We start from the raw sequence: 1,153,433 nt of genomic DNA on the forward strand, positions 1-1,153,433 counted from the left end.
TTGTACAACAGTCTAATAATTGTTGACTTACAACAATCCATTTTATCTTAGAGATCTCTTTTCTCTCTAACATTTCTTTCATGCTAGCAAGTTTAACGTTTTCTCAGTCACACTTTTTGTTGAATATACATTGTCTGTAGAGAATGGTTGCATACATTTCAACATTCAATGGGCAAACTTTTCTCAGAATGCTCCTTGCATAGGATTTCCTTCAAAAGGTTTGATAAGTAAAATCCCATATCTATCACTTCTACCAGAGCCAGCGGGTGGGATTTTCCAGCTCCGTCCACCACCAGGATCGTCCGAAGTGGCTAACAGTCAATGGACTTTTGGCTGGGCCACTGAATCTCCCAGCGGATCAATTGACAACATTTGTTGAGAGCACATTTCTTTAAATTTAATTTCTTTAATGTTTTATTTGATCTCAGAACTTCCTCAACTGTATCATGTTTCACCATAGTACTCAGTTCCAATACGTCATAACTAGCATTATGTCTACTCTGAGTGCACAACCAGTTCAACTGTCCCCATTTTCTAAATGAGACTGTTGATTCAAGGTCAGTCCCGGCTTATTCTACTTAATGTCTAACCCTATATTAAAGGCCCCTGAGGCCTGACTTCCAAACTTAAACCCCTTCTTTATTTTACCTATCTCAAATTCTGCAGAACCTCCCCACAGAAAATCATTGATTTTTTTTTGGAAAAATATACTTTATTCATAACACATCTGAAAGAACATTACAAAACATTTCTAATTGGCCATCACTAAAGTGCAATCATATTCAACTTTTACACATGGATCACGAGGTGCTTCAATACAATCAATGAATATTACAGTCATTTCAATATGGTCATTACAGACAGTCAGACAACTCCAATCCCATTGCACTTTCGATATACATCATGTTGCACTCTATGGTGCTTCAATACAATCATAATAGATTTAGCATTCACTACATACATTTATTGTGAGCTGTACAGCCCAAGGGGTCTATATCTCTCCCAGCCCCTTGGTGCACAATGGCAGAAAGGTCTTAGGCAGCGACCTTTCCCCATTGCACATTTGCAACGGCTGCCCTGAACTTTAGTGCGTCCCTCAGCACGTAGTCCTGGACTTTGGAATGTGCCAGTCTGTAACACTGAGTCGGGGACAACTCTTTGCACTGGAAGACCAACAAGTTTCGGGTGGACCAAAGAGCATCTTTCACCAAGTTGATGATCCTGCAGCTGCAGTTGATGTTTGTCTCGGTGTGTGACCCTGGGAACAGCTTGTAGAGCACAGAGTCCTGTGTCACAGAACTGCTCAGGATGAACCTCGACAAAAACCACTGCATCTCTCTCCAGACCTTCTTTGCAAAGGCACATTCCACAAGGAGGTGAACAATGCTCTCTTCCCCACCACAGCCACCTTGAGGGCAATATGCAGAGGGGGTGAGACTCCTGGCATGTGGGAAGGAACTGACGGGGAGGGCCTTTCTCACCACCAGCCAAGCTATGTCTTGGTGCTTGTTGGAAAATTTTGGCAATGAGGCATTCTGCCAAATGACTTTGACAGTCTAGTCAGGGAAACAGCCAACAGGGTCCACCATCTCCTTTTCCCTCAGGGCCTCTAGGACATTACATGCTGACCGCTGCCTGATGGAGTTGTGGTCAAAGGTGTTTCTCTGCATAAATTTTTCCATGAGGAACAGGTGGTACGGCATGGTCCAACTACTTGGAATGTTCCGCGGCAGTGTGGCCAGACCTATCCTTCGCAACACTGGGGACAGGTAGAACCTCAGCACGTAGTGACACTTGGTGTTTGCGTACCAAGGATCTACACACAGCTTGATGCAGCCACACACAAAGATGGCCATCAGTATGAGGGCGATGCTGGGCACGTTTTTCCCCCATTTATCTAGAGGCTTGTACATCACATCCCTGCAGACACGATCCATTTTCGATCTTCACATAAATCGAAAGATGGCTTGGGTGATCACCATTGCGCAGGAGTGAGGAATGGGCCAGACCTGCATCACGTACAGCAACAGTGAGAGTGCCTTACACCTGATGACCAGGTTATTACCCGCAATGGAGTGGGAACGCCGCTCCCACATGCCCAGTTTTCTTTCCACCATAGCCACTCACTCCTTCCAATTACTAACGCATGTTCCGGTCCCTCTGAACCATATCCTCAGCACCTTCAGGCCGTCAGCCCTGACAGTGAAGGTGACAAAGGATCGGTCAGCCCAGTTCCCAAAGAACATGACCTCACTCTTGCCACGATTTAGCTTGGCCATCGAGGCCAGTTTGAACTGGCCGCAGATGTTGATCAGACAGCGGATCCGAGCAGAAGATGGTGACATCGTCCTTGTACAGGGAGGCTTTGACCTGAGTGCCTCCTCTGCCTGGGATTGTCACTCCTTTTATGCCCGGATCCTTCCAGATGGACTCAGCAAAGGGTTCTATGCAACACACAAACAGGACAGGGGAGAGAGGGCAGCCCTGCCTGGCTCCAGATTTAATTGGAAAGCTTTCTGATTCCCACCCATTGATTGAAACTGCGCTACTGATGTTAGTGTAGAGCAGTTGGATCCAGTTGTGAATTCCCTCCCCAAACCCCATTTTGGAAAGCACATCCACCATGTAGGTGTGGGATATTCCGTCAAAGGCCTTTTCCTGATCCAGGCTGGTGAGGTGGGTGTCCACACCCCTGTCCTGCACATAGGCAATCATATCCCTGAGCAGCGTGAGGCTGTCAGAGATCTTCCTGCAGGGCACAGCACAGGTCTGGTCAGGGTGGATCACCAATTCCAGAGCAGACTTGACCCGATTGGTGATGACATTGATCAGAATCTTATATTCAACAATGAAATGGGTCACCATTTCTAATTTCCTCCCTTTCCCCTTTGTGCTTGTAGATGAGGGTGATGATGCCTTTCCTCATGGATTCTGACACGCTGCCAGCCAGAAGCATACTCTCGTACACCTCTAGCAGGTTTAGGCTGATCCAGTCCCACAGAGCCAAATACAACTCAGCCAGTAAGCTGTCACTTCCAGGAGTCTTACTCTTCTTGAAGAACTCAAGGTCCTTAGTTAATTCATCAGGAGTTAGCGGTACTACCTCCAAGGTAGTATCTAATACCTCCAAGATAGACAACAAGAAGGACTGGGAGGCTGAGCTGTCTGTGGGCTTCACGTCATACAATCCAGCATAAAAGGATTTGCTGAACCTCAAAATATTGATTTCTTTACTAAGCCGTCTTCTTCCTTCAGGCTGCTGATCACAGAGCTCTCTCTGTGTACCTTTTGGAAGAAGAAACGTGAGCACGTCTCATCCTGCTCCACGGAGCGGACTCTGGACCGGAAGATGATCTTGGAGGCCTCCAAGGCAAAGAGAGAGGCTTGCTGGCCCTTCACCTCTTGGAGTTCCTCCTTGACATCGACCCCCATCGACTGCAGCCAGAGCAGGTTCTGCATGTTTTTCTGGAGCCGGGACATTTCCCTCTGTTCCTATCTAGCTTTCTGAATGCCTCTGAGATTGAAAAACCTCTTGATGTTTTCCTTGATCGCTTCCCACCAGTGTGTCAGGGGCTCAAGGAGGCGTTTCATGGTTCTCCAACCTTTGTAATCCCTCTTAAGTTCATCAATGTTCTCTGGGGTCAGCAGTTGCACGTTCAGCTTCCATGTTCCCCTGCCAACCCTCTGGTCTTCCTGTAAGTGACAGTCAGCCAGTAGGAGGCAGTGGTCAGAGAAGAACACTGGCTTGATGTCTGTGGATCGCATGGGACACAAACAGGAAGTCTATCTTGGAACGGCTGGACCCGTCTGACTGCGATCAGGTGTATCTACTCTGCACTACATCTGCAGGGTTGCTGAAGACGTCGTGCAGCTTGGGATTCTTTACTGTTTCCATCAGGGACCTGGATGTGGTGTCCAATCTGTTGTCGGCCTTGCCAGATCGTCCAGCCCCATTGATGATGCAGTTGAAGTCACCACCCAGGATGATCGGCCTGGAGGTCGCCAGCAGCAGTGGGAGCTGCTGAAAGACTGCCAGCCGCTCGCTGTTTTGTGCCAGGGTGGACACGTTAATTAACCAGAGTAGAGCATTCTTGTACATTACGTTTGCTATGAGAAGGTGCCTGCCCACCATCTCCTTAACCTTTCCCGCAGCAGAATACCCAGGCCGGAGGAGCGAGAGTCGTTTCCTCCCAACCAGATCGATGGCCCATGGGACCACCATCGTGACCGTTGCCTATAGGAGCTGAGGTGCGGTATCACACACTCCTGCAGAAACAACAGGTCAGCTTTGACATTGGCAAGGTAGTCCAAGGTCACAACACATCGCATAGTAGATTTAATGCTACGCACATTTATGGATATGATCTTTATCCCCATTTTAAAATCATTTTGTCACTTAACAAGCCTGTTGTCTTTGACAGTTCCAGACCTTTGGTCTGCTCCCATCATAAAGATATCTGCTAGTTTCTCCTTGTGATACCAATAGAACATTACTGGGTCTGCTTTTAGCTGAATACAACCCATTTTTAGCAGGATGGACCTAAGTGAGAAATACCAGATCCTTAACACATCATTCAACCCATAAACACACTTGTTCAATTTCCACAGTTTGCCTTATATATCACCAGCTTCTTGAGGTGGTTTCAAAAACACTTTGCTTTGAAATTTCTCATCCTGCAAAAATGCAGATTTAATATCAGTTGATTTACATCCCTAGGAATATGTTGCTAAAAGAGCAAAGAAAATCTTCAAGCTCACTTTACCTTCAGTGGGGGTGCTCATTCTGATATCTTGATCGCCAAATCTCGCTTCAAAACCCTGAGACTCTAGCCTAGCTTTAGCCTTATATGTGCCATCTGGAAGTACCTTTTCTGTGCATATCCACCTACGTGATAAGGCTGGCTGTCCCTGCCTGGTATTTCAGTATGTGCACCAAAGTCTTTCCAGCTTTTCAACTCATTTTGTTGGGCATCCTTTATTTAAAGGAGGGAGATGTAGGATTTTGATCCTACGTCCCTCCCCCCTCCCCATTAATATCTCTTTTATACCTTAAATGAGATATTACTGCTGATGAATCTTCTGCCATGATGAGGTATTGCAGGTCCCAGACAATCCTTACATTTTTTACAGAATCTATACATTTAAATCCGTCAACCCAAATCCCCCTTTAAATAACCCTTCCAATTTCACCTGTTTTGCCTTATGTTTAAATTTACATGATATTATAAGTAGATATAATACCATAACTAACTGTACAATTACTAATACATGTGATACAATTCAAATCCAAGGAGGGCTTCAATATTGAGAGCAATATCCGGCCAAAGTCGGTTAGTTATCTCCCTGTTCTCCTCTCTTGTTTTGCTATTCTCCTGTTGAACAGTATAACAATGTTTTTATGAAAGCTCCATCTCTTTTACCAGTTTTGTTGAATGCTCGGTTAATGGTGGGATATCATACCCAAAACGAGATATTACTGCTAAGTCACATGTCTTTTGCCAACCATGGGTGAATGTGAGTATTTCCTCCTCCTTAACTAAGTTACTTACATATTTATCTGAGCAGTTACCCATTTTCAACATCCCTTTTCTTTCTTTGCAATTGCATATAATCATACAGACATCTGGCTTTCTTACATCTACGCCTTCTCAAATCATACAGTAAATATAATACAAGAATGAGTTGCACAATAACAAAAAATGAGGAGCAATATAGATCCAGGGATGGATCTAAATATCAGTGCCAAAATCTATTCCTAGTATCACTGATCTCTCTGGGGTGAAACAGCTTATCCATTGTAATTTGAAGGTGATCTCTGTATAACATTAGCTTAGATTGATACCCTTTTCAGTATGACACACCCGATCTGCAGATCACCTTACTCAATATCATTAAAATTACATCATGCATGGTCTTAAAAGATCTTACAGCTCACCCTTCATCTGTATCCATCTTGTGGTTTCCCACTCAGGGGTCTTGTAATTTCTATGCCTTTGCTCACCCGTCTTGTGGATTCTTGTGGACAAATTCAACATGACCTCCTTACTGTTGTACTCAATGCACCTATTAATAAAGCCTAAGATACTATATGCTTTATTAACTGCTCTCTCAACATGCCCTGCCATCTTCAATGACCTATGTATGCGTACACCGAGGTCTCCCTGTTCCTGCACCTCCTTTAGATGCTATCCCTTTATTTTATACTGTCTCACCACATCTTGCCTGCCAAAACAAATCACTTCACACTTCTCTGTATTGAACTTCATCTACCACTTGTCTGCCCAATCCACCAACATGTCTATGTCCTTTTGAAGTTCAAGACTATCCCCATTGCAGTTGACAACATTTCCAATCTTTGTATCATCTGCTAATTTTGAAATCATGCCCTGCACACCATAGTCTAGGTCATTAATATGTATCAGGACATGTAAGGGTCCCAACACTGACCCCTGAGGAACTCCGCTGCAAACCTTCCTCCAATCTGTAAAACATGCTACTCAGTAGGTGATTCAGCGATGGTAAAGCCATTGAATGTCAAGGGGAGATGGTCATTGCCCACCACTTGTATGACGTGAATGTTACTTGCCACTTGTCAATCCGGACCTGGATCTTGTCCAGGTCTTGCTGTATTTGGACAGGGATTACTTCAGTATCTGAGGAGATGCGAATTGTGCTGAGAATTGTCCAATCATCAGGGAACATCCCCACCTCTGACCTTATAATGAAAGGAAGGTCATTGGTGAAGCAACTGAAGATAGTTGGGCCAAGGACATGTGACATACCACACATAGCTACAGCCCCATTTTACAGCATCCTCAAGAAGAGTTGGCAGGGTCTCCATAAACCTCAGACTCAATTTAAAGGCAAGTGCCCCACTCGTCACCCATTCACCTCTTCTTGTATTCAGGAAGCAGGGACTAACTGCTTTTCTTGACTGGGTTTTTAACAATTTGTTGTAATCTTGTTGTGCTGTGTCATTTTTGGATATCTAGCACTGTTTTAAGTACCATTGTGATAGAAAACTAATTATCTCATAATAACTTCACAGTTATCAGGAGAAATATCTGAACATCAGTGCATTAAAAAGAAAGAACTGGAATTTATATTGCACATAACATTACACTGAAGTCTCAGGAAAGTTTTATATATTCCCCTGTTAAATTGTTTTGATGATCACTCCATCATGTGGTAATTACCAGAAGATTAATAAATTAATGCAATGTGAATGGGATTTTTTGGAATCTTGTTCACTGTGTCAGTCATGCAGAAAAAAATGCTTGTACTATATCAATACATTTTAGTTTGTTTCCTCCTCCTGGTCCTCTTGAAGTCAGCATCTTCTGGAGTAATTCGAGGTTCACATTAGTCTGTGTCCATATGCAGCAAAATTCAGGCTTGGGCTGATAAGTGGCAACTAACATTTGTACCACACAAGTGCCAGACAATGACCATCTCCAACAAGACAGAATCTAACCATCACCCCTTGACATTCAATGGCTTCACCATTGCTGAACCCCCCACTATCAACATCCTGGGGGTTACCGTTGACCAGAAATTGAACTGCACTAGCCAAATAAAGATGGTGGCTACAACAGCAGGTCAGCGGGTGGGAATTCTATGGTGGTTAACTCACCTCCTGACTCCCCAAAGCCTGTCCACCATCTACAAGGCAGAAGTCAGGAGTGTGAAGGAATACTATCCACTTGCCTGGATGAGTGTAGCTCCAACAATGCCCAAGAAACTTGTCACCATCCAGGACAAAGCAGCTTACTTGATTGACATCTTATCCACCACCTTAACCATTTGCTCCCTCCACTGCCGAAGAACAGTGGCAGTAGTGTGTACCATCTATAAGATGCACTGCAGCAACTCACCAAGGTTTCTTTAACAGCACCTTCCAAACCTGTGAACTCTACCACCTACAAGGACAAGGGCAGCAGATGCATGGGAAAATCACCACCTGCAAGTTCCCCTCCAAACCACACACCATCGTTGCCCTATGGCAGTAGGTATAACATTGAATCATGCTGGCTCCTAAGTTAAAAAGTTGTGGGTTGAAGTCCAACTCCAGAGACTTGAGCACAAATCTCGACTGACATATCTGTGCAGTATTGAGAGTGTTAACTGTCTGAAATACCACCCCTCAGATAAGATATCAAAAGGAATCTCCATTGTTAATAGCATGTTAATTATATTTTTAAGAAATACAGATGAAGGTCATTGTTTAATTAATTCCTTTGACTGCATAGAAATAGGGGACAACTGGGACACTGGGTATGTGGGAGAAGAGCTGTGAAACTGGACAAGCTCAATCAAATCTCTTGATAAAGAAATGCTTTGTGTCTTGGTTTCTGCTTCATCAACCGGCTTGGATCCTGATAACAATGGTAGCAGGGGATGGTTTGCCTAAAGTGAAGATTAGAAGCTAAGATATATTTTCAGACAGAAGGTTGTAATTGGAGTTACTTTGGAGAAGAACAGCTGAAACCATGTGTAAAGTATCAGGGTATGATCTTCCACCATTATTCTGCGAAGGTCAGCCTTATGACTAATGGAGGAATGTGGGCATGGGTCATGTCCTTACCAAAGGAAAAGCAAGATATGGCCTTGGCACTTTTGCTTCCCACCAGAAGCAGGATCAGGTGCCAAGTATTTTCAGAGCTAGAGGCTCATTGTTTGGACACTGAGGAAGATTTGAATAATCCCACAAAATTTACAAGAAAGATGATTGGTTAAATGCATATGAGGTATGGTCAGGCTTTTATAAATTTAGAAGGATGGACAGTTATTCCATAGAAGAATATATCATGGAATTTAACAGGTTATATACAAGATTGCAGAAATTCTATTTGGAGATCCCTAATTCAGTGCTTGCTTTCAAATTGTTGGATTGTGCTAAAGTATTGAACGTGAATAGGCTCCTGGCCTTGATTGGAGTTAGATTCTCAGAAAAAGTTCAACTGGCCAAATGATTGGGTGAATTGTTACAACCAGCCTTGACCAAGTTTTCCACATACACGGTGAAGGACTCCTTCACATTTGTGAAGAACATACAGGACTTGCATACCGACAGCATAGTAATTATAGTTTTGGGAAATGTAGGACTGTAGCATGTGTTACAAGATCACATGATCTGTGCAAACCATTTTGTTAACAATGCAAGGAACCTCTACTTCAGAGTTCTTCTTTAGTTATGGTGTTTGATGCACAGGTGTAGTTGCTGCTCTTGACTTGTAAATAAAGTTGTATGTTTTCACTAAAAAAAGTTGTCTGAAGATCAAACCTATAACAGATAGCAATGCTGTGTCCTTGTGCTCATTTGACATTGCTAGCCTATTCACCAATGTCCCACTTAAGGAAGCCATAGATTTTTGCATTGCAGCACTATATCATGGCGATCTAGACCTGCCACCATTGCATGAATCAGTATTCATTGAACTTATGAACTCGGCAACTTGCACACTTGACTTCAGTTTTAATGACACCATGTATGTCCAAATAGATGGTGTTGCCATGGGATAGCCTCTTGGCCCAGCATTCACAAACATCTTTGTTGGGTTCCATGAGAAATGTATCTTCAATGGAATGACATCTAACCTCCTACCCCGCTCATATTTCCGATATGTGGATAATGCTTTTGCTATATTTAAATCTGCAGCTGCAAGTAATAATTTTCTTACATGTCTTAATGGGCTGTGAACCTGTGTTCAAATCACCTATGAAATGGAGCAGTCAAATTAACTCCCCTTCCTTGATGTACTAGTTGAGAAATCTGCCAGGGGATTCTCTACCATGGTCTACCGCAAGCCTACCTTCACTGGTCAAAATATGCGTTGGGATTCTTACAGCTTCACACGCTATAAGATTGGTCTTATCGTCAACCTTGTAAATAGGGCCCGAGCCATGTGTTCAACATGTAAGCTTGATGCTGAAATTGGGCTCATCAAAGGCATCCTGCAGAATATTGGCTACCCTGATCAGATCATTTTGTGCTGAAGATCACACAAACTCATGAATGGGCCTAAGGCTGTTACTTTCAGCCCTGAAAAGTGCCCAGTCTATCCTGGAAGGACAAGGTATCACAAAAATTGAGCAACAGGCGAAGCTAGCTGTTTCACGCTGCTACTGTGCAGTAGCAACACGAGTGGTATTCGCCACTAACAGGATGCTGCCGTCAAGCCAAAAACATGTTCTGCCTATCACACAAATGAGTAATGTGGTATATGAATTTCAGTGCCGGTGTGATGCTAGGTCTGTAGGCCATACGTCCCAAAGGCTGGCGGATTGTATCAAACAGCATGTCCCAGTTTGCAATGGGCAGGGTACAGACCGTACCCAACCAGCTGTGCTCACAAAACTCAAAACAGTGCCCAACATTAGATGTGATTCCGTGATTGGACAACATTTGCTAAATAATCCTCAATGTTAAAGAATTACATTGACAACCAATTAAAATTGTCGGTCGGGTTCGCAATGTGGTGCATTTGTGTGTACTGGAAGCTACATATATTAATATACAGGGCCCTGTTCTTTCAGACAGAAAGAACATGTGCACACACACCACCTGTTTCAGCTAAACTAAATAATTGATAGCCATTCACTGACTCATTCCTCAGGGCGATGCCTTGACCAATCAAGCTCAAGCTGCCTGGTTTAAATTTCAAACACTGCTTGGCAGTTAACTGTCAGTCACCACCACTGGTGCATTCTCCATGGCAATGCCACTTGCCAACCAATCAGTACTGCCTTTACACACAGTATAAATTGTTGTTTTCCCCCTTATATTGGTATTCTTGCGCATCCTGATAAGTGCGAGATGAAAAACTTAGACATATCTCTTTTTTCAGCAATACTCAAATGTTAGCATTTGACCATTTTTAAACTGCTCAAAAACTTCCAGAACTACCATCATGTGGCAGCCATTTGATCAGTCCAGCCATGTATTCAATAAAAAAAGACAGAATTTAAACAAGAGAATATGGAAGAGAAACAAATTTATTTTAGATTTTTTTCTTCTTTATGCCCCCTTGGCGGACACACGTGACATAGACATTTCTGAAGGGGAAGATAAAGATACTGATCAGTCAGAAGGTCACCAGCAGCCTTAGTCTGATAATGGGTGTTTTAATTGTGGATTCATTCAATTGCTCTGTGTTAGATGGTGGGTGCACATTAACAGTATATGGAGTGGATTGGTTAAAGTGTTAGGTGAATTCTCAGAATAGTAAAGACTGAAATAAGGGTAAGCAATATGAAAGTTCTACTTACTTCAGGTTTGGCGACAATAACATGCTAAAGTCACTAAAGAGAGTTGTGATTCTATGCAAGATAATTGGGGTGAACAATTTTATCAGCATAGACTTGGTATCCAGTAAAGTACCCTTACTGTTGAGGAAGCTGTCTATGAAAAAGGTTCAAAAGTAATTAGATATGGAACACAATGAGACAATTGTTTTTGGAACTCTGTAGATTCCCAGTTTACACAACGGGGACATTACTGTTTCCCCTTAACAAGACCTAACATTTCTAATCACCATGTTAAAGAAGTGTTGATGGTATCATGGGGTAGGAATTTAAAAGAAAAAAGGAAAATTGTTTTAAAACTACTTTGGCAGTTTGTCCATCCATCTTGTCATAGTTAAAAATCCTACTAAAGAATGCAGGGGCAACGGAGAATGAATACACAAAATTTATAGAAGAGGTCAGTGAGAAATGCCATATATGTAAAAACTATAGGAGGTCATCATCACGGCCCGTAGTGAGTCTCCCATTAGCAAGAGACTTGAAAGTACGGGATAAGGACAAAAACATTTTTCTCTTACACTCCCTAAACATGGCAATTAGATTCAGTCTGTCAACAGTAATATATAGTAAAGGCTAAAAGGTAATTGTGAACAAGAAAATGGAAAAATGGATAGGAACTGAACTGGAAGCATCAACTAATTTCTTAACTGGCCATGAGTGGAGGGGGTGGGGGAAATTATGAGTATGTGTGAAAGTGTGAAAATCATAGCAATGAACAGCAGCAGAAAGTCCCATGAGTAATAGAGTTCATGAAAGAAATTATTCAGTAATTGATGAGATGCTTCTCAGATGTGGGCAGTCCATGCTAAGAATTCACTTCAAATGGTTGGGGGCTACAGTCCCTATCAATTAGTCCATGGGAGGAATCCAAAAATACCTTCCGTGATGTGAAATCATCAGCCTTGGAAGGGACTACAATTACTTCATTTTTTTCTGAGTACTTAAATATCCTGCATGCAGGGAGAAGAAAATTTATCAAGGCTGAGGTTTCAGAGGAAATTTTGTGAGCCTTACGACACCCCATGAGGCCATCAGAAATAAATTTTAACCCAGGGGTCATGATATATTACAAAGGAGAAGAGCAGAAAGTGTGGAAAGGCCTGGGTAAGGTTATGGGCAGTGATGGAAAAACAGTATTTTTACAACACAGCAATCAAACCATTACAGTATATTCCTCAAGGCTAATTGGCACTGATTTAACACTTACAGAACCTGAACAGGTAACAGAAAGTGAAGAGGCACCACGCACTTCACAAACACATACGTTGGACAATTATGTGTAGCAGATTGAATGCCCTGCAGCAAGTAACTCACCTCCTGACTCCCCAAAGCCTGTCCACCATATACAAGGCACAAGTCAGGAGTGTGATGGAATACTCTCCACTTGCCTGGACGAGTGCCACTCCAACAACACTCAAAAATCTTGACACCATCCAGGACAAAGCAGCCCATTTGATTGGCACCACATCCACAAACATTCACCTCCTCCACCACCAACACACAGTGGCATCCGTGTGTACCATCTACAAGATGCACTGCAAGAACCTCACTAATGCTCATTAGACAGCACCTTCCAAACCCATGAATGCTACCACCTAGAAGGACAAAGGCAGCAGATACATGGGAACACCACTACCTGCAAATTCCCTCCAAGCCACACACCATCCTGACTTGGAAATATATTGCCGTTCCTTCACTGTTGCTGGGTCAAAATCCTGGAGCTCCCTTCCTAACAGCACTGTAACCCCTTCCTAACAGTACCTGCACCACGTGGACTGCAGCAGTTCAAGAAAGCAGCTCACCACCACCTTCTCGAGGGCAACTAGGGATGGGCAATAAAGGGTGGCCCAGCCAGTGAAGTCCACATCCCATGAATGAATTTTAAAAAAATCTCCCTGGTATTTTATTCATAGCAGTCCATATCAATTAGAAGAAACATTTTCCACAATACACAAACGAGTGACTGAAATAGAAAATGACCCATATGAAATGAAAAAACCAGAGATTCAACTAATGAGATAAAAGAATTATTGACTGACTGATACTATTGCTACAGTGTAGATGACTAACAATTTCTTTGACAAGCATATTGAATTTTAAAAATCCCTTCTAAATTATTTTGGTTATTTCTCCACTAATTAGTTTTTACTAGTTGCTCCAACTCTCTACCTGCTCTTTTTTGTTTATTCATTCACAGGTTATAAGCATTGCTAGCAGACAGTATTTAATGTCTATCTCTAGTTACTTTTAAGACATGTTGACACTTCTTATACAGCTGTGATACATGAGCTGAATGTACTCCCACAGTGATGTTAGCTAGGGAATTCCAGGACTGATTTCCAGTGAGAATGAAGAAAGGATGAGAAATTTCTAAATTGGGATGGCCTCTAACATGGAGGGGCACACTTGGAGTTTATGGCATTCCCATGTGCCTACTTCTCTTGTCCTTGACAGAGATCATATGTTTGGAAGGTGCTGCAGTATACTTTGTAAACACTGCAGCCATGCTGCACCAGTGGTGGAAGAAGCTAAGGTTTGAGTTGGTGGATGGGGGGTGCTGATCAAGTGAGTTGCCTTGTCCTGGATGGTGTCAAGCTTTTGAGTGTTGTGGAGCTACACTTATCCAGGCAAGTGGAGAGCATTCCATTGCACTCCTGACTTGTGCCTTCGGATAGGGAAAAAACTTTGGGGTTTCGTGAGGTGAGTTACTTACTGCAGAATTCCCAGCCTCTGACCTGCTCTTGTAGTCACAATATTTTAGTGACTGGTCCAATTAAATTTCTGGTCAACAGTAACCACCACCTCCCCATGCCACCGCGCCCTCCCCCCACCCCCCCAACCAGCATCCCCACCGATACCGAGGATGTTAATGGTGGCATATTTGACAATTATAATATCATAAGATGTCAAAGGGAGGTGGTTAGACTCTCTATTTTGGAGATCATCATTAACTGGTCTTTGTGTGACACAAATTTACTTGCCAATTATCAGTTCAAGTCTGAATGTTGTCCAGATCTTGCTGCATGCGGCACAGACTGCTTCAGTATCTGAGGAGTTGTGAATAGAACTGAACACCGTGCAATGATCGGCAAACATCCTCACTTCTGACCTTATGATGAATGGAAAATCTTTGATAAAGCAGCTGAAGATAGCTGGGCCTAGTAAACAACCCTGAGGGACTTGTACATTGATGTTCTGGCTTGGCCTCCACAACCATCTTCTTTTGTGTTATGTTTGACTCAAGCCATCGGAGAACTTGCCCTGATTCTCATTGGCTTCAATTTTACTGGGGCTCCTTGATGCCACACTTGGTCAAATGTAGCCATGGTGTCAATGGCAATCACTCTCACCTCACCTCTGGGACTTAGTATTTGAACGAAGGATGAAACGAGGTCAGGAGCGGAGTGCAGATTTGGCTAAACCCAAACTGAGCATTGGTGAGCCAGTTGTTGCTGAGTAATTGCTGTTTGATGGCAGTATCAATGATGTCTTCCATCATTTTGCTGCTGATTGATTGTAGACTGATAGGTCAGTAATTGGTCGGATAGGATTTGTTCTGCTTTTTCTGGACAGGTCATAGCTGGGCAATTTCCAACTTTGTCAGGTTCATGCAGTGTTGTAGCTATACTGGAACAGTTTGGTCAGCGGCGCAGCTAGTTGTGTATTGCTGCAAAAAGAGACATATCAAAGCTTTTCATCTTGCACTCATCAGGACATTTTGCAAGAACACCAATATAATGGAAAAACAACAATTTATGCTGTATGTGAAGAGAATGATGATTGATTGGCAAACGGACTCTGATAGAGGCGTTGCCATGGAGAATGCACTAGTGATGGGTTTTTTTTATTCATACACAGGATGTGGGCTTCGCTGGCTGGGTCAACATTTATTGATCATCCCTAGTTGCCCTTGAGAAGGTGGTGTGAGCTGCCTTCTTAAACTGCTGCAGTCCATGTGGTGTAGGTACACCCATAGTGCTGTTAGGAAGGGAGATCCAGGACTTTAACCCAGCGACAGTGAAAGATTGGCGATATATTCCCAAGTCAGGATGGTGAGTGACTTGGAGGGGAACTTCCAGGTGGTGGTATTCCCATCTATCTGCTACCTTTGTCCTTCTAGGTGTTAGTGGTTGTGGGTTTGGAAGGTGCTGTCTAAGGAGCCTTGGTGAATTCCTGCAGTGCATCTTGTAGATGGTACACACTGCGGCTACTGTGTCGGTGGTGGACGGAGTGAATGTTTGTGAATGTGGTGCCAATCACGTGGACTGCTTTGTCCTGGACGGTGTCCAGCTTCTTCACTCTTGTGGGAGCTGCACTCATCCAGGCACGTGGGAAGTATTCCATCACACTCCTGACTTGTGCCTTGTAGATGGTGGACAGGCTTTGGGGAGTCAGGAGGTGGGTTACTCATTGCACGATTCCTAGTCTCTGACCTACTCTTGTAGCCACAGTATTTATATGGCTAGTCCAGTTCAGTTTCTGGTCAATGGTAACCCCCAGGATGTTGACAGTGGGGGATTCAGTGATCGTAATGCCATTGAACATCAAGGGGCGATGGTTGGATTCTCCCTTGTTGGAGATGGTCATTGCCTGACTCATGTGTGGCGTGAATGTTACTTGCCACTTGTCAGCCCAAGCCTGGATATTGCTGCATTTGGACATGGACTGTTTCAGTATCTGAGGAGTCACGAATGGTGAACATTGTGCAATCATCAGCGAACATTCCCACTTCTGACCTTATGATGGAAGGAAGCAGCTGAATGTGGTTGGGCCAAGGACACTACCCCGCAGAACTCTGATGTCCTGGAGCTGAGATGACTGACCTCCAAGAACCACAACCGTCTTCCTTTGTGCTAGGTATGACTCCAACCAGCGGAGTTTTCCCTCTGATTCCCATTGGCTCCAGTTTTGCAAGGGCTCTTTGATGCCACACTTGGTCAAATGAGGCCTTATGTCAAGGGCAGTCACTCTCACCTCACCTTGGGAGTTCAGCTCTTTTGTCCATGTTTGAACCAAGGCTGTAATGAGTTCAGGAGCTGCATGGCCCTGGCAGAAACCAAACTGGGCGTCAGTAAGCAGGTTATTGCTAAGCAAGTGCCACTTGATAGCACTGTTGATGACCTCTTCTATTACTTTACTGATGATGGAGAGTAGACTGATGGGATGGTAATTGGCTGGGTTGGATTTGTCCTGTTTTTTGTGTACAGAACATACCTGGGCAATTTTCCACATAGCCAGGCAGAAGCCAGTGTTGTGGCTGGGGGCGCAGAATGTTTTGGAGCACAGGTCTTCAATACTATTGCTGGAATATTGTCAGGGCCCATAACCTTTGCAGTATCCAGTGCCTTCAGCCGTTTCTTGATATCACGTGGAGTTAATCGAATTGACTGAAGACTGGCTTCTGTGATGCTGGGGACCCCTAGAGGAGGCTGAGATAGACCATACACTTGGCACTTCTGGCTGAAGATTGTTGCGAATGCTTCAGCCTTATCTTTTGCACTACTGTGCTGGGCTCGTCCATCATTGAGGATAGGGATATTTGTGGAGCCTTCTCCTCCAGTGAGTTGTTCAATTGTCCACCATCATTCACAACTGGACGTGGCAGGACTTGAGAGCTTAGATCTGATCCGTTGGTTGTGGGATCACCTAGCTCTGTCTATCACTTGCTTATGCTGTTTGGCATGCAAGTATTCCTGTGTTATAGCTTCACCAGGTTGACACCTCATTTTTAGGTATGCCTGGTGCTGCTCCTGGCCTGTGCTCCTGCACTCTTCAGTGAACCAGGGTTGATCCCCAGACTTGGTGGTAGTGGTAGAGTGGAGGATATGCCGGGCCATGAGGCTACATATTGTGCATGAGTACAATTCTGCTGCTGCTGACGGCCCACAGAGCCTCATGGATGCCCAGTCGTGAGTTGCTAGATCTGTTCAAAATCTATCTCATTTAGCTAATGCCACACAACATGATGGAAGGTATCCTCAATGTGAAGGACGGACTTCAACTCCCCAGTGACTGTGCAGTGGTCACTCCGACTGATACTGTCATGGATAGATGCATCTGTGGCAGGCAGGTTGGTGAGGTTGAGGTCAAGTATGTCTTTCCCTCTTGTTGGTTCCCTCACCACCTACTGCAGACCCAGTCTAGCAGCTATATCATTTAGGACTTGGCCAGCTCAGTCAGCCGTGATGCTACCAAGCCACTCTTGGTGATGGACATTGAAGAACCCAACCAGTACATTCTGCACCCCTGCCACCCTCAGTGCTTCCTCCAGGTGATGTTCAACATGGAGGAGCACTGATTCTTCAGCTGAGGGAGGGTGGTATGCGGTAATCAATAGGACGTTTCCTTGCCCATGATGCCATGAGACTTCATGGGGTCCGGAATCAATGTTGAGGACTCCCAAGGTAACTGCCTCCCAACTGTATACCACATGCCGCCATCTCAGCTGGGTCTGTTCTGCCTGTGGGACAGGACATACCCAGGGATGGTGATGGCGGAGTCTGGGACATTATTTGTAATATATGATTCCATGAGGATGATTATGTCAGGCTGTTGCTTGACTAGTCTGTGAGACAGCTCTCCCAATTTTGGCACTAGCCCCCAGATGTTAGTAAGGAGGACTTTGCAGGGTCAACAGGGCTGAGATTGCTTTTATCGTTTCTGGTGCGTAGGTCAATGCCAGGTAGTCCGTCCAGTTTCATTCCTTCTTCCCGACTTTGTAGTGGTTTTGTTACAACTGAGTGGCTTGCTTGGCCATTTCAGAGGGCATTCAAGAGTCAATCACATATCTGTGGATCTGGAGCCATATGTAGGCCAGACCCCAGGTAAGGAGGGCAGATTTCCTCCCCTAAAGGACATTAGTGAATCAGATGGGCTTTTACAACAACCGACAATGGTTTCATGGTCATCATTAGACTTTTAATTCCAGATTTTTATTGAATTCATGTTCCAATTCAAACCTAGTCCCCAGAGTATTACTCTGGATCACTAGTCCAGCAACAATACCATTCCATCATCACTTCCTCTGTGACTGACAGTAACTGCCAAGCATTGTTTGACATTTAAATCAGGCAGCTTGACCCTGATTGGTCAAGCCATTGCTCTGAGGATCGAATGGCTATCATTTATTTTGTTTAGCCAAAGCAGGCACAATGTGTGTACATGTTCTTTCTGTCTGCAAAGAACAGGGCCCTGTGTATTAATATATGTAACTTCTAGTAAGCTCAAATGTGTCACACTACGAGTCTGACTGACAATCTTAAATTGGTTGTCAATGTCATTCTTAGCACATTGAGGATTATTTAGCAAATGTTGTCCAATTGAAGAATCTCATATAACATTAGACACTGTTTTAAGTTTTGCAACACAAGCTGGTTGGGTATGGTCAGTACCTTGCCCATTCCAACAGTGGCTGGGACATGCCGTTTGATACAATCCGCCAGTCTTTGGAACGTATGGCCCACATACCTAGCATCACACTGGCACTGAAATTCATATACCACATTACTCAGTTATGTGATAGGTAGAACGTCTTTTTGGCTTGAAGGCAGTAACCTGTTAGTGGTGAATACCAATCGTATTGCTACTGCATAGTAGCAGTGTGAAACCAATAGTTTCACCTGTTGCTCAAATTTTTGAGATACTTTACCCTTCCAGGGTAATCTGAGGTTGACTGGGCACTTTTCAGTGCTGAAAGTGACAGCCTTAGGCCCGTTCATGAGTTTGTGTGATATACAGCACAAAATGATTTGATTAGGGCAGCTGCAGGATACTACTATACTACAATGCAGCAGCAACACACTAACAGGATGCTGCTGTCAAGACAAAAAGACATTCAGCCCATCACACAAATGAGTTATGTGGTATTTGAATTTCAGTGCCATTGTGATGCTTGTTATATAAGCAATATGTCTGAAAGATTGGCGGATCATATCAAACAGCATGTCACAGCCGCTGTTCACAACAGGCAAGATACAGACTGTACCCAACCAGCCTCAAAACAGTGTCCAACATTAGACGTAATTCCAAGATTGGACAACATGTGCTAAATAATCCTCAATGTGCTAAGAATTACGCTGACAACCAGTTTAAGATCATCAGTCAGGCTCGCATTGTGGCGCATTTGTGTGGACTGGAAGCTACATATATTAATACACAGGGCCCTGTTCTTTGCAGACAGAAAGAACCTGTACACACATTGCGTCTGTTTCAGCTAAACAAAATAAGTGACAGCCATTCGCTGACTCATTCTTCAGGGCAATGCCTTGACCAATCAGGGTCAAGCTGCCTGATTTAAATTTCAAATAATGCTTGGCAGTTAACTGGCAGTCACCATCACTGGTGCATTCTCCATGGCAATGCCTCCACCAATCAGAGTCCACTTGCCAACCAATCAGCAGTCTCTTCACATACAGTATAAATTGTTGTTTTCCCATTATATTGGTATTCTTGCAAAGTTTCCTGATGAGTGCAAGACATAAAGCTTCAAATTGTCTCTTTTTTCAGCAATACTTAAGTTCTGGAGTACCAGTCATAAGCCCTACAGCCAGGATGTGGTCAGGGCCCATGGGCTTTGAAGTTTCCAGTGCCTTCAACTGTTTCTTGATATCACACGGAGTGAATAGAATTGGCTGAAGATTGGCATCTGTGAGGAGGAGACCAAAATGGATCATCCACATGGCATATATGGCTGAAGCCATTTATCACATTGTTAATCAGCATCATGGGTACAGTAGCCCCATGTGTCAGAGGTGTCATACGGTAGTGACTTTCTCCATAGGTATCTGTGTATTTCATGTAAATCCTGCCAATAATCACATAGAATACCCAGTGTGCTTTGCACAATCCCATTCAAATATACTCACTTGGAGGCTGCTTCTGTCCCATGCTGAGTTCGTTGTAGAAGGGGTTGTATAAATGTTTCTCAGTAGTATTACACTTTAATGTGAAACAACCATCCCTAATTGCCCTTGCTCAGAGGGCATTTAAGAGTCACACACATTACTGTGGATCTGGAGTCACATGTGCCAGGTAAGGACAGCAGATTTCCATTCCTAAAGGGCATTAGTGAACCAGATGGGTTTTTACAACAATCAACAATGGTTTCATGGTCATTATTAGACTTTTAATTCCAGATTTTTATTGGATTCAAATTCCACCATTTGCTGTGGCGGATTCGAACTCATTACCCTAGGTCTCTGGATTATCATAATATAAAGGCAAAATACTCCTGATGCTAGAAATCTGAAACAAAAGCAAAACATGCTGGAAAAGCTCTGAGCTGGATAAATTTTCTGACTTAATTTTCTGTTCCTGAGATGTGATGATGCAAAGCTGGGAAATCGAAACCTATGAAATTGCTTTACTTTCGCTTTCTCCCTCCTTTTTAACTGGTGAACACACCCCACTTAGTATTTGCTCGCTGTGTGAACTGAGTGCTGAACATGGAGTTTCTGCCCAGCTGTAAACTGGAGCGATCGATATTTCTGATATTACAGTCAGGTAATTTGGAGTGCTTTAAAATTAATCTTTTTAGCAGATTCATTTTTCGGTGGCAGCTCACTGTTGTTTCTTCCCTTCTGTCAGTAAGATTTTGGTTCGCTGCTTTTTGGATTTAGAGTGTGTCGTTCAATAGATCTTGACGTTTTACCCCGTGATGTCCCTTGTTTTAGCAGGGCTGCTCTTTCTGGATGTAGAAGCTGTGACAGAAGTTTTTATAAGGTTGGGTGAAATTGCAAAGCTGCCCTGTGATGCTCCTTGCGTACCTAAAGTTCAGTACCGAGCTATCAGCTGGTACAAGGTAAAAGAATTTTGCTGTTGTATTTAAGGTAGATTTAGCAAGTAAAGCAGTCGCAATTTGGACTGATGATGCAGCTGTGCAGAACTCCTTGCGGCACACAGACATGTGCCTGGTGTAAAAAGTGTGGAAATTTGGGACACACTTAATTACACTATACCCGAATGTCCTCACTCTTCTAACCCTAACTATTGACCCCTGTGCCTGAAGGGACAAGGGCTTCACCCATGACTCCTGTCCGGAGCCTGGACACAGCTGCAGAGCTGTCCCACAACACCAGCACAATGCCACTGCAAGAAAGGTGATAGTTATGATTCCGAAGGAGCTTTGCATTGCACCCCTGTGATTTGTCATTGCTTACTGAATGCTGCACAACTTCAGCACCACTGGGCAAGTACAGCAGGACAGAGGGGGAGGCAGACACTTACAGAGCCCTGACATGCCTGAGACAAGTTCATTGAGGATCATTTAACACACTCAACCAATATTCCCACAATCCTTACCACTCTGGTTACAACCATCTCACTCCAAAAGTATGGATCTTGCCCTCAGTTTACCACAAAGACAAATCAAAAATCAAATTGATCAAATATATCATGTCAGCATTGACAAAAGGAGTGAGACTTGTGCAAACTCTTAATGCCTGTCTCCTGAGATTATTTACCTATCATAATGCTCCTGTGAGTTACTATCCCAGTAACTACAGCCTGGGAGATGGAGGCTTGCTGAGTTTCCATTGAGACACTTCAGAGGCTGTGATGGGAAGCCTCAATATCAGCCAACTCCCAATAGGAATCCATTGAATAATGCAGACACAATTTTTTCTAATCAGGCAGCAAGACATGTCTGAATTGATACTAACTGGCATGAGTAATAGGCACAATCTAATTTCTAAGCAGTGGTGCTTAGTATGCATGAATGATAGATGGTTTGAAACTTTCATACTTAAAGGAATGTACTCTGAGTTTGATGCTTGCTGTGGCACTGCTTGCTCGCGTTGTTTTCTGCTTATTTGTGTCCATTTTAAAATTATGGCGGAAATTAACTGAGATTGGCAGGAACTTTGGGTGAAAATAGACATCAGCAAACTGGCACACAAATGGACATAACCTCGGCTGTAACTCTCCAATTATGACCCCACACAAAATTTCATGTAGCCTGAATAGGGAACCTAAACTGGCACTGAAACAAAATGGAAACTCTCGGCAGAAGATGATCTTCCTTTTTTCCACTTTGAAATTGCTCTGGGCCATGACACCTGACTTATCCTCCACAAGGTTAACACCAGTGCAAATCTGGAATTGCTTTGGTAATACTGGCGGAGGGAAGTTTTAGCCTAGACCTTGGTGCCAGATAATGACTGGAGATCTTTTACATCCATTTGAACAGGTGGGTTGAGCCTTTAGGTAATATCCAAAAGATGCAGTGCTCCAATATATTGTACCGCACTAACCTCGAAAGGGAGAAATGTGCCATCATGAAGTGAATATGGAATAGTTCATTTTACAAAGAGAAATGCAACAGCTAAAATATAAAAGATTCATGCTTTGACAGAGGGGGAATACATGGCTGAGCGAGGGAGGTTGTATTCTGATGAATCATAGAAACTATTACTCAAATTATTTGCATCCTGGAAAGGGAGGAGAAATTTTACTGTGGAAATTTTGCTTAATTTTTGGGTTTCCTTCCCCCTTCTAAGTATTAGACCTTCTGATTTCTGTGAAAGTTGGCCTTGAAACCATCATATAGGCTTTCATGCTATACTGAGGGAATACAAAATTGCTAGAGAACTGTGTTTCATTAGTTTGTCCTTATGGATGTAAAAGACCTGAACATCTTTTTAAGAAGTGGCAACATTCGTCCCTCAAACAACATATACCAAACAAATGAACTATTCATTCATCTGCTATTTTCTATCGACATAATAACAGCAACTAGAAAATCCACGCTACTAAACTGTAAGGGCAATTTACTGTTCCATCTGAGGCCAGAATCATTCTCTCTCATTGGCAGCAGGCATCATGGCAGGCGTAAGTGGACAATATGGTGAGAAGGCCAAAAATTTGTTTTACGTCGCCATGAAACCAGTTTGCGAACGTCCATTCCACTCATCATTGGTGTGCCACATTTCCCACCATCCAATGTCGGGAATTTAATTTTAATGCATTTGAATCTTCTCATTGTGCCCTTGTGCCAGAATCACCCCCCACATCAAATTTACCTCCCACGACGGTGTGACTTCAGAATGGCGTGATTAATGGCCGCCTTTAAAAGGCATGCACCTGGGAAGCTGAACTCGAGGGGAACTCGGAAGTGAATACACACAAGCTTGCGCAGCGCTCGCAAGGATCGCCCGTAAGACACCAAGGTAGAGGCACCCCGCATTCGGGGGAGACACAGACAAGTCGTTTTTTCCCCGCTGGCTTTCAATGCGGTGCCAGGACAAGGGCTGTGGTGCCAATGGTTGCAGGGGGCAAGGCAGCACCGACTGAAGGAAGGACACAAGCACATGCTGGAGGGGTCGGGGTTGGGGTGGGGTAGGGGGAGGACGAGGGAAGCGGCCACACACTTGGAAAAGCTTGTCAGAAATGAGCATTCTTCCGCAGCTGAGACTGTTCAGCAGCAGCTCCGTTGACATGCTTGGAGTCGAGCCTCTGAAACTTTTCTGCCCACACAAGCAACTCAAAAGCATGAAAGTGCCACCAAATGCTCCAGAACTTTTCACCCCTCGGGCACAAATTAATGTGTTTTTTAGGGGGCTGCAGAGCGATTGGCCAACTGGGCAAGTTGTAGAATCCCTTTGCGAAAGGCAGCCATGGCATAGTCACTGCTGGAGGTGCTCACAGCCCCTTGCAGTGCGGGTTAGGAGAAAGCCTGTGCCTGAGCTGGGAACACAGCATGCAGTCCAGTGGCTGAAGCTGCCGCCAATTGGTCAAGTGGAGTGGGACGGAGGAGGGTGGGGTTTCAGACAGCCAAAGAGCGCACTACACACTGGCCATCCAAGTGGTGGCTAGCACACTCCAGCGTGCATGAAGGGGCCTTTAGCCTTAACCAAGAGAGGTTCTTAGGACACATATGCTAATTTTATCCTGCAGAGGGAGAACATCAGGATCATGGAGCCTGGTGATTTAGCGATATGCCTCATGGCTTACAGAGAGCAGAGGAGAAGAAGAAGAGAACGATGGAGGCACCTGGCTTGCCAATGGGAGGAGCATCACCCTCAAGATGAAGGTGTGGCAGGGCCTCCTGCACACGCAGCTGAAGATCCACAGCATGCTGTCGCTTGTAGGCACCTCGCTAGACCCAGGGTCTATAAACGGGCTTTTCATTCCTGCAGATGACAGAGAACGTGTTGCCAAAGACTGCATGTGTCGAGGGAACTGGTTGGTCACAAATGTCACCTGCTGCTCAATTTTTAAACCAGTGGCTCCTTCCAGGACTCCACAGGTGACCTGTGTGGGATCTCGCAAGCCTCCATGCACAAGTATATCCAAGAGGTCACGGACACCATCTTCGCGAAGGCACAGAACTTTATGCATGTTACCCGGGATCAGGAAAGCCAGGAAGCAAGAGCACTGGGATTTGCACAGATCTCTGATTTTCCACAGGTGCAGGGTGCCATCGACTGCACTTGCATGGTGCTTAGACCTCCATGGTAACAAGCAGTTAACTATGTCAACCACAAGGGCTTCCACTCGTTGAATGTTCAGCTGGTCTGCAACCACCACAAATGCATCCTACAGATCTACACATGGTTTCCAGGGAGCATCCACGACTCCTACATCCTTAGCAGGTCTTAGGTCCCTGACATCGTCCAGGGTCCACAGAGGCTGCAGGGTTGGCTCCTCGGGGACAAGGGCTACCCACAGAGGACGTGGCTGATGATGCCCGTGCAGCGGCCTCAGACTGCAGCAGAGTGATGGTATAACGAGGGTCACGCTGCAAACTGGACTTTGGTGGAACAAACTAGAGGCATCTTGAAAATGAGGTTCCGGTGCCTCGACAGGTCCGATGGAGCACTGCAATACAGTCCCCAGAGGGTGTCATGCATCATCATAGCTTGCTGCACGCTACACAACCTGGTGCTGCAATGGGGGCAGAACCTGGCTGAGGAGGAGATAGTAGAGATGTACATCTGCTCCGATGAGGATGACAGCAAGGGGAATGAGAGTGATGAGGTCCTCGAAAGTGAGGATGCCGGTGATGAGGCCAGACAAGGCAGGCACGCTTGGGAGGCCCTCATAGCCACAAGGTTTGTGGAGGATGATGACGAGATGCAGTGAGGACAGTCCTGACATCCTTACCTTGCGTCTGTGAACATCTGACTACTGTCTGACTGAGGGCAGCTCACTCATGCTCTGTGACCAGGGTAAAGTCGTGGAGACGCAGCCGTGAAATTTAAATGCACCTGATCCTTTGTCCGCCTTCAGTACCTGACCCCTTCAGGACCACACCGTCACTGGACACAGATGCTGAAGAGATGGGGGCCCAGCCCCACCTCAAAGATGCTGAGAGCACACAGAGAGAATGATGGAACTCTGTGACGCCTGCCCATGACATTCTGGCAGCAATGACCAGCACCATCGAGGTGCAACTACATCTTATTAACATTCCTAACTGCTCCCCAAACATCCACAGTGGAGGCGGAGGCAGCCTGCCGACTGCCGCGCCCTGTCTGTAGTAACCTTGGTGGTCATCCTCTGGAGGGCCGAGACCTGAAGGACCCCGGCCTGCTTTGGGTGTCCTGCTGTGGGCCAGCTGCACTCTGTTCAGCCTGTGGAGCTGGAGATAATAGGGTCATAGGGAGAGGGGATTTGGATGGGCCGGACATTCCCGGAGTCACCTGGGTGGATGGCCCTGGGGTGCTGAGCTGCTGGTCCTCCTCCCTATGGGTGTCTGAGGCCCCTGGCTGACTCCCTGAGAAGAAGAGGAAGCTGGAGTGAGATTGAGCTGCCCAACTTCCCTCTCGCATTGACACTGTTGGAGGTTAACTACGGCATCAGCAATGGAGTTCAACCCACGCAGCAGTGCAAGACCAATGTCCTGGACCAAGGCCTCCATGGCAGCTGCCATCGTGCTGGCGTTGACCTCGGTTTATCAGCATGCCGGTGCTATCACCTTAGACTGAAGGTGGACAGACTTTTACATCGTACCTTGCAATCTGAGGAGTGCATCAGGCATCCCTTCCTGATGTTCCCATGATTTTTCTTTGCAAGTGCAATAACTGACTCATCATCTGACTTGGACTCAACAGATTCCTTGCCTCCAGCAGTCCTCTTGGCAACCTCAGATGTCCCTGCCTCTGCCTGTTGCGGAGCAGATTGTGACCAAGAGGCTACTGTACATCTTGGTCTGACCAAGGTGTGTGTCACTGCACTGGTGCAGGGTGTGGATGAGCACTGTGAGGGGTCTTCAATGGTGCTGCTCTCAGTGTCCTCATCCGAGGAGCTCTCGGCGCTGGAATCAGGGTCAAGTTTGCCTGAGTGCGAGGTGAGATTATTCATGTTTGGCAGCCACGTTACACACAGAACAGTGGACTCAGAGTTGTGTTGAGACACCGATGTTGTGGTGCGGGATCCTCAACTGGATGCTTGCTGCCAACCTCCCCACTGCTGCAGGAAATGTCCATGTCCTCTCCCACCACCTTCAGCACGTGTAGTAATTATGGTTTTATTTATTGTGTAAAGTATCCTTAAGAATAATACTTGTTAAGGGAGACCACATGATCTGTAGGAACCATTAGGAGAGTAGCGTGGGCAACCTCAGCAGTCAGTGTAGAGTTAGAGTTGGAGTTGAAAGCACACGTGTAGTTGCTGCTGAGCATATTGTTAATAAACTTAAAGCTTACACCCAAGAAGTGTCTGCTGATCAACTCTATCATCAATAGCACAACTCGGCCATCCTACAGGAATGGAATGAGGACCTTGATGTCCAGCACTCCACACCCAGCCTGGGACCTCTGCCGGCGATTGTGCACATTCACGATCTTGTCCTGCATAAAGACAGACAGAGAGAGTGTGATCGAGGCGCATGCCAGGCCAAATGAGAAGGACGCTAGGTGTGCGTGTGTGCCATGGACGGGATGAGGAGGTGATCGCCAGAGAAGATGAGGCCAGATGGAGTTTTCGGTGTCGGTGGTGTGTGGTGTGTGTGTGGTGTCCCTTAAGCTGGCAGTGATTGAGATGCCAATGAATGTGTGAGTTGAGAGCGATGAGAAGGTTGACTTGCCCTGGTGGCATGGATGAGACCATTCATCCTTTTCTGCACAGGATGGCCAACCTCTTGTGTGCAGCATTGGCACTGACCAAATCTGCTCCAGCCTCCCAAGCCAGAGTGGTGAGACTGATGGACCTCTTGCGGCCAGAGCAGTGGCAGAGGACATCACAGCGGGCCTCCACAGCATCCAGAAGGTATCCCAGGGAAGCGTCACTGAATTGGGGGGCTGTACTCTTCTTGGCTTTTAGGGCCATGTCCTGGGTGGCAAGCATTGAGAAGTATGTGCTGCAGTTTAAATATGGTGCCTGGAGTGAGGAAGTGATGATGTACCGGCATGGCAGGCAATTCAGAGGGGTTGGAGGGGGGTGGCGGTGGTGCCACCAGCAACCTGGCATGTTTGCCATGACTGCATAATTTATGAGGCGGAAAGGGGACGATATGGTGTGAAAATTGGTCATTAGTTCAAACATCTTTTTTTATCCCTGCTACCGCACTTCGTGCAAATCTGGGACGGTTCCGTCCTAAGTAATGGCAATGTTTTATATCTTCCAATTTAATTCCAGGTCTCTGTTACTTCTTAAGTTGACCATCATGAACAAGAGTTTTCATAAAGCCATCTGAATCCTCGATTGTATTCTTATTCATCCTGAATGCGTTAAATTATATCATGTCATAAACATTCAGATGTTAGTGTCTGAATAATTGTTGCATAAACAACCTAAAATTACTGTGTGTATATATATATATATATATATAGATGTAAATTGTTGGCGATATGTATGTTGCAATATAGCCATTTTGAGCATTACATTCTTCAGTCTCTTAACCTCTTCCTGATGTGATTTTGATTGAGTTTGTTGTCTCCTGTTTCCACAAAAACTGTTAAAATTTGAGAGTTTAGACAAAATTAGGAACTGTGCTAGCTTATACAAACATACGAATTAGGAGCAGGAGTAGGCCAGTTGGCCCCTCGAGCCTGTTTAACCATTCAGTAAGATCATGGCTGACCTCAATTTCACATTCCTGCCTATCCCCACTAACCTTTCACCCCCTTGCTTATCTCTGCCTTAATGATATTCAAGGGGCAGGATTTTCAGCTTGGCGTGCCGGCGTGCACCCGACACACCCGAGCGTGAGATAGCACACGATGACGTTGGGCGAGCGTTCCACTGTCATGCAATATTTTGGTTGTTGGGCGCACTCATTGACATTTAAGATGGTAATTAAGTTTAATTTTCCGCTGGAAAAACCTTATTGTTGGTGGGTGAGCGAATCGGCCAGGTGGCCATTGCATTTTTTGTGAAACCTCATCCGCAGGTGGGATGAGGTCTCCAAACAGTGAATGAAAAAAATCAGTAAAAATATTTTAAACTATTTTTTAATATGTCCCTGTTCATGTGACATGTGTCACATGTGTGGATATGTTTCCCTTATTTTTCAAATCTTTATTTTTAAATCATTCAGTTCCCTGAGGCAAACTGCCCTCTCGCTGACCCTCCCTCTCACTGCTTACATCCTGAGCCCTCACTCATAGCGAGGGTTCGGGAGAGGGAAGCAGTGAGCGGAAGAAGCAGTGACTGAGAGGGTTGGGGAGGGGGTGGCAGGTGTGTGGCTCAGGGAGCAGGAGGTTTGGCAAACATGATCGGTGATGACTGGGTAGATTGGGCTTGCCAGTGAGATGAGGGGCGGCAAATGGGAAGTTTGGAGAGCAGAAGAGGTGGTACCCAATGTGACTCACAATAAGAGGTTGTGGTGGAAGAATTAATCCAGGCAGGTCTCTTAGTTAAAGCTGGTTTGTTTCCAAGACAACTCCTCAGTGCTACTAACTTCCTAGTAGCTTCCACACAAAGTGTTCCAGCTGTACCTTTTTATTCTATTCAGTTGGGATAATTAATGGCCATCACCTGTTTAACTACCAATTGGTTTTAACAAAATGATTGCCATTTTAACACACAAAAGCAAATAGAAAGAATTAGCATATTTCTTTTATATGTTTAAATTTTTTTCATTTTATAAGTTATTTAATTTACAAGTATAGGAATTTAATAATTCTATTATTTCAATTTACAAGATATAATTTTTTTTTCTGAGGAGAAATATCCCACAGAAACTAACTACAGTTTTTACATTATGTGTGGTAGGAAAATCTGATTCACTTAACTTTGTTTGCTTAAAGTTGCACTTTTCAAGATCACAAGTACAACAATTAAACAAGGTAAAAGCAAAATACTGCGGATGCTGGAAATCTGAAACAAAAACAAAAATTGCTGGAAAAACTCAGTCTGACAGCATCTGTGGAGAGGAAGACAGAGTTAACGTTTCAAGTCCGTATGACTCTTCATCAGAACTAAAGAGAAATAGAAATGTGGTGAAATATAAACTGTTTAAGGGGGGTTGGACAGGTGAAACTGGATAGAGGGCCAGTAATAGGTGGAGGCAAAGGAGAGATTGCCAAAGTTGTCATAAACAAAAGGTCAAAGGTGGTGATATTAGCTAAAGGATGTGCTAATGGTGACATTAAGAGCAGAAAGCAGGATGAGCAAATGACAGATGGCCCTAGTTGGGGTGGGGTGGGGGTAGGGGATCAAAATAGGCTAAAAAGTAGAGATAAAACAACGGATGGAAATATATTTAAAAATAATGGAAATAGGTAGGAAAAGAAAAATATATATATAAAAAAATATATAATAATTATTAGAAAAAAGGGGATAATAAAAGGGTGAGGATGGAGGAGAGAGTTCATCATCTGAAGTTGTTGAACTCAATGTTAAGTCTGGAAGGCTGTAAAGTGCCTAATCGGAAGATGAGGTGCTGTTCCTCCAGTTTGCATTGGGCTTCACTGGAACATTGCAGCAGGCCAAGGATGGACATGTGGCATAAGAGCAAGAGCATTAAGCAAGGACTTGCTTTGCTCCTGTTCACAAATATTCTCTGTAGAAAAACAGCACTGTTTGATTCTCTGCAATTTATAAACATTTTAATATTTTTCTAGGTAGCTGATGATGGGTTCGGCTTATCAGGAATTGTACGAAGGGATTTGAAAGAGAACATTTCCTGGAAGTACCTGGGTTTCAATGGATCGGTTGAGGTAGCTTCTGCCAGTCCCTATTCCTTGACTATTCACAATGTCTCCACTGAGGATTTGGGAAGATACCATTGTTCCATGTGGGCACCGCTTGGAGAGCAAAACAAGCAGGGAGATGTGAGACTGCACAAAATAGGTCAGTATCATGTCAAAAGTTAAAGTTAGCATGTAGTTACTGTATACTCTTTCTTCCATTCCTCTCTTTCTATCACATCAAAATCATAGAGTAAAGTTTATGAATTAGTATTCCTGGTCTAGAACTTTGCATGATAGGAGCACAAACCAAGAATAGGTGAGAAATTCTGCCCTTGGATGAGAAATTATATGACTTCCATACTCAAAATCCTTTATGCTCTCCCATAACATGAAACCCTGTACTGGAAGTGCTCATTCATCCAATCGACCTAAATATGCAATGTTAGCTGTACAGCAACTTAAGGAGGAAGGGCTACAAATTTGTTCCTATTTCTGTTTCTGTCCACAGGTGGTGCCTTATCTTCTGAGTATTTTCAGCATTTTTTGTTTTTATTTTATACTAAAAGTTTGATTGCCTAGCAGCACTTCAAAGTGGTGCTGCATTGGTTATATTGATTCCCCAGGGACAGACAAGGCCACCGGCCTCTACCTGTGCAACCCACACGGGTTCCTTTGACGATATCAATGAGGAAACTTGTGCAGGTCATGCAGGTAATGGCCAGCATCTCTGCCTAGGAAATCCAGATTGAACCAACATAGAATCAGCAATCAATGCTTTGAAGCAGTGCTACATGAATGAATTTTTATCCCGAGATATTTACTCGTGAATTGTCATGCCTGGAGTTCCAATGACATCATGAGTGATACCCTGACTATTCCTTATCATGGTATCATCAGAGTAGAATATCATCATGTTGCACTATGGACATTCCATATAAAAGACTGCTTCGTTGCTACCCCTAAAACAGTGGATGCCTTAGACATGACTGGGAAATGCTGATAAGAGATCAGAGAGGTTTGAGACAGTCCATATCAACAAGAGTGACATTGGGGAAATAAAAGCAAAAAATGCTGGAAGCTCTCAGCAGTCTAGGCAGTATCTGTCCAGAACACAAGAATGTTGACATTTCAGCTATTAATGCCTCCTTGGAATTGAGAGATATTACAAACAACACTGAAGAAGGAATGCAATAGGGGGAATGGAGGAGCAAACACCTAGAAAGACATAACATGACTTGTAAAGTGTCACAGTAAGGATCAGGAAATGATTAAAAGCAGAAATGGTGTGTTCAGGAGACAAAAGGGGACATAATGCAAGAAATCAGAGAAATGAAGTGAGAGAATGAAACATCAGTTGGTGAACTCAGGAGGAAATTTATTGGGCACAGAGAGCTTGGTGAATTATGCAATAAATTAATATCACATTGTGATCCAGTGGGTTTTTTTGCAACAGAGCTACAAAATCCTCTCATACGTGGTGCCCCATCAGTTGCGGTTGAGATTATGTCGTTGGTATGTTTTCCTTTTGTCTTTAGGTAGTTAATGATCGTTGAGAAAATATCTTTCCCCTTTGTTTTTTAAGGGGCAACAAGTGGGTGAACTCCACTTGGGGTCTGTTGGAATTTACATATCTGCAGAGAAGAGCAATCTGTGCGATATTATTAACGTCACACAAATTATCACAAGCAATAAGAGGAGCTAAATTTATATTCCTCAATCTGTTGCCTGTTGATATCTGCAGCTATTTTCACTGTTCTGTCCCTCATTGTCTTTAATTTTTAAAATAATTTTGTTTTTCTTTTGAAAATAACTGCCCAGTTGTTCTGAGACTTTGATAAACCAGTCTTTACATATTCATCATTTGTGAACAGCTTTACCTGTTTCACAATCTCTTGAACTGCCACAGAATTAGCAGGAGCTGAGCTGTTTGATGATTTCACTCACTTGGTGAACATTGTCCTATATTTCGCTGCCTTGCTCTTCAGCTCCTATGCCGCTTTTTCTCGAGCTTCACCAGCTGGATAGCTTCTGGCCAAGGCACTGTGCTTTTTAGTGAAATGCCTCTTGAGACTTGATCGCTTGATGTCACAATTCTCATTGCAAATGAGCCCAGCAAAGACCAGCTGAATTTGGAATGAATGAGATTGAATTTGTCTAGAATTTCTCAGTTTTCTTCTTAAATTCTTCTCTTCTTTGCAGCCATTTTCAAAGCATCCTCAAAAAAAGTACGTTTGTACCTTCAGTAATTTATCTGCCTGCCTGCATACGAAGCACTTGCTCACCAACACAGCCTCAACACCAGGGCCAGAGAGAGCGTGCTCTTTTATTGATTAAAGTGCTTGTCAGCATGTGCTCACTAACACGGCAGCAAGAGCACTTCTAATTGGCACCCACCTTGTCATACATCCCTCCAATCGCAGAGCATTAACCCATTGATGCCAATCAATCAGGTGTCAAATATGACAACCAATCAGAATGAGCCATCTTGGGCAAGCTTTGTAAACAGACCAACCAGGGCTAGAGTGAGAGGGATTGTTTTATTGACTAACATGCGCCACATGTCGGATGGCACGTAATAGTTCAGGGCTCCATTTTTCCTGATGAAGCATTTGACAATCAAGACTTTTTAAATAGCCGAATGATTTTTAGGTTCTTGCACTGGGGGAACAATTTTCTGAAAACTCATTGCAATCAATGTTTGAAAGGTACATTTGTTTTGGAGCTACTCAGGAGTTGCACATCAGACCCCAGGAAGCCACAGGCTGCTGACCCCTGGAATAGGTCAACTGGAAATGTGTGCAAACTGAAAAAGGACCTGGAGGCGGGTCATTTCCCATAATATGGGAGCAATTTAATGTAGAATGTTGGTACAGCTGAGCTATTTAAAAATCCCAGAAGGAAACTTTAAACAACTGTCATAACCAATAATTTTAAGTGTTACGTTTGAGATGTGACTCTTCACTCAGGAATCGGACCACCAGTTCTCGAGGTTTCACATTAAACTAAATGAAACATTTAGTTAACTTACACAGGTTAAAATATATACACATGGCTACAAATTACTACTATCATAACTTTTAACAAATTCCCAAACCAATCTCCTTTAAGGCAACAACAACCCATAGACTTAACCAGGCACCAGACAAAGCATTTTCACCTTACACATTCAAAATGAGGTTCTTTTCACCTTGGTTCCTGTGGAGCCAGTTGGAGGCTTACAGCTACCTTTGATTTCACATTGCCTCTGCCATGCACACCCAAAAACTGCTAAAGTTATACCAACCACTGTCCATTGAATGTTAATTCTCATTGTATCAACAACCTCTGAACTAAACCTCTCTAACAATAAAACCCCTTTCACAGTACCAATTTTATTAGTCATATAGACATATGGCTTGGTTTCTGCTAGAAAGGTATCATTTTTCATCCCACTTCTTGAATGCTCTATTCAAAAAATGCAAATGCACGCTATCTCTCTTGCATATCAAAACTACTATACATCAAAGCACCCAGACTAGCTGACTTTAATCCAATTAAGTCACACACACAGACTAAACCTCTATTTTAAAAGAAAAATCTTTTCCAATAATATTATATACAATAATAGCTTCATGACGTAGAAACAGTGTCAGACGAGGTCGAAACATAACAGAAAGCAACCACTGAATTTGTTAAGAGCAAAGGACTTGGGATCTACACAACAAAGGCCACAGCTGTGCTCAACATTTTGCCCAATGGATCACTTCAGTCATATTGAAGGACTATCTCAGGCACTAGTCAAAGACTATTGTCCAGCTGCATTTAAAATGCAACAGATGTACTACTAAAGAATGATAACAGTCTCATCCATTTCTATTGAGAATAAGGTCAACTGTTTCAGAGAGAGAAAAACAATTTTGTTCCACTATTAACAGCAAAAGATGTTGGAAATAACCAACAGGTTAGGCAGCCTCTGTGTAGACAGAAACAGAGTTAAAGGGCTAGATTTTACCAGCCTTTTGGAGACAGGCTGGGAGTTGGGAGAGCTAGTAAAATAGAAGATGCCTTGAGGGAAGCCTGGTGTCTTCCTGCCGCCACAATATATTATCAGCAGTAGGAAGCTCAGTGGCATGGCCGCCCACTTGGTGGCCAGTTATGCTAATTAAGGGCTGCCTCCCACTGCTGCTGACATTTTACTGGCACTGTGTGGAGACAGCCAGATAAAACCAAGCAGCCTGACAGCTGGTAAGGGGGGTGGCAGGGCCTCCTTAATGGCTGCTCCATGGCTCATAGATGGAGGGCCCCAGTGGTAATGGCCACCTCCATGGCTATGCTGCCTCCAATCACCTAGGTCTGCCTGCCTGGCTCTGGCAAGCTTAAAAACAAATTTACCTTCTCTTTGAGGGACCTCACCATGAAGTTGCCCTTTCCTTCATCCTGCAGCTTCAGCAGTGGCCACCTGTACTGGAGGGATTGCCAAGCTGCTTGCTCTCTGATTGGACTGGCAGCTGTGGGATGCAGACCGCCATCCTCCATGGGATTTTTTTTAAAAATATACTTTATTCATAAAATATCTGGAAGAACATTACAAAACATTTCTAAATGGCCATCACAAAAAGTGCAATCAGATCAAACTTTTATGCATGGATCACAAGGTGCTTCAATACAATCAATGAACATTACAATAATTTCAATATGGTCATTACAGACAGTCAGACAGCGCAATGGTATTGGAGTTGTCGACGTACATCATATTGCACTCTGAGGTGCTTCAATACAATTAGTATTCAATGCATACATTCATTGTGAGCTGTACAGCTCGAGGAGTCTATACCTTTCCCAGCACCTTGGTGCATTATGGCAGAAAGATCTTAGACAGCGACCTTTCTCCATTGCGCCTTTGCGGCAGCTACCCCAAGCTTTAGTGCGTCCCTGAGCATGTAGTCCTGGACCTTGGAATGTGCCAGTCTGCAACACTCGGTCGGGGACAACTCTTTGCGCTGGAAGACCAACAAGTTTCGGGCAGACCAAAGAGCGTCTTTCACTGAGCTGATGATCCGCCAGCTGCAGTTGATGTTTGTCTTGGTGTGTGTCCCTGGGAGGAGCCCGTAGAGCACAGAGTCCTGTGTCACAGAACTGCTCGGGATGAACCTTGACAAAAACCACTGCATCTCTCTCCAGACCTTCTTTGCAAAGGCACATTCCATAAGGAGGTGAACAATGGTCTCGTCCCCACCACAGGCACCTTGAGGGCAATGTGCAGAGGGGGTGAGACTCCTGGAGTGTAGGAAGGATCTGACGGGGAGGGCCTTTCTCACCACCAGCCAAGCTACATCTTGGTGCTTGTTGGAAAGTTCTGGTGATGAGGCATTCTGACAAATGACTTTGACAGTTTGCTTGGGGAACCATCCAACAGGATCCACCCTCTCCTTTTCCCTCAGGGCCTCTAAGACGTTACATGCTGACCACTGCCTGATGGACTTGTGGTCAAAGATGTTTCTCTGCATAAATTTTCCCACGAGGGACAGGTGGTATGGCACAGTCCAACTACTTGAAGGGTTCTGCGGCAGCGTGGCCAGACCCATTATTCTCAACACCAGGGACAGGTGGAACCTCAGCAGGTAGTGACACTTGGTGTTTGCGTACCAAGGGTTTATGCACAACTTGATGCAGCCACACACAAAGGTGGCCATCAGGATGAGGGCTGCACAGCAACAGCGAAAGTGCCTCACACCTGGTGATCAGGCTCTTATCCGCAATGGAGAGGGAGCATCGCTCCCACCTGCCCAGTTTTCTTTTCACCATAGAGACTCGCTCCTTCCAGTTTCTAACGCATGCCCTGGTCGCTCCGAACCACATCCCCAGCACCTTCAGGCCATCAGTCCTGACAGTGAAGGGGACCAAGGATCGGTCAGCCCAGTTCCCAAAGAACATGAACTTACTCTTGTCATGATTTAGCTTGGCTCCCGAAGCCAGTTCAAACTGGTCGCAGATGTGGATCAGTCTGTGCACTGACAGAAGATCCGAGCAGAAGATGGCAACATCGTCGATGTACAAGGAGGCTTTGACCTGAGTGCCTCCACTGCCTGGGATCATCACTCCTCTTATGCTCGGATCCTTCCTGATGGACTCAGCAAAGGGTTCTATAGAACACACAAACTGGACAGGGGAGAGGGGGCAGCCCTACCTGACTCCAGATTTAATAGGAAAGTTACCTGATTCCCACCCATTGATTGAGACTGCGCTACTGATGTTAGTGTAGAACAGTTGGACCCAGTTGCGGATTCCCTCCCCAAACCCCATTTTAGAGATCACATCCACCATGTAGGTGTGCGATATTCTGTCAAAGACATTCTCCTGATCGAGGCTGGTGAGGCAGGTGTCCACACCCCTGTCCTGCACATAGGAAATCCTATCCCTGAGCAGCGTGAGGCTGTCAGAGATTTTCCAGTCGGGCACAGTGCAGGTCTGGTCAGGGTGGATCACCAATTCCAGAGCGGACATGACCTGATTGGTGCTGACTTCGGACAGAATCTTATAGTCCACATTCAACAGTGAAATGGGTCCCCAATTTCTAATTTCCTCCCTTTCCCCTTTGTGTTTGTAGATGAGGGCGATGATGCCTTTCCTCATGGATTCTGAAATGCTGGCGGCCAAAAGCTTACTCTCGTACACTTCTAGCAGGTCTGGGCCGATCCAGTCCCACAGAGCCGAATACAACTCAGCCGGCAAGCCGTCGCTTCCGGGAGTTTAACTCTTCTCGAAGGACTCAAGAACCTTAATCAGTTCATCAGGAGTTAACGGTTTGTCCAGGCTCTTCCATGTACTGTCGTCTAAGACCACCATGATAGGGGACAGGAAGGACTGGGAGGCCGCGCTGTCTGTGGGCTTCACGTCATACAATCCAGCATAAAAGGATTTGCTGATCTTCAAAATGTCGATGACTTTACTGATCCGTCTTCTTCCTTCAGGCTGCTGATCACAGAGCTCTCTCTGTGTACCTTTTGGGAGAAGAAACGTGAGCACATCTCATCCTGCTCCATGGAGCGGACTCTGGACCGGAAGACGATCTTGGAGGCCTCCAAGGCAAAGAGCGAGGCTTGCTGGCTCTTCCCTCTTGGAGTTCCTCCTTGACATCGACCCCCATCGACTGTAGCCGGAGCAGATTCTGCATGTTTTTCTGGAGTCGGGACATTTCCCTCTGTTCCTTTCTAGCTTTCCATTTGCCTTTGAGGATGCAAAATCTCTTGATGTTTCCCTTGATCACTTCTCACCAATGTGTCAGTTACTCAAAGAGGGGTTTCACGGTTCTCCAACCTTTGTAATCCTTCTTGAGTTCCTCCATGTTCTCTGGGGTCAGCAGTTGCACGTTCAGCTTCCATGTCCCCCTGCCCACCCTCTAGTCTTCCTGTAATTGACAGTCAGCCAGTAAGAGCAGTGGTCAGAGAAGAATGCCAGCTTGACATCAGTGGATCTGACTGTGAATGCACGGGACACAAACTGGAAGTCAATCCTAGAACGGATGGACCCGTCTGGCCGTGACCAGGTGTACCTACGCTGCGCTCCATCTGCAGGTTTGCTGAAGATGTCATGCAGCTTGGCATCCTTAACTGTTTCCATCAGGGACCTGGACGTAGCGTCCAATCTGCTGTCGGCCCTGCCGGATCGTCCAGCCACATCGATGATGGGATGGCGAGCCTGATGGCGGCCTCTTGATTAATCACCAGTGACAAAATGCTGTCCCTGAGTTTTGCTGGTGTGAGATTGGGTCCCCCTTTTAGTCCTGGCAGCAGAACATTTTAACTGCTGGAAAAATACAACCCAAGGCTTCAGGTTTCAGGCCTTGTGTCAAAACTGGAAGAGATTGGTGACTGAACAGTTTTTAAGAAAATACGGAAGCAGGGAAATGTTCGGAGATGGGCTTGTGTGACGAAGAGGGGAGGAGAGAATAGGAGAAGTCTGCAATAAGCTGCAGTGATTAAGTGGCAAGAGATGATTGTGCAAGGCCAAACGGGTGGTCATGGGACAAATAGTAAAAGATGGGCTGAGAGCAGCTGCAAATGGTATCAGGAGAACCATCTGTCCTAAATAACAGGAGCACTGGATATGATCTGAAGCTCCTGAAATCACTGGGTCCGGGGGAGTTGGGGGGTGTGGGGTGGGGGGGTCGATAGTAAAGTGTGTAATCAAGCTTCCTCAAGTTTCTGTTCTCAACTCTGTTATCCAGTGCTTACATGTGTCTTCACTCTGAAGAAAATTTAATTAGTAGGTACAATGGTGAAGGTGGTTGTTTTCAATAATTTATATGATATTGTAAGTGTGTGCACATTATGTGTATACAATCTCCCCCTGTGTCTAATGTAATACCTTATATGCACATAGGCCAGAATTTCCTGATTGGCGAGTGGGGGTGGGGCCCGCTCGCCGAGGCGTAAAATGATGCGGGATGATGTTGGGCGGAACTGCCAACATCACTGTGCCCCATTTCAATTTTCCGAATCAACTGTGTGCCCGCTGACCTGTCAAAGGCCAATTGGGGCCATTGACAGAGTCATTAAATTAATTAATGGGCCTGCCCTTCCAACCTTAAGGTTGATGGGCAGGCCAGGAGCCCTGGCGGGAATTAGTAAAAGCATGAAACCTCATCCACGGGCGGGATGAGGTCTCATGTAGGTTTTAAAAAATGTAATTATAGTGTATTTTAAAGTTATGAGCATGTCCCAACTCATGTGACAGTGTCATATGAGGGGACATGTCAGAGAAATTTTTTTCTATTTTTCAGATTTTTTTTGTAGAGCCGATCTCTCTGAGGCAGCACTTAGCCCCAGGGCGATGAATGCGCTCTTTCGTGTGCATGCGCAAAAGAGCACACTCTCGGCTCAGGGAATCCCCCCCGCCCACACAGGGAGTGCATAGGGCTTCCTTGCGGACATCACGCTGGACGGGCCTTAATTGGCCCGCCCATGTAAAATGGTGGCATGCTCCCGATCAGGGTGCGCCGATTGGAGGCGCGCCTCCACGTGCCTGCTCTTAAACTCCACCCCCCTCCAACCCACCCACCCGACAGGGGGAAAATTCTGCCCATGGTGAATGTTATCTTATTTGACTAGGGAACTTTAGAGAAGGTCGCGAAGGGATCAGTGAAACCACATGAAGGTGTGGCCATGGAGAAAACATTTTTTAACTAGCCATTCTGGGGAACCTTTTGCTGCAAGCAAGGCACGTGGACAACTGTGTACAGGACTTTTGCCATCAGCAACAGACTGCTCGCCTCATTTTCATCATTCAGTTTTTGAGGTCCCCTATTTATGTCAGTGCCTACCTATGGCTCCCAGTGATGTGTCTGAAGATAGACCACTGTACCTCCACAAGGCCAAAAAGACTTTGGTCATAGCTGACCATATAACTTCTTCGCGATGCCATTGACAACTTCCCTGATCACCTCATTAAACAAAGCATTAATCAAACCATTTTGGAATGATATTGCTTCTAAATGACTGAGGTTGATTGTTGGTGGACATCAATTTCAGCACATTATGGGTTTCTGGGATGGAGGTATTTGTCTTTGAAATGGATGACTCTTTTGTTACCAGCCAATCATCCACCATACCATGTGCAGTGGCCACTGTAAGATAGCTTTGTGTGCTGGGAAGGCATATCAGAAAATCAGTGCAAGACCCAGTGGATCCTGCAGGGTTTTCTTTCCTTCTCCCTTTAAATTTTAACAACTGCTCTTCAAGAGTGGATTCAGTCAATTTTTCATCCCTGACCCCACTGTGAACTATAGTGAGCTCCCAATGATAAGCCCAATATGAGTAGATATAGTTATTAGGGCTGACCATGGAGAAATTTCTTCTAGTTATCCCAGTGTGATTTTGGCAAGTGTTGATTTAACTGCTTCACGGCCTCTCTCCTTTTAATGTTTCGATTGGAAAGTCACCATCTTTTTTGACTTTATACCTGTTGCTGTCAAAAGAACCAATAATTTATCTATAACAGCATATACAACTATTGCCATTGAGTGAATGAAGTACAACACAGCACAGAAAACTTCAAGAGATGCCATAGCAACAACAAAGAACACCATAGCAACATGAAGACGTTAGTGCAACAGTGCACCATTATGCATCACTTTGTACTGATCCAATTTAGAATTATGCTATGACTCACAAACTGGCTGTGTGCATGTGCAGAATTAGGGCAAAATTATACTAAATTGGCTTTGTATGTCTACCAAGAATTTTGCAACACAAATCAGTGACAATCTACCCCTATTTTCAATACCGCAACTCGTGCTCTAGTGCTGTGCTGAAGAGGTGGAAATGGTCTGCCTAAGGAGTGATAGAAATTTTTCAGATGAGTCCGTATTTGTACAAAATGCCAAACAGAAGTTAATTAGTCAGTGTTTTTGCCTTCGATATAAAAAACAAATATAGTGACCTTTGTGTTGACCTCTATGGCTTATATTGTCGGGAAGACTGGAGAAACTGAACTTTTCACCCTTGAAGGGAGGCACTTGAGAGTAGATCTTACTGAACATATTAACAGGAGTAGGCCTTTCAGCTCCTCAAGTCTGCTCCACCACTCAATCCAATCATGGTTGATCCACACCTCATCTCCATTTTCCCACCTTTGCTTCATGTTCCTTAATATAATTACCTTAAAAAAAAAGCTACTGTTCTTGGTCTTGTAAGCTTGTCCTAGCATTCAGTAACTTTTGGGGGAGCAAGTTACAGATTTCTTCTATCCTTTGCATGAAAAAAATTCTCTGATGCTGCAGCTTTCACATTTACTATAGCTTTCTGCATTTGGAACATAAGAATTAGAACAGGAGTAGATCATTAGGTCCCTTGAGCCTGCTCCACCATTCAATACAAACGTGGATGATCTTCTACCTCCATTCCACTTTCCTGCCACCCCCACCCCACCACCAATCCACTATATCCCCTGAATCCTTACAGAGCAAAACCTATTGATCTTAGTCTTAAAGATCCTCAATGATGAAGCATCCACACCCTCTTGGGTGAGCAATTCCAAAGATTCACAGCCCTATAAGTAAATAAATCATTAGAAATTTCTCCTCATCTCAGTGCTAAATGATAGCCCCTTATCCTGAAACTGTGTCCCTGTGTTCTAGATTTGCCAGCTAACAAAAAAAATCTCTCAGGCTGGAATTTTGCATGCCCATTGGTATCAGGCGTCATGGCGGGTGTGAATGGATAACACGGCGAGAAGACAAAAAATCGGTTTCACACCGTGGTGAAACCAGTTTGTGATCATCCTTTCCACCCGTCAACAGCAGGCTGCCTTTCCCACTGCCACACATCAGGAATGTAATTTTAATACTTTTGCATCTAATTATAAGCCCTGCCCACTGGCATCATCCCTGCACGTCAGATTTACCGCCCATGTCGACAGGGAAACATGCCAGCCCACAACACGTCTTGACAAGCGTGATGTTCAGAAGTCAGGACATACAGGGCCTTGCTCACATTGCCGACATCTGAGGGGCAGAAGATGCTGGGGCCCAATGGCAACCAGATCCCAGAGAACATGTGCATCGCATGCTGGGTGGATTCTGATGGACATGGCTGGCTGCGAAGCAGCTCACGGGAGATGGGAGGTCTCTGTTGATGTCTGGGGTCTGCTTTGGGACATCACAGACTTCGTCATGGGCTGCAGCAGATGATTGTCATGGGGGGGGGGACGGCAATGGCGGTGACGGTGGTGAGGAAGGCCTAGCTGTGAGTGGGAGAGGAAGGTCTAGATTTGACTGGGAGAGGAAGTTGTTGGGGGGTAAAGTTGGGAACAGGGGAACGAATGTGTCAGGGAGTGAGGTTGGGAGGGGGGAAACTAAGGTGTCAGGAGGGTTTGGTTGGGAAGGGAGAGGGAGTATGGGGGGAGGAGGGTGTAAAGCGGGAGGATGCAGCCACTGGGGCAGTAGGTGTGGAGGGTGAGGAAGGAATAAGGGAAGGAGTTCAGAGGGGGGAAGGAGTCCAGGGGGGAAGGAAGGAATTCAGAGGTGGGGTAGGTGTCCAGGGGAGAGGATCGAGTAAGGGTGGAGGAGGGTGTAAGGTGGGGGGGATGTCCAAGTTAACATGCAAGAGAGGGGCCTGTGAAGCCAATTGGGAGAAAACGAAGGGAGGGCATGGTAGGTGGGAATGGTGCGTATGAGAGGGGGCAGAGTGAGCCGGAAGGGTGGGAGGGTGAGTTTGCATCAGTAGCGGCAGAAGGGGCAGCGACGGTGGTTGGTGGAGACGCAGAGGCAGACATGGACCTTGGGAGTGGGAAGGAGGGGGTCGGGGAGATCAATGTGGATGGGGGTGGGATTCTCAGGAAGGTAGGGATGTGCACATTCACTTGGGCATCTGGGAAAGAAAAGGGTTCTAACTGGTAGGTAATGCCAGAGGGGTCAACGGTGATGGGGAAAGGACGTGGGCGACTGGGGGAGGGGAAAGGATAGGGGAGTTGAGAAGAAAACTTATTGCTACCATGTTCTTAAAATCGAAAGTGAGCGGAGCCTCATGTTGGACAGGCACAGGTGCTGCTTAGGGGTGCACCACTGGGTGGGTGGAGATGAGGTCAGCTCAGATGGTTAACTGAAAGAGAACCCCAGCAGGCAGCATTGAAAGTGCTCGGACAGTGAGATGAGTGTGATGGAGGAAGGCTCCATGTGCCTGGGAGAATGCTTGCAAGAGGCTCCGAAAGGCCCTGCTGCGCACAGGGCAGGATTTTACGTGTCAGCGAGCGGGGGCGGGGCCAGCTCACCGACGTGTAAAATGATGCGCGGTGACTTCGGGGGAACTCCTGACATCAGCGTACCCCATTTAACTTTTCAGGAAGGTGGGGGCGCAGCGAAATCAGCTGTGTGCCCGCCGACCTGTCAATGTCCAATTGAGGCCTTTGACAGAGGCAATTAAATAATTAAAGGACCAGCCCGTCCAACCTTAAGGTTGGTGGACAGGCCAGGAGTTCTGGCGCAAATTGGAAAAAGCATGAAACCTCATCCACTGGTGGGTTGAGGTTTCATGTAGGTTTTAAAATTTTTTTTAAAGTTTTTGTGAAAATTATGGACATGTCCCAACTCATGTGACATTGTCACACGAGGGGACATGTTAGGGAAACTTTATTTTTCTATTTTTATTTTTTTGACATTTACAGCCGAAGACCCTGAGGCTGCACTTAGCCTCAGGGAGATGAGTGCGCTCTTTTCTGCACATGCGTGAAAGAGCTCAGTCTCGATTTTGGGATTCATCACCTGCCCGCACATGAAGCACATAGCGCTTCCCGTCGGACGTCACACTGGGTGGGGGCCTTAATTGGCCTGCCCACATAAAATGGCGCAGCGCCCGTGATCGGGGGCGCCAATTGGAAGTGCGCCTGTGCGCACCCACCATTCAACTTCCCCCCCGATAGGGGGAAAATTCAGCCCACACACTTATTCCTCCAGAATCGCTCGTGCTCTGGCTGTGTGCAGCTGAACAGCTAGTAGGGGGGGACTGCAGGGAGGACTCGTGAAGCCTGGAAATGAAGCTGAAAGACATCATTACACATTATTCAATGAATGTGAATATATTTTCACATTATAATATGACAAAATGTGTTCATCTGTGCAACCACATGTGATCAGAAATTCTTAACTTTTCTAGGCCTACCACTTCTTCAAGGTGCTGCCCTAATATCCACAGCAGGGGTGAAGACAGCCTTTGCAATGGTTGGCTCTGTTGCCTCTGATGATTTTGGCATGGGTCCTCTGGAGAGCCAAGGCCTTGAGGACCCTGTCTTGCTTTGGTTGCCCCCTTGTGGGCCAGCTGCTCCTTCTACGGTGACAGAAGACAAGATTGAAGGGGTCACAGGGAAAGGGGACTCGGAGGGAGAGGGCAGCCTCTGAAGTTACTTAGTGAATGACCCAGGGTGTCCAGCTGCTGCTCCTCTTCCCTTCGCGTGCCTGAGGGCCCTGGAATGACTCCTTGAGGGGTAGGAGCACCTGGAGAGACATCAAGGTGACCCATTTCCCTCTCGCATTACTACTGTAGGAACTTGTCCATGGCTACTGCGATGGAATGCATGTCTGCACACATCTCCGTGTTCTTCTGGACCAGGGTCTCCATGGCATCTGCCATCCTCCCCACAGAGACTTCTCGGCAGGCAAAAGTGGGCACCACTTCGTCAGAAAGCAAGCAGATGCATTTCTCTGACTTGTGTGCCACTCTGTTGAGGGTTTCCAACAGCTCTGCGTGATGTTCCCCCACCTTCTGCTGACTCTCCAGGATGAATTGGAAGGCCACATCCAGAGGCTTATCATCTGACTCGGACCTCACAGATGCCTGATTCCCAGCAGTCCTCTGAGTGCTGGGGAACCTGGCTGAACCTGCTTCCTCCTGCTGTGGACATGTGTCCATGCGGTGACCACCAGATTGTGAACCCGAGCCTGCTCTAGATCTAGATGCCACCGAGGTGTGTGCCTCTGCGCTGGTGCAGGGTGTGGGTAAGCACTGTGACAGGTCTTCCAGGCTGCTTATTTCCAGCTCTTCAATGGAAGAGGTGTCCCCTTGGCTGGATGGGTCTGAGGGACTGGCTGTCTGAAGGTGTCGGTCGCTTGCCAGAGCTCCCTGTGAACTGAAGTAGAGATAATTAGTACATGGCAGCAGAGTCAAAAGCAGGAGAGAGAGCACTCACAGTTGTGGTGAGAGAGGGATGATGTGGTGCAGGATCCTCAAGTAGCTGTTCACTGCCGATCTCACCATCACCACAGGCACAGTCCAAATCCTCACCAGTCAGCATGATAGGACGCTCCTCAAAGTGAGTGAGGGGCCTAATGTGGGCCACTCCACCCTCAGTTCTGGGACCACTCCCTTTTGCTGTGAGCCAGCTTACCCTGCATGAAAACAGATGGAGAGAGTGTGAGAGCAGGACACATGGCATTGTGTGGAATGTTTGTGTGGTGAGGGGAGCCATGGACCGGATGAGGACACGAGCTCCAGAGCATATGAGCCTGATGGAGATGTGAGGCTGTGTGAGAGTTAGTGGTGTTGTCCTGTGAGGTGTGAGATCCCTGTGGATGTGTGATCGGTTTGTGAGTGTGTGAGTTGAGAGTGATGAGAAGAGTGAATTAACCTGGCAGAACAGATGAGACCATTCATCCACTTCTTGTATTTGATGGCTGCCTTTTTGCAGGCTGCTGGTGCTGACCATCGCTGCCACCACCTCCCATGCTGCGTTAGTGACCTTGCTTGTTGGTCTTCACCCAGAGCGGGGGTAGAAGACATTGTGGTGGTCCTCCACTGCGTCCAGTAGGTGCTCGAGGGAGGCGCCGCTAAATTTTGGGGCAGCATGTTTCCTTCCTTTGGCAGCCAGCAGTTCCCAGCAGCTTCCTATCCTTTGAAGAGCACTAGCTCTGTGCAGGGGCAGGCTTTAAATCAGGTGCCGGGTTTACTGAAGGCCTGAGGTGACAGCAGGGCAGGCAAATTGGAGACTGCCCTGCCAGTGACCCAGCGTGTTTTCCAGGAATTGATTATTAATGAGGTGGGACACGCTGGGAATAGGATACAGCGTAAAAAGCCACCATTGTGGCCAGCGGGTAAAACGTCCTTTTTCCCACCTGCTACCGCACTGGGTGCAATTCTCGGATGATTCTGCCCTCAGTGTCCACCCTGTCAAGCCCTTTCAGAACCTTGTATATTTCAATGAGATCATCTCTCATTCTTCTAAACTCCAGAGAGTAAAGACCCAATTTACTCAGCATCTCATCACAGGAAAATCCTTCCCTCATAAGAACCAATCTAGTGAACCTTCACTGTACTGCCTCCAAGGCAAGTATCTCCTTCCTTAAATACAGAGACCAAAACTGTGCACAATATTCTAGGCGTGGTCTAGCCAAAGCCCTGCACAATTGTAGCTAAACTCCCTTATTCTTATGCCCCAAGACCGTAGCAAAATGGTTATAGAGTCATAGAGCACAGAAAAAGGCCCTTCAGCCCATCGAGTCTGCACTGGTCAAACAAGTACCTAACTATTCTAATCCCATTTTCCAGCACTAGGCCCATAGCCTTGTATGCCATGGCATCACAAGTGCACATCCAAATACTTCTCAAATGTTATGAGGGTTTCTGCCTCTACCACCCTTTCAAGCAGTGAGTTCCAGATTCCCACCACCCTCTGGGTGAAAAAATTCTTCCTCATATCCCCTCTAAACCTCCTGCCCCTTACCTTAAATCTATGCCCCCTGGTTATTGATCCCTCCACCAAGGGGAAAAGTTCCTTCCTGTCTATCCTATCTATGCCCCTCATAATTTTATACACTTCAATCATGTCCCCCCTCAATCTTCTCTGCTCCAGGGAAAATAACCCCAGCCTATCCAATCTCTCCTCATAACTAAAACTCTCCAGCCCAGGCAACATCCTGGTAAATCTCCTCTGTACTCTCTCTAGTGCAATCACATGCTTCCTATAATGCGGATTTCAGAACTGCACACAATACTCTAGCTGTGGCCTAACCAGCGTTATATACAGTTCCAGCATAACCTCCCTGCTCTTATATTCTATGCCTCGGCTAATAAAGGCAAGTAAGCCATATGCCTTCTTAACCACCTAATCTACCTGTCCTGCTACCATAGTAGACCAGTAGAAATGCACACCAAGGTCCCTCTGATCCTCAGTACTTCCCAGGGTCCTACCATTCATCGTGTATTCCCGTGCCCTGTTTGTCCTGCCCAAGTGCATCACCTCACACTTATCCAGATTAAATTCCATTTGCCACTGATCAGCCCACCTGACCAGCCCATCTATATAGAAACATAGAAACTAGTAGCAGGAGTAGGCCATTCGGCCCTTCGAGCCTGCTCCATCATTCATTATGATCATGGCTGATCATCCAACTCAATAGCCTGCTCCTGCTTTCTCTCCATACCCTTTCGCCCCAAGAGCTATATCTAACTCCTTCTTGAAAACATACAATATTTTGGTCTGAACTGCTTTCTGTGGTAATGAATTCCACAGGCTCACCACTCTCTGGGTGAAGAAATTTCTCTTTACCTCAGTCCTAAATGGTCTACCCCATATCCTTAGACAGTGACCCCTGGTTCTGGACTCCCCCACCATCGGGAACATCCTTCCTGCATCTACCCTGTCTAGTCCTGTTAGAATTTTATAGGTTTCAATGAGATCCCCCCTCATTCTTCTGAACTCCAGTGAAAATAATCCTAATCGACTCAATCTCTCCTCATATGTCAGAACCGCCATCCCAGGAATCAGTTGGGTAAACCTTCGCTGCACTCCCTCTATAGCAAGTACATCCTTCCTCAGATAAGGAGACCAAAACTGCACACAATATTCCAGGTGTGGTCTCACAAAGGCCCTGTACAATTGCTGTATTTGTATCCTCTTGCTATGAAGGCCAACATACCATTTGCCTTCTTTACCACCTGCTGCACCTGCATGCTTACCTTCAGTGACTGGTGTACAAGGACACCTAGGTCTCATTGCACGTTCCCCTCTCTCAATTTATAGCCATTCAGATAATAATCTGCCTTCCTGTTTTTGCTACCAAAATGGATAACCTCACATTTATCCACATTATACTGCATCTGCCATGCATTCGCCCACTCACTCAGCTTGTCCAAATCACACTGAAGTATCTCTGCATCCTCCTCACAGCTCGCCCTCCCACCCAGCTTTGTGTCATCTGCAAATTTGGTGATATTACATTTAATTCCCTCATCTAAATCATGAACATATATTGTGAATAACTGGGGTCCCAGCACTGATCCCTGTAGTACCCCACTAGTCACTGCCTGCCATTCGGAAAAAGATCTGTTTATTCCTACTCTTTGTTTCCTGTCTGCCAACCAGTTTTCTATCCATCTCAATATATTAGCCCTCAATCCCATGCACTTTAATTTTACACGCCAATCTCTTATGTGGGACTTTGTCGAAAGCCTTCTGAAAGTCCAAATAAACTACATCCACTGGCTCCCCCTCATCAACTCTTCTTGTTACATCCTCATAAAATTCCAGTAGATTTGTCAAGCATGATTTCCCTTTCATAAATCCATGCTGATTCTGTCCGATTCTGCCACTGTTTTTCACCTGCTTAGCTATTAAATCTTTTATAATGGACTCTAGAATTTTCCCCACTACCGACGTCAGGCTGACTGGTCTATAATTCCCTGTTTTCTCTCTGCCTCCCTTTTTAAATAATGGGGTTACATTAGCTACCCTCCAATCTGTAGGAACTGTTCCAGAGTCTATAGAATCTCGGAAGATGACCACCAATGCATCCACTATTTCTCGGGTCACTTCCTTAAATACTCTTGGATGTAGATTATCAGACCCCGGGGATTTATCGGACTTCAATCCCATCAATTTCCCCAACACCATTTCCCTACTAATACTGATTTCTTTCAGTTCCTCCCTCTCACAAAACCCTGTGTTCCCCAACATTTCTGATATGTTATTTGTGTCCTCCTTTGTGAAGACAGAACCAAATTATGTATTTAGTTGGTCAGCCATTTCTTTTTTCCCCATTATAAATTCCCCAGTTTCTGACATTTGTCTTCACCAATCTTTTTCTCTTCATATACCCATAGAAACTTTTACAATCAGTTTTTATGTTCCCTGCAAGCTTACTCTCGTACTCTATTTTCCCCTTCTTAATCAATCCCTTGGTCCTCCTTTGCTGAATTCCAAACTGCTCCCAATCCTCAAGTCTGTTGTTTTTTCTAGCCAATTTGTATGCCCCTTCCTTGCATCTAATATTATCTCTAATTTCCCTTGTAAGCCATGGTTTAGCCACCTTTCTTGTTTTACTTTTGTGCCAGACAGGAATAAACAATTGTTGCAGTTCACCCATGCGCTCTTTGAATGTTTGCCAATGCCTATCCACCGTCATCCCTTTAAGTAATGTTTGCCAATCCATCATAGCCAATTCGTGCCTCATACCATCATAGTTTCCTTTATTAAGATTCGGGATCCAAGTCTCAGAATCAACTACGTCACTCTCCATCTTGATGAAGAATTCTATCATATTATGGTCGCTCATCCCCAAGGAGCCTCGCACAACTAGATTGCCAATTATTCCTTTCTCATTACACAATACCCAGTCAAGGATGGCCTGTCCTCTCGTGGTTCCTTAATGTATTGGTCCAGAAAAACATCCCGTATACACTCCAGGAATTCCTCCTCTACGGTATTGTTACTAATTTGATTTGCCCAATCTACATGCATATTAAAGTCACCCATAATTACAGATATTCCTTTATTCCATGCATCTTTAATTTCCTGTTTAGTGCCATTCCCAACATCACCACTACAGTTTGGGGGCCTATAAACAACCCCACTAATGTTTTTTGCCTCTTAGTGTTTCTCAGCTCTACCCATACATATTCACTATCATCGGAGCTAATATCTTTCCTCACTATTGTGTTAATTTCCTCTTTAATCAGCAATGTAACGCCACTGCCTTTTCCTTTTTGTCTGTCCTTCCTAAATACTGAATACCCCTAGATGTTCAGTTCCCATCCTTGGTCACCCTGCAGCCATGTCTCCGTAATCCCGATTATATCATACCTGTTTACATCTATCCTCCAGTAATCTAAGGCTATCCTCCTCACTATTTACCACACTGATGTTCGTGTCAGCCGCAAACTTACTGATCGACCCTCCTACATTCAAGTCTAAATCGTTTATATATACCACAAACAGCAAGTGACCCAACAATGATCCCTGTGGAACCCCACTAGATACAGGCATCCAGTCACTAAAACACCTCTCGACCATCACCCTCTGTTTCCTGACACTCAGCCAATTCTGGATCCAATTTGCCAAATTGCCTTGGGTCCCTTGGGCTCTTACCTTCGTTATCAATCTCCCATGCGGGACCTTATCAAAAGCCTTGCTGAAGTTCAAGTAGACTGCCTTCATCTACACACCTGGTCATCTCTTCGAAAAATTCAATCAAATTGATCAGACATGACCTCTCCTGAACAAAACCATGCTGACTGTCCTTGATTAATCCCCAAGTGTAGATTAATTCTGTCCCTCAGAATTGCTTCCAATAGTTTCCCCACCACTGATGTTAGACTGACTGGCCTGTAGTTCCCTGGTTTATCCCTTCCTCCCTTCTTGAATAATGGTATCACACTGGCTGTCCTCCAGTCTTCTGACACCACTCCTGTGGGCAGAGAAGTATTGAAAATTATTGCCAGCATGCCTGCTATTTCCTCCCTTGCCTCACTCAACAGCCTGGGATGCATTTCATCCGGGCCTGGAGATTTATCTACTTTTAAGCCTGTCCGACTACTTAGAACCTCCTCCCTATCTATGCTAATTTCTTTAATTATATCACAGTCCTTCTGCCTGTTTTCCATACCCACATCGTCCCTCTCACTTGTGCACACCGACACAAAGTGTTCATTTAGAACCCTACCTACATCTTCCAGCTCCATACACAAATTACCACTATGTTCCTTAATGGGCCCTGCTCTTTCCCTAGTTATCCTCTTACTCTTAATGTACTTGTGAAATAACTTTGGATTTTCCTTTATTTTACCTGCCAATGTTTTTTCATGCCTCCTTTTTGCTCTCCCAATTTTCTTTTTAAGTTAACATGCCATTTTCTTTGTTAATTACTTGCTGTACCTGGATGCTGTCTGTGTTCCTTGAACGAGTACACCCAAGTCTCTCTGAACATCAACAATTAAAAGTTCCATGCCATAGGGTTATACCTGATTATTTTTCCCTCCACTCAGCCTATCTTGGAAGAAAAGGTTTTTTAAAAGTTCTTTAAAAGTGCAAATTGTTGTGCTTTGGGAGAAATCATGATCATGGTGGTCATAATAACACCAGCTGGGTAAAAGCAAAATACTGCAGATGTTGGAAATCTGAAATAAAAACAGAAAATGTTGGTAAAATTCAGCAGGTCTGTCAGCATTTGTGGAGAGAGAAACAAGAATTAATGTTTTTAGGCCATATGACTCTTCTTCAGAGCTAAAGAGAAGTAGAAATGTGATGTGATGGATTTTATACTGTTAATACTGGCATAAAGGTAAGGTAGCAGAGGGTGTTAATAGCAGAACAAGGGTCAGCGCTCTGTGAAAGCACAACATAGAAACAAGTGACAGATGGCCCTGTGGGGGGAAGGTGGGTTGGGGAAAAAGGTTTAAAAAAAAAAGAACAAATAAATAAACGAATAAAAAATAAATAAATAAATAAATAAACTGGATTTTGAAAAGGGGTCAAGATGGAGGAGAGAGTCCACGGTCTGAAGTTGTTGAACTCAATGTTAAGTCCAGAAGGCTGAAAAGTGTCTAATTAGAAGATGAGGTGCTGTTCCTCCAGTTTGAGCTGGATTTCACTGGAACGTTGCAGCAGGCCAAGGATGGACATATGGGCATGAGACCAGGATGGGGTGTTGAAATGGCAAGCAACAGGAATGTCTGGGTCATACTTGCAGACTAAGCGAAGGTGTTCCACTAGGTAGTCACCCAGTCTGCATCCAGTCTCCCCAGTGTAGAGGAGACTGCATTGGGAGCAGCGAATGCAGTAGACCAAATTGAAGGAGGTGCAATTAAAGTGCTGCTTCACCTGAAAGGAGCGTTTGGGGCTTTGGACAATGAGAAGGGAGGAGGTAAAGGGGCAGGTATTGCACCTTCTGCGATTGCATGGGAAGGTGCCATGGGAAAGGGATGAGGGGTTGGGGGTGATGAAAGAGTGGACCAGGGTATCAGGGCCTCCCTTCTCCTCACTTTTCACCCCATCAGCCTCTGCATTCAAAGGATCAACCTCTGCCATTTCCAACTTCAGCATGATGTCACCACCAAACACATCGTCCCATGACCACCACCCCCCCCATCAGCATTCCGTAGGGGCCATTCCCTCCATGACACCCCACCCTACCTCTATGCCACTATCTGCATCTTCTTTACTCTTTACCACGACCATTAACACTCCCTTTGTCTTGTGCCCATGACATCTTTGTCAATCCCTCCTTAGCTGTCATACCTATCCCCGACTTCTATCTTGCTCCACCCCTCTTAAACAATATAAAATCCATCTCATTTCTACTCTTTAGCTATGAAGAAGAGTCATACGGACTTGAAATGTTAATTCTGTTTCTCTCTCCACAGACGCTGCCAGACCTGCTGAGTTTTACCAGCATTTTCTGTTTTTATTTAACATCAGTTGGGTATGGCTGCTGTGAAGGCTGCATTGTGTGTGCATTTGGATGTGGCCATGGTGGGAGCTTTGTTTCATTCTGTTTTGTTTAAGTGGTGTTTTCATTAGGCTCTGTCAAGATATTTATAGGTTGCTCAAGCTCCAGTGAGGTTTTTTCCCTCATTTTGTATTGCTATACATCCCAGAAAGCTTGAGACTAGCTATGGTGAGGGAGTTGCCATGGTAACAGCTGGCATTCAATTGTGAGGATGAGTACACAGCTGTTTAAATAATTCTGCATTCCACATATGTGATTCTCTTTATTTGTACCTTTTTTCCCCTTGCTGGTTTTGTCCCTAGCTTTATCTTCTGAAGGCATTGCTGAGTTCACCTTCTGGTTCTGGGAATGAGGAGAATTAAGTGTCAGCAGGGGACCATTTATGGACAGTTCATAATGTTTAGGTTAGTGATGGAAAAGGGCTAGGAGTAAAAATATTTAATTGCAGCAGGGCCAATTTCAGTGGGATGAGAACAGACCTGGCCAAGGTAAATTGCAATGGAAGATTGGCAGGCAAAACTGCATCTTTAAGGATGAAATAGGTCAGGTACAGTTGAGGTACATTCCAATGGTACAGCAACCAAAGCCAGAGCTCCCTGGCTGATGAAAGAGATAAAAAATAAGATGAAGCAGAAAAAGCAGAATATGACGGGTGTCAGGTTGATAATTCAAGTAAGAACCAGGCTGACTATACATAATTCAGCAGAGCACAGAAAAAGGAACTCAGAGAGGCAAAGAGATTGTATGAGAAGAAACTTGCAGCTAATAAAAAAGTGAATCCACAAGTCTTCTATTGGAATATAAATGCATAAATCTAGTTGTAGGGCAAATTAGGGACCAAAAATGGTATCAACACACGGATGCAGACAGAATCACAGAATCACACAGTGCAGAAGAGGCCCTTTGGCCCATCGAGTCTGCACTGACATGCGAGAAGCACCTGACCTACCTATCTAATCCCATTTACCAGCACTTGGCCCATATCCTTGAATGTTATGACGTGCCAAGTGCTCATCCAGATACTTTTTAAAGAATGTGAGGCAAGCCGCCTCCACCACCCTCCCAGGCAGTGCGTTCCAGACCATCACCACCCTCTGGGTAAAAAAATTTTTCTTCACATCCCCTCTAAACGTCCTGCCTCTCACTTTGAACTTGTGTCCCCTTGTGACTGACCCTTCAACTAAGGGAAACAGCTGCTCCCTGTCTATGCTCCTCATAATCTTCTACACCTCGATCAGGTCGCCCCTCAGTCTTCTCTGCTCCAATGAAAACAACACAAGTCTATCCAACCTCTCTTCATAACTTAAATGTTTCATCCCAGGCAACATCCTGGTGAATCCCCTCTGCACCCCCTCCAATGCAATCACATCCTGCCTATAATGTGGCGACCAGAACTGCACCAGCTGTGGCCTCACCAAGGTTCTATACAACTCCAACATGACCTCCTTACTTTTGTAATCTATGTCTCGATTGATAAAGGCAAGTGTCCCATATGCCTTTTTCACCACCCCACTAACATGCCTCTCCACCTTCGGAGATCTATGGACACACACTCCAAGGTCCCTTTGTTCCTCAGAACCTCCTAGTGTCATGCTGTTCATTGAATACTTCCTCGTCAAATTACACCTTCCAAAGTGTATCAGCTCACACTTTTCAGCGTTAAATTTCATCTGCCACTTATCTGCCCTTTTGACCATCCCATCTATATCTTCCTGTAGCCTAAGACACTCAGCCTCACTGTTAACCACCCGGCCAATCTTTGTGTCATCCGCAAACTTACTAATCCTACCCCCCACATAGTTATCTATGTTGTTTATATAAATGACGAATAATAGGGAACCCAGCACAGATCCCTGTGGTACGCCACTGGACACTGGCTTCCAGTCACTGAAGCAGCCTTCTGTCATCACCCTCTGTCTCCTACAACTAAGCCAATTTTGAATCCACCTCATCAAATTACCCTGTATCCCATGTGCATTTGCCTTCTTTATAAGTCTCCCATGTGGGAACTTGTCAAAGGCTTTGCTGAAATCCATATAAACTACATCAACTGCACTATCCTCATCTACACACCTGGTCACCTCCTCAAAAAATTCAATCAAATTTGTTAGGCATGAGCTCCCTGACAAAGCCATGCTGACTATCCCTGAACAAACCTTGCCTCTCCAAGTGGAGATAGATTCTCTCCTTCAGAATTTTCTCCAGAAGTTTCCCTACCACTGACGTGAGACTCACTGGTCTGTAGTTCCCTGGCTCATCTCTACAACCCTTATTAAATAGCGGATCCACATTAGCTGTTCTCCAGTTCTCTGACACCTCCCCCGTGGCCAGAGAGGAATTAAAAATTTGGGTCAGAGCCCCTGCAATCTCCTCCCTTGCCTCCCTCAGCAGTCTGGGACACAAATCTGGGACCTGGAGATTTGTCCACTTTTAAGCCTGCCAACACCTCCAATACCTTGTCTCCTCCCTATATCAATTTGCTCAAGAACCTTGCAGTCTCTCTCCCTGAGATCCATACCTTCACCCTCATTCTCTTGGGTGAAGACGGATATGAAGTATTTGTTCAACACTCTACCGATGTCCCCTGGCTCCACCCATACATTGCCCCCTTGGTCCCTAATGGGCCCTACTCTTTCCCTGGTTATCCTCTTCCCATTGATAGACTTATAGAATATCTTGGGATTTACTCTACTTTTACTAGCCAGAGCTTTCTCATATCCCCTCGTTGCTCTCTTAAATTGCTTTCTTAAGCTCCACCCTACACGTTCTGTATTCCATTAATGCCTCTGCTGATTTGCTTCCCTTGTACCTGCTAAAAGCCTCTCTTTTCCTTCCCATCGTATCCTGAATATTTCTGGTCATCTATGATTCTCTGGGCTTGTTACTCCTTCCTATCACCATAGAGGGAACATGCTGAGCCTGTACCCTCCCCATTTCCTTTTTGAAAGCCCCCACTGCTCTTCTGTAGATTTCCACGCAAGTAGCTGTTCCCAGTCTACCTTGGCCAGATCCTGCCTTATTTTACTAAAATCTGTTCTCCCCCAATCCAAAACATGTTTTTGCAACTTGCCTATTTCTTTGTCCATAACAAGCTTAAATTGTACTATGCAATTGTACTCACCAAGGCTGAGATACTAAATGAGTACTTTACATTCATTTTTATCAAGGAAAATGCTGCCAAAGTCATAGTGAAAGAGACATAGTTAAGACACTGGGCTAATTATTAAAGAGATAATATTAGGAGATCAGGCTATAAATCAAATTGATGTCACCAGGACCGGATAGGATGTATCCTAGAATACTGAGGAAGGACTGAAGAAGTGCAAATCAAAATCGTGTGTAAGGATAAATCCAGCAACTAAAGGCCAATAAGTGTAACCTTTGTGATGGAAAAGTTTTTAGAAATGATAATTTGGGTCAACATTAATAGTCACTTGGACAGTGTGGATTAATTAAGGAAAGCCAGCATGGATTTGTGAGAGGCAGAATGTGTTTATTTAACTTGTTTGACTCTTTTGTTCAGATAATAGAGAAGATTGATGAGGATAATGTGATGTACACTGACTTCAGTGTACAGAAGTGTACACTGACTTCTAAAAGGCATTTGTTAACGTGCCACACAATAGGCTTGCCATCAAAGTTGAAGCTGATGGAATAAAATAGACAGTAGCAGCATGGTGATGAAGTTGGTTGATATAGAGTATGAAAGTAAGGAGATCATGAAGTATCTTTATAAACCATTGGTTCAGTCTCAATTGGAGTATCGTGTCTAATTCTGTGCACCACACTTTAGGAAGGATGTGAAAGCTTTAAAGAGGGTGCAGAAAAGAGTTACAAGAATGGCTCTGGATTGAGGGACTTCAATTACCTGGATAGATTGGGGAAGCTTGGGTGGTTCTCCTTAGAGAAAGGAAAGTTGGGAGGAAATTTCATAGATGTGTTCAGAATTATGAAGGGCCTGGACAGAATAGTTAGAGAGAAACTAAGACACCAATCTAAGGTGAATGGTTGGAAAAACATTTTTACCCAGCAACTGGTTAGGATCTGGAAAATGCTGCTGAGAGTTTGGTAAAGGCAGATTCAGGTGTGGCTTTGGATAATTAACTGAAAAGAAAGAAAAATGAATGTCTATGGGGAAAGAGCAGACGTGTAGGACTAGCTGAGTTGCACTTGCAGAGGGCTGGTACAGACACCATTGGGATGAATGGCTTCTTTCTGTGCTATAACAATTCAATGATTCTAAGTGACCTCACCCATACGGCTATTATTAATGTATGACATGTAACAGCGAATGTTGTCAAACAGTTCAACCAATGTATGGGGTGGCCACTCAACCATAATCAATTCTGTCCTCACCTGGTGTGGCTCAGTTGGTAGCATCTCACCTTTGAGTCAGAATGTTATGGTTTCAGGCCCACTTAGAGACAGGGACAAGAAATTTCCCATTGGCAAGTGGGGGCAGGGCCCGCTAGATGATGCAGAATGATGTCAGGCGGAACTCCCGATGTCATCCCGCATCATTTGCATTTTCAGGTCAGCGGGGGTGCAGCCGAGTCAACTTTGCGCCCGCCGACCTGTCAACAGCCTATTGAGGCCATTCAAAAAACAATTAAGCTCATTAGTAGACCTGCCCGTCCAACCTTAAGGTTGGCGGCAGGTCGGGAGTGCTGGCAGCTACCTGAAAAAGCATGAAACCTCATCCGCAGGCGGGATGAGGTTTCATGACTGAATTAAAAAATTAAGAGACACTTTTAATTAACGTTATGTCCATGTCCCAACTCATGTCACGTTGTCACATGAGGAGACATGGATGGTGAATGAAATTTTCACTGCAGTAAGTTTTTTTATTTTGGGAACTGATCTCCCTGAGGCAGCACTTAGCCTCAGGGAGATCGGAGTACTCCTTTGTGCACATGCGCGAAGGAGCGCATTTCCGATTTTGGGAATCCCCACCCCCCCCACCCACACAGGAAGCGCATAGGGCTTCTCTGCAGACCTTAATTTTAAGGCCCACCCACTAAAAATGGCCCCTCCCCCCGAATAGGGGCGCCGATTGGAGAGCAGCCCGCCCATGCCCAGCCCCACACTTCCCCTCCCCTGATGGGGGAAAAATTTTGCCCATGGTTCCCAAGCTGAAGTTGGAATCTCAGTGTACATTGAGAATAAAACCTGAGAAGGAATCTGAGGCCTATGTAGCTCAATTACTCACTAAATCATTGAAAAAAAACATCATCTGTACATGAGAGCCTATAAATGTGTATATGCTACATTGTCTTAGATACAGGAATTGTGTTTTTTTGATACAGATGAATCCAACCAGTCTGACAGGATAACCTGGATTATGCTGACGTTCATTGCAGTAACAATATGCATGCTTCTCATTCTGTGCATGCATCTTGTGTACAGGGTAAGTACCTCTTTTATTTGTTTTTATGAAAGGTGGGTCCCTGTCTCACAGACTGTGGATATTGCCAACTAGCCATAGTCCACAAAGGACTATAGGCATCTCTCACCGTAATAGAGAGCTAATTGATTACATAGCTTGGGGGAGCACCATGCTACATCAAATGTGGAACATTGCAGGCCTCCATGAACTGCCACAGCCAGTATGGGGATTGAACCCATGCTGTTTGGCATCATTCTGCATCACACTCTAGCCAATTGAGCTAGCCAACCCGTACACAGACTGTGGGACAGCACAGCTATTGGAGGTATATAGAAACTTGTAGAAATGCTACCCTGGTGGCAAAGCGAACAGTCACAAATCTATAACTAGAATTAAAATTGCTAGAAGTGAAGGGAAACAATTAGCCTTATGAATATAACTTAGGAATGGAGCTGAATTTTAATATGAATATTGATAATATTGTCTTAATAAGTTTTCTATGTTGTGCTTTTTGCGCCCCTTCCAGAAACATTCCAGAGCAATGGAAACCTGTGCATGACAAATGAGGAAGAACATGAAGAGCTACTCACAACCATTTGGGGACAAAATACATGTTTATACATGTATTTAATGCTGAAGCACCGATCGATTGCAATATTGACATGAGGCCTGAAGCCTAGTGCAAGTTCGGGTGTGGGCTACACTAAGTAGCATTCATAGATCAGAAGTGCACAGATTGATGGGATGAAAGGATTTCTCACTCTGCCCACTCGGAAAGTTTGAAGTGAAATGAAGTTGGACAGTTTCAACATAGCTGCTAATGGATCCACAATATAACCAATTTTCAACTTCTGTAGCGCACTAGGGATGCCAATGGAAAATTGTGTATTGCCAGGCCATGATCTTCCAACATTTGAAGGGGATACAGGACTCCCTACTCTGTGCTGGGAAGTGGAAAATCTGGGCCAACATACCCCTGAATTAGCAATCTCACTCATGCAGTAAATACCACAGATTAGCTCATGCTGGCTGGTTTCACTTCAGTTCTTGTACTGAGCACGCGAGCTTCCTCCAAAACTCAAAGCTTGCACACTTGCAGGTGCATGTACACATATTGTCTAATAGCTTCAGAAGAGAATGGTTCTGGCAGGCAGGCCTAATAATAACATACAGATGTATTGCAATGAGATTCCCGACCTCCGATTGCAGGAAACACATCCCACCATCAGCAGACTGAGCGGAAGATTGCAAACTGCTTTCACGTTGTTGTGAAACCGATTTTTGGCCTTTTCACCATATTGTCCGTTCACAACTGAACACGCCCAACACCGGCAGGCATGGAAAATCCCAGCCCCAGTCTCAGGGTGCTCACTCACTCTTGCCCACTGTGAGAGTGCATGTCGGTGTGTGCGAGTGAATGTGAATGAGAACCCTGAGAAAGGAATTGAGCCACGCACACACACACACTCTCCCCTCACACACACACACCCACTTTCCCCTCACACACACTCTCCCTTCGCACACACACACCCACTCTCCCCTCATACACCCACTTTCCCCTCACACACACCCACTCTCCCCTCACACTCTCACCACGCACATATCCACTCTCCCCACACCTCACTCTCCCCTCACACACACCCACTCTCCCCTCACACACACACCCACTCTCCCCTCACACCTCACTCTCCCCTCACACACACCCACTCTCCCTCACACACACACACCCACTCTCCCCTCACACCTCACTCTCCCCTCACACACACCCACTCTCCCTCACACACACACACCCACTCTCCCCTCACACCCACTCTCCCCTCACACACACACATCCACTCTCCCCTCACACCCACTCTCCCCTCACACACACACACCCACTCTCCCCTCAAACACACAAACCCACTCTCCCCACACGCCCACTCTCACCTCACACCCACTCGCCCCTCACACACACTCTCCCCTTACACACACACACCCACACACACACACAAACATTCTCTTCTCTCTCTCACACACACACACACACACAGACACACTCTCCCTTCACACACAAACACCACCACTCTCCCCTCAAACACACTCTCCCCTCACACACACACATACCCCTACTCTCCATTCACTCACACACACACACACACACACACACACACACACACATGTGTTTGTCAATAGATGTATAGTTGAAGATATGAGGCATGCAGCACTGGTAAGTGTGAAAGGATGAGATGCAATATATGAATGTTTGGCATAAGTAATAATTGCTAACGGGTGTGATGAAAGCGTGCACATTGTGCAGTTTGTGAGGTTGGTGGTGTTGGTAGGAGGTGGCATTTGGAAATGCATTTACTGATCTTGGCCATTCATGTGAAGTCATTGAACCTCTTCCAGCACTGAATAGGCACATGACATTGATCAACCCTGCAGGTAGATCACCTTTCAATCTCCCCTACTGAAACTTTATGTGCTGTACCAGAAAATCCAGGAACTGCCTCTCCGGCCTGCTGTGCTATTACACTGATTCTTCCTGCTCCTAAAGTGTTTCCCAGTCAGCTGAATGAGCTGTTGCAGTCAGAATGCACCTCTCCTTTAAGAAATGCAGGCTAGCTTTAATTGATGCAAACCTCGCATGAATTTGGAAGTCCTGTTGTACTACATATGGTCTCTCAGCAGTAGGTTTAGACCTGGGCTTCATGTCACAATCATGGAAATAAGCAGATAGCACAAATATTTTCAACAGGCATGGGTTAATCACACATTGTGACCCCCATGCCCATTAACAGGTCTTATCGGATTTTTGGCCCTACATTTCTTGCACTTAAGTCACTCCTAGTATGATTTATTTCAGCATAGCTAATTACTGAGTGTTTAACTTTTGTGGAAGTCAATTATATTTTATTTGGTCTGCAATTTTTACCTCAGAGTTTCAGCTATGCTCTAAATTTGGTGTTAAAATTAATGTATTATTGGATGAGTTATGAAAGATCTGTTGTATGAATGATATGATCAGCACTAACTAGATAAAAAGAAAGCATATCCAGCAAGGAAATGGCCACCCTGTGGGCCAATACTATTTGACACCATTTCTAAGGCAGCCGTTTGAAGTAAACCATTGTTAAAGCTAACGAGTAAAGGAGGTGCTCTATTTGGAACAAAATTCTGTGTTGTCGGTTCACAGTCAGCACAACTATCCTTTAATTGCACTCTTTTGTATATATATCAGAAAATCTATGAACTAACACACAATTATAATCATAATAACAGCTTGCATTTATATAGCATTCTTAATGTAGAAACATTTCCTGAAGTTCTTCACAAACGTAAAAGGCAAAATGAGGAAGAAAGTGAGGTGTTCTCCATTTTTTAATGTGGTTTATCTTTCACATTATTGCTCCATCCTCTTTTTTAAACTATTTCCTGTTTGCACTTTGTTTAATTTAGAAATTTGCTTTCTTAACCATGTGATTGTAGCCAATCCAATAGGTTGTCTTTGCCAAAAATAATTTGGAAGGCATATGGGGATTTTATGCTGTGTAGGAATGGGGAACATCACATGACTCTTAAACTTCAGAACATAAAACCCTTTGTAGGAGCCACTCACTCATAGTTTGGTTCTTGATGTGGGTGGTAGGCCTATACTGAAGGGATGTGGAAAATAATCCACAGTAGAGATCTGAGAAATAACTTTATGATGAGATTTCTAAACCAAGAATTGCATCGTGGAAGGGAGAACCCATCTCTTTATTAAAAATTGTAACTGGAAATTGGGAAAGGTTTTAAATTACATTCTTGTAGATTAATGACAGAGTCATCAGGACAGAATCCAACAGCATAATCTTCATACTTATACTAAACCTTACTGTTTAGATTGTCCTCCTGTAGATAACATGCAGTTTGGTGAATCGGTTATCAAAATAAATCTTTAAATCACACCTCTTTCTTTTATGCGTTATGGTTTAGTGAGCAAAGCCTGAAGATAGATGAGAAAGAGCATTAAGTTGCCTTTTACAGCCAGGTATTTCACCTACTTTGAAGATATTCCTCCATGTAGCTACCTCATCCTGTCCTACCACACTTTCTAATGTAAAATGGGTATCAATCAAAGAAAGAGAATTGATTGGCGATGGAACTTGAATGATGTAGGAAAGGATAGAATAACATGAATAGTAAGAGATTATTAGAGGGCAATTCAGAAAACAACCTGGACTGGACTCCAACAACAGATTTACAGTAAAGATGATAGAATAGTGCGTATATTTTAAAATGATATTGATGAAAAGTTGAAAACAGGCACTTAGTGGAAGTTTTGATCAAAGATCATTGACCTGAATCAATGGGCCTTAACTTCCGAGCTCCCTGGTGTCAGATTAGGATGGGGGGTACCCGAAAGATGTGCTGGGGAATTTCCTTCAGAAGTTCACAGATAAGGTTTACATGGCAATTGCCCAGAAGTGCAAACTTCGCCTGGGCAATTGCGCTGAACTGGGAACCACCCAAAAATGCGATTTTAAATCACAAACTTCGGATGGTTCTGACTGGGCTACATCAGTAGTTGCCCAGAAAAGGTTAGAAGGATTAAAACCGCTTCTAACTTCTGGATAGCTATTGTAAAGGCCCAGACCAACCTTCCATGGGACTTCCCCCACAGTCTCCACCCCTCCCACAGGGGCTCCCCCCCTACCCACCCCCCACAGGATTCCCCCACCCACATGGGACTCCTCCCCATGGTGGGCTGGACTCTTCCCCTCCACCCTGGACCTGACCCTCCCCGCCACACCCTCACCACCACCTCCCCAAGGCCCAACCCCATTCCGAGGCCTGACCCCGCCCCCACCCCACCCCACCCCACCCCAACACCCTGGAGGTCTGACACAGCCCAAGGCCTGACCCCAGCTTCCCCGAGGCCTAAAACCCTCCCCCAAACCTCCAACCACTGACCTCCAACCGCCAATCTTCGACCCCCAGCCTCTAACCCCAATCTGCAACTGCCCCTGCCCTCTGAACCTCCCAACCTCCAACCCCCTAACTCCGATCTCCCCGACCTCCAACCCCCCCCCAATCTCTGATCCCCCTGACCTCCGATCCCCCCGACCTCTGATTCCCCCTACCCCCAAAATCTTATCGACTTACCTTAGATACTAACATTCTCCCTGTTCTTTCAAGGACCTTTAAATTTCACTGGATCTTTAAAATCACCTGGTTTACAGCAGTTAGTGCCGTAAAATAGGGGCATGGCCTCATTCACTTTGACTTTCCTGCACTATGATGCTGGGCCCCGGGGACATGCTGCACAGCTTGGATCTTGCACAGTCTGAGTCAGAAGGTAGGGCGAGATAGAATCAAAGAAAAATTGAGAAATAATTGGGCACGGAGTGGCAATCTGATGCTGAGTGCTCCTCTGAGGAAGTTCGGAAATTAACTTTGTTTATCTCTCTCTCTACAGACACTGCCAGACTTGTTGGGTATTTACAGCATTTTCTGTAATTATTTCAAGATTTCCAGCATCTGCAGTATATTGCTCTTGCTCAGTGGATTCTGTGTTAATAAGATGAGCTTGTTTGAAAGTCTGATTTTAACCTGCAATTTTTCATGTAATTACTGATTACCATAATTGTATTTGCCTCGAGGTACAAAAACAGACATCTGCAGGTTTAGCACTTAAGTGCTGATTAGAAGCAATTTTCATGGAGCAGTAAATGTGGTTGTGAATTGACACAAAACAGCAGGTTTCAGGATAGTTCGGAGACCAAGGGAGAGGCCAGGTGCACAGGTTCTCAAACACGGCACTGGAGGTCCTAAAGGAGGAAGTTAGAGAAGGAGGGATGTCCTATAGCCACAAGCAGGAAGGAGACCACCTCGTTCTCCCTCTCCTTCTGTCCTGCAGCAGCTAGTGCTGCTGTGTATGGTCTCTTATGTCTTCCTCCCATTCAACCTCCAGACCGAAGGGGACCCCTAGCAAGGATGTCTAAGACCAAGCACTCCCCTTCTCCTGGTGACTCCTATAAGGTGTCCAGTAAGTTGGAGTAACACAGCACTCACTTTAGATGAAGATTATAGAGAATTTTCAAAAGAAATATTGAGTAGGTGTTGGTGAAGTCTTGACAAACAGATCAGAAAGTCTCCAAATGTGATTCAAAAGTCCTTTTCAAGTCTTCAGCAACAGGTGAACAGTGAAAGCTGAACATGGTTTTTAATAGATCTCAAAATCCTCAGTAATGACTTATTTCCTCCAGTGCAGCTGGTCGCTGTTAGGAGAGGGCCTTAGTTCAAGTTCTGGCCACCAAAGTGCTACGCAGCTCATTTAATAAGCACTATCAGCAAGTTTAAGAGGCACATTACCTCTTAAGGATCTCCTGGATGGCTGTTCCTCATGCCCAATTCAACTCCTTTACCAAGATGGTGACTTGGTGACTAAACTGATATTACAGCGAAGTTCCCATCTAGGCCACCTACACCTCAGAGGCCTTTTAGCACCTAAATATATGACAAAAATCACCCCTTTGAATTAAAAATAAACAATCCAATCTAAAAATCAGAGTTGGGCTGACAACAAGTGGTGTGAAGGCTTGGTAAGGTTTGATCCATCTTGGCTTATCCTGAGGTTCCCAGCATCACAGATGTCAATCTTCAGCCAATTCAATTCACTCCACATGATTCAAGAAATATCTGAATGCACTGGATGCATCAAAGGCTATGGAGCCTGACAACATTCTTGTCATAGAACCAAAGAGTTGCTCTCCAGAACTAGCTATGTCCCTAGCCAAGTTTTTCCAGACAACTATAACACAGGTATCTAGCAACAATGTGGAAAATTGCCCTAGTATTTCTTGCCCACAACAGGCAGGACAAATCCAACAAAAACAGAAAATGCTGGAAAAACTCAGCAGGTCTCACAGCATCTGTGGAGAGAAAATCAGGGTTGATGTTTCAAGTCTATAGGACTCTTCTTCAAATCCAATCTGGTTAATTAGTTCCCCATCAATCTATCTTCAATCATCAGCAAAGTGATGAAGAGGATCATTGACAGTATACTTACTTAGTAATAACCTGCTCACTGATGCTCAGTTAGGGTTCTACCAGACCCACTTGCCTTTAGATCTCATTACAAGCTTGATCCAAACATGGACAAAAGAGCTGAATTTCAGATGTGAGGTGAGAGTGACTGCCCTCGACAACAAAGCAACATTTGAGGGAATGTGGCATTAAGGAGTCTTTGCAAAACTGAAGTCAATGGGAATCAGGAGGAATACTCTCCACTGCTGGAGTCAAACCTAGCATAAGGAAGATGGCTGTAGTTATTGGAGGTCAATCACCTCAGGCCAACGCTGCAGGAGTTGCTCAGGGCAGTGTCATAAGCCCAACTATCTGAAGTTGCTTTATCAATGACCTTCCCTCCATCATTAGGTCAGAAGTGATGATATTTATTGCTGATCGCACAGTGCTCAGTACCATTCATAACTCCTCAGATACTAAAACAGTACATGCCCACATGCGGCAAGACCTGGTCAACATTCAGACTTGGGCTGATAAGCTTGAGTAATATTCACACCATACAGGTGCCAGGCAATGACAATCCCCAGCAAGAGAGAATCAAACCATCTGCCCCTGATGTGCAACGGCATTACCATCACTGAATTCCCCCACCATCAACATCCTGGGGGCTTACCATCGACCACGAACTTAACTAGAGCAGCCACATAAACAGTGTGGCTACAAAAGCAGGTCAGAGAATAGGAACTTTTTGGTGAGTAGCTCACAGCCTGATTTCTGAAAGCAAATGTCAGGCATGTGGTAGAGTATCTCCACTTACCTGGGTGGATATAGCTGCAAAAAAAACTCAAGAAACTCGCCATCATCCATGTCAAATCAGTCACTTGATTGACATAGAATCCACTATCTTATTACTCTCTCCCCCAATGGCTTACAAGGGCTCTATGTACTATTTTCAGGATGTACTCCAACAAGGTATCTTCAGCATTACTACCCAAATCTGCGACCTCTGCCAAGGGCAGCGGGTGCATGGATGTTCCCTTCCAATTCACCTGGTGACCTGATGCTTTTCCTTCAGTATTGCTGGGTCTAGCCCTGGAACTCCCTATCTAATACCAATGTGAGAGTCCCTGCACCACATGGAATGCAACAATTCAAGAAGGCAGTTCACCACTACCTTCTCCAGGGAAACTATGGAAGGGCAATGAATACCAGTCAAATAGCACAAAAAAAGTGTTTTAAGCTGATAGATCTGTTCTTAATCTATTGCACTCAGCACAGTGGTAGTGCCGAATGTCACAAAACTTGGGGTGGGGGGTGGGTGTTCTTGGCATGAAGACCATGGGCAGAATTTTCCCAGAATTGCGGCGTGCAGTAGTGGGTGGGTAAAATGGAGTCCTACCCGCTGATGAAAATGGCGGGTTTTCATGCCGTACCTTCCCGAGGCTGCCTCATTATATATTAATTCCTGCAAAACACACTGTTTCCATGGCAGGCGGGGTCTCATTTGCCCACCTGCCATCACACTGCTGTTGCATCACGCCGGCCGCCATCTTTAAAAGGCAGCCGCCAGCAAAACGCTCATCGCCAAAAGCTCACCACCGCTATCCGGGAGACATGGCCAGCAAAGGGAAAAAGATTGCAGCCCTCCGCTTCAACAACGGGTCCCTCAAGCAACTGCTGGATGCTGTGGAGGCCCGGCAGGATGTGCTCTACCCCCGCTCTGGCCACAGGATGGACAGCAATGTCACCAACCCGGCTTGGGAGGTGGTCAGCGCGAACGTCCTGCAGAGGAGGGCAGCCACCCAGTGCCACAAAAAGGATGAATGATCTCCTCTGTTCTATTAGGGTAAGTCACTCCTTTCATCACATTCAACTCACACACTCTCAAACCCATCACATACCCACAGGGCCCTCACTCACTGCCAGTGCAAGGCACATCACCATTCACTCTTTCACACACACTGTCATTGTCCTCATCCTGTTCATGTGACCATTCACCACCCACACAGCCAGGCATACTTATCATCTGGCCTGGCAGGCATCCTGCTTACACCCTCCCCATCTCTATCCATGCAAGACAAACTGGCTTATAACAGGAGGGAAATGTTGCAGACAGGTGGAGGGATGCCGGAGATCAAAGTTCTGACAGAATTTGAAAACAGAGCCACCCAGCTGGCCAGCGAAGACCAGGACCAGTCCTTTGCTGACAGTGAGGTCGGCGCTAATCTACCAAGTGAGGATCCAGCAGTGCAACATCCATCAGACAACCATACTGTGAGTGATGTGTCCTCTTCCACAGGCCACTGCCATGCACTAATTATCTCCCCTTGCATTTGTAGCCACATCTGCCAAACAGTCGACAGAGTCCATGACCCAGGGTCTTCAATCAAGCTCTGAAGAAACCTCTGAAGGGGAATCTAAAGGCACCCTCCCTGAAGTCCCGTCACAGCACTCACCCACACCCTCCACCATTGCAGAGACACACACCTCGGTGGGACCTAGCTTTAGAGTAGCCTCGGGTTCACAATCTGGTGAGCACATCGCACTTTCTGATCCACAGCTGGTGGAGACAGGGACTTCCCAGATCCCTGGCACTCAGAGGGCTGTTGGAGGCCAGAACGTTGCTGAGTCTGAGTCAGATGATGAGCCTCTGGACTCAGTCATGTCACAGTTGCTGGAGCTGCAAAGGCAAACTTGGGAACTTCAGGGAGGGCTGTCAGCTGCACTCCTCAGATTGCAAGACATGATGGAGGAGCCCATCCATCTTCAGGCTGAGGTGATAGTGCTGGCATTGTAATGCACTGAGTCAACGGTGACAGGATGGCAGCCGCCATGGAGACCTTGGTCCAGGATGTCACTCCTGCACTGTTGCACGGGCTCAACTCCATTGCTGATGCCATAGTTAGCCCCCAACAGTGTGTACGCGAGAGGGATGCTGGGCAGCTCAATCTTACTCCACCTACCTCTTCCATTCCTGGAGTCAGCCAGGGGCCCTCGGGAGAAGGATCAGCAGGTGCTCACATTGAGCCCAAGCATCCAGGTGACTCCTAGCATATCCGGCCCTTCCAACTCCCATCTTCCTGTGACCTCAGCAGTTCCAGCTTCACAGGCAGAGGAGGGTGCCACTGCCATACAGCAGGACCCTGAAAGCAGGCCGTGGCCCACCAAGTCCCAGTCCTCCAGAGGATGCCTGCCAAGGTATCACAGACAGGGCCTCACAGTCAGCAGGCTGCCTCCACCTCTGCTGTGGATGTCCGGGTAGCACCAAGACATAGCGGCAGGGTTAGGAAAGTTAAGTAAAAATACTTGCACAGCCTGGCCATAGGTGTTGATCACTTGTTCATACTTTTCACTATTGCCAATAAACTCCTAAGAATGTCTCCCTGTCTGTGGCTCCTTGTTCTGATGAGCAGTGTTCTTGACATTCAAATGTGAAGCAAGATAAAAGGCAGGTCTCTCAGTCCAGGGCCTCTTCCCTGTGCTCTGTGTGGCCTTCAGACCACAGTTATGGTCTGGCCTCACACTCCCTGGAAACATTACTGATGCCTGTGCCTCAGCAGTGTTGGTCATTGCTGCCAGAATGTAGTGGGCAGGCGTCACAGAGTTCTCTCATTCTTTCTGTATGCTCTCAGCACCTTTAAGGTAGGGCTGGCCCCCATCACACCAGCATTTGTGACCAGTGATGCTGTGCACCAGCTCCTGAAGGGCTGAGGTGCTGAAAGTGGACACAGCATCAGATGCGTCTAAAGTTTCATGGCTGTGTCTCTGAAATGGCCCTGATCATGGAGCGCAAGTGAGCTGCCCTCGGCCAGACAGGAGTCAGACATTCTCAGAGGCTATGTGAAGATCTATGGAGTGTTCTCACCGCATATTGTCATCATCCTCCTGCGATCGAGTGACTATTAGGGCCTCCACTGCATCTCCATGACAGGAGCATTCTCACAGAGGGTACTGGTGCTGAAATAAGTCAGACTGGAGTCAAAGTTCATAACTCCAATGTGAGGATTTATGGGGACTCCTCACTGCATGTCGTCATCATCCTCCACAAATCTGGCAGCTATGAGGGCCTCCCAAGTGTGCCTGCCTCATCTGGCCAGTGTGAGAGCCTCATCCCCGTCATCGTCACCACCAAGGAACCCCTCACCCTCATCCCGGTCGGCGTCCTCCCCATCCAAGGAGACCTCCATCTCCTCCTTAGCCAGCTCCTCACACCGTTGCAGTGCCAGGTTGTAAAGGGCACAGCCCTTGTGTGATGTGTGATGATGTGTGACACCCTCTGTGGACTGTATTGCAGGGCTCCATCAGACGGGTCCAGGCACCAGAACCGCATCTTCAGCATCCCGATGGTTTGCTCCACCAAGTTGCGAGCTGCTGCATGAGCCTCATTATGGCGTCGCTCTGCTGCGCTCTGAGCCCACTGCATGGGTGTCATCAGCCATGGCCTCTGCGGGTTGCCCTTGTCCCCAAGGAGCCAACCCTGCAGCCTCCGTGGACCCTGGAAGACTGCAGGAATCTGTGTGTGACTCAGGATGTAGGCATCATGTACACTCCCTGGAAACCATGCGCACACCTGCAGGATGCATTTTTGGTGGTTGCATACCAGCTGCATGTTCAGTGAGTGGAAGCCCTTGTGATTGATGAAGTCCACTGAGCGTAGCGACAGAGACCTGAGCACCACGTGAGTGCAGTCAATCACGCCCTGCATGTGTGGGAATCCGAAGATCACGGAGAATCCAATGGCCCTTGCATTCTGGCTATCCCGATCCTGGTGAAATGCACAAAGTTGTGTGCCATGGAGAAAATGGCATCGGTGACCTCATGGATGCATTTGTGGGTGGCGGATTGTGAAATCGCACAGAGGTCACCTGTGGAGCTCTGAAAGGAGCCACTGGCATAGAAATTGAGCGCCATGGTCACTTTCACAGCCACTGGCAGTGGATGCCCTCCATGTCCCCTTGGTGCCAAGTCCTGCAGTAAGTGGCAGATGTGAGCCACCAGCTCCCTAGACATGTGCAGTCATCAGCGAAACTGGTTCTCGGTCATCTGCATCTATAGACCCTGGGTGTCGCTAGGTGCCGACCAGTCACAGCTCTCTGTCACTCCTGGGCAGCGTGTGCGGGAGCTCCTGCTGCCCCTTCTTCATGAGGTTGTTGCTCCTGCATTTGTGCAGCCAGGAGCCTCAGTTACTCTCTCCTCTGTCTTCTACGGTCTCTGTAGGCAATCTGGCATACAGCTAGGTCACCAGGATACACGATCTTGACATGGTCCTCCTGCAGCATGAAAGAGGTTATCATAGCTATACTTAGCACCTTTCCTAGCCCTGTGTGACCGCTCCTTAATGCTTCCCGGAGAGTGCTGGTCACTCTCGGATGGCCAGAGATGAGTGCACTGCATGGCTGCCCTGTCAAGCTGCGACATGGGGGACACTGGCCCAAACCAGGATGCTGAGATTGCAAGAGGCTGTGAGCGCCTCCAGCAGTGACTGTTACATGGCCCGTGTTGGCGAGGAGATTGTACTACGCATGCAGTCCAACTGCTCCACAGTCCAATAAACTGGTGGCAGACTCGAAGTCTGTGCCGGTGGGGGGTGGTGGCTGGGGTGGCAGAGGTTGTGGGGGGTGGGGTAAGGTATGGAGTGCTTGGTGCCCCTTTGGTGCCTCTGCATTGCTTGCATGGCTGGGCAGGCTAGGAGCCTGACCCCAATCATATCACTGTGGCTGCACCTGATCTGTCTCAGTTGCAGGGGACTGGTCAGTTTATACAGGTGTCCCTAATGTGTGGCCACTTCCCTTGTATACCCTGACCCCGCCCACTTCGACTGCCTGTGCGTGGGATGCAGCGCCAGGGCAGCACTTGACCTCTCCACCCCCCACACTGACAACGGTTGCCTCTGAGGCTGGCCAGCACTTGCACCCGGACACCTCCCTCCTCAGCAGTCGCCTCTGGAGCCAGGCATCAGTTGCCCCCGCCCCTACCCCGGCACCCCTGAAGCTTGTAAACAACGGGTGAGCTGTGGGGAACGCTGCTACTCACTCACCTCAATTCCCCCAAAGTGAAGGCCACCTAGTGGGAACTGCCTGCGTGCTGTTGTGAAACACATCGGTGTGCTTTCCCACTGACGTGGATGGATGATACAGCGAGGTTCCAAGAGCCTGGTGGGATGGCCTTTTAATTATATGCTGATGTATTAGAATGCGCCCCCCCACTGACCAATGGCGGGAAATGTGGCCTGCTGTTGACGGGCTGAGGGGACGATTGCGACCTGCCTCATGCCGTCATGAAGCACCATACTTTCCGCACGTGGCACCTATCACGCCCACCGCCAGCGGGCTCAGAAAATTCTGTCCCATGAATTTTACAAATGGTATTTGGCCTGTATTTAAAATGAACAATTACACTTAATGACAAAAGGAAATGCATTTATATTGTGCCTTTAACCTGGTTTCCCAAACTGTTTTGCAGCCAATGAATTACATTTGTAGTGTAGCAACTTTTTTTTATTCATTCATGGGATGTAGGTGTCACCGGCTAGGCAGCATTTATTACCCATCCCTAACTGCCCCTGAGAATGTGATGGTGAGCTGCCTTCTTGTACCACTGCAGTTCCGAGGGCTAATGCAGCAGGCAATTCATGCACAGTGAAATCCTACGAACTATGCAATGAATGTGGCTATCAAAAAGCCGAGGATCCCATATGTTTTTTTTTAAGCAATCTTGTCCTGCCATCTTCACATATATACATTCTCAAGGCTCTCTGGATGCAAAATTGAGCTTCGTAGCACCACTGCTGCTGGCACAATGAAAGCCCAGAAACAAGGAATGGCAATGCCCACACTGGACCACCCCTGCAGTGGCCTATGCTGGGAAGGGTGCTAACATGGCCATGTTGTGTATGCACCTGGAGCAGCTGGAGTGGTTACCATGGAGTGGTTATTCAAATAATCCTTCCGGCTGATTTTATATTCGTTTGAGAAATTTCTTTTGTAAATGTCCAATGAGTGCCTGTGCTGATCACTCTGAACTGAATAGATGTTTAGCAGTACATGGGTCTCACAATTAGCTTTAATCAAAGAGCACAGATATCACGCTGCCAGTGATGTGCTTTTGACTTACCTCTGTTTAGGTTGGGTTTGTGGAACCACTCAAGTATATTTTTGGAGGCATTTTGGATGCTTACTGCTTAAAATCAGGAAAGGACGCAGATTCTGGGAGTTGGAGAGGTGGCAGACCTGTGAGGAAGCAACCTAGAATGGGAGAGTATAAATCGGGACCAAGGCTTGAAGCCTGAACCTCTTACCTTGGAGTTGGAGAGGCGGTGGGACCGGTCAGCTGCTCGGACCCAGCCCACGCTGAGTTTGAAAGGAGAGTGAGGAAAATGAAATAGTGACATTACAGTAAAACTGTAGGTTCATTGGTTGGTAAGAAACTGTTGTTAGGGACAGTCTTTCAATTGCTGTAGATTAGAAAAGCGCATCATTTTTAAAGAAGTAGCAATACTTGGATTTAAACTTGGAGAAACAGCAGGAATAAGGGAAAGTCAGGGCCAGTATAATAAAGTAATATAAATAAACCAAGGTAAAATAAAGTTAAGACATGGTAGAGCAGCTTGGTTGAGTGGAATGTGTGTCCTGTAATATGTGGGAAGTCATGCACGCTGCTAGTGTCCTAGGCAACCACATGTGCAAGAAGCGCTGGCAGCTTTAAAACCTTGAGTTCTGGGTTTCAGAGCTCGAACGGCGGCTGGAGTCACTGTGGCACACCCGCTAGGCAGAGAACTATGTGGATAGCATGTTTAGAGAACTGGTCACACAGCTTAGGAGCCTGGAGGCAGAAAGAGAATGGGTGACTACCAGACAGTCCAAGAGAAGTTGGCAGGTAATGCGGTAAGCCCCTGGGGTCCTGCTCACAAATCAGATTTCCATTTTGGAAGCTGGCGAGGGCACTGGTTCCACAGGAGTGCAGTCAGAGCCAAGTTTGTGGCACCATGAGCAATTCAGCTGTACAGGAGGGGAGAAAGAGGGAAGGAAGAGCAATAGTGATAGGTGATTTGTGGGCTAGGGGAACAGACAGATGTTTCTGCAGCTGTAGGTGTGATTCCAGGATGGTATTTTGCCTCCCTGGTGCCAGGGTCAAGGATGTCACCAAGTGGCTGCAGGACATTCTTCTGGGGGAGGGTGATCTGCCAGAACCTGTGGTCCACATTGGTATCAATGACTTAGGTAGGAAGGGGGATGTGGTCCTGCAATCAGAATTAAGGGAGCTAGATCAAAAATTAGAAAACAGGACAGCTAATGTAGTAATCTCTGGATTACTCCTAGTGCCACATGCCAGTGAGTACAGAAATAGGAGGATAAGGTAGATGAATGCATAGCTGGAAAGATGGTGCAGGAGGGAGAGCCTCAGTTTCCTGGGACACAGGGACTGGCTCTGGAGGAGATGGCATCTGTACGAGCCGGACAGGTTGTACCTGAACAGAGCTGGGACTGAGTTCCTTGCGGGCGTTTTGCTAGTGTTGTTGGGAAGGCTTTAAATTAACTCAGCAGGGGTGTGGGAACCAAGAGAGAATATGAGAGAGGAATACCAGGGTGCACAAAATACTGGGAGAGACAGATAGCACTAGTATAGAGATTAGTAAATTAATGGGTGGAGCCGGAGTAAGGGAGAAAGTAAAATCTAAATCAGGGTTACTATGCATGTACGTGAATACACAGATTATAGTAAATAAAATTGGGGAGTTACAAGCACCGATTACCATTATGATGTTGTGGTGATAACAGAGACCTGGCTCAAGGAAGGGCAGAACTGGGTGTTAAACATTCCTGGGCACAAAGTATTCAGAAAAGATAGGAAAGGATAGAAAGTTGGAGGGGTGGCAGTATTGGGTAAGGAGAGCATTGCAGTGCTGGAGAAAGAAGATGTTCCAGAGGGTTCAAGGACAGAATCAATCTGGGTTAGAGCTAAGGAACAAAAAAGGGTGTAATTCCATTGCTCGGTGTAGTCTATAGACCGCCAACTAGTGGGAAGGATATAGAGGAACAAATCTGCAGGGAAATTACAGAGAGGTGCAAACATTATAGTGTAGTTATAATAGGAGACTTTTAATTACCCAAATGTAGACTGGGACAGTGGTAGTGTAAAGGGTGGAGAGGGGCAAGAGCTCCTAGATTGTGTTCAAGGGAATTTTCTACAACAGTATATGTCCATTCCAACAAAAAAGGATACACTGTTACACCTGGCTCTTGGAAATGAGGTGGGCCAATTAGATCAAGTGTTCATGGGGGAATATTTAGAAGACAGTAATCATTGTATCATAAGGTTTTGGATGATAGCAGAAAAGGACAATGGGCAATCCAGGCTAAGAATAATTAACTGAGGGAGTGCCAACTTCAATGGGGCAAGAACAGAGGTGGGCCGGATAGACTGGAGCCAGAGGTTGGCAGGAAAAACTGAACAATGACTTCCTTCAAAGAAGAAATGGTTTGAGCATTGTCTAGGTATATTGCTGCAAAAGGGAAAGGCAGGGCAAACAAATCCAGAGCTCCCTGGATGAAAAAGGAGATAGAAATTTAGATAAAGAAGAACAAGTGTGTTTTTGGCAGGTGTCAGGTAGAAAATACAATTGAGAACCAAACAGAATACAGAAGGTTCGGGGGAGGTGAGAAAGCAAATAAGAGAAGCAAAGAGGCGTTATGAGAAAAGACTGGCAACTAACATAAAGGGGAATCCCAGAGTCTTCTATAGGTACACAAATAATGACAGGGTAAAATGGTCGATTTGGGACCAAAACGGCGATTTACATATGGAGGCAGGGGGCATGGCTGAGATGTTAAATGAATACTTTGCATCTGTCCTAACCAAGGAAGCAGATGCTACTGAGGCCATGGTGACAGAGGAGGAAACTCTGTCACTGGAAGGGTTTAAAATTGACATGGAGGAACGTTGGATAAACTGTCGGTACTTAAAGTTGGACAAGGCACCGGGACTGGATGAGATGCATCCAAGGATTTTGAAGGAAGCAAGAGAGGAAATTGCAGGGGCACTGGCAATAATCTTCCAGTCTTCCCTAGACTCAGGAGGGCGCCAGAGGATTAGAGAAACGCAAACATTACGTCCTTGTTCAAAAGTGTTGTAAGGATAAGCCCAGAAACAACAGACCAGTCAGTTTAACTTTAGTGGTGGGGAAGCTTCTAGAAACAATTATTTGGTTTAGAATTAATTGTCACATGGAAAAATGTGGGTTGATTAGGAAGAGCCAGCATGGATTTCTGAAGGGGAAATCATGTTTAACTAACTTACTGGAGTTTTTTGAAGACGTAATAGAGAGAGTTGATGAGGGTAATGCTATTAATGTAGTGTACACAGACTTTCAAAAGGCATTCAATACAGTGCCACAAAACAGACTTGTGAGAAAAGTTATAGCTCATGGAATAAAAGGGGCAATAGCAACATAAATACAAAATTGACTGAGTAATAGCACTGTCACTCCATACAGGCTATCGGAGAGCACCATCATTCCGTACAGGCTTTCGGAGAGTGCCATCACTCCATACTAGCTTTCAGAGAGCGTCTTCACTCTGTATGAGCTATGGGAGAGCGACGTCACTCCGTAAGGACTATCAGAGAGCGTCTTCCCTCCGTATGGTCTATCGGAGAGAGCTGTCACTCTGTACGGGCTATTGGAGAGCATCTTCACTCTGTACGTGCTCTCAGAGAACATCTTCACTCTATACGGCCTATTAGAGAGCATTGTCAATATGTACGGACTATAGGAGAGTGCTGTCACTCTGTACGGACTATGGGAGAGTGGCATCAGTCCATACGGACTAAAGGAGAGCGCCATCACTCCGTAATGACTATGGGAGCGCGCCGTCACTCTTTACGGGCTATCGGAGAGCGCTGTAACCCTGTAAGGGCAATCGGAGAGAGCCATCATTCCATACAGACTATGGGAGAGCGCCATCACTCCATACAGGCTATCGGAGAGCGCCGTTGCTCTGTATGGCCTAGGGGAGAGCGCCATCACTCTGTAAAGGCTAGTGGAGAGCGCCGTCACTCCGTACAGGATATGTGAGAGAGCCATCACTCCGTATGGACTATTGGAGAGCGCAGTCACTCCATACGGGCTATCAGAGAGCGCCGTCACTCTGTACGGGCTATGGGAGAGAGCCATCACTCCATACGGACTATGGGAGGGTGCCGTCACACTGTACAGGCTATCGGAGAGAGCCATCACTCCTTCCGGGCTATCGGAGAGCGCTGTCATTTCAAACAGGCTATGGGAGAGTACCGTCGCTCTGTGCAGCCTATGGGAGAGCGCGGTCACTCCATAAGGGCTATCAGAGAGCTCTGTCACTCCGTACGGGCTATCAGAGAGCGCTGTCACTCCGTACGGACAATGGGAGAGCGCCGTCACTCCATATGGGCTATCGGAGAGCGCCGTCACTCCGTACGGGCTATCAGAGAGAGTCTTCTCTCTGTGCGGATTATCAGACAGCGCTGTCACTCTGTACGGTCTACGGGAGAGCTCAGTCACTCCGTACAGACTATCGGACAGAGCCATCGCTCTGTCCAGGTTATCGGAGTGAGCCATCACCCTGGTGCGGGCTATCAGGGAGCGCCTTCACTCGGTACAGCCTACTGGAGAGAGTCATCACTCTGTATGGGCTATCGGAGAGAACCGTCACTCCGTATGGGCTATCTGAGAGAGCCATCATTCTGTACAGGCTATGGGAGAGCGCAGTCACTCCATACGGGCTATCGGAGAGGGCCATTTCTCCGTACAGGTTATCAGAGAGCGCCGTCACTCTGTACGGGCTATCGGAGAGTGTCTTCACTCCATACGGTCTATCGGAGAGAGCTGTCACTCTGTATGGCCTATCAGAGAACGTCTTCACTCCGTACAGGCTGCCAGAGAGTGTCTTCACTCTGTACAGACTATTGGAGAGCTCCATCACTCCACACGGGCTACCTGAGAGCATCTTCACTCCATACAGGCGACCACAGAGCATCTTCACTCCCCATACAGACTATCGGAGAGCACCATCACTCCGTACAGGCTATCGGACAGCGCCTCCACTCTGTACCAGATATTGGAGAGTGCCATCACCCCTTACGGGCTATCAGAGAGCATCTCACTCCGTACAGTCTATCAGAGAGCGCCGTCACTCCATACAGTCTATCAGAGAGGGTCTTCACTCCGTACAGTGTATCGGAGAGCGCCATCATTCTGTACGGGCTTTTGGAGAGAGCTATCACTCTGTATGGGCTATTGGAATGAGCCATCACTCCGTATGGGCTATCTGAGAGAGTAATCACTCCGTACGGGCTATTGGAGAGCGTCTTCACTCGATACGGGCTATCGGAAAACATCTTCATTCCTTACGGGCTATCGGAGAGCGTCTTAACTCCATACGGGCTATCGGAGAGAGCCGTCACTCCGTATGGACTATCGAAGAGAGCCATACCTCTGTGCAGCCTATGGGAGAGTGCCATCACTCCGTACGGGCTATCAGAGAGCATCTTCACTCCGTACAGTCTATCGGAGAGCGCCGTCACTCCATACAGTCTATCAGAGAGGGTCTTCATTCCATACAGTCTATCGGAGAGCGCCATCACTCTGTATGGGCTATCGGAGTGAGCCATCACTCCGTACGGGCTATCGGAGAGAGCAATCACTCCATTCAGGCTATCGGAGAGCGTCTTCGCTTGATATGGGCTATCAGAGAATGTCTTCATGCCTTACGGGCTATCGGAGAGCACCTTCACTCTGTACGGGCTATCAGAGAGAGCTGTCACTCCATACGGACTATCGGAGAGAGCCATACTTCTGTGCAGCCTATGGGAGAGCGCCGTCACTCCGTATGGGCTATCGGAGAGAGCCATCACTCTGTACAGGTTATGGGAGAGTGCCGTCACTCCATATGGTCTATCGGAGAGCGTCTTCACTCCCTATGGCAATGGGAGAGCGACGTCACGCTGTACGGGCTATCAGAGAGCATCTTCCCTCCGTACGGTTTATTGGAGAGAGCTGTCACTCTGTATGGCCTATCAGAGAACGTCTTCACTCCACACAGGCTACCACAGAGCAGCTTCACTCCCCATACAGACTATCGGAGAGCGCCATCACTCTGTACGGGCTATTGGAAAGCGTCTCCAATCTGTACCAGGTATTGGAGAGTGCCGTCACTCTGTACGGTCTATCAGAGAGCATCTTCACTCTGTACGGGCTTTTGGAGAGAGCCATCACTCCGTATGGGCTTTCAGAGAACGTCTTCGCTCGATATGGGCTATCGGAGAATGTCTTCATGCCTTAGGGGCTATCGGAGAGCATCTTCACTCTGTACGGGTTTTTGAAGAGAGCCATCACTCTGTATGGGCTATCGGAGAGCGTCTTCACTCCCTATGGCAATGGGAGAGCGACGTCACGCTGTACGGGCTATCAGAGAGCATCTTCCCTCCGTACGGTCTATTGGAGAGAGCTGTCACTCTGTATGGCCTATCAGAGAATGTCTTCACTCCACACAGGCTACCACAGAGAGCTTCACTCCCCATACAGACTATCGGAGAGCGCCATCACTCTGTACGGGCTATTGGAGAGCGTCTCCAATATGTACCAGGTATTGGAGAGTGCCGTCACTCTGTACGGCCTATCAGAGGGCATCTTCACTCCGTACAGTCTATCGGAGAGCGCCATCACTCTGTACGGGCTATCGGAGAGAGCCATTAGTCCGTACGGGCTATCAGAGAGCGTCTTCACTCTGTACGGGCTATCGGAGAGAGCCATCAGTCTGTACGGGCTATCAGAGAGCGTCTTCACTCTATACGGGCTTTCGGAGAGAGCTATCAGTCCGTACGGGCTATCAGAGAGCGTCTTCACTCTGTACGGGCTTTTGGAGAGAGCCATCACTCCGTATGGGCTATCAGAGAGCATCTTCGCTCGATATGGGCTATTGGAGAATGTCTTCATGCCTTACGGGCTATTGGAGAGTGTCTTCACTCCATACGGGCTATCGGATAGAGCCGTCACTCCGTACGGACTATCGGAGAGAGCCGTACCTCTGTACGGACTATCAGGGAGGGTCTTCACTTCGACAGGCTGTTGAAGAGCATTTTCGCTCCATACAGGCCATCAGAGAGTACCATCACTCCATACGGGCTGTCAGTGACCGTCTTCACGCCGTACGGGCTATCAGTGACCGTCTTCACTCCATACGGGTTATCAGTGACCGTCTTCAGTCAATGAGGTTATCACTGACCATTTTCACTACATACAGGCTATCAGTGACCGTCTTCACTCCATACGGGCTGTCAGTGACCGTCTTCACTCCATACGGGCTGTCAGTGACCGTCTTCACTCCATACGGGCTATCAGACTGTGCCGTGTCTCCTCACAGGCTATCGGAGAGAGCCGTCATTCCGTACGGACTATTGGAGAGCGCCGTCACTCCATATGGGCTATCGGAGAGCGTCTTCACTCTGTACAGGCTATCAGAGAGAGCCATCACTCCGTACGGAATATGGGAGAGCACTGTCACTCTGAACGGGTTATCGGAGAGAGTCATCACCCTACATGGGCTATCGGAGAGAGCCATCACTCCATATGGGCTAATGGAGAGAGCCATCACTCCCTACGGGCTATCGGAGAGAACCGTCACTCCGTATGGGCTATCAGAGAGCGTCTTCACTCCCTATGGGTAATGGGAGAGCAACGTCACTCTGTACAGGCTATCAGAGAGCATCTTCCCTCCGTTCGGTCTATCGGAGAGAGCTGTCACTCCGTTTGGGCTTTCGGAGAACATCTTCACTCCGTACGGGCTTTAAGAGAACGTCTTCACTCCGTATGGGCTATCAGAGATCATCTTCACTCTATACGGTCTATTAGAGAGCATCGTCAATACGTAAGGATTATAGGAGAGACAGGCTATTAGCAAGCACCGTCAATCCGTACGGACTATCAGAGAGCGATTTCACTCCGTACGGGCTATCAGAGAGCGTCTTCACTCCATACGGGCTATTAGAGAGCACCGTCAATCTGTACAGATTATCAGAGAGCGTTTACACTCCGGACAGGCTGCCAGAGAGCGCGATCACTCCATACGGCTATCAGAGAGCATCTTCACTCTGTACACTCTATCGGAGAGCGCCATCACTCTGTACAGGCTATCAGAGAGCGTCTTCACTCTGTTCTGGCTATGGCAGAGAGCCGTCACTCATTATGGGCTATTGGAGAGAGCCGTCACTCTGTTTGGGCTATGGGAGTGCCCTGTCACTCAGTATGGGCTATCAGAGAGCACCTTCACTCCGTACGGGCAATCGGAGAGCACCGTCACTCTGGACGGGTTATGGGAGAGCGCCGGCGCTGTCACTTTACGTGTTATGGGAGAGTGCCGTCACTCCGTACAAGCTATCGGAGAGCACCGTCACTCCGTACGGGTTATGGGAGAGCGCCGTCACTGTGTACATGTTATGGGAGAGCGCTGTCACTCTGTACAGGCTATCGGAGAGCACCTTCACTCTGTACGGGCAATCGGAGAGCACCGTCGCTCTGTACGCCCTATGGGAGAGCACCGTCACTCCGTACGGGCTAATGGAGAGCACCGACACTCTGTACGCCCTATGGGAGAGTGCCATCACTCCGTACGGGCTATTGGAGAGAACCATCACTCCATACAGGCTATCAGAGAGCGCTGTCACTCCATACGGGCTATCAGAGAGAGTCTTCACTCTGTACTGGCTATTGGAGAGTGCTGTAACTCTGTACGGGCTATCAAAGAGAGCCATCACTCCTTTTCGGCTATCGTAGAGTGTTGTCATTCCCTACAGGCTATGGGAGAGCGCCGTCATTCCGTACAGGCTTTCGGAGAGCGCCGTCACTCTGTGCAGCCTATGGGAGAGCGCTGTCACTCCATACGGGCTATTGGAGAGCGCTGTAACTCCATACAGGTTATGGGAGAGCGCCGTCACTTGGTACAGACTCTGGGAGTGGCCTGTCACTCAGTATGGGCTATCAGAGAGCACCTTCACTCCGTACGGGCAATCGGAGAGCACCGTCACTCTGTAAGCCCTATGGGAGAGCACCGTCACTCCGTACGGGCTGTCGGAGAGCGCCGTCACTCCGTACGGGCTGTCGGAGAGCGCCATCACTCCGTACGGGCTGTCGGAGAGCGCCAGCATTCCGTACGGGCTGTCGGAGAGCGCCATCACTCTGTACGGACTATAGGAGAGCGCTGTAACCCTGTACAGCAATTGGAAAGAGCCATTACTCCTTCCTGGCTATCAGAGAGCTGTCAGTCCATACAGGCTTTCGGAGAGCACCGTCACTCTGTGCAGCCTATGGGAGAACGCTGTCACGCCGTACGGGCTATTGGAGAGCGCTGTAACTTCATACAGGTTATCGGAGAGCGCCGTCACTCCGTACAGACTCTAGGAGTGCCCTGTCACTCAGTATGGGCTATCAGAGAGCGCTGTCACTGCGTACGGGCTATTGGAGAGCACCGTCACTCTGGACGGGTTATGGGAGAGCGCCGGCGCTGTCACTTTACGTGTTATGGGAGAGTGCCGTCACTCCGTACAAGCTATCGGAGAGCACCGTCACTCCGTACGGGTTATGGGAGAGCGCCGTCACTGTGTACATGTTATGGGAGAGCGCTGTCACTCTGTACAGGCTATCGGAGAGCACCTTCACTCTGTACGGGCAATCGGAGAGCACCGTCACTCTGTACGCCCTATGGGAGAGCACCGTCACTCCGTACGGGCTAATGGAGAGCACCGACACTCTGTACGCCCTATGGGAGAGTGCCATCACTCCGTACGGGCTATTGGAGAGAACCATCACTCCATACAGGCTATCAGAGAGCGCTGTCACTCCATACGGGCTATCAGAGAGAGTCTTCACTCTGTACTGGCTATTGGAGGGTGCTGTAACTCTGTACGGGCTATCAAAGAGAGCCATCACTCCTTTTCGGCTATCGTAGAGTGTTGTCATTCCCTACAGGCTATGGGAGAGCGCCGTCATTCCGTACAGGCTTTCGGAGAGCGCCGTCACTCTGTGCAGCCTATGGGAGAGCGCTGTCACTCCATACGGGCTATTGGAGAGCGCTGTAACTCCATACAGGTTATCGGAGAGCGCCGTCACTTGGTACAGACTCTGGGAGTGGCCTGTCACTCAGTATGGGCTATCAGAGAGCGCCGTCACTCTGTACGGACAATCGGAGACGGCCGTCGCTCTGTACGCCCTATGGCGGAGCGCTGTCACTCCGTACGGGCTATTGGAGAGCACCGTCACTTGGTACGGGTTATGGGAGAGCGCCGGCGCTGTCACTGTACGTGTTATGGGAGAGTGCCGTCACTCCATACAAGCTATCAGAGAGCACCGTCACTCCGTACGGGTTATGGGAGAGTGCCATCACTCCGTACACGCTATTGGAGAGCACTGTCACTCTGTACGTGTTATAGGAGAGTGCCGTCACTCTGTACAAGCTATCGGAGAGCACCGTCAATCCATATGGGTTATGGGAGAGTGCCGTCACTGTTTACGTGTTATGGGAAAGTGCTGTCACTCTGTACAGGCTATCGGAGAGCGCCGTCACTCAGTTTGGACTATGGAAGTGCGGTGTCACTCCGTATGGGCTATCGGAGAGCGCCATCACGCCGTACGCACTATGGGAGAGTACAGTCACTCTATACAGACTATGGGAGTGCGGTGTCACTCCATGTGGGCTATTGGAGAGCGCCGTCACTCTATAAGGGCTATCAGAGTGCGCTGTCACTCCGTACGGGCTATCAGAGTGCGCTGTCACTCCGTACGGGCTATCAGAGAGTGCTGTCACTCTGTACGGACTATCGGAGAGCGCCGTCACTCCGTACGGGCTATCAGAGAGCGTCTTCACTCCGTATGGGCTATCGGAGAGCCGTGTCACTCTGTACAGGCTATCGGAGAGCGGTGTTACTCCCTACGGTCAATGGGAGAGCGCTGTCACTCCGTACGGGCTATTGGAGAGCACCGTCACTCCGTACGGGTTTTGGGTGAGCGCATTCACTCCGTACAGGCTATTGGAGAGCACTGTTACTCCGTACGGTTTTTGGGAGAGTACCGTCACTCTGTACGTGTTATGGGAGAGCGCCGTCACTCCGTACTGGTTATGGGAGAGCGCCGTCACTGTGTACATGTTATGGGAGAGCGCTGTCACTCTGTACAGGCTATCGGAGAGCACCGTCACTGCGTACAGGCTATCGGAGAGCGCCGTCACTCAGTTTGGGCTATGGAAGTGTGGTGTCACTCTGTATGGGCTATCGGAGAGCACCAACACGCCGTACGGACTATGGGAGAGTAGCATCACTCTATACGGACTATGGGAGTGCGGTGTCACTCCATGTGGGCTATCAGAGAGCGCCGTCACTCTATAAGGGCTATCAGAGTGCGCTGTCACTCCGTACGGGCTATCAGAGAGTGCTGTCACTCTGTACGGACTATCGGAGAGCGCCGTCACTCGGTATGGGCTATCAGAGAGCGTCTTCGCTCTGTATGGGCTATTGGAGAGCCGTGTCACCCTGTACGGGCTATCGGAGAATGGTGTTACTCTGTACGGGCAATGGGAGAGCACTGTCACTCCGTACGGGCTATCGGAGAGCACCGTCACTCCGTACGGGTTATGGGAGAGCGCCGTCACTCCATACGAGCTATTGGAGAGCACCGTCACTCCGTACGGGTTTTGGGTGAGCACATTCACTCCGTACAGGCTATTGGAGAGCACCGTCACTCCGTACGGGCTTTGGGTGAGCGCATTCACTCCATACGGGCTATTGGAGAGCACCGTTACTCCGTATGGTTTATGGGAGAGCACCGTTACTCTGTACGTGTTATGGGAGAGCACCGTCACTCTGTACGTGTTATGGGAGAGCGCCGTCACTCCGTTTGGGCTATGGGAGTGCGGTGTCACCCCATATAGGCTATTAGAGAGCGCCATCATTCCATACGGACTATGGGAGAGCGCCGTCACTCTGTACAGACTATGGGAGTGTGGTGTCACTCCATACGGGCTATCAGAGAGCGCCGTCACTCTACACGGGTTATTGGAGAGCATCTTCACTCTGTACGGGCTATCGGAAAGTGCTGTCACTCCGTAAGGGCTAGCGGAGAGCACCGTCACTCTGTATAAACTATTAGAGAGAGCCATTACTCCGTACAGGCTATCGGAGAGAGCCATGACTCCATACGGGCTATTGGAGAGAGCTGTCACTCTGTACGGACTATGGGAGAGAACCGTCACTCTGTGCGGGCTAGTAGACAGTGCTGTCACTCTGTACAGGCTACGGGAGGGCACAGTCACTCCGTATGGACTATCGGACAGAGCCATCGCTCTGTCCAGGCTATCGGAGAGAGCCATCACTCCGTACGGGCTATCGGAGAGCGTCTTCACTCAGTACGGGCTATCGGAGAGCGCCGTCACTCCGTACGAGGTATCGGAGAGAGCCATCACTCCGTACAGGTTATCAGAGAGCGCCGTCACTCTGTACAGGCTATTGGAGAACGTCTTCACTCCATACGGTCTATTGGAGAGCGTCTTCACTCCATACGGTCTATCGGAGAGCGTCTTCGCTCCCTATGGGCAATGGGAGAGTGACATCACTCTGTACGGGCTATCAGAGAGCATCTTCCCTCTGTATGGTCTATCGGAGTGATCTGTCACTCCGTTCGGGCTATCAGAGAACATCTTCACTCTGTACGGGCTATTGGAGAGAGCCGTCACTCTGTACGGCCTATAGGAGAATGCCGTCACTCCATACAGGCTATTGGAGAGAGCCATCACTCCGTACGGGATATGGGAGTACCTTGTCACTCAGTACGGGCTATCAGAGAGCACCTTCACTCCGTACGGGCAATTGGAGAGTGCCGTCACTCTGTACGCCCTATGGGAGAGCGCCGTCACTCCGTATGGGCTAATGGAGTGCACCGTCACTCTGTACGCCCTATGGGAGAGCACTGTCACTCTGTACAGGCTATCAGAGAGAGCCATCACTCCATACAGGTTATCGGAGAGAGCCATCACTCTGTACAGAATATGGGAGAGCACTGTAACCCTGTACGGGCAATCGGAGAGAGCCATCACTCCGTACGGGCTATTGGAGAGTGATGTAACCCTGTACGGGCTATCGGAGAGAGCAATCATTCCTTCCCGGCTATCGTAGAGCACTGTCATTCCATACAGGCTATGGGAGAGTGCCATCACTCCATATGGGCTAACAGAGAGCGCTGTCACTCCGTACGGGCAATGTGAGAGCGCTGTTACTCCATACAGGTTATCAGAGAGCGCCGTCACTTCGTACAGACTCTGGGAGTGCCCTGTCACTCAGTATGGGCTATCAGAGAGCGCCATCACTCCGTATGGACAATCGGAGACCGCCGTCGCTCTGTACATACTATGGCGGAGGGCTGTCACTCCGTACGGGCTATTGGAGAGCACCGTCACTCTGTACGCTCTGTGGCAGAGCGCTGTCACTCTGTATGGGCTATTGGAGAGCACCTTCACTCCGTACGGGTTATGGGAGAGCACCGTCACTCTGTACAGGCTACAGGAGGGCGCAGTCACTCTGTACAGAATATCGGACAGAGCCATCACTCCGTCCAGGTTATCGGAGAGAGCCATCACTCTGTATGGGCTATTGGAAAGCGTCTTCACTCGGTACAGCCTACTGGAGAGAGCCATCACTCCATACGGGCTATCGGAGAAAGCCATCACTCTGTACAGGCTATGGGAGAGTGCCATCACTCTGTACGGGCTATGGGAGAGTGCCATCACTCTGTACAGGCTATGGGAGAGTGCCATCACTCTGTACGGGCTATGGGAGAGAGCCGTCACTCTGTACAGGCTATGGGAGAGTGCCATCACTCTGTACGGGCTATGGGAGAGAGCCATCACTCCATATGGTCTATCAGAGAGCGTCTTCACTCCATACGGTCTATCGGAGAACGTCTTCACTCCCTATGGGCAATGGGAGAGCGACGTCACTCTGTACGGGCTATCAGAGAGCATCTTCCCTCCGTAAGGTCCATCGGAGAGAGCAGTCACTCCGTACGGCCTATAGGAGAGCACCATCACTCCATACGGGCTATTGGAGAGAGCCGTCACTCCATACGGGCTATTGGAGGGAGCCGTCACTCTGTTTGGGATATGGGAGTGCCCTGTCACTCAGTATGGGCTATCAGAGAGCACCTTCACTCTGTACGGGCAATCGGAGAGCGCTGTTACTCTGTACGCCCTATGGGAGAGCGCCGTCATTCCGTATGGGCTATCAGAGAGCACCGTCACTCTGTATGCCCTATGGGAGAGCGCCGTCACTCCATACAGGTTATCAGAGAGAGCTGTCACTCTGTGCGGACTATAGGAGAGCGCTGTAACCCTGTACGAGCAATTGGAGAGAGCCATCACTCTGTGCAGACTATAGGAGAGCGCTGTAATGCTGTACGGGCAGAGAGAGCCATTACTCCTTTCCGGCTATCAGAGAGTGTTGTCATTCCCTACAGGCTATGGGAGCGTGCCATCATTCTGTACAGGCTATAGGAGAGCGCCGTCACTCTGTGCAGCCTATGGGAGAGTGCCGTCACTCCATACGGCTATTGGAGAGCGCTGTAACTCCATATGGGCTATCAGAGAGCACTGTCACTCCATACGGGCTATTGGAGAGCGCTGTCGCTCTGTACGGGCTATCGGAGAGAGCCATCAATCCTTTCCGGCTATCGTAGAGCACTGTCATTCCATACAGGCTATGGGAGAGTGCCGTCATTCTGTACAGGATATCAGAGAGCGCTGTCACTCTGGGCACCCTATAGGAGAACGTCGTCACTCCATACGGGCTGTCGGAGAGAACCATCACTCCGTACGGGCTGTTGGAGAGAACCATCACTCCGTACGAGCTATTGGAGAGAACCATCACTCCGTACGGGCTATTGGAGAGAGCCATCACTCCATACAGGCTATCAGAGAGAGTCTTCGATCCGTGTGGGCTATCTGAGAGAGCCATCACTCCGTACGGGCTATCAGAGAGAGCTATCACTCCGTACGGGCTATTGGAGAGTGTCTTCGCTCCATATGGGCTATCGCAGTGAGCCATCACTCCATACGGACTATTGGAGAGAACCATACCTCTCTACGGACTATCAGAGAGCGTCTTCATTCCATACGGAATATCAGGGAGGGTCTTCACTCCGTACGGGCTTTTGGAGAGCATTTTCACTCCATATGGACCATCAGAGAGTACCATCACTCCTTATGGGCTGTCAGTGACCGTCTTCACTCCATACAGGCTATCATTGACCGTCTTCACTCCATACAGGCTATCATTGACCGTCTTCACTCCATACGGGCTATCAGACTGTGCCGTGACTCCTCACAGACTATCGGAGAGAGCCGTCACTCCGTACGGACTATTGGAGAGCGCTGTCACTTCATATGGGCTATCGGAGAGCATCTTCACTCTGTACAGGCTATCGGAGAACGTCTTCACTCTGTACAGGCTATCGGAGAGCGTCTTCACTCTGTACAGGCTATCGGAGAGCGCCATCACTCCGTACAGGCTATTGGAGAGCGCCATCACTCTGTACAGGCTATGGGAGAGCGCTGTCACTCCTTATGGGCTATTGGAGAGAGCCATCACTCTATACAGGTTATGGGAGAGCGCCGTCACTCTGTACCGGCTATTGGAGAGCGTCTTCACTCCTTACGGGCAATGGGAGAGCAATGTCACTCCATATAGGCTATCAGAGAGCATCTTCCCTCCGTACGATCTATCAGAGAGATCTGTCACCCTGTACGGGCTATCAGAGAATGTCTTCACTCCGTACGGGCTCTTAGCACCATCAATCCATACCGATTATCAGAGAGTATCTTCACTCCGTACAGGCTGCCAGAGAGCGCCTTCACTCCGTACGGTCTATCAGAGAGCGCCATTACTCCATATGGACTATCAGAGAGCGTCATCACTCCGCACGGGCTACCTGAGCGCATCTTCACTCCGTACAGACTATCGGAGAGCGCCATCACTCTGTTTGGGCTATGGGAGAGTGGTGTCACTCCGTACGGGCTATCGGAGAGCACTGTCACTCCGTACGGACTATGGAAGAGCGCCATCGCTCCGTACGGATTATTGGAGAGTGCTGTCACTCCGTCCGGACTATCAGAGAGCGCCGCCACTCCGTACAGGCTATTGGAGAGCGCTGTCACTCCATACGGACTATCAGAGAGAGTCATCACTCTGTACAGGCTATGGGAGAGCACAGTCACTCCGTACAGACTATCAGACAGAGCCATCACTCCGTCCAGGTTATCGGAGAGCGTCTTCACTCTGTACGGGCTATCGGAGAGCACCGCCACTCTGTACAGGCTATCAGAGAGTGCCGGAAAGCGTGGCACTCCGTGTGGACTATCGGGGAGTGACGTCACTCTGTACAGCCTATCGGAGAGCGCCTTCACTCTGTACAGACTATCGGAGAGTGCCATCACTCCATACAGGTTATCGGGGAGAGCCATCACTCCGTAGAGACTATCGGAGAGAGCCATCACTCCATACAGGCTATCAGAGAGCACTGTCAAACCGTACGGGCTATCAGAGAGAGCCGTAACTCTGTACAGGCTATCAGGGAGGGTCTTCACTTCGTACGGGCTGTTGGAGAGCATTTTCACTCCATATGGAACAACAGAGAGTACCATCACTCTGTACAGGCTATCAGTGACCGTATTCATTCCATACGGGCTGTCAGTGACTGTCTTCATTCTGTACAGACTGTCACTGACCATCTTCACTCCATACGGGCTGTCAGTGACCGTCTTCACTCCGTACGGGCTGTCAGTGACCGTCTTCACTCCGTATGGGCTGTCAGTGACCGTCTTCACTCCGTACAGGCTGTCAGTGACCGTCTTCACTCTGTATGGGCTGTCAGTGACCGCCTTCACTCTGTACCGGCTATGAGACTGTGCCATGACTCCTCACAGGCTATCAGAGATGCTGACACTCCTTACTTCCTATCAGAGAGTGCCATCGCTCAGTACGGACTATCAGGGAGCGCCATCGCTCAGTACGGACTATCAGAGAGCGCCATCACTCCATATGGACTATCAGAGGGCACCATCACTCCGTACAGACTATCAGAGAGCGCCATCGCTCAGTACGGACTATCAGAGAGCGCCATCACTCCGTATGGACTATCAGAGGGCACCATCACTCCGTACAGACTATCGGAGAGTGGCATCACTCTGTACGGGCTATCGGAGAACGCCGTTACTCCATACAGACTATCGGAGAGTGGCATCACTCCGTATGGACTATCAGAGAGCGCCATCGCTCAGTACGGACTATCAGAGGGCACCATCACTCCGTACAGACTATCGGAGAGTACCATCACTCTGTACGGGCTGTCAGTGACCGTCTTCACTCCATACGGGCTGTCACTGACCATCTTCACTCCATATGGGCTATCAGTGACCGTCTTCACTCCATACGGGCTGTTAGTGACCGTTTTCACTCTCTAAGGGCTGTCACTGATCATCTTCACTCCATACGGGCTAACAGTGACCGTCTTCACTCCGTACGGGCTGTCAGTGACCATCTTCACTCTGTACGGGCTATGAGACTGTGCCATGACTCCTCACAGGCTATCAGAGATGCTGACACTCCTTACTTCCTATCAGAGAGTGTCTTCATTCTGTACGGACTATCGGAGTGCATTTTCACTCCATGCGGGCCATCAGAGAGCGCCATCACTCCGTACAGACTATCAGAGAGCGCCATCGCTCAGTACGGACTATCAGAGAGCACCATCACCCAGTACAGACTATCAGAGAGCGCTATCGCTCAGTACGGACTATCAGAGAGCGCCATCGCTCAGTACGGACTATCAGAGAGCGCCATCGCTCAGTACGGACTATCAGAGAGCGCCATCGCTCAGTACGGACTATCAGAGAGCGCCATCGCTCAGTACAGACTATCGGAGAGCGCCATCGCTCAGTACTTACTATCTGAGAGCGCCATCGCTCAGTACTTACTATCTGAGAGCGCCATCGTTCAGTACTTACTATCTGAGAGCGCCATCGCTCAGTACTTACTATCAGAGAGTGCCATCACTCCGTACGGACTATCAGAGAGCGCCATCGCTCAGTACGGACTATCAGAGGGCACCATCACTCCGTACAGACTATCAGAGAGCGCCATCGCTCAGTACGGACTATCAGAGAGCACCATCACCCAGTACAGACTATCAGAGAGCGCTATCGCTCAGTACGGACTATCAGAGAGCGCCATCGCTCAGTACGGACTATCAGAGAGCGCCATCGCTCAGTACGGACTATCAGAGAGCGCCATCGCTCAGTACGGACTATCAGAGAGCGCCATCGCTCAGTACAGACTATCGGAGAGCGCCATCGCTCAGTACTTACTATCTGAGAGCGCCATCGCTCAGTACTTACTATCTGAGAGCGCCATCGTTCAGTACTTACTATCTGAGAGCGCCATCGCTCAGTACTTACTATCAGAGAGTGCCATCACTCCGTACGGACTATCAGAGAGCGCCATCGCTCAGTACGGACTATCAGAGGGCACCATCACTCCGTACAGACTATCAGAGAGTGGCATCACTCTGTACAGGGTATCGGAGAGCGCCGTCACTCCGTACAGACTATCGGAGAGTGGCATCACTCCGTATGGACTATCAGAGAGCGCCATCACTCCATACGGACTATGGGAGTGTGCTGTCACTCTATATGGGCTATCAGAGAGAGCCTTCACTCCGAACGCCCTATGGGAGAGTGCTGTCACTCCGTACGGACTATCAGGGAGGGTCTTCACTTCGTACGGGCTGTTGGACAGCATTTTCACTCCATACAGGCCATCGGAGAGTACCATCACTCTGTATGGGCTGTCAGTGACCGTTTTCACTCCATACGGGCTGTCGCTGACCATCTTCACTCCATACAGGCTATCAGTGACCGTCTTCACTCCATACGGGCTGTTAGTGACCGTTTTCACTCTGTACGGGCTGTCAGTGACCGTCTTCACTCTGTACGGGCTATGAGACTGTGCCATGACTCCTCACAGGCTATCAGAGATGCTGACGCTCCTTACTTCCTATCAGAGAGCGTCTTCATTCTGTACGGACTATCGGAGTGCATTTTCACTCCATGCGGGCCATCAGAGAGCACCATCACTCTGTACAGACTATCGGAGAGCACCATCGCTCAGTATGGACTATCAGAGAGCGCCATCGCTCATTAGGGACTATCAGAGAGCGCCATCACTCCGTACGGACTATCAGAGAGCGCCATCGCTCAGTACGGACTATCAGAGGGCACCATCACTCCGTACAGACTATCGAAGAGTGGCATCACTCTGTACGGGCTATCGGAGAGCGCCGTCACTCCGTACAGACTATCAGAGAGTGGCATCACTCTGTACGAGCTATCGGAGAACGCCGTCACTCCGTACAGACTATCGGAGAGTGGCATCACTCCGTATGGACTATCAGAGAGAGCCATCACTCCGTATGGACTATCAGAGAGCGCCGTCACTCCGTACGGACTATGGGAGTGTGCTGTCACTCTATATGGGCTATCAGAGAGAGCCTTCACTCCGAACGCCCTATGGGAGAGTGCTGTCACTCCGTACGGACTATCAGGGAGGGTCTTCACTTCGTACGGGCTGTTGGACAGCATTTTCACTCCATACAGGCCATTAGAGAGTACCATCACTCTGTAGGGACTGTCAGTGACCGTCTTCACTCCATACGGGATAACAGTGACCGTTTTCACTCTTTACGGGCTGTCACTGATCATCTTCACTCCATTCGGGCTATCAGTGACCGTCTTCACTCCTTATGGCCTATCAGTGACCGTCTTCACTCCATACAGGCTGTCAGTGACCGTCTTCACTCTTTACGGGCTGTCAGTGACCGTCTTCACTCCGTACGGGCTGTCAGTGACCGTCTTCACTCTGTACAAGCTAACAGTGACCGCCTTTACTCCATACGGGCTGTCAGTGACCTTTTTCACTCTGTACAGGCTGTCACTGACCATCCTCACTCCATACAGGCTATCAGTGACCATCTTCACTCCGTATTGGCTGTCGGTGACCGTCGTCACTCCATATGGGCTGTCACTGATCATCTTCACTCCATACGGGCTATCAGTGACCATCTTCACTCCATATGGGCTGTCAGTGACTGTCTTCACTCCATACGGGCTGGCAGTGACCATCTTCACTCTGTACGGGCTATCAGTGACCATCTTCACTCCATACAGGCTATCAGTGACCGTCTTCACTCCGTACGGGATGTCAGTGTCTGTCTTCACGCCATAGGGGCTGTCAGTGACCGTCTTCACTCTGTACCGGCTGTCAGTGACCGTCTTCACTCCGTACGGGCTGTCAGTGACCGTCTTCACTCTGTACAGGCTGTCAGTGACCATCTTCACTCCATACGGGCTGTCAGTGACCGTCTTCACTCTGTACGGGCTGTCACTAATCATCTTCACTCTGTACGGGCTATGAGACTGTGCCATGACTCCTCACAGGCTATCAGAGTTGCTAACACTCTTTACATCCTATCAGAGAGTGTCTTCATTCTGTACGGACTATCGGAGTGCATTTTCACTCCGTACGGACTATCAGAGGGCACCATCACTCCGTACAGACTATCGGAGAGCGCCATCGCTCAGAATGGGCTATCGGAGAGCGGCGTCACTCCATGCGGACTATCTGGGAGCGCCGTCACTCTGTACAGACTATCGGAGAGCGCCTTCACACCGTATGGACTATAGGAGAGCGCCATCACTCTGTATGGACTATGCGAGAGCGCTGGCACATTGTACAGGCAATCGGAGAGCGCCATCACTCCATACAGGCTATCAGAGAGAGCCATCCCTCCGTATAGACTATCGGAGAGAGCCATCACTCCGTATGGGCTATCAGAGAGCGTCATCACTCAGTACAGGCTATCGGAGAGAGTTGTCACTCCGTACGGGCTATCGGAGAATGCTGTCACTCCATACGGGCAATGGGAGAGCACTGTCACTCCATATAGACTATCAGAGAGTGCCATCACTCTGTACGGGCTATCAGAGAGCGCCGTCACTCCATACGAGCTATCAGAGAGCGCCATCACTCCATACGAGCTATCAGAGAGCGCCGTCACTCTGTACGGGCTATCAGGGAGCGCCATCACTCCGTACGGACTATCAGAGAGTGCTGTCACTCCATACGAGCTATCAGAGAGCGCCATCACTCCGTACGGACTATCAGAGAGCGCTGTCACTCTGTACGGGCTATCAGAGAGCGCCATCACTCCGTACGGACTATCAGAGAGCGCCGTCACTCTGTACGGGCTATCAGAGAGCGCCATCACTCCGTACGGACTATCAAAGAGCGCTGTCACTCTGTACGGACTATCAGAGAGCGCCATCACTCCGTACGGACTATCAGAGAGCACCGTCACTCTGTACGGGCTATCAGAGAGCGCCATGACTCCGTACGAACTATCAAAGAGCGCCGTCTCTCTGTACAGACTATCAGAGAGCGCCATCACTCCGTACAGGCTATCAGAGAGTGCCGTCACTCCATATAGACTATCAGAGAGCGCCGCCACTCTGTACGGGCTATCGGAGAGTGCTGTCACTCCGTATGGGCTATCAGAGAGCGCCATCACTCCGTACGTACTATCAAAGAGCGCCGTAACTCTGTACAGGCTATTGGAGAGTGCTGTCACTCCGTATGAGCTATCAGAGAGCGCTGTCACTCCATACGGTCTATCAGAGAGCGCCATCACTCCGTACGGACTATGGGAGAGCGCCGTCACTCTGTATGGACTATGGGAGTGTGCTGTCACTCTATATGGGCTATCAGAGAGAGCCTTCACTCCATACGCCCTATGGGAGAGCCCCGTAACTCCATATGGGCTATCGGAGAGAGTCTTCACTCTGTACGGGCTATCGGAGAGTGCCGTCACTCCATACGGGCTATCGGAGAGAGCCATCATTCCATACAGACTATGGGAGAGCGTCTTCACTCCATACGGGCTATCGGAGAGAGCCATCGCTCCATACAGACTATGGGAGAGCGTCTTCACTCCATACGGGCTATCAGAGAGTGTCTTCACTCTGTTAGGGCTATCAGAGAACGTCTTCACTCCATACAGACTATGGGAGAGGGTCTTCACTCTGTACGGGCTTTCAGAAAGATCTGTCACTCTGTACGGCGTATCAGAGAGCGTCTTCACTCTGTACAGGCTGCCACAGAGCGCAGTCACTCCGTACGCGCAATCGGAGAGTGCCGTCACTCCATACGCGCTATCGGAGAGTGCCGTCATTCCGTACGTGCTATCGGAGAGTGTCGTCACTCTGTACGCGCTATCGGAGAGTGCCGTCATTCCGTACGCGCTATCGGAGAGTGCCGTCACTCCGTATGCGCTATCGGAGAGTGCCGTCACTCCGTATGCGCTATCAGAGAGCGCAGTCACTCCGTACGCGCTATTGGAGAGTGTCGTCACTCCGTACGGACTATAGGAGAGCGCCGTCACACCGTATGAGCTTTCAGAGAGAGCCATCACTCCATATGGACTATCAGAGAGCGCTATCACTCCATACGGACTATGGGAGAGTGCCATCACTCTATATGGACAATGGGATAGCGCCGTCACTCTGTGTGGGCTATTGAAGAGCACCAGCACTCTGTACGGACTATGGGAGAGCGCCGTCACTCTGTGTGGGCTATTGGAGAGCGCCATCACTCTGTACAGGCTATTGGAGAGGACCATAACTCCGTACGGGCTATCGGAGAGAGCCATAAGAGCATAAGACCATAATACATAGGAGCAGAAATTAGGCCATTCGGCCCATCGAGTCTGCTCCGCTATTTAATCATGGCTGATAAGTTTCTCAACCCCATTCTCCCGCCTTCTCCCCATAACCTTTGATCAAGAACCTATCTATCTCGGTCTTAAATACACACAATGACCTGGCCTCCACAGCCTTCTGTGGCAATGAATTCCATAGATTCACCACTCTGGCTAAAGAAGTTTCTCCTCATCTCTGTTCTAAAAGGTCTTCCCTTTACTCTGAGGCTGTGCCTTTGGGTCCTAGTCTCTCCTACTAATGGAAACATCTTCCCCACATCCACTCGATCCAGGCCTTTCAGTATTCTGTAAGTTTCAATCAATCCCCCCTCATCCTTCTAAACTCCATTGAGTGTAGACCCAGAGTCCTCAAATGTTCCTCATATGTTAAGCCTTTCAATCCTGGGATCATTCTTGTGAACCTCCTCTGGGCCCTCTCCAGGGCCAGCATATCCTTCCTGAGATACAGGGCCCAAAATTGCTCACAATATTCAAAATGTGGTCTGACCAGAGCCTTATAAAGCCTCAACAGCACATCCCTGCTTTTATATTCTAGTCCTATCGAAATAAATGCCAACATTGCATTTGCCTTCCTAACTAGCATCACTCCATACAGGCTCTTGGAGAGCGCCGTCACTCTGTACAGCCTATGGGAGAGCACCATCACTCCGTACGGGCTATCAGAGAGAACCATCACTCCGTACGGGCTATCAGAGAGAACCATCACTCCGTACGGGCTATCGGAGAGAACCGTCACTCCATACGGGCTATCAGAGAGAACCATCACTCCATACGGGCTATCGGAGAGAGCCATCAATCCCTACGGGGTATCAGAGAGCGTCTTCACTCCGTACGGACTATCAGGGAGGGTCTTCACTTCGTACAGGCTATCGGAGAGCATTTTCACTCCATACGGGCCATCAGAGAGTACCATAACTCCTTACGGGCTATCAGTGACCATCTTCACTCCATACGGGCTATCAGTAACCGTCTTCACTCAATGAGGTTATCACTGACCATCTTCACTCCATACAGGCTGTCAGTGACCGTCTTCACTCTGTACGGGCTATCAGTGACCGTCTTCACTCCATATGGGCTGTCAGTGACCGTCTTCACTCAATGAGGTTATCACTGACCATCTTCACTCCATACAGGCTATGAGTGACAGTCTTCACTCCGTACGGGCTGTCGGTGACCGTCTTCACTCCGTACAGGCTGTCAGTGACCATTTTCACTCTGTACGGGCTATCAGTGACCGTCTTCACTCTGTACGGGCTGTCAGTGACCGTCTTCACTCCGTATGGACAGTCAGTGACCATTTTCACTCTGTACGGGCTATCAGTGACCGTCTTCACTCTGTACGGGCTATCAGTGACCATCTTCACTCCATAAGGGCTATCAGTGACCATCTTCACTCCATACGGACTATCAGTGACCATCTTCACTCCATATGAGCTGTCAGTGACCATCTTCACTCAGTACGGGCTGTCAGTGACTGTCTTCACTCTGTATGGGCTGTCAGTGACCGTCTTCACTCTGTACGGGCTATCAGTGACCATCTTCACTTCATATGGGCTATCAGTGACTGTCTTCATTCCGTACAGGCTATCAGACTGTGCTGTGACTCCTTGCAGGCTACCAGAGATGCTCACACTCCTTAAGTCCTATCAGAGAGCGTCTTCATTCTATACGGACTATCGGACAGCATTTTCACTCTTTACGGGCCATCAGAGAGCGCCGTCACTCCGTACGGACTATCAGAGAGTGCCTTCACTCTGTACGGGCTATCAGAGAGGGTCTTCACTCATTACGGTCTATCAGAGAGCATCTTCATTCTGTACGAGCTATTGGATAGGGTCTTCACTCCATATGGTCTATCAGAGAGTGTCTTCACTCCATACGGTCTATCAGAGAGGGTCTTCACTCCGTATGGTCTAGCAGAGAGTGTCTTCATTTTGTACGGGCTATCGGAGAGCTTTTTCACTCTATGCGATCTATCAGAGAGAGCCGTTGCTCCGTACGGTCTATCAGAGAGTACCTTCACTCTGTACGGGCTATCAGAGAGGGTCTTCACTCCGTATGGTCTATCAGAAAGCTCCTTCACCCCGTACGGCCTATCAGAGAGCGTCTTCACTCCATACGGCCTATCAGAAAGCGCCGTCACTCCATATGGGCTATCAGAGAGCTTCTTCATTCTGTATGGGTTACCAGAGAGAGCTGTCACTCTGTATGGGATACCTGAGAGCTTCTTCACTCTATATGGGCTACCAGAGTGCCTCTTCGGTCTGTAGGGCTATCAGCGAGTGCTACCACTCTATACAGGTATCAGAGAGCGTCTTCACTCCACACAGTCTATCACAGAGCACCGTCACTTCATCAAGGCTATCAGAGAGCACCGTCGCTCCGTATGGACTATCAGAGAGCACCGTCACTCTCGATGGGTTATCAGACAGTGTCTTCATTCCACCGAAGCTATCACAGAGCGCCGCCACTCCATACCAGCTATCACAGAATGTCTTCACTCTTTATGGGCTATCAGAGAGTACTGTCACTCCTTATTGGCTATCAGAGACCACCTTCCCTCTGTACGGTCTATCAGAGACCACCTTCCCTCTGTACGGTCTATCAGAGACCACCTTCACTCTGTATGGTCTATCAGAGACCACCTTCCTTCTGTACGGTCTATCAGAGACCACCTTCACTCTGTACAGTCTATCAGAGACCACCTTCACTCCGTATGGGCTATCAGAGAGCATCTTCACTCCATACGGTCTATCAGAGAGCGCCTCCACTCCGATCGGGCTATCAGAGAGGGTCTTCACTCCATACAAAATATCAGAGAGCGTCTTCACTGCCTATGGATTATCAGAGATCGCCATCACTCCGTATGGGCTACCATAGAGCGCCGTCACTCTATACTGGATATCAGAGACTGCCTTTACTCCATACAGGCTACCAGAGTGCCTTTTCGCTCTGTACATCTACCAGAGAATGCCACCACTCCATACAGGTATCAGAGAGTGTCTTCACTCCATATGGGCTATCAGAGAGCATCTTCGTTCTGTATTGGCTATCAGAGAGCACTGTCACTCTGAACGGGCTTTCAGAGTGCACTTTTGAAGGATCCTTGATGTGTTGCTGCAGTGCATCTCGTAGAACATACACACTGTTACCACTCACTCACTGTGTCGGTGGTGAAGAGAATGAACGTTTAAGGTAGTGGATGTGGTGCCAATCAAGCAGGCTGCTTTGTCCTGGACGTATTCAAGCTTCTTGAGTGTTGTTGGAGCTTCACTCATCCAGGTGAGTGGAGAGTATTCCACCACACTCCAGACTTGTGCCTTGTAGATGGTGAACAGGCTTTGGGGAGTCAAGAAGTGAGTTACTCACCACAGAGTTTCCAGCCTCTGACCTGCTCTTGTAGCCACAGTATTTATATGGCTAGTCCAGTTCGGGCTCTGGTCAACGGTAAACCCCAGGATGTTGATAGCAGCGGATTCCGTGATGGTAATGCCATTGAACATCAAGGGGTGATGGTTAGATTCTCTCTTGTTGGAGATGGTCATTGTCTGGCACTCATGAGGCCTGAATGTTACTTGCCACGTGTCAGCCCAAGGATGAATATTGTCCAGGTCTTACTGCATTTGGACATGACTGCTTCTGTATCCAAGGAGTCGCGAATGGTGCTAAACATTGTGCAATCATCAGTGAACATCCCCACTTCTGACCTTATGATGGAAGGAAAGTCACTGATGATGCAGCTGAAGATGGTTGGGCCTATAAGTTGAGGAACTCCTGCAGTAATGGCCTGGGATTTACCTCCAACAACCACAACCATCTTCCTTTGTGCCAGATATGACTCCAACAAGTGAAGAGATTTCCCCCTGATTCCCATTGTCTTCAGTTTAGCTAGGGGCTCCTTCATGCCGCACTTGGTCAAATGCTGCCTTGATGTCAAGGGCTTTCAACTCTCACCTCTGGAGTTCAGCTGTTTGTCCATGTTTGGAATAATGCTGTAAGGAGGTCAAAAGCTGATTGACCCTGGCGGACCCAAACTGAGCATCAGTGAGCAGATTGTTTCTGAGTAAATGCTGCTTGATAGCACTGTCAATGACCACTTCTATCACTTTTCTGATGATAGAGAGTAGACTGATGGGCCGGTAATTGACCTGGTTGGATTTGTCTTGCTTTTTGTAGGAAGGACATACCTGGGCAATTTTCCACATTGCTGGGTCAATGCATTATTGTATAATAGCTTGGCTAGGCGTGGAGTTAATTCTGGAGCACAAGACTTCATTACTATTGTTGGAACGTTGTCAGGGCCCATAGCCTTTGCAATGTCCAGTGCCTTCAGCCATTTCTTGATAGAGCTGAATAGAGGGCCAGTAATAGGTGGAGGCAAAGAAGAGATTGCCAAAGATGTCGTAAACAAAAGGACAAAGGGGTGTTGACGGTGGTGATATTATCTAAGGAATGTGCTAATGGTGACATTAAGGGTAGAAACCAGGACAAACAAGTGGCAGATGGCCCTTGTGGGGGTGGGGTGGGGGGAAGAGATTGAAATGGGCTAAAAGGTGCAGATAAAACAATAGTCCTTGGCCTGCTGCAATGTTCCAGTGAAGCTCAACACAAACTGGAGGAACATCACCTCATCTTCCGATTTGGCATTTTACAGCATTCCAGACTTAACGTTGAGTTCAACAATTTCAGATCATGAACTCTCTCCTCTATCCCCACCCCCTTTCTGATCCACCTTTTCCCATAATTTATATTTTTTAAATATATTTTTCTTTTCCCACCTATTTTTAAATCTACCGTTTTATCTCCACCTTTTAGCCCATTTCAATCCCTTCCCCCCACCCCACCCCCACTGCCACTTGTTTGCCCTGCTTCCTATTCTTAATGTCACCATTAGCACATTCCTTAAATAATATCACCACCATCAACACCCCTTTGTCCTTTTGTCTATGACATCTTTGGCAATCTCTTCTTTGCCTCCACCTATCACTGGCCTTCCATCCAGCTCTACCAGTCCCACCCCTCTCTACCAGCTTATATTTCACCACATTTCTATATTTCTTTAGTTCTGATGAAGGGTCATACGGACTCAAAATGTTAACTGTGTTCCTCTCCACAGATGTTGTCAGACCTGCTTAGTTTTTCCAGCTATTTTTGTTTTTGTTTCAGTTTTCCAGCATCCGCAGTATTTTGCTTTTATTTTAGATCTGATCCATTGGTTGTGGGATCGCTTAGTTCTGTCTATCACTTGCTGCTTATGTTGTTTGGCACGCAAGTAGTCCTGTGTTATAGCTTTACCAGGTTGACACCTCATTTTTGGGTATTCCTGGTGCTGCTCCTGGCATGCCCTCCTGCACCCTTCATTGATCCAGGGTTGATCCCCTGGTTTGATGATAATGGTAGAATGGGGAATATGCCAGGCCATGATGTTACAGATTGTGCTCGAGTATAATTCTCTGCTGCTGATGGCCCACAGAGCCTCATGGATGCCCAGTCTTGAGTTTCTAGAGCTTTTCAAAATCTATCCCATTTAGCGCGGTGGTAGTGCCACACAACACGATGCAGGACTTCATTACATTAAGGACTGTGTGGTGATTACTCCTACCAATACTGTCATGAACAGATGCATCTGTGGCAGGTAGGTTGGTAAGGATGAGGTCAAGTAGCTTTTTCTGTCCTGTTGGTTCCCTCACAACCTGCGCAGACCCAGTCTGACAGTAATATTCTTTAGGACTCAGCCAGCTCAGTCAGTAGTGGTGTTACCGAGCCACTCTTGGTGATGGACATTGAAGTCTCCCAACCAGAGTACGTTCTGGGCCCTTTTCACCCTCAGTGCCACCCTCAGTGCTTCTTCAAATTGGCATTCAACATGGAGGAGCACTGATTCATCAGCTGACATGGGGGCGTGGTGGTGGAGGCTAGTGGTGGTGGTGATAGGTGGTAATCAGCAGGAGGTTTCCTTGCCCATGTTTGACCTGATGCCATGAGACTCCATGGGGTCCAGAGTCAATGTTAAGGACTCCCTGGGCAACTCTCTCCCAACTGTATATCACTGTGGGACAGGACATACCCAGGGATGGTGATAGTGGTGTCTGGGACATTGTCTTTGAGTGATGATTCGGTAACTATGACTATGTCAGGCTGTTGCTTGACTCCTTTGTGAGATAGTTCTCCCAATTTTGGCATAAGCCCCCCAGATGTTAGTGACGAGGACTTTGCAGGTTGACAGGGCTTGGTTTGCCGTTGTTGTTTCCAGTGCAGCCACCTCAAACTACACTTTCTTTATTTGGGCTGCTCAGGAGAAGCCCTGCAAAACTCAACTGGGTAAATATCATCATTTGTGACAGTATGCTACATGCTGCACAACTTCATCATTCTGATGGTATAGCCCTTACCACCACCTATCAGGCAAGACGCTAAGGAGAAGGAAGAAGTGAAGGAGAAAGAGGAAGAGGAAGAGAAACAACAGAAAGCGGAGGAACAGGAAGCGGAAGGGAGGCTACAGCGTAGCCTTTCTTCCTTTCTACCTGAGTTCAATGCGTTCAGATTATTCCCGAATGGAACCAGTAAACTTAACTACACCTCCCCAAACACCAACTGCCCCACACTCCTTACCTCTCCTTTGTCACTAACCACTACATTATCCTTTTACCATCAGCAGAAAAATAAAAGCCACCAGAAAATGCACATTCCAAACTAATTTTATAAATTCGCTGTTGAATAACGCATTACAATGTAACTTTGTGCATTCCCTTATTGCCAGTCTGTATGCTTTCTCTCCTAGTGCTCCTATAAAGTATTTCCCCGGTGACTGCAGCACGTGTGATTTAAGGCTGCTGACCTCCAAATGGGGCTATTGCAGATGGCCTTTCGGCATGACCTTGTGCAGCTCGAGGCCAACAGGGCACCATCTTGGCCAGAGCTGCAGCAATCTGAGTGGCTGGCTGACAGGCAACAACTCATTAGTGGAGTGGAAGGGGTAGAATGCTGCCACAAATTATGTTGCCCTCAGAGAGAGGACGGCAGATTTCTGTCATCCTCCAGTGTTGGACGTTAATATTCCGACTGTTTGCTGGCGAACAAATTGTTGGACTGCTGTGACACCCTGGAAGCTTCATAAACAGTGATATCAGTAGCAACGATGGCAGCATCTGAGCTTGCAAGACAGCAGTGATACCTTTGATGGGATCTGTTTGTGCTACAATGGGAGCTGTGGTATTGGCCATCAGGTATATTGATAGAGGTAACCACCCATTCCATCTTGGAAAGATTGGGCATAAAATGCTCCACAAATTCCTAAACCAAGTTGGAGCTGAACTTCTCCATAGAGCATTTTGGCAGGCTTTCCAGTGCACCAAGTATTTGGTTATGTACACCCATCAACCTTCTGGGCCAAGAGTCCTCATCTGACTCCTCTGCAGGAGAACTAATGTACAACTTCACCATCTGGTGAGTTGGCACTAGCACTATACTTTCCCCCTGCCCTGGCACGCATGCCTTGTGCCTGGTGACTTATCAAAGGTGACAGATCGTTGCTCTTTCCTATCCTCTAAAATACTCACAGGGTCACTATCTGAGCTAGTGGCTGCTACTGTGAGATCAAGTGACAGTGTCTGTTCATCTTCACTTCGTTTTCCTCTTGCTCTTCTGACTGTTAGCATTTCAATTTTTCAATATCTGAAATAGAAAAGTGATAAGGGTTGAATTGTAGTGAGGGGATCGAAGAAAGTAAAAAGTGTGTGCTTATACAGTCAGCAGCCTGTGAGGCAGAAGAAATTGAGGGATGCAGCAGATGCGGGAGGATTAGAAGAGAAAGAGGATTAGGTAACCTGAAGCCCCTCCAATCGCTACAGCCTTAGTGATGCCCTTCCCATGATGGCCAGCACTGTCTCCTCCATGTGGGTTAAAACATGCAGGCTAATCCTTCTCTAGATCTTCCATACTATACACCATCTTCCCCTGCAAGAAAGAGGAAAGTGTGACAGTACGTGTCCTCAATGTGTTTGTGTGATGTAGCCATCATGGTTGAATTAACTCCCAGCAATTGTGAGCTCTGAATTGTGGGTGTGATACTTGCAACTGTACCAGAAAGTGAAGGAAACCAGTTGAATGGCAAAGTGGAATCCTGATTGATAGACATTGTTGGTAGATGAGTGATGGTGGTGTAGAGATTTGATCAGTGGATGAGACTAATGGTGCAGCTGGTAGGATATGCCATATGATGATTAGACTCACTGACCCTGATAACCTATGTCAGATTGTTAAACATCTTCCTTTATTGCATTCATGTTCTTGGAGCAATACTCCTGGCATTGAGCTCCACTGCTATCTCCTGAGCATATGTCTGGAGGGCCTCCTGCCTGTACCCACACCCACCTCCTTTCACCCCCACTGTAGAAAATAGGATATATCTCCTAATTTCTACCTCTTCCACCAAGACTTCCAGTGTCTGAATACCTTGATGTTCACTCTCTTACATATTCAGCCATTCCACAAAATATCACAGCTCAGATTAACCTTTGAAATTACTTGCACCATGTCTTGCAGCTATAATGCACTCCACTTTAAGAAGTGCAGCTGCCTTTAAGCAGCATTGATGATTTGCAATACAGAGCTGCCTGCTGACATGTGCAGCCAATGAAAAGCATGGAAGCACTGGATGCAGGCAGTAATCATGTAGAGCAGCAGGCTGCATCAATAGAATCATTTGATGATATAGTGGGGTATCAGCTTACTGAGGCAAAGTTCTAGGGCATCAGTTTGACACTTTGATTCCCTACAAGGGAAGTGAGAGAAAAAAAACAAATGAGGAGCAGGTGGACACAGTTATCGACTGGTGCTGCACTTGTAAGTCATTTTCATGCCTGATTTCATAATAGCATAGTCATTTATCACAGCATCTTCTATATGATGTAGAGATGTCCTGTGCAATAGTTATAGCACTACAGAGAAGCTGTGCTATGCAGTTTAGCAAAGCCCTAGGGTTGATTGCCAGTTTGTATTAAGGTGTTGATCTCACCTGGTGTAACGTTAAGGAAGCTAAACTCAATAGAAAGGCAAAATTCTACTCTTAATTGTTATCTAATGATCTTCCCCTCCATCCCACCCCCATGATCCCCAGTGAAAGCAAACATGAGGTGAGGGCTGGAACAGGTAGGAACATGGTATCTCTTGTAGATAAACACTCTACCAACTCTTACCAGCTAGGCTTATACATGCAGAGTGACCACTTGGGTGAGATACAGCAGGGCAATCACTGTCTGTGGTGCAATGACCCAGCAAAAAATAAACATTCTCAAGGAAGTAGGCAGGGGAGAAAATTGGGAGGAAAAATGTTGAAGAGATTTGTAGAGAAATTTGTGCTTTTGAGCTAGAACCTAACAGTCATTTATATTACTAATTGGAAAATGGCCAACCCACACAAAAAAAATCAAATTAAACCAAGGAGAAGGTGGCAGAGTGCCCTCATGTTATCTTTCAGCATTCAGAACAGAGGATTAAAGTGTTACGAAGTGAGTCAGTGCAGGTGATGTTAATTGCATATTACTAATGTTTAATTGTATGCAGATGGTGGGCATTAACACTGCAATTCAAGGAAGGGGGAAAGAGAACAAGGAACCACAGACCAGTTAGCCTGACATCAATCATCAGGAAAATCCTGGAATCTATTATTAAGGAAGTCCTAACAATGCACTTAGAAATGATGGCATGATCAGACAAAGTCAATATTTTATGAAAGGGCAATTGTGTTTGACAAACTTATTAGTTTTTTGAGGGTGTAACTAGTAGGGTAGATAAAGAAGAACATGTAGATGTAACATACTTGGATTTGCAAAAGGATAGGATGCCACACAAAAGGTAAATACACAAGATAAAGGCTCATGGAGTTGGAGGTAATATATTAGCACAATTGGTGGATTGATTAGCGGACAGGAGCCAGAGAGTAGGGATAAATGGCATGGTTACAAGTTGGCAGGCTGAAACCAGTGGAGTGCAGCAAAGATTGGTGCTGGAGCCTCAGCTATTTGCAATCTATTTTAATGATTAAGAAGAAGAGACCACATGTAATGTATCTAAGTTTGCTGATGTTACAAAACTAGGTGGAAAGGTAAGCAGTGAGGAGGTTGCAAAGACACATAGACAGGTTAAATGAATGGGCAACAAGTGGGGTTATTTCCTTTGGTTGTAAGAATAGAAAAGAATATTTTCTTTAAATGCAAAAAACTTAAATGTTGATGTTTTGGACAGATTTGGGTGCGTTCAAACAAGGAACATAAAAAGTTAGTATGCAGATACAGCAAACAATTAGGAAGGCATATGACATGGTGGCTGTTATTGCAAGGGAATGGAGTACAAAGAAAAGGAAGTTTTGCTACAATAGTATAGGGATTTGAGTACTGTGCACAGTTTTTGTCTTCATATATAAGGAAATATATACTTGCATTGGAAGCAGTACATTGAAGGTTCACTAGATTAATTCCTGGGGTAAGAGTGTTGTCCTATGATGAGAGGCTGAGTAAATTGGGCCTACGCCATCTGGAGTTTAGAAGGATGAGAAGTGATCTCACTGAAACATACAAGATTCTGAAGGGACTTGACATGGTAAACACTGAGATGTTGTTTCCCTGACTCGGGAATCTAGAACACAGGGGTACAGTCTCAGAATAAGAGTTTGATAGAGCTGAGATGAAGACAAATTTCTTCATTCTGAGGATTGTGAGTCTTTGGAATTCTCTTCCTCAGAGGGTTGTCAATGCTCCACTGTTGACTATATTTCAGGCCAGGAGACAAATTTTGGCCTCTGAGGGAACCAAGGGACATAGGGAGTGGACAGGAAAATAGAATTAAATGCTATCAGCCATGATCATATTGAATGGTGGAGCAGGCTTGATAGGTCATATAGTCTACCCCTGTCCCTGTCTTTTGTGTTCTTGTGACTATTTCATGTAATTAGCAATGTTGATTATGCTCTGCCTGCCTCTTGGCTCATCAATGATCTGATTTTTGTTTTAATACTTTAACCCCCACCCACAAACGCTCCCACCCATGGAAGGGGAGGGGGATTAAAATAGAGGCCAAGCTATTGGGCTGATGTGACTTTATTTTCTAAGCACTTGCAATCTATTAAAAAGAAAGAAGAATGAAAGATCCTATACTTATATAGAACTTTTCACGGTCTCAGGACATCACAAAGCACTTTACAAAGTAGTCACTGTTGCTTGCACACAGCAAATTCCCAGAAACAACAATGAGTTAATGACCAGATAATTTAGTTTTAAATGTTGGTCAAGGGATAAATATTAGCCAGGTCATTAGAGAGAACATTTCTGCTCTTCTCTGAAATATTGCTATGGAATCTTGCATCTAAGAGGGCAAATGAAGCCTCATCTGTAAAATGGTATCTCTGGTGGTGCAGGGCTCTCTCAGTAGTGCCAGCCTAGTTTACATCACCTGGTGTATAATTGCTTGACATGTTTCTGTTTGAGATATTTGACCCCAAATAAGAGATCTCTGTCACTAGGGTGTTCCTGCAGTCAGTACTTCAAATTTGAAAAGTATATCACAGAGATTGGTCAAAATGGATTTGAAGGAATTTGCTTTCTGAATCAAATGTGTAAAAGATGGAGTTTTGACAGGAGGTGATGGAGTTTACAGGGCTCTCACTCAGAACATGCAGATCCATCTGGATGATCTGAAGCATCAGAATGGCAGAACCATCAGTAAATCAAAAGCCTGAGAGGGACAGACCCAACTGCAGTGAAAAGTAGGGACTCCATTAGTCAGAGGTAGACAGAGACATCCAATTATGTAAAAGGTAAATTTTTGATAAAGCAATGTTAAACTACTGAGGGAATAGTTGAGGGAGAAAAGCTACAAAAGCAGATTAGAGATTTAAGCCATTGATATCCTGGAAGCCAATCCCAGCACCCAGAGTAGGTCCTCTACTGCACTGACATGGTCAAATAAGTTCAGAAATTTGTTAAGGTTGTAAGCATACCTACAACCAGCTAAATAAACTAAACTCTCAGTAGGGACATTGGATAGAAGGGAGGGACAAGGGGTGCCTATCAGTGGCCAGGAAACCCAAAAATATTCTGTTTCCTGCCCAGAGGTTGGCCTGATTGATAGTTGGTTGCCACACGGGAAAGCCTATGGTATAAGGCAGCAGACGGGACTGCTGAGAATTATCCTTGACAATCGAGAACATCGGGAGTCATGGGGTGGTGGGGGGGCTGCTCAGAGAGTGCTGAAGAGATGGGAGAAAGAAGGAGATCATGCAGGGTGGGAGATTACTGGGGCGTGTGAGACATCAGAGGTTCTGGAAGCAGGCCAGGGGTAAGAGATTGTGGTGGCCTCCAAGTGGGGGAGGGTGAAGAGACCATGGTGGTGGTGGAGAGAAATTGCAGGGGGTTCGAAAGATCAGAGTTGGAGGATGTCAGCTGAAAGGAACAAACACGGCAGGTTTGCTTGAGGAGCTGGGGAGATGTACCCCTGTTCCTCCTGGTCCACAAGGAGTGCTGGAAATGCACCCACTTCCCTTCAGCTGCTAAGTTTTCAAAGTAGCTCATGATCTCTTTAAATATCAATTGAAAGGTCCTTCATAGCATTTAATGCCATGTTCAGCTGTGCAAATTAGGCTGGAGCATGATGGTCAAAAATGGCAACGTTGGTATCATATCAGTATTGCACATTGATTGATCTGCCTGTTCTGCATGTTGCTGATGGTTGTTAGGTGTTATGGTGTATAATAATCACTTTACCAGTACGGTGTCCAGCTATCTTCCCATCAGAAGCATCCGTGTACGTTGTGGATGCCATTTTAGACTGTTAGGAAGCCACATAGTGCCTAACAAGCCCAATTTCTCCCATCATCTGTTTTAGATATTGACTGAGAGGTAAATGTTGGCCAGGACATATCGGAGCTCCCATGTTCTTCTATAAATAGTGCCAGGGGATTGTTTACATCCACCTGAGAGGGCAGACAGGTCCTTGATTTAACATTTCATTTTATGGTGCAGCACTCCCTCAGTACTGCATTGAAGTACCAACCTAGATTATGCACTTAAGTGGCTGGGTTAAGCCTTTAACCTTCTGGCTCAGTGGTGTGAATGCTACCACTTAACAGTAAGATGCTACTAATTAAAGTATCACATGTGTATCAATAAAGAACTGTAAGTTCCAGGTTTTATTGTCTGACTACTACTTTGATGACTTCAGTAAGAAGAGATTAACTCATTGACTCAGCGCCTTAATGTGTACCTAGTGGGGACTGGTAGTATAAACCTTAATACTGTAAAATCTGGACCAGTAAATGGTTCAGGTAAGTCAAATTCAGATAAGAGGTGATGAATTCTTTTTGAGAATTTAAGGTGAAAGATAAAGAATTCATCTGGTGTCCTTTGATTAACACTCTTTAAATGATTTATAGGGCACAGGACCCACTGTTTATAAATCATTAAAAATATCAGCTTTAAAAAGAAAAAACTCCAGTCAGCCAAGTGTATTTAAAACACAAGTCCTGCACATCATATACATAAAATAATGTCTTAAATGAAATCCTTCAATTCTTCTCTGCAGTCTGCTCTGGTGGGTCATTATATTATTATTGGTTATCCCTCGCTAGCGAGGATGATTGTCTTTCGTGAGTCCGAAGATAGCTGATGAGGCTGATCTGGATCTGCAGACTTTATGACATGTAGGGCGTTTATTGTCATGTGGGATGTCTGTTTGTATGTTATCAGTTCGGATCATGGCATGTTCTTGTCACTGCTCTCGCTTTTCCTTTTTGTCATTGTTGAATCTCAAAATGCTGGGATCCTTCCCACAGAATCTGCCGCCACCTGGTTCAGTCCAAGGCAATTGTTTGCCAGGAGTTGATGTCCATTTTGCATTTCTTCATAAAAATAAACTATTGCGGATGCTGGAAATCTGAAATAAAACCAGAAAATGCTGGAAAATCTCCGCAGGACTGACAATATCTGTGGAGAGAGAAAGAGTTAACATTTCGAATCTGTATGATTCTGCTTTAAAGAAGAGTCATACAAGCTCATGGGCCTGAATCTCCTGGTCGGCGCGTGGGGCAGGCTGCGTCATTCCGATCTTCACTTCAGTGGGCACGCACTGGGGTCAGCTACACACCTGCCGTACTGCCAAAAGCCTATTAAGGCCATTTGACAACCAATTGAAAGAACTAACAGGGCTGCCCATTCAACCTTAAGGTTGGCGGGCAGGCAAAGAGTCCTGGCGGCCTTTGCATTTATCATGAAACCTCATCCACAGGATGGATGAGGTTTCATGAAGGGTTTATAAATCAAATGAAATTTTTAATTAAAATTCATTGACATATCCCAGCTCATGCGACACTGTCACATGAGGGGATATGTCTGAATAATTTTTAAAATTTTTTTTTTGAAGCTTTCAAAATGAAAATAATCTCTCAGCTCCGTGCCTCAGGGAGATTTCTGTGCTCTTTCGCACACAGGCCCTGACTCTCCCTCCTCCCCCTGCTGCACAGGGAGCGCTCAGCACTTCCAGGTGTGCGTCACGCTCGGTGGGCCTTAATTGCCCTGCCCACATAAAATGGCAGTGCGCAGCCGATCGCATGATGGGGAGAAAATTCTTCCCATGAGTTTTTCCAGCATTTTCTGTTTTTATTGCATTTCCTCATGTTGGCTTTCAGCACTTCCTTGAAGTATTTCTTCTGTCCTCCTCTGGTGCGTCTTGACTGAGCTGGGAGAAGAAGAATTGCTTTCGGAGCCTGGTATTTGACATCCGAACCATGTGACAAACCCACCAAAGTTGATGGCAGGTAATCATAGCCTTGATGTTTGTGGTGCCTGCTTATGAGAAGACACTGATGTTGGTGCGTTTGCCTGCCCACTTAATATGTAAGATCTTCAGCAGGCAGCATTGATGGTATGCCTGCAGTGCTTTGAGGTGCCTCCTATACATTGTCCATATTTCAGCCTTGTGCACTAAGGTAGGGATCACGGCCTCATGGTAGACCATGAGCTTGGTTTCAATTTTGATGTCACGATCTTCAAACGTGCTCTCCCTCAGGTGGCCAAAAGCTGCACCAACAGATTTCAGGTGATGCTGGATTTCTTTGTTAATGTCAGCCTTCTGAGAAAGATAACTTTCAGAGTAGTGGAAGTGTTCCACATTTTCCAAGCACTCATGAATCCTAATCAATGGGGCTGGGGCATGTGCATTTGGAACTTGCTGATGGAGGACTTTGGTCTTTTGAATGTTCAGTCTAAGTCCCATCTTCTCGTACGCCTCAGTCAATATGTTGACAATTCTTTGGGGATCCGTTTCCAGAACAGCACTTACTGCAGCATATTGAAGCTCGATGATTGAGGTCAGGGTGGTCTTAGTTTTGATTGTAATCTTCTGAGATTACCGTCCATTCAATAAATAAGCTGCACTCCAGCAGGGAGCTTGTCTCTAGTTAGATGGAACAGGGCAGCAAGAAAGATCGAAAAAAAAATTGGAGTGATGATACAACCTTGTTTTACTCCTGTATTAACTCCAAAAGGGCCTGTGATGAAGTATGGATGCCCTCCAAAGTTCATTACCATTCTTTGCCTGCTTCATGATGATATGCGATCAGTGATCTCAACAATGGCATATGCACGTGGGTGTTTAATATCCTATGGCATATTTGAAAAGAGCAGGGAGCTCTTTTGGTATAAGAACAGAAAATGCTTGAAATGCTCAGCTAATTAGGCAGCATCTGTGGAGAGAGAGGCAGAGTTAACCTTTCAGGTCAATGGCCTTTGAAAGGTTATAGGCCTGAAACATGAACTCTGTTTCCCTTTCCATAGGTGCTGCCAGACCTGCATTTTCTGTTTTTATTCAGGTTTCCAGCATCTGCAGGACTAAGCTTTGTATTAGAGTTCTTCTGGAGTCCTGAACAGCATTCCTCCCCAACCAACATCACCAAAATAAATTAACTAGCCAGTCATCTTATTATTGTTTGTGGAATCTTCTTGTATCCAAAATGATATAACAATAGGGACAACATTTTAAATGTGTTGTGGCATTCTGTGAAACACTTGCCATATAAATGCAAGTCCTTTCTCACTTTATGCTGCTGAAACATAAAATGAAGCTCTCATTTCTCAGAACTTTGACTCAAGTAGAATCATCGTAACTTGAAGTGAGATGGCATTCCCTGAGGCACCTTCTGAAAGCGAGCAGCATGAATTACTGCCAAGGAACCAGTAGGACTTGGAGGTGTAGGCAATGAAGGACGTGGAGGTGAAGGTGTGGGTTCAGGAGGTCCCAACAAGGAAGAGAAACAGTGCAGAGCGTGCAGTCTAAATTTAGGTGTTAAGAATTGCGTGGCAGTGCTGTCCAGGGTAATCTGTTGATGGAGGGTATGACCATAGAGTTACATTGAACTCAAAGTGGGACATTTTAAACTGGCAGTTGTTGGTGGTGTGAGTTTATTAAAACTAAGCAAGGACCAGTGTGTATGCAATATTTATAAATGTTTAATGTTAGGGGATTTGCAATGCAGTTTGATAGTTCTGCACTACTTATTTCATGCCACCACCAGAATGAGTGATGTTAATTTTCAGGTATATATTGTTTTGATGTGGGTGTACCTATGTGCTGGTTATATGGAAAGTTCAAATAAAACACAAAGCTCTGGTTATACTTTGATTAAAGGAAAATGGGTAATGTCCCTGTCATAGCATATTAATGAAGCAGGTTTAGGAAACTACTTGATGGCCTCGATGTCTGTATCATCAAAGCTCATGTGATTTCTGCAGCAATCTAAGCTTGCTAGCTGCAATCTACTGGTATGTCTTAATGGTTTATCCAGAACAAATTGCAATGCAAGTTAGGTCACTTTTTATGAACTTTCCAGAAATGTAGAATATTGCTGAAGAAGAGACTTTTTTGTTGAAGCTTTTCGTCTTGCATTTATCAGGACAATTCACAAGAAAATACCAATGTCAGGGGAAACAACATATTTGTACTGTATGAGAAAACAGTGATGATTGGTTGGAAAGTGGACACTGATTGGTAGAGGCGTTGCCATGTAGAATGCACCAGTGGATGGTGACTGACAGTTAACTGCCAAGCATTGTTTGAAATTCAAACTAGACAGCTTGATTCTGATTGATCAAAACAGTGCCCTGGGGAATAAACCAGTGAATGGCTGTCACTTTTTTTTAGCTGGAACAGGTGCAATGTGTGTACATGTTCTGATAAGTGTAAGACGAAAAGCTTTGACAAATATGTCTCTTGTTCAGCAGTATTCAAGAAATGGAGAATTAGATTTGTATGTTTTTCACTTTGAAAGAGGCCTTTTAAAACCTGAATAGCCTACACCCTGTTTTGCAAATAGAAGTTACCATAGTTATTCAGTTATGGGATACAAATTGCCATTAAATGCCCTTCACCTGGGCTACAGAATTAATCATGAATATTGACTGCCACTTCTCAACACCATTATTGGGGCCTCCCATCTTCAAATTCAGTAGTTCACTATCTGTTAAAGTGAAGATTCAAGCCCCAACATACTTCCACCTCCTTCATTTAATATCTACACTTAAGCTCCAGTTGACTAATACATTTTACTCGTTTATATTAGCAGATCAGAATGCATTGCATGTTGGTTTATTCTTTACGAACTTTTGAGAAAGGTAGAAGTATATTTGTAAGCTTTTCATTGCATTATTTAATAAAGATTTAAAAGTTTCTGCCACTCTGGGCAGCATCTTCCGCCCGCTCCTGTGGTGTGTTTGGAGGTGGGGAGGGCAGTTAATCGGGTGGGAAGGTGACGGGTGTGCACCCTGCTGTCTCACTAACTCCTTCCCAGTTTAGTACAGGACAAGAAGGCTTGTGATTGGCCTTTAGGTAAGTGGCTGGAAAGGGTTTCAGGAGGGTATCAGGGTCACAGGAGGAAAGCTTGAAACAGAGGCAGGTGAGGCCTAAGCCCCTTGTGGAATTTATCAGCCTGCACATTTCAAATCAATGATTCTATTCTTAGCTATTGAAAATCCAAGAATCTGAAACTTTTAATGTGAATTTGTTGATTACATTTTTATTGATGATAAGGAAAGAAAAAGTATAATAAGTAAAAGAGCTGTTAATGTTTATGATAAAACTTACATATTTTCAAACAAAATGATGAACTAGCCAAGCGTAACTGCTACAGTAAAATATTATTCATTCTATTCATGGGTTTCATTACAGTTTAGTCAAATTCCTTTTCAGATTTGACACCGGTACAATGACCTGATGCCTCCCTGCACCATAAAACTCTGTAACAATTCCTCTTCTTCTGTTCTCTGCTGAAAGGCAGGTCCATCCCACAGCGATCTCCACCATTGGTTGGACAAAGGAGCAGGTCCCAAATCCACCCCAGCCAGAACGGGCATCAAACCCTATGCTGTTGGCACCAACTTGATTCACATCAGCCATCCAGCCATATGTTGGCATGATTTGCAGATTGATACCCAATGTGTTTGTCAGCATTATGAAAGCATCTTCATGGTCATCAAGGTTTTTTTTTATTCATTCATGGGATTTGAGCATCATTGGCTAGGCCAGCATTTATTGCCCATCCCTAATTGCCCTTGAGAAGGTGGTGGTGGGTTGCCTTCTTGAAACGCCTCAGTCCATGTGGTGTAGGTACACCCACTGTGCTGTTAGGAAGGAGTTCCAGGATTTTGACCCAGCGACAATGAAGGAACATTGATATATTTCCAAGTCAGGATGGTGAGTGGCTTGGAGGGGAACTTTCAGGTGGTGGTGTTCCCATGTATCTGCTGTGCTTGTCCTTCTAGATGGTAGAGGTCATAGGTTTGGAAGGTGCGTTTGAAGGATCCTTGGTGAGTTGCTGCAGAGCATCTTGTAGGTGGTATACACCGCTGCCACTGTGCATTGGGAGGGAGTGAATATTTGGATGGGGTGCCAATCAAGCGGGCTGCTTTGTCCTAGGTGGTGCCAAGCAAATGGGAAGTATTCCATCACACTCCTGACTTGTGCCTTGTAGATGGTGGACAGGCTTTGGAGAGTCAGGAGGTGAGTTACTTGCTGCAGAATTCCCAGCCTCTGACCTGCCCTTGTAGCCACAGTATCTATATGGCAAGTCCAGTTCAGTTTCTGGTCAATAGTAACCCCCAGGATGTTGATAGTGGGGGATTCAGTGATGGTAATGTCATTGAACATCAAGGATAGATGGCTGGATTCTCTCTTTCAGAGATGGTCATTGCCTAACACTTGTGTTGCACAAATGTTACTTATCAGCCCAAGCCTGTATGTTGTCCAGGTCTTGCTACATATGGACATGGACTGCTTCAGTATCTGAGGAGTCACAAATGGTGTTGAACATTGTGCAATCATCAGCAAACATCCTCACTTCTGACCTTATGATTGAGGGATGATCACTGATGAAGCAGCTGGAGATGGTTGGGCTTAGGACATTGCCCTAGGGATCTCCTGTAATGATTGACCACCAACAACCACAACCATAATTCTTTTTGTGCTAGATACAATTCCAACCAGAGGGACTTGGAGTGGAACTTGAACCCAGGGCTTCTGGCTCAGGTGTAGGGATGCTACCCACTGCTCCACAAGACCTCCTATCTCTGTTGCAATTATTAAAGATGATGCAGTTGGAATTGATGTGCTACTCCTGTTCACTGTGCAAAAAATAATCGCAAACTGGTGCAAATAATTATTTGTAGGAAGGTGAATATTTCTTTAATTTATTATGCAAAATAGGTTGGCATGTACTTTACATTGCTTACCAACATTCTGTGAGATTTTGCATGTTGGAGCTACTAAATACATCCTCCAATATAATATCAGGTAGAGTTGGATGAGAGGTAGCAACTCAGTCTCAAAGTTTGGGTGGGTTTGTTTTTTCATTTGTGGACTAATTCTTGCATGTCAAACAATATAAATGCAATTTTTTTTAAGAAAGAGTGTTTCATTTTAACTGAGGAAAGCAGTAGCAATTCTGTATCAGTTAAAAGCTACTAAGCATTTTATGTTCCTACATATTTATTCAAAGTTGCAAACGTGTATATTTTTGTGGAATCCTTTTTATTCTTTCACGGGATTGCCAACATTTGTTGCCCCCATCCCTAATTGCCCTGAGAAGTTGGTAGTGAGCCGCCGTCTTGAACTGCTACAGTCCACGTGGTGTAGGCATACCCATTAGGGAGGGAGTTCCAGGATTTTGATCCTGTGACAGTGAAGGAGCAGCAATATAGTTCCAAGTCAAGATGGCATGTATCTTGGAAGGGACCTTGCAAACATCTTGGGTGGTGCTATTCCCATGCATCCGCTGTCCTTGTCCATCCTAGAAATTACAGTGCAGTAGGAGGCCATTCTTCCCATCATGCCCATGCTGGTGCTGGATCTTCAAATGGAGCTACATCTACTCAAACCCCATTTTCAGACCTTTTAATATTTTTTCATTTTAAAAACAGTCAAACTTTCCTTTTAAATATTAAATCTGTTAGGTAGGATTTTTACCTCAGAGATAAAAACAAAAAAACTACGGATGCTGGAAATCCAAAACAAAAACAGAATTACCTGGAAAACTCAGCCGATGCTGCCAGACCTGCTGGGTTTTTCCAGGATTTTTACCTCGTCAGGCGGGCGTGGCGGGCAGGCCCAGGGGCAGCCGTGAAACCAACCGCCACTCACAATCGAGCCCGACTATGATTTAACGTTGGCTGACCAATTAACGGCCAGCCAGCATGAATCACTCACTGAAACACTCAGTGCTGCATGGGTGGTGGGGGGAGGGGGACAAGTGTGGAAGTCAGCGCATGCACGGGGGTGCGCTCAGTGAAAGCTTCTTGAAGGCACAGAGCTGCCTCAGGGAGCTGAAGATTTCTAACATTAAAAATAAAAGATTTTAAAATTAAAGTAAACATGTTCCCTCATGTGACTCTCACATGAGCAGGAACATGTTAAAAATTAGATTTAAAAATTTTTATTTTATTTTTAATTAACTTTGGAAACCTCATCCTGTCCGTGGATGACGTTTCCTTAAAAATCCACAGGCTGCTTGGCCTTTTAGCCCACCCGCTAACATTAAGGTTAGACAGGTAGGGAAATATTCATTTTAATTAATTTATTAATGGGCTTAACAGCCCTCTTAATTTTCAGCGAGCACACTGCTGACTCCCGTGTGCGCCTCTGATTGAAATATCATGTGAGTGCACGATTATGTCGGGACGCTCGCCCGATGTCATTGCATGCTATTTCACGCTTGTGCGGGTTGGGCGCGTGACTGCACGCCGAGCTGCAAATCAGGCCCGTTGAGTTTCAAAGTAAAATATTAAGCATTGGACACTTAGGGTGAGATTTTAACTCATGCAAGGTTAAAATGAGGCCCATTGTACTTGTACAGTTAAGCTGCTAACTGGGGAAAGTGGAGGCTATGTTGCAACACTTCAACTTTCTTACCAAGGGATACCACTGGTTAAAATAAAAGCAAAATACTGCGGATGCTGGAAACCCGAAACAAAAATAGCTGGAAAAACTCAGCGGGTCTGATAGCATCTGCGGAGAGGAGCACAGTTAACGTTTCGAGTCTGTATGACTATTCAACAGAACTGAGGGAATGTAGAAATGAGGTGAAATATAACTGGTTGAGGGAGGTGGGACAGGTAGAGCTGGATAGAGGGCCAGTGATAGGTGAAGGCAAAGAAGAGATTGCCAAAGATGTCATAGAAAAAAAGACAAAGGGGTGATGATGGTGGTGATATTATCTAAGGAATGTTCTAATGGTGACATTAAGGGTACTTAACATTGAGTTCAACAACTTCTCCATACCCACTTTTCCAATAATTTATAATTTTATTTATTGATTTTGTTTTTTAAAATATATTTTTCTGTTCCCAACTATTTCCATTATTTTTAATTGTATTTCCATCCATTGTTTTATCTCTACCTTTTAGCCTATCTCGATCCCTTCACCCCACCCCATCCCCACTAGGGCTATCTGTCACTTGCTCATCTTGCTTTCTACCCTAATGTCACCATTAGCACATTCCTTAGCTAATATCACCACCGTCAACACCTCTTTGTCCTTTTGTCTATGAAATCTTTGGCAATCTCTTCTTTGCCTCCACCTATCACTGGCCCCCTATCCAACTCTACCTGTCCCACCCCCCTCAACTAGCTTATATTTCACTTCATTTCTATATTTCTTAGTTCTGATGAAGAGTCATACAGACTCGAAACTTTAACTGTATTCCTCTCCGCAGATGCTGTCAGACCTGCTGAGTTTTTCCAGCTATTTTTGTTTTTATACCACTGGTTTCTCCTGACTTGTGGTAACTCAGAGTCACCATAAGGTGGCGAGAGATTGATGCTTTTTAACTTCCTTAAGTTTCCTCTGTCAGGTGCCAGTGGAATTTGTCGCGGAAAAAGATAAAAGTCTTCCATTCTGTGTGTTCCAGTTATTTGTGAAGCATTCATTTCAGAAGAACAGTTTCCTTATATTGTATCACCAAGTGTTTTATTTAATAAAATTCCAGCAACTGAAGTAAGCCTCAGATCCTGCGCTCCCAGGACGTGTGGAGTCACAGAATCGAGGTTCTTATATGTCAGAAATGGGGGCAGAAAGGGGCCATACGGCCTTTGAGTCTGCTCTGCCATTCAATAAGATCATGGTTGACCTCCTACCTCAAGTTCACTTTGCCACCCAAACCCCATTCCCCTGATTCCCATGGTGTCAAAGCATCTTTTGATCTCAGTGTTGAACATGCGTAACGATTCAACATCCATAGCCCTCCAGGTTGAGAATTCCAAAGATTCACACCCCTCTGGGTGAAGTTATTTCTCCTCATTTTGGTCATAAATTGTCGATTGCTTATCTTGAAACTACAGCCCGTAGGCTGGGATTATACGCACCCCCTGGGAGCTGGCTGGAAGGCAATGGGGGGTGGGGGCATAAGATCAGGTGGGATTGCAGGGGTTGCAGTGCCTGTTCCTTTCCTAGCTCAGCTGAGATTTTACCAGTGGCAGTGAGCCTACCCCCTTTAGGCCAATTGAGGCCCTTAAGTGGACAACTAATGGCCTTTTCCCCACTTCCACTGGCAAGATACCAGCGATGGTGGGCACTTTGCCACCTGGGGAGGCTGCCCAGTAAACCTGGAGGCCTCCCTTCAGGCTCAGGTGGTGGGGATGGGGGAGGCCCTTGTGAACAGGCATCCTGTGGCCCACTGTGGACTCACAACATCACCCCCCACCCCCCCTAGCGACCATAGTCCCAGCAGCTGTGGCTGTCCCTGATGGAATAAAATCACCTCTGGCCTCACAATCAACTCCCCCCAGCCCCTGCTGGGACCTGTCCCAGTGATTCCTGACCCCATTTCTGGATCCTGGGCCTCCTCAATGGCTGCTGCTCCAGGGCCTCCTGCAGTCCCAGCAGTTGCCACCGCTCCCAGTGATGGTGCTGAGACTGAAGAGCTGCTGGCCCTCTGATTGGCCAGCAGCTCTTGGAGGCAAGGCATCCTGCTTAGAGAGGCGAAAGCCATGACTGTACATAATTAACTGCCTACTCAATGTAAATACAGTACTGACTTCAGGGCTGTCAGAGGCAGTGTTGCCCTGACTTCCCAGCTGGTGGGTGGGGCCACTGCCACCCTGTAAAATGTCAGTTATATTTCTAGATTCTCTCAACCAGGAGAAACAAGCTTCAGTATCTACCCTGTCAATCCCTGAAAGAATCTTATGCTTTTCTATGAAATCACCTCTCATTTTTCTAAATGCCAGAGAATAAAGGTGCATCTACCCAATCTCTGACTGATGCTCTTTGACTGTGGCTCTAGACTCTGGAAGACAAGGCCAAGGGAATATCTCAATTTTGATTTATCTGTATTAAGATGTTCCTGTCAGCATTTCTACTGCAGATGATCGCAATAAATATGTGTCAAACTGATGACATCTGATTCTCAAAAATAGATATTAACAATATTGGTCATATCCTTACCGTGCTTTTAGACAGGCAGCCTGAAATATGTGAGGAAAATGTGCAAAAAAAGAAACAAAAAGCAAAACACAGCAGATGCTGGAAATCCAAAACAAAAACTGAGAGATTGCCTGCTGGTTTCTGTTCCTCCACAGGTGCGGCCTGGCTTGTTGAGTATTTCCAGAGATTTTTCTGTTTTTATCTGCAGAAATAGATGTAATAGTTTGAGCTGCAGTTTCTCTAATAGTACAGTTTTCCTAAAGAGCAAATGAATGAACGGCCAGACACTTTGGGCTTGGTAGTATAACCAGGTGGGTGCAGAGCAGCCATCTGTTATACATTCTGCCCAACCTTCCTTTCCAGTGAAGAAAATTACTGCTGTTATGCTTTTGCTGCTGTTGGACAAGGGTGAGTTAAAGATTAAATTTCTAGTCAAACTATCAGGAGAACTAAAAACAAAAAAATTGCGGATGCTGGAAATCCAAAACAAAAACAGAATTACCTGGAAAAACTCAGCAGGTCTGGCAGCATCGGTGGAGAAGAAAAGAGTTGATGTTTCGAGTCCTCATGACCCTGCAACAGTTCTTATTTAGCACATTCGTTTAGATAATATCATCACCTTCGATACCTCTTTGCTCTTTTGTCTGTGACATCTTTTGATTATCTGCTCCTATCACTGCTTGCTTGTCCCTACAACCACACCACACCCCCCCAACTTCTCTCCTCTAACCGCCCCCCACCCCTTAAACCAGCTTATATTTCACCCCTCTCCTAATATTCATTCAGTTCTGTTGAAGGGTCATGAGGACTCGAAACGTCAACTCTTTTCTTCTCCGCCGATGCTGCCAGACCTGCTGAGTTTTTCCAGGTAATTCTGTTTTTGTATCAGGAGAACTATCTGCTCTTTCTCAAAATCATAGAACTATACAGCACAGAAGTGACCATTCAGCCTATCGTGCCTATGTTATTTGATAGAGTTGTGCAATTAGCTCTATTCCCTTGTTCGTTCCCCATAATGCAAATCTTCCCACTTCAAGTATTATCCAACTCTCTTTTGAAAGACCCTGGACTATTCTGCTGCCTTTCTGCACCTTGCTGTGTGAATCTGAGTTTCAGATGCAAGATTACTCACCATACTAGTTCTCCCTTCTAATAAATTTGACCTTTGTACACAGTTGAGTAGACAAATGCACCAGGAAGGTACAAGCACCAGGAAAGGGAGGACTTTATTATTGTCTTCAGTTCCCATCATAAACTCCTTTCCCTGGCTTCCAGCTCCATCTCACTCCCTAGCAACTGTCTGAGACTGAAACAACTGCTTGCAACTCTGGTATCAAATTTGACAGCAAGACAAGCTCCCAACCACATATCCACATCATCACTAAGACCGCCTATTTTTACCTAACTCTGCCCCTGCCTTAGCTCATCCACTGCTGAAATCCCCATTCATGCCTTTGTTCTCTTTAGACTTGATTGTCCCAATGCACTTCTGGTCAGCGTCTCATCTTCCACCCTCCCTAAACACAAACCCACCAAAATCTCCGCTGCATATCAAATAGCCTGTTTGATGCATTACGCAATCCCTGTAAGAGATTGGTATGTATCTTAAAGAGAACCTTAGTTGGGCACAGCCAGTTTGTTCCTTGTACTGTATATTCCAGATTACTGCCCGTGCCCTAAATTGCAGCATATCCCGTTCACCCATCGCCTCTGTGCTTGTTGAGCTACATTGGCTCCTGGTTAATAAAAGCTGCAATCTAAAAATTCCAATCCTTGCATGGAATTTTATCTGCCATGGCGCGGGTGCGGGGGGGGGGGGGGGGGGGGGGGGCGGGGGTGGGTGCGTGGGGGGGTTGTGGAAATAAGAAGCGGGAGCACCTGGATAAGAGTCTCCACTGCCATCTTCCCTTTCTCCATCCTCCCTCTCATGACCCACCTGCACTTCCCTGCTGGCAGACAGCTGGAGGGCACTTGGTTGCAAATCAGTGTGGCATTCAGCCAGAGTACAATTTGATGCTGTGATCTCCTGTAAACTTGCAGTCAAAGTGTTCAGGCTATTTGTGTGGACCATCATGCATGCAGATTTATCTGATTCTCCATGAGGTTAACCAATCTTTCAATAGAGGTGGTAATCAGTGTAAATCCCTGAGACATCATGGCACATTTACTAGAGATGGACTCCTCCATTTTCTTTGCAAGCGTGCGCACTGCCTCTGATAATTGTGACAGATAAGCAGAACTTGGGAGTGTCCTGCACCCTCTGATGGAGACTCTCTACTGCTGTCCTTGCCTCCATTACCTGCTTCTGTTCAGAGGTGATGTGCTCCTCATCAAATGCCACCCCATCTAGCCGAGAATTTAGACCCAGCAAGGTGTTTGTATCTGCGTTGGTGGAAGGTGATGGTGTCATTGTATCCAAACAGTACTTGTTCTCCTTGGACTCATCTCTCAACCCTTTCGTTGACCCCGCAGAGAACCTGTGAGAGATGAAAGAGAGTTAATTTTTAAAAATTATTTCACAGGATGTGGGTGTCACTGGCTAGGCCAGCATTTATTATCTATCCTTAATTGCTTTGAGAAGGTGGTGTTCGGCTCTCTTCTTGAACCACTGCAGTCCATTTGGCAACCTCATTGAAACATTCAAGATTCTGAAGGGGCTTGATAAGAGAGATGCTGAGAGATTACGTCTGCTGTTGGGGATCTATAACACAGGGGCACAGCCTCAGGATAAGGGAACAATCTTTTAGGGCTGAGGTGAAGAGAAATTACTTCACTCAAAGGGTTGTGAATCTTCGGAATTCTCTACCCGACAGGGTTGTGGATGCTCCATTGTTTAATGCATTTATGGCTGGGATAGACAAATTTTTGGTCTCAGGGAATCAAGGGATACAGGGACCAGGCAGGAAAGTAGAGTTGAGGCCCAAGATCAGCAGTAATTGTTTTGAATGGTGGAGCAGGCTTGCTGGGCTGTATGGCCTGCTTCACCTATTCCTTGTACTCTTGTTTAAGTACACCCACCATGCTGTTAGGAAAGGAGTTCCAGGATTTTAACCCAGTGACACTGAAGGAGCATCAAATCAGGACCTTGTGTGAATGGAGAGAAAATTGTAGGTGGTGGTGTTCCCATGTGTATGCTGTCCTTGTCCTTCTAAGTAGTAGCAGGTACAGGTTTGGAAGGTGAGGTCGAAGAAGCTTTGGTGAGCTTCTGCAGTGCATCTTGTAGATGGTACACACTATGCCCACTGTGTGTTAGTGGTGGAGGGAGTGAATGTTTAAGGCGTTGGATAGGGTGCTAATCAAATGGGCTGTTTTGTCCTGGATGGTGTCAAGCTTCTTGAGTGTTGTGGGAGCTGCACTCATCCAAGCAAGTAGAGAGTATTCCATCATACTCCTGACTTGTGCCTTGTAGATGGTGGACAGGCTTTAGGGAGTCTGCAGAATTCCTAGTCCCTGACCTGCTCTTATAGCCACATTATTTACATGACTGATCCAGTTCAATTTCTGTTCAAAGGTAACCCCCAGGATTTTGAAAGTGGGAGGGTGGGGGTGGTGGTGGGAGTTCAGCGATGGTAATGCCATTGAATGTCAAGAGGAGATGGTTGGATTCCCTTTTGCTGGAGAAGGTCATTGCCTGGCACTTGTGTGCTGCAGATGTTACTTGCCACTTGTCAACCCATGCCTGGATATTGACCAGGTCTTGCTGCATTTGAACATGGACTGCTTCAGTATCTGAGGAGTTGCAAATGGTGCTGAACATTGTGCAAACATCAGCCAACATCCCCACTTCTGACCTTATGATGGAAGGAAGGTCATTGATGAAGCAGCTGAAGATGGTTGGGCCGAAGACACTATCACGAGGAACTCCTGCAGTGATGTCCTGGAGCTGAGATGCCTGACCTCCAACAACCACAACCATCTTCCTTTGTGTTAGGTATGACTCCAACCTGTGGAGTTTTCCCTCTGATTCTCATTGACTTCAGTTTTGCTAGGTCTCCTTGACGCCACATTTGGTTGAATGCTGCCTTGATGTCAGATCACCACCAATCCTTCGAAGGCAAAGTCCTGTCTTCACATAAAGGATACCCTTCATCGTGTTGGGTGGCATGCTGCTTCCCCTGTTTAACATGCAAGTAGTCCTGTGTTGTAGCTTTACTAGCCTCACATCCCATTTTTTAGATATGCCTTGTGTCTCTCCTGGCCTGTCCTCCTGCACTCTTCATTGAATCACGCTTAATGGTAAAGGTAGAGTAGGGAATATGCCAGGCCACGAGGTTACTGACTGTGGTTGAATGCAATTCTGCTGTTGCTGATGGCATATAGTGGCTCATAAATGCCCAGTCTTGAGTTGCTAGATTTGTTTGAAATCTATCCCATTTAGCATGGTGATAGTGCCACACAACACGATGGAGAATATCCTCAAGGTGAAGACGGGACTTCGTCTTCACAAGGACAGTTTGGTGACCACTTCGACCAATACATCATGGACAGATGCATCTGCGACAGGTAGATTGGTGAAGATGAGGTCAATTAGGTTTTCCCTCTTGTTGGTTCCCTCACCACCTGCCACAGGCCCAGTCTTGCAGCCCTGTCTTTCAGGACTTGATCAGCTTAGTCAGTCATGGCATTTACCAAGCCACTCTTTGTGATGAACATTGAAGCCGTCCGCCACTCAGAGTACAATTTGTGTTCTTGCCGCCCTTGATATTCAACATGGAGGACTGATTCATCATCTGAGATGGGGGCCTGGGGTGTGGCAGGTGGTAATCAGCAGGAGGTTTCCTTGTTCGATCTAATGCCATGAGACTTAATGGCCTCTAGAGTCAACGTTGAGGTCTCCCAGGCCACTCCCTCCTGACTGTATACAACTCTGCCACTGACTCTGCCAGTGGGGCAGGACATACCCAGGGATGATGAAAGTGGTGTCTGGAACATTGTCTGTAGGGCAGTTGCATCATTAGTATGTGGGACAGCTCTCCATCACCCTGCAATGTCTTCATTGCCTTAGTTTTTAAACAAGGGATGGAACCATTTCGAGGGCTGGGTATGCCGTTGCCATTTCTAGTGCCAAGTTGATGTTGGGTGTTCCATCCAGTTTTATTCCTTTTTGACTTTGTAGCAGTTTGGCACAGCTGAGTGGCTTGCAGGGGGCATTAAAAGTCAATGCCAGATTTTCTTCACTAAAGAACATTAGTGAACCAGGTGGGTTTTTATGACAATGGTTTCATGGTCACCGCTATTGAGACTAGGTTTTCATTCCAGATTTATTAATTACACCATTAATTCCACCAGCTGCCAGAGTGGGATTTGAACCCATGTCCCCAAAGCATTAGCCTGGGCCTTACTGGATTTACTAGACCAACAGCATTACCACAATGCTACCACCTCCCCTTAATGCAGTTAGTACTGAAAGTAGGTGAAATTGGGTTCTAAATTAGCATATAATCTGTTGGTACATTAATTCAACATAACTGATAGTTCAGTGCCAAGTGGCAGTGTTTCATCTAACACTGACAGCAGATCCCCAGGCCAGCGCATCTCACCATCAGAATCAGCCATGCCGATCTCAGATGCTTCCTTCTCCAGTGCGGTCAGGTTGGCAATAGCTGGAGGTCCACCCCTGGTTCTCTGCCAGCTCCTAGAGTTGTGGGATCTCCTCTTCAGTGAAAAAAGACAGATAATTATGAGTGGAAGAAGTGAAATGAGCTCTGAGGATAGGGGATTAACTTTTGAGGAAAGTAACCATAAGAAATGGGTGAAACAAGGCAATAGGATGAGGGTAAATTTGAATATTGTCTGAAGAGTTGGAGAGTTGAGGAGGAGGCTGGAGAGAAAGGAATGTGTGTGACAACAAGGCGTGTCAGTCAGAGGAGTGCTGTGAAGGAGAACCTTCGGGGGGGTGACTGAGTGATGGCTGTCAGCTGGGAGTTACAGGATACCCACCTTGCCAGATTTCATGGGGTAATTAAGTCTTTTTAGGCACTGAATCCACACTCCAGCTGCTCGGTTTGGATGCAGTTTGACTGCTTTTGTTTTTAATGAGGAATGGGATCATTTCCGGGGTCCTAATGCCTAACGATGGTGTATGAGGACTGCCATTTGTGCAATCTAACTGAAGGTGGCCAATTTGCAAGCCACCTGCGAGAGCCCTGTCCAGTTAAGGGCAGCTGATGGGCTGCTCAGGCAGGAGGTGCCTTCTAAAGACTTTTAAAAAAAAAAAAGGCTAAATAAACTGTGACTGCAGCTGCCAGGCCATCATTGTGGAGGGAAAGCCCTTTCACAGCATGGCCTGCAGCTGCTGCTGTGGCCCCCTGGTAGACACAGCTCCAGGCAGGGGGCATTAAAGGATGCCTCATTAACCCCCTGACCTACGGCTAGGAGGCTGGCTCCAGGAACCTGCCAGACTTTGGCCTTAGCCATGGGCCCATTTGCTGCTGGTAAGATCTGAGTGGCAACGCCAATATGCACCTAAATGAGCACTTAATTGTTCCTGCTGCCAGGAAGGTTCATGATGCCCAGTCTCACCACACCTCCGGAAGGATCACTTAGAGCTGGGATCGCAATGGGCAGAAGACAAGACATGCACATTTCAAAAATTTCTTCCCGTTCCACTTCCAAAGTTGCCTCGCAGCTGATTCGATTCCAGCTCCTTCTCTGCTACTTGCAACCATGACTGATTGATGAGGCTCGATGAGCTTAGTCAGAGGTAGGTTTGGGGGAATATCTGAAAGGAAGAAAGCAAAGTAGTGATGTGGAGATCTATTCCAGAGCTTGAGGCCTAGGCAACAGGAGGCATGGCCACCGGTGGCAGAGTGATTAAAGTCAGGGACGCTCAAGAGGCCAGAACTAGAGGAGCGCAGAGCTCTCGGGTTTGAGGCTGGGGGAGAGTACAGAGATAGTGAGGGTCAAGGCCATTGAGAAATTTGAAAACAAGAATGAGATTTTTAAAATCAAAATATTGCTTGACCAGGAGCCAATATAAATCAGTGAGCACAGGGGTGATAGATGAACGAGCCTTGATGCAAATTAAGACATGAGCAGCAGAGTTTTGGATGATTCCAAGTTTCTAGAAGGTAGAATGTGTGAGATCGGCCAGGTGTGCATTGGAATAGTCGAGTCTAGAGGTAACAAAAGCGTGAATGAGTGTTTCAGCGGCAGATGAACTAAGACGGGTGAAGTTGGGCGATATTACAGAGATGAAAACAGATGGTCTTAGAGATGAGGTGAGTATGTGGTCAGAAGCTCATCTTGGGGTCAAATATGACAAGGTTGTGAACAGTCTAGTTTAGTCCCAGACTGTTGCCAGAAGGGATGGAGTTGGTCGCTAGGGGAACGGAGCTTGGAGTGGGGACCGAAAAAAAATGGCTGCAGTCTTCCCGATGTCTATTTTGAGGAAATCTCTGTTCAGCTACTACTGGATGTCAGATAAGCAGTCTGATAATTTGGCAACAGTGGAGGAGTTGAGCGAGGTGGTGGTGAGGCAAAGCTGGGTGTTGTCAGCTTACATGTGAAAATTTACATTCTGCTTTCAGATGATGTCGCTGAGTGGCAACAAGTAGATAAGAAATAGGATGGAGCCAGGGATAAACACTGGAGTTAATGGCAGGGGAGCATGAAGAGAAGCCATTTCAAGTGGTACTTTGGCTATGATTAGATATGAAAGAGCGGAACCAGGTGAGTACAGTCCCACCCAGCTGGACAATAGTGAAAAGACACTGGAGGAGGATGATCTGATCGACCAAGTCAAAAGCTGTAGGCAGGTCGAGGTGGATGAAGAGGAAAAGTTTACCTTCGTCACAGTTATGTAGAATATCATTTTCTGACTTTGGCAAGAGCTGTTTTGGTACTGTGGCAGCGGGAAACCCTGGATGGAGAGAATCGATCATGGAGTTTGGGGAAAGATGGGCACTGATCTGGGAGGTGGCAAAGACTTTGGAGAGGAAAGAGGTTGCAGCTGTGGGCAGTAGGGGACAGCGGTTTTAGGGTTGCTTTTTTGAGAAGGGAGTTATGACAAATCTAAAGAGAGGGACAACACCTGGAGAGAGAAGTGTTTACAATATCAGCTAACATGAGGAGGAGGAGGAGGGAAGTTGGGTGGTCCACAGTTTAGTGGGAATAGGATCAAGGCAGCAGGACGAGGGTCTCATGGTCAAGATGAGCTCGGAGAGGGCATGAGGGAAGACAGGAGAGAAACTCAAGAAAGTAAGGAGTAGGGCAGGAGGCAACATTAGAGGAAGTTTGGCCAGGTGGACTAGCGGAAAGCAGGGATCCAGTGGAGACAGCTTTTCTCTTTTTTTGTTCATTCTTGGGATGTGAACATTTCTGGCTGGGCCAGTGTTTATTGCCCATCCCTAACTACCCTTAAGAAGATGGTGGTGAGCTGCCTTCTTGAATTGTTCCAGTCCATGTAGTGTAGGTACATCAGTGCTTTTAGGGAGGAAGTTCCAGGATTTTGAACCAGCGACAGTGAAGGAACAGTGATATTTTTCCAAGTCAGGATGGTGAGTGACTTGGAGGGGAACTTCTAGATGGTAGCTTTCCCATGCAACTGTTGCCCTTATCCTTCTAAGTGTTAAAGGTCTGGGTTTTGAGGGAGCTTTGGTGAGTTGTTGATCGGATTGCCTCAATCAAAGAAATCCATGAATTCCTCACACTTCGTGTTGGAGGTGAAGGTGGAGGAGACAGGGGTGAGGAGCTTAAGAAGATGACCAGCAGTAGGCTAAAGAAACAGGGGGTTATCTTAACATTCCTGGTTGAATCTGTAATAGTGAGCAGTTTTAAGCAGACAGGAGCAGGAATCAATAGTGTTTTATGTGGTCCAGCCAGATCTGGCAATGATTAGATAAACCATTGTCCACAATATCCTTTCAAGTGTGCAGCCCTTGGTCTTAAAGTAGCAGAGATGAGGGATGAATGGCCAGGGTGAAAAAGAACAATGGCTTTACTGGGGACTAGGGCAGGAAAGGTGGAGGTGAGAGGTGCGGTTGATTAAATAAATAACTGCAGAAATGTTGTGGCGAGTGGAGGGCCAAAGGCTAGACAGTAGGGATTTTGAAAGTACAGTTTTAAATGAATTGATGGATAGCTTTCTTTCCTTAGGTGTGGATACAGAAGGAGGTAAGGTTCAGGTGTGGAAAGGGGATGTGAATGGTGAGTGATACAAGGAAGTGATTAAAGATGGCCTTATCTGTGATTAATATGATGGGACTAGCAAGGCCACTTGAGATGGCAAGGTCAAGGAGTGGCTGTGAATATGGGTTGGAGAGTTTACATGAAGGGAAAGATTTGCAGTGGATAAAAGAGCAATCAACTCAGTGAAGAGGACATGATGAGATGGGGGTTGAATTCACCACGGATGAGCAGTTGTTTGGTACAGAGGCTGAAGGAGGAAAGTTTTGAAGATATTTCGGTGACCCATCTCTTCTTTCTACAGACATGCTTTTCTGGCATCTTTTGTTTTTGAAGCTTAGTAACCATCACTTGACTGTTGTCCATATATTAAACAATCGACAATTACTAGGCTACAAAAGCAGAAATTTCCAGAAACACACCACTGGTCAGTCAGTGTCTGCAGAGAGGTACAATTAATAAGGATACTTACCATTTAACAAGGTATGTCTATCGATTCAGTTCCTCTGTTACAGGTTTTTACTCTGCTGAGATGTAGAAGGTTTTTTTTAAATGGCTACCAGTAAAGATTTATGGCTTTGTAAAAGGTGGGTGCAATATTTTAGATGCCTTAAGGTACAGTAGATTAAAACAGACATGCCACTGTTTCTTTTTATAGTAGTTTAGAAACACACCTCTCTGAATCTACAGAAGCACTTTGGGTAATTGTATAATATACAGGTTAATTTGTCTCCATTTACTACTGTATATACCAATGATTAACCATGTACAACTGTTTGGCCTTGTGCCTTGTAATTAATATTTACTTAGGATTATGATTCAACTTCAATATCAAAAAAGCTCTTTGTATATTTTAAGTGCAAACATATAACAGAAAGAATTAAAATAAAATTGGCCAATAGAAGTCACGTCTCAGACTTTAATACCATACTAACCAGCAGACAATTGCACTACAGCACCTTTGGATTTTATCTGAAAACAGAAAGCTTTGATAGTGAAATTGTGCAGCAGCATCACAGTCTGACATATTGAGGCAACCATTCTGTTGAAGAGTCACACTTGATACCGGTCTTGCCTCTTCACAGATGCTGACTGTGTGACAACAATTTACATTCGTGCACACCTTTAACATAGGAAAACATCCAAAGGCACTTTACAGAAGTAATATCAGACAAAATTTGACATTAAGCTACATAAAGAGATATTAGGATAGGCAACCAAAAGCTTGCTGTAAGTATTAACTTTTAAGATGCAGCTTAAAGGCAGAGAGAGAAGCGGAGGTTAAGGGAGGTTTAGAAAAGTAAAACTTTGCATTCAAGATACAACCTCATTTGCTTTATTTTGTAATGTCATGAGTGACTGGGGCAGTTGAACCTGTTTCACTCACAAATATCTGAAAAAGAAGACAAAACCAGGCAGGGAAAGGGTTAACCTAAAGGAAGGAATTCCTGGAAGGCTTATACCATCATTAAATTAATGAGTAATTACTGCATTTCTCATGGTACACAACTAGGAGCTCTTTTAATGCCAACAAGTCCTATTCAAAAATGTTAGTGAAGGAGGAAAGCAGTTAGCTTATACATTTTCTTGAGCTTTGTGCTATTAATTTTCAGTATAAAACCTCACCTTCTGCCTGATAGGTCAGTCTTTTTGTTCCATTGTTGTAATGTAATTAAATCAATGAAGTAGCTTCAGTGGCAAATGAAAGTTGTTTTTCATCGCATTCAGCTGACTTCATGCCTAATTGAGATGGAACAGCGTGTGATGGAAGGAAGGTAATGAATCTTGAAACACAACATTTCTGGCTGCAAGACAGAAAGCAGAGAGTAAGGGTAAAAGCTAGCTATTCAGAGTGGCAGAAAGTGGGAAGTGGGGTCATACATGGAGGGGAAAATGCTGGGACCACTGTAATTCATAATTTATATTAACGATTGGAATAAAAGAAACATAAGTTTGTTCACAACACCAAATTGGAAGGGACTTTCAATACTGAGGATAACTACAATAATTTTTTTTAAATTAACAAAATTGAAGAATGGGCATATACTTGACAAACACATTTCAATATAGCTAAGTATGAAGCAATACGTTTTGATGAGAAAAATAAGGAGATTACATATTACTTAGAAAATAGAATCTAAATGGGGTAGAGGAGCAAAGGGATCTGGGACTACAAATACACAAATCACTGAAAATAGTGACATATTAATAAGGTGATAAAACAAATCCATATATTAGGATTTATTTATAGAAGGACTAAAATGAAAATAGAGAAGTTATGCTAAATTTGTATTGAACCTCGGTTAGACCACAACTAAAGTATTGCGTGCTGTCCTAATCAACATATTATAAAAATAATATACTGAAGAAGGTGCAAAAAGATTTATGAGAATAATAACAGGTCTGTGAGGCTATCTCTGTTAGGAAAGGATACAAGATGGGTCTCCTTTGGATGGCAAGTGAGCAATCCTCCGCCCTCCCTCCAGCTTTGCTACTGGGGGAAGCCAGGTCTAACTCGTCAATGCTGAGCAGCCCAGAATTGTGCCACCTGCAGGAAATCTGCCCATATTGCGGCCAACTCCAGCACCATCATCTGTAAGACCTGCAAGCAGTAAGGCCATCAGTAAAAGGACTGCATGTAGACTAAGTGCTGCAAGCTGTGTGATATGACAGGCCACCTCTACACGACTTAGTCAAAATGCTGCCCCAGTCAAGCACAGGAGGCAAGAACCAAGGAGGGGCATGAAGATGGGATGGCGAGTGTGACTACCATGAAGAGGACCTGCATCCCTCCTCCCACCAAGCCCTCCAGTAAGAATGGGACAAAGAAGGACATAGGCAGGGACAACAAGGAGGAAAAGGGCACAGCAGCAAGCTGCAAAACACCAACAATGACCCTCTAGCCTCCTCGTCCTTAGCAGAACAAATCAATGGAGAAGGATCCAGCTGAGGGATGGCCAACTGAGTGGCAGTTGGTGAAGAAGGTCAAGGAGAAGAAGGGACCAAGCCACTTCCCGAACCAGTAACAAAAGGTGACTCCCATCTGACGTGAACCTCAGGGCCTGCTGCTCTTTGGATGAGACGGGACAAGGGTGACACCTGTAGAAAAACACGAAGGAATTGGACCTGAGCTCCAAGATATTGAAAACAGTGAAGAGGCCAATGTACCCCAGCTCTGGAAAGCTATGTATAACAACATCCTCAAGGAGAAACAGATTGGGAAGACTGTTCCAGTGGAGGACAGCCCAAATCTTGCTGTTTGCACAACCCCCACCCAACCCCCAATGTCACCTGGGCAGAACAATGCCAACAGGGCGGACCAGGATGCCTTCTCAGCTTAACAAGAATGAGACTGTTTGAGAGCACTGTGGGTGCGCAGGAACATACTCAAGTTGGAACTAAACCAGACAACAGGTTTGATAAGAGAGACACAATTTAAATGGGTCTAAAGATTGCATCCATTAACATGCATGGGGATAAGTTTTGACTTTAGGGTACCTTGCCAATGTCAAAGCTGATCTGTTTCTACAGGAGTGTAGAATGCCGCCCTTACAGCCAATGATAGCAATGGTGGTCATGGGCCATTGATCTGGTCAGGAGGAAATGATTTTTTTTCCTCAGGCCTCAGTATTCTACTGCAGGAGACAACTTCACCACCACCTCTGAAGTCAAAGAGATGGTGGTATTTGCCTGCTTGTAGTAGACGTAATGTACAAAAAACGTGTTGCTCCACTTAATGTGTATTCTCAAACAGCAACCGGCTGGCTGTCCTTCAGCAACTGCCCCTGGTATGGTGACATCCAGGCTGGTCATTTTGGCCAGTGGTTTCAACTGCATCATCGATGCAGCTGGACAATCCAGCACAGCTACCAGTAAACTGGGCGCCATGTCCGGACTCCTGATGGAAACATTAAAAGATGTCAAACTACATGATGTCTTCAGCAGCACGCAGACAGGTACACCTGATCGAGGCCAGATGGATCTATCTGTTCCATGATAGACTTCCTGTTTGTGTCCTGAGCATTTATGGTCATATCTACCGACAACAAGCCAGTGTTCTTCTCTGACCACTGCCTTTTACTGGCTGACTGTGACAGACAAGTAGACCAGAGAGTTGATTGGGGCACATGGAAGCTGAACATGCAAATGTTAACCCAGAAAACATTGAGGAATTCAAAAGGGATTACAAAGATTGGAGAACAGTGAAATCCCTCTTTGAATTGCTCTGGTGGGAAGAACTTCAAAATTTTCTTCACCTTCAAAGGTGTTTAGGATGCTAGAGAGTGACCGAGGGAAATGTTCCAACTTCAAAAAAGCATGCAGAATCTGCTCCTGCTGCAGTGGATGGCAGTCGCTGTTAAGGAGGAATTCCAAAAGTCAGAAGGCCTCACTCTTTGCTGTCGAGGCCTCTAAGATCACCCTCCAGTCCAGAGTCCACTCTGTGGAGCAGGATGAGACATGCTCACATTTCTTCTTCCAAAAGGCACACAGAGAGAGAGAGAGAGAGAGTCCTGTGATCAGCAGCCTGAAGGAAGATGATAGCTCAGTGATGTCATTGCAGTCTGACATACAAAGGATCAGCAAATCTTTTTATGCTGGGCTGTAAGACATGAAGCCCACAGACAGAACAAAAACAGAAATACCTAGAAAAACTCAGCAGGTCTGGCAGCATCAGCGGAGAAGAACAAAGTTGACGTTTCGAGTCCTTGTGACCCTTCAACGGGGGGGGGGGGGAAGAAGGGGGGGGGATGTTGTTGGGACAAGCAAGCAGTGATAGGAGGAGATAACCAAAAGATGTCACAGACAAAAGAACAAAGAGGTGTTGAAGCCCACAGACAGCACAGCCTCCCAGTCCTTCATATCCTCTATCACAGGGGTTTTAGGTGACAGTATGTGGAAGAGTCCAGGCAAACAGCTACCTCTGGATTAGATGACAAAAGTCACTGGGTCATCCGCGATGAGTAAAACTCCCCAAAGTGATGATTTACCAGCTGAGTCGTATTCGACTCTGCGGGTCTGGATCAGCCCAGACCTGCTGGAGATATACAACAGTGTGATTCTGGCTGGCAGTCTGTGAGAATCTATGAGAAAAGGCATCATTTCCCTCAGCTACAAGCAAAAGGGGGAGAGGGAGGAAATTACAAATTAGCCACGAATTTTGCTGCTTAACAGGGACTATAAAATTCTGTACAAGGTCATCAATGATTGGGCCAAGTCTGCTCTGGAGTTGGTGATCCTCCCTGACCAGACTTCTATAATAAATGCAAAATACTGCGGATGCTGGAAATCTGAAACAAAAACAAAAATGCTGGGAAACCTCAGCATCTGTGGAGAGAGAAACAGAGTTAACATTTCAAGTCTGTATGACTCCTCTTCAGAGCTAAAGGGAAGTGGAAATGGGTGAAACATATATACTAATTAAGGGGGATGGAATCGCTGAAGCTGGATAGAAGGTCAGCGATAGGTGGAGGCAAAGGAGAGATTGCAAAATATGTCAGAAACAAAAGGTCAAAGGGTTGTTAATAGTGATGGTTCTGGCTAAAGGAGGTGCGAATGGTGACATTAAGAGCAGAAAGCAGAATGTGTTCATGGCAGGACCAGTATAAGCACACTGGAAAGTGACAGATGGCCCTAGTGGGGGTGGCATGGGGGGAGGGAACGCTGGTGGGAAAAACATTGGAAAAAAGCTGGGGATAAAACAATGAATAAAAATGGAAATAAATTTTTAAACTAATAATAATGAAAATAAGTGGGAAAAAAAAAGACAAATTAAAAAATAAAAATGAATATAGAAAAGAAGGATAAAAAAGGGGTAGGGATGGAAGAGAGAGAGTTCATGGTCTGAAGTTGTTGAACACAATGTTAAGTCCGGAATTCTGTAACTTGCCTAATCGGAAGATTAGGTGCTGTTCCTCCAGTTTGCGTTGAACTGGAACATTGCAGCAGGCCAAGGACAGACATATGGGCATGAGAGCAGGATGGTGTGTTGAAATGGCAAACGACAGGAAGGTCTGGTCATGCTTGCACTGAAGGTGTTCTGCAACCAGTCTGCGTTTGATCTCTCCAATGTAGAGGAGACCGCATTGGGAGCAGTGAATGCAGTAGACCAAATTGAGGGAAGTGCGAGTGAAGCGTGTATTGGGGCCCTTGAATGGTGAGGAGGGGGCAAGTAAAGGTGCAGGTGTTGCACCTTCTGCGATTGCATGGGAAGGTGCTGGGGGAGGGGGTTGAGGTGTTGTGGGAGATGGAGGAATGGGCCAGGGTGTCCCAGAGGGAATGGTCCCTGCAGAATGCCAACAGTGGGGCTGAAGGGAAGATGTGTTTGGTGTTGGCATCATGCTGGAGTTGGCGGAAATGGCGGAGGATGATCCTTTGAACGCAGAGGCTGGTGGGTGTAAAGTGAGGACAAGGGGGACCCCATCTCGGTTCTGGGAGGGAGAGGAAGGTCTGAGGGCAGAGGCGCGGGAGATGGGTTGGACACAATTGAGGGCCCTGTCAACCACAGTGGGTGGGAAACCTCGGTTAAGGAAGAAGGAAGACATGTCAGAAGCGCTGCTTTGGAAAGCGGCATCATTGGAACAGATGCGATGGAGGCCTTTGCTGGACAGGGGGGTGGACACCTGCCTCATCGGCTTGGACCAGGAAAATGCCCTTTAATATCACACACATACATGATGGATGTTCTCTCCAAAATGGGGTTTGGAGAGGGAATCTGAAATTGGATCCAACTGCTCTACGCAAACATTAATATATTATTAATCAATGGGTAGGAATCGGAAAACTTTCCAGTCAAACCTGGGGTTAGGCAGGGCTGTCCTCTCTCCCCTGTCCTGTGTTGTATCGAACCTTTTGCTGACCCCACCAGGAAGATCGTGGGCATAAAAGTGGTGACAATCCCAGGCAGTGGAGGTACTCAGGTTAAAGCTTCCCTGTACATGGACAACATCACCATCTCCCGCTCAGATCTACGATCGATGTGTAAACTCATGAGGATCTGCGACCAGTTCAAACGGCAAAAGCAAGGACATATTCTTTGGATCGACCAATCTTTTGTCCCTTTTATCATCAGGCCAGACTAACTGAAGGTGCTATGGGGAGCAGCTGGGTCATGTGCCAAAAACTGGAGGGAGCAGGTAGCTGTGATAAGACAAAAACTGGGCATGATTGATGCTCCCTCTCCATTGCAGTTAAGAACCTAGTCATCAAGCTCTCAGTTTGCTGTACATGGCACAGGTCTGCCCGAACCCCACTCCTGCACCATGGCGAGCACCCAAGCCATCTTCCGCTTTGTCTGGAGATCAAAAATGGACTGTGTCAGCAGAGAAACAAATTACCAACTTCTAGACAAAGTGGAAAAAAAACCTACCCAACATTGCTGCCACAGCAATGGCCACCTTTATGTGCAGCTGCATCCATCTTTGTATAGACCCTCAGTTTGTAAACACATAGTGTAAATACGTGCTGAAGTTCTACTTCTCCCCAGTGTTGTGAAGAGTGGGTCTTGTCAAGTTGCTACAGAACACTCCATTCATTAGAACCGTCCCATATCACCTGTCCTCATGGAGAATTTTATGCAAAAAACACCTTTGACCACAAGTCCATTAGAGAGTGGTCCTTTAATCCCTGTGGGAAGAGGAGATGGTGGATCCGGTCGGATATGGTTCCCTGAACAGACTGTCAAAGTCACTTGGCAGAATGCCACATCACCAGAACTTTCAAACAAGCACCAAGACATAATTTGGCTGGTGGTGAGAAAGGCCCTCCCTGCCAGAGCTTTCCTGTATGCCTGGACTCTCACCCCTCTGGACATTTCCTTCGAAGTGGCTATGATAGGACTGTTGTCTATCTCCTTCTAGAATGTGCCCTTGCGCAGCAGGTCTGGAAAAAGATGCAGAGGTTTTTGTTGAGGTTCATCCCAAACATCTCTGTGACGCAGCACTCTATGCTCGATGGGCTGTTTCCAAGACACATATTGAGTTAAACATCAACTGCATCTGGAAGACCATCAACTCAGTGAAAGACCCTCTTTGGTCTGCCTGAAACTTGTTGGTCTTCCAGTGTAAGGAGTTGTCCCCGAGCGAGTGTTGCAGACTGGTACATTCCAAGGTCCAGGATTATGTGCTGAGGGACGCACTAAAGCTTGGGGCAGCCGCTGCAAAGGCTCAACAGGGAAAGCCACTGTCGAAGGCCCTTCAGCCGTGGCACACTGAGTGAATGGAAACTGTGTAAAACCCCTCAGGCTGTACTTGTAGCATGTAATGAACATTGTAAATACCAACTGCCATTTTAAATGTAGTAAGTAACAAAGTATTGGAAGAAGCTGAGTTGTTTTGCACTTCCTGTAATGTCAACATTGAATGGCCATGTAATGTACTTTTATAAATTTTATGAATAAAATATATATTTGTAGAAAAAAGTCTGGGTCTCTCTTCTCTTGAGAAGAGAAAGCTGAGGGGTGACCTAATAGAAGTCTTTAAAATTATAAATAGAGTAGACAAAGAGAGAGGGGGAAAAGCAAAACTAAAGACCATCGTTGGAAGATAATCATCAAGAAGTGAAGCAGGGAATTTAGAAGAAATTTCATCACCTGGAGAGTGTTGAGAATATGGAACTCACTGCCACAGGGAGTGAGTGAAGTGAATAGTTTGGCTGCATTTAATGGGAATCTAGGCAATTATTTAAGGTAGTAGGGAAGAGAGTGATATGTTAATAGATTTAAATGTTAGTTTGGGAGGAGGCTCAAGTGGAGCATAAACATGGAGCTGGACTGGTTGAGCTGAATGACCTGTTTCTGTTCTATAGAATTCTATATGTAAGTAACATAGATTAACCAATAGAAATGGCCAACCGTAAGTGAAGTTTCCTTATCCTCCTCTATGACACCTGCTGTTATTTCCGGAATTCTACATTTTTAATTGCAAAATCATTGCATTGCAACACAATGCAGAACAACACTGCAATGTATTATTTCACTTCAGGATGTGCTCCAGATTGCCTCCGTGCATCCGATGTGTGAAGCAGAAGCCAAGTGTTTCTAAACTGTGTTGCGCATAGACTAGAATGAGCTCACAAACCAACATGGCAGTTGTGGATTTTAAATACAGTTAATTAAATAATCTGAAATAAAAAGCTAGCCTCAGCATTTTTCAAAAAAAGGAAAAGCCAGTAAAACCTGGAAACTAAGGCCAGAATTTTCCCGTTAGCGTGGGGGAGCAGGCCTCACATGCCGACACGTAAAATGATGCACGGTGAGGTTGGGCGTGCATCCAACGTCACCATACGCCATCATGATATTTTAGTAGGCAGGCACGTGATGATCTCCGATGCAAGCCCGCCATTAATTAATGGGCCACTTAACGCCTTGAGGCAGCGATTGACTTCGATCTTTTGGGATGCATGCAATCTTCAGGATGTCGCACGGGCAGGCCACGTTTGTATAAACCTCATTCATGGCCAGGATAAAAGGGGTCAGTGGGGTCACGAATGTTATTTGTCAGACATTGAATGCTTAAAGTTACTGATAGTTGCCTGTGTGAGCAGGAATACTTCAAAACTCTTCACAGCTGCTTGGACAGGCTTCAGGTCAGGACTCTGAGTAAACATCATTTCTGGGGACTTGCTGGTTTCAGGAAGCCTTCCCTTAGTCTAGGAATGGGAGTTGTGCTCGCCACTGGAGGCACCTCTTCTGAGGTGGAAGGGAGGGCTAGAAGGGGAGGAGGCCAGGGGACTACATTCAGCCTCCAGGGGAGCCACCTTTGGGAAGAGAGGCACAGGCAGAAGGGGCACAGGGCCAACGGGAAGTCCAAGGTGGAAGGGGCCATAGAAGACACCAATATCCTGCTGCCAGGGTATACAGGCAGCAAAACAGCTACCTCAATACGTCGCAGGTGCAGTGCCAAAGGAAGCTCCAGCTCTCAAGGGAGACAGAGACCTCCATTTGTCAGATGATAGGCCCTGAGATCTGGGCCAACTGTGTGGATGGACACTGAAGGTCATGGCTGCCCTCAACTTCTATGCCTCTGGCTCCTTCCAGGGCTCGGTGGGTGATCTTTGCAGTGTCTCCCAATCAGCTGTCCACACTTGTGTCAAGCAGGTCACAGATACTCTGTTCAGGTGTGCATTGACTTTCATCCACTTCTGCTGGGACCAGGCAAGTCAGGCACAGCGAGCCAGAGGCTTCGCAGCCATTGCTGGCTTCCCCCGCATCCAGGGTGCAATAGGCTGCACACATGTGGCCATCAAGGCACCAACAGGTCAGACGGGTGCCTTCATCAACAGGAAGGGCTTCCACTCCATGAACGTGCAGATAGTGTGTGATCACAGGATGCAGATTCTGCAAGTCTGTGCAAGGTACCCAGGCAGCTCCCATGACACCTACATCCTCACACACTCCCAGTGCCGAGGCTCTTCAGTGCTCCAGACCGGCTGGATGAAAGGCTGCTGGGTGACAAGGACTATCCCCTCAAAAGGTGGCTCATGCTGCCTCTCCGCCATCCAAGAACAGAGGCCAAGCAGTGGTATAATAGGAGCCACGCCTCCACAAGGGCGGTGGTAGAGAGAACCATTGGTCTTCTTAAGATGTGCTTCCTGGACTGTTCAGGAGGGCACACTCCAATACCCCCAGATTGTGTGTCACTGATAGTGGTTGCATGCTGTGCTCACCACAATCTGGCCCTGGAAATGAGTGACACAGTGGAGGAAGAAGATGTAGACGCAGTTGCTGCAGCTGCACATGATGAGCCCACTCATGAGTCCGAGGATGAGCACGCTCAGGAGAACGCTGAGGGGGCAGACGCTAACCCAGGAAACCACCAGGGAGGCAGGGATAGCCGGGAGGTTTTAATTCAACGAACCTTCAGCTAGCCCACCACAGATGGACTTCCAACACATGCCAGGGCTGCAGGCTCCATATTCAATGCCTGAGAGCAACATTTGCCTGGTCAGGAACATTAACTATGTGCCTTGTCAATAAAGCTCAATGACAAACAAGTCACTCATAGCATCATGGGTTCCCCTTCACCAGCAGAAGTAAGGAATCACCCTGAGGCATCCTCACGTATCAAAATTTAATGAATTAACAAAATGAAGCAGAAAATAAAATGAATGCAAAGGTGTTACGCATCACACCAACTTGTCATTAGCTAATTGTGGAGCAACATAAAACCACCAGTGAGAAAACTGTGGTGTGCCTTACATGCCTAATGCTTATGTTTCCAGGTGCTACGTCTAGGTGCCCCCCCACCTTGCTGGCCCTGGCATTGGACACAGCCTGCTCACATGCTGTCCTGTTGGCCTTGATGAACTTAGCGGGCATCCTGTGGCCCGTGGAGACTTTAATGGCCCCGCCTGGGAGGGAGCGGCCAGTTCCACAGCTGGCATCTCCCCAGTCGCTGCAGCCTCATTGGATGCCACTGTCACTGGCAGAGAGGCAAAGGAGCTGCTGCCCTCATCCAGAGCACCCTGACAGGAGCCCGCAGAGATGACAGGCAGCTCGTGTGCCGACATGAGGTCACTTCAGACCTCCCTGCTCACCACTGATGGATGGACACCTAGATAGGATACTTGGGTGCCCAATCCATCTCCCACACTAGCACTGACCAGCTGAGGTCAATGCCGCCTTGAGGGCTTGCAGGTCCCAGCGCAACCCTAGGAGGCACTGATTGTTCTCCTGGAGGAGCCTCTCCACTAGAGTTGCCACTCTGTCCATGGAGGAAGCATGGCGCTCGGCCATGAGGCTCATTGCATCGGTGATGCTCTGCGTAGACTCCTCCAGCATGGGTACCATGCCACACATAGCCTCATGTATCTCCTCCAGATCCTCCCGCACACCCTGCTGCACTTCCAGCGTTCACTGCTTCATGGACAACTCCAGAGGCACATCATCAGCCACCAACTGAGCATGTGCCTGGACACTAGCAGTCCTCCGACTGCCGGCACCCTGGACACTCTCTGCCTCCATCTGCACCTCAAGCGAGTGTGAAGTGCCCTCACTGCCATGCCCTGGGACACTACTGATGGTCTAATTCCCACCGAGGTGCTAGTATCTGCACTGGTGCCTGATTGGCAGAGATAGTGTGACGCTGGTGATTCTAATTGTTCTGTGCCCTCAGGTGTCAGAGGTGGCCCCCCTGCCTCCTCCTCCCGGCCCTGCTCCAGTGATGCTGAAAGGAAGAACAAGGACATTTGATTAGTTAAAGTGGAGACGATGTCAATGTGCATGCCTGTCCCCCCGATCAGTATGCGCTCATCCTTCCACAATCAATGGTCAACCCACGTTGGAAGCTTCAATCACTGAGCATTCAGCAGTGGGATGGCTGCTGGGACACACATGGTGACCTCAGTGCTTGGCAATCTTACCTCCCCGTGGCACCCCAGCCTCACTGCCACCAGTGGACCTGGGCACATGGTGCCTCTCCAGATCCATCGCCTCCTGCTCGTATCTGGTGATTATGGCCAAATGGGCCTGGCCTCCGCCACTCCACAACCACTTGACAGCATTGCATATGGTCTTCTTCTGAAAAGGAGAGAAGAGCATTGATTAATCCACCCTGTACCTGAATTCCCATCAGATCCCTGCCACCCCCACCTGACTGGGACATTGCAGGACTCCAGTGAATCGTGACCCTGCAACTGCCGCACACTCACACAAAGAAGCCAGGGCTGACACCCCCCTTGCCCACATGCTGCCTCCATCACATTTGGCACCACACGATCTAACATTGCAAAGCAAGGACACACAAACAATGGAACACCAAGGACAGCAGATGGATTAAGGGTCATGAGGACTCGAAACATCAACTCTTTTCTTCTCCGCCGATGCTGCCAGACCTGCTGAGTTTTTCCAGGTAATTCTGTTTTTGTTTTTTTTGTTGTAGATGGATTGGTGCCCCACTATGACTTTGACATGTTTCACAGTTCCAGCACTGCGCCAAGGTGCAGATCCTTGAGGTAGCCCCCAAAACAGTACTCTGGGTGTCAGTCTAACACATGCTGCGGGTGCAGAACCCATCTCAGCACTACCCTCTCAGGGTGAACTAAGCATAGGCAATATCTTCTGGCTACCCCAGTGAGAGACACATGCCATGAAGGATTCAATGCTGTAACTGCACTCAGAGTTGCGGGGGGCCAGGGGCTGGGGAGAAAGTCTACCTGTTGTGTTAAGAGACCTCTGCCAACATGATACTCACCTTTCCCGAGCGCAAGAGGTCGTTGACTCGCTTGTGGCACTGGACCGACATGTGTCGCACCACGTCATGGGACCTAACTAGTCTGCCACCTTCTCCTAGACATGCTTGGTCAGGCGGGGGGGCTGCCTCCTTCCGTCCCTCAGAACGAGGATCTCCCGCCGCGCTGTCACCTCCACCAGGAGGGCATCTAGGCACTCATCAGAAAACCGAGGGGCACACTGCTCCGCTGCCCTACCGTCCTGCCTGGCCTGCTCTCCAGCAGCGCTCTGGGGAGCCCTTCTGTTGGCCATGATGAACAGCCTTTGCAAGGCTGTCTGTGCTCTATTTGAACAGGCCATCAGGTTGCCATTGGACCCAGCAGTCATTCCACTGCCATCACCGCCAGCCCACTCCCGCTATCCTTGGGAGCCACGCTTCACGCTGGGTGGGCCTTAATTGGCCTAACCATGTAAAATGCCGGCATGGAGCTGATTGCAGGCAGCGATTGGCTATGCACCTGCTCCTGAACGGCCTGCCCAATGGGGAGAAAATTCTCCCCTAAGGGTACCAACTTGTCTGAACTGGCCTTGCATATCTTAAAATGGAACTCCAGTATTACTGGTGCCAGTGTTACTGATTTTTTTCTGGGATTTGACAATTTTTGAACTGTTTTTTTCCCTAGGTGACCATGTAACTGCTAGATTGTCATGAAAACCCAATTGGTTTACTGAAGCCTTTCAGGGGAGGAAATCTGCTGTCCTTAGCCTCCAAACCCACAGTAATGTGGCTGACTCTTAACTGCCCTCTGAAATGATCTAGCAAGCTACTCTATTTAGCGGTTAGGGATGGGTATTAAAAGTTTACCTTGCCAGTGACATCCCACAACCTGTGAATAAGTAAACAAACAATAGAACTTACAACACGGGAACAGAGAATTCTGCCAAACTGGCCAATGCCGGTTTTTATTCTCCACATGAGCATCCTCTCGCCTCACCCCCTATTTCACGCTATCAGCAAGTTCTTAGCAAACAGTTATAGGCTGGGATAAAAACAAAAAGCTGCCGATGCTGGAAATCCAAAACAAAAACAGAAACAGAAATACCTGGAAAAACTCAGTAGGTCTGGCAGCATCGGCGGACAAGAACACAGTTGATGTTTCGAGTCCTCATGACCCTTCAACAGATCAATATCTCTTCCTAATGAAATCCATCCACACTGCTTGCAATGCTGTGTGTCTTTGGCCAGAATTTTTAGTTCGGTGGGCGGGCATGCCAACATCAACGTGCAGTCACGTGATGGTTCAGTCGGCGGGCATGAACCAGGGCCAGCAACGCACCCGCCAATAATAAAAAGGCTTATTAAGGCCGTTAAGTTATCAATTGTCGGGCAGGTTGGCGGGCAGGTGAAAAGGCCAAGCGGCCTTTGCATTTTTTGGAAACCTCATCTGTCGGCAGGATGAGATTTCCAAAAGCAAACACAAATAAAATGAAGACTTTACTTTTTAATTAAAACATGTCCTGCTCATGTGACAGAGTCACATAAGGGGACATGCTTTAATACATTTTTCTGTTGTTTATTAATTTTTTCAATATGTTTTTCATCTCCCTGAGGCAGTTCCGTGCCTCATGGAGATTATTCAGCGCTTTCTTGCGCACGTGCGTAAAGTTCGCTGTAGGCCTGCTCGCCCTCCCCTCCACAAAACAGGCAGCGCTCAGCGCTGCCACTCACGTATCATGTTGTGTAGGCCTTGCTTGGCCCACCAGTGTGAAATCGTGGTGCGCTATCAATCACAGGTTGGCTTCCTGACCGCCCCTGCCGATCCCGCACACCAAGGGCAAAATTCTGCCCTTTGTGCTATTATAAATTTGGATATGTGGCTTTCTATCCCATCATCGAAGTTGTTAGTAAATGCAATTGTATAGTTGAGGCCCCAACACAGATCTTTGTGGGACACCAATTGTTATATCCTGCCAATTAGTATGCATGACCAATATCCCTACCCTCTGTCCCCCTCCACCCAGCCAATTTCTTAAGGAGGTCAATAATTTATCTTCAATTCCATGACCTTCAACGTTAGCTCACAGCCTGAGGAACTTTATTAAATGCCTTCTGGAAGTCCTTTGAAATAAAATCCATAGACATTCCCTTGTCCACTATTTTAATCACCTCTTCAAAAAATTCAGTTAAGTTTATCAACCAGTCATAAGAAATAGAAACAGGAGTATGCTATTTTGCCCATTGAGTCTGCTCTATCATTCAATAAAACCATGGCTGATCTGATTATTGCCTTAACTCCACTTTCTGCCTGAACCCCCCATGACCCTTGACTCCCTTATAGATCAAAAATCTATGTAACTCAAGCTTGAATATGTTCAGTGAGTCAGGGTTCACTGCTCCCTATGGAAGAGAATTCCAAAGACTCACAATTAACCCTCCAAGAGAAAAAAAATCTTCTTAATCTCTGTCTTAAATGGGAGCCCTCTTATTTCTAAACTGTGCCTCCACAAGAGGAATCATCATTTCAGCATCTATCCTGTCAAGCCTCCTTAGTATATATTTCAAGATCACCTCTCATTCTTCTAAATTCCAATGAATATAGGCCCAACCTGCTCAACCTTTCTTCATAAGACCTTCATTCCAGGAATCAGCCTAGTGAACATTCTTTGATCTGCTTTCAATGCAAGTCTGCTCATCCTTAAATAAGGAGACCAAAATTCTACACCGTACTGTAGGTGCAGACTCACCAATGCCCTGTACAGTTGTAGCAAGACTTCTCTACTTTTATGTTCCATTCCCTTGCAAAAAAGGCCAACATTCAATTTGCCTTCCTAATTAATCGTTGTACCTGCAAGCTAACCTTTTGTGATTCATGTACAAGGACAGCCAGATCCTGCTGTAATGTAGCACTCTGCAGTCTCTCCATTTAAAAAAGAAACATTTTCCATCCTTCCTGTCAAAATAGACAACCTCACAATTTCTCACATTATACTCAAGCTGCCAATTTTTTGCCCACTCACTTAATCTATTTATATCTCTTTGCAGACTCTTTGAGCCAGATTTTTGTCATTGATGCAGGAAGCTCATGTGCAGAAATTTCCCAACTCGGCTGACTGATCTCCATGGAAATGACCCCCATATGCACAATTTTCACTCTGAGAGGGGCAGGGGCATGGTGCAGCCTTGTGAAAGAGTTCAGAGGGGACCACCGAGTCAGGTGAGAATTGGCGCAGTCTGGTTAGAAGGCCAACCTCAGTTCTCTGAAATGTTGGTCCATTTGTATAACAGTTGTTAGGCCCTCTAGCCGTTACCCCTCACCCCCACCTCAGTCCCACATGCCCTTTACACCTCCATCCCCCCTCATTCCCCAAGCCACCTCCATGTCCCCAGACCCTATGCCACATCTGTAGCCTCTCACCCAGCATACGCTATGGGCAGACCTCACAAGCCAGGTGGAGATGAAAAAAATTAAACTTCTAACAATCTAAGATAGCACTCACTCATACACACTTGATACTGAAAAAATTGTTATTCATGAAACTTATCCAAATATTTTAAATACACACAAGTCAATCTGTTATGAAAACAAACTTCTATACACTAACTACATCCAAGACAGCTAATCTTTTAATATAATCTTAAAACTGTCAGTTAAAATGTGAACTCCTCACCTCTGCTAAGATGAATGCTTTTGAAGCTTTTGAAACTCAACCAAGCATTCATAATGAGCTCAGCTGTAATAACAGTCCTTGAAGTCTAGTGAAGCTGCAGGAACAGATGGGTCATGTATTTTTCTAAGCCAGATGGTCAGTCAATTAATTCACTCTAGCAGCAGGACTCTGTTTTTTCACTCTGACAGCTGTAGCTGAAGATGAATGTAACTTCAGATCATGGGACTTAATCCGACCTATCCACCCTTCATAAGTGCTTACACCTCCTCCATACATTTATAACTCCCACATTGTGGGTTATGGCCCTTTGAACAGCAAAAATGGGACCTGTTTGAACTCAGCACTAATTACAAATGGTCCTACTGAGTTCAGTTTTCCTCTTTGTGTGACTCATGCCTTGACCACTTCCCCAGCCAGTGAAAATTGGATCTGCTGGAAATGTAGCTGGGATTTCCACATCCTTGTCCTGTCTGCCATTTTTGAAGGCCTCCAGAGTTGGTCTGACTCAGAGAAAATCCAACCCTTTGTATCCTTCCCACAACTTGCTTTCCTGCCAATCTTTGCATCATCAGATAATTTGGCTACAATACAGTCAGCTCCTTCATCCATATAGATCATAAACAGTTGAGGCCCCAGCATTGATCTCTGTGGCACTCCACTAGTTACAGTTTGCCAACCTGCAAATGATCCTTTTATCCCAGCGCTCTCTTTGCTGTTAGTTAGCCAGTCCTCTATCCATGCTAATATATCACTGCAACACCATAAGCTCTTATAAGCCTTTTATGCGGTATATTATTGAATGCCTTTTAGAAATCCAAATACACCACATCTACTGGTTCCCTTTTATTCACCCTGCTCACTATGTCCCTCAAGAATTCTAAAATTTGTCAAACGTAATTGCCCTTCCATAAGACTGTCTGTCTGATTTATGGTAATTTTCTAAATGCCTGGTTACTTCCTCCTTTCTAACGGATTTAAGGATCTTCCCAATGACAAATGTTAGACTAACTGACCAATATTTTCTGCTTTCTGTCTCCCTCTCTCCTTTCTTGAATAGTGGTGTTAAATTTGCAGTTTTCCAAACCACTGGGACCTTATCAGAATCTCGGGAATTTTGGAAAATTACAATAAATTCATTCATTATGTCTGCAGACACTTTTTTTCAGACTGTGGAATGCAAGCCATCCAGCCCAGGGGACTTGTCAGCCTTTAGTCCCATTAATTTTTCTAATACTTTTTCACTAGTACATCTTTGTTGAGAGTTACAAGATATCTTCTTAAATGTCTATCACTGCTTCTCTGCAGTCTTACTTTTTAATCTATTAACCAACGCCATCTTCATACCTTTATAGGCACCTTTATTTAAGTTTAAAGCACTAGTTTCTGAGCTAAATTTCTCAACCTCAAACTGAATGTGAAATTCTGTCATGTTATGATCACTCTTACCTAGAGGATCCTTTACTATGAGGCCATTAATTAATCCTCATTGCACATTACCAGTTAGTTGTAAAATAGCCTGTTCACTGGTTGGTGCCAGAATGTATTGTTCTAAGAAATACAATCTATGAACTCATCCTCCAAGTTACGTTTGCCAATTTGATTCATCCAATCTATATGAAGATTGAGATCTCCCACAATTATTGCAGTACCTTTTTTACAAGCTTCATTTGCTGGCATCCTGACATCCAACATCTGTAAACTCCAAGCCACGTAAAACTGATATCTACATCCTGTTCCCCAATAACCTCTCCTTGCCTATAACCCCTGTCCTCACTGATCTATACTGGCTGCTAATGGCTACTTAATCATGGTCACAATCCTCTTCCTTGTCTACCTTCACTCTACAGCTTTATCCAGCCCAATGCCACCTCTCATTCTCCAGTCCTCTAATGGAGTTTTCTGTGCACCTCCACCTCTTCCTAATGCATATTCATCAGTACAGACTTCAAAAATCTTGGTGCTACTCTTTGGAATTCCCTCCCTTCCACCTTCGAAAACCAGGCTTCCAAATGTTTCTTCTAACCCTCCCACGAAGGCTTGGCATCTGCGCCTGGTCTGTTCAGTGAAGTGTCTTAAGATGTTTCTTTTTCATTAAAAGGCATTATATAAATGTAGGTTGTTATTATAGCTGGGCCAATCTAAATTATCAATGATATCTTCAATGACTGGGACCATAGTGTATTATCCCTTCTGTCCTCCTCACGATTTGAAAAGGAGGATGGAGTTCAGGAAAGTGGCAAGAAGGGCATGAAGAAAGAGCTTAAAGAGGAGAAAGGCATCAATGAGGGTAAAGCAGGTCCGAAATGTTTTGGAGGTGCAGCAACAAAATGTTTATCACCAATCTCCTCTTCAGCACAGTCAGCAATGTCAATGTCACTCTGACAGCACTACTGATAAAATTGCATTCTTTTTCGTATTGCTGTATCCCACATCAGGTCAATAAATATTTATTGACTCTTAGATGTTAATGGTATTGATATTCCTCAATGTACCTTGTAGTGGGAGTTAGTTGACTTCTACAGATTCTGAAGTAGTTACCCCTTGATGGATTGGCAGGCTCCAGCAATGTTGGTTCCTTCACAATTGTTGCCCCTTATGCCTTTCAATAAATTATGTAGAGAGCAAAGTGTGCAGCATCTGGACTGCAAGTTGACTCAGTTGAAAGGTATTTTCCTGGCTTTGTTCTCCTGACGGGAATACATATCTGCTACCCCTTCGTTATCAGAAATGCAGGATTGTAAAACCATCATTTAAGTGACTGACTCTTCCTTTCCCTATACACCTTATAGAGTGTAGATGAGACTTTATAAGTACACTTTTCCCTCTAGGTAAAGTGTCTTTATTACTTGTGGTAGGAAGGAGTTGTACACAACCAACAGGCAAAGAGAAGCCAAATGAACATAAAATGAAAATGATATGGTTTATAATTGACATGGAACAAGCTGGGTGGTCCATGCAGTCTTCCAACCTTTTTCTTACCATTGTCTTCAGAAGATTGTCCCTGTGTGAGTTACCTCATGTGCTGTCAAAGACTTTTCCTGGATGGGTTACCTTGCCTTATGTTTCATTTGCATTCTGGCCATTAAATACAAAAGCAATGCAAATTATTAAAGACAGTCATATGTGTCACCTGACATTGCATTCATTACTTTGACAGTACAAGCCTTTTCTTTCTTTTGTTGATATCTTTTAAGCAGTCACAGTTAAAACAGCTATGTAAATATGTGGTTATATTTTCAACTTATCTTGGTAGGTCCTTTCAAGTCTTCATATGCTCCTGATCCAGGTATTCATTTGGCCTTTGGTTAATCCGATTATTAATGTACTGCCAGGTTCCCTGACTACTGCTCAGTTTTCTCCCCACAAACCAAATGAAGTTCATGACAGAATCTCAAATGCAATGTCAGTCAGGACTTCAATGACTCAGCCCTTGACGTGGGCTTCACAGTTGCTTCAATGCTTTATTTTTACAAACCTTGTGCAATCTATAACTGGAATGATGAAATATTTGCTATTTAAGCATAGTGTGAATAGACTTGATGGGAGCCTCTGAGAAGGTTGTAGGTTCAAATTTCACTTCACACCACATAATGTAGGCTGAGACTCCAGTGCAGAACGGAAGGAGCTCTGCACTGAGCTGCCAGCTTTTCAATTTGTATATTAATAACTTGGATTTAGGCATGCAGGGAAGGATTTCAAAGTTTGCAGATGGTACAAAAATCAGAAATAACATAAACAATGAGTTGGAAGGTATCAGACTTTGGGACAACATAGACACACTGGTGAAACGAGCAGACAGATGGCAGCAGAAATTTAATGCAGACATGAAATGATACATTGTAGTAGAAGGAATGAGTAGAGACAATATGAACTAAATGGTACAATTTTAAAGAAGGTGCAGGAACAGAGACAACTGGGAGTATGTGCACCCAAATCTTTGAAGGTGGCAGGACAAATTGAGAACACTGTTTAAAGAAGTGTATGGGATCCTTGGTTTTATCAACAGAGGCATAGAGTACAAAAACAAGTCAGTAATACAGGATCTTTATAAAACTCTGGATAGGCCTCAGCTAAAGTATTGTGTTCATTTCTGGGCACCGCACTTTAGGAAGGATGTCATGGCCTTTGTGGTGGTGCAGAAAAGATAGTATCAGAATATGGGACTTCAGTTATACGGAGAGACCAGAGAAGCTGGGGTTGTTGTCCTTAGGGCAAAGAATGAAAAGAACATTTGATGCAGATGTTAAAAATCATGAATGGTTTTGATACAGTAAGTGAGTAGAATCTGTTTCCTGTGACAGAAGGATCAGTGACCAAAGGACACAGATTTAAGGTGATTGACATAAGAACGAGAGATGATATGAGGAAACATTGTTTTATACATCGTATTGTGATTTGGAATGCACTGCGGAAGCTCTGAAGAGTAACATTCAAAAGAGAATTGGATAAATTCCTGAAAAGTCTATGGGGAAAGGCCAGAGGGGTGGATTTCATTGGATAGCTCTACCAAAAAAAAAACTGTCAAGGGCACAATAGCCACCAAGCCTCTTTCTGTGCTGTATCTCTATGGTTCTACAAAGAACAGGGAGTTTTCCTCAAACAACATGCCTGTGGGATCTTGCTGTACTCTCCATCAATGGGGTGAAGTGGCACCTATTAGTCTATACCAGCAGCTTGGGGTGTAAATACACATCTTCTAATTTCAATAAATCAAACTGGTGTCTTGGAGAAGATCAACTATGCCCTATGGGTTTATTTACTTTTCTGTGGTAAAGATTTGGGTCCTCTTCGGCTAGGAACATCCCCAGATGTGCTTTCTTGTTGTGGCAAGTCCCCACCCCTCAACCCCGCCTTCAGCTTTGCCATTTGAATTTTAAGGGGCAGTGCAATTAAGATGAATCACGGCATTGCCGGGTCCAGCTCCAAATTTATTGTCCCAACAGAACTGAGATCACACAATTCACAATCTCTGGTTCCAAGAATTACAAGGCCCACTTACTGAGTGTTGGTCTAAATCTGTAAGTGTGTGCCATGTGAATGAGTTACCAAGAGAAACTCTCAGTACTGGATTCTGTTTCATTGGATGAAAAAATTAGGAGGGGAATACATGAGCCATAACTTTGCCTGCCCCTCTCAGCATTCTAATGTTGAGAGGGTAAAAGGTTATTGGGATTAGGTGAGAATGTGGAGTTGATGTTACAATGAGATGAGCCATGATCTTGTTAAATGGTGGAGCAGGTTCGAGGGGCCGAGTGGGCTACTCCTGCTCCTAATTCATATGTTCGTATGACATAAATAGCCTATTTAAGTTGGCCTGAGTGTGGAAGTAGGAGAATGCAGGTTCAAACAGAATGAGCCTCAAGAAAAACTAATGATTAGAAGAAAAGCCTCTTGTTGGTGCTATAATTAGAGGAGTTCACAATTTACAGGGAGACAGACATCAAAAATCAGGTCACTTGTCTTGTACAAACGTGAATTAAAATGAACTAAAATAATGAGGTTATAGGATCTTTTCTTTTTAAAAAAAGATAAGTCTCATCTAGAATTTCCAATTTAATTCTGGTAAGGGCAATAGGTCAGGATGAACAGAGAAGTCACTCTGCAAGAAAGTACTTGGCAACTACAAAGAATTGTACATTGCGAAGTATAGGGTTGAATCATGTAAATATAACCTGTAGCAAGAAAATTCTTACATCATGCACGTGCCTATAAGGAATTACATCTGAAAATTTGCTGAAATAATCAATATTCTGTCAGTTAACAATGCTAATTGGCTCAAATACCCTATTAGCTGTTTGCAAAACAATGAAAGTTGACTTTCATTCACTGACATCTACAATTTAGAAAAAAGAAGCTGACACAAAACTAAACAATCAAATCAGTCAACCAATTATCTTCAGGTTTGTTAATGGCTATGTTTATGCCAGTATATTAGATTCAAAAATTATATTTATAACATAATACTTTATTATTTTGGGGAGAAAACCAATTTACCCATATACCCATGTTTGTCAAAACTTTTCTCAAAAGTTTCCAAATTATGTTTGCTCCCCTCTCTGCAGCCTGGGGCTTCAATTTATTTCTGTTCACAGGGTTTGAAACCTTCAAGTAGATTAGGATTTCTAGATCTCATCAGTGGTAGCCTTCTCAGCTCTGACACTCAAAAGAGTTAAGCACATAATCTAAATTAACACTTCTGTGAGGACCTGAGAGAGTACTGTGCTGTCGGAGGTTCCATTTATTGGATGAAATGTAAAACCCATCTGCCTCCATCGGTGCATATAAAAGATCCCATAACACTGTCAAAATTATTGGCAATTACATAGTTAAGGTTTAGTGGCATTTACATTGTTAAACAGGTGATAGGTATTTGTATACCCCCCATTTATCTGTTCATATGATCTTTTGTTAATTTGTTGATTTGTCCCCCTTTCCTATTGGTTTTATGAAAGAAAAACATACATGGAGATAGCTGGGACACTGGTGGGGTGGAGGAGTATCGACTCTGCACTATGTCAAAAAACTCTCTCTGCAAGGAAACACTGTCTGTCTTAGTTTTGACTTCACCAACTGGCTTCGATCTGTGCAACAGGCACTATTCAAAGAGGACAAGGGGATTTCTCCTGATGTCCTTGCCAGCATTTATGCCCCGACAAAAACCTGTAACATGTCATGAATTTTGAGCTCAGCACAATGCTGAGCTCTTCTTCCCTCACCTTTCCCCTCTGTGTCTACTTCTTTAGTCAGGATTTCTCCCCACCCCACCACCACCCCACACAGAAAACCTTTTCTCCCATCTTTGGAATTCCCATTCCACCTGGACCTCTCCCTCTGGCCTATTTCCCTCTCAAAATCTTTTCATTGAGAGTAGCCAGCTTGATATCAGCCATCCCAATGTTTCTACTCCACTCACTCACTCTAACCTATCTCTCTCCGAACTTACAGCATTAATAATATTGTTATTAAACCTGCTGACGAGTGACATTCTTGGTCTTTGGTGAAACTACTGCATGACACCTCCTCCCAACTCCTCCTGGATCATCACCCCATCACAAAATAGCAAATCATTGATTCCCAGACTGTCACTGACCTCATTTCTTCTGGAGGTGTTCCCTGAATGGCTTCCAACCTCATAGTCCTCCAGTCTCACACTATTTCTACCTCTTGCTTCCACCTATGTACTAACATACATACAAATACGAATTAGGAGCAGGAGGAGGCCACTCAGCCCACGAGGCAACTTCGCCATTCAATAAGATCATGGCTGATCTGCTTGTAACCTGGTGCAGAATTTTCCATTGGTGGGGGTGGGGGGGCGAGCGGATGAAGGCACGGGGGTGGGGGGGGGGGTGGCGAGCGAGCGGATGAAGGCACAGGTGGGCACGGACCTGATCGGCACCTGTGATCGGGTCTGTGCCGCCATTTTACGTGGACGAGCCAATTAAGGCCCACCCAGCGTTATTGCCAACTCCTGTGGATAGCGGGAGTGTGCAGGTGGCAGCGGGTGTGCACAGACCTCCAGATCCAGTAGCAACCCGGCAGTCTGTTTAAAAGAAGGTCTGGCAGCCTCCTGTAGGCTGCTGACAATGGCCAATTCGAGGGCGCACCACAGGGGGTCAGCTGAGCAGGCCAGGCTGGAGGGAAGGGCACAGGAGCAGGCCAGGCTGCAGGGTCTGCCACAGGAGCAGGCCAGGCTGCAGGGTCTGCCACAGGAGCAGGCCAGGCTGCAGGGTCTGCCACAGGAGCAGGCCAGGCTGCAGGGTCTGCCACAGGAGCAGGCCAGGCTGCAGGGTCTGCCACAGGAGCAGGCCAGGCTGCAGGGTCTGCCACAGGAGCAGGCCAGGCTGCAGGGTCTGCCACAGGAGCAGGCCAGGCTGCAGGGTCTGCCACAGGAGCAGGCCAGGCTGCAGGGTCTGCCACAGGAGCAGGCCAGGCTGCAGGGTCTGCCACAGGAGCAGGCCAGGCTGCAGGGTCTGCCACAGGAGCAGGCCAGGCTGCAGGGTCTGCCACAGGAGCAGGCCAGGCTACAGGGTCTGCCACAGGAGCAGGCCAGGCTGCAGGGTAGGCCAGCAGGGGGCCAGAGCGCCCCTCGTTTTTCAGATGAATGCCTTGCTGCCCTCCTCGAAGAGGTGGCAGCACGTGGGGAGGTGTTGGAGTCTCCCCCACATGACCAAACGTGCCTGGGAGGAGGTGGCAGAGGTGGTGAGCTCCCGCGATGTGGTGCAGCGCACCTGTCCAGTGCCATAAGCGCTTCAACGATTTGTTGCACTCTGGCAGGGTGAGTACCATGTTGGCATTGGGCATATAACCCAGCAGGTAGCCTTAGCTTTGAGGCCTCCCCACCAAGTCTAACTGTCGTGATTGCATTGAATCAGGTTGGGTATTTTTCCTTCGCTGGGTGGGCAAGCAGATAGTGCCCATGTTTAGATCAGCCTGAGTGCTCCATGAGGAGATGGGTTCTCGCCCACACCATGTGTTGCTCTTCGTCGCACATGACTAGTCTGGGGGCAACCTGCAGGAGATGCAGCTAGGCGCATACTCAGAACTCCAGCACATGTCCTATTCAGGCTGATGAGATGGTCGAAGCCTCAAGGTGTCGTGGCCAAGAACCATCTGCTGCCCTCGACGCTGCAGGTAGTTGCGCCTCCTTGTTATGGGAGCAAATACCGTGTGTGTCCTAAAGCGATGTATGCAGCTTGTGTCCAATGGGCCATTGTGGGGGTTGGGAGCAGGCATACTATCTTTGTGTGAATGATCAGCAGGAGCGGGGAGAGGAGGCACTGGAGGCTTGATATGGGCCACTGTGATTGGGGTGCGGTATGCGCAATTTGCCCTATTGAATGGTGTTCTCTCTTTCTCAGGAGTAGAATGCTCATAATGCCTCAAAGTGTGCAAGGACTGGAGGCGGCCAGGCACACCTCCTCATCTTAAGCAGATTCAAGCAGGAGACCCTTGAGCTGGAGAAGCGGCATGCACCCAGATCAACTGGTGTCGGTGAGGCTGGGGTGTCACGGCCGGGTATTTGAGGCCAACAGTGAGGCCCACAATGTCCCCCCAACATCCATAGCACTGATGATTATTAAATTTGTTATTGTGGCAACATTGCTCGGTCACAGAGTGATAGAGTCAGAGTTGTGCAGAACAGAAAAAGGCCCTTCGAGGATGCGCGGGTCAAACCCATACCTAACTATTCTAATCCCATTTTCCAGCACTATGCCTATAGCCTCGTATGCCATGGCATCGCAAGTGCACATTCAAATACTTATTACATGTTAGGAGGCTTCCTTTGTCTACCACCCTTTCAGGCAGTGCGTCCCACATTCCCATGACCCTCTGTGTGCAAAAGTTGCTCATCACATCCCCTGTAAACCTCTTGTCCCTTACCCTAAATCTATGCCCCCGGTTACTGATCCCTCCACCAAGGCTGAAAGTTCCTTTCAGTTGACCCTATCTATGCCCCTCAATTTATACACCTCAATCATGTCCCCTCTCAATCTCCTCTGCTCCAGGGGAAATAACCCCAGTCTATTCAATCTCTCCTCATAACTCAAACTCTCCAGGCCAGGCAACATCAGGTAAATGTCCTCTGCACTCTCTTTACTGCAATCGCATAAAGCGCATTTCAGAACTGCATGCGGTACTGTAGCTGTGGCCTAAGCAGCGTTTTCTGCAGTTGGAACATTACCTCCCTGCTCCTATATTCTATACCTCAGCTAATAAAGGCAAGTATGCCATATGCCTTCTTAAACACCTTATGTACCTATCCTGCTACCTTAAGGGACCAGTCGGCATGCACACCAAGGACCCTCTGATCCTTGTTACTTCCCACGGTCCTACCATTCATCATGTATTCCCGTGCCTTGTTTGTCCTGCCCGAGTGCATCACCTCAAACTTATCCACATTACATTTCATTTGGCATTCATCAGCCCATCTGACCAGCCCATCTGTCCAGCCCATCTATATCCTCCTGTAATCTAAGGCTATCCTCCTCACTATTTACCACCCCATAAATGTTCATGTCAATTAGTTCTGGTAGGTTGAGCACATAATCTTCTTATCGTGTCCACGGAGAGTCTATACATGGCCCAGCCAGAACTGGACACATTTTTGCACCTTGTTGTTGAATTCGGCAAGATCTGCAACAATGCAGGGTCCCTCTAGCAATAGACATTGCAGGAGATGTTGCATAGTCTGTGGCTCAGTTCCACATTCACAAGTTGTCAGGTTGGTTGTATATCCCCATTTGCTTAGTGACACCTTTGAACGACCTACACCAGTCCTAAGTCTGTTAAGGCACTCCCAGGTTGCCCAGTTGCAATTAGCTCCTGGGTGAAGGCTTTCATCCGGTAGAATTTCCATCAGTAGGGGTTGTTCGAGACTGGCGAGCCGGTCTTTCCACAAGGCGATGCAGGCTTCAGATGGGGTTGATTGTTATGGAACAACACTGTTCATGAAGCTCTTCCTTGACTTTAGGCGGCTGGGTGTAGGTGTACGACCATGTAGAGGGTGCCTCTCATCTGGTGTTTGACGGAATCGCTCTTTCTTGCTGGCTACCATTCTTCTTATACTGGGGGGAGCGATACCCGCCAGGATATATAGGCTGTTGGTGTTTGCTGGTTTTAAACAACCTATGTTAAGTCGGCAGCTTGCATTCAGAACGGCATCCATCTTCTTAGCATGAATAGATCTTTCCCATGCAGGACAGGCGTAGTCAGCAGTGGAATAGCAAAGAGCAAGTGCACTGGTTCGCAATGTTTTCAGGCTTGCTCCACATTTTGTGTTAGTGAGCTTATTCAGGATGTCGTTTCGTGTGCTCACTTTTGCCTTTGTCTTTTCAATGTGGTTCTTGAAGGTGAGGCATCTGTCAAGGGCATAATGAGCTGGGGGAAAGGGATGAAGTTTGTCATTGTGTGCACGCTAACTGATCCACTGTCCTTGTTGTTCATTTCAGCATCATCAGAGCATGGCCACCAGGAGGAATTGCAGATGCCGCCTCTCACACCTGAGGGCTCTGAAGTCTCACCAGCATCCACTATTTCTGCGAGGCAGGCACCACTGCAGATATTAGTACCTCAGTGGGCATTGGAATATTAGCTAGTGTCCTGGGGCACAGTGGAGAGGGAACTTCATATTTGCTGGAGAAGCTGGCACAGACAGAGAGTGCCGATGGCACCCGCAGTCAGAGGCTGCAGGGGACGAGACACATGCTCAGTTGGTGCCTGACGATGTGCCTCTGGAGTTGTCCGCAACACTGCAGCTGCAGGAAATGTGGCAGGGTGTGCGGGAGCATCCGGGAGTGATACATGAGGCTATGCTTCACTTGGTGTCTGTGGTGGAGGTGTCCACACGAAACATCACTGATGCAATGAGCCTCATGGCTGAGTGTCATGCTTCCTCCATGGAGAGAGTGGCGACTCTCGTGGAGAGGCGCCTCCAGGAGAACAATCAGGTCCTCCTGGGGATGCGTTCAGTCCTGCAAGCCCTCACAGCGGCATTGGCCACAGCTGGTCAGTGCCAGTGTGGGAGAAGGTCCGGGTTTGAAGCTTCCCATTTTTTGCCCATCCCTCCACAGTAAGCAGGGAGGTTTGAGGCGACCTCACATCGGCGCAGCAGTTGCCTGTCGTCTCTGTGGGTTCCTCTCACGGCGCTCCGGATGAGGGCACCAGCTCCTCCGGCTCTCTCCCAGTGACCGTATCATCCAGTGAGGCTGTGACGACTGGGGAGATGCCGGCTGTGGAACTGGCAGCTCCCTCCCAGGCGGGGCCAGCACAGGCTTCACAGGCCAGAGGACAACCACCAAGGTCATCGAGGCCAACAGGACAGCAGAGTCAGCAGGCTGTCTCAGATGCCACTCCAAGCGATGAGGCAGCACCAAGGCATAACACCGGCAAACGGAAACATAAGGCACACCACGGGTTTCTCACTGGTACTTTTGTGTTAGCCCAAGATTAGGTTCTTAGAATTTGTCTTTGCTTGCTTACAGTATTGTTTTGCAATTGGGAGAATTCTATTGTTAAAATTCAGGTGTGTGACCATGGCTCAGGGTGGCTCATTTGTTCTGCATGTATATGTTTAAGAAAACTGTCATGAGTGTTTGTTTGGACATTCAAATTTATGTACAAGGCCCTTAGTTCCTGCTGATGATCTGGCAGATTTTGCACTTAGGTGCCAGGCAAGGCTGGTTCTGCTGATCCATTTGTGTTGTGCTAGCTGAAGGTTCATTGGATTAAAGCCTCCTGGGTGTCCCTGCCTCCTGGGTGTAGTCCGGGTCAGTGTCTACCCCCTCAGCATTTCCCTGTGCATGCTCATCCTCAGAATCCATGCTGGACTCATCATGTGCAGCCGCAGACACTGCGTCAACGTCTTCATCATCCACTGCGTCCCCCTTTCCAGCGCAAGATTGTGGAGAGCACAGAATGCAACTACTATCATTACCACACGATCTGGGGGTTACTGGAGTGCGTCCCCCGAGCGGTCCAGGCATCAGAAGCGCATCTTGAGAAGACCGATGGCTCTCTCCTCCACAGCCCTTATGGAGGTGTGGCTCTTATTATACTGTTGCTCAGCTTCTGATATTGGATGGCAGAGAGGTGTCATGAGCCACCTCCTGAGGGGATAGCCCTCGTCACCCAGCAGCCAGCCAGCCAGCCGAGCCAGAGCACTGAAGAGTCCCGGCACCTGGGAGTGTCTGAGGATGTAGGTGTTGTACCCAGCTGCCAGGGTACCTTGCACAGACTTGTAGGATCTGCATCCTGTGATCACACGCTATCTGCACGTTCATGGAGTGGAAGCCCTTCCTGTTGATGAAGGCACTGGGCTCACCAGCTGGTGCCTTGATAGCCACATGTGTGCAGTCTATAGCACCCTGGACACTGGGGAAGCCAGCAATGGCTGTGAAGCCTCTGGCTCACTCTATCTGGCTTGCCTGGTCCCAGTGGAAGCAGATGAAGGTCAATGCACACCTGAACAGAGCATTTGTCACCTGCTTGACACAAGTGTGGACAGCTGGTTGGGAGACACCACAAAGATCACCCACCAAGCCCTGGAAGGAGCCAGAGGCATAGAAATTGAGGGCACCTGTGACCTTCAGAGCCACTGGCATGGGGTGTCCACCCACACAGTAAGGGGAGATCTCAGGTCCAATCATCTGACAAATGTAGTTGACTGTCTCCCTTGACAGTGGAGCCTCCTTTGGCACTGCACCTCAGACATATTGAGGTAGTTGTTTTGCCGCCTGTATACCCTGGCAGCAGGATAGTGTTGTCTTCTGCAGCCCCTTCCACCTTGGACTGCCTCTTGGCCCTGCGCCCCTTGAGCCTGCGCCTGTCCTCCCAAAGGTGGCTCCCCTGGAGGCTGAATGTGCACTCCTGGCCTACTCCTCCTCCTCCTAACCCTCCCTTCCTCCTCAAAGGAGCTGCTTCCAGTGGACATGTCAGATCCCATACCCAGGCTAAGGGAAGGGATCCTGAAAGCTATAGGCCCGCAAAAGATTCCTGACTGCACAGTGCTGACCTGAAGGTTCAAAGTACAAAGAAAGCTGCTGCAATGCATTTTGAAGTACTGCAGATCACACAGGCAAGTTTAAAATACTTTCTCCAATAAATACTCCACAAAGCAGATTGACGACCCCACTGAGCCCTCTTATCCCGCCTGTGGATAAGGTTCATAGAAAAGGCTCTTACCCGCTTGCCCATTGCGGCCGTGCACCAACCTAAAGATCACATGGATGCCTAAAAATCGCTGTCGATTGACGAATAAAGGGCCTTATCCAACCCGTTAATTAATGGCAGGCAGACGTTGAACTTCGTTGCACGCCTGCCCAGCAAAATATCGCGATGGCGCACAGTTATGTTGGGGCGCTCGCCCGACTTCACCGTGCATCATTTTATACACGGATGTGCAAGACCCGCCCCCCCCCCACATGTCTAACTGAAAGTTCTGTCCCTGAACACCACATTCCCACTGAAGCTGATAACCGTTCACCCCATGGCTTATCGAAAATCTATCTGGTTCCACCTTTAAAATATTCAAAGACTGCTTTCACCACCTTTTTAGGAAGAGGTCCAAAGGTTCATGACATTCTGAGAGAAAAAAGAAATTCCTCAACTCTGTCTTAAATTTAAACAGTGACCCCTAGTTCTAAATTCTCCTACAAGAGGAAACATCCTTTCCACATCCACCTTGTCAAGACCCTTTAGGATCTTATATGTTTCAATCAAGTTGCCTCTTACTCTTCTAAACTCCAGCAAATACAAGCCTAGCCTGTCCAACCTTACCTCATAAGCCAACCCTCTCATTCCAGTTATTAGTCTAGTAAACCTTCTCTGAACTGCTTCCAATGCATTTACATCCTTCCTTAACTAAGGAGTGCAATTCAGTACACAGCACTCCAGATGTGGTCTCACCAATGCTCTGTATAATTGAAGTATAGACTCTCTACTTTTCTTTCAATTCCCCTTGCAATAAACGATAGGAAAGCTAATAGAATGTTATCGTTTATTTAGCTTTCCTAATTACTTGCTGTCACTGCATACTAACCTTTGGCGATTCATGCACAAAGACACCGAGATCCCTCTACATCTCAGAGCTCTGCAACTTTTCACCATTTATATAATATGCTCTTTTTTAATTCTTCCTGCCAAAATGGACAATTTCACATTTTCACACATTATACACCATTTGCCAGATCCTTTCCCACTCACCTAACCTATCTATATCCCTTTGTAGTCTCCTTATGTCCTCTTCACAACTTACTTTCCTGCCTTTCTTTGTATTATCAGCAAATTCAGTAACCATACCTTCAGTCCCTTCATCCAAGTCATTTATATAATTTGTAAACAGTTGAGGTCCCAGCATTGATCCCTGTAGCATGCCCCTCGTTACATCTTGCCAACCAGAAAATGATTCATTTATGCCTACTCTCTGTTTCCGTTAGCTAGCCAATCTTCTATCTATGCCAATATGTTACCCCTTACACCACGGGTTTTATTTCCTGCAACCTCTTTCTCAAGATCCACAATCCCTAATAGACGTATTATTTTAGCCAGTTCTTGCACAACTGAAAGGATTTCTCCTATCTTACTTCCATTTTTCTCACCTGGTCCTGTCTCATTCCATGAACCTCAGTGACTCTTCCGATATCCTCATCAATTTAACAATTTCCAATTTCCTGGCTCTAGCTGTATCTTTTTCACTGTGGATGTCCAATTCCTCTACACTTCCATGCCCCACCTTTAAGACTCTCTACTTCTTCCTTGAATGAAGGCCCAACGAGTGCCCAGCCATCTTCACCCTCTTCCACATGGCTGACTTGTTTTTATAACTTCTCCCATCACTTCATCCAATTAAAAGGTATTGCTATGGCCACCTGTATGGATCCTAGATATGCCTGCCTTTTTTGTGGTATATATGAAATATTCTTTGTTCTAGTCCTACTCAGGTCCCCTCCTTCATCATTTTTTCCAGTACATTGATGACTGTGTTATTGCTGTCTCCTGTCCTCAACCCAACAGGAAAATTACATCAACTTCCAATTTCTACCTTCCCTCACCTTCAAATAATCTATCTCCAATTCTTCCACTCCCTTCCTCGACTTCTCTATCTCCATTTCTGGGAGTAGTCTTTCGATCCAATATCTACCATAAGCCTACTGACTCCCACAGCTAACTCCCAACCCACTTCCTATAAGGACATTCTTCCATTTTCCCAGTATCTCCGACCCCAACACATCTGATCTGACAATGCAACTTGCAATACCAGTGCTTCTGATACAGTATGTCTTCCTTTCTTTGGTTAATGGGGCCCTTAACTGTGTCTGTCTCATTTCCCTCATTTAAACTCCCACCTCTATCGCTCCCCCGCAGAACCACCAAAGGCTGTCCTCACCTGCTAACCCACATGGCACTTGAAAAGAATGGTGTACATTTCTGCAACCTATATTGTCGTTATTACTGTTACATTATTAGAAGACTTTTAAGATAGTGTGTTTGGTTTTTTTAAAACCAAAATCATATTTTAGTATAAAGCTGCATTGTGTAGCAGGGCATAATCCCCAGCACTAATTTAAGAATGGAATTAGTAAGGGGAACAGAGCCTGAAAAAGAAACTATAAATGGGGAAATCTCCCTTGGCAATGCTTACAGTGAGTCAAAGGATATATTGTTTTCCAACAACAGCAACTTATGCCATGTAATGGACTGTGGTTGTTTTCATAGGTACTTAGCATTTTCTCATTGATGCTTCTTAACCACTTTCTTTGCTCGTAATTTGTATGTTCCCTACAACTGTTTCACTTTGGACAAATCGACAGTGTGACAACTGAAGTGAGAAGGGTAAAATTTGACAGGCAATTTGTGTAACAAGTCATTAAAAATGTAGAGCATTGTTTGTACGGGAATGACTTCTGGTCTTGAGAGCCTTTTAATTCAGATTTCAGTGTGCTCATTTGGAACAATGAGGCGATATTGTATTACAAATCAAAAATAGCTGATACAAATACAGAATGGACAGGTAGTCAAGCATTGATGCAATCTTGGACACTCTTAATAGAGCTTTCTAATTAATTCTCTGGTGACCTTTTCTTTCACAATGCCTGTTAGTCCATGCTCACTTCCACTCTTAATTCCAAGTCATGAGATAAATGCGGATGAAATAAACTATTCAACCCATCTGAGCTCATTATTCAGAGAAAGTGCAACAGTCCTCTCATCGTGACATCTAACTATTTTGTTTAAATGATTTGGGTGGTTTTACTTCCACTGCACTTGTGGGGAGCCTATTCCACCATTCAACCTGCTGATGTCTTATTTTGTTTTATTTTGCCAGTTTGTACCTATATCCCTTGCCTTATTCTTGTGGTTTAATTTGAAGCTGCATTCAGATTTAATATTCCTATACCATTTGCTACCTCATCTACTTCTTCTATTTTTCTTGTCTCCTTCCATGGATTGTGGGGACATACTGTGTTTCCATGAATCACTGGTAAGGTAAGCAATAATCTCTGATCCACCCACCTCCCAGTAATTGATAATAAAGCAGCATTAGTAGTGGGCTGGCCCCAGGCAAAGTGACTCCTCGACATGGCTGGCAAATGTGAGGAAAGAATAAGAGGGTGGCCTAGAATACCAAGCTGAATGATCAGGAGAGTTAGAAAGTAAGTAAGTAAATTAATAACACAAAAACAAAAATAGCTGGAAAAACTCAGCAGGTCTGACAGCATCTGCGAAGAGGAATCCAGTTAACGTTTCCAGCCTGTATGACTCTTCATCAGACTCTTTATCAGAGTAAATAAATGAAGTTGACATCTCCCCCTCGCAGCAATGCTATTGAGCTAAATTTGGGTTGTTAGTCAGCGTTGAGTCAGCTGAAATGGTTGTACGGGTGCGACAATTGGCCTCAGGCCTCCTATATTAAGGAGAGGAAATTGGGCCAGGGCGTTCCTGATTATTATTGAAAGTTACAAATGTAACTGGAAAAGAACATCTTAATCCTAGAGAAGTAGAATGTAGTCACATCATTCTCAGCCCTTCATTTCCCCAATTGTTGGTGGCCTGTACTGCATGTCTCTGACATGCAGACAGATCACCTCACATCCTGGCCCACGTGATCACATTTCCAATTTTCCAGTTACTCAGCTGCAGTCTCCTTACCTACAACTGGTGATAAATAACAGCAGAATGTGAAAAACCTTCAGCTACTCCTACTGAATAATTTTCAAACCCGCGTAAACAAAATAGTGAACCTACATAGCATTCTTGTGTGGCTTTGTCAATATTCCAGCATTCAAACTTTTTCAAGGATCTTTCAGTTCTGCCTTGCAAACTAACTGTGCTTTTGATATATGTAATTAAATTGCAGTGACTGATGCAAGTTGAAGAATATAGCCATGTGTCAAAGTGATGGACCAGTTTCAAGTTATGAAGAAATTTTTGGGTAAATGAACAGAAACCATGGACTTTGTGTGATAAATTATCTCAGTCACCAAGGACCTGTGCCAGTTGTATCTATTTGGATAAGTTAACCTGTTGTTATATGGTACATTTGTGCAATGATTTCTGACTAAAACGAGTAGAAGCCAGAGCTTCATAGGTGACAGTGAAGTACGACACTGACTTCCCCACAGGCCAACAACCACAAATAGTCAACCACATATGGTCAATCTATCACTGCACCTCTGTTATTTTGACTTCCTTCCAGTGCAAAAGGATGCATCCTTGCTGAATTCACATTGATTTTAACACTCAAAAGGAGGGATTATTACTTTCTGTACCTTAATTTGACAAAACAATACAGAATTCATTCACTTCCTGGTCAGTTCACTTCCTGTTGGCCAGGAGCCTGAAATAAAAGACACCATAAATCAATCATTCCAAAGCAATGTCTTCCAACAAAACTTCCAATATTACTTGAAAACTGAAGTATTCACCCCTGTGAGTTCCCTTAGTACCTATCTTGCGTGTGCCTTTAACTGGCCTGGTGCTTCATCCTACACAGTGCTGCTTCAGTGGCTGCAGCATGCTTGGTGGAGTGGGGGAGACTGCAGATGGACTAGTAGGACAACTTCGAACAGCTCTATGTCTTGTGGGCCTGGCTTTGGACTGCACCACATCAGCTTGTGCGGCAGCTGTCTGGACTGGCTGGCTGAGAGGTAGTAGCAGGGGCACTGGCGGAGTGGCAGTGATGGGAGCACGAGTGCTGTCATCTTTAGAGAGAAAATGCACCATACAGTTGCTGCTAGTTCCCTTGGGTGGCACCTCAACAATCTCAGTAATCTGGAGGACAGAGAGAGCTGTAAGCCCCTTTGAGCACAGGTATTTGCATCTATGATGACTGCAGTTACAGCCTGCATTGCACCAAGCTGGGTTTGCATGGTAACAAGCATGGATCTCTTTGACCTCAGCCTGAGTTTTCACAGTAGCATTGAGATGTTAGATGTCTTCTGTCTATGATGCAATGGAAGCTGAGACATTGGCCCCCAGATGCTGCATCATGGCTAGGTTCACAGGTGCTATCCATGCTGGAAAAGATGGGCTCCAGGTTCTATGCAAAGCCTGTGCCCATATTGAAACTGGACTCCTCCTTGCTCCTTTAACAGTGGCAACAGGCTCTCTTGCAAGCCTGCCAATGCACCAAACATCTCTGTGTGCATGCCCATCAGCCTTTTCCAACTGCCCCATTGAAATCCACATCTGAGTCCTCTGCAGCAGACCTTGGCTATGACTTCACCCCAGGGAGCTGGCACACCTGCTATCCTACCCCCCTGTGACTCACCATGTGCTGATTTTGCCAATGTATCACCCTCATGACTATGTGCAGTATCTGAGCTCGTGGCTGCGGGTGTCAGAGTAAATGACAGTGCTTCTTCATCAAACATTCACTCCTGTTCACAGCCTCCATTAAGAGAACAGAAGTGCAGAAGAGAAGGGTTGGGGGTAAGGAAGGGGGGGGGGTGGGGGGGCGGCGTCTAGGCTGGAAAGCAAGAGGTCCATGGTCACAACCATCTGCAGCTTGAATTTCAAACCAGATTGTGAGATAAGGATGAAGTGGGATTTGGTAAGGTGCATAAGGTAAGAACATTCTATCATCCTGGATGTTCTCAGTGATGCTGGTTGTAATGATCTCAGTCACAGCAACAATACAGAGCACTGTATCCTCCAAGGGGTTCAGAAGGTATCTGTCCCCTGCCGGTTCATTGCTGCTCCCTCACGTTATGTAGCACCTTGTCCTGTAAGAAAGAGAGAAATGTTACAGTGAGTGTGTTACAATGTGTTTGGGCAAAGGTATTTTGCCATCCTCTGTGAGCCTGGTGCTCCCTCCCCTGCCCTCCCATTTATGAGAGACGTTGGCAGATGTGTTGTTATGGAAAGCTGGCAGAGGTGATGTTGCAGAAAACCAGAGGAAAAGTGTGAGTGGGTTCTAGCGGAAGCAAGTCCCAGGAGCCAGTGAACACACCCGAGCAATGAGCATGCTGTGGGTGAAAGCTCTGCTGTTTAACTTCCAGTCACAGTCATTAATGGAAATAATGCGAGAATATTTGCAGTAAAGCTTAATATCGACCCGATCAGAAGTGAAGTGATCAAACTCCCGCTTGCGTCCATCACTGTCAGACTAATGCTTGCTGCTTGTGCCCAATCCCTCAATAAAATTCAAACCTCACCAACCCCATCACAGTCCACCAAATTCCCAGCCAATCAGAGTCCTCCTGGCTTCTTTTTCAGTTTAAGGAGGTTTGAATTTGATTGGGCGTCACTGCGCTGGAGGTGATGTCGCCACATGACAGAGCCTCATGATGATTGGAGTTGGAGAATTTCTTTCTCCTTGGTTGCTGATGAAGAATTATACGACTGATTTGGTTAAAGCACTGGGCTTCAGTTCCAATTTTTTAAAAAAGCTATCAGGTTTTTGCTACCCTACCACCCTTACCCCCACACCACCCCAACAACCATTCCCCCCAACAAACAACCACCCCCCCCCCACCACACAGCACCACAATAACCGTCCCACCACACCCCCACCCCACCCCACTAAGCACCCCACTACCACACCAACCAACCACCCCCACCCCACCAACAACCCCCCGCAGCACACCAACCACCCTCCCACCACACTAAACACCCCCTCACCATACCAAACAACCCCTCCACCACCCACACCAATCACCCACCCCACCCCACCAACCACCCAACCACCCCACCAACCACACTAAACACCCCCCCGTCCGTACCAACCATCCAGCCCACCACACCAAACAGCCACCCCACCATACCAACCACCCACCCCACCAAACACCCCCCACACCACTAAACACCCACCAACCACCCACCCCACCCTACCAAACAACCCCCACCACACCAAGCACCACCCCCACCAACCAACCACCTCCCCATCAACCAACCACCCCACCAACCATACCCACCCCACCCTACCAACCACTCCCCACCACACGAACCAACCTCACCCCCACCACACCAACCACCCCCACCCTACCCCACCAACCCCCCCCTCCCCACCAACCACCCACCCCACACCACCAACCACCCACCCACCCTAACCCACCAACCACCCCCCCACCCCACCCCACCAACCATCCACCCCACCACACCAAACACCCCACCACCACACCAAAAACCCTAGCACCACACCAAACACTCTCCCTGCCAAACCAAACACCGTCCCTGCCAAACCAAACACCCCCCACCATATCAAACACCCACCACCATACCAACCACGCACTCCACCACACCAAACACAACCCCAGCACACCAACCACCCCCCACCACACCAACACCCCACCACCCCAACAAACACTCCCCTACCCCACCACACCAACCACCCCACCAAACACCCCCCCGACCACACCAAACACCCCCCACCACACCAAATAACCCACCTACCCCACCAACCATCCCCCCCACCATACCAACCACCCCACCAAACATCCCACCACCACACCAAACACCCCGCCACTCCACCAAACAATCCCCAAACCCCACCAACCACCCACCCCACCCTACCAAACACCCATCCACCACACCAACCACCCACCCCACCCCACCCCCCCAGCTACCCCCCACCCCACACCACCAACCACCCCCCACCCAACTAACCAGCCCACCACCACACCAACCACCCCAAACACCCCCCTCAGTACCAACCACCCACTCCACCACACCAAACAGCCCCCACACCATACCAACTACCCACCCCACCCTACCAAACAACCCCCACCACACCAACCACCACCCCCACCAACAAACCACCCGACCACACCAACCACCTCCCCCAACAACCTACCACCCCACCACACCAACCACCCACCCTGCCCCATACATACCACCCACCCCATCCCACCCCAACCACCCCCACCTAACCAACCATCCACCCCACCACACCAACCACCCCCCACCCCCATCCCACCAACCGCATCCCATCCCATCCCACCAACCACCCCCACCACACCAACCACCCCCACCCCACACCACCAACCATCCCCCATCCCATCCCACCAAGCATCCACCCCACCCTACCAATCACTCCCTCCCTACACCATCAACCACCCACCCCACCACACCAACCACCCACCCCACCCTACGAACCAACCCCCACCACACCAACCACCCACCCCATCCCACCCCACCAACCATTCCCCACCACACCAACCAACCCCCACCCCAGAACACCAACCACACCCCCCACCCCACCAACCACCCCCCCACACACCCCACCCCACCAAGCACCCCCCATTACACCAACCAACCACCCCCCCACCCCACAACACCAACCATCCCCCGACCACACCAACTAACTACCCCCCCACCACACTAACCACCCCACAACACCACCAACAACCCACCCCACCCTACCAAACCCCCCCCCCCACCATTCCAACCAACGTCACCCCACCACACCAACCACCCGCCCCACCCCACCAACCACCCACCACCCAACCCCACCAACCACCCCCCACCACACCAGCCAACCTCACCCCCACCACACCAACCACCCACCCCAACACACCAACCACCTCCCCACCCCACCACCCCATCAAACACCTCCCCAACACCCCACCCCACCCTACCAACCTCCCCCACCATACCAACCACCCACCCCACCCCACCAACCACCCCCGCACCCCACTCCACCAACCACCCCACACCCCACCCCACCAACCATCCACCCCACCACACCAACCACCCCCACCCCAGACCAACCCCCAACCCCCCCACACCACACCAACCACCCCCCACCCCACACCCCACCTAGCACCCCTCTACCACTCCAGCCAACCACCCACCCCACCACACCAACCACCCCTCCACACCAACCACCCACCCACCCCACCAACCACCCCTCCACACCAACCACCCACCCCACCACACCAAACACCCCCCCAGCACACAAACCACCCACCCCACCACAACAACCACCCACCCCACCACACCCCACCAACCACCCCACCAAGCACCCTCCCAACTCCACCAACCACCCAACCCACCCTATCAACCTCCCCCACCATACCAACCACCCACCCCAGCCCACCAACCACCCCTGCACCCCACACCACCAACCAGCCACCCCACCCCACCAAACCAAACACCCCTCCACCATATCAACCACCCACCCCACCAACCACCCCCACCCCACACCAACCACCCCCCCACCCCACCAACCACCCCCACCACACCAACCACCCCCCACTACACCAACCAACCACCCCCCCACCCCACCAATCATGCATCCCACCACACCAACCACCCCACCAACCATACCCCACCAACCACCCCCACCCCACCATATCAAACACCCCCCCACACCAACCACCACCCCCCCCACCCCACCACACCAACCACCCCCCACCACACCAACCCACCAACCCACCAACCACACCCCGCCGAATCTTGCTGCTCTAGACGAGCACCTGGTTCACCTAATGGTAGCACTAGCACTGTATTTGGGTGATAAGCCTGTCACGGCTGAATAGCTGGAAGTATGTGGGATCTGCAAAGTGTGGGTAAGAGATTTGCAGTAGTAATAAGTGTGTGAGGATGAGGTGGAATATCTGAATGAGCCCTGATTGCTTGTGATTGCTGATGGATAAATGATGAGGTGTTGTGTTTCTTTGAGTGATGTGCGAGATTGGTGGTGTGTTGGGTAGGATTTGGCATTTAAAGATGCATTCACTGAATGCGGCCAATATTGTGTAGTCATTAAACTGTGCAGCACTGCAACCAGGTCTTGGGGCCAGAATCCTTGAATTGACCTCCATGGTCACCTGCTGTCATCCCTTTTGCAGTATGTGCCTTGAAGAGCTCTTGACCCTGTGTGGAAACATGAATCCTCACCTCCTTAACTAAGGCTTCCAGCATTGCATCAAAGAGCCTGTGAGCCCTTTTTCTGACTTGCTGTTCCATTGCTACCCCTTATTCCTTGTGAGAAATACTTCTGGAAACCATTCCAACACCAGGTGCTGCTAGAATGACCACCCCTTTAAGGAGCACAGGTTGATTTTAAAAAAATGCAGGCTAGTTTGCCTGTGTCACCTTAATTGGGTGTGGGGCGATTGTGCTTCACAGCCTCACACTTGCAAAGGAGCCCTGTTGAATTTTTAGCTCCTTGTATTTACTTCATGTTATATTCTGGAAAGCCAGTTGGTGAAGGATAGTAATGGAGCTGATCTTCGCTCAGTCTTACATTTACTTACAGAGTCAGTCACGCCACAGTTTCAGTCTGTATCTCTTTATATTTTTCAGTAGTCCTTTTTTATAATCACTCCCATCTCTGTGGTGCCCACCAGTCATGGAAGGCTTAAAGCATACCGACAGATAATACATGGTCCCTCTCCAGGGAAACCCAAGCGCAAAAGTAGCTGTGGAACAGGAGGTGTGTCTCCTGTATATTCTTTTAAGTAAAACCAAAAGAACCCCAATTAACAAATCAACAAAAAAAAAACAAATTAGCAAATGGACAAATTAAAGGGGGTTGTCCCTTAAAGGGGCACTGCAGCTAAAAAACAAACAATCTTGCAAAGGAAACTTACAAAACAATCACCTCAGCACCTACTGTGCCCACCGGTCACAGAAGGCCTGTTTCTCCTTCATATGTGCTCAAGTGAAACCCCAATTAATGACCACTACCTGCAAATAATTAAACACAATTAATATACAATTAACACTTAGTACCTCACATGGAAAAACATCCTAAAACACAGCACAGAAGACTAATCAGATAGAGTTGATTGCTGAGGGGAAAAGAAAGATATTAGAAGGGTCACCAAAAATTTGCTCAAAGAAATGGGTTTTAGGGAGGGTCTTAAAGGAGAAGAAGACAGTGAAGAGGTTTAGGGAGGGAATTTCGGAGGGGTCAACATGGCTGAAAACATGACGACCAACAGTTGTGAAGCAGGATGCACAAGAGGTCAGTGGTGGCAGCCTTCTATCTCATAAGACAATGGTTTGCAGCTTGCTGGTCACCTCAGCTCTGTGTTAAGCATCAGCTGGTGTGGCTCAGGAGCCCCTCATTGCAGTCTCTGGGCTGAGAACGTGCACAATTTGCTGGTCTCTGTTTTCTCTGGGCCCTCTTCTCGATCAGCTAAGCTTTTTGCTTCTACTCACCTCTTTCAATGCCCTTCCAAATAGTCAGCCTCCTAAGGTCATGGTCGTCAGCTACTGCCCACCAGCTGTCAGCGTCAACGTCTGCAATCTTCACATCTCGATTGTGGATGTCCTCATGTCAGAGATATTGACATTCAGGATGTCATGACCTAGTGGCAAGTTCACTGTACTTTGGGTATATGGCTGTCATCCATCCGATCAATATGGCTTAGCCTGCTAAGACAACAATGTCTGTGCTATGAGTGTATGCTGATGGATTAGCACACTCCAGGACCTCTGAGTTGGTCACCTTGACCTACCAAGAGGTGCTGAGGGTACGTCTGAGACAGCCAAGGTGGAAACAATTCTGCCTTTTCCCCTGCCTAGCATATATTGTCCAGATCTCAATACTGTAGAGGCACTGAGGACGCAGACTTGGTAGATTTGCAGTCTGGTGTTCTCAGTCAGGTTTTCAGTTGTTCCACACTCTCTTACTCAGCTTGGATATAACAGCTGCAACTTTTGAGATGCGATTACTGATTTCAGCATCAAGTGAGAGATTGCTGGTGATTGTGGACCCTAGATATGTGAAGCTCCAGTGCCACATTGTTAATGCTGATAGATGGCAGTATGGCAACATCCTGGACCACGACATTTGTCTTCCGGATACTGAGGATCAAATCAAGCTCTTTACAAGTGTGAGAGAGGCTGTTCATTTGTTGCAGAAGGTGCTCCTCAATGATGGAGTCTAGTGCGGCACCGTTGGCATAGAGCAACTCTGATGAGGACTTGGTGTACCCTTGTATTGCACCTCAAGCAAGCAGGCTGAACAGCTTTCCATCAGTTATGGTATGTAAGTCAATGGTCTGAAGGCATAGGACAGCAGCCAAGAGAAGAATATGCCAAAGATTGTTGGGGCCGGAACCCAGCACTGTTTGACCTAATTGTGGACCTCAGATGTTCTAGATGTGGCCCTGACACAGCTGACCTTACCCATTATATTGCCATGAAAAGAGGAGACCACATTGAGTAGCTTCAGTAGGAAGCCAATTTTCTCCAGCAGCTTAAATATACTTCCTCTACTCATATGGCTGAATTTCTTGGTGGCAGCAATGAAGGCAATATATAGCGGTCTCCTTTCTTCACAGCATTTCTCTTATAGCTGCCAGACTGAGAAGATCATGTCCATTGTGGATCTTCCAGTTCCAAAACCACACTGGGCTTCGGGGTAGATGTGTTCAGCAGGATCTGCATCTGACAAGGGCAGCAGAGGCAAGTACTTCTCCCACAACGTTCAGCAGGGAGATTCCTCAATAGTTGTTGCAATTGCTGCATCCGACCTTGTTCTTGTACAGGGTCACAATCTTTGTTATCGTGCATATCTAGGGGCACTGCTCTCTCCCTCCCGCAGACACAAAGAAGTTTGTACAGATGCCGCAGGAGTGCTAATTTCCCATGCTTGATGAGTTCAGGCGATATAGCATCAGCACCTGAAACATTTCCCATGGCAAATGACCGAATAGCTTTGCTAAGCTTTTTGAAGAGAGGGTTCGAAATCCAGCTCTGCCATGACAGGCAGGCCTTCTACGGGGTTTAGAACTTTGTCACAGGCAATTTTAAGGTCTTTCCTCAAAATTGCCCATGATCAATATATTTGTATGCGTGTATATTTTACCCTTGGAGTGAATGAGTCAATTTAAAATAACCAAATAGCAAAGCCTTTTGTACTTAAAAGAAAAGGTTAGTTTATTTTTACATTCTTGCTCTGGGGGTTGCTTAAGAAAAAACAATACCCTCATACACACATATACACAAAGATTAATTACTGATATAGATAAAATAATACTTATGAAAATTGAATCAAAACCAGTCTCTATTGTTTGATGCAGGCCTTGGCAGCTGTTTCCTGTGGTTCTTTTAAACTCTAGCAGTGATCCTTGACATGTCCTGGCCTGTCGCAGTAAACACAGGCAGGGCACGCCCCTGCTGGTTTGCTTTCTAGGCCCTTTCTTTTAAAAGTTAGAGATTGGGGTGCCTTGTCTTCTCTACTCTCCTTTCCTTTCCCTTGAGGTCTACTTCTGTCTCTTCTATCTCCCTTTATCTCTCATATGCTGATACGAACTACCTGATCCAGATTTGCTGTGATTCAGAGGCTTGAGAGTCAGTTCATAGTCAATTGGCAGAACTGCTGCTGCCCTCACTGTAGTGACTCTTTGTTCCTCTAGGTGGGTTGTATGGGAGGCAATATTCAAACTCCCCTAACAGTACTGTTCCCTTATCCCTTCACAGGGGTCAAATGGAATAGATTTCTTAGGCCTTCCACATCAACTGTCCTTGTATTATGAGTGTCCACAATTCTTGTGGCCTACATAACTGATTTTCTACATTCTCAAAAGAGGTAAAAAAAGACTCCACATCTCACTCTTCAAACTTGGGAACGGGTTTGGGAAACTTTAGGGCTGTTTCTGGTTACAACAGCAGCACTAAGCAGAGTTATATTCTCCCTAAACAAAAACAGAATTACCTGGAAAAACTCAGCCGGTCTGGCAGCATCGGCGGAGAAGAAAAGAGTTGACGTTTCGAGTCCTCATGACCCTTCGACAGAACTTGAGTGAATCCAAGAAAGGGGTGAAATATAAGCTGGTTTAAGGTGTGTGGTGGGGTGGGGGGGGTGGTTTGGATTGGGGGGAGAGAAGTGGAGGGGGTTGGTGTGGTTGTAGGGACAAACAAGCAGTGATAGATAGAAGCAGATCATCAAAAGATGTCACAGACAACAGAACAAAAGAACACATAGGTGTTAAAGTTGGTGATATTATCTAAACGAATGTGCTAATTAAGAATGGATGGTAGGGCACTCAAGGTATAGCTCTAGTGGGGGTGGGGGGAGCATAAAAGATTTAAAAATATTTAAAAATAATGGAAATAGGTGGGAAAAGAAAAATCTATATAATTTATTGGAAAAAACAAAAGGAAGGGGGAAGAAACAGAAAGGGGGTGGGGATGGAGGAGGGATCTCAAGACCTAAAGTTGTTGAATTCAATATTCAGTCCGGAAGGCTGTAAAGTGCCTATTCAGAAGATGAGGTGTTGTTCCTCCAGTTTGCATTGGGCTTCACTGGAACAATGCAGCAAGCCAAGGACAGACATGTGGGCAAGAGAGCAGGGTGGAGTGTTAAAATGGCAAACGACAGGGAGGGTTGGGTCATTCTTGCGGACAGACCGCAGGTGTTCTGCAAAGCGGTCGCCCAGTTTACATTTGGTCTCTCCAATGTAGAGGAGACCACATTGGGAGCAACGAATGCATTAGACTAAGTTGGGGGAAATGCAAGTGAAATGCTGCTTCACTTGAAAGGAGTGTTTGGGCCCTTGGACAGTGCTAGCTGCTTTAAGCTGTCTTAGGTCTCTGTCTTTCTGTGCCTCAGACTCCATCTCTAGTTTTATAGCTGGAAAACCCTGGTTTCCTCTCTGGCTTCTCTTTCCTTCTCTTCTTTTCCGAAACTCTAGCTCTATTTTCAGTTTTTCCAGCTAGAGTAACTTGCCTGGGTTCAGCTCCTTCTACCTGTTCCAAATCCCAGATACTCGGTCAGCATCTTGAGAAACTCAGGTCTCCTTGCTTTACTGCATATTTTAAGCTCTACCTGCTCAGCTACAGCTTTTAGCTGGTCTATGTTTAGAGACACTAATTCTTCCTAAGTTAAGTCCTCTCGTTCTACAAACACTAGCATCAAAATGAGCCATCTTAACTTCTATTTTTAGTACTTTCAAAAGCTTGCTGCTGCTGCAGAATTTCATTTGGCTTCAATAATTTTGGCTTTATGCTAGTTTCCCCTTCTACTTCCAATTTCTTTAAAGTCAGATTTGGCTTGTTTGCAATGGATTTAGTGCCTGATGCTGCCCCCAAATGTCACAGACAGTTTTAAGGTATTTTGCAAAGTTGGCCCTGGTCAATATTTTTGTATGTGACTGTATATTTTACCCTTGGAGTGAGTAAGACAATTTAAAATAACCCAGCAGCAAAGCCGTTTGTACTTAATAAGGTTAGTTTATTTTTACACTCTTGTTCTGGAAGCTGCTTAAGCAAAAATTGATCGCACAAGGTGGTAGCGTAGTGGTATTGTCACTGGACTAGTAATCCACTGCTAATCTGCCATCACCATGGCAATTGGTGGAATTTGAATTCAGTAAAAATCTGGAATTAAAAGTCTAATAATGACCATAAAAACCAATCCTTTAGGGAAGGAAATCTGTTGTCCTTACCTGGTCTGGCCTACATCTGACACCAGACCCACAGCAATGTGGTTAACTCTTAAATGCCCCCTGAAATGGCCTAGCAAGCCACTCAGTTGTATCAAATTGCTAAAAAGTCAATAAAAAGGAATGAAACTAGGTGGACCATCTGGCATTGACCTAAACACCAAAAAAACAGGGCAAACCCAGCCCTGTCGACCCTACAAAGTCCTCCTTGTTAATATGGTAATCATCTTGTTAAAACCAATTGGTAGTTAAACAGGTGATGGGCATTAATTATCCCAACTGAATAGAATAAAAAGGTACAGCTGGAACACTTTGTGTGAAAGTTACTAGCACTGAGGACTTGTCTTGGAAATAAACCAGTGTTAACCAAGAGACCTGCCTGGATTAATTCTTCTACCACAATCTCCTATTGTGAGTGACACTCCTTACAAACATCTGGGGGTTAGTGCCAAAATTGGGAGAGCTGTCACGCAGACTAGTCAAGCAATAGCCTGACATTGTCTGTAAGGTATAATTCTGTGAGTATGACTTTGTCCCAGAGACCACTGGCAGGACAGACCCAGCAGACGTGGTGGCACAGTGGTATACACTTAAGAGGGAGTTGCCCTGGGAATCCTCAACATTGATTCTGGATCCCATTAAGTCTCATGGCACCAGGTCAAATATGAGGAAGGAAACCCGCTGCTGATTGCTACTTCCTGCACCACCCCTGCCCTCAGCTCATGAAACAGTATTCCTTCAATTTGAACACCAATTGGAGAAAGCACTGAGGTTGGTAAGGGTGTAGAATGTACTCTGGGTGAGGGATTTCAATATTCATCACCAAGAGTGGCTCAATAGCACCACCACAGACCAAGCTGGCTGAGTCTGAAAGGACATAGCTGTTAGACTGGGTCTGCGATAGGTGGTGAGCATACCAACAAGAGGAGGAAAACATATTTGATCTCATCTTCACCAACCTACCTGCCACAGATGCATCGGTCCATGATAGTATTGATAGATTGCACAGTCATGAGACAAATCCTGCCTTCACATTGAGGATACCCTCCATCATGTTTTGTGGCACTACCACTGTGCTAAATCGATAGATTTCAAACAGATCTAGCAACTCAAGACTGGGCATCCATAAGGTGCTGTGGGCCATCAGCAGCAGCAGAATTATACTCAACCACAACCTGTAACCTCTTGGCCTGGCATATCCCCCACTCTACCATTACCACCAATCCAGGTAATCAACCTTGGCTCAATGAAGAATGCAGGAGGGCATACCAGGAGCAGCACCAGAAATACATAAAACTGTTCCAGTACAGCTACAACACTGGCATCTACCCAGCTATATGGAATATTTCCCAGGTATGTCCTGTACACAAAAAGCAGAAAAAAATCCAACCCAGCCAATTACCGCCCCATCAGTAAAGTGATGGAAGGAGTCATCAACAATGCCATCAAGCAGCACTTGCTTAGCAATAACCTGTTCACTGAAGTTCAGTTTGGGTTCCGCCAAGATCACTCAGCTCCTGACCTCATTACAGCCTTGGTTCAAACATGGACAAAAGAGCTGAACTCCAGAGGTGAGGTGAGAATGGTTGCCCTTGACATCAAGGCAGCATTTGACCGAGTGTGGCATCAAGGAGCCCGAGCAAAATCGGTGTCAATGGGAATGAGGGGAAAAACTCTCCGCTAGTTGGAGTCATATCTACCACAATGGAAGATGGTTGTGGTTGCTGGAGGTCAATCATCTGTTCCAGGACATCACTGTAGGGGTTCCTCAGGGTAGTATTCAAGGCCCAACCATCTTCAACTGCTTCATCAATGACCTTCCTTCCATCATATGGTCAGAAGTGGGGATGTTCGCTGATGATTGTACAACGTTCAGCACCAATCATGACTCTTCAGATCCTGAAGCAGTCCATGTCTAAATACAGTGGCAGCAGTGTGTACCATCTACAGGATGAACTGCAGAAATTCACCAAGACCCTTTTGGCAGTATCTTCCAAACCCACGACTGCTACCATCTGGAAGGACACGGGCAGCAGATACATGGGAACACCACCACCTGGAAGTTCCCCTCCAAGCCACTTGCCATCCTGATTTGGAAAAATATTGCTGTTCCTTCAACTGTCGCTGGGCCACAATCCTGGAACTCTCTCCCAAACAGCACTGTGGGTGTACCTACACCACATGGTGCAGCAGTTCAAGAAGGCAGCTCGCCAGCACCTTCTTGAGGGCAATTAGGGATGGGCAAAACTATTGGCCTAGCCAGCGACACCCACATCCCGTAAATGCATTTCAAAAATTGCAGATGTAGACAAAACAAAATCCAACAGAGGGCACTGGTGAAAAGTGACTGAAACATTCTGAGAGAAGCCACTGCAGCCACCATGACTCAGGAGGGAATCGAGGAGGAGGACTCTTACGCTCAACAGGAGGAAAAGCATCCAACAGAAGGCCCTGGTGAGAAGTGACTGAAGCATTCTGGGAGAAGTCACCGCAGACACTGCGACTCAGGAGGGAATTGAGGAGGACCTACTGTCAAAGAATGGAATAGCCCCAACCCTTACATTGCTGTAGTGTTTCCATCCCTCCCTCCTCCTCAAACCTAAAAAAAAAGAGAGCAAGGAAGAGGCAGTGCCTTCAGGAGTGCACCAGACCTGCGAGGGACACTCTTCTAAAAGTAGATTTTAAAAAAAAAGCAGCTGATTGGTCAGTAAATCCTGGGAGCAGACATGGAGGGAGGAGCACCAGAGTGGTGAGTTTAAATCTAGCTTACCTGGGGATTCACGGCCTTGTATCCACAGAGCAGACTTGGAGGGAGGAGCACCGGAGCGGTGACCTCAGGGCACAGAATAACTGAAGCCAAAACTGAAAAAGTGACATCAAGGAAAGCTGTGACCTGATTGGTAGGAAATCTGTACCAAATTTGGAAAAAAAACTCTGCAAAGCTAATTAATAAATTAATTCTCTAAGTCGAGATGGCTGGGCAGGTGATGTGCTGTAGTTGTATGATGTGGGAGCTGGCAGATCCCATTGCGAGCCGCAATCATCACATCTGCAGCAAGTGTTGGTTCTGGAGGAAACCCGGCTCAGAATTGATAAGCTGGAGTCCGAGCTCCGGACGCTGTGGCACATCCGGGAGGGGAAGAGTTACCTGGATGCTTTGTTTCAGGAGGCGGTCACACCCGGTACATTAAGTACCTCAATAACATAGGTAAGACTAGGAAAGAGGACCTGTTTGGGGATTATCAGGAACTAGGAACTAAATTAAAGAACATGTCCTCAAGGGTTATAATCTCCAGATTACTACCCGAGCCACGTGCAAATTGGCACAGGGACCCGAGAATAAGGGAAGTAAACACGTGGCTAAGTGGTCAATGGTCAGGGTCAACGGAGTGTGACTGCAAGTAAGGCAAGTAAAGGGATCCTGTGCTCAGGAACAGAGGAGCCTCAGCTCTTGACCTTGTCCAACAGGTACGAGGTACTTGCTCCCTGTGTGGATGAGGAAGAGGGCTGTAGGGAGGATGATCCAGCTGACCACGGCACCGTGGCACAGGAGGCCATTCAAGAGGGGGCAGCGAAAAGATAAGTGGTAGTTGTAGGGGATTCTATAATTAGGGGAATTGATAGCATCCTTTGTAAGCCGGATCGAGAGCCCCGCATGGTCTGTTGCCTGCCCAGTGCCAAGATGAGGGACATCTCTGACCGGCTTGAAAGGATATTGGAGAAGGAGGGGGAGGATCGTGGTCCATGTCAGGACAAATAACATAGGTAAGACTAGGAAAGAGGACCTGTTTGGGGATTATCAGGAACTAGGAACTAAATTAAAGAATAGGTCCTCAAGGGTTATAATCTCTGGATTACTACCCAAGCCACGTGTAAATTGGCATAGGGACGCAAGAATAAGGGAAGTAAACACGTGGCTAAAGGAATGGTGCGGGAAAGAGGGGTTCCATTTCGTGGGGCACTGGCATCAGTATTGGAACAGGAGGGATCTGTACCATTGGGACGGTCTCCACTTGAACCGATCTGGGACCAATGTTCCAGCGAAAAGGGTAAGTAGGGTGGTTAACAGGACTTTAAACTAGAAAGTTGGGGGGGAGGGAAAGATAAAACTCCAAGCAGTATGACTAATAGGAAACAAAGCAGCAGGTTAGCGTGTGGGGGGGTGGATTCAACTTCATGAAAATTATGAAAAAACTGAAAAGAAAGGAGAGCCCAGGAGAGGCTATTAAAGTCTCCAGAACACAAAATAGGACAGTGTTTGGAAAGGGCTAGAAATCTAACTTCAAGCACATCAGATAAAGGGACGACAATGAGAAAGGGGATGGGAAATACACTGAAGGTGTTGTATCTGAATGCACGCAGTATACAAAATAAGGTAAGTGAGCTTGTGGCGCAGACTGAAATTGTCAGGTATGATGTGGTGGGCATCATGGAGTCATGGCTGCAGGGGGATCAGGACTGGGAGCTAAATATCCAAGGATATACATCCTATCGAAAAGATAGGCAGGTTGGCAGAGGGGGTGGGGTTGCTTTGTTAGTAAGAAATTAAATTAAATCAATAGCAAGAAATGACGTAGGGTCAGATGATGTAGAAACTGTGTGGGTAGAGTTGAGAAACCGCAAAGGTAAAAAAACCATAATGGAAGTTATGTACAGGCCTCCTAACAGTAGTCAGGATGTGGGGCACAAGATACACCAAGAGATAGAAAAAGGTGTGTAAGAAAGGCAAGGTTACAATGATCATGGGGGATTTCAATATGCAGGTAGACTGGAAAAATCAGGTTGGTAGTGGATCCCAAGAAAAGAAATTTGTGGAATGTCTACGAGATGGCTTTTTGGAGCAGCTTGTGGTGGAGCCCACTAGGGAACAGGCAATTCTAGATTTAGTGATGTGTAATGAGGCAGATTTGATAAGGGAGTTTAAGGTGAAGGAACCCTTAGGAGGAAGTGACCATAATATGATAGAATTTACCCTGCAATTTGAGAGGAAAAAGCTGGAATCACATGTAACGGTATTACAGTTGAATAAAGGCAACAACAGAGGCATGAGGCAGGAGCTGGCCAGAATTGACTGGGAGATGAGCCTAGCAGGAAAGACAGTGGAACAGCAAAGGCAGGAGTTTCTGGAAGTAATTTGGGAGACACAGCAAAAATTCATCCCAAGGAATAAAAAGCATACTGAAGGGAGGACGAGGCAACCATGGCTGACAAGGGAAGTCAGGGACAGCATAAAAGTTAAAGAGAAAGCATACAATGCGGCGAAGAGCAGTGGGAAACCAGGGGATTGGGAAGCCTACAAAGACCAACAGAGGACAACAAAAAAAGAAATAAGGAGGGAGAAGATTAAATATGAGGGTAAACTAGCCAGTAATATAAAAGAAGATTGCAAGAGATTTTTTAGATATATAAAGGGTAAGACAGAGGCAAAAGTGGACATTGGGCCGCTGGAAAATGAAGCTGGAGAAGTAGTAGTGGGGAACAAAGAAATGGCAGAGGAACTGAATAGGTACTTTGCGTCAGACTTCATATTTAATCTTCTCCCTCCTTATTTCTTTCTTAGTTGTCCTCTGTTGGTCTTTGTAGGCTTCCCAATCCCCTAGTTTCCCACTGCTCTTCACTGCACAGTATGCTTTCTCTTTAGCTTTTATGCTGTCCCTGACTTCCCTTTCAGCCATGGTTGCCTCGTCCTCCCTTTAGTATGCCTGACAAATCTGTTAGAATTCTTTGAGGAGGTAACGAGTAGGTTAGACAAAGGAGAGCCAATGGATGTTATCTACTTGGACTTCCAGAAGGCCTTTGACAAGGTGCCACACAGAAGACTGCTCAGTAAGATAAGAGCCCATGGTGTTAGAGACAAGGTACTAGCATGGATAGAAGATTGGCTGTCTGGCAGGAGGCAGAGAGTGGGGATAAGGGGGTCCTTCTCAGGATGGCGGCCGGTGACTAGTGGAGTTCCGCAGGGGTCAGTGTTGGGACCACAACTTTTCACTTTATACATTAATGATCTAGATGAAGGAACTGAGGGCATCCTGGCTAAGTTTGCAGATGATACAAAGATAGGTGGAGGGACAGGTAGTATTGAGGAGGTGGGGAGGCTGCAGAAGGATTTGGACAGGTTAGGAGAATGGGCAAAGAAGTGGTAGATGGAATACAACATGGGGAAGTGTGAGGTCATGCACTTTGGTAGGAAGAATAGAGACATGGACTATTTTCTAAATGGAGAGAGAATTCAGAAATCTGGAGTGCAAAGGGACTTGGGAGTCCTAGTCCAGGATTCTCTTAAGGTTAACTTGCAGATGGAGTCGGTAGTGAGGAAGGCAAATGCAATGTTGGCATTTATTTTGAGAGGACTAGAATATAAAAGCAGGGATGTTCTGCTGAGGCTTTATAAGGCTCTGGTCAGACCACATTTAGAATATTGTGAGCAATTTTTGGCCCCGTAACTCAGGAAGGATGTGCTGGCCCTGGAGAGGGTCCAGAGGAGGTTCACGAGAACAATCCCAGGAATGAAAGTCTTAACATATGAGAAATGTTTGAGGACTCTGGGTCTATACTCAATGGAGTTTAGAAGGATGAGGGGGGATCTGATTGAAACTTACAGAATACTGAAAGGCCTGGATAGAGTGGATGTGGGGAAGATGTTTCCATTAGTAGGAGAGATTAGGACCCAAGGGCACAACCTCAGAGCAAAGGGAAGACTCTTTAGAACAGAGATGAGGAGAAACTTCTTTAGCCAGAGAGTGGTGAATCTATGGAATTCATTGCCACAGAAGGCTGTGGAGGCCAGGTCATTGAGTGTATTTAAGACCGAGATAGATAGGTTCTTGATTGGTAAGGGGATCAAAGGTTACAGGGAGAAGGCGGGAGAATGGTTTTGAGAAACTTATCAGCCATGATTCAATGGCGGAGCAGACTCGATGGGCCTAATTTCTGCTCCTATGTCTTATGGTCTTAAAATAATTTTTATGAAAAGTGAATCAAGTTTAGTCTATTATTTGATGCAGGCCTTGTATTTTGAATTCAAGATGTTGTGCTCTCTGAAGTGTTGGCTCAGAATTGCAGGATTGGCTCAGCAGTTGCAATGGTTCCCACGGTTGACTTTTTGAGAGATTGCTTTCACAGGGTAGCTTTGTAGATGGAAGAGGATAAGCGGGGAGAGAGTGCTGCCCTATTTTGCTTTTACAGTACTGCTTCATTACAGCAGTCTGATAACTAGGTTTGTTGGACACCTCTCCCTCTCCCTCTCTCTCTCCCCCCCTCCCCTCCCCCTCTCCCTCTCTCCCCCTCCCTCTCCCTCTCTAATGCTGGCCGTCTCTGATGCTGCAAAGTTGTTTCTCTCATGATGTTTTTGATAGTAGTACTGTCTCTGGGCAGATATTTCTGCCTTTTATGTACTTTTGGCAGACAAGCCAAGATGGCTGCTGTACCAAAATATCAAATCATGCTCCAAATAAAGTAAGCAGTAATTCCATTTAACAATCCAATGACTTTTTCTACCTGTGGCTTCAGCTTTTGTTCTGGCCAAGGAAAAACTTAACATTCTTACAATTAAAAACTTTGCTATCTCCTGCACGAGACCACAGTGAGCCCATAACTAAATTAATGATTGTCTTTCTTCCTTTCAAAAGTTAAGCACAGTCTGATGCACAAAACTGTCTAGTAGCTTGGAACCATTTTGAATTCAGGCTGTCCTGGATGGTGTCAAGCTTCTTGAGTGTTGTTGGAGCTGCACTCATCCAGGTAAGTGGAGAGTATCCCATCACACTGGATGAGTGCAGCTTCAAGACTCAAGAAGCTTGACACCATCCAGGACAAAGCATCCCATTTTGATTGGCACCCAATCCACCATCTTAAATATTGACTCCCTAAAAAACCAATGTGGTGTGGCTGCAGAATGTACCATCTACAAGATGCATTGCTGCAACTCACCAATGGTCTTTCAACAGCACCATCCGAACCCGTGTCCTCTACCCAGGAAGGACAAGGGCAACAGATGCATGGGAACACCACAAGTTCCCCTCCGAGCCACTCAACATCCTGACTTGGAAATATTTCACCATTCCTTCACTAGTGCTGGATCAAAAACCTGGAACCCTGCCCCTAACATCACTGTGAGTGTACCTGCACCACATGGACTGCAGTGGTTCAAGAAGGCAGCTCACTAATACCTTCTCAAGGGCACTAGAGATGAGCCATAAATGCTGACCTAGCTAGCGATGTCCACATTCCTGTGAAGGAATAAAAAAAAATGACAGTGCCATTAAAGGTTATCAACTCACAATATGAAGAAGATTGACTATTTCAGGAGATATATCTACTTCAGTACAATAAACTCTATAATAAACTGGTAAATTAGTAATCCAAAAAGGAGATTAAATTCATAGGTTCTCTTTGTGTGGGAGTTAGTTCATGCTGTTAAAAACATGATTTTGATCACATAACTTCCTTTCATAATTGTGACTATTGTCGTTGGATTGTTGTAGAAACCATCAGATTGACTCAGGTTTTCAAGGGAAGGAAAGCTGTTGTCTATACCCAGCCTAGACTACTAGTGTCTCCAGACCCATACCAACAAGATTGACTCTTAACTGCTTTTCGAAGTGGCCGAGCACGCCACTTCTCAGAGCAATGAATTCAGTAAATGTCGGCCTTGCCAGCGATGCCCACAACCAGAGAATAAGCTTTTTAAAAATTACAATGAACTAATTACCACATGAGGTAGATCAAGGTGATGAGTATTACAGAAATCAACAAAGCAAAGTGCATGCACCTGTAGACAACTTAACTTGCAGCTGAGATTCAGAACATTGAAATGAAAGGATTAAGAAAATTGCAGCAGGAGGCTCATGAAGAGACAACACTAAGGAAATAAATGTTTGGAACTATGACTTCTGACTTGGTAAATTTGCCAAAACTAACCAGAGTGATCCGAATGACAATCTCCCTCTGTTTAATGAGACTATGCTGATATTCTAAACTGCTCTGTAAAGTAGATCAGAAAAAGGGTTCATGTTTACAGTTTTCTACACAGCAAATTTCCCAGGCGGAATTTTCTGAACCCACTGGTGGCTGGTGAGATAGGTGATGTGCACGGAAAATATGGCGGGACCCACTTCACGACGGCGTGAAAGCAAGTTGTGATCTTCCACTCAGCCCGTTGACAGTGGGTCATGTTTCCCATCATAGGGAAAGCACATCGATGTGTTTCACAACAGCACGCAGGCAACATGCACTTGGCGGCCTTCACTTTGGGGAAACTGAGCTGAGTGAGCAGCAGCTTTCCCCATAGCTCACCCATTGTTTACAAGCTTCAGAGGCGCCGGGGGTGAGGGGGGTGTGGAGAGGAACTGATGCCTGATCCCGCATGTGACTGCTGAGGGGTGGGGGTGTCTGGGGCAAGTGCTGGTCAGGGCAACTGCTAAGGTCGGGGCGGGGGGGCAGTCAAGTGCTGCCCTGGCACACAGGTAGTCGAGGTGGGGGTGGGGGGGTCGTAAGTGAGGGAAGTGACCACACATTAGGGACACCTGTATAAACTTACCAGGCCCCTGCAACTGAGACAGATCAGGTGCAGCCACAGTGATATGATTGGGGTCATAGCCTGCCCGGCCATGCAAGCAATGCAGGGGCACCAAAGGGGCACCAAGTGCTCCATACCTTACCCCAGCCCCGCCACCAGCCCCCCCCCCCCCCCCCCCCCCCCCCTCCGCCCCCCCCAAACCCCCACCGGCACAAACTTTGAGTCCACCACCGAGGGGCAGTTGGACTGCACATGTTGTACAATCTCCTCACCAACACTGGTCATGTAACAGTCACTGCTGGAGGCGCTCATAGCCCCTTGAAATCTCAGCATCCTGGTTTGGACCAGTGTCCCCCATGTCACAGGTTGATAGGGCAGCCTTGCAGTGCACTCATCTCTGGCTATCCAAGGGGTGACCAGCGCTCTCCAGGAAGCGTTAAGTGGCAGTCACACAGGGCCAGGAAAGGTGCTAAGTACAGCCATGATAACCACGTCTCTCTCTTTGTCTTTCATGCTGCAGGAGGACCACATCAGGATCATGGATCCTGGTGACCTAGCTGTATGCCTGATGGCCTACAGAGACTGTAGAAGATGGAGGAGAGAGTGACTGAGGCTCCTGGCTGCACAAAGGCAGGAACAGCAACCCCATGAAGAAGGGGCAGCAGGAGATCCCGCACATGCTGCCCAGAAGTGACAGCGAGCTGTGGCTGGTTGGTGCCTAGCGACACCCAGGGTCTATAGACGCCACCTGGCACTCCTGCAGATAACTGAGCACCAGCGTCACTGACGACTGCGCATGTCTAGGGACCCAGTGGCTCACATCTACCACTTATTGCAGGACTCAGTGCCAAGGGGACATGCAGGGCATCCATTGCCAGTGGCTGTGAAAGTGACCATGGCCCTCAATTCCTATGCCAGTGGCTCCTTTCAGAGCTCCGCATGTGACCTCTGTGGGATTTCACAAATGCATCCATGAGATCAAGGATGCCATCTTCTCCATGGCACACAACTTTGTACATTTTGCCTGGGACCAGGACAGCCAGGATGCAAGGGCCATTGGATTCGCCCTGATCTTGGGATTCCCACACATGCAGGGTGCGATTGACTGCACTCATGTGGTGCTCAGGTCTCTGTCACTACACTCAGTGGACTTCATGAACTGCAAGGGCTTCCACTCAAAGTGCAGAAGCAAGCATCAGAAATGCATTCTGCAGGTATACACATGGTTTCCAGGGAGCGTGCATGACATCTATATCCTGAACCACTCGCAGATCACTGCCATCTTCCAGGGTCCACAGAGGCTGCAGAGTTGGCTCCTTGGGGACAAGGGCTACCCACAGAGGCCGTGGCTGATGATACCCATGCAGTGGCCTCAGACTGCAGCAGCGCGACGCTATAATGAGGCTCATGCAGCAACTCGCAACTTGGTGGAGCAAACCATCGGGATGCTGAAGATGATGTTCTGGTACCTGCTCCAGTCTGGTGGAGCCCTGCAATACAGTCCGCAGAGAGTGTCACGCACCATTGCCATCTGTTGCGCCCTTTACAACCTGGCACTGCGACTGGGAGAGGAGCTGAGGAGGAGATGGAGGAGCTGCATGTCTCCTCCGATGAGGAGGACGTTGACGGAGATGAGGCTCTCACACTGGCTAGACGAGGCAGACGTACTCAGGAGGGCCTCATAGCTGCCCGATTTGTGGAGATGATGATGACGACATGCAGTGAGGTGCCCTGTGGATCCTCACATCGCAGTTGTAAACTTTTGACTCCAGTCTGGCTTATGGCAGCAACAATACCCTCTGTGAGAATGCTTCTGTCATGGAGACGCAGTGGAGGCCTTAATAGTCGTTCGATCGCAGGAGGAAGATGACGACATGCAGTGAGGACACTCTATAGATCTTAACATAGCCTCTGAAAATGTCTGATTCCTGTCTGGCTAAGGGCAGCTTGCTTGCGCTACATGATCAGGGCCATCTCAGAGACGCAGCCATGAAACTTTAGACGCATCTGATGCTGTGTCTGCCTTCAGCACCTCAGTCCTTCAGGAGCACAGTGTCAGTGGTCGCAGATGCTGGTGTGATGGGGGCCAGCCCCACCTTAAAGGTGCTGAGAGCACACAGAGAGAATGATGGAACTCTGTGATGCCTGCCCAATACATTCTGGCAGCAATGACCAGCACTGCTGAGGTGCAGACATCAGTAATGTTTCCAGAGAGTGCGAGGCTGGACCATCACTGTGGACTGAAGACTGCACAGAGCACTGGGAAGAGGCCCTGTACTGAGACACCTGCCTTTATCTTGTGCAGAAAGGTTTCACATCTGAGTGACAAGGACACTGCTCATCAGAACAAGGAGCCATAGGCAGGGAGACATTTTTAAGAGTTTATTGATAATAGTGAACATTTTGTACAAGTGAATAACACCCTTGCCCAGGCTGTGCAACTAATTCTCAATAACTGTCCTAACCCTGCCGCTATGTCTTGGTGCTCCCTGGATATCCACAGCGGAGGTGGAGGCAGCCTGCTGACTGTGACGCCCTGTCTGTTATGACTTTGGCAGGTGTCCTCTGGAGGGCTACGACTTGGAGGGCCCCGGCCTGCTTTCGGGGTCCTGCTGTGTGGCAGTGGCACCTTCCTTGGCCTGTGAAGCTGGAGGTGCTGAGGTCACAGGAAGATAGGATTCGGATGAGCCAGTCACTGCCAAAGTCACCTGGGTGGATGATCCCGGAGTGTGCACCTGCTGATCCTCCTCCCTATGGGTGCCCGAGGACCCCTGGCTGACTCAGTGAGCGGCAGGGGTGGCTGGAGTGAGATCGAGCTGCCCAGCATCCGTCTCACATACACACTGTTGGAGGCCAACCATGGCATCAGAGGTGGAGTGAAGCCTGTGCAGGAGTGACATCCTGGACCAAGGTCTCCATGGCAGTCACCATTCTGCCAATGTTGACCTCAGTACATTGCAATCCCGGTGCTATCATCTCAGCCTGAAAATGACGGACTCTTCCATCGTGCCTTGCAATCTGAGAAGTACAGTGGACATCCCTTCCTGTTGTTCCTAGCTTGCCTTTGCAGCTCCAGCAACTGTGACATGACCGAGTCCAGAGGCTCGTCATCTGACTCTGACTCAGCAATGTTCTGGCCTCTGGCAGTCCTGCAAGTGCCTGAGACCTGGGAAGTCCCTGCCACTGCCTGCTGTGGACCAGAAAGTGCGATGTACTCACTAGATTGTGAACCCGAGGCTACTCTAAAGCTAGGCCCCACTGAGGTGTGTGTCTCTGCAATGGTGGAGGGTGTGGATGAGCGCTGTGATGGGACTTCAGGGAGGGTGCCTTCAGATTCCCCTTCAGAGGTTTCTTCGGAGCTTGCTTGAAGGCCCTGGGTCATGGACTCTGTCAGCTGCTTCCCAGATGTGCCTGTGAAAGCAAGGGGAAATAATTAGTGCATGGCAGTGGCCTGTGAAAGAGGACACATCACGCACAGCATGGTTGTCTGATGGATGTTACATGCTGGATCCTCACTTGGTAGAGCAGCGCTGACCTCACCGTCAGCACAGGAATGGTACTGGACATCGCCAGCCAGCTGGATGGCTCTGTTTTCAAATTCTGTCAGAACTTTGATCTCCGGGATCCCTTCACCTTTCTGCGACCTTTCCCTCCTGTTGTGAGCCAGTTTGTCTTGCATGGATAGAGATGGGGAGAGTGTATCAGGATGACTGCCAGGCCAGATGATGAGTATGCCTGGCCTGTGTGGGTGGTGAGTGGTCCCATGGACGGACTGAGGACAATGATGGTGTGTGCGAAAGAGTGAATGGTGATGCCCCTTGTACTGGCAGTGAGTGAGGGTCCTGTGGGTGTGTGATGGGTTTGTGAGTGTGTGAGTTGGGAGTGATGAAAAGAGTGACTTACCCTGGCGGAACGGAGGAGATCATTCACCCTTTTGCGGCACTGGGTGGCTGTCCTCTTCTGAAGGGCATTCGCGCTGACCACCACTGCCACTGCCTCCCAAGCCGGGTTGGTGACATTGCTGCCCATCCTGCAGCCAGAGCAGGAGTAGAGCACAACCTACCGGGCCTCCACTGCATCCAGCAGTTGCTCAAGGGACCTGTCATTTAAGCAGGGATTGCAATCTTTTTTCCTTTACTGGCCATGTCTCCCAGGCAGCAGTGGTGAGCTGGTGGTGATGAGTGCTTTGCTGGTGGCTGTCTTTTATAGATGGAGGCCGGCTTGATGGTGAGTGGGTGAATGAGCCGCCCGCCATGGAAACGGCGTGTTTCGAGGGCGTGAATATATAATGAGGCAGGCTCGGGAAGATACGGCATGAAAACCCACCATTTTCATCGGCGGGTAGGACTCCATTTTACACACTTGCTACCACACGTAGTGCAATTCTAGGAAAATTCAGTACACGGTTTGGCCAGGTAGTCTCAGAGCTGGCTTTAGCTTACTCCAGAGGATTATTTCACAATACACTTTAGTAAGTATTTTAACATGATTCATTCGTGATCTTGATTTGTTATGCTGATTTAGGTTTTACCAGTTAAATGGGAACAGTGAACCGCAACGCAAAATGGTTTCCTCTATTGTAGGTTCATTGAGGCAGCTTCATTTTTTATAAATATGAAGTTTGTAAGTTATGTTTTGTGACTGTCTCTTTAATGTAAGGCTAAATGGAGGAATGAAGGGCGGGTCATGTAACCAGCTCTGAATTCTGCCAACAACAAGCTTGGGTGGCTTGGTTGTTACAGGTTAAAGGGGAGCCTGGGTTGCCTTAATGGGAAGATGGTGTAAGATAGTCACCCCACATAAACAATGATTAGGGCAGCTGTGCTGACAGTGGATAGATTGTTAATCTCCAAGTCTCGGAGTGTTAGGAATGACAGGTTTTGTAAACAGTTACACTTTAAATTGTCCATTGAAGTTGAGGGGCTCTAGAGGATAGCTAATTAGCATTTTTACCTGGACACAAGGCCCATTGCCTTGGAGATGAGCGTTGAGAGGGCAAAAGTCCATAGGAAGCCATTGTAGGATTGGATTGCAGATTTTCCTAAAGTATCACTGAACCTCACAGACATGGTCAGTCTACAAGAATCAGAGCGAGAGAGAGACCAATTTTATGAGGGTTTTCATGAAGCTGGAAGATTCATCTAAGGAGGGAGGGATCTCCAATTCTACTCTCACCATGAAAGTCAGTTTGACCAGTGTAAGTTATTTGGCTGGAAAAGGGAAAATGAGCTGAGAATAGCTTTGGACTCATTCCTGGAGAATGAAGTATCTACCTGAGGAACCTCGAGGGAGGTTTTCAGACTTGTTAAATGGGGGATTGTTTCTGTAGTTTAAAATAAAGTTTGCTACTGAAAGTGTTTTGTCAAGGTTGCTTTTAGTTTGTTGTAGTAAGCTTGAAATCCCGTGTGATCCTTTCAGTCATTCACTGGAACTGGTGATTTTGTTTTAAAGGTTATTGGTCTGTACAGGAATTGTAACACACTTCATTTTGCGGAGGAAAGACTTGCATTTATATAGCACCTTTCGCAACGTCAGGTATGTTCTAAAGTGCTTTACAGTTGATGCAGTAATTTTGAAGTTCAGTCACAGCTATTGCATACAGCAACTCCCACAACAGCAATGTCATCATGAACATAAAATATGTTTTTATTAAGTGACGTTGGTTGAGGGATAAATATTGGCCAGGACATTGGAGAGATCTCCACTGTTCCTCGTTGAAGTGTCACAGGATCTTTTATGCCCACCTAGGGGCACGGACAGGATCTCAGTTTAATATTTCATTTAGAAGACAGCACTCCTGACAATGCAGTGCTCGCTTGGCATTGCACTGATATCAGGTTGGATCATGTGCTCAGGTTGCTGGAGAGTGACTTGGACACAACTTGTTGACTGGGAGATGAGAGTTCAACCAACTGAGCTACCATGAAAACTGTGGCCATAATTTAACTCCTCCCCTGATGATGGGTGAGGGCCATGGGGGGATTAAAATACAAGATCAAACACCCCAATCCCTTTCCTACCCCATTAAATTTTAACTTGGGTAAATCAGGCTACTGGAAGGCAGGGGTATAGCTGACATTTCAAATTGCATCCTGACAATGTCATCTGTGACACAACTTAAATTTATCCAGAAGTGAGGTGGAGACCTGAGTTGCTGATCTGAGACAGGAGGAGGGAGGTGCTGACTGGCCAAGGCAATTGCTAGAGATCTGGTTTTTTAGCACTCTTTGTGATCCACGAGGAGCAGGAATGCTCCCCTCAGGCCTCACATAGAAACCTTCAGCCTCCCCCAGCCCCGATCACTGTCTCAAACACACTCATCAACCAATTCCTCCCCCAACCCACCCCAACACTGGCCCGAACTCCAGCCTCCCACCTACCCCAATGATAACTGATGCTCCCTTCTGAGTACCGGGGATCATCCCCACAGGTAATCAGCTGTGCCACCCAATTGCCAACTGTTTTAATTTTAAACAACCTTTATTCATACAGCACCTTTAGACTAGAAGGAGAAGAGAGGTGATCATGGGCTCGGATTATCAGAAGGTTTTGAAAAACCAAGAGGAGCAGGAATATTAGTGATAGTCCTTTGAGCCTTCAACTAGATCATGGCTAATCTGCACCTCAGTTCTATTTAACGCCTTCCCACTTTGCTTCATGTTCCACACCACCCATATTGAACAAAAACCTATCAGTCACAGCCTTGAAAGTGTAGAGAGGCAGAAGAAGTTCCAGAGTTCAACAGAAGTACCAATATCACTGTAGTCATATAACTATGTTTATATTTACTGAATTTTCATAAATAATTTTGGACACATGGAAGGAGAAAAAGATGTCAATGAAATTAGCGTTGATTCTTGCTAAAGTCACTCTTAAAATTGTATATGAAGTTGTTATATATATCACAGAACAAAATATTAAATGGTTCTGTTGATTAGCTGGTTACCTCTGGTGGAATACAAAACTAGGGGTCATAATTATAAGATATTGACTAATAAATTTGAAAAGTAATTTAGAAACATTTTTTTACTTAGAGTGGTTAGAATGCAGAACTTGATACCGCATGGAGTGGTTGAGGCAAATTGCACAGATTTGTTTAAGAGGAAGTTAGATAACTATATGAGAGAGAAAAGAATTGAAGGTTATGTGAAAAGGTTAGATGAAGTAGACGTGGGAGGAGGCTTGTGTGAAACATAAACACCGCCATGGATTATTTGTGTCAAATGTCCTGTTTCTTTGCTATGTTAATTCTATATACAGGAACGCTGTACTTATAAGCCATTCTCAGGAGCACCACCAGCAGAAACATAGTGGTACTGCTGCCTTTGTATTTCCATTAGTGTCATGGATTTTTTTATTTACCATGAAAAATAACAGCAAAAATGAAATATTAGTGAATCTTGCTAGTAGATTAATATATGCAAATCTGATCCGATATGATGTTTCAAAGTTCTCTTTGAAACTGAGGGAAGTGAGAATGGAAATTGTGGAGTCACTGGCCATAATTTTTCAGTCTTCCATAGATTCAGGGGTGGTGCCAGAGGACTGGAGAATTGCAAATGTAATACTCTTATTCAAAAAAGGGTGTAAAGATAAGCCCAGCAGCTACAGGAAGGTCAGTTTAACCCCAGTAGTGGGGAAACTTTTAGAAATGAGAATTCAGGACACAATAATCACATGAGCAGATGCTGATCAATTAAGGAAAGCCAGCACGGATTTGTTAAGGACAAATCATGTTTAATAAACTTGCTGGAGTTTTCTGATGAGGTAAAAGAGAGGGTTGATGAGGGTAATACTGTTGATTTGGTGTACATGGACTTCCAAAAGGCATTTGATAGAGTGCCCATAACAGACTTGTGAGCAAAGTTAAAGGGGCAGTAGCAACATGGATACAAAATTGGCAGAGTGATAGGAAACACAGAATAGTTGTGAACAGTTGTTTTTCCAACTGGAGGAAGGTTTATAGTGAAATTCTTCTTGATGTATAGTAATGACCTACACCTTGCTGTACAGGGCACAATTTAAAATCTGAAGTTTATACGAAATGTGGAAGTATTGTGAACCATGAGGAGGATAGTGTAGAACTTCAAAACAACATCCACAGGTGGTGGAATGGATAGACAAGAGACAGACGAAATTTAATGCAGAGAAATGTGAAATGATTCATTTTGGTAGGAAGAACGCAGAGAGACAATAGGGTATAATTCTAAACTGAGTGTCTATGTGTACAAATTATTGAGGATGGCAGGACAGGTTGAAAGAGTGGTTAATAAAACATATGGCATCCTAAGCTTTATCAATAGGAGCGTAGAGTACAAAAGCAAGGAAGTTACGTTAAACTTGTATAAAACACTGGTTTGGCCTTAACTGAAGTATTGTGTCCAATTTGGGGTACCACACTTTAGGAAGGATGTGAAGGTAAGACTGTTCGCCTCAGAAGAGAAGGCTAAGAGATATTTAAAATCATGAAGAGTCTGGACAAAGTAGATAGGGAGAAACTGTTCTCATTAGTGGAAGGGTCAAGAACGAGAGGGCACAGATTTAAGGTAATTGATAAAAGAAGCAATGGTGACATGAGAAAAAACTTTTCGGGGAGCAAGTGGTCAGGCTCTGGAATGCACAACCTTAGTGAAGTGGAGGCTGCGTCAACTAAGGCTTTCAAAAGGCAGTTGGATCATTATCTGAAAGGCTATGGGGAAAGGGCAAGGGAGTGGCAGTAGATGAATTGCTCCTTCAGAAGGCCAACACAGCCAGGACAGGACAAATGGCCTCCTTCTGTGCTGTAAGCATTCAATTATTCTTTCCAGAAGCTGGAGAATATATAATTAATAAGACATGCCTGCTGTTAATTATATCACACAACATCCCAAAACGCTACTTTTTTGAATTGGAGTCATGGTTGTTTTGTAAGCCAGTAGACAATTTGTGCACAACAAGATCCCACATACATAAAATGAATTCATTATCAAATAATGGGTCAAATTTGAACTTCTGTGAAGGTGGGTATTAGACTGACCATCCTTTGAACATCCAAAATTGGACTTATTCAATATTCCCAGTTTCACAATGCTACCAGAGTTAAGCACTCCACCCAGTATCATGTTGGTTCAAAGAGGACCATGTAAATATAAGTTACAATATTGAAACAGGCCATTTGATCAATGTCAGCACATCCTCTGTACAAGCACATAATTCTAATTTGGCTGGATTCCAGAATGGGCAAATAAAATTCAACATAGGTAAATATGAGGTGGTACATTTTGGTATGAAGAAAAGGGAGGTCACTTATTACCACTTGGAAGATGGAAATGTAGGTGTGTTAGAGGAACAAAGGGATCTCGGAGTACAAATACACCAATCACTAAAAGTTATGACCCAGGCTGACAAGGCCATAAAAAAAGCAAACCAAACACTAGACTTCATTTCAAGAGGGATAAAATTGAAAAGTAAGGAAATTATTCTAGTCATATATCAAACCTTGGTTAGACCACTTAGAATACTGCATGCAATCCTATTTGCCATATTATAAAAAAGATAGAGGCACTGGAGAGGATGCAGAGAAGGATGATACCAGAAATCACAAGTATACATATCAGGAAAGGATTGAGAGGCGGGGTCTCTTTTCTCTTGGAAAAAAAATAAGGCTAAACAGTGAATTAATAGAGATCTTAAAAATTATGAAATATTTTGATAAGAGTTTTCTCTTGTAGGGGAGAACATAATTAGAGATCTTCAAATATAAAATAGTCAACAAGAAATCCAACAGGGAATTCAGAAGAAACTTTTTTTTTACCCAAAGTGTGGTGAGAATGTGGAACTCACCACCATAGGGAGTGGTTGAATCAAACAGAATATGAGCAATGAAGGGGAAGCTAGACAAGCATATGAGGGAGAAGGAAATTAAGGGTTATGATGACTTGACAAGAGAAAATATGGGAGTGGGCTCAAGTGGAGCATAAACGTCAGCATGGACTAGTTTGAGAGAAATGGCCTGTTTCTGTGCTGTATATTTTATATAATTCCATGTATAATCTGCTGAAATTTACCCTGAAAACATAGTCAGAAGTCCTTGTACTGCACAAAGTGCAGTCAGGCTCCCAGTTGGCCCCACTTTTATTGGCCCCATTTCTTTCCTTGTCTCTTTGACTCAATGTGAAGATGACAAGTCTGAACTGGAAATCTCAGTCAGAGCTGATTCTTATTGGGCTTCACACTGACCAGAACCAAAGTGAGAGATTGCACAAAGGGTGGTGAGCTCAGTGTTTGGGACACGTCCCACACAGTACATCGTTCAGAGCTCAGCTCAACACAAACATTCTAAACCACTTCCTGGGCTCGAATTCAATAAAGGAGAGTCTTGATAGACTTACAGAAATTACGGTACTGGAGGAGGCCATTTGGCCTATGGTGTTCAAGCTGTTTTCTAAAACCCTATTCACCCCAGATCTTTTTATGTCTCCTTTTCGATTATTTATCTCATTCTATGGGCAGGATTTTTCAGTGTGCAGGGCGGGCCCGACATGCGACACATAAAATGTGTGTGTGTACTGACCTCATCGCGCTGTCTCGCGATGTTTTGTTCGGTGGGCGTGCGCTGCAGTCGGCTGTGCGTCCGCCGATATGTAAATGGCCTATTAAGGCCATTAAGGAAGTAATTAATGTAAGTGTTAACGCTGCCCGTCCAACCTTAAGGTTGGTGGGCAGACAAAAAGGCCAAGCGGCCTTCATGTTTTTTAGGAAGCCTCATCCATGAGCGGGATGAGGTTTCCTAAAGCTTTTATTAAACACATAAAAAAATTTCTGAGATATAAAAGCATGTCCCATCTCATGTGACACAGTCTCATGAAGGGACATGTTTAATTAAATTTTATCTCCATTTATTTAATTATTTCAATAACAATTCAATCTCCCCGAGGCAGCTCTGTGCCTCGGAGATTGAAGTGCTTTGTCGTGCACAAGCGCGATAGACCACTGGCCCGACCCTCCCTCCCCCCACCCGCACAGGTAGTGCTGAGCACTACGGCTCATGTCTTGCACTGGGTGGGCCTTAATTGGCCCATCCGCATAAAATGGTGGTACGGAGTCGATCGCAGGCAGCCGCCCCGCCCACTCCCACCGAGCCCGCCCACCACCTGAAAAATTCAGGCCTATATTAACTTAAGCTATGGCTTTGTGGTGAAGGACTTCATGGCCTAATAACCAACAGTTCAAGAACCATTCCATCTCCCTTGGTTCTATCAGTGAGTGTCCTTGGTTTCCATTCCCTTGGCCTCCATTGGCTCACCAGTGGAAATGATCTTTTGCTATTTATGGACAGTAAGGTCACCAGGTTTTCCCCTTTACTGGGTGCTCTTCTCTCAGCCTGCAATGCCACTCCCACTCACTACACGTTGCTCCCAAAAATGCTGGACCCCTCCTACCTCCCTGTTTGAATTCCAATGCCCCAAGCATCAAGCTTATCCCTCCCTATTCCTCAATGCCCTTCCTTCCTTGATCTCCCATCCCTTGATTGCACATTCCATATTTACCTCACTCCTTGCACCATCATGTCCTAGACTTCATCTCTCCGAGTCCCCAGTTTCCATCTCTCCCTAAGCCTCCACTCTGATTCCCGATTTCCCCCATAGATTTCTAATGCTCATACCATAGTTTCCTGACTCCGTCCTCCCCAAACACTGCCTCAGCTCCCCACATGGTGGATGATATGGTGGTGTAATGTATAGCGTGTTACAGATCACTCAGGGGTCCAAGTTGCTGTGGCAACAGGCCCTTTTATGTGCATGTTGTCATCTGGAGCTATGAATATTGATGGTAGAAGCTCCAACTTCTTTTCAACCACATGGCTGACCAGGAGTCTCTCCAGCTTTTAATGCCTGCCATTGGCATATTGGAAGGATTAGCTGGTTGATAATTAACCTGTTTGGCCATGTTATGGCCTTGGCCACTAAGTCCTTGGGTGGGACTCATACTCCCAGCTTCTGGCTCAGAGGCAGGGATGCCACCCAGTGCACCACCAGATCTTCTTGGTGGGTGATATAGAGGGCTTGGAAAAGGTCCAAAGGAGAGCTACAATAATGATTCCTAGCTTATACTCAGCTACTCAAAGACCTTGATTTATTTACTCTAGAGCAGCACAGGCATAGGGCTAACCTGGTAGAGATTTATAAAGTAATTTTAGAGCTGGATAGCCTGCTATTGATAGATTATTCCAATCTAACAGACTGGGGAGTACCAGGGGACCTGGGTTTCAGCTACGTAAGACTAGAAACAGATTGGATATTAGGAAGTTTTATTTTCCTAGAATACAGTGAGCCTCTGGAATGTGTTGCCAGCTGATGTGGTGCATGTTGAGACACCTTCAAGAGGGAGCTGGACTTGTTCTTGACTGGGGTAGAGATATTGAAGACTGGTGGATTAACAGATAACAGTTGGGCCATGTCATCTCCTGGATCACATGGGGCAGAAATGTTTGCTCTGCGGGTGGGCGCACGCCCAACAAGCTCAAGCATGAAATGGCGTGTGTTAACCTCAGCTGAGCACGTCGATGTCAACGTGCAGTTGCACTATAGTTCAGTCGGCGGGAGTGCGCTAGAGTCAGCAGCACACCCGTCGACAATTAAATAATCAATTAAGCTACATTTTTTCAGTGCCCGTCCAACCTAATGTTTGGTGGGCCGGCAAAAAGGCCAAGAGGCCTTTGCATTCTTTTGGAAACCTCATCTACAGGTAGGATGAGGTTTCCAAAAGCAAATGAAAATAAAGTTTTACAATTGATATAATAACATGTCCCTGTTCATGTGACAGAGTCACATGAGGAGACATGTTTTATTACATTTTAATTTTATTTATGTTTTTATATCCCTTCATCTCCTTGAGGCAGCTCCATGCTCATTCGCGCGCATGCGCAAAGTTTGTGCTAGGCCCGCTCGCCCTCCTCCCCCGCCCACACAGGCAGCGCTGAACGCTGCCACTCATGTGTCATACTGGGCGGGCCTTAACTGGCCCACCAGCGTGATATCGCGGTCCAGTCCTGATTGTGAGCATCGGTTGGCTTCCTGACCGCCCCCGCCCAGCCCACCAAGGGCAAAATTCTGCCCATGTTTTTGATTACCTGAAGGAGCTTGGAGGAATTTTTCACAGTATATTTTTTCCTTTTTGTCCCTGGATTTTTTTCTCTTTTATTTCCCTTCTCCAAGAAGATTACTTGACTGTGGGAGATTAGGACAAGAGGGAGGGTGGAAGTGTTTAGTTGTGATGCCCTGGCCAACGTATGTTTGAGGAAGGGTAGATGGGCCAATGGTCATTTCCTGTCTGTCACTTTTGTAAGCTTCCCACTCCATTTTGTGGGGCAGCCCCAAATGGTGTTAACATCAGTTCTGTTACCAGGTGGGTAGAAGCTGAGTCATCGTGTGACATAATTGCCACAAATAACATAGGCAGCTGGCACCAGTAATGGTTATATACCAGTATTCATAAATACATTATTAAACAGTGTCTAAAAGTCACTTAAACCAGCTTAAACAGATAAAAGATGGGCTCTACATGTTAAAATGCAGTTAATAAATTCTTGCCCCAATTTTCAGAGGAGGGTGTAGATTTAATTGTAGCTGGGATGCTGAATATACAATAGCCTTGATTTTAATGGGGTGGCGGAAAGGGTGCAGAGGTGCCAGGTGATGGGTGAAAAACCCAGCCAAATTTAGAGGGAAGCCCATAGACTCTCTGAGGGGCCAGGGGAAGCACTCCCACTCATCCTGGTCAACAAGGAGTTTTAAAAGGAGCAGATTATTACCTTGGCCAGTTGGATCTGCTGCTGGACACAGCACTGATGATGTCATCAGTCCGTGACTTTTGAATGTTAACTAGGCTCCCAGCTGTTCTTTGTGGGAGCCTTGTTGATGACCTGATTTGGGCAATACAATTTTAAACAGCTGGACAGGTGGCAGGTTCGAGCTGGGAGCTACCATTCTTACACTTTAACCCCTTTCAATGCGCCAGTCCCACTAGTTGGGGGTGGTTGTATTTGTGGCCAATGAATCACTTGTGGAATTCTCCCCAACATATGGTCTGCGATGTGGCTACAGAGCAGCTGAAAGGGATGAATGGAAACATTTTCCCAATATTCAGAAGATTATAGAAAAGAAGTTGGCATTCAAACGCCAACCTTGGACCAGCAGAGGGTGGGGACCACCCATGCTGAAGAAACCAGCACCAACTAAGGAGAGAGTGTCTATATTCTTTTTAATGGAGTTCTTTGATGGAGCTTTGAATGGAATGCTGTGTGGTATGCTAAAGCAAAGGGCCTAGAATTAATTACATAGAATGTACAGGGCAAAAACAATCCATTTGGCCTAAGTTGCCTGGTAACGGAAGGTTGAAATTGAGTCGACCCTCCATGACAGACTTGGTAATCTGATATCTCAGTTAGGTATTTATGCAATATTCCAGGGCAAGGTCAATGATTGATCAGCCAGATTGGTTCAGGAATGGGACCTGGAGGCATAGATATGTCATAGGAACTGGGATTCTTTCCGCTCCAGTCCAGGTAACCCAGGAAACTTGTTCTCTGGCAGGCTAGCTGAACACAGTGAAAAGTCTACCAGTGCTGTGCTGCTTTTGGTGGTTAAATTCTGATAGTAACCATGTTCACATTTAGAAATGTCTAAGCCTTGGTTTTTTCCAGCAAAGGATACTCCCTGGACTTAGGTCAAGATTTACAGGCCCAGTGCATGGATTCTATATTGATCAAATATAAACTCTATAGGACAAAAACAGAAAATGCTGGAAAAACTTAGTAGGTCTAGCAGCATCTATGGAGAGAGAAACAGGGTTTAAGTTTCAAGTCCATATGACCCTTTTTCGGAACTGAAGAGAAGCAGACATGTGATGAAATTTATACTGTTAAAGGGGGATGGGGCAGGTGAAGCTGGATAGAAGGCCAGCAATATGTGGGGACAAAGGAGAGATTGACAAAGATGTCATGAACAAAAGGACAAAGAGAGTGTTAATGGTAGTGGTTAGTGCTTAAAAAAAAAGGTGCTGATAGTGGCATAAAGGTGAGAAAGCAGAATGTGATAATAGCAGAACAAGGTAGCATTGTGTGAAAGAACAAGATGGAACAAGTGACAGATGGCCCTGTGGGGGATGGGGTGCAGGGAGGGGGCAGTGGTGGTAAAAAAAAAGATAGAAAATGGGATAGAAGGGGGGATAAAGCCACAGATAAATGAATAAAAGTAAAAATAATAATGTAGAAAAATGGGGATTAAAAAAGTAGGTGAGGTTGGAGAAGAGAGTTCATGCTCTGAAGTTGTTGAACTCAATGTTAAGTCTGGAAGGCTGTAAAGTGCCTAATCGGAAGATGAGATGCTATTCCTCCAGTTTCCATTGGGCTTCAGTGCAACATTGCAGCAGGCCAAGGATGGACATGTGGGCATGAGAGCAGGTTGGGGTGTTGAAATGGGATGATTGTAGGGACAAGCAAGCAGTGATAGGAGCAGATAATCAAAAGATGTCACAGACAAAAGAACAAAGAGGTGTTGAAGGTGGTGATATTATCTAAAAGAATGTGCTAATTAAAAATGGATGGCAGGGCACTCAAGGTACAGCTCTAGTGGGGTGGGATGAAATAAGACTAACAGGGCATAAAAGGTATAGATTTAAAAATAATGGAAATAGGTGAGAAAAGAAAAATCTATATAAATTATAGGAAAAAACAAAAGGGAGGGGGAAGAAACGGAAAGGGGGTAGGGATGGAGGAGGGAGTTCAAGATCTAAAGTTGTTGAATTCAATATTCAGTCCGGAAGGCTGTAAAGTACCTAGTCAGAAGATAAGGTGCTGTTCCTCCAGTTTGCATTGAGCTTCACTGGAACAATGCAGCAAGCCAAGAACAGACATGTGGGCAAGAGAGCAGGGTGGAATGTTAAAATGGCAAGCGACAGAGAGGTCTGGGTCATTCTTGTGGACAGACCGAAGGTGTTCTGCAAAGCTGTCACCCAGCTTGCGTTTGGTCTCTCCAATATAGAGGAGACCACATTGGGAGCAACAAATGCAGTAGACTAAGTTGGGGGAAATGCAAGTGAAATGTTGCTTCACTTGGAAGGAATGTTTGGGCCCTTGGACGGTGAGGAGAGAGGAAGTGAAGGGGCAGGTGTTGCATCTTTTGCGTATGCATAGGGAGGTGCTGTAGGTGGGGGTTGAGGAGTAGGGGGTGATGGAGGAGTGAGCCAGGGTGTCCCAGAGGGAACAATCCCTACGGAATGCAGCCGGGGGGTGAAGGGATGATGTGTTTGGTGGTGGCATCATTCTGGAGTTGGCGGAAATGGCAGAGGATGATCATTTGAATGCGGAGGCTGGTGAGGTGATAAGTGAGGACAAGGGGGACCCTATGATGTTTCTGGGAGGGAGGAGAAGGCGTGAGGGCGGATGCGCAGGAGATGGGCCGGACACAGTTGAGGGCCCTGTCAACAACCGTGGGTGGAAAACCTCGGTTAAGGAAGAAGGAGGACATGTCAGAGGAACTGTTTTTGAAGGTAGCATCATCAGAATAGATGCAATGGAGGCAAAGGAACTGAGGGAAAGGGATGGAGTCATTACAGGAAGCGGGGTGTAAGGAGCTGTAGTCGAGGTAGCTGTGGGAGTCGGTAGGCTTGTAATGGATTTTGGTGGACAGTCTATCACCAGAAATTGAGACAGAGAGGTCAAGAAAGGGAAGGGAAGTGTCAGAGATGGACCACGTGAAAATGATGGAGGGGTGGAGATTGGAAGCAAAATTAATAATTTTTTCCAGGTCCAGACGAGAGCATGAAGCAGCACCGAAGTAATCATCGATGTACTGGAGAAAAAGTTGTGGGAGGTGGCCGGAGTAGGACTGGAACAAGGAATGTTCCACATACCCCATAAAGAGACAGGCATAGCTGGGGCCCATGCGGGTACCCATAGCCACACCTTTTATTTGGTGGAAGTGAGAGGAGTTAAAAGAGAAAATGTTCAGTGTGAGAACAAGTTCAGCCAGACGGAGGAGAGTAGTGGTGGATGGGGATTGTTCAGGCCCCTGTTCGAGGAAGAAGTTAAGGACCCTCAGACCATCCTGATGGAGGATGGAGGTGTAGAGGGATTGGCCGTCCATGGTGAAGAGGAGGCGGTTGGGACCAGGGAACTGGAAATTGTTGATGTGGCGTAAGGTGTCAGAGGAATCACGGATGTAGGTGGGAAGGGACTGGACAAGGGGAGAGAGAAGGAAGTCAAGATAATGAGAAATGATTTCCGTGGGGCAGGAACAGGCTAACATGATCAGTCTGCCGGGTGTCCGATCAGGTCAGCCTGTTCCTGCCCCCCGGAAATCATTTCTCATTATTTTGACTCCCTTCTCTCTCCCCTTGTCCAGTCCCTTCCCACCCACATCCATGATTCCTCTGACACTTTACGTCACATCAACAATTTCCAGTTCCCTGGCCCCAACCGCTTCCTCTTCACCATGGGTGTCCAATCCCTCTACACCTCCATCCCCCATCAGGATGGTCTGAGGGCCCTTAGCTTCTTCCTCGAACAGAGGTGCGAACAATGCCCATCCACCACTACTCTCCTCCGTCTGGCTGAACTTGTTCTCACGCTGAACAATTTCTCCTTCAACTCCTCTCACTTCCTCCAAATAAAAGGTGTGGCTATGAGTACCCGCATGGGCCCCAGCTATGCCTGTCTCTTTATGGGGTATGTGGAACATTCCTTGTTCCAGTCCTACTCCGGCCACCTCCCACAACTCTTTCTCCGGTACATCAATGATTACTTCGGTGCTGCTTCATGCTCTCGTCAGGACCTGGAAAAAGTTATTAATTTTGCTTCCAATCTCCACCCCTCCATCATTTTCATATGGTCCATCTCTGACACTTCCCTTCCCTTCCTTGACCTCTCTGTCTCAATTTCTGGTGATAGACTGTCCACCAAAATCCATTACAAGCCTACCGACTCCCACAGCTACCTCGACTACAGCTCCTCACACCCCGCTTCTTGTAATGACTCCATCCCTTTCCCTCAGTTCCTTTGCCTCCGTCACATCTATTCTGATGATGCTACCTTCAAAAACAGTTCCTCTGACATGTCCTCCTTCTTCCTTAACCGACGTTTTCCGCCCTCGGTTGTTGACAGGGCCCTCAACTGTGTCCGGCCCATCTCCCGCGCATCCGCCCTCACGCCTTCTCCTCCCTCCCAGAAACATCATAGGGTCCCCCTTGTCCTCACTTATCACCCCACCAGCCTCCGCATTCAAAGGATCATCCTCCGCCATTTCCGCCAACTCCAGCATGATGCCACCACCAAACACATCGTCCCTTCACCACCCCAGCTCCCCGGCTGCATTCCGTAGGGATCGTTCCCTCCAGGACACTCTGGTCCACTCCTCCATCACTCCCTACTCCTCAACCCCCACCTACGGCACCTCCCCATGCATATGCAAAATATGCAACACCTGCCCCTTCACTTCCTCTCTCCTCACCGTCCAAGGGCCCAAACATTCCTTTCAAGTGAAGCAGCATTTCACTTGCATTTCCCCCAACTTAGTCTACTGCATTTGTTGCTCCCAATGCGGTCTCCTCTAAATTGGAGAGACCAAACGCAACCTGGGCGACCGCTTTGCAGAACACCTTCGGCCTGTCCACAAGAATCACCCAGACCTCCCTGTCATTGCCATTTTAACACTCCAGCCTGCTCTCTTGTCCACATGTCTGTCCTTGGCTTGTTGCACTGTTCCAGTGAAGCTCAACGCAAACTGGAGGAACAGCACCTCATCTTCCGACTAGGCACTTTACAGCCTTCCGGACTGAATATTGAATTCAACTTTAGATCTTGAACTCCCTCCTCCATCCCCACCCCCTTTCCGTTTCTTCCCCCTCCCTTTTGGTTTTTCCTATAATTTATATAGATTTTTCTTTTCTTACCTATTTCCATTATTTTTAAATCTATACCTTTTATGCCCTGTTAGTCTTATTTCACCCCACCCCACTACAACTGTACCTTGCATGTCCTGCCATCCATTCTTAATTAGCACATTTATTTAGATAATATCACCACCTTCAACACCTCTTTGTTCTTTTGTCTGTGGCATCTTTTGATTATCTGCTCCTATCATGCTTGCTTGTCCCTACAATCATCCACCCCCACTTCTTCCCCCCCACCGCATCCCCCCCCGCCCACCCCGCCACCTTAAACCAGCTTATATTTCACCCCTCTCCTATTCTTACTCAGTTCTGTTGAAGGGTCATGTAGTCTCGAAACGTCAACTTTGTTCTTCTCCACCGATGCTGCCAGTCCTGCTGAGTTTTTCCAGGTAATTCTGTTTTTGTTTTAGATTTCCAGCATCCGCAGTTTTTTGTTTTTATTTTTGTTTTTACCCATAGTCATGTCAGGTATACCTACTTTGCTGTTAAAGGGTAGCTACTTAAAATGTGGCTCCATTAAGAACCAAAAGGGAAATCTGTGAACTGTTTGTGAACCTAATTACAAAACTTTGGCAGCCCTTGTAAAGACTATATGGGGAGGAGGACAAAATCGCAGGTAACAGCAAAAGGGAAGAAAACCACAAAGTAGAGACTGTGGACATGTGGATGAGCAATGGCACAATTAGTCTGTGATGAAATCAAAGCAAGGAGATTTGAACTGTTAGGCATGACAGGACATCCTCCCTCAAAGAAGCACAAATGAGGCATCTGTTTCTTAAGGTGTCATAATATCCAGTTCACTCACTGACCACTGACACCACTCTCCCCCCCCCCCCCCGACCCCAGCCCACCATCCTATGTAATGGGAAGAACCTAAAAGTATCAGACTTGGTGTAAACAGTTATGGGACCATCTCGTGACCCTAACTAAAGAGGTTGAAGGCCCTTCTCTATTCATAGACGATCAGTGCTTAACACCACTCTCGCTCCTCTTATTAGAATAGCATCTCAGGGTAGTAGCAACAGAGTATAAAACAGAAAATGGAAGCTTCAATGTTGGATACATTAGTCTCCCATTTTGTTAATTTTTAAGTGAAATCTATTTCAAAGCTTCTTTGCCAACAGCTATATCAAAGTTGCAGCGGGGGAAGGATGGTATACATAGTAATTTAAATTGTATGGTGAGAAAATTGGTGGGACTGTTTGTGCAAGGATCACATTATAGAGTTAAATAAAAGAGCTGCCTTTGAGTGACTTGCACACTGGGTCATCTTGGTTGCAAATTCCCATCCATTTGTTCCTTCTGTTCCTCACAATCTTGCCCTGGAACCAGGCCTATTGACCTTACAGTTAGTAACAAACCCCCTGTATTGGAAAATTGTGCAACAGATTTTGATGGTTTTAGAGACCATTGCTGGGCTATGCAACAGAAATATCCCCCAATACTCCCAGCAGTCAAAGTAATGGAAATTTGCTCCAGCATCTCTCTGGTATGTTCAAGACTAATCCTGAATCTGCATTCACTGATTTTTCTGATGTTTCTCAAAGTGGCATTGGACCAAGATCAAAGAGGTAAGAGCCAAGTTGCTTTTTCCCTGTTCTTCCAAATAATCCTGGCACAGTGGGCTTTTTAAAGTCAGATCTTATCGGTGGCCTCAGGTATGTGAGATCCCAATAATCCAACATCACTTGGACATAATAGAATGGAAGCCCTTTCAATTCACTTGGACAACGGGGTTGGTGCAGGGGGCCTGCTTGGCCACAATCTGCACTATCTCTGATTTTCTGCACTTTGTCATTCAGCAAACTTATGATCTCTCCTTTCTACAAGAAAAGTGATAAACATGTTCACCTTGTAAGCAAGGTCTCTGTCACTTGCTTGATGCATTTATGATTTGACATAATGTTAGCGGTGATGATTTGGTGACAGAAAAGTTTAATGGTGGGAATGGAGCTGTCTGCAGTTCCATCTCCAGAGGTTGACATTGTTCTGTGCCAGCCTCCCTCGAGAAGCAGAGTGCCAAAGACAGGCCTGCTCTAACATGTGCAGGAGAGACTTTCAGGGTCATTAAGTGCTTGTGGTGGACACCTTAGCCTTTTATCTTAGATAGTTCCTGGCCTGAAATGGAGTTTGACCCTTCCATGTTACCTGCAAGCAGGCTTAAGTCATGAAGCTATGTTCCTGGTCCATGTTGAACTCTACCTAAATAAACAATCTCCCATGCCCTGGAATCTCTGAAAAGTATCAACCTTGTGCTTCAACAGAAAGGAGGCAAACTTTCTCTTTTGCAGCCCTCATCGAGGCCCTTTACCAGAAAGTCCTCAAAGACATTAGGCATTCATAGCCAGGAACATTTTGCCATGTATTAGTTTATTGAACCCAATCAAGGATTTTGTCAGCACCATTAATTTTACATCAGCTTGTTGTAAAAAGGTTTTCATGTTGGCATCTTCTGGGAACCTGCTAATGTTAGTGGAAGTGTTATCCTTCCATGACTTATTGCAAGGAATTCATGTTGACTTGCAGATTTTATTTTTACAAGTCTGGTTTCCAGTTAACTTAAGTCATGCTACAAGGAATGAATACCATCTCTGCTTTGTGCTGCCAATTTACACATAGCAAGATCCCACAAACATCGACTGTGGTTTTGGTTGAAAGAGGCATGTTGGCCAGGAGACCACAAAAATTCTCCACCTAATTTCAAAAAAAGCAGGTTTAATGTTTTGTCCTCAGGACAGAACCTCCAAAAATGCAACATTCCAGTTTATAATATATTGAAATGTCAGTATATTCGGGTCCAGGAGTGAAACTTAGAATCCACAACATTTAATTATGTTAATATGCTAGCAACTGATCTAGCCGTACAGCAGGAGTATAACCTTCTGGCTATGAAGCTGATACATAACTCATGAGTTATTCACTGACATTTAGAATTTTCAATTTAACATGGGAATTCTGCTAATGAAACAGAGTGCTTTATGTTTGTATGAAATGAGCTCCATCTCAGCACCAAAATGGAGATTATCTCTAATGTTGTGTTTACCCTGTCATTACCAATCAGTATGTTATAGCATGCATGAGATTCAATATCAATGGCATGCTGCATTTGGCAACATTTCACTTCATATTGTAGATCTGAAGTGCTTTTACAAACTAATGCTCACAAGCAAGAAAGAACTTGCATTTACGTAGCACCTTTGACCTTTTCAGGAGATCCTAAAGCACTTTATAACCACTGAAATACTTTGCAGTGCAGTCACTGTTGTAATGCAGAAAATAGAGCAGTCAATTTGCATACAGCAAACTCCTCAAAAAAATCAATAAGTGAGCAGCTAATCTGTTTTACTGATTTTTGGTTCAAGGATAAATATTAACCAGGATACAGGGGAAATGTCCCCAGCTCTTCTGCAAAACATGCCTTTGGATCTTTTACATCCATCTGAAAGGGCAGACGGGCCTCAGTTTAATGTTTCATCCAAAAGACAGGACTTCTGAGAGCAGCACTTCCACGGTGCTGGGCTGAAGAGTCAGCCTAGATTATGTACCCTAGTCTCTGGAATAGAATTTGAATATGCATCATTCTAACTCAGTGATGAGAGTGCCACCACAGAGCCACAGTTGTGAATGATGCAGAGCCACTTGCCTGGAGCGCGTATGAGTAGATTAGGCAGATAGTGGAGTGTAAAATGTGGGAAGAGTACTTTTAAATTTCTAAAGATTATTTTTCCTGAGTGCTGACCACCACCACCCCCCCGCCCCTCCCCTTCAGTAAGTGTCACAGGCACGTCTGTGACTTCCCACAACACGGTGACAATGAATGAAGTTACTTATGAAAAATGATGCTGATGTGTACTGCCAGCTGGTGTGGTTGCATATCAAGAGCATGGTCCTTTATTTTATACTTTTAAAAGAGCATAAGAAATAGGCGCAGTAAACCATACTGCTCCACCATTCAATACAATCATGGCTGATCATGGGTTTCAACTCCATTTTCCTGCCCACTCCCTATATCTCTTGATTCCCTGAGAGACTAAAATTCTGTATATCCCAGCATTAAGTGCAGTATATTCAATGATGGAGCACTGACAACCCTCTGGGGTAGACAATTCCAAACCCTTTGAGTGAAGAAATTTCTCCTCATCTCAGTCCTAAATGATTGACCCTTTGTGTTGAGACAATTCCCCAGCCAGAGGAAACAACCTCAGTGTCTGCCCTGTCAAGCCCCTTCAGAGCCTTGTATGTTTCAATGAGATCACCTCTCATTCATCTAAACTCTAGAAAATAGGCCCAGTTTATTCATTCTCTCATCAGAGGACAGCCCTCTCACCCCAGGGATGATCTAGTGAAACTTGGCTGCACTGCCTTCAGTGCAAATATATCCTTCCTGAAATATGGAGACCAAAACTGTACACTGTATTCCAGATGTGGTCTCACCAAAGCCCTGTACAGCAAGGCTCCTTTTATTCCCGTTCTCCGATCCCCTTTCAATAAAGGCCAACATGCCAGCTGCCTTCCTAATTGTTTACCGTACCTGCATGCTAACTTTCTTCATTCCTTGTATGAGCACACCTAAGCCCCTTCAGAACATCAACATTTATAAGTTTCACACCTTTTAATGAATATTCTGCTTTTCTCTTATGATCAGTGTGTATAACCTCACACTTCCCCACATTATACTCCATCTGCTACCTTGTTGCCTATTCACTTAGCCTGTTTACATCCCTTTGCAGCTCCTCATGACTTAAATTTTCACCGAGCTTTATAGCGTCAGAAACTTAAATACATTACTCTCTGTCTCTTTGTCCAAGTCAGTAATCTTGATTGTGAATAGATACCCAGCACCGATCCCTCCACTAGTCACAGCCTGACAACTTAAAAATGCCACATTTATGCCTACTCCTTGCTTCCTGTTTATTAACCAATCCTCTAGCCATGTTAATATATAATCTCCAATTCCATGAGCCCGCATCTTGTCTATTAACTTTTTGCACCTTATTTAATGCCTTTTGAAATCCAGGGATAGTACTTCTACTTGTTCACCTTTATCTACTATGCCAGTTCCCCTAACCTCATAAAACTCTAATAAACTTATCAAACACAATTTCGCTTTTCTAAAACTATGGGCTGAATTTTACATTGGGTGGGCAAGCGCGCGGCTGACCCGATCGGGTATAAAATCTCACAAAGACGTTGGGTGAGCTCACATTCGCTCAGCAGGCACCGACAATTAAGAGGCCAATTAAGCTCATTAACGTCACAATTGTCTCCAAGTTTTTGTGGTCCATCCAACCTTACAGTTGGCGGACGGGCGAAATGGCCAGTTGGCCTTTCCATTTTTCATTAAACCTCATCCAAGGATGGGATGAAATTTCTGTTAAGAAATAAAATAAAAATAAATATCTGTGGGCAGCATTTTTATCAGCTATATTTTCAGATGATTGATTGTGATGCATGGACATTTTTTTTTTGTTTTTAAAACCTTTATTTGAGCATTTTCAGTTCTGCAGCTGCCTGCCTTCAGGGAGCTCTCTCGCAGGGCTCACCTGCGCCCGCGGAAACGTCATCGCCCGCCCTCCTCCCGCCTTCACCCCGGCAGCACTGAGCTTTTCAGTACATGTTTCACGCCGGCTGGCTGTTAATTGGCCAGCCAGTGTGAAATCATGGTCGGCTGCGGATCGCGTTCAGGGGTCCGTTTCCTGACTGCTCCAGGGTCTGCTGGTCACGCACACCTGCCAAAGGTAAAATTCAGGCCTATGTTTACTTTGTCTGATCATATAATGATTTCACAGAATTACACAGTGCAGAACAGGTCCTTCCATCCATCAAGTCTGCACCGACACGTGAGAAACACTTGACCTACCTACCTAATCCCATTTACCAGTACTTGGCCCATAGCCTTGAATGTTATGACATGCCAAGTGCTCATCCAGGTACTTTTTAAAGGATGTGAGGCAAGCCGCCTCCACCATCCTTCCAGGCAGTGCATTCCAGACCGTGACCACCCTCTGGATAAAAAAAGTTTTTTCTCACATTCCCCCCTAAACTTCCTGCACCTCACCTTGAACTTGTGTCCCCTCGTGACTGACCCTTCAACTAAAGGGGAACAGCAGCTCCCTATCCACCCTGTCCATGCCCCTCATAATCTTATACACATCAATCAGGTTGCCCCTCAGTCTTCTCTGCTCCAATGAAAACAACCCAAGTCTATCCAACCTCTCTTCATCCTGGTGAATCTCCTCTGCACCCCTTCCTGTGCACCCCCTTCTAAATGATTGTTAAGATATCCTTAATAATAGATTCCAGCACTTCCTCAACAATGGATGTCGGTCTAACATGCCTATAATTCCCTGTTTTCTCTCTCGCTCCTTTCTTGAATAGCGGTGTCACATTTGCTAACTCCAAATCTACTGGGGACCATTTCAGAATCTGGTGAATTTTGCAAAACCATAGCCAGAGCATCCATTAACTCTGCAGCTATCTCTTTTTTATAAATCTACGTTACAGGCTATTAGGTCCTGGGGGGTTGTCAGATTTTAGTCCCTTAAGTTTCTCTAGTAGTTTTTCTCTGCTGCTATTAACTTCTGTAATTTCCTCATTCTTTCTGGCACCTAGGTTCCCTCTATATTTCTAATATGCAACTTGTGTCTTCCGCTGTCAAGACAGGAACAAAATATTTATTCAGTGTCTCTGCCATTTCCTAATTCCCCATAACAATTTCTCCTGTATCTGCTTCTAAGGGACCAACATTTACTTTCATGCCTCTCTTCCTTTTTACATACAGTGCTTGTAAAAGTCCTTGCAATCTACTTTTATATTCCTGACTTGCTTGCTCTCATAGTCTATTTTTTCCCCTTTTTTATCAAGTTTTTGGTGGCCCTTTGCTGGTTTCTAAAACATTCCTAATCCCCAGACTTGCAACTATTCCTTGCAACAATATAAGCCTCTTCTTGCAATCTAACCCTATCTTTAACTTCCTGAGTAAGCCAAAGCAATGTATTTTTGAATATTGCTGAAAAGAGAGACTCATGAGGACAAATGCAAGAATTTCAAATTTCAAATAATCATGACAATTTATGCCACAGGAGAATTTAGGGAGCTAGGTAGCAGATTGAGAAGCAGGGCCTTAAAGCTTGTAATCTCTGGATTACTCCCAGTTCCACGTGCTAGTGGGAATAGATGGATAGAGCAGGTGAATGCATGGCTGAAGAGTTGGTGCAGGAGGAAGGGCTTTAGATTCCTGGATCACTGGGTACATTTCTGGGGAAGGTGGGACCTGTACAAGTCCAATGGATTGCATCTGAACTGGAATGGGACCAACATCCTTGCGGTGCATTTGCCAGTACTGTTGGTGGGGTCTTAAACTAATTGGGCAGGGAAATGGGATACGGAGTGGAGGTATAGTAGAGGGTGATGTACAGACAAGTATAGAAGAAAAAACAAGTCAATCTGGAAGGCAGAGCATATATAGTCAAGTTAAGACACCAGAGCATTGCAAGGCTGGATGGCATTTATTTTAATGCAAGAAGTCTTGCGAGTAAGGCAGCTGAGGTGAGGGTGTTGATTAACACATGGGTTTATGATATCATTGATATCACAGAGACATGGTTGAGGGAGGGGCAGGACTGCCAGCTCAATATTCCAGGGTATAGGAGCTTCAGATGAGACAGGGTAGGGGCCCTGTATTAGGAGGTGGTATCACAATATTGATCAAGGAGTCAATTTCTGCAGCACGGAGGGATGATATCTTGGGAGGTTCCTCAAATGAGGTCATATGGGTAGAACTCAAAAACAAAAAGGGGACAATCACATTGCTGGGAGTGTACTATAGAACCCCAAACAGTCAGGGTAGAAGGGCAGATATGTAGGCAAATCTCAGAAGTGTAAAAATAATTGGGTAATAATAGTAGGGGATTTCAACTTCCCCAATATTAACTGGGATAGATTAAATGTGAAAGGCTTAGAGGGGGCAGAATTCTTAAAACGTATCCAGGAGAGCTTTTTAAGCCAGCATGTAGAAAGTCCTACAAGAGATGGGAGGCAGTGCTGGACCTAACTTTAGGGATCGAAGCCAGGCAAGTGGTAGAAGTGTCAATGGGGGAGCATTTCGGTGATAGTGACCATAACTCAGTAAGATTTAAGGTAGTTATGGAAAAGGACAAAGATGGACTGGAAATAAAGGTTCTGAACTGGGAGAAGGCCGATCTTAACACGACAAGACAGGATCTGGCCAAAGTGAACTGGGAGCAGCTACTTATAGGAAAATCTACATCAGAGCCGTATAAGTCATTCAAAAAGGAAATAGTGAGAGTGAAGGGCCAACATGTTCCCATAGAGGTGAAGGGCAGGACCAACAAGATGGCAAGGAATGTACAAGATTGGATAAGGAAAAAAAGGAATGTTAATGGTAGGTACCGAGCATTCAAAACAGTGGAAGGCCTAGAGGAGTATAGAAGGTGCAGGGGGTTAATTAAAAAAGAAATTAGGAGAGCAAAGTGGCGCATGATAAAACACTGGCGGATAAAATAAAGGAAAATCTAAAGGTGTTTTAAAAGTATATCGGGGCAAGAGAATAACCAGAAAGAGTAGGGCCCATTAGGGACCAAAGTGGTAATCTATGCAAGGAGCCGGAAGACGTAGGTGAGGTTTTAAATGAGTACTTTGTATCTGCATTCATTATAGAGAAGGACGATGTAGGTATAGAAATCAGGGAGGTGACTGTAATATATTTGAACAAATTAGCCTTGAGAGTTAAGAGGTATTAGCAGTTTTAGTGGGCTTAAAAGTGGATGCATCTCCAGGCCCAGATGAGATGTATCCCAGACTGCTGTGGGAGGCAAAGGAGGAGATTGCAGGGGCCCTGACATTAATTTTCAAATTCTCTCTAGCGACAGGAGAGGTGCCAGAGCACTGGAGGATAGCAAATGTGGTACCATTATTCAAGAAGGGTGGTAGGGATAAATCAGGGAACTATAGACCAGTAAGTCTAAAATCAGTGGTAGGGAAACTTTTGAAAAAATGCTGAGGAACAGGATTAATCTCTACTTGGAGAGGCAAGGATTAATTAAGGATAGTCAGAATGGCTTTGTCGGGGGACATCATGTCTAACAAACTTGACTGAATTTTTCGAGGAGGTGACTAGGTGTGTAAATGAGGTTAGTGCAACTGATATAGTCTACATGGACTTCAGTAAGGCTTTTGACAGTCTCACATAGGAGACTGGTCAAGAAGGTAAGAGCCCATGGGATCCAGGGCAATTTGGCAAATTGGATCCAAAATAGGCTTAGTGGCAAGTGGCAGAGGGTGATGGTCAAAGGCTGCTTTTGTGACTGGAAGTACAGAGGATCAGAGGGACCTTGGTGTGCAGGTTCATTGATCCTTGAAGGCAGCAGGACAGGTACATAAGGTGGTTAAGAAGGCATATGGAATCCTTGCCTTTATTAGTGGAGGCATAGAATACAAGAGCAGGGAGGTTATGTTGGAGCTGTATAAAGTGTTAGTGAAACCACATCTGGAGTACTGTGTGCAGTTCTGGTCACCACACTATAGGAAGAATGTGATTACACTGGACAGGGTGCAGAGGAGATTCACCAGGATGTTGCTGGGCTGGAACGTTTCAGCTATGAAGAGAGACTCAATAGGCTGGGGCTGTTTTCCTTAGAGCAGAGAAGGCTGAGGGGGGACCTGATTGCGTTGTATAAAATTAGGAGGGGCATAGATACCACTTGCATAGCCACTGCATAGGAGCAGTGTGAAACACTTGCTTAACTTGCTCATAATTTTGAGATACTTTGCCTTTTCATTTGAGGATTGGAAGCCAGTGGCGTAACATGGCGTTTGGTGCTGGATCCCTTGCTGTTTGTAATGTACATTAAGGATCTAGACATGAATGTAGGAGGTATGATCAGTAAGTTCACAGATGACATGAAAATTAGTGGTGTGGTAAATAGTGAGGAGGAAAGCCTTAGATGACAGGATGTAATGGATAGGCTGGTCAGTTGGGCAGAACAGTGGCAAATGGAATTTAATCCTGCAAACTGTGAGGTGATGCATTTTGGGAGGACTAACAAGGCAAGGGAATACACAATGAATGGTAGGACCCTAGGAAGTACAGAGGATCAGAGGGACCTTGGTGTGCACGTCCATTGATCCTTGAAGGCAGCAGGACAGGTACATAAGGTTGTTAAGAAGGCATATGGAATCCTTGCCTTTATTAGTGGAGGCATAGAATACAAGAGCAGGGAGGTTATGTTGGAGCTGTATAAAACATTAATGAAACCATATCTGGAGTACTGTGTGCAGTTCTGGTCACCACACTATAGGAAGGATGTGATTACACTGGACAGGATGCAAAGGAGATTCACCAGGATGTTGCTGGGCTGGAGCGTTTCAGCTATGAAGAGAGACTCAATAGGCTGGGGCTGTTTTCCTTAGAGCAGAGAAGGCTGAGGGTGGACCTGATTGCGGTGTATAAAATTAGGAGGGGCATAGATACCACTTGCATAGCCACTGCATAGGAGCAGTGTGAAACACTTGCTTAACTTGCTCATAATTTTGAGATACTTTGCCTTTTCATTTGAGGTAGACTGGGCACTTTTCACTTTTCACAAGGCAGCAGCTAGGAAGATAGGAAGAAACTTTTCCCCTTAGTGGAGGGGTCAATAGCCAGGGGGCATAGATTTAAGTTAAAGGGCAGGAGGTTTAGAGGGGATTTGATAAAAAAAATAATTTCACCCAGAGGGTGGGGGATACCTGGAACTTGCTGCTTGAAAGTGTGGTGGAGGCAGAAACCCTCATAACATTTAAATAGTATTTAGATGAGGACTTGATATGCCATAGCATACAAGGCTATGGATGAAGTACTGGAAAATGGGATTAGAGTAGATAGGGGCTTGATGATCAGCGTGGACACGATGGGCCAAAGACCCTCTTTCTGTGCTATAAAACTCTGACTCTATAATTCTGAGAAGAAAAGTGTGCTGATTGATTAGCAAGTTGACTCTAATTGGCAAGGTGTTGCCATGGGAGGAAAAACAGGGAAATATGTGCCCCCCAAGGGGCGATGGAGCAGTCAAATGCGCACCCTTTCTTCAATGAGCTGGTTGAGGAGCCTGCTAATGGGTTCGCCACTACTGTCTACCTCAAGCCTATCTTCACCAGTCAATATACTCATTGGGTTTCATGTAGTTCCACACGCTATAAGATTAGCCTTAACAGCAATCTTGTAAATAGGATCCTAGCCATATGCTCACCTTGCAAATTTGGCACAGAAATAGAGCACATCAAAGTTATCCTGTGGGACAATGGCTATCTTGATCAGATCATTGTTTGTTGTGTACCTTACAAACTTGCAAATGGGCCAAAGGCTGCTGCTTTGTGAAAAGTGAAAAGTGCCCAGTCTACCTCAAATTACCCTGAAAAGGCAAAGTACCTCAAAATTTTGAACAAGTTAAGCAAGTCGTTTCACACTGTTCCTATGCAGTGGCGATGCAAGTGGTATTTTCCACTAACAGGATATGACCAAAAAGAACCAAAAGATGTTCTGCCTACCACACACTCAAGCACATAGTGTATGAATTTCAGCGCCGGTGCAATGCCAGGTATGTAGGCCACCCCAATGAATGGCTGATTGAATCAAACAGCATGTTCCTTTGTTTGTCGAAACAGGAAGAGTACATGCCATACTCAACCAGCCCTCGCCTGCAAAATCCAAAACAAAATGTCTACTGTTAGACATGATCCTGTGATTGAGCAGCACTTGCTGAACAATCCTGAGTTAGCTACACTAACAATAAATTTAAGTTATCAGTTGATCTCGTAACGTGGCTCATTTACACTTGCTAGAAGTGACATACATTCATAGCAGATACCCATTCTCTGCAAACTAAAGGAATATGTGCAAGCCTTGTGCCATTTTTAAATTAGCCAGGAGCTTTGAGAGCCTATAAATCACCATTGCTTTCTCACATACAAATCTTTAGATCCCATCCTGGCGCTAAACTGTGCAGTGATCTTCTGGCTCCTTTTCCTATGATAGAGATGATAAGCAGCCTGTACAAGTTCACTTGGTGACAAACCAGCCCACATCTGGGTAAATGCCAGAGGTGGCAGGATAAGGGTCTTAAGTGGTCATTAAATGTCCACTAAAGGGCCTCAATTAGTGGCGAGGTGGAAAGGTTGACCAGAGCTTTCCTGCCTGGATTTAATCGTGGTGGAGGTGGGAGGGTATTGGGGTGCTCATCTGCCACCCTCCCACCTGATTAAATACCCTCACCACCTCCAAATAGGCCACTAGAGAGGGCAGAAGATTCTGCTCAATGTGTTTGGTAACAATTTGCATGGCCTGGGTAACAATTTGCAAATGTATCCTGTAACGTAAGGGTATTCGTGAGATTGTATTCCCAATCAAGCAGCTCAGGGTTGTCCTGGATGGACATTTTACTGTACCCATTATGGAGTAATTGTGGCCAAAGACAAAGGCCGGGATTTTCCAGCCCTGCTATGGTTGGACCCAGTATGTGGCGGGCCAACCAAAGGTCCATTGACTTTCAGTGGGCCTGGAAGATCCCAGCAGCAGGCGGGGCTGGAAAAAACCCGGCCAAAGTGCCGGGAACACAGGTATAGTAGCATAGTAATTTGTTACTGGACTAGCAATTCTGGGCTGATAATTCGGAGATCAAATTTGGATTGCAAATCTCACCAGGACAGTCTGGGAATTGAATTCATTTAATTAAATAAATCTGAAATCACATCAAATATCTGTTTCCGTAACATAAAGCTATCCAATTGTTTAAAACATTCCACTGCTTTTCCTCTAGAAAAAGGAACCAGCTACCCAGACCAAGTCTTGCTGTCATGTGGCTCCAGGCCCACAGCAATGTGGCTAAAGCTTAACTGTCCTGTGAAATGGCTTCACAAGCCACCAAGGCAGCTTACCCCCACTGCCTCAAGGGGAAGTGGAGATGGACAGTAAACACTGGCCTCTCCAGTGATGTCCACATCCTGTGGATAAATAAATAAACAGAAAATATTCAGCATTTCAAACACTTCATCCCAGTTTATATCAAATCTCCAAACTGAACTGCCTCCATAGGCAAGTATACAGAATCTTATTTGGCTCCTTTATTACAGCTCAGTGTTTACCTTTTGTGGGCCTCTTGCCACAGAAGGCTCTAACTGATGGTTGTTTATCACATCATGGTGGTATGGAGGGTAAATATGTAAGGGGATACTTTCATCAATAGGAGAGGCTCCAGATTTTCTGGGATAGTTTGATCATCTGGGGAGCTCACAGACACCATTAATCTTGATATTCATGATAAGCAACTTAATAATCTTCTAACATCACAGAATCAAACATGCATGTCCTGTGCAGCAGTAAGAGGTTGTGCCCTGTTCTAGAATCTCAGAAGATAACTATATTAAAATAAAATTAAGGCTGCTACCATCTTAAGGTTGAACGGGCAGCGGTCTTAATAAGTTAAATTACTTTTTTAATGTCCTTAATAGGCCGTTGTCCGTTCGGCGGGCACGCAGCCACCTCCAGCATGTGCCCGTCAAACAAAATATCAAAATGATGCGCAATGACTTCGGGACACACGCCCAACATCATCTTGCGTCATTTTACACGTCGGCATGTCGGGCCCACCCCCACATGCCAACGGCAATATTCTGCCCCATACAACCAGTGACAAGTTTAATTTGATTTAGCAGGTGGATGGGATGGTTGACAGGGGTCACCTACACTTTCTCACAAGGGTGTTGCTCAACTAATGAAATAGCTATTACTTCTTTGATCCACTGCTACATCAACTAAACATGGGCCAGGATTTGGATGTGTGTCCAAACGTCACTGCACATCATTTAGTTATTACACGCGCCCGCCGAACTGTCAACAGCCTATTAAGGCCATTAAAAAACCAATTACAGTAATTATCAATGCTGCCCGTCCAACCTTAAGGTTGGCGGGCAGGCAAAGAGCCCAAGTGGCTTTCGCGTTTTTCAGGAAACCTCATCCACGGGCCGGATGAGGTTTCCTGAAAGTTTTATTAAATAATTGCATAATTTTTGCACAATTCATAAACATGTCCCAGCTCATGTGACACTTTCAAATGAGGGGACAAGCCTAAATAATTTTCAACTTTATTATTTATGAACTTTTATTATATACTTAATCTCCCTGAGGCAGCTCCATGCCACAGGGAGATTTCTGTGTTCTTTCACACATGAGCACAAGTCCTGACTCCCACCCCACCCCTCCCCCCTCCCCAGCCTGCACAGGTAGTGCTTACCGGCTGTGCGTCACTCTGGGCAGGCCAATTAAGGCACGGAGCTGCCTCAGGGAGATTAAGTACGTAATAAGAGTTCATAAATGATTGGCCCACCCATGTAAAATGACAGCACACAGCCGATCACGGGCTGTGATCGGCTCCATGCCCTCTCCCAACTGACCTGTCCGACATGCAGAAAATTCTCCCCATGGTGTTTAAGTTCCACTGTGAGAATATTGGTAGAGCTGATTGCCAAGGATTGTGAGCACAGAAGCAATAGCAACAAATACCAATTCCCATTTAAAAGCACCTTTAAAGTAATAAAACACAGGAGCATTATAAAACAAAATATGACAGGAGTCACATAAGGAGATGTTAGGTCAGTTGACCAAAACCTTGGTTAAAGACGTAGGTTTTATGAAGTGTATTAGAGGAAAGCAAGGTAGTGAGGCATAGGGAGGATATTCCAGAGCTTAAACCCTAGACAGGGTCTAGGGACCACCAACAGTGGGGTAATAAAATTGGGGATGTTCAAGAAACCAGAATTAGCAGAGAGCAGATATCTCAGAGGGTGTGGGGCTGGAGAAGATTACATAAATCGGGAGGGTCAAGACCATGGAGGAATTTGAAAACTAGGATGAGAATTTTAATATCAAGGTGCTGCTTGGCCAGGAGCTAATCAGGGTAAAAGGGGAATGGGATCTGCTACAAGTTAAGACACAGGTAGCAAAGTTTTGGATGACCTCAAGTTTATGCAGGGTAGAATGTGGATGGTCAGCCAGGAGTGCATTGGAATAGTCAAGTCCACAGGTAACAAAGAGATGAATGAGGGTTTCGGCAGCAGATGAGCTGAGACAGGGTTGAAGTCAAGTGATGTTACGGAGATGGAAATAGTTGATCATAGTGCAAACATGAGACCAGAAGCTCAGGGTCAAATGTGACACCTGGTTTAATCTCAGACTGTTAAGGAAAGGAAAACAAAAACAGAATTACCTGGAAAAACTCAGCAGGTATGGCAGCATCGGCGGAGAAGAAAAAAGTTGACGTTTCGAGTCCTCATGACCCTTCGACAGAAATTGAGTTCGAGTCCAAGAAAGAGTTGAAATATAAGCTGGTTTAAGGTGTGTGTGGGGGGTGGGGGGGGGGGGGGGGGGGGGGGGGGGGGGGGGTGGGGAGGTTGGGGGGGGTGGTGGGGTGGGGGGGTGAGAGAGAGAGAGAGAGAACTGGAGGGGGGTGGTGTGGTTGTAGGCAAAAGCAGTGATAGAAGCAGATCATCAAAAGATGTCACAAACAACAGAACAAAAGAACACATAGGTGTTAAAGTTGGTGATATTATCTAAACGAATGTGCTAATTAAGAATGGATGGTAGGCCACTCAAGGTATAGCTCTAGTGGGGGTGGGGAGAGCATAAAAGATTTAAAATATTTAAAAATAATGGAAATAGGTGGGAAAAGAAAAATCTATTTAATTTATTGGAAAAAAAACAAAAGGAAGGGGGAAACAGAAAGAGGGTGGGCCTGGAGCTCAAGACCTAAAGTTGTTGAATTCAATATTCAGTCCGGAAGGCTGTAAAGTGCCTAGTCGGAAGATGAGGTGTTGTTCCTCCAGTTTGCGTTGGGCTTCACTGGAACAATGCAGCAAGCCAAGGACAGACATGTGGGCAAGAGAGCAGGATGGAGTGTTAAAATGGCAAGCGACAGGAAGGTTTGGGTCATTCTTGCGGACAGACCGCAGGTGTTCTGCAAAGCGGTCGCCCAGTTTACGTTTGGTCTCTCCAATGTAGAGGAGACCACATTGGGAGCAACAAATGCAGTAGACTAAGTTGGGGGAAATGCAAGTGAAATGCTGCTTCACTTGAAAAGAGTGTTTGGGCCCTTGGACAGTGAGGAGAGAGGAAGTGAAGGGGCAGGTGTTGCATCTTTTGCGTGGGCATGGGGTGGTGCCATAGGAGGGGGTTGAGGAGTAGGGGGCGATGGAGGAGTGGACCAGGGTGTTCCAGAAGGAGCGATCCCTATGGAATGCCGATGGGGGGGGTGAAGGGAAGATGTGTTTGGTGGAGCGATCCCTATGAAATGCCGATGGGGGGGGTGAAGGGAAGATGTGTTTGGTGGTGGCATCATGCTGGAGTTGGCGGAAATGGCGGAGGATGATCATTTGAATGCGGAGGCTGGTGGGGTGATAAGTGAGGGCAAGGGGGACCCTAGCATGTTTCTGGGAGGGAGGAGAAGGCGTGAGGGTGGATGTGCCGGAGATGGGCCAGACACGGTTGAGGGCCCTGTCAACGACCGTGGGTGGAAAACCTCGGTTAAGGAAGAAGGAGGACATGTCAGAGGAACTGTTTTTGAAGGTAGCATCATCGGAACAGATGCGACGGAGCCGAAGGAACTGAGAGAATGGGATGGAGTCATTACAGGAGGCGGGGTGTGAGGAGCTGTAGTCGAGGTAGCTGTGGGAGTCGGTGGGTTTGTAATGGATATTGGTGGACAGTCTATCACCAGAAATTGAGACAGAGAGGTCAAGGAAGGGAAGGGAAGTGTCAGAGATGGACCACGTGAAAATGATGGAGGGGTGGAGATTGGAAGCAAAATTAATACATTTTTCCAAGTCCCGACAAACGCATGAAGCAGCACCGAAGTAATCATCGATGTACCAGAGAAAGATTTGTGGAAGGGGGCCGAGTAGGACTGGAACAAGGAATGTTCCACATACCCCATAAAGAGACAGGCATAGCTGGGGCCCATGCGGGTACCCATAGCCACACCTTTTATTTGGAGGAAGTGAGAGGAGTTGAAGGAGAAATTGTTCAGTGTGAGAACAAGTTCAGCCAGACGGAGGAGAGTAGTGGTGGATGGGGATTGTTCGGGCCTCTGTTCGAGGAAGAAGCTAAGGACCCTCAGACCATCCTGGTGGGGGATGGAGGTGTAGAGGGATTGGACGTCCATGGTGAAGAGGAAGCGGTTGGGGCCAGGGAACTGGAAATTGTTGATGTGACGTAAGGTGTCAGAGGAATCACGGATGTAGGTGGGAAGGGACTGGACAAGGGGAGAGAGAAGGAAGTCAAGATAACGAGAAATGAGTTCTGTGGGGCAGGAGCAAGCTGAGACGATCGGTCTACCGGGGCAGTTCTGTTTGTGGATTTTGGGTAGGAGATAGAAGCGGGCCGTCCGAAGTTGGGCAACTATCAGGTTGGAAGCTGTGGGAGGGAGATCCCCAGAGGAGATGAGGTCAGTGACAGTCCTGGAAACAATGGCTTGATGTTCAGTGGTGGGGTCATGGTCCAGGGAGAGGTAGGAGGAAGTGTCTGCGAGTTGACGCTCAGCCTCCGTGAGGTAGAGGTCAGTGTGCCAGACGACAACAGCACCACCCTTGTCAGTGGGTTTGATGACAATATCATGGTTGGACCTGAGAGAATGGAGTGCAGTAAGTTCAGATAGAGAGAGATTAGAATGGGTGAGAGGAGCAGAGAAATTGAGACGACTAATGTCGCGCCAACAGTTCTCAATGAAAAGATCAAGAGAAGGTAAGAATCCAGAGGGAGGGGTCCAGGTGGAGGGAGAATATTGGAGGTGGGTGAAAGGATCCGTTGAATGGGGAGAGGACTCCTGCCCAAAAAAGTGAGCCCGGAGACGAAGACGGTGGAAGAAGAGTTCAGCATCATGCCGAGCCCGAAATTCATTGAGGTGAGGGCATAAGGGTATGAAACTAAGTCCTTTGCTGAGCACTGAACGTTCAGCATCGGAGAGGGGAAGGTCAGGCGGTATAGTGAATACACGGCTGGGGCTGGGATTGGAAGATGGGGTGGGGATGGAGGGACAGGCAGGGGTGGAGGGTCCTAGATGGGTGTTGGTGTCGATGAGTTGTTGGAGCTTGCGTTCCTTAGCACTTGAGAGAAAGAGAAAAAGTTTCTTGTTGAGGCGTCGGATAAGCCGAAGAATAAAATAAAACTGGGGGCAAACGCAGCTTTGAAAAAAGGTACGCCGGTGCTGCTGGAGGGAGAGGTCGAGTGTGTTCATATGGCGGCGCATGGCACTGAGTGTGGATTTCAGAATGTGACGGGAACAGCAGTCTGAGAAACGTTTTATGTCCCGGAGATACCTGTAATCCTGGGTGGGTTCGAAACACGAGGATTGGAATTTCAGTTGAAATCCACGTGGGGTAAGTCAGAGACGGAGACAGTCACTGAGAAAGGAGATATGGCTGTGAAAGCGGGTTTTAGTAAACACCTAGTCAAACACCAGGAGGGAAATGGAAAGCAATGAAGGTGAGCAAGGCAAAAGAGAGGTACGGAAATCTTGTCGCAGAGAAGAACAGAACTTCTTCAAGGAGGTAAGCATTTCTTGAAGAGCAGTGGCAGTCAATTAAAGTTAAGGAAAGGGATGGAATCATAGCTAGGCAATGAAGTTTGGAGTAGGGACGGGAAACAAAGGCTTCAGTCGTTCCAATATTTAATTGGATGACATTTCTGCCCATCCAGCGTGAGATGTTGGGTAAGCAGTCTGATAATTCAACAACACCAGAGGACTCAAGAGACGTGATGCGGCAGAGCTGGGTTTCATCAGCATACATGTGAAAACTGACTCTGCTTTCAGGTGATGTCACTGAGGGGTAGCATGTAGATAAGAAACAGGAAGGGGCAAGGATAGACCCTTGGTGGACACCAAAGGCAATGGTACAAGAGTGAGAAGAGAAGTCATTGCAGGTAGTTCTCTGGCTATGACTAGATAGATAAGAATTGAACCAGATAACAGCAATCCCAGGGCTGGATGACAGTGGAGAGGCATAGGAGGAGGATGGTATGGTCAGTTATGTCAAAGACTGCAGAGAAGTTGAGAAGGATGAGGACAGAAAGGTTACCTTTGTCACAGACACATTGGATGTCATTTGTGTGTTTGATAAGAGCTGTCTTGGTACTGTGACAGGGGCAGAAACTTGACTGGAGGGATTCAGACATGGAGATCTGGGAAAGATGGGAACAGATTTGGGAGGTGACAACACACTTAAGCAGTTTGAAGGGAAATGGGAGATTGGAGATGGGATGGTAGTTTGCAAAGACAGTGGGGTCCAGGGTTGTTTATTTGAGGAGAGGGTGTGTTGACAGCAGATTTTCAGCGGGGAGGGACAACACCTTAAGAGAGAGGACATAAGAATTGCGCCTAAGATGGGGTCCAGGAGGAGAAGTTGCATGGCCAGCAGTTTGGTGGGAATAGGGTCAAGGGAACAGGAAGTGGGTCTCATGGACGGAGTGAGATCAGAAATGATATGAAATGAGAGAGGAGAAAAACCAGGGAAAGATGTGGGCAAATGTTTTTGTCCTGTGGTAAATAGATTCTAGGAAATTTGGTAACTGTGCCAGAGATGGCAAAATAATTGATCAAATGTACTCTTCTTTGGTATCATGTATGGATCCAGTTTGAAGCAATTCCATTTATTCTGTGCTCATTTTCTGAACAAGTATGCAGCTCAAGGCTTGTCAGCAATGTTACCAATAGCAACAAAATACCACTCAGCTATTGGCAGTGGAGGATGTCAGATTTGCGGAGGGAGAACATCAAAAATATTGCAAATGGTTATTTGCATTGAACCTGTGTTATAGTCTAACTGTACTGCAGAACTGTTGTACTAGGAAATCCTGAGTGTATATAAAGGACAGGTCCCAATATTCCATTACATAAACATTGCATCAACACTAGCGTTTTGAGTAACACATCCAGTTTTACCCTCAAATTAAATTTTCACTTAGAATTAAAACCTAAATGGGAGTATAGATTGAAGAATCAGCAGCAAAGGTCCCCAGTTCGTTGTGCTACCAATTATTAAAATTAATTACTGGGAGTAATTAATTTACAGAATATGGTAACATAGTGGTTATGTTACTGGACTAGTAATCCAGGTGTTTGGATTTACTGATCAGACATTGTGTTCAAATCCCAGCAGAGTTGGGGAGTTCGAGTCCAGTTAATTAAATAAATCTGAGATTAAAAAATTAGTCTCAGCAATGAAACTACCAGATTATCATAAAAACACATGGGACAGAATTTTCAGTTGTGGTGGGGGAAAGAGAGTGGATGCGGGGTGGGGGGAGACCCGATTGGTGCCTGCGATCGGGTCCGTGCCGCCATTTTATGCAGGTAGGCCATTTAGCGTATTTGCCGACTCCTGTGGATAGCAGGAGTGGGTGGGCGTGCACAGACCACCAAGTCCAATGGTGACCCGGTAGTATTTTTAAAAAGTAGGCCTGGCAGCCTCCTGTAGGCTCCTGACAATGGCCAGTTCGAGGGTGCACCATAGGGGGTTGGCTGAGCAGGCCAGGCCGGAGGGAAGGGCACAGGAACAGGCCAGGCTGCAGGGTCTGTCACAGGAGCAGGGCAGGCTGCAGGGTCTGCCACAGGAGCAGGGCAGGCTGCAGGGTCGGGCACAGGAACAGGCCAGGCTACAGGGTCGGGCATAGGAACAGGCCAGGCTGCAGGGTCTGCCACAGGAGCAGGGCAGGCTGCAGGGTCTGCCACAGGAGCAGGGCAGGCTGCAGGGTCTGCTACAGGAGCAGGCCAGGCTGCAGGGTCTGCCACAGGAACAGGCCAGGCTGCAGGGTCTGCCACAGGAGCAGGCCAGGCTGCAGGGTCTGCCACAGGAGCAGGGCAGGCTGCAGGGTCTGCCACAGGAGCAGGGCAGACTGCAGGGTAGGCCAGCAGGGGTCCAATGCGCCCCTCGTTTTTCAAATGAATGCCTTGCTGCCCTCCTCAAGGAGGTGGCAGCATGTGGGGAGGTGTTGGTCCCCCAGGATGGGACGAGGAGGCCCCCCCCACGTGACCAAACGTGCCTGGGAGGAGGTGGCGGAGGTGGTGAGCTCCCGTGACATGATGCAGCGTACCTGGGTCCAGTGCTGTAAGCACTTCAACAATGTGTTGCACTCTGGCAGGTGAGTACCATGTTGGCATTGGGCATTTAACCCAGCAGGTAGCCTTAGCCTTTGAGGCCCCCTCCACTAGGCAAGTGTTACTGTCGTGACTGCATTGAATCATGTTGGGCATTTTTCCTTCGCTGGGTGGGCAAGCAGGTACTGCCCATGCTTTATATCAGCCTGAGTGGTTCATGAGGAGATGAGTTCTTCCCCGTGCCATGCATTGCTCTTAGTCGCACATGATTAGTCTGGGTACAATCTGCAGGAGATGCAGCTAGGTGCATACTCAGAACTCCAGCATATGTCCTATTCACGGTGATGAGATGGTGGAAGGGGAGCCTCAAGGTGTCGTGGTCAAGAACCATCTGCTGCCCTCAACGCTGCACACAGTTGCACCTCCTTGCTATGGGAGCAATTACTGTGTGTGTCCTAAAGCGATGTTGGGGGGGTTGGGAGCAGGTGTATTATCTTTGTGTGAGTGATCAGCAGTAGCGGGGAGAGGAGGCACTGAAGGCCTGATATGGCCCACTATGGTTGGGGTGCGGTGTGCACGTGCAGAATCCATGTGCAATTTGCCGTAATGAATGGTGTTCTCTCTTTCTCAGGAGAAGAATGCTCATAATGCCTCGGAGCTTGCGAGGACTGGAGGCAGCCAGGCACACCTCCTCATCTTAAGCTGCTTTGAGCAGGAAGCCCTTGAGCTGGAGAGGCAGCATGCACCCAGGTCAACTGGTGTTGGTGAGGCTGGGGTGGAACGGCCAGGTATTTGGGATGGCATGGCCAGGTATTTGAGGCCAACATTGAGATCCGCAATGTCCCCCCAACATCCGTAGCACTGATGATTGCTAAATTTGTTATTGTTGCAACATTGCTCGGTCATAGAGTGATAGAGTCAGAGGTGTGCAGCACAGAAAAAGGCCCTTCGGCCCATCGAGGATGCGCGGGTCAAACACATACCTAACTATTCTAATCCCATTTTCCAGCACCAAGCCCATAGCCTCGTATGCCATGGCATCGCAAGTGCACATTCAAATACTTATTACATGTTAAGAGGCTTCCTTTGTCTACCACCCTTTCAGGCAGTGCTTCCCACATTCCCATGACCCTCTGTGTGCAAAAGTTGCTCATCACATCCCCTGTAAACCTCCTGTCCGTTACCCTAAATCTATGCCCCCGGTTACTGATCTATCCGCCAAGTGTGAAAGTTCCTTTCTGTCTACCCTATTATGCCCCTCGAGTTTATACATCTCAATCATGTCCCCTCTCAATCTCCTCTGCTCCAGGAGAAATAACCCCAGTCTATTCAATCTCTCCTCATAACTGAAACTCTCCAGGCCAGGCAACATCCAGGTAAATGTCCTCTGCACTCTCTCCACTGCAATCGCATTCCTCCCATAAAGCGCATTTCAGAACTGCATGCAGTACTGTAGCTGTGGCCTAAGCAGCGTTTTCTGCAGTTGGAACATTACCTCCCAGCTCCTATATACTATAGATAAAAACAAAAACAAAAAACTGCGGATGCTGGAAACCCAAAACAAAAACAGAATTACCTGGAAAAACTCAGCAGGTCTGGCAGCATCAGCGGAGAAGAAAAGAGTTGATGTTTTGAGTCCTCATGACCCTTCAACAGAACTAGGTGAATCCAAGGAAAGGGGTGAATGGGGTTGAAGGGTCATGAGGACTCAAAATGTCAACTCTTTTCTTCTCCGCTGATGCTGCCAGACCTGCTGAGTTTTTCCAGGTAATTCTGTTTTTGTCCTATATTCTATATCTCAGCTAATAAAGGCAAGTATGCCATATGCCTTCTTAAACACCTTATGTACCTGTCCCTCTACCTTAAGGGACCAGTCAACATGCACACCAAGGACCCTCCGATCCTTGTTACTTCCCACGGTCCTACCATTCATCATGTATTCCCGTGCCTTGTTTGTCCAGCCCAAGTGCATCACCTCAAACTTATCCACATTACATTTCATTTGGCATTCATCAGCCCATCTGACCAGCCCATCTATATCCTCCTGTAATCTAAGGCTATCCTCCTCACTATTTACCACCCCATAAATGTTCATGTCAATTGGTTCTGGTAGGTTGAGCGCATAATCTTCTTATCGTGTCCACGGATTGTTATTGTTGCAACATTGCTCGGTCATAGAGTGATAGAGTCAGAGGTGTGCAGCACAGAAAAAGGCCCTTCGGCCCATCGAGGATGCGTGGGTCAAACACATACCTAACTATTCTAATCCCATTTTCCAGCACTATGCTGGAATATGGCAGCCAGAACTGGACACATTTCTGTCCCTTGTTGCTGAATTCGGCAAGATCTGCAACAATGCAGGGTTCCTCTCGCGATAGACATTGCAGGAGATGTTGCATAGTCTGTGGCTCAGTTCCACATTCACAAGTTGTCGGGCTGGTTGTATATCCCCATTTGCTTAGTGACACCTTTGAACAACCTACACCAGTCCTTAGTCTGTTAAGGCACTCCCAGGTTGCCCAGTTGCAATTAGCTCCTGGGTGAAGGCTTTCATCCGGTAGAATTTCCATCAGTAGGGGTTGTTCGAGACTGGCGAGCCGGTCTTTCCACAAGGTGATGCAGGCTTCAGATGGGGTTGATTGTTATGGAACAACACTGTTCATGAAGCTCTTCCTTGACTTTAGGCAGCTGGGTGTAGGTGTACGACCATGTAGAGGGTGCCTCTCATCTGATGTTTGACGGAGTCACTCTTTCTTGCTGGCTACCATTCTTCTTATATCAGGGGGAGCGATACCTACCAGGATATATAGGCTGTTGGTGTTTGTTGGTTTTAAACAACCTATGTTAAGTCGGCAGCTTGCATTCAGAACGGCATCCATCTTCTTAACATGAATAGATCTTTCCCATGCAGGGCAGGCGTATTCGGCAGTGGAGTAGCAAAGAGCAAGTGCACTGGTTCACAATGTTTTCGGGCTTGCTCCCCATTTTGTGTTAGTGAGCTTATTCAGGATGTCGTTTCAGGTGCTCACTTTTGCCTTTGTCTTTTCGATGTGGTTCTTGAAGGTGAGGCATCTGTCAAGGGCATAATGAGCTGGGGGAAAGGGATGAAGTTTGTCACTGTGCGCACGCTAACTGATCCACTGTCCTTGTTGTTCATTTCAGCATCATCAGAGCATGGCCACCAGGAGGAATTGCAGATGCCGCCTCTCACACCTGAGGGCCCTCAAGTCTCACCAGCATCCACCATTTCTGCGAGGCAGGCACCACTGCAGATATTAGCACCTCAGTGGGCATTGGAACATCAGCTAGTGTCCTGGGGTACAGTGGAGAGGGCACTTCACATTCGCTGGAGGAGCTGGCACAGACAAAGAGTGCCGATGGCGCCAGCAGTCGGAGGGCTGTGGGAGACCAGACACATTCTCAATTGGTGCCTGTCGATGTGCCTCTGGAGTTGTCCGCAACACAGCAGCTGCAGGAAAAGTGGCAGGTTGTGCGGGAGCATCCAGGTGTGATACATCACTTGGTGTCTGTGGTGGAAGAGTCCACGTGAAACATCATTGATGCAATGAGCCTCATGGCAGAGCATCATGTCCTCCATGGAGAGAGTGGCAACTCTTGTGGACAGGCACCTCCAAGAGAACAATCAGGTCCTCCTGGGGTTGCGTTCGGTCCTGCAAGCCCTCACAGTGGCATTGGCCACAGCTGGTCAGTGCCAGTATGGGAGATGGTCCGGGTTTGAAGCTTCCCATTTTTTGCCCATCCATCCACAGTGAGCAGAGAGGTCCGAGGCAACCTCACATCGGCGCAGCAGTTGCCTGTCATCTCTGCGGGTTCCTCTCACGGTGCTCCGGATGAGGGCAGCAGCTCCTCCGGCTCTCTCCCAGTGACCGTATCATCCAGTGAGGCTGCGACGCCTGAGGAGATGCCGGCTCTGGAACTGGCGGTTCCTCCCAGGCGGGGTCAGCACAGGCTTCACAGGCCAGAGGACAACCACCAAGGTCATCGAGGCCAACAGGACAGCAGAGTCAGCAGGCTGTCTCAGATGTCACTCCAAGCGATGAGGCAGCACCAAGGCATAACACCGGCAAATGGAAACATAAGGCATATTAGGCACTCCACGGGTTTCTCACTGGTACTTTTGTGTTAGCCCAAGATTAGGTTCTTAGGATTTCTTTTCACTTGCTTACAGTATTGTTTTGCAATTGGGAGAATTCTGTTGTTAAAATTAAAATTCAGGTGTGTGACCATGGCTCAGGGTGGCTCATTTGTTCTGCATGTGTATGTTTAAGAAAACTGTCTTGAGTGTTTGTTTGGACATTCAAATTTATGTACAAGGCCCTTAGTTCCTGCTGATGACCTGGCAGATTTTGCATTTAGGTGCCGAGTATGGATGCACCAGGCAAGGGTGGTCCTGCTGATCCATTTGTGTCGTTCTAGCTGAAGGTTCATTGGATTAAGACCATAAGACCATATGACATAGGAGCAGAAATTAGGCCAATCAGCCCATCGAGTCTGCTCCGCCATTCAATCATGGCTGATAAGTTTCTCAAACGCATTCTCCCGCCTTCTCCCCATAACTTTTGATCCCCTTACCAATCAAGAACCTATCTAACTCGGTCTTAAATAAACTCAGTGACCTGGCCTCCACAGCCTTCTGGGCAATGAATTCCATAGATTCATCACTCTCTGGCTAAAGAAGTTTCTCCTCATCGCTGTCCTAAAACATCTTCCCTTTATTCTGAGGCTCTGCCCTAGGGTCCTAGTCTCTCCTACTAATGGAAACATCTTCCCCACATCCACCCTATCCAGGCCTTTCAGTATTCTGTAAGTTTCATTTAGATCCCCCCTCATCCTTCTAAACTCCATCGAGTATAGACCCAGAGTCCTCAAACGTTCCTCATATGTTAAGCCTTTCATTCCTGGGATCATTCTCGTGAACCTCCTCTGGACCCTCTCCAGGGCCAGAACATCCTTCCTGAGATACGGGGCCCAAAATTGCTCACAATATTCTAAATGTGGTCTGACCAGAGCCTTATAAAGACTCAGCATCACATCCCTGCTTTTATATTCTAGTCCTCTCAAAATAAGTGCCAACATTGCATTTGCCTTCCTAACTACCGACTCAACCTGCAAGTTAACCTTAAGGGAATCTTGGACTTGGACTCCCAAGTCCCTTTGCACTCCAGATTTCTGAATTCTCTCCCCATTTAGAAAATAGTCCATGTCTCTATTCTTCCTACCAAAGTGCATGACCTCACACTTCCCCATGTTGTGTTCCATCTGCCACTTCTTTGCCCATTCTCCTAACCTGTCCAAATCCTTCTGCAGTCTCCCCACCTCCTCAATACTACCTGTCCCTCCACCTATCTTTGTATCATCTGCAAACTTAGCCAGGATGCCCTCAGTTCCTTCATCTACATCATTCATGTATAAAGTGAAACGTTGTGGTCCCAACACTGACCCCTGCGGAACTCCACTAGTCACCGGCCGCCATCCTGAGAAGGACCCCCTTATCCCCACTCTCTGCCTCCTGCCAGACAGCCTGTATACCCTGTCTGCAGGATAGTGGCACCTTCTGTGGCCCCTTCCACCTTGGACTACCTCTTGGCCCTTGTGCCTACACTTGTACTCCCAAAGGTGGCGCCCCTGGAGGCTGAATGTGCACTCCTCCTCCTCCTCCTAGCCCTCCCTTCCTCCTCAGAGGAGCTGCCTCCAGTGGACATGTCAGATCCCATACCCAGGCAATGGGGAGGCTTCTGGAAAGCTGCAGGCCCAGTAAAGATTACTGACTGCAGAGTGCTGACCTGAGGGTTCAAAGTACACAGAAAGCTGCTGAAATGCATTCTGAAGTACTGCAGATCACATAGGCAAGTTTAAAATACTTTCTCCAATAAATAATCCACAAAACACATTGACAACCCCACTGAGCCCTCTTATCCCACCCATGGATGAGGTGCCTGCCCATTGCGCCCTTGGGCCGACCCGAAGATCACACGGGTGCCTAAAAATCGCTATCAATTTGAAGACTAAAGGGCCTTAACTGGCCCATTAATTAATGGTGGGCATGCGTCAGACTTCATTGTGCTCCCGCCCAGCGAAATATCAAAATGGCGCGCGGTGACACTCACCCGACATCACTGCACGTCATTTTATGCACTGACGTGCAGGGCCCACCCCCTGCATGTCAAACTGAAAATTCTGCCCATGTTGTTTGCTAATATCCTTTAAGGAATGAAACATACTGCCCCTTCCCAATGTGGCTTATAACTGACTCCGGATCCATAGCAATATGGTTGACTCTTAACTGCATCCGAAATTGCCTAGGAAGCCACTCAGTTGTATCCAATTGCTACAAAATTTTAAGAAGACTGGGTGGACAACCTGGCATCAACCCAGGCACTGGATATGACAAAGGTTCAAAAGCAAAGTACAGCAGATGCTCGTAATTTGAAGTAAATATTCAAGTCTGGCAGCATCTGTGGGGAGAGAAACAGAGTTAACGTTTCAGGTCTGTGACCTTTCATTTATAACCAGCCCAGTCAACTCTGAAAAGCTGTCCTCTCTAACATTTGGGATCTTATAACAAAATTGGGAGAGATGTCCCACAGATTAGTCAAGTATTAACCTGATACAATCATACTCGCAGATTCAGATTCATACCTTTCAGCTAATGTCCCAGATTCCTCTATCACCATTCCTGAGCATGTCCTATCCCATAGGCAGGATAGTCCCATCAGAGATGACAGCAAAGTGGTAGACAGTTTGGATGGAGTAGGTGTCTGAGAATCATCAAGATTAACTCCAGACTCCATGAAGTCTCATGGCATCAGGTCAAATGAAACTTTCTGCTGATTATCATCTACCGCACACCCTAAGCTGATGAATCATGTTGAACACTATGTGGAAGAAACTCAGGGTAGCTAAGGCACAATGTCTCTGGTTGGAGGACTTTAATACCCATCACCAAGAGTGACTCTAGCATCAATACTGACTGAACTGAGTCCTGAAAGACATGACTGCCAGACTCGGCCTATGGAAGGTGGTGAGAGAATCAACACAAGGGAAAAACTTACCTGACCTCATCCTCAACTTGTCCTCATCACCAATCTCAATGATGGCGGAGCCCAGGCTGTGAATACAGAATACAAGGCTGAAGCATTTACAACCATCTTCAACCAGAAATGCCGAGTGAATGAGCCATCTGTCTCCCCCGAGGTCGCCATCATCATAGATGCCAGACCTCAACCAATCAGGTTCACTCCACATGATATAAAGAAACAGCGGAGTGCACTGAGTGCAAAGGCTGTGGGTCCCAAGAACAACCTGGTTGTAGTACCAAAGTATTGTCCTCCAGAACTAGCCACAGCTCTAAGTTGTTATAGTGTAGCTACAACACTGGATTCTACCATTATAGTATATCCTGTCTTTAAAAAGCAGAATAAATCCAATCTGGACAATTACTGCCCCATCAGTCTATTCTCAATCATTAGTAAATGATGGAAGGTATTGTTGACAGTGCTATCAAGCTACTCAAAAATAACCTGCTCACCAATGCTCGGTTTGGGTTCTGCAGGTATACTTGATTCCAAACCTCAATACAGCTTTGTTTCAAACATGGACAAATGAGCTGAATTCCAGAAGTGAGGTGAGAGTGACTGCCAGTTGACCAAGTGTTGGCATAAAGGAACCCTAACAAAATTGAAGTCAATGGGAATCAGGGGGAAAACTTTCCTCTAGTTGGAGTCATACCTAGCACAAAAGAAGATGGTTGCAGTTATTGGAGACCAATCATCTCAGCCCCAGGACATTACTGCAGTAATTCCTCAAGCAATGACCATTTTCTCAGTAACATATGACATTCCTTTCTACAGATGTGCAGTAAGATCTAAAATCAAATAGTCATAGCGGCAGTGACCTTAGCTCCTATTGCTGCCACAAGGAACAGCACAGGGTACATCCATTTGGGAAGGTTTACATTTGTGGTTTCAGAAGGGAACAGCGGTAAAATAAGCAACAAAGAGCGCGGGATCCATGTGAGAAGGAGAAAATTAAGGAAACCGTGAAGGAGCAGATGACTGTAGACTGGAGAAGCAGTTTGACCCTTCCCTTAGCTACTGAGCTCTGGGACTCCAAGCAAAAGAAGTCTGTTCTCTGAACCTCAATGCATCAGCAGTCCTTTAAATGTGACAGGCAATATGCAAGATCTCATTGTGACTGTGGAGACACCAACACACATTTTTAGAGTGCTGCACAACCATTTTATGAAACTGCAGTTTACTCTTGAGTGCATGACAATTGCACCCTCAATGGAGCCTCCAGCCTTTAGTGGTCCTAAGCTCAGCCACTGTTTCTCTCAGGAATGCTCTTAACTAGGGCTATAGGAGCTTCGGTGTACAGGAGTTTCTCTTACCTGGCTTAAATATGTTGGGGGATTGAATTAAGAGAATCTTGAGGCAGGCTCCTCTGCCTTTATTGTAGTACAGCAGCCTACTCCCACATCGATCACTAGACATGCCCAGCAGCAGGGGGAGGAGTTTACATAGATGAAGGTGATATCTCTCAGGGGAGTGCCATATCCTCCCCACTCAACCACCCTACTCAAATAAATCAAGGTATGTTAGTAAATGTACAGGACCAGGAAACCACCTATGAGATAGTTACCACCAGCAGTTGCAGAGCCATCTCATGACCCAGTACAAAGAGATACAGAGCCACCTGCACCCCAAGAAGTATCAAACAGCCAGCCACAATGTTCACATCACCCACTAGTGAAGGACTTAGAAGCAGCACTTTGACGTTTGAAGACAATAAAGGACTAAGGGGGAAAAGTTTGTTTGCGTAGCATCACTTCTACACAAATTACACTGATTTCCTGGGGCAGGAAGGGCCAAGGGCCATTACCTATGTGGCCTGCATGTGTTTCTTCAATGATATCAAAAAGGAAACCCACGCTGGCTGTGGCTAGTGGCACTGCCTGTCTCCAGGGAATTGACTATGTTTGTTTAGTGCTGCTAGAAGTGAATAATTTTTTCCCTTTAAAAGTAGCTTGGGCAGAAAAACTTGCCCAAATTTATCTTGACATAGCAATACAATGATTATCCATTTTGTCTTAGCAGGAGACAAGGGAGAAGTTGAACTATTCAACTCAAATACAAACGTCTTACAGGTTTATCTCAAATTTATATTTAATTGGCTATCCGATAAGAGAAGAAATAATTGAACCATGTTCTTCCTACCAATATGAATCACCTCACATTCCTCCGCGTTGAATTTCATCTGCCACCTGTCCACCCATTCCACTGACTTGTCTGTCTTTTAGAAGTTCTACACTATCCTCCTCACAGTTCACAATGACTACATGTTTTGTATCATCCGCAAACTTTGAAATTGTGTTCTGTACACCAAGGTCCAGGTCATTAATATATATCAGGAAAAACAAGGGTCCCAATACAGACCACTGAGGAACTCCACTACAAACTTTCCTTCAGCCGGAAAAACATCCATTAATCTCTGTTTCCCTTCACTCAGCCAATTTTGTATCCATGTTGCTCCTGTCCCTTTTATTCCATGAGCTATAACTTTGCTCAAGTTTGTTATGTGACATTATATTATATGCCTTTTCAAAGTCCATGTACACCACATCAACAGAATTGTCCTCATCGACTTTCTTCAAAAATACTCCAGCAAGTAATTTAAACATGCTTTTCCCTTGAGAAATCCATGCTGGCTTTCCTTGATTAATCTGTGTTTGTCCATGTGACTATAATTCTGTCCTCAATTATTGTTTCTAGAAGTTTCGCACCACAAAGTTGAACTGGCTGGCCTGTAGTTTTTGGGCTTAACCTTACACCATTTTTTGAACAAGAGTGTAACATTTGCAATTCACCAGTCATCAAGGCACCATTCCTGAGTCTAAGGAAGATTGGAATATTATAGCCAAGTGCTTCCACAATTTCCACTCTCTCTTCCCTCAGTATGCTTGGATGCATCTCATCTGGTGCTGGTGCCTCATCAACTTTACAGACAGCTTAACCAATATTTCCCTCTTATCAATTGTAAAGCCTGCTAGTGTCTGAATTACCTCCACTTTCACCATGTCCTGGATATCATCTTCTTCCTTGATAAAGACAGATGCAAAGTATTCATTTAAAACCTCAGTTATGCCCTTTGTCTCCATGTATAAATCCCCCTTTTTGTCCCTAATTGGTCCTACTCTTACTTTTACCATTCTTTTACTATTTATATGCCTACAGAAGACTTCGGGATTCCCTTTTATGCTGACTGCCCGTTGCTTTTGTAAGAGATTCATGCTCTTGTTTCCCCTTTACTGATGGTTCTTGATTTTAGGATCTTATAAAGGACAAAATTACATAGACATAGGGTTTGGCTCAAACACAAACTCATTTATTAAAACACTCCTAATGGCCTAATACAAGAGCTCTAAACTAGTGTAAATGACACTACACAACACATAATTGGTAAGCCCGATTTAAATCCCTCCCCAATTTAACCTCAGCTTCCGGTAAATATGTCAAAAAAATCCATGGCTTATTAAAAAGCCTCTACAGAAAAACCACAGGCAAAACCCCATGTTTCTGCCCAAAACCTTCCTCAATTCAACCCAACCCCCTCAGGATTTGGTTGTTACCCTTAAACTGCCCTTTAAACCTCAGCCCCAATGCCCTCTGGATTTGGCTGATAACTTACAATGCCCCACACGGATGGTCCTTCCGGCGAAAGTTGTGGGTCCGCGAGTCAAGTTGACCTTTCCTGACCCTCCTCCTTGACTGCAGTTCAGAACCTTCAAGCCAATATCACCACAGTATGGTTGAAAACATTTACAATCCCCAACACGGCTGGTCTGTCCAGTGTTGAAAGTAGGCCTGAGTCAAGGTGACCAGCCCTGAACCTTCTTCTGACTCCTGTGATCTTGGCCTTTTATGATGACCCTTATCGAAAATATCAAAACACATTTCCTAAAGACATTCTGCTGAATGATGAACATATTTCCTGAAGTCTTCCTGCCACATGGTCACTCCTTAGCACGCTTTAATCCCTTTAGTCTGGTACATGCCTTGTTCCAGACGGACCCATTCATTGCTGATGCTGTTTCCACAACCAAAACAATGGACTCCATTCAAATGAAGTATCTCCGGCTCCCAGGCTTATATGTGTGTAACAGGTTCCTTTCCTCATTGAAAGTTGTTGATTTTGTTTGTATGATGGCTGTTTTCTGGGGCCATTTGTTACAATGACCTTCTCAGCTTCTTAATTGAGTTATCTTTTGTCATTGTTTAGATAATTTCCCAATGTCCTTTCATAGTATCGGTTTTGCTTCAATATTGGAATGTTTTGAGAATTAACCTCTGACAGTACAGCCTGCCTTTGTGTGTTTTTCTTGTTGAGGTTTAGCCTGTTTATTTGCAGTATTTGTGTCTATGGGTTTAGGGGTTTTTATATTTCATAACGTCCGGTTGGAGGCGATTCCTATCTTATATCTCTCTTTTCATACTCCCTCTTTGCTTCTCTTATTGCTTTTTCACCTCCCCTCTGAATCTTCTATATTCAGCCTGATTCTCAATTATATTTTCTACCTGACATCTGTCATAGGTACTTTTTTTAATTTTCATCTTATTGTCATCCAGGGAACTCTGGATTTATTTGCCCTACCTTTCCCTTTTGAGGGAATATACCTTGACTGTGCCAAGCTATCTCTTCTCTGCAGGTAGTCCATTGATCAGCTACCATTTCTCCTGCCAACCTTTGACTCCATTGAAACAATCTTTTTCCCATCGATGTCTTTTAAAATTCTGCAACAGGACTTTTTATATACAAAATTACCCCATCTTTCTTCGAATAAATCAGGACAGAAGGAGAAAAGATTGGGGAAAAATATTTTCTCCTACTGAAAGAAAAGAGTCAAAACCAGAAAAGGCTGAAGCCTTCATTTAAGGTGTTCGTTATTTGATATTTGCAGCTAGTACTCCATTAAACACAAATATTTGTAAGTACAGTTGGGTATGCAATGATAAGCCTCGCAACTCAGCTGACATGCTGTGAAATCCTATGTCTCCTTCTCTGTTTTGTTTCCTTGAAACCAAAATTTGCATAAAGTCCATTGCAAAAAATAAATCAATAATTATAGTAAAAATATGAGGCAGGAAAAGTTTTCCTGTTATTCTCTTAACTGTGGGTGGAACAGGCAAAGCAGGCATTGAATGCTCATCCTTAATTCCTCTGAGAAAGTAGTGGTAGCCGCCTTCTTCAACTGAATGACTTGCTGCGCCACTTCAGAGGGTAATTAAGAGACAAATGTATTGGTGTGGTGCTGGAATCACAAATAGTTCAGGAAGGTTTCCTTCCCTAAAGTACAATGGTGAACCAGTTTGGCTTTAATGACAATCCAACAACTTCACATCACTTTTACAGTTATCAGTTTATTTATTTTTAAAACTGAATCCTTGGGGCGAAGTTTTCCATCCCAGGACTATGTGCCAGGGTGGGGGTTGGGAGGGGAGGGGTTGGGGAGTGTTTCCTGCCGCAGAGGCTGCTGGGAATTTGCACTGTATTGTGCGATCCCGGCATCATTAATTATGCAGCCAGGGCTTTCCTGATGTATCGCGCAATGGGAGGGGTTGGGTAGCATGTGCCTTGCCGTCATATCTGGGTGCCATATTTAAAAGGCGCCTGGACATAACTGACCCACTGCTTAAGATAGAAGGTGGACCTCCTGGAAGACTCTGAAGCTGGTACATCAACCTGGCAGATGTCTTCCCCACTCACTGCTGCATGTTCCAGGTCTACGGTTGCTGGAGGCCTCAATTCCAATCCTGCAAGCTGCCCCAGGCCTTCTTCAGGTAAGACCAATATGTACACGCCATAGACGTGTTCTGGACTGGCGTGATTTCCCACTGAGGGCGTGAATAATTGGGTTGGGGTAGACATTTCAGTAAGGCCTTCATCTGTACCCCATTAGCAGGACGGAATTCAGTTTCACACTGTTCTCTGGTGGGAATGCTGACCTGCCATGGAAGCCGGGAGTGCAATCCTGCTGAGATCCTGCTGTCATTTTATGTCAGCGAAAAACTTATCTCTCAGCTTCAGCTGCATTGTGTGTCCGTCCCCGTCCCCCCCCACTGCCCACTGCTCACCATTAAACCCGCTGTGGGGGGACTGGAAAATTCTGCCAAGATTCTCAGCCTTGTGTGGGACTTGAACTTGCCTTCTCTCACTTCAGGTTTGTGGATTACTAATCCAGTAACATAACCATTATAAGATAAAAGCAAAAAACTGCGGATGCTGGAAATCCAAAACAAAAACAAAAATACCTGGAAAAACTCAGCAGGCCTGACAGCATCTGCGGAGAGGATCACAGTTAACATTTTGAGTCCGTAAGACTCTCCATCAGAACTAAGGAAAAATAGAAAAGAGGTGAAATATAAACTGGTTTAAGGAGGGGTGGGACAGGTAGAGCTGGATAGAGGGCCAGTGATAGGTGGAGATAACCAAAAGATGTCATAGACAAAAGGACAAAGAGGTGTTGAAGCTGGTGATATTATCTAAGGTATATGATCATAAATCCGGACTGAATATTGAGTTCAACAATTTTTGATCATGAACTCTCTCCTCTATCCCCACCCCCTTTCCGATGCCCCTTTTTTCCAATAATTTATATAGATTTTTCTTTTCCCAACTATTTCCATTATTTTTAAATGTATTTCCATCCATTGTTTTATCTCTGCCTTTTAGCCTATTTCGACCCCTTCCCCCCACCCCACCCCCACTAGGGCTATCTGTACCTTTATTAAGATATTCTGTAAATAATATCACCAGCTTCAACACCTCTTTGTCCTTTTGTCTATGACACCTTTTGGTTATCTCCACCTATCACAGGCCCTCTATCCAGCTCTACCTGTCCCAACCCCCTTTAAACCAGCTTATATTTCACCTCTTTTCTATTTTTCCTTAGTTCTGTTGAAGAGTCATATGGACTCGAAACGTTAACTGTGTTCCTCTCCGCAGGTGCTGTCAGACCTGCTGAGTTTTTCCAGGTATTTTTGTTTTTGTTAACCATTACACAAGTGTTCCCCTGTTATTAACATTCTTAAAACAAGTCAACATAACCTTTTCCTTTCTGCATAGTCATAGCATCTTAGGCATTGTCGTTATAGCACAGAAGGAGGCCATTCGGCCTATCATATGTTCTGATTGCCGCCAACATGGCCATGATGAACACTCAGAGGAGGATGTTGAAGAACTACTCCCAGAGATCAATATTCGAAAGGTACAGCGTTAAAAAAGTTAATTGGACTGCAAATTGAAAAGTCACCAGGCCCAGAGGGCAAGCATTCTGAGAATACTGATGGAGACTGGGGAGGAGACCGTAGAGACATCAACTATAATTTTCCAAATCAAAACAGAAAATGCTGGAAAAACTCAGCAAGACTGACAGCATCTGTGGATTGTTTGGGTCTCTGTTCAAGGAAGAAGCGGAGAGCCCTCAGACTATCCTGGTGGGGAATGGAGGTGTAGTGGGATTAGACGTCCATGGTGAAGAGGCGGTGGTTAGGGCCAGGGAACTGAAAATTGTTGACATGATGTAGGGAATCAGAGGAATCGCAGATGTAGGTGGGAAGAGACTGGACAAGGGGAGAGAAAACGGAGTTAAGATAGGAAGAAATGAGTTCCCTGACAAGGTATGTCTACCAGGACAGTCCTGTTTGTGGATTTTGGGAAGGAGGTAGAAGTGGGCTGTCCGAGGTTGGGGTCTATGAGGTCGGAAGCTTTGAAGGGAAGATTTCCAGAGGAGATGAGGTCAGTGACAGTCCTGGAAACAATGGGCAGAATTTTTAACTCCGTGGGTGGGTGTGCGCCTGACCTGCTCGAGCGTGAAATGGTGCACGTTGATGTCGGCTGAGTGCTGATGTCAACGCACAGTCATGCAATAGTTCGGTCGGCAGGCATGCACCGGAGTTGGCAGCACACCGCCAACTAGGCCTTTTAAGGCCATTAAGCAATCAATTAAATTAAATTTTTCACTGCCAGTCCAACCTTACGGTGGGCAGACAGGCAAAAAGCCAGGCACCTTTGCATTAATTTTGGAAACATCATCCCATAGACAGGATGAGGTTTCCAAAAGCAAGTAAAAATCAAATTAAAGTTTTAAAATTTAATTAATAACATATCCCTGCTCATGTGACCTTGTGTGACAAAGTCACATGAGGGGACAAGTATTATGTTTTTATTTTCTTTATTTTTTTTTATAACTCCTTACCTCCCTGAGGCAGCTCTGTGCCTCAAGGAGATTATGAAGCACTCACTCGCACACATGCACAAAGTTCCCCATTCGCCCTTCTCCCCCGCCTACACAGGCAGTGCTGAGTGCTGCCGCTTGCATTTCACGCTGGGCAGGCCTTAGTTGGCCCGCCAGCGTGAAACCACCTTCCGGCCCGATCGCGGGCGGCTGTCAGCTTCCCAGCCGCCCCAGCTGAGCCCACCCGCCAAGGGCAAGATTTTGCCAAATGACTTGATGTTCGGTGGTGGGGTGAAGGGGGGAGGTAGGAGGAAGTGTCTCAAACTTGGCACTCAGCCTCTGTGAGGCAGAGGTCAGTATGCCAGACCACAACAGCACCACCCTTGTCAGCAGATTCAATAATAAAGTCAAGGTTAGAACAGAATGCAGCAAATCAGAAGGAGACAGGAAAGAGTAGGTGAGAGGAGCAGAGAAATTGAGACGGCTGTTGTCACACTGATAGCTCTCAATGAAAAGATCAAGGGCAGGCAAGAGGCCAGAGGGAGGGGTCCAGTGGAGGGAGAGTACTGAAAGCGGGTGAAAGGATCTGTTGAATGGGGAGAGGACTCCTGCCCAATGGAGTGAACACGGAGACGAAGGCAGCAGAAGAAGAGCTCAGCATCGTGCCGAGCCCAGAATTCATTGAGGTGAGGGTGTAAGGGCATGATGAAACGGAGCCCTTTGCTGAGTACAGAATGTTCAGCTTCAGAGAGGGGAAGGTCGGGGATATGGTGAATACACGGCAAGGGCTAGGATTAGAAGACAGGATGGGGTCAGAGGGACGGAAGGGGTGAAGGGTCTAGGATGGGTGTTGGTGTCGATGAGTTGTTGGAACTTGCGTTCCTTAGCACCTGGAAGAAAGAGACAAAATTTCTTGTTAAGGCCTTGGGTGAGATGAAGAATAAAATGAAACTGGGGACAAGGACAGCTTAGAGATAGGGTGAGTCAGTGCTGCTGGAGGGAGAGGTCAATTGTGTTCATATGGCGGCGCGTGGCACTGAGTGTGGATCTCAAGATGCGGTGAGAACAGCAGTCCGAGGAGCATTGCATGTCCCGGAGATACCTATAATCCTGGATTCGAAACATGAGGGATAGAAATTCAGCTGGAATCCACATGGGGCAAGTCTGAGACAGAGGCAGTCGCCTAGGAAGAAAATACAGCTGCGAAAGCGAGTTTTGATAAACACCTCGTCAAACACCAGGAGGGAAATGGAAAGCACTGAAGGTGAACAGGGCGAAAGAGACAAATGGAAATCCTGCTGGAAAGAAGAGCAGTACTTCTTCAAGGTAGGCATTCCTGGAAGAGAAGTGGCAGTGAATTAAACACTAAGATAAAAGCAAGATACTGTGGATGTTGAAAATCTGAAATAGAAAAAGAAAATGCTGGAAAAACTCAGCTGGTCTGACAGCATCTGTGGAGAGAGAAACAGAGTTAACGTTTTGACTCTGTATGACTCTTCTTCAGAGTTAAAGAAAAATAGAAATGTGATGAAATTTATAGTGTTTAAGGGGGGTGGGGCAGATGAAGCTGGATAGAGGGCCAGCGATAGGTGGGGGCTAAGGAGAGATTGCCAAAGATGTCATGGGTGAAAAGGCAAATGGACTGTTAATGGTACTGGTAAGGGCTAAAGGAGGTGCTAATAGCAGAAAAAGAGTAAGCACTCTGTGAAAGAACAACATGGAACAAGTAACAGATGGCCCTTTTGGGGGTGGGGTGAGCGAAGGGGGCACTGGTTGGGGAAAAAGGCTGGAAAAGAGTTTAAAAAGGGGATAAAACAATGAATAAATGAATAAAAAATGAAAATAAGTGGATAAAAAATAAAAATAAATTAAAAAATCCAAAGATCATTGAACAAGGAAATGATGCCAAAGGGCTGGATCTTACATCCTTGTTCTAAAAGCAGGAGAAACATAAACGAGGAAATGAAAAGCCAATTAATTTTGACATTTGATGGAATCCCTCATAAGAGAATGTTAGCTAAGGTTGAAGCACATGGAATTGAAGGTAATCTTGACTTGTTTAAGAAATTGGCTGAGTGGAAGGAGACAGGGTAGGGTTAATGAGCAGGTCTTTAATTGACAAAATGTGACTATTGATGTACCACAAGGGTCTGTATTGGGGCCTCAACTATACACTCCACTCATTAATAACTTAGATGATAAGATAGAAAGCCTAAATTTGCTGATGACACAAAGACAAGTGGTATTGTAAATGGTGTAGATAGATACATAAAATTACAAAGAGATATTGATAGATTAAGTGAATGGAAAACAGGGGCAAATAGAATTCAATGCAAGCAAATGGTGAGGTCATCCGCTTTGGACCTAAAAAGGATAGAACCAGGTGCTTTCTAAATGGTGAAAAGCAGGAAACAGTGGTGACTCAAAGTGACTTAAGGGTCCAAGTACACTGATTAAAGTTAAGATTTTCAAGTGGGTAAGCCCATAATTGGCAGGGAGATAGATTTCATATACAATTAAGAGCAGTGGGCAGGCTCTCAAAGTGGAGGGCCAATCAAAGGCCTTCTAGCTGCAAAGAAGGACCCAGTTGCAGTACAATTTGTAACTGAGAGGGTGCTTCAGTAAGAAGATGCTCTCTCAACCATTGTTTAGAAAATTGAATAAATAAGCAACCAGGTCACTATTGTGAGGGTGGGTTGTGCTTCTTTACAGGGTGGTCTTTGGTTGTACCCACACCCAAACAGGCACAGTGGGCCTGGAGGCCTGCTAAGAGTGATTGCACCCCAGCCTGTCTCTGGGTGCCTGCCTCCAGTTAGTTGATTTGTCCTCTGTCACTTTGGGAACCTGGCGGCTGACTGGAAAATCCCAGTTGGCCTCCTAAACTTACTGTTAAGAAGGCTCTTAACAAGCCTAAATGCTTGCCTGCCGTCCTTCCTGGGCCCCAAACTAATTTTCTCCAAAATGTATGGTGTTGAGAATGGCACCCTGAGCTGACATGCTGCCTGGCGCCGGTATTTTCACACCCACCCACCTCTGTTCCCCATTCGGGGCCCTGAAAATTCAGCCTGTGAAGTTACATGTTTTGGAAAAAGGGATTATGAAAGGACAAGTATTCTAAATGATATTCTTAACAGAATGAAGGAGCAGAGATATTGACAATTGAATATCCATAAATCTTAAAAAGTGGGATTGCTGGTCCAAGTGGCCCTGAAAGGGCAAAAGGAATTCTGGGTTTTATATCCCATGGGAGGTAATGTTGAATTTGTATCAGGCATTTTCTAGGCTGAGGTTGGAATATAACATGCAGTTTTGGGCACCAACAAAGCATCATTAGGCAGATACCAGGAATGAGAGCTTATAGTTACAAGAATTAGTTAAACATTTGAGGCTTTTTCACTGTAGCAGAAAAGAGGATCTAATAAAATGTTTTCAAAGTTATTACAGATTTTGAATGATAACTTGTCAATTCTGAGTCTATGGCCTCTTATTACCAATGGACCAATAAAGCTAAACCAGCCTGTAGCAAGGGGGGCTGGACTCGGGATATTGACAGACCTGAGTCTAGGTCCCTTTGTTGCTGATTAGTTCACTAGTGTCCCTTAGGGAAGGAAATCTGCCATCCTACATGTCACTTTAGACACACAGCAATGTGGTTGACTCTTAACCGCTCTCAAGGGCAATTAGGGATGGGCAACAGCAATGTCCACATCCCATGAACGAATTTTTAAAAATTATTCCGGTTCCAAAATGTTGGAAGATATTAGAAAAATATTAAAACATGCAATGCTTTATCATGCATGACTCTTAAAGCAGCAACTGTCTTTCAAAAGATGTTTACATGTAGGGAAAAGAAAATTGATTAAAATTGAGGTTGCCAACTGACCAGGATTTTTCTAGAATCTCAGGATTTAAAGATTAATCTCCAGGACATTGCTATTAGCAACCCAGCAGAAAAATCATAGGGCATTAAAATTGTGAATGACCTTTTCATTTGCTTTGATCATCTATTAGTTATTAAAATACTGAAGACTAGATAAAAAGACTTATAGTCAAGCGTCAGCCAGTTGTATAATTAAGCATCTGATTGTTTTCCAACTGGCATGGGAAGGCAATGCACTGTGAGGATGGACATGGTGGATGGTCAATGTGAGGTGTGTGTTTAATGGGGCAGTCAATGTCAATGTGGCTGCATCTGAACTGTCTCAATTAGACACAAAGTTTGGGAACATTGCTTTGTACACTGTGGCTTGCTGTACTCATGTGATCTCTGATGTCATTACATGTAAATAAAGGTTTTTGGACAGTAGCCATTTTACACATCACATGGAACATGTTGTCAGAAGTGTGCAGCTGGGATTGGGTCAATGTAGATAACTGCGAGAGAGCCAACAGATGTGAAAAACAGTGGACAATAATTAAAGCTCTGATCTGCAACTTTGCAGAGGACACTGGCATCCGTATGAATCATTATGGCTTTGAATGTTCCAGTACCTGCGCTTATGGAGATGAAGGGCGATTAGAGAGGGAATTGGCGATTCTTCTAGTCTCAATGGCAGAATTATGAGACTGCCAAAAGCTGAACAAAAAACCTATACAAATAAGAGTGGCAACTCTGTTATCATTGATGGTGAAGGAATGCTAAAAGCTGTATAGAACCCTAAACCTCATTGAGGGCAGAAAAGTAAGGCTTGTGAAATTTTGGAGGCAATGAAGACCCAACTTGAACCCTCTATTAAGGTCATTTATGAATGCTATGTGATTAACGCTGGAGCCCAGGAAGAGAGGGAGAATACTGATCAATATGTGACTCTGCTGAGATTCTAGCTGAGGGTCCACTACAGGTCTCTGGGACTTTATCAAAGTTATTTCAGAAGCTCTTCAACTTTCCAGTTCACACATCTCACACCCCCTCAACCCCCATCCATCCCTCACCCAACCACCCCAATGGCCCCTCATGTCCTCCATGCCAACTCAATGCCAAGTTCTGCCCCCCACCCAGCCCCATGCCACCTCCATAGCCAGTCACCCAGTATCCACCATGGGCGGACCTCAGGAGTTGTGTGAAAGGACTGCACTCCATGTTCAGGTTTGGGATCCCAATTTAGTCCTGACATCAGGTTCCTGAAACCCGTGCGAAAATCCTGCCCAATGGGTCAAACAGTCTCCTCCTGTGTTGTAATTTCTGTGACCTTTTGTTCAATATTATATTCTTGACCATTTATAATGATATAACCTGGGAAAGAGTGAGGGAGATTTTCCTGTATGGGGATGTACCTGATCAGCTTGTCTCAGCGGAAGGGAGAAGTCAGGCAGAAAGGATCACGTGCCCAACAGGGAAGCAGCTTGTCTGCTTCTCCATCCATTTTCATCTCTGGAACACTTGGCATAGTTTAGTGAGAATATCAGGAATTCTGGGCAGAATTTTCCGTGCCTGCTGGCATCAGGCATGTTTGGCAGCGTGAGTGGACAATATGGCGAGAAGGCCAAGAATCGACATTGTGAAACCAGTTTGCAATCATCCGCTCTGCCAGTCAATGACGGGCAGCATTTCCCACCTTCAGGAACCTCATTATAATACATCTGCATATAATTATAAGGCCAGCCCACCAGAATCATCCCCAAACGCTGGATTGATCACCCAAGTTGTCGTGATTGCATGCTGACATGTTTCACAACAGCATATATAAGGTGTGCACTTGGCGAGCTACACTTTGAGGGGAACTCAGAGGTGAGTGCACAGTAACATTGCAGAGTGGTCGTGAAAGTCGCCTGTTGGACTTCAAGGTTGAGGCCCATTGGGGGTGGGGGCAAGGGCTACCCAGTGGTTGAAGGTAATGCACAAACACATGTGGGTTGGGTGGTTGGGAAGCGCCCAGGCATTAGGGAAACCTGTATAAAATGACCATTCATCTGCAGCTGAGACAGTTCAGATGCAGCCACATTGACATGCATGGAGTCAGGCCTCTAGTTAATCTGCCCACTCAAGCAATGCAGAGAAATGCAAGTGCCACCAAATGCTCCAGAGCTTTTCATCCCTCAGGCACAAACTGTAAACTGATGAGCATTTTAGTGGATTTCAGAAAAGTTGGATGACAAGTTGCTAAAGCTGGCCATGGAGCAGTCACTGCTGGAGGTGCTCACAGCCCCTTCCAATGTCATCATTCTGGTTTGGACCAGTCCCCCCCATGGTTCAGGCTAACAGTGCAGCCTTGCAGTGTGGGTTAGGAGAATGCCTGTGCCTGAGCTGAGAGCACAGCATGCAGTCCAGTGGGCAAAGCTGCTGCCAATCAGTCAGGTGGAGTGGGGCAGAGGTGGGTGGGGGTTCTGGCCATCCAAGTGGTGGCCAGCAGTCTCTGGAATGCATTCAGGGGCCTTCAGACTTAAGCAAGAGAGGTTCTTAGTGCACCCATGCTAACCCATGTGTCCGTCTATTTCATCCCGCAGGAGGAGTACATCAGGAACATGGAGCCTGATGACCTAACCGTATGCCTCGTGCTATACAGAAAGTGGAGATGGAGATGAGAGCGACTGAGGTGCCTGACTGTGCAGAGGGAGCAGCAGTACCCTCAAGAAGAAGGGGCAGCTGGGGCTCCCACAAATGCAGCTGAAGAGCCACAGCAAACCGTCATTGGTTGGCACCTAGCTAGACCCAGGGTCTATGGACGCAGCCTTTCATTCCTGCAGATGAAAAAGAACCAGTGTTGTCAAAGACTGAGCATGTCTATGGAACTGGTTGGTCACATCTGCCACTCGCTGCAGGATTTGGTGCTACAGGGACTTGGAGGGCATCCACTGCCAGTGGCTGTGAAAGTGACAGTGGCGCTTAATTTCTACACCATTGACTGCTTTCAGGGCTGCACAGATGACCTCTGGGATTTCACAATCCGCCACCCACAATGCATCCATGAGGTCACAGACACCATCTTTGCAAAGGAACACAACTTTGTGCATTTTGTCTGGAACCAGAAAAGCCTGGACGGAAGAGCGCTGGAATTTGCCCAGATCTCTGATTTTGCCTAGACATGCAGTGTGCCATCGACTACACTCACATGGCACTCAGATCTCCATGGCAACAAGCTGTCAATTATGTCAACCACAAGGGCTTCCATTCATTGAATGTTCAGCTGGTGTGCGACCACCACAAACACATACTGCAGATCTGTGCACGGTTCCCAGGAATTGTCCACAACTCCTACATTCTCAGTCGGCCACAGATCCCTTACGTCTTCCAATGTCCACAGAAGCTGCAGGGTTAGCTCCTTGGGGACAAGGGCTACCCGCAGAAGCCATGGCTGATGAAACCCGTGTGGCGGCATCAGACTGCAGCAGAGCGGCGCTATAATGAGGCTCATGCTGCAGCTCGCAACTTGGTGGAGCAGACCATTGGGATGCTGAAGATGAGGTTCCGGTGCCTGGACCAGTCTGTTGGAGCCCTGCAATACAGTCCGCAGAGGGTGCCACGCATCATCATCATCTGCTGCGCCCTTTATAACCTGAAGCTGCAACTGAGGGGAAGAGCTGGCTGAGGAGGAGATGGAGGAGATGGAGGAGCTGGAGGACTCCTTCGAGGAGGATGTCAACGGGGATGAGGGTGAGGAGGCCCTTGAAGGTGATGATGACAGCGATGAGGCCCTTGCACTGGCCAGTTGAGGCAAGCGTGCTCAGGAGGCCCTCATAGCTGCTAGATTTGTAGAGGATGATGATGACATGCATTGAGGACACTCCATAAATCTTCACATAGCCTCTGTGAATGACTGCTCTCTGGCCAAGGGCAGCTCACTTGCGCTCCGTGATCAGGGTCATATCATGGAGACTCAGTTGTGAAACTTTAAAAGCATCTGATCCATTGTCCACCTTCAGCACCTGAGCCCTTCAGGAGCTGGTGCACAGATACTGAAGAGATGAGGGCCAGCCCCAGCTTAAATGTACTGAGAGCGCACAGAGAATGACAGAACTCTGTAGCCTGCCCACTATATCCTGGCAGCAATGACAAGCACCATCAAGGTGCAGGCATCAGTAATGTATCCAGTGAGTGTGAGGCAGGACCATCACTGTGGTCTGAAGGTTGCACAGAGCACAGGGGAGAGGCTTTGGACTGAGACACCTACCTTTATCTTGTGCAGAAAGTTTCCTGAGTGACAGGAACACTGCTCATCAGAACAAGGAGCCATAGGCAGGGAGACATTCTTAAGAGTTCATTGACAATAGTGAACATTATGTACAAGTGATTAACACCCGTGCCCAGGCTGTGCTTCCTGGCTGGGCTCAGGTGCAGCTTGTTCCTGCCTGTGTGAGAGCTGTTGCTGTGTGCAGTTTGCTGGCTATGGCTGCTGCTACTGGGAGAGGTACACCCTGCTGCTACTATTGCTTTTTCAACATAATCCTCTGGACTTTTACAAGCTGCTCTGGTTTTGCTGCTGCCCAAGGGACAAGAGAAGCCTGCTGCTGGTATTGTTGCCGGGGCTGCAGGGGCCTGGAGTCTGCAAGGCCTGAGGCTTGAAGAATTGGAGGAGAGAGAGAGGAGGTGCTGCAAGCCAGGGAGGCCAGGAGGCAAGGACCTTTTCAATACATCTACGGTGGGTGTCTGGACTTTGGTGGGGTTTGTGAAGACCATGTTGCTCTGTAGGGGGAGGAGGGAGACTGCTGAATGGAATTGGGGAGAAGGGGTGTGTGCATGTGTCCATTTAACATCTTGCCACACCCCCCTCTCACCCTGCCCATGTCCAGATAGCAGGTGCTGCCTGGTGAACAGAGGCGGACCTGACTTCCGTGTGTCAGTACCGGCTGCCTGGTGAAGACTTTGCCCTCCACCTATGGGAAGAACAGCTGGGCCCCCACCACCCCCGCTCCATCCACCCAGCGACACCCACCCACCCTGCACCCAATCCCCTTTCCCCATCCATTCCTCTCTGTCCTTTTTCCCTCTCTCTCTCCTCCCCTTCTGTCTTTATATACCATCAGGAGGGAGAGGGTCATCCTTCTTTTCCCCCTCCCCACTTTCTAAACGCTGTTGCTACCACCGACAGAGCTCGGGGTGGGTGTGGCTCACCCCCCAATGGCTGCCGCGGGGTCACCGGGGGCCGGGCCCTCCAGGGCAGCTGTGGGGGCTGCGCTGTCACCAGTGATGGGCCCACCAAGAAGCCCCATGTGGGAGTGACAGCTTCTGTGGCCTCTGCTGCTTCTGCGGCCCCGTCACCTTCCCGCCTCCTGACCAGGGCCAGGGGAGTAAAAAGCTACATTGACCCCGCGGTGACTGTAGAAACGTGCGTGAAGGTTTTGACCGGGGTTGTCGGCCCCTCGGCCATTGTTGCAGCCTCGCGCATGTACAGGAAGGCGATGTTCTCCCTGAGGTCTGAGCGGGCCGTGCACCCGGCCGTGGCCAAGTGAGTCACCATCGACGGGGCCTTTCTGGCGTTGGATCCTCTTGAGGCCACCGCGGAGAAGCTTGTCTTATCCAACGTCCCACCCTTTGTTCCCGGTGAGCTCCTCCTCCCCAGCCTTCACCAACTGGGGGAGGTCAGGTCTGGGGTGGTGCCGATCACGCTGGGCCTCAGGGAGCCCGGTCTCCGCCACGTGTACTCTTTCTGGCACCAGGTCTTTGTTCGCCTGGCCCGGGTGGAGTGCATGAAGGTGCGGTTTGATGTCAACTTTGAGGGGGCTGCCTACCGCGTCTTCTGGTCAGCGGACGGTATGTGGTGCCAGGTCTGCAAGGAGGTGGGGCACATCTGAAAGAACTGCCCTGTCTCCAAGACAGCCAATGTCACTCAGGCGGCCATGGCTGGCACTGCCACTCTCCCCCCCACCACCTCCCTCCCTGCAAGGGGAGGTGCCGTTGGCAGCTACCACCATCTCAGCTGCCGGCGAGGCGGGGAGAGAGATCCCGCGCTGGGAGAAGGTGCAATGGAAGACTCGGCCATGCGGAAATGGCCTCCCAAATGAACCCTGATCCCCAGACACCAAGGGACAACGGCCCGGGGAGAAAAACATCATCTGGCCCTGGCGACGTATCTGTGTCTGCTCCTGAGCCCGTGTGCGCCTCAGCACTACGTGCTGGGCCCGGCACCGTCTCCATGTGGGTTCCCGGGTGCAGCGGCGATGGGGCACACAACCCCAAGCTGGTGGTTGTCCTAAAAAAAATAGACCAGCCCAAACCCCAGAAGGCAGAGCGTCCGGAGGGGCTGAAGAGGCGGCGGGGGCCTCACAGATGGAGGTCTCCTCAGCCCCCAGCCTACCCCGAAGAGATGCCACCCCTTGGAGGGGGAGGACATCCCAACTCATGAGGTCGGATGTGTCTCCTCCCCCAGTGAAAAGGTGGTGGCATCTCCACCCTGTAAGCCCTCACTCTGCCCTCTGGGGGGAGCACAAATCCCCGACTCCTCGCTGCAGTCCCCTGAGCAGGGTCCCTCGGGGGTTGGTGAGGGTACCGCCCTTGTGGTGGTGCCCCACCCCCACCACCCTTGTACCCCTGAGATGCCATCTGGCCCGCCAGGGGACTGCAGCACTGCCTTCGTGGCCCAACAACTGGGTGATCGGGTGGTGGAGGTGAGGAAGGGCCTCCGAGCTCCCTCCCAACCTTCAGCGCTGGGTGTCACTGTTTTAAGTCCAGAGCTTTTCCCGGACTCGCCGGACGACCCAGTGCCTGGGGGGAGCAGGGCTCTGAGCCGCCACCACCCTTTGGCCCATATCCCCAAGAGGAGACCAGAGAGGACCCCTTTGCCCTTGATCCTGGGGGTGGGATCGAGGTGGAGGTGGAGCCGACTGGCAGCTCCGAACCAGCCCCCGTACTCAATACGGGGGAGGGGCTGGAAGCTGGAGGCGATGACCTGGAGGGGGGCGGAGTTTCGGTGGTGAGCACTGGGGACAACTTAGAGACGATGTCGGGTGAGGTGGTGGATCCCCTGGTGCCCCCCAGCGGCTCTCCCCTCATCCCTTTTTGGGAGCTCCAGGATTACTTAGCGAATAATCGCGGTTACTGAGACAGGGTCCAGTCGGCCCTGACTGGTGACATTCTTTTCCTCTTGTGTTCTGGTCCTCCCGTGAGACCCTCAAGACCCCTGGGCTGGACCGGAACGCCAAGAGGAGGGTCCACACGTTTCTCACTGGGCTCCTGAAGGAGAGGAAGGATTAAATCGTTCTCTCCTTCTTACACTAGGCATGGTGATGGTAGCACGTACTTCTGACAATGAAGACTACCATAGCCGGCCTCAACATCCACAGCAGCAGGGACACACAGCACAGTTTCCAGAACCTCTCGGGAAGTATGCGCTGTGCTTCCTGTTGGAAACCTGTCCGTTCCAGGAGACAAAGCTACGTGGCTCCTGGAGTGGTGAGGGGGAGTCTACATGAGTCAACTAGCCTCCAATTCTGGCGGAGTGGCTATCTTGTTGGCCCCACATTTTCAGCCGGGGATCCTGGGGGTCAAGGAGCCGGTGCCAGGCCAGTTGCTGCACCTTACTGTGCACCTAGGGGGCGCAGCGCTTCACTTTGTGAATGTGTATGCTCCCCTGGGCGCGCAGCAGCAAGCGAGCTTTGAGGAAGTGTCCACTCATCTGGGCTCCATCGTCGTGGGCGTGTGCATTGTCCTCAGGGGGGATTTCGACTGTACCCTCGGAATCAGGGACCATCACGGTGCCCAGCACCGCACGCTCGGTGTGAGTAAGTTGCGGGACCTGGTCGGGTCCTTCGACTTGGTGGACGTCTGGGGAAATCTCCATCCTGACTCCAGCGTTTTCATTTGGAGTCAGCTGGAATCGAAGCTTCCAGACTCGACCAACTTTATGTTTCTAAGGCGTACATGTCCTGCGTTCCGTCGGCTTCTGTGCAGTGGGTGTCATGCACGGACCACTGTCTGGTGTGGGTGAAGCTCGCTCTGTTCTGTGCTCAGACGGGGTCCGTATACTGGCACTTTAACAACCTGCTGCTGGAGGACGAGCGGTTCCTGGACTCGTTCTGTCGTTTCTGGGCCGGCTGGAGAAGGAAGCGGGGAGGCTTCCCCTCCTTGAGGCTATGGTGGGACGTGGGCAAGACTCACGTCTGCGTCTTCTGTCAGGAGTACGCGAGGGGGTCGACAAAGAGACGGAAATCCAGGGTGGAGGAGTTGGAGAAGGAGGTGCTCGACCTGGAGACACGTCTCTGTCAGCCCGACGCGGACCCGGCCCTGCGGCTGGTGTACGATGAGAAGAAGGGCGCGCTGCGGGATCTGCAACTCGTCAGGTCTCACGGGTACGTGTGGTCGCGGACCCGTTTCCTCAAGGACCTGGACCGTGGCTCCTCCTTCTTCTACTCACTGAATAAAAGGCACAGGGTCCGTCAGCAGCTCCTTACACTGCTGGCCGATGGTGGATCTCTTGTCTCGGATCCGGAGGGCATCAGGGCCATTGCCAAATCGAACTACACTGCCCTGTTCTCTCCGGATCCGTCCAGCGAGGATACACTCAGAGTTTTGTGGGAGGACCTGCTGCAGGTCGGCCTGGAAGGCGCCAAAAAGCCTGACTCCCCGATAAGTCTGGGGAGCTGAGCGGCGCCCTTGACAGCCTCTCCAGAGGCAAATCCCCGGGGCTGGACGGGCTGACCGTGGAGTTCTTCATGGCGTTCTGGGATGTCCTGGGGGACGACTACATGGGGGTCCTGGGGGAGAGTATCGTAACTGGGGAGATGCCCCTCTTGTGGCACAGGGCGATCAGTTTTCAAGGCGGAGATCTTCGCTTTGGGAGGGGAGTACATCAGGGCTGCCCCCTGTCTGGCCAGTTGTGTTCTGTCTGTGTGGAGCCTTTCCTGCGCCGCTTGTGGAGGAGTTTGTCGGGATTGGTTCTGCGCGGGCCGGGCATCGGGGTGGTACTTTCGGCTTACGCCAAAGATCTCCGCCGCCTTGAAAACTGGCGCCCGGTCTCCCTCCTCAGCACTGATTACAAGATCTTTGCCAGGGCCATGTCTTCTCGCCTTGGCATCGTGCTGGACCACATGATCCACCCTGACCAGTCCTACACCATCCCAGGCCGCACCATCTTTGATAATATCCATCTGGTCCAGAACGTTATCCACTTTTCCCAGAGGGCTGGTCTGTCGAGCACCTTCCTGTCTCTTGACCAGGAGAAGGCGTTCGACAGGGTGGATCACGAATATTTATTCGGGACTTTGTGATCATTCGGGTTTAGGATGCATTTTGGATCCGACTTCTGTACACTGCTGCAGAGTGTCAAATTAAGGTTAACGGGTCCCTGACAGCGCCCCTTCGCTTTGGGAGGGGAGTACATCAGGGCTGCCCCCTGTCTGGCCAGTTGTGTTCTGTCTGTGTGGAACCTTTCCTGCGCCGCTTGTGGAGGAGTTTGTCGGGATTGGTTCTGCGCGGGCCGGGCATCGGGGTGGTACTTTCGGCTTACGCCAATGACGTGCTCCTCATGTTCACCAACCCGGCTGACCTGTGGAGGATGCATGAATCTACTCTGCCACATGCTCTGCCATGATCAACTGGGCAAGTGTTCTGGGCTCCTGTTCGGTCAGTGGCAGATGGATGCCCCACCCGAGGAGATCAGGCCTTTCACCTGGAGCAGGACCAGCCTCCTCTACCTGGGGGCCCACCTCTGCCCTCCTGAGAAATCCTGGCTGGCGAATTGGCAGCAGCTGGAGGCCAAAGTCACCACTCGCCTGCGGCGCTGGACAGGACTGCTCTGAGTGCTGTCTTACCGGGGTCGAGTTCTGGTCATAAACCAGCTGATTGCCGCCATGTTGTGGTACCGGCTGATCACTTTGACCCCTCCCCCGGACCTTGTCACAAAAATCCAGAGAATGCTCGTCGACCTCTTCTGGGACAAAAGGCTGCACTGGGTCACTGCTGAGGTTCTGAGTCTCCCGCTTAGGGAGGGTGGTCAGGCGCTGGTGTGCCTACGCACCCAGGTGGCAACTTTCCACCTTCGGGCCTTGCAGCGACACCTTCACGTTGAGACCCCTCCGAGATGGTTTGCCCTGGCGATGTATTTCTTCAGCCAGGTGCACGGCCTGAATTATGACATGCAGCTCCTGTTTGTAGACCTGAGGGGCCTTCGTGGCTCCTTGCAGACGTTGCCCGTCTTTTACCAGGAACTGATCAAAGTCTGGAACATGGTCGCCTCGTGACGGAGCTCTCCCCAGTCAGGAGAACCAGCTATCGTCAGAGAGCCGCTGCTCAGGAATCCACCCCTCCGTCCTTTTCAGTGGCTGGCGGAGAGGAGGACTGTGGCTGCCAGGATCGGGGACGTGCTGGGTGGCGGAGGAGTGGGCTGGATACTTCCTCAGGAGTTGGCATATCGCGCGTCCGTGAACATCCGTCTCACAGCCAATGCCATTCAAGGCCTTAGGACAGTCATGCTCGGCCCCGACATTATACTGGGTCTCGGGGTGGCACAGGTACACGGTGATCTTCCGTCTGAGTGTTTCCTTGTTCGGATGGAATTCCACATTGGCCCCAAGCCCTGGACACCCCACCTCGGGAGCTGGTGCCCCACAACTTGAGTCACCTCATGGAAACGCCCTCCGTGACCTTTAGCACGGCACAGAGGGGTTTCCTGTACGGGCTGCTGCTGCACGCCCTTCACTTTCTTGCCCTCACCCGCTGCCCGAACATGCCCTGGTGTGCTTTGTTGCCATCCTGCGGCCGAGGTCCCGATTGGGGGGCCCTCTACAGAGGTGTCCTCCTGCTTTCCATCGGGGACCTAGGGTGGAGGGTGTTGCATTCAGGAGTCCCGTATAATCATAGGATGTGTCGGTTCATGGACTTCCAAGATACCTGCACCTTTTGCGGCCTTGTGGAGTCTGTGGACCATGTATATATAGGGTGTTGTAGGCTGCACCCCCTTTTCAGTTATTTAAAGAACCTTTTACTGATGTTTTGTTTGCATTTCAGCTCCTGATCTATGGGCACCACATGCGGAGGGGGGCTGGGAAAGAGGAGGACCTCCTTGTGAACCTGCTCCTGGGCTTGGCCAAATTGGCCATTAACAGGTCCAAGCAGCGGGTGATCGAGGGGGTTGTCCAACCCGACTCGGTGCCCCTCTTCTGCGGCTACATTCATGGCCGTGTGTTCCTGGAGAGGGAGCACACGGTATCTGCCAGCACCGTCGAAGCCTTCCATGCCCAGTGGGCACCGCGGGGACTGGGGCGCTTTATCGACCCTGTTAATCACATTTTGATTTAATGTTGGCAAGTTTCCTTTAAATTTTGTCTTTGTTTTTGCAGTTTCCCTTTAAGGGGCTGTCTTTTACTTTGTCCCTGATTTTATTAATTTAGTTTATTTGGTTTGTAACAAATAATTTACATCTTCTTAACTTTCCTAACCCTGCTGCTATGCCTTGGTGCGTCCCCAACATCCACAGCAGAGGTGGAGGCAGCCTGCTGACTGCCACGCCCTGTATGTGATGACTTTGGTGGGCGTCCTCTGGAAGGCCGAGACCTGGAGGGCCCCGCCTGCTTTCAGGGTCCTGCTGTGTGGCAGTGGCACCTCCTCGGCCTGTGGAGCTGGAGCTGCTGGTGTCACAGGAAGAGGGGATTCGGACACGCCCTGAGTCACCTGGGCAGATGGCCCCTGGTTGTGCGCCTGCTGATCCTCCTCCGTATGGCTGACTCCTTGAGGAAAAGGGGAAGTTGGGGTGAGATCGAGCTGCCCGGCACCCCCCTCATATACACACTGTTGGAGACCAGCTATGGTATCAGCGATGGAGTTAAGCCCGCGCAGCAGTGCAGGAGTGACGTCCTGGACCAATGTCTCCATGGCAGCCACCATCCTGCCAGTGTTAACCTTGGTGCATTGCAATACCGGCACTATTGCCTCAGCCTGAAGACGGATGGACTCCTCCATCATGCCTTGCAATCTGAGGAGTGCAGCGGACATCCCTTCCTGATGTTCCCTAGCTTGCCGCCCTGTTGCCGCCTGTTGTGGATCAGAAAGTGTGATGTGCTCTCCAGATTGTGATCCTGAGGCTACTCTAAAGCTATGTCCCACAAAGGTGCGTGTCTCTGCGCTGGTGGAGGGTGTGGGTGAGCGCTGTGATGGGCCTTCAGGGAGGGTGCCTTCAGATTCTTCTTCAGAGGTTTCTTCAGGGCTTATCTGGAGGCCCTGGGTCATGGACTCTGTCTGCTGTTTCCCAGATGTGCCTGTGGAAACAAGGAGAGATAATTAGTGCATGGCAGTGGCCTGTGAAAGAGGACACATCACTCATGGCATGGCTGTCTGATGGATGCTGCACTGCTGGATCCTCACTTGGTAGAGAAGCGCCAACCTCACCGTTAGCACAGGACCGGTCCCGGTCATCGCCGGCCAGCTGGATGGCTCTGTTTTAAAAGTCCGTGAGGACCTTAATTTCAGGCATTCCTCCACCGGTCTGCGACCTCTCCCTCTTGTTGTGTGCTAGCTTGTCCTGCATGAATAGAGATGGAGAGTGTAAACATGACACCTGCCAGGCCAGATGATAAGTATGCCTGGCTTGTGTGTGTGGTGAGTGGTCCCATGGACGGGATGAGGACAATGAAGGTGTCTGTGAGAGAGTGAATGGTGATGTCCTTTGAACTGGCAGTGAGTGAGATCCCTGTGGATGTGTGATGGGTTTGTGAGTGTGAGTTGAGAACGATGAGAAGAGTGTCTTACCCTGGCAGAACAGAGGAGATCATTCATCCTTTTTCAGTGCTGGGTGGCTGTCCTCTTTTGTAGGGCGTTGGCGCTGACCACCACTGCCACCGCCTTCCAAGCCGGATTGGTGACATTGCTGCCCATCCTGCGGCCAGAGCGGGGGTAGAGGACATCACAGCGGGCCTCCACTTGTCCAAAAGGCGCTCAAGGGATACTTCATTGGACCTGGGAGCTACATGTCTTCTTGCCTTTTGGGGCCGTGTCTTCCATGCAGCAGTTGTGAGCTGGAAGCACTGAGAGGTGTGTGCAGTGGCTGCACTTTAAATGTGGTGCCCAACATGAGGAAGCGGCGAGTTGATGGCATGGGGGGGCGAATAAGAGCCCACCCTCCATTGAAACGGCGTGTTTCCCAGGAATGCATAATTAATAAGGCGGGATTGGGACATTACAGCATGAAAAGCCACCATTGCAGCCAGCAGGTAAAACATGCTTTTTCCCGCTCACTACTGCACTGAGTGCAAATCTGGGACAATTCCGCACTGTGGCACAAACCCCCATTAATTTTAAGAAAGGAAAATCACAGGAGAGGCACACTTTGATTCTTGAAGTGCAAACCTCTGCACTTTTGATGTTGAAAATGAATATTTATCACAGTGGGATCTGGTGAGAAGCTCTCTAGAGCGTTGTCCTCATGTTGATTTGATATGTGGTAAAATATTAAAGAGAGACTCACAAAATGACTAGACAATTTATAGAAGTGTAAAAATGCAAGAATTTAAATTCTGTAATGATATGTACAGTAAATTTGAAGTTTCCTGAAGGGAGGAAGCAATTTAAATTTGTGAAAATGTGTCTCAGTTATGATGAACCACTGTAAAAAGCTGTGCAGAATTGATAATGGGCCTGTTACACAGACAATAGTCAGTTCAGAATAAGGCCATAACAAAATCAATACGATGGTATTGAAATCTTCAGCTATCCTGGAGGAAGGGGCTAGGAGAAGACACTACCAGAGATAGATTTGCAACATTGTCCAAAGCTCAGGGTGATGCAGAGCTGCATGACAAACTAGATTGTTTATTCTATTAGTCTCCCATCTTGATTTGCTTCACTCTTTCTCTCTGTAACTGCACAAGCAATAAACGTAGGCAATGTCTGGATTGAAGTAATATATGATTTTAACAGCAATCATGATGTGATTCATTGTAAAGAATAACATTATTTTGTAGCAGGTGGGTGATCATTTGAGGATAGCGCAATTATGTTTTGCTGGAGCAAGGGATTGCAGTGGAACTGGGATGTGCCTGCATTCACCGAGCCTATACTTTTAATAAAAGTCAATCACTATCACTGTGAATACTCGGATAGCCCCACATCCATAGCTGCTCAAAAATGCCATAGGACGGAATTGTCCGGTCCCATCGGCGGCAGGTGTCATGGTGGGTGCAAGCCGACAATATGGCGAGAAGGCCAAAAATCGGTTTCTCGCCATCGTGAAACTAGTTTGCGATTGTCCGCTCCAACTGTCAATGGCAGGCTGCGCTTCCCAGCGCCACACGTTGGGAACCTAATTTCAATACTTTGGCATCTCATTATAAGCCCTGCTTGCTGGAATCATCCACCCATGTCAAACTTACAACGTCGGCGTGACTTCAGAACGGCCTGCTTCACGACTGCCTTTAAGAGGCATGCGCCTGACGACCTGCACTGAGGGGAATTTTGAGGTGAGTGCGCACAACCTTGAGCAGCGCTCACGAGCATTGCCCGTAGGACATCAGGGAAGAGGCGCCATGCATTCGTGGGGGCACAGACAAGTCGTTTTTTCCCAGCAGGCATTCAGTGCAGTGCCAGAGCCAGGTCTCCAGTTTGGCTGAGGTCAGGGGGGTGGCAGCACAGACAGAAGGAAGTACACAAGCACATGCTGGGGGGATGGGGGGGAGGATGAGGGAAGCGGCCACGCACTTGGAAAAGCTTGTCAAAAGTGAGCATTCTTCCACAGCTGCAACCATTCAGCAACAACTCCATTCACCTCCTTGGAGTCAGGCCTCTGAAGCATCTCTGCCCACTCAAGCAACGCAAAAGCATGAAAGTGCCACCAAACGCTCCAGAAGTTTACCCCCCTCAGGCGCAGATTGCATTAATATGCATTTTAGGGCAGCAGAAAATTATCGACTGGGTAACTTGTCGAATCCCCTTGCGAAAAGTGGCCATGGCACAATCACTGGTGGAGGTGCTCACAGCCCCTTGCAAAGTCTTTATTAATGTTTGGACCAGTATCCCTCATAGTTTAAGCTAACAGTGCAGCCTTGCAGTGCGGGTTAGGAGAATGTCTGCGACCAAGCTGAGAGCACAGCCTGCAGTCCAGTGGGTGAAGCTACCATCACTTGGTCAAGTTTGAGTGAGGCAGAGGTGGGTGGGGTTTCAGACAGCCAATGAGCACACTAAACACTGGCCATCCAAATGGTGGCCAGCACTCTCCTTGAAGCATGAAGGGGCCTTCAGACTTAACTTAGAGAGGTTCTTAGTGCACACATGATAACCCACATGTCTCTCTCTTTGCTCCTGCACAGGGAGAACATCAGGATCATGGAGCCTGGTGATTTAACGGAATGCCTCATGGCTTACAGAGAGCAGAGGAGAAGAAGGAGAGAGCGGCAGAGGCACCTAGCTCGGCAAAGGGAGGAGAACCTCCCTCAAGATAGAGAGGCAGCAGGGTCTGCTGTGCATGAAGCTGAAGATCCAGAACCATCGATCATAGGCACTTTGCTAAACTCAGAGCCTATAGATGGCACTTGTCATTCCTGCTGATGACTGAGAACCAGTGTCGCCAAAGACTGCTCATGTCTAGGGAACTGGTCAGTCACAAATGTCACCTGCTGCAGGATTTGGTGCAATGGGGACATGGAGGACATCCAGTGCCAGTAGCTGTGAAAGTGACCGCGATGTCCAGGGCTCCACACGTGACCTGTGTGGGATCTCACAAGCCTCCACACACAAGTGGAGGTCTCAAACCCCGTCTTTGTGAAGGCACAGAACTTTATGCATTTTGCCCGGGATCAGGAAAGCCAGGAAGCAAGAGAGCAGGGATTTGCTCAAATCTCAGGTTTTCCACAGGTGCAGAGTGCCATCGACTGCACTCGCATGGTGCTTAGATCTCCATGGCAACAAGCAGTCAACTATGTCAACCACAAGGGCTTCCACTCACTGAATGTTCAGCTGGTGTGCGACCATCACAAACACGTCCTGTAGCTCTGAGCATGATTCCCAGGGAGCATCCGCAACTCCTACGTTCTCAGTAGGTCCCTGACATCTTCCAGGGTCCACAGAGGCTGCAGATTGGCTCCTCGGGGACAAGAGCTACCCACAGAGGACGTGGCTGATGATGCCCGTGCAGTGGCCTCAGACTGCAGCAGAGTGATGGTATAATGAGGGTCATGCTGCAACCCAGATTTTGGTGGAACAAACAATAGGCGTCTTGAAAATGAGGTTCCAGTGCCTCGATAGGTCCGGTGGAGCACTGCAATACAGTCCCCAGAGGGTGTTGCGCATCATTGTAGCTCGCTGCACACTACACAACCTGATGCTGCAAAGTAGGGAGGACCTGGCTGAGGAGGAGATGGAAGAGATTCACCTCTCCTCCAATGTGAAGGACATCAAAGGTTCTGGATCTTCAGCTTCATGCACAGTAGACCCTGCTGCCTCTCTATCTTGAGGGAGGTTCTCCTCCCTTTGCTGAGCTAGGTGCCTCTGCCGCTCTCTCCTTCTTCTCCTCTGCTCTCTGTAAGCCATGAGGCATAATGATGATGAGGTCCTCGAAGGTGAGGATGCTGGTGATGTGGCCATCAGGAGGTGTGTCGGGACGCCCTCATAGCCACAAGATTCATGGAGGATGATGACAAGATGCAGTAAGGCCAGTCCTGACATCAAATGTGAACATTTGACTCCTGTGTGGCTGATGGCAGTGCACATACCCTCAGTGCTCAGGCTCATGTCATGGAGATGCAGTGAAGCCCCTCATAGTTACTAGATTCCAGGAGGATGATGACAACATGTAATAGAGTTTCACATAGTCTCTATGAATGTCTGACTCCTGACTGGCTGAAGGCAGTCGCTTGCACTCTGTGATCAGGGTCATATCATGGAGACACAGCCATGAAACTTTAAATGCACCTGATCCTTTGTCAGCCTTCAGCACCTGTCCCCTTCAGGAGTACAGCATCACCGATCACAGATGCTGAAGAGATTGGAGCCAGCCCAACCTCAAAAATGCTGAGAGCACACAGAGAATGAGGGAACTCTGTGATGCCTGCCCACGACATTCTGGCAGCAATGACAAGCACCATTGAGGTGCAGGCTTCAGTGATGTGTCCAGTGAGCATGGAGCTGGACCATCACTTTGAAGGTTTCACACTGCACAGGGAAGAGGCCCTGGACTGAGATGCCTGCCTTTATTTGTACAGGAACCAAGGTTTCACATCTGAGTGACACAAGCACTGCTCATCATAACAAGGAGCCAAAGGCATGGGAGTTCGTTTACAATAGTAAAAATTATGTACAAGTGATTAATACCCGTGCCCAGGCTATGCAACGACATCTTCTTCACCTTCCTAACCCTGCCACTATCATAGAACCTTAGAAAATTATGGTGTAGAAAGAGGCCATTCAGCCCACTATGTCTGTGCTGGCCCAAAAGAGAAAAAAGAAACTAGCCGCTCATTTTAATCCTACTTTCTAGCACTTGGTCCACAACCTTGCACTTAAGATGCAGATACAGGCACCTTTTAAATGAGTTGAGTGTTTCAGCTTCATCCACCAACTTAGGCAGTGAATTCCAGATGCCCACCACCCCCTGGGTGAAAAGGCTTTTCCTCATGTCCCCTCTAACCCTTCTACCAATCACCTGAAATCTATCACTACTGGTAATTGACCCCTCATCTAGGGGAAATAAGTCTTTCCTATCTACCCTTTCTAGGCCCCTCAATTTTGTACACCTCAATTATGTCACCCCTTAGCCTCCTCTGTTCTAAGGTAAACAACCCTATCCTATCCAATCTCTCCTCATAGCTGCAATTTTCAAGCCCTGGTAACGTTCTTGTAAATCTCCTCTGCACTCTCTCCATAGCATGTTTGTCCTCCCTATAATGTGGTGACCAGAACTGTAGACAAAATTCCACCTGTGGCCTAACCAGCATTTTATACAGTTCCATCATTACATCACTGCTTTTGTATTCAATACCTAGTCCAATAAAGGAAAGCATTCCATAGCTTTCTTGGCCACCTTGTCCATCTGTCCTGCCACCTTCAAGAACCTGTGTGCATGCACTCCAATGTGTCTCACTTCCTCAGCCCCTCTCAATAACTTCCTGTTTATTGAGCACTCCCTTGCTTTGTTCGCCCTCCCCATTACCTCACACCTTTTGGGATTGAAATCCATTTGCCACTTCTCCCACCCACTCAACTAAACCATTGATATCATTCTGGGGTCCACAGCTATTCTCTTCACTATCAACGACACAGCCAATTTTTGTGGCATCTGCAAATTTCTCATTCATGCCTCCCACATTTAAGTCTAAATCATTAATATACTCAACAAACAGCAAAGACCCCAACACTGAGCCCTGTGGAACACCAATGGAAGCCGTTTTCCATTCCCAAAGACATCCATCAACCATTACCCTTTGTTTCCAGTTGCTGAGCCAATTTTGGATCCAACCTGCCACCTTCCCCTGTATGCCAAGAGATCTCACTTTTCTTACCAATCTGCCATGTGGGACCTTGTCAAATGCCTTATTGAAATCCATGTAGACAACATCCACTGCACTACCCTCATCAATCCTCCTTGTTAATTCCTCAAAGAACTCTATTATGTTAGTTAACACGATCTTCCTCTAACAAAATGATGCTGATTATCCCTGATCAACCTGTGTCTTTCTAGTCATAGTTTACCCTTTCTCTCAGAATTGTTTCCAATAATTTGCCCACCATGGAAGTCAGACTGACCAATCTATAATTTCCTGGCCTATCGCTCACACCCTTTTTAAATAATGGTACAATGTTTGCAAACTTCCAATCCTCTGGGACCTCACCTGTATCTAGTGAGGATTGGAAAATTATCCTCAAAGCATCCATTATTTCCTCACTGGCTTCCTTCAACAACCTGGGATACAATCCATCTGGCCCTGCTGACTTATCCACCTTCAAGGATGCCAGTCCCTCCAGTACTTCCTCTCTCACTATGCTTATTGTATCTAATATTTCACACTCCTCCTCATTAGCTAGAATATCTGCATCATTCCTCTTCTTAGTGAAGACAGTCCTCATCTTCTGCATCAACCCACAAGTTACTATGTACACCTCTGATAGGCCCTACCTTTTCCTTAGTTAATCTCTTGCTCTTAATGTACTGGTAAGACATCTTAGAATTTTCTTTGATTTTACCTGCCAATATTTTTTCATATCCTCTTATCTTTCCTAATTTCCATTTTTACTTCACCCCTGTACTTTCTATATTCCTCGAGGCTTTCTACAGTATTAAATCTTTTGTGGCTATCATAAGCTTTCTTTTTCTGCTTTATCTTGGCCTGTAACCTTCTGGATAACTTGAGGGCTCCAGATTTGGCAGTACCACCCTTTTTCCTTGTGGGGACATGTCTACACTGTGCCTGTAGAATCTTGCTCTTGAATGCCTTCCACTGATTTGTCAGTGTTTTCCCTTCTAATAGTTGTATCTGGTCCACTCTTGCCAGCTCACCTCTGAGCTTTGTGAAATTTGTCTTTCCCCAATTTAGAACTTTTACTCCTGTTCTGTCTTTGTCCTTTTCCATAATGGTACTAAATCTAACTATGTTATGGCCACTTTCTCCAAAATGGTCCCCCGCAGCTTCTTCATGCACTTGCACAGCCTCATTTCCTAAGTCTAAATCTAGAATTGCGCCCTCTCTTGTTGGGCTAAAAAAGTTCTCTTGAATGAAAAGTTCTCAAGAATTTGTGCCCACTGTGCCCTTCACATTGTTCGTATTCCAATTGACATTAGGGTAGTTGAAGTCCCTAATGATTACTGCCCTATTGTTTTTGCACTCAGAAATCTGTCTACATATTTGCTCTTCCAACTCTCTTCCACTATTTGGGGGTCGATAGTACACTCCCAGCAGTGTGGCTGCCCCTTTTTTATTTCTGAGCTCAACCCATATGGCCTCATTTGATGCTTCATTTATTATTTCATCCTGCCTCACAATTGATTCTTTAACCAGTGATGCTACACCCCCAGCTTTTTTATCTCACTCCCTTTCCTGCCTGAAATCTCTATATCCAGGGATGTTGAGCTGCCATTTTTTGCCCCTTCTTAAGCCAAGTTTCTCTTATAGTGATGATGTAATGCTGCCATGTGCCCTCAGCTCATTGGCTTTATTTATTATGCCCCATGCATTTACCTATATACCTTTTAACACTGCCAAATTTCAGTGCTGGACTCTTTTTAAGCTGTGCTGATTCTGACTTTCAGAGTCACTTATTAATTCTCCATCTCCGGTTCTCTGCTCTAAATTTTCCCTCAGGTTCCCATCCCCCTGCTAATCTAGTTTAAAACCACCACCCCACCTCCCCAACCCCAAACAGCAAATCTCCCTGCGAGGATATTCATCCCAGTCCTGTTCAGGTAAAGACCTTCCAGCTTGTACAGGTTCCACCTTCTCCAGAACCGGTCCCAATGCCTCAGAAATCTGACACCCTCCCTCCTACACCAGCTTCCCAGCTATGTGTCTATTCACTCAATTCTCCTATTTCTATACTTGCTTGCAAGAGGGACTGGGAGTAATCCTGAGATTACTGTTTTAGAGGTCATGCTTTTCAATCTCCTTCCTAGCTCCCTAAAGTCTGCTTTCAGGACTTCATCCCCTTTCCTGCCTAAGTCACTGGTACCAACGTGGACAATGACCTCTGGTTGATCATCCTCCCCCAGAGGATGTTTTGCAGCCATTCTGTGACATCCTTGACCTGGTAACAGGGAGGCAACGTACCATCCTGCAGTGATGTCTACAGCCACAGAAACACTTGTCTGTTCTCCTAACTAATGGATCCCTATTACTGCTGCTCTTCCTCTCTTCTTTCTCCCCTCCTGTATAGTAGAGCTGCCTGTGGTGCCACAAACTTGGCTCTGACTGCACTCCTCCCAGGAACCAACACCCTCATCAGTATCCAAAACAGAAAACTGATTGATGAAAGGGTCCCCAGGAGACTCCTGTACTATCTGCCTAATTTCCTTAGACTGTCTGGCCATCACCCATTCCCTTTCTGCCTCAAGGCTCCTAAGCTGCGGTGTGGCCACCTCTCTGAACGTGCTATCCACGTACCTCTCAGCCTTGCGGATGTGGAGCAACTCCAGCCACCACTCAAGCTCTGAAACCCAGAACTCAAGCTTCTGCAGCTGGTGGCACTTCCTGAGCATACAGCTATCTTGGACACTGGTAGGGTCCACAACATCCCACATATTACAGGACACACATTCCACACAACTGAGCTGTCCTGCCATGGTTTCAATTTACTTACCTTGTGTTAACTTTATTTTTCTTTGGTTTATTTTCTTTTACCTGGCCTCACCTTAACTTTATTTCTTGCTTGTCTTTCTTACTTAAATGTAAGTAGCTCCTTCTTTTAAAAGGAATGTGTTTTCCTAATCAACTACTTGATGATACTCCCTAACAGCAGTTTCTCACCAACTTATGTTTCTCTTGTGATTAGGTGCTTGGTGCTGCCAGGTGACTGCCTGTCCCAGGGTCCTCCTCTCACACTCTTGAGGTGCTGCTGGTTGCCTGTCTCAGGGTCCTCCTCTCACCCTGGCCTGCTTTGGGTGTCCTGCTGTGGGCCAGCTACACCCTCCTCAGCCTGTGGAGCTGAAGCTGTGTGGGTCACAGGAAGAGGGTATTTGGATCGGCCGGACATTCCCTGAGTCACTGGGTGGATGGCCCCGGGGTGTCGAGCTGCTGGTCCTCCTTCCTGTGGGTGCCCAAGAGCCCCTGGCTGACTCCTTGAGGAGAAGGGGAAGCTGGAGTGAGATTGAGGTGCCCCACACGCCTCTTGCGTTGACACTGTTGTAGGCCAACAATGAATTTAGTGATGGAGTTCAGACCGCGCAGCAGTACAGGACTGATGTCCTGGACCAAGGGCCCGTGGAACCCGCTAGTGTTGACCTCAATGCATTGGCATGCCGGCTCTATCACCTTGGACTTAAGGCAGGCACACTCTTCCATTATCCCTTGCAATCTGAGGAGTGCACCAAACATTCCTTCCTTATGTTCCCGTGACTGTCTTTGCAGCTCCACCAACTGATTGGGGACCAAGTCCATAGGCTCATCATCTGACTCAGTCTCAGCAGATTCCTTGCCTCCAGAAGTCCTCCAAGTGCCAGCAACCTCAGATGCCCCTACCTCCACCTGCTGTGGAACAGATTGTGTGCTGTACTCACCAGATTGTGATCTGAGGCTGCTCTTCAATCTAGGTCCCACCGAGGTATCTGTCACTGCGCTGGTGGAGGCTGTAGGCGAGCGCTGTGACGGGTCTTCAATGGTGCTGCTCTCAGGGTCCTCATCAAGGCGCTCTCCACACTGGGGTGGGGGGTCACATTGCATGAGGGCAACATGTCAGATATGCCTAGGAGAAAAAGTGGAGATTATTAGTGCTTGGCAGCAACACTGGGGCAGGGGTGGTGATGGTGTAGGTGTAGTGGTATTGTTGCTGGACTAGTAATCTAGAGAACCAGGGTAATGCTCTGGGTTCAAATTCCACCACAGATGATGGTGGAATTTGAATTCAACAAAGATCTGGAAATAAAAGTCTAATGATGACCAAGAAACCATTGTCGATTGTTGTAAAAACCCACCTGGTTCAGTAACGTCCTTTAGGGAAGGAAATCTGTTGTCCTCACCTGGTCTGACCTACATGTGACTCCAGACCCAGAGCAATGTGGTTGAGTCTCAAATGCCCTCTGAACAAGGGCAATTAGCGATGGGCAATAAATGCTGGCCTAGCCTGTGACACCCACATCCCATGAATGAATTTAAAAAAAGAACAGTGGACTCAGAGTAGCTTTGAGAGAGGAGTGACATGCTGCAGAATCCTCACGCGGGCATTCACCACGAAACTCACTGTCACCACAGGAATAGTTGACATCCTTTTCAGCCAGCTCCAATGCATGGCTCACGAATGGAGTGAGGACTTTGATGTCCAGCACTCCACTCCCAATCTGGGACCACTCCTGGCGATTGAGTGCGATCTTGTTCTGCATAAAGACAGATGGAGAGAGTGTGATCAAGGCGCACGCCAGGCCAAATTAGAAGGATGTCAGGCGTGTGTGTGTGTGTGCTGAATGGAGCCATGAATGGGATGAGGAGGCGATCGCCAGAGGACATGACGTCAGGTGGAGTTGTGAGTGGTGATGTCCCTTGAGCTGGCAGTGAGTGAGATGCCAGTGAATGTATGATGGACTAGTGAGTGTGAGAGTTGAGATTGATGAGATAGTTGACTCACCCTGGCGGTACAGCATTCATCTGTTTACTGCACTGGATGGCCAACATCTTGTGTGCAGCATTAGCACTGTCCACCTCTGCCATCTCCTCCTAAGCTGGAGTGGTGACACTGATGGGCCTCCTGTGGCCAAAGCGGGGTCAGAGGACATCGCAGCGGGCCTCCACAGCATCCAGAAGGCGTCCGTTGGATGCGTACCTGAATTGGGGGGCGGCACTCTTCTTGGCTTTCAAGGCTACGCCCTTGACTGGAGCAGTCCTGGGCTGCCAGCACTGCGAAGTGTGCGCACAGCTGCAGTTTAAATATGGTGCCTGGTGTGAGAAAGTGGTGAGGTAACGGCGTGGTGGGCCAATCGGAGGTCACATGCCAGCAATCTGGCATGTTTCCTGTGACTGCATAATTTATAAGGCAGGAAGGGGTGATACGATGTGAAAACCCGTCATTGCGGCCAGCGGGTAAAATGTCTTAATTCACACCTGCTATCACACTTAATGCAAATCGCGGACGATTCCGCCCATAGTCAGGTGGCAGCAAAGAAAAAAAAATAGAGCAAGGGAAAAATAAGTGAAAGACAGGGATATAAGATAGAAAGCTGGATGCATATCCCCTAACTATTTAATACGCATCATGTTTTGTAAATCAAAACTTCATGTTTGTTTGTGGCACAAGATACATCTTAGGTACATAGCTCATGATTAAGAATATCATAGCAGTAATTTGCCTAACATTGACAACCCTTTTAGTCTCTAAATAGTATAGGATGGTTCTACGATCACAGGAAAGAACAGTGCTCATAGGGAGTGGACCTTGGAGAATCAAAACCTTGCACCTGTTGTTTCCAAAAAGGTGACCGCAGCTGAGCATATAATGCTCTCATTGCCTGCCAGTTTCTGTATTGATGTGGCCGAACTGGTAACACACTTGCCTCTGAATTAGAAGATTGTGAATTCAAGTCCCACTCCAGAGACTTGAACACAAAATTCTAAGCTGATACTCCAGTGCAGTACTGAGGGACTGCTACATGGTTGAAGGTGCTGTCTTTCAGGTATACACAAAAGATCCCATGGCACTATTTTGACTAAGAGCAGGGGAATTATCCCTATTATCCTGGCTGATATTTATCCTTCAATCAACAACACAAAATTAGATGACCTGGTCATTATTGCATTGCTGTTTGTGGAAGCTTTGTTGTGCACACGATGACTGCTGTGTTTCCTACATTGCAGCAGCGACTACACATCAAAAGTACAGTATTGCTTGTAAAGCATGTTGGGATTTTCTCAGGTCATGAATGATGCTATATAAATGCAAGTCTTTCTTTCCGTAGCTAAAGATATCTGGGTAGTTTCCTCATAGAATGTCAGGAGTTTGTAATCATGAATTTGGGCCTGTTCCCTTTTTTTGGGTGCTATCATGTGTTGTAAGTAGTGAAGAAATCTTGAGATGTTGCCATTTAAGAAGCACATAGAGTTACAGACACATGCTCAAGCCTGTAGAAGATTCAGTGTTATATTGTTATATTATTCGTAAATAGTTAGGAATTAATAGTTATGTGCATATTTATCCCAGGGTGCCACATTCACTGTTGCAATGCAGTAATATGCCGAATAACAATATATTAATCTATCAATCTACCAGCCACATGGAGAGCAGAAAGAAATACACTCAATGAAGCTCCAGCATTTTCAATCCAAAGTATGATTATTTCCAATTTATGTGCACCAGAAGACATAACATGGTGGCAGTAGCTCTCTGTGAGCATAAAAACCCAAACATTTTAAACAAATTTAATGCTGAATTAGATTGAAAAATCAATCCAAATTAGAGCCAGAAAGAGAGAGAAAACTGAATGAATGAAAATGAAATGGTCACCTTAGCAATTAACACAACCGCTTTCACCAGGAGGCTTCACTAAACTCCACCAGAAAAGCGTTTTCACTCCAATTACAGCACCACACTAAAAGAGAATATTGATCAGTTTATGATATTCATTCAGTATATTAAACTGTATTGATTATGTTATGAGCAATAATATATGGTGAGTGTTTGGCCATCCTCCCTCTGATACTCCCCATCATGAATTGGGAGGGTGGTGATATCATAGAGGCTTTTGAGAAATTTAAACAAAAGTGCAGACAGGGTTATCACGTCACAATTGATCCTTTTGTGGGCAGGAGACAAAGGGTTAAATTTGTTTACTTGTTGGAGCTGAGTGAAAATGACAGCAGAAACCCAGAAAAAGTTTTTGAGAAATTCAGCACACATCTCTAGCCAAAGTCAAATCATTAGTTCTACCAATATAAATTTCAAGGCCTGAGGCAGGAATCAGTTGAGCCTGTTGACAATTTCATAACAAGATTGAAAAATGTAGCCAGAAAAAGTAAATTTAAGGACACAGATGAAAGGCTGCTAGATCCCTGACATTTGGGGCTCTGCACACCCTGAAGTACACTAAGATTTAATCAAGAAGGACAAGCTCATAATCATTGCAGGCTTAGGCATTGACAGAGCTCATGAAGCCACGAGTAGATAGTTGAAGACGCTAGCTACGCATATACTTAGCTTTCCATTAAGTCAAGAGATCAGCAGCTGTGTTGATGAAGTTAAATAGCAACAAAATAATGCACAATAGACAGAGAGAAAGATGTGCAAGAACTGTGGACAACCACATGAGTTCATAAACAGAAGGAAATGTCCCACATTTAGATCAAACTTCAAAGCTTGTGGAAAGTTAAAGCACTGGGAAAAGACATGCTGAACACAGAAAGAAGGTGGTAAATCAGTTAGCAGAGTCAGAGTAACAGGGTGAAAGAAAAGGATAAGAAACCAAAATATCCATACCTTGGAAGGTGACGATGAGTTTGAGGACACAATAGACATAGGAACCACACAACGGCATGAAATGGCTGGAAGCAACAGTTCCCAGAGAAAAGAAATTCGCACAACCATTCAGATCAGGAAGAGGGTAAGAATAAGCCCACAATCATAAATCTGAAGCTGAAGCTTGATGCTGGAGCACAGAGTAACATCATCCCACTCAGAATATACCAGAAGATTCTTCCTGAAAACTTAAAAGAAAATGGTTATCCAAGGAAAGGTGCTCTGAAAACAAGCAATGTCATGCTAATGGTATACAGGGGAATTGAGATTCGACAGCTAGGAACCACCCAAATCAAAGGGATGCACAAAGGAAGACATGTTAACTGTGTTTTCAATGTCACTGAAATAGATGGTCCAGAACAGTTGTGAAGAGCTGCAGTTTACCTCAGTAAACCATGAGATGAAGAAGGCGACACTGAGGGTTGAAGGTTGTACATTCATTCAAAAATGTCCTCATTTCAGAAGCAAGGAAAACCTGGTACAAATGTACCCAGAGTGTTTTGTGAGACTTTGAAGATTTTGAGTATCACGTCACAATTGATCCAGCAATGAAACCAGTGATTCACCCTCCACATAAATGACAGCTAAGAATTTGCCTGGATCCCAAAGATCTTAATCAAGTAATCACTACCCTATTCCAACAATGGAAAAGATCATTAAGAACACCAGCAAGATGACTAACCAGCAAGAAAACATCACTAGCAGCAACAGTATCATCAGCAAATACACATGTGTCACATCAAGCATGATTCCTACAACACCAGGAGCAACATACACAACATTGCCTGTGCAGCATGCTAACTCACCACTGAGAAGGATGAATGCCAAATCCACAAGATGGAGGTGCAACATCCTACCACCTAAGCGATACCATGAATAATGTTTTTCTGAGAAAAGGAAACAACTTATAAAAGACCCTTAAGTGTTCAGCTTATTTATAAAAGTCGGTTATCATCTTTAGAAAAAATGTTATTGAAATAGTTGTATTGATTATAGAGGCACATCTATTTTTTTTTTAAGAAAGAGGGATGGTTATATTGGGCCAAATCTTTCAGTCACAGGATCATTGGAGGTTGGATGTACGGCTGAAGATGAATGCACGACCTTGTGAAAGTCCTGTGCTAGAGTTGGAGACTTCAGACAGTTACACAGTATTTACCTGCATAGTTACCCGGGAACTGTTAGACAGATTAAAACCTTGTCTAACATCTGGGTAACTACACAGCCGACCCCACCCACCCACACTAACCTCCCAACCTCACTACCTCCCCAACCACCCAATTAACCCCCACCCACCCCACTATCTCATGACCTGACTACCCTCACTATCCCCCAACCACTTGGTTATCCCCCAACCTAATACCACCTCCGACCCGACCCCATCACCCCCCACACCTGACTACCCCCAACCTGACCCAACTACCCCTGCGACTCAATCCAAATGCCCTCCCAACCTAACTACCCACTCAGCCATCCACCCATTCACCAATCTACCCACTCACCCATTCACCCATTCATTTACTAGCGCTCACAGCCTGGGGGTGGGATTTTCCAGCCCAGCCCACCATCAGGATTGTCTGGTCCCACCGAAAGTATCCCCCGTGGCGGGTCCCACCATGACGGGGCTGGAAAATCTTGACCAGGACCTTTAATCTTAATACAGGGCAGCTAGTGCCATAAATAAGTCCAGTCTTCTCCTTACTCTACTCTACTCCGATGAAGTTCCCCGAATGACGCCATGCTGTGCATTTCTTTGGCAGCCGGGATTGCAAGATCTCAGAAGAAATGTGCAATTGCGTAGATCAGAAGGGTCTTTGAGCGCAGTGCAATGGCAATCCACTCATCATTGCCTTTGCTTGGAAGATTTGGGCCATTATTCTTTAAGAGCTAGGAACTAACAGTTATGTGAATATTTATCCCAGAGTGCCACATTCACTGTCGCACTACGGCCAGGTGCTGAGAAACAATGTATCAGTCTATCAGTCCACCAGCCCCATGGAGAGCAGAAAGAAATGCACTCAATGAAGTTCCAGCATTTTGAATCTATAGTGTGATTATTTCTAACTTCTGGGAATGAGAAAACATAACACTCAGTAATCGAATGATGACTAGCCAAGCTCGTAGCACTCCAGGTTCCTGTTGATGATTAACTAGGTTATTGGATCATTCATAGAATTTGGATGGGTAACAATTGAAACCTATGATTATCTCCATTGAGTTCCACATCATCCTGCAAGCCAATGACCTAAATAGCACCTTTACCACTGAGAAGCTCAGCAGTACTCTGTACTGGTAAGATGCACAGTTTAGCTGGTTAAAATCAACAGTGCTTTCATGCACCCATTGGACACCCTAGGCCTTTGTGAACCTGTGCCCAAGTTGACTGGGCTTTAGATAAATAAGTGTAACCACATGGAGACAGTGCTTGGACTCTTGTTAGGCAATTCCAACAGCTACTTACATGACTTTTTTAGTAGCTTGGTTTTGAGGTGATGGGTCAATCAACCAATGGATTTTTAAAAATGGCATAAGTGAAGCACTTAATCCCTTGTTAATTTTTGGTTTCTAAATCCAAGTGATAGCTTCTATGGACTCAATGCAATGGGCATGCTTAACCCAAAATACCATTGTGCCAATAGATAGGTTGTTGTCATTCACGTTTCTTAATACATTACGCTTCACTTAAATCTTTGTCACTTACAGCAATTTTAGTATAATAGTGTAGCAGAGAGGTCATTCAATCCATTGCACCTATTCTGGCTCTCTAAAAAAGGTATACCTTTAGTTCTGACCTGGTGCATGAGATAATTGAGTACCTCAGCCCTCTTTTCCCCTATTTCACGTTGCAATTCTTTAATGTCTGTGAATGCATATGCAGAAGATAAATGATCCCTTTCTTGTATGCCAGCACCTCCATAAATACATGAACATGAGCTTTCTCTCTTATTACTGTTTAAACAAGCTTTTACTCTTCTTTTCTAATGCTTTTCCTGGGTGTAATCTGTCGACCAGTTTCATGAGAAGTGGTTGGTTGCTCTCGAGGTACAAGAGGCTCATCAAGCTGAAGTAGCCCTCCTTTCCTGAGAGTTTGGTACATGCTGCTTCGGATGACCAATTCCTGGAGGTTTCATCACATGGCCTCCTCTTTCCACCTGCCCACTCCATGTTCCCCACTGGTTGCCCAACATCTCCATCATCATGTTGCATTGTCCACCTAGCCAAATGGAATGTGAACAGGCTCTTTGCCAGATTGGAGACAAATCACCTTTTTTGTGTCATGTCCTGCAATTTTATGAATAACAAATAAAAGTATTGAAAAAAAATGTTTTTAATGTCCTGTTGATTTTTTTAGGTGTTGCTTGCAGCAGTGTTCTGAGATTAATCTTCCGTAGCTGGAGACTGTGGGGCAATGCTTGGGTGTTGGTAATACCCATGGTTATGTCCTGAGAAACAATAGATTCATATAGGTTGCCTCTATTCATCACCGTGGTTTTGCACCCTGGACATGTTTGACACTGATCAGGAATATTGTTGACTAATGATTTGGAAAGATCTGAAAGAGATCTTAGCCCAAAAACCCTGAAAGCCAGGATACAGGGCTATGTCTCATTTGTCCTGTACTGTTACCAGGGATCCAATCTATGGTGTCATGGAGGAGATGGTACGATTGGATTTTGAAGTGGAGGACTGCTGCTGATTCCAATGAAACTGCCACAGGCTGCAGTTTTATCAGCATCAGAGAAAAACCTTACAGCATATTCACACAAATTGAGGGCTACACCCTCCTTGATCACACTTGTCTGTTGATTGGAGACTGTCCGCCGAGTCTGCAGATCAGTGAGATGTTTCTCAAAGATAATTTTCCTTTCAGTCGAAGCTAATGGCAGTCTTGTCCTCTGCCTCTGCAGGGAAGGCAGTACATCCTGATCCAATCCCCTTCCCCTGGCTCCATCATGCTCTGTGAATCATGTAGTCAGTGTACACACCAACACTTTCTATCCTTGTTCCACATTCCCCTGTCCCACTCCCCCAACCCTGGTGAAAGGATCTGACCTGGTGCCGGGCAGTGAGAAAGCAACTGAAGCAGAGGATTGAGGCTGAGTAACACAGGCTGTGATCTGGCCTACTGATTTTTGTCTGACAATCTTCATTCTCCTCTTCATCCTCATCGTCATTGAATGGGGAAGGGACAGAGGATTTCTGTTTAAGCAAACATAAGGTCAAGAACTCCCGCTTCAGTCATCAAGATTGTTAAAGACCACCTGAAAGAATTTTCTTTCCTGTTCCTTTTTCTCCTCCCTGCTATCATAATCATCATCATCCTCCTCTTAATCATGTGATCCTCTTTGATCTGAAGCATCTGTTGAACTCTGAGTACAAATTAAGGTTGGTTGAGTACAGCCCTTTGGGGTGAAGGAAACACTGAATGGAAAGGAAGCTTCTGCCTAATAGATTGCTTCACTGGTTTTTCTCTGAGAGGGTCGTGAGTCTTTGGAACACTTTTCCTCAAAAGGCAGTGGAAGCAGAGTCTTTAAATATTTTTTGAGGTAGAGCTAGATAGATTCTTGATAAGTAAGGTGATGAAAGGTTATCTGGGGTGGGCAGGAAGTCAAGGTTACAATCAGATCAGCTATGATCTTATTGAATGGCTCAAGGGGCCAAGTGGCCTATTCCCGCTCCTAATTCATATGCTCGTATGGTGAAATCTAGGTTTGCATCCACTAACCTACTGCTTGCACTGATCCATTGATCTTGCCATCTCCACAGCTAAAGTAGAGTGCCTCCCATTAGCTGCATGACTGCTCCACATAGGGGTCAGCTTTATATTGCCTGCTATGCACACTTTGGGCCCCTGCCTTTCACAGACATTGTGCGTCATTTATTTCTGTAACATGATTGAGTGAATTAAGTGAAGAAGCATTTGATTAATGAAATAGATACAAAATTGGCTGAGGGATAGAAAACATAGAGTAATGGTTTATGGATATTTTTCAGGCTGGAAGCAGGTTTGTAGTGGAGTTCCCCATGGGGTTGGTATTGGGACCCTTGATCTTCCTGATATACATAAATGATCTAGATCTTGGTATGCAGGGGACAATTTCAAAGTTTGTGGATGATACAAAACTTGAGAGAATTGTAAACTGACGAGGACGGTGTAGAACTTCAAAAGGACATTGACACATTGGTGAAGTGGGCAGATAGGTGACAGATGAAGTTCAAAGCGGAGAAGTGTGAGGTGATACACTTTGGTACAAAAAACATGAAGAGACAGTATAAAATAAAGGAAACTATTCTAAAGGGTGTGCAGGAGCAGAGAGATCTGGGTATATATATACATAAGTCATTAAAGGTGGCTGGACAGATAGAGAGAGCTGTTTCTAAATCATACAGTATTCTAGGCTTCATTAATAAGGGCATAGAGTATAAGAGCAGGAAGGTTTTGATGAACTTGTATAAGACACTGGTTAGACCTCAGCTGGAGTATTGTGTACAGTTCTGGGAGGCACACTATAGGAAGGACGTGAATGCATTGGAGAGACTGCAGAAGAGGTTTACGAGAATGGTCCCAGGGATGAGAAACTTCAGTTACGATGAAAGATTGGAGAAATTGGGACTGTTTTCCTTGGAGAGGAGAAGGCTGAGAGGAGACTTGATAGAAATTTTCAAAATAATGAAGGGCCTGGAGAGAGTAGATAGGGAGAAATTATTCCTGCTTGTAAATGGATCGAGAACCAGGGGGAACAGTTTTAAAGTGTTTTGCAAAAGGAGCAAATGCAAGGTGAGAAAAAACTTGTTCACACAGCGAGTAGTTAGGTTTTGGAATGCACTGCCTGCAAGTGTGATGGAGGTAGGTTCGATTGAGACATTCAAGAGGGCATTGGATGATTATTTAAATAGGAACAATGTGCAGGGTTACGGGGAAAAGGCAGGGGATTGGTACCAAGTTAAAATGCCCAGAGAGCTAGTGCAGACACAGTGGGCTGAATGGACTCCTTCTACACCGTAACAATTCTGTGATTCTGCGAAATAAAAAACATAAAATGCTGGCTCAGCAAGTTAGCAGTGTCTGTCAAGGGGAAACAGAATTAACGTTTCAGGTCGATGACCTTTCATCGGAACAGTTTCCAAACAATCTCCTATTTTGATGAAAGATCATCGACCTTAAATGTTAACTCTTGCCACAGATGCTGCCTGATCTACTGAACATTTCCATCATTTTTTTATATTTATTTCAGATTTCCAGCATCCGCATATTTTAGTTTTGTATTTGACTGATGAACCTTAGGTGGCCAGAGTAGCTCAACTCTGGAGCCCTCAACGGCTCTCCAACATCAGCAAACCTCAAGTCAGGAATGTGATCGAATACTCCTTGGAGTCAGAACAGTTCCAGGACAGAGCAATTTGTTTGATCAACATTCTAGCTGCTAGACTCAATATCTGCCTCTCCACCACTATGCACTATCTATAGAATGCACTGCAGCCCCTCACCAAGGTTACTTCATAGCACCTCACACCATCTAACCTCAATTGCCGAGAATGACAAGAGCACCAATGTCGTGGAAACCATCACCTCCAAGCTGCTCTCTAAGTCATATGTCCTGACTTGGATATATGCAAATGTCTCTTTGTTTGTTAGCCACTATCCTGTGAGTCCCAATAATGTGCAAGCACTATCCTTACAAGGATTGCAGCTGTTAAAGGAGAAAGTCAACCACCTTGTCAGAGTGACAAAGTCTGGCCAGTCACGGCATCCTTGCCACTGTTGCCCATACCCTGGGGACAAATTTTTAAAAGTGGTATCATCAGACCTCTGATGGTGCCCTGTTAGAATGGAGGATGGGGTTTGAAGGTTCTTCATCTAACTAACTCCTGTCATAGAAAGAAAGAAAGACTCGTACATACATAGTGCTTTTCACAACCCTGTCTCAAAGCACTTTACAGCCATACAGTACTTTTTGAAGTGAAATTTCTGTTATGCTCATCAAACTCCCACAAACAGCAATGTAATAATTAGATAATCTGCTTTTTGTAATGTTGATTAATGGATAAATATTGGCTGGGAAACCAGGTATAACCCACCTGCTCTTTCTCAAAATAGTGCCACGGGATCTTTTACATCCATCCAAGCAGGTAGATGGAGCTTAAGTTTAATGTGTACTGGAAGATAGCAGTGCAGCTTGAGGGGCCGAATGGCCCATTCCTACTCCTATTTCTTATGTTCTTATGTTCTCAGTGAATGGCCTCCTTCTGTTCCATGAATGTTTGTATATTTCTATGTTTCTATGTCTGTGACTCCTGGAGACCAAAGATCTGCTACCTTTGTCTTGTCAAACAATGGGTTGCAATTTCCTGGCCCATTGGAAGCAAAAGGGCAGGAAATATGCCAGGGTTTGGTGTCAGGAGGGGAGCCCGACATCTTCCTGCCACCACAGGATTGTTGCAGCATTGAAGGAGGCCATTCAGCCCATCGTGTCTGCATCATCTCTCCAAATGAGCACTTCCCTTCGTGCCATTCTCCCGCCTTCTCCCTGTAATTGTGAACATTCTTCTTTTTCCGATAAGTGTCTAATTACCCTTTGAATGCTCCAGTTGAATCTGCCTCCACCAGACTATCAGGCAGTGAATTCCAGAACTTAACCACTCACTTCGTGAAAAGGTTTCTCTCATATCATTTTTGTTTCTTTTGCCAATTACTTTAAATCTGATCCCTCTCGTTCTTGATTCTTTCATGAATGGGAACAGTTTCTCCCTGTCTACTACGTCCAGACCACTCATGATTTTGAATACCTCTATCAAATCTCCTCTCAGCCTTCTTTTCTCCAAGGCAAACAGTCCTAGTTTCTCCAATCTATCTTCATAACTGAAATTCCTCAACCCTGGAACCGTTCTCATGAATCTTTTCTGCACTCTCTCCAATGCCTTCACATCTTTCCTAAAGTGCGGTGCCCAGAAATGGACACAATACTCCAGCTGAGGCCGACTTAGTGTCTGAAAAAAGTTCAACGTAACCTCCCTACTCTTGTGCTCTATGCCCTTATTAATAAAGCCCAGGATTCTGTATGATTTATTAACTGTGCTCTTAACCTGTCCTGCCACCTTCAATGACTTATGTACTCATATACCCAGGTCCCTGTGTTCCTGCACCTCCTTTAGAATTGTACCCTTCATTTTTTATTGGCCAGGATTTTCTGATCCTATCATGGTGGGACCAGCCACTGGGGATGCGTCAGGCTAGCCAAATGTGCGTTGACATTCAGTGGGACTGGAAGATCCCAGCAGTGGGTGGGGCCAGAAAATCGTGACCATTGTCACTCCATGTTCTTCCCATCAAAATGAATCACTTTTCATTTCTCCTCATTGAACTCCATCTGCCACCCAATCTACAACTTGTCTATGCCCCTATCCTCCTCACGGTTCACAATGCTTCCAAATTTTGTATCATCGTCAAACTTTGAAATTGTGCCCTGTACACCAAATTATAGGTCACCAAAGCATATTGCCAGCACTGGAAACCTTAATGGCACTGCCACCCACCAGGCAGCTAATTTAACCACTTTCTGCCCCAGTGGGCATTTTGCCTGCACCAGGAGGGCTCACCATCATGTGGGCAGACTGCCAGGTAAACCCTGACAGCCTCCTAGCAGGTTCTCAGGGGGGAGCCCTCCTTGGCCCACAGAGGGCACCTCTTCAACAAGAATGGCCACCCCTGCACCCAAGGCACTGCCAGTGTCCCACAAACCTGCCCTCTCACCATCGCCACTTCCTGTCTTATCACCAGGGTCTACTTGCCCAGGCTGTTCAAAAATAAGCTACGTGCTCTTCGATGGTGCCCAGCCATTGAGGTGCTCTCTCTCTCTGGTGATGCAGCCTCTGCACTGGGCACTGCTAAGGTGGCGCTGCTGAGGCTGCTGAGTGCTGGCCCTCAGGGAGGGCTTCCCCCCTGAATTGGACAGCGACCTGGTAGCAGCCTCTGAATTGATCACAGCTGGCAAAATGCTGCCTCAAGATCCCACAGCCAGCCTCCAGAGCAGGCTTGGCTCCCGCTTCAGCTCTTGCAACTGGACTGCCTCCTCTGCTGAAAACTCAGCTCAGTTTTTCAGTCTTTACTAATACAAGAGTAAAATATTGTGGTGTTGGTAATCCAAAACAAGCCCCAGAAATTGTTGGAAATGCTCAGAAGACCAGGCAGCGTCTGTGGAAAGAGAAACAGAGTTAACGAGCCTCCAGAGACTCAGTGCGGTGGCAGGTGTTTCCCACTGGGCAGCATGGCGGGAAATCGCGCCCTGATTTCACGCTCAGAAGCTCATTAATTATGCATGAACAAGTAGCTCTCTGAATCACGTGGCAGGATGGGCACTGATTCGTGCACCCTGCCGTTACCAAATGGGGTCAAGGTTCTGGACGCCACCCAAACAGACACCTTGTTCCCTGAAGGCCAGCTAGTTGTCAGGAAACTTCTTAATATGGCTGCATTGAAGAAAAAAGCTCGTTCAGCAATGACTCCCTTGAGGCCCTCATCTGTGGAGTCCGCCAGCACTGGGGTGTCCTCTCCCAAGAAGTGGCGCCAGGAGACCCCCAGCCTCACCTTGCCAGCCTGGGAGGCGGTTGCATGTGAGGTCAGCTTGATGGGCACCTGCCTGAGAAATGCTATCCAGGGCAGGAAGAGGGTGAATGATCTCATGCACCCCACCAGGGTCAACCTTTAGCTCACTCCAATCTCACTCTCTTAATGGCATCATGCACTCAAAGGGTTATACTGCTCAGGAATCTCACACAATATTAGCAGTGGACACATCAGCACTATTGTCTCACAGACACTTTAACATCATCAGCACCTCATCAACTATGATACACAAACTCTATCTTCAGCCCTTACTGGGGAGGGCTCAGCACACACAGCAGGCATCAGCGCTTCCCAACCTCTCCTCCATCTCTCTCATCACATGCCATCCATTTATCTTCATGCAGGCCTAGCTCGCCCACAACCACAGGGTGATATCCTAGGTGGGAGGAGGGACAGCAGACGTCCAGAGCTGTCCCATTTTGAGGAGGATGCCACCGAACTGGCAGATAAAGACAAAAGATCGCTCCTGTGCAGAAGGCAAGATCGGCCTCTCCCAGCAAGCCAGCATGGATGAGTCTTCCATGAGTCAATAACATCCTGATAATCACAGTGAGTGACGTGCTTGCTTATGAACTAGATCTATCTTCTCTCTCTCTCATAGGCACCAGCAGGCCCTGACAGACCACCAGAGCTACCATAAGCTCCAGACACCAGATCACCTCAGAGGAGAATGCTGGGGATGTCAGAGAAAGAACTGTCACTGCATTCACCTGCACCCTCCTCCAGCACAGAGACACTTACTCCGCTGGGTCATGGATCTAGGTTATGCTCGGGCTCACATTCTGGGGAAAACCTCACTGTAACACCTCCGCAGCAGTCGGAGGCAGTGACAGCACTCAGAGGACTGCTGGAGATCGGGCACCTGCTGAGTCTGAGTCAGATGATGAAGCTGTCTCTAACATGCTGGAGATGCAATGACAGGCAGCAGAAAATGAGGTAGAGTTGCAAGAGGCCAGAATTAAGGATGGAGGAGTCTGTTCACATTCTATCTAATGTCATGGCTCCGACATACTAGCGAGTGCCTTGAGATCTCCATGGGAAGGGTGGTGGCGACCTTGGAGACCTTGGTCCAGCAGATCCTGTCAGATTTGCGCTTAATCTGCCGTCCATTGCTATAGGCATTGTTGGGCTCCATCAGTGGCTAAGTGAGAGGGGGTGGGGCACCTTGACCACCCTCCAGGAACGCCTTCTCAGAGAGTCAGGCAGCGGCCCTCGAGTACCCACAGCAGCTGGATACCCCAGGGCCATCCACCCAGGTAACTCCAAGAATGTTCAACCGATCTCAATCCCTTCTGCCTATGACCCCATCACCTCAAGCTGTACAGGCTGAGGTGGGTGCACCTGTCCCATAGCAGGAGACCTAATGCAGACTGGGCCCTCCAGGTCTCAGCCTCTTGAGGACACCTGCCAAAGTCATCAAAGACAACAGGGCGTTGCAGTCAGTAGGCTGCCTCCACCTCTGCTGTGGATTAAGGGAAAGCACCAAGGCATAGCGGTAGGGTTAGAAAAATTAAGAAACTTTGACACCACTTCTGGGTCACAGTTGTTCAATCACTGTATATATCATGTACCTTTGTAAATAGATTGCTGTTCATGAGAATGGTCTCATTATTTGAAAGTTGTGTGCGTATGCATCTATATGCCCTCTTATAGCGAGGGTGAGCCATGCTCCCACCCAATGTTCGCATCCCTTTGTGAGCCTCACATTCATCTGAAGTGTAGCTGAGGTATGATAGTTACTCGACCCTTCTGTTATGTCAGGGAGACATGCCAAACTCTTTACTGGAAGTGTTTGCAAAATGCGATAGTAACCTCTGCTTCTTATAAGCCAACATGGAGTTGGGCATGCTCAATAGTCTTGGAGGATTAGCTGTAATTGCTTCTCAAAATGAGATGGCCGTTCACAACCTAACACTTCAAAGGGGGTATTCCTTGCCAGAGGGAGTCATGGAGGAGGCTGAGAGCTCCTCAGATGATGAAGAGTAGGAAGGGCAGGAACCTGAAAGGGGAGATGAGGGTGAGCTTCCAAGTGAGGATGCCCTCGAAGAAGCACTGTGTGGCAGACATGCCCGTGCCACACTGTGAGCCACAAGATTCCAGGAGGAGTAAGGTGCAGGCAATGGGACATGGCCACATTCCTTCTGTACCTTAGTGCCATGCCACTGCACTGAAAGGCCTTTACAACCAGTGACATCAAGAACAAGTTTAGCATTCGGACTTGCACCTTCAACCCTCATGATTCACTCGGCCCTAATCTTTGGAAAGGTCAGCGGCGAACCCTGTATCCATGCACTCTGGGAATGAAAGTCCGCACAACAGCACAAACACTGCAAGAAATCATTGCCACCTTAATGAGAAACTTTTAACTGACACTGAGATGCGCCCATGGTTGGAGAGAGCATCATGGCTGCAGGTCTTGTGCATGGCACTACCAATGAAGGCATTCATTCTCATATACATCTTTGTTAATGCTCAAATAGAGCAATTGTACTGTGAAGCCAATGACTCCTTCAGTCTCTCGTTAAAATGCACCAAAAAGCAGTGTTTCCAATGGCACCTTCTCAAGGAAGTCTCCCTCTTTTCTCTCAGCTCTGACTCTATTTCAATGTTGTGACTCTAAGCAGTTTGAGGGTATCCCCTGAAAGGTGTCCATCCATGGGCTCCTCCCACACTGCCTCAGACTCCTGCCATGCAGATTCTTTACCAGTTTCGATTTTAAACAGCACAATACCTTCAGGGTTTCAAGATGGTGGTGCTGCATTTTTACTTTGAGACCAGCTTTCACCCTCCGCCTGTCAGTGTTCTGGTCTCACCAATCTTGGTGGAATCTCATGATATGCAGGTAGACCTCCCTCCAGTTATTTTCCTGCCTCCCTTGGTAACCCTGGATCCCATTGTCATTGTGGTGGACATTCCAGCCTTCCCCCCGAACCCATCACTGTTGATGCCCCCATGCCTCATGTGGACTTCACCACTACCCGACACGAGGTTGTGCGCATGGTCACATACAGAGGAGAAGCTCCCAGGAGAGCTGCGAACACCTCCCCACCCCTTATTACATTTTCCCCTTTTCCAGGCTGCAGATGCCTCCCCTAACCTTGACCATCCCATCTGCAGCCCAGTACTGAGAAAGACAAGCCCATCACCACCAACTGTAAGACAATGAACACGCCCTGCACACCAAGATGTGCCTTATCTCAATTGAACATACAGGCTTGGCCCTACTGGGAACGGGACTATGATGTATGTGCCATGCATAGCCCTGTAGCATGGCCCTCAAAGCTCCAGGACTGCCTTCAACCTCTCACCCTGGTTGTAAGGTACAGAGTCCCAGGACTGCCTTTAATCTCTCATCCTGACTGTAAGGTCCACAAAGTCACAGGACTGCCTTTAAACTCTTACCCTGAACACTTGGGCCTAGACCAGGGACTATGAGTATCTTTCAATGAGCTCTCCCATTCCTTCATGGCTGATCGCAACACAGTCTCCCTTCCCCCCACCTCCCCACGAGTCTCTGTGCAACCTGCCCCTCATGTGCCACACTAACACAACCATACCAGCATTCCCCCCCGCCCCCACTTCCACTTATTCTGGAGTCTGCGTGCACCCCCTCCCATTCAAACAGCTCGATTCCCATCCACCCACTTCGGTGTCTGCATTTTAGTCTTTCATGTTGGGCTCCAGCTTCCCCACTCTCTGTCTCCCCTCTGCCTGCCATTATACCCCCCCACCCAAATCTGACCATACCCCATCGTCCTCATTGCCTCTGTCATCCATCCATCCCCACCTCCCTGAATCCCACCATAGCCCATGGCTTCATCACCCTTCCCCTCCCCCCAGCCACGCCCCCAACCCCAGCCCAATCACAATGCTGGCCTCTTGTTTCAGAGTGCAGCCCTGCCTGAGAGCAGCTACACAGACTGAGTGCTGTCCCCCCCAGAGTACAAGAAGCACCCACTGTGAGCAGACCAACCTTACACCCCCATCACTGTCATGTTACACTGCCATTGCTGCGAAACTGGAGCAGCGCTGCTGCAGGTAGGATTTGAATGGTGCATTCACCTCGAAGACAAGAGTGAAGTGAGGGCAGACAGCTGCACGGCACTCATTTCCAAACATGATTGAGACTGGTCTAATTTCCCACTAGCATGGAGCAAGATTGGGAGGGGGAACGTGATTCTGGCGAGTAGTATTTTTAATGAGTATTCATGACATGGCAATGCATGCAAATGAAATTCCAGACAAGGATCAGTGGGAAACCTGACCTGCCACCAGCCCGTTAGGAAAGCAGTGAGGGGAAAATTCCAAGCCGATTTCCCCCTGGCAGGATTCTGAATTTTGGCCTCTCTTTGAACTTTCCACTCCCGCCTGCCACGAAACGCTGACGGGACCAGAAAATCCCGTCCAGTGTTTCAGGTCAATGACTTTTTGTTAAACTAAGAAGTTCAAGATGTAACAGCTTTTAATCAAGTCCAGAGGCTGGGAAAGGGGGAGGAGGAAAAAGAACAAGAGGGAAGATACATGATAGGGCGCAGGGCAGGAGAGATTAAATGACAAAAGGGTCGATGATGCAAAGAAAAGGGAGTGGCAATGGGACAAGCAAAGAAAGAAAAGAATTGTACAGAATTAGCAGAATCATCAGCGGCCAAGCGAAAACAAAATAAAACTCAGAATGAGGAATGGAAAAATGGGGGCAGAGGTCATGATCTGAAGCCGGTGAACTCAATGTTGAATCTGCGAGGCTGTAAAATGCCCAGTCGAAAGAAGAGGTGCCGTTTGCTGAGCTTACACCAAGTCCCATTGAAACCATGTAGGAGGCTGAGACCAGGGCGGAAGGGGAGCTGAGAATCAAAATGATGGGTGACCAGAAGCTCAGGATCATGCTTGCAAACTGAACGGAGGTTTTCTGCAAAGCAGTCACCCAGCCTTTTGGTCTCCCCAATTTAGAGACACCACATTGTGAGCAGCAAATAAAGCATACTAACTTGAAAGAAGGCTGCTTATTTCCAGCTCTTCAATGGGGGTGGTGAGGAGCTGGATGAAGCTGAGGGACTGGCTGGCTGAGGGTGTCAGTTGCTTGCCAGAGCTCCTTGTAAACCAATGTAGAGATAACTAGTGAGTGGCAGCAGAGTCAAAAGCAGGAGAGAGAGCACTCATAGTTGTGTTGAGAGGGGTATGATGTGGTGTTGGATCTTTACGCGGATGTTCACTGCCGACCTCACCGTCACTGCAGGTAGGGTCCATGTCCTCACCAGTCAGCATGTTGGCACAATCCTCAAAGTGAGTGAGGGGCCCAGTGTGGGCCACTCCAGCCCTGGTCTGGGACCTCTCTCTTCTCCTGTGAGTCAGCTTCTGCTGATGAAAACAGATGGAGAGTGTGTGAGCTGGACCCATAGCACTGCGTGGAAAGTTTCTGTGGTGAGCGGAGCCATAGACAGGATGAGGACACAAGCTCAAGAGGGTATGAGCCTGATGGAGATATGGGGGTGTGTGTGTGAATTAGTGGTGTTGTCCCTTGAGATGTGAGATCTCTATGTATGTGTGATGTGTTTGTGAGTGTGTGAGTTGAGAGTGTGAGAGTGCTGAGAAGAGTGAGTTACCCTGGTGGAACGGATGAGACTATTTATCCTGTAGCAGCACTGGGTGGCTGTGGTCTTTTGCAGGGCATTGGCGCTGACCACAGCTGCCACCGCCTCCCACGCTGGATTAGTGTGGTTGCTGCCCCTCCTGCGGCCAGAGCGGGGGTAGAGGACATCACAGCGAGCCTCCACTGTGTGCACAAGGCCCTCAAGGGACACGTCATTGAACCTGGGAGCTGCAGTCTTTTTGCCTTTCAGGGCCATGTCTTCTTTGCAGCATTAATGGGCTGGAAGCACTGAGAGGTGTGTGTGAGCCTGCACTTTTAATACAGTGCCTGGCATGATGAAGCAGCAAGGCGAAGGTGTGGCAGGCGAATGAGAGCCTGTTGCCATAGGAAGGGCGTGTTTACCAGGAATACATAATTACTGTGGCAGGTTTTGGACAATACGGTGTGAAAAGCCCCCATTGCGGCCAGTGGGTAAAAAGTCATTTGCACTTAGTGCAAATCTGGGCCAATTCCTCCCATTAACTCAGTTTCTCCACAAAAGCTATCAGACTTGCTGAGTATTTCCAGGATTGTGTGTTTTTATTCCAGTCTTTAACAATGTTTTTCCTTTCCCTAAGCAATTTTTACTTATGTCTTGTGCCAGAAAGTATTTTTATTATAAAACAAAACTGACCAGCATCATAAAATTACCACTGAGAATATATCACCATGATTTACTACATGTTCATTCTCCTTACATAATAGGCCTCATCAGGTGACCCTGGTATGTGGTCTTGCACGATCCATCACTGCACTTTCAATAAAAGATCCAGAGTATAGATTTTACATAATGAGGCAGAATCACATTTTTCATATTACTTTCATTCAGCTTAACGTTTAAGCAGCACTAGCAACATGTCTGTCAGTACGATAAGTCCTAGCACTGCTATAAATGGCTGAGTAAGAGCTTGAATATGTCCAAGCTTGTCTGTCAGCTGTTGGAACAAAGCAGGAACTTCAATGCAGCTTGTTTGTGGAACGCAGTTTCCTGATACTCTACTCTTAATTTCCCTTGGCCTTGTGATTGGCTGCTCCTGCAATCCTCCTTGCAGCTCTTGGTGACTGTTGCTGACAGTGTATTCCTGACTAAGCTGTGTGTGACCTACTTAAAACACTATGAACTGTGGTACAAAAACTACCCCTGGAATGAAGCCACAGAGTGTATTGTAAAATCATGCCTGGCCTGGGAGGCTTATGTAGAATGAAATATCTTTGACTGCATTTAACCACTGGTACTTTGCCTTTTCTTGTTCCTGATGTCAATTGTGCAATTTATCTTTGTGCAGTGAAGTACAGTGTATTGATTTGCAATGCTGGTTTGCTAAGTCAGTTAAGTCTCTGGCCAATCAGAGGCCTCGCCAACATGTCCTTGCATTGGCAAAACAGCTGAAGTTGTAATAATGATGAATCTGTGGTTAAAAGCTGAGCTGACAGCTGCAGCCTATAGTAGAACTGATATCACAGGTCAATGTCAGTACTAAGCATTTGATGACAGAATTGATATTTATATGGTGATAATTTTTGAGGATAAGTCTTTTTGTGTTGGAAGGGGAAAAGGCTCTTGATCTTTAAAGTATATGATAGTATTTACATAATGATGTCTTTGAGTCTGTAGTAATTTCAATAATTATATTAACAATTTCATTGTAATGTTATGTAATAAAGAAAGTTATTAATTTATTTGACACCTCAGCACTTTGGAGCCGACAAAGTATTTTTGAAATGTAGTTGCTGTTGTAACATAGGAAACGCAACAGCCAATTTCTGTATAGCAAGCTCCCACAAACAACAATATGATAATGACCAGATAATCTATTTTAGTGATGTTGGGTGAGGGATAAATATTGGCCAGGAGAACTCGCCAACTCTTCTTCAAATAGTGCCATGGGATCACATACATTCACCTGAGAGGTTAGATCTCTGTTTAACATTGCAACTGAAAGATGACACCTCAGACACTGCAGAGCTTCCTCAGTATTGCACTGGAGCATCAGTTAGATCTTGTGCTCAAGTGACCGAAGTGGAACTTTAACCATTAATCTTCTGACTCAAGGCGAATGTGCTACCTACTGAACCACAGCTAATACCTAACAGTTTCTATAAGTCTATAAGGGTAAATTGTTGGATACATTTTCCACCTTGGTACTGCGAGGTACCACTAGGCACTTGGAACGAGGACCCCCCCCCCCACCACAACAGGAGCACACAAACAAAAATGACAGTGCGCATTAATTGCCCACTTAAGAGCCTCAATTGGCGGTGGGGTAGGAAGGCCATGCATGAGCCTTCCCATCCAGACTTAACTGGGGCAGAGCGGGGAAAGTGGCGAAGTGCCCATTCAGCACCCTCCACCAAATTAAATGCCCCTCACCTCCAAACTCACCTGGGGAGGCATTCTTCCAGGGTGCTAATCCTTCCAGAGTGCATCCAATCTAGTAGAGATGGAGTTAAAATCAAAGAACTAAGGTATTTTCTGACTTGGCACACCACAGTCACATAGATATCCTCCAATGTGCTGTCATTCATGTTATATTTGAAACCCAGGCAAAATTGCGATCAGGAATTTAAAAGTTGTCTCAGTTTTGACTGAATCCTAGGGTGGAATTTTCCGTGCCTGTTGACAGCGGGCGTGTTTGGTGGCGTGAGTGAGAAGGCCAAATATCAGTTTCACGAAGTCATGAAACCAGTTTGCGATCGTCTGCTCTGCCCGTCAATGGCAGGCCACTTGTCCTGCCAACAGGCATCAGGAGCTTCATTGTAATACATCTGCATCATCACCCGCAACCCCCACCCCACCCCATCCCCCCACACTGGATCATCTGGGCACATCAGCGTGATTGCACACCAATGTGTTTCACAACTGTACATAAGCGACATGCACCTGGCAATCTGCACTTCACTTGGGACTTCGAGATTTGTTTGCCTACCTTGCTTCGGTCAGCGTTCGCAGTCATCAGCGCCAGACTTCACAGACAGCAACACATCACTTTTAGGGGAGCTCACAGGTAGGTCTCTACCTACTAGGCCAGTCATTAGGCTTTTCAATGGCTGCAGGGCTAGGGCTTGCTTGGCGAAGGGGGAAAAGTAACCTCAGGCAAGGGAAGAGGCTGCAGGGCGAAGGCTGCTCTGAGGAAGAGGAGTATCCCAGAGTGTGTGTGGGGATCTGTGCAAGTGGCCTCAAGATGGTGAGGGCTGAGGAGACAGTCTCCAGAGGAGATGAGGCCAGATGGAAATGTGAGCGTGTGTGAGACAGTGAATCATGATGTCCCTTGAGCTGGCAATGAGTGAGATGCCAGTGAATGTGTGAGTTTAGAGTGATGAGATGGTTGCCATACCCCGGCTGCACGGATGAGATCATTCATTCTCTATCTGCATTGGATGGCCAACTTCTTCTGTGTGGTATTGGCACTGGCACTGATCGCTGCTGCCATCGCCTACCAAGCTGGAGTGGTAAGATTGCTGGACCTCCTGCCACTAGAGCGGGGGTAAAGGATGTCACAGCAGACCTCCATGGTGTCCAAAAGGCATTCCAGGGAAACGTACCTGAATCGGAGGGCTGCAGTCTTCTTGCCTTTCGGGGCCATGTTTTCTGCGTAGCAGTCCTGGGTTGGAAGCACCGAGAGGCATGCGTGTGGCTGCCCCTTAAATATGCCTGACATGAGGAAGCGATGAGGTGACAGCGTGGTGGGCAAACGAGAGCCCACCTGCCAGCAAAACGGCATGTTTCTCGGGAATACATGATTAATGAGGTGGGATTGGGATGATACGGCATGAAAAGCCTCCATTGCGGCCAATGGGTAAAACATTATTTTTCCTGCCTGCTACCACACTTAGTGCAAATCTGGGACAATTCCACCCCTAATGTATAAAATTCATAGAATCATAAAATGATATAACTCGGAAGAAAACCGTTTAGCTATTTTGCCTGTGCCGTCTTCAGTGACTGGGCGGGGAAGGGGTGGGTTGGGGACAGTGGTTCATGACCCATCTTGACCTCCCACAGGCCCTGCTGGCAGACCCTGGAGAATTTCAGTTTTGAGGTTGAATTAGGGACATGAGATGAATCACAGAATATGAGTGAGCACATGGAGGCAGAAGAGGAGCAGAGCCAGGTCAGATTATGTTGCTGTCACTGGGGCCACCTGATATCTGGTCACTCTTGTCGTGTCTTCATAATGATATAAAGGCACCAATCATTCATAAGGGATTGTGTAAACATGCTGTGAGTTCACTTATTTAGACTAAGCACATAAGAACATACAAAGGTAGAAAGCTTGAAGAATTCAGAGCTGTACTATGCTCTGTTCACAGGCAAAAGTGAAACAGAGACTAGATCACATGACACACTTCCCTTCTAGTAAAGGCATGCTGTCCCTTAAAAGCTTATTACAACATCCCCCTATGTTTTTAAAGATACTTTCCCCCCTTCCAAAAAGTAGAACTATTTACAATACATATTCATGTTTAATTACCATTACATAAATGCATAAAGCTGATGAATCTATGAGTCCATAAAGTGTAAAGGTAACCTGCTGGTGTGCCCAGATCTTGCAATAGTAACTTTGTCTGGGGGTTTCTTTAATTGTTCACAGTGATCTATGAGTTTGTCATTCTTGGATGTTATTCCTGGTTGCGTTCACGATGGTTGAGAAGTTGGAATGGATTTGATTTGTCCTTGGTTATGCTTCACCATTGCACCTTTGTCTGTAATGCCTTCATAGGACGTTGGTTCTGAACAAATCCTGTCACCTTAGCTGGTTGCCATGTACCTTCTGTGGGATTCTGGATACAAACTTGTCCCAACTCTAAACTTGGCAATTCTGTACCCGCAAATTTATTATGCATGTTGGTTATTTTCTCTTGCAGTTTTAAAAGTTGCTCTGTAGCTTCTGAGAGAGTAGAATGCATAAGAGTAGGTAGATTGGTATGCACTGGTCTGCCAAACATGAGCTTTGTCGGTGATGGAAAAGTTACATTTAAAGGTGTCGCTCTCAGATGTAACATTGCAAGGTGTCTTGCTTGGTCTGTCTACATTTGAGAATTAGGGATTTCACCGTGCCAATCATTCATTCCACTGGGCTGTTAGATCTAAGGTAATGAGGAGAAGAAGTAGTGTGATTGATATTCCACTTCTCACACACATCCTGAAATGGCTTACCAATAAATTGTGGACCGCTACCCAAAATGATCTGTCTAGGCATGCTAAATAAATGGAAAATAACACTTAGAATGTGCGTGACAATTGTGCTTGACTTATTGTGCAATTGTCAAATAATGGGGTACTTGGTAAAGTAGTTGAAGATGATGGTGAAGTTAGTGCCATGGGAATGAAAGAGGTTGGATTTGGCTTTGGACCAAGGATGAGTAGCAGCTCCTTGTGGAATGAGTGGTTCTTTTTGCTGACTTGGCATATGCTCTTGACATTCCTCACACTTCTTGACAACGACTTCAATGTCTGTTCATACCCGGCTAATAGACTGTATTTCTTGTGAGTCTTGTCATCCGATCTATGCCCATGTGTGAGTGATGAAGTTGTTGAAGAATATCAGGTCGGAAAGATTCGGGTATGATCATCCACCTGCCTTTAAAAATGATTCTGTGGGAGGCAGCTTGCTCATCCCAGTAAGGCCAAAATTATATCATGTGTTTGTGAACATGCTGGATAGGATCAAACCATCCCTTAATGATGTTTTTGTACACTTTCTGTAATGTGGAATCTTTCACTGTTTCTTCTTGTATCTGCTGGCATTAGCATTGCGCAAAATGTACCAGATCAATTTGGAGAACATCTTCAAGTTTGATGTCAACAAAGTCAACTTTGATCCAAGGATACATCTTCTGTTTTCACTGGGTTAGGCAATCTGCTAAGTGTATCCGATGTGACCATCAAGTAAACTGGCATGTACCTAATCTCACAGTCATAACCTTGAATCTTTATCAAGAGATGTTGCAACCTTGGCAGTGCTAAGCTTTCGCTAAATCACCTTGTAGCTTGCGGTCACTGTCCACCACAAATCTTTTGCCAAAGAAAGGCGTGAAAACACATGATTCCAAAAACCAAAGCTAATGGTTCCTGTTCGATGTTGGAGTAGTTGGATTGTGTAACAGACAGAGATTCTGGAGCAAATGCAATCAGTTTGCCTTTTTGTATCATGTAAGCTCCCAGGCCTTTCTGTGAGACATCCATCTCCAGGATCATTGTCTCCCTAAGATCATAAAATTGCAATGTCGATGCTTCTGATAATGACCATTTCAGTGCTTTGGAGAGATATTGGTGGTCTTCGTGCCACAGGAAAGGAACATCCTTTCTCAACAATTCCTTTAGCGGGGGTGATTTTTGAGTGAAATTGGGAATGTATAGAGACAGAAAATTAAAGATACCTAGACATCTTCGAAGATCGTCCTTATCTTAAGGAGATGGCATGGCCTTAATATCCTCTGTTTTACTTGGATTGGGGTATATGGCAGAACTGAAATAAATAGAACCAAAGAAATTGATCTGCTGCATATTAATGGCATATTTCAGGCCGTTGAACACCAATATTTCATTATGTACTGTTTGCATCAATAAGTCCATATTATGGTCATGTTCTTACTTTGGTCCACCCACAACAGCAACATCATCGGTGATACAGGTGCACCCTGGTAAAGTGCATGTAATGCAGTCCATGTGAACTTGTAAGAGCTCCTAGCTAACAGACAGTCCATAAGGAAGACACTGAAAACAGAATCATCCAAACAAGCTAGGGAATATAGTAAGCTCTTAGGACTCCACTGCAAAATGTAACTACTAATAACATGATTGGCATCCAGCATTAAGAAGAATTTTGCACCTGCAAATCTCAAATTTAACTCTTCTAATGTGGGGTATTTTGTAAGAACAATATTTTAAAGCTATGTTTAAACATTGTGGATTGAGGCAAACTCCCAATGAACTGTCCTGCTTTGTGACAAACACAATTGAGCTGCACCAGTCTGTGCTCTGGTTTTCTTCTAATGATTCCATATTTCTCCATTTTGTTTAGTTAGACCTTTATTTTGTCTTGTAAGTGGATGGTGGATCAATTGACAGTCTTGCATTCTCCTGAAAGTGTAACATTGCAGCTCCCTTGAAACTGTCAAAACATTCTGGACATTGCAATGTTAGGTCATGGACTGAGCTGATTGGAGTTGTTTCTCAGTTTGATCTGCCATGTGATGTCTGACTGATTCCATGGATTGTCACTAATGCTAGGTCACAGCATGCCGGTAGACCTGCAATCATTGGGCCTTTAGTCTCCACAATGTAGAACATCTGTGACACCCATGGTATTGATTTTACATACACCCCAGGATCTTGCACATGCAATAAATAAATTGTTGTACGCTGAAAGTTTTGCAGTAATTGGTTCCGCCATGGCCATCCATGTCTTTTAGAATCCGCAGAAGTAGTATGTTGGCCACTTTGCCCTGTGTCAATCTTGGTCAATAATGAGCAGTCTTAAGGGACTCCTGCAGCAATAGCCTGAGACTATGATAGTTGGCATCTAACTATCTTGCTATCTGTCAGCTAAGATTCCAATCACTGAAAGATTGTCCCCTTGACCACCATTGACTTAATTTGCTGGGATCTTTGCAGCCATACTTTCCAAACGCTGCCTTGAGTACTTACACTTCTTCTCTGCCACTTAGCTCTAGTATCTAGGCTGGTTCCAGGCTACAATGAAGTCAGAAACTGAATAGTTTTGTTGCAACCTGAACTGAGCACTGAGAAGCATATTATTCTTTAATATGCCATTTAATGACACTATTGATAACTTCTTTTGTCAATTTATTGTTGATTTGGAGCAGTAATTGTTAGATTTATCAATTTATTTCCCCCTCAATATTTCATACCTGGACAGTTTTCCTGCAAAGGTAGTTCAGCTGAAATACCTTCTGGCTCCGCATCTTCATCTTACTTCTGTTCTTGGTTGTGACTGGTTTTCCTCGTCAACCTGGACAATGCTCCAAAGGTGAGCTGCATGTTTAGTGATTGCAAGCTCTTGTGATTCACAAAAGCCATCAGATTGTGTGCAGCAGTCCATAGGGAAACAGCAATGAACATACAAACATATGACTTAACATACAAACATACAAATTCGGAGCAGGAGTAGGCCATTTAGCCCCTCAAGCCTGCTCATCCTTTGATAAGATCATGACTGATCTGATTGTGACCTCTACTTTCCTGTCTATCCTCCATACCCTCTGACTCCCTTGTGAGTCAAGGATATATGGACAAAGAATGGTGTCCTGCATTTCAGAGGAATCTAACATGCAAAAACATATTGTTGAACCCTTTTATCCTGCTGCAGATATTTTTTTTTAATACTTTAACGGGATGTGGGCATCGCTGACTAGGCCAGCATGTATTGCCCATCCCTAACTGCTCTTGAGAAGATGTTGTTGAGCTGCCTTTTTGAACCGCTGCAGTCCATGTAGTGTAGGTACACCCACAGTGCTGTTAGGGAGGAAGTTCCAGGATTTTGACCCAGTGACAGTGAAGGACAGTGAAGACTGCCCCTGGGAAAAATTATTAATTTGTTTTCCTGATAAATAGTTTGCTTAATACATTTATGAATTGCAGATTAACGTACATTGCTGACGTACCTAGTGGCAACTTGGAATGAGATGAATGCATAAAAATTTAGGACTCTGCTCCTGTTGGCTTCCACCAACAGTGTCATTCCTCAGTGGAGATTGGCTGGAAGTCAAATTCCAGGGGCTGGTACTATTCTGTTCCTGCTTACCTAGTGAACCAGAGCCTGCAAACAACCACAACAACAACAACCTGAATTTATATAACACAGTAAAACATCTGAAGGTACTTGACAGGAATATTGTCAGACAAGACTTGCGGTTATGCCCTATAAAAGGATATTAGGACAGGAGTCAAAAGGAGGTAGGTTTTGATAGGGGAGAGGAAGAGAAGCAAGGAGGTTTAGGGAAAGAATTCAAGAACTTAAGGCTGAGATAGCTGAAATAATGTCATCAGTGCTGCGCCAAAGAGAATCAGGGATGCAAGGGCAATTTTCTTCTGACCTTCCAAGGTATGTATTCCTATGCCTGTAGATCTATCTTTGTTGACAACGGTAGATAAGGGCAGCCCAGATTTAATGCAATATGATCTGTTTTTGCATTCCTCTTTTCTTCCTTTTATGCTGCAAATAAAGCAATTATGAAACCCCATCAGGAAACTCTCAGAAGTAATCAGACACAAAATAGCTCCAATGCGAATTTAAAGGTAAGCTGCACTTGCAGATATTTTTTTTCAAAGCAGCACCTCCCCCCTTTCAGTGCCAACTTCCATTCAAGCCAAACTGTGTCTGTACCCAAGGTTTGTTCTACACAAGAAAATTCAAGGCACAATACAGCCAAATATCATTGTCAGGAAATTGTGTGTGGTCATAAGAATCCTGTTTCGAAATATCATAATATTAATTAAAGCTTTTGTCAGTTCTCTGTGATAGCTTTTTGACCTGCCCAAAAGTTCAGACACAATGCAGCATGGGTGGAGATTGAGCTCCATCTGACTCCTGACCTCTTCCCAGAATCCATTCTATTCTGACACCACCATGATAGTGAGCAGAAATTTATCTTATTCTGTCTTACTGGTGACTGTGCTACCTAACTGATTGCAGTGGATCTTAGGGTTGGGGTGTGGGGGGAAGTGGTTTTGGTCCATGTGGGGAAACACTGCAACAACTTCCATTTAATTGAGCGTGTTGCCTCTTTTCCTCACATCTCCCCCAAACCCTGTTATGCTGAGTATGGCTGGGTAAGCATTTACTACTTATATTGTTTATAGTTTTTAAGGTCTCATTTTGTGGTTCATCATTTGTAGGGGCTATATTCTGTAACAATGATGAGCAGGGAAGAAGGGCCCAAGAGTAATTGATATTAAGTATCTTCCAAAAAGTTTAATTTAATTTAAAGGGGTAAGTCATGGCAGGAGAGCTCCAAGCCGTGATGTGCTCCTCCTGCTCTATGTGGGAACTGGGCACATTTCCAGTGCCCGGGGCCAGCACGTTTGTGGGAAGTGTCTCTAGCTGCAGCTCCTGGAAGCCCGGGTTTTGGAGCTGGAGCGGCAGCTGGGGACACTGTGGAGCATCCGCGAGGCGGAGAGTCTCGTGGATAGCACATATAGAGAGGTGGTCACACCGCAGGCTAAGAGTCCACAGGCAGGAAGGGAATGGGTGACCACCAGGCAAAGCAAAAGAACTAGGCAGGCAGTGCAGGCATCTCCTGTGGCTATTCCCCTGCTAAACGGATATACTGCTCTGGATACTGTTGGGGGCAATGGCCTCTCAGGAGAAAGCAGCAACAACCAAATTTGTTGCATCGCAGTTGGCTCTGCTGCACAGGGGAGGAGTAAAAAGTGTGGGAATGCAATAGTTATAGGGGATTCAAGTGTAAGGGGAATAGATAGGCGTTTCTGTGGCCGCAAATGAGACTCCAGGATGGTATGTTGTCTCCCTGGTGCTAGGGTCAAGGATGTCTCAGAGTGGCTAGAGGACATTCTGAAGGGGGAGGGTGAACAGCCAGTGGTCATGGTATACATTGGTACAAACAACATAGATAAAAAAAGGGATGAGGTCCTAAAAGCAGAATATAGGGAGTTAGGAAGTAAGTTGAAAAGTAGGACCTCAAAGGTAGTGATCTCAGGATCACTACCAGTGCCACGTGCTAGTCAGCGTAGAAATAGCAGGATATATTGGATGAATACGTGGCTGAAGAGATGGTGTGAAGGGGAGGGTTTCAGATTCCTGGGGCATTGGGACCGGTTCTGGGGGAGGTGGGACCAGTACAAACTGGACGGGTTACACCTGGGCAGGACCAGGACTGATGTCCTAGGGGGAATATTTGCTAGAGTGGTTGTGGAGGGTTTAAACTAAAATGGCAGGGCGATGGGAACCCATGCAAAGAGTCAGAGGAAGGGAAATCAAAGACAAGAAGAAAAGACAGAAAGTGGAATAAGAAAAGTGATAGAGAAATCAAGGGCAAGAATCAAACAAGACCTCAGTGAAAAATAGTGGGAATGGGACAAGCAATGTTAAAAAGACAAGCCTTAAGGCTTTGTGCCTTAACGCAAGGAGCATTCACAATAAAGTGGATGAATTAACTGCACAAATAGATGTAAACAGGTATGATACAGTCGGGATTACAGAGACATAGCTGCAGGGTGACCAGGGATGGGAACTGAACATCCAGGGGTATTCAGTATTTAGGAAGGACAGACAAAAAGGAAAAGGTGGTGGAGTTGCATTTCTGGTTAAAGAGGAAATTAACGCAATAGTGAGGAAAGATATTAGCTCCGACAATATGGAATCTGTATGGGTAGAGCTGAGAAACATTGAGGGGCAATAAACGTTAGTGGGGGTTGTATATAGACCCCAAACTGTAGTGGTGATGTTGGGAATGGCATTAAACAGGAAATTAGAAAAGCATTTAATAAAGGAACATCTGTAATTATGGGTGACTTTAATATGCATATGGATTGGGCAAATCAAATTAGTAACAATACCGTAGAGGAGGAATTCCTGGAGTGTATATGGGATGTTTTTCTGGACCAATACATTGAGGAACCAACGAGAGAACAGGCCATCCTCGACTGGGTATTGTGTAGTGAGAAAGGAATAATTGGCAATCTAGTTGTGCGAGGCCCCTTGGGGATGAATGACCATAATATGATAGAATTCTTCATCAATATGGAGAGTGACATAGTTGATTCTAAGATTTGGGTCCTAAATCTTAATAAAGGAAACTATGATGGTATGAGGCACGAATTGGCTATGATGGATTGGGAAACGTTACTTAAAGGAATGATGGTGGATAGGCAATGGCAAACATTCAAAGAACGCATGGGTGAACTGTAACAATTGTTTATTCCTGTCTGGCGCAAAAGTAAAACAGGAAAGGTGGCCAAACCATGGCTTACAAGGGAAATTAGAGATAGTATTAGATGCAAGGAAGAGGCATATAAATTAGCAAGAAAAAAACAACAGACCTGAGGATTGGGAGCAGTTTAGAATTCAGCAAAGGACCAAGGGATTGATTAAGAAGGGGAAAATAGGGTACAACAGTAAGCTTGCAAGGAACATAAAAACTGACTGTAAAAGTTTCTATAGGTATGGGAAGAGAAAAAGATTGGTGAAGACAAATGTAGGTGCCTTTCAGTCAGAAACAGGGGAATTTATAATGGGGAACGAAGAAATGGCTGACCAACTAAATACATACTTTGGTTCTGTCTGCACAAAGGAGGACACTAATAACATACCAGAAATGTTTGGGAACACAGGGGTTAGTGAGAGGGAGGAACTGAAAGAAATCAGTATTAGTAGGGAAATGGTGTTGGGGAAATAGATGAGATTGAAGGACGATAAATCCCCGGGGCCTGATAATCTACATCCCAGAGTAATTAAGGAAGTGGCCCTAGAAATAGTGGATGCATTGGTGGTCATCTTCCAAGATTCTATCAACTCTGAAACAGTTCCTACAGATTGGAGCTAATGTAACCCCCTATTTAAAAAGGGAGGCAGAGAGAAAACAAGGAATTATAGACCAGTCAGCCTGACGTGGGTAGTGGGGAAAATTCTAGAGTCCATTATAAAAGATTTAATAGCTGAGCATGTGGAAAACAGTGGCAGAATCAGACAGAGTCAACATGGATTTATGAAAGGGAAATCATCTTGACAAATCTACTGGAATTTTTCGAGGATGTAACTAGTAGAGTTGATGAGGGGGAGCTGGTGGATGTGGGTTATTTGGACATTCAGAAGGTTTTCAACAAAGTCCCGCATAAGAGATTGGCATGTAAAATTAAAGCACATGGGATTGGGGGTAGTGCATTGAGATAGATAGAAAACTGGTTGGCAGACAGGAAACAAAGAGTAAGAATAAACAGGTCTTTTTCCGAATGGCAGGCAGTGACGAATGGGGTACCGCAGGGATCGGTGCTGGGACCCCAGTTATTCACAATATATATTCATGATTTAGATGAGGGAATTAAATGTAATATCTCCAGATTTGCAGATTACACAAAGCTGGGTGGGAGGGTGAGCTGTGAGGAAGAGATGCTTCAGTGTGATTTGGACAAGCTGACTGAGTGGGCAAATGCATGGCAGATGCAGTATAATGTGGATAAAAATGAGGTTATCCATTTTGGTAGCAAAAACAGGAAGGCAGATTATTATCTGAATGGCTATAAATTGAAAGAGGGGAATGTGCAACGAGTCTTGAGTATCCTTGTACACCACTTGCTGAAGGTAAGAATGCAGGTGCAGCAGGCGGTAAAGAAGGCAAATGGTATGTTGACCTTCATAGACAGAGGATTCGAGTACAGGAACAGGGATGTCTTGCTGCAATTGTACAGGGCCTTGGTGAGACCACCCCTGGAATATTGTGTGCTGTTTTGGTCTCCTTATCTGAGGAAGGATGTACTTGCTATAGAGGGACTGCAGCGAAGGTTTACCCGACTGATTCCTGGGATGACGGGACTGACATATGAGGAGAGATTGAGTTGATTAGGATTATATTCGCTGGGGTTCAGAAGAATGAAGGGGGATCTCATCGAAACCTATAAAATTCTAACAGGACTAGACAGGGTAGATGCAGCAAGGATGTTCCTGATGGTGGGGGAGTCCAGAACCAGGGGTCACAGTCTGAGGATATGGGGTAGACCATTTAGGATTGAGTTGAGGAGAAATTTCTTCACTTGGAGAGAGGTAAGCGTGTGGAATTCATTCCCACAGAAAGTGGGTGAGGCCAAAACATTGTATGCTTTCAAGAAGGAGTTAGATATAGCTCTTGGGGCGAAAGGGATCAAAGGGTATGGGGAGAAAGTGGGAGCAGGCTATTGAGTTGGATGATCAGTCATGATCATAATGAATGGCAGAGCAGGCTCGAAGGGCCGAATGGCCTACTCTTGCTCCTATTTTTCTGTGTTTCTATGTTTCCATGAATAGCTAGACAAATCAAGATCAGTTCAACAGATACTGCATTCACATTTCCCATCAAAAGCATCTCCTATTACCTCAAACATTGATGTTATCAACTAGAGGGCAGTCAGTAAGGCTTTAAAGCTGGATGCCACCCTTTATTTGTGCTCTCTAAATTGCACATTTAGAATTCAACATGCTAGGAACATTGCATAACAATGCAAAAAAAGTACTGGGAAACAAAGGGACTAAAATCTGACAAATCCCCAGGAACTGATGGTCTATATTCTAGCATTCTAAAAGAGATAGCTGCAGAGATATTGGATGTCTGGCTATGATTTTCCAACTTCCCTAAGTTCTGGAATGGTCCTAGCAGATTGAAGTTAGCAAGTGTAAGACTGTGATTCAAAAAAGGAGGGAGGGAGAAAACAGGGAGCTACAAGGCAGCTCATCAGGACAGTGCACTTAGAAAATCATAGTATGATTTTTATTGTTTTTTGATGATGTAACTCATAGGGTAGATAAAGGGAACCGATTGATGTAGTGTACTTGAGCGTGAATTTTATGCCCCCCTCCCTATTTAAAGGTGAGGTGCTTGTAAATAAAATGGGTGGCCTGTCCGCTGCCTTCCCATCCACCCCGATACTGTCTCCCATATTTTGGGGATGGGTAAGGCATCAGGCAGCCTAGGCACCCTTGGGCCTATTGAGGCCCTTAAGTGACCAATTAATGGCCACTTAAGGGCCTGGCCTCATTCTGTCTCAGCCATCATAATACGCATGGCAGAAGAAAGGAGAAGCAAGGCAGGCAGCCCATTGGAGGCACCTCCCCCTACCATGATCGAATTCCCCCTTTAAGCCTCCCCCCCACCACCATCCCCCCACTCTAAAACATGGCCCCCAAACTGCTGGGGTTTGCCAGGGCAAGTTCAAAATCCGTGGACTTACCTGAAGTCCAGCATCCACGACACTTCATCTCCAGAGACTGCTTGCAGTTCCAGCATTGGCCACTACTCAATCCTGGTGCTGCTGGGACAACAGAGTTGTCAACCAATCAGATTGGCCAGGTTTCTGGTCACTGTGGTGCTGACAGACTTTTCAGCTCGGGGTAATCCGAAAAATCCAATCCTTAGATTTCTGAAAAGGATTTGAAAAAGTGCCATATAATGGTTAATATGCAAGAGAAGGGTTCATAGGTCATGCTCATTGGGGGTGATATATTAGTGTGAATAGAGGATTGGTTAATGGACAGGAAACAGAGAGTGGGGATAAATGGGGCATTTACAAATTGGTTGGCTGTGACTCGTGGAGTGCCACAAGGACCAGTGCTGGGGTCTCAGCTATTTACAATCTATATTAATGGTTTAGAATTTTGCTGATGATACAAAGCTAGGTGGGCTGCAAAGAGATATAGACAGGTTAAGTCAGTTGTCATCAAGTTAACAGATTTTTAATAATTTATTTGTTCATGGGATGTGGGCATTACTGGCTAGGTCAGCGTTTATTGCCTATCCCTAACTCCCCTTGTTCAGAGGGTATTTAAAATTCAGCCACATTGCTGTGGGTCTGGAGTTGAATGGTAGAGTGGGTTCAAAAATACAGGATTGAGTAGTGGCCACTGTCTGGTCTACTACTATTTATATTTTTTAAATCAGCTATTGCTATTAAAAACATTCATTATATAAAAGATAGCATATACTTTAATGAGCTGGAGTTTTGCTTCTTCCCAATGTGAAATCCTAGTGAACAATTATCATTGTAGAAACATCAGTGCTTGGAATTTCTGCGCAGTTGTTCACTTTTGTTCTGCATAATTTGGCCAACGTTTATGTGCAGGGCAACTTGTGTTTTCACAATCTTTTGCATTAATTTAAAAATCATTGTGCTTGTGCTTGGCCTCGTCCACAAAATGACTATGCTTCCTAGGATTGACTAATAATTGTATGTTTCCACTAATTGCTCTCATTTGGAGGCCTTTAAGGAGCTTCTGAAAATTAGGCTGCTACTTCTGCGCACAATAATACTAAGAAAAGTCTCTGACTAACGTTTTAAATACTAAGAAACTGACTACGCTACCTTGATATAACTGGGAAATGGTTCTGTATAGTTTCAAAGTCATTTTCAGTAACTTAAAATTGGATTACTCACAGCTAATGGATTGACACTAACTTGGGTTCTCATGGCATTGGAATGACTCCGTACCTCATCCAAAATATCATCGCGGCCCCGAATCCAGAAGGCCCACCCCCATATCCGGCACCCACTATTTTCGCTGGGGCAGGGGGAGGGGTAGGGGGCAGGGTTACAGGGTCAGATGGATTTCGAACATGCGCAGTTCACAGAGTCAGGGGCACATTTAAAAGCACAGTTGCCTTCAAGTAGAAGCGAGTTTCATTACAGAGATTTCTAGAACACGACCGTGGGACCTGCGACTTTGGGCAAAATGTGTAAAACTAGCGGAAGATCTTTGGAGAGATCAGATACCCTTTAGGAGAGCTCTAAAAGTTTCAGCAAATGCCACAGAAATGCAACCATTTCAAACACAGGTATCGATCAGTCATTTCCTGAGCCATGATACTAATCTGAATCAATACAGAATACCATGAACAACTGATGGTGCCAACATGCTGCCACCCCCATGGCAGGATCTTGTGAAGCTTTTCCAGCCTTTACTTGAGTGTGCTCCTTCATTACAATGTGCAAGGCAGCAGTAATGACTATGTTTTCCTATGCAAAGCCCATGATGGGCCAAGTCTGCCAATGTCAGCAAGGAGTTGGACAACTATTACAGTTCGAACTCACCTGGCTGATTTCTCCTCCAAGTAAGAGCAGCACTTGCATCCGCTTCCTGCCTCACAGCAGGAACTCCTTACAGGTCGCCTTTTTACACCCAACCCGAGATGCCTCTGCACCTGTACTACTTTCAGGGTGGTGGGCCTGTCTCCATTCTGCATCCACCCCTCCCTCCCTGGAGCAAAAATCTAGCCATTCAGGGTAGCTTCTCCTGAGGTGGGTTTGGGGAGTCAGGATTTCCCAACTCTGCACACCCATCTTGGGAGCAAAAAATCCAGGCCGCTGTGATTAAAAATGTTTATTTCTTTCTGATGAATACATTGTTAGCTGCATTAATCAAACTGCACTGAGTTCCCACTCACAAATGCATCAATGAATATTTTTAATGTGAAATTGTTAGAAAAGAATTGTTATAAAATCCTGCCCAATGTTCTGGTTCATGGATGAGTTTGTGCTGGGAGAAATGTAAATAAGTTTGGGTGGAAATCCGAGGAAAGAAAATGCCCCTCAGAGCCTGTACAAATTTGAGTGCAATTTGCGTAGATTTGCTGATTGCACCCAAACTCTACTCCTAATTACTTAGCACTGACTTTGACCTGTTATATTGGTTCTGCTGCAGGCTGCAGCTGTGAGCTCCGCTTTAAAGCACAGATTCCTCCTCATTACAATTTGAGGTGTTTTGTCAATGCAAGAATGATTAAAGAACTAATCAAGCATGAAAGGAAAATTTCTGGCTCCAAACATTATATCATCCATACCCCAAAGCAAACCTCAAATAACTAGCCCTCCGCAATACTTGGATTTATGAATTCATTTTAGCCGTAAAAACAATTTCCAAAGTGGGTGAATTTCACTTCCTTGGGTCAATCATTAAGTGCTTTGGAAAGAACAGAATAGAACTGAAAAGCACAGAAGTTATGTTAAACTTGCATTCAGCCTTATTTAGCCCACACTGTGTACAATCCTGATCACCATATTAAAAAAAGGATATAGAAGCACTGGAGAGGATACAAAAATGGTTTACAAGGATAGTACCAGAAAGGTGAGGTTATATCCATCAGGAAGGAATGAGCAGGCTGGGTTTCTTTTCTCTTGAAAAGAGAAGGTGATGTAATAGAAGTCATTAAACGATGAAAGCTTTTGATAGAGTGGATGTAGAGACAATGCCTCCTCTTATGGGAAAGAGCAAAACCAGAGGTCATCAATGTAAGATAATCACCAAGAAATCAAATAGGGAAGTTACAAGAAACTTCTTTACGTAGAGAGTGTTAAGAATGTGGAACTCTCTACCATGGAGCAGTTAAGGCAACTAATATTCAATTTAGTCAGGCAAGCATATGAGAGAGAAAGGAATAGAAGGTTATGCTGATGGAATTAGATTAAGAAAAGTAGGTAGAGGCTTACGTGGAGCATGAACACTGGCATGGACTGGTTGAGCTGAATGGACTGGCTTTTCTGCCCTCTCAGGTAGACATAAAAGATCCCCTGGCACTATTTAGAAGAAGGGCAAAGGAGTTATCCCTGGCATCCTAGCCAATAGCTATCCCTCAATCAGGATCACAGAAAAAGATTTTTTGGTCATTATCACATTACTGTGGGAGATACTGTGCATAGGTTGGCTGCTCAGTTTCTTACATTACAACAATAATCACACTTTAAAAGTACTTCATTGGGTGCAAGGTGCTTTGAGACGCCTAGTAGCCATGAACGGTGTTATATAAAACAAGGCATTGTTACTTTGTGCTGTATATTTTATAAACAATAACTTGCATCCAAATAGCATCTTTAAGGCACTATGATTTCCTAAGACACTATACAGGAGGCTTTTCAGATAAAAACTTGACACCCAGCCACATAAAGAGATATAAGGGGAGGTGAGTAAATAGCTGAGTTTAAGAGGTATGTTTAAGGAGTGTCCTGATGGAGGAAAGAAGTGGAGAGGCCGAGAGGTTCAAGAAGGGAATTCTAAAGCTTTGAAGGCATGACCACCACTTATAGGGTGAAGGAAATTGGAGATGCACAAGTGGGCAAAACTGAAGGAATGTAGAGTTGTGTGATTTACACTGCATTTATTTTGCACTTGCATTGCATCTTGTTTTGTTTAATAGACCACACTTTCTATTTATCAGCATCATATTTCTTGTGCCATCTGTCCATTTGCATGAATACTCCAAATCCCTCATAGCAACATTGGATGTTACCATCCATCCCACTTCACCCTCAAACATTACCACAAAACAACATTGACCCCTGGGAAATACAGCTCAGCACCAACTCCACCTGCCTGACAAAACACATGTCACCAAGCACCCTTACTTTCCTATCCAAGAACCAGCTTCATGTCCAGTCCCCTGTGCTATTCTGGATTTCCACAGCTTTCAACTTAATTAGGAGTTTTTCATGCAGAACCAGGCATAATTAATTTATACATCCAATGAGTCTTTTAAGCAAAAGCACAATTACAATTTGCTCATTTATAAGTTGGAGTTTTTATGTCACTTCCCATATTTTGTGTGTTTTACTTTTTGAATTGCTGGGGTGACAGGACACTTTTCATGCTAATTAATTGTATGTCTACAGTGTAGAAATATGTGTAGAAACAGAAAATGCTGGAGACACACAGGGAATCAGTCGATACCTAAAAGAGAAAGGATAGTTAACATATCATGTAGGCCCCTTTGTCAGACCTGATATGAGCAGGACTAGAGCCCCTTTATGGAACCGACTTGAAATAAGAAGCAATGTGCCCAAATATGTTAACAAATTCTACAAAAGACAACTAATGGGTTAAATAGACTGATACAGATCATAAATTGGATAGATATTTTAGCAGGTGATTCCACATTCCCAGTGGGGAGTCTTGATCACAGGGAAGGCACATTAGGAAATTGTAGATAGGCAGCCCAGGATTTTCCATTCATTAAAAGCACGAGCTGTGTGGTTATGTTTTCCCATCCGTGCTCCCTATGAATACTGTCCCCCAGTGGGAGCCCCAGGATTGAAATAACTCCGTCAAAACGTTAAGCACTGTAAAGATGTCATTATCAGACAAATATGTGAGAAATCTCTGGAAAATGAAATGGCAAATTGGGGAATATGGATGAGAGAATTGAGTGGTATTAACTGGCTACTGTATAGTTAATGGGAGTTAATCAGTATCTGACTTTGGAAAGGTTTGGATTCTGGTTTCTCAATACATGTTTGCTTCAGGTGAGAGAGATATTGTGAGTGACCATATTCTCTCAACAGTCCAGCAGTGTGTTATGGAATGTCTAGTACTGCCTTTAGCCTTCAAACAAACAATATTGGCCAGAATCTGCTGCCAAAATAATAGTGAAGTTAATGGTACTCGCCGTTATTTATGTGAAAGTGGCACAATAACTTTACATCTAAAAGTTGCTGGCTGAGATTCACCGCTCAGCAATTATCTCACTGTCTGGTTCACCATTGAAATGCATTAAATGAAATGAAGTTTTTGTATTTGTGTGATAGTTACAAGCTAAACAGAATGTTAAATCTTGTCCATTTTAATTTAAATGTCCATTTAACAATGCAAAAATTATCAATTATTGTCAAACAATCTCTATTATTTTAAAGAGTTATTATAAATGTGAGGTCTCATTCCTTCAGGTTTTAATTACTGGAGATTATAAAAAATATGAAATATAATTTTTTAAAAAATTGTTTCCCTTTTTCTTTCTCTTAATCCAACCCATCTGTCCCTCTCTTTATTTGTTTTAATCCAATCCAACTTTCCTTCTCTTTATTTCTCTTTCTGTATCTGATTTGACATTGAATTCACCCACTTTTAATGTATACATCCTCTCAGCCCTTTTGCTGTTTATTTTGCAATTCTTAATCTGATTGGTTAAGGAGATCAGTTGTACATCAGGGGTTAAAATAAACACAAATCTGGAGATCAGTCAGATTTAAATGGTTAAGAGTAGATCCCATCCTGTTAGAATGGTGAAGTGTTAATAGGATGGCCTATTGGTCCCAGGTGCCCCGTTTCCCTCACTATGATGTTATCAACTCGCACTTTCAGCAACCTGCAACACAAAATATTTTAAAACTTAAACGCATTTAGATGCTGTGCCGCAGCAAAGTTTGGCACATTAAGTCTAACAGCTTTTGTTTACTTATTTGTACAATCGTTTGAATGTGTCAAAAGTTGCAGTAGCCTTCCTTCTATATGGGCCATCTGCAGTCATTGTAACTGTATCACAAAGGTACCTACTGAATGAGAGTTGCAACTTTTGAGGCACTGTTCATGGAGGAATAGAAAATATGATTCAGCCATAAATCAGTGGTAAAATGGAGAATCACAATAAGCCATTGCAAGAAGCAGTTCCAGGTTAGGTTTGGCATAGGAATGAGAACAGGTCACAGCTTGCTGGGTTAAAATACATTAAATGGAAAGTTCTGGAAGAGGGGGCATCTGAAAGTGCATAAAATATGAAATGTTTTATCACAATCAAAGACTGAGCCTTGTCCTCTCCATAAAGATATTTGCAGCATTATTTCTAGTCTTCATTTTCTGAAAACATTAAACATCTGCACCAGATCTGTGTTTATTTAACCTCTCATGTACAATTGATGGCACATGTAGTATTTGCTCAGCATACGGAGTTTTTAACAAGCACCTACCACAAGCTTCTATGCTGAAGGCTAGGAAAACAAATGTCTTAGGAGAATTAGCAACCAATTTAAATAAATTGCCAGAGTACATAGATTCACAGTGCAGGATGGATCTCATCAGGCTTGGCCTAAATAGCCAAGTAGTTATGGTACTGGGTTTGTAACCCCAAGATCAAGAGTTCAAATCTCACAATAGCAAACTATGAAACAATGTAACTTCATCTGAATAGGAACAGATGGAAACGTGTTTGTACTCGAAAGAGTTACAACAGCTTGCTTGGCCTAAATAGCCAAGTGGTTATGGTACTGGGTTTGTAACCCTAAGATTAAGAGATCAAGAGTTCAAATCTCACAATGGCAAACTATGAAACAATGTAACTTCATCTGAAACAGATGGAAACAGGTTTACTCAAAAAAAAGAGTATCAAGAGTTCAAATCTCACAGTGGCAAACTTTGAAACAATGTAACTTCATCTGAAACAGATGGATCTCATCAGTCAGCTGGTCACTGTGAGCCAATTATAACCTGATAGCAATTCTATTTTGAAGGTTCTATTTGAGCGACATGTGCAGGCAAGGTGTTATAGCCATTCAACTTTGAGCTTAAGAAGGATTCCAGATCAGTGACAACACTTGAAAAGCCCATCTTCAATCATAAAATAGACTCTGGCAGGACAATCCAGTTGTCAGTCAGATTTAAATGGTTAAGAGATCCCATCCTGTTAGAATGGGAAAGTGTTAATAGCATTCAGCATGAGCATATTTGCATAATTCACGGTTTCAAGTGCAAAAATGAATAGCTGTAAGGAGTACACAATTGATGGAAGTAGAAATTGCATAAAAATTACATTTAAAAGTATGAGGTCAATTTGAGGGGGGTGTCACAACAGAATAGATAAAAATTCTGACAACCTTTGTAGAGATTCAAAAGGCATCTCAACCATTAAAAGATTTCGGCAAAGCTGAAGGGGCAGCAGACTAAGAAATGAAGGGAAATGAAACACTTGATACAAGCATCTTTCTGCAGACTGAGGGCAGACTCCCACTGATGGCTACTGAAATTAAGGTGATGTTGGACAAGGTGGTTGAGAGGACAATGGTTGTCTGTCCTACTCTTTAATAGTATCCCCTGAGATCAACATTATAGTTTTAGACAACAGCTGACCATTACTGCCATTGCCTGTACTGATGCCATGTTGCACATTCACTGTAGGTATCTATCACTGGTTACAGTGGTGGTGCTAGAGGACTGGAAGGCTGCTAAAGTTCTACTGTTATTTAAAAGGGAGGAAGGGATAGTCAGAGTAAGTAGAGGGCAGATAGTCTAACGTCGGTGGTGAACAAATTATTGGAAAAAATTCTGACAGTATAAATTTTCATTTAGAAAGACAAGGATTAATCAAGGGCAGTCAGAATAGATTTTTTAAGGAAGGTCTTGTCTGATTAACTTGATCGAAATCTTTGAAGAGGTAACAAGTAGGGTTGATGAGGGTAGCATGTTTGATGTAGACTACATGGATTTTAGTGAGGTCCTTGACAGATCTCACATGGCAGACTGGTTAAAAAAGTAGATGCTCATAGGATCCAAGAGCAAATGGCAAGTTGGATCCAATGTTGGCTCAATGCTAGGGTGTTTTAGTGACTGCAAGGCTGTTTCCTGTGGTGTTTCACAGCACTGGGTCCCTTGCTGTTCGTGGTGTATCAATGACTTAGACTTAAACATAGGGAACATGACTAAAAAGTTTGCAGATGATATAAAAATTGGTCATGTGCTCAATAATGAGGAAGAAAGATATAGACTGCAGGAAGATATTAAAGGATCGGTTAGAAGGGAAAAAAAGTATGAAATGGAATTTGATCTGGAGAAGTGTGAAGTGATGCATTTGGAAAAAGCAAACAAAGCAATGGAATACGCAATAAATGGTTAGATGCTGAGAAGTATAGAAGTATAGATAGACCTTGGAGTATACTTTCTCAGATCCCTGAAGGTGGCAGGACAGGTAGGAAGATGGTTAAGGTGGCATATGGGATACTTTCCTTTATTAGCCAAGTCATTGAATATAAGAGCAGGGTGGTTACGCCAAAAGTATATAAAACACTAGTTGGACTGCAGCTAGAATACGGTGTAAAGTTCTGATCACTGCATTACAGGAAGGATGTGATTGCACTCGAGACAGTACAGAGAAGATTTATGAGGATTTTGCCCAGGAGTGGAGAATTTTAGCTATCAGGAGAGATTAGAGAGGCCATGGTTGTTTTGTTTGGAACAGAGGAGGTTGAGAAAAGATTTAATTGAGATGTATAAAATTGAGGAGCCTAGGTAGATTGGATAGGAAGCACCTATTTCCCTTAGCAGAGAGGTTAATAACCAGGGAACATAGATTTAAAAGTGATTGGTGTAAGGGATGGAGGGAGTTGAGGAGAATTTTTTTCATCCAGAAGCTGATGGAGGTCTGGAACTCACTGCCTGAAAGGATGGCAGAGAAACCCTTTTTGCATTTTAAAACTTCTTGGGTATGCACTTAAAGTGCTGTAACCTACGGGGCTATGGAACAAGAGCTGGAAAGTGAGTTTATGCTGAATAGCTCTTTTTCAGCTGATACAGGTACAATGGACTAAATGGCCTCCTTCTCAGTGCTAAATTTTCTATGTTTTTATGGGTGGAATTTTCCGTTTTGGAAACTAAGTACTGTGGCGGGGGTGGTTTTGCGACGCATATTCCATTGCTCAGAATGGTGGGAAATCACACTCAATTCCACCCTTGAAAGCTCATTAATTATGCATGGATGAGTATTTCTCCAAAACACCTGGCTGATTCGTCCATCCTGCCCTTATCTGGCGGGGTCAAAGTTCTGGGTGCCATACTTAAATGCCACTTGAGCACACACACCTCACCCTCTCCAGCCCGCCTGTCTCCAGGACACGTGCAGAGTTGTCTTCGAGTCAAATGACGAAGGCAGCTTCATCCACCAGGCCCTTAAGGCCTTGATCAGAGGAGTGCGGGCGCACTGGGATGTCCTGTATTCCAGGGATGGTTCCAGGAAGCACACCAGCCTCACTTCTCCGGCCTGGAAGGGCATTGCAAAGGAGGTCAGCAGGGCTGGCAACCACAGCCGAAACAAAATCCAGCACAGAAAGAGGATGAATGATTTCATCTGCTCCGCCAGGGTAAGTCATCCTTCAACTCCCTCCAATATCAAACTCTCATCGTGGCTTCAGGTACTCAAAGGGCTACTCTCTTCAGGGATCTCACACAACCATTAGCAGGGGACGCATATCACCACTGGTTAACAGAACCTTTCATATCACCACCATTTCATCTATCAAGCTGTGCACTCTCCACACTCACACCTGCTGGGGAAGGCTCACCACACACAGGGAACATGTATCTTTCCCAATCTCTGCTCCATCCCTTCTCATCATATGCCTTCCTTTTGTCTTCATCCAGGGCAAGCTTGCCCACAACAGATGGGAAAGAGCGCAGACCGGAGGGGGTGGCATCATTGCCCTCAGTGAGTCTGAGTGGCTGCAGCCGAGATTGCTGAGGAGGACAGGGATTGCTCCTGTGGGGAAGGAGAGATCGGATTGTCTCAGCAACCTAGTACAGATCACACCTTCATCAGTTCATTACATCACATGACAATCACGGTGACAGACATGCAGTCTTATATTCCTTATGCTCATCAACTAAAACTCCATTCTCTTTTTAATAGGCAACAACAGATCAAGGCTCACAAGGATGTCCACCAAACGTCCCAGCCCCCAGACAATGCCCGAAGAGGAAGCTAATGAAGAACCATCACAGTGCTCACCCGCACCATCCACCAGCACAAAGATACACGTCGGTGGGGCACAGCTCTAGATTAGGCTTGGGCTCACTTTCTGGAGAACATTTCACTGACACATCTCTGCAGCAGTCGGAGGCAGGGATAGGCCAGGTCTCAGGCATTCGGAGGGCTGATGGAGGCCAGCCACCTGCTCAGCCTGAGTCAGATAATGAGCCTCTGGAAGCAGCCGCAAACTCAATGCTGAAGATGCAACGACAGGCGGAACATCAGGCAGAGATTCGACAGTCACTCAGCAGACTAGAGCAAAGGATGGAAGAGTCCATCTGTGCTCTGTCCAATGTCATGGTTCTGTCATGCAAGTGCCTCAAGGTCACCATGGGAAGGTTGGCGACCACCATGGAGACCTTGGTCCAGCAGATTTTGCCAGATTTGCGCTCACCCCTGGACTCCATGGCCATACACCCTGGTGGGTACCAACAGGATGTAGGCAACATGAGGACAAGGTACCTTGACCTCCCTCCAGGTGCACCTTCTCTTCAAGGACTCAGGGCAGGGCCCTTGGGCACCCACATGGAGGATGAGCATCAGCCAGACACCCTGGGAGCCTCCTCTCAGGACACTCTAAGAGTGTCCAGCTGGCCCCAGTCCCCTCTGCCTGTGACCCCATCCACTCAAGCTGCTCAGGCCAAGGAGGGTGCATCTGATAAGGCTGGGGCCTTCCAGGCTCTGGACCACCAGAGGATGTCCACAGATATCCGGATATAGCAGTCAGCAGGCTGCCTCCGCCTCTGCTGTGGATGTCGGAGCTGACCCGGGTGTAGTGGTAGGGTTTGTAAAATTAAGAAATTTTGAAATCACTTTTCAGTCATGGGTGTGGTGTGCTATCACTGTAAAAATGTTGCACTTTTGTACATACAATAGATATTTATATGAATGGCTTGGTCAACTGAAGGTGTAATTATGTACAGGCTTATCCTGATAGTCTCCCTCTGTGAGATTCACATTCATGTGATGTTAACCTCAGTGAAGATAGTCCCCACACCCTCATGTGATGTCAGGGAGATGTGATAAAATCTTGATTAGAAGTGCATGATTTATGTGATCCTAAACCTTCTTCCTCATGGAGGACTATGGTGTGAGGGCAGCATATCAGCCTTGATTGATTAACGGCAGTTGTGTCTCCTGAGTGGTAGTGGAAAAGGACAAGCCCTGGGTGGGATGAGAAGATCCCGAACCATGTCTTCATCTCACTGGCCACTGTAATTTCTTAATTACGTGACGAGGACAGCTTCAAGTCACTTCTCACATCCTCTCGTTGTTGAGTGGACTCTCACTTCCCCGAGCCAGCGCATACAGAGGACACCACAGCCCTTTGTAGAGATCACAGCTGGTGAATCATGAGGCCAGAAGGTGCAAGTGACAACGCTGATTCTTGATTCTATTGGGTGAAAATCCTTTGAGATGAAAGAAGATGGCATTGAGGGCCAGGAGGACTTTAGCCATCTCCCCTTGCCTTCACTTTACTCCTCCTGGAATCTGGCATTAAAGTGTCACGGGCACATCTCCCACATCTTGCTTCCTCTGTGGCATCATTGCCTTCAAACTGACCCTCATCACCCTCTTGAGGTTCCTGGGCCTCCTGCTCAAAGAGCTCTCATCCTCCTCCATTTCACCGTCTGGCAAGCAATCACCTCTTTGCACCACCAGGTTGTGAAGGGTGCAATACACTGCGATGATGTGTGAAACCCTATGGGGGCTGTATTATAGTGAGTCACCTGAGCAGTCCAAACATCTGAAGCGCATCTTCAGAATCCCAATGATTTGCTCTATTAGGGAACGTGTGGAGCTATGAGCAGCGTTGTACCTCTCTTTGGGACAACTGAGGGCAATGCACCGGTGTCATCAGCCAGTGTTTCAGTGGGTAGCCCTTATCCCCAAGCAGCCATCCCTGTGGATATTCAGGCCCTTCGAAAATCTCAGGCATCTGGGAATGACTCAGGATGTAGAAGTCATGGCAACTCCCAGGGTACCTGGTACAAATGTGCATTATGTGCTTCCACTTGTACATTGGTGGAATGATAGCCTTTGCAGTTTATAACCATTAGGGGCTACTATCATGGAGCCCTTAAAGCCACATGGGTATACTTGATTGTACCCTTGGGAAGACTGAGATAGCTGCAAAGCCAATGAACCTTGCAGCCTGGCTTTCTTTGCCCAGAGCAAGCCTCACATAGTGCTGTGCCTTGCTGTAAAGGGTTTTTGTGACCTCCTTTATGGAATTTATGTGTTTCGGACTGCAAGATGCCACACAGACCCCCTGTGGATCCCTGGAATGACCCACAAGCAAAGAAATTGAGTGTGGTGGTCACCTTTAAAGCCACTGGCAGGGGATAGCCTCCAACTCCACAGGACATCAGGCCTTCAAGAAGAATGTGGCATATATGATCTACCATAGCTCAGGACAAGCGCAGACGTGCCTGGCATTGTCTCTCACTCATTTGTATATAAGAGAGTCTTTTACAGTATACCCTTTGTCTGGCAATTTGCCTTCGTTGTTTGGGTCTCTACTCCTGACCCTCTTGTTCTTGCTCTGGTTCCCCTTGGGCCTAGACATCAGGTGGGGTCTCCATGTGGAGCTGGGCTCTGCATCGCCTCTCCCTCCTTTGTCTCCTCCATTGCAATAGGAGCCTCGAAAAGGCAGCATTGAGCCCTGGATCTATTTTTGTGTTTACCTTCTCTCTGAAATGAAATATTGAAGACATTAATGAGTAATGGCTCAAAATATTGAAGCTCAAAATCTGCCACCTATAGCAACTGTAATGCTCTACAGTGGTTTCTGCACCACTTGCATTGTCGCTGATGTTGCCCTGTCTTTGCGGTGCTACCACCCACATTGAGGTGACCAAGATGCCATTCCAGAAGTGTAACATCTGAATCCTTCATTGTTATGAGAAGATTGAATGACAAACGTTACCTAACCTAGCTCAGTGCTCCGATCTGACTTCTAACTAACAATAAGTTGCTGGTGATTAATTAATGGATGCCCTTTGGCCCATCAGGAATGCCAATTCTGGAGACCATGTGAGTGGCCTCCATTAATGGAATGCCATAAGTGCTGTCCCTGTGCCTTCTTACTGATTGCCTGCATTTCCAAATTTTACATTCCAACATGTTAATGATGATATGCTGTGAATATGATGTTAAGCCATTGACTTTTGAGTATCCCCTTTACAACGTTAATAAAGGCTTTGGCTTCTAATGGCTTTCTTCACAATGAGGTCTTCCTCCATTCCCTCTAATAACACTCCAGTTCACTCTTGCAGCACCAAGTTAGAGATCACCCCCAGAAAGGGCCCCTTACTCCAACAGTGTACTTCTTTCACACTATCTCAGACCCCTGCTGTTCAGGTTCACTTCTACTTTTGATTTAGAACTGCACCATAACTCCAGTATAGCAAGATGGTGGTCTTGCACTCCTATTTTGAAACGAGCTCCGACGCTGCACCGCTCACTGTCCATGTCCCAGAAAACTCCCTGAAATTTTATGGTGAGGGTAGAGCTCCCTCCTGTTACTCTCCTGCCTCCTGAGTAATACTGATCTGATAGTTGTTGTGGTGGACATTCCTACTCTCCCCCCGAGCCCATAACTAATGAAATGCCCAAGCCCCATGTGGACCTCTACCCTCCCCATCTGGAGGCTGTGTGCAAGGTCAGCTACTGAGGCAAACGCTCCACAGTAAAGCTTCACATACCCCCACCCCCTTTAATATGTGTTCCCCAAATACAGGCTGCAGATACCTCCCGTACCATCACCATACCATTTGCAGCCCGGTACAGAGACAGACAAGCCCATGGACAGCGACTATGAGACCGCACTATACACCAAGCTGTGCATTATTCCTACTGAGCACACAACCCTTGCCCTTCCCTGGAGTAGGAATACACCATGCTCCCAATGATTATTCCTGCAGCATGCCTGCTGTACTCCCTAACTGTTTCCACTCTCTGACTGTTGACTATGAGGTCCACAGAACCCCAGGACTGTCTCTACTCTCTGACTCCTGACTGCAAGCCCCAGACCAAGGACTTTGAATTTTACAGAGTTCCCAATTGCTCTCCTGACTGAAGACTACACGGTCTCCCTTCCCACCCTCCCGCCTTTATGAGTCTGTGTGCGACTCATACCACTTGTACCATACCAACAACCACTGCCCAATCCACACTTTTCTATTCCAGAGTCTGCAAGAATTCCCTCCCATTTGTACATGTGGCATCCATTTCAGCCGCTTGCTTATCAGCGTTTCAGTTACCCATGTCAAGCTACAACTTCCCACACCTCAGTCTCTCCTTTGCCTTCCATCATTCACCCTCCTCCTCCACCTCCTCGCAAAGCCTTCCTGCCCTTCTGCCTTCCATCATGCCCCCTTTCCCCCAAAACCCTTGCAAAGCCCCCCATCCCCATTGCCCACCATGTGTTCCCCCCAACTCCTTGCAAAGCCTTCCTCTCCCCAACCCCTTCACCAGTCAAAATGCTGGTTTCTGAATGCGCGGCCCTGTCTGAGTGCGACTGCACAGTGCTGTCCTTCTGCTCAACTTTGGTACCAACCGGTAACAGACCACACTGCTCCCCACCCCGGTCGCAATACTGGTCAGTGTATGAAAGTTGAGCCCTGTCTGGGTACTGCTGCACAATGTTGTCCTTGTGATTACAGAGGCAAGCACCGGGAGCAGACCAGTCCGCCAGGCCCTGGAGTGTGGCGCCCCACTGGCATCGCAATGAGGCTGGCACAGCACTGTGGAAGGTTGGCTAATTGCATTGAACTTACCTCGAATCCGCAAGCAAAGTGAGGCCAGACCTGTGCATGCCACCCTTTTTCAAACAAGGTTCAGACCAACATGATTTCTCACTGGCATGATGCAAGATTGGAAGGCGGCACATGATTCTGGCAATAAACTAATTTAATGAGCATGCATGAGATGGTAATGAATGTAAATAAGGTTCAAGCCACTGCTCAGCGGGCTACCTGACCCGCCATCATCCCACCATCGGGAGAATCGCAAACTATTTTTATGTTGGCAGGTTTCTGATTTTCAACTTCCACTAAATTCTCTGCTCCCACCCGCTGTGAAACCGGCCGGAATAGGAGCATTCTGCCCTATGTTTCTATTTACAGACCTAAACACTGAAAAGATAGTTCCCACAGTCATTGATGTGGCAGGGTCTGTGTTCATAGCATTTTTGTGGCTGTGACCAATAAAGTTTTGCTGACTCCTGGACATCCTGCAATACTTCCTTTCAGTTCCATTGAAACAACAGTTCCTGTGATTGGGACACTTCTGAGGAAACATGCAACATTCTTGTTAGCTAGGCATTCAAAAATTCTATCAGGAGGTCTGCTGTTCCAAACTTTGGAAAGAGGAGGCTCCACTAGCACCACATGTGTCAAAGTGGGGTAATTTTATCCCTCTCTTCATCATCTTCTTGGGCAGCCAGACCTGCATAATAAATATCCATGGGCTCAGTGACACAGTCCTGTTGTTAGAACTGTGACCTGCAGTCAAAACGTATTTTACTGAACATTGGGACAACAGAGTAGATGTTATTCAACTCCATCCTTATCCCTGGTTGCTCACCTTGTTCTGAACTACATGACATGCTACTTTGATGTCTCACTTGAGTAAAGGCTGAGCTTCAAATTCTATAAACTATTTGTCACCAAGGCCACTTAATTTAACTTCAGCAACTTGCTTGCTTTTACCCTCACCTCACTCCTACTGCCTCCATAATTACACCCTCCCTCGTGGTTTTGCACTTCCTTATCTCTGCAAACTCCTATAATCTGTGTGTATCTTTTGTACCTCTATAAATTTTGGCTTTCTGTGCATTCCACCTATTCTTTGGTTCACTATAATTGCCAGGCTCTTTCTTCTTAGTCATCCTCTCCGGACCTCCCTCTATACACTTCTCTAGCTGGCTGCTTTCTCTTCTAATTTTTGAAAGTATTCTCTAGCCTATCCTTTCAACTTTGTTTTTGGTCATCCTAGTCATTGTATTACTTCTTCGCAACTGTTTCTCCTCTGTGAAGCATCCTGGAACATTTCACTCCAGTAAAGACACTATTGGGTGAATTTTACAGGTTACCTGCGGGTGGGGTAACCAGTGGATGGACCCACAAGTTAGGGCACTGTGCCATTGTACCTCCCTCTGTGCTGTGCTATTCTATGATTCTAAGTGAGACAGGAAGCAGGCAATGGAGGTTTGAACATTTGGAATTTATCCAGGGTGGAGCTAGGAAAGTCAGGAAAAATTTGTTGCCTTACAAATTATCTTTTGAGCTGCCGGACTATTATAAAAGCCTTCTTTTGAAATGGTCCACTTTCTTTTCCTTGTTATTCAGACCTCTCAATATACAAGCAGTATAGCCTTATAAAAGAAGTTAAAGCACCACCTAATGTTTAAGCTTGTAACAAGTTAGAATTATAGGTACTTCAACATATTAAGACCTGGTCATATTCCTGCCTTATCGTGGTAATTTTTTTCAAATATAAAACTTGTTTCAAACCTCCTCACAGGTCTTCATAATGCCAAATTCCCAATTAATCCATTTAACAACCTATTTGCTGCCACATTTTTACTGGCCAATGCAAATATATCAACCATCGTGTTGCCTAAAACTTCGTCTATCACAGAGAAATGTACAACTGCAGTCAATAGGGGATAAAATGCGCACACGTTTGCATGGTGATAGCAGAAATTCAGTTTTGCTGCAATTCTCATGAAATAAAATCCATTCCATGGTGAATGACATAGAGAATGTGGTCTTTCCTCAACAATGCAGTGTGTGATTGTGTGTTTTCCCAATATAAAACACATTTCAGAATATTGTTTATGTTGTTAACCACAATATGAATGAAAGCTTTCTGATATTTTGAGGGTCAGTTTTTCTCAAATGTTACAGAACCAGATACTGCTACAATCTGACTTGTTTGAAATATGTGTGTTGGCAGGGAAATTCATGAAAAGTTGATTTATGGCAGGGAATTGTGGGAGTCTGTAAGTTTGTTTTGGCAGCACGCCACAGGGAGAGCTCTTATCTCGGAACAAAATACAGCAAAGTTATGAGCATACCTGAGAGCTACTGTGTTAAAATCAGCTTGGGAGGCAGTCTTTGTTTCATTTTGAAAATACATTACAAAACAGGATCATAATAACCAGTCACTCTTCTGTGTTCAAATAGGTTGTTGGCGCTTGCCTTTGTAAACCAGGAGTTCTGGTACTGCGCAGCTGTGTTTCTGAGCAGGTCATGGCAAACTATTCTTAACCCTTAACATGCTTCATTTTCCTTGTACAATTCTGCAAGGCAGAATGAATGAATCATATTTAGTAGGATCTATTTATTATAACATGTACATATAATTATATAAATGAAACACATTAGGTGTAAGTAAAAGTGTATATGCAAGTGTAAATATATATGTGAATGTACTGGAAAGGGAATAAGTGCTGCAACTAGCTTTGTGAGGCCAGCCATCTCTACAAAACCTACCCTAAGCACAGCCTCAGTTACACGTAGGCTGCAAGGATCAGGCAGTGCATAAGAGACGGGATAACAAATTATGCCATCTCAAAGGAGGCCAAGAATATTTATCCCCATGCCCCCTCCAACTCCCTGTTCCCCCACCCCAACCAACAAAACACACTGTGAAAACATCATGAGGAAGATGGCCACAGAGAGGAACAAGGAGCTGGAAAAAGATGCTGTATCAAGCTGCCAAATCCCAACACTCAATCCAGAGCATTTCCCAAATAGACAAGAGTCCATGGAAGAGGGACCAGCAGAAGGACAACGGAGAGATTGGCAAGTGGTGAACAGGAAAACTGTTCAGGCAAGAGGAAATGTGGAGCTGTCCCCAAGATGAACGGTAAAAGACAGTTTACCGGAGGAACAATACCTCATCTTCCGACTAGGCACTTTACAGCCTTCCAGACTGAATATTAATTCAACAACTTTAGGTCTTGAGCTCCCTCCTCCATCCCCACCCCCTTTCTGTTTCCCCCTCCTTTTGTTTTTTTTCCAATAAATTATATAGATTTTTCTTTTCCCACCTATTTCCATTATTTTTAAATATTTTTAAATCTTTTATGCTCTCCCCACCCCCACTAAAGCTATACCTTGAGTGCCCTACCATCCATTCTTAATTAGCACATTCATTTAGATAATATCACCAACTTTAACACCTATGTGTTCTTTTGTTCTATTGTTGGTGACATCTTTTGATGATCTGCTTCTATCACTGCTTGTTTATCCCTACAACCACACCAACTCCCTCCACTTCTCTCTCTCTCTCTCTCCACACACCCCCACGCCCGCCAACCCCCCCCCCCCCCCCCCCCACCCACCCACCCACACACACACACACACACACACACACACACACACACACACACACACACCTTAAACCAGCTTATATTTCAACTCTTTCTTGGACTCGAACTCAAGTTCTATCGAAGGGTCATGAGGACTCGAAACGTCAACTCTTTTCTTCTCCGCCGATGCTGCCAGACCTGCTGAGTTTTTCCAGGTAATTCTGTTTTTGGTAAAAGACAGTTTGTGTCTGAGATGTACAGAGTGTCTTTGCTTGTCTGATGATGAAGAGTGAGGCCACTATCATTACCAAACTAAACAGCAAAAGGCCAAAGACCGCAATGACAGAGAAAGCTCTCTCCCCGCACCCTCTCCCCACAACAAATCCCCCAGATCTGGACCACTGGGAACAGCGAGGTGCCCAGCACACCTAAGCACTGGAATACTGAGAGCAGCAATGCAGAGACTAAGCAGTAACTCCAGGAACTGGGAGCAGCTAGATCACAGATCAAAAACAGAGTGAAGAGCCAACACCAACTTGGAGCAGTGCAAGCTTCCCCCGTCACACGACACCCCCAATATCACCACAGGGAACAATCCTCCAGTGAGAGACCCAGATGAGAAATTAATTTGCATAGCACTGCTCCTAACATCGTTGAAGAATGCCGCATGGGCAATGCATGGCGTTGCCTGCCTCTCGGGACCCAAGATAAACCCAGCAGCTCTACCTGAACAAATTTCTCCCTCTAGGTTTGTGACCTCAGCCTGGGGTTAGTTCAGCAGACATTCAGACCACAGACGTGCAGGAACAGACCCAATGACTGGGACCAGCATAAACAAAGGGCTGGTAGATTATTTTTTGTTAGACTACACTGTTTTTAATAAAATGGGTTTAAAGATTGTATCCATTAATGCACATAGCATTAAACCCAGTATGCAATTTATTTTGACCTTGGGTACCTCACCAATAGCTGACTTACTGTTCTTGCAGGAATGAAGACCACCATACCACAGCAGTTATCGGCAATGGTCACTATGGTGGTCCCATGAGCCATCGATTTAGTCAGGGGGAAACAATTGCCGTCCCTTGGCCTGGGTATTCTGCTGTATGGAGGCAACTTCACCATTTCTGAAGAAAAGGAGGTAGTAGGTGACTGCCTCCTTGTAGCAAATATCAGAGTACAAAAGTACTCTGCTCATGTTCATCAATGTGTACTTCCCAGCTCTAAAGAGTGAGTGACTGGCCATTTTACATTGCTACTGGTGACATCCGGGCCTGTTGCCCTAGGCCGGGAGTTAAAATGCATGATCCATGCAATCTGACAACCCTGGAGAGCCAACGGCAAACCAGCCATGGCATCCAGATTCCTGATGGAAGCAGTAAAAGATGTTAAGCTGTGTGGCATCTTCCACACTCCTGCAGAGGGAGCACCACTGTGATACACCCAGTCAAGACCAGGTGGGTCCATCTGTTCCAGAATAGACTTTTGCTTGTATCCCAAGCACTCAAGGTCATATCCACTATTGTCATACCAATGTTCATCTCTGACCACTGCCTCCTGGCTGATTGACAAAAAGACCAGAGGGTTGACACTGGGTCATGGAAGCTGAACCTGAAACCGCTAACCCCTGAAAACATCAAGGAACACAAAATAGATTATAAAGGTGAGGAAACTATGAAACCCCAATTTGATTACCTGATGCACTGGTGGGAAATAGTCAAGATGAATATCAAGAGGTCCTCCATCCTCAAAGTTGTTCAGAAGGTGAGAGACTAAAAGTGTGAAGTAGGAAAATGGCCTGACTTCAGTAAAGCAAGCAGATTCTGCTCATGCTGGGGTTGATGGGCGTTAATGCTGGGGAGGGTCTCTGAATGAAGAGCCAGCAGGCCTCACTCCTCCAAGATGGTCCAGTGTTCAATCCAGGGAAAAGGATGAACCATGTTCATGTTTCTTCTAAAAGGCACACAATGTTCCGTGATCAGCAGCCTGAACAAAGAAGACACACATTGAGGATCAGCAAATTCTTTCATGCCAGGCTGTATGACATGAAGCCTACAACTGTAAACCTCCCTTGCCCTCTATATCTCAGAGATTTTAGATGACAGCAAGTGGGAGATTTTGGATAAAACACAGAATCTGGATGAGCTGCTAAAGGCTGTCCAGACCTTCGAGTCGGGTAAAACTCCCACAAGTGACAGTTTACCAGCCATGTTGTATTCAACTCTGTGAAATTAGATGGATCCAGACTCTGTTCAATTTACCAGAGAGCCAGGGATCATTCCTTCAGCCTCCTGTTCTTTACCCCACACTCTCATCACCACTACCCCTCTCCGATGGTCAACTGTCATTTCCTGCTGGTTTTGGGTGGGAGAATGGCTAGGTACACATAGGTGAAACACAGGAATTAAAATCCCCTGGACCTCATGTTGCAGAGGTCAGGGTAATTTGCAAGCCACCCTGCACCTGATTCCCTTCCCCATTTAAAGTTGTGCCTTTAATATATTAAATGTCTTCTAGAAATGCTGGTAGCTAACACTGAGAGTTAGCCTAAAGCTAAATCCCATATGCTCCCATTGTCGGGAGCTGTACAGTCACAGTAAGCCATGACTAAGCTAATTCCTTGCTCTGTATTGGCTCATAAACCAGCTGGCATTTAAGAATGACGTCAGAAATGAACAGTACAGTTAGTAATAAAAACAAAAAAACTGCGGATGCTGGAAATCCAAAACAAAAACAGAATTACCTGGAAAAACTCAGCAGGTCTGGCAGCATCGGCAGAGAAGAAAAGAGTTGACGTTTCGAGTCCTCATGACCCTTCGACAGAACAGTTCTGTCGAAGGGTCATGAGGACTCGAAACGTCAACTCTTTTCTTCTCCGCCGATGCTGCCAGTACAGTTAGTAACCTTGTAGGTCTCCATGTGTTAGATGGTTTAAGATGTGCTTTTAATGCTGTAGCAAATGATTACAGGGAACTATTACAGTCATGCCTAGTTCAATTGTTCCCAATTTATTGAGAATATTATGCAGAATCCTGTGTAATAAAAACATTCTTTAAAAGAATGGCACCTCCCCTAATTACACAATGAATAGGCATCTTTTTTCAAATGCCACCTAGGCTTTCAGACAGCTGACAAGGCCTATTCTTTAGGGCTCTTCGAAGCCTGTGGCCTTTGGCAGCCTTGTGTATATTTGCAGTTTCCAAAAATACAAAATGCAAATATTAAATTGAAAATTAATATAGCATAACCGGAACATTGAATATAAGACAATCGCAGCAACTGTGGTCTGGTGAATTATATTAAAACACTGTAACTTCTGGAAAACGATCAGCTTTAATTTCATCCATGCACATAAAATGTTGGAAGAGGACCCACTTACATTTCCTCCTGGAAAATAACAGTGATACTGGGTCCAGCACTTGGTGTTGTAAAGGACAAACACACTGCAGCAACCCCAGTGTGTGAAGTTTGTACTGCATTGAAACATTACATCATCCCTGCCCAATCAGGAGTGACTGAGAGAGGTTCCAGCTGTTCATGTTGTTCTCAGGAAAGAGGGAACACGGCCCTTCTGCTAGACGGGATATTCCAGCAGCTTGTTTCTGTTTAAAGGAATATTCCGGAACTGTTCCAATAAGTCCTCTTCTGTTTTAAAGGAACATTCTAACAGCTGACTCTCCAGAGACAGAGCACATTTAAAAGCCAAGGCTCACATAGGGGAAATTTCAGACGCTGACATTGGAAAAGGTGGGATTTCCGAGTCTTGGGTGGGGAAGAGAAATCTCCGAGACATTGAAAGACCTTTGAAGTATTGCATGGGTTAGAGTGGAACATGACAGGGGTGTCATTGGTTGGAGTAAAGCGAATGGAGTCCGAGATGGACAGAAAGACGTTACACACTGTAAAATTAATCGTTTAGATTTTATAACTTGAGCATTTTCTCCACACAACAAAATGCACGCAAGTCAATCCCTAAGAATGACAAGTGATTAAATCTAAAAAAAAAACTATTTAGAAAGTTAAACTTACATAATATGGTCCGGGCAAACATGATATTAAACTTAGGATTGTTGTGCATTATTTGTATTCATTATGTCGTTTTACTCCGTCCATTTCTTCCAGTTCAGCGCAATAGGTTCTTGTAACGGATGGGTTAAAATAGTTGGCAGCTTTACAATCTGCACTGTTGTAACAAACACGTTCTACTGTACTACCCGAGGCAAGTTACTCAACTGGCTTTTAAAAGTCTCCTTGGTTGTACTGTACACGTGACTTTTACAAATTTAGCTTTATTTTCAAAATCCATCGCACTCCTGTGTCGAGTGCGCATTCATACTATCTCCACGCATAACACGCTCCTATGTGTTGAACTGTTTTCTGTTGCAAAAGACTCGTTTACATATTTTCTTCTCTTCTAACCCTGGTCTCTCGCTCTCTCTCTCTAGCAATGTGCTTGCATTAATCTGTGGATCTGTTGGCAACCCGCCAGTATGTGTGTTGTCTTGCATCCTTTGCATATAGTAGAATCCTTAAGCTATCAGCAGACGCAGCCAACTGCTCCATATTTGGCTTATGTTACACACGCAGTTACAGAGTGAGAGAGCCAGCGCTAGAGGAGAGAAGCAGAGAGCAGGAGCGGTGTCTGCAAGACAGACATTACTACAGAGCTACAAGCTCGGCTTCCTTCATCGAGGAGCACCACCTTCTAAAGACTCGCCGCCTTATTGTATGCTGTAAGTCTTTTTGAGATATATATCTCAAAGTTTTTCTCCTAAACACAGCATTGGCGATTTACTGTCATTTCCTTGCTCTGTGTATATGTAGGCTCTTGTGAAATGGCTAGGATCCCTCCTGTAGTACAAACACTGCCTTGCCCAGAGATCTGATTGAGAAAACTGTGTGTGTGTGTGTGTGTGTAGTGCGTGTGGTTTTTTTTTTGTGTGTTGAATACGAAGTGCGGCCCTGAGTATATACTGTCATGTTTTTCGCCCGGTTTGTTTGAGTGGGGTGGGGAGAGGGTTTGGAATTGTTGCCGGGGGTTGGAGGGGGAGGGGGGGTGGGGGGCGGTGCAATTGAGGGGCAGAGCTCGGGGAAACGGGAGCCCGTCAGTGAGCTGACAGCTTGTTTAATCGGGTCATCCAGGAGACGGGCTCGCCAGAGCGTTGCGTAATCGGGATAGATAGGGCTGGTCTGCAGAAGGCAACATTTTATCTTGTTTACAACACTGCCGATACATTGTAGTACGAGAGCTCTGCGGTCAGACCATCTAAGCAGACAGTGACTCCACGCAATTCTCCTTATTGTTACTATCGCTATGACTCATCTACAAATCTTTTATTCCTCCATCTGCCTTTTTGTACAATAATGCTGGGTGTTGATTTTTAATATGCTATTCTTAAAATGGGTCCTCCTTGAATGCCAAGTATATAAAACTGTTGGACTTGATAAATCTCAGCACATTTGTTTAACAGCAGATTGACTACAAGACTTATCGACAGCTCACACGAAATCTACCACGAACGAGTCAAGATTTTGTGTTCAAAATTACCACATTTTGTGTCAGATGGGGGAGAGAGAGCAATAAAGGGTGGCGGGATCAGGTTTGCCCACTCACATTGTTTTGACACCTTGACCCATCCCTCCCGTCACTTAAATGTAGAAATTCAAGGCAATAAGTGCAGTAAACAGATGCAAAAAATTTGGGCATTGTTTTTTGGTGAGGCAGTTACTTCTCTTTCTGAGGCTGAGCTGCTGGGTAAAAAGATCATGAATGAGAGTGGGAATACTATGATTATTTCCAAGCCATTGCATCAGTGCTGACAATAAGCAGTGTTTTTATATATATTAAATTAGCTGCCTGTTAACATGTTCACTGCACTGATTAATGAAAGTCTCAGAAATGATTTCCATGTGTGGAAGTTTTTGGATAAGCTGCCGGGTGCACTGCACGTAGATAGATGTTGGTGTAGAGTTTCACTGCACTACCCCTGGACCTGATCAATCATGTAATTAGATCAGGTTGCCCTGGTAACAGACGTTATTTATCTGCTCATTGAGGTGCGTATGTTTATCTTGTGAAAGAGCTGGTGTCCTTCGGCGTATTCCATACTGTAAGCGTGGGCTGGTCAAATATTTTACCTATCATTTTCACTAGGCTGAATCTAGTTTTTTAGTGAAAAATAACCGCATTTCTTCGGAATTATTTCAAGGTAATGCGGTCCTGCAACGTGACCTGGATGGTTTCCAGGATGGATACTTTATCTTCAGTATGATTGTATGTGTGTTTGTGTTATACAATCATAAATAATCATTTTAAGTAATATGTTACTTGTTCATGTCTAAGCTAGGGTTTGTGATGTTAAGGTGCAATTGTGGCCAACTCTTTAAGGCCCACTGTTCAAGGACCATCCGTAGGGTAAATCTGGGCAATTGTAACTGCTTCGAAACTGTTGGGGTCAATCAAAGGGCAATTGTAACAGTAAGTTTTAGGTTCCGGATCAGTGACTGGTTTTCATTCCTTTTATTTTGTAGCCAGTATCATAGTGTGACGTAGTGTCTGGAATGTGATGCCTGTACCCTGGATGGAAGATTTTTATATTTTATATGTGTACAGATATAATAGTTATGCACGGTGGAATTAAACACTTGGGTATCTACAAATTTACATTTTGTGTTTGTAGAGTATATGGGGATGTATTATTTATTGTGCTGGAGACATAGAAAGGAGCCTCACAGAAGGGGATGTGGTATCCAATTTTTAATATTCTGTTTTTTTAATAGCATTGGTATGTTTACATAGTATGTTTTTATACATGATAGTAAGCCATATTAAGTTTTCATGGAGGTATTTAAAATAACCTAGCAGCTACATTTTGGCTTTGAGGAGCCTTGCTGATCAGCAGTACATTTTGAAAAATGGCTGTGATTTGGCATCCATTTAAATCAATACATCTTTTGAAATGAACTGGAAGTAGGCGAGGCTTGTTGCTGCTGGCAGATACTTGAAAGATTAACCCATATGTGAATTTGGGGGACTATAACAGGTCATGTACCCATATTAAAGGAGTTTTCCTCTTCTATGAGCAGAGGGAATGCTCAGGCGTGAAGAAGAAGAGATCAGAGATCTGTGACATTGGGTGTCTGTCTTCTTTACGTTGCCCTGGCATTTCTGGGAATACAATGCTAATGAGATGGGAGTGACTACTTTAGTGAGCTGGACGTCTGCTGGCCAAGTGCCCACATACAGGAACACCAGAAGAAGCTGTTGGTGCTTTGGTGCCCCTGCAGTCCCCCAGCCCCAACCATGTCAGTCAGCAACCAAAAGGCCCCAAAGATGGTGGTCAATCTCAATGACTGGATTTTCACCTCCAATTATGGTGGCAGGCCCCAACTAAGCGATAGGCCTGCAACTGGAGAACTACACTGTGCCTACACAGGTGGTGTGAACCCAAAAATCTAGGCAGGTTCAGGTCATGTCAGGTGGAGTGCACTTTGGCTGAACTCCATCTGACTTGTGCTCAGGCAGAGCAGTGGGAGAAATTTCAGGCCTTGAATTTTCCTCTTGAGCTTAATTTGGACAAAAATTTGTGTGGTGGAGTGGTGTGAAAGATTGGTTGAAAACTGCATTGGACTCTTATTAATATTACACTTGCTCTAAGTCTTGCTCAGGGCCTGAAACTTTGAGGAAACAAAAATAGCATTGGTTAAAAGCCTTGTTAAAAGCCTTGCTTAAGAAAAAGGGAAGTAAATGAAGAGTGACTGCTAATGTTCCATTCAGAACAGGGATTTGCAATACATAGGACATTCTGAGTTCTAAAAAAAATCTGAACATGGCATATGAATGTTTCACTTGTATTACCATGGAAATGTTGCTTGCTTAGGCTGCGATGTAACTGACAGAATGGTGCCAACACTTACAGGAACTTATACACATATTATAGGGCTAATTTGTTTTGAACCATTATCTCCTTGTAACTAACTACACAATCTACCCCTCCCACATTTCCCTGTCCAAGAGTCCCTAATTCAATTTCCATCTCTTCCACAAGCCTGTGATTCTGAGACTAGCCTGGTCGAAATCATCAATGGCATATGCTGTAACCATAACTGTGGCTGTTTGACCTTTTCACTCTCATTTCCACCTACAATTTGATTGGCCACTCCATTCTTTCACTCTGTTTCATGTTTGTTTAGCATTGGCTAGTCTTTCAGCCCTTTGGAGCTCTCTCAAAATCTCTTTGTCTTTCACCTCCCTCCCAGTATAGAAAACCAAACTGTGACAGGGCTTTAACTGTCACCATGCCTGTCCCAACCCCATGAATCCACTCAGCGTTCAGCCCTCCTTCCTGTCTTGTCAAGTGCTCTGGAGCATTTTCTTGTGCGAGAAGCGCTGTAGAAGTGGAATCTGGTGTTGGCGGGTGAAGATACAATTTCTCACTACTGCAGTTGGAATGCTGAACCTAAGGACAAAGATTCAGACGTGTCAGCACAACACTGATTGAAGTGAACACTGCAGAATGGTAATGCAGCTATTGCCTGCTATCTCAAAATGCAGTCAGAGCAGTAGGAGAGAGTGGCCTAGGATAGCAGAGGGCATAGGAGATGCTACTCACCATACAGATTGTGTGTGCTTGCAGGGGACTGGATGTTCAGTTGGCTTTGAGACAAATTATGCTTTCTTTAAAGAATGCCAGACTTCAAGGTATTTTAAGATAAACACTGTTTTGTTGCCTTTCGGTGCATGTGCTGTTTATGTGTATGTGGTCCAATTGCACTTTTTTTTCAGGTTCATTTGCATTTTGAGCTGTGAAGTTCTTTATTTCCCTTCACTGGATGTTCTAACCTGATGTGTCCCTTAGCTGAGGGAGATGCTGTGGCGAGGGCTACTCATACAATTAGCAAGTTTTATAGGATGTACAAGTCCCACTACAGTCTACTAATAATTTAAATTTATGTTTGCCTTAAAAATGGAATCACCTGATAATTTGAACCAAGCAATGTAAATAACCAACAAAATATGAATTCAGCATTAACACTTTTTTGAATTGTCAGATAATTTAAATAAAGCAACTTTGAATTAAGAAGAGCAACTTCTTATATCTGTAGCTTCCTCGAATGCATCTGCATCTATGTAACAGGCTTGTATCACTGTGAGCCAAATGCTTTTCGATACTACCTGAAGGCACTTGCTTAGAGCTATGTGATTGTACAGGACTGGTGCCTATATGGGTATCAAATGGTTGCCTATACTCTCCAAGCATATCATTACTGAAAAGCACAGCCTCCTTTTGTCCTGGATTTTCTGAGTGTTGAATTATTTGGATCTTATGCCCCTGGATGTCGCTGTGCATGCTCCAAGGACCAGCTTGACTAACCTGTCAATACCAACTTCCACAGGGGAGCAGATGGAGCAAATAAAAGATTTGCAGTTATATAGCACTTCATCACATCTCTCAGAATTACTTCATGCTGTTAACTATAAAATTAAGTTATTATTATGTAGACAAATGTGGCAGCCATTTTGTGAATAGTAAAATAGCAATGAAATGAATGAACAAGTTAGTCTGTTTTTTAAGGTGTTTTTACTTCATCTTTTCATCCGGACTCCTTGTCCTATCTCTACATTGCTTAAAATCTTTAACCTCTAAGTAAGTATTTACAGTTTATTTGAACTGATTGGATATCGATGGACTTCTGGGACAGTGCGTTCCACATCCTCACAACCCTTTGTGTAGTTAAATTTTTTTCCTAGATTAATATTTAACTGGCTCAGTTCACATTTAAAGATGAAGTTTCCCTGCTCTGAATTATCTACTGAAAGGCTAAGTCATTCCTTACTGTTAGTTCCCCTCATTATTTTAAACACCTCAATGGAATCATTCCTTGATTTTGCCAATCTTAGGGAGCGCATTCTCTCATTTATAGCTTATTCCCTTTATTCCAGATATTATCTTTAGGCATCCTTTAGTGGGATTGCTTCAAGGCCCATATATCCTTCTTAAGGATAGACATCCAAAAACTGAGCTAGAAATTAGTTGAGGTGATGGTGTGCTTCAGTGTGGGTCCTGAAGCTCAGCATGAATTAGACCTCAAACCTCACTGTATTTTTATTGGTTTACTTCGGATGTCTGTTCCATCTCTCAAGGCAGCTTGTTGGTTGCCCGGGGAGCCAGCCGCCTTGCTGGCAGTGATCCTGAGGAAAGTCCTGGGAGGGAGAGAATGGGAGCGGGGCTGAGCATTGACTGGCAGTTGTCCACAATAGTGCTGTTAAGCAGGGAAGAGTGCTCCTACTCCTCATGGATCCACAGAAAAGTAAGTAAAAGAAGCTTGGCTATTTTTTGTGGCAGTCTGGTGCAGGCTGATGTAGAACTGAAAAATCTTGCTGGAGCTGGCATGTTGCATACTTCACATAGTTTTTGACTAATTTCTGTAAAGGGGCCTAAAGCCCCTAAAGTCCTGATTTGCATCTCCAGGGGTCCCAATGCCTGTTTCAGGTGGGTGCATAGTTGGCTGGGCTGCCTTTACTGATATAGGGGACCCCAGTCACTAGTCACTGGATGTTAATACAGAAATTGGGTTCTTGGTGCCTCATTTTATACCTGGTAAACAGGCACAACATTGACCAATTTCCCCTCTCCCCATGGTTTACTGAGCTCTACTTTCAAGGAACGTATGATGGGACATTGTGGGTGCACAGTCCATGATTTTCAACTCAATAATGTGCTTCCTGTAAGTGTGAAATTGGTCCCAATAATGAAAGACCTGACCAGCACCCTGTTTAAATGCAATAGTGCTTCATTTTTTAAAAATCCTAAACCTTTTGATTGTGAATCCAAAATCTTACCAGCATTTTTGATTTGCTATTTACATGGAGAGTTATAACTTTTAGTGGTTTATGGGCTTTTAAAACTCTTTTTTCATCTATCTCCCTGATGCTTCCTGATATATTTCTATTACCTTTTCTTGTATCTTGTGACAAAGCAGTACAGTAAGGAAAATTTATAATTTAATTTAATGATCTGTGGAATGTGTAATTATTAAGAATGTTTGAAAAGGACTTTTACAATTGATGTGAACTTTTAAAGGGATCAATTGTAATATTCATGGATAATAAGAAATGCTGGTCAATGTGGCCTGGCAACCCTTGACCTGGAAGCAGTAGCAACAGGGAGGAAGTTAAGAAAGAAGCCATGTGGCTAGCAGACACAACGAGTATCTATAGTCAAAAGGAAGCTACAAGCAGAGGAGCTGGAGGGTGAAGGCAATTGGTACAGATGCAGACACAAAGAGAAAGAGGAACACATTGAATTATTGTGAGGAGAAGAAGCAAATTCCTCTCAGGAAGAGGTGAGCCTTTCTGTTTGGCAGAAAAGGAGACACAAGCTCTTGGAGGCAATGTGTGAGCTAGCTAAAAAGGTCTAAAACCTGGGAGACTGTGAATAGCTCGGAGATGCTAAAGAGTGTTCTCCCAAAAGTGGCTGAACCATGAATGGGGGTGTTAGGGAGAGAGGATTCATAGAAATGTGCCTTGCTGATGATAATTATACTTTCACCTTTCAAAAGGTGAAAGTTGTTGTCGTATGTTGGATAGACTCCTGACCTACCCTGTGTGAATAGAGAACAACATATTGTGGAACTGTTAAACTACATAGTGGCATGTTTGCCTGGGAAATAATGATTGTTGTTTGTGGTTGTGTAAGATGTATCTTTGTGGTATCAATTATGTAAAATGAAATTTACCTTTTTATTTGCATGTTAATTCATGTGTACTTTGTGTTGGTTCTGATTTACGTTACAGTCAAATCTACAAAAAATGGAACCTTGTTGGTAATTTCTTCAGTTGGAGGTCATTCAGTAAATTTGGTTATTTTTGGTTTATGGTTTCGTCATGGGGATCACAACAGTCTAATGTATACTGACTCTCATTTGTTACCTAAAATTGCATCTGCACACTGTTTAACTAATCCAGCTGTGCCTTCAGCTTCCTGCTTCTTCATAGTTCACTATACCTTGTAACCTAGTGTCAGGTACAAAGTTGGATATGCTTCATTCCATTTTAGGTAGTTAATATATAAAAAAAACAAGTGTTATCACTTGCCACTGCCCAGTAGTGTCCCTTTTATTTATTTTTAAAAAAAGTTTCTCTTTGCCTTCTGCTTCCCAAACAATTTTCTATCAATGCCACCAATTTGTCATGAAATACATTCTACTTGATTTTAGTTGACAATTATGTTCCAGATATCCATGCTTTTGACATTCATTGATCATCCTCTATTTACCACCTCAATGAATCTGTCTATGAGTTCTATTAGGTTAGTTAGGCATGACCTGCCTTTCACTACATTGTACTGATTTCTCTAATTAGCTTACACTTTCCTAAGTGTAGATTTTTTCTGTCCTGATAATGAATTCTAGCCATTTTTCCATCAATGCCATGAAGTTCTTTGGTCTGTAGTTTCCCATTATTTATCTTCAGCATAACAGTGGAAGTATATATAAGGGATTTAGTATTTGCATTATGTGCATGGTAAGGCTGTTTATAACGGGATCCAAGAGTATAGAGAGTCTTTAAAGGGATATAACATCTATGTTGTCTTTTCCTGGAAAGTACATAAGGGAATCTACTATATATGTGTGTGTAAGGAAACAATGTTATGCATGTGTAGAGTATTATAAGAGAACCTAGGCTATATATGTGTGCAAAGTATATAACAAGCATGTCTCTGTCCTTGGAACACAGTATAAGAAAATTTGTTCTGTATATTTGTTGAAAACGCGTGCTTAAAAGTGACTAGTATCAGTATTATGTATGTGGGATATAAAAGGGCCTCAGCTACTTATGTTATTAGCTAAATTTCATGAACTTAAGAAGCTGAGGTCAGAACCCCTGCAAAAACTTTCCACCATTAACATGATTGACAATTAGGGCAGATCTGTAAAATTGTGCCTTATGTATTTTTGTTTCGGAGAATATGTGGAATGATACATTTATTGCATGGATTTTAGGAATGTTTATTCTCGTTTGGGAACTTCATTGACTGGCAGAAGATATCAGGATGTCCTGGATGTAGTCCTTGATTTTCTGACTTAGAATTAAAGTGGATGGAATGGATTTTGCAATATGTTTCCACGTCAGGCAAGAGCAGTGTCCTCGGCTCAAGTATCTTCAGGTGCTGCTTCAGTAATCTTCCCTCCGTCACAATATCAGAAGTGAGGTTGTTCATTGATTTTGTGATCAGCTGTATTCTCAGTTCCTCAGATAGTGAAGCAGCACTTACATATGTGTAGCAAGAGAGGCTTGGGCTGGATCATCATCAACGAGATAAAGTCTAATTACCTCCCCTTGATATTCAATCGCATTATCGTCGTCAAATCCCTAGCCATCAACATCCCAGGGGGCTACCATTAATTGTAAACTTAATTGGACCAGTCCCATAAATGCATCGGCTCTAGAGCAGGCTAGAGGCTGGATATGTTGTGGTGAGTGGCTTATGACTGCCAAAAGCCTCTTCACCACCTACAAGGCATAAATCAGGAGCATAATGAAATACTCTTACTTACCTGGATACAACAGCATTTAGGCAACTCAGCAGCATCCAGGACAAAGCAGCCCAATTGATTGGCACCTTTATCATGCACCTCTCCACTACTGTGACTGAATTATATTCTATTTAAAGGATGTACTGAAACAACTTGCCAGGTTTTCTTCGGTAGTATTTACCAAATCTGTGATAACCACCATCTAGAAGAACAAGGGTAGCAGGTGCATTAGAACGCTTCCACCTTCATGTAACACATTATCCTCACTTGGGCATGTATCACCATTCCTTCTTCATAGCTGGGTCAAAATTCTGGAACTTCCTACCTATAGCACTGTGGGACACAGATTGCAGCTGTTCAGCAAAAAGGTTCATGGACAACTAGGATGGACAATCCTAGTTGCCTTTGCCAGCAACGCCCACAACTTGAGAGTAAAGAGTGGATGGTATGTTATTTCTGTTGCTCATTGTAGCCATGTCCTGGGAGATTAGCTCCAGACATTAACCTCCTCTGCAACCACTTCCCATTGGCAGCAAAGATCTTAACTGGAGGGCCTTTTGTTCAGGGGAAGGAGGGGGCAGGGGAGGGTGTGTGTAGTGGGACTCTCTCTCCTCCTGTTCCACAGTTTGGACCGGGTCCTCCAAATTAAGCAGCATTGGAGAATCTGGATCCTGTATGCAGTTTTTGTAGCAATTTCTCCCCTTGCAACTGTCTTTAGCCAGAGTGCACCTCCCCCTTAAGAGGTGCTGACTACTTTTTAAATGGTAGAGAGACACAATTTCTGCAAACTCTCCTCCACCCCATTCCCAGACAAACACACATGCAGTGAATGACCAGTGCAGGACAACATGATTTGTGGTTCTGCAGTGTGCCCTTAAACCCCTAATGGCCTTTTTCTAACTGTGATCAAATTTCTAGACCATGGAATTCCTGAGTAGCTAGCTATGGCTGCTTGAATCCTAATGATGAGTGAAAATTAAGTCAGATAAATAGATCAAAGCCTAAACCGGTATGAAACATTATCCTAATTGGACTTGTTCTGTTGGAGAGAGGTTAACATAAACAATCATGAAATAGAGGTTATGGGATGTGTGTGCGAATTAGGTTCCTTGTAAAATGAAAGCACTGACATCATCAGGTTGATACTCCACCCAGTGCAAGCAACATTGACTGAAGACATACAGAGTGGGACATTTCTTAAAGGGAAATCATCTGTAGAATTGTTTGCATGTCTGAACTAGCCCAATATCGTGTTCAACTGCTCCAAAGTAGCCTGTTTAATAAAAGCAAATTGGAGAAGTCATGACTTGTTTAACATTGTAGTTTGTTTTGAAATTTCCATTATTTTTGCATTGTCAGCTTTGTTTTTTGCAATGAACAGTACCTGCCGGGTGTATCTGGTTGACTGCTCAGCATATTTGATGCTGACATAGTTTTGTTTGGGTTTGTCTTTGGTGTACCTTGCCACCATCCTCTGATGGTTTGCTGCAGTGAAAAATCTTAGGTTACAATGGAGTTAAGAAAACTAGTGAAAATCAAAGATTTGTGCAATACAGACCATTTGGCCCTTTGTGCTTGTGCCAACTCTTTGACAGATCTATCCAATTAGTCCTACTCTTTTCTCATAATCATGCAAATGTTTCCCCATCCCAGTATTTATCCAATTCACTTTTGAAAGCTATTATTGAATCTGTTTCTACTACTCCCTTCAGGCAGTGCCTTCCAGATCACCACATCCCGCCCCTGGTTCTTTTGCCAATCATTCTAAAGCTGTGTTCTCTGGTTACTGGTCTTCCTGAGAATGGAAACAGATTCTGTTTATTTACTCTTATCAAAACCTCTCAAAATTATGTGGAAGGCTTTGAAGTCACTTCCTAGTGTACAGTCCATGACCAATGCATATCGGGAATTTGGATGTGAGCTGCACAGAATTTTTCAGGCATTAAAATGCTGCCGATGTTGCTGTTCTTTGAGCCTGAATTTCGTATATGTCCTCCTGGTGGGTGAATTTCCAGGTTGGGTGTGAGAATTAGTAAACTTATCCTCATTAAATGTCATTGAGGATTTGTTACACCATGTGCCTGACTCACGGTAAATATAATTTGGCCACTTTTCCATAATAATGGTCAGCTCCAGGTTTTCTGTGTCAACTTTTGCAAGTTATTGACTGTAATAACTACACATTGAGAACTGTCATGTAACAGAATTGTTATTGCATTATTGTTTTCACTAGATGTGTGAAATAGTGTGATCATAAAAGGTGAGTAATTTTGACTTTGGATAATTAGTGTAAAATGGATGCTGTTTATTCAGCTGCCCGTTATACTTTAGAAATTAAAATTAGGGAAGCTATACCTCACCCAATTTCTGACTTTCTGCTCACCTAACCTTCTGTGGCTCTATATTTGGTGGAATTGATTTGTTTGGTTACAGCAGACACAAGTATTATCAGATAAATCAAAGCAATTGCTAAGTGTGTGAGAGCAATGAAGAGTTATCTCTCCCAACTGAAATTGCTGAAATTGAGAGTAGGTGGAACAGATGATGCCCATATTCCCATGCACAACTCTCATTCCCTTGATGTATTCCATATTCCAATTCTCTTGAATCCTCCAATGGTGGCCATTCTTTCAGCCAACGTGCCTATACTCCCCTGGACTTCTCTCTTAGTCTCTCGGCTCCCCCGCCCCCTTCCTGCTTTCAAAAGTTTTTCTTAATTTGCTTTCTTAATTCCACTAACCTGTTCTTTCCCTTCACTTGCTGATCATTTTATTTCTGTACATTGTAAAGCATTGACATGTCTTTACAACATTAGGAACTCTATATAAATGCTGTTGTTTTGTTTGTGTTGAGCTCCAAAGCACTGAATGCTAACTGATACTGTTGTCAGCTGCTGGTTGTTGGTTTATGGGCCACAACGAGACCTGTGTATGGTGGGAAAATTGAACATAGCCTAGAAGCTAAAGCACACCACCATACAGACCTGACTTAAGAAAAAATAATAGCATAAGTAAGGAACAAGTCCCATTCGCATCTGATGAGAGAAAAGGTGAGTTATTGTTTCAGGTCAGTACGCCAAACCAGTTTTACTAATGTATGCTACCAGCAGTGATCACCCCTGCACATCAAGAAATTGCAGGCATGCTGCCCAAGAATTGATCATTCAGTGAAACTGGCATTGCTGGGGGCAGCTTATCATGGGCAAGAACTCTGAACACTTACCCTTTTATACTCATTGTTAGAGGGTTGCTTTTATTATTCTTCTTTGCGGCAGTTATGTTGCTTTTGTTGGCACAAGAAATTTAACAATTTATAAACTGTGATATTGTTGTCAGTCAGAAATTGTGCCCAGTTGTTTCAAAGGGATAAAGACAATTAGTACACATTTATTGGGCACAACCTGTGCCTCAAGTACCTACACTTTACACTGTTGCAGCTTGTTTTTATTGGCTGTGTTCCTAAGACCTCACTTCACACCTAACTGGGTCCAACAAACTTTGGAAAGGATGTTGGAAAACATCAAAAAACAGGGACCTTTCAGGGCGTTAGATAGCTGGGTTTAAAATAAAGGTTATGCAAGTTCAACTTATTCCCTTTGGAGAAAAGAAATGAAGGGAATTGATAAGATGCATGTCGATTGAAGAAACATGAGTAATTGATTGTAAAATGAAGAGAGTGCGTTAACATTTAGGAGAGACAGCCTCCAGGTGCAGACTTGGTAGAAGCATTTGAAAAGGTACTGAACAGATCCTCCATCAAAGGGAGTAGGTATTTCTATCAGTGCAAAAGGGAGATGAAAGTGATCAGTGCAGGCCCAGTTCGTGGGACTAAATAAAAGCAAAATACCATGGATGCTGGAAATCTGAAACAAAAACAGAAAATGCTGGAAAAACTTTGCAGGTCTGGCAGCATTTGTGGAGAGAGAAACAGTTGACCTTTCGAGTTCGTATGACTCTTCTTCAGAGCTAAAGAGAAGTAGGAATGTGATGAAATTTATACTGTTTAAGGTGGGTGGAGCAGGTGAAGCTGGATAGAAGGCCAGCGATAGGTGGGGGCAAAGTAGAGACTGACAATGATGTCATGGACAAAAGGACAAAGGGAGTATTAATGGTAGTGGTAAGGGCTAAAAAAGGTGCTGATAGTAGCGTAAAGATAAGAAAGCAGAATGTGATAACAGCAGAACAGGGGTAAGCACTCTGAAAAGAACAATGTGAACAAGTAACAGATGGCCCTTGTGGGGGTGAGGGGGGGAGGGGGCGGTGATGGGAAAAAAGGATCGAAAGTAGGATTAGAAGGGGGGATAAAAAAGGAGGATAAAGCAATGAATAAATGAATGAAAATAAAAATGAATAAAAGTAAAAATAAGTGGATATAAAATAAAAATTAATTTAGAAAAAGGGATAAAAAAGACATGTAGATAGAGGAGAGATTTCTGAGTTGTTGAACTCAGTGTTAAGTCCAGAAGTCTGTGAAGTGCCTAATCAGAAGATGAGCTTCACTGGAACATAGCAGCAAGCCCATGACGGACATGTGGGCATGAAAGCAGGATGGAAATGTGTTGAAATGGCAAGTGACAGGAAAGTCTGGGTCATGCTTGTGGACAGACTGAAGGTGTTCCACAAAGTGGCCACCCAGTCTGCGTTTGGTCTCCCCAATGTAGAGGAGACTGCATTGGGAGCAGCGAACGCAGTAGACCAAATTGAAGGATGCAAGCTGGACTAAATGACTGAATAAACCAGGTAACTTGAGTGCTTTTTTTCTGTTCCATCTTTACGTTCTTGATGTTCAATCACCAGAAGTCATTTATTTTACCCCTTAAATGAAATGAAACTTTAACTTCAGTTCCTGAAAAGGTGAAATTTGATCCGCATATTTGTTCAAACCATACTTTATGCATCCTGTTCAAATACAATGCAAAAAATGAAGTCACGAGAAGGGATTCGTTGATTTATCGATAATGCATCTGTCCAATATTTTTCAACAGGTCATTTACGAATGATGGCACTGGAAATCTGGTGCATTAGAAAGCACTGTCATTGTTAAATTTCATGCTATAATCACAACATTGCATGCAGCAGAGTTCCAGGAGAACATGGACAGTGCGTTTTGCATGAGCTCCTTGGGATCAACAAATGTTGCACATCACAATGGAGTTGGAGCAGGTTGGAGGGATGTCAGCCATAGCGTTCTCGCTTCTGGGGGTTCAAGTCCCACTCTCAAGGCTTGAGTGCATAATTCTAGGCTCATACTCCACTGTAGTACTAAAGAGTACTGCACTGTCGCAGGCGCCTTATTTTGGACAAAATGTTAAACCAATGTCCTATCTGCCCCCTCTGGTGAATGTAACAGATCCCATGGTACGACACTGAAAAATGTTCTTCCAGATGTCCTAACCAATATTTATCCCTCAACCAATTAAAACAGATTATTTGGTCATTATCACATTACTGTTGTGGGAGCATTGCTGCCATGTTTCCTACTTTATAATGACTACCCTTTTAAAATTACTTCATTGGCTTTAAACTGCTTTGAGCATCCTGTGGCCATGAGCTGCACTGTATGAGTGCAAGTCTTTTCTTTGTTTCATTGACTGAGATTGCTCTTGGCTGACATATAGTTGAACAGTTTTGAAATGACATGTGATGACAAATGCATCATAGTTTAGCACTTGGAAATAAAAGAAGCCAATTTCATTAAATAATTTACATTTGCCCTTAAAGATCTTGGAAGGGGCTGACTGCCTGAAGACATTCTCAATTGCCCTCTGCTATAGCACCTATGTGACAATGCTATAGAGGGAGAAATGCTTCTACTATTCTCACTGTCTCCCATGCTCTCCCTGGGCCTTACACTGACTCTGACTGCCCCAAGCTGAAGAGCTCATTCTAGATGTCCACCAATACTGCTTCAAACTGGCCACAGTGAGGTATGTGAGAGAGGTCCACAGATGACTGATAATCTAGTGTTCAGTTTCCCACAGGGAGGCTTGACTTCTGCATAGACCCTCCCCACAACAATGCAGCTGAAATGAGGAACACATTGACTGAAGAACAAACTGTGTCCCATTATTTTGAGGGCTGTTCTCACAGTCTTGGTTTTATCACCACTGTCCGAGGTGAAGCTCTTATCTTTACTCATACAACTGTGATGTTAGTGATATATTCAGGGCAATACATCATAAATTTTTAATGGACTTCCCTTCACAGATTATAGTAAGAGCTCTCAACTTAAATTATCATTATGTTTTGTATTAATTTAAAACAAATATGAAAAGCATTGTAATTAACAGTAGAATAAAAGCAAAATACTGCAGATGCTGGAGATCTGAAATAAAAACAAAGTGCTGAGAAAACTCAGCAGGTCTGGCAACATGATGTCATGGAACAAAAGGCAAAGTGAATGGTAATGGTTGTTGTAAAGAAACAAAACATAGGTCCAGAGTAGGTGTTAATAGCAGAATAAAGGTCATGCTAGAGGTGGCATTAATGGTGGAGATGATCATTTGAATATGCTGGCTGATGGGGTGGAAAGTGAGGACAAGAGGAACTTTATTGTGGTTCTGGGAGGGAGGGGAAGGGAAGAGGAGGGAGGCAGAAGTGCAGGAAATGGATTGGACACTGTTGAGGGCCCTGTCAACCACAGTGGAGGGAATCCTCAATTGAGGAAAAAATTCTAATTAACAGTGCTGTAAGCAGCCACACCTCCCTGTCACTGTACGACTGCAAGGGTCACTCAGCAATATATTCTGCATTGATTTCAGTGTTTGCTGGCCTAGGGTGCTGAGCGTAGCAGTAGGTTGGAAAATTTGTACCACAGGGACCAGGTTTTGAATCCATCCCTGAGTGATGGATGAAAGTCACTACAACGATTGGGATTTTTAAGTGAAATTGGTCTACCCCAGCTCACTTACAATGGCAAGTCCAAATTCCCCCTGTCTATCCTTTGGCCCTCCATTTACCACAGCATTTCTACAGTGAATGATCTGCTCAGTCACATCATCTATTCTACCTTTGCCCTTGCCACCATTAAAACCATGACTCTTCTTAACCTAGCCATTCAACTAGTATGGTTAAGGCCATAGGACTTTCAAGTCCCTTAAGTCCAAGGACTCGGACTTGAAAGTTTATGGCAGACAATTGGTTTAACCATTGCCAGATCTGGTTACACCATTGGATCCTGTTTCTTACCTGCCAAAGCTGCTCATATTCCAGGATGATCCTAGAAGGCAAAGATAATCCCCAGCTCCTTTTCTGCACTGCAAACTATTTTTTAAATTCATTCTCCGAACCCCTTCACTTTCACTTCTAACAACAAGTGTGAAGAGCTGATAGACAGCAATGAAATAACTAACCTGTTTTAGGTGTTGATTGAGGCCAGAGAAAATTCCCCTGCTCACTTTCAAAATATTGCCGTGGGATCTTTTAAATGTACTGAAAGGTTCAGTATCTCATAGGAAACTGGGATAGTTTTAGTGTGCAAGGTAGGGTGGGAGCAAAATTATAAGTTGCATCTAGGAGAACATTTTTAGCCAGTACGTAGAAAGCCCAGGAAGGGAGGGGGCAGTTCTGGATCTAATATTCAGAAATGAGCCCGAGCAGGTGGAAGGCGTATCAGAAGGGAAGCATTTTGGAGATAGTGACCATAACTCAGTTTGATTTAGGATAAGGTTGGGCCAGGAATAAAGGTTCTAAACTGGGGAAAGGCTAATTTTACTAAGATGAGATATGATTTCGGCCAAGTTTACCAGGAGCAGCTACTTGCAGATAAAACTGTGTCAGACTAATGGGAGGCATTCAAGGAGCAAATAGCGAGAGTACAGGGCAAATATGTTCCTGTGAAGACAAAGTGGAGGACAAGTCTGGAGAACTCTGGATGTCAAGGACATAAAGGTTAGGATTCAGAATATAAGAGAAGCTTCTGGCAGATACTGAGGCCTCAATACAGTAGAGTCCCTAGAAGAGTATAGAAAGTGCCAGAGGGGAACTTAAAAAGGAAATTAGGAAAGCTAAGAGAGTGCATGAGAAAGCATTGGTGGGTAGAATAAAGGAAAACCCAAAGGGGTTTTAAATATATAATGAGCAAGAGAATAACTAGGGAAAGAGTGAGGCCAATTAGGGACCATAGAAGTAATCTGTGTGTGGACCCGAAAGACATGGGTACAGTCCTCAATGAATACTTTGTGTCGGTCTTCACAATGGAAAAGGACAATGCAGGTATAGAAATCACAGTGGAGGAATGTGAAATATTAAAGGAAATTAACATAGAGAGAGAGGAGGTACTAGAGAGACTATTGGCCTTAAGTGGATAAATCTGCAGGCCCAGATGAGATGTAGACCAGGCTGTTGAGGGAGGCAAGGGAAGAGATATAAGGGGGCCTGGCAGTAATTTTTGAATCCTCTCTGGCCGCGGGTGAGGTGCTAGAGGACTGGAGGACTGCTAACATTGTCCCATTATTAAAAAAGGGAGGAAGGAATAGACCAGGAAATTACAGGCCAGTCAATCTAACCTCAGTGGTGGGGAAGCTACTAGAAAGAATTCTGAGGGACGAAATATATCTGCACTTGGAGAGACATGGATTAATCAGGGATAGTCAGCATGGATTTGTTAAGGTGTTTGACAAATCTGATTGAATGTTTTGAGGAGGTAACCAGGAGTGTTGATGAGGGTAATGCATTTGATGTGGTCTTCATGGACTTTATCAAGGCTTTTGCTAAGGTCCCTCATGTCAGACTGGTCAAGAAAGTAAGAGCCCATGGGATCCAAGGCAAAGTAGCAGATTGGATCCATAATTGGCTGATAGGTAGGAAGCAGAGGGTGATGATTGAGAGATATTTCTGTGACTGGAAGTCTGTTTCCAGTGGGATTCCGCAGGGCTCGGTGCTGGGGCCCTTGCTGTTTGTGATGTATATAAATGGTTTGGACTTAAATGTAGGGGGTATGATCAAGAAGTTCGCAGATGACACGAAAATTGGTAGGGTGGCAAACAGTGGGGAGCATAGCCGTAAACTGCAGGAGGATATCAATGGACTGGTCAGGTGAGCAGAGCAGTGGCAAATGGAATTCAACCTGGAAAAGTGTGAGGTAATGCAGTTGGGGAGGGTTAATAAGGCAAGGGATTACACTATAAAGGGTAGGACCCTGGAAAGTACTGAAAGTCAGAGGGATATTGGTGTGCATATCCACAGATCCCTGAGGGTAGCAGGGCAGGTACATAAGGTGGTTAAGAAGGCATATGGGATACATGTGTTTATTAGCTGAGGCATAGAATACAAGATCAGAGAGGTTATGCTGGAACTGTATAAAACACTGGTTAGGCCACAACTAATCAGTATTGCGTGCAGTTCTGGTCACCACATTATAGAAAGGATGTGATTGCACTGGAGGGGGTGCAGAAGAGAAGAGATTTACCAGGATGTGGCAGGGCTGGAGGGTCTGAGCTATGAGGAAAGATTGGATAGGCTGGGGTTGTTTTCCTTGGAGCAGGAAAGGTTGAGAGGGACCTAATAATGGCGTATAAGATAATGAGGGGCATAGATTTAAGCTAAGAGGTAGAAGGCTAAGAGGCGAGTTGAGGACAAATTTCTTCACCCAAAGGGTGGTGGGAGTCTGGAACTCACTGCCTGAAAGGGTTGTTGAGTCAGTAATTCTTGTAACACTTAAGAGGTATTTAGATATTCTCTTGTGTTGTCATAGCCTCCAGGGCTATGGGCCAGCACTGGAAAATGGGATGAGTGTAGTCAGATCTTTGTTGAGCGGCGCGGACATGTTGGACCGAATGGCCTCCTTCTGTGCTGTAAACGTCTGAGTCTGTGAAAAGTGGCAGTGCAGCACTCCATTGTATTGGACTGGAGTGTCAACCTAGCTTTTGTACTCTGGTCTCTGGAATGAGACTTGAACCCACATGTCTATGGCTTAAAAGGTGAGAGTGCTACCCACTGAATCACAACTGAAACTGGCCTTAATTGATGCTCAAATTTTAAATTTACCAGTTGTTCTTTTCTTTCTATTGGCAAATTTTCTTGTCAGTAAAAAAAAAAGTTGATTTTTCAATTCTGTTGCTATGAACACCCAAACTTTAAATTGCATGTAATTTGTAGGATTAATGAAGAGAATGACGCCAGCTCAGTGATTCTTTTTTTAATCGCACTGCAGGTGTCTATGGAGCAGTGATGGTAATGCTAGAAATTAAATTACAGTGGGCTGTTGGAGGAATGATGTTTCACACAGTGAAGGGTATAAAATTAGATAAGTTTTCCATAGAAACATGAAAATGACTCTCCCAGTACAGTTGAAGCCCCACTGTTCCTCAGCTTTTATTAATTGAAGAGGGAGTATAGACATGAACAAAATCATATGAAAAACAAAATAAATTCAATGTGCATAAATTTATTTAAAAATTTTATAAGTGTAGGTAATGTTTTATATGGAGAAGTAAACTTTTCTGCATGCATTGTGATGCTTGCATGTTTGACTGGCATCTCATCAATGTGCATTAAAAGAGAGGATTACCATTCTTCTCAGCTACTATCCTTGCCAAATGTTTGTCTTTTCACCTCTTCTAAAATCCTAGTGAAAGAATGGAAGCTTGGCTATATGAGTTCATAGGTTTGGTAGTTGCAGCTTAGTTCTGACATCCTAGTGGGTGCAATTTATTGATCAAAACCACTTATAATTCAGTACTTAAACTGACACACTCTTAATGAGTGATCTGAAGGATGCTTGACGTAGGGAATCAAAATATCATTCAAGGGCAGTAGGGAGTATTTTTTATGTTGGGGCAGAGCTTTGCCCCGGAACCTAATTCAAGTGGGAACTGACCTGGGAGTACTTGATGACATTAATGGCAAAGAGTGGAGTAATGTATTTTATGTTGATAAGTACACAAAGAAGTCTTAACTCCAAAAGGAAAAAAATGTAATACGATACAAATGTTCGGAGTTTGCAATGATGAACCTATAAATTGTTGTGTCGCTATTAGAATGCTGGGGCTCAATCTTACATCAATTAGGTGTGAAATTGCACAATATTTCATTCGGCGGGCGCACACAAATATCGGCAGCATGCCCACTGACAAGTTAAAGGGCAATTAAGCCCATTAATGGTGCAGTTGTCTGTTATTTCTCATAGCCCGCCCAAACTTATAGTTGATGGACGGGCAAATCGGCCAGGTGACCTGTACATTTTTCATCAAACCTCTTCCAAGAGCGGGATGAGGTTTCTGTTATTAAATAGAATAAGAAATAAAAATCTGTGGGCAGCAGTTTTATCATCTATATGTTCAGGTGCCCGATTGTGATGCTTCGACGTTTTTTTTTTCTGATTTTTCAAAACTTTATTTCATGGCTTTCGGGGTCTGCAGCTCCCTGAGGCAGCTCTCTGCCTTCAGCGATCTTTCCCTTAGCACTCACCCACACCCGCGTTGAGGTCATCGCTCACCCTCCTGCCCCCATCCTGGCAGAGCTGAGCTTTTTAGTGCACGCTTCGTGCAGCGTGAAATCATAGTTGGGGGCTGATGGCACCCGCCTAACGAGCTGAAAGTTCAGGCCATGGTGTAATTTGTGGCTCACAAGACCTAATATCAGGAGTGTGGAACAGCACATGAATCCCATTTGTATAATAATTCACACTTCCAAAATACAGTTCAGAGGATGTGACGTGCTGTTGTGCTGAGGATGTGCGTTAAACTCATTAAGCTAATTATTGTGGCTATAGTAAGTGTAATGGATAGTGCACCACAGGGCAAGTAAGCTAAGGATGCCACTCACTGTTAATGTTTGCAGTTTGACACACAAATTTCATACGTGACTAGTCTAGAGCAGTTTTAATTTGATCACAGTGGTTTAACTCAGCTTCGTTCTCAGGTTGTGGGTTTTACAGGCAAGACCAGCATTTTTTACACATCTCCTGTTGCTCTGAGCTGAGGGGCTTGCTAAGCCACATCAGAGGACAATGAAGTCAACCATGTTAGTGTGGATTTTGAGATATATACGTCAGACTGGATAGATGGCTGGTTTCCTTCCTTAAAGGATAGAAATGAGTTGGTTGTGATTTTATGACAATTAAAAAAAGTAATTAGAGCGAAGAGGGGGCATGAGAAAACACTGCGGGCAGGATAAAGGAAAATCTCAAGGCATTTTATAAATATGTTAAGGACAAGAGGATAACCAGGGAAAGAAACAGGTCCATTAGGGACCAAAGTGGCAATTGGTGCGTGGAGCTGGAGGACGTAGGTGAGGTTTTAAATGATTACTTTTCATCTGTGTTCACTGTGGAGAAGGACGATGTAGGTGTAGAAGTCAGGGAGGGGACTGTGATATACTTGGAACAAATTAGCAGTGAAATGGAGAAGGTTTTAGCCAGCTTAAAAGTGGATAACCCCCCAGGCCCAGATGAGATGTATCCCAGGCCGCTATGTGAGGCAAGAGAGGAGATTGCAGGGGCTCTGACATTGATTTTCAAATCATTTCTGGCCACGGGAGAGGTGCCAGAGGACTGGAGGATAGCGAATGTGGTACCGTTATTCAAGAAGGGTACTAGGGGTAAACCAGTTAATTACAGGCTAGTAAGTCTAACATGAGTGGTAGGGAAGTGATTGGAAAAAATCCTGAGGAACAGGATTAATCTCCATTTGGAGAGGTAGGGATTAATCAGGGATAGTCAGCATGGCTTTGTCAGGGGAAGATTATGTCTAACAAATTTGATTTTTTCGAGGCGGTGACTAGTTGTGTAGATGAGGGTAGTGCAGTTGTTGTAGTCTATATAGACTTCAGTAAGACTTTTGACAAGGCCCTGCATGGGAGAATGGTCAAGAAGGTAAGAGCCCAAGGGATCCCGGGCAATTTGGCAAATTGGATCCAAAATTAGCTTAGTGGCAGGAGGCAGAGGGTGATGGTCACAGAAAAGGAACACACAATGAATGGTAGGACCCTAGGAAATACAAAGGATCAGAGGGATCTTCGTGTACATGTCCATAGATCCCTGAAGGCAGCAGCACAGGCAGATAAGGTGGTTAAGAAGGCATATAGGAAACTTGCCTTCATTAGCCGAGGCATAGAATATATGAGCAGGGAGATTATGTTGGAGCTGTATAAAACTCTAGTTAGGCCATAGCTGGAGCACTGTGTGCAGTTCTGATTGCCACACTATAGGAAGGATTTGATTGTACTGAATAGGGTGCAGAGGAGAATCACAAGGGTGTTGCCTGGGTTGGAGCATTTCAGCCGTGAAGACGGACTGGATAGGCTAGGGTTGTTTTCCTTAGAGCCGAGAAGGCTGAGTGGGGACCTGATAGAGGTGTACAAAATTATGAGGGGCACAACTCTTCCCCTTAGTGGAGGTATCAATAACCAGGAGGCACAGATTTTAGGTAAGGGGCAGGAGGTTTAGAGGGGATTTGAGGAAAAGTTTTTTCACCCAGAGTGTGGTTGGAATCTGGAACACACAGTCTGAGGGGCTGGTAGAGGAGGAGCCCTCACAACATTTAAGAAGTATTTAGATGAGCACTTGAAATGCCATAGTACACAAGGCTATGGGCCAAGTGCTGGAAAATGGGAGTAGAATAAATAGGTGCTTAATTGCTGGCACGGACACAGGCCGAAGGGCCTGTTTCTGTGCTGTATAACACTTCTGTGCTGTAAGACTTTATGACAATCCAGCAGCATCACAGACACTTTTGTCAACTTATTTCTTCATAAAGTTTTGACACTGAAATCAAATTCTTACACTGCCACGGTAGAATTTGAACTCCTGCTCTCTGGATTATTAGTCCAAGCCCCTGGACTGCTAGATGCACAGGATGTTTTTTTCCCTCTGTCATAACTTGAAAATGTGGTGGACATCCCACATATTCTCCAGCAAGTCATTTAGCATTAATTATTGGACTTGAGTTACATTGACTCATACAAAGCAGAGTAGGCTGAGAACAGACTGACTGCTTGTTTATAATGTTGTCAAACTATAAAGACATGTTGGAGAAATTGCCCAAGCTGTAACCCATCACTTAAATAATTGGGCCCCCATTGTCAGAACAATATCTCCAAACAACATTGACATATTTTTTTAATTTGTTTATGGTAGGCCAGCATTTATTGCCTATCAGAGGTCATTTAAGAGCCAACCACATTGCTGTGGGTCTGGAGTCACATTTCTTTCCAGATGGGTTTTCACAACAACCAGATTTTTTATTGAATTCTGCAATGGTGGGATTTGAACCCAGGTCCCCAGTGGATTACCTTGCAGTTGCTGAATTATTAGTCCACTGACAATACCACTAAACCAGCACCACTAGAAACCTAGTACAGTGGTTATGTGGGTTGTTTGAGTGTGATTTGTAATGCAGTTGTGCTCTGGTGTCTGAATGTTCTCTGGAGGTCATAAGGTTAGGTAATCATAGAGTCATAGGCATAGAGTTATACAGCACAGAAACAGGCCCTTTGGCCCATTGTGTCCATGCTGGCCATCAAGTACCTATCTGTTCTAATCCCATTTTCCAGCACTTGGCACGTAGCCTTGTAAGCTATGGCATTTTAAGTGCTCATCTAAATACTCCTTAAATGTTGTGAGGGTTCCTGCCTCTACCACCCCCTCAGGCAGCAAAACGCTCCAGCCCAGGCAACATCCTGTTGAATCTCCTCTGCACCCTCTCTAGTGCAATCACATCATTCTTATAGTGTGGCGACCAGAATTGCACACAGTGCTCCAGCTGTGGACTAACTTTTTAAAAAAATATATACTTTATTCATAAAATATCTGGAAGCACGTTACAAAACATTTCAAAATCGCCATCACAAAAAGTACAATCAGATTCAACTTTTACACATGTATCACAAGGTGCATCAATACAATCAATGAATATTACAGTCATTTCAATATGGTCATCACAGACAATCAGACAGTGATATTGGAGTTATCAACATACATCATGTTGCACTCTGAGGTGCTTCAATACAATTATAATACAATTAATATTCAATGCATACATTCATTGTGAGCTGTACAGCCCGAGGGGCTCTAAACAATTCCCAGCCCTTCGGTGCACTGTGGCAGAAAGGTCTTAGACAGCGACCTATCCACATTGTGCCTTTGCAGTGGCTGCCCCAAGCTTTAGTGCGTCCCTCAGCACGTAGTCCTGGACCTTGGAATGTGCCAGTCTGCAACACTCAGTCGGAGACAACTCTCTCCCCTGGAAGACCATCAAGTTTCAGGCAGACCAAAGAGCGTCTTTCACCAAGTTGGTGATCCTCCAGCTGCAGTTGATGTTTGTCTCAGTGCGTGTCCCTGGGAGCAGCCCATAGAGCACAGAGTCCTGTGTCACAGAACTGCTCAGGATGAACCTTGACAGAAACCACTGCATCTCTCTCCAGACCTTCTTTGCAAAGGCACAATCCATCAGGAGGTGAACAACGGTTTTGTCACCACCATAGCCACCTCGAGGGCAACATGCCGAGGGGGTGAGACTCCTGGCGTGTTGGAAGGATCTGACGGGGAGGGCCTTTCTCACCACCAGCCAAGCTACGTCTTGGTGCTTGTTGGAAAGTTCTGGCGATGAGGCATTCTGCCAACTGACTTTGACAGTCTGCACGGGGAACCATCCCACAGGATCCACCCTCTCCTATTCCCTCAGGGCCTCTAGGACATTACATGCCAACTACTGCCTGATGGACTTGTGGTCAAAGGTGTTTCTCTGCATAAATTTTTCCATGAGGGACAGATGGAGTGTTCCGCGGCAGTGTGGCCAGACCCATCTTTGCAACACTGGGGACAGGTAGAACTCAGCACGTAGTGATACTTGGTGTTTGCATACCAAGGGTCTACGCACAGCTTGATGCAGCCGCACACAAAGGTGGCCATCAGTATGATGGCGATGTTGGGCACGTTTTTCCTCCCCTTATCTAGAGGCTTGTACATCGCATCCCTGCGGACACGATCCATTTCGACCTCCAGATAAAATGAAAGATGGCTCGGGTGATCGCCATCACACAGGAGTCTGGAATGGGCCAGACCTGCGCCAGGTACAGCAACAGCAAGAGTGCCTCACACCTGAGTGTTTTATACAGCTGCAACATAACCTCCCTGCTCTTGTATTCTGTGCCTCGGCTAATAAAGATGAGTATCCCATATACCTTCTTAGTCACCTTATTTACCTGTGCTACTGTCTTCAGGGATCAACGGACATGTACACTAAGGTCCCTCTGATCCCCTGTACTTAATATTTGGTTACATTATAGATAACACATAAGAGTCTAAAGTGTACAGCAACTGCAAAGTGGATATTAACCAGGCAGACTGTTGGCTCTTATCACAGACAATGCTCCTTACTGATTAAAGTTTATGGAAAAGTCAAGGGTCATTGGCAGATACATATATTGTGGCTTTAAACTCTACTCCCTCACTAAACAATTGCATGGCAACCTTTGCAGTTAGTGCCAGGAGCTTGCTTACTACATTACTTGTTTGTGAATTCATTTTTTTGTGTGCATTTTTTTTCCATTGATTCATTGATAGTTTGGTATTTGTCCTAGTTTTTTTTGATTGCATTTGCACCAGGTATGTGGAGGAACAGATTTCTGATTGGCCTCCTTGGAGGACAAACCACACCCAAAACATTTTGTCTGGTATGTGTAATTTGATCCTGTCTGCTGTAGAGTAATTCAAGCCCTCTGTAATATGTAGCTGGATCCAGTCACTGTCAGGCAGGCAGGCTACAGAATAAAAGCAAAATACTGCGATGCAGGAACTTTCTGTTATTATATGCAGGCGTTATAGAGAGTTCAGACAAGGCACAGTGCTAATACTGCTATTTGCAGAGAACAAAGAGCACACACATTCCCGGGTTAAGAGCGCCCAAGATGTTCACTTTCCGAGTCCATAGAATGCATGGCACTCACACTCCAGGGCTGGCACACACAGCACACACACTGCAGAGTTCAGATAGCAAGAGGTGAGGCCATTGAGGGATTTCAACATGAGAATAAAAATTTTAAAATCATGGTGCTGGTGGATCATGAGCCAATGTAGGTCAATGAGCACAGGATGATGGATTTACGATAGTTGAGGTGAGTTAAGATATATGCAACGCAGTTTTGGATGAGTTCCAATTCATTGAGAGTGGAAGATGGTAACTGACTGGGAAAACTGGAGTCTGGCAAACAACACCTCATTGTATTGTCATGTAGCTTGGTAAGACCAAAACAGAATATACTTACATTTTTTAAAATGTAGTTTTTGAATGAATTTTTAATAAATTCATTTGCGGGGTGTAGCCAAGCCCAGTCTTTATTGGCCGAGTCTAATTCCTTGAGAAGGAGGTAGTGAGCTGCCTTCTTGTACTGCTGCAATCCAAGTGATGAAGATAACTTCCGCAGTCCTGTTAGATAGGGAGTTCCAGGATTTTCCACTGCCAGTGAAGGAATGGCAATATGTACTCAAGTCAAGATGGTGTGTTACTTGAAGGGGAATTTTGAAGGGGTGGTGTTCCTATGTATCTGCAGCCCTTGTTCTTCTAGTGGTAGAAGTCGTGGGTTTGGGAGGTGCTGTTGAAGAAGTCATAGCAAATTTCTGCAACACATCTTATATCATACACACTGCTGCCACAATACACACTAATTACCAGGCATGGTTTGCTCTGTCTGCCACTTCCTGTGCTCATACAGCTATGTCACCTGCATACACCGGAGTATTGATCCAAAGCTACCCAAAAACATGTCAGTTTCCACAAGTACACCAACGACACCCAGCTCTACTTTACCACCACTTTGCTTGACTCCTCCACTGTCTCCAAATTGTCAGATTGTTTATCCAGCATCCCGTACTGGATGGGCAAGAATTTCCTCCAATTAAATGTTGAGAAGACTAAACCTGTTGTTTTCAGCCCCCATCACAAACTCCATTTCTTCATCATTGATTCCATCCCTCTCCCTGGCTATGGAGGCTGAACCAGACTGTTCACATCCTTGATGCTCCATTTGGCCTTGAAATAAGCTTTCAATGATATATCCACACCATCACTAAGGCTGTTTATTTCCACCACCCTAAATCACACAACTCTGCCCTGCCTCAGCTTTTCTGCTGCTGAAAACCTCTTTCATGCCTTTGTTACCTCTCAACTTAATTATTGCAATCCGCTCCTGGCTGGCATCCCACATTCAACCTTCAGTAAACTTGAGGTCATCCAAAACTCTGCTGGCCTTGTCCCAACTCACACTAAATCCCTTTCACCTTTCACCCCGTTCTTGCTGACCAACATTGGCTCCTGGGTAAGTAATGCCTCAGTTTAAAAATTTCCATCCTTGTTTTCAAATCCCTCCATGGCCTTGCCCCTCCCTGTCTCTGTAATCTTCTCCAACCCCATAACTCTCTAAGATACTTGTTCTTCTCTAATTCTGGCCCTTTGAGTATTCTTGATTTTAACTCCTCTACCATTGGTGCCTGTGCTTTCAGATACCCTGGCTTAAGTTCAAAAATTCCCCCCCTGAACATCTCTGCCTCTCGACATCACTTTGCTCCTCAAGACACTCTTTTAAATGTATGGGCAAACTTTTACATTCCCCTGCTGGTGGGTTTGCAGGTGGGCAAGTCCTACAAAATTCTTCAGATGGCTTTCCTGTCGGGCTCCCGCCCATCTCCATCTCCCCACAATTTTTACGATGGGACAGGTGAGGCCTAAGCTGGCTGGCCTGCCCTTGCCCCAAACCTTAAGTGGCCAATTAATGACCACTAAATGGCTGTTTTCACCCAGCCTCAATTTTCAGGCTTGTGGGAGGAGTTCAGGGGCAGGGAGGAGCCTTGGAAAGTGACCCTGCTCGGGCCTTGAGTGGGAAGGGAGCGGGGTTGCCTCGGTCAATAGCCTCCTTTTAACATCGGGTGGCCCCACAAGGACTATCCCCTGTTGGTCACCCCCTTCCCCCCCTGGCTTCTCCTCCAACACCCCACCTCCCACTCTGCCCAACCCCTAGGCTTCACATGCCCTCCCCGCCCTTAGACCCCCATGCTTAACTGATCCTGGGCTCCTGGGATTTAAGACACTGAGGACCGTTTGTAGTTCCATTCCCCCTGTCCACTGCAGCTTCTAGTGTTCCAGATTGCTCAGTAACTCTGAGGCGGGATTTCCTCCTGCGTGAGAAATGGACGTCCCCACATCCAGTCAATTAATGTTTGGTGCAGCGTGAAATGGTTGCGTGGTAGCCAGTATCGGCGGCAATGCGTTCACCATCAACTCTTTGGATGGTGGGAAGGGAAACCCCGCCATCCTAAAGATCCTGACCTATGTCTTTGGCCAAGCTTTTGGTTATGTGCCGTAATGGGCGAGATTTTAACTTGGTCAAAACCCATTCACTTGTACAATTAAAACTGGGCCCAATATCACCTTTTGTGGCTTGGGGTGGGGGAGGGGCTTGGTGGGGGGCTGGTGTTATTTTACACAGGATTACAGAGGATATATGGCACAGAAACGTTATTTGGCCCAACCAGTCCATTCTAGTGTTTTATTTCAGCTCGACCCTCAACCTATCTTTTCTCTTCTAAATGTACCATTGTAACCATCTATTCCCTTCTCCCTCTTACGGTTGTATAGTTTTCCCTTAAATGCATCCAAACCTATTCACTTCAACCATTCCCTATGGTAGCAACTTACATATTCTCACCATAAGGAAGTTTCTCCTGAATTCCCAATTGGATTTCTTGATGACTGGCTTATCTTGATGGCATCTAGTTATGCTGTTCCCCACAAGAGGAAACATTCTTTCTCGATGCGCTCCATCAAAGCCTTTCATAATTTTAAAGACCTCTATTAGGTCACAACTCGGCCTTTTCTTCAAGAGGGACGAGATCCAGCTTGTCAATCCTTTCCTGATATGTACAGCCACACATTTCTGGTATTATCCTTGTAAATTTTTTCTGCACCCTCTCCAGCACCTCTTCATACTTTTGATAATATGGTGACTTTGCACACAGTACTCTTAAATGTGGTCTAACCAGTTTTGTTTTATAATGTCCTTGTGAAGCAGCTTTTCATGTTTAATTGCATTAAAGACGCTATATAAATGCAAGTAGCTGTTGTTTTCTTGAGATATTGTGAGAATTCTGCCTGTAGAAACTAAGACAGTGGCCACCAGATGCTCCTTCAAGGGTTGGTCCAGCAGTGCTGTCATGGAGTTGGCCATCACTCACACTGGAAAAGATGAGTTCTAGGCTCTGGGCGATGCCCTTTGCCACGTTGGGGAGAGCTTCCTCCAGGCCCTAGGACAGTGATAGGTGGCCATCCTGCAGCCAATGCCCCAAGCATCTAAGTATGCATCGTCATAAGCATTCTCCTGTATGGTACCCCACCCTCTGTGTCTCCTGCAGCAGACCTCGTCTGCATCCTTGCCCACAGGGAGATGGCACATGAACTACCCTTCTCCCCCTGGCTTGGCTGCAGCCCACCAATGCCTGGTGACTCACCAGGTGGTAATACCAACTTTGCGCTAGCCTCCAAGCAGTGCCAGTATTTGAACTGGTGGCTGCTAGTGTTAAGTCAGGTTGACAGTGTATCCTTATCATTGTCATGGGGCAGCTCTTTCTCTTCCTCCTGCCTCCTCTGCTGAGATTGTCCAGGCAGCAGTTCTCTGTATCTGGAAGCATAGAAACAAAAAGGGGGTTTGGGCTGAGGGAGGTGGGTTGGTGAGGAAAGCAGGAATTCCATGGTGGCACCATCTCCAGCTTCTACTTGACAACCACAATTTCAATTCAGAAGATGGGCATCCCATTGGGTTTGTTTTTCTGACTTGTTTTGGAGAAGAAAGAAGGGGATCTAAAGAAATGTGAGAGAGCGATGAGAGACCTGAGGCAGATGGCCTGGAATGAACAGGTGTGTTCACGGACCATATCATGGATACCTGGAAATGTCTGATGAGATATGACTTCACTGCCCACTTCACCAGAGAAAAAAGTCATATAACGAGGTATATGAGCCAAACCTCTCAATCAGCAGTGGGTTGTGTGGCTGCACTTCAATTCAAACAGCATCTCTGTTTGAAGCAGGTTATGATCGTTTTGTTTGTCAGGGTAAATTCTTCATTACCTTTTCTTTGGAAATCTGTTATCTTTCCCATGCAGCAGACAGTGATCTTACAGAAGCTTATAGTTTAAAGAATGGAAAATATAACGTTGGATCTTTAGATTAAAATAGGAACGTGGGAGCAGGAGTAGGCCATTTAGCTCATTGAACCTGCTCCGCCATTCAATACGACCATGGCTGATCATCCACTTCAATGCCTTTTTCCCACACTAACCCTATCCCTTTTATGTCACTAAAGCAGAGATTAACAGATTAACATAATCACTGAGTGATAATCACACAGCCCTCTGGGGTACAGAATTGCAAAGATTCACAACCTTCTGAGTAAAAAAAATTCACCTCTCCTCATCTCAGTCCTAAGTGGCTTTCCCTTTATTTTTGAAATTTGCTTGGTGTCCCCTGCATCTAGACTCTAACATCTTACCTGCATCTACCCTGTCTACCCCTTTGAGTATTTTATAAGTTTCAATGAGATCACCCCTCATTCTTTGAAACTCAAACAAATACAGGCCCAGTTTCCCCAATCTCTCTTCATAGGACAGTCCCACTGGCTTCACCTTTTGTTCAAGTTTGAGATACCAGGGCAATGTGAAGTAGACAGGGTAGTTTTCAGGGTTGAAAGTGATGGCCTTAGGCCTTTTCATGAGTTTGCGGGATATACAGTTCGAATTGATCTGATCAGGGCAGCCGGTATCCCGCAGGATGCCTTTGATGCACCCTATTTCAAAAATTGAGCAACAGGTGAAGCTTGCTGTTTCACGCTGCTATTATGCAATAATAACACGAGTGGTATTCGCCACGAACAGGATGCTGCCGTCAAGCCAAAAACACGTTCTGGCTACCACACAAATGAGTAATGTGGTATATGAATTTCAGTGCCAGTGTGATGCTAGATATGTAGGCCGTACGTCCCAAAGACTGGCAGATCATATCAAACAGCATGTCCCAGCCACTTTTTGCAATGGGCAAGGTACTGACTGTACCCAATCAGCCTGTGCTTGCAAAACTCAAAACTCATTGTCCAAAATTAGATGTGATTCTGTGATTGGATAATGGTTACTAAATAATCCTCTGTGTGCTAAGAATTACGCTGACACCCAATTTAAGATTGTTGGGCTCGCAATGTGACGCATCTGCGTGCACTGGAAGCTGCATATATTAATACACAGGGCCCTGTTCTTTGCAGACAGAACATGTACACATATTGCATCTGTTTCAGCTAAACTAGATAAGTGACAGCTATTCGCTGACTCATTCCTCAGGGCAATGCCTTGACCAATCAGGGTCAAGATGCCTGATTTAAATTTCAAACAATGCTTGGCAGTTAACAGTCTGTCACCATCACCGGTGTATTCTCCATGGCAACGCCTCTACCAATCAAAGTCCACTTGCTAACCAATCAGCGCTCTTCTCATTCAGTATAAATTGTTGTTTTCCCCCTTTTATATTGGTATTCTTGCGAAGTGTCCTGATGAGTGCAAGACAAAAAGCTTCGACATGTTTCTTTCTTCAGCAATTCCTCATAACGCATTCCTAACTAGCTCTGTCATCAGTGAGCTTGGAAATGTTACATTTGGCCCCTGCATCAAAATCATTGATACATATTGTGAACAGCTGAGGCCCAAGTACATCTCCTTGCAGTACCTGACTAGTCACAGCCTGGCAATGTGAGAATGACCCGTTTATTCATACTCTGTTTTCTGCCTGTTCACCAACCCTTAATCCACAACAGCATATTACCTCCTATCCAACATTGCTAACCGACCTCCTGTGGGGGACTTTATCAAAAGCCTTCTGCAAGTTCAATATACTATGCCCACTGATTCCCTTTTATCAATTCTGATTAGTAACATCCTCAGAAAACTCTAACAGGTTTGTCAAATATGATTTCCCATTCATAAATCCATGTTGACTATGCCCAATCAGATTATTTTTTCTAAGAGTCCATTTATCACATCCTTTGGTATACATTCTAGCATTTTCCCTGATGTAAGGCTAACAGGTCTTTAGTTCCCTGTTTTCTTTTTTCCCTCCCTTCTTTAACAGTGGGGTGACATTTTCTACCTTCCAAACTGCAGGAAATGTTCCAGCATCTTTAGAATATTCGACATTGATCACCAATGCATCCACTATCTCCATAGCTACTTCTTTCAACATTCTGGGATGTAGAATATCAGGCCCCGGGAACTTATCAACCTCCAGTCCCATTGATTTCTCCAATATAACCTTGTCACTAATACAAATTTGCTTCAATTCCTCATTCTCCCTAGTTCCTTGGATCTCTAATTCTGGCAGATTTTTTGTACCTTCCTCAGTGAAGACAGATTCAAAGTAATCATTTAGCTTCTCTACCATTTCTCTATTTCCCAGTGTAAATTCTCCTGACTCTGCCTGAAATGGACCCAAGTCTTAGACAAACATTTCCTTTTTACATATCTATAGAAGTTTTTTTCTGTCATTTTTATGTATTTTGCTAGTTTATATTTATATTCTATCCTCTCTTTCTTTATCAGTTTCTTGGCCCTCCTTTGCTGTTATCTGAAATTCTCCCAATCCTCAGGTTAACTAATATTCCTGGCAACGTTATAGGCCTTTTCCCAAACCACCTCAGGCATTTTGTCCCTCATGCCTTCATAATTTCCTTTGCTCAAAATTAACACCTTGGCTTCAGGTTAAACTACCTGACTTGCAAACATAATGTAAAATTCTATCATACTATCGGTCACTTATCCCTAAAGGTTCTTTTACAATAATTTTTTTTATATACATTTGCAGGATGTGGCCATTGTTGGCTTTGCCAACATTTATTGCCCATCCCTAATCGCCTTTGAGGGGGTGGTGGGGAGTTGCCTTCTTGAACCGCTGCAGTCCATGTGGTGTAGGTACACCCACAGTGCTGTTAGGGAGGGAGTTCCAGGATTTTGACCCAGCAACAGTGAAGGAACAGTGATATATTTCCAAGTCAGAATGGTGAGTGGCTTGGAGGGGGACTTCCATATGGTAGTGTTCCCATCTATCTGCTGCCCTTGTCCTTCTAGAAGTAGTGGTCGTGGGTTTGGAAGAGGCCGCCTAAGGATCCTTGGTGAGTTTCTGCAGTACATCTTGTAGATGGTACACACTGTTGCTACTGTACGTCGGTGGTGGTGGAAGTGAATGTTTCTGGAAGGGGTGCCAGTCAAGCAGGCTGCTTTATCTCGATGGTGTCAAGGTTTTTGAGTGTTGTTGGAGTTGCACTCATTCAGGCAAGTGGGGAATATTCCATCACAGTCCTGACTTGTGCCTTCTAGATGGTGGACAGGCTTTGGGGAGTCAGGAGGTGAGTTACTCGCCACAGGATTCCTAGCCTCTGACCTGCTCTTGTAGCCACAGTATTTATATGGCTGGTCCAGTTCAGTTTCTGGTCAGTGGAACCCCAGGATGTTGATAGTGGGGGATCCAGTGATGGTAATCCCATTGAATGTCAAGGGGCAATGGTTAGATCCTCTATTGTTGGAAGTGGTCATTGCCTGGCACTTGTATGGCATGAATGTTACTTGCCACTTGTCAGCCCAAGCCTGGATATTGTCCAGGTCTTGCTGCATTTGAACATGAGCTGCTTCAGTATCTAGGGAATGGCGAATGGTGCTGAACATTGTGCAATCATCAGCGAACATCCCCACTTCTGACCTTATAGTGGAAGGAAAGTCATTGTTGAAGCAACTGAAGATGGTTGGGCCAAGGACACTACCCTGAGGAACTCCTGCAGTGATGTCCTGGAACTGAAATTATTGACCTCCAACAACCACAACCATCTTCCTTTGTGCTAGGTATGACTCCAACCAGCGGAGATTTTCTCCCTGATTTCCATTGACTCCAGTTTTGCTAGGGCTCCTTGATGCCACACTCTGTCAAATGCTGCCTTGATGTCAAGAGCAGTCCTTTCTCATTACATAATACTAAATCTGAAATAGCCTATTTATTCTCTCATTGGTTCCCCAACATACTGCTCCAGAAAACCATCCCTAACACACTCCAGAAGCTTGTCCTCCACAGCGTTAGTGTTCATTAGATTTACTCAGTCTATTTGCAAGTTGAAGTCACCCATGATTACTGTATTACTCGTGCTACATGTTTCTCTAACCTCCTGATTAACACCATACGTACAATACCACTACTGTTTGGTGGCCTATAAACAACTCCTACCAATGTTTGCTGTCTCTTGCTGTTTCTTGGCTCCACTCAAACAGATTCCACATTTTATTCTTCGAATCTGAGATCCTTCCTTACTAAGGCACGGATCCCATCCCTTATTATCAATGCAGCACCATCTCCTTTTCCTTTTTGCCTGTCCTTCCCAAATGCCAAATCCTTGAATATTCAGTTCCTAGCCTTTGTCACCCTTTAGCCATGTTTCCATAATGGCAATTAGATCATACCCATTGACCTCAACTAATGCCTTTAAATCATTTACCTTGTTGCGAACGCTGTGTGCATTCAGGTGGCACACCCTTAACTTTGTCTTTTTCACATTATTCTGCATTCTAAACCCAGTTGATGCTTGCCTTTGTTTCTCCTGCCTTCTAATTTCATTTGTTACTTTTCCACTTCCTGTTACCAGCTTTACTTCCTTTCAATTTGAGTTACCCCTCAGGCTCCAGCCCCCTGACAAGCTAGTTTAAACCGTCCCCAACAGCACTAGCAAATCTCCCTGTGAGGATATTAGTCCCGGTCCTGTTAAGGTATAACCCGTCAGGTCCTGCCTGTCCCAGAACCGGTCCCAATGCTTCAGAAATCTGATGCCCTCTCTCCTACACCAATTCTCCAGCCACATATTCAATTGGTCAGTCCTTCTGATGCTAAACTGTCTAGCATGTGGCACTGGAAGTAATCCTAAGATTACTGTATTTGAGGTCCTGCTTTTTAATTTCCTTCCTAACTCCCTAAAACCTGCTTTCAGGGCCTCATCCGTCTTCTGATCTATGCCATAGGTACCAATGTGGACCATGACCTTTGGCTGTTCACTCTCCCCCAGAAGGGTGCCCTGCAGCCACTCCGTCACATCCTTGACCCTAGCCCCAGGGAGGCAACACACCAATAAATTGCAAGGATCAGACAAGGAGACACGAAGTTCGAACTAGTAAAAGGCCAGTTTATCTCCGATATCAGGAAACTTTTTATACAAAGACTGATTGATAAATAGAATGGACTCCCAGGTAGAATAGTGAAGAGAAATCTCTGGAGACAAATGGCTGCTGCAATTTGGAGGAGAGTTTTAGATTTTTTCTGGAGGAACTGGTTGTCTTTTTTTAAAAATCTATAATCCCCTAGGCAGTCATGTAAATATTTCTAAATGGGATGTTCTTGCAGCAGAGCCTCACATCAGGCTTACTTCATAAGTGGGTGTCAAGCACATCATGTAAGAGCACACTGAGTCTAACGCAGACATTCTTGCAGTGTTTGATTAGATGTTGGTTACTGGAGTTACAGTTTATGTGTACTGCATGAAGGGTCTTGTTAAACCATCAAGAATGCCTTGAATCTCTACACAAATGGGGGTGGGAGGAAGTGAGCTGAATGTAGGCGCAAACAGATGGCTCACAGAATGCGTTGTTGTGAAGCACAAACTGATTGACAGTGTGAAAAGGTGATAACAGCAACAGTAGTGTGTACAAGGTGTTAAAGGGGTGCCCGTCAGTACAGATTATGTGTTAAAAGATTATGCATGTTGTGCTGGAGGATGAGATTGATGAAAGCTACACATCTACAATTTATATTTAAATGAGGCTAACAGATTCTGATTTTTTTTTATATGCCAGATGTGATGCCATTTTTAAAATTCTAATCAAGATGAGAGGATGATTCTCTCAAGGAATTAAACTCTCTCCTTTTCACCCATCCAGGGAGTAATGTTCCTAAGAACATGCCCCCCTCATGCCGCCTGCAAGGTCTATGTAAAATGGCAGCTATACTGCCTTCCACCAGACAAGAACTTCTCTACTATTCCCACAAGCTGTCAGCTGCATGGGAGACCCTGCCTGTGAGATGGGCTCTTGGGAGATTTCAGCCCCAAAATCAGCATCATTCAGGTTCTGTGATAAAAACAAAAAACTGCGGATGCTGGAAATCCAAAACAAAAACAGAAACAGAACAGTTCTGTTGAAGGATCATGAGGACTCAAAACGTCAACTGTGCGCTTCTCCGCCGATGTTGCTAGACCTGCTGAGTTTTTCCAGGTATTTCTGTTTCTGTTTTTGTCATACAGGTTCTGTGTCTGGCATATGATTGTTATACAGACCATATAGGTTCTGTCCTTTGCACAACAATGCACCCTCCCCCAGTCTCAACAACAGAAGAACATTTTCAGTACAGCCGTGTGAGACTTTTTATTTCTCTCACTCTCTCATCTCTCAGCAAAAAATGTCAATTTGATATCAGTTTAAGGACAATTGTGTTATTGGGCCCATATAATTTGAAACTGAGGAATTTAGAGTCAATAGAGAGATGAGATGTCTACTCCATCCCGGATGGTTCCGACTGGGTTACACCAGTAGTAACCCAGAAAATGTTAGAAGGATTAAAACCACTTCTAACTTCTGAGTAACTCTGGTACGGACCCAGACCGACACCCATGGGATTCCAATCTCCCCCACCCGCACAATTCTCTGGTCCTCCAATCTTCCTCCCTGACTTCCGATCACCGTCATCCCCAAATCCTAGTGGTGTAAAAAAGGGGGTGTAGCTTCCTTCCCACTGGCTCAGCTGCATTCTGATGCTAGGACCTGGGGATGCACTGCACTGCCTGGTTCTCGCTCGGCGAGATATGATTGAAAAAATATTAAGGTAAGAAATTAGGCATGGAGTGGCAATCCAATGTTGATTGTCATTCTCAGGAAGTTCAGGCCCTATCTCTTCATACCAATCAGTTTCTGATCAAACTCGTGCATCCCTCTCTGCAGGGGGAAGGAAAATTGAGGAAATCTGGGATGTCCTAGCCAGTCTTGGGCCAGGCCAAAGGAGAAGTATATAGGAGCAGGATGCTTTTTCAGAAGTAGCGATATAAATCCAGATTGGTGGCAGCTGTCACATAGAAGCTAACATCTTTAATAATAACTTTTTTTTGTCTGCCCAGGCTGTTTTGGTTGGTCAGTTTAGGGTGTGCATCTGTTGGCGGGTTTATTTAGTGGGGGGTGCCTGGTGCACGAGGCACATGGGGTGCACAGAGAAGAGCATTTGATGCATGTACTGCTGCCAACAGTTTGTGGCAGAGGGAGCAGTGTTTGGAGTGGGTGGGGGGCGTAGGTGGAGAACAAAAACAGCAGAAGGTAAGGGGAACCCAACAACAATGAGGTTACCCTGGCTGGAGAGATTGTTTCCGGGAGGGATGGAAGGAGTGAGATTGTGGATGGCATGGGAAGGATGGGATGGTATGGGAGGTGTGGATGAGATGATGGAATTGGTTAAGTGTGGTAAAACGATGGGGACATTAATTTGCTACAACTTATTATTTGAAAGCTATCCCTTTTACTCAAAGTGAAGATTCATCAGATTTAAATGAAAATGTTTTAGAAACCCTTCAGATGAATTAAAAGAATGCAACAGCATTGATTCTATGGATGGAAAAGATGATAACATTCTATATCCTCCAGAGTTTACAGCACAGTCCAACTTCAGTGGGCATGCCACCACACAAACTTAGACTCAAGAAAGGAACAGTTGTATTGTTACGAAACTTGAATCCGAAACAAAGATTTTGTCACAGAACAGTTTAGGAAGTTGTTTTCTTCGATGAAAGTTGCTGAAATCATAACAGGAATATTTCAAGGAAATAGAGTATAATATTTAATAATATAATAAATATATTAAATAATATCGAGCCAATCAGATGTGAACCTGCCTTTTCAACTTGGGAGAAAGCAGTCCCCAATGAGACTTTCACATTCTATGACTATAAACAAGGCAAGACTCTTGTCAAAATTGCTATTTAACAAAATTGCTATTTTTACATATAAATAGCTTTTTTATGTAAGTTTTTTTCAGCATGAAAAGTTTTGATTCTGTTAAAGTATTTGGTGAACGAGAGACAAGAAGTCTTGTATTTAAAGACATATTGTTGTGATAAATATACTAATTTGACTGCAAATGTTTTGCAGATCTCTTTTAGTTAAGCATTACCTGATATGACTGTCTTTTAATGTTATCAAATTAGACCCAGCTGAGGAGTTAGTTTATCTGTTTGAAGATTCAGCTGAGAAGAATATACAAAATATCTTGGAGAAGAGGGCAATATCATCTCGTTCTAAGCAGAAGAAGCCCTTATACCTCTCTCTACTCTTTGTTACCTGTCAGTTTTAAGGTCTCACTGATTGTAGTGTCAGCATGGTTCTGTCAGTGGTGCTGTCACCTCTGAATCAGAAGATTGGCCTCAAATCCCACTGACAACTTGAGCTGACCTTCAATGCAGTACTGAGAGAGTGAGACACTGGTGAGTGATCGCCAGGTGGGCACTGGGATTGAGGCAACTCTGGTAATAGATAATGTATCTGGATTAGTGGGACCTCTGACTGCGAATTCTGACAGAGGAGATGAGAGACCCCAGAGACACCAGGAATAGATTCACAGAGCTGGGGCTGGGAAGCATAGGAAAGAGCCAAAGCGTCAGTCTTATCCAGAGGTCTGGAACAATGATCAAGCCAAGTTTTGTTCACTGAGGATGACAGCTGGACCTGTGATCTGGATGGAAGCCACAGGCCCACGTGCTGACCCAAATGGTAGAAATACCACACCTCAAGCAGGTTGTCCATAATATTCCAGTGTAGAAAGTCAGTAAACAGCACAGGGGGAAGTAAAAGTCTTGAAACACTCAGCTGTGCTGTGAGTAAGTCTGGCATAAAGGGTAACATCTTTTAATTCGTTAATGGTGCTAGTAAATGCATGTTGTATTGAAAAGGTGCCAGTGATCCCAACAGGAGCCAGCAAGCTTAAGAAGAGCAGGGAGGTATTGTGGTGAAATATTCAGGCATGTTGCTGAACCTGTAGGATTAGCTTTTAGCTGAAGGAAAGATAAAAGTTTTCACTTAACCAATAGCATCCATTCCTGCTTTGTCAGACCAACAGCGTCCATTCTCATTCTATCAGACCAACAGCGTCCATTCTCATTCTATCAGACCAACAGCGTCCATTCTCATTCTATCAGACCAACAGCGTCCATTCTCATTCTATCAGACCAACAGCGTCCATTCTCATTCTATCAGACCAACAGCGTCCATTCTCATTCTATCAGACCAACAGCGTCCATTCTCATTCTATCAGACCAACAGCGTCCATTCTCATTCTATCAGACCAACAGCGTCCATTCTCATTCTATCAGACCAACAGCGTCCATTCTCATTCTATCAGACCAATAGCGTCCATTCTCATTCTGTCAGACTGTCCTGACAAAATTTCATGCAAATCTTTTTAAAAGGACACTGATGAACTTTATACTCAGAAATGTTAATGTGAAAGGAATTGTTAAGGTTACAATTTAGATGGCTATGGGGATGGATCTGTGATTATTAATCCATTTGAAAAGGGATCCTTCAATCAAAAAAGTTTGAGAAATACTGACTCACAGGGCAGAATGTTGCCAGCCCATTGGAGGTGGTTTGGATAAGGGCGAGATTGGAAAGACCCAAAAATTGGCATTGGGTCAGGATCATAGTGTGATCCTGCCCTCTTCTGGCTTTTCCCTGGGCAGCATTGGATTTGTGTTTAAGCTGTTGTTGTGTTGTTAAGAAACCAATTATGAAATGCTTTAGCTGTGAGTCCTGGAATTCCCAGCCATGGAACCCAGACCTGTCAGCAATTTACCAGAGTCTCCGAGGTGAGTGCACAGTGGCAAGAGTTTCTTCATGGCTGTAGGGTCTCTGCGTCTCGCCAAGCTGTGTGCTCTTTTCTGCAAGGACAGAAAGCAGAGAGGCATCGGTGCTTGTCATGGCTTGTGTGCAGAGGAAGGAAGGACACTAATAGTTCAGGGTGACTGTGAGGCATGGGTGTAAGATGTCAATAGGCCAAGGGTGAGTGAGAGTGTTGGCTGCAGAGATGGTGATGTGAGGGGTCTGCAGAGAGAGGAGTGAGTGGAGCTGCAAGGTGTGTTGACCTGAGGAGCGCTGTGTGGGAGAATGCTGGGAAAGTAAGAGTGTGGAGCTTGGCACCTGAACGTGTTCTGCTGATCACGTGTCATGCCCTCCTGACGGCCTGGATCCTTTTGCTGCACTGTCTCCAGGCTACAGGGACCACACTTCTGCTGCTGACTTCTTTCGCCATTTCCATTCCTGGCTGCTTAATTGGAGATGTTGCCCTCTTCCTCCCAGCCTTGTGCAAGCTCACCTTTCTGTAGCCCTTCAGATTCTGCAGCAGGGCCTCCAGATAAGAGGGAGAAACCTAGGGATCAGCCTTCCTCGCTCTCCTCTCCATTCCTCTGGTTGCTGCAGCCTGAAAAATTCAAGTACCGATGAATTTCTCTGACTCCTGCTGTGGTCCCTTACTTTGACAGAATGGATACGTCATCTAACCCTCCCTCCCTAGTTGGTCGAGAGCCCGGAGGCAGGATGTAAATTGGTTTGCTGTGGCAAGGAGCAATTGCTGGGCACACAGTGCCGAGAGTCATGTCCCAAACAAAGAAGGGCTTGGCTGTTGTGGCAGGGACTAAGATTGTAGGTTTCCACCCACAACCTCTGTGTTACTGGCACTAATTGAAATATGTAACTATTCACTCCCTTTGGTTAATAAACCTCTTATTGTTATTGATGGTTATGATTTAAAATGGTAAGAGCATTCAAATTTTAAGCAATACCATGTTTTCATTCTCAGGATGTGAGCATTGCAGGCCTGCACAATTTTATTGCCCATCCCTAACCACCCTGAGAAAGTAGTGATGTTCTCAACGTAGTGCAGGGTTTATATCCAAATCAGCAGAGTGTACAACTTGCAGGGAAATTTGAGGGTGTTGGCATTTCCATGACACTGCTGCTGTTGTTAGCTGACATTGACTGCTTCGTCATCAAAGGAGTTATGAATGAAACTGAAAAGTGAATCATTAACAAACATCTCTACTTCTGAATTATGGCGCAGGGAAGGTCATTGTGAAATGACGTAACTGAGCTCAGAAAATTGTGGGGGAGAAATTGGACTATATGTCACCAGTTTCTCAGGTCTAGGTTAGGTAACAAAATGACAAATTTTGCAGTATGACATCCCATGATGAGCATCGCAGGTGCACCAATGCCCTGTTTGGTCAGGTACTCATTAGGTATGCCTAGCAGCTGCCTGAAACAAAGGTAGGCCCCATTCCAAATGGAAATGAAGGTCGTTTATATGAATTAGGACCTGTATGAGAAATGGTGTCTGTACACAGCTTGTAATCCCACCCAGCAAATCATGGTGTAAATCACAGAATCTTAATGGCACAGAAGGAGGCCATTCAGCCCATCATGTCTGCATCAGCTCTCCAAATGAACAAATGACCTAGTTACCCTGACTTTTCCCCATACCCTTGCACATTGTTTCTATTCAAATAATCATCTAATGTCCTCTTGAATGCCTCAATTGAACCTGCCTCCACCACACATCCAGGCAGTGTATTCCAGACCCAAACCACTTGTTGTGTGAATAAGTTTTTTCTCACGTCACACTTGCTTCTTTTGCAAATCACTTTAAATCTGCGCCCTCTCGTTCTTGAGTGGGAACAGCTTCTCCCTATCTACCCTGTCCAACCCCCTCATGATTTTGAACATCTCTATCAAACCCTGTCTTAGCCTTCTCTCCAAGAAAAACAATCCCAACCTCTCCAATCTATCCTCATAGTTGAAGTTTCTCGTCCCTGGGACCATTCTTGTAAACCCCTTCTGTACTCTCTCCAATGTGTTCACATTCTTCCTATAATGTGGTGCCCAGAACTGTACACAATATTCCAGCTGAGGTCCAACAAGTGTCTTATGTAAATTCACATAACCTTCTTGCTCTTGTACTCTATGCCCCTATTAATAAAGCCCAGGATACTATATGCTTTATTAATTGCTTTCTCCACCTGTCCTGCCACCTTCAATGATCTATGCACATGTACATCCAAGTCTTTTCTGCTCCTGCACCCCCTTCAAAATTTCACCTCTTATTTTATATTGTCTGACCATGTTCTTCCTGCCAAAATGCATCGCCTCACACTTTGCCACATTGAACTTCATCTGCCACCTAACTGCCCACTCCACCCAATTTGTCTATTTCTTCTTGAAGTTCCACACCATTCTCCTTGCAGTTTACAACACTCTCAAGCTTCGTATCATCTGCAAGTTCTGAAATTTTCCCCTGCACACCATATCTAGATCATTAATATATATCAGGAAAAGCAATGGTCCCAATACTGACCCCTGGGGAACTCCACCACAAACCTTCCTCCAACCCGAAAACTATCCATTGACCATTACTCTGCTTCCTATTTTTCAACCAATTTTGTATCCACGTTGCTACTGTCCCTTTTATTCCATGAGCTATAACTTTTCTCTCAAATCTGTTTTGTGGTACTGTATCAAATGCCTTTTGAAAGTCCATGTACACCACATCAACAGCATTACCCTCATCGACCTTTTCTATTACCTCTTCAAAAAACTCCATCAAGTTACTTAAACACAATTTCCCCTTTTGAAAATTCATGCTGACTCTTCCTTATCAACCCATGTTTTCCCATGTGACTACTAATTCTATCCCAAATAATTGTTTCTAGAATCTTGCCCACCACTGAAGTTAAACTGACTGGTCTGTAATTGCTGGACTTATCCTTACAAACTTTTTTGAACAAGAACATAGTGTTTGCAATTCTCCAGTCCTCTGGCACCACCCCTGAGTCTAGGGAAGACTGAAAGATTACGGCCAGTGCCCCTGCAATTTCTACTCTCAATTCCTTTAACATCCTTGGATGCTTCTCATCCGGTCTTGGTGCCTTGTCAACTTTAAGTACTGACAGTCTATTCAACATTTCCTCCTTATCAATTTTGAATCCTTCAAGTGACAGAGTTTTCTCATCCCTGTGGCCTGGGTATCATCTACCTCCTTGGTAAAGAAGGATGCTAAGTAATCATTTAATACCTCAGCCATGGCCCCTTTGTCCATGTGTAAATTCCCTTTTAGGTCCCTAATCGGCCCTTCTCCTCCTTTTACCATCCTTTTACTATTTAAATGCCTATAGAAGACTTTGGGATTCCTCATTATGTTGGCATTCATGCAATTGCAAACAAATTTAATGGGACCTTAAACCTCTATTAGGTCAGGGTTCTGATTTGGCTTTATAAGTTGCAGGTGCTTTTTGGCTAATGTATTGGCTATTTTGGCTGGTGTTTGAATGTTCACGAATTTTTGGTTGATGCTACAGTTTTTGCTGGCCTAGGTGAATTTGAGAAGGCTTATGAAGGATTATGCTTTAAGATTGCCAAATGATTAGGAAGAATAACAACAAGGCAGGGAGCATAGAACTACAGAGGCTGCCAGAAGGTGGCAAAGGAGGAGAGAGTTCAGGGGGCCATAGAGCACATGGGTATTCAGAAACTCAACATCACACCTGAACCCAACAGAGGAGCAATGTGCCCATGGCCCCACTTAAGCAGGAAGACCGTGACTGGGCATTGTACCTGTTGGAGTGAGAATTGGAGACCAGCACCAGGATAAGCACTGCCTGGTTTTGATGCCTCGGGATCACTCTAGGGGATGTAACTGATGGTCCAAATCTGGTTGGATCTCATGGCATACGCCATTAGCTAAACCTTTTCCTGCAACCTTCAACTTGAAAAATTTTTGTGGTGTTTGAACAAGTTGATAATGGCACAGCAAAGGCAACAGGACATCTGGGACCTTAGTGAATGAAAGGACATCTCTGTAGGCAATGAGATTTAAGGATTGAGAAAGAAACAGAGGAATGGCCCGAGAAGAAAGTAGCATCAATTCAGGTACATAAAGAGAAATAATGAGAGGAAACAAAGGCTGAATTAAGAGAGAGAAAAATGGGTGACAGGAACGAGAAGTAAGAAATAACTTAAAATGGAAGAAATGTGCGCACCCCAGACCAAGTGCAGTGTAGGACACAGCATACAACCAATCTGTTCACTACCATTGCTTGATCTTGGGATTATGTCCCCTTTTAGCATTATTAATACGCTTGGAAATGAACCTTGGGTCTAATGCACTGTTGGAGAAATTCAATAAATAACTTGCCTGTGAGTTGGATTATGTTGTTGATATCTGAATTTGGCCTTTGTTATACCTTCTGTCTTGAGTATACAAATAGTCACCTAATAGTACAGAACTTGAGTATTGCTGAAAAAAGTCGTTGTATTGTTGAAAAAAGCTTAAAACTTAAAATTGAAATGTTTCAATTTCTAAGGAAATATTACACACAGAAATTGAATTGGCCGGTTTTTGGTCCCCTTCTAGGCAGAGGTGTTGATTGGCAATGCATTAACAAGCTAGAATGATGTTAATCACCAATCCTAGCTTTCTTCTGCGAACTTAGTGGGAAATTAACGTGTAAATCCAACAACTCCTTAAAAATAATGCAAGCTGAGAATGAGATGCCCATTATATAAATCAACCTGCAAGTTCTGGAGTTGCGCAATTCATGATGTATCCTTTAATTTGCTGAATTTGTTGGCTGATTTTCACATAAATAACAGCGTGCATCATTAACATTTATTATTTTTGCTGCAACTTTTGGCCTGATATCACGCTGCACATTTGCATCAGTCAGGTAACAGATACACTCTTTGCAACGCTTCAGAAATTCATTACCCTCCCCATCGAAGCTGCCAAGAACAAGAAAATGCTGAGTAATCTGCCGGAGTTGCTGGATTTCCACAAGTGCAGGGCATTGTAAATTTTCCCCCCTTGGCCTGTCTGCTCCCCATCAAGAACCAGCGATGCTCAACAACAGGAAAGGTTGCCATTGCTTAAACGAACAAATTGCCTAAGAGCACAGGCTTATACAATCTTACAGATTTGTATGTGGTTTCCTATCTTGCGTGGATGAAAGGATGTTGACAATATGCCTCCTTTCCCAGCAACAGTCATGAGGTTTTCATCCAATGTCAATTCTTAATAGCCACCTACCTTCCATCCGGACTGTTGGATGGCAGGTCGGCTGCTTGGGGTCGAGTGATGACCATTTACATCCTGAGGAACCTGGAGACAGATGCTGAGCTTTGAAATTACGGGTGCCACTCAAGAAGCAAAACTGTCTTAGGATATGCAATTGATATTTTAAAGAAAAAGTTCCATTATTCAGTGTGTTCTGGAGGATTTCTTCAATGCAGATCCAAGCAAGTCTCAAGATTCTTGGTCATTTGTAGCATGCTGTATAATTTAGCGATCCAAAGAGTGGAAGCATTGGAGCTACCAGAGGAGGAAGAACTAGAGGAACAACATGAATAGGGAACAAGAAAGTGGAGGATGCAGAAAAGGAGTAACGCAATGCAGTGCTGCAAGCTTACGCAGTTGTATAGTGGCAAACTATTGAAGAGATTCTCTTGAAGAATCCCTTCTCTCCCCAAAGGTGAGGGGAGTGATAGTAAGGACAGTAACAGGTGCAGAGTATTACAGTGGCAACAGGGGAGGTGGAGTGAATTGTGCTGAAGTGATTAGAGAAGGCTGATGGTAATTGGGGGAGGGAAGAGTTGAGAGTGCTGGGGCTACAGGTCCTGCAAAGCTCATCAGAGTATACTATAAGGTATAAGTTAGGAATCTTCCCTTAGCAAGCCTTGTCATCCCATTATACATTTTTCTGCATTGCAGCCATCCCCATGGTGCAATGCTTCTGGCATTCACCCATTTTACCTGCATGCGTGGCAGCTTACCTGGAGATCCTCCTCCTGCTGGGTAGAAAGATGACATCCCTCCTTGCTGACATTTCCATAAATACAAATATTAAGACAAGCCTCAGCACACTGACATTAAAATTAATCTACACCAATACCTCCAGGACACCACCTGAAGGCCAGCTTCATCTTTGCTTGCCATTTTCAGATATCCTGAATTTCCGTTGACTTTAATCAAAATGCACATTCCTAGTAAGATGTGCAAGCTGCTTTGAAATAACTTCAGGGAAGCCCGATTTTCTGCCCACATTAGCATCAATCATTAGTAGCAATGGCAATCCACCTGTTCCATTCAGCTGAGGCACAGGAATCCATTTGGTGCCTTACTTGTACCCCTAAATGATTGGACTGTGCTCCTAGTGCACCAATCATTTTACTCCTGAATACCAATTGATCCTCATTGGTGTCTATCACCTGGAGAAGCAGGTGAAGCTTTTGGAAGACTTGAACTGCATGATTTGCAAAAGCATAAAGGTAAGGCAACAGTATTCACATATTCGTACAATAGTTAATCAAACTTGAAAATCAATCAGTTATTATAGAAATATCGAAAAAAGACAGAGAAATGTAACAAGACAAGCACAAGGGAAAGTAACATTTACATTCCACTTGGGGTGATGGCAAAGTGAATGTTGCATGGAGGGACTTCCTGGGACCAAAATCATCTTGGCTAGAGGTGAGTTTCTGACATGATTTCTCTGGGAGTGCAGCAAAGCTCAGAGAAGGTGGTTGGGATTGAGATGTGCTGGCATTCGGTGCAGAGGCAGTGGTCCCATACAATAGCCATAAGGTTAGGAGTGAGCGTGCCTCTGCTGGCCCTGGAAGCCATAAAACTATTTTATGTTGTTCAGGCAATCATGAAAGTGGTCCAAGCTGGTGGGGGGCCCTGCAAAGGCTGCAGGGTGCTCAATTAGGAAAGCCTCCACCCCAGTCCTGCAGGGAAGCCACTAGCCTTTTAGAGTGGCCTCTCTAGATGGCAAAGTGCCCTCCCCCAACCCCACCAGCCACTGGTAAAACACCTGAGGTGGCAGGAAGAGGCCCTTAAGTGGCTGTTTATGGCCTCCTAAAGGCCGCAAATGACCCAAGGGCAGGTGGGCCACCCGCCCACTGCTCCTGAGTGGGAGGGGGGTTGGGGGAGGTGGGGGAGTAAAATTCCAGCTGCTGTATCCCAGCCTAGGCTGCTAATCTTCAATATCAGGGCAGTACTTAAGGGCAGCAGACAATGGGAGTACCTGGAAGTTCCCCTCCAAGTCACTCACCGTCCTGACTTGGAAATATATCGCTGTTCCTTTGCTGCCCCTGGGTCAAAATCCTGGAACTCTCTCCCAAACAGCACTGTGGGTGTACCTACACCATATGGACTGCAACAGTTCAAGAAGGCAGCTCACCATCACCTTCTCAAGGGCAACTAGGGATGGGCAACAAGTGCTGGCCCAGCCAGCGAAGCCCACATGCTGCACCTCTCCTGTCCAGAGATCTGGACACCAGTATGAACCCAGTGTAAAGTTCATTTGATGGGTGCAAGTCGGACCCATCCAGGGCCAACAGGACTGAATCCTGGCCCCAACACTGCCATCGAAATACCCAATGCATGACTACTGTTGGTCCCCTTTATAAAGAGACCAATTATGCAGCAAAGTGGTTTACCTTATCTCTACCTCTTTTCCTGCTTGCTTTCCCCTGGCTTGGCCCTCAACACTTACACATTAAGTTAACCTGCTCTGACTCCAGGAAATTCTGCTAGCAGCAAGAAGAGGATTTTCAGCTCCCTCCCTATGTTATTCTGCAAGGCTTTTATGGTTATAGTCCAAACTAATAGGAGGACATGGAATGGAACAGTTGATGAACAGAACTGTGAAAGAAACAGAGAAGGTTATTGAATTATTTAGGAGTGAGGCTCTCAAAGGCATTGGGCTGAGTAGGTTGGAGCGGTGGACTAAAAATAGTCTGGGCAAATCACTGAGTTATATAATGCATAATGTGTTATGCCAGTGTCTCCATGCACAAGTACATAATATTGCATATGATAACAATATAGTACCTGAATAGATAAGTATGCCATTTACTCATCATTTCACATCTGCTCTTTTCACAGAACGAGGAGAACCAAGTGACATTCAAGATGCATCTGAGCGGCAATAATCACCACATGAGCAACACTATTCACACTTGTATAGTGCTTTCCATGTAATAAACTTCACCAAACACTTTATAGGGCATCGGTGTTAACATCTGGGTATGTTCCAATGCTTATGGTCATTGTCAAAGTCAGTTCCATAGGCATGGGCAGGTGGCATTATCAGTGAACTAGTATTCCAGAGACCCAGGGTAATGCTCCAGGGACCTGGGTTCAAATACCACCATGGCATGTGGTGAAATTTGAATTCAGTAAAAATCCAGAATTAAAAGCCTGATGTTGACCACGAAAGCATTGCCAATTGTTGTAAAAACCCACCTGGTTCACAATTGTGCCATCCTTACCTGGTCTGGCCTACATGTGACTCTTAAATGCCCTCTGAATAAGGAACAAGACATTGGGGATAGGCCTAGCCAGCAATGCCCACATCCCATGAATGAATAACAAAAAGAAAACCTCATGAACTTCAACTAGAGGGGCAATTTTAATTCTTTTGACTCCTAGAAGGGAAAAGGTGAACAGTTAAAATGGATTGGCTGTATTTTTCACTCCTTTCCCACCAATTCCCCATTTAATACTGTTGGTTATTATGGTGGATAAGTCTTTAAGAGTGCCAACTGGGAGTTCATCAATCAATGCAATTTGGGGTTCCACAATGGTACGTGGGATCCCAATGGCAGCATTGGGAGCAGGCCTTGGTTTGGGCAAGTGAAGCTGTTGGGAATCCAGTGAGGTTCCCTAAGGAAACTTAAGGCACTTCCCTTAATAGGGTCAAGAGTAGGGTCAGGGGCACCGGAAGGAAATTCTAGCCCTCTGCTGCCCTAGGCTTCCTCCTCCTCCAGCCATGAAAGCCTCACCCTTCCATCCTCCCATCCCCCAACTTAACTTGCTACTGGCATTCTTTCAGTCACCTGACCTTCATTCTACTCTGCTGCAGTTGCTGCTTTCTGCTTATGATGGATAAGGAACTGATCATTAAGCCTCAGAATAAAGGGAAGACCTTTTAGAACAGAGATGAGGAGAAACTTCTTTAGCCAGAGAGTGGTGAATCTATGGAATTCATTGCCACAGAAGGCTGTGGAGGCCAGGTCATTGAGTGTATTTAAGACTGAGATAGATAGGTTCTTGACTGGTAAGGGGATCAAAGGTTACAGGGAGAAGGCGGGAGAATGGTGTTGATTGAATGGCGGAGCAGACTCATTGGCTGAATGGCCTAATTTCTGCTCCAATGTCTTATGGTCTTATGGTCTTATGATCAGCAGAATTCAAATAAAGCCTTGAAGATTTGTATCTAAGTCACCAATAAGTCTTACATTGTATCAACACCCCACCCAGTTGGTAGCACTCTTGCGACCAAGGTAGAAGGTTTAGTGTTCAAGTCCTGTCCCAGGACTTGAGCACTAAAGTCTAGACTGGCATTCTAGTGCAATGCTGAAGGTGTGCTGCACTGTTGGAAGTGCTGTCTTTCAGATGTTGAATTGCTCGCTTAGATGGATCTAAAAGATCCCAAGACACTATTTCAAAGAAGAGCAGGGAAGTTATCCCTGGTGCCAGTATTTATCCTGCAGTCAACATCTCACAAACAGATTATCTACTCATTACCAGATTACTATTTGTGGGAGCTTGCTGTGCACAAATTCCTACATTACAACAGTGACTACACTTCAAAAGCACCTCGTTCAATGTAAAGATTGTGAAAGGCCCTATATAAAAGCAAGCATTTTATTTCCTTCTGCACTGGATTGTTTTCAACTCCTGACGTCTTCCCATCAAGTTAAAACTTGGTTTTATGTGGAAAATATTTGGGATGACGTTGCCACAGGGTGAACCTTTTCTAGCACTGGGCCAAGCACTCGCGAAAATTTGGCCCATCCACTTTGTGATCCATATCTTTCTGAATTGATAGAAAACATCGTGTTGGCAGAACATATAATTCAGGTTAAGACCTACTAAGTTATATTTATTTGAAAGTACAATAATACAGGAAATTAATAAATTAGTAGTTCACAATTATGTTGATTGCTTTAAAACTGATGTTCAAATCAAAATACCAAAAACCTGTTTATAAGATTTGTACAGAAGTACACATCATTGCCCTCTTGGAATCCTGCCTCACCATAGTGCCCTTCTGAACAATGAAATTGCATGAATTTAAAAGCATAATACTGCAGATGCTGGAAATCCGAAATAAAACAGAAAATGCTAGAAAAACTCAGCAGGCCTGACAGCATCTGTGGAGAGAGAAACAGAGTTAACTTTTTGAGTCTGTATGACTCAAAGTTTTGAAGAAGGGTCATACAGATTTGAAACGTTAATTCTGTGTCTCCCTCCGCAGATGCTGCCAGACCTGCTGAGTTTTTCCAGCATTTTCTGTTTCTATTGCATAAATTTAACTTCAGAACTAGGGAAAGCTTGCCATTGTTAATCCCACTTTCTGGACAAAGAACTGTGGATCAACAATCAGAACAAAGACACAACAGCAGGAGGTAGCTCAAGTGCTATGTTGACTGGCAATAACATCAAATTTAATCTGGAGAGAGGAACCCCGGCACGTTCTGCTGCTCGCTGGCTTTTGAAGAACAAAGCTTGTTTTTATTGGTGGTTCAGCCATTAGGGTTAATGACAGTGTCTCCTCCAGCAGAGGTAACCTTACAGCATAAACACATTCTAAGCCTGAAGAAAAGAGTTGATGTTTCGAGTCCTCATGACCCTTCGACAGAACTCTGGCAAACCAATTTGCACCGGAAAAGGGTTTATTTGCAGAGATGCATAAACAAAAGGAAGACTTAACATTTTTCCCACTTCAGTGTCAAACCGAGTGTTTTTGTATTCTCTGACAACAGATAGACAACATAAAGCTCTTGCAGAAAGCAATCACCCTGAAACCAGTTTTAAACCATGTCACGGGGTATAACTAAAAAATGTCTATCAAAATACATAACACAAGATTTTATGGTCAGAAATAGATCCTCAGGTTCATTATATGTGTAGAATGCTGAGCAAGAAGAGGAAATATAGTTAGTGTAAGTGCTTCAAGAATTGGTCCAAGAGGAAGCATTTGAACATGGAGATGTGGAGGGGCTTCGGAAGAGAGTTCTAGAATGTAGCAGTATAGTGGTTGAAGCTTCTGTCACCAACTTGCACCTACCAAGAATAAAGGCTCAATAATTTAAATTTTCGGTGTCCACGACACATCCTTGGCATCACATGGAAAGGCAAAGGGTGGGATTTTCTGCTCCCACCAGCAGTGGGCATCATCGTGGGTGGGATGGGAAAATTTGGAGAATGGCCAAAAGTCAATTGACTTTTGGCTGCTCTCCAAATTTTCTCGTCTCGCCCATGACAATGCCTGTCACTGGCAGGGCCAAAAGGTGCTGCTCCAAGTCACCAATGAAACAGTCCTTTCTAGGGCAGACGTGCCAAACATGCTAGCACTAATCAAGTACAGAAGGCTTCGCTGGTTTGGGCATGTGCACAGGGTGGAAGATGGCCCTATCCCCAAGGTATACTATGTGGGGAGGGAGCCAAGAGACCAGCAGGGTGTCCAAAGCTCCGATTGAAGGATGCTGTTGAAAGAGACATGAAATTGAAAATCATGGCAAGTGGGAAACTCTAGCTGGCGATCAATGCAAATGGCGATACTTGCTGTGAGCAGGAATTTGCCACCATGATGAGATGTGGTTTCAGAAGCTCCAAAGCAGTCGCCAGCCCTGCAAACAAGGTGACAGCAGAGATCCTGCACCAACAGCAAGGGACAATTTCATGTGTGGCATTTGCCATTCCAGAATCGGCTTGTTCAGCCATCAGAAGTGCAGCAGATGCTCTCATATGACCTCACCAAAGTCCTGAAGCTGCATTCCCATCCTCTCTCATAGATGGAAAGATGCCAATGAATCTTCTGACACTGTCAGTGGAGAGAAGGAAGTGGGTGCACACAAAATAATGACACTTGCATTTACACAGTGCCTTTATCATAATAAAACATCCTAAAGCGCTTTTCAAGCATTAACAAACAAAATTTGACACTGAGCCACATAAGGAGCTATTAAACCAAATTACCAAAACTTTGGCCAAAGAGGTAGGTTTTAAATGGCATCTGAAAGTGAGAAAGATAGGTAGACAGGCTGAGAGATTTAGGCAGGAATTCCAGAACTTACAGCTTAGCTCCAACAAGGGTGTTTAGAAGAGTGAAAGTTTGTGTTGGGCATGGGGCTGGAGAACACTGCAGAAGAGGGATCCAGTGAGGCAGGGAAGAGTTTGGAAATGAGCAGATAGTTTTTGATGTGGTAGGGGAGAGGAAGCCAATGTAAGCTAACAAGGACAGTGATGATGAGTGTTTGGGACTTATTACAAGGTAGAATATGTCCATCAGATTTCCAGAGGGGTAGGGCTTTATGTACCATGGAGTCTGGGAAGCTTGTGAGGAATCACACTGGAAAAATCAGCCTTGGGAGTAATAGGGCTATGGGTGAAGATTTAGTCAGTAATGGGATGCATCGTGATGCAAGCTGACAGTGTTACAGAGATGGACATTATGATTTTACTTATGGACTTGTTTTTGTGGTTTGAAGCCTATCTCATGACCCAGCAGGATGCTAATATACACTGGCAGACTCAGCCTTGAGTGGTGGAGTTGGAGGTGGAATCAGCATCTGAGGGATCCATTTCTTTTGTAGGATCCATACAGCTTGTATTTGGCTTTGCTGATGTGAAAAAAGTTTTGGGTTTTCCAGGGGCAGAATTTTTAGCTCGGTGTGCGGGTGTATCCCAGACACGTCAGACCAAGAAAGCGCATTGATGTTGGCTGAGCATGCCGATGTTAACGCGCACCCTCATGATATTTTGCTAGGTGGGTGCACGATGAAGATGGAGGCGTGCCATTAGTTAACAGGCCAGTTAAGGCCCTTGAGGTACTAATTGTCTTTGATTTTACGCAGCCCGTGCGATTTTCAGGGTCTTGCATGGGTGCAACGGGCAGGCCACATTTTCAAAAACCTCATCCACAGGTGGGATAAGGGGTGAGTGGGCTTGCTAATGTGAGTAGTTTATACTTTAGCTTATAAGTTGCTGCTGCAGGACATCTTCATTTCATTTCAGAGATGCTTTGACAGAAATAAAAAGCTTCAGTTCAGGCCCCCGGAGGATTCATACCGCTTGGGGCTTTCCAGGTATCAGACAGCTTTCCCTCACCCTGGAAATGGGGATTGTGGTCTCTGGCACCTCCTCTGAGGAGGAAGAGAAGGCCAGAAGGGGGAGGAGGCCAGGTGTGCCTCTTCAGCCTCCAGGGGAGCCACCTTTGGGAGGAGAGGCGCAGGCACAAGGGGCACAGAGCCAACAAGAAGTCCAAGGCGGAAGGGGCTGCCGAAGACGCCACTATCCTGCTACCAGGGTTTACAGGCGGCGATGCAGCTACTTCAATATGTCTGAGGTGCAATGACGAAGGAGGCTTCGCTTCTCAAGGAAGACCGTTAACTCCATTTGTCAGATGATCATCCCTGAGATCAGCTCCAACTGTGTGGGTGGACACCTCATGACATGGCACTGAAGGTCACAGTGGCCCTCAACTTCAATGCCTCCGGCTCTTTCCAGGGATTGGTGGGTGATCTTTCTGGAATCTTCCAATCAACTGTCCACAGTTGTGTCAAGCTGGTGACGGATGCTCTGTTCAGGCGTGCATTGACTACCATTCACTACCGCACGGATGAGGTCAGACAGGCAGAGTGAGCCAGAGGCTTTGTAATGATTGCTGGGATCCCCCGCATCCAGGGTGCCATCGACTGCACACATGTGGCCATCAAGGTGCCAGCGGGTGAGCCCGGTGCCTTCATCAACAGAAAGGGATTCACTCCATGAACATGCAGATAGTGTGTGATCACAGGATGCAGATTCAGCAAGTCTGTGCAAAGTACCCAGGCAGCTCCCATGACGCTTACATCCTGAGATAATCCCAGGTGCTGAGGCCCTTCAGTGCTCCAACGCGGCTAGATGGATGACTGCTGAGTGACAAGGGCTATCCCCTCAGAAGGTGGCTCATGACGCCTCTCCGCCATCCAAGAACAGAGACTGAGCAGCGGTACAACAGGAGCCACGGCTCCACAAGGGCACAGTGGTAGAGAGCCATCGGTCTTCTCAAGATGTGTTTCCGATGCCTCAACCGTTCAGGGGGCGCACTGCAGTAACCCCCAGATCGTGAGTCACTGATAGTGGTTGCATGCTGCACTCTCCACAATCTGGCACTGGAAAGGGGGCACGCAGTGGAGGAAGAAGATGTTGATGCAGCTGCTCTGGCTGCACACAATGAGCCCAGTAATGAGTCTGAGGATGTGCATCGCTCAGGAGAATGCTGAGGGGATAGATGCTGACATGGGCAATCTCCAGGGAGGCAGGGACACCCTGGACGCTTTGATCTGATGCTCCTTCAGCTAGCCTACCAAATAAGAACCACCACCACATGCCAAGGCTGCAGACTCCATACTCGATGCCTTACAGGGACATTTGCTCGGTGAACAACATACACTATGTGTCATTTCAATAAAGTTCAATAAGTCACTCATAACATCATGGGTTACCCTGCACCTGCAGAACTAATGAAGCACCCAGAGGCTTGTTGTACAGAAACACATTTAATGATGTGGTGCCTGGCATACATAATACAAATGAAATTAAGAGATGTTATCCATCACACCAATGAATGTTTAATGTAAAAGTGGAGGAAAAAATATCACCAGTGATAAGCCCGTGTTGTATTTAAGGTGCTTTAAGTTTACACTTACGGGTGCTATGTCCAGGTGCTCCCTCCTTCACTGGCACTGACATTGGAGACAGCCTGCTCACTCTGCTGTCTTGATGGCCTTGATGACTTTGGTGGGTGTCCTCTGGCCCATAGAGTCTGTGCTGGCCCCACCTGGGAGGAAGCGACCAGTACCACGGCTGGCATCTCCCCAGTCGCCACAGCCTCATCGGATGCCACAGTCACAGGCAGAGGGGCAGAGGAGCTGCTGCCCTCATCCGGAGTGCCCTGAGAGGAGCTCGCAGAGACGACAGGCAGATCGTGCGTCAATGTGAGGTCACTTTGGACCTCCCTGCTCACCATTGATGGATGGGCATCTAGCTGGGATACTGGGTGCCCAATCCATCTCCCACATTGACACTAACCACCTGAGGTTAATGCCGCTGTGAGGGCTTGCAGGTCCGAGTGCAATTCCCAGGAAGCCCTGATTCAGCTCCTGGAGCAGCCTTTCCATGAGAGTCGCCACTCTCTCCATGAGGAGGCATTGCCCTTGGCCATGAGGGTCATTGTATTGCTCATGTTCCGCAAGGACTCCTCCACAACGGAGCCCATGGCACGCATTCCCTTATGTATCTCCGCCAGATTCTCCCGCACACCCTGCTGGACATCCAGCATTTGCTGCCTCAGGGACGACTCCAGAGGCACATCATCAGCCACCAACTGAGCATGTTCTTGGTCCCCAGCAGTCCTACAGCTGCTGGTGCCCTGGGCATTCTGCCTCTGCCCGTACCTCAAGTGAGTGTGAAGTTCCCTCACCGCTGTGCCCCGCGACACTAGCCGCTGATGCAGTGCCCACTGAGATGCTGGTATCTGTGCTGGTGCCTGCTTGGCCGAGAGGGTGTGACACAGGTGTGTTTCCATGGTTGCTGTCCTCTGGGGTCAGTGGTGGACCTTCAGGCTCCTCACCCCGATGGGCTTCTGGCAGGCCTGAAAGAAGAACAAGGATATGTCATTAGTTGAAGCCATTACACTGTTACTGTGCATGCCTGGCACCCGGATCAGGGTGCCCTCATCTTTCCATTATCAATGGGGATTCCAGGTTCGAGGCTCACATCAATATAGAGACTACAATGGAATGTTTGCTATGATAGACATTCTTGTCTCAGTGCACCGCACTCTTACCTCCCTGTGATACCCCACCTCACCACAACCGGTTGACCTAGGTGCATGGCCTAGATCCAGCTCCAGGGCCCTCTGCTCATAGCGAGAGAGAATGAGTAGGTGGGGCGGTCCTCTGCCAGTCCCCACTGTTATGGGATGTCTTCTCCTGGAAGGACAGAGGAGCATTGATTAGTCCACTCTCTACCTTCAGTGCCATTGCAGCCTGGCCAACCCCACGTGAGGAACACCTCACATGGCTCAGCCAATTTGTGGCCTCGAGCCGCAAGACACTCAGTCCAAGCAGCCAGGGCTCATCCCCTTAGCCAGATGCTGCCTCATTGACATTTGCCACTCACACTCTAAGAACTCTGAGGTCCAAGGGGGGGCAGTGGGCAGCTCCTAACTGCTGTGCTAAGTGACCCATGCCAACAGTACTCACCCTTCCTGTTCACAGGAGATCATTGAACTGCTTACGGGCACTGCACCCATGTGCGCCTCACCACATTATGGAAGCTCACCCTGGATGCCACTTCTTCCCAGGCATTTTTGGTGAGGTGAGGGTGTCCTCCTCCTCCCGTCCCTGAGGACAAGGAGATCTCCCTGTGCTGCCACCTCCTCCAGGAGGGCAGCGAGACACTCATCAGAGAAACACGGGGCCAACTGCCCCGCTGATCTGCCCTCCTGCCTGCCATGCCCACCCACTACAATCCCCATCATGAATTCAACGTCCTTCACCAGCAGCCTTCGCATGGCTACCACAGCTGCTTTTGAATCAGTTGCTGGGCTGCCATTGGACCCAGCAGACATTGAGCACGGCCCCTGCCCGCCTCTTCTTGCTCGTTCCGTAAAATTGATGTAAAATCCAGGTGCGGAGCCAATCGTGGGAGGCGGTTGGCTTCTTGACCATCTCCGCCCGCCCCCGCCGAGCCTGCCCGATGGGGAAAAATTCTGGCCCAGGTCTTGATGCCTGACAGGCAGTGAAATGGTCACCAGACAGGTATGTAAGGAAGTACAGGAGCAACCAATTGCCATTCATATCACTAGTGGTTCTGTGATGTTAAATGACTCCAATCAAGTGACTGCAAGATCTTTCTTACAAAGTGATGAGTCCACAGCGACACCATACTGACACTGATTTACCAGTGGGAGAGACATATGTTGGGTATCATTGGTATACATGTGAAGTGGTTAGCACCACCAAGCAGCAGTACACCGATAAGGAAAACCTTGGGATAGCCCAGAGGTGACCTACGTGGAGGGAGATAGCTACTCGAGGATATACACTGACTATTCTGGTACCTTAGTATTTATTGTGACCACCATAAAGTTGTATTAAGCATCAGCACACCAAGCTGATGACCATGATAATAAGGAAGCAGAGGGCACTGGTGATGAATGGATACCAGTACAATGAGGAGGCCAAAAGGTCTGGCATGTTGACTGCCCTCCAAGTTGTCTGCAGGCCAGAGTAAGTATCTTTCCTAATGGAAAAGGTTCAAATACATGGGGCAGAATTTTCCTAGCCAGGTGGAGGTGGGTTTCAGTGAGTGCGTCTTGGGAAAGTCCCAGAAAATGATATTAAGCCAGGAGCCTGACATCATCCTGTTCTCCTTTGGCTTTCCACATGGTGGGTTTGAATCCTATGTGGAATCACTGTGGGTCTGGCAGGCAAACAACTGAGATGATTAAAAGGGCAATGAAAGTCTTTTTTAATCATTAATCCTTTTTTCCCAACAAGCATGTAATGTCTACACCTCGCCAGGGTCACTAAGGCGAGTGCGCAGCAAGAACTTCTTCAATGAAACTGACGAGCAGGGAAGGCTTTTATCAGTTACACTGAAGAGCTCCAGCCATGGCCATTGAGAAACTGCTGTTGAAAGCGTTACTTTGTTGAGAGTGTTTTCACTGCTGACAGGTGACTGCCAACTTGTTTGAAGGCATTTCACCTGTCTCACCTTCGGCTGCTCTTCTGTGCTGCCAGCCTTTGTTACAGCATGAGAGCAACTTATACAGTCCTGCTTGGCACCTCTGCTGAGGGGCAAGAGCGTAATCACAAAATGGCCAACTGCTCCTGCAGCATGAGGAGCGACACCAGCAGTACAAACTGCATGCCACTCCACAGGGCAGGAATAGACACTCAGATCCAGCTGGAAGGAGGCAGGAGTCCCAAAACTCAGTCGACAGGCAGAGGATAGGTTCTCTTGATATGACTGAGCATCAATGCCCCAGGAGGCTCAGGCTCTTACTGCAGGTCACTGCTGAAATCAACAACTCCCTTGAACAAGTGCTCCTCTGCAGTGGCACAGGGGTGGGTATGCTTTGTCACTGTCTGACAAGGTGTCTGTCACAAGCAAGCTCCCCCCCCCCACCACCCAGTAACAGTAGATTAGGGGATGTGCCGGGCCATGAGGTTACAGATTGTGTTCGAGTACAATTCTGCTGCTGCTGATGGCCCACAGCGCCTCATGGATGCCAGTCTTGTGTTGCTATATCTATTCGAAATCTATCCCATTTAGCACAGGGGGTAGTGCCACACAAGATGATGGAGGGTATCCTCAATGTGAAGGTGGGATTTCATCTCTGCAGTGACTGTGCGGTGGTCACTCCTACCAATACTGTCATGGACAGATGCACCTGCGGCAGCCAGGTTGGTGAGGTTGAGGTCAAGTATGTTTTTCCCTCTTGATTCCCTCACCACCTGCTGCTGACCCAGCCTAGCAGCTATGTCCTTTAGGACTTGGCCAGCTTGGTCAGTAGTGCTGCTACCGAGCTGCTCTGTTCAATGGACATTGAAGTCCCCCACCCAGAGTATATTCTGGGTCTTGCCCCCCTCAGTGCTTCCTCCAAGTGGCATTCAACACGGAGGAGCACTGGTTCATCAGCTGGGGGAGGGCGGTACGTGGTAATCAGCGGGAGGTTTCCTTGCCCATGTTTGACCTGATGCCATGTGACTTCACGGGGTCCAGGGTCGATGTTGAGGACTCCCAGCGCAACTCCTTCCCGACTGTATACCATTGTGCCGGGTCTGTCGTGCTGGTGGGACAGGACGGTGATGGTGGTATCTGGGACAATACCTGTAAGGTATGATTCGATGTGTATGGCTTATGTCAGGCTATTGCTTGCTAGCCTGTGAGATAGCCCCCAGAAGCTACTAAAGAGGACTTTGCAGGGCCGAGAGGGCTGAGTTTGCATTTGTCGTTTCCGGTGTCTAAGTCTGCTGAGTGGTCCATCAGTTTTCGTTCTTTTTTATTTGCTTTTTGGCAGTTTGAAATTCCACCATCTGCCTTGGTGGGATTCAAAACCAGGCTGCCAGAGCATTACCGTGGGTCTCTGGATTATTGGTCCAGTGACAATACCACTATGCCACTGCCTCCCTATGCTATGCTGTGGATATATACAGTGGACCATTAAATAGTGGGAAGAAGGTGAAGAAGCAAATCTGAAAGCAGATTTCAAAAACTTGTGGGACAATAATGGCACAATAGTAGCGTTTTCAATTACCCTCGTCTACACTGAGATGAAAACAGTGTTAGGGCAAGACAGGGGAGGGATTTCTGGAATATGTACAACAGAAATTTCTTGTTCAGTGTGTTTTCAATGCAGTGAGGAAGGAACCAGCTCTGGCTCTAACTCAGGGGAATAAAGTGGAGCACGTGGAGCATCTGTCAGTGGGGGAGCAAGCATTTGGTAAACAGTAAATCACAATATCATTAGGTTTTGAGTAGTTATGGGAAGTGACAAGGAACAATCAAAGATGAAGACACTAAACTGGAAGAGAGTTCATTTCAATTAAGACATTAAAGAACATCTTGAGGAGGCAGACCACATGGCTGTGATCTTAAATGAACACTTTGCATCTGTCTTCACAAAACAAGAGGATGCTGCCAATGTCACAATAAAGCAGCAAGTCGAGCAGGTACTTAAAAGGTTGATAGTGCTCAAATTAATGAAGTCACCTCTTCCGGATAGGATTCATCCTAGGTTTCTGAGGGTAGTAAGGGTGGAAATTGAGGAGACTCTGGCCACAATCATTCAATCCTCCTTCAATACGGGAGTGGAGCCAGAGAACCTGAGTGTTGAAAATATTACTAGTCTGTTCAGAAATTGGGAGGGGAGTAAATGATAGCCACAGGTCAGTTAGCCTAGTGTTGGTGATGGGGAGGTGGTGGCATAGTGGTATTGTCACTGAACTGGTAATCTAGAGACCCATGGTTATGCCTGGTGACCTGGGTTTGAATCCCATCATGGCAGATGATGGAATTTAAATTCAATAAAAATCTGGAATGAAAACTATAATGATAACTATTGTTGTAAATACCCATCTGGTTCACTAATGTCCTTTCGGGGACGAAATCTGTTGTCCTTACCCGGTCTGGCCTACATGTGACTCCAGACCCACAGCAATGTGGTTGACCTCCAAATGCCCTCTGAACAATGACAGTTAGGGATGGGTAATTAATGCTAGCCCAGCCAGCGACATCTGCATCCCATGAATAAAAAAATTGTCTAGGAGAAAATGAGTTGTCACTTGGAAAGACATGGGTTGAAAAGTGACAGGCAGCACACCGATTTGTTAAAGATAAATTGTGTCTGACAAACTTAATTGAGTTCTTTGATTAAGTAATGGAGAGGATGAGGAGAGTAGCGCAGTTAGTGTTGTATATCTGGTCTTTGAAAAGCCATTTGACTATGTACCACATAATAGACTTGTAAGAAATATGGGATTAAAGAGGGTGTGACAGTGTGGGGATAAAGTTATCTAAGTCACAAACATTTTCATCCATGGACCACTAAGGTAGGCCAAAAGACATCGGGAACCATCCACCAGTCCTACCCGAACTGCTTTTGCTTGCCACTGCCCTGAGAAGAACGGTGCTGCTTTTGATGAGACACCAATGAGGTGATGTCTGGTTCCAAGCTGGAGAACTTCACATTCATCTTTGGCTCCATGTTCAGCCAGTTACTCTGCTTCACTTTCAGCCCCACAAATGTTGTAAGTTTGATCTCAATTTGTACGTTGTAACAGTAACATAATTTTGCTTATAAAACAATATTTGTTGTTTGTGTTTATGATGACTCTTGCTGTGCACAGAGGAGCCAGTCTGGTTGTGTGACACCACACGAGAGTGGGAATGAGGGTTCAGGCCCATTCTCTCGTATAACCTTGGCCATGGTATTGTGCACCAGTGAATTCCATTTTGGACCACCCTCGAAGCACCCGTGGTCCACTGACCACTTTTTGAGAATCACTAGGCTAAGGGACAAAAAGCCAAGAATCACAGGAACTTTTGTTTTTCAGACTAAAAGGAAATATAGGGCTGTAACTTCCGGGCTCCAGGGCAGTGTATCTGGGGGGTACCCCAAAGATAGGTTGGGGAACCCCCCCAGAAGTTCCCAGGTAAGGACTGCATGGCAATTGTCTAGGAAGTTCAGACTTCCTTTAGGCAATTGCCCTACACTGGAAACCATCTGAAAATTTGATTTCAGTGATAAACTTGGGATGGTTCTGACTGTGTTGCAGCAATAGTTACCCAGAAAAAGTTAGAAGAATTAAAACCGCTTCTAGCTCCTGGGTAACTATTGTACTGAACCACTCTGATACCCCACAGGACTGCACCACCCCCACAAGACACCCCACCTCCCCCGATTCCCCTCCCTGCCCAAACCTCCTTGCCCAACCTGAGTCCCCATGCCCCGCCCCCCCCCCTCCACCAGCCTGACCTGACTCCCCTCAGCCCAACCCAAGTCTCAATCCTCCCCCCACCCCACAACCTGACCTGATTCCCCCCAGGCCGACCTGACTCCCGAACTCGTCCACCATCAGGCCTGACCTGATTCCCCCAAAGTCTGACCCTTACTTAACTGCGATCGAGCTGTCCTCGACAATAGGCCCTGGGAGCACATTGCACTACACAGATCTTACCACGGGTGAGTTGGGAGCAATTGAATGTCAAGCTAAGTAACTACTAGTGGAGTGGCAATTCAACTCAATTGCCCCTCCACCGGAAGTTACAGGCCATAAGGTGGTACTCTCCAGAGGTCAGGATTAGGATCACTGCTCTTTTTGATAGAGTTTAATAATCTAGACTTGTATATACAGGACATAACTTCAATTTTGAAGATGACATGAAATTCATATTTGGAGTTGCCAGTGAAGAACAGAATAGCAGTCTTCAGGAGGACATAGACAACATGTGTAGACACATGGCAGAGAACATTTAATACAGAGAAATATGAAATCATGCATTTGGAAAGAAGAGTGAGGAAAGCTGATATTAATGAACTGGTATACTTTTAAGCTGGAGGTAGGAGCAATGTGACTCGGGTTCATGTGCACAAATCTTTGGAAGTGGCAGGACAAATCAAGAAAGCTAGTTAAAAGTATATGGCTTTATAAATAGAGGCATAAGGAAAGGGAGTTATGCCAAGTTTTTATAAATCACTGGTTAGGCCTCAGCTGGAGTATTGTGTGCAATTCTGAGCACCACAATTTACAAGGAATGTCAAGGCCTTGGAGAGGACCAGGGGAAATTTACTGGATTGGTACCAGGGATGAGGGATTTCAGTTATTAAGAGAGATTAGAGCAGAGATTAAGACAGATTTACTTGAGGTGTTCAGAATTTTTAGGGGTTTTCGTAACCTTCTTTTCTCTTCTCTTCCTGCACCTAGTGGCACATGAGGCAGATGAAGCATGTGCTTATATCTGTTTCTTTGGCTAGTTTTTCCCGGAAGAGGTCGCTAGGCAATCATCACAGGCTACAGCTTGAGGACGCCACTCCGCATCAAGCATGGCTGACCAGGAGTCTCTCTCGCTCTTACCGCCACCAGAGGTGTATTGGAAGAATTTACAAGTTGATAATCAACCTGTTTGGCCTCATTATAAATACACCTTCTGTGGTCATCAAGTCCTGGATTGTGACTCAAACCTGGAGCTTCTGGTTCAGAGGCAGGGACAGTAGCCACTGTGCCACAAAACCTCCCTCTTTCATGTAGCATGTTTGGAAGAAACTGTTTTTAACTGGCAAGAGAGTTGGTAACCAGAGGACATGGCTATACATAAGATCATTGGCAAAAGATCCAGAGGGAAGATGAGGAGGAATATATTGACTCAGCAGTTGTTGTTATCTGGAATTCACTGCCTGAAAAGCTGGTGACAAAGATTCAAGAGCAACTTTCAAAAGGGAATTGGATGATTTGATAAGTAAAAATTTACAGGGCTACAGAGGAAGCGGAGGGAAGTGGGGCTAACTGGAAAGCTCTTTCAAAGAGGCAAGATGGGCCAAATGCTCTCCTGTGCTGTATGCAAAGTCTTTCTTTCTGAACCCATTTTTAAATAGGTGCAGCTTCAGAAGAAATGTGGACCCAGATAAATGAATGTTAGTATTATCTACAGTTATTGCAGTCCTGTTTACGTGCATCGATATTTTTGCTAAATGAATATCATTGCTCTTATGATTTGGTGAAGTACTATTTAACATCCATTTCCCATCCGGCACATGAAACAAATCTTGCAGCCAGTTGCTAGGCAATTTTGGATTTTTAAAAATAAGAGACATTACTACAGTGTGATACAAATGAAGCATTTCTGTCTACAATTTTCTTTTTGGATTCTTTCCTGCTGCTTGCAGCATATGCAGGTTTTGAATCAGTTGCTGCTAATTGTTCCTGCAGGTTGCAGAGAATGTACATTCCCAGATTGGATGTGATACACAATGCAGAGTTAGGAAGACCATGCTATGCATGGGATAAGTGCCTCCAATGTCCTTGGATGGACTCATCTAATACATTATTCAAAATGTTTGGAGCTGCTTAATTGGTCGAACCAGTCATCTGAGTTGCGAACATATTCTGGAGCTGTTTACAGAATGTATTTGTTTGGCAGCTATCTGAGTGAGCATGGGAAAAGACTGTTCAAATCCTGTGAATGCTTGCCCATCCAAGATAAGGATAGGAAACACAGGACTTAATCCTGGTTTACACTGCTTGCATTCATCAGGGCGTCTGCAACTGAACATTGCTTCAGGTAGACTACCTGTACTATATGTTTCTACGTTCTACAAACCAGATGACTGGTTTGAACATCTCAAGTCTGCTGGTGCAATGACAGAAAAGGGACATGGACTTGTACAGCACAAATTGTCTGAAAAGGAATTGGATAAGTAATTGAAATGACGGAATATAAAAGGGAAGGGAAATAGGATTAGAGTACATCGAGCCAACCCCGTCAGCTTTGGGTACCAATTAGGCGCACACACAGTGCTGCTTCTTTCTGGACTGTGACTTGGAGATTTCTAATAAGTTCACATTTGTCCTGTTTCCAGATATATTGTGGGTTGAAACCTATCCCATGGACGTCAGCATTTACAGTACAATTACTGTCAGGAGTATCCATTCAGAGCTGTTATGTGTTGTCTTCATGTTACACTGCTGGAAATGGTGGATTCATTCTTGATGGGGCACATCTTTTCATTCATTATAAAATCATACAGCAGAGAAGGAGACCAATCGACCCATTGTATCTCTTATAGCTATCCAGTTCATCTCACACTCCTAGCCTTGCCCCATAGCTCTGTAAACTTTTTCCCTTCCAAGTATTTATCCCATTCTCTTTTGAATGTTACTGTTGAATCTGCTTCCACCACTCTTTCAGGCAATGCATTCCAGATCACAACAACTCACTTTACCAAATAGAAGTTTCCTCATGTTGTAAATGGTTCTTTTGCCAAACTCCTTGGGTTGCCAATTTTTTTTGGCACTGGAAACAGTTTCTCCTTGTTTATTTGATTAAAACTGTTCATGACTTTGAACATCTCAATCAAATCTCCTCTTAACCTTCTTTGCTCCAAGGAGAACAACTTCAGCTCCACATAATTAAAGTCCCCGATCCCTGGTGCCAGGCTTGTAGTAAATATCTTCTGCACCCTCATGGAGGCCATGACATCCTTTCTAAAAGTGTGGTGTCCAAGATTGAACATGGCACTTCAATAGCTGAGGCCTAACCAATGTTTTATAAAGGATTAACATAACGTCCTCACCTTATTACTCTGTGTTTCCATTAATAACGTCAAGGATCCCAAATGCTCTTTTAACAGTAAGTGTGAACATTAACAGTTGTAGAAAGCTTGAATCACCAGGGATTGAAACATTAAAAAGAGAACTTTTCTTGATTTAAAAAAAAATCTGAATTCAGAATTGCACCCTTTCAATTTTGAAAGAGGAAGCTTTACTAAATCAGTGTGAATATTTCCATCAAGAATTCAATGCCAACTTGTGGGCTGTTCTGTGCTTACTGGAAACTAATTCCATGTGGGACCTTAACACCCAGCAGGGAGAGGAGTCTTTTATCCCATGTGTAGGTTGGATTCAAACGCAGCTCCCAGAGAGGTAGGTGTAAGGCAGGGAGGAAGGTGTAAGGGAATGAGTTCAGAAGGGGAAAGTGTACAGAGGAGGAGGAGGAGGGGGTTCGGAGTGGGGAAGGTGTAATGGTGCAGAATGGCGCAAGTGGGAAGGTTGGTGTAAGGGAGGGAGTTCAGAGTGGGAAAGTTATCTGGGGGAAGGAGGGACTTCGGAGGGGGAGATGGAGGAAGGAATGAGGGTGGAGGATGGAGTGAGGGCAGAGGAAGGAGTAAAGCGGGAGGAAGGTGTAAGGGGGGGATGGAATGTCCGGTGAAAGTGCAAGGGACAGGTCTGTGGAGTCAATGACTGCCTCCTGTGGAGTGAACTGAGGGTGGGCATGGTAGGTGGGAATGGTTAGAGTAACAGGGAGCAGAGGGGGCCAGTAGGGTGGGAGGGTGAGGATGCGTCTGTAGCAGTAGAAGGGGTGGTGAGAGTGGTTGGTGGGGACATGGAGGCAAACACGGACCCTGGGGGTAGGAAGGAGGAGCTAGGGGAGTTAATGTGAACAGGGGTGGGATTCTCTGGAAGGTAGGGAACGTTCACGGACATCCTGGAATGGGAAAGGTTTGAGCTGGAAGGTGACGGCAGGGAGGACTCAGGTTATGCAGGGGTGGGGGGGTCTATTGTTATGGGGGAAAGGACATGGGTGACTGGGGAGGGGAAATGGTGGGGGAGCTCATCAGAAATATGGCTACAACCATCTTTGTGATATTGAAAGTGAGTGGAACCTCGTATTGGACGGGAACAGGTGCTGCATGGGAGTGTGATCAGTGGGTGGGCAGAGATGCAGGTCAGCTCAGATGGACAACTGAAAGCAAACCCCAGCAGGCAGCATTCAAAATGCTTGGGACAGTGAGATAAATGTGATGGAGAAAGGCTCCACGTGCATGGGAGAGTGCTTGCACGAGGCTCTGAAAGGCCTTGCCACACACACACTTCACCCTCCAGAATTACTTGGGATGTGGCTGAGTGCAGCTGAACTGCTAGTTTTGCGGGTGATGGGTGTGGGGGTGAGGTCTCGCGAAGCCTATATAGTGATGCTGAAAGACAACAGTAGACATTATTCAGTGAGAGAGAATATATTTGCGCTAATACAGTGACAATGTTCACCCGTGAAACCACTTGAATCAAAATTTCTTGATTTTACGTTGCCTACCACTTCTTCTAGGTGCTGCCCTGACATCCGCAGCAGGGGTGGAGATGGCCTGTGCAAAGGCTAGCCCTGTTGACTTTGATAACTTTGGCGGCTGTCCTTTGGAGAGCCGAGGACTAGAGGGTCCCAGCTTATTTTGGTTGTCCCCTGTGGACCAGCTGCTCCCTCTTTGGTGACAGAGGACAAGGTTGAGGGGGTTACAGGCAAAGGAGATTCGGAGGGAGCAGACAATCTCTGAGAGTCCAGGGATGTCCAGCTGCTACTCCTCCATTTGGGTGCCCGAGGACCTCGGCCTGGCTTCTTGAGAGGAGGGGGCACCTGGAGGGGCGTTGAGGTGTCCTGTTCCCCTCACATTGCCACAGCATGAACTCACCCATGGCAACGGCAACAGAATGCAGGTCTGCATGCAACCTCGGAAGAAACAGGGTATTCTGTTGGGTGAGGGTCTCCATGGCATCCGCCATCCTCCCCATGGGGACCTCCATGAGCGCACATATGGGCACCACTTCATCAGTCTCGCCATCTGACTCGGACCTCACAGACATCTCTTCCCCAGCAGTCCACCGAGAGTCAGGGAGCCCGGTTGAAGCTGCCTCCTCCTGCTCTGGACACATGTCCATGTGATGACCTCCAGATTGTGAGACCCTTCCTAAACTAGCACTAAGACCCTCCATGGTCTGTGTTCCTGAGCTGGTGGAGGGTGCAAGTGACTGCTGTAACACTTGTACAGATGTGGAGCTTTCCTCTTTTGCTCCCTCCTGGCTCATCTCTGGGCTGGAGTTGAGCTGATGCCTGATAGGGAGTCCTCCTCTTCCTCCTTGGGTCTTGCTCTCTTCCTGGAGGCACCTGTAAGTGAGATAGAAGAATGCAAGTGACAGCATCATCTGCCTCCAACATGGAGGCACATTCATTCCTCAGGTTTGTATTGAATGGATGAATCCTTACAAGGTAGACACCCAAGGCTGTGCTCCCCATTGCCAATGGCTCTGCCCTACTCCACTCCTGTAAGCTCAGAAGCCCTCTCCTCGAATTCAGTCAGAGACCAGAAAAATGGTCACCACCCTCCCCGCACAACTTCTCACGTTCTCCAGATCCTTTCCTGCTCAAAGAAGAGAACATGTTTGAGGAGTTGCATGTTGCATGGATTAGACATTGGAAATTGGTTCATTTATCATACTCACACTTGCAAGTTAGCCCACTTTTGTGACAGGCTATCACTGGTGTGAACTGGGCGCAGAAGGATTGTGGACCAGCTCCCTCTGGAGCACTGAGCGCATCCACTTGCAAGGGCAAGGCTCAGACAGGCATGTGATTTGCAGGGGTTGCTGGATCCCTCTGTGCCTAAGCCCCCCTTCTCCCCCACCCATCCCTCCCCTCTATGCAGTGTTCCATGTCTGCTGAAGGGTGAAGGAGGCACAGTGGGTGTAGCATGGGCGCCTGGAAGTGGGGCTGTGAGGCAGGACACGCTGTGCCACTGGGCCTTGGACCCTGAAATATTGGGGTGTTTATGCAACCACCTGATGAGATCAGAGTGGGTTGTGCACTTCGACATGGTTCAAGAGAATGTGCAGGGAGGCATCACTAAACTTCGGAGCTGGGCCAGTGGGTGACCTTGCAGACAGCTCTGCTCTTAATTTGACATTGTGGATATCCAGGTGCCTTTTAAATACGGTGTGATGCGTGCCATCAAGCCCACCCTGCCATGGAAAAGAGTGAGATGTTATGTATACCCTGGATGCATAATTAATGATGTCAGGGCCAGAGGATATGGCACGGTTTCCTGTCGGCCTCCACAGCGGGAAACACTCCCTGTCCCAAACTCCGCCACAGGAATAAGATGGGAGAATTCCGCCCTATGTTTGGAAGCCAAAGCCATGCCTGTGAGTGACGATGCCAAGGAGCAGTATGTAGTTGAGGAAGAGGAACATGACAAGTTCCTTAGAACTCCAGAGGTATAATTACTAGGACAATGTCATTGCTCAAGATGGTCTCACAATGATTGGATAGGTAACAGTGGAACCAAACAAAGCAGCCCAACTGAGCTGAATAACAGAGGACTAAGAGGATGATGGTGTGATAAATTACATTGAAGGCTGGATGAGGAGGAACAATGCATCATACTCACAGTCACTGACATTGTTGGTGCTGACTTTGGTAAGGGCCGCTCTGATGCTGTGGGAAGAATGGCAACATGATTGGAGGGATTCAGATTGGAAGTTGCGGGTTAAGTGGGCATGGATCTGAGAAGCAACAACACATTCTTGATGGGAAAAGGGAACTTGGATATGAAGCAGTTATTAGTGATGGTTGAGGCTCGAGAGTGAGCTTTTTTGGAAGAGACGGTGATGAATGGGATTTTTGAGAAATGAATACTACCTCAGGAGAGGGAACTAGTCACAATGTCAGCTAGCATAGAGAAAGTTGACTTGTCAGTGAATAGTGGGAATTGGGGTTAGGTCTCTTGGATGTAATGAAAGGACAGGGGAGAGAAACTAGACAGAGATGGGGAGCGAAATTTAATGCTCTACCCCATTGCGAGATTGGTACCAGGGTGGCATTTATTCAGGTGGGAGTGTGGCAGGTGTCCCGATTAAGTCCCTGGTGAGAAGGCCTGTGAATGGTCTTCCCATCCTGCCATCAATTGAGATCCTTAAGTGGCCAGTTAATACCCAATTAAGGACCTCATCCTGCTGCCGCTGGAATTCATCCAGGGACAGGCAGGGGACTCGCCATGCAAGAAGCCCAAAAAGCAAACCCTGTCCCTCACTCGGAGACCATCAGTCCCTGGTTGAGGGGCCTACTATTGAGAAGGGGGGGCCTGCTGAGAGCCAACCACCTGCCCTCGCAACTGGCACCCTCTCCCATGACCCCAGCTCACAACCCCTCTCTTGCCATCACTCATCTGTGCCAAGGTCCATTGGCAATCCGGGTGGGTGTAGAACTAGCAGCAGCCACAGCCTCCCTGTGGCTCAATACCATCCAGGACAAAAAAGGCTGCATGATCAACACCCTAACCACCACATTAGACATTCACTTCCTCCACTACCGACGCACAGTAGCAGCAGTGTGTACCATCTACAAGATGCACTGCAGCAACTCACCAAGCCTCCTTTCACAACACTTCTAAACATGTGACCTCTACCATCTAGAAGCACAAGGACACTAGATGCATGGCAAGACCACCTGCTGCAAGTTCCCCTTCAAGCCACACACCATCCTGACTTGGAACTGCATTGCCATTCCTTCACTATCACTGGGTCAAAACCCTCCCTAACAGTATGTGGGTGTACCTACACCAGATGATCTGCAGTGGTTCAAGAAGGCAGCTCACCACCACCTTTTCAAGAGCAATTAGGGATGGGCATGAAATGCTGGCCCAGCCAGCAACACCCATATCCTATGAAAGAATTAAAAGAAAACCTCTTACAAAGAAATCCACAAGTTCCTTGCATTTATTAATAAAAGTGAAGGTAGAAGGGTCAGGGAAGAGAAGTATAGAGAGACTGTTGGTGGTCGTTCATGTCAAATGGAAATACATTCTGCTACTGAAACAACTTTGCAACAATAATTTAAAACTGTTCAGTGCCATTGTGTTTCTTTACAATTTCTTGCCTCTCATCAGATCCTGCTGCAGAAATCAGCAGTCTGTGCAGGTTTTTCAGCCTGCAAAGACAGTAATATTTCCTGTGACTCTTTGCAGGTACATGAGATTCTGATGTTTAACATCTTTTGAGGGATCTCTGCAGTGCCCTTGACCTAGGGTGCTGAAGAACATGTGAAATTTCAAATCTCCAACAGAATTAGAAAGTGTATCTTGGCATGTGGCTGACAAGCTGAAAGGAGTGTGGCGTCTTCCACTGCGTTCCCTTCACATGTCCAAATATAACCTGCATTTCTCTGTATGTAATGCAAGACATTGACCATCTGGAAGTACTTCCGACACTATAATTAAGAAATGCATTTGAAAAATATGTTGGTGAGAAGATGTTAGACAAACAAAATCAGGTGACCGTTTCCTGAAACCTCTATAAACTCTGCAGGAAAGTGATGGGGTTTAACTTTTAATTTCACCACTTGGATGATGCTTTAGTATCTTGCCAGTTATAGAACACATCCGAATTTTATTTCATTGTACTTGATGGAATGAAAATCAGATGGGTTCTATATTGCTTGGCTGATCTGCTCGGCCACATTATCATCTGTGGGGTCGAGACAAAAAAGTGACCCCAATGTTAATTGTGTGAGGTTATTTTATTAGACCGTTTGGCGGAACATATGAAACGTTCATTGACACTTAATGGCCTTAAGGGTTTGAGTGGTCATAATGTTGTAGCAAGATCAACAAATATCATGACATGCCTTATGATTTAGACGTGTATCTGGAGCGCAGTGTGCCTCATTTGTATATTGCACAAGGACAAAAGTTGGGAGTGCTCCAAATTAGATACACTGATCTCCATCCCTGAATTTGTGATAACCCCTTCCAATATCTGACGCTTGTAGCCAAGGGTGCTAAATTGTAAAATTTACCCCATAAGGTAATATGCTTTCTTAGCATTATGACTGCCCCTAGCATCATATTGTGATAAAGGGATCAATAGTACACAGCATTGTGTGATCCTTATATCTTAAAATCATACATCACAGCCAACTTTGCTCACATTGTACACCTTCCATCAACCTCAGTACACCTGATCACAGTAAAAAATTTCTTATTTTTAAATGCTGCAAAGAATATTAAAAAGCTGGCAGTGAGATATAAGAAAAATAATATCAATGTAGTGCCTTACTGTGGCCTCAGGATGGCCCAAAGTGATTTGCAACCAATGAGATTGAAATGCAGTCACTATTGCTGTGTGAGCAAGTGCAACAGGCACTGCAAATTTCCATAAAAGGCAAAGGAGATCAATGGTGAGTTAATGTGGGGTTCTTTTTTTGGTGATTGAAGTGGGACAGTTGGCCAGGGCACCATGCAAACTCTTCTTTAAATATTCCAATGGAATCATTTATAGTCACCTAAATAAACAGCCAGGATCTCAGATTATCGTTTCCTCAATGATGCTGGAAGCATTCCCTCAAGCCCTGCGCCAAAGTGTCAGCTGAGATTGTGAAATCAAAATCTGGAGTGCGGGATTGAACCCATCTTGTTCTGACACAGAGATGACCCTGTTACCAGCCGAGCCAAGCTGTCTTTTCTAAGGCTACAGTTCTATCTTGGAACTCTGTGAACACCCATAAATTACCCAAGCTTTACATTTGCAGTTTGATCTTTTCAGCACTGTATGAATTCTTGCCCATTGTGACCCATTGGTAGCTATAGGCTCATAGGCATCTACAGCACAAAAGGAGGCCCATCGTGTCCATGCTGGTCAACAAAGATCTGACATCACTAATCTCATTTTCCAGCACTTGGCTCATAGCCCTGGAGGCTATGGCAATGCAAGTGAATATCCAAATACTTCTTAAATGTTACGGAAGTTTCTGACTCAACACCCTTTCAGGCAGTGAGTTCCAGACTCCCGCCACCCTCTGGGTGAAAACGTTTCTCCTCAACTCCCCTCTTAGCCTTCCACCTCTTAACTTAAATCTATGCCCCCTGGTTATTGACCCCTCTACTAATAGAAAAAGTGCCTTCCTACTCACTCTATCTATGCCCCTCATAATCTTATACCGCTCTATCAGGTCCCCTCTCGACTTTCGCTGCTCCAAGGAAAACAACCCCTATCCAATCTTTCCTCATAGCTCAGATCCCTCCAGCCCGGGCAGCACCCTGGTAAATCTCCTCTGAATCCTCTCCAGTGCAATTACAACCTTTCTATAATGTGGTGACCAGAACTGCACGCAATACTGATTAGTTGTGGCCTAACCAGCGTTTTATACAGTTCCAGCAGAACGTCCCTGCTCTTGTATTCTGTGCCTCAGCTAATAAAGGCAAGTATCCCATATACTTCCTTAACTGCATTATCTACCTGCCCTGCTACCTTCAGGGATCTGTAGATATACACACCAAGGTCCCTCTGATCTTCAGTACTTTCCAGGGTCCTGTCATTCGTAGTGTAATCCCTTGCCTTGTTAGCCCTCCCCAAGTGCATTAACTCACACTTTTCCATGTTGAATTCCATTTGCCACTGCTCTGCCCACCTGACCAGTCCATTGATATCCTCCTGCAGTTTACGGCTATCCTCTTCAATATTTACCACCCTACCAATTTTCGTGTCATCCACGAACCTCTTGATCATACCCTCTACATTTAAGTCCAAACCATTTATGTACATCACAAACAGCAAGGGCCCCAGCACTGAGCCCTGCGGAACCCCATTGGAAACAGACTTCTAGTCACAGAAACATCCCTCTACCATCACCCTCTGCTCCTACCTCTCAGCCAATTTTAGATCCAATGTGCCACTTTGCCTTGGATCCCATGGACTCTTATTTTCTTGACCAGTTTGCCATGAGGGGCCTTATCAAAAAACTTGCTAAAGTCCAGGTAATCCACATCAAATGCATTACCCTCATCAACACACCTGGTTACCTCCTCAAATGATTTGATCAAATTTTTCAAACATGGCATTCCCTTAACAAATCCATGCTGATTATCCTTGATTAATCCATCTCTCTCCAAGTGCAGATATATTCTGTCCCTCAGAATTCTTTCTGGTAACTTCCCCACCACCGAGGTTAGACTGACTGGCCTGTAATTTCCTGGTTTATCCCTTCATCCCTTTTTTTTAATAATGGGACAACATTAGCAGTCCTGCAGTCCATTGGCACCTCACCTGTTGCCGAAGAGGATTTGAAAATTACTGTCAGGGCCCCTGATATCTCTTCCCTTGCCTCCCTCAACAGCCTGGGATACATCTCATCTGGGCCTATGGATTTATCTACTTTTAAGGCCAATAAGCCCCCTAGTACCTCCTCTCTCTCCGTGTTAATTTTCTCTAATATTTCACAGTCCTCCACCCTGATGTCTATGCCTGTGTCATCCTTTTCCATTGTGAAGGCTGACACAAAGTATTCATTGAGGGCTATAATTACAACACAGAAACAAACCATTCAGCCCACGTACTCTATATCAACCTCCTCCCACCTTTCTTCATTTCACATCTTTCTAATCCATTCTCTTGCATATACTTACCTAGGTTCTCGTTAAATGCATCTATACTAATCGCTTCATTGACTCCAACTGGTAGTGAATACCGCAATCTCATCTCTTCTGAGTAAAGAAATTTCTCCTAAATTTGTTATAGGATTTATTAGCAACTATCTTATAATTATGGTACCAGTTTTGGACTTTTCACTATTGGAAACCATTTGTCTATGTCTACCCTATCAAACTCTTTCATAAATTTAAAGACATCCAACAACCCACCACTCAATCTTCTCTTTTCTGGAGAAAAGAGCACCAGCCTGTTTGTTGTACTCTCTCTGGTGATATTCTTGTAATGCTTTTTGACACTTACTCTAGTATTTCTATATCCTTGTGTTTAAATGGAGACCAGTCATAAACATCGTCATAAAAATCTGAACCCACTGTACAAATTCCTGGAGATCACGAGGCACATACTGTCAATTGGGGTAGTTAGTCAATTTACATGCCCATTCTGCAAGGTTGTTAATGTCATCTTGTATTCTGCTGCTGTCTTAGTATGAACTGTGCACACCCCCTCCCTGCCCCCCGCCAGTTTGGGATTGTACTTCCATTCCTGAATGCATATCATTTATGTTTTTTTAATTTGTTCATACAAAGAAAAGTACAGCACAGGAACAGGCCCTTTGGCCCTCCAAGCCTGTGTCGATCATATTGCCTGTCAAACTAAAACATTTTGCACTTCCAGGGTCCATATTCCTTTATTCCCATCCTATTCATGTATTTGTCAAGCTGCCTCTTAAACACCACTATCGTATCTGCTTCCACCACCTCCTTTGGCAGCGAATTCCAGACACTCACTACCCTCTGCGTAAAAAACTTGCCCCGCACATCTCCTCTAAAGTTTTCTCTTCTCACCTCAAACCTATGTCCCCTAGTTATTGACTCTTCCACCCTGGGAAAAAGCTTCTGACTGTCTACTCTGTCCATGCCACTCATAATTTTGTAAACTTCTATCAAGTCGCCCCTTAATCTCCGTCACTCTAGTGAGAACAATCCGAGTTTCTCCAAACTCTCCTCATAGCTAATAACCTCCAAACCAGGCAGCATCCTAGTAAACCTCCTCTGCGCCCTCTCCAATGCCTTCATATCCTTCTGGCGACCAGAATTGCACGTAGTATTCCAAGTGTGGCCTAACCAAGGTTCTATACAGCTGCAGCATGACTTCCCAGCTTTTATATTCAATACGCCTGCCGATGAAGGCAAGCATGCCAAATGCCATCCTGACTACCTTATCCACCTGTGTTGCCACTTTCAGTGACCTGTGGACCTGTACATCCAGATCCCTCTGCCTGTCAATGCACTTAAGGGTTCTGCCATTTACCGTACAATTCCTACCTGTATTAGACCTTCTAAAATGCATTACCTCGCATTTGTCCGGATTAAACTATTCTGCCATTTCTCCGCCCAAGTCTCCAACCGATCTATATCCTGTTGTATCCTTTGACAATCCTCTTCACTATCAGCAACTCCTCCAACCTTAGTGTCATCTGCAAACTTACTAATTAGCCCAGTTACATTTTCCTCCAAATCATTTATGTATACTACAAACAGCAAAGGTCCCGGCACTGATCCCCAAGGAACACCACTAGTCACAGCTCTCCATTCAGAAAAGCACCTTTCCACTGCTACCCTCTATCTTCTCTGACCAAGCCAATTCTGTATCTATCTTGCCAGCTCACCTCTGATCCCGTGCGACTTTACCTTCTGTACCAGTCTGCCATGAGGGACCTTGTCAAAGGCCTTACTGAAATCCTTGTAGATAACATCCACTGCCTTCCATCATCGATCATCTTTGTCACTTCCTCAAAAAACTCGATCAAGTTAGTGAGACACGATCTCCCCTTCACAAAACCATGCTGCCTCTCACTAATATGCCCATTTGCTTCCAAATGGTAGTAAATCCTGTCACGAAGAATCTTTTCCAATAATTTCCCTACCACTCACCAGCCTGTAATTTCCTGGATTATCCCTGCTACCCTTCTTAAACAATGGAACAACATTGGCCATTCTCCAGTCCTCTCGGACCTCACCCGTGGCCAGTGAGGATACAAAGATTTCTGTCAAGGCCCCAGCAATCTCCTCCCTTGCCTCCCTCAGTACTCTGGGGTAGATCCCATCTGGCCCTGGGGACTTATCCACCTTAATATTCTTCAAGATGTCTAACACCTCTTTTTTGATCTCAACATGATCCAGGCAATCTACACACTCTTCCTTAGACAAATTGACCGCTAAGTCCTTTTTGGTGAATACTGATGAGAAGTACTCATTTAGTATCTCTCCTATTTCTTCTGGCTCCACACACAGATTCCCACCTCTGTCCTTGAGTGGGCCTACCCTTTCCCTGGCTAACCTCTTACTTTTTACATATGTATAAAAGGCCTTGGGATTTTCCTTAATCCTGGTTGCCAATGACTTTTCATGACCCCTTTTAGCCCTCCTGACTCCTTGCTTAAGCGTCATCCTACTTTCTTTATATTCTCCACGGGCTTCGTCTGTTCCCAGCCTTCTAGCCCTTACGAATGCTTCCCTTTACTTTTTGACTAATCTCACAATATCCTTCGTTATCCAAGTTTCCTGAAACTTGCCTACTTATCCTTCATCCTAGCAGGAACATGCCAGTCCTGAATTCTTATCAACTGATGTTTGAAAGCCCCCCCCATATGTCAGTTGTTGATTTGCCCTCAAACATCCGCCTGCAGACTAGATTCCTCAGTTCCTGCCTAATATTGTTATAATTAGCCTCCCCCCAATTAAGCACCTTAACCCGAGGACTCCTGTTATCCTTATCCACCAGTACCTTGAAACTTACTGAATTATGGTCACTTTTCCAGAAATGCTCCCCTACTGAAACTTCGACCACCTGGCCGGGTTCATTCCCTAATACCAGGTCCAGTTTTGCCCCTTCTCTAGTTGGACTAGCTACATATTGTCTCAGGAAGCCCTCCTTGATGCATCATAGAAATTCTGCACCATCCAAACCCCTAGCACTAAGTGATTCCCAGTCAATATAGGGAAAATTAAAATCACCCACCACAACAACCCTATTGTTTTTACAACTTTCCAAAATCTGCCTACGTAACTGTTCCTCAATCACCTACCGGCAATTAGGAGGCCTATAATAAACCCCCAACATTGTGACTGCACCCTTCCTATTCCAGAGCTCTACCCATATTGCCTCGCTGCATGGGCCCTCAGAGACGTCCTCCTGTCGCACAGCTGTGATATTCTCCTTAACCAGCAGTGCAACTCCCCCACCTCTTATACATCCCTCTCTATCCATGGGATGTGGATCTCATTGGCAAGGCCAGCATTTGTTGCCCATCCCTAATTGCCTTTCAGAAGGTGGTGGTGAACTGCCTTTTTGAACCACCTCAGTCCATCTGGTACAGGTGCTGTTGGGAAGGGAGTTCCAGGATTTTGATCCAGCAGCAATGAAGGATGCCAATATGATTCCAAGTCAGGATGGTGTGGCATTTGGAGGGGAACTTGTAGGTGGTGGTGTTCCCATGTGTATGCTGCCCTTGTTCTTCAGGATGGTGGGGGTTGTGGGTTTGGAAGATACTGCCAAAGAAGCCTTAGTGAGTTGCTGCAGCGTATCTTGTAGATGGTACACACTGCTGCTGCTGTGCGTTGACAGTGGAGGGAGTGAATGTTTAAGATGGTGGATTGGGTGTCGATCAAGCAGGCTGCTTTGTCCTGGATGTTGTCAAGCTTCTTGAGTATTGTTGGAGCTGCACTCATCCAGGCAAGTAGTGAGTATTCCACCACATTCCTGACTTGCGCCTTGTAGACAGTGGACAGGCTTTAGAGAGTCAGGAGGTGAGTTACTTGCTGCAGAATTCCCAGTCTCTGACCTGCTCTTGTAGCCACAGTATTTATATGACTGGTCCAGTTTTCCAAAGGTAGATTAGTGAGGGCAAGGCATAGTAGGTGATTCCCTCTTGTTGGTTTTCTCAGCACCAGCCACAGGCTCTGTCTGGCAGATATGTCCTTCAGGACTCTGCCAATTTGGTCATTAGTGCTGCTACCGAGCCACTATTGGTGCTGGACAATAGAATGTACTCTGGGAGTACATTCTGTGCCCTTGCTGCCTTCAGTTCTTCCTCCAAGTGGTGTTAACATGGAGGAGCACTGATTAGTCATCTGTGATGGGTGATAGGTGGTAATCAGCAGGAGGCTTCCTTCCCCATGTTTGACCAGTTGTCATGAGATTTTATTGGCTCCACAGCTAATGTTGAGGTCTCCCAGGGCAACTCCTTTTTGACTGTATACCATTGTACCTCCACTTCTGGTCATGGCAGGACAGGCCCAGGGATGGGGGTGGTGGTGTTTGGGACATTGGCTGTAAGAATATTGGTGAGTGTGACTGTGTCATGGTGTAAGTGTCTTGATACAAAATGTCAGTACCTTGCAGGGTCGTCAGGACTGGATCTGCCATTTTCATTGTGTAGGTCGATGCTGGGTGGTCCATCTGGGTTTATTACTTTTTGCCCTTTCTGCAACAGTTTGCTACATCTGAGTGGTGAGGGCATTTAAGAGTCAACCACTTTGCTGTGGGCTTGGAGTCACATGTTGGGTAAGGAGGTCAGATTTCCTTCCCTAAAGTCATTGGTGAACCTAATGGGTTTGTATGACAATCAATAAATTCTACCAATGTCTGTGGTGGGATTTGAAGCCATGTCCTCAGAGCTTTGGCCTGGGCCTCTGGATTTCTAGTCCCCCATTAAATAACGAACAATAGTAGTCACAGCATCACTCCCTATGGAACACCACTTCCGCTAGTTTGAGTAACTACACTTAACCCCTTCCTTTTTACTGGAGTGTTCAGATGAAGTTTGAAAAATGGGAGTGGCAAATGGAAATTTGAGAAATTTTGAAATTCATCACAGAAAAAGTAACAGCAATACATTCCTGCATTGCAATGAATTACTCCAAGGATGCATTTCTCTTCTAAACTTCTAACCACTTTAATTCCTGGAGTAAATCATGAAGTATCACATTGTAAGTATTAAAAAAAAGCAAACGGGTTAATACATGAGTCTCTGTTCATATATGACAGGGGGAGTCCGTAGCATTTTAAAGTATAATGACATTTCCAAATACCGCCAAAATGCAACCACAATCTTTAAAGGGTAAACATCAGCTACTGGGCAAATTCTCACTTTAAGGGAGCTCATTCTATATTCTTCTTATCTCCATTCTCTACCTACGACTGCTGACTCATGTCGGTGCAATCCACAAGTGTCAGCAAATGTCACGCTAATCTCATTTCTGTACTGATCACCTTCAGCAAGTTCTCACTATTGGACTGATGGCATAAGCAGCATGAAAGGGGCAGGGTTTTGCATGTCGTTCTGGAATGACTGTGCTTCCGATATAGTTTCTTGTTTGATATTTGAGTATCTTGGTGCTTTATCAAAAAAGCTTAGTTATTTCTTTGCCTGCATGAATACCTGGGTTATGTTGTTCTCATTTGCATTGAAAAATATTTTCAGTGAGGGAGGAGGATGGGTTAAGCTTGGTAGTTATATTCAGCCTTAATCCAGCCCTTGAAGTTATATTGCCTTGTCTTTGTGGATTTTCTCATTTCTTAAATTGCATAGAAACTGGGCTGCATTTTACCAGCCCTTTGGAGACAGGCTGAAAAGTGGGAGCCCTGGGAAAATGGTAGCGGAAGGCATTGGGAGGAGATCCTGTCATCTTCCCGCCCCAAAGGGATATTACCAACAGCGGGAACCTCAGCGGGGTGGCTGGGCAGCCAATTAAGTGCCCAATCAAAAGCCACTTCCCACCCCTGCCCGTATTTTACAGGCATCAGGGAATGCAACTGCCGTGTGCAAGGACCACTAGGTAAACCTTGGCGACCTTGCAGGAGGGCTCCCCTTTATGGCTGCTCCATGACCCACAGAGGGGACCTCTGGTGGCAATGGCTACAGGGCTATGGCCCCGTCATTGGAGTGTGTAACCACCATCTGCCGCTGGTCACTAGGGGCTGCATAAAACAACTTAGCCTGTATTCAAGAGGGCCACAGCTTGGAGGAGCCCTCTCATTCCTGCAGCCTCAGTCATGGCCACCTCCATCAGTGGTGCTGCTGAGGCTGGCAAGTTGCTAGCCCTCTCGTTGGGCTGCCGGCACTGGACAGCAAGCTGCCATCCTCTATTGAATGGTGGTTCTAGCAGCAGTCTTTGAATTAACCACCACCGTTAAAATACGCCCAGTGTCCTGCCAACTGCCTGCATGGGGTCAGGTCCCACTTTTGGACCCAGCAGCGGGACAACTTGCATCTGGTAAAATTCCAGCCTGTATTTCATTGAAATGGGCAAAAGCCTTAGAACAAATGACTGGAAAAACTTGAGCTTCCAACTGGAAAGGGAACACCCAAGAGGGATCTTCAAGATATATGCGATATTTAAGAGATTTGGATAGGTAAATCCAGTAAAATTGTTTAAAATTAAATGGCAAGAGTAGGATAAGATGCCACAGATTCAAACTAGTAAAAATAAACTTAGGACTGATATCAGGAAGTTCTTCAGGGGAACTTACAGTACTCTTTTAACAAGTTGCAATTTTCATTCATTAATTATGAGCTTACCCCAGAAATTGATCATGAAGATTGCTGTAAGAACCCAACCAATTCATTCATGTCCTTTAGGGCAGGGAGCCTGACACATTATCTATATGATTTCAGTTCCACATGACGTAATGCTGTCAAACAACTAGCGATTAACAATAAATGCAGCCTTGCCAGTGGTGGCCACATTCCAAGAATAAATATAAAATGTAAATGTAGTAATCAATAATAGGGTATTTCACTGGAGCATTGTCAATTTTGATACCAAGCTACATTAGGACAGATCACCAAAAGTGTGATCAAATAGGTAGATTTCAAAAAGTGTCACAAAGGAGGAAAGATGAGTCAAGAAGCAGAAAGGTTTAGGGAGGGAATTCCAGAGCTTAGGGTCTAGGCTCCTGAATGGTGGTGAAATTTAAAATCAGGGATGTGCAGAATTCTCAGGGGATTAATGGCTTGAAAGAGGGTAGAGAAATAGGAAGGGGTGAGGTCATGGAGAGAATTGAAACAAGAATGAAAAGTTTTAAAATTGAGGCATTGCTGGACCTGGCACACAATTATGCTTGCCTTTCCCCAAATTGTATGGATTAAAATCTAAGTTGAAAAAAATTGTTTTAATATATATTTTAGTATAAGAAATTTAACATTTTTACACAGTGGTGTGAATATTCTATTTCATTTCTCCAGGCACTTCCTTTACTTAACAGTGTAATATATGTATTTAGAAATACACATTGGGCAGGATTTTCGGATGGTCAGGCGGGCACGGCGCGTGGGCCTGGGAGCAGCTGGGAAATGGTCTGCCACCCACATTTGGCCCCCGATGGCAATTAAAGGCCAGCCAGCGTGAAAGGTGCACTGAGAAGTTCAGCGCTGCTGGAGTGGGGCGGGAGGAGTGTGAGCGCAAAAGTAAGCATGCGTGGGGGAGAGCACACTGAAGGCTCCCTGAAGGCAGGGAGCTGCCTCAGGGAGCCGAAGAATTTGAAAATGTGAAAAACTTGTCCCCACATAGGACTCACATGAACAAAGACATAGCAAAAATTCTGTAAAAACATTTAAAAAAAAATTAATGTTGGAAACCTCATCCCGCCCGTGGATGAGTTTTTCTCAAAAATCCAAAGGCCGCCTGGCCAGTTCGCCCACCTGCCAACTGTAAAAATTGGACGGGCAGCGAAAAATAGCTTTCAATTAATTGATTCATGGCCTTAATAGGCCCCTTAATTGTCGGCAGGCATGCTGCTGGCTCTCGCACTTGCCTGCCAACCGAAATATCACACAAATGTGCGATGATGTTGGGACACTCGCCTGACATCATTGCACGCTATTTTACACCCAATCGGGTCAGGTGCTCCCAATGTAAAATTCTGCCCATCGTGAACAAAGGTTTGAAACAGCAAAAAAAACACGGTAACACTGATTCCCTGGCCCACATTCCCTTCAAGAACAGGATTGCTGACTTCTTTCCACACTTCTACATGAGTGTGAAAATGGTCAAAAATTTGTTTTGAAGTGTTGTTCTATTTATCTTGCAGCTTGAAGTCAGATTTTTGTTCTTAAAGGGAGTCGAGGGTTATAGGTACGGACAGGAAAGTGGAGTTGAGGCCACAGTCAGATCAGCCATGATCTTATCGGTTGGTGGAGTAGGCTCGAGGGCTGAATGGCCTACTCCTGCTCCTAATTCTTCTGTTCCTGTGAATCTATTTTTTCATTCTGAGATCAATATAAATTCACGAAGAATTTGCAAAATATGTCTGTTGATATAATGCAGGTGACAAATAATTGGAAATTACCCTCACACAAGTACTTCACCTCTCTCTCTTGGATTGTCATTACATTAATTTCAGTTGGTCTCCTTCCATTGGCCTTAATAGAATCTTAATGAGCCATGTGGGCTACTGCTTGCAGGCAGGTAACCCTGCCAACCCACCCCCCCAACCACCTCCTCACAATGACCTGGGGCCAGGCGGGAACTGGGGAACCAGCATTCCAACTGGTGCCAGTATTTTCATCCTCCCATCTCCATTCCCAGTCCCAGCGTGACTTAAAAATCACGCCTATTATCTCTATGCTAATATCATTGCAACTACAAGCTAACCAGGCTTGGCCTAAATAGCCAAGTGGTTATGGTACTGGGTTTGTAACCCCAAGATCAAGAGTTCAAATCTCATAATGGGAAACAATGTAACTTCATCTGAAACAGATGGAAACAGGTTTGTACTCGAAAGAGTTACAAGCTAACCATAAAGAGAGACATGCTGAAGGGTCAAGCTGTCTAGTTTAAATTTCAAACAATGCTTGGCAGTGTCAGTCACCATCACTGATGCATTCTGCATGACAACGTCTCTACCAATCAGAGTCCACTTTCCAATGAATCAGCGCACTCTTCTTATATGGTATAAATTGTTGGTTTCCCCTTATATTGGTATTCTTGCGAAGTGCCCTGATGAGTGCAAGATGAAAAGCTTCGACATTTCTCTTTCTCATTCTCAGCAATACTCAAGTTCTGTACTACCAAATGACTATTAACAATAAAAAAATCAGGAGCATTAAATAGCCTACGGTTTCAAACTTACCACAAAAGATGGTTTAATAATGAAGATTTTATATTTTTCACAACATTTAGAATTACTTTTGTGGCAAAATGCAGCAGAAAAAATCTGTCCTCTTGCTTTCTTCTTCTGGGTTAGAGAGGTGAAGTATTTTACTCTGTCTTCTGTATTATATTTTCTAACAACTGGTTATTATCCAGTGCGGTGAGTGGATTTGTAGGCAGATGAGGACTCACTTTGGTTTTGTGTACATCTCTGAAAGGAGTTGCCCCTCACTTCATGGCAGCATTATCATGGGTATGGTACTATCCTGGTAATCTAGAGAAGCTAGAGTTCAAATTCTAAGATGGCAGCTGGAGAAATTTAATCCAATTGAAATAAAATCTGGAAATAAATAACTGCAATCAGTAAAAATGACAGTGAAACTATTGGTTTGTCAGAAGGATCCACCTGGTTCATTAATATTTTTTAGGGAAGTAAACCTGCCACCCTACCCAGTCTGGCCTATATGTGATTCCAGTCCCACAGCAATGCAGTTGTCTCCTAACTATCCTCCTAAAGGGGCTTGGAAAACCGCTCAGTTGTATCAGGGCACCTAGGGATGGATAATAAATGCTGGCCTTACTGGTGATGCTCACATCTGAGAATTAATTTACTAAAAAAGCAAGTTCTGGACAGGGACCCACAGTTGCCTGGATCTCTGGAACTTGCTCTTGGTGGCCTGATCTTGTTTTCCATGTTCTGTGGAGGAAGACTGGAAACCTGGCACGAGCTCTTCTCCTGAGAGACGGTAGTATCAGGCAGATGGATTTGCAGCCATTGCCATTTCATTCGGGCCAGCTGGCTGGTCTAATGGCAGCTATCAGATCTTGAAAAGCTGAGAAATATCAATCACCAGGACCTGAGAGCTGCAGTCCAATATGGTGCCACTGGTTCCTGACTGCTTCTTATTTGCGGATCTTCTGCTGATTCAAGAAGCTGCAAAGATTCCATGATGTTCCTGCAAATTCAAGATTCCAGGTTAACCTCAGAGACTCACATAGCAATGGCAGTGGAAATGAAAATCGATGGCTGAATTGTCACCCAAAGTGAAAATTACCATCTTTCCTGTCAAAACACAGTGCAGCATGTTCAGTGCATGACTTATTCTGCATGGAATTTATGAAATGACAGAAATATTTGCTTGTGCAGTGCACGCAGCTTGATGTGGTAGATCAGGGAGCTCTGTGCTGCTGTGAAAACATTGCAAATCATGAGCTGCAAGCATACATGCCCAGAATAAAGCATGGGGAATCACTTGCAGAACTTACTATGCATTGAACTGGACCTAACAGAATTCAAATGCAGACATTACCACAGATATGTGTCATTTTTATCCTACTTTACTATAAGCAGTTTAGGTTTACTAACAGGCAGAAATGTACCGTGGCTCTTTCTGATATGGTGTTGGTCACTATTAGCTTAAGTAAAAACAATGCTCTGTGCCATGGAGAGTGAAGAATTAATTGTTCAAGTGATGTGTTGGTGCTAAGTGCAGGGAGCATCCAAAATTCGGTAGGATTAAGAACTGCAATTATTTTTATTTCTGTCGTGTTGGTAGCATCAGGCATCAGTCATCAGCGCCAAGCTTCACAGGCAACATCACATCACTTTTAGAGAGTTCATAGGCAGATCTCTACCTATGAGAACAGCTGTAAAGTGGAGGTGTCTTTTCAATGGCTGCAGGGCGAGGGCTTGCTTGGGGAAGGGGAAGAAGTGGCCTCAGGCAAGGGAAGAGGCTGTAGGGTGAGGACTGTACTGGGGAAGGAGTGTATCCCAGGATGTGTGTGGGGGCACATGATCTGTGCAAGTGGTGTCAAGATGGTGCGGGCTGAGGGGCAGCCTCCAGAGGAGATGAGGCCAGGTGAACATGTGAGGGTATGTGTATGAGAATGGGTGGTGATGTCCCTTGAGCTGGCAGTGAGTGAGATGCTGGTGAATGTGTGATGGCCTTGTGAGTGTGTGAGTTTAGAGTGATGAGATGGTTGCCTCTCTCTGGTGGCATGGATGAGATCATTCATCCTCTATCTGCACTGGATGGCCAACCACTTCTGTGTATAATTGGCACTGATCAACACTGCCACTGCCCCGCAAGCCAGAGTGGTGAGATTGCTGGACCTCCTGAGGCCAGACCTGGGGGAGAGGACATCATGGTGGGCCTCCAAAAGGCATCCCAGGGATGGGTCACTGAACTCTTCTTAGCCTTCAGGGCCATATCTTCACGGAGCAGTCCTGGGCTGCAGGCATTGAGAACTGTGTGCACAGCTGCAGTTTAGATATGACACCTGGAGTGAGGAAATGGCATGGGTGATTCAGAGGCTGCCCACCAGTTATATGGAGTGTTTTCTGTGCTGCATAATTAATTAGGCAGAAAGTGGACGATATGGCACAAAAATCCGCCCTTGCGGCCAGTGGGAAAGGCACCTTTTTTCACGTCTGCCACCACGCTTTGTAAAATTCAGGGAAAATTCCGCCTATAGATTTTTAATTCTCTGCTACCTTTTGTCTAGAGTTAATTCACTTTTTTTTAAGTAGCTTTCATATTTTCTTTCCATTTCCAGTATATAACAAATGTTAGCATGTGATTAACAGATTATTAGTTCCTTATCAGTAGTCTTATCGATATGTGATACACTTCATCCCTCTCACATCTCATTCAGTATACCATCTATTTTTGCGTTATTTTCATTTAAAACATTAAAATGGTTTACTTAACTTTCTCGATCTTAACACAGCAAAATAGTTCTTTAATTTATTCTAGAGAAGCTGTGTTTGCATCCTAGATTTTAAAACCACTCATATGAAATATGTTTCTTCATTACACTTCCTGGAATTACAGTTCCGTTCTGCTGTTCAAGTTTAGCCTGTTAAACTGGAAAATTGGAGTTAATATTTGTTGGGTCTCCAGTGCTGAAAGAATGACATGTTGATGAGGACAGCCTAATATTTCAGCACTGTGTGAGAGTCAAATATTGCAGCTGCGATTCTCCTTTTAAAAAAAAATCAATCCTATGCTTCTTCTTTGTATGTTTGAATGCAAATAAGTTGACAATCTTTCATGTGGTGAGCTGAGAGTAAAATAGTTTGGGCCCAGAAAGTGGACTTTTTCTGGCATTGCTTGGGCTACTAAAGTCCCAGTATGACAGGCGGGAAGTGTGCAGACATTTCTAGCTGGAAGAACATTAGGTTAAGACCAAAAATATAAACCTTTATGCAGACTTGAAACAAAGGTTAGGCCCTTTGCATTCGCAAATAAGGTGGTTAACACCTGTTTAAGGCAGGGCTTGTGCAAGACTTGTTCGACCTGAGGCAGTTGGTGCCAGGAAATCCCAGAGCTAAGGATTGCCTGCTAGGCCCAAACAAGAATTTAAGTAACTTACCTTAATGTGGAGCAAGGAAGAGTAGGATGCAATGAAATTGGGTAGCCTCAGGACTCTCCATTCAGTTGCAGGGAATGCACTTTGCCCACTCTGTGTGCCCAAAAATGGAAACAACTGAATTTTTGGGCCCTAAGGTTTCCATATCAAAAACATGGGCGGATGTACTTCATTAAAACCACAGATATTGCACACATTCTTCTGCCAACCTATTTTGTTCAAAGCCTGTGTTGAGTACAGAGTAATGAAATGGACTTTTTGGTTGAGAGTAAAATTTGTTTCCCTCACTGAGTTTGTTAGGTTTGACACTAGGTTTGATCCGTACAGTAGAAAATATTAAGCTGTTCTCATCAACAAGTCATTTTTTTCAGCACCGGAGACCCAATATTAGCTCCAAATTTAAATGATTGTTTTACATGGTAAATTTTGCAAGGCGAGGTTTCCATGTATGGCTTCAACTGTTGGGAGTGCAGCTTGGTGAATCTGGCATTGCGCTTCCAATCATTAAAACCAGGAGGGCAGTGAATTGGGCATTCTGACCTACACACTTGATAGTCTAATCCACACTCCTGATGAGTGAGGATGGATCCAAAAATCTCATTCAAAATTTACCCTTGAACTCCATTTTGAGTTAAGAGTTGTCAGGTTTGGCCAAATGTTGATGCAGAAATGGGGAGCAGGATTTTGTCTGTGTATCACCTATAACAAAATCATAAATCCATTCATTTTAAATAGATCTATCATTTTCTTGCATATAATACACGTCTCTGAACAAATCATGCATACTTGTATTGGATTTGAGTGTTTTGGCTTCGCTGTCCAGTGGACTCCTTGGCAATCAACTAATCATTGCAGCATTGTATCAAGTTAAGCCGGGACATGAGTTATGTGACCAGCTAGTCCTTGGGCTGGATTTTTTATTCCTCGCTGGGCGTGTTTTTGGGAGGGGTGGTCATGTCAAATAGGTTGGGTGACTAGCCCACCACCTCCCTGCCCACTCCTGAGCACCCCCATAATTTGCTAGGTTGGCGGGTGCCAAAGTCAATAGTCCACCTGCCTAATGTACATAAATCATTTAAGGTCATTTAGGCTTGTTAACTTGCCTATTGACCTGCATAATATGCTGCCCATGCCATAATACAGTTGGCATGGGCAGTTGGGCAGGAATGGGCTGGCCTTTTTTGAAGGCCAGCATGAACAAAGGCAGGGAGGAAGGGGGCACCTCACTTGAGGGGCACCCTGCACACATTAGGGACACCCCCCGAAGCTGTCACCCTCCCCCCCCCCCGTTTCTTTTGCGCTGCCTGCCTGACACAACATGGCCTCCTATCCACCTCCTCCCTCCCTGGCCTCTAGGTTCCCTTCCCACCCTAAAAACACCCGGGCTTACCTTCTTGGGACAGGCATGTTCCTCTTCGGCCTTCTTCCTGCAATCCTGGCAGTGTCGACTACTCAGCTCTGTCTCTGCCAGGAGTGATGGAGCTGCTGGCCAATCCGATTGGCCAGCAACTCCCAAGGGTGGAACTTCCTCCTGAGTGAGGGGTAGAAGTGCCACTTTCCACCTATTTAGCCCGCTTGCAGTGTGTTATTGCTTTGGGATGGAATGGCATAGAACAAGTCGGCTTCTAGCCAGCTTTTACTTCCGGGAGCTGGGGGAGGGGTCAAGCAGTCTGCCATTCCGCAAAATGCACTCCTTTATGTACTATCACAGAATTAAGGAAATTGAAGTCATGCTAAATCTTTTGGAAAAATGCTTAGGTTTTGTCACATGTTGTAGCAGTGATCTGCCGAAGGGTAGGTCCTCCACTCTTTCTTCCACACTTTGCATTCTTTCAGTTGCTTGTAAGAGCTTCAATTTTCAATTTCAATGAGCAACATGACTAGGAAAAAGAATACATGAGGCGGTTTCCAATTCTCATGTGTGCATAAAGGAAACACTAGTCCTTTTTTCTGGGACTTCATTCCAGTTGTTTTGTTAAACTTTAGGCCCTCTATCCCTCACCCCTCACACCCCTTCCACCCCATACCCCCCCCCCCCCCCCCCCCCCCCCACCATTTCACATGCTGCCTCCATGCCCTTATGCCAAACAATGCCCCCAATCCACTCTCCTTTGCTCTTATACCCTCCATAAAAATTCACTCATTAGCCATCCTGGGCAGCTCACAGGAGCCATTTTGAGATTAAATGAAATTAAGGTCTAAGTATCTATTGTAGCCTTTACTATAGTAAAAGAAAACCCATTCATGAAAGCCCATTCACAATATTTAAATCCTCAAATACTAAATCACTTATATAGAAAAAGACTTGTATTCGTAACCCCACATCAAAGACAGCTAATTCTTTAATAACTGCTTTGAGCTGTCAAACTGTGAACTTAGAATCCCCTGTTGAGATAGTGATAGGCTGTGAAAAGCAGCCAAGCGTTAATAATGACATAATGAGTCTTAAATGCTCTCTGAAATGGCCTTGCAATGCACTCAGTTGCATCAAAACTCTACAAAGCTTCAAAAAAGGAATGAAACAAGATGAACCACCCAGCATCGACCTAGGCACTGGAAATGACAACAGCAAACTAAGTCCTGTCAACCCTGCAAAGTCCCCCTTACTAACATCTGGGGGCTAGTGCCAAAATTGGGAGAGCTGTCTCACAGACTAGTCAAGCAACAGCTTGGCATAGTCATCCTCACAGAATCATATCTTAAAGATAATGTCCCAGACACCACCATCACTATTGCAGGGTATGTCCTGTCCCACCAGCAGGACAGGCCCAGCAGAGGTGATGGCACAGTGCTATACAGTCGGAAGGGAGTTGCCCTGGGAGTCCTCAACATTGACACCAGTCCCCATGAAGTCTCATGGCATCTGGTCGAACATGAGCAAGGAAACCTTGTTCCACGTACCGCCCTCCCTCAGCTGATGAATCAGTGCTCCTCCATGTTGAACACCACTTGGAGGAAGCACTGAGTGTGGCAAGGGCACAGAATGTACTCTGGGTGGGGGACTTCAATGTCCATCACCAAGAGTGGATCAGTAGCACCACTACTGACTGAGCTGGCTGAATCCTAAAGAACATAGCTGCCAGATCGGGTCTGCGACAGGTGGTGAGGGAACCAACAAGAGGGAAAACATACTTGAGCTCATCTTCACCAACCTGCCTGTCACAGATCCATGACAGTATCAGTAGGAAAGACCGCTGCATAGTCTAGCAACTCGAGACTGGGCATTCATGAGGTGCTGTGGGCCATCAGCAGCAGCAGCAGAATTGTACTCAAACACAATCTGTAGCCTCATGGCCCGGCATTTCCCCCACACTAGCATTATCATCAAGCCAGGGATCAACCCTGGTTCAATAAAGAGTGCAGGAGGACATGCCAGGAGCAGCACCAGACATACCTAAAAATGAGATGTCATCCTGGTGAAGCTATAACACAGGATTACTTGCGTGCCAAACAACAGAAGCAGCAAGTGATGGACAGAGCTAATCGATCCTACAACCGACATCTCAGATCCAAGCCCTGCAGTCCTGTCCCATCCAGTCAAGAATGATGGTGAACAATTAAACAACTCACTGGAGGATGAGGCACCACAGATATCCCCATCCTCAATGATGGAGTAGCCCAGCACATCAGTGCAAAAGATAGGGCTGAACCATTTGCTACAACCTTCAGCCAGAAGTGCTGAGTGGATGATCTCAGCCTCCTCTGGAGGTCCCAGCATCACAGATGCCAGCCTTCAGTCAATTTGATTCACTCCATGTGACATCAAGAAATGGCTGAAGACACTGGATACTGCAAAGGCTATGAGCCCTGACAACATTCCAGCAATAGCACTGAAGGCTTGTGCTCCCGACCTTGCCGCGACCCTAACCAAGCTGTTCCAGTACAGCTACAACACTGGCATCTACCCAGCTATGTGGAAAATTGCCCAGGTATGTCCTGTACTCAAAGCAGGACAAATCTAACCTGTCCAGTTACTGCCCCATAAGTCTACTCTCCATCATCATCACCAGTAAAGTAATGGAGGACGTAATCAACAGTGCTACCAAGCAACAATTGCTTCGCGATAACCTGCTCACTGACACCCAGTTTGCATTTGGCCAGGGCCACTCAGCTCCTGACTTCATAGCAGCCTTGGTTCAAACATGGACAAAACAGCTCAATTCCTGAGGTGAAGTGAGAGTGACTGCTTTTGACATCAAAGCTTTGTTTGACCAAGTGTAGCATCAAGGGGCCCTAGCAAAACTGGAGTCAGTGGGAATGGGGGCTGGGATGGGGTGGGGAGTGGGGTGGGGGGGGTGGTGGAGTTGGGGGGAGACTCTCCGGTGGTTGGAGTCATACCTAGCACAAAGGTAAATGGTTGTGGTTGTTAGGGGTCAATCATCTCAGCTCCAGGACATCACTGCAGGAGTTCCTCAGAGCAGTGTCTTCCACCCAACCATCTTCAGCTGCTTTATTAATGACCTTCCTTCCATCATAAGGTCAGAAGTGGGGATGTTCGCTAATAATTGCACAATGTTCAGCACTATTTGCAACTCCTCAGATACTGAAGCAGTCCATGTCTAAATGCCGCAAGAGCTGGACAACATCCAGGCTTGGGCTGACAAGTGGCAAGTAACATTCGCGCCACACAAGTGTCAGGCAATGACCATCTCCAACAAGAGAGAATCTAACCATCGCTCCTCGATGTTCAATGGCATTACCATCACTGAATCCTCCACTATCAACATCCTGGGGGTTACCATTGACCAGAAACTGAACTGGACTAGCCATATAAATACTGTGGCTACAAGAGCAGGTCAGAGGCTAGGAGCCCTACAATGAGTAACTCACCTCCTGACTCCCCAAAGCCTGTCCACCATCCATAGGGCACAAGTCAGGAGTGTGAAGGAATACTCCTCAATTGCCCTGCCAGTGAAGCCCACATCCCATGAATGAATGAAAAAAAAATACTAGATGTAATGTCAACAGACAGCTATTGTAACTGCTTGACCAGATTTTTTTCAACACAGGCAGCCAATTTTAAAAAAAGATTAAAGGGCTGGGGGTCTTTAAAAAATTGACAGTTTGAGATTTTTTACCTCTCCCATAGGCAGCCTTTTAAAAAAATGTTTTAAAGGACTGGGGATTTAAATAACTTCACAGATTGACATTACTAGAAGCACTCCAAGAGCTTTTATCACTATTGTAAAAATACATAACTCCCATATTGCAGGTTAAGGCCTTTGCAACAGCAAAAATGGGATATTTTTGAACTTAGCACTGAGTTCCAATGGCCTTGCTGAGTTCAGCTTCCCCCTGTGTGAGTCACAGCCCGCCCCCTTTCCCCTACCAGCAAAAATGGAATTTGTTGGAAATGGGGGCGAACTTCTGGATCTGGGTTGTACTGCTATTTTTAAAGGTCTCCATGCAAAGCTGGGCCACAGTGTCAGTTTCCACAGGGACGCTGACAACACCCAACTCTTACCTCACCACCACGTCTCTTAATCCCACCACTTTCTCTGAATTATTCGACTGTTTGACCGACATCTCTTGCTGGATGAGCAAAACTATCCTCCAATTAAAAATTGGGAAGACAAACACCATTGTCTTCAGACCCTGCCACAAACCCCAAACTCTAGCTACCAACTTAGTCACGTTTCCTGGCAACTGTGTGAAGCTGGAACAGACTGTGCGCGACCCGAGTGTCATATTTCCTCTGACATGAACTTACAACCACACATCTGCATCATCACTAAAGCTGCCTTTTTCTATTGCCTTAACAGCATCTGACTCTGCCTCAGCTCATCTGATGCTGAAACTCTCATCTGAGCATTTGTTACCTCTAGACTTGACAGTCCAACAGGTCCCTGGTCAGCCTCCCATGGTGTACCCTCTGTAAACATAAGGTGATCAAAAACTCTGCTGTCTGTGTCCTAACTTGCACCAAGTCCTGCCCATCCATCTTATCCTTGTTTTCAAATCCTTCCATGACCTTGTCGTCTCTCTCTGTCTTTAATCTCCTCCAGCCCTACAACCCACTGAGATATTTGTGCTCCTACAGTTGTGGTCTCTTCAGCATCCCTGATTTTAATCACTCCACAATTGGTTGTCGTGCCCACAACTGCCAAGGTCCTAAGCTTTGGATTCACTGTCTAAATTTCTCTGTCTCTCTTCCTTTGAGATATTCCTTAAAACCTAGCCGTATGACCAAGCTTTTGGTCATCTACTCTAATATCTCGAGATAAAAACAAAAAACTGCGGATGCTGGAAATCCAAGACAAAAACAAAAACAGAATTACCTGGAAAAACTCAGCAGGTCTGGCAGCATCATCCGGGTCATGAGGACTCGAAACGTCAACTCTTTTCTTCTCCGCCGATGCTGCCAGACCTGCTGAGTTTTTCCAGGTAATTCTGTTTTTGTTTTTGTTTTAACTCTAATATCTCCTTGGCTCAGTGTCACGTTTTGTTTGATAACCATTCTGGGAAGTGCATTAGGCGATTTTACTATGTCAAAGATGCTATATAAATGTAAGTTGTTGTTGTAGCCTGGCCTTGTTTCCATCTGAAAAAGAGAAATGTTAGACCCAAAATTGACGACTAATGCATTTGAAAACAACACATTTCAGATTTTAAAGATTAACTTTTTTGGTTGCCAGAAAAACATGTTTAGAAATCGTTTGATCAAAAGTTTATATGTTAATTAGGTAAGAAAATTTATGCTGATATTCTGATGATAGTTAAGTAATTGTTGAATGTTCCTGAAACTTCAATTAACCCAAATCAACCTCTTGCACAACAAACTGTAACAAGTTATGCTTCGTTCTGTTCAGTGCAATCCTACACATTTCATGAGGAAGAGTTATCACTTTGATTTTAGTTTTGTTTGTGAGAACAGGAGGCCATCTATTTATTTCAGTGTTTTCGCTCGACAGCAAGATTTTGCACACTGAATAATAATCAGTTCAGACAGCAAATAATTAAAAAGTGTAGTTCCTTATAATTGGTATTGACAGTATTCAACGATTACGATCATACTTTCCGATATACTCATCAAAGGAAGCTTAGAGACAATTGAGATGGATTACCTTTTACATGTATGTGTAAAGGATCACCTGGGTACAAGGAATAGAGGATGATTGGCCAGGTTGGGTTGCACACACCCATCTTGATAGAAAGATTTAGCTATACCATTATAGATGTTCAGTCCTCATTCTGTTTCCTTGCCCGCTTTTCTTCAATACCTTGCACCCAAACAATCCTATACATTCACATGAAATAAGGCCAATGTTCACCCTCAGAAGTGCTACTTCAGTTTACTACCACTGAGGATCCCTAATTGTAAAGAGTAATTTTGAGAGATTTTACTGTCAGTTTGGAAACTCACTGGTGGAGAGTGTGGTTTGGAGAAACAGGCTGTAGTGTTTTAGGCCTATCTCTGCTCTACACTTGTGGGGAGCAATACCCTTGTCAATCACATGTGGGTCATACGTTGATCTATAGTATTATCTGCCTGATTTCTCCAACCCATGCTCACCACCAGTGAGCCTCTGCACCAGCAGTCCTGCCTTGCAAAAATTACCACTTATAACATACTTGCAGCTCTCCTGCAGTGTTACTCATGGGTAGTCTTGCACCTGGGAGTGCTGATGGTCCCCATGCTGCCAGGCTCTGAATTAGTTATTACAGTACATTACCTCTTGAACATTCAGATAGGAGACTCAGAGCAATTTCTTGTTTGTGTGCCTTTAATATTTTACGTTCAATATATCGGTACTTACGCATCTCCAAGTCTCTCATCTGTCAGTCACTATTGCAAGCTGTCTGCGTAATATTTTAATTAAATCTTTGCATTGGCCTGGATTAGACAGTGGTTAGTCCATCACCTGTAATCCAGCAAATTTATTGAATAATAGATCACAATTGACACAAGGTAAAAATATTGTCTGTCTTACTAACACTGAAAGATGCAGTCTTCACAAATAATTCACAAGGAATTCACTAAGGCTTCTTAGACAGCATCTTCCAAACCGACGACCACTACCATCTAGAAGGACAAGGGCAGCAGATAGATGGGAACACCACCACCTGGAAGTTCCCCTCCAAGTCACTCACCATCCTGACTGGGAAACATATCGCTATTCCTTCACTGACGCTGGGTCAAAATCCTGGAATTCCCTTCCTATCAGCACTGAGTGCTTGGCCTAAATAGCCAAGTGGTTATGGTACTGGGTTTGTAACCCCAAGATCAAGAGTTCAAATCTCACAATGGCAAACTATGAAACAACGTAACTTCATCTGAAACAGATGGAAACTGGTTTGTATTCGAAAGAGTTACACCACATGGACTGCAGTGGTTCAAGAAGGCAGCTCACCACCACCTTCTCAAGGGCAATTAGGGATAGGCAATAAATGCTGGCCCAGCCAGCGAAGCCCATATCCAGTGAATGAATAAAAAATATATATAGTACATTGAAATCGCAATGAGTCAAATCCAGGCAACACGAAATTCTAGTTATGTTGAAGCTGACAACCATTCCTGCCAGCAGAATAGCAAATCCCATAGAATGATGCCCATGGTAAGTTAAAATTCTGCGCTGGTAACTCCGGATTAGCCAAACCTGTCTAAGCTTGTCATATGACTGCGCCAACCAATCAGAGTGGAGTTAGACCACAAAAGAGCACAAAATCATGGAGCACTAGGCAGGCTATCATTTGACATCAAGATTGCCCTATGAAAGGCCGTGCAAAACCTGGAAGTTTGGCCAAACCTGTGAGAAAGTTCAAAGTGTTGTCGATCGAAGAGACGTTGAAGATTTTTTTATAGCAAGCTGATGTTCTTTCCTCCCAACACTACAGCCAACATCCAGCCATTGGATCAAGGGGTGGTCAGGAACCTGAACATCCACTGCTGATGGCAACTTGTCACTTACCAAGGCCATCGATAAGAAGGGAGTTCAACCCAACTGTTCTAGAGGCCATGTTCATGATGAAGACAGCGCGGAAGGTGGTGACTGAAGCCACAATTGCCAATTGCTTCCACCACTCTGGATTCAAACAAGTTTTGGCTGCACATGATGTTGAGAACCAGGAGGAGCAAGGTGAAGCCAATCAATCTGATGACTAAGCATTTTCGCTTGCCTGCGGGAGGCTGGCATGGAAACTCCAGCAGAGACAACCATGGAAACTTACACGGATGTGGACGATGTCGTACGCCGCACGATGGAACTGACAGATGATGCAATCATAGATACAGTACGTTCTTCAACTAAGGAGCCCAAGGAGGCTGATGACCCTGAAGAGTCTAATGAATGCCCGCCCATGCCCTCCAAACATGCAGAGGTGCTCCAGGATTTTGCATTGCAGCACGAAAACACCAAAAATATGTTTGACTGCATTGATGACAGGATGGACTGAATAAGTATGTCTGCAGACAGCACGCTAAGTAGAAAAAGATTAGAGTTTTCCCGGAGCTAACTCCCGACATTTTTCAATACAAAGCTCCAGCCTTTTACAAGGTTATACCATTGTAAGGTGTGAACAAACTGAATAAAGATCTTTTTTACAAATTTACTGCATTACCATGTTGTCATTTGGCATTGGAATCTGTTGTTTTTGACACAGACCGTCCATGTAAGCATAGCAGGCTACATAGGGATGCATTCTTGTGGGACTGGGGCCTCCTCAGCTATCATGAAGCTCCTCTTAACACAAATTTGATGGCAGATCCCCTGGGATTTGACTCATTGGGTGGTTTACTGTATTTCTAACAGTATTTACTTACCACTGAACAAAACCCAAGAAACAAATAACTTTGCCCTGCTAACAAAATGAGTAATTTCAGAAGTGCAATATGCTTTATCATCCTGATCATAGAGCCTTGGATCAATGTTAAAGGCCAAAGGTTATTTTAAAAGGTTCTAGTATGGCACTGGCTGCTTGGTGAATTATTTCACTCTCCCACTATACCGAGAACCCCTGGCCTCCTCTCCCCATTGTTGGCTGTTCCTTTACTTGTTCCCTGATGCCAGTTACTCCTGGATTTTCTTTCCCCTGATCCTGCTACTCCTGGACCTGCTCTCCCCTGCTGCTGCTACTTGTGGACCTGCTCTCCCCTGATGCTGCTACTCCTGGACCTGCTCATCCCTGACTGTTCCTGGTTACAGAAAAACAACTCAAGTCACTGCCAGCTCAGCCTCTCCACCATCCATTCTTAGGTTGCATCTGTGAGCTTCTGTCACTAACATTGTCAAAACCAAAGAGCAGCAACCAGCATCAGAGCTCTCCTTGGTCTCTGCAGCTCAGCTGCCAAATTCAAATGGGAACAGGTCCCCAAAATTGTGGCTGGAACATGCAGAAGGCGAGACTGAAAATCAAACCCAACATTTGTGAAGAGCAGCTTCAGCAGTAAGCCTGTGGAATCTGAATTCACTGACAAATGAGTAAGAGAAGAGGTACCAGGGCAACAAGACAGGTTCAAATATGCATTTCAGCTGTGTGCAAGTGTATTTTATGGTTAACCACTTATGTGGGTCTACTATATTAGTCAGGAAGAATACTGACAATTATCTTCAATTGTAAGAAATATTCTGCTGATAAGGGCAACACAGAACACTGTACCAATGAGTAAATATGCTTTGTTATATTTAAGTGATCATATCTATTTACATAGCAATGATCATAATGGCCTAATGAGGTCAGATATCCAACTATATGGATTCTTCCAGTTTATTGTGGACAGTTTAGCATTCATGGAGTTTTAAATCAATCCCCAAATTTTGCTGCATGCTGATTGATGATGTCCAAAATTTGCTTATTAAATATGCATCTTGCTATGCACAGCAGATGATCTTGAGTGGTGTGTGTTTGCAAACACTGAGGATTAAGAAAAAATTAGTCGGCAATTTTGCAGCCTTTTTAGTTAAACTATGACCTCAGCATAGTTGTAGCTGTTAATATTCTTGGTTCTTGACATTTTGATAATGTGGTTTGTGTGATCTGAGGCCAGCGTATTTGCAACAAGCATGATGTGCACCAGGGGCTGGTAGTCATTCACACACAAGTCTGCTCAAAATACTTGTAATGTCACCTTTCTGCTGCCACTGTTAAAGTGCAAACAAAAAAAACCTAAAAATAAAAATCTATGGCTGATAATGGTCAGGTATCCAGATCTCTTTAAGACTTTAATTTAAAACAGTGGCTAAAATCTATAATAACCTGGTAGCCTGTGATGTCAGTTAATCTACTCACTTCAAATCCAGTGGGAACAATGAATGAATTTTTATTTCAATTTTTAGACTAGGTCAGGTGTTAAAATGTTGGTAAGCAAAAGGCTGGCGGTTCAGTCATGAGTTTGAATTTGCTGCAGTTAGTCAGGACAGTATTGAGATGCTAAAAATGGTTCCATTGTCCTAGTATCAAAGGCAAAAGAAAACTAAGCCAAGGTTCCTGCCTGTGACACCATCAGCCCACCCCACTGATCAAATTAAATACATTTCTACTTTTAAAAAGGTTAATGACAAGGAATTATGCATGTCACCCTTCTGGTTGTGTAGTTTGGAACCTCACACACTCACATGTTTCAAGTGGCATTTCAGGCCAGTTCTTATATGGGGAAACAGCAATGTGAGGCTGAATTTTCCCAGCCCCTTGATGGCAGGCTTGGAAGCAGGGAGGCCACATTGGGATATGTTGCCCATTGCCAGGGAAGTTTCCCATCGGCGGTCAGGGACCTGAACTGATTACCTGCATCATGGAGGCAGGCTGCCAATTAAGTCATTATGAACCCAATGCGGTCTGATTTTGCAGCCTTACTGGCATTTTGCCAGTAGCAGAGCGCCTCCCCCACTGCACATGCAGTGGCCACCATAATAATGTTGGGCGGTGGGGGTTGTTTAGTTGTGTTGGGGTCTATATGGGGTTTTGGGGACTGTCTATTCTCCCAAATATGCTGCTTGAGTCTGTGATCTCTTAAAACCATTGCACTTTATTTACGTCAAGTATTTACACTTTTGTTTCACCACACAAGGCTGGAGCTTCTCCTCCTTCCAGATCTCCCTCTTTCTTCTCAGTCTTGTGATCTGACATCATTATTACATCAGCATCATGCACTTCTGATGTTAGCCATTTAGTCTACATCTCCCCCTCCCCAAGTCTTTATCCCCATCATACTTACATCTTCCTACATCACCAACCCCGCCCCCCCAGCCCCAAAAATTATCAGACTTCACAGGGTCAGTCTCTGAGGTGCCTTGACCGATCTCCATCTAAGTAGTAAGCCCAAGTTTCTATTGGCTTTCTCACCAAGGATATTAAGGTGCTGTGGTTTCTCCTTATGATACTCTGGTTTGTCATGATCCTGTACGATCTTGGTTGTGGAGATTTTTCAATGATTGAGCCTTTTCTTCTGTTGGTCTTGGACCCATACCCTCTCCCTGGGCTCCAGCAGTGGAAACTCACGTGCTCTATGCCTGTGATTAAAGTTCCGAGCCTGGTTGCTTCTCTGTTCTTCCTTACACTGTTTTACCCTCTCGTGGTTATTCAAGGTGATACTGGGTTTGAGTTTTTGTTCCAGAGATAGAAGCTATGTTCTCAATCTTCTGTCCATTTGTACCTCTGATGATGAGAAACAATTTTGTAATGGTGAGGTTCAATGACTCAGAAAAACTAGACTAAGTTCTTCATTTTTCTTCAATAAATCTTTAATGGTTTGTACCCCTCTCTCAGCTTCTCCATTCACTTGAGGATAGTGAGGTGAACTTGTGCATTAACGAAGCCATATTCATTTGTGAAATTGTGGAATAGCTCTTTAACAAATTGCAGCTGATTGTTAGATACAGTGATACTCAGGATGCTATGTGTTGCATAAATTCTCTTGAAAGATTTGATGACTGTTTCTGCTGTGATACTTTGCAAAATGTTTATTTCAATCCACCATAAGTAGTAATCAATGACAATAAGGAAGGGTTTTTGCTAAATTCAAATAACCCATTCCCAGGCCCTCCCACTGACTGGATGGAAAAGTAGAAGGTAATGGTGTTCTTTTTGTTCATGGCTGTTTATGGCGCAAATAAGACAGTTAGAAATATTTCTTCTTTAGTGAGTAATGCCTGGCCACCAGACTGATTGCTGGGCTCTCGCATGACATGTTGCTATTCCTAGATGATCTTGGTGAAGTTTTTGGAGAATATCAAGCTAAAATGTTCTCAGTATGACTGTTCTCTTACTGAAGACTGTAAGTTATCAATGACTGTGAGGTGCTTGTGCTGTTCAAAGTACTGCCATAAAATCAGATTAGTGGGGATGTTGTCTGGTCATCCTTCCATACAATATTCTAGAATTTGGAGACATTCTTCATCTTTTTTCTGGACTTGTTTTATTTCCCACAACTTTTTTGGAGTAGCTGGTAAGTGCTGAGTGAATAAGGATGCAAATGCTTTAAAATCCATGATGAAGTGTAAATCCTCTCGTTTAGTTCCTTCTGACAGTATTCGTGACAGTGTGTCTGCTGTAGTTTGATACTTCCTTTGTACATACTCTGTAATGGAGTCATATCTCATCAATAATAGCCTGAAACATTGGATCCTGGGTTGCATCTTCACAATTTCTTTCATGTTCAAAAGAGTGACTATTGATTTATGGTCTATTTCGATTTTGAAATTCAATCCAATAACAATGAAAAGAATAACAATGGGCTGCCAATGTTGCTGCCAATGCTTCTTTTTCTATCATGATCCATTGTTGTTCTGTTTCTCTTAGTCACCTAGAGGCATAGTAGGCTGGTCTATACTTGCTGTCCCTCTGCACTTGAAAGAATACTGCCTCCAGACCTGTAAACGATGCATCTGCTACTACTATGGCCAGTAATTCTGGATCATAATGTGCCAAGGTTTCAGAAGATATTAAAAGTTGTTTAATCCTTTTGAAAGTATTTTGCTGATCCACATTCCAGCACTACTGTTGACCCTGTCTCAACAACTGTCTCAAGGGCTCATTGACCTCTGCTAAATTTGGTAGGAACTTGCCTACTTGGTTGACCATCCTGAGGAATCTTTGAAACTCAGTTATGTTCCTAGGTTGTGGAAATTCTGATTACTTTCATTTTTGTGGATCAACTTGTACTGTGTGACCTTATTTCAGCATTTGTTTGAATTTAATAATAGAGATGGCTAAATCACACAAGCGAGTATAATGTCCAAGTGTGATTTGTACCTGCCACATCAAACACATTTCAAAATAGTGATTGGAACACTTTTCCCTATTTTAGTGGGCTTAGACTTTTGCATGCTTTCTCTTTATGGCCTACAAACTGAATGGTCTCAGCTGATCTTCTCCATGGGACCTCTCCTTCCCTGTGAATGAATGCCTGAGTCTGTTTCCTGAGTTTCATTTTCCTCACAATTTGCACTGCCTTTACTAGTGTTAAACTCTCTCTTGTCTGTAAGAAAGCCTATAATGCTTCATCTAGGACCCTGAATGTGACTCTGCCATGAAGAAGCTCATCCTTTAAGATTGCATAATTCCAGTTCCCAGCCAGCCTATAGAGATTGTTAATGAATAAATCCATTCTTTCCCCTGGACTTTGCTTTCTTTTATTAAATTTATTTGCCTCTAATATTAAATTCCAACAGACACTGAAATAGTCAAAAGCTTGCAGGACTCCTTTATAAGAAGTTAAAATCTCATCAACCCACTGACATGCTATCACGTCATCAGTGATAGAACCTATTGCATAAAATAGTGCACTGACCTCATATTTTGGTCTTTGTTCTGTAAGCCTGAAACAGTTCTGTACCTTGTGATTTTCCAGTTGTCCCAGTTCTAGGCCTATTGTGAGCCTTCTGCACTTTGAAATGGTTCTGGGATTGGTAGCCTGGATTCTATGCTTCTGCTAAGTCCTGGAATTGTCCCTGCTTCTGTGCTGCTGCTTGCTGCAATGAGCCTGTGCCATTGCTGTCCGGTGTCTGGTTCTGTGTCTCACCTTGAATCTGCAGTTCCTGAGAGGTTACTATGTCTTGGTGAGTCTTAAGTTATTTTATTTTGTCCTTCCTTTGAGGATCTGTTTTATTGTCAGTCCTACATCTTTTTAAGGTCTGCTGGGTCTTTTACTCACTGCCATCATGTTTCGCTGTGTGGTTGGGGTCCAGATGGGGGCTTTGGGGATTGTCTGTTCTCCCTAAGTATGCCCTCAAGTCTGTAGGTTCTTAAACCTGTTACTCATTATTTGCAGCAACTACTTACACATTTGGCCAAATGATCCAGCCAGAGGGGTTTCCCCATCACTTCGAGGGGCCTTAATTAATGGCTTTTGGCCCTAAAAACTTTACCTCAGTGCTGATTGTCTTTGGTATCATTTGAACTTGGTCTAGAAAAACCAAGAAAGATGGGGAAAGAAATCGGATTCATGCCCTTAAAAAAAATGTGACCGTGTGGGCTGATGGCCATTGTGAAAACAAGATCAACAACCGTCAAAAGTTTTCTAAAAATTCACAGCTAGTTGCCTTTTTTGACATAATGGGGCTCTCTATTCCTTCTTCTTCTCCCCAACTATTTGAGCAGGCAGCCTGCTCTCGGAGAGTTCTGGGGGTGTTCTGGAGTTCAAAATGCATAACTCTTTGAAGCGAAAGCCACCAGTTTAGCACCGTTTTTATACCAGTTTTGGAATGTTATGTGGATTAACGTCTGTATACTCTTGGTATTGAAAATACTACCATATAACCAGCCCAAGTATTGAAACTCCTTGACAAGCTGTAATGTCTTCCACACCACAAGAGTCAAGACCCCCTTGTCAGATATTTGCAACATAAACTTAAATAGTATTTGGAAACTGTGACAAGCCAGTCAGGAGTGTGGTGGCCTTCCTCGACTGTCTGTGGGAGGATGACTAGTTTGATGAGAGGCCCTTAAGATATAATAAATTACGAACAATAAATCAAAAACAAACCGAATCAACTAATAAGAGGAAAGTGAATAATTTGAGCGTTCTCCCAGGTCCTCAGGCTATCCCTGAGCTTGTCCTTTCTTGCCAGTTATAACAATTGTTTTATTTCATACGTGAAGGGAGGAAGTGAGGTTCAGACATGTAACTTACTATAGTTCTGTGGGTATCATATTACTGCTGCTGTTTTGGTTCACATCCTGCTAAAAACATCTCTGGTTTAAAAACAGGCATTTTTGCAAGATCAGGGATTTCCCCAAAGCCAATCCTCAACCACTTACTTTGGACTGACATTCTGTGTTTTGATTTTATCTCTTCTGAGTAAGTTCAGAAATGAAAATTACTCTTTGAATACTGAGGGGCAGGTATTGACTTAAACAACACTTCTGTGGGTGAGTGATATTCAAATAAGGTTTACAAAAACCAGCTGAACCTAGCAGCGTGATAATATGTTACCAAGCTTGACATTGTTGTTGAAATGTTTGCCAGTGAGCAGTTGGTACAGATCCTTGGTGAGTACATTATTTTGTAGCTGATGCAGTTGTGATGGTATTGAAGAGACATTTCAAATGAATGCAAGTGGGTCAAATCATAAACTATTCTTACCATGTGTTCTGCTTGCCATGATGCATGGATTTTGCTGTTGTAACCAGATAGCATGCACAAACCCGTCCAGACCTGTTTGAGGCAATGCCATGAATTTGGCCCCTTTTAAGAATGGAAAGGTTACAAAATATTTTCAGTTTTTGTTTTGAAGACTTTAAGCTAATCCGCCTGGCTGGAAAGGGTCAGGCACCCCTTTTACAATGTTTCTGTGGAATGGACCTGTGGAGAGTAAAAAAGCAAATGGCCCGAAGCTTCAGTGTTCCCACCAGGCGGGCGAGGTTAATGTTAGATATTGGAGTGCCAGTGAGAGCAAGAAACTGGGTAAGCAGGGAGAGCAAACATCTGGTAGTCATTAACCCTAGACTATGTCAATGACTGTGCTTTTTCAACTGTCTTAATTCAGCTCTCTAACAATATTCTTTGCCTTTTGGTGTCAGCAGGACACAGCTAGATGTGATATGATATGAAGCTTTTTTATGCAGTGAGTGGTTAGGATTTGAAATGCACTGCCTGATAGTGTGGTGGAGGCAGGTTCATTTGAGAAGGTTGAAGTGGAATTACACTGTTATCTGAAAAGGAAGTATGTGCAGGGTTACAGGGAGAGGGTGGGGGAATGATACTAGGTGAGTTGCTCATTTGGAGAGCCAATTCACACTGATGGGCCAAATGGCCTCCTTCTGTGCCATTACAACTTTGTGACATATACAAATTTAAAAGTTGAATTGATAGGCGACCATTTGTCCATCTATCTTGACCATTGTGTTGTGAAACCGTAGCTTTGATATTCCAATTGGCATTATCTTAATGCTAGTGGTAACCTATTGATATGGATAATAAAATAGTACTGATAATAAAATCGAGATTCTCATGATTGCTCAATGCCATTCGTCCTCGTATGATTACCAGACACCAAACACCATACTTCTGGCACACCTCCTTCCTAGATCCTAGGCTTTGAGGGTTTATGTCCAGTTTTCAGTCTGAAAGCTAGATTACACTCCTCATCTTTTGCCTGTTCCTGTGTCCTGTTTCTACCCCTGTCTCTTCTTGAATTCTTCGCTTAGTTATTGCTTCAGCTTCTTTCTAGTGGAACTACATAGCACAACTAAGAAAACTTCTGCAATGCTGCTACACCAGAAATAGTGGTGAGGGTGCTTAAAGGATCAGAAAAGCCCTAAATATTATAACCGCGTTCCTGCAATGGCAACAGTTTCTCCCTATCTACTCTGTCTAGACTCCTCATGATTTTGAATACCTCTATCAAACCTCCTCTCAATCTTCTCTTTTCTAAAGAGAACAGCCCCAGCTTCTCCAAGCTATCAACTGAAGTCCCTCATGCTCAGAATCATTCTCATAAATCTTTTTCTGCATCATCTCTGATGCCTTCACATCCTTCCTAAAGTGCCCTGAATTCCACACTAAACTCCAGCTGAGGCCAAACCAGTGTTTTATAAAGGATTTTTAAAAATTCTTTCATGGGATGTGGTCATCTTTGGCTGGGCCACCAATTTTGTTACCCATCCCTAATTGGCCTTCAGAAGGTGATGGTGAGCCGCCTCCTTGAACCTCTGCAGTCCATATGGTGTAGGTACACCCACAGTGCTGTTAGGGAGGGAGTTCCAGGATTTTGACCCAGTGACAGTGATGGAACAGTGATATTTTTCCAAGTCAGGATGAAAAATGACTTGGAGGGGAATCTCCAGTTGATGGTGTTCCCATCTATCTGCTGCCCTTGTCCTTCTAGATGGTAGAGGTTGCAGATTTGGAAGGTTCATCGTAACTTCCTTGCTTTTGTATCCTGTGCTTCTATTTATAAAGCCCAAGATGCCATATGCTTTATTAACCACTTTCTCAACCTGCCCTGCCATCTTTTATTTGATGAGAGGAAAACATAGTACAAAATCCTTGACTTCTCAGTACTTAAACTTTCACTTTTATCCATTTAACAGTGTCACAGGACATCAAGTAGTTGCTGGTATATTTAAAATAGCAAACACAGATGAAAAAGATGATAAAAGTGTTTGCAGCTCTATATTAGTTATTTAATGAGCTGTGAGCTTTCTTTTCCATAAGTTAGTGTGTCAAGAGTGTATTTGAATAAACAGTACAAATCTATGATTAACAAGCTATGGGCAAAAATAATCCGAATATATTGAGGGGAACAATAGAAAAATAGTAGTATGTAGAATCTATTTTAGTATGTTTTCTACTCGTTGCATATTTTTCTCTCTCATTGTTTCACAGGTTTTCGTTTTCATTGTGTTCTGCCTAAGGTTATTTGTGAGCATCTCCTGGCAACTGGAGAATAGGCTTAAAATCCAAAGCTTCAAGGTTACAACTGGAGACTTTACAGGAATATCCTGCCCCTGATTTTATGCTCTCACAGACTTTCCTGCCTGAGAGAAATCTGCATTCTGGTGGCATAATGGTAATGTCACTTTACTTGTCATCGAGAGGTCCAGGCTAATGCTCTGAGGACACTGGTTCAAGTCCCACCATGGTAGCTAGTGGAACATTCAATTAAAATAAAACCTGGAAATAAAAGCTAGTCTTAATAATGGTGACCATGAAACTAGCATTGATTGTCATAAAAACCCAGCTGGTTCACTAATTTCCTTTAGGGAAGGAGACCTCTTGTCCTTATCTGGTTTGGCCTGTGTGGTGACTCCATGCTCACAGCAATGTGTTTCACTCTTAACTGCACTCTGAAATGGCCCAGCAAGCCACTCAGTTGAAGGGCAATTAGGGATAGGGCAACAAATGCAGGCCTTGCAGGCAATTCACACATTCCATGAAAGAATAAATGAAAAAAATTCTGCTGCACAAATCATCATAATGCAGCTGTGCTAACTAGTTTCCAAGTTCATCATAACGCAGCCGTGCTAACTATTTTCCAAGTTCATTATAACGCAGCCGTGCTAAATAGTTTCCAAGTTCATCATAACGCAGCCATGCTAACTAGTTTCCAAGTTCATTATAACGCAGCTGTGTTAAATAGTTTCTAAGTTCATTATAACGCAGCCATGTTAAATAGTTTCCAAGTTCATTATAACACAGCCGTGCTAACTAGTTTCTAAGTTCATTATAACGCAGCCGTGTTAAATAGTTTCCAAGTTCATTATAACGCAGCCGTGCTAACTACTTTCCAAGCTCATCATAACGCAGCCGTGTTAAATAGTTTCCAAGTTCATTATAACGCAGCCGTGCTAAATAGTTTCCAAGTTCATTATAACGTAGCCGTGTTAAATAGTTTCCAAGTTCATTATAACGCAGCCGTGCTAACTAGTTTCCAAGTTCATTATAACGCAGCCGTGTTAAATAATTTCCAAGTTCATTATAACGCAGCCGTGTTAAATAGTTTCCAAGTTCATTATAACGCAGCCGTGCTAACTACTTTCCAAGCTCATCATAACGCAGCCGTGTTAAATAGTTTCCAAGTTCATTATAACGCAGCCGTGCTAAATAGTTTCCAAGTTCATTATAAGGTAGCCGTGTTAAATAGTTTCCAAGTTCGTTATAACGCAGCCGTGTGAAATAGTTTCCAAGTTCATTATAACGCAGCCCTGCTAACTAGTTTCCAAGTTCATTATAAAGGCAGCCGTGCTAAATAGTTTCTAAGTTCATTATAACGCAGCCGTGTTAAAAAGTTTCCAAGTTCATTATAACGCAGCCGTGCTAACTAGTTTCCAAGTTCATTATAATGCAGCCGTGCTAAATAGTTTCTAGGTTCATCATAACGCAGCCGTGCTAAATAGTTTCCAAGTTCATTATAACGCAGCCGTGCTAAATAGTTTTCAAGTTCATCATAATGCAGCCTTGCTAAATAGTTTCCAAGTTCATTATAACGCAGCCATGCTAACTAGTTTCCAAGTTCATTATAGAGCAGCCGTGCCACATAGTTTCCAAGTTCATCATAACGCAGCCGTGCTAAATAGTTTCTAAGTTCATTATAACATAGCCGTGTTAAATAGTTTCCAAGTTCATTATAACGCAGCCGTGCTAACTAGTTTCCAAGTTCATTATAACGCAGCCGTGTTAAATAATTTCCAAGTTCATTATAACGCAGCCGTGTTAAATAGTTTCCAAGTTCATTATAACGCAGCCATGCTAACTAGTTTCCAAGTTCATTATAACGCAGCCGTGCTAAATAGTTTCTAAGTTCATTATAACGCAGCCGTGTTAAATAGTTTCCAAGTTCGTTATAACGCAGCCGTGCTAAATTTTTTCCAAGTTCATTATAACGCAGCCGTGCTAAATAGTTTCCAAGTTCATCATAACGTAGCCGTGCTAACTAGTTTCCAAGTTCATTATAACACAGCTGTGCTAACTAGTTTCCAAGTTCATCATAACACAGCCGTGTTAAATAGTTTCCAAGTTCATTATAACACAGCAGTGCTAAATAGTCTCCAAGTTCATCATAACGCAGCCGTGCTAACTAGTTTCCAAGTTCATCATAACGCAGCTGTGCTAAATAGTTTCCAAGTTCATCATAACGCAGCCATGCTAAATAGTTTCCAAGTTCATTATAACGCAGCCGTGCTAAATAGTTTCCAAGTTCATTATAACACAGCCGTGCTAAATAGTCTCCAAGTTCATCATAACGCAGCCGTGCTAACTAGTTTCCAAGTTCATCATAACGCAGCTGTGCTAAATAGTTTCCAAGTTCATCATAACGCAGCCATGCTAAATAGTTTCCAAGTTCATTATAACGCAGCCGTGCTAAATAGTTTCCAAGTTCATTATAACGCAGCCATGCTAAATAGTTTCCAAGTTCATCATAACACAGCCGTACTAAGTAGTTTCCAAGTTCATTATAAGGCAGCCATGTTAACTAGTTTCCAAGTTCATCATAACGCAGCCGTGCTAAAGAGTTTCCAAGTTCATTATAACGCAGCCATGCTAAATAGTTTCCAAGTTCATTATAACGCAGCCGTGCTAAATAGTTTCCAAGTTCATCATAACGCAGCCGTGCTAAATAGTTTCCAAGTTCATTATAACGCATCCGTGCTAACTAGTTTCCAAGTTCATCATAACACAGCCGTGCTAAATAGTTTCCAAGTTCATTATAACGCAGCCGTGCTAAATAGTCTCCAAGTTCATCATAACGCAGCCGTGCTAAATAGTTTCCAAGTTCATTATAACGCAGCCGTGCTAAATAGTTTCCAAGTTCATCATAACGCAGCCATGCTAACTAGCTTCCAAGTTCATCATAACACAGCCGTGTTAACTAGTTTCCAAGTTCATCATAACGCAGCCGTGCTAAATAGTTTCCAAGTTCATTATAATGCAGCCGTGCTAAATAGTTTCCAAGTACATTATAACGCAGCCATGCTAACTAGTTTCCAAATTCATTATAAAGCAGCTGTGCTAAATAGTTTCTAAGTTCATCATAACGCAGCCGTGCTAAATAGTTTCCAAGTTCATTATAATGCAGCCGTGCTAAATAGTCTCCAAGTTCATCATAACGTAGCCGTGCTAACTAGTTTCCAAGTTCATCATAACGCAGCTGTGCTAAATAGTTTCCAAGTTCATTATAGAGCAGCCGTGCTAAATAGTCTCCAAGTTCATCATAACGCAGCCGTGCTAAATAGTTTCCAAGTTCATTATAACGCAGCCGTGCTAAATAGTCTCCAAGTTCATCATAACGCAGCCGTGCTAAATAGTTTCCAAGTTCATTATAACGCAGCCGTGCTAAATAGTTTCCAAGTTCATCATAACGCAGCCATGCTAACTAGTTTCCAAGTTCATCATAACACAGCCGTGTTAACTAGTTTCCAAGTTCATCATAACGCAGCCGTGCTAAATAGTTTCCAAGTTCATCATAACACAGCCGTGTTAAATAGTTTCCAAGTTCATTATAATGCAGCCGTGCTAAATAGTCTCCAAGTTCATCATAACGTAGCCGTGCTAACTAGTTTCCAAGTTCATCATAACGCAGCTGTGCTAAATAGTTTCCAAGTTCATTATAGAGCAGCCGTGCTAAATAGTCTCCAAGTTCATCATAACGCAGCCGTGCTAAATAGTTTCCAAGTTCATTATAACGCAGCCGTGCTAAATAGTTTCCAAGTTCATTATGACGCAGCCATGCTAAATAGTTTCCAAGTTCATTATAACGTAGCCATGCTAACTAGTTACCAAGTTCATCATAACACAGCCGTGCTAAGTAGTTTCCAAGTTCATTATAACGCAGCCGTGTTAACTAGTTTCCAAGTTCATCATAACGCAGCCGTGCTAAATAGTTTCCAAGTTCATTATAACGCAGCCATGCTAAATAGTTTCCAAGTTCATTATAACGCAGCCGTGCTAAATAGTTTCCAAGTTCATCATAACGCAGCCGTGCTAAATAGTTTCCAAGTTCATTATAACGCATCCGTGCTAAATAGTTTCCAAGTTCATCATAACACAGCCGTGCTAAATAGTTTCCAAGTTCATTATAACGCAGCCGTGCTAAATAGTCTCCAAGTTCATCATAACGCAGCCGTGCTAAACAGTTTCCAAGTTCATTATAATGCAGCCGTGCTAAATAGTTTCCAAGTACATTATAACGCAGCCATGCTAACTAGTTTCCAAGTTCATTATAAAGCAGCTGTGCTAAATAGTTTCTAAGTTCATCATAACGCAGCCGTGCTAAATAGTTTCCAAGTTCATTATAACGCAGCCGTGCTAAATAGTTTCCAAGTTCATCATAACGCAGCCGTGCTAAATAGTTTCCAAGTTCATTATAATGCAGCCGTGCTAAATAGTTTCCAAGTTCATTATAACGCAGCCGTGCTAACTAGTTTCCAAGTTCATTATAGAGCAGCCGTGCCACATAGTTTCCAAGTTCATCATAACGCAGCCGTGCTAAATAGTTTCCAAGTTCATTATAACGCAGCCATGCTAACTAGTTTCCAAGTTCATTATAACGCAGCCGTGCTAATTAGTTTCTAAGTCCATTATAACGCAGCCGTGTTAAATAGTTTCCAAGTTCATTATAACGCAGCCGTGCTAAATTTTTTCCAAGTTCATTATAACGCAGCTATGCTAAATAGTTTCCAAGTTCATTATAACGCAGCCGTGTTAAATAGTTTCCAAGTTCATTATAACGCAGCCGTGCTAACTAGTTTCCAAGTTCCTTATAACGCAGCCGTGCTAAATAGTTTCTAAGTTCATTATAACGCAGCCGTGTTAAATAGTTTCCAAGTTCGTTATAACGCAGCCGTGCTAAATTTTTTCCAAGTTCATTATAACGCAGCCGTGCTATATAGTTTCCAAGTTCATCATAACGTAGCCGTGCTAACTAGTTTCCAAGTTCATTATAACACAGCCGTGCTAACTAGTTTCCAAGTTCATCATAACACAGCCGTGTTAAATAGTTTCCAAGTTCATTATAACGCATCCATGCTAACTAGTTTCCAAGTTCATTATAGAGCAGCCGTGCCACATAGTTTCCAAGTTCATCATAACGCAGCCGTGCTAAATAGTTTCTAAGTTCATTATAACGTAGCCGTGTTAAATAGTTTCCAAGTTCATTATAATGCAGCCGTGCTAACTAGTTTCCAAGTTCATTATAACGCAGCCGTGTTAAATAATTTCCAAGTTCATTATAACGCAGCCGTGTTAAATAGTTTCCAAGTTCATTATAACGCAGCCGTGCTAACTAGTTTCCAAGTTCATTATAACGCAGCCGTGCTAAATAGTTTCTAAGTTCATTATAACGCAGCCGTGTTAAATAGTTTCCAAGTTGATTATAACGCAGCCGTGCTAAATTTTTTCCAAGTTCATTATAACGCAGCCGTGCTAAATAGTTTCCAAGTTCATCATAACGTAGCCGTGCTAACTAGTTTCCAAGTTCATTATAACACAGCCGTGCTAACTAGTTTCCAAGTTCATCATAACACAGCCGTGTTAAATAGTTTCCAAGTTCATTATAACGCAGCCGTGCTAAATAGTCTCCAAGTTCATCATAACGCAGCCGTGCTAACTAGTTTCCAAGTTCATCATAACGCAGCTGTGCTAAATAGTTTCCAAGTTCATTATAGAGCAGCCGTGCTAAATAGTCTCCAAGTTCATCATAACGCAGCCGTGCTAAATAGTTTCCAAGTTCATTATAACGCAGCCGTGCTAAATAGTTTCCAAGTTCATTATAACGCAGCCATGCTAAATAGTTTCCAAGTTCATTATAACGTAGCCATGCTAACTAGTTACCAAGTTCATCATAACACAGCCGTGGTAAGTAGTTTCCAAGTTCATTATAACGCAGCCGTGTTAACTAGTTTCCAAGTTCATCATAACGCAGCCGTGCTAAATAGTTTCCAAGTTCATTATAACGCAGCCATGCTAAGTAGTTTCCAAGTTCATTATAACGCAGCCGTGCTAAATAGTTTCCAAGTTCATCATAACGCAGCCGTGCTAAATAGTTTCCAAGTTCATTATAACGCATCCGTGCTAAATAGTTTCCAAGTTCATCATAACACAGCCGTGCTAAATAGTTTCCAAGTTCATTATAACGCAGCCGTGCTAAATAGTCTCCAAGTTCATCATAACGCAGCCGTGCTAAACAGTTTCCAAGTTCATTATAATGCAGCCGTGCTAAATAGTTTCCAAGTACATTATAACGCAGCCATGCTAACTAGTTTCCAAGTTCATTATAAAGCAGCTGTGCTAATTAGTTTCTAAGTTCATCATAACGCAGCCGTGCTAAATAGTTTCCAAGTTCATTATAACGCAGCCGTGCTAAATAGTTTCCAAGTTCATCATAACGCAGCCGTGCTAAATATTTCCAAGTTCATTATAATGCAGCCGTGCTAAATAGTTTCCAAGTTCATTATAACGCAGCCGTGCTAACTAGTTTCCAAGTTCATTATAGAGCAGCCGTGCCACATAGTTTCCAAGTTCATCATAACGCAGCCGTGCTAAATAGTTTCCAAGTTCATTATAACGCAGCCGTGCTAACTAGTTTCCAAGTTCATTATAACGCAGCCGTGCTAATTAGTTTCTAAGTCCATTATAACGCAGCCGTGTTAAATAGTTTCCAAGTTCATTATAAAGCAGCCGTGCTAAATTTTTTCCAAGTTCATTATAACGCAGCCGTGCTAAATAGTTTCCAAGTTCATCATAACGTAGCCATGCTAACTAGTTTCCAAGTTCATCATAACACAGCCGTACTAAGTAGTTTCCAAGTTCATTATAAGGCAGCCGTGTTAACTAGTTTCCAAGTTCATCATAACGCAGCCGTGCTAAAGAGTTTCCAAGTTCATTATAACGCAGCCATGCTAAATAGTTTCCAAGTTCATTATAACGCAGCCGTGCTAAATAGTTTCCAAGTTCATCATAACGCAGCCGTGCTAAATAGTTTCCAAGTTCATTATAACGCATCCGTGCTAACTAGTTTCCAAGTTCATCATAACACAGCCGTGCTAAATAGTTTCCAAGTTCATTATAACGCAGCCGTGCTAAATAGTCTCCAAGTTCATCATAACGCAGCCGTGCTAAATAGTTTCCAAGTTCATTATAACGCAGCCGTGCTAAATAGTTTCCAAGTTCATCATAACGCAGCCATGCTAACTAGTTTCCAAGTTCATCATAACACAGCCGTGTTAACTAGTTTCCAAGTTCATCATAACGCAGCCGTGCTAAATAGTTTCCAAGTTCATTATAATGCAGCCGTGCTAAATAGTTTCCAAGTACATTATAACGCAGCCATGCTAACTAGTTTCCAAATTCATTATAAAGCAGCTGTGCTAAATAGTTTCTAAGTTCATCATAACGCAGCCGTGCTAAATAGTTTCCAAGTTCATTATAACGCAGCCGTGCTAAATAGTTTCCAAGTTCATCATAACGCAGCCGTGCTAAATAGTTTCCAAGTTCATTATAATGCAGCCGTGCTAAATAGTTTCCAAGTTCATTATAACGCAGCCGTGCTAACTAGTTTCCAAGTTCATTATAGAGCAGCCGTGCCACATAGTTTCCAAGTTCATCATAACGCAGCCGTGCTAAATAGTTTCCAAGTTCATTATAACGCAGCCGTGCTAACTAGTTTCCAAGTTCATTATAACGCAGCCGTGCTAAATAGTTTCTAAGTTCATTATAACGCAGCCGTGTTAAATAGTTTCCAAGTTCATTATAACGCAGCCGTGCTAAATTTTTTCCAAGTTCATTATAACGCAGCCGTGCTAAATAGTTTCCAAGTTCATCATAACGTAGCCGTGCTAACTAGTTTCCAAGTTCATTATAACACAGCCGTGCTAACTAGTTTCCAAGTTCATCATAACACAGCCGTGTTAAATAGTTTCCAAGTTCATTATAACGCAGCCATGCTAACTAGTTTCCAAGTTCATTATAGAGCAGCCGTGCCACATAGTTTCCAAGTTCATCATAACGCAGCCGTGCTAAATAGTTTCTAAGTTCATTATAACGTAGCCGTGTTAAATAGTTTCCAAGTTCATTATAACGCAGCCGTGCTAACTAGTTTCCAAGTTCATTATAACGCAGCCGTGTTAAATAATTTCCAAGTTCATTATGACGCAGCCGTGTTAAATAGTTTCCAAGTTCATTATAACGCAGCCGTGCTAACTAGTTTCCAAGTTCATCATAACACAGCCGTGTTAAATAGTTTCCAAGTTCATTATAATGCAGCCGTGCTAAATAGTCTCCAAGTTCATCATAACGTAGCCGTGCTAACTAGTTTCCAAGTTCATCATAACGCAGCTGTGCTAAATAGTTTCCAAGTTCATTATAGAGCAGCCGTGCTAAATAGTCTCCAAGTTCATCATAACGCAGCCGTGCTAAATAGTTTCCAAGTTCATTATAACGCAGCCGTGCTAAATAGTTTCCAAGTTCATTATGACGCAGCCATGCTAAATAGTTTCCAAGTTCATTATAACGTAGCCGTGCTAACTAGTTACCAAGTTCATCATAACACAGCCGTGCTAAGTAGTTTCCAAGTTCATTATAACGCAGCCGTGTTAACTAGTTTCCAAGTTCATCATAACGCAGCCGTGCTAAATAGTTTCCAAGTTCATTATAACGCAGCCATGCTAAATAGTTTCCAAGTTCATTATAACGCAGCCGTGCTAAATAGTTTCCAAGTTCATCATAACGCAGCCGTGCTAAATAGTTTCCAAGTTCATTATAACGCATCCGTGCTAAATAGTTTCCAAGTTCATCATAACACAGCCGTGCTAAATAGTTTCCAAGTTCATTATAAAGCAGCTGTGCTAAATAGTTTCTAAGTTCATCATAACGCAGCCGTGTTAACTAGTTTCCAAGTTCATTATAACGCAGCCGTGCTAAATAGTTTCCAAGTTCATCATAACGCAGCCGTGCTAAATAGTTTCCAAGTTCATTATAATGCAGCCGTGCTAAATAGTTTCCAAATTCATTATAACGCAGCCGTGCTAACTAGTTTCCAAGTTCATCATAACACAGCCGTACTAAATAGTTTCCAAGTTCATTATAACGCAGCCGTGCTAACTAGTTTCCAAGTTCAAAATAACACAGCCGTGTTAAATAGTTTTCAAGTTCATCATAACGCAGCCGTGCTAAATAGGTTTCAAGTTCATTATAACGCAGCCGTGTTAAATAATTTCCAAGTTCATTATAACGCAGCCGTGTTAAATAGTTTCCAAGTTCATTATAACGCAGGCGTGCTAACTAGTTTCCAAGTTCATTATAACGCAGCCGTGCTAAATAGTTTCCAAGTTCATTATAACGCAGCCGTGCTAAATAGTTTCCAAGTTCATCATAACGCAGCCGTGCTAAATAGTTTCCAAGTTCATTATAATGCAGCCGTGCTAAATAGTTTCCAAGTTCATTATAACGCAGCCGTGCTAACTAGTTTCCAAGTTCATTATAATGCAGCCGTGCTAAATAGTTTCCAAGTTCATCATAACGCAGCCGTGCTAAATAGTTTCCAAGTTCATTATAATGCAGCCGTGCTAAATAGTTTCCAATTTCATTATAACGCAGCCGTGCTAACTAGTTTCCAAGTTCAGTATAAGGAAGCCGTGCCACATAGTTTCCAAGTTCATCATAACGCAGCCGTGCTAAATATTTTCTAAGTTCATTATAACGCAGCCGTGTTAAATAGTTTCCAAGTTCATTATAACGCAGCCGTGCTAACTAGTTTCCAAGTTCATTATAACGCAGCCGTGTTAAATAATTTCCAATTTCATTATAACGCAGCCGTGTTAAATAGTTTCCAAGTTCATTATAACGCAGCCGTGCTAACTAGTTTCCAAGTTCATTATAACGCAGCCGTGCTAAATAGTCTCCAAGTTCATCATAACGCAGCCGTGCTAAATAGTTTCCAAGTTCATTATAACGCAGCCGTGCTAAATAGTTTCCAAGTTCATTATAACGCAGCCGTGCTAAATAGTTTCCAAGTCCATCATAACACAGCCATGCTAAATAGTTTCCAAGTTCATTATAACGCAGTTGTGCTAACTAGTTTCCAAGTTCATTATAATGCAGCCGTGCTAAATAGTTTCTAAGTTCATTATAATGCAGCCGTGCTAAATAGTTTCCAAGTTCATCATAACGCAGCCGTGCTAAATAGTTTCCAAGTTCATTATAATGCAGCCGTGCTAAATAGTTTCCAAGTTCATTATAACGCAGCCGTGCTAACTAGTTTCCAAGTTCAGTATAAGGCAGCCGTGCCACATAGTTTCCAAGTTCATCATAACGCAGCTGTGCTAAATATTTTCTAAGTTCATTATAACGCAGCCGTGTTAAATAGTTTCCAAGTTCATTATAACGCAGCCGTGCTAAATAGTTTCCAAGTCCATCATAACACAGCCGTGCTAAATAGTTTGGAAGTTCATTATAACGCAGTTGTGCTAACTAGTTTCCAAATTCATCAGAACACAGCCGTGCTAAATAGTTTCCAAGTTCATCATAACGCAGCCATGCTAACTAGTTTCCAAGTGCATCATAACGCAGCTGTGTTAACTAGTTTCCAAGTTCATCATAACGCTGCCGTGCTAAATAGTTCCAAGTTCATTATAATAAGTCGTGCTAAATAGTTTCCAAGTTCATCATAACGCAGCTGTGCTAAATAGTTTCCAAGTTCATTATAGAGCAGCCGTGCTAAATAGTCTCCAAGTTCATCATAACGCAGCCGTGCTAAATAGTTTCCAAGTTCATTATAACGCAGCCGTGCTAAATAGTTTCCAAGTTCATTATGACGCAGCCATGCTAAATAGTTTCCAAGTTCATTATAACGTAGCCGTGCTAACTAGTTACCAAGTTCATCATAACACAGCCGTGCTAAGTAGTTTCCAAGTTCATTATAACGCAGCCGTGTTAACTAGTTTCCAAGTTCATCATAACGCAGCCGTGCTAAATAGTTTCCAAGTTCATTATAACGCAGCCATGCTAAATAGTTTCCAAGTTCATTATAACGCAGCCGTGCTAAATAGTTTCCAAGTTCATCATAACGCAGCCGTGCTAAATAGTTTCCAAGTTCATTATAACGCATCCGTGCTAAATAGTTTCCAAGTTCATCATAACACAGCCGTGCTAAATAGTTTCCAAGTTCATTATAAAGCAGCTGTGCTAAATAGTTTCTAAGTTCATCATAACGCAGCCGTGTTAACTAGTTTCCAAGTTCATTATAACGCAGCCGTGCTAAATAGTTTCCAAGTTCATCATAACGCAGCCGTGCTAAATAGTTTCCAAGTTCATTATAATGCAGCCGTGCTAAATAGTTTCCAAATTCATTATAACGCAGCCGTGCTAACTAGTTTCCAAGTTCATCATAACACAGCCGTACTAAATAGTTTCCAAGTTCATTATAACGCAGCCGTGCTAACTAGTTTCCAAGTTCAAAATAACACAGCCGTGTTAAATAGTTTTCAAGTTCATCATAACGCAGCCGTGCTAAATAGGTTTCAAGTTCATTATAACGCAGCCGTGTTAAATAATTTCCAAGTTCATTATAACGCAGCCGTGTTAAATAGTTTCCAAGTTCATTATAACGCAGGCGTGCTAACTAGTTTCCAAGTTCATTATAACGCAGCCGTGCTAAATAGTTTCCAAGTTCATTATAACGCAGCCGTGCTAAATAGTTTCCAAGTTCATCATAACGCAGCCGTGCTAAATAGTTTCCAAGTTCATTATAATGCAGCCGTGCTAAATAGTTTCCAAGTTCATTATAACGCAGCCGTGCTAACTAGTTTCCAAGTTCATTATAATGCAGCCGTGCTAAATAGTTTCCAAGTTCATCATAACGCAGCCGTGCTAAATAGTTTCCAAGTTCATTATAATGCAGCCGTGCTAAATAGTTTCCAATTTCATTATAACGCAGCCGTGCTAACTAGTTTCCAAGTTCAGTATAAGGAAGCCGTGCCACATAGTTTCCAAGTTCATCATAACGCAGCCGTGCTAAATATTTTCTAAGTTCATTATAACGCAGCCGTGTTAAATAGTTTCCAAGTTCATTATAACGCAGCCGTGCTAACTAGTTTCCAAGTTCATTATAACGCAGCCGTGTTAAATAATTTCCAATTTCATTATAACGCAGCCGTGTTAAATAGTTTCCAAGTTCATTATAACGCAGCCGTGCTAACTAGTTTCCAAGTTCATTATAACGCAGCCGTGCTAAATAGTCTCCAAGTTCATCATAACGCAGCCGTGCTAAATAGTTTCCAAGTTCATTATAACGCAGCCGTGCTAAATAGTTTCCAAGTTCATTATAACGCAGCCGTGCTAAATAGTTTCCAAGTCCATCATAACACAGCCATGCTAAATAGTTTCCAAGTTCATTATAACGCAGTTGTGCTAACTAGTTTCCAAGTTCATTATAATGCAGCCGTGCTAAATAGTTTCTAAGTTCATTATAATGCAGCCGTGCTAAATAGTTTCCAAGTTCATCATAACGCAGCCGTGCTAAATAGTTTCCAAGTTCATTATAATGCAGCCGTGCTAAATAGTTTCCAAGTTCATTATAACGCAGCCGTGCTAACTAGTTTCCAAGTTCAGTATAAGGCAGCCGTGCCACATAGTTTCCAAGTTCATCATAACGCAGCTGTGCTAAATATTTTCTAAGTTCATTATAACGCAGCCGTGTTAAATAGTTTCCAAGTTCATTATAACGCAGCCGTGCTAAATAGTTTCCAAGTCCATCATAACACAGCCGTGCTAAATAGTTTGGAAGTTCATTATAACGCAGTTGTGCTAACTAGTTTCCAAATTCATCAGAACACAGCCGTGCTAAATAGTTTCCAAGTTCATCATAACGCAGCCATGCTAACTAGTTTCCAAGTGCATCATAACGCAGCTGTGTTAACTAGTTTCCAAGTTCATCATAACGCTGCCGTGCTAAATAGTTCCAAGTTCATTATAATAAGTCGTGCTAAATAGTTTCCAAGTACATTATAACGCAGCCATGCTAACTAGTTCCCAAGTTCATTATAAAGCAGCCGTGCTAAATAGTTTCTAAGTTCATCATAATGCAGCCGTGCTAAATAGTTTCCAAGTTCATTATAACGCAGCCGTGCTACATAGTTTCCAAGTTCATCATAACGCAGCCGTGCTAAATAGTTTCCAAGTTCATTATAATGCAGCCGTGCTAAATAGTTTCCAAGTTCATTATAACGCAGCCGTGCTAACTAGTTTCCAAGTTCATTATAGAGCAGCCGTGCCACATAGTTTCCAAGTTCATCATAACGCAGCCGTGCTAAATAGTTTCCAAGTTTATTATAACGCAGCCGTGCTAAACAGTTTCCAAGTTCATCATAACGCAGCCATGGTAACTAGTTTCCAAGTTCATCATAACGCAGCCGTGTTAACTAGTTTCCAAGTTTATCATAACGCAGCCGTGCTAAATAGTTTCCAAGTTCATTATAATGCAGCCGTGCTAAATAGATTCCAAGTACATTATAACGCAGCCATGCTAACTAGTTTCCAAGTTCATTATAACGCAGCCGTGCTAAATAGTTTCCAAGTTCATCATAACGCAGCCGTGTTAACTAGTTTCCAAGTTTATCATAACGCAGCCGTGCTAAATAGTTTCCAAGTTCATTATAATGCAGCCGTGCTAAATAGATTCCAAGTACATTATAACGCAGCCATGCTAACTAGTTTCCAAGTTCATTATAACGCAGCCGTGCTAAATAGTTTCCAAGTTCATTATAACGCAGCCATGCTAACTAGTTTCCAAGCTCATCATAACACAGCCGTGCTAAGTAGTTTCCAAGTTCATTATAACGCATCCGTGCTAACTAGTTTCCAAGTTCATCATAACACAGCCGTGCTAAATAGTTTCCAAGTTCATTATAACGCAGCCGTGCTAAATAGTCTCCAAGTTCATCATAACGCAGCCGTGCTAACTACTTTCCAAGCTCATCATAACGCAGCCATGTTAAATAGTTTCCAAGTTCATTATAACGCAGCCGTGCTAATAGTTTCTAAGTTCATTATAACGCAGCCATGTTAAATAGTTTCCAAGTTCATTATAACGCAGCCGTGTTAACTAGTTTCCAAGTTCGTTATAATGCAGCCGTGTTAACTAGTTTCCAAGTTCATTATAACGCAGCCGTGTTAAATAGTTTCCAAGTTCATTATAACGCAGCCGTGCTAACTAGTTTCCAAGTTCATTATAACGCAGCTGCGTTAAATAATTTCCAAGTTCATTATAACGCAGCCGTGTTAAATAGTTTCCAAGTTCATTATAACACAGCCGTGCTGAATAGTTTCCAAGTTCATTATAACGCAGCCGTGCTAACTACTTTCCAAGCTCATCATAACGCAGCCATGTTAAATAGTTTTCAAGTTCATTATAACGCAGCCGTGCTAAATAGTTCCTAAGTTCATTATAACGCAGCCGTGTTAAGTAGTTTCCAAGTTCATCATAATGCAGCCGTGCTAACTAGTTTCCAAGTTCATCATAACACAGCCGTACTAAATAGTTTCCAAGTTCATTATAACGCAGCCGTGCTAACTAGTTTCCAAGTTCAAAATAACACAGCCGTGTTAAATAGTTTTCAAGTTCATCATAACGCAGCCGTGCTAAATAGGTTTCAAGTTCATTATAACGCAGCCGTGTTAAATAGTTTCCAAGTTCATTATAACGCAGCCGTGCTAACTAGTTTCCAAGTTCATTATAACGCAGCCGTGCTAAATAGTTTCCAAGTTCATTATAACGCAGCCGTGCTAAATAGTTTCCAAGTTCATCATAACGCAGCCGTGCTAAATAGTTTCCAAGTTCATTATAATGCAGCCGTGCTAAATAGTTTCCAAGTTCATTATAACGCAGCCGTGCTAACTAGTTTCCAAGTTCATTATAATGCAGCCGTGCTAAATAGTTTCCAAGTTCATCATAACGCAGCCGTGCTAAATAGTTTCCAAGTTCATTATAATGCAGCCGTGCTAAATAGTTTCCAAGTTCATTATAACGCAGCCGTGCTAACTAGTTTCCAAGTTCAGTATAAGGAAGCCGTGCCACATAGTTTCCAAGTTCATCATAACGCAGCCGTGCTAAATATTTTCTAAGTTCATTATAACGCAGCCGTGTTAAATAGTTTCCAAGTTCATTATAACGCAGCCGTGCTAACTAGTTTCCAAGTTCATTATAACGCAGCCGTGCTAAATAGTCTCCAAGTTCATCATAACGCAGCCGTGCTAAATAGTTTCCAAGTTCATTATAACGCAGCCGTGCTAAATAGTTTCCAAGTTCATTATAACGCAGCCGTGCTAAATAGTTTCCAAGTCCATCATAACACAGCCATGCTAAATAGTTTCCAAGTTCATTATAACGCAGTTGTGCTAACTAGTTTCCAAATTCATCATAACACAGCCGTGCTAAATAGTTTCCAAGTTCATTATAACGCAGCCTTGCTAAATAGTCTCCAAGTTCATCATAACGCAGCCGTGCTAAATAGTTTCCAAGTTCATTATAACGCAGCCGTGCTAAATAGTTTCCAAGTTCATCATAATGCAGCCGTGCTAAATAGTTTCCAAGTTCATCATAATGCAGCCGTGCCAACTAGTTTCCAAGTTCATCATAACGCAGCCGTGCTAAATAGTTTCCAAGTTCATCATAATGCAGCCGTGCCAACTAGTTTCCAAGTTCATCATAACGCAGCCGTGTTAACTAGTTTCCAAGTTCATCATAACGCAGCCATGCTAAATCGTTTCCAAGTTCATCATAATGCAGTCGTGCTAAATAGTTTCCAAGTTCATCATAACGCAGCCGTGCTAAATAGTTTCCAAGTTCATTATAATGCAGCCGTGCTAAATAGTTTCCAAGTTCATTATAATGCAGCCGTGCTAACTAGTTTCCAAGTTCATTATAATGCAGCCGTGCTAAATAGTTTCCAAGTTCATCATAACGCAGCCGTGCTAAATAGTTTCCAAGTTCATTATAATGCAGCCGTGCTAAATAGTTTCCAAGTTCATTATAACGCAGCCGTGCTAACTAGTTTCCAAGTTCAGTATAAGGAAGCCGTGCCACATAGTTTCCAAGTTCATCATAACGCAGCCGTGCTAAATATTTTCTAAGTTCATTATAACGCAGCCGTGTTAAATAGTTTCCAAGTTCATTATAACGCAGCCGTGCTAACTAGTTTCCAAGTTCATTATAACGCAGCCGTGTTAAATAATTTCCAATTTCATTATAACGCAGCCGTGTTAAATAGTTTCCAAGTTCATTATAACGCAGCCGTGCTAACTAGTTTCCAAGTTCATTATAACGCAGCCGTGCTAAATAGTCTCCAAGTTCATCATAACGCAGCCGTGCTAAATAGTTTCCAAGTTCATTATAACGCAGCCGTGCTAAATAGTTTCCAAGTTCATTATAACGCAGCCGTGCTAAATAGTTTCCAAGTCCATCATAACACAGCCATGCTAAATAGTTTCCAAGTTCATTATAACGCAGTTGTGCTAACTAGTTTCCAAATTCATCATAACACAGCCGTGCTAAATAGTTTCCAAGTTCATTATAACGCAGCCTTGCTAAATAGTCTCCAAGTTCATCATAACGCAGCCGTGCTAAATAGTTTCCAAGTTCATTATAACGCAGCCGTGCTAAATAGTTTCCAAGTTCATCATAATGCAGCCGTGCTAAATAGTTTCCAAGTTCATCATAATGCAGCCGTGCCAACTAGTTTCCAAGTTCATCATAACGCAGCCGTGCTAAATAGTTTCCAAGTTCATCATAATGCAGCCGTGCCAACTAGTTTCCAAGTTCATCATAACGCAGCCGTGTTAACTAGTTTCCAAGTTCATCATAACGCAGCCATGCTAAATAGTTTCCAAGTTCATCATAATGCAGTCGTGCTAAATAGTTTCCAAGTTCATTATAAGGCAGCCGTGCTAAATAGTTTCCAAGTTCATTATAAGGCAGCCGTGCTAAATAGTTTCCAAGTTCATTATAACGCAGCCATGCTAAATAGTTTCCAAGTTCATTATAAGGCAGCCGTGCCACATAGTTTCCAACTTCATCATAACGCAGCCGTGCTTATTAGTTTCCAAGTTCATTATAACGCATCCATGCTAAATAGTTTCCAAGTTCATCATAACACAGCCGTGCTAAATAGTTTCCAAGTTCATTATAACGCAGCCGTGCTAAATAGTCTCCAAGTTCATCATAACGCAGTCGTGCTAAATAGTTTCCAAGTTCATTATAACGCAGCCATGCTAAATAGTTTCCAAGTTCATCATAACGCAGCCATGCTAACTAGTTTCCAAGTGCATCATAACGCAGCTGTGTTAACTAGTTTCCAAGTTCATCATAACGCTGCCGTGCTAAACAGTTTCCAAGTTCATTATAATAAGCCGTGCTAAATAGTTTCCAAGTACATTATAACGCAGCCATGCTAACTAGTTCCCAAGTTCATTATAAAGCAGCTGTGCTAAATAGTTTCTAAGTTCATCATAATGCAGCCGTGCTAAATAGTTTCCAAGTTCATTATAACGCAGCCGTGCTACATAGTTTCCAAGTTCATCATAACGCAGCCGTGCTAAATAGTTTCCAAGTTCATTATAATGCAGCCGTGCTAAATAGTTTCCAAGTTCATTATAACGCAGCCGTGCTAACTAGTTTCCAAGTTCATTATAGAGCAGCCGTGCCACATAGTTTCCAAGTTCATCATAACGCAGCCGTGCTAAATAGTTTCCAAGTTTATTTTTACTCAGCCGTGCTAAATAGTTTCCAAGTTCATTATAACGCAGCCGTGCTAAATAGTTTCCAAGTTCATCATAACGCAGCCGTGCTAAATAGTTTCCATGTTCATTATAATGCAGCCGTGCTAAATAGTTTCCAAGTTCATTATAACGCAGCCGTGCTAATTAGTTTCCAAGTTCATTATAAGGCAGCCGTGCCACATAGTTTCCAAGTTCATCATAACGCAGCCGTGCTAAATAGCTTCCAAGTTCATTTAAACGCAGCCATGCTAAATAGTTTCCAAGTTCATCATAATGCAGCCATGCTAAATAGTTTCCAAGTTCATTATAACGCATCCGTGCTAACCAGTTTCCAAGTTCATCATAACACAGCCGTGCTAAATAGTTTCCAAGTTCATTATAACGCAGCCGTGCTAAATAGTCTCCAAGTTCATCATAACGCAGCCGTGCTAAATAGTTTCCAAGTTCATTATAACGCAGCCGTGCTAAACAGTTTCCAAGTTCATCATAACGCAGCCATGCTAAATAGTTTCCAAGTTCATTATAAGGCAGCCGTGCCACATAGTTTCCAACTTCATCATAACGCAGCCGTGCTTATTAGTTTCCAAGTTCATTATAACGCATCCATGCTAAATAGTTTCCAAGTTCATCATAACACAGCCGTGCTAAATAGTTTCCAAGTTCATTATAACGCAGCCGTGCTAAATAGTCTCCAAGTTCATCATAACGCAGTCGTGCTAAATAGTTTCCAAGTTCATTATAACGCAGCCATGCTAAATAGTTTCCAAGTTCATCATAACGCAGCCATGCTAACTAGTTTCCAAGTGCATCATAACGCAGCTGTGTTAACTAGTTTCCAAGTTCATCATAACGCTGCCGTGCTAAACAGTTTCCAAGTTCATTATAATAAGCCGTGCTAAATAGTTTCCAAGTACATTATAACGCAGCCATGCTAACTAGTTCCCAAGTTCATTATAAAGCAGCTGTGCTAAATAGTTTCTAAGTTCATCATAATGCAGCCGTGCTAAATAGTTTCCAAGTTCATTATAACGCAGCCGTGCTACATAGTTTCCAAGTTCATCATAACGCAGCCGTGCTAAATAGTTTCCAAGTTCATTATAATGCAGCCGTGCTAAATAGTTTCCAAGTTCATTATAACGCAGCCGTGCTAACTAGTTTCCAAGTTCATTATAGAGCAGCCGTGCCACATAGTTTCCAAGTTCATCATAACGCAGCCGTGCTAAATAGTTTCCAAGTTTATTTTTACTCAGCCGTGCTAAATAGTTTCCAAGTTCATTATAACGCAGCCGTGCTAAATAGTTTCCAAGTTCATCATAACGCAGCCGTGCTAAATAGTTTCCATGTTCATTATAATGCAGCCGTGCTAAATAGTTTCCAAGTTCATTATAACGCAGCCGTGCTAATTAGTTTCCAAGTTCATTATAAGGCAGCCGTGCCACATAGTTTCCAAGTTCATCATAACGCAGCCGTGCTAAATAGCTTCCAAGTTCATTTAAACGCAGCCATGCTAAATAGTTTCCAAGTTCATCATAATGCAGCCATGCTAAATAGTTTCCAAGTTCATTATAACGCATCCGTGCTAACCAGTTTCCAAGTTCATCATAACACAGCCGTGCTAAATAGTTTCCAAGTTCATTATAACGCAGCCGTGCTAAATAGTCTCCAAGTTCATCATAACGCAGCCGTGCTAAATAGTTTCCAAGTTCATTATAACGCAGCCGTGCTAAACAGTTTCCAAGTTCATCATAACGCAGCCATGCTAAATAGTTTCCAAGTTCATCATAACGCAGCCGTGTTAACTAGTTTCCAAGTTTATCATAACGCAGCCGTGCTAAATAGTTTCCAAGTTCATTATAATGCAGCCGTGCTAAATAGTTTCCAAGTACATTATAACGCAGCCATGCTAACTAGTTTCCAACTTCATTATAACGCAGCCGTGCTAAATAGTTTCCAAGTTCATTATAATGCAGCCGTGCTAAATAGTTTCCAAGTTCAATATAACGCAGCCGTGTTAAATAGTTTCCAAGTTCATTATAACGCATCTGTGCTAACTAGTTTCCAAGTTCATCATAACACAGCCGTGCTAAATAGTTTCCAAGTTCATTATAACGCAGCCGTGCTAAATAGTCTCCAAGTTCATCATAACGCAGCCGTGCTAAATAGTTTCCAAGTTCATTATAACGCAGCCATGCTAAACAGTTTCCAAGTTCATCATAACGCAGCCATGCTAACTAGTTTCCAAGTTCATCATAACGCAGCCGTGTTAACTAGTTTCCAAGTTTATCGTAACGCAGCCGTGCTAAATAGTTTCCAAGTTCATTATAATGCAGCCGTGCTAAATAGTTTCCAAGTACATTATAACGCAGCCATGCTAACTAGTTTCCAAGTTCATGATAACGCAGCCGTGCTAAATAGTTTCTAAGTTCATTATAACGCTGCCGTGTTAAATAGTTTCCAAGTTCATTATAACGTAGCCGTGTTAACTAGTTTCCAAGTTCGTTATAACGCAGCCGTGTTAAATAATTTCCAAGTTCATTATAACGCATCCGTGTTAAATAGTTTCCAAGTTCATTATAACGCAGCCTTGCTAACTAGTTTCCAAGTTCATTATAACGCAGCCATGTTAAATAGTTTCCAAGTTCATTATAACGCAGCCATGCTAACTACTTTCCAAGCTCATCATAACGCAGCCATGTTAAATAGTTTTCAAGTTCATTATAACGCAGCCGTGCTAAATAGTTTCTAAGTTCATTATAACGCAGCCGTGTTAAATAGTTTCCAAGTTCATCATAACGCAGCCGTGCTAACTAGTTTCCAAGTTCATCATAACACAGCCGTACTAAATAGTTTCCAAGTTCATTATAACGCAGCCGTGCTAACTAGTTTCCATGTTCAAAATAACACAGCCGTGTTAAATAGTTTTCAAGTTCATCATAACGCAGCCGTGCTAAATAGTTTCCAAGTTCATTATAACACAGCCGTGCTAAATAGTTTCCAAGTTCATCATAACGCAGCCATGCTCAATAGTTTCCAAATTCATCATAACGCACTCGTGCTGAACAGTTTCCAAGTTCATTATAACGCAGCCATGCTAAACAGTTTCCAAGTTCATCATAACGCAGCCGTGCTAACTAGTTTCCAAGTTGATCATAACGCAGCCGTACTAAATAGTTTCCAAGTTCATTATAACGCAGCCGTGCTAACTAGTTTCCAAGTTCATCATAACACAGCCGTGTTAAATAGTTTTCAAGTTCATCACAACGCAGCCGTGCTAAATAGTTTCCAAGTTCATCATAACGCAGCCATGCTCAATGGTTTCCAAGTTCATCATAACGCACTCGTGCTAAACAGTTTCTAAGTTCATTATAACACAGCCATACTAAATAGTTTCCAAGTTCATCATAACGCAGCCGTGCTAAATAGTTTCCAAGTTCATTATAACACAGCCATGCTAAATAGTTTCCAAGTTCATTATAACTCAGCCGTGCTAAATAGTTTCCAAGTTCATCATAACGCAGCCGTGCTAAATAGTTTCCAAGTTCATCATAAGGCAGCCGTGCTAAATGGTTTCCAAGTTCATCATAACGCAGCCGTGTTAAATAGTTTCCAAGTTCATTATAACTCAGCCGTGCTAAATAGTTTCCAAGTTCATCATAATGCAGCCATGCTCAATGGTTTCCAAATTCATCATAACACACTCGTGCTAAACAGTTTCCAAGTTCATTATAACACAGCCATACAAAATAGTTTCCAAGTTCATCATAACGCAGCCGTGCTAAATAGTTTCCAAGTTCATTATAACGCAGCCATGCTAAACAGTTTCCAAGTTCATCATAACGCAGCTGTGCTAACTAGTTTCCAAGTTCATCATAACGCAGCCGTACTAAATAGTTTCCAAGTTCATTATAACGCAGCCGTGCTAACTAGTTTCCAAGTTCATCATAACACAGCCGTGTTAAATAGTTTTCAAGTTCATCACAACGCAGCTGTGCAAAATAGTTTCCAAGTTCATTATAACGCAGCCGTGCTAAATAGTTTCCAAATTCATCATAACGCAGCCATGCTCAATGGTTTCCAAGTTCATCATAACGCACTCGTGCTAAACAGTTTCTAAGTTCATTATAACACAGCCATACTAAATAGTTTCCAAGTTCATCATAACGCAGCCGTGCTAAATAGTTTCCAAGTTCATTATAACACAGCCATATTAAATAGTTTCCAAGTTCATTATAACTCAGCCGTGCTAAATAGTTTCCAAGTTCATCATAACGCAGCCGTGCTAAATAGTTTCCAAGTTCATCATAAGGCAGCCGTGCTAAATGGTTTCCAAGTTCATCATAACGCAGCCGTGTTAAATAGTTTCCAAGTTCATTATAACTCAGCCGTGCTAAATAGTTTCCAAGTTCATCATAACGCAGCCGTGCTAAATAGTTTCCAAGTTCATCATAACGCAGCCGTACTAAATAGTTTCCAAGTTCATCATTACGCAGCCGTGCTAAATAGTTTCCAAGTTCATCATAACGCAGCCGTGCTAAATAGTTTCCAAGTTCATTATAACACAGCCTTGCTAAATAGTTTCCAAGTTCATCATAACGCAGCCATGCTCAATGGTTTCCAAGTTCATCATAACGTACTCGTGCTAAACAGTTTCCAAGTTCATTATAACGCAGCCGTGCTAAATAGTTTTCAAGTTCATTATAACGCAGCCGTGCTAAAAAGTTTCCAAGTTCATTATAATGCAGCCCTACTAAATAGTTTCCAAGTTCATTATAACGCAGCCATGCTAACTTGTTTCCAAGTTCATCATAACGCAGCCGTGCTAAATAGTTTCCAAGTTCATTATAACGCAGCCGTGCTAACTAGTTTCCAAGTTCATCATAACGCAGCTTGGCCAAATAGTTTCCAAGTTCATTATAACGCAGCTGTGCTAAATAGTTTCCAAGTTCATTATAACACAGCCGTGCTAACTAGTTTCCAAGTTCATCATAACGCAGCTGGGCTAAATAGTTTCCAAGTTCATTATAACGCAGCCATGCTAAATAGTTTCCAAGTTCATTATAACGCAGCTATGCTAAATAGTTTCCAAGTTCATCATAATGCAGCCGTGCTAACTAGTTTCCAAGTTCATCATAACGCAGCCGTGCTAAATAGTTTCCAAGTTCATTATAACGCAGCCGTGCTAAATAGTTTCCAGGTTCATTATAATGCCAAAAGAAGGGCATCATTAATAAGCATAAAACAGGACAGTAGCAAAGAAAAGTAGAGAAGGACTTGTTCTGTCTGAGGATTTCAGTTGTTACTTTGAAATGGGAAACTCAGTTAATTAAATCACCATGTCAGTTCCTGCTAATTAATTTACTGGCAGCCCCTGTGACGGTATGAATAGTGAAATAGCCTCATTAGGAGGCTTACTTTCTGTCATGCATGCTGTCCCTCAGAATAGTAATGCAATGATTCTTCCCTGTGATTTGTTTAGCTGTTGTCCTTGTCTCATATGTTTTATGGTGCCAGGACACTGGGAAGAACTTTCCTGCTCTTCTTTGAAGTAGTGTCATGGCATCTTTTACATCCACCAAAGGGTAAACTGGGCCATGGTTTAACATTTCATTCAAAAGACGGGACCTCCAACATAGCAGCACTCCCTCAATACTGCACTGGAGTCTCAGCCTAGATTCTGTGCTCAAGTCCTTGGATTTGGACTTCAACCCACAAAAAATACGAAAGCCCAATCTTAAAAAGCTATTTGTAGAATTTGAAGATGGCTGCTGAATAGTTCAGACCTGAATTGTCACAACAAATTATTTACAATACTTTTAAAATATATATATATTCAGTGAAATGCCCAGCAAAGGAGGTTGGGCTCAGACATCTGACCCTTGAGACCTGGGCTGGGATTTTCAAAGGGCTACAGGGTTGGAATCCGGGACGGGCAGGCTTTGAAAATGGCGTTCCTGGAGGTCGTGTCAGCATTCCAAAGCCTCCAGGACAGTTTTGAATTTTCAATAGGATGGCAGTGGGTAGGGAGTAGGAAAGGCATTCACCTCCAGTTAATGGCCCTTTAACTTCCTTAAGGAGCTTGTTCAGGGCCCTGACAAGCCTATGCAGTCTTGAGTGCCTCAGTGTTTCATCACAGGGTCTGAATAAACTTCTTTGGAGATGGTTTTGAGAGGAATCTGTGGGGCTTATCGGTGCTAGCATGAGTGCTGGCCCTTAGCTTGCTGTAGAAGGCCAATGTCCTCCTTGTTCGACCCCCTGCCCTTCCCAGGAGCTGCCCCATGCCTTTGCTAATGGCAATAGGCAGGCAGCTCTAGAGGCACTTGGCATCTCTAATTGGGCGCCAAGCTTGCCTCCTGGTCAATTAGGCGGTTTAAATTTAAAATAGTGTTGCGAGCGTGATGCAGCTTGAGAACGAGGTTGGGATCTGGAGTTTATCCGAGTGTCAGGTTCCCAATCCCACATTGAAAATCCAGCCCCTGGGTTTTAATCAGGTCAGGATTGATGGGATGAAAGTCTCATCTATCTGCTGGGCAAAAGAATTCCTAATAAATATGGACCCACAACAAAAAAACTATTCCACTCATCAGTCTCAGTTGGAGAGGCTACAGGATGGTGCTGTTGAGGTTAGAGTTGAGATATATTGTTGGGGCAGAGGAGAGGGACTTCACTTGGTCTCTGGCTGTGCTGTATCATACATGGAAGTGTTTGATGTTGACATCGGATGCCTGAAATGGGAAGCATTCCAATACGCAGCACTAACAAGCTTCATCCCAATCACAAAATATCTCAAAAATTGAAATCAGTAATTAAGCTACAGTGAAAATATCTCAAGTCAGAAAACTGTGACTGCATGCTTTATAATTGGGTGAAAGTCACATTACACAAAAACTTCCATGCAATCTTTTATTTAGAAAGCAAAAATCAAATTTCAATTCTAGATTTTTTTCTTTAAAGAATTTAGTTTGGTCGGGGAATTTGAAATGTAGGTAGGTAACACCCAAAACCACTTATGCTCCTGTTTTCTGCCTGATTCCGGTCTCAGCTGCAAAACAGTGCTCCATGGTCAAAATTGCGAGTTTCTGATGATTGTATTGTTTTGGGAAGGCTCTTCAAGTTATTCTCATTTTCTTGAGTGCACAGTAGGCATGTTTTAAAAGTTTTTCATATCAAGGAATACTTAGTTTACTCAGAAACTGATTAGTGCACATCAATTAAATTATTTAATAGTTCAGATTAATCTTTTTAAGTTATAGACCATGATTTATGGCTGAATTTATACCTTTGAGGCGGGAAATTTCCCGGCTTGGTGCAGCTGCCTTTGGAAAAAGTGCCCAGAACGGTGGGGGCAGGTGTCGAATAGAGTCAGACCCGCTTCCAGATACAGATCGGAGGCAGCCACAGAGGCTGCTGAGTGCCGAGACGGGCTAGTTAAAAGGCCTGCTTTAGTTCTCTGAGACTTCATCCCAGCTGTTTTGTTGAGTATTAGGCCGTCTAGCCCTCACTCTTCACACTTCTTCACCTTCCCCCACTCACTCTCATGCCCCATCCAGGCCAGTTCATGTCAACCCATTACTCCTACCCATCCCCAATATCCCCTCATATTTTCCATTCCAACCCATGACCCCTACCCAACCCCAATATCCTTCCTACCTTCCATTCCAACCCATGCCCTTACACCCACCCCCAATGACCTGGCATACTCTTGATGCCCAACCCAATGGCCCCTTATAGCCCCTGGATCAACTTAGTGCCAATTTATGCCAACCCATGCACCCCCCTCCAATCCCCACTCTTTTCCCTTACACCCTCCGTGCCAACTCAGGCAGTATCCACCATGGACAGACCCCAGGAGTAGACTACAGGAACCATGCTGAGATGAAATAAAATAAAGTTTAAGTATCTATTATAGACTTCACGAAGTAAAAAACACTTATTCATGAAAGCCCATTCAATAAATTTAAATCCCCTCAAGCACTTAATCATCTATAAAAACCGTTATATTCATAATCCCACATCAAAGACACTTAATCCTTTCATAACATTTTGAGCTGTCAATCAAACTGTGAGCTTACAGCCTCCCCAATGTGGTAATAACAGGTTATGGAAGCAGTCAACCAGTAATGGTGCTATAATAATAGCACTTAAGGTTTTGTCAATAAACAGCTATAATACAGACCCAGTATTTTTTTTAATCACACAAGCACAGCCAGACAGTTATTTTCTTCAAATTTTAAAGGGCAGTGAATTTAAATAGCTTGACAAAATACCCTATCTACCCTTCAAGAGCATTTACGTCTCCACCATAAAGTCATGGGACACACATTGTGGGTTGAGGCCATTGCTGGAACGAAAATCAGATCTGCTTGTCCTGTGCACTGAATTTGAATGGCGCAGCTGATTCATTTATGATGTCTGTTTGCCTCACACCCCACCCCATTTCCCCTAACAGTGAAACGGGATCTGCTGGAAATGGGGGCTGGACTTCCGGATCCAGGTTCTGTCTGCCATTTTGTAAAGGTCCTCGAAAGCCTGGTTGCCCACAGACAGAAGACTGGATACTTTTATTGAAAACCTTATCTTTGGTGATAAATCTACTTGCATCTTTATTCATAAAACTGTACCACATTACCAGTATTAAACACATCAAAGGAATACTGTTTAATAGACAGAAAAAAAAGAGAAACCATTACATCCTTTTGCCCTGCAGAACTGTGCTGGAGATTTGATGTTTGGGACTTGACAAATGAATTTTAACGGAAACTTGAAACGTAATTTAACCGGTGCAATTTCAAGTGTTTTTTTAGGTGCAATTTCCCAATCGTGCACTCTACCACATGGTACTATCAGCTATTTATTTCCCACATGTGAGAAGGGGTTTATAAAACACTGGTCACCTTTGACTGATCTCTGATAACAAGGGGTAGAGTAGGATAGTGGTTATTTTACTGGACTAGTTTGTATTAATAATTCAGAGACATGAGTTCATGGGTTGTGGGTTGTGAGGAGATGTAGTCAAGGAAGCTGTGGGAAGCAGTGGATGTTGGTTGACAGTCTGTCCCCAGACATGGAGGTAGAGAAGTTGAAGAAGAGGGGAAGAGTGGGAGATGGCCCATGTGAAGGCAAGGGAGGATTGGAGATTTGAAGCAATGTTGATTAATGTGCTTTATATGAATGCTGCTAAAACTAGATATTTTATGTTCATACATGCACAGTGGACCTTAAGGTTACCAAGGGGACAGCTTTGAATGTTCAGGGTACATTTTGGGAACTTGGATGTAGAAGTCAAAGGAACCTACAGGACTTCCCAACAATTAGAACATTTTTGAGTTGTGCTGACCTCTAACCCCAAAGCCCCAATGCTATTAAAATATATCCTTATCTCCTGGAAAAGAACAGTACCTTCGAAAGCAGTGCTTAAAAATAGTTCAATGTACAGTCATGTAGAAGTAAAGAACTGAGTTAGGTGATAAATGGTATAAAAGATGAGATTTGGGCACTGACTGGAAGATTCAATAAGTTTTGTCAACACTCAAATTTATCTCCAAATATTTAGAAGTTATTTTGTACTTACAGTGGCAGAATTTGCAGGGTTAAATTGCCTCTAGTTAAAACACATTGATTGTAAAGTTCATGCATTTTTAAAATTTGCATAAAATGGAGTCCACCATTACTAAGTAGAATCATACAACAAAGATTGGGGTCACTCAGCAGGTCTGGCAGCATCGGTGGAGAAGAAAAGGGTTGACGTTTCGAGTCCTCATGACCCTTCGGTCATTAGGACTCAAAACGTCAACTCTTTTCTTCTCCGCCGATGCTGCCAGACCTGCTGAGTTTTTCCAGGTAATTCTGTTTTCGTTTTGGATTTCCAGCATCCGCACTTTTTTTGTTTTTATAAAGATTGGGGTCATTCAGCCCAAAGTAGCTATGCCAGTTGTTTGCAAGAACTGCTCAATTACAGGGTAGTCAACGCCCCTTGTCAAGTGGAAACTGGTATGAATGATACTGCAAGATATTGCCAATGCCATACTTATTTTCCATTGTCAAATATTTTCTCACAGGAAAATTAGAATCAATTTCCACAGGTGTCTTAAAGAGATCTTGAATGAATAATTCACCAGAAATACATTAAACTGATGTTGCATTGCAACTGACAATGTGTGCAACAGAGCTTGCAGAAGTGGCTTTTGTTTGTTTAGCTAGCTAGAAAAGAGGACAGTTAATCTAACAACAGACCTATGAAAACCTAAAGCTGCACTGCATTTATACTGCATCAAACAAACTTGAATTGTACCAGTTCGGGGGCTGGAGAGCTGATTTATATCAGATTCCCCAACACTTCAATCTTATCTCCTAGCTTTCAGTTGCTGTGAAAACTCTTCACATTATTGTATCATGATGTGAGTGCAGTGATGTTGCAATGTATGCTTATGTCATAGATACATTTATCAGCAACTAAAAATATTTTTTACATTATCCTGAGCACGGTTAACCTAGATTTAGTCCACCTTGGAACTTTGAATTTGGGGCGGAATTGTCTGTACCTGCTGGCGTTGGGCATACTTGGTGGCATGAGCGGATAATATAGCAAGAAGGCCCAAAATCGGTTTCACGATGTCCTGAAACCAGTTTACAATTGTCCGCTCAGTCGATGGCAGGTTGCGTTTCCTGCCATCTGACATCAGGAACCTCACTGTAATACACCTGCATGTCATTATAAGACCAGCCTGCCGGAATCATCCCCCATGCTGGATCGTCTGCCCACGTTGGCAAGAAAACACGCCAGTGCAGAACACGTCTTGACAAATGTGATGTGCGGAAATTGGGACTTACCTCTAGGGTCCTGCTCACATAGCGGATATCCGAGGAGCAGAAGATGCTGGAGCCCAACAGCAACAGGACCCTGGAGGCCCATGGCATGCTGGGTGGATTCTCATGGACATGGCTCTGCTACAAAGCAGCTCACAGAAGTTGGAAAGTCACTGTTGAGGCTCTGTTCACAATGGATGATGTCGAGGGGGTGGAGAGGAAGGTCCAGCTGTGATTGGGAGAGGAAGATGTACCGGGGGTGGGAGAGGAAGGTCCAGGATTGATAGGGAGAGGAAGAGATGTCGGGAAGGGGGAATGAAGGGGTCGGGGTGAGGTTGGGAGGGGGGAATGAAGGTGTTAGGATGGAGTGAGGTTGGGAGGGAGTACGGGTGGAGGAGGGGTAACGGGAGAAGACGGCAACTGGGGGATGTAGGTGTAAGGGGGGGGTTGAAGGTGTAAGGGAGGGGGTTCGGAGGGGGGAAGGAGTGCGGAGAGAAGAAGGAGTAAGGATGGAGGAAGAATTTTAGGGATGGGCAATAAATGCTGGCCCGGCCAGAGAATCCCACATCCCATGAATGAATAAAAAAAATGGGCGGAGGAAGGAGTTGGGAAAGGGGAAGGACTAAGTGGGGGTGTCCAGGGGCTAGGGGCAGTCCGGGAGGGGGAATGGGGTTCAAGGGAGGAAGGGGTCCAGAGTGGGGGAGAAAGAGTCCAGAGGGGGGGACATCCAGGTGAACGCAAGGGAGGCCATCTGGGTCCATGACTGCCTCCTGAGGAGCGAACAGAGAGAATGGTGAGGATGACCAAGGGCAGAGTAAGGCGGTAGGATGGGAGGGTATGGGTTCTACGGTACTGGTAGAAAGGACGGTGAGGGGGGTTGGTGGGGACTCGGAAGCAGACACAGACCCTGGGGGTGGGAAGGAGGAGGTCAGGGAGGTTAATATGGACAGAAGTGGGATTTTCAGGAAGGAAGGGAACATGCACGTTCACCTGGATGTTCTCGAAGGAAAAGAGTTGTGGCTGGTCCGCCACAGGGGAGGTGAAAGGTGATGCCAGGGTGTCAACAGTGATGGGGGGAAGGATATGGGTGACTGGGGGAGGGGAAAAGATGGGGGAGTGAATGAAAAACTGAATCACCACCATGCTGTCTAAATCAAAAGTGAATTGAGAGTCATGCTGGGTGAGATCAGGTACTGCATGGGAGTGTGATCAGTGAGTGGGCGGAGATGCAGATCAGCTCAGATGGACAACTGAAAGTGAACCCCAGCAGGCAGCATTGAAAATGCTCAGGACAGTGAGGTGAGTGTGATGAAGGAAGGAACCGCATGCATGGGAGAGAGCTTGAATGAGGCTCTGAAAGGACCTGCTGTTCACACTCTTCCCTTCCAGAATCACTTATTGGCCAGCTACCCCCACTGCGGTGACAAAAGATGAGGTTGAGGGGCTCACAGGCAAAGGGGACTTGGAGGGAGAGGACAGCCTCTGAGATACCTGAGTGGATGATCCAGGGGTGTCCAGCTGCTGCTCCTCCTCCTTTTGGGTGCCTGGGGACGCCAGCTTGACTCCTTGAGGGGAAGGAGCATCTCAAGGGGCATTGAGGTGCCGTTTCCCACTGCAGGAATTCACTCATAGCTCCAGCAATGAAGTGCAGGTCTGCACACATCTCCACGTTCTGCTGGACCAGGGTCTCCATGGCATCCGCCATCCTCCCCATGGAGACTGACATACGTGTACATGTGGGCACCACTTCATCAGAGAGCAAGTGGACGCAGACCTCTAACTCAACAGCCACTCTGTTGAGGGCTTCCAGCACCTCTGCATAGTTTTCCCATGCCTTTTGCTGATTCTCCAGGATAAGTTGGAAGGCCAAATCCAGAGGCTTGTCAACTGACTCAGACCTTACAGATGTTTGATCTCCAGTAATCTTCCAAGTGCTGGGGAGCTCGGCTGAACCTGCCTCCTCCCACTGCAAATATGTGTCCATGCAGAGACCACCAGATTCTGAACCTGAGCCTGCTCTGGATCTAGGTCCCACTGAGGTACAGTGTCTCTGTGCTGGTGCAGGGTGTGGGTAAGTGCTGTGATGGGTCTTCCAGGCTGCTTATTTCCAGCTCTTCAATGGAGGAGGTGTCCTCTTCGCTGTATGTGAGGATGTGGATGGAGCTGCGAGACTGATTGTCTGAAGGTGTTGGTAGCTTGGCAGAGCTCCCTATGAACCAAAGTAGAGATAATTCGTGCATGTCAGCAGAGTCAAAAGCAGGAGAGGGAGCACTCACATTTGCATTAAAAGAGGGATGATGTGATGCAGGATCCTCACGAGGGTGTTAGCTGACGACCTCATTGTCACCGCAAGTAGGGTCCATGTCCTCACCAGTCAGCGCGACGGCACACTCCTCAAAATGCGTGAGGGGTCTAATGTGGGCCACTCCACCCCCAGTCTGGGACCTCTCCCTGCTGATGTGAGCCAGCTTCCCCTGCATGGAAACAGATGGAGAGAGTGTGAGCAGGACACATGTCTCTCCGCAGAATGTTTGTGTGGTGAGCAGAGCCATGGACGAGATGAGGATGCAAGCTTGAGAGGATATGAGCCTGATGGAGATGTGAGGGTGTGTGTGAGAGTTAGTGATGTTGTCCCATGAGGTGTGAGATCCCTGTGGACGTGTGATGGATTTGTGAGTGTGTGAGTTGCGAGTGATGAGAAAAATGAGCCATCTTTGCGGAACGGATGAGATCATTCATCCTCTTTCTGCACTGAATGGCTGTCCTCTTTTGCAGGGCATTGGCGCTGACCACTGCTGCCACCACCTCTCACGCATGATTGGTGATGCAGCTGCCTATCCTGTGGCCAGAGCTGAGATAGAGGACATCGCAATGAGCCTAGCCTCCACAGTGTTCAAAAGGCGCTTGAGTGATGAGTCACTGAAGCGGTGGGGCTGCAGTCTTTTTTGCCTTTCGGGGCCATCCTATCAACTATGCGGCTGTCATGGGCTGCAAGCACTGAGAGGTGTGTGTGCGGCTGCACTTTCAATGTGGTGCCTGGTGTGAGGAAGCAGTGAGGTGATGGCGTTTCGGGCGAATAAGAGCCTGCCCACCATGGAAACGGCGTGTTTCCCAGGAATGCATAATTAATGCGGCGGTTTGGGACGATACGGCGTGAAAAGCCGCCATTGTGGCCAGTGGGTAACTTGTCACTTTCCCCGCCCAGTACTGCACTTAGTGCAAATCTTGGATGATTCTGCTCCTGGACTATCAAAGGCTAATTATAGTGAGATTGAAATAAGCACAGAAAATGCTGTAAAGTAGTCAGCAGGTCAGGCACCACCTGTGAAGAGAAAACAGAGTTAACGTTTTAGGTCTGTGACTTTTCATCAGAACTGGGAAAAGTTAGAAATGGAATAGGTTTTAAGCAAGGGGTGGGTGGGAGAGAACAAAAGGAAGGTCTGTGATAGGAGAAGTTGAGTGACAGAGACCAAAGGAAACGATGTTGGGGGAAGAAAAGAAACAAACAAAAGATTTGCCTACAGCAGGTGTGCTGCTGACTGCAAGAAAAAATTAGGGCAAAACCGAAACAAACAAACAATAGGAGCAGATTTCATGGACTGAAATTGCTGAACTCAGCGTTGAGTCCAGAAGGCTGTAAAGTGCCTAATTGAAAGATGAGGTGCTGTTCCTCAAGCTCACATTGAGCTTCACTGGAACAGTGCAGCAGGCAAAGGACTGAGATGTCAGCATGAGAGCAAGGTAGAGAATTAAAATGACAGGCCATTGGAAGCTCAGGGTCATGGCTGTGGACTGAACAGACGTATTCCACAAAGTGGGCACCCAATCTGCATTTGGTCTCCCCTATGTAGAGGAGACCATGTTGTGAGTAGTCAATGCAGTAGACTAGACTGAAAGAAGTAAATCACTGCTTCACATCTGAAAGGAGTGTTTGGGGTCTTGGATGGTGAGGAGTAAGGTGGTAAAAGGGCAGGTGTTAGATCTGTGTTTGCATGGAAAGGTGCCGTGGGAAGGGGACGGGGTGTTTGGAGGTGACTGAGAAGTGGACAAGGGTATCACGGTATCATGCAGGGAGATTAGGCGTTGAAGAGGTTCATTGCGGCAATCCAAGTGTGCACGCCTCTGATCTAAATCTCTGTTACACACTGACCTCACAGTCTAAACCCACTACACTGTGATACGGCAGCTGCTGTGTAAATGTTAATGTTATTTAAAGCCACATCTCTAGATGTTAGGTCACTAATGTTCAGGATGGATCTTTTCTCTATAATCTCCTCCGGCCCTACAACGTTCCAACAACTGTGTTGTTTCAACTCTGGCCTCTTGTGCATTCTGACTTCCTTCACCCCGCCATTGCTGGCTGTGTCTTAAACTGTTTGGGCCTGAACCTCTCTTTAAGGCATTTTCTAAATTTTGGTCACCTCTCCTAATGTCACTATTTTTGGCTCCATTTCAGAGATTATCTGATATATTCCTGTGATGTGCTTTCGGATATTTTATTATGTTAAAGGTGTTATATAAATGTAAGTTGTTACAAGTTCCTGTGAGATAAAAATATTACATAGGAATATACGAACAAGCAGCAGGAGTAGGCTATTCAGCCCCTCGACCCTGCTCCGCCATATGATAAGATCATGGCTGATCTGATAGTAACCTCAAATCTGCATCCTGCCTACCCCCGATAACCTATCACCCTCTTGCTTACCAAGAATCTATCCACCTCTGCCTTAAAAATATTCAGATTCTGCTTCCGCCCCACTTTCAGGAAGAGAATTCCAAAGACCCATGACCGTCTGAGAGAAAATAATTTGCCTCATCTCTTTTTTTAAATGGGCAACCCCTTACTTTTAGACAGTGACCCCTAGTTCTAGATTCTCCCACAAGAGGAAGCATCTTCTCCGCATCCATCCTGTCAAGACCCCTCAGGATCTTATCTGTTTCAATCAGGTCACCTCTTAGTCTTCTAAACTCCAGCGAATACAAGTCTAGCCTGTCCAACCTTTCCTTATAAGACAACCCACCCATACCAGGTTAAAAGTGAAAAAAGTAAGTTAAAGGAAGAAATGTAAAAAAAAAGGTTTTAATATTAAAAAATGTAACTATGTTTCCCTTGTTTATTTGAAAACAAATTGAGGAACCCACCAATTTGGTACTTATTATGCGATGCACTTGTTAAAGTAGATATAACTCATTGCTATGTCTGTGGGCCCAAGAGCAGATTACAGTTTCCTTTCTGTCTTTATTGGGCATTTTAAAAATATGCATAATGCAAAGATCTCCACAACTAAGTAGAAACTGATTAGAGTGATGTAGCAGAATATGGCATGGCATGTTGGCATGCTTTAATTTCCATTGTCAGATATTGTCGCATCAAAAGAACTAGTTACAGGTTTAAAGAGAAGAAGCTGAGCATTACTTTACTAACAGGCTCTGATTTTGTTTCATAAATTGAGATTCAACTGACCATTCAGGCTCCTCAGGGAGAAAGATCCACTGCATGCAAGAGAGAATAATAAAAGTTGAGAGAACTTTTGGAGGAAAAATAATTGGATCAAATTCAGAGAGGTATTCAAACAGAGTACTGAACATTTAGGTAGCTGATATGGAGAGATTCCATAGGGTAGATTCTACAATCCACTGTTCCCAGTGAGTCACAACATTCACAGAAACTATACCTTGGGAAATCATGGTATGCAGCTGCGATTTTTCCATCCATTATAATTAGTCATAGAGTCATTACTGCACAGAAGCAGGGGCTATTTGGCCCAGTGCATCCATGCTGGCTCTCTGTAGAGCAATCCAGTCAGTCCCATTTCCCCACTCTATTTCCCTTTAGCCCTGCAAGTCTATTTCCCTCAAGTGCTTACCCAGTTTCCTTCTGAAATCATTGATCGTGTCTGCTGCCACCACCCATGTGGGTAGTGTGTTCCAGGAAATTAGTGCTGCTGTCATAGCAGAGTCACTGCTCATATGCCTCATTAAAACTCTTTTCTTGGTTTCAGACTACTGGGTACAATCATTGTATTTCACACTGGGCATGCAGTTGAGAAGAATTTCTTTGTGTAGAGTAATGGCTATGTAACTAGATTAGTGATCCAGTGATTTGAATTAACAATCTAGAGAGTGTGTGTTCAAAGCTTAAGGTGCCAGTGTGAGAATTTGAGTTCTGTTTTTCTTTAAATGTCTAGAAATAAAAAGCTGGTATCAGTAGAAGTAACCATGAAGCTGTTGGATTGTCATAAGAACCCAACTGGTTCATTAAAGCAGTTCAGGGAATGAGGCCAGCCATCCTTACCCAGTGTGGCCTATATGTGACTTTAGTCACACACCAGCTGCCCTCTGATGTGGCCTAGTAGACCACTCAGTGGTATGGGCAATAAATGCTGGCTTTGCCAAGTCATGGCCACATGGCAAGAATGAAAAAAAATGGAGCCTTGGGCACTTTTGCATGCATTCTTTCACCTGACAGAGCTGTCGGCTTGCTGTCATTGGCATGTCTGAATCCAGCAAACTGGTGTCAAGTTATGAGAGTATATTGGCACTGCAAAGAGACTGTGGCTGCATTTATATTTCATAAAGTTTCTGCTTGAAATGGTCTGCACAAGTTTTTAGTGCCTGGCGCTCTGGAATCAGCCTCGTTTATAATGGGCCAAAATATGCTGGAGTGGAGCATCTCACAGTATGCCCCATTAGTTAGTTTTCTTTTTCCTAACTGTCAGCTCAAATTTTTTTTCTGTCACAAAATTGCTGAACGTGAAGTTGCTAAGGGTGCCTGCCGAAAAAAGAATGAGGAATCTGGGACCTTGGTGAACAACAGGATTGTCTATCTCCATAACCCATCCATTTTTTATTCAATTACGGGATGTAGGCGTTGCTGGCTAGGCCAGCATTTATTGCCCATCCCTAACTGCCCTTGAAAAGGTGGTGGTGAGCTGCCTCCTTGAACAGCTGCAGTCCATGTAGGTACACTCAGAGCGCTGTTAGGGAGGGAGTTTCAGGAATTTGACCCAGCAACAGTGAAGGAACAGCGATATATTTCCAAGTCAGGATGGTAAGTGACTTGGAAGGGAACTTCCAGGTGGTGGTGATCCCATGTATCTGCTCCCCTTGTTCATCTAGATGGTAGTGGTCATGCTTTGGAAGGTGCTGCCTAAGGAGCCTTGGTGATTTCTGCAGTGCATCCTGTAGATGTTGCGTGTTGCTACCACAGTTGATTGGTAGTGGAGGGAGTGAATGTTTGTGGTGGGGGTGCCAGTCAAGCAGGCTGCTTTGTCTTAGATGGTGTCAAGCTTATTGAGCGTTGTTGGAGCTGCACTCATCCAGGCAAGTGGAGAGTATTCCATCACACTCCTGACCTGTGCCTTGTAGATGGTGGATAGACTTTGGGGACTCAGGAGATGAGTTATTTGCCACAGGATTCCTAGCCTCTGGCCTGCTCTTGTAGCCACACTGGTTATATGGTTAGTCCAGTTCAATTTCTGGTAAGTAGTACCCCCCAAGATATTGATAGTGGGGGATTCAGCGATGGTAATGCCATTGAATGTCAAGGGGCGATGATTAGATTCTCTCTTGTTGGGAGATAGTCATTACCTGGCACTTGTGTAGCATGAGTGTTACTTGCCACTTGTCAGCCCAAGCCTGGTTATTGTCCAGGTCTTGCTGCATTTGAACAAGGACTGCTTCAGTATCTGAGGAGTTGCAAATGGTGCTGAACATTGTGCAATCATCAGCGAACATCCCCACTTCTAACCTTATGATGGAAGGAAGGTCATTGATGAAGCAACTGAAGATGGTTGGGCCTAGGACACTACCCTGAGGAACTCCTGCTGTGATGTCCCGGAACTGAAATGATTGACCTTCAATAACCACAACCATCTCCCTTTGTGCCTTCCTCCTTAACAAGAGGTAGGATGGAGAAGGAAATAGAGAAAAGGGAAAAATTAGAAAAGAGATATCAAATTTTAAATCAGCATTTTTAAAAAACCTCGAGGAACAATTTACTACCTGTAGGAATGAGAGACTCCACAGTTCTGTGTTTGAGTGGCATTGCAACAGCATAAACTCACAATTAAGACAGACCTTTCATTGGTAAGAGTGAGCCTTTCTGGAGCAGGTTTAATTAGTTTTAACAGTGCAGATGCAGCAATTTCTTGAAACTCATGGGAAGATAACAGTGGATGCAAATCGTCCAATAATTTGAGGAGATTTGCAACTCATATCTTTCTCGCCACAACTTTCTTTGCACTAATAAACGTGTGCACACCTAACAGTCTGTTATTTTCCCAGCAAATTCTGGGTCATTGTGCAATGGGTTTCAGAGCACTGCTGGCAACAAAAATAGTTATGTTCTGTCTTTTGAAAGTCAGGATAGTGGCTTCTAGCTGCAGACCTTTCCTCATGTATTGGAAAGTCCATTCAGACCAATAATTCAGAAACCAAATTCAAAAGGCCGACTGTGACCAGAAATAAAAGGTGCCCTGCAGTTTTAGTACTTGTTTATAGAAAGAGTTGCTAAGCTGCTATTACCGGAGGAACTAGCACCTTCCCCTTTGTATTGCACGGCTGTGGTTGGGGCCTATCTACAACAGATGCACTATAATTATAAATTCAGCATGAACTGACTTCCTCTTGTTGATTATTGAGTATGAGTGGACACGCTGGGAAACAAATGCCCATAAACACTGACACAGCATCTCAATCGTTTTAAGGGTTTTGAACAAACCCTAGGGACTTATCACATCAGACACAAGGCTAACTTCCCAACTGGGCAGGTTGGCAACTCCTTTGTGCACTTAGATAGATCTAGCAATGTATACTGACCAATTATCTTGTCATTAGGGAGATCCTTCTACAAGTAGGTTTTATTTGAATGTTGAAATGATTTCCCATATGTAAGGGGTAATTAGGTTGTAGTGGTTGATTTAGATGGAATTACAAACACTTGTATCCAGCTGTTGTGGCAGTAGGAGTTCAGAAGCATGCATTTGTGGGGCAAATTGTAAAACTGTAAAAGTAAAAATAAAGCAGGACAGTCTGATCAAGACTGAGAAATGGCAATGTGGAATCTCAAAACTATTATCATCAAGCCTACACTATAGAAAATATTTTCAATGTTACAGCTGTTCCTGACTAATGGGCCGGACAGGCAAGCAACTCCCTGACGACGTAGGTTTGGTGCTGCAACAACCACAAGATAGTGTGCAGGAATGCCACAGCTCGCTCCCTTTCACCTTCTTCCCATTTTCATTTTCGCAACCTCTGGAAAAATACTTGGATTTCTGCTGGCATAACATCTACTTGCATTTAATGAATGCCCCAAGGTATTCACAGGAATGTAATCAGATAAAAATTGACACCGAGCCAGAGAAAGAGCTGTTAGGATTAAAAGCTTGGTCAAAGAGGTAGGTTTTAAGGAGTTTCTGAAAGGAGGGCAGAGAGGCAGTGAGATTTAGCAAAGCAATTCCAAACCTTGGGGCCTAAGCAGCTGAAGGTTCAGTTGCTGGTGGCAGTGATTAACAGTTGATGATGTTCAAGAAACCAAAACTGAAGGAGCACAGAGACCTTGGAGGGTTGTAGGGCTGGAGAAGGTTACAGGAACAGGGAAGGATGAGGCAATGGAGAGATTTGAAAGTAAGAATGAGAATTTTAAAATTGCATGAGTCATTTTAGATTAGTGAGCACAGGGGTGTTGTGTGAATGGGACTTCTAACTTGCATCTGAGTTTTGGATAAACTCAAGTTTATGAAGGTAGGAATGCAATTTGCCAAGGCTCCTTTGACAGCACTTTCCAAACCCATGACCTCTACCACCAAGAAGGACAAGGGTAGCAGACACATAGGAACACCCCCACGATAAGCTCCCTTCCAAGCCCCACATCATCCTGACTTGGAACTATATCACCATTCCTTCACTGTCCCTGGGTCAAAAGTGTGGAATTTCCTTGCTAACAGCACTATAGATGTACCTACATCGCGTGGATTGCAGCAGTTCAACAAGGCAGTTCACCAACATCTTCTCAAGGGCAATTAGGGATGGACAATAAATGCTGGCCTAGCCATCGACACCCATGAAGGAATTAAAGAAAGCCGGCCGGGAGTGTTAGAATAGCCAAGTCTGCAGGTACCAAAGGAATGGATGAGGTTTTCAGCATTGGATGAGCGGAGGCAGGTCTGAAGACGGGCGACATTATGGAGATGGCAGTTGTCAGTCTTATTGATGAAGAGGCTACTGGGTTGGAAACTCAACTGAGGACCAGGAAGGACACAATGGTTGTGAATGGTCTGGTTCAGCCACAGATAGTTGCCAGGTAGAAGCTGGAATCAAGCAAGGGCAGTTGAATTCACTATTTTTTCAAGCAAGGGCCACTTTAGCAAAAATCCTATAGTGTGAGAGCCACATTGACCACTAAATTATCATTGCTTACTACTCCAGTAACTCACTTGGGCCAAAAAAATACACGACACCAATGGTTAAAGACTTGGCTAGTTCTATGGTGGTCATTATGGTAATATTACTATTACTATACCATGCATGTACTTAGATATACTTACTTGCGCACATTGTACCATGTGACCAATGTGACATGTAAAGAAGGCTGACCTTTGATAGACTCGATAAACATTTTCTAATGTTAAAAATGAAATAAGTCTGAATATAATGCTAGGTTGGACTCCAGCTCGTCGTGACCCTCTGGGGATAAAGTGGTTACTAAAAATGGATGAATGAGTCAGGGAGCTGCACTTAACGTCGGTGGGAGATGCCCCTGGATTGAGGGCCTTGCAATGAAGATTACTGGGCTAGGGAATAGAGTTTGTGATGGGAACGGATGACTTTGGCTTTTCCCAGTACTTATTTGGAGGAATTTCTGCATACCCAATACTGGAGGCTGGAGGGGTGTGACAAATCAGAGGCAGGGGAGGGTTCAAGAGAGATGGTGGTGAGGTGGAGCTTGGTATCACCAGAGTATATGTGAAAAATCCAGGCCTACTGAAGAAACTAGCAGTAGTGTTTTAACAAAGATACTGTTGATATTGGCTTAAGACATACCAAGCAGCAGAATCAATCTGAGTGCATTTGAGCATTTGTAAAATGGATCAGTACAGAATATGATCAACATTAGAGTGCTTCTTTTCCAAAATTAGTTTTGCATTGTGTACCCTACAAGCAAGTAGGGTCACAGTCGCAGTGGAGGGGGTCCCAGGCCGGAGCAGCCCAGATTATCTATGCTACTCTGGGACCCACAAAATATTTCGACAGCAACCTTTAGCGGGTCTGTTCAGTTGCATTACTCGTGGAACTGGTTTGTGTGCTCCGACTAGCTCTGACCTAAAATGGTTAATTGGACCTCAGTTTCCATATTACAATGTAGTTACAGCACAGTAACAGGCCTTTTGGGCCAACAGGTCTAGGCTAGTGTTTATGCTACACTCGAGTCTCCTCCCGCCCTTCTTCACTTATCTTCCTTCTATTCCCCTATTCCTTTCTCCCTTGTGTGCCTATGTATCTTCCCCTTAAATGCATCTATGTTATTTGCCTCAGCCACTTCTTGTAGGACCTCAATTTCCATATTATTTCAGGCCAAACAGGCAGGGCTTTATTCACCTGGCAATAGAGTCCTTTCATAACGGAGGTGGACACATCACTGGTATTAATAGGACAGTAAGGCTGCTGCTGCCATTACTGAAATTGTGACCCCCCCCCACCCCGCATTAATGCCAGATGAAGGCAGCCAGAGTAGTTTGCAGTGCTGTGGAAGCACTGGATTGAAATTGACTCAAAAATATAGAAAAAGGGAACTTTTTTTCAATAAAAATCATGGGGTGAAACATAAGGATTAATCTTGGGTTTTTTAGTTTTTATGTAAGGTAATGATTATTTGATTTCCAGTGACACTGGTCACAGCTGAGACCGTCAGCTTATTTTCCAATATTTAGCAGGATCCGACAGTGACACAAACAAAACAGCAGTTTGTTCACCATGGTAATCGGCAAGTTTAGTAAAGCAATATTTTCCAGTTGAGGTGGTATTATGTGCATTATTCGTACTGAAAGATACAAGCTCAGATATAATATTTGTAATGTTATTGACCTACCACTTTATAAAACTTGCATAGAATACAAATGTCATTGTTCTTCCTTTTCTTTGTTCGTTATTTAGATGATTATGTTATATTTCCCCCTTCGCTTCCCATGGTTGATTTGTAGCTCTTGCTGATGCTGCTGTTGGCATAATACCATGGGCTTCCCATTCCCACAACCACCATCACCACCACCCCACCTCACCCCTACCGCATACCTCCAACCACTCCACCCCCCACTCACTCCCAAGGTTGCCAACTCTCCAGTATTGTCCTGGATTCCCCTGGAATGAAAAGTTAATCTCCTGGTATTAGCTGCAAGCAGCCCAAGAGAAAATCAAAGGACCATAAAACAAAGATAGTTTTATTTTATAGTTCTTTGAACACTAAGTTACAAAAATATTGGGATTCTTATTCTAATGTAACACAGATTGTTGCTGAGCTCTTGACTATTGTAGGTCCACAGGAACAAAAGGAAAATACAAACTCCCATGATGCACCTCTCTTTCTCTCATTAAGTTTGTCCACAAAAGCTGATCATGAAGAATAATTTTCTACCAGGTTGTCATATGACAAGAGTATACCATAGTGCATTAAGGGCATTGTAGTTCCACAACAACTTTGATAATGTATCGTTTTCTCTATCTCTCTCAAACACAGAACTTGTCCACAGTAGCGGGAAAGCCTCAGCACCCACGACTAAAGTAAATTTATAACTCTGGGACAGAAGCAGAACTTGAAAGTAGGCCACAAAAAGAGGGACAAGAAATTTCTTTCAAGAATTTCTAACATGAAATGATTAATTTTATGGGTAAGTTTAATAATTTTTGCATCAACTACTTTCCTCTTTATGTATTTCTTTTGTTATAGCTACATATTCATCTGGGCCCAAAATCCATTGTGACAGTGGAAACCAGCAATGAGCAATGTAATTGGTTCAAATTGATTGCTTTCCTGTAGAATCTTTCTCATTTGATATTTCATCAAATCATTATGGTTACATTCTTTAATTGATGAGTCAAACAAAAAAGTATGACCCTTGTTCTTTTTTCTACTGGATAGATTTAATGTACCAACCTAATGCATAATCTGCTACATTTTAATTGCATTGGTTTGGAGTAGTAATCATCTTCAAGCTTACGGACTGAAAACTGGGGGACAAGGGGAACAATTTAAACAAATTCAAAAAAACTTTAGCTAGGTTATTGTTGGACTCCCTTTCTTTGAAATGCTTTGGGATCTTTTTCTGTGTTATGTTTTTGCAAATTGTTGTTTAATAATTGGGTCAATGAGTTGTAGGTGCAATTCAATCAGAATAAATAGAAGAAAATCAGTTTGGAAAAGGAACTAAGAAGGGAGAATGTAGGTTAAATGAAGTAAAGTGCGGTCATCAGAAAAGAGATGGAGGTTGTGAAACTCTTGGTACGTGCAAGAGCACAAAGTGATACTTCCTTGCCTAAACACCACACTGAATTTTTCATTAACATTAGTCAATGCAGGAATGTCATTACTTTAGAAGGCATAGTGAATAAATCTATTTTCATAAGCATAATGCGTAGCCTGTTCTCACATTGTTGTGTTTTTGACCCACTGGGGAAGTGACTTTTCTCTGCCCTTTGCATCTGGATTGAAACTTGTGTTTTGCGATAATTCAGTGATGTCACTCTTACCTCTGATTCAATAGATCTAGGTTCAAGTCTCGGGACGGAATCTTATGCAGTGGCTAGCTTGGAGGCAGGAAGGGCATGTAATTGGGCGGGATGGTTATTACCAATGGTGGCGGGCTGAGGTCCTTAAGTGGCGGCGGAGAAGGAAGTTCTACTATGGGCCTTCCCACCCAGAACATAATTCTGGTGGAGGTGGGAAGGTGGCGGGGTTGCAGTGTGGGCGGGATGGTGGCATACTGCAACCCTGCCACCTTCCCACCTCCACCAGAATTATGTTCTGGGTGGGAAGACCCATAGTAGAGCTTTCTTTCCCACCGCCACTTAAGGGCCTCAGCCTGCCACCATTGGTAATAATCCAGCGACAGATCAGCCTGTCAGTATGCGGCATGCACAGCAGCTAAAACCGTGCAGCCAACTTGTCAGCTCCTGGGTGTGGGGGGCTTTGATTAAAGGTCCTTGATTAAGAGATTAGACATTGGGAAGTGGGGCGGGGAGGGACACTGAGAGCCACACCTCTGCCCTTGCTGCCGACCTCCCTGCATCTCTCTCCCAGTGACCTCCAACCTGCGAAACCTGCCCCCCCCCACCCTTTCCTGCCGCCTACCCCTCAATTACCTACTTTGATCTGAGTCGCTCCCCAATCCTGGGACTCCTGTACCTGTTCTTCCAGCAGCAGCCACAGCCTCCCCAGTGGCACTGCTGAGCACAAGTGCTGCCAGCCTCTGACTGGCTGGCAGTTCTCACTCAGTAAGACTTCTGCGCCCGGGGACTTGATTTCGGGGAAGGCCTGCCGCTGGCCTCAACGCTGTCTGATTGGCTTGTGGTTTGGTGGACCCTCCAGAAAAGAGGCAGGCGAGACCCCAGATGCCTCAACAACATTCTGACCCCACGCTGGAGACTTCACATAATCTAGCTGACACTTCAATGCAGTACTGAAGGAATGCAGCACTGTTAGTGGTGCTTTCTTTTGGATGAGATGTAAAATCAAGGTGCTGTCTGTAGAGGTAAAGAATCTGATGGGACTACTACTAGGAGAGTAGGGGAGTTCTCTCAGTTGGACAATATTTATCCTTCAGCCAACATCACAAAAACAGATTATCAGGTTTTTATCACAATGCTATTTATGAGACTTTGCTGAATGCAAATTTGCCCTTCAGGAATACAGAAGCAAGCAAGATTTTAAGTTACAAAGAAAGGTTCAAGTTCAGCCTACTCTCTTCATAAAAGAGGAGAATTCACAGTACATAAATTTATTTTAAAGATCATTAAAACTTGATTCAAAATTGATTCAAATACATTTCTTCTATGAAAATTCTTGAATATTCTATGAATATTTTAATTGCTTGGAAGTACAGAACTTGTCTCTTTTGACAGCAATACTCATGCTGTTGAATCTTTTGGTCTTGCACTCATCAGGATAGATGCAAGAAAGTCAAATTTCAAAGGAAGCAACAATTTACACTGCTTGAGAAAAAGGTGCTGATTGGTTGGCATTGTAAGGGTGCTAAGATTTACACTGATAACCAATTTAAGATTATCAGCTCGCAATGTAGCTCACTTACCATAAGACATAGGAGCAGAAATTAGGCCATTCGGCCCATTGAGTCTGCTCTGCCATTCAATCATGGCTGATAGGTTTCTCAACTCCATTCTCCTGCCTTCTCCCCGTAATCTTTGATCCCCTTACCAGTCAAGAACCTATCTATCTTGGTCTTAAATATACTCAATGACCTGGCCCCCACAGCCTTCTGTGGCAATGAATTCCATAGATTCACCACTCTCTGGCTAAAGAAGTTTCTCCTCATGTCTGTTCTAAAAGGTCTTCCCTTTACTCTGAGGCTGTGCCCTCAGGTCCTAGTCTCTCCCACTAATGGAAACATCTTCCCCACATCCACTCTATCCAGGCCTTTCAGTATTCTGTAAGTTTCAATCAGAGCCCCCCTCATCCTTCTAAACTCCATCGAGTACAGACCCAGAGTCCTCAAACGTTCCTCATATGTTAAGCCTTTCATTCCTGGGATCATTCTCGTGAACCTCCTCTCTAGGGCCAGCACACCCTTCCTGAGTTACGGGGCCCAAAATTGCTCACAATATTCTAAATGTGGTCTGACCAGAGCCTTATAAAGCCTCAGCAGCACATCCCTGCTTTTATATTCTAGTCCTCTCGAAATAAATGTCAACATTTCATTTGCCTTCCTAACTACTGACTCAACCTGCAAGTTAACCTTAAGAGAATCCTGGACTAGGACTTCCAAGTCCCTTTGCACTCCAGACTTCTGAATTCTCTCCCCATTTAGAAAATAGTCTATGCCTCTATTCTTCCTACCCAAGTACATTACCTCACACTTGCCCACGTTGTATTCCATCTGCCACTTCTTTGCCCATTCTCCTAACCTGTCCAAATCCTTCTACAGCCTCCCCACCTCCTCAATACTACCTGTCCCTCCACCTATCTTTGTACCATCTGCAAACTTAGCCAAGATGCCCTCAGTTCCTTCATCTAGATCATTAACGTATAAAGTAAAAAGTTGTGGTCCCAACACTGACCCCTGCAGAACTCCACTAGTCACCGGCCGCCATCCTGAGAAGGACTCCCTTATCACCACTCTCTGCCTCCTGCCAGACAGCCAATCTTCTATCCATGCTAGTACCTTGCCTCTAACACCATGAGCTCTTATCTTACTGAGCAGCCTCCTGTACGGCACCTTGTCAAAGGCCTTCTGGAAGTCCAAGTAGATAACATCCATTGGCTCTCCTTTGTCTAACCTGCTCGTTACCTCATCAAAGAATTCTAACGGATTTGTCAGGCATGACCTCCCCTTGATGAAACCATGCTGACTTTGCCCTATTTTACCATGCACTTACAAGTATTCTGAAATCTCATCTTTAATAATAGACTCTAAAATTTTACCAACGACCGAGGTCAGGCTAATTGGCCTGCAATTTCCCGTCTTTTGCCTCACTCCCTTCTTAGCGATTTTCCAGTCCTCTGGGACCCTCCCTGATTCCAATGATTCCTGAAAGATCACCACTAACGCCTCCACTGTCTCTTCAGCTATCTCCTTCAGAACTCTGGGGTGTAATCCATCTGGTCCAGGTGATTTATCCACCTTCAGACCTTTCAGTTTTCCTAGTAATGGCCATCATACTCACCTCTGCCCCCCGACTCTCTTGAACTTTGGGGATGTCACTCGTGTCTTCCACTGTGAAGACTGATGCAAAGTACCTATTCAGTTCCTCCACTATTTCTTTGTTCCCCACTACTACTTCTCCAGTGTCCTTTTCAAGCTGCCCAATGTCCACTTTTGCCTCTCTCTTACCCTTTATATATCTAAAAAAAACTCTTGCAATCTTCTTTTATATTACTGGCTAGTTTACCCTCATATTTAATCTTCTCCCTCCTTATTTATTTTTTAGTTGTCCTCTGTTGGTCTTTGTAGGCTTCCCAATCCCCTGGTTTCCCACTGCTCTTCGCCGCATTGTATGCTTTCTCTTTAACTTTTATGCTGTCCCTGACTTCCCTTGTCAGCCATGGTTGCCTCGTCCTCCCTTTAGTATGCTTCTTCTTCCTAGGGATGAATTTTTGCTGTGTCTCCCAAATTACTCCCAGAAACTCCTGCCATTGCTGTTCCACTGTCTTTCCTGCTAGGTTCATCTCCAAGTCAATTCTGGCCAGCTCCTAACTCATGCCTCTGTAGTTGCCTTTATTCAACTGTAATACCGTTACATGTGATTCCAGCTTTTTCCTCTCAAATTGCAGGGTAAATTCTATCATATTATGGTCACTTCCTCCTAACGGCTCCTTCACTTTAAGCTCCCTTGTCAAATCTGCCTCATCAAACATCACTAAATCTAGAATTGCCTGTTCCCTAGTGGGCTCCACCACAAGCTGCTCGAAAAAGCCATCTCATTGACTTTCCACAAATTTATTTTCTTGGGATCCACTACCAACCTGATTTTCCCAGTCTACCTGCATATTGAAATCACTGTAACTTGCCTTTCTTACACACCTTTTCTATCTCCTGGTGGATCTGGTGCCCCACATCCTGACTACTGTTCGGAGGCCTGTACATAACTCCCATTATGGTTTTTTTACCTTTGCAGTTCCTCAACTCTACCCACACAGATTCTAGGTCATCTGACCTTACATCGTTTCTTGCTATTGATTTAATTTCATTTTTTACTAACAAAGCAACCCCACCCCGTCTGTCAACCTGCCTATCTTTTCGATAGGATGTATATCCTTGGGTATTTAGCTCCTAGTCCTGATGCCCTTGCAGCCATGTCTCCGTGATGCCCACCTCATCATACCTGCCAATTTCAATCTGCGCCACAAGCTCATTTACCTTATTTCTATACTGCGTGCATTCAGATACAACACCTTCAGTCCTGTATTTCCCATCCCCTTTCTCATTGTCATCCCTTTATCTGATGTGCTTGAAGTTAGATTCCTAGCCCTTTTCAAACACTGTCCTATTTTATAGTGTTCTGGAGACTTTAATAGCCTCTCCTGGGTTCTCTTTTCTTTTCAGTTTTTTCATAATTTTACATGAAGTTGAATCCAGCCCCCCACGCGCTAACCTGCTGCTTTGTTTCCCATTAGTAATACTTCTCGGAGTTATACCCTTCCCCCCCCCCTTTCCAGTTTAAAATTCCGTTGACCACCCTATTTATTCTTTTTGCTGGAACATTGGTCCCAGATCGGTTCAGGTGGAGACCGTCCCAATGGTACAGATCCCTCCTGTTCCATTACTGATGCCAGTGCACCATGAAATGGAACCCCTCTTTCCCGCACCACTCCTTTAGCCATGCATTTACTTCCCTTATTCTCACATCCCTATGCCAATTTGCACGTGGCTCGGGTAGTAATCCGGAGATTATAACCCTTGAGAACCTGTTCTTTAATTTAGTTCCTAGTTCCTGATAATCCCCAAACAGGTCCTCTTTCCTAGTCTTACCTATGTTATTTGTCCCAGTGTGGACCACAACAACTGGATCCTCCCCCTCCCTCTCCAATATCCTTTCAAACTGGTCAGAGATGTCCCTCACCCTGGCACCGGGCAGGCCACATACCATGCGGGACTCTTGATGCTGCTTACAAAGCAAGCTATCAATTCCCCTAATTATAGCGTCCCCAAGACTACCACTTGTCTTTTTGCTCCCCCCTCTTGAATGGCCTCCTGTGCCACGGTGCCGTGGTCAGCTGGCTCATCCTCCCTACAGCCCTGTTCCTCATCCGCACAGGGAGCAAGTACCTCATACCTGTTGGACAAGGTCAAGAGCTGAGGCTCCTCTGTTGCTGAACACAGGATCCCTCTACCTGCCTCATTTGCAGTCACACTCTGCTGACTCTGACCACTGACCGGACTTGAGGTATTTAATCTACTGGGTGTGACCGCCTCCTGATACAAAGTGTCCAGGTAACTCTCCCCCTCCTGGATGTGCTGCAGCGTCTGGAGCTCGCACTCCAGCTCATCAATTCTGAGCCGGAGTTCCTCCAGCAACCAACACTCGCTGCAGAGGTGATCACTGCGGCTTGCAATGGGATCTGCGAGCTCCCACATCATATAGCTACAGCACATCACCTACCCAGCCATCTCTACTTAGATAATTAATTTATTAATTAGCTTTGCAGTGTTTTTTTTTCAAATTTGGTGCAGATTTCCTACCAAGCAATCAGGTCACAGCTTTCCTGTGATGTCACTTTTTCAGTTTTGGCTTCAGTTACTCTGTGCCCCAAGGTCACTGCTCCAGTGCTCCTCCCTCCCAGTCTGCTTGCTAGAGACAAGGCCGTGAATCCCCGAAGTAAGGTAGATTTATACTCACCGCTCTGGTGCTCCTCCCTCCGAGTCTGCTCCCTGGAGAGAAGGCTGCGAATCCCCGAGGTAAGCTAGATTTATACTCACCGCTCTGGTGCTCCTCTCTCCGAGTCTGCTCCCTGGAGACAAGGTCACGAATCCCCAAGGTAAGCTAGATTTATACTCACCGTTCCAGTGCTCCTCCCTCCGAGTCTGCTCCCAGGAGTTACTCACCAATCAGCTGTTTTTTCTTTAAAAACCACTTCCAGAAGAGTTTCCCTCGCTGGTCTGGTGCACTCCTGAAGGTACTGCCTCTTCTTCTCTCTTTTTTTTAGGTTTGAGGAGGAGGGAGGGATGGAAACACTACAGCAATGTAATGTTTGGGGCTATTCCGTTCTTTGACAGTGGGTCCTCCTCGATTCCCTCCTGAGTTACGGTGGCTGTGATGACTTCTCCCAGAATGCTTCAGTCACTTCTCACCAGCGCCCTCTGTTGGATGCCCTTCCTCCTGTTGAGTGCAAGAGTCCTTCTCCTCGATTCCCTCCTGTGTCGTAGTGGCTGTGATGAGTTCTCCCAGAATGCTTCAGTCATTTCTCACCAGGGCCCTATCATGTGCAAGCAGGAAGACCATGTCCAGGCATTGTGCTTTTTTAATTAACCAAACACGTAAGCAACAATCACTCCCTGGTGTATTCTCCATGGCAAAGCCTTGATCAATCAGAGCTGACTGGCCTACCAATCAGCACACTTTTCTCATGCAGTATAAATTGTTGCAAGATAAAAAGCTTCAACAGCATATCTGTCTTTTCAACCATATTTTAAATAATGGGTGACACCAGTCATTTAGAAGTTGGGAAGTGAGAGAAGTGCAACAAGACTTCCTTTTCATCCATAGATTAACACAGTTGAGTAAATAGTTATAGAGATGGCCATCAAAGCAGAGTTTAAAAGGCCCAGGATACAATGGATGCCTTTCTGGAGAGAAAGAATTGAAAAATATGTTGAGAGAATGCATATATGTGGACATCCCTTTTTGTGTCTAAAAAAACCTTCAACTGGTCCAAAGAAATAATGATGTCCATATCTGCAGTGATGTTGTTGTAACTACCATCCATGGGGATATGATCAGTTTTCCAATTTAGTAGGATTCATCATTTTGTGATTACAAATGTCAGTTTTGGGGCTTCCTTGGAGGTTCATTGATTGGATTCACTTCCTGATACCCAACTGACCCATACAGTTCAGAAAGTACCAGGTACAACCCTGGAGTGTACTGTGTTAATTGGTCCTAGCTGGAGTGACAATGAGGATGCCACTTTAAATCGCATCTCCTGAGGCTATGAAGAAGAATATCAGCCAGGCTCTTGAGTGCTCAGCATCAACAAGACGATTCCGATCTTCAATGTGCAACTGACAATGGCTGAATAATCAGCTGGCACTCAGATGTGAAGAACATTCATCTAAGGTAGTGAGTAAAAGAGTGCCAGTGCTTGCAAATTAATAAACCATCAACAGGTATCACATTCAGTCCACTGAACAAAATAAATGCCTTTTCTCTCAGGCAAAAGAGATGGCAATCCAGTCATTCCAACAAATTAAGTAGTTGTATTCCTTCTCTGATACACATCTACTCTTATGCATCAGTCCTTGTTTCTGTGGGTGGAGGATTCCATCAGCTTTGTTAAGATCACAGTTAATCCAGAAAACAGCTCACATATAGCTTATGTAGTTTATGTAACCCAGCACATCACATGCTTGTTATCGATCTCTCTTGAAGTTCATTTCTGTGCTGAAAATAACATGTGAGGCAACTGCATTATTGTACTGTGAGCCAGTGCAAAATGAATCACACAGCTGCAAGTTTTCATCACTATCAGTAAGTGCACACAACTGTATCCCAGGCAACTTCCTCTTCAGAAATATCTTTGAGTCTCAAACAATTACAGTTGCATTACAATGCAGAACCATGGAAAATGTATGTTCCACAACAAACTGAAACAGAACTTGAATATTGCTGAAAAGAGAGACACGTTGCTGAAGTTTTTCATCTTGCACTCATCAGGACAAATGGAGAATTCTAAATTTCAAACGATCACAATAACTTAAAAGGCAGGAGAATAGGGTGCTGATTGGTTGGCATGTCAACTTTGATTGGCCAAGGTGTTGCCATGGAGAAAGCAACAGGGAACTATAGGCTTCCCAAGCTCCCAGTAGTTCAAAAAAGGTGCATGGCTTAGGGGGGAGATGGTGGCATAGTGGTAATGTCACTGGACTAGTAATCCAAAGGCCTAGTCCTATGTCTTGGGGACACAGGACATGGCAGCTGGTTGAATTTAAATTCAATTAAAAAAAATCTGGGGCAGAATTTTTCCCTCATTGGGCAAGCGTGCGTCCGACCCAAACGAGTGTAAAATGACACGCGATGACATTGGGCAAGCGTCCCGATGTCATCGTGTACTCCTGCGATATTTCAGTCAGCGGGCGCACTTGGGAGTTGGCAGCATGCCCGTTGACAATTAAGTGGCCTATTAAAGCCCTTAATCAATTAATTGACTAGAACTTTTTGCTGCCTATCTATCCGTTCAGTTGGCGGGTGGGTGAAAAGGCCAAGCAGTCTTTGCATTTTTGCCAAAACCTCATCCATGGTCGGGATGAGGTTTCCAACAGTGATTTTAAAAAGAAACCTTTTAACACTCATATTTAACATGTCCCTGCTGATGTGACAGAGTCACATGAGGGGACATGTTTTCCTTATTTTTAATATCTATATTTTGATTGTTAAAAATCTTCAGCACCCTGAGGCATGCCCTCATCAAAAACAAAATTCCTTATGAACCAACATCCTGTTGGAAATAACATACAATGGGGAAAATTCAGCATTCACACACTTCGTGTTCTATCGCTATGTCCTAAGCATGCTCTTTCAAGTGTTACATTCATATGTTATCATGACATGAATGTAGACTTTTGGAGCAAATGCAAGTGGTCTAGCAATAATTGTCCTTGAGATGCAATGCTAGAAACTGGACCCCTCCACAACACTGCAACACATGGGTAAACATACAGAGCAATATGTATAAATACCTCAGTTTGTGGGAGATAGCAATCTTGCAAACAGCTATGTATTTCTTTTTTTTTTAATTTTATCCCTCTGGACCTCATACATGTGTAAAGAGGTGAGTGAAGTGGCTGATTCAGAATTATTAAACTGCACTATTGTAACAATTGGGTGTTATAACTGGATGATGATTGGACTGTGTCATAAGCTGTTATTTTTCAGATCCCTTGTTTGTACAGTTTCAGCTTTACTGTTTTCTCAGTTTTGCTTGCTCCTCACCTTGAGGTTCTGGTTTATGCTGTATTGCAGTTCTATGGGTGTAACTGCCTTATAGTAACTCATGTTATTCTTCATCATGCAGAACTTTCTGAAGGTGATTAATTGTATGTTTATTTTTAAGTAGTTGAGTCTTTTTTTAACTTTATGGATGCAAGTCCCAAGGCATAGATCAAGGTTGAACAAGTGGGATTATGCAACCACAAGGTGGTAAAAATGCACAAATGGATTGAATTTTAACAAATGACAAATCTCAGAAGTGGAAAATAGAAAGAATAGCACAAGAACAAAAGACACAGACAAGGAAAAGAATCATACTAGACTTCAAATTGCTGGAAATTGCACCAAGAATTATCAAAAATGTAATGTTCCTGACAGCAAACTCCTAGACTGTCTCATCACCCCCTGTCCCCTAGAAAGTGAATGTTGCACCACCAGGGTTCAAACATAAATGCCTGAATTCATCACTGCAAGAATTACACTTTTGTGTACTTAAGGTTTTTTCCCTTTGAATATAACTGATGGAGTACTGGGTCTAGCTGCTGTTTCAGTCATGATAATTTCATTTTCCATTGCACTCCCATTGTAACTGCATTTTACAGCAATATGTGAGGCCATTGCATTTCAGTTTACACACAAAAACAAACCAAATTGTGGAATATAATACCATAAACACTAAAAATCCTGAAATCCAATGTGAGGGAAACAAATTTAACTTATTTTATTGCCTTAAAATATTGTCTTCGGTTATAGAGTTTTTCTTTTGCATGCATTTTTTTTGGGAGTTGTCACTTTTTCTGGAGCAATGTCAGCTCTTCGGAATTTTGATACCTCCAAACTGGAGCTCAGATCTAAACTGGGATTTTCTTTTACAAGTTCCCAGCTTGTTAAACCTAACTGAGCCCTTGTTGCATTTACTGCTCCCTCTGGATTCCATACAGGTACAAAGAGGTGAAGAGTCTGTGATCAGAATTATCAGACTGCATCATTATAATAACTGGGTGATAATCATTGTGAGATCTGCTTAAATATTGTAGCTGTTGACTTTCTTATTAAAATAAAGGTAGTGCAGCAAGCACAGTTTATAGACAAACATTATTTCCAGTGTTTGTATTTATTTATCCAAAAATCTGCTGCCAATATCCTAACTCTCATTAATTCCTGTCATTCTATCACCCCTGACTTTGCTGATCTGCATTGCCTCCTGGTCTGATAATGCCTTGATTTTAAAAATTCTTATCCTTGATCAAATTCTCTCCTATCTCAGTAAGCTCCTCCAGCCCTCCAAGATTTCTTTGCTCCTCCAATTCTGGCCTCTTGTGCATCATGATTTTCATAATTCTGTCATTGGTAACTGTGCGTTCAGCTGCCTAGGACCTAATCTCTAGAATTTTCTCTTTAACCTTCTCTGTCCATATCTCATGATTTAAGACAGTCCTTAAAAACCTACCTATTTGTCCAAGCTTTTGGTCACTTACCTTAATACTTTTTAATTTGACTCAGTTATCAAATTTTGTTTGATAAATGTTCATGTGATGCCTAAGGACATTTTACTATATTAAAGGCCAATATATAAATGCAAGTTGTTGTAGTACAGAGACGCAGGTTGCAGAGACTGAAACAGGGCAGACAATATAAACCATAAGATCTGCCAACATCAAGACAATCGTGGGACAATGTCTACTGCTTTGGTACTATCTACCTGGATATGATTATGAAATAGTGAATGAATGGCACATGGATATCCTGGTAACTACTTTTTGAATTGTGCTGTGACTCTGCATCTCAGCTGGAGTTGCAGTCAGTTGTGAGTATCCTTAACCCATGACTCTTAAGGTGTTCATAGGCCTGAATTATTGACTTCAGAATTCTTCCAAGCTGCAGTGAGGAATTTGAGTGTAAGCCTTTCAGTGACGCATTGATGGATCCACAATATTACAAAGGTTTGGTTAAGACACTCACCACAATATGTATGGTTTGACTAAGCAGCAGGGATCTAAGAACCACAACTTATTTGACAGTTTCTCAAGGATGCAGGGCATCAGCAGTGGCATGCATATTCTCATTTGTGTCCATCAAGCCAAGCTGTTCCTACCAAAAAAACCTGCAAAGATGTTAATTAGTCAGTGCGCAGACAGCATGTCAATCTGCAAATCTTCCCCATTGATGCCAGTATCCTTAGAGCTGCACTGACTAATAAATCCTGCAACAGTCCAACTTGCAAGACTTGTTCCATGTTGATAGTTGACTGAGTAGATTCAAGCTAGTTTCATTGAGTTGACTGATGACATCAATTGTTATGATAACCAATGAGGTGTACAGTATGGCTCACGTCAAAATTGGTGTGTCCATTGATCAGTTTATGAAGTTTCGAAACAGTGATTCCATTAGCCTGGATCACTTGAGGGCGCTAGAGAATATGTTCGAGAGAAATATCCAAGATAGTTAAGGTGTGCTGCAAATTTCATGATGTCTTAATAAAGAGAGTCATCAGTGTGCTGGACATCACTGAGCTGCAGCTTCAGACAATCATGAGAATGAAGAGGGCCTCAGGTATGAGTGCTATGAACAAGGTGTACTGCTGGGCAGCCAGCAGCCTTAGCGAATCATTGCTATGCCTTTCAATTGGGTTGTACCATTGGCATTGTTGAAATATTCTGAAGGCAATGATTGATTTTTCTACTTGTCCTTTGGCAATGGTTACCAGGTACTTTTGAGGAAATGAAGGCACTTTGCTTGTGGGATGAGCCTAATCTCACTGGAGTTGAAATTCAACTTCATGGGAGCAGTAGCAGATTAGGCACCTATTGGATGCCTTGCCCAATTTTTCTTTCCATTGGCTTAAAGAAATGCCATTTCAATCACATACATTAGTGATCCTTCTAAATATCCTTTAAGATACAGCTTTGACATGTTGTGTTATCTCCACCCAAATGTGAAGTCAGCAGGGCTTGATTATTACCCACAACGCAAAGACAAACTTCATCCATAAGCACAGGTCAGTGCGATCAATTAAATATGCTTTTCTTCTAGGGTGGCTGCTGTATTCCTTCGCTATCTGTTGTTTAGTAGTCAGAACCACTTTCATCATAAGGCACCAGGCCGGGGGTGGGGGGGCACAGAATGGAGGGGAAGGTGGGGTTTACAATCAATGTGCTAATTTGCTTGCTTTTTCAACAGCAAGAGAGCAATTGGATTGCACCAAAAGCCACTAATTATTTGGCTATTAATGGAATTACTGCAATGACTGTAAATGGATTTAAATTATTGAAAGGTTAAATATATAGAATTGAGATTCCCATCAAAAATTGCATTGTTGAGAGTCAACCTCTTGCCATGCACAAGGATTATGATTACAAATAAAAATTCTGTTGTTAGGGACATTTATTCATATGAATTTCTCTTATATTTTGAAAATGTACACCAGAATTTCTGTAGATAGTTGGATTACAATGAATATGCAACTATTATTCTAAATGAATCCAATCTAGTCAGCTCCAAATCTATGGGAAAAGTCTAACAGTGCAGCTTCTGAGTTGTTTTGTCATCAGCCTTTTATTGGTGATAGGGGTGAAAGCTTAGCATACAATAAAAATCCTTTCAGTCAATATGCTTCTGCAATATTTACAGTGAACCATAAAAGTATCTGAACCATAACATAGTTAAACAGCCTCATTAAAAAAAGAGATATCATGGTAGCCAGATATTTTTAGGTTACATTCCTGAGTTTCACCATGGTATCTCACTAACACAGAATCTTTATCATAAAGATGTGAATGCTCCTTCCCTTAATGTAGCTATTCTGTCAACTAACTGATTGTCTGTGGTTATTTGTCACATTTTATCTATGAAATTGGTCACCCAGTCACCTGACTAAGCATTTCATTGATGCCAATGAGGCATCTTGCTATAAAAATTGACTTGTCCAAAATATAATACATGAGCCTTCAGCATTTTCTGCATGGCCACATTCATTCTGTGGTTCATGTGAAATATTCAGTGCCACACTATACTTTATGGGATGGAAGGGGGAGGGGTGGTGCAATGTCAGCATGGACAATTGTATTTGAGCAACAGGATATAACCTGGTTAACATATGAAGGGCATATTTTGGGATGACCTCATTAACAACTAACGGGATATATTGCAATGCAGAGTAGGAGAGTTTAGTTTGGTCAATGAATGCTGCTTGCATTATTTCAACATGAAATCAAGCTAAATTGGCTCAGTTCTTCAGAAACCTGATATTGCTCAACCAATCACTGTCTTAACGGCTTTCGTTTTACTGTGCGGTATTTTAAGAGGCATCTTGCTGCTATATCACTGTGTCACTCCAACATGCAGCAAAAAAACCGGTCTTCCTGATGTTTGGCCTTAGCAAATTTGGGAAGGTTACATTGGGGTTGCGCTGGTTGTGCATGATTGTGTGTCGAAAGCTGGCTGTCCAAATGCCAGTGTACAAACAGCTTGAGGTTTTTCTCCTTAAACATTTTAGGCAGGTATGATAGGGGAAAAAAAATTCAAGTATTTAAATTCCGAGATTTTGAAGTGTTAAAGGATCATTACTGAAATCAATGCTGTCCAAGCTTTGAAAAATTTAATCATTCTGAAATTGACATTGTGCTCTAGGCAATGCCATTGTGAAGAAACTGACAGATAACATATATAAATGGTATTTAATTTTTCTAGCATGTTTCACAACCTCTGGTCTCCCCAGAGCACTTTAAACCAATTAAGTACTTTGGAAGTAAAAAGAGAAAATGCTAAAAAATATTCAGTATTTCTGGCAGCATCTTTGGAGAGAGATCCAGAGTTACTGTTTCAGGTCAATGATCATCCATTGAAATGGAGGAAGTGAGTGGAGTTAAAGGAGAAATTGTTCAATGTGAGAACAAGTTCAGTAAGGTGGAGGGGGATAATGGTGAATGGGGGATGATTTGGGCCACTGTTCAAGGAAGAAATGAAGAGCCCTCCGACTGTCCGGGTGGGGGATGGAAGTGTAGAGGTATTGGATGTCCATGGTGAAAAGGAGATGATTAAGTTCAGGAAACTGGAAATGGCTAAAGTAGCAGAGGGCTTTGCAAGAGTTAATTATGAGGGTGGGAAGAGATTGGACAAGGGGAAAGAAAAATAGAGCTGAGGTACGAAAAATCAGTTCAGTGGAGCAGGAACAGGCTGAAACCACAGGCCCACCAGGGCTGTCCTGTTTAAGGATCCTAAGAAGGAGGCAGAAGCAGGCTTTTTGGATGGGGTTTGAGGCCATAGATAGAAGATCTCATGAGGAGATGAGATCAATGACAGTCTGGGAAACAATGGTTTGACATTTGGTAGTGAGGCCATGGTCCAGTGGGAGGTTGGAGGAGATATCGGCGTGTTAAATAACAGGAGGGCTACCCTTTTCAGCAGATTTGATGACAACGTAAGGGTTGAACCTGAGAGAACAAAGAGCTTGCAGGTACACAGATGAGTTTGGTTGAATAAGGGAAACAGAGAAATGGAGAAGGCTGATGTCACACTGACGGTTTTCAATTAAAAAATCTAGAGAGGGTACAAGGCCAAAGGGAGGGTTCCAGGTACAGGGAGAACACTGCAGATGGGTAAAAGGATCTACTGTGCAGAGGGAACACTTCTGGCCAAAGAAATGGACATGGAGACGAAGGCGATGGAAGAAAAACCATGTCACGCTAAGCTCAAAATTCATTGAGGTGGGGGTGTGAAGGGATGAAGCTGAGGACTATGGTCCAGGGTCGGTGAGCGGAAGGTCAGGGGGGCTGTGAAAGTATGGAAAGGGGTGAAGTTGCAAAAAAGGATGAGGTCAGAGGCAAGTAAAGGGGAAGAAGGATCCAGAGCAGCATTGTTATCCATGAATTGACGGGTCCTGCCATGCTGACACCTGAAAGGATAAAAATAAGTTTTTTGTTTAAAAGCAGATAAGCATTGTCATAATATAGGAAACATGGCAGTCAGTTTGTGCACAGACAAGTCTCACAAACAGAATTGAGATGGTGACTAGATGATCTATTCTAGTATTGATGGCTCAGGGATAAATATTAACTAGGTCACTGGGGAGAGCTCCCTACTCTTCTTCAAAATAATGCCAAAGGACCTAATGGGCAGATCAGACTTTGGTTTAATGTCTTACCTGAAAGATATTCCACCAGCTCTCATCTCTTTCCAACTATTTAAAAAAAATTCTTTTGTTGGCCTAGGAATTTAGTCAACTACCTCCCTTTAACAGGAACTGGCATACATGATCCTTGACCAATTCAAATAGTCTTCTTCACCTGTTTCACAATTTTGGGCAGGTTTTTCTGGCCCTGCCTGCCACTGCGATTGTCCAGTCCTGCCGAAAGTCAATGGACTTTTGGCTTGGCTGTCAAATCTCCCGCAACAGGCCTTACTGTAATGACATGGAAAGTCCCGGTCTTTGTTTTGTTCAATTTCATAAAGGAGCTTACCTATCTTTCAGATTCCAGGCCTAATGAGGGATGCATACCTTAAGATTGATACCTTTTCTCCTTACAAAGTTTCAGCCTCATTTCAGCGATAGCATTCTTGGTTTTGACTCGGAAGTTATAGGTTCAAGTCCCGTACAGACAAATGAGCAAAAAAGCTGGCCTGATAGTTCCATGCAAAATTGTGGGAATTTTATAGTATTGGGAGGTGTCATCTTTCACATGTTAAACTGACGTTCTATGAGATGAATTTAATCAATCCCATGGAATGGGAGCGATGGGGTGACGATTGGAAGGAAGCTCAGTGGGGGCTGGCAATGGTTTTCAGGGCTGCACAATCAGGTACATATTTTCAAACAGTGTTGCCTTAATGGTGGTCTCCTCCAGCAGCCCTTATAATGACCATCACTGTACCACATGTAAGTGTGGTCACCCTAAATGCGCAGGTCCAAGGTGGCTCAATTTCGGAAAAGGGTCCTGAAGCAGATGGTGGGCCCTCCTGTTTGTAAATGAAAAAAATCTAATGTTTGTTTCAAGCACATGCCCTGGATGCCTACACTAACCTTTCCCAATAATGGCAGGTGTCACACTACCAAGTCAAAATGTGTGTGCGATCCAACATAGAGGACATTTAGACACCTGTTTTACAGGAGTGAGCTAATTTCTAGGCCTCTGTGTCCTTTTTCAAACTGATGTTTAAACAGCCTCTCAAGCATAAAAACCAAAGAATAGGCTACTTCGTATCATAATGAGATGTTTACTGCGCACAAACAACAACTTGCATTTATATAACAAATGCATCCTATTACCATTGTTCATGTCTTTGGTGCTTCTCTGCACTGTTCTAACTCAGTTAGATTCAAGGTTGTTATGGAAAAGGACAAGAATGGGCCAGAAATCAGAGTTCTAAATTGGGGGAAAGCCGATTTTAATAAGATCAGATAAGATTTGGCCAGAATGGACTGGGAGCAGCTACTTTTAGGTAAATCTGCATCAGTGCAGTGGAACTCATTCAAAAAGGAAATAGGGAGAGTACAGGGCCAACATATTCCAGTAAAGACAAAGGGTGGAAGCAACAAATCCAGAGAACACTAGATGTCAAGGGATGTACAGGATTGGATAAAGAGAAAAAGAGAGGCTTATGGCAGATACCGAGGGCTCAAAACAACGGAAGCCCTAGAGGAGTATAGAATGTGTAGGGAGGAACTTAAAAAGGAAATTAGGAGAGCAAAAAGGGGGCATGAAAAAACATTGGCAGGTAAAATAAAGGAAAATCCAAAGTTATTTTACAAGTACATTAAGAGTACGAGGATAACTCGGGAAAGAGTAGGGCCCATTAAGGACCATTGTGGTAATTTGTATATGGAGCTGGAAGACGTAGGTAGGGTTCTAAATGAATACTTTGTGTCAGTGTTCACTAGTGAGAGGGACAACATGGGTATGGAATTCAGGCAGAAGGACTGGGATATCATTAAAAAAATTGGCATAGAAAGAGAGGAGGTTCTAAGTAGTCTGGCAGGCTTAAAAGTAGATAAATCTCCAGGCCCAGATGAAATGTATCCCAGGCTGTTAGTGAGGCAAGGGAGGAGATAGCAGGGCACTGGCAATAATTTTCAATACTTCTCTGGCCACAGGAGAGGTGCCAAAGGACTGGCGGACAGTCAATGTGGTACCGTTATTCAAGAAGGGAGGAAGGGATAAACCAGGGAACTACAGGCCAGTCAGTCTAATCTCAGTGATGGGGAAACTATTGGAAGCAATTCTGGGGGACACTTGGAGAGGCAGGGATTAATCAAGGACAGTCAGCATGGTTTTGTTAAGGGGAGGTCATGTCTGACCAATTTGATTGAATTTTCCAAGAGGTGTGTAGATGAGGACAATGCATTTGACGTAGTCCACTTGGACTTCAGCAAGGCTTTTGATAAGGTCCTGCATGGGAGACTGATAATGAAGGTAAGAGCCCATGGGATCCAAAGCAATTTAGCAAATTGGATCCAGAATTGGCTGAGTGTCAGGAAGCAGAGGGTGATGGTCGAGGGGTGTTTTTGTGACTGGATGCCTGTGTCCAGCAGGGTTCCACAGGGACAGGTGTTGGGTCCTTTGCTGTTTGTGGTATATATAAACGATTCAGACTTGAATGTAGGAGGGTTGATCAGTAAGTTCACGGACGACACGAAAATTAGTGGGGTAGTAAATAGTGAGGGGCATAGCCTTAGATTACAGGAGGATATAGACGGGCTAGTCAGATGGGCTGATCAATGGCAAATGGAATTTAATCCAGATAAGTGTGAGGTGATGCACTTGGGCAGGACAAACAAGGCACGGGAATACATGCTGAATGGTAGGGCCCTGGGAAGTACCGAGGATCAGAAGGACCTTGGTGTACATGTCCATCGGTCTGTTAAGGTAGCGGGACAGGTAGATAAGGTGGTTAAGAAGGCATATGGGATACTTGCCTTTATTAGTTGAGGCATAGAATATAAGAGCAGGGAGGTTATGCTGGAACTGTATAAAACACTGGTTAGGCCACAGCTAGAGTATTGCATGCAGTTCTGGAATCCGCATTATAGAAAGGATGTGATTGCACTGGAGAGGGTGCAGAGCTGATTTACTAGGATGTTAAAAGCAAAGAACTGCGGATGCTAGAAATCCAAAACAAAACAGAAACAGAAATTTCTGTTTTTGTTTACTAGGATGTTGCCTGGGCTAGAGAGTTTTATTTATGAAGAGAGAATGGATAGACTGGAAAAACCTCTGTTGAAGAGTCATATGGACTCAAAACGTTAACTGTGTTCCTCTCCGCAGGTGCTGCCAGACCTGCTGAGTTTTTCCAGGTATTTTTATTTTTGTTTTGGATAGACTGGGGTTATTTTCTCTGGAGCAAAGGAGATTGAGGGGGGACATGATTGGGGTGTATAAAATTATGAGGGGCATAATGAGGGGAAGGAACTTTTCCCCTTGGTGGAAAACCAAGGGGCTTAAATTTAAGGTAAAGGGGAAGGAGGTTTAGAGGGGATGTGAGGAAAAATGTTTTCACCCAGATGGTGGTGGGATTCTGGAACTCACTGCCTGAAAGGGTGGTAGAAGCAGAAACCCTCATAACATTTAAGAAATATTTGGATGTGCACTTGTGATGCCATGGTATTGAAAGCTATGGGCCTAGTGCTGGAAAATGGGATTAGAATAGTTAGGTACTTGTTTGACTGGCGCAGACTCGATGGGCCGTAGGGCCTTTTTCTGTGCTGTAGACCTCTATGACTCTATGACTTCTTAAATTTGAGTGGCACTACATTGTAGTGAAACTTCAGGGCCAAGGATGCCCGTGGTGCTTGGTATGCTGTGGTATGATGAGCCTGTTGAGGTCAAGGTGGACCTTATCTCAGAGTTTCAGGAGGATTCTTCAGTATGCCCCATCGCCATTGTAGGGGCACAGGTGGCCTAGTTCTGCATCCTGCCACCTGGTACCAGTGGATCTAGATGTATAGGTGATATTGGTTGGCATCGTGAAAGATTGGACAGCTCAAAAAGGAAGCTTATAGTCACACTGCTTGTGCTGGGTCATGAATCTGATTGCCCCAGTTAGTGGGAGAGTAAGCTTGATGAATCAGATAAATTCTGTGACCATTGAGAAATAGGGACTGCAGGAGGAAGCAGCTAAAATCTTTTGGAAGATGATTGCCATCTTTCTCTCCAGATGGTTTCCCCCTTACCAGATGCACGAACTGCTCTGGAAACCTCTGTCAGAGAAGAGGATGGAGTTGTTCCTGACACCACCAATTCCTCCAGGCTCCACTGCATCATGTCAGACACCTTCTCTGAGGATAGTATAGTACAGGGTGTGCAGAGGTTAACATCCTTGCAGTGATCTACTCATCTAACCCTCACTGGCCAAATTAACAGGCCAGATAGGGATGCCTTGAACCAAGTAGTTGAGGTTTTTGTTCAAATTCAAAAGTTGGAATCTGATGCAGTCTTTCAGATCTGAATATATGTTAACATCTGACAGCTGTGCTCAGTGTCCAGTGTCAGCCCTGTGAGCAGCAGCTATCCCAAAAGAGGGCCAGAAATGTAATTTTTAATAAGGTTTCTTTTGTAGGCCAGGTGGAACATGAGTGCCCCTCTGGACTCTACAACACTCTTAGTGCCCTGGGTTTTTCTCACCTGATCATAATTGGCTTCTCCCTTTTCTCCCCTTCTCTTCCCCAACACTGACCTGATTACCAGGGACCCTTCCAGCTGCACTTGTCCAGCTTCCACTCACTAGCCTGACGTCACTGATATCACTGCTAGGCTCATATGCAAGGCAAGAATGCAGATGGCTTATGCTTCATGCCAGTGAGTGTGGTTAATCTCATATTCATCCATTCAGTCTCACGCTTGCCCTTCACCCACAGCTGAAATTTGGGCTGATGTTTGACTAAGCGGGAGGATTTGCATAATTGCTGAAACAATTAAAGCTTGGGCATCTGTAGTCTGGTACAAATTGTTAGAACAAAGAAAGAACGTACACTTATATGGCACCTTTCACAATCTCAGAATTCCCCAGAGGACTTCATAAACATTGAGGTTTTCGAAGTGTGGTCACTGTTGTTTTGTAGGCAATAATACGCAGCAAGGTCTCATAAACAACACTCAGATGAATGACCAATTAATCTGCTTAGTGATGTTGGCTAAGGGATGAATGTTGATCAGGGAAAACTACCTACTCTTCTTCAATCTTTCATGTCCACCTGAACAGGCAGATGAGGCCTCAGTTTAACATAACCTAAAACAGTGGCCGGAATTTCCTGGCCCAATTGGCGTCAGACGTCGTGAAGGGTGGGATGGTAGGGGTGGTGGTGCTGGGGGACAAAATGGCGAGAAGGCCAAAAATCGATTTTACACCATCGTGAAAACAGTTCGCGATCGTCCGATCCACCCATCAATGGTGGGCTGCGTTTCCCACCGCCGCATGTTGAGAACCTAATTTCAATACTTTAGTATCTCATTGTAAGCCCTGATCACCGGAATCATTTCCCCCCCAACGCTGGATCATCCAGGCACATCGGTGTGTACATAAGCGACGTGCATCTGGCGAGCTGCACTTCACTCGGGACTTCAAGGTTTGTTTGCCTACCTTGCTCGGGCAGCACTCATGGCCATCAGCACCAGGCTTCACAGGCAGCACTATACCACTTTTAGGGGGGTGCTTATGGGCAGGTCTCTACCTACGAGAACAGTAGTAAGGCAGGGATGGCTTTTCAATAGCTGCAGGGCTAGGGCTTGCTGGGGGAAGGAGGAGAAGTGGCCTCAGGCAAGGCAAGAGACTGCAGGGCAAGGCCTGTACTGGGGAAGGGGGGTATCCCAGGGTGTGTGTGAGGGCACATGTTGATCTGTGCAAGTGGCCTCAAGATGTTGAGGGCTAAGGAGGCAGTCTCCAGAGGAGATGAGGCCAGATGAAGATGTGAGGATGTGTGCGAGAGAGTGAGTGGTGATGCCCCTTGAGCTGGCAGTGAGTGAGATGCCAGTGAGTGTGTGATGGTCTTGTGAGTGTGGGAGTTTATGGTAATAAGATGGTTGCCTTACCCTGGTGGCATGAAGGAGATAATACATCCGTTTTCTGCACTGGATGGCTGACATCTTGTGTGCAGCGTTGGCACTGACCACCTCTGCCACCACCTCCCAAGCCAGAATGGTGAGACTGATGGGCCTCCTGCGGCCAGAACAGGGGTAGAGGACATCATGCTGGGCCTCTATGGTGTATAGAAGGCGTCCCAGGGATGCACCACTGAACCGGGGTGGGGGGGTTTCACTCTCCTTGGCTTTTGGGGCCATGTCTTCACTGGAGCAGTCCTGGGCTGCAAGCATTGAAAAGTGTGCATGTGGCTGCAGTCTAAATGTGGCTCCCTGCGTGAGGAAATGGTGAGGTAACAGTGTGGCAGGCAAATTGGAGGCCTCCCACCAGCCAGATGGCGTGTTTCCTGTGGCTGCATAATTAATGAGATGGGAATGGGATGATATGGCGCGAAAGCCCACCATTGCGGCCGGCGGGTAAAACAACTTTTTCCCTGCTTGTTATTGCACTTTGTGCAAATCTGGGATGATTCCGCCCAGTGGGTGGAATCTCCCACCCCCTGCCATCAGCGGGATTAGTGGCAGGCAGGCGTGGAAGATATGGTGGTTTCCCCTGACACCACATCTGCTGCAGGGGAAGCCGCCGCAGCAGGGATGCAACAATTCATGTTCAGGCCCCCTTTTTATTTTTACCTATTTTGTCAGGACATGAATTCATGACATGCCTGAGTCATAAAAGACAGGTGGGTTGGGGAGGGACTTCCAGAAGAGGGGGGATTTTTCTCTCTACCCTGTGGAATAAGAGTTTGACTGGGCAAAAGCCCTTATCAAAATCGGGCACAAGTTGCCCACAATTCTCCGTCCGTTCATTTTAATGTGGCAGCCATTTTGTGCACAGCAATGTCCCAGTATTGTAATGAGAAAAAACAAATGGCCAGTTGATCTGTTTTTTAGTGGTATTGCTTCAAAGGAAGAATGTTGACCAGAGCACAGGGAGAAGGCCCTGCACTTCTAAGTAATGCCCACTTTAGGCAGAGGAACAAGTAGATAGAGCCTTTTAATTGTTTAATATATGTCTCACCAGATGGAAAGCACCTCTGACAATGTAGCATTCCTCCAGTATTGCACTAGGTTATGACATGTTCAAGACCTGGAGTGTAAATCAAACCCAAAACCTTGTAACTCAAAAGCATAAATGCTAACAAGCTGACACAAATATTTATTGTTGATTAAAATGAGAAAGCATAACACTAATTTTCTTTTTAAGGAACAAAGGGAAATGTCCATGATTTTTCTGTATTGTGCAAAGCTTTCTGGGGCCTGAGAATTCTGTAATGTGTCTACTTTGTTGATGACTGTGCGAATGAGGATAACTGCAGGGGATCAACTACAAAAGTCAAAAAATATTTAACATTTGGTTGAAACTCCTTTGAGACAGGGGAGGGTTGATTTTGCATTACATCAAATGCTCCCTTCTAGTTGCTTCTGGCAGTGAATATCTCAATTACTGGTGTTCCTGTGACCAGTTAATTCTACTGTGAATAATTGTTTAATTACTTATACTTTCCCCAGTCTCATCCTTCCAAAGCCAGCTGTAGTTTTGTGGCGGTCATGTTAATTTGAATGGTCAGAAGTCTAGGACATAAACAGTGATGTAAACTAAAATGACAGCAACTTATTATTAAGATTTATTTAATAGAGCAGAATCAATGCATTGGAGGTGGGGGAATGGGAAGAATTCTGGCTTTGAAAAACATTAGTAAAGGCACGTACTTCAGTAGAGTATGGCTAGTGTATATGTTAATGTTCAAACACTCTACATTGTGAAGATGCATACTGTTCTGCAAATTTATAGAATCCATGATTGGTAGCTGCAGAGTTAGTGACCTCACCTTGCTGACAACAGATTGTACAACCTTCCAGTATGTACAGCCTGATTACTGCAGCCTATATGCATGGCTGCATGTTAAATACAAATTTCATTTAATGTCTTTATTCCAGAATGTAACTCCAAGGATTACAGCTAACTATGCTGCAGTGCATAAATCTAAGCGTGAGATTGTTAACTGCAAGCACAAGATCTCTTCTAAGAGCCCATGTACGACTACATCAAACAAATACTAACTGCAGTATTCTATCTGAATTTTCATGTTTGGTTTGAATTACATTCTGATAACTCAGGAAATCCTGTTCTTCATGAGAAATCAAAAATCCCTACCTCGTGCCAATGATGTCACTTCTGCAACCGTGAGTCAGCAATTAACAATAACTATTTCTGTCATGCGATAGCATTTAGTCCAATTATGTTCAAGGTGATAGTTCAAGGGTATACATTTGTGCATTACTGGCAATTTTAGCTATCTTATAGGAAATCTGCTGTTTGACTGCCTTGGATCTCAACAACAGATACTGAGAATAGACAAATATACTGTATTCAACCCGCAGGTCAGAACCTCTTTGCGAATCAGAATCGATTTATTACAATAATCGAAACCATATCTTATTTCACGAAACAGTACCTCAGCCATTTTTGCTATAAGGGCGCATGCTCTACCAGTGATAGTTTCTTCAGAGCTTAATTCACAGATATTGAAAAGAAGTAAATAGGGACACATGCATGTGATTTTCATTGGCCTAAAATGAGCAGATACACATTTTACATTGGATTACATAGGATATATAGCACAGAAACAGGGCATGGGCATTTATGCTCCTCTCGAACCTCCTCCCATCTTTCCTCATCTAAATCTATCATCTTAACCCTCTATTCTCTTTTCCCTGCTTGTCTAGCTTCCCCTTAAATGCATCCAAACTATACACTCACTATGATAGCAAGTCCCACACTCACCACTCTTTGGGTGAAGAAGTTTCTTCTGAATTCCCTATTGGATTTCTTGGTGACTATTTTATATTAATGGCCTCTAATTATGAACTTCCCCACAAGAGAAAAATATCCCTTCTCTATCCACTCTATCAAATCCTTTCATAAATTTAAAGACCTCGATTAGGTCACCCTTCAGCCTCCTTTTTTCAAGAGAAAAGAGACCCAGCCTGTCAGTCCTAACCTGTATGTAATTTATGGATGCCAGGTATCATCCTTGTAAATCTTTTCTCTGCATCCCCTTCCAGTGTCTTTAGACCTTTTATCAAATGACAACTAGAACTGTACACAGTACTTTGGTATGGCTGAACCAAGGTTTGGCATAGGTTTAGCATAACTTCCCTACTTTTCAATTCTATCATTCGAGAAATAAAGCCTAGTGCTTGGTTTACTTTTTTTTCTAGCTCTGCTGACTTGTGGTGCAATTTTTAGTGATTAATATATTTGTACCCTGGGATCCCTTTGTTCCTTTACCCCACTTAGATTTACAGCTTCCAAGTAATAAGTGACCTCCCGATTCTTCCCACCAAAATGTACCACCTCACATTTACATTTATTGGTGTTGAACTTCATGCCAATTATTTCCTCATTCTGCAAGTTTATTACTATTCTCCTGTAATTTATTGCAGTCCTCATCTTCAGTATTGAGTATTTCCCCGAAATTGCTGTCATCCACAAATTTGGAAATTTTCTTGTGTCATAAGTTCTGGAACTATTGCTGCAACCTCATTTTAACCAAACAGTGCTCTTACTTTACTGTGCATTCCTTTGTAGAAGATCTGCCCAGTTTTCTTTTAAAGCAGTGTTCCAAATTCTGTTTCTCTGCAGGGATTCTACACCCTGATCGCTTTCTCAGTCTAGCAATAAGTAGGTGCAGGCTCCTAGCTACACGATTACCCTAGGAGAGTAGACACCCTTAACCCTTTCATAAATTTAGGATCTAGAAAGCCTAATGGGAGGTGAAGGAGGTCTTGAGGCATAGTGATAGCCTCCCTACCTCTGGGCAGAAGCTCCGAGATCAAGTCCCACTTCAGGGCTTGATGGCCACAGGAGGTGTCTTCATAACACGACCAACAGGTTGATTGCAGCCTGTAAATCTTTCCAATACACCTGATGGCAGGCGGTAGGAATGGGAGCATTTCATGGTCAGCCATACTTCAGAATGCAGTACTTTGCCAAGAATAATCAAGGATCAATTCAAAAGTCCTTGGTTGCTAATGCCCTCTTGGGGCATGGTGGCTGAAGGAGGAAGACAGAAAGCTAAAATCCTGGTGGCCATTGTGGAAGATGGCAGAAGACTAGTATAAATTGTCAGGGTAGGATTACCCTCGAATGTTCTCTGAGTCTTAACAGTATGACTAGTGGAAGAATGAAGTGTACATTTGGATATGGGTTACATCCCTACCAAAGACCAGGTATTATGGCATTATTGATTCCCACCAGAAATAAGCTCAAAAGTTATTTTGTTATTAGTTTGATAGTGATGAAGGTTTGGACCTTCTATTAGAGGTCTTGGATGAAATCTACAAGAAAGGTCGTCTGTAACATGCCAATGAAGCATGGTTAGAATTTGATAGGTTTCTGGAAAACAAATGATGATTCCATGGAAGATTATATCATGGAATTTAACTGATTGTATAAAAGATTGATGAAATTGAATTTTGAGATCCCTGAATTGATATCACCCTTTGAACTACTGGTTTGCAAAGGTGTCTTATATTGATAGGCAACTGGCTCCAACTGGTGTTCAGTTCTTGGAGAGAGAGATGCTATTGAATCAGATTTATGCTGCATTGAAAATGACTCCTGGGAAAACATTTTTTCCTTCATAGAACACATAAGACATTCCACAGTGATGCAAAGGATGGATGACTTAATGATTGCCAGATACCAGACACAGGTGTCAATACAATGTAAGGATTATAAACATTCAGAATGAGGATCAAAGCACCTTTAGCAGATCTGGCTATGACAGCAGAAGACAAAACTGGAATAATAATTACCAAATGAATCCCAGAAATGCGCAAGAACAGTTAACAGTTGCTTTAGAAGTTTAAGGCAGGAACATACTGTCGTTCTGAGAAGCTGGATGCAGTGGGCTTTGGGAATTGACCTCGCTGCTCACCTGCTCCGTTTTTCCTTCCCAGGTTGTGCCTGCATTGCTTCTGTCCTCCATTGTACCTTTCTGTACCAATGCCTCCAGCGCTGCATTGGAAAACCTGGGAGTCCTCTCTCTGCTCTGTTGCTTCATTTGCCTTGTTGCCACTACCTCTACAGACACTCAGCAGTGCATCTGTATAATGAGTGCAGCTCCAGTTTAATAGGGGCAGGCTGACTAAGACATGCAGATTGACTGAAAACTGTGCTGCTTGACCCCTTTTAACAGCACAGCCAGTCAACAGCGTGTTTAGCTACAATCATTCAAAAGAGGAGATTATATGCTGCCTGTCTCAGTGGGACTGGGACTGGGCTAATCATGAATTGTGACCCACCCACCTGGAGCATCCAAACTTTTTCCCCTATGTTTCCAATTCATTATCATGAAGGTTCCTCCATTTCAATGGTGGCTTTTCATAATGCCAGAATCTGAGAGATTCAACAGGGCTCCTGACCATATTGTACAGCCACATGGCAACAGTTAGCTCCTTTCACTTATAACCTCAGCTCCCTTTGCACCCATAATCATTGACTAAGCCCATGAAGCTTGCTAGCACCCTGTTAATGTGTGTATTTAACCTGACATCTGCTTTTAAGATACGTAAGGGCACAGGGTGCCGTGTGTGTGACTGTCCTGCACACTTCCTTCTCTTGAGCACACAATGTTTTTTAAAAATAAGTTGCAGGGTGAGCACCTGGGCCTTGTTCTACATTTACTGTAATGGTAACAGTCGAGGCTATGTTTTTGAATACAAACACTGATTTGGATTTGCTGAAAGTGAAAATAAATGTCCCGGAGAAAGTGAGAATCATTGCACAGCCCACAATCAGTGTCACCTGCACAAATTTTGGCACTGCCAAGCCTCTGACTATGAGGTCCATAAAGGCACCCTTGTAACGGGTATGAAAATTCTTGTGTAGTGCACTGATACCAGTCCCTGCACAGCTGCATCCTTTGAAGGCTATCTTCCGCAGAAGAAAAGTATACATTCTTCGAGACAAGTTTACAAAGAGAAGCAAAGACTCCACTAGCAGAAAGGAATAAAACTTATATCGCTAACTGAAAATGGATAAGCAGGTTTAGTACTTTCAATTAGTCAGATTATCTGTGCACGAAGATAGTTATTGACAAGCTTTGCTCAGTTTTGAATAACGTGGTCTGTCTTTTTCAAGCATTTTTAAATTGTTCAAAAGAGTTTCAATGCTGGGCAAAATGTATCAGATATGCACTAAGTGCAGTAGCCTGGGGAGGGGGTTGGGAAACAATGTTTTACCCGCTGGCCACAATGACAGCTTCTCACATTGTATTGTCCCAAACCCTCCGCGTTAATTATGCATTCCGGGGAAACATGCTGTTTCCATGGTGAGCGGGCTCTCATTCGCCCATGGCCATCACCTCGCTGCTTCATCATGCCAGGCGTCACAATTAAAGTACAGCCACGTGCACACCTCAGTGTTTCCAGATCACAACTGCTGCACAGAAGACAGTGGAAGCCAACTGTGATGTCGTCTACACTGCTCTGGCCGCAGGAGGGGCAGCAACATCACCAATCTAGCATGGGAGGCGGTGGCAGCGGTGGTCAGTGTCAACGCCCTGCAAAAGATGATAGCCACCCAGTGCCGCAAGAAGATGAATGATCACCTCCATTCCGCCAGGGTAAATCACTCTTCTCATCACTCTCAACTCTCACGTTCACAAACCCATTACAGGGCTCTCACTCATTGCTAGTTAAAGGGACATCACCATTTGCTCTCTTACACACACCTTCATTGTCCTCATTCCATCCATGGGACCACTCACCACCCACACATGCCAGGCATACTTATCATCTGATAAAAACAAAAAAACTGCGGATGCTGGAAATCCAAAACAAAAACAGAATTACCTGGAAAAACTCAGCAGGTCTGGCAGCATCGGCGGAGAAGAAAAGAGTTGACGTTTCGATTCCTCATGACCCTTTGACAGAACTTGAGTTCTCGAACTCAAGTTCTGTCGAAGGGTCATGAGGACTCGAAACGTCAACTCTTTTCTTCTCCGCCGATGCTGCCAGACCTGCTGAGTTTTTCCAGGTAATTCTGTTTTTGTTTTATACTTATCATTTGGCCTGGCAGGCGTCCTGCTTACAATCCCTCCATCTGTATTCATGCAGGATAAGCTGGCACACAACAACAGGGAGAGGTCTCTTACCAGTAAAGGAATGCCTGAAATCAAGGTCCTCATGAACTTCAACAGAGCCATTCAGCTGGCCGGCGAGAATCTGGACTAGTCCTGTGCTGACGGTGAGGTCGGCGGTGCTCAACTGAGTGAGGATCCAGCAGTGCAACATCCATGAGACAACCATGCCGTGAGTGATGTGTCCTGCTTCACAGGCTACTGCCATGCACCATCTCTCCTTCCTTTCGCAGGCACATCTGGGAAGCAGCCAAGAGAGTCCACGACGCAGGGCCTCCAGTCGAGCCCCGAGGGAAGCTCGGGCGCCCATAGGGAGGAGGATCAGCAGGTGTATTCCTCGGGGCCATCCATCCAGGTGCTTCTGGGAGTGTCTGGCCCATCCGAATCCCCTCTTCCTGTGACACCAGCATCTCCAGCTCCACAGGCAGGGCAGGGTGCCACTGCCACACAGCAGTACCCCGAAAGCAGGCTGGGGCCCTCCAGGGTCATCACAGTCAGTAGGCTGCCTCCACCTCTGCTGTGGATGTCCAGGGAGCACGAAGACGTAGCGGCAAGATAGGGAAGGTTAAGAAGATGTAACTTTTTTGGAGTTAAAACAAGTAAACTAAATTAACAAAATAGTTAAGAAGATGTAACTCTTTCGAGTACAAACCCGTTTCCATCTGTTTCAGATGAAGTTAAATTGTTTCATAGTTTGCCATTGTGAGATTTGAACTCTTGATAATCTTTTAAATGAAAACCAAATCAACAAAATTGGGATAAATCAGGCACAGCCCCTAATTCAGGTCAGCTGTAAAACCAAGAACAAAGTTTAAAGGAAACTTACAAACTTTAAATCAAAATGTGATTAAAGGGGTCAATAAAACACCCCAGTCCCCGCGGTGCCCACCAAGCACAGAAGGCCTCGAGAGTGCCAGCAGACACCGCGTGCTCCTTCTCCAGGGACATCCGGCAGCGAACGTAGCCACGGAAGAGGGACAAACAATCGGGCAGGACTCCCCCGTCGATCGCCCGCTGCCTGGACCTGTTAATGGCCAACTTGGCCAGGCCCAGGAGCAGGTTCACGAGGAGGTCCTCCTCCTTCCCGACCCCCTTCCGCACCGGGTGCCCATAGATCAGGAGCGTGGGGCTGAAGTGCAAACAAAACATCAATAAAAGGTTTTTCAAATAGCTAAAAAGGGAGTGCAGCCTACAACACCCTATGTATACATGGTCCACGGACTCCACAAGACCGCAAAAAGGGCACGTGTCCTGAGAGTCCGTGAACCTATGCATTCTCTTATTATAGGGGACTGCTGCATGCAACACCCTCCAACCCAGGTCCCCGATAGAAAGGGGGAGGACACCTCCATAGAGGGCCTCCCATCGGGGGCCTCCGCCGCCGGACGGCAACAAGGCACGCCAGGGCGTGTCGGGGCGGCGGACAAGGGCGAGAAAATGGAAGGTGTGCAGCAGCAGTCCATACAAAAAGCCCCTTTTTGCCGTGCCAAAAGGCACGGAGGGCATGTCCCCGAGGCGGCTCATATTGCGGGGCACCAGCACCCGAGGGAGGGTTCGGGGCTTGGGGCCAATGTGGAATTCTGTCCAAACAGGGGAACGCTCAGACGGAAGACCACCGCGCACCTGGGCCACCTCAAGACCCAAAATAACGTCGGGTCCGAGCACGACCGTTCTCAGGTCTTGGATGGCATCGGCTGCGACCTGGACACTCACAGATGCGCGTCTCACCAACTCCTGCGGGAGCATCCAGCCCAGTCCTCCGCCACCCAGCACGTCCCCGATCCTGGTCACCCCTGCGGCCACAGCCCTCCTCTCCGCCAATCACTGAAAAGGACGGAGGGGCGGATTCCTGAGCAGTGGCTCTCTGACGATAGCCGCTACTCCTGACGGGGGAGAGCTGCGTCGCGAGGCGACCACTTTCCAGACTTTGATCAGGTCCTGGTAAAAGACGGGCAACGCCTGCAAGGAGCCACCGAGGCCAATCTGTTCTATAAACAGGAGCTGCACGTCATAATTCAGGCCGTGCACCTGACGGAAGAAATACGTCGTCAGGGCACACCATCTAGGAGGAGGCTCGATGTAGAGGTATCGCTGCAGGGTCTGAAGGAAGAAAGTCGCCACCTGTGTGCGTAGGCACACTAGCGCCTGACCACCCTCCCTAAGCGGGAGACTCAGAACCTCAGTAGCGACCCAGTGCAATCTTTTGTCCCAGAAGAAGTCGACTAACAATCTCTGGATTCTTGTGACAAAGTCCGGGGGAGGGGTCAAAGTGACCAGCCGATACCACAACATGGCGGCGATCAGCTGGTTTATGACCAGAACTCGACCTCGGTAAGATAGCACTTGGAGCAGTCCTGTCCAGCACCGCAGGCGAGCGGTGACGTTCGTCTCCAGTTCCTGCCAGTTTGCCGAGATGTAACCCTTTTGAGTACAAACCCGTTTCCATCTGTTTCAGATGAGGTTACATTGTTTCATAGTTTGCCATTGTGAGATTTGAACTTTTGATCTTGAGATTACAAATCCAGTACCATAACCTCTTGGCTATTTAGGCCAAGCATAAGATGTAACTCTTTCGAGTACAAACACGTTTCCATTTGTTTCAGATGAAATTACATTGTTTCATAGTTTGCCATTGTGAGATTTGAACTCTTGATAATCTTTTAAATGAAAACCAAATCAACAAAATTGGGATAAATCAGGCACAGCCCCTAATTCAGGTCAGCTGTAAAACCAAGAACAAAGTTTAAAGGAAACTTACAAACTTTAAATCAAAATGTGATTAAAGGGGTCAACAAAACACCCCAGTCCCCGCGGTGCCCACCGAGCACGGAAGGCCTCGAGAGTGCCAGCAGACACCGCGTGCTCCTTCTCCAGGGACATCCGGCAGCGAACGTAGCCGCGGAAGAGGGACAAACAATCGGGCAGGACTCCCCCATCGATCACCCGCTGCCTGGACCTGTTAATAGCCAACTTGGCCAGGCCCAGGAGCAGGTTCACGAGGAGGTCCTCCTCCTTCCCGACCCCCTTCCGCACCGGGTGCCCATAGATCAGGAGCGTGGGGCTGAAGTGCAAACAAAACATCAATAAAAGGTTTTTCAAATAACTAAAAAGGGAGTGCAGTCTACAACACCCTACGTATACATGATCCACGGACTCCACAAGACCGCAAAAAGGGCACATGTCCTGAGAGTCCGTGAACCTATGCATCCTCTTATTATAAGGGACTGCTGCATGCAACACCCTCCAACCCAGGTCCCCGATAGAAAGGGGGAGGACACCTCCGTAGAGGGCCTCCCATCGGGGGCCTCCGCTGCCGGACGGCAACAAGGCATGCCAGGGCGTGTCCGGTCGACGGACAAGGGCGAGAAAATGGAAGGTGTGCAGCAGCAGTCCGTACAAAAGGCCCCTCTTTGCCGTGCCAAAAGGCACGGAGGGCATGTCCCCGAGGCGGCTCATATTGCGGGGCACCAGCACCCGAGGGAGGGTTCGGGGCTTGGGGCCAATGTGGAATTCTGTCCGAACAGGGGAACGCTCAGACGGAAGACCACCGCACACCTGGGCCACCTCAAGACCCAAAATAACGTCGGATCCGAGCACGACCATTCTCAGGTCTTGGATGGCATCGGCTGCGACCTGGACACTCACAGACGCGCGTCTCACCAACTCCTGCGGGAGCATCCAGCCCAGTCCTCCGCCACCCAGCACGTCCCCGATCCTGGTCACCCCTGCGGCCACAGCCCTCCTCTCCGCCAACCACTGAAAAGGACGGAGGGGCGGATTCCTGAGCAGCGGCTCTCTGACGATAGCCGCTACTCCTGACGGGGGAGAGCTGCGTCGCGAGGCGACCACTTTCCAGACTTTGATCAGGTCCTGGTAAAAGACGGGCAACGCCTGCAAGGAGCCACCGAGGCCCAGCTGTTCTATAAACAGGAGCTGCACGTCATAATTTAGGCCGTGCACCTGACGGAAGAAATACGTCATCAGGGCACACCATCTAGGAGGAGGCTCAACGTAGAGGTATCGCTGCAGGGTCTGAAGGCGGAAAGTCGCCACCTGTGTGCGTAGGCACACTAGCGCCTGACCACCCTCCCTAAGCGGGAGACTCAGAACCTCGGCAGCGACCCAGTGCAATCTTCTGTCCCAGAAGAAGTCTACTAACAATCTCTGGATTCTTGTGACAAAGTCCAGGGGAGGGGTCAAAGTGACCAGCCGATACCACAACATGGCGGCGATCAGCTGGTTTATGACCAGAACTCGACCTCGGTAAGATAGCACTCGGAGCAGTCCTGTCCAGCGCCGCAGGCGAGCGGTGACGTTCGTCTCCAATTCCTGCCAGTTTGCTGGCCAGGATTCCTCAGCAGGGCAGAGGTGGACCCCCAGGTAGAGGAGGCTGGTTCTGCTCCAGGTGAAAGGCCTGAGCTCCTCGGGTAGGGGATCCATCTGCCACTGACCGACCAGGAGTCCAGAACATTTACCCCAGTTGATCCTGGCAGAAGAAGTGGCAGAGTAGACCTCCTGGCACTCGCGCATCCTCCGCAGGTCAGCCGGGTCACTAAACATAAGGAGCACGTCATCGGCGTAAGCCGAAAGGACCACCCCGATGCCCGGCCCGCGCAGAACCAATCCCGACAACCTCCTCCGCAAAAGGCGCAGGAAAGGCTCCACGCAAATAGAATACAACTGGCCAGACAGGGGGCAGCCCTGACGTACCCCTCTCCCAAAGCGAAGGGGCGCCGTCAGGGACCCGTTAACCTTCACTAGACACTCCGCGGCGGTGTACAGAAGTCGGATCCGGGCGACAAAATGCGTCCCGAACCCGAAAGCTCGCAGAGTTCTGAGTAAGTATTCGTGATCCACCCTGTCGAACGCCTTCTCCTGATCGAGAGACAGGAAGGCGCTCGACAGACCAGCCCTCTGGGAATGGTGGATGATGTCCCGGACCAGATGGATGTTATCATAAATGGTTCGGTCCGGGACGGTGTAGGACTGGTCAGGGTGGATCATGTGGTCCAGCACGGTGCCGAGCCGAGAAGACATGGCTCGCGCGAAGATTTTGTAGTCCGTGCTGAGGAGGGAGACCGGGCGCCAGTTTTTAAGAAGGCGGAGATCCCTCTTCTTCGGCAGCAGGGCAATCACGGCCCTGCACCACGAAAGGGGCATCTCCCCGGTAGCAATGCTCTCCCCCAGGACCCCCGCGAAGTCGCTCCCCAAGACGTCCCAGAACGCCCTGAAGAACTCCATGGTCAGCCCGTCCAGTCCCGGGGTTTTGCCCCTAGAAAGATCGTCGAGTGTGCCGGTCAGCTCCCCCAGACTTATAGGGGAGTCGAGCTTTCCGGCGCACTCCGGGCCGACCTGCGGTAGGTCCTCCCACAAAACTCTGCAAGCTTCCTCACTGGACGGATCCGGAGAGAACAGGGCAGTGTAGTAATCTCGGGCAATGGCCCTGATGCCCTCCGGATCCGAGACAAGGGATCCGTCGTCGGCCAGCAGCGTAAAGAGCTGCTTACGGACCCCGTGCCTTTTTTCCAGCGAGTAGAAGAAGGGGGAGCCGCGGTCCATCTCCTTGAGGAACCGGATCCGCGACCTCACGAACGCGCCCCGAGACCCGACCAGTTGCAGGTCCCGCAGCGCTCCCTTCTTCTCATCGTACACCGACCGCAGGGCCGGGTCCGCATCGGGCTGACGGAGACGTGCCTCCAGGTCGAGCACCTCCTTCTCCAACCCCTCGACCCTGGATTTGCGTCTCGTTGTCGACCCCTTCGCGTACTCTTGACAGAAAACTCGGACGTGAGTCTTGCCCACGTCCCACCATAGCCTCAAGGAGGGGAAGCCTCCCCGCTTCCTTCTCCAGCCGGCCCAGAAGCGACGGAACGAGTCCAGGAACCGCTGGTCATCCAACAACAGGTTATTAAAATGCCAGTACGCGGACCATGTCCGAGCGCAGAACGAAGTGAGCTCTGCCCACACCAGACGGTGGTCCGTGCACGGAACCTGCTGTATAGAAGCAGCCGGAACGCAGGACACGTACGCCTTCGAAACGTAAAGGCGGTCGAGTCTGGACGCTCCGACTCCAGGTGACACAAAGGTGAACACGCTGGAGTCAGGATGGAGATTTCGCCAGACGTCCACTAAGTCGAAGGACCTGAACAGGTCCCGCAACTTACTCACACCTCGCGTGCAGTGCGGGGTACCGTGATGGTCCCGGACCCCGAGGGTGCAATTGAAATCCCCCCCGAGGACGATGCACTCGCCAGCGTCGATGGAGCCGAGATGAGTGGACACTTCTTCAAAGAAGCTCGCTTGCTGCTGCGTGCCTCGGGGAGCGTACACATTCACAAAGTGAAGCACCGCCCCCCCCCCCGAGATGCACAGTCAGGTGCAGCAACCGGCCTGGCACCGGCTCCTTGACCCCCAAGATCTCCGGCTGAAAATGCGGGGCCAACAAGATAGCCACCCCGCCCGAATTGGAGGCTAGGTGACTCATGTAGACCCCCCCTCGCCACTCCAGGAGCCACGTGGCTTCGTCTCCCGGAACGGTATGGGTTTCTTGCAGGAAGCACAACGCATACTTCCTGTCCCTGAGGACCGAGAAGTTCTGGAACCTGCGCTGTGCGCCCCTGCTGCCGCGGATGTTGAGGCTGGCTATAGTCGTCTTCATTGTCAAAGGTACATCAAACCTTCACCTTAAGTCATTAAAAAGAAGAAGAGGACTTTTTAGTCCTTCCTCTCCTTCAGGAGCCCAGCGAGAAACGTTTGGACCCTCCGCCGGGCGTTCCTATCCAACTCGGGAGACTTGGGAGCCTCGCGAGTGGACCAGAACACCAGCGGAAAAGAATGCCACCGGTCCAAGGCCAACTGAACCCTGTCTCGGCGACCGTGATGACTCGCCAAAAAGTCCCGGAGTTCCCTTGGAGGGATGAGGGGGGAGTCAGTGGAGGGCACCAGGGGATCCACCGCCTCGCTTGAGAGCGACTCAGCGTAATCTCCAGCGCTCACCACGGACACCCCGTCCTCCTCCAGGTCGTCGCCTCCAGCTTCCGACCCCTCCCCCGCATTGAGTACGGGGGCTGATTCGGAGCTGCCAGCTGGCCCCACCTGTACCTCGATCCCACCCCCAGGATCAAGGCCAGAGGGGTCCTCTCTGGTCTTCTCTAAAGGTTTTGGGTCAGAGGGCAGCGGCAGTTCTGATGGCTGCTTTCCTCCCGGCACCGGGTCGTCCGGGGAGCTCAGGACAAGCTCCTGACCTAAAACTAGGACACCCGGTGCTAAGGTTTGGGAGGGAGCGGGAAGGCCTTCCTTTTCGCCGCCACCCAATGACCCGTTAACATTTTTAAAATTTTGAAAGCTACAGTCCCCCGACGAGCCAGAAGGTACCTTGGGGGTATCGAGGGTTCCTGAGTCGGGCACCACCTCAAGGGAGGTGCCTTCAGTGACCCCCGAGGGGCCCTGTTCAGGGGACTGCAGCAGGTTGACGGGGGTAACAGTGGTGGGAGTAGGTGCAGGGGTTTTGGGTTCCCCCAGAGGACAGGGCGAGATTTTACTTGGTGGAGACGCCACCACCTCTTCATCGGGGGAAGGAACACACCCAACTTCTTCAGTTTGGGCATCACCCACTTCCTCCTCCGAAGCGTGACGTCTCTTCCGGGTCAGGCTGGGGGCTAGGGAGACCTCCATTTCTGAGGCCAACTCCTCCTTCTCCAGCCCTCCCGGACACTCCACCCTCTGGGTTTTGGATGTTTGATTCCCCGGCTCGGGGTCCCGCGTCTTTTCCCCGCCGGCCCCGGGAGCACGCGCAGGGACGACGCCGGGCCCAGCACTCGGCGCCTTAGCGCCCACGGACCCGGGAGCACACGCGGACACGACGCCGGGGCCGGATACTGTTTTTTCCCCCGAGCCGGTGCCTGCAGGTGTTTGGGGGCTTTGGGGCGTTTCAGGGGCCGCCTCCAAGTTGCAGGTCTTCCTCCAGGCCTTCTTACGGCGCGGGGGCTCTCCCCCCGCCTCACCAGCAGCCGAGATGGCAGTGCCGCCGGCGTCGCTTCCCCTTGCGGGGAGGGAGATGGAGTGGTGGTGGGGGGAAGGAGGGGCGGTGCCAGCCGTGGCCGCTTGGGTGGGGCTCGTGGCCTTAGAGGCGGGGCAGTTCTTCCTCACGTGCCCCGCCTCCTTACAAGCATGGCACTGCACGCCCTCCACGGTCCAGAAGACCCGATAGGCGGTCCCCTCAAAATTGATAGTAAAGGCCCCCTCCAGGCACTCCTCCTTGGCCAAGCGGACAAATACCTGGCGCCGGAAGGAGTACACGTGGCGGAGGGCCGAGTCTTTGAGGCCGAGCGGGATTGGTGCAACCCCCGACCTGACCTCCCCCAGTTTATTAAGGTGGGGGAGGAGGAGCTCACTGGATAGAATAGGTGGGACGTTCGAAATAATAATTCTCTGGGCGGTGGCCTCAAGGGGGTCCACCGCCAGAAAAGTCCCGCCCACAGTGAGTCCTTTTTGCAGGGCGAGGTGCACCGCCCACTCGGACCTCAAGAAGAATATGGCCTTCCCATACATTTTAGAGGCCGCGACAATGGCTGAGGGGCCGACGACCCCAGCCTTTACGCAGGCCTCTATTGTCATTTCAGGGTGAGCATAGCTCTTTACCCCAAGGGCCCTGGTGAGGAGGCGGAATGGTGACAGGGCAGCGGGAGCAGCTGGAGCTGCAGAAGCAGCCACCCCAGCATAGGTTTTCTTTTTTTGAGGCCCTGCCACCGGTGACAAAACCGCCTCCACATTAGCCCTCGAGGGCCCGGCCACAGGTGATGGTGAATTGGCCTTAGGGCCAGAGCCACGCCCACCCCGGGAAGGATTGGCCATTTTGTTTTTTTTTTAACATATATATATATATTTTTTCAAAAAAAAATACGTAGTGTTCCTCCCTAGGGAGGAAAGGGGGTGGGGGAGAGAGGTAGAAACAACCTCCCCTCTTTTAGGCAGGAGAGGAGAGGAGGGAGAGGAGTAAAAGACAGGGAGGCACGGGAGGGAAAGAGGTAAATGTCCAGGTGGGTGTCCTCGATGGTGGATGGACGGTGGGTGGGGGCCTGATGTTCTTCAGGCAGGGGGAGGTGACGTCTTCACCAGCTACTGCTGGCCTTACCGGGGAAAAGGGCTGGGTTGAGGGAGGGGCGGCAGAAAGATGGTTTCAGCACACACACACTCACCCTCCCTCTCTTCCTTCCCCAACCCCTCTGGCAGTCTTCTTGCCTCCCCCTACAAAACACAGTCATTTATTGCCCCCACCTTACACAAACAATAACGTTGGACACCCACCTAGGATGTTGTTTTTAGACACAGTCCTGGCCTTCCTGTCCTGTAACAACAGAAGCTGTTCTTCTTCTCTCCCTCTCTCTCCTTTTGCTCCACACGGGCAGGTCCAGCAGCAGCAGCAGCAAACACCCTCGAGTGCAGGTCCAGCAGCAGCAAACACCCTCGAGTGCAGGTCCAGCAGCAGCAACAAACACCCTCGAGTGCAGGTCCAGCAGCAGCACACAGCAGAAACAACAACCCCAAAGGCAGCAGCAGAAACAGTTGAAACACTGAGGAGCAGCAACACCAACACCACACACCTTCTCTCCTCAGTATCAGGAAACAAACTGAATCCACAATTACCTCCACAAGATCGTTAAGAAAATGAACTCTTGATAATCTTTTAAATGAAAACCAAATCAACAAAATTGGGATAAATCAGGCACAGCCCCTAATTCAGGTCAGCTGTAAAACCAAGAACAAAGTTTAAAGGAAACTTACAAACTTTAAATCAAAATGTGATTAAAGGGGTCAACAAAACACCCCAGTCCCCGCGGTGTCCAACGAGCACGGAAGGCCTCGAGAGTGCCAGCAGACACCGCGTGCTCCTTCTCCAGGGACATCCGGCAGCGAACGTAGCCACGGAAGAGGGACAAACAATCGGGCGGGACTCCCCCGTCGATCGCCCGCTGCCTGGACCTGTTAATGGCCAACTTGGCCAGGCCCAGGAGCAGGTTCACGAGGAGGTCCTCCTCCTTCCCGACCCCCTTCCGCACCGGGTGCCCATAGATCAGGAGCGTGGGGCTGAAGTGCAAACAAAACATCAATAAAAGGTTTTTCAAATAACTAAAAAGGGAGTGCAGCATACAACACCCTATGTATACATGATCCACGGACTCCACAAGACCGCAAAAAGGGCACGTGTCCTGAGAGTCCGTGAACCTATGCATCCTCTTATTATAAGGGACTGCTGCATGCAACACCCTCCAACCCAGGTCCCCGATAGAAAGGGGGAGGACACCTCCGTAGAGGGCCTCCCATCGGGGGCCTCCGCCGCCGGACAGCAACAAGGCACGCCAGGGCGTGTCCGGTCGATGGACAAGGGCGAGAAAATGGAAGGTGTGCAGCAGCAGTCCATACAAAAAGCCCCTCTTTGCCGTGCCAAAAGGCACAGAGGGCATGTCCCCGAGGCGGCTCATATTGCGGGGCACCAGCACCCGAGGGAGGGTTCGGGGCTTGGGGCCAATGTGGAATTCCGTCCGAACAGGGGAACGCTCAGACGGAAGACCACCGCGCACCTGGGCCGCCTCAAGACCCAAAATAACGTCGGGTCCGAGCACGACCGTTCTCAGGTCTTGGATGGCATCGGCTGCGACCTGGACACTCACAGACGCGCGTCGCGCCAACTCCTGCGGGAGCATCCAGCCCAGTCCTCCGCCACCCAGCACGTCCCCGATCCTGGTCACCCCTGCGGCCACAGCCCTCCTCTCCGCCAACCACTGAAAAGGACGGAGGGGCGGATTCCTGAGCAGCGGCTCTCTGACGATAGCCGCTACTCCTGACGGGGGAGAGCTGCGTCGCGAGGCGACCACTTTCCAGACTTTGATCAGGTCCTGGTAAAAGACGGGCAACGCCTGCAAGGAGCCACCGAGGCCCAGTTGTTCTATAAACAGGAGCTGCACGTCATAATTCAGGCCGTGCACCTGACGGAAGAAATACGTCATCAGGGCACACCATCTAGGAGGAGGCTCGACGTAGAGGTATCGCTGCAGGGTCTGAAGGCGGAAAGTCGCCACCTGTGTGCGTAGGCACACTAGCGCTTGACCACCCTCCCTAAGCGGGAGACTCAGAACCTCGGCAGCGACCCAGTGCAATCTTTTGTCCCAGAAGAAGTCGACTAACAATTTCTGGATTCTTGTGACAAAGTCCGGGGGAGGGGTCAAAGTGACCAGCCGATACCACAACATGGCGGCGATCAGCTGGTTTATGACCAGAACTCGACCTCGGTAAGATAGCACTTGGAGCAGTCCTGTCCAGCGCCGCAGGCGAGCGGTGACTTTCGTCTCCAGTTCCTGCCAGTTTGCCGGCCAGGATTCCTCAGCGGGGCAGAGATGGACCCCCAGGTAGAGGAGGCTGGTCCTGCTCCAGGTGAAAGGCCTGAGCTCCTCGGGTAGGGGATCCATCTGCCACTGACCGACCAGGAGTCCAGAACATTTACCCCAGTTGATCCTGGCAGAAGAAGCGGCAGAGTAGACCTCCTGGCACTCGCGCATCCTCCGCAGGTCAGCCGGGTCACTAAACATAAGGAGCACGTCATCGGCGTAAGCCGAAAGGACCACCCCGATGCCCGGCCCGCGCAGAACCAATCCCGACAACCTCCTCCGCAAGAGGCGCAGGAAAGGCTCCACGCAAATAGAATACAACTGGCCAGACAGGGGGCAGCCCTGACATACCCCTCTCCCAAAGCGAAGGGGCGCCGTCAGGGACCCGTTAACCTTCACTAGACACTCCGCGGCGGTGTACAGAAGTCGGATCCGGGCGACAAAATGCGTCCCGAACCCGAAAGCTCGCAGAGTTCCGAGTAAGTATTCGTGATCCACCCTGTCGAACGCCTTCTCCTGATCGAGAGACAGGAAGGCGCTCGACAGACCAGCCCTCTGGGAATGGTGGATGATGTCCCGGACCAGATGGATGTTATCATAAATGGTTCGGTCCGGGACGGTGTAGGACTGGTCAGGGTGGATCATGTGGTCCAGCACGGTGCCGAGCCAAGAAGACATGGCTCGGGCGAAGATTTTGTAGTCCGTGCTGAGGAGGGAGACCGGGCGCCAGTTTTTAAGAATAGAATTGCTATCAGGTTATAATTGGCTCACAGTGACCAGCTGACTGATGAGATCCATCTGTTTCAGATGAAGTTACATTGTTTCAAAGTTTGCCACTGTGAGATTTGAACTCTTGATCTCAGGGTTACAAACCCAGTATCATAACCACTTGGCTATTTAGGCCAAGCCTTACAAAAGTTTGGCTCGAGGGCTGACTTTCAATAGATCGCAGCGAGATAGCTGCTCTGCTACGCACGAAACCCTGAGCCAGAATCAGGTCGTCTACGAATGATTTAGCACCAGGTTCCCCACGAACATGCTATGCGTTAAAAGGAGAGAGGCGGCACCCATCCGGCCAAAGATGTAACTCTTTCGAGTACAAGCCCATTTCCATCTGTTTCAGATGAAGTTACATTGTTTCATAGTTTGCCATTGTGAGATTTGAACTCTTGATCTTGGGGTTACAAACCCAGTACCATAACCACTTGGCTATTTAGGCCAAGCTAAACTAAGAATTGGGGGAAACTGTACCACTGTTTGTAACTCTTTCGAGTATGAACCTGTTTCCATCTGTTTCAGATGAAGTTACACTGTTTCATAGTTTGCCATTGTGAGATTTGAACTCTTGATAATCTTTTAAATGAAAACCAAATCAACAAAATTGGGATAAATCAGGCACAGCCCCTAATTCAGGTCAGCTGTAAAACCAAGAGCAAAGTTTAAATGAAACTTACAAACTTTAAATCAAAATGTGATTAAAGGGGTCAACAAAACACCCCAGTCCCCGCGGTGCCCACCGAGCACGGAAGGCCTCGAGAGTGCCAGCAGACACCGCGTGCTCCTTCTCCAGGGACATCCGGCAGCGAACGTAGCCACGGAAGAGGGACAAACAATCGGGCGGGACTCCCCCGTCGATCGCCCGCTGCCTGGACCTGTTAATGGCCAACTTGGCCAGGCCCAGGAGCAGGTTCACGAGGAGGTCCTCCTCCTTCCCGACCCCCTTCCGCACCGGGTGCCCATAGATCAGGAGCGTGGGGCTGAAGTGCAAACAAAACATCAATAAAAGGTTTTTCAAATAACTAAAAAGGGAGTGCAGCCTACAACACCCTACGTATACATGGTCCACGGACTCCACAAGACCGCAAAAAGGGCATGTGTCCTGAGAGTCCGTGAACCTATGCATCCTCTTATTATAAGGGACTGCTGCATGCAACACCCTCCAACCCAGGTCCCCGATAGAAAGGGGGAGGACACCTCCATAGAGGGCCTCCCATCGGGGGCCTCCGCCGCCGGACGGCAACAAGGCACGCCAGGGCGTGTCCGGGCGACGGACAAGGGCGAGAAAATGGAAGGTGTGCAGCAGCAGTCCGTACAAAAAGCCCCTCTTTGCCGTGCCAAAAGGCACAGAGGGCATGTCCCCGAGGCGGCTCATATTGCGGGGCACCAGCACCCGAGGGAGGGTTCGGGGCTTGGGGCCAATGTGGAATTCCGTCCGAACAGGGGAACGCTCAGACGGAAGACCACCGCGCACCTGGGCCGCCTCAAGACCCAAAATAACGTCGGGTCCGAGCACGACCGTTCTCAGGTCTTGGATGGTATCGGCTGCGACCTGGACACTCACAGACGCGCGTCGCGCCAACTCCTGCGGGAGCATCCAGCCCAGTCCTCCGCCACCCAGCACGTCCCGCGTTAAGAAGATTTAACTCTTTCGAGTACAAACCCATTTCCATCTGTTTCAGATGAAGTTACATGGTTTCATAGTTTGCCATTGTGAGATTTGAACTCTTGATAATCTTTTAAAACCTGTTTCCATCTGTTTCAGATGAAGTTACATTGTTTCATAGTTTGCCATTGTGAGATTTGAACTCTTGATAATCTTTTAAATGAAAACCAAATCAACAAAATTGGGATAAATCAGGCACAGCCCCTAATTCAGGTCAGCTGTAAAACCAAGAACAAAGTTTAAAGGAAACTTACAAACTTTAAATCAAAATGTGATTAAAGGGGTCAACAAAACACCCCAGTCCCCGCGGTGCCCACCGAGCACGGAAGGCCTCGAGAGTGCCAGCAGACACCGCGTGCTCCTTCTCCAGGGACATCCGGCAGCGAACGTAGCCGCGGAAGAGGGACAAACAATCGGGCGGGACTCCCCCGTCGATCGCCCGCTGCCTGGACCTGTTAATGGCCAACTTGGCCAGGCCCAGGAGCAGGTTCACGAGGAGGTCCTCCTCCTTCCCGACCCCCTTCCGCACCGGGTGCCCATAGATCAGGAGCGTGGGGCTGAAGTGCAAACAAAACATCAATAAAAGGTTTTTCAAATAACTAAAAAGGGAGTGCAGCCTACAGCACCCTATGTATACATGGTTCATGGACTCCACAAGACCGCAAAAAGGGCATGTGTCCTGAGAGTCCGTGAACCTATGCATCCTCTTATTATAAGGGACTGCTGCATGCAACACCCTCCAACCCAGGTCCCCGATAGAAAGGGGGAGGACACCTCCGTAGAGGGCCTCCCATCGAGGGCCTCCGCCGCCGGACGGCAACAAGGCACGCCAGGGCGTGTCCGGTCGACGGACAAGGGCGAGAAAATGGAAGGTGTGCAGCAGCAGTCCATACAAAAAGCCCCTCTTTGCTGTGCCAAAAGGCACAGAGGGCATGTCCCCGAGGCGGCTCATATTGCGGGGCACCAGCACCCGAGGGAGGGTTCGGGGCTTGGGGCCAATGTGGAATTCCGTCCGAACAGGGGAACGCTCAGACGGAAGACCACCGCGCACCTGGGCCACCTCAAGACCCAAAATAACGTCGGGTCCGAGCACGACCGTTCTCAGGTCTTGGATGGCATCGGCTGCGACCTGGACACTCACAGACGCGCGTCGCGCCAACTCCTGCGGGAGCATCCAGCCCAGTCCTCCGCCACCCAGCACGTCCCCGATCCTGGTCACCCCTGCGGCCACAGCCCTCCTCTCCGCCAACCACTGAAAAGGACGGAGGGGCGGATTCCTGAGCAGCGGCTCTCTGACGATAGCCGCTACTCCTGACGGGGGAGAGCTGCGTCGCGAGGCGACCACTTTCCAGACTTTGATCAGGTCCTGGTAAAAGACGGGCAATGCCTGCAAGGAGCCACCGAGGCCCAGCTGTTCTATAAACAGGAGCTGCACGTCATAATTCAGGCCGTGCACCTGACGGAAGAAATACGTCATCAGGGCACACCATCTAGGAGGAGGCTCAACGTAGAGGTATCGCTGCAGGGTCTGAAGGCGGAAAGTCGCCACCTGTGTGCGTAGGCACACTAGCGCCTGACCACCCTCCCTAAGCGGGAGACTCAGAACCTCGGCAGCGACCCAGTGCAATCTTTTGTCCCAGAAGAAGTCGACTAACAATCTCTGGATTCTTGTGACAAAGTCCGGGGGAGGGGTCAAAGTGACCAGCCGATACCACAACATGGCGGCGATCAGCTGGTTTATGACCAGAACTCGACCCCGGTAAGATAGCACTCGGAGCAGTCCTGTCCAGCGCCGCAGGCGAGCGGTGACTTTCGTCTCCAGTTCCTGCCAGTTTGCCGGCCAGGATTCCTCAGCGGGGCAGAGATGGACCCCCAGGTAGAGGAGGCTGGTCCTGCTCCAGGTGAAAGGCCTGAGCTCCTCGGGTAGGGGATCCATCTGCCACTGACCGACCAGGAGTCCAGAACACTTACCCCAGTTGATCCTGGCCGAAGAAGCGGCAGAGTAGACCTCCTGGCACTCGCGCATCCTCCGCAGGTCAGCCGGGTCACTAAACATAAGGAGCACGTCATCGGCGTAAGCCGAAAGGACCACCCCGATGCCCGGCCCGCGCAGAACCAATCCCGACAACCTCCTCCGCAAGAGGCGCAGGAAAGGCTCCACGCAAATAGAATACAACTGGCCAGACAGGGGGCAGCCCTGACGTACCCCTCTCCCAAAGCGAAGGGGCGCCGTCAGGGACCCGTTAACCTTCACTAGACACTCCGCGGCGGTGTACAGAAGTCGGATCCGGGCGACAAAAAAAGATGTAACTCTTTCGAGTACAAGCCCATTTCCATCTGTTTCAGATGAAGTTACATTGTTTCATAGTTTGCCATTGTGAGATTTGAACTCTTGATAATCTTTTAATCTTTTAAATGAAAACCAAATCAACAAAATTGGGATAAATCAGGCACAGCCCCTAATTCAGGTCAGCTGTAAAACCAAGAACAAAGTTTTAAAGGAAACTTACAAACTTTAAATCAAAATGTGATTAAAGGGGTCAACAAAACACCCCAGTCCCCGCGGTGCCCACCGAGCACGGAAGGCCTCGAGAGTGCCAGCAGACACCGCGTGCTCCTTCTCCAGGGACATCTGGCAGCGAACGTAGCCGCGGAAGAGGGACAAACAATCGGGCGGGACTCCCCCGTCGATCGCCCGCTGCCTGGACCTGTTAATGGCCAACTTGGCCAGGCCCAGGAGCAGGTTCACGAGGAGGTCCTCCTCCTTCCCGACCCCCTTCCGCACCGGGTGCCCATAGATCAGGAGCGTGGGGCTGAAGTGCAAACAAAACATCAATAAGAGGTTTTTCAAATAACTAAAAAGGGAGTGCAGCCTACAACACCCTATGTATACATGGTCCACGGACTCCACAAGACCGCAAAAAGGGCACGTGTCCTGAGAGTCCGCGAACCAATGCATCCTCTTATTATAAGGGACTGCTGCATGCAACACCCTCCAACCCAGGTCTCCGATAGAAAGGGGGAGGACACCTCCGTAGAGGGCCTCCCATCGGGGGCCTCTGCCGCCGGACGGCAACAAGGCACGCCAGGGCGTGTCCGGTCGAAAAGAAGATGTAACTCTTTCGAGTACAAACATGTTTCCATCTGTTTCAGATGAAGTCACATTGTTCCATAGTTTGCCATTGTGAGATTTGAACTCTTGATCTTGGGGTTACAAACCCAGTACCATAACCACTTGGCTATTTAGGCCAAGTCAACTCTTTCGAGTACAAACCCATTTCCATTTGTTTCAGATGAAGTTACATTGTTTCATAGTTTGCCATTGTGAGATTTGAACTCTTGATTTTGGGGTTCCAAACCCAGTACCATAACCACTTGGCTATTTAGGCCAAGCGTTAAGAAGATGTAACTCTTTCGAGTACAAACCCATTTCCATCTGTTTCAGATGAAGTTACATTGTTTCATAGTTTGCCATTGTGAGATTTGAACTCTTGATCTTGGTGTTCCAAACCAGTACCATAACCACTTTGATGTAGTTGCACAGCCTGGGCATGGGTATTAATCACTTGTACATAATGTTCATTATTGTAAATAAACTCCCAAGAATGTCTCCCTGCATATGGCTCCTTGTTCTGATGAGCAGTGTTCTTGTCACTCAGATGTGAAATATTTCTGTCCAAGATAAAGATAAGTGTCTCATTCCAGGGCCCCTTCCCTGTGCTTTGTGCAACCTTCAGACCAAAGTGATAGTCTGGCCTCACACTCCCTGGCCATATTAGTGATGCCTGCACCTCGACGGTGCTGGTCATTGCTGCCAGAATATAGTGGCCAGGCATCATTCTCTCTGTGTGCTCTGACTGGCCCCCATTTCTCCAGCACCTGTGACCAGTGACTCTGTCCTCCTGAAGGGCTGAGGTGCTGAAGGCGGACAATGGTTCAGATGCTTTTAAAGTTTCATGGCTCTGTCTCTATGAAATGACCCTGATCAAAGAGCAAGTGAGCTGCCCTCAGCCAGACAGGAGTCAAACGTCCTCAGAGGCTATGTGAAGATTGATGGAGTGTCCTTACTGCATGTAGTCATCATTCTCCTGCAACCGAGCGACTATTAGCGCCTCCACTGCGTCCCCAAGACAGGAGCATTATCACAGATTATATGTGCGCTGCCATCAGCCAGACTGGAGTCAAACGTTCACAGATGCAATGTGAGGATTTATGGGGTCATGTCACTGCATGTCGTCATCACCTTCCACAAATCTAGCAGCTATGAGGGCCCCCTGAGCGCCTTCATCGTCTGGCCAATGTAATGGCCTCATCACCATCGTCGCCTCAGAGGACCTCCTCACCTTCATCCCCATTGGCATCCTCCTCATTGGAAGAGACCTCCAGCTCCTCCTTGCCAACTCCTCTCCCCGTTGCAGTGCCAGTTTGTAAAGGGTGCTGCAGGCGATGACGATGCATGACACCCTCTGTGGACTGTATTGCAGGGACCAAACCGGTCCAGGCACCGGAATCTCATTTTCAGCATCCCAATGGTTTACTTCAACAAGTTGTGAGTTGCAGCATAAGCCTCATTATAGCATCGCTGTGCTGCAGTCTGAGGCTGCCGTGGTGTCATCAGCCACATCCTCTGTGGGTAGCCCTTGTCCCCAAGGAGCCAACCCTGCAGCCTCTGTTGACCCTGGAAGACTGCAGGGATCTGCGATCAAGAATGTAGGAGTCATGAACACACCCTGGAAACTGTGTGCAGACCTGCAGGATGTGTTTGTGGTGGTCGCACAGCAGCTACAAGTTCAGTGAATGCGTTTGCATTGACATTGTTGTCTGCCTGTTGCAACAGAGATCTGAGCGCCACACGAGTGCAGTCGATGGCACTCTGCACCTGTGGATCCCTCCGAGATCTGGACAAATCCCAGTGCTGTTGCATCCTGACTTTCCTGGCCCCAGGCGAGATGCACAAAGTTTGTGTGCCTTCATGATGGTGGCATCTGTGGCCTCATGGATGCATTTGTGGGTGGAGGTTTGTGATACCACAGAGATCACCTGTAGAGCCCTGAAAGGGTCCAGCTAGGCACCAACCAGTGACAGCACGCTGTGGCTCTTTAGGGCCATGTGCAGGGGCCGAGCTGCCCCTTCTTCCTGAGGGTGCTGCTCCTGCCTCTGCCCAGCCAGGCACCTCCGTTGCTCTCTCCTCCGTCATCTCCACTCTCTGTAAGCCATCAGGCATACAGCTAGTTCACCAGGATCCATAATCCTGATGTACTCTTCCTGCAAGATGAAAGCGAGACACGTGGGTTAGCTAGAGTGTCCTAAGAACCTCTCTTGCTCAAGTCTGAGGGCCCCTTAACACATCCCAGAGAGTGCTGGCCACCACTGGGAAGGCCGGAAATTCATGCACTGCATGGCTTCCCGAAACCCCACATACCTCCACCTCACTCCGCCTGACCAATTGGTGGCAGCTTTGTCTATTGGACTGTATACTGTGCTCTCAGCTCAGGTGCAGGCATTCTGTGAACCCGCGCTGCAAGTCTGCACTATTAGTTCGAACCATGGGGGAGACTGGTCCCAACTGGGATGCTGACATTGCAAGGGGCTGTGAGGGCCTCCACCAGTTACTGCTCCATGGCCAGCTTTAGCAAGGAGATTGTACTACGTGCCCAGTTGTCCAAATGTTCTGAAATCCACTAACATGCTCATTAGTTTGCAGTCTGTGCCTGAGGGATGAAAAGTCCTGGAGTATTTGGTGGCACTTGCATGCCTCTGCATTGCTTGAGTGGGCAGATAAGCTGGAGACCCGACTCCATGCATGTCAATCCGGTTGTGCCTGAACTGTCTCAGCTGCAGAGCAATGGTCACTTTATACAAGGTTTCCCTAATGCGTGGCCGGTACCCTCACCCACCCACCTCACACCTGCTTGTGCACTACCTTCAAATGCAGGACAGCCCTTGCCCTCCCAGCCCAAACAAGTCACCTCAACCACAGGGCAGCTCTTGCCAACCCCCACTCATGTCGCCTCATTCGCAGGGCAGCCCTTGCCCCCACCTCCTATGTGCCTCAACCTTGAAGTCCAACGAGCGACCCAGGCAAACGCTGCACAACCTTACTGTGCGCTCACCTCTGAGCTCCCTGCCAAGTGCATGCCTTATGAATGCTGTTCTGAAACATGTCAGCATGTAATAATGCCGACGTGGGCGGACGCTCCAATGGTGGGGTGATGGTTCCGGCTGGCTGGTCTTATAATGATATGCTGCTGTGTGACGAGATACCCGACGTTCGATGGCAGGAATCGTGGCCCACCATCAACGGGCTGAGCGGACAATCACAAATTGGTTTCACAATATTGTGAAACCGATTTTTGGATTTTTGCCCTTCTTATTACATTGTCCACTCACGCCACCGAACACGCCCAATGCCAGCAGGCACAGAAAATTCCACCCGCTGTCTTATGTGCTCCATTTGCATCAAGATACCTCTAAACTTGGGTTAACTTTGGGCTCTTTAATGAGAAACTATTCAGGGAAATGTGCTTCACACCTGCAACTTCCTACCAAAAGTAATTAGTATTCATAATCATTCATAGCAATGTTAAGTAATAGACAATTAATCCATGTAAAATAGAGGCAGATAGTGACAGTGTTCTTTAGTGTTTGCCACGGCACTTTTCTTTAAATTGAACACCTTTTCTGCGCATCCTCCAAGTGCAGTTTGTTACTCGTTTGCATGAATGCTCCCCATAGCTGTTCAGTAGTGGTTGCCATTCCAATTTGTAGAGGACAATTTACCTGTTTGCTCACACCATCGCCAATAATCTGAAGGGACTGATCAGTAAAGAGCCCTGTCAATGATTAACTCAATCCTGCTGCTTCAATTTGTAAACTGTATAGCAGCAGGACTGATGCACGTGGCATTTTTTACAATGATGCTCTGCTTGGTAAAGGTTGTTTAGTACCATTGTTGGAGTTCTTTTTCTGATTGAGTGCCTGGTTGTGTTACAGCTAGTGCCTTGAGTAAACCTGTATTCTACAAGTGTGTCTAGGTGTAGAAAATAATGGTACCTTTACTTGATATATAATCAATACACGAAGACCAAATTAATCACTCTCTGCAATGTGCGGATTGGTTTTTGTTCTCTACTTCATACACCAAGAAGGTGGAAATGTTTAGACGTGTTTTCAATTCCAAAAACTGAAGTTTCGCAAGAAGTAAAATTTAAAATGGCATTGTTCATTATCAAGGCACTGTGTCCATCAGATTGGGCAGTATCAGAAGGCTTAAGATGTATGCACCTACACATAATAAGCATTTTTGTGTTTCCATGGAACAGGCAAATGCTGCTGATATAAGGTGCAACTAATCTGGCCTGTGACAATATTAATTTTACAAAATGTTCACCTGCACCTGGCCTAGGCTCTTGACTATCAAGAAAGACATGGCATTTAACCATTTCAGGTCTGCTATTAAATAAGGAAAAGACTTAATTAGGACCTTACTGGAAAGCCAGACTCCAGATAGTGTCAAAGCAAGGCATCCTTCTAGAAGAGATTTTTGAACATCCAGTGGCAGCTAACCCAGTCACAAATTGACAACAGAGTCAGGGTGAGTTCCATAGCTCTGGGACTGAGGGATAACACTATCTTTGTAGTCTTGAATCCTTAGCTTCTATGAAACTTTTGACAGGTCCCTTTATTGGCACAGTTTTCACATTTTCCACTGTAATTGACAAATATGCAGACAGGATGATGTCATGATGTAATAAATTACAGCCTCCTGTCCTCCAGCTAGATTTAATGACTATTAAATATCAATGCTTAGTCAGCATGAAGAATATTAGTATTTTGAAGGGCTGCCTGTCTAACTATAAAATGTTTTGTGGATTATTATTTCATCTTAACATTTGAAGCACCATGTTCAAAATGTTCTTATTGTGTATTCAGTGCCATTTTAAAACTGGCTATCATTTGCCAATAACAACAAATATTTCTGTGCTTGCACTTTACTTTTACTTTTAGTACTTGTAGATTATTTTGCAATTTTGTATTAGAATGTCTCTCCCCAAAAATGCCTTATTTCAGCAATGAATTACTACTCATAATGTCATGATCGAAGAAGGAGCTTTTTATAATTTCCAAATATTGCAAACTGGATTTTTATTGATGCCATTTTAATCATGCCCTCAAAACATCTTGCAACATAATCTAGAATATTAATTTAAATTACATAATTAAATGGTGAAAAGTTTTCCATGGTATTCAACGTGAAGATATTTACTACATTCAATAAAGTGTGAACGTTTTAAAGAAGGAATAAGTATAATAACAAAAATAGGACAATTTGTATGTGTAAAAAAAGAAATGAAGTGCACTATTAAGGAAAGCACTGGTTTAATCCTGCCATTTTAAATGTGGCGAGCAGCTGAGGTCAATTGAAAGGGGAGTAAAGGAGGAAATGATTCATTGAGGTAGGTGATTCCAATTCCTTGGAGGAAAGTAGAAATCAGAGGTGGGTCACCCTATATCATCTCCGTAGCCTGATCACAGCGGGCTCTGAAAAATCCTTGCAGCCGATTGCCTGACCATTCATCAGTTTGGGGAGTAAAAGGCTGCAAAGTAGAGGAAAAAGAGAAAAAAAATTAACCTTTTGTAAACTGAAAAAGACTCACCTCTACTCAGCTCATCTAGAGATTGTTATGGACAGGGGACAGTTGGTCGGACGATTTCCCCATCCTTCTGCACCCCCCCCTCCCTCAAATGACCAAAGATAGATCTGTTATAAAAGAAAAGTGTTTTAACTTTTAACAACACTAAGTGCTGTAACTCACAGGAGAAGACAAATGACACATTGTTTCAAAAGGTTTTAAAAAGTAGGATAAATGTTTATTACTCAACATCCAAAATGTATTTGCAACAGCATTCACTCACACTCTTTCTCTCACTCTCTCACCTGTTGGCTCACTCACTCTCTCTCTCTCTCACTCACACACTTACACACACACATACTCACTGACATCACACTCTCAATCTCATACACTCAAACACATTCTCACATTCTCACTCACTGACGTCACACTGTCATTCTCTCACAGACACACACACAAAAGAGGCAGCATGCACTCAAGTCTTAAAAGTCAAAAAAATCATTGACATACTTGCATCTTTTGATATGAAGTCTTGAAACATTGCAATTCTGTAATTCCCTTTTCTTGATCCACTGGAGAAAGCGAGGTTGGAGGTTTATGAAGACAGATTCACCATGGCTTAGTGTTTGCAGTAGCAGGTTTCTGTGACTTCACTGCAGTCGAGGTGCAGTCGAAACTCCTGCAGCGAAAACCTGGTTTGGTTCCTCAAATAGGTAGGCAAAGGTCAGCTCCAATTCTCTGCTGCCTGATGGATTTTAGGCAGGATCCTGTTCCTTCACTGGTCTGGAACTCCACTTCTTTCTTTCTGCCTGCTGCTCCCGAAATGTGTCTTATTAAATGTCCTTTATCAGAAACCTGGATTCTGTCATGTAACCATTGTATCTTTTTTTGCATTGTCCTCATAAATGGTCTCTGATGGCTTGGCCATTGACACACAATAGTGTTCAAGTTTCATCTATTTACATATCCTTGTGATAGAGTGGGATTCTTCTCACACCCATTCTTGCAATTCCACTCTGAAACCAAGAAGCCTGCAAGTCCATTTTGAACAGGTTTCTGTAACAGTTTGGATAATGGCAGCCATTAATCCACAGGAAAGGTCTGTTGCATTTTAATGCCTTCTCAATGAAATGTCTGGAAACGTTGTTTGCATTTTATTCTCTAGACCAGACAGGCAGGCTAGCTTCCAGTGCCGTGTGTAGTTCCACATATATTGACAAAAAAAGGGCACCTGACCTCTCAATTCCATTTTGTTTCAAAAGCAGTGTCCAGCCTCCATTTTGTTCTAAGGTAAAAATGTTCATTTCAAATAAATCCATCAATCCATATTGTGTGAGCATGACAAGATGAGGAGAGGTCTACTATCAGTATCAACTATTAACAAGGAAATAAAGAAATTGAATTTATATAATATGTTAGAATACCCCAATTGCTTTGCAAGCAATAAATTATTTTTGAAGTCCTGATATTGCTTTGTAGGCAATTTGCCATGGTCAATTGGCACACAACGGGATTCCACAAACGACAGTTAAGATGAATGACTAGTTAATCTGTTCTTGATCATGTAGGGTGAGGAATACATATAGGCCACACAGCTGGGAGAACTCCCTGTTTTTCTTCAAACAATTAATATTTTATATTTAACTGAACAGGCCTTGGTTTAACATCTCAAGGCCTTGGTTGAACATCTCAAACAAAAAGATGGCTAACCTGACAATGTAGCACTCCCACAGTACTAAAGTATCAGCCCAGGCTTTGTTTTAAATCTTGGCGTAGGCCTTGAACCCATGACCTTCTGGCTGAAGAAATAAGACTGCTACAAACTGATCAAAGTGGAAATACAAATCTACTGAAAGTATATATTGTGACATAAGTTAAAGACTGATTGTAGTATTCATTAAGCCTCTGATCACATTTGGATCTTTAAAACATCTATGAACAAAATGGTTTTGTTTGGGTTGCGTCCCTACTGCTGTGTTTTGTAGCTCATGAACTCCGTTGTCAATGATCAATCTCATTCACATTTAGGAAATTTTAAATACGAAGAAAAATTGCAATGCTGTTTAAATTTTAGTGCTATTTAGCTGTTATACAGCTTGTAATTTGTCTGTAATTATGTAGTATTTTTTGATATCTCATAATACTTCAAGAGGAAAAACACTTGACTTGCAAAACTTTGTTGGTTTGGCTGTCAGAATATTTGGTATGCCAAGCACGTCAGTCTTTCAGCACAACAGCAATGGAATTTTCATTCACATTGTGAGTAGAATAAGATCCTACGGTACACATGAGGTATAGTAACATAGTGGTTTTGTTACTGGACTAGTAATCCCGAGGCCTGTACTAATGATCTGGCAATATAATTTCAAATTGCACCTTGGAATAAGGGAATTTAAATTCAATTAATTAAATAAAAAGGTAGTATCAGTAATGGGGCAGAATTTTCCCCCCGTTGTGGGGGGAAGTTGATGGGCTGGCACGTGTGGGCATGCTTCCGATCGGCACCCCCGATTGGAGGTACGGTGCCCTTTTACGTGGGTGGGCCAATTAAGGCCCACCCAGTGTGAAGTCCGCAGGAAAGCGCTATGTGCTCCCTGTGCGGGTGGGGGTTGGGAGGGGGGGAGGGGGGTGTGGGAGGTGGTTGGTGGAATCTATAAAATCAAGAGTGTGCTCTTTTGCACATGCACACAAAAAAGCACACTCATCTCCCTGAGGCTAAGTGCTGCCTCAGGGAGATCGGCTCTACTTTTAACAATATTAAAAATAGACAAAAAAAATTCCCTTACATGTCCCTTCATGTGGACAATGTCACGCGAGTTGGGACATGTTCATAATTTCCATAACAACTTTACTAAAATTTTTAAAACCCAACATGAAACCTTATTTCCCCGGTGAATGAGGTTTCATGTTTTTTCTAGTTGCTGCTGGGGCTCCTGGCCTGCCCGCCAACCTTAAGGTTGGACGGGCAGGTCCTTTAATTGCTTAAATGATCCTGTCAATGACCTCAGCGGGCACGCAGCTGATTTTGCTGGGCCCCCACCTTCCTGAAAATTTAAATGGGGCGGGATGATGTCGGGGGGTCCGCCCGATGTCATCCCGCATCCCCATGGTGTCCATGGTATTGGTGATCATCAGTAATTGTAAAATTACTGGATTGCTGAAAGAACCCATCTGATTTACTACTGTGCTTTTACGAAAGGAAATCAGCTGTTCTTATGCATTCTGGCCAGTGTGTGACTCCAGACCCACAGAATTGTGTTTCACTGTTAGCTACCTTATAAAGTGGCCGTGTAAGCCACTCAGTTGTATCAAACTGCAGTGAAGAAGCCTAAGAACAATAAAACCAGACAGATCACTTGGCATCGACCTAGGCACAGGTCATGGCAAAGGCACAACCTGTCAAATGTGCAAATTCCTCCTCGCCAACATCTGGGGCTTGACAAAATTGGGAGAGCTGTCCCACAAGAACATGAAGCAACAGCCTGACATAGTCATACTCACAGAATTGTATCTTTAAGCCAATGTCCCAGGCTCCTCCATCACTATCCTTATCTCACTGCCAGGACAGATGGCATAGTGGTGAACAATTGGAAGGGTGTGGCCCTGGGAGTTCTCAACATTGGCTCCGAACCTCATGATGTTTTGGCATCAGATCGCCCTTGGGCAAGGAAGCCTCCTGCTGACTACTACCTCCTGCTACCCTCAGTGCATGGAGGAATACTGATTCATCAGCTGAGGGAGGCAAGATCACAGAATGTACTCAGAATGGGGAACTTCAGTGTCCATCACTAAACATGGCTCAGTAGCACCACTACTGAGCAAGCTGGCCAAATCATGAAGGACATATCTGCCATACGGGGCCTGAAGCAGGTTTTGAGAGAACCAGTATGAGGGGAAAACTCTACTTGGTCTTTTCTTTACCAGTTACCTGTTGCAGATGCATTTGGCCTTGATGGTATTAGTAGGAGTGACCATCACTTATGGTGACAAAGTCCCATCTTCACATTAAGGACACACTCCATTGTGTTGTGTGACATTACCACTGCTCTAAATGAGATTAAGAATGGATCTAGGAGCTCAAAACTGGGTACTATGGGCCATTACCAGCAACAGAATTGTAATCTGCCACAATCTGCACATATGCACAATTGGCATATCCCTCGTTGTACTGTTACCATCAAACCAGGGGACCAACCCTGGTTCAATGAGGAGTCTGAGAAAGCATAACAGGAGCAGCACCAGGTGTACCTAAAAATGAGGTGCTAACCTGGTGAAGCTGCAACATAAATCTAGATGTATGCTTAACAAGGGAAGCAGTTTGCTACAACAGAGCTAAGTGATCCCACAACTAATGGATCAGATCAAAGCTCTATTGTTCTGCCACATTAGCATGAATGGTGGTGGATAATTAAACCACTAACTGGAGGAGGCAGTTCAGTGAACATCGCCATCCTCAATAATGGTGAAGCTCACATTGGATACTGCAAAGGCTATGGGCCCTAACAACATCCCAGCAATAGTACTGAAGACTTGTGCTCCAGAACCAGCAATCCCCTTAGCCAAACTGTTTCAGTGCAGCTACAAACACTGATATCAACCCGATGAAGTGAAAAAATGCCCAGATATGCCCTGTCCACAAAAACAGGACAAATCCAATCTGACCAATTACTGCTCCATCAGTCTGCTGTCAAGCAGTACTATCAAGCAGTACTTATTCACCTTTGTAAAAGCAAAATACTGTGGATGCTGGAGATCTGAAATAAAAACAGAAAGTGCTGGAAAAGCTCAGCAGGTCTGGCAGCATCAGTGAAGAGAGAAACCAAGTTAGCGTTTTGAATCTAACTCTCCTTGAGAACTTACTCACCAATAACCTTCTCAGCAATGCTCCATTTGAGTTCTGACATGATCACTCTGCTCTCATTACAGCCTTGGTATAAACATGAACAAAAGAGCTGAATTTCAGCGGTGAGGTGAAAGTGACTGCCCTTAAAACCTAGGTAGTGTTTTAATGAATGTGGTATCGAGGAGCCCCAGCAAAATTGAATTGTGATTAAGGGGAAAACTCACCATTGGCAGAAGTCATTCTGAGCATTCTTCTGTTGTGGTTGTTCGAGGGCAAACATCTCAGCCCCAGGACATCACTGTAAAGTTCCTAGGCCCATCTATCTTTAGTTGCTTCATCAATAAATTTCCCTCCGTCCTAAGGTCAGAAGTGAGATGTTTGCTGATGTACAGTGTCCAGTTCCATTCACAACCCTTCACATAATGGCCAGGATTTGATGTGGGTGACAGGGTGTGCTCACCATTAAGAGAACTTGTAGGAGCCCTGCATCGGTTCCATGGGGGGTGGCCTGATGAAACTAAGTGCTTCTCAGGCACCTAATTGGCCAGCGTTGGGCCTTCCCTGAGATTTAGGACCATGGGTGGAAATCCTGCCCACCAAGACATGCTAGCCAATCACAGGCAGTGGTTGCTACTGGTGATGCTCTGAGGACATCGCCATGGATCCCTAGGTATAGGTGAGTGAGTGTGGGTTGGGGGTCATGGGGAGGGGGGATAGGAGAGTCAGGGGCAGGGGTGTGGCTTTCTGCCCCCCACCCCCACCAACTTCAGGTCCCTCAATTAGGCACTGAGTGCCTGACAATGAGGCCACTGGGCGGCCTTCTGGAGGCATGGGCAAGCTGTGTTAATCCCTGAGCCACCACTAAATTCCAGTGAGCTCAGAAATAATTGGTATCAATTGGCTCATTAATGAGCCTAATGCAAGCAGGTGAGTTCCTTGCATTGGCGGGGCTTGGCCTAACTAGCCAAGTGGTTATGGTACTGGGTTTGTAACCCCAAGATCAAGAGTTCAAATCTCACAATGGCAAACTGTGAAACATGTAACTTCATCTGAAACAGATGGAAACAGGTTTGTACTCGAAAGAGTATCAAGAGTTCAATTCTCACAATGGCAAACTATGAAACAATGTAACTTCATCTGAAACAGATGGAAATGGGCTTATACTCGAAAGAGTTACATTTTGCTTGGCTTAAATAGCCAAGTGGTTATGGTACTGGGTTTGTAACCCCAAGATCAAGAGTTCAAATCTCACAATGGCAAACTATGAAACAATGTAACTTCATCTGAAACAGATGGAAACAGGTTTACTCAAAAGAGTATCAAGAGTTCAAATCTCACAATGGCAAACTATGGAACAATGTGACTTCATCTGAAACAGATGGAAACATGTTTGTACTCGAAAGAGTTACATCTTCTTTGGCTTGGCCTAAAAAGCCAAGTGGTTACGGTACTGGGTTTGTAACCCCAAGATCAACAGTTCAAATCTCACAATGGCAAACTATGAAACTATGTAACTTCATCTGAAACAGATGGAAACGGGTTTGTACTCGAAAGAGTTACATCTTGCTTGGCCTAAATAGCCAAGTGGTAATGGTACTGGGTTTGTAACCCCAAGATCAAGAGTTCAAATCTCACAATGGCAAACTATGAATCAAGAGTTCAAATCTCACAATGGCAAACTATGCAACCAATGTAACTTCATCTGAAACAGATGGAAATGGGTTTGTACTCGAAAGAGTTACAATGGTGCTCAGTTTTTAAAAGCTTGGCCCAAATAGCCAAGTGGTTATGGTACTGCATTTGTAACCCTAAGATCAAGAGTTCAAATCTCACAATGGCAAACTATGAAACAATGTAAAACAAGAACACCTATTTAAAAGATTATCAAGAGTTCAAATCTCACAATGGCAAACTATGAAACAATGTAACTTCATAGCTTGGCTTAAATAGCCAAGTGGTTATGGTGTGGGGTTTGTAATCCCAAGGTCAAGAGATCAAGAATTCAAATCTTACCCGAGGAGCTCAGGCCTTTCACCTGGAGCAGGACCAGCCTTCTCTACCTGGGGGTCCATCTCTGCCCCGCTGAGGAATCCTGGCCGGCAAACTGGCAGGAACTGGAGACGAAAGTCACCGCTCGCCTGCGGCGCTGGACAGGACTGCTCCGAGTGCTATCTTACCGGGGTCGAGTTCTGGTCATAAACCAGCTGATCGCCGCCATGTTGTGGTATCGGCTGGTCACTTTGACCCCTCCCCCGGACTTTGTCACAAGAATCCAGAGATTGTTAGTCGACTTCTTCTGGGACAAAAGATTGCACTGGGTCGCTGCCGAGGTTCTGAGTCTCCCGCTTAGGGAGGGTGGTCAGGCGCTAGTGTGCCTACGCACACAGGTGGCGACTTTCCGCCTTCAGACCCTGCAGCGATACCTCTACGTTGAGCCTCCTCCTAGATGGTGTGCCCTGATGACGTATTTCTTCCGTCAGGTGCACGGCCTGAATTATGACGTGCAGCTCCTGTTTATAGAACAGCTGGGCCTCGGTGGCTCCTTGCAGGCGTTGCCCGTCTTTTACCAGGACCTGATCAAAGTCTGGAAAGTGGTCGCCTCGCGACGCAGCTCTCCCCCGTCAGGAGTAGCGGCTATCGTCAGAGAGCCGCTGCTCAGGAATCCGCCCCTCCGTCCTTTTCAGTGGTTGGCGGAGAGGAGGGCTGTGGCCGCAGGGGTGACCAGGATCGGGGACGTGCTGGGTGGCGGAGGACTGGGCTGGATGCTCCCGCAGGAGTTGGCGCGACGCGCGTCTGTGAGTGTCCAGGTCGCAGCCGATGCCATCCAAGACCTGAGAACGGTCGTGCTCGGACCCGACGTTATTTTGGGTCTTGAGGTGGCCCAGGTGCGCGGTGGTCTTCCGTCTGAGCGTTCCCCTGTTCGGACGGAATTCCACATTGGCCCCAAGCCCCGAACCCTCCCTCGGGTGCTGGTGCCCCGCAATATGAGCCGCCTCGGGGACATGCCCTCTATGCCTTTTGGCACGGCAAAGAGGGGCTTTTTGTATGGACTGCTGCTGCACACCTTCCATTTTCTCGCCCTTGTCCGTCGACCGGACACGCCCTGGCGTGCCTTGTTGCCGTCCGGCGGCGGAGGCCCTCGATGGGAGGCCCTCTACGGAGGTGTCCTCCCCCTTTCTATCGGAGACCTGGGTTGGAGGGTGTTGCATGCAGCAGTCCCTTATAATAAGAGGATGCATTGGTTCGCGGACTCTCAGGACACGTGCCCTTTTTGCGGTCTTGTGGAGTCCGTGGACCATGTATACATAGGGTGTTGTAGGCTGCACTCCCTTTTTAGTTATTTGAAAAACCTTTTATTGATGTTTTGTTTGCACTTCAGCCCCACGCTCCTGATCTATGGGCACCCGGTGCGGAAGGGGGTCGGGAAGGAGGAGGACCTCCTCGTGAACCTGCTCCTGGGCCTGGCCAAGTTGGCCATTAACAGGTCCAGGCAGCGGGCGATCGACGGGGGAGTCCCGCCCGATTGTTTGTCCCTCTTCCGCGGCTACGTTCGCTGCCGGATGTCCCTGGAGAAGGAGCACGCGGTGTCTGCTGGCACTCTCGAGGCCTTCCGTGCTCGGTGGGCACCGCGGGGACTGGGGTGTTTTGTTGACCCCTTTAATCACATTTTGATTTAAAGTTTGTAAGTTTCCTTTAAAACTTTGTTCTTGGTTTTACAGCTGACCTGAATTAGGGGCTGTGCCTGATTTATCCCAATTTTGTTGATTTGGTTTTCATTTAAAAGATTATCAAGAGTTCAAATCTCACAATGACAAACTATGAAACAATGTAACTTCATCCGGCCCTGCGGTCGGTGTACGATGAGAAGAAGGGCGCGCTGCGGGACCTGCAACTGGTCGGGTCTCGGGGCGCGTTCGTGAGGTCGCGGATCTGTTTCCTTAAGGAGATGGACCGTGGCTCTCCCTTCTTCTACTCACTGGAAAAAAGGCACGGGGTCCGTAAGCAGCTCTTTACGCTGCTGGCCGACGACGGATCACTTGTCTCGGATCCGGAGGGCATCAGGGCCATTGCCCGAGATTACTACACTGCCCTTTTCTCTCCGGATCCGTCCAGTGAGGAAGCTTGCAGAGTTTTGTGGGAGGACCTGCCGCAGGTCGGCCCGGAGTGCGCCGGAAAGCTCGACTCCCCTATAAGTCTGGGGGAGCTGACCGGCGCACTCGACGGTCTTTCTAGGGGCAAAACCCCGGGACTAGACGGGCTGACCGTGGAGTTCTTCAGGGCGTTCTGGGACGTCTTGGGGAGCGACTTCGCGGGGGTCCTGGGGGAGAGCATTGCTACCGGGGAGATGCCCCTTTCGTGGCGCAGGGCCGTGATTGCCCTGCTACCGAAGAAGGGGGATCTCCGCCTTCTTCAAAACTGGCGCCCGGTCTCCCTCCTCAGCACGGACTACAAAATCTTCGCCCGAGCCATGTCTTCTCGGCTCGGCACCGTGCTGGACCACATGATCCACCCTGACCAGTCCTACACCGTCCCGGACCGAACCATTTATGATAACATCCATCTGGTCCGGGACATCATCCACCATTCCCAGAGGGCTGGTCTGTCGAGCGCCTTCCTGTCTCTCGATCAGGAGAAGGCGTTCGACAGGGTGGATCACGGATACTTACTCGGAACTCTGCGAGCTTTCGGGTTCGGGACGCATTTTGTCGCCCGGATCCGACTTCTGTACACCGCCGCGGAGTGTCTAGTGAAGGTTAACGGGTCCCTGACGGCGCCCCTTCGCTTTGGGAGAGGGGTACGTCAGGGCTGCCCCCTGTCTGGCCAGTTGTATTCTATTTGCGTGGAGCCTTTCCTGCGCCTCTTGCGGAGGAGGTTGTCGGGATTGGTTCTGCGCGGGCCGGGCATCGGGGTGGTCCTTTCGGCTTACGCCGATGACGTGCTCCTTATGTTTAGTGACCCGGCTGACCTGCGGAGGATGCGCGAGTGCCAGGAGGTCTACTCTGCCGCTTCTTCGGCCAGGATCAACTGGGGTAAGTGTTCTGGACTCCTGGTCGGTCAGTGGCAGATGGATCCCCTACCCGAGGAGCTCAGGCCTTTCACCTGGAGCAGAACCAGCCTCCTCTACCTGGGGGTCCATCTCTGCCCCGCTGAGGAATCCTGGCCGGCAAAATGGCAGGAACTGGAGACGAATGTCACCGCTCGCCTGCGGCGCTGGACAGGACTGCTCCGAGTGCTATCTTACCGGGGTCGAGTTCTGGTCATAAACCAGCTGATCGCCGCCATGTTGTGGTATCGGCTGGTCACTTTGACCCCTCCCCCGGACTTTGTCACAAGAATCCAGAGATTGTTAGTCGACTTCTTCTGGGACAAAAGATTGCACTGGGTCGCTGCCGAGGTTCTGAGTCTCCCGCTTAGGGAGGGTGGTCAGGCGCTAGTGTGCCTACGCACACAGGTGGCGACTTTCCGCCTTCAGACCCCGCAGCGATACCTCTACGTTGAGCCTCCTCCTAGATGGTGTGCCCTGATGACGTATTTCTTCCGTCAGGTGCGCGGCCTGAATTATGACGTGCAGCTCCTGTTTATAGAACAGCTGGGCCTCGGTGGCTCCTTGCAGGCATTGCCCATCTTTTACCAGGACCTGATCAAAGTCTGGAAAGTGGTCGCCTCGCGACGCAGCTCTCCCCCGTCAGGAGTAGCGGCTATCGTCAGAGAGCCGCTGCTCAGGAATCCGCCCCTCCGTCCTTTTCAGTGGTTGGCGGAGAGGAGGGCTGTGGCCGCAGGGGTGACCAGGATCGGGGACGTGCTGGGTGGCGGAGGACTGGGCTGGATGCTCCCGCAGGAGTTGGCGCGACGCGCGTCTATGAGTGTCCAGGTCGCAGCCGATGCCATCCAAGACCTGAGAACGGTCGTGCTCGGACCCGACGTTATTTTGGGTCTTGAGGTGGCCCAGGTGCGCGGTGGTCTTCCGTCTGAGCGTTCCCCTGTTCGGACGGAATTCCACATTGGCCCCAAGCCCCGAACCCTCCCTCGGGTGCTGGTGCCCCGCAATATGAGCCGCCTCGGGGACATGCCCTCTGTGCCTTTTGGCACAGCAAAGAGGGGCTTTTTGTATGGACTGCTGCTGCACACCTTCCATTTTCTCGCCCTTGTCCGTCGACCGGACACGCCCTGGCGTGCCTTGTTGCCGTCCGGCGGCGGAGGCCCTCGATGGGAGGCCCTCTACGGAGGTGTCCTCCCCCTTTCTATCGGGGACCTGGGTTGGAGGGTGTTGCATGCAGCAGTCCCTTATAATAAGAGGATGCATAGGTTCACGGACTCTCAGGACACATGCCCTTTTTGCGGTCTTGTGGAGTCCGTGGACCATGTATACATAGGGTGTTGTAGGCTGCACTCCCTTTTTAGTTATTTGAAAAACCTTTTATTGATGTTTTGTTTGCACTTCAGCCCCACGCTCCTGATCTATGGGCACCCGGTGCGGAAGGGGGTCGGGAAGGAGGAGGACCTCCTCGTGAACCTGCTCCTGGGCCTGGCCAAGTTGGCCATTAACAGGTCCAGGCAGCGGGCGATCGACGGGGGAGTCCCGCCCGATTGTTTGTCCCTCTTCCGCGGCTACGTTCGCTGCCGGATGTCCCTGGAGAAGGAGCACGCGGTGTCTGCTGGCACTCTCGAGGCCTTCCGTGCTCGGTGGGCACCGCGGGGACTGGGGTGTTTTGTTGACCCCTTTAATCACATTTTGATTTAAAGTTTGTAAGTTTCCTTTAAACTTTGTTCTTGGTTTTACAGCTGACCTGAATTAGGGGCTGTGCCTGATTTATCCCAATTTTGTTGATTTGGTTTTCATTTAAAAGATTATCAAGAGTTCAAATCTCACAATGGCAAACTATGAAACAATGTAACTTCATCTGAAACAGATGGAAACATGTTTGTACTTGAAAGAGTTACACCTAGTACAAAAGTTTGGCCTGAATAGCCAAGTGGTTATGGTACTGGGTTTGTAACCCCAAGATCAAGAGTTCAAATCTCACAATGGCAAACTATGAAACAATGTAAATTCATCTGAATCAAGAGTTCAAATCTCACAATAGCAAACCACGAAACAATATCAAGAGTTCCTTGCATTGGCCCCATCCCGCCTGCGACTTAATCGTAGGAGATTTTCTTGCTGCCAGCAGACTGACACACAGCACCTCCTGTGATTAAGTGGGCCTGACTGCCATGCTTCCCACTGCGATGGGCTGGATTAAATTCCACCCATGGAAGCAATCGTGCCTCGTGCAGAAAGATCTGGTCAACCTTCCAGCTTGATCTGATAAGTAGCAAGTAGCATTCATGCCACACAAATGCCAGGAAATGACAAAAGAGAGCCTAAAACCTCCCCTTGACATTCAACAGGATTACTATTGCTGAATCCCCCACCGTCAATATCCTGGGGACTGTCATTGATCAGAAACTGAACTGGACCATATAAAGATTGTGGCTACAAGAGCAGGTCAGAGGCTTTCTGCTGTGAGTAACTCACCTCCTGACTTCCCAGAGCCTGTCCACCATCTACAAGGCACAAGTCAGAAATGTGTTGGAATACACCCCACTTGCCTGGATGCGTGCAGCTCCAACAACAAGCTCGACACCATCCAGGACAAAGCAGTTGGCTTGGTTTCCACCTCGTCCAGAACCTTAAACATTCTCTCTCAAGCACCGATGCACACTGGCAACAGCGTGTACCATCTACATGATACACTCCAGCAACTCACTATGGCTTCTTCAACAGCACCTTCCAAGCTGAAGACCTCTACTGCCGAGAAGGATAACAGCAGCAGGTACATGGGAACGCTACCACCTCCTATTTCCCCTCCAGTCACACATCATCCCAACTTGGATATTGTCGCATCTTCAGAATTGCTTAGCCAAAATCCTGGAACTCCATGCCGAACAACACTTTGAGTATACCTATACCACAAGACTGCAACAATTCAAGAAGGTGGCTCACCACCGCCTTCTCAACGGCAAATAGAGAAGGGCAACAAATGCTGGCATTGCCAGCGATAGCTATATTCTATAAACAAATTTAAAAAGCTAATGTATGGCTGTCGGGTACAACCAGTAACTGCCAGGTAATATTGTTGCATTTACTTGTAATTATTTGCAGGAACTGTCATTAGCTGTTGCCATTTTGTTTTATGCTCATTTGAACAGTCGTTATTTAGTGAAGAATTATAATTTGCATAGAGAACAATAAGACTCCTGGGAATCGTTACAATATGGTAATCAAACCCAGGGTTCTAAACAACATCATAAATTGTGCAAGTGAACCTTGAGCAGGTTATGACCTCATCTCAATCTTCAAAATAATTTCATGGTATTAGTTTGGTTTCTACAATATATGTTGCCTTACTTTTATTTTGCAACATACTTGCCATTTGGATCAGGTTTTCCTTGTTCATTGGTTGTCAATACTAGTTCCAGCTGTGCATATCGTAGGATTAACAGTTGGAATGTGGCAATTACAGGTGTAATTTGTACCTGATTCCACAGAAATTCTATGGCAAGTCCATATTCTGAAGAAACATTGAAGTACTGTAAGACCTCTGATACAAAGTAATTGTTAAGATGATGAATAGAGCCTATGTCTTGAATAATGCATGTTGCAGACTTGCCTTTCTGAGAAAGTTAGTAATTTATGTCAGTGAATATTCCAACATGGCTCTTTGGATGAGATGATTGTTAGATGTCACATTGAATATTGAAAATTATATACTATACAATTCCACTAATAATACTACTGTGAGGTTTTTCTTTGGACATCTATAAATTCCTCATTACAATTTTGTCATTTTTCCTATTAATTTATCACAATTATTACTGTTAAACCATTAGCCTCCAATTTATATACTCTACTGTGCTAAAGTGCATCTTCAGGTTTTCATTTTTAATGGAGTAAAAGTTAACATGTACAATTTAGGGAAATGGGCTATTGTATTTCATATCTTCATGACAAGTGCTATGTCATAATGCTAGAATTACCTTGCATTTTATGTATACTATATGTTTAAGCTTCTTCAAATGCTGGCAGGATAAAGGCGCCACCTAGTGCAGCACTAAGCCATATCAACTCAGATTGTCTCAGATACAATCCAAGGGTGGAATTGTCCCAGATTTGCACTAAGTGCAGTAGTGGGCAGGGAAAATGACATTTTACCTGCTGGGCACAATGGCGGCTTCTTATGCCATACTGTCCCAAACCCACTGCATTAATTATGTATTCCTGGGAAACACGGCGTTTCAATGGCAAGCAGTGACGTGTCTCTCGAGATGTCCTCTACCCTGCTCTGGCCGCAGAATAGGCAGTGGCATCACCAATCTAGCATGAGAGGTGTTGGCAGCAGTGGTCAGCACTAATGCCTGGTAAAAGAGGACAGCCACCCAGTGCTGCTACAGGATGAATGGCCTCATCCGTTCTGCCAAGGTGACTCATTCTTCTCAACTCTCACACTCACAAATCCATCACACACCTGCAGGGATCTCACACCTCACGGGACAACACCACTAACTCTGCCATGTGCCCTGCTCTCATACTCTCCATCTGTTTTCATGCAGGAGAAGCTGGCTCATATCAGCAGGGAGAGGTCCCAGACCAGGGGGTGCAGTGGACCACATTAGGTCCCTCACTCACTTTGAGGAGTGTGCCATCGCGCTGACTGGTGGAGACATGGACCATGCCTGTGGCGACGGTGAGGTCAGTGGCGAGCACCCACGTGAGGATCCTGCACCACATCATCCCTCTCTCAACGCATCTGTGATTGCTCTCTCTCCTGCTTTTGACTCTGCTGCCATGCACTGATTATCTCTGCTTTGGTTCACAGGAAGCTCTGCCAAGCAACCAACACCCTCAGCCAGCCAGTCCCTCAGCTCCATCCACGTCCTCACCCCCAGCCAGGAGGACACCTCCTCTATTGAAGAGCTGGAAATAAGCAGCCTGGAAGACTCGTCACAGCGCTTACCCACACCCTGCACCAGCACAGAGACCCACATCTTGGTGGGGCCTAGATCTAGAGCAGGCTCATGTTCACAGTCTAGTGGTCACTGCATGGACATGTGTCCGCAGCAGGAGGAGGTATGTTCAGCCGAGCTTCTAGGCACTTAGAGACTGCTGAGGAAGAGGCATCTGTGAGGCCTGAGTAGAATGACGAGCCTCTAGATTTGGTCTTCCAACTCATCCTGGAGGGTCAGCAGAAGGTGTGGGAACATCACGCAGAGCTGTTGGAAGCCCTCAACAGAGTGGCATGTGAGTCGGAGGAGTGTGTCCGCGTGCTCTCTGATGAAGTGGTGCCCACATGCGTGCATATGGAGGTCTCCATGGGGAGGATGACGGATGCCATGGAGACCCTGGTCCAGCAGAACACGGAGATGTGTGCTGACCTGCACTACATCACGGGAGCCATGGGTGAGTTCCTGCAGTGGCAACGCAAGAGGGAAGCGGGGCACCTTGACATCCCTTCCAGTGCTCCTCCACCTCAAGGGGTCAGGCTGGGGCCCTCAGGCACCCTAAGAGTTCACCCCTAGTTCATTCACTTAGTAATCTCAGAAGCTGTCCTCTCCCTCCGAATCCCCTTTGCCTGTGAGCCCATCAACCTTGTCCTCTGTCACCGCAGAGGGAGCAGCTGGCCAACAAGTGATTCTGGAGGGAGAAATGTGTGTGTGGCAGGGCCTTTCGGAACATTGTGCAAGCACTCTCCCACACACATGGATCCTTCACATATCACACTTACCTCAATCTCCTGAGCATTTTCAATGCTGTCTGCTGGGGTTCACTTTCAGTTGTCCATCTGAGCTGATCTGCATCTCTGCACCCCCATTGATCACACTCCTATGCAGCACCTGATCTCGCTCACAACTCACTTTTTTGATTTAGATAGCATGGTGGTGATTCAGTTTTTCATTCACTCCCCCATCTTTTCCCCTCCCCCAGTTACCTATATCCTTTCCCCATCACAGTTGACCACCTGGCATCACCTTTCACCCCACCTTGTGACCGACCAGCCACAACCCTTTTCCTTTGGAGATGTCTGGGTGAATGGCACGTTCCCTTCCTTCCTGAAAATCCCACCCCCATCCACATTCACCACCCCAGCCTCTTCCTTCCTACCTCTAGTGTCTGTGTCTGCCACCAAGTCCCACCAAACCCCCTCACCGTCCCTTCTCCTACTATTGTTGAACCATCACCCTCCCACCCTACCGCCTCACTCTGCCTTCAGTCATTCTCACCATTTTCTCCTACCATGCCCATCCTCAGTTCGCTCCCCAGGAGGCAGTCATGGACTTATCGTTCCTTGCTCGTTCACTTGGTCATCCCTCCTTCTGGACCCCTTCCCCACCCCTCCCCCCTTGGAACCCCTTCCCCCCTGGACACCCCTCCCTGTTCCCGTTAGTCCCCCTTGGCCCCTGGACTCTCCTTCCCCCCACCCCGCTTAGTGCTTCCTCCTCCTGACTCGTTCAGACACCCTTGCATCTTCCGCCACCCTTAAGCTTCCCCCCCCCCGACTCTTTTCTCCATCCTTACTCCTTCCCTGTTCCTATCTCCTTCAGACATCCTTACTTCTTCCTCCACCCTTACTCCGTCCCCTCACTACACTCCTTCCTCTCCCCCGGACTCCCTCCTTTCTCCGCACTCCTTCCTCCCCGGACTCCATCCCTGCTCTGCACTCCTTCCCTTACACCCTCCACCCCCCTTACACCTACCTCCCCAGTTGTCATCTTCTCCACTGTTACCCCCTCCTCCCCCATAATACATGCCGCCCCTAACCTCATCCACCATGACACCTTCGTTCCCCCAACCGCATAAACCTCCGCTTCATCCCTCTCCCCCCATGCCGCCAGATCCTAGACTTTCCTCTCCCAACACCCGGTACATCTTCCTCTCCCAAACACAGCTGGAACTTCCTCTCCATCCCCTCGACCATCATCCATTGTGAGCTGACCCTCAATGGTGACTTTCCAACTTCTGTGAGCTGCTTCGCAGCAGAGCCATGTCCATGAGAATCCACCCAGCATGCAATAGGTGTTCCTCCAGTTTGCCATTGTTCTTGGGCTCCAGCATGTTCTGCTCCTCGGATGGTCCGCAATATGAGCAAGGCCCTGGTGGTAAGTACGGACTATTGTACATCACAAAACGTGTTCTGCATCGGCCTACAATCACGCCAACGTGAGTGGACAATCCAGCGGGGGCTGGGGGAAGGTGGGTGGGGGAGGATGATTCTGGCAGGCTGGTCTTATGCAGATTTATTACAATGAGATCCCCAACATCCGATGGCGGGAAAGACGGCCCACGGATGATCACAAACTGATTGCACAACATTACGAAACCAATTTCTGGCCTTCTCTCCATATTGTCTGTTCGTATCACCAAGCATGGCCGGTGCCAGTGGGCACAGAAAATTCCGCCCCTAGTTTGCATTGTACTCAAGTGATCTCAATGGGGGAGGTACAATTGCCTTTCGTGCGTCTGGATCATTGAAATGGAAAAGCTCTCAATCTGGGTCCCTAGTCCCAATTATTTTAAGGTTATTCCTAGTGGAAAATCTGCAAAGACTGGTGGGTGAAGATAGGGTCAGGGAAGGCCATGATGTTGTCCATGGTTGAATATCCTGCAAGTGCAGCAAGTGATAAGAAATCTTGCTTTTTTTTTAAACTTTATTGAAGTTGATTACAACCTTAAAAGTCAGTATTTGTTGTACATTGAGAATATCAAGTATAGGTATAATGGAGAAATGTTACATTTTAAAAATATAGAGCAGTTTATAATTGAGAAATATTGTAACTTGAGATAAATAGTGCTTTACTTATAATGGAGGGGTAATTAATAAGGTTATATAGAATTTTGTTTATAATGCAATTTGAGAATCTAAAGAACTAAAATGGGAGAAATAATGTAAATTATTAGTTTGTATTGTTTATTTTAAATGGAGAATTACTGCAATTTGTGAGAAGTTTGTTTATATTTGAGAAAAACTGTAATTTAAGAAACTGTACAGCTCATTTATAATGGTGAAATACTGCAATATCTGAGACTAGTCTTCTATGGTATAGAAATACGGTAATTTGAAAATATTTATAGCTTTTCCACCCTCTACAAGGCACAAGTCAGGAATGTGATGGAATACTCTCCACTTGCCTGGATGGGTGCAGCTCCAACAACACTCAAGGAGCTTGAGGATATCTACCGCCTTAAACCTTCACTCCCTCTTGCACACAGTGACAGCACTGTGTACCAGATGCACTTTGGCAACTCACTGAGGCTTCTTCTACAGCATTTCTCAATCCCATGACTTCTACTGCCTGGAAGGACAAGGGTAATAAGTGGAGGAACATCATCACCTGCAAGTTCCTTTCCAAGTCACACACCATCCTGACTTAAGAATACATTACTGATCCTTCATTGTTGCTTGGTCTAAAACCTGGAACTCCCTACCTAGCAGCATTGTGAGAGTACTTGCAATACATGGACGGCAGCACTTCAAGATGGCAGCTTACCACCACCTTCTCAAGGACAACTAGGCAATAAATGCTGGCATGGACAGCGATACCCACATCCCATGAATAACTAAGAAAATAAATGTTATATAAAATGGGGAAAATAGTAACTTGTGAATATAGTTATTTTTACAATGAAGAATTACTGTAATTTCAGAGAATATGTAGAAGTTGAGAAACCTCTCTCTCTAGAAATGTTAGCACCCAGAATTCAGAAGCCAAGCCTCTTGAAGCTAGAATACTGTTGGATGTTCCATTTATGTTTTGTGGGTAATTTTGTGGACATCATTTTCTGACCTAATTTTAATTAGTTTGAGCAACCCTGCCTAATTTCTGAGAGGGTTTTTTTTGCAATATATTGAGCAATTCTGCCCCTGCCTCTCTCCTGCATACAAAACAATTAAAATCATTGGCCACTTCCACCCTGGGCAAAATTGTCCATGCCCGCTGGTGTCAGGTGCGCTCAGCGGCGTGAGCGGACAATATGGTGAGAAGGCCAAAAATCGGTTTCATAATGTCATGAAGCCAGTTTGCGATCGCCCATTCAGCCTGTCGATGGCAGGCCATGTTTCCCGCCATTGGAAACCTCATTGTAATATATCAGCATATCATTATAAGGTTGGCCCACCGGCCTCATCCCTCACCCCACTGGATCGTCTGCGCACGTCAGTGGGAAAGCATGCCAGTGTCTTTCGCAACAGCATATAAAAGGCATGCACTTGGTGGGCTGCATTTTTGAGGAGAACTTGGAGATGAGTACACAGTAACATTGTGGAGTGCTCGCAAGGGATGCCTGTTGGACTTCAAGGTTGAGGCGTGTGGCAGTGGCCTGTGAAACAGGACATATCACTTACAGCATGGCTGTCTGATGGATGTTGCACTGCTGGACCCTCACTTGTTTGAGCACTGCTGACCTCACCATCAGCACAGGAATGATCCAGATCCTCGCTGGCCAGCTGGATGGCTCTGTATTCAAAGTCCATGAGGACCTTGATTTCAGGCATTCCTCCACCGGTCTGTGACCACTCCCCCTTGTGTGCCAGCTTGTCCTTCATGAATACAGATGGAGAGAGTGTAAGTAGGACGCCTGCCAGGCCAGATGATAAGTATGCCTGGCATGTGTGGGTGGTGAGTGGTCCCATGGATGGGATGAGGACAATGAAGATGTGTGTGAGAAAGTGAATGGTGATGTCCCTTGAACTGGCAGTGAGTGAGGGTCCTGTGGATGTGTGATGGATTTGGAAGTGTGAGAGTTGCGAGTGTTGAGAAAAGTGACTTACCCTGGCGGAACAGAGGAGAACATTCATCCTCTTTTGGCACTGGGTGGCTGCACTCTTTTGCTGACCACCACTGCCACCGCCTCTGAAGTTGGATTGGTGATGTTGCTGCCCATCCTGTGGCTAGAGTGGGGGTAGAGGACATCATGATGAGCCACCACTACGTTCAAAATGCGCTCAAGGGACTCGTCATTGAACCTGGGGGCTGCAGTCTTTTTGCCGTTCGGGGCCATGTCTTCTTTGCAGCAGCCGTGGGCTGGAAGCACTGAGAGGTATGCGCACAGCTGGTCTTTAAACATGGCGCCCGGCATGATGAAGCAGCGAGGTGATGGCGTGACGGGTAAATGAGAGCCTGTCTGCCATGGAAGTAGTGTGTTTCCCGGGAATGCATAATTAATGTGGCAGGATTGGGACGATAGGGCATGGAAGGCTGCCATTGCAGCCACTGGGTAAAACATCATTTTACTCACCTACTACCGCACTTAGTGCAAATCTGGAACAATCCCACCCCCTTTGTTTCAGATGACGTTCTACCTAGATGTGCATACTGATACCTGACTGGGAGAACACCAAGCTAAAACAAATAACTACTATGGCATTGTGGTTTAAGCAGAATAGTTTTCCAGACTTCTGTTAGATTGTTTCACATTAGGAGATTTTATTTAATGAGTGTCAGTTGATTTTAGTGATCAAACAAAGGGCTGAACTGTGAAATCTAGGATCACTTGAGATTTTTGTGTCAATAGTTGATATTTGTTCATTTAGAATAGAAATCTCCTTAAAGAACTGTACGTAACTACATTATGAGCAACATCTGGTAAAAGGAGTGTATTAAATAAATATCTTTGAAGGGCATCTTTTCAGCTCCTGTATTTATACTTCTAAATTTGGACTCTGGGAGCCTACCATCTGGTAGCTGTTCTCTCACATTTATTAAGTGTGGCTCTGGACTGACTACAGACTTGTACATTGTGCCTTACCTATGTCTGCAAGCTTGCTGCTGGTTGACACAAAATCGATTTAATGGAATGAACGTCAGGAGTGTCCCCATGGTACAAAGTCCCCAGAATCTGAATCAAGAGACCAATAAAAACTACAAGAAGTCTTTGTGGTGAATTTATTTACATCTGTTATCAGTTACAAACAATATCCAGCTGTATACAGGAATGGTAATCCTGGGCTCCCAGTGAGGAGCTGCACTCGCAGGGAGAATGAGTTAGACTTAGGGCTACAACTTTTTAGCTATAATTTATCAACTTTCATTTTCTGTGAGTTTAATGTCTGTGGAATTGTGGAATTACTCTTATCTTTCCCCTTGGTCCTGAATCATCTACACCAACGTACAGATAGTTCTAACGCACTTAACATTATTAGTTCGACCATTGCATTCATAAGATCTCCACTGTATGTTTTTTTTTGTGGGGTGTCAATTTAAATGCCATTGTCTATCCTGTCACAAAGGATCAGTAACAAGTTAACAGGTTATTATATTGGCTATTTTAAGTCTAAAAACCTATTGCTGGATGAACTTAATGGTTTTGCTTTGAGGTTATCTGTGTTATCATTTCCGGTCTGAGAAACGTCAGGACCAATGCCAATGATTTTAACGCCTCAGAAGGTCATGCGTTAAAGCCTAACTCCAGGGACTTGAGCACAATACTTGAGGCTAACAGTTCAATGTAGTACAGAGGAGTGCTACATTGCCGAGGGCGCTACTTTCCAGATGGGATGTAAAACTTTGTAAAAGTGACATTTTTGTCGTGCAACAGGTGCAATTGCTTGAAGCCCCAAGCAGATGAAATGAAAGAAGTCCCATGCTGAGTGTAGGACAGACCACCACTATCTATAGAGACTATCCCAGCTGAATCTTTATTTGAGCTCCCTTCAGCGAGTTTCACAAGAGCTCTTGTCGCTCTGCCCTGAGGATCCGGTATTGATCATTTTCTTTCCTAAATCTGGTACCATTCACAAACTGGCTCCAAAATCTTAGAAATTCCTTAGAAAATTGCAGCAAAATTCACTTCACTCTGCACTCGGTGTCAGCAGGAGTATCTTTATCTATCACCTGTGGAACATTACCTGATACCTACAAATTATTTATATGATATCATACCATTGAGGAGGTGGGTTAACATTGATGCATAAAAGAAACATTCCACAATAGCATATTAATTCAGTTGTTTGCCCATATTTTCACATCTAATTCAGTAGAATACCATTTGAATGCACATAGATACACTGTTAGTTACAGTTTTAGTTAATCCCTTTCTACCCCACCCCTCCCAAATATCTTTGGGGTTGCGATTACATATCTGCTAGGTGCCATCTGAGACCTCGTCAAAGTAGCCATTCTTCATGTGAGGGTTTGGTCAGTGAATGAGGACATCACAGCTCACAACCCTTTCTGACTTAACCAAATTTTTTTACGCTTTCTAGCAAAGATCATCAAATAAGAGCAGGGATGCAAGCTGATGCTTTCATACATGACCATCCACACCTAAATCAAACCTAGAACCTGTTTTCTAACTAGCTCACTACCACAGCATGAGTGCATGCACCCATTTTGTTTTTTGCTCTAAGTAATACATTTGCTGAATCTCAGATCCCAGCTTTATTTTATGGACTTTGACACAAGGAAACACACTGGCCTGAATTTTCATAAAGGCGGAGAGTGTCTCCGGCTTAGCCAAAATGGCCCAGAGATCCGATTCCAGAGGTCCAGCCCCTGAACCTGGCACCCACTATTTTTGGTACGGGGTTAACAAGGGCGGGTTATAGTTTGTACATCCATGGTTCACAGAGGCAGATTTCTGTGTAAAAGTGCAGCTGCCTTCAAACATCCAATTTTCGCTAGTGGAATGTCCAAAACATGAGCTGTGGGCTTTACACTTTTCAGGAGAAGGTCAAAAGCTGCTGGAGTTATTTGGAGAGGTAGAGTATCATTGTGGAAAGGTAAGGTACCCTTTTGGATAGGTCCAGCGACACCTTTGGGAGAGGTAAGGTGCCCTTTGGGAGAAGTTAAGTGTTCTTTGGAATTGTTAAAATTAGACATGAATGTGTGTAGAAAGTGGATAAACTCATTGGAACTGTCAAGCTGATAGGAATTGTCAAGTTGTCAAGGCATTTAAATACCCAGGCCTTTAAATGGTAAAAAAACTTTATGTAGTTTAAAAAATATCAGTGCATGCCACTTCACACTATTAACATAGGCTTGAGGGTTATCATTATAGGATTTGTGCTGCCTGACTGATTTCACAACATATCATTATCACACTGGGGTGCCTATCAGTTCACAATTTGGTTGACAGCTCCAAGTGGTTATAAAGGGTTGAATTTATGGCCCTCTTGCAGCAGGGACGGACCGTAAAATGTGGTGAGCTGTTCAAAAGTCTATTGACTTCAGCAGGACTAGAAATTCCCACTGGCAGGAGGGGCTGTGAATTTCTACCCAAAGTCTTTGATGTGGGACTATGAATATAAATACTTGTTTTTATATAGGATTAAGCACTTGAAAGAATGTAAATGTAGTGAATTGGTTTTTATGAATGAGTGTTTTTTATGAAAAAAGAAAGTCTATAATAGGCACTTAGAACTTTATAACATCTCAGCATGGATTCTGAGTTCTGCCCGTGGTGGGTGTTGGGTGAGATGGCATGGAGGATGTAAAGGCAAAGGATGGTGGGTGGGGAGGACTGTGTTCAGGCCACCAGTGCTGCTCAAGATGTCAGCTCTTCCTGAAACCCCTATTCCCTTCTATCTTAACATGGGATGACCAACCAATTTCCTGTGTTGCATCCTCTGATAACTGTGGATCTTTGAATGCTTTATTTAGCTGCCCTGTCCAAATACCAAGGCAGAATAAAGCGCAGAAATACAAAAGACACAAGGCCACAACAAAACCAGCTGCCTTCCTTCCATTCTGACCCAGCTAACCAATATACTGTGAATGATTTGTTATGTATTAACTATTTCCAGGTAGCTGCTTATTTATATTTTAATTTAAGACATTTAATGAAACACTCTGCACATCTTAATTCCCTGAGGTCAGGCCTTATTTTTTAATATGTAGATTTTAAAATAATACAACTCATAATACATGAGTACCAACTATTCATTAAATGAGATTCAGCAAAGGTGTACTTATTGTAATATTCATAAAATACTATCATTTATGTGGTGTGACCCTTCACCAAACAAACTAAAACAAACTTATAGGGCTGGATTTCTACCCTTGAGGCAGGTAGTGGGAGTTGGGAAAATTCCCTGTTCAGCCTGTCTGGAGGGGGGCGGAGGGAGGTGGTGGATAGGGTGTGGGCTGCAGTTGGGCCTGAGAAAGAGCTTGAAGGCAGCCACAGAGGGTGCCAAGGTGTGTTGTTTAAAAAGCCTGTCTTGGTGCTGTGCCATTTTGTCTCAGTTATAATGAAAAAAATAAGGCACTCTAGTCCTCATCCCTCACCCCCACACATTCTCCATTCCCCATTCATGCCACCTCATGACCCCCCCCCCCCCCACCCACCAACCACCTTCCCTCGTGGTCTTTCATGCCCCCATGCCAAAGTATGCCCCCAAACACCTCCTATAGCCTCTCAATCCCCCATGCCAAGCTATGGCACTTCCACGTCCATTCACCCGCTATATACTGTACAGAACCAATGAAACCTATTGTGACAATAGGATTTGTTTAAAAAGCAACTTTTAAAAATGTAATTCATTGATAACTTTCTCTTTCTTAAAAAAACTGCTTTTTACGACAGGCGAATAAAATTGTCAATCATCCAGACCCTTTAAAGTATCAATAGCTGAAACTGCAAGCACTTGAAATCTCTCTATCTTGTGTAAATAAACATTGTGAAATTGACAGAAGAGATCAGAGAGCCAGAGCTGTCAATCAAACAATGTTTTCCCTGGGCTCAGGTGTTTAAGTACTCTAATAGATTTCTGGGCTCTCAGCCAAGATTGCATAATGGGAGTGGGTGGTGGCAGCATACCTTGGTATGGGGGCATGAAGAGGACCTTTTGAACCTACCTTTCATGCTGCCATTTTCACTCCTTTATTGAGTCTTCATAACTCCATGAAAATCCAGCCCATAGTTAGCAAGGCTAGAATGCTCCAGAAGACATTCTACCTTGGCTTTAGATGTTAACCTTATTTCCTGTGTGCACTCTAACTAGCTGAAAACAGTCTCTATATTTAAGCTTAAAAAGGTAAAGCCTATGTGACTGTTGTCACATCTGTTAGTTGGAGCATTAGTTGCTGAATAAAATATGTGGAGATAACAAACAGACAAAGGCCTCCTAACACATTCTGGTGAGAGTGTTAACTTTATCAAATAAGACATTTCACTGATAGCTGAAACTTTGCAAAGTTGTCTTTGTCACATCATATGGCCTTGCCATATTGGCCATAAATATAAATTAATAAAAGCGTAATCAGAAGATAGTCACCTCCCCTCCGCCCCCCTCCAGACGGGCTGAACAGGGAATTTTCCCAACTCCCACTGCCTGCCTCAAGGGTAGAAATCCAGCCCTATAATTTTGTTTTAGTTTGTTTGGTGAAGAGTCACACCACATAAATGATAGTATTTTATGAATATTACAATAAATACACCTTTGCTGAATCTCATTTAATGAATAGTTGGTACTCATGTATTATGAGTTGTATTATTTTAAAATCTACATATTGGATATTGGAATGATATCTGCCCATGAAGATGTCAAAGTCTGTTTTCCCCTGTGCAGTTAGAAACATGAATAGTCTTCAAGATGCTGTTCCTACTATCAGGTAGGCTCATTTTAAGCTTGTTCTGTTCGCACAAGCTCTGTTTATATCTAAAGGGTTAATTGGCTTGTTTTGATGTTTAGGTCAATTATAATGAAAGGGTCGACTGGACACAGTGCTTTAATTCATAATCTACTCATTTTAAGCATACATGTACATAAAATAAAGCAAGACTATCTTCTGATTACACTTTTATTAATTTATATTTATGGCCAACATTTTGTATTAATTCTGATCTCCTAAAGTTATCTGCATAATCATCAACAATAACTTGCATTACCTGGGGCTTTTCGTGTAAAGGATGTTCCAAGATACTTCACAAAGGGGTGTATGGAAGAAGGATGGCAAGCCAGGGAAGCAGAGAGTAGGAGAGATGACTAAAAGTTTGGTTGAAGAGATGGGTTCTGGAAGAAGGAAAGAAGACAGAAGAGATTGGATTTTCCCTCCTGAATTAGGATGAAAAGAAGGCAAGGACAGGGAAAAAAATGGAACCAGCAGCCTGTGTGGGTCTGGGGGACAGGCAGGAAAGTGAATTTGCCTGCCTTGTTAATTAGACATGTTGAGATCATTACGGAGCTTGTTTAAAAGCTTGACTTCTGATTTCCAAGGTTTTCAAGGGGGTGGGCGGCCATTAGGATTTCTCTGACGTTGACCAGCTGCAGCCTGGAACATGACAGCGCTGAAGCGATTTTATTTGATGCAAAAATGGAAAAGTTTGAACAAAAATGTATTGAGCAGCAATGAAATTTCAATACCCAAACTTTCTGTACTCTACTGTGGCTCCCAGTTCTCCATTTGCCATGGCTGCCTTGAAGATGAAGATACTCTAATTTTTTTATGACAGCGCATGAATGGCAGCCACAGCAACATCTACTGGTTTGGGCCAGAACGTGCTCCATTTCATTGGTGTCTGCCTCCATTCCTGTCCATCCTCCGCTACTAATTAGGCAGCAGACCCATATGTAGGGTCCTTAAGACCCCAACCCAGTGAAAATTGCACTTCATGGCAGGCTGGTGCTGGGGGGAGATTTGCGACCTGAAATCGAACCTGCCATCTGATATTTGCAATGTGGGAACTGAGGTAGGACATAAACAGGTAATGTTATGAAGATGGAACCACATTGGAGGAAATGGAGTGTTAACAGTGTTGAGTATTACAGAGAGAGAATGAGCAGGGAAAATGCACCACCATCATAGTTAAAAACAATATGAGGGTATGGCAATACACTAATGAAGATGAGGATCCTAAATAATATGTAATCTTTCCAGAAAAAATAATCTTTTTCTTTGATGTCAATTTTTTTCTTAGGAAATAAAATTTTGGAGGTCAATAGGGAAATCACACCACTCCTGCTATGCCACTGCACCCCGCACCCCCCCCCCCCCCCCCCCCCCCCCCTGCAACCCTCCGACAAGACCACCACCAGCATAGTGGTTATGACACTGTACTAGTAATCTAGAGGCCTAGCCTAATAATCTGGAGTCATGAATTCAAATCCCATCACAGTAGTTGGGAAATTTAAGTTCAGTTAATTACATAAATCTGGATTCAAAATAGCTGATATCAGTAATGGTAATCATGAAACTACTTGATTGTTGTAAAAACCCAACTGATTCACTAATATCCTTTGAGAAAATCTGCTGTCCTTACCTGTTCTGGGCTCTTGCTCCAAATCAACAACAATAGGGTTAACTCCTAACAGTCCTTTGAAATGGCCCAGCATGCCACTCAGTTATATCAAGAAAACCACTAGTCTTGTGGGAGAGCCTTTACCATATGTAGTGCAAGAAGGTAACTCACCACCAAGTTCTCAAGAGCGATTAGGAATGGGGATGTGAAATAGAAAAAAGTCCCTTCCCTCCAAATATTAATATTGGATTAAGTCACCAGTCTCAGGGACTCCTGTCCCTGAGCCCGATGCTCGTGAAATCTAGCTCTACTGTAGAATTTCAACATATGTTGAGGAAGTGCTGCATTGTTGGAAGTGCAATTCTTTGAATGAGACACAGTAGCAATTTACATTTCTACTTTTAATATAGTTAATATACCAAGAATAGGAGAGGAAAAAGTGAAACCTGTCCAGGTGGAAGTTAAAAGTTCTGATAGCACCATCTGCAAAATAGCAGGGTGTAGTCCTAGAAGATATCCCTACCAGAAGCAATGTCACATTTTAGCTGATTGTTCATCTCTTTTCGATATGAGGTATCTTGCTGTGTGCAGTGTTCAGCACATAACTGTAGCTGCACTAGAATGTGATAATTATGTGTGAAATGATTTGGGATGTTTGAGTTAAAGTAGTGAGTTTTTTAGCATGAAGTTCTAAAAGTAGTGAGTGTAGCTAAAGCATGACTTTTGAGGAAATTAGAGTAATTCTTGAAATGTGAACATTTTAAATCCATGCCCATTAATATGATAAATAGGATTAGCCATGTGTAAGAGGGAAGTTTGCAACTGGAATTGTTTTATTAAAAACATTTTCAGTTCACCTAAACTGCTGTTGTTAATTATGCAAAAGAGACAAAATGAAAGAGCAGGATGAGATGGAATGAGACTGTGGCTTAGATTTTCACAGGGTTGTGGAGATTCCACCACTGGCGATGGGAACCCGGAACACGAAGTCCCGCCCCCATTTCTGATAGATCCTATTTTCACCAGTGGAGGAAAGGCAGGAAATCAGAACTCAGTAGAGCAATTTGAACTCATTGCCTCTTAAAGCCCCTATGCCAACTTAGTGCTAACTCATGCCAACCCATGCCTCCCCCTGTCCACCCCCCTTTGCCTTTATACCCTCCATGCGAATTCACCCAGTATCCACCATGGGCAGACCTCAGGGATCATGCCATGTGAGAGTCACAAATTTCTAGAGTAGATGTAAATGCTTGTAAAAGGCGATAAGGTCTGTGGAACTGTCTATTTGTCAAGTTATTTAAATCCCCTGCCCTTTAAATTTTGATAAAAACAGTCTGTAGTTGGCTGAGAGTTGAAACAATCTGTGCTTGCAGTTTCATTAGATGTTTATTGAGATAACTCTAAGTGCTATCATTACTGCTTGACTATTTCCATAATCTGTCATTATCACAGTAGGTAGACTGTAGGTTCATGGTTTGATTGATAGCACCACAGGGTTATTAAATGATTAGTTGTCTTTGATGTGGGGTTATGAGTACAAATGTTTGTTTTTATAAGGGATTAAGTGCTTGAAGGGAGTTAAGTATGTTGAATGGGCTTTTATGAATGAGATTTTATTTATATAGTGAAGTCTGTAATGGATACCTAGAACTTTATTTTGTTTAATCTCAGCATGACTCCTAAGGTCTGCTCATGTTGGATACTGGGTGAGTTGGCATGGAGGGTATAAAGTCAAAGGGTGGTGGGCAGGGGAGACATGGGTTGGCATGAGTTGGCACTAAGGGCAGATTTTTGCCCTTGGATGGCGGGCGGGCCCCACTGGCTCGGCGGCGGGCAGCCAAACTCCGCCACCGAAGCGGGCCCTGCCGCCATTTTAAGTGGGCGGGCCAATTAAGAAAGCGCTATGAGCTTCTTGTGCTGGTGGGGGGGGAGGGAATCCCCATCTGTCAAAGTGGCACTCCTTCGTGCATGAGTGCGAAAGAGCGCACTGCTCCCTGAGACTAAGTGCTGTCTCAGGAAGATCAGTGAAAGTGTTACAAAGTTAAAAAATAGAAAAATAAAAAAATTATTAACATGTCCCCCTCATGTGACAATGTCACATGAGATGGGACATGTTAATAAATATCACATAAAATTTGTTAAAGTTTTTGACACAATTCCAGTGGCAGTATGAGGTTTCATGTATTATCAGAAGCCCACTGGGGCTCCTGGCCTGCCCGCCAGCCCTAAGGGTCTGTAATTATCTTAATTACCCTGTCAATGGCTTCAATTGGCCATTGGCAGGTCGGCGGGCGGACAGCTGATTTCGTTGTTGGCCCGCCTTCCTGAATATTTAAATGGGGCAGGATGACGTTGGGGGTTCCTCCCGATGTAATCCCGTGTCATTTTCCTGTCGGTGAGAGGGCCCTGCCCCCAAATCGCCAACGGGAAAATTCAGGCCTAAGTTGGCATAGGGGCTTTAAGAGGCTGTTGGGATGAGTGAGAGTCATGGGTTGGCATTGAGGGTATGAGTGTCTATTTGGGGTGGGTGGAGGGGCATGGGTGGGGCTTGGGGAGTGAGGGAGTGTGAGGGTTGAGGGCTAGAGAACCTAATACTTAACAAAAAGTCCCAGAGAACTGAAGTGGACGCACAGCAGCCCCTGTGGCTGTTTCCGATCTCTGTCCAGAATTGGTGGGTCCAACTCCAGCACTGCCCCTACTCTAGAAAAATCCCTGTTAGTTGCTGAAATAATAACCACCCACACCCTGGGAAAAAGTGATTGAAAACATAAACACGTCTCAGAACCAGCGATTTTATAATTTTCCTGGCACCCCTGCCTCCAAACCTACTTCCAGGGGTTGGAGGTGGGAAAACTCTCCCCTAGGAGTGAGTTCCTGGCTTTTCCCTTCCTAACCTATTGCTTACTAGTATATTAAAAGACTTTGGTTCATTGACTGTACATTGGCAGCACCACTTGTTATGTTTAAAATTTGCAATTATGTTGGTGTCATTTTCTTGTAGTTCTTGAGCTTTTAAAGATTAGTTAGATCTCAATCAGCAATCTAAGCGTGCGTGCACACACACAAATTAGGAGTAGACCATTCGGCCTCTCAAGCCTGCTCCGCCATTTGATATCATGGCTGACCTCATTATGGTCTCAACTGCACTTTCTTGTCTGTCTCCCATGATCCTCAACTCCCTTGTCAATCAAAAAACTTAATTCAGCCTTAAATATGTTCAATGACTCAGCTTCCACTGCTCTCTGGGGAAGAGAATTCCGCAGACTAACAACACTCAGAAAAGATTTCTCATCTCAGCCTTAAGTGAGAGACCCTTAATTTTTAAACTGTGCCTCCTAAATCTAGATTCCCCCACAAGTGGAAACATCCTCTCATCATCTACCTTGTCAAGTACCATCAGGATCTTATTTTTCAATCAGATCACCTCTCATTCTTCTAAACTATGGATACAGATCCAACCTGCTCAATATTTCCACATAAGATAACACTTGCATCCCAAGAATCAGCTGACTGAACCTTCTCTGAACTACTAACAAATCCTCTAATATGCTACCCCCAATTATATGTAGAAACCTTTGATGTGCGTCCTTACCAAATGCCTTTTGGAAATCCAAGTACTCCACATCTACAGGTCCTCCTTGTTACCTCCTCAAAGAACTCTAATAAGTTAGTCAAACATGATTTCCCTTTCACAAAATCATGTTGTCTCTGCCTGACCTTTCTTGAAGAGGCGTTACATTTGTGATTTCCCAATCAACTGGGACCTTCCCAGAATCTAGAGATTACTCACCAATACTACTACTGGGATTATCAACTCATTACTGGTGAAATCTATTTAATAATGATTCCTGAAACTTTAATCAAACTTTCAATGGCAGTACAACTGAAAGACTTCATAATGTGTGTAGATCATTCACAGCCATAAATCAAATCCTCACTTTCAACGTATCCTGAATCCTGATCAGATTGGCTTTCTCTAATTGATCCCACTAACAGTTACATGCAAGCAACTTAATGTTAACAACCACCAGATTAAATACACACTTGTTAGCTAACAGGAAACAGTAGGGATAGATGGATCATTTCCAGGTTAGCAAACTGTAACCAGTAGAGTGCCACAGGGATCAGTTTTGGGGTTTCAATGGTTCGACAAGACAGAAGAATACATTTTACCATTAACAAGGTGTGTCCACCTATTATGCTTTATTTTGTTTGGCTTTTCTGTGTTACATTATTTTTAATTCAGTTTTATTCTTCCATTCACCAGTGTGTTTCTTGTTCTATTCTGCATCCTAGATCCCTAATTTGATCAGGTTCTCTCTTGCATCTTATTAGAATTTATACTGCGTTCTATAAGGCACTTGTCTCTTGTGCTGCCAGCTTTTGGTCTCTTGCTCTATCAGATTCTATTCTCTTAATCTACTGCCAGACTACTGGATGCTAGCAGGTAATATCCTGCGTTGTATAATATCAGGTGCATTTTCTTTATTCTGTCATTTCCTGTTTTCTTGTTCTATTAAGTTTAATCCTGTATTCAATCAGAATCTGTTTTGTATTCAATTGGTTTCTATTCTTTGGTTTTATAAAGTTAAACTCTGCATTCAATCAGGTTATATTCTACATTCTATTGGGTGTTATTCCCTGATTAATATTATTTTCCAATTATTAATGTTATTGTATTTGGGTTTATTCTCTTACTGTCTTGTGCTGCACACTACCAGCTTCTGTTCTGAATTCTATCAAGCTCAATTCTGTGGCATCAGATTTTATTCGCTTATTCTTTGAGGTGCATTCTGCAATCTATTGGGGTCTATTCTGCATTCTGCCAGTTGTTACCTCTAGTGTCTCCTAGGCCTCTATCCTTGGCTTCTTCCAATTTCTCATTGACATGCGGCCCCTCGACAACATCATTCGAAAGGAAAGTGTAGTCTTCACATGCACACTGCCAACACTCAGCTCTACCGCATGACCACATATCTCACCTCCTATGGGTGTTGCTAAACTATCTGACTGCTTGTCCAACATCCAGTACTGGATAAGCAAAAAAATCCCTCCAGTTAAATACTGGGAAGGCCATTGTCTTCAGTCCCCGTACAAATTCCATTCTGTGGCTACAACTCCATCTCTCTCCCTGACAATAGTTGAGACAGTTTGTTCACAATTTTGTTGGAACATTTGATCCCGAGGTGACCTTTTGACTAAATATTCATGCCATCACTAAGACTGCCTTTTTCCACCTCTATAACATTGCCTGACTTTGCCCCCATTTCAGCTCATTGACTGCTGAAACCCTTATCTATGCTTTTATTACATCTAAACTTAACAATTTCAATGTGCTTCTGGTCAGCCTGCCCCAATTTACCCTCCATAAACAAGTCATCCAAAACTCTTTTGCTCGTGTCCTTACTCGTACCAAGTCATGTCCCCTATTGCTCCTGTGCTCGCTGACTTACTTTAGCTCCCGGTCAAGCAACACTTCAATGTTAAAATTCTCATCCTTGTTTCAAATAACTCTATGGCCTTGCCTCTCCCTATCTCTGTAATCTTGTGCAGTCCTGCAACCCGCTGAGATATCTGCATTCATCTGTTTCTGGCCTCTTGAGGATCCCTGATTTTAATTGCTACACTATTGGTGGCTGTGCCGACAGCTGCCTAGGGACTAAACTCTGAAATTCTCTTCTTGAACCTCTCCACCCTTCTTTAAGATTTTCCTTCCTCTTTACCAAGCTTCTGACCAACTGCCCTAATATCACTTTATGTGACTCATGTGTCAAATTTTGCATTATAATGCTCCTGGGATTATGCCTAGGGATCGTTTTTATTATTTATTCTTTCATGGGATGTGGATGTCATTGACAAGGACAGCATTTGTTGCCCATCCCTAATCGCCCTTAAGATTTAGCCAAAATTCTGTGGATCTGGAGTCACATGTAGGCCAGACCAGGCAGATTTTCTTCCCTAAAGGATATTAGTGAACCAGGTGGTTTTTACTGAAAGTAGCTTTCAATTCCAGGTTTTATTAATGGAATTTAAATTCCACCAGCTGCCGTGATGGGATTTGAACCTGTGTCCCCAGAGCATTAGCCTGGCTTTCTGGTCTAGGGACATTACCACTACGCCACAGGCTCTCCCCTAATATACTAAAGGCATTAGACAAATAAAAGTTGTCGTTGTTATTGGGGTCCATTCTACTTTCTGTTGGGATCCATTTGGAAATTCTAATTGGCTTCCAATCTACATTCTATCAGAGATAAAAAAGGCGCACTGACCTCTACCTCGCGGAGGCTGAGCGTCAACTCGCAGACACTTCCTCCTACCTCTCCCTGGACCATGACCCCACCACTGAACATCAAGCCATTGTTTCCAGGACTGTCACTGACCTCATCTCCTCTGGGGATCTCCCTCCCACAGCTTCCAACCTGATAGTCACCCAACCTCGGACGGCCCGCTTCTATCTCCTACCCAAAATCCACAAACAGAACTGCCCCGGTAGACCGATCGTCTCAGCTTGCTCCTGCCCCACAGAACTCATTTCTTGTTATCTTGACTCCCTTCTCTCTCCCCTTGTCCAGTCCCTTCCCACCTACATCCGTGATTCCTCTGACACCTTACGTCACATCAACAATTTCCAGTTCCCTGGCCCCAACCGCTTCCTCTTCACTATGGACGTCCAATCCCTCTACACCTCCATCCCCCACCAGGATGGTCTGAGGGCCCTTAGCTTCTTCCTCGAACAGAGGCCCGAACAATCCCCATCCACCACTACTCTCCTCCGTCTGGCTGAACTTGTTCTCACACTGAACAATTTCTCCTTCAACTCCTCTCACTTCCTCCAAATAAAAGGTGTGGCTATGGGTACCCGCATGGGCCCCAGCTATGCCTGTCTCTTTATGGGGTATGTGGAACATTCCTTGTTGCAGTCCTACTCCGGCCCCCTTCCACAACTCTTTCTCCGGTACATCGATGATTACTTCGGTGCCGCTTCATGCTCTCGTCGGGACTTGAAAAAATTTATTAATTTTGCTTCCAATCTCCACCCCTCCATCATTTTCACGTGGTCCATCTCTGACACTTCCCTTCCCTTCCTTGACCTCTCTGTCTCAATCTCTGGTGATAGACTGTCCACCAATATCCATTACAAACCCACCGACTCCCACAGCTATCTCGACTACAGCTCCTCACACCCCGCTTCCTGTAAGGACTCCATCCCATTCTCTCAGTTCCTTCGCCTCCGTCGCATCTGTTCCGATGATGCTACATTCAAAAACAGTTCCTCTGACATGTCCTCCTTCTTCCTTAACCGAGGTTTTCCACCCACGGTCGTTGACAGGGCCCTCAACCGTGTCCGGCCCATCTCCCGCGCATCCGCCCTCACGCCTTCTCCTCCCTCCCAGAAACACGATAGGGTCCCCCTTGTCCTCACTTATCACCCCACCAGCCTCCGCATTCAAAGGATCATCCTCCTCCATTTCCGCCAACTCCAGCATGATGCCACCACCAAACACATCTTCCCTTCACCCCCCTTATCGGCATTCCGTAGGGATCGCTCCCTCCGGGACACCCTGGTCCACTCCTCCATCACCCCCTACTCCTCAACCCCCTCCTATGGCACCACCCCATGCCCACACAAAAGATGCAACACCTGCCCCTTCACTTCCTCTCTCCTCACCGTCCAAGGGCCCAAACACTCCTTTCAAGTGAAGCAGCATTTCACTTGCATTTCCCCCAACTTAGTCTACTGCATTCGTTGCTCCCAATGTGGTCTCCTCTACATTGGAGAGACCAAACGTAAACTGGGCGACCGCTTTGCAGAACACCTGCGGTCTGTCCGCAAGAATGACCCAAACCTCCCTGTCGCTTGCCATTTTAACACTCCACCCTGCTCTCTTGCCCACATGTCTGTCCTTGGCTTGCTGCATTGTTCCAGTGAAGCCCAACGCAAACTGGAGGAACAACACCTCATCTTCCGATTAGGGACTTTACAGCCTTCCGGACTGAATATTGAATTCAACAACATTAGGTCGTGAGCTCCCTCCCCCACCCCCACCCCCTTTCTGTTTCCCCCTTCCTTTTTTTTCCAATAAATTATAAAGATTTTCCTTTTCCCACCTATTTCCATTATAAAAAAAAAAACCCCACTAGAGCTATACCTTGAGTGCCCTACCATCCATTCTTAATTAGCACATTCGTTTAGATAATATCACCAACTTTAACTTTAACACCTATGTGTTCTATTGTACTATTGTCGTTGACATCTTTTGATGATCTGCTTCTATCACTGCTTGTTTGTCCCTACAACCACACCGCCCCCCCCCACCTCTCTGTCTCTCTATCTCTCCGCCCCCCACACACACACACCTTAAACCAGCTTATATTTCAACTCTTTCTTGGACTCGAACTCAAGTTCTGTCGAAGGGTCATGAGGACTCGAAACGTCAACTCTTTTCTTCTCCGCCGATGCTGCCAGACCTGCTGAGTTTTTCCAGGTAATTCTGTTTTTGTTTTACATTCTATCAGAGTTCATTCTGGATTCAATCGAGGTCCATTCTGCAGTCCATCGATTAAAGTCGAGGCAGTAGAGCAGTGTAGTGATTTGGATAACGATAAACAGAGTGGGAGAGGAAGGAACAGTTTAATGTAACAACGTATCATTGAATAAAGTCCATGCAAAGGATAGTGGCAAAAAAATTAAATGCCCTTAATCTGAATGAATGAAGCATTCACAATAAGATAGATGAACTAGCAGCACAAATAGAAATAAATGGTTTAGATCTAATCGCCATTATAGAGATATGGGGGAGAATTTTCTCCCCATTGGGAGCGGGCACGGAGCCTGTCGCTGCCTGCAATTGGCTGCGCACCACCAATTTATGTGGGCGGGGCCAATTAAGGCCCACCCAGCGTGACGCGCACCCAGAAGCGCTCAGTGCTACCTGTGCGGGCAGGGGGAGGAGGGAGAGTAAGGGCCTGCGCTCTTTCGCACGTGCGCGAAAGAGGGCAGAAATCTCCCTAAGGCACGGAGCTGCCTCAGGGAGATTAATTTTAGTATAAATCATTTGAAAAAAAAGTTTAAAAAAATTATTCAGACATGTCCCCTCATATGACAATGTCACATGAGCTGGAAAATGTTTATGAATTTTATTAAAATTTTTATTTCATTAATAAATCCTTCATGAAACCTCATCCCGCCTGTGGTTTCATGAAAAATGCGAAGGACGCCTGGGCTCTTCGCCTGCCCGCCAACCTTAAGGTTGGACAGGCAGCCCTGACAATTGCTTCCATTAGTTTATCAATCGCCTTAACGGGTCTTTGACAGTTCGGCGGGCATGCACTGGAGTCGGCTGCATGCCCGCTGAACTAAAGATCAGAATGACGTGCAGTGACGTTGGGACGCACGCCCGATGTCACCGCACGTCACTTTATATGTCGGCGAGCGGGGCCCGCCCCCGCACGCTGAACAGAAGGTTCTGCCCATGGTTACAATGTGACCAAGGTTGGGAAATAAATATTCCAGGATTCTTAACATTTCAAAGAGACAGAATGGAAAAGGAGGAGGAGTTGCCCCCATAGGAAAAAGTAACATAAGGGCAGTAGTGAGAAAGGATCTTGGTTCAGTAGATCAGGAAGTGGAATCAGCATGGGGATGGAGATTAAGAATAAAAAGTGTCAGAAAATGCTGGTGAGAGTAGTTTATAGGCTTTGTAGCTGTAGTTATTCTTCTGGATAGAGCATTAAACAAGAAATAATTGGAACTGGTAACAAAGACAATGTAATCATTGTGAGGGACTTTAATTTTCACATAGACTAGACAAATCAAATTGGCAAAGGTAGTCTGGAAGATGATTTTGTAGAATGCTTTTGCGATTGTTTTGGAACAATGTATTGTGGAACCAACTAGGGATAAAGCTATTTTAGATATAATTTTGCACAATGAGACAGGTTCAGTTAGTAATCTCATGGTAAGGGATACTGTAGGAATAATGGCCATAATACAAGTGAATTCCATATTAAGTTTGAAATCCAGTCCCAAGCAATAATCTTGAACTTAAACAAAGCCAATTAGATAGGTGTGAGAGAAGAACTGGCTATGGTCAATTAGGTAAATAGACTAAAAGGTATGGTGGTAAGTAAATAGTGGGAATCATTTAAAGAAGTGATTTTAAAAGCTCAACAAGAATACATCCATTAAAAAACTAGGGAATTTAAGGATAATATTAGATTAAAAGAAGAGCCTTATAATTTGGCAAAGAATAGTCATATGCCTGAGAATTGGGAGTGTTTTAGAAACCAGCAAAGTGTTTATGATAAGAGAAAAAATAGGATTTGAGAGGAATATAAAAAACAGATGTTAAGAACTTTCATAAGTATGTAAAAAGGAGAGTAGCTAAAATAAATGTTGGTCCATTAGAGGAAGAGATAGATGAAATTGTCATGGGAAAAGAAGAAATGAATCACAGAATCACACAGTGCAGAAGAGGCCCTTCGGCCCATCAAGTCTGCACCGATACCTGAGAAACACCTGACCTACCTACCTAATCCCATTTACCAGCACTTGGCCCATAGCCTTGAAAATTATGATGTGCCAAGTGCTCATTCAGGTACTTTTTAAAGGATGTGAGGCAGCGCATTCCAGACCGTCACCACTCTCTGGGTAAAAATGTTTTTCCTCACATCCCCTCTGAACCTCCTGCCCCTCACCTTGAACTTGTGTCTCCTCGTGACTGACCCTTCAACTAAGGGGAACAACTGCTCCCTTTCCACCCCGTCCATGCCCCTCATAATCTTGTACACCTCGATCAGGTCGCCCCTCAGTCTTCTCTGCTCCAATGAAAACAACCCATGTCTATCCAACCTCTCTTCATAACTTAAATGTTTCATCCCAGGCAACATCCTGGTGAATCTCCTCTGCACCCTCTCCAGTGCAATCACATCCTTCCTTTAATGTGGCGACCAGAACTGCACTCAGTACTCCAGCTGTGGCCTCACCAAGGTGCTATATAACTCCAACATGACCTCCCTACTTTTGTCATCTGTGCCTCGATTGACAGAAGGCTGCTTTAGTGACATATGTGTCCCATATGCCTTTTTCACCACCCCACTGACATGCCCCTCTGCCTTCAGAGATCTATGGTCACACATGCTAAGGTCCCTTTGTTCCTCAGAACTTCCTAGTGTCATGCCATTCATTGAATACTTCATTGTCAAATTACTCCTTCCAAAGTGTATCACTTCACACTTTTCAGGGTTAAATTCCATCTGCCGCTTCTCTGCCCATTTGACCAACCCGTCTATACCTTCCTGTAGCCCAAGAAACTCAACCTCACTTTTAACCACCTGGCCAATCTTTGTGTCATCTGCAAACTTACTAATCCTACCCCCCACATAGTCATCTACGTCGTTTATATAAATGACGAATAATAGGGGATCGAGCACGGATCCCTGTGGTACGCCACTGGACACTGACTTCCAGTCACTAAAGCAGCCTTCTGTCATCAGCCTCTGTCTCTTACAACTAAGCCAATTTTGAACCCACCTTATCAAATAATCCTGTATCCCATGTGTATTTGCCTTCTTTATAAGTCTCCCATGTGTGGGACCTTGTCAAAGGCTTTGCTGAAATCCATATAAACTACATCCACTGCACCATCCTCATCTACACACCTGGTCACCTCCTCAAAAAATTCAATCAAAATGAAGAAATATGTTGTGTCTGTCTTCACGGTAGAAGACACAAATTATATACCAGGAATAGGGTAACCAAAGAGCTAACAAGCATGAGGAGCTTAAGATAATTAACATAAGTGGAAAAAGAGAATTGAAGAAATTTAAGGGACTAAAAGCTGATAAATCCCCAGGACCTGACGGCCCACATTCTAGGGTTCTAAAAGATGTAGCTACGGAAATAGTGGATGCATTGGTTATGATTTTCCAAAATATATTGATTCTGGAATGGTCCCAGCAAATTGGAAATTAGCAGATGTAACACTGATTCAAGAAAGGAGGGAGAAAGAAAACAGGGAACTACAGGCTATTAGTCTGACAACAACAACTTCTTGATTCTCTTCCCACGCCTAGAGACACATGAGGCAGATGGAGCACATGCTTACATCTGTTTCTGCACCTTGTTTTTCCTGGAATAGATCTCCAGCCTGTCTCTAGAGGCTATAGCTGAAGGGGGACCACTCTACATCAAGCATGGCTGACCCAGGAGACTTTCCCATTCTTACCACCTGCCATGAGTGTATTGAAAGGATTTACAGGATGATAATCAGCCTGTTGGTCATGTTATAAATTCATCTTTCATGACCATCAAGTCCAGGAGTGGGACTTGAACCTGAAGCTTTGGGGTCAGAGATAGGGAGGCTACTGTGTCACAAGACCCTCTCTAACCTGATATCAGTTGTAGGGAAAATCCTGGATCAATAATGAAGGAAGTCATAACAATGCACTTTAAAGGTTTTATGAAAGGGAAATCGTGTTTGACAACTTTATTAGAGCTTTTTGTGGATGTAGTTAGGAATATAGATAAAATAGATGTATTATCCTTTGATATCCAAAAGGCAAGATAAGGAGGCTTGAAGTTGGGGTTTATATATTAGCATGGATTGACAATTGGTTAGCGGACAGGATGCATAATGCAGGGATAAACAGCATGTTTTCAAGTTGGTATACTCTAACTAATGGAAGCATCAGTGCTAGGACTTCAGCTACTTACAATTTATATTAATGCTTACACAAAGAGACCGAGTTTGTTGATGATATAAAACTAGGTGAGAATGTAAACTGTGAGGAGGACACAAAGAAGCTGCAAAGGCAACAAGTTTGCAGATGGAGTATAATGTGGGGAGGTGTGAGTTATTCACTTTGGTAGTAAGGATAGAAAAGCAGAATATTTTTTAAAAGACATGGAACTTCCAGATGTTGATGTGACACTTGGGTGTACTTGTACAGAAAGTTAACATGCAAGGAAAACAAGCAATTAGGAAGGCAGATAGCATGTTGGCTTTTTATTGCAAGGGGTTTGGAGTACAAGATGAAGGAAATCTTGTTACAATTGAACGAGACTTTGGTGAGGCCACATCTGTTGTAGTGTGCTTGTTTAATTGGTTTCTATATTTAAGGAAGGATATATTTATTTGGAGGTGGTACAGCACAGGTTTACTTAACTGTTTCCTAGGTTGAGGGTTGTCCTATGATGAAAGGCTGAGTAAATTGGATCTATCATCTGTGGTGTTTTGAAGAATGAGAGGTGATCTCATTGAAGCACACAAGATTCTGAAGGGGCTTGACAGGGCAGACAGCTGAGAGGTTGTTTCTGCTGGCTGGGGGATCTAAAGCATGGGGCACAGTCTCAGGATAAGGTCAACTCTTTAGGACTGAGATGATGAGAAACTTCTTCACTCAAGAGTTTGAATTTTTTGAATTGCTATCCCCAAAGGGGTATATTTAAGGCTGAGATAGAATTTTGGTCCCTGAGGGAATAAAGGGATATGGGGAGCAGGCAGGAAAGCAGAGTTGGTGCAATAGATTAGCCATAATCGTATTGAATGGCCCAGATATGGTCTACTTCTGCCCCTATTTCTTATGTTCTATTGTACATTCTTTCAAGGCTTTCCCTGGACTTTATTGGGGTTCCGATCTACATTCTAATGGATTTTTTTCCCTGTTATTCCATTATGAATTTTTCTGCATCTCACGTTCTGTTCTGCTTTCGGCCGATGACTATTCTGCACTGGGGTGTTCACCGCCTTCTCCTGTCAGTTTCCATGTTTATTGTATCATTATTTTCTGCATGATGTAATGCAGATGCTTCTCCTGCTCTACGCTGCGGCTTTATGCATTCTATTCGAATTGTTTTGTCAGGTTAACTTCTCTATTCGGTCAGGTTTTAACCTCTGTCCATTTGGTTTGGGTTCCGGTTGAGTGCCGCAGCCTCTTCACCTCCCTCCCAGTGCTCGGCCACAGGTCTGAGCGCTCCGGGCCGGGCCGCCATCTTCCCGCTCCCCACATTCCGCCCGGACGGGATTGACCGGCGCACACAGGAAGATGGTGGCCCTCAGGGAAGCAGGAAGCAGCGGCCAAGGGACGAGGGGAAGATATACCAGGTTTCTAACTTTCTAATTCCTCCCTCATCCCATTCCCATCAATTTGTCAGATTTACTCCCGCCCTCCAGAAGATAAAACCAGGTCATTGCCTCAGTCATGCTGATAAATCCCGCAGCTTAAACCACTACGCAGCCAGTGTGTTTGTTTAACGGGTTTAGGTTGAACCCCCCCCCCCCCCCCTCATATCAGGCAGCCCCTTTAATAGAAGGAAGAGCGGAGTGAGTGTTGGAGAGAGGAGCTTCCCAGACAGCCCGAGACACCGGCACTGGCGCCTCTCTCTCTCACACACACATATACACACACACAGAGCTGGTGCCGCTGTCAGTCGCCGGTAACCATGGCTCTAGATCCCCCGCTAACCCCGAGCCTGTCTGCCTGGCCCGCTCCATCCTCAGCTGGGCGGAGAGGCCGCCCCAGCCCCCAGGAGGGGGAACCGCCGCCTACAGCCGGAGCACGGGAGCTTTACCGGGAGGTCGTAGCATTTTTTTTTGTTGCTGTTGCTTTTCTTCATTTGTCTGCCTTGTGTTTGCAGGTTCCCAGAGATCTGCTTTTTTCAAGAAACAAAGTGTTCAAATGTCCGACAAGTGTAGTGAGCTGCGACTGGTAAGGGAAATCTGAGTTGTCAGTATTTGTGTATACTGTATATGCGCCTGTGTATGGGGGTTTACACATTATAACGGTTCCAAGGCGACCTACGTTGGAATGTTAATACGTCTTGCAATGTCAAAGCGAACATAAAACCTTTTTAGGCTCACGACGATAGTGACGTTTCGAGTAATTAATTTCTTTGGGTGCATCTAACTTTTTTTTGAGCTTGCATTAATTTATGCTGTGCAATGGTGTCTTTACAACATGAAAAAAATGTTTACATTTCTACCGTGCAGCTATTCAAAGTTAATAGCTATTGCCTCTTATTATTGTGTTCTGCCACACTTGATGGCATTTGCAATTTCGCACTTAGACTATTATACTTCCAATACATTATGTACATTATATTCCAATCTTGCTGTCTACTGGCTATTTAAAACTGAAACCTCAGCTTATTCTAGATGGTAATATTTTTTGAGCAAGGTCGATACTTGCAATAAGTGAAATGGATACGAAATAGCTTAAGTATGAGTTTTGGAAATCAGATTTTTAAAAAGAGTTAAATATTCCTCATCCCAGGACAGTGTGCTATTGTAAAATGTTTGTAATTTCTTTTGGTCTGGTACTCTATACTAGTATACTCTACCTCCTACTTCATATGGACTAAATATTATCTAAAAATAGGTCAAGTTGCAGGTGATGTCAAATATGCTGCAGTCTTTTTGGTCCACTGAAGTTTGCTGCTTAATACATTAACAATTTACATTAACATACTACCTTGGCATCATGACAATTCTCCTCTTCCACAAATAATGCTAGAGTAGCAAGTAAATAATCCTTCTGTTCAATTGTAAAGCTCCCATGGTCTAAAGAGCCATGCACATTTTTGCAGCTTCTTAAACGCATGAACTGGTAATGAAAGTAGCTAGGCAACTGGAGTAATAGTGACTCCAAGTGGTATACCAGAACAAAGGTAACCAGCTTGTCCTCTCCTCAGTGAGGCAGATACCCTCACTTAGATTAGCTTTAAAGGAGCCAAAACATTTAAAATATAATGTGCTGATGTTTCTCAGCACTTTCATTATTTAAATAGGGATACAGATTTTGTGTTAATGTGTAACTGGCAGAAAGTGTGGCAAGTGCCATCAAGGATCTAATGTTTACTGTTCACATGAAATGTTTATTTTCAAGTAGTGCTGCAATTCCACAAGGTTAGTTTGTAGAATGTACTTGATTTTTGAAGACAGTTGGTGCTAATGTTTTGGTGCTTTTTTTTCCCCAATTTCTCGTTTTAATTAGTTCAAATGTTTGCAGGTGCGAATAAGAAAGCTAATAAATCTTTTTGCCTAAAATTTTAAGTGCAATTTCTAGAGGTTTCTGTACGTTATAACCAAAGATTTTTATTGTACCATGTGGCCACCATTTATGAATGCATCATTACTGCTAGTTAAATGATTCTGAATCGCTAAACTCCACAGAAAGACACATTCATTTTTTGGGGTCATATTGCATCAGTGAAGCACAGAAAATAAATCTGAAATGAACAAAGCTTTATATTCTTTCTTCTCCACGCAATTGATCAAACTTTTATAAATATTGTTGTTTCTGCAAATTATGTGGCCCAGTAAATTACCTTAAAAGAAAAACTTGCATTGTATAGCACCTTTAATGGACTCAGGGTGGCCCAAAGTGTTTTACAATTAAGTACTATTGAGCTATAGTCATGTTTGGACTTTGTGAAACATAGCAGCTAATTTGCACAGAGCAAGGCCTTAGACATACAATGTGATAAAGACCAGATAAACTGTTTTAATGATGTTGAGGGAAAAATATTGGTCAGTACATTGGAGAGAACTCCCCCGCCCCCCCCCCCCCCCCCCCCCCCACTTTTTTTTAGATAGTGCCATGCAACCTTTTACATCCACCTATTAGTCTTCCAAATGAGAAGTTAAACTGTGCCAGTGTCAGAGCAGCGCTGCGCTGAAGTATCATTCTAGATTATGTGCTCAAGTCTTTGGAGTGGAGCTTGAACCCACAATTTCTCACTTTGATGTGTGTGTGCTCCCACTGCACTTAAAGTACTTTTTTTCCCCCTTCTGGAATTGGTTTAGACCATTGCCACAATTTACAGTTGTAATTAGGTGTCATTTTTTCTTGATCACTCAATTTTTTTACTCAAAATTGTGCATTTTCAGAATCTTTAGAAGCAATTGATATTTATGTTGACGAAGTTGACGTGCCATTTTTTTCCAGCTTTTCATCAGTTCAGTTTTTACAGTAAAACTATGCTCTCTAATAAATTCAGTCATTAAGATGGTGGAGGAATATGGATTTTTGAAACCTATTTGCTATATAACCATGCTGTGAAAGTCAGTCAGTCATTTTTAACAAGAAAACAACTTGTACATGGAAATAATATTTGATTATCTTTGGCTTTTCATTTTCCTTACGATGTGCACTTGTCATTTCCATTTTCAGTCCATCTGTTGGTATCATGCTCCACTATCTTTTGGTTAATTGCCTGATGTTCTGGTTTTGCTAGGCTTCCGATCTGTTTTCAGTTTGAATTCTGTTCAGTGGATGCAGCCTCATTTGACAGTAAATAGTGCTTCGACTATGAAGACAAGCCTTACAAAAAGTAATATGAATCTCCACAAATAATTCTGTGAAGCACAGAATTTATTTTATCTGGTTATGTCAACTAGCTTTGTTTAGTTTCTGTATTCTGAATCAGTCTTGGATGATTCCTGCTTACAATGTTTTAAAATAGAATCTAATATGTAACAATGAAAGTATGTGGATACCCTTGCTAAGTCGAGAACATGCTGGTCCATTGAAGGATATCAGCATAAACATATTAACTTTTATTTATTCATTTTAATTGAGTTTAAGTATTTCTGTACTTATATTGTATTGCATATATAAGTGTTGAGCATGTGGAAATCCAATGTCACTGTTAAGGTAAACTAGAAAATTGAAAGTTAGGTCTGTTTTCCTTATAGAAAAAAAGTTTTAGAGGTTACCTAAGTTTCAAGATGATAGGTTTTGATAGGGTAGATAGAGGAAAAGTTATTCTATCTGGTAAGTGGTTGGATAACCAGAGGTCAAAATTTAAAATCATTGGCAATAGACCTAGAGGGCAGATGAGAGAGTTTTTCACTGAGTTGTTGGGACCTGGAATGCCCAGTCTGAGAAGATGGTGGAAATTGACAACGTTAAAAATTTCAAAAAAAAGTTGGACAGGCATTTAAGGGATCAAGAACCTAATAGGTTAAAGTTAAAAAGCAGAGACGTCGGACTAAGAACAACTTCTTTTAAAGAGCCAGCATGGACACAGTGGGCTGAATAACATTCTTCTGTGCTGTAAGTTTCTATAATTCCTGTAGGCCCACTAGTCTAATGTCTTTTGTGGGGAAGTTAACAGAATTTATTATTAGGAACAGAGTGACGAAGTTCTTGGACATATGAACTGATCTGAGAGAACCAGCATGGATTTGTAAGTGGTAAATCTCATGTAATTAACCTAGTTGAATTTTTTTGAGGAGCTGACTAATGTTTTAGATAAGAGAGGTTCTATGGATGTAAATTTTATGGACTTTTAAAAAGGTATTGGTAAGGGTTCTATATAAGGGATTGCTGAGAAAAAAAGAGAGCACATGCAATTGGAGGCAACTAATTGGCACAAGTAAGGAACTGGTTAAGGGGTAAGAGGCAGAGCAGTGATAATGAGTATATACTGTCAAGTTGACATGAATTGAATAGTGGTGTTCTCCCAGGTTCTCTACTCAGGCCTCAGCTTTTCAGTATGATTTAGGTGACTTGGATGAAGGAACATTCCGCCATATATCCAGATTTGCTGATGACACCAAGTTAGTTTGCACCATAAGTAGTGTAGGTAGTATACTTGCCTTTATTAGCTGAAGCATAGAATACAAGAACAGGGAGGTTATGCTGGAACTGTATAAAATGCTGGTTAGGCCACAACTGGAATACTGTGTGCAGTTCTGGTCACTCCATTATATGAAGGATGTGATTTCACTGGAGAGAGTGCAGAGGAGATTTATCTGGCTGCTGCCTGGGTTGGAGGGCCTGGGCTATGAGGAAAGATTGGATAGGCTGGTGTTGTTTTCCTTGGAGCAGCAAAGGTTGAGAGGGAACCTGGTAAAGGTATATAAGATTATGAGGGGCATAGATAGGTGGATAAGAAGGCACTTTTTCTATTAGTAGAGGGGTCAATAACCAGGGTGCATAGATTTAAGGCAAGGGATAGAAGGCTAAGAGCGGAGCTGAGGAGAAACTTTTTCACCGAGAGGGTGGTGGGAGTCTGGAACTCACTGCCTGAAAAGGTGGTTGAGTCAAAAACTCTCATAACATTTAAGAAATATTTAGATATTCACTTGTGTCGCCATAGTCTCCAGGGCTATGGGCCAAGCGCTGGAAAATGGGACTAGTGAAGACTGGTGTGAACATGATGGGCCGAATGACCGTCTCTTATGCTGTAAACGTCTGTGAGGAGCAGATATTTCCAAAGCAACATTAATGAGCGGGTAAAACTGACAGTTGTAGTCCATTGTGTTGAAATGTGGGATCATCCACTTCTGATCCAAACAGATCAAAATAGCTTCTGAATGACAAGAAGCTAGGAACTGTAGGTGAGTAGAGAGACTTAGGGGTCCATATAGAAATTACAAAAATCTAGTACATACATACATACATACATTCCTAATATATGAATTAGGAGCAGAAAGCAGCCATTCGGCTGTTCGAACCTGCTCCACCATTTGGTAAGATCATGGCTGATCTGATTGTGGCCTCAACTCTGTTTTTCTGTCTATCCCCTCCCTTGTCAATCAAGAATCTATCTGACTCAGCCTTAAAAATATTCAATGACACTGCCAACTGGAGAAGAGAACTCCACAGACCTGCTGAGAAAGAAAGTTCTCCTCCTCTCTGTGTTGAATGGGAAACCCCTTATTTTTAAACTGTGCCCCTTAGTGCTAGTCCCTTCTACAATGGAAAGCATCCTTTCAGTATCCGCCTGTCAAGTCCCCTCAGAATCTTATATGTTTCAATAAGATCACCTCTCATTCTCCTTAACTCTAATGGATACAGGCCCAACCTGTCTTTCCTCATAAGATAACCCCCTCATCCTGGGAATGAGTTGAGTGAATCTTCTCTGAACTGTTTCTAATGTAATTATACCCTTTCTTAAGTAAGGAGACAAAACTGTGCATGATGCTCTAGATGTGGTCTCACCAATACCCTGTGCAACTGTAGCAAAACTTTCCTCCTACTTATACTCAATTCCCCTTGCAATAAACAACATTCCATTTATATTCCTAATCACTTGCTATACCTGCATACTTTTGTGATTCATGTGCTAGGGCACCCAGATCTCTTTACCTCAAGAGTTCTGCAATCTATACAAATATATAGGTGTATAGGTTAAAAAAAAATTAAAAGCCTCATGGAATGTTGGCCTTTACTCCTGAGGATTGGTATAGAAAGTTTTGTTTTTTGGTTATTTGAAGCTATGGTTAGATTCCATTCAGAGAATTGTGTTCGGTTTGGGCACTGCACCTCAGGAAGGAAATATTGACCATGGAGGAGGTGCAGTGCAGATTCAACAGAATGATGCCAGAGCTACGAGAGTGAAATCTTGAGAATAGGTTCATTAGACTAGGCTTTTGTATACCCTTGAGTATAGAACATTAAAGGATGATTGAGGTATTTAAGATAATTAAAGGATTTGATAGCGTAGATAGAGAGAAACTATTTAATGAGGAAATCCAGAACAAGGGGCATAACCTTAAAATTGCAGGGTTGATGTCATGAAGCATTTCTAACATGCCAGTCAAGGCTCAGTTGGTAGCATTCTTGCATCTATGTCAGAAGGTTGTCCCACTCTGGAGACTTGAGCACAAAACTCCAGGCTGACGCACTCACGCTACACTGTTGAAAACAGCGTTTTTCAGATGAGACATTAAGCCGAGGCCTGCCTTCCATGTCAGGTGCAGATAAAAGTTCCCATGGCACTATTTCAAAAAAGAGCAGGGGTGTTATTCACGGTGTGCTGGCAAATATTTATCCCTCAATAAATATCACAAAAAGTATTATCTGGTCATTAGCTCATTGCTGTTTTGGGAATTTGCTGTGTGAATATTGGCTGCCATGCTTCCTACATTACAGCAGTGGCTTCTCTTCAAAAGTCCTTCATTGGCTGTTAAGTGCTCTGAGATGTCCCTCGATTGTGAAAGGCACTATATAAATGTAAGCCTTTCTTCACACAAAGGGCACTGGAAATGTGGAATTCTCTTCCCTGAAAGTTTTTGAGGCTAGATTGGTTAAAAATTTCAAAACTTAGTTTAATCCAACTGAATGGCAGATTGGGCTTGAGCTGAATGGCCTACTCTTCTTCCTATATTCGATGTAGAAATTGTGTTCTATGTTGTCAATACAACACCAGTATTCCACTAGCGTCATGATCAGTATTTTGTTAATGTGATCTAAATATATACTTTGTCTTAATTATTTTGTTTGTCATTTGTTGTCGATAATTCATGAACACCTTTTTGCCCCAGGTTTTGTAATAGACACTTTGTTTTAGACTTTGTGAAACTTTAGTTACTTAAATGTCATGATCATCCACCTCTGATGGGAGGCTTTTATTTGGTCCTTCACCATTAGACATGTGGTTTTAATCAGGTTGTATACCCACTTCAATTTTAATCTCCACATTTTCCCAATTTGTCAATGGCATTTTTCAGGCAACTAAAATGGAGGTAATGTCAGCATACGTTTTTTTTTCATTTGTCTACATAACGTCACTGGACCTCCTGGAACTGCCAACACTAAACAAGGGTTTTACATCATAAAATTTTTGTACCTGTTTGACGATAAAGGTGCACTTCTAAAGGTGCTGTATCTTAGAATTATGCACAATTTGCAACATGGAAACAGGCTATGTGACCCAAATGATGCAAGAAGGATATTTCCGATAGTGTGGGAGTCCAGAACCAGGGGTCACAGTCTGAGGATATGGGGTAGACCATTTAGGACTGAGATGAAGAGAAATTTCTTCATCCAGAGAGTGGTAAGCCTGTGGAATTTGCTACCACAGAAAGTAGTTGAGGCCAAAACATTGTATGTTTTCAAGAAGGAGTTAGATATAGCTCTTGGGGCGAAAGGGATCAAAGGATATGGGGAGAAAATGGGAGCAGGCAATTGAGTTGGATGATCAGCCATGATCATAATGAATGGCGGAGCAGGCTTGAAGGGCTGAATGGCCTACTCCTACCCATTTTCTATATTTCTATGATGTTGGTGTTTATTTTTCCAGACGGGTAACCTCCCACCTTAGTATATCTCATCTCTCAACATAACCTTCCTCCTTCAATCAAGGCTGACACTACAGTGCAGTACTGAGGGGGCATTTCACTGTTGAAGATGTAACTTGAGGTCCCATCTGCCTACTCGGGTGGATGTAAAAGACTCCATGATTCTATTTCTAGAAGAGTAGGGGAGTTAGCCTCGGTGCCCTGGCGTTACGGAAAGTAGATTATCTAGTCATTATCACATTGCAGTTAGTGGGAGTTTGCTGAGTGCAAATTAGCTGCCACGTTTCCTACATTGCAACAGTGACTACACTTCAAAAAATACTGCATTGGCTGTAACGCACTTTGAGACACCTTTGAGACACTCAAGTCTTCCTTTTTTCCTTTATGCAGTTGTCTAGCTTTCCCTTAATTGCATCTATGCAATTCACCTGAACTATACTATGTGATAGCTTTCCACATTCTCACCATCTGAACAAAGAAGTTTCTCCTCATTTCCTTATTGGGTGTATTAGTGACTATTTTATATTTATGGCCCCTAGTTTTAGACCCCAAAACATGTGCAGTCCACATTGGCATCTCCAGGGGATACCCTTATTCTATAAGGCTACACTTTCTTAAGTAAGAAAAGAACTTGCACTCACATGGTGTCTTTCATGTCCTTAGATCATCTCTGAGCTCTTCACTGGCAGCCTCGTGTTTTTGAAGCATAGTCACTGTTATAGCAGAGGGAAATGAGACAGAATGTTTGCACATAGCAAGGCCCCCGAAGAACAAAAGCAAAAAAGAAATGTGACCAGGTAATCTGTTGAGGGATAAATCTTAGCCAGAACACTGGAACAACTCACTTGTTTTCTCCAAATAATGATGTGGATTGAGTAGGCAGATGGTCTTGAATTGACATCTCATTTGAAAGACATCATCTTTGACAGTGCAGTATGTATTCAGTGCTGCCCAGAACTGTCAGGTTAGATTAAGTGCTCAAGTGTCTGGAGTGAGACTTGATCTCATTACCTTCTAACTCGCAGATAAAAATGCTATTAGTATCAAAGATAGTCCCAAACTCTGCAGTCATGATTTTTGATCAGACTTTCTTGCCAACATTTTCCTTTATAATGTGGCAGATCAAAGTTTCTCATCAATTTTTGCTGTGCTGTTATGTTCTAGACATGAGCACTAGAAAGTTCTGTGGACTGTGCTAGTGATGGCTCTCGCTCTGTCTCTCTCTGTCTGTGTGGCGTTCCCTCTGGTGCTCGCTCGCGCTTACGCTGTCTTTCTTTGGCAGTCGCTCATACTTGCTCACTCTGGCATTCGCTCGCTCTCTCTCTGATCCTGGTTCTTTCTCTCTTTCTCTCTTTCTTTCTCTCTTTCTCTCTTTCTCTGGCCCTGGCTCACTCTTGCTCCCTTGCCCCTGCCCTCTGTTCCTCCAACTCTGTTGCCACCTTGTATTCAAATAATGTGTTCACCTTGTGACCATCGACAGTGCCACAGGTGGTTGAATAATATGTAGTAAAATATACTCAATAAAAGGTTATTACAAATGCATCAATGTGCCAGGGTGAGCATTCAGTGTGAATTTTTTTTTTCTTATTTGCCCTTTTTGTTTTTTTTCTGCATTGACTGTAGGGCGGGTTAACTTTTTCTAAGACATAAGTGTTAACTATTTCTTAGAGCAAACCTGATCCCTTTATCTCTAGCTCCACAAATTGGAAGAGAAAGAAAATAACCTTGAATATACTTATTTTTGGAGAGGAGGGAAGTAATTTCACTAAACTCTTTTACATTCTATTTGCCTCTTGTGGAAAATGATATTCTTGACCCTGGAGAACACAGACCCTGGACACCACCTTTTGAACCTTGAGGTTACCCTCATTTATACTAAAAGCTTTTTCTTTCCCCTTTAAAGTTTAAGTTGTGAAGATTAAAGTACTGTTTCAATGATGGATGTGGAGGATTTTTGGTTAGATTCAGTCCAACAATGTATTTTTACAAAGCCCAGCATTTGGTAATCTCCCCATGAACTTTACATCCACTTGATTTACAGAACCCAAGATCCCAAAGACTTTTGTTTAACCTCTTGCGTATTGACCCATTTATTATCCTTCTGCCCTGCATTACATGCATAAGTGAAGGTTAGTTTGCAATGAGGTGAAGGACAGACTCCTTAAAAATACTGGATAAAGTGGCTCATTGCATAGAAATAAACATCTCCCTTTAATTGCAGAAAAGCAAATCATAAGAGGCATTAGGTAGAAAAAAGATTATTTGGATACACTCAAAGTGTACAAGAACATAAGTTTATTTTTAAAGGTGAGGACTGAGATAATGGAGGAAACAGTATGAATGATCTTTGATTTGTTCTCTTTCTGTGTAAAACCAGCGATCCTGGGAGAAGCAGTCAAATTCATGGACTTAATAGACTTATGCTGCTCATTATGAAACTAAAATAATTTGATATCATACAAATTGAATGCATCCCTCAATACTAAGGGAAACTGGGATAGCAGTAGACAAAGCTGAGATGAATATGTTACAAATCTTAAACAAAAACAGAATTACCTGGAAAAACTCAGCAGGTCTGGCAGCATCGGCGGAGAAGAAAAGAGTTGACGTTTCGAGTCCTCATGACCCTTCGACAGAACTAGGTGAATCCCAGGAAGGGATATAAGCTGGTTTAAGGTTGGTGGGGGGGGGAGTGGGTTGGGTGGGGGGAGAGAAGTGGAGGGGGGTGGTGTAGTTGTAGGGACAAATAAGCAGTGCTAGAAGCAGATCATCAAAAGATGTCACAGACAACAGAACAAAAGAACACATAGGTGTCGAAGTTGGTGATATTATCTAAACAAATGTGCTAATTAAGAATGGATGGTAGGGCACTCAAGGTATAGCTCTAGTGGGGGTGGGGGAAGCATAAAAGATTTAAAAATATTTTAAAATAATGGAAATAGGTGGGAAAAAGAAAAATCAAATCTTGTTGACTATGAAACACAATTGGTAATAACCATTCTAGTTGGACAACAATGACTCTGGTTTGGACCTGGAACCTAATGGTTTATCGTACCCAGTAAACAACTCAATGAAAACATTAAAATTGGGATGTCTAAATTTGTGAATGATGCCAGATTGTGTTCCAAGAAGGATCTATACTACTCTGATGTATTGGAACAGAAGAATGGCATGCAATATGGAGAAAGTCAGATAAAATATATCACAGATAAATATAATAATTATTGTTGAACATGACAAAGCAAACAAGAAAAAACGTTACAAGCACATCCATACTATATGTTGCTTGTTAATTTAAAGTGTTTCTGTGAATTACCAGAGTAAGCAGCAGAGGAACTGATGAGACTGAAGTTTTCATGCAGTCATTTACATTGTATTATCTCATCTTGGTCACTACTTGTGAAAAGATTAAGGTGGTGCCAAAAGGAGTAAATGAGGGACAAAAGGAGAGAATTAAGAAAGTTAGAAAAAGCAAGCAAAAATGGTAAAAAGAGAAAACAATGTCTTAAAGTATCTTTTAATCTAACGTATCATTTAGCCTACACATCTTAATGCAGTTGTTTAGAGAGAGTACGCATTATGACTCATTTGTGAGGGAGGGAATACTGTTTCAACAAAGTGAAATGGCAGTACAGAGACTAAAAACAAGAAGTAAAGGAAGATAGGGAAAGCATTGTTATAAAACTGATATTGAATATTTAATATGCATCTGAAAGAGAATATACCATTTAAAAACTTCAGGTATATTATTGGTTCTAGACTTTGCATGATATCTCCAAATCTCCGTGTGTACAGGAAAGGTTTGATCACGATCTGGTAAAGATGAATAAGAACCATTTTGTACAATCTGATAATTGGCAGTGTTTTTCACACATTTTTATTTTGCAGTTCTTTGCAGCATAAAATCAGTTGCTATTTCAACATTGCAAATTAAAGTTAGCTATGGCAACAGTATGTGATAATATAAGATCTTGCATATAAATTGTCTTATTTGAAAACTGAAGATGCCTGTCAGCCGGCTTTAAAGATTCCAATAACGTGGGGGCTGGAGAGTGTTTCTGGTACTTTTAAGATCAGCTTTGTGACTTTTTAAAAGATGAATGCCAAGAGAAATTATGTTGTAGTTTTGTCAGGAAACAGCAGAAAAATAGTGCCATAACTTTTACATTCAGACAGAATTTGCTGTTTGAGATTGCCTTGAGAAAGTCATCGCAATATTCTAAGCTGTTATTTTGAAGAAATTGTGCCTAGAAGACCTGCAGCGTATGTGCAGGCTGCAAGACCATGCTGGTTGCTGCGGTTACAGATATAGGTGACCAGGCTTGGCTCTCACCTTTGGTTGGTTGGAGGTCAGACATTGGAAAGGAGCAGTAATATTTTAAGTTGGTATTTCAATCCATTGAATCATTTGGTCCACCCACCTTCATTAAAAAATTGTTTAAAATCTACTGCAGTAGACAGTAACCCATGTTTTTACAAGAATTCTGTGAGAGGAGGAGGGAATGATCTTTTTTGTCATTGAGTTTTTGGAATGAGTTCTGATAGTGTTTCAATGTAGTGTCATGACCCAATTCGGCATTCTTTTCTATTAGTAACAGCCGCACAAATGTTGGCAGGATTGTAGGTTTAAATAATGAGCACCCAAAGGGCATTAGAAATATCCTGGAATTACTATTATAAAGCTCAGGCAAAAAGTTTGAGAAATTTGAAAAGTAGAGGTTGTTAGGCACTGTTCCCGGTTCTGAAATACCACAGTGGAGTGCCTAAAACTCTTGGTCATTCAAGATTTATAAATGTGGCTGAGCTAATTATTGTCATGTGAAAAAAGTGGCAATCAGAGCAAGGAACTGCAGGGTAGTAAGTTTGTATTTTCTTTTACATGGACCTGAGAGGAAACCACTTATATTTGCATTATATTAATGGTTTTCTGACATACACCTTTTGCCATGAATTGACACACAAAACTATTAATTTTTGTTTAATATGCTTTGGGACTGTCCATGGTGCATGTTCAGTGAAATTAATGCTACAAGGCTTCATTCCACACAAAACATTTAGTCTATGAAAGGTTCACTGATTTAAAAAAACATAACGAAAAGACTGAGGTTCTAAACAGCATATTTGACAAAACTAGGATCTATTTTTGACCTCTCAGCAAACAGTCTTTGATTTGATGTGAAATCATTTTAAAAATAGTTAAATACAAGTTGACTCCAAATCTAGTTTAATTTTGCAGGCAAAAGCATCTGATGCATAGCAAAGAGCAAGGCTTGGGGAATCATGAAGGAAAAAAATAAATGGGTTCCATCTTTGCACCCTTAGTCTTGTCAGTGGATGATTTCTTGTACTTAAACTGTAGGATTGTAAAGTGTAAACACTTTTGTCACCTTTAGATTTAAAATCAGTTACTTGAGGCCAGTGGCCATTTAGAGATGAAAACTATACTCCACCCACAAAATAAGCATGTTAGTTTTACTGCTATTTCCTTTATAAGGATACAACTCTTGACTTCTCCAAGCTTAAGTTGCATTAAAGACCATCCATCAGAATTCACTTGTTCCTAAAACAATTCTTGGCTTGCCAGCACTGTGTAGTAATGGGGATGGAGTGAGTACTGACCCTAGGCTCAGTAGTAGTTTTGAAGTATGAACAGGACTATGAAAGCATAGCTGCTTAACATTTGGATGTTTCAGGAAAGCTTGTTTCCTATAACGACTTACACTGAAAACTTATCCAACAGCTGCCAGAAGGAAAACTGTATGCTGTAGCAAATGCTGGAATGTATCATATTTTCCTTTTTGGCAAGGCACAGCTAATTCAGCCTTTACACGCACCTCTTTTAAAGTTTTCCTCAATCTATTTGTCACTGAAAGCATCTACTATCTTCACTGGTGTTAGTGCATGTTTACTGCATGTCTTGGCTCCATTTATTATGTTTGGAACATTTTGCAGGTTTTCTTTATGTAATATTTGTTGAGGCCCTATTACTAAGTTACTGAGTTATGCAAGGAGTGACTTCCAGTTACGTTTAGTATATGGTATTCCATACTTAGGTGAGACAGACAGCTCAGCTCTGAGTTTGACAAGGTGATAGTGTAAAAAGAATTGGCCAAACCGATGGGTTTAAAGTTGGCTACAAGGATCTGGACAGATACAATCCAATTCATAGTGGGCAAGTCTACAACATAGTATTGCCAATTAATGACAACCTAGGGTTGTCACTGAGACACCATGGGATGGTGGGTGTGAGGAATGGGAAGAAAGGTCTCGTTGCTGCCTGAGAAGGTCTTCCTTTGGGCCAGATGACTGCCTTCAGTACTGTTAAATGTCCATGATTCAAAAGATGGGATCTATCAACAAAGTAGATATATCTAATGTGCTGAATAACAATGCTGAACTCTTGAAAATGGAAAACTGGGAACATTTTGATCACGTTTATGTTATTAAGAGATGGGGATCATATACATACAAAAGAATTTGACCCAAGATTGCTATGCAAATGAGGTCAATGCAAAATGGTTTTGTTTTTTTAATTCTAGACTTCGATCAAGTATGCATTTATCCACTCAACTATTGAACTGAAATAAATGCCATGTTAGCTGAAGTTGAAGAAACTGTACGATAAAAATGCATTACAATGTTTTGGCAAGATTCCAAAAACATTAGAACTTGTATAATGATTGGAAACAATTTTCTGTATATTTATCTTGAGTCTCCAAACATGTGGTTCTATTCTACAAATAGCTCAGATTTTGCTCAGATGAACAATGGAGACTCCCTCATTCCCCAACCACCATCACCAGTGCCCTCTCCAAAATCTATTGGTTTAGGCCGCTTCTTCAGATCTGTTCAATAACTGTTCTTGCTTCAATTTTCAATGCATTTCTCCCCATCAAGTCATAGATAATACGACTCATAAAAGGCTTGACTGTCTTAACATTAGATATGACTTAACAATGTTAAGCATAAATTCATAGATTTACAGCACAGAAGGAGCCATTCGGCCTGTGGTGTCTATGCCAGCTATATGTGAAGCAATCCACTCAGCCATTCCTCCATTTTATCCCTGTAGCCCTGCACGTTTATTTCCATCAAGTCCCCCTCCAATTTCCTTTTGAAATCATTGATCATCTCCGTTTTCACCTCCCTCGGGGGTAGCAAGTTCCAGGTCATTATCATTCGCTGCATAAAAGTGATCCTTACTCGCGTTCCTCTGACATTTCTTCCAGAATCTTAAACCTATGTCCCCAGGTCCTTGTGCCATGGGAACAGCTAATGGGAACAGGTTTTTTTCTTGTCTATCTTACCTAACCCTTTCATAATCTTGTGCACCTCTATTAAATCTCCCCTCAGTCTCCTTGGCTGCAAGGGGAACAGCCCAGCTTCTCCAACTTAACCTTGTAGCTAAAATTCCCCACCCCTGGAATCATTCTGGTAAATCTCCTCCTCTATGCCCTCTTCGTGACCCTCGCATCCTTCCTGAAGTGGGGTAACCAGAACTGGGTGCACTACTCTAGTTGTGGCCTAATCAGAGTTTTATAAAGAATCAGTATAACTTCTTCCTTTTTGTACTCGGTGCCTCTATTGGTGAAGCCTAAGATCCCATATGCTTTGCTAACCACTTCTCAATATACCCTGTCACCTACGCACATGCAGCCTCAGGTCTTCTGTCCCTACACACTCTTTAGAACTGTGCCAGTAAGTCTATATTGTATCTCCCTTTTGTCAAAATACATCACCTCTCACTTTTCAGTATTAAATTCCATCTGCCAATTGCCTGCCCATTCTTCTCACCTATCTATATCCTTCCTCTTGCAGTCAGTTAGTATTATCCTTGAAGTTTGCCACTCCATTTTGGTATCATCAGGAAATTTTGAAACTTTACATAGATATTGGAATACAAAGTCGTTTTTAGTGGCTGTAGCATTGACCCTTGTAGGACACCACTGTCTACCATCCTTCAGTTTGAAAAATAACCACTTACCATGACTCACTGTTTCCTGTCCTTAAGCCAATTTTTATGCAACTTGACACTGACCCATCTATTCCATGAGCCTCAATTTTGCTAATCAGCCTTTTATGTGTTACTTTGTCAAAAGCTTTCTTAAAATTATAGAGACAATATTCATTACATCCCCTTCAACCATCGCTGTTACTTCATCAAAAAATTCAATTAGATTAGTCAAGCACAGTTTGCCTTTTACAAATCCATGCTTGCCATCTTTAATTAACTCAAACTCTTTCCCAAGAGCCTGTCGATTTTTTTTTCCCTGATTGTTTCTAAAACTCCTATCCACCACTGATGTTAAATTAACTGACCTGTAATTGCTAGAACTGTCCTTACACTCTTTCTGGAATAAAGGTGTCATAGTTACCACTCTCCAATCATCTGGCAACTTCTTCCACCACCCTCACCCCCCAGTATCCAGTGAAGATCGGACGATTAAGGAAAGCTCTTCCACTATCTCCACCCCAATGTCTTCAATCTGGGATGGAAGTCAATAGGACCAGGTGACTCTAAGCATAGCCAGCCTTTCCAGTACCTCCTGCCTCAGTTTTCACCCCGTCCATTACCTCTACCGTCTGCTTCTACCGATTATTTTGTCAGGTTACTCTTTCTTAGTAAACACCATTAAAAAGCACTCTTTAAGTATTCTAGCATTTTTCTGAGCCTCTAATCATATATCACCCTTTTGTCCCTAATGGGACCCACTCCATTGCATACTTCCAACTTTCTATTTACATGCTGGTGGAAGATTTTCAGGTTCCCTGCCATTCTATTCTCATATTCTTTCTTTTTTCCAGTCATATTTTTCTCTTGATTCCCATCTCAACCTGGTCCTCTGGGTTTGACCTAGTTCTCACTTGAAGAATTCAGCTGACGAGCATCAAACACGCTATCTCTTTTTCGTCATATTCTCTATCACCCCCTTCACCCATAGAGCCATGGTTTTGGTTCCAATACCATTTACCTAGCTTGTATCTGATGCATCTTCTGCTCAAAGATCACCGTTGTTGTATTACAGTTTTTCCTGTCAGTCTTGGGTTCCATTTTACCCTGGTTAGATCCCTTCTGATCCCAAGCAGTAAGGCTTTTCCTTATTGCTACAGTCATCCTTGGCCCACCTTAGTCTCTCCTGTTTGCCGTCTTCTTTTTTGTCTGTTACCTCCTCTGTCCCTAAACCAATTTTGGTCTCTTGCACATCTCCCCATTTCTTTCCTGCCACTGTTAGTGCCTGTCCTTGGCCCTAAGCTCTCGAATTTCCTCCAAAAACCTCTCCATTCTCTTTTCACCTTTTAACATCCCTCTTAAAGTCTATCTGTTTGATCAAGCTTTGAGTCTCCCCTTCTCCTTTCACCTGGTGTAAATTTTTTCCTTGAAGTGTCTTAGGCCATTTTTCTACATTTAAAGGCACTGTATGAATACATGTTGAATTATGCACGGTAATACAAAAATCTTTTTCCTCTCCATACTTCAATTTTTCATGCTGTGGTGGGTATCTAGAAAAGTGATTATGTTACTAGACTGGTAATCCAGAGACCTGGATGATATGGCGACGAGAGTTCAAATTCCAATTTGACAGGAGGGGGATTTAAGTTCAGTTAATTAAATAAATCTAGAATTTAAAAAATTAGCATCAGTAATGATGACCATAAAAAACTATCTACTGAACTGTCTTATAAACCCACCTGCATCACTAATATTCTTTAGGGAGGGACATCTGCCATCCTTACCTGATCTGGTCTAAATGTGATTCTAGCCCTACAGCAATGTGATTCACACTTAAATGCCTTCTGAAATAGCCCAGCAAATCACTCAGTTGTATCAAAAATCACTGTAACATCAAAAACCGCTGTAACAAAGTATGTTAAGAATAAAACTGAATGGACCACCCTACATTGACCAAAATATTGGACTTGGACACGGCAAAGGCACACCTAACCCAGTTGACTCTGCAAAGTCCCCCTTGGTTATATCTGGTGACCTGTGCCAAAATTTGGAGAGCTATCTCACAGACGAGATGAGCAAAAGTCTGACATTTATACTCACTGAATCATATCTTTCGGCCTGTGTCCATGTTGAGTACCACTTGGAAGAAGCACTAGGTTAGCTTGGGCACAGAATGTACTCTGGTTAGGGAGTTCAGTGTCCATCACCAAGATTAGCTTGGTAGCATTACTACTGACCCAGCTGACGAATTCTGATGGGCATAGCTATCAGACTGGGCATGTGATGAAAGAAAGAACATTAGGGAAGAGCCTACTTGACCTCATCCTCACCAGTCTACTGATCACAGGTATATCTGTCCATGATAATATTGGTAGGAGTGATCACTGCTGAGTTCTTGTGGAGACAAAGTACTGTCTTCACACTGCGGACAGGACCCATTGCTATTTGTGCCATTATCTCCCTGTTAAATGAGAGATTCAGAACAGATCTAGCAGCTCAAAATTGACATCCATGAGACACTGCAGCAGAATTGTATTCCACTACAATCTATACTCTGATGGCTTGGTGTATCCCTCATCCTTCCATTAGTGTCAAGCCAGGGGACCAACCCTAGTTCAAAGAAAGGTGTAGAAGAGGATGCAAGGAACGGAACCAGTTATACCTATAATTAAGGTGCTATTCCTGGTGAAGCTACTACAGCAGGACTGCATGCATGCTCAACAGCGGAAGCAGCATGTCATCTAGAGAGCTAAGCAATTCTACAACCAACAGATCAAGGAAAAGCTGTACAGTTCTGCCACAACCAGTGGTGAAAGATGGTGGATAATTAAACAGCTGATGGGAGCAGGAGGCTCCATGAACATCCCCATTTTCAACGATGGAGGAGTCCAGAATGTGACTGCAAAAGGCAAGGCTGAAGCTTTCACAATTCTTCAGCCAAAAATTTCAGATGGATGATCTATCTAGGCTTCCTCATGATGTCTCCGCCATCACAGATGCCAAATTTCAACCAATTCGATTCACTGCATATGATTTTAAAAAATGGTTGAGCATACTGGATATAGCAAAGGCTATGGATTCCAAAAACTGACTATTCTGATAATATCTTAATAACAATTGCTGTAGATTAGTGCTCCAGAACTAGCCATGCCTCTAAACAAACTCTTTCCACATAACTACAACACTGGTGTCAACCCGACACTGTGGAAAATTGCCCAGGTATGGATTTGTCCTGCATTTTGTGGACAGGACAATCTGCTGCTTATTGTCCCATCAGCATACACTTAATTATTAACAAAACAATGGAAGGTGTCATTGATGGTGCTATTGAGTGATATCCATTCACCAATAACCTGCTGATCAGTGGTCCGTTTCCACTGTGCATGAATTACTTGGCTCTAGACTTCCATTATAGCCTTATAAAAACATGGTCAAAAGAACTGAATCCCAGAGGAGAGGTGAGAGTGACTGCCCATGTGTGGCATCGAGGAGCTCTAGTAAAATTGAAGTCAGTGAGGATTGGGGGAAAGCTTCACTGGTTGGAGTCATCCTGAGCACAAAGGAAGATGGTTGTTATTGTAGGTCAATCATCTTATTCCCAGTACATCCTCCACCCTGCAGAAGTTCCTCAGGACAGAGTAGGCCCAACTATCTTCAGCTTCATCAATGACCGTCCCTTTATCATAAAGTCAGAATCAGGGATGCTCGCTGATGACTGCAGTGTTCAATCCCATTTGCTATTTATCAGGATAATTAAGCAGTTCATGGACAAATGCAGCAAGAGCTGGATAACATCCAGGTTTGGGCTGAAAAGTGGTAAATAACCTCTGTTGCAAAAGAGCTAGAAAATGACTATTTCCAACAAGAGTCTAAATTCCTCCCTTTGACAGTTAATAGCACTACATCATCGAAACCCCCGCCACCAACATGCTGAGAGTCACTATTGACCAGAAACTTAACTGGACCAGCCACATAAACACTGGCTCAGAACAGGTCACAGGTTGGTATTCTATGGAGAGTGACTGCTGAATGCTCAAAGGTTTTCCATCACCTACAAGTCACGAGTGCGATGGAATGTTCTCCACCTCTCTGGATGAATGCAGCTCCAGCCATACTCAAAGCTTGACATGATCAGGGACCAAGCAACTTACTTGTTTGGCACCCCATTCACCACCATAAACATAGACTGCACCCAGCACTGGCAAAAGGCTGCAGTGTGTGCCAAATACGAGATGCACCACAGAAGCTCACTAAGGCTTCCTCAACAGCACCATTCGATTCTGTGGCCTCTACAGGCTAAAAGGACAAGGACAACAGGTGCAAAGGAACATCGCACCTGCAAGTTCCCTTACAAGTAGTTGTGTCAGCCATGGCTCAGTTCATAGCATTGTAACTTCTGAATCACACCGTTCTAGGTTCTAGTCTCAATACAGAACTTGAGCACAAAAATCTAGCCTGACACTCCAGTGCAGCACTGAGGGAGTGCTGCACTGTTGGAGATGCATCTTTTGGATTAGACATTAAACCAAGGCCCAAGTGGATGTAAAAGATCTTATGGCACTGTTTTGAAAAGGAGTTGGAGAGTTATCCAGTATCCTGGCCAATATTTATCACTCAATCAACATCACAAGAAAAAAAACAATTACCTGGTTATTACCACACTGCTGTTTGTGGGAACTTGCTGAGGTCAGATATGGGTCTCGGTTTAACATCTCGTCCAAAAGATGACACCTCCCAACGGTGAAAATTTTGCTACCTCAGTACTGCACTGAAGAGTCAGCTTAGATTTTTGTACTCAAGTTGCTGAATTTAGACCCGTAACCTTCTGACTCAATGCAAGTGTGCTATGACTCAGCTGAGAGTTACTCACTAACACCTCCATTGAACTTCTAGTTGCTCAAGTAACAGCTTTTGCCTTTAATTGTGCATGATGTCTGTCTCTGTTCTCCTGTGAATTATCTTTCTTCACTCCATAAAAGTATTTTTGTCCCTGTGCCAGCTCTGCTAGACCAATCCAAAATTAACCATTAATACAAAAACAAAATACTGTGGTTGCTGGAAATCTGAAATAAAAACAAAAAAATGCTGAAAACACTCAACAGGTCAGGCAGCATTTGTGGAGAGAAACGGACTTAACATTTCAGGTCGATGACCTTTCATCAGAACTAATAGTCAAAATTAACCACATTGCCCTGCTTTTTTTCCATTGCTTTGTATTTTTCTGTATATAATTTTTCAGATAGAATGTTTGAAAATTTAGTGCTTCATTTTGAATTTTTGATAAATGGTTATATGGGTTGTTGAATAAAGATTTGTAAATCATTTATTTTTAACCTAATTTCCTGTAAACACTAATCCAAGTATGGAATAGCCTGGTAAGTGGGTCCAAAATTGTAAATGATTTCAAGTGCTGTATCAGCTTCTAACTTCTCACCAAACTTTGTGCTATAATTTATAAAGGTGGTGGGTGGTAGCAGAAAACTTTTGTTCCTGTGGTGCTAAAGGATTTGTTCAGTTTTCTAAACTAGGAATCGATTTTATTTTTCAAAGATTGACGTAGATAAGTGAAGCAACATGTTTTGTACTTTTATTTAATTACAATGACAGCTGATAGAGGCAGTCTGCAATAATAGCCCTGACCTGGCAACACTTTGCTTTACGTTCCATCATCATCTTTGACTCCACAACTGTTGCCATGCTGTTCTAATACCGTCCAACAATCAGAACTTCTTTCAACTAAACATTGCTGAAATCAAGCCAGTTGTTTTTAGTTATCAACTTAAACTGCACCTTAGCTGGAGTCCATCTCTTCCACTAATAGGATTAAACCTGACAGTATACATACTAAATTCGGATCTCTAACCACACACACAGTTCATCATTGAAAGGGTCTGTTTTCACAGTGGAAATATCATCCGCTTTTACCCCTACCATACCCCTAGCTTTGCTGAAACCCTTGGCTATGCTTTTGTGAATTTGTGGCTTGATTTTTCAACACTGTCTTTGCCAGCTTCACAAGTCCTTCAAACTCCAACTAATTCAGAGCTCTTGGTATCCACGTCATCAGGAATTCTCTTCTTAACCCTTTCCGCCTTGCGTTTCTCTCCCCTCTACAGCCTTCTCAAAACATGCCTCATCGATTATCTTCCCTGATTCTGTTCTAAATTCCTGTTTAGCCTTAGATTCCATCCTTCCTGAAAGAAGCATTGGGATAATTTGTTAAAGTAAAGGAACTATATAAATGCAAATTACTGTGCACGGTATTGGCCACTCTGGTTGATACTGGCATCTTCCCCATGCACAGATGATACAATCCTCAAAGTGCAATGAAAATTCATTGCAATGCATTTTACATTGTTATCTGATAGCATAATGTTTGATGTTTTCTTCGTTCTTGGTTCCCAGGCATTTACCATTCATGCTTAAGACACGCTGAAGATCTGTGATGTAATGGATACACCAGAGATGATGGATGGATTCTGATGGATGCTGACTGAAGAACTGCATTTCAAGTGGTATGTTATATTTTCTTTGAACTGCAATTCTGTTCATGATTGTGAGGTTATTCACCCAGTGCCCCATTGTTCAATAGGCTAAGGTTTACCAAAGTTAGTGGCCTGCAAAAGGTATTGAAGCTTTTTTAAACTATATAATGTCAATGAAATACGCTGGAACCAGAGCATCCTTCACTTCCTTGTTTACAGCTTTGGGATATGGAGCAAAGCTCTGTATGAGGAGCCTTTAATTGCCACCTGAAAGCAGTAATGTAGATTTATTACTAATCCCATAGAATAAGAATTGCTATAAAACTGCAACATGCATTGTATATTTGTCCACTTTTCACAAACTGAAATAGGCTTGCCATGATGGAAGAAGACAAAAAGCAAAAGATTGCAGATGCTTTAACTCTATTTCGAGTATTTTCTGATTGGCAGGCAACAACTATGAAAAAGGATAAAGAAGTTAGGTTAATGTTTCAGGTCTATGACCCATCATCAAAACTGGAAAACGCTATAGATTTGAAAGATTAACCTTTTCTTTGGCCTTTCCTCATAGATGGTGTGCTGTTTCCCTGCACACCCCCCCCCCCCCCCCCACCCCTGCAATTTATATACATTAAAATGAGTTTATTGGGTTAAAACTCATGGCAAGCTCAGAATAGATTTTTTATACATATTTTCTCTAGTTTTGTTTTCAATCTTTTTTTGTGTTGGCACATGATTTTGGCTAAGATTGGGAATTTGGGCAAAGATCTGTTATGATGGATTTGTGATCAAAATCATCATATTTATTGTGTTTTTTTTGGTAGTCATGTTAATTTGTGTATTGCTGACTGGACATGGTCTGACCATTTGTGTGTTGTCTGATCCTAGATTCCCACCTTGTATAGCCCATGGCACTGTTAATGGAATGTTTTTTAATAGCTTTAATCTTACTTGAGAAGAGATGTGGGATTAAGAATGAACCTGTAGAGGAGAAGCTTTATTATTCTTTCATGCAGCAACTGTAGGAAGAATTATGGCCTATTCAGATGTTAGAAATGGTTAAATCTGGTCCCAGGCAGGGGACAAAGCTAATCATTTGCAGTAGCTTACAGACCAGGAGTATGAATCTCTTGCAGCAAGTAACCTTTGTGTTTCGAATCCAATAGGTGATTAATCGCTTTTCTTAGTGGAAAGATGTTTTCTGTCGTCTGTGTGCCTAAACTAGGGAGAATAAAAATTGATTGAGTTCCTGTTGTCTTTTACGGAAGTACTCATACATAGTAGTGTCTCCAAGAGCTTAACTGATTCATTGAGTTTCAGCAGGCTATCTGACCATTGTTGAGGCTCGCTCAAATTATCCACTTGGTTGAGATATTGGAGGTTTGCAGATGACCATATAATATTCTGCTATCAGTCGGTAATTTCTGGACACAAAGTGGAGAATATTGCTGCAGGGAATTAATTCCAGTGGAAAATTTGGCAGAATAATTCCTATCTATTTCATCTCTTTTATTTTAAATGGAAGAAATTGCTACTTCTAGAAGAATAGTTATTTTTAAGATAGGAATAAATATTCCCCAATGCAGATCTCCTCATGGTTCAACATGATGCATTAGCCACACTTTCATTGTCATGCAGAGTGATTGGTTATTCTGTGTAAATGTGTGGCAAACAACTTCAGTAAGTACAGGATATGGTTAAAACCTGTTTGGGGTTACATGTTTTTCGTTAATATTCCATATAACAAAATCTACACATAAAAATCTCACCATCAATGAGTTTAAAGCTTTTATATTTCTCCTTGTGTGTGTATATGTTTACTGCTATATGACCTTTCAAGAAATTAGGAAACATGCAAAGGGTATGAGAAGTTTGAAATTTCTTCCAAAATGGTAATTGATGCTAAATCAATTGTTAATTATAGAACTTTTGATAGGTTTTTATTAACCTAACCGATATGGGGTTAGATTGCAGTCATCCATGATCTAAATGAATGGCGGAACAGACTTGAGGGGCTAAACAGCCTTTTTGCTCCTCTGTTCTATTTGCATGTTGGCTTAATCCAGAATTGTTTTCTTAATATTTTGCTGAGACTTAAATAGTGCAAAGCAGAAAGGTCAAACAATGCACTCGCAAAGGAATTACGAATGTGTCATGATAAAGTCAGCATGCACTCCAAAGTAGTATTCAAATACATTGGTTGACATCAGCTTTCTATCATTGATACCAAATATTCCAAGATTCTGAAGGGTTCAGGTGTTGTGCCAGTGGCATATTTAAGGTCAGTAGAAGTGTGGATGTTAAAAGGAATCTGTTTTTAAAAAGTGTGTTTAGAGTGGAGTTGGAGTTAATCTAGTAGTTCTGGTTAGATGTGTCAAATTACCATTTTTTGGATTTGGTGTCTGTGAAGCCTCTTGTAGGAAAAAGGTGAACGTTTGGATCTGTGGGTGTGAAAAAGTTGACCTGTGAAGGGAATTCTAGATATGACAGAATTGACATCTAGAAGTCCTCAATTTCTGGACAGTTGCATAAGGAAGGCAGAAAAAAAGCTGCAAGTTTCATACTAAAAGACATTAAACCAAATTTGGAACCTAATGGATTAAAAAAAATTAAAATGGGCATGTTGTAGTCTTGCTCCAAGAGTAACCTTTCCTCAAGAGCCTCGAGGAAGATGTCACATTTAATCTACCATATGCAATATAGAAAGTAAGTCAGACCTTCTTCATTAGCATTTGGCAGAGGCTAAGGCAGTGGGGTAATTATCACCTGACCATTTAAGAAGGACTGATTTGAAGAAACTGGTATTATTGGAATCTAGAGAATCCAAAAATGCCACTTATTACCTTGATGCCTTTTTTGTTTTATCGAGCAAAATAAATTGGTTTATCCCATGGTTTTAAAGCTATCATAAGAGGGTAAGACAGAATTAATTGGTTCATTTATGTGGTGCTCGTTATTTTTTGTCCCTAAATATAACCGTTAGAACAAATAAATAATGATCCTATAGCCGTAATCTTTATTGAAATAGGCTGTTTATGAGGACTGCTGATCAGCCCATCATTAATATAGAGGGATAAATACAGATCACTTAGCACTTCAACAGGGTGACAAAAGTTATACAAAACCAGTTTTTGCAGCACATTCAGGCCCCAAACTACTAACTGAAAAGGTGACGGATAGGATTTCTGCGTGATTCTATATAAGGTTTGTAATCTGTCGGTAAACACGTCTTTGTATACACAAGAAGCCACAGTCAACTTTGGGAGAAAATTGTAATTATCTTGACCAATGATTCTTGTATGGCTCCTGAACATAAGCATTGTCAAATCAAAGCCAAACTCTTTTTTACCCCCTTTCCAACCCTCTCTGGATGACACTCTAAATTTGACCAAAAGTGGGTATAAATGATCACTGACTCTCCCTTCAGTTTTCCCACTTAGCCTTCGGGAATTTAATTCTTGCTTGGCAATAACCTTCGGTGTTAAGGAAGAGGCCAGGAGTATGAAAGTGCAAGCCCATGTCATACACTCTGGTGACGTTACTAATAACAACAACAGTAACTTTGTATTTATATAATGTCTTCAACATAGTAAACCACTGTAAGGTGCTTCACTGTAGTCTTGTCAAACAAAATTTGACATCAAACCACATGAAACAATAGGACAGGTAACCAAAAGCTTGTCAAATAGGCTTACGCACAGGCAGCCAAAGCCAATGAGGGGGAAGCAGATGAAATGCTTCGTGTCACTACTACCAAGGACACTTGCAACCCTCCAACTACTAAGGCCTCCAATGAGAACAATGGGACAAAGGAGGACATGGAGAGAGACAAGGTGGAGGAAAAGCTTGAGGCAGCAGACAGCCAATCAACTGCACTGCCCCCTGAACCTCCCACTCCTCAGGAGAGCGAATCAATGGGGGAAGAAGCAGCAGAAAATCAGCAGGGGGAATGGCAGCTGGTAAAGAGAGCCAAAAAGAAGGAGCTAAGAAGGGACCAAGCCACTTCCCAGACAAGTGGCAAGAGGCGTCTCCCATCTGACGGATGACAAGGGTAGCTGCTCTTCGGACGAAGAAGGGCAAGGGTGGCACCAACAGAAAAAGCGGTAAAGCTCTAGGGAGTTGGAGGATGAGACAACTGAGCTCCAGAACATTGGAGACAATGAGGAGAGCAGCGCACCCCAACTTTGCCCACAACCCGAAGAGGCCAGTGCACCCCAGCCCCAGGGATCTGGGAGCAGTGAAGCGCTCAGCGCACCCCAGCTCCAGGAAGCCAGGAATAGCAACGCCCCAGAGAGAGAGAGGATTGGAGAAGCTTCTCCAACAGAGAACAATTCAAAACTCATTCCTTGCACGAACCCCCAGATGCCACCTGAGCGGAACATCTCCAATGGGGTGGTTCAGGACAGTTTCTTCAGCCCATCCAAAGTGAGACAATTTGTGAAAACTATGAGTATGCAGGAGCCATAATGCACTGAGGAGCTCGGAATTGTTTAGAGCCCCTGGGGCTGTATGGCTCACAATGAATGTATGCATTGAATACTAATTGTATTGAAGCACCTCAGAGTGCAACATGATGTATGTTGATAACTCCAAAACTCCTGATTGTCTGTAATGACCATATTGAAATGATTGTAATATTCATTGATTGTATTGATGCACCTTGTGATCCATGTGTAAAAGTTGAATCAGATTGCACTTTTTGTGATGGCTATTTTGAAATGTTTTGTAATGTTCTTCCAGATATTTTATGAATAAAGTATATTTTTGGGGGAAAAAATAGGTACGTTTTAAGGAGCATCATAAAAGAGAGATAGAGGCAGACTGGCAGAGGGAAGGAATCCCAGAACTTGAGGTTTAGGTAGCTGAAGGCATAGCTGTCAATATTGGAGCAAAGAAAACTGGGATGAGCAAGAAGCCAGAACTAGAGGATTGTGGAGATTGGAGGATTGTGGGGTTGAAGGAGACTATAGAGATAGGGAGGAAGTACTAAAGCATCACTGGAAATAGCTGCACGTTTGCCTTTAAGGGCATGATAACAAGTGTTCACTAGGTCTTTTTGTTCTCCCCACCGTGCCCCCTAACCCATCAGAATTAGCCTAATTATTAAAAGAGAGTTTAAATAAATGGAAACGTGTTTGATATAGGAAAGACTCCATGCAGAGTGCGAGGGATTGTTCTCCACAACCAATTTAAAAGTAACCTTGTTAAAAAATGAATTCCCCTATTAGTTGCATTTGATATATGGGGTCAAAAGACAGAATACCATAAGGGAAGGGGAGGGTTTTGTACTTGCAAAAAGGAGAGATTTTGCAACTTTTCCTTGGCTCATGCAAAAATATATTGGAGGAGAGTGAAATTGACAGGGATTTAGGGATTGGTGCTGATTGATGCAGTCAGATGTCATGTTGTATAAAGTTCTTGAAGCATCTATTATAGGGACCATCACTAGTTAGAGCTATGCATGCAAAAACAATATATGCAAACCTTGCAACTTGTGCAGGAGTTGTCTAGAACTGGACATCAAGCCCCCATCACTTTGATAAAATCTTGTCAGAATGTAAAGCTGACCCCTAGAGGGCTAAAAAACCTCTGCCATTGAAGATGGATTGCCAAGTTTATTGATATGTTATTGATGCATATTTGTTGATAAATTCTTCCATTTTCTTCCCCATTTCTCTGCTGGTGCTGACATATGCTAGGGTACTGTTCCACAGCCATTAGCCATTATCAGTTACCTCATCCAAGTGGCCATTCTTAATGTGTAAGCCCAAATGGTGAAATTTGGAATGCACCCATGGAGGGCATCACATCCAAATCCTATTCTGTCCTCCTTTGACCATTTCAGCTGGTAATACTAGATAACAACCAGGAGAATTCTGGCTGATTTTTCCCCCCATCCATGCTGCCCAGGGTTAATTGTTTCCCCAACTAAGGTCAGGAAACATTGCATGGACTAGTAATCAAATCCAGAGTTTCCCGGCCTGCGTTGCTAACAGCGGGGCCCTCAGAACTCTGAAAAGCTAACCAAATTTTACAACATGTTAAGGTAGATCTAATAACACATCTTAAGAATTTGGGGTGCTCTCAAATGCAGTATTTTGTTTTGAAAACTTATGCATTTTAAGCTTCAAAAACATTTTTAATATCTCATGCTATAACTGCCTGCACTTCGAAGTTGCTTAGTAATGGCTGGTTGTCTCACTTGACTTTGTACCAAACCTGGTGAGACAGCTTGAAGTTAAATGGTTGCTGCTGGGTGTGTTTTTTTTTGGGAAATTTAAAGATGCATTTTATGATGGGCAAGACCTGTCCTAAGCATTTAAATACTGTACTTCCTAGTACATTTTAAATGCTTCTCACAGGCATATTAACCAAAATATAAGGTACACTTCTGATTTTAAACTGAATAACTAATTGTCTCCGTACTAGGAGTTACAATTTGTAAACAACAACACTTGAAACATTTACAATAATGGCTCAGTAGTACATCAGAGGCTGGACTCAGTTTCTGTCAAGACAATTAAAGAGCTGAGATCAATAATGTTTAATAACCCGCATAATATAAGATGCAACCAGATTAATGAGCTACAGATCAATAGGGATTAGAAAATCTGTCACCTGACACTATTTGGATTCAACATGAGGTATTGCTTCACCAGATATTGGTTACAATACAGTAGGGAAAAACAGGGAAGGGAATTGAGGGCTGTGGAATTGTAGAGCATTAAGTCACCTGTGTTATGAGACAGTTTGTTTAGCTGGGTTATTTAAAAATCCCAGAGGGAAATTTTAAACAACTGTCATAACCTATAATTTTAGGTGTTATGTTTGAGATGCAACTCTAAATTCAGGAATCAAACCACCAGTTCTTGAGGTTTTACATTAAACTAAATGAAACATTTTTATTAATTTACACAGGTTAATTTTTATTAATTTACGCATGGCTTCCAATTACTACTATCATAACTTTTAACAAATTCCCAAACTAATCTTCATTAAGGAAACAGCAACTCATAGACTTAATTAAACACCAGGCAAAGCATTTTCATCTTACAAATTCAAAATGAGGTTCTTTACACTTTGGTTCCTGTGGAGACAGTTGGAGGTTGACTCTGCCCTGCACACACAAAACTACTGAAGTTATACCTAACACCGCTCATTGAATGTAAATTCTCATTGTATCACCAGCCTCTTTGAACTCCACCTTTTGACAATAAAACCCCTTTCATAGTACCAATTTTATTAGTAATATAAACACATTGCTCGGTATTTGCAAGCTAGGTGGTAGTTTTCACCCCACTTTTTGAATGCTTGATTCAAAAAATGCAAATGCACTCTATCTCTCTCACATGTCAAAACTAGTACACATCAAAGCACCCAGACTAGCTGGCTTTAATCCAATTAAGACACACCCACAGACTAAACCTCTATTTTAAAAGAAAAATATTTTCCAATAATATTAAATACATTAATAGCTTTATGACACCTGACTATATCCATTAGCATCAAATATGAATTCAAAGCTGGCTGTCATTTAATGCTGCATTTTCTCTTTGGAAGTAAATATTCTTTGATTAATTATAGTGCCAATTCAAGCAGTTGATTCTACAATTGCAAATACCAAATCAGTTCAATGTGTCAAGCCAATTATAATACCGATTGGCATTGGAGGTGGACCGAAATGTACTTGTATGACAGCCTCTTGTTTGTCCAGTCTTCACAGCAGCTTGTAGGAGAGGTAGGTTCTTCAAACATGAAAATCTGGTGCCTTAGAAATATTTGTGAAGACACAACAGAGAATTTGTTTGTATTCGTCAAGCTTGAGGCATGTTAGTGCTGGGAAATGGAAGCCATTACCTTTTTTGGGCACCTATTGCTGGCATTCAGAACTCTCAGTCTTCAGTGTAACGGGGCCAAATGTGGAGTGTTAACTTTTTACTCTGTTGCAGTGGTGTTCTTTAAAGCAACTGCCTTCTCTTGTGGCCTTCAGCAGATTTACTCTGTAGACAAGGGTTCAGAGTCTCCAGCGCCGGGGTGATAGATTTAAAAAAAAATGTAAACACTTCAAATAAAAGCACAGGCATTTCTTTTAAGCTAGGATCTCTGGAATTGGCCTTCAACAAAACTTGAGTGAGTCCCTTTGCTCTCCTAACTTCTGATCAGCATTCCATACTGTAGTAGTGCAAATTTGCCAGGTCTAGTCTTGTTTCTCTGAGTGATATTGCCAGCTTAATGACGGCCATTGCCCAGCTATTGGAGTTTGTGATCTGGTCTCATGCCCACTCAGAATGATTTTAAGACTGTCGAATTTTATTTCAGCTGGGGTCCTTGCATTTTTGTCTCATCAGCCTTCAACTATCAGGTGAGACAAATTGTGGGTTTTTGTGCTGTTACTGTTACTGAGTTCCCCTCCCTCCCCCATGCTCAATTAACCAGGTGTGTACTTGCACACAAACAATTTTCTGTGCATGTGTGTGTGTTTGGAGGGCTGGTTAGCTCAGTTGACCAGATGGCTAACATTTGGTTCAGGGTAACGCCAACAACATAGATTTGATTCTCGTTCTGGCTGAGATAGGCTTGGGGCCTGCTGCTGAGAATGGAAGGCAATTGGCACATCAGCACTGACAAAAAAAATCTGCCATGAAAATGGCTCAGGATGAAGAATCAGACAATGGGCCAAGGAACCAACCTGACTTCAGGCAGAGCACACAAGAATGAATGTCTTAATGACATAATGTGCGTGCAAATCCATACAGTCCAAGACTCACTCGTGCACATAATGATCACAACATCAGTGTGCCCAGATGACGTTTTGAATGAAATGTCAAACAAGATAATTGCTGGGGTTGACAGCACATTTTGAGTTTTAGTGCCCAAGTTGTGAGCTATACAGAAAGTAAGATTCCAATCTGCAACCCCAAGACCTATCAGTAACTCCGGTTTGCATAACTTTATTTGCTGTTTATTTTATTTGAATTTTGTGCACCTGGAGATTTGGGCTGTACCTAGTTAGGCAAATTCTAAATCACAACAAGAAAGTCTGGCTTGAGATGTACACAAGTCATTGAGAACATATGTATAAATTTTATACATAAACAGCAAGGCTATGTGTTGTTCATCATAAAGAAAGAAAAACTTGCGTCACCCCTTCAATAATGAGTATATTTTAACAAAGTTAGCAGACAGTTGCAGTTAAAATTCCTGCTTTCATTTTTTTTTGTTTCGGGTGTGTGGTGCACAAAGTGGTGAAGTAAAGAGATTCCACTGGTGTGAGCGCAAATATGTGCGGAGCTCTGCTGTGAAATTTCAAATGACAGTGATGCAGCTCCTCTCGCTACAAACACAGCACATGTGATTATAAGCTCTTTAGTGCCTACAATGCACAGAACATGTTTAAAATTCAGCTCTAGTGAAGGTAAGCTAGGGATTTTCAAGGACAAGCCCACCTAGGGGTGTGACATGTCTCTTGACCAAAACACTGTGCACATTATTAAATTATCAAAGTACTAAGTTCTTAATGTCTTTCCCAGTTTTGACCTAATTAGTTATGTTAAGAAGTATAGAGATCAATTTGTGATGTTTGCCACCGATTGCTGCCTGAACTTTATGCACCCCTTTTATATTGATATTAGTGAGCTGTTTGTGCCATTATCCCTGAGATACGAAACTGCTGCATCCACTAAATCTAGTTTCTAGAAGACCCAGAAAGTGACTAATGAACAAATGGCACAAACATTCGACTGATACCAATATAAGAGCAAATATTCTACTCAAACAAATTAAAAGAAAATTCTGCTGTAATTATTTTTGTTCACTCATTCACAAGGTTCAAGAGAAAGCTCAGTAGCATGGTTCAGTGTTTTTACCACGTTACGTAATTTGTTGACCCATAAAGATAGGAAAGTTAACTTTATCAGTTTACTTAAGAAAGATAAGTACTTCAGGGAGAAGTTCAATATAAGAAGAAAGAAGAACAAAGAACAAAGAAAATTACAGCACAAGAACAGGCACTTCGGCCCTCCAAGCCTGCGCCAATCATATTGCCCGTCAACTAAAACATTTTGCACTTCCGGGGTCCGTATCCCTCTATTCCCATCCTATTCATGTATTTGTCAAGCTGCCTCTTAAACACCACTATCGTACCTGCTTCCACCACCTCCTCTGGCAGCGAATTCCAGACACCCGCTACCTCCGCGTAAAAAAAACTTGCCCCGCATATCTTCTCTATAGTTTTCTCCTCTCACCTTAAATCTATGTCCTCTAGTAATTAACTAACCACCCTGGGAAAAAGCTTTTGACTATCTACTCTGTCCATGCCACTCATAATTTTGTAAACTTCTATTAAGTCGCCCCTCAATCTCCGTCGCTCTAACGAGAACACTCGGAGTTTCTCCAACCTCTCCTCATAGCTAATAACGTCCAGACCAGGCAGCATCCTGGTAAACCTCCTCTGCACCCTCTCCAATGCCTCCATATCCTTCTGGTAATGGGGCGACCACAATTGTAAGCAATATTCCAAGTGTAGCCTAACCAAGGTTCTATACAGATGCAGCATGACTTCCCAGCTTTTATACTCAATACCCCTGCCATATGCCTTCCTGACTACCTTATCAGACCATAAGACACAGGAGCAGAAATTAGGCCCTTTGGCCCATCGAGTCTGCTCCGCCATTCAATCATGGCTGATAAGTTTCTCAACCCCATTCTCCCGCCTTCTCCCCGTAATCTTTGATCCCCTTACCAATCAAGAACCTATCTATCTTGGTCTTAAATACACTCAATGACCTGGCCTCCACAGCCTTCTGTGGCAATGAATTCCATAGATTCACCACTCTCTGGCTAAAGAAGTTTCTCCTCATGTCTGTTCTAAAAGGTCTTCCCTTTACTCTGAGGCTGTGCCCTTGGGTCCTAGTCTCTCCCACTAATGGAAACATCTTCCCCACGTCCACTATATCCAGGCCTTTCAGTGTTCTGTATGTTTTAATCAGATCCCTCCATCCTTCTAAACTCCATCGAGTATAGACCCAGAGTCCTCAAATGTTCCTCATATGTTAAGCCTTACATTCCTGGGATCGTCCTCGTGAACCTCCTCTGGACCTTCTCCAGGGCCAGAACATCCTTCCTGAGATACGGGGCCCAAAATTGCTCACAATATTCTAAATGTGGTCTGACCAGAGCCTTATAAAGCCTCAGCAGCACATCCCTACTTTTATATTCTAGTCCTCTCGAAATAAGTGCCAACATTGCATTTGCCTTCCTAACTACTGACTCAACCTGCAAGTTAACCTTAAGAGAATCTTGAACTAGGACTCCCAAGTCCCTTTGCACTCCAGATTTCTGAATTCTCTCCCCATTTAGAAAATAGTCTATGCCTCTATTCTTCCTACCAAAGTGCATGACCTCACACTTGCCCACGATGTATTCCATCTGCCACTTCTTTGCCCATTCTCCTAACCTGTCCAAATCCTTCTGCAGCCTCCCCAACTCCTCAATACTACCTGTTCCTCCACCTATCTTTGTATCATCTGCAAACTTAGCCAGGATGCCCTCAGTTCCTTCATCTAGATCATTAATGTATAAAGTAAAAAGTTGTGGTCCCAACACTGACCCCTGCGGAACTCCACTAGTCACCGGCCGCCATCCTGAAAAGGACCCCCTTATCCCCACTCTCTGCTTCCTGCCAGAAAGCCAATCTTCTTTCCATGCTAGTACCTTGCCTCTAACACCATGGGCTCTTATCTTACTGAGCAGCCTCCTGTGCGGCACATTGTCAAAGGCCCTCTGGAAGTCCAAGTAAATAACATCCGTTGGCTCTCCTTTGTCTAACCTACTCGTTACCTCCTCAAAGAATTCTAACCATGCTGATTTTGCCCTATTTTACCGTGCAGTTCTGAAATCTCATCCTTAATAATGGACTCTAAAATCTTACCAACGACCGAGGTCAGGCTAATCGGCCTGTAATTTCCCGTCTTTTGCCTCACTCCCTTCTTAAACGGGGCGGTTACATTAGCGATTTTCCAGTCCTCTGGGACCCTCCCTGACTCCAGTGATTCCTGAAAGATCACCACTAATGCCTCCACTATCTCTTCAGCTATCTCCTTCAAAACTCTGGGGTGTAAACAATCTGGTGCAGGTGATTTATCCAACTTCAGACCTTTCAGTTTTCCTAGCACCTTCTCCTTGGTAATGGCTACCATTCTCACCTCTGCCCCCCGACTCTCTTGAACTTTGGGGATGTTACTCCTGTCTTTCACGGTGAAGACCTACGCAAAGTGCCTATTCAGTTCCTCCGCCTTTTCTTTGTTCCCCACTACTACTTCTCCAGCGTCATTTTCCAGCAGCCCAATGTCCACTTTTGCCTCTCTCTTACCCTTTATATATCTAAAGAAAACTCTTGCAATATTCTTTTATATTACTGGCTAGTTTACCCTCATATTTAATCTTCTCCCTCATTTCTTTTTTAGTTGTCCTCTGTTGGTCTTTGTAGGCTTCCCAATCCCCTGGTTTCCCACTGCTCTTCGCCGCATTGTATGCTTTCTCTTTAACTTTTATGCTGTCCCTGACTTCCCTTGTCAGCCATGGTTGCCTAGTATGCTTCTTCTTCCTAGGGATGAATTTTTGCTGTGTCTCCCAAATTACTCCCAGAAACTCCTGCCATTGCTGTTCCACTGTCTTTCCTGCTAGGCTCATCTCCCAGTCAATTCTGGCCAGCTCCTCCCTCATGCCTCTGTAGTTGCCTTTATTCAACTGTAATACCGTTACATGTGATTCCAGTTTTTTCCTCTCAAATTGCAGGGTAAATTCTATCATATTATGGTCACTTCCTCCAAAGGGTTCCTTTACCTTAAGCTCCCTTATCAAATCTGCCTCATTACACATCACTAAATCTAGAATTGCCTGTTCCCTAGTGGGCTCCACCACAAGCTGCTCCAAAAAGCCATCTCGTAGACATTCCATAAATTCCTTTTCTTGGGATCCACTACCAACCTGATTTTCCCAGTCTACCTGCATATTGAAATCCCTCATGATCACTGTAACCTTGCTTTTCTTACACACCTTTTTCTATCTCCTGGTGTATCTTGTGCCTCACATCCTGACTACTGTTCGGAGGCCTGTACATAACTCCCATTGTGGTTTTTTTACCTTTGTGGTTCCTCAATTTTACCCACACAGATTCTACATCATCTGACCCTATGTCATTTCTTGCTATCGATTTAGTTTCATTTTTTACTAACAAAGCAACCCCACCCCTTCTGCCAACCTGCCTATCTTTTCGATAGGATGTATATCCTTGGATATTTAGCTCCCAGTCCTGATCACCTTGCAGCCATGTCTCCGTGATGCCCACCACATCATACCTGCCAATTTCAGTCTGTGCCACAAGCTCATTTACCTTATTTTGTATACTGCGTGCATTCAGATACAACACCTTCAGACCTGTATTTCCCGTCCCCTTTCTCCTGGTCGTCCCTTTATCTGATGTGCTTGAAGTTAGATTCCTAGCCGTTTCCAAACACTGTCCTATTTTGTGTTCTGGGGACTTTAATAGCCTCTCCTGGGCTCTCCTTTCTTTTCAGTTTTTTCATAATTTTCCATGAAGTTGAATCCACCCCCCCCACACACTAACCTGCTGCTTTGTTTCCCATTAGTCATACTTCTTGGAGTTTATCCCTGACCCCCCCAATTTCTAGTTTAAAGTCCTGTTGACAACCTTATTTACCTTTTTCGCTAGAACATTGGTCCCAGATCGGTTCAGGTGGAGACCGTCCCAATGATACAGATCCCTCCTGTTCCAGTACAGATGCCAGTGCCCCACGAAATGGAACCCCTCCTTCCCGCACCACTCCTTTAGCCACGTGTTTACTTCCCTTATTTTCGCGTCCCTATGCCAATTTGCACGTGGCTTGGGTAGTAATCCGGAGATAACCCTTGAGGACCTGTTCTTTAATTTAGTTCCTAGTTCCTGATAATCCCCAAACAGGTCCTCTTTCCTAGTCTTACCTATGTTATTTGTCCCGATGTGGACCACAACAACTGGATCCTCCCCCTCCCTCTCCAATGTCCTTTCGAGCCGGTCAGAGATGTCCCTCACCCAGGCACCGGGCAGGCAACATGCCATGCGGGACTCTCGATCCTGCTTACAAAGGATGCTATCAATTCCCCTAATTATAGAATCCCCTACAACTGCCACTTGTCTTTTTGCTCCCCCCTCTTGAATGGCCTCCTGTGCCACGGTGTCATGGTCAGCTGGCTCATCCTCCCTACAGCCCTGTTCCTCATCCACACAGGGAGCAAGTACCTCGTACCTGTTGGACAAGGTCAAGAGCTGAGGCTCGTCTGTTCCTGAACACAGGATCCCTCTACCTGCCTCACTTGCATTCACACCCTGCTGACCCTGGCCACTGATCGGACTTGAGGTACTTAATCTACCGGGTGTGACCGCCTCCTGAAACAAAGCGTCCAGATAACTCTCCCCCTCCCGGTTATGCCGCAGCATCCAGAGCTCGGACTGCAGCTCATCAATTCTGAGCCGGAGTTCCTCCATGAACCAACACTTGCTGCAGATGTGGTCACTGTGGCTTGCAATGGGATCTGCCAGCTACTATATCATCCAGCTACAGCACATCACCTGCCCAGCCATCTCGACTTAGATAATTAATTTATTAATTAGCTTTGCAGTGTTTTTTTTTTCCAAATTTGGTGCAGATTTCCTACCAAGCAATCAGGTCACAGCTTTCCTGTGATATCACTTTTTCAGTTTTGGCTTCAGTTACTCTGTGTCCCGAGGTCATCGCTCCAGTGCTCCTCCCTCTGAGTCTCCTCCCTGGAGACAAGGCCGCGAATCCCCAAGGTAAGCTAGATTTATACTCACCACTCCGGTGCTCCTCCCTTCGAATCTGCTCCCAGGATTTACTCACCAGTCAGCTGCTTTTTCTTTAAAATCCACTTTCAGAAGAGTGTCCCTTGCAGGTCTGGTGCACTCCTGAAGGCACTGCCTCTTCCTCTTTTTTTTTAGGTTTGAGGAGGAGGGAGGGATGGAAACATTACAGCATTATAATGTTTGGGGCTATTCTGTTGTTTGACAGTGGGTCCTCCTCCATTCTCTCCTGAGTCACGGTGACTTCTGCCAGAATGCTTCAGTCACTTCTCACCAGCGCCCTCTGTTGGATCCACCTGCGTTGCCACTTTCAGTGAACTGTGGACCTGTACACCCTGATCCCTCTGCCCGTCAAGCATTTAAGGGTTCTGTCATTTACCGTACAATTCCTGCCTGTATTAAGACCTTCCAAAATGCATTACCTCGCATTTGTCTGGATTAAACTCCATCTGCCATTTCTCCGCCCAAGTCTCCGACTGATCTATATTCTGTTGTATCCTTTGACAATCCTCTTCACTATCTGCAACTCCTCCAACCTTAGTGTCATCTGCAAACTTACTAGTTAACCCAGTTACATTTTGCTCCAAATCATTTATGTATAGTACAAACAGCAAAGGTCCCAGCACTCATTCCTGCGGAACTCCACTAATCACAGCTGTCCATTCAGAAAAGCACCCTTCCACTGCTACCCTCTGTCTTCTATGACCAAGCCAATTCTGTATCCATCTTGCCAGCTCACCACTGATCCCGTGCGACTTTAACTTCTGTCAATTACACACTGTACAGTTAAATATTTAAATTTGGACCCCATCTCAAAACACAAGACACCTGGTCTTTTTGGGAACGTTTTGAATGAAACATTTTGCCTTGTAATGGGCTTGAAGGTGTTTTTAGCAGTTGTATTTGTAATGGAGTTCTTCCTGAAATTCTTGCCTTACTCCAGTAAAGTGGTAGCCTCTAAATAGCAACATTAGCAAATCATAATTTGTCATTCTTGTAGAACTAGCAAATGTGGAATACAGTGCCTGAGAATATTAGCTTAACGATGTGTTCTTGTTTCCTGAACCTCGTGTAATTATATTTTGATCTTTTTGTATTACCACCCCCTTAACTTTTGTAATGTATTTATCTTGGTTTAGCTTTGTCTTCATCCAGCCACAGTTCCTTGGCTCTTGAGATCTGTTTTTGTATAATGAATTGCATGAGAATAATGCAGATTGCCTTCCCTTCTCATTTGCCATTCCTTCCTGTAGGGATTGTTTAATTTCTCCTCGGTTTAGAATCAGAACTTGCAGTGCAGCGAATGATGGACATAAAAATGTCTCGTGAGATACTACTTTTGTACTTATTCTGTTACTGAAAGAATCAATAAACTGTTTTTAAAAAAAACTTAACTATAATCTAATCTTCATTCCATTGCATTTCTGAATAATCCAGAGGTGATTACTCTGCTAGTGAAATCTTTGGGTAGTGGTATTTCAATTTAAAACGAGTTGTCTCTGTTGTAACTCTTTCGAGTACAAACATGTTTCCATCTGTTCCTATTCAGATGAAGTTACATTGTTTCATAGTTTGCCATTGTGAGATTAGAACTCTTGATCTTGGGGTTACAAACCCAGTACCGTAACCACTTGGCTATTTAGGCCAAGCATGTTGTCTCTGTTGTATCTTAATTTGGCCATGATTAAACCTAAGCAGATTAATGGGATGATGCACAGCAGCATCCAATATGAAGGCAGGCTTATAAATCATGGTATGAGATAATTAAATGTTGTTCATCCTTCGAGACAGAACTGACAATCTTCATCTTCTAAAGTATTTGGTAAGGTTCTGGTGGGCATAAGGCCAATTTGCACCCGGAAGGTTCTGCTGCAAGTAGGACAGCATATCGCTGATGAATTGAATTTCGGATGAGTTGCTGGCTCTCCTGTGTTTTCTCTCTGCCTCTGATTTGTACTTGCTTTCAGAGGAGGCTTATTTTATTTGGTTGTGCCAAGCACAGTGATCCTAGGTGTGCTTGTCTCCAAAGTGAAGCCTTCAGAGTGTCATGTAGCGCATCCCAGACTCAAGCTTTCCATTGAAGATTGGCTTTGGTGAGCGAGTGCTAGGTATTCCGGCTACATGACCAAACCAACTTGGTTGTGACTGTCTCAAAATAGTGTAGGTACTTGGCATGCCTGCTCAGGGGAGCACCCCAGTATTTGATATTTTGTCCTGCGATCTCATCTTCAGGAGCTTTTGAAAGTAGCTCAAGTGAAAGTGGCAGAGTTTCTTCAGAGTCTGAGTCTCATGGGTGGAGCAGAGTGGGCAGGACTATTGCTCTGTGGATTTAGTTTGGTAGGCAGACCTGCTCATCTTCATTCCCAGACTGATGTTCGGAGCCTGCTGAAGGCTACACTTGCTTTGGCAATTCTTGCATGTGTTGCGTCATCAATATAGATAGATTGAGAGTGTGTGCTGCTGAGATAAGTGAACTTATCCACAGCTGACAGGTTTTGGTGTTGAACTGAAACCTTGGCTCGAGAGAGGGCTTTCCTCGAGCAGGCTGATACATTACTTCAGCTTTCTTTACGCTGATCGTAAGGCTGAAGCTGTTGCATGCATTAGAGAACAGGTCCATGCTATGTTGAATCAGCAGCTAGTGCACAGTCATCGGCAAACAGGAAATCGTGAAGTAAGTCCTTGGAAATCTTGGTCTTTGCCCGGACTTGTCTGAGATTGAGCAGCTTTCCATCCAAGAGATATCTGATTGCGATGCCAAGATCACCAACATGGAAGGCAGTAGAGAACATGGAAGGCAGTAGAGAGCATGGTGGGGAAAAACATGGAGAGTTGGAACTAACATGCAGCCCTGTTTAACTCCATCAGTAACTGGGAATGGGTCAGAAGATTTGGCATGATCCAGGACATGCACGAGCATGTTGTCATGGAACTGTCAAACCATTGAGGTGAATTTCTCAGGGCAGCCAAATTTCTCCATTACCTTCCAAAGGCCTTCATGTTTGTCTGTGTCAAAGCCCTTGGTCAGATCAACAAACATGGTGTAGAGGTCCATGTTTTGTTCTTGGCATTTCTCCTGGAGCTGTCTAACTCGAACATTGTATCAGTGGTTCCTCCATCTTTTCAGAAACCACACTGACTTTTTAGCAGCAGACCCTGGTTGAAATATTGCACTAAGTGGTTCAGATGGATTCTGGCAAAGATTTTACCAACAATAGAGAGGAGTGACATTCCTCTATGATTGTCACAAGATTGGCAAGTTCTTTTCTGCTTGTAGAGGTGGACAGTGGAGGCACCTTTGTATTCTTTTGGGATGGTTCCTTGCTCCCACATGGACTGAAAGGGTCAATGAACTTCTTCACTACTGGGCATTGATCTCTGGCCTTGAAGGCCTCAGCTCAGATAGCATCAGCTCCTGGAGCTTTTCCAGCAGACACGAGTTTGATAGCTTTTGTCGTTTCTAACAGCTTGGGAGGGTCATCAAGAGAACAGTTGATGGCAGTCTGTAGCAGCCTATCAATTACTTTTTCATTGATGGATGAAGACTGAGGGTGTGGTTAAAGTGTTCTGCCCATTTTTTAAATTAACTATAAAATATCTGGCTTTTGAGGTACTAAACCAAGTCCATGGAATTTTTCCCAAAAATGCTGATCTGACAATTTTGGCAAGAATTAGATGAAAACAATTCTTTTTTTAATGAAATACCTTTAACATGGCTCTTTAGGCAGAGTCAAGAATTCAAATTGGTTTACTGTGGAACTGGTTCTAATTATGACATTGCTGTTTCTAATTATTGCATATGACTCCTTTTTAAGCCAATAAATACAGTATTGAAACTGGGTACTGACACAGTTTACTTTTTAATTCATGGCACACAGGATTTCTAGCGTAGGGGGAGAATCAGGCATCCTTTGTTAGGTGTAATCAATGATGCTTGCTTCCTGCTCCCCACGTGTAGGTCACTTTTTGATTTGCTATCATTAGCACAGAAGTGGACACAAGCCAGCCATGTGTTAGCCTCTAATGGCTTAACCAAGTACTTTCAATTTAGCTGAACATTATCAGCCAGTGGATTCTGCTGGGTTTTAATGTGTTAATAGCAATTAGGTTCATTGGAGTGTTAATTCCATTAAAGAATGGGTTTAAAAATTCTAACCTCCCCCCCCTTCTCTCCCCACCCAACCACAGCAAAAGATATAAAAGGAATATTCATTTGCCTTGAAATATATCTAATTATGAAAAAATGGCAAAGGATTTTTGTGTCACTTTAGAGCTCTGGAATTTGTATTCAGAAATGGCATCGACAAGATGGGCCAAAGGCCTCCTTCTGTGCTGTAATTTTTCTATGGTTCTAATTGGGAAAGAAAAACAAAGAAAGACTTGCATTTTTATAGTGCCTTTCATCACCAACAGACATCTCAAAGTGCATTGTAGCCGATGAAATATTTTTCCAGTGTAGTTACTGTGTTAATGTAGGAAATGCGGCAGCCAACTTGCGCATACCAAGCTCACACACCAGCATTGTGAAAATGACTAGATAATCTGCTTGGTGATGTTCATTGAGGGATAAATATTAGTGAGGTCACCAAGGATAACTTTCCTGCTCATCTTCAAAGTAGTGCCATGGGATCTTTTATATCCACCAAAGAGGCAGATGGGGCCTCAGGTTTAACATCTCATCTGGCATCTCCAACAGTGTAGCACTCCTTCAGTACGAAACGGGAATATCAACCTTGATTTTTCTGCTCAAGCCTTGGCATAGGACTTTGAACCTGACGGAGTCTTCTGACTCAGAGGAGAGTGTGCTACCAACTAAGCCACAGCTGCCACAAAATAATAATGTTTCATCGAAATGCTAATGATGATGAGAGACTCTATTATGATGAGAGACTCTTGATGACAGAACTGTATTTATACTTGCTAAGTAGCTATCTTCTGGCTGTGAAACCTAGCATCTTCTACCACCAGGCTATCAGTAAATGAAAGTAATTTGCATTGTCTCCTTATAGGTAAAACAAACTACAAGTGTTTTGCATTGAAAATATCCTTTCCATAAATGTCACATTTATCTTGAGAGGGATTTGTGGTGCTATAAATGACCAGTTTTTGGGCACAACACATATTTGATGGGTAGCTTGGAATCAATGTCTTTAAATAGCTGTCGTCCATTTTTGGTCTTCAGCTTATTATTTGGGTTCCTGTTTTGATTAAAATGTGATGGACCTGAGGCTTGCTTGCTGTGGTGAAACTAGCAAGATACTACTATTCATGCTTATTTGAAATCAGAACATTAAGATTTTGGGAATGAACAAAGGCCTTGTATTCATTCTTTCTTTTTCACTATTAAATCTAAACATTTTACTTAGGTCATTTTCTATCCCCAAAACAATTGGATGCACCGTTTTCATGTATTTTAACCTAGAATCTAAGACTTGCTATTCCACTAACTTAGTATGAGCATGTCTTTCAACTATGTGGTAACAGGTTGAGAAAGGTTGCTTGACCACTTTGGAACAAGTATGAATAATGAGTCATTTTTGGCTCTTTCTTGATGGTTGAACTCAGATGGGTCAAATGACCCTTCCTCTTGCCAACGGTATATTGCAATACTGTCCTGTTTTCTTTTGAGGCTATAGTGCTATCCCTGCATCAGCCAAGAACAACAGGCATGTGAGGCTATAACCATCTTTAACCAGCCAATGAGGTGGTTAGTCTGATACAGCAGGAGAGTTTTAATTTTAACAGAATTAAATGTTGAGAAGAAGAAAATAACAATGCCTCCAAATTCTCAATGCTTGCTATTAATAACTCAATTTTTTCATTTGCCTAGTCTGGATCAAAATCTTGCATGTAAATCTTTCATGTTCAAAAATGCATGGCCGATGAATTACTTTTAAAGGCAGTAACTGTTGTTTTTTTGGCAAACACAGCAAAAAGTAATGAGATAAATGACCTAAATAAATAAGTAAGGGACAGGTAGTATTGAGGAGGTGGGGAGGCTGCAGAAGGATTTGGACAGGTTAGGAGAATGGGCAAAGAAGTGGCAGATGGAATACAACGTGGGCAAGTGTGAGGTCATGCACTTTGGTAGGAAGAATAGAGGCATAGACTATTTTCTAAATGGGGAGAGAATTCAGAAATCTGGAGTGCAAAGGGACTTGGGAATCCTGGTCCAGGATTCTCTTAAGGTAAACTTGCAGGTTGAGTCAGTAGTTAGGAAGGCAAATGCAATGTTGGCATTTATTTTGAGAGAATATAAAAGTAGGGATGTGCTGCTGAGGCTTTATAAGGCTCTGGTCAGACCACATTTAGAATATTGTGAGCAATTTTGGGCCCCGTATCTCAGGAAGGATGTTCTGGCCCTGGAGAAGGTCCAGAGGAGGTTCACGAGAACGATCCCAGGAATGAAAGGCTTAACATATGAGGAACGTTTGAGAACTCTGGGTCTATACTTGATGGAGTTTAGAAGGATGGGGAGGGATCTGATTAAAACTTACAGAATACTGAAAGGCCTGGATAGAGTGGATGTGGGGAAGATGTTTCCATTAGTGGGAGAGACTAGGACCTGAGGGTACAGCCTCAGAGTAAAGGGAAGACCTTTTAGAACAGACATGAGGAGAAACTTCTTTAGCCAGAGAGTGGTGAATCTATGGAATTCATTGCCACAGAAGGCTGTGGAGGCCAGGTCATTGAGTGTATTTAAGACCAAGATAGATAAGGGGATCAAAGATTACGGGGAGAAGGCGGGAGAATGGGGTTGAGAAACTTATCAGCCATGATTGAATGGCGGAGCAGACTCGATGGGCTGAATGGCCTAATTTCTGCTCCTATGTCTTATGGTCTTTTGAATCTGTTTTTGGTGGTTAGTTGAGGCATCCTTGATTTCCATTGCAGCAACTTTAGCAGACTTACCTTCAGCTGTCTAGATTCTAAACTCTAGTTCCCTCACTAAACCTATCTGCCTCTATACTTCTCTTGCTTTTACCAAACATAGCTCTTTGACCAAGCTTTTGGCCACCTGTCCTAATATCTGCTTGTGTGACTGTCAAATTTTGTTAATGTTCCTGCAAAGTGCCTTGCGATGTTCCACAATGTTAAAAGCTGTATGTAAATGCAAGCTGTTGTTGTTGGCCAGGTCCCTGGGAGGACCTCCCTGCCCTTTGACTAGTGCCATCGATTCATTTAAATGCACCTAAACAAATGATGAGAGCTCAGCTTAATTTCTCATCCAAAGGAGAGCATTTACAACAGTGCAGCTTGGCTTTTGTGATTTCCTGGATTGAAGTTTGAATCCATGACCTTCTGACCCTGTTTTAGCTCAGTGGCAGCACTTGTCTCTGAAATTTGAAGTGCATTTTCTGATGGTTAGCGTGGTTTTACTCCAGCTGAACATTTGTGGTTTGCCCATGGGTGCGATCTATCCATTTACTGAAACAATATATCAAGTGACGGACATGAGAGAGAAATTTAAACTTACCATTACTTATGCAAAAATGTCTTCAGATAATGTTTGTGTTTATCTCCACTTTACAAAACCCAATTAAGATGCGTCTCCTCACCTTTAACTCCCATGGTGAAACTTCAGTATTTCTTGACTATCTAAACATGTTATTTCCATGATAGTAGGCATGTAAAATTTCCATGATGCATTTCTTACACAGTTTATCAACACCAAGCTGAAACTGCGCAGCCCACAAGCTCTGGGACTGAAGCAGGATTCATATCTCAGGTCCCAAAGAGCACATACATGAGCCAGATGTGTGTGTGGAATATTCCTTGAGGCATTTTTAAATTAAATCACCAACTTTGAGTACATTTTAAATTTTTTAAAGAAATATTTATTTTGTTATGTGATTGATGTACATCTATTTTTGGCAAATTCTGAGCTGTCTGAGGAAAAAATGGTGACAGCATTTCGAAGAAATTATTTGATCTGATTGGGGTTACTGGTTCTTCATTCCAACTTGGTTGTGATAGTAAGTGAATATTCAGGCACATTGGCATGGTTAACTGAGATCTAAAGGCAATCATTTAAGTATAAAAACAAAAAAACTGCGGATGCTGGAAATCCAAAACAAAAACAGAATTACCTGGAAAAACTCAGCAGGTCTGTCAGCATCGGCGGAGAAGAAAAGAGTTGACGTTTCGAGTCCTCATGACCCTTCGACAGAACTTGAGTTCGAGTCCAGGAAAGAGCTGAAATATAAGCTGGTTTAAGGTGTGTGTGTGGGGGGGCGGAGAGATAGAGAGACAGAGAGGTTGGGGGGGGGGTGGGGGGGGGGGGGGGGGGGGGGGGGGGGGAGAGACCCCAGCTATGCCTGTCTCTTTATGGGGTATGTGGAACATTCCTTGTTGCAGTCCTACTCCGGCCCCCTTCCACAACTCTTTCTCCGGTACATCGATGATTACTTCGGTGCCGCTTCATGCTCTCGTCGGGACTTGAAAAAATTTATTAATTTTGCTTCCAATCTCCACCCCTCCATCATTTTCACGTGGTCCATCTCTAACACTTCCCTTCCCTTCCTTGACCTCTCTGTCTCAATCTCTGGTGATAGACTGTCCACCAATATCCATTACAAACCCACCGACTCCCACAGCTATCTCGACTACAGCTCCTCACACCCCGCTTCCTGTAAGGACTCCATCCCATTCTCTCAGTTCCTTCGCCTCCGTCGCATCTGTTCCGATGATGCTACATTCAAAAACAGTTCCTCTGACATGTCCTCCTTCTTCCTTAACCGAGGTTTTCCACCCACGGTCGTTGACAGGGCCCTCAACCGTGTCCGGCCCATCTCCCGCGCATCGCCCTCACGCCTTCTCCTCCCTCCCAGAAACATGATAGGGTCCCCCTTGTCCTCACTTATCACCCCACCAGCCTCCGCATTCAAAGGATCATCCTCCGCCATTTCCGCCAACTCCAGCATGATGCCACCACCAAACACATCTTCCCTTCACCCCCCTTATCGGCATTCCGTAGGGATCGCTCCCTCCGGGACACCCTGGTCCACTCCTCCATCACCCCCTACTCCTCAACCCCCTCCTATGGCACAACCCCATGCCCACGCAAAAGATGCAACACCTGCCCCTTCACTTCCTCTCTCCTCACCGTCCAAGGACCCAAACACTCCTTTCAAGTGAAGCAGCATTTCACTTGCATTTCCCCCAACTTAGTCTACTAACACCTGCGGTCTGTCCGCAAGAATGACCCAAACCTCCCTGTCGCTTGCCATTTTAACACTCCACCCTGCTCTCTTGCCCATATGTCTGTCCTTGGCTTGCTGCATTGTTCCAGTGAAGCCCAATGCAAACTGGAGGAACAACACCTCATCTTCCGACTAGGGACTTTACAGCCTTCCGGACTGAATATTGAATTCAGCAACTTTAGGTCGTGAGCTCCCTCCCCCATCCCCACCCCCTTTCTGTTTCCCCCTTCCTTTTTTTTCCAATAAATTATAAAGATTTTCCTTTTCCCACCTATTTCCATTATTAAAAAAAACCCCACTAGAGCTATACCTCGAGTGCCCTACCATCCATTCTTAATTAGCACATTCGTTTAGATAATATCACCAACTTTTAACACCTATGTGTTCTATTGTACTATTGTCGTTGACATCTTTTGATGATCTGCTTCTATCACTGCTTGTTTGTCCCTACAACCACAACCCCCCCCCCCCCCACCTCTCTGTCTCTCTATCTCTCCGCCCCCCCACACACACACACCTTAAACCAGCTTATATTTCAGCTCTTTCCTGGACTCGAACTCAAGTTCTGTCGAAGGGTCATGAGGACTCGAAACGTCAACTCTTTTCTTCTCCGCCGATGCTGCCAGACCTGCTGAGTTTTTCCAGGTAATTCTGTTTTTGTTTTTAATCATTTAAGTATGATGGACCAAATTAGTGATATGGGTCTAGTTGTGACATGTGCTATAAGCAATTATACGGCAGTGACTTAAAACTTATAATTTGATTTATTTATTCTGTTTATCACTCAATGGCATTGGTGGTTATATGTCAACTCTGAAATCTCAAAACTGTTGCTTGATTTTTCACTAACTTAAATTGACAGATTGTGAAAGGGGCAATGTTGATCATTTTTAGACTTGGTGAAAAAGGTTACTTGAAATGCACAATGTTGGAGTTATTCGTTTGGTTTCCTTTAACAACAGTTCCCATGAATTTTCTATCTTTTCTGTAGTCTGTTTTTTCCTGAAATACATGGCCTGAGGGTTAAGAATCATGCAAATTAAAAAAACAAAATTTGTAAACTTGCCAACCTTTTTAAGTAGCCCTGCCCTAGCTCTCAAGTGCTCAAACTTCCTTTGCAGGACCCTAATTCTTTTTCTTCCTATGTCATTGGATTCCAGTATGAACCAAGACATCTGGGTGTTTCCTGTCACTTTCGAATCATTTGCATGTGCTCAGTGTTCTGTTAAACTGGCTTTTGAAAGGCAACACATCATTTGGGACTTAATTGCAAATGGAACAGAATCTATCAAATCCCCAATCTGGAACTGCCTAATTCTGCTTAATTTCTGCACCAGTCCCTCCCTCTTTGGCAACCACTTGATCCATGGTGCTGTGGTTTTGTTTGTGGTTGATTTACTATGAGTTGTTTTCCTGGTTGCATGTATTCAGTATTGAATACTTGATTAATAATTCAACACTGTCCGATGACCCATGCACTGTTTCCTGACTTTCTTATCATTCATTTAATCAGTGTTGCTTTGATTTATATCTTCAATAATTTGCAATTGAAGGAATACCATATATGTTTGCTCCCTCTTCATATTAAGTCGTAGGAATTGCTTTGCTGCTATTATTCAAGTGTTTTTTGTGTATCATCTTCCATGTTCTCATAGAGATGGACCCCAAATTGATCAGTCAGTTGCAACTTTGTCTGATGCAAGTCCTGTTCCTGAGCTCCAAAACTTGGGCATACATTGCAGAAGCACTGTTCATCAGGACTACCATGGAATGGCCTTTCCTAAGTCTTTGCTGCAGACTTTATGTCGCAGCTGAATATGAAAAGCAGCCATAAAAATCAAAAAACACTCTGCCTTTAATCTTACCATTTTACCAGCAAATGCACGATAAAGTTGAAGTACACGTGCTTATATACTCTGCACTGATTACTTTGTTGATTCTAACACCTGAGTTTTCTTTCTCCATTTGCTGTTGAATTGGTTTGCTGAGGCAAATTCATTGCTTTATGTTTTGTAGTGCTTTGTTAGCCAGCCAATTCAATTTGAAAATATGTAATTTTAAAAATTGTCATAAATAGAAAATTGTGGTTTAATACTGCTCTTGCATTACAGATGAGGGGATTGAAAAATGTAGCTTTTTAAGAGATTTGCCCCTACATCATTATAAGTATAGGAATTTGGCCAGCAAGTCATCCTGGGCTGTGCTTAACACGCAAGCACATGCACCTTGCTAAGGTATCCCATGGCATTGCTCGTAAATCAGGACGTACTGTAGTGTAATGTTTGAGGTGTTGAGAAATAAGTGCTCCATTTAAGACTTTTTAATACATTATAAATCCTTGGTAGGGGCGTATCTTGTGAAATTTAGCCTGAGTTGACTTGTATACATTGACTTCTTGCCTGGCAGCTATTTAATTAAAAAATATACCTGTGTTTCTTACAACATGTCTGTTCTTGTCCTTCACTTGTAATTGGGAGCCTGTTTGCTCGTATTTAAATACGTGGTGCATTAGGAACATTAGGAGGGACAAATTTGCTCTTGTAGCACTTTGGGCTTCTACCTGTGCAGCTCGTGTGGTATTCTTCATTGATGTTATTGAAGAAAGCCACACTGGTAGTGACCCGTGGCATTGCCTGTCCCAGTGAATCAGCGCAAGTCTGCGTTGCGCCACTAGAAGCAATGCCAAGTGGACAAATTTCTCCCCCTAGATGTTTTCCATGACTTTCCAGACTCTCTCTCTCCCTACAGGGACTGTTACAAGACAAAACAAGTATCGATATTTTGAAAGTAAAAAGTCAGGCCTACCATGTCTTGCATAGTATTGGTAATTCCCTAAAACTGCATTTGCTGCACAAGAAATCCATGCCAGGACTATTTCTTGGTTTTCAGTTTTTGCTGTGTAAGTTGCAGCTTATAATGTTATGGATTATAAAATCAGTTGAGTTTGTAAAAGTGAAAAGGAATATGTGCCCCCACCTTGCATGTTTGCATTATAGAAAGTAATTGTTTTAACAGCAGTCTCGGAAAACTAACTTTGTTTAACGAAAATAAACCACACACCCTTAGTACTGATTGGATTGTTTGACTGACTGGGAATCTGGAGTCCAAAGAAGTTTGACATTTCTGAACAGCAGCCAATAAATGTAACTGGCAGGCTTCCAAGCCAACTATCATGGTGAAAGAAATCGGCACTGAATGACTTGTTTCAGTCCCTGTTAAGGTTTAGCTGTTGGCATTTCCAATTGAGTTTCTGCATGAGAGAAAACTGGTTAAACAAATTTTGTGGTGATTTTGGGGTTGTCTAGCAGTAACCTCCCCATGATTATGATTGTAGACGTCTTTAATGTTGCTGAAAGATGTACTTTTAAAACGAGGTGTATTTAAATAATTTGATAGCACATGTAGATAAATGTGGTATTATATACTTAACCTTTTCTAGTTTATGCTGTTTTATGACCAGAAAATTAATATTTTATAGAAAATTTGTCTGAGATGATTTGATTTTCATTTGAATTTTAACTGTGAGAAACGTATTTGAGGGTTTTATCATTTTATTGTTTTATATTCGAGATTTGTTTTTAGAAACCGAGATTATTTTGGATGTTAGTAGAGACTGGCAAAACATTTGCGGTGAAATTAGTATCTTTATTACAAAAATATTTGGCAACCCCACATGTGCCACTCGGGCGACTTGTGCCTCCATGTGCATTCCATCCCTCCTGCCTCCACTCCGCCCATCAATCTCATTCCATGCTTCACAGAAACAATTTTTCCAGCCAGGATTGTCACAAACCAAAGCTCACAATGGTAGTAAAATCTCATACAAGTGTTTGTCACTGGGATTTCAACATAGATTGGCAATTGACATATCAAAGTTTATTTACTTGAATAATGAAAGCCAGTAGTGCAATTATAGATTTATTTTTTCCTTCCAAGCATGGATTAAGTCTGGAGAAACTGTAGTAAAGATTGAATTGTTATATAGTAGTAAGAATAATTTAACATATAACACTCAAACGCAGTATTAAAGTACTTTTGATTCTGTGCACTATAGGCAAGATTGCATTGATTGTTTGTTAAAATGGTATACAGATAGTATCTCACGTCATATCCTCTCCCTCTGCTGTTTTTTGTTGCACCCACCACCAACCGTTGGCAACCATATGTGAGTCACACACTCTAGCTCTCCACATGAGCCCCGTATTTCGACGTGTGCTGGGCTCTGCCCACAAAATCAACCCACCAACTAATCTGAACAGCCCGGACAGACAAGAACCGAGGATTATTATAGGTAATAGAGGCAATTATTCCCACCAAATGCTGTAGGTAACTATAGCAGAAAGAATTTGCTAGAAAAATAAATATCACCTATTACAACCTCAGGATATCCAAAAGCAGTTAAGTACTTCTGAAGTGTAGTCGCTGTTGTAGTGTAGGGAAAAAAATCTGAAATTGCTGGAAATGCACAATAGATCGGCTATATGAAATAGAAAGCTCGGAACCTGAAATACACTCTCTTTTTACATGTTTTTTTAAAAATGTAAATGATGCTGTTTCCAAACATCTCCCCCCATCAACCCACCCCCAAATAATTGGGAATATTGGGGAGCGATCGAGATGATAATCAATTCCCCAAACATTTACCAATATACATGATAAACATTGGCTGTGTGTGTACTCGTTTGTTTATTTCCCTCCCCTGCCCCCTTTTTTAGGTCAGAGATGTCATGCTGGAGAATTGAACTATTGCCATTTCAGGGGCCTGGTGTAAATTTCAAACAAACCCAGCAAAACTCCCTAACTCTACTCTAACAATGTGACTGAAGTGCGCTTATTTTTTTCTTACCCATTTTCCACCCTGAATGACTGCCAGTTGGGGACAGATTTCTTTTGTGGCAAGTCCATGCATAATAGGATTTGGGTTAAGTATGCCAAAACCCATTTCACATAATGTCCTTATTGCCAAAGACAAAGAATACTTTCATCCTATCAGATAGAAATGGTTTTCAACCTTGCTACCACTGAGACACACAGTTCCCCAAGAAACTCTAATTGAATTTCCACTTGTCATCTGCCCAGAGCTGTGCGTTAACAGCAAATTTAGTAATATAATTGCAGAAACTTGATTCATATCATTTTATTGTATTTTAAATAGCACAGGCCCCACTGGTTACATTTTCCCTGTGAGAGCTTTTTCCATTTGTTGGTCTGATGATCCTCTCACCTGGAGTTAGCTGCAAGGTTTAGTGCAGGTCAAACATCCCAAAGAATATTGGACCAAGTGTTTTAATTTTATCTAAATTACATTTCTAGTGTGTTGTGTTGTCAGTACTGTGACAATAAAGGGTACATTTTTTTTGAGCAGCATATGTATGGTGGGTGAGTCTGACAATCGTACTATGACATATCCTATAAAGTAGGAGAATGAATTGTGTGATAGTTCTTATGGCTTTTAACAGGTCATGTAAAGTAGGACCCTGATTTGGAAATAATCCCAATAATCTCTGGTTAAAGAATAAGAGCATCAAATTCTTGGGCCTGGGGGAGGATAGTTTGTTTACATTGGGCTGTGGGAGATGGGTGGAATTTTGGGGAAGACCCTTGGGAGCAGATGCGTAATGCACCTGCCTGCAAATTGGTGGTAGTGTTATATTGCCATGTATGCAATCTGTTTATCACATTTACGCACTTAGCAACACTGGACAGCAGGGTTGCCTGTTCCTTCCTGGCAGCCAGCATATTCCAGGGTTCTGTTGGGTGGGGAATTAATCAATTTTACACTTTCAAATGTTGTTTTAAGCTAAACAGTCAATCATCTTTATTGCCAAAACCAGCTGTAAAAAGCAATAAAGATTTCAAAAATGTTTGCTATTCTTTCCAGAACACTGAGGACTCAATAAAATGGCAATGTACCACAGTGAAATTAGCATTACCTCAGCACAAGCAAGTGACCAAAACGTGGTTGTGAACCTGGAATTTCTGCTGCAGTCAGCTAGCTTGTCAGTGAGTGGGCAGATTCTCCACTTCACCCTGTTTCCCCACTACCATTCAGCCTCCCAATATCTCCTAGCAATGCCTAGCACAGGTATATTGAATTCTCATGTTTCGAGAGAGTTCACCCACAATTTTCCAGTGCGCATCTGAAAACCATACCCAATAAATTAACTTGTGGTCTGATCTGTTAGATTTCACCATCATGACAAGAATCTGCCCTGGACACTTGCTATTTGTTTTATACACAGGTGATGTTCAGAAATTCAGAAAAATAGCATGGGTTAGACCATTATGAATTTAATGTTAGCCTATTTAAATAAAAACAATTTTTCCTTTTAAGGTTTTGTTTTTTTAAAACTTGCTGCACTTTTCCTTGAGCAGCACTTGTGACGAGTTTGAGTCGGAAATTTATAGCGTGAATAATTATTTTCTTTTCTCGGCAGTTTGTTTTTTTGCAGTGGATGAGAAAGGTGAAAGCACTGCTGCCCTCCCTTGGCATTTTAGTCCAACCCTTGGTGTTGGAAATTGTGTGAACAGTGTTTATTGATTGTCATTGGCCCTGATGCAAAAAGCAAACATGCAAACTGGTGTATGTCACATTGGTCATTAGGTGTACTATTTATCTATGGGAGGTCAAATGTGTAGATTAAACTGTACAGTTTCGAGGCCATGCTGTCTCTGGCATGTGGCAGAATGCAACAACAGATGTTTAATAGATGAACAAAACTACCAACTCTACGCATTTTGAATGTTTTCAGTTGCAGTATTTGTTTATTTTTTTAAACTAAACAGTTTGCTTCTGGAGCAATAATTATTAAATTGAAAGTTCCAGAATGATTAGCAGAAATCACCCAAAATATTGCACTTGGTATTTCCCTAATAATTCCCATCATTCCCCTTCTCTCCCCCCCCCCCCCGCCCCCAGCCTTGTGGGGAATGAAGGCAGATGAATGAGAAAGAGGTGTTTTATGTTGTGGTTGTCTGAAAGCTAGTTTGTGACCTCCATCTAAAATATTTTGTTATTTTTTAACCTAACTTTATATGTGTTTTTCTATTCTCCTACCCACCACCCCAATAAAAATGCTCACCAAGCACCTAATTTCTCTGTACTTCTGAAATACTAATGAACAGGAAAATATAGGTACGTCACACAGTTTGAATCATTCCTGCCTATTTCCATATTTTAAAAACTTTTATGCCCTGCTAGTCTTTCCACCCCACCCCCACTAGAGCTGTACCTTGTGTGTCCTGCTATCCATTCTTATTTAGCACATTCATTTAGATAATATTATCACCTTCAATACCTCTTTGTTCTTTTGTCTGTGACATCTTTTGATTATCTGCTCCTATCACTGCTTGCTTGTCCCTACAACCACACCATACCACCCCCCCCCATTTCTCTCCCCCAACCACCCCCACCCCCACCCCTTAAACCAGCTTATATTTCACCCCTCTCCTAATATTCACTCAGTTCTGTTGAAGGGTCATGAGGACTCGAAAAGTCAACTCTTTTCTTCTCCGCCGATGCTGCCAGACCTGCTGAGTTTTTCCAGGTAATTCTGTTTTTGTTTTGGATTTCCAGCATCCGCAGTTTTTTGTTTTTACATTTGAATTAAGTACTAAACTTGATCTGGAAACATTTCATCAGATCTTTATGTTGGATGAGTTGGAAACCATGAACTCTTATAGTTATGCATTTGGAATCCTGATTTGAAATGTCAATTAATTGCATAAAACCTGAAATGTAAAAGAAATAACTTGGGTACATCGGTGTTGGCCTAGACACTGAGGATAGCTCCCCTGCTCCTCTTCGAAATAGAGCCATGGGATCTTTACGCCATCTAACATAGCAGACTAGACCCGGTTTACTGTCTTATGCCTATCATGGCAGCTCTGACAGTTGAGCATTCCCTCAGTACTGCAGTGGAGTGTCAGCCTAGATTTTTTTTGCTTCAGTCTCTGAAATGGAGTTTGAACTCAATTTTCTGACTCAAAAGCGAGAGTGCCAAGCTCATGGAATGCACTTTTTATGAATGAATAAAGAATGAAAAAAGAATGCATTTTCATATTATGTTGTAGTCTAACAGAAAAATGTTTTTAAATTATGAAATGAATTTGTTGCATTTCTAGTTGCCTTCTTTCTGAGAGAATCTCAAGACTCCCACAGGTATGGAAATTTACAATAAAAGTCTTCATCTCTCCCAACAAAAAAGTAGATTGAGCCCTGAAAGTCTTTACTTCTGAAATTAAAACCTATGCACTTCATATTCAGTATTGAAACGTAATCAACTGATCCTCAGGAGCAGTTTTAGAAACTGTAGTGAGTAGGAGAAATAGTGGTTTGGCATTTACATTGTTACCTGAGTTATGAGTTGGACCACATTTCCTGTTGAATGTATAGGTTCTGGGCTTCATTCAGTGGGTTAGGTATCAGTTGTGTTACTCATTAGTCATATTATAAAAAGACGTCAGAGTTCAGTTTTACTGAGAATATTTGAAGCATCTTGTTTAAAGTTCTAGTGTAGCGGCAATATTGCTCGTCTATGCAATTGCTTTTCCTTTTCCTAAGTATCAGTGCTTAAGTTATTTCTCTGGAATGTATTTACATAAAAATGAGTTTTCTACCACACTGGGAGAAAGGATTGGCATCATTTATATAAACATACAACGTGAATAGAACTCTTTATCAAGGAGCTATTGCACTAAACAATTATTCTCTAGGGAGGGAATATAGCTTCATGAATTCCCCTCCGATAGCACAAGCTCTGAAGAAGTTGACGGCAAAGATACTAGTGCTAGTTTTGGCAGTTTACTTTTGGCTGAGAAAGGAAGGGCCTAGAAACAACTAGTGATGAGGTCTGAAACAAAAACCGAAAATGCTGGAAAAGCTCAGCAGGCCTAGCAGCATCTGTGGAGAGAGAAAGGAGTTAACGTTTCGAGGCCGTATGACCCTTTTTCAGTGCTGAGGCCTGATTAACCATTAGGTCTACTTCAATTCAGATTGGTTTCCTCAGATGATTGAAGTGATCTGCGGCAGGAGCCCAAAATTCATCACTGCTTAAGACCTTAGATGATAAATTGATAAGTAATGCATTGGAAAGTGGGTGCTGGTTTATATCTTATGTTGTCACTTAATAGGTTGAGAACTGTCATGACAAAAGTGATTATAACCATATTTTGGACAACCCAGATGGAACCTCTTTACTAATATTACTGTTTAAATTATATTTTGGGGGGAAATGGGCTTTTTGGTCCATCAGTCCTTAAACATGAGCAGCAAATCATAAATTGGCTATTTAAGACTGTTGCTCTACTTTAGCCTAATCTTGGAAGTAACTCTTTCGAGTACAAACACGTTTCCATCTGTTCCTATTCAGATGAAGTTACATTGTTTCATAGTTTGCCATTGTGAGATTTGAACTCTTGATCTTGGGGTTACAAACCCAGTACCATAACCACTTGGCTATTTAGGCCAAGCTCTAATCTTGGAAAGTAACTCTTTCGAGTACAAACACGTTTCCATCTGTTTCAGATGAAGTTACATTGTTTGCCATTGTGAGATTTGAACTCTTGATCTTGGGGTTACAAACCCAGTACCATAACCACTTGGCTATTTAGGCCAAGCTCTATAGTTTTGCCATTGTGAGATTTGAACTCTTGATCTTTGGGTTACAAACCCAGTACCATAACCACTTGACTATTTAGGCCAAGCTCTAATCTTGGAAAGTATGTGAAGTGTAGTCAAATAAAGCTTAATTATTAGCCTACTGCCCTCTACTTCTACTTGCCTACTACTTCTTTGATTTGGTGCTGGCAGTTTACTTATGAGAGAATTATTCCCCTACTATATAAGTATTACTTAGCTTGTGTATCAGGGGCAAAAAAAATTGCAATTGATTGCAAAACTTGAATAGTGTGAAGGGCATTAGCTTCTTGGGATTTTAGCAGGACCAAGATTGTTCAGTGCTTGGTCCACTGTGAGTCAATTGAGCTGCTGCAAGTTAAATGAAGATTGAAGTGCAGCTTATGAATGAGACAGACTGCAGTGATGATAGTAAATCAGTTTTTCAAAATGTACACAAGCACACCACTGCATATTGCTAAATGGGTCTATGTAATAATAAATTTTATTCAATTACTAAAATACTTTCATTGTCTTGCAGTACCTTCTTAAAAGTGAAAATTTACCTGTCTGATCTGTTGTGGCTGCAACATCTCTTCAGCTGTTTTTATTATTAGAATGAGCTGTGTAACAAGCTGCAGCCCTGGCAGAAACTGAAATGTTGCAGTGCAGCAGCACGTTCAGCATGGAGGAGCAGGAAGTACATTGATTCTCACTCTCAGCATAATGAGAGCTGTCTGAGAATCCCACTCAAGCATCTTTTGAGCAGATCTTTTTGTTTTGGCTGGGATTTGCAGTATTTGGAATCTCTTTTCAGCAGGAAGTATTGCAGCTTCTAAAGTGAGAGAGATTGTATATCTTAAATTATAGAGTCCAAGTATTTCCTCCACTCCTGAAAAGTATTAAATCATATAAATTTACTCTGTTTTGTATATAATGAGTGTTTTTGTTGTGAGTTTGATATTGATTTTATAAGCTTTGGAGCTTCTTCCCTTTGGCTTTCTATCGTTCCCGACAATTCACATCTTATCAGTTGTGAGTCTTCACGTGGGAGTACAGCCCAATTTGACCAAGTCATTGTTGGCTGCAGTGGGAGAAGGGACTACTTCTGCATACTCTCTTCTGTGGCAAACTGAAGACATGGTCTCCACACTGGAGCATGGAAATTTGAGGAACTTTGGCACCAAGTGCTTTGGCCACATACTGATTGACTTCAACAAATGGAAACAATCTGACATGAAATGATGTCTTGCTTGCGTAAATTCTTGTCTCTTGGTTTTGGCCACCCAACAGATCCACTGGCACTATCAAGCTCTCCAATACAGTGCAACTTTTGGTAGGTGACCATCGTCCATTCTAACAACATGACCTAGTCATCATAGCTGATGTTGCTTGAGCATTGCCGCGATATTTTGAGTTAGGAAGCTGCAGTACTTCTGTGTTGGGGACTCTATGCTTCCAATGAACACAAAGATCTTCCTCAAGCAATGCCTGTGAAATAAATTCATTCTGCACCCTTTCTTTTCATATGTAGTCCATGTTTCAGCAGTCTACTTAGTATGCAGGTATTAAAGGTTCTTAAGTGAAATACTGTAGATGCTGGAATTCTGAAATAAAAACAAAATGCTGGAAATATTCAGCAGATCAGGGGGCATCTATAGAGAGAAATAGAGTTAACTTTTCAGGCTAATCAACTATTATAGATTCATAGCTGTGTGGCAGTTGTATGTTTGGAGTTTTTACAGGCTCTTGCTGGAAGTTTTCCAAAAGCCACAACAGTACCACCAATACGAGCTGATATCTTCTCATCAAGCTTCATTTCACTTTAGACCATTGACCCCAGGTAGCAGAATTCTGTCTATATTTTTCGATTCAGTGTTGTTTAGTTGTAGTGCTGCTTTGGGCGGACCACTTGTGGAGCATGACCGAATAAAATGTTGTAGTTTGCCTTTTGTATTCAGGGATCAAGCTGCTGTCCTGATTGCTCTATGGTTCAGGTATAGTAACCATACTGCAACGTGAATCATTGTTAGGGAAAAAGCCGGAAATGTTATTGGTAAATCTTTTTTCTATTTTGAGGCCTTTCCGTTTATAGTTAAGGAAAGTGGATTTCCTTTAACAATTCAGTAATGAAGAGCCTACCATATGCTTCTGTAATTAAGGGAAAACTGAGTCTTTTAGAAATATTGTCTTCATCATTTTTGTCGAAGTCGGTTAGGAGACCACAGTATTGTGGCTAAACACTATTTCATGATGTCTTTAAATATGTTACACATCTGTTGTCAGCTTGCTTGGTCAAGTAAGACATTATTGTGAAAATATACTTCCTTGTTGAATATCCATTGCAATATACAGTATGATCTAATTGCACATGTTCCTCTTATCTGTCTACCTGATCATCTACAAGTATTTCAGCAATGGCAGGGGTCAGGGCCAGAATAGGGGCAGGGCTCAGCACTGGTGTTCAAAGGTGCAGGGATCAAGGTTGAGCCCAGGAGCAGGTCAGGAATCAGATTTGGGGTGTGTAGCCAAAAATCTGAGTCAGGGCAGGAGGCAGCATCAAAAAGGAAGCACAAGAGTGGAATTTAGAGTGGGACAGAATACAATCAGCTGAGTTTTGGATAGGTTGTAGTTTTTAAATGAATGGAAGATAGAGGGTTACCAATTTGTCTAAACACTGCATCTTCTGTGCTTAGGGTTGGTTTATTGTTCTAATTCTGGCCTTCATCCTCTGAAATTTCCAGGATTCTCCAGTTTACTCATCTCTAAGCCTCCCAGGCTTCTTGCTGTCTTTGGGCCATGCAGATCTGAATTGTCCAACTGCGGTGATCATCAAACTTAAATAGCAAGTTCCCCCCAGCTGTGCAGCTAGGTGCACTTTAATCAAGTTGCACTGTTGTATAACAGTCATTCAATTCTATTGCATTAACTTTTCAATGACTGCCTTGCCATGGTGTTGAGAACTCCCTTCAACTGTCATTCTGGCATCTTGTTGCGTTAGGAGTGTCTATTGATGTTTTTATACTGCAGCATGTCACGTGCGTAGGGAAGCCTGTGTTAATTCATTCAGATGCTGCAAATAATATCTAACAATGAGAACAAAGCTTGACCAGTTTATAAATATAAGCACACCCAAGGGATTCAATTACTGCCATAACATTCAGCAATTAGTCCTCTCTCAAATGCAGCAGGGTTTTTTTTGTTTTTTTATCAATCATTGTGTACTGGAAGGTAAAAGCAGTAGAGCCAGTGCAACATGAGTGAAAGGAAATAAAGATGTTGAGAAAGAATTAAAAGTTTGACACAATGCATGATTGGTACTGAAATCAAGTTTGTTTTTCTAACAGCATGTGATCAGGAAATTAGCTAGATTTTCTCATCTTGTCCTCTTGTTCTACAGACAGTTGCACTTAAAGGGGTGTGGTATCAAAGCTGCTTGGTGGCTTTTTATCACTTTGACAAAGTTGCTATTGTTTATGAGCAAGTCTAGACAATATTGGAAGATTAGCCTTTCATGCAAAGCATCATAGCCAAGCCAGGTCCTGCCTCACCCAATGTATATCCATCTAACTTTTTCCATCAGAGATGACGATCAGGAGTTCGAGTCCTTACTGCCCCCTGCCACCTTCACCTTAGTCCATTGAAATACAATGAGCTTCATAAGAACTAGGTTTAATAATATTATTAGATAGGCAAATGCTGCAATCAGTTGACGAGATTCCACGCAGAACAAATGAACAATAACACATTAGGGTGACCAACGCAAGTTGAGCAGTCACTTTGTAGAACACTTCCTGCAACTGTGACTTTAAGCTTCCGGTCGCTCCTTATTTTAATTCTTCGCTCCACTCCCACTCTGACCTTTCTGCCCTCTCCTGCATTGTTCCAGTGAACCTCATTGCAAGCTCAGGAGCAACATTTCACCTTTTGACTGGGCATTCACAGCCTTTTGGACATTTGAGTTCAGTTCAGCTTATAACCTCTGTCCCTATATATTTTTGGACAGCAGCCTTTTTTAACTGCTTCCTCAACCTGTCCTGCCACCTTCAGCAATTTGTGCACATGTACTCCTCCTAGGTTTCTCTGTTCTTGCACGCACTTTAGAATTGTATCCTTTATTTATATTGCTTTTCCTCATTCTTCCTACCAAAATGAATCACTTCAAATTTCTTTGCATTAAATTTCATCTGCCATGTTTCTGCTCATTTCACCAGCTGGTCAATGCCATATTGAATTCTATCACCATCTTTCTCATATACAGTTCACAATACTTCCGATTTTTTTGTCATCCACAAATTTTAAAAATGTCCCCAGCACACCAAAGTCTAAGTCATCAATATGTATCGAGAAAAACAGGGTTCCTAATACTGACCCCAGGGAACACCGTATACCATCCTCCAGTCTGAAAAACAACCATCCACCAGTACTTTGTTTCCTGTCACTAAGCCAGGTTGTTGCACAAAAAGGAATAAATTCTGCAGGTAACCATCAAACCTGGATAAAAGAGATCATCCTTTGATTCAAGATAATACTGTGTCTCACAATACAAAAGTAAAATACTGCAGATTCTGGAAATCTGAAATAACAAAGTGCTGGAAACACTCAGCATGTCAGGTGGCAGCTGTGGAGAGAGAGCCAGAATTAATATTCAGGTCATTAACTTTTCATTATGACTATCTCACAGTTGGCTATTGAGCATCCTGTTTGATATAAGATGTTTAAAAAAAAAATCTCAAAATGTTAGTGGTTATAATTAGTATTGTTACATGAGCAAAATATATCTTATCTTCAAAGGAATGTCTGACATATGAAAATGCCTTAAATGGTGACTCCAATTCTACAATTTGACCCATGCAATCCAAAGAGAAAATAGTTTAATTACGCACAATACTTTTCAAGGTTTTAGATCTTTGTGCGTGTTATGTCTACATTGAAGCATAGAATTGTACTGTACATACTGCTGACCATTTATTCCAATTGTATACAGCTTCTGATTCTTCAGTAAGAGGTATATATTATCATATGAAGAACCACTGGGACTTTACCTTGTGCATTTGTATGGAAAAGACAACCTTATGGAATTTTTAAAAAATAGAAAATGCCTACGGTTTCTTGAAATGTAATACCAATTGGCTGGGCTTTTTATTTGAGCTGCCAGATCTGCAGCTTTTCTGAGGCTAGACATGGAAATATGACATATCTTTATGTTGGCTGAAAGCCATGGGCAGTGGGGGTGGTGGGAGCCGGGCTTGGGAGAGAGTGCACATTGTGTTTGTGTCTAGCTTCAAAATGGAGCTAAGGCATGACCCTGATGAGAGGGCCCTGATGAGAGCCAGCCAACAAGTGACAGTTTTTTTTTAAACTTGCAAGTTCAATTTCATGAAGGTTTTTATTTTGATGAATGCTTAAGGGAGAGCTGTTGTAATATTTGATCATTTAATACACTGATCTGCACCTAAGCTATTTTGTTAATTATCCATTTAATGTAGTCTTTCCTTTGTTGACTTTAGTCTGGAGACAGCAACAGAAGGGCAGTTGAATTTGCACAGAATAGTGACGTTTAAGTATTTTCTATTTTTATTCCGGTTGAAGTGCTGAGCAAATGGCCGTTCAGTACCAAGATCTGCATGGTGGTAATTATTAGCTGCAGGTTATGGAAATCCTATTTCAACCATATCTTGATTCAAGCATAGCCTTTCTTGGCAACCTAAGATAAGAATTCAACTGCACTTTGTTGCAGAGCTGATGATTTTAAATGGCACCCTTGACCAACAACAGAATTAATTCACTGTTGTCAGAATTTTCGAGATGGAGACCAAAGAATTGCTTTCCATGAAAAGACTGTATAGCTTCTGTTGCGTTGTTACCCTGATCAATCAGACAATGTAATAATATACCAGTAAATTGCCCGTGATGTTGCCGAAAGATCAATTGACAAATACATGACTTTTAATGCACAATATGTTGACTACTTGAGAGAAACACTTCAGAAATTTACTCCACAGAGCCATCCAGTGGTCTTAGCCTGCAACTATACCCTGATGATTGCTAAATTAAACAGAAAATTGACAGAAAAGTGCAGCCAAAAATCGTGATATCAGCAAATAACATTTTAAGGACATGAAGTGCCATTTGGGAGATTTTAATTATGTATAAAGAAGGCCCCAGGAGTATTATAAGCCCACCTTTACGTTTGCCAATCAAATTTCACATAACTTTGCCACCAACATGGAAAATTTTAGTCTTTATACACCATCTGTGGCTCAGTGGGTAACATACTTGCCTCTGAGTGAGTCAGATGTTTATGGACTTGAGAACAAAAATCTAACCTGTCACACCAATGCAATAGTGAGGGGATGCTGAATTGTTGGAGGTGCTGTCTTACAGGGGAGGCATTAAACTCGAGCCTTGTTTGCCCCCTCAAGTGGTCCCAAAACACTATTTCAAAGGAGAAAAGGAAGTTTTCCCTGGTGCCCTAGTCAATATTTAGCTCCCACCCCCTTCAGTCAACATGATTGAAACAAATTACATGGCTATTATCACATTGCTGTTTATGGAACCTTGCTGTGCATTAATTGGCTGCTGTGTTTCCTAAATTACAACAATGACTACTCCTAAGTACTTAATTAGCTGTAAAGCACTTGGGATGTCCTAAGGTCATGAAAGGTGTTACATAAATGCAGGTTTGTTTTTATCTTTCTATAGTAAATGATATTATTTAGCACTCTTAGTCTGGAATTTCCCCTCTGTATAAACCCCATAATAATGCTTGAAGAAGTGGAATACAAATGCTGACTTCAAAACTTTAAATGTATGAAAAAGGGTATAAGATTTTATCTGTAATTTGCTCCAGCCCATTATCAGGCCATCTACAACACATTCAGAAGCTTGAAAGCCGAAATTTTACTTTTAAATCATTCAACAGCATTAATATATCACTTCTGTCATAAAAATTATCTGAAGAGATGGTGACACCATCAATGATAGAAGCGACTGGAGAAATGACCAAAGGCACTGCTGCAAATTTTTTGCAATGGCCTTCTCCTGATCCAGGCTGATGAGGCAGGTGTCCACACCCTTGTCCTGTACATAGGCAATCGTATCCCTGAGCAGCACGAGGCTGTCAGAGATCTTGCTGCCCAGCACAGTGCAGGTCTGGTCAGGGTGGATCACCAATTCCAGAGCGGATTTGACCTGATTGGCGATGACCTTGGACAGAATTTTATAGTCCACATTCAACAGTGAAATGGGTCGCCAATTTCTAATTTCCTCCCTTTCCCCCTTGTGCTTGTAGATGAGGGTGATAATGCCTTTCCTCATGGATTCTGACATACTGCCAGCCAGGAGCATACTCTCGTACACTTCTAGCAGGTCTGGGCTGATCCAGTCCCACAGAGCCGAATACAACTCCGCCGGCAAGCCGTCGCTTCTGGGAGTTTTACTCTTCTCGAAGGACTCAAGGGCCTCAGTCAGTTCGTCAGGAGTTAGCGCTTTGCCCAGACTCTCCCGTGTACTGTCGTCTAAGACCTCCGTGATAGAGGACAGGAAGGACTGGGAGGCCGTGCTGTCTGTGGGCTTCACGTCATATAATCCGGCATAGAAGGATTTGCTGATCCTCAAAATGTTGGACTGTGATGACTTTACTGAGCCATCTTCTTCCTTCAGGCTGCTAATCACAGAGCTCCCTCTGTGTACCTTTTGGAAGAAGAAACGTGAGCACGTCTCATCCTGCTCCACGGAGCGGACTCTGGAACGGAAGATGATCTTGGAGGCCTCCGAGGCAAAGAGCGAGGCTTGCTGGCTCTTCACCACTTGGAGTTCCTCCTTGACATCGACCCCCATCGACCGCAGCCAGAGCAGGTTCTGCATGTTTTTCTGGAGTCAGGACATTTCCCTCTGTTCCTTTCTAGCTTTCTGGGTGCCTTTGAGGACGAAAAACCTCTTGATGTTTTCCTTGATCGCTTCCCACCAGTGTGTCAGTGACTCAAAGTGGGGTTTCATGGTTCTCCAACCTTTGTAATCCCTCTTGAGCTCCTCGATGTTCTCTGGGGTCAGCAGTTGCACGTTTAGCTTCCATGTCCCCCTGCCAACCCTCTGGTCCTTCTCTAAGTGACAGTCAGCCAGTAGGAGGCAGTGGTCAGAGAAGAACACCGGCTTGATGTCGGTGGATCTGACTGTGAATGCACGGGACACAAACAGGAAGTCTATCCTGGAACAGACGGACCCGTCAGGCCGCAACCAGGTGTATCTACGCTGCACTCCGTCTGCAGGGTTGCTGAAGACGTCGTGCAGCTTGGCATCCTTTACAGTTTCCATCAGGGATCTGGATGTAGCATCCAATCTGCTGTCGGCCCTGCCGGATCGTCCAGCCGCATCGATGATGCAGTTGAAGTCACCACCCAGAATGACCGGCCTGGAGGTTGCCAGCAGCAGTGGGAGCTGCTGAAAAACCTCCAGCCGCTCAGCCCCTTGTGACGGGGCGTAGACGTTAAGAGTGTTAAGAGTGTGCCTCTTTTCTAGCATGCACCAGCAGTACCAGTCAAACAGCTGTAACGATGCAATATTTTCTTCAACTTATAGTTCGGTAGCTTTTCATCAAGGTAGTAGTTAGTTGCCGCCTTGAACCGTTACAGTCTGTGTGGTGATACACCACAATGCTGTAAGGTAAGGAGTTCCAGGATTTTTGTCAAACAACTGTAAAGAAATGGTTATATAGCTCTAACTCTGGGTGTTGTGAACTTCGAGGGGAACATGCGGATGGTAGTATTCCCATGTGCCTATAGCATTGTCCTTCTAGAGATTGTAGTAAAGTTGTGGACTTGGGAGGTGCTGCTGAAGAGATTTTGGCGAGTTGCTGCAGTGCACCTTGTATATGGTAAACACTGCATCCACAATGCGCTGGTAGTGGAGGGGTATCAATCAAGTGGACTGCTTTATCCTGGATTGTGTTAATCTTCTTCAGTGTTGTTGGAGCTTTACTCATCCAGACAACTGGAGAGTACTGCTACTTATTTGTGCCTTGTAGATAGTTTTAGGGAGTCAAGAGCTAGCTGAGTTAGTTACTGCAGAATATTGTACCTCGTACTTGCTCTTATACCTACAGTATTTATGTGGCTGAATCAGTTAAGCTTTTGTTGACTCTCGGGATATTGATGGGGCATTCTCAGCAATGCCAGTGCCATTGAATATTATGGGAAAGTGGTCAGACTCTCTCCTGTTGGAGGTGATCATTGCCTGGCACTTGTTTGGCACGGATGTTACTTGTCACTTGGTAGCCCCAGCTTGAATGTTGTCCTGGGTATTATTTGCTCCATTTTCTGAACACTACACAATCATCAGCGAGCAGACCCTTTTCTGACCTTATGATGGATGGAAGTTCATTGATGAAGCAGCTGAAGATGGTGGGGTCTAGGTCACTGCCCTGTGGAACTCCTGCAGCAATGTCCTGGGGCTGAGATGATTGGCCTCAACAACCACAACCATCTTCCTTTGTGCTAGGTATGACTTCAAATTTTTCTTGATTCCCATTGACTTCAGTTTTACTAGGACTGCTCGCTGCCACATAGTCAAATGCTGCATGCCAAGGGCAGTCACTATCACATTACCTCTAGATCTAGAAATATTTCTGCGTTATCTACCATTATCAGGTAGTCATTGGTCTGGATGTTAGCTGACGAGTTCAGATATTGACATGGGAGAGTGAACATTCTAAAATGTACTCACATCAGAATTGTTTGGCAATAGGCAATCTTGACTGTTGAATTCAAAATATTATCTCACAACCTGTTAGTTACTCGAAAGTGATACTTCCTGACCGTTTAGTAAAATGCCTTTAAATGTATTGTTATATATGTATAGTGGTCTACATATTATGCGTGCAAGAAATTGTTGCTTGTTGAAGTTTTGTGTAAAAAGGGCTTTCAACAGTGTCCCTTTAAACTTTCAGAGCAGAAACTTGACATTGTCTAATCAATTCTTCCTGATCGATGAAGTCTCCTCACTTACTATCTTCGGCCTTGATGGTGATCTGCATAGGATAAAGATTTCATGGTTTTTTAAAAAATGTTCTTAGTCTCTGAAAGTGAACTGCTAGCATCGCTACAGCTGCAGCAGAGTAGATGTAAGCTTGAGTAAGTGAGAGGAATTGGCAATTAGTCTGTCATGAATCATTGTGAAGAAAATTCTTGGAGTGAAATAATTCCAATTTTTTTTGTACTGGTTGCATCTTTGGATTTTTACTCCGAATAAGTTTACCATTACCAGCCATTCACATAAGCAAACCCTTGCTCCCAACCGTTACTTGTCCAATACCGGGTAATCATAGTCAGCCCATGGATTGAAAGGAAAACCTTTGTCACTGTATTCGTCCTACTAGATATATCGACATGTTTACGTGTGGTTTCCTTGACTTTAGAAAGCAGAAGAATAAACAACCTATCAGACCATGGCTCAGGCTGTAAACTACTACCCTGAATTATTCAACCACGAGCAGATAAATAAGCAAGAACAAGCAATAGACTTAATTACGGACTTTGCTGTTCTTCCTCAGGATATAAAAACAGCAGTCATTTTTCCTGTGCTGACGCTGAATGTAATCTGGGCTTGTATCAGAATCCCTGATTAATCTTGTGTGGTAATTTCTGTGCTGTTGTACCATGGAGGCTTGAGATGTCCACTTGCAGCAATGGCCCCTCATCATGTTTGCCAATTTGGAGCAAGCTAGCCTGCAATTCTTTGACTGTGGGCAGGAATAAAGAAAATTAGAAATCTCTCTCTAGCTCAGAGAGCTGATAATTAGACAAATAATATTCAAAAGTATCACCACAGGGATACAGGTGTTTGAATTGACTCCCAATGAAAACAAATTAATCTGTCCTACCTGATTGTGATGGAATAATCCAATTGTTGATGCAATGAACCAGACAATCAGATACACTGTTACAATTTACAATTTTTGCATTCCCCTGATGTCTATCAGTCATAAATCTGGTGTGCATGTGCATCGAAAGCCTGACCTATTTTTTTCACCTGAATCTGACATTAACCCTATGTGTAAAGTGGGCAGCAAGAAAACATCTCAATCATGTAATTCATTGCAGATGAAAATGCTTAATTTTTCTCTCAGCAATCCTATAATCTAACCATGTTAAACTTTTGCATTCTGAAAGAAGTTTACAAAATTACCTGCTTTTAGCATCTATAAAAGCATTGACCACACTTGCAACATGGACCTTCACAGTAAAATTAGAGGCCTGCATAATATCACATAATCATAATTACTAAGAAAGTATGATCAAAAATAAGTTACATTCTCCACAGTGTTCTCAGTAAATAAGGTTGGGATAGGCCACCTGACCTTTGAGCCAAGATGCCTGCTTCATGGATGTAGATGTTTGTTGGGTCTTTCAAGTGTGCTATTTAAGGAGGTGAAATATAGGAAATAGGAGCAGGAATAGGTCATTTGGCCCCTCAAGCCTGCCCTGCCATTCAATATGATCATGGTTGACCCTCTATCTCAATGCCATACTCCCGCTCTCTGCCCTTGCCCCTGATACCTTTAATGTCCAGAAATCTATTTCCTTCTTAAATATATGGTGACTTGGCCTCCACAGCCATCTGTGGTAGATAATTCCACAGGTTCACCACCCACTGAGTGAAGAAATTTCTCCTCCCCATAGTCCTAAATGGCCTACCCTGTTTCCTGAGACTGTGACCCCTGTTCTAGATCCCCCAGCCTGAGGAAACATCATCCCTGCATCCAGTCTGTCCAACTCTGTCAGAATTTTATACGTTTCAATGAGATCTCCTCTCATTCTTCTAAGCTGCAGTAAATGCAGGCCTAGCCAACCCAATCTCTCCTCATACGACAACCCTGCCATCCCAGGAATCAGTCTGGTGAACCTTCGCTGCACTCCCACAATGGCACATATGGCTGCGCACAATACTCCAGCTGTGGTCTCACCAAAGCCCTGTACAGCTGCAGTAAGACAGCCTTATTGCAGTACTCAATGGTGGAACATGTTGGAGCTCAGATGTATTGATGAAATGCCACGTAAAGTTACTTCCTCAGATTCGGTAGCCTCACTCTAAATGTCTCTTTGTTGGGAATTAATTTGCTCTGTACATGATATCCTCCTTGTACAGCAGCATAACCCAAGGACATAATGGTAGCATCCCCAAGTGATCTGGAAATTCATGTCCTTTAAATGCTTTTTTCCCCAAATTTCCCTAGAAGCAGATTAAGCTACATTTCCTCCACCTCATGGCTGGCTTTTCTGACTTTAAAAAAACTTCTCCCCTGCCTTCCTTCCTTGTCTGGGACTCTGCCATACAGCTTTATGTTTCAAAGATCTGCCTGCCTGCCTTCCAATAAACTGCTTCAAAAAGCTTCCCTGACTGTTTGTTTGTATCTTTGTGTTATCTATATTCATAACCAGAAACCGGAGCAGACTCCCTAAGAGCAAATGTGGGGTGCTTTTTGATTCTGAGACAAGCTAACCGATTGCTTATTATTGATGAAATGACATTGCTCATAGCTATCTATTGTGCCAGATCCCTTTTTTATTTAACTTGCACAGAACAGTAAGCTTTAAAACACATTTAAGGTAACTTATTATTTTCCAAAATCCTTTGACTATTTTTTTCACAGGAAGGAAGATCCTAAAACATAACCATAGCTTTAGGCCTAAAATTTTCCAAGTAGTTCTTGATCCTTGCTGTTAGCAGGAAATGCAAATCTGAAAACATTACATGCCAACTAATAATAGTCAGCATTTTGAGGCCATTGTCCTCTTGTTTATATTTGCAGATGAAAATCAGTGCCGCTTACAAATTCTACTGCTGTTCCATGGAATGCTGTGGGTGGAATTTTCGAGATAGTTTTGAGAGATCAGGAATTCCTGCCTACAGCACAGCTCCATCCCTCCAGAACACAATCAAATCAAAGCCAGAAGCAGCAGTAATTTCATCAATAGAGAGCTTTTTATTATAGCATTTTCCCACTTGTGTGAATTAAGAAGGGAGAGGGAAATTGTGAGCAAATGAAACTACATCAGCTTTCTGTGGGGAACAGTGCCAGTGTGTGAACTTTGGGGGAGGTGGAGGATCGTGTTGACGTGAAATGGGGCATTACGGGGAGAAGGAAAAGAGGAGGAAGGTGCCAGAATGAATTGATGGAAAGTGATTGAGGAAGAGGGTGCAAACATGAACTGAGAGTAAAGAGTTATGATGTGAACCGGGGGGGCATGGGTGGGGAGAGTGTGCTAGAGAAAGCTGAGGAGGAAGGAGAGAAGATGTCTCTCTGCACTCGGGGCTGCTGGGAAGAGAAGTGTTCCTATGTCCCATTTTTGTAATATTGCTATACATTTGTCATGGTAAGATTTAGCAGCAAAGAGTATTGGTACATATCCGCAACACCCCAGAATTTCTCTACAAGAGATGAGGGAAAATCCCTGCTCTGGTTACCACAATATCCGACTAACTAAATGACTGTTTGGTAAATCCGTAGCTAATGTTATGAAAAACCAGTGCCTCTTTGAACTTTCAACCTAATTACATGTTGAACTTTCACTTTTAAGGCTATTCTTTAAATTGTTCCTCAGTTTTTGTTAGTTTTCTAGCTTGGCATGTATATAGAGGAACGATGGGGAGTAAGAAATTTAGTGAGACAACTTGGTATCTGCTCATGCATCTACAAAGCAGATGGAACAAGAGTGGTGTTAGCAAATTGAGATCAGAACTTCTGACTGCAGTGTTGTCAGTGGTAAGGGGAGATCAGGCAAAGGAGTTAGGACATATTCGTATCACCCACCAGCAAAATGTGGCTTACTTAGAAGACTTCTGCAATTCATTGTGACTACAGGCAACCACATGTTGAATGAAGGCCAAAAAAGCTTGGATAAAGCTAATTTCCCATTGGGAAAGTCCCTCTCATTCCCTCACCCCACTGCCTAAACCTAGCCTAGTTCTAGGATGAATACAAATTACTTAAAAAAAAAAGGTACATTATGCTGTAAATGTCTCTATTACTCTATAAACCAGAACTGAGAAAGAAATTCAGACTTGAAACTGCAGCCTTCAAGGACCAGGACACATGGATCAAATAATTTTTGGTTAGGCTCCTAATGTTGGGAACTTACTGGTTGTCTGAGGAGAGTTGATTCATCAATTTATTTTGGACATGACTTCAGAGTCAGCCTTCATGCATAAGATTTCTCCAAACAACTAACTGGTAAGTAAAATATAGTATATAATTCAAGTGAAGGCAATTTGCCAATGACACTATTTTATAGGTGCATAATCCAAGCAGACTACAGTTGTGCATTCTCTCCTAGCAGCAGCATGGAATATAATGATTATTGTGTTCGTGAACCAAAGCACAGTCACATCATGGCTCACTTGGTAACACCCAATTTTCTCTGAGTTAGAAGATTATTGTTTAGAACTCCTCACATGGACTTGGGCATATAAACTAGGCTGATTGTTCAGTGTAGTACTGAAATTGATTCCAATGAGGTATTATTGAAGCCCAGTTTGCTTAGTTTTGTGATGTAAAAGACCCTATGACACTCTTCCAACAATTCTCCCTCAACCAACACCAATTAAAGAAAATAATTAATTTGCTGTTTGTGAGACCTTGCTGCGCTGTTTCAATTTTCCCCTTCCAATTTTCTGTCCCCTGAAGGTGCTGATATGCTAGACTATAATTCCATGGTTGTTGGCTGGTCCCTGGTAACTTGCTTAAATGGCAGTTCCAGTGGACAATATTAGTAGGTCACTTGAGGGCATTGTGCCTAAAATAATAGAGCAAGAGAATGGGGAAAGAATTAAAATATGAGGCACAAGTACTGTAGGTTCAGCATCAAAAATAACTTTGCCATTTATTCCCTATTGCTCTTGTAGCCAAACATATTGACAGATTTTCTCTCTTTTTACTTGAGTAAACTTGAATGGTCTAACAGTTATTACGATTTAAGGTTGTTTGCAATACAATGCCAAAATGTAATGACCTGGAGAGGAGTATTTGCTGTGTGCTTTTTTCAAGCATTGGTGCAGAATTAGAAAAAGCTCTCAAATGCTACACAACTGGGGCATCCAATCTATATGTGGCTTGAGGCCCTGGCAATCCATCTTCTACAGCTCAGCCAACTCCATCCTGTTTACGATTACATTTATTTGCTTGGTTTGTCCTGTTTGAAAGATTGAAAAGGTGCTGGTGTGTCACTGGTTTATAAATCCTGAATCAGAGCCCAACATGTGTTACTGTCGGATATCTGCAGATAACAGAAACTGGATTTAAGCCTTATATGTGACCCCCCAAGGTTTCATGGCACAAACCTTTGTGAAAACAAAAGATTGGGATGCCCTTGTACAGTACTAAACAGTGCACAGTAGTTTGAGCAAACTCCTGGGATAATCGACTTGTTTGGATAGCCTTGAGTAACTTCAAAGAGTTGAATTTTGGAAGATACAAACATATTTTGGACAGGCAGACATGTGGATAAATATTAGTTTACTGCATATTTATTCAGCATATATCTTTTCAAAATGCGAGAGTTGTCCAGGGCTAGGTCTGTTGGCCCTGATTTTGTAATCTTTGCCAAACTTTTCACTTATGTATAAACAGTGAAAAGAAGATATTTCAATCCAGTTGCTTAACTTATTATAGTTTAGTGGTCCCATGTATTTTTTAGTCTGAGGTCAAAAATCCTTGCGGTCTACCTGTATGTTCCCAAGATTTGCCTACCTAGTCACAGTTGGAAACTTCTGGACCAATGGTCCTATTTCATTAAGAGCAAATTTTCACATTTTCACTGTGCAAAGCTCAACTGAGCAGAATTTATGATGCCACTTGTAAACCTAAGAGTAAATTTGCATGTTGTCTGTTTTTGTGTTGCACTGTTGTTGATACTACAAAATTTTCAGTAAGTAAATAGGACTTCTGTTGGGGAACCTTGAAAGATGTTACGCTCTTTCTAGTTATCAACATTCTATTAATTTTGCATGCCTGTTTCTAAGAATCAAATTATGCATATGCTTCCTAGCCTTGATGAGGAATCATCTGTAACAGCAAAGCATTGGGCCTTACCATTGAAATAGTGTCAGAAGACTCTGCTTGTTTCCACTGTCATGTAGGCCCCTTAATCAGATGTCCCAAGGAAAGTACGCTGTAGTTTTCAGCAAATAAAGGAATTAGGCCAACCTTGGGAAGTAAATGCTTTTGAAGAAAAGTTAACCTGATGGCTATTTGCACTGAATGGTATGTTTTCAATATTATGATTTTTTAAAACTTAAAAAAAAAGCCCAGACACTCTGGGTAGAATATCTGCCCGCTAGTCTGTTCTTGCAAAGATCTAGAGGATGTGGCCATTTACTCATTAAACAGAGGCCCCCATGGCAATATAGATATTATTGGGGCGCTGGTGCTATGGACTGGGTGAGATATTATCACAGTGCCAAGCCACTTTATTGGCGAGGTCGGCAACCATCTTCATGCTTTTGCTTGCAGTCATCATCATCATCATCATCCCCCCCCCCCCCCCCCCCCCCACACACACACACACACACACACACACACACACACACACACACACACAACCACCACCACCAAATTGAAAACAGTCAATCTTTTGGGATTGGATTTCTGTTTATACCATGTTTTGTGGGACCTGTTGAGGCCCTGTCCAATAGATATGCCATGCAAATGTATTTACTATGACAGAGGTATATTTGGTAAGATTTCTGGGGATGGGGAAGCTGGGGTTCAGCCAGACAACTCAATTTAAATCAGGACAGTGGTGTATGATGGATGAAATAAATGCCAGTGTGACCTTCGTACCAAGGGAGGAACAGAAATCCAACAGAAACGGATTCTGCCCCCATTCCAGTCCCTTTGAGAGTGCGTGATTTCTATCTCGAGAAGGAACAGATGTTCTGTGCTACAATGTTTTTCAAACCCGTTGCTGTGTTTGCTTTGAGGGAGGGTAGAGGGTAGAAAAGCGAGGAAAGGTTTGCAACTAACCTATTTGGTATCTCGTCTCTGCCCATTCCCCCACTGATTTTACCACCGCTCGCGCTTTTCTTGTGTGGTGCACTCTGAATGTTAGGTTTCTCTTTAACTGAACTTTACAGTGAATTTTGGCAAAAAAGGAAAACCAACACAGTTTACCTTTTGAGCTAAAATTCCTGAGGATATTTTAATGGTGAATAATAAAAAGCTGTGGAGCATGTGATGCCACTATTCCAAAAGGCCATTATAGGTATTAAAAGCAGGATAACATTGGGTTGAAATTGCACATGTACTGCCATATTCTAAATCCTGTTTCAGAAATATTACCAGAATTCTGCTTTGTAATGATCTTTTGGATGCAAGGCATAATTCCCTTTTAAAGTGAAAGGCTTCACTTGCATAACTACATAATAACCAAATCACTGATCAAAAGAAAGCTCCTCAATAATATACTACACAGAGGTGACAGAATTGCCTTTGTTTTCCTGTCAATGCCAGGTCTATGATTATTTTTACATAAAGAATCCTTGCATGGATTTATTTATGTGATACTGCCACAGGATGCATGAGTAGATAAAAGAAAATTTCTGTTTCTGCTTCCTAGTGTGGGGAAAGTCATTGCGGAGTCCAGTGGAATGAAATGAACCCTATCTTTATGGGTTTAATGCAGTTGAATTGCCTAATAGTTTGAGTTAGTAATAATGATGTTGGATTTCTGAAAACAATTCAAAGTAGGGGAGTAGATTTTATTCTAAATGCTGGCTCTAACTTTAACAGGCATGGATGGCAAACATTGAAAATGTAAGCTTTTCCAGTGGTTACCCCTGCTTCCTTAAAGCGCTGCTGCTTTTCCTGGGTACAATTCTTTTGGCAGCGACAGTCCCTGGTACTCCATCTTCACAAGCCCCGAATAAGTGTTTCAGTAGGCTGTGCAATTTTCTTGGGGTGGGCGATCTATCAGTGGAAACAACCCTATTTGCCAGCCTGCACTGCTGTCCATTGGATAAAGATCAATAATAATGTTGTCATCTTCTCACCTCTGCATGTGTGCACACAAAAGGTAATTTTGACTTTGTGCAAAAGGGTACAACATGTGTTAGTGTATTGGCAGCCTGTTGTATATCTCTCACACTTTTTATTTCCATTGTAGGCAATCACACAAAGTAAAAACTAGGTCCAGAATCTAATTTTAGAATTACCATTGCCACACTGGCTGAGGTTAACTAACTTGGCGTGTACCCTCTTGATCTTTATGATTCAGTATTAACCATTGTAAAAGTAAAATCGAGAATATTATCACTTAAATAAAACAGGACTTTAATCACTATTTAGAAAAGAACTACTGAAAAACATTAACAACTCGTGAAGCACCAGACATTTTATCAGCAAATAAACCTAAACATACAAAGATAGATGTGTAGGTATGTATTATAAAATCAGTGCATTTGTAAGCAACCTCTGGGACCACAGTTTTTCATTGCATCTAAGCTAAAAAAACAACTCAGTGAGAATTTAGGGAATATGCAAAATCAGAAACAAGGAAGTCAGTTACTGAAGAAATATAAAACAATCAATCATGATTAATCAGTTAACAGGTTACCAAAAATAACAGTTACTATGGTTTGAGCAGCCATCATGAAATTTCTCTTTGTTAAAAATTTACAGGTTATGCTATACTATATTGTATGAAATTCTTAAACAAAAAACAATTTTAAATGCCTGTAGTCCATTATAAATACCCGGAAGCTGTTTTCTCAATGAGACCGATTCCAGAAATGGGAATATGTGGCTTGGCTTCCCAGGAACTGTAGATATGGCTTGGTATCATTGAAACTACATGGTTCAGAACTGTGGGTAAACTTCGGGGGTTGTGGAGATCACAGGCACTATAAAATGTGGCTCAGGTGCTGTAAATAAGGCTTGGGCCTGCTTCTTTGTCAGAAGTCTACCAATATCTCCATTGCCTTCTAAATCACTAACACCATTGTCACTTCCCTGATTCAGCATTTTGCTGGAAATCTAGATTTTCAGCATCCTCAGTATTTTGCTGTTGGAACAACAAAGTTGCTGATGCTTTTAGGTAGCTGATTACCTATAAATTGAGAACACCTTGATATTTAAATTTGAAAATGAGATATTCCACCTGTACCCAGGTAATAGCTGTGGCTGTTGATTTATCCACGGTTTTTCCATCGACCTTTGATTCTGCAAGTAGATTAATGTAGCTTTGCAAATAGGCTATAATTTATACCACGTTTAGCAAAGAACAGTAATGGAAAAATCAATAACATCTTTTGCTGGCACATTTTACTACACAATCAAGCTATTCCTTGCTGCACGCTCATCTGTAGCCCATAGTTTATTACTTGCTCTCCTGATCAGCACTGCCCTCTCGTGCACTTTTCCTCCAGGTGCTTTTGTGCCAGCCGTGGCCCAGTTGATCACTCTCTCATCTCCAAGTCAAGGTTCTGGGTTCTAGTCCCCTCCAGGACTTTGAGCATAAAAATCTACACTGTCACTTACGTACAGTACTGAGGGAGCCCTGCACTGTTGGAAGTGCCAGCTTTCAGATGAGACATTAAACTGAGGCCCCATCTGCCTGCTCAGGTGGATGTATAAGATTCCACAGCACTATTTTGAAGAAGAGAGCAGGAGAGTTATCCCCTGGTAACCTGGCCAATATTTACCCGCTGATCACATCACAAAAAGCAGATTATCTGGTCTTAATCACATTGCTGTTTGAGGGAGTTTGCTGAGTGCAAATTGGCTGCTGTGTTTCCAATATTACAACAACAACTTCATTTTTAAAAAGAACTTAGTTGGCTGTAAAGCACTTTGAGATGCCGGTGGACATGAAAGGTCCTATATTAAAGCAAGCCTGTCTTTTTTTTTAGCTCCCATAGACTTGTTCACAGTTTTGGGGTCATTATGTTAGTTACATCATGTGCTTAACTGCTTAACACAGAATGCTGTTGAACTTATAACAGGCAGCATTTACAATGTCGCATTAATGTCTTTGTCATGAATTTGTATCTATGGTCCCTCTGCTCTCCACATCTCAAGCTAGGTTGCTTTGAGGATATAAAGAATGAAAAGAAAGCATTTTTGGCGCAAGGAGAGAATACGCTGAGTGTGTGACATGGTCAGGTCACACTCGCACATCACTTAGTGTTAGCCTTCAATGGCATTGGCAAAGCTTTGGAAGCTCGCTGCCAGACTACTCTGTCAGCCAAAGTTGAGTGCCGTAGGGAACACAACCAGAGGAATAGGTAATGGAAATATTTTGCTTATCACCCTGCAGGAAAGAAAAATATGGAAACTTATTTTTCCCCTTTAATTTGTTCACCCCTTTTCTCCTGAAGGCACTGATTGAGTTTTTAAATTTCTGCTTTCAGACTTTGATGCAGGTGATGCCACATTTAGTTCCCATTGTATGTTGCCTAGAGAAGAAGGTGGTGGGCTGCCTCCTGAGGTTTCTTGCAATCCAGTGGACAGTTACCCAAATGGTCATATTTCCTGTTTGAATGGAGAGCAAGTGTATGGTATCACATTATGCCATGAATGATACCACAGCTGTCCTCACTCTGTCCATGCACTTGTACATTTAAAAAAAGTCACTTGATCAGCAGCAGGAACTCTGGCAGTAATTAAATTGGATTAAGTGTCTAACTCTGCCATACACCCAGTGTTGGCAAATTCAGGAATGGTATTGCCTGTTATATAGGAGCAAGTTTCTTATGGTGCTAATGATTTTTGGTTTAAGAGATGTGAATTAGAAACTGAAATTAGGTGCAGGTAAGATGTGAGACATATATGACATATTAGAAACATCTACAGAGTATATTCATAGACGCCTGTTTGCCTCAAATTCAATAACCTGTATTTTTATATTGCCTTTAATAACACATCCCATGGCACGTCACAGGAGTTTATTTCACTATGAAATAAAATGACACCAAGCTACATAAGAAGATATGAAGTCAGATGATCAAAAACTTGGGTCAAAGATGGGGTTTTAAGGAGTACCAAAGGAGGAAAGTGATGTGGATTAGTGGAGAGGCGTGGGAAGGGTATTCCAGAGCTCAGGGCCGAGCAACTGAAGATGCGGCCTTCAATGATGGAGCGATTAAAATTGGGGCTGCTCAGGAGTCCAGAATTAGGTGAGTACACATATCTTGGAGGGTTGTGGGGCTGGAGGAGATTAGAGGTAGGGAGAGATGAGGTCATGGAGGTACATGAAAACAAGGATGGAAATTTTAAAATCAGGACATTGCTTGATTGAGAGCCAATGTAGGTCCATGAGCGCAGGGGTGATAGGTGAACGGGGCTTGGTGCGAGTTAATTAACCGGCAGCCTCTTTGGATGACTTCAAGTTTATGGAGGGTGGAATGTGGTAGACCATCAAGGTGTGCACTGGAGTGGTCCAAAGGTAATGAGGGCATGAATGAGGGTTTCAGCAGCAGATGGGCTGAGACAAGGCGATGTCAGGCATGTTACAGAGGTGGAAATATGCAGTCTTGGTGATGGGCGAATATGTTGTCAGAAGCTCACCTTGGGGTCAAATATAACCCAAGGTTGTGACTAGACTGGTTTAGTCTTGGACTGTTGCCAAGGTGAGTGATGGCGTCAGAGGCTAGGGAATGGACTTTGTCGGATAAGCAGTCTGATAAGTTAGCAACAGTGGAGGAGTCTAGAAAGGTGGTGGTAAGGAAGAGCTGGGTGTTGCCAGTGTACATGTGAAAATTAATTCTGTGCTTTCAAATGATGTCACTGCAGACGGGCAGCATGTAGCTGAGAAGTAGGGAGTCAACGATAGATACTTGGGGGAACAGCAGCTGTGCAGGAAGAGAAGCAATTGCACAGGATTCTCTGGTTACGATTAGATAGATGAGAATTGAGCCAGGTGAGAGCAGTCCCACCCATCTTGACGACATTGGAGGAGGATGGTGTGGACAACCATGTTAAAGGCTGCAGACAGGCCGAGAAAGATGAAGAGAGAGAGTTTATCTTGTCAGTCACACAGGATGCCATTCTTGACTTTGCGAGCCGTTTCATTACAATGAAACCTGATTGGAGGGAATCAAACATGGAGTTCTGGGAAAAATGGGCAGGGATTTGGGAGCCAACAATATGTTCAAGGACTTTGGAGAGGAAAGGAAGGTTGGAGGTGGGGTTGATAGATGGGTAATGACAGCAGATTTATAGGAAGAGGGCCATCACCTGAAGAGATGGAGAACAGTTAAGAATATTAGATCTCATGGGACCAGGAGGGGAAGTTGGATGGTCACTTTAGTAGGAATAAGGTCAAGGGAGCAGAAGGTAGAGTTTGGCTCCTAAGTTATTTCTGGTTTAAAAAATACCAGTAGCTGCAGGCTGGATTTATTTTCCTGGAACAAACAAATCAGTTTGGTACGTTTGAGAAGCTGATTTGGGTGGGTACTAATTCCATTAGTGTATAGTTTAATTTTATGTGATACGTTGGAAAAGAGTTAGTGGTTCAAATTTTAGTTGAACTTGTCAATCTCCCATGATCTTGCATGACAGTCAATAAAGAATCGCCTGGAAAAGTGCTGACCAGTGAGGTCAGAGCACAGGTGTAAGACTGAAGATCCATTTAAAGGAAGGAGCTAGAGTGAGTCTACTTTCCAGGCTGTGGAGCAGTCACCACTCCATAGATCATTACTGTACAGAACCTCAGACTTTCAAATGTTGGATATAGATAACAGCAGACTGGTTAGTATTTTAATTGCAAAGGAAATGCCATGGAATTGTGTACTTGGGCTCCAGAAAAGCTAATTTATCAGGCACTGCCAACAGATTTATTGTGTACTCAACACACGAGTAGGAGGGGTGTGGATTAATTCCTTACTGTATCCAGGGTGCTAATTTTAATGTTTTTTCAGGGTTGATTTACTTCCGAGGTGGATTCAGTTCAGTTTAACTCCACCCTCAATGCCCAGAATCTTGAAATAGAATCTCTGTCAACATATAATGTTGTTTCAAAAAAAAACTTGTCCTAAGTGATCCATAAACTGAAAAAAATGTGGATATATGCATTTGTCAATCCTTTGCTTCCAATTTCTAATCCTGTAAATAGATACTCTTTGTGACTGAAAACCTGCATAAGGCACCTCATGACTTTGAAACGGAAGAAAGTAAATATACATCCTCGAGGGGATACTATTTGAATCCCATAAATCAAGAAAACTGTAGTGTGAATGCCCCTTGAAATCAGCAGAAAACGGTCGTGTTGTAACCCAGAACTCCCTTTAAGTAAAAACAAATGTGGAAATGTGCTTATATTTTCTGCTGTTACACTCTGCAAATTGGAGCAGTTTCTTCCAGAGAGAGAGAAAAAATAACCACAAAAATGTTCAACAAATTACCAAATATTTACCCAGTGAGCTCTCCAGAAAAGAATGCAGTGTATCATTACATAAGAAATCATATCTGTCCAGTTAATTCAAAGCAAAAAGGCTCTATCCATAGCAAGGGTGTCCAAGCTTTCCCTCCCACCCCATCCCGTGGACACACAGATGCATGTCACATGTAAAGTTTAAGCCCGTGTTTCCACTAATTTATATGCATCTCAAATTGTTGATACTGACAGACCTTTGTCATCAGATTTTTAAGATTTATTCCCCAATAACATTACTAAACGGCCTTATCCAAACAAACAAGAGTACAGAAGCTCAAGTCAAACTCAGTTGCTGGACTCCAAGACTTGGATTGTCAGGCCTCTCTGGGTCAGGTTGTCATGGCTAAAGCCCGTAACTATAGTTTAGAAATCTCTGATCTACGTAAATGCTTCCTTTTTATATTTAAAAGAATATCATAAAGGCTGTACATTCAAGTTGTTTTCAAAGTAATAACCTGACAAACAATAATAAATCATACCCTATAGTATTTCATAGCCTGATCATCAGTTATTCTTAATTTGTTAAAGTACAGGATCTCAATTTGGCTTCTGTTCTTTCTAGTTGTGTGACAGGATCAATGAAAGGGAAATAAGCAAAGCACAACTGAATTTGATTTTTTAGTTATCCAAACCTCTAACAGAATTCCACAATAATTTTGAATCTGCATTTTATTATATTTCTACTGGGAAAGTGCATTCTTAGCCAGCATTCTTAACATTTTTCCCAGGCTCCTTGAGCAAGAGTTTAAATATTGTTTAAACCTAATTCTGCAGCCTTAATTTAGTGCTTTTTTAATAGTCTTTCCAAAACAGCTGTATACTTCTCGCCCATAACTTCTACCTCTCAGGATTATAGGTTATAAAGAAAAAAACTGTGTTATAAGACATGACTTGTGCATCAGATTTGCAAATAGCTTTTTTTTTAGTTTTGCTTGGGTTGCAGGCAATATGGAAAATGGCATATTTTAATGCCCACCCCTTTTTGTTAAAGTAATTGTCTGAATTACTTCCCAGGCTACATCAGAGTGCATTGTTGGTTAATCAGGTCACGTGAGCTGGAGTTACATGTAGGCCAAACTGGATTCTGCATTCTGAAGGAAATTAGTGAACTAAAATTCTCTTCCCCGTGAGCAGTGGAGGCTAGGTCATTGAATATATTCAAGGTTGAGTTAAACAGATTCTTTGATAGTCAAGGGCATCTAGGGTTATGGGAGCAGGCAGCAAAGTGGAGTTAAGGCCTCGTTAGATCAGCCATGATCTTATTGACTGGTGGGGCAGGCTTGAGAGTCTGAATAGCCTATTTCTCCTGTTTATGTTCTTGTGAGGCTGGGAGCTGGCTGGGATTGGGCGGGGTGTGGGGTGGTGGGGGCAGTTGTTGCCACTTAGCCTCATGCCAGCCTGGACCCAACTGCTGTCACTCATCCTGCCTGAGGGTGCACTGTGCTGTTGGCCGCTCAATGGAGCTGTCTGTTTCAGTCAGCATGGCGGGGTTGGGGTGGAGGAGGGAGGAGTTGAGCCAGAGCCTAGGTTGGTTGTAGTGAATTGATGTTGGTTTTTTGAACACCACCACTTTGTTCTCTGCTTGTTGAATTACAGCAACAAACAACAATGACCATAGAAAAGTATCACCAAAATGAAATATTGCACATCCCAGCACTTGCTGGAAGCAAAAGCCTGTGGAATTATGAGTGGCATGGACAGAGTAGATAGAAGCTTTTTCCCAGGGTGGAAGAGTCAATTACTAGGGGAGAGGAGAAAACTAGCTAGGTAATGTAATGTGGTACTGAGCCATAAATACTAAAATTTGTTGTCTCTTGAATTTTCTTATTTTTAACTGGAAGGGATCAGCGGTTGGAGGTGCAGTGCAGGGTGCAAGCAGTTATTACAATTGGCCTCCCATTTTCTTAGGTTGGGGAAGAGAAAAATCACTGCAGTCTTCCCTGCTGAAAAATCTTTCATTTGTCAGCATCAATTGGAGACATCTTGGGTTTTCAATTCGGAAGCATAAAGGACATGAACAATGAATTTGTGATGTTTATAGTCTTGGGCATCCCATTAAAGAAGCCACATTAAAGCCGTAGAGAGCCTACAGTATAGATAGATTCACTCTGGAGCAGAGACTTACTTCAGATGCTGGGAATGTTTCCTGTCGAGCTGAAATGGCTCAGCGGAGGTTTCTTAGAGATTTTTAAACTTATGAATTGTTTTGTTTGGGTGAATAGCTAAAGGCAGTGATGGGTAGGGGGGTCATTAATTTTAAAATCCACACTGAAATTGAGAAGGAAAATTAGGATTAATTTCTTCAGAGTTGGACTCCATTGTGTCAGTATGTGGTAAAGGCAGAGATCAATGAATTTTATTAGGAAAAATTGGATAAGTATTTAGAGCAGACAGTGATGATGCAGGGTTGTGGGTGGGAGCAGGGCATTGGGATTGGTTTAGATTACTCTGGTGAAATACTGACACCGGCAAAATGGACTACCTCCTATGGTTGACTGGTCAAGTGCTGCTTTGGTTTCTCTCCACCCCCCCCCCCCCCCCCCCCCCCCCCCCCTTTCCAAAATTCCTTAAATGTTGGTGGGCAGAGAAATGGAGAATGCTGAATTTTAAGCCACTGCTCTATCAGTGAATATTTAAATTGTTTAGATAATGAAATTCCTCCTTTTTATTTTCCTCTTTTCTCGCCCTTTATATGTGTTAGCTTGTAAGTCATGTCTAATGAACCTAGTTGAATTTTTTGAGGAGATAATTAGTGTAGGAGTGTCTGTGGATGTCATGTGGAAAGACTAGAGCAGCAAGTGTGGTTCTCCTTGGAGCAGAGAAGGGTAAGAAGAGATTGGTGTTGAGAGGTATTTTAAATCATGATTGGCTTAATAGAGTAAAGAGAAACTTTTTCCACCCCAGAAGAGTCAGTAATGAAAAGATGCATTTAAGGTGATTGGCTAAAGAATCTGAGGAAGTATTTTTGTTTTTTTACACATTGAGTTGTGAACTGGAATGCACTACCTGAAAGGGTGGTGGAAGCAGATTCAGTAGTAACATTCAAAAATAAATTGGATAAACACTGAAAAGTGATGAGAATTATAGGGCTGTGGAGAAGGAGATGAGGAGAGGGATTAATTCAATAGTTCTACCTACCATATAGCCAGTACAGATTTGATTGACTAAATGGGCTCCTTCTGTGTTGTATCATTCTATGATTCTGTTTTATTTATATGGACTTCCAGAAAGCTAGATTCCACATATCAAATTGTTAACAAAAATGTGAGAACTTGGAATCAGAGGCAACCTTTTGTCTTGAGAGAAGAAATGGATTAGGAGGTAGGAGACAGAGTAGGAGCCAAGCTCAAATTGGCCAGACGTGACTAGTGGTGTCCCTCAGGGACCTATAATAGGGCGCCAACTTTTCACAGTGTTGGATGAAGGAAATAAAGGAATAAAGAGTTTATATCTAAGTTAGTTGATGCAGTAGATAGTGTTTAGATGGGAGGACAAAGTCGTAGAAGGACATTGATAGATTGCCATTGGGGAAAAACTGCAGATGGAGTTCATTGTGGAATAGTTGGGACTCAAGAAAGAAAATTCGCAATATTTTCTAAATGGCGAGAAGCTAGGAAGTGTGGATGAGCAGTGAGATTTAGGCATCCCAGAAATCACTAAAAGCTAGTGTACAGACGCAAAAAATCTTTTAAGAAGCTCATGGAATGTTGGCATTTTCTCGAGAACTGGATGGAATATGCGAGATGGAAGTTATGTTACAGTTGGACTGAACCCTAATAAGATGCCATCTTGAGTACTATGTTCCATTTTGGGCACCATATCTCAGGAATGACATTGACCTTGGAGTGTTGCAGTGCAGATTCACCAGAATGATACCAGCATTAAAAAGGAAAAGTTATGTAGAATTGGCTTGTATTCCCATTAAGGGGGGATGTTTTAAGATGATTACAGAATTTAATAGGTTAGTTAGAGAAGTTATTCCCTCTGGGTAGGAGATTCCGGAACAAAAGAGTATAACTTTCAAATTGGACTAGGCTGTTCAAGGTTGATGTCAGGTAGCACTCCTTCATACAAAGGGTAGCAGAAATCTGGAAAACACCCTCTTCTGGGGTGGAAACAGTTTCTCTGTACTTTATTAAGCCATTCATGATTTAAAATACCTCTAAACATCAATCTCCTCTTACCTTTCTCTGCTCCAACGAGAACCACCCTAGCTGCTCTAGTCTTCCACATGACATCCATAGACAATCCCACGTAATTACCTCCTCAAAAAATTCAACTAGGTTCATTAGACATGACTTAAGAACTAACGCTTGTATGTAAAGGGCAAGAAAGAAAAGAGGAAAGAAGAATGGAGGAACTTCATTAAAAGTTACAAAACTGAGATTGCCTAACAAAAATCTATCAATAATATTCAAGATTAGGGAACCACAGCAGGTGTTGATGAGCATTTTGACATAGATGAGCCATGATCTAACTGAATGATTGTCCAGGTTCAAGGGGCTGACTGGCCTACTGCTGTCCATTACAGGCAGCATGCATAAGAACATAGGGACAAAAGTAGGCCATTCAGCCCCTTGAAACTGGTCCGTCGTTCAGATCACAGCTCATCTGTGTCATCAGTTGCATTGAGATTAGTATGGTTGGAGTCACAGTTTGTATTTACAAGACACACACTTCATAATCTTAGGCAGTGTAAGAAAAAATAGAGTGCAGAGGATGAGAATGAAAGCAGACAAGGGGAAAGAAAAACATAGGTCTGAACTTCTCATACAATCTCCACAGTGAAGAATTCCAGATACAGGATATCTGTAATATTGTCTGCAAGCAAGGAGAAGATAAAGTTAGTTGAAATGCAAATTGCAAGCTTATTGGGTTTGCTCTCTTGCTTAATTAGTACTAAACTGGAGATGAAAACTGCATCTAATTATGTGCCAGAATCATATGTTTTTTGGACCAAATTTGGGAGTCTGAGGATCAATCTGACCAGTTGACTCCAGGGTTGCTGCCACCTGCCCAAGACACACACATTAGGAGCCAGTGGCTCTAACCTCAATAGGTTCAATATAAAAGTGCATCTGACTACGGATCAGAAGATTCCAGGTTCAACCCCTGGCTGGCTTGAGGGCAAAGCTCTTAAAAATAGTTCACAAACTCCAGTTAAAGTTGAGGAAAACATCTCTTTCGATGCTGCACCTTTCTGAGGGGAAGGAGTTGTTGAGTTGAATTTGAAAATGCAGATCATTGTGAAAACACACGGGGAAAACGATAACCCTCAAGGTTGAACCCTCAGATATCATTGAAAATGTAAAAGCTAAGATCCAGGACAAGGAAGGTATTCCCCCTGATTAGCAGTGTCTTATCTTTGCTGGAAAGCAGTTGGAGGATGGCCATTCACTCTCTGATTACAACATTCAAAAGGAATCAACTTTGCACCTTGTATTGAGACTTCGTGGTGGTGCCAAGAAGAGGAAGAAGTCGCTTTACATCACACCAAAGAAAAACCAGCATAAGAGGACGAAGGTCAAGCTTGCTGTCTTAAATATTACAAGGTTGATGAATATGGGAAAATCTATTGTCTGCGGTGTGAATGTCCCTCTGAGAAGTGTGGTGCTGGTTTATTCCAGGCCAGTCATTTCAATAGGCAATACTGTGAGAAAAAAAATAAAAACAAAAAAACTGCGGATGCTGGAAATCCAAAACAAAAACAGAATTACCTGGAAAAACTCAGCGGGTCTGGCAGCATCGGCGGAGAAGAAAAGAGTTGACGTTTCGAGTCCTCATGACCCTTCGACAGAACTTGAGTTCGAGTCCAAGAAAGAGTTGAAATATAAGCTGGTTTAAAGTGTGTGTGTGGGGGGCGGAGAGATAGAGAGACAGAGAGGTGGGGGGGGTGGAGGGTGTGGTTGTAGGGACAAACAAGCAGTGATAGAAGCAGATCATCAAAAGATGTCAACGACAATAGTACAATAGAACACATAGGTGTTAAAATTAAAGTTGGTGATATTATCTAAATGAATGTGCTAATTAAGAATGGATGGTAGGGCACTCAAGGTGTAGCTCTAGTGGGTTTTTTTTATATAATGGAAATAGGTGGGAAAAGGAAAATCTTTATAATTTATTGGAAAAAAAAGAAGGGGGAAACAGAAAGGGGGTGGGGATGGGGGAGGGAGCTCACGACCTAAAGTTGTTGAATTCAATATTCAGTCCGGAAGGCTGTAAAGTCCCTAGTCGGAAGATGAGGTGTTGTTCCTCCAATTTGCGTTGGGCTTCACTGGAACAATGCAGCAAGCCAAGGACAGACATGTGGGCAAGAGAGCAGGGTGGAGTGTTAAAATGGCAAGCGACAGGGAGGTTTGGGTCATTCTTGCGGACAGACCGCAGGTGTTCTGCAAAGCGGTCGCCCAGTTTACGTTTGGTCTCTCCAATGTAGAGGAGACCACATTGGGAGCAACGAATGCAGTAGACTAAGTTGGGGGAAATGCAAGTGAAATGCTGCTTCACTTGAAAGGAGTGTTTGGGTCCTTGGACGGTGAGGAGAGAGGAAGTGAAGGGGCAGGTGTTGCATCTTTTGCGTGGGCATGGGGTTGTGCCTCCTATGGACCCAAACACTCCTTTCAAGTGAAGCAGCATTTCACTTGCATTTCCCCCAACTTAGTCTACTGCATTCGTTGCTCCCAATGTGGTCTCCTCTACATTGGAGAGACCAAACGTAAACTGGGCGACCGCTTTGCAGAACACCTGTGGTCTGTCCGCAAGAATGACCCAAACCTCCCTGTCGCTTGCCATTTTAACACTCCACCCTGCTCTCTTGCCCACATGTCTGTCCTTGGCTTGCTGCATTGTTCCAGTGAAGCCCAACGCAAACTGGAGGAACAACACCTCATCTTCCGACTAGGGACTTTACAGCCTTCCGGACTGAATATTGAATTCAACAACTTTAGGTCGTGAGCTCCCTCCCCCATCCCCACCCCCTTTCTGTTTCCCCCTTCTTTTTTTTTCCAATAAATTATAAAGATTTTCCTTTTCCCACCTATTTCCATTATATAAAAAAAACCCACTAGAGCTATACCTTGAGTGCCCTACCATCCATTCTTAATTAGCACATTCGTTTAGATAATATCACCAACTTTAACTTTAACACCTATGTGTTCTATTGTACTATTGTCGTTGACATCTTTTGATGATCTGCTTCTATCACTGCTTGTTCGTCCCTACAACCACACCAACCCCCTCCACCTCTCTGTCTCTCTATCTCTCCGCCCCCCACACACACACCTCAAACCTTAAATATTTCAGCTCTATCCTGGACTCGAACTCAAGTTCTGTCGAAGGGTCATGAGGACTCGAAACGTCAACTCTTTTCTTCTCCGCCGATGCTGCCAGACCTGCTGAGTTTTTCCAGGTAATTCAATACTGTGAGAAGTGCTGTCTGACATACTGCTTCAACAAGGCTGAAGATGCATAATTAAACTGTTTATAATAAACTATGCTGGAAAATGAAAAATAAAGTAAAAGCAGTTTTACATATGCAGTGAAGCATATGTTGCTGCTTATTCAGATTGCAGGAGATTGTCCACTGGCGTTTGTACTGCTCAGTCCATAGCAGAACTGTGGATTATGATCCTTCGGCTGTTTTCCTGTGCTAAAGGACTGTATAATATATATGCAAAGTGTAGTTGGAAAACCTATGGCTGTACTTCTGGCAGCAGGATAAAAGAGTCAAACTAAATTATTTCAACTCTCGGGGCCAATCATGTAAATGGGTCTCCCAGAATCCACTTTGACCAAGCAGCAATAGAAAACAGCGCAATGGGGATTTGACAAGAGTGTAACACACAGAAAGAAACCACCTTGAAACACATTTTTAACTGAAATGAGTAATAGGATATAGCATAGAGATTGGCTGTCTGATCTGAGCCTGTGTTTTTTGCTGAGGCTCCTCATTAAATCTCATTTTCCTGACCTCTTTCCCACCACCCCCCTCCTGCCCCACCATTACCCATTGACATTCCTCTTTCGAATTTTTTTTCAAAGAAAATTATGGACTTGCTTTAACAGTGGTTTTGTCACAGAGACTGGCATATTGTAACAGCTCTCTGAGCATCAAACTTTTTTTTAAACTTTCCCTTTAATTCTTTATAGAAAAAGTTAATTTCCAGAATTTGCCTTTTGTTTTGGTTAATTAGATTTTTAATGGCAATTGTTGAAATTGCTCTATTTATGTATATTTGATCTAAACCAGAGTCATGATCAAAATTGAATTTCAAATCATTGCTGATTTTACATGGCTGTGAGCTTTTTTTTGATATGTGATCTGAAGGGTTTGTGGTCTTTGCTTTTCCTGTCAATCTCAGATCTGCGGAATGCTCTGCAGTCACTGTGTGTTACAGTCTAGCTTCTGTTGCCTTGGTTTTGCAGACCAAATAAAAGCGAGCAATACTGGGCATCAAGTTTTATCCAGCTATTGGTGAGCGAGAACTGCAAACAGAACAGGCAAGGGAGAAAGCGAGTTGTTGGTCACTGATTTTAAAACCAGAATGGGATTGGCAGACTCTGAAGATGGAGCTCGTTTATGATTCTCAAGATGTAAGTCGTCAGACCAGTGGACTGTGCAAATATAGATTTTTCAATTTACAAATGACTCTACCTTGTCTCTGTGCATGTTTCTTTTCCCCCCAATAATGAGTTCCAAACTTGCATTCATCAGTGCTCCTTTAGAGAGTTCGTGTAAAATAGTTAAACATTGGAATCATGTGAAAATAATAAAGCAGAAAAAGAATTGGCAAATGCACATTTAGTTTACAGTGACTGCCTTGATCTGTAGAGCACTAGCTAACTGCAGTGCTATCCTATACCATTAAGGAAAAGCAATCAACTAAGTCACTAATCCTAACTGAAAACTTTAAAAAAAAACTCCATCTTGCCAACATTTTTCATACCATCTATAAATTTTGTTTTATTTTGGGGACACCATTTCAGTGACTTACAATATGAATGATTGGATCTGTCACCCAGGTTAATTTCAAAGAAGCAGAACTTGGACCTGTGTGTCACAAAACCCAGAAAATGTTGGAATGAGAGGGATTGGGGAAGGGAATTCATGTTTAGCTAGTTTTTAATTCTTTAAATTCCAGATTAATACATTTCTTGCCTGTAGCCGAACACTACCTGGTGATATCTAAGTAAGTGAGAGAAATTAAAGTATTGTGTATTCAGGAATAAACCTGGTTAACATTAACCTACTGCTGTAATAGCTTTTCTAAGATCCATAAAATCAGCAGGAAAGTTTGCTGCTCAATACCTGCCTTCAATAATCATGATTGCAGTCTGGCATTAACTGAGGGCATAAGATGAAAACCTGAGCTTTTAAAAATTATGCACTAACATAAGCAGCTCATACAATTGCTGTTTTTATATTTGTCTGCTAATTTTCTTGAAGGGACCTCTTTCTGATCTTTCCTGATTTTTGTCTTTTCTCCTTGATAACACTCTCCTCTTCCCCATGAGACAAAATAAAATTATTAAAGATATTAAAACTGTAGAGCCAATGTGAAAATAGAATGGTTACAGCACAGGAGACGGCTCTTCGGCCCACTCTGTCTGTGCCTGTTTTGTATCTCTCAATAGGACAACCCCCTCATCCCAGGGATCAATTTAGTGAACTTTTTGCTGTACTACCTCCAATGCAATATATTCTTCCTTAAATGTGAAGACCAAAACACAGGATTCCAGATGTGGCCTCACCAAACTTTGTTCAATCGCAGCGACACTTTATACTTGTATTCCAATCTCCTTGCAATAAAGGCCAACATGCCATTTGTCTTCCTAAATGGTTGCTGCACCTGCATTCTAAGTTTCTGCATTCCTTGTACAAAAAATTCTGCTTTTCTATTCTAACGACCAAGGTGAATATCTTCACACTTCTCTACATTATATTCCATCTGCCATCTTCTTACTCACTTAACCAGCTTTTATTCCTTTGTGAACCCTTAGTGTCCCCCTCATAGCTTACTTTCCTACCTGGCTTTGTATCATCAGCAAGCTTGGATACCCTACATTTGGTTCCTTCATCTAAGATATAGATTATAAATAACTGAGGCCCCAACATTGATTCCCCACTAGTAACGCTATGTTAATGGCCCATTTATTTCTACTTGTTTCCTATCTTTTAATCAATCCAGTTTGTAGTTGGTGGCACACTCACCTCTGCATCACAAGGTTCCGGGTTTAGGTTCCACCCCAAGGCTTGAGCACAAAAATCAAGGAGATACTTCAGTGCAGCACTGACTGAGCACTACACTGTCAGAGATGCTGTCTTTCAGATGAGACGTTAAACCGAGGCCCCATCTGCCTGCTCGAGTGGAGGTAAAAGATCCCATGGCGCTATTTTGAAGAGCAAGGGAGTTATCCCTGGGGCCCTGGCCAGTAATTATCCCTTAATCAACATCAGATTATCTTGTTATTATTGCATCACTGCTTGTGGGAATTTGTTTTGTGTTTCCTACATTTTCCAGGCACAACACTTCAAAGAATAATTCATTGGCTATAAAATACTTTGAGGCATCCAATAATAGTGAAAAGCACTGCAAGTCTTACTCTTTTCTCTATCAGTGCTAATATATTAGCCCAACCCCCTGGGTCTTTATGTTGTGCATTAACTTTTTATGTGCCAATTTTGAAAATCCAAATATACTGCATTCACTGATTTCCCTTTATCTACCCTGCTAGTTTCATTCTCAAAAAACTTCTCTGGATTTGTCAAACACAGTTTCTCTTTCACTCTGAAGAAGAGTCATAAGGGCTCAAAAAGTTAACTCTCTTTCTCTCTCCACAGATACTGCCAGACCTGCTAAGTTTTTCCAAAGTTTTCTGTTTTATTTCTTTCACCTGCCTGATCAGTCTAATAACAAAGTGGTCACATTATAGCACTTGGAACACAATACACAATGTTAGAAAGCTGCACTTTGGTTAAGGTCACAAAACAACATACCCTATCGCTAATGGGATTAATTTCCTCTGAATACTATTCTTCCTGCAGCAATTAATGAGTTTAAGTTGCTTTGTGAACTTTTTGGACAATCATTAAATCAGTGTACTGAAAATAGCATACAGGAAATTAAACACAAGAGTTGTACTGTAAGAGCCCATTATTATTGCCATCTTAGGGAGTTGATTTTGAATTCTGTTGCTCAGCTTTACCAAATGTAGTACAAAGTCTTATTCAATCTGTGAATTTAGTGGTGAAGGTTCCCTTTTTTAGAGCATTTGTTTGCTTGTCTCATCAGGTCATGAACATAAGAGCAGAGGAAATGGAACTTATGTGTTCAGTGTTGTTCTTCTTGTTCCTGGGTCAGCTATGACACTGGTTAAAGTTCCCTCTACTCTGACCTGTAAGCGCGCAATATCCCAAATGCAATCAGCACCATTCTTGAGTTTCTTTCCTACTTCCTACACCAGCCACTATTAAGACTGCTCTTATAGCATAGTAGCCAAATTACAGCAATTTGTGCCAAATGTAGGCAATTTTCTGTTCCTATCAGGAATTGGCTATATGAAGTTCATTTCAAGTATGACCTTGCAACTGGCAGAGAGCGGATGGTTTAAGAAAGACTTGCACATCCGTAGAGGGCAGTAGGAAGAAGAGTAGGTCATTCAACCCCTCAAGTCTGTTCTACAATTGTCAGATCATGGCTGATCTGTATCTTAGAATCAGGGAGGATTAATGGAGTTATTTTCCTAAATACCTTTGCCTAACAATCTGTCAATGTCAGCTTTGAATTTTTGGATTAAATGTAGCTTCAGCAGATTTTTGGAAGGAGAGTTCCAGATTTCTACAACCCTTTGTGTGAATTAGTGCTTCCTGTAATTTTAATGCCCCTTGATCTAAACTCCTTCACCCGAGGAAATAGTTCCTCCCTATCCACCCTATCAAATCCTTTACTTGTCTTAAATGGATCACCCCTTAATCATCATCTATGCTCAAAGGAAGATAAGACCAGCCTCTGCAACCTATCCTCAAGAAATACTGCACTGCATTCCCTTCAAGACCATTATATCTTTCCTCAGATGTAGTACTCAGAACTGAATGCAGTACTCCAGATGTGGACCAATCAGAACCTTATGCAACTGTAGCATAACCTCCATTCCATTGTATTCCAGTCCCCTTGAGTTAAAAGCTAAGATTCCATTAAACTTTTAAGTTACTTTTCATAGCTGCAGTCCACTAATTTTATGTTAACTCTATGTGGACCCCTAAATTCTCCCCGCTTCTCTATGGTTCCCTCCCTCTTGCCATTTGGGAAATAATTTGACCACTTTTTAGGTCCAAAGTGGATGATCACATACCTAGAGGAGGGGGAAACAAAGCAGAACTTGAACTTGTACATTGGGCAAACCTAAAGGGTGATATGCACCAAAATAATAATAGGGCGGGGAAGGAAACTGCATTAGAAAGAACAGTTACTCCTGCCACCAACTGAAAGTGCAGCAGAAACAGTTGTAACTGCACACTTGACCCACACTGCAGCCACTGGCACATGCGCAACTGTACCTGATGTTGGCAGTAGGATGGAATTTTTCTATGTCCAAATTACTGTATGAAATCTGGTTTTGTAAAGCTGCCTATTTACATCACAATTGATTAATGTTAGTGCTGTGATTGGCAGTAGATGTGTTATTAAAGCTCTGCAATGATATCAAGGTAGAGAAACGGCTGCAGCTTCAGAGTCAAAGCCCACGCGCACACACTCTCTCCCTCTCACGCACACAAACTCTGTCGCGTACACCCGCACACACACACTCTCTCTCTCATGCATGCACGCACACACACACTCTCACTCTCGTACACACACACTCTCGTACATACACACACACTCGTGTACTCACACATTAACACCCACACACACTCTTGTACACTCGTACACACGCTTTCGTGTACACACGCTCTCATGCATGCACACCCTCTCACTCTCGTGCACTTTCTCATGCACGCTCTTAACCAATTAACTTGCCACAGCCCATAATAAATCAGACAATGAAAATACAGAAAATAAATCAATTTATTTAAATGCTATTTTTCTCCTTGCATGTTAAGCCTTTGTGCAGGGAGCCCCTCACAGGTAGATCCATTTGATGATAATTGGACTCTTAATCCCAGGAACAGTACTTCAAATCCTGCATGAAATTATGAAGTATTTTATTCAAAATACTTTTCTTTAATTTTTTTTAAGTAAAAATCTATGTCAATTCTCTATATTGCAAGTTGGGAATCTCATATACTGATATTTCCTGATTATATATCTTCAGCATTCACTGAATCAGAAGCATGTTTTACAGAGGAGCAATTGATAAATGATAAGTAATGTGGATACAAGAACTTGGAAATGGTTAAGGAACTGCTTGGACCCAAAAACGGATAACTTGAACTTTATTGTTTGTATGTGTCAAGCCAACATGTTTGTTTTAATGCATCAGCTGACGCTCTGATACTGACACTGAGACTGCAACTAAATATGTGCAGGAAATAAGTGTTGCAGCACAAATAAAGACAACCAAGTCATATAGCACTAATAGCATACCAAAAATGCTAAATAATCACAGGGCAAAATAGGGGGGGAAAATAAATACAATAATTATCACTAGAGAAAAACTACTAGGGAAGCTAACGGGGCTAAAGGTCAATAAGTCACCCGGACCTGATGGGTTGCTTCCTAGGATATTAAAGGAAATAGCTGCAGAGATAGTGGATGCACCGGTAATAATCTTCCAAGAACCTTTAAATTCTGGAGAAGTCCCAGAGGATTGGAAAACTGTCAATGTAACACCTGTATTCAAAAAGGGAGGGAGACAAAAATTGGGTAACTATAGGCCAGTTAACATCTGTCATTGGGAAAATGTTGGAGTCTATTATAAAGGATGTAATAGCAGAGCATTTAGAAATGCATAACCTAATCAAGCAGAGTCAGCATGGCTTCATGAAGGGGAAATCATGACTGACAAATTTATTAGAATTCTTTGAGGAGGTAACAAGCAGGATAGATAAAGGAGAACCAGTAGATGTAATATATTTAGATTTCCAAAAGGCACTCGATAAGGTACCATACATAAAGCTACTTAATATAAGAGCCTGTGGTGTTGGGGGTAGTACATTAGTCTGGACAGAGGACTGGCTAACTAATAGAAGACAGAGAGTTGAGATATGGGGTAGCATTTTCAGGATGGCAGCTTGTAACTAGTGGAGTGCCACAGGGATCAGTGCTGGGGCCAAAATTATTTACAATATATATTAATGACTTGGATGAGGGAAATGAATGTACTATCGCCAAATTTGTGGATGGCACAAAAATAGGTGGGAAGGCAAGTGATGAGGATGACACAAAGAGGGATATAGACAGGTTAAGTGAGTGGGCGAAAATGTGGTAGATGGAATATGATGCGGGAAAGTGTGAGGTTATGCACTTTGGCGGGAAGGATAGAGCTGAATATTATTTAAATGGAGAAAGACTGAAAAAAGCTGCAGCACAGAGGATTTCGGGGTTCTCGTGCATGAATCACAAAAAGCTAGCATATAAGTTCAGATAATCGGGAAGGCGAATCAAATGTTGGTCTTTATTTCAAAGGGAATGGAGTATAAAAATAGGGAAATCTTGCTAAAACTATACAAGGCACTAGTTAGACCACACCTCAAATTCTATGAACAGTTTTGGTCCCCTTATCTAAGGAAAGATAGACTGGCATTGGAGGCAGCCCAGAGAAGGTTCACTAGGTTGATCCCAGGCATGGAGAGATTTTCTTATGAGGAGAGGTTAAGTCGGTTGAGCCTGTGCTCATTGGAGTTCAGAAGAATGAGAAGCAACCTTATTGAAAGATATAAGATTCTTAGGGGGCTTGACAGGGTAGATGCTGAGAGGTTGTTTCCCCTTGTGGGAGTGTCTAGGACCAGAGGACATGATCTCAGAGTATGGGGGTGCTCATTTAAAACAGATGAGGAGGAATTTCTTGTCTCAGGATAGTCAATCCATGGAATTCTTTACCTCCGAGGGCTGAGGAGGCTGGATCGTTAAGTATATTCAAGGCTGAGATAGACAGATCTTTACTCAGTAAGGGAATGAAGTGTTATGGGGAAAAGGCAGGAAAGTGGAGTTGAGGATTATCAGATCAGCCATGATCTCATTGAATGGCAGATCAGTCGATGGGTCAAATGGCCTACTTTTACCCCTGTGTCTTATTGTCATATCCTTTGATCCTGCTCTCCCTCCCCCCACTCCCTGACTCAGATCATGGTTGAACTTCGACATAAGCTCTACTTTCCAACCCTTTCTCCATTTACCTCACTGCCGAAAAATCTGTCTCGTTCTTGAATGTACCCAGTGGCTGAGCATCCACAGCCATCTGTGGTAAACAATTCCAAAGATTCACAAGCCCTTGAGTGAAAAAACACTCATCTTAGTCTTAAAACTCCATATCCTGAGAGTGACTTCCTACTTTTAGACTCTTCAGCCAAGAGGAACAGCCTCTCAGCATCTACCTAGTTAAGCCTTTTAAAAGTATTTGTTCCAATGAGACCACCTCAAATTCTACAAAACTTCAGAATAAAGGCCCAACCGACTCAATCTCTCGTTGAGTACAAGAATCAATCTAGTGAACTTTTGTTGCACCCCATATAAGCCAGTGATCTTTCTTGGGTAAGGAGATCAAAGGTCCCCAGAGTCATGGTCTCATCAAATCCTGAAATCGTTGCAGTAAGACTTCCCTACTGTTATATGCCAACCCCTTTGCAATAAAAGCTAACATATCAGTTGCCTTCCTAATTCCTTACTGTACCTACATGTTTCTGTGTTTCTTGTCAAGAACACCCAAATCCCTCTGATTACCAACATTTAATAGTGTCTCACCTTTTGAAATTCCTCCTTCCAAAATGGATAATTTCACAATTCCCCACATGATATTCCATCATCTGCCATCATCTTACTTGAACATTTCGCCAATTTATATCCTTTTGCTACCTTTTACGTCATTCTCGTCATAATTTCTCACCTAACTTTGTTTCATCGGCGAATTTGGATGCATTGCACTGGGTCCTCTCATCTAAGGCATTGATATATATTGTAGATAGCTGAAGGTCAAGCACTGATTCTTGCGGCACCCCACTAGTTAAACCATTGCATCCCAAAAATGACCAGTTTATTCCTATTCTGTTTTCTTTCCTCAACGTGCTAGTTGAGAAACCTGCGAATGGGCTCTCTACTGCAAGCCTGCCTTCACTGGTCGTTATATGCATTGGAGTTCTTACAGCATCACACGCTATAAGATTGGCCTTAACGGCAACAGCGTAAATAGGGTTGGAGCCATTTACTCACAGTGCAAGCTTGATGCTGAAATAGGGTGCATCAAATCAGGATAATGCCGACCCCGATCAGATCATTTCTCACTGTATATCACACAAATTCATGAATGGGCTTTCAGTCCTGAAGAGTGTCCAGTTCACCTCAGATTACCCAGTGTGTCCACAGTTTGAACAACAGATGAAGCTAGCCGGTTCACGCTGCTACTTTGTAGTAACAAAATGAGTGATGTCCTCCACTAATAGGATGCTGCAATCAAGCCAAAAATATGTTCTGCCTACCACAAATGATTAATGTGGTGTATGAATTTCAGTGCTGGTGTGATGCCAGTTATGTAGGCCATTCGCCCCAATGCCTGGTGGATCATATCAAATAGTACGTCCCTTCAGCTGTTCGCAAAAGGTAGAGCACTGACCGTACTCAACCAGCCCGTGCATGCAAAACTCAACATAGTGGCCAACATTAGATGTAATTCTGCATTTGGACAGGACTTACTAAACAATCCTGACTGTGCAAAGAACTACACTCAGATTATCAGTCCAGGCTTGCATTGTGGCTCACTAATATGTGCTAGAAGCTACGTATATTTATACGCAGGGCCCTGTCTTTGCGAACAGAATATCCAGGCATTGTGCCTTTTTCAAGTAAACAAATACTTGGGGGACAACTGTTCCCTGGTGCATTCCCCATGGCAATACCTCGACTGACCATGGTCGACTTGCTTGGTTTGAATTTAAACAACATGGGGGCATAACCGTTCCCTGGTGCATTCTCCATGGCAACGTTTAAACCAATCAGAGCCCTCTTGCCAACCAATCAGCACCCTTTTCTCATAAAGTATAAATTCTTGTCCCCTTTGAAACTTGGTATTCTTGCAGTCCTGATGAATACAAGACGAAAAGCTTTGACAGCATGTCTCTTTGTTTCAGCAATACTGTTTTCTCTCTGTTAACCAATCCTCAGCCCATGCTAACATGTTTTCCGCGATCCTGTGAGCCTTTATCCCTGTAACCACTCATCTTATCAAAAGGCTTTTGAAAATCCAAATTTATTACATCCACTGGTTCCTCCTTATTTGTTCTGTTAGTTACATGCTCAAAAGATTTGTGAAACCTGATTTTTGTACCCAAGCATGTTTTGCAATTCTAGTGTGTCCACATTTGAGACATGAAACTTTTATGTACAGCAGGAGGAGGGAGGCTTATAAATAAGTTTGTGCTGCTAGGATCTTTTAATGTTGTAGCAAAGGATGAGTGCCATGGAGTTTGAGTTCTTTTTTGATGAAGCTACAGAGTTTGAAGTATCCAAGATCAATGAGAAGTGCAGTATGTCTGATTGTATGGCAGCTGGTACATGGTCTAGTTAGTTGCAATTGAAACGTGACTGTTGATAGCATTGTGAAGGTAAAAGCCAAGGAAGAGACCTTGGGTTCCAAAATAACTGATGGAATCTATGACACCTACAGTTAGCAGGGTGTGAGAATCAATGTTAATGCTGCATCTAATCGATTTTATGCTCTGTCCTTTGTGGTTAGTAGAGTTGATTTCTTCAGTTGCATTAGTCCTTTCTTGCACTGTACCAGATTTCAAAGTAGTTCATTGGATTAGGATACAGATGCAACATTAAATGATTTGGGATATTGTGATCATGAGTGTGAAAGGCACTGTATGAATACCAATTCCCCCATGTGCTTTTAGTGAAAACTACATGTCACATTCCTCCTGACTCTAATTTGGGCTTAGTTTAAGCAGTGAGTTTAGTTCATATCTATTACATTTATACAGTAACTTTGCTCCATTCAGCGTATTTCAATGATGAGGCAGGCAGCGAGATTCCATTTTCCAGAACCTAATGGTGGAGTAGTGCAAATCAGACAGAAACTTTCGGATTTTTTAGTTTAACTGTGTATTTGCCCCTCTTCTGAAATTGTTGTACCATTTGTGCATAAGTAACATTGGGGGGGGGGGGGGGGGGGGGGGGGGGGGGGCGGTAATCGTATAGTGGTATTATCACTGAACCAGTAATCCAGAGCCCCAGGGTTTGAATCCCGCTGCCACACTAAAATTCAATAAAAATCTGGAATTAAAAGTCTGAAGACCATGAAACCATTGTCGATTGTTGTAAAAACCCACCTGGTTCACTAATGTCCTTAAGGGAAGGAAATCTGCCATCCTTACCTGGCATGCCCTGCATGTGACTCCAGACAGACCCACAGCAATGTAGTTGACTCTTAAATGCCCTCTGAAATGGCCACTCAGTTGTATCAAACCACTACAAAGTCTCATAAAAGGAATGAAACCAGGTGGACCACCCAGTATCGACCTAGGCACCGGAAATGACAAAGGCACACTCAGCCCTGTTAGCTCTTCAAAGCGCTCCTAACTAGCAGCTAGGGGCAAGTGCCAAAATTGGGAGAACTGTCTCATTAGTCAAGCAACAGCCTGACATAGTCATCTTTATGGAATTGTACTTTACAGACAATGCCCCAGGCACCACCATCACCCACCGGCAGGACAGACAGGCAGAGATGGCAGCACAGTGGTATACAGTTGGGAAGAAGTTGCCCTGGGAATCCTCAACATCGATTCTATGAAGTCTCGTGGCACTAGGTCAAACAGGTGCAAGGAAGCTTTCTGCTGGTTACCATGTACCACCCTTCCTCAGCTGATGAATCAGTGCTCCTCCATCTTGAACACCACTTGGAAGAAGCACTGAGGGTGGCAAGGGCGTAGAATGTACTTTGGATGGTCTTCAATCCATCACCAAGAGTGGCTTGGTAGCACCACTACTGACCGAGCTGGCCAAGTCCTAAAGGACATAGCTACTAGTCTGGGTCTGTGGCAGGTGGTGAGGGAACCAACAAGAGGGAAAAACATATTTGACCTCATCCTCACTAACCTGCCTGCTTTAGATGCATCTGCCCATGACAATGTCAGTAGCAGTGACCACCGCACAGTTATTGTGGAGACGAAGCCCTGCCTTCACAATGAGGAGACCCTCCATCATGTTGTGTGGCACTACTACCATGCTAAATGGGATAGATTTCAAACAGATATAGCAACTCAAGACTGGGCATCCATAAGGCACTGTGGGCCATCAGCAGCAGCAGAATTGTACTCGAACACAATCTGGCCCGGAATATCCACCCCTCAACCAATATCATCAAGCCAGGAAATCAATCCTGGTTCAATGAAGAGTGCAGGAGAGTATGCCAGAGAGCAGCACCAGACATATCTAAAAATGAGGTGTCAACCTGGTGAAACTATATCACAGGACCACTTGATTGCCAAACAGCATAAACAGCAGGTGATAGACTGAGCTAAGCGATCCCACAACCAACGAATTAGATCTAAGCTCTGCAGTCCTGTCACATCCAGTCGTGAATGGTGGGGGGCAATTGAACAACTCACTGGAGGAGGAGGCTCCATAAATATCCCCATCCTCAATGATGTGGGAGCCCAGCACATCAGTGCAAAAGATAAAGCTGAAACATTTGCTACAATCTTCAGCCAGAAGTACCAAGTGGATGATCCACCTTGGCTTCCTCAGGAGGTCCCCGGCATTATAGATGCCAGTCTTCAGCCAATTCGATTCACTCCACGTGATATCAAGATATGGCTAAAAGCACTGGATAGTGCAAAGGCTATGGGCCCTGACAATATTCTCGCAATAGTACTGAAGACATGTGCTCCAGAACTTGCCACACTGCTAGCCAAGCTGTTCCAGTACAGCTACATCTACCCAGAAAATTGCCCATGTACGTCCTGTACATAAAAACCAGGACAAATCCAACCTGTCCAATTACTGCCCCATCAGTCTACTCTACATCATCAGTAAAGTAATGGAAAGGGTCAGCAGCAGTGCTATCAAGCAGCACTTGCTTAGCAATAACCTGCTCGCTGATGCCTTGTTTGGGTTCCGCCAGGGCCATTCAGCTCCTGACATCATTACAGTCTTGGTTCAAACATGGGCAAAAGAGCTGAACGTCCGAGGTGGGGTGAGTGTGACTGCTCTTGACATCAAGGCCGCATTTGACCGAGCGTGGCATCAAGAAACCGTAGCAAAACTGGAGTCAATGGGAATCAAGGAAAACTCTCCACTGGTTGGAATCATACCTAGCACAAAGGAAGATGGTTATGGTTGTTGGAGGACAGTCATCTCAGCTCCAGGACATCACTGCAGGAGTTCCTCAGGGTAGTATCCTCGGCCCAACCACCTTCAGTTGCTTCATCAATGACCTTCCTTCCATCGTAAGGTCAGAAGTGAGGATGTTCGCTGATGATTGCACAATGTTCAGCACTATTCACACCTCCTCAGATACTGAAGCAGTCCATGTCCAAATGCAGCAAGACCTGGGCAATGTCCAGTCTTGGGCTGACAAGTGGCAAGTAACATTCACGCCACACAAGTGCCAGGCAATGACCATCTCCAACAAGAGAGAACCTAACCATCGCCCCTTGATGTTCAATGGCATTACCATAATTGAATTCCCCACTATCAACATCTTGGGGGTTACCACTGACCCGAAACTGATCTAGACTAGCCATCTAAATACTGTGGCTTCAAGAGCAGGCCAGAGGCTAGGAATCCTGCAATGAGTAACTCACCTCCTGACTCTCCAAAGCATGTTCACCATCTACAAGGCACAAGTGATGAGTGTGATGAAGTACTTCCCACTTGCCTGGATGGGTGCAGCTCCCAGAACGGATCAGCCCACTTGATTGGCGCCACATCCTCAAACATTCACTCAATCCACCAACGACGCACAGTAGCAGCAGTGTGTACCGTCTACAAGATGCACTGCAGGAATTCACCAAGGCTCCTTCGACAGAACCTTCCAAACCCACGAGCAGTACCTTATAGAAGGACAAGGCAGCAGATAGATGGGAACATCACCACCTAGAAGTTCCCCTCCATCCTGACTGGAAAATATATTGCTGTTCCTTCACTGTCACTAGGTCAAAATCCTGGGACTCCCTTCCTAAGAGCTCTGTGGATGTACCTCCACCACATGGACTGCAGCAGTTCAAGAAGGCAGCTCACCATCACCTTCTCAAGGGCAAATAGGGATGAACAATAAATGCTGGCCCAGCCAGTGAAGGCCACATCCCATGAATGAATAAAAAAAAAAGCACAGTTAATAAATAATTAGCCTCGCCCCTATTTTGACAACAGAATCTGCTGCCATGAATTCAGTAACTTCAGGAATTTAAACTGATCTTGAACCTGAACTAACTCAAATTATGGCTAATTTAATGACTCTATGGTCTGTCTGAATCCTGTACGTCACCCTAAAAGAGTTAAAAATGTACCTGCCACTTCCTTGCTGAGTCTGGCCATTCTGTAGCTGGGTGACATTCCATGCAGCGAGTCTCTGATAATGCATATTTCTTGTATGTTATGGGGTAAACTGGCTGCACAGGTCCTGTGATAAATTTTGATGTGCAGCTGCTCTCCATCCAGCATGGAAGTGTAATATAAAAGAACTTTTAATGTAATCACAATTTTAACCTTGTATTTCATCGTTCTCTAAAGTCTAGAAGATTTTGGCTGCCATTTTGAAAGTTTAATATTACAGACAGGCCCACCCCTACCTGGGACTGAGGGAAATATAAATTATAATTATGAATATATGTCATAGTATGTCATCTTAACTCCTGACAGTTCTATATAAGTCAACTATATAAATGTAAAAGAGTTGAATAACAAAACTGTATTCAGTAGTTTGCTGAATTTTGATCAATTTGGGCATTTGAAACGGATGGAGGCTAGCAAAGGGAGCATCAGATAAAATTGAGCCTTGACCTGACAATAGTATGAATAAGAGTTTTGACAGCAGTGACAGTAAGAGAGGAGGCAGACAGTGGCTGGGATTTTCCCATCCTGTCATGGTGGGATTCAGCAGCCCAGTCAAAAGTCCATTGACTTTCAGCAGGGCCAGAAAATCCCACCCGTTGTCGCAGAAGTGGTGGAATGGAATTTGGGATACGAAACTTGGCTAACAAGGCGCAACATTGGGCAGTTGATGCAGATGTTAAAAATGCAAATTATATTAGTTGATACCTACCACCTGGCTTTGTGGATAGACGAAGAGCATAATAAATGTGTTCTTTTACAAATATTTTACAGCCCTTTGTTCTTTTGTGGAAATTTTGCTCCCACTGGTTTCTTGTGTTTTTTTGTGTGTAGAATCTCAGCTTTCAAAACAGCAACTCTCCCTGCATCACTTGGTTACACATCAAAATGGAATTGTTTTTATCATGTCTGACTATAAATGCATGAGCTTATTTTCATTATGCAGATTGTAACCTGGACGCTTATGCCAGGTCATGACTATTGATGTTTTCATTATTGTTGCTCTTGTTCATTTTTGTATTGATATTTGAGTTCCTTACAAAAAGCAAAGAACAACTCAGCAGGCCAGGCAGCATCTGTGGAGAGAAACAGAGTTTCGTTTCAGTTCATGAGAACTGAAGAAAGAAAGAAATGGAGGAATTTTTAAGCCAGGGGCGTAGGGGGAAGGGCAGGAAGAACAAAGGAGAAGGTCTGTGGTAGGGTGGAGGACAGGAGAGATTAAATAACAAAAGGTTTCATGATGCAACAACCAAAGAGAGTAATGGATATAGTAAAGAAACAAAAACAACAATTGCTAGAAAAACTCAGTAGGTCTGACAGCATCTGTGGAGAGGAAGACAGAGTTAACGTTTCGAGCCTGTATGACTGAAGTTCTGATGAAGAGTCATACGGACTCGAAACGTTAACTCTGTCTTCCTCTCCGCAGATGCTGTCAGACTTGCTGAGTTTTTCCAGCAGTTCTTGTTTTTGTTTCAGATTTCCAACATCCGCAGTATAGTAAAGAAACAAATGGGGTGTGAAGAGCTACATAAAAACTATCTGAATGCAACACGAAGGGCTAAAGAAAGAAGCAAGATGAAGACTAACCCAGTAAATCAAAGAAGAGAAGCAAATACATAGAACAAGAGGGATGCAGAGGTTATGGCCTAAAGTTTTTGAACTCAATGTTGATTCCAGAAAACTATAGTGTCAAGTCGAAAGATAAGGTGCTGTTCCTCGAGCTTGAGTTGAGCTTCGCTGGAACACTGTAGCAGGCTATGGACAGAAAGGTAAGCATGAGAGCAAGGTGGAGAGTTAAAATGACAAGCAACTGGAAGCTTGGAATCTTACTTGTGGACTGAATAGAGGTGTTCCACAAAGTGGCCACCCAGTCTACTTTTGGTCTTCCCAATTTAAAGGAGACCACATTGTGAGCACCGAATACTATGTACTAAATTGAGAGAAGTGCACATAAATCGTTGTTTCACTTGAAGGGAATGTTTGGGCCTTGGACAGTGAGTAGGGAAGAGGTGAAAGGGGAAGTGTTGCATCTCCTCCGCTTGCACAGATAGGTGCCGTAGGGAAGGGAGGGGGTGTTGGGGGTGACTGAGGAGTAGATTAGGGTGCTGTGGAAGCAACAGTTCCTTCGGAATGCTGAAATGGGAGGGCAGGGGACAATGTGTTTGGTGGTTGTATCAAGCTGGAGCTGGTGGAAATGGCAGAGGATGATCTGTTGAATGTAGAGGCTGGTGGGGTGGTAGGTGAGGACAAGGGGAGCCTTATCGTGGTTCTGGGAGGGAGGGAAAAGGGTGAGAGCAGAGGTGTGTGAAATGGATTGGACACTGAGAGCCCTGTCCATCATGCTGTGTGAGAACCCTCAGTTGAGGAAATATCAATAAAAATCAGGAATATCAATGTTTGGTCTGGTCACCACTATGCTAGTCAAAAGTGAAGTTTTAAATTGAAGTGATGAATATGCTTAAGTAGTTTTTTTGTGCTGTCCAAGGCAGTAAATGGGTGTTGTGCTGACTTAAATGTTAGGGCTGTAGGCAGAGCTTTTAATCAAAACATGGCAGCTATAATCTGTTTTTGTTACAAACACTAAGGATAAAGATTAAAGGCTGAGATTAGGATTAACACTTAGTTTTCTTTCACTTGCTGTAAAAGTGTGGATGATGTATAGTTAAAATATCCCAGGCCAGAATCAGGTATCACAAACAACTTTGCAATTCCCAAGCTTGTCTATTGCCCTGCTTTATTATCAGAGCATTACTTTGGTGAAAGTAGGGAAAATCCCAAGATATTCTATAAGTATATCAATGGAAAGAGGTTAACCTAGGAAAGAGTAGGACCCATTAGGGGCCAAGGGGACAATCTATGGGTGGAGCCAGAGGACATTGGCAGAGTGTTGAACAAATACTTCACATCAGTCTTCACTCAAGAGAATGAGGATGAAGGTATGGAACTCGGGGAGAGAGACTGCGAGGTTCTTGAGCACATTAATATAGGGAGTGACAAGATATTGGAGGTGTTGGCAGGCTTAAAAGTGGACAAATCTCCAGGTCCGGATGATTTGTGTCCCAGACTGCTGAGGGAGACAAGGGAGGAGATCGCAGGGGCTCTGACCCAAATTTTTAATTCAACTCTGGCCATTGGGGAGGTGCCAGAGGACTGGAGAACAGCTAATGTGGTTCTGCTATTTAAGAAGGATTGTAGCGTAAGACCAGTGAGTCTCAGGTTAGTGGTAGGGAGACTGTTGGAGAAAATTCTGAAGGAGAGAATCCATCTCCACTTGAAGAGGCAAGGTTTGATCAGCGATAGTCAGCATGGCTTTGTCAGAGGGAGGTCATGCCTAACAAATTTGATTGCATTTTTTGAGGAGGTGACCAGATGTGTAGATGAGGGTAGTGCAGTTGATGTAGTTTATATGGATTTCAGCAAAGCCTTTGACAAGATCCCACATTGGAGACTTAAAGAAGGCAAATGCACATGGGATACAGGGTAATTTGATAAGATGCGTTCAAAATTAGCTTAGTTGTAGGAGACAGAGAGTGATGACAGAAGGCTGCTTTAATGACACAAAGGTTGGCTGGGTGGTTAACAGTGAGGTTGAGTGTCTTGGGCTACAGGAAGATATTGACAGGATGGTCAAATGGGCAGATAAGTGGCAGATGGAATTTAACCCTGAAAAGTGTGAGATGATACACTTTGGAAGGAGTAATTTGACAAGGAAGTATTCAATGAATGGCATGACACTAGGAAGTTCTGAGGAACAAAGGGACCTTGGCGTGCATGTACATAGATCTCTGAAGGCGGAGGGGCATGTCACTGGGATGGTGAAAAGGGCATATGGGACACTTGCCTTCATCAATCGAGGCTTAGGTTACAAAAGTAGGGAGGTCATGTTGGAGTTGTATAGAACCTTGATGAGGCCACAGCTGGAGTACAGTGTGCATTTCTGGTCATCACATTATAGGAAGGATGTGATTGCACAGAGGAGATTCACCAGGATGTTGCCTGAGACATTTAAGTTATGAAGAGAGGTTGGATAGACTTGGCTTGTTTTTGTTGGAGTAGAGAAGACTGAGGGGCAACCTGATTGAAGTGTACAGGATTATGAGGGGCATAGACAGGGTAGATAGAGACTAGCTGTTCCCCTTAGTTGAAGGGTCAGTCATGAAGGCACATAAGTTCCAGATGAGGGGCAGGAGACTTAGTGGGGGATGTGAGGAAAAACTTTTTTACCCAGAGGGTGGTGACGGCCTGGAATGTGCTGCCTGGGAGGGTGGTGGAGGTGGGTTGCCTTGCATCCTTTAAAAAGTACCTGGATGAGCATTTGGCACGGCATAACATTCAAGGCTATGGGCCAAGTGCTGGTAAATGGGATTAGGTAGGTAGGTCAGGTGTTTCTCATGAGTCGATGCAGACTCGATGGGCCTCTTCTGCACTCTGTGATTCTGTAATGACACTCATTGCTTGTTGCCAAGGTAGTGTGTGCTGTACTACTGTGCTATAAGCTTACAAATAAAAAGATTTGTTTGCAATGCCTCTGTAATGGATTAAAGAAATTTGATGTTGCACCTTACAGCACAAAAATTTGACCCATTATGCCTGTGCTGTCTGACCAGTTCAGCTCTTTCCCTGTGGCCCTGCAATTTTTCCCCCCCCTTTTGCTAGTACATGTCCATTTCCCTTTAGAAAGTTATTGCATCTGCTTACACCACTGTTTCAGGCAGTGCATTCCAGATCATCATAACCCGATGTATTATATTTAAATTAGTTATATAGTGAGAGTTTAAAAAGTCCAGCTCTCAAAATTTAATGTGCTGATGTGATTTCTTTTATCCAGAATATTCTCTATGCATCCACAAAATACCATCTGATCAGGAGGAACACTGTGTAACTATTTACCATCATGGTTTCTAGCTCCAACCAATAGGCAGAATAGCAACAGAAATGATGGATGATGATTCTCCTCTTAATGTTACATGGAAGTGGCAAAATTCACCTGTGAGAGAGGTCCCATTGTGAATATCTATCAGCAGTGAAATTTGAGATTAGGTCCCCTTTGTTGGAGGTTTATTCCTATAGCTGGAGGAACACCAAGCACTGAATATTCAAATAAAGCTGTTAGCCCTTCTACCTTATATTTGCTGTCATTTATAAATATCAATATTTATCACTATCTGCTGGAGAAGCAATTCCCTTGACATGCCTTAAATATTTGATAGGTAGAATATGGTTCTAATGCCAGAACAATTGGACTTGCTGAGAAAGTGATGCATGCATGTGCATGCGTGTGTTTTTGTGTGCAAGATTGAGCGTGTAGTGATTATTGATGAGGTACAAAGAAAGTAACAGCTTGAATAGCTTCTGGAAAGGTTCTTTTAGATCAGTAAAGAATAGAAAGGGGACTTATGACGATTACATCAAAGCTTTATCAGATTCTGCCGTTATTCATATGTTGTGTTATCTATCTATGCTGAACTTGTAGCAGTTGTGTGAATGTTATATTGTGCGATTCATATTTGTTCAGTGTCTGTGACTGCCAACATAGACATAGTTTGATGATGTGTTGCCCTCATGGTCTTATATCAAGTGTCTCTTCTATTTTAATTTAGATTTTTGGGAGTGCTCTTGCACATCTAAATCTGGCTCCCTAATCCCAGTGATAAACTCAGTACTTAATGGTTCTATGATTCTGTCAGGATAAAAGATTCCAAATTTAGTACTGTATGCCATGAGAGCCAGCTCATGGACTCCTGGGATCCAAATTAAAGGAGGTCTTATGAACTTGCAGTGCTTGCCAACTGTGCTTGGACACTATTCTTGTTTATAATGTTATAACTCTGCATCCAGAATCCTGCTGTAAAATTAACAAGGTAACTTGGATGCTGCTGGAGGCACAGGACACCATCTCATGAAGTAGTTTTGTTCCCTGCAAAAAGGCATCTTCCACAAATGCAGTAGGACTGAAGTTTTATCCTGGGTCACCTTACAGAACAGCATTGTATATTTCTTACATTGACCTTCCCCAGACATCAGGGAAGATCTGCAGCTAAAATTGAGAGTGTAACTCTTGAGCAATGGGCATGTACAAATCTTGCCCATGTTTGTATCATTGTCTTAAATCCACCCCACAGTGAATTACAAGCATTGACAAAACTTGCACAATATACAGGACTCCCAAGTTTTTTTTTCGTGGTGTCTGAATACACCTGTAAATGTTCACCTCTGACAAAAACTGGATGACATGTAACTTGTTACTGCTTATAGACAGATGCAAAATCCAAGCAGATCCTGAATAAGGGCAAGGAAGTGACTTGTTAAAGATATTATAACATCATAAAAAGGTTGCAATCACCTAATCCCTCATGGATGTTTGTGTACATATATGTTCCTTAGAAAAGTACTAATGAACAAATACGGTTCCACTTTCTAGTTCTTTTCCTGTGATGTTGCTTGTGGAAAAGTTCTTCGGTAATTGTTTTATTACCATAATTACCCCTTTCCTTGTCTCTTTTTTTTCTCTTATCTTCCAAACTTTGTTTCCTTATTTCTTTCCATCTGTTTCCCTCTTGCACATTTTGTCAGTTCTCACCAACTCTTTTACTGCCTTTGTCCTTGGTAAATCTTTCTTTCATTTTGTTTGTCTCTTATTTTTGTGTTTGTCCTTCCTTCCCTCCTCTCACCTGGAGACAGACTTGCATACACTAATAAAAACAAAAAAACTGCGGATGCTGGAAATCCAAAACAAAAACAGAATTACCTGGAAAAACTCAGCAGGTCTGGCAGCATCGGCGGAGAAGAAAAGAGTTGACATTTTGAGTCCTCATGACCCTTCGACAGAACTTGACAAGTTCTGTCGAAGGGTCATGAGGACTCGAAACGTCAACTCTTTTCTTCTCCGCCGATGCTGCCAGACCTGCTGAGTTTTTCCAGGTAATTCTGTTTTTGTTTTGCATACACTAAGCCTCATCTTCCTTCCAAAACTGGGGTGCCGGGCCACGTGGTATTACATTTACTCGTACGACAGTCTGTAATTATGCACAAGTTAAGCCTCCTGTTCCTGGTTGAGAATGGAACAGAGGGGAAAACTCGCATGCAAGCAACAAACCACCGACATGAAATTCATTGCTAACTAAATTGGGTGGAGTGGGTGATGGTGCAGGGGGGGGAGTAGAACTGTGGTCACTTATCAAGTGCATGCAGCAGCAGCTTTAAGATGTGTATTTTTCCTTGGAAACAGAAAGAAGCCACAGCACAGTGCAGCAAACATGAGTTCAGAAGCTACGGCAACTGTGAATTTGTTGGTATAAATAACTCAAATTCCAGCAAAATGCCTCCAAAAGTGCTATACAACTCAACTTGACAGCAGCTGAGGCTCGCTTTAAGCATTGTTCCAAATGGCTGTCTCCCAGCTTTACAGGCCCTTGATGATTGGCGGGAGCAGGAACTAGTGGTACCTGGGTAATGACTGACAAAGATGGCACTGGGTTTTAAATTATATAAGGTTTCCAACTGTTTCTGACTGGAGCTCTGGCTGCCAAGATTCATGTTTGCCTGAAAATTGGAACAGGAGTCAAAGCATCAGGAAGAGTAATAAACTTGCAGAATAAGTATGTAATTGGCAAATTAATTTCAATATAGATGAGGTAGTGTATTTTGATTCAAGGAAAAAATAGGTCACATATTGCTTGGATAATGAAGTCTAAATGGAGTAGAGGAGAAAAGGGATCTAGGGGTACAGGTGCACAAATCATTAAGAGTATTGATGCAAGTTAATGGGAAAATAACAGGGATTGGGGTTCATTTTTAGAGAGAAATAATTGTAAAGCAATGATATTAATTTCAACTTGTATTGAACCTTGGTTAGACCACATTTGAAGTACTGTGCACAGTTTTGATCTACATATTACAGAAAGGATATAGAGGCACCAGAGAAGGCAGGAAATAGATTCACAAGGATGATAACAGAATTTAGAGTATATACTTAGCTGAAAAGGCTGAACAGGTGGCGGCTCTTTTCTCTAGAAGAGAAGAGACTAAGGCAGGATCTGACAGAGGTCTTTATGATTATGGAAGGATTTGTAGGGTAGATGTGGAGAGAATTCGTGGGGGGTGTCCAAAACTACAGGTCATAAATGTGATAGTCACTAATAAATCCAATAGGACAGTCAAGAGAAATTTGCATCCTAAATAAGAAGAATGTGGAACTCACTACCACAAGGAGTAGCAGAGGCAAATAGCAAAGGGAGAAGTCAGTGCAGTCACCGCAACTCAAAAGGGGATCAAGGAGAAGGACCCTTGCACTTAACAGGAGGAAGAGTATCCAACAGAGGGCGGTAGTAAGAAGTGACTGAGAAGCATTCTAGGAGAAGTCAGCGCAGTCACTGCAACTCAGAAGGGGATTGAGGAGGACCCACTGTCAAAGAACAGAATAGCCCCAAACATTACATTGCTGTTGTGTTTCCATCCCTCCCTCCTCCTGAAACCTAAAAAAAAAGAAAGGAAGAGGCAGTACCTTCAGGAGTGCACCAGACCTGTGAGGGACATTCTTCTAAAAGTGGATTTTTTTTAAAAAGCAGCTGATTGGTGAGTAAATCCTGGTGAGTTTTTTTTCCCAATCTATTAAAGTAATGATTGCTTAATACTGATGTAGGAGCTTAAAAAAAAGTAGAGTAGTACTGTACAAGTATAATTAGTCAAGAAACAAGGTTCCCAGCTAGCGTATTTTTTAAGGGACTAACTAGCTTAATCAAGAAGGATGTCATAACAGGAGAACTCAGACCCGTGAAATGCTCCTCCTGCAGGATGTGGGAAATGAGGGACACTTCCAGCATCCCTGGTGACGATGTATGCGGAAGGTGTGCCCACATGCAGCTTCTAGCTAACCGGATTTCGAAGCTGGAGCTGCAGGTGGACTCATTGTGGAACATCCGTGATGTTGAGCAAGTCATGGATAGCACGTTTAGTGAGGTGGTCACACCACAAGTGATGATTACTCAGGCAGAAAGGGAATGGGTGACCATCAGGAACAGTATAAGACTCAGGAAGGTAGTGCAGGAGTCCCCTGTGATCATCCCCCTCTCTAACAGACATACCGCTTTGGATACTGTTGGTGGGGGGTGCGGATGGCCTCGCAGGGGAAAGCAGCAATAGCCAAGTTCATGACACCTTGGGTGGCTCTGGTGCTCAGAGGGGCGGGAGGAAAACAAATAGCAAGGCTATAGTGATAGGGGATTCAATAGTTAGGGGCACAGACAGACACTTCTGTGGCCGCAAATGTGAATCAAGGATGGTATGTTGCCTCCCTGATGCCAGGGTCCAGGATATCACTGAGCGGCTGCAGGACATTCTGGGGAGGGAAGTTGGACAGCCAGTGGTCGTGGTACACAATGGTACCAATGACATAGGTAAACTAAGGGATGAGGACCTGCAAGCTCAGTACAAGAAGTTAAGAGATAAATTAAAATGCAGGACCTCAAATGTAGTAATCTCAGGATTACTCCCAGTTCCACATGCTAGCGAGAGTAGGAATAAGAGGATAGACCAAATGAACGCGTGGCTGGAGAGATGATGTAATTGGGAAGGATTCAGATTCTTGGGGCACTGGGACTGGTTCTGGGGAAGGTGGGACCTGTACAAACCGGATGGGCAGCACCCAGGCAGAGCTGGGACCAGTGTCCTTGCGGGAGCTTTTGCTGGTTCTGTTGGGGAATATTTAAACTAGTGTGGCAGGGGGATGGGATCCCAGGAGTAGGATCAGATAGGTCAGATTGAGATCAGAAAAATGGAGGTAGAACATTAGCTAGGGATGTTGTGATAGACATGGAGTTACAGGAGCAGCAAAGTTTACAAAGTGTCCAGCCAGGGAAATTGACGGGGTTAAACTGTTTATACTTAAATGCAAGGAGCGTTACAAACAAGGTAGATGAATTAAGGGCACAGGCAGACACATAACAGCAGCAGGATATCATTGCTATAACAGAGACCTGGCTAAAGGAAGGACAAAACTGGCAGCTTAATATCCCTGGTTATTGAGTCTTCAGACAAAATAGAGTAGGAGATAAAAAAGGAGGTTAAAGAATCAATCCCAGTTGTGAGAAGGGATGATATACTAAATGGGTCAACAAACGAGGCTTTATGGATTGAGCTTAGAAATAAAAAAGGGGCAGTCACACTACTGGGAGTATACTACAGACCCCCAAATAGTGAAAGGGAGATAGAAGAACAAATATGTAGGCAAATTTCTGCTTGTAAGAACAAGAGGGCAATAATAGTAGGAGACTTCAACTATCCTAATATCAACTGGGGTTCAAACAATATAAGGGGCACTGAGGGAGAAAAATTCATGCAGTGTGTCCAGGAAAATATTTTCAATCAATTAGTGACAAACCCAACAAGGAGATGCAATTCTAGACCTAGTGTTGAGGAACAAAGAAGGGTAAGTGGGTGAAGTGACAGTTGGGGACCATATCGGGTACAGTGATCACAATTCAGTTAGATTTAGCATTACCATGGAAAAGGACAGAGATAAGGCAGAAGTAAAAGTCTTGAACTGGGGGTAGGCAAATTTTGCAGAAATGAGAAGGGATTTGGCTGAGGTGGACTGGACAGCACTGCTAGAGGATAAAACAGTGGAAAACCAGTGAGAAGCACTAAAAAGCGAGATCCTAATTGAACAAAGTAGACATGTCTCCTACAAAAATAAGTGATACTGTCAAATCTAGACCCCGCTGGTTGTCTAGAGGAATACAGGCGAAGATCAAACAGAAAAAGAAAGCATTCGATAGGCACAAAGAACTAAGCACTGCAGATAGCCTCGACAAATATAGGAAGTGCAGGGATGAAGTAAAAAAGAAAATAAGGAAATCAAAGAGAGGGCATGAAAAAAAATTAGCAAATAAAGTTAAAGATAACCCAAAGATGTTTTACCAATATATGAATGCTGAAAGGTTAGGAAAAAGTGGGACCTATCAGAGATGAAGATGGAAACGTGTGTAGATGCAGAGGCTGTGGGAAGGGTTTTGAATGATTGTTTTGTCTCTATGTTTACAAAGGAAAGAGAGATGTAGATATAGTAGTCCAGGAGGAACACTGCGAGATATTTGATGGGATAGTCATTAAGAGAGAGGAAGTACTCGAAGGGTTGAAATCCTTGAAAGTTGATAAGTCACCTGGGCCAGATGGATTGTTTCCAAGGCTGCTGAAGGAAGTCAGGGAGGAGATAGCAGATGCTTTGAGGATCATTTTCCAATCTTCACTAGATACAGGGGAGGTGCTGGAGAAATGCCAACGTAGTTCCATTGTTTAAAAATGGATCAAAGGAAATGCCAAACAATTACAGGCCAGTTAGTCTTACATCGGTGATGAGCAAATTAGTAGAATCAATCCTGAGAGATAGGATTAACTGTCATGTGGAAAGGCATAGTCAGGGATGGTCAGCATGGATTTGTTAAAGAAAGGTCTTGCCTCACAAATTTGATTGAATTCTTTGAGGAAGTGACAAGAGGGGTTGATGAAGGTAGTGCAGTGGATGTTGTGTACATGGATTTTAGCAAGGCATTTGACAAGGTCCCACATGGCAGTTTGGTCAGGAAAGTAAAAGCCAATGGGATTCAGGGTAATGTGGCAAACTGGATAAGAAGCTGGTTTTGTAACAGGAAACAAAGGGTAATGGTCGATAGATGCCCTTGCAAATGGAGAGTTTTCTCTAGTAGTGTTCCAAAGGGCTCAGTGTTGGGACCCTTGCTGTTTGTGTTATATATTAATGACTTGGACGTGAATGTGGGGGGCACGATTGGGAAATTTGCAGATGACACAAAGATTGGCCGAGTAGTGGATAGTGTAGAGGATAGCCATAATCTCCAACATGATATAGATGGGTTGGTGGAGTGGGCGGTAAAGTGGCAGATGGATTTTAACATAGAGAAGTGAGAGGTCATACATTTAGGGAGGTCAAACAGTTACAGGGATTACACAATAAATGGGAATATACTAGAGGGATAAATGAAGTGAGAGAGGTCCCTGAAGGCAGCAGTCCAAGTAGACAAGGTTGTAAAGAAGGCATATGGAATGCTCTCCTTCATTGGCAGAGGTATAGAATATAAAAGTAAGGATAGAATGTTGAAATTGTATAAAACACTGGTGAGGCCACAACTGGAGTGTTGTGTGCAGTTCTGGTCACCACATTACAGGAAGGACGTAATAGCTCTGGAGAGAGTACAAAGGAGGTTTACAAGCATGTTACCAGGGTTAGAAAAGTGTAGCTACAAGGAGAGATTGGATAGGTTGGGGTTATTTTCCTTAGAACAAAGAAGGCTGAGAGATGACTTGATTGAGGTGTACAAAATTATGAGGGGAATAGATAGAGTGGACAGGATAAAATTGTTTCCCTTTTTGGAGAATTCTAGAACCAGGGGATGTAGATTCAAGATAAATGGCAGAACGTGTAGGGGGGACATGAGGAAGACTTTTTTATGCAAAGATCATAAGACCATATGACATAGGAGCAGAAATTAGGCCAGTCGGCCCATCGAGTCTGCTCCGCCATTCAATCATGGCTGATAAGTTTCTCAACCCCATTCTCCCGCCTTCTCCCCATAACCTTTGATCCCCTTACTAATCAAGAACGTATCTATCTTGGTCTTAAATACACTCAATGACTTGGCCTCCACAGCCTTCTGTGGCAATGAATTCCATAGATTCACCACTCTCTGGCTAAAGAAGTTTCTCCTCATCTCTGTTCTAAAAAAAAGGTCTTCCCTTTACTCTGAGGCTGTGCCCTCGGGTCCTAGTCTCTCCTACTAATGGAAACATCTTCCCCACATCCACTCTATCCAGGCCTTTCAGTATTCTGTAAGTTTCAATCAGATCCCCCCTCATCCTTCTAAACTCCATCGAGTATAGACCCAGAGACCTCAAACGTTCCTCATATGTTAAGCCTTTCATTCCTGGGATCATTCACGTGAACCTCCTCTGGACCCTCTCCAGGGCCAGCACATCCTTCCTGAGATACGGGGCCCAAAATTGCTCACAATATTCTAAATGTGGTCTGACCAGAGCCTTATAAAGCCTCAGCAGCACATTCCTGCTTTTGTATTCTAGTCCTCTCGAAATAAATGCCAACATTGCATTTGCCTTCCAAACTACCGCGTCAACCTGCAAGTTAACCTTAAGAGAATCCTGGACTAGGACTCCCAAGTCCCTTTGCACTCCAGATTTCTGAATTCTCTCCCCATTTAGAAAATAATCTATGCCTCTATTCTTCCTACCAAAGTGCATGACCTCACACTTGCCCACGTTGTATTCCATCTGCCACTTCTTTGCCCATTCTCCTAACCTGTCCAAATCCTTCTGCAGCCTCCCCACCTCCTCAATACTACCTGTCCCTCCACCTATCTTTGTATCATCTGCAAACTTAGCCAGGATGCCCTCAGTTCCTTCAACTAGATCATTAACGTATAAAGTAAAAAGTTGTGGTCCCAACACAGACCCCTGCGGAACTCCACTAGTCATCAGCCACCATCCTGAGAAGGACCCCCTTATCCCCACTCTCTGTCTCCTGCCAGACAGCCAATCTTCTATCCATGCTAATACCATGCCTCTAACACCATGGGGCTCTTATCTTATTAAGCAGCCTCCTGTGCGGCACCTTGTCAAAGACCTTCTGGAAGTCCAAGTAGATAACATCCATTGGCTCTCCTTTGTCTAACCTACTCGTTACCTCATCAAAGAATTCTAATAGATTTGTCAGGCATGACCTCCCCTTGATGAAACCATGCTGACTTTGCCTGATTTTACCATGCGCTTCCAAGTATTTTGAAATCTTATCCTTAATAATGGACTCCAAAATCTTACCAACGACCAAAGTCAGGCTAATCGGCCTGTAATTTCCCGTCTTTTGCCTCACTCCCTTCTTAAAAAGGGGGGTTACATTAGCGATTTTCCAGTCCTCTGGGACCCTCCCTGACTCCAGTGATTCCTGAAAGATCATCACTAATGCCTCCACTATCTCTTCAGCTATCTCCTTCAGAACTCTGGAGTGTAATCCATCCGGTCCAGGTGATCTATCCACCTTCAGGCCTTTCAGTTTTCCTAGCACCTTCTCCTTGGTAATGGCCACCATACTCACCTCTGCCCCCCCTGACTGTCTTGAACTTTGGGGATGTCACTCGTGTCTTCCACTGTGAAGACTGACACAAAGTACCTATTCAGTTCCTCCGCCATTTCTTTGTTCCCACTACTACTTCTCCAGCGTCATTTTCCAGCGGTCCAATGTCCACATTTGCCTCTGTCTTACCCTTTATATATCTAAAAAAAAACTCTTGCAATCTTCTTTTATATTACTGGCTAGTTTACCCTTATATTTAATCTTCTCCCTCATTTATTTTTTAGTTGTCCTCTGTTGGTCATTGTAGGCTTCCCAATCCCCTGGTTTCCCACTGCTCTTCGCTGCATTGTATGCTTTCTCTTTAACTTTTATGCTGTCCCTGACTTCCCTTGTCAGCCATGGTTGCCTTGTCCTCCCTTTAGTATGCTTCTTCTTCCTAGGGATGAATTTTTGCTGTGTCTCCCAAATTACTCCCAGAAACTCCTGCCATTGCTGTTCCACTGTCTTTCCTGCTAGGCTCATCTCCCAGTCAATTCTGGCCAGCTCCTCCCTCATGCCTCTGTAGTTGCCTTTATTCAACTGTAATACCGTTACATCTGATTCCAGCTTTTTCCTCTCAAATTGCAGGGTAAATTCTATCATACTATGGTCACTTCCTCCTAGGGGTTCCTTCACCTTAAGCTCCCTTATCAAATCTGCCTCATTACACATCACTAAATCTAGAATTGCCTGTTCCCTAGTGGGCTCCACCACAAGCTGCTCCAAAAAGCCATCTCGTAGACATTCCACAAATTCCTTTTCTTGGGATCCACTACCGAACTGATTTTCCCAGTCTACCTGCATATTGAAATCCCCCATGATCACTGTAACCTTGCCTTTCTCACACACCTTTTTCTATCTCCTGGTGTATCTTGTGCCTCACATCCTGACTACTGTTCGGAGGCCTGTACATAACTCCCATTATGGTTTTTTTACCTTTGTGGTTCCTCAATTCTACCCACACAGATTCTACATCACCTGACCTTACATCATTTCTTGCTATCGATTTAATTTCATTTCTTACTAACAAAGCAACCCCACCCCCTCTGCCAACCTGCCTATCTTTTCGATAGGATGTATATCCTTGGATATTTAGCTCCCAGTCCTGATCCCCTTGCAGCCATGTCTCCATGATGCCCACCACATCATACCTGCCAATTTCAATCTGCGCCACAAGCTCATTTACCTTATTTTGTATACTGCATGCATTCAGACACCTTCAGTCCTGTATTTCCCGTCCCCTTTCTCATTGTCATCCCTTTATCTGATGTGCTTGAAGTTAGATTTCTAGCCCTTTCCAAACACACTGTCCTATTCTGTGTTCTGGAGACTCTAATAGCCTCTCCTGGGCTCTCCTTTCTTTTCAGTTTTTGCATAATTTTACATGAAGTTGAATCCCCCCCCCACCCCCCCCCCCAACACACACACACACACACACACACACACACACACACACACACACGCGCTAACCTGCTGCTTTGTTTCCCATTAGTCATGCTTCTTGGAGTTTAACCCTTCCCAGAGGGCAGTGGATGTCTGGAATTCGTGCCCAAGTTGGTGGTAAGAGGCCAAAACTCTAAACTCTTTTAAAAGGTACCTGGATCTACACCTTAAGTGCCGTAACTGCAGGACTGTGGGCCGGGGATTAGAAAGGGCACCTGGGTGTCCGTGGGCTGGCATGGACAAGATGGGCCGAATGGCCTCCTGTGCTGTAACTTTTCTACGGTTCTATGGAAGCTAGATAAACACATGAGGATTTGTCCTGCTATTTTCTTTGTTTACTGGCCAGTTTGCTGTGGCATTTTTAAGCTTGAATAATTACGAAGGGAATTCCCCATGGTGGAAAGTCTATTGAAAAAAATATGGTTTTTCAGTTCTTCAGACTCTCGAAATTGAGATTCCCCACTGAATATTGTTCCCCAGATCAGTCCTCCGGCTTTCCTCGATGTGGAAAATAGCTGCAAAATACTTTCTTTAATTGGGTTCGATTGTTTTCCAATGAAGAAAAAAGTGCTATAAGAATGGGCTGTTTTCTAACAAGGAATGAATCCCCTAATAAAACTGACATAAGAGTCCTATTTTGTTACCCACCTGTGTTTTTGGATTCTGCAGTTAGGGGTCAAACAAATGTCCATTGTGTTTTGAGCTTCCTTAAATATTCCTTTAAGGGCCATAGATTAAATAATTACTGTACCTTTCTTTTTTTGCTTTTCAATTACACTAGTGTTTTTATTTCACTGAGTTAATCATAATTTCCTATTATCTATGAATCTTTTCATTATGGCAAAAATTAGCAGAAATTTTTGATGCAAGTAGCACTGAATGGGCTGAATTGAGCATGCTTTGAGGGTTGATGCTGTATGTGGTTGATTGCTGATTAAAAGTGAAGCTTCCTTTTCGCATGTCACAGGTCACACACCTTCGTAGCACGATAAGACAGCACATTTTTTTCCACAATAGAAAGCACTTTAAAACAAAAGAAACAGAATGAAAATTGGTAACCTAAATCAATCGGCGCTGCAAGGCAAGTTGTTTTAACAGCATCATCTATATTAATAAAAAATGACTGCAATAAATACAAAGCCCAGAAGTTAATCCAAGTTTCTATGGGCATAACAAATTAGACTATTTTCCTACATTAAATCCACTAGCAGATTGTGGGTTTGCCAGAGTTATTTTCCCCTTGCTCGCTGAATATAGTTGAGTCAAAGTGTAGTGTTGTACTGGCTAGCTTGCAGTGAGCCAGTGGACATGGGCAGGGGAGAGAAATGAGGCATAATCTACAATATTCTTAAAATTGAGAGAAAATAGGGTGGAAATTGATTTTTTCCATCTTGATGCTAAAAACATGAGCATTTTAGGTTAACAAAAATACATTGTTTCTCTGGCAATTAGACCAGGATTATGTGGCTTCTGGCTATGCTAAAGATGTGTTGCAAATAGCTTCCATTGTCTGAGTGACAGTCCACTTATTTGTTCCTTTTCAGGCTCCCAGAAACACAGTCAATGAGAACACTGAAAGTTGGAAGTAATTCTGAAAATTTCTTGATCTCTGAAGTCAGTGATAAGGTATTCTGAACAGCTGAAATTGTAGGATAGGATGAAGAAATAGCATAGATTGAGTCAGGCAACTGTCAGTAAGTTTTATGACTTATGATACAATGAAACACATGCTCATGTTGTCAGGACATGATGAGCGAGTAAAGCAATTTGAGTAATCATATGTGTATTTCACCACCCTTACCAATGCTTACCAATCAAAATCGAAAACACTGTAAGTGATAGTAAGAGATAAAACAGGCTATTGTTCTGGCTTGGTACCTGTGTAGGGTCTCCACCTGAAATTTTAAGCTGTATTTTCTTTTCAGGTGCTACACCAACCTGCTGTGTTTCTCCAGCCCTATCCTGTCTATATTGTGGATTTTCAGCATTTTTCTTTTATCTTTGTCAGCTTACATGGGATGTTCTCAGATTCACAATTTACTTGCTATGCCAGGAGTTGGGGAATTCGGAGGAGAAATTCCCGCACTGAATTTTGCTTCCCCCCATTTGAAAGAAAATTACTCTTTGATTTATTAAAATGTATATTTGTAATACTGGGGAGACTTTAGAAGTTATTTAGATCTATCAATGCAAGGTGATAAGTGTTAGCTGGGTTTAGATGATAGGTTTCTTGCCTTGAATCTGACAGCTGAGAGTTCAAATCCAGACCATGATTTGAGCACATAATCCAGGTGTATTGTTGGAGGTGCTGTTTAGCAGATGAAACTTTAACACAGGCTCTTTACCTTTTCTTGCAATTCAAGTAGATGTGAAAGCATAAATTTTCCTGTTGTGGGAGAATCTGGAATAGGGGTCACTGTTTAAAAATAAGGGGATGCCCAATTAATTACAGAGGTGAGGACAATTTTTTTCTGAGGGTTGAGAGAGCTTGGAATTCTTTTCCTCAAATTGTGATTGAGGCAGAGCCTTTGAATATCTTTATGGCAGATAGATAGATTCTTGGTAAGTAAGAGAGTGAAAGGCTATCAGGGATAGGCGGGAATGTGAAGTTGAGGTGAAAATTAGATCAGCCATGATTTTATTGAATGGCACAGGAGCTGAGTGGCCTATTCCCCCTAATTTGTATGTTCAGAATTTTTTTATAGTAGTGGTTCAGTTAACACCAGTGGTTACAGATTAGCTGGCCTCTCTGACAATTGTTGTTGTGGGATTTGTTGTGCCCCAAAAATGGCCACTGAAGTTGCCTACATAAATGACTGACTACATTTCAAAAGGTAACTTACTGGTTGGAATGTACTTAGGAACATTCTGAGGATGTGTTGATGTGCAATATAAATTTCTTTAATCACTACAAATATATGTTACAGTATCAGAAAGCTCATCAGCTGAAAAGACACAGCCAAGAACCCGATTTTGTACAGTCCGAATCATTGAAAGGAGTTATAAACGAGCTTGTTGACAGAAGACTCGGCTTATCTTCAATGCAAAGAAACTTAGCTTTTTGCTTTTGCCCATTGACCTCACCGGTAGCAATCATTAAACATTCCTAGTTGGACTAACGACATTAAGAGTCGATCACTTGTGGTAAAACTTTTATAGAGGTGCAGAGGTGGGACTGGAGGCGGGCACGATGGCAGTTTCGTGCTACTGGCTGGAAAGTCAGCCAGCTGGCATGTTCTGCACCCAACCTATTTTGAAGGGGGCTGCTTCAGAGTAGATGGGTAGTGATACTACCTACCTGCCAGCAGCATATAGCCAGTTCGACCAATTTTAGTGCCTATTGAAGGCACTTTCAAGCACCATCTGGAATTTTCCAGACTGCATATGGACAGAGACTAAAGCCTTTTTTAAGGATACAGGGAGCCTCCAAATAACAGGCTAAGGTGGCAGCAATGCCTACTTTAAAGATGATTAAAATCACTCGTTCTCCTTCCCATACTATACCCCCCTCCCCCACAGCTGTGATTGCCAGAGGGCCACAGCTGCAACTGCAGCTCATCTGTGGAGGGGTTGTTTCTCCACAATACTGGCCTGCAGCTGTGGCCACATTTTACTTTTAATTATTGAAAGGACTTCAGAGGGAGCCTCCATCTTGAGGTGCTCTCGCAGTTATCCACCTACTTCAGCAGCACCCACCTCAGATCTTCCAGTGCTGGACTGCCTCCTAATGGCCCGCCAGATGCGGAATCTTTAATTGAAAAGGGCACCCTGAAGCGGCCACCTCCTCTAAAATCTCTGACTGGGCTCTGGCATCACATTTCATCTCGATGGCAGGATTGGGATCTGGGAACAAAAAGTCCCTTAGTGAGACTGGAGTCGCAGCCAGGGGTGATTCCTTGAAATATAGTCATGAGCCAGTTACAAAATTTGGCAGTTTCTGTGGCACTTGTCTACAAATTACATAAGATTCATTGAATTCATTGTCATAATTTGCCACAGTGGGAATTGAACTCATGATCTCTGGACTGCTAAAGCAACAATTTGCAGTTACATGGCATCTTTAACACAGTAAAATGCCTCAAGGCACTTGAGGGAAGTGGCAGATGCAGCTGACTGGGTAGTTTCAATCTTAGTGGCAAAGAAGTCCATGAGAGGGTTTAAGAAGGTACTTTGTCATAAAGAGAACCCAGAGATTATTTTTGCATTCCAGGATGATCTTGAAATAGTGAGCTGTACCATACCTTGACCTAAGCCAATATTGGAGGAAACAGACTTTTGCTGCTGTATTGCAGCTGCACCCTTAGATTGTATTCAAATTCATCTCAGAGGAATCCGATCATAGTTTATGGCTGGTAAAGTATAGCATTATTGCTTGCAAAATTTTGGCTGAAATTTGAAGAGGAGGTCACTTCATGAAGAAATATATATGAATCATGAGATGTACTGCAGAGGCCTGAAATAAGTGTTTTGATCAAGCAGTAGAATTACAATGCAGAGTTTTTCTGTGTCTGTATATTACTTAAATTGGCCATGATGTAAAGTTAAATAGATTGAAATTGCTACCTACTGCATATAAGAAACTTTTGACCAAGTAGATAAAATATTCAAAGTTGAATATTTGTGATGTGCTACATTAAGTTAAATCCAGCTAAACCTGCAGTAATCCTGAGTTAGGCTTTGTAATAGAGTTGGACATTGTTAATCTGTTAGTTTAATGTTGAAGCCAAGTTATTCTGTTTCCGATAGTTAATTTGATTGTTTTATCTTACACAATCTTGGCTACTTTTCAGGTGAGCCAAGAGTTTAGTGGTCCTTGATAACTGAATTGGCTTACGGTAGAGCCTAGCCAAATTAGATATTGTACAAACCAGAGACAAACCTTTTTTTCCATTATTCCTGTTTAAGATGAACGGGGAGATGAATAGTTGTAACTATTTTTCCTTAATAGATATTTTTAAAGTGGAAAACAACTTATTAATTCTTCTCCTGTTGTCATGGTAAGGAAACTGAGGTAGGAGAAAGCTTGTTAAATTAATTTCTATTCCGCCACATGACGCAGCATTCCTGGTCGCGATTTCCCAAAGCACTTTACTGCCAATGAATGACTTAAAGTAGCTGTTAAACAGGCAAAAACAGCAACCATTTTTCTCACAATGCAACTCCACAGAAGCCAACTGAATGAATGAATCAACAGATCATCTGCTTTTGATGGCCTTTGTTGAGGGATGTATGTTGGTCATGACATGGAAATACCACCCTGCTTAACACTTTTTCCCCCAAACAGTGGCATGGATCATTTGCATCCACCTGAACAGACAAGATGACTCTTGGTTTAATGTTTTATCTGAACAATGGTTCTCAAACAATGCAGAACTCTTTCAGAATTACAGTGGAGCATCAGACCAGATTATTTGCACAAGCCTAGAGGACGACAGATATTGACCTGGGCACAATTGGCGATCCAGGTGCGATTGCATTCAATTGCAGTAGTTTTGAAATGTGTTTTTTTTCCACAGTTTCTACTGAAATGAATTTGCCTATTACCGAACATAAAATCAGCCATGAATCGGTGCATTTGGGCAGTGCTTCAGGACAAAATTTTAAATAAAAATAATCTTGCATTATTACATATTCCTTGATATATTTAAGGATTGTAACCTGGTGCACTTTATTAATACAGCTGAAAATGATTTATCACATAAGCATTTTCAATCAGTGTCTCATTCATCACTTCTCGGTTCTTGGTGTGGCATCCTATCTTGCTGCAATTGAAACATTGCCGTGATCTAGCTATCTCACCACTTGTTGCAGCTATCCCTACTTCTACCATGGCTGCCTGGGAGTCCACCTTCCCTGCTTGACATCTATCTCACCTGCCTATTGCAAGATAGTTCTGTAATTGTTGCATGCTGAGAATCCCAGATTGAGGATTTTCTGGTCCTGCTGACTAAATCCCTCCTTTAACATCTTTAAAAATTCTGGATCATCCTGAATGAGATTCTGTGCCCCAGAAAACTCGTCGAGGGCCATTTATTTTCACTCAGCATAATTGTCAGTGCTCTCCCCGGGTTTCTGTATGACCATGGTTATCGCTCCCCAGTTGCTCTGCCCGTTTAATACTCCCTGTACTGCGTCCTTAAACCTGATATTTCTCTCGGACCATGCCATTTTCCATGACCCATGCCCCCTCTTTAATGTTGCCTGGACACTGGTTCCATGTCTGTCAGGGGCATTTGGCTCTCACGAGGATGTGTACATTCTCAAGTGTATGTTATGGATCTCGGACATTTCCTCCAACTGTCTCCAAAACCTGGTATTACTGCAATTGGGTCTGAGAGTGGCCAAATCTTCTAATAGCATCTGCCTCTCGCCCGGAGTGAAAGGTTTGTGTATTGTCATGACTAATGTCTGGAGTTGCCCAGCTTGGGCTAGATCTGGTACCTCTCTCTGTCTCATCTCTATGGGAGCTGCCCTGGCACCCAACAAGCCCGCTCCACCTGGCCATCACTAGAGCCGTTGGTTCTGGGGCCTCATACCCGGGTGGTGCCTTCAATTCCACCTCTGGTTCATCTTGGGGGAGTAGTCGCCCTGCAGAGGCTCTGGCTACCCTTTGATGAAGGTGGGCAAGCCTGGCTCAAAGCACCTCTTGTTCTTTCAACAGTCATCCCTTCAACTTTCCTATCAGCTTTCCTATCTCTAAGCTTCTTGACTTACACATATTGAGGTAGCACTGACGTAGATAATTATTACCTCCTTTTCTTTCATCTGTTTTTCCCACCAGTCCTTACGCTTATCTGGGATTCATGACGGATCCCAGCCTTCCTTGGTCATTTTACTTAATACCTTTTTGTTTCTATTCACTGATAAGTCAGTGAGTGACCCTGCAGGTTCCCACTCTGCAGTTTTATCTACTGTGGTTAATGTTGCGCTTATAGTCAGAGTGTCACTACTCTTTGGGAAGCAGATCTCCTATTTTACCCTACGATCGTTCTGATATCCTATGGGAAATGGGCCTCCCCCGTTTTACCCTACAGCCATTCATCACCTCTAACCTCATTTTGCTCCAGAAACAATCAAGTTTACCCAAGGAATGCTCTGCTCCCTGGCGCCCTATGATCTTTAATTATTTCACCCACAGACCGGTTTTCTGGTTCGGATCCTCTGCTCTGCCCACCGGCTATCCATGTCGAACACTGACCTCACTATCTAATGGGTGGTAAATAAGCATTCTCACCTGTTCATTGGTGACTAGTTCCAACTGGTGCCAGTGCCCGACGTTGCAAGGTTCTTGCGGACTACGCCAGTTGTGGAGAAAAGCCACTCCAGAGTCCATAAGATCCATGTAAGTACAAATCTTTATTCAAGCATGCCTGGGAGAGTTTCTCCCAGGCAGGCAGGGGAAAGCTTCTAAAGATTTTGCAGTGGCACAGCACCTTTTACAATTGTTTCCAGCCATTACTACTAGACTTCATTAACAGTTGCTCATAGCTACAGGATCTCCCTAAACAACTACTAATAGGGGTGCAAGATCTTGTTAAACAGCCACTAATGGCTAGTCATCCTGATACTTTCACTACTTGGTGGGTTTCTTTGACCTGACCAGTGAGCTAGACAATACATATCCTTCCCGCCCTGTCTGGAATTGAATTTCCCTTATCCATGTTTGCACAGCCTGTGAACAGATCCAGGCTGTCAAATATCTCATCATGACATAGGAAGAAAGAGAAATGAGGCCCTGCAAGCAGACTTTAAGGAGTTAGGCAGGAAATTGAAAAGCAGGACTTCAAAGGTAGTAATCTCCGGATTACTACTGGTGCCACGCTGTAGTGAGTATAGGAAGAGAAGGCTAAAGCAGATAAATGCTTGACTGGAGAGTTGGTGCGGGAGGGAAGGCTTTAGATTCCTGGGGCATTGGGACCGTTTCTGGGAGAGCTGGGACCTGCAGAAGTTTGATGGTTACATCTGAACAGGAACAGGACCAACATCTTGCGGGGAGGTTTGCCAATGCTGTTGGGGTGGATTTAAACTAAATTAACAGGGGGATAGGATCCTGAGAAGTAGTTCAAAGGGGAGAGAAGCTGATTGGAATTAGAAGTTAAAACGCAGGGTCATACAGACTTGAAACGTTAATACTCTTTCTCTCTCCACAGATGCTGCTAGACCTGCTGAGTTTTTCCAGCATTTTCTGTTTTTGAGGGAAACATGCTGTTGGGTGTACACAAAAGGCCACCAAACAGTCAGGGAGAGATAAAAGATCGAATATGTAATCAAATTTCAGAGAAGTGTAAGAATAATAGGGCAGTGATACTAGGGGATTTTAACTACCCAAATATTAACTGGGATAGTTATGGTGTGCAAGGTAGGGAGGGAGCAAAACTCTTAAGTTGCATCCAGGAGAACTTTTTTAGCCAGTATGTAGAAAGCCCAAAAAGTGAGAGGGCAGTTCTGGACCTAATATTCAGAAATGAGCCCAGGCGGGTGGAAGGCATATCAGTAGGGGAGCATTTTGGAGATAGTGACCATAACTCAGTTAGATTTAGGATAGTTACGGAACAAGATAAGGTTGGGCCGGGAATAAAAGTTCTAAACTGGGGAAAAGCTAATTTTACTAAGATGGGATGTGATTTGTCCCATGTGGACTGGGAGCAGCTACTTGCAGATAAAACTATGTCAGAGCAGTGGGAGGCATTCATGGAGGAAATAGCGAGAGTATGGGGCAAATACGTTACCGTAAAGGCAAAGTGGGAGAACGCTGGATGTCAAGGGACATAAAGGTTATAATTAAGAAAGAAAGAGAAGCTTATGGCAGATACTGAGGGCTCAATACAGCGGAGTCCTTAGAGAAGTATAAAAAGTGCAGTAGGGTACTTAAAAAGGAAATTAGGAGAGCTAAGAGAATGCAAGAGAAAGCATTGGTGGGTAGAATAATTGGAAACCCAAAGGGCAAGAGAATAACTAGAGAAAGAGTAGGGCTAATTAGGGACCATAGAGGTAATCCCTGTGTGGATCCGGAAGACATGGGTGCAGTCCTCAATGATTACTTTGCGCCAGTCTTCATTTGTGGAAAAGGACGACACAGGTATAGACATTAGGGTGGAGGACTGAAATATTAGAGGAGATTAACATAGAGAAGAGTTACTAGTGGGTTTAGTGGCCTTATAAGTGGATAAATCTGCAGGCCAAGATGAGATGTATCCCAGGCTGTTGAAGGAGGCAAGGGATGAGATATCAGGGGCCCTAACAGTAATTTTCAAATCCTCTCTGGCCACAGGTGAGCTGCCAGAGGACTGGAGGACTGCTAATGTTCCCCATTATTAAAAAAGGGAGGAAGGGATAAACCAGGAAATTACAGGCCAGTTGGTCTAACATCGGTGATGGGGAAGTTACTAGAAAGAATTCTGAGGGACAGAATATATCTACTTGGAGAGACACAGATTATTCAGGGATAGTCAGCATGGATTTGTTAAGGGAAGGTGGTGTTTGACAAATTTGATTGAATTTTTGAGCAGGTAACCAGGAGTGTTGGTGAGGGTAATGCATTTGATGTGGTCTATATGGACTTTAGCAAGGCTTTTGATAAGGTCCCTCATGGCAGACTGGTCAAGAAAGTAAGAGTCCATGGGATCCAAGGCAAAGTGGCACATTGGATCCAAAGTTGGCTGAGAGGCAGGAAGCAGGGGGTGATGGTAGAGGGAAACATCCCTCCCATCTGTGACTGTAAGTCTGTTTCCAGTGGGGTTCCGCAGGGCTCAGTGCTGGAGCCCTTGCTGTTTGTGGTGTACGTAAATGATTTGGACTTAAATGTAGGGGGTATGATCAAGAAGACCACGAAAATTGGTAGGGTGGTAAATAATGAGGAGGATAGCCGTAAACTGCAGGAGGATATCAATAGACTGGTCAGGTGGGCAGAACAGTGGCAAATGGAATTCAACCCGGAAAATGTGAGGTAGAGCACTTGGGGAGGGCTAACAAGGCAGTGAATACACTATGGATGGTAGCACCCTGGAAAGCAGTGAAGATCAGAGGACCCTTGGTGTGCATATCTACAGACCCCTGAGGTAGCAGGGCAGGTAGACAATGAGATTAAGAAGGCATATGGGATACTTGCTTTATTAGTCGAGGCACAGAATACAAGAGCAGAGAGGTTATGCTGGAACTGTATAAAATGCTGGTTAGGCCACAGCTGGAGTACTGCGTGCAGTTCTGGTCACCACATTGTAGGAAGGATGTGATTGCACTGGAGAGGATGCAGAGAAGATTTAGTAGGATGCGGCCTGGGCTGGAAGGTCTGAGCTATGAGGAAATATTGGATAGGTTGTTTTCCTTAAAGCAGCAAAGGTTGAGAGGGGACCTGATAGAGGTGTATAAGATTATGAAGGGCATAGATAGGGTGGGTAGGAAGGCAATTTTTCCATTAATACAGGGGTTAAAAACCATGGGGGTATAGATTTAAGGTAAGAAGTAGAAGGCTAAGAGGGGAATTGGAGAAACTTCTTCACCCAGAGGGTGCTGGGAGTCTGGAACTCTCTGCCTGAAAGGGTGGTTGAGTCAGAAACTCTTGTAACATTGAAGAAGTATTTAGATAGTTACTTGCGTCACCGTAGCCTCCAGGGCTATTGGGCCAAGTGCTGGAAAATGGGATTGGTGTAGTCAGATCTTTATTGATTGGTGCGGACACGATGGGCCGAATGGCCTCCTCCTGTGCTGTTGACGTCTGAGTCTTTGACAACTGCTATGTCAAACCTGTTACATTGAACTGAGTTGAAGATCGAGGGAAAAGCAATGCACGCGCTAGTTTCTAGCTCACATTTAACTTTGTGTCAGGTTTTTAAAAACTTATTTCTGTTAAACTGCATTTTTTTATTTTGGAAAGTCAGTTTTACTTCTTTTTGGTTTTGATTCTGATCTCCATCGCTGTCAATGATCTCTCAGAGTAAAAGTTCAACTGCGCATGCATTGCTTTAGCAGCAAATGCAGCCTTTTAAATAACTGAAAATGACTTAAAATCTATACCGTATCATTTACAAGTTACATTGATGTATGATTCTTACGACTTAAAATAACAATTGAAAGCTTTTAAAATATACCTGTGTTCTTGAGTCTCAAAAAGGGGTTCATTTTAAGAGCCTCCTCAAAGCCCTACAAATGAGCACAATTAGCAAAAATTCGCAATGGGTTGTGATTATTTTTGTGGCTGGAGCCAATTTCTAGCATACTTTTTAAACTAGCTTAAAAAGTTGCAGAAACTCAATTTACTCTGGTAATTTGCACTTGAAATTCTTCCATCTTTCACACAAGTTTGGCCACTTTCTAGTAACTACACTGAAAACTTGGGCACAACCGAGAGAAAACTTCTTCCCTTTGTGTTAAGTCCTCGTCAAGTTACTGTTTTACACCATATCTCTTTCCGGACACTGTTTGCAAGAATACATATTTAAAAAGATGTGAAATCACTAACAACTGTTTCTGCCCATGTTCTGTTCACAAGACTGCCCATCTGCTACGCCATGTCAATCTATTACAGCAAGCAGGTGTGTAAATTCAGATTTAAATGCTGTGTTGAATAAGTTTTTCAAATTATTCCTTTCAATCTTAATGCTGTACCTTAATCATCCACCATTTTTACCTCCTCCATCTTTTATGGCTTTCAAGAAGACAGGGAAAATTTTGCTTTGAATAATCTGTCAAATCAGTGGTGAAATTTTGTGGTCCCTTGAAGAATCTGAATTAATACTGCTTGTGGAGGATGTTGGTTACTGGTAATTAAAAACAGCTGCCTACTGTGTATATCCAGTGTAACACAAGAATTGTTCATGTGACATGAGAAATGTATGAGTCCCACAGGCCATTATATACCTCGAGTACATCATGTTTCCACTGTATTTTGTCCATAGCTGCTCACATAGGAGATCTAAAAAAGGAATAAAAGGGCCAAGAGAGAGTTTGTGAATAGATTATCCGCTAATATAAAAGGGAACTAAATAGTTTGTTATAAAAATATAAATAGCCAAAGGAAGGGACCAAAAGGAAACATCACTGTGGAGTCAGAGTGCTGAGGTACTAACACGTACTTTGCACCTATCTTCACTAGAGAAGATAAGGCTGCCAATGTAACAGCAACAGAGGAGATTGTAGCGATTTTGGATAGGATGTAAGTGGAGATGCTTAACAAGTTGGCCATCTTCAAAGTGGAAAAGTTACCCAGTACAGATAGATGCATTCTTGAGCACTGAGGCAAGTGAGGGTAGAAATTGCAGAGGCTTTGGTCACAAACATCTTGTTCTCCTTAAATATTCCAGAGGACTGGTAGATTGCAAATATTACACACCTGTTCAAAAAGGCCAGCCAGCTTAGCATTAGTGCTGGGAGACTTTGAGACAATACACCAGACAATTTAATTGGTATTTGGAAAAGTATTGACTAATAAATTGAACAAATTTGGTAGAATTTGTTGATTAGGTAGTGTAGTAGTTGATGTGTATATCAACTATTAAAAAGCAATTAATAAAACACTACACAATAAGAACTTGTCTTTTATAATGCCTTTAACAAAACAGTGTTAATAAACTCATTAGTAAAATTGAAGTCCATGCAATTAAAGGCACAAGGGTAGCATGGATATGAAATTTCCCAATGAACAAAATAATGGTGAACAATTGTTTTTGTTGCTGGAGGACAGTATACAGGACATAATTTCAAAGTTAACTGATGACATGAAACTTGGAAATGAAGTAAAAAATGAGCAGTATGGTAACAGAGTTCAAGAGGACATAGACTAGTGAAATAGGCAAGGCACATGGCAGAAGAAATATAACTCAAAGAAGTGTGAAATGATGCATTTTGGTATTAAGAATGAGGAAAGGCAATATATAACTTAGTAAGAATTTTAAAGGGGTTGCAGGAACAGAGACACCGCCCACGTGTATTACACAATCTTTGAAGGTGACTGGCTGAGAAGACTTTTTAAAAAAAAAATCCTTGGTTTTAAAAAATCAATAAAGGCTTGGAATACAAAAGCAAGACAGTTATGCTAAACCTTTATGAAACACTGATTAGGCCTCAGTTGGAGTATCCTGGGCATCCTGGAGTATCAATCCTGGGCATCACACTTGAGGAGAGATGTCAAGGCTTAAGAGAGAGTGCAGAGGAGATTTACTCAAATAGAACTAGGGATAAGGGACTTCAGTTATTTGGAGAGATTGGAGAAGCCGGGGTTCCCCGGCAGAAAATGTTAAGAGGAAATTTGATAGAGGCATTCAAAATCATGAATGGCTTTGATGAAGTAAATAAGTAGAGGTGACTTCAGTGGTTGGTAATCTGAGGTCACCAATTTGAGGTGATTAGCAAACGAACCAGTTTTTATGCAGCAAGTTATGATCACCTGGAATACATTGTGCAAAAGAATGGCAGATTCAATACTAACATTCCAAAGAAGATTGGATAAATATTTGAAAGGCAAACATTTACAGAGCCTTGTGAAAGAGCAGGGGAGTGGGAATAGTTGGATTGTTCTATCAAAAAGGCAGCATGGGCGTGATCAGTGGAACAGCTTGGGAGATGGTAACGTAGTGGTAATGTCATTTCCCTGAAATCCAGCAGCACTAGTTAATGATCAGGGGCAATGGGTTCAAATCCCATCATGACAGCTGGTGGAATTTAAATTTAATTAACTAATAAACCTAGAATTGAAAGCTTGTTTCAATAATGGTGACTATAAAACTACCATCAATTGTTGTAAAAACCCATCTGGTTCACTAATGTCTTTCAGGGAAGGAAATCTGCTGTCCTTGTCTGGCCTGGCCTACATGTGACTGCAGACCCACGGCAATGTGGTTGCCTCTTAACTGCCCTCTTAAATGGCCTAGCAAACCAATGAATTCAAGGGCAATCAGGGATGGGCAACAAATGCTGACCTTACCAGTGATGCCCAAATCCCATAAAAGAATGAAAAGTAAAAAAGTTGCCCCCTGTGCTATATCATTTTATGGTACGGAGAGGTAGACAAGATGGGTTGACAACATAAAAGTGCTGCTCAATAGCAGTGGCCTAACTGCTGCTGAGGCATATGTCAAGAGTCCTGAATCATAATGGTTGGAAGAACCTTCCAATGATAAGTCCCTCAATGACAATAGGGACAATATCAGAAGTCCAGTTTTGTGGCCCACTGTTACAGTTCACAATGTTTCAGTATTGGTGCACCTTTTGGGAACAGTATAATGCCATCTCCTCTTCCAAATTCACATTAGGTCCTTCCAATCAGAAATTTGAATTACCTTTTTGAAGAACTATAGATGTTTCCTGGTGTCAAATGTCATAGTTATGGAGGCATGATGGGCTGACATATCCTTTAAATAAATTATATAATCTGTCTACATATAGCAGGCTTTTCTTCATTATGATTGGATAATTCTTGGAGTTCTTTACTCTTGTCATTGTTGGAGTTTTGTGGCAGGATAATCTGTAATTTGGCCCGCTTCTATGTAGACATGATCTGTGCACAATTCCTTTTAAGGTCTATAAATGTGTGGCTTCTTGTGAACTGCAGGCCAGTGTGTTATGCTTCATGTTATTTAGAGGAGAGCTATATGTGTTGGCTGTTACTCAGTTGGTAGCACTCCCACCTCCTGTGTCATTAGATTCTGGGTTCAAATCCTACTATGGGGCTTGAGCATTAAAATGAAGGCTGACGCTGCACTGCAGTGCAGTACTGAGGGAGCTGTTTTTCAGATGAGATGTTAAACCAAGGCCCCATCTGCCTGCTTGAGCGGATGTAAAAGATCCATAGCACTATTTCAAAGAACAGGGGAGTTAACCCCAGTGTCCTGGCTAATATCGCTCAGTCGATATCTCAGAAACAGATTGTCTAATCGTTAACACATTGCTGTTTATGGGAATTTGCTGCGTGCAAATTGTCTGCCATGTTTCCTACATTAGAACAGTGACTACACTTCAGAGGTACTTCACGTTGGCTGTAAAGTGCTCTGAGACATCTGGTGGTCGTGGGAAGCACCGTATAAATAAATACATGTCTTTCTATGTTTTGGTATTTGGTCAGAAGCATTAATAGTTTCAGTTAATATACATCTTTTGTAAAGTTTGTGGATATTTCGAAGCAAATTGTTGAGCTCTATTTAGTGCAGGAAGTTGCTATCCTATTTTTCCTGGAATCTGTAAATGAAAGTGGAACATACAACAGCAGCTTGCTTTTAACATCATAAAATGTCTCAAGGGGTGGGGGTATTATCAGACAAAGTATGGCATCGAGCCACATGAGATGTTAAGACTGGTGATTAAAAGCTTTGTAAAAAGGTTAGGATTTAAAGAGTATCTTAAAGATACAGAGTGGTTTAGGGAGAAAACGTCAGTATTCCTGCAAGACAGTTGAAGGCAAAGCTGTCAAGACATCGAGCAAAGGAGGTTGGGGATACGTAAGTGGCCAGAGGAGCACAAGAACTCTTGGTGTATTGTAGGGCTGGAGATGGTCTGATGATCCAGAAAACCCGGCTTTACGGAGTCCTGCTGTTTTACACACAAGCAGTTATCATACTACAATCAGCTGTGTAGGATCCATACTTTTAGAAATGGGTCACAATATGGATTGAAAAGTAACTTGTGTGTTCACTACTCCTTTGCCTTTCTTTTATATAATGTTAACATGTAATTCAGATAATCAAAATCCAGTCATACCCAGCAGCTGTTGGACCATGATACCAGTGGGATAATCATCTTTCTACTGGCAGTCATAATGGTTAACATGAAAAAGGGCCAAAGTGCTTCACAGAAGCGTGAGGGGAAAAATGGACACCAAGCCAAAAAAGATGTTAAGTGTGACCAAAACAGTTCTTACCCAGTTAGGTTTTACTTGTGTTAAACCATTTATTGTACCTTTACTGTACCGTCACAAATGGCTCCTAGACAGGATAGTTTCTTTAATGCTATAACTGCTTATCTTTCAGTAGAGCTGCTCTAATCCAGACTGAATTTGGCAATAAGCATTACACTATTGTGAGATTCATATAAGATTCAAAGAGCCTTTATTGTAAAATTGCATTTTGTGGATCCTTTCTGTCCCATAATGACAGATCTGATGGCAAACATTGGCTGAAACTCTTTAGCTTTGCCAGTGACAATTCTGTTTGAGACAGAGAGTTGAAACGCCATTTCTGGCAACTTTCAACAGAAGCAGCATCGAGTTGTTTATATTGTGTGGTGGCCTCCAGCACTGTTGTTGTTAGAGAGCAATTTATCGTAAGGGGGACACTAAGAATAGGTAAGTAAGAATAATTAACTGGATGAGAGCCAACTGCAATGGGACTGCAATAGACTGGAATGAAAGATTGGTGGGAAAAACTGTAGCTGAACAATGGGCTACCTTAAAAAAAAATTGGTTCAGGCACAGTCAAGGTATATTCCGTTGAAAAGGAAAGGTAGGGCAAATCCAGAGCTCTCTGGGTGAAAAAGGAGATAGAAATTAAAATAAAGAAGAAAAAGTGTGTTTATGGCATGTGTCAGGTAGAAAATACAACTGAGAACCAAGAGGAATACAGAAGGTTCAGAATGGAGCATATTAGAGAAGCATAGAGGGATTATGAGAAAAGACTGCTGGTAGCTAACATAAAGGGGAATCGCAAAGTCTTCAGTAAGCATATAAATAGTAAAAGGGTGGTAAAATGAGTAGTAGGGCTGATTAGGGACCTGAAAGGGAATTTACACATGGACAAAGGGACCATGGCTGAAGTATTAAATGATTACTTTGCATCTGTCTTTACCAAGGAGTTAGATGCTACCCTGGCCATGGTGACAGATGAGGAAATTCTGTCACTAGAAGGGCTCAAAATTGATAAGGAGGAAGTGTTGAATAGACTGTCGGTACTTAAAGTTGACAAGGCACCGAGACCGGACGAGATGCATCCAAGGATATTGAAGGAAACAGAAATCGCAGCGGCACTGGCCATAATTTTTTAGTCTTTCCTAGACTCAGGAGGTGCCAGAGGTCTAGAGAATTGCAAATATTATACCCTTGTTCAAAAAGCTTGTAAGAATTAACCTAACCAGCAATTACGGATCAGTCAGTTTAACTTCAATGGTGGGCAGGATTCTGGAATCAATTAGTCGGGATAGAATTAGTAGTCTCGTGGGAAAAATGCAGGTTGATAAGGAAGAGCCAGTATGGATTCCAAAAGGGGAAATTGTGCTTAACTAACTTGCTGGAGTTTTTTGAAGAGTTAATAGAAAAGGTCGATGAAGGTAATGCTGTTGATGTGGACTTTCAAAAGGCATTTATTACCGTGCCACACAACAGACTTGTGAGAAAAGTTATTGCTCATGAAATAAAGGGAACAGTAGCAATGTGGATACAAAATCGGCTGGAAAATAGAAAGCAAAGAGTAGTGCTCAATGGATATTCTTTGGGCTGGAGCAAAATTTGTACTGGAGTTCCCCAGGGGTCGATATTGGGACCGTTGCTTTTCCTAATATATATTAATGATCGAGATCTTGCTGTGCAGGGGATATTTTCAAAATATTAGTGGATGAAACGAAGATTGGGAGTGTTGTAAACTGTAAGGAGGACAGTGTAGAACTTCAAGAGGACATAGACAAGTTGGTGGAGTGGGCAGATAGGTGGCAGATGAAGTTCAATGCGGAGAAGTGTGAGGTGATGCATTTTGGTAGGAAGAACATGGACAAACAATATAAAATAAGGGGTGAAATTTTGAAGAGGGTGCAGGAGCAGAAAGACCTGGGTGTATGTGTGCATAGATCATTGAAGGTGGTAGGACAGGTGGAGAGAGCAGTTAATAAAGCATGTAGTATCCTGGGCTTTAATAATAGGGGCATATAGTACAAGAGCAAGGAGGTTATGCTGAATTCATGTAAGATATTTGTTAGACCTCAGCTGGAGCATTGTGTACAGCTCTGGGTGCCACATTATAGGAAGGATGTGAACACATTGAAGAGAGTGCAGAAGAGGTTTACAAGATTGGTTCCAGGGATGAGAAACTTCAGTTACAAAGTTGGTTGGAGAGGTTGGGACTGTCCTTCTTGGAGAGAAGGCAGCTAAGAGGAGATTTGATCGAGATAATCAAAACCCATGAGGGGGCTGGATAGAGTGGATATGGAGAAGCTGTTCCCACTTGTAAAACAATCAAGAGAGGGCACACATTTAAAGTGATTTGCAAAAGAAGCAAATGTGACGTGAGAAAAATCTTTTTCACACGAGTGGTTCGGGCCTGGATGCACTGCCTGGAAGTGTGGTGAAGGCACGTTCAATCAAGGCATTCAAGAGGGCATTAGATGATTATTTGAATAGAAACACTGCAGGGTACGGGGAAAAGGCAGGGCAATGGCACTAAGTCATAATGCTCATTTGGAGGTCCAGAGCAGACATGATGGGCTGAATGGCCACCTTCTGTGCCATTAAAATTGTGATTCTGGGACATTGGTGCAAAATGGTAACTGAGTTGCCCATGAATGCATTGCAAAATTTGAGTTAGTTTTTATCCTATGGAACAGAAAAAACACATCTAATGCAGATAATTTGCCTAATTACTGCTTCTACTTATCATCCTGTGATGATGAGTGCCATATTTCCTGAGTTTGTGCATTGTTGGCATTTTTGCCAGGGGTGAATTGCTGAATGACTTTTTAATTTAGTAATCAAAAGCACCAAGGTAGAGGGAGACACTGAAGACCGCTGAGTAGGTGAAGTAGCAGCACAGTTGTTATGATGTCTTTACAATTTCAGATGAATCAGTGCCAGCATTGATAATGGCTGCCAAGGAGCTGGGGAGTGATGATAATTCACTGTGGGGGAAGTGGGGGGTTGGGTGGAATATAGTCATTCAGAAAATTACAGGTAAATTAAACTGATGCTTTTAAATTAAGGAGAAACTTGCATTTATATTGCCTCTTAAATGTAGAAAAACATGTCATGGTGCTTCATGGATGCGTAAGGGGGAAAAAATATACACAGAGCCAAGGGAGGAGATATTGGGAGGGCTGACCAAATAATCCTGACCCAGTCAGGTTTTATTTATGAAGAGCCATTTTTTTTAAATAATTGTCACAGATGGAACTACAGGATAGTGATGTCCTGGTGTATCATTGCCCCGAACTAAACTCAATCAGGCTTTTTTCATGAATGTTCTCCGTTGATGAATTGTAGACTCGCAGTACACCATTTACTTAACATGTACACAATTGCCCATAATTCTCGGTAGAAAACTTGCTTCACAGAAATGGTGGTAGATCCACATTGACAGCAGATGGCACAGTGAGTAGAAACCAATCTGCTAAATTATTTTATGAAGAATTGTGTGGCTATGGATATTATTCAAAACGCTGAAGCTCACTGAAATAGTACCAGCTTAGTCACAGAATAGGCAAGCAAGTGATAGCAACTTGTTCACTTGCATGAATCAACTTCAAATCGGCTGCTGATTTCGTATTTGTCTTTACTGTCAGCTGGGTTGGGGCTTTTGTGTACAACCTGCTCCAAATCCAAAAAATGACGCGATCTTTGGAACAAGCAAGTGTTGATTAGATTCCAAGGACAGATAATTTTCAGAAAAATGAGAGTACATTTTTTCGGACATCTTTATAAATTAAATTTAGAGCCAGTAATTGTGTAGCAAGATGTGTTGTACTATGCTGATCTACTTTGGTTGACATAGTTGGTTATTGTGGGTAGAAAAGAGACATGTCAAAGTTTTTTGTCTTGCATTATTTAGGACACTTCACAAGAATACCAAAACCTTGACCAATCAGGGTCAAGCTGTCTGGTTTAAATTTTAAACAATCTTAGCAGCTAACTGTCACCATCAATTGGTGCATTCTTCATGGCATCACCTCTACCAATCAAGAGTCCACTTGCCTACCAATTGGCACTCTCCTCACAGTATAAATTGTTGTTTTCCCCCTTGTTTGGTACAATTGGTAACAAGTTGGTTAATTTATATACATGGAATTTTAAAATTCGGATTTGTTACAAGATGAAAGTTAAGTACCAGGACACTCCATGCCTATTGGTTAATGGATCTTTGGAGTGTGGGGTTTTAGTGTATTTTACATTCAGGTTAGAACTGACCACATGAAACCTGAATTTCAAGAAATAACTAGCAATAATATAGCATCATGTAAAATAACATCATAGGCAGTAGGTGCCAACCTATTTCTAATATAAATTATTTTTTATAATGCCTTCTTTCCTTGCTTTCTGAGATATGCATGCAACAGTGGTTTATACCTTGACTTTTACTATTCAAACCTTTTATTGCAGCCTGGGTTTGGGAGAGCACCATAACTGCTCTGCATTCCGTTGTTTGCCAGTGGATGGCGCCGCTAGCCCTACTGTAAATCGACTGACCCTCTGGTCTCTGTCGTGCACATGCATCATGGTTTGATAGCTAAGGCTTTTATGTCATAAGCCACACTGCTGCCATCAGAACAGTGTGTTCATTGCTCAGAGGGATTGGTAGTAGTCAGGAAGACCTGCTTTAGCAAAAAAGGAGATAGCATCTCAAAGAAAAAATAGCACATTTAGCTTTTGCTTCATCAGCTGCACGAGTCTCATTGTCACAACAGTCAGTGGCACAAGAAGATAGGAGTAACTAAAGCAGTGCTTCCAAAATTTTTTCCTGCTGTGACCCCATTTTAATGCCTCAGACTGAGAGACCCCAGATTGAATATTTGGCAGGGGGTGGGGGGGGGCACATGAGTTGTTGAGCAGGGAGGGGAGAGACTTCACTTGTTAAGCAAGAGTGGGGAGAAGGCTTCAGCTGTTGAGTTGTTAGGGGCGGAGGGGGAAGGAACAGGAGTTAAATGAGGAGTGGGGAGGGGTGTTTGGAGGGAGTTGATGAAAAGACAGGATTTCTCCAAAAGAATCAAAGACCTACCTATTCACAGGCTTTTTTTGTAGCCGCAATTGGGCCTCACAGAGCAATCTGTTAGGCCACGTGCAGCACAAAAAAGTGCAAGCGTTTAAAGGGGTCTCGCAGCTGTCAGAAATCTGTCTAGGTTCTGTGACAGCCATTACTGCCTTGGAACTCATGACCCCAAAATCTCACCATCATTGACCTGCAGTTTGGGAATCCCTCAATAATGACTGTTGGGATTGTGCCATCTCTTGTTTCCTCTTTACCCTTCCCTTCATGCCCTGCCCTAATAACTCATCATATAGTATCAGTGTTCTAATTGCTGATTAATATATTTCTAGAGCTCCACATATTTTTTGGCATATTTAAGACTAAAAGGCTATAAAAGTAATTTGAATCTTATTTTAATCTTATTTTCATATTAACTTGTTGTGAATAAACTTTGGTTTTTGCTTATAATCTTTATAAAATTTGTTCTTGGGGTGTGTATAACATTAAGGTCCCATTTATTGCCTGAAAGGAATGGTGAAGGGCCAACTTCAGTTGCTGCAGTCAGTGTGGCGATGATGTTGCCGCAATGGTGATTATAGAATTAAAATTAACAAATTGCACAAAAATGCTTGTGTCAGCATTCTTTTCCTTCTTGTGCAATGTTTAAAATGCATTTTATTTTCTTCAACAGAAAAATCCCCCTCTCTGTTTTCTGTCCAATGTACCCCTTTCCTTTCTCTGAAGCTGTTGTTTTCTTGCTGATGTATGGTTTCACTGATGCCTTTCACACTCTGGGACATAACCAAGTGGTCATTCTTGTAAGCCTAAAAAGAGAGTACCAGGAAGCTGTTCAACTACAAAACGCAGAGAGGGCATTAAAGTCCAAGCTGATCCTATCCTCAAAGTATTTGGCCCATCAAGTCTGTGTTGGCTCTCTGTAGAGCAATCGTCAGTCCCGTTCCCCTGCTGTATCCCTACAGCCATGTAAGTTTAATTGCCTCCAGTGCCCATCCAATTTCCTTCTGAAATCATTGCTTGCCTCTGCTTTCACCACCCTCTAAACAGCGAGTTCCAGGCCATTACCATTCATAGATTAAAAATGTTCTTCCTCACACCCACCCCTGCATCCTTAAATCTGTGGCCCCTACTCCTTATATCATAAAATAGGATCAACTTTTCTTTGTACCTTATCTAAACCTGTCAAAACTTTGAGGAGAGATTTGATAGAAGTGTACAAGTTTACAACTCCTTTGCTCCAAGGAGAAGAATGTGGTTGACTCTTAAATGCCCTCTGAACAAGGGCAGTTAGGGATGGGCAATAAATGCTGGCCTAGCCAGCAACGCCCACATCCCATGAACGAATAAATTTTTAAAAACCTACCCTTGCTGCTAAATTCCATCATCTGTGGATCCATTCTGGTAAATCTCCTCTGCACTCTCTCAAGAACTCACATCCTTCCCAAAGTGTGGTGATCAGAACTGGACACAATAATCTGGTTGTGCCTATTCAGAGTTTTATAAAATATTCCGCATTACTTCCCTGCTTTTGCACTCAATGCCTCTATTTATGAAGCCCAAGGCCCCATATGCTATGCTAACTCCTCTCAATATATCCTGCCACCTTCAAAGATCTGTTCACATGAACCCCCAAGTCCCTCTGTTCCTGCACACTCTTTAGATATTAGGTCTACATTGTCTCTCGCTATCCCTTCTGCTAAAAATTGTCACCTCACGCTTCTCTGTATTAAATTTTAATTGGCACTTGACTACCCATTCTGCTCGCCTATCTATGCCCTGTTGCAGTCATTTGATATCATCCTCACTCTCTGCCACCACACCTTCAAGTTTGGTATCATCAGTGAATTTTGAGAGTTTAGTCTATTCCAATATCCAAGTCACTTACGTATATCAAAAAAGTGGTCCTGGCACTCACCCTTTGAAATGTCATTCTTTACAATCCTCCAATCTGAAAAATGGCCACTTACCATGACTCACTGTTTTCTGGCCTTAAACTAATTTTTTATCCAAGTTGACACTGACTCCATGAACCTCATTTTGTTAACCAATCTTTTATGTGATACTTTATCAAATGCTTTCTTAATATTCATACAACATTTCTCTTCTTCAACCATATTTTCCCTCTCGCTCATACACGCACACTCTCTCATGTGCCCGGATTTTCATTCCTGGGTCGGTTGCACAGAGTCAGAAGATTTCCCGTCTCTGCATACCCAACCTTTAAAAATGTTTTCTGCAAATTGGGTTTTCAGTCTGGGAAGATGGCCTGAAGTAGGAGTTGGGGCGAGCGACCCAGGAACGAGTGTGGATGCTGCCAGGTGCAGAAGTGGACTGGGTGGAAGGCCTGCCTCTTGGAATTGGCACTGCGTTTAAATAAATAAAAGATATTGAAACAAAAGCAGCCCTCACCCCTCATCCCACCACACCGTCCCTATTCCCTGTCCATGCCAGCCTATGCCAACCTATGCTCCCGTCCACCAAACACAGCCCTTCATGCCTCCTATACAAATCCAAGCCCCTCTTCCCACCCTTATACCCCTATGCAAATATGTCAACCCATGCCTCCTACCCACCACTTTTTGCTCTTAGCCCCTCCATGCCAACTCACTTAGCATCCTTGGACAGTTCAATGACAGCTGGATAATTCTTTAACAGTTTGACATTTCCAATGAATTTATGCACTTTTCACACACAATCATGTTTAATTTTAGCAATCCCAAAGGGTGCCTTACCTCTCCCAAAGGTATCCTGGGACCCAATCCAAAGGGGTACCTTACCTCTTCAAGTAGGTACCCTGGCTATTTAAATGAATCCAGCAAGTACAGATGACCTCTTACCTGTTCTATTCTGTACATTCTGGGTTTCACACTTCTGGACTTCCAAAATCCTAGTTCGCCTGAAGCAGCTGGTGATTTAAATGGCCAGCTGCCTCCACAAATCGCACATGCGAGAACCCTGGCCCAACTGCATATTCAGGGGTGGGGCATAAAATTTCCTTCTATTTCTGGGATTTTCGCCATACACACCTGCCTGTCCTCGCAGTCATGCCCTCAGAGGTGCACCCTCGCATACGTGTCTCTCCAACCACACACACACACACACACACACACACACACACACACACACACACACACCCCCCCCCCCCCCCCCCCCCCCCCCCCCCCCCCCCCCCGCCACCCGGACATGTGCCCGCCCTCACATTTTACAGCAAGGGTCATTAGATAGTGATCAGCAATACGATGTGGAGACCAATTGTAGCCCTCTTACTGCTGCACTAACTTAGATACTGAGATATGATTCTGGCATGTGTGGCTTGCCTTTGTTACCAGGTTGGGGCCAGTTTTCTTTTGTAGTTGATCTAAGTTTGCGTCCGTTGTCATTTTATACACCCACAGCTTCTCAAATTGCCTGTGTAAATTTACAGGAATCAATCGAAAAAGCATAAGTGTATGAAAATGGTCAGTTTAAACATTGTCACTGCCAATAATGTAATCAAACCCTACTACTGTGGAAGGGTGAGGACCTAGACATGTGAATACAGATTCGAGCTGAATGTCAAAAATTTGGGAAGGTGAACAATGATTATAAGGGAACAAATTGCCTGGATTTTACAGACAGCAGTGAATAAAGCTGCTCACAAAGATCTGGTGATTTCTGTAGCCTAGTTTTCCCTTTTCCTGATAACAGTTTTAAATCTGGCTGCATATCAAGGGCATATCTTGGTGTGCAGCAGCTGTGTCGTCAGCAAGCTGGTTAGGAGCCAGTCAAATCCAAGTATTCACACACAGCAAATGTAGAGGCTAAATGCACTTAATTTAAATTAGAAGTGAAGGGTTTTTTTCATTAAATAGAGGAATATGATTGAATTAGCCTAGATGAGATGCTAAAATAAAGATAAACCTAAATATTTGTTTTAACTTGGAATTATTTTTTATCATTATGGAGAAATCTGACATTCCACCAAGTCTGAATATGAAACGGAATGGCCTTTCAGGGTCTTTAAGGATGCTTAACAATAATTAAGTCCGTACACCAGAAAAAAAAAGCCAATTAAACCTCATTCAACGAAGTGTAACTTCTTTCAAAGTTGTTTTGTACCATGAGACTAACATTATAAAGTGAAAGCTCTCATTAATTCGATTCATTTAATCAGGATGCCTCAACATATCTTCAGGACAAATGTAGAATTGTTGACAGGAACTCTGCATTTCCACATTTTTTATGCATGTGTAGCATTCCTGAAGTTGCCAGTTTTAGTGGAGTAAACACTGCAAAATTTGGGACAGTTTAATTTTCAATTCAGACTGGAAACTTGGGCAGTGATCGTGCACCTTTCCCCTCCAAATTTTCTCCACTCTCTCTGAAAATACAGGTGCCTGCTGGGCTATAGATTGCCCTCTGCAATTCCCTCAAACTCCTGTAGGGTTACACATTGCTCTCTGTAATTTCTGCAAGCAGCTATTCTTCATGTCTAGATCAGTTGTCTTCACTATTTTTCAAGCATGGGCCACTTCAACAAAAAACCTGCAGTGTGAGAACCACATTGACTACTAAATTATCATTGCTTACTACTCCAGTAGCTCACTTGGACCATAAAAATGCATGGCACCAACAGTTGAATAATCTGCTAGTTCTGGGGTGGTTGCTATGGTAATATTACTGTTACTATACAGTGCTTATACTTATACTTACTGGCGCACATTGTACCATGTGGCCACTGTGACATGTAAAGAAGGCTGGCTTTTGATAGGCTTGGTAAACATTTTTTAATGTTTAAAATAAATAGGAATATAATGCTGGGTTGGACTCGAGCTCGCCGTGACCCTCTGAGGATAAAGTGATTACTGAAAATGGATGGGTGGAATTGGGGAGCCACACTTAGTGCTGGCAGGAGATGCCCCTGGATTGAGGGTCTTGCAATGAAGAACACTGGGTTAGATCAAGGATGTTCAAATTATTCTTTTGACACTGAGGTAATGATTCATGTCAAAACCAGTGAGTAAGCTGCATGATTTTGCAGAGCTGAGCCCCAATACACAGAAAATGACAGTAATCAAATAGAATTCTGACACAAAATTTTGGAACTCCCCATATTAAGAAGCAGTATTATGCATACAAATATCTTGATCTCCCATACTTTTGCCAGGCCTCTACCAGAAAACAATAACACTCTTGCCAGCAAAATGTCCAGGCCTTAGCGTACGAAATGCAGGCCCTGTTCCTATCTTCATACCTATCCCCTCCTCCCCCCACCATCCTTACTTTTTTATTTCTCTAACTGTATAGCTCCCTCTTTTGTCCAATTCTCTTTTCTCTCCCTCCTCTTTCCACTCCTCTGAATCTAGAAATAAATTCACCCTCAACTGTTGAAACTTGCGGGTTGGAGTGTTAATGGGTGCAAAATTGGCTGCTCGCTGATGCCCTAAATTCATCAATCAACAAGCAACCTTTTCTGTTCCTTGAGGTCCTGATATTTAAGGGCCACAACTAAGCCATTCGCAAAGCCTGTTCTTTTCGAAAGTGCAAGGCATGTAGGTCTGGTAGAGGCTGCTGGACAAGATAGCAAATGTCAGCAGACTGTTGGACTGTGGTAGTATAACAATTGAGATAGACCCTGTCCACATACAGGAGTGACATGAAAGTAATCAGGAGTAAGAACTCTGACCAGTTCTGCTTTCTTCTTTACCCTGTTCTTGTGCTCTTTAGACTAAATATGTGTTGGTCAATTGCAGTGTCCTCTACAGCCACTGCAACTGAGCCTTAAGTCAGCACAAAGTGATGTCAAAATTGGTTGATTTCTGAGGAGCTCACTGGAGTTGTTATACTTTGGGATTGAATGTTTTAAAAAAAAAAGGATATAGTGCTCCTTGTGAATGTAATATTGATGGTGTTTCAGCTCAGTCAAAATCTGCAAACTTTTGAGTCATTTAGAAAGGTTTGGATGACAATGGTGACTTTAAAAAAAATAGGCAATTGTAAGTTTTTTACAAAACCATGACTATCAACGGAAACTTTAAGATCATATTTATATATTTGTAACCTCTATTTCATCAAATAAGTTTTGCAAGTGTTCTTTTGTGTGAAAAAGCTTTATTATTAAAATTTGCACTTACTGCGGTATCAGAGTTTGGAAATATGGATATTTATCACTTAGTTAAACAGCTCAATTTTTGCCATTTGTTTCAACCCTCACTTGTCCTGGTATGGTTGCTGAGCCTTTGCCTTGTGGTTTCAAATTGCACAGGATATAATTGATTGTATTTTATTTTAAGTGCTATCTTACTGGGATAAATTTCCTCTTAAGTAATGCTTTGTTTTTTGTGAAATACAAATGCGCATCTCAATTGACTTTTTTAAACTTAATTTATTGAGATCTCGAAGTAATCTTGTTACCATCTCCTAAACTTTTGTTTATACTTGCTCATGATATCCTTTAGTATTGCTTGCAGACAAGTAAAATTCTCAATGTAATCTCTGTTTACATGCTTCTATACCCCTCCCCCTAACATTGTGTCAAGAGTTGTGCTGCCAAATCCAGTATGACTTTTTGTGTCATCTCTGTTGGGAGCCTGTTCCATGAATACTCTAGTTGGTTGGTTGTTTTCGGATATTGACCTGCTTTATCTACATTCCCCTGTGCTCACTGTTAATAGAGCACTGGAGCCCAGCTCCTGGGCCCTGGCATCGACAGTAAGTGCAGGTCTGAAATTCTGAGCAGGCATCTACACACCCCCACCCACCCACCTTCATTCACCAAGTTAGATGTACAGTCATAATGGCTCAGCTCCTGGTCCGCTGCAATAACTGGTACAGCTTTTCTCGTACTCATTCATTCGCATCCTGCCCCCTATGCATTGCAGAAAATCCCAAACCATACATTGTTGATCCAACCATTCCAAGTCTTGTTCCATTGTTTTCCTATTCTTCCTTTTCCTTCCGGGTCCCTTCTTCATTTCATACTTCACTTTCTGCTTCTCACAAAAGATCTCCTCCTCACAAAAGACCTGTGGCAAGTGGAAAGTATTTTACACTTATATTCACTGGACTTCTACCTGCATCGCCCGTGTTTGTGCTGCTTTCACAGTGCCATACCTCTTCCTGTTTTGATTGTACACTTATTCCAAGTTCTAATGAAGAATCCAGTCTAAACCTCTCACCTTCAGTCCTCAGGAAAGTCTGAGGAAAGGTTTTAGATTGTCTGACATCTACTTCTCTGCAGGTGCTGCCTGTCCTGCTGAATATTTCCATTTTATCCCCATTTTTTTCTTGGCAAAGCCTTTTTTACACATTCTGAAGTCAGAAGAGCGGCCTTAAAACATTTACGTGCTGATCAGCATATGGGAGGGGAAAGCTAGAAGAGATTGGGTAAGGAAGTGCGAAGCTGAGGAGGGAGACACCAGGAATGGACCCAAGGTTGCCGGATGCTGTTGCTGTAATATGAGCAAGGTGCAAGTTTGGTACATTTTGAGTATCTGCTAATGTAATGAACCAATCCTACTGATGTTACTTAATAAACGATGTGATCCATAGGGTGTAATTACATCACTAGACAGGCTGCCTAGATTTCTTAATTAATATAGATGTTATTTTATATAATTATTGTTTTTAGATGCTCTGCCTTATAATTTGACAACCAGAAACATTTCAAAGCACATCTCATACACTGACTTGAATTTTCTTCAACTATTAATCTTAAATCTTTTTTTTGCCAAGATTTAGATCTGAGCATCAGATTTCTGGATTTGATAGCAATCATTAAAGTTTATGATTTACTATACCACAAAAAATGAGCAGTTTGCGTTGATTTTCTGAATCCAAATTATTGATTTAAATTGCAAATAAGAAGTTGTCCCAACATCATTCCTTGGGTCACCAATTTCCACATGACCCCAAACCTCAGCATGAGGACTTCTTTGACCTTCAACAACAACAGCTAATTGTATTTATATATGCTTTTATCATAGTAAAACATCCCTAGGCATTTCACAGGATCAGATTTTGTTTTTGTTATCAGACAAAACTTGAAACTGAGCCACATAAGGATAAATTAGGATAAAAGCAAAAAACCGCGGATGCTGGAAATCCAAAACAAAAATAAAAATACCTGGAAAAACTCAGCAGGTCTGGCAGCATCTGCGGAGAGGAACACAGTTAATGTTTCGAGTCCGTTTGACTCTTCATACAGACTCACTCACACGGACTCAAAACGTTAACTGTGTTCCTCTCCGCAGATGCTGCCAGACCTGCTGAGTTTTTCCAGGTATTTTTGTTTTTGTTAAGGATAAATTAGGATAGTTGACCAAAAGCTCAGTCTAACCAAAAAGTTTCAGCACATTCTTAACCATTCCTAAGATTCTCCCTTATTTGCCATTGTTTTGTATGTATGGCCTGTAATTTAAAACTTTGTCAAATGGAGGGAACTATATATTTTTTTGATCAACTAAAGTAGCTGGGCTGCCCCCTAATCTGTGTTTATTCAGGTTTTGTGCTAAGTTTATGCAAAGGACAGGTGGGAAAACTGGCAAGAAAAGAAAACAAACGTGGCAAAAATAAGGGTGTATGTGTGTTTGAAAGGGAATGTAGTATTGGAATAAATTTTCAGGTCAGCAACAATCCATGATGAATATTCCACCAAGTCAGTAGTTGAAGTAGCAGTCTGAACAGGGAAGCTTGCAAATGAACGGGAGCTAGAACCTGTTGAGCTATCTTAATTAGTGCATTTTGCTCTATTCAAAAGCACCTGTTCAGACGGGAGAAATCTGATCTGTCCCTTTATTGTGTTTTTAAGTTTTTTGTGATTTTTTTCCTAATACATGAATAGGGTACATAAGAGGGTAAAAGTGACTCAGTGAAATGAAAAACATATCTCTTCAAAATTTGCACATTTCTCCTGCATTGTTACGTGATAAAAATAGCATGGACACAAACAATAGAAACCAGTGATGCTAAATTCATTCATGTAGACAAGAAAGGCTTTTTCTTCTCTCTCTCCAATATAATTTTGACAATTGAGCAGTCAGCTTTCTATTACCTCAAAGGGGCTGTTCCTATTAACTCCTGTCTGTCTGTCAGCTTAATTTTTTTTGTTCTGTTGAAATTTCTGATAAATCTGTAGTCTTAAAAGTTGTAGTTTGCAAGTTTATTTTCTCTGCCAGCAGACTTTCATATTGGATTGTTTTTTAAATGGGGAATCTTTTGCTCTTACTCAAATTTTCTTTGTAATGGTAGTTTTCAAATCAAATGCATAATCTTTTATGATAGATTAGTGTCAAAATGCCAACTGTCTATTTGAATTTTATGGGTGGAAGTCAGCTGAGAGTTTAGCCTGTTACCTTTAAAATTACATTTATTAGCATTTAAAATGTTTCAATGTAAAGATTAAACAGACACATATTTGTGTGGAGAGTGCATGAAGGAAGTGCCTGCATACTGATTAAAGTCAGTAAGAGCTGCTCATATGCACCACTACAGTAGTGCTGAATGCCACAGACTCTTAAGTGGGGATTCAGTACAAGCTTTGTTCACTACCATTTTTATGTGTCTGCTTAGAGATGTTGGAAGTGAAATTGGTCTTTGCTAGTAGCAGGCTCACAGTGGATCAGCAGCCTGTTTTTAAACCATGCTCAATTTTCTATTCCATTGAAGCCTGAGGAAAAGATAATTGGGCAGAGTGTAAAACCAACTGCCAAGTCGCTGTGAGCGTGTTTTGCACTACTGGCAAAGACCAATTTTGCCCTGTTAATATGTGAATTATGACCATTTTTACCAACATTAGCTCATTGCTACTGCTGTATTATTACTTGGATGGAGGGACAGACTGTATTGTAGCAAATTTGCAGATTATGTAAAGATAAGTAGGAAAGCAAGTTGAGAAGGATACAAAGAGTCGTGTTTGGCTGTGATGACTGCTCCAGTTGTAAAGTTTGTCAAGATTCCCTACTTGCACATGAAGCAAGTTACCAGAGGATTGCTGCCTTCCAGAGATCTGTGCACCAATGTAAGTTACCACTTTCAGGAGGGGAGTGGGAAAGATAGAATTGTAATTGCTGACTTTATCACTTTTTTTCTTTTTGTTTGATGCTGATAACTTTTGTAAAAGTTGGAACAAGCCACCTTCATTGCCATCAAATATCATGTTTTGAAACTTAGAGGTAGAAGCAACAGCGTGATCTCAACAAGGATTCACCTCTTCAAAGCCTTACGCATCACTACTGACTAGGTAGTGAATTACAGTTCCCATGGACCTGTTTGTGTATGTGAAGTTTACAATAGTTCACAATAATGAAATTCCACTCTGATTTATCTGTGGTGTCAGTCACACGATAGAATTCCAGTGATGGTGAATGAGTCATGAGTTCTACTGCTATAGGTTAGTGAATGCCCATCAGTCTCATGACCATGCAGTGATTAATGTATCCTCACAATATGTAACATTCTATGTATAGCACAGCAGCTGGTTTGGAGTGCATTACAACAAGAGTTGATGCGAGGGGGGCTTCTTAATGACATCCTGTATCATGCAAGCAAAGCTTTGGCTGTTTATGTAGTCACCAGAACCCTCCGAGATTGTGTTACAGCCAGTGGCACTCCTCCAGCAGCCAAATGTTTTTGAGAAATCTATATATACAGCACACTGAGGCGTTCACGTGGTAACAGTTGAATGACCTACCAATTCCCATTGCATACTCCGCCAAGCAGTTTTTATCATTCAGGTTTCTATTTTCTTTTAATTGAGATTCTGGATTTCTCCTTGGGCAGAATTTTATACCTTGTCCCGCATACGCAGAATCTTCAGGTCAGTGAGAATGCGCTGGTGTCAGAGCTGCCCCTGCCATTAATTAAAAGACCATTTAAGGTCATTAAAAACCCAATTGATTCAGATTTTATCTGATTTCATGCTTGTTGCACAGGCAAAACAAGCAGCTCACTTTTTGCAAATCCTCATCCAACGGCAGGATAAAAAAGGTCAGCAGCATTGCCATTGTGAGCAGTGAGGAGTTTAGGAGACAGTTTGCTGCTGTTTGCTCATTGGAACTTGATAGCTTAATCTCAGTTCTTAGCTTCATTCTTAGCATTTCCAAGCTTCATTTCAGGACTCATTGGTGTCCCCAAGGCCCCTAGAGGATTTTGACCGTATGGATCTTTCCATGTATCAGGCAGCTTTCTGTAACCCTGGTAATGGAGATTGTGGTCTGCGCTGGAGGCTCCTCCTCTGAGGAGGAAGAGAGGGGCAGGAGGGAGAGGAGGCCAGGTGTCCCAGTGCAGCTTCCAAGGGAGCGACTTGTGGGAGGAGAAGTGCAGGCACAAGGGCCGCAGGGACAGCAGGTAGCCCAAGATGGAAGGGGCTGCAGAAGACGCCACTATCCTGCTACCAGGGCTTACAGGTGGTAACGCAGCTACCTCAATATGTCTGAGGTGCAATGCAGAAGGAGGTTCCGCCTCTCCGGGTAGACTGTGACCTCCATTTGTCAGAAGATTGGGCCTGAGGTCACCTCCAACTGTGTGGGTGAAAACCCCATGCCAGTGGCCCTCAACTTCTATGCCTCCAACTCTTTCCAGGTGTCAGTGGGGGATCTTTGTGGAGTGTCCCAATCAGCTGTCCACACTTGCATCAAGCTGGTGACAGAAGCTCTGTTCAGGTGGGTAATGACATTTATTAATTTCCGTACGGACGAGGCCAGCCAGGCAGAGCAAGCCAGAGGCTTTGCGGTGATTGCTGGGTTCCCCCGCATCCAGGGTGCAATCAACTCATCAAGGCGCCAGCGGGTTAGGTGGGTGCCTTCGTCAACAGGAAGGGCTTCCACTCGATGAAAGTCCAGATAGTGTGTGACCACAAGATGCAGTTTCTGCAAGTCTGTGCACTGTACCCTGGCAGCTCCCATGATGCTTATATCCTCAGACACCCCCCAGGTGCCAAGGCTCTTCAGTGCTCCAGTCCGACTGGATGGATAGCTACTGGGTGACAAGGTTGAAAAGGTGGCTTATGACGCCTTCCTGCCACCCAAGAACAGAAGTAGGGCGGTGTTATAATAGGAGTCATTCCTCCACAATGTCGGTGATAGGGCAATAGGTCTTCTGAAGATGTGCTTCCGATGTCTGGACCGTTCAAGGGGAGCACTACAATACCCCCCAGAGTGGGTGTCACTGATCATGGTTGCATGCTGCACTCTCTACAAATTGGCACTGGCAAGGGGGGACTTACTGGAGGAAGAGGATGTTGAGGCAGCTCCACAGGCCACAGAGGATGAACCCAGTAGTAAGTCAGAAGAGGAGCACGGTGAGGAGAGCAATGAGGGTGTGGAGGCAGATCTCTGTATCCTTCAGGGAGGCAAGGACACCAGGGATGTCTTAATCCATCACACCTTCAGCTAGGCTGCCAAAGATCTCCTACCTCATGCCAGAGATGTTGCCTCCAACCAGGATGTCTGAAATGACACTTTCATTTGAACCCAAAGCCCACTCAGTGCCTGTTGAATATAGTTTGGAGCCACCCATGTCCAGCATTACATACTGGCATAACCTGCACCAAAATAAAATGGAGCATACTCAGGCCTTTACAACAAAAGCAAAATTTATATAATTGTCACACTCAAAACAAATCAACATTACCATCTCTGGTGTTCGTTTCCACACCAGTAAACATATAAACAAAATATTACAGAACAGAAGATCACCTGTGAACAGTCTCTCTTGTACCCATGGTGCCTTAAACTTACGTTTACGAGTTTATATTTAAGAAGTATTTGGAAATTCACTTGCATTGCTGTAGCCTCCAGGGCTCTGGGCCAAGCGCTAGAAAATGGGATATAGTGCAGTCAGATCTTTGACTGACGTGGACAGGATGAGCCAAATGGCGGCCTCCTGTGCTGTAGACATCTGAGTCTATGAGTGCTGCGTCTTGGCATTTCCCCCTCATTGGCAGTGATATTGGACGCAGCCTGTTGACTCTGCTTTCTTGTTGGCCTTGATGGTCATCCTCTGGCCAATGGAGCCTATGCTGGCCCCGCCTGGGAGGGAGTGGCCAGTGCCATGGCTGGCTTTTCCCCAATCAACACGACCTCATCAGATGCCACGGTCATGGGCAGAGCAGCTGCTGCTGTCATTCAGAGCACCCTGAGAGGAGCCTGCAGAGATGACAAGCAGCTCCTGCACCAATGTGAGGTCGCTCTGGACCTCCCTGTACACTATTGATGGACGGGCACCTAGCTGGGATACTGGGTGTCTCATCCATCTCCCACACTGGCACTAACCACCTGAGTTCATTGCCTGTGTGAGGGCTTGCAGGTCTGGGTGCAACCCCAAGAACTCCTGATTCTGTCCCTGAAGCTGCCTCTCCATGAGAGTTGCCACTCTCTCAGTGGAGGAGGCAGTGCGCTTGGCCATGAGGGTCAACGCAGTGCTTACGCTTCGCATGGACTCCTTCTCAACAGAGACCATGGTACACAAACCTTCATGGATCTCTGCCAAATCCTCCCGCACATCCCGCTGGACAACCAGCATCTGCATAGATGACTCCAGAGGCTCGTCATCTGTCTTTGGCTCAGTGTCGTCCTGGTCTCCAGCAGTCCTCCGATTGCCGGCGGCCTGAGCGCGCCCTGCCTCTGCCAGTACCTCCAGCGAGTGTGAAGTGCCCTCACTGCCCAACATTCTAGCCGAAGTTCTAATGCCCACCGAGGTGCTGGTATCTGTGCTGGTGCCTGGCTCAGAGAGCTGGTGTGACGCAAGTGCAGCTGAAGCCCAGCAGTCCTTTGTCACCAGGTGGCTCTTTGGGGTCCTGTGAACAAGTGCTTGCTGGCGAATCTAAGGGAGAACAACAACATGACATTAGTTTAAGTCTTCACATTGTCACTGTGCATGCCAGGCACCCTGATGAGACAATGGAGATCTCCATCGTGCTGCCATCGTCTTTCTGTATCAATGGGAACTCCAGTTTTGAGGCTCCCATCAATTAAGAGACTTCACAAGAATTTTTGCACTATCCGAAACACAAACCTCTGTGCATTGCACTCTTACCTTTGCCTGGTACCCCAGCCTCTCTACGACCAGCTGACGAGATGCGTGGCGGCTCTCCACCTCCAAGGTATCCTGCTCAAATTTGTTCAATATTAGGAAGTTTGGGGAGTTTTGTTTCAATCCCAATGAATTAAGTAGTAATGATAAAGACTTCTGCTCAATCCCTAGAGACTTTAACGTGCATACTGTACTACAGATGGCCACTGTTTTATTATTCCAGTTATGACTAAACTTGTACTAGGAACAAATACTAAACCCCCAATGCAAACCCTGTGTCAACTGAAAAACGTGCCTGAATTTTACCCTTGGTCGTGTGCAATCCACCTATCCTTGACCTCTCAATATGGTTATGGCTTGTCTTCTCCTGAAAGAACAGAAGGGCATTGATTAGTCCACTCTCTACCTGCAGCGCCATTGCAGCTGGCCAACCCCACCTGAGGAACACCTCGCAGGGCACAGAGTCACGGCCCTCGAGCCGCAAGGCACTCAATCCAAGCAGCCAGGGCTCACCCCCTTGGTCAGCTCCAGCGTCATTGACAGTTGGCACTCAGAGTCTAACACCCCTGAGCATCATGGGGGGGATGGCCAACCCTTAACACTCCTCCACACTGATCCATGCCAACATGGCACTCGTCCTTGCCGAGCGCAGCAAGCCATTGAACCTTTTGCGACACTGCACCCATGTACACCATACAACGTCATGGCTTCTGACCCAGGCTGCCACCTCTTCCCAAATTTCTTTTGTCTGATGCAGTAGCCTCCTTCTGCCATCTCTAGGAACAAGGGTTTCCCTCCTAGCAGCTACTCCTCCAAGAGCACTGCGAGGCACTTGGGGGGTGGGGGGGGTGCTGAGTTCCCACCCAACCAGCCCTCCCATCTGGCGTCTCCAGCTACTGTTGAGGCCATAGCTTCAGTCTCTGGAATGCAGAATATGATTCTTCCCTGGCAACCTTCAAGGGGCGGCCTCTGCTGTTTTTAAACTGCCTGCCGGGTTGCCATTGGAACCAGCATCCGACAGGCCCCTGCCCACCCCTTCTCGACCATTGTAAAGACGCATTTCATGCTGGGCAGGCCTTAATTGGCCAGCCAACCATTCCCGGGCCCACCGATTGCGCACAACCGCCAAGGGTAAAATTCAGGCACATGTTTTTCAGTTGACATAGGGTTTGCAATGGGGGTTCAGTATTTGTTCCGAGTACAAGTTTGGTCATAACTGAAATAATAAACCAGTGGCCACCTGTAGCACAGTATGCACGTTACAGTCTCTAGGGATTGAGCAGAAGTCTTTATTATCAGTACTACTTAATTCATTGGGATTGAAACAAAATCTTATAATAAATGTATTTGTACTTACAGCAAAAGGGAGGCCATTTGGTCCATCATGTCTGTGCTAGCCAATGAAGAACTCTTTAACATAATCCCACTTTACAGCTCTTGATCACTAGACCTGTAGGTTACAGCCCTTCTGATGCATTGCCAAGTTTTTAAAATGTGATGAGGGTTTCTGCCTCTACAGCCCTATCTGACAATGAGTTCCAAACCCTAACACCTTCTGAAGTGAAATAAATTCTCCTCAATTCCCTCTAATCCCTATGCCCTTTTGCTGATGGAAATAGGCCCTTTCTATCCACTTTATTTAAGCCCTTCATAATTTTATACATGTGAATTATATCTGGACAATAATTAAAGACCTGTGGAAGCAAATAGAGGCCTTTGAAATGTGGACGCTAAAGTCTATGCTAAAGATTCCATATACAGATCATAAGACAAATGAAGAGGTACTTGAAATAGCAAGAGAGTTAAGAGCTCTTTACAGAGTGACATCCAGAAAAGAAAATGTCAGTATTTCGGCCATTTGATCAGAGCTGAATAGCTACAGAGATCTCTTCTGGAGGGCAACAGAAAGGGGGATTGACTTAGGAGTTGTTGGATGACAGATGTCACAGTGGTTGCAGATAAACTATAGTGGATGTGTGAGGATGGCGCAAGTCAGACCAGCGTAAAATACCATGACAGCAGATCTCCTTGTAAGAGTAGCTACAAACAGCAGTTAAATCTTCTTTCAGCTTCCTATGTTCCAGTATCTAACCTTTCCTTATAACTAAAATTCTCCGTTCCTGGCAACATTCTCATGTGTATCTGTACTCTAATGTGATTACATCCTTCCTATAATGTGTTGACCAGAACTGTATTCTGTACCCTAACTGTGGCCTAACTAGTGTTTTATACAGTTATAGCACAATCTCCCTGATCTTATACTCTATGCCTCGGCTAATACAAGTATCGCATGTGCAGCCTTAACCTTGAAGAATTTGAGAGCATGTACTCTACAGTGCCTTTATTTCTTTATACTTCTCAGCCACCTTATCGTTTATTGTGTATCCCCTTGTCTTGTATGCCCTCTCTAGATACCTTACCTGAGACATCGCTGGATTGAATTCATTTTGTCAGTTTTCTGCCCACCTTACCAGTCCATTGATATCTTCTTGCAGTTTGCAGCTTTCTCCTTCACATGACCAATTTTTGTATCATCTGTAAATTTCTTAATCATGCCCCCTACATTTAAGTCCAATTCATTAACACAAGGCACCCGTAGTACTGAGAAGTTTGCCCACTTTCCCTTTGGTCCTATGGCTCTTACTTTACTGACCTGACTTCCATGTGGGACCTTGCCAAAAGTCTTCCTAAAATTCATGTGGACTACATGAAACACACTACCCTCATTAACCTCCTTGTTACCTCAAAACAAAATATATAAAAAAACATACTTGGTTGTAAGTATGTTTGTGATTTTGTTTGTTCCTTAAAGTTTGATGTAATTCAGTTTATGATACCAGGAGAGAAATGCCCCTCAAAGGGCCTGCAAAAATAATTTCTGTAAAATTTCTTGGTTTCAACCAGTAAGATTTAAAGTTCCTCTTTTGGCATCAAAATTTTCTTCAGAACATATTCACTTTGTGTCCAAATGGCTATCATCGATCACATTGCGAAATCTTAGTCATAAAAGCAGGAAATGCTGAAAAGATACAGCAGGCGAGTCAAAGGACTCAGGATGACCTCTTCTTGAAAAGGAAGAGAGAGATTGTCATTTTGGGTAGGACTCTAAAGCCTGTGTTCAAGTAAACGTGTTCTTTCACATCCTACTTTTGTGGAACTTCAGTGGTGAACACTCGTTTTTCAGATTTGTTTTTAAGTAGCCCCAGGGCTCATTGTTAGAGCCATTGTTCTTTTTGATGCATGCTAATGACCTTGACTTGTGTTTGCAGGGCATCATTTCAAAGTTTCCAGATTATACAAAGTTCAGAAATGTGGTAAACAAGGAGGAGGATATTAACAGACTTCAGGAGCACATAGACTGGTGAAATGGGCAGACACAGGGCAGATGAAATTTAACACACAGAAGCGTGAAGTGATTCATTTTGGTAGGAAGATCAGGAAGAGGCAATATAAACTAGATACAATTTTAAAGGGGGATGCAGAGTGGAGAGAGCTCGGGAGTGTTTATTGAATACAAAAGCAAGGAAGTTATGCTAAATCTTTATAAAACCCTGGTTAGACCTCGGGTGGAGTATTGCGTTCAGTTCTGGGCACCACACTTAAGGAAGGATGTCAAACCCTTGGATGATGTATGGACGAAATTTATTTGAATGGTACTCAGGATGAAAGAATTCTGTTATGTTGAGATACTAGAAAAATTGGGTTGTTCTCCACAGAGCAGAAAAGGTTAAGTGAGATTTGATAAAGGTGTTCAAAATCTTGAAAGGTTTCAATGGAGTAAATTAAGAGAAACTATTTCCAGCAGCAGAAGAGTCAGTTGTAAGAAAACACAGTTTTATGGTAATTAGGAAAACAACCAAAGGTGACAAGAAGAAGAACAATTTATTCAGCGCATTATCATCATCTGGAATGCACTGTCTGAGAGTGATAGAAGAAACAGCTTCAGTAATAACTTTCAAAAGAGAATTGGGTGAATACTTGTTTGGGGGGGCAGGAGGGGGGCTGGTGGGACAGTTTGCAGGGCTATGGGAAAAGAAGAGGGGAATGGGATGAATTGGATTTCTCTTTTCAAGAGCTGCTACATGCTAGGCCAAATGGCCCCATTCTGTGCTGCATCATTCTGTGATTCTAACTCTGACATTGTGGATTTGGTTAACATGCAGAGTTTTAGTTTTGCACTTTTCATTTACTCTCGAGATCCAGATGATTTTATATTCCAATTGGAGGGGTGTTAGGCCTTTATTGCTGTTAAACCAGGTCTTGCTTTAGTGATCTAGCAAGTGCACTGTCAGGTTAGAAGCCTGGAGCTCTTGCACTTCACTAAGTGAAATATTAAAAACAGCTGTTGTTTGCTCTATCATTAGTGGAAAGAAGGAAAATTTGAACTGATACCAAAAGTTGATGTATTGGCCATTAGACTATATTCCATGGCTTGAGTACAAAAGTCAAGGCTGACACTTCAGTGCAGTACTGAGGGAGAATGACACTATTGGAGGTGTGCCATCTTTGGGTGAGAAACCCAGGCCCCATCTGCCTGCTTGGGTGGATGCGCAAGATCCCATGGCACCATATTTCAAAGAAGAGCAGGGGAGTTATCCCCAGTGTACTGACCAGTACTTTTCCTCAATCAACATCAGAAAAAACAAATTATTTGGTCATTATCACGTTACTGTTTGTTGGAGTTTGCTGTGTGCACATTGTATGTCATATTTTCCTATATTACAACAGTACCTACACTTCAAAAAGTACTTCGTTGGCTATAAACGCTTTGAGACATCCAGTGATCGTGAAAAACACTTTATAAGTAACCTACTCACTGATGCTCAGTCTGGACTCAAACAGGGCCACTTGACTCTGAACCTTATTATAGCCTTGGTCCAAACATGGGCAAGAGCTGAACTTGAGAGGAGGTGTGAGTAACTGCTGATGACATCAATGCAGCATTTGCCCAAATGTAGCATCAAGGAGCCCAAGCAAAATTGAAGTCAGTAGGAACCTGGGGGAAAACTCTCCACTGGCTGGAGCCATATCTAGCACAAAGGAAGATGGTTGTAGTTTTGGAATCAAATTACCTCAGTCTCAGGACATTGTTGCAGGATTTCCACAGGGTAGTGTCCTCGAGCCAACCATCTTCAGCTGTTTCATCAATGAGCTTCCTCCCCTCATAAGGCTAGAAGAGGAGATGTTTGCTGATGATTACATAATTGCCCAAAGTTCAGTATTATTCACAACTCCTCAGATATTGAACCAGCCTGTGCCAATATGCAGCAAGACCTGCACAACATTCAGGCTTGGGCTGATAAGTGGCACATTCATGCCACACAAGTGCCAGGCAATGACCATCTCCATCAGAACCACCTCCCCTTGACAGTCAGTGGCATTCCAGCTGCTGAATCCCCCACTATCAACACCCCGAAGGTTACCATTGACCAGAAACTGAATTGGACCAGTCATCCAAATAATGCAGCTACAAGAGCAGATCAAAGATTGGGAATTCTGAGGTGAGTAACCCACCCACTAACTCCAAAGCTTGTCCTCCACCTACAAGGCACGTGTGGAATGTGATGGCACAGGAGCGTGATGGAAACATTCCACTTGCCTGGATAAGTGCAGCTCCAACAACAGCCGAAGCTCAACACCATCCAGGACAAAGCAGCCTGCTTAAACGGCACACCATTCACCAATTTAAACATTCTTTCCCTTCACCACTGATGTGCATTAGCAGCAGTGTGTACCATGTACAAGCTGCACTGCAGCCACTCACCAAGACTCCTTTGTAACCTTCAAAACCTACAGCCCCTACCACCCAAGAGGACAAGGGCAGGAGACATAAAGGAAGCTGCAAGTTCCCCTCCATGCCCCACACAATCTTGACCTTGATATTGTTGTTTCTTCGCTGTCGCTGGGTCAAAATCCTGGAACTCCCTTCTCAGCAGCACTGTGGGTGTTCCTACACCACATGGACTGCAGAAGTTCAAGAAGGCGGCTCACCACCACCTTCCCAAGGGCAGATAGGGAGCAACTACTGGCCTAGCCAACAACGCCCACATCCTGTGAAAGCATATAGAAAAATGCAAGTCTTTGTCATTTACAAGGACCTCATTAATTGGTAATAGCATGGTGCAACGCAAAACAGCTGTGTACTTCAAAGTTTCATACTCCTTTCTCATTCTGACAAAGAAGTAGAATTCCTAAGCAAAAGAATGACTCAGCTCTTAATTATGACAATGCACTTTACACATTACAAAATAAAAATATCACAGTGAAATAGTAGCGTTTGAGGAGGGGAAGACGATTGATCCATCTAACCTACTCTTCCAAACCTCCCATAAAGTTTTTTACTGTGGTCTCTTACTGAAAGAAATGTTACTTAAATTCCATACTTTCTTTTGCCACTCTGTACTCCTGAAACCCATTAGTAACAAAAGAACTTAACAGCATTTAATTTTCCCATTCCGCTGAAAATCTTGCATACCTCTTATCAAGTTCCCCTCACACTTCCAGAGAGTAAAGATTCAAGGATAATGATCTTTCCTCAAAGAGACTTGTAAGTTTAAGAATTGGCCTCTAATACAGACCTATGGGTTCCTTCCAATAACTTTCCTGTAATACGATGACCAAGAGAACACAGCTATCTAGCAAGGTTGACTGATTGAAAACTGCCCCCTTTGCCTTATTTGCTCACTGACACTCAGTTTGGATTCTGCCAGGGTCACTTAGCTTCTGATCTCATTACAGCCTTGGCCCAGACATGGACGGAAGAGCTGAACTCCAGAGGTGAGGTGTGAGTGACTCCCCTCGACATCAGGGAAGTATTTGACTGAGTGTGGCATCAAGGAACGCAAGCAAAACTGAAATCAATGGGACTGGGGGAAAACCCTCCACTGGTTCGATTCGTACCGAGCAGTAAGGAAAATGGTAGTGGTTGTTGGAAGTTGATCATCTCAGTCCAAGGACAGGAATTCCTCAGGGTAGTGTTCTTGGCCCAACCACCTTCAGCTGTTTCGTCAATGAATTTCCCTCCATTATAAGGTCAGAAGTGGGAGCTGATGATTGCACAATGTTCAGTTCCATTCGCTACTCCTCAGATACTGAAGCAGTACATGTCCATATGTGGCAAGACCTGGACAACATTCAGGCTTGTGCTGATAAGTAACAAGTTACACTCGTGCCACACAAGTGCCAGGCAGTGACCATCTCCAGCAAGAGAGAATCTCATCATCTTCCCATGGCATTCAACAGCATTACCATTGCTGAATCCCCCACCATCAACATTCTGGGGGGGTTGCCATTGACCAGAAATTGTACTGGGCCAGTCATATAAATGCTGTGGCTGCAAGAGCATGTTAAAGGCTGGGAATTCTGCGGAGAGTAACTCACATCCTGACTCCTCAAAGCCTGTCCACCTTCTACAAGGCACAAATCAGGAGTGTGACAAAATACTCTCCACTTGCCTGGATGAGTGCAGTTCCAACAACACTCAAGAAATTTGACAAAGCAGCCTGCTTGCTTGGCACCCCATCCACCACAAACTTTCACTCCCCTGACCACTGACACACAGTGGCAGCAGTGTTCACCATCTACAAGATGCACTGCAACAACTCACCAAGGCTCCTTCGACAGCACTTCCAAACCCATGACCACTACCACCTAGAAGGACAAGGGCAGCAGATGTATGGCAACACCACCACCTGCAGGTTCCCCTCCTAACAGCACTGTGGGTGTTCCTACAACATAGGTTGAGTCGGTAGTTAGGAAGGCAAATGCAATGTTGGCATTTATTTCGAGAGGACTAGAATATAAAAGCAGAGGTGTGCTGCTGAGGCTTTATAAGGCTCTGGTCAGACCACACTTAGCATATTGTGAGCAATTTTGGGCCCCGTATCTCAGGAAGGATGTGCTGGCCCTGGAGAGGGTCCAGAGGAGGTTCACGAGAGTGATCCCAGGAATGAAAGGCTTAACATATGAGGAACGTTTGAGGGACTAGGACCCGAGGGCACAGCCTCAGAGTAAAGGGAAGACCTTTTAGAACAGAGATGAGGAGAAACTTCTTTAGCCAGAGAGTGGTGAATCTATGGAATTCATTGCCGCAGAAGGCTATAGAGGCCAGGTCATTGGGTGTATTTCAAACCAAGATAGATGGGTTCTTGATTGGTAAGGGGATCAAAGGTTACGGGGAGAAGGTGGGAGAATGGGATTGAGAAACTTATCAGCCATGATTGAATGGCGGAGCAGACTCGATGGGCTGAATGGCCTAATTTCTGCTCCTATGTCTTATGTTCTTAAAAAGACTTGTCCTTCTGCTCCCTTTAAAATACTAAAGTGGCTCCTTTAAACTGATGCAATGAAAGAGCCAGGACATTAGTGAGGGCCTAGCAGGCTGGTGCTGGCTTTTATTTACCCCTTTAATCTTTTTACCCTTTTTTTGTTAATATAAACAGGATTGTTTCACCAGCAATAGTTAGCATATCCCATGGCACTGTGAGTGTAAACAGGGTAGAGGTGAATTCCATAAGCATGTAATTGTGCATCTCTGATAAAACAGAGTGCAGACTTGGCCTGGGATATGTTTGCTGCAGTATATTTTCCCATCACCATTATGATGAGAAGCATAGGTAAATTTTTGTTTCACCAGTTTAACTCCTTTCTTCACTCTGTGCATTATGTGCCAAGTGTTTAATTTCTACAGATTCCTGTATTCTTTCAGGTTATCTTTAAACCTCCCCAATTCAGGTTTTTAAAAGGATTAAATCAGCTGTGGGCAAATCTATGCATTTTAAGGTCGTTAATGAAACCAAATCTTTATAATCAGAACTTGGATTTAATCACCAAAATAATTTTGAAATGAGTAAATAAAACTGTTTAACTATTAAATACCTAAACTGACTTTGCAATGTTTCATGGTAAAAGGAGGACTTGGGGCATCATCAGCTCTATTCTCAGCACCTTCTGCGCCATGGAACTCCTTCTGGCCTTCAGTGTGCAATGCAGGGTACTGAAGGGGCCACCTTCTGACATTATGTCACTGGCCATCAATAATGCAATTGAAACAAAGATAATGACTTGAAAAAACATGTGGGCCTGCTTTTTCCAAGGCACGTGAGTAGGCAGCATGAATGTTGGAAAATGATTGTGTACCCTGATGCTGCTCGTTGGTACACAAAGATGAAGTTCCCCCTGCATCAAACAGGGACATGGGTGCATGCGTCATTCCTAAAATGCTGTAGGCCAGTGCTGCCATTTTCAGTGGTTTACCATGATCATTCAGGTTGAAATCTTTCGGGTTTAACTCTTTAAAATCAAAAACACGTTTATGCTGCTATCCTGCAGCCACCTTAATTCAACGTCATGCCAAACTGGAATGCATTGGATTTAACAGTATTTTCAAGCTGCAGCAGATTCGTCATTTGTCATAGTTTTAATTTAAATTTTTGTTTATGCACATTTTAGTGTAACTTGACCTTTAGAGGGCTTTTAGTTCCTCTCTGTATAGTCTAAACCACACTCACAATTATTCTACACCTTTTATAAATCTAGTTCATGCTTATAAAAGGTAGACCTTGTAAATGAGTGTAAAACATTCCATGTTGATGAGAATATCCAGCAAGCAAAGCATCTCTATTCTTTGAAAAGATAAATTTAACATCTGCTTAGACTGGGCTTTTTATAAATACTCCTAACAGATATTTACAGCCTGCATTTATTTTTATACTATCACTGGGTGCAGCTAAAGAGCTAAATTTAGCTGAAGAAAATATCCTAAGTACCAGCCTGTGTTGTACAACATCAGTTAAAACCATCTATTGTCTGTTAAAATTATTTTCTTAAATTTGCATTGGTGTAGTGTATAACTTCCTCACATTACTGGTTAGTGGTGAGCAAATGTGAATTAGTGAGAATTTTTGAAAATACTGTGAATGATCTTCCTGAGTACTGAAACTCTGCATTTAAATTCATTAGAGATAAGCTGAAAATATTGATTTTTTTTATAGGACTCGCAATTTGCTTACACAAGTACTGCTTCATAACGGCACAACCATTTCCAAGTTGTGATTTGGAAAGGAAAATGATGTTGAAATTTAAAGCACCAGAATGTTGATTGCATGCTCAGTCTTCATTTTAGGCTGGTTGTAACTGGTTTTAAACAATCGTACGGAATTAAGTCTGTATTATCAAAGCACATAAAATTCAAATGGACTGCTTTTGTTTTCATGAAGAAGTAGTAAAGAATATCTTTCCCTCAAGGATTAAATATAACGAGGTGTGACACTTTAACTGCAGGTCTGTTGTATTCACCTGCTTTTAAAATTGCCTTTAGCATTTCTGGGAGAAGAAGGGTAAGTGGAGGAAGGGAGAGGGAGGTGATAGATAAAGAAACTGTTTTATCTTAGATGTCTTGAAATTTTCTTTTGGAAGTGCCATTAGGGTGAAAGTCTAGTCATGATATTCGTACAATTCGTGATACATTTATTTTTAATTTATATATTTGTTATAAAGTTAAAGTTGTCTTATTTGCTAAACAAGAGGTTTTTAACCTATCTTTGCATTTCAGATTCCGGAGCAGTTGTGAAGAATTCTGGCTGGAGGAAATGACGCCTCATGCAGTTCTTGGATCATTTTGGGACGAACTGCCAGAAAGCAAATGCGACATCCAGGTTATCAAACTAGAATCAAAGCCTAACAGACACTAAACAAGTCTTTTTAAAAATGAAATCGAACCAGGAACGCAGCAATGAATGTTTACCACCCAAAAAGCGGGAGTTTCCTGTTAGCACCCTGCCCTTGGCAGAGAAGGCGGTTGTAGCAGCTACTGTGAGTGAGAGCAGTCGCAGTGAAAACTTGGCATGGCTCGCCAATGTAGCTAGCAGCCAAAGCAGTGTGGGCATGAGGTATGGACATGTCAAAGTAGCAGGAGAAACCCCAGTGGAAACTGGCTTACCGCTGTATAAACCACTTGCGACTGCAGTGGACTATTCATCGCCTGGGAATGTTAGACCAGCTCCAGGGGTAACACATCTTCGTGCTGTTTATTCATCTTCAGCATTAGCTCAACCAGGACCTTCTGCGTCGCCAGTAGAGTATGCCCCCCTGCAGCCTGCTGCTTTTCAGTTTGTTGGGCCACCTTACAGCGGACCATACAGTGGCCCTGCTGCATTCGTCCCTTCCCCATTAATCTCCCCAACAGCCTCTAATGCTTCTGCCACTCCATCTCAGTATTCCCATCTAGAACCCTACCCTACAATCTTTGCCAGTATGGGTAGCCCATCCCAGCATAAAGTTGAGCAGCAGGTGGTCAGGCCGCACAGAATGATAACCGGGTCGCCTCTACCCACGGTGCAAAATCAGTATGTGCAAATTTCAAGTTCGTCTCCAAATGTGACCAGGCCCCTCTCCCCTACAACAGTTCCCCTGCATTTACACACTCACCCATCCCTGATACCGCATACCCTTGCAGTCAGTACCCCATCACAGGTGGTTCTCCAATATGCAGATACTGGATACCATGTTGCACCAAGGGAATCCATGAGGAAGGTTGAAGACATCAGACCACATTTAGTTCCAAGAAGGGAAGTATCAAATGGTGAAATTGAAAAAAGCAGGAGATACGCCATCTCACCCAGCACAGAAATGAACATGGAAAAAGCAGCAAACAAACCAGTTTCTCGGCACTATGAAATAAGGCATGGGACCCATGGGGTTGTTCACCCAAGTCCTGCTGACTATAATGCACAAGAAACGTTAGGCACTAGAGCCTCAGTAATGATTATACCCAACAGTCACACACCTACAACAGATCTGGAGGTCCAACAGGCCATAGACAGGGACAGCTCTCCTTTGGCACTATATGATAAGACTAACTTAAATCATGGGAAGGCTGCGTTTTCTCCACATTCTGTCATCCAAACTACCCATAATCCCACTGAGCACCTCTCTATAGGACTACCTGCTAGTGCTGTGTACCCTGGCTCTCAACAGCCACTTATTGGTTACATAAGCAGCCAGCAGCAAGCACTTGGTTACCATGGGAACCTACAACAACACCTAGTAATCCCAGGCACCCAGCCCCTCCTCATTCCTGTATGCAGTACAGCGGTTGAAGCATCAGGGGCAACATCTACAATAGTTACAACATCTTCTCAGTTTGCTGCAGTGCCTCATCCATTTGTCAGCACAGCCAGTCCCAAGAGTGAAAACTATCATGCTGAATCGCTTGTTACTCAGCCAACTTACCAGACGACTGTTGTACAGGCCCAAGTACACCTGCCAGTGGTGCAGTCAGTGAACCCTCCTGTTGCAGCTTCTAATCAACTGCCTCCCTACTTCATGAAAGGATCAATCATACAGCTAGCTAATGGAGAGCTTAAGAGAGTTGAAGACTTAAAAACAGAGGACTTCATACAGAGCGCTGAAATCAGCAGTGACCTGAAGATTGACTCTAGTACTGTGGAGCGCGTTGAAGGCAGTCACACCTCCAGCTTTGCTCTCCTGCAGTTTGCAGTTGGAGAACACAGAACACAGGTATGAGACACCAGGTCAACTGGAGCATTTTATGTTTCTTTACAAAGAGTAGGATTGAATAGCAGGATTGTGTCAATTTTCCACTGATAGATTTAAGGAACTATGTTTTTGGGTAGTGAATCAGTAAAACCAATTGCCATCCAAATTTGAGAAAACCCTGTAATTTCCCATTGGTTTCTTGCCAAAAATCAAGCCTAGAGGTGCATGTGATGTCACTGCACGCATTGTGTGCTATAGTTGCCTTATGGGCGTCACTGATGTGATGACTGCACATCTTGGAACTTGATTTTCAGCAGGAAAGATTGTGTGGTTTTAATTTTTTTAAGGGGACTTAGATTATTAGGCACCGCTTTCATGCAAATGTCAAGCCTTTCATTCTTAGTTGGGTTCAGAGCAGAGGCAGCAGTTCGTTGATGCAGTTACCATACTAGTGGTCACATGGAGACTCAGATTATCAGTCAAAGGCTGGCACAGATTACATACCATGGCGCTGCTTACTTAAAATAAGATCACAAATATTTCCCATTGGCATAATTTGCAACAATTCTGTTATCTCATTATCAGTGGTAGATATGTGGCCAAAACAATAAATATAGGTTCTTCTATTTCACTATTTAGTTTAAAGAAAATTATCTAAGGCTTAAATGGGCATCTGATGGTGAGCCCTGTGAAGGTAGTGTCTGTGTGCTGTGTAAATATTTACAGGTTGCCATTTAGCTTAACTGAGCTAATTGCTTTTCTTTCAAATTTTTGAAATGTTCAAAATTATTTTTCCACTGATTTTTCTCTCAATTTACCTGGATTTTTTGGAGCTCAGTTTTGCCTACTACTTTTCTCTCTCTTTGGGGGGAAAAAAACATGCCCAGCCTTTTAAGTTATCAATAAAAACTGATGATCCCTAAGTGTGGCGAATACATCCACTGATGCCATTAAAATGAGCTGACACAGAAGTACTCCATCTGTAGGTGTTGAGGGTTGTGCTTCTTTGACTCATATACAGTTTCACTAGCAATTTGCTGAGCCTTTATGTGACCAGTGATGGATGCTAAAGAGCAAAATGGTAAATACATTTGAAAGTAAATACGGTTAGTCAGCATCATTATTATGAGATTCTGAAACTGTTAAACACTTAAGCTCTGGTGATTAATAAGTGGAAATGCAATTCTGGCAACTTATTTTAGACATGAAGTAATGTAAGCTTGGCTTAAAATAAAACTTTTATAAGGTTTTCAATAATGTGTAAACTCGTTATCATTAATCTTCAATATCGAAGAAAAAAGCTAGGATATATTTTTGCAGTGATGACAGAAACCTGTTTTGCTCTGAATTAGCCTCTGCAGACTGAACAGTGGATCCTGGAACCAAATCAAGGATTTTGATTGTTCAACGTTAGGTGTGCCACATCCCTTGGATGGCTCTCAGTTTTTTCTTTTCTGCACAGCTTTCAGCTATGGCTCCAAATAGCCGCTTATGCAAGGCTACAGTCACACTCAAGGAGGTGGGGATTGTAGATTGTGGGGATTGATGAACTAGAAGTCACATAAAGGTAGTGCTATGGCTAAAATATTAAATCCAGTTTAATTCATGTGAGATTACAGGGCAGTTGCAGTTCAGGAAGGTTAAAAATATTTGTGGATCTGGGGGTGGGGTGAGGTGGGGAGGTGGTGGTCGCACGGCTGTTGCGGATTGGGGAGATCATAAGATGGTTGCAGGTTGGGGGGATCATGAGGTGGTTTCAGATCTGGAAGGCCATTCACCTTATTTAGTTGAAAATGCTAAATATCTGTGAACAAATAAGTGCTGCTCCTTATTTTGGGGATAGCGGGATGGTGTGAAGTGAAGCGCTCGAATTTGGTCAGTAGTTTGGGCTTTTTGGTAGGCTGATACTATCATAAGTATAGTAGAAGTTTTGGTACACCGATTCCTTTGCAGTAGATACTGTTGATATGCTGAGGTGCACTAACTTCCAGACATCAGTAGTTCTTAGCTGTGCAACTTAGCACAGTAATCACATGCTCACTTTCACTTTTGAGGCCCCAAAATTTATTACACTCTCTCATCCTGGCCATGACCCTGATATGGCACTCATCTCCACAGACTTGAGCATTATGGTGGACAACTGGTTTTGCTGTTCATTGCCACATCTGTTTGAAGCACATAAAACATACTTTTCCGCTTCCTGCTGTTTGTGTCTTATACCAATTAGGATCATGCCCCAAACTCCTTGTCAGAGATGGATTTGTGTGCTTCCTCTTGTGAATCCACTCTCAATTACCCAATGAGAACCAAATTGTTCTACAAGGATTTACTTGCATGGTACCTGGACTTCAATGGTTAAATTACGAGGATGGATTACGTGAGCTAGGGTTGTATTCCCTGGAGTTTAGAGGGTTAAGGGTGAATTTGATCAAAGTTTTCAAGATATTAAGGGGAACAGATAGGGTATATAGAGAGAAGTAAGGCACCTGGAACCTTGATAAACAATGGAACAAAGTGTACCTCCTTCCACCAATGGGAACAGCTTCTTCCCCTCTGCTTTCCCCTAAACCCTCAAGATTTTGAAACCTTCTATCAAATCTCTTCTTAACCTTCTTTTCTCCAAGGTGGACAGCCTCATCTTCTCCAATCTGTCGATGAAGTTCCCATCCATGGAACTATTCCTGTGAATCTATTCCTGCGATGGCGGGACTGACATATGAGGAGAGATTGAGACGTTTAGGATTATATTCGCTGCAGTTCAGAAGAATGAGGGTGGGGGGATCTCATAGAAACCTATAAAATTCTAACAGGCCTAGACAGGGTAGATGCAGGAAGGATGTTCCCGATAGTGGGAGGGGGGGTCCAGAGTCAGGGGTCACAGTTTGAGGATATGGGGTAGACCATTTAGGACTGAGATAAGGAGGAATTTCTTCATCCAGAGAGTGGTGAGCCTGTGGAATTCGCTACCACAGAAAATAGTTGAGGCCAAAACATTGTATGTTTTCAAGAAGGAGTTAGATATAGCTCTTGGGGCGAAAGGGGTCAAAGGATATGGGGAGAAAGCGGGAGCAGGCTATTGAGTTGGATGATCAGCCATGATCATAACGAATGGCAGAGCTGGCTCAAAGGGCCGAATGGCCTCCTCCTGCTCCTATTTTCTATGTTTCTGTATTCTGCACCCTTTCTAATGCCTTCACAGCCTTCCCAAAGTATGGTGCTTAGAACTGCACATACTGCTCCAGTTTTATACATACGTGTTTTATCATAACCTCCTTACGCCTCTATTTATAAAGCCCATGATCCCTTAAGTTTTATTAACTGCTCTCTCAATCTTCCCTGTCACCTTCAGTGATTTATATATGTATACCCCCAGGTCCCTCTGCTCTTGAGAATTGCCTCCATTTTATATTGCTTTTCCCCATTCTTCCTACAAAAATGAATCACTTCACACTTCTCTGCATTAAATTTCATCTGCCATCTGTGCACCCATTTCACTAACCTGTATTGAACTTTAACATTATTCTCCTCACAGTTCACAATATTTCCAGGTTTCCTATCATCCGCAAAGTTTGAAATTGTGCCTTGCACAACAAGGTCTCATTCATTAATACATGTCAAGAAAAACAGTAGTCCTAACACCGTTCCTTAGGAACTCCACTATAAACCTTCATCCAGGCTGCTACTGTCTCATTTATTCCATGAGCTCTAACTTTGCTCACAAGCCTGTTATGTAACATATCTTTAAGTGTATATTAGAAGTCCATGTACACCAGATGGACAGCATTACCCTCTCTTTTACCTCATCAAAAAACTCCAGGCAAGTTAGTTAAACGCAATTTGCCCTTAATAAATCTGTGCTCACTTTCCTTAATTAATCAGCATTTTCCCAAGTCATGTCACTGTTGATTTTGTTCTGAATTATAATTTCTAAAAGCTTCCCCACCACTGAGGTTAAACTGACTGCCTTGTATTTGCTTGGATTATCTTTACACACTTCTTTTGAACAAGGATGTAACACTTGCCATTCTCCAACCCTCCGGCACCAACCTTGTATCTAAGGAGGATTGGACAATGATGGCCAGTGCCTCCACAATTTCCACTCTTCCTTCCCTCAATATCCTCGGATGCATCTCATCCGATCCTGGTGACTGATCGACTTTAAGTACAGCCAGCCTATCCAATACCACTTCCTTATCAATTTTTAGTCCATCAAGTATCCCAACCTCTTCCTCTTTCATGATGACTTGAGCAGCAGCATCTTCCTTGGTAATGACAGATTCAAAGTAGTCAATTATTACCTCAGCTATGCTTCCGTTGCATAAATCCCCTTTTAAATCCATAATCGATCCCACTTCTTTTACTATTTATAGTGCTATTAATTACTTTTGGATTCCCCTCTATATTTGCTGCCAGCCTCTTTTCATACAAGCTCTTTGCTTCTCTTATTTGTTCTTCACTTCCCCTCTGAACCTTCCATATTGAACCTGTTTCTGAATTGTATTATCGACATGACTCATATTCATCCTTTATCTGATTCATCTTACTCTCTATCCCTTTTGTCATCCATAAGACGTAGGAGCAGAAGTAGACCATTTGGCACATCGAGTCTGCTCCATCATTCAATGAGATCATGGCTGATCTGATAATGCTCAACTCCACTTTCCTGCCTTTTCCGCAGAACCCTTGATTCCCTTACTGATTAAAACTCTGTCTATCTCCACCTTGAATATACTTAACGACCCAGCTTCTACAGCCCTCTGCGGTAAAAAAATTGCACAGATTAACTATCCTCTGAGTGAAGAAATTCATCCTCATCTCTGTTTTAAATGGGCTCCCCCTCACACTGAGATTATGCCCTCTGGTCCTAGACTCTCCCACAAGGGGAAACAACCTCAGCATCTACCCTGTCAAGCCCCCTAAGAATCTTGTATGTTTCAACAAGGTCACCTCTCATTCTTCTAAACTCCAATGAGTACAGACCCAACCTACTCAACCTCTTCTCATAAGAAAATCCCTCCATACCCAGAATTGACTTAGTGAACCTTCTCTGGACTGCCCCCAATGCCAGTATGTCTTTCCTTAGATAAGGGGACCAAAACGGTTGACAGCATCCTAGGCGTGGTCTAAATAGTGCCTTGTATATTTTTAGCAAGACTTCCCTGTTTTTATACTCCATTCCCTTTGAAATAAAGGCCAACATTCCATTTGTCTTCCCTATTACCTGTTGAATTTTTATGCTAGTTTTTTGGGATTCATGCACAAGGACACTCAAATCCCCCTGTGCTGAAGCCTTTTGCTGTCTTTCTCCATTTAAATAATATTCAGTTCCTCTATTCTTCGTGCCAAAGTGCATAACCTTATATTTTCCCATATTATATTCCATCTGCCACTTTTTTGCCCATTTAACCTCATTTAACCGGTCTATATCCCTCTGTAGACTCCTTTTTGTCATCCTTGCCATTTACCTTCCCACCTATTTTTGTATCTTCTGCAAACTTGGCGATAGTACATTCACTTCCCTCATCTAAGTCATTAATATATATTGTAAATAATTGAGGCCCCAGCAACTGATCCCTGTGACACTCCACTAGTTAGAGGCTGCCATGCTGAAAATGCCCCCCTTATCCCAACTCTGTCTTCTATTAGTTAGCTAATCCTCTGTCCATGCTAATATACTACCCCAACACCATGGGCTCTTATCTTATTAAGTAGCCTTGTGCCTGGTACCTTATCGAATGTTTTTTGGAAATCTAAATATATTACATCTACTGGTTCCCCTTTATCTATCCTGCTAGTTACCTCCTCAATGACTTCTAATAAATTTGTCAGGCATGATTTCCCCTTTATGAAGCCATGCTGACTCTGATTGATTAGATTATGTAATTCTAAATGCTCTGCTATTTATAATAGACTCCAACATTTTCCCAATGACAGATGTTAAGTGAACTGGCCTATAGTTACCTGTTTTTCGTCTCCCTCCCTTTTTGAATAAGGGTGTTACATTGGCAGTTTTCCAATCCTCTGGGACTTTTCCAGAATCTAAGGATTCTTGGGAATTTACTACCTGTGCACGCACTATCTCTGTTGCTAATTCCTTTATATCCTAGGATGTAACCCATCAGGTTCAGGGGACTTATCGGACTTTAGCCCCATTAGTTTCCCTAGTAATTTTTCTCTCATGATTATTGTATCTATTTCCTCCCCCTCTTTTGCCCCTAGATTATTTAGTATTGGAATGCTATTAGTGTCTTCTACAATGAAGGCTGAAGCAAAGTGTTTATTCAACTCCTCTGCCACTTCCAAATGCAGGGAACTCTGGATTTGTTTCCCCTACCTTTCCCCTTCATGGGGAATGTACTTTGACTCTATACAAACTATCTCCTCTTTAAAGGCAGCCCATTGTTCCCTTACAGCCAATATTTGATTCCAGTTTATCTGGGCCAGACCTGTTCTCGCCCCATTGAAGTTGTCCTTCCCCCAATTTATTATTCTTACACTGGGTTGCTATTTGTCATTTTATATAGCTAATCTAAATTTTATGATACTATGATCACTATCCCCTAAATGTTCCCCTACTGACACTTGATCCACTTGACCCACTTCATTCCCCAGAACCAGATCCAGTAATGCCTCTTTCCTGGTTGGCATTCAATAAGGTGCCACATAAAAGGTTACTATGCAAGATGAGAACTCATGGTTGGACTAACTAACCAAAAACAGTGTTGGGATAAAGGGTCATTGCCAGGTTGACAGAGTGTAGCTAGTGGATCAGTGCTGATGCCTCAAATATTTACAACCTATATTCATGACTTGGAGGAAAGGACCGACAGCATTGTAGCCAAGTTTGCTGCTGATAGAAAGATAGGTCGGAAATTAAGTTGTAAGGAGTCTGAAAAGGGATATAGATAGGTTAAGTGAGAATGCAAAGATTTGGCAGATGGAGGATAATGTGGGGAAATGTGAGGTTATCCACTTTGGTTGGGAAGAATACAGGAGCAAAATATTATTTAAATGGAACGAGATTACTATACTGCGGTACAGAGGGATCTGGATGTCCTTGTCCATGAAACACAAAAATTAGCATGCAGGTACAGCAAATAATTAGGAAGCCAAATGGATCTCATTGAAACATTTCTATGATTCTGAGGGAGCCTTGAAAGGGTAGATGCTGAAGATGTTTCCTTTCGGTTGGGGGAGGGAGTGTGGAACTAGAGAACGTAGTTTCAGAATAAGGGGTTGCCCATTTAAATTTGAGGTGAGGAGGAACTTCTCTTAGAAGGCCATGAAACTTTGACATTCTCTACCCTAGGGAGTTCAACCTTGAACATATTCAGATTCGTGAACTGCAAGATGCATGTTTGTATAACAAGCCAGAAAGGAGTTCAGGCCAAGGTCAGATCATCCATGATTTTATTGAATGGCACAGCAGGCTTGAGGGACTGTAAGGCCAACTCCTCCTCCTATTGTGTTGCTATGTTCGCTGGGTATTGTTTCTTTGCTACAGGTTGCTGATGGGTTTGCGCATCAATATCAATGTATATTGTTCAGACAAATTCAGGTCCAATGTTGCACTAGTTAACACAAAACTGCAAACTGGATCCACTTGCTTTAGCAGCCCATGACTATTTGCTCAATGCTTTCATGTATGTCTTGTCATATTCTTGCAATCGCTGAAGTTTTCATGCCCCGTTTCTAGACAGTATGGAGTATCCGTGCTTCACTCCTACCTGCCATTGAGTTCTTAATGGTGTAAGTCAGTAATCCAAGGTAACGTTTACGCGACTACTTTTCATAGCATTCCCTTCGAGCAAATCTTCAGGAAGCTGTTTGTTACTAATACTTTGATGTTGCAGGCCATGTATATGAACCTTGTGTTAATTCTTCCAGCTTGAAGTAAAACCCATGATTCAGTGAGATACAGAAATCAGTAGAATTGTTCTCTACAAAAAGATTTTGTTACAAAAGCAAATTATATTTCCTCATTTTCACCTTCAAGGTAAATTTTAAAAACATTGCTTTTTAACTGAATAGTCTACAATTTAATATTTTGCTTTCATGGCTACAAAATAATAAAGCACTATTTCTCTCTCATACACCCATTGCATTCGTGGAACACATTTGACTTTATGGTATTTTTGACAAAATTGCACTGATTTCTAGGTGTTGATATGAAAATTTTAAAATAATCCAATAGAAGCAAGAAATCGTATAACAGAAACTTATTTTCTAAAAAAAATTCAGTAAGAATTCCTGATAAGCAATCAGTCCTACGTTATAGATATGGGGGCTGTTAACTGATGTTAACTGTATGTGTTATATTTGTTTTTACTTGTTTTTCATTTTGCTTCGGTTGTATGTTCAAGTTCTACAACTCCATTGGGGTAATCCCATTATCTGGCATTCAGCTCTCATGGACACCCAATGTGTGAATTTTGTAAACATGCATCCTCCTGAATGCTTGCAGAACAGCTTCAGAACCTGGGCCATTGTCACGTGTTACCTCAGCTCTATGTAATAATGTTTTTGATGCCATCATTGTGCCTGTCATATTTTAGTTAAACATAATGCATAAGGTCAGGCAACATCTATGTTAGTTATCCCTGCCTCAGGACTGAAGGGATATTAACCTTTGTTTTGCTTTTGTGTTCAATTATTTTTTTCCTCTTTTTGTGAATTCCCCCCACCACCACTTGGGGGGACCTGGGACCAATTAAAATTCCCTATTTCCTCATGGAGGGAATCCTCACCTCCATTTGAAATACTAACTTTTTTAAACATAGCCCAGAGCTGCAGAGATCTAGTCACCAAATAATTCCTTTCCAGCTTTTATTTGGCTGAAATGAAAACAACTAATGAGGTTGAAACATCAGAGCTCGTGCTTCTCCATCTCTGATTCTCCATTGTTTATTTTAGAACTTGCGTAATGGGTCAAATTTCCTGCAGCTCTTCGCTGTCCCATCCACGCTCTCCTTGTCTTAACTGAAAATCTCTTTTTTGGATTCATTTCCTTTGATTAATATTCAAGTGATTAGTTATTGGTAAGACAGTAATTCATTTAATGAGAATGTAATAACACCTCACCTAAACCATAGGTAACTTGTGAAACATTTTTTCCATTGCTATAATTATATGCTTTAATACACAGTCAGAGTACTGTGTGCAGTTCTGAGCATCCCCTTATAGAAAGGATATTAGCTGTGGAAAGGGCACTATGAGGAGTCAGTAGAATGTCGCAGGAAATTAAAGGATATAGTTATGAAGGAAGTCTTGAAAAGTTTCACTTGAATAGAGCTATCTAAGTGGAATTTGTTGAAAATTTTCCAAATATTTGTGTTTTATGAGGGTAATTAGTGAATGAGTGTTCCTAGTGCCTGGTGATTGCTAACTAGGAAGCTTAGATTTAGGATTATCATGAAAGGAATAGAGTCATAGAGGTCTACAGCACAGAAAAAGGCCTTTCGGCCCATCGAGTCTGCGTCGGTCAAACAAGTGCCTAACTATTCTAATCCCATTTTCCAGCACTAGGCCCATAGCTTTGTATGCCATGGCATCACAAGTGCACATCCAAATATTTCTTAAATGTCATGAGAGTTTCTGCCTCTACCACCCTTTCAGGCATTGAGTTCTACATTCCCACCACCCTCTGGGTGAAAAAAAGTTCTTCCTCACATCCCCTCTAAACTTCCTGCCCCTTACCTTAAATCTATGCCCTCTGGTTATTGATCTCTCCACCAAGGAGAAATGTTCCTTCCTGTCTACCTTAATACAGGGGAGGCTTTTTTTTCACGGGATGTGGGCATCACTGGTTAGGCCAGCATTTATTGTCCATCCCTAATTGTCCTTGAAAACGTGATGGTGAGCTGTTTTCTTGAATTGCTGTGGTCAATCTGATGTAGTTACACCACAGTGCTGTTAAGGGGGAGTTTCAGGATTTTCAACCCAACAACAGTTAAGGAATGATAATATAGTTTCAAATCAGGATGGTGTGTGGCTTGGAGGGGAATTTGCAGGCAGTGGTGTCCACATGGGTCTGCTGCCCTGAACCTTCTGGGTGGTAGATGTTGCAGGTTTGGAAGGTGCTGTCAGAGGAACCTTGGTGAGTTGCTGCAGTGTGTTTTGTAGATTGTACACAGTGCTGACACTGTCCACCCATGCTGGAAGGAGTGAATATTTAAGGTGGTGGTTGGTGAGCACTGATCAAGTCAGCTGCTTTGTCCTGAATTGTGTTGAGCTTCTTGACTGCTGCTGGAACTGCATTCATCCAGGCAAATGGAGAGCATTCCATCAAACTCCTGACTTGTGCCTTGTGGTGTTCAGGCTCTGGGGAATCAGGGGATGAGTTACTTGCTGCAGAATTCCCAACCCCCCTCCTGCTCTCGTAGCCACATTATTTGTATTGCTGTTCCCGTTGAATTTCTGATCAGTGGTAACCCCCAAAATCTTGGTGCAGGATTCAGTGATGGTAATACCATTGTATAACAAGGAGATTTGGTTAGATTCTCTCTTATTGGAGAATGGTCATTGCCTGGCACTTTAGTGGTGTGAAATATTACTTGCCACACATCAACCCAAGCCTGAATGTTGTCAGGGTCTGGCTGCACGTGGACATGGACTGCTTCAGTATCTGAGGAGTTGTGAGTAGTATTGAACGTTGCGTTGTCATCAGCGAACATGCTCACTTCTAATCTAATGTTCAACAGAAGGTCATTGATGAAGCAGCTGAAGATGGTTAGGCCTAGGACACTGCCCTGTGGAACACTGCAGCAAAGTCCTAGGGCTGAGATGATTAGCCTCCAAAAAGCACAACCATCCTCCTTTGTGCTAGGTATGAGTATCAGTGGAGAGCTTTCTCCTTGATTCCCATTGACCTCAGCTTTGCTAGATCTCCTTGATGCCACACTTAGTCAAATGTTGCCTTGATGTCAAGGACAGTCACTCTCACCTCCTTTCTGGAATTCAGCTCTTTTATCCATACTTGGACCAAGGCTGTAATGAGTGGAGCCAAGTGGCCCTTGCAGAACCCAAACAGCATCGATGAGCAGGTCATTGCTGAATAAGTGCAGCTTGATAGCATTATCGATGATATCTTCCATCACTTTGCTTTTGATTGAGAGTAGACTGAAGTTACATTTTCTTTGCCATACGGAGGGGTATTAGGACATGCGATACTTCATCGAAAGTGAGTATTAGGGCACTCATGCGTTAAAGACTATCCTAAGAAGAGTATGAAAGACATGGAAAGAGCAGGGAAATGGAATTTGAATACATAAGAGAAAAGACCTTGGGTGGTCCCAAAGCATTTTACGGCCAATGAAGTGCTTTTGAAATGTAGTTACTGTTGTCCTGGAGGAAATATTGCAACCGATTTGTACCCAATAAGGTTCACATATATCAATGTGATGGCCAAATCTCTTTTTTTTGGCAGGACAAGTAATGGCCAGGTCAGTAAGACTGAGCAAAGTCTTTGTAGAGCAGTTGTGACAAGCCTAGAATTTGCCTAAGAATTCTCATTCTTTTGACAGCTTTTCCCTCGCCATCGATTTTTTCCAAAGATTGAGTGAGATTATGGTAAATAATGAAATATAAATATTTTTTTTTAGAAAGCAAGTGACATGATGGCAGGTAGGCTACAATCAGATGGTGGCAGGAGGCAGAGGCTGGTGGGAGGGCTTCCACCTTCCCTCCACAGGCTGCAGTGCTAGCCTTAATCACTAATAAACTTTCTGCTTGCTGCTGATCCAATCCTCAAATCACCCTCATATCTCAGCATCTCTCTGTGCCTGTGGAGGTTGTTGGCCAAGGAGGAGTGCAGTGACTAGACCTGTCACTGTGCCATCCACCAGGGTTAGTTAATGTGTTGAAAGCATCTGGAACAAATGCAGAGAGGCTGTCCCCTTTAAAACTGACTTGCAGGTTTATTTACCCTTTTTAAAAAATATGAAAGGCAGTTTTGCCTGATCACATTAAATGCCTAAGTTTTGGGCGAAGTAAGGGCTTCTGAGGAGTATAAATTATTGATGTAAAGTTTTTGTGTAGAAAAAATAAGTTAACCTTGTTTCTCTTGCCATTATTATTTGAAGCGCATTTGACACAGGTTTTACTAGAATTTGGTGGGGGGTGGAAATAAGTGCTCTGGAATAGGAGAAACACCAGGCCCCGCGATTTCTGTCCCAGGCCCTGACCAGGAGAGCATTCCTGATGCCATGGGATCTCTTGCATCATCTGAGAAGGCCTCAGTTTTAAAGTCTTCTCTGAAAGATTGCACTTCTTCAGTGCAGCACTCCCTCAGTACTGCACTGGAGAATCAGCCAGGATTTTGTGCACAAGTCTTTGGTGTGGGACTTGGACCAATCACCTTCTGATTCATTGCTCTCACTAAAACGTCTAAAATTCTGACACGGATAGACAAACTGGATGCAGGGATGATATTTCCTCTGACTGGAGGTTCTAGAACAAGGGGTCACAGTCTCAGGATGCGGGTAGGCCATTTAGAACTGAGATGAGGAGAAACTTTCACTCAGAGGGTGGTGAACCTATGTAATTCTCTACCACAGAAGGCTGTGGTGGCCAAGTCACTGATTATATTTATGAAGGAAATAGATTTCTGTACTCTAAAGGCATCAAAGGATATGAGGAGAGAGCGAGAGTATGGCGTTGAGATAGAGAATCAGCCATGGTCATATTGAATGGCGGAGCAGGCTTGAAGGACTGAATGACCTACTCCTACTCCTATTTTCTATGTTTCTATGTTTTCTCTGCTTCAGAGATGGGAGTACCACCACTGAGCTACAGCAACACCCTGAGTTGAGGAGTGAGGGCTCACACATACACAATAGGCCAAAAAGCTTCCTTCTGTAATGTATATGTAATATTTTGAGTCATTTCCATCATTCATTCATTCAAGTATTTTGCAACCCCCAAAAAAATTTTGATTAGACGTCAATCCCAGGGTTCAATCAAAAACAACTTTCTCACCGCACATAGTGGCTCAGAATTTGAACCAAAAGAAACACAATCACCACTACTACCACTATGCATTTCTTACTATCTCCCCCCAACCCCATCACTTACCAACTTCCAGTGTTTCCACTGACTCACCACACAATGGCATTGATCCATGTGTAAAAAATAGCAAATGTTTGGCAGTAAACAGGAACTTGGTCTCTTGGCATTTTTTGTTATTCATGAGTCACTGGCAGTTTGACATTAGAACCATTCAATTTAAACCCGCTCTTGTATAAAGCAAACAATTTAAGAAATAATTACTCTGCATGAAAGAAGTAGCAGTTACTAGAATATTACCTCGTGAGCAGCAGAACATTAGTCAGAGACTCTGATGATATGACCACACCAATAGAAGATGTTTCCTGCTCACCCTGAGATACAAGTGAGACTGCCTAGATAACTCTGGAATGACCCAACTCTTTATTGATAAGTAGCCTGATAAGCTGCTATAAATCCTTTGGAAGAATTACAATTTTTATCTATTATGGGGCTGTTGTAGTGGGAAAACTTGCCACATTGTATAGGTGTTATTCAGACCCCTGAGTTGTCATGTTCCAAGATTGGCTATGATGGTATTTATGATTCTTGCAGTACGTTTTTAATTGATATAAGTTGAGTCTGGTTTTTTTTCCAGCCCAGTAAAATCTGGAAACTACCTGTAATGGCACATTGTTATTCTGATCGCATTTATCACTGGAAATATTTTTTTCACTGATATATTTCCATAAGTGGTAAATTCTGGTGCATATGCCACAGGTTTTTCTGACATACAAACCTGCGGTTGTGTTTTCTATTAAATTTGTTAGCAAGGCTGTTTATATGTCATGGTTATATCCTCTTCTTTTAAAAAAAAGTGCAGCTACTGAACCTAATAGGCAGGTATTCTAAATCTAGCACATGTGCTGAGTTGGTCCAGTGGATTACCAAGCATCCCATTCAGCTTAAAGAACTGGAGTTGAATCAAGTCCAAAATTTATTTTTCCTCATCTTAAAGGGTCTTTGACAAAAAAGTCAGAATAGTTTCAACCGAATTCCCACAAAATATAAATTCACATGCCAAAATTGTCCAAAAATTGGCATTCATTTGTCAAACTCACTTGGATGCCATCAGAAGAGCTGGTGCAGGAAGTTCAGTTATCACACCAGTATAGGATTCACGCATTTTGTGCAGACTAGACCAAGCTTCTCCCTGCAACAACCCAAGCAATTAGTTACCCATGAGTTAGACTCACGAATAATTGATGCTCATTTTAGATTCCCTAAATAGAAAAATATACCATCCTCAGCATTAACGCCTTTCAATTTAATAAAGTAAAAAAAATCACCAAAGAGGATAAACATAACAAAAAGTTCTGCGCACACTTTTATGCTATGCATCCTCCTGCTTCATTATCCTTAAAAATATGCCCTTTGCAATCCATCTTTCTTTTTTATACATTTACAGGATGTGGGCGTCACTAGCTAGGCCAGCATTTATTGCCCATCCCTAATTGCCTGTGAGATGGTGGTATTGAGCTGTCTTCTTGAACTACTGTAGTCCATGTGGTATTGGTACACCCACAGTGCTGTAAGAGAGGGAGTTCCAGGATTTTGACCCAGTGACAGTGAAGGAATGGTGATATATTTCCAAGTCAGGATGATGAGTGGCTTGGAGGGGAACTTGCAGGTGATGGTGTTCCCATGTATTTGCTGCCCTTGTCCTTCTAAATGGTAGCAGTCATGGATTTGGAAGGTGCTACTGAAGGAGGCTTGGTGAGTTCCTGCAGTGCACCTTGTAGATGGTACACACTGATGTCATCAGTGGTGGAGGGAGTGAATGTTTGTGGGAGGGGTGCCAATCAAGCAGGCTGCTTTGTCCTGGATGTCGTCAAGCTTCCTGAGTATAGTTGGAGCTGCATTCATCCAGGCAAATGGAGAGCATTCCATCACGCTCCTGACTTGTGCATTGAAGATTTTGGACTGCCTTTGGGGAGTCAGGAGATGAGTTACTTGGAGCAGGATTCCTAGCCCCTGACCTGCTCTTGTAGCCAAAGTATTTATATGGCTAATCCAGTTCAATTTCTGGTCAATGATAATCCCAGGCTGTTGATAGGGGATTCGGTAATGCCATTGAATGTCAAGGCAATGGTTAGATTCTCTCTTGTTGGAGATGGTTGTCGCCTGACACTTGTGTGGCGCGAATATTACTTGCCATTTGTCAGCCCAAGCCTGGTTATTATCCAGATCTTGCTGCATTTGGACATGGACTGCTTCAGCATCTGAGGAGCTGCAAATAGTGCTGAACATTGTGCAATCATCAGCGAACATCCCCCGTTTCTGACCTTATGACGGAAGGAAGATCATTGATGAAATAGCTGTAGATGGTTGGGCCAAGGACACTACCCTGAGGTACTTCTGCAGTGATGTCCTGGAACTGAGATGATTGACCTCCAACAGCCACAACCATCTTCCTTTTTGCTAGGTATGATTTCAGCCAGCAAAGAATTTCCTCCCTGATTCTCAACAACTCCTGTTTTGCTAGGGTTCCTTGTTGGCACACTTGATCGAGTGCTGCCTTGATGCCAAGGGCAGTTACTCTCACCTCACTTCTGGAGTTCAGCTCTTTCGTCCGTGTGTGAACCAAGGCTGTAATGACATCAGAAGCTGAGTGACCCTGGCAGAATCCAAACTGAGCATCATGCGCAGGTTATTGCTAAGCAAGTGCCACTTGTTAGCACTGTTGATGACTCCTTCCATCACTTCACTGATGATCGAGAGTCGACTAATGAGGCAGTAATTGGCCAGGTTGGATTTGTCCTGCTTTTTGTGCACAGGGCATACCTGGGCAATTTTCCACATTGCTGGATAGATGCCGGTGTTGTAGCTGTACTAATGCCAAGTTCTGGAACACAAACCTTCAGTACTATTGCTGGAATATTGTCATGGCCCACAGCTTTTGCAGTATCCAGTGTCTTCAGTCGTTTCGTGATATCACGTGGAGTGAATCAAATTGGCTGAAGACTGGCATCTGTGATGCTGGGGTCCTCCGGAGGAGGCCGAGTTGGATCATCCACTTGGCACTTCTGGCTGAAGATTGTTGCGATTGCTTCAGCCTTATCTTTTGCACTGCTGTGCTGGGTTCCTCCATCATTGAGGATGGGGTTATTTGTGGAGCCTCTTCCTTTAGTGAATTGTTTAATTGTTCACCACCATTCACAACTGGATGCACAAGACTGCAGAGTTTAGATCTGATCCATTGGTTGTGGAATCGCTTAGCTCTGTCTATCACTTGCTGCTTAAGCTGTTTGGCATGCAAGTAGTCCTGTGTAGCAGCTTCACCGTCTTGCTCTGTCTCAACTTCCCTGCCCCACCAACATCTGACACTGCAGCTTTCAGCACACTGGGTTCTGTTATGTACAACTCCCTCCCCCCCCCCCCCCCCCCCCCCCCATCAATTAAAAAATCTCTTGATTTTAATCTGTGCATACTTTTTTTTCCTCTACCCTGTCTTTTGGGCCATGCACCAATTGCCAGTGAGAGATTTTTCTCCGGCTTCTCACAGTCCTGGTGCACAAGACAAAGATTTGACTTGCTGTATCTCCTTTCCCACAGTAACACAATTGAGGTCAACAGAAAAATCAAACTCGCTTGTCTGCAGGAGCAGGCCCTGATACTTTAAGCATTTATTTCTTTGGCAGAAGTCAATGAACACATTATTATGTTGGAAGGGTTATTGTGTACCAGAGATTAGGCCAAGTACAGCAAGGATGAATGATGGGAAGTTGTGTTACAAATACGTAACTGGGTGATGTTTGGCTTAAAGAATGCTGCAGGGGGACTTGGAGATTTACAATTATGAGTGTCTTATTTAGTGTATCTGTTCTTCGTTCCTTCTGCAGCACCAGATTTGGCTACAAACTGATTAAGTAACACACAATACTCTCGATCGTACAATATAGTGTGGAAATATGCACATATACAGTAAATATGCTTTTATTTTTCTTGCAAATCAGTGCGATCACCTCATTTCTTCCTTGTGCTAATGTAAATAGCTGTAGAATAAGCAGACATATATCTCTGATCCTCTTTGATGCACAACACCTGAATTAATTTTGGGGTAAGTATGTGTGAATGTTGACAAAATTTAGTTACAAATCCTTTGTGTCCTGTATCATAAAGTTTCCCTGCAAACGAAAAAAAGAAGCAAAGAACCACAAGTGTTTTGTGTAATTTTATGTATCAAAAATCTTGTATTGTGCATCGGTTAACTTTTTCCAAATCTTTCTCTCCACATTTATAATGGAAACTGTCCTTGTAAATGTAAGATGTAGTTACACCTCTGCACACTCCCACCCCAGAACCCCCTCCAATTCCACCACTGGCTATAGGATGTATTACTGTGTTAGAAGTTTATATACACAAGTCTCCATTATAAATGTGAACATAGAAATTTATCATGGAAATATACAATAAGAACAGAATATATGACAGTATAAAGTGGATATTGAATTATGCCTGCATGCTCTGGTTCAATTATCTCTTGCCCTCTAATCCTGCTTCACCTGACTGTACTACGACTTCCCCTAGTTTTCTAGCGCCTCTGGAGGGAGAATGTGCCACGTTTTGCATAGGCAGTTTCCATTGTAAATGGGAACTTAGGAATTCATAATGCAAAATGTTGACAGGAAGTGTGCATGGGTGGAAGAATAATCTCTTATGCAATATAGTGTGTATATTACTTGTGGAGTTCCTATTGCATTGCACACAATGAATGAATATGTGCGCATCTAGATCTTGTTAAATATCCACATGTGTGCACTTCCTGCCTGCATTACCTGTCTTCCAGGTGCCATGTTTTTGTGACACTTCTGTGTCATCATCTTCCAATTATCAATTCTTATATTCATATTTATAATGGGTCTTGCCTCTATAGGCTAATCATCCTGTACATTTTTCAAATTCACTTAAAAGAGCTGATTGGACCAGTGCACTTATCACCAAACATTTCCAGGATAAGGGTCATAACATAGAAAATTTGCAGCACAGAAAGGAGGCCATTCATCCCATTGTGTCTGTGGTGACAAATTTAAAACTTTCCAGCCAAATCCCACTTTTCAACTATTGATCTGTAGCCCTATGCATATCCAAGTATTTTTTAAAAATGCGACGAGTGCTTCTGCCACTGCCATCATTTTAGCCAGTGAGTTCCAGAGTCCCACCACCCTCTGGGTGAAAACGTTCTTGATTCCCCTCTAATCCTTTTGCCAATTGCTTCACATCTATGCCCCTGGTTATCAACCTTTCTGCTAATGGAAATAGGTACTTCCCTTCAGCTGGATCCGGGCTCCTGAATTTTATGCCCCTCAATTAAACCTTCTCTTGTTCCAAAGAAAACAGCTCCTGCCTTTCCAATATTTTCTCAGAATTAAAATTCCCCATTCCTGGCAACATTCTTTTAAATCTCCTCTGTACTCTCTCTAGTTCAATCAATTCCTCCTTGCAATGTTGTGACCAGAACTGTGCAAAGTGCTCTAGCTTAACTAGTGTTTTATACACTTCTAGCATAATATCCCTTATGTTTTTTTTTGAAAAATATACTTTATTCATAAAATATCTGGAAGAACATTCCAAAACATTTCAAAATCACCATCACCATCACATGAGTACAATCAGATTTAACATGTATCACAAGGTGCATCAATACAATCAATGAATATCACAATCATTTCAATATGGTCAATGCAGACAATCAGACAATGGTATTGGAGTTATCAACATGCATCATATTGCACTCTGAGGTGCTCTCAACAGTTCCCAACCCCTTGATGCACTGTGGCAGAAAGGTCTTAGACAGCGACCTTTCCCCATTGCGCCTTTGCGGCTGCTGCCCCAAGCTTTAGTGCATCCCTCAGCAGGTAGTCCTGGACCTTGGAATGTGCCAGTCTGCAACACTCGGTCGGGGACAACTCTTTGCGCTAGAAGACCAACAAGTTTCAGGCAGACCAAAGAGCGTCTTTCACCAAGTTGATGATCCTCCAGCTGCAGTTGATGTTTGTCTCGGTGTGTGTCCCTGGGAACAGCTCGTAGAGCACAGAACTGCTCGGGATGAACCTCGACAGAAACCACTGCATCTCTCTCCAGACCTTCTTTGCAAAGGCACAATCCATCAGGTGGTGAACAACGGTCTCGTCCCCACCACAGCCACCTCAAGGGCAACGTGCAGAGGGGGTGAGACTCCTGGCGTGTTGAAAGGATCTGACGGGGAGGGCCTTTCTCACCACCAGCCAAGCTACATCTTGGTCCTTGTTGGAAAGTTCTGGCGATGAGGCATTCTGCCAAATGACTTTGACAGTCTGCTCAGTGAACCATTCCACAGGATCCACCCTCTCCTTTTCCCTCAGGGCCTCTAAGACGTTACGTGCCAACCACTGCCTGATGGACTTGTGGTCAAAGGTGTTCCTCTGCATAAGTTTTTCCACGAGGGACAGGTGGTATGGCACGGTCCAACTACTTGGAGTGTTCCGTGGCAGTGTGGCCAGACCTATCCTTCGCAACACTGGGGACAGGTAGAACCTCAGCACGTGGTGACACTTGGTGTTTGCGTACCGAGGATCTACACTCAGCTTGATGTAGCCGCACACAAAGGTGGCCATCAGTATGAGGGCAATGTTGGGTACGTTTTTTCCTCCTTTATCTAGAGGCTTGTACATTGCGTCCCTGCAGACACGATCCCTTTTCGACCTTCAGATAAAGCGAAAGATGGCTCGGGTGATCGCCATCGCGCAGGAGTCAGCAATGGCCAGACCTGCGCTACGTACATCAACAGCGAGAGTGCCTCACAACTGATGACCAGGTTCTTACCCGCAATGGAGAGGGAAAGTCGCTAAAATATGCCCAGTTTTCTTTTCACCATAGACACTCGCTCCTTCCAGTTTCTAACGCATGTTCCGGTCCCTCTGAACCATATCCTCAGCACCCTCAGGCCATCAGCCCTGATGGTGAAGGGGACAAAGGATCGGTCAGCCCAGTTCCCAAAGAACATGGCTTCACTCTTCCCACGATTTACCTTGGCTCCCGAGGCCAGTTCGAACTGGTCGCAGATGTGAATCAGTCTGCGCACCAACAGCGGATCCGAGCAGAAGACGGCGACATTGTCCATGGAGGCTTTGACCTGAGTGCCTCCACTGCCTGGGATTGTCACTCCTCTTATGTCCAGATCCTTCCTGATGGACTCAGCAAAGGGTTCTATGCAACACACAAACAGGAGAGGGGAGAGAGGGCAGCCCTGCCTGACTCCAGATTTAATAGAAAAGCTATCTCATTCCCGCCCATTGATTGAGACTGCGCTACTGATGTTAGTGTAGAGCAGTTGGATCCAATTGCAAATTCCGTCCCCAAACCCCATTTTGGAGAACATATCCACCATGTAGGTGTGCGATATTCTGTCAAAGGCCTTGTCCTGATCCAGGCTTATGAGGCAGGTGTCCACACCCCTGTCCTGCACATAGGCAATCTTATCCCTGAGCACCGCGAGGCGGACAGAGATCTTTCTGCCCGACACAGTGCAGGTCTGATCAGGATGGATCACCAATTCCAGAGCGGACTTGACCCAATTGGCAATGACCTTGGACAGAAGCTTATAGTCCACATTCAAAAGTGAAATGGGTCGCCAATTTCTAATTTCCTGCCTTTCCCCCTTGTGCTTGTAGACGAGGGTGATGATGCCTTTCCTCATAGATTCTGACAAGCTGCTGGCCACTTCTAGCAGGTCTGGGCCGATCCAGTCCCACAGAGCCGAATACAACTCCGCCGGCAAGCCGTCGCTTCCGGGAGTTTTACTCTTCTCGAAGGATTCAAGACCCTTAGTCAGTTCGTCAGGAGTTAGCGATTTGTCCAGGCTTTCCCATGTACTGTCGTCTAAGACCTCTGTGATAGAGCTCAGGAAGGACTGGGAGGCCGTGCTGTCTGTTGGCTTCAAGTCATACAATCTGGTATAAAAGGATTGGCTGATCCTCAAAATGTCAGACTGCGATGACTTTACTGAGCCATCGTCTTCCTTCAGGCTGCTGATCACAGAGCTCTCTCTGTGTACCTTTTGGAAGAAGAAACGTGAGCAAGTCTCATCCTGCTCCACGGAGCGGACTCTGGACCAGAAGATGATCTTGGAGGCCTCCAAGGCAAAGAGCGAGGGTTGCTGGCTCTTCACCTCTTGGAGTTCCTCCTTGACATCATCCCCCATCGACTGGAGCCAGAGCAGATTCTGCATGTTTTTCTGGAGTCAGGACATTTCCCTCTGTTCCTTTCTAGCTTTCTGGGCGCTTTTGAGGATGAAAAACCTCTTGATGTTTCCCTTGATCGCTTCCCACCAATGTCTTAGGGACTCAAAGAGGGTTTACACAGTTCTCCAACCTTTGTAGTCCCTCTTGAGCTGCTCAATGTTCTCTGGGGTCAGCAGTTGCACGTTTAGCTTTCATGCCCGCCTGCCCACCCTCTGGTCTTCCTGTAAGTGACAGTCAGCCAGTAGGAGGCAGTGGTCAGAGAAGAACACCGGCTTGAAGTCGGTGGATCTGATTGCGAACGCGCGGGACACAAACAGGAAGTCTATCCTGGAACGGATGGACCCGTCTGGCCGCAACCAGGTGTATCTACGCTGCACTCCGTCTGCAGGGTTGCTGAAGATGTCGTGCAGCTTGGCATCCTTAACTGTTTCCATCAGGGATCTGGACGTAGCGTCCAATCTGCTGTCGGCCATACCGGATCGTCCAGCCGCATTGATGATGCAGTTGAAGTCACTGCCCAGAATGACTGGCCTGGAGGTCACCAGCAGCAGTGGGAGCTGCTGAAAAACCTGGAGCCGCTTGCCCTTTTGTGCCGGGGCATACACGTTAATTAACGGAGTGGAGCATTCTTGTACATTACATCTGCTACGAGGAGGCACCAGCCCACCACCTCCTTAACCTCGGAGACAGTGAAGTTACTTCCCCGCAGCAGAATACCCAGGCCGGAGGAACGAGAGTCGTTTCCTCCTGACCAGATCGATGGCCCGTGGGACCACCATCGTAACCATTGCCTGGAGGAGCTGAGTTGCGGTATCGCGCACTCCTGCAGAAACAACAGGTCAGCTTTGACCTTGGCAAGGTAGTCCAAGGCTGCAACAAATCGCGTAATAGATTTAATGCTACGCATATTTATGGATACAACCTTTACACCCATTTTAAAGCATTTAGTCTCTTACCAAACCTAATGTCTCTGAGGGTTCCAGACCTTTGGTCTGCTCCTGCATACCCGTAGAGTTCACAAATTGCCTCACTTTGGATGGGCTGAGGATACTGTCCTGAACTGCCAAATTGACAGTGTTCTGCTCAGGTGGCATCTGGGGGTTTGTGCAGAGAACGGGATTTGAAATGTCCTCTGTTGGAGAAGACTCTCCGATCCTCTCCCCGTCTGGGGCATTGCTGCTCCCGGCTTCCCGGAGCTGGGGTGCACTGAGCGCTTCACTGCTCCCAGATTCCTGGGGCTGGAGTGTGCTGGCCTCTTTGTGGGCAAAGTTGGGGTGTGCTGGTCTCCTCATTGTCCAATGTTCTGGAGCTCGGGTGTCTCGTCCTCCAACTCCCTAGAGCTTTGCCACTTCTTCTGTAGATGCCGCCCTTTCCCTTCTTCGTCTGAAGAGCAGCTGCCCTTGTCATCCATGTCGGATGGGAGATGCCTCTTGCCACTTGTCTGGGAAGTAGCTTGGTCCCTTCTTAGCCCCTTCTTCCTTTTGGCTCTCTTCACCAGCTGCCACTCACCCTGCTGATTTTCAGCTGCTTCCTCCTCCATTGATTCGCTCTCCTGAGGAGTGGGAGGTTCAGGGGGCAGTGCTGTTGATTGGCTGTCTGCTGCCTCAATATTTTCCTCCATCTTGTCTCTCTCTGTGTCCTCCTTTGTCCCGTTGTTCTCACTGGGGTCCTTGGTGGTTGGAGTGTTGCAAGTGTCCTTGGTAGTAGTGACACGAAGCATTTCCTCTGCTTCCTCCCCATTGTCTTTGGCTGCCTGTGCATAAGTGAGGCAGTGTTTGGAGCAGGTCCTGTAGAGGTGGCCTGCCTCGCCACACAAGTTGCAGCACTTAGTCTGTTTGCAGTCCTTTGTCTGGTGCCCTTCCTGTTTGCAGTTCTTGCAGAGGGCGGCACTGCAGTTGGCCCCCACATGACCAGACTTGCCGCATGAGCGACAAAGTTTGGGCTGCCCAGTGTAGACAAGGTAGCCACGGATTCCCCTGATAGCAAAGCTGGAAGGAGGGTGGAGGATGGTCCCTTTACCATCGGTCTTGAGCGTGACCTTAACCTGGTGTTTGCATGTCCAAATCCCGAAAGCGTCTCTAATCTCGATGCAGCTCCCAACCTTGTCGACGTACCTGGCAAGGAAGCTGAACACGTCGGCAACAGGGACGTAGGGACATAAGGGTTGTAGAGATGCACAGTCACCACACGGTCCCATTGCAACGGCAGAGCAAAGAGCGGCTCCACCGTCAGAATCTTCATCTCCGGCTGGTCTCTCTTCTCCTCGAACATCTTCAGGAACTTGACGCAAGCTGCCGCACGCTTGAAAGTCACGTTGAAACAGCCAGCACTGGGGAAGTCTTGCAGGGAGTAGATCTCCTCTGCTGTCCCTTAATAAAGGAAAGTATCCTGTATGCTTCTTACCTGTTCCAGTGGATTTGGGGACTTGCACTCCAAGGTAGCTCTGCTCAATACATTTCTCAGTATCCTACTGTTTATTGTGTGTCCCCTTGGATTATTTGTCCTCCCCAAATGCATTTCCTCACAATTCTCTAGATTGAATTCTATTTTGCCACTTTTCTGCTCAGCACGACTAGTCCATTGATGACATTCTGCAGTTTACAGTTCTATTCCTCGTTATCAATCATAGCCATTTTTTTGTATCATTGCAAACCTCTTAATCATGCCCCCTACACGAAAGCCTAAATCATTGAGATATAACAGTTAACTTGAAGAATTGTTCTCTTTGAAGTGATGTGTTCCACAGGACGCAGTATCAGTGATGAACGATCCTTCACACCGTCATAACAGCCTTCCCCAAGTTGTACTGTTCCACTGGTTCAATTTGGCAATGTAGAAAATCTAGCTGATTGAGATTGCGTAGAGTGTGGTACTTATTAATACTGGTAGTTTCTACTGTGTAATACTTTGGGATGGGAAGTGGAATTGGGTCACTGCTAATACCATGGGGTGGTAACATTTGGAGGTTTATCCACTCCTTTAATCAGATCCTATACTGAGCCACAGTTATTGGGAGTTTGTTACATAGCAAAGGGAATAGTTGTAACTTTGTTATTCCTAATATTGCTTGCTGCCCATTTACACAGGGCAGTTGCAGTTCCATATACCCAAGCTCTGAGTTTTGCCCAAACCAGAGGCACTACAGAAAATTCACAAGAAAGATTTTGAGAAGAAGAATTATATAAAAATAAAGCGTAGAAGGCAAAAAAAAGGCCATAACCTGGCTGTGCTCAAAGTTCTTATTGTCCACAATAAATCTTCGTTAATCCACTGCAAACATAAAATTGGCACTAGGACCTTGATTTTCCCCATGGGATGCAACCTGGAAATTGAGCCAATTTTGTCATGGTGACGTTGTGTCTAATTTTCTACTCAGACTCATTGCTTAAACCCAAATGTAAAAAATCTCATGAATCAATGCAATCAATCAATGTTATCAATTGTAATCTATGATTGGGACATGGCCAATGTTCCAGGGACTAATTTAAGATTGCAGAATTAAGCTAATTTAAACTGGAAATTTGTTCAAATAATTGGTTGTTTCTTCAACTGCAGCAGTTGATTTCTGTTGATTGCTGATCGTAGGCCATATGCTCCAAGGGCAGATCAGGTGACTGAATTTCAACCTGTTGGACTAAATTCAAAGTAATTGTAATATTAATAAGAGAAGTAGACCTGAGTCAGGCTTCAGTGGACTGCTGGTTATTGTTGCTGCAGGTCATTAACAATGGGTTCATGTGATCATGGCTGCCATGTGCCTGAAATTCTGAGCACACACAAAGGAACAGAATCTGTGGAAACTGAACATACCGACCTGGGAGCATGACCAGCTTTGTGGACAAGGATTGCTTCAAAAGAATTGACTATTGAACCAACTACTATTTCTTGCATTTATTTATATCTTTTAACGTAACTAAATCTTTTAAATACACCAAGGTATCTGAAAGCATTATCAAATAAAATTTGACACTGAACCATATAGCCAATATTAAGGCAGATGACTAAAAGCTTGGTCAAAGCTTGATTTAGGAGTGTCATAAAGAAGGCAAGAGAGTGGAGAGTTCGAGGAGTTTAGGTGGGAATTCCAGAATTTGGAGCTTTAGCAGTTGAAGACATGGCCACCAGTGATTAAAATCAGGGAAGCTCAAGGTTGGGCTGAATGGCCTCCATCAGTGCTGTAACCCTTCTGTGATTCTAACTGAGTAGAGCAGGCCCAGAGATTGGCACTGATGCATTTCTTATTATCTGAAAAGAAAAAAAATTGCAGGCCTGTAGAGAAAAGGCAGGAGAGTGGTGCTAGGTGAGTTGCTCTTGTAGAGAGCCAGCACAGATACGATGGCCTGAATGGCCTTCTTCAGTGCTATAATCATTCTATGGGTCCAAAATTGAAGATCTGAGTTGTAAGACAGGAGGATATTATAGAGATAGGGAGAAATGAGGCCACGGAGGAATTTGAAACCAGTGATGAGAATTTTAAAATAGAGGCAGTGCTTCGCCAAGAGCCAAACTATAAGTCAGTGAGCAAAGGAATTATTAATGGAGGGTGGAAGACTGGAGAGTGAACAGGTCTGCACTTGAATAGTCGTCTCGAGGTAACAAAGTATGGGGGTGAGGGTTTCAGCAGCAGATGAGCTAAGGCAGGGGCAAACTTCGGCACTTTTACTCAGTTATAAATGGGCATTTACTCAATTATAAACTCTGCAATCGTTTGTGCTATTTCTGTCAATTCCACTCAGATTGCGCTAATATCTAAGCGGGAACTTTGCAGAAACTCCAATTCTATCTGTTGTACAAATTATAAAAAAAAGGAACGGCCGCTTATGGGTAGCAAGATGCTATTCTGCTGACTCTGGTAGAAGAGTAGAATTTCCTCCCAACAACACAAAATGCCATTTTAGTATTCAGAAATTGCTTTACATTTACCTATTTCTTTTGAGTCATTTCTCAGATCTATTCATTGTGATGTGCTGCTTAATCTTATTTTCAGTTTATTCTGATAAAGCCCACAGATATTGCATCTGTCCTGGATTAAGGGTGTTGTATCATGTAAGCACACAGCTGAAAAATGCAGAGTGATGCAAATGGCGGGAAATAAATATTTTTAATGATCTGGTAAAGTGAGCTGCATGTTATTTTATCTTTAGCTGTCAAGGGATTCATGACTTAAGTAGATCAACCATCTCCCTCTCATATGCTCATGCCTTGCCCCTGACACTCTACCCTGCCTCCTTCCCTGCCATCACGCTCCCCCCACCCACATGCCCTCTCCTCACCTCAAATTGCATCTCGGTCTGTTTCTCATGCAACAGTGATAAATTCTCCAGGTTTCTGCAACAACACCTTGCATTTCTGTGGTGCTTTTAACATAGTAAAACATGTAATTGTCAGACAAAATTTGATACTGAGTTACATAAGGAAATATTAGGCTGGTGACCAAACATTTCATCAAAGAGGCAAGTTTTAAGTAGAATCTTAAATGCCAACAGAGAACACAGTCACATTATTTAATATTGGGAAAGCAAATTGATACTCAACAAATTCTACCTGTTTTTCTCTGTAACAAGTATTTTGTTTTTCTATGTAATATCATAACATGGTGTTCAGAAACGTGATGGTGGTACAGGTGCACTCATGAAACCAAACCAATTTCATTTCTGAAGAGTGTATAATAATGCAGGATTTGTACAGTCTTCTGCTGGTTGTGGTACTAGATTAGAAAACCACGGGCCAAGAGTTCAGATCCCACTAAGACAAGTTTTGAAATTGAAATCAACCTGATCATTTCTGGGCTAGCATGAGAAAAGTAACTGTAAAAATGTTTGGATTGTTACAAACTCCCATTTACTGATTGCCTTCAGGAAAGGCAGCCTGTTACTCCTATTTGTAGGCTCTGGCCTACAAATGACTGCAGTCTTGCACTACCTTTTTTTATTTATTCATGGGATGTGGGCATAACTGGCTAGACCAGAATTTATTGCCCACCCCTAATTGTTCTTGAGCAGGTGATGAAGAGCCACCACCTTGAACTGCTGCAGTCCACATGATGTAGGTACACCCACAGTGCTATTAGGAAGGGAGTTCCAGAATTTTGACCCAGCAACAGTGAAGGAACGGTGATATGGTTCCAAGTCAGAATGCTGTGTGGCCTGGTGGGGCACTTCCAGGTGGTGGTGTTCCTATGCATATACTGTCCTTGTCCTTCTTGGTGGGAACGGTCGCAGGTTTGGAAGGTGATGTTGAAGGAACCTTGGTGAGTTGCTGCAATGCATCCCATAGATTGTGTACACTGCTGGCAGTGTGAGTGAATGTTCCAGGTGGTGGCTGGGGTGCCAATCAAGCGGGCTGCTTTGTCTTGGATTGTGTTGAGCTTGTTGAGTGCTGTTGGAGCTGCACTCACCCAGGCAAGTGGACACTCCTGACTCATGCCTTGTAGATGGTGGACAGGCTTTGGGGAGTCAGGAGGTGAGTTACTCGCCGCAGGATTCACAGCCTCTGTCCTGCTTTTGTAGCCCCAGTACTTATATGGCTGGTCCTGTTCAGCTACTGGTCAATGATAACCCCCAGGATGTTGATGGTGGGGGCTTCAGAGATGGTAATGCCATTGAATGTCAAAGGGAGATGGCTAGATTCTCTTGTTGGAGTTGGTCATTGCTTGGCATTTGTGTGGCGTGAATGTTACTTGCCGCTTATCAGCCCAAGCCTGGATATTGTCCAGGTCTTGCTGCTTTTGGACGTGGACTGCTTCAGTATCCGAGGAGTCATGAATGGCGCTAAACATTGTACAATCACCAGCAAGCATCACCACTTCTGATGTTATGATGGCGGAAAGGTCATTGATGAAGCAGCTGAAGATGGTTGGGCCAAGGACACTACCCTGAGGAACTGCTGCAGTGATGTCCTGGGATTGAGATGACCGACCTCCAACAACCTCCAATAGTAATGGGGAACCAGGAAATGGCAGAGGAGTTGAATAAACACTTTGCTTCAGTCTTCACGGTAGAAGGTACTAATAGCATTCCAAAAATACTAAATAATCAAGGGGCAAAAAGCAAGGAGGAAATAAATACAATAACTTTCACTAGAGAAAAATTACTAGAAAAACTAATGGGATTAAAGGCCATAAAGCCCCCTGGACCTGATGGGTTGCATCTTAGGATATTAAAGGAAGTAGCTACAGAGATAGTGGATGTACTGGTAGTAATCTTGCAAGAATCCTTAGATTCTGGAAAAGTCCCAGAGGATTGGAGAAAGGCCAATGTCGCACCCTTTTTTAAAAAGGGAGGGAGACAAAAAACAGGTAACTATAGGTCAGTTAGCTTAACATCTGTCATTGGGAAAATGTTAGAGTCTATTGTCTAGATGTAATAGTGGAGCATTTAGAATTACATAATCTAATCAAGCAGAGTCAGCATGGCTTCATGAAGGGGAAATCATGCCTGAAAAATTTATTAGAATTCTTTGAGGAGGTAACAAGCAAAATAGCTAAAAGGGAACCAGTAGATGTAATGTATTTGGATTTCCAAAAGGCATTCGATAATGTACCACACATAAGACTACTTAATAAGATAAGAGCCCATGGTGTTAGTGGGTAGCATATTAGCATGTATAGAGGATTGGCTAACTAATAGAAGACAAAGTTGGGATAAGGGGGGGCATTTTCAGGATGGCAACCTGTAACTAGTGGAGTACCACAGGGATCAGTGCTGGGGCATCAATTATTTACAATATATATTAATCACTTACGTGAGGGAAGTGAATGTACTATCACCAAGTTTGCGGATGACACAAAAATAGGTGGGAAAGCAAGTGGTGAGGATGATACTAAGAGTCTACCAAGGGATTTAGACAGGCTAAGTGAGTGGGCAAAAACTTGGCAGATGGAATATAGTGTGGGCAAATGTGAGGTTATACACTTTTGCAGGAAGAATAGAGGAGCTGAATATTATTTAAATGGAGAAAGGCTGCAGCACAGAGGGATTTGGGCGTCCTTGTGCATGAATCCCAAAAAGTTAATATACAAGTTCAACAGGTAATAAGGAAGGCAAATGGAATATTTATTTCAAAGAGAATGGAATATAAAAATTGGGAAGTCTTGCTAAAACAATACAAGGCATTGGTTAGATCACACCTAGAATACTGTGAGCAATTTTGCCCCCCTTATCTAAGGAAAGATATGCTGGCATTGGAGGCAGTCCAGAGAAGATTCTAGTTTGATCCTGGGTATGGAGGGATTTTCTTATGCGGAGAAGCTGAGTCAGCTGGGTCTGTACTCATTGGAGTTTTGAAAAATGAGAGGCAACCTTATTGAAACATATAAGATTCTTAGGGGCTTGACAGGGTAGATGCTGAGAGGTTGTTACCCCTTGTGGGAGAGTCTAGGACTACAGGGTATAATCTCAGAGTAAGGGGTCGCCCATTTAAAACAGAGATGAGGAGGAATTTCTTCTCAGGGTAGTGAATCTGTGGAATTCTTTACCACAGAGGGCTGTAGAAGCTCAGTCATTAAGCATATTCAAGGTGGAGATAGACAGATTTTGAATCAGTGAGGGAATCGAGGGTTATGGGGACAAGGCAAGAAAGTGGAGATGAGGATTATTAAATCAGCCACAATCTCATTGAATGGCTGAGCAGACTCAATGGGCCAAATGGCCTACTTCTGCCACTACATCTTATGGTCTTAACCACAGCCATCTTCCTTTATGGCGGGTATGACGCCAACCGTGGAGAGTTTCCCCCTGATTCCCAATGACTCCAATTTTGCTAGGGCTCCTTGATGCCACAATTGGTCAAATGCTGCCTTGATGTCAAGGGCAATCACACTCACCTATCCTCTTGAGTTCATCTCTTCTGTCCATGTTTGGACCAAGGCTGTTAAGAGGTGAGGAGCTGAGTGTGTGCCTGGCGGAATTACCTGGTTGGCTCTTAATGTCTCAAATGGCCTGGCCAGCTACCAATTGCTAAAGTTTAGTCATAAGTACGATGTGTCATGCAAGTTAATGTATGAAAATCATCCCAGTATGTTCAAAAGCAGATCTGAATTTCCTTTCATTAAACTAAGGGAAAGGAGGTTTGCTGCCTAGGGGTGCTGTCTATTATGCTAATTAACTTTACCTCAAAGCATGTAAACTCATTTACTATACTTTCATTTTTCTCTCTTACGATGCAAAAATTGAGTTTATCCAAAAATAATTTACAAATTCATTAACCTTTGATGAGAAGTATTTTTCTGGCTGCTTGTTCTCTTTTGATTTATAGGGTCATAAGGAAGATTAGTCAATGATCTGTTACTGCCCAACTGGTTGGAGCATCAAATTTGGTTTGATTTTATTGATCAATCAGTGCAACTTCTTAAGATCTAGGCACTGACATAAATTTGAAGCAAGACACTAAGACACCTGCATCAAAGAGATGATTTCATGGTCATCTCTGTTCTGTGTTAGCAGGGCCATCCAGCAATGTTGAAACATACGTTTGACTACTAGGATGTAGAATTGGTTGTTTTTCCCACTGACAGCATAAATTATTTCTGAAGAAGCAATGGTCTCAAAGCATAAGATTAGAACTATGTTGTATTAGCAAAGTAATATATGCAGCCTTTTAAATTTGAGGAAAGAAATGAGATAGATGCCATCTTTTCCCCAGCCCATATATTACTGTATGTTATGTATTTACCAATTATACTGAGCCTACTTGTCTATCACCCATTCTATTTTGTTGGGCATTACATGATTAATTATTTTTCCAACTGCTAATGTATTTTTGTGGTACAATTTTGTATAAGAAAGTTTAATACATCTTAATGTTCAGTTCTTCATGCCCAGCAATTATCTGCCACCTTTTATATCCCTGTCCCCTCTCTTGTTAGTTATACCATTTGGCTCTGATGATTGATGACCGCATACTATCTTGTAAATGATGAGTAAAAAGCCTTATTTCAATACCAGATGATTGAATCTCTTCCTTCTGTCGACTATTCATCCAACTGCTGTCTTGTTAAATTGTTTGTACTGCTGCATGGACTGCAGGTTTCAATGATAAACTGGTCAAGAAATGTCTTTCTTTCTGCCAATTCATATGAAGTAACATTCATTGGACTTGTGTCCAATGATACCTTGAGGTTTTTGATGTCTCAATGTTTTCTTGCACCCAACACATCTGTTGTTTGTACATTTTTTCATTTTTAAAATTTATTTTCAACATAAAATGTCATTACTGAAAGAGTTGATTTTTCAAACTAAGCCTAGTTACAGTTTTTGCTACTCTATTGTCATGCTCACGATGAGTTGAAGATATTGGATACTATGTAAAATTATACTTTGTGAAAGTGGCCACAAAACCTGTTAAGATGGCTGCAACTTAATATGTGACTATGGGCATTTAAACATAGGAAATTGGAGCAGGAGTAGACCATTCGGCCCCTCAAACCTGCTCCGCCATTCAATTAGATCATGGCTGATCTTCTACCTCTATGCCATTTTACTGCATTATCCCCGTATCTCTTGATGTTTTTACTATCTAGAAATCTGTTCATCTCTGCCTTGAACATACTCAATGACTGAGCTTCCACAGCCCTTTAGGGTAGAGAATTCCAAAGACTTACCAGCCTCTGAGTGAAGAAATTCCTCCTCATCTTAGACCTAAATGGCCTACCACTTACCGTGAGATTGTGTCCCCGGTTCTAGACCACATCCATGTTCACCCCCCGCCACAAGCCAAGGGAAAAATCCTTCCTGCATTTACCTTGTAAGAATTTTGTATGTTTCAATGAGATCACCACTCATTCTTCTAAACTCTAGAGAATACAGGCACAGTGTCCTCAATCTTTCCTCATAGAATAATCCTGCCAATTCCAGGAATCAGTCTGGTGAACCCTCGTTGCACTAAACTGTGGACAGTATTCAATTCTGTGGCCAATATTTAGTTAAACATGGATCTGAATAACAGTCCCTTCACAGCCACCTGTGAAGTTCAGATATCTCATTAAGGATGAACCAGTGTTTGAGAATACGAAATCTCTAGACTGTTGGTCTCTGAATGCCACATTGAATAAACTCAGGTTAGGGCAGAGATAAGAGTGAATGACCATTGTCAGCTGCCATTGTATCATGGTGGTTTGGAGCCTGCATTCATATGACTGAAACTAACTTACAAGGACTGTAGTTTAAAATATCCTGAATGAAGCAAATCCAGCAAAGAAACGTCTGAAACCCCAAAAAACATCTGAACCGTTACAGCTGAAAGTCTTCTAATGCAGCCACAGTACTGTACTGTTCCAGCTTCCAAGTCCACCTGAGAACAAATCTCCTGGCTATTTGTCTGCAAGAGGCTTTGTAGCTTCATGAGAATCCTTTGCTTCTAAAAGATCTTCAATCCAACTATTATCAACTCAATTAAGATGACATCAGGCCCATATGGACATAGAGACTGAGTTATAGTCCATTTTTATAATTACGGCTTTAACTTCATCTGTATCTAATCCTTGCATGAGTGATAGTATGAGTGAGACGAGTGATTGAGTTGTTGAGCTTCAAGCATCTGGGGCAAGTATGTAATAATAAATAACCTTTTTTAAAATCACCAAAAAGCCTGCTGCTGGAATTTATTTAAAATCACTGAGGACAAGGAAATACACTCACCTCACATACAAATGTCCTGATTATGGACTGGAAGACACCGCACGAATTCTGTCCGTAACATTATGGCTATGTGTCAGCAGCCTGACCAAACCCGTTTGTGACTGAATCCAGAAATTTAACTTCAATTTGAATTGCACAAAATTCCATCCTTCACCCACAATTGGAAGAACCTTTCTTCAGTTCTCCTCTCTTTATCTCCTTCCCTCTCCATTTTTCAGTTCACTTCTAAAACCTTTACCAAAACTAATCTTTCCAACTGAATTTTTGTCATCCTATCTTAGTCTTATTGCCTTGAATCTGAGCCCATTCTTCTATTTTAGCTCTTTTCCCACCTCTCCATAAAGTGCCTCAGGATGTTTTCCATATTGAAGGTGCTAAATAAATACAAGTTAGCTACAATATAATTTTGTAGATCATGTAAAACAAATTCATTGCTGACACTTGAAAACAGTATGAGGACTTCTCTCAAAACTCTGGATAAAAACCATGATTGGTGATTGTGGTATTTGCAGAACAACCAGCACCAAGTTTGAAGATGTAATCAAAGTTGCTGTTGAACAATGCTTAACAGTAAAAGTGATGTAGAAGTTTTGAACATGAACTTGTATCTTTACCAGGCGTGGAGTAATCCACAACAAGAAGCTCCAGGCGGATTTTTTAATCGTGCTAAGGAGTGCCTTAATTTACAATCACCTGCAGCACTTGTGGTTTGTGACCCTTTTGTATTACAAGCAAATAACATTCCAGTTGAGTCCATTTGTTTTCAGAGTAAATAGTTCTGGTGTAGCCATGTGCAGATCTATTTAGTTTAAGTTTTCCTTCACCTGGTCTTGTTTTTTATTTCTTTAGCTTAGAACTATCATTTCAATGAATGCTGCAGCTTTCAGAGCAGTGGGTGGAACCATTGATAGTGTATTTCCAGTGTACTTTTCTTCCAATAGTCAGAACTGATTTCACTTTAAAATTTCAGCATTGGCTTTGCAGCTATGAAGCTGACAAAGGTAATTGAGGGAGGGCTTAACATGGGGTAATCATTAAAGATCCTTACGGTGTAATTTACCACTCCAAACTTGTGTGCAAGTTTAATTTAAATCTTATTGAGGGAGGTGGGTCATTTTATTTCATATGCTCACTTACATTTTGATATCTAAAACTGTAACTAATTGTCATTTTTGCATTTTTATTGTATTTTTTTTGTCAACTACTAATAATGAATAGGCTTGTATAATTAGCGAAGCTCGTGTTTTGTATGTTGCATTTAAACAGATGAAGACTTACAGTGTTGAATTTGATTTCCAGGTCAGTGTTGAAGTTCTGGTGGAACACCCTTTTTTTGTTTTTGGAAAAGGCTGGTCATCATGTTGCCCGGAGAGAACCTCCCAACTCTTTGGTTTGCCATGTTCCAAACTTTCTGTTGGTGACGTTTGCATATCTCTTACACTGAAAAATCTGAAAAATGGCTCTATAAAGAAAGGACAGGCTATTGACTCGACTGGTGTCTTGTTGAAGCACCCAAAGAATTATAGTATATCTGAGAACAGGCCCCGGCACTTGGAGCGAGAGAACGGGATTGTTCAGGGAAGTGTACCAGTTGTCTCAGAAAATGGCAAACTGAAGTTTTCTGAAACCATTACAAGGTCTTGGCTCAACAAAACAGAGGTCGGGAGGCCTCCAACAAGGAAAAGGAGGTGGTCTGCTCCCGAAACACGAAAAGTAGAGAAGACAGATGAAGAGCAGCCGTTGAATCTTCCCAAGCCTTCCTTCATTCCTCAGGAGGTTAAGATTTGCATTGAAGGACGGTCCAACGTAGGCAAGTGAAGGCACTTTGGGGAGTGGTGGAAGCTCAAAAAAAATAAAATCTATAATACTGTACTGTAGACTTAAAGCTAGAAACAACCCCAGTATTTACATGTTATCTGCTTGTTATTTTAGTTTTTTTGTTAATAACATGTTGTAATAATTTCAAATGGTGTTAAGGAGGAGACTGGTAACTATGTTCTTTCCACATAGCTCTGACTGTTCACTGTTTATTGAATGCTCTTATGAAAATTCTCACCAGGATTATTCCTATCATGATTAGAATCCATTAATGTCTTCTCTGGTACTGTTTTTTTTAAAATTCAGTTCATATTTAGTGATGATTGGTGCCACTTTCTTTTTCCCCATGCTCACTTGAATGTTGTGCAATACAACAGAGTGGCAGGATGGTCTTTAAGCACTTGCAATTCAGTAATATTTATTTACTGGGTATCTGGTCTGAATCTCAGTCATACCAAAATGACAAGTTTAGTATTAACTGTAAACACTGTCATCCATATAGAGCTAGATACTGAACTTTAAAGGAAAAGGAAACTGAAGAATGATGTCTAGAAGATGTGAGTCTAGAACGATTCAATTGTCGATTCAAGTTGTTTGGAAGAATGAGAATCATTTATCTTGATTCTTGTGTGAATGATTATGTATGGTAGCAGTAATCCACTGAAGACTGCTTGATCAGAAAGCACTTTTTAAATGTAATGCTTCAAAAACAGGGGAAAAGATCCCAGAGAGTTGAAACAAAAGCTGGAAGAGAAATCTAGGGTTATCCAGTGTTTAACTGTTGTACATTTAAAGCATTTGGCAATTTGCACACCTTGAGAGTCAACAATCATGCAGTGAATCTGTCAGTTGTTTTTTTTTCTCTACCCTTTTTTTGAAAAAGGAGAAACTTAAAAAAAAATGTAGCGATCATTGTTTGGCCTGCCTTAGCATTGGGACCTTCCCACGGTGTTTCATGGGATATTGAGTTGAGTGGTTGACTCAAAAGTCTGTCATATCTAATGAAATTAATCTCTCTTAAGACAGCTCAAAAGGATATTGGTAAATGTTTCCAGTAACTTGCCATTTTAAAAGATATCAAGCTCCTCAATAGCAGATCTTTCAAAATTGAACATGGTTTCAAATAGTGTAATAAAAAGGTTTCTTATCTACTTAATTATATGTTACACATGAATGTCAGTGTACACCAGTGATATCTTATGATTTAAAAAAAAATTGTACAGGATTTTACTCATTCAAATCTTTGTTCTCAGTCATCTTCAAGTAGAGCTTAAATTAGACTTTTTTAGTTTGACATGCACAGTGCTTTTTGAAGCACAACACAAAAACACTTAAAATGTCATTCATCAAAAATGCAGTATTTAAAATGAACAAAGCCTCCTTTGATAACGCAGTTTTTTTTTGTTTCGTAACAGGTTCTCAAACAAAACTGAAAACTGTTGGAAGTGAACAGGGGGTGATAACTTTTTTAATTTGTGCAAGTAACTTGAAGCTTAGCTAGCATTGGAAACTCTAATTTCTTGGCTTGTAGCTGGCACTTGCATCTTTAAGATTGTATTCCAAAGCTGTTTCAAGATCTTAATGGGGAGTTGGGGTTGGGGGGAGGGGGAGGGGGGTGGGAATGGGCAGGGGGATGGTGAGACAAAAGGCTTGAGTATTGCAGAAGTTCATTATAATTAAACCTCTCAGCGATGCACCAAATTAGCTGGGCAGGTTTTCAATATATTGCACATTCACGTTGCTTGGTAAGTGCTGGGTTCCTAATGATAAAATGGAATTTCTGCTCAGTAAATGCATCAGCCCTCTCATTAACTTGCTCAGGGCAGTCACATTCTTTTATTTTTCTTAATGCTTGATGGTAAGAGGTAATTGAAATGGAGAAACAATGGAGTAGAGATGCATATGAGATTTTAGATAAAATAATCAGTACCACTATACATTTAAATAGGTGATTTTTTTTCCCCCAGCATGGAAGCAGGGACTCATTTAACTGACTGGTTCTGCTTAAGAAACACTACAGGAAATAGTCAGGCGCAATGTGAACAATTCAGTTACTTGTTTTATATTGATTTGTAAGTAAGAATTCCAGTTTAGAAAATTGCTAGGTCACATTATTCGATCCGACCGCCTATTACTCTGAGTTTGTTTGCTTGTGCAGCCACCTTTTGTTAAAAGTGCCAAGTTTAGCTTGATAGTTCACATCTTTTAATTCACATTTGAAAAAATATTATTTGCATTTCTCGCTAATCATTGTACTGCTGCCTTTTTTTAAACTGAGTCCCTGGCCTCCTTTTTAAACAAAAAAGCTGGATCAGAATGCAAGGAAAGCTTTTTTCATTTATAACCAGATCAGCCATGTGCCTCTACAAAGTCTGATTTGCAATAGTTAACTGACAGCAGGCTATTTTTAAAAAGTTTGTAGTGGACAAAAATAAAACAATTCACACAAAGGTAGTCAGGGTAATCCCACCTGTATGTAGACAGTTATACATATTTACTGATTGTTCCTATAATAGTAGAGATTTCCACCTACAACACCTTTTTAATTTGTCTGGACAGAATGATTGGAGAGACCTGTAGAACCCTTTCACACCTCTTACTCAGGGATGGGGCTGGTGTGCATGTGGAACACTGATGTAACCGGAAGCAGCACTTTCACTAACTCTGAAGCCTAATTTCTTTTTAACAGACCTAGCCTCAAATATTGTTACCTTACTGATCGGATCATCATAGCACTGTATCTGGTTAGGACCTTGTAAACAAACTGCTTTCGAAAGGTTTAACAGTGAAGGCTCACTCATATCGATTAGTACAGGTAACATGAACCTATTGCACATGGAGATTTGAATGTTGGTGGAAGGTTACTCAGTTTTTGAAAGGCTCGGATACTGTTTAAACTAGCTTTGACTTTCATACCTTGTAATATATTTGAGGGGGGAAAAACCATTAAAGAAGTTGAAGGTTAAATTTAGTTGTACATTTTAATTTGTAATGTCCAGGAGATTGATCTGTTCAGGCTGTGGCGAGAATGAAGTACTGTACAAAGAGGCTTTAGACGTGCAGCCAGTTTGTGAATAGTTCCCAGATATGAACTGCTGCTCCTGAGTTTGCTATGTTTTTGGTTGTTAGTACCTATTGAAAGTTTTAAGTCTTCCATTGAGAATCAATTAGAGGCGGCAATTGTCTTTTTTGTTTTCTTCATGGACTGACTAAGCTGTGGTCACCTAATGGCAATGGCCAGTAGATGCAGGAAAATGGGGGCGGGAAAAATGTTTTGCACCTTACTGATGATGAGAGAGTTTTTTCAGTGCATAAATACATAGTTAAGAGCTTTCATTGTGAAAGGGGGACGTTTTCCGTACACGTGCGTATTCTATGTAATTCCAGTGTACAATATTGTACTTGCACTAGCTTTTTTTAAACAATTATACAAATGGAAGAATTCATATTCTATTTTCTAATCGTGGTGTGTCTATTTGTAGGATACACTCGGGTCTGTTGAATTTTATGGTCCCTTTCTTTGATGGTGCTTGCAGGTTTTCTAGTTAGAAGTTATTTCATTATTATGATAATATTTGATCCAGACTTTGAACAAATTTTGTTTTAAAGAAATTGTCTGTATACCAGTACAAGTTTATTGTTTCAGTATACTCGTACTAATAAAATAACAGTGCCAACCGCAACTGTTTCCTCTAGTTGCTTGTTTCCAGTTCTATTTTTTTTGCTGCACTTTGTATCAATCACTTAACTTCACAGCCTCATCGGGCAACTAAGCAGTTTAGTCATGGAGCACACAGTGGTTCTATTATTATTCATAGGAGTAAAGCAGAGCTTTGCATTCACTAGAGAATGTGATACTAATTTGTTGCTTTAATTTCTTTAATATATCCAGTTCCTTAGAGGAATTAGGTAAAATAAAGAACTGAAAACTAAAAGTCACAGGATTACAGGGTAGAATTTGGAATTGTATCAAACACAGGTTTTTAAAAAAGGAGATAGTGTTTTTAACATTGTTGTGCCTTTGTTAAAAAAACATTTGCGAACCAATGAATTAAGTCTCCTGAACAATATGTATCCCTCAACCAATATCACTAAACAGAAAAATAGTTATTATCTATAATAAAAGCAAAATACTTCGGATGCTGGAAATCTGAAATAAAAACAGAAAATGCTGGAAAAACTCAGCAGGTCTAACTAACAGCATCTTAAGAAGAATCATACGGACTCGAAACATTAACTCTGTTTATCTCTCCACAGTTGCTGTCAGTTAGACCTGCTGAGTTTTTCCAGCATTTTCTGTTTTTATTATAGTTGTTACCTTTGCTGTGCACAAATATGCTGCTGCATTTCTTACATTACAACAGAGACTGCACTGCAAAAAAATGTCATTGGCATAATAAAAACAAAGTGCTGGAAATACTCAGCAGGCCTGGCAAAACCTATGAAGAGTTAACATTGAGTTTAACATGAATAGAACAGAAGGCAAGTGGAAATGTGATGGGTTTTATGATGTTAAAAAGGGGGCGGGGTGGAAGAACAGGGGAAGGTCACGGATAGGGCAGGAGAGATTAAATAATAAAGCACATGGAACAAAAGACAAAGGGAGTGGTAATGGTTGAAGCCAAGAAGCAAAGCAATTGTCCAGAGTGTGAAGGACAGAATAATGAACAGCTCTGCCCAAAAACAAAACCACGAAGAACAAGATTCAGATCACGTGGCAAAAAAAATACAAAATGGGGATCAGAGCCTGATATTGTTGAACCCAATGTTGAGTCCAGAGGGCAATAAAGTGCCTTTCAGGAGTGCTCAAGCTTTCCTCACCATCATACCACCCTCACACTGTTGTTGACAGGGCCCTCAACCGTGTCAAGTCCATTTCCTGCACTCCTGCTCTCACTCCTTCCCCTCCCTTCCAGTGGCATCACTTTACACTCCACCAGCCTCCACATTCAAATGATCATCCTCTGCCGTTTCCACCACCTCCAGAATGATGCCACTACTAAATACATCTTCCCCTCTCCTTCCTGTCAGCATTCCAATGGAACCATTCCCTCTGCAACACCCTGGTCCACTCCTCAATTAGCCCCAACACCTTGACCCTTTCCTACAGCACTTTCCCATTCATTCGCAGGTGTAACACTTGCCCTTTTATCTCCTCTCTCCCCACTGCCCAAGACCCCTAACACTCCTTCCAGGTGAAGCAGTGATTTACTTGTACTTCTATCAATTTAGTCTACTGTATTCGCTGCTCACAAATGCAGTCTTCCCTGCACTAAGGAGACCAACTGCAGACTGGGTGACTGCCTTGTGGAACACCCCTGCTCAGTCCACAACATGACCCTGCACTTCCGATTGTTTGCCATTTTAATTCACCACTTTGGCCTCGTACTCATTTCCATCCTCAGCCTGCTGCAGTGTTCCAGTGAAGTTCAACAGATGCTCAAAGAACAGCTCTTCATATATCAAATAGGTACTTTACAACCTTCTGTGCAAAGTGTGAACACAAGAAATAGGAGCAGGAGAAAACCATATAACCAGCACCACCATTCAATATGATTAAGGCTGATCCTGGCTTCAACTCTACTTGCCACCACTCCCCATACCCCTTGATTCCCTGAGAGTCCAAAAATCTGTCTATCTCAGCCTTAAGTATAGTCAATGATGATGCATCCACATCTCAGTTCTAAATGACAGCCACTTATCCTGAAACTGTGTCCTCTTGCTCTGGATTCCGCAGTCAGGAGAAGCAGTGCTTAAATCCTATTGTTTTTAATCTACATATATGATTACACAGCCAACAGTAAACCTGGTCAAATTTGCTCCTAATGCAAAAAGAGAAGAGGAAAGGATGAGCATGCAGCACAATATTGCTATGTCTGAACAGTATCATGAGCCAACTATAAAAAAAAAACAGAATGCTAAGATATATAGCCAGGAAAGTAGAATCATTGAGGTATTTTATGAATAGGTGCTTCCTATGGAACTTTGGTCACCAGGAGTGCACACCTTGACCTTGGACATGGAGGTTTTTGGCCCTGCAGAAGAAAATCCTCCCATGGCCAAACTCCCAGAATGTACTCCTGGCAGGCAAAGCTCTGCACCAAGAGCACCGCTTCATAACATTTACTCTTGTAAGTATACAAGTTACACAAAGACTTTATAACGCACTGGCCACAATACAATTTTAGTCACCATGCTACAAAAGAGACATGCTTGTATTAGGGCATATCAAATAGTAGCAAAACTGATCAGAAATGGAAAAGGACAAACTCTGCAACATTGGAGAAGCTTAGAAGTCTAGAAAAGAGGTTAGGTGAGGGAGTTACTTAAGTATGTAAAATATTAAAGAGTGTCTAAATGAACCCAGTTTACAGTCAAAGTATGAAAAATAATGCCTCATCTTGGAAGATTTCACAAAAATATAGGTAATACTGCTATGATTAACCAACAATTCTTTGGGAGAGAGGATGTCATCCTGCAACTTGCTTAGACAAAAGGAAACTTTTTTTCTATTGTAGCTCCTCAGCTTCCACTGGAACCCAAAGGTGAAGCAGTCTGTCCAAATTAAAAACAAAAACAGAATTACCTGGAAAAACTCAGCAGGTCTGGCAGCATCGGCGGAGAAGAAAAGAGTTGACGTTTCGAAGGGTCATGAGGACTCGAAACGTCAACTCTTTTCTTCTCCGCCGATGCTGCCAGACCTGCTGAGTTTTTCCAGGTAATTCTGTTTTTGTTTTGGATTTCCAGCATCCGCAGTTTTTTTGTTTTTATCTCTGTGTCCAAATTAAAGCCAAGTTACTGTTAAATAGGTCACCTTCACTTTGAAATTGCATTCACTTTGTGGTGTTAAATTAACTTCAATCACGAACTAAAATTTTGAAACATGTTTTGTGCTAACTAATATTTCTGTTAACATAGAATTTCACTGGGGTTTGGAAAAATGCTGACATGAGTATGCAAAGCACTACAGTTCTCCTGTATCATTTCCCAGGTCATTGCTAATTATCTACTTAGTGGTTGTCTGAAGTGAAGACATTTTACTCTAGGGGATTGCCCTTGATTGCACTGACCCAAACATAGAGTCGTTACAAGCTAAGGGAGCAAGTTTTATATGCTGAGAGAGGCCGGATGTAAAAAAAGGATAAGATTTTCAATTCATGTTCTGTTTTCCAGTGAGCAGAGTTGATTCTGTAATACCACAGTAGTTTAGTAGCATATAGAATATTACTTTATGGTGATGTAGTTCACTTTGCCTAACCATCCTTCTCCCTGCAAACATCCACGACCACCCATAGCACATTGACAGTAGTAAAATTGCGCCTTGCTGTTCTGTGAAGAACCATTTGGTCCAGGACTCATTGCCACAGAACAAAATATAAATAGCCATTTGGCAGTACAGAATTTGGGTATTGTTTAAAAAAAAAGACATTTTGTCAAAGTTTGTTTTGCACTCATCAGGATACCAATGTCAGGAAGCAACAACTTTATACTGTATCAGAAGAGGGTGTTGAGTAGTTGGCTAGTGGACTCTGGTAAAGGCAATGCTATGTAGAATGCACTAGTTATGAATGCATCATTTCATGCCATATATCACGCAAACTCATGAACAGGCCATCGTTTTCGGCCCTGAAAAGTGCCTCATCTACCTCACCTTACCCTTCTAGGCTAATCTATCTCAAAAATTTGAGCAACAGGTAAAGCTAGCTGTTTCAGGCTGCTACTATGCAGTAGCAACACGAGTGGTATTCCCTACTAACAGGATGCTGTCATCAAGCCAAAAACACATTCTACCTATCACATAAATGAGTAATGTGGTGTATGAATTTCAGTGCCAACGTGATGCTTGGTATGTAGGCCGTATGTCCCAAAGACTGGCGAATTGTATCAAACAGCATATCTCAGCCACTGTTCACAAGGGGCAAGGGTCAGACTGTACACATCCAGCCCATGCTTGTAAAACTCAAAACAGTGTCCAACATTAGATGTGATTCCACGATTGGACATTTGCTAAATAATCCCCAGTGTGCTAAGGATTACGCTGACAACCAATTTAAGATTGTCAGGCTTGCAGTGTGGCACATTTGTGTGTACTGGAAGCTACATATATTAATACACAAGGCCCTGCTCTTTACAGACAGAACATGAACACACATTGTGCCTGTTTCAGCTGAACAAAATAAGTGATAGCCATTCACTGGTTCATTCCTCAGGGCAATGCCTTGATCAATGAGAGTCAAGCTGCTTGGCTTAAATTTCAAATAATGCTTGGCAGTTATCTGTCAGTCACCATTAACTGGTACATTCTCCATGGCAATGCCTCTACCAGAGTCCACTTGCCAACCAATCAGCACTCTCTTCTCATATGGTATAAAGCTGTTGCTTCCCTTGACATTGGTATTCTTGCAATTGTCCTGATGAGTGCAAGATGAAAAGCTTTGACAAAATGTCTTTTTTCAGCAACACTCGAGCAAAATATGTACTTTATTGGTTATTCCAGTGGCGTTAAACTTAAGACATTGCTAATAATGGTATTTTCCACATTTTCAGTGTGGGCCCTACCACAAAAACTGTTGTGTTGGAAATGTTGGATTACTGTAGAGTGGAGGGAGGACCGAAAAACCTATAGAGATGTGTGCTTTGTAGATCTGAAAGCTTCCAACTTTTGCCAAGTCTAAAACTAGATAGGATCTAGCTGATGCCTTGGCTTCGAATTTTTATTAAATAAAATGTATACATTAATATTGTCCTAGTGTTTTCTAAAGTAGGTTCTATCTGCCTGTAAATCCTGTGGCATTCAAATCATGTGTTTTATGTCATCAATGTTCTGTAACTTGCTATTACCCCAGTTGTTTCACCAAGAAACTGTGAATCATGATATGGTGTGCAGTTGCTGCCTATAATTGTTTCAGTTTGGGAGTTCACAGGAAAAAAATAAAAAAAGATAATGTGGGTGTACTTTAAGGGCTAATGCTACCGAAATGAATGGGGAGCTTAGCATTTAAAGGGCAGTATTTTGATTCTGCAGTGATCTCAGCAAAAAAGACATTGCACCTTTCACAGCCTCAGGATATCCCAAAGAGCTTTACAGCTAATTAAAAAATATGGAAGTGTAATCAGCGTAATTAAGGAAACGCATCAATAAGCACATGGTGAGGTTCCAAAAGCAGCAGTGTGAGGATGACCAGAAGAGGTTTTAGGATATTGGTTGATAGATAAATATCGGTCAGGCCACTGGGGCAAACTCACCTGCTCTTTGAATCGTGTATGTGATCTTTTATGTCCACCAGAGGGTAGATGAGCTTCAGGTTAATGTCACATCTGAAACCTCAAACAGCATCTCCTGGGACAGTAATGGTACTGGACTAGTAATCCAGAGGTCTGAACTAATGCCCTAGAAACATGTGTTCAAATCTCCACAGCAGCTGGTGGAATTTAAAATCAATTAATTAATAAATCTGGAATAGAATGTTAGTCTTATTAATTAATCGTGAAACTAGATTTGTCATAAAAACCCATCTGGTTCACTCATGTCCTTGAGGGGAGGAAACATCGGCCTACATGTGACTCGAGTACTCTGTGAAATGGCATTGCAAGTTATTCAGCTGTATCAAACTACTAAAAAATTAAAGCACTGTGGATGTACCTAAACAACATGGACTGCAGTGATTCGAGACTAACCACCACTTTCTCAAGGGCAATCAGGGAAGACCAATAAATGCGGCCCTTGCCTGTGACAATCACATCCCAAGGGCAAATATAAAAAAAAATTGCAGCAGTTCCTAGTACTGCATTGAAGTGTTAGAGCCTAAAATTTCTGAAGTATGACTCGAGCCCACAACTTATGACTCAAGGATGAGATTGCTACCAACTGAGCCATGACTGTCACCCGAGTTTGGCTTTGGGAGCTGTTGCCATAGTGTATAATGCTAATTAATGTACATGGATTGTTTAAACTACCCCATAAAACTACCGGATCTGAATCATTTATGACAACTTTGTACAAATTAATTAGACAACTGTGATTGGGTAAATTGAGAAGATGTTGCACAAGCTGAGAGTGTTGATACAGGAAAAGCGTAGGTTCAGGATTGATTGTACTTAAGCACTCGAAGCACTATTAGCTTTTAGACAACTAAACGTCAGCATGTTTAAAAGTTACAGATTCTATATTAGGAGAGCATGGTCTCAAACTTAGATGAGGTTGGATGAAAAAAAGATTTCGGTTTATCTACTTTAAGCAGAGGGTTGCGAATGTAGAGAATGACTGTCAAGGAAAACTGAGGGCTGACTGTACTCAAAATTTTATGAGTTAGATACGTACCTGTTTCAAAACTTAATGGAGATGTATGAGAAATATCATGAGATATAATACCCTGACACTGAAGCTAACAAGATGGAAGGCAGTCATCTTTTCTCTCCTGAACATTTCTATATTCCTTTGGCCTTGGACGCCAATACCTGGATTCTACTGCTGGCTGTGTGACATACTCTGGCTTATTAGCTCTGTTGGAACTCAAAGCTGTTTTTAAAAAAGATTTCAACTATGTATAAAGTTTAAGAAACATTGTCAACTATTTCTACAAGTTGTACGATATGATCAGTGCCATGGAATTTTTTTAATAACTCTTCACTGTTATGTGAGGTGATTTGCTTGCAACGCTACATATAATCGAACTGTATTAAGTAGTCACTATATGCTGGACATTTCAAATCTTAGCTGCTTAATCCAGATTAAAGCTAAAAAGTTCTAAATTTAGCAGATTCCAAATAGATATCATGTGGCTAACCAGATTTTGGTTCCCTGCATGTATAGATCAGCTTTACTTGCCCAATTTCAGCAAAAGAATGGTTGACTCAAGACGTCACTGACATCATTATACCACCAAAGGTTTAATAATAGGATTTGAAGTGAACTACATAATTTGTTTCTACTTTCATAATTCACTGCCTAAGGAAGTATTTCAAAACAAAATTAAGCAATGTGATGTATCTTGAAGCATAAAAATAGTATCAGTTCAAAAAAATTTAAAATTGGCACACTGTGTTCTTGGAGAGCTCCAACAGATGTGATATTGTCTCTATCTTTTATCTTTATGGTCAATTCCACTCCTGTAATATCACTATTACATGAGGGAGCTGCACACTATTAAAATGAATCATTTGTTTTAAGTATTTAATTTTTCATTCCATATCCTCAGACAATATACATAGCTTAAGCAGTATTGTATAATCAAAAATACTTGTTTAAATAAATTACATTATGGTTTCACAATGTTCACAATTGTATACTCCTGAGCAGTGATTGAAAGGTTTTTATATTAGGCAGTAGTGCCCCATATTTTTAATACTTGAAAATAATTTGGTTGAAGCAATTACTGATTTTTCATCTTGCAGTGTTGTCTTCAGTGAAGTGCTTCACAGCTATGGAATATTTTTGACTGTACAGACAAAGGAAACATTGCAAACCTTGCTGAAAGTTAAGATTCTAGAGGCAATGGGTCCAATTTTTTTTAAAGCTTCAAACCAGGGAAACAGCAAAATAATATTGCACGACGCAAAAGTGAAAATTATATTGAACTACACTCAAGCTTTTGCATGAGACATCACTGCAGAAATGGAACTCTTCAGTTTATTTTGTCATGAGAGCCCAAGCTAAGAAAACATTTGGTTAAACTGCTGCGTTACTCGAATAAATGTTGTTCTCCTGCTCAGTTCCTTCAGTTTAGCAGCTCCCACGTAGGTGCAGGTTGAACGTAATCCCCCTAAAATGTCAAGAATTGTATTCTCCACATCTCCTCTGTATGGAACCTCCACTGTTCTGCCTTCTGAAGCCCTGAATGGAAAAGGAATTAAGAGGTAATCCACATTGTTAGGTAAGAGCCTACACGTGAAAGGAAGGAAGAGAAAAGATGATCCAACCTGTAAATCCTTGCCACATCTACTGGGCAGTATAACTGCCTGCACCGCCCTCTTCATCTGCTAATAATGCTAACTTCTGGGGAAGGCATCAGAATGGAAGAGAAAAATCTGAGATCAGTCTAAGGAAGCGAAGCTCTTCCCTCACTGCAGATGCAATCGAGCAATTTCGAGGAGAGCTTCTTTTAATTTAATATACTGTATTCATTGTTTTCAATGTGATTGCTGCATTGGGGAGACAAACGCAGAATGGTGACCTCTTCGGAATACCTCCAATCGTTCACTATCTTGACCCCCAAGCTTCTGGTTGTCTGTCATTTTAATTCTTTGCTCGGCTCCCGCTCTGATCTCTCAATCCTTGGCCTACATTGTTTCAGTAAAGCTCAATGTAAGCTCAAGGAATAGCAACTCATCTTTTAATTATGCATTTTACATCCTTCCATACTCAACAATTTCAGATAATCTCAGCCCCTTTTTTTGGATGGCAGCTGTTGGTGATTCAGCTATTTTCTCTAGACCCATCTTTTGTTTCTTTACTTATCCTAATACCATCGCATTTTGCCTTACACCACCATCCCTTTAGTCATTTAATCTCTGCAGCCACAGACTTTTCTTCCTAATGCTCCTTTCCCTGCATCTGTACTTGCTTAAAACTTGTTACATCTCTAACTTTTTCCAGTTCTGATGAAGGTTCATTGACCTGAAATATTGGATTTAATGTGGGTGATGGCGATAACCAAATAAGTGCCTGGCCAGTATCAGGCCTTCCACAGGATTTAGGAGCCCAAGGGTGGAAATCCTACCCCCAACAATCAGCGGCCAGCGGTTCTCCATTGCCATCAGTGCCATCGGAAACAGTGGCTGCTGCTGGTAATGCTCCAAGGACCACAACACGGATCGTCGCTGGACCTCTGGGCATAGGTGAGTGGGGTGGGATGGGGATCATGGGGAAGGGTCGCAGGTGTGGGAGAGGGGGTGGCGGTTCAGCAGCCCCCTTCTCCCCCCACCCCTTCCCAATGCTAGGTCCCTCGATCGGGCACTGAGTGCCTGTGAACAGGCTTTGCTGGGTGCCCCCCCCCCCCCCCCCCCCCACCCCACCCCCGAAGGCACAGGAGAGTGATGCACCTCCCACTTAATCTGTTTGCCACCACTAAATTCCACTGGGCTCCAGGATAACTGGTGTCATGTGGCTCATCAATGAGCCTGATTGACATCCCACCATGAGCAGTCGAGTTGTATGCACTGGCTCTTTTTTGGTCTCCAATTTAATTGAAGGAGGTTTTCCCACCAGTGGCAGACTGATGAGCGGCCTCCCACGCAATTTAGTGGGCCCAGCCAATATATTGCCCGCCACAATGCGCTGGATTAAATTCTGCCCAGTAACTCAAGTTTCTTCCTCACCAGATACTGCCTGATCTGCTGAGCATTTCCAAAATTTTCCAGTTTTCTTTCAAGCTTCCAGATGATTTGGATACTCATCACACAACTGTATCCAAGTTCATCATGTTCATTATTATGAAAGGGGCCCAGTGGATAAAGCACTCCTATAAAGACCAGAAGGTCCTGGATATGATTTCCAACCATGAATGAGTCAGCTCATCTCACCTGGAATTGCATTTGGGTTGCTACAGTTGGCTTCAGAGCCTCTCAACGGGGAAGGAGAGATATTAGCTCGAGTTTCCACTCCTGAATGTTATCCAGTGACCCATGCTGGAAAAGTTTGTACGTGTGTGTGGTTATTAGATAAGGACAGGATTGCTCTCTGCTCCGATCCTTTTATGGTTCAACAACCTGAAGAAATGCATTAAAAATATCCAGCTGGGATTGGTACTTTTACCACACCAGCAAAATATCAGCATAATCAGAAGGGGTGAAGGAAACTGAATGTCCTTTTGTTTACGAGTATTGTTTACAGGTAGCTCTATCAGTTCACAGCGTTAGTGTTGTTACAGTGTGCAGTCATGATATTACAAATTTTTAGAAAACTTTTTAAAAGTTTACATTTTTAAAAAAACATTGGACTGAGTTTAAAGACTGTTTCAAAAATGGCTCCAAGCTACCGGACACAATTGTGGATTTCAAACAGGGTCTCTTCCGAGAGAACAAAAGACCTTAAATTTAATTATAGTTTACTGTAGTCTCGTGCAGTAAATAACACAGTCTTATTGACGCCTCACTGTAAGAATGTAAATTGTGCCTTGACCAGGACAAAAGCTAAGAACCGCAGGTGGGAGAAGTTGTTTGAAGTGTTCATGTCTTAATTTGGGAAATGACGTGGCATTCTGTACAGGTCACATGATAACTGTGGTCTTCTTAGCTTACCTGTAAAAAGCACTGAAAAGGGCAGCAGTGGCATATCCACAGAGAACCACCTTGCAGAAGGTTCAACCCAGGGAGAGACAGAAGAAGGTGTCTAAAAACTGCCACCATTTCTGCTGTAATGAACTAGGCAGTTTGAAAGTGTCATGCCTGCAGCAGCAGAAGAAAGGAACATTCTCTCCTCCCAGTAAACCACACGCACAGACAAACTTTTCCAGCATGGGTCACTGGAAAGCATTCAGGATTGGAAACTTGAGTAATATCTCTCCTTCCCCGTGAAAGCAATCTCCAGCAATTCGACAGTGGAAGCCACTGCAGCTCCAGAGATGATTCTACAACCTCAAGACCTTCACTTCAGACAATCTAACACCTCGACTTCAAAACATATCACTCAGTATGAACTAATCTTGATTTATGTTTATAAGTATTGTTTTATCTTCATTTGTGACTGAACATTGTGTATGTGTTAGTATCTTTATCTTTTCTTAAGTAATCCCAGAGCAATAGTGTAAAATCATCTAAGCTTTCCTCTTTTTTTAAAGTAAAAAGGCTTCACTGCTGGGCTATTTTAAATTGAATTTCTCACTCCCTGGGTAAGAAAATACACAACACACATGCAAATGCATTGTTCATGGACAATGAGAGAGATGACCTTAGTTCTAATTATCAAGATGTAGAATCAATTTGCATAAAGATAAACAGTAAAGGTAGGAAGTCACTTGTGGGAGTAGTTTATAAGCCCCTTAACAGTAACCACACAGTGGGACAAGGTATATAGCATGAAATAACAGGTGCTTGTGAGAAAGGTACGGCAATATTCATGGGTGATTTTTATCGGCATATACATTGAGAAAATCAGATTGGCAAAGGTAGCATGGAAGATGAGTTCATAGTGTTTTCAGGACAGTTTTATAGAGCAGCATGTTCTACAGCCAACCAGAAAGCAGGCTAATCTAGATCTGGTAATGTGCAATGAGACAGGATCAATTAATCACCTCACTGTAAAGGCGCCCCTAGGCAGCAGTGGCCCTAACATAATTGAATTTCACATTTAATTTGAGGGAGAGAACAATGGGTCTAAAACCAATGTTTTAAACTTAAATAAGAGCTAATTAAAGTGAACTGGGAAATTAGGTTAAGGGATAGATCAGTAGAGATACATTGGCAAACATTTAAGGAGATATTTAATAACACTCAGCAAAGGTACATTCCAATGAGAAAGAAAATCTCTTCAGGTAGGATACACCATCCTTGGCTAACTAAAAAGTTAAAGATATAATCAAATTGAATGAAAAAATGTACAATCAAATTGAATGAAAAAATGTACAATTCAATGAAGATTAGCAGCAGGTCATATTGGACAGAATATTAAACAAAGAATAACAAAAAAAGAGGGAGAAGTTAAAATACAAGAGAAAGTTAGTTAGAAATATAAAAACATACCAAGAGTTTCTACAAGTATTTAAAAAGGAAAAGAATAAGTAAAGTGACTGTGGTTCTCTGGGGAGAGAATGGGGAAAATAAGGAAATGGCAGATGAATTAAACATATATTTTTCATCAGTCTTCACTGTAGATGATACAAATAACATCCCAGAAACAACTGTGAGTCGAGAGATGAAAGGGAGGGAGGAACTTAAAACAATTCTAATCACCAAGGAAAGGGTATCGAGAAAATTATTAGAACTAAAAGCTGACAAGTCCTCAGGTCCTGATGGTCCTCATCTTAGGGTCTTTCAAGGAGTGCCTGCTGAGATAGTCCTTGCATTGGTGGCAATTTTCTAAAATCCCCTAGATTCCGGCAAAGTCCCATTGCACTAGGAAACAGTGAACATAACTCCTCTATTCAAGAACGGAGGGTGACAAAGGAGGAAACTACAGGCGAGTTAGCTTAACATCTGTTATAGGGAAAATACTGGAATCTATTACTCAGGAGGTTATAGCAGGGCACTTAGAAAATCTCAATGCAATCAGGCAGAGTCAGGTTTTGTGAAGGGAAATCATGTTTGACTAATTTATTGGAGTTCTTTGAGGAAGTAACAAACAATGTGGATAAAGGCATAATCTGTGAATGTGGTGTACTTAGATTTTCAGAAGTCATGTGACAAAGTGCCACATCAAAGATTACCATACAAAATCAGAGCTCGTTGTATGGGGTAACGTATTAACATAGAGGATTGGTTAGCTAAAAGGAAATAGAGTGGGCACAAATGGGTAATTTTTGGATTGGCAGAATGTAACAAGTGGAGTGCCACAAGGACCAGTGCTGGGGCCTCAACTGTTTACAATTTACATCAATGACTTGGATGATGGGACTGATGACACAAACATAGGTAGGAAGGTAACTTGTGAAGAAAACATAAAGGAGTCTGTAAAAGGATATAGGTAGCTTAAGTGATTGGGCAAACATTTGGCAGATGGAGTATAATGTGAGAAAATGTGAACTTGTCCACTTTGGCAGGAAGAATAGAAAAGCAGCATATTATTTAAATAGAGAGAGACTGCAGAACTCTTGAGGTACAGAGGGGTCTGGGTGTCCTGGTATATGAATCACAAGAAGTTAATTTACGGGTACAGCAAATGATTAGGAAGGCAAATGGAATGTTGTAATTTATTGCAAGGAGAATGGGATATATAAGTAGGGATGTTTGCTACAGTTGTACAGAGCATTGGTGCAACCATATCTAGAGTACTATGTACAGTTTTGGTCTCCTTATTTAAGAAAGGACATCATTGCATGAGAAGCAGTCCAGAGAAGGTTCACGTGGCTCATTCCTGGGATTGGGTTTGGGGGGAACTGGGTGCATTATGAGGAAACTTTGGACTAAATGGACTTGTATCCACTGGAGTTTAGAAGAATGAGAGGTGAGTTCATTGAAGCATATAAGATCCTTGGGGGATTTGACAGGGTGACAGGCTGAAAGGGTGTTTCCCTTTGTGGGAGAGACTCGAACTAGGGAACACAGTTTAAAAATAAGGGGTCTCATGGAGATGAGGAGAAATTTTCTCTCTGAGGGTCATGAGTCTGTGGAACCCTGTTCCCCAGAAAGCAGTGGAGGCAGGATCATTGAATGCTTTTAAGGCAGAGGTAGATAGGTTCTTGACTAAAAGGGGAGTGAAAAGGTATTGGGGGTAGGCAGAGTGCGGAGTTGAGGCCACAATCAGATCAGCCATGATCTTATCAAATGGCAGAGCAGGCTGATGAGGCCGAATGGCCTACTTCCCCTAATTTGTATGCATATTTGTATGATTTTGGCGAAATACCTTTTAAAGCATCCTTGACAATTGCAGGCTCGGGTCTGGAATTTAACCCATTTGCAAAACAGCCAAATTTGAACTTTAAAGAAATTGGAAGTAGAAGGGGAAAAATAAGGTAGAGCCAAATTGCTGAAATCAAATAAGAACCTGCAGCAGCGAGCTTTCTGAAACTAACAATTAAAGATAAGATGGTTAGTTTTGATGCATAGATGTTTGAAGAACAGGAGGCTAAACATGAGCATCCTTAAACATAAAATAGCTAAAAGCCATAGTTAAACAGATAGGACTTAAAAATACCCAATAAAATAAGAGATATGTGTTTCTCAAGATGCTGGCTGAGTCTTTGGGACTCAGTCCCCAGAGTCGGAACACATAGAAGAAGCTGATTGGTTAAAGTAACTTGGTCCGGTTCCAAAGTACAGCTAGAAAAGCGGAAAATAGAGCTAGAGTTTCAGGAAAGAGAAAAATAAAATAAATAGAGGGAAGCTGGAGAGAAAGAAAGGGTTTTCCAGCTCCAAACATTAGGAATTGCAGGCACAGAAAGCGGGAGACTTAAGATATCTTGAGGCTGCTCGAGAAAATGTCACTCTGCCTTATAACAGTCCAAACCCCCGTAACCCAGAAACAGGTACTGAGGCCCTAAAATTCTCTAAATTTATCCCCAAATTTGAAGAGAAAGCAGAATCCCTTTTTCGTACTTTTGAGAGGGTATCCAATCAGCTACATAGGTCACGAGAATTGGGGGCACTCATGGTATAGGTATCAGGAAAGACCCAGGAAATCTATCCCAGGCCGTCCCCTGAAGTCATGGTTAATTACAAACAGACCAAAGACGCAATTCTCAGTGCTCATGAGTTGGTCCCAGAGGCCTTGCAACAACAAATCTGGAATTCCTGTGAGAAACCAAAACAGACTTATTTTGAATTTGAAAGAAAAAACAGATCGCATTCGACCAGTGAGTCTGTGCTTTAAAAATAGAGGATGCCTACGAAGGGAAAAGGGAACCGGTACTTTTAGAGGAGTTCAAAACTTGCCTCCCCTATTATATAAAAATGCACCTTGAGGAACAGAAGGCTACTTCAGCAAGGGCAACTGCAGTTATGACTGAGAACTTTGAACTGATTCATAAACCACTGAACCACAGCAAGCCTGGATCAGGGATATAAAAGGGGGATAGAGGGATAGAAGCAGATCCCTAGGAAATGGCGAGTAGAGGAGGCTACTCTCCCACATCTAAAAGGATCTGGAAAACAAATCAGCAGGGCCATGGCAGGTCTCCTCTCACTGTAGCACGTTGAATATGTCAAGGAGAACTGCTGGCATGTCCAGGGAATTGCAGGGAACATTACAGCATAGCCCATGTCCAGAGTCAGGAAAATTGTAAGTCTCAGTGCAAATACAACAGAGGGTGCAGAGACCGATCAGGATTTTGTATTCAAAGGGAGGATGGTCCATAGAGTTTCCAAGCAATCAGAAAAAGAGATTGGAATTCTCTGAGATGCTGGATGCTTACAGACACTGTTAGAAAGGAAAATTGAAGATTTCCCATGGAGAAGCAGAACAAATTCCAGCGTGCTAGTCAAAGGACTCACTGGAGAATGTATTCAGGTATCGTTAGTAAAAACTCACTTGAAAAGTGAATTTGTTATGGGGCTAGTAACAGTGGGTGTAATCTCAAGCTTACCCATGCAAGGGGTTGACCTTTTATTGGGGAATGATCTGGCAGGCTGTTAGGTGGTTCTGTAAGGAACATATATTTTTATTTCTGTTGGACTATTGTAAAGAATCCATCTTTTTATCTTCTTTTGGACTGTGAATTAAAATTATAATGACTGCAGTTTGAAAGACATGTCCACTGGAACAGAATGAGAGACATATACAATGTTGCAGTCCTGGAACAGAGTGTGCCAGGAAAGACAGGATAGTGCCAGAAAGAAGTCCCGGACCAAGGGAGCTGCCTGGCAACAACGCTTTAATTGGCTCCTGACCAGGTGACCAGGTTTTGTGTGAGGACAGTGCAGCTGAATAGCTCCTAGTCTGAAAGGAATAAGATCTAATACCTCTTTCTCCTGTGTGTGGAAGATTTCAGTAATTCCACAATAATAGCTAGCTGGCTTTTCTCTTCATATCTCTATAACCTGCTCTCTCTCTGGAAACCCCTGTCAAGAGCCAAAGGGGAAAATCACTGTTAGAGACATTGAAAGGCAAATGCTCAACCAGTGAACTAAATACTAAGAGTGGTGGAAGACCACCTCATGTCATCAACAAGAACTGAAAGGAATTTGGAAGAAATCGATCAAAATCAACCCATCGAATCCTGTACTCCAGAATTTGTTCTATTGAACTGTTTTATCCCACCATTAAAATCCATGTCTTGTATGTGTGTGTATAGGGATTTAAGAAGGGGGCAGAGTTTAAGTTATAATGTTAGAAGTAACCAGTTCATATTTCTTTCCTTTGCCACTAGTTAAAGACAATTTGTTCAATAAACAGTTATTTACTTATTAAGTTTACAAACTTGGTGTTTGTATTCTGTTAACCTAAAGTAAACAGTTGGGTAGAATTGGGGAAATCTGGTGGTTTGGTCGAACTTTTCACATTTGTCCCGGCTCGGGGAGCAGTGGAGCTTCTTAGTACAGCGCACTATCCCCAGTGAGTCGTGACAGTACCCTCAAAAATTCAAGAATAGTCCAGAGGGGCTGCAGAGAAACAGCAGAAGGGGTGCAAGAAAGTTGGTAAAGGTTCAGAAACATTTCAGGAGTGAGGAACATAAAGGGGTCTCGTTTCTACTTTGGGTACAATCGAGAAATTGAACCCTAAATACACTTTGAATTTTGCCATCTTTCCTATTTGAAGTTACGCTTCCAGTTTCCGCCCAAAACAATTAGCATAATCCCAAATGTAAAATCTGGCAGTGTTAGGCACCAGGAATGACAACGGTAAACCCAGCCCTATCAACCCTGCAAAATCCTCCTTATTAACATCTGGGGGCTTGTGCCAAAATTGGGAGAGCTGTCCCACAGACTAGTCAAGCGACAGCTTGACATAGTCACACTCACGGAATCATACCTCACAGAATCATGTCTCAGACACCACCATCACAGCCCTGAGTATGCCCTGTCCCACTGGCAGGACAGACCCAGCAGAGGTGGTGGCACAGTAGTGTACAGTAGGGAGGGGGAATCCTCAAAATTGACTCTGGCCCCCATGAAGTCTCATGGCATCAACTCAAACATGGGCAAGGAAACCTCCTGTTGATTACCACGTACTGCCACCCACCTCAGCTGATGAATCAGTGCTGCTCAATGTTGAACACCACTTGGAGGAAGCACTGAAGGTGGCAAGGGTGCAGAATGTACTCTGGTTGGGGGAACTTCAATGTCTACCATGAAGAGTGGCTCGATAGCACTACTACGGACTGAGCTGGCCGAGTCTTAAAGGGCATAGCTGCTAGACTGGGTCTACGGTCGATGGTGAGGGAACCAACAAGAGGAAAAAACATACTTTCTTTCAACAGCACCAACCTACCTATTGCAGATGCATCTGTCCATGACAGTATTGGTAGGAGTGATCACCTCAAGGACTTTGTGGAGACAAGTCCCATCTTCACATTGAGGATACCCTCCATCGTGCTGTGTGGAAACACCACCATGCTAAAAGGGATAGATTTCGAACAGATTTAACAACTCAAGATTGGGCATCCATGAGGCGCTGTGGGCCATCAGCAGCAGCAGAATTGTACTCGAACACAATCTGTAACCTCATGGCCCGGCATACCCCCACTCTACTGTTACCCCCAAGTCAGGGGGTCAACCCTGGTTCAATGAAGAGTGCAGGAGGGCATGCCAGGAGCAGCACCAGGCAAACCTGAAAATGAGGTGTCAACCTGATGAAGCTATAACGCAGGACTACTTGAGTGCCAAACAGCATAAGCAGCAAGTGATAGAACTAAGCAATCCCATAACCAATGGATCAGATCTAAGCTCTGCAGTCCTGCCACATCCAGTCGTGCATGGTGGTGGACAATTAAACAACTCACTGAAGCAGCAGGCTCCACAAATATCCCCATCCTCAATGATGGAGGAACCTAGCACATCAGTGCAAAAGCTAAGGTTGAAGTATTCGCAACAATCTTCAACCAGAAGTGCCGAGTGGCTGATCCATCTCAGCCTCCTCCGGAGGTGCCCAGCATCACAGATGCCAGCCTTCAGCCAATTCGATTCACTCCACGTGATTTCAAGAAACAGCTAAAGGCACTGGATACTGCAAAGGCTACTGGCCCTGACAATATTCCGGCAATAGTACTGAAGACTTGTGCTCCAGAATTTGGCGTGCCCCTAGCCAAGCTGTTCCAGTACAGCTACAGCACTGGCATCTACTCGGCAATATGGAAAATTGCCCAGCTACATACACAAAAAGCAGGACAAATCCAACCCGGGCAATTACCGCCCATCAGTTTACTCTTGATCATCAGTAAAGTAATGGAAAGGGTCATAACAGTGCTATCAAGCAGCACTTGCTTAGCAATAACCAACTCACTGATGCACAGTTTGGGTTCTGCTAGGGTCACTCAGCTTCTGATGTCATTACAGCCTTGGTTAAAACATGGACAAGAGAGCTGAACTCCTGGGGAAAGTGACTGCCCTTGACATGAAAGCAGCTTTTGACCAAGCGTGCCATCAAGGAGCCCTAGCAAACTGGGAATTAGGGAGAAAATTCTCCGCTGGCTGAAATCATAACTAGCACAAAGTAAGATGGTTGTGGTTGTTGGAGGTCAATCATCTCAATTCTAGGACATCACTGCAGGAGTTCCTCAGGGTAGTGTCCTAGGCCCAGCCATTTTCAGTTGCATCATCAATGACCTTCCTTCCATCATAAGGTCAGAAGTGGGGATGTTCGCTGATGAATGCACAATATTCAGAACCATTCATGACTCCTCAGATACTGAAGCAGTCCATGTCCAAATGCAGCAAGACCTGGACAATATCCAGGCTTGGGCTGACAAGGGGCAAGTAACATTCGCACCACACAAGTGTCATCTCCAACAAGAGAGAATTTAACGATCGCCCCTTGACATTCAATGGCATTACCATCACTGAATCCCCCACTATCAACATCTTGGGGGTTACCATTGAACAGAAACTGAACTGGACTAAGCCATATAAGCACTGTGGCTACAACAGCAGGTCAGAGGCTAGGAATTCTGTGGCGAGTAATTCACCTCCTGACTCCCCAAAGCCTGTCCACCATCTAATAGGCAAAAGTCAGGAGTGTGATGGAATACTCTCCACTTGCCTGTATGAGTGCAGATCCAACGAGATTCAAGAAGCTTGACACCAACCAGGACAAAGCAGCCCACTTGATTCGCACCCCATCCACAAACTCCCTCCACCACCAATGAACAGTGGCAGCAGTGTGTACCATCTACAAGATGCACTGCAGAACCGCACCAAGGCTCCTTACGCAGCACCTTCCAAATCCACGGCCGCTACCATCTAGAAGATCAAGGGTAGCAGATAGATGGGAACACCACCACCTGGAAGTTCCTCTCCAAGTCACTCACCATCCTGACTTGAAATATATTGCCGTTCCTTCACTGTCGCTGGATCAAAATCCTGGAACTCCCTCCCTAACAGCACTGTGGGTGTACCTACACCACATGGACTCTAGTGGTTCAGGAAAACAGCTCACCACCGCCCTCTCTAGGGAAATTGGGGATGGGCACATCCGTCAATGACTTAAAAAAAGATTCACAACTCCGAGTGAAGGAATTTCTCCTTATTTCAGCCCTAAATGATTGACCCCTTATCCTGAGGCTGTGCCCGTGTTCTAGATTCCCCAGCTAAGTGAAACAATATCTCAGTGTCTACCTTGTCAAACCCCTTCAGAATCTTGCATGTTTCAATTACATCACCTCTCATTCTTCAACATTTTAGAGAGTATAGGCCCAATTTACTCAACTTCTCATCCCAGGACAACCCTTTCATGCCAGGAATCAATCTGGTGAGTCTTCTCTGTACTGCCTCCACGGCAAGTATATCCTTCCTTAGATATGGTGAAGAAAACTGCACTTCAGGTATGCTCTCACCAAAGCCCTGTACACTTGTAGTAAGACTCCACTATTCTTGTAATCCCCTTGAAATAAAGGCCAACAAGCCATTGCCTTCCTGTATCTGCAAGCTAACATTCTGTTCCTTACCTTACACCTCCCCACTCCAACTGCCACCTTGTTTCCCACTGAATTAATCTGTCTATATCTCTTTGCTGCCTCTGTGTCCCATTCACTGTTTACCTTTCCACCTAGCTCTTTATCATCAGCAAGCTTGGATACATTTGTATAAGTTGTATAAGTCATTAACATAAAATTGTAAATATTTGAGATCGTAAATATCTGAGACCCTTGAGGTACTGCATTTGTTACAACCCGCCAACTTGAAAATGTCCCATTTATCCTTACTCTCTGCTTCCTGATCATTAACCAACCATCTATCCATGCTGATATATTAACCCCCAAATGCATGAGCCCATATATTGCATATTAACCTTGTGTGGCACTGTATTGAATGTTTTTTGGAAACCTTAAGTATACTACATCCACTCACTCCCCTTTATCTACCCGATTAGCTCCATCCTCAAAAAACTCTGTTTGTCAAACATGATTTCCCTTTCATAAAAACCACGTCAACTCTGTCTGACCATACTATGATTTTCTAATGGCATTTTTAATAATAAATGCCAATATTTTCCCAATGACTGATGTCAGGCTAAATGTCCTGGGGTTCTCTGATTTCTCTTTTCCTCCTTTCTTGAATAGCCGTGTCACATTTGCCAACTTCCAATCTGTTTGGACTGTTCTTGGGCATTTTGGAAAACCATAACCATAATCTCTTCAGCTACCCCTTTTGGAACTCCAGGATGTGGCCATCAGGATCATGGGGATTTGTCAGTCCCTTAAATTTGTCTAACATTTTTTTACCTGCTGATATTAATTATTTTTTATTTCTCACTCTTATTAGCATCATTGGTTACTGTCTGGTATGTAATTTGTGTCTTCTAATGTGAAGACAGATGTGAAAATATTTATTTGCCAACCTTGGTCACCTTTCAACCCTTTCTCTGCAATGGTGATTGGATTAAACCTATTTAGCTCTATTTGTGCCAACAGATCTAGTCTGCCAGCTTGCAGTAGGATAAATAATCATTTGTCGAAGCTGTGTTCACAACCAGCTGAGGCTGGTAAGATGCAGGTGTCCTCTTAAGAGCCTACATGCAATGAATGTTCTCAGCTTCAATCTGGTTGCCAGTGGTAGAATAATGTCAGTAATTTAGCGTCAAATAGCACATATGCTAAAAATGTCATTATGGTGGGTGTGCTGCCGTGTCTAAGGTTCAGTCTAGGAAGCTTTCTTGAGCTACCTGAAACAGGAAATTATTAAATTCCCAACCACCTTTGCTAACCTTCATGTGTACAGAATGTTCTGAAAAAAAATGTTAAAAAAGCTGGAATCAGCAAAAGGCAAAATACTGCAGAGTAGGGAATCTCAAAAGCAAAAACAATGATGGAAATACTTAGCATGTCAGGCAGTGTTTGTGGAGAACAGAAGCCAGTCGGTCCACATCTCAGGTACTGAGAGGGTCCTAGACCTGAAATATCAACTAACATGGTTGTTTCTTCACATGTGATGCTGCTGAGTATTTCCTGGAATAACCAGTTTTCTTTGGTAATAAGAACCAAGTCTATTATGTGGGGCAGTGCCATGGTGGAAAAGCAGAAATCGGGTTGCAGTGGTTGGTTCATTCAAGGTTTGAGTTTTAAAGGTTATGAAATGAGCCACCCACAGTGCCTACATTAGCCAGTCTTGTAACACCTACAGGCTGATGTACTGTAATCATAGTGATAGAATACTTCCACATGTATGTAACCAAAACATCAAAATAAGTATTAAGTAGATTTGTGAGAAAAGATTCATGAGAATGATCCCAGGGATGAGGAACTTCAGTTATGAAGATAGATTGGAGAAGTTAGAACTGTTTTCCTTCGAGAAAAGACAGATAGGAGATTTGATAAAGGTGTTCAAAATCATGATGGGCCTAGACAGAATAGATGGAGAGAAACTCTTCCCCTCATATAATGATTGAGATGAGAGGGCACAGATTTAAAGTTATTGGCAGAGGAAGCAAAAGTGATATGAGGAAAAACTTCACGCAGTGAGTGGCTGGGGTTTGGAATGCACAGCCAGAGAGTGTAGTGGAGGCAGGTTCAATTGAAGCATTCGAGAGGTAATTGGATTGTTATCTGAAGGGAAAGAACATGCAGAGTTACAGGGAGAAGGCAGGGGAAGGGCACAAAGTGAATTGCTCTTTCGGAGGGCCAGTGCAGACACAATGGGCTGAATGGTCTCTTCTGCGTTGTAGCAATTCTGTGATTCTGATTCTGTTTATAGAATCCCAAAAACAATCTTATTATAATAAAAACTGAAAATGATGGAAATACTCTGCAGGTTTGGCAACATCTGTGCTGAGAGAAACAGAGTTAATTTTTCAGATTTGATCTTTCATCATGACTGGGAAAAGATGGAGATGTAGCAAGTTTTAATGAAGTGAAAGTGGGGAGGGGGAAAGAAGAAAGCGGAGGCCTGCAATAACTTGGAGTGCAGGAGAGATTAAATGACAAAAGGGAAAATGTGAAATGGAGTGGTAGTTGGACAAGGAACAAAAGATGTGTCTACAGGCAGTGTGAAAGGCCAGACCATGTCATCCGAAAGCAAAGGATAAAAGAGAAATGAGAAAAAAGGAAGCAAACAGGGTAGAGCTTATCTAAAATGTTTTAACTCAATGTTATGAACATACGAATTAGGAGCAGGGATAGGCCATTCGACCCCTCGAGCCTGCTCCACCGTTCAATAAGCTCATGGCTGATCTGACTGTGGTCTCAACTCCATGTTCCACCTACCCCCACAATAACCTTTGATTCCCTTGTTAGTCAAGAACCTGTCTACCTCTGCCTTAAAAATATTCAATGACCCTGCCTCCACCGCTCTCCGGGGAATCGAGTTCCAAAGGCTCACGAACCTCAGAGAAAATTTCTTCTCATCTGTCTTAAATGGGAGACCCCTTATTTTTAAACTATGCCACCCTAGATCAAGTCTCTCCCACATCCTTTCAAAATCCACCCTGTCAAGTCTCCTCAGGATCCAGAAGACTCCTACCAGATCCAGCTTGACTTAAGCTTCATTGGAACATTGGTTAAGGGCAGAAAAGTCAGTGAGAGCTAGGTGGAGAATTAAAATGACAGGAGATTGGAAGTTGAGGTCATGCTTGTGGACTGAACAGAGCTGTTCCACAAAGCAGTCACCCAGTCTACTTCTGGCCTCCCTAAAGTAGAGGAGACTTCATCGCGGGCAATGAATACAGTGTATTAAATTGAAAGAAGTACAATTGTTGTTTTACCTGTTTGGGGCTTTGGATAGTGTAATTATGGTTTTACTTAGTGTGTAATGTACCTTTAAGAATAATACTTGTTAAGGAAGATCACATGATCTTTGGTAACTAGTAGGAGAGTGGCGTGGGCTACCTCAGAGTCAGTGGTGTAGAGCTAGAGTTTGAGTTGAAAGCACAAGTGTAGTTGCTGCTGAGTACTTTGTAAATAAACTTAAAGTTTCCACCCAAGAAGTGTCTGCAGATCAACTCCATCAATAGTACCAACTTGTCTACCACTCACCAACGAACTGGCGACAAGGATGGAATAAAACAGCATTGAACAGAAAAAATCAAGTTGAAAAGAAATCGGCACCATACCTCATCCAGTGATTGTAAGCAGAAAGTTCCGTTTGAATTAAGAAGATATCTACTCTCAAAATGCCGCAATCTGGGAGAATTGATCCTTTCCATCCAGCCACAGATGATTGGTCTCATTACATAGAACGCCTCACATTCTTTTTTCAAGTAAACGAGATTATGGAGGAAGAGAAGAGGCGAGCGATTTTCTTAAGTACATGTGGGAATAAAACCTATGGTTTGATTTGAAGTTTGATGGCACCTAGTGCCTCAGATTCAAAAGATTTCGATTTTTTATGACCTCAGGAAGGGTCATTTTCAACAAAAACCCCCAGTAATGATACAGAGGCTCAAGTTTAATTCAAGGAACAGCGCGCCAGGTGAAAGCCGGGTGAGACAACTGAAGCAGTTAACAGAACATTGTGAGTTCTATACGTCTCTAAACGACATGCTCAGAGGTCGTTTAGTTTGTGGTGTGAATGAGGACACTATTCAGAAAAGATTATTGTCTGAAGTGAATTTGGATTTTAAGAATAGAAATAGGACTGGCCATGCAAAGCTCAGCAAGAGATTCAAAAGCAATACAGGTTGCACAAAATGGTGCCATCCTCCACATTGGGTGGGAAATCCCAGCCGAAAAGGGTGTGAAAATGCAAGACTCTGCCAAGAAGCTGGCTGAAGAATAAAGAAAAATAACTTAGCAGTGAAATCAAAGAATAATTTCAATAGAGATGGAAACAAGCAGTCTTTTAATGATTGGCAGCTTTAAAAAATTGAATGCTATTATTGTCACAGAAATGGACATATAATGAGGCAGTGCAAGGAAAGATTCAAACAGGCTTGTAAACAAAAGACAAAGCCCAATGAAATCTACAACGTAGAAGAGCCTGAAACAACAAACTGACATTTACTCGTTTAATCTGCAAGTTAGAAATACAGAACCAATATTTTTCACAGTGAAAGTTAATGGCAGACCTGTTGAATGGAAGTGGACACAGGAGCTTCCATTACAGTAATTGGGGAACATACCTTCAGATATCTGAATAATGGTGAACATCAATTAAATTTAGAAGAAAACAGCTGCCAAACTAAAAACATACACGGGTGAAGACATTCAAGTCAGAGGCATAAGTAGAGTAACTGTCCATTATGGAAGCCAATTGGCAAAACTACCAGTGTTGGTATTGAGAGGCCTTCTAGGCCAAAATTGGCTAAGGGAAATCAACCTTGATTGGCCACTGAGATTCCAAAAGGAAGCTAGAAGTGTTCCTGTTTTGAAAAAGGACTCAACAACCTGAAGAAACACAAGCTGCTTTATGTCAAAACCTGAAAGAACAGCAGAAGGAACTTGAAGACACCCTGCCTGATGACAGAGTTTGAAAAGAGATGTGCAACCTTCAAAGGTAAAAACAAAACCTGCTGAAAGACCTTCACAAACTACAAGATTCCCTCAGGTCAAAGTTTGTACCTCTGGGAAAGCATGAAGAGAAACAGAAAGAATCCAGCACCTCTCTGAACAAACTGAAGAATGTGTTGGCAGAGAAGACACAACAATGCTCAATTTTCCAGAAGGCAGGAAATACAAAGAGATGGAAGAACTGAAGAATTAGCTAAATGAAGCCAAAGAGGCTTTGGAAGCAAAAGTCACAGAATTTTCCAAGATGCAGACTGATAATGAAATTTTGGAAGATCCAACTACTGAGTTCAGTCAAGTTGAACTTGCATCTGAGAGAACTCTGGCCAATGGTGAAGTCAAAAAGAAGGCCGAGATTAAAGTCTGTGCTAGAAAGAAGGCACGTAGAAAGAAGATGCAGAAATACCGATAGGCATACAAATGGCAGCATACAAATACACTTTTGTACATATGTCTGGCAATCAAATCGCAAACGCTGATGCCCTTAGTCATTTGCCTTTACAAGAAAATGATGAACATGTCCCAGTTCCACAGGAACTTGTTTTATTGCTGAATTTCTTAGATTCCTCATCAGTATGTGCTCAACAGATCAGAGATTGGACAAGTCGGGACCCAGTCCTATCTCAAGTAAGAGAACAATTGCTTCATGGTTGGTCACAGGAGCCCATATCTGACTAAATGAAACCGTACTTCAACAGAAGGCATGAAATAACCATCCAGGATGGCATCTTATTGTGGGCAGCATGAGTGATAGTTCCTCCAAAGGGAAGGGAGCCACTTATAAATAAACTACACAGCGCACACCCAGGGATTTCCCGAATGAAGACCATAGCACACAGCTACCTATGGTGGCCTGGGAGAGTTTAGTGAAGAATTGTGTGCAATGTCACCAACTGCAAAAGTTGCCATCGACAACTCCATTATACCCTTGGGAGTGGCCAGGTAGACCCTGGGTGTGGTTACACATTGACTATATGGGACTTTGCCTGGGAACATTGTTTCTGCTCATTGTTGATGCCCATTCAAAATGGTTGGATATAGATGAGGTGAAGTCACCAACATCAACTGCTACCATTGAGAAACTGTGTCAAAGTTTTGCCATTTATGGACTACCAGAAGTAGTTGTTTCTGACAACAGCACGGCATTCACGAGTGCTGAGTTTCAACGGTTTATCAGCCTCGACAGTATCACTCATGTAAAAACTTCACCGTACGACCCTTCCTCAAATGGACTGGCAGAAAGGGTGGTTCAAACATTTAAGGCAGGCATGAAAAAGCTAACTGGCGGCTCCTTATCAACCAACCTCGCACACTAACTTTTTCATTACAGGGCTACCCCTCGTACACCAACAGCTGTCACACCTGTGGAGTTATTATTGAAATGTCATCTCAGGATGAGATTGAGCTTAATAATGCTGAATTTAGAGGGCAAGGTGGAAAGGAGTCAGGGAAACCAGAAAATTAGACATGACTGGCATTGTCACGAGAGTAAATTTACCACGGGAGAGATGCCAAACGTGAAGAACTTCAGAGAAGGAATAAAGTGGTTACTGAGTGAAATAAGTGGTGACTGGACCTCTATCTTACCACGTGGAGGTGGAAGGCCGGATTATCAGGAAACATGTGGACCATTTAAGGAAGAAAGAAACAAATCACCAAGAATTGATTCCTCCAGTGATCACGACCAGGTCAGTGTTCCGTGTTGAGAGTACTCAGCCCAGAACAGATATGTCTAATGCTCCTGTAGGAGTTGAGGATACAGAACTGCAGGTGCCCACCGAAGCACTAGGAAACTCTGTCACTAGAATGGTTCAAAATTGATAAGGAGGGTATTGAATAGACTGTCTGTACTTAAAGTTGACAAGGCACCAGGACTGGACAAGATGCATCCAAGGATATTGAAGGAAGTGAGAATAGAAATTGCAGGGGCACTGGCCATAATTTTTTAGCCCTTCCTAAGCTCAGGGGAGGTGGCCAGAGGACTGGAGAATTGCAAACATTACACCCTTGTTCAAAAAGGATTGTACGGATAAACCCAGCAATTTTAAGTTTAACTTCAATGGTGGGCAAGATTCTAGAAACAATTATTCGGGATTGAATTAGTAGTCACATGGAAAAATATGGGTTGAAAAAGAAGAGCCAGCATAGATTTCTAAAGGGGAAATTGTGTTTAAGTAACTTGATGGGGTTTTTTGAAGAGGTAACAGAAAAGGTTGATGAGGGTAATGCTGTTGATGTGGTGTACATGGACTTTCAAAAGGCATTTGATACAGTGCCACAAAACAGATTTGAGGAAAGTTATTGCTCATGGAATAAAAGGGACAGTAGCAATGTGGATACAAAATTGGCTGAAAAATAGGAAGCAGAGAATAATGGTCAATAGAAATTTTTTGGGCTGGAGGAAGGTTTGTAGTGGAGTTCCCAGGGGTCGGTATTGGGACCCTTGCTGTTCCTGATTTATATTAATGATCTAGATCTTGGTGTGCAGGGGACAATTTTAAAGTTTGCGGAAGATATGAAGCTTGGGAGTGTTGTAAACTGTGAGGAGGACAGTGTGGAACTTCAAGAAGACATAGACAAGTTGGTGAAGTGGGCAGATAGGTGGTAAATGAAGTTCACTGTGGGTAAGTGTGAGATGATGCATTTTGGTAGGAAGAACATGGACAGACAATATGAAATAAGGGGTGAAATTTTGAAGGGGGTGCAGGAGCTGAAAGACTGTGCATAGATCATTGAAGGTGGCAGGACAGGTGGAGAGAGCAGTTAACAAAGCATATAGTATTCTGGGCTTTATTAATAGGAGCATAAAGTACAAGAGCAGGGGGGTTATGCTGAATTTATTTAAGACACTCGTTAGACCTCAGCCAGAGTACTATGTACAGTTCTGGGCGCCACTTTATAGAAAGGATGCGAACACATTGGAAAGAGTGTAGAAGTGGTTTACAAGAAAAGTTCCAGGGATGAGAAACTTCAACTATGAGGATAGATTGGAGAGGTTGGGACTGTTCTCCTTGGAGAGAAGGTGGCTAAGAGGAGATTTAATAGAGATATTCAAAATTATGAGGGGGCTAGACAGAATTTTTAGGGAGAAGCTGTTCCTACTCATAAAAGGATCAAGAACCACAGGGCACAGATTTAAAGTGTTTTGCAAAAGAAGCAAATGTGACGTGAGAAAAATTTTTTCACACAACGAGCAGTTCAGGTCTCGAATGCATTGCCTGGAAGTTTGATGGAGGCAGATTCAATCGAGGCATTCAAGAGGGCATTAGATGATTATTTGAATGGAAACGCTGTGCAGGGGTACGGGGGAAAAAGGCCAGACAATGGCATTAGGTCATAATGCTCATTTGGAGAGCTGGTGCAGACACGATGGGCCGAATGGCCTCCTTCTGTGCCGTAAAAATTCTGTGATTTTGTTCAGATAACTCCAGAAAAGGAGGTTCCTGACAAAGTATCAGAAATTGTGGAGTTGAGATATTCTATACGAACCAGGAAACCATCTAAAAGACCGGACTTGTAAATTCCTTACCCAGCGTAAATACTATGTTGTCTTAAGTAAATTTGCACTTGTAAATAATATGTATATCCAAATTAAAGGGGGAGGAATGTAGTAATTATGGTTTTATTTAGTATGTAATGTACCTTTAAGAATAATGCTTGTTAAGGAACATCACATGATCTTTAGTAACCAATAGGAGAGTAGTGCAGGCTACCTCAGAGTCAGTAGTGTAGAGATAGAGTTTGAGTTGAAAGCATACGTGTAGTTGCTGTCGAGAGCCTTGTAAATACACTTAATGTTACCGCCTAAGAAGCGTCGGCAGATTAACTCTATCAATTGTACCAACTCAGCCCCCACTCAATAGATAGTGAGAAGGTAGGAAGCAAAATGGCAGGTGTCACATCTCCTGCACTAGTATGGAAAACTGCCATGAGAAGGGAAGGGGATGTTGATGATGACTGAGGACTGGACCAGGGTGTTGTGGTGGGAATGGTCCCTGTGAAATGCTTTAAAAGGAGGGGAAGAATTTTGTGGTAACTTCATGTTGCAGGTGGCGGGAATGGCCAAGGAGGATCTGTTGAAAATTAAGCCTGGTGGGGTGGAAGGTGAGGATGAGGGGAACCATATTATGGTTTTGGGAGGGAGGGGAAGCAGTGAGAGCAGTAGTTCGGGAAATGGGTCGAACATGTTCAAGGATCCTGTCAACCACAGTGAGAGAAGGAAGAGTCCTTGGTCGGGAAAAAAGACTTACTGGAATTGCTAGTATGGAAGCTTACATTGTCAAATAGATTCAACAGAGATGGAGAATGGAATGGTGTCCTTCCAAGGAAAGGGGTATGAGGAAGTGTAGTGAAGGTAGCTGCGGGTATCAATGGGCTTATAGTGAATATTAGTTGATAGCCTCTCGCCTGAAATAGAGAAAGAGAAGTCAAGAAAGGGAAGGGAAGAGTAGGAGCTAGACTGCGAAAAGGTATGAGAAATGTAGAAATTGGAGGCAAAGTTGATGAGACTTTCCAGTTCAGGGTGAGAACAAGAAATGGCAACAATGTATTCACCAATGTACTGTATCAGAAAAAGAGATGAGGGAAGCAGCCTGAATAGGACTGGAACAAAGAATGTTCCACATATCCCACAAAAAAGCAGAAATAGCTAGGATCCATGCGGGTAGCCATAGCAATACATTTTCAGCAGCACTGATTCACTCTACTTCAAAGCTGTCTTGCTCCACAGTCTCATTTCATGAAGAATCAAAGGATTCAACAATTTGCATGTACCAACAGTCCTCCAGATTCTTCTACCCTCTGACCCCATTCTTCCTAATCACACTCTTTGTCATGTATTCATGGCACTCCTTACTCCTCCCTCTCTAGTCCTGAGCAGTATGTCCTTAGGAAAGGCCTCAGGTTCATTCTCTCACACTGCACTTCAACAGATTTTGAACTCAGCACAATGCTGAATTCGTTTTCCTTTGCCTCTGTGCCCACTTCTTTGACAAGAGTCTTGCCCCCTAACAGAGTATCCCTTTAGCTACCTCCAGTATTCTTTCTCCACCTGGACAACTCCCTCTTATACACTCTGAATCTTTCAATTGAGAATGTATGGTGTGATGTTGACTCATCAATTTATCTACTCCCCTTACACATTCCAACCTATCTTTCTCTGAACTTGTAACATTCCCTTCTCTCAGGTCTTGGCCTCCTGCAGTGTTCCTATGAAGCTTAAAGCAATTTCAAGGAACAGCACCTCATCTTTCAATCAGGGATTTTGCAGTCTTCTGGACTCAACATAGGACAGAATTTTTAGCTGAGCGGCCAGGGGTGCACCTGACCCGCTTGAGGGTAAAATGACAAGCGATGACATCGGGCAAGCCCAGAGTGCGATATTTCGGTCAGCAGGCATGCGCAGGAATTGGCAGCGCGCCCGCCAACAATTAACAGGCCCATGAAGGCCATTAAATTAATAATTAAATGGAAAATTTCACTGCCTGTCTTTGCATTTTTTATGAAACCTCATCCATGGGTGGGATGAGGTTTCCAACAGGAATTAAAAATACAATAAAAATGTTCGAATCTCATTTATAACAGAGGGCGCTGGTGAGAAGTGACTGAAGCATTCTGGGAGGTCATCGCAACCACTGTGACTCAGGAGGGAATCGAGAAAAAGGACTCTTGCACTCAACAGGAGGAAGGGCATCCAACAGAGGGTGCTGGTGAGAAGTGACTGAAGCATTCTGGGAGAAGTCATCGCAGCCACCGCGACTCAGGAGGGAATCGAGGAGGACCCACTGTCAAAGAACGGAATAGCCGCAAACATTATATTGCTGCAGTGTTTCCATCCCTCCCTCCTCCTCAAACCTAAAAACAAGAGAGGAAGAGGCAGTGCCTTCAGGAGTGCACCAGACCTGCCTTCTGAAAGTGGATTTTAAAGAAAAAGCAGCTGATTGGTGAGTAAATCCTGGGACCAGACTCGGAGGGATGAGCAACAGAGAGGAGAGTATAAATCTAGCTTACCTCGGGGATACGTGGCCTTGTCTCTAAGGAGCAGACTCGGAGGGAGGAGCACTGGAGTGGTGACCTCGGGGCACAGAGTAACTGAAGCCAAAATTGAAAAAGTGATGTCACAGGAAAGCTGTGACCTGATTGGTTGGTAGGAAATCTGCACCAAATTTGAAAAAAAAAACACTGCAAAGCTAATTAATTAATTATCTAAGTAGAGATGGCTGGGTAGGTGATGTGCTGTAGTTGTATGATGTGGGAGCTGACAGATCCCATTGTGAGCCACAGTGACAATATCTGCAGCAAGTGTTGGTTGCTGGAGCAACTCCGGCTCAGAATTGATGAGCTGGAGTCCGAGCTCTGGATGCTGAGGCACATCCGGGAGGGGAAGAGTTACCTGGACGCTTTGCTTCAGGAGGTGGTCACACCCGGTAGATTAAGTACCTCAAGTCCGGTCAGTGGTTAGGGTCAGCAGGGTGTGACTGCAAGTGAGGCAGGTAGAGGGATCCTGTGTTCAGAAACAGAGGAGCCTCAGCTCTTGACCTTGTCCAAGGTACAAGGTACTTGCTCCCTGTGTGGATGAGGAAGACAGCTGTAGGGAGGAAGAGCCAGCTGACCACGGCACCGTGGCACAGGAGGCCATTTAAGAGGGGGGAGCAAAAAGACAAGTGGTGGTTGTAGGGGATTCTATAATTAGGGGAATTTATAGCATCCTTTGTAAGCAGGATCGAGAATCCCGCCTGGTATGTTGCCTGCCCGGTGCCAGGGTGAGGGACATCTCTGACTGGCTTGAAAGGACATTGGAGAGGGAGGGGGAGGATCCAGTTGATGTGGTCCACGTCGGGACAAATAACATAGGTAAGACTAGGAAAGAGAACCTGTTTGGGGATTATCAGGAACTAGGAACTAAATTAAAGAACAGATCCTCAAGGGTTATAATCTCCGGATTACTACCCGAGCCATGTGCAAATTGGCAGAGGGACGTGAGAATAAGGGAAGTAAACACATGGCTAAAGGAGTGGTGCGGGAAAGAGAAATTCCATTTCGTGGGGCACTGGCATCAATATTGGACAGCAGGGATCTGTACCGTTGGGACGGTCTCCACCTGAACCGATCTGGGACCAATGTTCTAGCGAAAAGGGTAAGTAGGATGGTCAACAGGACTTTAAACTAGAAAGTGGGGGTGAAGGGAAGGGTAAAACTCCAAGAAGTATGACTAATGGGAAACAAAGCAGGTTAGTGTGTGGGGGGTTGGATTCAACTTCATTGAAAATTATGAAAAAACTGAAAAGAAAGGAGAGACCAGGAGAGACTATTAAAGTCTCCAGAACAGAAAATAGGACAGAGTGTGTGGAAAGGTCTAGGAATCTAACTTCAAGCACATCAGATAAAGGGACGACAATGAGAAAGGGGACAGGAAATACAGGTCTGAAGGTGTTGTATCTGAATGCATGCAGTATACGAAATAAGGTAAATGAGCTTGTGGCGCAGATTGAAATTGGCAGGTATGATGTGGTGGGCATTACGGAGACATGGCTGCAAGGGCCTCAGGACTGGGAGCTAAATATCCAAGGATATGCATCATATCGAAAAGATAGGCAGGTTGGCAGAGAGGGTGGTGTTGCTCTGTTAGTAAGAAATGAAATTAAATCAATAGCAAGAAATGGGTCAGATGATGTAGAATCTGTGTGGGTAGAGTTGAGGAACCACAAAGGTAAAAAAAACAAAATGGTAGTTATGTACAGGGCTCTGAACAGTAGTCAGGATGTGGGGCACAAGATACACCAGGAGATAGAAAAGGTGCGTAAGAAAGGCAAGGTTACAGTGATCATGGGGGATTTCAATATGCAGGTAGACTGGGAAAATCAGGTTGGTAGTGGATCCCAAGAAAAGAAATTTGTGGAATATCTACGAGATGGCTTTTTGGAGCAGCTTGTGGTGAGCCCACTAGGAAATAGGCAATTCTAGAATTAATGATATGTAATGAGGCAGATTTGATAAGGGAGCTTAAGGTGAAGGCATCCTTAGGAGGATGTGACCATAATATGATAGAATTTACCCTGCAATTTGAGAGGAAAAAATTGGAATCAGATGTAACGGTATTACAGTTGAATAAAGGCAACTACAGAGGCATGAGGGAGGAGCTGGCCAGAATTGACTGGTAGATGAGCCTAGCAGGAAAGACAGTGGAACAGCATTGGCAGGAGTTTCTGGGAGTAATTTGGGAGACACAGCAAAAATTCATCCCTAGGAAGAAGCAGCATACTAAAGGGAGGACAAGGCAACCATGGCTGATAAAGGAAGTCAGGGACAGCATAAAAGCTAAAGAGAAAGCATACAATGCGGCGAAGAGCAATGGGAAACCAGGGGATTGGGAAGCCTACAAAGACCAACAGAGGACAACTAAAAAAGAAATGAGGGAGAAGATTAAATATGAGGGTAAACTAGCCAGTAATATAAAAGAAGATTGCAAGAGTTTTTTTTAGATGTATAAAGGGTAAGAGAGGCAAAAGTGGACATTGGGCTGGAAAATGACGCTGGAGAAGTAGTCGAGGGGAAGAAAGAAATGGTGGAGGAACTGAATAGGTACTTTGCGTCAGTCTTCACGGTGGAAGACACGAGTGACATCCCCAAAGTTCAAGAGAGTCGGGAGGCAGTGATGAGTATGGTGGCCATTACCAAGGCTAAGGTGCTAGGAAAACTGAAAGGCCTGAAGGTGGATAAATCACCTGGACCAGATGGATAACACCCCAGAGTTCTGAAGGAGATAGCTGAAGAGATAGTGGAGGCGTTAGTGGTGATCTTTCATGAATCACTGGAGTCAGGGAGGGTCCCAGAGGACTGGAAAATCGCTAACGTAACCCCTATTGAAGAAGGGAGTGAGGCAAAAGACGGGAAATTACAGGCCGATTAGCCTGACATCGGTCGTTAAGATTTTAGAGTCCATTATTAAGGATGAGATTTCAGAATACTTGGAAGTGCATGGTAAAATCGGGCAAAGTCAGCATGGTTTCATCAAGGGGAGGCCATGCCTGACAAATCTGTTAGAATTCTTTGAGGAGGTAATGAGTAGGTTAGACAAAGGAGAGGTAATGGATGTTATCTACTTGGACTTCCAGAAGGCCTTTGACAAGGTGCCGCACAGGAGGCTGCTCAATAAGAAAAGAGCCCATGGTGTTAGAGGCAAGGTACTAGCATGGATAGAAGATTGGCTGTCTGGCAGGAGGCAGAGAGTGGGGATAAGGGGGTCCTGCTCAGGATGGCGGCCGGTGACTAGTGGAGTTCTGCAGGGGTCAGTGTTGGGACCACTTTTCACTTTATACATTAATGATCTAGATGAAGGAACTGAGGGCATCCTGGCTAAGTTTGCAGATGATACAAAGATAGGTGGAGGGACAGGTAGTATTGAGGAGGCAGGGAGGGTGCAGAAGGATTTGGACAGGTTAGGAGAATGGGCAAAGAAGTGGCAGATGGAATACAACGTGGGCAAGTGTGGGGTCATGCACTTTGGTAGGAAGAATAGAGGCATAGACTATTTCCTAAATGGGGAGAGAATTCAGAAATCTGGAGTGCAAAGGGACTTGGGAGTCCTAGTCCAGGATTCTCTTAAGGTTAACTTGCAGGTTGATGCGGTAGTTAGGAAGGCAAATGCAATGTTGGCATTTATTTCAAGAGGACGAGAATATAAAAGCAGGGATGTGCTGCTGAGGCTTTATAAGGCTCTGGTCAGACCACATTTAGAATATTGTGAGCAATTTTGGGCCCCGTATCTCAGGAAGGATGTGCTGGCCCTGGAGAGGGTCCAGAGGAGGTTCACGAGAATGATTCCAGGAATGAAAGGCTTAACAAATGAGGAACATTTGAGGACTATGGGTCTATACTCGATGGAGTTTAGAAGGATGAGGGGGGATCTGATTGAAACTTACAGAATACTGAAAGGCCTGGATAGAGTGGACGTGGGGAAGATGTTTCCCTTAGTAGGAGAGACTAGGACCCGAGGGCACAGCCTCAGAGTAAAGGGAAGACCTTTTAGAACAGAGAGAGAAGAACTTCTTTAGCCAGAGAGTGGTGAATCTATGGAATTCATTGCCACAGAAGGCTGTGGAGGCCAGCTCATTGAGTGTATTTAAGACCGAGATAGATAGGTTCTTGATTGGTAAGGGGATCAAAGGTTACAGGGAGAAGGCGGGAGAATGAGGTTGAGAAACTTATCAGCCATGATTGAATGGCAGAGCAGACTCGAAGGGTCAAATGGCCTATGGCTCCTATGTCTTATGGTCTTATAACATGATAGAGTTACATGAGCAGGGACATGTTTTTAACATTTTTAAATTCTTTATTTGTGCCTTTAAAAATCTTCAGCTCCCTAAGGCAGCTTTGTGTCTTCGAGGAGCTTTCAGTGCGTGCACACATGTGCATGCGCATACTTCCATGCTCACCCTCCTCCCGCCCCAACTCAGGCAACGCTTAGCGTTACAGTGCGTGATTCATGCTGGTTGGTCGTTAAATGGCCAATCAGCGTGAAATCGAGGTCAGGACCCAATCGCAGGTGGCAGCCAGCTTCGCGACCACTCCCAAGCCTGCCCAATGAGGTAAAAATCCTGCCCATAGAGTTCAACAATTTTAGATCATAACCTCTGCCCCCATTTTGCTTCCTTTTTGTTTACTGGTTTATTTTATCCTCTCCCGTATCTCTCTTTTTCATTTCCTTTATGATGACAGTTACTCATGATCCTGCTATTCACCCCTCCTCTAGAAAGATCTTTTGTTTCCTTACTTGTCTCATTACCACTTCCTTTGGCACTTGGCCCTTTGTCATTTACTCTCTCCTACCCTCCACCCTATCACAGTTCTTCCCTTTTTTTCCCACTCACCCCCTCCAACCACCCTTTCACTTGCGCAAAACCTATTACATCTCTGACTTTCCTCAGTTCTGATGAAAGGTCACAGACCTGAAATGTTAACTCGTTTTCTCTCTCCACAGATATTGCCAGGGCTGCTGATTTATTTCCAACATGTTTTCTTTTTATTTCAGATTTACAACATTCACAGTATTTTGCTTTTGCAAGATAATCTTATGCCCTTGAGGACAGAAAACAAACTTGTGAATTAAGAGTGGTTCCGTGGCTGTGAGCATTTTTCCAATTGAATTAAGTGTCATTTCATGTAAGCTAAATGCTGGAGATGTTTTTTTTGACTCTACAAGGTTTATGCATTCTTCTCATTGTATCATTCAGCACTGTGACTCAATGTATTTTGTTTCGTGTGATGACTGAAAGCAGATATCCTGAAGATAGAAAAAAACTGTGTTAGCCACCAAAGGTCCCTCTGCCCTTTTTAACAAGGAGAAAATGGAAGTCCAAAATACAGAGCAGGTCAGTATGCATTTGTAAATTGTGATGATGTGATGACTCATGCGCTTGGAAAAGTCTTTATTTTCTTTCATGCGATGTCCCTTTAAGAACAAATGTTCTGGGGAGTATTTTGAAAGCGGGTTAATTGGTTTCCTCATTATGACATTATTAGGTTCCAAGAAATGCCCATGTGACTTGGAGTTGCTATGGGGATGAACAGGTAAGAAGCAAAGGGTAAATAGAAAGCTAATTGCAGCAGGGCTGTGTTTCATCCCTTTTTTTTCCAGTTTGGCAGTTTAGAAGACTGAGAATTCATGCAAAAACAAGCTAGGCTGTCTATTGAGTGGAAGAGTTTTCTTTTTGACACTCTTTGCACAGATCCTGGTGTTGAAGCAGGTCTCTTGGAATAGAACTGAGACCGTTTCCTGTGTATTATACAGTTGGAAAGGACAAAACACTGAAGACAGGAAGAGTGAAGTACCAATTTCTGCTATTGAAGTGGGGACAGAGCCCAGCTGACAGTGTAAAGGAGTCAGAGAAGGGAGTCTCTGGGAATTCTATACCATCAGGACTGTTGTGACCCGAGTGAGAGAGGGTTTGTAGACTTGCGCCTTGGTGGTGATAACAGCATTCGGGGATTTCTGATGGAATACGGCTGCTGGCAAATGCATCTCGAGCTGAAATGATTGGATGGGAAGTTAAGAAATTCTACAAAACAGAGGCCAAGTTGGACTGTGAGATTGTTTGTGGTCCTACATTTGTGCAGGCTTGTAATTATGTGATTATCATTGTTGTATCGATTATTTAAAGTGAAATTTAGCTCTTTGAATTATCTGCTGCTGCTTGTAGCTACTCCTACCAGAAGATCTGCTGTCAGGGTATATTCTTCAGCTGTTAATTAATGTTTGATTTACAGTGATTTTAGTTGGTTTGTTACAGTAAAAGTTTTTAAAAATGAAATCTTGTCCCAGTGGTTTTCTTTCCATTGGCATCGTGGAGATTCCTCTTTTTAAAAAGTTATCGGTTTCTACAGGGATTGTAACAAAAGCAAAAGGACAGATTAACGGTTCAGATCCGTACCCTTCTTCAGTTCTGATGAAACTTGCACAGGCAGTAGCAGAGCTGGGTTTTGCTGATTTGGGAGGGTTAGTGTGTTGGCTTGGCAGGAAGGGGCTGATCCTGGATTTGGGGTAAGTGGAGTTTGGTGACACCACAACTGCAGAGGGCTCACTTTTGGCACGTGCAGTTGTAGTGCCTGTGATGTCACTGCCACCGATTTTCTATGTAGCTGCATCAATGATGGTGCAGAACAAGCTCAGCAGGAAAGAAATTATACCTTGAACCAGGAACTGCAAACAATGTTATATACCCTTCTCTTAAAAGTCCTGCCTTGTTAATAAAAATGGTAATATTTAAGCAGATTGAGTATTCAGTGATGATTATTGCACAAGATTGTGATGGCTCCTGAGATAATCATTTCAAGATGTGACTAGAATACTCCAGAAAACAGTGCTTTTCTGATCTCATGGGAGACTGGTAGGTACTTTGACCATTTGAATGGACAGAGTGTTGTTTTATGCTGTATCTTAATAGTTGTAACTTGAATTGTTCATGGGGAATTTCTCATGGGAAAATGTAGAAGGCAGTTTCCTCTATGTCTAACTGGTGCTGTAAGTGCAGGAGAGGGGCAGCAAACAAGTGCTTGAGTAAGAGGAAGCAAGAGCTCAGTCAAGAGGCAGTGAGAGGTCAGGCCAGGGGTGAACAGGAAAGCGCAGGCGTAAACCAGTACTGCCACCAGCAGATGAGTGCATAGCAATGATGTAATCGATGGGAGAAAGAACGCATGCACCAGCGGAAGCAGTGGGTGCCGATTGTGCATGTGCAACTGTTCCTGTTTGGCATGAGGAATTACAATGTTTGGAAAATCCTGACTTCCACATCTGAAGGCCTCACCAGGAACTGTACAGATGGGACAGCCATACCTTGAGGCTGAGCATAGGTGTCCAGAGTTTCCGGGAGCGAAATATAGACTGTCTTCTTGATGGCCAACATCAAAATGATTGGGATAAATGAGTCATGATGCCCAACTAGCCCCATTACCCTTCACACCCAAAATGCGCTTTTCACATCATGTGTGTTGAGTGATCTCCTGTGTATTTTCAGCATTTATTCCCTTCTATTTTTTGCACCAGAGAATTGATGCACCAATGCTGAGGGTGCTGATCACCTTCCTGCAAGAATGTTGCAAATGATATGTTGTCTGGTTTTGCAGGCACTGGCTTGTTCCACACCATTGCTTTTTCCTTTCAGCTTCTAAAAATCAATGTTAAAAAAAAGGAAAGGCTGGAAATACACAGCAAGACCCCCATCAGCATCTGTAGAGAGCAGACAGGCATTGTGTACCCTTCGTCAGAATCAAGAAACCATCTGACCCATCGTGCCCACGCCACCTCTTTGAAAGTGCTATTAAATTAGTCCTACTCCCCTGCTCTCGTCCAGTAAACCAGGAATAGAACTGGAATCAGAATGTTACAGCTCAGAAGGAGGCCACTCAGTTCTCCAATGGTTCGTCAGCTTTTCTCCAGGAGTTATTTCTCATTTTCCTCCTTGTTTCTTTGTGACTAAGGAAAATAAGTGATCTGCTTTATATTTCTGAACAAACGCTAAGCAGGAAGCAAAGAATAATAAGGAGAAATCATGAATCAGGACTAATGATCTCTAACAGAGAGATGGTCATGGACTGATTCCCCAATTAGGTGTACTTGAAAAGGAATGGTGCTAACGGGAAGCACTGATTGGGAAAATCACAGGCCCGGAACTCTTGATTTTCAGGAAGAATTCAGAGTTCCAGCTGGTACCACCTGTGAGTGTAACTCCATACCAGAAGTTTCCAATGAATTTACTGGTTTGTTGTAAAGATAAAAAGGGATGAGTAGAGGCTGATGATGTGTAATGGTCATCTGAGTGAGGCAATAGGAAAGGCACTGAAAGAAGAAAGGGATGTGAAAATAGTTACGCAAAGTGGTGAAAAGACATGGGAAAGATATAAATGCACAAGCTTCTTCTATATTGATGTCAGAAAAATATCAGCTCCAAAATTCATCAAATCCCTAGCAGTCGGTAGTAGTTCCAAGGCAAACATATGCTAGGCTGTGAAGAGCTATTTAAACAAAAAGAAATAAAATTTTCTAGACAGCCTGCCTTAGCTGATCCGGCAAGCCCACTCCAGTGCTGCTGCTGCTGAGTGCATGAGACCTATGCTCCAAGAGCTGGCGGTCCCAGCAGCTCTCCGCCACTAATGTAGAAGCAGCTAAGAAAAACAAAAGTCCCAGTTGCTGTTGGGCTAGAAGCAAAAGGATGCAGACAAAGTTATACAGAAAGGATTAGTTGAAACAACCGCTGCCACCAGGCAAACTGACCTGGAAGAATTTTCACATTGTGCAATGCTGTGATGTCCAATGTGACTGCCTCTTGCCATCAGTGCACGTCTTATTTCTATTCCAATGTTAGTCCAGTGTTAATCTTTCAGTTTTTATTCCTGGCCAATATTTATCCCTCAACAAGTGCCAAAAAACAGAGTATCTGGTCATTATCTCACTGCTGTTTGTGGGTCCTTGCTTTTAGCAAATTGGCTGCTGTGTTCTCTACATTACAACAGTGACCTACACTTCAAAAAGTACTTAACTGTCTGTAAAGCATTTTTTAATCTCCTCCCCACCTCGGCTCATTTGCTGCTGAAACCCTCATCCATGCCTTTTATTATCTCTCATCTCTCAACCTGCACCATCCATAAATTTAAGCTCCTCCAAAACACAGCTGCCCATGTCCTAAGTCCTATTCACCCATCACCTGTGTGCTCACTGATCTACTCAGAACCCCAATCAAGCAACATCTCAATTTTAAAATTCTCATCTTTGCTTTCAAAGCTCTCCAATGCTTCACTTGTCCATATCCCAAACTCCTCTGATCCCTATACAGGCCTCTTGAACAGCACCTATTTTAATTTCCCCACTACAGGTGGCCAGGCCTGCAGCTGCCTAGACCCAAGCTCTGGAGTTCTCTCCGTAAACTTTTGTGCTTCTCTCCTCTTTAAATTCCTCATTAAAGTAATCCTCTTTGAGAACAGTCCCGGGAAGGAAAGTATGCAGCAATGTTCCCTGGGTGGTGGTTTTCGAGGACTGCTCTTTTTGATGTATATTATTGATCTGGATATGGTTTTGAAAGGGCAGGATTCCAAAGTCTGGAAATGATACAAAACTTGGAAATCTAGCAAACAATGAGGTGAATAGTAATAGATGTCAGTAGGACATAAACTGACTGGTAAAATAGGCAGACACATGGCAAATAAAATTTAACACAAAGTGGAGAGTGAACGAGAAAAGAAGCAATATGAACTAAATGGTACAATTTTAAACTTGGTGCAGGAACAAAGAGACCTGGAGTGTGGTTGCATAAATCTTTGAAAGCATCAGGGCAAGTTGAGTTATCTGTTAAAACGCATATGATTTTGTCTTTATTAAGAAAGGAATAGAATACAGAATCAAGAGAGTTATGTGAAGCCATTATAAGGCCCTGGTTAGGCCTCAGCTGGAGAATTGTGTTCAATTTTAGGCACTGCACTTTAGGAAGGCTGACAAGATCTTGGAGACGGTGCAGAGGAGATTGATTAGAATGACTGCCAGGGAAAAGGGACTTCAATTATGTAGAGAGAGGGGAGAAGCTGAGATGTTGTTCTCCTTAGAGTTAAGTAAGTTAACGGGAGATTTGGTTGAGGTGTTCAAATTCATGATAGAGTAGGTAAGAGGAAATTTTCCACTAGGAAAGGAGCTGGTAACTGGAGGATATTGATTTATGACATGACTGGTAAAAGAACCTGAAGCAAATGTTTTTACACAGCGAGTTGTTGTAAACCAGAATGCACTACCTGAATGTTGGAAGCAGATCCAACATTCAAAAGTGAATTGGCTAAATCCTTGAAGGGAAAAAAACTCCAGGGTTTTAGGAAAGAACAGGGGAATGGGTTAATTGGATAGTTTTACCAAAGAGCCAGCACAGCTACAATGGACCGGGAGACAGCTTTCTATGCTGCATGATTCTACGGGCTGGATTTAACGTTCCCTCGCCAGTGGGTTTAAAGGCAGGGTGGGCTTGTAAAGTCCAGCATGTGGCCTTCCAGCCACCTCCCCATCTGTTCCTGATCTCTATGAAATTTTCCGGGGGAGGGTAGAGGGGGTCGGGTTGCCCAGCCATCTTTCAATCCATTCGGGCCCTTAAGCAGCCAATTAATGGCTACTTGAGGACCTCATCTTGCCCCCACTACTATTTTACCCAGAGCAGTGGTAGGCCCATGCCAAGCTAGCAGCCTGGCAGCTTTAGCTGCACGGGCTGGTGTCAGGCAAGTGGAGGAAGGAACTTCCTTTGTGGGTTTCTGTGCCCTTCAAAGGGAACGCCCCCTCCAAGATCACACTTCCCCCTTTACTGCCTCCCACCGCCTCTCAAATCTAGTCCCCCACCCCCTACCCTTGCCGGGGCCTGCCAGCCTGAGCCCGGCCAAACCCCCTCCACTTACCCGAATGTCCGGCTCATGCGACGTTCTCCATTGGGGACTGTCTGTGGTCCCAGCAGTGGCCACTACTCTCACCTGGTACAGTTGGGACTACAGAGCTGCTGGCAATCTGTTTGGCCAGCAGCTCTCTGAGGCAGGACTTCCTGGCTCTGAGAGGTGGAAATCTAGCCTATTAACAGCCAAAATGACAGTTCTTCCCATGGGCAGGTTCCCCACCAATTCCTTAGCCAGGAGGCAGGGCCCACAGCGCCCTGTAAAATCCAACCCTATGAAATGAGACCACTTGTGACATCTGAACTCTGAGTACAGAAACAAAGTGTTGACTTTTGCAGACCCTTTCATCAAGTAAGGACCTACTCGTGGTCAAAGATTATTACTTGGCCTCCAGCTGTGGAAATTCTGATATCAACATCACCTAGAGTCACAATATTGCAAGTGGAAGTGCTCTCTGGTATCTGCAGATCTAGAAGTCATCAGGGTTGATCATGACTTGGCATCTGACAGTGCTGAGTTCAGGTAATTCTCTCACTATCTTGGATTTCACTAGGAGCCAGGGGAAATGGGAAGGTTCATGAGGACAATTGAAAGACTGTTGATATGAAAAGAATTTTTTAAAAATCTTACTTGGGATGTGAGCATCACTGGCAAGGCCAACTTATGTTCCTCGCTCCTAATTGCCCTTGAGAAGGTGGTGGTGATCTGCCTTCTTGAACCGCTGCAGTTCATCTAGTACTTACATCCACAGTGTTGTTAGGGAGTTCCAGGATTTTAGCCAAACAACAGTGAAGCAATGACGATAGAGTAACAAGTCAGGATGCTGTGTAGCTCGGAGGAGAACTTGCAGGTGGGTGTTGTTAACATGCACCTGCTGCCCTTGTTCTTCTAGGTGGTAAGGTCTTGGGTCTGGCAGGTGCAGTTGCAGGGGTCTTGGTGCCATGGTGGTTGAAGGAGTGAATGTAAAACATGGTGGATGGGATGTCGATCAAGCGAGCTGCTTTGTCCTGAATTATGTCGAGCTTCTTGAGTGTTGTTGAATCTGTACTCATCCAGGCAAATGAAGTGTATTCCATCAAAATCCTGACTTATGCCTCGTAGCTTGTGGACGGGGTTGGAGAGTCAGCATTTCCAGTCTCTAACCTGCTCTTGTAGCCACAGTAGTTATATGGCCTGTTTAACTTGTTTGACAATTAAGTTATTTTATTTTAAAATCATTTGACTTTTGAAGGGGAGGGAGGGACATAGTTTTAAAATTACAATTTGTAATACAACAGGTGTCCATCAGGTGGAGAGGCGATGATTCATATGGACCTGGATGAGATGAACGTGGGTAAAATTAGTGAAAGGATAAGCACGGAGCCAGTGATTTCTTTCTAATTCAGAACTCAGTTCCCTGCAAAGTCTTTCTGTACTGAGTTACTAGAGCTGGTGCTGCATAAATAAAACTCAAGATGATCACAAGGAATACTGCAATTATATTTTAAGTCCCATTACCTGTATTCCGCCACACCTCCAACATGCTTCTTCATGGCTGTATCAGAGCTCATTCCATAGAAGAGTTTCACCTTTATACCATTCTTCTCTATGATTTCTCCAGCACACTGATCATGTCCTGCAAACATCCCTCCGAGCATCACAAAATCAGCTCCAGCCCCTGAAATCAATGCAAGAGAGTCGTTCAGTCACACTGTAGCTTTTAATGCCAGTTGAGATCCTGGAATTTCCCATCTAACTCCACTGCACCATCACAATTGGGAAAATTAGGGATGGGCAATAAATGTGGCCTTGCCAATGCTGCCAGCATCATGACAGCAAATAATTAAAATTACACTGCTCTGCAGATTCCAAAGAGTCTCTTTCTGTTCACATTGTGTTATTAAAAGTAAACAACGTTAAACACATTTGTGTTCTTGCTGTAAACTGAATCCCCTCAGCAATAATTTCTGCAAACCTAATAAATGTTCCTTAAAAAAATGTTCCACCATTCATTTTTCTAAGTCTTTGGACAGAATTCTAGATATGTTGACACCCCGCTGACTCTCTTCTCTCCCATTGCTGTTTCCCCAACACTTTCCTAATACCCTTGTTGATACTGAAGGCCCAGCATACATAGGGAATTTGTGTGTTGTCACTCTGATACAAAAAGTAAGCTTCCTAAGTGCTCTCACATCGCTCCTTAAAGATACTTTTTTTACATTTAACTCCTTATATTTTCTTTGGTGACATGCTGTTATTCACACTGTACTCAGAATGAATTGTTTCATTCACAAGGTCTACTGTAAAAGTGGATGAAGATGCCAAACTGAACCCTGAGTTTTTTTTTACAGCAGCACCCTCCAGTGGTAACAGAAACCAGGTACCTTCAAATTTCAAAATTCAAGAATTTTGCTATCAATGAAATGTCTGTAACTTTGATACTTTATAATTCTCTGTACTGTAATCAGCTTTGGGCATTAATGTTCTTATCCAGATGATTTTTGAAATTCAACATTTCATGTTGTCTCTATTTTACAACAATTTACAGTTAAATAGCTCCTTTAATATAGCAAAAACATTCCAAGGCCCTTAACATGAGCAAGAGCAGTTAAAAACATTGTTGACACCGAACCATAGAAAGGGATATCAAGACAGATGACCATAAGCTTGGTCTTTTTTTCTATTTGTACATAGGATGCGAGCATCACTGGCAAAGCCACTGGAGGCGGTTCAGAGGAGGTTCACTAGACTGATTAAATAGATGCAGGGCTTGTCTTATGAGGAGAGATTGAGCAGTTTAGGCCTATACTCGCTAGAGTTTAGAAGGATGAGAGGAGATCTAATGAGGTATATAAGACAAAGTAGACGTGGAGTGGATGTTTCCCCTTCTGGGGCATTCTAGAATGAGAGGCCATAGTTTTAGGCTAAGGGGTGGTAGATTTAAATCAGAGATGAGGAGGAATTACTTTTCTCAAAGGGCCGTGAATCTGTGGAATTCACTATCTCAGAGTGCAGTGGATGCCGAGACGCTGAATAAATTTGAGGATATAGACAGATTTTTAAATAGTAATGGGATGAAAGGTTATGGGGAGAGGGTGGGAAATTGGAGTTGAGGCCAAAATGAATCAGCCATGATCATCATGTATGGCAGAGCAGGCTTGAGGGGCTGAATTGCCTACTCCTGCTCCTAGTTCATATGTTCTTATACCTAATTGCCCTTGAGAAGGTGATGAGCTGCCTTCTTGAACTGCTGTAGTGCGTACGGTGTAGGTACACCCACAGTGCTGTTAGGAAGGGACGATTCAGGATTTTGACCCAGTGACAGTGAAGGAATGGCGATATAGTTCAGGATGGTGTGTGTTTTGGAGGGGAGCTTGCAGATGTTGGTGTTCCCACGTACCTGCTGCCCTTGTCCTTCTAGATAGTAGAGGTTGCGGGTTTGGAAGCTGTTGGAGGAGCCTTGATGAGTTGCTGCAGTGCATGGAACACACTGCTGCCACTGTGTATCAGTGATGGAGGGAGAGGGTGGGTTACCAAAAAGCAGGCCGCTTTGTCATGGATGATGTTGAGTTTCTTGAATTTTGTTGGAGCTGCAAGTGGAGGCTATTCCATCACTTTCCTGACTCATGTCTTGTAGATGGTAGATAGGCTTAGGGGAGTCAAAGAGATAGGTTTAAGGAGCGAACCTAAAGGAGGAGGGAGAGTGGTACAGAAGCAAAGAGGTTTGGGGAAAGGGGGGGGTAGTTCCAGAGTTTAAGTCCTAGGCAATTGAAAGCTTAGTCACCAACGGTGGAGCGAATAAGATCGAAGATGTAAAAGAGGCCAGATTTAGAGGAGTACAGACATGTCGAAGGCGTGTAGGGCTGGAGGAGGTTATGGAGATAGGATGGGGTAAAGCCATGGATGGATTAATGTTAAAATTAAGTGTTGTTGGACTGGAAATCAATGTAGATCAACAAGCAGAGTGGTGATTATTGAACAAGACTTGGAGTAATTACAATATAGGCAGCAGAAGTTTGTTTGAGCACACATTTGAACAGGGTGGAAAATGGCCAGTGGGGCAAGCATTGGAATAGAACACAAGAACTAGGAGCAGGAGTAGACCGTACAGTTCATTGAGCCTGCTCCGCCATTCAATAGGATCCCTTGATTCCCAGAGACACCAAAAATTTCTCCCCTCTGGGATAGAAAATTCCAAAGGTTCATATCCTGTTGACTGAAGAAATTTCTCATCTCAGTCCTAAATGATCGTTCCCTTATCCAGAGACTATGCACCATGTTTTAGGTTCCCCAGCTAGCAGTAACAACCTCTCAGTGTCCACCCTGTCAAACCCTTTCAGAATCTTGTATGTTTCAATGAGATCATCTCTCATTCTTCTAAACTCCAGGGAATAAAGGCCCAATTTACTCACTATCTCATTATAAGCAATCCCCTCATCCCAGGGACCAATCTAGTGAATCTTCACTGTACATCCTCCAATGCAAGTGTATCCTTCCTTAAACATGAAGACCAAAACTGCCCTTGTTTTCAAATCTTGAGATAACAAATGCATGGATGAGGATGTCAGCAGCAGATGAGCTGAGCCAGGATTGGAGTTGGGCAATGTTGCAGAGGTGCAAGTGTGCAGTCTTGGTGATGGAATGGACATGCAGTCAGAAGCTCATTTTGAGATCAAATACCAAGGTTGCTCAGCTTCAGACAGTTGCCAGGAATGGAAATGGTGGCCAAACAAGGGAGTTTATTACAGAATCATAGAAATTTCAGCATGAAGGAGGCCATTTGGTCCAACATGCCACTGCCTGGCCAGTGCTGGGGTCACATGAGGACTATCTACTCTAACTCCTACTTTATTTTCCTGATGCACTTCAGTCTGTTTGCTTTACAATTGTTTAATTCCCTTTGGTTTGGCTTCAATGGCCAGTTACAGTAATGCACTGCATTTCCTTTCTGCCCTATATTACTAATTCACTGACTGGCAATAACTTTTCACTATCTCCCCACTCAAACCTTTTCAATGCTTCTATTAAACTGCTCATTAACCTTCACTGCTAAAGTGAATACAGCCTTCATGTTTACTGTATTCTAATATTTTATCCCTGGCACCATCATATTGAATCAATGCCGTACCTTTTACATGTCTAGAATAACATTTCTGTATTGAAGGATGCAAATAAGACTCCAACTGTGGTCCAATTAATATTTTAAACAGAAGTGACATCACCTCTTTGCTCTTATATTAAGTCCGCCTTTATAGAAAACTCATTTACCTTTCTGTGGCTTTTTTACCCTGCAATACTGTTTTTAAAGATCTGTGATTCTGAAGTCTCCAGATCTCTCTGGTCCTCCATTGAAAGTTTCCCCATTAATGGTATATTTTTATTCACAAGTTCTTTTTCCAAAAATGAACATACAAACAAGGAGCAGGAGGCCATTCAGCCCCTCAAGCCTGCTCCGCCATTTAATAAGATCATGGCTGATCTGATAGTAACCCAAAATCTGCATCCCATCTACCCCCGAAAACCTATCACCCTCCTGCTTACCAAGAATCTATCCACCTCTGTATTAAAAATATTCGAAGACTCTGCTTCCACCATGTTTTCAGATAAAGAATTCCAAAGGCTCACGGCCCGCTGAGTGAAAAAATTTCACCTCATCTCTGTTTTTAATGGGCATATAAAATGCATTTATTTTATTGAGCTGTTTCTGCCACATACCCACCCACTCCCCTAACCTGTTCTCTTGCACTCTTCCTCAATTTGCCACGCTCCCAAATTTTTATTTTTTTGGTACATTTTGATAGTTTGAGTCCATATCCAAATCATTTAGACATATGAGGAACAAATAAGTTCCGAACACTACGACAGACTGCTAGCTACATCTTTCCAGCTATTTAACCCCACTATTCTTCAGCCACTCCTGTATCCTCAACATCACTTTACCTTTAACACCATGGCCCTTAATCTATTCAATAATATTTACATATCGTATTTGATCAAATTTTTATTTGAAAGTACAAATATTTCCCCCATTCTTTGCATGACTATTTTTGTTCTGTCGGTCATCAGATGTTAATGGATCCAGTATTTCAAGCTCATCTTTGTCAGTTTTCTTTTTATAGAGAGAGGAGAGCAAACATGAGCACTGGCAATATCTAAATCCAGTGCTTACTGGATTAAAAGCACATATGGATGTAACAGGAGCCCAACCAGTCATTAAAACTAACTAATAAAAGTCCTGCTGTTCAAGGCTGTCCTTTCCTCCATAGCAGCAGTATGTTCAACTTATCAATGAGATAATCTATTGCACATACAATCACCAACTCACCATAGGCAATATTCTCAGGAAACCTTAGGTAAGAAAACCTGCCACCCTTACCCAGTTTGGTCTGTGTTGAGAGTCCAGTTCCACACTGCTTTCTGAAGTGGTCTAACAATCCATTCAGTTCTGGGCAACTAGATATGGACATTTCGTACCAGCATCATTAATGATGCCTCACCTGAGAACGTTTTTTAAAAGCTGTGTTTAAAACATTGTGAAGCAACTGATTATCCAGGTAAATAGAATGTAATATGGTATATGGATTTTCAGAAAGTATTCAACAAGGTGTCTTTCAGATGCTTGTTATAAAAATTAATGGGTATGGTATCAGAAGAAATGTTAGAGAAAGTGTGGTGAATGCACATTACTCAGATTGGAAAAGGATGGGGCCAGTACTCATTCCACTTATGATATATATTTGGCATAAGCAGCAGAATATCAAAATTTGCCAATGACACAAAGGTAAGGTGATAAGCAACTAGAAAGGAAGACTGTAGAAGCTGTCAAGACAACTTTGACATAAGACTTTGAATAAGCAGACATAATTTAATGGGGAGAAATGTTTTGGCAAAAGCAGAAAGATGCTGCAGGATGTGGATGAACAGAGACCAAAGGATTGAAATGCATAATTCTCTGAAAGTGAAAGCACAGGATGATAATGCTGTGAAAAAGGTCAACTGCATTTTGGGTTTTCAAAATAGAGGAATAGAGTTCAAGAATAAATAAATAATGATAAAAGTTGTTAGAGTACTCTGTGCAGTTTTAGATACCCCATTATATAATGGAAATTAAAGTCCTAGTGACTGTACAACTTTAATTCCATAGAATGATGCAAGTTCGGGGAACTGTAGTTATAAGGAGACTTGAGATACTGGAATAATTTCCACCATACAAAGACGACAAAGGAGACTTACGCAATTAGTAATATTAGGAAGGGTTTTATCAAGGTTAATAGGTAAAGACTACTTTCTCTGGTTACAGAGCCAGTAGTAAGGGATAATCAATCTCAAATTGTCATTCAGAATGAAGTGGAAGGTTAGCAGAAATGTATTTATTCAGAGAACTGTTAGAACAGAGGGCTATTGGAGAACATGAAGCAGTAGAGTTAGTTTTGGGTTACTCTAGCAAAGAGTAGACAAAGGACAAATAGTTTCCTTCTTAGCTGTGAATGTCTGTAATATGGTTGTATGGCATTCAAGGTCCAATATCTCATAAGGGAACAAGTCAGTACATTATATTTGGACAACAGGAGATCTTGTCTGTCATGATAGCATGTCAAGGAAGCTTAAGGGAAAAAAATACACTTCAAAGGAGGCCTTTAAAGCTTATCCATTTATTGGAACTGTCAGAATATTGTATGGTGTATTTGAACCTTCATTACTTCAGCTTGGTCCAGATTTTCTTTCTGTTTCAATATGTTTTTTTTATGGTGAAGTATATTTATTTTGGGATTCTTTGAAACATGCTGATCTTCAGGGGACAGAACGCTTAGGAGATCACTGCTAACCTTGGCCCATGATTCTGTGTTGTTTTTGGTTTGCAAACTGGTTTTTGTCATCAGAAGCAACTGTAACAGCAACGGCTTGAAAACCCAGACACCTTACAAAAAACAGTTCTTGAGTAGTGGAAGACACTGGGCAGGATGTCAACCTCAGGCTTCAAATAACCAGTAAAACATTTGCTCTTCACTGTGGTAAATACTGATGTCATCGGAGCCCACTGATTCTATTACTGCCTTGTAAATTCACTCCAAACATTCCTGCATCCTACAGTCCTGTCACATCCAGTCATGAATAGTAGAGGACAATGAAACAACTAATGGGAGGGAGTTCTACAAACAACCCCATCCTCAATTACGGTGAGAGAATCTAATCATCTCCCTCTTGATGCCCAATGGCATTGCCATTGTTGAAACCCCACCATCAACATCCTGGCAGTCACTATTGACCAGAAACTGAATGGGAGCCAGCCATATAAACCACATAAATACTGTGGCTACAAAAGCAAGTAGGAGGCTGGGCATTCTGCAGTGAATAACACATCCAATGATTTCTCAATGCCTGTACACGATCTGCTAGTCAAGTGAGGAATGTAATGGAATACTCTCCACTTGCCTGGATGAGTGCAGCTCCAAACAACACTCATGAATCACCATCCAGGGCAAAGCAGCCCACTTGATTGGCACCCAATCCACCACCTTAAACATTCACTCCTTCCACCATCAGTGCATAGTGGCAGCAGTGCTTATCATCTACAAGATGCACTGCAGCAGTTCAACAAGGTTCCTTAGACAGCACCTTCCAGACCTAAGATCTCTAACATCTAGGACAAGGGCAACAGATGCATGGGAACACCACCACCTCCAAGTTCCCCTCCAAGCCACACACCAACCTGATTTGGAACTATAACTCTATTCCTTCACTGTCGCTGGGTCAAAATCCTGGAACTCCCTTCCTAACAGCACTGTAGGTGCATCCACACTACATGGATTGCAACAGTTCAAAAAGACAGCTCACCACCACCTTCTTGAGGGCAATTAGGGATGGGCAGCAAATGTCAACCTTGCCAGAAATGCTCACATCCCAAGAATGAATAAAAAATATATAAAATATCCCCTTTGGCAAAATAAAAACTGATGCTAAATAATGCCCTGTAAATAGCCTGAAATGAGGAACTGCCTTTTTATTTTGTTTCTCACAGATAGGTTTTTTCAGGGACATATAAGGTTGACAAGAAAACTGTTCCCATTAGCTGATGGTACAAGGACTAGGGGACATAGATTTAAGGTCCTGGGCAAGAGAAGCACAGGAAATATGAGGAAGAACTTTTTCTTTTTATTTTTTACACAGCAAGTGGTAATGACTGGAACTCGCTGCCCATGAAGGTGATGGAAGCAGAAACAAACAAGAGATTTCAAAAGGAAATAAACTTGAAGGGCTATGGGGATCGAGCAGGTGAGTGGGATTGACTGGATTGCTCCACGGAGACCCTGCACAGACTCGATGGGCTGAATAGTGCCATAAATGACCCCATGACCCTATATATTGAAATTTCGTTTTCCCCCTTGAATTTACTGATTTTCCCCAGTTTGTACAAAATGCAAGGTGCATTAAAATCAAAGTGATACAATAGACTATGGTGAATCACCAACTTCCCCTCTTTCTCCCCTAACTTTTGAGCCATCAGCAGTGTATTTCAGTCCACTACTCAACTTAAAGGCATTACATATGAATGACAAAATCATGATTTGGTTATGCTAGTGAAAGAAAGACTTGCATTTGTTTGGGGCTTTTAACCACCTTTGGACATCCCCAAGTGCTTTTCAGCCAAAGAAATACTTTCGAAGTACAATTATTGTTGTAATGTAGGGAAAGGATCCACAAACAGCAGTTAGATAGTGACAATATAATCTGTTTCACTGACGTTGGTTGAGAGTTAAGTATTGGCCAGGACATTTAGGCCAACTTCCCTTCTCTTTCAATGGTGCCATTGGACCTTTTACATCTACTTGAGAGGGCATATGGGCCATTGGTTTAAAGACTCATCAGAAAAACAGTAGCCGGGATATTCCACTCCCGTTTGCAGCAAGTCAAAGCAGGTGGGAACAGAAAATATTGGGAGATTGCAAAAATCGGTTTCACGTCGTCGTAAAATGAGTTCACAATCGGCCACTCCTCCTGTTAATGGCAGGCCACGTTCCTGCCCCCGCACGTCAGGAAGCTCATTTCAACATATTAGAATCTGGTTATAAGATCTGCTCGCCGACATCATCCCCCCCCCAAGCTGGGTCATGAGCTCACGTTGACGTGATTGCACACCGACATGTTTCACAATGGTACACAAGCAACATGCACCTGGCAAGCTGCACTTCACTCAGGACTTCGAGGTTTGTTTGCCTACCTTGCTTCAGACAGCACTGTGGTCATCAGTGCCAAGCTTCACAGGCAGCACCACATTACTTCAGGGGAGCTCACGGGCAGGTCTCTACCTTCCAGACCAACGGAAAGACAGGGGTGGCTTTTCAGTGGCTGCAGAGCTAAGGCTCACTTGGGGAAGGGGGGCACATTTTGATCTGTGCAAGTGGCTTCAGGATGGTGAGGGCTGAGGAGCAGTCTCCAGAGGGGATGAGGCCAGATGGAGTTGAGGGTGTGAGAGAGACATTGAGTGGTGATGTCTCTTGAGCTCACAGTGAATGAGATGCCAGTGAATGTGTGGTGGTCTTGAGAGTATTTTTTTATTCATTGACAGGATGTGAGCATCGCTGATTAAGCCAGCATTTATTGCACATCCCTAATTGCCCTCGAGAAGGTGGTGGTGAGCTGCCTTCCTGGACCGCTGCAGTCAATGTGGTGTAGGTACATCTACAGTGCTGTTAGGGAGGGAATTCCAGGATTTTGACCCAGTGACAGTGAAGGAACGTCGATATATTTCCAAGTCAGGATGGTGAATGGCTTGGAGAGGGACTTATAGGTGTTTCCATGTATCTGCTGCCCTTGTCCTTCTAGATGGTAGCGGTCGAGGGTTTGGAAGATTCTGTTGAAGGAGCCTTGGTGATTATAAGGGGAAACTAGGTAAGTACACGAAGGGGAAAGGAATAGCGAGTTATACTGAAAGGGTTAGCTGAAGTTGGGAGGAACCTTGTGTGAAGGATAAATATCAGGATAGATCAGTTGGACCAAACAGCCTGTTTTTTGCTATAAGTATTATGTTTTTCTATGTAACAATCTTGACTTGTTTTCCCATTATTGGTACAAATTAACTGATAATTGCAACCTGCCAAAATGTCAATGTTGATAGTAGGACCTGTTTTATTCCCTTCTATTCACTTAAGAAAAACAAATACAACAGACAAAACAATTTTTAATACATACATACTCTTGTAAATATGTAAGAGACATTATTTGAAAACTTACCAAAGGCTTTGGCAACATCACCTGGACAACTGCAGCCACCATCCTTCAGAGAGGGAAAAAAAAATATCAAAGGCAGGTCAGAATTAGCAACAAAAACATCTGGACATCACTGCAGTTGTAGAATAGTTAATCATAGCAAAGTCTAAAAGAAGCTTTTTGCTAAAACTGTGAATTTGCACTGAACTGAAAGTTATTTTTTAAAATTCTTGAAAATACAGACTTATTAATTGCATTTTTTTATTAATTATTTTGAATTCCCAGTAGATATTTAGTTGGGTAGATGTATGGTGTGTACAGCCTTACAGAGACAATGTTAGATATCACAGACCATTGATAACCAAATCAGTCACAGTGATATCTGCGACCATGCCTATCTATATGTTCCAGATGATTATTTTTAGTGCCTTTACTTCCACCGTATCAGACTGATTGCCGCACTAGGCAATAAGATTTTTTAACACCACTTCACTCAATTTGTTTTTAAACCTATGAGCCAAAGTGTCTGTCAATTTTAACAGGCTAAATATTATTGTTATATATTAAGCACAGATCAAAGGCTCTAACCTGCTCAGGATTACATTGTAGGCTGAAATGTTGAGATGCATAATCTAATTAAGTACAAAAAGATTCAGGGAAATCATGGCTTTTTCTTAATTCTTCAAATAGCCAGTTGTACTCAGTCACTGAAAATGTCCAAGTGACTGGAATATCTCTCATTGTTTCAACTGCAAGATTACAGTTGGGAGGGTGAGAGTTGGGGAGAGGGCTAATATTCCCACTCGCTGGCGTTAAGAACTCTCATACATTCTTCTACTTACAGCTCAAGCAGAAAAACTGATTTCCAATGAAGAGTATTTTAACTTGCTGTCAGTACTATTATAACAGTTTGTTGAAATTATTCAAATTTAAGAAATCTAACTGATGGAGTCAATTTGTTAAAGACACTATATAAATTCAAGTTGTTAATAAAAGCACATGTGATATGAAATAGGGCCCAGGCGGAAACAAAGTGATCACCTTTATCCGAACATAAGTTGATCAAACTTAAAACACGTTCTCTGTTAGAAGCAAACAGCTACCTAATCCAAAAGGACAACCCTAAACATGGACCTTCAACAAATCCATGCTGGCTTTCTTTAATTAATCCACATTTCTCCAAGTGACTGTTATTTTTTGTCCCAGATTGTTGTTGCCAAAAGGTTTACCACAACTGAAGATAAACTGACTGGTTTTTGGTTGCTGGGCTTATCATTACTCACTTTTTTGAACATTTGCAATTCATCAATCCTTTGGCACCTGCCCTGTATACCTAAGGACAAATGGAAGATTATGGCCAGTGCCTCCACAATTTCCACCCTTACTTCTCTCAGTATCTTTGGACACATCAGATCCGGTCCTGGTGACTTTTCAATTTTAAGTCCAGCTATCTTCTATCAATTTTTAGCCCATCCAGTGCCTGATCTACCTTCTCTTCCACTATGATTTTGGCAACATCTTCCTTGGTAAAGACAGATCCAAAGTACTCATTTAGCACCTCAGCCTCGCCCCTTGCCTCCAAGCGTAAATCCCCTTTTTTTATCTCTAATCAGCCCCACTCTTCCTATGGAAGGTTTTTGAATGTCCTTTTACGTTCTTTGCCAGTCTCTTCTCCTACTCTCTATCTTTGCTTCTCTCATTCATTTTTGCAGTTCCCCTCTAAGCTTTCTATATCCACCCTGATTCTCACTTGTATTATCAACTTGACAGCTGTGATTTGCACTCATTTTCTGCCTCATCTTACTCTCTATCTCTTTTGTCATCCAGGGAGCTCTAGCTTTATTTATCCTTCCTTTCCCTCTTGTGAGAATGCACAGTGGGAGTGTCTTATTTTTTATTTCTTCACTGGATGTGGGCATCACTGGCTAGGCCAGCATTTGCTGTGCATCTCTAATTGCCCTTGAGAAAGATACAAGCAAGCCTGACTTGGAGATGAGATCATTTTCCATCCATTCATTTTAATGGATGCTAACTCATATAATCAACCCCTTTATTCCTTGCACATATTCTTGCATCCCCTTACTGAGAGCTCCTTGGCACAGATCCTGAAGGAAGGGGCTCAGACAACAATTTTCCAAAATTTGCCAGATGATTTTCTCGTTCTTTAAAAAAAAGCATATGGGGCAGAATCCACCGGCGGGATGAGGTTTCCAGCAGCAATTAAAAACAAAATAAAAAGTTTTACATCTCATTCATAACATGTCCCTGCTCATGTGACAGAGTCACACGAGAGGACATTTTTTTTTTTTAACATTTAAGAATTATTCTTTTTTGTTTTTCAGAACTCTTCATCTCCCTGAGGGAGCTGCCTCAGGGAGCTTTTCCAGAATGTGAAGTTCCCCGCTCGCCCTCTTTGTCCCCTCTGCACAGACTGAGCACTGCAGCACACGTTTCATGCTGGGCGGGCCTTAATTAGGGGTCCGCCAGCTCGAAATTGGGGTCTGGCCCTAATCGTGGGAGGCGGCCAGCTTCCTGAGCGCCCCCACCCGGCCCAGTTGTGCCTGTCTGACAAGGGCAAAATTCTGCCCATGAGTCAGGAAATTTTAAGCCAATTAGCCTTTAGTTGTTGGTAACTAGTACAACTGATAACACAGGATGAAATTACTAATCACTGAAGCATAATCAGATAATCACAACTAGTGGGCATGGATTTCTAAAAGGCAGGTCATGCTAGACCAATTTTACAGATAAACTACTTACAATAAATTCCCTTAGTTTATGTAGATTTTCAAAAAAACATGCATTAAGTTCAGGCTGGTGAGGCTGAGGGGTTGCATAACTGATTAGAAAGAGTTCTGACGGGATAAGGCTTATGACAAAGTTAATGGCACACACAACTGAGATGAATTTGACCATATCGCTAAAGGTATGGTTAGAAAACAGTAAATAGAAAGTTACAGTAAAGGAAACTTTGCAGAATAGAAAGATGTCTTGAAGGATATTTCACGTCAAGTCTGCTCTTATTTACTATATAAAAGATCATGACTTAAGAACTAAGAAACAATATTGAAATTGATGAGCACAGCAAATTGTGAAACAGATTGTGAAATACTTCAGCAGAACATACACAGGCTAGTAAGATGGATATGTGGTGGCAGAAGCAGTTCAATGTAAAAAAAATGTAAGAATAGGGAAAGAAAATACACTTTCAATGGTAGGATCTTAAATTGAATAGAAGAGCAGAAGAGACATTAGGTGTGCAGATACACAGATCGGTTAAGGTGATAGTGAAAGTAAATAAAGTCATAACAATGGCAACTCGAACAGGCAGAAGGGTAATGCTGAATTGCACATGAACATAGGCCACAGTTGGAGTACAGTGTTTGGTTTTGGGGTCCCTGTTAGAAGCAGGATATTAAAACAATAAGAGAAAGATGAAGTGTATAATCATCAGGATGTTTCCAGAGATGAATGGTTACATTTATGAAGAAAATTTAGTGAAGTCCAAGGGCCCAAACACTCCTTTCAAGTGAAGCAGCACTTCACTTGCACTTCCCTCAATTTAATCTACTACATTCGCTACTCCCAATGTGGTCTCCTCTACATTGGAGAGACCAAACGCAGACTGGGTGACACCTTTGGTCTGTCTGCAAACATGACCCAGACCTCCTTGTAGCTTGCCATTTTAACACTCCACCCTGCTCTCATGCCCACATGTCCGACCTTGGCCTGCTGCAATGTTCCAGTGAAGCTCAATGCAAACTGGAGGAACAGCACCTCATCTTCCAACTAGGCACTTTACAGCCTTCCAGACTGAATATTGAATTCAACAACTTCAGATCATGAGCTCTCTCCTCCATCCCCACCCCCTTTCCAATCCCCCTTTTTCCAATAATTTATAATTTAAAAAATATATATTTTTCTTTTCCCACCCATTTTTAAATTTATTTTGATCTATTGTTTTATCTCCACCTTTTAGCCCATTTCCATCCCTTACCCCCACCCCACCCCCACTAGGGCCATCTGCCACTTGCTTGTCCTGCTCGCTACCCTTAATGTCCCCATTAGCAGATTCCTTAGATAATATCACCACCGTCAACATCCCTTTGTCCTTTTGTCTAACACCTAACACTGGCCCCCTATCTAGCTCTACCTGTCCCACCCGCCTCTAACAGCTTATATTTCACCTCATTTCTCTATTTCCTTAGTTCTGATGAAGAGTCATGCGGACTCGAAACGTCAACCATGTTCCTCTCCACAGATGCTGTCAGACCTGCTGAGTTTTTCCAGCTATTTTTATTTTTGTTAGTGAGGTTAGGGTTATTTTCACTAGAGCTGATCACACTGAGGGGTGACCAGGCACAGATCTTCAAGATTAGAAAGAGTTATGATACTGTAAATAGTGAGAGCTTGGGACTGAAATTTCATAGGGGCTCCACTGGTCTTCTACCAAAATTTCAGCAAAACCCCCTATTTTGAAGAAGAGCAGTGTCCTGGTCAACATTTGTCTCTCAATAACATCACTGATTATCTGGCTATTATCCCATTCTATTTGTGGGAGCTTGCTGTGCGCAGAGACATCCAGTGGTCATAAAAAATGTTATATAAAATGCAAGTCTTTCTTTTTTCTTAGCCCATGAGTTTTAATTGTGGCTAAAACAAGTTGAACTGGCTTATACAGACCTTCATTGATGAAGAACACAGAAGCCAGTGTCCCTCAATGGCATCTTGGCACAAATATTAAACAGTAGGGAAACATGTGCTACTCTGCTGTCCCAAAATAATTCCTTAACAGCTCTCCAATAGCAGTTGCGGTACAATACGTAGTGTGGATGGAAGTATAAAACCACAAAAAGACATTGAAAGGTTGAATGAATTGTCGAAACTGTAGCAGATAGAATGCAACAGAGCTAAATGTGAAGTAATCTATTTTGGACCAAAAAAGGATAGATCTTAAGTATTATTTAAATAGTGAAAAGTTAGGAATAGTCCAAAGAGACTTTAAGGGTTCCATGTACTCAGATCACTAAAATATCAGATACAGAAAAATAATTTTAAAAAACAATGAAATGTTAGCCTTTGTAACCGGAGGGTGAGAATGTAAAAGGGAGGAATTTTTGCTACGCTGTACAAATCCATGGTTGACCACATCTGGAGTACTTTTTACAGTTCTGGGCACCACACCTTGTGTGAGAAATGATTGGATGTTCTTTTTTAATGTTTTAGGGGATATTGTGTTATTCTGTGAAGAAGGCTGTCTGTGTGTGTGTGTGTGTATATTTTGTTTATGATTTAATTGATTTAACTGAGCAGAGAGTAATAGGAGACAGGTTGTCTGGGGGGGTTAAAACATGAAAAGGATAGAGGTGTTAGATTTGAGGTACAAGTGAATAGGTTAGATCTAACATTTGCATCTTTAGATAAGTTGAGAGTTTGTTGAATATCAAAGGAAAGTCAGAGGTACCAAGAACCATGTTTGCATCCTGCAGGAGTTCCACAGGCAAATGGAAGTGGGAATATTACATTTTATTGACCTGCAAGCAAAAACAAGATGGAAATATGAAAGATTTTATATTTTGTAGGATTAGAGTTTCAAATAGGTATGAAAACAATGGAACCAGAGCTGAAAGGGAAAAATGGTATTTTAGAGTTACTGTGGAGAGCTTTGAGCTGCAATAGTTGTTGAGCTGGAGCTGAGTTGGGAGCTGCGGCTCTGGGTTGGGAGAAGATGCAAGTTTGAATCAGCCATCCAGTCAAGCCAAAAAAGTCTTGGGCTGCAAAAAGCAGTTTTATTCTGAAGTTTGGCTTTCCACAGCAGAATAAAAGAGTGTTACAGGCCATGTGGTGTGCCTTTATTAAAGTTACAGCAGTTTGCTTTGGGTAATATTACTAGATTTTTTGGTTAAACATCTATAAGGGAGTGCTGCCTGGAAGGCATTTACCAGCGTGTCTGACCAAGAAGAGTGTCTTTTTGGGGGAATGTGTTTTAAGACTAACCTTAATTTTGCAACTATAATCTTTTGTGCTTAAGTTTTCTTTTATTCTTGTTAATAAAACTTTTATTTTTAATTTTTAAAATCCCAAAAATGTTACTGGATTTCTTGCTGTTGAGATCAGTACGTCTTCTCATTTTCAGAATGCAATAACAAGGTATGGCCCTTAAGCCAAGTTTTCCACTAAGACTTGGTTTGTGCAGCAATTAACATTGGTTGTGGTCATAACACTTCGCAAAGAGTGCAGTGAAGGTTCATCAGAATATTCCCAGGGTTCTGAAGGTTAAATTATGAGGCGAAATTACATAAACTAGGCACCTATTTCCTGGAATATAGGAGATTAAGGGATGATTCGATTGAGGTTGGAGTTGATAGGACAGATGTTAAAACCTTTTCTGCTAGTGGAAGAGTTTAGAATGGGGGAACATAATCTTAAAGTCAGAACCAGGCCATTCAGGAGGGAAGTTAGGAAACAATTGTTCATGCAAACGGTGTGGAATTCTCTCCCAAAAAAGCATTGGATGTTAGCTTAATTAATAATTTTAAACATGAGATCAATAGGTCCTAGCCCGAAGCATCTTCAGGTGCTTCAACAATGACCTTCTCTCTATCATAACGGCAGAAGTGAGGATGTTCGCTGATGATTGCACAATGTTCAACATCATCTGCAACTCCTCAGATACTGTAGCAGTCCATGTCCGTATGCAGCAAGACCTGAACAATATCCAGGCTTGGGCTGATAAGTGGCAAGTAAGATTCGCGCCACACAACTGTCAGGCAATGACTATCTCCAACAAGAGAAAATCTAACCACCTCCACTTGATGTTCAATAGCATAAGCATCGCTGAATGCCCCAGTATCAATAACCTGGGGGCTACCATTGACCAGAAACTGAACTAGACTAGCCACGTAAATACTGTGGCTACAAGAGCAGGTCAGAGGCTAGGCATCATGTGGTGAGTAACTAACCTCCTGAGTCCCCAAAGCCTGCCCACCATTTACGAGGTTCAAGTCAGGAATGTGATGGAATACTCTGCCCTTGAATGGATGAGTGCAGCTCCCACAATACTCAAGAACCTTGACGCCATCCAGGACAAAACAGCTCACTTGATTGACATCAAATCCAACATCTTAAAACATTCACTCTCCACACAACCGATGCATGGTGGTGGCAGTGTGCATTATTTACAAGATGCACTACAGCAACTCACCAAGATTCCTTCAACAGCACCTTCCAAACCCACGACCTGTACCACCTAGCAGGAGAAGGGCAGCAGATAGATTCTCCTCCAAACCACACACCATCCTGACTTGGAAATATATCGCTGTTCCTTCGCTGTCGCCGGGTCAAAATCCTGGAACTCCCTTCCTAACAACACTGTGGGTGTACCTACACGAGATGGACTTCAGCGGTTCAAGGCGGCAACTCACCACCACCTTCTCAAGGGCAACTAGGGAGGGGCAATAAATCTCGCCTAGACACTGAGGTCCACATCCCGTGAAAGAATAAATAAAAATGTTTTCGCTAATTAAGGGTAAGAGCAAAGATGAGTGGAGAGTTAGGATACAGATCAACCATGATCTCAATGGCAAAACATGGTGGAGGGGCTGAATGTTCCTCTATTCTTAACAGCAACAACAAAAGGCAGCAGTCTGGAAGGCTCGTGCATCAGGCACTGAGAAAAGATTCTAATAACTGTCTTGGCTGCTCCATTTTTGAAACTCATTATGCTGATCTCTACAAACTAAAGTGTCCCAAAATACCTTCCACATACTTCATGACACTACAATCAGTGTCCTTTTGCTATGGTCCTGCATTATTCTGCACAATTATATGATGACCGTTACATTGTAATTGAGTGCAGTGCATTTATTTTATGCATTATGTGGTGCGTGAGTATTGTCAGTGTTCTTTATCCATTGTGCTGGTGCTTTCTTTGAAATGTGTGATGCTGAATCTACTTCTAAGCTGTGATTCAGCTAGTCCTAGACCATCTCCTGACACGCATTGTGATAATCCTGTACCTCAGTCAGCCACATCCCATCTTACTGTGGCTGGGTGATTCTGTTCACTTTCTGATGCTACTTGTGCAGAGATATTTGATGGACTGGGCATGGTATCACTATCAGAGACAGCCACCTGTTCCTTACTATTGGCATGCCCCGATCCTGGGCATTCCTTTGGTACATTCACAATAAGATCTATGCCTCAAGGGTGTCTGTGTCCAATCTCCCAGTATGTTGAAGCTGACCAAGATAGCATTTTTAAGGTTAGAACTCAAGGCCTCAATAGCATCACGAGCTTTCATGTGTTTTCGCTTCTACATCTTAAAGCTTCACTGAAGATGCCACATGTTGCATTACGGCTGAGTGCAGGGATAACCTTTCATCCATTACCGCACAGTAGGCAACCACTTCATGACCTTTGGTATATCTTACAATGCCCTTCATTCTCCATTTTCTATACTCACCTGCTCTTAGGCCTGTCTGAGAAACACTACCAATTAAGGCCATGCCCAAACTCATTTCATATAGGATCCTTACAGCCAGCAAACAGAGGAGACTTTCATCATATCAGCTCCAAACATGGCCAGTGCACCAGCCAGTTCCCCCTATTTGCATTCTATATATTACAATGCTATAAGACTATGACAAATACTTGGCAGTGTGCTTCAAGGCAGTGACACATCTCAGGCTTCAGGAGCAGCTTTATCCATGGGCTTTATGTAATTATTACAACACACTAACGTATGCTTCCTTTTGACACACTACTCTGTATCTTCTATCTTTCCTGGAATACGATCAAGGGGTTCAGATAATGACAAACTGCACAACTTTCCCTCTTGCAGTCCATAAAATGATCTTGATTACATTAGGTCTTGTAATTCACATCATGTATTTTCTCTGTGAGACCAACAGTAATTAATAGTTATCTCGTTTTTAACATAATGCATTCTGGTCTTTAGTTCAAACATCACAAGCACACTCTCATCCAGAGAGACTGTGTAATCTGGGATCTAAATACTAGTGGTTATCAATGAACCAAACAAAACGGAATTCACTAACAACAGAAAATGGCCATAAATATATGTAAAAAAAATACCATTAACAAGTAAAATAAGCAGGCTCCTTGTAAATTAACTAAATGATCCAACTAGGATTTGTATATATTCCTCCATTTAATGCAGTATATTCAATCAAATAAAGTTCTGTTCATTAAGAGAATAATTTATCAAATTCCTTCCCTTAAGCTAACTGGCTGTAATTGATGATTAAGCGAGTCACTCACAGAAATGATGTGTCCTTTAAGGCCATGGGCAGAGTCAGCACATTCGATCACTGCACTCAGCTGAGGGTAGCCGACTCCTGTTTTAATCCGAGTCGTGCACACAGAACCTAGAGAGGTTTAAAAAATAGTTGACACCAAGAAAGGAAAAAACATATATTGCCTTATGATATTCCCAGGACATCTCACAGCACATTATAACCATTGTTGTCATTGTTGTTAAGTGGGCAAAGGTAGAAGTCAATTGCACACAAGGTCCCATATATAGCAGATAAGTATATGGCCATTTAATCTGTTTCTGTGGTTTTGGCTGAGGGAGGAATGTTGCCTAAGACACTGAGAACTCCCCACTTGTGCTTTGTATAGTGCTATGGAACCTTTAACATCCATTTCACTTGGCAGAAGGGTTCTGATTTAAAACATAATAAATCTCCAATAATGCAGTAGGACTACAATGGAATGTCAGCGAAGGTTGTATTTTCCAATCGGCCTTAAATCCACAACCTGCTGACTCCGCAGAGAAAGTGCTCCCAAATGAGCCAAATTGATATAAAAACAGAAAACGCTGGGAAAACCCTGCAGGTCTGACTGCATCTGTGGAGAGAGAAACAGAGTTAATGTTTTGAGTCTGTATGACCCTCCTTCAGAACCAAATTGATATTTGACAGGAGCAGGTGAAGCATGAAATGTTAGGCCATTGAGTATTGTTCAGGTATAAACGGTAGAAGAAGAGAATGGCTACAGCACAGAGGGAGGCCATTTTGCCCACTGAGTTCGAAAAGGGTCTCTACAAAGCAACTCAGCTAGTCCCACTTCTCCGCCCTTTCCCAATGGCCCTGAATTCCTTTTTGAAAGCCACAACAGAATCTACCTCCACCCCCTCAAGCAGTACATTCTAGAACTTAACACTTGCTACATAAGGCTTTATTCCCCCTTGGTCCTTTTGCCAATCACCAAGAATCGGTGTCCCTCTAGTTCAGGGGTGGGGATCCTTTTTCCCATCAAGGGCCACTCACACAGACAAAATCAGTTATGGGTCATACTCAAAAAAATTAAGTTGTTTTTTTTTAAGAGAGAATACAGTAACTTTCAATTCACCCACTGCTTTAATATAATGGCTGTTTGCTTCTCCTTAATGAGTGGCACAGGTGTGTCTCAATCATAGCACTCCTGAAATTCAGCTCAACTGTTTGCTTGCTTTCCTTTCCCATTCTCTCTGTCTTTCTGTCTCTCCTCTTCTTTCCCACTCTGTCTGTCTGTCTGTCTGTGTCTCCCTCTCCCTCCTTTCCCACTCTGTCTCACCCCAAACCAGCCCAGGACATTGGCTCAACAACCCAAGGCTCTGGCCAATTCCCAGTCTGAAGCTGAACCTGAGCCTCTTCCTCAGTCAGCAGGGGCTGAGCCGGCAGCTTCCCAACCCTGCCCTGCATTCCTGCTCCAGGATCTCTGGCCTCGCTCTCTGTCCATAGCCTGGGCCTCTGGTGACAGGCATCAGGACATGGCGGTGCTGGCCCAGAGTGCAGCACGCGGGGCCAGATTTTTAAATCTCCCCACAGGCCAGATGAAAAAGTGTAACTGGATCCAGCTCCCGGGCCAGGGGTCCCCCACCCCTGCTCTAGTTCTTGACCCTTCCACCATGGGAATAGTTTCTCTTATACGAACATACGAATTAGGAGTAGGCCACTCGGCCCCTCTAACCTGCTCTGCAATTCAATAAGATCATGGCTGATCTGATTGTAACTCCAACTCCGTAACATTCCCGCCTAGCTCCGATAACCTTTCACCCCCTAGTTTTAGTTCTGCCTTAAAACTATTCAAAGGCTCCACTTCCACTACCTTTTGAGGAAGGGAGTTCTAAAGACTTATGACCCTCAGAGAAAATAGTTTCTCCTCATCTCTGTCTTAAATGGGCGACCCCTTATTTTTAAACAGTGTCTCTCTAGTTCTAGATTCTCCCACAAGAGGAAACATTGTCTCCACATTCAACCTTTCCAGACCCCTTAGAATCTTAAAGGTTTCAATCAGTTTGCCTCTTACTCTTCTAAACGCCACTGAATACAAGCCTAGCCTGTCCAATCTTTGCTCATGAGACAACCCACCCATTCCTGGTATTAGTCTAGTAAACCTTCTCTGAACTGTCTGCCTCAACTGCAGTCACACCTTCTTGTCCCTGACCACGTTCCAAGTCAGAAGACCCTATCCAAAGGAGTGTGACTACTTCCTGGAACAAACCTTCCCCCTCCCTGATGTGTCGCAGTGTGCAGAGCTCAGCCTCCAGCTCAATGACTCTAAGCTGAAACTCCTCAGGCTGCAGACACTTAGTGCAGCGGTGTTTGCCCTGGATCACACTCGTATCCAGGAGCCCCCATATACTGCAGCCATGACATATCACCTGTCCTGCCATCCTTATGGGTTTTAATTAATTACTTAATTATTTTATTCAATTATTTATTTTCTTTTATGTATTTTATTATTCTTACCATAAATTCCTGTTCTATTTTAAACCTTAGGAACAGAATAGACCTTAACCACTTACCAGGTACTCACTAAACAGCTAGTTTCTTCCACTGCAGTAAACCAGAACCAATTCCTACAGGGGTAAAAAGTTAGAAAAAGGAAGAGTACTTCTCTCCCCTCCTCATCAAACTGCCTCAACTCACCAAACTCTCAGCACTCCGCTGAGGTCACACTCCAGTGATAGGTCCCACTCAGAATGCCTGAATTTATATGTTCTGAAACAAAGGGACTGGCTGAGTCCAGGTACAGGAAAAATAGTTAAAGTGTGTTTCCTTATTTAACTATCTACAGCTGCTGCCTGTAGAAAGCTTCTATCTACCTACTTAGGCCCTTAGGTGAGACTTAGAATTTAAATAGTACTTGCAGTTAAATGTTAATACAAACGATATTAGATTTTTAGAAAGAGATTTAAGATTCCCTCAACTTACCAAACTCCAGCACTCGCTATCTTCTCTGTCTGTGGCTCCTGATTTTGAACACCTCTATCAAATCTCCTTTCAACCTTCTCCTTTCTCAGAACAACAGCCCCAGTTTTTCCAATCTATCCATGCAACTGAATTCCCTCATTCAGGGAACCACTTCTCGTAAATATTTTTTGCATTCTCTCTAAAGCAGATATCAGCCCCACACCTCCTTTTACCATCCTTTTACGATTTATACATCTAAAGAAGTATCTTGGATTCCCTTTTATGCAAGTTGTAAGTTTCTTTTCACAACCTCCCTTATTTCCTTTTTCACAGCCCCTCTGAATCTTCTCTATTCAGCCTGGTCCTCATTTGTACTATCACCATGGCATCTATGTCGTCTTTCTGCTTCTTCTTATTTTCTGTCTCTTTCATTTTCCAGGGAACCCAGGCTTTGGTTAACCCCTTGTGTGTGTGTGTGTACCTTGACTATACCCAAACTACCTAATCTTTAAAAGATGCCCATTGTTCCATTACAATTTTGCCTGCCAATCTTTCTTTCCAATTTACCTCTAATTACATTATTGACATGGTTTCTAATGCATTAATAATCAGCAGCCTATTGCTTCAATAATCAGGGAATTGTTGCTCAAATAATCAGGATGCCAATATATTAAGAATCAGAATTATTTAAATTAACAATCAGGGTCCTATTGAATTAATAATCAGGATCCTATTACGTTAAAGTTATTTGCCAATTATGTCAATATAAATTATCCTATAAGATTAATAATCAGGATGCTATTAATAATCAGAAACCATATATATTAATAATCTGTAGTCTTTCATTCATCAATGATCTATAGCATTAAAAATGTGGAGCCTATTATATTAATCAGAGTCCTATGACATTAATAGCCATTCATAGAAGCCCCAATACTTTACAATTCAGGATACTACCACATGCCTTTTCATCATCTAACCATCACCACCCCCCAACACCCACCACACTCAACTCCTGTTCCCCCACCCCGTCAAGAACTAAAGCCTCCCTTTCCCCTGCTGAAGCTCTCTCCATGCACCCCCCCACTGCCCCACATCCCGCTCCAACCACTCAACAACTCATGCAGCCTGCAAATTTTCACTCTGGGGTCACATGGAGTCTGAGGAGTTAAAATGGGGTCACACCAAGAAAAAGATTTGGCTGAAATAGATTATTAACTTGCAAAGCAGAATATACATTTTTCCTCTCTAGAACTATTGCTCTAGGAGTGCACATTCATCTGCTTATAAAGGAGGCTGATTTATACACAAATGGAATGTGTACCCTTGAGAGAGTGTGTTCATGTGTGTGCATGGTAGATAAGATTTGGTTGGTGCACATAAAAGGTATCATGAAGCATGCTTGGAGTAACGTCTGCACTGAATCAGTGGTATTGACACCCATTACTTCATTGATTTTATAAATACACAAACTCCACACTACCTGAGATCTGACACAGGTTGACAACACAGCTAAAGCCCAAATGTTTTATCCGTTAATGTCATTGAAAAGAATGTGATCCAGTAAGATAATCAGAGAGAAAATGTCTTTATTTGACTATAAATTTGTGCTAAATCCTCCAATCCCCACCTGGTTCTTGCTCTGAGCAAACATCCTGCTCCGAGGCTGGCAAAATCTTTCATGGCCCACCTGCTGGCTTTCCCTCCTTTTTTCTCAGGGGAAGCACTCTGCCCACATTCAGGTTTCTCTCTTACTGCCAAGGATCATGTCAGAAAGCAGGCTCAGGTTACTTTTTCAGCCCCCCACAGTAGGTGTTAGAATTAGATCAATATAATGAGTTGACAAGGCACCTGAAAAGCTAGCATTTTATGCAATGGAAACAAGTTTTTTCCCAGTTTGCTTGTGAGCTTGCCTGAGTTTTTAGAGTGAATGCAGATCTAATTTCACCCGAGTTCAAGTACAGATTAATATCCTACCTCAATGAGTCACTAGTAACTTCTAAGAGAGGACTATGCAGATGGAACACATCATAGCTGATCCCTATCACCACCCAGCATCCATGCACAGCCTTTTAGTAAGGGTTGATGGATGATGATCAGGTGATGGTGTCCCGGTTGATTTTTCCTCTAAAGGTACTGTGCCCATTTGTACCAGCCCTACTAAGATTGGTAAACTAGTAAGTGACTGGTAGATTACTGCAGCAGTATTCAATATTTTGTCTTCATGGGCCACATAGGTGCATATCATGGAACCTTCAAGGGTAGATATTGGTCCAGACTTTAGATTAGGTCACGACAAAGTGGAACTTTCATACATCCTGAGGGTGGTCCCCTGCCCCAGATCACACTTCTGACCATGGGGGTCACTTACATGCAGAATGTGGCATCCCTGGCCTCTGTTGGAGAATCATGCTAGTCTGGGGTCAGAAATTTCTGGTCATGTGGCCCATGGCCGCACTCAGTTAACATTCACAGAGCTCCCCCTTATCCTGATGCCCTAAGGCCTCATCCACTAACCCTGGGGCCTAATGTGCATCCAGGTTCCAACTGGGGAAATGTAGAAAAATCAGGACAGGCTATGTTTCCCTCAACTGCAGCAAATACATATACTCTAGCCAGATGTTCCCCACTCCTGGAACAGGAAGGGGAGATAAGCAAAGCACATCCCTAAATAGCTTTTCACCCTAAATCCTATGGGAACAAATCACAGAATTACAGAATAGTTACAGTGTAGAAGGAGGTCATTCAACCCATTGTGTCTACACCGGCTCTCTGAGCATTTTAACTTAGTACCAATCTCCTGCCTTTTCCCCGTAACCCTGCACATTGTTTCTATTTAAATAATCATCCACTGCCCTCTGGAATGCCTCAATTAAACCTGCCTCCGCCACACTTCCTGGTAGTGCATCAGAAAACATGGACCATAATGTTAAATCCATGTTCCTATTAATTTATGTACATCTTCAGCTGCTGTTGCTAATAGATCCTGGGGTTCTGATTTAGGACTATCCAACTAATGAGGTGTCAGCACCAAGAACCATAAATAAGGATTGTAAACATAAATAGGATTGAATGGCTGCAGTTTGAAGGTCAGGGCTCAGGATCTACACTGGGCTTAGGGAGTTGAGGTAAAATACATTCATGAGCAATCTCTGGGCATTCATGGTCTGTGTGGCTCAGAACAACACTGCTTAGTACACTGACCCAAAAATACACACAAAAGCACTTTAAGAGGAATTTTTAGAAACTATTGTATAAGTTTCAAAATAGTTTGTCCAAGTTTTTGGCACAATGATTAATGGTCAAATACTGGACTGATCAAGGATACTAACTCAGTCATCCTTCCAGCCTCATAGAATGAAAACAAGGAAGTAGTTGTAGTTTTCAATTAATGTGAATAAACAGAAACAGCCAGCCCAAGTTATACTTGAGTATTTTGTTTCCTCATTACCTGCTACCTTATTCATTTACCTGGTCCAATGCCCACTTTGATGATATCGGCTCCCGCCAGAATAAGCTCTTCAACCATTTCGCCTGTCACCACGTTACCAGCCTTTGGGTTTGAAAAGACAAAAGTGACCGAGTAAACAAAATAAAGGCTTTATAGCAGAAAGGCATTGTCTTAAGAAAGCACAGCTTTGTGTGCCAAGAAGAATAATTGACGCATGGAGATTGTGAGCAAAGCCTCACACCAGGAAAATACGATCAGAAAATGTTAAGCTATTTCAGCATCTAGATAGTTTAATTATCTTTTACTTTATTAGCAGACCCAGAAAGCAAACATGGCAACAGATTATCATCACCCATATCAGTGAACCTACACTAAATCTCTCTTTAGCTGTCGGTTAGAGAGAAACTGGCTCTCAGATATTCAAACTTTTCACTAATACTAAGCACAGCATGCCAGGGAAACATCTGACAACATTGTGTTCTCCAAGCCCATTGTGCATTTGTTTTTGATTATTTGGCTTCAGGATTTAGAGATCCACAGCATTTAAACAGAGGGAAACATAGAAACGTACTCTACAGTCCACCTGACACTTCCAGAAATTGATCACGGTAAACAATTTAACCTGCCCAGATCTTATGGTCCCAACAACAGTGAATGTTGAGGTGTTCACCACTATTAAGTGCCACATCTGAATCAAAGGTCCCAGGAAGCTGACTTACACTGGAACCATGAACTTTTGGTTTGCCAGTAATGGCTCTGTGGGAGACCCTGCTGATGGGCCACGTCAAAATGTAAACATGGGCTGTTTGCCCAGGACTTGCCTGGTTTTCTACTTTGATTTACTTAGAGCTGTTCCAGCAGGTGTAGAGCCTGCTCTTTAAATCAGGAGAAGTGCCATCATTCACACTCCTGTCACCCCCAGGTGTTGCTAAAGCCTACCTTCTGCACCTCTGGCTCAACACCTTGCAACCCAGCTCATACCCATTCCTGTGCATGAGTCACCCTCCTGCTTGACTGGCTCTCTCTCCCCCTCCTGTACTCTTTGCTCATCCACTTCTCTCTTACACTCCATGACTCAGCCCTACTGCTGTACCCCACCTCCTGCATCCCTGTCACACCAGTTGTGGTACACATTTAAGTGGGTGTGGTTATGTTTTCTGTATACATTACTAGAGGGGAAATGATGCAATGTATCATATGATTCAGACTGCGTCGCAGTTTGTTGTGAGGAAGTTAGCAACTCAGACGCATGTGCAAACTCTCCAACTGTTTAATACTGCTACTAACTTTTCAGATCTTTACTAAATGGACGTTATGCATTTTTTTGTTAACCAATCCCTTGTGTGTGATTGTTGCCTTAATGTTACCTATTAAAATAAGCACAAGGAGGAGAAAAACAACGCCAGCAGTGGAGAATTTTCATTTCTAAACACAGCATACACAACATGGGGCCAGCGCTTGGAAGAAGCTGGTAATCAGAAAAGAAACTGAAGTTTAAAACCAATTAACGTAAATTGTGGGGTCTCTAACTGGAGTTTGGATTGCACAGTCTGAGAATTCAACAGGTCGTGACCAGGTAGAGGTTCAGTGCTGGACAGTGCTCAGTTGGGAAAGGTGAGTACCTGGGGCGCGAGCTGGATCCTTCGCAGGCAATGGAGAACCAAGAAACATTGTGGAAATCGGGCAGAGCAAGATTGCGAAAACGACAGGTAAAATTGAGAGTTGATGCAAGACGGAAAGGTCTTGGGCGCCATTATTCGTTTTGTGGAGCATAGTGGTGCGTTCCTGCCACAACAGAGCTTTGTGGGCAGAGTTTCAGAACCATGTGCACAAGTGGAAACAGTGCCACTTATCGCGTGCAGCAGCAGCAGTGGAACGTGCTATGGTGAGTAGAAGAACTATAAGCGACTGACACACTGTAGCGAGTTTAAAGTGTTCACAGTATTTGAAGCCTGATCAGTAAAATAGCAGGAGTATCTGTTTAAACAACAGAGAAGCAGAAAGGTCCAGGCAATATTGCAAAAGAACGTTCACAAAATTCCCCGGCTTAAATTGGAAGGTGGCTGACTCAGTCTCTTGTTTAAACTATTTAAACAACGCACAGAACTGTGATTTGTCAACTCAGGCCTGTCCAGACCATACAAGCTATAAAGATTCATTTAGCCATTGGAAATGAAGGTTTACACAGGCTCAACGCATCCAGGCTCACAGAAGAAAACCAAAAAGATCCAAAAAAGATTTAGGTGAGTTTTGAATTCCAGTTCAGAGTCAAATTGAACTTCCATATCCATCACCTGGAATTCATGTCGTACTGTCTACAGCCCAAGGAATACGTTGATCATTTTATTAGTAAATGCAGAGAAACGGGGCCTATTGCAATTTTTCAGAAGCGGAGAATCGCTAAGTTAGTGATTGCATGTACCCCAATAGACACATTCAAAAAGATCTGGTGGACAAACCTGAAAGCTACAGCATCAATAACTTGCCCAGGGACATGAGGTGATTATTGCAGGCCAATAAAACTTACAGATCTTATGGGCAACACCAATCGTTAACACAGTGACAGAGCCAAACATGGGAAGACATGTGGAAGGTGCAAATTTCTACATGCACCACCCAGCATTTCAATTTCTGCAAGGCATGTGGCAAAAAGGGTCACTGGCAGCAGCAGTGCAAAACAGCAATGGCTGAAGGACCTACAAGCAATCGTGTAAAGGCTCAAGCAGCCCCCAAACAAGCAATACCAGATCCCATAGGAAAAACGTACATGAGATGGTGGACAATATGGACAGTGACATGATGATTAAGATGTGGTGAGCATACATTCCACACCGTCAATCTCACAGAACTCATAGATGCCATTCCACCGTCTGAAGAATCTGCAATGATTTAGATCATCTGTCCTTAGAAAATCGTTAAACATTCACTATTGAAAAAATAGATGCAGGCTAATGCCAACATACTGCCACTGAAAATTCTGCAAGCAATGTATCCACAGAAGTAAAAGGCATGGCAAAACTCACTACCATGAAGATTTCAGCGTATAATGGCTCAGTAATTCCATGGACAGAATTTTATGCCCCGTGGGTGGGCACGTGCCTGACCCAATCGGGTGTAAAATAGCAAACAATTACATCGGGCCAGCAACCCAACGTCATCACACACTCACGCAATATTTCGCTCGGGCGCATGTGGGTGCAGGAGCCGCACCTGCCACTAATTAACAGGCCACTTAAGGCCTGTCCAATTGACGGTGATTTTTCATTGCCCTTGCGATTTCACGCTCATCACTCGGGCAAAAAGCAGCCAGCCGACATTTTCAAAAACCTCATCCAAGGATGGGATAAAAAGGGTCAACATTGTCAGTGTACTGCTGGTGACTTACTGGTACTTGACAGCTTCACCTCTGTTCGGGGCTTCATTCTTAGCATTCTAGTCATGAGGACTCGAAACGTCAACTCTTTTCTTCTCCGCCGATGCTGCCAGACCTGCTGAGTTTTTCCAGGTAATTCTGTTTTTGTTTTTTCATTTCAGGACTCCTTGGTGTCTGCAAGACTCCCAGAGGATTCATACCGTGTGGACCCTTCCAGGTATCAGACAGCCTTCCCTTACCCTGGTAATGGAGATCGTGGTCTCCGCTGGTGACGCTTCCTCAGAGGAGTAAGAGAGGGGCAAAAGGGAGATGAGGCCAGGTGTCCCAGTGCAGCTTCCAGCTCCCTTTGGGAGGAGAGGTGCAGGCACAAGGGGCGCAGGGCCAGCAGGAAGTCCAAGGCGGGAGGAGCCACAGAAGGTGCCACTATCCCGCTGCCAGGGTTTACAGGCAGCGATGCAGCTACCTCAAAACATCCAAGATGCAATACCAAAGGAGGGTCCACCTCTCAAGGGAGACGGTGACCACCAATTGTCAGATGATTGGGTCCGAGATCAGCTCCGACCGCGTGGGTGGACACCCCATGCCAGTGGCTCTTTGAAGGTCACAGTGGCCCTCAACTTCTATGCCTCTGGCTCTTTCCAGGACTCAGTGGGGGATCTGTGTGGAGTCTCCCAATCAGCTGTCCACAGTTGCATCAAGCTGGTGACAAAAGCTCTGTTCAGGTGGGTCCTGACCTTTATCCTTTACTGAATGGACGAGGCCAGCCAGGCTGAGTGAGCCAGAGGCTGTGCAGCAATTGTTGGGTTCCCCAGCGTCCAGGGTGCCATCAACTGCACACATGTGGCCATCAAGGCGCCAGCGGGTGAGCCAGGTGCCTTTGTCAATAGGAAGGGATTCCACTCCATAAACGTGCAGATAATGTGAGATCACAGGACGCAGATTCTGCAAGTCTGTGCAAGCTATCCAGGCAGCTCCCATGACGCTTACATCCTGAGACACTCCCAGATGCCGAGGCTCTTCAGTGCTCCAGCCCGACTGGATGGATGGCTGCTGAGTGACAAGGGCTATCCATTGAAGAGGTGGCTCAAGACGCCTCTCCACCACCCAAGAACAGAGGCAGAGCAGCGGTACAATATGAGTCATGTAAAGTTGTGTAAATTATTGTAAAGTCAAAGTTGTGTGACTTTGGAATGCTCTGCCTCCGAAGGTGGAGGAGGCGGGGTCAGTCAATATTTTTAAGGCAGAGGTAGATAGACTCTTGTTAGGAAAGGGAATCAAAGATTATCAAGGGTAGATGGGAATATGGAATTCAAAACACAAACAGATCACCCATGATCTTACTGAATGGCAGAGCAGGCTCGAAGGGCCAAATGGCCTGCTTCTGCTTCTATTTTCTATGTATATGTTACGCCTTCACAAGGGCTGTGATAGAGAGAGCCACGGGTCTTCTCAGCGCTTCCGATGCCTGGACCATTCAGGGGGTGCACTACAATACCCCCCAGAGCGGGTGTCACTGATAGTGGTTGCATGCTGCGCTCCCCACAATCTGGCACTGGCAAGGGGGGAGCCACTGGAGGAAGAGGATGTTTATGCAGCTGCATAGGCCACAGATGACAAGTCCAATAGTGAGTCAGAAGAGGAGCATGGTGAGGAGAACACAGACAGTTCCAAACTATTTACATAAACTTCTCTGGTCTTCATTCCTAGACCAGTATAGATAAAATAAACATAAATGTACATTAAATCACCTGTGACCAGTCCCTCTTGTGCTCATGGTGCCTTTAACTTACGCTTGTAGGTACTACGTCTAGGTGCTCCCCCCTCGCTGGCACCAGCATTGGAAACAGCCTGCTGACTGCTGTCTTGCTGGCATTGATGACCTTGGCGTAATCTGACCAGAGGAGCCTGTGCTGGCCCTGCCTGGGAGGCAGCAGCCAGTGCAATGGCCGGCATCTCCCAGTCATCACAGCCTCCTCGGATGCCACAATTACTGGCAGAGCGGTGGAGGAGCTGCTGCCATCATCCAGAGCGCCCCAAGAGGAGCCCACAGAGACGATAAGCAGCTCGTGTGCCAACGTGAGGTCACTCTGGACCTCCCTGCTCACCATTGATGAACAGGCACTTAGTTGGGGTACTAGGTGCCTCATCCATCTCCCAAACTGGCATTGCCCACCTGAGCTCAGTGCCTGTGAGGGTCTGAGCGCAACACCAGGAATCCCTGATTCTGCCACTGGAGCTGCCTCTCCATGAGATTCGCCACCCTCTTAACGGAGGAGGCAAGCTGCTTGGCCGTGAGGGTTCATACTCTGCATGGACTCCTCCACAATGGAGGCCATGGTATGCATACAATTATGGATCTCGTCCAGATCCTCCCGCATATCCCGAAGCCAGAGGCTCATCATCAGCCTTCAACTGAGCATCTTCCTGCTCCCCAGCAGTCCTCCGACTGCCAGCGCCCTGGGAACTCTCTACCTCCGCCTGCACTCAAGTGAGCATAAAATGCCCTCACCAAAGTGCACTAAGATACTAGCTGCCGAATTAATGCCCACCAGTTGCTGGTATCTGCGCTGGTGCCTACTTGAGGGAGCAGGTGTGACGCAGGTGGAAGTGAAGCCCGGTGGTCCTCTGGCATCAGGGGTGGGCCTTCACGGTCCAGAGAGCAAGTGTGTGCTGGCGAATCTACAAGGGAGAAGAAGGACATGTCATTAGCTAAAGTCATTACACTGTCACTGTGCATGCCAGGCATCCTCGTGAGACAATGGAGATCCGCATCATGGTTCCATCATCTTCAAATGATCAATGGGTCTTCCATGTTCACGGCTCCCATCAATGAAGAGACTACAATAGAATGGTTGCACAATCTGAAACTCTCATCTCTGTGCACTGTGCTCTTAGCTTGGTCTGGCAACCCCACCTCTCAGCACCCGGTTGCACGGGGAACATTCCAGCTCTCCAGCTACAGGGTGTCTTGCTCGAACCTGCTGAGCTGCCCGAGGTTGGGCAGGCCTCTGCCTGCTCTCTGCCTGGCTATGGATTGTCTTCTCCTGAAAGAAGAGAGGAGCATTGAGTAGTCCACTCTCTACAGTGCAGCGCCATTGCAGCCTGACCAACCCCAGTTCATCAATGGTGAGCAGGGAGGTCCAGAGTGACCTCCGAGGGCACATCCGAGTCATGGCCCTCAGTCCAAGGAGCCAGAATCACCACATTGGCCAGTTCCAGTGTGAATGACAGTTGGCACTCATTCTCTAGCACCCCTAATGTCCACGGGGCGACGGCCAACCCTTAACACATTTGCACACTGACCAATGCCAGCACGGTACTTACCCTTCCTGAACGTAGGCCATTGAAGCATTTTCGGCACTGTACCCATGTACGCCACATCACGTCATGGCTGTTCACCATTGCCATCACTTCCTCCCATTCCCTCCTGGTGCAGTGGCCGCCTTCTCCAATCCAGGGTGTCCCTCTTGGCATCACCTCCTCCAGGAGGTCGGCAAAGCACTCTTCCGAAAAGCGGGGGGGGGGGGGGACCTGACCTGCCCTCTTGCCTGCCGTGTCCAGCCGCACTCAGCTCCATTGTGAACACTGACCATAAGTCCTTCCATGGCAGCCTGCCAGGGTCTGCCTGGGCTATTTTTAAACCGGCCGCCAGATTGGACCCGATGGCCAACAGGCTCCACCCCTGCCGTCCCTTCCCAGCCAGCGCAGAATTGCTTTCCATGCTGGGTGGCCTTGATTGACCTGCCAGCGTGAAATTGCGGTCAGGGGTCGATCGCGGGCGAGGAACTGTTTCCCGGCCACTCCCAGATCCACTCGGCCGGCGACCTCAAAGTAGTACCCCATGTGTAGGATCCATTGCACTAAGACGTAAATAGAACTAGTCATCCTGGGTGTCACAGATATCCCATGCAGTAGAAACCAAAGGCCCAGTGATTGCAGGCCTACCAGCATGTCGAGACCTCACATTGGTAACCATCCATGGAATCAACTAGCAGGTAGATCAGCATCAGAGGACACAATCATAAATCATACGAGGAAGCTAGAGAGAGACACACTCTGTCAGTCAGGTATGAACAATGACATAGGAGTCACAGTTAAGAAGCGCAAAGCGTGTCAGGAAAATATGCGAAGTCAGCACAAGGAACTGCTTTTACTACACAAAGTTCCTGCTCATCCTTGGCCAAGATTGCTTCTGAACTCTACCATGTTCATCAGAATGACTTCTTAGCTGTCACTGCTTATTTTTCTAAGCATCCTATCATCCGTCAAGCACACCGTAAGGCACACTCTAAGTGCTATTTTCACTTCATTTGATAAGATGCCACATCAACGGTTATTACAGAAAATAAAAGCGCATTATGGAGGAGGTAACACATTAGCATGGATAGAAGATTGGCTGGCTGGCAGAAAGCAGAGAGTATGCATAAATGGGTCTTTTACAGATTGGCAGGATGTGACCAGTGGAGTCCCACAGGGGTTTGTACTGGGGCCTCAAGTCCTTACGATTTACATCAATGACTTAGATGAGGGGAGAGAAGACATGGTAGCTAAATTTGCAGATGAGACAATGATAGGTAGGAAAGTATGTTGTGAAGAGGACATGAGGTTGCAGGTGGATATAGACAGGTTGAGTGAGCAAGCAAAGATTTGGCAAATGGAGTTTAATGTTGGAAAACGTGAAGTTGTTCACTTTGGCAGGAAGAACAACAAAGCAAAATTACTGCATAATTCTGAGGTGCAGAGAGATCTAGGTGTTCTAGCACATGAGTCACAAAAAATTAGTATGCAGGTACAGCAAGTAATTAAGAAGGCTAATGGAATGCTATCCTCTAACACAAGAGGGATTGAACATAAAAATAAGGATGTTATGTTTCAGTTATACAGGGCATTGGTGAGACTGCACCTCGAATACTGTGCGCAGTTTTGGTCTCCTTATCTAAAGAAGGATATAAATGCATTGGAGGCAGTTCAGAGAAGGTTTACTAGATTGATACCTGGAATGAGTGGACTGCCTTATGAGGAAAGGTTGGACAGACTGGGCTTGTTTCCACAGTAGTTTAGAAGAGAGAGGGGTGTTTTGATTGACATTTACAAGATCATGAACAGCATTGACAAGGTGAGAGTCAAAGGATATTTCCTCTGTAGGTGAGTCCAAAACTAGGGGGCACTGTTTTAAAATTAGGAGTTGCCCTTTTAGGACAGAGGTGAGGAGAAATTTTTTCTGAGGGTCGTGTGGCTTTGGAACTCTCTGGGCAGAATTTTTCTCTTGTTGGGCGTACGTGCGCCCGACCCAAATGAGCATAAAATGACGTGCATGGGAGTTGGCAGCGCATCCACCGACAATTAAGCGACCTATTAAGGCCCTTAATCAATTAATTGACTAGAATCTTTCACTGCCCGCCTAACCGTTCGGTTAGCGGGTGGGCAAAAAGGCCAAGCGGCTTTTACATTTTTGGCGAAAACTCATCCATGGGCAGAATGAAGTTTCGACCAATGATTTAAAAAAAAAACATTTTAACATCTATATTTAACATGTCCCTGCTCGTGTGACATGAGAGTCACATGAGGGGACATGTTTTCGTTATTTTCAATATCTTTATTTTTTATTTTAAAAATCTTCAGCTCCCTGAGGCAGTTTTGTGCAACCGACTTGTGAGAAAAGTTATTGCCTCAGAATAAAAGGGACAGTAGCAACATGGGTACAAAATTGGCTAAAAAATAGGAAGCAGAGAGTAATAATCAATGGAGATTTTTCAGGCTGGAAGAAAGTTTGTAGTGGAGTTCCCCAGGGGTCGGTATTGGGACCCTTGCCTTTCCTGATATATATTAATGATCTAGGTCTTGGTGTGCAGGGGACAATTTTCAAAGTTTGGGCATGATACAAAGCTTGGGAGTGTTGTGAACTGTGAGGAGGACACTGTGGAACTTCAAGAGAAAATAGACAAGTTGATGGAGTGGGCAGATAGGTGGCAGATGAAGTTCAATGTGGCGAAGTGTGAGGTGATGCATTTTGGTAAGAAGAACATGGATAGACAACATAAAATAAGGGGTGACATTTTGAAGAGGGTTTGAATTTATACAAGACATTCGTTAGACCTCAGCTGGAATATTGTGTACAGTTCTGGGCACCACATTATAGGAAGACATTGGAGAGAGTGCAGAAGAGATTCACAAGAATGGTTCCAGGCATGAGGAACTTCAGCTATGAGGATAGATTGGAGAGATTTTGGACTGCTCTCCTTGGAGAGAAGGCTGAGACAAGATTTGATAGGGGTGTTCAAAACTATGAGGGGTCTGCACAGAGTAGATAGGAGTTGCAGCTAATAAAAGGATCAAGAATGAGAGGGCACAGATTTAAAGTTATTTACAAAAGAAGCAAGTGTGATGTGAGAAAAAACTATTTCACACAATGAATGGTTAGAGTCTGGAATGTACTGCCTAGAAGTGTGGTGGAGGCAGCTTCAATCGAGGCATTCAGGAGGACATTAGATGATTATTTGAATAGGAACAATGTGCAAGGGTACAGGGAAAAGGCAGGACAACTGTACTAGATCATAATGTTCATTTGAAGAGCCAGTGCAGACATGAAGGGCCAAACGGCCTCTTTCTGTGCCTTTAAGATTCTGTGATTCGCACTACCTTAGACCTAATTGCATGGCCAACAGAGTGATTCGTGGGATGAAATGTGCAGACAGAACAATCGAGATCTACTCATTGCAATGCCACACCTTAGGGCAACATCTCTAAGTGTAACCATTCCATCACCAGTGGAACTCACGTTTGGCAGAGAAGTGAGAACAAGTCTACCTAGTTTATCAATTTACCCTTCCAGAAGCCAGAGAAGAACTTAAAAAAAACACAGGGGAGAATGAAAGACATGCATGACAGGAATGCAAGCAGATACAGGACAACAGGTTCGAGTTCAGCAGCCCATGGAAAGCATGTGACAACCAGCTGAAGTGGCAAGGATCTGTCTGGAGCCAAGGTCACACAAGGTCACCAAACCCAATTGTACAACTGTGAGACCAAAAAGAGGAAAATCAGGGAAGTACCAAATCCTCAATCATCATTGCATCCAGGACAAGATCCAAAGCAAAATCCAAAGCAACTTCCAAACCTGACAATTCAACAACCTCAAGCTATCATTACAGTTGCCAAGTGTGGGCATATTAGCAGACCACTTCAGGGACTTGTAAGTTTATGAGTTTCTTAACTTGTAACTCTGTAATGCATAAATAAGGATTTCCATGTATTGTAAATAGTTATGGTTATTTGTATGGGAAGTTATTTATTTGCAAAAAAAGCAGATGTTGTGCTGCACCTTTAAATGAGTGCGGTTATGCTTTCTGTATATATTAGTAGAGGGGAAATGATGCAATGTATCATGTGACCCAGACTTAGTCACAGACAAGTGTACAAGTTCTCCAACTGTGAAAAACTGCTACCAACATCTCAAATCCTTACAAAATAGACTTTATGTATTTTTGTGTGACGCGGGTGACACTGGGGATGGGGTTTGGTGGGTAGATGCGCAGCACCAGGACAGGGATGGGGGTGAATGAGTGGCACTGGCAATGGGTGGGGGTGTAGTGAGCAGCATAAGGGATGGGGTGGGTATATGGAGGGTGAGGGGGAGTGGAGGAGAATGAGTGGCACCAGGAGGAGGGATGAGGGATGGCACTAGGGATGGGGTTGGGGCAGGGGTGGTGGTGATGTTTGCACGGCACTAGGGGATGTGCAGCACAGGGGAAGTGGATGGAGAGTGAATGGCACCAGGGATGGTAGGTGGAGGCATGTCTGACACCGAGGAGTGGGGGGGACAAGCAGCACTGGGGAGGTGGGAGGGGGCAGGTAAAATAGAGAATTAAAAATTGCCTTGAAAACACTAAACTGAAGATGGACACGACAGGGTGTGACGATAAAGTTTCACTTCAATGATGCTTCGACATTCAGTCTCCCTACACACCTAAACAATGGACCCATACTGTAGCTTAGGCAAGAAGTCAGTGGCACTGACAGGAAGATCTGGGCTGATCATCCTTTTACTTTGTACAAATTGACCTCAATTACCCACTCCCTCAAATATAAATCCAATTTTCAACTGACTTTTTTCCACACCATCTGCCTGCCTGGACATTTCATTCTACACATTCTCCATCACTCTGTGTAAAGGAGTCAAATCAGAACTCTCTGTACAATTGACCTCTCCTAAAGGGATTAGCCCATGACCCCTTTCTAGACTTTGTGGCAATCTCAAAAATTTATTCTGGTTCAATTAATCTTATTCTCTCAAGTTTTTACTATTAAGGTTTCGCTTGATCCTTCTCTCCAGAACAAAAATCCAAACCCCTCAATCACTTCTTACAGTTTTCATGCCTTAATCTTGGAGATCTTTGCTGTTGTACAGGATTGCAAATAATACTCCATGTGAGACCATATCATTTTTTCCCCAATTCATTCATTCTTAGGATGCGAGCATCACTGGCTAGGCCAGCATTGATTGCCCATCCTTAATTGTTCTTGAGAAGGTGGCGATGAGCCATCTTCTTGAACCGCTGCAGTCCATGTAGTGTAGGTACACCTACAGTGCTGTTAGGGAGGGAGTTCCATGATTTTGACTCAGGCATGGTGAAGGAACAGCGATATAGTTCCAAGTCAGGATGGTGAATAACTTTGGAGGGGAACTTTCAGGTGGTAATGTTCCCATGTGTCAACTGCCCTTGTCCATCGAGGTGGTAGAGATCATGGGTTGGGGTTTGGAAGGTGTTGTCGAAGGAGCCTTGGCGAGTTTCTACAGTGCATCTTGTAAATGGTGCACACTACTACCACTGCATGTTGATGGTAGAGGGAATGAATGTTTGTGGATGGGGTGCCAGTCAAGTGGGCTGCTTTGTCCTGGATGTTGTGGGAGCTGCAATCATCCAGGCAAGTGGAAAGTATTTCATCACACTCCTGACTTGTGCCTCGTAGATGGTGGACTGGCTTTGGGGAGTGAGGAGCTGAGTTATGCGTTGTGGAATTCCCAACCTGTTCTTGTAACCACAGTATTTATATGGTAAGTCCAGTTCAGTTTCTGGTCAATGGTAACCCCCCAGGATGTTGATAGTAGGGGATTCAGTGATGGTAACACCAGTGAATGTCAAGGGGAAATAGTTGGATTCCCTCTTCTTGCAAATGGTCATTGCCTGGCACTTGTGTGGCACAAAAGTCACTTGCCACTTGTCAGCCCAAGCCTGAATGTTGTCCAGGTATTGCTGCATGTGGTTCAGGATCTGAGTTGTGAATGATATTGTAAAATTACCTTGTACAAACCCATTAGCAAAAAAGAAAATAAAATCTTGATTTTAGATTCATATCCTCAGGATGTCAAAAATGCTTCACAGCCAATGAAGTACTTTATATAGTTTAGTTGCTGTTGTAATGTAGGAAATGCAACTGCCACTGTACGCACAGCGAGCTCCCACAACCAGAAATGTGATAATAACCAGATCATTTTTTTTCCAGTGTGACGTTCATTGATGGATGAATAATGATCAGATCACTGGGGATAACTCTTCTGCACATTTTCAAAATAGTGCCAAGAGATATTTCTGAAAGAGCAAACAGGGCCTCAATTTAAAGTCTCAACTGTGAGAGTGCAGTATTCTCTCTCGGTACTGCAGTGGAATATCAGTGTTGATTTTTGTGTGGGATCTGAACACAGCTTTCGGACTCAGGAGGTGAGTGTGCTACCACTCAGCCATGGCTGACACCTCCAAGAATTTGTGCTCTACTCCTCTGACCATACATAGCAAAAGCAGAAGCCTTCCTTACTGTTGCCACACATTGCACTGTTGATTTTAATGTTAGAAGTCTTGTTTTTAATGCACGATGGAAATATATGATGCAATGTTATTCAGTGTGATGTTTCCATACATTACATGTACTTGGTTGGAGGTTTTGCATACCACCAAAACTTTTTCACTATTTACCCTCCTTCCTTTTGGCGACCACTGTCACCCACAAGGGATTTTCCATCTCCCAACTTGGCTGGACTGGAAATTCAGTGTGTGGGGGAAGATTCTTGTTGGATTGCCCAATTACTATCTGCCATGATAATTTTACTTTACTTTAGAAGATAGAAGATTACTTTAGAAACACTTTAGAAGACGTTTCACCTGTGGTTTTATGAGGATGTTGGATACTCACCATAATTGTGTGTTTCGGAAACTTAGCCCGGACAGTTTTAACAGATTCCACAAAGTATTCTGAGTAACCATTTGCAACATCCAGACAAATGTATTTGATGGTTGGGATTGTTTCCAGAATCATGTAAAGCTTGTCCAAGTCTGCCTGACCAGTGCCTGAGCTAATAGCTATATGCTGAAGACAGAAGGAAATCAAGGGACAGAAAGAAAGATAATTAGAGAATGATTAATCAGGATTCTTCTTAAAACTCTGCTGTATTCAAAAAAGTTAAAAAACATGACAAGTAATTTCACAAATTCTCACACTCAGCCTAGAGTTTGGTCCATTAGAAATGTACATCAGAAATTTAAGTGTAGAGGTCAGCAGGCCTCATGTTTTTTCTGTCCCTCAACACTATTTTATAGAAATCTTCAGGTCTCACTGACCTCTATGCCCAAATTCTAATTATATAATTCCAACTGATGGAAACGATTTATGCCAAAAGCCACAATCATTAAATTTATGGTCATGAGGTGTAAGGTCCAATTATAACTAGGGATGGGTTTGAACAGGAAGCTAGGCCTTAATGAGGATAAACCTGCTCATGAAGATAAACTTGGCCTTCCATTCCATCTGCATGGAGGACAAAGATAAGCCTCTGGTGCCCCCTTCTCCCAGTGAGCAAATATTTTGCCTCCTCTTTAGCCCACCCAAGTGCAAATCACCACAAGAGATTGACTAATGTAAACAAAATATACAAAACACTACACCATTGACGACTGTAAATGTGATTAGCAGAGCAGAGTGATGACAGTGCTTTATCATAGTACAAATAACCCAGTGGTTTCACTTCATCCCACAACATTCTTAAATAATACCTCAAGACATTCAGGATGAGATGCTGCAAACTTCTTCCACTCTTCTAGAGCGTAGTGTTTATGAATGGCTGTAAACATCACAAACTGCAGAAGAAACCAGAGCAGAGTCTCAGCAAGTGAGCTGTGGACAGATAAGGAAATCCACTGCATCTTGTGTCCCTTTATCTTGGAAAACACTCAAAGTGTCTCCAACATACACACATTGGAAATGCCAGGATCAAAGAATCACCATTGTAGTTACTTTTATTTACATACCTATTTCAACCTTATTCAAAGTCATGGGTTTCCACACAGCACCCAAGCCAGGGCATATTATCAAATAATCTGTAAACCAATACTTGCAGTTTAACAAAATAGCCTTTTGCCTATAAAGCTCGGTTTGGATCCTGATCTATATCCAGTCGAAAATGGCTTTAGCTTCATGATAGTGGGTGTTTCAAGCCTGTTACTACAGCTCATTCCTCAAAGTCAGAGAAGTAGAGCAAGCAAGTGAAGATTTCAGTGGAATAAAATAAACATATTTAAATGCGTTGAAAGAATGCAATGAATTACGAAACATTGTGTTTCCATCCATTCTCCAATATTAATCCACAATATTCAGCATCTAAAAGTTGCAAATGAGCTGTGACTCTGGTAATGGTAACAGTTGAAATGAGCTGCAGCATCGTAGACTCTATACAGTATCGCTTGTCATGATAATATTGTAGCAAGCCAAAGTCCCTGGTATTCTAGTGAGGGCAGGGTATGTGCCCATGTGGTTGTAATTACAACAACTATTTCCTAATCAACTAATGGTGTGTGTGAGGAGCAAATATGCAGTCTTATGTTAAATTATGGATTAATAAGCTGATAATGGAGGACTCAACAATGGTGGTGCAATTTGAAGGCCATTGGGGAGATGAATTACATAGGGTTACATAAGCTATGCAGCAGATCATTTGGCCCAACCAGTCCCTGCCAGTGTTTATGCTCCACTTGAGCCTCTTCCTATCTTTCTTCACCTAAACTACCATCAAAACCATCTATTCCCTCTCCCTCAAATAACTGTCTATCTTCTCCGTAAATGCGTATATTATTCGTAAGTGGTGGCAAGTTTCATATTCTCAACAGTCTTGGTGTTTGGGGTGAAGGAGTTTCTTCTGAACTCCCTACTGAATTTCTTGATGATTATCCTAAATTGACAGCCACTAGTTATGCTCTAACCCACAAGAGGAAACATTCTCTCTGTATCTACTGTATCAAAGCCTTGCATAATTTTAAAGACTTCTATTAGGTCACCCCTTGGTCTTTTTTCAACAGAAAAAACACCCAGTCTGTCAATCTTTTCCTGATATGCATACCCAGGTATTTCTGATATCATCCTTGTAAATTAGCTGGCATTCATGTGGTATGTTTGTAATCTGCTATTTTTCAGCTCAAGCTTAGATATTGTCCAAGTCCTGTTGTAGTCTGGTATGAGTTGTTTCATATGAGTTCTGTCGAAGGGTCATGAGGACTCGAAACGTCAACTCTTTTCTTCTCCGCCGATGCTGCCAGACCTGCTGAGTTTTTCCAGGTAATTCTGTTTTTGTTTTGAGTTGTTTCATTATTGGATGAGTTGCAAATTGAGCTCTACACTGTGGAATCATCAACAAACACCCTGCTCTTGTGGCAGTGCATACGATATTAATAAAGATGATGATGGCAGCTTGGATGAGAATGTTCCCCAGGGGAACATTTACATAGATGTGATGAGGTTATAATTATTGACCTCTGACAGCCACCACCAAATTCCTTTGTGCCAGGTATGGACTCAGCAATTGGAAAGTTCCCTTGCTTCCCTCCCGCTCCCCCCAGCCTTAGCTTTACTAGGGCTCCATGGCCATGAAGCCATTACATTGGCAAATAGCGCCCTGATATTTGAATCGTAGAAACTCACAGCACAGGAGGTCATTCAGCCCATCATCCCTATGCTGGCTCTTTGAAGGGGAAGTCATGCTTAGTGTCACATTCCTGCTTTTTGATCGTAACCCTGTAAGTATCACATCCTCAAGTACCTGTCCAACTCACTTTTAAACTTATTTATGGAAACAACTTCCACCATCTTTTGAGATAGAACATTCAGATCCCAACAACTCTCCTCCTCTTCAGTCTAGATCTTTTGCCAATGATTTTAAATCTGTCTTCTAGTTATTGACCCACTCATCACAGGGATTTTTTTTTTCTACCAACATAATCTCATCATTTTGAAAACCACTGTTAGGTTATCTCTTAACCTATGTTCCAAGGACAACAGTCCTAACCTTTCAAACCTTTCCTCATAACAAAAATCCCTCATCCCTATTTAAACCCTGGTAAACTTCCCCTGCATTCTATCTAAGATCATTACATCTTTCCAGAAGTTTGGTGCCAGAATTGTCCACAATACGCTGGCTAAAGCCTGACCAATGATTTATAAAGTTCTTGCATTATCTCTTCAGCTCTATATTAAATTGAGGGCAGCTGCTCTCACCTCTCTGGCATCAGTTCTTGCACTCATGGCTGGATCAAGGTGCAAAGATTTTGTGTCTGCTCAGCTCTGGCGGAAATTCATGGGTGCACATACCAGGAATTTGGGCATGGATGTTAGTTAGCCCCACACAGTTATCAATCTTTTAACAGTGCAGCTGTAGTATGAATGAAGCTTTAATCCAGAGTCGCTGCCCAAGGAAACTAATTTGGGCTCTGGCTTTACTCCAGGTGTTTATGACCACAGTGAAGTATGCATTGCTTCCAATTACATTTAAGATATTGACTATATTTTTCAATGCCTGACAACTTGAAGTGAGATTTTCTACAGCATCGATTGTACTTTTTTTAGACAAAGGAGCATAAGAAATAGGAGCAGCAGTATTCCATAGATCCTTTGAGCCTGCCCCACCGTTTAATAAGATCATAGTTGTTTTCTACTTTAACACCAACTTCCTGCACTCTACCTGTATTTGTGATTCCCTTAGTACCCAAAAGTCTATCGATCTTTATCTTGAATCTATTCAAAAACTGAGCATCCACAAATTTCTGCAGTAGAGAATTCCAAAGATTCACAATCTTTGAGAGAAGAAATTTGTTTTCAAGTCCTTATTTCTGAGATTGCGACCCTTATTTCTAGTTTCCACAGCCAGGTGAAAAACCTCCCAGCTTCTCATCTGTTAAGTCAATGAAGAATTTTATATGCTTCAAAGTTCAAAATAAATGGGGCCAGTGGGCAAATCTACTCCTGAAACACCACAGGTAACCCGCAAAAACGTAAAGATGGGTCTAACTTTCTTGAATTTGTTGCCCCCATCCCAACCGTCCATGCATTATGGCTCCTATGGCATAAACTGAAGGCGCAGAGAGTGGGAAAACAACGTTCAGCTTAAATGGAGGAGCAGCAGCGAGCAATCGTTGGACACAGAATCTGAGGAGCTGCTGCTCCAATCACTAGCTTTGTCTCTAATGCAGCTGCTCCAGCTATCCAATGACAGGCTTCCTCCCTCCCACTCAAGCTGCTTCTCTGGAAACAGAAGCTATGTGTGGAGGAGCAGAGAAGCCTGGGAGGTAGGGAACCTGTCAATGGAGTAGCTGCAGCAATTATCCTAGACAACAACCTGCTTCACTTAAACATTCCACATTCTCCATGACCGGGACCACCAGTTCCAGTTGAACTTTCGAGATCCTCTGGGACCTGGACGAAGCCCAAGAGAAGAAGAAAAGAGAAAGGATCGAGGTGGCTAGAAACCCAGAAAATAAGTCAGGAGCAGGCCCAAATGACCCCCATGTACCAAGAACAGGAGCATAAGCCAGAGGAGAGAAGGTCTGTCACATTTAATTTCATGGTGGGGACTAGGAGACAATGGGAAATGGGAAAAAAAGAGAACCATGCAGATTCATGTGGTCTTTCAGTAAAAAAAAAACGTTTACTAACTTAGCTAAAGTACTTATGCTGGTCTGATTTCTGTTTCATTGCAATAATTGCAGATGAATCTGATCTTTGTTTATTTTTGCAAATTGGGAATTTTATTTAGGTGATGAGCAAAGACTTTTCAGATGCCAGGGTAGGCAGCTTAGCTCATGGATAGTGACACCTTGCCTCCTTTTACTGAAGCATGATGTAGATAATCCAGCATGGACAGGTTTCGTTGTTAGTACGGACTTATCGTGAATTACATCAACTGCATGAAATATTGAAATGCTGAAGTCGCTTTGATGGTTTTATACAAGTGCATTGGTCCACCATAGTCATGACAGTAATAGAAGGTAAACAAAGGGAAAGCTAATGGTAACTTTAAATTACAGCACGCTGGAATCAGTATAGAGCACTTCCTGAGAACCCAAACAACCCACCGGCACTGCGAAAACTTCAAAAGCACCTTCAAGCTCATCTTGTGAAATGAAGAGAGTTACATCTACCATCTCTAGTACCAAGAAGAAGAAACCTATTTCCAAAGAAAGCAACGTAAATGCCTGGAAGCTGGCCTGGATTGGAATGCAACGAACTCCAACAGAAGGCTGTAAATACTCTGCAAGGTCTGCTGTGGTGCACCAGCATGCACCAGCTCAAAGAACACCCAGGGAGCAGTCAGTTCTGACCCTTTCATCTCTGGCACATAAAGAAACCAACATAAAGAAATTATCAGCACTGCGACACAGCCAGAGCCTGAGCTTTTTTAAAAATCATTTACGTGATGTGGGCTTCTCTGGCTGGACCAGCATTTATTGCCCATTCCTAATTGCCTTTGAGAAACTGGTGATGAGCTGCCTTCTTGAACCGCTGCAGTCCATGTGGTGTAGGTACACCCACAGTGCTGTTAGATATATTTCCAAATCAGGATGGTGAGTGGCTTGGAGGGGAATTTCCAGGTGCTGGTGTTCCCATGTGTCTGCTGCTCATGTCCATCTGGATGGTAGTGGTTGTGGGTTTGGAAGATGCTGTCTTGGTGAGTTCCTACATCATGGTACACACTGCTGCCATTGTGCATTGGTGGTGGAGGGAGTGAATGTTTGTGAATATGGTGCCCATCAAGCCAGCTGCTTTGTCCTGGATGGTGTCAAGCTTCTTCAGTGTTGTGGGAGCTGCATCCATCTAGGCAAGTGGAAAGTATTCCATCACATTCCTTACCTGTGCCTTGTAGATGGTGGACAAGCTTTGAGGAATCTGGAGATGAGTTACTTGCTGTGGGATTCCTAGCCTCTGACCTGCTCTTGTAGCCACAGTATTTATATGACTAGTCCAGTTCAGTTTCTGGTCAATGGTAACCCTAAGGATGTTGATAGTGCAGGATTCAGCAATGGTAATGCCATTGAATGTCAAGGGGCAATGATCAGATTCTATGTTGTTTGAAATGGTCATTACCTGGCACTTGTGTGGTGTAAATGTTTCTTGCCACTTGTCAGCCCAAGCCTGGATATTGTCCAGGTCTTGCTGCATTTGGACATGGACTGCTTCAGTATCTGAGGGGTCGTGAATGGTGCTGAACATTGTGCAATCATCAGCTAGCATCCCCACTTCTGACCTTATGATGGAGGGAAGGCCGTTGATAAAGCAGCTGAAGATGGTTGGGCCTCGGACACTAGGTAGTCACGAGGTAACTAATGATGCATGGATAAATCAAACCATTCAAAAGGAGCCAATAGTTCAGGGGGTTGTGAAAATTACTGCACAAATACATGGCAAGATGGTAAAGCTGTTTGACATAGTTTACCATCTGGTGAAGCATGAGCTCCCATTTACCTACTTTCCATCTCTTGTACAGCTTGAGAAATGATATGGCATGGATCTTGGAAACACATGTGAGAATCCAACACAAGTGCGTTCCTTCATTCACTTCTTGGCTGAAGATATTAGTCAGGGCTGCAACCTCAAGTGCAATCTATATAAGCATTCTGACGGATGGCAGCATTGGCAGGAGTAGCAAGGAAAAGGGTTGGTGTACATCAAGTGCCTAGACAATGATTTTCCACAAATGAGGGTCAGTGCGCAAAAGCATTGGGATCCTTCACAGCATTAACTTAATGTCCATGAAGGGCATCCCAGAATGGAATAGGAACCTGAAAGGCTTTGGTGCAGACGGGACCAGAGTCAACTTGGCTAGAGAACTCATATCTTCGCAAAGCTGGCTGCCGAAATGCTATGGCTAACTGGGATGACCGAGTGGCACATAGGTTAGAATTTATCACTAAAGATGCATAGAGAAAGCTATTTCACCAGAGAGATCGATGGCTTCTTATCCTTATAGACATAATTCTAGAGGAAGACATCCAAGCATCTTCGAGAGCTTAGTGAAATAATTGACTTGCTAGAGGAAATCATCCTCAGACCAACACAGGTAGATGACACTCATTGGCTTGATCATAGGAGTCTGGCATTGGAGAGGAACTACCCTACTGTTGTTGCCCATCTAAACCACATTACACCACCACCTGGAAGGTCCCCTCTAAGTCACTCACCATCCTGACTTAGAAATATATAGCCATTCCTTCACTGTCACTGGGTCAAAATCCTGGAACTCTCTCCCTAACAGCACTGTGGGTATACCTACACCACATGGACTGCAGTAGTTCAAGAAAACAGCTCACCACCACCTTCTCAAGAGCAATAAGGGATGGACAACAAATTTTGGCCTAGCCAGAGAAGCCCACATTCCACGAACGAATAAAAAAAATAAGTGAGGAGCGGGCTGCAGTCAAGAAAAAAGATGCTTCTAACATAAGGGGAATGGTAAAGAAGCTCATCTCCTATAAGTTCCTTCTCCTATGGCACTGTATATGGATGTTTTACAGGAGCTAACGCACCTCTCTCTTTTCTTCCAGAGAGATGACGTAAGCATATCTGAGGTAGTTGTCAGTGTTATCAAGGTCCAAGATATTTTGAGTGGCATGCATGTGCAGCAAGCAGTTAAGAATGCAAATCATAGCGAGGGGACTTGAGTACAGGAGCAAGGATGTCTTACTGCAGCTGTACAGGGCCTTGGTGAGACCACGCCTGGAGTAGTGTGTGCAGTTTCGCTCTCCTTATTTAAGAAAGGATATACTTGCCACAGAGAGAGTGCAGCAAAGGTTCACCAGACTGATTCCTGGGATGGCAGGATTGTCGTATGAGGAGAGATTGGGCTGACCAGGCCTGTATTGACTGGAGTTTAGAATGATTAGAGGGGATCTCAATAATAGGTATAAAATTCTGACAGAGATGGACAGACTGGATGCAGGTGTGATGTTTCCTCTGGATGGGGGATATAGAACATGGAGTCATGGTCTCAGGATATTGGGTAGGCCATTTAGGACTGAGATGAAGAGAAACCTCTTCAATCAGAGGATGGTCAACCTGTGAAATTCTCTACCACAGAAGGCTATGGAGGCCAAGTCACTGAATATATTTAAGAAGGAAATAGATAGATTTCTAGACTCCAAAGGCATCAAGAGGTATGGGGAAAGAGTGGGAGTATGGCATTGAGATAGAGGATCAGACATGATCATCGAAAGGCCGAATTACCTACTCCTGCCTCTATTTTCTATGTTACAAAAGAATATGATGGGCCCAAGCTGTGATCCAAAGAAGGGTGCCTTGAGGGGACCTACAGATATATTGAATCGAAAGAGAATACAGAAGATGAAGCTGGCGTCTCCCAATCTCACAAAAACCATATTGTGCCATTGTTCACTGCCTAAAAGAGCGATTTGACTCATTGTCAACCAACAAGACCCTTGGAGCTGTGACAAAACTGATCCAAGAAACTGGCCACAGGAGCTGCAAGACTATGGAGATGCTGATGTGAAAATACTGCTGGAGCACTTCAAAGATATCTTTACATCTCTGAATGCAAGGTTGATGGAGCTAGGGCCAATTGGGTCTGACTAAGAAAGATAGTCCAAAAGCGATCATACAAGTAATACCATTGGTCTCAGCCAAAGTGGAGAGGGGATTCTCCCTTATGAACAGAATCAAGAGTGACTGATGAGTCAATCTCGAGACTCAAACCATTGACAAGCTCATGATGATCTCCCTGAAGAGCCTCTGAGGATGACTTCGGTGTTCAATCAACTTTAACCAGGTGGTACAAAGCAGGTAAACAAGTGAGAAGACCACAGATGTTCAACCCTACAGTATGTGTCAGCAATCATCAGCTACCTCGCCTGAAGAAACATCAACCTCTCAGGTTGCACATCCTGCAGTTGGGTAAGAAGGTGAAGAAGTCAAAGAACATAATTTTGAAAAAGCATTTAAGTTGAGGAACAAGAAGAAATGAAATGACAGACACTGAGAAAGTGATAGACACAAAAATGTCAGAAAACCATGTTTATTTGTTTATTTTACAAACTGTTTGCACTTTGCACATTTGTTGTGTACAACTTGACTTTTTCAGGAGGAGTAGAGATTTTAATATATATATCATTATAGATAAATATTTGCTACTTATGGTTATAATGGAAACTTTTATTTCAATTAAAACTGCTGTTACCACTTTCCATTTATTTTCTCTGTTCTGGTTTTGTTTGAATCACTATTACACAAACCACATGAACTGTGTTGCCAAATAAAGGCGCCACTTTTCAAAATAACTTTTTAATCTAGCATCGACACAAAGTTAGCATAGTATTTTGGTCTGATCAATCTTTGGCTGGAGATTGGCTGAGTTCATTGAGCTGTCATATAATTATAGAGTCTGTTTGGTTTTTGTGCTATCTATCTAAAGAACGAAACCCTGAAAAATTTTCAACAGAAATACGGATGGTAACTTTACTACATGACTGCCTCGCCTAATAAAGGAGTTGGTGAAAATGAAAAAGTAGCCCTCCAAAACCAAAAAGTAACCCTCTAGAGAAACTCATGGATCCCTTGAAAAAACATATTTTTGCTCTTGGTTCACACTGCTCCCATTGTGCGCCACTGGTGGGGAAAGTGAATGTTTAAGGTGGTGAATGGGGTGTTGATCGAGCGGCCAGTTTGTCCTGGATGGCGCACTTCTTAAATGTTGTTGGAGCCAAACTCATTTAGGGAACTGGAGAGTATTCCATCACTCCTAACTTGTGCCTTTTGGTTGGTAGACCAGCTTTGGGGAGTTAAGAGATAAATGCTCTCCACAGAATTCTCAGCCTCTGACATGCTGTTGTGGCCACAGTACTTATATAGCTGGTTCAGTTCAGCTTCTGGTCAATGGTAACCCCAGGGTGTTTAAAGTGGAGGCCCCAAAAATCAAAAAGTAGTCTTTAAGAGAAACGCAAATGGAGGCCTTAGGGAAAAAAATGATTTTGAACTCTGATACGTTTCAATTAGATCATCTGTCGTTCTTCTGAACTCCAGATAAAATAGGCAAGTCTACTCAAGCTCTCCTCATAGGACAAACTCCTCATCCCAGGAATTAATATAGTGCTAGAGGTTTGGATGATGCAGAATTTGTAAGGTGCATCCAGGAGGGCTTCCTGAGACAATATGTAGCTAGTCCAACTAGGGAAGGGGCAATACTGGACATGGTATTAGGGAATGAACCCAGCTAGGTGGTTGAAGTTTCAGTAGGGGAGAATTTCGGGAAAAGTGACCATAACTCAGTAAGTTTCAAGGTACTGGTGGATAAGGATAACAGGAGTCCTCGGGTTAAGGTGCTTAATTGGGGGAAGGCTAATATTAGGCAGGAACTGAGGAATCTAGACTGGAGGCGGATGTTTGAGGGCAAATCAACAACTGACATGTGGGGGGCTTTCAAACGTCAGTTGATAAGAATTCAGGACCAGCATGTTCCTGCTAGGATGAAGAATAAGTAAGGCAAGTTTCAGGAACCTTGGATAACGAAGGATATTGTGACATTAGTCAAAAAGAAAAGGGAAGCAATCGTAAGGGCTAGAAGGCTGGGAACAGAGGAAGCCCTGGAGAATATAAAGAAAGTAGGAAGAAACTTAAGCAAGGAGTCAGGAGGGCTAAAAGGGGTCATGAAAAGTCATTGGCAACCAGGATTAAGGAAAATCCCAAGGCCTTTTATGTAAAAGCAAGAAGGTAGCCAGGGAAAGGGTAGGCCCACTGAGGGACAGAGGTGGGAATCTGCGTGTGGAGCCAGAAGAAATGGGAGAGATAATAAATGAGTACTTCTCATCAGTATTCACCAAAGAGAAGGACTTAGCAGTCGATTTGTCTAGGGAAGAGTGTGTAGATAGCCTGGATCATGTTGAGATCAAAAAAGAGGTGTTAGGCGTCTTGAAGAATATTAAAGTGGATAAGTCCCCAGGGCCAGATGGGATCTACCCCAGAGTACTGAGAGAGGCAAGGGAGGAGATTGCTGGGGCCTTGACAAAAATCTTTGTATCCTCACTGGCCACGGGTGAGGTCCCAGAGGAGACTGGAAAATGGCCAATATTGTTCCATTGTTTAAGAAGGGTAGCAGGAATAATCCATGAAATTACAGGCCGGTGAGCCTTACGTCAGTGGTAGGGAAATTATTGGAGAAGATTCTTCGTGACAGGATTTAGTACCATTTGGAAGCAAATGAGCGTATTAGTGAGAGGCAGCATGGTTTTGTGAAGGGGAGGTCGTGTCTCACTAACTTCATCGAGTTTTTCGAGGAAGTGACAAAGATGATCGATGATGGAAAGGCAGTGGATGTTATCTGCATGAATTTCAGTAAGACCTTTGACAAGGTCCCTCATGGCAGACTGGTACAGAAGGTAAAGTCACATGGGATCAGAGGTGAGCTGGCAAGATGGATACAGAATTGGCTTGATCATAGAAGACGGAGGGTAGCAGTAGAAAGATGCTTTTCTGAATGGAGAGCTGTGACTAGTGGTGTTCTGCAGGGATCAGTGCTGGGACCTTTGCTGTTTGTAGCATACGTAAACGATTTGGAGGAAAATGTAACTGGGCTAATTAGTAAGTTTGCAGACAACACTAAGGTTGGAGGGGTTGCAGATAGTGAAGAGGATTGTCAAAGGATACAACGGGATATAGATCGGTTGGAGACTTGGGCAGAGAAATGGCAGATGAAATTTAATCCGGACAAACACGAGGTAATGAATTTTGGAAGGTCTAATGCTGGTAGGAATTATACAGTAACTGGTAGAACCCTTAAGTGCATCGATGGGCAGAGAGATCTGGGTGTACAGGTCCACAGGTCACTGAAAGTGGCAATGCTGGTGGATAAGGTAGTCAGGAAGTCATATGGCATGCTTGCCTTCATTGGCAGGGGTATTGAGTATAAAAGCTGGGAAGTCATGCTGCAGCTGTATGGAACCTTGGTTAGGCCACACTTGGAATATTGCATGCAATTCTGGTCGCCACATTACCAGAAGGATATGGAAGCATTGGAGAGGGTGCAGAGGAGGTTTATCAGGATGCTGCCTGGTCTGGAGGAGAGGTTGGAGAAACTCGGATTGTTCTCATTAGAGTGACGGAGATTGAGGGACGACTTGATAGAAGTTTACAAAATTATGAGTGGTATGGACAGAGTAGATAGTCAGAAGCTTTCTCCCAGGGTGGAAGAGTCAATTACTAAGGGACATGGATTTAAGGTGAGAGGAGAAAACTATAGAGGAGATGTGCAGGGCAAGTTTTTTTTTACACAGAGGGTAGTGAGTGTCTGGAATTTGCTGCCAGAGGAGGTGGTGGAAGCAGGTACAATAGTGGTGTTTAAGAGGCAGCTTGACAAATATGTGAATAGGTTGGGAATAGAGGGATACGGACCCCAGAAGTGCAAAATGTTTTAGTTTGACAGTCAATATGATCGGCGCAGGCTTGGAGGGCTGAAAGGCCTGTTCCTGTGCTGTACTTTTCTTTGTTCTTTGTTCTAAACCTAGGTTGCACTCCCTCTAAAATAAGTATATCCTTTCTTAGTTTCACCAAGGCTCTACATAATTACTCTTATCCCTTTGTAATAAAGGCTAACATACCATTTGCTTTCCTAATTGCTTTCTAATTGTACATTAACTTTCTGTGATTCATTTACAATGCATCCAGGTCCCTTTAAATGCCAACATTTTCCAGTCTCTCATCGTTTAAAATGAAATCCTGGCTTTCCTTTTCCTACTAAAGTGGATAATGTCACACTTTTCCACATTATATCCCATCTGCAACATTCTTGCGCAATCATACTTAATCTGTCTACATCCTTTTGCAACCTCTTTGCAATTTCCTCACAGCTAATTTTCCACCTAACTTTCTACCATCTGCAAACTTGGATACATTACTTTTGGTCCTCTCATCTAAATCGCTAGTATAGATTGTAAATAACAGAGGCCCAGACACTGATCCTTGTGGTATCCCAATAGTTACAGCTTGCCAATAAGAAAAGAACCTGCTTAGTCCTACAATTTTATGTCCATTAACCAAACACAGTTCATACTAATGTATTGCCCCAATCTCACAAGCCCTAATTTTATGTAATAACCTCTTGTTTAGAACCTTATGGAATGCTTTTTGAAAATCCAAATACTCCAAACACATTCACTAATTCCACCTTATGCACCCAGTTAGTTACACCTTCAAAGAACTTGAGCAGATTTGTCAAATGCAATTTCACTTTCATAAAATCCATCTTGATTCTGTCCAACCATATTATGACTTTCTAAGTGCCCTGTTTTCTCACCCCTAATATTAGATTTTAGCTTTTCCCTGCAGGATAACTTGCCTTTGTTTTCTCTTTCTCCTTTCTTGAAAGATGAGGTCACATTTGCTACCTTCGTTTCCATGAGGACCATTCTGGAACCTAGGAAAATCTAGACGATCAGAACCAATGCATTACCATCTCTATAGCCACTTCTTTTCAAGCTTATTTTAATGTCAATGACCTCACTGCCACTGAGTAAATTGCTTGTGTCTGCAGAGATAATCACTTACTCAGTTTTGCACTCTCTGCCATATTCAGCAACTCCACCTTTCAGCACTGCCTAATAATACCCTGTGTGTGTGTGTCCTAAACGTACAAATGACCTGCCCTTGAACCAGCAACAGCTGAGAGTTGAATGCTCTGCTTAACAGCAGTGTTTATTTTTCTCTTCCCCATTTTGCGTTCAGGTTTTGGAAACATTTTTCTTAAAAGATGCACTGAAAGCCTACCCGACCTGTACTAAACAGTTTGTGTGTTTACCAATTACAAACCTGCTTTGCACACACTTGTGAATACCACAAATTTGATCCAGATTTGTGTTTTTCTTATGATTTAAAAGAATACTGTTGTAGGAATTAGACTCAAATTGGTGGCATTGGGGAAGTGGCTTCTGTTTCCTTCTCTAACAGCACTCCCTCATACCAGCTAACACCAGTAACCATGTAAGATTGATCTACCTTCATTCAGATGGACACAATAACTCCTACACAGCAACAAAGCTATGGTAAATCTTACTTAATGGCTTCTCCTATAAATGTAAACAATTCAAATTCAACTCAACTAATGGAGATAAACAAAAAAACTGCGGTTGCTGGAAATCCAAAACAAAAACAGAAATACCTGGAAAAACTCAGCAGGTCTGGCAGCATCGGCGGAGAAGAGCAAAGTTGACGTTTCAAGTCCTCATGACCCTTCAACAGAACTAAGTAAAAAAAGGAAAGAGGTGAAATAAAAGCTGGTTTAGGGGTGGGGGGTGGGGGGATGGGGGGTGGTGGTGGTGGTGGGAGGTTGTTGGGACAAGCAAGCAGTGATAGGAGGAGATAACCAAAAGATGTCACAGACAAAAGAACAGAGATGTTGAAGATGGTGATATTATCTAAAAAGAATGTGCTAATTAAGAGTGGAGAGCAGGACAAACAACTCAATTGTTGAGTTCAACAACTTTAGATCTTGAACTCTCTCCTCCATCCCCACCCCCTTTCCGTTTCTTCCCCCTCCCTTTTGTTTTTTCCAATAATTTATATAGATTTTTCTTTTCCCACCTATTTCCATTATTTTTAAATGTATTCCACCCATCGCTTATTTCACCCCACCCCCACTAGAGCTACCTTGCTTGTCCTGCTCTCCACTCTTAATCAGCACATTCTTTTAGATAATACCACCACCTTCAACAACTCTTTGTTCTTTTGTCTGACATCTTTTGGTTATCTCCTCCTATCACTGCTTGCTTGTCCCAACAGCCACCGCCCCCCCACCCTTAAACCAGCTTATATTTCACCCCTTTCCTATTTCTACTTAGTTTTGTTGAAGGGTCATGAAGACTCATTGGCTCTTCTCCGCCGATGCTGCCAGACCTGCTGAGTTTTTCCAGGTATTTCTGTTTTTATTTTCAACTAATGGAGAGTTGGGTGGTGCAGTGCATTGGAACACTGCAGTAAGTAAACAGACTGTCCTTCTGCAACCGAGGAAAGAATAATTAAAGGCCTTCCTGAGTAAACTGTAAAGGTCACAAGTGGAATAATAGGTGCTGCTTTATTCTAAGTCACGGGGACATAATTCATCACCGAAAGGATTATTTAACTATCTCCAGATATGAAAGTTTTCAAGACAGCACAGCTCAGTCTGACTCACTGTCAAATTGTCTGCGTGCATAGTTACACAGCCAATGGTTAAACACATGCTCATTCATAAAAATTTATCCCAAAACAAAAAGTTACCCACCTTACTCAAAACTTCAGCCATTTCAAACGTACCAACAGTATCCATGTTGGCTGCTATAAGTGGGATTCCAGTGTAAGTCTGTTTAGAGTTCCGGAACGTAAAGGTTCTTTTGAGATCCACCTAGAGAGGTGTAAAAGACACCATGAAATAGTCATAATAAAAACAGAAAATGTTCAAAAAACTCAGCAGGTCTGGCAGCATCTGCGGAGAGACAAACAGAGTTAACGTTTCAAGTCCGTATGACTCTTCCTCAGACCCCAGCAGTTGCAGTATTTCGCTTTCATACCATGAAACAGTCACACCATTCCACTCATTTAAACTCGTCTTTTTAATTGTTCCTGAAGTCCTCACAAAAGCCTGTTCACACTCACTTATTAATGCTTTTTGTCCTTTTCCTAATATGTATAATTTCCTCTCATTTCCTTCTTTCACCCCAAGCTAGCTCCCTAAATCTGTTGGTCAAAGGAGCTGAATAGTTACAATTGTTGACATTTGTAATGATTATCCAGTTTATCCACCATCGAGGATGATGTGAATAAATTTTCTGTCGCTATATTTTGCCTTCTCCCTCCCATTGATAACTTGGCCAAAGCTGGAATTCCTTCTTTGAGAGCACTTCCCAAACGTGTGACCTTCACCAAATAGAAGGACTTGGACACATAAGAACACCATTACCTCTAAGTTCCCTGCCCCCACACACAAAAAAAACACACTATCCTGACTAGGGCATATATTGCCATTCTTTCATTATCACTGGGTCAAGATCCTGGAACTCTCTCCCTAACAGCACTGTGGGAGTATCTTCACCACACAAACTGAAGCAGTTCAAGGCAAGAGAAACTAAAGAACTAGAGAAGGGCAATAAAAGCCAGACTTGTGAGCAATACCCACATGCCAAGGATAAATAAACATTCATAACCTCAGGTGGAAGTACAATTACGAATATCATCAGAATTTTTACGAACATACAAGTTAGGAGCAGGAGTAGGCCATTCGGCCCCTTGAGCCTGCAACGCCATTCAGTAAGTTCTTGGCTGATCTGTTTGTCTTTCGAATTCCACATTCCCATCTAATCCTTTGATTCCCTTGCTTAACAAGAATCTGTCTAACTCCATCTTAAAAATATTCAATGAAACCTGCCTTCTGAGGCAGAGAGTTCCAAAGTTGCACAGCCCTCAGAAAAAATTTCTCCTCATCTCGTCCTAAACAGGATGACCACTAATTTTAAAACACTACCCCCTTGTTCTGGACTTACCCACAAGAGGAAACACCCTTTCCACGTCCACCTTGTCAAGACCATTCAGGACCTTACATAATTCAATCAAGCAATGTGGTTGATTCTTAAATGCACTCTGAAATGGCCGAGCAAGCCACTCAGTTGTATCAAACCACCACAAAGTCTCAAAAAAGGAATGGACAGACGGACCACCCGGCATCAACCTAGGCACCAGAAACGATAATGGCAATCTCAGCCCTGTCGACCCTGCAATGACCTCCTTAATAACATCTGGGGGCTAGTGCCAAAATTGGGAGAGCTGCCAATTCCACATTCCCATCTAATCCTTTGATTCCTTTGCTTAACAAGAATCTGTCCAACTTCATCTTAAAAATATTCAATGAAATCTGCCTTCTGAGGCAGAGAGTTCCAAAGTTGCACAGCTCTCAGAAAAGCCAAGCAACAGCCTGACATAGTCATCCTCACGGAATCATATCTTAAAGATAATTCCCCAGACACCACCATCACCATCCGTGGGTACGTCCTGTCCCACTGGCAGGACAGACCCAGCAGAGGTGGCGGCACAGTGATATACAGTCAGGAGGGAGTTGCCCTGGGAGTCCTCAACATCGAATCCAGACACCATGATGTCTCATGGCATCAGGTCAAACATGGGCAAGGAAACTTCCTGCTGATTACCATGTACCGCCCTCCCTAAACTGATGAATAAACACTCCTCCACAAGAACAAAAAATGTTGGAAAAACTCAGCAGGTCTGTCAGCATCTGTGGAGAGAGAAAGAGAGAGACAGAGATAATGTTTCCAGTCCATATGACTCTTCTTCAAGTACTCCTCCATGCTGAAACCCACTTCAAGAAAGCACTGAGGGTGGAAAGGGCACAGAATATCCTCTTGGTGGGGGACTTCAATGTCCATCATCAAGAGTGGCTTGATAGCACCACTACTGACCAAGCTGGCCAAGCCCTAAAGGGCACAGCTGCTTCAGTGGATCTGCAGTAGGTGGCGAGGGAATCATCAAGAGGGAAAACATACTTGACCTCATCCTCACCAGCCTGCCTGCCGCAGATGCATCTGTCCTTGATAGTATTGGTATGAGTAACCACCTATATTGTTGCAGAGATGAAGACCCGCTTTCACGTTGAGGATACGCTCCATCGTGTTGTGTGGCGCTACCAGAGTGCTAAATGGAATAGATTTTGAACAGATCTAGCAACCCAAGACTGGGCATCCATGAGGCGCTGTGCGCCATCAGCAGCAGAATTGTACTCAAACAATCTGTAACCTCGTGGCCTGGCATACACCCCTTTCTACCATTACCATCAAGCCAGGGGATCAACCCTAGTTCAATAAAGAGTGTAGGAGGGCATGCCAGGAGCAGCACCAGGCACACCTAAAAATGAGGTATCAACCTGGTGAAGCTGTAACACAGGACTACAGAAAACCACATAAGCAGCAAGTGATAGACAGAGCTAAGCAATCTCACAACCAACAGATCAATCTAAGCTCTGCAGTCCTGCCACATCGAGATCGTGAATGGTAGTGGACAATTAAACAACTCACTGGAGGAGGAGGCTCCACAAATATCCCCATTCTCAATGATGGGGGAGCCCAGCACATCAGTGCAAAAGATAAGGTTGAAGCATTTGCTACAATCTTCAGTCAAAAGTGCCAAGTGGATGATCCAGCTCAGCCTCCTCAAGAGATCCCCAGCATCTCCTCAAGAGATGCCAGTCTTTAGCGAATTCAACTCACTTCATGAGATATCAAGAATCAATGGAAGACACTGGATACTGCAAAGGCTATGGGCTCTGACAATATTCTGGCAAAAGCACTGAAGACTTGCGCTCCAGAACTTGTTGCTCCCCTAGCCAATCTGTTCCAGTACAGTTACAACACTGGGAACTACCCGGCAATGTAGAAAATTGTCCAGGAAAAATCCAACCCATCAATCACCATCCCATCTGTCTGCTCCCGATCATCAGTAAAGTGGTGGAAGGGGTCATCAACAGTGCTATCTAGAGGCACTTGCTTAGCAATAACCTTCTCACTGACGCCCAATTTGGGTTCCACCAGGTCCACTCAGCTCCTGACCTCATTGCAGCCTTGGTTCAAACATGGACAAAAGAGCTGAACTCCTGAAATGAGGTGAGAGTGACTGCCCTTGACATCATGGCAGCATTTGACAGAGTGTGGCATCAAGGAGCCCTAGCAAAACTGGAGTCAATCAGGGATCGGGGGAAAACTCTCCACTGGTTGGAGTCATACCTAGCACAAAGGAAGATGGTTGTGGTTGTTGGATGTCAGTCACCTCAGCTCCAGGACATCAATGCAGGAGTTCCTCAGGGTAGTGTCCTCGGCCCAACCAACTTCAGCTGCTTCATCAATGACCTTCCTTCCATCATAAGGTCAGAAATGGGGATGTTTGCACAATGTTCAGCACCATTCGCAACTTCTCAGACACTGAAGCAGTCCATGTCCAAATGCTGCAAAACCTGGACAATATCCAGGCTTGGGCTGACAAGTGGCAAGTAACATTCGTACCATACAAGTGCCAGGCAATGAGCATCTCCCACACGAGAGAATCTAACCATCACCTCTTGACGTTCAATGGCATTACCATCACTGAATCCCCCACTATCAACATCTTGGGGGTTACTATTGATCAGAAACTTAACTGGACTAACCATATACATACTGTGGCTACAAGAGCAGGTTAAAGGCTAGGAATCGTGCGATGAGTAACTTACCTTCAGACTCCCTAAAGCCTGTCCACCATCTACAAGGCATAAGTCAGGAGTGTGATGGAATATTCCCCACTTGCCTGGATGAGTGCAGCTCCCACAACACTCAAGAAGCATGACACTGTCCAGGACAATGCAGCCCGCTTGATTGACACCACATCCACAAACATTCACTCCCTCCAACACTGACGCACAGTAGTAGTGGTGTGTACCATCTACAAGATGCATTGCAGGAATTCACCAAGGCTCCTTAGACAGCACCTTCAAAACCCACAACCACTACCATCTAGAAGGCTAAGAGCAGCAGATAGATGGGAACACCACCACCTGCAAGTTCCCCATCAAGTCAGTCATCATCCTGACTTGGAAATATATTGCCATTCCTTCACTGTGGCTGGGTCAAAATCCTGGAGCTCCTTCCCTAACAGCACTGTGTTGTGCCTACACTACATGGCCTGCAGCAGTCCAAGAAAGCAGCTCACTACCACCTTCTCAAAGGCAACTAGGGATGGGCAATAAATGCTGGTTAAGCCAGCGAAGCCCATATCCTGTGAATGAATTTTTTAAAAATTGAATACAGGAGCAAGGATGTATTTACTGCAGCTGTACGGGGCCTTGGTGAGACCACACCTGCAGTATTGTGTGCAGTTTTAGTCTCCTTTCTTAAGGATATACTTGGCATAGAGGGAGTGCAGCGAAGGTTCACCAGGCTGATTGCTGGGATGGCAGGATTGTCGTATGAGGAGAGATTGGGTCGACTAGGCCTGTATTTACTGGAGTTTAGAAAAACGAGAGGGGGTCTCATTGAAATGTATAAAATTCTCACAGGGATGGACAGACTGGATGCAGGGATGTTGTTTTCTCTGGCTGAGGGCGGGGGAACTTCTAGAACAAGAGGTCACAGTCTCAGGATGAGATAAACTATTTAGGACTGAGATGAGGAAAACATCTTCACTCAGAGGGTGGTGAATCTGCGGAATTCTCTACCACAGAAGGCAGTGGAGGCCAAGCCACTGAATATATTTCAGAATATGTGTGGTAAGCTGATGTGTAATATACCTTTAAGAAGAATGTTATAATGGAAGATCACATGATCTTAGGATCCATTAGCAGAGTAGCGCAGTAGTCAGCAGGAGTAGTCTCAAGTTAGAGTCTGTAATGTAGAGACAGGGTTTCAGTTGTAAGCACACAAATATACTGCTGAGTTCCTTTGTAAATAAATAGTGTTCTACATAAGAACTGTCTGCTGATCTACTCTGTCTATGGTAACAACGCGATCTTCCCAAAACAAGTGTGCAACAGGATCCAACGACCAACTAAACCTGGGACCAGGATTCAACAAATTGGCGATGAGGAAAAAGCAAGAAAAAGTAAGGAAGGAAATCAAGTGAACTGAAATTGGGCCAGACCTCGCACGGTAATTGTAAGTAGAATTTCCGTCCTAATCATTGAAGCAGTCCCCTTGAAGTATGTCATAGTTTGGAAGAGTTGATTCTTTCGACCCAACTGTGGACGATTGGTCTCATTATGTTGAATGCCTCGGGTTCTTTTTCAAAGCTAACAACATTGTGGGGGAGGAGATGAGGCGACCGATCCTATTTTCCACGTGTGGCAGTAAGACCTATGGACTGATTCAAAGTTTGACGCCATCCAGTGTCCTGGATTTGAATGTCTTAGTGAACCTTGTGAAGAGTCATTACCAGCCCAAGCCCTCAGTAACTGTACAACAGTTCAAATTTAACTCAAGAAATAGAGCCCCAGGAGAGACAGTCGCTTATTATGTGGCAAGTCTGAAACAGTTAACAGAATATTGTGAGTTTGGTACATCTATAAATAACATGCTTAGAGATCGTTTGTTGAAGATACGATTCAGAAGAAATTACTGTCTGAAACAAATTTGGATTTTCAGAAGGCACTAGAAACAGCACTGGCCATGGAAAGCGCAGAGAGGGACTCAAAAGACATTCAAGGAGCGCAAAATGGTGCCGTCCTCCATGTTGGGCAGGGAGCCCCAAGCAAAAAGGGTGTGAAAATACACTGCTGTGATGAGAAGCGGGAAGCAGCCACCACTTGCAGACAAATAAAAAGAAATGACTCAGCAGCTAAAACATGGAATAATGGTAACAGAGGTGGAAGCAGACAACCTCGTAATGAATGGAAATTTAAAAAATCAAATGTTTTTACTGTCATCGAAACGAACACCTCATGAGACATTGCAAGGATTTGGCTTCAGGCAGATTTTCAATCAAAAGAAAAAACCCCATGAGATCCATAATGTAGAAAAGTCTAAAGTAACAAATTCAGATATTTATTCTATAATTTAAAGGTAGGAAGAACAGAACCAATCTATATAACATTGAGAGTGAATGACAGACCTATCAGAATGGAGGTGGACGCAGAAGCTTCCACTACAGTAATAGGTGAGCAAACCTTCACTTACGTGAATTACAGGCAATGTAAATTAAACTTGGAAGAAACAGATGCCAAATTGAAAACTTACATGGGAGAAGATATCAAAATCAAAGGCATAAGCAGGGTTACTGTACAGTATGGAAGTCAATCAGTAAAATTACCCTTGATGGTGGTAGGAGGTGAGGGGCCAAGCCTCATTGGACAAAACTAGCTGAAAGAAATTAAATTGGATTGGCCTGGAAATCAGATTGCAAACGCTGGTGCACTTAGTCGTTTGCCTTTGAAAGAAGACGATGAGGATATTCCAGTTCCTCAAGAACTTGTTTTATTATTGAACTTTTTAGAATCATCACCGGTATATACCAGATAGTTTAGAGATTGGACAAGTCAAGACCCAGTCTTAACCAAAGGACGAGAACAAGTTCTTCACGGTTGGTCACAAGAACAGGAATCCGACGAAATGAAACCGTATTTTCACAGACGATATGAGATAACCAGCCAGGATGTTATCTTATTGTGGAGAGCTCGAGTGATTGTTCCTCCAAAAGGACGAACGCCTTTATTAACTGAACTAGTGTACATCCCGAATGAAGACCATAGCACGCAGCTACCTCTGATGGCCTGGGATGAATGGAGAAATAGAGAGCTTAGTGAAAAGTCGTTTTCAGTGTCAGTAATTGCAAAAGTTACCTCCAACAGCTCCCTTACACCCGTGGGAGTGGCCAGGAAGGCCATGGGTGCGATTACTTATTGACCTTTTTTGGGAACAATGTTTTTCCATATTGCTGATACTCACTCAAAACGGATGGACATATATGAGGTGAAGTCACTGACGCCTTCTGTTACAATTGACAAGTTATGTCAAAGTTTCACTATCAACAGACTACCTGAAGTAGTCCTATCGGATAATGGCACAGCATTTACGATTGCTGAGTTTCAACAGTTTATCAGCCTCAATGGTATCACTCATGTAAAAACTTCACCGTATCACCCTTCATCAAATGGACTGGCCTAGAGAGTGGTTCAAACGTTCAAAACTGGCATGAAGAAATTAACCAGAGACTCCATAGCGACCAAACTAGCACAGTTTCTTTCCTATTATAAGACTACCCGTCACACGACAACAAATGTCATCCCTGCGGAATTGTTGATTAAATCGCCGGCTCAGAATGAGATTGAGCTTAATAATGCCAAATTTAGGAGGGGAAGCTGGAAAGGAGTCAGGGAAGTCAGAAAACTGGACATGACTGGCATAGTCATGACACAAGGTTTATTGTAGGAGAGATGGTATATGTGACAAATTTTTGAAGAACCCAAATGGTTATCAGGTGGAACAAGTGCAGTGACTGGACCTCTTTCTTACCATGTTAAAGCGGAAGACCGAGTCATGAGGAGACACATAGATCAGAAAAGGTGGAGAGAAACAAAGTATCAGGAATGATCCCTCCAGTGTTCATTAATGTGTCAACATCTCCTGTTGAAAGAACTCGGCTGAGTACAGATATGTCTGAAGGGTCGGCTGTACCTGCAGGAGTTGAGGAAACAGATTTGTAGGCGCCCAAAGAACCTGATGTTCAGACACTAGAAAAGCAGGTTCCTGACAAAACATCTGAAGTAAAACTGAGACATTCTACACGCATAAGGAAACCCCCAGAAAGACTGAATTTGTAAATTATTTATCTGTGTAAATAACTTGATATTTTGTGAAAAATTGTAATTGTAACTGTAAAATGTATTTCTGAGTAAAGGGGGAGGGATGTAGTAATCTGACGTGTAATATGCCTTTAAGAAGAATGTTATAATGGAAGATCACATGATCTTAGTGTCCAATAGCAGAGTAGCGCAGGCTACCTTAGTAGTCAGCAGGAGTAGTCTAGAGTCAGAGTCTGTAATGCAGAGATAAGGTTTGAGTTGTAAGCACACAGGTGTAACTGCTGAATTCCTTTGTAAATAAATAGAATGTGTTCTACATAAGAACTGCCTGCTGATTTTCTCTGTCTATGGTACCAACTCAGTCATCCCGAAACAAGCGTGCAACCGGATCATTTTGTCCAACTAAACTAGGGACCAGGATCCAATGGAAGAAAATAGATTTCTAGACTCTAAAGGCATCAAAGGGCATGGGAGAGAGTGAGTGTATGGCGCTGAGATAGAGGATCAGCCATGATCATGTTGAATGGTGGAGCAGACTCGAAGGGCCAAATGACCTACTCCTGCTCCTATTTTCTATGTTTCTATGTCCAACCTTTCCTCATTAAGTCAACCTGCTCATTCCAGGTATCAATCTAGTAAACCTCCACTGAATCACTTCCAAAGTATTTACATCCTTCCTTAAATAAGGAGACCAAAACTGCACACAATATTTGAGATGTGGTTTCACCAATGCCTTGATTAACTGATGCATAACATCCTTATACTTTTATGTTCTATTCCCCTCATAACAAAGGGTAGCATTCCATTAGCCTTCTTAATACAATGTGTCAGTGTTTCAGCTGCTTCTCATTCATAAATGTTATTTACTTAAATTGGAGAGACGGCAAAAGCGTAGTGGTAATGTTACTGGACTAGTAATCCAGAGGCCCAGGCTAATGCTCTGGGGATACAGGTTCAAATTCTACCATGGCTGCTGGTGGAATTTCAATTCAGTTAATTAAAAAAGGATGGATTCGAAAGTCAGTCATAGTAATGGTGATCATGAAACTATAATCAATTGTCATAAAAGCCCATCTGGTTCACATGTAACTCCAGACCCACAGCAAAATGGCTGACTCTTAACTGTTCTCAATGGATCAGCAACAAATGTTGACCTTGCCTGTGACACCCACATCCCAAGAATGAATTTTTTTAAAAATGTAGCAATTTATAGTCTAGTTTCTGAATCCCTTCTGGTGATAATAATAGTCATACAAACATTTACTCTGATGCCATTTGTAGCACTGCCTCCCTTTATCAGTTTATTCACATGCCATCTGCCTGTTTCATTAAAGCCCACGTATTTTCAGGAATTTCTTAGATGGGAGGAATCATTTGCAGTTGACACCATGACGAACACTCTCTCAAGGGACTCTGCCTCCTCCATGATAGTAAGGCGTGTACATGTGACAAATGCATTTATGCACAGTGGCTGCACTGTAGAAAGATGATATCTGTTCCCAAAGTAGCACCAGGCAAAGCATTCAGCCTTTTGCTATTTTGGCTGGAACCCAAATTCAACCTTGCAGAATGATGTGGAACAGTCATGTCAGACAGAGGAAAACAATCAGAACATATATAGTTTCCTTATCATTGCCAGTTCAAGACATGGCACTAAGAGTCAAAATGAACCACTCACCAGGCTGCAAAATATTGTCATTAATTGAAAAGAAATAGGTTTTTGCTAATTTGGCTGAGTGAACCTGAAATCTGCATCTACAAAAGAAGTAAAAATGGATTGCTTTTGAAGGACTACTTTCATTCATATTTAGCTACTTTCATTCTTTTTCTAAGAGTACGTACAATTAAATTAATATTAACGCTGGGAACAAAGCTACTGCTGAAAATAATAGGCACCTGCCATCATTGCTAGTTGACAACTAAAGTACTGGTGCAAATAAATGAATAGAGGATACTGGATGTCTTACTGATTGAATTATTGCCTTGTCATTCAAAGAAACTCAGATGATCTCAAAGTATGCGAGATTAGTCAACAGAACCCCAAACTGATCATTGTCTTACAAATTCACCAGCAATCTTCTCATTTTCTTTATAAATGGCAGAATTATATAGGACATATTGCACAGAAACAGGCTTAAACAGATTATGCCAGTATTTATTCTCCACTTGAATCTCCTCGAAATGTTTCTCATCTAAAGCTACCATAATTACCATTTATTCCCTTCTCCCTCAAATGCTTGCTTAGATTCCCCTTAAATGCATCTATATTATTCTCTTCAATCACTCTCTATCGAATTCCACGTTCTTACCACTGCTTGGGGAAATTGTTTCAAAACATTTACCCAGACTAAAATCACTTCAGTGGCCAAGGTGGCAGTGCAGAAGTCACTTATGTTCTACTGAATGGACACCACTCTTAGGATTGTATGTTAAAGAACCCCACAGGAAATACATTTGTATTGCAGGACCCAACAGAACATGGTTTCTGAATAGGTATTTTGATAGTAGTGTTTTTCTGTATGAACTATCCACCATACCTCACACATGTAGGATAGTGACGATCTTCGTGAACTACAAGAATTTGTCCAATAATTAACTCCAGATGATAACAAAACCTTCGACTGCAATTCTTTGAGCAATTTGTGATTATTATATTGATGCACAGATGGGAAAATTGTTTTAAATCCAGGAAAAGGCATCAGGTATTATCTACTTTTACAATAGAAAGATAATTTTGTGAGGCTGCATTCCCAGCTCCAAACCTCACTAAAAGGCATGTGAGAGATTGGAGATAGGGCTAGATCACAAGAGGGCCAATTCTGCAATCCACATTCATGACCAGTTAGGTTCTTGTCATAAAATTACGTTCTTCATATATATATATATATATATATAGGTGTAAATGCAAATATAATATTACGGCAATCAGGTTTTTGATGTCATACTCTATTGTTTTCTTTGAACAGTCATTGATTTATATATTCAATCGCATGCATCCATTTTTCAAACACTAAACATTAATCTCCTATATGGTGCAGAGCAAACACACATTTCAAGTTGAAATGCACCAGCTGCCAAATTGGATCAAGCTTTTCTGTAGGCGTCCAGGATGTAGAACCAGAACTATTTAAAGCAATGAATGATTTAATGTAAATAAAGGTCTTACAATTATTGCAGCACCTGCCTTGACATTTGCTAAATTCACCCAGCAACTCATGGCACTAACAGGCAAGATGGATCCTTCACTTGCAGTATTTAAAAAGACATCATGCAGTGCTTCAAGGTTAGTTGGTCGTGTGTCTTTTCAGGCTGCTGTTTATCTTGTTGGCCTCTTTACTGAGTCTGGAAAGTTAGGTTTCAGTGCTGAGGTGATGATTCTGTTGGTATTGCTCTATAAGCAGATTGACTACAGTCCTGGGCGGTCAGGTAGGGCTGGAAAATGGGAAGCATCAGGAAGAGAGGTGCAACAGTTGCAACACAGCGGGGAGGGAAACAGTGCTGCACTGGAGGCCATACCCATAGCAGGCCTTCCGGGAGCATTTATGCTACATGAACTTCACTAACGATCAATATGTAAAGTTCCTTTGCTTCACCAAGGAGGCTGTCATTGAACTGTCACCTTCTGCAGCTGCAAGTGGAGCTTCACACCAGGGCATGGGCAGCACTGCTCATGTCTATCTGATAGGGTTATCATAACCCTTAACTTTTATGCAACAGGATCCTTCCAGGCCACAGCAGGTGACATCAGCAAAACTTCACAGTTTGCAATACGCTGCTGTGAGAGGGTCACCAAGGCTCTCTACACTAGGAGAAATAACTATATCTCTTTCCCCTGGACAGAGCAAAGCAATGTAAGAGTGTGCTAGACTTTGACCATGTTGCAGATTTCCCAAGGGTGAAAGATACCGTAGGCTGCATCCATATTACCCTATGTGCTAGAACTACCAGCCTGGCACCTTTATCAATTAAAAGGAATTCTACTTATTCAACATACAGCAAAGTTTACAACTGCAAGCAATACATCACACAGCTCTGTGCCAAGTTTCCAGGCACCTATCATGACTCATTCATCCTGCCCAGCCTTCTGTGTAACTTGACAGCCTTATTCCATTAAGGCTGTCAAGTTACAGGCCAGCTACAAGGAAACAAGGACCATCCCTTCTGGATGGACAGGTGGACTAGACCTCCATTGCTGAGAGCCCATGTCTAGAGCTGTGACTGACTTTCTCCTGCAAGGAGTGCACTTGTGCATTTGTTTGCAAGATGTTTAATAGAGACAAAATAGAAAACGGAAAGATTTCATATTTGGAAGGATTTGAGTTTCAAAGAGGTGCGAGAACAATGGAGCCTAAGATGAAGGAGGGAGAAAGGTATTTTAGAGATATTGGAGAGAGAGTGTAGCTGTTGGCTGTGTAAAGATGATCTCCTGGCAACAGCTCCAGGTTGAGAGAAGATGCAGTTTGAATCAGCCATCTGGTCAAGCCAAAAGCGTCTGGGTCTGCAATAAGCTGTTTTGTTCTGAAGTCTTGGATTTCCACAGCAGATGGGAAGAATGTTTAAGAGATCCTATAGTATGCCTTTATTAAAGCTACAACAGTTTGCCTTGGGTAATATTACTGGATTTTTATGATTAAACATCTATAGGGGAGTGTTGCCTGGAAGGTTTACTTGTGGGTCTGACCAAGTGGAATGTTTTGTAAGACTAATTTTAACTGTGTAACTGTAATCTTGTGTGCTTACATTTTCTTTTAATCTTATTAATAAAACATTTACTTTCAATTTTTAAAATGCAAGAAGTGTTACTGGACTTTTTGCTGTTGAGATCAGTATGTTTTCTTCTCATTTTCAGAATATTTAAAAAAAAGGGTATTGCCCATAAACCAAATTTCCCTCCGGGATTTGGTTTGCTCTGCAATTAACATCTGCTGTGGTTATAACACAAGTTAAGAGAACACTACCTTGACAGCTCTGGTGAGGTCACAGATGTTCTAGCATTGCAACCACATCCTGGGATCCAAATCCCTTCTATTGACCTCCTTTGTAATGTTATCCTATTTCTGGAAAAGGTGCTGACTGAAATATTTTCTGCTCTGGTGGGGAAGATGATTTCTCTCCTCTTGGCCACAGCTTGAACCATTGTCTTCATGGCAGGATTGGAAAATCTTTTGTATCCTCTCACTACTGGCTGCTGCCGCCATTTAGGTGCAGAACTGACTCCCTGTTGACTGCAACCACAATGCACCTCCCCTTTCAGAAGGCTGTTATGTTTAAGTGGTGTCAGATACAGATGATATCCAACCCCTAAACAGTCAGGTATGTGGTCCACACTATTCATTGGCTGTGTGCCTGACTCATATTAAGCAGGTAGCAGCAATATTATGTGCTGCCTGGGACAACACTAACACGTGCATACAATATGTACCCCACCACCTGTATGATCATTTTTGTGCACAACTGAATTTCTAAGTTATTTTGCTTGATGGAGGAATTAAAGGGAGAAGCTCCTATAATGGCTAACTGGGTAAATGTAGTCTGCTGTAGAGAGGGCTTTAAACTAAATAGGGAGGGGGTTGAGGGTTTTGGAGAGGGGTTATGTAGGCTTACAAAGCAAAAGGATATGGCAGCATTGCGGGGCAGTTTTAGTTAATGATACCCAGAGTATGACAGGAAGGGACAGAGTGTACAAACATAAAAAAACCAGCAAATAGGGTCAAAGGGGGAAAAAGATGGTAAAAATGCAAAATTAATGGCTCTTAAATGCACATAGTATTCAGAACAAAATAAATGAATCAACGTCATAAATAGAGGTTAATGGGCATGAGCTCACAGCCATTACGGACACATGGTTACAAGAAGATCAAAGCTGGGAACTAAATATTAAGGGGTGTGTGACTTTTCGAAAGGACTGGCAGGAAGAAAAGGGTGATGGGATAGCTTTGTTAGTATGAAATGGAATAAGTATGATAGCAAGAAATGATCTTGGATCAGAGGATGTAGAATCCACGTGGGTGGAGGTAGGAAATAACAAGGGAAAGACGACACTGGTGGGGGCAGCTTATAGGCCCCCTAACAGTAGCTATACTGTAGGACAGAGAATAAATCAGGAGATAATGAGGGCATGTAAAAAAGGAAGTACATTAATCATGGGTGATTTAATCTTCATGTAGATTGGGAAAATCAAATTGGCTGAAGTAGCCACAAGCAAGAATTCATAGAATGTATTTGGGGCAGTTTCCTAGAACAAATATGTTGTGGATCCAACCAGGAATCAGGCCATTTTGGATCTGGTAATGTGAAATGAGGCAGAATTAATAAATGATCTCAGAGTAAAAGATCCCCTCGGAAAAAAGTGACCAAATCATGGTAGAATTTAGCATTCAGTGAGAGTGAGAAATTTGGGTTGGAAACAACTGTGTTAAACTTAAATAAGGATATAAATAAGGACAATTGCAAAGAAATGAGGGCAGAGTGGGCTGGAATGGACTGGGAAAGGAGCTTGGCAGAAAAGACAGTTAATAGACAATGGCAGACGTTTAAGGAAATAGTTCATGATTCTCAACAAAGATATATCCTGTGAGGAAGAAGGATTCTAGGAAGGCAATAAACCAACCATGGCTAACCAAGGAGATTAAGTTGAAAGAAAAAACATACAATGTGGCAAAGATCAGTGGTAAGCCAGGGGATTGGAAAAGTTTCAAAAACCAACAAAAAATGACTAAAAAAAGGCAGAAAATAAACTTTGAGGGTAAACTAACAAGTAATATAAAAACAGATAGTAAGAGCTTCTTTAAATATATAAAAAGGAAGAGAGAGGCCAAAGTGAACATAGGCCCTTTAGAGAATGAGGCTGGGGAAATAATGAGAAACCAGGAAATGACGGAGGAGTCGAATAAGTACTTTGCATCAGTCTTCATGGTAGAGGACCCTAATAACATTCCAAAAAATGCTAAATAATCAAGGGGCAAAAGGGGAAATGGAGGAAATAAATCCAATAACTATCACTAGAGAAGAAGTACTAGGGAAACTAATGGGGCTAAAGGCCAATAAGTCCCCTGGACCTGATGGGTTGCATCCTAGGATATTAAAAGAAGTAGCTACAGAGATAGTGAATGCACTGGTAGTAACCTTTCAAGAATCCTTAGATTCTGGAAAAGTTCCAGAGGATTGGAAAATTCCAATGTAACACCTCATTCAAAAAGGGAGGGAGACAAAAAACAGGTAACTATAGGCCATTTAGCTTAACATCCATCATTGGGAAAATGTTAGTCTATTATAAAAGATCTAATGGCAGAGCACTTAGAAATTCATATTATAATCAAACAGAGTCAGCATGGCTTCATAAAGGCAAAATCAGGCCTGACAAATTTATTAGAATTCTTTGAGGAGGTAACAAGAAGGATAGATAAAGGGGAACCAGTGAATGTGATATATTTGGATTCCCAAAAAGTGCTCGACAAGGTACCACACAAGGCTACTTAATAAGATAAGAGCCCATGGTGTTGGGGGTAGTATATTAGCATGGATAGAGGATTGGCTAGCTAATAGAAGACAGAGTTGAGTAAGGGGGCATTTTCAGGATGGCAACCTGTAACTAGTGGAGTGTCACAGGGATCAGTGCTGGGGCCACAATTCTTTGCAATATTTATCAATGACTTGGATGTGGGAAGTGAATGTACTATCACCAAGTTTGCAGTTGACACAAAAATAGGTGGGAAGGCAAGTGATGAGGATGACACAAAGTGTCTACAGAGGGATATAGACAGGTTAAGTGACTGGGCAAAAACTTGGCAGATGAAATATAATGTGGGACAATGTGAGGTTTTGCACTTTGGCAGGAGGAAGAGAGGAGCTGAATATTATTTAAATGGAGAAAGACTGCAGAAGGCTGCAGCACAGAGGGATTTGGGAGTCCTCATGCATGAATCACAAAAAGCTAGCAGACAAGTTCAGCAGGTAATAGGGAAGGCAAATCAAATGTTGGCCTTTATTTAAAATGGAATGGAGTATAAAAATAGGAAAGTCTTGCTAAAACTATACAAGGCACTAGTTAGACCACATCTAGAATACTTCTAACAGTTTTGGTCCCCTTATCTAAGGAATGACATACTGGCATTAGAGGTAGTCCAGAGAAGGTTCACTAGGTTGGTCCCAGGTATGGAGGGATTTTCTTATGAGGAGAGGCTAAGTAGGTTGGGCCTGTACTCATTGGAGTTTAGAAGAATGGGAGGCGACCTTATTGAAACATATAAGATTCTTAGGGAGCTTGACAGGGTAGATGCTGAGAGGTTGTTTCCCCTTGTGGGAGAGTCTATGGCCAGAGGGCATAATCTCAGAGTAAAGGGTCGCCCATTTAAAACAGAGATGAGGAAGAATCTCTTCTCTGAGAGGGTAGAGAATTTGTGGAATTCTTTACTGCAGAGGGCTGGGTCATTAAGTATATTCAAGGCTGGGTTAGGCAGATTTTTAATCAGTAGGAAATCAAGGGTTATGGGGAAAAGGCAGGAAAGCGGAGTTGATGATTATCAGATCAGCCATGATCTCATTGAATGGCGGAGCAAACTCGATGGGCCAAATGACCTACTTCTCCTACATCTTATGGTCTTGTGGTATGCTCAGATGGACCGGGATGAGCCTCTGATAAGCCAACTGATGTAAACTTGGAAGAATCTGTCAGTGCTAAGGTTCTAAACTGTGACCCTGAGCAGGAAAAGTCCACCAGATGTTCCATTTCTGAACACTATCACTGGCAAGTACGTGGGCACAGGTGAGGGCTGTATTCAATATCCAGGATGTGTGAACCTTAGTGTGATGCAGAGGAGAGGGGAGAAAACCAGAGGAAGTTTTTGGAATGGAAGTTTTATATCTTGGTATTTCTGATAGCACCAGGTTTATGCTGCATTAACAGTTCGTCAGGCTGACTCAGCTGGTAGCAGTCTTCTCTGAATCAGCTCAAGTTCCACTACTACCAGGTAGCTAAACTAGACCGACACTTAAGAGGAGTTGTTGTATTGTCAAGAAGTGTCTTTCAATAAGATGCTAACCATGTCTGTTCAGGTGAACATTAAAAAATCCATGACGTTACTCAAAGGAGATCTGAAGGTTCTCCTGATGCCCTGGTCAACATTAATCCCTCAACTAAATCATTAAGGACAGTTCAACAGATCATCTATCTCATTTGTTGTTTGTGGGACCTTGCTGTGCACTAACTGGCTGCTGTATTTACATACATAATGACAGACACAGCACTACATGTCAAACCTAATTCATAGGCTGTGAAATACTTTAGGTTGTTCAGAGGATATGACAAGTATCATATAAATCCAAGGCTTTTCTTACTTATTAATCTCTGCAGCATGGACAAAAAGGATGGAATTATAATAAGAGAAACAGATATGACTAGAGGAAAGTGAGGCAGCTGGGGTCCAGTGAATGAAACGAATCATTTTGAGACTAATGTTTTCATGTTTATAATTGAAAGGGCAAAGAGATAAAAGTTGATGAGGAATTCCTTAAGCATAAGTCCAGCTTACAGCATTAAAGCAACAGTAATAACTTAGCATTCTCTTTAATAATTGTTGAGTTTGTAAAGGAAGCCTTTATATAAAATTTTTTAAATCTGAAGACTCTGCTTAAAATTTCCCAATACTGTAATTATAGTAAATCTGGCAGAATTTTGCATTAGCAATGGGTTTCAAAAATTGACATAACTAGTTAAAGATCCAGTAATATATCAGTTTCTAGTGATGGTGTCAGTTAAGGTCAATTCCAATCACATGAGACAGTTCCCTATCTGGCGCAGTTCCTTGTACCCAGCAATAATTGGATCTTCTGTGAAGTCATGATTTAGGTTGTCAGCTGTACTCTTGATTTACCATATTTTGCAGCACAAACTGCAGCCAGTATCATTCACAAGGAGCAATGACATTTAACATGCATGGTGACCTATGCGCAGTATCAGGTTAAAAAGGACCATGCTGCAGATGTGCATAGGATGCATGTTAACATTATCGGCATTCTAATCACTCAATGTGTCCTTTGGAGCATGGTACATTTAGGTAAGAAGACAGGTTCTACTAAAGAAAACACAGCCACCTTTAATGAAAAATCATCTTTATTTCTAGAGATGCTAAGAGCTGAAAATTCTAGCAGTATGATTTTCACTGACTGGTGTATCACTTTCCTGTTCATGGGCACAACACTGCCAAGAACTGATTTCAGTAATAAAACAGCTTTTATAAAAAATGCATTAGCTTTTAAGTATTATTATCTTGCCCCTGGGTCAAAATTCTGAAACTCACTACCTAACAGCATTGTAGTCACCTTCTCCACATGGCGTACAGTGATTCAAGGGGAAGACTCATGGTCCCTTTCACAAGGACAACTAGTGATGGGCATTAAATGCTGACCTTTCCGGCAATGCCCACATCCTGAAAATGAATACGAGAATACGAGAACAATACCATCAGTGAATCAACAGTCAAATGTAATTACTACCAGCCACAGATCCAGATGTTCTGCTTCTCACTGGTTTCACAGTCTAGACAACTGGCTACTAGGTTCAGGCAACGAATAGAATAACATTAATCCTGAACTGCCACAAAACTGAGTTCAGTCTTAAATTTCTGTTCAAATTTAATTGTTTTTATTTGAAATTTCTGTCACAAAGGGCTCATATTCTTCAGTTACTCTATAAGAGGTGGTTTTTTGGACAAAATTAGGTATTTTCTCCAGTACTGCACCAGTCATTTTAATACATCACCACTTGCTGAAATAACTAAATATTACATCAAGTTAGTGGTTTGCAGGTTATATTTTTCAAGGTGTTTACAATCTATATCGCCTTGTTAAGGTCCTTTATTCTAATGATTGATGCAACTGGACACAAAATAATGAAAAAAGCTAATGGAATGTTGACTTTTATACCTAGAGGTCTAGAATGCAAAGGAAGGGTAGGAGTTATGCTGCTGTTGTACAAAGCCCTGGATAGACCACACCTGGAGTACTGTGAGCACTATACCTTAGGAAGGATATATTAATCTTGCAGGCAGTAAAGCTTAGGTTTAGCACAATGATTCGTGAACTTCAAGGGTTAAATAACAAGGAGGGATTACGCAAAGCAGGGCTGTTTTCCCATGAATTTAGAAGTATAAGGAGAGATTGGATCAAGGTTTTCAAGATATTAAGGGGAACATATAGGGTAGATAGAGAGAGCCTAAGAATAGGGGGCGTAGATTAAAATTTTGATCCAGACTTTTCATGAGTAAAATTAGGAAACATGCAAAAGGTGGCAGAAGTTTGGAACCTTCTTCTGCAAATGGCAACTTATGCCAGATCAATTGTTAAAATACAGAACTGAGATTGATACATCTTTAGATTACCAAAGTAATACCTTTTTTGAAGGCAGTGAACAGTATATTGGTTAAAATATTAAATCAGGTTCCACAAGAGAATCATTTATGTGAACAGCTGAATGACAAGTTCTGATGACTTTATAAAACTAATGACAGATGTATGATCATTATTTGACTAATTATGAGATTGATTATGTGGCCAGTATATTTGCAGTTCTAAACACTGTAATGTAACCATTTATTAGAACAAAGGAAAGTACAGGTGCAGAGAAGGCTCTGCAGTCCCCTTGGCCAGTCTATAAAACTAACTGATTTCATTTACACATTCCTGAACTATCTATCCAATGTTTCCCATAATGTTTTCTAGAATAAGGGAATAATTTTAATATGGGCAATGGTGTAAACTGGACACTAATGCTTTTATAACTCACCTTATTTCCCTCTCCCTGGAGTGGAAAACCAGGTTTGGTGCACAATGCACAGCTAACTTGATATCACCTTTATTACACCATCACCCAGTGTTAAAATTGCTCCCCCATCTCCTAATGCCTCCCTGGCTAATCCATTCCCCATATTTACTTTCCACCATGTAAAGTAGTTGCAGCTAAATAATATGCATTCTTTCTTCTAAATTGGAGCCTGGTTCTAGACTTTGTGACAATCACAAACTATTCATTCTCTCCTCACTCAGGCTCCATGATTACCATTTTTGACACTGCCTCCAAAACCGAAATACCATTGCTATAGCATGGAGACCAGAATGCACATAGCACTGCAAGTATGGCCTTATCAGTATAATAAAAGTAAAATATTGTGAATGCTGGAAATCTGAAATAAAAACAGAAAGCTCTGGAAAAACTCTGCAAGTCTGGCAGCATCTATGGAGAGAAAAACAGTTAACGTTTCAAGTTCAATATGACCCTTCATTGGAACTGGTTCTTCGATCCCGAGCTTTAATGTTGGCAAAGTCACTTATGTAGAACTTTACTAAATGTCTTCTGGAACTTCAAATAAACTATATTCATGGGCATTACCCCATTTCCTACTTTATTTGCTTCCTCAAAAATTAATCAGGTTAATTAGTCATGATCTGCTCTTTACAAATCCATTTTCTAATCTTTCTAATCAGCTCAAATTTCTCCAAGTGATATATCTAATAACTTACCTACAATAGATGTTAGATTAGCAGGTGTATAATTTCCTATTATGTTTCCCGCTTTCTTAAATAATGGAGTTAAATTATCAGTTTTCATTCTAAGAGGACAATTCCTGAATCAACAGAGCTTTGGAAGACTCTGGCTAAAGCACCTACAATTTCTTTGCTGGCTTCAAGACCCTGGGGTAGAACCTATCAGGTCCTGGGGATTTGGCAGTCTTTTTCATACCATTACTTCCTGTAATACTGTTTTATTGCCTACATTAACCACTTGATTACCTGTCATAATTAGTTATAAGATCCTTTCCATTATGTAAATTGTTATGTAAACAATTATAGGGTTAGTTATATGGCTAGTTAAATAGTTATTGAACTGTTATATGACTCAATGTTGGTTCAGTTATATAAATAGTTACTTGATCAGTTGTAGGGCGTTTATAGAAACAGCGATAGGGCCAATTAAGGAGCCAGTTATATGGTCAATTGTGGCACTCGTTAAATGTCTTAAGGGTCCAGGTACATGATTTGTGGAGAGTTTGGATACATCCGAAATTTTGCTCATATTTATTGTCACAACAGCCACAGATTGTATGGAAGCGTATTTCCCCTGACTCTGTACCCAGTCTCTTTCTCCTTCCAATGAAAAGTGTGTGAAGTGTTTTCAAATTCACTCTGATTAAGGGTTTCTTGGGATTCTTTAAGTTATTGTGACAACTGCAGAAAAGAAACTACTGGAATACTGGTAAACTCCACGAGAATAAAAATGCTGCACTTTACTCGCAATACTGGGATATCCTCCACGTGTTCCCATGGGAACGATTTCATTTTGAGACACAGCTCTTGCGGAGCGAATGCAGCAATGTATTGATCAATAGTCACTGCGGACTGCATTCCCCAGCCGCTCATGGCTGAGTTTGAGTTATCTTTGAAGTACTTATACACATGTTAAATAAGGCTCACATCAAACACATTCAGTAAACTCTTTCTGGGACAGGGTATTTGGTTTCGAATGAGACATGAAGGGTTATTTTGTTACAATTCTTCACTTGACCTTCCGGTAGTCCTCTAGTCTCGTTCCCAAGCCAAACGTTCCTAGCTAAAAGCTTGGACAAAGCAAACTTGCAGCGTTAACTTTTTATCGGAATATTTCCAAAGTAGAAATAAGTACAGCTTTGGATGGTGCAAATTAGAGGAGGAGGAGGGCAGCTAAAATTGTCAAAGTGGGTGGCTGTCCTTTCTTGAAAATATTTGAAAAGAATTCCTTTGCGGGTGTTTTTCTCTCTCACCTCGGATCTGCTCTTCAAGCTGCTCCTTTTGGGTCGGACCAGAACATCCTTGAAGTCGAGTTTGAGATCGGCGTCCACCCGAGGCATGCTGAGCGCTGCTCCCGTGCCCAGTCAACTCCGCTGCACCAAAAGCCCGCTGCCTGTCAGCGCGCTGCATTTATAGCCTGCCCGCCCTACTGCCACTTCACTCAGAAAGATCACTTTCCGAGCTGCTGCATAGCTCAAATCGCTTGGCCCGCTCTCACCCCCCTCCCACTCCACAGGAAAAAAACAACTGCAGAGGGAAACGTCCTGCATCCTGGAACACTGCAGTGCGAGTGAGCAGCAATTTCCATTTAAAGAAACACCCCCGCCGCTCTGCTTACGGAAAGCGACTGCATTATTTCAATCAGTCATTGACTGAGTGGGCAGTGCTGCGTTGTGCCCTATTTTGGGATACGCAACAAAATCTGTATTTAGGATTCAAATTGCAGACCCATGGAGCGCCTTGGCAAATGGAGTGGGCCAATGAGCACTCCCAGAGACCGGGGGACGCACACCGCTAGCGTCGGCTCTGTGTCCCCCCAACACACACATAGACAGACAGCGCCGCACTCCTTCCTACTCCATACCAGAGCCATGGTTACTGGCAATACGGGGGGCGGGGGGGAATATCTTCCCATTTACTGGGCAATAGCGTAAGCACAGCCGGTGTATGGGCTCTGTTAGCTTGCAGAGAGGGCTCGGTAAATAGCCCAGCTCTTCCCGTCTCCGGATTCTCAGAGACTACACGTCGGGACCCTGCAGAAATCCTGACTTGCTGACCTTCGCAGGAATTGCCCGGAAGTTCCTATGGGCGATTCCCCTCCTCCCCGGGATCCTCTGCAAAAGTCTCCGACTCTGAGACAGAGTCGGAGACTTGGGCAGTTCCGTGGGACTTACCTGAATAGTTACGCCAGAAATTCTAGGCAGAAAAAAACTTATTCTAACTCCTGGGTAACTACAGAACTGACTCCCAAATCACTCACACTGATCCCCCTGACTCCCCCCCCGACCCAACCAACCAACCACCGCCCCCCTGCCCCATTCGATTATCCTCTAAACCCTCTGACTATCCTCCAAACCCTCTGAATATCTTTCTAATCCTCTGACTACCGACCAACTTGATCCACCTACACCCCAAATCTGACTTGACTAGCCCTCCATCTGACTCCCCTCCTGATCGGACCCAACTATCATCCGACCCACCTATCGTCTCATCCACCTGCCACCCTACCCACTTACCTCATCCACCTACCCACCATGCCCATTCACCCATTCGTTAACATTCACACGGGGCACTTAAACTTACCAAACGGCAGCAAGTGGGGTAAAACTGGGTTGTGGCTTGTTAGCACCCCCCGCCCCAACTCTACAGCACTGCAATTGAGTTCTCCAAGGTATGCTGTGCTGCGCAGAAACTTTGCTCAGAAGACCCAGCTAGAAATGGGGAGCAGTATTGGGGCATGGAAGCGTTCCAGCAATGCAATGATAATTATTGCTCCACAGAGGATCTGGACCTATATTATTAAGTGGATCAATTCTCTTGCTTATATGAATTTGTTTGTGTAGGTGCAAGTTAGGCTATCCTGACAACATTGCTTCCTTTGAAGCTTAGTGGTATAATTCGTGTGTATATTGATGCACTCAGTCTCAGAAGAACTCATGTTTGGGCTGCCAGTATTCTGCTGAAGTTCCACTTCAGCTTTGTGAGCAGCTATCAGGAAATTGTGCAATCATTCCCACGCAGGTGTACCCCCAGATGGATGAAAAATTGAATGCTCTTTTATTTAAAACTACATGGAGAATGGACAATCTGAGTTGGAACAAGATGGAGTCAAGGGGGTAAAAGCAAAATACTGCAGGTGCTGGAAATCAACCAAAAACAGAAAATGCTGGAAAAACTCAGCAGGTAGAACAGCATTTGTGGAGAGAAAAACCAGTTAACATTTCGAGTTCGTATGACTCTTCTTCAGAGCTAAAGAGAAGTAAAAGTGTGATGAAATTTATACTATTTAAGGGGGGTGGAGCAGGTGAAGCTAGATAGAAGGCCTATGATAGGTGGGGGCAAAGAAAAGATTGCCAGAGATGTCATGGACAAAGAGGTGTTTATCATAGTGGTACTGGCTAAAGGAGGTGCTGATGGTGGCATTAAGGTCAGAAAGCAGAATATGAAAATAGCAGAACAAGGGTAAACACTCTGGAAAGAACAACATGAACAAGTGACAGATGACCCTTGTGGGAGTGAGGTGGGGGGAGGGGATGGTGGTGGGAAAAAAGATTGAAAATAGGATAAAAGGGGGGATAAAACAATGAATAAAATGAAAAAAAAACATGGATAAAAAATAAAAATGAAAAACTAAAAATGGATATTGAAAAAAGGGGATAAAAAAGAGGTGAGGGTGGAGGAAAGAGTTCATGATCTGAAGCTGTTGAACTCAATATTAAGTCCAGAAGGCTGTAAAGTGCCTAGTCGGAAGATGAGGTGCTGTTCCTCCAGTTTGCGTTGTGCTTCACTGGAACATTGCAGCAAGCCAAGGATAGACATGTGGGCATGACAGCAGGAAGGTGTGATGAAATGGCAAACAACAGGAAGGTCTGGGCCATGATTGCGGACAGACCTGAGGTGTTCCGCAAAGCGGTCACCCAGTCTGCGTTTAGTCTCTCCAGTGTAGAGGAAACCGCATTGGGAGCAGCGAATGCAGTAGACCAAATTGAAGGAGGTGCAAGTGAAGCATTGCTTCATCTGAAAGGAGTGCTTGGGCCCTTGGACAGTGAGGAGGGGGCAAGTAAAGGGGCAGGTGTTGCACCTTCTGCGATTGCATGGGAAGATGCCGTGGGAGGGGGTTGAGATGTTGGGGGTGATGGAAGAGTGGACCAGGGAGTCCCGGAGGGAATGGTCCCTATGAAATGCTGATTGGGGGGGGGGGGGGGGGAAGATTTTTTTGGTGGTGGCATCATGCTGGAGTTAACGGAAATGGCTGGAGGTGGCATGATGCTTCTACTAAACACATCTTCCCCTCAGCCCCCTGTCGGCATTCCGTAGGGACCATTCCCTCCGGGACACTCTGGTCCACTCCTCCATCACCCACAACACCTCAACCCCCTCTCCTGGCATCTTCCCATGCAATCGCAGAAGGTGCAACACCTACCCCTTTACTTCTCCCCTCCTTACTGTCCCCCAAGGGCCCAAGCACTCCTTTCAGATGAAGCAACGCTTCACTTGCACCTCCTTCAATTTGGTCTACTGCATTCGCTGCTCCCAATGCGGTCTCCTCTACATTGGAGAGACCAAATGCAGACTGGGTGACCACTTTGCAGAATACCTTTGGTCTGTCCACAAGCATGACTCAGACCTCCCTGTCACTTGCCATTTCAACACACCATCCTGCTCTCATGCCCACATGTCTGTCCTTGGCCTGCTGCAATGTTTCATTGAAGCCCAAAGCAAACTGGAGGAACAGCACCTCATCTTCTGATCAGGCACTTTACAGCCTTCCGGTCTTAACATTGAGTTTGACAACTTCAGGCCATGAACTCTCTCCTCCATCCTCACCTCTTTTTGTAATCCCCTTTTTTCAATATTCACTTTTACTTTTTCATTTTTATTTTTTATCCACTTATTTTTATTTTTATTTATTTTCATTTTTATTCATTGTTTTATGCCCACCTTTTATCCTATTTTCAATCTTTTTTCCCACCACCGTCCCCTTCCCCCACCCCACCCCCACAAGGGCCATCTGATACTTGTTCATGTTGTTCTTTCCAGAGTGCTTACCCTTATCCTGCTGTTATCACGTCCTGCTTTCTGACCTTAATGCCACCATCAGCACCTCCTTTAGCCAGTACCAATATCATTAACATCCCTTTGTCCTTTTGTCCATGACATCTTTGCCAAATTCTCCTTGCCCCACCTATCACTGGTCTTCTATCCAGCTTCACCTGCTCCACCCCCCTTTAAACTGTATAAGTTTCATCATATTTTTACTTCTCTTTAGCACTGAAGAAGAGTCATACGGTCTCGAAATGTTAACTCTGTTTTTCTCTCTACAGATGCTGTTAGGCCTGCTGAGTTTTTCCTGCATTTTCTGGTTTTGTTGGCGTCAAAGGGGAGTCAGGTGACTTCCGTCCTTGTAAGCAAATACCGGGGGGAGTCAGTGGCGTAGTAGTAATTCACTAGACTAGTAATCTAGAGGCCTCGGCTAATGCTCTGGGAACAGAGGTTCAAATCCCACCATGGCAGCTGGTGGAATTTAAATTCAATTAATAAATCTGGAATTAAAGCCAGTCTAGGGACATGAAACAATTTTCATAAAGACCCACCTGGTTCATTAAAGTCCTTTAGGGAAGGAAATTTGCCTGGTCTGGCCTACATGTGACTCCATACTCACAGCAATGTGGTTGTCTCTTAAATGGCCTAGCAAGCCACTCAGTTGTATCAAACTGCTATGAAGCCTAAAAAAGGAATGAAACTGGAAGGACCACCTGGCATCAACCTAGATACCAGTAACAACCTTGCAAAGTCCTCCTGACGAAAATCTAGGATCTTGTGTCAAAATTGGGAGAGCTGTCCTGCAGACTAGTCAAGCAACAACCTGACATAGTCAGACTCACAGAATCATACCTTACAGACACTATTCCAGACACTGCCATCAACATCCCTGGATATGACCCGTTCCACAAGCAGGACAACCCCAGCAGAGGTGGCAGCACAGTGATTTACAGTGGGCAGGGAGTTGCCCTGGGAGTCCTCAACATTGACTCCAAACCCCATGGCAAATGGTCAAACATAGGCTAGGAAACCTCCTGATGGTTGCCAGCTACCGCACCACCCGTCCACCTCAGCTGATAAATCAGTGCTCCTCCATGTTGAACACCACTTGGGAAAAGCACTGAGGGTGGCAAGGTCACAAAATGTACTCTGTGTGGGGGACTTCAATTTCCATCACAAAGACTGGCTTGGCAGCACCACTACTGATAGAGCTTGCCGAGTCTTAAAGGACATAACTGTTAGACTGGGTTTCTGGCAGGTGGTGAGGGAACAAACAAGAGGGAAAAATCTATTTGACTTCATCCTCACCGTTCTACCAGCCGCAGATGCATCTATCCATGCCAGTATTGGTAGGAGTGACCACCAGCACTATTGTTGTGGAGATGAAGTCCTGACTTTACATTGATGATACCCGCCATCGTGTTGTGTGGCACTACCACTGTGCTAAATGGGATAGATTTCGAACAGATCTAGCAACTCAAGACTGGGCATGCATGAGGCGCTGTGAGCCATTAGCAGCAGAATTGTATACAACCATAATCTGTAACCTCATGGCCCAGCATATCCCCCAGTCTACCATTACCATCAAGCCAGGTTTAATGAAGAGTGCAGGAGGACGTCCCAGGAGCAGCACCAGGCATACCTAAAAATTAGGTGTTAACTTGGTGAAATTACAACACAGGACTTACTTGCATGCCAAACAGAATTAGCAGTCCTATCACATCCTGTCATGAATGATGGTGGACAATTAAGCAAAGTAACTGGAAGAGGAGGGCCCATAAATATCCCCATATTCAATGATGGGGGAGCCCAGCACATCTGTGCCAAAGAGAAGGCTCAAGCATTTGCAACCCTCTGCAGCAAGAAGTGCCGTGTGGATGATCCATCATGGTGTCCTCATGACATCCTCAGCATCTCAGATGCCATTCTTCAGCCAATTTGATTCACTCCACGTGATATCAAGAAACAGCTGAAGGCACTGGGTACTGCAAAGGCTATCGGCCCTGACAACATTCTGGCAATAGTACTGAAGACTTGTGCTCCAGGACTAGCTACGTCCTTAGCTAAGCTGTTTCAGTACAGCTGCAACACTGACATCTATCGGACAATGTGGAAAATTGCCCAGGTATGTCCTGAATGCAAAAAGCAGGACGAATCTGACCTGACCAATTACTGCCCCATCAGTCTCTTCTTGATCATCAGCACAGTGAAGGAAGGGGTTGTCGACAGTTCTATCAAGTGGACTCACTCGGCAATAACCTGCTCACTGACGTTCAGTTTGAGTTCTGCCAAGGCCACTCAGCATTTGACTTCATTTGGTCCAAGCATTGACAAAACAGCTGAGCTTAAGAGGTAAGGTGAGAGTGACTGCCCTTGACATCAAAGCAGCATTTGACTGAGTGTAGCATCAAGGAGCCATAGTAAAACTCCCAGTGCCATGTGCTAGTGAGCATAAGAATAGGGAGATTGAGCAGTTCAACATGTGGCTGGAGAAATGGAGTAGGAGAGAGGGCTTTAGATTTCTGAGGCATTGGGGGTTCTGGGGCAGGTGGGACCTATACAAGAAGGACAGGTTACATCTTAATAGGACTGGATTAATGTCCACGTGGGGAGGTTTGCTAGTGCTGTTCAGGAGGGTTTAAACTAGATTGGCAGGGGTATGAAAACCTGAGGGGAAATTCAGAGTGGAGCAGAGCAAAACTGAGAGGGAAATATTAACTCATAAGAAGATATTCAGAGAGTAGTATCAAAGTCAATAGAATATTTGGAGAGTTTGATAGAATTAGAGTAGACAATAGTTAGTCATTAGGTGGGGTCAGGTTAAGGGGGAAAGTAAAAAAGAAGTTTAAAAATGCATGTGTGTGAATGCACGGAGTGTGGGTAATAAGATTGGTAAACTACAGGCACAGGTTGACAAATGGAATTTTGATATTATTGTTATAAAAGAGACTAGGCTCAAAAAAGGGCAGGACTGGATGTTAAAAATTCGTGGGTACAAAGCATTTAGGAGAGACAGGAAGGTAAGAAAAGCGGGGGTGGGATGGCATTACAGTATTGGAGAGAGAGGATGTTCCAGAGGGGTCAAGGATGGAATCTCTTTGGCTAGAGGTAAGGAATGAAAAAGATGCAATAACATTGATCGATGTAGTATATGAACTAATGGTGCAGGCAATGTCAAGGTATATTCCGTTAAAGGGGAAAGATAGGACAAATAAATCCAGAGTGCCCTGGATGACGAAAGAGAGAGAAAATGAAAAGGAAGTGCACGTAGGACAAATGTCAGATAAAAAAAATACAGTGGAAAATTAGGCTGTATATAGAAGGGCCAGAGAGGAAGTGAAAACGCTAATAAGAAAAGCAAGGAGAGAGCATGAGAAGAGACTGGCAGCGAACATAAAAGGGAATCCCAAGGTTTTTGATAAGTACGTATATTATAAAAGGGTGGTAAAAGAAAGAGTAGGACCAATTAGGCATTAGGGATATAAAAGGGGACTGGCACGTAGAGACAGGAGAAACAGCGGAGGTAGTAAATGAGTACTTTGCATCTGTCTTTACAAAGGAAGAAGGTGCTACCCAGGCCAAGGCGAAAGAGGAGGTAACTGGTACACCCAAAGAATTTACAATTGAGAAGGAAGAGGTGTTAGAAAGGCTATCTTAATGCAAAATAGGTAAGGTGCCAGGACTGGATGAGCTCGGACAAAAATCAAGGATGGAATCTCTCTTGCTAGAGGTAAGGAAAGGTGCAATAACATTGATTGGTACAGTATATGGACTAGTGGAATGGATGTAGTGAGACAAATTTGTGAAGAAATTACAGAGAGAAGCTCCCTCTGGGAACTTTTACTGAGCGCACATGCGCAAACCTCTGCGCTCGCCCTCCTCTCACCCCTAACCCGGCAGCACTGAGCACTGCACTGTGCGTTTCACGCTGGCAGGCTGTTAATTGGCCAGCCAGTGTGAAATCGCTGTCAGGGCCTGATCGTGGTTGGTAGTCAGCTTCACGACCACCCCCGAACATGCCCACCATGTCCCCCTGACAAGGGCAAAATTCTGCCCTATAATCCAGGACAAAATTAATAGTCACTTAGACAAATGCAGGATAATTAAGGAAAGCCAGCATGAATTCATCAAGGGAAAATCATGTTTAACTAAATGGCTGGGTTTTTTGAAGAGGTAACAGAGAAGGTTGATAAGGGCAACGCTATTGATGTGCTGTATATGGATTTTCAAAATGCATTTGATAGTGTCACACAACAGACTTGAGTGAAATTCTAGCTTATGAAATAAAGGGGAAAGTAAGCACTTGGATAAGAAATTGGCTGAGTGACAGGAAACAGAGAGTTAATAAATGGTTGTTTTTCAGGTTGGAGGAAGGTTTATAGTGGAGTCAGTGTTGGGACTCTTGCTCTTCCTAATATATATTAATGACCTAGACAGGTGTTCAGGGTATGATTTCGAGATTTGTAGCTAATATGAAGATTGGAAACATTGTCAACTGATGAGGATAGTTTTGAACTTCAAAAGGACATAAACATGTTGGTGGATTGGGCAGACAAGTTGCAGATGAGACAAAAACAAAAATTGCTGGAAAAACTCAGCAGGTCTGACTGCATCTGTGGAGAGAAAGACAGAGTTAACATTTCGAGTCTGTATGACTCTTCTTCAGAACAGAGTCATACGGACTCGAAATGTTAACTCTGTGTTTTTCTCCACAGATGCAGTCAGACCTGCTGAGTTTTTCCCAGCAATTTTTGTTTTTGTTTCAAATTTCCAGCATCCGCTGTAAGTGGCAGATGAGGTTCAATACAGGGAAGTGTGAGGTGTTTCATTTTGGCAGCAAGAATACAGAGAGACTGTATAAAGTAAAGGGAGAAAGTCTAAAGGAGGTGCAGGAACACAGGAACCTTGGTGTATAGTACATAAATCACTGAAGGTGGCAGGGCATGTTGAGAGAGCAGTTAATAAAGCATATAGTATCTTAGTTGTTTTAATAGGGGCATTGAGTACAAGAGTAAAGAGGTCATGTTGAACATGTATAATACACTAGTTAGACTTCATCTGAAGTACTGTTCTGAGCACCATATTTGAGGAAGGATGTGAAGGCTTTAGAGAGAGAACAGATGAGATTCATAAGAATGGTTCCAGGGATGAAGAACTGTAGCAATGTGGACAGATTGCAGAGGGTGGGACTCTTTTCCTTGGAGAAAGAAAGGCTGAGAGGAGACTTGATGGAGTCATTCAAGATCCTGAGGGGTATGGACAGGGTAATTCAAGAGCACATCAATAACTGAAGGGCACAGGTTCAAAATAATTAGCAAAGGGAGTAAAAGTGATATAAAATATTTCACCCATGTGGTGGTTGGAGTCTGCAATGAACTTCCTGAGGGAAGGTGGAAGCAGGCTCAATTGATTCTTGAGTCGATTCAAAAGGGAATTGGATTGCTATCTCAAGAGACAGAATGTGAAAGGTTACAGGGAGAAGGCAGGGGAGTAGGACCAGGACTCTTTCAGAGAGCCAGTGTAGACCCAATGGATTGAATGGCCTCCTTCTGCACTGTAAAGATCCCGTGGTTCTGGAGTCAATGGGAATCAGGGGGAAAACTCTCCACTGGTTGGATTCATACCTCGCACAAAAGCAGATGGTTGTTGTTGTTGGAGGTCAATCAGCTCAGTCCCAGGACATAACCACAGGAGATCCTCAGGTAGTGTCCTAGGCCCAACCATCTTCAGATGCTTCATCAATGACCTTCCTTCCATCATAAGGTCAGAAGTGGGGATGCTCGATGATGATTGCACAATGTTCAGCACCATTCACGACTCCTCAGATACTGAAGCAGTCCATGTTGTCACAATGAGGTGACTCATGCATAAGTGATGTTAATTTGTTATTTCACCAGCTGACCAAACACATACTGAACTGTTTCAAAAGGCCTTTTTTAAAGACAAGAAAAGATATTGCAGAATTGCACAAAGTGCGGTAGCAAGTGGGTAAAATGCAGTCCAATCCACCAACAAAAATGGCGGGCTTTCATGCTGTATCATCCCGAGCCCGCCTCATTACATATTCACTCTCACGAAACATGCCGTTTCCATGGCAGGCAGGCTCTCATTTGCCCGGACACCATCACCCCGCAGTTGCATCATGCCAGCTGCCATCTTTAAAAGGCAGCTGCCAGCAAAGCGCTCATCGTCACCAGCTCACCACTGCTGCCGGGAGACATGGGCAGCAAAGAGAAAAAGATTGCAGCCCCCGCTTCAACGACGGGTCCCTCGAGCGACTGCTGGATGCTGTGGAGGCCCAACGGGATGTGCTCTGCTCCTGCTCTGGCCGCAGGACGGGCAGCAATGTCACCAACCTGGCTTGGGAGGCAGTGGCAACGATGGTCAGCGCCAATGCCCTGCAGAGGAGGACAGCCATTCAGTGCCACAAAAGCATGAATAATCTCCTCCATTCTGCCAGGGTAAGTCACTCTTTTCATCACTCCCAACTCACACACACTCACAAACCTATCATATACCCACAGGGCCCTCACTCACTGCCAGTGCAAGGGACTCTCTCACACACACCATCATTGTCCTCAGCCCGTCCATGGGACCTCTCATCACCCACACTGGACAGGCATACTTATCATCTGGCCTGGCAGGTATCCTGATACACTCTCCCCATCTCTATTCATGCAGGACAAACTGGCTCACAGCAGGGAAAAGTCGCAAACAGGGGGAGGGAGATCCAAGTTCTGACAGAATTTGAAAACAGAGCCATCCAGCTGGCCGGCGATGAGCTGGACCAGTCCTGTGCTGATGGTGTGGTCGGCGCTGCTCTACCAAGTGAGGATCCAGCAGTGCAACATCCATCAGACAGCCATGCTGTGAGTAATGTGTCCTCTTTCATAGGCCACTGCCATGCACTAATTATCTCCCCTTGTTTTCGCAGGCACATGTGCCAAACAGTTGACAGAGTCCATGACCCATGGCTTCCAATCGGGCCCCCGAAGAAACCTCTGAAGAGGAATCTGAAGGCACCCTCCCTGATGTCCCACAGAGTGCTCACCCACACCCTCCACCAGCGCAGACACACACACCTCGATGAGACCTAGCTTTAGAGTAGCCTCGGGATCAGAATCTGGTGAGCACATTGCACTTTCTGATCCACAGCAGGCGGTGGCAGGGGCTTCCCAGGTCCCCGGCACTCGGGGGGTTGCTGGAGGCCAGAACATTGCTGAGTCCAAGTCAGATGACGAGCCTCTGGACTCGGTCATGTCACAGTTGCTGGAGCTGCAAAGACAAGCTCAAGTACATCAGGAAGGGATATCCTCTGCACTCCTCAGATTGCAAGGCACGATGGAGGAGTCCATCCATCTTCAGGCTGAGGTGAATGCAATGCACTGAGGTCAACAGTGGCAGGATGGCAGCCGCTGTGGAGACCTTGGCCCAGGACACCACTCCTGCACTGCTGCACGGGCTTAACTCCATTGTTGATGTCATAGTTGGCCTCCAACAGTGTGTACACGAGAGGGGTGCTGGGCAACTTGATCTCATTCCAGCTACCCCTTCCGCTCACAGAGTCTGCCAGGGGCCCTCAGGCACCCATCGGGAGGAGGATCAGCAGGTGCATGCTCCAGGGCCATCCACTCAGGTGACTCTGGGCGACTCCGGTCCATCTGAATCCCCTCTTCCTATGACGTCTGCAGCTCCAGCTCCACAGGCCAAGGGGAGTGCCACAGCCACACAGCAGGACCCTGAAAGCAGGCCAGGGCCCTCCAAGCCTTGGCCTTCCAGAGGATGCTCGCCAAAGTTACCACACGGGCGTTGCAGTCAGCAGGCTGCTTCAACCTCTGCTATGGATGCCTGGGGAGCACCAAAATATTGCAGCAAGGTTAGGAAAGGTAAATAAAAGTAACTCTTTTGAGTCAACCAAATAAACTAAATGAACAAAATCAGGGACAAAGTAAAAAGCAGCCCCTTAAAGGGAAGGGAAACTGCAAAAACAAGGACAAAATTTAAAGGAAACTTACAAACATTAAATCAAAATGTGATTGAAGGTCTATAAAACATCCCAGTCCCTGCGGTGCCCACCCAGCACGGAAGGCCTCGACGGTGCTGGCAGACACCGCATGCTCCCTCTCCAGGGACACCTGGCCGTGAACATAGCCGCGGAAGAGGGTAGACAGTCGGGTCAGACGACCCCCTCAATTGCCCGCTGCCTGGACCTGTTAATGGTCAACTTAGCCAGGCCCAGGAGCAGGTTCACAAGGAGGTCCTCCTCCCTCCCGGCTCTCCCTCTGTACTGGGTGCCCGTAGGTCAGGAGTGTGGGACTGATGTGTAAACAAAACATCAGAAAAAGGTTTTTCAAGAAACTGAAAATGGAGTGCAGCCTACAACACCCTATATAGACATGGTCCATGAATTCCACAAGGTTGCAAAAGGCGCTGGTATCTTGGGAGTCCGTGAACCAACACGACCTACGATTATAGGGGATTCCTGAATGCAACACCCTCCACCCCAGGTCCCCGATGGAAAGCAGGAGGACACCTCCATAGAGGGTCCCCCACTGGGTACCTCTGCTGCTGGATGGCAACAAGGCACGCCAGGGTGTGTCCGGGTGGGCGAGGGCGAGGAAGTGAAGGGTGTGCAGCAGCTGTCTGTACAGGAAACCCTTCTGCGCCGTGCTAAAGGATACGGAGGGCATTTCCGCAAGGCAACTCAGGTTGTGGGGCACCAGCTCCCGAGGGAGGGTTCTGGGCTTGTTGCCAATGTGGAATTCTGTCCAAACAGGGGAATGTTCAGACAGAAGATCACTGCGCACCTGCACCACCCTGAGACCCAGTATAATGTCGGGGCTAAACATGATCGTCCTAAGGTCTTGAATGGCACTGGCCATGAGCCGGACGTCCATGGACAGACGATACGCCAACTCCTGCGGAAGCATCCAGCCCACTCCTCTGCCACCCAGCATGTCCCTGATCCTGGTCACCCCGGCAGCCACAGCCCTCCTCTCCGCCAGCCACTGAAAAGGACAGAGGGGGTGGATTCCTGAGCAGCGGCTCTCTGATGATAACCGCTACTCCTGACAGGGGTGACCATGTTCCAGACTTTGATCAGGTTCTGGTAAAAGACGGGCAACGTCTGCAAGGAGCCACGAAGGCCCCTCAGGTTTACAAACAGGAGCTGCACATCATAATTCAGGCCGTGCACCTGGCGGAAGAAATACGTCACCAGGGCAAACCATCTTGGAGGGGGCTCGATGTAAAGGTATCGCTGCAGGGTCTGAAGGTGGAAAGTCGCCACCTGTGTGCGTAGGCACACCAGCGCCTGACCACACTCCCTAAGCCAGAGACTCAGAAACTCAGCAGTGACCCAGTGCAGCCTTTTGTCCCAGAAGAAGTTGACGAGCATTCTCTGGATTTTTGTGACAAGGTCCGGGGGAGGGGTCAAAGTGATCAGCCGGTACCACAACATGGCAGCAATCAGCTGGTTTATGACCACAATTCAACCCCGGTAAGACAGCACTCAGAGTAGTCCTGTCCAGCACCGCAGGCGAGTGGTGACTTTGGTCTCCAGCTCCTGCCAGTTCGCTGGCCAGAATTCCTCAGCAGGGCAGAAGTGGGCCCCCAGGTAGAGGAGGCTGGTCCTGTTCCAGGTCCGGTCCCAGTTGATCCTGGCAGAGGACACGGCAGAGTAGACCTCCTGGCACTTGCGCAACCTCCTCAGGTCAGCCGGGTCACTAAACATGAGGAGGACGTCATCGGTGTAAGCTGAAAGGACAACCCTGATGTCCGGCCTGTGCAGAACCAATCCCGGCAACCTCCTCCACAACAGTCACAGGAAAGGCTCCACGCAAATAGAATACAATTGGCCATTTGGGGGGGCAGCCCTGACGTACCCCTCTCCCAAAGTGAAGGGGCGCTGTCAGGGACCCGTTAACCTTAACTAGACACTCTGTGGCAGTATACAGAAGTCAGATCTGGGCGACGAATTGGGTCCCGAACCCAAATGCTCACGGAGTCCCAAATAAATATTCATGATCCACCCTGTCGAATGCCTTCTCCTGGTCAAGAGACAGGAAGGTGCTCAACAGACCAGTCCTCTGGGAAAAGTGGATAATGTCCTGGACCAAATGGAGGTTATCAAAGATGGTGCAGCCCAGGACTGTGTAGGACTGGTCAGGGCGTATCATATGGTCCTGCATGGTGCCAAGGTGAGAAGACATGGCCCTGGCAAAGATCTTGTAACCCATGCTGAGGAGGGAGACTTGCGCCAGGATTTAAGAAGGCAGAGATCCCCCTTCTTAGGCAGCAGGGTAATCGCGGCCCTGTGCCACGAGAGGGGCATTTGCCTGATAGCAATACTCTCCCCCAGGACCCCCATGTAGTCATTCCCCAGGACATCCCAGAACACCCTGAAGTCAGCCCGTCCAGCCCTGGGGAGTTGACCCTGGAGAGGCTGTCGAGAGCGCCAGTCAGCTCCCCCAGACTTATCGGGGAGTCAGGCTTCCCGGTGCCCTCTGGGCCGACCTGCGGCAGGTCCTCCCACAAAACTCTGGGACTATCCTCACTGGACGGATCCGGAGAGAACAGGGCAGTGTAGTAGGTTCTGGCAATGGCCCTGAAGCCCTCCGTATCCGAGACAAGGAATCTGTAGTCGGCCAGCAGCGTAAGGAGCTGCTGACGGACCCAGTGTCATTTTTCCAGCGAGTAGAAGGGAAAGCCGCGGTCCAGGTCCTTGAGGAACCGGGTCCATGACCTCACGTATGTGCCACTGAGCGCCCTTCTCCTCTTCATACACCAGCCGCAGGGCCGGGTCCACGTCGGCCTGACAGAGACGTGTCTCCAGGTCAAGCACCTCCTTCTCCAACTCCTTCACCCTGGATTTCCATCTCTTTGTTGACCCCCTCGCGTACTCCTGACAGAAGATGCGGACGTAAGTCTTGCTCATATCCCACCATAGCCTCAAGGAGGGGAAGCCTACCCGCTTCCTTCTCCAGCCGGCCCAGAAACGACGGAACGAGTCCAGGAACTGCTCATCCTCCAGCAGCAGGTTGTTAATGTGCCAGTACGCGGACCCCGTCCGAGTGCAGAACGGAGTGAGCTCTGCCCACACCAGAAGGTGGTCCATGCACGGCACCCACCTCATAGAAGCCAACAGAACGCAGGACATGTACACCTTAGAAACATCAAGACGGTCGAGTCTGAACACTCCAGCTCCAGATGACACGAAAGTGAAAATGCTGGAGTCAGGATGGAGATTTCGCCAGATTTCCACCAAGTCGAAGGACTCGACCAGATCCCGAAACTTAACTCACAAGTGCGTGCAGTGCTTGGCACTGTGACAGTCCCTGGCCTCGAGGGCACAGTTAAAATTAACTCCGAGGACGATGCACTTGTCCGCGTCAATGGAGCCCAGATAAGTGGTCACTTCGTGAAAGAAGCTCGCTTGCTGCTGCGCGCCCAGGGGAGCGTACACATTCACAAAGTGAAGCGCTGTGCCCCCTAGGTGCACAGTAAGGTGCAGCAACTGGCCTGGCACCGGCTTCTTGACCCCCAAGATCTCCAGCTGAAAATGTGGGGCCAACAAGATAACCACCCTGCCAGAATTGGAGGCTAGGTGACTCATGTAGACCCCCCCTCACCATTCCAGAAGCCCCGTAGCTTTGTCTCCCGGGGTGGTATGGATTTCCTGGGGAAGCACACCGCATACTTCCCGTCCCTGAGGACCGAGAAGTTCTGGAGCCTGCGCTGTGTGTCCCTGCTGCCGTGGATGTTGAGGCCAGCTATGGTAGTCTTCATTGTCAGAAGTACATGCTACCATCACCATGCCTAGTGTAAGAAGGAGAGAACGATTTTAATTCAAAAACAGAAATACCTGGAAAAACTCAGCAGGTCTGGCAGCATCGGCGGAGAAGAACAAAGTTGACGTTTCGAGTCCTCATGACCCTTCAACAGAACCAAGTAAAAATAGGAGAGGGGTGAAATATAAGCTGGTTTAAGGTGGGTGGGGGGGGTGGGAGGAGAGAAGTTGGTTGTAGGGACAAGCAAGCAGTGATAGGAGCAGATAATCAAAAGATGTCACAGACAAAAGAACAAAGAGGTGTTGAAGGTGGTGATATTATCTAAAAGAATGTGCTAATTAAGAATGGATAGCAGGACACGCAAGGTACAGATAGCTCTAGTGGGGGTGGGGTGAAATAAGACTAAAAGGGCATAAAAATAATGGAAATAGGTGGGAAAAGAAAAATCTATATAAATTATTGGAAAAAACAAAAGGAAGGGGGAAGAAACGGAAAGGGGGTGGGGATGGAGGAAGGAGTTCAAGATCTAAAGTTGTTGAACTCAATATTCAGTCCAGAAGGCTGTAAAGTGCCTAGTTGGAAGATGAGGTGCGTTGGGCTTCACTGGAACAATGCAGCAAGCCAAGGACAGACATGTGGGCAAGAGAGTGTTAAAATGGCAAGCGACAGGGAGGTCTGGGTCATCCTTGCAGACAGACCGAAGGTGTTCTGCAAAGCGGTTGCCCAGTCTGCGTTTGGTCTCTCCAATGTAGAGGAGACCGCATTGGGAGCAACAAATGCAGTAGACTAAGTTGGGGGAAATGCAAGTGAAATGCTACTTCACTTGAAAGGAATGTTTGGGCCCTTGGACGGTGAGGAGAGAGGAAGTGAAGGGGCAGGTGTTGCATATTTTGCGTATGCATGGGGAGGTGCCGTAGGTGGGGGTTGAGGAGTAGGCGGTGATGGAGAAGTGGACCAGGGTGTCACGGAAACGGTTTCTTCTACATTGGAGATACCAAACGCAGTCTGGGTGACCGTTTTGCAGAACACCTTCTGTCTGTCCGCAAGAATGACCCAGACCTCCCTGTCACTTGCCATTTCAACACACCACCCTGCTCTCTTGCCCACATGTCCATCCTTCGCCTGCTGCAATGTTCCTGTGAAGCTCAACGCAAACTGGAGGAACAGCACCTGATCTTCCAACTAGGCACTTTACAGCCTTCCGGACTGAATATTGAGTTCAACAACTTTAGATCTTGAACTCCTTCCTCCATCCCCACCCACTTTCCGTTTCTTCCCCTGCACTTTTGTTTTTTTCCAATAATTTATATAGATTTTTCTTTTCCCACCTATTTCCATTATTTTTAAATCTATACCTTTTATGCCCTTTTAGTCTTATTTTACTCCACCCCCACTAGAGCTGTACCTTGCGTGTCCTTCTATCCATTCTTATTTAGCACATTCTTTTAGATAATATCACCACCTTCAACACCTCTTTGTTCTTTTATCTGTGACATCTTTTGGTTATCTGCTCCTAACACTGCTTGCTTGTCCCAAACCACCCCCCCCCAACACCCACTTCTCCCCCCACCCCCCCACCTTAAACCAGCTTATATTTCACCCCTCTCCTATTTTTACTTAGTTCTGTTGAAGGGTCATGAGGACTTGAAACATCAACTTTGTTCTTCTCCGCCAATGCTGCCAGACCTGCTGAGTTTTTCCAGGTATTTCTGTTTTTGTTTTGGATTTTCAGCATCCGCAGTTTTTTGTTTTTATTAGGACGATTTAAATCCTTCCTCTCCTTCAGGAGCCCAGTGAGAAATGTGTGGACCCTCCTCTTAGCGTTCCAATCCAGCCCAGGGGCTTTGAGGGCCTCGTGGGTGGACCAGAACACAAGAGGAAAGGAATGTCACTGGTCCATGGCCGACTGGACCCTGTCTGAGTGACTGTGATTACTCGCTAAATAATCCTGGAGCTCCCATAAAGGGATGTGGTTCCACTACTTAAGAAGGGTTATAGAGATAAGCCAGAGAACTACAGGCCAGTGAGTCTCACATCAGCAGGAGGGAAACTACTGGGAAAATTCTGAAGGAGAGAATCTATCTCCATTTGGAGAGGCAAGGTTTGGTCAGGGATAGCCAGCATAGCTTTGTCAGAGGGAGGTCATGCCTAACAAATTTGATTGAATTTTTTGAGGAGGTGACCAGGTGTGTAGATGAGGGTAGTGTAGTTGATGTAGTTTATATGGATTTCAGCAAAGCCTTTGACAACGTCCCACATGGGAGACTTATAAAGAAGGTGGATTCAAAATTGGCTTAGTTGTAGGAGACAGAGAGTGATGACAGAAGGCTGCTTCAGTGACTGGAAGCCAGTGTCCAGTGGTATACCACAGGGATCTGTGCTGGGTCCCCCATCATTCATCATTTATATAAACAACATAGATGACTATGTGGGGGGTGGGATTAGTAGGTTTGTGGATGACACAAAGATTGGCCGGGTGATTAATAGTGAGGTTGAGTGTCTTGGACTACTGGAAGATATAGACGGATGGTCAAATGGGCAGACAAGTGGCAGATGGAATTTAACCCTGAAAAGTGTGAGGTGATACACTTTGGAAGGAGTAATTTGACAAGGAAGTATTCAATGAACGGCATGACACTAGGAAGTTCTGAGGAACAAAGGGACCTTGGTGTGTGTGTCCATAGTTCTCTGAAGGTAGAGGGGCCATGTTAGTGTGATGGTGGAAAAGGCATACGGGACACTTGCCTTTATCAATCGAGGCATAGGTTACTAAAGTAGGGAGGTCATGTTGGAGTTGTATAGAACCTTGATGAGGCCACAGCTGGAGTACTGTGTGCAGTCCTGGTCGCCACATTATAGGATGGATATGATTGCGCTGGAGGGGGTGCAGAGGAGATTCACCAGGATGTTGCCTGGGATGAAACATTTAAGTTATGAAGAGAGGTTGGATAGACTTGGGTTGTTTTCCTTGAAGCAGAGAAGACTGAGGGACGACCTGATCGAGGTGTACAAGATTATGAGGGGCATGGACAGGGTGGATAGGGAGCAGCTGTTCCCCTTAGTTGAAGGGTCAGTCATGAGGGGACACAAGTTCAAGGTGGGAGGCAGGAGGTTTAGGGAGGATGGGAGGAAAAACTTTTTTACCCAGAGGGTGGTGACGGTCTGGAATGCACTGCCTGGGAGGGTGGTGGAGGCGGGTTGCCTCACATCCTTTAAAAAGTACCTGGATGAGCACTTGGCACATCATAACATTCAAGGCTATGGGCTAAGTGCTGGTAAATGGGATTAGGTAGGTAGGTTAGGTGTTTCTTACATGCCGGTGCAGACTCGATGGGCCGAAAGGTCTCTTCTGCACTGTGATTCTGTGATTCTGGGATGAGGGGAGAGTCAGTGGGGGGCACCAGGGGATCCACCACCTCACCCGACAAACTTGTCCTCGGTGCTCACCACCGAAACTCCGTCCTCCTCCAGGTCATCACCTCCAGCTTCCAGCCCATCCCCTATATTGAGTATGGGGGCTGGTTCGGAGCTGCCAGTCAGCTCCACCTCCACCTCGATCCCACCCCCAGGATCAAGGGCAGAGGGGTCCTCTCTGGTCTCCTCTTGGGGACATGGGCTAAAGGATGGCGGCTGCTCAGAGCCCTGCTCCCCCCAAGGCACCGGGCCGTCCGGCGAGTCCAGGAAAAGCTCCGGACCTAAAACAGTGATGCCCGGCGCTGAAGGTTGGGAGGGAGCAGGGAGGACCTTCCTCACCACTGCTGCCCAATGACCCGGTTATAGGGGCTACGAAGGCACTGCCACAGTCCCCTAGGGGCCAGATGACACTTTGGGGGTACAACATGGATCTGGGTGGGGCACCACCACAAGGACGATACCCTCACTGACCTCTGAGGGGCCCTGCTCTGGTGGGGGGTTTGGGCTCCCCCTATAGGGCAGAGCAAGGATTTACAGGGCGGAAACACCACTACCTTTTCATTGGGGGAGTGGACACATATGACCTTGCGAATCGTGACGTCCTCTCCCTCCGTGGGGTGGCATCTCTTCTGGGGTAGACTAGGGTTGGGGAGATCTCCATCTGCGAGGCCCTCGCCACCTCGTCCAGCCCTCCCAGATGCTCTGCCCTCTGGGGTTTGGGCAGGTCAACCTTCTTTAATAGGACCACCGGCTTCGGGTCGGGCGCCCAGATGACGGAGGTGGGGATGGAGGAGCCCAGCGGGGATGAAGGGCGGGATGTTAGATTATATGAGCCCCTGGGCAGTGGCCTCCAGAGGGTCCACCACCAGGAATGTCCTGCCCATTGTGAGCCCCTTCTCGAGGGTGAAGTGCACCACCTGCTCAGCCTTCAAAAAGAACACGGCCTTGCAGTACTTCTTGGAGGCTGTGGCTATGGCCGAGGGGCTGATAACCCCGGCCAGAGCCTTCACGCAAGCCTCAATCGTCATGGTGGGGTGGGTGTAGTACTTCACCCCGAGCGTGCGGGTCAGTAACCTAAAAGGTCACAGGCCGCAGGTGAAACAGGAGCCAAAGAGGCCACCGCCCCCATGTAGGTGGCCCGAGCGGGCCCCACCACCAGCGAAGATGTTGTCGCTGCCATCAGGAAGTGCTACACCCACCCCAATACAGGTAAAATATACACAACAAACAGAGCAAAGGGGAGTGGGAGTAGGGTAGAGTGAGGGGGGAAGGGGACACAGAGAGGACAAAGGCAGAGGGGGGTGTTCCTTGAGGTGGGGTGGGGGAGGTTCACATGTTCCACTGCAGGGGGAGGAGGTCTCTTCAACTGGGCAGCCAGGACTGTCCAGGCACAGTTCAGGAATGATGGTAAATTTTCGTAGATGCAGCTGGCTCTCGGCAGTGCTAGCTAACCCAGGCAAGGGAAGGGAGGGCAGAGTGGGATATAGGTTCCTTTTCCCCTTAAAGTCCAGTCTCTCGCAACCCTCCCTCCTTAGGTCTTCCTTTCACCCCCTGCAGACTACCAAGCAGTAGAACCAGAGTCTTTACATTCCCCAAGGCACTCATCTCCAGCACAGGAGCAGTCTTCCCCCTTGGGCAGTAATGGTGTCCTCTCTCCTCAGCTCTCCTCAAACTCCCATTCCCAGGCTCTTCAGGCCTTGCTAGGCCTTACAAGGATTCCCCCATGCAGTAGCAGTTTCTAATAGCAGCAGCCTTGTTGGCAACAGTCATCTTGCTCCAGTTGAGGACTAGAAGGAAATCCCACAGCAGCAGGAACAGCCATAGGAAATCCCACAGCAGCAGGAACAGCCATAGGAAATCCCACAGCAGCAGGAACAGCCACTGGAAACCCCACAGCAGCAGAAACAGCCACTGGAAATCCAACAGCAGCAGGAACAGCCCCTGGAAACCCCACAGCAGCAGGAACAGCCACTGGAAATCCCACAGCAGCAGGAACAGCCACTGGAAATCCCACAGCAGCAGGAACAGCCACTGGAAATCCCACAGCAGCAGGAATAGCCACAGAAAATCCCCCATCAGCAGGAACAGCCAGTGGAAATCCTACAGCAGCAGCAGGAACAGCCACAGGAAATCCCACAGCAGCAGAAACAGCCACCAGAAATCCCACAGCAGCAGGAACAGCCATAGGAAATCCCACAGCAGCAGGAAGAGCCACTGGAAATCCCATAGCAGCAGGAACAGCCACCGGAAATCCCACAGCAGCAGAAACAGCCACCAGAAATCCCACAGCAGCAGCAGGGACAGCCACAGGAAATCCCATAGCAGCAGGAACAGCCACAGGAAATCCCACACCAGCAGGAACAGCTACAGGAAATTCCACAGCAGCAGGAACAGCTACAGGAAATCCCACAGCATCAGGAACAGCCACAGCCAGCACTAAACACAACCACAGCAACAGCACACAGCTCAGCAGTGATGAGCTGCAGCTGAGAGCAACCAGGAAGCACAGCCTGGGCATGGGTGTTAATTACTTTTACATAATATTCACTATTTTCAATAAAATCCCAAGAATGTCTCCCTGCCTGTTCTGATGAGCAGTGTTCTTGTCACTCAGATGTGAAACCTTTCTACACAAGGTAAAAGGCAGGTGTCTCAGTCCAGTGCTTCTTCCCTGTGCTCTGTGTAAGCCTTCAGACCATAGTGATGGTCCAGCCTCACACTCCCTGGAAACATTACTGATGCTTACACCTCGGCGGTGCTGATCATTGCTGCCAGAATGTAGTGGGCAGACCCTATAGAGTTCTTTCATTCTCTCTGTGTGCTCTCACCAAGGAGACCTCCAGCTCCCCCATTTCCTCCTCAGCCAGCTCCTCAGCCCATTGCAGCATCAGGTTGTAAAGGGGGCATCAGACAATGACGATGCGTGATACCCTCTGCGGACTGTATTGCAGGGCTCCACCAGACCCGGTCCAGGCACCGGAACCTCATCTTCAGCATCCTGATGGTCTGCTCCACCAAGTTGCGAGCTGTTGCATGAGCCTCATTACAGCGTCGCTCTGCTGCAGTCTGAGGCCGCTGCACGGGTATCATCAGCCACGGCCTCTGCAGGTAGCCCTTGTCCCTGAGGAACCAACCCTGCAGCCTCTGTGGATCCTGGAAGACTGGGGGATCTGCGAGTGAGTCAGGATGTAGGTGTTGGGCACACTCCCTGAAACCATACGCACACCTGCAGGATGTGTTTCTGGTGGTCGAACACCAGCTGCACATTCAATGAATGGGAACCGTTGTGGTTGATGAAGTCCACCTAGTGTAGCGATGGACACCCAAGCGCCACATGAGTGCAGTCAATCGCACCCTGCACCAGTGGGAATCCTGAGATCAGAGTGAATCCAACGGCCCTTGCATCCTGGCTGTCCTGGTCCCGGGCAAAATGTACAAAGTTGTGTGCCGTGGAGAAGATGGCATCCGTGACCTCATGGATGCATTTGTAGGTGGCGGATTGTGAAATCCCACAGAGGTCACCTGTGGAGCCCTGAAAGGAGCCACAAGCTTGGAATTGAGTGCCATGGTCACTTCCACAGCCACTGGCAGTGGATGCCCTCCATGTCCCCTTGCCATCAAGTCCTGCAGTAAGTGACAGATGACTGAGAACCAGGTCCCTAGACATGTGTAGTCGTTGGCAACACTGGTTCTCAGTCATCCACAGGAATGGCAGGTGGTGTCTATAGACCCTAGGTGTCGCTAGGTGCCGGCCAGCCCCAGCTCGCTGTCACTCCTGGGCAACGTGTGCGGGAGCCCCTGCTGCCCCTTCTTCTTGAAGTTGCTGCTCCTGCCCTAGTGCAGCCAGGAGCCTCTGTTACTCTATCCTCCATCTTCTACGGTCTCTATAGGCCATCAGACATACAGCTAGGTCACCAGGATCCATGATCCTGATATGGTCCTCCTGCAGCATGAAAGACACAGAGAGAGAGACGTGTTTACCATGGTTGTACTTAGCACCTTTCCCGGCCCTGTGTGATCGCCCCGTAATGCTTCCCCGAGAGTGCTGGTCATCCCTTGGATGGCCAGAGATGAGTGCTCTGCATGGCTGCCCTGCCAACCTGTGACATGGGGGACACTGGTCCAAACCGGGATGCTGAAATTGCAAGGGGCTGTGAGCACCTCCAGCAGTGACTGCTACATGGCCAGCGTTGGCGAGGAGATTGCACAATGTGTGCAGTCCAACTGCTCCGTGGTCCAATAAAGTGGTGGCGGACTCAAAATCTGTTCCAGGGGTGTGGGGGGTGGGTGGGGGGGGGGTGCGTTAGGTATGGTGGCTTGGTGGCTTTTTGGTACCATCGCGTTGCTTGCATGGGCGGGCAGGCTAGGAACCCAACCCCAATCATATCATTGCTCCTGATCTGTCTTCGTTGCAGAGGCATGGTCAGTTTATGCAGGTGTCCCTAATCCGTGGCCACTTCCTTCGCTTACCTTGACCCCCCCCACTTGAGTGCCTGTACGTGGGATGCAGCACCAGGGCAGTGCGTGAACCCCCCTCTCCTCCCCACCTATTGACAACAGTTGCCTCCGAAGCTGGTCAGCACTTGCCCCTGGACACACACCCACTTTAGCAATCACCTCTACTGCCAGGCATCAGTTGCCCCCGCCACCCCCCCGGCACCCCTGAGGCCTGTAATCAACAGATGAGCTGTGGTGAATGCTGCTGCTCATTCACCTCGGTTCCACCAAAGTGAAGGCTGCCATGTGCATGTTACCTGCGTGCTGTTGTGAAACACATCCGCGTGCTTTCCCGCTGACGTGGATGGACAATATGGTGGGGTTCCAAGAGACTGGCAGGGTGGCCTTTTAATTATATGCTGATGTATTACAATTAGCTCCCTGCTGACAGATGGTGGGTAACTTGGCCCGCCGTTAGCGGGCTGAGTGGACAATCGCGACCTGCCTTCATGCCGTCGTGAAGCAGGTCGCACCATATTTTCCGTGCCACCTATCACACCCGCCGCCAGCAGGCTCGTAAAATTCCACCCAAGCAAAGACACTGACTTAAGATGGCTGCCATAAATCACCTGACATCTGGTATTACCAGTGACCAGTTTCTGGAAAGTTCCAATGTGGAATATAATTCAGACATGCCACAACATTCTTCTCTGGAATTTCACAACTGTGGATGTCAATAAATACTTGAAAAGGACTTGCTGAAAAATGTACTGTACCTACATTTATATTCCCATTAGACCACCTCTCCAGCAATATATGGTATACAGGTACATGGTATTTGTGAAACTCTGCTAGAACAATAATTATATGAAAGATGATTTCCTATCTCATCAAGATAGATAATGACTCATTTAGGGGTTTAATGGTTGGGACATTACACAATCTATTCACTCCTTGGCCATGAAACAAAAGCACTGTTATTCAGGCATCAGATAAGCAAACACCTACTGATATCATTATGGGAGAGAGAAATCATATAACTAAAGTAACCATTTTGAAATCTCTTTAATACAGCATACAAGCTGGAAACAGTGGTCAGTAGTCTGGAAAATCTGCCAATGAAGCAGTAAGGATCTCTCTCCTGTCCTCGCCCAAGTTAAGACCCTATCTTTTACAGTTTAAAAATCCAGCACAGACATAGTGAATTTTCCATCAAAAGCAACCTCAGATGCAAAAGTTCTGGCAGAGATGGATTATGGATTAAAAATAAATTGTCTCCGGCAATTGCAGTTACATGGGCTTCAACTCCCACTTAAGAGTTGGTGCAGGAGGGAGGGTTTTAGATTCCAGGATCACCGGGACCATTTCTGGGGAAGATGGGACCTGTACAAGCGGGATGGTCTACATCTGAACCAGAGCAGGACTAACATCCTTGCGGGGGGTGGGGGGGGTGGTTTGCTAGTGCTGTTGGGAGGAGTTTAAACTAATTCAGCAGGGGGAGGGGACACAGAATGTTAGCAGAATAGTGACACATCATAATACAGTAAAATAATCAAGTCAGAGGGAGTGCAGCTGCATTAAGTTTCAAGGGAGTAAGGCAAGGCTGGATGGCCTCTACTTTAATGCCAGGAGTATTACAAGGAAAATGGATGAGTTAAGGGTGAGGATTGACACGTGGAATTGTGATATAGTAGCCATCACTGAGACGTGGTTGAAGGAGGGGCAGGATTGGCAGCGCAACATTCCGGGATATAGAATCTTCAGGCGAGACAGGAGGGGGTAAAAGAGGAGGAGGCATTGCATTATTAGTTAAAGAGTCAGTTACTGCAGTGAGGAGAGATGATATCTTGGAGGGGGCATTGAATGGGTAGAGCTTAGGAATAAAAAATGGGTAGCCACATTGTTAGGTGTTTATTATAGACCCCCAGATAGTCAGCGGGAAATTGAGGAGCAAATATGTGCACAATTTGCAGAGGTGGATTTACCCAGTAGGGTAATTATATTAGGTGATTTCAACTTTCCCAACATTAATTGGGATAGACATAGTGTTAAGGGCTTGGATGGAGTGGATTTCTTGAAATGTGTACAAGAGAACTTTTTAGGTCAATATGTAGAGGGTCCAATAAGGGACGATGCATTGCTGGACCTAATTCTGGGGAATGAAGCAGGACAGGTGACTGAGGTAATGGTGGGGGAGCATTTTAGCGATAACGACCACAACATGGTACAATTTAAGTTTGTTATCGACAAAGAAATCGACAAGTTGCAAAAAAATGTTTTGGATTGGGGGAGTGTGGATTTTAGTAAAATAAGGCAGGATCGGGCCAATGTAGATTGGGAACAGATACTTGTGGGGAAATCTACAGAAAAGCAGTGGGGACGTTCAAAAAGGAAATGGGGAGGGTACAGGCTCAACATGTTCCCTCTAGGGTGATAGGAAGGATTAACAAGCCTAGAGAACCATGAGATATTCAGGTTACGATGAGAAGGAAAAGAGAGGCTTTTAGCAGGTACAAGAGAAACAAATCAGCGGAGGCATTAGTGGAGTACAGACAGTGCAGGATGGAGCTTAAGAAAGCATTTCAGAGAGCAAAGAGGGGATATGAGAAAGCTCTGGCTGGTAAAAGTAGGGAAAATCCCAAGATATTCTATAAGTATATCAATGGGAAGAGGATAACCAGGGAAAGAGTAGGGCCCATAAGGGACCAAGGGGGCAATCTATGGGTGGAGCCAGAGGACATCACTAGAGTGTTGAATGAATACTTCACATCCATCTTCACCCAAGAGAATGAGGATGAAACTTGGGGAGAGAGACTGCGAGGTTCTTGAGCAAATTGATATAGGGAGTGACAAGGTATTGGAGGTGTTGGCAGTCTTAAAAGTGGACAAAAATCCAGGTCCAGATGATTTGTGTCCCAGGCTGCTGAGGGAGGCAAGGGAGGAGATCGCAGGGGCTTTGACCCAAATTTTTAATTCCTCTCTGGCCACGGGGGAGGTGCCAGTGGACTGGAGAACAGCTAATGTGGCTCTGCTATTTAAAAAGGGTTGTAGAGAGAAGCCAGGGAACTACAGGCCAGTGAGTCTCATGTCAGTGGTAAGGAAACTATTGGAGAAAATTCTGAAGGAGAGAATCTATCTCCACTTGGAGATGCAAGGTTTGATCAGGGATAGTTAGCATGGCTTTGTCAGAGGGAGGTCATGCCTAACAAATTTGATGAATTTTTTGAGGAGGTGACCACATGTGTAGATGAGGGTTGTGCAGTTAATGTAGTTTATATGGATTTCAGCAAAGCCTTTGACAAGGTCCCAGATGGGAGACTTATAAAGAAGGCAAATGCACATGGGATATAGGGTAATTTGATAAGGTGGATTCAAAATTGGCTTAGTTGTAGGAGACAGAGGGTGATGACAGAAGGATGCTTTAGTGACTGGAAGCTAGTGTCCAGTGGCGTACCACAGGGTCTCCTATTATTCGTCATTTATATAAACAACATAGATGACTATGTGGGAGGTAGGATTAGTAAGTTTGCGGATGACACAAAGATTGGCCAGGTGGTTAACAATGAAGTTGATGTCTTGGACTACAGGAAGATATAGACGGAATGGTCAAATGGGCAGATAAGTGGCAGATGGAATTTAACCCTGAAAAGTGTGAGGTGATACACTTTGGAAGGAGTAATTTGACAAGGAAGTATTCAATGAACGGCATAACACTAGGAAGGTCTGAGGAAGAAAGGGGCCTTGGCGTGTGTGTCCATAGATCTCTGAAGGCGAAGGGGGCATGTTAGTGTGATGGTGGAAAAGGCATACGGGACACTTGCCTTTATCAATCAAGGCATAGATTACAAAAGTAGGGAGGTCATGTTGGAGTTGTATAGAACCTTGGTGAGGCTACAGCTGGAATTCTGCAGTTCTGGTCACCACATTATAGGAGGGATGTGATTGCACTGGAGCGAGTGCAGAGGAGATTCACCAGCATGTTGCTTGGGATGAAACATTTAAGTTATGAAGAGAGGTTGGATAGACTTGGGTTGTTTTCGTTGGAGCAGAGAAGACTGAGGGGCTACCTGATCGAGGTGTACAAGATTATAAGGGGCATGGACAGGGTGGATAGGGAGCAGCTGTTCCCCTTAGTTGAGGGATCAGTCACAAGAGGACATAAGTTCAAAGTGAGGGGCAGGAGGTTTAGGGGGGATGTAAGGAAAAACTTTTTTACCCAGAGAGCGGTGACAGTCTGGAATGCACTGCCTGGCAGGGTGGTGGAGGCGGGTTGCCTCACAAAAAGCACCTGGATGAGCATTTGGCACATCATAACATTCAAGGCTATGGGCCAAGCGCTGGTAAATGGGATTAAGTAGGTAGGTCAGGTGTTTCTCACGTGTCGGTGCAGACTCAATGGGCCATAGGGCCCCTTCTGCACTGTGTAATTCTGTGATTCTGTGAAAGCGTTAAACATAGACATTGAGTAAAATTTCTGCATCTTTCTAAATACTTCAACAAGCCCTGTTATGGTCAGGATTTGGTTGGTAAGATAAGGGTGTCATATTTTACCCCTGTCACATAGCCTTAACAATGTTCCATATGTAACAAGATCTGGACAACATTCAGGCTTGGGCTGATAAATGGCAATTAACATTTGTGCCACACAAATGCCAGGGAATGACTATCTCCAGAGAGAATTTAGCCATCTCCCCTTGACATTCAATGTCATTACCATCGCTGAATCCCCCACAATCAACTTCCTGCGGGTTACCATTGGCCAGAGGCTGAATTGGACCAGCCATATAAATACCGTGGCTACAAAAGTAGGTCAGAGACTGGGAATTCTGCAGCGAGTAACTCACGTCCTGATTTTCCAAAGCCTGTCCAACATCTTTAAGGCACAAATCAGGAGTGTGATGGAATACTCTCCACTTACCTGGATAATTGCAGCTCTAACAATACTCGAGAAGCTCGACAAAGCAGCCTGCTTGATTGGCACCTCATCCTCTACATTCACTCCTTCTACCACTGACCCACTGGTTTGCAGTGTATACAGTCTACAAGATGCATTGCAGCAACTCACCAAGGCTCCTTTGACAGCAGCTTCCAAAGCCAAGATCTCTTCCACTAGAAAGACAGGAGAAACAGTTGCATGGGAACACTGCCCTCTGCAAGTTCCCCTCCAAGTCACACACCATCTTGACGAGGAAATATATCACCATTCCCTCGCTGTTGCTGGGTCAAAATCTTGAAACTCCCCTCCTTTCAGCACTATGGGTGTACCTACAACACATGGACTGCAGTGGTTCAAGAAGGTGGCTCACCACCACCTTCTCAAGGGCAATTGGGGATGGGGAATAAATGCTGGCCTAGCCAGCGATGCCCACATCCCGAAAATAATAATAAAAAAAGGAGACATGCTATCAAAGCTTTTCATCTTGCACTCATCTAGATAGCTCGTAAGAAATTACCAAACTGTAATGGGGGAACAACAATTTATACTGCACAAGAAAAGAGTGTTGACTGGTTGGCAAGTGGATTCTGATTGCTGGAGGCATTACCATGGAGAATGCAACATGCAGCAGTTAGCTGCCAGTTATGTTCAAATTCAAACCAGGCAGGTTGACTCTGATTGGTTAAGGCATTGCCCTGGGGAATGAACCTGGGAATGATACTCCCTAAGCTTTTGTTTAGGTGAAAAAGGTGCAAAGTGTGTACATATCTCTTCTGTCTGCAAAGGACAGGGCCCTGCCTGTGTGTGAATATATGTAGCTTCCAGCAGGCATTCACAAGCTATACATCAAGCCTGATTGACAATCTTAAATTGGTTTTCAGTGGTGCTGTAGGCCAGAGTCACTGTTGTTCATGGAAGCAATCAGAGCACTAGTATACATCTCAGACCCATTATAGTGTACAGAAGCAATCAACAGAATTTATTTTTTCTCTACCAAGAAATATAAATATTCCTGTCACACCAAAAACTTGTAAACGATGCAGACAAATCAAGCTTAAAATGAGGTTTGTTTTGTTCTCAACTTGTGCAGAACTTGTTGACATTAACTTGATACCAACTGACAAATTGCTGCTTCAGGGAGTTAGTGCTGTGTAAACAGATTGAAATCAATTTTAGATCATGGCAGTTTTAGCTAAATTTAATTTGCTGTGTACTGGCTAAAGTTCCTTCATCATAGATGGGCATGCAACAGGCCAAGAAAACAAGTTGCATAGCTTGTGAAGTCATAATACTATTCTAAATAAAGTTCTTTGCTGTTTTAAACTGAGAAGGGCCTCTTTGCTGCTGTGCTGGTGCAAACTCTGCTCTCTCATCAGAAATCTCGACTGACTTCAATGCTTAAGCTATTTCTCACCATTAGTGGGATCAATTAAGTGATGATTAGCAGGGATATGTGGCCCGATTGCAACACTTGGAACAGATATTTTTTTGAAACACAATAGAATTTCTTGCCATTTCTGGGTTTATTAAATATTCAGAGTAGTGTCCAGGTCAAATTGAAGTAGATTTTGATAGCACTCTGCAACCTAGGGCAGAATTTTTAGGCCGGTATGCAGATGTGCACCTGACCCGCTCGAGGGCATAATGATGTCGGGCGAGCATCCCAATGTCATCCTGCACTCGCCTGATATTTCATTTGGTGGGTGTGCGTGTAAGTCAGTAGTGCACCCGCCAACTATTAAGAGAAAAATTAAGCCCACTAAAGTTCAAATTGAATCCGATTTTTTGTGGTCCGTCGAACCTTTTGGTAGGTGGATGAGCGAATCTGCAGACTTTGCATTTTTGATGAAACCTCCTCCAAGGGTGGGATAAGGTTTCTGCTATTAATTTGACAAAAATAAAAATGTTTGGACAGAATTTTCATCATCTATATGTTCATGTGACTGATTCTGACATGTGAACATTTTTTCTGGAATTTTAAATCTTTATTCATTGCTTTTAAATTCTTCAGCTCACTGATGCTGCTCTCTGCCTTCAGGGAGTTTTCATTTCACGCTGACCCGTGCCCACGTCAGCGCCCACTCTCCTCCTGCCCCCACCCCAGCAGTGCTGAGCATTTCAGCATGCCTTTCATGCTGGCTAGCCGTTAATTGGCCAGCCAACATGAAATCGCGGTCGGTGGCCGATCATGGTCGACGGTCTGATCCCTGGCTGCTACCAGGTCCACCAATTGCGCATGCCTGCCGAACCAAAACTCCTGCCCTAATGTGAGAAATTGGGTGAAAGCAGTTGTTATTGCTGACCTAATGCTAATTTACCAACAGGATTGTTAAGAGACAGTGCAGAAAAGATCATGAGGATGGTTCCAGGGCTGAGGACATTCAATTATATAGATCGGTTGGAGAAGCTGAGTCTGTTCTCCTGGGAGAAGAGAAGATTCATAAGAAATTTGATAGGGGTTTTCAAAATTATGAGGAGTCTGGACAGAGTAGATAGAGAGAAACTGTTCTCATTGGCAGAAAGATCCAGTACCAGAGAACACTGATTTAAGGTAATTGGTAAATTGGTAATTGGCCTACTTCTGCTTCTATTTCGTATGCTTGTATGTTTGTAAAATAAGCAATGGTGACACGAGGAAAGTCTTTATTATGCAGCGAGTGGTTAGGATCTGGAATGCACTGCCTGAGAGTGTGGTGGAGACAGATTGTAGCTTTCAAAAGAGAATTGGATAAGAATTTGAAGAGAAAAAAATTTTAGGGCCAAGAGAAAAAGGTGGGTGAGTGGAACTATGTGATTTGCTCTTGCAGAGAGCTGGCACAGACAAGACAGGCTGAATGGCTTCCTTTTGTGCTGTAACCATTCAATGATTCTATGATTTCTTTTATATTCATTCATGGGATGTGGGCTTCGCTGGCTCGGCGAGTTGCTGCAGTGCTTCATGTAGCTGATACACTCTGCAGTCACAGTGCATCAGTGACACAAGGGTGAGTATTGAGTGGATATTATCCTGATCAAACACATTGCTTTGCCCTAGAGGGTGTCAAGCATCTTGGGTGTAGGCTCCAGAATATTAGGGATTATATAGGTATTCTGCAAGGTTCATCTGAATATATAGTTCAATAGACCAAGACTATGTCACCATCAATCGTGAAGAATTATTACATAATATGAATTGGTATAAGAAGGACATAAACTATCTTGTATTCTGGGGACCCTTAATTTAGTAGCACTGCTGAAAAAAACTTCATACATGCATTTGTCTCCTCGATGCTCAAATATTCAAGTACTCTCTTGGATGTTCTCCCATCCTCCAGCCACCTTAAACTCATCGACATTTCTACTGTCCTCTCCTGCACCAGGTCCTGCTTGCCCACCACCACACCCTTGCTGGCCTACATTGGCTCTTTTGATCCTTATGTTTAAATTGCCTCCAAAGCCTTGTCCCTCTCCATCTCTGTAACTTTCTCCAGCATCATACAGACCCATAAGCTTCGTTGTTTTACCTGCCAACTGAATCGTCTCAGTTTCCAGCTCTGATCTCTTACAATGCATGTTTTGATTTATAAAATTGAAGTTACAGCCAAACCTTTTAGTGTCTTATCACTGCCTAACTTGTGGGCTTCATAGAATTACGAGGAATATACAGCGCAGAAAGTAATGGAGGCTGGGACTTTGAATTTATTTAAGGTAGAGTTAGACAGATTTTTGTTAGGAAAGGGAGTCAAGGGTTTTGGGGACAGACATGAAAGTGGAGCTGAGACCACAACCAGATCAGCCATGATCTTACTGAATGGTGGAGCAGGATCAAGGGGCCAAATGGCCTACTCCTGCCCCTATGTTCCTAGCACAGAAACAGGCCATTTGTCCCAATGGGTGCCTCCTCCCATCCTTCATCTAACCTTATCAGCATAGCCTTCTATTCCTTTCTCCCTCACGTGATTATTTAGTTTCCTCATAAATGCACCTATGCCATTTGTCTCAATTACTCTTTGTGATTGTGAGTTCCACATTCGAGCCACTCTGTGGGTAAAGGAGTTTCTCCTGAATTTCCTATTGGATTTATTAGTGACCACCTTATAGTTTTGGCTCCAAGCTTTGATCTCCCCAACCAGTGGAAACATCTTATTCACATCTACCCTCTCAAACACTTTTATCATCTTAAAGACCCTTATCTGGTCACCCCGTGACCTTCTCTTTCAATCTTCATTTTAATTTAGCTGAGCACATTTCCTGGCCAGCCTTTAATGTCTTCAGGGTCAAAGTCAGAAACCCAGTGGGACTTCACATGTTAGGCTTTTGTAGAGTACAGGAGGCTGGAAGATATTTGGAATGCTTATGCAGTCATTTGTAAATGTGGGACTTTCAATAAATTGTTTACAAAAATATAAAGATTTTAACCTTTTTAATGAATATAGAATATCGCTCCTGGATAAGTTTGCATTGAAGTTGGTTAAGAATTAAAATTAAGTACCTTTGATATTGTGTCCCAGGACAGTAAGTATCCGAAGGTGCTTAACGTATTCAAATATGAATTGCCCTTCCATATATTTTAAAAGTGCTAATCCATATTTTAATGCCTCTTTTAAAATAATGGAGGGAAGTATTTCATATTAATGTGGTAATTGCCCACATTCCTCTTAAAAAAACCGATCAAACATTTATCCATTTCCCTTACAAAATCTATTATGGATTCTATTTCCTCTTCAGCTTCTAGCATAACATTTTGGGCTGAATTTTCATCCTCAAGGTGGGTTCCCGGAGTTGGGAAAATTCCCAGCTTTGCATGCCTGCCTTGGGATAAAGTGGCTCAGGAGGTGCGATTTTCATTGCTGGGAATGGTGGGTGCAGACCCCAGAAACACTTCAGAAGCAGAGGAGGGGCTGATTTAGGTGGCAGGCTTTTCACAACTCAGGCCCTTTCTAGAGGGCCACCCTGGAAGTCACTGACTGTGACTGGATGAAAATTGTGAAGGGGGCGCAAGGTTGCATGGGAGGAGGCTTCAGTATATCATGTGAGCTTCACTGAAGTGCTGCCTTGTGTGCAATAGGGTGCTTAAGTTGGAGTTTGGTGAAGAGGGAGTTCGGTGAAGAGGGAAGAAGGTGATCTTTTCACTTGCAACCTTCTCTCAGCCTCCAGTAGCTGGCTATTACTTTGCTACATTGCTGATAAAAAATGGCATTCCGGTATGGGAGAGAGAGGATGTTCTGGAGGGGTCAAAGTGGAATCTCTCTGGCTAGAGGTAAGGAATGAAAAAGGTGCAATAACATTGATTGGTATAGTGTTTAGACCACCAACTAGTGGAAGGGAAGTAGAGAAACAAATTTACAAAGAAATTACAGAGAGCTGCAAGAGTTATATAGTAATTATAATGGGGGGCTTCAATTATCCAAATGTAGACTGGGATAGGAATAGTGCAAAGGGACAAGAGGGACGAGAGTCCCTGGAATGTGTTCAAGATAATTTTCTGCAGCAGTATGTTTCCGGTCCAACGAAAGGGCAGACACTATTAAACTTGGTTCTGGGGAATGAGTTGGCTCAAATGGATCAAATATCTGTGGGACAGCCTTTAGGGGACTGTGACAATTTGGCCATCAAAATGGACATGGAACAATCCGGAGCAAGGCTAATTAATTGTGGGGAAGCCACCTTTGATGGGATGAGAATGCATCTGATTTGAGTGAGTTGAAATCAAATGTTGACAGAAAAGACAGTGGCTGAACAATGGGCCACCTTCAAAGAAAAAGCATTGCAGGCAATGTCAAGGTATATTCCCTTGAAGGTGAAAGGTAGGACAAATAAATCCAGAGTACCCTGGATGACGAGAGAGATAGAGGTAAAGATGAAAAGGAAGTGCGTGTGGATTGGTGTCAGGTACAAAATATAATGGAGAATCAGGCTGAATATACAAGGACTAGAGGGTAAGTGAAAAAACTATTAAGAAAAGGAGAAGCCTGAAAAGAGACTGGCAACTAACATAAAAGGGAATCCCAAGGTCTTTTATAAGCATATACATAATAAAAGGGTAGTAAAAGAAAAAGTAGGGCCGATTAGGGATAAAAAAGGGGACTTCCACATGGAGGCAGGAGAATTAGCGGAGGCATGAAATGAGTTCTTTGCACCTGTCTTTACAAACGAAGAAAGTGCTACCCAGGCCAAGGTGAGCGAGGAGGGAACTGGTACACTTGATGAATTTACAATTGAGCAGGAGGAGATGTTAGAAAGGCTATGTTTTACTTAAAGTAGATAAGGTACCAGGACTGCAACCAAGGGCACCGAGGGAGGTGAGTGGGAATTGCAGAGGCACCGGTGATGATCTTTCAGTCTTCCTTTGACACAGGGGAGGTGCCAGAGTCTTGGAGAATTGTGAATGTTATACCCTTGTTCAAAAAGGGGTGCAAGGGTAAAGCTGACAAATACAGACCATTCAGTTTGACTTCAGTGGTAGGGAAACTTATGGAAACCATGGGCAGAACTTTTCTCTCGTCGGGCAGGCGTGTGCCTAACCTGAAGAAGCATAAAATGACACGTGGTGATGTCAGGCGAGCGTCCCAACATCATCGCGCACTCACGAGATATTTTGGTTGGTGGGCACGAGTGGGACTCGGCAGCGTGCCTGCCGACAATTATGTGGCCTATTAAGGCCCTTATTCAATTAATTGACTTGGATTTTTCATTGCCTGTCCAACTGTTCGGTTGGTGGGCGGGCGAAAAGGCCAAGCGACCTTAGCATTTTTGCCGAAACCTCATCCACGGGCAGAATGAGGCTTCAACCAGTGATTAAAAAATATAATAACTTTTTACACCCCTATTTAACATGTTGCTGCTCATGTGACAGAGTCACATGAGGGGACACTGAATATCTTTATTTTTATGGTTAAAAATCTTCAGCTCCCTAAGGCAGCTCTGTACCTCCGGGAGTTTTTACTGCGCACACCTGTGTGCACGTGTGAACTACTGTTCACGCCCTCCCCAGCCCCCACCCCAGCAGCGCTGAGCACTGCAGTGCGATTTTCATGCTAACAGGCTGTTAATTGGCCAGCCAGCGTGAAATCACGGTCAGGGCCCAATCGCGGCTGCCAGTTGGCTTTGCGACCGCTCCCGGGCACGCCCGCTGTGCCTGCCTGGCAAGGGCAAAACTCTGCCCTATAGTTCGGGACAAAATCAATAGTCACTTAGGTAAGTGCAGGATAATTAAAGAAAGCCAGCATGGATTTATTAAGGGAAAATCATGTTTAACTAATTTGCTGGAGTTTTTTGAGGAAGTAACAGAGAAAGTTGATAAGGGCTGTTTATGTGCTGTATATGGATTTTCAAAAGGCATTTGATACAGTGCCACACAATAGACTTGTGAGCAAAATTCTAGCTCATGGAAGAAAAGGGAAAGTAGGCACTTGGATAAGAAATGGGCTGTGTGACAGGAAATAGAGAGTAGTGATAAATGGCTGTTTTTCAGTTTGGAGGGAGGTTCGTAGTGGAGTTTCCCAGCAGTCAGTGTTGGGACCCTTGCTCTTCCTGATATATATTAATGACCTAGACTGGTGTTCAGGGCATGATTTCGAAAGTTGCAGAAATACAAAGATTGGAAACATTGTCAACTGTGTTGAGGATAGTCTTGAACTTCAAAAGGACATGTTGATCGATTGGGCAGACAAGTGGCAGATGAAGTTCAATGCAGAGAAGTGTGAGATGATTCATTTCAGCAGGAAGAATGTGGAGAGACAGTATAAAATAAAGGGAGAAACTCTAAAGGAGATGCAGGAACAGAGGAACCTTGGTATATATATACATAAGTCACTGAAGGTGGCAGGGCATGTTGAGAAGCAGTTAATAAAGCATATGGTACCTTAGGCATTGAGTGTAAGAGTAAGGAGGTCATGTTGAACTTGTGTAAGACACCAGGTAGGCCACATCTGGAGCACTGCATCCAGTTCTGGGTGCCATGCTTGAGGAAGGATGTGAAGGCTTTAGAGAGAGTATAGACGAGATTCATAAGAATTATTCCAGGGATGAAGAACTGTAGCCATGAGGATAGATTGGGGAGGTTGGGACTATTTTCCTTGGAGAAAACAAGGCTCAGAGGAGACTTGATAGAGGTAGTCAAGATCCTGAGGGGTATGGACAGGGTAAATAGTGAGAAACTGTTCCCACACAAGAAAATTTCAAGAACTGGAGGGCACAGATTCAAAATAATTGGCAAAAGGAATGAAAGTGATGTGAGGAAAAATCTTTCATTCAGAGGGTGGCTGGAGTCTGGGCTGAAATTCCTGAGAGGGTGGTGGAAGCAGGTTCGATTGAAGTATTCAGAAGGGGATTAGATTGCTATCTGAAAAGAGAGAATGTGCAAGGTTGTGGGGATAAGGCAGGGGAGTGGAACTAGATAGAATGCTCTCGGTAGACAGCCAGTGCAGACTTGATGGGCCGAATGGCCTCCTTCTGCACTGTAAAGATTCTGTGATTCTGAGTATAAGTTTTCAATGTTGGTCAAGTGGTTATTTTTGTTGTAAGAGATGGCCCATTAAAAGCCTTCCATAGGAAATATTAGAAGCTGAAGTGTGCCCATTGCACATTTGTAAGGAGTGTCCACACAGCTGACAGTCACTGTTTACAAAGATCCATGACACCCAGCCCTGTAGATGTCAGCATCTTTGCAGTTACAGCAGGTCATGACACTGTACAGCAAGTGAAGTGAGCATGGCACCTCAGGGGCTGGTATCAGGACACCACATGCAGACCCTTCATGTCCAGTCACATATCATTTCATCTATCACATTTTTAAATGTGGGCACCCAAAACTGCTTTGACCTTAACTGTAATATCAGCACACTGTCCCCCCCCAGCCACGTGTGACACCTGGGAAGTAGTTCAGCAGGGCCCTATAGACTCGAGACCACAGCATAATATTCTGGGGTGTTTGCACACAACACAGCCCCCACTCAACCCACAAATGGACCCCCCAACAACATAAGTCTGTGCACTACTCAAGAAGATTTCCAGGTCCTGGTCACAGAACCTGGGTGCAGCTATTCCATGAGACTCAGTCACATGGGTCTTCTAGAACATTCTGCCATGACAATGAATAAAGCACGAGGATGAGTGATGATTTTCTCTTTATGCTACTCAATATCCATGCGCAATTGCCCTTGCCTGAGTGCAGGAGGTTGTGGAACCGCTTGCAGCACTGAATCCATGATCCGCCCTCACGCCTTCTCCTCCCTCCCAGAAACATGATAGGGTCCCCCTTGTCCTCACTTATCACCCCACCAGCCTCCGCATTCAAAGGATCATGGATTCAGTGCTGCAAGCGGTTCCACAACCTGCTGCACTCAGGCAAGGGCGATTGCGCATGGATCCATGTGTGCCTTCCCAGGCCAAGGTAGGATATGGCTAAACACCCTTAACAAGTGCCTGCAGTGTTCTCTGCACCTTCAATCATAGTTTCGCTGATGAGGGTAATGGTAATTCAGCAGTGGGTAGATAGACCAATCATAATGGGCATTTGCTGCTAGGTAGAGCATGAAGAAAGGGTTCCGGGCCATGGCTTCTGCTCATATGGTTTTTGATAATGACCTATAACTGCATGTGTGCTCTCATTGAACAAGGATTAGACTAATTATCATGTATATCACCATCAACAGGAATAAATGGACTTGACACTCTTGTATGTCCAAGCATCTGAATGTCTGTTTTGACACATGGCCACATAGATCATGCTTGCACATGGATGTAGGATACAATGTCTCTCAGTTTGACCTCGACTACAGCTCCTCACACCCTGCTTCCTGTTAGGACTCCATTCCATTCTCTCAGTTCCTTCGCCTCCATTGCATCTGTTCTGAAGATGCTACCTTCAAAAACAGTTCCTCTGACATGTCCTCCTTCTTCCTTAACTGAGGTTTTCCACCCACAGTCATTGATAGGGCCCTCAACCGTGTCCGGCCCATCTCCCGCGCATCCGCCCTCATGCCTTCTCCTCCCTCCCAGAAACATGATACTGTCCCCCTTGTCCTCACTTATCACCCCACCAGCCTCCGCATTCAAAGGAACTTCCTCCGCCATTTCCGCCAATTCCAGCATGATGCCACCACCAAACACATCTTCCCTTCACCCCCCCTGGTGGCATTCCATAGGGATCGTTCCCTCCGGGACACCCTGGTCCACTCCTCCATCACCCCCTACTCCTCAACCCCCATCTATGGCACCTCCCCATGCCCACGCAAAAGATACAACACCTGCCCCTTCACTTCCTCTCTTCTCACCGTCCAAGGGCCCAAACACTCCTTTCAAGGGAAACAGCATTTCACTTGCATTTCCCCTAACTTAGTCTACTACATTCGTTGCTCCCAATGTGGTCTCCTCTATATTGGAGAGACCAAACATAAACTGGACGACCGCTTTGCAGAACACCTGCAGTCTGTCCGCAAGAAAGACCCAAACTTCCCTGTCGCTTCCCATTTTAACACTCCAGCCTGCTCTCTTGCCCAGATGTCTGTCCTTGGCTTGCTGCATTGTTCCAGTGAAGCCCAACGCAAACTGAAGGAACAGCACCTCATCTTCCGACTAGGCACTTTACAACCTTCTGGACTGAATATTGAATTCAACAACTTTAGATCTTGAACTCCCTCCTCCATCCCCACCCCCTTTCCATTTCTTCCCCCTTCCCTTTTGTTTTTTCCAATAATTTATATAGATTTTTCTTTTCCCACCTATTTCCATTACTTTTAAATCTATACCTTTTATGCCCTGTTAGTCTTTCCACCACACCCCCACTAGAGCTGTACCTTGTGTGTCCTGCCATCCATTCTTAATTAGCACATTCATTTAGATAATATCACCACCTGCAACACCTCTTTGTTCTTTTGTCTGTGACATCTTTTGATTATCTGCTCCTATTACTGCTTGCTTGTCCCTACAACACCCCCCCCACCACTTCTCTCCCCCCACCCCCCCCAACCCCCACCTTAAACCAGCTTATATTTCACCCCTCTCCTAATATTACTCAGTTCTGGGAAGGGTCATGAGGACTCGAAACGTCAACTCTTTTCTTCTCTGCCGATGCTGCTAGACCTGCTGAGTTTTTCCAGGTAATTCTGTTTTTGTTTTGGATTTCCAGCATCTGCAGTTTTTTGTTTTTGTTTTTATATTTATATTATTACTATTATTTAGACTAATTATCTCCTGTTGTGTCTCACACAGATCCCATCACTTTACACCACCCCTACAGAGATGGAACCTTCCTCAGGCATCAGGAGGAGAAGGAAGTGCCATTCCATCTGACCAGCCCACAACCCACCAACACAGATTCTAGTGCTGCAGAGGGAAGTAGCACATGGTCGAGTCAGGTGCATGTGGTGAAGGGCAAAGCACCAGCATGCAAGAGGAGGTGTCAGAGTCAAAGATAACTGTGTACAATCTTCTTCAGAGGATGGAGGGCAGTAATGAAGATGTTCCAGCTGGCATGGAGGTGGGGCCTCAGGAGTCACCTCCTGGGGCATAGCACTTGGATCAGCAGCAGCAGATGTGTGGACATCTGGCTGAGTTCCCCAAGGCAACGCGCACTCATGCACTTGTGAGTGGAGGAGTCCCTGGCGGTGATGAGTTTGACCTTGTCTTGGGGGCTCAAGCACACAAGCTCCAACCCTGAGAGAATGGCCAATCAGGCTTGAGGGGCTGAATGGCTTGCTCTTGTTTATAGGTTCCTGGAGAGTCACAAGCAGCATCACTCACAGTGGGTGCAAGAACGGCGTGAATTCTTGCAAAGGCAACACAGCTCACTCAGTAGCCTGGAGCAGTCTGTTCAGCGTATGAGCTGTGTACTTATAACAGGACATTTTCATTGGTGGCACAATGGATGCTGAAATGGATGACTGCTGCACCCCAGCAAGCCACCCCATCCAACACTCCAAGAAGCCAATCAGGGCTGAGGAGGATGTAGAGGAGCATGAGACTGTTCTGCACACCCTGGCCCCTCTGGCAGAGCCCTCATCATGGTATATACCCCAATGACCATGGTTCCCCTGCAAAATTCTATGTCCCGCAGTGTCAGGTAGGTCCCCAATGGCTACCTACTTGAAGATGATGGCCATGATGCCCCTCAATTCCTTACAGACAGAAAGATGATCGGATTGCGTCCACTTCCTCCAAGGCAACAGGAGGTGGGGCTCCATGTAGCAGCGTTCCCAAGTGCAAGGTGCCTCCTTGGTGATTTGGTCGCTGATGGGCTTACATGTGGTTATATCTTACATTGTTACGTATACCTTTTCCATTTTCTGTAAATATACCAAATAAATCAAAGGAAGGATGTATTGGCCTTTAATTGCTGAGTGGTGCATACAAAAACTGGGTAAACATACAACTGCATTATCTTACCAGTGTCACTGAAGCTTGCAGCCAGAAGTCCGTCCCTCAGTTGCCTGACAGTTGTGAAGGGTGAAGCCATACATGTCCATCATGGTCAAGTTGGGTGCTGAGTGAAACGTGAGTAAACCATGGGATGTGGACGTTGCTGACCAAGTCAGCATTTGTTGCCCTTGAAAAGGCGATGGTGAGCCATCTTCTTGAACCACTACAGTCCATGTTATGTAGATGCACCCACTCTGCAGTTCCATGATTTTGACCCAGCCACAGTGAAGGAAAGGCGATATAGTTCTAAGTCAGGATGGTGTGTGACTTGGAGGGGACTGTGCAGGTAGTGATGTTCCCATCCAACTGCTGCCTTGTTCTTCAAGATGTAGAGGTCACAAGTTTGGAAGGTACTGTCAAAGGAGGCTTGGTGAGTTGCTGCCATGCATCTGGAGGATGGAACACACTGCTGCCACTGTGGTAGAGGGAGAGAATGTTTAAGGTGCAAAATGGGGTGCCATTCATACGAGCTGCTTTGTCCTGGTTGCTGTCAAGCTTCTTGAGTGCTGTTGGAGCTGCACTCAGCCAGGCAAGTGATCACACTCCTGACTCGTGCCTTGTAGTCGATGGACAAGCTCTGCGGAGTCAGGATGTGAGTTACTCACTACCGGATTCCTAGCCTCTGACCTACTCTTATAGCCACAGTATTTATATGGCTAGTCCAGTTCAGTTTCTGGTCAAGGGTAGCCCCTGGGTGTTGATAGTAGGGGATTTGGTGATGGTAATGCATTTGAAAATCAAGGGGAGATGGTTAAATCCTCTCTTGTTGGAGATGGTCATTGCCTGGCACTTCTGTGATGCTAACGTTACTTTAAAATGCCCAGTCTTGAGTTGAAGCATTTTTGATGTGCATTCATCAAATCTGCACACCCTGAGTCTCAAATGACACTGCACAGGAGCATTCTTGAGACAGGGGCCAGGCCTTGGATAGTGACTAGGTGACCATTTGACAGACTGAAAAAAGCATTTGCTGGCCCCTTTGTCACAGGGCATCTCATGGTCAGTCTCTCGAGACTGCTGAATGTTGACTTATGATGGTGAAGATTTAGCCATTGAGATGCCATGACACTTGCAGATGTTCTCCCTTGAGGTGGAATGGGCATCTCCTGGAAGATGTGAGGTGGCAAAGGTATCAAAGGCACTCATCTAGTGATGCCTGGACAACCATTTGCTTCTGAGGGTGCCTCCATGTCCTCAATGTTACTTAGAAGAAGCACCTAGGTCCTCACTGTTGGCTATGATGCCATGTACTGAACCAGGCATGCCTCTCTCCATTTCCACCATAGTCCCTCTTATCTTCCTGCTTGTCCTCCTCAGTTACATCTTCATCTGAGACAGATGGCTCCATCTCTTCCTCTGTTAAGTGGTCTACTTCACTGGGCTCTGGATCTTGCATACGTACCCCTTCATTGTGCTACATTACGCAACATGCAGCAGGCCACCACAATTCTTAACATTCTCGCAGGAGGGCATTGCAGTGTTCCCCTTGAGTGGTCAAGGCATCGGAAACACATTTTTAAAAGGCCAATGGCCTGCTCGATGGTTGCCCTGGTTTGAAGGTGACTGCTGTTACAACTGTTCTGGCACCATCTCTGCTTGGTGCAATGGAGTAAGCAGCCACCTCCTCAATGGGTAACCTCTGTCACCCAGTAGTCAGCCATGGACCTGGGGCACAGGCTCAAAGTTGTGGCAGGTTGGACTCCCTCAGAATGAACAAGCCATGGCAGCTTCAAGAGAATTATGCACAGGCATGGATGGAAACCTTATTGTGGCTGCACACAAGTTGCACATTGATGGAATGAAATTACTTTCTATTCATTTATCTGTGCACCTCCTATGATGGTGCTTTGATGGTAATTTATGTACAATCTATCACACCTTGCAGTTGTGGAAATCCAGCTATTGACAGGAAGCCCATTTCTCTTTGGCTCTGAGACTTCACATCTGATGGGAAATTAATGTGCTCCCTGACCCTGGCAAAGAGGGCATGTTATGCACCCATGGGCAACTGCTTGCAGGATGCCACAGAGGTCTGTACCAGAGCCCTGGAAGGATCCAACTGCAAAGAGTTCAGGGCCACGGAAATTTTCATCACAATTGGCAGGGCATGGGCACCTGTTGTTAAAGGCACGAGGTCAGCATCCAATATGGCACAGATTTCTCCAACTATTTCCAGGGATGTTCTAAACCTTCACCTACACTGCCTTTCAATCATTTTGAGGAAGCTATTCCGGTACAGCCTTCGCTCAGGGTAATATCTCACCCTCCTTCTTCATGCTGTTCTGACTGGGAGCTCTGCCACCTCATGCCTGGGTACCATGGCTCCAGCTGCACACTGCTGTCTCTGCCTTTCCTCTTACATGGCACACGTGGTGAGGGTCCTGCACTCATTTCTTCCTTCCTACCTGGACAATACTCTGCACACCCAGTGAGACTGGCAGTCAGAAATTTTGTGCCTTCTCTTGGTTTACAAGGCAAGGATGATGAAGAGGTGCCCACCCAGATGTGCCCTTGCTCTTCTCCAGCCACCCTCCGCCCCCTTACCGGAGGTCATACCTTTATCTCAGAGGCAAATTCAGCTTTAAATCTGATAGCTCACACAGCTCTTACCTCAGGCCTTCAGAGCTGTTCACGTCTCTAGTACTAAGTTGTGGAACTCATACAGCAATTTTTGCACTTTTTGATGGTGAAAATCATGACTTCCTGTTCTTTCCTACCTCTTTAAATTGCCTGGCTGATTTGAAAATGTCGCTTGTGCACATTATGCCCTGACCCCTTTCACACAGCTTTCATATCGGAAATGCTGAGAATGAGAGTGGAACTTGCAGATCCAGGTCCCGCCACTTTGAACCCTCCATGACTCCGTGAAAATCCAGCCTTCATGTCTGAACAACCCTCCTCAAAAAAAATCTCCCTCACCTTCCCTTCGTTCTTTTGGCAAAGCTCTTACATTTATTCCCTCTAAGTTACTTCATAGTGGAAATGTTTTTTCTCTATTTGCCATGTATAAAATGAAAGAAAATCATTTCGGTTCTGTTCTCCCTATGCTCAGATCTGGCAGTGCTTGAAGATGAAAATGAAGATTAATCCCAGTGTGCTGATATCATTCAGGTAGTAGTATCCTCAACGCTAAATCAAAGGCTCGTTACAGACATCAGCACTTTTTTTTAGCTGACACCATACTGAGGGATTGTTGCATTGTCAGTTGCCGATCGAATTTGCAGAGACTCTGGGCAGAATCATCCCAGATTTGCGCTAAGTTTGGTAGAGGTGGGTAAAATGACGTTGGTAGGTTTTCATACTGTATCATCCCAAAATTGCCACAGCCACATTTTTATGCATTCCTGGGAAACATGCCGTGTCCATGGTGGATGGGCTCTCATTCGCCCGTCCATCATCACCTCACCACTTCATCACGCGGATACCATATTTAAAGTCCAACCAAGCGCACACATCTCAGTGCTTCCAGCCCACAACTACTGCAGGGAAATTAACCATGAAAGGCAAAAAGACTGCAGCCCCCAGATTTAGCGATGTGTCACTGGAACGCCTTTTGGACGCTGTGGCGTCCAGCTGCGATGTCCTCTACCCCCGCTCTGGCTGCGGGTTGGGCAGTGGTGTGACCAACCTGGCTTGGGAGGCAATGGCAGTGGTGATCAGCCCCAACGCCCTTCAAAAGAGGACAGACACTCCATGTCGCAAGAGGGTGAATGATCACCTCTGTTCCGCCAGGGTAAGTCACTCTTTTCATTGCTCTCAATTACACACTCACAAACCCATTACACATCCACAGAGATCTCACTCACTGCCAGTTCAAGGGACATCACCATTCACTCTCTCACACACTGTCATTGTCCTCACCCTGTCTATGGGGCCACTAAGCACCTACACAGGCCAGGCATACTTATCATCTGGTCTGGTAGTGTACTGCTTACACTTTCTCCATCTCTATTTATGCAGGATAAGCTGGCACACAGCAACAGAGAGAGGTCACAGTCCAGTAGAGGAATGCTTGAAATCAAGGTCTTCACGGACTTTGAAAACAGAGCCATCCAGCTGGTTGGCAAGGATCTGGATCATTCCTGTGCTGACGGTGAGGTCAGCGCTGCTGTACCAAGTGAGGGTCCAGTAGTGCAACATCCATCAGACAACCATGCTGTCGTCATCCTACCAGTGTTGACCTCGGTGTGTTGCAAAGCCGGTGCTATCACCTCAGCTTGAAGACGGACGGAATCCTTCATTGTGCTTTTCAATCTGAGGAGTGCAGCAGACATCCCTTCCTGATGTTCCCAAGCTTGCCTTTGCAGCTCCAGCAACTGTGACATGACCGAGTCCTGTGAGTGTTGTGTCCTGTTTCACAGGCCACTGCCATTCACTAATTATTTCTCCTTGCTTCTGCAGACACATCTGGGAAGCAGCCAATGGAGTCCATGACCCAGGGCCTCCAATTAAGCCCCAAAGAAACCTCTGAAGGGGAATCTGAAGGCACCCTCCCTGAAGTCCCATCACAGCGCTCACCCATACCCTCCACCAGCGCAGAGACACACACCTCAGTGGGGCCTAGCTTTAGAGTAGACTCGGGACCACAATCTGGTGAGCACATCACACTTTCTGATCCACAGCAGGCAGTAGCAGGAACTTCCCAGGTCCCCGGCACTTGGTGGACTGCTGGAAGCCAGAAATTTGCTGAGTCTGAGTCAGATGATGAGTCTCTGGACTAGATCATGTCATAGTTGCTGGACCTGCAAAAACAAGCTAGGAAGCATCAGGAAGAGATGTCTGCTGCACTCCTCAGATTGCAAGGCCTTCATTCTGAGGTGATAGCGCCAGCATGCCAATGCACTGAGGTCAACACTGGTAGGATGCCAGCCGCCATGGAGACCTTGATCCAGGACATCACTCCTGCACTGCTGCACGGGATCAACTCCATCGCTGATGCCATAGCTGGCCTCCAACAGTGTATACATGAGAGGGGTGACGGGCAGCTCGATCTCACTCCAGCTACCCCTTCTCCTCAAGGAGTCAGCCTGGGGTCCTTGGGCACCCATGGGGAGGACCAAGCAGGTGGACACCATGGGGTCATCCACCCAGGTGAATCCAGGAGTGTCCGGCCAATCCGAATCTCCACTTACTGTTCCCTCAACAGCTCCAGCTCCACAGGCCGAGGATGGTGCCACTGCCACACAGCGGGACCCCGAAAGCAGGCTGGTGGCCTCCAAGTCTCAGCCCTCCAGAGGATGCTCGCCAAGGTCATCACAGACAGGGCATAGCAGTCAGCAGTCTGCCTCCACCTCTGCTGTGGATGTCCGGGGAGCACCAAGACATAGCGGCAGGGTTAGGACAGTTAAGAAGAATTAACTCTTCTTGAGTCAAAACAAGTAAACTAAATTAACAAAATCAGGGACAAAGTAAAATGCAGTCCTTTAAAGGGAAACTGCAAAAACAAAAGACAAAATGCAAAGGAAACTTGCAAACATCAAATCAAAATGTGATTAAGAGGGTCGATAAAGCACCCCAGTCCCCGCAGTGCCCACCAGGTACAGAAGGCCTCGACAGTGCCAGCAGACACCGTGTGCTCCCTCTCCAGGGACACCCGGCCGTGAACATAGCCGCAGAAGAGGGGCAGACAATCGTGTCGGACAACCCCATCGATCGCCCGCTGCCTGGACCTGTTAATGGCCAACTCGACCAGGCCCAGGAGCAGGTTCACAAGGAAGTCCTCCTCCCTTCCAACCCCCCTCCGCACCGGGTGCCCATAGATCACGAGTGTGGGGCTGAAGTGCAAACAAAACAACAGTAAAAAGTTGCTCCAGCAACTCATCGACACCAACACCCATCCAAGAACCTCCACCCCTGCCTGTCCCTTTGTCCCCATCCCGTCTTCCAATCCCAGCCCTGCCTGTGTATTCACCATACCCCCTGACCTTCCCCTCTCCGACGCTGAACGTTCAGTGCTCAGCAAAGGACTTAGTTTCATACCCTTATGCCCTCATCTCAATGAATTTCGGGCTCGGCACGATGCTGAACTCTTCTTCCATCGTCTTCCTCTCCGTGCTCACTTCTTTGGGCAGGACTCCTCTCCCCGTTCAATGGATCCTTTTATCCACCTCCAATATTCTCCCTCCACCTGGACCCCTCCCTCTGGATTCTTACCTTCTCTTGATCTTTTCATTGAGAACTGTCGGAGTGACATTAGTTGTCTCAATTTCTCTGCTCCTCTCACCCATTCTAACCTGTCTCTCTCTGAACTTGCTGCACTCCGTTCTCTCAGGTCCAACCCTGACATTGTCATCAAACCCGCTGACAAGGGTAGTGCTGTTGTTGTCTGGTGCACTGACCTCTACCTCGCAGAGGCTGAGTGACAACTCGCAGACACTTCCTCCTACCTCTCCCTGGACCATGACCCCACCACTGAACATCAAGCCATTGTTTCCAGGACTGTTACTGACCTCATTTCCTCTGGAGATCTTCCATCCACAGCTTCCAACCCGATAGTCTCCCAACCTCGGACGGCCCGCTTCTACCTCCTACCCAAAATCCACAAACAGGACTGTCCCGGCAGACCGACTGTCTCAGCCTGTTCCTGCCCCACGGAACTCATTTCTTGCTATCTAGACTCCATTCTCTCTCCCCTTGTCCAGTCCCTTCCCACCTACATCCGTGATTCCTCTGACACCCTACATCATATCAACAATTTCCAGTTCCCTGGCCCCAACCACCTCCTCTTCACCATCGACGTCCAATCCCTCTACACCTCCATTCCTCACCAGGATGTTCTGATGGCTCTCCGCTTCTTCCTCGAACAGAGGCCCAAATAATCCCCATCCACCACTACTCTCCTCCGTCTGGCTGAACTTGTTCTCACACTGAACAATTTCTCCTTCAACTCCTCTCACTTCCTCCAAATAAAAGGTGTGGCTATGGGTACCCGCATGGGCCCCAGCTATGCCTGTCTCTTTATGGGGTATGTGGAACATTCCTTGTTCCAGTCCTACTCCGGCCACCTCCCACAACTCTTTCTCCAGAACATCAATGATTACTTCGGTGCTGCTTCATGCTCTCGTCTGGACCTGGAAAAATTTATTAATTTTGCTTCCAATTTCCACCCCTCCATCATTTTCACATGGTCCATCTCTGACATTTCCCTTCCCTTCTTTGACCTCTCTGTCTCAATTTCTGGTGATAGACTGTCCACCAATATCCATTAAAAGCCTACTGACTCCCACAGCTACCTTGACTACAGCTCCTCACACCCCGCTTCCTGTAAGGACTCCATCCCATTCTCTCAGTTCCTTCGCCTCCGTTGCATTGTTCTGATGTTGCCACTTTCAAAAACAGTTACTCTGACATGTCTTCCTTCTTCCTTAACCGAGGTTTTCCACCCACGGTGGTTGACAGGGCGCTCAACCGTGTCCGACCCATCTCCCGCGCATCCACCCTCACACCTTCTTCTCCCTCCCAGAAACATGATAGGGTCCCCCTTGTCCTCACTTATCACCCCACCAGCCTCCACATTCAAAGGATCATCCTCAGCCATTTCCGCCAACTCCAGTATGATGCCACCACCAAACACATCTTCCCTTCAACCCCCTGGCAGCATTCCGCAGGGTTCATTCCCTCCGGATCACCCTGGTCCATTCCTCCTCCATCACCCCCTACACCTCAACCCCCTCCCATGGTACCTTCCCATGCAACTACAGAAGGTGCAACACCTGCCCCTTTACTTCCCCTCTCCTCATCGTCCAAGGGCCCAAACACTCCTTTCAAGTGAAGCAGCATTTCATTTGCACTTCCCTCAGCTTAGTCTACTGCGTTTGTTGCTCCCAATGCGGTTTCCTCTACATTGGAGAGACCAAACGCAGACTGGGTGACGGCTTTGCAGAATATCTTCGGTCTATCTGCAAGTATTACCCAGACCTCCCTGGCGCTTGCCATTTCAACACTCCAACCTGCTCTCATGCCCACATATCCGTTCTTGGCTTGCTGCATTGTTCCAGTGAAGCTCAACGCAAACCGGAGGAACAGCACCTCATCTTCCGACTAGGAACTTTACAGCCTTCCGGACTGAATATTGAGTTCAACAATTTTAGATCATGAACTCTCTCCTCCATCCCCACCCCCTTTCCTATCTTCCCCCTCCTTTTTGTTTTTTCCAATAAGTTATATAGATTTTTCTTTTCCCACCTACTTCCATTATTTTTAAGTGTATTTCCATCCATTGTTTTATCTCTACCTTTTAGCCTATTTCGATCCCTTCCCCCCACCCCACCCCACTAGGGCTATCTGTACCTTGCTTGTCCTGCCCTTAATTAGCACATTCCTTTAGATAATATCACCACCTTCAACACCTCTTTGTCCTTTTGTCTGTGACATCTTTTGGTTATCTCCACCTATCACTGGCCCTTTATCCAGCTCTTCTCGTCCCACCACCCCCCCTTAAACCAGTTTATATTTCACCTCTCTTCTATTTTTACTTAGTTCTGGTGAAGAGTCATGCGTTCCTCTTCGCAGATGCTGCCAGACCTGCTGAGTTTTTCCAGATATTTTTGTTTTTGTTTTGGATTTCCATCATCCGCAGTTTTTTTGCTTTTATTATAACAGTAAAAGAAACTAAAAAGTGGGTGCAGCCTACAACAATTAACATACACGTGGTCCACAGACTCCACAATGCCGCAAAAGGCGCAGGTATCTTGGGAGTCCGTGAACCAACACATCCTGTGGTTGTATGGGACTGCTGCGTGCAACACCCTCCACCCCAGGTCCCTGACGGAAAGCGGGAAGACACCTCCGTAGAGGGCCCCCCACTGGGTACCCCGACAACCGGACGGCAATGAGGCACGCCAGGGTGTGTCCGGGCAGCAGGCGAGGGCAAGGAAGTGAAGGGTGTGCAGCAGCCCATACAGGAAATCCCTCCACGCCGTGCTAAGGAACATGGGGGGCATTTCTGCAAGTCGACTCAGGTTGCGGGCACCAGCTCCCAAGGGAGAGGTTAGGGCTTGGGGCAAATGTGGAATCCCATCCAAACAGGGGTACGCTCAGATGTGCACCTACGCCACCTCAAGGCCCAGCATGACAAGCCGGACGTCCATGGACGCATGATGCGCCAACTCCAACCATTCCTCCGCCACCCAGCACATCCCCGATCCTGGTCACCCTGGCAGCCACAGCCCTTCTCTCCACCAGCCACTGAAAAGGATGGAGGGGTGGATTCTGGAGCAGTGGCTCTCTGACTATAGCCGCTACTCCTGACAGGGGAGAGCTGCGTCACGAGGCGACCATGTTCCAGACTTTGGTCAGGTCCTGGTAAAAGAGTCCTGCAAGGAGCCATGAGGGCTCCTTCAATCTACAAACAGGAGCTGCACGTCATAATTCAGGCCGTGCACCTGGCGGAAGAAATACGTCGCCAGGGCAAACCATCTCGGAAGGGTCTCGACATAAAGGTATTGCTGCAGGGCCTGAAGGTGGAAGGTCACCACCTGGGTACATAGGCACACCAGCGCCTGACCACCCTCCCTAAGCAGGAGACTCAGAACCTCAGTAGTGACCCAGTGCAGCCTTTTGTCCCAGAAGAAGTCGATGAGCATTCTCTGGATTTTTGTGACAAAGTCCGGGGGAGGGGTCAAAGTGACCAGCCGATACCACAACATGGTGGCAATCAGCTGGTTTATGACCGGAACTCGACCCCGGTAAGACAGCACTCGGAGCAGTCCTGTCTAGCGCCGCAGGCGAGTGGTGACTTTGGTCTCTAGCTCCTGCCAGTTCGCCGGCCAGGATTCCTCAGCAGGGCAGAGGTGGACCCCCATGTAGATGAGGCTGGTCCTGCTCCAGGTGAAAGGCCTGAGCTCCTCGGGTAGGGGATCCATCTGCCACAGACCGAACAGGAGCCCAGAACATTTATCACAGTTGATCCTGGCAGAGGACACGGCAGAATAGACCTCCTGGCACTCGCACATCCTCCGTAGGTCAGCCAGGTTGGTGAACATGAGAAGCACATCATCGGCGTAAGCCGAAAGGACCACCCCGATGCCCGGCCCCCGCAGAACCAATCCCAACAACCTCCTCCGCAAGAGGCGCAGGAAAGGCTCCACGCAAATAGAATATGACCGGCCAGACAGGGAGCAGCCCTGACGTACCCCTCCCCCAAAGCGAAGGGGTGCTGTCAGGGACCCGTTACCCTTAACTAGACACTCTGTGGCAGCATACAGAAGTCAGATCTGGGCGACGAAATGCATCCTGAACCCGAATGCTCGCAGAATTCCGAGTAAATATCGTGATCCACCCTGTCAAACGTCTTCTCCTGTTCAGGAGACAGACCAGTCCTCTGGGAAAAATGGATTATGTCCTGAACCAGATGGATATTATCATAAATTGTGTGGCCCAGGATTGTGTAGGACTGGTTAGGGTGGATCATGTGGTCCAGCACGGTGCCAAGGTGAGAAGACATTGCCCTGGCAAAGATCTTGTAATTGGTGCTGAGGAGGGAAACCGGGCGCCAGTTTTTAAGAAGGCAGCAGGGTAATCACGGCCCTGCACCATGAAAGGGGCATCTCCCTGGTAGCGATACTGTCCCCCAGGACCCCCGCGTAGTCTCTCCCCAGGACATCCCAGAACACCCTGAAGAACCCCCTGGTCAGCCTGTCCAGCCCCTAGGATTTGCCCCTGGAGAGGCTGTCGAGGGCACTGCTCAGCTCCCCCAGACTTATCGGGGAGTCAGGCTTTCCGGCGCCCTCCAGGCTGACCTGTAGCAGGTCTTCCCACAAAACTCTGTGAGTATCCTCGCTGGACGGATCCAGAGAGAACAGGGCAGTGTAATAGTCTCGGGTAATGACCCTGATGCCCTCCGGATCCGAGACAAGGGATCCGTCGTTGGCCAGCAGCGTAAGGAGCTGCTGACGGACCCTGTGCCTTTTTTTCAGTGAGTAGAAGAAGGGGGAGCCACTGTCCACGTCCTTGAGGAACCGGATCCGCGACCTCATGTACCTGTGAGACCCGATGAGTTGCAGGTCCCGCAGCGCGCCCTTCTTCTCATCGTACACCAGACGCAGGGCTGGGTCCGCGTCGGGCTGAAGGAGACGTGTCTCCAGGTCGAGCACCTCCTTCTCCAACTCCTCCACCCTGGATTTCCGTCTCTTTGTCGACCCCTCCCACGTACTCCTGACAGAAGACGCAGACGTGAGTCTTGCCCACGTCCCACTTTAGCCTCAAGGAGGGGAAGCCTCCCCGCTTCCTTCTCCAGCCGGTTCAGAAACGACAGAACGAGTCCAGGAACCGCTCGTCCTGCAGCAGCAGGTTGTTAAAGTGCCAGTACACAGACCCTGTCCGAGCACAGAACAGACCGAGCTCCGCCCACACCAGATGGTGGTCAATGCATGACACCCACTGCACAGAAGCCGACGGAACGCAGGACACGTACACCTTAGAAACATAAAGTTGGTCGCGTCTGGAGGCTCCGATTCCAGCTGACTCCAAATGAAAACGCTGGAGTCAGGATGGAGATTTCCCCAGACATCCATCAAGTCGAAGGACCTGACCAGGTCCCGCAACTTACTCACACCGAGCGTGCGGTGCTGGGTACCGTGATGGTCCCTGATTCCGAGGGTACAGTCGAAATCCTCCCCGAGGACGATGCACTCGCCTGTGTTGATGGAGCCGATGGCATCTCGGGGGTACAAGGTGGGTGGGGGTGGGGGTGGGGCACCACCACGAGGGCGGTGCCCTCACTGATCCCATAGAGGCCCTGCTCAGGGGACTGCAGCGAGGAATCGGGGATTTGTGCTTCCCCCAGAGGGCAGAGCGAGGACTCACATCTGACCTCGCGAGTCGGGATGTCCTCCCCCTCCGAGGGATGGAGTCTCTTCCACGGTAGGCTGGGGGCTATGGAGACCTCCATCTGCGAGGCCCCCGCCACCTCTCCAGCCCCTCCGGACGCTCCACCCTCTGGGGTTTAGGCAGGTCCACCCTCTTTAATAGGACCACCGGCTGAGGGTCACGCACCACACTGCCGCCGGACCCGGGAATCCACACGGGGGCAATGCCAGCACATGTTGCTGAGGTGCACATGGGAGCACATGCGGACATGTTGCCAGGGCCGGATGATGTTTTTACCCCCCAAGCCGGTGTTTTCAGGGATCTGGGGGACCCTGAGTGGTGGGTCTTTCTCCATGCCTTCTTATGGCATGGCAGCTCTCCCCCTGCCTCACCGGCAGCCGAGATGGCAGTGGCTGCCGGCGGCACCTCCCCTTGCAGGGAGGGAGATGGAGAGGTGGCGGAGTGAGGAGAGGCTGTGCCATTCGTGGCTGCCTGGATAGTATTGGCGGCCTTGGAGGTGGGGCAGTTCTTTCGGATGTGCCCCACCTCCTTGTAGGCATGGCACTGCACACCATCCGCTGACCAGAAAACCCTGTAGGCAGCCCCTCGTATTCCACATTAAAGGCCCCCTCCACGCACTCCTCCTGGGCCAGGCGGATGTAAACCTGGTGCCGGAAGGAGTACAAGCATGCAGAGGGCCGCATGCTTGAGACCGAGCGGGATCGGTGCAACCACTGACCTGACCTCCCCCAGTTGGTGGAGGTGGGGGATGAGGAGCTCACTGGAGACAAAGAGCGGGACATTAGAAATGATGATTCTCTTTGCGGTGTCCTCCAAAGTGTCCACCGCCAGAAATGTCCGGCCCACAGTGAGCCACTTTTCTAGGGCCAGTTGCACCACCTGCTCTGACCTCAAGAAAATTATGGCTTTGCCATATATTTTTGAGGTCGCGAGGATGACCGAGGGGCCGACAACTCCAGCCATCGCCTTCACGCTGCCCTCGGCTGCCATGTCAGGGTGGGTGTAGATCTTCACCCCCAGGGCCTTGATGAGGAGGTGGAAGGGTGACAGAGCCATGGGAGCAGCAGGGGCCCAGAAGAGCTGCACCCACATAAGTTTTCTTGGGGGGCCTCGCTACCGGATTTCCTTTGGCTGTTCCTGATGCAGTGGGATTTCTTACGGTTGTTCCTGCTGCTGTTGGGTTTCCAGTGGCTGTTCCTGCTGCTATGGGATTTCTTGTGGTTGTTCCTGTTGCTATGGGATTTCCTGTGGCTGTTCCTGCTGCTGTGGGATTTCCAGTGGCTGTTCCCACTGCTGTGGGATGTCCTGTGGCTGGTCCTGCTGCTGTTGGGTTTCCAGTGGCTGTTCCTGCTGCTATGAGATTTCCTGTGGCTGTTCCTGCTGCTGTAGGATTTCCTGTGGCTGTTCCTGCTGGTGTGAGATTTCTAGTGGCTGTTCCTGCTGCTGTGGGATTTCCAGTGGCTGTTCCTGCTGCTGTGGGACTTCCTATGGGTGTTCCTGCTGCTGTGGGATTTACAGTGGCTGTTCCTGCTGCTGTGGGATTTCCAGTGGCTGTTCCTGCTGCTGTGGGATTTCCTATGGCTGTTCCTGCTGCTGTAGGGTTTCCAGTGGCTGTTCCTGCTGCTGTGGGATTTACAGTGGCTGTTCCTGCTGCTGTGGGATCTCCAGTGGCTGCTCTTGCTGCTGTGGGATTTCCTGTGGCTGTTCCCACTGCTATGGGATTTCCAGTGGCTGTTCCTGCTGCTGTGGGATTTCCTATGGCTGTTCCTGCTGTGGGGTTTCCGGTGGCTGTTCCTGCTGCCATGGGAGTTGTGTGTGGGTGGGGTCCTTGATGTTCTTCCCATAGAGGGAGGGCGATGTCTTCACCAGGCAGCCGATACAAGGAGCCAGTCTTGTCCATCTTCACTAGCTACATGGACACGGACACGATCGGAGTGAGGAGCGTGAGTGGATTGGTGGGGGTTGGGGGGGGGGGGGGGGGGGGTGGGGGGGGGGGGGGTGGTGTGAGGTGGTGGGGGTGGAGGTGGGTGGGCAAGATCTTAAAAAACACCCACACACCCCTTCTCCTCCAAGTGTCTGCAGCAGTCTTCTCTCCTCTCTCTACAAAATACACAGCTATCTTCAGTTCCCACTAAACAAAAGTCCAGGCACCCATCTCAGATGTTAAACCTTGCTTCCTGGTCTTCCTGTCTTGCAGCAGCAGCACTTCCTCTCTCTCTCCCTTTTTCCCTTTCTCCCTCTCCTCCAGGCCTCAGGCCCTGCAGGCTCCAGGTCCCCAGCAACACAAAGGATGGAAGAAGGCTTGAGGGAAGGCAGCAGCACAATAATAGGAGCAGCTACAGGAAAACAGCAGCGGGAACAGCCACCGGAAATCCCACAGCAACAGGAACAGCCACAACCAGCACCTAGCACAACCACAGCAACAGCACATGAGCTGCAGCTGAGACCAATCAGGAAGCAGTAAGCTCCACAGCCTGGGCACGGGTGTTATTCACTTGTACATAATGTTCACTATTGTCAATAAACTCCCAAGAATGTCTCCTGCCTGTTCTGATGAGCAGTGTTCATGTCACTCAGATGTGAAACCTTGGTTCCTGCACAAGATAAAGGCAGGTGCCTCAGTCCAGGGCCTTTTCCCTGTGTTACGTGCAGCCTTCAGACCACAGTGATGGTCCAGCCTCACACTCCCTGGAAACATTACTGATGCCTGCTCGATGGTGCTTGTCATTACTGCCAGAATGTAGTGGGCAGGTGCCACAGAGTTCCATCATTCTCTCTGTGAGCTCTCAGCACCTTTAAGGTGAGGCTGGCCCCCCATCTCTTCAGCATCTGTGACCACTGACATGGTGCTCCTGAAGGGCTTGGGTACTGAAGTTGGACAAAGGATCAGATGCTTCTAAAGTTTCAGGACTGCGTCTCTATCATATGACCCTGATCATGGAGCGCAAGCGAGCTGCCCTTGGCCAAACAGGAGTCAGACATTCTCAGAGGCTATGTAAAAATCTGTCGAGTGTCTGCACTGCATGTTGTCATCATCCTCCTGTGATCGAGCAACTATTAAGGCCTCCAATGTGTCTCCATGACAGGAGTATTATCACAGAGGGTATTCGCATTGCCATAAGCCAGACTGGAGTCAAATTTTCACAAAGCAATGTGAGGATCTATGAGGTCACCTCACTGCATGTCGTCATCATCCTCCATGAATCTAGCAGCCTTGAGGGCCTGCCAAGTGTGCTTGCCTCATCTAGCCAGTGCGAGGGCCTCATCCCCATCATCATTGCCTTTGGGGACCTCCTCATCCTCATCCCCATCCTCCTCAGCAGAGGAGACTCCAGTCCCTCCATCTCCTCCTCAGCCAGCCCATCTCTCCATTGGAGCGCCAGATTGTAAAGGGCGCAGCCAACGACAACGATGCGTGACACCCTTTGCGGACTCTATTGCAAGGCTCCACCAGACCAGTCCAGGCATTGGAACCTCATCTTCAGCATCCCGATGGTCTGCTCCACTCAGTTATGAGCTGCTGCATGAGCCTCATTATAGCGTTGCTCTTCTGCAGTCTGAGGCCGCTGCACCGGTGTCATCAGCCACAGCCTCTGCGGGTAGCCCTTGTCCCCAAGGAGCCAACCCTGCAGACTCTGTGGGCCCTGGAAGACTGCAGGGATCTGCAAGCGACTCAGGATGTAGGCATCATGTACACTCCCTGGAAACTATGCGCATACCTGCAGGATGCTTTTCTGGTGGTCACATACCAGCTGCACATTCAACGAATGGAACCCCTTGCGGTTGACATAATCGGCCATGTGTTGCGATGGAGACCTGAGTGCCGCATGAGTGCAGCCAATCGCTCCCTCCACCTGAGATCTGGGCAAATCCAGTCGCTTTCGACCTGGCTCTCCTGGTCCCAGGCAAAATACACAAAGTTGTGTGCCCGCGTGAAGATGGCATCCTTGACCGCATGGATGCATTTGTGGGTGGTGGATTGTGAAATCTCACAGAGGTCACCTGTGGAGCTCTGAAAGGAGCCACTGGCATAGAAATTGAGCGCCACAGTCACTTTCATAGCCACTGGCAGTGTATGCCCTACATGTCCCCCTGGCACCAAATCCTGCAGTAGTTGGCAGATGTGACCAACCAGTTCCCTAGACGTGTGCAGTCTTCAGTGACACTGGTTCTCAGTCACCTGCAGGAATGAAAGGCAGCGCCTATAGACCCTGGGTGTCGCTAGGTGCTCACCAGCGACAACTCACTGTGGCTCTTTGGCAGTGTGCGCAGGAGCCTCAGCTGCACATCCTTCCTGAGGTTGCTGTTCCTGCCTCTGCGCAGCCAGAAGCCTGAGTTGCTCTCTCCTCCATCGTCTCTGCTCTCTGTTGGCCATCAGGCATACAGCTAGTTCACCAGGCTCCATGATCCTGGTGTATTCCTGCAGGATGAAAGAGAGACACGTGGGTTAGCTTGGGTGTACTAAGAACCTGTCCTGGTTAAGTGTGAAGGCCCCTTAACACTTCCCAGAGAGTGCTGGCCACCACTTGCATAGCCAGAGATTGATGCACTGCATGGCTGCCCGAAACCCCACCCACCTCTGCCCCACTCCACCTGACCGATTGGCGGCAGCTTTGCCCACTGGACTGCATGCTGTACTCTCAGCTCTAGTGCAGGCATTCTCCTAACCTGCACTGCAAGGTTGCACTGTTAGCCTGAACAAATGGGGGAGATGGTCCAAACTGGGATGATGGCATTGCAAGGGACTGTGAGCTGCTCCGACAGTGACCGCTCCATGGCCAGCTTTAGTGAGGAGATTGTACAACATGTCCAGTCATCCAACTGTTCTGCAGTCCACTAAAATGCTCATGACTTTGCAGTCTATGCGGGGGTGTGAAAAGCTCTGGAGCACTTGGTGACATTTTGATGCCCGTGTTACTTGAGTGGGCAGATAAGCTAGAGGCCTGACTCCAATCACATCAATGTGGCTGCGCCTGAACTGTCTCAGCTGCAGAGGAATAACTTTATACAGGTTTCCCTAATGTGTGTCCGCTTCCCTCACCCACCCTACTCCCAAACCGGAATGTTTGTGTGCTATATTCAATGGCAGGGCTGCCCTTGCCCCCCCCACCCCCAATGCTCCTCAAGCTTGAAGTCTAACAGGCGGCCCTGGTGAGCGCTGCACATTGTTGCTGTGTACCCACCTCCAAGTTCCCCTCAAAGTGCAGCCCGCCAAGTGCACGCCTTTTATGTGCTGTTGTGAAACACATCGGCCTGCTTTCCTGCTGATGTGGATGGACAATCCAGCGGAGGGCGGGTGGGGGGATGATTCCGGCGGGCCGGCCTAATAATGATATGTGGATGTATTATAATGAGGTGTCTGATGTCTGATGGCAGGAAACGCGGCCTGCTGTTGGCAGGCTGAGCAGACGATCGCGAAATGGTTTCATGCCGTCGTGAAACTGATTGCACCATATTGTCCGCTCATGCCACCAAACATGCCCGACGGCATAGGCAGGAAATCCTGCCCTCACAGTCCCCAGCGCTTAAAAACTGTTCACATTTAAATTGGACAGTTGTTTAAATTGAGTCAGTTGCTCTAATTTCCATTACCATTTTTGTCAGCTCTAAGTTGCCATTATGTTAAGCATGCTAGCTGTTTTGGGCAAGAACAGAGACTCAATAAATAGTTCGCACCTTGTAATTAATCCTATCCCAGTGTGTCAGGTTATCGTTTGTGATCCATTGTCAACATATAATCACAAATTAAAAAGATCACTTTTCATTTATTTTAATCGCAAACATGATTAGGAAAGGAGTGGATTTATTAAAAAGCAAACTTTCCTATTAATATGGGAAAAATCAAATTCATATAAACCATCCAAGACGCAAAATGAAAAGTTAAAAATTTCACTCACTCATCTTTGAGAGAAATAATGACAAGGTCAGATCAAGAATCATATCGTTTTGACAGACTGATAGTGAGGCAGTTAGGAAAAGGATTGAAGACCTGTGATTCACCCTGACAGGTGTTCCAAAGTAGTTGCAAGTTGGATTGCTTATAACCTTGCAAAGCATATAGTGAGCAAATTGTGTCAGCATCAATGCACCTGCTGCAAGTGGTGGGAACTGTATCAAAGATTCCACTGTGCAATTGGAAAAAGAATGAGGGTAATGCTGTTGATGTGGTGTACATGGACTTCCAAAAGACATTTGATACTGTGCCTGACAACAGACTTTTGAGCAGAGTTCATGGAATAAAAGGGTCATTAACAACAATTGGCTGAGTGACAGGAAACAGAGAGTTAATGGAAGTTTCTCAGGCTGGAGGAAGGTTTATACTGGAGATCCCAGAGATCAGTGTTGGGATCCTCACATTTCCTGATATATTAATGACCTAGACCTTGGTGTACAGGGCACAATTTCAAAATTTGCTGATGATACAAAACTTGGAAGCATTGTGAACTGTGAGATGGATAACATAGAACTTCAAAGGGATATAGACAAGTTGGTGGAATAGGAAGGCGGATGGCAGATGATGTTCAATGCAGAGAGATGTGAGGTAATTCATTTTGGTAGGAAGAACATGGAGGGAACATACAAAATAAAGGGTACCACTCTATAGGAGCAGAGGGACTTGGGTGTATATGTTCTTTTTTCTTCTTTTATTCATTCACAGGATGTGGGCTTCGCTGGTTGGGCAAGCATTTATTGCCCATCCCTAATTGGCCTTGAGAAGGTGGTGGTGAGCTGCCTTCTTGAACCACTGCAGTCCATGCGGTGTGGGTACGCCCACAGTGCTGTTAGGGAGGGAGTTCCAGAATTTTGACAGTGAACGAACGGCGATATATTTCCAATTCAGGATGGTGAGGGGCTTGGAGGGGAACTTCCAGGTAGTGGTGTTCCCATCTATCTGCTGCCCTTGTCCTTCTAGATGGTAGTGGTCATGGGTTTGGAAGGTGCTGTCGAAGGACCCTTGGTGAAGTCCTGCAGTGCATCTTGTAGATGATACATACTGCTGCTACTGTGCTTCGGTGGTGGAGGGAGTGAATGTTTGTGGATGTGGTGCCAATCAAGCAGGCTGCTTTGTCCTGGATGGTGTCCAGCTTCTTGAGTGTTGTGGGAGCTGCACTCATCCAGGCAAGTGGGGAGTATCCCATCACACTCCTGACTTGTGCCTTATGGATGGTCGACAGGATTTGGGGAGTCAGGGGTGACTTGTCGCATGATTCCTAGCCTCTGACCTGCTGTTGTGGCGACAGTATTTATATGAATAGTTCAGTTCAGTTTCTGGTCAATGGTTACCCCCAGGATGTTGATAGTGGGGGATTGATTCAGTGATGGTAATGCCATTGAACATCAAGGGGCGATGGTTGGATTCTCTCCTGTTGGAGATGGTCATTGTCTGACACTTGTGAATGTTACTTGCCACTTGTCTGGATATTGCCCAGGTCTTGCTGCATTTGGACATGGACTGCTTCAGGATCTGAGGAATCACAAATGGTGCTGAACATTGTGCAATCATCAGTGAACATCCCCACTTCTGACCTTATGAATGGAAGGAAGGCCATTGACGAAGCAGCTGAAGATGGTTGGGCCAAGGACACTACCCTGAGGAACTCCTGCAGTGATGTCCTGGAGCTGAGATGACTGACCTCCAGCAAACACCACCATCTTCCTTTGTGTTAGGTAAGACTCCAACCAGCAGAGAGTTTTCCCCCTGAATCCCATTGGCTCCAGTTTTGCTAGGGCTCCTTGATGTCACACTCTGTCAAATGCTGCCTGATGTCAAGGGCAGTCACTCTCACCTCACCTTGGGAGTTCAGCTCTTTTGTCCATGTTTTAACCAAGGCTGTAATGAGGTCAGGAGCTGAGTGGTCCTGGGGGAACCCAAACTGGGCATCAGTGAGCAGATTATTGCTAAGCAAGTGATGCTTGATAACACTGTTGATGACCCCTTCCATTATTTCACAGATGATTGAGAGTAGACTGATGAGGAGATAATTGGCTAGGTTGGATTTGTCCTGCTTTTTGTGTATAGGACATGCCTGTGTAATTTTCCACATAGCCGGGTAGATGCCAGTGTTGTAGCTGTACTGGAACAGCCTGGCTAGGGGTGTGGCAAGTTTTAGAGCATAAGTCGTCAGTGCTATTGTCAGGGCCCATAGCCTTTGCAGTACTCAGTGCCTTCAGTTGTTTCTTGATATCACATGGAATGAGTGGAATTGGCTGAAGACTGGCATCCGGGATGCTGGAGACCTCTAGAAGAGGCCGAGATGGATCATCCACTCAGCACTTCTGGCTGAAGATTGAAGCAAATGCTTCAGTCTTATCTTTTGCACTGTTGTGCAGGATGCCTCTATCATTGGGGATGGGGATATTTGTGGAACCTCCTCCAGTGAGTTGTTTAATTGACCACCACCATTCATGACTGGATGTGACAGGACTGCAGAGCTTGGGTCTGATCCGTTGGTTGTGAGATCGCTTATCTCTGTCTATTACTTGCTGCTTAAGCTGTTTGGCACACAAGTGGTCCTGTATTATAGCTTCACCAGGTTGACACCTCATTTTTAGGTATGTCTGGTGCTGCTCCTGGCATGCCCTCCTGCACTCTTCATTGAAACAGGGTTGATCCCCTGGCTTGATAGTGGGGGATATGCTGGGCCATGAGGTTACAGATTGTGTTCAAGTACTATTCTGCTGCTGCTGATGGCCCACAGTGCCTCATGATTGCCCAGTCTTGAGTAAATCTAGCCCATTTAGCACTGTGGTAGTGCCACACAACACGATGGAGGGTATCCTCAATGTGAAGGCGAGGTCAAGTATGTTTTTCCCTCTTGTTGGTTCTCTCACCACCTACCTCAGACCCAGTCTAGCGGCTATGTCCTTTAGGACTCGGCCAGCTCAGTCAGTAGTGGTGCTACCGAGCCAGTCTTGGTGACGGACATCACCATAAATCATTGAAGGTGGCAGGATAGGTTGAGAGAGCAGTTAATAAAGCATACAGTATCCTGGGCTTTATTAATAGGTGCATAGAGTACAAGAGCAGGGAAGTTATGTTGAATTTATATCAGTCAGTAGTTCAGCCTCAGCTGGAGTATTGCATCCAGTTCTGGACGCCACACTTTAGGAAGGATGTGAAAGCATTAAAGAAGAAGCTCATGAAAATGATTCCAGAGATGAGGAACTTCAGTTATGAAGATAGATTGGAGAAGTTAGAACTGTTTTCCTCGGAAAATAGAAGGCTGAGAGAATTTGATCAGGATATTCAAAATCATGAGGGGTCTGGACAGTGCAGATAGGAAGAAACTGTTCTCATTCGCAAAAGGATTAAGAATGAGAGGGCACAGATTTAAAGTAATTGGCAAAAGAAGCCAAAGTGATATGAGGAGAAACATGTTTATGCAGTGAGTGGTTAGGGTTTGGAATGCACTGACTGATAGTGTGGTGGACGCAGGTTCAACTAAAGTATTCAGAAGGGAATTGGACTGTTACCTGAAAAGGAAGAATGTGCAGGTTTCAGGGAGAAGGCTGGGGGTGTTAGTGCTAGGTGACTAGCTCATTCGGAGAGCCGGTGTGGACACGATGGGCCAAATGGCCTCTTTCTGCGGTGTAACAATTCTGTGATTCTGTTCCCATTAGCTGATGGAAACAAGGATTAGGAGATACAGATTTAAGGGTTTTGGCAAGAGATACAGGGGGAATGTGAGCAAGAAATTTTTCACACAACAAGTGGTAATGTCTGGACCTCCCTAACCACTAGGGTGGTGGAGGAGCAGACAATTAACCCTTTCAAAAGGAAGTTGAATGGACACTTGAGGGAAATAAGCTTGAAGGGCTTCAGTAGGGAGAGTACAGGGAGTAGGGTGAGTGTGGGACTGACTGTATTGTTCTACAAGAGAGCTGGCAAGGACTTGTTAGGCTGCATGGCCTCCTTCTGTGCCTTAATGACTTATGACAATGGCATTTCACTTGGACCACATTCACTTCATTCAATCTTACATGAGTAAAACCTGCAGTTGGGAATCAGCCCTTACAATAGAATCATCAGCATTAGGAATGGTTAACAAGCATAAGTAGATGATTTTATTTTCACTGGAACAGGGAGGCTAAGAGGACATTTCATAAGTTTTTCAAAATTAGGAAGAGTTTTGATGGTAAAAAAATTTCGTCTAATTGAGGAATCTGTGATGAGGGGAAAATCAGGGAAATTTCTTTTAACAGGAAGCATGTAAGGTTTTGTCACAGAGAATTGTTTAGGCAGAGATCCTTGCATCTTTTAAAGAAAAAGAGGATAATTCGTGAAGCAGAAGAAAATACAGGGCTATGGGGAGTGACCAGGGCATTGAGATTCATTTTTGGATTAGTCCAGCAAAGAGTCAGCATGGACATTGAGCTAAATGTCTTCATCTGTATTGTAAGCTTCTATAGTTCTTTGACAGGGTAAAGCAGGTTTGGCAAAGCAAGTGGGAATTTTAAGTTTGCAAATCTGGTGTGGGGAATGTTGTATGGAACATGTGGAGAGGCCAAAGGAAGAAGTAGGTAATTAAACACTTAAACATCTCCAGCTGCTACACTGCTATTGATGGGTCCTTAACGAAACAGTCTTCCTGTTCTGTTAGGCTTTCTTGTTGTTTCTTAGAGAATTCCACACTTGAACAAAAAGACCACATTTTTGTATTCATTCATTAATGAGGTACATGTTACATCTGATGTCAAGAAAGATATAAAATCATTCCACTAGCCTGCCACTCACAGGGAAAATCACATCTCCATTTTTGATGGAATCAAAAGGGCGGAGTTACTCAGAGTCATTGACTCATGTGTAAAACTCTTAACTACTTTTACCTCAGTTTAACAATTCTTAGAGCCCCCAACTATGGTGTCCTAGAGAACTTGGGACAAAGATTTCAGGGTAACTATTTCTTTGGTTAAGATCAATAATAAGGTATGTGCAGCCAGTCTTCAGCCAGTTCAATTCACTCTATATGATACCAAGAAATGGTTCAATGCACTAGGTACAGAAAAGGCTATGGACACTGACAGCATCCTGGCTGTAGTACTGAAGACTTGTGGTCCAGAACTAGCTGCACTCCTAGCCAAGCTGTTCCAGTAATGTGGAAAATTGTGTAGATATGTCCTATTCACAAAACGCAGGGCAATTCCAATATAGCAGTTACCATCCCAAGTACCAGGCAATGACCATCTTCAATGAGAGAGAATCTACCCATCTCCCCTTGACAGTCAACAATGTTACTGTTGCTGAATCCTCCAGTTTCAACACTCTGGGGCTACCATTGACCAGAAGCTGAACTGAACCAGCCATATAAATACTGTGGCAACAACAGCATGTTAGAGACTGGGAATTATATGGCGAGCATTCATCTCTTAACTCCCCAAAGCTGGTCTACCAACCAAAAGGCACAAGTTAGGAGTGATGGAATACTCTCCATTTCCCTGGATGAGTGTGGCTCCAACAACATTTAAGAAGTGTACCATCCAGGACAAACTGGCCGGTTGACCAGCACCCCATTCAACACCTTAAACATTCCTCCAACACTGGTGCACAAGGGCAAAAATATGTATTTTCAAGGAATCAGATCCATGAGTTTCTCTAGATGGTTACTTTTTGGTTTTGGAGGGCTACTTTTTGATTTTTGGGGCTCCTTTTTCATTTTCACTATCTCCTTTATTAGGCAAGGCAGACATGTAGTAATGTTACCTTCTATATTTCTGTTCAAATTTTTTCAAGTTTTCTTTCTTTAGATAGATAAGAAAGCACAAAACCCAAACTGAAAGACTCTATAATTATATGACAGCTCAATGAACTCAGCCAATCTCCAGCCAAAGATTAATCAGACTAAAATACTATGCTAACTTTGTGTCAATGCTAGATTAAAAAGTTATTTTGATAAGTGGCGCCTTTATTTGGCCACACAGTTTGCGTGATTTGTGTAATAGTGATTCAAACAAAACCAGAACTGAGAAAATAAATGGAAAGTGGTAACAGCAGTTTTAATTGAAATAAAAGTTTCCATTATAATCATAAGTAGCAAATATTTATCTATAGTGCTTATATATATTAAATTCTCTACTCCTCCTGAAAAATTCAATTTGTTCACAATAAATGTTCAAAGTGCAAATGGTTTGTAAAACAAACAAATAAACATGGTTAAAAGCAAAATACTGCGGATGCTGGAAATCTAGAACAAAAACAAAAATACCTGGAAAAGCTCAGCAGGTCTGACAGCATCTGCGGAGAGGAATACAGTTGATGTTTCGAGTCTGTATGACCCTTCATCAGAACTAAGGAAATGGAGAAATGAGGTGAAATATAAGCTGGTAGAGGGGTGTGGGACAGGTAAAGCTCGATAGGGGGCCAATGATAGGCGAAGGCAAAGAAGAGATTGCCAAAGATGTCATAGACAAAAGGAAAAAGAGGTGTTGACGGTGGTGATATTATCTAAGGAATGTGGTAATGGGGATATTAAGGGTAGCAAGCAGGACAAGCTAATGGCAGATGGCCCTTGTGGGGGTGGGGTGGGGGGAAAGGATCGAAATGGGCTAAAAGGTGGCGATAAAACAATAGATCAAAATAAATTTAAAAATGGGTGGGAAAAGAAAAATATATTTGTAAAAAAATTATAAATTATTTGAAAAAGGGGGATTGGAAAGGAGATGGGGATGGAGGAGAGAGTTCATGATCAGAAATTGTTGAACACAATATTAAGTCCGGAAGGCTATAAAGTGCCTAAGTGGAAGATGGGGTGCTGTTCCTCCAGTTTGCATTCACTGGAACATTGCAGCAGGCCAAGGATGGACATGTGGGCATGAGAGCAGGGTGAATGTTGAAATGGCAAGCAACAGGGAGGTCTGGGTCATGCTTGTGGACAGACCGAAGGTGTCACCCAGTCTGTGTTTGGTCTCTCCAATGTCGAGGAAACCACATTGGGAGCAACGAATGCAGTAGACTAAATAGAGGGAAGTGCAAGTGACGCGCTGTTTCACTTGAAAGGAGTGTTGTGCCCTTGGATGGTGAGGAGGGGGTAAGTAAAGGGGCAGGTGTTGCACCATCTGCGGTTGCATAAGAAGGTGCCTTGGGAGGGGATTGAGGTATAGTGGGTGATGGAGGAGTGGACCAGGGTGTCCTGGAGGGAACGATCCCTGCGGAAAGCCACCAGGGGAAGTGAAGGGAGGATGTGTTTGGTGGTGGCATCATGCTGGAGTTGGTGGAAATGGCTGAGGAAGATCCTTTGAACACGGAGGCTGGTGGGGTGATAAGTGAAGACAAGGGGGACCCTATCATGGTTCTGGGAGGAAGAGGAAGGTGGGAGGGCGGATGCGCGGGAGATGGGCCAGACACGGTTGAGGGCCCTGTCAACCATCATGGGTGGAAAACCTTGGTTAAGGAAGAAGGAGGACATGTCAGAGGAACTGTTTTGGAAAGTGGCATCATCAGAACTGATGCGACAGAGGTGAAGGAACTGAGAGAATGGGATGGAGTCCTTCCAGGAAGCAGGCTGTGAGGAGCTGTAGTCGAGGTAGCTGTGGGAGTCGGTAGGCTTGTAATGAATATTGGTATGCATATTGAAATAAACATGGTTTTCTGACATTTTTGTGTCTATCACTTTCTCAGTATCTGTCATTTCATTTTTTCTTGTTCCTCAAATTCCATGTCTTTTTCAAAATCTTCTACTCCTTCTCCTTCTTCTTCATGCCTACCCCTGAGAAGTTGTTGTTTCTTTAGGCGAGGTAGCTGATGATTGCTGATGCATACTGTATGATTGAACATCTGGTCTTCTCACTGTTTACCTGCTTTGTACCATCTGGTTACAGTTGATTCCACACCGAAGCCATCTTCAGAGGCTCTTCAGGGAGATCATCATGAGCTTGTCAATGGTCTGAGTCTCGAGATTGACTCACCAGTCACTCTTGATTCTGTTCATGAAGGAGAATCCCCTCTCCACTTTGGCTGTGGCCAGTGGTATTACTTGTATGATCTTCAATAAATGTAAAAAGTTAGAGAAGTCTTCTTGCCTCTTTTTGAAGAGTCTGCTCCATAAGGTGTGCTATGACATTACACTACCAGTATTTTTAGACTGCCTTCTTTAGTTAGGCCCTTTCAGCCATAGTTCCATCAACCTTCCATCCATAGGATGTGAGGATATCTTTGAAGTGTTCCAGCAGTATTTTCACATCAGCATCTCTATAGTCTTTCAGCTCCTGTAGTTAATTTTTTGGATCAAGATTTGCCACAGCTTCAAGGATCTTTTTGGTTGACAGTGACCCAAATCATTCTTGTAAGGAGTGAGCCAATGGCACAATATGGTTACTGTGAGACTGGGAGAAGCCAGCTTCACCTTCTGCAACCTTTTCAATTCAATATCTCTGTAGGCCCCCTCATGGCACTCTGCTTTGAGGGATCACAGCTTGAGACCATTACATTCCTGTGTCATGTCATGCAGGACTTCTTGGGCCATGAGAACACTTTCAACTACCTCAGGCATGCTTACATTGTCTCTCTGGGAGAAGAGAGGTGAGATAGCTCCTGTAAAACATTCATTTACAGTGCCATTCGCAGATGAACATGTACCATTCCCCTTCTTTTAGAAGTATCTTCTTACTTGACTACAGCCTGCTGCTTGCTTACATTGTTTAGAGGGTAGCTGTAGTATAATGGAGTATATTAGTCTAAGCCCCATAAAGGGTTGACTGTAATAGTCTGTGATGTCATAGAAGGAAAAAACATGCTTATGTGATTTGAGACTCTGAGACATTCTAAAACAGCAGTGGGCAACCTGCGGCCATCAGGGTTCTGAGTGCAGCCCATGAGACATTTTGTTGACTGTTGCCAGATTCTGCTAGTTTCCGCCAATATAGCTTTTTACTATCGGTATTATTAAAGTGATACACACATAAAGCAAGGGCATGTGAAGTGAGGTGCGTGCTGATTGCACATAACATTGACTGTGAGAGCTGTGCGCTCTCTCTGCATCCAGTCAAAGTGCTGCTACGGTTCAGTTGGCATGCCCTGCAAATTCTTATTCATGGGGCTATGGTTAGTGCACATGCCCGATTTCAATCTTGCGGCCCACTGAGATGAAGGAAGGTCACTCTCGCGGCCCACTCACTAGCCTAGGTTGCCCATCACTGGTCTAAAGTGAAAATAAAAGGAAAGCAAGCATGGTCAGAAGCTTGTAAGAGTGCTCTCCATAATCTGTAATTATGTTAAAATAAATGTTAGTGTGTTTATAGCTAGTATTCTTCGGGAACCATTAAAACTACTCTAATCCTTTACTGTGTATTTGTAAAAAGCTCTAAGGGTCAATAAAGACTTAACATTATCCTACATATGACTACAAAGACTTCTCCAGACCTATTGAACTGTATCTAACACCCACATGGTGGCAGCGTGTGGAAAAATCCAAGACCTCACAGAAAATGTAGAGAAAAACTAAAATGCTGGAAGACTGAGAAAAAATGCAGCAAAGCAGCCTGACCTGAAAAGAAGCTCCAAGAATCAGAGGCACAGAGGAAAAATCGCCAGGGCATAGCTCCAAAGAGAGGCTTGGAAACTGGAAGTAGAGATTTAAAAATTCCTTCCTGCAGCAGAAGGCTCCATTGAATCTCCTCTGGAAGTCTAACTTCAGATCCCAGTGTGCAGAGTCAGCTGTCTAAGCAGGGGTGAGCTAAAACTTTAAAATTCCAGGCTACAGCAAGTCCTGAGAAACTTCTAAATAGTTCAGTGGTCAGAAATTGCTGTTTAAAAACTCCATTGGAAAAGCAAGATCCATTTGAACACATGGCACATGAACTCATTCTGAAACGGGAAAAATAATTAATTAAATAACCTGGAGACTCGTGACTTATAAACGCAGCTAAGAGCAAACAAAAGCCAGGATTCAAAAAATTTGTGACTTTAAAGTAATATGCTGAGCAAGAGAACTCTGCAGGTGGTCAATCTAGGCAGCTATTGTTTAAAATTTTTTCAAGCTGAGCACGATTGCCATTGTAGTGGGGCCCACCAAAACCAACCAACGTGGGAAATCCCTTTGTCTTCAAATGAACTTCAGCACTATCTTGGAATTTTAAAAGCTCTTAAAGCAGAACCTACACTTTTAAAAATTTAACTGTGGATCAGAATTCCACACATCCAGAACAATTTGGACTTTTCCAAGGGCCAAACCAGGCCCAAAATTGGGCATCTTGGAGAAGAAAATTTTTAAACTGCCAGAGTACATCAGATCTCAGCAGGAAGTCATAAGAAGTACAGTTTACTGCTTTGGTGATCTTGCTGATGAAGTAAGCCTAATGAAGTGCATTGATGCATCCTCAGCCAGCTTCAATGAACTATTAAAAGCCTTTGACAAATACTTTAACCTTCAAGTTGTGGAGCGCACAGGGCTTAAAAAGAAGGATGCAAAAAACCCCAGTAAAGTTATGAAAGAGAAAAAGATACGAGGGCACCAGAGAGGCAAAGGCTTTCTGGAAGTCCCAAAAATATGTCTGTTTGGAAACCCCAACATATTACCTGAACTGCAACAGCAGGCAGCAGTGCAGAGTGAGCTGCTGACTATGAATGAAGGAAAGCCATCGGATGAAGTCCAAAATAGACAAGCCCTACAAAAAGAAAATGAAATAAGGTTGGAAAATGTTCCCATCAAAGATGAATTGGAAGATTTGAAACACAAAATTCAAGCTGAGTATGTACCTTTGAAAGTGTACCATAAGCTAAAGTCTTCAATAACCCAGAGTGTTTGAAATCGGAACAAACAAATTTCTGAGGTTTTGCAAATATACCAGGAGGAGATAATGAATTTGAACAAAATAGTTGGGAAATTGAAGCAGGAGTTGGAAAAACTCAATCAGAAATATAGCCAGGCACAACAGCATGCAGAAAATGCACTGAAAAAAGTTGTGGCCTTGAAAGAACTGAAGAACCGGTTGACAGAGAAAACTCAGAAATGTTCTATGTTCCAGGAAGAAGCCAAGAGGTACAAGAAAGAGACTATAGAGCTGAAGAAAATGGTTGGACCTTTGGACGAAAACTTGGGAAAACATTACATTTCTAAAAATATACATGAAGAGATGAAAATTAGGAACCTGGAATGGCAAGATCAAGTAGAACTTCTCAAAAAAGAGCATGAAGAGCCTCAGAGACAATTGCCAAAAGTGTAATTACAGAATGTGAGCTTGAAGGATGGCTCAGGTTAATTAGGCTCTGCTAAAGAAAAACTGATCAGCGTAGAAAACCAACTTTCATGTATGAAAAATTATCTTGCAAAGGAAAATCGAGAACTGGTGACTCACAGGAAATAGAATATTTGAAAGAGGAGTTGAAATGCTTAAATGATGAACTTGTAGAAGCAAATTCAACAAAGATAGAGCATCAATTAAAACTTGATGAACTACAAGCATCAGTAGTCTCTAGTAAGCATTGTGCAAAATGCCTAGAACAGGAGAAAAAATTGCTGATTCATCAGAAAAGTTACTTGAAAGCAGAATTAACAACAAAATCTGATGAACTTCTTGAACTTCGGTTCAGTCTGAACAACTGAAGATTGAGATGTGCAATATGGAAGAGCAAATTCAGTGGGCAAAGCTGCAGCCAATCGGTCAGGTGGAGTTGGGTGGAGGTGTGCGGGGTTTCGGGCAGCCATGCAGCGCACTAAACTCTGGCCATACCAGTGATGGCCAACACTCTCCAGAATGTGGTAAGGGGCCTTCAGGCTTATCCAAGAGAGGTTCTTAATACATCCAAGCTAACCCTTTCACCCTGCAGGAGTACATGGTGCAGGAGCATGGTGCCTGGTGACCTAGTTGTATGCCTTGTGGTGTACTGAGAATGGAAATGAAGGAGAAGAGAGTGATGGCGGTGCCTGGCTGGGCAGAGGGAGCAGCAGCACCCTCACAATGAAGGGGTAGTTGGGGCTCCTGTGCATGCTGCTGAAGAGCCAAAGTGAGCCATCACTGGCGGGCGCCTTGCTAGACCCAGGGTCTATAGGTGGCACTTGTCATTCCTGCGATGGTCAAGAACCAGTGTCGCTGAAGACAGTGCATGTCTAGGAGCTGGTCGGGCGCATCTACCTTACTGCTGCAGGATTTGGCACCACAGGGACATGGAGGGCATCCACTGCCAGTGGCCGTGAAAGTGACTGTGGCACTCAACTTTTAGGCCAGTGGTTCTTTTCAGGGCTCCACAGGTGACCTCTGTGGGATATCACATGCCTCCATGAGGTCATGGACGCCATCTTCATGAAGGCACACAACTTTGTGCATTTCGCATGGGGTCAGGGAAGCCAGGAAGCAAGAACACTGGGATATGCAGATCTCAGGTTTCCCAAGGTACAGGGTGCTATCAACTGCACTCACATGGCGCCCTGATCTCTGTGGTAGCAAGCGATCCACTATGTCAACCGCAAGTGTTTCCACTTGCTGAATGTTCAGCTGATGGTGCGACAACCACAAACACATTCTACAGATCTGCGCACGGTTCCCAGGGAGCATCAACGACTCCTACATTCTCAGTCGGTCACAGATCTCTGACGTCTTCCAGGGTCCACAGAGGCTGCAGGGTTGGCTCCTTGGGGACAAAGGCTACCCATAGAGGCCGTGGCTGATGACACCCGTGCGGCGGCCTCAGACTGCAGCAGAGCGGCGCTATAATGAGGCTCATGCAGCAGCTCGCAACTTGGTGGAGCAGACCATCGGGATGCTGAAGATGAGGTTCTGGTGCTTGGACCGGTCTGGCAATATAGTCTGCAGAGGGTGTCATGCATTATCATCACCTGCTGTGCCCTTCACAACCTGAAGGTGCAATGGGGAGAGGAGCTGGCTGAGGAGATGGAGGAGCTGGAGGTCTCCTCCAATGAGGAGGACATCATGGGGATGAGAGTGAAGAGGTCCTTGAAGGCGACGATGACGGGGTCGAGGCCATCGGTCTGCCCAGACGAGGCAGGTGCACTCGGGAGGCCCTCATAGGTGCTAGTTTCATGGAGGACGATGACGACATACAGTGTGGACACTCCATAGGTCCTCACGTAACTTATGTGAATATCTGGCTCATGGTAGATCACTTTAGAACTTCTCCAGGTCCTATGGCATCCTTCATGAGATAATCCCTTCAGGACCACACTGTCACCAGATACAGATGCTGATGACATGGGGGGCCAGCCACAACTCAAAGGTGCTGAAAGCATACAGAGAATGACAGAACTTTGTGCTGCTGGCCCAGGACATTCTGGCAGCAATGATAAGCTCCATCGAGGTGCTGGCATGACTGATGTGACCAGTGGCAGTGAAGGCACATCATCAGTGTGCTGGGAAGGTTGCACATAGCATAGGGAAGAGGCCCTGGACTGAGACGCCTGCCTTTATCTTGTGCAGGGACCAAGGTTTCATATCTGAATGACACGAACACTGCTCATCAAAACAAGGAGCCAAAGGCAGGGAGACATTCTTCAGAGTTTATTTACAATAGTGAACATTATGTACAAATGATTGACACCCATGCTCAGGCTGTGCAACTAAATCTTCTTAACTTTCCTAACCCTGCTGCTATATCTTGGTGCTCCCTGGCCATCCACAGTGGAGGTGGAGGCAGCCTGCTGACTGCAACGCCCTGTCAGTGATGACCTTGACTGACATCCTCTGAAGGGCTGAGACTTGGAGAGCCCTGGCCTGCTTCCAGGGTCCTGCTGCGTGGCAATGGCACCCTCCTTGGACTGTGTAGCTGGAGCTGCTGGGGTCAGGAGAAGAGATAGCTGGAGTGAGATGGAACTGCCTGGCACCTCTCTCACCTACACACTGTTGGAGGCCAACTATGCCATCAATGATGGCGTTCAGCCTGAGCAGCCAGTGCTAGACTGACATCCTGGACCAAGGTGTCCATAACAGCTGCCATCCTACCAGTGTTGACCTGGTGTGTTGGCATGCCAGTGCTATCTCCTCAGCCTCAAGCGGATGGACTCCTCCATCGTGCCTGGCAATCTGAGGAGTGCAGTGGACATCCCCTCCTGAAGTTCCCAAGCTTGCCTTTGCAGCTCCAGCAACTGTGACATGACTGAGTCCAGAGGCTCATCATCTGACTCAGATTCAGCAAATTCCTGGCTTCCAGCAGTCCTCCGAGTGCCGGAGACCTGGGAAGTACTGCCTGTTGTGGATCAGACAGTGCAATGTACTCACCAGATCGTGATTCCGAAGCTACTCTAAAACTTGGTCCCACCGAGGTGTGTGTCTCTGCACTGGTGGAGGGTGTGGGTGAGCTTTGTGATGGGCCTTCAATAAGGGTTTCAGCAGATTCCTCTTCTGAAGTGTCTTCAGGGCTTGAGTCAAGGGCCTGGGTCACGGAATCTGCCGGCTGCTTCCCAGATGTGCCTGCAAAAGCAAGGAGAGGTTATTAGTGTATGGCAGGAGCCTGTGAAACAGGACACATCACTCAGAGAATGGTTGTCTGATGGATGTTGCACTGCTGGACCCTTACTTGGTTGAGCAGCGCCAACCTCACTGTCAGCACAGGAATGGTCCAGATCCTCGCCGGCCACCTGGATAACTCTATTTACAAAGTCCGTGAGGACCTTGATTTCAGGCATTCTTCCACCAGTCTGTGTCCTCTCCCTTTTGTTGTGTGCCAGCTTGTCCTGCATGAATACAGATGGAGAGAGTGAAAGCAGGATGCCTGCCAGGCTAGGTGATAAATGTGCCTGGCCTGTGAGTTGTCCCATGGATGGGATGAGGACAATGAAGGTGTGTGTGAGAGAGTGAATGGTGATGGCCCTTGAACTGGCAGAGACTCTGTGCATGTGTGATGGGTTTGTGAGAGTGATGAGTGATGAGTGTTGAGAATAGCGACTTACCCTGGCAGAACGGAGGAGATCATTCATCCTTTGTTGGTACTGGGTGGCTGTCCTCTTTTGCTGGTCTTTGGCACTGACCACCCCTGCTACCGCCTCCCATGTCGGGTTTGTCAGGGTAGAGAATTTCACGGTGGACCTCCACTGTGTCCAGTAGGTGCTCGAAGGAGGCATCGGTAAATCTGGGGGCAGAATGTTTCCTCCCTTTGGCAGCCAACAGTTCCCAGCAGCTTCCTTTCCCTTGAAGAGTGCTAGCTCTGTGCCGGGGCAGCCTTTAAATATGTCGCCTGGTTTAGTGAAGGCCTGAGGTGAGGGTGGTGTGGGTGATGAGAGGATACCCCGCCAGCGACCTGGCGTGTTTCCTGGGAATGCATGATTAATGAGGCGGAATTGGGACAACACGGTGTGAAAAGCTGTCATTGTGGCCGGTGGGTAAAACGTCCTTTTTCTCTGTCTCTGGAGGAGCAGCAAGAGTGGAAGGGAGGGCACCTGTCATTGCAGGAGCCAGAGCTGCAGCGTTAGAGACAGAACCTGTGATTGGAGCAGCAGCTCCTCTCAGATTCTGTCTCCAAGGCTTACTCATTGTGCTCACCATTTAAACTGAATGTTATTTTCCTGCTCTCTTCACCTGCGCCTTCCCGAATTCATTGGAGGAGCCATATTGTAGGAATGTTTGGAATGGGGCCGACCTTTATTGAATTTGTCGCCCCTATCTTTACATTTATACAGATTACTGGAGGCATATTGGGGGTGGATTCACCTTCTGCCCCTGTTTATTTTGAATACTGGTGTGAAACATCTGCAAGCTGCACTGCAGCAACTAACCAAACCTCTGACAGCACCTTTCAAACCCATGACCTCTTCCACCCAAAAGGACAGGAGCAGCAGGTGTACGTACTAACACCAGTCAGTGGTCAGGTCAGCGGTAACTAGAGAGTTCTTCTTCCTGTGCAATCAACCAAGTCACCCGACCTACTGCAGCAGCTCTGAGTGTCCTCGGCTGCTAACTTTATAAGCCAAAACTTGACAGGCCCTCCCCAATGTGTGCATGTCTCAGGCTACATTCATTATTGTCAATCATTGATACCTCTCCTCCTTATCTGTGGCCAGTGGGACCACTTAAGCCATCTCTGCAAGTGAGCAGATATTAAAAATCTGTTTGCGAAACTTCCAAATTCTGGTTCCTTATCGGAGATTGGATAAACCAACCGTATCCTTATAGTTTTCTTAGTGTGACATCACTGTATGCAGCTGTCCCAATCGTAGCCTTGTGATTTTTCTGGTCTGACACCATTGTCTAGTTTTTTCAGCTTGACTTTGCAGTTTGCCACAGTCATTCTCGTTACTTACTCAAGCAACTGCGTTTATGGAAAACCTTGCTTGACCAATCTTATTTAATTTTTGAGAGTTAACAGAGAGTAAACAGTGTTAATGTAGTGGATGTAGCTTATCTGGATTCTCAAAAGGTCTTCAATAAGGTGCCTATAACAGGCTAATGAATAATGTCAGAGAATGCAGAGCCAGGGGACAAGTAGCAGAGTGGATTGCTACCTGGCCTTAAGACAGAAAGCAGTGGGGGGTAAAGGGTAGTTATTCAGTGTCAGAAAGTGGGCAAGAAGTGATGTTCTACAGGACCACTGGAACCATTGCTGCCCACAATTTACATTAGCGATTTGGATTTTGGAATTACAAGCACATAATTTCTTAAATTTGTGGATGAATCCAAATTGGGGCTGCATAGTCAGTACTCAGGAGGACTACAACAAAAACCAGGAGGACATTAATAAACTTGCAGAATGGGGAAATAATTAGCAAATGTAGTTCAATACAAGCATGAGGTAGTAGTACATTTTTATACAAAGAATAATGTTTCAGTATATCATGGACTTTCAGTCAATACTTTATATTTTCAAAAACTGCAAAATGCTATAAAACGAAGGCCACCTGAGGATTATCTGTTTTCTCTTGTGATTGAAACTCTCCCCTGTCACAAGAAGGAACAAGAAGAACTTTCCAGACTGATGTTAACTCAATGGGCAGAATTTTCTGTGCCCACTGATGTTGGGCGTGTTCGGCGATGTGAGTGGACAATATGCGAGAAGGCTAAAAATTGGTTTCATGCCATCGTGAAACCAGTTTACAATCAGCTTCTCTGCCCACCAATGGTGGGCCATGTTTCCCACTGTTGGATGAGGGGAACCTCATTGTCACACATCTGCATATCATTATAAACCCAGCTCACTGGAATCATCCCCGAACACCTGATCATCCAAGCATGTTGGTGGGAAAACACCCTGGTGCAGAACACGGCTTAACAACTGTGACGTGCAGAAATCGGGATTTACCTCCATGGCTTTGCTCACATTGCGGACATCCAAGGAGCAGAAGATGCTGGAGCTCGTCAGCAACAGCAAACTGAAGGAACATCTACTGCATTCTGGGTGGATTCTCATGGACATGGCTCTGCTGCAAAGCAGCTCAGGGAAATTGGAAAGTCACCGTTGACACTCTGTTCACAATGGATGATGATGAGGGGGTGGAGAGGAAGGTCCAGCGTCGACTGGGAGAGTAAGGTGTGTTGGGGTGGGGGAGGGGTTTGAGGCTGGGGAGGGTAGGGGGTATGCGGGGGAAGAGATGGTAATAGGGGAGACAATGGTAACTGGGGAGGTAGATGTAAGGGGGGGAGGAAGGTGTAAGGGGAGGAGTTTGGAGGGGAGGATGGAGTCCAGAGAGGGGAAGGAGCCCAGAGAGGGGAAGGGACCCAGGGGGAAGGAGCCCATGGGGAGGAAGGAGTCAGGAGAGGGAAAGGTGTCCAGGGAAGGAAGGAGTCTGTGGGGGGGAAGGAGTTCAGAGGGGGAAAGGAGTAAGGCTGGAGGAAAAAACAGAGGTGGAGGAAAGAGTCAGGAAGGGGGAAGGACTAAGGGTGGGGGCTATAGTCTGGGGGGAACGGGGGAAAGGAGTTCCAAGAGGGGAAGGAGACCGGAGGTGGGGGTGTGGTGGGGGGCGATGTCCAGGTGAACCTGCAAGGGAGGGGTCTGTGGAGGCAATGACTGGTCCTAGGGAGTGAACTGAGGGAGGGCATGGTAGTAGAGAATGGTGAGAATGACAGAGGGCAGAGTGAGGCAGTGGGGTGGGAGGGCAAGGGTGCAATGGTATCAGTAGGAGGGACGGCGAAGGTAGTTTGTGGGGACCTGGAGGCCGATATGGACCCTGGGGATGGACAGGAGGAGGTTAGGAAGGTTAATGTGGATGGGGGTGGGATTTTCGGGAAGGTAGGGATCGTGCACGTTCACCTGGACATCCAGACAAGAAAAGGGTTGTGACTGGTGGGTCACAGAGGGGAGGTGGGAGATAGTGCCAGGGGTGTTGACATTGATGGGGGGAAAGGAAATGTGTAACTGGGGGAGGGGAAAGGACGGGAAGAGCAAGAAAAGCTGTAGCACTACCATGCTGGCTAATAGAAAGTAAAATGAGAGTTGTGGTGGGTGAGAACAGGTGCTGCATGGGAGAGTGATCACTGGGTGGGCGGAGATGTAGTTCAGCTCAGATGGACAACTGAAAGAGAACTCCAGCAGGCAGCATTCAAAATGCTCAGGACATTGAGGTGAGTGTGATATGGGAAGGATCCATGTGTGTGGGAGAATGCTCACATGAGACTCTGAAAGGCCCTGCCACACATACACTTCTCCCCCCAGAATCACTCATGGGCTGGTTGTGTGCAGCTGAACTGCTAGTGTTGGAGGGGCGGATAATGCAGTGGGTGGACTCACAAAGCCTGTTAATGAAGCTGAAAAGCTGAAAGACACCAACACACATTAAGTGAATATATTTCCAGATTGTAAAGTGACAAAATGTGTTCACCAGTGCAGCCAACTGTGATCAGGATTTCTTAACTTTTGAATGCCTTAGACTTCTAGATGCTGCCCTGACATCCACAGCCAGAGTGGAGAGCAATGGTTGGCCCTGTTGCCTCTGATGAATTCAGTATGGGCTCCCTGGACAGCCAAGGCCTTGGGCCCCTGGCTTTCTTTGACTGTCCTCCTGTGGGCCAGCTGCCCCTCTGTGGTGAGAGGACGAGGTTGAGGGGATCACAGGCAAAGGGGACTTGAAGGGAGTGGACAGCCTCTGAGATTCCTGAGTGGATGACCCAGGGGTGTCCAGCTGCTGCTCCCCCTCCCTTCAGGTGCCCAAGGGTCCCGGCCTGACTCCTTGAGGGGAAGGAGCACCTGGGGGGACATTGAGGTGTCCTGTTTCCCTCTCGCGTTGCCACTGCAAGAACTCACCCAAGGCTCCCATGATGCAGTGCAGGTTTGCTCACATCTCCATGATCTGCTGGACCAGGGTCCTCATGGCATCCGCAATCCTCCCCATGGAGAGCTCCATACATGCACAAGTGGGCACCACTTCATCAGAGAGCAGGTGGACGCAGTCCTCTAACTCAAGAGCCACTCTGTTGAGGGCTTCCAATAGCTCTGCATGATGTTCCCATGCCTTCTGCTGACTCTCCAGGATGAGTTGGAAGGCCTAATCTAAAGGTTTGCCATCTGACTCAGATCTCACAGACTTCTCTTTCCCAAGCAGTCCTTCAAGTGCCGGGTACCTTGGCTGAACCTGCCACCTCCTGCTGTGGACATGTGTCCATGCGGTGACCACTAGATTGTGAACCCGATCCTGCTCTAGATCTAGGTTCCACCGAGGTGTGTATCTCTGCACTGGTGCAGGGTGTGGGTATGCGCTTTGACTGGTCTTCCAGGCTGCTTATTTCCAGCTCTTCAATGGAGGAGGAGCCCTACTGACTGGAGGTGAGAACTTGGATGGAGATGAGGGACTGTCTGGCTGAGGGTGTTGGTCATTTGGCAGAGCTCCCTGTGAACCAAAGTAGAGATAATCAGTGCATGGCAGCAGAGTCAAAAGCAGGAGAGAGAGCAATCACAGATGCGTTGAGAGAGGGATGATGTGGTGCAGGATCCTCACATGAGTGTTCATCGCCAACCTCACTGTCGCCACAGGCACGGTTCACGTCATCACCAGTCAGCGAGATGGCACGCTCCTCGAAGTGAGTGAGGAGTCTAATGTGGGCCACTCCACCCCGGGTCTGGGGCCTCTCCTTGCTGTTGTGAGCCAGCTTCTCCTGCATGAAAACAGATGGAGGGTGTGTGAGCAGGACACTCATTGCATGGAATGTGTGGTGAGCGGAGCCATGGACAGGATGAGAACATGAGCTCCAGAGGATATGAGCCTGATGGAGATGTCAGGGTGTGTGTGAGAGTTAGTTAGTTGAGGTGTGAGATCTCTGTGGATGTGTGATGGGTTTTGTGAGTGTGAGAGTTAAGAATGATGAAAAGGGTGGCTTACCCTGGCGGAACGGATGAGACGGCTGTTGTCTTTGTAGGGCATTGGCCCTGACACCGCTGCTACTGCTTCCCATGCTGGATTGGTGAACTTGCTTGCTGGTCTTGCCCACAGCGGGGGTAGAGGATATCACGGTTAGCTTCCACTGCATCCAAAAGGCGCTCGAGGAGTGCCTCATTAAACCAGGGACTGCAGTCTTCTTGCCTTTCAGGGCTTCTGTGCAGCTGGAAGCACTGAGAGGTGTGTGCACGGCTGGACTTTAAACATGGCACCCGACGTGATGAAGCAGCAAGATGAGCCCGCCCGCCATAGATACAGCATGTTTCCTGGGATTGCATTATTAATGAGATGGGATTGGGACGATAAGGTGAGAAAAGCCACCATTGCAGCCGGCAGGTAAAACATCCTTTTCCCCCTCTGCTACCACACTTAGTGCAAATCTGGGACAATTGTGCCCAATGCCTTTTCCTGAAACTAATTCTAAAGAGTAATTTCAAATTGAATGGGTCATTCAGATACAAAGACACCAGCTGTCTCCACTCTCAAGGTGTGAAAGTCAGGATGTATATTTGACCTGGCCACCCCTTTTCATTTGGAAAAGGACTTTGGACTTGTAACAGGTCAGATGGTGAGACAGCTTTGGTTGTTGCTCTTTTTAAAATGGCCAGAAGCTGTTCTGCAGACAGATTCCACCAGAAGCCAGTGAACAGCTGCAAAACATCCAAACAACCATGGTAATAAACAACCATACCTTGGAAGTGGGAGAAGGATGCCACCAGCACCCCCCTAATCTGTTGCAACTTCAAGTTCAGCTGTGAACCAACCTCCTGGAAAATTGGCTACAAGAGGCTTCATAGCTTACTGAAAAAAGTTCTGCTTTACATGGCCTTTGCTTCAACTAAAGCATCAACTCAGCTTAGAAACTATAGGCATGCTACGAAAGAGACTAAGGCAATCATAAATGGTATTTGCATTGTTTTTTTCCCTCTTTATCTAATCTTTGGGTGAGTGATCATGTGAGTGAGTAAGACATCATGTTTTTAAAATTCTGGGGCAAGTTTGTGATAATAAATAACCTTCCTTTATTTTTAAATGCACAAAAAACCTGCTGTTGGAGTTAGGACAATCATTCTTGAGGGTAAGAAAACATACGAACATATGAATTAAACGCAGTTGTAGGTCATTTGGCCCCTCGAGCCTGCTCCACCATTCAATAAGATCATGGCTGATCTGATTGTAACCATAACTCCAAATTCCCTTTCACCTCCTTGCTTATCAACAGGCTCTATCTTAAAAATAGTCAAAGGCTCTGCTTCTGAATACAAAACAGGGTCATGGGCAATAAGAAGACAAATAAATTCTGTCTGTGACAATAGGGATGTCACTTAACTACTTGGGAAGTGCAAGTTTTGGTGGAGTAGAGGGACAAAGAGGTCCTGGAGTACAAATACATTAATCACTAAAGATTGTGCCACAGGTTAGCAAGGGCTTATAAAAAGCGAAACAAGCATTAAGCTTTATTTCTAGAGGGAAAGAATTGCAAAGTCGGTAAGTTATGCTGAACCTGTATTGAACCTTGGTTAGACCGCATTTAGAGTACCGCATACAGCTCTGGTCACCATATTATAAAAAGGGTATGGAGGCACTGAGGATGGTGCAGAGAAGATGAACAAGGGTAAGGCCAGAAATGTGTGGGTATACATATCCTTAAAGAAAGAACAGCCTGGGTTTCTATTCTCTTGAAAAAAAAAGAGGGGTGACCTAATAGAGATCTTTAAAACTATTAAAGGTTTTGATAGGGCAGATAAAGAGAGAATGTTTCTACTTGTGGGGAAAAACATAACTAGGGGCCCATCAATATAAGATAGTCACCAAGAATCCAGTTGGGAATTCAGAAGAATTGTCTTTATCAAAAGAGTGGTGAGAATGTGGAACCGACTACCATAGGGAGTGGTTGAAGGGAATAGTATTGATGCATTTAAGGGGAAGCTAGACAAGCATATGAGGGAGAAGGGAATAGAGGATAGCAATGCTAGATTTAGATGAGAGAAGATGGGGTGAGGCTCAAGTGGAGCATAAATGCTGGCATGGACTGGCTGTGGCAACTGGCCTGTTTCTGTGCCTTATATTCTATGCAATCCTATGTAGATTAGTAAGAATAGCTTGAAACCTCAGCAATTCCATTTTGTAGAAGTTGCACTGCAACCTGGCCTTCAGCCTCTCAAGGCATGCTGATACATTAAATTCAGTAAAGTTATGACATAGATTTGGTCAAATCCAAGATATCCATACCTTCTTACGCATGGCTTATGTCATATTTTACTGGTAGGGTTGAACTAGAGTTGCTACTGTATCATATCTGACGTGACATTCTTTGGCAAACTCAGCACAAAGTAAGATTAGTGTGGTTTGTTCCAATTGAGCAAATGCTCAGTACATGATATCCACTAGTACAAATCCACTGTCAGTTAATTGATGGGATGCAATGATAAGTCTCAGAAAGCAGTTTAACTATTGATGTTCAGTATTGTACTATTATGAATGAGAAGCGCTGACAAGCAAAGACGCTGTGTAACTGCAGCAATTCTTTGGAAGTGAATCTTTAGGCACACTTCTTTGACTCTTCCTCAGTTCATGAACTGTCTATATTGGGATTGACTCTAGATTCCAAAAATTGTTCTTTTTAACCTGAAAATGTCTCACCTAAAATCGGTGCTGTTAAAGGTATTAAGCAGACACCATTCATTCTCTGTGTCTGACTTATTTTCCGCAGGCATTCTGTGAATCCATCTTTAGCTGAACAGGAAGCCAAAAGCTTAACCTCTGGCCCTGCCCCAACTCCCTGGTCAGGATTTTACATTCGGCGTCTGGGCATTGCGAAGTCGTGTGATATTTTGTTTGGTGGGCACACGCTGGAGTCAGCTGCATATCCCGCCGATATCTGATAGGCCTATTAAGGCCATTAACCAGGTAATTAACCTGAATTTTACGCTGCCTGTCCAGCCTTACAGTTGGCAGGCAGGCGAAAAGGCCAAGCAGCCTTTACGTTTTTTAGGAAACCTCATCCCCGAGCGGGATGAGGTTTCCTGAAGCTGTTACAAATTAAATAAAAAATTTCATTTGAATTTAAAAACATGTGCCATCTCATGTGACACAGTGATATGAGGGGATATGTTTCATTGAATTTTTCTGCTCTTTATTATTTTTTTCATAAAGAGCTACAGTCTCCCTGAGGCAGCTCCGTGTCTCAGGGAGATTGAAGCGCTCTTTCATGCGCATGTGCGATCTTCGCGCTAGGCCCGGCTCTCCCTCCTCCCCCCCGCCTGCGCAGGTAGCACTCAGCACTACTGCTCGTGATCCACGCTGGACGGGCCTTAATTGGCCCGCCCACGTGAAATCGTGGTGTGAAGCTGATCGCGGGCGGTGGACGGCTCCACGCCTGCTCCCGCCGAGCCCGCCTAGCTAATGTAAAATCGTGGCCCATGTCTGAAGGTTGCCAAGTTGAATTTCCATATATATCCCCTTTCTAGGCTTAGAGAGCCAATCTTTGCTGAGTTTACTTGAATAAAGCCAATCCTCTGGAATGTTATAAAAGATCTCCATTGTCTCAAGCTAATGTGATATACAGAAAGCACCATTCTGAGCGGTCACTTGTAGGCTCACATTCTCAGAAACTGTATATTTTGGATTTAATTTCTTTTGAGCTGAATTTAACTTACAACTGCAGCATCATTCTGATATGAATTTATCTAAAATACCTCTTGATCAAATAATGAATAACCCCAAAATGTGACACAGGTATTTACAGATTCCCATTGTTACTGACATTGGAATAATCCCATTTTCCAATCCCCATAGAATCCTGTTTTAACACATGGTTATGAAAACCACTTTGCCAGTTTTACAATATTTATAGCACCGGATAACAAATATATATAAAATTCCATTTAGCTGATGTTTATAGAGGCCCATTATACAGGTGTTTATAAAATACTTTTTACACATGTTTATGAAAGTAATTTTTGTAATTATTCATTTAAAAAAACTATTTTACAGGTGTTCATTGAAACCCATTTTGCAAACGTTTATAGAAACTCATTTTACAGACACTTAGGTATTGTTACAGGGTGCTTCCAGGAGAAGGCATATAATGGATGTTTCAGCTATTAAATAGAACTCCACTGCCATTAGATTTCTCGAATAATCTCTGCCAATCTCCTTGCTACAATCATCCACAAACTTTACACTTTATCTGAATCACAGCCTTATTTAGCAGTAACATAGCAACCAATGAGGTAGGGTGGCACCTTTGGTCAGGGTGTGAACTGCTGCTCCAATTATTGACAAGTAAAAGCTCAAAAAAGTTTGAGATGAGGACAGTTAAGAAAAATATAAAAATTGTACCTGTCAAATATTAATCCAAAATTGCCTGTGCTGATGATTTAAGCATAAGCGAAAAGAAAATAATGGTAGCACTTACGAAAAATACCAATGGAAATAAAAAATCTTTCTTCTTAATGGGATCAAGTGCGATCACAAAGTGCCTTCATTTGAGCTACAAAATTTAATTCAGATGCATTTGAGATCTCACACTACCAGATAATTATGATTAAAGGCTGTTCGATCCATCTTAATAACGGTTGAAGGCGACCGTTTGCTACTCCAATTGGAAGTTTGTCCCACACATTAGCCAGAATTTTCCAGCTCTTCATGCCGACTGAGTTTTCCAGTCCCACCGATGTGAACGGTGATTTCAATGGATTACCGGCCCTGCCTCAGGGGAACCCGCCATGGGGTGGCTGGAAAATTCTGGCCATTGATTACTCTTTGCATCAAGAACAATTTCCTGAAATCAGTCCCGAAATGACCTTTTAACTAGTCTGAACTGTGTCACAACTTAAGGCAATATCCTGGGTTAACTATAAACGGGAGGATAGGTTGTCCCAATTTTCTGCAAATTGTTTATTAGGCTCAATGTCAAATTTGGTTTGATACCATTCCTGTGAAGCATCTTGGGATGCTTCATGACATTAAAGGCTTCATATAAGTACAAATTGTCGTTCTCTGAACAAGGCTTGCAAATTTGCAAGGTCAATATTCTTCCTTTAGCCAACGTTTGCGGAGACATTTATTCATCATCTTTGCTGCATGTGGGAGCTTGATGTGTGCAAATTGTTTGCTGCTTTTGCTTATAACCATGGTCGCACTTCAATAATTTATTGATTGAGATGTTCTGGTCTGTTTAAAGGTTAGGGCCCAGGCCTCCTGGTCTCCGATCGTTGGGAATCAGCACCTCCTACGATGCCCTACAGGACCCCTCAGATGTCCTGGCACACTGAATTTGTTGGAATTGCCTGGGAAGTTTGAACTTATGATGGGCAATTGCCCTGCTCCCTGGGGCCCTCCGAAAAGGTCTCCAACTCCAATAGCAGTTCCAAGTTGGATCAGAGGATTTGGGCCAAGATCCCTAGTCACCATTTATAGCTCTTTTGAAATAGTATATATGTCTTTATGATTAAGTATAGTACATGCTGTGAGTTGACCTAGGGATGGGAGGGGGTGGTATGGGGTTGCTGGGAGAAGGAATATACAGAGTAACTGAAAAAAAAGATCATCACATATCCATTCACTGAGTCAATGCAAATTTTCAAAGCCCGCCTCAGACTGGCCCACTTAAAAGCCCAGAATTTCGCTTCTAGGTCAGGAGAGCAAGGAGAGGAGAATCCCCGACTCCGCGAAGCCGACCTTCAAAAATGGCTGCCCACACACTCCCCATGCTCCATCCATGCCAACCCATGCTACTTCAGCCCATCTCCCACCCCATAACCCCTTATACCCTCAACCCCAATCTATGTTCTTCCATCCACCCCCAATTGTTCTTTTTAGCCCCTATATCAACGTATGCTCCTTCACCAATAGCCATGGCCTTTTATAAGCCCTACACCAACTTAGTGCCAACTAATGCCAACCTATTCCCCCACCCACCAGTCTTTGCCCTTACAACACACCTTATACCCACCATGGGTGGACTTCAGGACCCATGCAGATGTGAGATAAAATAAAGTTCTAGGTGTCTATTGCAGGCTTCACTTTATTAGAAATAACACTCATTCACAAAAATCTATTTACTTTTGCTCAACTAAATAAAGCTTTATAACAAGAAACATTTAGTTTAATTGCGCTATCCATTATAACAAACAACCATTAGAATTCATAGTCCCACATCAAAAAGTCTATAACCACGTGTAGCTATCAATCAAACTGTGAAATGGCAGGCACCCTACAGTATTAATGGATGATTGTGAAATCAGTCATGCAGCACTAATCCAGTAATCCAGAAACCCTCAGGTTTATGTCAACAGACAGAGTGAAATAGCAAGCAATCATTTTTTTAACACTCCAGATATTTTTTTCAAAGATTTAAAGGATAGGACTTAAAATTCCTTGACAGCTTGACAGATCCCTTTGACTTCTGACAGTTTTGACAGTTGATTTTGACAGGCCTGTTGACAGTTCCAATAAGCTTGACAGTAATGAGTTCATGCACTTCTTATACATTTTTGTGCTTACTTTTAACAAAGTGCATTGAACCTCTCCCAGAGTTGTCCTGGGTCCAAATCCAAAGGGGTACCTCTCCAAAGGAGTACCCTGGCTATCCAAATGAATCCACAATGTCCAGATCTGCTCTTACCAGGTCCAATCTGCATACTTCGGGTTTGGACACTCCTGGGTTACCAAAATCACACTTCAGTGGAGGCAGCTGATGATTTAAGTAGACAGCTGGCCTCCATAAACTGCGGATGTGTGAAATGCACCCCATCTCCCCAACCACACCCCCATAAAAATGGGAATTGCCGTGCTCAGAAGCGCCTCTTACGATTTTCAGCCATTTCCGCTATTTTGCCATTGTGGACTGCCTCCCTGTCATGGCGAAAACCTGGGCTATGTGCTGGATGAAGAAAGGTCTACATCCATTTAGTTCGCCGTCTACCAATCTGATAGTCACATGATACAATGATAATGGGCTAATCACAGTTATCAATTTCAATCAGTTTGTTTACAACAGGCTAGAAATATCATACGAAGGAGCCCAATGATGGAAAACTCTGGGATCCATAAGTCCAAAGTCTTTCCAAGCATGTTACACTGACCCTATGTCATGTCTCAAATTACTCTTATACTCTTTTCAAAAGTGGAGACAGAAACAGAGCTAACTTCTGAAGGGACATAATCGACTTGAAGCATTAACTCTGTTTCTCTCTCCACAGATGTTGCCAGACCTGCTGAGTATTTCTAGCACATTCTGTGCTTATTTCACATTTCTAGCAGCCACAGTATCTTGCTTTTATTTTAGGATCTAGAATTCACTGCCTGAAAATGTGGTGGAGGTAGATTGAATCGTGGCTTACAAAAAGGAATTGGTTAAGCACCTGAATAGAAAATATTTGCAGGACTGCAGGGAAAGTGTGGCAGAAAAGGGTGAACAAAGTTGCTCTTGCAGAGGGTTGGCATGAACACAATGGGCTGAATGGCCTCCTGGGAGGTTTCCGAGGGCTGAATTTTACAAGGCAAGAGATTTGTCACCCATACTGGCTAAAGAATTGGGCAGGGTGGAGAGCCTGCTGAGGGGAAACTGGCTGCTGTGCAGCCATTTAACAGCTAACTGACTGTTAATAGGCTGGGGCTGGGATTTCTGCCCCACAGGAACAGGATGTCCTGCTTCAGAGAGATCTGACCAATCAGAGGCCAGGATCTCTTCAGCCCTTCGGGACAGAGGCATGAGGCATTGGACCTGGGTTTGGGTAAGAATATGGGGGTTATATGGGTGCTCAGCTTGCAGGCACCAGCAAGGGTTGTGAGTGGTTGTAGGGTTTGAGAGACTAAATGTAGGGGGGCCCTCCAATGGGGCTGGGTGCCTATTAAGAAGGGACCACTGCCCCCACAATGCCCCCCCCACCACCCTTGCCCATCACAAGTCCATGCAGGGAAACCAACCAGGCTGGCCATTTTGCTTGGGCTTCTCATACCCCCAATTAAATCCCAGTGGCATCAGAATAAGACCCTTAAGGGGGACGCAATTGCCTATTTAAGACCCTCAATTGGCCGCTGGCAGGCAGACTGCCCAATGCCCTTCCCGCTGCTGGTGTAATTCTGGTGGGGGCAGCAGTGGGTGGGTAAGCGACGGGCAGATCGCCTGCTTGATTCAGTGAGCCACCTCACCTTCAAACCTGTTAGTGGATAATTCCAGCCCCATGATTCTGCCATTTTACTAAAGGAGGGGGTGGTCCCTCCTTCATGGCATGACTTTAAACCAATATAGTCCATTTGGCATTACAAAAGTCAATATCCCCTTTGCTCTCTCCAACATCGGGACCTATCAATATCCATTTAGCAAGTCAATCTTTGTGATGAATTTTAATTGTCCCACTTTCTCAATGGAATCTGCTTTTGTCACCGCTTTCACCTTTCGATAGTCCACAGTCTTTGTGCTCCATCCGGTTTCGGTACGAATACAACAGGCAAACTCCAGTTACTGCAACTACACTCAATGATATCATTTTGAAGCATGAAATCAATTTCTTTTTATACTTGTGATAAGTTTTCCAGATTTAATCTGTAAGTATTGCCTTATTGAAGCTGAAACCTGTATAGACATGTCATGTACAGCCAAATGTGTCTTTCCCAATTTATTCCCACAAATATTTTGTGTGACTACAATAGCTTTTCTAAATCACTTTGACACTTTGAAGGTAACTCAATATTTCAGTTAAATTTTCAAGCACCCCCTCATTATCCAATTTGATTAGAGGAAAATCAATTTCAGAATCCTGCACGTCCACCTCTTTCTCATCATCCACCATCACTAGCATCTCTTTTTGTTCCTCTTCCCTGTCAAAGTACTTTTTAAGCATACTTATATGACCCACCCTCTGCTTCTTTCTTCTATCTGGAGTATTTATTACATAATTTACTTCCCTCAATTTCTTTTCAATCCTGTAAGGCCCACTAAATCTTGCATTTAATGAATCACCTAGTACTGGTAACAAAACTAATACTTTGCCTCCAGAAACAAAACTGTAAGCTTCAGCTTTCTTATCTGCCTTCACTTTCATCACTTGCTGTGATATCTTTAAATGTTCCCTAGCTAAATTACATGGTCTCTTCAATCTTTCCCTGAAATTTGATATGTAATCCAAGAGAACAGTTTCCGAATTTTAACCCACCAATTTCTCCTGAATCAATTTCAGTGGACCCTTACCTCATGACCATAAACAAGGTCAAAAGGGCTAAAACCAGTCGATGCATTAGGAGCATCTCTAATAGCAAATAACAAAAATGGAATTCCTCTATCCCAATCGTGTGCATAATTCTGACAGTATGTTCTCATCGTAGTTTCTAAAGTTTGATGCCATCTTTCCAAAGTTCCTTGAGAATCCGGATGATAAGCTGTTGACTTAAACTATTTTATCGCCAAACTGCTCATTACTTCCTTAAACAGCTATGACATGAAATTTGGCCCCTGATCTGGTTGTATTTCCTTACGTAAACCATACCTTGTAAAAAATTTAATTAACTCCTCCACAATCTTCTTAGTTGCAATATTTCTTAAAGGTATAATTTCAGGAAACCTGGTAGACACATCCATTATCATCAATAAATATTGATTTCCACTTTTAGTTTAAGGGATGGATCCTACACAATCAATTATGACCCTAGTGAAAGGTTCTTCAAATGCTGGTATTGGGCTCAAAGGCACCCGCTTAATCACTGCTTGTGATTTCCCTGTTACTTGACATGTATGATAGGTTCTACAGAGTTTGACTACATCCCTACAAAGCCTGGCTAAAACAAATACCTCTGTATCTTTTCCTGTGTTTTCCTAATTCCTAAATATCCCACCATTTGGAATTTTATGAGCAATCTTCAGAATTTCATTTCTATGCCCTAATGGGATAACAATCTGATGCACCTCACTCCAGCTTTCATTTGCTGAGACATGATCTGCCCTCCATTTTCTCATTAAAATATCTCCCTTAAGATAATAACATACTGGAATACATTTTGCTTCTGTTTCTGAATAAGCTTTTTGATATAACTGCTTTAATGGCAAATCATTTTTCTGTAACTCCACAAAGCTCCTTGAGTTAAAAGCTTCAGCTAAATTGTCCTATATGTAGTCTTTCCTCCTGAACAATGTTATCAAACACAATGCCAGCTAATTGGATTTTGACACCTTCTTCTTGCCTTTGAACAGCCTACTCTTCTTGTTTATCTTGTTCTTCCAGATGAACTTTTGATCTCATTATCACATAATCAGGAAACAATCCAGAATGCTCCTCCTGTAACACCTCTGTTGAAAACACTTCTATGAGCTGCTCAACTGCCATAGGCATCACCCAACTTTGTGATCCAGCTATATCATTACCCATAATAAATTGAACTCCATGCAATGGGCAATTTTTCCAACACTCCAACAATAATTTCACCTGCCTTCCATTTGCTCTTTAAATTTACTTTCCACATCAGAATAGATTTGGCATCTCCATGGACCCCACTTATTATCAATTGCTCCTGCAATACTCCCTCTGAACAACAAATATCACTATCCCACAACATTAAAGATTGACTAGCGGCTGATATCTTAAAATTTTAATATCTTTACCTATTCCACCCTGTAATGAAAAGACTTTCCCTTCACACACACAGTCTTTAAACAGTTCTGCAATCTGCTCTCCAGAATTCTCTTGGATAAATTGTGAACACATTCCTATTTCTTTACCTATCACTGATTCTCCGTTTTACCCGTACATAAACCATTGATTTTTCCTGTGCCTGAACCTCAGAACCTGCAGTACTTTTACTTCCAGAACTTTTCTGTAACGAAATAATTACAACAGATTTTTCCTGCAATTTCCACACTGACTTCGTGTGCCCCACTTTATTACAATGAAAACGCCTCAATTTTCGAATGTTACCCCTATCCTCAGCACCTTCCTTTTTCTTCTGTAAAAAAAATTCCTGGGAATTCCCAGCCGCTGCTTCTCTTCCCTGACTACCTACCCTCCTTTCACCTTCCCACTTTCTATCCTTTTCTGATTTGAAAGGATGACGAAGAAAATGTTTAGCTCTAAGAACTAACTCATATTCATCAGCTTTCTCTGCTGCTTGTCTTACAGTTTGAACCCTCTTCCTCCACATGAGTTCTCACTACCGAAGAGATTGAGTCTTCAAATTCTTCCAAAAGAATTACATCCCTGAGAGCTGCATATGTTGTCTCTATTTTTAATGCCTGTGTCCACTGGTCAAAATTATTTTGTTTTACTCCCTCAAACTCAATATAAGTTTGCCCAGGCTGTTTTCTTGTATTCCTAAATTTCTGCCTGTATACTTCAGGAACCAACTCATTTGCACTCAAACTAGCCTTTTTTACCACATCATAATTTACCGATATCTCTTCAGACAGTGAAGCATATACCTCATGCGCTCTACCCTGCAACTTACACTGTAATAGTAATCTCCAGTACTCCTGTGGCCATTTCATCTGTTTAGCTATCTTCTCAAATGAAATAAAGAATGCTTCAACATCTTTTTCCTCAAACTTTGGAAGAGCTTGTACAAATCTAAATATCTCCCTATTGGGTTTTAGGTTAAAGGTTTTTTCATCATCAGAACTCTCCTCAGGATCCGAGCTCTCTTTTTCAACTTCCAGCCTTTTAAGCAGATATTCTCTTTTTCTCTTTTTCTCTCTTGCCAGAAATTCCAGTTCCAGCTTCCTTTCTTTCTCCTGCCTTTCTGCTTGCTCCCTTTTAAATGTCATTTCTCTTTCCTTTGCTTCTAATTCAAGTTTTTTCAGTTCCTTTGCTTGTTCAAATTCAAGCTTTTTCATTTCAAACTGAAGTCTCACTGCCCTCAGCTGACTCACTAGTGTCAGGTATCACTTCCAACTGTAGGTGCTATGCTATACTTTAAATTATATCTGATTTCCTAGCCCCACAGATAACCCCAATTTTAACTTATCTGCCAACTCTGCTAACATACTCTTGGTTATTTTTTCCAACCCATTCAGAGTTATATCTTCTAATCCCAGACAAGTCTTAGCAATTGCCAAAGCCATCTTGCAGTCTCACCACTTCTAAAAAACCTCACCAACTCCTGAATCCAAGGTGCATCTCATACTCATAACCTTAAGATTCACCAATTCCAAACCAATCAAGGAATTATATATATTATCCCACCACGAGCCCCCAATTGTTATGACACAGCAGTTGTTAAAGGCGGAGTCATTTAAAATCACAGAGGGAAACTTTGACAAACTGTCATAACCTATATTTTCAATTGGTTTGTTTGAGATGCAACTCTGAATTCAGAAATGAAATCACCAAGCCTCCAGAGGTTCTATTATATAAATTAAATTAAATATTTATTAATTTTACAAGATATTAAACACATACACATCTACAAATTACTACCATAATAACTATTAAACAAATCCCCAAATTAATCACTCCTAAAATCTTCACCAAGACAACAATGACCCATGGATTTTAAACAGACACCAGGCAAAGCACATTTTATCTTATAAATTCAAAATGAGGTTCCTTTCAATTTGTTTCTCTCCAGACAGTTGTAGGCTTAAAAGCACTGAGATATTACATGCTTCTCTTCCACAAACAAAACTCTTCTGTATATACCTAGCCTTCCCTTTGAATGCAAATTCTCATTGTATCACCAGGCCCTTTGAACTCCACCTCTTCCACCAATAAAACCCCTTTCATAACAACAATTTTATTATTAATATAAACATATTCCAGGGGTGTCTGCGAGCTAGGTGCAAGATTTCACCCCAAGTCTTTGAATCGTTTATTCAACAAAATGCAAAAGCACCCTCTACCTTACTGCTCACATTTCAAAACTACTATACATCAAAGCACCCAGACTAACTGGCTTTAATCCAATTAAGACACAAACAGACACACCCATAGACACAGGCCCTACTACAAGTCCAATTTAAAATAATTTCCAATAACGTTACATACATTAATATCTCTTCATGACACTCATGCCACATGGGAAGCCTGGCAGCTTTAGCATGGGGAGAACCTCCTTTGTGGGTTCCCTATGTCCATTAGAGGTACCCACAGCCCAAGATCAAATTTCCCCTTTTACCTTCCCCAGCTGGGTTCTCAAAACTGGTCTTGATTCCCCCTTCGCAGGTCCTGTCAGCTTAATCCCGGTGAAGTCCACCCCCACAACTAACCTTGGTGTCCAGCTCCAGTGAGGATCTCCATTGGGGACTGCCTGTAGTCCCAGCAGAGGCCACCACTCCCGCCTGGCGCTGCTGGGGCCACAGAGCTGCTGGTCACAGCTCTCTGAGGCAGGACACCCTGTAGAGCAGAAATCCTGCGTCCAGCCTATTAACAGCCAATTGACTGTTAAATTTCAGTAGGGCAGCTGCTCTTCTACTTGACGGGCTCCCCAAAAACATTTAGATGGGCGATGTGGGCACCACAGTGCCCTGTAAGATCCAGCCTTATATCTGTGCAGTCTGATTATTACTAACAAAATGGTATAAAATAGTCAAAGGTATTTAATACTTCACTCAGAATTTACATATGGCAAGGTCCAACAAACAACAGTGGACCAGATCTTCCAATCTCTGGATGGTCAGAGACCTAACACACCCCAGAAGATGCGCTTTGGGACCTCTCAGAAGCCCCAACTCACTGACAGGAAGTTTGAACTTCTGATGGGCAATTCCCACGTTCCTCGAGACCCTCTGAAAAAGTCTCTGACTTTGAGTTAGAGTCAGAGACTTTGGACAGTTCTGGCTTACTTACCTGGATACATACCAAGGAAATGTTATACTGAAAAAGCCTAGTCCAACTCCTGGGTACTATACAACAGACCACCCCCTCCCCCCCACAAATCCCCCCTGACCACCTGACTACCCCTCTACCTCCTGACTACTCCTGACCCATCTCCACCACCTGGAGTCCCCTACCTCCTGACCCTCCAACTCTCCCCACAACCTAACCTGACTAGCCATCAACCTGACCCACCGTGAATACCTTCACGACCCAGTCACCCACTGCCCACCTACCCATCTCACCTACCTACTCACCTTGCCCGCCTGGCTCCCTACACGCCTGCCACCCTGCCACCCTACACACCTGCCACCCTGCTCACCTCATTCACCTGCCACCCTACCCACCCACCACCCTACCCAGCTGCCACCTTTGCCCCTTACCCAATTACTGCACCCACCCTGTCCCCTTACCCATTTATCTCACCCACCCTACCCCCTTAACACCTACACATTCACCCATTCACTCATCTATACACTCATACATTAACATTTTGCGATATTTAAATTCTTTACTTACCAGAATACGGCAGCTAGTGCCATAAAAAGGGGATGTGGCTTCTGCCAATTCTCTTTGTGGATGTCTCCGAGGTTTCCTGTGCTGTCTGAGTTCTGCCCAGAAATATCGCAGGAAGGTAAGTGGTTATTTTTTTGTCTGATCAAGATTGGACATGAGAGCTGGGACTTACTGGCACTGCTGTGGCAGGACCCGCCGCAGATGATGTGGTGGCCCAGCCAAAAGTCCATTGACTTTCGGTGGGACTGGACCATCCCAGCAGCGGGCAGGGCTGGAAAATCCTGCCCAAGAATTCCGATCCTGGTTGGAAAGTTTGGGCCAATGACTGGATAATCTTTTATAAGACAAAAACAGAATTACCTGGAAAAACTCAGCAGGTCTGGCAGCATCGGCGGAGAAGAAAAGAGTTGATGTTTCGAGTCCTCATGACCCTTCGACAGAACTTGAGTTCGAGTGGACTCGAACTCAAGTTCTGTCGAAGGGTCATGAGGACTCGAAACGTCAAATCTTTTCTTCTCCGCCGATGCTGCCAGACCTGCTGAGTTTTTCCAGGTAATTCTGTTTTTGTTTTGGATTTCCAGCATCCGCAGTTTTTTTGTTTTTAATCTTTTATAAGAGTTGGCTGTAAATCTGTTACAGGTGTTGGCTGAGGGATAAAAGTTGACTAGAACCCTCCTCTTATACATAAGAACATTAGAACTAGGAGCAGTAGTGGGCAATTCAGCCCTTCCAGCCTGCCGTGCCATTCAATACGATCATGGCTGATCTCATTTCAGCCTCAACTCCAATTTCCCGCTCTCTCCCCATAACCTTTCAACCCATTACTAGTTAAAAATCTGTCTATCTCCTCCTTAAATTTATTCAGTGCCCCTGCATCCACTGCACTCTGAGGTCATGAATTCCACAGATTCACGACCCTTTGAGAAAAGTAATTCCTCCTCATCCTTGATTTAAATCTACCACCCCTTAGCCTAAAACTATGGCCTCTCATTCTAGAATGCCCCACAAGGGGAAACATCTGTACCACATCTACTTTGTCTATCCCCTTTAGCATCTTATAAACCTCAATTAGATCTCCTCTTATCCTTCTAAACTCTAGTGAGTATAGGCCTAAACTACTCAATCCCTCCTCATAAGACAAGCCCTGCATCTTTGGAATCAATCTAGTGAACCTCCTCTGAACCGCCTCCAGTGCAATTATATCCTTCCTCAAGTAAGGGGACCAAAACTGTGCACAGTACTCCTGGTGCGGTCTCACCAATGCCTTGCACAGTTGCAACACTTTCCTATTTTTATACTCTATTCCTTTAGCAATAAATGCCAAAATTCCATTTGCCTTCCTTATTACCTGCTGTACCTACATACTAGCTTTCAGCGATTCATGCACGAGGACACCCAGATCCCGCTGCACTGAAGCATTCTGAAGTTTCTCTCCATTTAAATAATAAGTCACCTTTTTAGACTTTGAACCAAAATGGATAACCTCACACTTATCCACATTAAACTCCATCTGCCAAATTTTGGCCCATTCACCTAACATGTCCATATCCATTTGTAAATTTCTTATTTCTTCATTGCAACTTACTTTCCCACCTATTTTGGTGTCATCTGCAAATTTAGCTATAGTACCTTCTATCCCTGAATTCAAGTCATTAATATAGATTGTAAATAGTTGGGGCCAAGGACTGAACCCTGTGGCACAGCACTAGTTACAGCTTGCCATCCAGAAAAAGACCCATTTATCCCGACTCTCTGCTTTCTGTTGGTTAGCCAATCCTTTATCCAAGCTAATATATTACCCCTAATTCCATGTGATCTTATCTTGTGTATTAATCTTTTGTGCTGCACCTTATCAAAGGCCTTCTGGAAGTCCAGATATACTACATCTACAGGATCCACATTATCCACGTCCCTTGTCACATCTTCAAAGAACTCTAGCAAATTAGTCAAACACAATTTACTCTTCATAAAACAATGCTGACTCTGATGGTTTGCATTTTGACTTTCCAAATGACCCATTACTACTTCCTTAATAATGGATTCCAACAATTTCCCAACCACAGACGTTAAACTAACTGGTCTATAGTTTCCTACTTTCTGTCTCCCACCACCCCCACCCCGCACCCCCCCCACCCTCCCCCATTTTTGAATAAGGGCGTTATATTAGCATTTTTCCAATCCACTGGAACCTTCCAAGAATCCAGGGAATTTTGGAATATTATAACCAATGCATCCACTATCTCCGCTGCCACTTCCTTTAAGACCCTGGGATGTAGGCCATCAGGTCCTGGGGACATGTCACCCTTTAATCCCAACAGTTTGCTCAGTACTTTTTCTCTCGTGTTGGTGATTGTTCTAAGTTCCTCCTTCTCTATATCCTCTGCACTACCTGTTACTATTGGGGTGGTACTAGTGTCCTCCACTGTGAAAACTGAGGAAAATATTGATTATAAAATAAAAATACTGTGGATGCTGGAAATATGAAAAACAGAAAATGCTGAAAATACTCAGAAAGCCTGACGGCATCCGTGGAGAGAGAAACAGAGCTAACGTTTCAGGTCACTAACATTTCATCAGAACTGAGGAAAGTTAGAAATGTGAAGGGTTTTGAGCAAGTGAAAGGAAAGAGGTGGAGGAAGAAGAACAAAAGAGAAGCTCTGTGATAGGGTGGAGGGAAGTACAGATTAAATAATTACAGATTTCATGGTACAAAAAGCCAAAGGGCCAAATGGGATAAAGAAGTAAAAAATGTGTCTAAATGAGGTGTGAATGGTTGCATAGCAGATACAAAGGAGGCGTTCTGCAAAGGGGTCACGCAGTCTATGGGTTTGGTCTGCTCAGTATAGAGGAAACCACATCTTGAGTAGTGAATACAGGATACTAAGTTGAAAGGAATACAAGTAAACCACTGTTTCACTTGGAAGGAGTGTCTGGGGTCTTGGATGGCAAGAAGGGAGGAAGTAAAAGGGCAGGTGTTGCATCACCTGCGCTTGCATGAAAACAGACCATAGGAAAGGGAGAGGTTATTGTAGGTGCCTGAGGAGTGGATCAGAGTGTCACAGAGAAAATGGTCCCTTTGGAATGCTGAAAGGGGCATGTAGGGAATGACTTCACAATGAAGGTGGCAGAAATGGCAGAGGATGATCCATTGAATTCGGAGGCTGCGGGGGTGGAAGGTGGAAGGAGTCTACCAGTCTATCATACTTCCTTGAATAGTGACATGGGATCGTTCATGATCAACTTTATGTTTATGTTTTACCTCTCAACCTAATAGATGACACCTCTAATAGGGCAACATTCACTCAATGCTATACTGAACTTACCGCTGGGGGAAAGTGGAGGAGAGCCTTGAGTTTGAAAAAAATTACAGTGACATCACAGGGAAGCTCTAAGTTGATTGGTGAGTATTGCTGTTTAAGGTCTGAGTCTAAACAACTGGGAGTTTAACAAATGTTATAAGTATTAACTATTAATAACAAACAACAAGTGAGTAGTTGGTAAGCCTTAACTTCTTTTTTTAATGAAGTTTATTACCACTAGTAAATATTATTAGAGTTTATCTGTATTAGTGAAGTTAATTAAGAGTAGTAAGGTTTACTAGTATTGGTAAAGCTTTATTAGTATTGGTAAGGTTTATTACCACTGCTAAGGTTTATTACCAGTAACAAGGTTATTAACTAATAAATAGAGGAATGATAGGGCTGCTCCAACCACTAGAGTGCACACCTTGTGCTATTTGGGAACACCAGGGCGCTTCCCAGATCCTGGATTTATGCAGAAAGTTGCAGCAGCTCGAGCTCCAGGTTTCAGAACGTGAGTAGTAATTGAAGGAAGTGAGAGTGCAAACTGCAGAGTACTGGCCATAATTTTTCAGCCTTCCATAGCATCAGGAGTGGTGCCAGAGGACTGGAGAATTGTAAATGTTACACTCTAGTTCAAAAAACTACAGGCCAGCCACTTTGGTGGTGAGGAAACTTCTAAAACAATAATCCGAGACAAAATTAATAGCCACTTGGACAAATACGGGTTAATTAATAAGAACCAGCATGGATTTCTTAAGGGAAAATTGTGTTTAACCAACGTGCTGGAGTTTTTTGAAGAGGCAATATAGAGGATTGACGAGGGCAATTTTATTGATATGGTGTATATGGATTTCCAAAAGGCATTTGATACAATGCTGCACAACACATTTGTGAGAAAAGTTATAGCTCATGGAATATAAGAGTCATTCACAACAATTGGCTGAGTGACAGGAAATAGAGAGTAGTGGTTTATGGATGTTTTTTGGGCTGGAGGAAGGTTTATAGTGGAGGTCTCCCGGGGTCAGTGTTGGGATGCTTGCTTTTCCTGATATATATTAATGACCTGGACCATGGTGTATAGATCACAATTTCAAAATCTGCAAATGATACAAAATTTAGAAGCACTGTGAACTGTGAGGAGGACAGTGCAGAACTTCAAAAGGACATGGACAAGTTGGTGGAATGGGCGGAAAGGTGGCAGAAGAAGTGCAATGCAGAGGTGTGTGAGGCGAACCATTTTGGCAGGAAGAACGTGGAGAGACAATATAAAATAAAGGGTGAACTCTAAAGTGGGTGCAGGAGCAGAGGAACCTGGGTGTATATGTGCATGAGTTGTTGAAGGTGGCTGAACAGATTGAGAGAGCCGTTAATAAATCATACAGTATCCTGGGCTTTATTAATAGGGACATAGAGTACAAGAGTACAGTAGTTATGTTGAACATGTATGAGGCATTAGTTTGGCCTCAACAGGAGTATTGTGCCCAGTTTCATTTTAGGAAGATGTGAAGGCTTTGGAGAGATTGCAGAAAACATTCATCAGAATGGCTCCAGTGATGAGGAACTTCAGTTATGAAGATAGATTGGAAAAGTTGAGTCTGTTTTCCTTTGAGAAAAGAAGGCTGAGAGGAGATTTGATTGAAATATTCAAAATCATGAGAGGTCTGGACAGAGTAGATAGGGAGAGACTGTTCCCACTTGTGAAAGGATCAGGAACAAAGGGGCTCACAGTAATTGGCAAAAGAAGCAAAAGTGATATGAGAAAAAGCTTTTTCATGCAGCAAGCGGTTGAGGTCTGGAATGTACTGCCTGAGAGTATAGTGGAGACAGGTTCAAAAGGGAATTAGACTGTTATCTGAAAAGGAAGAGTCTGCAGGGTAACTGGGAGAAGGCAGGAGAATGGCACAAAGTGAACAGCTCATTCGGAGGTGTAATATAAAAAATGGTGCTAAGCCAAAGAAGAAGAGACACAGAGGTTTAAGAAGGGAATTGCAGAGCCTGTGAGACAGCTAAAGATGCAGTTACCTGTGGTAGAACAAGGGAGTAGTGCTGGCTGGGCATGGTGCACAAGAGGCCACTGTCTGGGGAATGGAGAACTTGTAGGAGGGGCATTAGTAGGACAGGAGGAGGTTAACAGCGAAGTTAAAAAAACTAAAAGTCATGTCAGCAAAAGGGAAGGTGCTGTTTGGGATGTAGCAGGCGAGCAAAATTTTTAGTAAGATTTTAGTTTATTTCTGTAAAGTTTAATTAGTCTAATAAACAGAGGCAATGGCAGAACACCTCAGTCCCATGGAATGCATATCCTTTTCCATGTTACTTCTCATGTCTTGAAAAACCACATGTACATGGAACGTTGGAAGCTGAAGGATTTTGAGCACCAGGTTTCAGGACTTGAACAGCAGCTGGTGTCACTGTGATGAATCCTCGAGGCTGAGTGCTACATGAATAGCAAATTTCTAGGGGTGGTCACCCGCAACTTAAGGGTGTGCAGTTGAAGAGGGATTGGGAAACTACCAGATAGTCAAGCAGGACCACCCAGGTAGTGCATGGTCCCCTGAACATTGGTGAGGGTGATATTTCTTCTGGGGAATACGACCAAAGTCAAGTCCATGGTGCCACAAGTGGCTCAGCTGTGCAGGGGTTGGGAAGGAAGGTTAGTAAAGCAATAGTATTAGGAGATTCAATAGCTGCAGACATGATTCACTGGTGCCAGGGTCAAGGATGTCACTGAGCGGCAGTAGATGACACGAAGTGGGGGAGGGTAAACTGCCAGAGTATGCTCCCATACAATACCAATGACAGGAAGAAAGCGGGAGGAGGCCCTGCAGGCAGATTTTAAGGAGCTAAGAAGGAAATTAAAAGTAGGCCTTCAAAGGCAGTGATTTCCAAATTAGTCCTGGACACCCCTCCCACCCCCGCCCCCCCCCCCCCCCACCCTGCGAGTATAAAAATAGGACGATAAAGCAGTTAAATGGAGAAATAGTGCAGAAGCTTTAGAATCCTGGGACATTGGGACCATTTTTGAAGGCAATGGTACCTGTAGAATCTGGGCAGGTTGTACCTCAAAAGGTGGGATCAATATCTTGCTGAGGATGTTTGCTGGTGTTGTTGGGAAGAGTCTAAACTGGCGTAGTGCTTCCCGCCAGACATCATGCTTGGTGGGCCTTAATTGGCCCGCCCATGTAAAATGGCGGCAGGGCCCGCTTCTCCAGAGGGGATGGGCTCCCCGCCCGCTGGAGATTGGGTCGGGTCCGCCCGCCCGACAGGCAGAAAATTCTGCCCTATGTTTCTAAGGGGTGATTTTTACAGACTCCATGCCGGCATATTTGAATACTGGGCGGGCCACATAAAATAAAGCAAAATGACCAGCCCATTGCCTTCCCACCGAACACCGGCCCGTTTCCCCAGATTATGGGTGTGGGTAAGGTGTCAGGCAGCTCTCTCGCCCTTAGGTCTATTGAAGCTCCTAAGTAGCCAATTAATGGCCACTTAGGGACCTCATTCTTCCTCTGTTGCAATAATTCATGCTTCTGGAGAAGGCAGAAGGAAGGGAAGGAAGGCAGCCAGCCCGGTGAGTTCCAAAGTATGGGTAAAGGTGGGGAAGAAGGGAAGGAGGCCTCCTTTGGGTGGGGGAACCCTGTGCCCATCAGGGGCAGCACCCCCAAGACGGTATCCCCTCCCACCAATGTGCCTCCCCACTTGGCCTCTAAAACTCGAACCCCCACCCCCCCCCCGCCCCCCCAACCCCCACCGTCTCCTACCCCTTCGTTCAGGTGCCCAATCCCTCCCTGACCAAAGTACTGGACTTATCTGTAGTCCAGTATTCATCTTCAATTCTTCTCTGGACTTTAGTAGTCCCAGCAGTGGCCACTACTGTGTTCTGGTGCTGCTGGGACTTCAGGGCCACCCACTAATTAGATTGTTGGGTCAAAACCCTTGAACTCCCTAACAGCATTGTGGGGGTAACTTCACACATGGACTGCAGCTGGTCAAGAAGGTGGCTTCTCAACACCTTCTTAAGGATAATTAGGAATGGGCAATAAATGCTGGTCCAGCCAGCAATGCTCTGATCCAGTGAATATGTAAATAAAAAAACCTTGAAAGCAGGACTTCCTGTCCCTGAAAGTCCCACCCTCAACTCATTAAATCCACCCTCAAAGTATTATTGCTGAGGGGCAGCGAGATTTAAAGTGGGCATGGTGCCCACCGATTTTTTAGCTGGGGGGCCGGGGGTGGAGGGAAAGGAATACGTCCCCCTGTAAAATTCACCAATATGTGTCCAATATACTTCTGGGCATGTGATTCACATCCAGTACTGTTTTATTTGAGATAAGACTACCTTGTTGTATCCAACAGTGCCATTAACAGTGTCATTAGTATATTGGACATCCTGATTAAAATCAAAATCTTGGCATTACATTTCCTGCCTCTGCAAATCTTACACTTATAAGCCCTTTTCCTTTTAAATGAGGCTATACATAGTGACACCCATTATTTGAAGCCAGAATGGAGACAATTCGGTAATTCTCCTGTCAACCACTGCTGTAAGTGACTGGGATTGATTTTGTGCACACAATGCAACTATCCTCTAATCACTGCAGTTTGCAAGGTAATCATGATATTTTTATTGGCTGCTATAGTTTTGGGTATAAGATCTGCTTGCTGTAGTTTATATGACTCTTTTTAACTAGACTCAGTAGACTGTTTGCTGTAGTGCATTTTTTAAATAATTTCTGTTTGCTGAATAAATAATCATTGTTTGCTTTGCTGTTTGTTGAGTAAATAGACCTTATGTGCTGTAAAATAAACTGCTTGCTGAAAATCCTCCCATAGATCCTGCATTGCCACCAACTCATTGACTGACACAGAGGTATCACTTTGCTTAATTGATGTAAGTACTAGTTAACAGTTAACCTCTTATAGTGTATTAAACTTATCTGAGAATCTTAATGAAATTTAGATGAGCTTTGCTGTTATGTTTTTTGACACTTGATTCCCCCAATTACAAGAACATTATCATGCCTAGAAATTCTCTCAGTACAACATGAGTGTAAGACCTAACTGCACTGATTTTCACTCATACCCCTGGGTTGAACAGGGCAGTAGCATGCCTGAAATGGTGGGGAAAAGCTGAACACCCTGGTCCATACAGTGCTAACATTGGAAGGGCTGGAGAATTGATCAGACAACAGGCCCTTTACAAATGCAAATTGAGGTGCTATGACATACATGAGACCATAGGACCCCAATTGCCAGTTTAGGAATAACAGTGAAGCACATGTAAAGCTATTTCCTGTATTGAGGCATTTGTATAGTACAGATTATCTGAATCTTCATCCATGTCTGGGTAAACAGCCACCAAAATGCTTATTGGAAAATGAGACTTTCCATCCACTTTAGTAAGCGCTTGGGATTGTTTTTACTGCGTTGTTGTTGATGGAAAATCATATGTAAGCATAACTGCGATTTTCTGATATGCACCGCAGCTGATCAGATTCTTCACATTGGACATAGATTTGGAAATGCTGCCCTCATATTTATTTCAATTAATCTTCTGTTGTACATGTGTAAAAAGCCAATTCTAAGTGTCTTTTGATTATAGCATATGAACAACTTGCATTGCACCATACCTTTTGTGTGCTATCTAAAGATTCTACACTCCACCTGTGTTTGTGTGTACGATAGTTGTGTGCAGGACTGTAAGAGTGGTTATCTATATGTGTATGTGCAGATAGCAATAAGTTATAGTGGTTTGAGTGTGCTGTGCACTCATTATATGCATGCAGATACAATATGTTCATAGTTTTCAAACTGTTTTGGATTTGGGATTCCTTGTGCACACCCAGGACTGACTTCCAAAAGACAGATTCATCATCTGAATAGGAAACATTGTAACGATTCAACAGCAACAGAAATAACATACCTTGGATGTTGGTGTATAAGTTGACCTTTGGAGCATCAAAAAATCCCTCACAAAATGGGAGTTGACTTATACACCAAACATAAAAGTGAAACATAGCTCTTAGCAAGCCAGAGTTTACTTTATATTTAATTGCCATGATTATATTTTGTTTCCTTATTTCTGATGCACCAGATCAGCAGGCCTTATACTTCTCACTTGCTGTAGTGATTTATTTTTATTGCTCTAATGTGAATTCCTTATAATGTGAAATACTTGCAATGTCCTGAGAGATGTGATTACAAACAACATTAATTCATGCCCTTCCTATGCTTGTCCTTCCTTTCCTTGATTTTATCCTTCCTTCAGTTTGGATTCTTTCCTTTTCTTATGTCCTTTCTTTTGCTTCTCCTTTCCTTTTTTTATTTGATTTGTCCTTTCTTCCTTTCATCCTTTATTTTATTTGCTTTCGCTTTTCTTTCTTTTATTTATTTATCCTTTCTTTCATTCTTCCTTCCTTCCAACTTTTCTTCATTTGAATCCAACAATAATCCAATCTAAAGATAAACAAAATGGTCACCATTTTGAAAGGTCATCTGCTACTGATGTAAAGAATGGAAATGTCTTCAACTCCTGCACACCTTTGCAACACAGGCCATATCTGCTGCTTGATCCCTTAACACACAGTTATAAGATACCAGTAAGTAAAACATACATTTTTGGGGAGAAAAATTGAGGCTGACTCCGAATGCCAGTACAGTATGTCGTGGCTGAAAAAGCATAAATGCCATATTTACACAAAAGCACGATTTTTGGGGCTGGAAAAATGGTGTCATCTTATACACCATGATTTACTGGTAGTTATATGTTTAAAAAAATGATCAGTGCAACAGAAATCTAATATCCTCGTGTATACTGAGAATCCTTTCAAATCTAAGCTGCCCAGTTTGAAAGCCTTTGCAGTATCTAATTACTGTACTGTTTCCTGTTTGCTGTGTGATATATCTACAAGTCCCCAGGACTCTTTGAAATGCTTTGCTAATCCAGGCTGAAATCCTGCAGTATTCATTTGTGGGAAAAATGGGTTGCATTAATCAGTTGTGATCCCAGTGGAAAACACAAACATCAATTTGGATTGGATAGGACATTTTAGTCTGAGTAAGCACTCTGCTAAACATGTACCACCAACCTATTGCCCATCATTTATGCTTCATTGCAATGTGGCACAGTCTCTTTTGGACATTTTCAGCAATTCACACTCACTGCCTTATTTACATAGCTCTTAGCAAGCCAGAGTTTACTTTATATTTAATTGCCAAGATTATATTTTGTTTCCTTATTTCTGATGCACCAGATCAGCAGGCCTTATACTTCTCACTTGCTGTAGTGATTTATTTTTATTGCTCTAATGTGAATTCCTTATAATGTGAAATGCTTGCAATGTCCTGAGAGATATGATTACAAACTACATTAGTTCATGCCCTTCCTATGCTTGTCCTTCCTTTCCTTGATTTTATCCTTCCTTCAGTTTGGATTCTTTCCTTCTTTTCTTATGTCCTTTCTTTTGCTTCTCCTTCTTTCCTTTTATTTATTTGATTTTGGCCTTTCTTCCTTTCGTCCCTTATTTTATTTGTTCTTCCTTTTATTTATTTATTTATCCTTTCTTTCATTCTTCCTTCCTTCCAACTTTTCTTTATTTGAATCCAACAATAATCCAATCTAAAGGTAAACAAAAAATATTCTGCCTGGTAAAAACTGTTTCTCCAGTGCAATTTTCAATGGATTAATTAATCCAATTATTTCTTCAAAGGAAATTGTTTTTATAATTCCTCGTTTTCATTTCCTGAAGGGTTCTAACCCATTTTAATAACCTGTTGTCCCCTTGCTAGGTCCTCTTAGGCTAAGTAAAGGATAAATGTGCATCATTTGTACTCCATGTCTGAAGCATGGGGCAGAACTTTCCCGTTGGCGTGCAGGGGCGGACCCCACATGCCGATGCATAAAATGACGGGTGGTGACGTTGGGTGTGCGTCCTGATATCACCATGCGCCATCGCGATATTTCGGAAGGTGGGGGCACTATGAGTTCGGATTCGCGCCCGCCATTAAATAAAGAGCCAGTTAAGGCTCTTGAGGCAGCAATTGAACATGATTTTTTTTGCAGCCCATGCGATCTTCAAGAGGTCACATAGGCACAATGGGCAGGTGGGTAGGAGACATTTGTATAAACCTCATCCACAGGCAGGATAAGAGGTGTGAGTGGGGTTGTGAAAGTGATCTTTCAGATATTTAAGTGTGAAAGTTACTTATACTTGACTGTGTGAGCAGGAATACTTCAAATCTCATACCAGCTGCTTGGACAGGAGTAAAAGCCTTGGTCAGGACTCTACAGTAAAGATCATTTTTGGGGCCTGCAGCTTTCAGGAAGCCTACCCTGAGCCTGGGAATGGGAATTGTGCTCTCCACTGAAGGCACCTCCTCTGAGGAGGAAGGGAGGGCCAGAAGGGGGAGGAGGCCAGGAGTCCACATTCAGCCTCCAGGGGAGCCACCTTTGGAAGGAGAGGCGCAGGCAAAAGGGGAGCAGGGCCAACAGGAAGTCCAAGGCAGAAGGGACTGCAGAAGACGCCACTATCCTGCTGCCAGGGTTTGCAGGCGGCGATGCAGCTACCTTAATAGCTATGAGGTGCAATGTCGAAGGAGGCTCCGTCTCTCAAGGGAGACAGTCAACTATATCTGTCAGATGATTGGCCCTGAGATCTCCCATAACTGTGTGGGTGGGCACCCCATGCCAATGGCTCGAAAGCTCACAGCTGCCCCCAACTGCTATGCCTCTGGCTCTTTCCAGGTGTCAGTGGGTGATCTCTGTGGAGTCTCTCAATAAGCTGTCCACACTTGTGTCAAGGGGTGATCTCTGTGGAGTCTCTCAATCAACTGTCCACACTTGTGTCAAGCAGGTGACATATGCTCTGTTCAGGCATGCATTGACGTTCATCCACTACGGTTTGGACGAGGCCAGCCGGACACAGTGAGCCAGAGGCTTCCCAGTGATTGCTGGCTTCCCCCACGACCACGGTGCCATCGACTGCCCACATGTGGGCAACAAGGCACCAGCAGGTGAGCCTGGTGCCTTTGTCAACAGGAAGGGCTTCCACTCCATAAATGTGCAGATAGTGTGTGATCACAGGATGCTGATTCTGCAAGTCTGCAAGGTACCCTGGCAGCTCCCATGACGCCTACATCCTCAGACACTCCCAGTTGCCGGGGCTCTTCAGTGCTCCAGCCCGGCTGGATGGATGGCTGCTGGGTTACAAGGGCTATCCCCTCAGAAGGTGGCTCATGACGCCTCTCCGCCATCCAAGAACAGAAGCTGAGCAGCAGTACAATAGGAGCCACGGCACCATAAGGGCTGTGGTGGAGAGAGCCATCGGTCTTCTCAAGATGCACTTCCGATGCCTGGACTGTTCAGGGGGTGCACGTGCACTCCAGTAACCCCCAGATCGTGTGTCATTGATAGTGGTTGTATGCTGCACTCTCCACAATCTGCTGCTGGAAAGGGGGGGTGCAGTGGACAAGGAAGACATGGACGCAGTTGCTCTGGATGCACACGATGAGTTGAGCAGTGAGTCCGAGGTTGAGCACCCACAGGAGAAGACTGAGGGGGTAGATGCTGATCCGGGCATACTCCAGGGAAGCAGGGACACCGTGAACGGTCTAATCCAAAGAACCTTCAGCTAGCCCACCATATATGGAACTTCAACCCATGCTAGGGCTGCAGCTCCATACTCAATACCTGAGTTCTAAATCTGTCTGGATACTAACATTAACTAAGGCCCTTATCAATAAAGCTCAGTGACAAACAGGTCACTCATAACATCATGGGTTCCTGTCCACTTGCAGAAGTAAGGAATCGCCCGGAGACATGGCAACATATCAAAATTTATTGAGAGAACAAATGTAACTTCATAAAGCAAAAAAAAAATGGCATTGGGCATCACACCAAGTCTTCCAGAACCTACTATGGGCCAATATAAAAGCATCAGTGAGAAACCCGTGGTGTGCCTAAGGTGCCTTAAATTTATGCTTACGGGTGTTACATATAGGTGCTGTCCCCTCGCTGGCATTGGCACCTGAGATAGCCTGCCCACTGTGCTGTCCTGTTGGCCTTGATGACCTTGGCGGCCGTCCTCTGGCTCGTGGAGTAATTGATGGTTCCACAGCTGGCTTCTCCCCAGTTGCCGCATCCTCATTGGATGCCATGATCACTGGCAGAGGGGCAGAGGGGCAGAGGAGCTGCTGCCCTCATTCGGAGCTCCCTGAGAGGAGGCTGCAGGGACAACAGGCTGATTGTGCGCCGACGTGAGGTCACTGCAGACCTTCTTGCTCACCATAGGTGGATGGGCACTGAGCTGGGATACTTGGTGCCCAAACCATCTCCCACACTAGCACTGACCAGCTGAGGTCAATGCCGCTGTGAGGGCTTGCAACCCCAGGAGGCCCTGATTGGTCTCCTAGAGGAGCCTCTCCAGGAGATTCACCACTCTCTCCATGGAGGATGCATGGTGCTCAGCCATGATGCTCATTGCATGGGTAATGCTCTGCGTGGACTCCTCAAGCACGGGCGCCATGCCATGCATAGCCTCATGTATCTCTGCCAGATCCTCCCACATACCCTGCTGCACTTCCAGCATTTGCTGCCTCACGGACGACTCCACAGGCACATCATCAGCCACCGACCGAGCATGTACCTGGTCCCCAGCAGTCATCTGACTGGGGGTGTCCTGGGCACTCTCTGTCTCTGCACGCATCTCAAGCGAGTGTGAAGTGCCCTCACCGCCATGCCCCGGGGCACTAGCTGAATATCTAATTCCCACCGAGGTGCTAGTATCTGCGCTGGTGCTTACCTGGCAGAGATGGTGTGACGCTGGTGAGTGCATTTGCTCTGGAACTTCATGGGTGAGAGGTGAGCCCTCTGCATCCTCCTCCCGGCCCTGCTCTGAAAGGAAGAGAAAGGACATTTGATTAGGTAAAGTGGAGACAATGTCAACTTGCATCCCTGATCATTATGCGCTCATCCTTTCATAATCAATGGTCAACCCATGTTGCTAACTTCAATCACAGAGCATTCAGCCGTGCCATGGCTCCTGGGACACACATTGTGGCCTAAGTGCTCACGAAACATACCTCCCGTAGCACCCCAGCCTCACTGCGTCTGGTGGACCTGGGGGCATGGCACCTCTCCAGCTCCATGGCCTGCTCCTTGTAAGCTATTAGGATGGTCAACTGGGCCTGGCCTCCGCCAGTCTGCATCCGTTCTGTGGAATGTGCGCAGTCTTTTCCTGAAAAGGAGAGAAGAGCATTGATTAGTCTAGCCTGCACCTGGATTCCCATTGCATCCCTGCCAACCCAGCCAGAGTGGGACATTGCAGGGCTCCAGTTCTTTATCACCCCGCAGCTGCCGCACACTCACCCAAAGAAGCCAGGGCTGACTCCACCCCCACTGCCTCCTTCACATGTGGCACCGCAAGGGGTCACTTTGCTAATCAAGGAGACACAAGTATGTGGAGCGCAAAGGCCAGCAGATGGATTGGTGCCCCGCCAACTGGAAGCTCCCCTTCCACCATGTTAGCATCCTGACTTTGACATGCTTCCCATTTCCAGCACTCTGTCTAGGTATAGACCCTTGACTTTCAACCCCATTCTATACTCTGGGTGTCAGTGTCACACATGCTGCGGGTGCAGAACACATCCTAGCTCAACCCTCTCAGGGTGAACTGGGCATGGGCAATATCTGCTGGCACACCCAGCAAGGGATGCATGCCATGAAGGATTCAATGCCATTACTGGACTCAGAGTTGCCGGGGGAGCTGCTGGGGGGCAAGGGTGCCGGCTGCATTAAGTGACTTGAGGCAACATGGTACTCACTCTTCCTGAGCGCAGGAGGTCGTTGAATCTTTTTCGACACTGGACCCATGTGCACTGGGAGCTGACACTCTCGGCCACCTCCTCCCACACACGTTTGCTCTGGTGGGGAGGGCTCTGCCTCCCGTCCCTCGGAAGAAGGACCCCCCACCGTGCTGCCACCTCCTCCAGGAAGGCACCTAGGCATTCGTCGGAGAAACGAGGGGCACACTGCCCTGCTGGCCTACCTCCGGTCTGGCCTGCCCTGCTGGCCTACCCTCCGGCCTGGCCTGCCCCGCTGGCCTACCCTCCAGACTTGCATCATGCACATTGCCCCTCTGATGTGCTCTTCTGCCAGACATTGTGAGCATCCTTGCAAAGGCTGCCAGGCCTTCATTTAAACAGGCCGCCGGGTCGCCATTGGACCCAGTGGTCTGTGCATGCTCGCCGCCACCCGCCCACTCCTGCTATCCATGGGAGTCGTGAACTATGATAGGCAGGCCTTAACTGGCCCGCCCGCGTAAAATGGCGGCACGGACCCGATCGCGGGTGGCGATTGGGTCCGTGCCCACCCATGCCCGCTCCCGCACAACCCGCCCGATATGGGGAAAATTCTCCCCATGAAGTTGTTAGAGATCCAGGAGTCTTAGTTTACAGGGCATTAAACATGTCCAATCAATGCACAGCAACAATCAACAAAAAAACTAACTGGATTGCTCTTTGAAAGAGGCAAGGCAGACTTGATGGGCAAAATGGCCTTCCACTACGTTTCAACATTCTATGGTCCTATGATACATAGTTTTACAGTAGATTTTAAATCAGAGGAAATCATAATAAAACTGTACTCTAATTGGCAAGATGTGGCTAGTGGTGTCCTGCAATGATTTGTGTTGGGGCCTCAACTATTTGCTTTGTTCATTAACGACTTAGGTCATACAGCCACATATCCAAATTTGCCAATAACACAAAGATAGGAGATATTGTAAACAGTGTAGATGGAGCTATAAAGTTACAAAGTTATAAAGTTATTGAAAGATTAAGTGAATGGACAAAGCTGGCAAATGAATTTCAATGTAGGCAAATGTGAGACCATCTATTTTGGACCTAAAAATAATAGAACTTTCTAAAGGGTGGACCAGTGAAGGCCAAAGTGGACTTGTCGGTCCAGATACACAGATCATTAAAATGTCATGAACAAGTACAGAAATAATCAAAAAGTTGAATGGAATGCTGGCATTTATATATAGACAAGAGGGTAAAAGTCATGCTTCAGCTATACTAAGACCCGGTTGGAGCACACTTGGATTAACGTGAGCAGTTCTGAGCACCACACCTTAGGAAGGATATATTGGCCATGGAAAGAGTGCAGTGTAGATTTAGCAGAATGCTACATGAACCATTAAGAATTAAATTACAAGGAGAGATTATACAAACTAGGGTTTTATGCCTTGCAATTTAAAATGTTAATTTACTTGATCAAAGCTTTCATGATATTAAGGGGAGAAGATAGGGGAAATAGGAAGAATCTGGGCAGAATTTTCTGCCTGTCAGGCGGGCGGGCCCGACCCAACCTCTGGTGGGCAGGGAGCCAATCCCTGCTGAAGAAGTGGGCCCCGCCGCCATTTTACGTGGGCGGGCCAATTAAGGTCCATCCAGTGTGACATCCGGCGGGAAGCGTTATGTGCTTCCTGTGCAAGCGGCGGGGGGGGAGAATTCCCCAAAAGCGAGAGTGCGCTCTTTCACGCATGCGCATGAAAGAGCTCACATCTCTCTGAGGCTAAGTGCTGTCTCAGGGAGACCGCTTATTGAAAAATATTAAAAATAGAGAAAAAAAAATTCCCTAACATGTTCCCCTCATGTGACAATGTCACATGAGATGGGACATGTTCATAATTTACATAATAACTTTATTAAACTTTTTAAAACCCTACATGAAACCTCATACTGCCGCTGGATGAGGTTTCATGTTTTCTCTATTTGCCGCCGGAGCTCCTGGCCTGCCCGCCAACCCTAAGGTTGGACGGGCAGGTCCTTTAATTGTATAATTGATCCTGTCAATGGCCTCAATTGGCCATTGACAGGTTAGCAGGCCCGCAGCTGATTTTGCTGTGCCCCCACCTTCCTGAAAAGTTAAATGGGCGGGATGATGTCGGGGGTTCTGCCCAACATCATCCTGCGTCATTTTACACGTCAGCAAGCAGGCCCCGCCCCCTGCTCGCCGACGGCAAAATTCTGCCCTCTATTTCTGCTGGTTGGAGAGTCTAGGCCCAGGAACCATATTCAAAAAAATTAAAGCCAGGTCTTTCAGGACTGAAATTAGGAAACACTTATTCACACAAAGGGTGGTAGAATTTCTTCTACAAAAAAGACAATTTATGCTAGATCAATTTTTAATTTGAAAACTGATATTGATAGATTTTTGTTAACCAAAGGTATTACAGGATATGGGGCAAAGACAGGGATATGGAGTTAAGTCACAGATCAGCTATGATCTCATTGAATGGTGGAACAAACTCGAGGGGCTAAATGGCCTACTCCTGTTCACAGAGCTGGGCTTAGACTATATCTTGATTTCTATGTCGTATTATGGTTGCCAAGATACTGGGCCAATATTCAAGTGCCACAGGTGGTGAATATGGACCAAAAGCTGATATCTTGTGCTAGGTGGTAGTCTGCATAATGTGGAAAGACCGAGAGACTTGTGCTTTTCATCCACAAAAGCAGACACCAGATAGATGATTTTGTAGATCTGTATAAACTCCAAACTGGTATGGGAAGAGGTTAATCAGGCATAGTACTGCAAGTTAAACTGTGGATGTAGGCCTACAGATCGCAGGTACAAACTAATGAGAACTAACTTTAGGACTGACATCAGAAAGCTCTTCATATAGAGAGTAATTGGCACTAAAAATGGATTCCCAGTCAGGGTGCTGGAAGCAAAGATCTTGGAGTTATTTAAGGAACAATTAGATGCAGCAATAAGGAAGCTTAGGGTTGTTCTGAATCGATAAATTAAGATGGACCAAATGACCACCTTATCCATAAATATTTTGTGATTTTGTGATGATACTTGGTGTCAACAATACAGCTTTGCTACTGCCAATACCATTCCTTCAGGAATATGCAAGAGCCTTCTGCTTTTTCTTCCCTCCCATCATCCAGAATGCTACCTGCTACCAATTTCCACCCTATCTACCTAAAGGAACGTGTTTGAGATTGAAATCTCGATGGAATGAGAGGTCAAAGCCACATCATCCAATACATAACAAAAACAGAATTACCTGGAAAAACTCAGCAGGTCTGGCAGCATCGGCGGAGAAGAAAATAGTTGACGTTTCGAGTCCTCATGACCCTTCGACAGAACTTGAGTGAGTCCAAGAAAGGGGTGAAATATAAGCTGCTTTAAGGTGTGGCGGTGGGGGGGGGGGGAGGGGGGGGGGGGGGGGTGCAGGGGGTGGTGTTGGGGGTTGGTGGTTTGGGTGGGGGGAGAGAGAGAGAGAAGTGGAGGGGGTTGGTGTGGTTGTAGGGACAAACAAGCAGTGATAGAAGCAGATCATCAAAAGATGTCACAAACAACAGAACAAAAGAACACATAGGTGTTAAAGTTGGTGATATTATCTAAACGAATGTGCTAATTAAGAATGGATGGTAGGGCACTCAAGGTGTAGCTCTAGTAGGGGTGGGGGGAGCATAAAAGATTTAAAAATATTTAAAAATGATGGAAATAGGTGGGAAAAGAAAAATCTATATAATTTATTGGAAAAAACAAAAGGAAGGGGGGAAGAAACAGAAAGGGGGTGGGGGTGGAGGAGGGAGCTCAAGACCTAAAGTTGTTGAATTCAATATTCAGTCCAGAAGGCTGTAAAGTGCCTAGTCGGAAGGTGAGGTGTTGTTCCTCCAGTTTGCGTTGGGCTTCACTGGAACAATGCAGCAAGCCAAGGACAGACATGTGGGCAAGAGAGCAGGGTGGAGTGTTAAAATGGCAAGCAACAGGGAGGTTTGGGTCATCCTTGCGGACAGACCGAAGGTGTTCTGCAAAGTGGTCACCCAGTTTACATTTGGTCTCTCTAATGTAGAGGAGACTACATTGGGGGCAACGAATGCAGTAGACTAAGTTGGGGGAAATGCAAGTGAAATGCTGCTTCACTTGAAAGGAGTGTTTGGGCCCTTGGACGGTGAGGAGAGAGGAAGTGAAGGGGCAGGTGTTGCATCTTTTGCGTGGGCATGAGGTGGTGCCATAGGACGGGGTTGAGGAGTAGGGGATGATGGAGGAGTGGACCAGGGTGTCCCGGAGGGAACAATCCCTACGGAATGCCGATAGGGGGGGTGAAGGGAAGATGTGTTTGGTGGTGGCATCATGCTGGAGTTGGCAGAAATGGCGGAGGATGATCCTTTGAATGCGGAGGCTGGTGGGGTGATAAGTGAGGACAAGGGGGTCCCTATCATGTTTCTGGGAGGGAGCCGAAGGCGTGAGGGCGGATGCGCGGGAGATGGGCCGGACATGGTTGAGGGCCCTGTCAACAACCATGGGTGGAAAACCTCGGTTAAGGAAGAAGGAGGACATGTCAGAGGAACTGTTTTTGAAGGTAGCATCATCGGAACAGATGCGACGGAGGCGAAGGAACTGAGAGAATGGGATGGAGTCCTTACAGGAAGCAGGGTGTGATGAGCTGTAGTCGAGGTAGCTGTGGGAGTCGGTGGGTTTGTAATGGATATTGGTGGACAGTCTATCACCAGAGATTGAGACAGAGAGGTCAAGGAAGAGAAGGGAAGTGTCAGAGATGGACCATGTGAAAATGATGGAGGGGTGGAGATTGGAAGCAAAATTAATAAATTTTTCCAAGTCCCAATGAGAGCATGAAGCAGCACCGAAGTAATCATCGATGTACCGGAGAAAGAGTTGTAGAAGGGGGCCGGAGTAGGACTGGAACAAGGAATGTTCCACATACCCCATAAAGAGACAGGCATAGCTGGGGCCCATGCAGGTACCCATAGCCACACCTTTTATTTGGAGGAAGTGAGAGGAGTTGAAGGAGAAATTGTTCAGTGTGAGAACAAGTTCAGCCAGACGGAGGAGAGTAGTGGTGGATGGGGATTGTTCGGGCCTCTGTTCAAGGAAGAAGCTAAGGGCCCTCAGACCATCCTGGTGGGGGATGGAGGTGTAGAGGGATTGGACGTCCATGGTGAAGAGGAAGCGGTTGGGGCCAGGGAACTGGAAACTGTTGATGTGACGTAAGGTGTCAGAGGAATCACGGATGTAGGTGGGAAGGGACTGGACAAGGGGAGAGAGAAGGGAGTCAAGATAACGAGAAATGAGTTCTGTGGGGCAGGAGCAAGCTGAGACGATCGGTCTACCGGGGCAGTTCTGTTTGTGGAATTTGGGTAGGAGATAGAAGCGGGCCGTCCAAGGTTGGGCGACTATCAGGTTGGAAGCTGTGGGAGGAAGATCCCCAGAGGAGATGAGGTCAGTGACAGTCCTGGAAACAATGGCTTGATGTTCAGTGGTGGGGTCATGGTCCAGGGAGAGGTAGGAGGAAGTGTCTGTGAGTTGACGCTCAGCCTCCGCGAGGTAGAGGTCAGTGCACCAGACAACAACAGCACCACCCTTGTCAGTGGGTTTGATGACAATGTCAGGGTTGGACCTGAGAGAATGGAGTGCAGTAAGTTCAGAGAGAGAGAGATTAGAATGGGTGAGAGGAGCAGAGAAATTGAGACGACTAATGTCGTGCCGACAGTTCTCAATGAAAAGATCAAGAGAAGGTAAGAATCCAGAGGGAGGGGTCCAGGTGGAGGGAGAATACTGGAGGTGGGTGAAAGGATCCGTTGAACGGAGAGAGGACTCCTGCCCAAAGAAGTGAGCCCGGAGATGAAGACGGCGGAAGAAGAGTTCAGCATCATGCAGAGCCCGAAATTCATTGAGGTGAGGGCGTTAGGGTATGAAACTAAGTCCTTTGCTGAGCACTGAACGTTCAGCATCGGAGAGGGGAAGGTCAGGGGGTATGGTGAATACACGGCTGGGGCTGGGATTGGAAGATGGGGTGGGGATGGAGGGACAGGCAGGGGTGGAGGGTCCTAGATGGGTGTTGATGTCGATGAGTTGTTGGAGCTTGTGTTCCTTAGCACTTGAGAGAAAGAGAAAAAGTTTCTTGTTAAGGCGTTGGATGAGCCGAAGAATAAAATGAAACTGGGGGCACGCACAGCTTTGAAAAAGGGTACGGCGGTGCTGCTGGAGGGAGAGGTCGAGTGTGTTCATATGGCAGCGCATGGCACTGAGTGTGGATTTCAGAATGTGACGGGAACAGCAGTCCGAGAAACGTTTTATGTCCCGGAGATACCTGTAATCCTGGGTGGGTTCAAAACATGAGGGGTGGAATTTCAGTTGAAATCCACGTGGGTTAAGTCGGAGACGGAGACAGTCACTGAGAAAGGAGATATGGCTGTGAAAGCGGGTTTTAGTAAACACCTTGTCAAACATCAGGAGAGAAATGGAAAGCAATGAAGGTGAGCGAGGCAAAAGAGAGGTACGGAAATCTTGTCGCAGAGACGAACAGAACTTCTTCAAGGAGGTAGGCATTTCTTGAAGAGCAGTGGCAGTCAATTAAACACAGAGATAAAAACAAAAAAACTGCGGATGCTGGAAATCCAAAACAAAAACAGAATTACCTGGATAAACTCAGCAGGTCTGGCAGCATCGGCGGAGAATAAAAGAGTTGACGTTTCAAGTCCTCATGACCCAATCCAATACATAGTCCTCATCCAATACATAGTCCTGCAAACGCTGAACCACTGTAATATTTTTCCTCTTGCTTTTAAATCTAATCTAATTTGAAACAGTTCTTCCAGTTCTCACCATTGATACCTAAGATTTTCCTTCAAAGCAGACTTGAAGGTATAACTCGGCATTCATGAATACTTTGCATTGACTTTGCCTAAATTAGGGTTAAACTTCCTAAAGGATGCTGTCTTCATGAAAAAGTGATTGTCCCACTTTGTGTTTTGAGCAAATACATGATATGGTCACAGTGCATGACCGCGTTGTGATGAAAGTGTCACAAGTACATGACCTCTTCTTGGCAATTTACCAAACAGAATGTTCTGTGCCTCTGCTGGCATCCGGAGTCTTTGACAGTATGAATGGACAATATGGCGAGAAGGCCTAAAAGCAGTTTCATGATGCTGTGAAACCAGTTTGCAATCATCCGCTCTGCCCGTCAATGGCGGGCTGCTTTTCCTGCCACTGGGCACTTCATTGTAGTACATTTGCATATCATTATAAGCCCAGCTCACCAGAACCATCCCCCCACTGGATCATCCCAGCTCGTTGGCGTGATTGCGCACCGATGTGTTTCACAACAGCATATATAAGGCGTGCACTTGGCTGGTTGCACTTCAAAGGGAACTTGTAGGTGAGTGCACAGTAATGTAGTGCATCACTCAAGGAGCACCTATTGAACTTCAAGATTGGGACACTGTGCATTCAGGTGAGGACACAGGCAAGTCGCTTTTTCCCGGCTGGCTGACAGTACGGTGTCGGGGCAAGGGCTGTACTGTGGTTGATGGTAGTGCACAAGCATATACAGGGTGCGAGGGAGGAAAGCAGCTATGTATTGGGGGAACCTTGTATAAAGTGACCATTCCGCTGCAGCTGAGACAATTCAAGTGCAGCCACATTGACATGCTTGGAGTTGGGCCTCTAGCTTATCTGCCCATCCAAGCAATGTGGAGGCATGAAAGGGTCACCAAATGCTCCAGAGCATTTCACCCCTCAGGCACAGTCTGTGCAAATTAATGAGCATTTTAGTGGACTGCAGAACAGCTGGATGACTGGGCACATTGTACAATCTCCTTGCTAAAGATGGCCATGGAGTAGTCACTGGTGGAGGCGCTTACAGCCCTTTGCAATGTCAGCATTCAGTTTTGGACCAGTCTCCCCCATGGTTCAAGCTAACAGTGCAGCCTTGCAGCTTGGGTTAGGAGAATGCCTGCGCCCTGAACTAAGAGCACAGCATGCAGTCAGTCCAGTGGGCAAAGCTGCCGCCAATCGGTCAAATGGAATGGGGCAGAGGTAAGTGGAGTTTCGGGCAGCCATGCTGTGCACTAAAGTCTGATCATCCAAGTGGTGGCCAGCACTCTCTGGAATGCATTAAGGGGCCTTCAGACTTAATGAAGAAAGGTTCTTAGTACCCCCATGCTAACCTATTCATTGCTCTCTTTCATCCTGCGGGAGGAGTACATCAGGAGCATGGAGCCTGGTGACCTAGTTGTATGTATCATGGTGTACAAAGAGCAGAGATGAAGGAGAAGAGAGCAATGGAGATGCTTGGCTGGGCAGAGGGAGGAGCAGCACTCTCAGGAAGAAGGGGCGGCTTGGCTCCCGCACACGTTTTGAAGAGCCACAGCAAGCCGTCGCTTCTTGGTGCCTAGCGACACCCAGGGTCTGAAGACGCTGTCTTTCATTCCTGCAGATGACTGAGAACCAGTGTCGCCAAAGACTGCGCATGTCTAGGTAGCTGGTTGGTCTCAACTTCCAGCTGCTGCAGGATTTGGTGCCACAGGGACATGGAGGGCATCCACTGCCAGTGGCCATGAAAGTGACAGCGGGAGCTCAATTTTTACGCCAATGGCTCCTTTCAGGATGATCTCTGTGGGATATCACAAGCCTCCACTCACAAATGCATCCATGAGGTTATGAATGCCATCTTTGCAAAGGCACACAACTTTTTGCATTTCACCCGGAACCAGGAAAGCCTGGAAGCAAGAGTGATTGGATTTGCCCTGATCTTGGGTTTCCCACAGGTACAGGGTGCCATCGACTGCACTCATGTGGCGTTCAGTTGTCTGCTTGTTGCGATGGAGAGCTATGTGAATTGCAAGTGCTTCCACTCTCTGAATGTGTGACCATCACAAACGCATCCTGCAGGCCTGCACACAGTTCCCATGGAGTGTCCATGACTCCTACATTTTCAGTTGGTCTCAGATCCAAGGTCCACAGAAGCTGCAGAAATGGCTCCTCGGGGACAATGGCTACCCACAGAGGCCGTGGCTGATGACACCCGTGCGGCGGCCTCAGACTGCAGTAGAGCGGAGGTATAATGAGATTTGTGGAGGATGATGCTGACATGCAGTGAGGAGACACCATAGCTCCTCATGTTGCATCTATGAACATTTGACTCCAGTCTGGCTGATGTCAGTGCTTATACCCTCTGTGATAAGGCTTCTCTTATGAAGATGCAGTGGAGACCCTAATAGTCACTCGATTTGAGGAGAATGATGACGACATGCAGTGAGGACACTCCATAGATCTTCACATAGCCTCTGAGAATATCTGACTCCTGTGTGGCCAAGGGCAGCTCGCTTGCACTCTGTGATCAGAGTTGTATCATGGAGACTCAGTTGTGAAACTTTAAATGCACCTGATCCTTTGTCAGCTTTCAGCACCTGTCCCCTTCAGGAGTACAGCATCACCGATCACAGATGCTGGTGTGATGGGGGCCCAGCCCTACCTTAAAGGTGCTGAGAGCACACAGAGAGAATGACGGAACTCTGTGACGCCTGCCCACTACATTCTGACAGCAATGACAAGCACGATTGAGGTGCAGGCATCAGAAATGTGTCCAGTGAGCGTGAGGCCAGACCATCACTTTGGGCTAAGGCTGCACAAAGCACAGGGAAGAGGCCCTGGACTGAGACACCTGCTTTTATCTTGTGCGGGAAACAAGGTTTCACATCTGAGTGACACGAACACTGCTCATCAGAACAAGGAGCCACAGGCAGGGAGACATTCTTGGGGGTTTATTGACAATAATGAACATTGTGTACAAGTGATTAACACCCATGCCCAGGCTGTGCCTAAATAGCCAAGTGGTTATGGTACTGGGTTTGCAACCCCAAGAGTTCAAATCTCACAATGGCAAACTATGAAACAATGTAATTTCATTGGAAACGGGTTTGTACTTGAAAGAGTTACATCCTCCTAATTTTCCTAACCCTGCATCTACATCTTGGTGCTCCCTGGGCATCCACAGCGGAGGTGGAGGCAGCCTGCCGACTGTGATGCCCTGTCTATGATGATTTTGGCAGGTATCCTTTGGAGGACCCCAGCCTGCTTTCAGGGCCGTGCAGTGTGGCAGTGGCACCTCCTTGGCTTGTGGAGCTGGAGCTGCTGGTGTCACAGGAAGAGGGGATTCAGATGGGCCAGACACTCCCGGAGTGTCCTGAGTGGATGGCCTTGGAAGTGCACCTGCTGATCCTCCTCCCTGTGGGCGCCCAAGGGCTCAAGGCTGACTCCGTGAGGGGCAGGGATAGCTGGAGTGAGATCGAGCTGCCCGCCACCCCTCTTGCGTACACTCTTGGAGGCCAACTGTGGCGTCAGCGATGGAGTTTAGCCCATGCAGTAGTGTAGAACCAATGTCCTGGACCAAGGTCTCCATGGTGACCGCCATCCTACCAGTATTGACCTCGGTGCATTGCAGTGCTGGTGCTATCACCTCAGCCTGAAGATGGACGGACTCCTCCATCATGCCTTGCAATCTGAGGAGTGGAATACCCCTTTCTGATATCCCAAGCTTGCCTTTGCAGCTCCAGCAATTGTGAGATGACTGAGTCCAGAGGCTTGTCATCTGACTCAAACTCATCAACGTTCCAGCCTCCAGTGGTCCTCCGAGTGCCTGAGACCTGGGAAGTCCCTGCTGCCAGTTGCTGTGGATCAGATAGTGCGATGTACTCAACAGATTGTGATCCTGATGCTAGTCTAGAACTAGGTCTCACCAAGTTGTGTGTGTCTGCACTGGTGGAGAGTGAGTGAGCGCTGTGATGGAACTTCAGGGAGGGTGCCTTCAGATTGCTCTTCAGAGGTTTCTTCGGGGCTTGTTTGGAGGCTCTGGATTGTGGACTCTGTTGGCTGTTTCCCAGATATGCCTGCGAAAGCATGGAGAGATAATTAGTGCATGGCAATGGCCTGTGAAACACTGCGTTCAAAAGGCGCTTGAGGGGTGCGTCATTATAGTGGGGCTGCTGCCTTCTTGCCTTTCGGGGCCATGTCTCCTTTGCAGTAGTCCTGGCTGGAAGCACTGAGGTGTATACGCGGCTGCGCTTTAAATGTGGTGCTCGGCATGATTTTTAAGACATTCCTTGATGGGATATGGGTATAGCTGGCAAGGCCAGCATTTGTTGCCCATCCCTATTTGCTGTTGAACTGAATGACTCGCTAGGCCATTTCAGAGGGCAGTTATGAATCAACCACATTGCTGTGGATCTGGAGTCACATGTAGGCCAGACCGGGTAAGGACAGCAGATTTCCTTCCCTAAAGGATATTAATTAGCCTGATGGGTTTTTACAACAATCAGCAATGGTTTTGTGGTTATCATTAGACTTCAAATTCTACCGTCTGCCATGGTGGGATTCAAACCCAGGTCTCCAGGTCTCTGGCTTACTAAACCAGTGGCAAAATCACTATACCACTGCCTCCCCTTAAGTGGTGAGGTGATGGCATGGCGGGCAAATGATAAGTATGCCGGTATGTGTGGGTGGTGAGAGGTCTTACAGACAGGATGAGGACAATGAAGTTGTGTGCTTCCTGGGAATGATTGATTAATGAGGCAGGATTGGGATGATACAGCGTTAAAAGCCGCCATTGCGGCAGGCAGGTACAACATCCTTTTTCTCACTCGTTACTGCAATTAGTGCAAGTCTGGGACAATTCCGCCCAAAGTGACCTTTGAAACTTTGTGTGAAGCATATTCAAGATTAAGGGTCAACGTTTTATCTTCTGCTGAACGTTCACTGACTGTCCACTGGATGGAGCCCAAGACAGATAATGAATGGGGAACCCTGTGTGCTGATTTGTTCCTTCCATGTACAGTGAAGAATATTAATACAGTAATGTACTCGTGACAGAGTGATTCAGAATATTGATTCTTTTATTTGTGTCTGCTTCAATATTGATAATACTGGATCTTGCCAGAGGGGAAAGACAAAAATCATTTTGCAATTGTTGATGGACTGCAATGTGGGAGGAAAAAAAACAGCAAATCCTGGAGCAATGGTACAACGTCGATTAACGTATACATTACTAACCTTTGTATGTTTCAGTGCACAATAGATATCCGAGGTTATACATTAACTGAAACCAGTACAGGTGCAATAGATCACTAATCTGTAACAGTGAACTGGATTAAGAATTATTTCTGCTTTCTCTTCAATGTGATAGTGGGAGCCTTTACTTACATAAAGCATTCTTTAGAAGGTTTTCAAAATAAAATTAGTTTTCTCATTCCTAATTTCTTTTGAGACAATTGATTTGGGGACCTTGGAAGAATATTAATCCTTCTTTGTGGGTGAGAGGTTAAGAATCTTTAAATGGACAACCCAATCCCAATTCTTGTACAACCTACCCATAACTCAGCTTCAACCCACACCCAACCCACCACCAATTATCCCCAACCTGACCCCAGCCCACCTCCAAACCACCCCAAACCAAACCCCCAAACCGACCCCCTACCCAACCCCAACCCACGCCCAACCTGACCTCCAACCATCCCTAACCCAACGCTAACCCACCCCCAACCTGACCACTGCCTGACCCCAACCCACCCCCAACCGACCCGAACCCACCCCTACCCGACCCGAACCCATCCCCGACCTGACCCCCAAACATCCCCAACCCGAACCTAACCCACCCCCAACCCGACCCCAACCCACCCCCGACCCGACCCCCAACCATCCCCAATCCACCCACAACCCGACCCTAACCCACCCCCAACCTGACCCCCACCCACCCCCCAACCATCCCCAACCCACCCCCAACCATCTCCAACCCAACCCTCAACCCTACCCCAATCCGACATCCCAACACGACCCCAACCCACACCCCCAACCCAACCCCCCAACCCGACCCCAACTCGACACCCATCCGATACCCACCCCCACCCCAACCTGACTTGCTCCCAACCCACCCCCCAACCGACCCCAACCCGACTTGAACATGACCCTCAACCCAACTCCAACCCACCCCAATCTGACTCCAACCCGCCCCCCCAACCCCACCCCAACCCGAACCCAACCTGACCCCCAACCCGTCTCCAACATGATCCTCAACCCAACCCCAACTCACTCCCAACCCAACCCCAACCCACCCACAACACGACCCTAACCTACCCCCAACACATATCCAACTGCCAATCAACTAACCTCCAATCCCACCATTAGTTACCTTCAACACAACACCAACCCAACCCAACTTCCCTTGCAACATGACTCCAACCCAATTCCAACTTGTCAATCTGCTTGGCTGGTAGGTGGAAACCTGTTGACAAAATTCAAAACAAGCCCTGCCAGTAAATATGACAGGACTTACAGGAAACTTAACTTTCAGGTTAAATCCACCTCTCGCTCTCTTCCTGCCTTGTGGTTATATTTTTGCTTTTGCACTAATCAAGTGGCGCAGCAGTCTTGACGTGTAAATCCTTTGTCTCCCTTTTGGTGTTATACACTGCCAGGATGGGCACAGTACAGATGAAAGGCTTCTTAATTTAGTGCAATCAACAAGAGCTGGATTCATCTCTTGGGAGTGTGTTTTGTTAGGCGGGCCATTTCAAGGCTTGCAAATTGCACTCCCGAGCGAGTTAGCCTGGATTTTCATCTTTTCCTGTAAGGTTCAGGTTTGCAGTGTAGTTTGTGAGGCAGTACAGGGGGAGCATGGGAGGGGTAAGTGGCAGGTTCACTGAGTGGGAGGGTCGCTGAATGGAAGGATTGGGAGCGGGAGGGTCACTGAGCAGGAGGGTTGGGAGTGGGAGAATTGGTGTTATGACTAATGTAGCTGGTAAAGCAGAGTTACTTAAAAATCCCAGAGGGAAACTTTAAACAACTGTCATAACCAATAATTTTAAGTATTATGTTTAAGATGTGACTCTAAAAACAGGAATCAGACCACCAGTTCCCGAGGTTTTACATTAAACTAAATGAAACATTTTATCAATTTATACAGGTTAAAATATATATACACATGGCTTCAAATTACTACTATCACAACTTTTAACAAATTCCCAAACTAATCTCCATTAAGGCAACAGCAACCTATAGACTTAACCAAACACCAGGCAAAGCATTTTCACCTCATGAATTCAAAATGAGGTTCCTGTGGAGACAGTTGGAGGCAGAAAGCTACCTCTGACCTCATATTGCCTTTGCCCTGCACACACAAAAACTGCTGAAGTTATACCTAACACTGCTCACTGAATGTAAATTCCCATTGTATCATGAAGCTCTTCTAACAATAAAACCCCTTTCATAGTACCAATTTTATCAGTAATATAAACATATTGCTTGGTATCTGCTAGTCAGGTATCTTGAATGCTCTATTCAAAAAATGCAAATGCTATCTCTCATATATCAAAACTGGTACACATCAAAGCACCCAGACTAGTTGGCTTTAATCCAATTAAGACACACCCACACACTATATCTCTATTTTAAAAGAAAAATATATTCCAATAATATATGTTAATGGCTTCATTATAGTCGGTGAGTGGGAGGGTCACTGAACGGGAGGGTCGGTGAGCGGGGGGTCACCAAGCGGGAGGGTTGGTGAGTGGCAGGATCACTGAGTGGGAGGGTCACTGAGCAGGAGGCTTGGTAAGCGGGAGGATCGGTGACCGAGAGGGTCATTGAGCGGGAGGGTCGGTGAGCAGAAGGGTCACTGAGTGGGTGGGTCACTGAGTGGGCAGGTCAGTGAGCAGGAGGGTCACTGAATGGGAGGGTTGGGAGTGGGAGGGTCACTGAGCGGGAGAGTCACTGAGCGGGAGGGTCGGTGAGTGGGAGTGTCATTGAGTCAGTGTTAGAGAGTGGGAGAGGCTGAACCAAAATGGCACCAATCGGGTTTTGCGTCTCTACGTCACAAGCTGAAAAATGACATTAATGCAATTCCACAACCCTAAATGAGGACAGCACGCCCATTAAAAACACAACGTTAAATCAAAACAATTTAAAAGGGGGTAATGTAATGCGAGGACTTGCTGTGACATTTGAAGGTGTGAAAATATTTTCACGTGCCATTCGGAATGTCCCTGACTCCTCAGCAGGCTTTCCATTTACTTCACGAACTCTCAAAGCTGCTGTGCTTTTAATGGGTTTCCAAAAGCCTACACCAGGCGAAAATAGTGTGTGGGAGGAAATCAATTTTTATCCCCCATTTAAAATGGCGAAGCTGGCTTCAGTGGGGGTGGGAGTATGTTATGCAGACTAGATATTCCTGATCCTCAAAGGTGTCAGAGGAAAATGGCTTGGGGTTGGGAATGTAGAGGAAACTTGGATTTCCTCCAAAAGAAAGTGTGGCCATTGGGACAGCAAAACGCATTTCCACACCCGGATGAAAATCCATGAGTGCATGTCAACCTTTAAAGATCAGCCACTTAATTTTGAATATTTTTACTACAGCCATGTTCTTTCCTATTCTGTTTGATTGGGCAGCTGTCCTCGGTGTCCACACTGATTAGGAATTGACTGATGTTTATCTAAGGCTTTATGATGTGACCTTTACAGTCAGCAGACTATTAACTTGGATTTGAATCAGAGTCACAGTTGAGTGAGGAGATAATACATTAATCTCCAGTGTCACTCGATTTCTGATATCGCCTCCACCTTCAACGTGCAGCAGAAAATAAACGAGAATCAAAAAGTAGAAATGAAAAAGAGGGAAACATAAACGGGAAATGAAAGACAGATGCTGTGAGAAGATGAGGAAGTGAGTGAATGATTAATATGTGAGTGAATGAGTACACGAGCAAGGAAGTGAGAATATGAATGGGTCACATACAAGGGCTTTGATCTTCCTTGAAAAATAGAGCTAAAGAAAGCAGAAATGTAAATAGTTAATGACGAGCAACTGAGTATAGAGCATGGTGTTATAATACTTAATTGGCTGTAAAGCACTTTGGAATTTCATAAGGTCACAAAGTCCATTATGTGAATACTAGTTTTTCTTTCATTATATAGACAAATACGAAAAAGAGGAGTTAATAAAGCATACAGTATCTTAAGCTTTCTTAAAAGGGGCATAGAGTACAAGAGCAAGGAGGTTATGTTGAACTTGTTTGAGATACTAATGCGGCCTCAGCTGGAGTATTGTGTCCAGTTCTGGGCACCACACTTTAGGAAAGATATGAAGACATTGGATAGAGTACAGAAAAGATTCATGAGAATGGTTCCAGGGATGAAAATAGATTGGAGAAGTTGAGGCTGTTTTCCTTGAAGACATCCAGGCTGAGAGGAGATTTAATAGATGTATTCAAAATTATGAGGGGTCTGGACATAGTAGATAGGAAATAACTTCCCACTTGTGAAAGGATCAAGAACAAGGGGGCTCAGATTTAAAGTAATTGGCAAAGGAAGCAAAAACAACATGAGGAAAAGCTTCTTCATGCAGTGAGTGGTTGGGGTCTGGGATGCACTGCCTGAGACTGTGGTGGAGGCGGGTTCAATCGAGGCATTCCAAAGGAATTAGGCTGGTATCTGAAAAGCAGGAAGGTGGAGGGCTATGGGAGAAGGTGGGGAATGCCACTAGGTGAATTGCTTATTTGGAGAGCAAGTGCAGACATGATGAGCTGAATGGCCTCATGCGTTGTAACAAAATTCTAGACAAGATTATCCTTACCAAAACAAAAATACCTGGAAAAACTCAGCAGGTCTGACAGCACCTGTGGAGAGGAACACAGTTAATGTTTCAAGTCCGTATGACTCTTCAACAGAACTACAGAACTAAGGAAAAATAGAAAAGCTGGTTTAATAAGCTGGTTTAAGTTGGGGGGGGGGACAGGTAGAGCTGGATAGAGGGCCAGTGATAGGTGGAGATAACCAAAAGATGTCAAGGACAAAAAGACAAAGAGGTATTGAAGGTGGTGATATTATCTAAGGAATGTGTTAATAAGTGACATTAAGGGTAGAAAGCAGGATGAACAACGTACAGATAGCCCTAGTAGGGGTGGGGTGGGGGGAAGGGGTCAAAATAAGCCCCCTTAAACCAGCTTATATTCACCTCTTTTCCATTTTTCCTTAGTTCTGTTGAAGATTCATACAGACTCGAAACGTTAACTGTGTTCCTCTCCGCAGATGCTGTCAGACCTGCTGAGTTTTTCCAGGTATTTTTGTTTTTGTTTTGGATTTCCAGCATCTGCAGTTTTTTGCTTTTATCTTAAGATTATCCTTACTTCTGGTTAGATACAAATTAAGAATTCGCATTTATAAAGTGCTTTTCATGACCTTGGAACGTCCGAAAGCATGTTAAATCCAATTCAGTACTTTGAAAGCCTGGTTATTATTGTAGAGCAGGACTGTATATACTAGACAGTCCATATTTTGGATGTGTCATTATCACTTTGCTGTTTGTGACAGCTTGCTGTGCACAGATTGACTGCATTGTTTACTACATTAGGACAGTGACTTCACTTGAAAAATACTTAATTGGCTGTAAAGAACTTTGGGACATCATAAGGTCAAGAAGGCCACTATATCAACACAAGTTTTTCTTTCCTTATATTGATAAGTGAGAAAAAGTTTTATGTCTCATGGGTCATGCACCATTAAACATGTAGCTGGTGCAGTGGTGCATCTCACCTCCACTATCGAGGTTCGACCCCAGGTCCAGTGCACAAAATTGTCTTTAATTGGACACTAAGTTTGGCTATGTGACTTAGTAACACCACAGAATGGATGGTGATGGGAAATAGATAAATGCCACACTGATTCAGTAAAAGGTGGTCTTCTGGGGCACATTGCAGGGGCAGAGTTGGAAATTTACTCTGCATCCAACTTGTTTATTTAGCTTAGCAGTCATTGATGGGTGATTGAAATAAAATGGTTGTTCATTCCTCAGCACTAACATTAGCACAACATTGATGAATACAAAATTCACCAAATAAAATATAATCTGGATTTCACAGTCATCAATGAAGCAATGGTGCTCACCATTGACCTAAAAGAAAGTTTCCCATAAAGATCTAGCAATCTCTGGTGAAACGTCAAGGGGATCTCCAGGTGCCCAGCAACAGTGAGCCATCAGGCAGGGTAAGCAGCCAATCACATTTTTACATTCTCAGAGATAACAAATTAGGATGCAAATTGGACTGAATTTTTCACTTCTAATTAAAAATTTTACAGAGTGAAATAAATGATTGGGACAGATGTATGGGATTAAGGTAGAAACAGGCATATTTTAAACAAACTTAACAAATATATATTTTATTTTGAAAGTATGCATTTCTTGTCATAATGAGATTGTACAGCAGTAATTGTAAACTTAAGGCACCACCAAAAACGCAGTTATACTTCATTTAACAAGGTGTAACTTTTACAAGATCTTTTACAGCGAGACTAATAGCATAGAAGAGTGAGCTTATATCAGTTCAGTGACTTCTACCTGGTTGCAATTATGTGGGACTTCAGCAGTGCAATTACTGACAGCCACTTCTGGATTTTTGTGTTTAATTGTGTATTTTTGGACTCCTGGAGTTTCTGTCAGTTTAAATGGAGTAATGATGATGAACACTGACAGTTTTGCTGTCATTGCTACCTTAAAATAAGGGCCAATGGTTAGGGTTCAAACAACGTACAGAGAATTTAGTCACTGCTATAGCTTCCGACAGTGGAGATATGAGGATAGATGGATATTCTGGAGCATATGGTGGAATTTCACACCATAGGGATTTTATGGTCCCACCAAAGTCAATGGATTACTGAATGGTTCGCCACATTTTATGGCCCTGCCCCCACTCAACGGAGCTGTAAAATTCCACCCATGGTTTAGTAATCTTTAAAGATCAGGTACTGTTTTTTAAGAACAAGAGATGAAATGAGCAGGTGGAGTTCATGATAGAACAAATTTTCTAATTTCTATCCTGGTCACTTGATAGCCCTTGGTGTCAAAGGCCTCTATTCATTGTGTGCTCCCTGGTTCCTATGAAATTTAAACGATCAGGTAATATTTAAGTGGGATCACCTTTTGCAAGATAAATTGCTTAACTAAAACTGTGGGTCCAATTTTAACCCATTCAAAACCCACTCACTTGCACAGAATTAAAATCGAGTGCAGTAAAATTATTCTTGCAGGTCTTACAGGATGTGAGCATAAATTGGAGACTGGACTATAACGTTATAGCTCAAATCTTCAACTTACAGTCACCATTAGCAAGGTTCCACACCGGTATTAGAGTCTAGTGAAATTGCTCTGAAGTTAATATTTTATATTTTACCACTGATCATTTCAGAACTCATAGAACTTTCATTAGAGTGAACTGGAGACATATGGCCTCCAGTCATTAAAAGATATGTTATTGGTGGCAAGATTGGAAAATGTGAACTGTGGAGGTAGGTACATTAATCTGACAGTGCAGCAACATCGCTCGATTATAAAATTAAGGGCAGCACTGAGATATTTTTGAAGCATAGCTTAATCAAGTGATGCTCTATTTGAACTTTAGTCCCAGTATGATAAAGCAAATGGGCATCTGTGAATAACGGTCAGTGGTAATAAATTCCACAGGCCTGTATTTGCTGTGTGGGTGTAATTGTACATGGGATAAAGATCTTGCCAGATTCTGCAAACAGGAGAATGAATGAGCTCATGTTTTCCTTATCCCTAGCAGCATTACAATAACAACAACTTGCATTTATATAACGCTTTTACTGTAGTAAAACATCGCAAGGTTCTGAGAGTTATCAAACAAAGATCGGCAGCAAGCCACATAAAGAGATATTTAAAGCAGGTGAGATAGATTTTAAGAAGCATCTCAAAGGAAGGGAGGGTGGTAGAGAGGCCTGGTTGGGATGGCAGTGAAGACCCCACCCACCACACTCCCTCTCGATTATATGACCCCTGCCGCAAAACTCCCCTCGGGGAAGGGCATTAAATTCTACCCAAAGACAGTCACAGATCAGAAATGTTGGGCTGGAGTTTTGCACAGTCAAATTGACCCTGAAGGCCTTTAAAAATGGTGGACAGGATGAGTTGGCAGATGGCCTCATTGTGTGTGCTTGGCTGAGCTCTGAGACTCAATAATGGATTAGATCAAGAGGGGTATGTTTACTTAGGCTGAAGCGGAGTGTTATCTTTGATTATTTGACATCTCTATGGAGTTATAGTCACAGACTTACAGAATCTTTACAGCGCAGAAGGAAGCCATTCGGCCCATCAAGTCTGCACTGACTCTCTGGAAGAGCATTCCACCTAGTCCCACTCCTGTGCCTTATCCTGTAACCTTGCACATTATTTCTTTTCAGATGGCCATCCAATTCCTTTTTGAATATCTCAAGCAAACCTGCCTCCACCACCCTCTCAGGAAGTTCATTCCAGACTTCAACCACCCTCTGGGTAAAAAAAAAATCCTCAGATTACTTTTGCCAATTATTTTGAATCTGTGTCCTCTAGTTCTTGATGCTCCCATCAGTGGGAACAGTTTTTCACTAATTACCCTGTCCATACCCCTCAGGATACTGAATACCCCTATCAAGTCTCCTCTCAGCCTTCTTTTCTCCAAGGAAAATAGTCCCAACCTCTCCAATCTACTCTTGTAGCTACAGTTCTTCATCCCTGGAATCATTCTTGTGAATCTCCTCTGTACTCTCTCCAATGCCTTCATATTCTTCCTCAAGTATGGTGCTCAGTACTGGACGCAGTACTCTGGATGAGGCCTAACTAGTGTCTTACACAAGTTCAACATGACCTCCTTACTCTTGTACTCAAAGTCCCTATTAATAAAGATACTATATGCTTTATTAACTGCTCTCCAAAATGCCCCGCCATCTTCAGTGACTTGTATATATACAATGAGGTTCTTCTGTCTCTGCACCTCCTTTATCTCTCCCTTTATTTTATACTGTCTCTCCATATTATTCCTGCAAAAATGAATCACCTCACACTTCTCTGTATCGAACTCCATCTGCCACTTGTCTGCCCAATATACCAGCATGTCTAAATCATTTTAAAATTCAAAACTATCCTCATCACAGTTGACAATGTTTCCAATCTTCATATCATCTGCAATTTTGAAATCACACCCTGAACACCACTAGGTCATTAATATATATCAGGAAGAGCAAGGGTCCCAACAATGAGCCCTGGGGAACTCCACTACAAGCCTTCCTCCAATCTGCAAAACATCCATTAACCACTACTCTTTATTTCCTGTCACTCAGCAAATTTCTTATCCAAGTGCCTACTCTTCTTTTTCTTCCATGAGCTAGAATTTTGCTCACAAGTCTGTTGTGTGGCACTGTGTCAAATGCCTTTTGAAAATCCACATACACCACATCAACAGCGTTGCCCTTATCAACCTTCTCTGTTACCGTCTCAAAAAACCCAGCCAGTTAGTTAAACATGATTTTCCCTTAATGAATCCATGCTGGCTTTCCTTAATTATCTTGCCTAAGTGACTTTTGATTTTGTGCTGAACTATAGTTTCCAGAAGTTTCCCTAACACTGAGGTCAAACTGACTGGTCTGTAGTTGCTGGCTTTATCCTTGCACTCCTTTTTGAACAAGAGTGGTAACATTCACAATTCTCCAGTCCAGGGAAGTCCCTTTGTCTAAGGAAGACTGGATAGTGCCTCTGCAATTTCAACTCTCACTTCTCTCAGTACCCTTGGATGCATCTCAGTTGACATCTTTATGGAGTCCTAGCACCTTATCGATTTGAAGTCATGATAGCCTTTCTAAAACCTCCCAATTCTCAACTGTAAATTTTTCTAGTGTACTTTTACTCACTCACCATACTGTTTCCCATACAAGTGCTGGCTTCTGAATGAGCATCAGGAGTGAGAGCTACTGATTTATGGAGACCCCACCCCATCACCAAACTGCTTTATAAATGATGGATACAGTGTTTCACCCCTTACATGGCAGTGAGGAAACTCCCAGAAACCATGGAAAACTGGTCCAACTGTTCCTCTATTGTTTTCCAGGTAGTTTTACTGGTTTTTGGACATAATTATGGCAGGAGATGAGTGGAACCCATGAGTCTTTTCAGGGCCATGCTCTTCTACTGCTGTAATCTATCTTCTAGCATTTTAAAAACCAGACTCTGCTGCAAGATGGTAGCTAATGTGCACTATGTTAGAGGTGGGTACTGGAATCTCATGGCACAAGCATATATGGGAGCTGTTGGAACCCAAATGACTCAACTCCAATACCATCTCTGCTGGTCCTCTACCAATCATGAAATCACCACGTCCATGCGCACAACAGCCTGTTCAAACTACTGCTATTTCTGGCTTGATTAGCTCAAACAACATTGGTTCTTTTCTTTTATTGCTAAATGTTCCAGAAGCATCCTGAGTGACAAAGATAACTCAAAACTCCTCCCTCACTAAGTTTCCTTTCACCTCACTTTTGTTTTAAGTTTGAGCAGCTTTCTTTCTCTTCAAAACAACTTGCTCCAACCTATTTCTGCCCTGTTACTTCCCCTTCACAGCTACAGGCCTCAAGCCTCCTCCAGCCTCACCTAATTTCCCTTCTTGCTGTCCCTCTGCCTGAACCTAGATTTTTATTTCAATGCTACTATGCTCAATTTTGAGCAGAATCATGAGGAAATTTATGTCCATAGCATAGCTAGCTCTTTTTACAAGGAATCCCAATTTTGAAGTTGTAAAAGAATAGTGGCAGCAGTAGTTCTATTTTAAGAAGTATACTCAAAAGGACTAAATTTGAAACATTACCTGTCTTTCCTGAACTGCTATGTATTTCCTCATATGGAACAGCTGCCACCATAGTTTACAGTTTTAAAAATATAAATTACCTTGACTATTCATATTAATTTGCTGAAACTCTCATTCACCCTGTTTTTGCGACTAGACTTGGCTATTCCTATGCTCTCCAGTCCAAACTTCCACTTCAAACCCTCCATAAACTTGAGCTCATCCAGAACTCTGCTGCCTATATCCTACCTCACACCTGTTCATCCAACCTCCCCTTCTTCTTAGGCAATCCCTCAGGATCAAGAATGATTTGCTTCCACTCTGGTTCGACAGGTTCAGGGATGGCTGATAAGTCCAAAGCAAAATCTGCAGATCCTGCCATACACAGGGGAGGGTGGTGCTTGAAGGGTTGTGCCATGAGATTCCAGTACCCACCTCTAACATAGTGCATATTAGCTACCATCTTGCAGCAGAATCTGGTTTTTAAAATGCTAGAAGATAGATTACAGCAGTAGAAGAGCATGGCCCTGAAAAGACTCATGGGTTCCACTCATCTCTTGCCATAATTATGACCAATTTAGTCCTTTTGTTAGAACTAGAAATTGCAGGATAAATGAACCTCATAAATGAAAGAGGATGAGGAAGAATGACAGTCAAAAGTTAAGATTCATGCTGACTTAAGTCACAGAAAGGCACTTCATGGTTTAAGTTGCCTCAAGCAGATAATTTTGAAAAGTTTGAAGAGACTAAAATTGGTGGACAATACACAAAGATATTTTCAGGCATTGAATCAACAAGAGAACATAAAAATATTTGAGTAAAGTAGGGGTGTAGACACAATAAAACCCTCCTGGGTGTTATCAAATGAGACAATCAAGAAAACGGAGGAAATAAGATAACTCTGAGTACAGAAAATATGCTGTAAACATACACACTATCCAAAAAGAAAAGAGAGGTCAGCATCAACCCACTGAGCCCCTTTTCACTGAAATCTGGCCTCAGAGACTCAGTGTCCAGTAACATGCAGCCGACTGAAATCCTGCCCTCAGAACTCTTGTCTACAAAAAACCTATCACCAAACTCTTACACCCAGAATTCCTGCCCACTGAACACCTGCCCACCAACCAGTGTACACTGAACTCCTAACCCCAGAACCCCTGACTCCAGAAAACCCTGCCCACCAAACTGCAACTCAGAAACCCTATACCAGGAGGCCTGCCCATCAAACTCTAACTCTTGACCCCTTACCCACCAAACCCCTGACCGCTGAACCCCTGACCCCAGAACCTCTGTTCACCGAACCCCTGAATCCAGAATCCCTGACACAGAAACCCTGCCCCACAACCCCTGCCTACCAAACCCCTAATACCAAACTCTGATGGCAGAACCCCTGACCATTGATCCCCTACCCATTGAGTTCCTGCTGATAACAACTTGGACTTGTGTAGCATCTTTAACATAGTAAAAATGCCCCAAGGTGCTTCACAGGAGCATTATCAAACAATATTTGACACACGGCCATAAAAAAGGAGGTATTAGGTCAGATGACCAAAAGCCTACATGGGATTACATATAGCACAGAAATAGGCCAATCAGCTCAACCAGTCCATGTCAGTGCTTATGCTTCACTCGAGCCTCTTCCCATATTTCTGATCTAAATCCACCACCGTGTCCATCTATTCTCTTCTCCCTCAAGTAATTGTTAAGCTTCCCCTTAAATGCATCTACACAATTTGCTTTAACCACTCTCTGTAGCAGCGAGTTCTATACTATTATCACTCTTGGTTAAAGAAGTTTCTTCTGAATTCCCGATTGGATTTCTTGCTGATTATCTTATATTGATGGCCTCAAGTTATACTCTTCCCTACAAGAGAAAACAATCTCTCTGTATCCTCTCTGTCAAATCCTTTCATAATTTTAAAGACCTCTATTTGGTCACCCCTCAGCCTTCTTTTTTCAAGAGAATACAGACCCTGCCTGTCAATGCTTTCCTGAGATGTATACATTCTGGCATTATCCTTGTAAATCTCTGCATCCTCTCCAGTGCCTCTATATCCATTTTACAATATGGTGAACAGAACAGCATGCAATATTCTAAGTTGTCTAACCAATATAGGTTTAACATAACTTCAATTTTACCCCCCTAGAAATAAAGCCCAGTGCTTGGTTTGCTTTTTCTAAGGCCTTCTGCTGATTTGTGGCACAACTTTTAGTGATTGGTGTATTCGTACTCTGAAATCCTTTTGTTCCTTTACTCCACTTAGATTTGCACCTTCCAAGTAATAAGTGATGTCCTGATTCTTCCCACCAAAATGTACCACCTCATATTTATCTGTTGAAGTTCATTTACCAATTATTTGCCTCAGTCCTACTCAGTATTGACTATCTCACCTCCCTCCCACCACCGCCGCCTCCCCCAGGTTTAGTGTCATCTGCAAATATAGAAATTGTATTTTTGATTCAAAAGTCCAGTTGGTTAAAGATGTAGGTTTCAAGGAGCTTCTTAAAGGTGGACAGAGAGGTTAACGGAGGCTGAGAGGCTTATGGATGGAATTCCAGGGTTTAGGACCAGGAGAATAGCGAGTACCAGGGCCTTGTTTTATTGGCCTTGATCAAAATACAGAGGGTCACATGATCTGACTAGCTTCGCCAACTTTCCTGATCTGTCCTGGAGTTTCCAGGAATCAAAATTAACCTTCTGTACACTGCTGCCAGTGAACAGCCTATAGGAGCTTTAAAATTACTTTGTGGTTTTTTCATTTTCTTTAAACATTTTTGTTTAATAGTTATTGGAGGTGGAGAGAAAAGACTGCTTGACTGGGTGGGCAGTTGGCAGCAAAAAGATTATGTGATGAAACCTCCAGTAATACGTCCAATCACAGTTGGCAACCCTAGATCTAATCTATTAACACATATGATACTTAATGCTAATTTGACCATGTATCTTCCCCTGCCCACACAACACTATTAATAACAATTCCTTTGTGGTGATCTTGTGTTCAATCAGCAAACCTACTTACCTTTTGTATAAATTAGCAGGCCTAATTTCAGCAGCATCATAGGAAATTAAACATGGTGGCACTGCCTCCTGAATAAAATGACATCTCTGAAAGGAGATTACTTCCTCAGGTACCTCCAGAGGCAGCGACAAGCCTGACAATAATATGAATATAAACAGCGGCTGAACTATATAATTATATAAACAGTAGCTCAACATAAACAATGGAGGAGAAATGCAACATCTGTTTTATGACCTTAAAACAACAGCAGCTATAACAGGTTTAACACCGGAGGCTGGTGACCAATCTGTGCTCCCATTCAGGCCATTGCTAAAGTCAGTGAATTAAACGCTAAAATAAAAGCCAAAGACTGCGGTTGCTGGAGATCTGAAATAAAATCCACAAAGTGCTGGAAAAACTCAGCAGGTTTGGCAGCATCTGTGGAGGGAGAAACAGTCTGAGTCCAATATGAGTTTTGAAGAAGAGACAATGCTAAATTTGCCAGGTCTTTTTTTCAGCAGCCCTAGTGACCGCCTATAATGCACACTGGTCTTAATTCAATATTGCCAAATTCATTAATATTAGTAGGAGTTTTTCCAGACACACAGAGTCTAATCAACATTCCTTACAGGAACTGCTGGAGGACATTTAAAAAACCATCAGGTAAAGTTTTTATACTTGACTCAAAATAGAGCAGGGAAGAGTACAACCTGGATTTTCGCAACGACGGAGACCCTCTCCATTGTTGTGAAAATAGCAGAAGGGGCCAGATTCCAGAAGTCCTACCTCCAAACACGGCACCTACCATTTTCATTGGCCCGGGTCCAGATTCTCGCATGCACATTTTGCAGAGGCAGCTGCCCATTGAAATTAGCAGTTGCTTCCGCTCATGTGTGATTTTGGTGTGAGAGGCTTCTGAAACCTGTCGTGCGCAGATTAGAGCTGGTAGGAGCAGGTCTGAACTTTGTAGATTTGTTTGGGTAGCCAGGTACTCTTTTGGGGAGGTAAGGTTCCCCTTTGGATATGGTCTCGGGACACCTTTGGGGCACTTTAGAGGAGGTCAGGAGCCCTTTGGTGTTGTTAAAAGTAGATACGAATGTATGTAAAAAGTGTATTGGAACTGTCAAAAACAATTGTCAAAAGTGTCAAGGTGAACTGTCAAGTGGAGCTGTCAAAAATAAATGTGAAAAGTGTCAAAATGAACTGTTAAAGGGAGCAGTCAAGCTGTCGAGTATTTTAAAACTCCTGCCCTTTAACTCTTTGAAAAAAAATTGCATGGAGTGTTGACACAAATGATTGCTTGCTTTTTCATTCTACCTGTTAACATAAGCCATTACTGGATTAGTGCTGCATGACTGATTTAACAATGGACCATTGTTACAGTAGGATGCCTATCATTTCATAGTTTGATGGACTTTTTGAAGTGGGACTATGAATTCCAGTGCTTGGTTTTATAAGGGATTATGCAGCTGAATGAAAAGTTTGCTATTTTTATGAACAAGAGCTGTTTTTTTCACAAAGCTAAAGTCTGAAACAAACACTTGGAATTTTGTTCAATCTCAGTATGGGTCCTGAGGTCTGCCTATGGTGGGTACTGAGTGAGTTGGCATTGTAGGTTTAAGGGCAAAGCATTGTGTGTGTGATGGCATGAGTTGGCATTGAAGCCATAAAGGGCCATGGGTGTGGGTGGGGGAACATAGGTTGGCATGAAGGGTGTAAGGGTCCAGGGGAGGGGTGGCTAGAGGGGCATAGGTTGGCATGGAGGGAATGAGGGGCCATGGAGGGCAAGGGTTGGCATGGCTGGGGCATGGCGAGTATGCGTGAAGCTTAGAAGGTTGGTTTATGTTTTTCTGTTTCTCTTAAACTTCAATACAGTACTGGTGCACTTAACCAGCTCTTCTGTCCTGCCCCCTTCTGTACCCAGCCTCCATTCCGCGGCTGACCGGCCTGACGCTCAGGGAACCCTGCCACTATGGAATGAAAATCCGATCTTCCGAGCCACTTTCTCCTGGGTCGGGTTTGTGGAGCTGGAAAATGTCCCGACTCCGTGCGCCCATCTTGGGAGGGAGTGTTCAGACCTAAGGATCCTGTTTCTGCCTCCACATCAATAAAGCTGGCTGCTGCAGGCTTGTGCTTGATTGGTCCCCTGCAAATTGCCTTTAACCCACTCCACTCCCCAGGACAAATTTATTGGACCCCAAACAACAAGCTGTATCATTGTCTACTGCTCACTGTTCTGAAGATTAGGAGGCTAAATTAGGCTGGTCCTTAGACCTGTCTTTTTGGGATTCCAGCATGCAGCCCAGTTTGTGCATGGAAAAAAAATGTGCTAAATTACCCCCTCTCCCACTACCCCCCAGGCAAAACGAACACATAAACAGCAAATCAATTACAATACAAACTCTAATAACGGCTGAACAACATAACATGCAAAGAGCAGTTCAGCTGAGCAAAAGCAGGCCGCCTGTACAGGCAGTGACCTGTGAACCAGGCACCTGCTTTCCCCCCCAGCTGGAAATGGAAATTTTCATTGTCAGTGCCTGGGAGGTAATCTGGTGCTGCAGATCACCCGCTTGATTTACGTACTGCCTGATTTTCATTCTATTGAAATCAAATGAATGGAAAACTGATGGTTCTACAATGGGTGACTGATCTGCTCTGTCAGATTACAGCCTAGGCAATGAAGATGAAAATTTAGCACGGTGTGTGAAGCAGGGTGGCCATAAGGGAGAAGAAAATATTGAATACATCAATTAAAAACAAAATAAAGGTAAATTATGCACTGCTAGTTACTTCATGTGATTTGTCATTATCACCTTTTCTTTGCTGTTGCAATGAAACCTCTTGGCATGGATCAATATGCTGAGACATATGACTGCAATCTGCGGTAAAATGTTCCTTCAAAGCAGCTGCTGCTGTCTCAATGCAGGTCATCCCTTAAACATAAAATGCAATGATTTTATTGAGCAACACAGACCAGAAACTATCTCACAGGTAGTAATGAGACAACTGTGATGAAAATGACTCACCATTGCCCTTCTGGCCCTCCCAAGGCTGTTATAAAGTCTTCAACCGGCAATGTTTGACAGCACAGAAATGCCAGTCTCTTAATATATGTGCATTTTTAGTGCTCAAATCATTAAATCTGTTGATATTTTAAATGTCATTCTTTTTATTTATTCAAAAAAATTTCAGTTCCGTTAAGAAGTTTTATCTCTCACAAAACATACCTTTAGAATTCCAAGGAGTCATTTTATTTTCACAATTTTGAAAAATTATGAATTACATTTATCTTTTATTTTTCTTGTATCACCTCAAAACTAGCTCAGATAGGAAGAAGAGAAATAAGAATATTCCTCGGTGGCTAAGGTCTGAGAGGGATTTCTAATGACGTTCATTCCTGTCATGTTATAAATTAAAATTAGTTAACACTTTTACTTTTGCAGAGTGCAATAATCTTCTTGCAATGTCTCCTCTCAGAATTATGGGCCACTATTTTCTTTAACTACAGTGCAAAAAGAGCAGCTGTTTTTTGAGTCTTTTAAAATTTGCATTCAATGTTTGAGGTCGTTTTTTTTCTTGGATGTGTACAGGCCTTGCAGCACTGATAGCAACAGCTTTATAAATAAAGACATAGAGAACAAAAGCAAGGAGGTTATGGTGAACCTTAACAAAACATTGATTTGGCCTCAGCTCAATTCAACTAATTTTTGTCCAATCCTGGACACCTCAGTTTAGGAAGGATGTGAAAGCATTAGAAAGGATGCAGAAAAGATTTACGAGCATGGTTCTAGGAATGAGGGATATCTTTACGAGAATAAGTTGGAGCAGCTGGGTGATGTGGCATTCGACAAGGTGCCACATCAAAAGTTACTTCACTCCACATGCTATCAAGAAACGGCTGAAAGCACTGGATACTGCAAAGGCTATGGGCCCTGACAATATTCCCGTAGTAGTACCGAGGACTTGTGCTCCAGAAAATGCCATGCCCCTAGCCAAGTTGTTCCAGTACAGCTGCAACACTGGCACCAACCCGGCTTTGTGGAAAACTGCCCAGGTATGTCCTGTGCACAAAAAGCAGAACAAATCCAACCTGGCTAATTACTGCACCATCAGCCTACTCTCAATTATCAGTAAAGTGATGGAAGGGATCATCAACAGTGCTATCAACCAGCACTTGCTTAGCAATAACTGGCTCATGGATGCTCAGTTTGGGTTCCGCCAGGGTCACTCAGCTTCTGATCTCATTACAGTTTTAGTTCAAACATGGACAAAATAGCTGAACTCCAGAGGTGAGGTGAGTGACTGCCCTTGACATCAAGGCAGCATTTGACCAAGTGTAGCATCAAGGAGCCCTAGCAAAACTGGAGTCAATGGGAATCAGGGAGAAAGCTCTCAGCTGGTTGGAATCATACCTAGCACAAAGGCAGATGGCTGTGGTTGTTGGAGGCCAGTCATCTCAGCCCCAGGACATCACTGCAGGGGTTCCTCAAGGCAGTGTCCTAGGCCCAACCATTTTTAGCTGCTTTATCAATGACCTTCCATCCATCATAAGGTCAGAAGTGGGGTTGTTTGCTGATGATTGCAAAATGTTCAGCACCATTCACAACTCCTCAGATACTGAAGCAGTCCATGTTAAAATGCAGCAAGAGCTGGACAATATCCAGGCTTAGGCTGACAAGTGACAAGTAACATTCACATTACACAAGTGCCAGACAATGACCATCTCCAACAAGAGAGAACTTAACCATCGCCCATTGACATTCAATGGCATTACCTTCGCTCCATTGTCAATACCCTGGGGGTTACCATTGCCCAGAAACTGAACTGAACCATATAAATACTGTGGCTTCAAGAGCGGAACAGAGGCTAGGAATGCTATGGTGAGTAACTCACCTCCTGACCCCCCCAAAGCCTGTCCACCATTTACAAGGCACAAGTCAGGAGTGTGATGGAATACTTTCCACTTGCTTGGATAAATGCAGCTCCAACAACACTCAAGAAGCTTGACACCATCCAGGGCAAAGCATCCCATTTGATTGGCACCCCTTCCACAAATATTCACTCCCTTCACCACCAACAAACAGTAGCAGCAGTGTGTACTATCTACAAGATATACTGCAGAAATTCACCAAGGCTCCTTATGCAGCATCTTCCAAACCCACCACTGCTACCATCTAGAAGGTCAAGGGCAGCAGATAGATGGGACCACAACCACCTGGAAGTTCCCCACCAAGCCACACACCATCCTGACTTGGAAATATATCACCGTTCCACCACTGTCGCTGGGTCAAAATTGTGGAACTCCCTCCCCGACAGCACTGTGGGTGTACCTACACCACAGGGACTGCAGCGGTTCAAGAAGGCAGTTCACCACCACCTTCTCAGGGGCAATTAGGGGTGGACAATAAATGCTGGCCCAGCCAGTGATACCCATATCCCATAAATGAATAAAAAAAAGAGCTCACTGTGTAGGCAGCAGCACACCATCATGGAGAGAGGATTGGTTAGCTAACAGGAAGGAGAATGTAGGGATAAATGGGTCATATTCAGGTTGGCAAGCTGTAATGGGATTTCCACAGCTATCAGTGCTGAGGCCTCAACTATTTATGATCTTTGACATGGAGAGACCTAATGAATGGTTGATGACACATAGATAGGTAAGAAAATAAGTTGTCACGGAGACATAAAAAAGAATGTACTGCCTTATATGGTAGAGGCAGATTCAGACGTGATATTCAAAAGAGAAAAGAATAATCATCTGAAGAGAAAAGGAATTGCAGAGCTATGGGGAAAGGCTGGGGCGTGGGACTACCTGAGTTGCTCATGCAAAGAGCCAGCATGTACATTAAAGGCTGAATGGCCTTCTTCTATGCTGAATCCATTATACGGGCTGAATTTTCCCAGAATTGCACCAAGTGCGGTAGCAGGCAGGTAAAATGGAGTCCTACTCGCCAATGAAAATGGCGGGTTTTCACACTGTATCGTCCCGAGCCTGCCTCATTATATATTCACTCCCACGAAACACGCTGTTTCCATGGCAGGCGGGCTCTCATTCGCCCGCTCGCCATCATCCCACTGTTGCATCATGCCAGCCGCTATCTTTAAAAGGCAGCCGCCAGCAAAGCGCTCATCGCCACCAGCTCACCACCGCTGTCTGGGAGACATGGCCAGCAAAGGAAAAAATACTGAGCCCCACGCTTCAATGATGGGTCCCTCGAGCGACTACTGGATACCATGGAGGCCCGCCAGGGTGTGTTCTACCCCCGTTCTGGCCACAGGGTGGCTAGCAATGTCACCAACCCGGTGGCAGTGGTGGTCAGTGCCAACACCCTTCAGAAGATGACAGCCACCTGGTGCCACAAAAGGATGAATGATCTCCTCCATTTCACTAAGGTAAGTCACTCTTTTCATCACTCCAATTCACACACTCACAAACCCATCACACATCCACAGGGCCCTCACTCACTGCCAGTGCAAGGGACATCACCATTCACTCTTTCACACACACCATCATTGTCCTCAACCTGTCCATGGGATGACTCACCACCCACACAGGCCAGGCATACTTATCATCTGGCCTGACAGGACAGCTGAATCACTCTCACCATCTCTAACCATGCAGGACAAACTGGCACACAACAGGAGGGAAATGTCGCAGATAGGTGGAGGGATGCTGGAATTCAAAGTTCTGACAGAATTCGAAAGCAGAGCCATCCAGCTGGCCGGCAATGACCGGGACCAGTCCTGTCCTGATGATGAGGTCGACGCTGCTCTACCAAATGAAGATCCAGCAGTGCAACATCCATCAGACAACCATGCTGTGAGTGATGTGTCCTCTTTCACAGGCCACTGCCATGCACTAATTATCTCCCCTTGCTTTCGCAGATACATCACGGAGTCCACGATCTAGAGCCTCCAAGCAATCTCTGACAAAACCTCTGAAGGCACCCTCCCTGAAGTCCCATCACAGTTCTCACCCACACCCTCCATCAGTGCAGAGACACACACTTCGATGGGACCTAGCTTTAGAGTAGCCTCGGGGTCAAACTCTGGTGAGCACATTGCACTTTCTGATCCACAGCAGGTGGAGGCAGGGACTTCCCAGGTCCCTGGCACTTGGAGTGCTGCTGGAGGCCAGAAAACTGCTTAGTCCGAGTCAGATGATGAGCCTCTGGGCTCGGTCATGGCACAGTTGCTGGAGCTGCAAAGACAAGCTCGGGAACATCAGGAAGGGATGTCCGCTGCACTCCTCAGATTGCAAGGCACAGTGGAGGAGTCCTTCCATTTTCAGGCTAAGGTAATAGTGCCGGCATTGCAACGCACTGAGGTCAACACTGGCAGGATTGCAGCTGCCATGGAGACCTTGGTCCTGCACTGTTGTGCGGACCCTTGACCTGGTCTTGTACCCACTGTAATTATGTGGCTTGGACATGGTCATTGCCTGGCATTTGTATGGTGCGAATGTTACTTGCCACTAGACAGTCCAAGCCTGGATATTGTCCAGGTCTTGCTGCATTTGGACATGGACTGGTTCAGTATCTGAGGAGTTGCAAATGGTGCTGAACATTGTGCAATCATCAGCAAGCATCCCCACTTCTTACCTTATGATGGAAGGAAGGTCATTGATGAACCAGCTGAAGATGGTTGGGTCTAGGACACTACCTTGATGAACTTGATGCGTGATGTCCTGGGGCTGAGATGATAGGCCTCCAACAACTACAGCCATCTTCCTCTGTGCTTGGTATGATTCCAAACAGCAGAGAGCTTTCCCCCTGATTCCCATTGACCCCAGTTTTACTAGGACTCCTTGATGCTACACTTGGTCAAATGCTGCCTTGATGTCAAGGGTAGTCACTCTCACCTCATCTCTGGAGTTCAGCTATTTTGTCTATGTTTGAACCAAGGCTGCAATCAGGTCAGGAGCTGACTAGATCAGTTCAGATAGCAGGAGCCAAATATCAAGATTATTGCAGGATTCCCTTGAAGCAATGAATGTTAAGGCTGTCACGATTTTAGGCACTGTGGCTTTCATAACAGGAAGTTAAATTTCTTTACAGGTGGACTTGGATTTAGGAATCAGGCTGGGAGATTTATTAGATTTTTTCAGCCTCCTGTTCTTAAAGGCAAATATAACACTGTCTTTTTCTGCTGTTGCTGTGGTTTATGGTGTTCTCTCCAGTCTGCCCAGGTTTTCCTGGGTCTTCAGATGAAAACCTGTTATTTCCAGCTGGTTTCAGTCACATGACCAATACTGGTATATTGTCCACCGGAACGTCTTAAAGCTGAAAGCCATTGCTATACAATGGAGATAATGGATGAGTTCTTCAACTTACTCAGGGGGAACTGATTTCTGTCTAGCTTTCATTGTAAGGGTTCCAACTTGGAGACATGGGTCTAGATTTTCACTAAGTCAGGATGACTCTGGAGTTCTTTAGAAATGGTGTGTGGCTCCCAATTTCAGGATTCATGTCCCCATTCCTGGGCCTTTAAAGGATATGGGCTGGTACCTGTCAAAATCCCAAATCCAGCATTACCGGCCTGGCCGGGTCCATTACGGAGATAGGTATCTCCTACTTCTCTGCAATTTTCATGGAGTTGGACCAGGTTTTTAAAGAATCGTTGTTCACGGCACCTCAGATGAGTCATGAACCCTAGACTGCAGGAGGGGAGGTAATGCCCCTATGCCAAGCTTTGCCCTTCCAGCCACCTCCTATGGTCCCTCATGCCAAGCTTGGCTGAGAACTCAGACAACTATTCCTCCTCCTCCTTCAGGTATCATGCCCTAAGAGGTCATTAGTAACCATGGATTTCCATTGCATTGGTCCATGATTATACTTGGCAAAGTACTGCAGAGGTTTGCCATTGTCGTCTGGCTGAGGAAACTCTCTCACGCTTACCTCCTGTCATCAGGCATTTTGTAAGGATTTACAGGCTGATAATCAACCACTTTGGCCACATTATAAATGCGCCTTCCGTCAAGCCAAGAATGGGACCTGAACCCACAGCTTCTTGTCCAGAGGTAGGGACTCTACCACCGCATCACAAGATCTCAGACAACCATTACTCTGGTTGAAACATGGCTTGTTTGACAGGTTCTCTGATCTCTGCTGTTAATTTTACAAGGTTTGTTTATATAATGGGAAGTGATTTCAAGACTTTTTCATTTTTGTTATCAATACTTTAAACAGTCTGGATGATTGACACTTTCATTAGCTTGTAGAGAAATGAGTTTTTTTTCAATGTAGGAGAAAATATGAATGAATTACTTTTTGTCAAAGCTTTATTTACACATCCTGCTGTCACTACAGGGTTCATTGGTTCTAAACAGTGTATAGTGGGTCAATGGGCATGGAAGTGCCATAGCTTGGTATAAGGGAATGAGGGGCCATGAGGATGGGTGGAAGAACAGAGATTGGTATTGGGAGCAAGAGAACCATAGGGGTGGGTGGCTGGAGGGCCTTTGTGTTTTTATTTTAACTGCAACAAAATCGCACAGCACTGAGGTAAGCCTTTTAAACAGCCCACCTCCACACCTGGAAGCCCCTATGGTTGCCTGAGTCGGCTAGACCAACTCCAGCCCACATCCGCACAGCCTCCCCCCAACTCCACCGCCCACCACCCCCCCGCGGAAATGAAGATCCCACCTTTGCGGGCATTTTCTTCATGGCAGGCGGGCCAAACCAGGAATTTTCCCAATTCTCCCTACCCACCATGGAGTCTGGACTTGTGTTTTGGGTAAATCCCCAAACAATAGCAAGTGTAAATTTCATAGATATAATTCATCTTGGTGTGCCCATTCCAGGGGGAGGCCTTTACCCTGAGTGATTCGCTTAGAAACTTTCTGCAAGCTGCAGAGAGTCTGCGTTGAAATTGCAAAGGCCACTTGACTCTTGGAAGCCATCTTATCCACATTGTGAGTGTCCATTAAAAAAAAAAAATAAGACAACTCCAGAAGCTTGTATGCTAACACGGCCCAGGTTTGAAGTTATGAAGAGGACATGCCTTCACTGGGAACGACTTTTTTGTTTAAAAGCAATAAAATAGATGAAAAAAAAGTCAAAATATTGCTTTTGTTATTAAACAAAAGAATGTTGCATTCCAAGGTATTAATATGGTGTATTTCACATAGATGATAAATTTCAACAAGAAAGATGCAAATTATGGAACCGTGCATTAAAAATGTCATGAAGCTAACATTAGGAGGTATTTCAGTGGACGTGAAGAAGAACTGCACAAGATTGCTCTATATTCATTTAATAATTTTGGATACTGCTGACAGTTCAATATTATGTGAGTCAGGGAATGTTGCATAGAATATGCAGTCATTTGGGGGTTAAAACCAGTATGTAAAAATATTTTTAAGGAATGAGCTAACATTTTGGATGAGATTATAGTGTTTGTCGTTTCAAACTAATTAACCTGTTTTCTTTTAAATATGCAGGTAATAGAAGTCCTTAACAAAAACAGAATTACCTGGAAAAACTCAACAGGTCTGGCAGCATCGGCGGAGAAGAAAAGAGTTGACGTTTCGAGTCCTCATGACCCTTCAACAGAAGTCCTTACTGTTTTGTCTGTCCCTAACAAAGGCACCTGAGACTCAGTCAGATTCATTACACTGCAAAAAGCAACAAGCACAGGATCTGTTATAGCACAGTATAGTCCTGTGAAAGTAACAAAGTCATGGTACACAGATTCACCATGAGATCATTTCACAACAGTCTCTCCTGTTTCCAGGGTGCACAGTAACCTCTAAATTTATTGACGGAAAATGCACTGGAATAAATTGTACTGGTTCATGCTGGCACTTGTCCGATTAGTCTCAATGAAAAGAAAACTATTTCTAACTGTAGGTGAGCTGTACAGTGAGTTCCCAGTCTCAATGATGTAAAAATGGGGAGGGGAGGTTAGCAAGAAGATAAAGGGGACATTGCGTACTTCTCATGTAGGGACAAAATCAGCCATTGAATTATCGTGACATTCTCTTCCTTACTGAAGATGTTTTTTTTTGTCACATGCTTATTACAAATAAAGAAGTAATCCAGGCTTGAAGTTATATGAGTCATGCACTTTGGCTTCAAGAATTGAAAAACCATTTATGTACTGGTTAGCTGCCTGCTTTCCTCTGATTTTATCTCACACTAAATTGAAAAGAACAGAACCTTTTGTTTGAACATCTAATCCGTTAAATAAAATTATTTTTTTTTTAAAATTCCTCTCACCATTCGCATCTTGAGAAAAACATAAGGTGTACAGCATCCTAGCATTTCCTCAGAACATTTGAAAACACACCAAATTAATTATTTTTGAAGTGTAAGCATTATGATGTGGATTATGGAATAATAGAATGGTTACAGTACAGAAGGAGAACATTTGGCCCATTGTGTCCATGCCGGATCTCTGCAAGAGCAACTCACCTAGTCCCATCCTACCCTCCACCTGCCTTTTCCCTATAGCCTGAAATTGTTTTCTCTTCAGATCGTTGCACAATTCTCTGATGAAGGCCTTATTTGAATCTACATCCACCACACTCTCAGGGAGTGCATTCCAGATCCTAACCACTGACTGCGTAAAAAAGTTTTGCCTCATGTCGTCGTTGCTTCTTTTGCCAATCAACATAAATCTGTGTCCCCTGGTTTTGGATCCTTCCGCCAAAGGGAACTGTTTTTCCTTATTTACTCTGTCCAGCCGCCTCATGATTTTGAATGCCCTTATCAAATCTCCTCTTTACCTTCTCTTCTCCAAGCCCCAACTCCTCCAATCTTTCCATGCAACTGAAGTTCCTCATCCCTGGAACCATTCTCATGAATCTTTTCTGCACCCTCTCAAACGCCTTCATATCCTTCCTAAGTGTGGTGCCAGAACTGGACACATTACTCCAGTTGAGACCGAACTAGCATTTTATACAAGTTTATCATAATCTATTTACTTTTGTACTCTATATCCTTATTTGCAAAGCCAAGATCCCATATCCTTTATTAACCACTTTCTCAACCTGCCCCGCCACCTTCAATTATTTTTACACATATACACCAATGTTCCTCTGCTCTTGCACCCCTTTAGAATTGTCTCCTTTATTTTATATTGCCTCTCCTCGTTCTTCCTACCATAAGCATTCACTTCACACTTCTCTGCATTGATTTAGTCTGCCACGAGTTCACCCATTCAACCAGCCTACCTATGTCCTTTTGAAGTTTAACACTATCCTCCTCACAGTTTACAATATTTTCAAGGTGGTGTCATCTGTAAATTTGGAAATTGTGACCTGTATGCCTAAGTCTATGTCATTAATATACATCAAGAAAAACAGGGGTCCTAACATCAACCATGGTAACGTTACAATGACAGTGGGAGTGGGCGGGCGGCGGTGGGACAGCAATGTCCGCCGGGTCCAATGGTGACCTGGTGGCCTGTTTTAAAAAGCTGCTGCAACCTTTCAAAGGCTGTGAATCATGGCCAGTGAAAAGGCTCCACAAAGCGCTGCTGGTGAGCAGGCCAGGCAGGGGGGCACTGTGCCCCTCATTTTTCTGATGATTGCCTTGCTGCCCTCTTCAAGGAGGTGGCAGCACAGTGGGAGGTCCTTGTACCTCAGGACGGGAGGAGGAGGCCCATCCACATGACCAAATGTGCCTGGGAGGAGGTGGCGGAGGTGGTGGACTGCTGAGATATAGTGCAGCGCACCTGGATCCAGTGTCGCCAGCGCTTCAATGATTTGTTGCACTCGGGAAGGGTGAGTACCATGTTGGCATTGGTCACTTAACCCAGCTGTTAGGCTTCCCCCCAGCGCATCCGCCCCCCCCCCCCCCCCCCCCCCCCCACCGTAAGTCTGAGTGTAGTGTCTGCATTGAATCATTGACGGCATGTGTCCTTTGCTGGGTGGGCCAGCAGATATTGCCCATGCCGAGGTCAGCCTGAGAGGGTAATGAAGAGTTGGGTTCTGCACCCGCATTACTGTTTTGGGGGCAACCTGGAGGAGCTGCACCTAGGCACAGAGCTGGGACTCCTGGACATGTCAAAGTCAGGATAATGACATGCTGGGAGGGGAGCTTCAAAGTGGCTTAGCATCGATCGGTCTGCTGTCCCTTGCACTCCATGTACTTGTGCCTCCTTGGTATGGAAGGTTAGACCATGTGGTGCCTAATGTAATGTAGGCTGTATTTGGCCAAGGGGGTGGGTGTGGGTGTGGGTGACGGTGGTGGGGAGTTGGGGGGGTGGGGGGTGGGGGGGGAGCTAACAGGCCTAGCATCTTTGTGTGGGTATTTGGCAGCAGTGGGGTGAGGCAGCACTGGAGCCCTGAAATGTCCCACTCTGGTCGAGATGGGCCGTCCACGAAGCGAATCCTGGTACAAGTAGCACTAATCAATGGTCTTCTCTCCTTTTCAGGAGAAGAATGCACATAATGCAGCCGAGCGGGTGAGGACTGGTGCCGGGCCAGCACATTTGGCAATTCTCAGCCGCTTCAAGCAGGAGGCCCTAGGTCTGGAGAGACGCCTTGCACCCAGATCCACCAGTGTCAATGAGGCTGGATGCCACGGGGAGGTATGTTTGCCCAGCAGTGAGGTCACCATTTTTCTCCCAACATCCATGGCAGCGCTGAATGTTCAGTGATTGAAGTTTGCAACATGGCTTGACCATTGCTTATGGAAGGACGAGCGCATAATGATCCGGGGGACAGGGATACATATTGACATTGTCTCTACGTTAACTGATCCAATGTCCTTGTTCTTCCTTTCAGCAGCACCAGAGCAGGGCCGGGAGGAGGAGCAGCAGAGGCCCTCTCTCACACCTGACAGCCCTGAAGCCTTGGGCTCACCAGTGTCACACCATCTCTGCCAGGTAGGCACCAGCGCAGATACTAGCACCTTGGTGGGAATTAGAACATCGGCTAGTGTCCCGGCACAGCGGTGAGGGCATTTCACAGTCGCTGGATGTGCAGGCAGAGACAGAGAGTGCCCATGGTGCCAGCAGTCGGAGGACTGCAGGGGACCAGGTACGTGCACAGTCAGTGACTGATGATGTGCCTCTGGAGTCGTTGGCGATGCAGCAAACACAGGAAATGCTGCTGGGTGTGCAGGAGCATCTGGTGGGTGGAGATACACGAGGCTATGCTTGGCTTGGTGTTTATGGTAGAGGAGCCTACGCAAACTATCACCGATGCAATGAGCCTCATGGCTGAGCGCCATGCTTCCTCCATGGAGAGAGTGGCGACTCTAATGGATAGGCTCCTCCAGGAGAGCAATCAGGGCTTCCTGGGGATGTGCTCTAACTTGCAAGCCCTCACATCAGCATTGACCTCAGCTGATCACTGCCAGTGTGGGAGATGGTCTGAGCACCAAGTTTCCCAGATCGATGCCCATCCATCCACGGTGAGCAGGGAGATCCGAAGTGACCTCACATTGGCCCAGCAGCTGCCTGTCGTCTCTGTGGGCTCCTCTCAGGGTGCTCTGGATGAGGGCAGCAGCTCCTACGCCCCTCTGCCAGTGACCATTGCATCTGATGTGGCTGCGACGACTGGGGAGATGCCAGCTGTGGAACTGGCAGCTCCCTCCCAGGTGGGGCCAGTACAGGTTCCACAGGCCAGAGGACAATCAAGGTCATCAAGGGCAACAGGACAGCAGAGTCAACAGGCTGTCTCAGAACCAAGACGTAGCACCCGAAAATGTAAACATAAGGCACCTTAGGCACGCCACGGGTTTATCACTGGTGCTTTTATGTTGGCCCGCTATGAGGTCTTTATGAGTTGGTGTAGTTTTTAACACCTTTGTCATTTTGTTTTCTTAAGTTCCTTTGGCTGTAATATTAAATTCAGACATGTCACCGTGACTGAGGGTGTCTCTTTCCTTCTGCAGGTGGATCGTTACCAATAATGTAATGAGTGTTTTGTGGGACATTCAACTTTATTAACAAGGCCCTTAGCTAATGTTCCTTTCCAAGCAGATTTTGCACTTCGATGTCGAGTATGGAGCCTGCAGCCCAGGCTTGTGTTGGGGGTCCATATGTGATATGGTAGCTGAAGGTTCATTCATTAAAGCCTCCCGGGTGTCCCTGCCTCCCTGGAGTCTGCCCGGCTCAGCTTTTACCCCCTCAGCCTTTCCCTGTGCATGCTCATCCTCTGACTTACTGCTGGACTCATTGTGTGCAGCTGCAGCCACTGTGTCTACAACTTTTTCGTTCATAGCATCCCTCCTTTCCAGCGCAAGATTGTGCAGAGTGCAGCTTGCAATCACCATCAGCGGCAAACGATCTGGGGGGTATTGGAGTGCGCCTCAGACATATTGAGGTAGCTGCTTCGCGCTCTGTATACCCTGGCAGCAGGACAGTGGCGTCTTCTGCAGCCCAAGCTGCCTTGGACTATCTCTTGGCCCTGCGCCCCTTGTGCCTGCACCTGTCCTCCCAAAGGTGGCTCCCCTGGAGGCTGATTGTGCACTCCTGGCCTCCTCCCCTTTCTAGCCCTCCCTTCCTCCTCAGACGAGGTGCCTCCAATGGAGAGTTCATTTCCCATTCCTAGGCTGAGGAAAGGCTTCCTGAAACCTGTAGGCCCAAAAAAGGTTCCTCACTGCAGAGTGCTGACCTGAAGGTTGTGAGTCCAGACCAAGCAGTTGGTATGGGTTTTGAAGTGCTGTAGATCATACAGGCAAGCATCAGTAACTTTGAAACACCAATATTTGACGGTGCACACTTGCGACCCCACTGAGCCATCTTCTCCTGCTGGTGGATGAGGTTTATACAAATGTGTCCTACCCACCTGCCCATTGCACCAACTCGAAGATCGCACGGGCGCCAAAAAATCACTGTCGATTGGCGACTCAAGGGCCTTAAATGGGCCGTTAATTAATGGCAGGCACACATCGGAATTCATCGCGCCCGCCCAATGAAATATCGTGATGGTGCATGGTGACATTGGGACACTTGCCCGACTTCACCACGTGTCATTTTACATGTTGGCGTGCGGGTCCCACCTCCGCACGCCAACAGGAAAATTCTGGCCTATGTATATATATCTTCCTACAGTCTGGAAAACAACTGTTCACCACTACTCTCTATTTCTTGTCACTCAGTGCAAATCTGGGATGATTCTGCCCACTAAGTGCGGTGGTGGGCGGGAAAAAGAACATTTTACCCGCCGGCTGTGAAGGCAACTTTTTACGCCATATCATCCCAATCCCGCCTCATTAATCATGTGTTCTCAGGAAACACGACGTTTCACTGGTAGGCGGCCTCTGATTCACCTGCCCCGCTGGGTGCCATATTTAAAGTGCAGCCGCAGGCAAACTTCTCAGTGCTTCCAGCCCAGGACTGCTGCACAGAAGACATGGCCCCAAAAGGCAAGAAGACTGCAGCACCCCCCTCCCCCGATTCAGTGGAGCATCCCCACCTTTTGGATGCCATGGAGGCCGCTGTGATGTCCTCTACCCCCGATCTGGGCGAAGGGCAGCAAGCAAGGTGACAAATACAGCTTGGGAGGTGATGGCAGCAGTGGGTCAGTGTCAACTCCCTGCAAGAGGACAGCCACCCAGTGTCAAAAGAAGATTAATGATCTCCTCCCTCTGCCAGGATAAGTCACTGTTCTCATCACACATCCACAGGGCCCTCACTCACAGCCATTTCAAGGGACATCACCATTCACTCTCTCACACACACGTTCATTGTCCTTATCCCGTCCATGGCACCATCACTGCCCACACATGCCAGGCTTACTTATCATCTGGCCTGGCAGGCATCCTGCTTACACTCTCTCCATCTGTATTCATACAGGACAAGCTGGCACACAACAAGAGGGAGAGGTCGCAGACTGGTGGAGGAATGCCTGAAATCAAGGTCCTCAAGGACTTTCAAAATAGAGTGGCCAGGTGCCTCCATCACTCTATTTTCCTTTGTCTCTGCTCTCTGTATGTCATGAGGCATACAGCTAGGTCACCAGGCTCTGTGCTCCTGATGTACTCCTCCTGTGGGATGAAAGAGAGAGACGCGTGGGTTATCATGGGTGTACTAAGAACCTCTCTTGGTTAAGTCTGAAGGCCCCTTAAAGCATCCTGGAGAGTACCGGCCATCACTTGGCTGGCAAAAGTTTAGTGCTCGGCATGGCTGCCGGAGAACCCCCCCCAATCTCCGCCTCACTCCACCTGACTGATTGGTGGCAGCTTTGCCCATTGGACTGCATGCTGTGCTCTCAGCTCAGGCGCAGGCATTTTCCTAACACACAATGCAAGGCTGCACTGTTAGCTTGAACCCTGGGGAGACTGGTCCAAATTGGAATGAAGACATTGCAAGGAGCTGTGAGTGCTTCCACCAGTGAGTGCTCCTTGACCTGCTTTAGCAAAGAGATTGTACAATGTGCCCGGTAGTCCAATTGTTCTGCAGTCTATTAACATGCTGATTAGTTTGCAATCTGTGCCTGAGGGGTTAAAACCTCTAGAGCATTTTGCCTCTGTTGCTTGAGTGGGCAGAGAAGCTAGAGGCCTGACTCCAAGAATGTCAATGTGGTTGTGTCTGAACTGTCTCAGTTGTGGAGGGATGGTCACTTTATACAAAGGGCAGAATCTTCAGGTTGGCGTGTGTGGATGGGCCCTGCTTGCCAACGCGTAAAATGACATGCGATGACATTGTGTCCCGATGTCACTGCGCATCATTCAGATCTTCTGTTCGGCAGGCGCGCAATGGAGTCGGCTGCGCTCCCGCCGAACTGTCAAAGGCCTATTAAGGCCTTTTAAATATCAATTAAAATAAATAACTGAGCTGTCCGTCCAACCTTAAGATTGGCGGGCAGGCAAGGAGCCCAGGCGTCCTTCGCATTTATCACGAAACCTCATCCACGAGCAGGATGAGGTTTCATGAAGGTTTTTAAACTTTAAAATTCTTATTAAAGTTCATAGACATGTCCCAGCTCATGTGACACTGTCATGTGAGGGGACGTCTTAAAAAATTTTTTCTTTATTAAAATTTTTCAAAATCAAACTAATCTCCCTGAGGCAGCTCTGTGCCTCTTCCGGGTGCGCGTCACGCTGGGTGAGCCTTAATTGGCCCGCCCACGTAAAATGGCAGTGCGCAGCCGATTGCTCTACCTTCAACCGCTGGGTAGCCCTTACCCACCCCAACTTGCCTCAACCGCAGTGCAGCCCTTGCCCCCTGCACCACATGGTCAGCCAGCCAGGAAAATGAGACTTGCCTGTGTCCTCGCCTGAATGCGCGGCGCCTCAACCTTGTGGTCCAACGGGCGACCCTCCCGAGTGCTTCACAACGTTACTGTGCACTCACCTCCGAGTTCCCATCAAAGTGCAGTTCGCCAGGTGCTCGCCTTCTAAATGCTGTTGTGAAACACGCCAGCGTGCAATCATGTTGATGTGCTCAGGTGATCCAGCGTGGGAGAATGATTCCGACGAGCTGGGCTTATAATGATTTGCAGACGTATCACAATGAAGTACCCAACGTGCTGCGACGGGAAACACAGCCCACCATTGGCGGGCAGAATGGACAATTGCAAACTGGTTTCATGAAGTTGTGAAACCAACTTTTGGACTTCCCACCAGACTGTCCACTCATGCCTACCATGACGCCCGATGCCAGCAGGTATGGAAAATTCCAGCCAGCAAGTTTTATATCCATGCTATCAGTGTCCCTTTTACTTCATGAGCTCCAACTTTGCTCACAAGCCTGTTTTGTGGCACTTTATCAACTACCTTTTGGAAGTCCAGGTACACCACATCAACTGCATAACCCTCTTCCACCCTCTCCGTTACCTCAACAAAAACTCAAGCAAGTTAGTTAAGTACGATTTGCTCTTACAAATACATGCTGGCTTTCCTTAATTTATCCACAGTTGCTCAAGTGACTGTTAATATTGTCCAAAATTATTTTCTATATGCTTCCTCACTGCTGTATTTAAACTGATTGGCCTGTGTTGTGTTTTTATAATGATGAGGAATTGGGCAACATGTGGGTTCATTTATCTTGATTAGGCATAAGAGAGCATAAATACATGGATAGAAAGCTTGAATACATCAGCAGCATAGCTGCGTGTGCTATGTTCTGCTTACAGGCCAAAGTGAAACTGAGACTGGATCACGTGACATCCTGCCGTTCTAGTGATGGCATACTGCTATCCCTTAAAGGCACATTCCAACAGCTTATCATTACACTCCTTTTTGGAACAAGAGTGTAATATTTGCATTTTTCCAGTCTTTTGTTACCACCCCTGTATCTAAGGAGGATTGAAACATTATGGCCAGTACCTCTGCAATTTACATCCTTATTTCCCTCAGTATCCTTGGATGGATCTCATCAGGTCCTGGTGCCTTATCAACAGCCTATCCAATACCTCCTCCATATTAATTTTTAGCCCATCCAGTGTCTCAACTACCTGCTACAGCCAATTTGCTCATGCATGGTCCCTCAAATAGCAAATGAGATAACTGACCAGCTAATCTGTTTTTGCTGGTTTTAGCTGAGGCAGGAATGTTAGCCATTTTGCCAGGACAATAGGTTTATTCTTGGTAAACAGATGGATACTCTGGCATACCAGTGAGTTTTACTTTCATATAGCACCTTAGCAAATTCTCTCAGAAATATCTCAAAGTTTTTCATGAGTTGTTTTAAAGTACACCGACTAGTACAGTAATGAAATGATTGACCAGGGCATGTGTTTTGTGATGTTGTTTGATAGACAAGTATTGGCCAGGACACTGTGAGAACTCACCAGGCTTGTTTGGCACTCAAACCATTTGGATCTACTTTTATAAATTAGATTATTAGAATTAATTAACTCCAAGCAAGTTATGGTTTATTGGGTGGGTTACAAATAAATAAAATCAAGGAAATTTGGCTTTCTTGTGTTTGTCCTGATGAGTGCAAGATGAAAAACTTTGGCAACATGTTTCTCTTTTCAGCAAGATAATCATGGTTTTACATCAATTAAACAATGAAAGAAACAATTGAATTGCTGTCTTCTACAAATTGGAAATTAAATAATTTTAACCCACTTGATGGGAATGGTGCAGTTGGGGTGGTTAAGAGGGGGAAAGTGGTCATGCTGCATCCACCCCACCCCGCCCCCCTCCCCCCACCCCCTGCCACCCCGCCATCATTTGCCCAAATTCAGCTATGGCAAGGCCCCTGTGGGATCAGAATCCCCTCCAAATGGACTTTATGAAATATGAAAACCTCCAAAAACCACGGACACCAAGTATTGTAAATAAAAACCAAACCTCAACACAAAACACAGAGGCAGGCTATACTGGGTTAATTTCAAACATCCCAACATTGCAAAGGAACTGACACAATTAAAGATTTAGAAATGGGAACATTATCACAACAGTGGCACAAGATAATTGCCATTGAGACCTAATTAAGAAACCAAGGAGGCAATTGTTACAGCCAAACAGCCCTAGACAACAGCCATCACACAATAGCATTCGCCGCAGCCAAGGAAGGAGAGAAACTTTTACATGTATATCAGATTTGCAGCCAGAGATACCTCACCCTAGTGGAGTCCGTTGTTTACGGTTATGAAAATAACATCAGCACTGACTGAGTCTGTCTAGACCAGGGCAAGTAACAGACTGAAAGGTGCTAAGCACTGACCTTCCAGCCGGATGGCCTCAGGAAATGTGTTTATGATATTCCGAAAAGAATCATCATAAAAAGGACAAAATCGAAGGGTTTGGCGCTGCAGTTAAGGAGGGGGGGGGGCGTCAGGAATGGGCAACCTGGCTCGCGGTCCTACAATTCACACCAGAAGGGCCAACTACATGGGAGGATTGCAAATTATCAGCCAAATCTGAGGGGTATTGGGCCTGAGGTTTTAAAGTAACTTAAGTGTTACAACCAAATCCTGGTGGGCGGGTTGGGGGGAGGGGCTGCTGGGTTTGAATTGAGGAAGGTTTGGGGTAGAAACGTGTGGTTTTGCCTGTGGTTTTTCAGTACAGGTTTTCTAATAAGTCTTTGTGTGTTTGGGTAGGCGCCGAGGTTAAATCGTAGAAGGACTTAAATGGGACTAACCAATTGAGGTGTGTGTGGTGTAATTTAAAGTAGCTTTGGGGTCTTTGTTTAAAGGGCATTAGGAGTTTTTTTTTAAATAAACAACTAGTTTGTGGTTGAGCCAAACCCTGTATCAGTGCAATTTTCTTCTTTATAAAAATCCTAAAGTCAAGAACCATCTGTAAGGGGGTAATGGGAGCAGGAATCTCTTACACCGCTTATCCCAGAAGATCGGGGGTTTAAAGAGCAAAGTTGTGCACCAATTGTGTCATCAGGACTTGCCATTTTAACTGCACAGTCTCCAACTGGATAGTGAAAGCTGGCAGCAGCCAAGATCCTCATCACAGGAGATTTAGGTGAGAGATATTTGTCAATCTTTAAAAGTTCCTAAATGGGCCAAGAGTAGGAGGAGTGTCCATCCTGGCCTTACAAGGATACCATGGGCCTCCCTGCCCCAGCTTCACTTTTCTCCCTCAATGGTGGGCTTGCTGACTTCGCTGCACAACCCCCACACCAAATTGCCAAATTCTTACTCACCTTTCCGGGACTGTTTTTGTGGCTGTTTACAGAAGGGGAGTGAAAACAAAGTCGATACAATTATGTCACACAGACGTCATATACAAATAGTACAATGGTGCTTTTGCAATAAGGTGACATTTTTCAACAAAAGTTACATCACATCATCATCTTATATGTTTGCGTAAGTAGACTTTTTCAACAATAATCCAAAAATGTTGAGATCCTTTTAAATGCTTGTATTATATATATATATCTATAGTTAAATTGATGGTGGTGGAAAGGGCAAAGGAGGAAAAAAGATTGTATCCTGATTGATGCGCAAGCTTATAATTTGTGGTACAGTTTGAAGATGTGCATTGTATAATTTTTATACATGTTCCTTCCGTTCATTCAGGAAGTTCTGCTCATTTCAAAAAGCTATAATCATTACCATGAGAACTTAATAGTACAGAATGCAAAAAACAAAGGATGAAAAGTAGTCTTTCAAAATGTTTAACCAATACATTTGATTACCCAATAAAACATTTGGAAATGTAAAACACTGTCAGCTGAGAGAAGGGTTATCATTGGCTTCTTAAATGTTTATGGCAAGGATAAAACAAAGTCTAAAAATAACCCCTCTTTCCTGAATGTTGGAAAACAAAAAAATAAATTCCTTTTGGTTAAATCCAGCACCATTCTCATGTTCTCCCTCACACTGTACCCAACTGGAGGTCTGGCCAAAGTTCAGAAAAAAATCAGGGTGCTCTCCTCGTTGTCCAATATAACTTTTTTCCTCAAAAAGATTATCTGATCATTATCACACAGCTATGTGAGGGCGCTTGCTGAATGCAAATTTGCTGCTGCACTTGCTACATTTCAACAGTGACTACACTCAAAAAGTACTTCATTGGTTATAAAGTGCTCAAAATTTCCTGAGATTGTGAAAGGCATTATATAAATGCAAGTCGTTCTTTCTCAGACAACATAGCAGCTAGGAAAGAAGATGGTGGTCGCAGCCTAAGACAACCAATGTGTATTTCTTTCCTGTATGCAACTTATTGTAAATATGGAGGCAGGCTGTCTTTAAATTCAAATCTGCATCTATCCGATTCCTGAAAACATTCTATTACTAATAGTCCATTGTCTAATACCATTACCAATATTCAACAGGGGAAATTCTATTATCAATATTTAACTGGCCTTATTTCATTCTCAACATGCCACTGATATTATTGCATATACTCTATTGCTCTCTTACCATTGCCTATATTCCATTGACCTTATACCATTGTCCATATTTCACTTGTCTCATACCATTGCCTATATTTCAGTGGTCTGGTGCCATTGATTATTATTTATTATAATAAAATAAAAGCAAAAAACTGCTGATGCTGGAAATCCAAAACTCAGCAGGTCTGACAGCAACCGCGGAGAAGAATACAGTTAACGTTTCGGGTAGGTGGGGGGGTGTGTGGGACAGGTAGAGCTGGATAGAGGGCCAGTGATAGGTGGAGAGAGCCAAAAGATGTCAAAGACAAAAGGACAAAGAGGAGTTGACGGTGGTGATATTATCTAAGAAATGTGCTAATGGTGACATTAAGGGTAGAAAGCAGGACAAGCAAGGTACAGATAGCCCTAGTGGGTGTGGGGTGGGGGGAAGGGATCGAAATAGGCTAAAAGGTAGAGATAAAACAATGGATGGAAATACATTTAAAAATAATGGAAATAGGTGGGAAAAGAAAAATATACATAAATTATTGGAAAAAGAGGAATCGGGAAGAGGGTGGGATGGAGGAGAGAGTTCATGATCTAAAGTTGTTGAACTCAATATTCAGTCCGGAAGGCTGTAAAGTGCCTAATCGGAAGATGAGGTGCTGTTCCTCCAGTTTGCGTTGAGCTTCACTGGAACATTGCAGCAGGCCAAGGACGGACATGTGGGCATGAGAGCAGGGTGGTGTGTTGAAATGGCAAGCGACAGGGAGCTTATTATTTATTAGTTTGTTACCATTGTCCATATCACTTGTTCTGATACAATTATCAATATTCTGCAGGCCTGATTCTCTTACCAATATTTCAATGGCGTGATAACGTTACCAATATTTCATTCTAATGCCACTACTCTTCAACTCTGATTCTTTCAGTCTGACTCCATTAAAATGTTCTGCTGGTCTGTTGCCATTGTCAATATTCCACTAGTACAATACAATGTTCCACATAATACAATTATTCATACTCTATTTCTCATCAATGTCTAACCTTCTTCAGACTCATGATTTACAGAATAAAACCAAAAACCTTTCTCCAATATTATGCAGTAGCAAAACAATGGAAAATTTAAGTAGGTGGACTTTACAAATTACTAAGTTTAATTTATCTACCTCAGGAGGAGTATTTTGTTCCACATTTGATGAAACATTTGGATCAGACTCATAGTTAGAATGCATCACCATGGCCAGCATTTTCTGTTCAGCGTGCGGGGGTGGTAAAATGACGCGCGGTGATGTCGGAGTCGTCTGTACAGTGCACTGGAGTTGGCTGTGTGCCCGCCGCACTGTCAAAGGGCCATTAATGCCATTTACAAACCAATTAACTTTAATAAGAAAGCTGCCCATCCAACCTTAAGGTTGGCGGGCAGGCAAAGAGTCCAAGCGGCCTTCACATTTTTCGTGAAACCTCACCCATGGGCAAGATGAGGTTTCATGAAGGTTTCATAAATTAAATAAAAATTATGAAAACTCATAAACATGTCCCAGCTCATGTGACACTGTCACATGAGGGGACATGTCTGAATTTTAAAAAATTGTTTCCGACTTTAAAACTTAAGTTAATCTCCCTGAGGCAGCTCCGTGCCTCAGGGAGATTTCTGCGCTCTTTCGCCCCGACTCTCCCTCCTCCTCCCCCCGTCCGCACAGGGAGCGCTAATCGGGTGCGTGTCATGCTGGGTTTGGCCTTAATTAGCACGCCCACATAAAATGGCGGCGTGCAGCTGATCACAGGCAGCGAATGGCTCCACGCCCGCTTGCACCCGTTCCCAACTGGCCAGCCCGACAGGGAGAAAATTCTCCTCTATGGTAACATCTCAAATGAAAATACCCTACACATTCAAAACAACAACAAACTTGCACGTTTATACTGCGTTGAACATAGTAAAAAAATCTCAAGACAAAATTTGACGCAAAGGCACATAGGATGACATTATGTGATCAAAAACTTAGGCTAAGAGATATTTTTAAAGAAAAGACTTAAAGAAAAGAAGAAGCGAAGGGGCAGAGGGGAAATTCCAGAGCACAGGGCCAATGCAGCTGAAGGAACAGCCACCAATGGTGGAATGATAAAAATTGGAAATGTGCAAGAGGCCAGAAATTGAGGAGCTCAGAGATCTCTGAGGGCTGAAGGACTGGAGAAGGTGATAGAGATAGGAAGGAGCAAAGCCACGGAGGGATTTAAATACAAGGGTGAGAATTTTAAAATCAAGGTATTGCTTAATTGGGACATCAGCATTAAATCGTCAAAGGAGCTCAGGAGTGTTGAGTAAATGGGAAATGGTGCAGGCTAGGTCATGGGCAGCAGAGTTTTAGATGACCTCAAGTTTAAGCAGGAAAGGAGGTCAATCACCACTATGCTGAAATAGTATTGAAGGTACGGGTGAGGGTTTCAGCAGCTGATGAGCTGAGGCAGGGACTGAGTCGGCCAATGTTATGCAAGTGGAAATAGTCGGTTCTAGTGATGGTTTAGATATGTGGTAGGAAGCTTATCTTGGGTCAAATGTGACACCAAGATTCAAACAGTCTGGTTCAGCCTCAAGCAGTTGTCAGGGAAAGGGATGTAGTCAGTAACTAGAGACTGGAATTTGTGATAGGGTTGGAAGACAATGGCTTCAGTCTTTCTAATACTGAGTTGGATGTAATTTCTGCTCATCCAATACTGGATGTTGGATAAGCAGTTTGATAATTTAGCAACAGTGAAGGAGTTGTAAGAGGATGTGGTGGAGAGATGGAGCTGGGTATTGTCAACAAACCTGTGGAAAAAGGTGTTTTGGAGAATGGTGTGGTCAATCATGTCAAAAACTGCAGACAGGTTGAAAAGGAACAGTTTTCCTTTTACACAGCCATATTGTATGTCATTTGTGAGTCGTTGCAATACTGTACCATTGTGGGGAGAGGAAAGCCGATTGCAGCGATTCAAGCATGGGCAGGACATTTCGGATGGTGAGGTTTCTCACTCCACTGCCTGAACACTCTGAGGGTCGTTAATTGGCTGGAGGCAGGACTCCTGCCCCCCCATCCAGGAGGAAGCCTGACCTCAGAGAGCTACCAGCCAACCTGATTGTCTGGCAGCTCAGTAGTCCCAACAGCCCAGGACTGGGTAAGTGAAGTGGGGGTGGGGGGGGCGGTGTGGGTGGTGGTCTGGTAGCGAGGCAGGGACATGAGGCCTGAAGGACTTGGGGAGAAGGGATCTTGATGTTATATATACCTTGTTCACCCTTCAAGAGTATTTGCATCAACTCCATCAATTTGTGACTCCCACATTATGGGTTAAGCCCTTATACCTGCCAAACTGGTATCTGTTTGAGCTCAGCTCTGAGCTCACATGGCTCTGCTGAGTTCAGGTTTACCACGTGTGTATCATGACCTTCCCATTTTCCTTTGGTTTGTAAGAAATAGGGGTAGGACTATTGCATCCAGGCCCTGCCTGCCATTTTGAAGGTCCTTGAAATCTTTCCAACCTGGTGACAATCCAGCTTACTATGTAAAATTTCCATCTTTAGTGTGTGTTCTTTGACTCATTCACATACATAAGGATAGATTTATCACAAAGTTTCCCTATAAGATGTGTGTGTAATTATCATAGGAGTCTGGTCATCATCCTACATATTACACACATCCACACCCTGAGACTGGTTGTATGTGTTGGTGTGTGGCGGTCAGAGTCAACCGGCCCACCTCCGACACACTCGCCCCCACACACCACCCCCCACCTCTGACACACATCCCTGCTCCGACACGTGCGTGCTCACACACACACACAAAAACCTACCCTCCGCCACACACAAACACAGCCTCCGACATGCACGGACCCCCTCCGATACACATGCAGACACACCCCCCCGCGACACACACGCAACACTTGGGCACACACCCTCCGACACAAAATCCGAAGCGCACACGCACACCCTCCAACGCACAATCTCTGATACCTTTAAGTTTTATGCCCCTGTAGAAATGTTCCCTTGTGCTCAGTCTCAATAAATAGACCCACAGCTGTTTACACAATCCCCTGTGAGCGATTGGTGCCTTTTATATCATTAGAAAAACATGACAGGCGAGGGACTAACTTGGAATATTTGTTTATCCTCCGTTTCTAAACACACCACCAAGTATTAAAAAAATGTAGGTCATTTTGTGGCTTGATCTTAAGCCTGGTTCACTGGTATTTCTACCAAATAATTGATCATTTAAATCGCTGTAACAAAGTGCAAGAATTGCTTCAGATAGTTTGATTGCAAATATTCAAAAGCAGCGTAGTTGCTTTTAATCTAAGAAACACAACTTAGATTGAAAGGACTTTTAACTCCTGCTGGTAATTCTCAAGCTGCCAGTTTACAACCAGGTATATTTCTGGAAGTTTATTTAGAGATTGGCCTTTTAACGTTTTAATTACCAAATTTAAGTAATTTAGTTTCTTCTATTAGCCTGGTTGATCAAGTATTCACAGGCTCTCAAATCAGGGTGGAAGTTGGAGTTCAAGGTGTTTACCAACATGGAAATTACCAGCTGCACAATTGCAGCTGATGAACGCTCAGGATTGTTTGGAGGTTCCCAGGTTGCAGTATGTGCGCAGTTAATAATGTCCTATGGCTGTTAGGAACCCAGCCAGCACTGCAAACCTGATGCTTATTTCCACTAGTGTCAAAAGAGCCCCAAATGATATTACCTCAGGATAAGCAAGTTCCATATCAGTCCTCCACCTAGCACCTCAGGACATCTGTAGAGTTCACAGCCTGCAGCAAGACCATCCAGGGTCAGTTATTAGATATCATCTTCAGTGGCATCTCATGGCACAGATGGCTTTCCCAGTCTCCCAGTAGTGGGGGCTCACTTCAATAATTAGACATGCATCATTGAGAACTTAGGTTAAGGGTGGTGGTGGTTTGTGGAGGGGGGGCGGTGGTTAGAGTCAGGGGAAGAGGAGAATGAAGAAAGCACCAGTGAGAACATGCAAACAGTAACTGGGGAAAAAAAAAATCAATTCCATTTGCCATAGGAGGAGCAGAGGAAAAAAAAAAACTGTTGTCAGGAGATTGGAGTATCATTTCTAGAAGTGTTGTACCCCCTCAACAGTACATGACATTTAAAATAAGCTTGTCAGTTGTGGTGGATGGGTGGCAAGAAAGGAAGAGAAAGATATCAGGCTATGGATAAAAATCAGTCACTCCTACATTAACCAGATTGATACATTTCATCTAGTTTATGATGCACAACTTACGCACTCAGTGCACATCAGGTACAAGACTTAACCTTTTTCCTGAACTTTTATCTAGAACCAAAAAAATGAAAAGGACTTCAAGTTGCACAGAAAGCTTAGAAGATCTATCTCCTTTATACATGTACCAGGGATTCACTGTTAAGGCTAGCAATCAAGTAGTCAGATGTTAGTCTTGCCTCATGAGATAGTACTCATCCCCAGTTACATGTTAGTAAATTCAAGTCACTTCAGAATAATACGTCACATACTAACATGGAGTTTGTACTAGAGGTGGGATGTTTCTGTCCAAGAGAGTTATCCCTCAACCAACACCAAAAACAACCTCACATCTTGTTGCTTGTGGGACCTCATTAGTGCAAACTGTTTACCATTTTCACCCCCACAAAACAAGAGTGGCTACATTTCAAAACACTACCACTCCTTGGAAGTTCTGGCAGAGTCAGATTGCCACTCTGCTCAACTTATTCAGGTCAGGAACTGTGGATTTCTCACTTGATCTTCCAGGCCTGGTAAGAAATTTGCAGTGTACCTAGTTCAAGTTCTTCTAGTGCAGGGCAGTAGTGATACTGGAGGTAGGAGAAGGTAAAAAAAAAGTGAAGCCATGGCCCTTTTATGGCACTAGCAGCTATAAAACTGTAAGTTAAGGTCCCAGCCACTTTGAGAAATCAGAGAGAAAGTAAGTGGGTTTAATCCTTCTAACTTTTCCTTGTTAACTATTCTGCCAACAGTCAGAACTATCCAAAGCCTGATTTAAGATCAGTATGGATAGCTCCTAGTGCACCTCCAGGTTACAACCCCATAGAAAACAGAATTCCAGGCCATTCTATGACTGAGAAACACTTGGGCTGTCCAGAGTCAAAAAGAATGTTTGTACCCTTTGATTTTGGGGCAGAGAATTCAGCACAGCAGGAGGTAGCAACTTGAAATTACCAGTCCTGACCTTAAGTTGAAGGTCAGTTGTTTAAGCAGGTTTTTGTTCAGAAAGAAATTCAAGCTAGTCCTAATAAAACACCAAGACCTGCCAGTGGTATGGCAGCACACTGAAACAGTGTCAGGCATTCATTACAGAAAACAGGGAAACTTTGCTCCATAAGAAATATGGTCTGCAATACCTTCAGAAATCAGATAAGTTTGATACAAAATTTTTATTAACACTTTAAAAGGAATATAAAAAAGTCAAGTTAAATCTAGCTTAGACAATGTTTTTGCTTCAAATGGAAATAAACCTCATTTATACAAAGTGAAAAAATAGATGCCCCTTTGAGCAAGAGGCTATGTGCTAACATGACAGTCAACAATATATGTTTAAAAGTCTGAAACATCTGTGCAAAGAACCTGATCTGTACATAAACAGATGGAGTCTATCATTGCTGCTACATTAAGGCAACCCTATGAACAATACATTTTGGAAATTCCTTGATAAAGTGACACTAGTTTATTCCTAGCCTCGAAAGCATCCAGAATTGCACAAAAATTGGTCTTCTAGCAAGTCTTTGCATTTGAAAAATTCTACGGACCATACATTTCAGAGTAGAGAAACTCCATAACCAAACCTGGTTTTAAACAATTCAGCTTTGTCATGTCTGAAGGAGGTGGTGTAGAACTAGTGAATTTGCATGTTGCAGAATTAAGAATTTTTTCTGCTGTGGATAGAAAAGATCAGAATTTCAAAAAATCACATTTAAAATACAGCACTTTCCACCCTGTAATTGGTTTCAGAAAGGATGAATAAAGCTATTACACACCTCAAATGATTCTGTTCCACTTGCACCAATGTTGTTAATTTTGGTGTCACTTACATGTGAATTACAAAAAGACCAAAAAAGTTTAAAAAGCTTATTTTTTTTTAAAAAAAGCATGTCAAAACAATCGAATTAAAAGTTCTAACACTATGGATGAATATAATTAAGAAATAACAATATCCAGGTAAAGGGATTGTTCAGGCAGTGTCACCAAATCTCCATTTACAAGCTTCTGGAAGAAAATGCTACAGTACATTTTCAGATCAACAAATAGACCTCGGCAATTGGTCTTGAATTTGGCCAGTCTTTTAATACAATCTGAGAAGTTTCTTAGTGAATCTTCAGTGTTTTACAAGTTGTACCAAAAACTTCCATAATCTGTTGATATGAGAACAGAGAGGTCTAGAACAAACAGTTATATTTGCATTAGGACAAACACGGGAGTGCTTCCTGATTCCTTCTGTTATGTGGAAGAACTCTGAAGATCATCCAGTCAGAAATGCTGACCCTTGGGATTGTTCAAATTACAGTGAGGTTGAGTAGACTGGCACATGTGGGTAGGAATACATGCTGAATATGATCAATTCCAGAGCGACAAACTGGGCAGGCCTGGTAAAAAAAATTAGAAATTAAACAAAAGAATTTATTGAACTACAAGACTTACAGGAAAAGCTATTTTAGATGTCAGGAAATTGTTAAAGTGGTCCAAGACAATCTTACCTGCAGCTGATTAGCACAAGAATTGCAGCAAACCATGTGGCCACAGGGGCAGAAGGCTGTATTAATCTCCTCGCCACAACAGACCATGCACAATAATGCTTCTTTAAGTTTTCGAAGCTTTTCTTGGAGTGCTTGGCTTTGCTGACAGCTCAGCCCTTCACAACTGTTACAGTTCAATTCATGCTCTGAAGATTTAAGTGGAGAGTTCTGGCCATCTTGATCGTGGGGAACAAAGTCTACAATGCCAGCATTATACAAAGCTCTTCGTGTGTGGTCATAAACCTCCTTGGATGTGCGTTTGATGTCAAAAACATATTTCTTACCCAGATTGATGTTTTCATTGAGAAACAAAGAAGCAAGGTGGCCCTTGAAGTCTCTACTATATTGCATCATGACAGCATTGGTAACAGTATCACACCTGAAGGAGGATATTAATTCAGTTAAGCTCCAAATGACAGTCATTTTTTTTTTTAAAAATGTGATCTCCTGAAAAGATATACACAATTCTGAGTATGCAAGAGTATCAAGTAACTTGTTTTTTAAGATGGTGCAGGTTAAGGATTTTGGTTTTTAAACAAGTCAAACTGGCATTGAACTGTAGTCTTATTCTTTTCATGGAATACGGGAGTTACTAGTAAGGCCAGCATTATTACTCATCCCAAGTCACCCTTAAGATGGCAGTGAACTACCTTCTTGAAGCAATGCAGTCTTGAGTGGCTTTCAAGGCCATTTGAGGGCAGTTAAGAGTCAACCATATTTGTGGGTGTGGAGTCACATCTAGGCCAGCAGACTTTGCCCTAAAAGGAATTAGTGAACTGCTTTTATATATAAAAAAAGGGACCACCTGAACTTCAGCAAACCAAACAAAAAAGGATGATGCACATGAATGCACCTCAACACTTCAGCTTCCCAAAAAAGAGTCCCGTTACAAGCATCAACTCCAAAACAGTACAAAGATCCATTCAAATAAAGGTTAAGGCTGAAGTTTATGCAAGGCAACATTAATTGAAGAGTAAAGATTATTAAATTGCAGTAACACATTGTATACCTGTAAAAAGCATGGGTTTCAGTTATCGCACGATAAAGGGCACTTGCTGCTCTGGTACTGATCAGCTTTAACATTAGCACTATGCTGCTACCAGATTCCTTGGTGATGGTAAGGTAAACATTTTTTGCAGATTGGGTAGCCATCTGGATTATAGGATATGAAATCCTGCAAGGTAAATCGGGCAATAAATATTAATTGATTGCTAAACAAACTCTTCCTATACAAAGATAGATTTCTAGACAAGAGAGACGGGGAATGGATCACAACTGCTATATGCTTCAAAAACTTGAATATAATGAAGGTTATGCCAGCTTATTATCCAGCGGCTAAGTTTAAAAAGGATTATTTAAGTGTACAATAAAACAATCCTTAGACAGTGGAAAAGACAAAAATCTCAGCAGTTAGTGCCATTTACCTGTTAATTAAACTCAAGTTCTCTTTGCAGACAGATATGCCATCAGGCCCAACTCCAATCATCATCTTCTGTCCATCACCATCTTTTACTGAATGCCACTCTACACCATAGTGTTCTAGTGTGCATGCAATCTGTAGAACTCTATACTCAGCTGTGCATTGGCTCATTCCTTCTAATCCCTTGTGTCTTGCAACAATACTGTTGAAACAGAAACAGTGTTTGTATTTACTTGGTCAAATTTGTGGACCGTGAAGTCATTTCTCAATATTCCTAGAAAATATGCCAATATATAGTTTCCTCCCCCCAAAAAAGTCAGTCAAGTCTACTTACTTTCCCCAAAAATGTAATTCTTAGGATGTAGTCAAGCTTAGTGGCATTTGTTAAGACTACAAGTGGATCATGATATAAAAAAAAAGCAGGAGCTCAGTAGAACTTAATTTACAAGCTCAGGCTGAACAGGCGGTTTTTAAGATCTTAAGTTGGGTTTCTTAAAGCTGTGAGCCTAAAAAACAGGAAGGCTGTTCGACACTTATGCAGCCCATTTACCTGTTCAAAATGGTAGTGTTTAACTCATTTGTACAAAGGTCTTCATAAGAATATTTGGCAGTGTTTTGATTGTAGTCTCCAAATTCCACTTGTGCTAGAAGTACACTTAAGTCCACAGCCTGCTCTGGTGAACAATGTAGGCGCCCGCTTAGTAGGTCATCCCGGACGTGAAGGAAAAACTGGTGCCTAGAGTTTAAGGGGAAAAAAATTTAAACAAGCTTATTCTATAGGTATTGTATAAAAGTCTATAAATAACCCTTCTGCAGTTGTCACTTGGGCAAATGCAGTCGCAAAAATCACATTAAATAGCAATAAACGAGATGTTTAGGTAGTGTTTGTTTAGAGATAAAAAGAACTACTGCACAGTTAATATTACCGCCTTGAACATAGACAGGGGGCTGAACTTGAAAGGGGGGGGGGGGGGAGGAAAAGAGTGGGGAAGGGAGGAGAGAAGATCTGAAAACTTCTGATAAAATATCAACAGTTTCCTCCATGAAGTACATCATGTTCAATAAGAATTTAGCCAAAATTGTATATCTAATTGGAGAGATTTAGGAGTGAACAAGATTGGGTAGGGCAAGAGGCAAGATAATAGGTTTAAATCAATTATAAAACTGGTTGGCTCAAGTTAATTTATTTTGCTCATTGTCCAAGTCCAGTGCAGCAATTTCCTACATTTAAGAGAAATAAAAATAATGATTTCTTTAATCAGGTCTACTTGTGGCACAGCTACCATAAATTAGAGCTGATCTGCCAAGGTCTGTTTAGATAGATAAGTTCTGTGTTCCATAATAAATCTGTCAAAGTTGATTGACCAGTTGAATAGCTTGTTCTCAAACCCAAACAATTACCAAGGAAATGCATTTAACTGATGCATTCCTTCCCCACCACAAGTAAAAATTATGCATTACTTAAACCTGTCTTAAAAGTCAAAAACATCGATCATTTGAATCTTGTTTACTATGTAGAAGTTATCAACTGACATTCTGTGGGCCATGGTATTTGGCACAATCTAGCTTCTTTCCTAATGGAATCTGGAATTCCCCTTGCTAAGCAAGGAACCGAAACAAAATAAACCAGCTCCAACACTCAAAGTGCAACATGTTAGTTCAGTTTTCCACTTGCATAGCTGACATTCCAATTTCAATAACAGTACAAAGCAGAGGGGCAGTCTGCACATACTGCCTTGAAGCACAGTGAAGCAACACTTTTAGCAACCAGGATAGCAAAATAAAAGCACTACTACTATATCAATTTTAGAGACCATAATGCTGCTACGAATTGGTGGTAGTGGTTAGCAGAGGAAGAGAGCTCAAAAGGTAAGAATACTAACAAAATGAGGATAAAGATAAGTCAGCATGACCTTTGGGCAGGGAGGTGAAAGGGAAACAATTGCCAGAAAAAATTTAAGTAGGAGGAGATGGAACTTTTAGGCTAGCCTCTGGGAAAGTTTGACAATTTTAGGTATTCTTACAAATTTAAGACTTGACAACTAAGTGTTAAGAAAATGCTCAAAAAAATCCCAAAAGTCAATTTTCTGAATAAAGGTGAACAGTACAACATGTTATGAGGGAGGTTGGTTATTACCTCATTTAACCAGAGGCACCAGCACTTCCAGAAAACCGTATTTTGCAAAAGGATAACTCAGTCAAGTGCTAACAGTGTAAACAGAAGGTTACTTGAGGGCAAAGCATGCATCAAATGGCAACAATAAAAAGGGAAACAGTTTCAACATCATAGAACTGCCTTGCTGTCTCAACTATACATTTACATTTATAAGTGACATAACTAGCCAGGACATATACAGCATACACACTTAAAGACCCATGAATCTCCTTTACCATATCAAGTTTTATATAGATTAAAGATTGGATTGTTGAAAAAAAAAAACCAAATTCTGGAATGCAGTGAACAAACTATAGTTTTGTTCAGCAGGCTACTTCAATATAAAACAGAACAATCGAGTTGTCTGGCCAATTTCCAGTGATACCCTGCTTTCTCAATGTAGTTTAAACAAAAACAATACTATATACAGGTTGCTAAATATGATCATTTGTTACACTAACTTAACACACAATCAGTATAGGATGGTGTCTACTCTACAGAATTTTTTTTTCCAGAATTCATGCTGAAAGTACAAAGACATCCATGATCATTGTGGGCCCTCCAACAGCTGCAAGCCAGGGCATAACTGTAGCATATGCAGTGACCCCCATAGTCCTATGCCAGAAAAGAGTGGAGTTTGTCTGCAGTGCTCAATTATATTTTGTGCAAATTGCAAATTCATCCCCACATTAAGTCAGGTTCAGTCCCAGGATTCCTTCAGGCTCAGTTACAAAGTTTCTACATGTTTATTTTAGTATGCTTCTGAACTTTTCCAATATTCCAGATGGCCCTTATAGCCATTTGTTACAATTTTATTATTCATTCATGGGATGTGCATATCACTGGCTAGGCCAGCATTTATTACCCATCCCTGAATGCCCTTGTTCAGGGGGCATTTGAGTCAACCACACTGCTGTGGGTCTAGAGTCACATGTAAGCCACACCAGGTAAGGGCAGAAGATTTTGTTTCCTAAGAAAAGGGACATTAGTGAATCAGATGGGTTTTTATGACAATGATGTAATGGTCTCCATTAGACTATAGTTCCAGGTTTTTATTGAATTCAAATTCCATCTGCTCTAGGTCTCCAGAGCATTACATTGGGTCTCTGGATTGCCAGTCCAGTGACAATACCAGTACCTTTATAGTTGCTCAAATATGTGGGTATACCCACTACAGTTAGACATTGATCAGGGATCTCACCTGGTTTAAAGAGTAACCAGTGATATTTGGCTATAAAGACCAATTGGCACTTCAGTAGCACCACATCTGCACTTGCATCTATTTCTCTGTCCAATGTTTCTTCAATTGACTGTGCAAGTTCTTACACCAAGTCAGATATATGAGCAATTAGAAGAATGGTATTTCTATTGGAAGGAAAATCTAGATAGCTCAGTTGCATTCTCTATATTTCAATATTAACACATTATGGATAGTCACTGATCAAGTGAGCACATACTCACTTGAAGGACATTAAGATACATTAGCAGGGACATAAACAGTGCATCAAGTGTTGGCTTAAAACAAACCAAAACATTTAGTGTAGTGACAAATCAGCAGAACAATGACATGTAAAATGTCCAGTCCATCAGCCAAATAGTTAGTACCCTTAGCTAAGAGTCAAATGTGGTGGGTTCAAATCCCACTTCAACATTTAATCAGAGTGCTGCATGATTGGGGGTGCCCTCTTTCCTAGGCCACATCTTTCCTTTCAGGTGAATATAAAAGATTCCAAGCATTACTTCAAAGTGAGTTCTCCCTGGTGTCCTAGCCAATATTTATTCCACAACCATCAGGTCACCTGATCATACTGCAGTTTGAGACCCCTTGCTGTGCACAAATTGACTAAATTTCATTTGCTGTCAACTGCTGCAGATGTCCAGAGATTGCGAAAGGCAACTCTTGTTTTTTCCCCTCCTAGCGTTACCAATTAGGTAATGCAGAACAACTCAGTGCATTAATCTAGCCTGCTGGAGTGCAAGATGACTCACCCAAAGTTTTCATCTCTTTCTGATTTGGAGACAGCACAAACAAGGCAAGCTGCTGCCATTAAATGAAATGGGAACATTTTGGATAATCAATCTAGTAATTTCTCCCACAACTACCACCAGCTACTTCAGTGGCCGAGGCCAGGAAACAGATTTCCTGCTTCTTCACTATTTAAATGAAAATTGTATGGGGGAAGAGGAGAAAAGAGACACTGCTGCCTGCAGCATGGAGCAGAGCGCATTTAAAGACACTAATATAAGGGCTGGCATTTGATCTTCCTGAAATTTCAGTACTGAAACTAGCAATAAAAACCCACCATTTTGAAACAGAAGCTATCAATCACCAAAACTAGTTTATTTGACTGCACTGTGTCCAGGTGCCAGCACAAAGAGTGACATTTCATCCCATAAAACAAATGGTTGTCAGTCAAAAGATTACGAGTAGTCAACTAACTCAAACACTGACAGATACTACATCTGAAGTGAACTTGCTTCATTACTTTAACCTTGCAAATGGCAATCTTAGTCATCTGAATTTCCTGAACATTTTCCAACTCAAATGGTGGAAAAAGTTGAAGTTCTAAACTAAATGGTTTAGATTTGGATCCAAGTGCAATCATCATAAAAGGTATTAAAAAAACAACCAAGCAATAGAACCACAATTGCATATAGAGAATTAGAGAACCTAGTGATTGTCAAAGAATTAGTGTAGTGCTAATTATCCATAAACCATATGTATGAGTAGGCTGCATGAGGTTGCAAAATTGAGAGAGATCTTTTACTACCATTTAAATAGTTAAAGTGACACAGATTATGTGGTTGACATTACATAGCAAGCAAAAGAATCTGTGCCAGCACCAAAGAAGGGATAAAACCAACTCCTATTCTATATCTACAATCTCTATCATCCTCTCAATGGCAATGGACAAAGCTGCCATTATAACCCGATATCCATCATGGAACATAATTTACACATGTTTCAGTAGAAAGTCACTTACTCCTTTAAACTAGTTACCCAAATGTAAATGCTTCCCAACTGTAGGTGGGTCTTACACATGTGCCTATGGCGCAGTTGTGCTAGGACCACCCATCAAGAATTTGGGTGTGGAGCCCAGCTGGGTTTACAGGATTTTTCTATCTAGCCATTAAAAATGAAAAAGGAAAGTTCTGCAGCTCCAGTGACATCTATGCTAAAAGTCCTGATGTATATGAAACTATGCCAGGGACCCGGATACAAAAACTGTTGCAGTACTTAATGGCTACTCTGAAATAGCCTAGGTTGAGAACTACAGCTACTGGTAATGTTTGAAACAAGGTAAAATATGCCAGAAGTTGAGACATGCTTGAGCTGTACTACATGGACTAAAGATAGGCCCTTTTCCTGAACACTCATGCATGTCATGATTTGACATACAAAACTCAGGTAAAGTGCACTCTTTCCACAAATCTGAGCCTTTGCAAAGATAGAGAATTCAATTAATTTCAAATACAACTTTTGCCAAATTTCCCCACATACCACTGGATAGCCATACAATGATTTTTGAAGGGGGTGGGGGAATGAAGAGAAGAGGAGAAATAGTGCCACTGTACTATTAGCCTGGACCTATAGATGACTGCTCTGGAACATGGGTTCAAACGCCACCATGGCAGCTGGTCCAATTTGAATTCAATTAATTAATAAATGTAGAATTAGATAGTTTGTCACCATTACTGAGAGATGGTCTTAAAAATACCATCTGATTCACTAATGCCCTTTAGGGAAGGAAACCTGCCATCCTTACCTGGTCTGTGACTCCAGACCCACAGCAAGACACTTAAAAGGCACAGGCTCAACTGCCCTCAGTTCAATGGCAATCAGGGGTGGACAACAAATACTGGCCTTTCCAGTAACATCCACATCCCATGCTGGAAGAAAAAAAAAATCCAGCCCTGGTTCACTTTTCTTTCCTTAGCACAGAGCAAATTATAGTGCTGCTGCCAAGACAAATAACTCCACATGCCTTAGACTGAAGTCAGAATACTAAATCACCTCACTTGGATGTGGATGTAGAAGTGGAGACAAAACAGTATGATCAGCGAACAAGTGATGAAAGGTTAGCCAACTGGTGAGTCTTCAATCAGTTGAAGCATCACCGTCTCTTCCCAGAAGTTTCAGACAAACCCACCTGCAATCCAAGTACTTTGGCAAATTCAGGAGACATCTCTGTAGCTAAAAAGCTACAGAGATCTCCTAAAGAGAATGTGGAGGACAGCAGAAAGGGTAAACATAGGCATAGTTGATGACAGACATCAGGATGGCACAAGACAGATCATGACAGCAGATTTCCTAGTAGGAGTTACAACAAGCAGCAATGCAGACAACTTGTAAAATGAATTTGATACTAATTACAACATAAACCAAGCATTACGTTTGTAGTTGCATATACCTTACAAAGCTGTAGCCCAGATTTGTTGTAGTGTCACACTGGTTTAAAAGCTTGGTGCAAATAAATTCCTACTACACTTAAAATGAAAGTATCTTTATCATGGAGGAATTTCTTCATAAAAACAATTCTTCTTAAAGTCATCCAATTTTAAAAACTAGTGTTTTCCTCAATACTTAGGAAAGAATTTATAATAAGAGGTAGCATTTGATGGGGCTTTTATTGAGGGTGCGGTGAAAAAAGGTAGACCCTGGTTATACAGAAACATGAGTTTAGAAGGGGAGCTTCATTCTCCCACATTATGCTCGAATCATCCTCCAGAGGAAACAAAGCATACACTTTTCTACACTTGATTAACAAAATGTCCTGTCAATGCAGTCAAGCCAAATTGGCAATTCGAAGTCCTGTGTAAGTCAAAAAATCCATACAGGCTTTAAAAGCAGGACATTCACTTCTATCTGGTTTCAATTCCTGCATTACTATACAAACTGCACTCTTGAAAGCCATTTTAAGCTTTCACTTAGCTTATTTATTGTGATTCCTATCCAAAGGAAATCAAAGTAAAAAAAAAATCATTAAGTGTACAGGTACACAGTCTATTCTCCCAAGAGTAGAATTTCTTTCAAATCATTTTTCTTAGTACTTAGAATGAGATCTAAAACAAAAACAGAATGTGGCAAACTCAAATTTAGCAGAATCTGTGGAGAGAGAAACAGTTAGCGTTTCAAATCCATATGATCCTTTCTCTCCACAGATGCTGCTAGACCTGTTGAGTTGTTCCAGCATTTTGTTTTTGTTTCAGATTTCCAGCACCCTCTATTTTGCTTTTATCTTAGAACGATATCTACTTCAATTAGTTATGTCAACCATCAAATCCTCAAATACAGACCTAAGCAGAACTAAAACTGCAGAAATACATTTCACCCACTCACATTTTAGTGTAGTTTAACAAAAGAGAAATGTATGATCAGTTTAATGAACCCGGGGCACTAGGACCTAGTAGTTGCGTCTGGTTCCTGCCACAATGGCCTATAATAACACTCCATTGACGAGGTTACTATCGGTCATCTCTAAAGACGACAAACTATGGTAAGAAGCCACTAAATAACTTCAAACTTCGAACCCCAAGCAAAATGTAAGGTAGGAAGTTTAAACGTCAGACATATCCAAAAGTTACTTTTGAAAACACACACCTGGTTTGCTCCTGAAGTAAGAGGTGAGGCTCCACAAAAAATTTGACTCGGAGCTTGAATCTATAAGGAGGCATCCCTTCGATCTGTTGAGAGATTCGGTTCCTCAAGTTCAGCCAAAGAGTCTCCCCTTTATTCGCGGAGTACTGCAAACCCAAATAGTCATCTTCTATAATCCCGAGCCTGTGACAAACCTAGGGAGGGAGAAAGGAGATCCTTACAGTAATTAAAGAGGTCACTGAACCACCACAGCTCCCACCTCAAACCCCATCCCCAAAACATACACAGGCCCCCCCAAAAAACACACATATGCCCTCACGCACCCCAATAATGCCTCGAAATACCCGAAAAAAATAGATTTCCACCCCCTGCACCACCACAACAAACAAATTCCATCACGAATAAGAGCCAGAAATTGCTGGAAAAACTCAGCAGGTCTGGCAGCATCTGTGGAGAGAGAAACTGAGTTAATGTCCCCAGTCTGTGTTGAGCCTTCAAATTCCATCACGAACCCGGCGCAAAACAGAACAAGTTGTTTCAATTCATTAATTAGAAAGCTAAATCCATATTGAAATAATGCAATTCCAGTGTTGCAAAAACATTGAACAATCTAAGCAACTCGGATTGAGCTAAATGCCCCAAACAGACTCAATCTGGATCAATCCCAAAGGACATTAGACAGTTGTGACCGACAAAGGAGTTAAGGGGAGACTGACAGGAAAGTTAAGGCCAATCAGCTCAGCCATAATCGGACTGAATGGCGGAACAGGTTCGATGGGCCGAACGACTTGCTTCTGCTTCTATTCCCCATGAACCGATGTCACTGAGCAAACCCGGAGCGCTACCCCCCAGCTCCCGGCTCCCACTCACCTGGTTCAGACAGTCCTCGCCGTTCGCTTTCGGATCCACCTCCACCTCCATCACCACCGAGTCGGGCCTGGTCACATAACACAGCATCGCGGTGGCTGAGCTCCCGGGACACCGGATCGCTGGCTCCCTGTTGCCGCCGCTCTCCCTCTACCCTGAGCCGGCGCCGCTGATATCCCGGCACCCAGGCCCAGCTAGGCTGCCTGTGTCCGCCCCGACCAGTCCCCTCGCTCGCTGTCGGTACCAGGTCCCTGACCCGTCCGCGCGCTTTCTACCGCTCGCCCACACACACAGTCCCCCGGCTCTGGGCTCCTGGCCTACACCCGATACCAGCAACTTTGCCCCTCTCTCTCCGTCTACCAGGTCTGCCCGCTCGTGCTCCCGACTCTTACCCAAATACCCGGCCTGACGTCAGCCACACGCCAGGGAATCAATTGGAGATGCGCGTCGCTTCACCCCGACCAATAAGAAGCCGCGAAACCTGTGAGGGGGCCGAGCACCCGTGAAAGGATAAATAGAAAAGAACTGGAGATACGTTCAGCGGCTCTCTCAGTGAGAGCTCTGTCAGCGAGATCACCACCTCACTCAATGAGATCTATGTCAGCGAGATCACCACCCCCCTCAGTGAGATCTGTCAGCGAGATCACCACCTCTCTCAATGAGATCACCACCTCCCTCAATGAGATCTCTGTCAGCGAGATCACCACCTCTCAGTGAGAGCTCTATCAGCGAGATCACCACCTCTCCCAATACAATCTCTATCTCTCAAGGAGATCACCACTTTCTCAGTGGGATCATAGAATGGTCACAGCACAGAAGGAGGCCATTCTGCCTGTCATTTTCTTCTTTCTGAAGGAGTAATTCACCTAGAGTCTTTCTCCCCGTAGCTCTGCACAATCTTTTTTTTCAGATAATAATTCAATGCCCTCCTAAATGCCTCGATTGAACCTGCCTCCACCACACACTCAGGCAGTGCATTCCAGACCTTAACCACTTGCTGCATAAAAATTCCTCATATCTCCATTGCTTCTTTTGCCAATTGCCTTAAATCTGTGCCCTCTGGTTCTTAATCCTTCCACCAATGGGAACAGTTTCTCCCTACCTACTCTGTCCAGCCACCTAAAAGTGTGAATTCCTCCGTCAAATCTCCTCTCAATATTCTTTTCCCTAAGGATAACCGTTCCACTTTCTCCAATCTAGCTATATAACTGAAGTTCCTCATCCCTGGAATCATTCTCATGAATTCTTTCTGCACCCTTTCTAATGTCTTCATATCTTTCCTAAAATGTGGTGCCCAGAACTGGACACAATGCTCCAGTTGAGGCCAAACCAGTGTTTTATCCAGATTTAACTTACTTGCTTTTGTACCCCATGTCCCTGCTGATAAAGCCCAGGGTGTCATATTCTTTATTAGCCATATTCTCAATCTGTCCTGCCACCTTCAATGACACATGCAATTACACACCCAGGGGCCTCTGCTCCTACACACCCCTTTTAAAATTGTACGGTTTACTACTTCCTTCACCATCTCTCTCAGTGAGATCTCTACCTCTCTCAATGGGATCTCTATCTCAGTGAGATTTCTACTTCCTTCAGTGCAATCTTATAGAATCATTGAATAGTTAAGGCATGGAAGGAGGCCATTTGGCCTGTCGTGTCCATACTGGATCTCTGTAAGAACTTCCCCTTCCTTTTCTGATAATTATCCACTTTTCTTTTGAAAGCTACAATTGAATCTGCCTCCATTGCAATCTGAGGCAATGCATCCCAGTTCCTAACACTTGCTGTGTAAAAAGGTTTTTCCTCATGTCGCCGTTACTTCTTTTGCCAGTTATCTTAAAGCAGTGTCCTTTGTTTCTCGACCCTTCTGCCACTGGAAATAGTTTTTCCCTATCTAATCTGTCTAGACCCCTCACCTCCTTAAACAGTTATATAAAATTTCCTCTCAACCTTTTCTGAAGAGAACAGCCCCAGCTTTGTTAAGCTAGCCTGGTAACTGAAAGCTCCCATCACCAGAACCATTCTAATAAATCTTTTCTGTACCCTCTCCAATGCCTTCACATCCTTCCTATAGTGTAGTACCCAGAATTGGCCACAATTTGAGCTGAACCAATGTTTTATAAAGGTTCACCATCATTTCCTTGCTTTTGCACTCTATGCCTCTATTTATACAGTCCAGAATCCCATATACATTACAAACTGCTTTCTCAACTTGTCCTGCTATCTTTAACAATTTCTGTACATATACCCTAGGTATCTATGATCCTGCACCCCCTTTGGAATTGTATTCCTCACATTGTATTGCCTTTTCTCATTCTTCCTACCAAAATGTATCACTTCACACTTCTCTGCATTAAATTTTGTTTGCCTTGTGTCCACCCATTCCATTGGTCTGTCTATGTCTTCTTGAAGTCTATCACTATTCTCCTCACAGTTCACAATACTTCCAAGTTTTGTGACATATACAAATTTGGAAATTGTGCCCTGCACACCCGAGTCTAGGTCATTAATTTATTTCAAGAAAAGCAATGGCCCTAATACCGAACCCTTGGGAACCACACTATAAACCTCCCTCCATTCCAAAGCACAACCATTCATCATTATTCTCTGTTTTCTGTCATTCAGTGAACTTCCATATCCATGCTGCCACTGTCCCTTTTATTCCATGGGCATTAACTTTGCTGACAAGTCTGTTATATGGTACTTTACTAGACCTGGTATTGTGCAGAGATGGGATTAATTAATAATCTCATAGTGAAGGTGCCCCTAGGTATCAGTGACTGTAATATGAATGAAGTTTACATTCAGTTTGAGGGAGAGATGAGTGGGTCTGAGACTACGTTTTTAAACTTAAATAAGGGCAATTATGAGGGCATGAAAGCAGAGCTGGCTAAAGTGAATTGGCAAATTAGGTTAAGGGATAGGTCAATGGAGATGCAGTCGCAAACATTTAAGAGGATATTTCATAATACACAGAATAGATACATTCCAATGAGTAAGAAAATGTCCAAGGGACAGACGCACCATCCATGGTTAACTAGAAAGTTTAAAGATAGTATCAAACTTAAAGAAAAAGTATATAACTGTGCAAAGATAGGTGGAAGGCCAGAAGATTGGTCAGATCAGTCACTAGGATAGGATGAGATTTTTCCAAGGATACTGAGGGAAGTAAGGGTGGAAATTGCAGAGGCAGTGGCCATAATTTTCCAATCCTAATTAGTTCCAGGGTTGGTGCAAGAGGACTGGAATCAGACCTTATTCAATGGTGGAGCAGGCTCGAGAAATCGAATGGCCTACTCCTATTTCTTATGTTCTTAAATTCAATTGCTCCTGAAAATGGATGTGCAAGGAGTATAGACAATCTGCATCAGGTATTCTTGTAGTCCATGGCAACAAATTAAACTTGTGCTGGGAATCTCAGTAAAATGATTCTGGTATGCAATCACTCTATCTGCACTATTCTATGTTCTCTATTGGAACCTCTATTTGGGGTGGGGGAGGGGCCGTGGGAATTGGGCACGTATGGTGCCACTTAAAAACAGCCAGCATGTGTTAAGGGGGAGGCGCAGACTGACTGCATAGAGGTGGAAATGTTATTCTAGGACCAAGACACCTGCAACAGTTCCTGGCAGGGCAGCCAAGCTCTCCAATGTTGCATTGGATGAACCTGGTCCAGGTAGTGGGGTGGACAAGAGGGAAATCCTTGGAATCCATGGAAAAAAAAATCCATGAAATCCCCAAGGAACAGAAACCTTCCAGACAACAGTACACTGCCAGTGGGAAGAGGTTGCAGATGAGGGCAATGTCAGGAGCTGATCTCCCAGGGCATGACTGCAATGCCAGAAAAAGATTAATAACCTCACCAACATAGCAAAGATAAAAATATTGTTCTCACTTTCTGCTCATGCTTGTACTATATTCAGTCTCAGTATTCATTGTACTCCTCAGGTGAACAAATTCCTTCAGTTCTTGGAAAGGTCCTTGACCTGAAATGTTAACTCTGTTTTTCTCTCTCCACAGATGCTGCCTGACCAGCTGAGTATTTCCAGCATTTTCTATTTTTATATCAGATTTCCAGCATCTGCAGTATTTTGTTTCCATTCACAGTACTCCTCCCTGCTTCCCTTCACTCTTACAATCACTTCATGTCTTCCACTTCATAATCACACACTCACCACTATTTTCCATCCTCACTAACCCACATTTCACATCCAATGTTCCCTCAAATTTCCCTTTGCTGTCCACAGCCTATTTTTTGGTTCTTTTAAGATTGCCTCGTGGCAGCATGTGCACACATCTTAAAGGAACTGATATTCATGCATGGCCTATGCAGCACATCCTTGATTGCTGCCCGGCCGTGCATCTCTGTGGCTTAGAGGGAACACTGCTAAACATCTTAAACACTGCATGCATATATATTTTCTAAATATCTCATAAGGATGTCACTAACATAATCCTTCTTTGCATGAGAAGCCTTTACACAACTTGAGACAGGCAGCTGCCATTGGAGGAGGTTAAGCCTGGTTGCCAGTCCTGTCCCCTGGGAAAGATAATGTGCTGGTCTTCACAGGAAGGGGAAAGACATGGCCATAATGAATGGCAACACTGGGTGAGATGTCGCACTGGGTTTCTTCACACTTTCTCCTCTTTTGCCATTCTTATTTCTATCTCATCCTACATACCCTATGACAAACTTCAGCTGCTTTCATCAGATACGAATATCTCTCTTTGCTCTCCCTTTACATTAAGCCTTGTCTCTCTCTTTCATTTCGGGTGCCAGAAATGTGGAGATACCTATGCTACTTCAGGAAGAGAAATTTAACCTCTGAAAATGCACTGTCACTTGATCTGACCCAACCAAGCAGTCACTGGTGATACATATAATTTAGAGGCTAGGTTTGAGCTGGGATCATCACATGGTGATTCACTGGACATGTATGCAGGAGCAAGGGCAAGGCATAGGGATGCCATTTGTGCTAGCTCACCAGAGCATGAAATTGGATACTAGCTCTGTTGCAGAGGAGTCAGATGCTGACTTCAAGAGCCCAGACTGATGGGCATAGATCAGGAAATTTAGGCGCACTAAGCATTAAGCCAGTGAGCGTATGCGCGAATGGTCAGAACATGCTGGAGTTCAGTACCACCCTTTCTCAATCTTTGCTTAGAGCATGGAAACCATTCTGTCCAACATGAACCAAGCAGTCAGCTCTATCAACAAGATTGTGATGCTCACCCTGATAGAGCCCTGTAAACATCGCTGAAAGTTTCCATATCAATTCTAATGGATACCATCTTGGATTCAGGACCAGTATTGATAAAGCTTCCAAAGCAACATGTCACTCATGCATTCTGTTCTTGAGGAGGATTAAGGTGTTGTCTAAGGAGAGTAACCCTAGCTCCATGGAACAGGCCATTTGAAAGCACTGTCAACAAAACCTTCCATCACTTTGCTGATGATTGAGGGTAGACTGATGGGATAGTAAATGGCTGGTTTGGATTTGACTTGCTTTTTGTGAACAGGACATACACGGGCAATTTGCTATTTTGTTGGGTAGGTTGCGGTGTTGTAGCTGTACTAGAACAGTTTGGCTAGAGCTATAGCTAGTTTGGAGCACAAGGTTTCAGCACAACAGCTGGGATGTTGTCAAGGCCCATAACCTTTGCTGTATCCAGTGCCTGCAGATGTTTCTTGATATCATGTAGAGTGAATCAAATTGGGTGAAGATTGACTTCTTTAGCCTTGTCTTTTGCACTCACATGCTGGGTTCTGATATTGAGGATGGGAGGTTGATGGAGCTTCCTACTCCTGTTCGATTATTTCATATGATCAGTACTGTTGGCTAGACCAGCATTTGTTGCCCATCTCTAATTGCCCTTGAGCCACCTTCTTGAACTGCTACAATCCATGTAGTGTAGGTATACCCATTGTGCTGTTAGGAAGACAGTTCCAGGTTTTTGACCCAGCGACAATGAAGGAACAGTGGTATAGCTCTGTAATGACATGATGGACTGGATAGGTTCCAGCAAGGAACAGATAAACTTTATTACAGAGATTTTTCAGATGCTACATGTTCGATCAGGATGCTTGTCAGGAAGCCCCACCCCATGGGTTGCCCACGCTTAGGGGTCATTGGTCGGCGCCTCCAAGAACATCACATGACCTCTGATAGCCAGCAGGAGAGGCTATATCTTCAGTTACTACATTTCCTCCCCCTTTAGATTTTTCCACTTTCTATTTACTGAGAACATTTGAATATCCAACAACATATACACATATACAACTTCAGGTGATTAATGATTAAGTATCTGAGATGCTTTCCTTGTTCGGTTAGAGCGGCATAGTTCTACCACTTGTGGTTCTCCCACAGGATCAACATAATCAGGAATAGTAGCATGATACACATCATTAAAAAGTGGCAGTTCAGGGTTAGGCAACTCTACAGAGACATCGGGCATGTCTATTCTAGATCGATCTGTCACCTCAGGAGTTGATGGTTCGACGTTAATCACAGGGAGTATAGTTGGTTGTTGGAATGTCTCTCTATCATGAATATGGTTCACGAGTTTTCAAACAATTTTGTCTTCCACTTCCAGCTAGAAGGATGAGGGACCAGCCTCTGAGACAATGGTTCAAGGAACTCATCAAGGTCCACTTTCAAAATTCCGCATGAATACCGTATCTCCTACAGCAAATGTGCGAGCTTTGCTATGAATGCCGTGATTCAATTTTTGATTAGTCTGATTCCTTCTACCTTCTCCTCTAAATTTGGAAATACCAGACTTAAGCTTGTACATAGGCAGCATTTCATCAATAATTCAGAAGGTGTTGAACCCGTAGTGGAATGAGGCATTCTACGATAACTGAGAAGAAAGTGGGAAAGTCGAGTTTCTAGAGTACCTTCTGATAACCTCTTCATTCCAGATCTGAAAGTTTGCACAGCTGTCTCAGCTAAACTATTTGATGAGGGTTAGTATGGGTCCATTTTATATGTCTGATTCTATTCAGATTCATGAATCTCTGAAACTCTATACCGGTAAAGACTGTACCATTATCAGAAATGATGATTTCCGGTAGACCATGCATACTAAAACAATGACACAGCTGCTCGATAGTTGTGCTCGATGTTGGTGATATGACTTCATATATATTCATCCATTTAGAATGTGTATCTAAGATCCATAAAACCATGGCACCTAAGAGTGATCCTACATAATTAATATGTAGTCTAACCCAGGGTCGTCCAGGCCACTCCCACGGATGCAGTGGAGCTGAAACAGGCAACTTCTGTTGTTGCTGACAATGGAGACATTGCTTGACCATGCTTTCAATGTCACTGTCTATGCCTGGCCACCAGAAATAGCTTCGCGCAAGCATTCAACTTCAATATCTGGATGCGCACTGTGAAGCTCTGTCAAGAGTGGTTCTCTTCCTTATGAAGGGATGACAATTCTTGGTCCCCACAACAACATTCCATCTTGACAACCTAACACCCTTGCAATGGTGCAACTGACTCCAATTTTTCGTTGCCCATCTAACCTTACGCTTGGCGGACGGGTAAATTGGGCAGGCGGTCTTTGCATTTTTCATCAAACCTTATCCAAGGGCGAGATGAAATTTCCATGATGAAATAAAATAAAAATAAATTTCCGTAGATGGCCTTTTTATCAGGTGATTGATTATGATGCATTGACACTTTTTTTTCAACTTTTAAAAACTTTATTTCGGCTTTTTCTGGCCTGCAGATCCCTGAGGCAGCTGCCTGCCTTCAGGGAGCTCTTTCACAGCGCTCACCTGCACCCACGGAAATATCATCGCCCGCCCTCTTACCACCCTTACCCCGGCAGCGCTGAGCTTTTCAACGCATGTTTCACGTCGGCTGTTAATTGGCCAGCCAGAGTGAAATTGTGGTCGGTAGTCCGTTTTCCAACCGCTCCTAGGCCCACTGATCAGGTGTGCTTGCCAAAGGTAAAATTCAGGCCAAAGTCTCTGACTTTGAACAAAATTGGATCTCTGGTTGTCCAATTTCTAATTTGCTTCGCACATACAGGCGAAGAATTCAAGAAATTGAGTGCAAGCACTATGTATTGTGGCACTGGAGTATGTACAATGCTATCTGGTAACGGGAGATGACTGAGCGCATCTGCATTTGCAATATGTAAGCCAGGACGGCTCATAAAGGTATACTCATACGCAGATAATATCAAAGCCCAATATTGTATTGTCGCTAATGCTATTGGCAGAATGATTTTATCCTCACTGAATAAACCCATTAATGGTTTATGATATACTTGTGGCATCCAATGCTCTTCATTCTAACTTCTTAAGCTCTAGAGTCAGGTTAGCCTTTTCTAATCTGATTTCTGTCTTTTCTTTTTCTATTTGCTGCAGAGTTTTGCCTTGTCCTTCATTTTGATTTCACAGTCGGCCAAATTTCTCTCTGGTGAAATCTTAACTTGTCTCAGTTTGGTAGTTGAGCTACCCATGGCTTCATTACCCACATGCATCTTGGAAGTTCTATGATTTTTCCTTCTAATGCCACCTTTGTTTCATTCAGCTGATTCTTCCGCTATTCAGCCTTTTGTATCTCTTGGCTACCTCCTAGAATATTGAACGTAGTTGAGACTTCTCTGCCAACTGTTTCTTCAGTTTGTTCAAAGTGGCACTAAATTCATTTTGTTTCTCTTCACGATATTCCAGAGGAACCAAATGTGACCTTAGGGATCCTTGCTGTATATGAAGGTCCTTCAATTCTCCTAACTCATCCTGAAATACACTGTCGTATTTCCTTAGCAGTTCAGGAACTCCTCCTGTTTTCAGGTGAAATATTTCAGAACAGGCAAGCTTGATTTTCTGTAACCAGTCTCGGCCCAGAAGACTAGGTCCTTCTCCTTTCACTATTATTACTGGAAGCTGGGCTGTCTGTTGCCTGTAAGATACTGGTACTATGGCAATGTCCTTTACCCGTATAGATTCTCCAATGTATGTCTTTAATTTAGCAATTGTCCGCACCAGATTCAGTGGCTGGGTACCTTCTTTTAAGTGTTTAAATGTGTGCTCTCCCACCACTGTGACTGAGGCTCCCGTATCCACCTCCATTATTAGTGGCTTCTCATTAACTTGGATTGTGACAATGATAAGTTCGGTTTTTGCAGCGTTTATGTTATACAGGGAATAGATGTCGGTGTTGGCGGCTTCAGGTTCTGCTGTATTTTTCAATTCAATCATGCTGATTTGCCACTGTACAGGCTGCTTCAACTTCGCCCTGCATCACCCCAGTATGTGACCTCTCCTATGGCAGCAATGACACTCTGCCTCCTTGAAGCTGCAGGTATCCGGTCCGTGGGCACCCCATCTTTAATAAATTAACACTGGAGTCACTGCTGAAGTGTTTCTACTAGGCCTTTTTGTGTTTAAAACAGCGGACGTTGCTTCTCGCTTCCTGCGGTGTCTCTGGTTTTCATGCCATGCCCGGCGGTGGGTTCCTGCCCCACATGAAGAACAGCGCCATGTTGTATGTGTTATAAAGCCTGCAAGTGTCTCACTGCACTTTCCATGGTGAGGGAGATTTCCAGGGTGTGCTTCAAATCAATGTCAACCTCTGCGAGTAAATGGTGCTGAATGGCGTCGTTGTGAACTCCACAAACGAATTGGTCCCGCAGCGTATCATTTAGTGTCCCTGAAGTTGCCGTGGTCTGTTAACTGCTTCAGCTACACTACATAGGTTGCAATGGACTCTCCTGGGGCCCTAACTCTGGAATTAAACTTAAACCGCTGCTTTATTATGGATGGCTTCGGCTAGAAATGTGTTTTCATGAGGTCCACTAATTCATTAAAGGACTTAGAATTGGGCATGTTCGGGGCCATTTAGACTGCGGATGGGATTTTATGTCTTACTACCACAGACACTCAGAAGGATTGCATTTTGCTTTTCCTCCATGGTAATTCAATTCGCTGCAAAATAAAAGGTGCTCTACATACTGGCTCCAGTCTTCCATAGTCACGTCATAAGGATTGATTCTGTCGAAGAGTGGTATGACTGGTGAGTAGTCATTTCTTTTTTCTTAAGATTTGACGTACTCACATTTGTAAGGCGAGGTGCAGCGTCGGAGCTATTTTACCCTTGTTGCCACATGTAATGACTTGATAGATTGGACAGGTTACAGCAAGAAACAGATAAACTTTATTACAAAGAGCTTTTCAGATGTTACATGTTCGATCAGGACTCTCGTCGGGAAACCCCACCACCTGGATTGCCCGCGCTTTGGGCTCATTAGTCGGAGCCTCCAAGAACAACACGCGACCCCTAATGGACAGCAGGAGAGGCTATACTTTCAGCTACTGCAAGCTCCAAGTCAGGATGGTGTGTAGCTTGGAGGGGAACTTGCAGGTGGCGGTGTTCCCATGCACCTGCTGCCCTTGTTCTTCAAGATTGTTGAGGTCGCGGGTTTAGAACATGCCGTCGAAGGAGACTTGGTGAGTTGCTGCAGTTCATTTTACTGCAGCCTGAAAGGAATCTCTGGTATAAAAGTTAAGATTCATGGTGACCTTGACAGTCATAGGCCTGGTAATGTCCCTGGTTTGAGGCTCACGTTTTGGCTGCAGCAGGTGGCATAGCTTGGTGCCTCTTTTGTGAAGCCTGTGACATTGCACCTGAGTGATGTTCAAGCGGGAGAAGTGCTTCATGAAAACCCACAATGGAAAAGGACTTCTTTGCATGATCCTCCCCCCTCTTCTGTCAGCTGCTTCAGCTCTCGGCTGTCATCCGTGCTGCTGCTCCTGCTCCTAGCCCTAAAGACAGACCTATTGGACTAATTATGATTGCAGTATAACTGTTTAGAAAGCACCACACACATTGCAGCATCAACAAAGTCTTCTAAGTCACAATTAGGTTGCTACAATCAGTAAGTAGGTCAAAAAAACCAAACTTTAACCAACAGTTAAATGGAAAATCAGCAACCATATGCAGTGGATCAGCCCTTTAAAGACCATTGCTGTCCTGCTTCCTATCACAACAAGTTATTGGGCAGGTTTGCCAAGTTGGGAGTCAGGCACTGGGGAGCCCAATATCTCAAAAGGTTCCTTAAATGACCATTGGATTCTTATTTAAATATTTTATTAATCAGTTTAAATCATTCTGCTGTGCGCATTGGATGCCTACGTCAATCTAATATGACAGATGGTGCAGTTCCTTTTATGAGGTGAGTGTGAGCACCTTACCTGCTATATTGGATGCTTTGACACCTGTTTTCTGTCTTCAAATTGGCTACAATGTCATCAAATTTCAACGGTCTTGTTTATCAGACCAAGACCTGTCATTTTTCTTTCTCTTTGGTTAGATTTCTGTGTTTCCTCCTTTCTGATTGCTAATTTCTACTTCTGTTATTCATCAGTCATATTGCAAAATTCTTTTCTCCTCAACTTCAGTGCTATCCCCAACCACATTCTACCATTGCCACTATCTCACTATGTGCCCCGAAAAATGAAATGTTATCATATAGCATATTAAAAATTCACAAGCATGCTGCAGCCATTAGGGAAACACCTTGTAGAAGCACTAGGGGAAAAGGCACATTGAAACAGGCATTAAGGGAATTCACAAAGGTGATTAATTTAGTATTCTATGCATTATGTCATTATGTAATTTTTAAATTTGAATTGGAATGTGGATTTTGTGTTGGCTTTTAGTTTTGCAAGAGGCCAATGTGGTAATCAGTGACATAGTGAAGGTAAGGAGTGTTGGGCTGCTGGAAACGGGAGTTGTGTTTAAGATTACTACTATCATATTAATTTTCTATTCACATAGGGTGCAAGCAGAAAGAGGTTGTCTAAAGAATCATAGAAAGTTCATAGTGCAGAAAGACGTCACTTTGCCCACCATGTCTGCACCAGCCAAAAAAATGAGCCACCCAGCCTAATCCCACTTTCCAGCATTTGGTCCTGCAGGTTATGGCACTTCAGGTGCATTTCCAAACACCTTTGAAATGAGTTGAGGGGTCCTGTCTCTACTACCCTTTCAGGCAGTGAGTTCCAGATCGCTACCACCTCTGGGTGAAAAAACCTTTCTTCATCTCCCCTCTAATCTTCCTACCAATCACTTTAACATATGCCCCCTAGTCACTGACCTCCCTGCTAAGGTAAATAGGCCCTTCCCATCCACTCTATCCAGGCCCCTCACAATTTTGTAAATCTCAATCATATCTCCACTCAGTCTTCTCTGTTTCAGGGAGAATAACCCCAGCCTATCCAACCTTTCCTCATAGCTGCATTTTTCCAGTCCTGGCAACATCCTCATAAATCTCCTCTGTACCCTCTCTAGTGCAATTACATTCCTTCTGTAATGAGGTGACCAGAACTGCACACTGTGCTCAAGTTGTGGCCTAACTAATGATTTGTCCAGTACTAACATAACCTCCCTGTTCTTATATTCTATGGCTTGGCTAATAAATGAAATGATTCCATGTGCTTTCTTAACTACTTTATCGACCTGTCCTGCTACCTTCAGGGATCTGTGGACATTCACTTCAAAGTCCTTCACTTCTTCTACATCTCTCAGTATCCTCCCATTCATTGTGTAATCCTTTGTCTTGTCTGACCTCCCCAAGTGCATCACCCACACTTTTCCAGGTTGAATTCCATGTGCCACCTTTCTGCCCACCTGACCAGTCCATTGATACCTTCCTGCTGTCTACAGTTATCATCCTTGCTATCAACCACACGGCCAACTTTTGTGTTGTCTATTAACTTCTTGATCATGCCCCTTACATTTACATGCAAATCATTAATATATACCACAAAAAGCAGGGGACCTAGTACTGAGCTCTGCGAAACCCTACTGGAAACAGCCTTCCAGTCACAAAAACACCTGTCAACAATTACCCTTGTCTATGTTGCAGCTTCCCTCCCTATTCTTGTCCCTCCTCCTCCATTTCCTCTTCTGCTTTCTCATGCTTACTTTCTCTACTGATAGGAGGGACAAGAGCTTCTCCCTAATAATGACAAGGTTGTGTAGCATGAACAAACCACTACACATCTGGATATCTGCTCAGTTTAGTACTGCACTGTTCCCCCAGAGCGGACCAGGCAGCAGAAGTGTTACTTGAGGACACCATGCCGATGGTTGCTCTATAATATCCTTGTGGCAACATGACTTTCATTGTAAGCCTTCTATGCACTTCTGCATGGGTTCCAGACCAGAGTCATGAGCCATGTCATAAGGCTGTTAGCCCTCCTTTCCCAATAGGCACACTTTGATTGCTGAGCTGGTTCAAATATAGCTGGTAAAGAGAATTGCTATGGAATAAACAAGACCACTGCCAGGAAACTGGGAACTGACCTGCATGATGCATTGTCTGTGTTCACATACCAGCTGCACATGAAGGAAATGAATCCATTTCAATTCAGAAAAAATATACAGTTTTCATGATGAGGACAGAAAGCTGCATGTGTACAGCCAATGGCAATTTGCTCCATGTAACCTGCGATCTGAGCAAACTGTTGTCTTGCTCCGCCTGCTTGTCTCTTGTTAGAGGGAATGAGATGAAGCTGTATCTCTCAGTATAAGACAGCCTCAGGAACATCCCTTATTCTGCAATGCATTGCAAACTACAAGATATTGTTTATTTATCCTGTAGCAGCCTGGAAGGAGCCAGACACATAAAAAATCAAGTCCACGGTCACCTTGACAGCCAAAGGCAATGCAGTATTTTCCTTACTTTGAAGTTACAGTTGCAGCTGCAACAGTTCACTGATTTCAGTCACAACGTCTTTAGTGTCATTTTTGCCTATTTGTCATCACTGAAGTTCAGGTAAGAGAATTGCTCCCTAAAGACGCTCTGTGGATGTAGCTGCTGCTGAGCACCATTCTCTCTCTCCTCCTAGTCCCTCTTCCAGCAACCTGTCCTGCACTGTGCGGCCTCTCTTCATCTCCCAGTAATGCTCAATTCCAAGATGAAGGCCTATTACACCACCAATGTTGACGAGCAACAGGTTTCTGCATAAGCTTTAAACTACCAAAAAAAATACTTCAGACCACTCCCTGTATTAAACTTTAGACAAGTATGGAAAAGTTCCCAAAATGTGTAGAATGAGCAAGAAGAAATAATTCAGCAATTAACCTGTAAACAGTTACTGATCCCTTTAATTAATGGGATGGGATGATGAGGTAATTCATACTGTTTAATGTTGTGCTCAGCTGTATGAGGTTAAGGCAGGGTGTAGGACAGCTCACGGGACTCAAAAGTGGCTGTTCTGGCATGAAATCAGTGTTACACACTGATTGATGTCATGATTTGCCTGGTCTGCTCACTGCTGGCAGTAGTTAGGTGCAAAATCCTTTGTAAATATGGCATCTGGTGCACTTCATGTCAGAAGGGAACATGCCTCACAGTCACCATTTTCAAACTTGAGGCCTCATGTACTCAGGCCCTCTTTCTCCACCAGTGAATAAAAATGAAGCATAGGAAAAAATGTAAGTAAGAGGGCAGAGAAAGAAAAGAAAGAGAAACAGAAGTGGACTGAAAGAGAAATACCAGTAAAGGCAGAGGGAGTGAATAGAAGAAAAATGAGAATCAGAGGAGAGAGCAGGAGAAAGCGAGGAACAGAAATAAGAGGAGCGACAGAGAGACAGAAATGGAGGAGATAGAACAGAAATTAAAGGGAAGAGTTTTTTTTTCCACTGGGACAGCTTAAGTGGAGCTCTGTTAGTTGACTGCCCTCTTTCAGTGCTATACAAGTTCTATTATTCTCTAATTCAGAGAAGCAAACAGAAGTGAATAATGAGGGGAAAAAATAATGATGGAAAAAAGAAATACAATTTTGTGATATCTAATATCAATATTCCTAGCTAGAGCACTTTGAGAGACTGTGAGAATTTTTGTGTGGGTCCAAAAATGTTAGAAAAGCATAATTATAATAAATGATAACTCTAATCACATGCGTTGGAGTCCTTCCATAAAAAACAAACTCCCAACTTTATTTCAGGAGCCCTTTGGCCTGGGGAATGAGGAGAAAATAGAGTCAGACACGTACCAGTGGTCTGGAAGGGGAAAGGGCGAAGGAGAAAGCCAATCTTGAGAAGAGGGAGGCAGGCCCTATTGGGGATACAGTTAAGGAGAAGGAAGCAGAGAGGGAGAGGGAATTACACTATTCAAGAGAAGTGAGGAAAGAAAGAGAAAGGGAGAAAAAAGAATGAGCGCATCATGATAATCCATCTTGGCCTCCTCCAGATGTCCGCAGCATCACAGATGCCAGTCTTCAGCCAATTTGATTCACTCCACGTGATATCAAGAAATGGCTGAAGACACTGGATACTGCAAAGGCTATGGGCCCTGATAATATTCCGGCAATAGTACTGAAGATTTGTGCTCCAGAACTTGCTGCGCCCCTAGCCAAGCTGTTCCAGTACAGCTATAACACTGACATCTACCCGGCTATGTGGAAAATTGTCCATATATGTCGTGCACACAAATAACAGGACAAATCCAACCTGGCCAATTACCGTCCCATCAGTCTACTCTCGATCATCAGTAAAGTGATGGAAGGGGTCATCAACCAATGCTATCAGACAGCACATGCTGAGCAATAACCTGCTCACTGACACTCAGTTTGGGTTCCGCCAGGGCTACTCAGCTCTGACCTCATTACAGCCTTGGTTCAAACATGGATAAAAGAGCTGAATTCCTGAGGTGAGATGAGAGTGACTACCTTTTACATCAAGGCAGCATTTGATTGGGTGTGGCATCAAGGAACCCTAGCAAAACTAGGGTCAGTGGGAATCATAGGAAAACATTTCTCTGGTTGGAGTCATGCCTAGCACAAAGGAAGATCGTTGTGGTTAAAGCAAAATACTGTGGGTGCTGGAAACCTGAAGCAAAAACAGAAAGTACTGGAAAAGCTCAGCAGGTCTGACAGCATCCGTGGAGAGAAAAACAGAGTTAACGATTCGAGTCTGTATGACCCTTATTCAGAGTTGTGGTTTTTGGAGGACAATCATCTCAGTTCCAGGACATCAATGCAGGAGTTCCTCAGGGTAGTGTCCTAGGCCCAACCATCTTCAGCTGCTTCATCAATAACCTTCCTTCCATCATAAGGTCAGAATTGGGGATGTTCGCTGATGATTGTACAATGTTCAGCATCATTCATGACTCCTCAGATACTGAAACAGCCCGTGGCTAAATGCAGCCAGACCTGGACAATATTCAGGCTTGGGCTGACAAGTGGCAAGTAACATTGACGCCACACAAGTGCCAGGCAATGACCATCTCCAGCAAGAGAGAATCTAAGCATCGCTCCTTGACATTCAATGGCATTACCATCGCTGAATCCCTATGATCAACATCCTGGGGGTTACCATTGACCAGAAACTGAGCTGGACAAGCCATATAAATACTGTAGCTGCAAGAGCAGGTCAGAGGCTAGGAATCCTGTGGCAAGTAACTCACCTCCTGACTCCCCAAAGCCTGTCCACCATCTACAAAGCAAAAGTCAAGAGTGTGATAAAATACCCTCCACTTGCCTGGATGAGTGCAGCTCCCACAATAGTTAAGAAGCTCAATACCATCCAGGACAAAGCAGTCCACTTGGTTGGCACCCCTTTCACAAACATTCACTCCTTCTGCACTAATGCACAGTGGCAGCAGTGTGTACCATCTACAAGATGCATGCAAGAACTCACCAAGGCTCCTTAGACAGCACCTTCCAAACCCACAGCCACCACCATCTAGAAGCACAAGGGCAGCAGATAGATGGGAACACCACGATCTGGAAGATCGCCTCCAAGCCACTCACAATCCCGTTCGAAATATATCGCCGTTCCTTCACTGTCACTGGGTCAAAATCCTGGAACTCCCTTCCTAACAACACCACAGGGGCTGCAGCGGTTCAAGAAGGCAGCTCACCATCGCCTTCTCAAGGGCAATTAGGGATGGGCAATAATTGTTGGACTAGTCAGGACGTTCACATCCCATGAATGAATAAAAAAACAGAATGCTCTATTGCGAAGATGAGAGAGAACCAGTTCAGTTTGGGTAAATTGATATCGCATTGAGTGGGAGCAGAAGAGGAAGGATAATGAAGGAGAGAACCTAGTTTTGGGAATTTATTTCTGGCTGTGGTGGAATAGAAGGACTTTTAGTCCTTACTAGCACTACATTAAAAAGCAGCACATCTTTAAACGCACAGTAAGGAATGTCTTGGGAGATAATTATTGTGCATCTTCAAGAATAAATTTGGGACATTATGTTTGCTGTTGGAAATCATAATGTGTTTATTTTGGTATTTCAGACAAATTGTTTTGTAAAATAATAACAATGGCCTGCATTTAATGAGCTAAAAAGAGATAAGGGTAGATACAAATAAGGTTTCCTCCTGGGAGCACAGTTCCATTGGATAAATCCATTAATGTCTATTTGTTTGGAGTATAGGAGCCAGTTTAGGGCTCCTGTGTCATTTATTTTCTTTTAGCAGTGAGATAGTTTTTTATAATATTTTTTACAATTTTCCAGCTACAATGGCAGGCAGGTGAACTGCTCAGTGGCCTCTGCCACTGATGTGAGAGTAGCTCAGGCCCAGGGATGACTCTTCCTCTGACTACCCTCCGCTCCATGTGAAAACATTTGGCCACTCATCAAATGTTTTTCCAGAGTGTTATGGATGACATTGAAAACCTACTGGGGTCATAGGCATGAATCCACCTTGATTTCATTCCTGATGAAGGAAGCTAACATTTATCTGCACATGAGGACAGCATTATTTCTCCTGTCAGTTTTGTACTTTACTTTGTCCTCTTTCCATTACTACACTTGCCTTCCTCTAACTGTCGGTTGAGAAGGTAAAATTCAGACAAGTTGCAATGCAGGGCATGAGTCAGAGACAAGGCTAAAACATAATCCTCTGAGCTGCGTTTCCATGCAGACAGACTGTTCAACACAGCCTCGTTGAATTTATCCAACAGTACATAAAGAATAAGGGTAAATTTTACAATGAAATACTCCTGATATACAGGCTAATGTGATGGAATAATACTGGGAATTTGGTTGCAAAGTTCAACATGTCTCCTTTGTGGCCTGCACAATAATGGATGAAATATTCTCCATGCTGCAAATCAAGTATGCTAACCCACACAGCTGAGTTCCTGGCAGCTATGCCAGGTCATGATGTTTACTCCAAAGTCAATCTGAGGTTGAACGTTTCACTTCTGCATGGTTATGCTTTGTTTAGCAAGATGGTGAATGCATAAAGGCCACCTTCGGGCTAAATGGCAGGAAGGCAAACTGATAGCCTTATTTGAAATGGTGGGAAGAAACCTGATCAAATGTCAGACTGAATTCAGGATTTAACTGGGAGCATCTGGAAATGAGTCAACACCGATAAGATCTTGCTAATTCTGATGAAACTGAGCTTTTGTGAATTATAGAAGACTTTTAATAATATGAGTTATTACTTTCAAACATCCCTTCTCACCAGTTTATCTGATCTATGAAACAAAAATGGGTTGCAGTTTTGATTGTCAAAAGTTATTTAGATAAATTGGTAATAATTAAATTCATTAAAAAATGCTTGTGTTTTGAATTGTACCTATCAATAAAGTTGTTATTAAAAATCACTAAAGCTGATTTAAAAGATATTTAAAAGTCAATAAAATGTTGGAACCACATGCCTTTCCAGGATGTTTCTGTGCTGTACCATAAATCAGGGGTGTCCAAACATTGGTTTGTGGGCCTCATGTGTACTGTGGCATCTCAGGTGGCCATATTTAACATTTAAAATCTCTGGTGATGCAGCCCTTGAAATCCAGACAACCCAATACCCTTTGCAATCATACTTCTTACTGGTTTTGTGTAAATTTTGGAGATTTAGATAGGACTGTTCTTAGCCCTGTTGCCTCACTGTTGAATTAATACCAAATCAGAACACCAAGATCTGTTAGCAGCAGGAAATTGGGATATAGAGATCAACTATAGAGAACATGGATGTAAGGTCAACAAGCTGAAAGATTTAATTCTCTTTCCACAAATGGTGCCTGACCTGCTGAGTATTTCCATAAATCAGGGGTATCCAAACAAAATTTTACATTATGGACTCTCTCTATGGCCTGGTATTCCATTTTACACATTTTAAATTACAATAATATTATTCAGTGCAGCATTCCTTTAAGAGGGACAGCCTGCCTTTAAGAAGAGCAGGCTGTCTACACCATGTGCTATTAGCAGAATGCTGAATGTCCCCCTGATGAATGCAGAGCCACCTGGCAGTACGATGAAGCAACAAGCAACATGGCAGACTCTCAACACTATGCTACAATCAGCGTAATGAGGTGGGAGTGCCAACAAAATCAGAGCAGGCAAGTAACAAAGTGTGGTCGCTGAGTCTGAAAAAATTAAACCAATTTTTATCCTGAATGCGGTCTCTGGGGATCAATGGTACATACCAAAATAGCCCATCAAGACAAATATCTTGGCGTCTCCTGGCATAACATCTATAGCAATGTGCTATCCTTTTGTTCACCTTATCAACACTGGCCTCTAGCTGCTTCTTGTTCCATTAGAAATAACATGTATTTATAAAGTGCCTTTCACTACCTCAAGACTTTTCAAAGTACTTCACAATCATTGAATTAAATATGAAGTGTTGTCTCTGTGCAACATAAGGAAACCTGGCAGCCAATTTATACACAGCAAGGTCCCACAAACAACATTGAGATAAATGACAAGGTAAACTGTTATATTGATATTGGTTGAGAACTAAATGTTGGCTATTGTCTGCCGCAACAGTCAGAAATTGAGGGTATAGGGAGAATATTGTTCTACAACTGTTGTCCAAGGCTTTTGTCTTTGTGGGTAATGCAGCTGTGTACCATGGAGTCTTTTGAACCACATAGAGAACAAGATTTTCTTTTTGTCTGCCACCTGGTCATAGATAAGGTTAGAGGGCAGTTGAAATTTGGTCCATCTGACTACCTTAACTCCCTGCTTTTCCTAGTTTAAATCATCTGTCTAGGTCTAACATTATCTAGGTGTAGGCCTGTCTTATGTCAGGGCCTGTATGCAGAATACAGCCAGAAATACAGCCACTGGGAAAGACCCGCGGCTTTAAAGAACTTAGGATGTGCGTAACACTAAAAAGGTATTTATTATCTCCCCTTACTTATTATGAGAAATTGTGTTAGGCCTTTTTGAACTGCTGCATTCTTTGTGGTGATGGTTTTCTAACAGCTGGGGAAGGAAGTTACTTACCTCAATGGCTTATGTCCACTTTGTATTTGGACATCCATTCAATGAGAAAAATTAGTAGGAATTCCCCTTGGGGGAAAAAAAAAGGATAGAAAATGGGATAAAACCAGGATAAATGAATAAAAATAAGTGGATTAAAAAAATGAATGTATAAAAAAGGGGATTGAAAAAAGGGAATGAAGATGGACGAGAGAGTTCATGGTCTGAAGTTGTTGAACTCAATGTTAAGTCCGGAAGGCTGTAAAGTGCCAAATCGGAAGATGAGGTGTTGTTCCTCCAGTTTGTGTTGGGATTCACTCGAACATTGTAGCAGGCCAAGGACAGACATGTGGACATGAGAGCAGCATGGGGTGTTGAAATGGCAAGCAACAGGAAAGTCTGGGTCATGCTTGCGGACAGACCAGAGGTGTTCCACAAAGTGATCACCCAGTCTGCGTTTGGTCTCCCTGATGCAGAAGAGATCACATTGGGATCAGCGGATGCAGTAGACCAAATTGAAGGAGGCACATGTGAAGCGCTGCTTCATCTGAAAGGAGTGTTTGGGCCCTTGGACGGTGAGGATGGAGGAGGGAAAGGGGCAGGTGTTGCACCTTCTGTGATTGCATGGGAAGGTGCCCTGGGAAGGGGATGAGGTGTTGGGGGTGATGGAGGAGTGGACCAGGGTGAACCGGACTGAACGGTCCCTATGAAATGCTGACAGGGTGGGTGAGGGGAAGGTGTGTTTTGTGGTGGCATCACACTGGAGTTGACGGAAATGGCGGAGGATGATCCTTTGAATGCAGAGGCTGGTGGGGTGAAAAGTGAGGACAAGGGGGACCCTATCATGGTTCTGGGAGGGAGAGGAAGGTGTGAGGGCAGAGGTGCAGGAGATGGGTCGGACATGGCTGAGGGCCCTGTCAACCACAGTTGGGGGGGATCCTCGGTTAAAGAAAAAGGAAGACTTGTCAGAAGCGTCATTTTGGAAAGTGGCAATATCGGAACAGATACAATGGAGGCGAAGGAACTGAAAGAATGGGATGGAGTCCTTACTGGAAGCGGGGTGTGAGGAGCTGTAGTCGAGGTAGCTGTGAGAGTTGGTGGCCTTGTAATGAATATTGGTGGACAGTCAATCAACAGAAATTGAGACAGAGAAGTCAAGGAAGGGAAGGGAAGTGTTGGAGATGGACCACGTGAAGGTGATAGAGGGGTGGAAATTAAGGCCATTAAAGTTATAATTGAATTAAATTTTTTGCTGCCTGTCCAGCCTTATGGTTGGTGGGCAGGCGAAAAGGCCAAGCGGCCTTTACATTTTTCAGGAAACCTCATCCATGGGCGGGATGAGGTTTCCAACAGCAAACAAAAGTAAAATAAAAATTTAAACATTTCGTTAATAACATGTCCCTGCTCATGTGACAGAGTCACATGAGCAGGGACAAGTTTTTAATATTTTAAAAATCTTTATTTTTAATTATAAAAAACCTTCATCTCCCCGAGGCAGCTCTGTGCCTCAGGGAGCTTTTCCTGCGCACATTTGTGCGCTCCCCCTCCTCCCCCCTCCACACAGGCAGCGCTGCAGCACACATTTCATGCTGGGTGGGCCTTAACTGGCCCACCAATGTGAAATTGTGGTCCGTCCCTGATCATGGACAGTGGTTGGCTTCCTGGCCCATGTGTGTAGAAATGATTCTTAATTTCACTCTAAATTTTAGACTATGCGCCCTACTCCTAGACTCTCCAACCAGCAAAAAGACTTTCTGTTCACCTACCTGTTCCCTGAATATTCTGAAAATTTTGATCAAGTCACCCCTCAACCTTCTAAATTCCAAGGGGAGGAATCGTCCGGTCCCATTGGTGTCGGGTGCCATGGCGGGCAGGAGGGGGGGCAATATGGCAAGAAGGCCAAAGGTCAGTTTCATGCTGACGTGAAACCAGTGTCCGCTCCACCCGTCAATGTCGGGCCGTGTCTGTCCCCGCTGTACATCGGGAACCTAATGTTAGCCCTGCTCACTGGAATCAGTTCCCATTTCAAATTCACCGCCGACGTTGCTGTGACTTCAGGATGGCATCCTTCACAACTGCCTTTGAAAGCCATGCACCTGGCAACCTGAACTTCGAGGGAAATTCGGAGGTGAGTGCACACATTCTTGCACAGCGCTCGCGAGCGTCACCTGCAGGACATCAAGGAAGAGGCACCACATGTTCGTGGGCGGCACAGGTAAGTCATCTTTTCCTGATACCGGGGCAAGGGCTCCAGTGAGGGTCAGGCCGGGAGGTGAGGGGTGGGGGGCAAGGAAGCACAGACTGAAGGAAGTACTCAAGCACATGTTGGGGAGGGGTTGGGGGGTGGGGGTAGGTGGGGAAGTGGGGTGGTGGTGAAGGAAATTGTCACACACTTGGAAAAGCTTGTCAAAAGTGAGCATTCTTCTGCAGCTGAGACCTTTCAGCAGCAGCTCCATTGACATGCTTGGAGTCAGGTTGCTGAAGATTTTCTGCCCATTCAAGCAACACAAAAGCAAGAAAGTGCCACCAAATGCTCCAGAACTTTTCACCCCTTGGGTACAGACTGCAAATTAATGTGTGTTTTAGGGGGAAGCAGAGCAATTGACCGACTGGGCAAATTGTAGAATCCCCTTGCGATAGGTGGCCATAACGCAGTCACTGGTGGAGGTGCTCACAGCCCCTTGCAATGTCTTTATTAATTTTGCACCAGTACCCATCATAGCTCAAGCTAACAGTGCAGCCTTGCAGGGCGGGTTAGGAGAAGGCCTGTACCTGAGCTGAGAGCACAGCATGCAGTCCAATGACTGTCAAGTGGAGTGGGACGGAGGAAGGTGGTGTTTTGGACAACCAATGAGTGCACTATACATTGGCCATCATAGTGGTGGCAGTACTCTCCAGCATGCGTGAAGTGGCCTTCAGACTTAACCAAGAGAGGTTCTTAGTACACCTGTGCTAACCCACGGGTCTCTCTCTTTGCTTCTGCAGTAGGAGAACATCAGGATCATGGAGTCTGGTGATTTAGCGGAATGCCTCATGGCTTACATAGAGCAGAGGAGAAGGAGAAGAGAGTGGCAGAGGCAACTGGCTTGCCTCCCTCAGGATGAAGTGAGGCAGGACCTGCTGCACATGCAGCTGAAGATCCACAATGAGCCATCACTCGTAGGTGCCTCACTAGACTCAGGGTCTATAGGTGGTGCTCGCAATTCCTGCATGTGGCTGAGAACCAGTGGCGCCAAAGACTGCACATGTCTAGGGAACTGGTCAGTCACATATGCCACCTGCTGCAGGATTTGGTGTCATGGGGACATGGAGGGCATCCAGTGCCAGTGGCTGTGAAAGTGACTGTGGTGATCAATTTTTAAACCAGTGGCTCCTTCCTGGGCTCCACAGGTGACCTGTGCAGGATTTTGCAAGCCTCCACCCACAAGTGTATCCAAGACGTCATGGACACCATCTTTGCGAAGGCACAGAACTTCATGCATTTCGCCCAGAATCAGGAAAGCCAGGAATTTGTGCGGATCTCTGGTTTTCCACAGGTGCAGGGTGCCATTGATCTCCATAGCAACAAGCAGTCAACTACATCAATTGCAAGGCCTTCCACTCACTGAATGTTCAGCTGGTGTGCGACCATCACAAACACATTCTACAGGTCTGCGCATGAATCCCAGGGAGTATCTATAACTCCTACATCCTTAGCAGGTTTCAGATCCCTGACAACTTCCAGGGTCCAGAGAGACCACAGAATTGGCTCCTCGGGGACAAGGGCTACTGACTGACGATGTGGCTGATGATGCCCATGCGGTGGCTTCAGACTGCAGCAGAGTGGTGGGATAAAGAGGGTCATGCTGCAACCTGGACTTTGATGGAGCAAAAGATAGGAATTTTGAAAATGAAGTTTGGTGCCTCGATAGGTCCCGTGGAGCACTGCTATACAGTCTGCTGAGGGTGTCAAGCATCATCATTGCTTGCTGTGTGTTCTACAGCCTGGTGCTTCAAAGTGGGGAGGACCTGGCTGAGGAGGAGGTGGAAGAGCTGCACGTCTGCTCCGATGAGGAGGATGTAGAAGGGGATGAAGATGATGAGGATTTTGAAGGTGAGGATGCCAGTGATGAAGCCATCGCACAGACCAGACAAGGCAGGCGCACTCAGGAGGCCCTCATAGCTGTAAGATTTGTGGAGGATGATGATGAGATGCAGTGAGGACAGTCCTCACATCCTCACCTTCTGTGAACATTTGACTCTTGTGTGGCTGATGGCAGTGCACATACCCTCAGTGCTCAGGCTCATGTCATGGAGATGCAGCAGAGGCCCCAATAGTCACTAGATTCCAGGAGGGTGATAACAACATGCAGTGAGGACACTCTATAGATCTTCATGTTGCCTCTGTGAATGTCTGACACCATCTGGCTGAGGGCAGCTCGCTTGCGCTCTGTGATCAAGGTCACATCATAGAGACGCAGCCATGAAACTTTAAATGCACCTGTTCCTTTGTCCACATTCAGCACCTGTCCACTTCAGGAGCACAGCATCACCGGTCACAGATGCTGAAGAGGTGGGGGGCCAGCCCCACCCCAAAGGTGCTGAGAGCACATGGACAGAATGAAGGAACTCTGTGATGCCTGCCCACAACATTCTGGCAGCAGTGATCAGCACCATTGAGGTGCAGGCATCAGTAATGAGTTCAGTGAGTGTGAAGCCGGACCATCACTTTGGTCTGAAGGTTTCACACTGCACAGGGAAGAGGACCAGGACTGAGATGCCTGCCTTTATCTGTACAGGAACCAAGGTTTCACAACTGAGTGATATGAGCACTGCTTATCAGAAGAAGGAGCCATAGGCATGGAAACATTCTTGGGAGTTTATTTATATAAGGGAACATTATGTACAAGTGATCAACACCCATGCTCAGGCTATGCAACTACATCTTCTTAAGGCTTGGCCTAAGTAGCCAAGTGGTTATGGTACTGGGTTTGTAACCCCAAGATCAAAAGTTCAAATCTCACAATGGCAAACTATGAAACAATGTAACTTCATCTGAAACAGATGGAAATGTGTTTGTACTCGAAAGAGTTACATCTTCTTAACCTTCCTAATGCTGCCACTACATCTTGGTGCTTCCATGGCAGAGGTGGAGGCAGCCTGCTAACTGCTATGCCCTGTCTGTGATGACCTTGGTGGGCATCCTCTGGAGGGCCGAGACCTGAAGGGCCCCGTCCTGCTCTGGGGATCCTGCTGTAAGCCAGCTGCACCTTCCTTGGCCTTTTGAGCTGGAGCTGCGGGGGTCACAAGATGAGGGGATTAGGATATTCCCAGATTCACCTGAGTGAATGGTCCCGGGGTGTGCACCTGCTGATATTCCTCCCTATGGTTGTCTGACAGCCCCTGGCTGACTCCTTGAGGAGAAGGGGAAGCTGGAGTGAAATTGAGCTACATGGACCCCTCTTGCATTGACACTGTTGGAGGCCAACTATGGCATCAGTGATGGAGTTCAGCCCCCACAGCAATGCAGGAGCGATGCCCTGGACCAGGGTCTCCATGGTGACCACTATCCTACATTGTTGACCTCAGTGCATTGGCAGGTCAGCTTTACCACCTCAGACTGAAGGTAGATCGATTCCTTCATTGTGCCTCGCAATCTGAGGAGTGCAGCAGACATCCCTTCCTGATGTTCCTGAGCTTGCCTTTGCAGCTCCAGCAACTGAGATGTGACTGAGTCCAAAGGCTTGTCATCTGACTCGGACTCACAGATTTCTGGCCTCCATCAGTCCTCTGAGTGCCGGGGACCTGGGAAGTCCTTGCCTTCACCTGCTGTGGATCAGAAAGTGTGATGTGCTTACCAGATTGTGATTCTGAGGCTACTCTAAAGCTAGGTCCCAACAAGTTGTGTGGCTCTGCGCTGATGGAGGGTGTGGGTGAGTGCTGCAATGGGTCTTTAATTAGGGTGCCATCAGATTCTTCTTCTGAGGTGTCTTTGAGCCTTGACTTGAGCACCTGGCTCATGGACCTCATCAGCTACTTCCCAGATGTGCCTGCAAAAATAAGAAGAGATAATTAGTCTTTGGCAGAGAACTGCAGAACAGGGGACCTCGCTCATAGAATTTTTGTCTGATGGATGCTGCACTGCTGGATCCTCACTAGTTGAGCACCGCCGACTGCACAGGAATGGTCTAGATCATCACCGGCCAGCTGGATAACTCTATTTTCAAGGCCTGTGAGGACCTTGATGTCAGGCATTCCTCCACCGGTCTGCAACCTTTCCCTTTTGTTGTGTGCCATCTCGTCCTGCATGAAGTCAGATGGAAAGAGTGCAAGCAGGACACCTGCCATGCCAGATGAGAAGGATGCCTGGCACATGTGGGTGGTGAGTGGTACCATGGGCAGGATGAGGACATGATTTGCAGGGCAGATGAAGGTGCGTGTGACAGAATAATGATGATGTCCTTTGAACTGGCAGTGAGTGAGATCCGTGTGGATGTGTGAGGGGTTTGTGAGTGTGTGAGTTGAGAGCGATGAGAGGAGTGACTTACCCTGCTGGAACGGAAGAGATCATTCATTCCCTTTTGGCACTGGGTGGCTGTCCTTTTTTTGAAGAACATTGGCACTGACCACTACTGCCACTGTGTCCCATGCTGGATTGGTGATGTTGCCCACTGGTCTTTGCCCAGAGCAGGAGTAGAGGGCTTCATGGAGGGCCTCCAATGCACCCAGTGGGTGCCCAAGGGAGACCTTTGCTAACTTTGTGGGCAGCATGTTTCCTCCCTTTGGCAGTCATGTCTTTCCAACAGCTTTTGATCCCTTAGAGAGTGCTAGCTCTGTGCAGGGGCACCCTTTAAATATGGTGCTCAGATTTATTGAAGACCTGAGATGATGGTGGAGTGGGTGAATAAGAGGTGTGTTATTAACAAGGCTGGGAATGGGATGACCAGTGGGTAAAACAGATGTTTTTCATGCCAGCTACTGCACTTAGTGCAAATTAGTTTGTGTATTTGCTTCTTGTAATTTAACCCCAGGAGTCCAGATACCATTCTGGCAAATCTACACTGCATTTCGTCCAAGGTCAATATATCCTTCCTTTGGTGTGGTGCCCAGAACTCTCACAGTACTCCAGGTGTGGTGTAAACATGGCTTTGTATAGTTGAAAAATTACCTCTAGCTATAAAGGCTCATTCCATTAGCCCATTTGATTATTTTCTCTATCTATTCATGACATTTTAATGATCTATGTGCTTAGACCCCCAAGTCTCTTTGCACTTCCAATGTTTCTTGGTTTTCATCATTTGTAAAGTGCCCTGTTATATCTATTTTAGGTCCAAAGTGGGTGACCTAGTATTTACTTACATTGAAATCCATTTACCGCAGTTTTGCCCATTCAATTAATCTATCAATAACACTTTGTAATTTTAAGTTCCCATCTACATTGCTTAAAATTCCACCTATCATTGTGCCATCAGCTAATTTGGATATGTAACTTGCTAGTTCGGGCAGACTGAATATGATGTCCCATTTTTCCTCTCCAAACTACTTAATTTTACCTTGAATTAAAGGAATCAGTTTAAAACATAACCATCTTACAAAGTCTCGCGTTTGTAACATTCTTATGAGGAAACTTATCAAATACGTTTTGTAAGTTCATATACTTAACTTCCATAGGCATTCTCCTGTTACTACTTCCAAAAAGTTCGGGTTCAAAAGGCATGCCTGCTCATTACAAATCCATGCTGTCTCTCAGCTGAAACTTTTTGAGGTGTTCAGCCACCCTACCCTTAATTATAGACTTTATTCATTTCACAAGAACAAATGTTAGGCTAACTGCTTTATAATGTCAATGTTTTCCTCTCTCACATTTCTTAACAAATGGAGTGACATGTGCAAATTGCCAATCTAAAGGAATGATTCCTGAATCGAATGAAGTTTGGCAGATTGTAGTTAGGGCATGTGCAATTTTCTCACCTATTTCCTTTGAAACCTTTGTATGGAAACATCTGGTCCTGGGGATTTGTCACTCTTTAATGCCATTATTTTATTAATTACTGTTAATTTTGCTTATGTTAGTTTTGGTGAATCCCTGCCCCGATTCAATATTAATTTCCTTGGGAGGTTTGGTATGCGGACTTCTTCCTCTACCATAAATACTGATGCAAAGTAATTATTCAGCATGTCTGTAATTTTCTTTTTCTCATTGACAAGTTACCATTGGTGTGTGGCATCTTTCATTGCAATAATAGCTTTTTGTGGGATGAGGCTCTGCAGGATGAGTCTGATTGCCAAAATGCCATGACCCTGAATTTCTCTGGAGGTTCTCCCAATTTCCTCCTGTGATTTTGGTTGGAGATATGTGGAACCTCAAAGAAATTGTGTAAGTGGTTGAAACTGGCCATGTCTCCAGATTTTCCATTGTTCTTCTGTCGAATCTACACTGGAAGATCAGGAGAATCTTGGCACATATCCAGGGCTCATGTTTCAGTGACAATCTTGAGAAACAGTATGAAGACAATAGAGTAACATTTTTGAGGTCCAGTGCATACTGGTTCTGTTCGAGGCCTCACTCTGGGGTTTGCAATATTCATCCTGCTTCCTTCAATTGGAGTCAAGCTGTTGTAAGACACCAATTTTTAATTTAAAAGGTTTTATAAAATAGTAGGTTAGATATTCAGGAACATTTTGTAATGAATATACTCAAGAAAATATTCTGGGGTACTCTCCTGTGTTTGCTCTCTGAGTTTGTAAAATATAAACTGATTTATTGGGATACAGGTGCTCTTTCCATTCCAAGCAGTTATTTAATGTGAACTGTTATTAGAGTAAGGTGCTCATTACAGGGTGAACAGTGTGAAAACCAGTTAGCCTAACATTTGTTGGTACTAAGGATTACTGAGGAAGAGTAGCTGGTGAGTTGCCTTTGCCTGCCCTCATCAGACCGTCGAACTTTTGCATCATTGGCCTGCTGTTCTGGGATTGAGAGAGGTGGCACTTAGTATTAATGCCACCTCCCTCCACATGGCACAAAACATCTTTATTATGCAACTTCCTCTCATAGACACCCAAAAGTCTGTCCCCCTTCCATCTCATTGAAATTGCGTTTTTCCTGCCCCTCTTCTGCCCATTGTACTGTGGAAAAGTGGAACAAATATTATATCTGAGCTACCTGACAGGGTAGAGAGTTGAGCACAAAAATTTAGGCTGTAACTCCAGTACAGTACTGAGCAAGTGCTGCACTGTCAGAGGTGCCATCTTTCAGATGATGTGTTAAACCAAGGCCCTGCTTCCACCGCAGGTAAACGATGTAAAAGATCCCATGGCACTATTTTGAGGAAGAGCAGGTGGGTTATCCCCGGTGACCTGGCCAATGTTTATCCCTCAGTCAACATCACTAAACAGACAATATCTGGTTGTTAACACATTGTTACTGAAAGCTTGTTATGCACAAATTTGCCACCATGTTTTCCTATAACTGTAACTATACTTTTAAAGTATTTATTGGTTGTAAAGTTCTTTAGGATGTCCTGAGGTTGTGAAAGGTGCTATGTAAATGCAGGTCTTTTTATACTGTTTCCAGAACCTGAGGAGTGGAGAACAAGAGCCCATAGTTACAAGATTTAGAACAGAAGAGTGTAAGGGTGTGGATTTCACTTCCACCGTTGGTGGTTGAGGTGGAAAATATAACGACATTCAAGGTTAGATTGGACAGGTCGATGAAGGAAAGGTATTGAATGGATATGTGAACAGCGTGAGTTAATGTGATTAGAATTATTTGCTTACGTGGAGATGGACTGGTTAGGCTAATGGCATGTTTCCGAATAATAACTTCAATATATTTCTGTGTATTTCTAAGTCATTGCTGGAAACTGTGGGGCACAGTATGATCTTGAATTTGAAAATAGTGGAATTTGGTGCATTTTTGTCTTCAACCTGGAAATATTATGGAGCTAATTTGCATATATTTGCAGGTTGCAAATTGTCGTGTGACATTGCAGGACTTAGCAAGACAGTTTCAGTGTAATTATTCTAAATGTGAAAAGTTACAGTGACAATCAGCTCAAAGTTATTTTGTTTTCAGATTCTATAGGCCCACCTTTTTCACCAAAATATGTTATACAATTACAGGAAAATTAAATAGGCACTTACTTCATGAGGAAAGTAAATATGATTTATTTTTCTTATCTGGAGGGAAGGAAGTCTCAGGTGTCAATGTTAATATGGTGATGACGTGCATACTTTTCAGCATCCTTTCATGTGCCTGTAACCAAATGAAGCAAGATTTGCTAAATACTTCTTTCTCAAAAACAATGGCTGCGATTTCATACTTGCTAACAGGTGATATTTACCCTAACTGATTTTAATGAATTGAAAATCGTAGACTAGTGTGCAGAATTCCTTTTCAAAAACTCCACTTTATATTTGATTTTTGCATGCTGGAGTGATAATTTGTTGTATTAAAAAATCTTAAGTCTTATATTCATGCCCCCATGTGACCTGTATCCTGAATTCTCACTTTCGCCTATGTTGATGTAGGATGGGAAGGATAATTAGAGGAAGAACCATCTTGCACTGCTCAAGTTTCCCTCTTAGGGTCTGGTTTTAGAGCAGCATGGCTATCAGATCATTGCTTGGCTTCTTGTGTGCAGTATTTGGGAATAGGAAATCTGCAGGGGAAATCATCATTCAAAATGCCTTTTAGAGATCTGGATTATCCGTTCCAATCACTTCAGTACATGTTTTGCAACAGCCGCTTATAACAGCACATACATGAGGATCACGGTACACAATTAACCCATGCCAATTTGTTGAGTTACAGGCAGCATGTCAACTTGTAGCTACCTGCTCTTTTACATGATTGCTGATGACAGCCAATGCTACCTGTGCTGTTCCTTGGCTGCAGGCATCAATCAGCAGGAGGTCTGACAATGTGGGTGCCTAGTGCTATTTAAGGTAGCCTTTACCTCTTAAAGGGAAGTGCAGTGTGACTGGAAGAAGAGGTGGAAGCCCTATGTGAACAGAATCTGTTCTGTAAAAGATTGAAGAATAGCTGAAAATGCAAGGCAGCATGTTTTTCGAAATAGATTGGAGGCCTTGGCTCAAGACATGGATCAAAGGAGAGATATCCTGTCCCTATAGAGGGATGGGAAACCTTTAGACAAATGTTCAGGAGCAGTGCTAAGATAGATGTCAATATTAGGAGTGTAGCTCCAAGAACATGAATGCACTGTAAGAAGAAGTTTAACAATCTCACATGTCAAGCGAGTTTAATCATCACTGGAAAATCCTACCAACTACATCATTAGGCTCATCTACTATTCATTACACTACACCTCTATTGCCCAGCTACCACCAATCTCTATCAGTATTCAACTCTTCATATGGTTTACCTCACCCTCACACACTTATCATCATTCCAAGCTTCACACTCACAGCTCACAGCTCACACAAGCTGGCAACATTCTAGCATGACAGCCACATCACTCAAAAAGAAAGCACACTAACACATTCCCCTCTTTCTTGCAGGAGGAGGTGGTGCACAACAGAAGGGGGCAGGAAAGAAATGGAGGATAAGTGTGCCCCCATATTTTAATCTTCATGGAGGAGTAAGTGCTGGCCAGGATTGGAAGAAGCATCACTGAGGCTAGAGGAATTGAAGTGGTCAATAATGAGGCTATCTGCACAACTATTCCTCTTTCTTTCTTCCCATTTCTCCCTCATCTCACAATTGCTTCTGGTTCACAAGCTGCCAATGGTGTCGTGTACACTTCTTACTTTCTCCTCTCTCTGCATTACAACCCAACTCTTGTCCCTTTATCATTTCAGATACCCAAGAACTGGAACCTTCTCAGATAGAGAAGAGAAGACAGTGATGGCTAAGAGATAAAATCATTTGATCTTAAGTTGGCAGCTACCAGCTCAGAGACTGACTGCATGTATTTTAGTGGCTAGGGTAAAGAAAGGACCTGCATGCAGTGAGAGGCCAGGCAGAAGTGTGCAAGAGCCAGGATGGAGGAAAGGAGAGAGTAGGTGCCAGCTTGCCACTTGGCAAAATCGTACATTAATTCTGCTGCCGAAGGCTCAGCTGAGGATTTCAATGGTCCAGGCTCCTGTGCAAGCCTGATGGATATACATGCCCAAATACCTGGTGCACTGACAGCCTGTCAGAAAGGCAGGAGCATGGAGGAATCTCAGATTGCAGCCTTGCAAGCTCAGACTACTCTCATTATAGCAGTCCAGTAATCTGGTGATAAGTGGCTCCATGGAACAAGAACGTTTTTATTCATTCACGGGATGTGGGCTTTGTTGGCTGGGCCAGCATATATTGCCCATCCCTAGTTGCCCTTGAGAAGGTGCTGTGAGCTGCCTTCTTGGACCGCTGCAGGCCATGTGGTGTAGGTACACCCACAGTGCTGTTAGGAAGGGAGTTCCAGAATTTTGACTAGCGATGGTGAAGGAACGGCAATATGTTCCCAAGTCAGGATGGTGAGTGACTTGGAGGGGAACTTCCAGGTGGTGATGTTCCCATCTATCTGCTGCCCTTGTCCTTCTAGATAGTAATGGTCGTGGGTTTGGAAGGAGCCTTGGTGAATTCCTGCAGTGCATCTTGTAGATGGTACACACTGCTGCTTCTGTGCGTCGGTGGTGGAGGATGTGAATGTTTGTGGATGTGGTGCCAATCAAGCGGGCTGCTTTGTCCTGGATGGTGTCAAGCTTCTTGAGTGTTGTGGGAGCTGCAGTCATCCAGGCAAGTGGAGAGTATTCCATCCTTGTAGATGGTGTCAGGAAGCGAGTTACTTGTCACATAGTTCCTAGCCTCTGACCTGCTCTTGTAGCCACAGTATTTATATGGCTAATCCAGTTCAGTTCCTGATCAATGATAACCCCCAGGATGTTGATAGTAGGGGATTCAGTGATGGTAATGCCATTGAACATCAAGGGACGATGGTTGGATTTTCTCTTGTTGGCAATGATCATTGCCTGACACTTGTGTGGCATGAATGTTACTTGCCACTTGTCAGCCCAAGCCTGGATATTGTCCAGGTCTTGAAGCAGTTGGATATGGATTGCTTCAAAATCTGAGTCGCGAATGGTGCTGAACGTTGAGCAATCATCAGCAAACAACCCCACTTCTGACCTTATGATGGAAGGAAGGTCATTAATGAATCAGCTGAAGATGGTTGGGCTGAGAACACTACCCTGAGGAACTCCTGCAGTGATGTCCTGGAGCTGAGATGACTGACCTCCAACAACCACAACCATCTCCCTTTATGCTACATATGACTCCAACCAGAGGAGTGTTTTCCCCCGATTCCCATTGGCTCCAGTTTTGCTAGGGCTCCTTGATGCCATACTCGGTCAAATGCGGCATTGATGTCAAGGCTGTCACTCTCACCTCACCTCAGGAGTTCAGCTCTTTTGTCCATGTTTGAACCAAGGCTGTAATGAGGTCAGGAACTGAGTGGCCCTGGTGGAACCCAAACTGTGCACCACTGAGCAGGTTATTGCTAAGCAAGTGCCGCTTGATGGCATTGTCGATGACCCCTTTCATTTCTTTACTGATGATTGAGAGTAGAGTGATGTGGCGGTAATTGGCTGTGTTGGAGTTGTGCTGCTTTTTGTCTACGCAACATACCTGGGCCATTTTCCACATAGCCGGGCAGATGCCAGTGTTGTAGCGGTACTGGAACAGCTTGGCTAGGGGTGTGGTAAGTTCTGGAGCACAAGTCTTCAGTACTATTGCCAGAATATTGTCAGGGCCCTTAACCTTTGCAGTTTCCAGTGCCTTTGGCCATTTCTTGATATCACGTGGAATGAATTGAATTGGCTAAAGGCTGGCAAACATGATGCTGGGGACCTCTGGTGAGTTGTTTAATTATCCACCATCATTCATGACTGGATGTGGCAGAACTGCAGAGCTTAGATCTGATCCGTTGGTTGTGGGATCGCTTAACTCAATCATTTGCTGCTTATGCTGTTTGGCATTTTTAGGTATGTCTGGTGTTGCTCCTGGCATGCCCTCCTGCACTCTTCATTGAACCAGGGTCGATCCCCTGGCTTGATGGAAATGGTAGATTTGGGAATATGCCGGGCCATGAGGTTACAGATTGTGTTCAAGTACAATTCTGCTGCTGCAGATGGCCCACAGAGCCTCATGAATGCCCAGTCTTGAGTTGCTAGATCTCTTCAAAATCTATCCCATTTAGCACAGTGGTAGTGCTGCACAACACAATGGTGGGTGTGTGGGTTGTCTGGTTTTGTTTACCCACCCAGAATACATTCTGCGCCCTTGCCATCCTCAGTGCTTCCTCCAAGTGATATTTAACATTGAGGAGAACGGATTCATCAGTTGAGGGAGGGCGGTACGTGGTAATCAGTAGGAGGTTTCCTTGCCCATGTTTGACCTGATGCCATGAGACCTCATGAGGTCTGGAGTCGATGTTGAGGACTCCCAGAGCAACTCCGTCCCAATTGTATACCACTGTGCCGCCACGTCTGCTGGGTCTGCCTGCCCATGGGACAGGGATATCCATGGGATGGTGATGGTGGTGTTTGGGACATTATCTGTCAGATATGATTCCATGAGGATGACTATGTCAGGCTGTTGCTTGGCTAGTCTGTGAGATGGCTCTCCCAATTATGGCCCAGATGTTAATAAGGAGACTTTGTAGGGTTGACAGGGATAGGCTGATGCCAGGTGGTCCGTCCAGTTTCATTCATTTTTTTGAGACTTTGTAGCAGTTTGATATAACTGAATGGTTTGCTAGGCCATTTCAGAGGACATTTAAGAGTCAACCACATTGCTGTTGGTCTGGAATCACATGTAGGCCTGACCAGATAAGGACGACAGATTTCCTTCCCTAAAGGGCATTAATGAACCAGATGGGTTTTTATAACAATCAACAATGGTTTCATTTAGACTTTTAATTTTTATCTGCCATGGTGGGATTTGAACCCTGATCCGCAGACCATTACCCCAGGTCTCTGGATTACTAGTCCAGCAACAATACCACTATGCTATTGCCTACCCTGCAGGACCTGCAGTCCTCTTTCAGAATGACAGTGTTCCTCCTCTCATTCTTGACACATTGCTTTATCAGCCAGCCAGCCCAAACTGCTGCAGCCCAGGTCTAAATGGTGCACTCTGAAGCCAGGCCCTCTAGGCCCAGGGTTGTGCAAGGAAGTCCTCTAATAGCAACTGCAATCTCCTCAATTGAAAGCCAGCAACCTTCCACCATAGGTTGCACACCAGCTACACATTGAGGGAGTGGAATCAATTTTGGTCGATAAAAATAGCTGAACTCAGATGAGGTGCATGCTAAGCAATGTGTGTGTAGTCAATGGCACCTGCACCATGGGAAAACCTAAAATCCATACTGTTCTCATTCCACTTGCTTGTCTCTGGCAAGATGGAATGAGATGCAATTATCACTCCTTGTGTAGTGAGCCTTAGTGACTTCCCTTATACAGCAGTGTACTGCAAACTGTGAGATGTTGTTTGCATCTTTCGCAACAGCCTGAAAGGAGTCATGCATAAAAATTAAGAGCCATGGTCACCTTGACAGCCACAGGTAATTCTGTTCTTACCCTAGTTTAAGGCAGAAGTTGTAGCTACAGAAAGTAACACATTTCACTCATGAATTATTTTGTGAAGTGAGGACATCTCATGCATTGGTCAATGCTGAAGTTGAGGTAAGAGAATTTCTCCCTGAAGAATCTTGGCAGATATGGGCTCCTGCAGAGTGCCCTTCTCCCCCTCCTCCCTCTTTCAGCATCTTGTCCTGCTCCATGATACCTCTCTTTATTCTCTTAGTTATATGACAAAAAAAGTACTGCAAGATCATTCCCTGTAGACTAGAATTCCTTCATTCCACTAATATCATGTTAAGATATGCAAAGTCAAGACAAAGCATTGGCTAGAGTGTTGGAAATGGCAACATTGGCTTCAAATCAGTGTTGGTGTCCCTGTTCTACATGCTGCCAGTGGTTGTTAGGTGCATTTGTGCAAGCAAGCCTCTTTATCAAGATGGTGTCCTGTGCACATCCCATTGGAAGTATGTTGGAGTCATTTTGGATTCTTACTTGGCCACATGGTGCCTAAAGGACTGAATGTTTTGTGGTCCAGTTTAACCTCCAATGTGTGCAAAGAATCAAATAATCTACTCTGGTATCAAAAAGTGTTTTTTAAATAATGAAAAGGGACAGGATAGTGTCACAGCCCTTAAATGAAAGTGCTTGGATTATTATAGCATCTTGCACATCCACAATAAATTACCCTTTGAATTGCAATCACTGCACAAATACAGTAAATAATTTGCACAAAGCAAATTCCCATAAATAACAAATAAAATGAATAACTCATTAATTTCTTTTGGTTGAGGGAACAATATCCTAGAAGAACTCCCTTTTCTTCCATGACTCATATCATTGGATTTTTCTTACATTCATTTGAACAGGCAGATGGAACTTCAGTTTCATATCTCAACTGAAAGGCAGCACCCCTGACAGTGCAGCACTTACTCAGTACTGCGCAAAATTGTCAGACTAGGTTATGTAGTTAAGTCTTACAGTGGGGCATGAACCTACAAATTTCTTTTGCAAAAGCAGGAGGGTGAGAGCATCAACACACTGTGCCACAAAGTGTTAATATATGGGTTTATATTTCAAACTCCACAAATGTTGAGCTGAGTTCCCAATTTTTGCTGGCACCACAACATGGAATCTATGGAAAGCGAGGAAGAAACGATCAACACTTGCTGGCATTTAGCTCAAATGCAGCTTAACAGTGAGTCACATACCCCTCTTGGTCAGGGACTGGTGTTTGCCAGGTCAAGCTCTTACAACTATTTTATGACCAGGGAAGGTATAGAGTTAAAATATAGTTCACTTTACTTAGTAAGCTGATCAAGATGAATTTCTGTAATCTAACAGGCCTGAAAAGCTGGGATTACTGATGCCAGTTATGGCAGAAAATTGAACTGTTGCAGAAGGATGTATCCTTGTTGGCTGCTACTTGCATCAGGCTATAATACTTAAAATCCTGGCTGAAGGTATTAATCTTTGTCTGCTGAAATCAGCACACAAGTGTTACTGTGAACAGAGCAAAGCTATGTGTGGAAACAACAAGGACAGTAATATCCCAGTGTAGATCAAGGAGATCTTCACAAAAAGCATTTCTAATTCATTGGCCACGTTCCAAAAGTAATATTATTAGTTGATTATGTCATGGAGGTTATTTTCAGGACGTGATGACATTCATAATTCTTTGATATCTGCCAGAAGTTTTCTCCCACTTTGAGCACTATTTGCTTCCATGTATCTGAGCTGGGTACTTGGAGAATTAAATGTGCATAAAGGTTACCTTCCTCATAGGTGGCCGCGTGCATCATTGCGGTTTTGTCCTTGTGTGCAGCTGTACTGTTCACAAGTGCATTTACACTACCTCCAAAGCCTTGCAACAGTTTCAGCCACTGTCTGGATCTACTCAACCATTAAACAATGGCCTTAACAGATAAGGGGCTGTCCTTCAAAAACACCTTTAAAAAAAAAACAAAATTATACTGTAGCAGGTACTTCGTTGCTGCCAGTGGGTGGGTTACTGTATCAACATAGGCAACATTCCAAGTCCATATTTTCCGTTTGGAAGAGATCCCGGAGGTGTGGTGTGCCAAGACTTTCACCTGCCTGTCCTTGCCACACTGCCCTTGCTGAAGTTTCCAAAGTCAGTTTAACTACTTTACTGAGGTTAAGCTTCATGCATACTAGATGCCTGTCATTGGGAACATGCCCATTTGTGGTGAGAAATGTTATGATGCTGCAGATATTTAGAAGGCCCAATCTGGGGAAGGAGGTGGGCAAGGTAATGTGTGACGCAATATGTGGCACTTCACTGCTGTAAAAGCTCAGTAATCTTGGCAGGACAAGCAAGGAATGCCTTGATACTAAACATATCAACCACTTACAAGTACCTGCCCTCATTTTGTTTAAAGCATTTGCTATCAATGCCCAGAAGATACCCCAGTCTTTAATGTTCCTCACTCACATTCATACTTATAAGCACTCCACTGAAAGCCTTACATGATGTGCATATATGCCAATTGTCTGCTTTTCACACAGACATTCAACATTTGGAGCCCTATTTATGGTGTCTGCACTTGTGGCTGGAAATCAGTGGATAGCACAAGTTCCTTGGTTTGGAGCAGGTGCAGGAAATAGATACCAACAGGGTGTGGGGTGAGAAAGTATGGTGAGGTGAGTAGGCATTTTCAAGGGAGAAGAAAGAAGAGCTGATGACAGAAATCAAGGTATAGTACAAAGTGGAACTGACAGAATGCATGTTGAATAGCATGCGTATGAATTGGGTCTGGAGGGAGTAGAGAGTGCCTTTGTGAATTGGGATGGTTGGGTTAGATCTGAGCAAGCGAATGTTGAAAATATTTATAAGTTTACTTGGTGCTTCCACACTGTAATTTATTGGCTATTTTTATGCTTTTTCTTCCTTAAGTGCAATGCACTTAAGTCTCCCTGCATTTGAAGAATACTATAGAAATACAAAATGATATTATGTTCTTTACATTCAAATTTATACATTAAAAATATTCTATTATTTATGTCTATGCCAATAATTTTCCAATGTTGTTATTCAGCCAACAGACCATTATTATTTACATTATTTCTCATTCACGTATGTTGTCTGCAGACATTAGACCCTCTGTGGTAGGCTCAATGAATATTACCTTCTGATTGTGCTAAATCAGTGAGAAAAATGAAAATTTTCTGGGGATAATAACTCCAGGAAATAAATTTCATATCATCATAATTCACTTTTCCCTTTAAAAATTTCTAAACTCCCCCGCCCACTGTGAAAATCTTGTACTCATGACAACTTCAGTTTTCATCTTACAGAACATTGGATGTAGCAATATTTTAAATCATGCGAGGCTGTTCATGTTCCACTGTAATCCAATTTAATTATTTATTTTCGTTCATTATGCATGAGGCCATTGAATTTCAGTATTCAAACGAAAACAAACTGAATTCGGGAATGTGATACCAAAACGCGAATAAAAATCCAGATTTCCAATTTTAATACGAAGGAACTTAACTTATTCAGTTGCCTTGAAGCAGTGGGTTTGATCAGAGGCCATAGTAAAATTCACAGGAGTAAAATAGGATGCAATAGTTTGAAAACCACAGCAGTCATTTTTCCGTCTTTCATATAGATGCATTTTTCCCTCTTTTCTAAAATCTGTTGATTCTTAATGTCTGTCATTTGAGGTAACCATGGAGTTAAGATTAAATAATTCCTGAGGGAAGATTGACAGGAGAATCACTTGGACCCGATTACCTTCTACTCATATTCTGAAGAGCACCATTGATTGCTGAGAACCAGTTATCTTCTTTTACTGATATGTAACATAGTTAGACCACAGAAAAGCACAAATACAAAAATATACAGGTCACAGATATCAAAATGCATTGGAGTGCTGCAGATGTGATGCACAAATGCGTAAATGGTTTCCAGTCTATCATTAGGGCACAATAATAGTGATCCAGTTTCGTAATCTATTTGATCCATTATATTTTACATCATACAACAACTAAGCCAAAAGCTAAGGAAGTATTTTCATTTTTCAAAAAAAACCTTGTGGACTTTTCAAACCCTGGAATATAATTCAGAACAGGTCATTTTGTTTACTTTGAACTAAACACAAACACTGCAATTTCTATATAAGTCTGCTTAGAAGTCCATGTACTGTATTCATATGAATCTATGGCAGTGAAGGTGTTAATCTATTCTGGAAGTCTGGCTATTTGTCAAACAAGGGACACAAAATCCATTTGCCTAGCACTGCATCTAATGGCGCTATAAGGCCTACCTGATGAAGTTCAATATGAGAGATGTTGTTGGTGCTTCCTGTTGGAGTGGTACATGCAGGTATGAAATTGCTGAATGCAAGGTCAGGATTCAAAATTGGTCAACAAATGTGCTGGCAACGTCTTCCTTATTCACTCCTGAAACAATAAGCATTCTGAAGCAAGACGGACCCTTTTCTTGGGCAATTTAAAGAACCACTTAACAAGTTGCAGCTGAGGTGCCTTCGACTTACTTGCTCTCAATCAAAGCTGGTGGAAGTACTATGGTGAATTACCGGGGGAATTTGCTGACCACAGAAAGATAGAAATTAAATAACTCCTCGCCGAGAGGATTTCTGTTTATCCCTTCTACCCTGTTCACCTTCATTGCTTTCCATTTTTCTTCTCTTGATGATCAGATATCCATCAAAGCTCAAATCCACATCACCTTCCTCAGCAATTATCACCAATTACAATGAATTCCACATGGATTCCAACTGAAATTCCACCCTTTGTGTTTCAGATACACCCATGATTTACAGATCTACCATAAATTCAGAATTCCTTGAATGTTCTTGCCAGTCCTGATGATGAAAGGTCACGGCCCTGAAATGTTAACTCTGTTTCCCTCCCAACAGATGTTGCCAGATCTGTTGAGTATTTCCAGCATTTTCTGTTTTAATTTCAGAAAATAACATAGCTTTTGATAAGGATGGGGGTAGTAGTTGCACTTCCTCTGCAACATGAGCAGGGCAGGCTGAGGCAGAGGTAGAGAAGGGAAACTCTGCAAGGAGGGAGGGGGAGGAGGCACTTCCTTGAAGGCTTTATTTGGAATGAGTGTTCCAGGAACACCAGTTCTACATTGGAATAAGCCAATTTGGTACCTCAGGAGGCAGTGCTTAATTCATAAAAGAGTTAGTGATGGAGTTGTGTCACCTCCTTCACTAAGACCTAGAACCTCGAACCAGGTGGCTGGGAAAATGCCCATCACCCTTTCTTTCTATGCAACTGGATCCTTCCAGAAGGGAGAAGATGTAATCAGCAATGTATCACAGTTCACCATGCACAAAAGTACCCAGGAAGTGACAGAAGTGCTCTGCAGGAGGAGAAGGGACGTCATCCTCTTCTCTCTTCAGGTTGAGAGGGAATGTGGCTTTGCCAGGATAACTTCTTCAGGGGGTTCCATCAACTGCATGCCTTGTTCAATAGGGAGCGAAACCACAACTGCAAGGGGTATCACACGGTTAATATGCATTTGTGTGTGACCAAACCAATAAATTCCTCTCAGTAAATGCTTGCTGTCCTGGCAGCAGCCATGATCCTTTTATCCCGTGAGAGTCAGCAGTTCCCAATTGGGTCTCCAAAACGGACAAAAGGGTGGCAACTCAAAGATAAGAGACACCCCTTCCACACATGGCTCAAGACTCCCCGCCAACATTCTACCACACAAGATCAGAGGCCTTCAAGGAGCCACATGTAACACTGTGGAGCAAACCAATTGACTCCTAAGGCTGAGATTTCACTGCTTAGTTCGCTGGAGGGGATCTCTGCAGTACCTGCATAAGAGGATCTCCACATTTGTGGTTGTGTTCTCCATCCTCCACAACCTTGGGGGTGCAGCCAATACCTCTCGGGATCTGGGGGCCACCTCAGGAGAAAGAAGATGAGGAAGAAAAAGAGGTGAGAAAGAGAGGACATCACATGTACCAGCTACAACTGGACAGAGAGGGACCACTTAGTGAGGCTTTGCTTTCGTTGTAACTTCCCCACAACTAGTAGGGACACATCATTCCCTAATAGCACACACATTTCAGACTCCATATCACAAATCCCCTTGGCAATATCACTCAATAAAGACCAACAGCAAAAATCTTCACAAAACAATTTCATCTAACAATACATCAATAATACAAAGAAAATCAGAACAAATCCCCCTTATGCTCCCCCTAAGTACCTACCTTGTGGATGTCTTTACCTCAGCCTACACTATGCTATCCCAATGGCTGCAGCATGGCTGGCAATAGGTCACTGACTTTCTGGTGTGGACTGCTCGTTGCCATGAAGGATGCCCTCGGGTAGCTTTGAGCCTTGACAGCCTTGCTTTTACTGCGTCACCTCAACAGGGGTGCCAACCGTCTCAGTTGGCTGGCTGAGAGGTAATAGCAAGGGTGCTGGTGCAGTGACTGTGGTGGTAGCATGAATGCTGCCATCCATGGGAGGACAGCAGTTTTATGTTCTGTGGAGCAGCTGCTACTTGTACAGGGTGTTACCTCAGCAATCCTCTGCTGGAGCACAGATTACTGGACTGCTGTGGAAGCCTGAATGTCCCATTGAGCATTGACACTCACATCCATGAAAAGAAGATAACTGCTGCAGTCCATGTGATGTAGGTACATCCACAGTGCTGCTAGGAAGGGAATTCCAGGATTTTGACCCAGAGACAGTGAAAGAACTGCAATATATTTCCAAGTCAGGATTGTGAACGGCTTGGAGGGGAACTTCCAGCTGGTGGTGTTCCCACTTATCTGCTACCCTTGTCCTTCTAGATGGTAGTGGTCGTGGGTTTGTAAGGTGCCATCGGAGGAGCCTTGGTGAATCCCTGCAGTGCATCTTGTAGGCGGTACACACTGCTGCTACTGTGCATCGGTGGTGGAGGGAGTGAATATTTGTGGATGTGGTACCAATCACACGTGCTGCTTTGTCCTGGATGGTGTCAAGCTTCTTGAGTGTTGTGGGAGCTGCACTCATCCAGGCAACTGGGGAGTATTCTGTCACATTCCTGACTTGTGCCTTGTAGATGTTGGACAAGTTTTGGGGAGTTGGGAGGTGAGATATTTGTCGCATGATTCCTAGCCTCTGACCTGTTCTTGTAGCCAGAGAATTTATATGGCTAGTCCAGTTCAGTTTTGGGTCAATGGTAACAGCCAGGATGTTGATAGTGGGGGGGTTCAGTGATGGTAATGCCATTGAACATCAAGGGGTGATGGTTGGATTCTGTCTTGTTGGAGATGAGCATTGCCTGACACTTGTATGGCGTGAATATTACTTGCAGCTTGTCACTCAAACCTGGATATTGTTCAGGTCTTGCTGCATTTGGACATGGACTACTTCAGTGTCTAATGCGTTGTGAATGCTGCTGAACATTGTGTAATCAACAGTGAACATCCCTGCTTCTGACCTTATGATGGAAGGACGGTCATTGATGAAACAGCTGAAGATGGTTGGGCCGAGGACACTACCCTGAGGAACTCCTGCGGAGATAACTGACCTCCAACAACCACAACCATCTCCCTTTGTGCTACTTATGACTCCAACCAGAGGAGAGTTTTCCCCCTGATTCCCATTGACTCCAGTTTTGCAAGGGCTTCTTGATGCCACATTCTGTCAAATGCTGCCTTGATGTCAAGGGCAGTCACTCTCACCTCACTTCAGGAGTTCAGCTCTTTTGTCCATGTTTGAACCAAAACTGTAATGAGGTCAGAAGCTGAATGGCCCTGGCGAAACCCAAAGTGGGTGTCAGTGAGCAGGTTATTGCTAAGCAAGTGCCCCTTGATAGCATTGTTATTACCCCTTCCATCACTTTCCTGATGATTGAGAGTACACTGATGGGGCGGTAATTTGCTGGGCTGGATTTGTCCTGCTGTTTGTCTACAGGACATAGCTGGGCCATTTTCCACATAGCTGGGTAGATGCCTGTGTTGTAGTTGTACTAGAACAGCTTGGCTAGAGGCGTGGCAAGTTCTGGAGCACAAGTCTTCAGTACTATTGCCGGAATATTGTCAGGGCCCATAGCCTTTGCAGTATCCAGTGCCTTCAGCCATTTTTTGTTATCACGTGGAGTGAACTGAATTTGCTGAAGACTGGCATCTGCGATGCTGGGGACCTCCGGAGGAGGCCAAGATGGGTCATCCACTCAGCACTTCTGGCTGAAGATTGTAGCAAAGGCTTCAGCCTTATCTTTTGCACTGATGTGCAGGGCTACTCCATCATTGAGGATGGGGATATTTGTGGAGCCTTCTCCTCCAATGAGTTGTTTAATTATCCACCACCATTCAAGTCTGGATTTGGCAGGACTGCAGACCTTAGATCTGATCCATTGGTAGTGGGATCGCTTAGCCCTGTCTATCAGTTGCTGCTTATGCTGTCTGGCAGGTAGTCCTGTGTTAGAGCTCCACCATGAGGTTGACACCTCATTTTTAGGTATGCCTGCTGTTGCTCCTGGCATGCCCTCCTGCACTCTTCATTGAACCAGGGTTGATCCCCTGGCTTGATGGTAATGGTAGAGTGGGGGGTATACCGGGCCACGAGGTTACAGATTGTGTTTGAGTACAATTCTGCTGCTGCTGATGGCCCACAGCGCCTCATGGATGCCCAGTCTTGAAATGCTATATCTGTTCAAAATCTATCCCATTTAGCACAGTGGTAGTGCCACACAACACGATGGAGGATATCCTCAATGTGACGGCGGGTCTTCGTCTCCACAACAACTGTGCGGTGGTCCTGCCAATACCGTCATGGACAGGTGCATCTGCGACAGGCAGGTAGGAGAGGATCAGGTCCTCATGAGTTTTGATATGGAGGCGCCCACCACTTCCATGGTGGAAAGCTCTGTGTAATATTCTGTTCCACATAGGCTAGAAGCTTGGGGGAGCTGAGATCCAATCTGGCAGGCCTGCCAGTGTAGCAAATATCTTGGTGTGTATGTTCATTAATGTTTTCCTATATGCCCCAGAAAGGTCCTCAACTGGGCCCCTGCAGCAGAATCGTTATGCAACTTTCTACTCCAGGGAGTTTGTACTTGACTTGACCTATTCCTTGGACTAGCTGTAACCCACTCATGCCTTTAACATTCATGCAGTGCTATATCTGAGCTGGCTGAGTGAGTGTTAGGGCTAATGTTGGCACAGCTTTCTCAGAGGTATACTCTTTCTCTTAGCATTTAGTGTAAGGCTGCAGTGGCTGACCAACCATCTGAAAGTGTGAAAGCATAAGGGGAGGGTAAGGGAGAGGAAAGCGGGGATGGGGGAGGAAGCAGATGTTCCATAGTCACTCCATCTGCAGTTTCCATTTCATGGCATCTTTCAGGATGATGGTGGGGAGTGAGTGGAGAAGGGAATAAGGCAGCAAATTATCATCCTGGATTGCAACAATAACGCTGGGTGCCACTGGCTCTGTAGCATTGGTGCCCATTACCCTGTAGACCATCTCCTCAAGGGCACTGGAGGGATGGTTCCATGGTGGTCTTTCACTGGTCCTTTGGACCTCCCTCCTACAGGAGGTGACCTTGTCCTGCAAGAGAGGGCAGAATATCGGTGACTGTGTGTCAGTGTGCTTGGATGATGTGCCTACCATAACTGAATGGTTGTGGGTTTGTGTGTGGATGGCATGATTGGAAGTTCTATGTGGGTGAGGTGTAATGTAAAGATGTTCAAGATGATTCATGAGTGTCAGGGTGAGCTGCTGGGTGAGTGCAAATGGTATGTGGTGTAGTGAGTGCAAGATGTGATTTTCAGATGTAATCACTCATTTTGGTTGCCCTAGTGGGTCATTAAACTTCTTTCAGCACTGCTGCCAGGTCCTAGGAACCACAGTCTGTCCATTGACCACCCATGTCCCCTGCATCTCTTCCATTTGAAGGCTCAATCTTGGGGGTTTGCTGACCCCCACTGGTAACAAGGTCTCTTTCCTGGCTTTCATCTCTCTGCATTTTGCATCCAGTGTCAGTAAAGTGTGGAGCTCTCACCTTCCTTTAGTGTGCCATCCTCCTTCTCCCTTGTTGGAGGAATGTGAGTATCCAACAGCCTACAGTGCATTGCTGCAACTTCCTTTTTACAGGAACTGTGCCTTTAAAAAGGGAAGTCTGTCTGGAGCACAAGATTTCTTCAAATGTTACTCAGGCTCCTGCAATGCAGAGGATTGCAGAAGTGCAATGCAATCCAGGGTAATGCAGGAACCATACATGTCCGTGCTACAATCAAGGAAATGAGGTAGTTAGGTAAATTTTACCCAACTCATTTCCACATTGTGCAGATTCACCACAAAACATGGCCCCCATGTGCAAGAATCAGGTGAATGAATATTACGCCTAAGACATTAGGATGAGTGGCATTAAAATGCCATGTTTGGAATCAATGATCCCTCTCCATCAACATCACCAAATCAGATTATCTGTTGACTATCATATAGCTGTTACATTTCAAAACTACTTCATTCACTGTAAATCACTCTGGGATACCCAGAGTTAGTGGAAGTCACTATAAATGCAACTCTTTTTTTCCTTATTCATTAACAATAGCAGAAATAGCTTGTTGAACAGGAGGCTGGGGCTTTCTCTGCTGCTGTGAACCCAGTTCTTGGCTCATGCCTTCCTGGTTTCCTCTAGGTGCTAGTCCCAACTTCCTTGTGCTCTCTGGGTCTCTGACCTTCCCATTCTCTCCCAGTACAGGTCCTAATTCCTTTCTTTCCTTCCAGATGTTTGTACATGTTGCAGCAACTCCTGGATGGGAGCTATGGCACTGCATCATCACCAACAGTCTGGGATAGAGCAGCACCCTAACCCAATGTTCCTAGCAACTCACGCCCAAATCCCCAACTTCTTTTAGGTCAGCAGGTCCAAGCTGACTTCCCCCCTAATGTCCCTGGCCCTTTTCTGTCTCCATATCTAGCCATGCCTATAAACCCAAATCATCCTGCAAAATATATATGACACAAAATTCATTCATCCCGATTTTTGGGTGTGATGACTGGACCTGCAGTGTGCTCTGCCCATTGGAAAGGGGATGGGTGAGATTCAATTATCCACCTCATTTCCATCATTGTGGTGTGATGGCTCCAGTGCAGCCCCAGTTTTCATTTGAGTGCAGCTGATCTCCACACACTCCAAGGTAACCTTCTGTAGAAAGCACATGCTCTAGGCAGCCTCCCATTTTTAGAGGTAAAGTCCCTGTAAAAGGGAAGTTGCAGCAATGCATTGCAGGCTGCCAGATAATTGCTTTTGGCCATTGACAGAGAATCAATATCCAAACCAAGGGAAGGGGAGAGATCCCAGATTTAGTGATGTCTTGGACTAATTCTGGAGAACTTGAAGTCAGGAAGGAGGCCATGTCTCTCCAGAGTGACTTTTGGAAGGGAATGGGAGCAGGTGGCAAGAGTAGTGAGTGACTAGAGTGTGGCACTAGAGACCTGGCAGAAGTGCGGAAAAAAGTTTAATGACCTCACTTGGTTGGTCAATGTGAGTGAATGCATCTGCACATTATATTTCACACCCACCACAATATACACCACACAACTCATGCACCACACCCATCACCAACTCAGCATCACACCATGACATTCAGGACTAACTCCCTGACTCCTAGCATTCTTAAACTACACTCTCATTCGCACAGAACCTTCTAAGGACACTAGCTGTGCACATACTCTCATTACTTGTGCTTTCTTCCAGCTTCACAGCTATGGCAGGCATCACTCAAACACATTTGACACAGTTACTGACAGTCTGACCTTGGTACTGCAGGACAAGATAATATATAACAGGCAGGAAAGCCAGAGAACTGGAGGAGAACCAGGATGAATACATTCCTGTAATGCCTGGAGGAGATGGTCCTTCAGATTTGCAGTGTGTAACTCACCTCCTGACTCACCAGAGCTTGTTGACCATCTACAAGGCACAAGTCAGGAGTGTGATGAAATATTGTCCACTTGTCTGGATGAGTGCAGCTCCAACAGCAGTCAGGAAGCCTTTCACCATCCAGGACAAAGCAAACCATTTAATTGGCGCCCCATCCACCACCTTCAACATTCACTCCTTCTACCACCAACGCATGGTGGTAGTAGTGTGTACCATCTACTGGATACACTGCAGCAACTTACCAAGGATCATTCAACTGCACCTTTCAAACTTGCAATCTCTTTCACCTTGAAGGAAAAGGGCAACAAATGCATGGGAACACAACCACCTTCAAGTTCCCCTTCAAGCCACTCAAAATCCTGACTTGGAAATATATCATCGTTCCTTCACTGTTGCTGGGTCAAAATCCTGGAACTCCCTTTCTAACAGCTCTCAGGGTGTACCTACATCACATGGACTGCAGCAGTTCAAGAAGATGGCTCCCTCCACCCTCTAAAGGGCAGTTAGGGAAGGCCAATAAGTGCTGCGCTAGCCAGCGATGCTCATATCCCATGAATGAATAAAAAAGATTATTGGCTGCAGTACAATGGAGTCAGTGGCATCCAGTGCAACAGTGCTCACTCTGATGATGCTAAATTGCTGCCTTAAGTACCTTCTACACTCACTGCTCATCCAGAAATGTGCCATGAAGTGGAAGCTGCAGATGGAGCAATCATGGAGCTCATGATTTCCTCACCACCCACCCTCCCTTACCCCAACTCTTCCCTCTTAAGCTTTTGCATTTTGAGATAGCAAAGAACTGGCACCTCCTACAGAAGAAGAAGACGAGAGAAGAAGAATGAAGGAGGAAGGAGGAGAAGTGATGTGGAAAACACAGCACACTACCATAAACATGGAGACGCGCTCGTGTGTGTATTGCAAAGGTGCCCCAAGGTCATCTAGACAGCGGAACCACTACTTTAGTTCTGGTTCCATTTCTTTCTTTGGAGGTCCTCTGATCTCATGTGATGGGATGGCCGAAGGGGGTTATGAGCCATGTGTGAGGGGTTAGCCTTTGTCATTAAGCAGCTTGTTGTTATCTGTCTTGAAAGCCTCCAAACCATTAAAGGATGAAAGCATCATAGGTGTTGCCAAGATAGTGGGCATTCACCAATAAGAATTTCTTGGTGCAGTAGCACACCAGCTGCACATTGACATACTTGTATGGTTGCATCATCACTCCCCATTGATATGGAGGTCTCGCAGAGCCATGTGTTTGCAGCCAACGTTGCCCTGTACCATCGGGAAGCCCACAATTCTGGCAACCCCACTTGCTCTTTCATCCTTGTTTTCCCTCCTCGAGGAGAAGAAGATAATGTCCCTTCTCCATCTTTAGGGCTTTTGCCACCTCCTGGATACTTTCGTGGGCGGCAAACCATGGTGCTGATATTGCATGCACCCACCTGGAAGGAACCAGTTGTGAAGAACAAAAGGGCATTGGGAACCTTCACAGCACTGGGAGACCCTTAATCTCCTGGTTTGAGGCTCCAGGTCTTCGTCAAAGAAGTGACATAATTGCATCACCACCACCTTGTGCAGCACAGCCTTCTGAGGCGCTGATTTCAAAGTAGAACTGGCGTTCCTGGAAGACACTCCTTCAAAGCAGAGCCCTCCTACTACTTCCTCCTCACCACCTCCTCCTCTGCATGTCCTGCTTATGCTGAAGAATGATCGATGTTACAACCAACTACCCCCATTTCTATGCGAGGCAATGTTATTTTCTGCCTTCCTGTAGTCAGTTAAAACCTCCAATGTCTTCCAGCAACTCACCACAAGTGCTTCCACCAAGTTTGCCTCAGCACAAGTAATTCAACAGCACCTCAGCTGCAACTTGCTGAATTGCCCTTTTCAAATAGTCCCAAAACAGGGCCCAGCTTGCTTCAAAATGTTTGTTGTTTCAGGAATGAATAAGGAAGGCATTCCTTGCACATTCATTAGCCAATTCGGTACTTTGAGTTGCATCATTCCACAGATGTGATCTGGTCCTTTCAACCTCTTTGGGTGCATATAGGGGATGTGCCTGCATGTGCACGCCAGATGCCTGAGGCAGTGTGGCCTGTTCAGAGGCAGCCAGTAGTATTTGCCGTGCTTTTACAATGGTGGAATGTCTGGTGCCACATGATTGAATTTTGCACCTGTAGAATAGAATGATAGAATTAAAAAGCGTAGAAGGAGGCTACTCGGCCCATTGTGTTTATGTTGTTCTCTTTGAAAGAGCTATACAATTAATGCTACTTCCCTGCTTTTATGGCGATATGTGTTGCTATACATGCCAGATGCACCTCATTATATTTTTCTTCTTGTGAGTTTGTCTTTATGTTGGCATATGGAAGATTCTTCAAATAATTTCCCAGAGTTATGAATCAAAACAGCCACAGACCCAACCAACACGATGCATTTAGGAACTTCAGTGCAGTTTCTTACTCTTTTTTTGATCAGCTATTGTTACCCTCACATATGTCACACTGACAAAAGCACAAGCTTTGCAAAAAAAAGTCCCCAGCTTTTTCACGATGCAAGCAATTGCATGTCAAATTTAGAGCAAAGAGACAAAGAATCTTATCAATTTAGCAACCAAGGTGAAATGATTCAAAAGTTTTTACTGAGTTGCATATGGGGTAATTTTCCAAGCAAAGGGTGCAGAGTCTCACTAAACAGGAGTACAGCTTGCAGAATTAGAATTATTTCTGACTCCTGTTCCCACGTAGTGAGGTTTGACACTGGAAACCTTGCCTCACAAAATTACCACTGTAGTTTAATTAAAAAAAATCAAGACCAAGCCAAAACTTTATCAGCTTACAATTGCTGTATTACTCACTGGATGATGAAGAGCACGTGCTGGGCTGTTTCTTTCAAGCCACGTATAGAATCAGCAGCATTATTTACATGACACAATTGCTCAACCATCTGGAACCTTTTAGCAATGGACTATTGCCACCAGCACAAGCCTTCTGGGCACAATTTAACTGTTGCATCATTGGGTTAAATTAAGAACTGTTTTTCAGTCTGTGCTCGTTTATGAACAATGAAAAGAAACAGCCAGGGCTCTGTGGTTTATCATCAAGGAACTTATTTTATACTCTGATCGCCAGGTGCTTGAGCTGGAGCGCTAATTTACAAGACTGTCTTTTCATTCATTCAATTACAGCTAGAGTCGGGATTTATATTGTAACTGGATAATATTTGCCAAAGATGGAGTGAAAAGAAAAGATCAAGTTAAAAAAAACTCTACTCTTGAAGCAAACTTATGGGATGTATAAATAAAAACCTGCAGAGCTGAGCAAAAGAGGTTAATATAAAATAATCAAGCGGTTAATTTTCTCATTAGAAACCTAACAAGTGTAAAACTAACACTCAGTAACCAGGGTAAAGAAACCTGCTTAGCTCAGTGTTAACCAGATCCAGACTAACAATCAAACAGTTTGTTTTAGAAAGGCAAGTAATAATTTACGATCAATGCCCAGTGTCTATGTTTTCAAATACTTGGCACTGTAATTCAAATGCGTAACTTATTGATGGATATTTACAATTATCCAGACAGTATTAGTTAAGAACATACTCCTAGGAGGAATCAAAAACAGTCCAATCAAGGAATACCACCTTAATGAGCAGATCTTTTGTTTTCTCATTCTAAATACAGCATTATTTGATACAGCATGTAGGCAGTTTTTGTGAATGAGCTCTTTCAGCACAGAGATTTGCGTAATGGCAGCATAGATCAGGATTTGGTGAGGAGGCTGACCCGAATCCTGATGTATGCTAAAGTAAAAGCAAAATGCTGCAGATGCTGAAAATCTGCAATGAGAACAAAAATGTTGGAAAAAATCAGTAGGTCAGCCAGTAGCTGTGGAGAGAGAAATAGAGTTAACATTTCAGATTGAAGACCTTTCAGCAAAACTCATTATATAACAGAACTGATACATGCTTCCTTTATGAAAAGCTCTGCAATGAAAGTCTTTTTAGTCATTCATGGAGCATGAGCACCATTGGCAAGGCCAGCATTTATTGTCCATCCCAATTGTCCTTAAGGTGGCGGTGAGCCGTCTTCTTCAACCATTGCAGTCCATATGGTGTAAATACTCCTACAGTGCTGTTAGGGAGGGAATTCTAGGATTTTGACTCAGCAAGGTTAAAGGAACAGGTACATAGGGCGGAATTTTCCCAGCCCACTGGTGGCAGGCATGATAGGTGGCGTGTGTGAAAATATGGCAAGACCTGCTTCACAATGGCATGAAGGCAGGTCACGATCGTCCACTCAGCCTGCCATCGGTTGGTGGGGAGCTAATTGTAATACATTAGCATATAATAAAAAGGCCATCCCACCAGGCTCTTGGAACCTACCCTTATCATCCGTCCACATCAGCAGGAAAGCACGCCGACGTTTTTCACAACAGCACGCAGGCGACATGCACTTGGCAGCCTTCACTTTGGGGGAACTGAGGTGAGTGAGTAGCAGTGTTCTCCACAGCTCACCCATTGTTTACAGGCTTCAGGGGTGCTGGGATTGGGGGTGTTGGGGGGGTGGGGGGGTTGGTGGGGGCGGTGCAACTGCTGCCTGGCTCTGGAGGCAACAGCTGAAGGGCGGGGGGGTGGGGGGGGTGGGGGTGGGATAGTGTCCGGGGACAAGTGCTGGCCAGCCTCAGAGGTGACAGCTGAGCTGGGGAGGTGGGGGGGGGGCGTCGTGCTGCCCTGGCACTGCACAGGTGGGAGGTCAGGTTAAGCAAGGGACATGGCCACACATTAGGGACACCTGTATAAACCGACTGTGTCTCTGAAACTGAGGCAGATCAGGCGCAGCCACAGTGATATGACTGGGGTTGGGCTCCTAGCCTGCCCGCCCATACAAGCTATGTGGAGGCACCAAAGGGCCACCAAGCGCTCCATTCCTTAGCATCTCCCCCCACCTCCCTCACCCACAGATGCTCTGTTCAGGATTGCATTGACTTTCATTCACTGCCGCTGGGACGAGGCCAGCCAGGCTGAGCGAGCCAGAGGCTTTGCAGCGATTGCTGGGTTCTCCCACGTCCAAGGCGCAATTGACTGCACACATGTGGCCATCAAGGCGCCAGTGGGTGAGCTGGGTGCGTTCGTCAACAGGAAGGGATTCCACTCTATGAACGTGCAGATAGTGGGTGATCACAGGATGCAGATTCTGCAAGTCTGTGCAAGGTACTCTGGCAGCTCCCATGAAGCCTACATCCTGAGACACTCCCAGGTGCCGAGGCTCTTCAGTGCTCCAGCCTGACTGGATGGATGGCTGCTGGGTGACAAGGGCTATCCCCTCTGAAGGTGGCTCATGACGCCTCACCGCCATCCAAGAACAGAGGCCGAGCAGCGGTATAATAGGACCCACGCCTCCACAAGGGCTGTGGTAGAGAGAGCCATCGGTCTTCTCAAGATGTGCTTTCAATGCCTGGGCCGTTCAGGGGGCGCACTCCAATATCCCCCAGATCGTGTGTCACTGATAGTGGTTACATGCTGCGCTCTCCACAATCTGGCACTGGAAAGGGGGGCACAATGGAGGAGGAAGATCTTGATGCAGCTGCTCTGGCAATAGATGATGAGTCTAATATTGAGTCCGAGAATGAGCATACTCAGGAGAACGCTGAGGGGATAGACGCTAACCCAGGTAGCCTCCAGGGAGGCAGGGATACCTGGGAGGCTTTGATCCAATGCTCCTTCAGCTTGCCAACCAAAGATGAACCACCAACACATGCCAGGTGCCTGGCTCCATACTCAGTGCCTGAGAGCAACATTTGCCTGGTCAGGACCATTAACTATGTGACTTGTCAATAAAGCTCAATGACAAACAAGGCACTCATAGCATCATGGGTTCCCGTATACCAGCAGAACTAATGAAGCACCCAGAGGCTTGTTGAGAAGTAAAACATTTAATGATTGCCAACTTGCATACAGAAATCAAAGTCCATTTAAATGTGTTGAACAGCACACCTACCTAACAGCATGGGGCAAAAGCAGACCACCATGATAAGTCCGTGTTGTGCCTAAGGTGATTTATGTTTACATTTCCAGGTGCTATGTCTAGGTGCTCCCTCCTCACTGGCACTAGCATTGGAGGCAGCATGTTGACTCTGCTGTCCTGTTGGCCTTGATGAACTTGGTGGGTGTCCTCTGGCCAGTGGAGCCTGTGCTGGCCCAGCCTGGGAGGGAGCAGCCAGTGCCACAGCTGGCATGTCCCCAGTCACTACAGCCTCATCAGATGCCATGGTCACTGGCAGAAGGGCGGAGGAGCTGCTGCCATCATCCAGAGCACCCTGAGAGGAACCCGCAGAGACAACAGGAAGCTCCTGCGCCAACATGAGGTCGCTTTGGACCCCACTGCTTACCACTGATGGATGGGCACCTAGTTGGGATACTAGGTGCCCAAGCCATCTCCAAAACTGACAGTGACCACCTGAGGTCATTGCCGCTATGAGGGCTTGCAGGTCCGATTGCATCCCCAGGAAGCCCTGATTCAGCTCCTGGAGCAGCCTCTCCGCCAGAGTTGCTACTCCCTCCATGGAGGGGTTAGTGAGCTTGGCCATGAGGGTCATTGCATTGCTCATGCTCCGCATGGACTCCTCCATCACGGAGACCATGGCAAGCATTCCCTCATGTATCTCCACCAGACCCTCCTGCACACCCTACTGGACTTCCAGCATCTGCTGCCTCAGGGACGACTCCAGAGGCACATCATCAGCCACCAACTGAGCATGTTCCTGGTCCCCAGCAGTCATCCAGCTGCCAGCGCCCTGGGCACTCCCTGTCCCTGCCTGCACCTCAAACGAGTGTGAAATGCCCTCATCGCTGTGCCCCGGGACACTAGCCGAACAATCTTATTCCCACCAAGGTGCTGGTATCTGCGCTGGTGCCTGCCTGGCTGAGATGGTGTGACACTCTTGTGTGTATATCTTCAGGGCCCTCAGGAGTCAGTGGCAGTCCCTCAGCCTCCTGAGTGTGGGCGTGCTCTGGAGAGGCTGAAAGGAAGAACAGGGACATTTGATTAATTGAAGCCATTGCACTGTTAATGTGCATGCCTGCCACCCGGATCAAGATGCGCTCCTCCTTCCATTATCAATGGTCAGCCCATGTTGGAGGCTGAAATCATACACAGTCAACAGTGGAAAGTTTGCACTGACAGACATTGTGACCCCAGTGTATAGCACTCTTACCTCCCAGTGGCAGCCCAACCTCACCGCAGCCGGTTGACCTGGGCACATGGCGCCTCTCCAACTCCAGTGCCCCCTGCTCGGAACTAGTGATGATGAGAAGGTGGGACTGCCCTCTGCCAGTCTGCAACACCTCAGCATTATTGAAGCCTTGTCACCCCCACCTGAGTGAAACATTGCAGGGCTCATCCGATTTGTGACCCTGGAGCTGCCATACACTCATTCCAAGCAGCCAGAGCTTACCCCTTGCCCAGATGCTGCCTCCATGACATTTGCCACTCACACACTAAAACCTTCCAAACCCACAAACACTACCACCTAGAAGGACAAGGGCAGCAGTTAGATGGGAACACCGCCACCTGGAAGTTCCCCTCCATGTCACTCATCATCTGACTTGGAAATGTTTTGCTGCTCCACCACTGTCGTTGGGTCCAAAACCTGGAAGTTGCCCCCAAAAAGCACTGAGGATGTATGTGCACTACATGCAGTGGTTCCAGAAGGCAGCTCACCACCACCTTCTCAGGGGCAACTAGGGATGAGCAATATCTGTTGGCCCAGCCAGCGAAGCCCACATCCTGTGAATGAATGAATACAAAAACAAAATTCTGAGTTGGGGGGGAAAGGTGCTGGGGGTGGCCAACCTAACTGATGTGTTAAGTGACCCTTCCCACCCCAACTCAGGATTTTGTTTTTGTACTTACCCTTCCCAATCATGAGAGATTATTAAACCACTTGCGGCACTGCACCCAGGTGTGGCTCACCACATTGTGGGAACTGACCCATTCTGTCCCCTCCTCCCAGGCAGGTTTTGTTATGTGTGTGGGGCCTCTTCCTCCCATCCCTTGGCACCAGGATCTCATGGTGCGCTGCAACTTCCTTGAGGAGGGCAGCAAGGCACTCATCCAAGAACCTCGGGGCTGATTGCCCCGCTGACCTGCCCTCCCACCTGGCCTGCTCTGTCAGGCTCCTGTCCGACATCAGTGGCAGCCTTAGGTCAGCTGCCTGCACATAGGCCGCTGGGTCGCCATTGGACCCAATGGACATTGGCCTCCCGCAGCCACCCGCCCCTTCCCGCTGATATCGAGAGCTGCGATTTATGCTGGGCGGCCTTAATTGGCCCATCCGGATAAAATGGTAGCACGGAGCTGATCGCAGGTGGCGATTGGCTCTGCGCCCAATCCCGCCCAGCCGCCGACCAGAGGAAAAATCCTGGCCTATGTTTTACCTTGACTATTAACATTACAATTTTGAAGCAAGGAGTCCATTCAGATACCTGGATCAAATTGTTAGCAATTCATTATTTTATTCAAGTCAAACGAAGATAAAGGCTGACGCAGTGATGATGATCTGCTGTTAAATATATTTAGCACAGTTGTACATTCGCATCATCCACTATTATCTGATTAAAATGACAGGTTGTCCAAATTGTGGCACTTGGGGCTTTTCTTTGATGTATAATTGGGTTGTCAACCATCCATTGGTGTTTCAGCATGTGATTCAATCTGACACTGCTGTCTAGCAGTTTGTCTTGGATTAAGTGGAATTTAAAACTGTTTGATAGTATTCTGCAGGTGTACAGCTACAGATATGACAGTGTGGGTCGTTTAGTTTAATTATCCAACTTATTAGTGTGACAGTGTCAGATTGCCAGGGCCCAACTCAGATATAAAGATTGTTCACATACAAGCTTATCCCCAGGAGACAAAGGTCAGAATTTTGCCCTCGTCAGGGCAGGCCCTGGAGCAATCGTGAAGCCAACTGCCACCCACGATCGGGTCCTGACATGGATTTCACGCTGGCCGGCCAATTAACCCACACTCAGCACTGCTGGGGTGGGGGCAGGAGGAGCGAGAGCGCGGAAGTGTGCGCATGCATGTGGGTGCGCGCAGTAAAAGCTCCCCGAGGCACGGAGCTGCCTTGGGGAGCTGAAGATTTTTAACAATTAAAATAAAGATATTAAAATAATGAAAACATGTCCCCTCATGTGACTCTGTCACGTGAGCGAGCAGGGACATGTCAACTATGTATTAAAAGTTATTAATTTGTTTAAATCGCTGGTTGAAACCTCATCCCGCCCGTAGATGAGGTTTCACCAAAATGCAAAGGCTTCTTGGCCTTTTTGCCCGCCCGTCAACTGAACATTTGGACAGGCAGTGAAAAATTCAAGTCCATTAGTGCATTAAGGGCCTTAATAAGCCGCTTAGTTGTTGGCAGATGCACTGCTGACTCCTGCATGCGCCTACCGACCGAAATATTACACGAGTCCACAATGACGTTGGGGCGCTCGCCCGACATCATTGCGCATCATTTTACGCTCATTCGGGTCGGGAGCGCACCTGCCTGACGAGAGTAAAATTCTGCCCAAACCCTCAAGTTAGGCACAGCATGGAGTAGAGCCAAAGTGCCTTGTAGAAGGAAAGCAGACTGAGATGCTTCAAGGGGTTGGGGATGGTGAGATGGGAGTCCAACCCCAGTTATACTTCAGCTTGCCCTCCTAGCTCAGCAAAAATCAGAACTGCCAAAACCACCCACATACCTTCTCAGCTGTGGTTTAACATATCCAACTTGGCAAGAGCTGATGGAACAAAATACAAAAAAATGACATGTCTGATAACATGTAAAAAATTCTATTAAAAATTCACTTGTTTTAAATGTTTAAATATAAATGAGGCCAACTTCCAATAATGTCAAGTTTCATTAGCTTCAGATAGAACATTAAGTTTTCCAGATTTAACTTTGGATCAGTTGGGATACATTTTAATCCTCTCATGTCGATGTCATATAGCACATAGCAGGCCATATAAACATTATCTTTCTTCTAAATTGTACCTCTGATGTGTTTTAATATTTTATTCCAGGTAGAGGAATTAGAATACCCTTGTGCAGTGGACCAGCAACTAAAAGGAACTCCGTTGAGGTACACAAGTCCCAAGTAATGCTGCACTCCAACATCAAACGAAAATGACCGTGTGATACAGAAACTATAAAGTATTTCATTCAATCACATTCATCATTTTTTATTGCACTTATAGAATAAGTTATATTTTTAAAATAAAGAAAATGTAAAGAAATAAATGACTAACTGAGAAGGATACTACAAGGTGCTGATTACATAGATTATGCTAATTTATACACTGAGGACTATGACTAGTAGGTGGCATGTGTTCTGAACATCAATCACAATTTTCATTTATATAATGCAATGCTGCTAGATCCAAATTTTCAACTTGGGAGCTGGAGCAGAAATTAAATTCCTCATTGCAGTAGAAGACTCCATTGAATCCCATGGAAGACCAGCTTCAACACCCAGAGTATGCAATCAGCAAATCTAGCAGGGGTGAGCAAAATATTCAAAATTCATGGACGACACAGGTTCTGAGAAAAGTTAAATACTGCAGTGGTCAGGAATTTAAATCGCAGTCCGAGAAATCCAATTATCGAGTCGGCACCTGAACCCATTTCCCAAGCTTGCTCTGAACAAAGAAAAGATAATAATCAATTAAAAATTAATCGCAACTGAGTAGGCAGCTTAAAAAACCCAGCAAAAAGCCAGGATTTGATGCTTCCAAGACCTGAGAACATTGCCCCAAAGCAAGAAGACACTAACCAGTCTATTCAGGCAGTTATTACTGTAGGAGCCACCAAAACTGACAAGCGCAGGGAAACCCTTTGTGAAGTAGCATATGGTGGTGCCATCTTCAATTTTTAGAAACTTTTTTTTATTCATTTACAGGGTGTAGGCATCGCTGGCTGGGCCAGCATTTATTGCCCATCCCTAATTGTCCTTGAGAAGATGATGGTGATGAGCTGCCTTCTTGAACCACTGCAGTCCATGTGGTGTAGGTACACCCACAGTACTGTTAGGGAGAGAGTTCCAGGATTTTGGCCCACTGACAGTGAAGGAATGGCGAAATATTTCCAGGATGGTGTGTAGCTTGAAGGGGAACTTCCAGATGGTGGTGTTCCCATCTATCTGCTGCCCTTGTCCTTCTAGATGGTAGTGGTCAAGGGTTTGGAAGATGCTGTCTAAGGGGCCTTGGTGAATTCCTGCTGTGCATTTTGTGGCTGGTACAGACTGCTGCCACTGTTTGTCAGTGGTGGAGGGAGTGAATGTTTATGGAAGGGGTGCCATTCAAGCAGGCTGCTTTGTCCTGGATGGTGTCAAGCTTCTTGAGTGTTGCTGGAGCTGCACTCATTCAGGCAAGTGGAGAGTATTCCATCACACTCCTGACTTATGCTATGTAGTTGGTGGACAGGCTTTGGGGAATCAGGAGGTGAGTTAGTTGCCCCAGGATTCCTAGCCTCTAACCTGCTCTAACCATTGTATTTATATGGCTTGTCCAGTTCAGTTTCTGCTAAATGGTAACCTCAAGGATGCTAACAGTGCGGGATTCAGCAATGGTAATGCCATTGAATGTCAAGGACTGATGGTTAGATTCTCTTTTGTTGGAGATGGTCATTGCCTGGCACTTGTATGTGCAAATGTTACTTGCCACTTGTCAGCCCAAGCCTGGATATTGTCCAGGTTTTGCTGCATTTGAACATGGACTGCTTCAGCATCTGAGGAGTTGTGAATGGTGCTGAACATTGTGCAATCATCAACGAACATCCCCACTTCTGACCTTATGATGGAAGGAAGGTTATTGATGAAGCAGCTGAAGATGATTGGGTCTAGGACACCACCCTGAGGAACTCCTGCAGTCATGGAACTGAGAAGATTTACCTCCACAACCATCTTCCATTGTGCTAGGTATGGTTTCAACTAGTGGAGAGTTGTCCCCCTGATTCCCATTGACTCCAGTTTTGCTAGTGCTCCTTGATGCCACACTCGGTCAAATGTGGCCTTGATGTCAAGGGCAGTCACTCTCACCTCACTTCTGGAGTTCGGCTCTTTTGTCCATGTTTGACCAAGGCTGTAATGAAGTCAGAAGCTGAGTGATCCTGGCAGAACCCAAACTGAGCATCAGTGAGTGGGTTATTGCTCAGCAAGTGCTGTTTGATAGCTCTGTTGTTGACCCCTTCCATCAGTTTACTGATGATCGAGAGTAGTCTGATGGGGCAATAATTGACAAGGGTAGATTTGTCCTGCTTTTTGTGCACAGAACATACCTGGGCAAATATTCCACATAGCTGGGTAGATGCCAGTGTTGTAGCTGCACTTGCTGAATGATCCTGGCGGAACCCAAACTGGTTGGGGGTGTGGCAAGTTCTGGAGCACAAGTCTTCAGTACTATTGCTGGAACATTGTCAGGGCCCATAGCCTTTGCAGTATCCAGTGCCTTCAGCAATTTCTTGATATTATGTGGAGTGAATTGAATTGGTTGAAGACTGGCATCTGTGATGCTGGGACCTGCATAGAAGACTGAGGTGGATCATCTATTCGGCACTCCTAGCTGAAGATTATTGCGAATGCTTCAGCCTTATCTTTTGCACTGATGTGCTGGGCTCCTCTACCATTGAGCATGGAGATATTTGCGGAGCCTCCTCCTCCAGTGAGTTGTTTACTTCTCTGCCACCATTCACAACTGGATGTGCCAGGACTGCAGGGCTTAGATCTGATCTTTTGGTTGTGGATTCTCAGCCCTGTCTATCACTTGCTGCTTATGTTATTTGGCATGCAAATAGTCCTGCTTTGTAACTTCTTCAGGTTGACACCTCATTTTTAGGTGCTGCTCCTGGCATACCCTCCTGCACTTTTCACTGAACCAGGGTTGATCCCCTGGCTTGGTGGTAATGGTAGAGGGCGGGGGGTGGTGAATATGCCAAGCCATGAGGAACCTGCAATTTGAAAATGTTAACTATGCATCAGAAATTCACTCTTCCAGATCAATTTGGACTTATCCAAAGCCCAGATCAATCACAAAATTGGTGACTCTGGAGAAAGAGATTCCTTAGCTACATGATAGCTTTGGGTCTAGATAAAAATATAGAACCTGAACAAGTTAACACACAGCTTTGTTTGATAGGCCCGATAGCTGGTAATATAATAGCTAGACAAGGAATCAACAAAACATCTGCAAAATTTGATGAAATTTTAAAATCATTCAATTGCTATTTTAACCTCAGAATTAACTAAACACTTGAAAGGGCTAAATTTAATAAAACACAGAGATAAAAACAAAAAAACTGCGGATGCTGGAAATCCAAAACAAAAACAGAATTACCTGGAAAAACTCAGCAGGTCTGGCAGCATCGGCGGAGAAGAAAAGAGTTGACGTTTCGAGTCCTCATGACCCTTCGACAGAACTTGAGTTCGAGTCCAAGAAAGAGTTGAAATATAAGCTGGTTTAAGGTGTGTTGGGGGGGGTGCGGAGAGAGAGAGAGAGAGAGAGAGAAGTGGAGGGGGGGTGTGGTTGTAGGGACAAACAAGCAGTGATAGAAGCAGATCATCAAAAGATGTCAACAACAATAGAACAAAAGAACACATAGGTGTTAAAGTTGGTGATATTATCTAAATGAATGTGCTAATTAAGAATGGATGGTAGGGCACTCAAGGTATAGCTCTAGTGGGGGTGGGGAGAGCATAAAAGATTTTAAGATATTGAAAAATAATGGAAATAGGTGGGAAAAGAAAAATCTATATAATTTATTGGAAAAAAAAGGGAAGGGGGAAACAGAAATGGGGTGGGGATGGGGGAGGGAGCTCACGACCTAAAGTTGTTGAATTCAATATTCAGTCCGGAAGGCTGTAAAGTGCCTAGTCGGAAGATGAGGTGTTGTTCCTCCAGTTTGCGTTGGGCTTCACTGGAACAATGCAGCAAGCCAAGGACAGACATGTGGGCAAGAGAGCAGGGTGGAGTGTTAAAATGGCAAGTGACAGGGAGGTATGGGTCATTCTTGCGGACAGACCGCAGGTGTTCTGCAAAGCGGTCGCCCAGTTTACGTTTGGTCTCTCCAATGTAGAGGAGACCACATTGGGAGCAACGAATGCAGTAGACTAAGTTGGGGGAAATGCAAGTGAAATGCTGCTTCACTTGAAAGGAGTGTTTGGGCCCTTGGACGGTGAGGAGAGAGGAAGTGAAGGGGCAGGTGTTGCATCTTTTGTGTGGGCATGGGGTGGTGCCATAGGAGGGGGTTGAGGAGTAGGGGATGATGGAGGAGTGGACCAGGGTGTCCCGGAGGGACCGATCCCTACGGAACGCCGATAGGAGGGGTGAAGGGAAGATGTGTTTGGTGGTGGCATCATGCTGGAGTTGGCGGAAATGGCGGAGGATGATCCTTTGAATGCGGAGGCTGGTGGGGTGATAAGTGAGGACAAGGGGGACCCAATCATGTTTCTGGGAGGGAGGAGAAGGTGTGAGGGCGGATGCGCGGGAGATGGGCTGGACACGGTTGAGGGCCCTGTCAACGACCGTGGGTGGAAAACCTCAGTTAAGGAAGAAGGAGGACATGTCAGAGGAACTGTTTTTGAAGGTGGCATCATCGGAACAGATGCGACGGAGCCGAAGGAACTGAGAGAATGGGATGGAGTCCTTACAAGAAGCGGGGTGTGAGGAGCTGTAGTCGAGGTAGCTGTGGGAGTCGGTGGGTTTGTAATGGATATTGGTGGACAGTCTATCACCAGAGATTGAGACAGAGAGGTCAAGGAAGGGAAGGGAAGTGTCAGAGATGGACCATGTGAAAATGATGGAGGGGTGGAGATTGGAAGCAAAATTAATAAATTTTTCCAAGTCCCGATGAGAGCATGAAGCGGCACCGAAGTAATCATCGATGTACCGGAAAAAGAGTTGTGGAAGGGGGCCGGAGTAGGACTGGAACAAGGAATGTTCCACATACCCCATAAAGAGACAGGCATAGCTGGGGATATCTTAAAATCTTTTATGCTCTCCCCACCCCCACTAGAGCTATACCTTGAGTGCCCTACCATCCATTCTTAATTAGCACATTCGTTTAGATAATATCACCAACTTTAACACCTATGTGTTCTTTTGTTCTACTGTTGTTGACATCTTTTGATGATCTGCTTCTATCACTGCTTGTTTGTCCCTACAACCACACACCCCCCTCCACTTCTCTCTCTCTCTCTCTCTCCGCCCTCCCCCACACACCTTAAACCAGCTTATATTTCAATTCTTTCTTGGACTCGAACTCAAGTTCTGTCGAAGGGTCATGAGGACTCGAATCGTCAACTCTTTTCTTCTCCACCGATGCTGCCAGACCTGCTGAGTTTTTCCAGGTAATTCTGTTTTTGTTCTAAATTTAATAAACGTGTCCAGCAGCCAGGAGAACTTATCGATTCCTTCATTAATGAGCTTTATAGAATGGCTGAAGGCTCTGATTACAGTGACCTGAAATCTGAGTTAAGCAGAGATGGAATAGTGTGACAGTGGTGGATGATGCACTCTTAGTCATGCCTCAAGTGAAGGAAGGTCTAACCCTTGAGTATGCCATCCAGGTTGTCAGGCAATCTGAAATCCGTTTACAGCACAGATCCATATTAAAGAGAGAAAGCAAACTGTGATTATATGTAAATCCCACTGTCCAGCTGGTGAAACAGCACAGAAACAGGGATACTGCAGGCTATGGAAAGCAATACCCTAAATATGCAGTCGAGCGACCATGCCTGCACCATGGAACAAAGCGTACCCAGAGGCATGATCAATATTTGGCAATTTCAACCCAATGCTTTCAATGTAACTGAGTAGGACACTTCGGGAAGCTGTGTAAAGCCAAAACATCAAAATGTACAGAAGATTCCAAGACTACTCACGTGGTCGAGACAGCACACCAAGAGAACACACAACCATATTACTTGGGTGCGGTCAAGGATCCTGGATTTTCATTTGGAATGTGAATATCTCTGTTAATGGCCATCTCACAAACTTTAAGTTGGACAAGGGAGCCATTATCGGACAAAGAGCCATGGCTGAGAGACCTCTGGCTATAAACAACAGGCAACAACTGTGTGGGCCCAGAGGAACCTGCTTCCAGTCAGAGGTATGATTCTGGAACCATTAAGGTACGGCAGCAAATAAATCTTCGAGCTGATGTACCTCATCCGTAACCAGGCATTTTCTCTCGTGAGCAGAGGTGCCTGTGTAGCCCTGAATCTCCTCAAAATGGTAGAAGATGTCAAGGCAACCATTGTACAGAACTGCAAGTTTCTGAAAGCCCCCTCTCGAATGGGACTTCAGCTCTGAATTGTCTTCTCTCTTTGCAGAGCAGGTTTGTCTACTTTTGTTATGTTTGCCAGAAGTCCCTCATTGGTCAGACCAGTCAACCACTCAGATGGTTACTATGACACCTTGAGTAGAAGACAGTCAAAAGCGGAACCAGCAACGAGAAGAGTCACAACCTCAGGTTCTGACACCAGTTGGAGAGATAAACCCTGAGACCACAGAGCAGACACTGCAATCCCCAGCCAGCACAACAGTGCCATAAACGATCTTGGAATCAAGTAGCAGCCATCTATTGACGACAGCACACCACACAGCCAAAGACAAAGGTAAGCCTACTAGCAAGTCACACCCTGACAATAGGAAGAACTATCTTCCATTCCAGCATGTGTCACGGCGACTGCATGAAGGAAGAGAAAAAAAACACTATGGAGACGAGTCCAGAGTCCATTCATGCTGTAAAGAGTGTAATAAACCAACCATCATCTATCACTAGAACTGGGGAATTGACAAAGAATGATTCAATGCCAAAGAGTGGAAAAAGAGGATGAAATTTGTCAGCACAACCTTCGGTTCAATGAAGTTTACCTGCAGCGGCAGAGCCTACCACTCTTCCGATAGTAGTGAGAACAAGGTATAGGAATATACCTTGGAGGAATAAGGCCTCCAAACCACCTGAACCTGTGAACTCAGAGACTTCAAGGGAGGAAATGTGGTAGTAGTAATGATGTAAAAACATGGGTTAAACTGGGGTAACTTGTAAGTGCATTGGATAAAGGCTGGGGATAGGTGTCGTGTAAAGGTCTGGCACATAAAGGGTTAATGTGGGACTGAGTACACAGTGATATAAGACAGCATATGACCCACACCTAGGGGTCAGTGCAGTGTTGGGCAGAGCTGTATGTAGAAGGAAGCATGGAGGCAGCTCCTAGCTTTACTATACCTATATATATAGTTCCTAGTAGTTAATAAATACTTACTTTTGAACTACCTAAGACGATGAGTACCTTAATAAGACCTACAGAACTACACCCATTACCTTACAACAGAAATACATTGAACATGGATCAAAGTAGATCTGTCTGTCAACCAGGGTGAGCTCTGAAAAACTCTTAGGCAGGACTTTTAGGAATCACTGCACTCTTTAAACTAGATCATAGAGCAGAACAGAGCAATTTCAGAAAGGTTAGGGAAAGTTTCACTTTACAGTGCCTCCAAACTCCTGATATGAAACCCAATTGCATAAAGATCTCTGTTGGACGTACTAATTTGTAAAATCTGGGTTTCAAAACTGTGCTTTGTTACTTGTGCACAGTGATTTTATTCCATTTAGGTTGTGTCAATAATAGCCATCAGTGCTTCTGTCATTAGTTGCAATTCACTCCTTGAGCTCCATTTCTCTCCATCTATCTGTCTGTCTATCTGTCTAACTACACCTTAACTATATTTACATATGTATTACAGTAAAATACTGTATAACTGTGAGTCGTTGTTGTCATCTATCTATCATTATATATGGATCTTCCAATTATCCATCCATCTGCCTACCTACCTGCTCATCCATTTAATAACATTATTTTTTTCTGTGTTTGCTACTGTGAGTGTTGTGTCTGTCCTGATCATTTATCAGACTTCTTATTCCTGATTGATTGCATATGTGTGCAATCTTTAGAGAGAATTTTATATATTTTTAACTCCTGGCATTTGTTTTGCCTGTCAGAATTGATCATATCTGTCATAACTTTCCAATATTTTCCCCATTAACAAAATCTCCTCAATTACCTGGCATCACAAATTATTCTGTCAACAGCCTGTGTAACAGTTTCTGAGCCACCCTTCCACTGACCCATAAAAATAACATTTATAAGAGAAGGCAAAAATGATATAACTTTAATGGATGGCAAGTTGAACCTGAAAGCAAATAGTATAAACTAGGTTCAAGAGGTAATTCAAAACAGAAGGGATTGAATTCATGGGAAGTAAACATTACAAACTATTAACATGGCCTAATGGCCTTTGCCTTGTTCCCAAAATGATTGGACAAAATATCTAGCAAAACCCTCATAGTAACAGCAAAACCATTAAAAAAAATTCTTAGGCTTTGGGCAATGCTGGAAAGGCCATATTTGTTGCCTATCCCTGGTGGAGGAGTGCAATAAAAAAGGAAATTAGGAAAGCAAAGAGAGGCCATGAAAGAAATTGGCAAGTAAAATCAAAGTGAACTCGAGGTATTTTATCAATACATTAAGATTAAGAAGATAACTAAGGAAAGTGCAGGGCCCATTAAAGACCAAAAGAGGTAACCTATGTGTGGAGGTGGAGGATGTGGTATGGTTCTTACTTTGCATCTGCCTTTACAAAAGAGGGGGATGATACAGACATTGCAGTTAAGGAACAGGGGTGTGAAGTATTGCATGTGATAAACATAGGTGTGGATACAGGTGTGGTGCTGGATGCTTGGAGGTTTGCTAACATTGCACTTTTTCAAAAAAAAGAGAACAAGGGATAGACTGAATAATTGCAGACCAGTCAGTCTAACCTCTGTAGCGGGTAAATTTTGGAATCAATTTTAAGAGACAGGGTAAACTGCCAACGGTCACTTAGAAAGGCATGGATTAATCAAGGATAGTCAGCATGGATAAGAAAAAGTTATGTCAGACTAACTTGATTAAAATTTTTGAGGAAATAACAAGGGTAGTGATGAGGATAGAATGTAGTTGATGTGGTCTATATGGATTTTAGCAAGGCTTTTGACAAAAAATAAAAGCCCATGGAATCCAGGGGAATGTAGCAAGCTGGATACAAAATTGACTCCATGGCAGGAAACTAAAGAGTAATGGCTGACAGGTGTTTTTGCACTGGAAGGCTGGTTCCGCAGGGCTCAATTCTAGGTCCCCTGCTTTTTGTGACATATATTAACAATTTGGATATAAATGCAGAGGGAATGATCAAGAAGTTTGCAGGTGACACAAAAATTGGCCTCCTGGTTCATAGTGAGGAGGGAAGCAGTAGACTGCAGGAAAATATCAATGGACTGGTCAGGTGGGCAGAAAAGTGCCAAATGGAATTCAGCCCGGGGAAGTGTGAGGTGACGCAGTTGGGGAGGTCAAACAAGGCAAAAGAATACAAAATAAATGGGAGGATGCTGAGGGGTATGGAGGAAGTGGAATTCTTAAAGGAAGTGGCAGCAGAGATAATGGATGCATTGGTTATAATATTCAAAACTACCTGGATTCTGGGAAGGCTCCAGTGGATTGGAAAAATGCTAATATAATGCCCTTATTCAAAAAGGGGGGGAAGCAGAAAGTAGGAAACTATAGACCAGTTAGTTTAATGTCTGTCATTGGGAAATTGTTGGAATCTATTATTAAGGAAATAGTAATGGGGCATTTGGAAAGTCAAAAATGCAATCCATCAGAGTCAGCATGGTTTTATGAAGAGTAAATCGTGTTTGACTAATTTTCTAGAGTTCTTTGAAGATGTGACAAGCAACATGGATAATGGGAATCCTGTAGATGTAGTATATCTGGACTTCCAGAAGGCCTTTGATAAGGTGCCGCACAAAAGATTAATACACAAGATAAGATCACATGAAGTTAGGGGTAATAATTAAGCTTGGATAGAGGATTGGCTAACCAACTGAAAGCAGAGGGTTAGGATAAATGGGTCTTTTTCTGGATGGCAAGCTGTAACTAATGGGGTGCCACAGGGTTCAGTCCGGGGCCCCAACTATTTACAATCTTTATTAATGACTTGGATTCAGGGATAGAAGGTTCCAAAACTAAATTTGCAGATGACACTAAAATAGGTGGGAAAGTAAGTTTCAAGGAAGAAATAAGAAATTTACAACTGGAGATGGACGGTTAGGTGAATGGGCCAAAATTTGGCAGATGGAGTTTAACGTGGATAATTGTGAGGTTATCCATTTTGGTTCGAAGAATAAAAAGGCGACTTATTATTTAAATGGAAAGAAACTTCAGAATGCTTCAGTGCAGAGGGATCTTGGTGTCCTCATGCGTGAATCGTTGAAAGCCAGTATGCAGATACAGCAGGTAATAAGGAAAGCAAATGGAATTTTGGCTAAAGAAATAGAGTATAAAAATAGAGAAATATTGTTGCAACATTACTAGGCATTGGTGAGACTGCACCAGGAGTACTGTGCACAGTTTTGGTCCCCTTATTTGAGGAAGGATGTAGTTGCATTGGAGGCGGTTCAGAGGATGATCACTAGATTGATTCCAGAGATACGGGGCTTTTCTTATGAGGAGAGATTGAGCAGTTTTGGCCCATACTCACTAGAGTTTAGAAGGATGAGAGGAGATATAATTGAGGTATATAAGATGCTAAAAGGGATAGACAAAGTGGACGTAGAGCAGATGTTTCCCCTTTTGGGGCATTCTAGAACAAGAGACCATAGTTTTAGGCTAAAGGGTGGTAGATTTAAATCAGAGATGAGGAGGAATTACTTTCCTCAAAGGGTCGTGAATCTGTGGAATTCACTACCTCAGAGTGCAGAGGATGCCGGGACACTGAATAAATTTAAAGAGGAGATAGCATATTTTTAATTACTAATGGGTTGAAAGGTAATGGGGAGAGGGTGGGAAATTGGAGTTGATGCCGAAAAGAGATCAGCCATGATCGTATTGAATGGCAGGGCAGGCTTGAGGGGTTGAATTGCCTACTCCTCTTAGTTCTTATGTTCTTAAGTGAGGGACATTGGAGTGAATGTCCACAGATCCCTGAAGGTAGCGGGACAGGTTGATAAGGTGGTTAAGAAGGCATATTTCTTTCACTTAGTAGCCGTACCATGGAATATAAGAACAGGGAGGTTATGCTGGAACTATATAAAACATTAGTTAGGCTACAACTCGAGTACTGTGTGCAGTTCTGGTCACCTCCTTACAGAAAATGCACTAGAGAGGGTACAGAGAAGATTTACAAGGGTGTTTCCAGGATTGGAAAATTTCAGCCATGAGGAAAGATTGGATAGGCTGGGGATTGTTCTCCTTGGAACAGAGGAAGGCGAGGGGAGATTTGATTGAGATGTACAAGGTTGTGAGGGGACTGGATAGAGTGGATAAGAAGGGCCTATTTAACTTAGCAGAGAGGTCAGTGACTGGGGGCATAGATTTAGTATAGAAATTTTAGAGGGGGAATGAGGAAAAATCTTTTCACTCATGGTAGGGTCTGAAACTCACTGCCTGAAAGGGTGGTGAAGGCAGAAAACCTCATCTCATTTAAAAGGTGCCTGGATGTGCACCTGAAGTGCCGTAACCCACAGGGCTATGGGCCAAATGCTGGAAAGTGGGATTAGGCTGAGTGGCTTGTTTTTTTCAGCTGACGCAAACAGGATGGGCCAAGTGACCTCCTTCTGTGTCATGGGAAAAGTTTTCCCCCTGTTGATGGGGAAGTGTGGGAGCCGGTGTGCCTCCGATTGGCGCCCCCCGATCAGTGACACACCACCATTTTACGTGGGCCATTTTACGATCTTAATTGGCCTGCCCAGCATGATGTCTGCTCGTAAGCATTATGCACTCCATGTGTGGGTGGGGTGGGGGGTAGGGGGGGTCATTCCCTCAGCTGGGAGGCTAAGTACTGCCTCAGGGAGATTGGCTGAGAATTAAAATTTGTAACACAACTGATAAAAAAATTTCCCTGACATGTCCCCTCATGTGACACTTTCACATGAGTTGGGACATGTCCATAACTTTTATTGAAACCTTTAAAAAAAATTTAAATACCCTCACGAAACCTCATCCCACCCGTGGATGAGGTTTCATGGTTTTTCTGAAGCCCGCCAGGGCTCCCAGCCTTAAGGTTGGACGGGTATGTCCATTATTTACTTTAGTTAGTTTTTCAATGGGCTCAATAGGCTGTTGACAGGTCAGCAGGCGTGCAGCTGGCTCGGTTGCGCCCCCACTGACCTGAAAATGGAAATGACGCGGGGTGACATTGGGAGTTTTGCCCGATGTCATCCTGAGTCATTTTACATGTTGGTGAGCGGGCCCCGCCCCCACTTGCCGACCAGAAGATCCTGCGCATGAACTTTCTATGATCCTATGGTTGCTCTGTGAAGATGCTAGTGGACCTTCTCCTCAAGCAGCAATGGATTTTTTTACAACTGAGTGGCTTGCCAGGCAACTCCAGAGGAAACTTAGAGTAAAGAACAATTTAAGACTTGAGTGTCATGTAGATCAGACTGGATGTAGGCAACAAATTCCCTTCCCTGAAGGACTTTAGTGCATTAGTTAGATTTTTATGACAATTTGGTAGCTTTCTTAGTCATTTAGTAAAATAGACATATGGCATAGAAGGATGCCATTCGGCCCATGGTGTCTCTGTTGACCAAATAAAAACATTACAATAGAGACCAATGACCTGAAAAGAAAGGCATCCCCAAACAACTGCGACAAAAGAAATTGATGGACAATATTTCACTTTTTAACACTTCTACTGTAACAGTCAAACCTAAATTAAACATAAAATTAAACATGCACTAACAGATAAATAGTATTTCACTCAAAGTTATGAATTTCCCTCATGAAATTACAAGCACTCACATCACTCCCCGCACAAAATCTGGCATCACAGTCCTTCCAATTTGGCCTCAGGTCACAGGGTCTCTCACTTTTCTCACTCAATAGTTTGTTGTTTTCTTGTTTGGTAGCTGTATCCCATCTGAGGTCCCCGGATACGATTAACACTGACAAGTCACAAGTTTCAAACTCTCTCACTTGGGTCATGTCAGGATTCCTTTCCGGCTGACCAACCAACAACACCCGGTTCATGGTCTGGTCCTTCGATACAAACACTCAGTTTTTTTAGTATGTCTGAGCTAGTCACACCACTTTTAGGATTCAGCCCCTTTTAGTTCACTCATACATTGGTTCCCCAAGAGATTCTGGAGACTTATTTTTTCTTGGTCCAAACAGAAAGAGTGGTCAAGTACTTTCTTTGATGCTTATTAAGCTTCCTAGAGAAATAGCTAACTGGCTGTTCCAAACTAGCCTCATCTTGGAGCAGCACCTCTCCTACCCCATGTAACTGACGTTGATGGCTGCCTTGAATAAATTACTAACTTGGCTGCAAAAACTAGCTCATTTATCAAAACAGCCTTTAACTTCTCTCACACTTTTCTCCAGCAAATTAGTTAATGAGGTGACTGCCCTGCTGAAATTAGGGTGAAACTTCCTGTGGATCTTACATGTACCCAGGAATTGTACTATTTCCTTCTTTGTCCTGGGAATAGGGAAGTTTATTATGACCTGAACTTTGTCTCTCAAGGCAACACCTAACCTTGACTGACGATATGTCACAAATAAGTGACCTTGGCCTTGGCAAATTCGCTTTTTGCCAGGTCTATAACAAGGATAGCTTTGGCCAGTTGGTCAAGCAGATCTCTCAAATGTCTGACATGATCACTTCAATTGTTGCTGTACACCAAAAGGTCATCGAGGTACACAACACAGTTACTCAACCCAGCAATCACTTGATTGGTTAATCCTTGAAAGATAGCTGGTGCATTTTCTACACCAAACGCATTAGTTTACATTGGGACAGATCACCTGTAGTCATAAGTGGCAATTTCTTTAGCTCGGTCGGTAAAGGGCACTTGTCAATATCCCGTAAACTACAACCTTGCTGACAAAGGCCGAGTTCCCCATCCTATCAATACAAACTTTAGTTGAGGGATTGGACAAGAGTCCATCTTAACTGTCACAGTAACTTTCCTATAATCAACGCAGCATCTTTCAGGACCGTCTTGTTTGGGTACCAGTGCAGTGGGAGAATTCAAACTACTTTGAGAGGGCTCAATTATATCAATATCTAACATGAATTGAACTCCTCTCTGACCTTGGCCAATTTGTTGGGATTGAGTCTGTAGGGGTTCTGTTTAATGGGAAAGCTCCTCCTACATCAAGCTGCCCCTACTCATGAGCAGCCAGAGAGGTTTGGCTAGGTTTATCTGCACATGCGGGCTCCTGTTCCTTTAATATATCAGCTATGTCTGTTTTCTGTTGCTCAGGGAGATGGTGCAGTTTGTTATGCAGACCCTCCAATACTTTTGCATTCACTAGTTTCACTACAGGAGATTCAATTTGAGAATTCTCAGTCTCATACTCATCATCTGGTTCATCACAGGTATATTTATCACTACCCCACCCCCCCACCATCTCTATTACTTTGGCTACACCTATTGGCTGACAATGTTCACAGTTATAGTATCTCTTCGACATGTTCACGTGACACACTTTTTGACTCTTTTGTTTATTTGGGTTACTGAACACATTGGCTGGGATTTTCTGGCCCCATTGTGGCGAGACCGCCCCTGTGGTATATTCAATAGCCCAGCCCAGAGGTCCATTGACTTTTGGTGGAACCAGATAATCCCAGCAGTGGGCGGGGCCGGAAAATCCCACCCATACTTCACCTCACTGAGTTTCCTCTTTACATTGTAGGGTCTATTGAACCTTGCTTACAATGGATCGCCAGGCAAAGGCAACAAAACTAGCACCTATCCTCCGCTTAAATTTTTGGGCTTTAGCTGTTCTATCCAGTGGGATTTTCATAATTGCTGAGAAACTTTAAAATGTTTTCTAGCCTCTGCACAATGTTTTGCGAACCTCTCCTGGAACTTTGACATGTAATCCAGGAGGGTAGTTCCTCCTCCTGCTGTAAAAATCTCTCCTTAATAAATTTAATGTAGCCCCTAAACCACATGCTCAAAGATTAATTCCATAGCACTGAAACCAGCCAACTCATTTGGGGCTTCCCTAGTTATAAAGAACAACAATGATATCCTTTTGTCCCAATCCTGTGCTTACTTAAGTAGGTTTTGGTCATATTCTATAAAGTTTGGTTATATCTCTCCAAAGCCCCTGGAAATGTGGATTATAAATAGACAATTTGAGTTGCTTTATTCCTAAATTACATATGAGCTCCTGAAACATACGTGACACAAAATTTGACATCTGGCCAGACAATTTCTTTTGGCAACCCATACTGAGTGAAAAACTGCACTAATACCTTAATCACAACTTTTGCTGCGATCTTTTTCAAGGGTACGGCCCCGGAAACTGAGTGGACAATCCATGATGGCCAAGGGATACTCATGCCCTGATTTAGTCTTAGGCAGGGGTCCTATACAATCCACAAGAACCCTTATAAATGTTCATCAAAGGCAGGCATGGTATTAATGGAACAAAAGCAAAAAATGCTGGAAAAACTCAGCAGATTTGACAGCATCTGTGGAGAGAGAAACAGAGTTAATGTTTCGAGTCCATTTGGCTGTTCTTCAGAGCTCTGAAGAAGAGTCATACAGACTCGAAATGTTAACTCTGTCTTTCTCTCTACAGATGCTGTCAGTCCAGCTGCGTTTTTCCAGCATTTTTTGTTTTTGTTTCAGATTTCCAGCATCTGCAGTATTTTGCCTTTATCGCGGTATTAATGGGCAGAATTTTACGTTTGTCGGTCAGGCGGGCAGCCGATTGTCGCTGGCGAAACGGGCCACGCTGCCATTTTCCGCTGGTGGGCCAATTAAAGCCCATCCCACGGGTAAGCGACTCCCATGGAGAACGGGAAAATAGTCGCGGGAGTGGGCGGCCTCAGAATGCCGGTTCCAATGGGGAGCCGGCAGCCTGTATAAAGAGTGGCCAGGCAGTGTGCTTGAGGCAGTGCACCATGGCTACTCAGAGAGGTAGAATTGCTCCAAGGAGGGCAGAGGAGGAGGAGGAGGTGGAGGAGGAGGGGGGCAGGCTGCAGGAGAGGCCAGCAGGGGGCCACTGTGCACCCAGATTCTTGGATGCATGCCTTGCTGTCCTCCTGAGAAAGGTGGGCCAGTGACATGATGTTCTGTATTCTGAGTATGGGAGGAGGAGGGCCCCTCATGTTACCAGCCAGGCATGGGAGGAGATGGGCGAGGCTGTAAGTGCCCATGATGACGTCAGACACACTGGCACGCAGTGCCGGAAACGCTTCAATGATTTGCTGCGCTCCGGACGGGTGAGTACCATGTCTGTCTGGGTTATTTGACCCAGAAGGCAGCCTTAGCCTTTGGCCCCCACCCCCGCACCATGTCTTGCTGTTGTTACTGCAGACGGCATCCATTGCATGCTGGGTGGGCAAATGGGTACTGACAATGCTTACATCAACCTTAGTGGTTGAGGAGAAGAAGGGCTTTCTGCGCAGCATATGTTGGTTTCTGTGGCATTTGAGTAGTTTGGGGGCAAGCTGCAGGGGAGGCTGGTAGGCAATACTCAGAGCTCCAACACATGTCATATTGATGGTAATGACATGGTCCAAGGGGTGCCTCAAGGTCTTTTGGGCAAGTCCCATCTGCTATTTGATCCTCCTTTCCATGGGCGCTAGGACCTATGTGCTATTCAAAGTGATGGACGCCGAATGTGTCCAAGGGGACCGTTGGGGGAGGGGTTTGGGACCAGCTGCAATATCTTCTGGGGACTCATCACTAGTAGTGTGGACAGGAGCTGCTGGAGGCCTCAGATGACCCACTGTGGTTGGGGTGTGGCGTGCGCATGCAGTCTACATGAGTGATCAGCCCCAATAAATCCTCATGTGTTTTGCGGGCAAAAAGTATCCACAATGCCCGGGAGCGCCTGAGGACTGGTGGTGAGCGCGCCTTCCTCCAGTGCCTCACCCCATTCGAGGACCAGGCCATGGAGCTGGGCAGGAGGCCAGGGTGGCTGGGGGCGGCGAGGCTGGGGTCCAGCGGACAGGTATTTGAGGTCCACAGTCCCATCCACTTTGTGTGTCCACCATCCAAACCACTGATGGTTGCTGCAATCGTTAATGCTGCAACACTGCTCATTCACAGACTGAGGCATTCTGACGTGTGGGTCATACAAGAGGGACCCTTGTCCCTTTGAGGAATAACCTCTCCACCATCTTCCAAAGTCACTTATCCCATTTGTGACCACTATCACCATGGTCGTACATGCCATTGGATTGTCGCTGCACAGCCAAAGACTTATTCCATTTTCAGGGGTTTGGGACCTCCTGCACCCTTTCAGCCAGTGCGCCCCACATTACTTTGTCCAGAAGATCCTTAGCACCTCAGCTGTGAACCTCATGACACTCAATTTAGATAAATGCCACCACATTACTCATCCCTGCGCCAAGGGGAAATGTTGCCTTCTGGCCACCCGGTCTATGTCCCTCCTTACAGAATGAAGGGCAATAATATAACCTCTCAATCTCCTGAGTCCGGGGAAAATGACACAACTGTTTGAAATGTTTCCTCAGCTACCAACTATCCAGGCCACAATGCATCCTTTGCACTATCCCCACCCCTCTGGTTCTTTACAAGCCATGTGCCATTCATGAGGCCATCTAACCAGCCTGTTTACATGTGCGTTTAATGCTTAGGGCCCGTCTTGACTCATTTGGACCTCACCAATGTTCTTCTTTTAAGGGTCTTTAAGGGTGAGCTACTTATGAGGCTGGGGGGCTGGGGAGTGTGGGGGGTTGGGGGGGGCGGCGGGGGGGGGTGGTGGGGGTGGTGAAAGGGATGAAAGGTTGACCTGAATGTACGCTAACTGACACACTGTCCTTGTTGTTAATTTCAGCATCACCACCAGAGCGACCTGCACGTCCTCAACGCAGCTCCCCCTCCCCTGAGGGGCAACTTGCTGCACATCATTTCAGCCAGCCAGGCACCAGCGCAGACACACACACTTCGGTGGGGACTTTACCGTTGGCTAGTATCCCGGGTCACAGTGGAGAGGGCACATCACGATCACTGGAGGAAATGGTAGGGGCAGAGAGTGCCGATGGCTCCAGCAGCCAGAGGGCTGCAGGGGACGACACACATGCTGAGTCCGGCACTGATGATGTGCCTCTGGAGTTGTCCCCATTGCAGCAGCTGCAGGAAAGGCAGCAGGAAGTGCGTTTGCATCTGGCAGGGTTGCACGAGGGAGTGGTTCAGTTGCTGTCTGTGACGGAGGAGTCTAGGCAGAGTGCATGTGAAGAATCTGCCCTCAGGGCAGAGCATCAGGATTCCTTCAATGAGAGATTGGCGACTCTCATAGAGAGGGGCTTCCACCAAATGGATCAAAATATGATTGGGTTATGCTCTGGCCTGCAAGCCCTCACAGCGGTTCTGGCCAGAGGTGGTGTTTTCCATTATGGGAGATGTTGTGGACACCAAGCACCGGCACTGAGTGCCCATGCATCTGTAGTGAGCAGGGAGGTAGATTTGGACCTCACGTCGGCGCAGCAGCTGCCTGCCGTTGCTGCGAGCTCCTCTCATGGTGCTCTGGATGAGGGCAGCAGCTCCTCCGCCCTCTGCCAGTCAATGTTTCTTCCGTTGAGGCTGCGACAACTGGGGAGGTGCCAGTTCAGGAGCTGGCCACCCCCTCCCAGGCAGGGCCATCCCAGGCTCCACAGGCCATAGGATGCCCGCCAAGGTTATCTAGGTCAATAGGACAGCAGAGTCGGCAGGCTGTCTCACAAGCAACTCTGAGCAATGGGGCAGCACCAAGATGTAGCTTCTGGAAACGAAAACAAAAGGCACCTTAGACACTCCCCGGGTATGTCACTGGTGATTTTGTGTTGGCCTTAGAATAGGGACCCCTTTTTGTAACATTGTTGAATAATCATGTGGGCTTTAATTGTGGACAGAATAAAGTCCACCTTTGTTACCATGGCTGAGCGTCTTTTCATTGTGATGCTTTTTTCATTTTCACATAATTATCATGAGTGTTAGAGTGGAAATTGATGTTTCTATACTAAGGCCTTATTTACAGCCGATCAGGCGGAAGAGGTGGCACCTAATTGCCACGTGTGGAAGTGCCAGGCAATGCTGCTCCTGCTGATCCATGTGTGTGGAGCTAGCTGAAGATTCTTTGGATTAAATTGTCCCTGCTGTCCCTGCCTCCTTGGTGTAAACGGGGGTCGTCGTTGTGGCCCTCATCATCACCTTGTGCTTTGTCATCCACTGAGCCACTGCTGGATTCATCAAGTGCAGCCTCATCCAGAGCATCAAGGTCTTTATCGTCAATTGCATCCTCCCTTTCCAGTGCAAGATTGTGCAGGACGCAACAGACTAGCACGATCAGAGAGATGTGATCTGGGGGGTTCTGGAGTGTGCCCCTTGAGCGGTCCAGGCAACGGAAGCGCATCTTGAGAAGACCGATGGCTCTCTCCACCATAGCCCTTGTGGTGCCTTGGCTCCTATTGTACCGATGCTCAGCTTCTGTTCTTGGACAGCGTACTGGCGTCATGAGCCACCTTCGCAGGAGATAGCCCTTGTCACCCAGCAGCCAACCATCTAGCCGAGCTGGAGCACTGAAGATCCCCGGCACCTGAGAGTATTTGAGGATGTAGGCATCATGAGAGCTGCCTGGGAACTTTGCACAGACTTGTAAAATCTGCATCCTGTGATCGCACACTCTCTGCACGTTCATGGAGTGGAAACCCTTCCTGTTGACAAAGGCACCGGGCTTACTTGCTGGCGCCTTAATGGCCACCTATGTGCAATCTATAGCACCCTAGATGCAGGGGAATCCAGCAATGGCTGCAAAGCCTCTGGTTCGCTGTGCCTGACTTGCATGGTTGCAGTGGAAGTGGATACTTGTCTGAACAGAGTGTTTGTAACCTGCTTGACACAAGTGTGGACAGCTGATTGGGAGACACCGCAAAGATCACCCACCGAGCCCTGGAAGGAGCGAGAGGCATAGAAGTGGAGGCCAACTGTGAGCTTCAGAGCTGCTGGCATGGGGTGTCCTCCCACACAGTTAGGGGAGATCTCAGGGCCAATCATCTGATAGATATAGTAGACTGTCTCCCTTGAGAGTCGGAGCATCCTTCGGCACTGCACCTCAGTCATATTGAGGTAGCTGCTTCGCCGCCTGTATACCCTGGCAGCAGGATAGTGGTGTCGTCTGCAGCCCCTTACACATTGGACAATGTCTTGGCCCTGCACCCCTTGTGCCTGCGCCTGGACACCCAAAGGTGGCTCCCTTGGAGGCTGATTGTCCAGTCCTGGCCTCCTCCTGATTCTATCCCTCCCTTCCTCCTCAGGGGAGCTGCCTCCACTGGAGAGGTCAGAAGCCATAACCCCAGGCTAAATGGAGGGCTCCGGAAAGCTGCAGGCCGAAAAAGGATGCTGTCTGCAGAATGCTTTCACTTTACGCAAAAGTGACATCAATGAGAACTACTAACAATCACACAGGTATGTTTTAAACACTTTAATCAATTATAACTTCATGAAAAACATGAACAACCCCTCTGAGTCCACATATCCCGACATTGCAAAAGTTTTCTTAAATAATCTCCTACCCGCCTTCCCGTTGGGCCTGTGCGCCGACCCGAAGTTCACAGGGGCCCCTCAAAATCGTACACAATTGGCAAGTTAAGGGGCTTAATGAGCCCTTCAATAAATGGCAGGCGAATTGATTGCGTCCGCCTGCCGAAATATCGAGATGGCACGCGCTGACATCGGCACGCTCGCGTGGGCTACGCCATCTGCATATCAGCCAGAAAATTCTGGCCAATGGATCTGGTTTGATCAAAGGCTGTGACTTCCCAGCTATTTGGTGTGTGACATGTTTTGCAAAAGTTAACTACTTTCCCATTCTGCCTTGGCCAATAAAAATGTGCCATTATTCCAGCCTGAGTTTTGCAAACACCCAAATAACCAGCAACCAAAATCCAATGGGCAATAATTAAAATTTCACTGCAGTGACAGGGAGGGACAACAATTTGATGGACTAGCATCCAAACTTCATTCTTCCATAAATTACTTTAAATGTATTCCCTAGAGTTATTAACCTCTCTTCTAACTGGAATAGTTATTTCCTATCTGCTTTATTGAATCTTGTGGAGGGAACAGGGGTCTCAGCCACCTGCTGGAGAGCCAGTGAGACAACCACATTGCTTTTCAAGAAGGCCTGTGCATCTTCTGCCACTCAGGCACCTAACAGGCCAGCAGGATCAAGGATCCCGGTGACAGAAGTACCTTCCACAGAGAGCTGCTGATCAGTCAGAAGCTGACAGCGTTTCTATACTCAGCACCACCAGGGAGGCGTTGGCTATTGCCAGTATGACACCCACCTGAGGCATTGGGTCAAGGAGGGACACAGGTGCAGTTGAGAGATGGTGGGTGGGGGTCGCGGGGGAGGGGTTGAACGGGTTTGGCAGCAAGGGCAGGGGGGTGGCTCTCAGCAGGCACCCCCTTCCTGATGCTATGTCCCTCGATCAGGCACTGATTGCCTTTGAATGAGAGATCCTCCCCCAGGAGCCTGCAAGCAAACAACATTAATTGCCCACTTAATGGCCTCAATTGGCAGCAGGGCTGGAAGGCCATCCAAGGGTCTTCCTGCCCTGGAATTAATTGGGGTGGAGGCAAGAAGGTGGCGGGGTCCCCTCATGCCACTCTCCTACCTGAGTAAATGCCATTATTGCCACCAAACTTGACATGGGGGTGGGCACAAGATTCTACCCTATATAGGCCCCTCATAATTTAATACATCTCAATTAAATCTCCCCTCAGCCTCCTCTGTTCCAAATAAAACAACCTCAGCCTACCCAGAAATACAAACAGAAAATGCTGGAAATACTCAGCAGTCTGGCATCATCTGTGGAGACAGAAACAGAGTTAACATTTCAAGTCCACAATAATCTTCTTCAGAGCTTTCCAGTCTATCAGCCTGTCCAGTCTTTCTTCATTGTCAACATCCTCCATTCCTGTCAATATCCTTGTCACACTGCATTGTCGCTAGCATGATTACATCCTTCTTGTAATGTAGTGGCCAGAACTGTACACAATATTCTAGCTGTGGTTGATTTAGTGTTTTATACAGTTCTAGCACAGCCCCCCTGTTCTTCTACTCTAGGCCTTGGACAATAAGGAAAGTATCGTGTACGTTCTTGACCGCCTTATTCTACCTATTCTGCTACCTTTAGAAATCTGTAGGCACACTATCCAATATACTTCCTCTGTTCCTCTGCACTTCTCAGAATCCTATCATTTATTGTCTATTCTCTTGCTTTTTGTCCTCCCCAAATGTAGTAACACTTCTCCGAACTGAATTCCATTGTCACTTTTCTGCCCATCTGACTTGTCCATTGATATCTTCCTACAGTCTACAGCTTTCTTCTTCACTATCAGCCAAAGGGTCAATTTTCATAATATCTACAAACCTCTTAAGCATGCCCCCTACATTTAAGTCTAAGTCCTTGATATATACCACAAACAGCAAAGGATCCAGTACTGGAAACCCCACTGGAAACAACCTTCCAGTCACAAAACAGCTATTGCTTCCTGCCACTGATCCAATTTTGGATCCACCTTGCCACTTTCCTTTGGACCAATGAGATTTTAATTTACTGATCAGTCTGCCTTTAGGGCCTTGTCAAAATCCTTGCTAAAATCTATGTATACTATATTAAATGCTTTACCCTCATTGACCCTCTTTGATATCTCCTCAAAATTTCAAACAAGTTAGTCAAACACAATCTTCACTTAACAAATGCATGCTGTCTGCCCTTGATTAATCCATGCCTCCCTAAATTATGCTTTATGCTGTCCCTCAGAATTTTTTCCAATAATTTGCCCACCACTGAGGTTAGGCTGACTGAACAGTAATTATTTGGGCTATCCCTGCCTCCCTTCTTAAACAACAGTTACAAAGTTAGCTGTCCTGCAATCCTCTGGTACCATTCCTGGTACAGAGAGGATAGGAAAATGTTGGTCAGAGCCTCCACTATTTCTGTCCTTGCTTCTCTTAACAGCAACATTTCATCTGGACATTTGCAATTTATCCACTTTCAAGGATGATAAGCACCTTAACATTTCCTCGCTGACTATGTTTATACCATCCAATTATTTGCACTCCTTCTCCTTTGCTTCATTCCTCTGTTTTGTGAAAATAGATGCAAAATATTCATTATGAGCCATGCATTTTTCTTGTGCCTACACACACAGGTTACCTTTTTGGTTCCTAATTGACCCTCTTCTTTCCTCAGTTATCAACGCATTCTTTATTTCTGAAATATCTATGGATTTTCCTTGATTTTACCAGTCATTATTTTTTCATGCCCTCCCTTTGTTTTCCTAATTTCCTTTTTGATTTCACCCCTGCGCTTTCTATACTCCATCATGCTTTCTGCAGTACTGAGATCTTGGTATGTAACATAAGCTTTCTTTTTTGCCTTATCCTAAAAACTCAAAACCGAATAGATCTATTCAATTAATGGTCACAACTTATCACAGATCAGTTTTGAACCCATGACTTCTGGGTTACTAGTCTGGTAACTTATGACTGAGCAAAACTAGGCCCAGGACAATTTTCCACCCTCGTTTTCTTTACTCTGCTCAGAGGTTCAGCATTTTATTCCAGCTAAACCTACATCCTAACCATCTACATTATTACATTTTGGTATAACTAAGATGGCTTCTGTGTAATATGCAATAATACCTATTTTCAGCATATTTTTGTGGTTTGCAAGTTTATATCAATGCTACTGCTGGAAATGCTTTTAATTTTGACATCCACGGAGTTGCTTTCCAACATCATGCTGCTGGTTTGCAGACTTGTCTGCTGGATGAAGTTGTTTATCTTCTCCAGTCCCACAATGAATCAACTCCTTCTCGTTTACCCAGATAATATAAAGCATTTTGGAATTCTTGCTTATGGAAAATTAATCCACTCTCTGGTGTAAACCAACTAGTGTGTGCAAGCTCATGATGAATTAATAGAAGTCTGAAGCCACTCCATAATCAAGACTTGTGGCTGGAATATTAATGATGTTACACTGTTACTTATTTAGTCACATTCATTATTTATGTGAAATTTACTTTGAATAAGCCAAGTAATAATTTTGATATTCATGTGAGCTTTCCCTCATGGTGTTTGGAAAAATGAGAATCTTTTGGAAATTCAAAGAAAATCCAGATAATAAATACAATGGACCTGAAATTTGGATGCATAGCATTGCGTGAGACAGTGCTGTGGAGGACCTCTGAATGAGGCGCTCTCTGTCTCCAGCTGCTTTGGGGTGCGGCCCTCAGTGAAAAGGGTGCTCATATGGACGTCTCTGCATATGTTGGAAACCTCGGAACTGGAGCTGTCATGATGTCGTTCAGCCCTGCTGGCTGATTTGATACTCTATCTGCAAACTTGCACAAAGCAAGTCCATTCAACATGTTTGCTGGTCACTCACCAAAGAACAAGCTGCAAAAGGGGGCCCAGAACTAGTTATTTAAATGGTCAGACACCCACTTATAGGTAAGATAATTTAAGACAAGCTATGCTTTAGCAAAGTCCCTGGAAGTACTATGGAGTGTTTTGGACATGTTATGGTGAGTTCCTGGATTTGTCAAGGAGCGTTGCTGCATAGGGTGGGCAGAGGATTAAGTGATCTGTTCGTACAAAGACTGAAATAGGTTTGGGGGCTGCAATGCCACACCCTCTGGGTCTGCAGCATGATAGGGAGATGGAACAGAGGCTTTGGAGAGGGCAACATCTGCCTCTTGATCTCTGCCATGTTGAAGGTGGACTCCTCCATACTCCTTGGCAATGACAGGAGAGTGTCTGGCAGGCCAGTCAGTGCACCCAGCATCTCAGTGTTAATTTACATCAACATTCTCCTGTATGCTGCCCCATCGAGATCTTCATTCCAGTCCCCTGTAATAGAACTCATCTACGACCTCACCCTCTGGTGAGCTGACGCATGAACTATCCTTCCTCCTGGACTGGTTGCAGTCCACTCATGCCCAGTGACTTGCCACATGCAGATCCTAACTCAATGCACAAACCTTCGAGGTAAATAGTGCTAATACCTGAGCTGGTGGCTGCAAGTGTCAGGTCACATGACAGGGCCTTTCCATAAATCCTTTGTTGTCACTCTCTCTCCTCCTCCTGGGTGTGTTGGGGCTGGGCAGTTCTTGGATATTTGAAAACTGGAAAAAAGAAAGGGAAAGGTTGAGGTGAGGGAAGGGGGATTGGGAAGAAAACAAGAGGCCCATGGTGACACCATCTACAACTTGCTCATCATGCCAGATAGCAGGGTGAGCTGAATGCAATAATCTAATGGCCAGTAACTATGATAAAAGCAAACTACTGCAGATGCTGGAAATCTGAAATAAAAGCAAAAAATGCTGGAAAAACTCAGCAGGCCTAGCAGCATTTGTGGAGAGAGAAACAGAGTTAACATTTTGAGTCCGTATGATTCTTCTTCAGAGCTAAAGGGAAGTAGACGTGTGATGGGTTTTATGCTGTCTAAGAGGGAGTGGAGCAGGTGGAGCAAGATAGAAGGCCAGGAATAGCTGACAGCTAAGGAGAGATTGACAAAGATGTCATGAACACAAGACAAAGGGAGTGTTAACAGTAGTGTTAGAGACTAAAGAAGGTACTAATAGTGGCATAAAGGTAAGAGCAGAATTTATTAATAGCAGAGCAAGAGTCAGTGCTCTGTGAAAGCGCAGCATAGAAACCAGTGACAGGTGGCCCTGTGGGATTGGGCGGTGTGGGTGAGGTGTTGGGAGGTGGGAGTTGGTTGGGGAAAAAGGATAAATAAAAGAATAAATGAAAATAAAAAGTAAAATTAAAAAAGACTATTGGATTAAAAAAAAGGGTAAAGATGGAGGAAACAGTTCATGGTCTGAAGTTGTTGAACTCGGTGTTAGATCTGGAAGGCTGTAAAGTGCCGAATCGGAAGATGGAGTTGTTTTTCCAGCATTTTTTGCTTTTATTTTAGGCCAGCCAACTACCTTAGAGGAGGCTCGGGGCCCATCCAGTTAAACTGTAGAAGCAGAAAATAAGGGGATTGTAGCGGCAGCAACAGCTGTTGTGACTGCAGGTGCTGGCAACTTAAATGCACCTCAGAATTACATATCATCTTGTTATAAAACAATGACTTCTGACTTCATATGAGTAACAACACAGGAAACCCCATTATGTATGAACTTTTTAACTTTGAGTGCCATTTAGGTGCATACCATGAAGCCTGAATCATCTATTAAATTTGCACCCATGATCCCATTAATCACATCTTGCTGACACAGATAGATCTTGGTGCAGTGATTTAGAATTTATCTTATAATGAAACACAGGAGATTCAAACAAAGCAGATCAGCAGTGTAAGAACTAAAAGTGCAAGTTGAACTGAGGTGGGTGAGTTTTATTGAAAACTCATTGGTTGCAAAGAAGCCATAGTTGGGACACTTAAGCATTGAAGGTTAATAAAATGTCTTTTCATGACATATACATCCTTATTTATCAATGCACATGTCCTGAAAATTGTGTCCTAGTAATTTGTATATTTTGAGATTTAAAACCTGCAGGCTTTACATGGTCTACTGTCCCTCTTCATTATGAATTGCTTCACCAATATCAGCTCCTTTGTCCACAGCAGTATTAAACATTCTTCAAGAATAAATAAAAAAACAAACCATTACATTGGGCAGGATTTTCCCCTCTTTGGGCAGGCATGGAGGTGGGCCGAGGAATGGCTGTGGAACGGTCCACCGTATGTGATTAGGTTTCAGCTGCGATTTCACGCTGACTGCTCAATTAACGGGCAGCCAGTATGGATTGTGCGCTGAAATGTTTAGCGCTATCTGGGTGGGGGGACGAGGGCGAGTGCAGAAGCCAGTGCAGACATGGAGGAGCGTGCAGTGAAAGCTCCCTGAAGACAGAGAGCTGCCTCAGGGAGCTGAAGATTTATAATGTTAAAAATAAAGCTTTTAAAATTAAGGTAAACATGTCCCCTCATGTGATTCTGTCACATGAGCATGGACAGGTTAAAAGTGATTTTTAAAATTTTTAATTTTTAATTAACATTGGAAATCTCATCCCACCTGTGGACGAGGCTTCCTCAAAAATTTATAGGCCGCTTGGCCTATTCGCCCACCTACCAACCATAAGGTTGGACAGGCAGTGAAAAATTCAATTCAATTAATTGATTAATGGGTTTAAGAGCCCTCTTAATTGTCAGCTGGTGTGCTGCTGACTCTCGCGCGCACCCACTGACTGAAATATTGTCGAGTGTGCGATGACATTGGGACGTTTGCCTGATGTCATTGTGCACTATTTCACAATTTCACACTTGTGCATGTTGGGCACGTACCCACATGCCGAGCTAAATATCCAGCCCATTAAGCATTTACAATTGTCAATGATAGGATTGTTAAGGCCATAAGAAATAGGAGCAGAAGTAGGTCATTCAGCCCATCGACGCAGCAATTTGATAAGATCATTGTTGATAAGTTTGTGGCATTTGCTCCACTTTCCTGAATGTCCCCCATAACCCTTGGCTCCCGTGTCCATCAAAAATCTGTCTAACTCAGCCTTGAAGACCAAATTCAAAGAGGATTATACAAAGGCCATCTACATTTCATAAGCCAGGCCTTACCAACTGCAGTCTACTAGTCTGCTAGGACAAAGAACCCTGCAACCTTCTTTTCAAATTCTTAACGGTTAGAACATTAACAATCTCAGGAACCCAGACAAAGGAATGTGCACCCTTTGTCAAAGCCAAAGTGGACAGGTGGGAGCCATATGACATGTTATACTGTCTTGCTGTACTGCAAATCAGTCTGCCATCTTCCATCTACCAAGCAGCAGCTCAGAAAAGAGGCTCTGTCCAGGTTAAATGCTTGTCCCCATGTTTCTACTGGAACTTCTGAATTTCTGTACCATTGCCTACAAGACTAATTCATCTCTGTGTGCCTATCTCATCATGGAAGTCAACTCTACTAGAAAAGTGAAATATCCAGCATCAGTTTTCAACCTGCTGACCTCAGTGAAGGAATACACTATTGGACTTTGATTCTAAACTCTGGACTCACATGCTACAATAAGTCTTTACTCTGTGGCCTTTGCCCTGTAAATATTTCTTTCTCTATCTCCCTGTTTTATTGTATGAGTGAAAAGGAAGCCATGTTGCTACCTTCCTCCCGCATTTGAGTGTGTGCAAATAAACTAACCCTCTAAGTTTACTCCATCTTGAGTTTGCTGTGGGGTTATTAATAGAAATTGGATCACATCAAAACTGAGGGGTTTGGAAATATTCCACCGCTTATAAAAAGGGGGAAATCAAAGTCAAAATACCTTTCTATTTACAGACAAGTGGTGAAAGGAGAAATCAGGACTGTTTAAATTAAACCCCCTCCTGTCCATAACACTCTTCTGAGATCTAGAATCATCACTGCAGTGTTCTTGACTGATCGACAGAGACGTATGGGTATCCTGCACTTAGTGCTGTGCTGGTTGTCTTCAGAGTGGACTTACACAATTTCACCCTCAGACCTCACCTGCGAATGCACGTTCTCAACGCTATTGGAGGATTGGATAAGATGTAGTTGGGTAATTCCATTAGTTGACATCTGTTCCTTCTCAATGTCACTCTGTGAGGTGTTACAACTTTGTATGAACTTTACTTGCTGCAAACCTCAGATGTCTGTGTGAGGAACCAGGTTCTTTCTGTTGGGTGAATAACTCAGACCTTTTGCCCACATGTTAGCTAGGCAATGCTGCACCTGCATGCTGTTGTGTGTAGACCTCATCTTCTCCTGCTTCCCAGTAGTCCGTCCTGCACTTCTGCAAGCCTGGACAGATGATGACTTGGAAGGGTTATCCTGATCTGCCTCCTGATTCCAGCTGATGATGGTAATACTATGTCTAATGGTGTTGCCCTTTAATGTAACATAGCAACCTGGGAACCTTGCTCTGTTTCCCTGCACTTTGCAATAAGCGATTTAACTATGCAAACCATTTTCTCAGCAAGACCATTGGACCTAGGATAATGTTACATGGTTTTAGGCCCACTGGCACACATATCATGAAATAGTTTGCCTCGACATTGTGGACCATTATCTGACACATTTCCCCCGCTGTACCAAAAAGGCTTACATATAGCACTCATCGCATTCACTACAAATGTGTTTGATGTGTCCTTGAACTGTCTGATAATTGGGAATTTTGAAAAATAATCTGTGATTTAAAGGAAATAGTCACTATGAACGGTGAACAGATTCATTGCAATCCTGGACCAGGGATGCGATGGAACTTTGGGAAGGTGTAGGGGTTCCCTGTGCTGGTTTGACTAATGCACTTGGCACACCTCACACATCCCCATGACTCTTTCAATGTTGCAGTTAATCCCAGACTAGTACACAGTTTCCTTCGTCAGGCACCTTGCTCACTTGATTTCCATGTGGCTCTGGTACAATTGTGATAATATACCCTGATGAAGATATTCATGAATTAGCACCTTTCTTCCTTTAAGTGCTACTCCTCTTGAGATACCTAGCTTGTCCCTATGTGACCAAAAAAATCTTAGGTTGTCTTGAAGATCCTGCAGCATATCAGGCCAACCGTTGCTGTGGATTTTTGGCGGTTTCTTCCCTAAGTTGTTTGGACTTGTGCTCTCCAAAGTTCACTAAGTCAATGTTAAGTATGGGTAGAATCTTCTGGTCGGCATACAGGGGCGGGCTCCGCACGGTGTCATCGGGCATGTGTCCTGATGTCACCAGGCATCCTTTTGATCTTCTCGTTCGCCGAACTGTCAAAGGCCTATTAGGGCCATTTATCAACTAACTGAAGTACTTGTCAAGGCTGCCCATCCAACCTTAAGGTTGGCGGCAGGCAAAGAGCCCAGGTGGCCTTTGCATTTTTCATGGAACCTCATCCACAGGCAGGATGAGGTTTCATGAAGGGTTTATAACTTTAATAAAAAATTTTATTAAAATTCATAGACATGTCTCAACTCATGTGACACTCAGGGAGATTAATTTGATTATGAAAAATGGAAAATAATTAATTTTAAAAATTATTCAGATATGTCCTATCATGTGACAGTGTCACATGAGAGGACATACTGAATAATTTAAAAATCTTTTTTCCATTTTTCACAATCAAATTAATTTCCCTGAGGCAGCTCCATGCATGCACCAAAGAGCTCAGGCCCCCACTCTCCATCCTCCCCCCATCCGCACAGGTAGTGCTGAGCGCTTCTGGGTGCGTGTCACGCTGGGCGGGCCTTAATTAGCCCACCTATGTAAAATTGCGGCATGCAGCCGATTGCGGGCTGCGATTGGCTGTGTGCCCGCCCAAGCCTGCTCCAGCTCAGCCTGCCTGACGGGGAGAAAATTTTCCCCTATGTCTTTGAACTGTAAATCTGTACTGTCAATTTGTAGGTGTAATGAAATATCCGCTGTCTTCAAATTTGGCAGTCAGTTCAATGTGTCTCATGTAACCCTGGTTTAGAACGCACTTCACAGTCAAATCCTTGGGTCAGGATCGGGTCAGCAAAATCGCATGAGGTGACGTAGAGCGAGAAACCCGCTGTCATTGCGCACTCGTGCGATGTTTTGCTTGGCGGGCATGCGCGGCAGTCAGAAGAGTGTCCGCCGTCAATTAAGCGAGCAGCTAGGCTTATTAACGGCCCAATTGTAAGCAATTTTTACATGGCTCATCCAACCTTACGGTTGGCTGATGGGCCAATCGGCCAGGGCAGCCTTTACATTTTGCATCAAACTTCATCCAAGGGTAGGATGAAATCTGTTAAAGTATAAAATAAAACAAAATATCTGGAGACAGCATTTTTATGAGATACGCTTTCAGGTGCTTGATTGTGCTGCATGGACATTATTTGCAGCATTTTTGTGCTTTCTTTTATTATTTGGAGGTCTGCAGCTCCCTGAAGCTGCTGTCCGCCTTCAGGGAGCTCAGTGGAAGTGCTCACCCGCGCGTGAGGTTACGTTGTCGTCTGCCCTCTTCCCGCCCCCACTGGCAGTGCTGAGCCTTTCTCAGGATGCACCTCATGCTGGTTGGCCATTAATTGGCTGGCCAGCATGAAATTGTGGTTGGGGCCGATCAAGGTCGGGGGACTGTTTCCCGTCCGCTCCTGAGCCTGCCGATCGCGCCTACCCGACGAGCGCAAAATTCAGGCCTTGGATTTTGACTAGCATCCCTTGTAATTTAGGTGGTGCGCTTGTCAAAATTTATGCCATATCATTTTAACAGTTTGTGATCCGTTTCCACAATGAACCACCACCTAAAAGGTACGTGTGGATTAATGGTCACTTAAGAACCTCAACCTGCCTCCACTGGTGTAATATGTTGGGCAGTGGAAGGCGGTCGAATGTGGGAAGGCTGTTTTTCACTAAAGTTAGTGAAAGGGTGTGAAGGAAGGGGTGGGGGGGTACCTCCTTCAGTGGGGCGTGGTGGGGGGTGCGGGGGTGCCCTTTACACATCAGGAGCACCCCCCAAAGATGTTACCAGCTCCCTACACACTTTGTGCCTATCCACCTGGCCTCCACCCTGCTTGTTAGATCTTCAAAGAATTCTAATAAATTTATCAAACACGATTTCTCTTTCATATATTGATTCTGTCTGATTGTATTATGATTTTCTAAATGTCCTGCCACTACCTCCTTAATAATGGATTCCAGCATTTTCCCTATGGCAGATATTAGACTAACTGGCCTACAGTCAGTTTGTGAATTTTTTTTCTACTCACAGCTGACCAGTGATGGAAAGATTGCTCCCACAGCATGCACTACTGTGTGTCAGCTAGTGAGTCACATGGCAATGTACTGTGCAATGGCTCAAATAATGACAGAGGACTTGCCACATAGTTTAATATATTTTCAGGTTCTGCACCATGAAGTGACTAAACTACCCTACACTGTGCAGCATTATTTTCAAATTCAAGTACTATTGGGAAGTCTCCACAATAAGGAACTGAAAAATCATAACATTAAGAGGTTGACTTTAAAACAATAAGATCTAATCTCCAGGGTTCAGACTTCAGCTTTGTTTTCATGATGTGTGATATCATTTGAGCCCTTTGACAGGGCCTAGCCTTGAAAAAACATGGAAAAAATAACTTTATGACCTTCAGCCTGTTGTGATAATGCAACAGGTGCATGATGCATGATGCAGGATACTCTTTTGTGAGTCACTAGCTGCTTTCATATTGCACTAAGGTCCATGTTGGTGGAAACGGTTCTAATGCCTGGACCTAGTGCATCTAGCTGTAGTTGAAAAGTACATTTGCCAGGATTCATGAAGACAGCGCATGAAAGGATGTGTCTTCCCCACTGCTGCCCATGGTTAATCCCAGTTTACTTTCTGATTGCACTCGGGCTGAGCTAGGCCGGGAACAAGTGTCACTAAGAGGGCTGACCACAATATTAAGCCTACATCCCAACTATTTCTCCCTGACATTCAGCATTTTTGCAATCATGCCAATGTTTACCAACTCAGATGAGCGTAACCAGAAGCTACTTTGTCCAAATCCTGTGAATGAAACATCCAGGCCCTGCTCCTCCTCTTTGTTCCACTTTTGATGGTGCCCCAAGTGCTGTCTCTGTATATCGGAGGCAGAAACTCTGAGACGGTGGGAATTTCTACCTTCAATGGAACAGTAAATGTGGCTGTGGTTTTGGAAGTGGTGTAAAACATAGAAAGGGGCCCTATTGGGTTGTATTAGCTATGGGGAGGAGTGGATGAGGGAAATGTTTGCTATGGGAAAGGGAAAGAATGCAAAATAAGAGCCACAATGCAAGGAGAGGGGAGCAGATTGCATGGCAAAAGAAGTAGAGGTGGAAGAATGCATGGCAAGACTAAGGGAAAGAATGGGACAGAATTCAAGGAGAGAGAATGGGCTGAATTTTCATAGTGCAGCAGAGAGGGGATTGTTGGCAGGTGTGCCAGCAAAGTTGCCTCACCAAACAGTGTACCAGCTTGCCTAAATGGCCCAACCTCCCAGCGACTTTGGTGGAGGCATTAAAGAGTGGAAAGTGGCAACCCAGTTGAAAGGGGTAGGTCATCAAGTGAGGATGTAAAGGAGCCATTTGAGACCTCTTTGAAGAGCAGAATGAGGTTTTGGAGGTGAGTCACAGAAAACACACAGGATCACAAGTATGTCCATGGAGAAGAGGCAGCAGTGCAGTGGGAAGCCAGTATAGAAGTGGGGGCAATTTCTAAAGAGGATTAAAGAGGGCATTGGCACACAGAAGCCTTTCCGAGAGCAGAGCTTGCAAAGAGTTTAGTGTGTAGACACTGCGACAATTGGGGGGTTTGGTTGGCGTGACCCTCAGGTGTCAGTGGAATATAGCTGGGAGTTTCAGACAGCTGTTACCATGCAGCTGGTTGTAAGTGAAGCCATCCCTGGACATGGGCCTCAGCTACACAGAACTGACAACAAGCAATGCTGAGGAGAAGCTTCTCCAGTGACAAATTTAGTTCCTTGGTACAGAGGGTCACAGAGGTGATGCCTGAGGGGCAGGCAAGGCATGAACATGTAACACTGTCCATAAGGTGTTCCGCCAAATAATTAGCTGCCTGGAGATATTGGAGCAACAGTATCACCTGAGGCTGTGGCGACTGCAGATTTGTGGGCCCTCATGTAGGAAGACCTCAGGCCTTGCGAGTTATATTGGCTCACTCTGGGCTGTGGGCTTTGCCTCCATAGCAGAATTCCATCAGGCGCAAGGTGTGATCAACTGCACCCATGTGGCCCCTGCGGATCAGCAAGGGGCATTTATCAATAAGAAGGGTAGTCCATCAACGTACAGCTGGTGTGTGACACCAGGTGTGTGTACAATTTCCTGGCAACCATGATGCCTTCATCCTGAGGCAATCACTGGTGTTGCAGCTGTTTATGCCACCAGAGAGACGATGTAGATAGCTGCTAGAGGTCATTGAAGAAATGGCTGCTGACATTGGTGTGCAACCCTATAATGGATGCACAGAGTCACTACAACCACTGCTGCCTCAGCACAAAAGGCCACCATTGAGCAGGCGATCAGACTCCTACAGATGTGGTTCCAGTGCCTTGACTGATTGGGGGGCACCCTCCAACACATCCCCTCAAGGGTTTTTCTCATGGTGGCCATACGCTGTGCCCTGAACAGCATGGCCCTCCAGAGAGGTGTGGATCTTGAGGAAGAAGATGTAGAGATGCAGTTTGTATCTTTGGAGGAGGAGGAGGAAGATGTGGTGAAGCACGGTGATCCTGCACTGCAAGGCTTTCCAGAGGTCTGACTGAGGTGTCAACCCATTGACTAGGATGACAGAAAAGCTCAGACTGCACTAATTCAGACATGTTTCTCATGAGTATACCTCATCCTGAAAGGCATTTAGATCAGAAGCTTACCTTTCTCATTTGGACCAAGTGCATCCAAGTTACAAGCAATGCAGAGGCATGTCCTTTCTCCCTACAATGCCTGGAAGACAAGTCGCCACTGCCACGCAATGTCCCTGAGCACCCACTTTCACATTTCTCACCCTCTTCATCATCCTGGTGCCATAATGCCATCAAAATATTGGAAGCGCAGAAGTCTAGATACATAGACTCATAGATGTTTACAGCACAGAAGGAGGCCATTTGGCCCATCGTGTTCATGCCAGACAACAAAGATCTGACTGCACTAATCCCATTTTCCAGTGCTAGGCCCGTAGCCCTGGAGGCTATGGCAACACAAGTGAATATCTAAATATTTCTTAAATGTTATGAGAGTGTCCGACTCAACCACCCTGTCAGGCAGTGAGTTCCAGACTCCCACCGCCCTCTGGGTGAAAAGCTTTCTGCTCAACTCCCCTCTTAGCCTTCTACCTCTTACATTAAATCTATGCCTCCTGGTTACTGACCCCTCTAGTTATGGAAAAAGTGCCTTCCTACCCACCCTATCTATGCCTCTCATAATCTTATACACCTCGATCTGGTCCCTTCTCAACCTTCGCTGCTGCAAGGAAAGCAACCCCAGCCTATCCAATCTTTCCTCATAGCTCGGACCCTCCAGCCTAGGCAGCATCACCTCTGCACCCTCTCAAATGCAATCACATCCTTCCCATAACGTGGTGACCAGAACTGCACCTAGTACTCCAGTTGTGGCCTAACCAGCGTTTTATACAGTTCCAGCATAACCTCCCTGCTCTTGTATTCTATGCTTCGGCTAATAAAGGCAAGTATTCCATATGCCTTCTTAACCACCTTATCTACCTGCCCTGCTACCTTCAGGGATTAATGGATATGCACACCAAGGTCCCTCTGATTTTCAGTACTTTGCAGGGTTCTACCATTCATAGTGTAATCCCTTGTCTTGTTAGCCCTCCCCATTACCTCACACTTTGTTGGGTTGAACTCCATTTGCCACTGCTCTGCCCACCTGACCAGTCCATTGATATCCTCCTGCAGTTTGAGGCTATCCTCCTCACTATTTACCAACCTACAAATTTTCATGTTATCTGCGAATTTCTTGATCATACCTCCTATATTTAGGTCCACATCATTTATATACACCACAAACAGCAAGACCTCTAACACCAAGCCCTGCAGAACCTTGTTGGAAACAGACTTCCAGTCACCGAAACATCACTCGACCATTACCCTCTGCTTCCTGCCTCTCAGCCAATTTTGGATCCAACGTGCCACTTTGCCTTGGATCCCATGGGCTCTTACTTTCTTGACTAGTCTGCCATGAGGGACTTTATCAAAAGCCTTACTAAAGTCCATGCAGACCAAATCAAATGCATTACCCTCATCAATACTGCTGGTTACCTCCTCAAAAAATTTGATCAGATTTGTTAAACACGACCTTCTATTAACAAATCCATCCTGACTATCCCCGATTAATCCATGTCTTTCCAAGTACAGATATATTCTGTACCTCAGAATTCTTTCTAGTAGCTTCCCCACCACCGAGGTTCGACTGATTAGCCTGTACTTTCCTGGTCTATCCCTTCCCCCCTTTTTTAATAATGGGACAATGTTAACAGTCCTCCAGTCCTCTGGCACCTCACCTGTGGCCAGAGAGGATTTGAGAATTACTGCCAGGGCCCCTGATATCTATTATCTTGCCTCCCTCAACAGCCTGGGATACATCTCATCTGGGCCTGCTGATTTAGGCCACTAAAGCCGTTAGTACCTCCTCTCTCCCTATGTTAATTTCCTCTAAAATTTCATAGTCCTCCGCCCTGATGTCCATACCTGCATTGTCCTTTTCCATTGGGAAGACTGACGCAAAGTATTCATTGGGGACTGTACACATGTCTTCCGGGTTCACACACAGATGACCTATACGGTCCCTAATTGGCCCTACTCTTTCCCTAGTTATTCTCTTGTTCTTTATATATTTAAAAAAAACCCTTTGGGTTTTCCTTTATCCTACCCACCAATGTTTTCTCATGCACTCTCTTAGATTTCCTAATTTCCTTTTTAAGTTCCCCCTGCACTTTCTATACTCTTCTAGGGACTCTGCTGTATTGAGCCCTCGGTATCTGCCATAAGCTTCTCTTTCTTTCTTAATCCTAACCTTTATGTCCCTTGACATCCAGGGTTCTCCAAACTTGGTCCCCCCTTTGTCTTTACAGGAATATATTTGCCCCGTAGTCTCGCTATTTCCTCCTTGAATGCCTCTGACACAGCTTTATCTGCAGTAGCTGTTCCCAGTCAAGTTGCGCCAAATTGTATCTCACCTTAGTAAAATTAGCCTTTCCCCAGTTTAGAACTTTTATTCCTGGCCCAACTTTATCCTTTTCCATAACTATCCTAAATCTAACTGAGTTATGGTCACTATCTCCAAAATGTCCCCCAACAGATACGCCTTCCACCTGCCCAGGGTCATTTCTGAATATTAGGTCCATAACTGCCCTCTCACTTGTTGGGCTTTCTACGTACTGGCTAAAAAGGTTCTCCTGGATGCAACTTAAGAATTTTGCTCCCTCCCTACCCTGCACACTAAAACTATCCCAGTTAATATTTGGGTAGTTAAAATCCCTTAATATTACTGCCTCATTATTCTTACACTTCCCTGAAACTTGATTACATATTTGATCCTCTATTTCTCCCTGACTGTTTGAGGGCTGCTAGTACACACCCCTTATGTTTGCCCCTTATGGGCAGAATATTTGGGTCAGCTTGTAGGCGCACTCCCAACACGTCAGAGAAATAAAGCGTGTTGATGTCGGCCGAGCATGCAGATATTATGGCGCACCCTCGTGATATTTCGTTAGGTGGGCACGTGATGAAAATGGAGGTGTGCCTGCCATTGATTAACAGGCGAGTTAAGGCCCTTGAGGCACCAATTGTCTGGGAGTTTATGTAGCCTGTGGAATTTTCAGGGCATCGCAAGGGCGCAACGGGCAGGCAGTAGGCCACATTTTCAAAAACCTCATCCATGGGTGGGATAAGGGGGTGAGTGGTCTTGCTAATGTGAGTAGTTTGTACTTTCGCTTATAACTTGCTACTGCTTACTTGTGTGAACAGGACAACTTCATTTCATTTCAGAGCTGCTTTGACAAAAGTAAAAGGAAAAGTAAAAGTAAAAGTAAAAGTTCAGGAC

General features: G+C 44.5%; 4 protein-coding genes and 1 long non-coding RNA gene across 21 annotated transcripts; 3 read left to right on the plus strand and 2 right to left on the minus strand.

The window, feature by feature from the left end:
- The first annotated feature begins 20,685 nt into the window (after positions 1-20,685).
- LOC121276460 (CD83 antigen-like) lies at positions 20,686-58,976 on the plus strand. 3 transcript variants are annotated; one of them, XM_041184890.1, is made up of 5 exons: positions 20,686-20,805; positions 20,976-21,103; positions 30,309-30,537; positions 57,873-57,973; positions 58,479-58,976. In XM_041184890.1, the coding sequence occupies exons 1-5, from the start codon at positions 20,748-20,750 to the stop codon at positions 58,509-58,511; spliced, it is 549 nt and encodes a 182-aa protein (XP_041040824.1). In that variant the 5' UTR covers positions 20,686-20,747; the 3' UTR covers positions 58,512-58,976. The 3 variants fall into 3 exon arrangements, with proteins under 3 accessions (XP_041040824.1, XP_041040826.1, XP_041040825.1); XM_041184891.1 differs by having other exon boundaries at positions 20,701-20,805; positions 20,979-21,103; XM_041184892.1 differs by lacking the exons at positions 57,873-57,973; positions 58,479-58,976 and adding an exon at positions 36,964-37,141.
- Positions 58,977-322,214: 263,238 nt separating this feature from the next.
- Positions 322,215-762,068, plus strand: atxn1a (ataxin 1a). 11 transcript variants are annotated; one of them, XM_041183900.1, is made up of 9 exons: positions 322,227-322,450; positions 370,279-370,419; positions 468,631-468,781; positions 562,143-562,213; positions 583,892-584,001; positions 592,291-592,333; positions 723,817-725,783; positions 759,961-760,471; positions 761,895-762,068. In XM_041183900.1, the coding sequence occupies exons 7-9, from the start codon at positions 723,972-723,974 to the stop codon at positions 761,978-761,980; spliced, it is 2,409 nt and encodes an 802-aa protein (XP_041039834.1). In that variant the 5' UTR covers positions 322,227-322,450; positions 370,279-370,419; positions 468,631-468,781; positions 562,143-562,213; positions 583,892-584,001; positions 592,291-592,333; positions 723,817-723,971; the 3' UTR covers positions 761,981-762,068. The 11 variants fall into 11 exon arrangements, with proteins under 11 accessions (XP_041039840.1, XP_041039834.1, XP_041039836.1 ...); XM_041183902.1 differs by lacking the exon at positions 592,291-592,333 and adding an exon at positions 616,177-616,213; XM_041183899.1 differs by lacking the exon at positions 592,291-592,333 and adding an exon at positions 679,917-679,998.
- Positions 762,069-771,345: 9,277 nt separating this feature from the next.
- On the minus strand, positions 771,346-883,991 carry LOC121276311 (GMP reductase 1). Of its 4 annotated transcripts, none has more exons than XM_041184577.1 (9): positions 883,690-883,984; positions 861,854-861,973; positions 847,329-847,412; positions 846,472-846,645; positions 832,931-833,012; positions 826,539-826,645; positions 817,281-817,323; positions 807,567-807,726; positions 771,346-772,312 (listed from the first exon to the last, which is right to left on the minus strand). In XM_041184577.1, the coding sequence occupies exons 1-9, from the start codon at positions 883,774-883,776 to the stop codon at positions 772,132-772,134; spliced, it is 1,038 nt and encodes a 345-aa protein (XP_041040511.1). In that variant the 5' UTR covers positions 883,777-883,984; the 3' UTR covers positions 771,346-772,131. The 4 variants fall into 4 exon arrangements, with proteins under 4 accessions (XP_041040511.1, XP_041040512.1, XP_041040513.1 ...); XM_041184579.1 differs by lacking the exon at positions 771,346-772,312 and adding an exon at positions 800,353-800,442 and having other exon boundaries at positions 883,690-883,991; XM_041184580.1 differs by lacking the exon at positions 771,346-772,312 and adding an exon at positions 806,899-807,383 and having other exon boundaries at positions 883,690-883,989.
- Positions 800,268-801,435, plus strand: LOC121276312. The gene is made up of 3 exons (XR_005942644.1): positions 800,268-800,321; positions 800,438-800,530; positions 800,888-801,435. It is a non-coding gene; the product is annotated as an uncharacterized LOC121276312 (long non-coding RNA).
- A 162,720-nt stretch (positions 883,992-1,046,711) lies between the features above and the next one.
- mylipa (myosin regulatory light chain interacting protein a) lies at positions 1,046,712-1,058,626 on the minus strand. Of its 2 annotated transcripts, none has more exons than XM_041185159.1 (7): positions 1,058,516-1,058,626; positions 1,057,260-1,057,450; positions 1,050,053-1,050,238; positions 1,049,507-1,049,704; positions 1,049,092-1,049,256; positions 1,048,044-1,048,461; positions 1,046,712-1,047,932 (listed from the first exon to the last, which is right to left on the minus strand). In XM_041185159.1, exons 2-7 carry the CDS (start codon positions 1,057,331-1,057,333, stop codon positions 1,047,843-1,047,845), a joined length of 1,131 nt encoding a protein of 376 aa, XP_041041093.1. In that variant the 5' UTR covers positions 1,057,334-1,057,450; positions 1,058,516-1,058,626; the 3' UTR covers positions 1,046,712-1,047,842. The 2 variants fall into 2 exon arrangements, with proteins under 2 accessions (XP_041041093.1, XP_041041092.1); XM_041185158.1 differs by lacking the exon at positions 1,058,516-1,058,626 and adding an exon at positions 1,058,127-1,058,509.
- Between the last annotated feature and the right edge of the window lie 94,807 nt (positions 1,058,627-1,153,433).

Source organism: Carcharodon carcharias, chromosome 3 (genome assembly GCF_017639515.1).
Source record: "Carcharodon carcharias isolate sCarCar2 chromosome 3, sCarCar2.pri, whole genome shotgun sequence".
NCBI classification, from domain to species: Eukaryota; Metazoa; Chordata; class Chondrichthyes; order Lamniformes; family Lamnidae; genus Carcharodon; species Carcharodon carcharias.

Coding starts and splice junctions, on each gene's coding strand:
- LOC121276460 (XM_041184890.1), top strand. CDS start 20,748: ATGGAGTTTCTGCCCAGCTGTAAACTGGAGCGATCGATATTTCTGATA. Junction 20,806..20,975: donor ATTTCTGATATTACAGTCAG/GTAATTTGGAGT, acceptor CCCTTGTTTTAG/CAGGGCTGCTCTTTCTGGAT. Junction 57,974..58,478: donor GCATGCATCTTGTGTACAGG/GTAAGTACCTCT, acceptor CGCCCCTTCCAG/AAACATTCCAGAGCAATGGA.
- atxn1a (XM_041183900.1), top strand. CDS start 723,972: ATGAAATCGAACCAGGAACGCAGCAATGAATGTTTACCACCCAAAAAG. Junction 725,784..759,960: donor TTGGAGAACACAGAACACAG/GTATGAGACACC, acceptor TTTGATTTCCAG/GTCAGTGTTGAAGTTCTGGT. Junction 760,472..761,894: donor TGAAGGACGGTCCAACGTAG/GCAAGTGAAGGC, acceptor GTTTCGTAACAG/GTTCTCAAACAAAACTGAAA.
- LOC121276311 (XM_041184577.1), bottom strand. CDS start 883,776: ATGCCTCGGGTGGACGCCGATCTCAAACTCGACTTCAAGGATGTTCTG. Junction 861,974..883,689: donor GCTTGAAGAGCAGATCCGAG/GTGAGAGAGAAA, acceptor ACACCTCTCTAG/GTGGATCTCAAAAGAACCTT. Junction 826,646..832,930: donor CAAAGTGGGCATTGGACCAG/GTAAATGAATAA, acceptor AAACCTCTCTAG/GTTCTGTGTGCACGACTCGG.
- mylipa (XM_041185158.1), bottom strand. CDS start 1,058,213: ATGCTGTGTTATGTGACCAGGCCCGACTCGGTGGTGATGGAGGTGGAG. Junction 1,049,257..1,049,506: donor AACTTGAGTTTAATTAACAG/GTAAATGGCACT, acceptor TTTACCTTGCAG/GATTTCATATCCTATAATCC. Junction 1,048,462..1,049,091: donor GAAACCCATGCTTTTTACAG/GTATACAATGTG, acceptor ATCCTCCTTCAG/GTGTGATACTGTTACCAATG.